Source organism: Phyllopteryx taeniolatus, chromosome 18 (assembly GCF_024500385.1).
Source record: "Phyllopteryx taeniolatus isolate TA_2022b chromosome 18, UOR_Ptae_1.2, whole genome shotgun sequence".
Classification (NCBI taxonomy): Eukaryota; Metazoa; Chordata; class Actinopteri; order Syngnathiformes; family Syngnathidae; genus Phyllopteryx; species Phyllopteryx taeniolatus.
The window spans coordinates 14,347,835-15,498,748 of NC_084519.1; the positions used below are offsets into that span (position 1 = coordinate 14,347,835).

General features: G+C 42.0%; 48 protein-coding genes, 3 long non-coding RNA genes and 1 other non-coding gene across 139 annotated transcripts in view; 23 read left to right on the forward strand and 29 right to left on the reverse strand.

The window, feature by feature from the left end:
* Positions 1-12,624, reverse strand: part of mfsd2b (MFSD2 lysolipid transporter B, sphingolipid) — a 22,960-nt gene extending 10,336 nt beyond the window's left edge. Inside the window, exons 1-4 of one of the 3 annotated variants that reach the window (XM_061754399.1) lie at positions 12,038-12,437; positions 9,650-9,981; positions 4,129-4,254; positions 3,934-4,058 (exon numbers count right to left, since the gene is read on the reverse strand). In XM_061754399.1, coding sequence (XP_061610383.1) covers positions 3,934-4,058; positions 4,129-4,254; positions 9,650-9,964 — 566 coding nt within the window. In that variant the 5' untranslated portion in view covers positions 9,965-9,981; positions 12,038-12,437. Of the gene's footprint in view, positions 1-3,933; positions 4,059-4,128; positions 4,255-9,649; positions 9,982-12,037 lie in introns of all 3 variants that reach the window. The other 2 variants (XM_061754398.1, XM_061754400.1) reach the window with 2 other exon arrangements.
* A 4,058-nt stretch (positions 12,625-16,682) lies between these two features.
* On the reverse strand, positions 16,683-21,910 carry ubxn2a (UBX domain protein 2A). The gene is made up of 7 exons (XM_061754795.1): positions 21,767-21,910; positions 21,415-21,468; positions 21,057-21,168; positions 20,035-20,144; positions 19,819-19,956; positions 18,565-18,726; positions 16,683-16,945 (listed from the first exon to the last, which is right to left on the reverse strand). The coding sequence occupies exons 2-7, from the start codon at positions 21,447-21,449 to the stop codon at positions 16,765-16,767; spliced, it is 738 nt and encodes a 245-aa protein (XP_061610779.1). The 5' UTR covers positions 21,450-21,468; positions 21,767-21,910; the 3' UTR covers positions 16,683-16,764.
* A 3,577-nt stretch (positions 21,911-25,487) lies between these two features.
* Positions 25,488-84,120, forward strand: atad2b (ATPase family AAA domain containing 2B). 3 transcript variants are annotated; one of them, XM_061754873.1, is made up of 28 exons: positions 25,488-25,701; positions 28,502-28,659; positions 29,326-29,357; positions 29,445-29,592; positions 30,296-30,395; positions 30,682-30,805; positions 30,883-31,026; positions 31,099-31,174; positions 31,270-31,371; positions 31,632-31,743; positions 31,819-31,934; positions 32,960-33,134; positions 33,225-33,313; positions 33,701-33,860; positions 35,364-35,454; positions 36,619-36,927; positions 37,023-37,182; positions 37,393-37,579; positions 37,657-37,842; positions 39,533-39,668; positions 42,300-42,493; positions 42,572-42,731; positions 48,370-48,492; positions 50,776-50,961; positions 63,544-64,170; positions 66,458-66,597; positions 76,321-76,449; positions 81,324-84,120. In XM_061754873.1, the coding sequence occupies exons 1-28, from the start codon at positions 25,603-25,605 to the stop codon at positions 81,363-81,365; spliced, it is 4,305 nt and encodes a 1,434-aa protein (XP_061610857.1). In that variant the 5' UTR covers positions 25,488-25,602; the 3' UTR covers positions 81,366-84,120. The 3 variants fall into 3 exon arrangements, with proteins under 3 accessions (XP_061610857.1, XP_061610858.1, XP_061610859.1); XM_061754874.1 differs by having other exon boundaries at positions 37,026-37,182; XM_061754875.1 differs by having other exon boundaries at positions 28,505-28,659.
* Positions 84,121-84,658: 538 nt separating this feature from the next.
* Positions 84,659-247,109, reverse strand: LOC133468682 (kelch-like protein 29). 8 transcript variants are annotated; one of them, XM_061754878.1, is made up of 16 exons: positions 246,823-247,109; positions 236,256-236,328; positions 188,328-188,415; positions 186,555-186,866; positions 158,089-158,227; positions 154,546-155,028; positions 135,477-135,615; positions 127,799-127,995; positions 125,270-125,382; positions 124,073-124,219; positions 111,383-111,581; positions 101,596-101,778; positions 100,488-100,668; positions 88,734-88,927; positions 86,592-86,736; positions 84,659-85,493 (listed from the first exon to the last, which is right to left on the reverse strand). In XM_061754878.1, the coding sequence occupies exons 4-16, from the start codon at positions 186,825-186,827 to the stop codon at positions 85,310-85,312; spliced, it is 2,577 nt and encodes an 858-aa protein (XP_061610862.1). In that variant the 5' UTR covers positions 186,828-186,866; positions 188,328-188,415; positions 236,256-236,328; positions 246,823-247,109; the 3' UTR covers positions 84,659-85,309. The 8 variants fall into 8 exon arrangements, with proteins under 8 accessions (XP_061610862.1, XP_061610865.1, XP_061610864.1 ...); XM_061754881.1 differs by lacking the exon at positions 246,823-247,109 and adding an exon at positions 244,293-244,421; XM_061754880.1 differs by lacking the exon at positions 246,823-247,109 and adding an exon at positions 244,191-244,302.
* Positions 247,110-252,868: 5,759 nt separating this feature from the next.
* Positions 252,869-260,965, reverse strand: trib2 (tribbles pseudokinase 2). Of its 2 annotated transcripts, XM_061754389.1 has the most exons (4): positions 259,663-260,965; positions 257,120-257,412; positions 254,628-255,135; positions 252,869-253,365 (listed from the first exon to the last, which is right to left on the reverse strand). In XM_061754389.1, exons 1-3 carry the CDS (start codon positions 259,933-259,935, stop codon positions 254,670-254,672), a joined length of 1,032 nt encoding a protein of 343 aa, XP_061610373.1. In that variant the 5' UTR covers positions 259,936-260,965; the 3' UTR covers positions 252,869-253,365; positions 254,628-254,669. The 2 variants fall into 2 exon arrangements, with proteins under 2 accessions (XP_061610373.1, XP_061610372.1); XM_061754388.1 differs by having other exon boundaries at positions 252,869-255,135; positions 259,663-260,964.
* Positions 260,966-267,537: 6,572 nt separating this feature from the next.
* Positions 267,538-299,162, reverse strand: napbb (N-ethylmaleimide-sensitive factor attachment protein, beta b). 5 transcript variants are annotated; one of them, XR_009785319.1, is made up of 13 exons: positions 298,430-299,162; positions 297,754-297,833; positions 297,472-297,588; positions 296,987-297,033; positions 296,746-296,823; positions 296,607-296,662; positions 295,952-296,036; positions 295,663-295,767; positions 295,522-295,590; positions 295,394-295,444; positions 294,037-294,725; positions 282,663-282,744; positions 267,538-267,725 (listed from the first exon to the last, which is right to left on the reverse strand). XR_009785319.1 is itself a non-coding variant. In XM_061753047.1 (11 exons), the coding sequence occupies exons 1-11, from the start codon at positions 298,528-298,530 to the stop codon at positions 294,624-294,626; spliced, it is 891 nt and encodes a 296-aa protein (XP_061609031.1). In that variant the 5' UTR covers positions 298,531-299,162; the 3' UTR covers positions 293,156-294,623. The 5 variants fall into 5 exon arrangements, 2 of the variants coding, with proteins under 2 accessions (XP_061609031.1, XP_061609032.1); XR_009785321.1 differs by lacking the exon at positions 267,538-267,725 and having other exon boundaries at positions 281,651-282,744; positions 294,037-294,122; positions 294,190-294,725; XR_009785320.1 differs by lacking the exons at positions 267,538-267,725; positions 282,663-282,744 and having other exon boundaries at positions 293,156-294,122; positions 294,190-294,725.
* Positions 285,576-291,492, forward strand: gzf1 (GDNF-inducible zinc finger protein 1). Of its 3 annotated transcripts, XM_061753039.1 has the most exons (9): positions 285,628-285,645; positions 285,781-285,892; positions 287,326-288,137; positions 288,819-289,002; positions 289,315-289,478; positions 290,096-290,190; positions 290,253-290,420; positions 290,509-290,666; positions 290,833-291,492. In XM_061753039.1, exons 3-9 carry the CDS (start codon positions 287,335-287,337, stop codon positions 291,430-291,432), a joined length of 2,172 nt encoding a protein of 723 aa, XP_061609023.1. In that variant the 5' UTR covers positions 285,628-285,645; positions 285,781-285,892; positions 287,326-287,334; the 3' UTR covers positions 291,433-291,492. The 3 variants fall into 3 exon arrangements, with proteins under 3 accessions (XP_061609025.1, XP_061609023.1, XP_061609024.1); XM_061753041.1 differs by lacking the exon at positions 285,781-285,892 and having other exon boundaries at positions 285,576-285,645; XM_061753040.1 differs by lacking the exon at positions 285,628-285,645 and having other exon boundaries at positions 285,763-285,892.
* Positions 299,163-299,305: 143 nt separating the features above from the next.
* On the reverse strand, positions 299,306-315,603 carry gpcpd1 (glycerophosphocholine phosphodiesterase 1). Of its 6 annotated transcripts, none has more exons than XR_009785317.1 (21): positions 315,347-315,602; positions 314,374-314,449; positions 313,506-313,596; positions 313,315-313,399; positions 310,795-310,870; positions 310,170-310,211; positions 309,606-309,732; positions 308,334-308,586; positions 308,103-308,265; positions 307,911-308,040; positions 307,276-307,330; positions 307,095-307,190; positions 306,814-306,888; positions 306,659-306,698; positions 306,513-306,571; positions 306,360-306,425; positions 306,145-306,281; positions 305,347-305,482; positions 305,092-305,252; positions 302,826-304,101; positions 300,495-300,632 (listed from the first exon to the last, which is right to left on the reverse strand). XR_009785317.1 is itself a non-coding variant. In XM_061753042.1 (20 exons), exons 2-20 carry the CDS (start codon positions 314,420-314,422, stop codon positions 300,428-300,430), a joined length of 2,046 nt encoding a protein of 681 aa, XP_061609026.1. In that variant the 5' UTR covers positions 314,423-314,449; positions 315,347-315,598; the 3' UTR covers positions 299,306-300,427. The 6 variants fall into 6 exon arrangements, 4 of the variants coding, with proteins under 4 accessions (XP_061609026.1, XP_061609030.1, XP_061609028.1 ...); XR_009785318.1 differs by lacking the exon at positions 300,495-300,632 and adding an exon at positions 302,249-302,375; XM_061753042.1 differs by lacking the exon at positions 302,826-304,101 and having other exon boundaries at positions 299,306-300,632; positions 315,347-315,598.
* An 847-nt stretch (positions 315,604-316,450) lies between these two features.
* On the reverse strand, positions 316,451-324,466 carry LOC133467899 (solute carrier family 23 member 1-like). Its single transcript, XM_061753049.1, has 4 exons — positions 320,599-324,466; positions 320,384-320,523; positions 320,260-320,324; positions 316,451-320,188 (listed from the first exon to the last, which is right to left on the reverse strand). Exons 1-4 carry the CDS (start codon positions 320,770-320,772, stop codon positions 319,989-319,991), a joined length of 579 nt encoding a protein of 192 aa, XP_061609033.1. The 5' UTR covers positions 320,773-324,466; the 3' UTR covers positions 316,451-319,988.
* Positions 324,467-326,756: 2,290 nt separating this feature from the next.
* chgb (chromogranin B) lies at positions 326,757-332,526 on the forward strand. The gene is made up of 7 exons (XM_061753945.1): positions 326,757-326,904; positions 327,020-327,066; positions 328,383-328,473; positions 328,547-330,233; positions 330,347-330,443; positions 330,523-330,624; positions 332,163-332,526. The coding sequence occupies exons 1-7, from the start codon at positions 326,856-326,858 to the stop codon at positions 332,238-332,240; spliced, it is 2,151 nt and encodes a 716-aa protein (XP_061609929.1). The 5' UTR covers positions 326,757-326,855; the 3' UTR covers positions 332,241-332,526.
* trmt6 (tRNA methyltransferase 6 non-catalytic subunit) lies at positions 332,527-337,805 on the reverse strand. 2 transcript variants are annotated; one of them, XM_061753947.1, is made up of 12 exons: positions 337,501-337,805; positions 337,114-337,247; positions 336,845-336,954; positions 336,394-336,485; positions 336,230-336,313; positions 336,028-336,152; positions 335,075-335,251; positions 334,699-334,841; positions 334,549-334,634; positions 333,888-333,990; positions 333,323-333,409; positions 332,527-333,254 (listed from the first exon to the last, which is right to left on the reverse strand). In XM_061753947.1, the coding sequence occupies exons 1-12, from the start codon at positions 337,605-337,607 to the stop codon at positions 333,108-333,110; spliced, it is 1,395 nt and encodes a 464-aa protein (XP_061609931.1). In that variant the 5' UTR covers positions 337,608-337,805; the 3' UTR covers positions 332,527-333,107. The 2 variants fall into 2 exon arrangements, with proteins under 2 accessions (XP_061609931.1, XP_061609932.1); XM_061753948.1 differs by having other exon boundaries at positions 335,081-335,251; positions 337,501-337,802.
* Positions 337,806-338,056: 251 nt separating this feature from the next.
* Positions 338,057-348,319, reverse strand: fermt1 (FERM domain containing kindlin 1). The gene is made up of 16 exons (XM_061753946.1): positions 348,160-348,319; positions 346,033-346,187; positions 345,091-345,188; positions 344,545-344,680; positions 344,330-344,467; positions 343,450-343,630; positions 343,263-343,365; positions 342,780-342,887; positions 341,145-341,276; positions 340,947-340,996; positions 340,157-340,281; positions 339,964-340,070; positions 339,115-339,339; positions 338,921-339,045; positions 338,694-338,835; positions 338,057-338,585 (listed from the first exon to the last, which is right to left on the reverse strand). The coding sequence occupies exons 2-16, from the start codon at positions 346,181-346,183 to the stop codon at positions 338,412-338,414; spliced, it is 1,995 nt and encodes a 664-aa protein (XP_061609930.1). The 5' UTR covers positions 346,184-346,187; positions 348,160-348,319; the 3' UTR covers positions 338,057-338,411.
* Positions 348,320-348,333: 14 nt separating this feature from the next.
* LOC133468265 (uncharacterized) lies at positions 348,334-399,794 on the forward strand. The gene is made up of 4 exons (XR_009785436.1): positions 348,334-348,688; positions 353,287-353,402; positions 394,852-394,953; positions 399,333-399,794. It is a non-coding gene; the product is annotated as an uncharacterized LOC133468265 (long non-coding RNA).
* bmp2b (bone morphogenetic protein 2b) lies at positions 374,969-381,076 on the reverse strand. 3 transcript variants are annotated; one of them, XM_061753951.1, is made up of 3 exons: positions 380,502-381,076; positions 379,470-379,863; positions 374,969-376,082 (listed from the first exon to the last, which is right to left on the reverse strand). In XM_061753951.1, exons 2-3 carry the CDS (start codon positions 379,822-379,824, stop codon positions 375,178-375,180), a joined length of 1,260 nt encoding a protein of 419 aa, XP_061609935.1. In that variant the 5' UTR covers positions 379,825-379,863; positions 380,502-381,076; the 3' UTR covers positions 374,969-375,177. The 3 variants fall into 3 exon arrangements, with proteins under 3 accessions (XP_061609935.1, XP_061609934.1, XP_061609933.1); XM_061753950.1 differs by having other exon boundaries at positions 379,470-379,911; XM_061753949.1 differs by having other exon boundaries at positions 379,470-379,837; positions 380,502-381,075.
* Positions 399,795-413,039: 13,245 nt separating the features above from the next.
* Positions 413,040-491,942, forward strand: plcb1l (phospholipase C beta 1-like). Of its 2 annotated transcripts, XM_061753936.1 has the most exons (32): positions 413,220-413,420; positions 419,628-419,705; positions 440,481-440,549; positions 460,823-460,963; positions 461,470-461,549; positions 462,897-462,950; positions 463,660-463,735; positions 465,577-465,677; positions 466,025-466,191; positions 470,031-470,177; positions 471,437-471,594; positions 471,675-471,757; positions 472,054-472,138; positions 474,819-474,999; positions 475,476-475,562; positions 476,063-476,133; positions 476,235-476,331; positions 476,412-476,496; positions 477,099-477,223; positions 477,320-477,474; positions 477,766-478,030; positions 478,203-478,307; positions 478,399-478,514; positions 479,459-479,594; positions 480,416-480,469; positions 480,535-480,754; positions 481,014-481,182; positions 482,543-482,619; positions 482,711-482,800; positions 482,898-482,955; positions 483,432-483,518; positions 488,967-491,942. In XM_061753936.1, the coding sequence occupies exons 1-32, from the start codon at positions 413,322-413,324 to the stop codon at positions 489,183-489,185; spliced, it is 3,735 nt and encodes a 1,244-aa protein (XP_061609920.1). In that variant the 5' UTR covers positions 413,220-413,321; the 3' UTR covers positions 489,186-491,942. The 2 variants fall into 2 exon arrangements, 1 of the variants encoding a protein (XP_061609920.1); XR_009785435.1 differs by lacking the exons at positions 482,711-482,800; positions 482,898-482,955; positions 483,432-483,518; positions 488,967-491,942 and having other exon boundaries at positions 413,040-413,420; positions 480,535-480,744.
* A 4,328-nt stretch (positions 491,943-496,270) lies between these two features.
* On the forward strand, positions 496,271-546,547 carry LOC133468257 (1-phosphatidylinositol 4,5-bisphosphate phosphodiesterase beta-4-like). Of its 3 annotated transcripts, XM_061753937.1 has the most exons (40): positions 496,271-496,444; positions 499,140-499,189; positions 507,540-507,608; positions 520,455-520,552; positions 523,217-523,297; positions 523,530-523,589; positions 524,771-524,914; positions 527,668-527,747; positions 527,824-527,877; positions 527,954-528,035; positions 528,109-528,209; positions 529,553-529,610; positions 530,074-530,182; positions 530,933-531,143; positions 531,209-531,302; positions 531,389-531,468; positions 532,144-532,228; positions 532,301-532,391; positions 532,472-532,567; positions 533,038-533,186; positions 533,270-533,365; positions 533,857-534,001; positions 534,418-534,502; positions 534,999-535,123; positions 536,245-536,296; positions 536,666-536,768; positions 537,706-537,870; positions 539,660-539,864; positions 540,999-541,087; positions 541,167-541,323; positions 541,408-541,457; positions 541,539-541,604; positions 541,689-541,804; positions 542,310-542,385; positions 542,477-542,652; positions 542,847-542,948; positions 543,178-543,235; positions 543,341-543,427; positions 543,670-543,703; positions 544,344-546,547. In XM_061753937.1, exons 4-40 carry the CDS (start codon positions 520,469-520,471, stop codon positions 544,418-544,420), a joined length of 3,723 nt encoding a protein of 1,240 aa, XP_061609921.1. In that variant the 5' UTR covers positions 496,271-496,444; positions 499,140-499,189; positions 507,540-507,608; positions 520,455-520,468; the 3' UTR covers positions 544,421-546,547. The 3 variants fall into 3 exon arrangements, with proteins under 3 accessions (XP_061609921.1, XP_061609922.1, XP_061609923.1); XM_061753938.1 differs by lacking the exon at positions 543,670-543,703; XM_061753939.1 differs by lacking the exons at positions 496,271-496,444; positions 499,140-499,189; positions 507,540-507,608; ... (6 more) ...; positions 527,954-528,035; positions 529,553-529,610 and having other exon boundaries at positions 528,188-528,209.
* Positions 546,548-548,119: 1,572 nt separating this feature from the next.
* Positions 548,120-553,508, forward strand: lamp5 (lysosomal associated membrane protein family member 5). Its single transcript, XM_061753953.1, has 7 exons — positions 548,120-548,324; positions 548,452-548,571; positions 549,537-549,727; positions 550,583-550,714; positions 551,074-551,170; positions 551,536-551,724; positions 552,759-553,508. Exons 2-7 carry the CDS (start codon positions 548,520-548,522, stop codon positions 552,938-552,940), a joined length of 843 nt encoding a protein of 280 aa, XP_061609937.1. The 5' UTR covers positions 548,120-548,324; positions 548,452-548,519; the 3' UTR covers positions 552,941-553,508.
* A 23-nt stretch (positions 553,509-553,531) lies between these two features.
* Positions 553,532-608,687, reverse strand: pak5 (p21 protein (Cdc42/Rac)-activated kinase 5). 4 transcript variants are annotated; one of them, XM_061753940.1, is made up of 12 exons: positions 608,341-608,687; positions 587,567-587,790; positions 584,212-584,250; positions 568,733-569,569; positions 564,597-564,806; positions 563,468-563,609; positions 562,853-563,007; positions 562,330-562,463; positions 560,488-560,614; positions 559,750-559,875; positions 558,917-559,051; positions 553,532-557,896 (listed from the first exon to the last, which is right to left on the reverse strand). In XM_061753940.1, exons 2-12 carry the CDS (start codon positions 587,768-587,770, stop codon positions 557,741-557,743), a joined length of 2,265 nt encoding a protein of 754 aa, XP_061609924.1. In that variant the 5' UTR covers positions 587,771-587,790; positions 608,341-608,687; the 3' UTR covers positions 553,532-557,740. The 4 variants fall into 4 exon arrangements, with proteins under 4 accessions (XP_061609924.1, XP_061609925.1, XP_061609926.1 ...); XM_061753941.1 differs by lacking the exon at positions 584,212-584,250 and having other exon boundaries at positions 608,341-608,685; XM_061753942.1 differs by lacking the exons at positions 584,212-584,250; positions 587,567-587,790; positions 608,341-608,687 and adding an exon at positions 580,267-580,539.
* A 1,624-nt stretch (positions 608,688-610,311) lies between these two features.
* On the forward strand, positions 610,312-615,441 carry LOC133468125 (galectin-3). Of its 3 annotated transcripts, XM_061753623.1 has the most exons (8): positions 610,312-610,387; positions 611,899-611,945; positions 612,104-612,250; positions 613,118-613,570; positions 613,641-613,729; positions 614,125-614,296; positions 614,392-614,516; positions 615,053-615,182. In XM_061753623.1, the coding sequence occupies exons 2-8, from the start codon at positions 611,904-611,906 to the stop codon at positions 615,054-615,056; spliced, it is 1,032 nt and encodes a 343-aa protein (XP_061609607.1). In that variant the 5' UTR covers positions 610,312-610,387; positions 611,899-611,903; the 3' UTR covers positions 615,057-615,182. The 3 variants fall into 3 exon arrangements, with proteins under 3 accessions (XP_061609607.1, XP_061609606.1, XP_061609608.1); XM_061753622.1 differs by lacking the exon at positions 614,392-614,516 and having other exon boundaries at positions 615,053-615,441; XM_061753624.1 differs by lacking the exon at positions 614,392-614,516 and having other exon boundaries at positions 610,321-610,387; positions 611,899-611,909; positions 615,053-615,441.
* A 365-nt stretch (positions 615,442-615,806) lies between these two features.
* On the reverse strand, positions 615,807-633,823 carry LOC133468122 (mitogen-activated protein kinase-binding protein 1-like). Of its 6 annotated transcripts, XM_061753615.1 has the most exons (32): positions 633,578-633,823; positions 632,736-632,827; positions 632,385-632,447; positions 632,250-632,307; positions 629,301-629,471; positions 629,088-629,225; positions 628,603-628,785; positions 627,853-627,901; positions 627,741-627,795; positions 626,330-626,519; positions 625,586-625,723; positions 625,319-625,500; positions 624,841-624,932; positions 624,639-624,764; positions 623,944-624,014; positions 622,760-622,881; positions 622,595-622,670; positions 622,384-622,495; positions 622,173-622,236; positions 621,981-622,076; positions 621,722-621,896; positions 621,201-621,526; positions 620,759-620,892; positions 620,526-620,684; positions 620,385-620,451; positions 620,134-620,235; positions 619,897-620,054; positions 618,389-618,850; positions 617,753-617,789; positions 617,149-617,381; positions 616,909-616,994; positions 615,807-616,350 (listed from the first exon to the last, which is right to left on the reverse strand). In XM_061753615.1, exons 1-32 carry the CDS (start codon positions 633,677-633,679, stop codon positions 616,126-616,128), a joined length of 4,344 nt encoding a protein of 1,447 aa, XP_061609599.1. In that variant the 5' UTR covers positions 633,680-633,823; the 3' UTR covers positions 615,807-616,125. The 6 variants fall into 6 exon arrangements, with proteins under 6 accessions (XP_061609599.1, XP_061609598.1, XP_061609597.1 ...); XM_061753614.1 differs by having other exon boundaries at positions 621,210-621,526; positions 627,741-627,901; XM_061753613.1 differs by having other exon boundaries at positions 617,753-617,783; positions 627,741-627,901.
* Positions 633,824-634,400: 577 nt separating this feature from the next.
* On the reverse strand, positions 634,401-652,574 carry magl (MAX dimerization protein MGA-like). Of its 5 annotated transcripts, none has more exons than XM_061753609.1 (20): positions 652,486-652,574; positions 648,939-649,990; positions 646,841-647,252; positions 645,135-645,234; positions 644,940-645,050; positions 644,747-644,854; positions 643,989-644,090; positions 643,592-643,910; positions 642,763-642,931; positions 641,971-642,190; positions 641,669-641,817; positions 641,437-641,599; positions 641,113-641,318; positions 640,260-640,430; positions 639,655-639,907; positions 638,772-639,214; positions 637,938-638,201; positions 637,510-637,621; positions 636,991-637,428; positions 634,401-635,930 (listed from the first exon to the last, which is right to left on the reverse strand). In XM_061753609.1, the coding sequence occupies exons 2-20, from the start codon at positions 649,970-649,972 to the stop codon at positions 635,398-635,400; spliced, it is 5,307 nt and encodes a 1,768-aa protein (XP_061609593.1). In that variant the 5' UTR covers positions 649,973-649,990; positions 652,486-652,574; the 3' UTR covers positions 634,401-635,397. The 5 variants fall into 5 exon arrangements, with proteins under 5 accessions (XP_061609593.1, XP_061609592.1, XP_061609595.1 ...); XM_061753608.1 differs by lacking the exon at positions 652,486-652,574 and adding an exon at positions 652,284-652,432; XM_061753611.1 differs by lacking the exon at positions 652,486-652,574 and adding an exon at positions 651,805-652,397 and having other exon boundaries at positions 641,998-642,190.
* Positions 652,524-678,064, forward strand: LOC133468124 (bromo adjacent homology domain-containing 1 protein). Of its 3 annotated transcripts, XM_061753618.1 has the most exons (9): positions 652,524-652,648; positions 658,000-658,357; positions 664,788-665,009; positions 669,320-670,921; positions 672,262-672,596; positions 672,693-672,852; positions 672,923-673,002; positions 673,455-673,546; positions 673,742-678,064. In XM_061753618.1, the coding sequence occupies exons 4-9, from the start codon at positions 669,340-669,342 to the stop codon at positions 673,926-673,928; spliced, it is 2,436 nt and encodes an 811-aa protein (XP_061609602.1). In that variant the 5' UTR covers positions 652,524-652,648; positions 658,000-658,357; positions 664,788-665,009; positions 669,320-669,339; the 3' UTR covers positions 673,929-678,064. The 3 variants fall into 3 exon arrangements, with proteins under 3 accessions (XP_061609602.1, XP_061609603.1, XP_061609604.1); XM_061753619.1 differs by lacking the exon at positions 652,524-652,648 and having other exon boundaries at positions 657,556-658,357; positions 664,788-665,047; XM_061753620.1 differs by lacking the exons at positions 652,524-652,648; positions 664,788-665,009 and having other exon boundaries at positions 657,556-658,357.
* LOC133468428 (uncharacterized) lies at positions 653,794-655,632 on the reverse strand. The gene is given in 3 exon segments (XM_061754319.1): positions 653,794-654,797; positions 654,799-655,048; positions 655,051-655,632. Coding segments are annotated over 3 exon segments (894 nt in total). The 5' UTR covers positions 655,508-655,632; the 3' UTR covers positions 653,794-654,610.
* Positions 678,065-680,282: 2,218 nt separating the features above from the next.
* Positions 680,283-687,432, forward strand: LOC133467940 (echinoderm microtubule-associated protein-like 1). Of its 3 annotated transcripts, none has more exons than XM_061753144.1 (8): positions 680,404-680,542; positions 680,693-683,210; positions 683,868-684,065; positions 684,562-684,697; positions 684,781-684,882; positions 685,814-685,848; positions 685,933-685,959; positions 686,148-687,432. In XM_061753144.1, the coding sequence occupies exons 2-8, from the start codon at positions 683,033-683,035 to the stop codon at positions 686,426-686,428; spliced, it is 957 nt and encodes a 318-aa protein (XP_061609128.1). In that variant the 5' UTR covers positions 680,404-680,542; positions 680,693-683,032; the 3' UTR covers positions 686,429-687,432. The 3 variants fall into 3 exon arrangements, with proteins under 3 accessions (XP_061609130.1, XP_061609128.1, XP_061609129.1); XM_061753145.1 differs by having other exon boundaries at positions 681,768-683,210; XM_061753146.1 differs by lacking the exon at positions 680,693-683,210 and having other exon boundaries at positions 680,283-680,542.
* Positions 687,433-688,159: 727 nt separating this feature from the next.
* On the forward strand, positions 688,160-716,052 carry evlb (Enah/Vasp-like b). 4 transcript variants are annotated; one of them, XM_061753140.1, is made up of 13 exons: positions 688,160-688,300; positions 704,505-704,673; positions 704,911-705,088; positions 707,184-707,250; positions 710,219-710,283; positions 710,368-710,606; positions 712,106-712,215; positions 712,759-712,798; positions 712,932-712,983; positions 713,113-713,170; positions 713,241-713,301; positions 713,388-713,445; positions 715,117-716,052. In XM_061753140.1, exons 1-13 carry the CDS (start codon positions 688,296-688,298, stop codon positions 715,152-715,154), a joined length of 1,140 nt encoding a protein of 379 aa, XP_061609124.1. In that variant the 5' UTR covers positions 688,160-688,295; the 3' UTR covers positions 715,155-716,052. The 4 variants fall into 4 exon arrangements, with proteins under 4 accessions (XP_061609124.1, XP_061609123.1, XP_061609122.1 ...); XM_061753139.1 differs by lacking the exon at positions 688,160-688,300 and adding an exon at positions 692,566-693,061 and having other exon boundaries at positions 712,762-712,798; XM_061753138.1 differs by lacking the exon at positions 688,160-688,300 and adding an exon at positions 692,567-693,061.
* A 689-nt stretch (positions 716,053-716,741) lies between these two features.
* Positions 716,742-722,966, forward strand: yy1b (YY1 transcription factor b). Of its 2 annotated transcripts, none has more exons than XM_061753142.1 (5): positions 716,742-717,506; positions 718,662-718,824; positions 718,956-719,016; positions 720,309-720,467; positions 722,277-722,966. In XM_061753142.1, exons 1-5 carry the CDS (start codon positions 716,921-716,923, stop codon positions 722,457-722,459), a joined length of 1,152 nt encoding a protein of 383 aa, XP_061609126.1. In that variant the 5' UTR covers positions 716,742-716,920; the 3' UTR covers positions 722,460-722,966. The 2 variants fall into 2 exon arrangements, with proteins under 2 accessions (XP_061609126.1, XP_061609127.1); XM_061753143.1 differs by having other exon boundaries at positions 716,743-717,506; positions 718,674-718,824.
* Positions 722,967-736,052: 13,086 nt separating this feature from the next.
* lrfn5b (leucine rich repeat and fibronectin type III domain containing 5b) lies at positions 736,053-756,511 on the reverse strand. 3 transcript variants are annotated; one of them, XM_061753134.1, is made up of 7 exons: positions 755,677-756,511; positions 746,164-746,851; positions 744,798-745,026; positions 743,790-743,964; positions 740,889-741,228; positions 738,477-738,777; positions 736,053-737,981 (listed from the first exon to the last, which is right to left on the reverse strand). In XM_061753134.1, exons 2-7 carry the CDS (start codon positions 746,835-746,837, stop codon positions 737,295-737,297), a joined length of 2,406 nt encoding a protein of 801 aa, XP_061609118.1. In that variant the 5' UTR covers positions 746,838-746,851; positions 755,677-756,511; the 3' UTR covers positions 736,053-737,294. The 3 variants fall into 3 exon arrangements, with proteins under 3 accessions (XP_061609118.1, XP_061609117.1, XP_061609119.1); XM_061753133.1 differs by having other exon boundaries at positions 755,758-756,510; XM_061753135.1 differs by lacking the exon at positions 755,677-756,511 and adding an exon at positions 755,453-755,646.
* A 2,494-nt stretch (positions 756,512-759,005) lies between these two features.
* Positions 759,006-761,567, reverse strand: LOC133467942 (sterile alpha motif domain-containing protein 15-like). Of its 2 annotated transcripts, XM_061753147.1 has the most exons (3): positions 760,432-760,722; positions 760,252-760,350; positions 759,006-759,289 (listed from the first exon to the last, which is right to left on the reverse strand). In XM_061753147.1, the coding sequence occupies exons 1-3, from the start codon at positions 760,516-760,518 to the stop codon at positions 759,116-759,118; spliced, it is 360 nt and encodes a 119-aa protein (XP_061609131.1). In that variant the 5' UTR covers positions 760,519-760,722; the 3' UTR covers positions 759,006-759,115. The 2 variants fall into 2 exon arrangements, with proteins under 2 accessions (XP_061609131.1, XP_061609132.1); XM_061753148.1 differs by lacking the exons at positions 760,252-760,350; positions 760,432-760,722 and adding an exon at positions 761,371-761,567.
* Positions 760,941-770,823, forward strand: LOC133467937 (methylmalonate-semialdehyde/malonate-semialdehyde dehydrogenase [acylating], mitochondrial). 2 transcript variants are annotated; one of them, XM_061753136.1, is made up of 12 exons: positions 760,941-761,100; positions 761,378-761,419; positions 763,719-763,793; positions 764,071-764,232; positions 764,303-764,381; positions 766,863-767,165; positions 767,243-767,364; positions 767,769-767,958; positions 768,023-768,204; positions 768,934-769,113; positions 770,033-770,131; positions 770,226-770,823. In XM_061753136.1, the coding sequence occupies exons 1-12, from the start codon at positions 761,065-761,067 to the stop codon at positions 770,328-770,330; spliced, it is 1,575 nt and encodes a 524-aa protein (XP_061609120.1). In that variant the 5' UTR covers positions 760,941-761,064; the 3' UTR covers positions 770,331-770,823. The 2 variants fall into 2 exon arrangements, with proteins under 2 accessions (XP_061609120.1, XP_061609121.1); XM_061753137.1 differs by lacking the exons at positions 760,941-761,100; positions 761,378-761,419 and adding an exon at positions 761,801-761,876.
* A 529-nt stretch (positions 770,824-771,352) lies between these two features.
* LOC133468745 (ectonucleoside triphosphate diphosphohydrolase 5-like) lies at positions 771,353-779,881 on the forward strand. Of its 4 annotated transcripts, XM_061755038.1 has the most exons (15): positions 771,353-771,415; positions 772,537-772,748; positions 773,756-773,835; positions 773,912-774,055; positions 775,234-775,309; positions 775,393-775,428; positions 775,524-775,612; positions 776,761-776,846; positions 777,056-777,108; positions 777,994-778,095; positions 778,295-778,456; positions 778,529-778,585; positions 778,649-778,767; positions 779,307-779,435; positions 779,599-779,881. In XM_061755038.1, the coding sequence occupies exons 2-14, from the start codon at positions 772,544-772,546 to the stop codon at positions 779,400-779,402; spliced, it is 1,305 nt and encodes a 434-aa protein (XP_061611022.1). In that variant the 5' UTR covers positions 771,353-771,415; positions 772,537-772,543; the 3' UTR covers positions 779,403-779,435; positions 779,599-779,881. The 4 variants fall into 4 exon arrangements, with proteins under 4 accessions (XP_061611022.1, XP_061611020.1, XP_061611024.1 ...); XM_061755036.1 differs by having other exon boundaries at positions 778,295-778,585; XM_061755040.1 differs by lacking the exon at positions 778,295-778,456.
* znf410 (zinc finger protein 410) lies at positions 779,230-788,552 on the reverse strand. 3 transcript variants are annotated; one of them, XM_061755033.1, is made up of 12 exons: positions 788,414-788,552; positions 788,097-788,171; positions 787,981-788,032; positions 787,093-787,225; positions 786,406-786,597; positions 785,534-785,749; positions 783,112-783,304; positions 781,700-781,881; positions 780,758-780,847; positions 780,500-780,619; positions 779,878-780,000; positions 779,230-779,690 (listed from the first exon to the last, which is right to left on the reverse strand). In XM_061755033.1, exons 3-12 carry the CDS (start codon positions 788,011-788,013, stop codon positions 779,593-779,595), a joined length of 1,380 nt encoding a protein of 459 aa, XP_061611017.1. In that variant the 5' UTR covers positions 788,014-788,032; positions 788,097-788,171; positions 788,414-788,552; the 3' UTR covers positions 779,230-779,592. The 3 variants fall into 3 exon arrangements, with proteins under 3 accessions (XP_061611017.1, XP_061611018.1, XP_061611019.1); XM_061755034.1 differs by having other exon boundaries at positions 788,097-788,204; positions 788,414-788,544; XM_061755035.1 differs by lacking the exon at positions 788,097-788,171 and having other exon boundaries at positions 788,414-788,547.
* A 537-nt stretch (positions 788,553-789,089) lies between these two features.
* Positions 789,090-794,942, reverse strand: cipcb (CLOCK-interacting pacemaker b). 3 transcript variants are annotated; one of them, XM_061755043.1, is made up of 4 exons: positions 794,596-794,942; positions 793,240-793,404; positions 792,973-793,145; positions 789,090-792,193 (listed from the first exon to the last, which is right to left on the reverse strand). In XM_061755043.1, exons 2-4 carry the CDS (start codon positions 793,349-793,351, stop codon positions 791,387-791,389), a joined length of 1,092 nt encoding a protein of 363 aa, XP_061611027.1. In that variant the 5' UTR covers positions 793,352-793,404; positions 794,596-794,942; the 3' UTR covers positions 789,090-791,386. The 3 variants fall into 3 exon arrangements, with proteins under 3 accessions (XP_061611027.1, XP_061611028.1, XP_061611026.1); XM_061755044.1 differs by having other exon boundaries at positions 789,090-792,190; positions 793,240-793,421; positions 794,596-794,940; XM_061755042.1 differs by having other exon boundaries at positions 793,240-793,421; positions 794,596-794,940.
* A 1,993-nt stretch (positions 794,943-796,935) lies between these two features.
* Positions 796,936-802,632, reverse strand: actr10 (actin related protein 10). The gene is made up of 13 exons (XM_061755041.1): positions 802,426-802,632; positions 801,626-801,698; positions 801,128-801,210; positions 800,930-801,038; positions 800,714-800,821; positions 800,571-800,638; positions 800,394-800,473; positions 799,218-799,253; positions 799,044-799,123; positions 798,895-798,968; positions 798,253-798,334; positions 797,571-797,772; positions 796,936-797,499 (listed from the first exon to the last, which is right to left on the reverse strand). The coding sequence occupies exons 1-13, from the start codon at positions 802,500-802,502 to the stop codon at positions 797,318-797,320; spliced, it is 1,254 nt and encodes a 417-aa protein (XP_061611025.1). The 5' UTR covers positions 802,503-802,632; the 3' UTR covers positions 796,936-797,317.
* A 589-nt stretch (positions 802,633-803,221) lies between these two features.
* LOC133468491 (armadillo-like helical domain-containing protein 4) lies at positions 803,222-810,722 on the forward strand. 2 transcript variants are annotated; one of them, XM_061754475.1, is made up of 8 exons: positions 803,222-803,616; positions 804,668-805,141; positions 806,461-806,709; positions 807,577-807,693; positions 807,790-807,933; positions 808,711-808,742; positions 808,832-808,981; positions 809,479-810,722. In XM_061754475.1, the coding sequence occupies exons 2-8, from the start codon at positions 804,688-804,690 to the stop codon at positions 809,551-809,553; spliced, it is 1,221 nt and encodes a 406-aa protein (XP_061610459.1). In that variant the 5' UTR covers positions 803,222-803,616; positions 804,668-804,687; the 3' UTR covers positions 809,554-810,722. The 2 variants fall into 2 exon arrangements, with proteins under 2 accessions (XP_061610459.1, XP_061610458.1); XM_061754474.1 differs by having other exon boundaries at positions 803,225-803,616; positions 806,458-806,709.
* Positions 810,723-812,249: 1,527 nt separating this feature from the next.
* Positions 812,250-818,140, reverse strand: naa30 (N-alpha-acetyltransferase 30, NatC catalytic subunit). The gene is made up of 4 exons (XM_061754476.1): positions 817,188-818,140; positions 815,984-816,107; positions 813,851-813,906; positions 812,250-813,748 (listed from the first exon to the last, which is right to left on the reverse strand). Exons 1-4 carry the CDS (start codon positions 817,917-817,919, stop codon positions 813,611-813,613), a joined length of 1,050 nt encoding a protein of 349 aa, XP_061610460.1. The 5' UTR covers positions 817,920-818,140; the 3' UTR covers positions 812,250-813,610.
* Positions 818,141-836,401: 18,261 nt separating this feature from the next.
* On the forward strand, positions 836,402-838,434 carry LOC133468621 (homeobox protein OTX2-like). 2 transcript variants are annotated; one of them, XM_061754747.1, is made up of 3 exons: positions 836,402-836,745; positions 836,805-836,986; positions 837,755-838,434. In XM_061754747.1, the coding sequence occupies exons 1-3, from the start codon at positions 836,649-836,651 to the stop codon at positions 838,397-838,399; spliced, it is 924 nt and encodes a 307-aa protein (XP_061610731.1). In that variant the 5' UTR covers positions 836,402-836,648; the 3' UTR covers positions 838,400-838,434. The 2 variants fall into 2 exon arrangements, with proteins under 2 accessions (XP_061610731.1, XP_061610729.1); XM_061754745.1 differs by having other exon boundaries at positions 836,407-836,745; positions 836,835-836,986; positions 837,755-838,433.
* A 1,503-nt stretch (positions 838,435-839,937) lies between these two features.
* On the reverse strand, positions 839,938-856,330 carry LOC133468622 (uncharacterized). Its single transcript, XR_009785538.1, has 3 exons — positions 856,112-856,330; positions 855,428-855,520; positions 839,938-841,152 (listed from the first exon to the last, which is right to left on the reverse strand). It is a non-coding gene; the product is annotated as an uncharacterized LOC133468622 (long non-coding RNA).
* Positions 856,331-857,145: 815 nt separating this feature from the next.
* LOC133468475 (E3 ubiquitin-protein ligase pellino homolog 2) lies at positions 857,146-868,641 on the reverse strand. Its single transcript, XM_061754425.1, has 7 exons — positions 868,224-868,641; positions 864,328-864,457; positions 863,712-863,813; positions 862,696-862,893; positions 862,434-862,619; positions 862,032-862,237; positions 857,146-861,344 (listed from the first exon to the last, which is right to left on the reverse strand). The coding sequence occupies exons 1-7, from the start codon at positions 868,301-868,303 to the stop codon at positions 860,957-860,959; spliced, it is 1,290 nt and encodes a 429-aa protein (XP_061610409.1). The 5' UTR covers positions 868,304-868,641; the 3' UTR covers positions 857,146-860,956.
* A 7,612-nt stretch (positions 868,642-876,253) lies between these two features.
* Positions 876,254-878,947, reverse strand: arf6a (ADP-ribosylation factor 6a). Its single transcript, XM_061753271.1, has 2 exons — positions 878,811-878,947; positions 876,254-878,672 (listed from the first exon to the last, which is right to left on the reverse strand). The coding sequence occupies exon 2, from the start codon at positions 878,296-878,298 to the stop codon at positions 877,771-877,773; it is 528 nt and encodes a 175-aa protein (XP_061609255.1). The 5' UTR covers positions 878,299-878,672; positions 878,811-878,947; the 3' UTR covers positions 876,254-877,770.
* A 3,518-nt stretch (positions 878,948-882,465) lies between these two features.
* On the reverse strand, positions 882,466-918,458 carry akap12b (A kinase (PRKA) anchor protein 12b). 2 transcript variants are annotated; one of them, XM_061753265.1, is made up of 4 exons: positions 918,263-918,458; positions 904,322-904,397; positions 884,700-888,500; positions 882,466-883,710 (listed from the first exon to the last, which is right to left on the reverse strand). In XM_061753265.1, exons 1-3 carry the CDS (start codon positions 918,389-918,391, stop codon positions 884,704-884,706), a joined length of 4,002 nt encoding a protein of 1,333 aa, XP_061609249.1. In that variant the 5' UTR covers positions 918,392-918,458; the 3' UTR covers positions 882,466-883,710; positions 884,700-884,703. The 2 variants fall into 2 exon arrangements, with proteins under 2 accessions (XP_061609249.1, XP_061609250.1); XM_061753266.1 differs by lacking the exons at positions 904,322-904,397; positions 918,263-918,458 and adding an exon at positions 890,994-891,238.
* Positions 902,358-920,082, forward strand: LOC133467984 (uncharacterized). Of its 2 annotated transcripts, none has more exons than XR_009785344.1 (5): positions 902,358-902,524; positions 904,052-904,080; positions 904,163-904,217; positions 909,786-910,003; positions 919,389-920,082. It is a non-coding gene; the product is annotated as an uncharacterized LOC133467984 (long non-coding RNA). The 2 variants fall into 2 exon arrangements; XR_009785345.1 differs by having other exon boundaries at positions 909,871-910,003.
* Positions 920,083-921,433: 1,351 nt separating this feature from the next.
* On the reverse strand, positions 921,434-953,766 carry mthfd1l (methylenetetrahydrofolate dehydrogenase (NADP+ dependent) 1 like). 2 transcript variants are annotated; one of them, XM_061753268.1, is made up of 28 exons: positions 953,749-953,766; positions 951,739-952,076; positions 950,993-951,077; positions 950,783-950,833; positions 950,634-950,687; positions 949,725-949,849; positions 949,282-949,382; positions 948,461-948,597; positions 948,276-948,387; positions 947,373-947,434; positions 947,200-947,297; positions 946,934-947,107; positions 946,716-946,852; positions 945,720-945,766; positions 945,454-945,561; positions 944,695-944,769; positions 944,201-944,303; positions 943,040-943,116; positions 942,090-942,230; positions 941,357-941,425; positions 938,595-938,706; positions 932,016-932,155; positions 931,386-931,427; positions 929,876-929,979; positions 929,615-929,792; positions 927,750-927,857; positions 927,505-927,657; positions 921,434-923,589 (listed from the first exon to the last, which is right to left on the reverse strand). In XM_061753268.1, exons 2-28 carry the CDS (start codon positions 951,978-951,980, stop codon positions 923,500-923,502), a joined length of 2,925 nt encoding a protein of 974 aa, XP_061609252.1. In that variant the 5' UTR covers positions 951,981-952,076; positions 953,749-953,766; the 3' UTR covers positions 921,434-923,499. The 2 variants fall into 2 exon arrangements, with proteins under 2 accessions (XP_061609252.1, XP_061609251.1); XM_061753267.1 differs by lacking the exon at positions 953,749-953,766 and having other exon boundaries at positions 921,434-922,137; positions 923,469-923,589; positions 951,739-952,155.
* stx11b.1 (syntaxin 11b, tandem duplicate 1) lies at positions 953,520-960,833 on the forward strand. Its single transcript, XM_061753269.1, has 3 exons — positions 953,520-953,931; positions 955,074-957,773; positions 959,932-960,833. The coding sequence occupies exon 2, from the start codon at positions 955,081-955,083 to the stop codon at positions 955,975-955,977; it is 897 nt and encodes a 298-aa protein (XP_061609253.1). The 5' UTR covers positions 953,520-953,931; positions 955,074-955,080; the 3' UTR covers positions 955,978-957,773; positions 959,932-960,833.
* LOC133468703 (syntaxin-11-like) lies at positions 959,939-960,822 on the forward strand. Its single transcript, XM_061754908.1, has 2 exons — positions 959,939-960,756; positions 960,813-960,822. The coding sequence occupies exons 1-2, from the start codon at positions 959,939-959,941 to the stop codon at positions 960,820-960,822; spliced, it is 828 nt and encodes a 275-aa protein (XP_061610892.1).
* Positions 960,834-964,106: 3,273 nt separating the features above from the next.
* trnal-uaa (transfer RNA leucine (anticodon UAA)) lies at positions 964,107-964,189 on the forward strand. The gene has a single exon. It is a non-coding gene; the product is annotated as a tRNA-Leu (tRNA).
* Positions 964,157-969,963, forward strand: LOC133467982 (C-type lectin domain family 11 member A-like). Its single transcript, XM_061753270.1, has 5 exons — positions 964,157-966,329; positions 967,385-967,499; positions 967,622-967,729; positions 967,807-967,890; positions 968,670-969,963. Exons 1-5 carry the CDS (start codon positions 966,213-966,215, stop codon positions 969,080-969,082), a joined length of 837 nt encoding a protein of 278 aa, XP_061609254.1. The 5' UTR covers positions 964,157-966,212; the 3' UTR covers positions 969,083-969,963.
* Positions 969,964-971,713: 1,750 nt separating this feature from the next.
* utrn (utrophin) lies at positions 971,714-1,105,731 on the forward strand. Of its 14 annotated transcripts, none has more exons than XM_061753252.1 (79): positions 971,714-972,136; positions 973,383-973,512; positions 985,373-985,434; positions 986,224-986,316; positions 986,829-986,906; positions 987,696-987,788; positions 987,929-988,101; positions 989,583-989,698; positions 990,229-990,395; positions 992,150-992,371; positions 993,271-993,452; positions 993,719-993,869; positions 994,113-994,232; positions 995,151-995,252; positions 995,461-995,568; positions 995,654-995,833; positions 996,746-996,915; positions 997,388-997,511; positions 997,591-997,678; positions 998,353-998,597; positions 999,081-999,240; positions 1,000,177-1,000,295; positions 1,001,747-1,001,884; positions 1,002,538-1,002,651; positions 1,002,925-1,003,080; positions 1,003,236-1,003,406; positions 1,004,058-1,004,273; positions 1,004,342-1,004,476; positions 1,005,698-1,005,847; positions 1,006,423-1,006,584; positions 1,006,724-1,006,855; positions 1,007,243-1,007,416; positions 1,007,484-1,007,639; positions 1,007,795-1,007,965; positions 1,008,820-1,008,999; positions 1,009,607-1,009,735; positions 1,010,254-1,010,424; positions 1,010,665-1,010,721; positions 1,010,854-1,010,997; positions 1,011,248-1,011,385; positions 1,011,459-1,011,545; positions 1,012,370-1,012,543; positions 1,012,635-1,012,807; positions 1,013,592-1,013,742; positions 1,014,723-1,014,898; positions 1,015,178-1,015,313; positions 1,015,836-1,015,985; positions 1,016,295-1,016,447; positions 1,017,413-1,017,514; positions 1,017,674-1,017,797; positions 1,019,058-1,019,281; positions 1,020,189-1,020,306; positions 1,020,386-1,020,600; positions 1,021,343-1,021,497; positions 1,022,187-1,022,376; positions 1,052,915-1,053,087; positions 1,054,898-1,055,054; positions 1,062,011-1,062,140; positions 1,063,978-1,064,246; positions 1,064,900-1,065,046; positions 1,066,365-1,066,443; positions 1,067,853-1,067,913; positions 1,074,003-1,074,064; positions 1,074,558-1,074,632; positions 1,076,564-1,076,765; positions 1,076,928-1,077,013; positions 1,079,022-1,079,179; positions 1,082,184-1,082,350; positions 1,085,204-1,085,315; positions 1,087,086-1,087,222; positions 1,089,895-1,089,933; positions 1,090,325-1,090,390; positions 1,092,348-1,092,413; positions 1,097,637-1,097,798; positions 1,097,869-1,098,091; positions 1,100,939-1,101,017; positions 1,101,126-1,101,209; positions 1,102,441-1,102,466; positions 1,103,998-1,105,731. In XM_061753252.1, the coding sequence occupies exons 2-79, from the start codon at positions 973,440-973,442 to the stop codon at positions 1,104,004-1,104,006; spliced, it is 10,617 nt and encodes a 3,538-aa protein (XP_061609236.1). In that variant the 5' UTR covers positions 971,714-972,136; positions 973,383-973,439; the 3' UTR covers positions 1,104,007-1,105,731. The 14 variants fall into 14 exon arrangements, 12 of the variants coding, with proteins under 12 accessions (XP_061609236.1, XP_061609237.1, XP_061609241.1 ...); XM_061753253.1 differs by having other exon boundaries at positions 971,714-971,974; XM_061753251.1 differs by lacking the exons at positions 971,714-972,136; positions 973,383-973,512 and adding an exon at positions 979,701-979,862.
* A 12,328-nt stretch (positions 1,105,732-1,118,059) lies between these two features.
* On the reverse strand, positions 1,118,060-1,129,563 carry epm2a (EPM2A glucan phosphatase, laforin). Of its 5 annotated transcripts, none has more exons than XR_009785536.1 (6): positions 1,129,144-1,129,462; positions 1,128,065-1,128,239; positions 1,124,503-1,124,747; positions 1,123,927-1,124,212; positions 1,121,058-1,121,177; positions 1,118,060-1,118,366 (listed from the first exon to the last, which is right to left on the reverse strand). XR_009785536.1 is itself a non-coding variant. In XM_061754717.1 (6 exons), exons 2-4 carry the CDS (start codon positions 1,128,124-1,128,126, stop codon positions 1,123,929-1,123,931), a joined length of 591 nt encoding a protein of 196 aa, XP_061610701.1. In that variant the 5' UTR covers positions 1,128,127-1,128,239; positions 1,129,469-1,129,563; the 3' UTR covers positions 1,118,060-1,118,366; positions 1,121,058-1,121,100; positions 1,123,927-1,123,928. The 5 variants fall into 5 exon arrangements, 4 of the variants coding, with proteins under 4 accessions (XP_061610701.1, XP_061610699.1, XP_061610700.1 ...); XM_061754717.1 differs by lacking the exon at positions 1,129,144-1,129,462 and adding an exon at positions 1,129,469-1,129,563 and having other exon boundaries at positions 1,121,058-1,121,100; XM_061754715.1 differs by having other exon boundaries at positions 1,121,058-1,121,100.
* Positions 1,129,564-1,130,078: 515 nt separating this feature from the next.
* On the reverse strand, positions 1,130,079-1,135,900 carry LOC133468273 (hydroperoxide isomerase ALOXE3-like). The gene is made up of 14 exons (XM_061753967.1): positions 1,135,636-1,135,900; positions 1,134,879-1,135,083; positions 1,134,700-1,134,781; positions 1,134,510-1,134,629; positions 1,134,220-1,134,323; positions 1,133,881-1,134,053; positions 1,133,652-1,133,795; positions 1,133,371-1,133,574; positions 1,133,118-1,133,204; positions 1,132,881-1,133,047; positions 1,132,661-1,132,782; positions 1,132,484-1,132,584; positions 1,131,977-1,132,147; positions 1,130,079-1,131,718 (listed from the first exon to the last, which is right to left on the reverse strand). The coding sequence occupies exons 1-14, from the start codon at positions 1,135,780-1,135,782 to the stop codon at positions 1,131,539-1,131,541; spliced, it is 2,007 nt and encodes a 668-aa protein (XP_061609951.1). The 5' UTR covers positions 1,135,783-1,135,900; the 3' UTR covers positions 1,130,079-1,131,538.
* A 1,673-nt stretch (positions 1,135,901-1,137,573) lies between these two features.
* On the reverse strand, positions 1,137,574-1,142,505 carry LOC133468118 (polyunsaturated fatty acid lipoxygenase ALOX8-like). 3 transcript variants are annotated; one of them, XM_061753603.1, is made up of 14 exons: positions 1,141,803-1,142,502; positions 1,141,038-1,141,242; positions 1,140,524-1,140,605; positions 1,140,323-1,140,445; positions 1,140,134-1,140,234; positions 1,139,892-1,140,064; positions 1,139,481-1,139,624; positions 1,139,199-1,139,402; positions 1,139,053-1,139,139; positions 1,138,810-1,138,976; positions 1,138,401-1,138,522; positions 1,138,221-1,138,321; positions 1,137,958-1,138,128; positions 1,137,574-1,137,872 (listed from the first exon to the last, which is right to left on the reverse strand). In XM_061753603.1, the coding sequence occupies exons 1-14, from the start codon at positions 1,141,947-1,141,949 to the stop codon at positions 1,137,696-1,137,698; spliced, it is 2,004 nt and encodes a 667-aa protein (XP_061609587.1). In that variant the 5' UTR covers positions 1,141,950-1,142,502; the 3' UTR covers positions 1,137,574-1,137,695. The 3 variants fall into 3 exon arrangements, with proteins under 3 accessions (XP_061609587.1, XP_061609586.1, XP_061609588.1); XM_061753602.1 differs by having other exon boundaries at positions 1,140,134-1,140,237; positions 1,141,803-1,142,500; XM_061753604.1 differs by lacking the exon at positions 1,139,481-1,139,624 and having other exon boundaries at positions 1,140,134-1,140,237; positions 1,141,803-1,142,505.
* A 992-nt stretch (positions 1,142,506-1,143,497) lies between these two features.
* On the reverse strand, positions 1,143,498-1,148,447 carry LOC133468117 (F-box only protein 30-like). Of its 2 annotated transcripts, none has more exons than XM_061753600.1 (3): positions 1,148,284-1,148,447; positions 1,144,722-1,146,788; positions 1,143,498-1,144,332 (listed from the first exon to the last, which is right to left on the reverse strand). In XM_061753600.1, exons 1-3 carry the CDS (start codon positions 1,148,368-1,148,370, stop codon positions 1,144,138-1,144,140), a joined length of 2,349 nt encoding a protein of 782 aa, XP_061609584.1. In that variant the 5' UTR covers positions 1,148,371-1,148,447; the 3' UTR covers positions 1,143,498-1,144,137. The 2 variants fall into 2 exon arrangements, with proteins under 2 accessions (XP_061609584.1, XP_061609585.1); XM_061753601.1 differs by lacking the exon at positions 1,148,284-1,148,447 and adding an exon at positions 1,147,840-1,148,244.
* Positions 1,148,427-1,150,914, forward strand: part of grm1a (glutamate receptor, metabotropic 1a) — a 30,347-nt gene continuing 27,859 nt past the window's right edge. The window contains exons 1-2 of the mRNA XM_061753599.1: positions 1,148,427-1,148,561; positions 1,149,568-1,150,914. The exon at positions 1,149,568-1,150,914 is cut by the window's right edge and continues 4 nt beyond it. The gene's annotated coding sequence lies outside the window, so the exon portion shown is untranslated. The remainder of the gene's footprint in view (positions 1,148,562-1,149,567) is intronic.

Genomic DNA, 1,150,914 nt, shown 5'->3' on the forward strand with positions numbered 1-1,150,914 from the left:
CATGAGGGTTGATGGCGCAGGAACAGGAAGTCAAAGCGAAAACTTTGCCAAAACTTGACCCTTGTTGCTTGGCAGAGTTGTAGAGCACAGTCGTAACTGCCCCATAGGACAATGGGGGGAAAAAAGCAAAAATTATAGAAATAATAATAAAAAAAGTAACAACAAATCAGAATCACAATCTGTATCATTTGTCATTAGTATAATTTCCCCCACATCTGATGTCCTCCTCCCCAAACTCCACCAAACACAAAATAAAGTTACCCACCGCCCCCCCCCAAAAAGATGACTTTTTCTAGACTTTACACCGATTTTATTGCCTTATTAAAATACACGATCTGACTAGAGCAGTGATTTCTAAACTTTATGGAGCCAAGGAACATATTTTACAATTGAAAAATCTCACGGCACACCAACAAACAAAAATGTCACAAAAAGTGGATACATACTGCCATCTAATAGAAGACCATTCATTTGTTCTGTCTGTCATTATGCCTCACTGGCATAAATAGAGGAACAAAGATACATTATTTATTGTAAATGTAATTGTTTTAGCAATTAAGTACGGAAGTATATTTAGTAAATGAACAGTTAATTTAAATAGACACATTCGTCCATTTTTTAAACTCGCTGATCGGTGAGCTGCCCCAAAAATCCTGATCGTGTAAAGCCTGACTTTTTCCACTGTATGATTCAGACCCCACCATATTTTGAAAGGACAAAAAAAGTGATGGTATTTAGGTGACGGTGCCAAAAAAACAACAACAAAAAAAACAACAACAAGCAACCTGTAACCACGTGATGCAGGAACAGGAATAATGAAGAGTGAGAGCCCGAGTGGTTTCTGGTAGCGTCCGGCTGCGTAGCTCCGCTCTCCTCCCGATTGTTTGCCATAACAAAAGATGACGCACAACGCTGGTGCTGCACTATTAGAGGGAGGGGCGGGGGGTTCTGGGGCGAATGGCGAGAGGGGTTTGGGGGTGGGGGGTCGTTCCAACGGTGGGCCATGACAGGGTCCCGTGAATGGGAATGTTTCTGCAAGATGTTGCACAAAAGACTCCCTCCCTAAATGCCACCCAGCTGATAAGAAGACAATCTCGCTTGGCTTATTTAAAAGGTGTTAATTGGATGAGGAGCAGAGGAACAGAGGGGATTTAGAGGTACCACAAAGGCTACTTTACGCTACACCTAAAGTTGCAACAACTTTTACTTCTTTTAGTAACACTGTCAGCCGTACAGTGGAACGCCACTATTCGCAAGGTATTGGGACCAGGTCGGACAGCCAATAGTGAAAATCAGCACATAATTGACGTCCATCATAATTGCATTTATTTTTTAACCCGAAAATTATTTTATAAGTGGGGATAAACCATCAATAAACTATTTTGGGGTTAGTTCCCAAAGAGGGGGAAAAAAAGAAACACATTTGAAAAAAATAATTAATGGTGAAGCACAAGTATGCGGTGGTCTACTGTACTTCTTTTAACACCTCAGGACAATTAGGAACAATAATAAATCAAATAGTGGTGCCTTGAGATTAAAGTTTTATACATTCCGTGACGCGGCACGGTGGCCGACTGGTTACAGCGTCAGCCTCACAGTTCTGAGGTGCGGGGTTCAATCCCCGTCCCCGCCTGTGTGGAGTTTGCATGTTCTCCCCGTGCATGCGTGGGTTTTCTCCGGGCACTCCGGTTTCCTCCCACATCCCAAAAACATGCATTAATTGGAGACTCTAAATTGCCCGTAGGCATGACTGTGAGTGCGAATGGGTGTTTGTTTCTATGTGCCCTGCGATTGGCTGGCAACCAGTTCAGGGTGTACCCCGCCTCCTGACCGATGACAGCTGGGATAGGCTCCAGCACGCCCGCGACCCTAGTGAGGAGAAGCGGCTCAGAAAATGGATGGATGGATGGACATTCCGTGACTGCGCTCGTAAACTCAAAACACTCGTAGCTCAAATAATCTTTCACTATCGAGATTAATGGGAATTACATTAATCTGTTCTAGCCTCCTCCCATTTTTTTGGTAATGTGTGTTTTAATAACGAAAACAGCACTTTATATATTATACTTCATAAAAATGTATTACATTTGAAATAGAATGGAAAGAATGAAACATTTTGCGGCTCATGATTAACTTATTGCGTGTCCTTGTGGGGTGGGCCACTTGGCAGTATAATGCAGTCATACAAACACAAATGAAGAAGAATTTTACAACTACTGTAAGGGACTCTGTAAGCTGCAGTAAAAATAGTCTTTTTTTTTTTTTTTTTTTTCAGAGGATAAATGATATAGAAGCGGTGTTGAAAATGGATGGATGGATGGATGTTATAACGCCACCGCATATATCCTATTCATTGGCCCGTTTATGGCGTTTTGTATTGCTTGTTAGCTACGGCAAAACTATGTGGTTGTTTTAAATAAACAATGTGGGATTCTCTTGTTTGATGTTTATTTTGACAGTAAACTTCAACTGTGAGTGGCATTAAACAGTTTGAAGGCTCTTTTTTTTTTTTTTTTTTTTGCAGTATTGTTCACTACCTGTCAAACGGCTGCTTGTTGTGTAATTAGTTGAAATGAGTTCACAGCCACCATACAGTGCTCATATCTCAAATATTTGCTTACAAGTTAAAGCAAAAACCCGTTTGAACGATGGCTAGTATCTATTGAAAAAAAAAAAAAATCGGAAGTTGGTTCGCTTGTATCTCTGTATGTCATTTTTGTTGATTTTTATATTGGTGACAGTTTGACCCAGGAGCAGATGATTACCATTAGCTCCATTTTTGCTTTACTTTACTGTCACCTCATAAACCAGAGCACTGGTCTACATATGGCTGCTGGTTGACAGGACGAGCGGGAGGGGAAAGGCACTTCCTGTCTAGGAAGTTTTCCACCAACGAGGCAGGCGAATAACGACAAAGACGTCACGCGAGTCAAAAGATGTCGATTGTAACGCAGCAGACTCCGGAAACAAGCTCGCCGGCGGACTCCCAAATCAGGCAAGGTGGTTAAAGTGGGCCTCAGCTTCACTCTGCTCCCCTTACTTGGACTTCTTCCAAGCCTGGTCTGCTCATACACGTGTGATCTAAAGGCCTATAATGTATAAGCAGCATTAAAGTGTGTGTGTAATTACAGCAGCTGCTTTACACAAAGCAGCCCGCTTCTTAAGTCCATCACGACAGTAAAAGCCTCGCGCGAGTAAATCCAGGACTCTAAAAACCAAAGATCCCGGTGGAAGTGGATGTCGCCCAAAGTTGAAACGAAGCGTTACGTAAACGCGGCGGCTCGACGCAGGGTGCGTCAGGAAGAGCGCAATTAAAGCTAAAATTTGCCACAGGCTTTTTGTTGATGTAGGGCGAAACAAAAAATAAATAAAAAAAACTACAAGAACCTACAGCGGTGCCTTGAGATAGGACTTCACAATATCCAGTCACCAGCAATTCACATTGGTTTCACTTGCAGTGGAAGGACAATATAAGGTCGGTGGCGCTAATGCACCGTTAACCTGGTTCGCCAACCGCCAATAAACACCACAGAAGAACAACAAGGGGGGACAATACATTAGATAAATTTGTGTTTTGTGCTCGTATTTTCCGCATTTACAGGTAACGTGGCAAGCAATTGTGGTTACTATGGATTTTTATACACTAGAATACGTTCTAGTGCATTTTTTTAAACAAACATGTTTATTTGTGGGGAGCTGGAACGGATAAAATGCATTTCCATCCATTTCAATGGGGAAGGATGATTTGAGATCCAAGTGTTTTGAGATGCAAGCCTGGTCACAGAACAAACTAAACTCGTATCTCAAGGCACTACTGTATTTTGTTTGGTAGTCCCTTACCCGTTTTGGTCCTGAAAATAAGCATATATTTTGAATTATTTCATCTTATTTTCTTACTGTAATTATATTTCACAAGTCATAAGACTTATTCACCAGGGCATGAGTCTGCCGATCCTGGTCCACTTGGTCTTGTTGATGAAGAAGCCCACCACAGGATCCACCACGGCTCCCCAGGCCTTCCCGACAAACAGCACCATGGAGGCCTGGAAGGCGTTGATCTGCGCGGGGAACATTTTCACCGGGATGGAACCCTCATCTTAAAGACGTCACGTTGGCATTCGGGCTCACCTGGGCGACGTCCAGCAGGTAGATCTGCAGGAAGAAGGCGGTGGCGCTGGCTGCAACCTCTTTGGGGACGCCGCCGATGGCAAAACACAGTTTGTTGCACACCGTCAGCTTCTGACTCAGGTCGGTCTAAGGGATTTAGGTTTTAGGGGTTGGGGGTTAGGGAGAAAAAAACAACAACAACAAACACATTAGAAATGGACATATTTTTAACATTTCACTGGATTTTTGTCAGCGTTCCTACAAAATACTGTGTAATCATTGAGATTTACGACAACATTTAGCGTTATTAATAAGATTTGTTTTTTGTTGTTTACAAAATGCACTGGAATTAGTCAAATATACGAATTATATATGAATTGCGATGAAATTTGTAGGGTTTACAAGTAAATGCAAAGTTATTATTGAGATTTCCTAAAAAATTCGTCGGTCCTTGTATCTCTTTATTAGTTTTTTTTTTTTAATGTTTTGTCTTTTGTCTTGTTCATTATATTAAAAAAAAAAAAAGAGATAGGGTATGTAATGACATGGGACACATTTTGATGTCAGTAAATAAATCCTACAAAGAGCACTTTACATAATTAGTATAATTCCAGAGTAAAGTGTACTGCACTGTAATTGGTAAGATTTCCTACACAATGCAGTATAATTAGTCTGCTTTACAACAAAATGCACTATAATTTGTAAGGTTTACTGCAAATCCAGATATATATCCTGATCGAGGGCTTTTATTTCCTCTCTTCAAAGTATGATTGGCCTTTGCAGAGGTCTGACAAGTTTATAGTTGCGCATATTTGCGGTCCTCCACAAGAGCGTGCAATTAGCATAATCTATTTGGGAGGAATAAAAGCGGCAAGCAGACCTTTGGGTGGCGAGCGTGCCCGCGGTTTGGGAGATTTTGGTTTCGCCAGTGCGTGCCCAGCATCTGTTTATAAAGGTTTAAAAGTGTCGGGATGCTCCGGTCGGGCTGAGGTTGCGGAAGTGAAAAAAGATGACGGTGTGGAATGACGGCATGTAAATAACAAGGTGGTGAAGTGTCTATTGATTTATCCTGTTTGCTCCGTTTATTTTTATTTGGATCATAAAAAGGCATTCAGAGAACGGTAAACACTCCACTTTGCTCCCAATGATTAGGTACATAGTCCCCTGAAGTCTCAGGGTACCATTAGATTAGTTGGTATTGCAATGTAATTATTAATATTACAGTATTATCTACTGGTTGTGATGACGCAAAACAGTACTTTTTAGGAGTCACAATGAGTCATTTATTTAACTTTAACTTCGCTGTTTGACGCAATTTCCTGCCTGCTGTATTTCTATTTTCAATATCACTTCCACAATGTGTCACTTTGAATAATGGATTGTGAAACGTCTTACTTAATTGTTTGTATTTTTACACTCCTGAATTGAAGTTCCAGAAAGATGTTGATGAAATTATGAGTAACAAATCCAAAGACGCCTCTGCGTGGTTACAAGAGGCGCAATTACGTACAATCTCTCTTGGTAATCAACAGTTCAGTTCGTAGTTAACGAGGCGGTCTTTGAAATTGCCACAGTAACAAGAACACAAGACTTATTTAGTGATATTGTGAAAGCGACACATGGAGCTTCTAAAAATGCGAAAGTCTTCCATTTTCACAGATGGACTAGAGTATGGTGTTTAGTCAAGAGCGATCTCGCAGAATCCGAGGTCTGCGGACGTATTTAAGCCGCCAGCAGTTTTTTACGAGCTCATTCTGTATTCAATGAGGGTATCCGCTAACATTCAATGCTCCAGTCACGCACGGATCGGCGAGTCCTCTCCTGCAAGTAGAGACGTCTCCAAGCGAGACTATTTGCGTCGCTTTTAAAGGGGATGAAATAAGCCGCTTCGATTGGATAGGATTGAAGTCGGCTGCGGTGACGCCCACACCGGTGCAGCTATCCCATTTTAAATGCGCCGGGGGCACGCCGGTCCACGAAATGACCAAAACTGGGTCTAGCCCACCTCCTCACAGAGTCATGGTAGTCACAAAAATAGAGCCCATGGAGTTGCAGAAAATACTAATGTCTTCAGTTTTTGCAGATGGAAATTAGAATCATGTTTAGTGGAAAATAATCACGGAAAATAGAAACATTTGCTACTAAAATACACTGGACCCCTGCTATTTGCGAATATCGAAGATCCACGAATAACTGATGCTCATTATGACTGCCATGAATTTATTAGTAGGTTGTTTTTTTTGGGTGGGGGGGGAACTGAATAAGTGGGGAATTGGGTCAAAAAAAGCGCAAATAAGCCGCAGGTCGGCAAAACCAAAAAATACAGCAAGTGAGCGGGGGTTCCACGAATAATGGGAGATTGGTTAATAAAAAAGAAAATTTACAAATAGGTGAATCTGCGAATGCCAAACCATGAATAGAAGGCGGTCCACTGTAACGTTTTTTTGTGTTTTTTGCATTGATTACATTTTTCATGTACATATGGCAATGTTGTCAAAGCTTGCATTTTCGCAGATGAGCATTAAGACGAAAACAAGAATGGGCTCAGGTCAAAACAATGTACTTTAAACGAACATTTTTGGATAAAATTCCAACGTCTTTATTTTTTTGCATTGTTGAACCGTTTCATATAAGTATGAAAACATCAAACTGACACTTAGGAGTTGCACAAAATGGAGTCGTCGGTTTTCACAGACAAATGATAATCAGCAGTCGAGTATCATCTGGTTAAATACCGCAACATAGACGGACGGATACGCTAAGTGTTTTAAAATTTCCGATTTAAAAATCAGTTTTTCAGTGCAGAAAATGTCACGTGAAAATTCCGTTGTTTTGGTTTAAAAATGAATTGCTTGCAGTCACCCATTGAAGTTGAGGCCATCTTTCGTGCTGAATAAGAGCGACCCAAAGTTGAAACACCAGCAAAGCGACCACATCTCAGAGTGAAACGCTATTATTACCGTGGCCCTGTCAAAACATGAAGAGCCCGGGGAGCGACAATTACCAGGAGGGAGCCGCGTAATTATTCCATCTCGAGACGACTGGGGTCAGAGGTAAGTAAAGGCTGAGGCTCTCGCTGCAATTAAGGCTAATTGGAGAGGAAATCAAAGTCTTTTCGGCGGCACCACGCCACTGATGATGTGCAAAAATATGCTGTGAACTCTTCTCTCGCTCTTCTCTCTAGCTTTTCTTATTCTTTCCTTCCCGACTCTCCAGCTATCATCAAAGGGGATAAACAGGATGTGCCGCCTAATGTTGTTCACACGAAAGAAAAAAAAACAAAAACTGCATTGCTCAACACATACGTCAACACTAAAAATCACAAGACACTTGATTAGCTACAACTTCATCATAATATATTTTTTTACATACATATATTGTATTTACAATAAATATATGTATTTAATCGATAGATAATAATCACAATGTAAAAATATTACAATATAACATCCGCCTCACAGTTCTGAGGACCGGGGTTCAAATCCCGACCCCGCCTGTGTGGTGTTCGCATGTTCTCCCCGTGCCTGCGTGGGTTTTCTCCGGGTACTCCGGTTTCCTCCCACATCCCAAAAACATGCGTGGTAGGTTGATTGACGAGTCTAAATTGCCCCTAGGTGTGAATGTGCACACGAATGGTTGTTTGTTTCTATGTGCCCTGCGATTGGCTGGCGACCAGTTCAGGGTGTCATCCAAAGATTGCTGGGATAGGCTCCAGCACGCCCGCCACCCTAGTGAGGATAAGCGGAACGGAAGATGAATGTATTCATGAATAATTCAATATATTGGACGTACAAGAAATATATTTAACAGTAACATTATTATGTTAAAGGTAGAATTTTTGTTTTGTATTAAATCTCAGTAGATTATAGATTACTATTATTATCTTGTAATAAACCTAAAACAAAACCTAAACTTACATAAAAATAAGATTTTTAAAAATTGCATAGTAAACAATGTACACAATATTAGTGTTCCATTTTTTTCCTCATCTGTAAAGTCATATATTTTATTTTTTACTTTCCTTTATTTTTTGTTTTTATTTTGAAAAAATCCTACTGCTATAACATACATTTCTTATGCAATTAATACGTGTATTCTTCAGTGAGTCCCGCTGAAGAAATGAGTCCCATCCCAAGTGTTTACACTGAGACACACACAGCCAGCGAGACAGTCAGCACAAAACTGGCGCAGGAACAGGAATCAGACACAAAGGAAGTTTGCCAAAAAATCTGCAAACTGATTCCACAGGAACAGAAACAACCAGAATCAGGCACTCGGACACACTCAAAAAATGAGAAAAAAAAAAAAAACACAACACGAATAAGGATGATGATGGCAAATTATGTGAGTCATGTCTTAGGCTGTTTCAGTGACAAACTAGAAAATGAAGGTACAGGAACAGGAACAACCAGAATCTGGCAGCCACATGCTTAAGAAAACGAGCCCCAAAAACAAAGCTTAAAGTTGTTATAAAGTGAAAGGAAATATCTTCTAAATTTAACACACCACAGAGAATATTGTTACCAACCCTGTCAAATTTAAATGATTGAAAAAAAAAATGTGTATATGAAATGGAAAAAATCGTGAAAAATCAATCCATTCTCTCCGCTCTCGAATGCTTTGGGTGTCCTGCTCAACTGTCAATTGAAAATAAAACACCACTACTACAACCTGAAGAAAATGGATGCTACTTCGTCAAGCATCTTTCTTATACTTACACATAACTACATGCTTGAGCCGTGAAAATATTTCCACCCAGCCTCCGGTGGCTGGAATATATCCCACGTGACCAATTTCCACACTGCGACAACAAGGCGCTCTAAAGCGGTCACACCAGCCTGAAGAATGAGGCGCTCTAAAGTGGATATGCCAGCCTGAAGCCCGAGTCAACATGCTGGCTGACAAGTTAAGACATTTTTATTTACTTTTTCCCTCCTTCTCTTTCTTCTGTTTTTCTTTGCGTGACGTATACGCACTCGTGGCTGACAACGAGGCGCACTGAAGCGGACACTCCAGTCCCAGGCCCCGGTCCACACTTTGGCTGTCAAGTCGGATTTATCCCCACCCCACCAAACCCCCCCCCCCGCGCTTCCGTCTTTCTCCGTGTGATGTGCGTGCACTCACAGCCAACAACGAGGCACTCTAAAGCAGCCACGCTTTAAGGGTGTAGACATAGATATCGAGCAAACTGCATGTCACAATAGCAGCGGATAACCGTAGACGCAACAAAGGTGCTCAAGTTCTTAAATAGTTGTGGAGGCGCAACACATGCTGGATATCACTCGGCCCCGTTTTAGGCACACCCCAAAGAAAATCAGGAAAATTGAAATGGTAAAAAAAAAAAAAAAATGTATCTCCAAAACTGAGTACTACATTGTTCTCTGTCTTTCCACATTTTTCAACAATAATCTTCAAACACACACAATGTTTTTAGAAACAAATCTCTGAATTCACTGCATGTTTTTTTTAAATGCATACCACCAATAGCTTTCCTCATCCAAACACCACCTGAGGACATCTCACAAGGGTTGGCTGGTCTTACCTGCTGAGGGACTTTGGCGGCTAACAGCGTCTCGGTGGGCTTGAGCATCTTCCCCGCCGCAGCCAGGCCCCCCTGGGCGCCGTTCTCCCCGCGGGCCATGGCGGAGAGGCTGTGGGTGAGGCGACAGGTGTGCTTCTTCTGGGAGGGTGCGCCGAAGAGCGTGGGGCTGAGGCTGCGGGTGTGCGCCAGAAGGCGGGGCGGGAATTGGACGTGGCTTTGACTACGCGCCGGGAGCTCTGACTGCTCCTCCTCCTTCTTCTCCTCCTCCTTCTCCTCCTGCTCCTCCCGGACAACTCGGACGCTTTCCGTCGCCATTCACATGCTGCTGTGCTCTGGAACGGGGAGGCCGGACCAGGGGATGAAACACACACGCACACACACACGCGCACACGGACAAAATAGACATACTCAATAACAAGTATGCACAACATGCGAGCTCAGGAATGCTGGCACACATTATGCGCATAGAATTCCATAATGGAATAATGGATACTAAACACACACATACTACTACACACCTAAATGGTAATCACAGGTGAGGTACACCTCACACTAAAATCGGCCTTTGTAAAGATAATACTGCTACCGTACATTTTGTGTTAGTTGATATCAATTTGACAACTGTTTGTTACATACATGCATTTTATTATAGCCTTTAAAATCATAATCATGTCATTATGAAATAGAACTATTATCTATATTGACAAATGTTTAATACACTGTATATTGATTGAAATTCATCTATGTCGTTATTAAATCATTGTCACTAATGTTATACTTCCCACTTTGCATTCAATTAACAAATATTACTGTGGCATAATTAGATTACATTCTAGTGAGGATAAGCAGTACAGAAAATGGATGGATGGATGAATGATTACTTATCATACACAGAGTTGCCTTGAGATACAAGTGCCTCGCTTACGAGTTCTTTGAGATACGAGCAATCACTTGGCCGATTTTTTTTTGCGTTGAGATGAGCAAGCGAAAATCTGAGATAAACTAGATGGTGCCAGCAAACGTCACAGCATCTGGCCACCTTTAATTCACATTGGTTTCCTTGCAGTGGAAGGACAATATCACTTGGTGGCGCTAATGCACCATGAAGCAGGTTCGCCAACCGGCAATAGACCCCACCAAACATAGAGAAAAAGGAAGGATAGAACATTAGGTACTGTCATGTTTTGCGCTCACATTTTCCAGGTTTGCAGTTTATGTCGGGAGCAAATGTTATTACTGTGTTTTTATACAGTACAATACCGTTGATTGGATGATTTTCATATTAAAAAATGTTTTAAAAAACATATTTGGGTGTTGTTGTTTTTAGGGGAGGTGGAACGGATTAATTATATTTCCATTCATTTAAATGGGAAAGATGTTTTGAGATACACGAGTTTTGAGTTCCTGTGCATTTTAATACAAAAAAAACCCCTACTTTTACAAACATAATATGATAATTTTATTACAGCGTGTTAATGTAACAGTATGATTATTAGATTATTATTATTTTCTGTATGATGTGCAAATGACAATAACAAGAAACGTGATTGTGGATGGTGTTCATGAGCATTTTAATACCCACAAAATGCGTGTACAAACAAAATATGACACTTTTATGATGAGGTATTCCTTTTCATCTAATTAGTTTGCTTGATCACTGTCTGTAGATGACCACCATGTAACCCACAGGACCATCTTCTGGTGCATTTGTGGGAAAAAAAGTTACTATTGCTACATCATACTGAGAGCTGTTTCTATTTTTGGGGGGGTTATTGGACTGGATGGGGAGGGATAAAATAATAGAAGCATCTATCATAATGATAATGATGCTTAGATCTTGTGCTATTAATTGAATAATACGTTTATTATGGCGCATTTACAGTGGTGTAGAGCTGTCCCTAATATTATGGTTACCTCGTTTAACCAAAATATGCATTGCGGGTGTACAGCAACCCCAATAATACACCCATTGTTAAATTACTAATAACATCAAAATCAAACATTATCTTTAAATTAGTCTTTTTTTTTAGTGCTGACAGCTGCTCCTAATATTTTGACCCTCCCAATATGTAGCAAAATGACCAAAATTATCAATAACTGATGCAGTGCAAAATCACAATCAGAATAATCATATTGTCTAATTTGTACTCGGCCTCTTTTCCAATGCTGAATTTCCTCACCAGTGTGTGTGTGTGTGTGTGTGTGTATGTCAGGTGTACCTAATGTTTTGTCCACAAAGTGCAAACGGGATGCAACGCGAGTCCCGTGTCAAAAAAAAAAAAGGGGTCTGTTACTATTCCTGGCAGTGCACATCAATAATGAATATTTATAAAAACACATCTATACAAAAAAAAAAGGACGTGAATAAACACAAATGCGGGGTCTTACCTGCTGTTGGTGGAAGAGAGGCGAGCTCCGTGCAGCGGCGGGTCGCTGGGTGTGTGCGGCGGCAGCAGAGCGTCGGCGGCGGGGCGGGATGAGAAGGAGACTGCGGAGAACAACCGGAGAGACACGGCGAGGAAAAGCCAAACAGGCGACGGTCGGTGCTCTTCAGCAGCGACCCCGTGCGACCGTCACCGTGTACTGCAACACTCATTCGCACACACGCTCACACAAAAATGTAATATCATGTATTGGCTTTATTATGAAAGGTTGCAATGTTTTAAAATGTTATCGTTACTTTTATAAATAATCTGGAACTAATAGTGATAAGAACAAGAATAATACTGTCCCCATTATTATTATCACTATTATATGCACTTTTAATGAGAATGACAATCCAATGTAGGTAAACTACTGAAGCAAAAGTCCCAGTTCAGTCAAATTGGCTGTTATCAATTCACAATATTAGGTAGACCTATCGTACACAAGCTATTTCAAAAATACTGCTGCTCCAAATTCAAATAAAATCTAATCACATTTGAATCACTTAAACTTATACACACCATAATGCATACATACATAATAAAATTGCAATAAAAGTAACATTATATTTTTAACAGTAAGCAGTAAAAGTATTGAATATTGAGGAAAAATTCTATTTGAGTTTTGAATGTAATTTTAGTTTAGTTTAGTTAGAAGAGGTAGTTATTTGGCTGAATTTAGTATACAGGTCTATTTTGGAGTGTGCCTAATGTTGTGTTGTGAGTGTATCAATCACCGTGTGACCTCGCTATACACTGTGTTGAAAAAAAAGAAAGAAAAAAAAAGAGCTGTCAATGAATGCCAGACACACATAAACAGAAGACATTCTTGCCCTACCTACAATTGACAATCCAGCATTGAGGCGTCCTGACCATCCCAAGATGGTGACATTCCAGTTCGCGTCAGTGGTACCTGGTACCTGTAATTAAGCAGCAGCAGGTGGAATGCTAACAATGAAGTTTGGCTTCATGTCACTGGCGGTGATTCAAGCCTCCGAGAGGTGTGTGCCTTGTGAGAAGAAACTGGCCACATTGTTCCCACAGTATATCATCGCTCGATGCTTACAGCATCGTGATGCATAAAGCACCCGGGGTCTGCTTTATTACTAGTGTCTCGGCATAGATATCACCTTGAAAAGGATTATACGACCACACCGTGTTGCAAATTAAAACGCAAATGATATTTTTCTCAGATTTTCCTATATAGACGATGCAAATGACTGTTCCGGAATAATTTGAATGTTTTTGAACAAACCTCCCAATGACAGCAGCATTTTTTTCCACTTCCACCTTTCACGGCCTTACTGTATCTTGGATTTAGTATCAGTATCCAATTTTATTTTGCAGAGATCATTTTTCCACACAAATGTTACTGCAGACTTATGTAGCCATCGGCATGAGCCCGGAGGAAAGAGTGCCTCAAAAATAAAATACATATGGTCAGTAGGGGTTGTGGAATGGAGGCCTGGCGATAAACGAGGAAATACTGTAGCCTCCCGGAGCTGCTGTTTGGATATGAACTGCCTCCCACCCTCATAAATCTGTTGCTTGAGGATGCTCCAAAGATTCTCAATAGGGTTAAAGTCAGGGGATGATTTGTATATTAATATGGAACACAGTGTATAAGACTAAATATTCACACTACTTCAGCATTTTAAAGGCGCGGGGTACACCAACCGTAAGTCACAGCGCCTTGCATTCAAACAGTAGAGTATGGTTCTTGGAACCGCAAAGGTAGGGTACTTGGCGCAGTACCCAGACAGTAGTAGGGTATGGCCCTTGGCATTCAAGGGTATGCCGCTGGTATCCAAACAGTAGGGAACAGGTATGCAAAGGTACGGCTTTTGCTACCCAAAAGTACAGCCCTTGGTATCCAAGGGTATGAGTGCTTGGTACCTGAGCCTGGGTATGGTGCTTGAAACACCAAATGGTAGGCTACACCCTTTTGTATGCATGGGCATGGATTTTGGTACCCAAGGGTATGTACGGCCCTTGGCTTACATGGATACGACCATTGGACTCCAAAAAAATAGGGTCTTCGTACTTAAAGAATATGGATCTGCCATAGATATCCAATCATATGGCTCTTGGCACCTGAAGGGTCCATCCATCCATCCATTTTCTGAGCCGCTTCTCCTCACTAGGGTCGCGGGCGTGCTGGAGCCTATCGCAGCTGTCATCGGGCAGGAGGCGGGGTACACCCTGAACTGGTTGCCAGCCAATCGCAGGGCACATAGGAACAAACAACCATTCGCACTCACAGTCATGCCTACGGGCAATTTAGAGTCTCCAATTCATGCATGTTTTTTGGGATGCGGGAGGAAACCGGAGTGCCCGGAGAAAACCCACGCAGGCACGGGGAGAACATGCAAACTCCGCACAGGCGGGGCCGGGGATTGAACCCGGGTCCTCAGAACTGTGAGGCTGACGCTCTAACCAGTCGGCCACCGTGCCGCCCACCTGAAGGGTTGGGTGCGGGTATGGCACTTAGTATCAAAATAGTTGGGCTCTTGATACCCAAGCGGTGGGGTATGGACCTCGGTGTACCTGAACTGCAGGGTACAATGTTTTTTACGCGATTGTTAGATTACGTTGTTATCGGTAGGATATGGGGGCTTGCCATCCAAACGGGAAGGTACAGCCCTTGGTACCCCATATGGTAGGGTTCCAAAAATACGAGTTTTTGCCACATCTGTTGGAGGAGCTAAAATTTCACACACAATCGCAATGTTGATGTTTTAGAATTCTGTCTTCTGGCTCTCCACAGTGGGGCCTCCAGTTGTGACAGCAAGAACACATCACGCCAAAGACCCCCTTAGCCCCAAAACCACACGAGTGATCCTTCCGCCATATGACCCGCATTAACGGGGGTATGCTTTTACTTACGAAATATGTATCACAAAAAAATGTGCGTTTTTCTTTCCCTTTTTCCGAATCTCTCTTCTCCATCGCCCCTTGAGCCCCTTAACCCAAAATTCAGATCGGAATGCTGCAAAGTGCATCAGTGTGAAAGTCTGAAGAATTAGAATGTTCACCACACTGCCGCTGTCCTGACCTTGACCATTCACATCCGCTAATCCCGTCTCGTGCGCACGCTCTTCTGACGGCTTTAAAATATTGACGACGGATAATAGCGTTCGGCCCAGGAGAATGCCGGGAAAAAGGGGGGGTGAGGGGAAGGAGTCCACGCTCACAAGATTCCTCGTTCAAGCAGGGAAACAACCCCCATTCCCATTCCTGCGGGCAGTTTTGATGAAGCCAGACGACGGAACGTCCTCAGGATTCGTCAAACTCGTTCGGCCGATCTCATCACGCGGTAGTGGTCGTCATCTCCTTGGGAAGGAGAACACCCCAAATGTTGCAAAATTTGGAGTGATAATAAATATGCAATGACACAATAGAACAGGAGTTGGGATATAGTAGTATCGTATAGCACCCCTGGGGTGCCAATGTTTTTGGCTAAAACTACATATATAGAGTCATGGCTAAAAACATTGGCACCCCAGTGTTTCTGGCCATGACTGTAGGCAATACAATTTATTAGATAACAACTAAAATTCATATATTCAAGGAGACAGTAGCAGCATGTAGCAAATTTTTAGCATTAATGACGCCATTTGGTACCCAATGATAGGCTATGGCTCTTAGTACCTTTTTGGTAGGGTATAGCAAACGGAAGGATACGGTAGGGTATAGCAAACGGAAGGATACAGATTTTGGTACCCAAACATTAGGGTACTCACTACCTTTGGTATTAGGGTATGCCTATTCGTACTAAAGGGTACAGAACTTGGTACTTGACCTTTAGGGTAAACTATTTGGTTCCAAAATGTTTGGGTGTAATCCTTTGTATCCAAGGGTAGGGTACATGACACCCAAAAGTGTAAGGTCCTTCTTAGTAGCCAAACAGTAGTGTACGGATTTTGGCACCCAATGGTAGGGTACTGCCTTTGGTATAAAAGGGTACGGGTTCAGTGTCTGAACATTCGGGTACAGCTCTTCGCACCCAAGCATTGGAGTAGTTTTTTTGGTATATTACCAAGCGGTAATGTACGGCGCTTGTAGTAGTGTATGGCCCTTTCTACCTAATTGTTATGGTACGGCCCTTGGAAGGCAAAGCTCTGTATTTTGGATATCGTGCTTGGTACCGTAACAAGAGGTTGCTGCGTGGTTGGTAGCCTAACGTTTAGGTATGGCTATAGAAACCTGAAATGCAGGGTCATTTGTTTTTGTACCCAAGGGTACAGTTGTTCGTTTCCAACAATACAATGCTTAAATAACCAAACAGGGTATGGTTCTTGGTACCCGAACTTTAGGGTATGGCTTTTGATACTCAAAAGGTAAGGTATACAAGGTTATGGCGCTTGGTACCCAAACGGTAGGCTATGGCCCTAAACTGTAAGCAGCATGTAGCTAAAAAGGCAAAAAAAGAAAAGCTTTTGAGTTTTACTTTTTTTAAATACATGTATTGGATGGAAAGGATGCAGGCACATAACATGATACATTCAAAAATGAGCAGACGTCTAAAAACCAAGGCAAACATTCAATGTAAACCTCAAAACGCAAGATGTGTCCGGCTTTGAAAAAGTGCATAAAAATGGCGATCACAGTTTGGGAAGACTGTTTTGTTTTGGTGCTGTTTAATATTAGAGTGTATGTAAGTATGTATATCTAAGGTGAACGAAACGTGGATTATGGCGCAAAGGGGGCATGAGTGTTGAGGGGCCGCTGGACGATGACGGCGTTGGCCAAGTCCGCCGCTTCGAGGCTCAGCTCTTTGTCGTGGAGCTCCCGCACGGGAAGCGACGTGGTCAAGACGAAAGGCGGGCAGCTCCTCTGGCAGCGCGACACAAAGTCGTGAACGTCTACGATCCTGAGCAGGGGAAGACGGGAGTTAGGGCGTAAATGGTCGCAAAAGGCACTCGGTCATGTTTGACGCCAAAGCGAGGGAAACGCCCCCTGACGCACAATTTGGAAACCAACTGAGGAAAAAAAATATATTTTATAATCTGACGGAGGAGGAGTTATTTTTATTTTATTTTTATTTTTTCTTAAAAAAAAAATGTAATATGAGGAAAAAAGACGTCATTTTAAAGGAATTAAGTCTAAATATTACGAGAATTAAAAGTCGGCATTTTACAAGAGTAAAAGTCATAGCTGTAATTTTGAATGAAAATAAATTAAAATAGTAATATTATGGGAAAAAAATTTATCAGAATATTATAGATCAGAATAAAATGAAAAATTACGAACTTTATGAAAAAAATGAGAATAGGATGGGGAACAAAACTAACAAGTTAGTCGTAAAATTCATAAGTGAGTCGGTTTTAAGAAACAAGAAAAAAAAAATTGGAGAATAAAAGAGAAAATATTTTCTTTTGTGCGTCACTGATGGCGTAACGGTACACTCGCCTGACTATGGTGCAGGCAGCGTGGGTTCAGTTCCCACTCAGTTACCGTGTGAACGTGAGTGTGAATGGTTGTCCGTATCTATATGTGCCCTGCGACTGACTGGCGACCAGTTCAGGGTGTAGTCTGCCTTTCGCCCGAAGTCAGTTGGGATAGGCTCTAGTGGCCCGCGACCCTAATCAGGATAAGCGGTGTTGAAAATGGATGGATGGATATTTTCTTTGTCGTAACTTTATAAAGCTTCATAATTTTTGGAAAAAAATTTTGAGTTTTAAGAGAATAAATGTCTGGAAAAAAAAGGAAAAAAGTTATTTTCAAAAAAAAAAGTCATAATTTCACTAGAAAAACCTGGAATTCCCCCCCCCCCCCCCCAAAAAGGATTCATTTTCAAAATCTTCCATTTCAAGCGAATAAGAGTCTGAATTATTATGCAGAAAAAAAGTCACGAGAAAAAGAGTTATAATTTAAGGAGAAAAAAGTCTGAATTTCACGAGAATAGGTGATAATATGAGGAAAAATGTAAGGTTATCAGGAAAAAAAACTGTAATACAATGAGGGGGAAAAAAGTCATTTCACGAGAAAAAAAAGGTCCTATTTTTTACAAAAAATGAAGAGTAATTTACAGGGGTTAATTTACTCGTATAATTTTGAAGAATGCTACAATTATTATAAAGTGACCCTGGAACAAGTGATTTCTACTTGCATTATTTCCTTTGGGGGAGGAGTGACAGCTCGTCCTGTGCTTTCTCCCCATTTGAGCGAAGGGGGTCTCTATTATTCATGAGCACCGGTGGTCTCCTGCACACACTGGAGGCTGGCGAAGGTCGGAGGCTCTCTCCATCCTTGAGCTCCTCGCCCCCATTACATAAACGCTGCATCGGGGGTTACGCAACGCATCCCCCTGCTGGGATTTGATAGACGCACTCCATCTCAGATTATGTTTAGCGCGACAGACTAGCATTACATAATCTAAACGAGCAGGAGTCTTTTAGGTCCGGAGATTAAACCAAACTTGCAGATTAACGCTGTTGTTGTTGTTGTTTTTTTTGTGTGTGTTTGTTTGCTAGCGATGTGTATACGCACCGATGCGATAGGTTGAAGCGCTGCACCAGCCTGCGGCCGTCGGCCAACCAGAGCTGCAGTGAGGTGACCGGCAGGGCGTGGTCCAGGGTTACCATGGGGATGGGGGGAGATTCGCCGTCGTCGTGCACCGACGGCGAGCGGGCCACCACTCGGGGCGCCACGCTGCAGCACCGACACAGACCACAGATTAAACGTGTGGCAGATGAAATCTTTATTTTAAAAATGGATGATGACGGTGGGAGTGACGACGTGACCCGCTTAGATTGTTTGGATTGTGAGTGACATCTTGTGGAAAGTAGTAGAATAGCCAAGGGGTGCAAAATGAGAAACCCTCTTTTTATGGAAATACGAATATGAAATATGAAATCGAATTATCGGCCCTGTTAAAGACTAAATTGAATTATTCATAATTTTAAAAAAATAATACAAACAGATTTAGAGAAATAAAATAGAAATGTTTTTAAAGATTTTCAAATTAAAAAATAATCCCTAAAGCATGCATAAAAATATATACACACAAATCTGATTCTGAAGTGTTTATGAAATAAAAAAATGAATACCAGTATTATCAATATCCATCGAATGATGATTTTTGTTATTTTATTTTATTCAGGTCATTTTATTTAGGCCACTTCCATCTTATTAGGATTAATTTATATTGTTTCCTATATGGCGGCACGGTGGGCGACTAGTTAGAGCGTCTGCCTCACAGTTCTGAGGACCGGGGTTCAAATCCCGGCCCCGCCTTTGTGGAGTTTGCATGTACTCCCCTTGCCTGCGTGGGTTTTCTCCGGGCACTCCGGTTTCCTCCCACATCCCAAAAACATGCATGGTAGGTTAATTGACAACTCTAAATTGTCCGTAGGTGTGAATGTGAGTGCGAATGGTTGTTTGTTTGTATGTGCCCTGACATCAAATTCAAGACCTCTGCGTCACGAAATGTGACCGATTTGCGCTCAATATTGTATCGCAATGTTTTGTAATTATGATTTAGTATTCAAATGTATTGATTTTTTGTATTCATTTTAACTTAATTGCTTTTCTTGTTACCTGGTTCGACACAATGTGGCATTTTTAGGACCTTTGGACCTCTGAAAGGCAGATTGAAAGATGAATTGTCATTTTTAAGGATAATGAAGGGCTGGCTCCATTTAGTAAAATCTAATACATGACGTTTTAATGACACCCGGGATTATTATTTACCATCAATCTTACTGTTTTCGCTATAATATAAAGACTTAATCGCCCCCTCACCTGCCGAGCCGGTATCCTCGCCCGCTGAAAGGGTGGAAAACCTTCTTCCTGGGAACGTACTCTTCCTCCGTCAGATCCTCCACGTTGACCTCCAGTTCCTCCTCCTCTGCTCGGCTCTCCCACTCTGCCGGAAGTTCCCTGTATTGAACATCACAACACTCATGAGAATACTAACTTGAAGTTATCTTTAGAAATTGTGCTAATAATGAAACTCGCCCCCTTTTGATGGCATCCAGGAACTCCTGGTTTGCAGGGACTGAGTAGCTGCGGAACTCCTGGTCGTTGACGGTGAAGCCGTCCTTCCAGAGACGCACCACCATCTCCACCTAGTGAAAAACGTGTGCGAGTTGTTTAACAAACTACACGCGTCACAAATGAGAACAAGTCATAGAATTACAAGAATAAAGTCACAATTTTGCTCCACGATAATAGTCGTAAGTCAAAGTAATAATATGATAATGCAGTTGAAATATTACGAGAGAGAAAAATGACAACTGAACCTGCAATTTCACGTGAGAAAAATGAGAATTATGATGGGAAAAAACATTGAATTCAACAAAGGATTACCAGAATAAACGACAATTTTATGAGAATAAAAAGGAAATATAATGAGAACAAAATCACAATTTTCCAACCCTATAAAGCTCTAATACAACAACAAAAAGTACATTTACAGGGGAAAAAAGTAAAAAAATTTAAATAAAAAAAATAAAAAATACAAATTAGAAATATCTTTCAAAATTTGGGAATATTACCACAGTAGAGACTTTTTTTTTTACGACAAGTTCAGAAGAAAACTTCAGAGGAACTATATGAGAAGAAAATTCTACATCTTTTTGGGGGGACAAAAATATTGTAAATTTATGACAAAATAGCTATAATTTTGCGAGAATTAAGAAACCATTCCATTAGTAAAAAAGGATAAATATTGAAAAAACAATCCAACTATTGCAAGGGTAGAGAATCTTAACTTCACGAGGATAAAGTTCAAATATGACCAAGAAAAAGACTTTGATGAGAAAAAAGTGAACATTTTACAAAATACGTATATGAAACACGTTATATTTTTTTTTACGAAAATGAAAATAAAGTTCAGAAGAATTAGACTGCGATATATAATGCAAAAAGTTGTAATACCTGAATAGTAGACTAAAGGAAAAAGTCATATTTATGTGTGTGTGGCCCTTAATCGCTGTATGATTATACAGCAATAATAAATTGAAAAATTCATTACTGACCTTGGATGTTCCCGAGGCGTCATAACAGATCTTCTCCACCTCGTCCAGGAGGTCTTCCACAGAGAAGCTACACCTCATCGGAGCCTCCTCTTCGTTGTCATCGCTGGCAACCCTTTTCGATACAATATTTTATATGAGGCAAAAACTACACTATTAAACTTTAGTGCCATAATTGTGTGATATTATGTTGGACACATAAGTCAAAAGTTTTAAGACAATGTTCCATTCAACAGCATGAGAAAGTGTTTTCAAACTTGGGACTGGTAGTGTATAGTGCCCCACAAAAATAGAATCTCCACAAAATTGGAATCTAACTGTTCCTGTGTTGTGGTTTGACGAAAACAAGCGTTTTCCTTACCAATTGTCATCATCCTCGGTGTCATTGTGTATCATGTCGTCTTGCCTTGTCCATCTGAAAACAAAAAGCATACAAGACAAGCATCAAGGAAGGCTATTTAGAACACATTTAAGTGACTTTAATGCGTCATTTATCTTGTCTTGGGACAGTATTTTTAACGGGTTTCAACATTTCTCAACGATGAATGTTTTAAAAAGGTCTATAATAGTATTGATGAACATCGTAGGTTATCATTGATAACGAACGTGGGCGAGAGTGACGCAACAAAATCAACACGGCACTGTAAAGATTTAACTAACGTCAACAAAACAACATTTTAAGAAAAGGTAACTAAGGTAAAATAATAATTTACCAGTATGTGTGTGTGTTTTAACGGCAAATCCGCGGCTAAAACATCTGCAGGTGACTGGATTAATTTACGGCAGCAGCTCTCTGACGCATCCGCCGGAAATTGGCCGGTCGTGTCGCAATGAGGTTTGTTTTCTGTTCATCTGGTGTCAAACGCTTGGAAGCTCAAGATACATAGTGAGATGAAACGAGCTTTTTATGTCATATAATTGTTTACAAAAAAAAATTAGGAATATAAGTAAAGGTTCAGAATGTAAATAATGGGTACAACAATTGAAAGAGATGCAATTTTTGAACGATTAACATGGTGCAAATGACACTCTCGACTAATTGCCAGTTATGAACCTTTAATTGTATTGCTGTTTTATCATTGCCCAATACAATAAACAACCATTGCAGTTTACAGTAGTGTAGTATGCATGATTGACAACTGTTATAGATGAGATAGATAGATAGATAGATAGATAGATAGATAGATAGATAGATAGATAGATAGATAGATAGATAGATAGATAGATAGATAATCAAAAAACCATCAAAACAAGTCAGTAATCATCACTTGACATCATTCTAAAGAGAGAACGAGAGACACATAAAAAAATGCAAGACAAAGAGACTTACCACTTAACATTGTCTTAAAGAGAGACATATTGTATGCAAAGGGAGAAAGACATAAAAACGAACACAAAATGGGTATACACAAATGCAAGATGGGAGAAAGAGAGAAAAAAACAATGAAAAAAGCCATTATTTACTTAATGTAATTGTGTATTTTAATCCCCTACAAGAGTGTAACCATAAATAATGACATAACATTTTGAGTTGTCACTTGATTATCGGGCCATCCTGTACTGAAATAAGAGAGACACACCAAGTGAGAGGGAGTTTTTTTTTTTTTTTGTATCGCTTTATCAGAAGTATTTGCTAGCAACAGTATGGTTTCATGCCTAGAAAGAGTACCACAGATGCATTATTTGCCTTGAGGATGTTGATGGAGAAGTACAGAGAAGGTCAGAAGGAGCTACATTGTGTCTTTGTAGATCTAGAGAAAGCCTATGACAGAGTACCCAGAGAGGAACTGTGGTACTGCATGCGGAAGTCTGGAGTGGCAGAGAAGTATGTTAGAATAATGCAGGACATGTATGAGGGCAGCAGAACAGACAAATTTAAGGTGGAGGTGGGACTGCATCAGGGATCAGCCCTGAGCCCCTTCCTGTTTGCAGTGGTGATGGATAGGCTGACAGATGAAGTTAAACTGGAATCCCTGTGGACCTTGATGTTTGCAGATGACATTGTGATCTGCAGTGAAAGCAGGGAGCAGGTGGAGGAACGGTTAGAAAGATGGCGGCATGGACTGGAAAGCAGAGGAATGAAGATTAGCCAAATCAAAACCGAATATATGTGCATGAATGAGAGGGGTGGTGGGGAAAGAGTGAGGCTACAGGGAGAAGAGATAACAAGGGTGGAGGACTTTAAATACTTGTTGTCAACCGTCTAGAGCAATGGTGAGTGTGATCAGGAAGTGAAGAAACAGGTCCAAGCAGGTTGGAACGGGTGGAGGAAGGTGTCAGGTGTGTTATGTGACAGAAGTATGTCTGCTAGGATGAAGGGCAAAGTTTATAAAACAGTGGTGAGGCCAGCCATGATGTACGGAATAGAGACAGTGGCACTGAAGAGACAACAGGAAGCAGAGCTGGAGGTGGCGGAAATGAAGATGTTGAGGTTCGCTCTCGGAGTGACCAGGTTGGATAAAATTAGGAATGAGCTCATCAGAGGGACAGCCGAGGTTCGATGTTTTGGAGACAAAGTTAGAGAGAGCAGACTTCGATGGTTTGGACACGTCCAGAGGCGAAATATTGAGTATATTGGTAGAAGGATGATGAGGATGGAGCTGCCAGGCAAGAGAACGAGAGGAAGACCAAAGAGAAGGTTGATGGATGTCGTGAGGGAAGACATGAGGGCAGTTGGTGTTCAAGAGGAGGATGCAGGAAATAGGCTTACATGGAAAAGGATGACGCACTGTGGCGACCCCTAAAGGGACAAACCGAAAGGAAAAGAAGAAGACCCTCTCTAAGAAAGCTTCCTGAGTTACCACTTCATCATCATAAAGAAGTACATAATGTACAGATAGAAAGGGAGCGAGGCAGATTACACAACAGGAGTAGAAAGAGAAAAAATGAAAGTTTAATGATTAAATGATAATAAAACTTCTTGAGTTACCGCTTGACATCATCATAAAGAGAGACATAATGTACAGACACAAAGAAAGGGAGAGAGACAGAAACACTAAAAAGGGGGAGGGAGGAAACGCAAAACAAAAAAAGTCAGTGTCATAGTACAACGCTTTAGAGCACATCATTGTTGCAGCGTGGAAAAGCGCCACGGCAACACGGTGGGATATAGTTGTTCATTTGTATAGCTCGTAATTACAAGAGTCTCGAAGGATTTCGCAGGCCAACATTTCACAATGATCAATGACATATCTGGTCTAAACCTCCTATCACAGCAAGGGTAAAAAAAACAAAAACAAAGAAAAAAACCAAAACACATTTGGGAGAGAAACATGAAAGCTTGAAAAGGGATCCCAGATGAAGGGATCACCCTTTCAGGATGACAAAGCCGCAATGAATTCTGAGCTGTAAAATCAAAATCAGAATCATCTTTATTTGCCAAGTATGTCAAAAACACGCAAGGAATTTGTCTCCGGTTCGTTAGGGCCGCTCTACTAGTACGACAACAGTCAATTGACTGTGAATACTTTTGAGACATAGAAACATAAAAACACAGTCACTGAGCAATAAAAGGTTACCACTAATGTGGTAATGCTGATACTTTTTTTGTTTTTTGGACAATTGTGCAAATGATGCAGAGTTCTCCAGCAATTCTGAGCAGTTTGAAATGACTAATAGAACAATAGTCTGGTACAGTGACCATTCTGCAAATGGCGCAGACACTTCAAGAAATGTATGCAGTTTAAAGTGACTAGTAGTGCGATAATCTGGAACAATGTAAATTGTGCAAATGGTGCAGATACTTCTCAAGCACATGAGTGGCCAGTATTGGCCAACAACAGATATGTAAGTAGTGCAGAGTGGCGAGACTGTGAGTGCACAAATAATGTATAATTGGTTATCATGATATCAGTGTTAGTTATTATGCGAGTCCATTTAATAAAGCTCTTTTTAGCTCTCAGAGTCACTAAAAGACCAGCATGTAAACTCCAGCTTTAATTGGATATATTTTCAAACATGTAGTTATGTTTAGTCGTAATAAAGATGCTAGACGAAGCAGCATCCGTTTTTTCCCAAGCTCGTAGCAGCGGTATTTGATTGACAGGAGACAGGTAAACGGGACAGTGGTTTCTGGGCATTCACCGGACACACCCACAGCGTCTGAGAGCGGAGATAATGGCTTTATTTATCTTTAAAAAAAAAAAAAAAAATTATGATTTTGAAATCTCATTTTATATGTACTTGCCGATTGTTTTAATCACTCAAATTTGGCAGGGTTGTTAACAACACTCTTCACTGTGCTGTGTCAAATTCATTCATTCATCTTCCGTTCCGCTTAGAAGACACTTATTTTCACTTTAGAGGGACTTGAAAGACATTAAATTGACATCATCCGAAAGAGAAACATAGTGTCCTGTACAGACAGAAAGAAAGGGAGAGAGAGAGATAAAACACAGAAGAGGGAGAGAGAGAGAGAGCAAGTGAGCTAGCGAGCGAGCGAGAGAGAGAGAGAGAGCGAGAGAGAGAGAGAGAGAAATGGCGCCTCGGTGCTGTGCTCTTTGAGCCAGTGTTTGGAGCCGGTTTGGAAGCCTTTCGAGCGAGACTCAACATGGTGAACACTCGTAACAGCTCGCGGCCGGGCAGCGGCCACTTCATCTCCTCCAGGACCCGCTCGTCGTCGAGGAACGAGCGCAACTCCGACGAACATGTAAGCCGGTTTCCTCTTTTTTAATTTTTTATTTTTTTCCCCTTCTCCCTCTCTCTCCCCCCGGAGAGCTAGCACAGCCGCCGCCGCTAGTTGTAGTTGTAGCCGTGGCCTGGGAGGGAGCCACTCTCGCGTCGTTCCCCGGCGATATGACACCAGGGCCGGGCTTGACACCTGCCGGGCTACGGTGACACACAAGCGAACACCAAGACCCCGTGGTCCGTACGCCTGTCATTAACAGCGAGCCTCATTAAAACGCGTTCGAAGCGGAGGCTAGTCACGTTAGCTGGTAGCTTCAAGTTGAGTTCCCTTTGTGTTTGGCAGTTGGACCCGGGTGACTTCGCCTCGCGTTTGCCCGCCCGGTTGGACCCCTCGCGCGAACCCCACCACGGGCTTTGTTGGACGGGTCTCACCACTGACACGCGTAACCCTTTGTGGAAGCATTGAACACTTTTATGTGGGGGTTAAAGCGCGAGCGGAGTTGGAGCTAAGACTAGCCCGGCAGGTTAGCCTTGTTGTGGGGGAAGGGATCACAACAGTTGGCTGGCTCGCGTCCCGTATAGACCAAGTCTGAACTTGGCGAACTTTACGGTGGTAATACTATAGATTAGCATTATTGGACAATAAACCCTTTTAATTTAATGCTAGTAAAAATGATCAAATAAATTCAGTCGAGCTTTAGTTCAATTCTGTGACCTCAAAGCTGACTGGCAGCCTTTTTGTGTCACAATGTAAAGAGAACAGAGGGAGAGAGAACACCAAGTAGTCTGCACAAATCAGGAGTTACCACTTGACATCATAAAGAGAGACATAATGTACAGCCAGAATGATTGTGACATAGAAACATCAGAGGCGAAAGGGGAAATAACAATGAAAGACAAGAGGACACTGAATCTAAACAACAACAAACCTTATCGAGTTACCACTTGACCTCATCCTCCAGAAAGGAAAAGAAGGCAGACATAGAAACACTCACACAAGAGAGATAATGAAACAATGAAAAAAGACTGGAAACAATTACTCAACTTTCTCAGTTATCACTTGACATCATGAAGACTGTCATACTGCACAGACAGAATGAGTGACAGAGACACAAAAGGGGAGACAGAAAAAACAAAGACAAGTGAAATGTTAAACAAAACTGAGTTACCATTTGACATCCTCCTACATAGAGACATACTCTACAGAAAGAAAGAGGAAGAAACACACGCGAGAATCATAATTAGGGTTGCATGGTATAACGGTACTAAAGAAGTATTGCAATACCTCGCCACCAAAATCAGTACAATATCAAGTCTTTGTGGTACAATTCCCCCCTAGCTGCTTTGTGCATTACAACAGATAATGAGCAATTCTCCAAATAAGAGTACGGTGCTTGCTTCAAGTGGTTTGTCACTCCCAGTTGAAGTTGACTGTAAAGCTAACACGTAAAACAGGGGATTAAATAATGAAAGTGCGCTAGCTTCATGATAACATAATGCAAAATGTGCACATCTGCATGTATCACTTTTAAACCAACAGAACATAAAAATAGCTTCAATAATTGTAAGAATAACATGACTATCTGTACAGAAAAAAACAACAGTAAACTCAAAATATATAAAGAGAAATGTGCAAGGGATAGAATTTTGATTGACAGAAAAAGGTCGTAAAGAAAAAGAAAAGAAAGCACCCTAGAGACTTGGGTCAGCAATACTTTCCGTGGCTCGATGACAGTTGGCAAAAGTGAAGTCAAATTCATTTACAAACAAACAGTACTGTACTTTCCTGTGTCTTCATCTGTCCCTGACCCATGACATTCCACAAAGTGTAAGAGGAAAGGTGGTATAAAGGTTAGGAGATTTGACTTTCCAAAGAGGCCTATAGAAACACACTCAAGAGGGTGAGATAGAAAGAAAAAGTCTTAATAGTAAACAAATACACAACTTCCTGTGTTACCACTTGACATTATCCTAAAAAGAGACATACTGTACACCCAGACACAATGATTATCCAGTTGGAGACCCATGGCCTACGGGCTGCGACAGAGACCAAACTTTTGGACACTAGGCAGCACATTACTCTCCAGAATGCCTTGATAGTATTGCGATTTCTTTGTACCCTGAACAGATTAAAGACAGCCTGTGCCAGATGTAGAAAAGCAGCCCCTGAACAAAAAGAGCTGAAACTTGCGGTCTGGAGAAGGCCCCCTTCAAACTTGACAACTGGAGCGGTTTGCTCACGGGGAGTGGACCAAGATACCTGTTGACAGGGGCAGAAGTCTCATTTGAGAGTTACAGAAATTGTGATTGCCTCAAAGGGTTTATGCAAGGTTGTGCAACAAAATCATCGTCAATCATTTTTCCTGTCATTAGTAGTAGAAAGAGAGACAGAAAAACACGAGAGAGCAAGTGAAAAAACACTTGTGGTGCGTTCTGACTTAAGTACAAATTCGGGTTACTTCGCCACTGTAGGAACGGAACTCTCGTAAACTGGGGAGCCCTGTATCAAATAAACAGTTCTCAAAATGGTTTCACAATTGCTTTTTTTTTTTTTTTTTTTCACCCTTCAACAGCTATGGTTGTCATGTTGTTCACGCCTATAACTAAATGTAAGATCAAATCTGAAAGCGAGAAATGTTTGAATTTCTGACCTAGTTTGCTGGGTGGCGTAAGAATATGTGGTCACGTGGTGCAAGAAGGCACTCTGTTACAGCTGTACTTAATGTTTTTCATTGAATTGTTTTATGTTTATGGCAAACTAGTGTCAAAGGGCAATTTTTTTCCCTCACCGTTTTGTTAACGTCATTGTCGTACTGGACCAGAAGGAGATGAGTAGTGACGTGAGCAGTCCGCGGCTCAGCCCGCCTGCCAAGCGTCCCCACAGGGAGATGACGTCGGAGCCCAGCTCCAGCGACACTTCGCCCTCGCCCCAGACCAAAGGCCAGAGGGTTAGCTGGGACATTCCCACCTACCGCACCAGGTCAGCCTGCTTAATGTTATCTTACTGTGTTACTGTGTGTAGCAACTCCTACACGACTCACAAAAAGTTAGGGATATACGTCCTTTGGGTGAAATTTCAGGATGAACCTAAAATGCACAGTAACCTTGACAGGTGAACTTAATTTGACCTTTTCTAAACCTTGGAATGCACATGTCCAGCTGTTCATGGCAAATGTTTCAGTACCTTCTTCATAACTTACTCTTCTCTTACAAGGAGCTGAATGTCAAAAATCACCTCAGGAGTTTGATCCATGAATTGACTCCATACATTTCCAAGGACGTCCTCTTGTATGCCTTTCTGTCACTCTTCCAGTCTCCGTGTGTCTGTTGCGACCTGAGTGATGACACTTTAAGTTTAGTGGCCACTTCCTCTTTGAAGCCTCGAAATGGTGACGTACTGTTGATCAATTAATAAGTCTTGATCTCATAAATGTCAAAATGTGAACAGCATGATAAAAAGGACCGTTTAAATACTAATTTTAATTGGACCAGGAAATGTACTGGTCCATTCATGGATCAAACACCTGTTCTGGATTATGCCGTTTAGATGTTTCACACCTAAGCACAATATCCCTAACCTTTTGTGAGTATTGCACCATCAAATCAGTGCAGCAAGCCTAAAACAAATCTTGTTTATCATTTCTAGGTTGTCATCTCGTATCATGCAAAACGGGCACGGTAATATCACACGGGGCATTAAACCTAAAAACACAACACCAGAGAGAGAATTTCTTATTTAATTGGTTTTCTGTTTTGCGTATACAGGCCACATGGGCCACCGGAAGGAGGAGCTGGGCCAGGGCGACCACTCGCGCATGAACGGCCACGTGGAGCTGAAGAGGAGTTGCCGTGTGAGGAAGAGCCAGTTTGCACACCTCAACCAGAGCCTGCTGTTTGACCAGCTGGTCAACAGGTAAGCGGTCTGGCGTCCTCATTTTGCTCTTGCCAATCAGCGAACCAATATATACGGACCCATGTCTCATTTTGGGTCCACTTTCGGACCCTTCTATCCTGAAGATTAACTTGAGACTAATTTTGACACGCAACAATCACATAGCATAGTGTGTTTATAGGTGTACAAGCATACGTCTGTGTGTGTTTCGCATACACATCCATCCATTTTCTATAGCGCTTGTCCTCATTGGGAGCGCATCCCAGCTGATTTTGGGTCAGAGGAAGCCAATTACTGGGCACATTGAGACAAACAAGCATTCACACTTGCATTGACACCTGTAAAAAAAATTAAGATTCTTCAATTAAGTCGACATACATGTTTTTGGGAATGTGTGCGGCGAAGTACACAAACAAAAACCCACACAATCACGGAGAAAAAATGCCAACTTGACACAGGATTCAAACCTGGGACCTCTCGATTGTGAGGCAGACGTTTTAGCCACTACTACACCTTGCTGCCATTACCTTGCTGTTGATATTTTGCGTATTCTCAGTCCCCCCTTCTTGGTTTGTAACTTCCACCATTTCAGTCCAAGCTGCTATGAAACTTTCCAATTCCCAAGACAAGTACCTAAAGACTTGGTCTTGGCTAACTCAGGCCTCCAAGAATCTCCCTCGTCCTAGCCTTCAGTCCATCACGTTGTTGTTTGATATTTGTGCAGCACTGCTGAGGCTGTCCTTCAGGAGATGGACAACATCAGCAGCATCAGGCAGAACCGTGAGGTGGAGCGTCTCCGCATGTGGACCAGAGACACAGAGGAGGTACAGGTTTTAAAAAAAAAAAAAAAAAAAAAAAAAAGCCGGCCTTTTCCCTAAAGTTCTAGATCAGTGATTCTCAAAAATGTGGTACAAGTACCACTGGTGGTGTGCGACCACCCTCTAGTGGTACGTGAAAGAATCACTGCACAAGTACAGTTTAGTTGTTTTGAACTTTGAATTTGAATTCAATTCTGTTGCTTATTATAGTGGTGACTTGAAGAGCATTTGTTTTTTTTCAACCACTGTTCTAGAACAAACAGTCAGTCACTGTGAACCGATTTTCTTTCAGGAAAACATGGACATGTACTCTCGGGTGAAGCGGAGGAAGTCCATGCGCCGCAACACGTTCAGCCTGCCCGCGCACCACAAAGTCATGAGTAAAACGCAGGAGGAAGAGGAGGAAGGCACAGAAGGTAAGTTCCTGACTCACGCAGGCAGATCTTTATTAATCGGCCGAGTCATGATGGGAACATGTTTTGAAAATGAGCAGAATCTCACGGGGAGGAAGAGGAGGAGGACGCCGAGGATGAGGATGACGAAGGGGATGAAGCGGAGGAAGCGGGGGAGGGAAATGACAGGCCGTACAACCTGAGGCAGCGCAAGACTGTGCAAAGATACGAGGCACCCCCGATTGGTAGCCAACACGCTTTTCATTGCGGCTTTTTTTCCGTAAAGGAAAGGAATCAATCTCATTTTGTGTCCTTAGAACCAGTGAACAGGAAGCAAAGCAACCCCACACTCTTTGACACCCACAGATCGCCAGCAAGAAGAAGCCATATACGGTGAGTGAGTGGTGCTAAATGCTATGTTAGCTTCCCTTAACAATTAAAACCCAACTTAATGACTTTAGTTGCACTTTTTTTTTTTTTTTTTTAAGAATAAAGAAACACGCCATCCACAGCAGCGACACAACCTCGTCCTCTGATGAGGAGCGCTTTGAGAGGAGGAAAAGCAAGAGCATGACTCGGGCCAGGAACAGGTGAGATGCTCAGATCTTTTGTCTTGTTCTGGTTTCCATGTGAGGTTTGGATTTTGAGTGCCAAATTTGGTCCAGAAAAACATGAATACCAGAACCAACTGAAAAAGGGAAGGCAAGTTGAGACAAAGCTCAGGGTTAGTGTTAGTATTTTTTGCATTTTCACTGTATATTTTTTTGGTTATCAGTTATGAGAACTAAAAGAAAAATGCATTAAAATACTCGTCAAAAGGACTCTGTGGACCAACGACTTTATCTCGCAGATGTCTGCCCATGAACTTGACGGCGGAGGACTTGGCGAGCGGCGTCCTGCGTGATAGGACAAAAGTGGGTGCTAGTCTGGCTGATGTGGACCCCATGAACCTCGACACCTCAGTGAGTCGAGTCATCTCCCACATGAGACGGCGGTTGTGGTTGTCATTTTCTAAAAAATGGCATGCTCTCCTTCAGGTGAGATTCGACCAGGTGGGTGGCCTCGGGAATCACATCCAGTCCCTGAAGGAGATGGTGGTGTTCCCGCTTCTTTATCCTGAGGTCTTTGAGAGATTCAAGATTCAACCTCCACGGTCAGTAGCTTTTTTGTTGTTGTTGTAGATAAACCATTTTTCCATAAATTTATTTCCAGGAAGTTGACTACTTTATTGACCCCGAAGTGAATTATGGAAATAACTACCGAGTAAATTCTGGCCTTTCCTCAACTAAAGATGTAGGGTTGCATCTATTGGGGGAGGCCTTTATTTGTCCAAATGCATTATTGTATTCAATAACTCCACTTTTATGGTAAAGGAACAAACAAATGGCGTAACTCCCTGAAACATAAGCACGGCACGCACACCACACTGTGGAGCAACCACACGTCAGTCATTAGATTGCCTTTGTTACTGTACTCGCTGAAGCCTCCACACTTTTGTTTCATTGGAGAGAATTCTCTCATTAGGTGCTAATGGTTTTGTTTGCCACGGAGTTCAAATTGCCCCACCGATGAACTCATTAAGATAATCATCAATACTGTGGACTTAAAAGTCTCTGCACTTTGTTTTATTTGACTGTTTCCTGCCTTGCCTAGATGCTGCTGTTTTGGTTAGCAACAGAGTGGAAATGGCTCAGCAGTTAACTCTTACTGATAGTGTCAAAAAAGAGATATTTACAGTCTGCCTTTTTTTTTTTTTTTCTTCACTGATTGGAGAATTGAGGTGTTTATTTGAGGCATTTCTTCAATGAAGGCCAGTGGTCCCCAACCATTTGTCCGGGTGTCATTTGGTACGGGGCCACGCAGACTGAAAAAAATGTAATGCTTTATTTTTTTTGCGGCGCGGGAGCTGGGCCACTTCCCACCTTATCACGTCGATGATCATCTTCCGATCGGGACACTCTATCGCCTCCCAACGACCCCGGTTGCTGTTCCGGGAATAATATGTACTTGGCATGAACCTGTCTGTGGCCGAAAACAGGTTGGGGACCACTGAATTAGGGTTCTGTGTCTATTACAGAATGGTCACTATTTGAGGAAAATACTCATTGGCTTGAAAACACTCCTGATTTTCCATAATTGTGCTCTAACTGAAAGTACTAATTGATGTCCTCTTTGTAGGGGGTGTTTATTTTATGGCCCGCCAGGGACAGGCAAGACCCTGGTGGCCCGGGCCCTGGCCAATGAGTGCAGCCAGGGTGAGCGCAAGGTTTCCTTCTTCATGCGCAAAGGCGCCGACTGCCTCAGCAAGTGGGTTGGCGAATCGGAGCGCCAGCTGCGCCTCCTCTTTGACCAGGCGAGTCACATTTGTCACTCTTCAAAGAGGTTGATACCGTAGCTAGAGGGTTAGAGATTTTAAGTGTTGTTTATGATTACTCCTGATCAGGCGTACATGATGAGGCCATCCATCATCTTTTTTGACGAGATCGATGGCTTGGCTCCAGTTCGCTCCAGTAGGCAGGACCAGATACACAGGTAAAACAACATTATTTTAGGGTCCTTACAGAAACTGAAAGAGATTCTTTGGCTTGACCTAACACTGCATAGTTTTTTTTTTGTGGAATAAAAGAAAACAATACATGCCAGTAGCAAGATAACTTCAAATTGGAATCGGGGTGAATTTGGTGTAATATACTATGTTAGAGGTGTATTCCACATTAAATATGGTTTATTGAACGTTAAAATGTATGTGTTAAATATAATATATATATATATATATGTATATAATATAAATATATAAAAATCGGATATGGGCAATATATGGGCACTTGACACTAGGACCTGCAGTGTAAATTCAGCCTTTCAATAATTTTTTTTTCTGCTCTCTAATTACTGATTCACACTCGTCTTTGTCTTTTTTAGTTCCATTGTGTCCACTCTGCTGGCCTTGATGGACGGCCTGGACAGCCGCGGGGAGATAGTGGTCATCGGTGCTACCAACAGACTTGACTCTATCGACCCGGCGCTGCGGAGGCCTGGCCGTTTCGACCGGGAGTTTCTGTTCAATCTCCCCGGCAAGAGGGTGAGACATGCTGTACTGGTGTTATGAGCCGGAACTTGATGCTAATCATACCCTGCCAAAAATGTGTTTTTTTTGTCTCCCTTAAGGGCACTTAAATGAGATTTGTACAGGGACGCCTCAGGCAGTTAGGACTCTCCTGTTTTTTGGGGGGGACTTTAAATCCGCACATTTTTAAAAGCAAGAATACATTGTCTGTGCCAGTACTAATAAAAACATGGTGCTGTGATCAATGTTGTGTCCATGGAATAAGAATGACCCTAAATAGAATAATTTATCACTGTATTGGGGGAGCAGCTTTCAGCTTTATGTGAGGTAAATTTAAATGCTTGCATAGATTTATAGAAATATTGTTGCATATTCTAATTATTGTGAGAAATCATTAACATGATCAGTCTTCATAGAAATAATAAAAATAACAGGTAATCTGAGCAAATTGTTGCGTCAGAAGCGTGCGCATGAACCCAAGTAGTAGCTCTCAGTTTTAAAAAGGTTGATGACCCCTGATCTGAGCATTGCAGACGGTTGCACCAGCGAGCTTGTAACGATTTAAAAACATGGCTCTCGTGCAAATAAAGGGCCTCCTCGACACATTCAAATTCATCTTTGCTGTCTGAATCGCACAATATTGAAACTTTAGTCAAGTTGGCCTCTCCTATCCACAGTGTGATGAAAGACGATGAAAAGGTTTGTGTTCACAATAGCGAGCATACTGTGCTTGCTTTTTGATGTCTGCCTATCAAAGCGGAGTCCTCCGTGGGTGATGCACCAGGCTCACGTCGGTGATGCTCACCGTGTGCAGCTGTCAGTTTCAAAATAAGAGCTCGAGTGAACCTCCGTGTGTTTAGTTGTGATGAATCTCTGCCATTGCTGCGTTTTTGTATCCCCGGCGTCTTATTCAACATGCTAGCCAACCTCTCGTAACTCCCGTCAGCTACCAGAGAATTTTATCGTTTCCTCATTACATTTGTTGTGGAAAAAATTACTTCCCCTTATACAGAGAATACCTGTAACAAATGTTTTGTAGCCAGTGGTTGCACTCCCCCTCCCCCCCCCATCGTTGCAAAGAGGTCAGGTAGTAGTCTCATGATATCTGGCCCCAAGGAGGTCCCAAACAGATCCTTATATCTCTGCCCACTTTCAAATAGAATACAACAATAAACATACAACAGAGAGAGACAGCCATATGGATGTAGACATAGAAACAGTGCGGGAGGATACAGCATTGTACATATGAGGTTTTAACACCAAAAGCAAGTTATCCTCTCGCCTTCCTGCACTACGTTAGGATTTTCACACTTTACCAGGTGCTGCCAGGTTTTAAGCCAGATATGGGAGTCAATTAGTTATAATAAAATAAAAAGTTTGTCTTACCTATGTTCCACAAAGACTTTAGGGCCAAGGAGTATAACTGAAATTGTACTATAAAAAGTTGTACAATTTAGCATCACACCATCATGCTGATGTTGCTTGCTTTTTTTTCTTTTTTTTTCCTTCTTTGTACAGGCCAGAAAGCACATCTTGCAAATCCACACACGGGATTGGAACCCCAAGTTGTCTGAGCCATTTGTAGATGAACTTGCAGAAAAATGTGTCGGTAAGAAACCCCGGCAACCACTCATGCAATTACTTTCTTCGCCATAGGAAATCATCCATCCATCAATTCTCTGTACCGTCACGGGTGTGCTGGAGCCTATCCCAGCTGGCTTTGGACAAGAGGCGGGGTACACCCTGAACTGGTCGCCAGCCAATTGGAAGGCACATTTAGACAAACAACCATTCACACACATTCACACCTAAAAACAATTTAGTTTCATTTGAACCTACCCATGCATGTTTTTGGAATGTGGGAGCAAATCGGAGTACCTGTAGAAAACACACACAGGCACAGATATAGCATGCAAACTCCACACAGGAGAAGGGTGGAGCCTGGTGTTGAACCCATGACCTCGGAATTGTTCAGCCAACATTCAAAATAATGGAAATAAAAATAAATCCACAGTTACATAGACGGTCAAACCTTTAACTATGCAGGTGTTTTAAGTAATATTTTAACATTTTTAACTGTCCCATAAGTGCAAAAAGGCACTAACCGTTGTTAAAATACAATGAATCGCTCTCAAGCTGCAAGTCTTGTGTTCTTTGGCTTATTGTCACTACAAAAGCAAGTGAGCAAATCTGGTGTGTTTTCAGCATGTTTTTTTTGGTTTTTTTTAGAGGACCAGTGATTGCACCGAAGAAGAATACAATGACCCTTGAGTAACATTTCCGGTTTGCACCGAAGAAGAATACAATGACCCTTGAGTAACATTTCTGGATTTTTTTATGATCATTAAAAAAAATTTTCATTGCCACCATCACTGCCAACTGGTGTGGGGGGGGGAAAGCCAAAGGAAAACCAAAACACACTACTGGCACTAATCCTAGATGCTCGTTGAGCTGAAGAACAAAATTTTTTCTTTGGCTTTTGTTTGCTAGTACAGAAGCCAGTGATGGAAAAATGGGAAGATATTAAAACTGGAAATGTCACTTATTGCATTGTAGCAGTAGAATAACAAGTAAATTAACTTGAATTTTGTCACTGTATTGAGTCCTATTTTATTGAGCAGCTAGAACGTAGGTGTGTTTATTGCGTTCCTCTAGGCTACAGCTACGCCCAAAATAACATTTCTGGATTCATGGTCATTTTATGAACCTTTTTTTGAATTAAGTTTTTTTACTATTAAAACAAGTCTTAAGCGTCAGTGTTTTCTTATTCCAGGCTACTGTGGTGCTGACGTCAAAGCACTTTGCACAGAGGCGGCACTGGTGGCGCTGCGCCGTCGCTACCCACAGATCTACGGCAGCAGTGTCAAGCTGAAGCTGGATGTGGCCTCCATCGTGCTGGGGCCTGCCGACTTCTGCCAGGCCATGAAGGCCATCGTGCCGGCCTCCCAGAGGGCCCTGGCACCCCCGGGGCGAGCGCTGTCGCCCATCCTCAGGCCCCTGCTGGCTGGCGCCTTCTCCTTGGTGCTTAACGCTCTCCTTAGAGTCTTTCCCCACGCTCAGTGTGCTGAGAGGGACACACACGGTAAGCAGAATTCTGACATTAACGTTTATTTATAATACAGTATATATATATATATATATATATACATACATATATACATACACGTGTGTGTGTAGTAGGCGGTGACAATCAACTGCTCGAAGAGGACCTGTACAGTGATGACGACAACGAGGACAGTGCCACTTCCATCTACGAAATCCAGCCTGCCTTGTGCCCCATCAGTCCGTCACCGTCTTCTGACTCCGCCATGCGTCGGCCCTTCATTCATTGCTCATTGTGAGTCCCAAGTTCACCAGACAAAACGTCCATCCATCATCCGTCGCATTTTTTGTCAGCCAAGGCAGGACTCTTTCCCTTCGGTATCCGCCTTGAATAGGAGACGTTTACTGTATCCGTGGATTGCGGTGATATTAGAACAGCGCCATGTGATGGATCTGAACGGTCTTCACCGTGAGAGGCCTGATTAATGAATTTTCCTTCCTGTAGTTCCCCCCATCAGCAACCCACAGCGTACCGGCCCCGTCTGCTCCTGGCCGGCTCCCAGGGCTCGGGACAGAGTTCCCACTTGGCCCCTGCCTTGCTGCACCACCTGGACAAGCTGCCAGTGCACCGCCTGGACTTGCCCACCCTCTACTCCATTAGCGCCAAAACGCCAGAGGAGTCCTGTGCTCAGGTAACGGACACATACACACATAAGCAAGAAAATTCCCCGATTGAAGCCTTGATTTGTTTTTTTAACCGTACTCTCAGGTTTTCCGCGAGGCCTGCCGGAGTGTGCCCAGCGTGGTGTTTGTGCCACACATCTCCGAGTGGTGGGAGACGGTGAGCGACACGTTGAAGAGCACCTTCCTCACCTTGCTGCTGGACGTGCCCTCCTTCTGCCCCGTCCTCATCCTCGCCACTGCCGAGATGTCCTACTCACGGCTCTCTGAAGAGGTCAGAACATGGCAAAATTTACCCGGCCACATCAGATTGCAAGCAATTTGTCCAAGAGAGACATGTCACTGCATTTTTAGAAATGGAGGTTGCCAGGTACATCTGGCTCTTTTCCGCCGCATTCGCCTTTAGTATCAGAAGTAGGATCATGGCTGTGTGTAAGGGTATTCTGCAATGATAAGATCTGGGAGTGAAGTTTTTAAACTTAACACACATTTTGTTCTTGACAATTTTATATACAGTGGTGCCTTGATAAGATTATAATTTGTTCTGTGACCATGCTCGTAATTTAAAACACCTGTATCTCAAATACTCTTTTCTCATTAAAATGAATGGAAATGCCATTAATCCATTCTCTTTCCCCAAAATGTGTATTTTATTGACAAAAAAATAGCACTTGATAATAATGCACTTTATAAGACCATAGGCTACAGTAATGAAATAAGAGAATTTAAAAAGTTTTTGTCACATTGAATTGAATGGCCATTGTGCTGCTCTTTCTGATGTGCCTGCCTTGGCCACCTGGGAGCAGTATAGGGCAGACAGTCAGATATACTGTTCATTGAGAAGTACAGCTCATCAGTACGGCACTAATATTTGTCATGCTTCGCAGAGGATAAAGAATATATGATTGAGTACGGTTATATTTTCTGTATAGATGTTTTGCTGCACTGTTCGTGTTCAATTCGTTGCTTGTTGGGTTATGGCACCGCAGCATAGATGCTATTTAGCGTTAGCATTAACCTAGTGGACTGAAAGGCAAAGCTATGCGGTTGTCATAACTCATATGCATTTATCCGCTTGTGCTCTTCACGCCGGATTTTCCATAACAATGGTGATGTGACAGTTTTGCATGATCTCTGTGGGAAAGGCACAGACGCATAAACTCTTGATCTTCTGTTATGACTAATGCTGCCATTTTGCTGGATCTCTGTGAAAGAGGCAGAAGATCATCCGGCGGATCCATCAGAGAGCAATTTGTAGGATTACCATTGCGAGTGCCTTTCGCACACTCAATTTGGAGTGTCCCAAGGGCTTTCTGTTGATGATAGAAAATCCTTCCTACACTTTCAATGAGAATGCAAGTAATTCAATTTGGCGGTAACCCCACTCACTCACTGTCCCCCCCAACCCCCTTTTTTTGTTTTGATGAACAATCGGACAGCGAGCGCCTTCGCTGACTCATCCACCATTCCAAAACCACAGTAGTCCAGTATAACTCATGATGACACTTAGACACTTAGTCTCCATATTAATCCAGATATCATTGGTGTCACGCCAGTAGAACAGGTGTTAAATTACACATCGTCATGCATTATTCACCTCTTCCATGTGTCTGCACTCTGCAGACTTTATCACCATGAGCACTAGCCAGCGTCATCACTCACTTTCCTCTGAGCAGCTACATCATTCCCTGCAAAGTTACCCCCGTTTCTCCTTCATTTTTAAAAATGATTACCCACTCTTGTCTAAGGAAATATTCCAGAAAGACCGAGAAGCAATTCAAATGCATTAAGAGATAAGCGAAAGGATTGATGTGAGAGAGGAAGAAGGTCTGTCAGCAAAATGGTTACCCAAAGGGTGTGCAGCCTTAACTCCCAAGCACAGCAGCGACCGGTTGAAATGCAGCTGCTGGGATTTTATTGCTAGTAAAAATGATTGAATGTAGTTTTTTTCTCTCTCTCTCTAGGTGAGGAGTATGTTCCAGAAGTCCTACGGGGAGGTGGTCACGCTCCAGCCTCCGGGCGAAGGAGAACGGAGGAGCTTTTTCTCCGACCTGCTGCTGGTCCAAGCGGCCAGAGCTCCGCCGCGCCTCAGGAATACAGGTACTTTGACATAAATATTGGGACACCTGTCCATTTGCTTGTACAGCGGATGATATGGCGTGCCTGTGGTCGATAGTTGTTGTGGGGGCGAGTCTAGTCTCATTCATCATGAGCCACGAGATTAACACGCTTTCCTTTTCCCTTCTGCGATACGATTGGGTGCCATAGAGAAGGCCTTGACAAAAAGGACTGTATACTGTACCAAAAGAAGATGTCTACACGATGTACTGTACACTACTACATGACAAGCACTTGCTCGATCCAGTAAACAACAGCCATAGATGTGACGTGAAAAGGTAGACATGCAAGCTCCGTGCTTAAGGCGACGCTAAGCTAATGTCAATTCAGTGCCTTCGATGGGAACATCCACCTGCCAACATGGACGCCACATAAACACGTCTTTTAGCCGAATCTAGTCTTCATGCTGTAGGTCTCTGATGACAACGGCACAACCCGGAAGTACGTGTCCCAGTCTCTGCCTTTTGCTTGCGCGACAGTGCCGATAAACAACAGCAACCAATTCTTGAACTAAGACTTTGTCAAAGGCGGTTTGAGCAATAACAGAACACTATTATGGACCTTATTTTCTGTCCGTTTCATCCGGTATCCTTTAACTTGAGGTTTCACTGTATTAGACATTATTCCCATAGGAAATCATCCTAAAATAATCAGTTAGATGGCCAAACTACTACCAGGCAATGTTTCAACCCTCCTATTACTCTTGTGGGTGTTATTCACCCTTAACTCCCCTCAAGAAAATATCTTAAAAATGTAGTTAAAAAAAAGGATTATTCTTTTATTTCAAATAGATTTCAATACATTATTGATTACTATTATTTCTTTCATTGATTTTATTATATTTATTTCAACTCTTTAAAATATTTCTTAATTTACATGGTATCTTAAACCCAATTTAACACTTAATTTTTTTTATTGATTTTTGGTGTTGCATGTGTGTATTAACCAATGTGTGTTAACCACTTTTTATAGTAAAATGGTAAGCAATAAGACACTTATTCATACTTTGTGTGACAGATGCTTACTTGAAGCCACAGAAAAAAACAAAACTGGCACCCAGAGTCTGTCCTTACGATGCTTTGTGATCAGAGATCTTTCAAACTAAAGTGTCATGCAACAGAGCCCTATTTTTCCAGAAAATGTGGTAAAATTCTGAATTTTACAATTTTTAGGCACATGCAGACAAAAACTATTTGGATTCTGGCCCCTGACACTGACGGGCTCTAGAGGGCAGTGTTGGTCTGTGTGGGTTTCTTTGCTTCTTCAAACTTCAAATATGTACCTTTCAGCACCAAGCAGAGAAGCACCACACTGAGCCAAATATGTGTGTGTGTAAGCCTCATTCATATTCTGTTTGCATATGTGAGAGCTAAATATTTGGTCCGCGAGGTGTATTACGTGGCTGGTAGATATGCGCGGATGTAAATGTTTCCCGGGTTAAAATTTGTCTCCCCTCCGCTCCGTAATATCCCCCATCACATCCTCATCCCAAGTGTTAATCTGTACTCTACCACTGCCCCACTCCTTCGTTCAAGCGTAATATGGATCCCCGTCCTCTCCCTCCTCATTGATACAAGGCTGGAGTCCTCTGCGACACTCTTCGGGGATCTGCCTTCCAGCAGGAAAAAAAAAAAAAACGCATGGAGAAGAAGCCGCGTGTGAGTGCCAGAGCTATTATCCCTAATTAGAGTCAGGGAACCCTCGTGATGGAGGAGAGGTGAGGAGCCACTGGGGCTTTCTAACCTAACCATGCCTCATCGGCCTATAGATGGAGCCTGGGCAGCGGACATTGGCTTTTTCTTACTTTGCGCCAACACTCTACACTCATTTATTTAGGCCAAGGGTGGGCAAACCTTTGTACTCAAGGGGCACGTTTGATTTTTAAAACATATAAATGGATCAGGCCATTCGTAGAAGATGTGAAAAAAATGGAACGTATGGTAAAAATATAAAATCATGACATTTTCAATTTCCATCCAGCCATCCATTTTCTGAGCCGCTTCTCCTCACTAGGGTTGCGGGCGTGCTGGAGCCTATCCCAGCTATCATCGGGCAGGAGGCGGGGTACACCCGGAACTGGTTGCCAGCCAATCGCAGGCATTTTCAATTAAAAAAAAAACAAAAAAAACTATAAAGTTTATTATTTTATGAATGAAATGAAAATTGAATGAAAAAAAATCACATTTTTAACTCATTCATTGCAGTGGACGTTTATTCGTCAACTGGAATCCAATTGTTACTGCCCCAGACGTATATATTCGTCAAATGTTTTTCAACGCTTATGCATGGAAGTGGGTCTTGCACAGCTTGTCTGTAAAATTCAGGTTTGTAAACCACTGTAATTACTAACCGATCCCTGTCGATGGTGGCGTTGCAACGCTTTGGATTTGAGTTCAGCACAGCTTTTGATTATAAAGAAGAAGCGGTGAATCGCAGCTTGTCGCGTCGATTATGATGAGGGAGAGAAATGCCAACATGTTTGAAGTCGGACAAGTTTAGGCACCTCACACACTGTCCGTTTGGTATCTGTTTTTCCTTTTGATAAGTTTTCACCTCATCGGTCCCAGCTTTGCCGTCTTATTAAGAGATGTTTACTATTTTTGCTGTCTGTAGAGCGGTGCGAGGAGGTTCTTCCTGTGGCCGAGGCCCCAGGCCCCAGGGTGCTGTCTGCCGAGGAGCAGCGTCGCCTGGCTGAGCAGGAGGAAAACACGCTACGGGAGCTACGGCTCTTTCTCAGGGACGTGACCAAGCGGCTGGCCACTGACAAACGCTTCAACATCTTCAGCAAGCCTGTAGACATCGAGGAGGTGAGGACGACGACAAAAACGTGATTTTTATTTTCAATTTTTTTCGCAATCCGACTGATTATGTTGTGCATCTGTCAGGTGTCGGACTACTTGGAGGTGATTGGACAGCCCATGGACCTGTCCACCGTCATGACCAAGATTGATAAGCACCAGTACCTGACGGCCAAAGACTTTCTGGTGGACATCGACCTCATCTGCAGCAACGCGCTCGAGTATAATCCCGACAAGGATCCTGGGGGTAAGACGAACTACATGATCACATCCATATGTTCAAACAAGACATATGCTGATATTTACATTGTAACAAAGCTCCGGATTCAGTCACATTTCCCCAGTAAGTAATGGAAATACATGTGCATCTAAAAATTTAAAATGGTATAAAAGCTTATTTAGTTCAGTAGTTGAATTTAAAAAAATAAAAATAATAAAGATGAAAATTGTTAACACATAACATGCAGTGTATTTCAGAAGGGCAATTTATATATTAAAATTATTTTGTTTCTTATGTAATATTCTAATTCCTTGAGGTGATGAATTTTGAGGTTTCCTTAGCTGTAAGGTGTAGCTGTAGTTATCAAAATGATAAAATTCACTTCAGTGTGTAGCGACGTTTTCCAAGATATTTTATTTTATTGAGATGAACCTGTAATCTCTTCCACATTTCTAAGAGGTAATGAAAGTGATAAGTGTAATGCAGAGCTACTAAATTCAAAATACAATTACATTTGTTAGAAATATATGTATACTGTATACAAAAACATTGCACAAGTAAATGTAATACATTTTTTTCTACAACTGCCATTTGGACATTCTTAACAATAGGTTAATTAGTGATTATGAATCCTGTTGATCCTGCAAAAATGAATTATTGATGAATGGTGTCTTCAAGGCAAAATGCAGTATGCTCTGCCACCCGCAGAGACGCTGTTGAGTCACCATGGCGTTAGCTATGCAAAGTTGAATTGACTTTGATCAGTTGTTTTCCAAAATGAATTAAAGAAGGTTCTGAAAATATAAAAAAATTGTAAATAATGCGGCGCCACGGCGGACGACTGGTTAGAGCGTCAGCCTCACAGTTCTGAGGTGCGGGGTTCAATCCCCGGCCCCGCCTGTGTAGAGTTTGCATGTTCTCCCCGTGCCTGCATGGGTTTTCTCCGGGCACTCCGGTTTCCTCCCACATCCCAAAAACATGCATGCATTGGAGACTCAAAATTGCCCGTAGGTGTGAATGTGAGTGCGAATGGTTGTTTGTTTGTATGTGCCCTGCGATTGGCTGGCAACCAGTTCAGGTGATAGCTGGGATAGGCTCCAGCACGCCCGCGACCCTAGTGAGGAGAAGCGGCTTAGAAAATGGATGGATGGTTTGAAGATATTGTAATATGTCACGTATTATCCAACATTTTTAAAATGAGGTGACATTTCTATACCGTACCATTGAATTAGCTCTAAAAATGATGTTATTCACAACCGTAAAATACACACTGCTTTCCCTAATCAGTCTGACGGTTTGTTTCTGTAGTTCTGTTGTGCTCCATTAGTGATTGAGTGAATAAACAAAAAAAAAACTTTAAAAAAAATCTAATGACTTATTAAGTGAGCCGACAGGCTTGGTAATTACAAAAGCTCCCAGCGCCTTTTGTACCCGTCGGAAATTCAAATGAAGAAAGTCACTTCCCTGCTTGCTATATAGAAAATGAGGAAGGCTTGCATATGCATGAAAATGTAATCTCGCCTCTTGTCTCGGAGCCAGAATTGATTCCCCCAACCCCCATTCTTTCCGTCTTGAGTCCGCGGAACATCACAGAAGACAAATGCACAAACATTGAAAGAGGCCTGTTGTTTGCGTACACATCCATCCATATTTTGTGTACGCTGGTGAAAAATGTCCATGCCGGCTTAAAGAGAACATTAGTGACAGCGGTGGAACAGAATGATATGAAGTGAAAGCTGCGTACAGCGCGTATTTTAATTCTCTCCTCGCGCGCGATGCTTAATGGGAAGCAGTTTTCTACTGGGCCAAATGAATAAATCGTACCGTCATTTGTCTGCACGCCAGGATAGCTACCAAAGATACATTAAAAGGGAGAAAATGCAATTAAACTGTTTAATAAAGAAGACAAACCAAACCTCCATCCTGCGTACTGTGGCCCAGTCGCAGCACAATTATGCCTCCGATTATGCTGGGGAAGTCATTATTAGCTCGTTGGTGGTCTGTTTCTCCTGTGTCGAAATGAGAAAAATGTTTTGCTGAAGAGGCTCCTATATGTATCTCCAAGTCTGCCTGACTGAGTTACCACTCCAGTCCTGTAGGGGGCGGCAATGGTGGTTACAGTAAGCATTATTTAAATAAATATGTAAGTGTTGTTAAATAGTGGGTTAGTTGTGGCTGTGCAGCTAGTGTATGATTGTGCTTCTTACCAGTTTATTTTGTTAGTTTGTTCAATAACATGATTGAAAGTGCACCGGCGGCTGTGTTTGACCACTTGTGGAGGGATTACAATTCAATCTTAACTGGTGGTGCGTGGCTGTATTAAATTAGCTAATGTTACTTTACCATAGAGGTGCAGTTGTGTAAGCCAGTTCTGTATTGCCTTCTTTAAGTGTGAGTCATCCCAAACTCCCCTCGAGCTGTCACCTTATTGTGGTAGAGGGGTTTGTGTGTCCCAATGATCCTAGGAGCTAAGTTGTCTTGGGGCTTTATGCCCCTGGCAGGGTCACCCATGGCAAACAGGTCCTAGGTGAGGGACCAGACAAAGCACGGCTCAAAGACCCCTTATGATGACGACAAAAAAATGGACTCAGGTTTCCCTTGCTCAGGTTAAGTCGGACTCGTTTCCGGTGAGGGTTGGACTCCGCCAAGGCTGCCCTTTGTCACCAATTCTGTCCATAATTTTTATGGACAGAATTTCAAGGCGCAGCCGAGGCGTAGAGGGGGTCCGGTTTGGTGGCCTCAGTATTGCTTCTCTGCTATTTGCAGATGATGTGGTTCTGTTGGCTTCATCAAGCCGTGACCTCCAGCTCTCACTGGAGCAGTTCGCAGCTGAGTGTGAAGCGGCTGTGATGAGAATCAGCACCTCCAAATCTGAGACCATGGTCCTCAGTCGGAAAAGCGTGGCGTGCCCTCTCCCGGTCGGGGGTGAGATCCTGCCCCAAGTGGAGGAGTTCAAGTATCTTGGGGTCTTGTTCACGAGTGAGGGAAGAATGGAACGGGAGATCGACAGGCGGATCGGTGCGGCGTCTGCAGTGATGCGAACTTTGTATCGATCCGTTGTGGTAAAGGAGCTAAGCTGAGAGGCGAAGCTCTCGATTTACCGGTCGATCTACGTTCCTACCCTCACCTATGGTCACAAGCTGTGGGTCGTGACCGAAAGAACAAGATCCCGGATACAAGCGGCCGAAATGAGTTTCCTCCGCAGGGTGTCCGGGCTCTCAGAGAGAGGGTGAGAAGCTCGGTCATCCAGGAGGATCTCAGAGTAGAGCCGCTGCTCCTCCACATCGAGAGGACCCAGATGAGGTGGCTGGGGCATCTGATCGGGATGCCTCCCGGACGCCTCCCCGGTGAGGTGTTCCGGGCACGTCCCTCCGGGAGGAGACCCCGGGGACGACCCAGGACACGCTGGAGAGACTACGTCCTTCGGCTGGCCTGGAACGCCTCGGGACCCCCCTGGAAGAGCTGGATGAAGTGGCTGGGGAAAGGGAAGTCTGGGCGTCCCTGCTAAAGTTACTGCCCCCGTGACCCGACCTCGGATAAGCGGTAGAAAATGGATGGATGGATCATCCCAAATTTTGGGCATTCCGTCTTTTATGCACTCGTTCCACCTAGCTCGTACTCATAACTAATAACATTAGTCCCTGTGGAAAAATTTATCACAGTAAAATCCCACGATATAGCGAAAAATCAGCAATATGAAACGAGGATAGGGCAAGGTATGACTATAGTACAGTTTCAAATTTTTACTGTAAATGTAGCGTTTGACTACAACCACAAAATATAGCCCATTTTAAGTGGGATTGTCCAATTAAAGCACAATGTGTCGCTAATACAGCAACGTGAAGCTTTTTCACTATGAAGCAAAGCAGAAGTGCTGGTGAGTAGTAGTAGAAAGAGACTTAAAGCAGATGAGCTCCCAGCAGGGCAGCTGTCATTACAAGCCTCCGAAAGGCCTTTTACAAAAAATTGGTATTTAATTTATTATTATTACTGTTATTATTCATATATATATATATATATATATAATGTGGGTCTACACACACACACACACACGCTTCCTCTATCACCATTACGCAATTAGACAAATGCTGGCAGATTGCAAACCCCCCCACTCTCTGCCGCCACTCTGTGCCTCCGCCTGCCTGTAATGAGAGGCAGCCTGTTTACAGTGGATACGCTTTTAGCCTCAACTCTTCAGCGCGACCCTTCAGGCTCACAAAATAGGGGATTAATGAAGCCCGGGGACATCACAGAGACTTGGTGTGCTGGAGAACACATTACTTTTTTTAGGCCAAAAAAGAGGAAGTCAATAATTTGTTGTTCTTCCAGACACAGTAAATCCACACACATTCATGGTTTACCTTTAAAAAAATTACTTTTTTGTTTTCCCCCCCTGTGGAACCCATCCTCAAATATTCACTGAAAAACATTTTTGCCTTTTTTTGTTTTCTGACAGTCCTGAAGATGCCACAAAAGTCCCGTCAAAATTGGAAAGTAGTACAGTAATGATGTCAATGGAAGAGTTTTGTGTGGTGATTCGCTGCTCACGGATTCATCTATTTGCTGCTTTTTTTGTGGAACTTATCTTCCGTTATTTTCTGAAAAACCTACCAGGTCGCTCTTATTGTGCTCAGCCCAAAGTACTGCTTTTGGCGCAATCTTGTGGCATCTAGGTGCTAAGGAACTACAGTGCCCCCCCCCCCATGGGGAAAAAAATGGGGAGGAAAAAAATGGAGAAAAGTTTGAAAAAAGATCAGCAAATAGATGAATCTGAGTGCCAAACAGCAAATATGCGGGGGTCTAATGTATGTTGTGGCGAAATGGAGAAAAGTTTGAAAAAAGATCAGCAAATAGAAGAATCTGAGTACCAAACAGCAAATATGCGGGGGTCTAATGTATGTTGTGGCGAGTAGAAGGGCTTCATGTAGTGCTTTGCCACCATCTTGTGGCAACTATAAGCAATGATAGACCTTTTGGGGTGGGCGAGGGTTGTCAATCCCATGTGGATATTAGTTACTTGCTGCAGGCAGAACACTGTACAGTGGTAGCTTGACCTATGACTGAGAGTTTTTGAGTTACGAGCAGCCGCTTGGCCAGTATTTGGCTTCATGGCGTGAGCAAATATTTAACATACGAGTGAGCTTCAGGCATTCTACTGCTAGATTTCAGCAGCGAGCTTCACAGCAAAATGTGAAAGTGCGCATGACTGGTATTTTGTGCTTGTAGTTTCAGTTTTGCTAATTTTCTTTCTCTAACTTAACAAAGTGAGTGCTGAAAAGAAGCCGAACATGTCTATTCTGCTCTCCCTGAGTGTGAAACATGTGTAGTTCAGCAGATGGCAAACAGTTTTTCAAAAATAGAGGTCAAATATGCTTGCTGTTATTTCACACGCCCTGTTGAAGATTAGTGTAAAACTAAACATAAAACGACAAATATGTTTTGTATTTAACCACACCACATAACATCGTCTTGCGAAATTTCGTAACGGCTTAGAAGGGCTAGCAGAACTAGCACGGTAGTTATAAACCTTAACAACACTTATTGGAACACAAACGGTGTAGCAACACAATCCGTCAACTCAGTTTTTCGCTCTTTGTGTCAGGGTTCCGTCCCTAGGACTAGTGTACTAAATGTGGAGATGAATATTTTTCTCTCTGGTTTCCAGACAAGGTGATCAGGCACCGAGCATGCAGCCTCAAGGACACGGCGCACGCCATCTTCGCCTCAGAGCTCGACCCAGAGTTCGATCGCATGTGCGAGGACATCAAGGAGGCCCGCAGGAAGAAGGGTGAGAAACTTTACATTTTTGCTTTTTATACTGTGAATACCAAAGATCGAAGACAGACCTTCTAATAAAGGGGGGCTCCTTGGTGTATGAAATTCCTGTCATATAGTGCATCCAGAAAGTATTCAGTTCTTCACTTTTTCCACATTTCCATGTTATGGCCTTTTTACACAATGGAATAAGACAAAGAGGAATGGGCAAAACTGCCCAAAGATAGGTGTGCCAAACTGAAATTTCTTCCAGTGCATGACTTCAAGGCCTCTGTTTTTGCTTCGGGAGCAGATTCTGGTCCGATTAGGCGTGATCAAGTAGATGGTAAATGATGCACAGGAGGATTTATTTTATTTTTTTAATGAATGCCGTCAAATATTAAAGCGGTGAGGCGTATAATGGTATGCAAATATTCCTGTTGACGAGGCAACAGTATAACACGGGTTCACGCTAACTGTATATATGCTAGCCACAAAATGAATATATTTGAATTTTTAAAGCGTCTTCGGATGCCCTCTCCAAGTCAGTGTGGCTATGTAAGTCAATGTTAACATTAGGATTTCAGCTTTTTTTCTTCTTTGTTTGTACATAGTAACTGTAGTTAATCTACACCAGTGGTTCTCAAACTTTTTACATCAAGTACGACTTAAAAAATTACTTTGCTCTCCGAGTACCACCTTCATGACCAACATTAAAATAAGTTGGTGTATTAGGCCCATGTGTCTATCAAAAACAAAGCAGAGGTCAAATTCCTAAAAGGTCTATTTATTTCTGTTGTAAGCCACTTTAACATTATACTCAATTTTAACATTAACAGTGTGCTTAACGTTTGGTCGTTGTTATGGTAGTTTTATTGTAACCTGTGCAACTTATGGTAGTGTGCAACCTTTAGGCAATTTGCAGGAGTGTTATTTTAAACTGCAACTGTTGGGGTCTTTGCGAAGGGTGCGAGTGGGTGTATGCAAGACAGCAGACCGGTGAGCATTGTATGTTGATGATGATGTTCCGGACCTCAACCTTCAGATTGTTTTCCTGAACTGCACTATACATAACCTTGACGTTCTACTGACTACCTACTTGAGCCCCAAAGCTGTGATTGCACCACATCCGACTGTAAGTGTGTACTCTTGTCGTGTTTGATTATAGCCTTTTTGTCAACTTGACGCACATGATACACCGTGAATATTGCAAGAGCCTGAGGTCAGCCTCCAAAGAAAAGGAACGCAGCACTTTTAAATATTTCATCCTTCAGTCAAGGTCCTCTTATAAAGCTATCAATCAGATGAGCTGTTCGCATGATGCTAGGGTTGTAGCGAATTTCTGGCGGTGCATCTGGGGACGTGTCTGACTTGAGAAAGTGAATGAGAGGTGATAAAATAAATGAGAAATGAAGATGTTATTCAAAGAGCTTCGATGGACGGACTCCACCTCAGTTTTTAATGTCCTCTAACGCTCAAGCTGTCAGTGTGAATTAGAAGACCAAGGTGCACACTCGTTAGACTCCCAAGATTTGGATGTTAAATTTGAAACTGCCATTCTGTGCGCAATTTAAATAAGACTACTGTAAAACCTCCCCAAAGTTGTGCTGTTTAAAATAAGACTACCATAAATCCCTGAAACGTTGCACTGGTTAAAACAAAGTTAATCTCGCAAAAGTTGCAGAAGTTAAAAGACTATAGGTAAATCCCCAAAGGTTGTGCAGCTTGGAATAAACCCCAAAGGTTGCACAGGTTAAAATAAGACTACTGTAAATCCCTCAAAGGTTTGACAGGTTAAAATAAAATTGCTGTAAATTCCCCAAAGTTATAGAGGTTAATAAGTCTACCATAAATTCCGCTAAAGTTGCACAGGATAAAATAAGATTACGGTAAATCCCCCAAACATCTTGCGCAAGGTAAAATAAAATTGCCGTAAATGAACCTCAAAATTGTCCAGGATAAATTACACCTACTGTTAAAATCCCCAAATGTTATGCAGGTTAAAATAAGACTGCCATAAATCCCCTCCAATAAAGGATTAGGATTAAATAAAATAAAATTCTTCCAGCGAGAGAATTCAGTAGACTTCTTTATTAAGATGGACGCTCGAAAAAGCCTCAAGAACCCATGCCTGCAAATGCACAGGACATCCGCCATTTTGTTTGACGCCGCCCTTCTGAGGTCAATTTGGCCAAAATGAGTCTTCTTCCCATTTCCCTGTCCTGATTGATACTAATGTAATGCCACTCCTGTGCATATAGACCAATATATGCGTGTAGTGTACTTTCCTAACCTAATCTTCTGTTGGGATCTGCAGACCAGCAGACGCCAGTTCAGTCTGCAGTAGCAGCAACGCCGGCGGCGGCAGCGGCAGCAGCAGCATCAACAACAGCAGCAACTCCTCCGAGTGCTTCCGGAAGCAGGAAGAGCCGAGCTGCCGCGGAACAGCAGAGCAAGGCCAGCACTCAGGGAGAGGCCACCGACAATAAACCATGCCCCCGCAGTGAGTACTGCAAGATAATACACAAAGCGATAGTTTTGATTGTCTGACAAATGTAAAAATGAGATGATGGCTGTTATTATGAAGTTGTAAAATCAATGAAATGCCTCCTTTACTTGAATGGTGACGCAAAGGTACTCTTCACATCGTAGATCTTTTTTTTTTTTTTGTAATAACCATTATTACTTGTCATACAACTGTATAAAGAAGTTAAGTGCTGTAAAACGAGAAAACGCAAGACAACATTTGTCTATATCTTGCGTCCTCGTCTCTTAAATGACAGCCCTCGTTGAATGTGGTTATTTTTATGGAGTAAATGTCTTTTTAAAAATGTCAATGGAAATGGAAACCAATGTATTTATTTATTAAATTTAACCTTTATTTTTCTGGTAAGGCATTTGAGAAGAGTCAATTTGCAATGCCGACATGACATCAGGCAGCTGAAACAAACAAAGCAATACATAGACAAGAAAACTGTACAGTGTGATATATAGTTAGTTACATAATACATAACATTATAAAAAAATTAATCCTCCCTTTTGTATCTTGAACAGTGATCAGCTGTTTCACCTTATAACACCACACACACACACACACACACACACACCACACTGTGGGGAGTCGATGGAAGCTAGAAGCCTCATTAGTAGGGTCCTCCCCTCTCCTAACCACTCGGAACACGACCACACCGCGGGGCCATTACATGACCACCTGTGGCACGTGTGAGGCAAACTAATGGGGATGTTACCTCAATCGCTCGCATGTAAAGTCACAAAAGACCCGCTAGCTTCCTCCAGTAGGCGACGAATGGACAAGTCTGCCAAGTTTCATCTGTAGTCCCTCTACCTAACTCAGGGTGGTGCTTGTCTTCCATGCGGAGCACCCCTATGGAGCCTCTGCTGACCACCTCTATTCTCGCTGGTCCTGCAAAAAATTTTTCCCACAATTGTTATTAATGTTAGGGTGGATGTACAGAAAAATGGCACAATATTGCCGTCTTATATGGACATCAGTATCCTATCATGAGATTAATTCAAAAGCTTGTCGTGCAGAGTCATTACTAAAACCCTCTGTCGGAAGCATCAATTAATTAAGCTAAGTCGGGTGATTAATTTGTGACACTGGCATCCTGTTCTCACCTGGAACTCCTCAGTAGGGCAGCTATTAGACTAATGGATCACTGATTGTGCCTAATGACATGACAGGCAAAAAAGTGCAGCCGGTAAAATTCAGCAATGCTCATGGAATGAAAGGGTCCTGCAAAGGTCTGATTTTCATACCAGAACGCGACACTCACAAATTGGACCGGTAACCAGGCATGAAACACTTGACGAAATACTGTACATCCTCTATCAATCACCAGCTACTGATCTAGACATGCCTACGGTTGAGTTGTATTGTGTGAATTTGGGGTAATTTTGGCCATTTTCAGATAGGCTCAAAAAGTGAAATTTTCACTAAATATGAACCATCTATTCTAAACAGATGGACACACAAAATTGCCACAATTTTGCGCTTTTGTCATTGTGTACGGGCCGCGCCGTTTGACGACGCCCTATGATAGACAAAACTCCAATACATTGGAGTTTGATAATTCCGCCCCCGACGCCATTTTCACATGATAGACAACATTTGGTAAGCATGTCTATCATCAGTAGACCCACAAAAAAGTCTCAAGACACCATGCCGGAAAAAACACCAAGTCTGCCATTTTGGTTTGAAGCAGACATTTTAGGGTACTTTGACCATTTTCAGGGATCCTTCCGAAGTGGTCTTGTCCGAGAGCAGTGGTTCTCAAACTTTTTACAAGTAGCCACTCCCCAAAAATTATTTTTGTTGCTTTTGGGCAAAGTCTGATGACTTGCAATGGAACCCAAATTACTATTAAATTCAAGAAAAGAAAAAAGAAAATTCAACCTCCATAGGCAGTTTTACTTGCATTACTTATGAAATTTGGTAGTCTTTTCTATCATTAGTACATCCACGTAAGTCTCAAGAAGCAATGCCTAGAAATCTGCCATTTTGATTTGAAGTGACTCCAGATTGCGCTTGTCTGTCTCTTTTTCAGACACACACTAAACCTTGATCTGACGTGTTTTTTTTTTTTTTCTTTTTCTCTCTTCTCCCTCTCCACCAACAATCCACTACTCCCTTCTTGTCAAGCACCGAGATTGGCCTGTACAATTCCGATATAACAACCCGCGACAGTGGGGATGATGAGAGCCACATAATATTTACACAAGCACTTTTTTGAAGGCTAAATGTATTTGTGAAGCGGGTGTGAAATGCACTCATACTGACTGGACAAACCTGGTTGCCATGGATAGATGCGTGGGAAGACCTTGAATGGACGGAATATGTTTGCTGTTCTCCACTTCTGCTTGCCACTCGTTCACTTACAAACGCCACCTTCCAGGGTCATTATCGGTGCCCCGGGTCTGGGTTCATGTGTGGTGCATCACCACAAGGATCAAGTTCATTGCGAGTGCCATACTTTCATCCATTATTAACCCCCCCCCCCCCCCCCGACCCTCGGCATACTTTCATTCATTATTAAACCCCCCCCCCCCCCCTCGCTTTCCTTATTCGGCCATGACTTTCTGTTTGCTCACATCGGCCCTCAAGTCCCCGTCGCAATTGATTGCCATGCAAGATATTCACATCTGATAAAGCCTGACTTTTTTTTTTTTGTCCTATTTACCATTGTGGAGGGTTCACGAGAACTGTTCCTTTCACAAGCGTTGGCAGTGTTTGTAGAAGAGTAGAATAATGATTCCGGCTCTGCATAATATGTCCTCTGCATCAGTCAATAGTCTGCCCAAGGCAACAGCCACCAAGGCTTGCTCTCTTGTGGCTGGAATACCACTGCGACCCACCCTTCCTCCCCGCCGCGCATCTTACATCACATTAAACGGCCGTCTATCTCCCCCGTTGCCAATGTCAATCCATCGCCAGGCCTTGATGGGATATTTGAAGTCATAATAAACATCCCGCTTCCTTTTATAATAGGCTGCAGTAGTTACTGCATAAAAGGATGGCCTGGATTTGATTTGTTTTAAGGACAAAAAGGACAGCAGGCATCCAAGAAGTGGGTAAGAAATAGGACACATTCCTTTTCTTCAGCGAACACAAAGGGTTGTTGAAGAAAATTCCTCTGATTCGATTTTTTTATTTTTTAAATGTTTTTTTTTTTTTTTTTTACCCGTCTTTGTCCTTTCCATTACATACGAGGAAATGCTGCACTTGACCAAAGCAGGAAGTTCAACTTTGTAGTTGGATGACCAAGGTGCCTCAAGAGTATTTTGCAATTTAAACCAGCAACTTTTGTATTTAATATTTACTGTGTCATGACTCGTGATGGTAGTAAATGTAAACATGACACATCTTGCAGGGTAAAAAAATATCAAAAAATAACCCAAATTTTGCAGGTGTGTTCATCCTGGTCAACATTTACATTTAGAGGTTGTGGACATGCTCCCCCAAAAGTTGCTTTAGTAGTGACCACTGTAATCTTTCGAAATTCATTAACCGAAGCCAGTTTTACATAAGCCATGCCAGAAAATATAGTTAGTGAATATTTATTAAATCGATTATTCTAACATATCATTGAATAATCGGATAAAATGTATTTTGCATTAAGGTTTATTGCAAAATATTTTTTTTGCCGATTATTGTTTATTAACTTTATTATTGTGATGTTGTACTGCAGGGGTCATCGACCTTTTTGAAACAGAGCTCCGAGGCTTCTTCAAGTTCAACTAAATTGTTAATTGTAGGCTACTCATACTATGGCTACAATTAATTATTATTTTCGTCATAGATTAAACTGACTACATTTTTTTTCCATGAATTGATTGATTCTGCTACTCACAGCTGTCAAATGTTATAAATTGTCCATATTTTGTTACGGAAGTCATTGAACGCAAACTCATTATGCCCGTAACACTGATTCTTCTACTGTAAAGTATTTACACGTATCCCTCATCAATGCGCGAGCTGCTAATCACATTTCGACTGTGTGGCCGGCCAGCGACGTCGCCGGCGCAGTCCAGGGCCGTAGCTAGTTATTTGGGGAGCCCAAGGCAAACAGTCACCTATGTTATGCATGAAATTAAAGAGAAAAAAAATGGATACTGATGGAAGGGGACCTTTAAGCTAGCCTATTAATATTTACCACCAAAGATTATGAATATTGTTTACCATCAACTAAAAAGTGTGAATTGGAGAACAGTTTCCTTTTTCCTGAGCTAGATAAAGTCCTTAAAATCCTTCTCGAGGATTATTCTTGAACAAATGAATCAATTAACACTTTTGACTCCAATTGACATTAATCAACATTTGTTTACCATTTCACCCTCTTTTACACTCACATCTTGGTTGTGATAAGCATCACTCAATATCGCACTTCACGCTATCATATTTTTTTATTTCATAAAATAACATACACTGAAGCCATAATTTATTAAGGATTGTGATAATAGAGTAATGATTATGTTGTGCAATTGAACACTTTGCAGAATTATTTTTTTATCCTATTATATTACATATTGCAATAGCTGTCCCGCAGTACTGTTCTTGACAAAATTTTAAAAATATGGAAATTCAGACCAATTGTTCTGAATGTGGATTTCTACAGGTTGGCAACTCTGGTTACTGGTTTAGTCCATAAAATGTCAGAAAATAGGCAAAAATGTTTGTGTTTAAAAGTAAAAGCAGATGTTTGCAAATGTCAACACTAAGATAAATAGTCTCCTTAAATGAAGGACGACAGAAATCAAAATATTTACTGTGAAAGGCTGAAATCAGAGTATTGGGACAATTTCAATTTTAAAAATCTCTCCAAGCAATTGATAGCTGTTCAATGTTGTTGTTGTATATATAGTAGAGTTGATAATCATTTAGTTATCAATTAACTGATTAATCGTTGCACCTCAAAGCCGTCATTTTAGGCTTATATCCAGGGGGCATTATGAGTCCATCAAATAAAATTCCCTGAACTAGACCTGAAGAACTTTTAGTGGAGTACTTCTTTTCGATGATAGCCTCAATCATTTATAATGTATGTGTTTTAATTATAGCCGTCACTAAAGTTGCGCTAGGTGGCTCGATAGTCGTCCCACCAACTCCCTCGGGCAGTTAGCCGCTCGTTGCTTCAGGCTAACTCGGTCAGGGTAGAGAGGAAACTAATTTTGGCAGCTTGTTTCCATTATTAACGTCACCTGCTACCAACGCAGGTGACAAATGGGACCTTTTCCTTGGGGGGCTAAAATTAGAACCAGCCGGCTACAAAGCACCCGTCTTAAGTTTGAGAATGTAGCTCTAACGTCCGCTATTAGAGTGTGCTTTTCTCTCTTAAAAAAAAAATAAAAAATTTGCTTCTCAAAGGCAATCTGGTGCTTCACGGGAGAGGCGCCAGGCTTAGCTGCCATTCGGTGGGCACAAATGCCTCTTGGATGATTGCAAGCGAAATTAATATAAATCACCATTCTATTGTACAGTATTAGGGTGCACATCCCATTACGGTTTACTGCTGTGTTTGTGGTTCTTTTTCCTTTCCATATATCACTGTGTGTTGATGCCTTTTGCTGTTTTGTTGTTACTGTAAAGCCCTTAATGTATTATGACCATGCATGTCAAATATTTATGATTATACATTAGTAAGATATTCTGTACCAGGATTGGCTGACCAACTCTACAAAAACAAAACAAATCATTTCTGAACAAGTTTCCTTAGGCAGTTAAATTTTCAAGAATTTTTATTTTAAACATTACACTATTTGACATAGTTTGATTAGTTTGAGTAACAATCAGCTGTTGCTATGCTACGAGCAGCGTAATGGCGCTTGGCTCTGATTTTGGTTACGAGTTATAATTGACAGGAACGCTTGCACAAACATAATGACACTTTATTCGTTCACTCGTGTTACTTGCTTTTCAGACTTTATGCAGGACACAAACACAGCAAAGGGAAGGCAAATTGCAGGTTTTTGCGTCAAATCCAGCTGAGCCGCTTGAGCTTTATATATAAAATAAATGCACGGTAGTTATATCGAAGATTGATATATTGGCATGTACACTGTAACACTGGACCGTTTATCGGAGACTTGGATATCGACACTCTAAACAGTAATCCCCCATATATCGCCCTTTTCACAAATTCACCTATTTGCCTGTTTTCTGTGTAACCTATCACCTGCTAGTTGCTGAAAAACTCACCTATGGGCGTTTTTTTGTGGTCTTCCTGAAATGGCTTAAGATGCCCCAAAATGGCACCAAAGCCCTGTCTAAATAAAGTAGTACCTGTATGTTTTAACTCATTCATTGGCATTGACGTCTTTAGAGGTCAAATAATCCATGTTAACTGGGGAGGCTGGCGTGCTGAGTTAAGTGTAGTGCATCTAGACTGAGAGACAATGTTTGTCATATCATCAATCATCTGAAGCCATTTATTTTTTAAGGATAATGTTGTAAGATGAGTTTGAAATAATATTAAACAGTGTTGGGATAATAAATTGGCGTATATTTATGGTTTGAACTATTCATATAAGCATTTTGGGGAGGGGGTGTATTTGTGGCAGAGCATGCTCACTGTGTAGCATCACATACTTTTAACTGCTACCCAACGATGGGGTAATAAAAGTGGGAGGGTTCTGGTTGAAAGACCCCCCCCCCCCCCTCCCCATCCACCCAGGTTTCCTTTTTATAGCACTCTTTCTTTGTAATTATGCAAATATGTGTGCTATGATCATTTAAATTCTATTATAGTTGTGGTCTCGTGAGACAATAAAATCAGCCACATATTAGTTATGCGACCATGCTAACTGTCTTGGTGCACCACCCATAAAGAGATGCAACAAGACTTGCATTACATTACCCATGCGTAAGAATTTGAATGCGCACCGAGTGTTTTTAATTACTCGAAATTACTGGGAGAACCTCACTTATCCACACTAATCGTGGACACATCCATTAAATGCCATGCCGAGGTGTATTTTCCTCTCGCACATAGCTGCCCTCCTTTCCAGCTAACAACTCATTAAGATGTGTCATTACAGTCAAGGGCAGCTCAGCAATTCATTATCTTTTTCCAGCGTCTGACTCCTCTTGCAGTTCATTGTTAGTCATCAAACCGTCTTATCTGCGCTACGCCGGTTGATAATTACCCGCATGCTCTTGTAGACCAAAGAGACGAATTCATGTAAAAGCTTAAAAAAATGTTTCACACGCGCGCTACCCCTTATTTTTGATATCGTAACATTATCGCGTTAATTCCGTCTTTGTAAGATCTCTAGTCTCCTTGAGAGGCAAATCTTTTTATTTTTAAAGGACACATTGTTTGCCGAAGAAATCACATTTGAGGATAAGAAAGCAATTCTGTGAAGGTAATAAATGCCCTAAAAAAAACAAAAAACCTAAATTCTTCTTTCTTTAATGTTTGCAACAATTAACTGCTCAAAATTCAGCATTTTTTCTCGATAATCGTGCGTTCCATCTTGCATTAGTAATCCGGGTTACGTTGACACCCTTGTACGTTTTTACAAATTCCTTCAGACTTTCCTAATAAATTCTACTTGAAATTTTAGCTCTAATAAGTTATGACTACTGCTGCACGATATTGGGGAAAAAAACGACATTGCAAATTTCTTTAAAGTGGGGAAACTATTCAATAGTATAATTGGGGAACGAGGCCAATACTTTTTCACAGCACTGTACAAATGCAGCAAAGACTTTCTGTAACTCCAACTAACAACTTTAAACAGTTGAAATGTATTACTTCAACATGCTTTCTTGACACTAGTTAGTACTTCACTATTATTTATAGTATTTCTTTTATTATTATTTCCTATTCTGTATATATGGCATTACAGAAAGAGCACAAAAACTGAAAATATTTTGAGTTATTCCGTAACTATATAGGTAAAGGTTCCACAAAAAAACAAAAATCACATTGGTGAAATTGTGAATAGCAAATACGCTGGAGTTCCCAGTACTCTATATTGATTATTTGAGTGGTTAAGTCCCATTTGGTCCAAACTCCAAATTTTACAAAACATAATTAAAGTGCAGAGAAAGTACTGCTAAGCAACAAATACAAAATTCATGGTTAAAAAAACCAACTTTTATTGCCCCATACTTATTTGGATCAGGCTGACATCTATTAAATGGTGTTTGTAGCTACCGGTGCGTGGCTTTCGAATGCAACACAGGTAGCGACTAAACACCGACTGTTAACTGAACAGAGGACAGGGCGGAAAGCTAGATGGATGCCCCTGAGGCAGAGCTAAACTCTGCCAGGTTCTGTCACCTCCCGGCTTGGTGTTCTTATGCAAGAGATTGAAAAAATGTTCTTTTGCAAGCCAATGAAATTGCACAGCCTGCCGTAGCTTTGTCGCCGACATCAATGCTATCATGTCGGACGTCATTAGGCGAGAGACGTAGTGAAAGTAAAATCAAACAAAGCGTCGGTCGGGGAACAATTGAGCGAAATGACTGATCGCCTTCATTTCCACGAGCCAGGAATGGTATCATTTATTGATCGGGACGTTTCATTAAGTGTCCGGCGCAACGTGTCACCTCGCTTGACAAATGGCTGTCTTGCGTTTTATGACCCTGCAGCCCATGAGTCACCATGACAGCCTCGCCTGCTTTTCCGACAACACTGCTTTCGACAGTTTTATTTTTGTCATTTCTTTGCAGTTTTTCTTTTTTCGCCCCTTTATTTCAGGGACAGTTGTGACTACATAGTCGGTTCTTTTCATTAATTAGGTGGAGAAGAAATCCATCAATGGGGCAAGCTGGCTCTTTGCAATATAAGGCAATTCAAGGGCATTCACAGACTACATTCAGATACATCATATTCGGCTTTTTGACACACAATTTGTTCTTAAACAGTATTTATCGAAAAATCTTCACCTAGGCTCTAAAAGTCTGACAGTATATAACAGATATAACTGCTACCCAATGAGAATTATCATGTACTGTGTTCCCTTGAAGAGACCTAAATTTTTCACCTGATTTATTAAATTACACAAGTCAAACGCCCCCCAAAAACATCCCCCCCAGCATTAGTTTTCCCTTGACCCCAAAATGCTACAGTATAATTTATTCCCCCGGCATAAATGCGCGCCAGTGTTCGCCCCCATGTCCTAAATGTGAATTCATGGAGAATTAGAGTAGAGCCCGCTTGGGAGCGAAAGGAAAATGTTGTTGATTGCCATGGAAACACAAGCTCTCGTTGAAAAACACGTCGTACGCTAGGTAAACGAGCGAGCATCTGTTCAGGTTTGGAGAGGTGTGTCGGAGTGTATTGGGAATGATGCTAGCAGTTGGGCTGATTTCCCTTGAAATAACACAAGTGCATGTTTTTATTTTTTTATTTTTTTTTTTTATATAAATTATTTTTTTATTACTGGCGGTGGTGCTGAATTTTTAAATCGGACCATGCTACCAGTACTACTGTATCAGGGTTTTCTCTGGCTCAAATTGAGGCAGAGGTGGCACCATTCTGCTAATTTCCATGTGCAACGTGTATCGCGCCACCTACTGGCTCAAATCAGCCATTATTATGTGAAGTATTAACATTTATTGTTTTATTTTTGTCAATTAAATTTTTTCATTTTAAAAGGATGCCGTCGCATTACCAACTAGGTAGTGCCATCACTGCTCAGATGATAACAGTTTGCATGATGTCAAAGTGTTTAGAGCCGGTGGAGGCGGCCGCCCCCAAATTTTATATTCAGGAAAACCCCTATAGTCTGGACTGTTAACATGTTCGACTTTTCGGGTTAAATGAGAAGAACTCCCTAAATGGATCAGCACTTACTGACTTAAGGTCTCAAAGACATTTTGGACCTCCAGTTCCAAAGTGTCAAGTGGTGAGTCTGTGGTGAAAATTCGATGTGATCTCTTGACCCGCTTGTGTCAGTGGATATTTATTGTAACCCTGTCTCATATTTAAAGAGATGCCGTGTTGAATTGAAGGCCAAGGCTTTGTCTGCTCCACAAGACGCTGAATGTTCTGAAGTTACTCATAATCAGCAAGTCTACGTCTGTCACTGATTTTCCGATGTGTGTTCCTATATTTTGTTTCTTTATCGTTATTATTTTATGTATAATTATTAGGCCAAATGAGTCCTTTTTAAAGGGTTTCCCATACTTGTATACTTTCAACTGCTCCTTACAAAAACAAACATCAAAAACAAAAAGTTTTTGTTATTGGAGCATGGCAGCAAAGTAGGATGACTCGCCATCTGTCCAGCCATTATTTTCTTCTATAGTGCTTGTCTTCATCAGGGTAAGAGGCAAATAAATCTGAAATCTGAGATGACTTTGGACTGGAGGCGGGGCACTGTCAATCTCTGGGCACCTATAGACAAACCACCATAATTTAGTCTTCAAACAACCTAGGAAGCATGCTAAATTACGGAAATATTTCATCATTGGACAATGGCACAAGTTAATGACATAAAACTATTAACTAATAATTTCCTGACCAAGCGTCTTGCAACACCCCTACAGGCAGAAATGTTGAATGTAACAAATGCCGCTCCTGATTTCCTTCAACCTCGGTTATCTCCTTTGCTCCAGATCACTGAAGCAATAATTCAATGAAATAATTAAGTAAAGAAATCAGTCAGTCAGAGACACCCAATTCATAATTGCACCCAAAGGCTTTCCCAAGCTGTGTTTGTGTGGGCGACACCGCAATGATTTATTGGCTTAATAATTGCTGGTACCACACTTTGGATCCTAGTAAGGAATTTCAGCTCCCCCTGTTCAGTATTCACTTTAACTGGCGCACACAAACGCAACATTGGCATGGCCCAACAAATGTGACAACAGCTCTAATTGCTACTACAAAATAGCTTTGGAACTAAGACCTGACTTCTGCCGTCACCCTCCCCCTCTGTAGTTGACTGTTCATGCTCTGACTATTTTCATGCATCATTTAAGAGCCTCCTATGACGAGTCACTTGCTGCTACTCCGTCTCACCTTTTTCATCCCCTGGGTGCTGACTACACATCTTTGATGGTGATAGCTAAGTCCTAGCAAGCCAACCTCCCATGAGGTTTTCTTTTTCTGTGTGTAAATAAGACATCTGGCCAGCAAAGGAGGGAAAATCTGGTGTCTGTTAACAGTGGTGAATTTCCGCTGGGGTTGGACTTGACCTAGCTCTAACAATAAAAAAAAAAAAAAGTGGTCTTTTTCCATTGTGGATGGCTTGTAATCCAAACAAAAGCTGGGAGTGCACTGTACTTAACAAGCATTCTTGACCATTACTGTCCATTGAGAGTCACGATCGGGCATATATTATTAATTATGCAAAGGATCTTTTATCTGACTTATGCTATTCCACTGGCCCTTGACAGAATTAAAATTGCTTGGACTTGATTGAATGAGTCCACTGTGGTCTACCCAGCATATCAGTGCAAAAAAAACCTGTGAGGATCGGCGTTAGCATTACACATTACCGTTTTATGCCAGGGCCTACAGGGCCAGAATAGAACATTTAACCTGGGACGTCACGATTTTTTTAAATGAAATGAGTCAGAAGCACACCTTGAGGATTGTTTGGGCTTGGCAGAGGTTTGATCTCAGCACTCCTCTCGTTGTCTTTTGCAATACTGCATGACATGGTGTTGATGATCGTTATTCAATGGCAATAGCTACTACAGATGTCTTTTCACACCAAACGCAAATGGTTTATTTCTGTTTAACTTAAAATGTTATCGCCTGAGAATGCACTCACGTTTTTTTCCCCTGCCTTGCCTAGCCGCTGTGGCCTAACATCTTATCAGTGCGTCAAGTGAAGGCAGCCATGTTCACGTTTTCCCCATTGCTTGCCTCAGCATTGTGCTCTGAGAACTGCCTTTGCCCCAAAACCCTCCAAGTACCGTCTGCCATCACCAGTGTCCAGCGTGCCGATGTGTAGCTCTCGTCTGCCCTTCCAACTTGCCTATTCACATTTAAATGCAATCAACGTTCATGGTTATAGCATCCTCACTATGATGTATATGTAAATTGTGCACCTTGCGATACCTATGAAATAAACCAGCGGATGTTATTGGTTGCTTTCAGTTGTTTTAAATTACAATGCTGTCCTTTCAAAGGGGTAAACTTTTAAACTAATGGCCTTTTACCCCCATTGTGTTTCTGGTATCAAAATGGCAGTAAGTATAATTACCTGAGTTAATCAACACTATTGTTAACACATGAACATTAAAAAGGCATGGATTGAGGCATTTATTTTCATTTTTAGCATCCACTTGGATTGTGTTGGTTAGCACTCTGTACGACACACCACCTACAGCGCTGGAGAGGAACTGTGTCATGTTTTGTTTTATGAGGGTGCCATTTAGAATTTTGCTGGATGGTGAAGAGTCCGGATAATTTAAATAATACTCCCCCTAGACTGAGTTTGTCTGCCCATGACTTAGCAACTAGGCTGGGCGACCAATAGTCGGTCGGCCTACAACATTTAACTTTTTTCTTTCACAGGAACCGCTTTAAATTGACAAAAAACTGCATAATATGTCTCCTAATAACTATTCTAAATATTCCTTTGTACTCATTTTGTCTAACAGATCATATCAAGAAGAAACTCCGGCGACGACCATCTTGGGTCCGGGGTATCATCCGAAAGCACAAGCACTACAAGAAGGGTGTGGAAGAGGAAAAAGGGGAGGAGCAGACCGAGGCCGAAACGGAAGCAGCAGGGCCCAGCGATTCGTGTCTGACGCTGGACGAGGAGTCCTCCTGCGACACTCCGGGACCCCGGGCCAATGGCCACCTCCCCCACGTCTCCTCCATGGAGGAAGAGAGCTCCAACGAGCCCCCGGTTGGCACTGCGGAAGCTGGAAAGGAGTTGGGAAAACAAACTCAGCTGCATTGCCTTGGAAACGATTCCCATCCCCAAGCAGTCGGGGGCAGCCAAACTGACACAAAACCTCCGATTGAAAAATCAGACTCTTCTGAAACTCAGCACACGGAGGCTCTCCATGTAGCGCAAGTGAATGGAAATGAGTCCATGGATAGTCTAGACTCGCAGTGCCTGGAGAAAAACGGCAAGGCCGGCGAAGAAAGGACTTCCCAAAACATGGCGGACGCTTCGGACAAAAAGGCGGCGAAGGGGGAGCACAACAGCAATGACGAGGGGGAATTGACTCAGGAGCACTCTGTGCAAAGTCTGGAGGAAGATCAGGACAAAGAAGGTATGTATGGAGATACAGAATACTTCCTCCTACAAGCAGCTATGGCCACATTTACCAACAAGTTGTGTAAGAGACGCATAACATCTTTAAGGCTGGATTTACACTATGTGATCAAAGTGACAGATATGTAAGATTAAGTAGTGCAATTGGAATATGCTTCACGGTGGCGTCAATAGAAAAAAATAACATGGAATCAGTGACCTACAGATGGGAATCAGGCCTCCCCCAAATGGAGGTAAAAATCATAGGTATCGGATATCTGCGGATAGCTTTACGTCACCAAATATATACAAGTCTGTGAAGTATGCACACCCGCATGTGCCCAGACAGCACAAATAAACACAGTGAACACCATCCATCCATTTTCTACCGCTTATCCGAGGTTGGGTCGCGGGGTCAGTAGCTTTAGCAGGAACACCCAGACTTCCCTCTCCCCAGCCACTTCATCCATCTCTTCCGGGGGGATCCCGAGGCGTTCCCAGGCCAGCTGAAGGATGTAGTCTCTCCAGCGTGTCCTGGGTCTCCTCCCGGTGGGACCTGCCCCGGAACACCTCACCAGGGAGGCGTCCGGGAGGCATCCGAATCAGATGCCCCAGCCACCTCATCTGGTTCCTCTCGATGTGAAGGAGCAGCGGCTCTACTCTGAGATACTCCCGGATGACCGAGCATCTCACCCTATCTCTAAGGGAGAGCCCGGACACCCTGCGGAGGAAACTCATTTCGGCCGCTTTTATCCGGGATCTTGTTCTTTCGGTCACAACCCACAGCTCGACAGGCGGATCGGTGCAGCGTCTGCAGTGATGCGGACTTTGTATCGATCCGTTGTGGTAAAGAAGGAGCTAAGCCGAAAGGCGAAGCTCTCGATTTACCGGTAGATCTACGTTCCTACCCTCACCTATGGTCATGGTCACAATGAACACTTTTCGTAAATATAGTTTAATATTTGTCTTTAGTAGTAGTAGTAGTAGTAGTGTTTGATAATTCCAAAAGTTATTTCAGGACAATTTGGTTGTCTACGCATATGGGTAATTTGCAGTGTTCCAACAGTGCAAACAGACATTTTTCGAATTAGGATTGTTTTGCTTAATGTTAAAAGACAAAAATTAGAAATACAAGCATGGCGCGAGCTTTAGATACGCCTCCACTAGATGGCGACAGTGACCACCACAACATCCACCCAGCATCCCAGTCTCACCCACAATTTGAGATACGAGCTCAGTCATGGTAAACTCAAACTTGTAAGTCAAGGTATTACTGTACGTGGAAATAAACAGCCAAAGGATAATGCACAGTGAACCCCTGACCCCCGCCCAATCATGTTTCGCTATTCACGAATACGCCTACAGTAGTGCCTTGACGTAGAAGTTTAAGTTCTTCCGTGACCACGCTCATAACTCAAAACGCTATCTCAAATCATATTTCTCCATTGAAATGAATAAAAATGTCAACTAATCCATTCCAGCCCTATATAGTGCTCCTTCTGGTGTGCCTGGCTTGGCCACCAGAGAGCAGACATATGGATATACATGGTCACAAGTTACTGCCCAGTAAGCTTTCTTTCTTTGCAGAGGATGACACAAATATGCTTGTTTCTTAAAGCGTTTGCATAGCATTGACATCGATCATAGTCGTTAGCTCGTCTATGGCATTTTGCATTGTGTGTTAGCATTCAGCTAATAACGGGGGAACTAGTAATGGGTGGCAAGAAAGTACGATGAATTGCTGCATTTCGACTTGGAGACTAAGATCTTTGTATTTCTGGGAAGAACTAAGTTTAGCCTGGGTTGTTAATGGAAGTTACGGAGCGTCTTCGCCGCATGTACACGTCCACTGCCGGTTAATTTTTTTGGACTCAGTAGGCCATTTATTTTTAAGGGTAATGTAAGATGAAAGGATATTAGTCTTTTATAAGTTTTTGGTATATTTAATATAGTATAAACTATTAATCTATGCAATTGTGAACATTACTTAGGTTGGGGGTGTATAAGGTTAAATGGGCATCCTCCACTTGGACCTCCAGTGTAAATCCAGCCTAAGACCATGCCGCCAGTCAAACAGGGTGGTTATGGCTTCACACGGTGGTGCTGTTGACCTCCTTTGAAGTCCACACATCCCTTCATCCAAAGCCTATTTGGGCTTATTTGAGAAGATGGTCCCAATTACTAAATAGCGCACCATCATTCACTATAGTAAAAGCTTCCTTTCAACTGCAGAGTTTTGAGCTTTTTTTGTGGGCGGGTGTGTATATTTGCCGCTCTCATCAAGACAGCTTTGATGTCATTAACAGGGGACTCCAAAGCAAAGAAATGCAAGAGGAGCCCGTCGGAGCAAATGAAAACATCAGTCTTGAGGATGGAGGACGATCTCAAACCAGCACCCCCACCACCGCCGCCACCTCCACTTGTGGTTGACCACCAGCAACTTTTGGTAATGCATTTATTTGTACAGCACATTTTGATGATTATGCGCGCTAACGAAATCTCTCATTTACATAAGGGTGGGCCAAAAGTAGTGGAACCTCAGTATTAAATAACTAACAGGGGCGCAGGGGGTGGGGGCTTCCGATATAGCCTATTGTCTGTTGTTTTGATTTTTTTTTTTTTTAAGGCCATATATATTACTGTATAGTACAAAGCCCAGTACAGGACAAAGTTATTCTAAATATAAAAAAGTTTCCCATTTTATCCAAACTTAACATGCTGGTGTGCTTCGTCATGGTGACATTGTTGACGTACAGTAATCATTATATAGGCAAGTCGCTTTCAGGAGCCCTAAGGAATTAGTGTGCTCCCTACTTCCGAATCTGTTGCTATAGGCGAACGGCTCGACAAAAAAAACTTACTGTACCAAAATACTTTTTTGTATTCCTTGTAGTTACCACAGTCTTTCTCTGCACAACGCTTATGCACAATAGACAATCAATATAACCATTACACCATGCCCTCCACGTCAATGCCACAATTTCAACATGGCCGCCACATAGGCACGTCTTTTGGGATTAGATCTAGTCTATGTGACCTGGAAATACGTTAGTCACATTCTCTGCCTGCATTGCGCCACAGCGTCAGTAAACAACAGCGGCCAATTCTCGAATTAACACTTTGTCAACAGCAGTGTAAGTGACAAATGGAAACTATTGTTACACATTGTTCGGTCCTGACGGTCCGTTTTATCACACATCCGTTATATTGGGGTCTGTTTTATCGAGGTTCCACTGTATACACTTTTATGATGAACTTATTGGAGGAAGGGAAGGAGGAATGACAGAAGGTAGGAAACAATGTTTTGAAAGGAGGGTCGGAAGGGAGGGAGGGATGAAGGATGTATGGATGGAAGAAAGGAATAAAGGAAGGAAATAAACCTCATCACCATTGCCATATCCATTCGGCCCACGTTTAACGACCGTTTTGGTTAATTTCACACGCTCATTTACATGAACGATGTGGCAGCTGGGATTATTTGGCATAAATGAACATGCTTCAAGAATGATATCCATGACAGTAATGATGTTGGTTCAGGTGGCCAATTGTCCACCCATTTTTATCCCGTTAGCTTGCACATTTGAAATGTATTTTCTATGAGGCAATGGTCTTTGAATTGAATCAGAATTATTTTTTATTTTTCTTAGTTAAGAAATATTTTTTGGACCAGTTAATTAAAATTGGATGATGTGTTTGGGAATCACTGCCTTAGATACATGGGCAATGCTAAATTGTGAAACTTTATTGTCCTTTTTTTGACAATCATTTACGTATTGACAAGAAAACTGAGGTGCGGGGATCCATTCATCAAAGCTTGCAGCTTTAATATTTATTTTTAAAGGTTACATACAATTAGTTAATTGAACAAGCTTGGGCACGACTTTAAAGTCAGTGACGTTATACATGGCACTGACTGTCAGACTTGGTCGTGCTTCATTTGAAGGTTAGCTAATAAAAGTAGCTTGACCTCGTCCTTGTACCCGCCACTCTTTGTATTTGTCATTGAGCCACCTTTCCTGTCTGTGTTTTACAAAGCCTGCTTTAACATAAGTTTCTGAACAAAGCAAAGACAATTCAAACATTTTTTCCCTGTAGAATGGGATTTACATTATATGCAATGGCAAAGCCCCTTCACGGAAGACCGCACCCCAAGTTCCTTTTACATCCATAGGTCTGTTTTGAAGCCGATAGTTGTCAGCTGTCCTTCTCAGATGAATGACTTTGTCAGGCTTATCCAAACTCTGCTCGCCTTTTTTAGGATTTATTTCGCAGTTCCTCTTGGCGGTGCCAATTACGCCATAACAACTCTCTCAATCAACAGAAACAAGGTCATGACTAAAACATGAGTCAGCATCCACTCTGCTCACCAAACAGAACACTGGTGCTGCTACTTTGGTCCCCACAAGTCAACTGGAAGTTGGTACCTTTTTGGGTCAGTGGACTCCCTTGACAGCGCATCCCAGTAGCAGTGGGTGGCCGGCCGCGGGGTGCAATTGGCGTAAAGGAAGTGCTCTTTTGACATGCACTCAGTTTTCCACCCCCTTCCGAAGTGACATAGAGCCATCATCAAGCCATTATCGAGTGGCTTTTTACCCAAGTCCCACACGGACGACGGTGTTGACGCCATCACTCAAACTGATTGACAGGCCTTTTAGTTGGCCTGATCTTTTGGACTCCGACGGGATGCCGCTATGAACAGCAACACGCGGCACTAATCTGCAGGCTTGTGGCTAAAGCGTGACGTGGGGTGGGGGTGGTTGGGTTATCTTTAAGAAACAGATCGTGAAAATAGGGAGCCTGTGAATAATTGCTTTTTTATCCGCCAGCTTACGGAACAAATTGAATTTCCTATTGGCGTTGAGAATGAGTGTCGCCGTTTAAGCGCCACTGTGCTCGCTGGTGTTTATTAGGACTTGTGGTGGATGTCAGCCTTCCTTCGGTTATAGTCATTGATTGTAGGGTGCTCATTATTCCCGACTGTCAACTTGATGGAAGAGGCTCTGAAATCTCTTCTACCAATTAAAGACCATCAGGAGTTTGACCACAGACTCGATGCTATTTGACTGCGCCTTTTGGAGCCACAATGTTGCTAATGTGCTAAATTGTTTGGTTTCTTAAAGGATCACTTACACATTTTTGAAAATTTAAAACAGGGTCCAGGTGTCTTTGGAAAAGGTCCTGGCGATAAGGTGCTGCCCCTACTAGCGAAAATGCAAATTATTATTTTACTGCTTTTTTTCGTCACACTATGGGCTTTTAGTAATTTAGCCTAGTTGTAACCCCAAGCTCCGTGCCCTGCCCAGCATGGTCACAAAAGCCAACTCTGACCCCACATTAGAGATTACATTTGATGCATTTCCAGAACAATTCTTAGATGTCTTGATAAAAGGTCTCTGACATTGAACTTTGTTTGTCTAATGAAACCAATGTTGAACTTTTTGTCCATAATTCCAAAAGGTATGTTTGGTGGAAAGTTGCAAATGGTGGTGGCACTTCCTTAGACAAGGTGAATGGAATTATGAACAGCTCAAAATAGCAGTCAGTGTTAGCACAAAACCCAGGCTTCTGCTAGAAAGCAAACAAAATATCAGGAAAAGCCGAGTAGAACCTCTGCAATTTATTTGGGGTTAATCAGAGGGTATTTAAATGGTCGCAAAGTTTGAATGAGAGTGGTTAATCCTGTACACAACCCAGTTATGAGAATGTGCATACTATAACTTAACACTATTTCAGTCGTTTTTACTTCCCCTCTACCCACCCCCCACCAAAAAATAAAAAAAAATACAAATCCAATTGAGTTGTACAGATAAAGGCCACAATAATGGTGGAAAAAGTTTTGAAACGATTTATCTTGTTCTCATTTTTTACATCACAAAACCCTGGCATTTGGACATGGTCGTGTAGACGTTTTAATTTCCTCTGTATGTTCCTCTTTATTGCCAGTTGTCCTGAAATCTTTGGACACACATGGATTCCCAAGATTGTTTGAATGACTAGGTCCAATGGCTCTACTGTTTTTCTTTTTCCGAGAATCAGGCCGTTGTGGAATAAGCGGCGCAGACGGATGCTGATGAGATTTTTATGAAGTAAATATCCAATCTGGAGCCATCTCGCACTTATTTCAGACGATGTTGTTTTCCTTTAACCGCTGCCCAGAATGAGCTCTTTTCCCTGTGCCGCTGGCACAGTACGGGGCCCTTTGGGCGTGACGTGGCGCTATTATAGCATTTCACTATATCCTGTTTGAACACAAGCCCGCTCGACAATAGCCATGTCCCAGTTTTCATTTTGTCATCTTCGCTCACTTTTAGTTGTCACAGCGGGGGAGGCCCCATCTCCCCAAGGCAAAGTGGCCATGTCACATGTTTGTGTCTCTAGAGAGAATAGCGTAGTAGTAGAGTTCATCATATGCCAATAACAATAAATTTAGCATCTGTACTCGTTTTGCTTCAGTCAGTCTAAAAGCTCTTTGCACTCACACAGTTGTAACTTTTGGTTCAGTACTGTAGTGCTACATTTACGTTTGTCATGGTTTCATTTGGACTGGTAAACCAAGGTCAGATTTATATTTCCATTCCAGATCCTCCCTCCAAACGTACCAAAGTGTACCACTGTGACAAAGGAGTTCTGAAAAACAATTGAGTTCAAATTATTTTATTTTAAAAACTAAAAACTTTACAAACTATTTTATTTTTTTAAACTTGATAATGGAAATTCAATCAAATTCCTCAACCGAACCGTACACGGGGTTTGATTGGCTAACCAAACACGTACGCCTAAACCCCTTTCACACGGTTTCTCTTCAGAATTGCTGCATGAGTAAAGTCGGCATTTATCCGCCAGTAACTTTCACACAGGACATAGCAAAGCAGGGCATCGCAGTGTTGACGCGCCTTCCCAAAATCGCATAATTAGATGTGTGACAAGGTCCACCAGCATCTGGTGTCGGACAGAGACGCGTGTCCAGTGCTGAACTTGAGCCCTGCAGATATAGTCAGAAGAATTTGACTTTACATTATCTATTCCATATTGGTACCATGGGGCAAAAGAGAAATAGTTGTCTGCGATTGTTGGATTGAACTTCATAACCTGCGCTTTCCACTATTCACTTTCACACAGCCGCTCTCCCACTTCAGAAGCTAGGAAAATCCACGGGTCGACTTTGACCATCCAATTTTGTGTCAGACCCTTCTTACACCGATGAGGGGGAAAAAGCCAGCTTAGATGGGCAGTATGAAAGGATCTTGTACTTACTTTTTTCCATTCAAGCCATGAATACAATCCACTATATGCGGAATGTCACGTGACTAACAGGTTAGCGGACTTCCTTTGGATGCTACACAAACGAGCACAACTACCGTTTGATGACATAATGCTAGAAGCCAAATTTTTGCCATTCACCCCAGCCGAGAGGGAGCGCTTCGACCTGTTTTGCCGAATGCAGAAGTAGGTTGCGCTTATACCGGATTCGTCAAGTATTTTAAAGGTTAACCTGTAAGGAATAAATGTACATATGCCTGCGACTTTTTTTTTTTTTTTTTTGTATGTGAAGGCGTTTCATTTATTTGATGAAAAAGCTTTTTACGAGTGCCAGCAGTCCATAAAAAATATGAACGGATGATTTTTTTACTTAACGCTGTATTTTGACGTTGATCTCGCAAAGGGCTTTTCAAGCATCATTCCTTTTTTTGTTCCTCTACAACGAAGCGCACATAATTCACAGCTATCAAGTGTCCTGGGGATTTTTCCAGTGATTTGATGTTGGAAGCCAAGCCAGCCCCGCTGCATATTTTAAGGCAAGTTGACAACCTCAACAGGGACCTCTCCCCACCATTCCTCGCTGTTAGGGCCGAGTGCGTCTCATTTTAATGTTCAGAGACGACAGCCGTAATATGATTTGTCATGATTGTCCCTCACCCCCCTAACACCATCTATATTGCATTACATGTGTGAACGCCCCCATAATCCACCATATTTGCCACATGGCCCGGAATATTATTTTTAAAATCAGCGTCCCCCTATGCAGCCCCACGTCCATCGCCCCTTTGCCCTCGCATAAGCTGAGGTGAAAAGGAAAACTATATTCATTTATCATTTATTGTTTTCCTGGAAAAGAATCTGAATTGGCGTCTTGGAGCGGGGTAGCGGAGGCTTATAATAGTGTCCCAGATGACAGTAGATAGATATGTGCCTATCTGCCCTTCTCTCACAATGATCTCTACCACAGGCTTTAGTTACAATTGTACAACACAATTCTACCTTTTGTTTCTCATTAGCTTTTAACATACTTAGTTACAGTAAGACTACTAACATTTTTCGTGTCAAGAGTGGCGGGAGTCGTGTTTTTCCTCAACACGTTGGTTGGTTTCGAAATTATTTAACTTTTAGAGGTTGTACTGTTCAGTTTAACCATACTTATAAAGAGTACTGCCATGTTAGTTGGAAGACCTTCTATACAGCATTGTGTGTTTTTGTGCTATGAAACCTATCTTCAAACTCTTTGGCCCTGATTTGGTCCAAAAAGGGACTCTAAATTGCGTGTTCACAACATATTGTGTGGGCTTTTTGTGGGGATTTTCCATATGATTAACTAAGATTGCCATCTTCTACTAAGATGCCAAATACAAACCCCAATTGCAATGAGTTGGGCTTTTGTGTAAAACATAAATTAAAAACAGAATACAATGACTTGCAAATCCTTTTCAACTTATATTCAATTATATACACTACAAAATACATGTTTAATTATTATTATTTTTGGCTAATATTCTCTCATTGTGACAGGGGCTAGAAAGACTAGGAAAGTTGAGGAATGCTAAAAAAAACACCTGTTTGGAACATTTCACAAGTGAACAGGTTAATTGGAAACAGGCGAGTGTCACAATTGCATATGAAAGAAACGTCCCTGAAATGCTCAGTTGTTCACAAGTAAGGATGGGGTGAGGTTCACCACTTTGTGAACAACTGCGTGAGAAAATAGTCTTTAAGGACGTGCAATTACAAGGAATTGTGCGATTTCACCATTTACGGTCCATAATATCATCAAAATATTCAGAGAATCTGGAGAAATCTCTGCATGTAAGCTGGAAGGCTGAAAACAAACATTGAATGCTCAAGGCTGAACACGGAATTTCTTGCATTTTCTCTATGCAACTGGTCCTAAAATAACTCGGCATTAATTAAAAAAAACACAATTATATGTTTGTGGTCACAAGGCGGCCTTGTGTGCAGCTTTCATGTGCTCTATGCAACCTCTCTGAAATACTATTCTTGGTATTTCCCAGTGTTTATAGCTTAAAAAACCCCAAAAAGAAACAATTGTATTTTTGCAGTCACAAGGCAACTTGTGCTTCGTATAACTCATCTAAAAAGACAAAGCTTGGTATTTCCCTAGCGTTTAGTACATAAACAATTGTATATTTGTGGTTGTGAGGTGGCTTATATTTAGTTAGTATAAGCTTGGATGGAGCATTTTGTGCATTTTGCTCGCTGCGTCCGCTCCTAAAAAGACAAATGTTGGTATTACCCAGTATAAGAAAAACAATTACATCTTTGTGAGTATTTACTCTCTGCATCCATCCATTTTCTGAGCCACTTCTCCTCACTCCGGTCGCTGGCGTGCTGGAGCCTATCCCAGCTCATCGGGCAGGAGGCCGGGTACACCCTGAACTGGTCGCCAGCAAATCGCAGGGCACATACAAACAAACAACCATTCGCACTCACATTCACACCTACGGGCAATTCAGAGTTGTCAATTAACCTACCATGCATGTTTTTGGGATGTGGGAGGAAACCGTAGTGCCCGGAGAAAACCCACGCAGGCGCGGGGAGAACATGCAAACTCCACACAGGCGGGGCCGGGGATTGAACCCCAGTCCACAGAACTGTGAGGCAGACGCTCTAACCAGTCTCCCACCGTGCCGCCTTACTTTATGCAACCTCTGCTAAAAGGTATTTATGTGTATATACATCAGACCTGTGACGATGGCAGGTAACGCAGGGAAAGAAGGGCAGCAGCAAATAGAGCTAGGCCTTAACGCTAACGGGTGGGGCTGCGAGGTTAAATGGTCCGTGTCAGCGGTGCTCCTTAACGCATGGGATTACTGCCCTTTTGTGTAGCACTGCGCTTACTCAATCACTGAGCACGTTGTAAGACACGCCGCCGCCATTTACCCCACGCCGCCGCCCAGCCCCTGACCAAGCTGACAAAAGGCAGGGGAGCGCAATCAGACGACTCGCAGCCAGTGGGAGACTACATCGAAGGGGATGAATAGAGCGGAAACGGGGAAAACGGTGGCAGGATGATGTCGGGGGAGAAAAAAAAACCCCATAAAATACACTGCAAGAAAAGAGCTTTGTGGGGAGGAGGCTGTATAAAACATTAAAATGGGGAGAAGGTGAGAAGATGCTACATAAAACAGGAGAGAAGGCGTGCCGTAAAATGGCAAAGTGCACCCAAAACGCAAGAGAAATATAGTCGCTCACTGTCGAGATGGACTGTAATAATGCCAATTAAAGCTTTTATGCAGATTTTTTTTTTTTGACGCCTCATGGTGCTCCATTTTGTTCTGGCTTTATGACATGGTGTGGCAAAGATCCAAATAGCTCCCTTTTGGATCTTAACACGCACTGTCAGTTACTGTATGAAAATAGGCAGATAAAATGTGCCGAGTGCGGCTCGGTGGACCGCAGAGCTAATGATGACTATTATTTTTGCGGGGGGATGATAAGAGTCCTCGGCGCTGGCTTTTTACTTAACAAGGGATTCGCAGAGGCCAAGGGGGAGTTTTTGTCACATCTTAGCGAGGGGAGTGTCTTAACGCTGCCAGAATGTCTAATGGAAAGTGACAATGCTGTCAAAGTTATTATGTGCTTAATCTGGTTATACAGTGTAGAAGAACATCCAATGGGAATAACAAAGGGCTAACTTTGATTCAGTGTGGGAAAAAATATTCTTGTTCTTTGTGTTGGGGGAGGCTGGTTCACTCCAGTTCTGTAAGTGGCGATAACGCACCTCTTACATGCTAGCTAACTAATAGACCTGAATGATTTCACGCTGTGCATTTAAACTACAATCAATTTGTGAATCGCCTAAAGACTTTTTCGGTGTAACGTAACGAGAAACTATTTGCTTGACTTATCTGCAGATTTTCAAAAATATTCAAAATGTTATTTTTCTTTAGCAATTAAAAAGGCAGTGACATATAGAATTGATACCCAGTGATACATTGATTGATACTGTCTTTTTTTTTGGAAGCGCATATATCGCAAATTCCTCTTTAGTACTGTGACTAACATTGAGGAACTGGCCACAACTTGATCAGCTGTAAACGTCCGCTGCTGCCAACAGCGCTCTGGACCTTTCTATGCAACATTTTGAGATGTTCGTCATCCTCTACTGGAGGCTTCCTGGTGCTGTTTGCTGTCAAGCCGCATGGCTATCAGCTCATGGCCAATGGTAGCTGCTCCTCCGCAAGCATGATGCTAGTCCTAACATTCACAATATTTTAATTACCCCAATGAGTTATTGATCAATGTCCTTTGGCTCTCTCAAAAGGTGACACACATCTAAAATTATTCTTATTCTTATTGTTCATTATATTCAATCAACTATAAGCATTTTTAAGCAGAGTCTTTGGTCTACTTTTGGTCTAAATAAGAAAGCATAGTTTGTTCCTTCAATCTCCCCCTAATGTGAAGCCTTCAGTGTACTCAACATCTATTGTAATCAAACCAGATTAGGCTCTGTGTGTAATTAAATCCAATGCATATATACGACTTCATCTTGACATGTCATTGTGCGCCTTTAACGCACGGTCACCGCCTTTCACCCGCAAAATCCTTTTCTGTTCCATCGCCATTGATGGTAACTTTAATTAATGTGCCTTGGTCGACTTGAGTGGGCGCGTTGTGATGAGCTGTGCATTTTAAACACACACCGGGTCAATTAAAAGGGCCTTTCACTGTCCACAATGTTTTAATTAAAGTCATCGTGAAATGCAAACTTGCTTCTTATTATGATTAGCTTTAATTAACTGCCACTGGGGATCCGTGTCGCTTTGGTACGCCGACCTCCAAATGTTGTCACACCTTTTTGTCGGCCGCCGCCATTTTGGTGCGCACGTTATTTCAGCATATCATAAATGTATTTTCCACTTGTATCCTGCAGGTGCTACTCAACATGGCGGTGAGGAAGAGCGAGGGCTTCAGCGTGGAGCAGATGGAGCGACTGTACTCGGTGCTCAGCCAGTGCATCTTCGCTCGCCGCAAAGAATACGACAAGACACGACTACTGGAGGTAACTGCTACTTATTATTGTCGTTTAAAAAAAATAAATACCACCTTAAAAATGTTCTGAAATGTTGCTTACTAGAAGATTAGACACCTAAAAGGTCGACCCATTGGTCAACAAGTAAAAAATGTTAAGTCTTTCTACTTGTTAACACAGGGGCCTACAATTTTGTAGTGGGATAAATCAATAATAGGAACCGCAAGTTCATCACAGTACTGAAGTCTTTGTCTAAAATGCCACCTGAAATGTTGCTTGTGAAAAGATCTGGCATTAAAACGTTTGATTGGCTTTCAAATATAGACAGATGGATCCACAAGTATTTCTAGTTGCTAGTGGTACAAACACAGAAACTCGCTAAAAAGTCTCTAGTGAGAATTGTCATGTAGTTGGTACCGACCGGGCTGCACAGAGAGAACGAACACAAATATTTGAACAATCATCGGAGTCTGAAAGAAGTTCCATTTTGAAAATTGGGTGCATCTGCAACTTTAGAAGAAAAGGACACCATCATTTTGCGAGAACAATGGCTTCATTTCACAAGACTTAAGTCGTTTTAGGGGGGGAAAAAAGGGTCATTCATCAAGCATGAAGTCTTCATTATGAGATTAATGGTGTAATGTTACAAGAATAAACTAGAAAATAACTTTACCAGAATACAATTGTATTTTACAAAAAGTCATAATGTAATGGAAAAAAGTTCTAATTTTAAGAGAATTAAGTCTTAAGAAAAAAGTTATGAGAAAGTAACCTTACGGGAATAAAATTGCAAGAATGAAGTCATAGTATTATGAGGGGAAAAAGTGTTCATTTTATGAGAATAATGCAATTTTACAAGATGAAAGATATCGTTTTTAATGAGAATATTGTAATATGACAAAGCTTTGAGGAAAAAAGTGGTAATTTTACGAGAATAAAATCTGAATAAATAATACATAATTTTATGAGAATAACATCCTAATTTAACTTTAACTAATTGTAATATATGAACAAAGGCAGATTATGAGAAAAAGCGTTCATTTTACAAGAATACAGCCGTCACTAAGACAAAATTGTACTCTACGGTCTGCAGTGTGAATCCATCTGGCTGAAATCTGAATTTGGAGAGCACAAATGTCAAACGCTTGCGTTTCCAATGCAAATCTGTCTTTGTAGCTGAAATGCAAGAGAGCAAAACGCTGGCGCCCGCAGATGCGCGATTGATACCCGGCCGAGTCCATTTCTGCTTACCGTCGCACACCGGTTGCGGCGCGGTGCGCGCAGTTCCGCCGTAAATGGAGCGTGTCGGCGCATTTGTCTGCGCGCTCGGCCGGCCGCGTCCTCCGCGGGGCTCGGCGTTCTCCGCCGGCGCTGCTGACCTTTCGGCAGATGGAGCGAGACCGCACTCTCGCTTCTCGTTAAAAGCCAAAGGGCACTTCCGCCGCCTCGCCGTACACAACACCAAGCGGGTCCTAGCTACAAATTGGCAGTCGCACGGCTGTAGGCCTCCAATTACATTTAGATTTTGTATTTTTTTTTGCCTTTCAAGACAGCAATTACATCCTTTGTTGACAGCATTGTTATCTCCAGTGCCCACTTTTCCAGGCCTTGCTACGAACGTATTTACTCAGATTATATAACCAAGTCAGTAGAATGTCCAATTTGCATGTGAATGCTTAGAGATGAAAGATGACTATGTAAGTCATAAGTTGTAATATGGACGGGGAAAAGATATACTTTATGAGATAAAAGAGGTCATTTAGCAAGAGTTAAAAAATGAGAGCAACGTGACAAGAATGAAAAATCGTCGTCGTGTCATGACAGTCACAATTTTTACAAGTGAATTTAACCAAAATAAAGGTGCAATTTTCCAAGATGAAGTGGGTAATTTCACAAAAATAGTCATAGAATAAAGAGAGATGAACAGAATAGTTCTATTACTATGTAACAAATGTTAATTTTAAGAGAATAGGCATTATGAGACAGTAATGTTTGTATTTTTATGAGAGTTGCTTTTTCAAAAGAACAAAGCAGAATTTTACATCGAGTTGTTGTAATAATAATGAAAAAAAAGGCAGACATTTACAGGAGTACATTTATAATAATTTTAAAAAGAATCAATTGTAAAACTATGAGGAGACATTATGGGATAACACAATGTAATATCATAACAAAAAGTCTAAATTTTCGGAATATGAGAAAAAGTTGAGAATAGAAATGTAATTTTACAACGATAAAGTTGTTACACGACAAAAAGTAATTTTACAAGACGATGATGCATTGTTTTGAACTGATTTTGCCTTTTTTTTGTTTTGGCTTATAAAAGTCCTACATTTTTTTTTTTAGTTTGTCATGTGAAGCGATGACGCTCCCTTTAAGTTCAGAAAAATAGCTGTTGAAGAACCAAATGTACAATTTTTCTCTGTCCCCAACTACATAGAGCATTGCGTGGCTGCAATTGTTATCGTCTGCTTTTTTTTTTTTTTTTTTTCCTAATTCCAGCGTAGATGTGTTGCGTTTGAATGATTAATGGCCAACGTGGAATGCTGCCTGGCGAGAGCGTTGAAATGTAATGATACAGCGGCGCGCAGAAATCACTTTCTCCGGCAAGAACTACCTCGCAGCGCCTCAAATTGTGACTTTTATCTTTGTGGATTGCTTTGCTAACAAGATACAATGCACCAGATTGTCGCTTCTCAACTCCTTTTCTTTTTCTTCCGTCTTTCCGCCACAAAAAGAAACGGCGGTCCTTGGGGCTGGGGGCTGTGGAAATGTAGGCTGTGTGAAGGAGTAGTTCAGGAAGGGAGCCGGTGTGCGCTCGGCGAGTAAATTTACTTTGGCTTTTGTCCAATAGTACGTGAACAACAACGGAAAGGGATCGTTACGGGAATAAAATCACATTTTACGATATTAAATAATTATAATAATGCATTACACTTGTATAGCGCTTTTCCAGGCACTCAGACGCTTTACAATTTTATGCATTATTCAGTCACACCTTGTAAGCTACTTGCTACTGCCCGGGCGGTCTGACGGAAGCGTGGCTGCCATTCTGCGCCTACGACCCCTCCGACCGTATTCATCCGTAGGCATGTGGGTTAAGTGTCTTGCCCAGGGACGCAGCGGCGACATTGGCTCGGGCGGGCGGGGATACGAACTGGTGACCCTCGGTTTTTACGAAAATAAACATTAGTCTTACAGCATTACCAAAAATCAGACTTTCAAGGTCTTCCAGTGGAAATCCTTCAGCCTCCTGCGCCCATTTTTCATTCACTAAAGTGTGTTTGTGCCGAAGATGGCAGAAGCGCGTGGACGTTCGGAGAGACGAGCGTGAAAAGCAAAAGGTGTGTGCGTACATCAGCAGTGTAGCTAGCGCGGGAGCTGCTGTGTGTGTGGATGGCTGTGGAGGTAAGCTAACGTGCTAAGTGCCTAATTGGGCCTATAAACAGAGGTGGTGGTTGGGAGGGGTAACAGTCGGACGGAGCCGGCAGCCTGGTGATGATGTTTATATTTTATATGGTCGGTCTGACTCAGAAAACACTCAAGCTGCAGCTTCACTTGACAGCCAAACAATTTCAAGGAGCACAAACGTATTCAAGTAAATTTAGTTTGTTTAGTGGAGCGCGTTCAAGGTCAAGGTCCGTCCAGATGCTCCTTTTAGCCAAGTCACGGACAACTTACTAGTAAGTTCGGTTAGCAGTGGAGGAAAATTACAAACAAGGCCGAATGATTCACTCCACGTACGATTTGATATGATTTACGCCAATTATTAAACCAACATGATTCACACATCAAATACGATCTGTTGACGATTTACACCATTTACACATTCTGATAGGCTTCATACTAATTAAGGTGCCCTATGATTCCCTCCAATTACGATTTGATCAACTTTAATTACCATACAATGCAAACCGGTGTGATACAGTTCACACCTATTACCATCTATTACGATTCCTTCCGATCACAAATCAAACAAATTCCGATCCGATACGATGCGCTCTAGAACCGACATGGTTCATGCCGATAACGATCTGCTCTTCAACTCACAACAATTATGATCCCATACCATTCATTCCAACTACGATTCAAAATGATTCATACCAATAAACGATCTGTGAGGACACCAATTGTGATACCCTGCAATTCATTGTAAATACACTCCTATACGATTCCCAAATTACGTTACGTTCCTATACAGACTTGATTGCGATCCGATACAATTTAGTCCAATTACGACACAATATTATTTGACTTACCATAGGCTACTTACTATATGAAGCTATGATGCTTTTGAGATTTTAATGCAGTGAAGCTGCAATCAATTAATTGACAACTAATTGATTATCCAATTAATCAGCAACGATTTTGATAATCGTTTAGGGATATTTCATCTGATTTCAGCTTCTCAACAGTAAATATTCTCATTTTTTTTGTAGTCATGCATGAAAGCAAACTAATTATCTTGGTGTTTAATAAAAATAGACATATTTTTTTACTTTGGAAATCAGTTTTTTTTTTTTTTACTTTGGAAATCTGGTTATGTTATATAAGAACATAATAACAATTATATAATATATAACTAAATCAGAATCAATTTGGTTGTGCATTTTCTGCATTCATTTAAAATGCTGTCCTGTTTTTTAGGAAAATCCCAATTCATTGATGAATCAAAAAAATGAATACATTAATCGCTGATTAAAATAATTGTTCATTGCAGCCCTATTGCAATATTTCCGTCGTGGCAGATTAAGCAGTTTGTCAACGACGGCAACAGGCGCCCGTCACCGTTCGTCGCGCTCGATTGCGGCCCGCGTGTCGGCGCTCCGTCCTGTCCCGCTTTTGCGTCACGTTTCCGTCATCCGCCTAACAAGCCATCTCGTTGTTGTCCATGTGTGCTGCAGGAGATGGAAGACAGGATCCAGCATTTTGACACTTTCCTGTGAGAGACGTCGACGACAAAACCTCCTCAGGTAAGACCCTGAGCAACCCCCCCACCCCCCCAGACCCCCGAGCCTCCTCTTCCCATGGGACCACAAAGACAAACAAACTGAGAGCGAAGTCAAGAGACATTCAATGGTGCTATCGTCTCAGGAAAATCTGCTTCTACACAACCAAACCCCTCCCCCTTGGAGGTGTGTCACGCCCACACACACACACGCACACACGCACACACACGCACACGCGCTAATGGTCATGAGCAACCCCGGTGCTACTTGGGTGCTATTCTAACTGTAATCCATGCTGCTTTTCTTGGCATTTTTCAACTCGGACAACGAGTCAAAGCAACCCCTTTCACGCACACACACACTGATCCTCACCAGCAGAAAGATGTGAACGCCACTTGGAGACGGACAGAATAATATGGCCAATCAGTGAAGTACACACCGCTGAGCCAATCTCGCCCCAGAGTGGAACGCCATAATCGTTATGCGCTGCCATTGCCATTGTTTTTTTTTTTTCCCCATACAACTTTTTTTTTTTTTTTTTTTTTTTTACCCCCCCACACTCCCTCCCCCTCTCCTCACTTATATACCTGAGCCCTCCTTACTCCATGTTTGTTAGCGAGAAAGAAGCTGTTAAAAAAAGCATGGATAAGCGGTGCGGATGAGGATAGTGGCTTTTAACGTAAAAAAGACACCTGACTATCTCTCTACAGTTTGCGCAGTATTTGATAGGCAGTGTGAAAGGGGATTGTGATGTCACGGAAAAAAATATCTTGTGTGTGCAGTACCTTTAACCCTCAATACTGAATCAACACCTTTCATACTGTACAGCCGTGGAAAGAAGAAAAAAAAAAAAAAAGCCAGCTTTGATTGACACAGTTATGCAAAAGATTCCTGAAAAACCAATCAAATATCAAATTCACAGGACTGACTTCAACAACCCATTCTGTTTTGTTACCTTTCTCGCAGGAGAGTGGAAATTTTTTTTAGATGGGCAATGTGAAAGGGGCAAGTGAGTTTCAACGCAAACAAGACGCCCGAATATCTCTAAACCGGCAAATTTGCAGGATTGACTTCAACCCCTCAATTCTGAATCAATATGTTTCACAAAGGACAGCGAAAAACGTAGCTTGGATGGGTGGCGTTTAAACCTGCAAATGTGCAGATCTACTTCAACCCCCCCATTCCGTATTGATAGGTTTGCATGGAGGACGAGCACATGGAATACAAGGTGTCGACTTCAACCCCCCTGATTCCATGTCGAGACCCTTAACACAGGACATCCAAAAAGGCTCAAAGGTGGCTTCAATTGCCGAGTGACATTTAACGCAAAATAAAGACACCTCAATATCTCAAGTTAAATCAGCAAATTCCTAAGATCCACTTAAACGCCCCAGTTTGCTGTCTATACCTTTCGTACAGAACAGTGGAAAACCCCCGCTTTGATGGGCAGTGTGACATTTAGCTAAAAACGTTTATTTAAACTGGCAAATGCGCTGATCAAATTGAACCAGCCCATTCCGTGTTGCTGCCTTTACACGCAGGACAAAGTGAGAAAAAGAAAACAGGTAGTAGTGACCTTTAACGTCTAAATATTGAAAAGTTCTAAACTGTAAAAATATCGACCTGCCATATGGAACGTGCCAAGTGTTAATCCACCCCCGTTGGAAAAGTTCCATGTTCTGTTCTTTCAGTACCTGAGTGGAGCTTGTATTGGCGCTAGCAACTGTTGCTAAGGCAGCAATTTTGTCTTTAATTTCATTTACGCTCGCAGAAACCACCACCACCCGTTCATCCCAGCGACCTGTTTCACACGCACGCACGGGACGAGGCTTGGAAAAGATGGTCGACTAGTTATGCAAAAAAAAGCTGCCGCAAGCTACCTCAGTAACTTATTGTCAACTGTTTACTCGGTATAGGCAAGCGGTATTTTTTTTAAATTATTTAATTTTTTTTTTTTTTTTAAGAATCGTCGCACCAACACTCGCTACCAGTGTCAACGTGACCCCCACCCCAATTCCCAACGTACCACCCACCCAGGCAGCATTTTGTGACATTATTCAGCCTTCTTGTATTATTTTGGACAGATTTCATCTCATGTCTATTTATGGTAGATGATTTACACTTTGTTCCAGAACCCCCCCCCCCCCCCTCGTTTTTATGAATTTCGTCAACCTGTAGCATTTGTGTAGCAGGTTTTTTTGGGCGTTTGCGTACGAGGGTTTTTACACGTCTCTCAGGTTCAACACATGCCCTTTTTTGTTGTTTTCACCGCTTTTTTGTGTGTATTTATTTCCCGGTGTTTACTTTGGACTTTTTTTTTTTTTTTTTTTGCATACTGAAAATCGTGCAGGAGCAGGACCAGACTTTTTCTTTTTGTTTTTTTTTCTTTTTCCTCCATATGTTATGTTGCCAAAAGATTTAAGAAATGAGAGCTACATATTGGAATTAAAGACATGGTTTAGTTTAAATGTCATACATTGTGATATTGCTTTGTTTATTGTCGTAGCCAGTTTGGACTAACAACCAATTTTTGTCTGGTAGTTGAAACGACTTTTTCTAGTCCAGTATGCCGAGCGAGTGAGAGAGTCGCTTTGTTCCCGTTCTTCCTTCCTCCACGTCGCTGTCGGGGTTTCTGTTAGGTGTTTTGACCTGTTCAACACCATGCAGCGCACTCTCATTACTTTTTTTGTGTAAGTTATATTTGGAATGGAAACACTGTGATATACTTGAATAAAAAGGTGCAAAACTATAATATGCTGTTGTCTTTTCACATCATTGTCAAAAACAATGTTTGCTATATGCTATGAAAAAAGATACCTGAAGAATGGTAGTTTACTAAACATACAGGATGGTGCAAATAAGCAGCCACTGTGAAAAAGGGCCTTGTGAATTTTAACAAGATGCCAGAAGATCTCTAGTTGGTTTCTTAAACTGGAAAATTTGCAGTCACACAGGACTGCGAAAAAAGATGTGGTGTGAAAGGGGCAAAAAGCCTTATGAGCTCTAGTATTAAACTGTTCAATTTGCTGGTCAACTTAACCAACCAGCTGATTCTTTAACACAAGACTGTGAAAATAACCGCTTTTGTTAGGCGGTTTGAAAGGGGTTACGTGACCACAAAGACGCGCGAAGAGCAAATTTTTGTGGTCGACTTCGCCCTCACAGGACAGAGCCAAAAAAAACAGCGTTTGATGAGCAGTGTGAAAGGGGTTAGTTACTTACCACAAAAAGATGCCTGAAAATTGCTAGTTAGCATACTTATACTAGATACAAGAAAGACGAGACGAAGCTTTCATATTTTTTTTTTTATATGTATTAGCTTTCCGTAATAAGTGTTATGGATACAGATTTACACACGTTTTGTTTTTTTAATTCAACCTATCAATTTTTTTTGTCCTTTTTTTCCTAAAAACATTTATACACAATTGCCTTGAGGTTGTAAAATATACATATTTGTCCTCCCTGGTATTTACAGAAGCCCACCTCCTATACTGTACAGGAGGCTTTAAAATGAGACATGTCATGTATAGAAAAAACAAACTCAAAAAAATATGATAACACTCATGGGTGATTATTGTGCTTCTTTTCCTCAGCATGGGGGGTTGGGATGAAATATTCCGGATAACGGGATGAGGACGAACTGCGGTAGTCCTCATGGATCCGCTCTTTGGAAGTCCTGCCCCTCCCGTCCTGTAGATACCGCTCGTGTTAAACTAAATAGAAATGAGTGGCGTCAAATAAGAAGGTTTACGAGAGTCCCTGTGAGTCCCTGCACCCTGTGTTGGTGGGATGACGGACAAGCGGGGTGGATGAGCGGTTGCGCATGAAGTACATTCTGCACTGGGAATGAAACAAGCCCCAAAGTGGGGATGGGGGGTGTTGCCATTTTTACATATTTTTTTTGGCACTGCGCAATGTTCGGTGTGGGTGTCCGCCCGGCCTCATCCGCTCTGGATGTACTTCTTGATGACCACACAGCCGTGTCTGAAGAGCGGGCAGGGGAGCGATTGTAGCAGCGTCCACGTGTTGGTGCACGGTTCGATCGTCTCCATGTTGCCCAGCGCCGGACCCTCGCTGCTCACGATGCCCCCTGTGGCGTAGATCTTCCCGTCCAGGATCACGGCGCTGGGGTGGAGAACACACGGATAATGACGGCTATTTCAGTTTGGAAACTACTGGTTTTAAATGTCTGATGGTGGCTGGGGTTGGTTATATTATTTGGTTCTTTTAGGTTAAGGTTGGCTAAAGTTTTTTTTTAAGGTTAGTTGCTTAGGTTAGGTTACGTTATGGTAGCATTGGTTAGGGTTGTCAATGAGACTAAGCAGAATGAAAACAGAAGTGAATGTGAAGCCCTGCGAGAAAAGTCAGCAGCGTTGTTGTATTGGAAAACAAATTCTATATCTTAAAATATTACTGGATGTCCAAGGTGAAAGAAAAAAAAAATAGAAAAATTCAGGTACATCTTCAACATTAAGAATGTGACTTAGAAATGAAAAGTGAGGGAGGGTGGCTATAAAACCATCAACCTCACCAAAAAAAAAACCCAAATGTGCTTATTTGATATGAGAAACAGAAACAGGAGTTTGTGTGCAGGGAAGATTAAAACTTGGGCTGTAAGCAGATTACGGCTTTTGTGTGCTCACTCTCACACACACACACCAAGTCATAAACGCTGCTGGAAGTGGAAAAGATTATTACATAAAGCTTAAATCTATTGGTTCTGACCAGGAGTGGAGAGCGTGCAGCAAAAAAAAAAACGAGCCGGTGTTCTGCCTGATAAACACGAGGACGAGGAGGAGAAGTGCACACGTCCCTCTCTCTCTGATGAAACATTATCATCCTCTCTTCCTCTCCTGTATGATTACCTGCTCGACTTCATCCGCTGCACGCGACGCAATAGTACAGACGACCCCCGCGGGGACCGTGCCAGACCGCAAATAGCTAATTTCTGCAAATAATTCACACTCCCTGAAATGTGATTCATTGGCTATATTAATAGTTTAAACAAGAAATGTACTACTATCCCACTACTTCCCGGGGCCTTTTTTTATTTTTTATTTTTTTTAATACTGCCTTTCTATTTCTACAATCCCTGGTCGGCCTGCTTTGTTTTGACGAGCGCCACCTTGGGGATTCTTCGGGAGAAGACTTTTTTTTTTTTAAAGACAGGTGCATAAATACATTTCTGAATATGATGTGTTTGTGTACGTTCGTACGTGTTACCTGCAGAACTGTCGCGAGTGGTTCATGTTGGGTCCCGCCTTGATGTTGCCTTTGTCTGGGTCGTAGATGGTGGTGGCTCGGGCGTAGGCTCCGCCCAGGATGTACACCAGGCCACCCAGACTCACCGCTGGAGCGTACTTGTTATCTAGACACACACACACAAATCATTGTTAAAACAAACACACACGAGACATTTTCCCTCCAGTCATAATGACATCCATTTGTTTTTCCACACACTTGCCCAAATATTAGGAACAACTCTCAGCACAATGCAACGCGTGTGCGTGCGTATCGACAATTCGACACACAGAAAGCTTATTTCTCTGCGCTCGACGCCCACGGCCGAAAACTCAGATGGGTGTAAAAAATCACTGATAAGGAGTTTGTGTCTGGCGGTGGCGCAGCATGTGCCTTCGTCTTTATTACAGCGCAATTCAAAAACATCACCTGTGTCGGCGACGTCTTGTAACAACGGCTTTTTGTATGAATAGAGATTATGACACACATCCACAAATAATTAGCATGAATTGTCCTGATTAAATAGCTTAGGCTACATTTTTTTTTTTTTATAGGTGGCAAATATTGCACTTTTGTGGGCAAATCTAGCAGTGTTTCCTGAGGTGGTTCTTTACCATTTGTGAAGTCACTGAAGGTCATGGCGTAATATCGGAATTTTGTTGTCTATTGTCAGTGTTGTGGAGGAACTAATTACATTTAACGAGATTACATGCAAAACGTAGGTAACTGTAATCCATTACATTACTGGGAGAAAACGTGTAATTAAATAGAAGTTGTCCCAATTTTCGTGACAGCATTTTGTTTTTGCACGCGTTTCCCCCCCCCCCCCAAACGTTTCCTCGGTTGCCCTTCAAAACCCAACCAAAATCTCCACTCAAAAAAAAGGGCTTTAAGCAGCCGATTCATAATCATCATCTGGGCTTGCCCGTTGCCATGGTAACAACACCAACAAAAAAAAACGTTCAATGAAGGACAATGAAGTGTTACAATATGTTTGCCTTAAAAGGGCTGCAAGGTGTTCACTTGTCTGCCTATGGTTGAGGGAGAACACTGTTCCTAGGCAACCATGCTCACGACTAAAAAAAACCCCCCAAAAAAAACTAAAAACAGATTATCATTAGGACGCGTTAAAAATGATTTCGAAAATAAATCTCACTTTGCACCTTTTTTGGGTAGGTAATTTTTTTCCACAGCATAATAAAGTAATAGCCATCACACACGTTATTTCAGAAATATTAATGTTATCGTGAATGATAACAACCAAAAAGCAATATTTTTTGTATTTAGATTAGTTAAATACGAAAAATGTTTAGCAGACCCTTGATTCCATTTCAAAATGACGAGTTAATTTAAAGAAAACCTTTTCCCACTTGTTCCCATTACAACTTTAGCAGAAAAATGTAACAAACCAAATCAAGTGACTTTCACCATTATACAAGTTTTAAAAAATGCTTTTTCAAACAGTATTTTCACATCGTTGGTAGTTCCAAGTAAAACGTAAAAACATGTGCAGAGAAAATTTTGCAGATTAGCGATTTTGGCGATTACCTTATTTTTTGGTTTGTTTATATTGTCGTCATTGTTCTTTCATGTTGTATCTGCATTAAGATATTTTTGCGACAAAACCATGTTTTCAGTATCTATTATTATTACAATTTTTTTATTTTTTTTATTTGACCATTTCCATATAAAAAAGAAAAAAAAACTAGTTTTCCAACTTTTGGACCAAACGTTACTTTTAATTGTAGCTTGAAGTCCACCAATATGTTTAAGTTTTACGGGTCAACTCCCTGGCTAATACACAGTGGTATGTTGCTATATAATCTTCATAAAAAAACTATAAACGGTGCAATCTAACGTCATAATAATAAAAAAAATAAAAAGTCCTGTTTTTGTTCAGGTTTGGGATTTTTTTTTGTGGCTTCGTGATGAAATTTTACTTGACATTCAAGTTGGAAAAGTCCACAGAATAAAATAAAATGAAATTTAAAAAAAAAAAAAAAAAAAAGAGAAAGGTCCACTGTACAAAACACACAAACAAATAATAGAATAAAATGACATTTAAAGGGTGTAAAATAAAATCTATTCAAACAAAAGCGGAAAAGCGCACTGCACCCGACTTACCGATCATGGGCGACTCGATGAAGCTCCAGGCGTCGCTCTGCGGCACGTAGGACTGCAACACGCCGGCCGAGCGTCCCGCTTCGTTGACGCCGCCGAACACGTACACTTTGCCGCCGCACACCGTGGCCGCCGCCGAGTGCACGGGCTTGGGCAGCGGAGAGATCGTCTCCCATTGGTTGGTGATGGTGTCGTACCTGAAGGGAACGCAGCGAGTTAGCACGAGGCGTTTGATTGGATAAATACTAGCTCGGCATTGTTTACGTTTGTTTGATCGGGTTCGGCCTCAGACTTTGACAAGGAACACAAAACAAATAACACTTGTATTACAAATCATCTTTCCCAATCGAAATGAATGGGAATTGCCATTAATCCGTACCAGCCTCTGCAAAAAAGAAAAAAAAGTTTGTAATGTGATTTTTAAGAAGAAAAATAGCACTCTCTAATATTGTACTTAATAAAAACTCACAGTAAGGACATCATTTAATACAATACAAAGAAATTAAACGGTTTTTGCCACATTTTTGCCTCAGTTCAATGGACCTTGTGCTCCTCCTTCTGGTGTGCGCGCCTTGGCCATCAGAGAGCAGTATAAGACAAATGTACAGCTCCTCCGTAAGCCACAGTAATACTAGTCATTCTTGGCAGAGGATAAAGAATATATGCCTGTGAGTATAGTTCTATTGTCTGTCTACATGTGTTGCTCCACTGTTTGTGCTCAAATATCAGTTCCTAAGAGTGTTTCGAACACTGCAACACCGATGCCATTTGTTAGTCCGTCAGTCTATGGTTTTCATTGTTTGTTAGCATTAGGTTCAACTAACTTTAGTAAGGCAAATCTGGGGTTTCGGTTTATTTTGACAATAAACCTCAACTGGGAGTTGCATTCAACAGCCTGAAGCCGCTTTTTTGAAAAATTGTTCACCAATTTGCTGCTTATTGTGAAGTGATTTGAGTTGACTGCCACCACACAGTGCACGCGTTTCAAAGTTTTGCTCGCAAGTCAAAGCAAAAACAAAACAAACAAAACAATAAAACAAACAACAACAACAACAACAAAATCGGACAAAGGAAAAACTGAAACATCTTGAAAAACGGAGTCTGGTCAAGGCACCGCTGTAATTGCCTATAGATGTCACGAGATGGCGCCAAAGCACTACTTTTATATTGGATAGGGCTTTGTTCTGAGTACTAAACAGCCAATAGGGGACATTTCAGCATATAATGAAGAATGTTCTGAAAAAACAAAAGACAAATGCATTTGAGAGGAGCAAATTGCAAATACACTGGGAACACAGTAATTCTTGATCCTTGGTGTATTTTGACCAAAACTTACTAGAGACGTTATTAAGACTCCTGACAACTTTTGAATTGTAATATATATATATATGGGTCTCCTTTAAGGTCTAACCTTGTTGCTTCTAAACGGGCTATGCCCTACATAAACATGGCACTAATGTATCACACACACACACACACAGGGTACAGTAGGCTTCGTGACTTTTGGCTGCGGGGCTGACAGGCGTAATTAGCCGAATGCGGGCACCACCAGGGAGGAAGAAAAAGAGTGAGCAATGCGCACAATGACTGCAATTAAAGCAATTGCACAATGCAAACATATGTCGACCATGGCGTGTGTCGCCATTAAGCCCTCGCGCCAGCCGCCATCTTGGAGCAAAAAATACACCGCTGCTAATGTAGACCTCCTATGTGTGCAGTGGTGCTTCTCCAGTCGACGGTGCAAAGGGGCAAACTCCAGTCTCAGCTCTTGGGGCTTTTTTTTGTAATTTAATTTATTTTTTTTGCACTTAGCAGATATAAAAAGTAATGTTATATTGCAATGATGAAATCATAAAAATACAAATTCTGTGTTAAACAATTGAACAGTGTATATATATTTTTGGTTTTATTCACAGTATTTTATACTATCTCTAATGATTTTATTTTTATTCACTTAAAACAAATAATTTAAAACAACATACAGAATAAAACCTTTCCCAAACAATGCACAGGAAGTGACCAGTTTATCGTAACTTCTTCCATCTCCTCGGCTAAATTGAGCTCTGCCCCGACAAACACAGCACATAGCTAGCTAGCCCCCTTAGCTTAGCTGATGGTAGCATTCTGGCTAGCAACATCATAGTTTTATTTGTCAGATAATCCAACTACATCACTTACTTTTCTAGTTAGCACTCCTTTTCTATGAGACCGGGCTTTGGCGCCAGTTTGTGGCATTTTAGGGCAAGCGCAAAACAGTGAACAGGTGAGTTGTTTTTTTTTTAAAGAAGAATCCAGATGATTGACGTGCAAACATGCTGCTGGCGTTTGTGTTTGTCATCTCTGATAGGGGGCACTTTGTGAAAATGGCCCAAGGGATGAGCATGTGAAATTCATTAGCGGCCCAGTGCTTGACAGCAGGGCCAGTGCATTGTGGGTAAAGTAACAGTAATACCACCCATTGAGTAGCCACTTGGCTTTGTTTACCCCCGCAGACGAGCTCGACGGGCTGACAGCTACCGGGACGATTTACTGGTAACATCTTGAAAAACTAAATCGAACTGTCACAGAAAAGACCAAAAGAAAAAAAAGAGGTGTGAGAAGCCGAAAGGAGCAGTGAACCCTCGTCTGTTCGCAGTTCATCCATCCATCCATCCATCCATTTTCTGAGCCGCTTCTCCTCACTCGGGTCGCGGGCGGGCTGGAGCCTATCCCAGCTGTCATCGGGCAGGAGGCGGGGTAGACCCTGAACCGCTCGCCAGCCAATCGCAGGGCACATAGAAACAAACAACCATTCGCACTCACATTCACACCGTTCGCAGTTCAACGTTCACAAATTCACCCATTCACTTTTTTTTCCCCTGTGCAAAATTAAGTAGTAATTGGTCATTTTGCGGGGTTGCAAGGCGACATATTGGCAGGGCTCGTTCCCTATTACCGCATCTTCTTGATGCCACCCGAAAGGCAGCAGCCGGGGGTCTGCTTTTTGGCGGTCATGCGACCATCTGATGGAGTCGCTCGGACAGACGGATGAAGTCAAGGTCGGCCAAGATACACGCACGCACACACACACACAGATTAGAGCTCATTTCGGCGTCCTACAAAAAGATGTTTCACCTTCACGTAATCCCCGTGGGACACACACAACACAACAGGCATCCCAGATTGACACATAATCGCTCGGAATTAACTCATTCGGACCAGGTTGCCGTGATCTCGCTATCCTTTCATGGGCTTCATGTTACACCCTTGGTTACTGTTGCTAAGGCCGAAAAGCTATAAAATATACACAAAACGTAAAATTTGTAAAAAGTACAAGCGAATTTAAGCATGAAACAATTTTTATGTGGTGTGTTGTGCTGTGATTGGCTGGTCTAGATTTGGGTAAGGTCCCCCTCGCCTCCTTTAGTTTTGATGCACCTACCAACTGCGAAATATGATATATTCAGGAAAAAAGTCAATTTTGGGAGAGTTCATTTTGGGGAAAAAGTCCATTTCAGGAAAAAAACATATTTTTGGGAGAAAATCTATTTCGGAAAAATAATAGATTTTGAAAAAGTTTACTTAATTCAAGAGAATTTCAATTTTGGGGGAAAAAAAGTCAATTTACCTAAATATATTTCTCAAAAAAGTCAATTTTGGGAAAAAGTCTCTTTCAGGAAAATGTCAATTTATGTTCATTTCAGGAACAAGTATATGCATTTCTGGAAAATGTCCATTTTGGGGGAAATGTTTTATTTTTTTAAAGCGCATGCCTTTCAAATTTATGTCTGGTGTGTCAAAGTGACGAAAGCAAAACAAACAAGGATGCTAAGTTGTCAAAGTGCAGCAAAAGTCAACACTTTTAGCTCTCCATTTTACTCTGCGTAGCTAGCTAGCGTCCTTAGCTTAGGTTGTGTCAAAGGGACACAAGCTAAACACATCAAGATGCTAAGCATGGCATACAGATTGCACAGCAAAAGGCAAAGCGAACGAAGTCTGTACGAACGTCAGCTTAGCTGATGTTAGCATTTGGGTTAAAGAGCTAATAAATAACACGATAGCGTGAGTTTACAAATAATACATAGCTTACTTTGGAACAAACAAAGTTAGATTTTTCAGGGTTTCAAGTGACTATGTGGACAACCGTATAGCTTTAGCTGGAGCTAACTAAGCTAAACTAAGGTAAGCTACAAAGCCCAATGAGCCTAAGCATTTGTTTTATTTGTATTTTTTTTCTATAGCGACAACCTTTCATAGTCATAGCTACTGCGCGTCTGCAGCCATTCGCCTTCATTTTTCTGCCGGTTTAGAAGTCGACCGAGTCCCAAAATGGCGTGATCCATCACAATGAACATCACGTCTGCGCACATTCTTCACCGTTATATTACCCGCCGTGTTAAATAAAGTCTGCCACCAATGAGGCTCCGCACCTGTGTTTGATTTATTAGCGGGGGGAAGTTGGCGTCGATTTCTTTTCATCAACTCTCCTGACTGGAATAGTTTTGCACTGTCGAGAAACTAAAATAATTAGTGAGAAAATGAGGTTATGTGACAGCATTTGTCTTCATTTTGGGGCAAATGTGTTCATCCCCTTCCGCGAGAGACCACATGCGGTGGCGAGGACCAAGGGTGTCACATCGGGAGGCTGGTTGCCGGGCCGGGGGGGCGTCAACCTTGACAGCCCAGCGGGTGCCACCGCTGCGAGCTGGCCTAATCCAGAAGAGCAAGGGATTAGCTCAGTAGGGGGGAAGCCTCGGCAGGGGGCTTTGGGAGCCTCTTGTCCCTGACTGCTGTAGGGTCGCCCCCCCTGTGGTGCACCCCTTGGCACCACCCACCACAAACCACAACAGCTGGAGGCTCTAACTCCAATGTGGAAACACTTTCAGGTATTCATTAGCAGTGTGGAGAAACAAGAGATAACTCTTGAAGGAGTTTTCCCATGATCCTCTTTGTTTCCCATGATCCCCTTTGGATCCTATGAGCTTCTTTGTGTTTCTGGAGGTTACTGCATCGCTTACACGCTCATCCTGACACATTCCCTTTTCAATTTGGAGCTTCAAGAGTTGTGAAAGAACCAAATCGGAACCATTTGTTGAGGTAGGGTGCCTAAACAAGGGGAGCTCGCAACTACTAATCGTTACTGGTAACTTGCAAACCTGACTGAAATGAAAAGAGTCCCCATTAAAGCACTCCAGGATGATGGCTGCTCTCTTCTTGTTTGCTTGACAGAGGTTGGACGGAGGACCAAAATAACTGATCTGGAACTTTTGTCAAGTGGAAGCCTGAAGTAGAGTGGAGCTAGCAACTACTAACTTTTATTGGTATCCCGCAAACCTGAAATTGGAAAGAGTCCGCATTAAAGGCAAGCTGAAGGTCGGCCCTTTGCCCTCGTCGGGCACTCGTTGAGCGTCGGTGACCCTAGTTGGTCCGGCCAAAGGAACAGTCGGCCAGGTCTGCAAAGCGTAAAGTATTCCACGAGACTGGATGTGCTCTCGTTTTAAATGACAACTTTTGGAAAGATGAAAAGAACCCATCCGAACATTCAGTTGAGGTAAGGAACCAAAAGGGGTGGTGGAGCCAGACAGACAACTGTCCAAACAAAAAAGGACTAAAATGTGTCATTAAAGGAAGAAAATACCACAGATGACGACAGACAAATGGACGTAACTATCGCCGTTTCAGTGGAAAGAAGCCAGATCGGGATTTACTGTATCGAACAGTACCGCTACTTTTGAGTTGCCAAAGTAGCTGTGGCTGTTCCAATGAGCCGTAACGCTTTGGACGCACAAGCTAAATCTGGATTTACCGTATTGAACCGTACCGAGATGAACCCATAAGCCACTAGGTTACTTTTACGTAACCAACGTAGCCATCGTTGTATCGGTAGAAAAACAAGCCGGATCGGAATTTACACCCTGGCATATTTTACCGTGATGAACAAATGAGTCGTTACGCTCACAATGGGACATAACGTTCAGCAAAACCTCGCGAGGCACAACTAATGTAATCTGCTGAGTCAGGTTAGTTTAAAAAATACACCAAAATCAGAGGATCTGCTCGTTTTGTTCGCCCAACATCCCCGCTGAGCGACTGCTACATTGGGCGTCGCATTGCTAACAGTTCCTTATGAAATATTAAGGGTCAATGGCGCTTGAAGGACGCGCAAACCTGTGCGCAGCGTGCAATAAATAAAACAAAAGCGCAACGGCGTGATTGGCACATCATTAGACAGGCATGAATTATTCAATATTGTGCAATCATATTGCTTTGCCAAAGGATCAACACGCTGGGAAGAGGACGGGGCTCAGATTGCGAGTAAAAAAGCTTCCCCCACAACGCTGCGACTCACGTCCCCTTAAAAAAAACGTGTCAGTCATTAGCAAGGGGAACAGTTGGGCTCCATCGTCATGAGTGTTGATTTGCACGGAAGAAAGGCCGCATCCCGGCCGCTTTGCGACGCCTCTGATTGAAGACAAAATTGCGACCGTGGGCTGGAATTTCACGGTGACACGCATGAAAGAGGGACGGCAGCGCAGGTGGCAGAGAAGACTGGAAATGAGGCGGCGAGACGAGCGTGGGGTGTACACATGGCCATACCTGCGTACTGTACAATATCCATCCATCCATTTTCTGAGCCGCTTCTCCTCACTAGGGTCGCGGGCATGCTGGAGCCTATCCCAGCTGTCATCGGGCAGGAGGCGGGGTACACCCTGAACTGGTTGCCAGCCAATCGCAGGGCACATCGAAACAAACAACCATTCGCACTCACAGTCATGCCTACGGGCAATTTAGAGTCTCCAATTAATGCATGTTTTTGGGATGTGGGAGGAAACCGGAGTGCCCGGAGAAAACCCACGCAGGCACGGGGAGAACATGCAAACTCCACACAGGCGGGGACGGGGATTGAACCCCGCACCTCAGAACTGTGAGGCTGACGCTCTAACCAGTCGGCCACCGTGCCGCCACTGTACAATACAACAATCTAAAAAAAAATGTGATTTCAGCAACACCGTGTCATTTCTTGGATCTTGGAAATCGAAAAGAGCAGCAACCAAAATGAATTTTCATGCATGCGAGTCCCCATAAAATAGATTTCAAATGACAACAGTCTGCAAACTTTTGGATGGTGATCAGGGGGACGAGGGTTCTGCCATGTTTGGTAGCACTGTTTTCTTCTTCTACTGTGCTTCGGAGCGTCTTCTTCTTGTGTTTGTTTGTCGGAGAAGCTGAAGCACAACGACTTCTTTCAGAAACGCTAAATACGGTAGCGACGATAGCGGAAAATCCGAAATGCAACGGAAAAACACATTTTCATTGAAAAGGTAAGACAAGCTTCCTGCAATTTTATTGGTAAATAAACCAGAAAGCCAGGAAAAACAAGCATTATTCTCAGAATTGCTAAATATGTTGCTAATGAGGGGAGTCCAAGCTGAAAATTGGAATGCTGTCTACTAATGGTTGCCTCCCGACCTGAATGTAAATCAGTTACACTCACCGTCTCAAATGTTATCGCAGTTTATCGCCAACCTTAAAGGTTGTGTCCTGGCTTAAAACAAAACTTAGTTTGCTGATAAACCTGCAATTTGTAGCACTGCAACGTGTGTCTGCTCTTCCTGGCTGTCGGAGTTGTCCTACTGTATTTCTGCACAGTTTGAGTTGTTCTTCTTTCTTCTCTGTTTATTTGCTGTTGTGGGAGAAGCCGGAAAACAAAGACGACTCTCAAATGCGGCATTAACAAAAGTAGTAACATCTGAAATTGAAACGGAGAGTGAAAAACTGAAATGATATCACAGTTTATTGGTAAAGCTAAACGGCTAGGATTTAAAATGTTACTCCTGTACAACAGTATTTAGTGGCTCTGAGAGGAAATGTTAGTTTGGCTTCTCCAACAAACAGAGAAACACAACTTGAACTGTATGAGATGAAAAATATGTTTTTCATCTTTCCACCCCCTCAAAAAAAAAAAAAAAAAAAAGAGAAAAAAATGCAAACTGCAGAAGAAGGCGACATTTTATTGCTTTCGTATCAATAAACTGTTTCATCTCTAGCTGCCGCTGCTCTTAATTAACAACATGGGTTCTATTATGGAAATCATGATTTATGCTCCTGTAGTAGATAATAAGTAAGTAGAATACACCCGTATGTAAAAGCTCTTTAACCCAAATGATATTTTAAATGCGATAATCTCACTATAACTAAATCGAAAGACTCGGGATTCAAGCGCTTCACGATGCAAGACGATGCCGTCTCGTCGACAGCTAGTCGAATAAATGTGTTCAACTCTGCACGTACATACGTACACTTTGGCAACAAGGAGAGCACACAAAACCATCGGTTGAGTCCGTGCGCGTCCATCAGGCGACGAGCGACGCGGCGAATCAATTTGCATCTGTCGCGGCGTCCCCGAGCCGCCATCCTCATATCCAACATCGGCAGCCATTTCTAGCCGCCGAGTAATGATTCCGGAATGTTTGTCGCTTTCCAGTCGCAAACGAGACACACGCCAAGACTTCCCTCTCTTCCGTTGCCGGGGGGTCGCCGCAGACGAACGTTCCGTGTGGCCGAGAATCGGCACTTGAATCATTCACTGCCAGACGTTTTCAAAGCCGTGTTCCCCATATTAGCAGGCGTTTTAAAGCATTTGGACTGACCCCGTAGAATGCACCCAACCTACCAAAAAGAAAGAGTAGCCTCTCCTCTTTCACCAGAAAAAAAAAAAATTAACAGCACGTTTGTTTTTTACTAAAAACACTGGATTCTGAGAAAAAAGTGGAGAAAACAAACATTTTGTTAAACGAAATATCTCTAGCAGAAGAGTGACTTTGACTCAAATGTTATATTTGTTGCTTTTGTGACACTTCAAATCAAACAATAAAACAAGACTGAGAAAGGTCTTTTGATGGCAAACTAATCATTTATCTGCAGTTCTAAAACTATGAGACACGCATGGCTTGACTTGAACGACATGACGTTCGTCATCCACTCCATGAACTTCGTCATCTTTCCTTATGATCGACACATACTGTCATATGTCATACATATACATACTCTGCTCGGTTTGTCCAACTTCCAACGTGCTGGCATTTCTCTCCCTCGTCGTCGACGTGACAAGCCGAGATTCGCTGCCTAATCTTAATCTTCTACTCAAAAGCTATGCTGATCCCAAACCCAAAGCGATGCAACGCTGCCATCTTGAGGGATCAGTTCATCATTACAGTGGTTTACAAGAACGTTTTCATCGGCGGCAGTAAATGGTTGGATTCCAGTACATACATAGCGCTGAATGAGTCAACTAACTTGTTTATCAAAGCGGGTGTGAATAAAAAGCCTCCGGAAAATGATCTTCCTCGTCTACTTTAACGCACTCGTTTTTACTCTGGTTGAGTTGAAAACTTACCTCTGACTGCCCAGAAGTGACAAATGTACAATTGTGCTCAAGCAAATGTATAATTGTGACCTCTAATATATGTCGTGTGAAGAAGATGGATGGAAGGACTTACCGTTGGAGTTTTTGTTCATATTTGTGGGTGTTGGATTTACATTTTTTTGAATTTTGTACGGTTCGGTTTTAGTCTGACTTTCTGGAATGGACTAATCAGGAAAATGGAGGTTCTACTATATTTTCCACGGGAAAACTGGTGTGACTGTCCTTAGACCATCAAGTTTTCACTGTAAAGACTAAAAGGTTCCAAACTGCAGCCCCTCAGAACACCCCCGGTAAGGGATTGGCCTTGTATTTATGAGTGCTACGAAATAAATAGCTTGCTGATAATCTGTCGGAAACGTCGCCGAGCGCTCGCTTCAGCGCGTAATTTACGACACCTGTTTCCCCGAGTCCACGTCGCCGACCAGCTGCTCGCTGTCGCAGCCCGTCTAGTTGCAAATCTTTCCTGTTGCTGCTGCTCCGCTCTTCTTAACTGCCCGGCCGTGCTTACGTGTTCAGGCGTTATTAAGATCGTCCATCAGAATGAATGGAGAAGTGACAAAGAAATATCACGGGCAAATTTCTGACATCCATCAAAATCAACAGGATTCTTGGGTTTTACAGAAATAGATCATTTGAAGGAAATATGTCGAAAATTGTGATGTGTCCGGTTCCGAAAACAATCATATAGCTACCGATTTGACATTGGATCGTCTTTCTGCTATCAACAAAAAATCAATAGGGTTTTTAGTTTTTTAGCGGTTTGGTGAACATTTGAGGAAAATGTGTTGGCAATTTTCATCCGGACAACCGCCTAAAACAATTCTTTGCCAACCTAATGGACATTCGATCCCAGCGACTGTGGCCATCATCTTTCTGATATTAATACAAATCAATAGGTTTATCCTTCGGAGAACATGAAGAAGATTGGTTGAAAATTGGCACAGCACAGAGAAGAGAAGAGTGTTGTTCACAACCCTGCCCAACCTGAATGAATAACAAATAAATCAAGACAGAAACAGTGAAAAACAGTTTAACATTCTACTGTACCTCCAAAATTCAGTACTACATAGTTCTCAGCCTTTGCACGTGTTTTTGGCCAATATCCGCAAACGTATGTTATCTAAACATGGTAATCGTCACACAACCTGGAGCAACCATATAGTTGGACTGTCTTGGTTCAGACACCGAAAGCAATAGAGTTCTTGCTTTGTGGACAAAGTATCAAGCAAGACACTGATTACCAGCTAGCATCCCTGTTATGCTTCACAACGAATAACTAAAAACATGATGCTTTGTGTGTCATTCCTAAGTGGTGTTGCCAAACAAAACAAGCGTGTGGGTACAAATCAAATCTCCATAAAACTTTGATAGTAAATTATGCATGAAGCGGCTGACATTAGTCTCGCCTCACAGACGCCGCACACAGCAGCAACAAGAATGGCAAAAGATTGCTCGTCTTCCCCTCTTACTCTTCTTCTTCTTCCTCCTTGTCGCAGTGACACGTCGCTAGCTGCACGCAGCGCACATTAGCCGGCTCATTCAACCACGACTCGAGGGGGGAGGAGATGAAAGAAGATGAAATCTTTGGATTTTACCATTAGCACACAAAACAACCACAGTGACCTGGACTCTTTTGAATGCTAGCTACAGTCCTAACCCCGTGTCACAAATGGTTTGGCTCAAACTGACCAGTGTGCATTAGCGTCCTAAACACGACTTTGCCGTCTGAGGTGAGGTCGCTGGGTTGCGTTCATAGATGCCTTTGAATGTGAACTTAACGGTCTTAAAAACTAACTGCTTTATGTCTGTGATGAAACACCACTGAAAGGCCTCAGCCTTGGTGGAGTCCTGCACTCCATCGAGGGTTATTCTACAGGACTAGCTTAGTTAATGGGATCGAGTACGCATTCATCTGCTCAGGAGACGAGTGACAGAGGCTGCGATTGTCATGGCAGTGCATGAAATGTTGCCATGTCACCAAAAACGGGGAATGGTAGCGACTATTTCTCTAGAATGGAATAGTCACTAAAGTCCATGACATACTGCGATGGCGCCACAGTGGAGAATGTTTACAAATCTTTCTCTAGGCTGGAATAGTCATGACGAGCGAGAAGCGACATTTGTTTCTGGAATGGTCCTGACAGTGCATGACATGCTGTTGTGGCGCCAAACACAAAAGGTAGCTGAGCTAAGGAAGAGGGACAAAAAAGCCATATGACACATTCACGAGTGTCTATACTGGACCCCATTTAAGGGACAAGCAACAGTAGAATAGTCACAACAGGGCACGATATGCTGCTTCCATCATAGTTCCCGTTGAGCTAGCCAAGCTACTGGCATCCTGGGCTCACCTCTCCACGTGGTCCAGATTCCCGGAGACGCCGAGGCCTCCGATGGCGTAGAGTTTCCCGTCGTAGACAAGGCTGTTGTGTCTGCAGCGGGCCACCGTCATGCGAGACACCAGGTTCCAGTTGTCCAGCAGGGACATGTAGCACCACACGTCAGACAGCATCACCCCCGACTCCATGCCGCCTGCAAAAAAAAAGAAAAATACACTTTTCAAAATAACAATTTCGCTAAACATCTCCCACCACCTTACACATTTTTTTTCACTCTACTTGTGCGAAGCTTGCTCGCAACTCTCATTTCGACTCACAACGCAAAGCAAAAAAATGGATCAAGCGACGTTGGGGCACTCGTAAGATAAATCAGATGTTAATTACGATGACGTCGTTTAAGGGGAGAAGCCCGGCCAGGAAGTCCAGTAGCAGGAGCTGATTGGCTAAACGTGGTATAAAAACTCTTGATTTCCCCACCGGCTTGTGGGACTCCCGGCGGACACGGGGGGCGCCGCTTGTTCCCGCTGCCAAACACACATTTCCATTTATATGAAAAGCGAGCGTGTGAGTGAGACAGAGCGGCCGGGTAGACAATCCTGCCGCGGCGTCAAGGTGAGTGCGTGGCCGCCCCGCTGAAAAGGGGGCGCAAATGGAGCGTGGCGGAAAAAAAATGCCGTCACGGCGGAAAAGGGGAGAAAGAGCTTCTACGCGTCACGGAGGACGAGCGAGGCGCGTCGCCCTGTTCACACTCTTTAAGCAGTTCGCAAAAGTCACACAGGATGGTTCGTTTTGACCTTGACCAATCTTTGTGACTTACTATTTTGGGGCAGATCTGGATAAGTCACGACAGTGCATGATGTGCTACACAAAAAGCTCCGATACCGCCAAAGTAAAAAAGGCAGCTGAGCTCAGAAAAGGACGAAGATGACTCAACAATTCCCAGGATAAACTTCGACAAGCGACACTTGCTGTAGGGTGGAATAGTCAGGATGGTGCATGACATGCTACTATGCCTCTGAAAGAAAAAGATCTTCTTTTAGTTGATCTCAGGATAAAGAAGGCACAACATTCGCATCTACATTGCAATAGTCACCACAGTGCACGACATGCTTTGGCTCACCCGACAGGTAAATGTTGTCGCCGGCCGAGATGACGCTGAAGAACTCGCGGTCGTAGAAGGGCAGGCTGGCAAGCGGGTACCACTTGCTGTTCTGCGGGTTGAAGCAGGTGACCGCCGTCAGGGAGCGCTGGTTCATCCCGATGGTCTGGCGCCCCCCCACCAGGACGATCACCTCCGCCACGCCTGCGAGGAGGAGGATGAGGAGGAGCGTGATGAAGGTTAACAGATGGGAGGAAGACTCCTTCAGGGTAAAACACTAACGTCACCACAGGGCATGATATGCTGCTAAGACAACTGTTCACAAAAAAAGACACTTTCCAAGTTTAGCTGAGGGAACAGTCGCAATGGTGCATGATATACAGCGCATCGTACAGTATGTTATTAAAGCTGCGACTGGAAGCTCGCGCACACACAGAGGGCGCGATAAAGACACCAGTGATCTCGAACACACAAACAGGCTGGCAGGCTGCCACTAAGCGACTCCCAGTCGGGCGACAAGGCAGCCGCCAGACACGAGTGAGTGGAGTGTTTGCGAGCAGCAGGCATCCAGACGGTGAGGGGGGTGCGAGGACGGTGAGGATGAGTGCAGGAGGGGGGTACGCACGGCGTGACGGGGGGCAGGGCAGGCGAGACAGCCAGGTTTGAGAAAAAGGTGAGGGATGGAGGCCTAATCTTCATAGTCTGGAGAATTCCACGCCAGCAAGCCCTTTATCTTTTTTCTCCCCGATCGATACTGCCGCTCGGTCGGGTCTTTGCACTTTCCACTGCTTCCTTCGCTGACAAAACAACAACAAATAAAGCACACTCCTTTTTACTTCTCCAAGTTTTTCCGTCAAACCAAAGAGGAAGATGGAGAAAAAAAGACCAGCCGCCGACGCAGAGCTCAGCTGACAGCATGTGGCTGAGTGGACGTTTTTCCGAGGTGAGGCTTGAAGAGGCTCCCTGATGGATGTGACGGGCGATGGAGTGTTTAAGGTGTTGTTGTTGTTGTTGTTTTTTTTTTTTAAGATGACGCTACCTACTAGTAAAACAAAACAAAAAAAAAAGAAAAAAGAATGGGGTGGAGTGGTCGCAGCCCTTTCAAGTAAAAGTCAAGCAGAGCCACACCGGGTCTATTTTGACACGCCTCCAGATGACCTCATAGCGTTCATATTCATTTTACGGTCATTTTAATTGATTTTATTTGCTTATGTGACTGGACAGATCAATGTTTACTTTATGCACATATATGTAAATGAACAAGTGTTTGCATTATGTGTAGGGATGGGCGAGTACTGATACGAGGTATCGGTATCTGGCGGATATGAGCCACTGATTCTTAAGGCAAAAAAAAAAAAAGAGATTGAGTAAGTCCTCCTCGCCAGTAGGTGGTGCGACACTGCGGCGGTTTGCCACATCGCACGAATCATCATGTGTGTCTGAAAGAAAGAAAAATCTTAGTATGTATCAAAAGTCGGTCCGAAAAGAAGTGGTATCGAAGATCAATAATTATGTGTGTACTGTATATGTGACTGGTTGGATGTTAACAACATAACGTAACAACATAAGCATCCGACACGCCGTCCTTAATTATTGTGAGCAGCCGCGTGCGCATGTGAGCGTGCACGGCAGCCCCTGGGCGATTTCCGCTCGGTCGCCCACGTCAGTGATAGTCCGCATCTGCCCCGCTGACCGATCACCGAAGCCTGGAACGCGCTAGCTAGCGGACTAACACGACTCAACGCAGGCCTGTCAGAACACGGCAGCGGTCGCGGGGAGGAGTTCACGGCTTGTGAGAGGGCGGCCGGGGATGAGGAGGGTTTTGACAAGCTGATGTTTTCCTCCTGACAAGAGTTTAAAAGCACTTTGGGGAGGAAAGGATCGGTCCTCACCTTTCTTTTCCGTCTATTTTGAGACATCGACAACGAGGGCAAATCCACTGAGAGTAGACGAGAAACCAGGCAAACAACAGCCACTTTATTATTAGCTACACGAAATGCGTATAAGTGTATGTTTTGTAGTAGTTTTTTTTATTTTATGACATTAGTTATTTGTTTTATAAAATTATTGTTAGTATTTCATATTTCATAAGATTTTAATTTTATTTGTATTTTATGAAATTTGTTTATTTTTTTTATCTTGGTATTAAAATGGTGTATTTTGTATTTTGCCAATTTCAATTTCATAAAATGTTTATAATTTTATTGTCATATTTTTTTCTTTCATACAGTTTTAGTTTTTATTTTATGAAAACATTTTATCATTTATTTGTATTTTATGAAATGTTTTATTCTATGATTTTATTTGCAAATGTATTTTTTATATATATTTTGGTTTTTATTTTATTTCTGACAATTTAACTGTATTTTGTAAACATTTGAAATTTATGATTTTATTCTCAAAAATATTTTTCAGGTACTTTATACACATTTTACTTTACAAAAATATTTTTATAAAATTCTACTTCAATAAGTTTATTATTTTTATGCAAGAAAATGTTACATTTACCATAAAATATTTGTATTTAATAAAATGTTTGATAATGATATTGGAAAGCCAGGTGTTTTATTTCTTGTGTATGTGTGTGTGTGTGCGTGTTTTTAAATGGTCAGATAGATGTTTGCATTATGCATGTGCAGTATATGAACGGCCAGACAAATTCTTATGTGATGTAAATGGGAATGACAGCAAAAAGTACAGTGGCCCTTAAGGGATAATAAAAACATCCATTCATCCATTTTCTGAGCCGCTTATCCTCACAAGGGTCGCGGGAGTGCTGGAGTCTATCCCAGCTATCACCGGGCAAGGAGGCGGGGGTCCACCCTGAACTGGTTGCCAGCCAATCGCAGGGCACATACAAACAAACAACCATTCGCACTCGCATTCACACCTACGGACAAAAACAAAAAGCGTTTGTTTGGGGAAAGCGGATTGTCACGCCTCCCTCTTTGTTTTTGTCACTCACCCTGAAGGAAATAGCGACATTAACGTCAAGCCCATCATACTGTGACAAAATAGTCTTTTTTTTTTGCCTCATACAGGAGCGACAAAAAGTCTGTTTGCTCATAAAAGTGACGCGTGTATACATAAATATTGTGCTAACCGAAAGCGGCAGACGCTGACACACGCACTTGTATACAGGCGCAGTTATACACGCACACACACACACACACACACTCTGTATAGCTGTGGGAGCCATTTTTATCTCGCTGCAGGTCCATAACAATTATGCCTTATCACGCTCCCTTTTTACTCCATTTGCTCTCATTTGCTAACCCTGTGATTTGTCTCCCAGGGTGCTAATTTGCAATGACGATGTTGGGGAGGGGGGGGGCGCCCACGGCGCCCCTGTGATGGCGTGTCTAAGCGTGTATGAGAGCATATTAGGATGTTAGCTTTTCTACTTAGCCGCTCAAGCCCTCAAAATGCACCCCCCCCCCCCCACCAGTGCATCAGGGGCAGAGGGGTGCAGTACCCCATCAGATCCAGCAGATATTGCTGTTTCTTTGTGATTATATTTAATACAGAGCAGTTTGTCATCTTGGGGGAATTAATATGTACGTATGACTCATCATTATTGTGCTATTTTAGTGAATGGCGGATTTGCTGTTCCCGTGACTGTTTTTTTTTTTTTTTGCCCATTGGCACATGGGGTAGTTATGAATGAACTGCGCCTAGCAACAGGTGACCGCGCAACGCCAAAAGAATCTCGACAATTTCGTCGACGGACATTCCTGTGACTGTAATGAATTCTGGATGACACTGCAGCAGCTTTGCAGTGGGCCCTGCGGGTCAGCTTTTCAGGAGCGCTCCACCTAAGCCGGACTTAGTTTCTCTGTGTCCAATATATGAGTCCGCACAGGATGAGATTTCACCGATAAGCCGCGAGTGGAAAATTCACACACTTCATCCCTCCCATTTCCAGAAAGCGTATCCCGTTCTGGGTCACATGGAAGCTGGAGTCTATCCCAGCCGACTTTATTTGCAAAATCACCTGTTAATCACAGGAATGACAGGCAACCATTCATAATCTACATTTTATAAAGATAAGAAAAAACATGAGTGGTGTACGCATTCATTCACCACATCGATGTATCGAATGATATTCCTATGATCCAACTGGTTCAATCTGTGCTCGGCAAGTTGGCCTTTGGGACACATCACAGTGTTCCTTCACTATATTGCACTTCAACTATTGTGGATTCACTTCAATGTGGATTTTTTTTAAAACTCAAATTACACATAATTCGCCATATTGTGGGATTTTGAGTGTATGCCGTTACTTTTTTTTGTGGTAAATTCATTGCTTCAGAGCCTAAAACGTTAAAAAAACAGAACAAAGACAAGAAACATTAAATAAAACAAATACTACAAGGAATAAAATGTACATAGCATACTGTACTACTGTGCATTATCGTTTAAAAATCAAAGACCATTTAGTCTTCGATTAACCTGGCAAACTTGTTTAATGAAGACAACTTAGCGGCTAGGATAAATGTTTTATTCGTGTGTAAGTAAGAAAACCTGGAGAGAATCCACACGTGGCACAAGTAATCTCACGCTGCATTTACTCCCGGAGACAAACGCCGGGGCTTCATAATTACTCGAAGCCGGACAGGAATCAACAAAGTCGGGGTTAAAACACTTTTAATTGTCCTTCTGAGCCACTGACAGCTTCACCTTGCCGCCTGCTTAAATGCAGACACAACACATTCAATTAAAGCTTGAAAGAAAGGCGCTGGCATCGGACAAGAAAGTCAGGATCAAGCCGTGTTAATTGGGACGCCGCCAAAAAAGCGGTGGGTAGCGGCCTTCAGAGGATGTCGGCTATCGGGATATTTTTACGCACTTGTTGCCAGGTGATGTGATCGGCTGCTGGCTCGAGTTGTGTAAGTGCGGGGAAAAAAAAGCAAATGGAAAAAAAAAAATTTAAAAACGCTGAATTAATCACGATGTTCAAAAAAACCTAACACAATATAAGCCAACAAGTTTTTGTAGACACTCTAGAGCAGGGGTGTCAAACTCTTCTTTGTCTCGGGCCGCATTGTAGTTATGATTGTTTAATCATCACCAAAACATACACCATTACACAACAAATTGAGGGATAACTAGTTTGGAAATTAGAAGACAAGGATAATAGTTTGTTCAAGTATTGTTTAAGTTACTCTAGAAGAAGGGTTTGGTAACAGAAAAATGCAATATCTCAACATTATTGTTTATTATTATGACAATTCGGAGTTTGGGTACAGATTATAGCAAAAATCACGGAAGTTGATGAGCATGATTTGCTTTCGCGCGCCACATAAAATGATGTGGCGGGCCGCATCTGGAAACCCGGGCCTTGAGTTTGACACCCATGCTCTAGCGGCATCTAATGTTTTATTACTGTTAGGTATGTTGAAGACTCAATTGTATTTAATGTTATTATATGTTTTTATAACATCAAAGACATTTTGGTTTTCAATGACCCTAACACTGAGTTTATTTTTATTTTTTTTATAAACTCAAACACAATTACTATTGAATTAACCTAACACGTGTTTGTAATACCAAAGGCAGTTTAATCTTCAACGAACCAAAAATTCCGTTTTTTTAAGAACACCAAAGAGTCTTGAATCAAGCAAACGGGTTTGTATAACCAAGGATAATTCAGTCCTCAATAAATGGAAAATCTTTTCATAACAAACATAATTTAGTCTTCACTAAGACACTAACCCTTATTTTTTAATTTAAAAAAAGTTTTCTTTAATGAAATTAAACATGTTTTTATAACATCAAAAAGGATTCAATTTTACATAAAACCCACACACATTTTGTCTTTGAGTTAAAGACAATTTAGCCTTCAGCAAATGTAACACGTTTTTAAACATCAAAAACATTTAACTTCAAAAGAGCTAATCTGTTTTTTTCCCAAAAGACATCAATGACAATTATCTTTACAAAACCAAACCTTTACTTTTTTCATCAAAGACAATTTCGTCTTCAATAATCCAAACACTCTTTCTAACAACATGATCGTGGAGCCGACACTGCGGACGAGCCCGCCGTCCGCCCGTCGGCCTGAGCGGAGCCCCGTTTAGCACGCGAGCGAGTTGCTGGCTAGCGCCTCTCATCGTGGAATGAAAAAAAAAAAGCCCTCATTCATATACTTGCATGTGTTTTTAAGCATTCAAAATTGGCAGGGTTGTTAACAACACTTCTCTGTGGTGTGTCAAATGTATTTATTTTCACATCACAGGGACTTACTGTAAATGGCTGACGGGGCCACCGGTGACCACATCAATGTTAGCCTTAGACTCAACTGTACACACTGGACTTTTGAAGGCTATTTATTACCATACATATACAGTATGTACACACACACACACACACACACACATATATGCACACTCCCACTCAGAGTCCACAGATTGACTTTGCTCAGCAGGAAGTGCTTCACGGATGGCAGTTCTCTTTTCTTTTTACGCTTGACAGTCTTATCAACAGAGCTCAGGTGGCGCCCCATCTGCTTAGGCGCCTTTTTGAACACACACACACGTGCACACACACACACTCAAATAAACACACATATACACACATTCAAGGACGAAACCATCTGCCCTTTTTCGCAACTTTCACTTCAGAGCATTCTAATTTATTTTTCCTTTAAGGTACTCGGAGCTTTTTTTTTTTTTTTTTTTTAAAGATTTCACAACTATTTTAGTTTTCCATCAGGCAAGTTGCTGATTTTGAGTGACAGGTGACACAATATGGGTACACTCCCAAGGGTGCAGAGTAGAGCCGGTCCACTGCTCCACGGCCAGGACGAAGACCACATTGCTCCTCCTGAATGTGAGATTCGACTTCCCGACGGGCGCTCCTTGTCAGAACCCCTGAATAGACCTTACTAAGGAGGCCGAAGAGTGTGGACCCCCTCCCCCGTAGTTGCAACACACCCTCCATCCCTCCTCCTTGAGCCATAAGCCTCTTTTTTGATGAATCGGCTGAATTGCTGCTCGTATCTGGAATAACTCCTAAGTCGGGTCACTCGTATCTCAAGGCATCACTGTATTCTCCCCAGCGACTCACAACGTCCCGAGTCGAGGTCAGTAAACCTTTTACTGTATTTTATGATTATTTTTATTTTATTTCACACACAAACGCACAGGTGGCGCGTCACGCATCATGCATGCGACCCACCCAGCAACGTTTACGAGTTATTACGCCTAATTGTAACGCACAACATATAAATACTCACTCGGCGCCAAAACGTGCACGCGAACGACACAGCGTGCATGTCGGTCGCCGTCTCAAGAGGCCTGAAGCGACATCCTTGCATGTAATGAAATAAAAACAAATAAAAGCCTACTCCTTCATGCACGCCAATTGAAGCAAATGGCTGTTTAAGTGACCTCAGCTTGGAGCAGTGAAGTGCCTGTTGTGCATTGTACAACCACGGCACAGGTGTAAAGGTTCTTGTGGCATACTCCTTGCAGTGTTAAACGTATGGGCGTTAACTCGTGTTGAGTCAATATACTACATACAAGGTAGGGGAGTACAAAGTGCAGCCCAAGGGAGCAATCTGCAGCCCGCAGAGCGCTCATAAAAATAAACAAGGCATCAGAAGGTTGAGCAGAACAAGTTAAATTAGGACTGTTACAAAATTTCACACTAAGGTTTGGATACAAAAAATGTTACAAAAAGCTGCTTTTTAATCCCATTTTTAATATAATTACAAAAATGAAAAAAAAAGGTTGAACGTGACAAGATTCAACAATTCCTTTGTAATTGAATGTGAAAAAAGTTTTTAAAAAGTTGTATATCTTTTTTTAACTATCAACATTTAAAAGATATTGCACTATTTAAATAATTTAATTTTTAAACAATTTAAAACAATTGTAACTTTTTATTAAAGAAACTAAAAAGTACAATAAAGAATGAATGTGATAACATTTCAAACATTTTATAATTTAAGACAATTACAAAAATGTAATAAGTTACAAGCTATCACACGAGTTTTCATGTAAATGTATTTTTTACATTATGTTATTTTCTTATTTTCAAACTAAACATTTTTTTAAATGAAAGATATCACATTTTATTTAATGTAAATGCATAATTACTTGTTCTATTTCAGGTACTTAATTATCATAGAATTAAAAAAATTGTAATACATTTTAAAATATTAAAAGTTATGAAACTATTTTATCCAAATGTATGATTATTGCTATACTAATTATTTTAATATTATTATTTTATTGAAATGTGTATTTTTTTATTTAAATGTAAATACATCAAACAATTTAAAAATAATTAAATCCGCTGTGTATATAGTTTTTAAACCATTTATTAAAAAAAATGACTAAACAACTTGTATGCTACAAGAAATCCACCTTTATTTAATCTCTAAAATATAAAATAAAGTGTTGAATGCTTACAAAATCCTTCAGCGATAACACAAAGCTGAGAGGTAAGTTGGTTTTAGGGATGTTTTCTTCAACAAACGGTTCAGTGGCCCCTTCTCCTCTTCCTTCACGTGTTCGGTATACTTGGCCCTCAGCGGAAAAGCTTTGGACGTCCCAGATGAACATCAATTACACTAAGTAGCGTTCATTGGAGTTTGTGAAATGACATCAGAGTGGGGGCTCTTGCTTCCCCTTTCAAAGACGGCTTACACTCCGGACTGACCTAATGCAACATGCGCGTGCACGATGTACTCCGCAGCAATGAACCATTACCTTGCCGGTGGGCCAAAATCAATACGAGGCGACGTCTCCTTATGGCGACACGACCCCTCGGTCACCTTGATGCCGCGCAGGATGAATAGTGTGCATGGCCAAGTGTATTGCTGTGTCTTGTTGTGTTGTGGGTCAGTTATGCACTTTGCTGCTTGTTTGTTTGTTTGTTAAAGTAGTATCAATAAATTTGTATCAATAAAAAAAAGTGATTTGGGATGTTTCCCCCTCCCTTTCCTGATGACCTATTACTGTCATTTTTCTGTTATTTGAGGCAGTCGAGACTCTGGGAATAGCGTAACGGATGGTAAGTAATAGGCATGTGCTGGTATCAGATTCTGACAGCATGATGACTTAGCAAAAATATTGCGGTTGTACGGTATCACGATATTGCAATTAGAGCCCTAAAATGATTTATTTTGAAAAAGAAAATAATATTTTTTTCCCACTGAACATGCTCCGTAGGTGTATTTGTAAACGTACAAAGATCCATCCATTCTCCGAAGTAAACGTACACAGAAAAGAACTGATCTAAATGTGGTACAACAGTTCTCAGAAAATGGCTAGCTACTTCTCTCCGCTTTGTGAAGTAACGTCAGAGTGGAAATGAACTGATAATATTTTGGCGACAAAGATGGAGTTTTACGTCGTGCCACTGCCCTTGTTCCTCACCAACAGTCCTGAGGTACCGCCGGTATAAATCTTTTACACCTAAGCGCTGATCGGACTAGCCGAAGCTTGCAAGGCTAACATTCTCATCCTCTACCAGCTTACTTTCATACTCTCCGAACCACACAGACGTTGGAAGACAGTAGACGGGTTTACGTGCAGACTTTGTTACATTCTCATTGAACGTATTGCAATGGAAGACCTCAGGTCAAATGATTACAAGTGATGTGATTTATTCCAATCTGGTGTTTATATGTGCCACTACATTTAATCAGAAGGCTAGGTAGTTCAGTGGATAGAAAGATAGCAAGGTAGTTAGGTAGATAGAAAGGGAGGTAGGTATGGCGATTAGTAGGTACTGTAGGTAAGGCAAGTAGGTGGCTAGGTAGTTAGAAAAAGGACAAGTGTACATGCAAGTGCGTTACCGGCAGAGAGCCTCGGTCTGGTGCGTGGCGTCTGCATCTCCTGGCGCGCGTGAGGCAGCATGTGGTAGCGCTTGGCCTCGTTGACCAGGTCACGGCACGCCTCCGACGACTTGATCAGCTCCTCGTTGTCGACCACGTTGAGCAGGTAGGACGGGTGGATGAAGGGCAGACGCACCGACGCCAGCAGATCGGACAGGTGCTGGAAAGGAAGGACCGCAAAGAGCCGTTATAGAAAAAAAGTAGCGTGCAGCCTAACAGACGGCCCGCTATGTTCCTGACTCCTCCCCACCGAACATTACGCGATACGCGATCAAAAGTCCTGTGAAATTGGTTGCATTAATTTAACTGTTTTTATTGTATCCCAAAACATTTTGGGTATTTTTTCAATTCATCTAGCTCATAAAAAAATTTATTCAGAGATTTATTTATTAGTAAAATACTAATAAAATATACAATTGTATGCATAGATTTAAAATGTTGTATTTATTGTATTCAATAATTGGAGATTTTTTAAATTATAACTAGAATAAATGAATTGTTTTAATTGTTCCCTAATTAAACTAAACTACTGTGCATGTTTATTAATTAATTATAAACACAATGAACTGCGGGAATTATTTATTTTTATAATAAAAAATATCCAAAGGTATATATTTTTTAAATTTGTATTCATTTCATTTCATTAACTAATAGGTCAATTACTTTATTTTAAATCAAGTTTTTAATATATATATATATATATATATATATATATATATATATATAATTTATGAATTATTATGCAAATAATGTATTTCACCTATTTTACGTATACATTTAAACACTTACAGTGGTAAAACAGTGGTTCATTAATTGTAATAGTGGTTCATTAATTGTAATTAAATTAATGACCAACAACACAATTAAAAATTAGAGTTAGCTATTATTTTATCAGTAAAGTAAACTATTTTACATACACATTTGAACTTTAAACCCCCCCCCCCCAAAAAAAAACGTTTGTCCAACCCCTGTTCAGCACATACGCAGGAGATAGTTGCCATGGCAACCTCATCTAAGGCGGCATAATGTGTATGCCTGTGTTTAATTGTAGCGGCGTGAACCCCCGTGGGAGGCTCGTCTAGTGCGACAGCAAAAGCTGTAAACAAGCCGCCGCCGAGTGTCACAGCGGCGGGTCGAAACTGACCGATGACCTCGCCGGGCTCGGTGCCATGTGGCCCAGCTGGACAGCGGGCGAAAAACAACCCACTCCCAGACACAAGAAAGAAGTCAATAATAAGCCAAGCATCTCGCCTCCCACACCTGCGCTCCACTTTACTCTCTGACAAGTTGAATTTTGGAAAATTCAGCCGCGGGAGACAGTTTCACTTAGCAACGCGAAATTCGGAAGGCATGTCTATCATGAGTGGACACACAAGAAGGTCTCAAGAAGTCAAGCCCACAATTGCACAGGAAGTCGGCCATTTTGGTTTTGAAGCGATGTTTGATGACTCAGTTCGACTAAGTTCAGTTTGAAAATTCAGCCCACAAAGCTAGTTTCAGTTAGCAACATGACATTTGGTAGGCACGTTTATCATGACTAGACCCCAAAAAAAGTCTCAAGAACCCATGCCGAAATACACACAGGAAGTCTGCTGTGACGAGAACAAGGCATTTGAAGGCAATAAATGGCATCAAATCTTCATTGTCATCATAATACAACAACAACACAACCTTAATCGTAACGTGTGCTACACAGAGGATAGATTGAAGATGACGGGACCGTACCATTTCTCATTCTCGGATGGTGGAACACTTCGACTGTCATTAAAAATCATTATCCTTCTTACGATAATCACTGAGTTTTAGCAGGGTCACGTGAGTCATTGGGCCATTGATTTTGCTGTAATGATTGAAATTCATTTTATCCAATAATGTGTCAACAATGGCTGCAAAGCCAGCCAATGACAGAACAGGTAGCTGGGACGACATGCTGTCACCACAAGGTTTAAATGCAAAGCAACTGATGTTCAAACAGTTTTATTTTCTATCGTGATATGGTAAAACATAAAGAAAGCTCAACTAGCAGCGAGTTGCTTCCAGTGAGAAGGCGGGAAGGAGGAAAAACGGCAGGGGTGGGGGCGGGTGACACACGAGGGCGGCCGTCACGGCGGACATCTGCTGATGACATTTCCTCTCAGCGAGCCCCGCAGATGGGACTGTTGGCTGCCGTCACCCACGGGGGGAGCGCGCCGTCTGCCAAAACAGTTTATCAAACAAGGCGCACGAGTAAACACGGGCGGGACCTGGCAGATTTCACAAGCGCTACTTCCTGCGCTCGGCGGCTGACCTTCGCAGCGTAATTAAAGTTGTTGGTTCAACCAGGTGCTGCCCTACAAGCGTCCTTGAAGATAACACGTGGGTGAATTTGGGTTTTGCCTGCGAGGACGTTTTCAGTGAGCGATGGAAAAGACACGACAGCCAGCGATATCTAAAATCATTCGGGTCCTTTCTATGACAGCATTGTGTAATGAACGTGAACATTTAAATACTTGTCAAACTTTCACCAATATAGCGGGGATTCCGTAATCCCAAATAAAGTTTGAACTGTTACAATGTGACCGACAAAGAGGGTGAATCCGTCAGCTGGTGCCAAGAGGCGGAGGTTGCCACGGCAACCGGTGCCGGAATTTCCAAAAAGGCAACTGTCAAGCTCTCGATAGAGTGCTCAACTTTACTTACTTTTTTTTTCTTCTTCCCTAAACTAAACTTTCTGGGGAAGAGGAGTGGGGGGAAAAAAAACTAAAAGTACTAGTGTACTCGCCATCTGCAAATCCGCCCCCAAAACCGCATCTGCATCTGCTGTGGTCCCCCGCTTCTCTCGCCAAATGTTGGAAATTGCAGGGAAACTACTTGAGATGCACGACATCTGGTCTCGGTTAAAAAGGTAGGAGGTACAGCAGACGCACACGCACACAAATAGGCCAAAAAAATAAAATGTTTGTAAACTAATTCTACGCTCGCATCGTAATGTCACACTGCTATTTGCTAATAATGGAATGGTGAAGTCAGGTGAAACTTGGCTCCTTATCTCAGTACAAATGGATCACTTCAGCAAGCTTCCTTGACACCAATTTACTACTTTCCTGTTAGACATGGCTTTGGTGCCATCTTGTGGTGATTCAGAAAGAGCACACAAAAAAACGCAATAAAGTGAGTTTTTCAGCAAATAGCTCGGTATTTGTTTAAGAGGAAAAAAAATAGGAACAGGTGACTCGTGAATAGTGAAAAGCGGATATGCGGGGGTTTACTGTTGACGCACACAATAGATTCCACTGCCTAAAAATGTTTAGAATTGCATATATTAATGTTTTAAACCCTAAATATACTGTAAAATATGATCCCAAAGCACTTTAATATCATTTTAAATGCATTTTTTCAACCAGTAGTTTTATTTGCGAGTAGGTGAGTAATTTAAAATTAATAGTGTAATATTCTGAGAATATTATGATAAAAGGGTGTATATTAAAATAATAAAGTTGCCATTTTATGAAAATAAAACAATAATTTTACAAGATTAAAGCTATACTCTTACATAATGTTTTTTTTTTGGGTGGGGGATAATTTGACAAGAATAATGTAACATGAGAAATGTTAAATTATTATCACCTACTCGCGAAGTGGCGAGGGTTCACTGTATTGCTTTTTCTATTTTTTTTGCTTTTGAAAGATTAATGAAACAAAAACTAGTTACACAATGCATTGTGGGATGTGCACTCTTCTCTTCCCTAGCTCACTCACTACCAAAGTACTTCCTCGCTCTCTCTCTCTCCATTGCTGCTCCTCGCTTGTCCTCCTACGCTCGCAATGGAAATGAGATACACGCTCGCTGTGAATATTCAAGCTGTCAGACTGCATGTAAAAAAAAAAGAAAAAAAAAAAAAAAAAGAGGCCACAAGTAGAGAAAGTTCTGCTAGCCCAAAAGATTGTCCTTGTTTTTTGAGTAGTCTGAATTATCATCACTACAAACACCAGGGGGCAGTGCAACCAACATATGAAAGTACTTGTGACTAGCATGTTGCGCGTAACCACAATGCTAAGATGCTAATGTCACTGTGCTGCATGTGTGTTTACGATGTTTATATAGCCGTAACAGTCTTTGTCATGTCCGAGAAAAACTGTTTTTTTTAATTGCTAGGCTAATCCCCTTTTTGGAAAGAAGACACCAAACCAAATTTGTGAAATTGCTATGCTAAGGAAACAAAAAACAAAATACATTTCATCCAGATGATAAATTTCAACTGTTGTAAAATGTATTCTGTGGTGAAAATCGACACCATTCCATTTGCAATAGCTAAATTGTGGTCATGCACAATACGTACTGACACACACACACACACACACACACACACACAAAAGGACCATGAACACATGTAAGAAAAATTCCTGGATCCAAACCAAAATTATGTAAAAACAATAAAATCACTTAATTTTTTTTGCGGCATTAAAAACAAACCAAGCGAAAACATCCTAACGGCATTCATCAAGTTTATAGGGATCGGAGTTGTTGCATTATCAGGGAAAAATAGCCGAAGTCAACGCAAATTTGTGAACTAGAGATGCTCACAAATCTCCCAAAAAACATCCGTAAGATGTAAACTGGTTGATACTAGTTACGATAGCTAGCGCACTCGGTACTGGCAAACAAATGAAAAACGTAAAAATGTAACTACTAAATAACTAATATCTATGTTATATCACCATCAATTTCTATGGAGTTTGTGTAAAATTGTGATAAATAGCATATAACAAAAATATGAATAGTAGTTTATATAGCCTTTATTGTGTGATGTCAGACAACTGCATCTGGCAGAAGTCATTGTAAATCGATTTGGCGTTTCCCCATTGGGTGCTCTTAAATTTCCCATTTTTCTCTCTAGCAGCACAAGCGCACTCCAAACAGTACAGTACGAATGCTATATATAGGTTAGAGCTCAGTGTGGTAAGTACACAAAACGACCTCTGTGTCCTCAAAGGTAACATCTCTGCGAGACATTACTCATGACATTCCCACCGGTGAACGATGTTCGGGAATCGGGAGCGAGCCGACTCCGTTTCTCTCCATCCTCGTCGAGCTCGGCGGCCATCGCGCTCTCTCTCTCTCTCTCTCGCGTGAATGCGAGCGTCGCCCTGACAGACGAATGGCGAGAGGAGTCACCTTCGTCTTCCCCGAGCAGACGCCAAGACAAGCCTTTAAAAGAATGACGACTTACGACGCAAAAGCTTGGAAAAAATGAAAAGAATGCTATTTATAGCCCAATTTGATACTGTGAACTATGAGCGGCCTAAGCTTAAACTGTTATCAGTTATAAGCAACTTTTGGAGCTAGTATCTCATCCAATTGCGTTTGTGCAGTCCCCGAAGCGTCTCAAAGCCACTAGGATACATATTTATTACTTTTTAGTCTTAATAGCAAAGAAGGGAAGAATTGTTCAATATGATCCATAATTGTAGGCTGCTTACAGCGATTTTAACAGTTTCTGTTCGTCACGCTCATTTATTATGACAAGCAGCGTGCGAGTGCTAACATGCCCGACATATGGAAGCTCTCTGCGGGAGGCCCGAACTCATGTGCAGCAGCTACTTTTAGCTTTTTTTTTTTGCCCGCTTCTTCTTTTCTTTCAGGATGAGGAGACCATATGCTTGAACAACGTGACTCCCGACATGCAACTCTCCCTCCGCTAATGGGCTCAGACGAGCACTCAGGCCACGCAAACAATCCAGAAGGATGCATGATACAGTTAGTCTTCACCCAAGTTTCCACTCCGCTTCTGTAGATGGCAGTCACGCAATTACAGTCTCGAATCGTCTTTCCCCACTGAACTAAATGGAACAGCGATGAATCCATTCCAGCCCCCAAGAAACCCCTAAATTAGTTTATTAGTGGTGGAGGTCTGAAGGGCATCCTTATCTCAAAATTTCTTGCTCATATCCCATGACAGAGAAATCGCCCAAGCGACGGCTCGAATCTCTAAAAACTGGTAAGTCAAGGCATCACTGCATAAGGGAACATGTAAAAATCGGAAAATACATCATTGGAAATCTCTGTCTCTGTGTTGTGGTATGATTGGCCAGGTTGTTATTCAGGGGTGTGGCTTCGTGAACAGTCCACTGCCGTACAAATGAAGGTAAGGAACAGGCGTACTTGAGTTTCTACGATGATAAATTAAGTATTCCTGGTGCTGCGGTAAAACTTAATGGGTTTTTCCTCGGCTTTTGCCCCGCCCCTCCACTCTGATTGCTGTATATCAGTTTAGTACAGTACGCTACACTACACTAATGCTACAGTTTAGGACCACAATACACTAAAACAACAACAAATGTCCTAGCCCTATATAAAAATGTCAAAAGTAAAACACGACAAGTAATGTTCCACTCCCGTGCTATACGTGGCAGTAATGCGCACTAAAAAATAGCTGCCAATTGGCAAAAAAATGAAGGGCAACAGTGAAAAATGGTCCATGTGGCACATACACACAGTACAGCGTATAAACTGCACCCTCTGTGACTAAAATGCTTTTGTCTCACTCTCCCTTCGTCATCATGGTAACATGGTAACTAACCATTCGCTCAACGGTATATGGGATGAGGGCTGCCTCAATTGCATTAGACAGGGCTAGAACCAAACAAGACCTCTACTTGTTGACAGCTACTTGGAAAGGAGAGCCACATGCTGCTTCACCCAGTCTAAAGACAAATACATTACAGCAGCCTGCTCCAGTAAATATTTCCATTAAAGCCTTGCAATGCAAAATGACTCCACCAAATAACACAGAAAGGGTCATGTCGTCTGCTTGGGTTTGAAAAATAGACTAGCCTCCCCACTACACATGAATAATAACACACACACGTGCACAAGAGTGCGCAGCCTCACAAACGAGCCCATTCAACTGCAATGAGAGCGCACTGCACACATTACTCCTGAGCAAAATATGCTGGCGCTTGGCCACAAATGGTGTTTTTCGCCGGCTGCGTGACTACGTGTCTGAGTGCGTGTCAGCCGGAGAGGACGCGAGCGAGAAGGGTAGTGAGGGGGTTGGTTTATGGCAAGTGGGAGAGCGGACGGAGGGGGGGGGTCACGTCGCCTTGAGCCGCGACTGACAGGAGCGACGCGTTTCGGCATGACTTCATTGGGAGAAAAGGAACACGTTCAGCTGCATGATTTCTGGTTGCACACGGGAAGACGAGATGGGAGTCTCATAAGCTGTCTGCCCAAATCATTAGGTACACCCGCGCAAGGTCTGTGCCAAATATTCTGCCTTTTACAACTGCAAATGCATGGTGATAAGCCATCCAATTTCACTTAACTGGTTCAAAAATTATTCTTTCTTTGCTAAAAATAATGTCAATGATACTGGGAGACAGTACAACACAGTAATGCAGACACAAACGAAAAATAGCACTTCTTCTACTACTTCTATGTGACTCTGTAAGATGCTGTAATATTAGTTCTTTTCCATGGAAGATAAGTATATACACTATGCCTGTGAGTCTTATCTGTCTGCATATGTTTCTCCATCGTTTGTGTTCAAATATCTGTTGCTTCCAAAACTGCGTCTATCGATGCTAACCGTTAGCATGTCAATGGCATTTTCCATTGTTTGTTTACATTCGGCAAAGCCGACTTTCCTAAGGAAAAGCGATGTGGTTGTTTTAATTTAATTGTAATTCTCTTTGTTTTGATTAATTTGACAGTAAAATTCAGTTAGGATTGTTTATGGCGCTGTATGTGCACATACACAATAAAAATTGCATATGATACTTCGTAACGTACACTTGCGCTATCTAATCAAACATATCAAGTCAGGTATTTTTCAAATACAACTGCATGGTTGTAGACCTCCAGATTTTTCATTGTTGTAATAATATCACAATAATGTTCTGATTGTAGTAGTTGCAGGATTGTATTAACTTCCAGGCCAATATAGTACAGTAGGTTCCAGCCAGTTTAAGCGAGCGCGGCTTTGACCTACTCCGGATACAAAGTCGCCACGGTCGAGCGGGCGCGTCCATCTGGCTGCACACATCAGGACTGAGCACGCTCCGGGACCACACAGATGTCCGTGGAGGTCCACAGTTCACTGGCCTGTGTCCGATCTCCTGCCCCACCTCCCGCTTTGAAAACACCGGGTGACGTGTACATAATCACGGAGACAATGGCGACATTTACACTCTATGCTCTCACTGACCAAATTCAATTTCATGGCTGTAACACGCCACAAAACTCTTATATAATAATAATCAGTCACCAACAGCAGTTTGTGACATGTCTATCATAACAAGATGCATGAAAAGGGCTTCAAGGACCCATGCCTGAAAGTGTACAGGAAGTTGATCATTTAGGTTTGAATCAGACATTTTGGGTGAGTTCCAGGGCTCGTATGAGGGAATTTCTTCAAATGAGTCCCAAACGTAAGCAGGTAGGAATTTGAAAATTCAGCCCCCGAAGCCATAAGTGAATTTGTCCTTGAGATTTTGTCCCATTACCATTACTTTTGAAGCACAAATACTAATTAGAATGATGAGGCTAAATTGTGAAAATCTTGGGTTTTCATCATTAAGTGTGGGCGGAGCATGGTGGCGAAATGTGATGATTCGCCATAAAACACAAAACTCTAGTTCGTTGAGTTTAAAATTTCAGCCACCAAAGCCAATTTTGCAAAGACAAACTTCTGCTCGAGATTTTCTAAATGCTAAATGAGCTTTCACTTGTATCGCGCTTTGGCACCTTCAAGGCACAAGAAGCGCTTTAAGACCGTCTCCTCATTAACAAGGACACTTCAACATGGTCGCTGGATCAGGATTCAACCCATAACTTTCGGGGTGGGAGACTACCATTCTACCGCCCAAGCCGTGCCACCCTAATTTGTTTCTTAGCTAACAAATTATTATTTTTTTTTTTATCCTCGACCAACAATCAAACTGCAAAGTTTTTTTGTCCAGGCCATTTCATGTGGACATTAAAGCTGGATAATCAAAAGTGCATAATAACTGATTTTGATCAGCATACGATCGAGATTTGAACATTTCCTGCAACGTTTTTCTGACTGTGGTGACTGAGGGACACTCGCCCTCACTTTCACTGGGCAGTCCTTTGTATCTCCACCGCACTCGTTCAACTACTGGAGGCCGGTCTCTGCCAAAAGCCTGAATGGGACCTCCATTAGGCCTCACGTCGACATTTCATTTCATAGCGGAGCATATCTGGCCAGGTGACAAAGGAGGCTGATTAATTGTCTCTTTGGAAAGTGGCCAGCGACTGCAGCATGGATAAAAAGGACACTTAATGGCATGTTTGCCTGATAAAAAAAAAAAAAAAAGGCCTGCCCAGCCATTAGCGGGAATAACAATGGCTTGGTGCGACATTTGCGGTCCCTGAGCCAAATGAACACAGGTAAAGGTATTACTTCATCTGCTTATGTGGGACTCTCATATTAAACTGATGTAATTTTCTTTTAGTTATTTTTTTTCTTCATTTTTTTTTTAAATGTCAGAACAAATGACATCAGAATGAATATCAGAGGACAAAAGTGCTTTGAGGCGGCATGTGTGTGCGTATCTAAACTGATTCCCCCGGCGTCTAAAATGACGTAAATGACCCCATTTACCTGCGACGTCGCTTTTCATTTAGCCGTTGTCTTTCGAGTTCAAAAGCGCAAAAGACTCTACATCGCCACACGCCATTAAGCAAGGTTAATTGTATTTCTTGGGAGAGGGGGAACTTCTACAATCATCCTTCAGAAGAAACAGCCGCGTTGTCTTCTTCTGACTGCATTTGGGCTGCTTTTGCAACACAAAGACGACGCCGTCGTCATTACTTTGTTTTGATAAACCAAGCATCGGCCACCTTGGATAATGAATGATTAATGCATGTAGGTCAAAATGCCAGGTCATCAAGTGCACTGGAGTCCTCGACCCCTCTGTTGAGGATACCTGTTTCCGATTGGGGCTCATATGGACGAATTCCCCGGAATTAGGATGCTTTGTACCAAAATGACCAACTAAGGGCCCGATTTCCAAAAATCACAGATGCTAAATTCTATGTTCACTTTAAGAGATTGCGCACTGCGATCTAGTGTATTTGTGATGTTTTACTAAGATCCCAAATAGTGCCCACTAAATTGCAGGCATACTCAATCGAATAGATTGTGTGCACAATTGGAAACAGGTGTAAAAGTGATAAACACCACCATATTAAAAAAATTATTTTGTGCTTTAGGTAGAGCCAATGGGTTTCCTGATGGAACATTTGGGAGAGTACTACACATGCAAAATTAAAATTGTACTGATGGAATTGGAAGTGTTATTGGAAGAGGGAAACAAACATATTACTTAGCAACAAAAAATGAATCGATCACTCCGATGATTTTGGTAAAGCCAGCAACTCCATAAAAGCCATGTTTCATGAGATCGTATATTCGGTAGATGGCTCACTCGGATACTTGGTTCCAGTTAGAGCCCATGGGTTCTTAAGGCTTTTCCGTACATCTTGTCATGATAGACATGTCCAGCCAGTTCTGTGTTGATTGGTGAAAGTGCTGTCAGAGGCCGATTCTTTTCGTAACTTTCCAGGGGGGTGCTACTGTGTGAATTTTGGAAGGGTCATGTCGGAATCCCCCTTGACATACAAACAATTTCACCGGAATACACACTCTAATGCTCTCTACCGTCTCTAAGTGATGTCCACGCCTCGTTTCCTGCCGCCATCAGACGCACACTTACAGGGTAGCGGAAAGAGAAAATTGCATATTATTTACCCGCCGCGTTCAATATGCCACTTTTCCGCTATATAGCCCGCAGCTTAAGACACCCAAAACGGGTGTGTGCTGAGATGAATGCAAAAGCGCATACTGACGAGCTGACAGCTTAAAAGTCGTGCGGCGACATGGTGCCCTGACATGTCATTAAAAGTTGTCACTGGTTCGCAGGAGGGATTTTCCGCATCGGGATGAAGCGTTGGTGGATGTGAACCATAAACGCGGCACGATGGGAGCATCCACAAGAGGCGCTTTCCGGTTCCCACCCGAGGAGGTCAGGGGACAAGATTCAAAGTCGCCTTTTGTTACGCTTGGATTGTTTCTCCCCATTATTATTATTTTTTTAACCTTTGCGATCTTCTGTACCTTCTTCTTCTTAAGGTGACCCAGGGTCTCCCGACTCAGGAATATGTGAATGGCTTGTTCAGACAAGCGGAAAAATGTCCCATTTTCCCCTCCCAACTCTACTTCGGAATAACTCTCCATTTGCATTAGAGGGTGAAATTGCAGGACCGAGCGGTTTGGAGGTTTCGGACTCACATGACATGCAGCGGGCATCAGTCAGTCATTGGTCGTCGTCCCTGAACAACAATGAGAACTGTCCTGCATCCCGCACTGGACGGGTAAACCCGTAAAAAGGCAGGATCATGATGAATACTGATAGCAAAATCTAAAATTAAATTCACAAAAACTAAAAGTGTGAGGTATTGTTTTGATTGCAGGATTACGAACCGGGTGCAGTGAAACTTGGTGGGGAGGTTGCAACAATTATCCGATTTTTCTTCTTCTTTTTTTTTTTTTTTGCACAAATTCGTAAAATAAAAGTGGTAATCAGTTCATGGTAGAGTCCGGCCCGACTAATTCATCGAACAACATTCTTTATGAACCACAAATTGGTCTTTTCGCTAACGTTACGGAGACAAACCAAGGAAAATTCATCATCATTTCATCACACCCACTCCTTTTTGCCGCTTGGAAAAACAATTGCCCCGCACTTTTTTCATCGCTGCCACCCACAAAAAAGTTTTTTTTAGATTGTTTGTGTATTTGTTAGTATGCAGGATTACGCAAATAAGTGCAGAATTTGTTGCTGTGAAACTTGGTAGGAAGGTGGCAAGAACACATTCAATATTGCCGCAAATTCATACAAAAAAAACGACTAAGACGACATCGTCTGATGTAAATGTGAGTCAATTCATTCATCTCCCGGTAATTCCATAAAATGTCTACACGCCTCACATCAGATCATCACTAGCACCTTGCCAAGACGCTAAGTACACTTGACGGTAACGTGATAGGACCTCAGATCGAAAGCGCAATGCTAAACGAAGAACCAGGAATAATGATGTAGGCGTGGACAGGGTAACATTGATTTTTGGACGTCTGATCCGGAGGATGCAGCCCAGCACCCGCGGACGAGTAGACATCGCTTAGGATGGATGGCTCCTCCAATGACGGATGGCCAGCAATTTAGCTGCTTACCTTGCCTCCATTTTTACACTGGCCGTAAAAATCAGCGGCTTCGCGTTAGCGGTGTTCACCACCGGAATCAATAAAAAAATCGCATGACCTGAGGTTTTAACCGTGCACAGATATCCGTCGGTACTCTGTTTAGTTTTGCACCAATGTGTGCCGAAGTTGACGCTCCGACCTTGAGTCTTTATTGACTCAGCGCAACATTTTAACCTGCTCTTCCCTGCTGTCGATATCCATCTTGAGGATATAACCTTTGATTGCGATGAACTAACTCTGGGAATCTTTTGCAGACAAACAAACAAACAAACAAACAAACACAGCAGTCGTGTGTTTGCCCTTTGATTTCCTATGAGAAACTAAGAAAACATTCCGAGAGCAAACGACTCACAAAATTGTGACGGCAGTATTTATCTTTCCTTACTTGAACTCTGGAGCCGGAGTCCCGTTTGATCCACTTGATGACTGTCTCGTACACCAACTCCTCCGCTTTGGTGTTGAGGCTATCGTTGGACAGGTAGGCCACCAGGTCCTCCTTGGACACGCTCAGGATCTCCTCCTGTCCCGCCACCTGATCGTCAAACACATCATCAAAGGGGGCATTTTTTTGGATGACTCTTGGCTCTCGTGGTACTGTTATGTTACAGAATCTGAGAGGTGATTTTTTTATTTGACCAAGGTATTTGCTACTCGTTGCATCCATTTCACACAGGGAATAGCACTAGCACTACCTTCCCAGTCTACAGGACATCATATACTGTAGATTCCGACTCCTAGGAGTATATTAAAATTCCTATTTCACTGCTGTTCTGGCTTAAACTGCTGTTCCATCATCAAGGGTTATAGAGATCCTTTTGCTTGAATAAGCAGCCAAACAGGACAGATCCCAAAAAAAAATCATCACATTTCTTGGTTCAATAGAATATGCACCAATTTAAACCATTGATTTAAGCAACCCCAAGTAGCTCGTATGAGATTTGAGGTAAAAATGTCTGCACCTAAGCACAGAACATTAGTCATCCTGAATTAGAAATGATTACAAATTGGGAGCAGAAATGGGCCAAAGAACAAGTTTTCATCTTTAATCTCTGCTTTCTGAGGTATCTTGAATTGGATGGCATCGAAATCCACACAGTTCTTCTGGGTCCTCCTACAAAGACTCATGGTTATTCCTGAAGGTGAGAGGTTTGGATGGAAGGCCAATGTTGTGATCTCGGACCCCAAGTATCTTGGATGGAATATTGTTGAAAATACACAGAGCTCTTGCTCTGGCAAAGAACAGTGATAATCCCTGGAAGTTTGAGGACGACTGGTTGACAATGTCGATTGGTCATGCATGGACAAAGGCCCATAATCTAACCTGAGAGCCCCAGCTACTTCAAGTATCCTAGACCAAGTATCATTAAAAGATTTGCTGGTGATTGGGCCTGGGAGCTAAGTGATGAATTTGAATTTTCCCAACAAGATTTAACAACGTATCAATCAATCAGTTTGTCAATCAGTCACTCAGTCAATCAATCAAGTGTCGAGGATTAAGAGTTCATCTTCCAACTAAAACCCGATCCGTTGAACATAGAAGAAAACAAATTAGGTTCCGGTCTCTAGGCAGTTGTGGACTGACCTCGGGGAAGTTCTGCAGCGCAAAGGCTTTGGCCATGTTGTGCAGCTCCGTGCAATTCATAGCCTCAGCCATGGCCAGCACTCCCAGGCAGTTCGCCGCTGTCAGCTGTTTCTCTGCAGCCCAAGAAGAAGAAACAGAAGGATTTGGATTTTCAAAGTTCACCTATTAAAGAATTCAAAGTGAAAAACACAAATGTTAATATTCAAAACCAATATGAATCCAGACAAAACAAACACATACAACAGAAAAACATTTAATTGACCGGATCATAATCAGGCGGCACGGTGGACGACTGGCTAGAGCGTCTGCCTCACAGTTCTGAGGACCGGGGTTCAATCCCCGGCACCGGCTGTGTGGAATTTGCATGTTCTCCCCGTGCGTGCGTGGCTTTTCTCCGGGCACTCCGGTTTCCTCCCACATCCCAAAAGCATGCGTGGTACGTTAATTGACAACTCTAAATTGCCCGTAGGTGTGAATGTGAGTGCGAATGGTTGTTTGTTCGTATGTGCCCTGCGATTGGCTGGCAACCAGTTCAGGATGTACCCCGCCTCCTGCCCGATGATAGCTGGGAGGGGCTCCAGCACGCCCGCGGCCCTAGTGAGGAGAAGCGGCTCAGACAATGGATGGATGGATCATAATCAAGAAATAGACGAAAAAGAAGAAGACGGCAACGACGAAGACGAAGAAGAAAGTCAGATCAGAAGACCCGCGAGGGGAGAACATAGACAGATTGATTAGGTCAGTAGCGAGATACCGGACGTCGAAGATGATGTCGAGGGATTGTGTCACAGCTTATCAGCTTTCCAGCTACCTCGACACATCTAATAACTCCAAACGCCTCCCGGGACAAACAAACAGGCGGGAATCGATCACAGGGAGTAGGATTAGGGATTAGCCGGGGCACATTAAAGAAGTAGACCTCAAAATGACCAGCAGGGGGAGAGCTTAAGGGAGCCTGTGATCTTTGACAAGAGGTTGCTTTCGATGTAAATATCTATCAATCAAAAGAGAAAAGGGAACGTTTGTAAATCAACACGCAATCAGACAGACAAACGAATGAACTGGCGCCATGAAAGAGGCCTGATTAAATAATTGCCCTCAAGAGGGAGCCACGCCAGGCCTTTTTTCTTTTAATCGGCAAATGTGGCGGGCCCCAAAACAAATAGCGGTCAACAAAACCAAAGCCAGAACAACAGGCAGCAGATGAATCATTCCGCACAGAAACGGACGTTGCCACAAGATTTTTCAGGAAATGGCGTTTATGCTAGTGAGAAACTGAGCGGACTTCCTGTGTCTTTTGGGGAATGGGCGCTTGGCACTTTTTTGAAGATCAATAGACATTCATACCAAATTTCAAGATGCAAAGTGAAACTGACTTTGGGGGCTGAACTTTTAAACTCAATTTATCAGTAAGCAAATGACAGCGCAATTTACTGGCAAAAACTGGCAATTGAGTATTGTGGTTGATTGAAATCGAACAAAATCTCTAGGACGAGTCTTTGAAGGACCCCCGAAATGGCTGAAATTACTCTACAATAGGTACTTTGAACCAAAATGGCAGATTTCCTCTGCCTTTTCGGGCATGGCTTTCTGGGACTATTTATTCTCTCAGTCGACATGTGATAGACACGCCTACTAGATTTCCTGCGGCAAGGTGAAATTAGCTTTGGCGGCTGAATTTTTACACTCAACTTATTATTTTTTTACGGTGAGTAATCAAACTTAATTCTGTCAGTAACGTTGCCCATCTGTCTACTAATGGTGGTTTACATTTGGTAGCAATTTAACATCATTTATAGGATACGTTTGTCTTTCAAGAACAGCCTAAAAATGGCTTTTTACTTTTACATCAAAGAAAAGTAGGTCGAGAAGACGCTAACGTTTGACCGATCGCTTTCTCCTATGACAAGGACGAACACTGGCACCTGAACACCGCCCATCCCCCTTTGCTCTAAAGTGCTAAAATGTCGTGAATCTTGTTCAGGCGGAATGAATTGACATCTCAGAGGAAATGAAGTCGACAAATGGCTTCCATGTTTGCTTTTTCTTTTTTGTGTGTTGTGTGGACCAAATAGAGAAAAACAAATCAATAGGCGCCGTTTCTGCTGTTTTCTTTTCACCGCTCTCTCGCCTCTGACCTTTTTGTCGACATACGCTTCCCTCGTACTCGCCATACCCCAAACAACTCATGAGATTCAATGCAAATACTGACATTTGAGGCTATTTTTTTTTTTTTTTTTTATTGCAGTCCCCCAACAAATCCTTTTCCAAATTGTGACGCACCAACTTGTGAAAGACATGCCTATCGAATTACATGTTGCGAGGGGAAAATGGCTTTGGAGGCTGAATTTAACTCAATTTATTAGATTTTAGTTTTTTTCTAGGGAATCATCAAACCATGCTTTGCTTTTTCTTTAGCTTTTAAAAAAAAAAGAAAAATTCCTAAAGTACTAAGTTACTGAAGCTACCGGGCTAACTATCATTTTGTACAAAGGTATTGGGATACAACTCCACCTCACACACACCCACCTAGGAAGGAGACGCAGACTTTGCAGAAGGTGTTGAACTGGAACTTGTTGGCAGCCTCCAACAGCGTCTTGGCGTTGGCCGAATCGATGACCAGCGAGCCCGTGTAGACGAACTCCAGCAGCTGCTCCAGAACCTCTGCGCCGATGTTGCTCATGGTCAACTTCAGCATCTCGCCGTTGCGCGTCTCCCCCGACGACCTGCTCCCACCGATTGCGGCACAGAGAAGGAGAGAAGGCAGGTTAGAGAGAGCGACTTGCTCGGGAGGGGGGGCAGTGGGGGGAGGGGCGCGGGGGGTGGGGGGGGATAAGGTGAGACAAAGGGAGAGAATTTGGGGATTTCTACTTATCTGAAACAAAATTTGGAGCTCATTGAATTCAGAAACAGCAAACCGCGAATGGGGAAGAGATTACCATACATATAAAACGATTACATGATACCTCTACCGAGGCTGAGAGGCATGAGAGGCGGACTGCGTGAGACTCATGCCAGGTGCGAATGACGGCAATTTTTCCACGTGGCGGCGGAAGCCCGCGGGGGAGGTATTAGGGCGTTAAGTAACACCTCCCCACCCGTGTTTAATGTCCAATGTGAAACGATAATCCACTCAAGGGCTAAATAAATGGAACGTCGCCCCTCCACAACCACTTTAACTCCCCTCCCTGCGGCCGCAGATATATGAAAAGTGTTCCGTATTAAGAGGGATGGAGGCCCTTTCCTCGCGTCAATCAAGATTTTAGCTTTTTTCATTTGCTGCTGCTGGAGCAACTTTGTCGAATTAGAAAATATTCACGCACACGATTGTTGCTGCATTCAGGAAAACTGGGAAATTTCCCCGCTCCAATTAGGAGGAAGGTGGATCCAGTGCAAAAATCACTGTAATCAGACTTTAGGCATCGTATTTATACAGTATATAAGCAATATTTACTACATCTGCGCAAATAGAAGCAAATAGAAAGTTGTGTTGTCCATGTGACTAAGCAATTCACATCAAATAAACTCCTTTTTTTAATGATAGTGGTAGATGTCATTACTGCGACAAACACACACATTGCCTGCAGAAAGTATGTGGCATCTGTAAAGCTGACGTTGACTGATGTAGAATTTAAAGAGTGGGTAAAAAGTGTAATGTAAAACAGCTGATTTTCATAAAATAATTCATGCTAATTTTTATTGCATTATTTCTAATTAACCGAATTATAATTAACAAACTTGACATTTAAAAAAAACTAACCCGACCTAAAATGTTCCATTTTACAAATTTTGTATTTTATTATTTACAATAAAAACTAATTTTAAGTCATTCAATTTATGTAACTATCATTATACACAATTATAAACAGAAAATATTTTAAAATGTATTGTTCTATTATTTACAATAAATTAATTGGTAAAATATTTAACAAGATAAATGACAAAAAAAAAAAAATCATTTTAATTAATCAATTTTGGTGGTTAAAAAAAAGCTAAATTAATGCAAAGAAATATAACAGCACTCTCGGTGCGCACCCGCCGATACATTTAAGCGGGACACCAAACAAACATGACGAGACAACGGGATGGTGGGATGAAGGGAGGACAATAAACAAAAAGAGAGAGAGAAAAGGGTGAAGCAGGCGTGAGACGGTTCTTCAACAGCGAGCCAGCAGCCATCCTTAATAGGGAGGGGTGGTGTTGTTCCATGACTTTTCAATAAGAGGTAACCCCCAACCAACCCCCCTAAAAAAAGCCACCACCATCACACCTGCAATAATATCCTGTAGTGTATGAATGAACTCAAAGACATTAGTCGTCATTTGAAGTGCACTCAGAGAGGGAGGGGGAGGTGAGGACATCCCCCCAAAAAACTTTAAAAAATGAAAAGACATTTAATTGTCTCCACATGGCTGCAAAACCCCACAGCTTTTTTCTTTTCTTTTTTTTTTTAATGTTTTGTCCTCCTGCAAAGCAAAAAGCCACATAGCGTTATTGACCTTTATCCCGCACAAAGGCCTGCCTGCAGGGGGGAGCGGAGGGAGGTGGGCAGGTGAGAAGAAAGAAAGGGAGGCAGAGGGGAGGGTAAAAATGATGGAGGGAGAATGGAGAGTTAAGAGCTATAAATACCCAAAAGAAAGGGAAAAAAAATAATAATCAGCCCGGTCAATTAGTACGGCAGGAAGCGTTTCGAGTGGCCACGGAAAAACGTTAGGGAGCGTCCGAATGCACTCGTGTGAAAAATGAGGAAGTGTCGAGATGAGCTCTACTCGGATGGTGGAATCCGTTTTTGTGGGGGGGGAAAAATGCTGCACTTTTCTGTGAGGAGGTGGAGAAATGAGGCCCGACAGAACGCACACATTGGCGTACACGTGCACACACCAAACTTTGCCACCACACTCCACCCACATGGAACAAAGAAAATTCACCATTCTAGCAATTTAAAATTGCTGGTCTGTCTGGGGTACTTGAGTCTAATTTGGTAGTAATAATACAACATTTCTAGGTGGAGTTGGCTTGTGAAGGAGCCCTGGAAACGGCCAAAACGGCTCACTTCGAACCAAAACGCCACTCTTTCTGTCTTTTTGGGCATGGCTTCCTGAGACTTTTTTTGTACATCAACACATGATAAAAATGCTTACCCAATTTCATGCTGCTAAGTGAAACTGGCTTTGGGGGTTGGATTTTCAAAGTCCACCTATTTCGAGTTTTATGTCGGTACAGCGAATCGTTAAACTTCGCTAACACGCTAAATGGCTGACTTCCTGAGTGTTTTCGGGCATGGATTCCTGAGACCTTTTTGTGGGTCTACGCACGATGGACCCCAAGTCAACCAAATTTCATATTGCTTAGTGAAACTGGGTTTTGGGGGCTGAATTTGCAAGCTCAACTCATTAGAGTTCCATGTTTCACCTTATACTGTTTCCATTTAAAAGACCTTAACCCAAAAATGTCACTTTATGAAGATCAATGTGACATTGTGTCTGCACAAAATTCTCTTTAATATGAAACTGCAGGCCAAATAAAAGTGTGAAGACTCGTCTTGCTATTGGGATCAACTAGAACAAAGACTATTACACATAAATCTGAGGGGAATTGGACAAAGTCCCCCCCCCCGCCCCCCCCCCGGGCGAGTCGAGAGGTCCGTTTCGCACGGCTAGAGAGGATGAATGTGTCAGACCGGCTCGGAGGTTTTTGCACCGCGTTGTCGTGCCGATGCAGAAAATGCAGATGGATGCCATAAATTAAATGCCAAGCGAGCACGCTTATTGGAAAATGCTGATGGGTGAAATGGAATTACAGGCCATGATCTGTCTGCCTGCTTGGCGCACCGGCCCTTTAGGTGTAAGGGTAATGTTTTTTTGTTTTTTTTGTTTTTTTTTGGGGGGGGGGGGGGGGGAGCAAAGGGGGAATGATTGCATTGCATTCTTTGGGTCTCATGGAGCAACATATTCCAAGAAATGAGAAGGAAACTGCACAAAAAGTGAAGCAATGGGGGCAAAGGCAATTTGGCTAAAAAAAAGAAAAAAAAGGATATATTTTACCATAAAAACAAACAAAAGAAATGACACAAAAATGCAATACTCTATTTTATGACAAATCCCACCCCCCAATGTTTTTCCATAGTTCCATAATAACTCCATTTTTATAGCACTTTTCTTAAAACTCCACTTTAACAAAATTTTAAAGCTTAATCTCACCAAATTTTATTTTGCCACAAAAATATTATTCACTATTTCACTATGAATGTAAAAAATGCAATTAAATGTTGCCACACAAATGATATATTTTACCATAAATAAATGTAAAAATAAAAGCAGTTAAATTGTATGATCATTAAAAAAGTCATTCAATTTTGCCACATAAATGTTAGCTGTAAGCATAAATTCAAAATGACATTTAAAAAAAAAAGAATGAAGTGAACCCACTTGGAGGATTTGGAACTTGAGTAAAAACAACATGAATTGTAAACTAAAAAGCCTAGTTAGAAACCAACAAAAGTGAAATACATTCCATGAACTTCATCAGGCATAACAACTACTTGAACAAATGTTGTCGCCACGGCGATGACAAAAGGAGCCAAATGTCTTTTTTTGGCCAACTGCCGCAAAAAGTGACAAGAGTTATGACACCAGATGAAAGCACTCCCACAATCAATTAAGTGATTCATGAGCATTTCAACTGTCAAAGTCGGGCGTTTTTCGCACCTTTACGCATAAATGATGTTTCCGCATCCCAGATAAGAAGCCCACAGGAGACACCGAGTGATGGACAGCAGCTCAACCCCCCCGCCTACTGTGTCGGGGCCCCTCGCAAGGGTTCCCCGCAGTCGTCAAGGTCAAGGGCAGACTTTTGTATTGGCGCGCCGGTGCAGCTGTCAGCGCCGCGTGCGGCCGCCACAGACAGAACCTCCATCGCCTCCATCGGAATTTGAAAAGTACAGCGGAATCTCCAATCTCGCCAGCCGGCCAAAAAAAGGCTACGTTTGACCGTGAATCCGAAATTTGATTCTGCAAATTAAAACTGCACGCTTTAACATAAATTTGAAAGATTTTAAATGTGATACATTTTTTGTCACAAAAATTTGGCACGTAACTATAAATTATTAATCAAATAACAAAAATTAAAGGACAAAATAAAATACAAATCTATTAGTTTTTGCCTAAAAAAATGTTGCATAAATAAGAGTAAAAAGGCATCACTTTTTACCACAAAAACGCTAACTTTGAGGAAAAAGCCAAAATTGAATTTAAAAATACATATTTTTTTGCCTCAAAACGTTATGTCTCGTAAGTTACACATTAAATTTGAAAAAAAGCAATTATTTTTCACCACCAGAATTTCATATTTGACCATAAATTATAAATTCAATAGAAATAAAATGCACAATAATTCTAAAATTACATTTAAAATAATTGTACAAAAATGTGCAACATTTTTCAAATACATTTGTACATATTGTATATAAGAATTACTATAAATAAATTAAACTATGACTGATTTACCATGATTTGAACATCTTATTAAATAAATTGCGTTTGAAATAAATACATAAATGCCTAGAAATACAAAGATTCGATATATATTTTTTACATTTTTCCTTCAAGTTTTATTGATGCTATATTTATTATAAAAATAAATTAAAATGAAACAATTGCAATTAAATATTCTGACAAAAATGCTATATTTTAGTATAAATTACATTTCAGCACAAAGGGTTACGTTTGATCATAAGTGACAAATTAAATGTAAATCAAATGCAATTAAATTTGCCATAAACTTGCTATGTTTTACGATAATTCCAAAATTTTATAAAAAAAAAGAAATGAAATTTGGCCACAAAAAAAGTTACATTTTACCATATATTTAAAAAAGATCATTTTAACATGCAGTTAAATTTGGCCTTAACCATGTTTTTTTATACGTGTGTGTTTGCGTGCATGTATATGTTATATCTTAGCATAAACGAAACAAAATAATTATAAAAATGCTTTCAACTTTCGAGGTTCCGATGTCACAAAGGTAAAGAATTAACCGATGAAGTCGTCAGCGGGCGGCTGATAAGCTGCGCATTTACGGCGCACCATGGCCGCGGGGCAAACGAGACAAACTCCCCCTTAGGCGCCATGCCGGTGCGTTTGCCTTTGTCTCGGCGCTTACGCAAACACGCCACGTAAAGATGGCGAGCGGCGGAACTGCTTTGGCTCCCGAGGAAGTGTTAGTCAAGTTGAAAACACCTGCAAGGATTTAAAGCCTGGATGAGGACATGTTGGGATCCATGGAATTCTTAATAAATACATATATAATATCTGACTCTTGTGCCAAACACACACACACACACAAACAAAAATGGAGTATGAATGGCAACAGAGTGAGGTTGTGGTTACCCAAACTAAATCGTCCAACAAGCTATACTGCGCATTGGTGAATCGGCCGCCATTTTGTGAAATATCGATGGGCAACTTCATTACTTTGATAGAGTTAATAGAAAATGTTGGACAATTGCTAATTTGTACCACCAACCAGATTTTTTTGAAAACTCAGCCACCGAGGCCAATCTATGCCCAAAAAGCCATTTTGGTTTGAAGTGGCTATTTCAGCAAGAATGTGGCCATTTCCAGGAGTACTTCAAAGACCAACTTCACCGAAAGATTTAGTCCAAGTGCTACCAAATTCTGACCATGTATGCTAGACAGGGCAGAGATGAGATTTTTCTAGTTTTGGTCATTGCGTTTATGGGCAAAGTATACGGGAAAGTTTGATGAGTCGCCATTAAACTCTGATAAGTAGAATTTCAGGTCAGTTTCACTTAGTAACTTTTGGTGGGTTTGTCTATCATGAGTAGAACCACAAAAAAAAGTCCCAAGAACCCAAGCCCAAAACGAAAAGAATTTGGTTGCATGTAGCCCTTTTAGGTTCGCTTTGGGCCATTTCCACAGGTCCTTCAAAGACAAACTCCTCTGACAGATTTTGTCGGATTGCTCCAAAATTCGGACCTTGCATACAAGACAGAAGGATGACACCAAATTGCCACAATTTTCACACTTCCCTGTCCCGCTATTATTGCATTTCTTTAAATGATTGTGCAATACATTGTTTTTTTCTTTTAACCGGTTAAGACAATTGATAGTAATCAGGTAATCTCTCCGGGATCCAAACACCTTCTTTTCTTGTTATTAATTTCTGTAACGTTTACTGTATTAAACAGGTAGGTGACGTTAAATAGCCAGAATTTTCAGTTTTCATCCCTGTGTGTGGGCAAGCATGGCAGCTCAGCGATGAGGCTGATGTGTCTCAAGTAAGATTTCGTCTCTAAATTAGCTAATTTAGCAGCATGAAGTTTGGTCGGCATAAGTAGACCCATGCACAGGAAGTCTGCCATTTTGCTCTAAAGCAACTATTTTAGGATCAAGACAAACTCTTTTTAGCGATTTTGTCAGTTTGCTATCAAGTTCCCAGAATTTGTTGTTTTTGTCATTGCGTGTGGGCAGCGAACCACAGCAGCGAAGTTTGATGACGGCCACCAAATACCTCCACTCCACAAGGTCAGAGCTTGGTCAATATATACATAAATGCAATATATACATAAATACAATCACTCTTCTCCTCTGCTCCTGACACTTAGATTTCCTTCAAACTGCTGTTTGGGTAACCACGGGGGGGGGGGGGGGGGGGGGGGGACACATGGCGTGAATACAAGAATGGCGGATGCCGTTCACCTGCTTTTCGCCGACACTCTGTAGCGTCCGATTTCACGATTACACTAAGCAACAACCATTACCGTGTGGAAGAAATACGCTCGTCTCGTTTGGGCCCTTAAAAACATGCCCCCGGTCGTGAAACATTTGCGCTGCTCGTTAAAATGGAAATGTGGTTAAAATGGTGTGATGAGGGAGGGGGTTGCAAAGAGATGACGAGTTGTTGACCTTTATCTCCAGATTCAGATACATTCATTTGAGTGTGGGAGGGAGGGGGAGAGAAGGAAGGAATGGCTGCTGGCCCTGCGCTAGAACCAAAATAAAAACAAAAAAAGTCTTCACGCACCTGCAAGAAAAGATGGAAAGAAAGAACAGAAAGAGAAAGAAGGGTGCGGGGTAGATTGGAGCTAAGTGGGGTTAGGAAAGCGACACAAATGTGCCCTACAAAAGAGAAGATGAAAAAACAGGTGGGATTCGAGGAGGAGGAGTGCTGTCAGGAAAAGGCAAACCTTTTGACCAGGTCCTTGAAATACAAGCTGCAGGAAGCTAGAACATTTTGGTGGACTTCAAACTCTTTGCCTTCAACAATTATTTTCAGGTCTGTAAACTCTTTCGCTCGCCGCTGCTGGTTGAGCTCCTTCAACATCTCTGCGGAGGAAGAAGAAGAAGGTGGAGAAGAAGAAGGAGAAAAAAGAAGGGGAAAAACAGACAGTCACACATTTTAGGTTGAGAAGTTGTTTTTGTTTGATTTTCAGGACAGACATAAGCATCAACAAAGTGACACGAAGAAGAAACACTGGACAAAAATCCTGTCATATTGCAGGAAGATAACGTTGGTGATGTCAAAGCGAAGGAACAACATTAACAGATCTCACCTGTTTACAATGCTAAAAGAAATACATGTGATCTCAATATGGGAAATTGTACCCCCCAAAATTGTAGGATTTTCCAAAGGAAACCAGCATTTCATAGTTTCCCCCAAGAATGTCACTTTCTGACTAATTACACACAATGTGCTACTTTCGGTACAAATTCCCACTAAATTCTGCCCAGAAGAGACACGTCGTCACTGCTGATGTGAAACTGCATTCGGAGAATTAGCTCATCTGTTTATGATGCTAAAACACATTATAAAAACATTGTATTAGCATTTTTCAAATTGCCATAAAATTGGGGATTTTTAAAGTTAATCCCCCAAATATGTCTGTTTCTGATTAATATCAACGTGCTACTTTTCTTACGTATACCTACTATAATAATTCAATTCATAAAATTATCTCACCAGTTTACGGTACCAAAATAAAAATAGTGATCTCACAAGAATTTGACGGGACATTTTTAGAATTTCCCCCCAAATATCCAAGAACCGTCAAAATACCCTATGGCTATTTCCGACGAATTACAATGCACTACTTTTCGTACAAAATTCCTCCAAAATGCTTTTGTGAATAACCTGAATACACGCATCAACATAGAAGTAGCTAACCCCCCAAGGATTTTGAAGGAAATTGTACTCGGAGCATTTTCAGGGGATAGAATTGAGGCATATTATTCTCGTAACGATGTCTAATTAAACACTAAATATGTTTTCTACTAATAACAGTGCATCACTTTTTGTACAAATTCCGACTGAATTCTTGTGTTCATAGAAATAGCTCAGACGAATGAAGAACTCGAAATTATAGCGGGGTAGTTTTTCATACAAACTCCGACTAAATTCTCACAAGTTTAGTCAGAATTTAGTTGATTTATTTTTTTTTTCATTGAGGCATTATATCTTAGGTTAGGGTTAGAACTACTACTGCACATTTCTCAGTTTCCTATTAATTACTACTAAATTGTTTCTCTGACAGAACATTGGAATACACCTTTAACATGCACTTGGATTATCAAAATGAACAAGTTGACCCTTAAAAATGGATAAGGAAATCAAACAATTTTACTACAATATTAAATTTTAAAGTAAACCTCTTTTAAAAAAAAAAAAAAAAAAAAAAAAAAAAAAAATCTAAGGAAATACTACTAAATTCTTGTGACACATCCTACTTAGCGCAAAGTTGACTTTGCAATGAAGCGATCTGTAATCATTTCTACCCTGCTATGGAAGGAAGACAGCCAAACTGGGAAAGAGTCGCGCTCGACGCGAGCGGATGCAAATTCAGTGTCGTAGCGCCTCGTCCAACCGACTGCGGCGTCGGGTCGGAGGTGCTTGTTTTCCCTGCGTTTAATGAGGCGCCATGAGGGGATGCTGAGAGGGAAAGTCAGCGGCGAGGTGGGGTGAAGTCGGGGAGACGCCGCGCTTTGTCATCCAGAAGGCCACATTGAGAACATACACAAGCCATAATGTGGGATAATATGATTATGGCCACTTTTCGAGTGTCGTTACAGCTTTTGATTGCGAGTGCCGGCTGCGAGGGACGCTTCATTCCACGATGGCAACATTTGGAGTTTGCGATGCACGTCGCGATATCTTGCAGTTTACTCAGAATACAGCAGAGGTGGCAAAAATACTCACAGTTGTAGAAAAGTACAGACTAAAACGTACAAATTAAAAATGTTGTAAATCAGTAAATCGTATAAAATACCCATATGTTGTTGCTGTTGTTGTTGTTTCAGTACTGTACCAAATGTTCCGTACAAATAGAAATACATGTAGTGTTATATTCCTAATGAAGAGTAGGATTTAACGTAAGGATGGTTCGTGAAATCTTCAAACTGGATGCACAGCTGCATCTCTTTTAAAAATCCGCTCCCCCCCCCCCCCCCACGAAACACAAAAGCATTCCACTCCAGCTCTTCTTGTCCGGGGGCCAATTCTCCGACGACTGTCAGCGCTTCCCGACAGTGAATAGTTTGGACTCTCCCGCAAAAATGATATGGCTCTCGCCTCCAATCACCCAGGCCGCATAACACCCCTTTATACTATGAATAGACCCCCCTTGAGGGGGCGGAGTGGGGGTCCGGGAGCAGACAAAGGCCGCCTCCCTACCGAGCCACGCAGACACACCTGAATTCCTGCTAGAGGAGCTAATCGTGGCTTCCAAGGGGAGTAGTAGGGTGGGGGGATTTGCCCTGGAACAACCCGTGAAACTACAAATGGCGTACCCCATTCTCCAGTGCGGGGGGATGCCAAACCTACGTCTCAATATGAGAAAGATGCCCTGAGGGACGTCAAGCGGAGTAACAAAGACAGACGCTAGCTCTCGCCGTTGGGTCGTCGGGCGGACGAGTTCAAAACGGGAGCAGCCTACTCCTGATTGGGTGCTCCTCGGCCTAGTAACGGCCTCAACGCCCAATCGGGGTCCTCAGGTACGCCGACCAACCAGCGGGCGCCAACGCTTCGCCAATACCAAAAAAATGAGGTGCCAAGACGCGATAGGTTGCCCAGAAAAAGGCCGCGCCATTGGTTGCCGATCTCGGAGCCATTTTGGGGTTTGGCACAGTTTTCACATGCGCATGGGTGTTTCCGCCATTTTGTCGTCAAGGCAAAAATTTCGGTGGGCTTTGTCATCACTTTGCGATGATCATATTACTTTTGCGTTAGGAAATAGTATGAAAAAAAAAACTTTTTGGGGTCAAATGTATTTTTTAGTATTATAAGTCCTATTGTTTAATTATTGTTAAATTGTTGGATGTTTTTTTTTTTACAATATTTTTTTGCCATAATATTGTCAACATGTCTATAAAAAATTATTTCATATATATATATAATTTCAATGTAATTATATCCTGTATATTACAAACATATTTTCTATAATATAATTAATTAAGAGGTATTGTTTTAAAATAAATTTGACCAAGCAATATGTTTTTGCTGAAATATGAGCAACGTCTATAAAAATATTCTTTTATTAGAATGTATTTTGTTTTAAGAATTATTACCCTATAAATTAAAGAACAATTCATTTTAATAATGTCATTAATCAATTAAGAGTTTTTTAAGCAAACAATATCAAAAAAAAAAAAAAAGTATTTTAATATCCTGTAAAAAGTATTTTAATATCATGTACATTACAAAAACATTTATTTTCCGCTTTTTTTTATTTAAAGAAGAAAAAAAGTCACTCAAAGAACAACAATGTGCTCATTCTGACCCTTTTGATCGCTTTTAAAGTTTCAATAGTAAAACACTGCTCGGTTAATTGGCCAGAAAACAAACCGGCATTGCGAGCCGATCAATAATTCAAGATACAACTCGACTATAATGTTTTTATTCCGAGCGTAAAGAGACAGCAGCATATTTTATGACGTACATTAAAAATAAATTAAATCAATGTATTAAAGTATTTCCACTGCATGGTCTGTTTTTGTAGTATATAAAATGGATTTTGCAAAGCAAAAAAACATTTTATTTTGTAAATTAAATCATTTAAATTTTCTCAGTTAAATTATCAAAACAAAGTGCATCAAATTGAGTGATTATTTGGCATATGTCAGTAATAATTGCAAGGTATTACTTCTTAGTTATATTTTAAATTAATTATATTTGTTCAAACGTAATGGCAAATACATGGATTTTGCTCAAATCTAAATCCTAACAGATACAAATAAAGTTAAACAGTCAAACTGAACAAAACGCATGCATAAAAATACAGTAGAGGTGAAAAACGTACATGAAAATTAATATACTCTATTTTAACATCTATTTTAATATCTTCTAAACTAATTTACATGGCTTCCTAGAGAAAAAGCAGGAAGGCGCCGGAATGAATCTATGTATTTATTTAAAATACATTCATTAAATACACAGTTGGTAAACTAATGAAATACAAGTATTGGAGAAAATCTGTCAATTTAAAAGTATTTTTCATGACAAAAAAAAGAAAGAAAGAAAGAAAAACATACTTTTTTTGGTTTTCTAAAACCAAAACAGAAATTATAATTTGAGTGTCATTTTGAACAAAAAAAATCATAAGCTTATTGCTGTCACATTCAGCCTGGTATTCATATCATTCTTATTATTTTTCACTTTCATATTCCGTGTGAACGCGTAGATTTTATTTAACATGATCATTTGTAAGAAATAAAATGACATTTTGATTAAATTCTCTTTCATGATACATTTTTTATTTGCTAAAAACAATATTTTTTAAGCCTGGTATTTATAGTTGTTCTTTTTTTTTTTTTTTTACAGTTTCATCTTCTGAATGAACATATTCTTTAACGTGAGAATTTCGTAAAAGATACATTTACGTTTTTGTAAAATTGCACTTAATCTCCTTTTTATTTGATAAAAATATGTATTTTAGTTCACATTTTTACATCCACACAATCTTACTTGGTTACTAATCAGACGATTCACCGTTGACCTAATTTTATCGTGTTGAAATCAGGACAAATTTAACTTAAAGTGTACGTATTCTTTTACTTTTTAGCGGTAATAGTACAGATTAAAAAGTAGTGTTTTATGTAGGCCATTTTTCCTGCTTTCTTAAACATTAAAACACTAAAAATCAAAGGCTTGCAAATGTCTTTTTTGTTGCTCATGTGTTTAAAAAAAAAAAAAAAAAAGCGAAGATCAAAGCCGTCGATGTCCTTGTTTCATGGTGCGGTCACGTGACAAAGTCAGATGGCGTCCAATGGCGTCAAAACATTCCTCGCTTCCCAATCAGCTGCATTCATTCCACAGGAAATCCGCTCGGCTCGTCAACAACTCTTCACTCTTGCCGCCTGGGAGAATAGTCCATGATGATGCCGTTCGTTTCATGTCTTACTTTTACATCCTCCTTCTGCTCTAAAGTTCTGAGTTAAGGAGCCACCCGTCAAGGGGGTGGGAGTAGGATTCAAGGACGGCGTAGGACCCCTTTGAAGGTGACCTGGGCCTGGACCCTGGCGGTCCAGAGGTCAGGCCGCACTCTGAGGACGGCGTAAGGGTAAATCAGAGTACAAGCTCAAAGGGGGGGGGGGGGGAAAGTCTTTCAAGGACCCCAAGGGGGGTGTGGCTTCAATGCGACCACGCCGAATGGGAGAGGGGATCCGTAGGTGACATATTACCATATAAAAAGTCTCATGATGGGAGCGTCAAAGGCTCCAGGAATACATATAGGATAAGAATGTATATTTTTCTATGAGGTTTGGTCTTTGGCATCCAAACCGCTACACTTATAGCTTTTTTTTTTTTTTTTATCTATAGTTATAAACCCTAACCGTTTCATTTTGGACAATGAACGACCTAATACATATGCTAAAATGCCTAAAATGATGTTAGTGGTCTTTTTCTTTTTTAAACTACCTCGTGCATGAAACATTGGCTTCATATTTTTGATATATTTGGTTATTTCAACTCAGACATGAAGTTGATCCAACATGAGCTGATATTTTACTGTGTTTAACTACCAAATACGATTGTGTAGACTTAGCAGGTTTACAAATGCTAACTATGTTCTTTCATTCCGTTAAAATCAAAACTATGCAAAGGTTACGCTAAAATGACTAAAATAAAATTTGAAGTCAGTTTTTTTTTTTTTTCTTTTATACGAGCTTACACTTTAAACACTGACTGTATTTAATACATTTATGTATATGGTTACATCAACAGAAAAATATAAAGTTGACCCAACTTAATTCTTTTCCCAAATATGATTGCATAGACTTTAACATAGCAAGTTTACAAACTCTAACCATGTTAATTGATACAAAGACATTTAAATTTACGCAAAATGCTATTTTTTTTAATGTACTGTATATAATATACTTTAACATAAAACTATGTTGATTCAATATCAACCCCAATTTTGTGTGTGTTGAACCAGCTCAAATACGATTGTATGGAAGCTGCTATCATGAAAATATGACATTTGTACTGCACACTTACTCAAAAAAGGAAAAACTTATTTTCTACACTTGTGCATGCAAACGTACATCTGACGGAGGAGGCGAGTTTAAGAGGCAAAAAAAAAAAAGAGAGCATTTGGTGGCATGTAAAAGTGTTGAAAATATTTTTTTCAAACATCAAGCAGTTCCAAACAATTTAAATTTCTTACTCCACAAAAAAAAGTTTGATCGGTTAACTAAATACTTTTTTATTCCAATAAAATTTGAATTAAAAAAATTGAATGGGAAGACATCCAATTTAGATTTAAATTTTTCTGTTGGTTTGGATATGGCAGTTGTTTCGCTCCTGTTCCTGCTGTATTCTGTCATGTTTGGTCTTGGTAAATGAGATTTTTACCAACATGTCTGGGGCTCAAACATTAATAGAATATGTGCAAAAAATGCGTCGGCCAATTTTGTTTGACAACATGCAAATGGCGCCCCTTTGCAATCAAATGCAGCACGACAGACGACACGACAACACGCGCGCACCACAGGAATAACCCTAACCGGCAAAAAGTGGGACGCCATTGTCGTACTGCTGCCCCCCGCCCCCTCCGAATAATTCAAGCATGGAGAAAACGAGTGACTAGAAGCTACGTGCAGACAAACAAATGCCATTTTACATTATTTAGCTGGAGTGGAGGGTCAAAACATGACTAAATACTAAAAGTATGTCTAAATGAAGGAAAACTTTGTTTTAGATGTATGTCATTCAATGGTCCTCAAGGGCATATCAAATATCTTGTTACACCTTCTTTAATATGTTTATTATGGTGGTTGCAGTTTTGCAGCGGTGTACAACTGCACTGGGTTTTTTCTGACATTTTTGGGCATCTTATTAGTGGCTCGAAATGTCAGAAACAGCGACGCAATGCCAAAAATATGGTTGAAAGTATTCAAATTGTTATTGTCTTTGGTGTTGGATGTCCTTCCATGGAACAAAATGGGATTTTGGGGGAATGTCATTGGGAATCATTTCTACTGGGAATAACATAAAATTGCTACAGCCCTGACCCTCCATGCCATGAATAATTCAAAGCAGGAAGAAAACTGCAAACAAAAAGTAAAATCAAGTCACAATGTCCCTTTTCTTCCAAGAAACTGCTTAGGAATGACACTTAGTAGCCTTACTATTAAGTTACATTTGATGCCTTAAAGGGACATAAAATGGGACTTTGCACATTTTCTCCATTTGTCTTTGGCGTATGACTGAAAATTAGGACACCACTGCCAAAACACCCCCAGAATAATTCAGAGCGGGAAGAACACAGTGCACGCAAACAAACAAAGCACAAACAATGCAAAAGTCATGATGTTTCTTTTTCACTCTAACTCAAATATTCAAATGAAGACTTTATGAGTGATAATCTAGATCCAGTAAAAAAAAACTCAACCTTAGCAAAGATAATGCTTGGTTTAACAATGCCCTTTAGGGAGCACATCCAACATTTTATATTTGATACATTTAACAATAGATCTAACATTATGTTTAACGTCAACGAACATTTGATGAATACAACGTTTTTATTGCGGTTTTAGTTTCTGCACCACATCATACTGTCGACTGTTTCTAATAATTTGCTGAGCTTATTTAGCTACATTGAAGGCTCAAAACATTAGCACCATCAACACACCACAAGCCCACTATTGTCTTTTTTATTAAATGGTACCTAAAGCGACACAAAACTGCATTTTCTCTTTTTTTTTCCTGGCATCAGCTATTTCAAAACGCTGTAACACCTCACCACAGCCCACACACACACCAAGCTTTTGCAGCACTGAAATAAATACTTCCGCGAGGGAATATGCCGAATAATGACATCCACTTCGCATGTGGTTCCAGCCAACGGCACCTCATCACAAATGTGTAAAGATTTATTTTCCAGCACGGATGTGCACATCTCAAGCGATGTGTGACGTTCCTGGACGTTAATGCGTCACCTTCACGCTATTAAAATATATATATATTTTTTTTAAACATACTATGGAAAGACTCCTTTGACGGCTTCATTGCACCTTAATGACATTTCGCCCTACTATTTCCACCAGTCCCCCATGAACATAAAAGGCATACTAGTGCTTCCAAACACCATTTTAAAAACTCCAAAACGGGAACGTCACATAATCAAATATGATCCTACATTTAAAAAAACATCAACGTTCTCATAATTCCAAAGTATCCTGAGGTTAATTACTTGTCAAACCACAAAATGCAAATTCAACTGGCAAAAAAAAAAGAAAGGTGCACTGATCAGACGGGAGCGACATTGAATTAATTAATTGTCAGGATCTGTTGCCAGCGTTGTCGGAAAACAGGCTTCCCATTAGTCGACGGAGAGCCAATCGGGACGCAGAGACCGAGGGGCAATCACAAATCAGACAAATCTGACACGTCAGGTAAAACCCCTTGGATACCGTAAAATAGAATAAAGTCCATTCAAGTGACACTGTAAAGTGTCATCGCATGTTTTCTCATCATGTATACAACAACAAAAACAGAACCTCTAATTTCTTAAAAGAGACACATTGTCATTTCCCCACAAATTGAAACAGTTCCCAGGTGTCATGTGACATGTTTTAGTCAAAAGACACCACGGATCGACAATGAAACCTAACTAACAAAGCTATAGGGCCGATGTTCCTTAATGTTTCAGCACACGGTGCCCTTACAAAACAGTCGTTTCCTGGCATGGAAGGCAATTATCAAAATTAAATATTAAACCAACCACGAGGAAAATCTGTCTAATGTCTGTCAAATGGTGACAAATGACATAAATTGTTGATTTGATTCTATTATTTTCGTCGCTAATGTAAGGAAACTGAAAGATCATTCTAGTGTTGCGACATTTTGGACTGATATTTCGTCCGATATTTTTTCGTGCTCTTGTCAGCGGTCGAGGTGAAGAACAAACGACGGTGACGCCACTCGTGATTGATTTGGCTCCGTCAGCACTTTTTTTACAACTGGCTTTGTAAATCTCCCCACTTTGACCTCCGCCGCTGAAATAGTAACTTCATGTAATTGAATTAAAAAGGGGGAAGCAGACAAGTGCTGCACTCTGTTCTAATGAAAGACCTGACAAGCAATCACTATGGTAGCTGTCGGACGGTATTAGCTACCACACATAAATACGACATCACTACAATAATTATACTCATCATAACCGACGAGTCGATTATTGATTGTTAAGACACACGTCGATGGTGTGAAATATACATTGTGAATCACAATGTATATTTTATCTTCCAAAACCAACTAAAATCTAAATGCAGTCTTGCGTCAGATGGCTAATTAATTACTTTCATAATTACGAATATTTGAATTGTGAAAATTGACGTTCAGTGATTTCCGAGGTTCACTAGCTTAAAACGGTAACTTAATCAAAATCCAAACAACTGGACATCATTTGACAATTGCCCAATGAAATTATATGTTTAATTCTCCTAAAAACATTGTAAAGTTCAAAGTGCAAAAAAACAAACAACAGATATCTGCGTTTGGGGGATGCACCACTGCAAATATTATGCCTTAGGAATCTAAAACAGGGTACAGAAGTTAAATTGAATACCTTTTAATAGCCTATAAGAAAAAAAAAAAACACTGAATTGTGAATATTTGATTAATAAGGCCCTAACTTTTGCTACTTCAACCGCACAGCACAAATGTCTCAAGTTACTTTCAGCGTCTTTTACCCTTCACACTCAGATCGCGTTTACGACTCGCCGCATTTCTGGCCGCCTTCTCGGCATGTAGACAAACACAACAACAACATTTTAATGTCAGCTGAGCCCTTTAAGAATAAATGTCACTGTGTTTGCGCTACGTGTTTAGTGGACAACGTCCTAAAAGTCAAAGCGGCCCAAGCCAAAAGGTTAGCGGGGGGGGGATGCAAACCTTGCCTTTGGTCCTAACTGAACTTTTATTTTTTTTATAAAGTTTTTCTGTCATTAATTTGTGTCCAAGTCTAAGTATGGCAGCTGTGACATTGTAATTATTTTTTTTGCTTTTGCTCAGGAGCCCTGAGGACAAGCACATTTAGAATTGAACATAATTAACAATTCAGTATCAGTACACCACGATAGCATAAAATATCGACGCGGCGATAATCAAACCATACCGTCATCTGCCGCTCGGAGAACGGCCACAATAAAATAATAATATATAATGCTGCGATTCGGCTTCGTTCAAAATAGCATCACGCTATCTGCGCCCTGAACGGGATTTTCGTTCCGCCAGCGCACCCAAGATGTCTTGATTGCAGTCGGGAGCCATTATCATCTGTCTACGTCGCACACAAACTATCAATCTTCCCCGTGCCGACCTTGTTGCTAACTCCCAGGAATAATAAGATGGAAAGGGGGAGCTATTCCTGCTAATGTCTGCTCTCGTCATTAGTATTTATTAGATGTCCTGCATGCATTATCAAAGACATTTAAAAGTTTCCTGGGCAGAAGTTTGACTCGTGCACTGCCGAATAGCTTCTGCGCCAGTGGAGGCTCGCTTGCGTCGCTCTCCCCCACGCCGCAATTAAGCCTTCTCATTAGGAAAAAAACATCCGCCACACTGCAGACGGGACTTCCTGGTAGCATCTGGCGTGTTTACCAGTGGTGGGAAGTAGCAACTACAGTGGTCGTTCTTACGAGTTTAATTTGTTCCCTGATCAAGCTTGTGACTCAATTTCATCGCATATAATCCATTTTCTCCATTGAAATAAAATCAAATGCCATTACTTTACACTGCGGATTATTGGTTATGCGCGGCACAAAAAACACTTTGGCATAATCCGCCGCAAAACGGCGGCTTTTGGTGTAAGGTGTCAGTGAAAAGATTGAGGCGCTTTTAAGAGTGTGAGACTATGTTCCCATTGAGGCTGTGAATCAATTTGCTTCGACATCAATGGGGTAAGTGAACGACTGACGCGGGCAAATGGCAAAGCTCTAGCGCAACCTTTCCCACCTGAAGACCACCCAGCATTAAAGGTAGAATGTGGGAAATTTGGCATACGTTTTGTAGTAGCGTTTAGAGCCAAACAGATGAGAACTGTGTCGATATCCCAATATTTATGGACCTGACTGTAGCTATATTCATATTTGTTTCATATTTTTAATTGTTTCAATTAATTGTATGAAGCCAATATTGGAAAATATCCCTAAATAGGCCCTCAAGATACTGTATAAAGTTCTTTGTGGTATTTTTATTTTAGACTGTCTTGCAAAACAAATATAGGGGCGGTGAAAATATGAGGTAGTATCAGTTTATAGCCACGCGACTTGAATCACATTGGTTGTAAATGTATCCTTGTATCTGTTCGTGCCGCGGAAATCAACTTTATTTGATGGGCTTTCATGGCGCTCGTAAAGTTTTTCCATTAGGTTTTCCGGGGGGCCAATAAGTGCCGCTTCTCCCCGGAGCCAAATGGACTCCAGCTGTTTCTACATCTTTCTTCCCTGGTTTACAGTTCCCGCTTGCACTTCGCTAACTAAATATATTGTAGGCTATTAATGGTGCATTTGAGAAAACTAGGAAATGTGCCTTTTTGGGGGGGGCTCAAAATGTCCGTAAACTCATATATTTTGTCAAGGGCGTATATCCTAGAGAAGATTTATGTATTTTATGGGTCCTGAACACGAAAGCCCAAAACTCACCAAGTAGCGCCCAATGGAAAGTTAAAAAAATCAGACACCAGTTTGACTGATCATCATGGAAGTCGGACATGTCTATAATGGAATGTCAGGATGCACACAAGGAGTCTCAAGGACTGATGCCTGGAATCAAACAAGAAGTCAACTATTTTTGGTTTGAAGCAGCCATTTTGGGCGAATTCCAGGCTAGTAGTTTGCTAACTCTCACAAGGGAACTCGCCCAAATGAGGCCCAACCGGAAACAGGTATCCTAGGCAGATGCGACAGACTTCCACTTTGGGCAGAGCATGGTGTCAAAATTTCAGCATAATTGAGAAGATTTGCCCATGTAGACGGGGGTGCAAGGGCCTGTTATTTGCTGCTTGCTGGTTTAATACTAGTTTGTTCTTGGACATGTCTATCACAACAGGATGGATGAAAATGTCTTAATGATCCATACTTGAAATCGAACAGGATGGTGGTCGTTTTAGACGGATTGCAGGGCTCGTAACTTCGGCGAACTCCTATTAGGGAATTTGGTGCGAGGGCCTGTTCATCGCTGCCTCCAGCTTTAAGATTGTTTGTTTCGATAGGCATGTGTGGGGTCAGACTGCTGCATAAATTTGAGTATGTGAAGTTGGAATTTTTCCCCCTGAATTTGCTAGTAGGAACTGCGAAGTGCACTTGAGAAGGCGCTAACAAGACGAGCATAGAGGAAACGTGGAAGTGGAGGGGGCGAGACAAAACATAGCGAAGGCAGCAGAGGGAAGAGGCAGGCTGAAAAAAAATAAGGGAGCAACCAATTGGTGACTTTTTTCCAGAAGATGGCGAAGCAACAAAAGGGGATGCAATGACTCGAATGGAAGCGACCGAAAGGAGTCACTTGACGTGAAGAGAGCAGGTGTGAGGTGGGAAGGGGATGCTCCTTGGATGCGATTATGCATGTACAACTTGATCTGTCAGGGCCGCAGGTTCGGCCGGCGACATTCAAAGCTTTATCTCTGAGATCCGAGTGATTAATGAAGCCGCCGCGGCATTGTGCACGCGAGGAAGTAGGTGAGCGATGATCAATCTTAATGAGCTATCCGCCGTCCGTGCATTAACTGCACGCCGATATAATGCACGGGGGCTTCTGGAGAGGGTTCCTTGCCTTTAAAATCCGATAACGAGGAAGAATGAGTGAGGGCGAGAGGTTTTTTTTTTTTTTCCTACCGCCGCCATATTCCCAACCTCCCTTTCCCCTCTCTCTTACGAGAAACCTGTAGACTGAAGCCGTACTTATCTCAGCTAAAGCAACAGACCACCGATGACTAGGGTAGGCATAAAAACAATTAACCGATTAACCGACTGGTAAAATGGATCATTTTAAGAGTATTCCTTGCAATTCGAAGAAAAATGGGAATCGTGGAATGAGGTATACAAGGTTTTTAGACACACTTGTACTAAATATTGAGCCACACAAACATCACATAGTTGTAAAAAAGGTAAACTGTTTACATTTACATGGATCATTAATTGTTACAAACTCTAAATTTGTTTACAATTACAGGGAGTAAAAGAATAAACTAGGGCAATGATGTGTCAGAATCAAGATAGGAAAGTGTGCCGTGGCATTGTCAGAAGATGATAGCACTGAAGAAGCGTCCAATCCACTTGCTATTTTTGGATGGTTACCAGATGCTAAGCTAAACTGAGCCACACAAACATCACCATCACCATCATAAAAATTGTTTCAAGTTGCAGAGTTCCAGTCAAGCCTGTGTACACTTTTTTTGCGTGCTGCCAAACGGGAAACAAAGATGGCGAGCGAGGAGAAAGGGGCCCTCGGTGTAATGAAGGCCGCCGTGATTAATGGACTCGAGGTGACTATCGCAAAACTCTTCCGACAACTCGCCGGAAGGGAAGCTCCTGCTGTCCTCGTCGTCGTCTGAAATCCATATGATGAGTGGCGTCGCGTAAATAATATCACCGAGACCGCTTTATCTCAGCGAGCGCTCGTGACCTACAATACCTTCAGACACATCTCGGCGGCGGCCAACGCGTTCTTACTGCCTCGAATGCTTATGTGAAGCATCTACACCTTTGCTGCCAATAGTCACACTAGTAGACTAGGTATACGCTCTGATAATTGAGATTTTTTTTTCCAGCTAATTACAATATTTGCTCTTTTTAACTAGAAAAAATACGTTTTATTACAGTAAAACAGTAAACCATTAAGTCCGACTGAGACTCGCTCCACTTTAAGATACACATTTATACGGCAAACCACCGTGCGGATCTTAACTCAGTAGGCCATCTTAATTGCATTTCTAAGGGCTGCTCCTTCCTCCCCCGGTGAGGTCTGATGTGAGCTGACTGGAAGATGAACTCACCGGGCAGGCGGGGAGGCCGCGTGTCACCGCATGTGGATGTCTAACGTAGGCCTATTGGCTCCACGAGTGCATTTATGCATGTGATGGTCTCCGCACGCTTGTGTGTGAGCAAAGCACCAGTAAAGGTCACTGAGGCGGAAGCCAGTGTTAAGTGTCAGATAAAAACCTTGTTTTTCAAAATGAATGCGTGTCAAAACAAAACGACAGCATGCGCTCGATGCAAAATGGACACGCTTGATGGACAGTTCTGGCAGCCAATGAAAACACCATGTAATAAAATATTTACCACCCCAAACATAACCTAGCTCTACCCCAGGGATGGGCCACAGTTTTTCATCAGTGCTACAAGGAGGCCACATAGGACCGCACACTTGCTAACCAGATGTATGACAAAAATGCCATTTTAAATATGGTTAAAATTGGCATATGTGTGTGGATTATTTTTTTTTATGAACCGTGACTGCGGTAGCAAATGTTTTGACACTTACAAAAATCTCGCCGGCCAGCCCCGTTGTCTCAAGACGATCGAGTTTTGTTCACAGTGCCCCGAAACGGCGCTGCCTTGGCCAGCGGTAACATAGTGCCTCGTCATAACCCTAACATAAACCCACTAAATCGAACACAGACAGTCCAAAACAAAGAAAGCAACTTCTGACAAAGTATTTTTTTGTCTGTGTGTGTGTAGTTAGGTGCATTCAAATCAGTCCCATTTCCCAGCGCGTCCGTGCTGAGCTCGACACTTGCTTCGTGTGGCTGATATTCATCAGGACACGAGCATCGATTTCAACGAGTTGCTCAATAGATCCGAGGTGCTTCTCGCAGCCCGTGCCCCGCGCTCTTTGGGAGCCCTTTAATCAACGTCAGTCACCTCCGCTTACCGGAGAGTTTGTCCGGGCCAGCCGCACCAGTTATTTGAGTTACAATCAAAGCAAAAAAAAAAAAATCTACGTAGAAGGGAGGGGAAGTACACACCGTCGATAGGCCGGTATTACCAGGAGTGCCTGCTGTGGGCGGCGAAACAAGGTGGGCAAAATTATAGAGTGGCAACTGAAACATCACAGCAGGAGAGGAAGTTAAAAGTGCTCACCAAGCAGACGATACACTGCACTTTCCCTTTCCCCTGACATATGTCGTTTCGCATAACTAATATTAGCTGTTTTAAACAGCCATTCAACTCATTCGGCATTCGATAAAATTGACGTCAAATCAGTGACATACCGTAAACAGGCCAATTGACACTGAGTTATGAGCACGGATGGAGCAGTCTCATTTCTTTATTGTTACACCTCTTTTGCTCATTATAGCATTGTAAAACAACAAATACAATGGTGGCTGAAGACTGTATATACAGGTACTGGATGTTTGCTGGTCATGGTCATTAACTTGAATCCTAACCCTAAACCAGTAACCTTAACTTAACCCATACCCCTACCCTAAACCTAACCCTAACACTATTTGCTAACCCACAGACCCTCAGTTTTGTAATCTTCCTTACTGTACTTTTGTAGAGTTTTCATTTATCAGTATTATACTTTGTTGTTTATATTTCAGTTAACTTTCCCTTTTACTCCACTATATTTCCTAAATAAAATGCCGCCCGTACTATTACTCCGAGACATCTCCCATAGCCATCTTTGTTACTTATTGCTACAAAATAAAATTGGAATAAATTGCTCGTTGACACAATACAACGTGTGGCCTCCTTTTTATGAGTTCAAGTGTGACCAAATAATGGTTGTAAAACCGGTCTTAATAAGTTGCAGCTTGACTAAATGCCACACATTTTGTGAAATCCCAGAAGTCGTGTGGACACGTTTTTTGTTTGTTTGTTTGTTTTTTTGCTTCTCGTCTTTTTCACTCCACCACACAAACCCGAAACATGACACTATACCCTGCCTCACGCCCAAAGTCCGCTAAGAGAGACTCCCACACACCCTTGAACATAATGCGGATTTAGAAAATGGATGGATGGATATTTTGAGTTATACGATTAGCTGTGGCAGTCTTGCCTCAATTGTCACCTCGTACGGTCATGACAGCTTGTAAAACCACAAAACTAATGGTGGCTTAAGGCTGTGTAAATACTTTATGTTTCCCGGTCAAGTGCACATGATAGCGCCTGAAGTGAATCTTGACACAAGCACGTATCGGCAGACGTGCGCACAAAGAATAAAATGTGCTCATTGAAGCACAGAGAAGACAAATTGCCGCCTTTGAAGCAAAGCCGGATCAAAAGACGAGGTGCAATCTCTGCCACTGTGCTGTGTGCAGGCTGTCAGCTGACAAAATATCCACACCCAAAAGCACGCACGCATTTAGCGGCCTGGTGTGTGCGTGTGGATTAAGAGTGCCGTCAGCATCTCCGGGATTTGCCGTCAAACGGCACAAATGCTGCACCCTTGCGTCACCAGCGAGCGGTGGCGGCGTGTCCTCGGGCGAGCAACTTGTTAAGAAGCGACGACATCACTCGAGAGGACTTGGCTTGTTCAGCTTTTTGTCAAGCAATCACCGGCAAGTCGTTTCATGTCGGTCCCGTGAACTGCGCCGCTGACTTCCTGTTTGGCTTCACGGAGAGCCTCCATGAACTGATTCCTACTTCCTGTCCAGCAGCTGGGCCAAACAACAACAAAAAAACAAAACAAAACAAAAGACACGGACTAACAAACTAAATAACACCACTTAAAGGTGTTTAAATGTTTTTTCTTGGCAAATAAAATAAGTAAATTCTAAGTAATTTAGTGTGTATGTATGTATATATATATATATAGTGTATATATTTGACTGTTAACTGGTTAGTAGCTAACAGTGATTAGTACCGAGCTTGTGTTTTGCAGAGTTAAAATTAACAGTCTAAAAAAAACGTTTTCAGACGGATTGGTGGCTAGAATGTTGAAGACGTGAATGTGATTGGTGCTGGAATCTGACATTTATTGAAGCTATAATATTTACCAGGTTTTGTTAACCAGTTACTAGCTAGCTCTGATGAGTAGCATACCTGCCTTTTGTGGAGTTAAAATTAACGGAATATAGACCAATGAATGGTGCCCAATATGACAAAGATGACAGCATTTTCACTTTTATCAGAACTGGACGACAGAATGAAAGGCTTTTGTAACGAGTCCTTGCCCTTCCGCAATTGGTTTCCATCATCTCTTAACCACATTGACTTTTTCTGGCCTGTCGGGTTTGGGGGTTTATTGATACGTTACCATTTTATCAGGTGTTAGCTGCCACTGCCATACAGGTTAATTGATTTTTTTGTGTGTTTGAAAATGTAATAATTGATTGAACTGATTGATTGAAAATGTAATAATTGCAATAGCGGATGGTTGCCATCCCTTAGGCTGGAATCTTATGCAGACGCGTTCTCGTCCTGCGACGCCGTAACAGCTGTCAAGCGCTAACATTCTGCGCCTCTTAGTGGGAGGTCAACGCAGCCGTGCTCGTACGGGCTTAATGGATTGTGACAGCCTATTCAACACGCCGGAGGCAGCAAAAAATCTCATTTTATAGAGACCAGACCGAGCCGACAATCGTGTCTAATTATCCGTTTGCAATTCTACCTACAGTCTCATTTCAATGTAGCGCGGGCAGGCCACAAAATAATTGCTTTTCTGCAATCTACGAGTTCATTTGCCTTTGTTTTATTGATCGCAATCTAAACCTAAATGAAAAGCTTCATTAAATGTGAAAATTGTAGCGGGAATTGCGAACATCTGTTTCTGACGTGTCCCTGCGTCGTAAACTCCAAGGTTAAGACCAGGCGGCAAATTCAGCTCACGGGCCGTGCCAACGACGCCGGCGAGTTGGGGACTGGTGCGTATTTGTATCAAAAGATGATTCGGGGTGTCAAGACAAACCTGGTTTACCAGCAGAGATACTTCAGTTGAGTCGGAGTTCGTGGAAGGTGCGTTAGCATCCTGGAATAAGGTATAGCTAGTTTCTTTGGCTGGAGGCCATGATCTCCATTGGTCCCCCAAAAACAGTCAACCTAACCCATTAGCCCTTACCCTAACCATCTAACTCAGTTTCCCAACCATTATTGAGCCAAGGCACCCATTTTACAGTAAAAAAAAAAATCTCATGGCACACCACCAAACAAAAATGTCACCAAAAGCATGAATACCAAACTAATAATGATCTCATCTCAATTTACTCACAAATGTACTTAGTGTGAAATCTCGTTCTGCTTAATCGAAGCCGATACACTCGCAGGAAGTCACGACGTATTCAATTGTATGAATGAAGTTTATTGCACCTTCTGTCATTTAATGGAAGAGCATTTAGTTCTTTTGCCTATCACTATATGTTGTTGGCATTGATAGATGAACAGAGATATATTTGTAATTCATAAATCATTTTTCAAATTATGTGAAATTGGGTAATTTCCTGTGGCAAACGTGATCATTTGCCACGGCACACTAGGGTGCCATGGCACCTTGGTGGGTAAATAACCCACTAACTACTAACCCGAACTTAAATATACTTACCTACTAACACTACCCCAAACTACTGATCCAAACCTAACTGTAACCAAACCCTAAAACACAATCCTACTAACCAAAACCCATTAACCCTACCCACTAACCCCGATAGCCTAAATTTAACCCTAAACCGAAACTACCCTGTAAACTAAAGAATTGAATCACGAGCATGGCAGCCATTACAGCATCGTGAAATGGACAAATCTAACAGTGGCTTTTGGCTATGAGTTTTGTATTGACAGATATGCACACAACATATCATAGAAGCCCCGCCCCTTGTTTACCTTTAGGATGTCCCGGATCGCTGAACTCGTACTTCCCCATCCCGACTGTCCGTAGCATTTGCAGCCCGTTCAGACCCTCCTGATTGTCGGCGGCGGGCGGGGTGTGGGTGGCAGCTGGGGCGTGGGCCCCCTGTCCGTTGGTGAGTTGGATGAGGCCTGGGTGGTGGGTGCTCAAGTGGCCGTTGCCCATAATGCCGTGAGGGCTGAGGTGCACCATGTGGTTGGACGGAGCGGTGGCGTAGGGCGGCTGGCCGGGCATGCTTAGCACCATGGCGGGCGGCTGCGGGGTGGACTGCGGCGTCAACTGGAAGTGGGCGGTCATGAGGGAGTGCTGATGATGGGGCGGGGGCACCGACGTCACCCCGATAACGGGCGACTGCACAGTCACGCTGTGGTTGTAGGATGGCGGCTGGGGGAGGGCGTAGGTGTGGGGCAGGAGGCTGGGCTGGCTAACAGCGGCGACCGGCGCCACCCAGGCCGGACCTGCAAGGCCAAAACAAGAAAACAATTCAGCCGAGGAACCTTCTCCGAGGCAAATACAAATCCATCAATCCATCTATTTTCTATACAAGTATTTCCCAATGTTTATTGACACATTTTACATTCAAAGCTGTCCCACAATCCCTATCCATTTTCAGTACAACAATACAAATTTATGTATGGCAAGTGTAGTCAGTACTAATGGACTGCGCTAAATCAACATTTCAGGACATGATAATAAAAAAAAGAGTCACTAATAAGCACACAAACGAAATGCTAACAGTTCTTGTCTACACTTGCATCAATGCTAGTGCTAAATCAACATAGGAGGTATCTGGGCCGGTCCAACAGTATTACAGACCACAACAGTAAGGAGCTTTACCCTGGAATGAGGAGGACCACATGCATTTGGACCGTCGGCGCTATCGTTTAAATTTAGTTCCAGAGGCCAAAACAATTCAGGATCTCAAGTGTTGACTACATGTATTTTGGAACCTAGCACCAAGAATTAAATGTTCCTGGAACTCAAGGTAAAGTGGGTTATTTTGGGGCTTTAAATGTAATTCTCTACAGTGCTTACTTTTTCATACAACTTTCGAATACATTTTTGTGCAATCGTCCGACTGCTGCACCACTGAGAGCTAAGGCTGCATATGAATATTTTTGTATTCCTTATAACACAACCTCCCTTCTGTTTAATTAACCCCCATGTAAGATCAACATCATCATGAGAGTTTAGCAAAGAGCAAACAAATTCAATGTGCTTTTTATGCCACTGTAGACTGTGTGTTTATCCACACACTCTGAGCCAATCATTTCCTACCCTGAGGCGCTCGGTGCATAGGGTGTGCTGGGAAGACACAACCATATTGGACCTAAATGATGCCTCTCTGCCATGCCTCCCTGCCACCTTCTAAAAATAACTGAGGGCTGAATCAAAAGGCCAAAGTCTAAACTATGCTAAATAAAACAAATACAAATTTTAAAAAAGGGGGGTGGGGGGGGGGGGCGCAAGCATTATTAATGACGTTGGAGGTGCTGATGGAGACGTTACAAGTCAGTCAGCTAACTGGTATTGCCTTACTTCTCCACCTGCCTTTTTGCCCAGTTCATCCCAATGGAGCAACTGCTAGCAATTATTTACTACACAACAAAAATACTGCGATAAAAAATTAAAATCAAAATAACCCCTTTGGGACCAAATTACTATGATTTTATTTTGATTTTATGTGTCATTACTATAGTCACTGATGGTGTAGCGGTACACTCGCCTGACTTTGGTGCAGGCAGCGTGGGTTCAGTACCCACTCAGTGACGGTGTGAATGTGAATGTGAGTGTGAATGGTTGTCCGTGTCTATATGTGCCCTTTGACTGACCGGTGACCAGTTCAGGGTGTAGTCCGCCTTTTGCCCGAAGCCAGCTGGGATAGGCTCCCGCGACCCTAACCAGGATAAGCGGTGTTGCAAATGGATGGATGGATGGTGTCATTACTATCACTATGTGGCGACTGCCTTTAAAAAAAGAAAACAAAATTGGAACTAATGTTAATGTATTTGTATTTGCTTCTATTTAGCTTTTGTTTCTACTTTGCTGTCAGGTCATTGCAAATGACAATCTGTTCTCAATGGCCTCGCGTGGATAAATAAAGGTTAAATAAATAAATAGATAAAAATATCTCTCAATCAATCAAGCAAGCAATCATAGTTTGCTGCAATAGACCTCTCAGGTGTCCCTCTTTATTGCTGTAACAATAAATGTCCACTGTCTGATGATGTTCTTGCTAAAAGAGACATTTTGGGTGAGTCGCGGCAGGTCAGGGAAGGAAATTAACCGCTCTGGGGCGAAGCCATTCTGGGTGGCATCATTACAATAAGTCTTAGGGAGAACAAAAAAAAAAGAAAAAGGAGGAAAAGTGGAGACAAGGGAATGAAAAGCAGACAACTATATTATACCGTCGACAGCGCTTTGACGTGGGCTGTTTAGGCCACAAAGGTGCTTTCTTAGCACGTATGATCTTGACATTTTTATAATGATATGCGTGAACAGGCCGGTTTATGTAAAAAAAAAAAAAAAAAAGCAGCGGTTTGTTCATTATGCAGAGTGATAGTGCAGGCAAAGTGCATATCTTGTAAAAGCAAGCCGTGTATTTCATATAGGCCATGTCTACAGAGAAGCCTGATTAGCATTAGCAGGCTAAAGTAACATATCAAGATCTTGGTTGACAAAAAGCTGCTTGATATACTGGCTGAGAGTTATTACAGACAAAAACAGCAAATACAAACCAACGCAAATACAAGTAATTGCAATGAGAAGGGTCAATAACAACAGGCCACATGAGCAAGTGCAGTTATTTGTTCATAAAAAGATGCAATCATATCAAGATACGGGACAAAAAATAGGATGTAGACATCTACCAAAACACAACCAAGTAAAAAGCTTTGTTAGCATTAGCAGAAAGCAGCAGCATGTATTGACATTGCTGCTTGATATACAGTATATAAAAGGACGTAAAGCCTTTAGTTTACAAAAAAGCTGCTCTATATACTGGCTCAACTAGGGCAAATAGGACAAAAATCAGGAAGTAGAACCCTACCAAAATACAAGCAGTTACAAGGAGACGCCGCATGTTAGCAGGCCATGTTAGCATGTAGCGTTTTGCTGACAAAAAGCTGCTTGGTAATCTGAAAGAAGTCCTATCAAGCTAGAGGCAATAACAAAAACAGAAAGTAGAAACCCGTAACAGTGAGAAGCATCATTAGCATTAGCAGGCCAGGATAGTCAGTCCGCTGCTAACAAGGTAGCGAGTACCAAGGCGAGAAGCTACATCTTTATTCAGTGCTCCTTCTTCACAGAAAGATTCATTCAAAATGCACAAATCCAAGTCCATTGTTCACACACAAAAAAAACTGCTCAATGTCCTTTCAAGCAGCTAGCATGAGAAGCTAATGAAGTACCCCACATCTTTACTCAGAGCTCCATCACAAACACACTGACTCAAAATGCACAGTTAAAAGTCATTAGTTCACAAAAAAAACAAAAAAAAAAAAAAACTGCTGCATTACCCGTGGCCTCGCCATCTCGATGCTGCTTGCTGGGCGGCTCGTCCGTGTCCCATGGTGTGAGCTGGTTGATGGGCGTCTGTCCCCACCTCACGCCCGGAGTGAGCAGCAGGCCGGAGGTCTGGTTGTCCCTGGGAGACACCTGCAACCGCATCAACAACTCATTAATAGTGATTATTACTGAACCATATTAAACCAGTGGTTCTCAGAATGCGATGCGGTGTGAATTAAAAGCTCTGATATTATGACATAAACTTGAGTTTTTTCCCCTTTTTCTTTTAGAGAGAATAAATGCATCTTTTCCCAGAATAGGTCTAATATTACGAGAAAAAGGGTGAATTTCACAAAATATGACTTTATTCCCCTGTTACACTTTGAATACTTTTAACAACTATCTTGGAAAAATACAAATGTATTCTGACTTTTTATCACAACAAAATACATCTTCGTACTTGTCAAGATTACGACATTTTCTCTAAAAAATATGAATTTGTTATGATACATACAACATGACTGAGCGCTCCTGCAGGTTACTGTGCTCACAGTCCGTTTGGTGGTGCAAAAAAATAAAATAATAATAATAATATTTTTTTTTTTAAAAACACACAATTCTGGAAACAGTGATGTGCTTTGTCCATCAAAATAGAGTGTTTTTAGTTTCACACCTGCTATGTGGAAAAATTGTGTTTTGTGAAGAAAAAACGTTATCAGGCAAGCACAGCCTGATGTAACGCTGCCTCAATCACCGCCGGACCCCATGGGACCTCTTTTTCTCCCCATTTCACCCGCTTTGCTGTCTGGACTCGCCCGAGTGCGGCGGGTTTTCGGGTTCAGCGCTGAAGTCGGATTCCCCTCCGCTTGGCCTTGGATTTAATAGAAAAGACCCGGATCCCCTCCGAGCGGCGCTTTGGCCCTCCATTCCATTATCCTGAATGACCCCACTGTGACGCCATTTGGCTCCGGAATTCACAAGCAGCTTTATCATACAGAACTCACCCAGTAGTAGTAATAGAAATGGTAGTATAGCGCAGTAATACAACTAGTAGTATAATAGTAGTAGCAGTGGTAGGAGTAGTGTAATAGTACAGTGCTTCTCAAAATTTTTACACCAACTAAAAAAAAACACTTAGCGCCCCGAGTACCACCATAATGACCACATTAAAAGACAGTCGCATAGTAGGCCCAAGTGTTTTTATTCCTAGGAAGTATATTTAATATTTTTGTTAGCCACTGTAACATTATACGGTTTACCCATTAATACTGTGCCTAAATTTAGGAAAATAAAAAAACCTTAAATGATTCAATGAATTGTAATTTTAACACATAAAAGTTAAATTAAAAAATGTTTGAAAATAAACCTTTCTACATGATTAAATGCAAATGTATTGTACTTCAAAGTTAAATACAAATGAAGTGTACTTGATTCAAAAATGCAAAGCCCCACCAATATAATTTATTTAACTTATTTAATTAACCTTTATTTATCCAGGTAAGTTATTGGAGAATAGATTCTCATTTGCGATGCAGAACTGACTGCAGACAGCAGAGTAAAACAAGATAAAATAAAAGCACAGTTGTGCACGGTTTGAACATTTGATTCAGTGATTATTTTGCGAACCACTCGGGCGAGACCGTGTACCAGCAGTGGTACTCACACCACATTATGAGAACCACTGTAGTTGTAGGAATAGGACTAGTAGTAGTAGGAGTTGGAGTCACAGGATTAGTAGGAGGAGGAGAAGTAGTAGTTGGAGTAGGGTAGTGGGAGGAGTTGAAGTAAGAATAGTAGTTGTAGTAGTAGTAGTACAGTATTAGTTGTTAGGAGCAGGAGGTGGAGTAAGTGTGGGACTAGGAGTACGGCGATTAGGATAGAATAGTGAGAATAAGAGTATGAGTGTGAGTTGTTGCGAAACAGGCTGCCACGATAGATCAGGTAATGTCTTTCGGCATTGTGAATCAGCATGTGGCTCACTGCCCAAGGTTGCTTTTTTTACTCTTAAAACAATCATATATTTGTGATGACGAGGCGGCTTGTGTTTGTGTGACAGCAGCTGTAAAATAAATTGTCAATAAAAGTAAACCCGAAACGGAACCCTGGGGAACGCCCTTTGCAACAATGTTGTGTTGTGGGATGGAAACTCAGTTTCACACGGGCAGACAAGCTGAATGCGTGTCCACTCGGAGATAAATCCCTACTGGAGCTTCCCTGACAGTTTGTGTGTGTGTGTGTGTGGGCGATGGTAGCCAAAGAACCCCCCAAAAAAAAAACAAAGACAAAGGAGTGATGGAGCAAGGGAATGAAGCCCAAGAAGATGAGCTGTCAGCTTCTTTTGTCCACTTCAAGCTGTCAACTCAAACGCTTTACTCAGAGAACTGCTCCATTCTCAACGACTCAAAGGGGGAGGAGGTCAGATTCCCGAGCATATCCAAGGTGAGAAGACGCTCCTTCCAGCCCTGCTTTTTGTCTTAATGAGCGAGCTTCCTCCTCGTCCTCCTTTTCCCTCTGCGGCGAATGAAAAGCCATCATTAACGCTCGGAATTGACTCTCTTACTTTGACCGCGCCCACGTATGTGGCCTCATTAAGAGTAATAACAGTTTACCCAAAAATCACACCAAAACAAACACCGTTTGTTGCCACCTCATACTTTGGCCAACAAGATCTCCATTTACACAGCATGCCAGAGGAGGCGCTACAACCCCGGTTTTGAAAGACTATCCAAATCAAGCAGAAGTCGAAGAAAATGATTTCCGTAAAGAACTATAAAGAAGCTACCAAAATCCCATGAATGCCCGTTATGAGTGGAGCTAACTATTTCAGCTCCATCTGGTGGGTTATTGTCTCACTTTGGCCCCAGTGCAAGCAGACTGTATCTAACATACAACCAACCAACTACTTCCATATATCATCCCTCGAGAAAGTTTTATGGAAAAAGGTCATTTAATTTGTGCACAATCCTGTTAAAGTAACAAAATGAACATGCTTAACTTACTAACTGAACAATGAAACAAATACAGAAACATAATTTGGCCTATAAATGATCATTCGAGAAAGTAAATAATTTATGTAGTTTTGGCGCAATCCTGCTAACTCACTAAACAGACAACAAAAGACAACTAACTAGGCCCCCCATTCATTACCACGTTTACATGTGTAGTGTAACTAGCTAGCTAGCTAGCTAACTACTCTTACACTTGTGCATTTAACTAGCTAGCTAACTAACAAACTAACTACGTACCTAACCAACTAAAAAAATGAACTTAACTAACAAACTACAAAATAACCAACAAACAAAAAAAACTATCTAAATGTCTGACTGACTAGCTTGGACCATTCATCCCCACTCGTATATTTGCATAATACTGCCGAATAACCAACCAAACGTAACAAAAGCAATAACTCTACTATCAAACGAATGAAATACCTATCCCACTAACAAAACTAATCAACAAACAAAGAAACTAAGCTTGAGAAAACTAAGCTGAAGAAACTGGCAAATAGAGGGGAAATAAATGTGTACCACATATGTGGACTGACTGAATATTACACACCAGAATATGACGATGCATCGGGAGGAATATAAACAAGACTGGGCCAAGACTACAGACCATAAATACTGCTGTGTGTGCAGGCACGCATACTCCTAGTACACGTACACACACACACACACACACACACACACACACACACACACACACGAGAGCAAGGATTTATTTATCAAGACAGTAGACATGCTGCAAGTAGACAAGTATGAAGGAGCCGGAGGTTCTGGGATGGCTGCTGACATTTTCTCGACATTTAATTTTGCGTCGCGTGGTTCCAGTTGCATCAATCGTGGGCTGCCTATTATCGTCGGCTGGACAGATAAGCATCTGCTCGGGTGGGCGGGCGTGGCTTCCAGATAATTAATTTTCCAACCATTCTGGGCTCCGGTCGGGGGTCGAACTCACACACTTGAGGTTGCAGTGCACCGAGAGGCACGCCGTACTGTAATGATGTCAGGAGCGGCCACTGCAGGTACACCTGCACCATCTAATATTCAGTATTAAAAAATGATAATCCTCAGTTTTCAGAAGGTTATACATTTCATATTGTGCTGCAAACATATTAGGAAATATTTGAAAAAGGGAAGGAAATGCAGGAGGCGTTCATACAGACGTATTGCTACAATCAACTTATCGAAAAATATATAAGAAAAAAAATACCCGTTTATGCCTAAATGCATACATAATGAGGTGATACACAAGATGTATACGAGGCAAAAAGTAATATAAAGCAATAAAAAGATAATGCCATTGTAAATATACTGTATATATAATAACTTGCTCAAAAAACCAAAAAAAAACATCTGAACACAAAAGCAGGTGATGATATTGCCAAAACTTTTATGATGATGAACGCTTTGTAATATAACATCTTTCAGGAAAGAAAAAAAAAATCAAAGTGGACATTTGAGCGCAAAATACGATGATCAATTTGAGGATTCACCACAGAGATCACACACACACACACACAGAAGTGACATCCTCATTGTGATTGCGATTGTGTCAGCTATCGCCATCTTGCCGTGGCGGGCGCCCGTCTTGATCGGAGCAGAACCTCGTGCTGCTGCCCGCTGCCATCTGGCCGGCACCCGTGCGTGGCACAGGAGGCGCCTCCCCGGGACGCGGCAAATTTTTTCATTGCTTTGAGTCACTCAGTAATTTCAAAAGAAGGGAAGAGATTCTTCTCTCATCCGCTTTGTCTTCGACTTCAGGCCAGGAACATTTCTTTATGAATCGTCACAAGTTTGCTAACAAAGAAAAAAAAACGGGGGGAAAAAAAAACCAGATTGGCCAATCACAGCGCAGTACCGGACACTTTGCTGGTCCTCATGTTTGCCGCAACCTTTTCGTTTTGGCTATATTTTTGCTCTTTTAAAAAGATGTTTCTGGTTTCACGTTATTAAAATAGATGACTTCGTTCCGTTTCCAAGTGTTTAAATTAGCCATCAGCCGTCCGCAGCTAAGCTAATACAGCTAGCAACATGCTCCTGGTTGCAATGTTGATATACGCTATTGCTCTGTTGTTTCTTTGCAACGGTCTACTCTCTTTCAGGATGACCGGACCTGTGTGGTGTTGCTTACATTAAAATGCACAACCACCTCCGCAAATCTGTTCACTATCTCAGGGGAGACACGTGTAAACAAATTTAATCAAGACTGTATATTGCTCCCTCCATAGAAATAACACCGGTTTGTAATTGCACGCAAGGAAGGAGGAAGAAGAGGAGGAGTGCGTATGGGAAGTAAATGAAATTCATGAAATCCATCTGCCTGCTACCAATGCTTGTTCCCCGACGCCCCCCCCTTCTTTTTTATCTCTCCAGAAATGTGTGGGCGCACATGGGTGAAATGTTACTTAAGTAAGTAAGTAAATAAATACACAAATATAAAGAATAAATACTAAAATATTAGGCAAATATACACAAAATACCGTGGGGAATCACTGAAAAACGTACGAAAATATTTGCTAAAAAATCCACAAATATTAGGAAATAAATCCACAAATATAAAATAACAACTACAAATACATTAGGGCAGTGGTTCTTAACCCGGGTTCGGTGAGGCAGTCGCTGGGGTTCAACGGAGGACTCGACACACACCGTGTGTGCGTGCTTGCATGTGTCGCTAAAAGTCTTTTTACACTGAATTTTGAATGCCGTGTTCGTGCCGTTCAAAACGCAACGCTGCGTCAAGGTGGCCGTTTACCATTACGGCGCTGCGCTTTTTCAAACTCTCTTTATTTAACAACATTTCAACGATACACGGCACTTACCAAGTGGGATGGCAACAGCAAAATTCACATTCACTGACAATTCATTTTCATTCTATTTCATTTTTGGGGGGTTTTTTTGGTGTGAAATTCAAGTTTTATTGGTTTTGTTCTTTTAACACAAGGATTTTGTGTGCAACTGATGCGTGAAAAAAACATTTGACAAAAAAAGCGCAAAGAAATTCAAACAAAGAATAAAAATACTAAACGAGGGAATAATACACAAATAGTAGATAGAAATACACAAATGTTCGATGGAAATACATCAATATTTAGTAAACAAGCAGTGGCAAAAAAACAGGAAAACTATTTAAAAATATTGGTTACAAATGGAAAATTAGTCAGGAAAAATATTAGACAAAGAAATTAACCAAATATTCAGGGGAATACACACAAATATTAGGGCAAAAATAAAAACTGTATGGAGAAAATGAAATTATTAAAAGAAACAGTCAAAATATATTGGGAAAATAAACAAAATATTAGACAAATAAATATAAGGATAGGTGACAAAAAGGTCTAAAAATATTACTGCAAAGAAATGCAAAACCTTAAAATAAAGAACTATTGGCCCCCCAAAAAAACACAACTATAAGGTAAATAATTTCAGAATGTTATTTAAAAATACCAAAATATATAAAAAAAAAAAAAGACAAAACATACAATGAACAAAAATAGCACGGTGAGCTGGTCTGCCTTCCAGTCTGTATCGCTCCCTCCATAGACATAACATGAGTTTGTAACTACACACGAGGAAGGAGGAGGAGGAAATGAAATTCATGCAATCCAACTGCTTGCAACCGTTCTTTTTTTTTTTATTATACCTTTCTCCCTTTCCCTTCGGCCAAGCTTGGACAGATATACCTGACTTGGCTGAAATGTGGAAGCTGATGGGAATAATGCCTCTTCTCCCACAAACATCCATCGCGCAGACTCGCCACGTCGCCTCCTGACCCATCATCTCACCACAAAAAATAAAAAAATAAATAAAACAAATCCACCTTCTTTGCCCGAGAGAAATCGAGTAAGCGAAGTCCGAAAGTGAGCGACAATTAACGAGTCGCGTTCACTCCCGGTTACGGGAGAAAGCTCGTCTCCATAGCGACGCGGCGTCACCTGAATGTGAAGCCGATTAGTTCCGGGTGTCCCCGCATGCCGCTGTGTCCAATCTATTGGACCGGAACGCTGCAGCGTATCATACACACACACACACACACACACACACACACACACACACGTGAGTAAACAAAGAGAAAAGAAGCGCCATTTTTGGCAGGCATCTTAACCTAAAATGGTCAAGCATCACATGCAGATTACGGCAGATGGAAAAAAAAAAGAAAAAGAAAAAAAAAAACCCTGGTCTGATCGTTCGTGACCCCGACAGCCCCAGTAGCGATGATTCTTGTGCACGTTAGTTTTTTCTCTCAAATAAACGAATGAAGAAGCATCAAGCATCAAAAAAAAAGACAATTCTAATATTTGTTTTTATATAAGCAAACGGAGTGGCAGACGTTAAAATAAGCAAGACCAAAAATAAATAAATAAATGAGCAAAATCACTAGACAATAAATACCCAAATTAGAAAATAGTTTTTTAAAGAAAAGATTAGAAAAAAGAATTACTTACAAAAATATTCCCTTAAATTCAAAATATTAGAAAACAGAAAATATTAGACAAAAAAAAGTGTAAAAATCTGAAAAAATACATAAATTTATAAAAGATATAAACAATTACAACCAATTCAGAAAAATATGATGAAAAAAATACAAAAATATTTTGACCAAAATATCATGACAAAAATACAAAATTGTTTTATGCACAAATATGGAAAAACACAAAATACAGTGGTGCCTTGCGATTTGAGTTGAATTTGTTCTGTAAGGGCGGCACGGTGGCCGACTGGTTAGAGCGTCAGCCTCACAGTTCTGAGGAGCGGGGTTCAATCCCCGGTCCCGCCTGTGTGGAGTTTGCCTGTTCTCCCCGTGCCTGCGTGGCACTCCGGTTTCCTCCCACATCCCAAAAAACATGCATGAATTGGAGACTCTGAATTCCCCGTAGGTGTGAATGTGAGTGCGAATGGTTGTTTGTTTGTATGTGCCCTGCGATTGGCTGGCAACCAGTTCAGGGTGTACCCGGCCTCCTGCCCGATGATAACTGGGATAGGCTCCAGCACGCCCGCTACCCTAGTGAGGAGAAGCGGCTCAGAAAATGGATGGATGGATAGTTCTGTAAGCACGCTTGTACCTCAAAGCATTTGTATCTCAAAGGACTTTCCTCCATTGAAATGAATGGAAATGTCATTAATCCGTTCCAGCCTCCATTAACCCCCCCGCCCCCCAACAAACAAAAAAAACCAAAATTTGTAATCTGTTTTTCATTACGGAATCTAGCAATATAAAATATTGTACTTTATAACAACATGCAGTAATTACATAATTAAACAGAATGAAAGCATCATGATTAATTCATTGCAGACAAACGAAAGAGTTTCACCCAACTACTGTAAGCAACTCAGTAATCTGCAGTCATTTGGAGACTTTTGTGATAAAGGGCTATACATATAAACTTGACTACTACAATACTCAAACATTACACAAAACATATATATATATATATACACAGTGCTGTCACCTGGGCTAACTTACGCCATATTTCCTAGCGTCATAACATACACATCTGACGTCCTCTCGCGCTACATGCTAACCCCGGGGCGGCATGACAGACCGCCATAATGAAAATAACACTATGGTCTGTCGGGCGTATATTGCGTTGATGCTCCATGGAGCGGCTACGGATACGCTCGGTGATTTCCAGTTCGGGTTGGCCCCCGCCACCGCTGAAGGCTCGGACGCTGAAACTGCGAGATTGCCGACATGCTCGAGTGGGAAATCGGCGCTAATATCCTCCGAGTGCTCAGACCTCGCGGCGCCCGCAACCTTCCTTTTGTGTTCTTGTTTATGTGCGAGACAAGTGGCAAACGGGCCTCGTCCCCAGGGCATCCAGCAGTTGAGTTGTGGAGGGTTTTTTCAAGTCATGGGAAGGGCTTATCAAGCCCTCACCCCATCACTACCACCGACCTCGCTGACCGAGTGACACGGGGGGCTCCGGCGGGCCGTGACTGCTGAGCGTTTGGGGAGTGAACTATCCAACGGCCTGTCAGCGCCTCAAAGAAGCTTCGTAAACGGTGTGACATCCATGAGGGGACTGGATGTACACTGGCAACAATGAATTAGCCCTACCTCAATGGAGTTTGGGCAGTGAAATAAATAAAAATCAACTCCATGGAGTACATTTTAAAACGTATTGTATGTTTTATAATGTGTGTGCATGAGTAATGTAATTAAAATGCATTTATCTAATCATCTGTATAAGTAATACAGAAAGAAATACAGTAATAATGCCACATTTCCCATTGTTACATTTTTTCATGAAAAAGTATAAATTTAAAAATGTATCAAATTTTTTTTTAAAATGACTCCACCAAAATATCATTGTAAATTGATATACTTTTTTAAAGATTATGTATTATTCTTATTATGAACATATTTAAGTAATAATATTCCTATACAAAAATGTAAGCCAAAAACTACACCAATATTAGGGGGGGAAAAAAGCAAAATATGAGATAAAATATAAAATATTATCGGAAAAAATAAACACATTCGACAAAAGAAAATGCTTGTGGAAAAAAACTAAAATATTAGGGTAAATAAAATACTATAAAAACGTATTCTATTTGTTAAATATTGGGATATTACTGCGCAGGCTAAAGTTTTTTTTAACGCTTTATTTGGTTTGGAAACAAAGCAGGAAAAGCGCCCAAAATCTGGTCAGGACTTCCAGGCCCGTCATAGCAGTCTCATTTGTTATAATCAGTAAGCCACTAATATTACAAATCCCAGAATGCTTTGCTAGTGTGTTGGTCCATCGGTCTAGGCCGCGAGCACCCCTTCCCTTTCTGTTGCAGTCGTTAGCAACTATGCTAGCAGACTCCTCATGCAAATGTACTGTTCTCCTTCCCAAAAATGGCCAAACGAAAGATGGAAAACAGTTAACTTCCAAGTCAGGTGGGAGGCAGAGTTATCTGTTCACCAAAGTAAAAGACAGATCTGTTTGTCGTGTGCGGAGCAATGTGGCTGGAACAAAGAATATATAACATAATTGAATTAATGTTTTTTCAATGCCCTTTATCAACTCCGAGGCAGGGACTGTTAATAATTTGAGGTTTGGATTTTTATTGAAGGACATTCTCATTTTTTGGGGTTGTTTTGTTGTTGGGCTTTGAAAAAAAATTTACATAAAAAAGAAAGGTAGTTGGAGATAGATAAATAGAAGATAGAGAGACAGAAGAATTCACCCAGACACTGAATGTACTGGGCTGCAGGCATCCAGGCAGCCAGACCTCCAAACAAGCCCCCCTGCTGCTTTGCCAAAAAAGTCCGAAAACGGAACTTTGAAGTTGTCTTCAAAGCAAATCGAGACAAGCGCGGCTGCTTTTTGTTTACCCGACATGAGCGAAATTTAGCCAAAGCGGTTGAGGCAGACAACAACGCAGATGTCCAATCGAGCCGTGAAACCGGAGGCGCCGCCCATAGCGACTCTTTTGCTACAAATCTGAACAATTAGAGGCGAAATGCTGCAAAACACAATGAGCGCAATCATCGGCGCGGGGATTGAAAGTCAATGAAACAGCTGGCTAGCCGCGGCTTAGCGCTCACGATAGCATATCGTGCTACAAAGCTCTGATGAGTACGGCACTCAGGTATATAATCGGCAGTGAGCTGACAAGCCTTTTTTTATTACATAGCTTTAATTGGGGATGACGCAGAAAGGTGCGAGGCCATTTAAAGCAGCACTAAGGAAGTTTAAGTGACTTCAAAGCCACTGTGGTTGAATAAACGCATTTGTTGACAAGCAAAAGCTAACAAGCTATACATGTACATACCAACATGTTGAAAATCCTTGCAGAACGTCTTTGTAAACTACTACACCCAATTTAAAATTGTAATTGATGAATTTTTAATTGCATTAAAATCTCGTCCAAGATTTTTTTCAATAAAAAAAAAAAAGAAAAAATATTGTAAAGACGATTTGGGAAAAACGCATGCGAGGAACACACTTTGTCATGTCTGTTTTTATTTTGAAAAACTTTCAGCACTTCCTTGTTTCCGCCCCAATTAAAGACTTGTGCTTGAAACTTAAGGGTTTTTAATTGTCATGACAAGTTTTGCACGCTAACATTAGTGACGAGATGCGTCCTGGCTGGATCGCCAACATGACACCAAGTAAGCAATCAGCACTAGCTATGGTAATGAGAGACGCTCATTTGTACAAGACCGTGTTGCATTCGAATGCCTTTAAAGCTGCTAGTTTAAGCTTAAACTGTTACCCACTGTTGGTTTAAGTGCGCGTACCAACATATTTTCTGGGCGGCTTCGTTCTTACCTTTGAGCTCTCCATCCTGGGAGGGGGGGGGAGGGGGGGCAACAACAAGGCAGGCCCCCCGCTAGCCCTGCTCAAAGGTGACTTTTTATCTGACAAGATGAAGCGGTCAGCGAGGTCCCCGGGGGCTCCCAACACGCCTGGCGGGGTCGGGGGTCCGACGCAGCAGAAGCAAGGCAGGGGTCTTTAGAGTGTGGCAGGTGGGGGAAAACAAAACGAGCCCTGCAAGGAGGGAAGGACTGTTTTGTGGGTCTTGAACCGGCTCCAGGCGGGCCGCGAACAATGTGAGCTCTTCAAATGCTAATACTAGTCCATGCACATGGCACAAGAAATTTCAAGGTAAGCGTCATAAAAGTCTTAAAGGCGATGGGCGGCAAAATCAATTCGATTGGATTGTACATACAAATCAGCACCAAAACGTTTGATATTCCCCCTGTGGGATGTTTGGTTTTAGAGCAAACAAGTCAAATGTAAACAAACAACATTTTCTAGCAATTACAACATGGCGTTAGCTAGCTAGCTATGCCTACGCCCGATAATGCACTTTGCGTTCAGATAGTCCGCTGGCATGGACGCCTGCGAGCGCCTCGTTGTCAGCTGTGAGTGCGTGCAGCTCACGGAAAGATAATATTTTGACAACAGTTGTCTTTGATTTTTCAAACAAAATCATGTCAAAAATCAAATTGCAACCAATCAGTCAGACATGAATTTAAAGGTCTTGATCAGGGCTTTCCAGTTGTGTAAGTATGTTGTTAATACACCGTCATATGGTGATACAATAACCAGAAAATATGTTTGTTAATTCTTTTTACTCCACTGGCCATGGTCAATAATGTCATGGTTTCAGGAGGGTGAATTTATTGATATTGCTTTGTGTGTTTGCAGTCCTGTAACACTTGCATCATGTACAAATCAGCACCAAAATGTGCTATTGACCAGAATGTGCTATTCTTTGGATTCAGAGCTTTGTACACGGCCATTCAAAAAGGACTAGCCCAATTGTCAAGATCACAGCAAGGTCATTTTTTTTCTGTTTTCATCCGATAATCTTCAAACTTGGCGCACCCAGAGTAGGTAGCTAACCGCACAGCTGGCTTTTTTTTTTTTCTGGTAACAATTGCCTTTGATGTTAAGGAGCGCATCTGCGTTCAAGGTCCACTAGCAACAAGGTCAAAAATTGAGTTGCAACAAGTATCTAGAGTTATTTGGCACATTAAATACCCAGATGAGGGTTTACCTTATCTGTAACTATGTTGTCAATACACCACCATGTGTTGTTGCAATAGCCAAATACATGTCATTTTTTAAACGTGAAAATGGCAATGGAAAACACTCAGCAGCCAAAAGCAATTATCAGCCACCCTTATGGAAGTTTTAGGCAAGATCATTTGCATCCATGCTCGGTGAAACACGAGCGTTACAACTCTAACCAAGTGAGCGGAGAAGGATTTTATTGGGTTTAAACACAGGCCAAAGCCGGACTCTTTCATCTGCTCGAGCGTAATATTCCTCAAACTGTCTTAGCACCGAGAGCCCACTGAAACATGGATTTCATACATGGTTTAATCCTTTAATTTGATCGCTCAAATCCGCCCCTTCTCTGCATGCTTATTCGCACAGGCGAGATTGGCGCTCCTCGGCTCTGTGTAAAGCGGCGAGTGCAGTAATTCTCGCATGAGTTTAAAATGTTTCTTTTATTGGTCCGAGTGGTCACAGCGAGAAGACAGAACGTACTTCTTCTATGGGGCTGATTGAATTTTAGTTTCTGAAATCACATCTCAACGCAGCTAGAGCAAGTTTATTTTACAATTTTGTAGCTTTCACTCGTGCATCCAGATCAGAAGCACTCAGTAGGGGCCCCTTGAAAGTGGGGGAAAATATAATAAAAATCAGAGCTCAACACCAGTTCTGCTGATCGACACGAAATTTAGCAGGCAGGTCTAGCATGACAGGATGCACGAAAAAGTCTCAAGGACCCATGCGTAAAAATGGACCAGAACTTTGTCATTTTGGTTTGAAGCAGCCATTTTGGAACAAATTGGAACAAATACAGTTAGCTATATCTCGCTGCACTGCATCGTGGAATTTTATGACCATACCATCATCCCTCGGGTATTTAGGATCAAGGAGAATAGATATAGCCACTGGTGCAGTTTCAATGTCTTTATTGATCAAACGGTAACAAAATACAGTAAACACAAGCATATTCTTAGACGACCTGCCAATGGCCTCACCTGACGCTGTCACTCAACACACGTGGCTAACGGTTTTAGTCAGTTAACAGCCAGCCAGGCCTTGCTGGCCAGACCGCCCACCACTGCGCAGCATAAGCCAGTAATACACTATGGCACGTTCCAACTTTGAGTTATGTCGCTGACGTAGGGACGGAACACCGCTGTAAACCGAAGACCCCCTGAAGTGACTTTGGGACTTTCCAAAGTTCTCAACTACCCGAGTACAATTTGGTTTGCAGCCACAGTACAGCGACATAAATCCAGTGTTGGCAGTCAAGCAGAGCGGCGTAGTAAACAATCAAGATGGCCGTGCTTGATATTCCGCCACGATACATCCCGCTTTGATGGGCTCTGATAGAGATTCCGTGTAATATCTGCTGCTGGCATTCCGTTAAGACACATTCTCGCCGCAAGGCAGCACTGAGCTTTCTGTTCCACTGAGCACAGCCATTTCCCTTTTCATTTCTTTTTTTTTTTTTTTTTTTTTTTGCTCTGCCCCTTTTTATTACAAAAGGATACCATCATCCTGCGATGGATTTCAGCACCTGGCACAGATTCTGGTATAGTGATGGAGCACTCCGTCATCAGTCCAAAGCTACGCACCGTTGTTCTTCTTCTCAAAAGCTGATTTGTAATTGATTGAAAAGTGGGGAAGAATAAAATACGTTTTCCTCTTTGTACAATTAAGTGTCATCAGCAAAGTATCGACAGCTGCGATCGATGCAGTACGTGGCAAAAAAATCTCATCTGGCATTGTGTCTGGTCGGGCCATTGATCCGGTATGCGGACCCCATGCCGAGGCCGTCGCCACGGGGGAACAACGAGAGCCACCCTAATCAACAGAGAAGGAACACTAACAAAATAGCTTTCTTACTTCCCTCAAACATGTCTGAAAAAGTTGATCAGATAATGAAATCAGACTTGGTTAAGGGTTAGGTTCTGGGCTGAGGTTATGTTTTAGGGTTACGGTTAGGGGGTTCAGGTTAAAGTATATCATTAGGGATCGGATTCAGGGTTAGGGTTGGGCCTGGGATTAGTGATTAGAGTTACAGGTTAGGGTAAGAGTCAGGATCAGGGTTTTGGGTTAGGAGGTACGGTTGGAGCCTGGGGGTTATAGTTAAGGTAAAAGAGAAGAGTGGTCAAGGTTCCAGGTCTGGGTTTAGTTTAGGGTTTTGTGTTGGGGTTAGGCTTTGAGGTGTAATGGTTAGGGTAAAATATTTCAAGTTTAGGGTTGAGGATTATTTTTACAATTAGGGGTTAGATCAGGATTACTGTTCAGGGTTAGGGTTTAGAGTTAGGGTTTCAGGTAAAGGTTTAGGGTTGGTGTCAGGGTTTAGATTTAGGCTACGGATTAGCGTTAGGCTAATTAACTGGTAAAGATGTTTTGTCCCAAGACTTTTGCCCACGTTTCGACCAATTTACCAAGGATGAATTTTCGATTCTTCGTGCAAATCTGACAATTCTGCCATTCTACTGATGTTTTGCATACTTATGCATGAGAACGCAAACAGACAACCGGATTGTCCTCCATAAAGCCACAAAGCAGAGGCAGCCTTTCTGACTTACTTTCTTCCCCCACGGAGGATCCCAAAAGTAAACCACCTTCACACTCTGTTGCCTGGATTTGATTTATTAGCTTCTCGCTGCCCGTCTCATCCCATTCCAGACTCGCCGCTTGCTATTTGCATTGAATGGTGAATATGTCAGCAAATCCTCCTCCTGAGAAGATGATCCTTCACAAAATGACCACGGGGGAGAAAACTCCTTCACTGGTGTGCCCTTCGTTTCTTAGCCATTCGTCACGGAACCCCGGAAGGGGAATTGAGTTGAACAGCTCTTTAGCCGCTTTTTAGGCTTTGGGTGGTAACATTAGTGTTGGCGTTAGGGGTTAGGATTAGGGGTTAAAGGTTTAGGGTAAGGATTATGGACAGGGTTTATGGTTTTGGGTAAAGGGTTACGATTGTGGCCTGGAGGTAGGGATTAAGGTTAAGTGTTATGGTTTAAGGTAGGGATTATGGTGCTCAGAGATAAGGGTTAGGGCTTGTGGTAAGGGTAAGGATTAAGGTTAGGGTTGGGGGTTACAGGGTGAAAGATTTATGGTTAGGAGATCACGGTTTAGGGTTTAAGGGAGTGAGTTAAGAGACTATCTGCTATCTCTATCTTGGGCTTTAGACAGGAAATTATGAAGACTTTAGCGTGAACGTGAGGAATGTGAGGAGTTTGGGGATAGGCTTTAGTGCTAGGTTTACGGTTTAGGATTACGTTCAAGTTTGGACAGTAAAATTGTAAATATGCAGAGGCAGATGTGTGTCTTCTCCAGACGTTCTTCAGGGATGTTGGAGTACATACTAGTTGTGGTCCAAACTGTCAATTTGGCGGAAGACAGCCTTGAGCAGCCTTGCAGGGTGCCGCCTCCACGCCAACAAACTATTAGCCTGCTAATAAAAATGCCACTTCCTGTTTCACTTTTTGGATTTGATTTCTCCTCCCTGGAGGCTGCACCTGATTTCATTTGGCTTCCAACAAGCATTATCATCATCCTTTTCCATTCAAGAATGCGAACGTCGCCATGTTTGTGGACAAACAAATCTGCTTTGAAGCACACGGCCGCAAGAGAGAAGAGGGAAAAAGGGATTAAGCAGCAATTTTCCTTTAAGGAGGCCGCACGGAAAGTTTAAGGAGGAATGTTAATTGTTAATCAAGGAGATGCTGAATCACTTGTCTGCCGGGCTACCAATCCCAGCACACCCTTCAAAGCCGGATTAGGACAAAATGTCTGGAGTCTGCTCCCAATCATGTGCTGTATATTCCTTATGCTACAATGTGTCCCATTATAAATGCAATTTAGAAAGTTGTTTTCCTTGCATGTACTGCTTGGATTAAATTTTCGCTATACAAGTACACGTAAAGCGTTTATTTTATAACCTAACAAATTTCATGTTTTTTTAGATTGAAATGAATTGAATTTCCATCCTAATTCAAATCTACTTTTGGAATGAATTCAATTATGACTATTTTTATAACTCTCATTACATTTCATTTCCTAAATGTGATTTTATTGGGGTATTCTAAGCAAAAATATATGCATCCCAGTCTTTGAATTTTCAGGAATTATTCAACTCTATTTAATGTGATTGTATTTGTATTTCATTTGGGGGGCAGATTGTGTTTGTATTTTCAAGAATCAATTGTCAAGAGGACCAAATCGATTTCATGTATCTATTTTTTTGTTATGTTATTCATATGAGTAAAGGTAAACTAATCATTTTTGAACCTCCAGGAAGTGATTCTGTCATAACAATTTCATTAAAAAATAAAAATCGGTTTCATTATTATTGTTAACAGCTTATGAAGTCACCTGAGCGACTTATCGGCACTGCCAGACGTCAGTGCATACGCGATCGATTTATCCGGAGCCCACCATCATCGAGAAATATTGGCTGGCGAGAAGAAGACTGAGAAAAATAAAAGCGGCGACAAAACGGGCACTCGGACAATGGCGACCAGATGAACCTTATCTGTGTGGCGTGTGTCAATCTCGGATGTGACCAGACGGGATGTCGCTGAGTTTTTCGTACAATTGCCGGCATGTCCCGTCTGACCTTGGCCGTCGCCGCTTTTGTCCCTTCAAATAAAGCCAACCTGGAGAATCTCTAAAGGCGGCGGTCCAATGGAGGCTTTGTTATCTGTCCGGACGAGCGGGAATGGAAACAAACCGGTTCACTTATGAGCGTGGCTCCGAGCTGACGGGCCCGATGGTTCAATCTAATAAGCAGTCACTGGATATCACGCTGGGATGAAAGACAAGATGCGGCCCCGCCATGTCTATTCATGTCACAGTGACTTTGTGAACGCTCGCGTCTTGTCGTGCAATAATAGGCTGCGCAGGTTGGTAGTACTGCGGGCAACTGCGAAAACCAACTCACACTGAACGCATCGGATGAAACCCCACTGACGCTAACAAATAAGGACAACAGAGGCGAACGAGGCTCTTCTGTATCTACTTCTTGACATGTTGGAAGACTACAAATTGTATCAGAGCGGAGACTGAAGGCCAGGAGAAAACGGACAAACCGGCTGGGCTCAGCTCAGTTTTGGGGGGGGTCGGTAGTCCAGTGGGAAACATGTACTGCACAAACTACATGTACTAGTGTCCTTTTGCTTGTTTTATAAACAAAATATTAATGTGTAAATTTAGCAAAAATGTAACTTGATGGAAAAGACGGAGAATATACCAGTACTCACTGTCCTATATTCTTTATCCTCTGCGGAGAACGACTGATATTACTGCTGAGGAGTGACGTCACATATGTCTGTCTTATACTGCCCCCAGCACACCAGGATGAGCAGCACAATGTCCACTGAATTGAATGAGAAAGTCTGACATTTATGTTTAATTCTAGTTAATGATCTCATTACTGTAAGATTTTATAAAGTACAGTATTACAGAGTGCTATTTTCTTCATTTAAAACAAACATAAAACATTTTTTTGCTGTTTTTTAGGGGGGAGCCTGGAACGGATTAAGGATATTTTCCATTCATTTCAATGAGGAAATATGAGTTTTTAGTTACAAGCCTGGCCATCCATCCATCCATCCATCATCCGTACCCCTTATCCTCACTAGGGTCGCGGGCGTGCCGGAGCCTATCCCAGCTATATTTGAGCGAAAGGCGGGGTACACCCGGAACCGGTCGCCATCCAATCGCAGGGCACGTGTGTAGGGTACGATAGCGCACCCTTTTTTTTTTTTTTGCATTCTTCAATAACAAAACGTGTTATAATTGTTAAATCATTGCTTTGAAAACATGCTCTACCAAATGGTTGAACTGGCATCGACGTTCCTTAAAACTGATTATTTACTTTCTCGAGTGAGCGGTTAGAGGGTTAAGCCGAGGCCAAGAGTTCGCAATAAGGCTTTACGGAATTGAATTCATTCAGTCTGGATTCTCGATGCACGACCGCCATGAATGAACTTGTTCGAGTGTCTTCGTCGACTTCTCGGCGGTCATTCTACTCGAGTCCTCGTCAGGACTGTCAGCCGATGAGAGCGGCGAGCTTGTCAGACAGGGCGAGCGTGTCGAGAGGCTCGTCGCCATCCATCCGCCGACGCCTCCAAGTTGCTGTCGCCTTAGATTTGTCGCTGTCATCCGTCGTTGCCGCCGCCGGCGTTTCGCCCCGCCACTCGTACGCGCGTGAGAGGCTTCTTGTCAAAGGTGAAAACGATACTTCGCCCGAACTTATTCCTCCGTCGTTTATAATTGGCTCGTTCTCCGGAGGCTACCGAGCGACTGCGAAGAGTTTGCAAAGTGCTAATGAAGAGAATTACCAAAGACAGCTGTTGTCAGCTCCGAGACTTGCCGCCTTGAAAGTACACGGAAAGTGAAATGATGAAGCAATTAACTTTGCCGGGAAAAATCCCGCTGGTTAGCGTCTTCATCTTAGCAAAGCAAATTTTTGTTTTGTTTTTCGGACATATTTGGCAAATCAAGATTTGATTTGGCTACAGTGAAAACCCTGTTTTCGCGGGGGCCAGTGCGTTCCAGACCTACCCGCAATGGGTGAAACAAAATAAATAAATCAATAATGCTTTTCTAAGCTGAATATATTCTGCTGAGGTTGTCTTGACACAGCTGTACGAGTCTACATAAGAAATGTGAGAGAGAACTGGCAAGAGACAATCCATGCAGTTTGAAGGATCATTTTACATCAAATTGTTGCAAATTTAGAATGTGTTTTTTGTTTTTTTAATTAAGGATATTGTTTACATACATGTTATGACTAAAGGGACATTTGTTTTTCCTGTGAGGAAGAACTATAGTACTATATACTATATATATATATATATATATATATATATATATATATATATATATATATATATATATATATATCTGTTTCTGCACAAGTTGATCCAAGTTAATGCTTGGGAAAATGGGAAAAAAAAAAAGAAATTCTGGACAAAATCCGTTTCAAAGTATGCTTGGTATCGAGAGGAAGAAAGCAAATCTCAATAAGGGGAAAAGAAACAAAAAGCAAAACCTGTTTTGAACAATGTCGTTGTTGAGCGCTAGCCAGAGGCTAAGCTGCCCAGTGTTTGTTTACACATCTGTAACCAATCAAATGTTCCGACCAGAAAGTCGAACTACATGTGCTAATATACGCTCCTAATAAGTCTACAAGTTAAAAAAGTCATTTTTAAAGATAAAAAGCTTTTGGTTGATCAAACTGGATGTTCACAATGAATTCTTGCCAATTTTTCCAATGGGTACACACATTAGTCTAATTTTATTCTGTTCATTTAATATTCTATCCTGTTTTAAACACACCCAGGAAATTGCACTGTTCTTCTTCTTATAATTTTTAATCATAGCGTTGCAAAATATTCACCGAGGGGACCAAGGCATTTCTCATTATTATTATTATTGTTATTATTATTCCATTGATTCCATTGTGGGTGCTGTGTGCGTTGTGGTGGAGTTGCTTTGGGGCTCTGTGACTCAGGAGTGTGGCGGGGGGGGGGGCCATTTTAATATTACAAACATAAATAATAGATCATGTATTAAATGCAGATTCTAATAGGGAGAGACTCAATCAGCATTTTGTGGTCTGACCTTAACGCTGGCCGAACAAATGACTGCAAACTCACTTTTTTTTTCCTCATTAGGAGCTTCACGCTTCACCACACCGCCATAACCACACTGCTCTGTGTGTGTGTGTGTGTGTGTGTTGTGTGTTGTCCTCTCAGGTTAGCTGCGGTGAACCTTTACAGTGCTGAAACGAGACAGCTCCACTCTCATTGGAGTCTCATGGCCGATGAATCATTTATTAACGAGCACTTTTAAGCTCTTTGTAAGTGTACCTACTAAGGTCAATACTTGACACTTAAGGGACTTCACAAAAGGTTTATTGAATTTTTTTTAAATGTATTTTTTAAAAATGTGTCTATGTATGTTATTTTAGTTATGCAAATTTAAGTAACATTGTATTCAATTTTTGGTATATTTTCTTATTGGTTCCGGAAAGTTGCCCACACTCTCCACCTACAACTCTTCGTTTAACTGTTTAATTTATCCTACAATGCCTGCCATAGCGTGCCCATTTATACCGTGTAACACTGACTGTGCGTGTGTGTGTGTGCATGTGTGTGTGTGTGTCAGAGAGAGAGTGAGAGAGACCGAGAGAGAATAGAATTAGTGAATAATTAGCAAATAATTATTCAAAAAAGAAGGTTCGAGCTGTTTATTGGCACTCCCAGTTTAGTGTCAATCGAAACTGAAAACAAAGAGAATCAGACATTGTGTGTTGAAAACAACCTCATAGCTTAGCCTTTAAGTCTGCTAGCTTAATGTTAATGTTAACATAATGGCCATAGATGGGCTATCAAATGTGCATCAATGTGGCTGTGTTGGAAATCTTTAAGCAAGAGATATTTGAACACAAATGGTGGAGCAACACATGTAGACAGATAATATACAGAGACATATATTCTTTATCCTCTGTGATGAACGACTAATATCGCTGCTGAGGAGTTGTGATCGATGTAGAGTGGACCACCGCTATTTGCGGGGGACAGTGATCGAGCCCGACTGCGAATAGCGGGATTCTGCGGATGATTGACGGGTATTATGATTACATAAAAAAAAAAAAAATAAATAAAAAAACACACAATTTTAAACCCCCAAAATTATTAAATAAGCGGGGGATAAACAACCAACAAGCATTTTTGGAGTTTGTTCCCCCACAAAAAAAGGAAACACAAAAAGTAAAATGGAAAAAAAAAACATTTACAAAAATTTATAAGAAATAGATTACATTATTATTATTATTTTTTTTTTTAATCTGCAGAAAGGTGACTTCGGGTGCCGAACAGCAAGTATGCAGGGGTTTCACTCTATAGCCATTTGTCTGTATTATACTGCCCCCAAGTGGCCAAGGTGCACACACCAGATGGAGCAGCACAATGTCTATTGAATTGAAGCAAAACATTTGACAAAAAGGTTGCATTCTTTTACCTATTTAGTTATAATATTACTGTGTGTTTCTATAAAGTACAATATTATGGAGTGCAATTTTTCCTCTAGTGGCATTTCCATTCATTTCAATGGGGAAATATGATTTGAGATTTATTTATTTGTGTATATATATGTCTTTTAATCATTTATCTTTCATAATTAGATTTGCTGAAATGTTTTTAGGCCCATCATCAGACAATAGGGAGCACTGTTAATATGGGTTTGTTTTTGTTCCCCCCCCCCATCTAGAAAATGCATAGCTAGGAACCAATCCCGCACGCTAAATGTGACCAGACGTCAATGTTTGAAGAGAGGGCGCTCACAGAGATGACGATCAGAATCGGACAAGCAGACGACAGGCTGACCAAACACAACAATCAGTTATCGCGACTTTAACGGGTATGCGCTCGGATTAAGCCTCTGATGGAAAAACGTTTTTCCCCATTGTCGTACTGCTGAATCAGTTAAGCGTGGCGCACAGCAGAATTAAACACTTTGTTGTTTTAGATAAAAGTGGGCTTTTATTCTCCCCTCTGCCACCTTGCTCTTGTTTTTCCTCATTTTGGGGTGCAAATGTGTATTTAAAAAAAAAAAAAAAAGTCAAAGGAGGAGCGTGTAAAATGTTCACAGGCACAAGATGAGAGTAATGAATTATTAATTATCTGTGCGCTTCTGAGCTGGCAAATATAAAAGGCCTGTGTTTGTCTTGCAGGTTCTTTTTGTTTTCTTGGGAATGAGAAAAGTAAAATGGGCGTGTGGTCTTCCACTTTGTGTGATGATCGGAATGCACGAGAAAAAAAAAAAAAAAAAACACTTTCCCTGCGGCGTTGTTTAACAAGTCTCAGTTTTGCAGGTCACACATTGAGACAAAGGACTTTTTTTATATTCTTTTGTTTGGCGCAATTTTGATCTTTGATTCTGACTTCAGCATGAAAATTCAATGAAAATCTGGTTTTCATTTAGCCAGTTTTCTTTTCATTAAAAAAAGTGTTTTAGCATTTTTCTAAGCATCTAAATCTAGTACATTTCGTGTAATTTAATGCAGCATCATTATTTTGGTATTTTTTATTTTTATTTTTTTAAATGTGTTGATTTGTCTGTTCATTAATTTATTTTAATTTGTATTTGACTTTTGTCAAAATAGTTCAGTAAGATTTTGTATGAAATAATTAGTGCAATTGTTTTCAATTTGTATGTATTTATTTGTTGATATTTTCTATTTTAAAATTGACACAGGCATTTTATTCCTAAAAAGTAAATCAATTAAAATGTATAGCACATAAAAGTTGAATAACATCTATCCATTTTCTATACCGCTTATCCTCACTAATTGTACCAAAATTAATGTCTAAAAACAAAGCTTAAGACGGACTGTAAATGAAAATATAGTGAACGTCAAAGTTAAACACAACTGAACTGTACTTGGTGATTCTGGCGCATACCACTAGGATTTATTAATTTGTTGACATGTTTTTATTTTAATCTTGTCACAGTAATTTAATAAGACTTTGTATTAAGTACATTTTTGTTATTCCCCCCCCCCCCCCCCCCATCTTTATGTATTTACTTGTCAATCCATTCATTTGTATTTTATTGCAGTCACAATAATTTGGTAAAGATTTTGTGAAATAATAAGTCATTTTTTTCCCCCTCCCTCCCCCCTTTGTTAACAGTTAACTCAGTTTATTCTTAGTTTACTCTGGAACAAAGTTAAGGGGCTAAGCGAGTTTAAAAGCACAACTCAGGACAAAAGCAATTAAAAAAAAAAAAAAAACGTATTGCAAGTTGACACAAGTAGATTTTCTTTCACACACAGATCAATATATAAGATGAAATATATTCTATTACACGCTACACAATACCTGTGGAAGCATTTATGAATAATCATCTAAATGCTAATTATGTGCCCAATTACTTTTGCAAAGTGTTGCTTCTCAACTCGCCAAACTATTAGCTTCAATTTGCCGGCTAATTGCGAAGCGGCGCGTCTCTCCGCTCCCGCGACACGTCGACTGTTATTTCCCACTAGGACGTAATCGGATGACTGCGACGTGCAGCTGAGGGAGTTTACAATCTGATTGTCGTGTGTGTGTGTATACGTGTGTGCGCGTGCGTGTGGTCTAAATCGAAGGCCTAGGAGACATTTATAACTTATAAAAAGAAAACTTATAAAGCGTATTTGCACACTCCACTCCAGGACCATCACTACAATGATTTCATATTTCTGTGGCTTTAAAGTTGCATGAGCACTGTTTCTGATAGCTGCTTCACATCTGTGTTGCATCAAGTCGACCGACTTAAAGCACAGCCACTCGCTGTGCAGGAGCGAAACACTACATTCCATCGGATTTTTATCCATATTGTGCAACTTACAAATTGGATGTTTGGTTGTGTAAGAACGGTTTCTGACAGTGGCTTCACATCTGTGCTGCATGGAGTCGGTCAACTTCAGGCACCCGTGTACTTCTAATCACACCACCTGGACTATATCCTATGATTGCTCTACTGGTTTGACTAACGTTGACTTGTATAAGCACTGTTTCGGGAAATTGCTTCACATTTGTGTTGCGTGGAGTCCACCTGTGAAAATTAGTCATTTGTCGCAGAGGACAAAGAATATATGACTCTGAGTACTGTGCTATTGTCTGTCTACATCTGTTGCTGCACCATTTGTGTCCAATCCGTCCCTTAAAGTGTTATAGCAGTGCAACATAGATGCTCATTAGCATTAGCATCAAGCTAGCAGACTGAAAGGCTAGCTCTGTGGTTTTTTGGTGTAATTGTCGTTGTTTTCTGTCTAGTTTGACAGTAACCTTCAGCTGAGTGGCAAGAAACAGCTTGAAGCCTCTTTTCGGAAGAATATTTACAAATTCTATCGGCCAAAATGCTGCTTGTTGTTGTGAAGTGAGTTGAGTCACCTGCCACCATACAGCGCCCGCAACTTTTCCTATCTTGAAAAACTTGTAAGTCTGGTCACTTGTATCTCAAGGCGCCACTGTACAAACTTTTGGAACAGATGAATTCCCTTCACATTATTTCCTATGGGAGAAATTGTTTTGAAATAAGAACAACCAGGATGTTAGACTACTGTAGGTCATGACATGGCCAGTAAAGCATGGTGTCCATTTCTTGAGTATTTTATTTATTTAGTTTTTTTTTTATGACGACTACTATTTTTGTTGTTACTTTTACAGGTTGAAAACGTGGCGTGGACCTACAGGGGCTCGTTTGCACCTCGTCACATGTCAGCTCCACAGGCCCCCGGACGGCATCAACAACACCTTAATGAGGGCCCACTAACTTGTACGTGTGTGCGTGTGTGTGTGCGCGTGTGGTGGAAGGGGTGGGCGGTCATAACTTGTTATTTAAAGCTGGGTGAGAGCTAATTAAAGTATCCTAATAACCAGTATTGTCAAGTTGTTCATAGAGCCCTATCAGGATGCTATAGCGGTTATTGCACTTAATGCTAGCGCGAAGGCATACTTGACGGTGATGTAGACCTCCCCTAGGAACACACAGACACACACACGCGCACACAAATACTCTACTTCCGAGTGCTGTTGCTTTTTTGCACCCACTTCCAAATATATAGGGCCTCATTTTGTCGGCTTAACGACCTCATTTAAATGAGCTTAATGAAATGCGCTAAAGTACAGACACGGCCCGCACAGTGTCACGCACACGCGCACACACGCACGCGCACACACACACACACACACACACGCACACACTACGTCTTCATTATGAGGGCTGTCCGGTCCCCCGTGAAAACAACACAACTTATTTATTGTCTCCTCTCATTTCTTTCTGAGTTATATTCATGGTGTTGGCCTAACAGGTTGCATCCATATGCTCGCAACGGCCTTTTAAATAGCATTGCGGAGCCAAAGAGCAGAACGGTGTTGGCTCCGTGCAATACAGATGTCAAGCCATCGCGAGAAACGGTGCTTTGTTCAACTGATAAATTTGCGGAATGTGGCTAAAAGATGACATGATAAGATGGAATGCAGTCCAATAGTAGTGGGCTGTAAATAGAATTTGGTCCGATACATGCAACACAGATGTGAAGCAGTTGTCAGTAACTCAATATTAGTTCAGTGCAGCTAGGAGAGCAAAACCTTAAAGCAGCAAAAACACAATGGCTTTATTGAAACAATGTGTAAATGTGGATAAAAATCATATCGCCTACAACCCAGATGTGAAGCAGCTGTCAAAAACGGTGTTCATACCAATAAAGTTGCGGCTAAAAATCAGATAAATATAGTCCAGTGGTACTGGGCTGGAATAGGAGTACACCGATACCCAAATTTGATCAACTTCATGCAACACAGATGTGAAGCAGCTGTCAAAAACGGTGTTCATACCAATAAAGTTGCGGCTAAAAATCAGATAAATATAGTCCAGTGGTCCTGGGCTGGAATAGGAGTACACCGATACCCAAATTTGATCAACTTCATGCAACACAGATGTGAAGCAGTTGTCAGAGACAATGCTTATACAACTAAAGCTCTGGAAATGTTCAGTGTCATCAATTAAAAGGGCCTAAAAGGTCGCGATGAGAAATTAATAAAGACGATCAAATTCAGTGTATTGCGGAAGTTTCTGGGGTAAAAACTGAGAATTTTTGGACCAAATTTGGAGATGTGACGGGAAATCAATATTCTCCAGCCGGGATTGCAACCTGATAACTCAATAAGGTTTGGGAAAACGGCGGCTGTTCTTTCTTACTCCACCGTAACTCCTTGAACATCCCGCCTTCCCTCCGGGGACTTAGCAGCTCAAGGCGCCTCGTGTGTTTCACATGACAAGCTCCTGCCGACAAAGACAGCAGGAATTCCCGGCGTGCCGCGCGGAACTCGCCGCAGCGCTCTGACAAGACGACGACCGGTCCGTCCGGCCGTCCTCCAGCGGCATCATTACCTCGTTCGGATAAAATGAATTCAAAGGTTTTTTTCTAAATACATTATATGTGTTTGAAGATAATTGCCAAAAACATGCAAAGACTGTGTAGTAGTACTGAATTGCAGAGATTTAGCATTCAACTGTTTTTCACCATTTCGGTTTCCCTGATTTTTTTTGGGGGGCGTCGCAACTCACTTGGGTGTCCGTCATGAGTCTCCCCTTCCTCACTATTTACCACCTTGAGTGCCGTCGTTCGCTTCAGATTTGATCGGGCACAATTGCAGTTAGCTAGCTAGCAAATTTTGCCAGGTCGTAGAAGTCGTATTTGATTGGTAGTTGAGTGGGGCATGATTTCAATGTATTCCGCAGACACACCCACATCGTTGCGAATTAACTACAGGCTGCTGTTCCGTGCGGTTAACTTTACATCGGTAACGGACAATAACGCCAGATGGTGCGCTTGTTGCACACACACACCCACACACAGGTGAAAATAAAAGCCAACTTGTCCCATGTCGCACCAATCCGCGCTGTGATTGGTTGTGAAGATTATGGAGCATCGCTTTTACATGTGTCAGAAGCTCCCAAAAGGAATTCCCGACCCGCCAGCAGCTTTTATCCGATTTGACCGAATAGCGGAGGGCACGTGCGGGGAACTGAGATGGAAAGCCAACCACCGCAGGTGTTGGCCGGCTCTCGAGACGCCCGTGTCGTAATTAAAGCGGGGACGAGCGTTTTGCCTTTTCAACACGGTTACTCTCCGTTGCCCATTTAGTAAAAAGCTGTTGAAAAGAGGAGGTGGGAGAAAGTTCTGGTAAAAACAAAGTGGCATCCTGGGAGGAGCACTGCGGTAACACGCTCACACCCCCCTCATCCCAAATATAATAAGTGCCTTTATAGGAATGGCACCTACCGGTAATTGGGCTTGAATGATGACATCGGCCGTGGCGGGAGTTGGCGAGACCTGCCGGGGAAGTGCGTAACGATTGGGCGAGCGCCAACGCAGATTTACAGCTTGCAGCCTATGCGTTCAGCGGGAACTCTCTGCGCTTAAATTACAACGGTCGTGTTTACTTCCCGGGAGAATGGATCGATGCCTTTGTTTTTAACCAAATGAGCTAACTTGGATAAACCGGCAAATGTCCTGTTATATTCCAAAAGTAGCTGATGCATCGTATGAACCGGCCTCCCACTCCTCAACCGTGGCTGGCAGAGAGTAAACGCCGATTAATTTGCAAAAGGGTGAGTTTCCACCAAATTATGACGACTACATCGACTAATTCCATTGTAGTACGGCAAACTAGTGGTTAGCTGGTCGCCCTTAGTTCTGAGGTTCTGGATGCAAATTTTGCATGTTGTCCTTTTGCTTTCGTGGGTTTTCTCTGGGTACTCTGGCTTGCTCCCGAATTCCCCCAAAAAACATGGATGTTAGCTTCATTGAAGACTTTAAATTGTCCATAGTTGTGAGTGTGAATGCTTGTTTGCTGATTGTCAGTAAAGTTGGCTGCCATTGGCTCCTACGAGCATAAGCTAGATAGAAAACGGATGAACGGAATTTTTGGATGGCGCTCTTGTATTGGATATTGGGTGTAGATAGTTTATGTTGATAATGAGGCTGCTGGCGGCATACAACAATAACGGAAATGTACATGAGTCACTTACGGGCTCGCTAAGAACAACGACGACAACATACTGTACGGCCACAAAGTCGTAAACATCTCCAATCATTCAAACCATTCTGCCTTTCCTTTCTCGTTTGTTAGATTTCACAGAAAAGTCAGACCGTCACTGCCTGAAGGTCATTTGCATAATCAAAGAGGGGGAAAAAAAAATCCTGGGACGACAAGCCTCGCGCTTGGCAGACAGAAAAAATGAGGATGGAAGGGGAAAATGGTTTGGCAAGAACCGAGGCGTTGACGGGAGCGGTTCGGATGGCGAGCTCCGAGACAGGCGTAGGCCAACCATGACGACGCGCGAGCAGCGAAACATTTCCAGAGAAAAGGAGACAGGAAGTTAACCGCAGCAGGAAACTTGACAGAGTGGGCGTGTCGGGGGCTCTCCTACCTTGGCCGACGTCGGTGCGACCGATCCCGCCGCCGCGATGCCTCGTTTGACCGCCGCCTCGCTGCTTGATGTTGTCACGACGACGGTGGCCGGCGTGGGAAGCAGTGACGGGATGACGGGGAGGGGAAGGAGCCCCGGGCGGTTGTTGCCGTTGACGACGGCGGAGGCACAGCTATGATTGGCTCCCCCATTGTGGAGGCCCGACAAGCGGATGTCGCGCCGCTCCCAGGTTGCCCGGTAGTCCCGTTCGAAGCGGTGGTGGTGGCGTGACATCACTTCCTCGTCCTCTCAGAGGGAATAACAAGGGCAGGCCTGCGGGACAAGCACAGTGAAAGGGTACAGGTCAGATTTAAGGATCAAAAAAGTTTACCCATAAACCACCAGACAGTCATTATTGTTACTTACTGCACCACCTCTGAGAGCACTTGTTGAAGATGAAGACAATGAGACTTAGTCATGGCTACGGTGGTACGAAACATGTTGCAAGGCAAATATTTTTTTGAAACCTTTTTTTCCCCCCTTACATTTTTGTAATATTGTGGTCCAATATTTGGGGATTTTCCAGATTTTTGATCGAATGTTTACATTTTTTTTGCTGACTATTCTTTTATTATTTTCTGATTAATGTGTATTTTCCTCTGAATATTTTAGCAGATTTTTGTATAATAGTTGTGTCATTTCCAGCTAATATTTTAATATATTTTGTTATGTATTTTCTAATAATGTTGTACTTTTCCTCCTGATATTTACACAAATATATATATTAGCGGAATATATTTGTATTTTTCATCCAATATTTGTGTATTTTATGACCATATTTTGTCTAATATTTTGGGATGTTTTAAGTACTATTTTTGTGATTTTGTTAAATGGTTTGTCTCTCTAATAAAATAATAAAAATCTCATATTTTTGTCTAATATTTGTGTATTATTTTTCCAATACTTTTGTGTGATGATTTTCCAACACTTATTTATTTCTATTTAAATTTGTTGTCTAATATAGTTTGTATTTCTGTTGTATATTTTCTATAGTTTTTCTGTAAAAATACAAACATATTATAAACCATATTTCTGTATCTTCCATCTAATAATTTTGTATTTTTTGCAATATTTTGTGTATTTTTTTCATCTCTTGATTATTATGAATATTTATCTATTGTTTTCAATATATTTGTATTCTTTTCTAAAAATATATATTTTCAAATATTTTCTCTTTCTCTGGATTTTTGTTGTAATATTTTTCTATAATTCTATAATCTATAAAAATACAAAGATATTATGAACTGATTTTTTTTTTTTTTTTAAACCATATTTTCATATTTTACATCGAGTATTTATGTATGTATTATTTGTGTATTCATTTCAAAGTGTTTTATATGTTTATATATATTATTATACATATTTATATATATATATTTTGGCATCAAATTTTTTGTAATCTGTATACAGTATTTGATATTTGGAGCATTATTGCTTTGGCTGTCGGTAGACTGTGTGGGTGTAGCTAATGTTTTGACTTCAGCCACTCACTCCCATGAGCAAAATCCCTGACATATGCCTTTGAAAAATATTGTGATAATACTGATCACTACAATCATGAAAGCTGCTGAAAAGCGTTGTTAGCAGGAGGCTTAGCTGCTAAAAAAGCATCAGGATGTCACTCTCGAATGCTTTTTTTCCCCCCTCCTCTTCACTCCCCGGCCGCCTGCCTGCCCGCCGCAGCCCTCCCACTTTAATAACCTTGAATTTTCCGAGCGGCTACAGTTGTATTACCTCTAAAAATATGTGAAGCGTAGAGAGGAACACGGCGCTCGTCCGGCGGAACAATACCGGGGGTTATCGCCACAGCTCCACACCTCAGCTGGGAAAAAAGAGGGCAACCGGGTAATTCTTCCGCAAAATAGGTAGAGAACAAATATGAAGAAAAAAAAAACATATATGTAAAGATTATCTCCTCAAGAGTCAGAACTGCTGCTGGAGCACATTTGCATGCAGGATTTTACACCTTTTATGCAAGTGGGGAACACGCTATTCTGCAGCCATTGTGCACCCGAGTCCAGGCTTCTTCGTTGTTTTTAACTGTGACAAATGTTTACTGTTATTGTGTATACTTTCAGGAGGATTTTTTTATTTCTTGAAAGGAGAACGATGAAAGCGAAGCTAAGCTCGGTAAGAGAAAGTCGTACAACTCGCAACGATCATCCACTACTCTGCCTTCCGAACTTAAAAGGACTATTATGTAGAAATGCAGAAACATGCCAAGAAGCAAGGCAGACTGGACTAATAAGTGGCATAGGTCATCAAAATATAAGCAAAACCAAATTGCCGGAAAAGACCGTTTTGAACTCATTCACTCCCGCGGACATATATTTGTCAACTTAAATGCAACCATTTAATGCCAACGACACATATTCGTCTGGTATGTTTTTCAGTGGGTAGGCATGGAAGAGGGTCTGGACCAGCTTGTCTGTGAAATTCAGATTGGTAGACCACTGTAAATGAGGAACAGATCCCTGTAGATGGCGGCGTTGCATCGCCTCGGATTTTAGATCGGCACAGTTTTTGAGGAGAAGACAAAGATTAGGCGGTGAATCTCGGCTTGTCACATCAATTATGAGGGACAGATTCGCCAACAAGTTGGAAGTCGGAGAGGTTTAAGCAACTCGGACTCAAACAGAGTATGTACCTGTATGGTATAGACAGAGTATGTGTCGCGGTAGGTCGTAAAAAGTGTGTGTCGAAATTGTAAAAAAAAGATGGAGCCCATTGATGTTCAACTCCAGACATGCGGTGAGTCAGCATTGCTCACGGGGCGTTTCATAGTCGTATATCTGTAAATAAATGATTATATTGCTGTCAAAAGCCCTTTGGTCTGATTTTTTGAGGTGTCATAAAATCCAAAAATAAATTAGCATCAAAGTCCCTGTTCTGCTTAACCTTTCTTTTCACAAAAAGCTTGTCTTTTCTGTTATAAGAAGAGAATCTAATCTTTCTTTTGGTAGGTTGGGTGCTTACGTTGCGACAGATCACAATATTCTGTGGGTCTTGAAAGATGAGCTAAAACGCTCTAAAACGGCTGGCAACATGGGCAACTCTGCTTTGAAAGCGGCTGGCAGCGAATGAGTGAATACGGAGCAGCGCACTTGTTTGTGACAAGACACCAGAAGCGCAAACATAAACATGGATGAACACAACATTATGGCGGGACCACACGTCAGCGGAATGGAACGCTAATTTCTTTCCACTGTACGGGGGCACTTACAATGTGCGGCAAGACGACAATATGGACCATAATCATGGTCCATATTGCATCGCATGACAGGGAACCCATTTTACAAAGTTACACACGCAACATCGTGGATTAACCTCTCACTATTTGCGGACACGCGCGCGCTTCTCACGGCGCAAGTGGCAGCTGCGCGACAGGTGCCAAATACACAAAATCCCGCTACGTTTGCGATTGTGAGGCAAGCAGATGGATTTGTGCTTACCTAATTAGGGAGCCTTAAATTCGCTGCATAACTACGAGGCGGCTTTTAAAAGGTCTGGGTGCGTATGTGTGTGTGTGTGTGTGTGTGTGTGTGTATATACACCAACTGGAGGCTCAGAGCGGGGCCTAGTGAGGAGGAGGATGAGGAAGGGAACCAGACGGCCGGCACACCTGTGCGCTCTGCCAGAATGCATAAAAACTTAAATTCATCACAGCGCCCTGGGGATGCGGTGCCAATCGGCATTGGGCCATTTTGCGTCACATCCAATGGACTACAAAAAGAAGGAAAATGGTGACAGGGCTCCGAAGCGAGGGATGACAACATCACGCAAAAGCCATTTTAGTCGCAGATGTATTGATGCGCTAACTTTGCCAGCTTGGGGAACCTCACTCCAGTCTCTTGCTACCAGTCTCTGTTGCAGCTATAAACACTTGTTGAACATTTACAATGAGTTGTGGGCACGCAGATGTCTTGAAGCGCTAACTTCACCAGCCTGGGGAACTTCACACCATTTACTTGCTAGCAGTCTCGGTGCAGTTCAAGAGTTGCAATGAATCGCAACATGCGTCGTCGTGTGTGTCCTTTTACTTTCTTGGGCACCCACAGCCACCAGTGGCAACCTAATTGTGTATAAATGAAATGCGGCTCCAGGTCAAACGGTAAAACATTTGCGTCCCCAGGTGGCGTTTTCCGAGAACGGTAAAACATTTGGCCTACGATGCTTCAAATCGACTTCAACTTTGAATGACTTGGCCAACTCATCTAGGCAGCAAACTCGTTCGGTCAAAATAAATTGCAGCCTCAGTGTATTTTCGATCAACTTCAGCTTTCTATTCCTTGGCCAACCTATTGAGGCAGCAAAACTTTGGTTAGCAATCATGTTCAAAAGGGCTCAGCAATTAATGGTGGTTTGTGAATAGAAGATGTAATTATTGCCTGCCAGACGACGAGCTCGCCGGCGCGTTTGGATGCGCAAACATTGACGGCAGGTGATTAGCATAATTTTTTTTTCAATTTAATAAATAAATCCTTCCTTTTGAGGACGGCATCTGCCTGGCGACGCGTCGGGCGTGTGCCACACCGAAACCATGTGGGAATACGAGTGAGTGAACAAGGAAGGAACACGACAGATGGATGTTACAAGCCAGAAAATGGCGTTCAACAGCAGAAAAAGTCAATGTGTGTGTGTGTGAGCTTGAGATGATGGAGGCATATGCGTGTGTGAATGTGTGTGTGTGTGTGTGTGTGTGTGCGTGAAAAGTGCAATGTTTGCTTTTTGCCGTCACATTCTGAATCCGCCTGCTAGCAATACTCCCAAAGAGGACGGGCTCCATTTCCAATCTATGGTCGTATTTACTTCTATTGATCTGGTGGCAGCCCTGCTTCACACACACACACACACACGCACGCCCGCACGCACGCACACACTCGCTGCACTAATGATCAATTCATCCGTGGGGCGAGCACACGTGCTACAAATGAGCCTTGTCGAAAGTGGATCTGCTGTAATTTCTACAAGAACAAGATATTGGTGTAAATGAGCAGCCCCCGTGAGACGCACACACGTACACACGTACACGAACAAAGCAGTGAATGTGCTGACAGTTCTTCCATACAACACAATGTTCATCCTGACATTTAAATAGGGCACCAGCGCAGAAGGAAACGTCAAAAGCGACACACACACACTCCCAGACACACATACACACAATAGCAATAAAAGGGCAAACATGCCCTGCAACAGAAACCATTTTAGATGTTCCTCTTCTGATTGGCTTTGTTGACTGAGAAATGGGATTTTCCCGATGCAGGAGGAAAGCGAATTGGTGTTCCGGGAGAAGGACACGAATTTGGAAACATAAGATGGGAGGCTAGGCCAGGAACTGGAACAGTCTCCGTCAGCCAGAAATTCCACTTTCGTTTGGTAAAATGAGGAAATGTACGACGATTATTTCAACGGACTGACTGAGCAGCGCAGGAACGAGACTTCACGAAAAGACCTGAAAGGTTCAGAGAGAAGGTTGCAAGTTTGGAAGCATATTATGGGAAGCAAACGCAGGAACAGGAACAATCTAGGTTCCGAGAATAATTTTAACATCCAGATGTATGATTGTCTTTGGTGACCAAGCAGCGTGAGAATGAGACTTCCCGACTTTCCCCGACAGAGATTGATTTTCCCGGAAAAGTATACGACTTTAAAAGTGCAAGTCGGAGGCGACAGCAGGAACAGGAACAGGCTACGTTAGCCAAAATGTCAATTTCTAAAAAAACATCTCTGAACAGTGATGTACTATATTTGTCAATGCTACTCATACTGTTATTCTACGCTAGTCATATACAAGGGGAACAACATCTACCGTACATACATCATGAAAAATGAAGTGAATAAAACCGTATTACGCCGCTTGAGGTGAAATTCTTGGACGGGCTGAATAGAGAAGGGAACGAAAGCATTTGCTATTGTTTTAATGAATCTAAATTTATCAGTCCAGTAAAAAGAATCATTGCTGTATTCTGTATATTAACATATTCAAGAGGCCTATGATTTTCTACGTTTTTGACAATGGTGAGCAACCCAAAAATTCCACTTTTCCGATGTTCTTGACGCATTGCCTTTATATGTCACATTAAAATCAGCACAATTCATAGATTAATGGTGAATTACCCAACCAGATTTTGACCTGTCATCATCGGTCATACTTGAATCTGGAAGTGTTTTTTCAAATTTTACAACTTTGCTGCGAATCATTGGCTTTCTGACTAAACAAGGACCCCATAGAAATCGTCATTTTTGATCAAAACATACATTTTTGGCATGTGGTTTACTGAAACAAAGTTACAGCAATCAGCTTTTGATTAGATATTTAGCTACACAGTTTTGTACGCAATATAGTGCAAAATTCTTTCCACATCTAGCTGTTATATGTAGAGTGACGCTGTTCAGTCGTAAATTTGGCTGAGTACGGGCGGAAGCTCTGCGTGGTCTCGCGAGGCCATCTTTTGGGGGATAAGCAAGCGGAGGAGAACGCCGCTTACCTGCCTTGCCGTTCTTGGGATTGATTCTTCGCATTAGCCGCCGCAATTAATCCCAGCGCTTTGAAGGGAATTAGTACTTCTACTACAATTGCTACACCTCATTAGCGCTCCAGAAAGAAGGAGGTAGTCAGTAGTGGGCCCTGTAATAAATATAGGACATCTAGAAAAAGAAAAGAAGAAGAAAAAAAAAAAGCCCCCAAGCCAAGCTGCTGTTTTGCAGTCCAAATAGCTTTTGCTTGGGTGATTAATAGCGGCACAGAGGATGGCTCGTCTTAAATAGCTCCAGTTTAACGGGACAAGTGGGAGGCGTTTGACTCACAAACACATGCGAAATGCCAAGCAATCGGCAGACGGGATGGCTAATGCTACGCTGAAGCCCATACATCACAAGTATAAGTTCATAGTAGCTAGCACCTGTGTTGGTTGATGGGCCTGGTTAGCGACATTGCTTCCGACTCTATGGTAAGCAATTGGAGGCGAACAGGTTGGCGCAAGGTCAGTGATGTGCTCACTCCCCCCATTGAAATTCTAATGGGAATGTCACCAACAGATTAGACCCTCGACTTTGGTCATGTCAGCGTGTTAGCATTATACAAGCGCAATATTTTTTTTTATGTTAATCTTCTTTTCGATGTGTGATTGAGGATAATGTGCACTTGGTCTAGCCTACCTAACCCAAACCTTAACACTAAAACCCTAACCCAGACCCATTAATTCAAACTGTAATCCTAAACGTAAAACCCTAACCCTAAAACCTGAACCCTAAAACCTAACCCTAAACCTCAGCCCGAAATCTTAACAAACCCAAACCACTAATCCTACGCCCCAAACCTAACCCTAAACCATAAAGACCCAAAACCTACATAGAAACACTAAACCCCAACCTTAAACCATAGTCCCAAAATATAATCATAAACCATACCCCAAACCCTAATCCCTAAATCCTAACCCCAAATTTAACCCTAAAACACAACCCTAACCTGAAACCCTAAAAAATTGGTTTTGCTGCATTTTCTGTTTATTGGTGCTGCTTTGTTTGCTTATCATTAACACAGCAAAGCTTCTTCCTTGTTTACATGTTTTCGACCAATAAGAGAGTGGTTTGTTGTGATGACTTTTTGTACCCTCTGAATTGCACCGTGGGAACTCTGACTGAACTGGTCAGATGGACATTGTTACCAGAGACGTCAATTTATTCCGACCGAGAAGACGAGGAGGACTCGGACTGACCCTTTAGTTCATTTTAATCAGAGCCAGAGGAAGCACACTGTGCGTCTGAAAGCAATCATAGAGAGATGGACACTGTGTAAGTAAGCACTGATTAAACAGTTCACAAAGTAAATTTGGTTAAGGGGTAGATAAAGGAAAAGTGTCAAAGTAACGTCACATTTAAAAATATGTCCTCTCTATCCATACAAGACCAGACTGATCCTCTGTCAGACCCAGGTGGGACCAGTCCATCTGCCCTAGCCCTGCAATCTCCGCTCGGAATCCCCCAGTGTGATCTAATGCCACATTCATCTCCTCCGAACTCAACCTTTTCAAAAGAGCACACAAGTAGTTGTTGTGTGGTAGGCGACATTTTCTCAATCGCTCAAAATTCTGTCACTTCGGCCTTCAAAGACATGAAAATCCCAGGAGAGGCTCTCACTTTTGCCACTTATCGCACGTCCCGGGGCTGCTGCTCGCCCTAAAGGCCCTTCTTTGTCTACATTTTACATCAGTATGAACACATGGCCTTTCAGAGACGCGTGGTGAGTGGCTGGAGAGCCTGGTGTGGTATTCAGGAGATTAATGGCCCAGCACACGGTCAGGCCGAAGGGGTGGTGTTGGGGGCGGGGGGGGACTGGGACCGCTCAAATGACCCAAAAAAAAAAAAAAGAGTACAGCAATATTGATCAGGAGACTGTGGGCATGAAACTACTACACGTTGCTATTTCCTTTGTTTGTGGGAATAATGAGTAACCCAAATGCAAGGCTCACACGCCAAACTAACACAGCTAGTAAAAGTCCTCTTAATACTGTTAAATAGAAGTATATATATTGTGTAAAGACTGATAACAGTAGCAGTACTAAGCTAATGATAACTGAAAAAAATACAACCTACCTGAATGTGTTTTTTCACATTAGACTGCGAATGCCAGAAGGCCGTGGCTTTTAGGCATTCGCCACAAATCCTTCTTGAAATCGACAGCCTCTAACAATTCGCTTATAACAGGCCATGAACATGTAATATGTTGCTTCTATCTCTGACTCGGTTGCGTGATGGTCGTTAATGCTCCCTGGTTCGAGTTCCTCCTTGTCACTGCCGTCCACGTTTATTCCATTTTTAAGATCCCCAGAGCTCAATAAAATCCCCCAAAATTTCAACTACGGTTGCCCTTGCCTATCTCCATTTACGTCATTTTTTACGTCATGCCATCATCCCCGGAGATTGAAAAAGATATTTGACAAACTGAGTAGAAAGTACAGATATTTGTTTCCAAATCTAGGAAGTAAATGTAAAAAGTCGTCTTGAGTAATGTACGAGATCTACTTCCAACCACTACAAAAGAGTGGATGTTTTGCCCCCAGCAGCTGTGTTAGCCCGTGCATGAGAGCTCATTTCCGACAATTGTCTGACATCTTAACGAGGGAATGATTGATCCCTTCATCACAAAATGACCAGCGGATTAGCCGATAATTAAAATCTCTCATTAGCGGCAGCCTCCGACGCTAATTTGTCCTTCGTTACAAATGACTTAGCAGCCCGATGCCTGGCAAAGGGACATAAATCCACCCCTAAATTTTATAATAACCCTAAAACGGGACCAGAAACGCTAAAGCCTCAAACCTAGCCCTTCAACCTCGAAGGTCCAGATTCTCTTTTAGAAAAATTCTATCCCAGCGGTCCATTTAAGAGAGCAGAGAGCGGCGCACTTGTTGACAAGTTTATAACATAAACTAACCTACTATCCAACTAAATGGATGGATATATAGATCGATAGATAAGAGCATAAAAAGACAAAATGTGGGGAACTGGGGTCAGAGTTCTGAGAGTTTACATCTACACAGCTAACACACAAAAAATAATCCTAACCTTATGCAAAGCAATCCAAGCTCCTTTTTATAGCACATCACAAAGCGCTTCCCAAAGGACATCAAAATGCAATGTTAAAGCCAAAAAGAAAAACGGAAACCTTTTAAAAGGAAAATATAACAATTGGTTAAAACAGCAAATGACACCCTCAAGCGATAAAAACAAAATAATACAAGTAAGAGTTACACTGTAGAGTTGGAATTCAAATAGACAGTTTAAAAAGACCTGTGTTTTAGTCAGAGGCAACAGTGAACAGGGGTGTCTTGGACCGTGATTTAAAAGAGCTCAGACTCTCAGCAGACCTGACGTTTCCCGGGAGTCTGTTCCAGATATATGGAGCAAAGAAACTAAATGCTGTTTGGGTCCAACTCTGGCGCCACAGAGCAGACGTGCACCAGATGACTTGAGCGGTCTGGATGCTTTATACTGGACTGGAGGATCTCTGATGTATTTTGGGCCTAAACCATTCAGAGCTTCTTAAGCTAACAGAATTACCTTAAAGTCCAGGAGCCCGGGCAAAAAGGAGTGATGTGGTCTATTCTCTCGACTCTTAACAGCAGCATTCTAAATCAGCTGCAGCTGTCTGCTTGACTTTTTTGGGCAGACCAGTAAAGAGACAGTAGACTAAAGATCCTGCAGCGACATCAGTCCTTTAATCCTATAAATATTCTTGAGAGTGATTATAAACTGACGTTGTAATTGTTTGAAGAGGGTTTTCTTTCAAATTCAGGTCTCAATCCGTGACAACACCCAGATTTCTGGCCTCATCTGACATTTTTTACTTTAGTGACTGAAGCTGCATGCTAACTTTTAGATTCCTCCTTAGGTCCAAAAACAAGTAACACTGTTTTTTTTTCTCTCTAACTGAAGTAAATGTAGACACAACTGAATGTGTCGAATGCACCATTAAAATCTGACTGAAGTTCTTCCATGAAAAGTGTTTAAGCGGATGTCATTAAACACTTTGCCCAGAGTGGTGTCAGTGCTGTGATGTGGTCTAAAACCTGACTGGAAGACGTCAAAGCATCTGTTCACTGTTAAAAAACAAAAACAAAACAAAACAAAAACAATTTAGCTGTGGAAACACACCCTTTTCAATATATGAACTTAAAAAAGTAAGAATTGATATTCACCTGTAATTGTTCATTAAGTTCTTTTCTAGATAGATTCTTTTTTTAGGGGTGGCTTAAATTGGCTGTTTTCAGGGTCTGTGGGACGACTCCGAGATCAGAGACACGTTAACCATCTTGTAACAGATCAGAATCCAGGACATGTGAAACCGCTTTGCAAAATTCTAGCAGGAAGAGTTCAGTTGGTGTCTTCCAGATTTTTGTCACTGACTGAATTAAACTGTATCACGGTTTTTAAACAGTTCTTCAATGGACAGAGCACAGATTCTGAACCGTGAGTGGAGGTACTGACTGACACCCGTTCCAACCATGTGCACCGTACACGTCCTTGAGCTCATAAGCAATCAAGACATTGTCAACCTTGGTCGAGCATGGTAAAGACTGCCAAGTGAGAGTGTGGCTCACCAGTGGTCCAATTGTTCGAGTGAACAAAGATGAGCCACAGTTGATGGGATTAATTAAAAGGGATTAACTTTCTCTACCTTCTTTCTTTCACGCTCTTGTTTAACTCTTGTCTCAATTCCCTTGTCCCTCCGCAGGCTCTGGATAAAGCTATGCGACCGTCTGCATAGTCAGTTGAATCTCTCAAAAATCAACAAACACGCTTTTGTCAGCTCCAAAATAGGCAATGTATTTGTAGTATCTCTAAAATAATGGTATAAACCCAAGCATATACGCTAAAACATAACACAAACCAGTAGCCCTAATCCATAAACCCCAAACCAAAACCAAGACTTTATTCCTGAAAACCTAACTAACCACTAATCCTAAAAAGCTAACCCTAACTTTAAACCCTAAAACCTAACCCCAACCCTACCAGTAACCCAAATCCTTCCCCTTGTTCTTTTTCTTCTCCCCTCCACTAACATATAGAATCGGCCACACGAAGAAGAAGAAGAAAGGGAGCGGCGAACACTGCTGGATGAGATCAGACAGGCGAGGTGAGATGAAGTAGAAGAAGAAGATGAGGAAGAGAAGGCTAAATAAGAAGCGAGCGCGGCGAGATGGAGGAGTGGTGGGAAAAAAACACACATTCTTTCATCAACACAAGTCCGTGCTAAATCACTTTCCTGGCAAGAACAGAGCGGCTGCTATCTCGCTTTTTTAATATGTTGCCAGAGTGACGGTGCGTGATACAAGACGTGGACGAGGAAGTGGGGGAGGTCGAGTTGGTAGAGGGGGTAGGAGGTGTTTGGGCTAGGAATCATACAGTAGCTTATTTCAGTATTTTATTGTTTTGAGTTATTTCTATCTAATTTGTTCAGTGACCAAGCCCGAAACTCAGTTTACTCATACACAAAATCAATTTTCCCCGTTGAAATCAAATGAAATGCCATTAATCCGCTCCAGCCCCCAAATAAACACCACAATTAGATTGACACATGATACAATTCTATGGGGTGATATCAAGTCAATTTAAGTTTTGTGAAGATTGTTTAGGCCCTCTTGGAATCCGTGTTTATTATCATTCTTCTGAGAAATTATTTTTTTTTAGAGTGCGTAAACATTCCCAAAAACACAAACTAAAAAATAAAAAATGAAAAATCTACCACCTTATTTATGGATGGCATATGGACCTCAAATGTTGCCCCCCCCGCCTAGATCAAAGACAGGAATCGTCATGGTAGGCTATAGTGTCCTTGCATACACACACATACGCACACACAAACGAACAAACACACATACACACTAGCTGGCTTGGCTTATCTCATGTCCTCTCTCGTGGACTCTTAATGCATCACAACCAGCTCTTCTGACGCAGAGTGCCCTGTTATGATATGAGAAGAAAAAAAAAAAAAAAAAAAGGATATTACAGTACATCGTTACAAACTGGGTGCTGTGCTCCAGTACAGGTCACATTGATTTAGAGGATATTGAAGTGCTGTTGTGGGGGCTTTTCCTCTCCAGAATGTGTAACGCCGCCATCCAAGCGAGCAGATTATGCCCAGACCCAGCAACTTGACCTTCACTTAACTACGGGCCCATCACGCAGCGCCTCGTGTTTTATTGACTTGATTTCATTTCGTCGTCTTCAAACTGGACAGCAAATGTTGTTACCGAGAGCGTCTCCTCCGTTGACTCCCGCCAACCCTACGCATGCTCGGCCCCCATTTTAAAGTGGCGCTAAATAAGTAATGGGCCGTCTCATCGGCTTTGGCTAGCCACTAACCGGATGGGTTACAGTAAAGGGAGATTAATGGATGCAGGGATGGAGATAAACGGACGAGTGGCCTGTGACGACGGCTAAGTGACTTATAGTGTGCGCCGCGCGCCACTTCGCCGACCACACCGCATCCATTTGTGTGTCCCCGGAGCAGGGACGTGTGAAAAATGACACGTCAGGAAATCAAAGCTTGTTGTCATGGAGAAACTGAACGGCATACACTCTGGAGAGGCCTCAACCCCTTGGGTCACGTACCAATACGGGGGCCTTGTACAAGGACCAGTACGGCCGGGAGAAAATATTATTACTAATATTTTAATGTAATTTAAGATGTGTACAGTACGTACACAGTGAAACCAAAGAGTGATCCTCCAAAATCTGGGGCAGCATACACGCTATTTATAAGACAGAGGCCGAAACAAAAAGTTATAAAAAATTATAATTTCCAGAATATTAAATCAATAATGATTCAAATGAATGAATTTTAAAAATATTTTTTTTTACTTTTACAAATATAGTTTAAATTATATAAAGTATATTTATAATGATTATATTTTAATTCCCTTTATATACATAAAATGGTTATCCATAAACATACATACATTATTTAATATAAATAAACAATTGGAAAAATATAGTATTGAAAATGTATTTTGAATACTGATTTTTATAGTATATTTAAATAAATACTTTCAAAATATTATTTAAAATATATATATTTATTACTTTTAAAGAAAATAATTTAAAACAAATCTAAAAACTTGAAATTATTTTTTGTGATCAATCCTTTCCGTAAACATGCACATAGACAATGGTATCCAAAAAGGTAGACCAAGACACTGAAATAAAAAAAAGAAAAATCATAATAATAAATAATAATGAACCCTATGGTGACCTCCTTTGTTTTTAATGAATTGTTTTAATAAATATGTTTAAAAAAGAACGTCATGAATATTCAAACTTAAATGAATTAAAAAAAAGGAAGAAAAACCCCAAAATACATTTAATTACTTCAGGATTTATATTAGTTTTAGAAATAAAAACTGCCACTTTCATTTTCATTTTCTTCCCCATTTTATCAGGACTCCTTCTGCTTCTACTGTCAATTGTTGTCTTCTTTTTAAATTATGCATGAGGCATCGCAACATTGACATTGCCAACTACTGGCCTGGCATGAATATTCCTTACAGCAGCAATTTTACTCATTTTTATTTGGGGATAATATTGTTGTCGTGTGAATGTGATACTGTTTTGATTCAGTTTGGTAATAGGTCTGGGCAGACTCCACAATAACAAGTTAACAGCTTTATCCCTCCTGCACCAAACTTTACAAGTGGGCACAACGCAGGCAACCGAGCCCACTTGGCAGAGCGCTTAATGATGTGGCTGCGGTTCCTAAACGCTTCCATTTATTGCTACAACACCACTTGGAGTTGATGTCGGAATGTTTACGATGGAAGAAACTCGCAACAATGGAATCCCGTTACAATGTCACACTGAAGACCAACAAGCTCTTTAGAACATTGCAGTCTTCCAGATGTATTGATTGGGGGAGATGGTGTCTTCTCCGGAATGCATGTTTCAGCTCCTTCCACAGATGTTCAATAGCACTTAAATAAGGCCACTTCAGAATAGTCCAAATCAGCCCCAGAACATAAATGAGACCAAGCGTTCTAAAAATCGGCAGCACATTTTGCTCCAGGATGCCTCGATCGTCTTGTGATTACACTGTACCAGATGACGCAAAGCAGCCCCGTTCAATTTAACGGACATTGTGCTGCTCCTTCTGGTGTGTGCACCGTGGCCATCTGTAGTCAGTTTAATACATACATACGGATATATATGGAGACAGTAACAACTCCCCAATAAGCTGCAGTAATATTAGTTGTTCCTCGCAGAGGATAAAGAATATACATCAGCGAGTATTGTTATATCATCTTTCTATGTTTTTTGCTCCACCGTTTGTGTTCAAATATCTGTTGCTATTCCTTAGGCCATCTATGGCATTTTGCATTGTTCGTTAGCATTGAGCTATGTGGTTGTTTTAAATACACAACTTGTAATTATTTTTGTTTTATGTTTAGTTTGATGTTAAACTTTAACTGGGAGTGGCAATAAACAGCTTGGAGCTTTTTTTTTGTTTTTTAAGAATTGCCCTGCCAAAATGCTTCTTGTTGTGAAGCAAGTTGAACTGAGTTCATTGCCACCATACAGTGATGTACAACGGGCAGACTATTTCACTCTCGCCTTGGTAGTCTTGTGATTACACTCTACCCTGCACAGATTAAAAAATAAAATAAAAATGTGGCCAACGTAGCAAAGCAGTCCCAGAAAATAACCGAGACCAACATTCCTGACATCGGGATGTACAAGGGGCTGAAGAATGCCTTGATGGTCTTGAGATGTCATTGTTCCCTGCACAGACTCAGGAATTCCTGTTCCAGACGCAGCAAAAAAAAAAAAACACCAAAATAATGTTGTCCATTTGTGTGTCGATATCGTAGTCAAGAGTAAAGCTCTGACACATGTATTTGTGCTAGTTTCACAATTCCATATCATTCGCACACAATGGCTGAGACTTGCAATTTGCTTTCTGGATGGAAAAAAAAAAAAGCTTATTCAGTTGAAGTGTGACGGTCGTATGAAATTATTGTGAACGCAGCATTCTGCAACTGGCGACTTGTCTCATCCTGTGCTTTGTTCCCGCCGTTTTCACATCCTCGCCAGCATCGCCGTTGGCGGACCGAAGGACGCCGGCGACCCCGCGCTGATCAATTTGCTCAATTTAAGCTTAATTAACCGCCCACAACGAGCACAGCCAATCCATCTGCCTCGGTCCAACTCTAATCATCGCGACGCTTTGCCGGCGTTCTGTTACCCTCGAAACGATACCAAGGTTATCCTGTGACGCACAAAGTGTTTGACGCCGCTTCCTCGTAAGCCGGCTTTTTAACAAGCGCTCATTTACGAGAAGCAGGCACTGCGGGCGCAATCAATAATGCGCCCATGTCGTGCGTAAAGATGCGTTAAAAATCCGACCAGGTCCACCGTGGAAGCAGTTTGGGGACTGGCTATAAAAAGACACTCCCGCACTTGCTACACCGGAGCTTTGTAACCACGCAAGCTAATGAACGCCTCGGCGGGGCACGTGTTCATAAATAAAACAAGCCGTGGTACAGCCGCTTGGCATTTACTGCGTTTTTTCCCACAGAATGGCAAATCAATGCTAATGGCGCGCACACGCATGCACGCACACACACACACTGAGTAAATAGGCATGACTCGGTGGCACTTTGACCTGTGCTTGGTGAAGACATGACCGTGCATGGAGAGAAGCAAATTAAGAGGAACTGCGGTTTTAAAATCCTCCAGCGAAATGTAGCATTTGGTATTCCATACGAGAAGATAACCTGGAAAATGTTGAGTCCATTCCCAGCAGATTTGATTATTAAGTCCGCCTACGTTTAATCCTAGTTCAGATGTTCGACCTTTGACAGCTGGTGGATTGTTCACGAAATTTTGCAGTGTGCTGTAGTGGTCATCTCAAATTAACAACACACTACAGGAACAATAAACGATTGATGCTATAAGCAGCGATGAACGGGCCCTAGAAGCCCCTTTTCCATACCGAATCCTCAAGACACTGATCAAACCGGCCAATTTTTTTGTTGACCGGTTAAATTGGTGTCACGGGCTAATTCTTTCAAGAACGGTCCACTTTTTTATGGCGAATCCTCAAAATGATCATCCAACTTTGACGCCATGCTCTGCCAACATTTGATGGCGCAGCCAAAATAGCTTGGCAATTTAGCCTTGGCCATCCGTCGTCAAGGATACCTGCTTCCAGTTGGAGTGCATTTTGGCAAACTCCCTAGACGGAGTTCGTCAAAGCACCTGGTATCCATGCGAAATGGCTAATTAAAACCAAAATGCCTCACTTCTTGTTCAACATGGATCCTTGAGACTTTTCCGTGCGCTACTGAGTGTATGTTCTGGTGTTGTTTTAAGGACACCTACGAGTAAATCCATAAATCTTCACCAGGATACACGCTTGCAAAGATTGGTGAGGTAACGGGCGACAGAGGGGCAAGACAAAAGGGCTTTCACACCACCTGGTGCTCGAGCCCTAATAAGAATCTATTGGAGTGGAAAAACAGTGATGGAGGGAATGTTGTCAGGAAAATAAAAAATCCTCAGCTGCGATTTATGAATCACGTGTGGATGCACCGACCCAAAATGCGACTTCTGTAGCAGCACAGAGGAAATAAACGAAAAGTACAAAGTAGGAGGAAGAACATTCCCTGTCCAAAATTGTCATCAAGAGCTAGCGAGGATGAGCGTCACATCATTGGTCAACCGGGAAATCAATGAACGGACATCAGTTAAGGGTTCTTGTGACCTTTAAAGCAAAATAGCTCTAAAGGTGACATTTTGTGCTTGTATCTGTCCAAATCTCAGCCCTGGCTCGGCTTTGAAAGAAGCCTTAACAATTGCGACATCTCAAAAGGAAAATGTTGTTAGCGAAATGCTCCTATCGATCCTATTTCTGACCTCAGCTACTATGCGTTCGTCACACATCACACCCAATCATCTCGGAGAGGAAATGATAGTTGATGGTTATGTAGTCAGGTCGCTGCATTAAAAAAATTAAAATAATAAAAAATCAACGGGTTTTTCAACTGGTTACACAACAACAATCGGCAAAATTTCAAATAAAAAGACAGGAGTATTGATCCATGTATAATCAACACATACAGCGCGGCAGACTCGTCTTACTGTGTTTTGTTTACAGCTGCTTCCATAGCATATATACTGAAGTATAGTATTCTGCTCATGTTATTTATTTATTCATAGTCTTTATTTAATACTACTGGTGTCAATTCCACACAGAAAGGCCTGGGTCCTAGAAACCTCAAGAGTGAGGCAGACGCGCTTACCACTCGGTCATCATGCCGCCACTTTGGGTAGAGAAAAAGTATGAGAATCCCTGAACCCAACGCTAATATTAGCGACACTGAATTGCTATTAAGAAAAAAGGAAACCCACTTCACGATGCATCTCTGACAGAGGACGTCTCGTCTCGTCATTAATGCACGGAGGCGAAAAGTGGGAAGTTCATGCCGTCCCCTTCGCTCGGTGTCTATGTGTCCACGGTGCAAAAAAAAAATAAAAAAAGAAAAAAAAGAAAAATCACGCCGACATCTGAGTTAAGAACTCGTCAAGCATGAGGTAATGAGGGTACTTGGAGACGGTATCAGCCTTCAAGGTTAATGGAACACCTGCCAGTGCGGCGAAGAAAAAGATAACCCAGGAAGGTTTTCTGCGTCCCTGAGACCCCCCCCCCGCCCGCCCGCCCGCCCGCCACCCCCACCAGACGCATAGCCTCGAGACGCCACTCAACAAAGTGACAGCGGAGTCAGCAGGAGGCGATGAAAGCCTCTTCAATAACATGAGTCACAACCCGAAGGTGAGGCGCAATCAAAGAGGTTCTCGGGAAAATTCGGGATTGACTGTTCAAGAGGAACCATCCAGCTGGCGGATGACTTTTTGTTCCCTTAGTCAAGCCCTTTAACCGATAGACAAATATTGAGACGGGGATCAAACAAGCCGGCGGAGACTTCCTGCTTCCTCTATCCGGCTGACAGAAAGCGGCCCCGCTGAAAATTATGCAAATGAGCGTCAGGCTAACCAACGAGAAGGATGGCGAATTAGCAGGCTGTTTAGTCTCGCAAATGGTGCTAATGCAGATGAAGGGATTCTGCCCCCTGATTTCATTATCTGGATGGAAAACGCGGGGAGGCAAAGAAGAAGTAGAAGAGCAAAAATTACACTTTATTTACAGTAGAAAATTAACAAAAAGACATTGCTTTATATTAGCAAGACAACCAAACTCAGCTAAGAATAGCACCGAACGTCACCTCTTTTTTTTGAGACAGCTTAAAATTCCTTCACAACCCCACATCTCTCAAAAAATATTCAAGTTGCCTGTGGTCTTGTAGAAGCTCAAATCCACTTTTAACTTCACTTTCAAGTTATACTTCCCCAAGGTCATAGCATTCACGTTAGGGCCAGAGTGCAATTTTTCTCTTCGACTGATATAAATAGCCAACTTGACTTTCCCAATGAAAAAAATTGAAGAGCTGGCACTTAAATTTGTCTTCCGCTTTGTATTTGGCCGATCATACCAACCATTCATAAGAAGAGTAAAAAAAATCTTTTAGTTGCATACACTTGACAAAACTTGAAATCATTTCTGTCGCACAGGTTACTCTGGAATTTTTTGTTTGTTTGTTTTTTTTTTACAAAGTTTGAGTACATGCGTTGTACTGTTAATGTCTGACTTTTCAAGTGGGGGCCACTGAGATCTTTGGAATTAGCCTTCAGATAGAGATCGGGAAAGTAATTGGTTGGGTCTGCTGGGTTTTCTCCCTCGGAGTTCCAGACTCAATCAGACGAACAGATCACAATCACAACAGAGAGCCCACCTCGTTGACATCAGTGAGTCTTGGCCCTTCTGCATCAACTACTTTTTTTGTTTTATTTTCTTTCTTAACACTTTCTGACAAACCTTCCCAAATTATTTCTGAAACTACATAGAAGCAAATACCTGTATACAGTAATGCTAATAGAAGACAAAGATTTAGTTAAAAAAAAACAAAAAAAAAACAAAAGCTAATTTAAAAAAAAGACTGCTAGAAAATTACCATGAGAACTAAAAGAAGAGAAAAAAGAAAGAAGAGACATCGGGTTGTGGGAGGGTGGTGGTTGAGGTGGCGCCCTATCAAGTCGGAATATCAAATTAGCGACATGAACGCTACGAGACGAGGAGGCGAACGAAAGGAAAGAACGGGAGAGCATTTCAATAATCAATAGAGCGTGGTGAGAGAGAGAGAGAAAAAAGAGAGGAAATATCACTGTTCATTATTCATCGCCGGGGATGAGCTCAGGCCAGAGCAGGAAGATTGTCAGCAGCTCGTAATCAGATGAGCAACGCCACTCATTAAATTCCAGCAGAAGCGCACAGACTATAGTTCTGCTCCTCTGTAGGAGCTTATCGCTGCATCTCTACGTCGTCATCCTCTTCATCCTACAGCTACAAGACTCAATGAGACTCTGAGGGGCCTCCTCGCGGAACCCCGAACTCTTGCGTACAAATTACAGCACATCGTAAACAGTAGTGGTGTTGGTTTATTAAAGCAAAGTCACCACGATTAACTCATTTCAGCTTCTGTAGTCCAAGTGGAAATTTTGTGTTTACTCGACTTCTGTAGGGGCCGGGGAAGATACTCGTTTAAAAACACGTGGTAATAAAACATGTTTTCATTGGTAGTTTAGCTGCGCGCATATTTTAGGCTAATGGCTAATTTAGCCACGACATTTTGATCGATGTCTATCAGTGAAAAATGGGTTCAGTAAAAGACAAAACTTTATTGGTAATTATCAATTATTATTAAAAATAAAGCAATGTAACCAAAGTTCATCTTCTTGAGTTCATTGTCACATATTTCAGAAGTTGTTTTCTTAAAATCTATTTTCTTACCTGCTCATCTTCCTGAATTGAGGTAACCAGCAACCCACTTTGGACCTTCATCTTATGATCATTATCGAAGAGTGTCAGACGTTTTTCCTCTTTAAGCAAAATAACCATGATTAACCCAAATCATCGCCCAAAATACGTTTTTAATAGACATGCGTGTGACCCAATGAAGAAATTAAATACATGACGTAAACTAACCCGTTTTCATTGATCGTTTAGCTACGCAGTTATTTGAAGCTGATGGCTAATTTAGCCATCCAACACGATCAACAAGGTTTTTGCTCTGGCAGAAATATGATATCAGTTGCCTTTTGAGGACCCATAACAGAAACCAAACTCCACAACCCCCCGTCTATTCTGTCGGGACAGGATGGGGAAGGCAACAGGAGGCGGGAATGCTACGAGAGCGGCTCTCGGTGCGACATACAAGACCGGCCCCCCCAAAAAAATACAATAAAATCAATTCTTCCTTTTTAAGCGGCCCATTAAAAGGCGCCGGGGAGACGTGGAGCACTTGTTCAGGACGCTCCATTACAGCGAATTATGCATTGTGTTCCAAAGCCGCCCAGCACGGTCCATTACACTGAACTGACAAATACGTGGCCAGGTCCATTTTGTGCCGACAATAACTAGAAATTAAAGTCCTCTAAGAAATTGCGGATGAAATATTCTCTCACTAAACCAAAATGCCACATAAGATGAGAAATTGAGGTCCAATTGAGGTTAAAATATCAAAACCATCCCCGGATAGAATGCAAACATGACCCTTATTGATCAAAAGCAGAAATAGGCAATGGTGGCTTTAATGGGGTTTCAAAATGTTCACTGTTTAGAGCTTTACATTGGAAATCCAAAAGAATACAGGTGTATTTTTTTAAGAGTAGTCCATTTGAAAAAAAAAATAATAATCTTGAAAAATGTTTTTATTCTTGAAAAATACATGATATAAAAGTTTATCAAGACAAACTATAGCTTTTTATGTAAAAAAAAATTCTGATTCTAAAAAAAAAAACTTTTGACATAAAAATCTGAATTTATTCTTGAAAAATGAAAAGTTGGATCTTGAAAAAAACATGACTACTTAAAAAATACTTTATCTTAAAGCTTTAGCTCACCCGTGACCTTAGTGAGGATAAGCGGTCCAGAAAATGGCAAATAAAAATAATAATAATAATAATTAAAACTGGCGGCACGGTGGACGACTGGTTAGAGCGTCAACCTCACAGTTCTGAGGACCCGGGTTCAATCCCCGGCCCCGCCTGTGTGGAGTTTGCATGTTCTCCCCATGCCTGTGTGGGATGGATAATTAAAACAAACAAAAAAAAAACAAAAAAAGCATCATTCCCGTAGTATAAAGCATTTTTTCAGTGCGGTTCTAGCGCTTCATTAGTCCTTTTTCTCTTGTGGTCGTCTTTGGTGTTCTTGCTTGAAATTTGAAAAACATATTTCATATTGGAAATGTTCCCGCTTTGAGAAAAGTCAGGAAGTTAGAAAACCATGTCCGAATGAGCTGTGCATTTCGGTCGTTGTTTGACTTTTGAGTGGTGGCCCTGCCATTTCGCTCACTGCAAAGAAAAGTTCACTGGTTACTCAGAATGTAAACATGAAATTCTAAGTGTCTTATGCTAGTAAACGATCCCAAAAAATAAATAGCTTATCATTATGCTCATTATGTATTGTCCAAGACTTTTTGTTTATGGTTTGGCTTCAGAGTTAAGAGCAAAAGGTGCTGCTATTTATACTCATCTCCTGGCATTGACACAATAAAAAATCATTGTGTTCTTTAGTGCTGCGCTAGTAAACACACATACAGCATAATAAACACAGAGTGCGGCATGCTCTCAGCGGGTCTACTCCTGCCAGAACCACGGGCCAGAACTCTCAGTCAGGCCGGACCGGCTGGGGAGTTGAGAGTCTTTGCACCACCGAGCTGCCGTTGCGTCCAGTCTATTTGAACAAGCCCGCACGGCGTGAATAACCCTCAGAGCGCAACTATACAACAAACTGCTGTCATGTTTCCATCGGACTACATACAGTGCACGCAGCATCGGCCAACGGAGGCGTGTTTTGGGAGAGAACTCTTGTAAACTTACGGGAATAAAGTTGTTTATTACGAGGATGAAAATCAGAATATTGGTATAAATGTGATTGTGAATGGTTGTTTGTTTATATGTGTCCTGCGATTGGCTGGCGACCAGTTCAGGGTGTACCCCGCCTCTCGCCCGGCGATAGCTGGGATAGGCTCCAGCACTCCCGTGACCCGAGTGAAGATAAGCGGAACGGAAAATGACTGAATGAATAAAACATGATTTCTTGTGGAAAAAAAACATTACTCTCATAGTGTACTTTTATTTTAAAACATGTGTGTGGTCCTAATACTAGTTGGCCTTTTTCTCTTTTTGTTGTGGATGCATTATGCATGAAGCGGATCAAAAGAAACTCCTCCTCATCTGATCAGCCTTTCAAGCCTTGGCTGAGTTCAAAGTCCTTGCTCTGTTCCCGTTCCTGCCAGCCACCGAAAGTGAATGAACACTGGGTTAGAATCTCTCGATAAAACTGTCAACATTTGAAGCGCCTAAAAAAAAAGAAAAACAAAAAAAATCCTTAGGGGGTGCCAAGTGCAGCGAGCAAAATAAATAAAAACAAAAACTCCTCTAACAGGCTTTCTCCTTCATTGTGCTGCTTGCTGAGCTTTCCACTTTCAACTTAAATTGAAAGCCCGCGTCGTACAGAGTAACTGCTGATGTGTGCATCCTTTTGTTTCTGCACAATCGATAAACACAAATGAAAAAAAAGAGAGAGCAAAAGAAGTAAGAGGAACATAACACCGAAAGATCATCCTTGTGTGGACCCGTCAGAATGTGGAATGATAGAAGATAGAAAGACAAGACATACAATTTAATAGGACCTCATCGAAGCATTTTTTTCTTGCTTAAACCAGCGAAATGTCCCTTCTAAAACAAATATTCACTTAATAAATATGAGATTTGAACTTTTTTTCTTGAGAAATTGGACCATTTTTAGGAATACAACAATTCTCATTATATTATTTCTCCCCCCAAAAATATAACGTATTTGTAAAATTATGCATTTTCCCCAAAAAAATATACAACGGTTTTCATCGTAATTTGACTTTCATCATGTGGAAATACAACGTCGTATTTTCGTAACAATACGCTTTTCTCCCCCCAAAAAAAAAAAAAAAATTCTTATATGGAGCAACCCCAAAAAAGTCCGATATACGTTATTTGGGATGTAAATGGTTGTGCCGCACAACGACAGAAAAACAAGAACGCGCACTCACGCACACTGTATGTACTGTCTGTATCAAGTGTTCCTTATCCATGTGCAAATATGCCTTGGTGCAATATGTGCTTGCTTGTGTTTGCATATGGCCTTGTTTGTTTGTTTATACTGCTGTTGTGTGCACATGTACTGTACAGTCTCCCTTGTGTGGGTGTGTTTGTGTGTGTGTGCGCGTGCATGTGTGTGTGTGAGTGAGAGAGCTTAGCAGGAGTGTAGAGAGCGAGAGAAATGTGTCATCACTCCTCTGGTCCCTCATGACTGCTGTTTGCAGCCAAGTGAAACACCATCACTGCCATAAACGGACACACTACACAACCACCACCCCCACTCCACACACACACACACGCGCATGCACACGCACACACACACACACACACACAGGCTTTTGATGGTGTTTCACACGTGCCAGACTGCAAAAAGGTTAAAAAAAAAAAAAAAAAAACTAAAAACTTGTCACCAAACATACGATTGTGTCTCAATACCAATTAAAATGTAGGAATAAGTTAACAGATAATGTTAGCGCTAAGATGCTAACGACGTTTGTCAGATTTGTTAAGTGTTTGAGTGCCGACAAAATGTGCGAAAAATAGCACTAACAATAACGCTGACAATAATGCTAAGAATCGTGTGTATAATGCTTAAAACATGTAGAATATGCGTCGTAAATGCGTTTGTATATCATTTACAAATGGCTTCCATATGGAGAATTTCTAAATGTTCGGAATGTAAACTTATGTAAAACTTGCCATGGGGGACCGAGTTAGCGTGCTAACAGGCCTTGGAAAAGAGCTAAAACCATGGTACACTATCACCATGAAGAGAAAAGGCAAACGTGAACACAGCTAACGGAATTCAGTGCGGCTGTTAAAACTGCTAAAACTAGCACTAACAATACTCTCTACAATGCTTCTGAAGTAAAAAGTGACTTTCAAAAACATGCACACTTCTCATAAATAACCATCTTTATTCCTACAAAAAGGTAGGAATAACAGGTGGTAACAAGCAAACTAATGCTGTTAGCGCCATGACGACACAAGGCGAGAGGGCTAACATTCCTAACAACATTCATTGCAGCTGTTAAAATTGCTTACGATACTTCGACAGTAAAAAGTCAATACTTACAACATGCACATACATTAAAGAAAATGTGTTTATGTTAAATGTGCAACGTGAAAAAAAAAAGATGTGTTAAATGTGCCAAGGGTGCTAGTTAGGCCACTTTTGATTATGCTAAGACACAGCAGGTGAGCGGATTAAGCATATTTATCTCATTTTTGCAGACGTCCAACATTTATTCATGAGGCGTTATCAGTCAGGGGGACATTTTACAAACAGTGGATGACACTTTCTAACACTCTTTAACCTGCCACCAGGGTTAAACAGTGCAATTAGCCGCCGGCCCTCCTGAACATAATAGCGCTAATTGTCGAATGAGGAAAGGGAACATAAATAATACAAACGGACAAACACTATCTGTTGAACAAATGCATCTGTATTATTGATGTACAAATTCCACTTTTTCGCCTAAATGCTTATTTATCAATGCGGAAAAGGCAAACAAAAGTGAAAAAAGTAGCGACTGAATTGGCATTTTTGTCCAAGAGCAAAAAAAGCAATTATACAGCGAGCTATGACACAGTAAATAAATATGTGCCTGGTATTCGTCGACAAACTCGTCCGACTGCGTTTTTTTTATCTTTTTCAGTATTTATGGTTGACGTCATGCATTATGACAAAGGCGGTGCGACGGGAGCATACTGAGCAAATCTAATCAACGTGACTGTTGCGCATCTAAATAGACAGAGCGGCCATTTAGAAGCACTGCTGCTGTTCATTACCGACTATTGAGTTACACAATGTAACCAAGCTTGTGCACATTTAAAACCTTAACCTGAATCCCCAATCTTGGTTTGAAACCCTAGTTTGGAACCCTGAACCTTTGCTTGAAACCCTAATTTGAACGTTTAACTTGGAACTCTGACATTGCCTCCAAACCCAAATCCTTGTTTGAGACGCTTATTTATACGAATAATTTTTCAGCAATGGGACAATGCTTCCTTCTCTGTTCCCGAGTGAGCGCTGCTCTCGTCTCCTTTGTGTGAGGTTTTGAATAGGATCTTTGACAGCTGACACACGAGCAGCTCGAGTCCATCGTCAGCGTCCAAATGAAAACACACGCACGGACTTTTTACGCGTTATTACTTGTCCCGCTGTGGCCGTCAATAGCAGATTAGATCCCCTTTAGTGTGGAAATCTCCCTATAAAATGTTAGTTAGCGGAGCTTAGTGGACTTAATCAAGCGTAGTACAGGGGTGGCTGTTAAACGCTAAAAGGGAAAAGAACAGTGACGTTCAAGTACAGCAGAGAAATATGAAACAGCTTCTGAGGCGCAAGGAAGGAACGCCATTAACATGCAGCGAGTGAGGAAGCCCCGGGCTAGTCTAATGTTCTCCTTTTCCGGCTGGAAAACCCTAATGTGAAACCATAACCGTGTCTTGAAACCCTAATCTTTGTTTGAAACCTTTACTTGGGCTTGAAACCCTAACCCTGGCTTGAAACCGTAATTTGAAACTGTAATTCTTGCTTGAAAACGTGACTGGAAACAGTAACCCTTGAAACCCTAATTTGAAACCGTAACCTTTGCTTAAAACTCGAACCCAGGCTAATCCTAATTTAAAAATTTTGAATCGTGAAATCCTAACCCCAGGTTAGAAAATCTAATTAGAAACCCAAAGCTTGAAAACCCTATCTAAAAATATCAAACATGTCTTGAAACCCTAATGGGAAACCTCAACTTGAAACCATAACCCTGTCTTGAATTAAAACCCAAACCTTCGTTTGAAACCTCACCCTGTGCTTGAAACCCTAATTCTCGATTGAAACCCTGGCTTGAACTCCTAACTTGAAACCCAAACCCTTATTTGAAACCTTAACAGGGGCTTGAAAACCTATTGCGAAACTAACTTGAAAAACTAACCTTAACTTGAAAACATAACCCTAGTGTGAAACCCCAATGTCAAACCCGACCTTGAAACCTTAACTCATGCTTGAAATGGATGTGAAGAGGCTCACTGTGTCCATTTTTCATCTTTCTCTAAATCACTGGAGAAATGACAGTACAAAAGAAAGTTGCGACCTCCCCCGGAGGAGGCCCAAACAGCGATTCCCGGCAGTACCAGATTCAATTTGCAAGCCCAAGCGCATTCCGCCGTCGCTGCGCATTTGCCGTCTAAGTTGCGTCTTCCCAACAAAAACCAAAGCATCTATGACATGGCGGAGATTGCTCTGTCCAAAACGCAATCATCCAGAGGCGGTGCCGCAGCGCTGATGAATTACCACGGCTTAGGAAAAGACAATGACTTGTCAAGCAGGCCGCTGATTGGCTTTATCCAGAGGCCCGAGGGCGCCGTTGTTGCCGCCGACGACGAGGAACACTTGGAAAGTAAGCGGCAGGGGGAAGCTGATGGGGAAAAACAGCTTTTTCAACTCCGGTCAATGATAGCTTAGCGTTAGCTTAGCGTTAGCTTAGCGATAGCTTAGCCTACTCCTGCTGCCAAACAGACCACAGTAAAACCAGACTATGCTGGATTTCAACAATATGAGTCGAGATATAATAATTTAACAAAAATTGCAAACTTTTGGCTTGTCTAGTTCTGGTTCTTGTTGTAGTTCTGGCACTTCTTCTATTTCTAGTCCTACTTCTGTTTCTACTACAGTTTTTGTTGTAATCTTGGTTTTGCTTCAATTTTTAGTCCCATTTCTTTTTCTCGCGCTTTTATTTCTTGCTACTTCTGGTTGCGGTTCTAGTTTTTGTTCTATTTGTAGTTATGGTTATGGTCCTAGTCTTAACGCTGCTTCTATTACTAGATCAGCTTCTGGTTTTGGGTTTTTATTTGTGTTGTTGTTCTGGTTGCATTTCTTACACCAGATCTGGTTCGCTTCTATTTCGTGTCCCACTTCTTGCTCTAAGTCTCCCTTCGATTTTATTTTGTTTTACCTCTGGTTCTACTTCTGGTTTATGTCTTAGTCCTAGTTATGCTTCCAATTTTAGGTCTAGATGTGGTTTTGTTTAGTTTTTTGTTTGTTTGTTCTGGTTGTACTTCTGGAATGTTGAATGAAAATTGATGGTTCTATTTCCCGGTCCAGTTTTAGTTCTGGTCATAGTTGAGATTCAAGTCCTCTTTCTGGTTATTGCTAAAAATAACAAAATGTACTGAAGCTTTTCCAGGTAAAGGATTACTTGATGAATATTTATCTGACAAGACCACCTTGTTCCCAAACTAGTTCATTTTTAAATCAACTACAGACTAATCTCTAATTCTTTACAAACCCTGATAATTAAAAAGGTAATAATGGATTAAAAGAATAAATAAGACAATTAAGGTCTTTATTTTGGAAATTGTGAACGACCGACATGCTGGCCACTTGATTGGCTTGGAGGAATCACATCCTTCTGCTTTATCATGAGGAATCCATTTTAACTTACCAAATATAGTACGTTACCTGGTAAAAAGGGCGACATCGTGCGGCGTTACTCCATCCACAAAACGCACGGAGTATAAATAGTAAAGCCTTTAAAAATAGATCCAGGAAGGGGTTCGGCATGGGGTCACTGAGAGTTGGTGGCGCACCCGTCATCTTGATAACAACGGGCAAAGTGGCGTAAGAGGAGCGACATGCCCGCCGGGCGACCCCTCGAGTGGCGCTGCGCTAAAGTGCTGACTCGTTGCGGCACAGTGGAAATGCGCGGCGGTACGAGCCCCTTCCCGCTCATCAAATAGTAATGGGCCCTGCGCTGCGGTCAGGTTGCCGTGGTGGGGCGGAATGGTGGGGGGGTGCGAAGTTACACGGAGGGCGAGGCAGTGAGGTCACCTCACGGTCACTAAACAGCAGCAGGCAAGTACTCAATAAGAGTACCTGGAGAACGGTGGCCACCGTTTAGTACGACAATTGACCAAATGCTCTAAATGTGTGTGTATGTACCTTATTACAATGTGTATACATGCAGTACTCTGCATTTGATTTCTTCTGTGGTATCGACTACACCGTTATTTTTAGGCAATTGCTAATGACTCAATGCAACCGCGGAGCTGGGCTGTATGCTCCACTCAGCTACAAACAGTGCTTATTGTTCATCCATCCATCCATCCATCCATCCATTTTCTGAGCCGCTTCTCCTCACTAGGGTCGCGGGCGTGCTGGAGCCTATCCCAGCTGTCATCGGGCAGGAGGCGGGGTACACCCTGAACTGGTTGCCAGCCAATCGCAGTGCTTATTATTCGCCTCGTCAAATGCAAACAGTCGGGAACAACATTGCTTATCACAAAATTATTCACACTCTTTTTACTTGAAAGGGAATCTTTGAAGTGTGTCACATGCTAACCTGTCACTCTTTGAATTTGTGATATATAATTCAGGATGCCGGTCAGCGGTCAGTTATGGCATAATCTCGATCAGTACCTGGTTCTAGTTCCGGATCTAGCTATAATACTGGTTCTCCGTATGATTCTAGTTCTGCTTTTGTTCTTCTACCACGTTTGCTTTGGCAGGCACATTGACGAGGAGGTTTATTTTTGTTGAGCGCGTACGTGGGAAGAGACCCTTCCCCTCACAGTAAAATAGCACCAATTCCACGAGAATTGGACGAGATACTCCACGGACAAAAGTGTTGAGACGATCACCCTCAAACGTAGCTGCCGAGATCCAAATCAGTGGAGTGACGAATGACTTCAAATGCGCTGCCGACTCAGCAAATGCTCTCATTAGCTGCTTGAGTGGTCGGTCGGTCACGCAAGCACGCACACGCGCATGCGCATACAGGTATACACATTACTTTCAACACTTAAGACAAGAACGGCCCAGAACAACTGCCTCCTCTGCACTTTGTTCTCTTGGCCTCTCATTCTAGTCTAAATCTAGTTCTTCTCAGACTCATAGTTATTGTTATGGCTATATACTGTAGTCAGAGCCACAATCAGAGTCCTGCTTCTGGTTCTGATTCTAATTGTGGTCATAGTCAAAGTTGGAGTTCTGGTTCTAGTTCTAAATCTAGACTGAGTCTAAGTACTGGTTGTAGTTTGGTACTATTCACAGCCATAGTCCGATTACTGGTTTCGGTTGTGGTACTAGTCATAGTTATCCGAGGTTGTAGTACTGGTACTACGACTATGTCTAGGCAGAGTTACAGTCACAATCTGAGTCTCAGTTCTAGTTGTCATACTCGTGAATATATAGTCTGGGTTCTTAGTCTCGTCTGGTTTAGTTTAAATCATAGTTTGAGTCAGAAATATGGTTGCAGTTCTAGTTTGAGTCCTAGTCATACAGCGAGACAGGATTTTGGTTCTGGAAGACGTTCTAGTCATAGCTCTAGGTCATAGTGCTAATTCCAGTACTAGACTGATTCAGAGTGAGAGGTCTGAGTTCTGTTCCAGACATAATCAGAATTCTGGATGTGCTTCATGCTCTTCTTCTAGTTCTATTTTTAGTTGTGGTTCGAGTTGTAATTCTGGTTCTATTTCTGGATCCAAATCTAGTTTAGGTTTTAGTTCTACCGCTAATTCTAATTGTGCGGTAGATGGAGTTCTGATTGTAGCTTTCTGTGTGACTCTATGTGAATCAGTCCTCAAAGATGACACCACTGATATCTGAGCTGGTGTGCGCTTATGCTCGGCAAAACAAAAGCAGCAGGGTGCCCGACACCTGATCGCCCAACATCCACAAGCCAGCTTTGGTACTATAAAACCAGTTTTCCAGTTATTAGGATTAGTTTTTCTTTATGTTTATTCTGCATTGAGTAAATTGAGATGCTAAAATTGAGGCTGTTTTTTGGCGGAGAGCTTCTGTGGAGCAAAAATGAGCTCAGGGCTCGGGGCCCGGGGCCATCCGTCTCTGCTTTCAGGAGCGTTGACAAGGTCACGGTCCTCTGGGTGCGAGCCCTTGGGCCGTAACCACGGACACCCAGACAAACTAAGAGCTGTCACTCAAGCAGACATGGTCACATAAGATGGCAAAGGGGGATAGCCAGACACCTGCTGCGTGTGTGTCTGCGTGTTGTGTGTGTTGTGTGTGTATCTGCGTGTGTGCGGGCACCCCGGGAGATATCAGCAGACATTCAGAGGACACATGAAACACTGACTGCTGACAGTGAGGAAATGTCTCCATTCTAGAAGGACGGGTGGGGGAAAAAGAGAATTGGCACACACGTGAGTTTTAAGAGCCTTTGAGGCTCCGTACAACGTAACAAATAGGTACATGATGCACTGTACATTCACTGGCCTCGATATTAGCTACACTTGCTTCACTTCGACTGTACTCGGTTGAGCAGACCTCCAACCAAGGCCAAGCATGTCCATGTGATTCTTTTCATTGAAAAATCTATTATGTTTCTAGTCCAGGCCAGGGTCTGGTTCTAGCTCTAGATGAGGCTGTACTCTGTCTAATTGTGGTTGCTTTTATGTTGTAGTTTGAGTTCTGATTCATGTTCTGGTTTTGATTTTGGTTGTGGTTCTACTTCAGGCTTTGGTTCTTGTTCTACTTTAGGTTGTAGTTCTGGTACAGTTCTAGTTACGCTTCTATATCCAGTTGTAGTTGTGGTTCTATTACTAGTTCTGTTTCTGGGTATAGTCCTGCGTCTGGGTCTAGTTCTAGATGTGGTTCCGCTCTTTCTAATTCTGGTTCCAGTTATGTTGTAGTTCTACCTCTGGTTCATGTTCTAGTTTTGATTTTGGTTGTGGTTCTACTTCTAATGTTGGTTCTTGTTTGACTTCAGGTTCTAGAACTGGTACAAGTTCTAGTTTTGGTCCTGGTTTTATTCAGTCAGTTTTTATTGCAGAAGTTAAAGATTCAGTAGAGGAAAAGCAAAATTGTTTGCTGATCTTTGACCAATCAAATTCCCCACAGAGGTGACCGTGGGGAAGCAAAATGCTTTTTAAACTTTTAAACAGACAGAAAACAGGTCAAAGTTTAGCCCAAATATGACAATTAAGAGTTTTAAACATCGTTTTATGGAGACGAGTGTGTTATTATCCAAAGGCAATTATGGACTTTTAAGCACGGAAGAGCGCTCATTGGAGATTTTCTCTTGCAAAACAAAACAAAAACAAAAAAAAAGCACCAAGTCAGTCTCCAATAAAGTCTCCATGCTGATAAAAAAAAAAGTCTCCAGCAGGACAAAAACAAATAAATTATTCAAACGTCTACCTTGCTAAAAAAAAATAAAAAAGGGTTTTGTCTCTCTTCGGCTCACAAGCCGCCATCGATCCCCTCCCCATGGCGCCTTGCTCGCTAGCTCGCTTCTCATGCACCGTGCGGCAAAGAAAAAGAGTGTTCGTCGCCTGCAGACGAGCGAGCGGCATCGTGTTTTTAAGATTTTCCTTCACAAGAGCAAGCGGCGCGCGGCAACGCCGTGCTAATCAACTTAGAACGACGAGGCCTCGTTTTGTGGTGTAGAAAGTGAGAAAAAATGCCCCTCGGATGTGTTGTCATGGCCACGTGTTACTCCACAGTCGACATTAATCAGCTCCTGGACAGCCACATTTTTGATTCAACGTCGGCGAGTGCCTCGATGGTCCCATTTTGACTCCAATTGCATACATTTGCGAGTAAATTGAGATGAGATCACCATTACTTCAATATACAGTGTTCCCCCTGCTATATCATGGTTTACCGTTCGCACCCACACTAGATCGCAGATTATCAAGCAAATCGTTTATATTGTATACCAAGTGTAAAGTAAGTTAGTGAAGTGTCTTAGCATCATCTGTAACATTATTGATTTCAATGCTTCCTGTCATGACGAACATACAGTACATGCAAACTAGATTTATCAATCTCGTCCAAGTGTGACACTGTTTCCCTCCGAGGCTCAGCGGGGCTCCCGTGCGGCCAAGCAGGTTCGAGGGGGGAACATTTCCTGTTCATAAAAGGTGGGGTGCGAGATCAATAACCCCCTCGGGCTGAAGGAGAGAATCGCCATGCGAGGGTGAGCTGACTCAGCGTTCAGCCTGGGGGCTTAAAGAGAATGATTGCTCTACAAGCAATAAAAATGCACAGCGCTGTTGAGAACCCTCCACTGGAGGAGGGCGGAGAGAGCAGGCGTAACTACACACTCGCCTTGTAAACACAATAGCTTCTTGGAGTCGCCGGCGCGATCGAGCTCAGAGGGAGCGGTGATGGAGGCATCCATCTTTGACTTCTCATTCTTTTCTCTTCAAGTTGACTTTCAAATGCGTGTTCATTAGCTTCACCGGCCGAGCTTGTATCTAGGCCTCACGGTAGTCGCGTAATGTTTAGCATTTTGTTAACGAGATAGAGCAACAAAGTGATAGATAGCTCATAAAAAATGTTGTTTAAAAACTTTGTGACCAGGTGCTACCCTTTTTATCATAGCTGTCTTGGCTTGTAACTATGTGTCTCACCTGAGTAGAATAATGTTAACATTTTGATTACCAAGCTGAACTTCAAGCCAAAAGCATTAGATAGCTAAAACAAATGTTGCATCCAGGATCCAGCCTCATTAGCTTAGGTGGCTTAGGCCTCACATTGGTTGAATAACATTTGGATTTTGTTTATCAAGTTAACTAAAATTCTAAATCAATAGATAGCCAAGAAAAAGGTTGCAACACTGACTACGTAACCTGGTTAGCTTAGCTGGCTACAACGCAACAGATCATAACCTTTGGATTTTAGTCAACAAGGTAGTGCTATGTTGAAGTGAGTCGAGGTGCTTCATTTCGAGAATGGTTATGCTTTGCGGCCATCTTGTGGCAATTATAAACCTTTTTAGTGGTTTTGCTATTGGTAGCAAGGTCCATCGCCCCACGAATCGCAGGGGTTGGTGGAATTCTAGGAAAAATGTCTCCCCTGTAAGGGGTCCCGAGACCCAAAAAGCTCGAGAGCCCCAGTCTTTGAGGGTGCGGCACTAGCAATACGCAGCTGTAGCACCGCCACACGCGGTACCAATTTAATATGAGGGAAAATCGTCTGTGTCAAGCTGTCTATTATTTAAAAGAAATGTCACTGCAGCGTCGGAAAGTAATAGCTCGCCGGCGCGGGTTAACGTAGGGCTACGTAAAGTGGAGAAAATAATGAGAAAATGCAGTGCTGACACAGGCTTTTTTTTGTTGTTTTTTTTTTTTTTTGCCTTCGCTACGCAGTGGATAACATCGCCAAGCGCGCGAGAAGACGGCGCCGTCGTCTTTTCAAGCAGCTGTCTGGAGTCAAGCAAGGGAAATGCGCTCAAATGCCATGTGCCTCTGTCATGGATTGACTGCAGCGAACACATTATAGAGGCCTCTGTTGACAATGTGAACTATGAAATCATGACTAAAAATATTCATTCTTAATGTTTGGATGGGGTTTTTTTCGCCCCAAATGGTAAATGTCAAAAGTTCACTGAAGGTGGAATCACTCATATGAAACCACCTCACAATGTTGGATGGTTTTTTTTCCTCATTTTTTAATGACAGATCATCTTATAAAATTGTCACTAATCTAGATCAGCGTTACCGAGCCTTTATTAAGCCAAGGCACATATCTTAAATTAGTAAAATCTCATGGCACACCATCAAGCAAAAATGTCCCAAAAAGTATACACACTGAAATAATGATCTCATCTCAATTAAGTCACAAATTTCCTAAATGAATGTGAAATCTGGGCCTGTTTAGTTCAAAACAAGGTTATTATTCGGTTGGATGAATAGCAACAAGTAAATCCACGTTATTTGTACACAACCCATTTTTCGCGGCACACAACAAAAAAAAGTTTCAAGACGTAGTGATGACACATGCTCACTGTAAACAAGATTGACTTCTTGTCTTATTGTGGGACAATTATCCCAATTATGTTTTAAAGATTTCTTCCGACTGACAATTTCTGCTGCAACATGTTCATGCGGCACACTCGAAAACCCATTGCAGTGCCAATTTTCAAGACGTAGTGACGACACAAACTAGCCTAAAATAATGCGCAGGGTTCTTATCTTAATATAGGACAATAATCCTCCATCTCTGAAAGATCAGATCAAGGAACTAATTGGTCCCTAAAATCTACAGAATGCCTGATTATGCATATGTGACAGTATTTTTTTTTTTTTTGAAAGTTGAATATAGTTCAGCACCAAAGCTCACCCTGATTTCCTTATGTTGGCAACTTCTACCGAAGCATGTTTAGGTGGCAAAAAAAAGCACTTCCATTATAGGGCACGTGTCAAAAAGACGTAGTGATGACGCAAGCTCGCTTACAAAAAACGTTTCTCAAAGATCAGATTCAAAGGATCCAATTTGCAATTTCCTCCTTAGCCAGCAAACGAGTTGGCACAAAATTAAGCGAGAGAAAATGTATTAGAGTCAATTCCAAATACAAGCTCGGTACAAACGTTAGATTGTATGGATAAAATGAGTGACAAAATTCTTCATAATCGGTAATGGACAATCTATTAATCACACCCATCCTATACCTTTCTACACGGTGCAGAAATGTATTTTTTCGATAAGATCAAATTGTATGCGGCAGCCACATGGTAATGGCAACTTCCTCAACTCGCCAGTACGGCAGAGAAAAAAAAAAAGAAAAGCGTAGAAAAAAAACATTAGCCTGCAGCTCATCGCTGGCGCTGGGTCGCTCGTCTGGGGAGCGCCGCTGCTCGCCAGCGTTTCCCACATTCTCCGATACGAACGCCAAGGTCGTTCTCCTCCAGCGATGTGTAGCTCTTAATCAGCCGCATCCCTCTCTTATGGCTTCCGAGCAAGCTAGCGGAGGATGCTAACGGAACCCTGCACGCTACGCTGGGGGAAAAAAATGCAAGCATGACAGTCCGGCTTGCCTCTGCATGCTTCGAAATCCTGGTCTGGTTTTCGGTCTTGAACATTGTCTGTTGACCAATCAGTTTGTCTAGGTTCGGCCTTTAGGTGTCCGAGCACTGCCTTTGGTACCCCAACAGCAGGGTGCCAAAAAGTGGTACAGTAAAGAACAGTTATTTTGGTTCCAAAATACCCTTGCATCCCAACCACTGGGTGCCAAATGCATGGTAGGGATCGATTATAACTTAGTTGTTTTGGTAAGGATTCTAATCTATCTTGTGATTGATTGATTAGTTGATTAGGGGGCTGCGTCCCAATACTTGCATCCACATAGCCTCCATAAACACCTGATCCCTCTCTTTTCTTCACTGCCAGTGTTTTTGTTCAATAGCGAAGGCAGACATCTTACTATATTGATTGCTTTGTTTCCTGTGCAGCGATACATAATTCATCGTCTTTGTGTGTGTGTGTACGTGTGCGCAGGTGTGTGTACAAATAGCAAAACAATCAATCAAAGTCAACACCTCTCCTTCACACAATTACGAGAAGTGTTGCAGTAACACAAAAGACTGTCGTGCTCTCTGTTGGCCCAGCCCATGCGAGATTATTAGATGCAGTTCACATGAGATTTTCAAGTTAGGGGCTATCCCTTTGTTGATTTATGCTTTGCTCTGCCAGGCAAAATTTGAGATACGAGCGAGCTTCACATACGCAGCCATGCACGTGAAATGAAAAGAAAAAGGGCAAGTGGGCAAGGGGAGTCACAGTCGCTGGTGCACTTTCGGCCGTTTATTGAACGGGATAAAACAAACAGACAAACACAAAATCAGACCTGTTGTAGGCCACAACTCACAACCAGACGCTCACCCTGATCCAGCTCCTGACATCGCTCCCTTGGTCAAGCCCGTTAACTCATTGACTTGATTCGTCGACTGGAACCTAACCTATTACTGACACCGCCGCATATATTTGTCAACTATGTTTCTAAATGAGCGGCACGGTGGCCGACTGGTTCGAGCGTCAGCCTCACAGTTCTGAGGACCCGGGTTCAATCCCCGGCCCCGCCTGTGTGGAGTTTGCATGTTCTCCCCGTGCCTGCGTGGGTTTTCTCCGGGCACTCCGGTTTCCTCCCACATCCCAAAAACATGCATTCATTGGAGACTCTAAATTGCCCGTAGGCATGACTGTGAGTGCGAATGGTTGTTTGTTCCTATGTGCCCTGCGATTAGCTGGCAACCAGTTCAGGGTGTACCCCGCCTCCTGCCCGATGACAGCTGGGATAGGCTCCAGCACGCCCGCGACCCTAGTGAGGGTCAATATAATATTATTGTAAGCCACTGTAACATAATGTCCCGTTTGAACATTAACATTCCACTTAAATATAGATTTTGTTTTTTAAACCACGTAAATAATCATTGCATGTAAGTTCAAAAATGTTCCTAACTAAATGTGTGAAAACAAACCATTCTAAAAGTTTACATGAAAATGTAACGTACTTAAAAGTTAAATTCAACTGAAGTGTACTTTCATGAATGCACTGTAACTGATTTTTAACAAACGTTTAAGCAGTGCAACTATTGAATTGGATGATAATTTTTTGCGTACCACTAGAGGGCGCTACGTACCATTAGCGGTACTTGTACCACACGGAGAACAACTGAGTTAAAGGCACACTGACAACACACCAAGACTATGGTATGTACAGTAATTAAACTTTATAAAACCATTTTTTTACTGTTGTTCTACAATCCAGTAATATTTTCCATTTTTAAAAACAAGACAAAAACAGAAACAGATTCATAGCATTTCAATTCATTTAAAAAGGGGAACATTTATTTGATAGACGAGTAAATTAAGTAACCATCTTAGTCACGGAACAAATTAAAGTCGTAAGTCAAGGCACCACTTTAACTGAAAGTCAAAGTCCATTAAAAGAAAACCAAGAGTTCAAGAGTCTTTAAGTTAAAATTGGGTTGGGGAAAAAGGGGCTGCCTTGGTCCCCGTGGCCGGGACAATTCCCAACCCGAACTTGATCGCGGTTGCGGATCGGCTCGTCCGGGAATCGTTTCCGATATGAGCTCGGGCGAGCGCAAACAGTGCGTCGCCAGTGATTCGCAGACATTGATTAATCTCATCAGGGACCGAGCTGGACACAGCAGTAATAAACTGCAAATTGTCTAGCGGAGCTCACATCAAATCAGCGCCATGGGCGAGCCGGGCTGCCGTCGACACAGCCGCCAAGAACAGGCATGTCTATTCGGAGGTTTAATGCGATGGAGGTAATTAAGTACGTGCTAAACAAACTCGTTTGAGCGGAATCGCTAATAAGTAATAAACAAGCAAGACTTGCTGTTCCCGCTCTTTGTCCCTTGATAGGCATGCTCCATTTGAAAACACGCCCACGCTCGGAGAGAAATCTTCAACAGAGGCCAAGAAACAAAATACATTTTTCAGTTTTCATACACTGACTTTGTAAAAAAAAAAAAAAAAAATGGCAGACTTCCTGTGCATTTTCAGGCATTATTTCTTGAGACTTTTTTCGTGGGTCTACTCATGCTTGACATGACTACAAGACGTCATACTGCTAAATGAAACGGGCTTTGGTGGAAACCCAAATTATGAGTGTTTTATGGCAAATTATCAAACTTTGCTGGCCAAAAGGGCCAATTCAAACTAAAATGGCTGATCTCCTAAATGTCTGTGTGTTTCTTCAGAGTTCTTTTTATTGTGTATCTACTTATGATAGACATGGCTACCAAATTACATGCCCCTTAATTAAACCAGTTTTGGCACTTGAAAAAAGCCTGACAGAGACAATTTCAGTTTCATGGTCACAACCACGATCAAACACTAAACTTTTACAAAGATGAACTTGCCTCAAAAATGTGTTGAGTTTGAGTATGGAATAGTCCTGATTTTAACAGACAGTAATAACTTGAGATATTGTGCGGCGGTACAGTTTAAGAACATCCAAATGTCACTAATGGAGGCGAGCACACCCATGAAATATTAAACAGGCGGAGAGAATCTAATGTCAGACTCAATTGAATAAATGAGAAAATATATTAGATTCATTTATTCAGTGACTCATTTGTGCGCCAGTGGCGAATACGAGACTGTGCGACGCTCGCACAGTCCACAAACGCCACAAATGACTAAATATGCACTTAATATGACCAAAATAAAAAGATCCTAAATTGAAAAGAAATAATGGTCAAATTGGAGCCTCATTAGGTTTTCGAGTATCCTCAAAGCATCCAGAATTTGACTTGAAATCGCTCAACAGGAGCGACGACTCCAGAGAGAAAAACAGAGAGCAGCGAGCTTTTCAAAGAGTACAAATGTCAAGGAATTCAGCGTTTATAAATAAATTCATTTCGGCGGATGCTCCGAAGCGGCTACTTGTTAAGCTTCCCTTACGCTACATCTTTAAGAATTCCTTTACGATGCGTTTGTGAATGGACAGCCGTGTCTTTTCATCTTTTACATGAGGAGAAAGCATATACGGAAGCACGATGAGGCAAGAGAAATTCTAGCAGTCTTCATTTGTGGTTTGTTTCGAACGTATCAGCTCCTCGGTGGACGTAATGAAGCCGTCCAAAAGGCAACAGAAGGACCATCCTCGTGTTTTTGGCGTTGGCATTTGAACGAGGTTGGCGGGGCGGCAGATGGTCCCAGAGACACTGCCACCGGACACGTCCAGCCCAGCTGGGTGAGTGGATTTGGCTGCTCACACACACACACACACACACACACACACACACTGCAGCCATACAACAATGTGTTTCAAGCACCTGTGCTCTTCTGCGCCTCGACGGGAACACTTCCAAGCGTCAACACGACAAACATCTGAGGCCCGCATTCGATCCAAATTGGAGCCTTTCAACCAAAAATCAAGTCAAGGTCAGAAACCCTGCCTCGTTATTTTCCACACGTGGTTGGATAAAAGACACACCGATACGCACAAGCTCGCTGTACAAGCCGTGTCACAAAACCTTTTTTTTTTTTTAAACTGCTGACATCATCAACAACAGTTTTGAGGTGACTCTTGAAATTGTTTTGTTACCCCAACTTAACTCTATTTAACTTTATCGTATGTAATTTTATCAAATTGTACTGAATGTAATTTTATTGTATTGAGTTGCTTGAATGTGATTTCATAACATGTGCTAGCTGCGGCTGTTGTGAAAGCGTTGTATAAATAAAGTTGCGTTGAGTTATGAAATTGTCTTTACTTCATGAAATTGTGTTACATTTTATTTATTTATGATTCTCATGCCGGACTCCAAAGTGCGTCACTTGGCGCCGTTTTAGCCGAGTGAAATGGTGAAAAAACAGTTTAACACTATATCTCCAATTAATTCACTTTACAGGGTCTTTAACTTGTTTTCCGATACACACGACTTATTTTTACACTTTAAACCACTACCCGTCGAGTTAATAAAGGTTTTATGACAATAGTGGTGCCTGGAACAAATTCACTTTCCATAATTTCCTATGGGAAATAACAGATGTAAAGGTCTACTTAATTGACAGCGTCGTGCACGTTATTTGAACCAGATTTCGAGGCAATCAATCAAAGCTGTGTTACGCAAAGTCAGCACTTCTCGTCCGCCTACAAGCTCCGCAAATATCCAGTCGGTACAGATTCATCCGACAGGACACAAAGTGACGACAAGAAGCAAGCGCAGGCGCAATCGGAGACTAAAAAAAGCGGTTGTGAGCAACAGCTGCCGTCTTTCCAAAAACAACCGGAGGGTTTTTGATCGGGATCCCGACAGCCTCCAGAGAAAACACACACATCTGGACCGTCACTTGCAAACCGCACAGACGAGAGAGGAATATACCGGCACGGGCCAACAGAAAGCACGTTGGAGCTGGCGTTTTTTGGGATGGAGGGCGTGGATGGAGAACGCCGCGCGTGTGCCAAAATAATGGCCGCAATTTGTTGCACACGTCGTGTAAATATAAAAATTTAAATACAAAAAGGTTTTTGCAACTCCTTTATAACGAACAATTATTGGTATTTCATTGATATATATATATATATATATATATATATATATATATATATATATATATATATTTTTTTTTTTTTTTTTTTTTAATTATTTTAAGTTGATTATTTTTGTGTCATTTTAAAATAAATGTTTTCAATAAATACAGTATTTTCAAGCTGTATAAATAAATATAAAATGACAGTGTTGCAGTTAATTTACAACATGATTTTTTTTGTTTGTTTTACTGCTTCGTTTTTCATCATTTTTGCACTTTGGAAAATAATGATTGTTAAAATTAATAACATTGTATTTTGAAGATGTATACATAAGTATAGAAATAAAATACAAATAAATGTTTGCAATTCATTCACATTCAAGATTTGTAATTATTTTTTATTTATCGTATTTTTACAGTTATTGTTTATTATTGTATTCAGCTTATACTTTAAAGACAAAAAATACAACAATAATTCAGTAATAAGTAATGCATTGATAATAGGCACAATAAATGGTAATATCTTGCTGTTTTCATGGTTGTGTTATTATTTTTTGTTGTAATTTTTGCTTAAAATGATTTAGACTCATTCTTAAAGATATTTTTACATGTAACAAAAACATGCAATCGGTGAGAAAAATGAAAAACTATATTTTGAAAATTCTATTATGCTTTGTCATATACTGAACACAAAGTAAACAACACTGTTTTTTGATGCCATTTTTCATGAGCTAAAATTAAAGTTCAAAGACTTTGTCTATGTAGACGAAAGGCCGACTTCTCTCAAATATCGCTGACAAATCTGCGTAAATTTGTTTCTTCCGATAAATGTAACCATATACATAAAAAGATTAATCTATGCTGTAATGTAATTGAATATGTGACTATATCACACTATACAGTTCGTTCCTTATGTATTTGTATTTGCTTCTATTTTATTGTTTTGCTCTGTGTCTGCTGCCAGGTCGTGTTGAATTTATATTTGTGTTTATTGTATTAAAAAATAAACTGCAAACAAAAAGGTTTGCCTGACATTTTACTGTTTTTAAAACTACAGTTACAAGTCATGGCAATCGAGTACTCCATAATTTTACTAGAAAAACATTGCCGGTTTACTTAAGGTAATGCTATGAAAGTCGTATTACTGCCAGAGTCGAAATACGATCGGATTAAACCAAACTCGTCTTCGCCGTGTTTGCGCTTGGTGGAGCCCAGAGGAGGAAGAGGAGGAGCAGGAGCTGATGAGGAAGGCGCGCCTGCAGGCCCGCTGACCTACATCCAGGCTGAGCGGGGGACGATATTAGCGCAGCAATTAAAGGAGATGACAGCCGTCAGGCAGGCGGTGACGGCGCACCATCTTCTCTCTGGTGTAATAGCTATTGATTTTGTGCACAAGCAAAACAACTCCGCCTCGAGACAGAAAGGAGAAGGAAAGAAAGGGAGCACACAGGTGAGTTGTAAGGGGAGGCGTTCCCCTCGGCTCTGTGCCTGGATGCTCCCAATTCGCTCCAGTGATGAGAGGAGAAACTTGTAGCTTAAAAAAAAAAAAAACAAGAAATAAAATAAATAAATAAAAATACAAGTTTGTGAAGTAAATATTTTTTTTTCTTATTATTATGAAGAAAAATAGCACTCTATATTATTGTAGTTGACAAAAACATACAGCGATGACTTAATTTAATAGCATGTAAAGAAATTAAACAGGTAGGCCACTTTTTTTTTTTTAATGAACATTGTGCTGCTCCATCTGTTGTGCATGCCTTGGCCACCTGGGGGCAGTAGAATACAGAGAGGAATACATGGAGACAGTCACAACTCTTCAGTAAGCTGCTGTAATAAATCGATTCATCTCCTGGCTAGTGGGGGCACTTTGCGTGTTATTTGCGTTGAACGGAAGAAGGCCGCACTCAACCAAAACACAACAAAATGGCAACCAAAGCAAGCAGCACATACTCCGTGTATATATCTCTTATCGAATCAATATCAAAGCAATTGAATCCATATCGAATTGAGTCACAACCAAAAGAATCAAAATGGAATTGAATCACAATGTAAAAAAAAAAAAAAAAAAATCTAATTGGAATCGAATCATGAAGTTTTTAACAATACCCAGGCCTACCATTGAGTATTATATTGAAGGAATATTATGAGGGGGAGGGGGGGGGGGGGGGGGAGTTGCCATTTTAGACTCTATTAGTATACACAGTATTAGTCATACTCACACAACATGTGGTAGCTTTGGAGACAAAATAGCCTTGAGAAAAATCATAGTAGTGACCATTTGTTGACTATTGAGAAGATTGTACATTGTGTTGTTGTTTGGGGTTTTTTGTTGTTGTTGTTATTGCCTCAGTAACATCAGTTGCAACAGGAGAGAAAAGAGCATCATGGGAAATATCAGAAAGAAAAACACTTATTACATGAGAGCTGGATTTAAAAAGGCTCACAGAGCTAACGGCCGGAATCCCAGCATGCATCGCTGCTATGCTCAAGTTGTGATCGCATCCTGGCGGGAGGCTGTAAGCTTGACAAAGGCAAATCAAAACAAACAAAAAAAAAGCCTCTAAAGTGGCACCAAAACAGGGGGAACACCAGCCATAATATCCTCAGTAGAAGTCTTTCAAAAATTCCAAAAATACCAATTACTACTTCTTATTGACTATTGTATTATCTTTTTGACTTACAAGTTTATTTGTTCCATAACCAAGCTTGTAAATTGTTCCCATTGAAATTAATTGAAATGCCAATAATCGGTACGAGCTTTGTCAAAAAAAAATTTTAATAAAATAAAAAAAAAAATGTTTGGTTATGTTTTAATAAAGAAAAAAATTGCATTGTATTGGATTAAAAAAAACATAAGCAACTGCAAACAAATAAACTGGTTTTATAAAATAGTACTACAATGGTATGTTGACTTACGAATGCTCCAACGTTTTTTCAGTTGTGTGTGTGAGTTGCTGGATTTCTGCTGTATACACCATCAGGACTCTTCAATAAAAGTGATGTTAAATGTTCATTTATTCACTTCATCAATTATCTCCGGAATATTTACACCTCACTCATTTGTGTTTATTGAAGACTGTACCCACACTGGCTTTTGTCATTACAAATAAAGTAAATAGGAAAACACTATCGGAGGTTAGCAGACGTCATTGTTTCCCAGAATTGTCCACTTTTTTTTAAAGTAAGCAACCCCAGAAAAATAGTTAAATAATCTGGAGTTCTATTACTTGAATTGGTATTCTGTTGTAAAGAATAACAGTAAATTTGAAAACTATCTTTAGCGACCAGACGTCCTCTTTTCCCAGATTTGTCGATTTTTCAGGATTTACAAAAAGCTACTCAACAGCATTTATTTTTACTTATCCGGAGTTTGACTACCTTAGTCAATATTCTGTCGAACTGTCAAGTAATTGGCCAGCTTTTGAATTGAACCTCAAGTGACCAGATGTCCTCTTGTTCCATTTTTCAGGCCCTTTTCAGAAAGCAACCCACCGGCCTTCCTCGGGTCTGTCTGTCCAGCCATTGGCCGGCTTTTGAAGTTGTCGTTCTTGCCATCAAATGGGCAGCCAAACATGTTCATCATTACAGCAGCTACACTGACAAGACGTCTCATCATGATACATAAAACCACAAAAGCTTATCTCCTATTATACAGGAGAAGGAACGAACAAGGTCACAGAAATAATTACCCGCTAACATGACATCACCCGCCACAGCTCAAGTCCAAGAGCCTGAAAATAAATACCTGCTTAAGCCCCTCAACAACCTCGAGGGATGAAGACGCCCTGTATGAAAATCAATAGGAAGTCGAAAGTCTTAAATAGGACTGCTGCTGATGTGAAAATGATTTTGCGGGATTTGGAGTGTTCGGCGAGACACCGAACAACAACGGATGAATACGACTTAGCGTCTGACTCGTTCGCTCACTTTCAAGAGAGCCTTGGATGGAAAGAAATAAAAAAAAAAAGCCGTCGGGCGTTTCATATTTGCGGCAGCGGCTTTCAAAACCTAAACAAACTGGAACAAAGACGAGGAAAAAAAAAAGTTCAAAAAGACTCGCTGGTGTTCAGTGAAAGACCAGCTGGCTCTTTTTCTTCTAATGTAGTCGTTATGAATGCAAGGGACGTCACGTCGCCTTGTTGATTTAAGCCGTGCGGCTCAAATTCGTCTCAAAGCCACAAAAACAATCAAACTGGTCTTTAGGAGGGAAATCTCGGACAAAGCAGTATTTTTCATTGTTCTCACGCTACGCCGCAATCATGAAAATGTTTGCTTACTTTAGTCAGTAAGCTACTTAGCATATAGCATTTAGTCAATCCCAATTAAAAGATCAAATATGCCGCTCTACTCAATAGATTGGCGGTGAAGCTATATCCTAAATAATGATGTTAATGCTATAAGGGCTACGGGATAGTTTTTCAATCGTGTGTTCGGTATTTGTTTGTCAGCCATGTTGCATGTGCAGATGGGAAAAACCAGCTAGGCTTAAAAAGGAAACCGACAAGTGTTCAGAGAAACATTGGATGCAGCGGCAAAGACACGACACGATGACCAAGTGGCCGTCGTAAACACGTCGCCTGCACAATTCAAACATCTGTCGCTGGCCGTGTCCGAAGAAATCCGAGATGGTTTCACTTAACTCGGAATATTTAATCTCTTGGTTTACATTCGCTAAAACAGCATTGAATTCGCCTAACATTAGCTAGATAGCGGTTAGCGACATGGGTTTTTGTTAAGTGTTAAAGCTCACCTTCAACGGAGTGTTCACAACACAGACAGACATATGGCCATTTCTGTCTTGGAGCACTAGATTCTAGATCGGCGGTGGAACAGAATCTTTATGTGCGCTGTGCTGAGATTATTGCCGCGCACTAAATACAGTACGATAAACTGTTACATTCCTGATTTTTTTTTTACCTTCATGTGTGGTGTTTGTAACAGATCATCTCTTTTGTGTGTACCGGGGCTTAGCGAGTGTTTTTCAACGGGAGGTGGCGAATAATAATAATTACAGGCAGTCAAAGAGTTTGAATTCATGTCAGTGATAAGAGGCGGTCATTTGTCAGGTCTGAAAGTAGTAAGCCTCATAAAACGGAGGGAACCAGTGAAGCCCAGGTTTAAGGATAGGACAGGGAGGCAAAGTGTACCGTCACTTTTTCCTAATCTTTCCAGATTTTCCCCGAAACACAGAGCCAGCGGTTAAGATCCACAGTAGCTGGATAAATTCACCTGGCTCCGACATACTAAGGAAGACAAGCTTCGTAATATATGCCAGATGCATTGTGGCCCCAAGCAACAGTCACTAGCTGCTGCTCTTGTGCGACAGTTGTCCATAACCTACACGCTAGATACCTTAAAGCAGCGTCGTAAATCACCCGTGATGCCTCACACGCCGCAAAAAGTGGCCACTAGCGCGCATTATTAGCCTCGGCAGCACCGATACGTCGTTCGGACCAACTGCTGTGCACTAGTGTGTGTCCGCCTCTTATGATTCCACGCTTAACCACATAATACCCCCACCCAACGTCACCCCCCCCCCCCCCCCCCGCTCCCGCCATACTCGCATCGCACATCTTAATTTCAGCAGGGGAGACAATAATAGATGAGGTAGGGATCATGAGAGAAAAATCTGACCTTCCACATACCTCATCATGATGGTACACCTTGAAGCAAGTTCAAGGGTCACCTCATTACCACTGCCCCAAACCCCCTACGTCGGCCATATCTACAGTTGTGCTTTGTCAGCAAGTTAGGAAGGGTGATTTTTTTTTTTTTCCCCCTCACTTGCCAGACAATTCATTAAGTACTCCCGCACTGTCTAATGTGATCTAATACGAGAGCTGTTTCTAATATTTCAGTCACCCTATGTAGCTAAAAATAAACAAAAAATGTTTATTTTGTTTTATTTTCATAAAATGCCTTTGAATTGTACATATACACGTAAGAAGCTTATAATTTCATGAAATAATTGTTGACATTAGACCAGGGGTGTCTAACACATTTTTGTCGCGAGCCACATCACAGTTATGGTTCCAAACCCGTATGAATGTATGATCGCCTCATATTATTACATATACACAAATTCATGGATAATTGCTTTTGAAATCAGAAGCCAGTAAAAACTGTTCAACTCGAGTGTGAATCAATTTTATTTTGAAAGTGGGGTTGGTAACAAAAAATGGGTCCTATATCTCAGTATTTTCAAAAGAGAAGAGAATTTGCAATTTTGGTATTTTAGCACGAAAAACAAAGTCGATGCACACTCTCGCGGGCCACATAAAATGACGTGGCTGTTTGACACCTGTGCATAAGACTGTAATTTTTTATAAATATTAACATTGTAAAAAAAATAGAACAAAATGAATGATTTTCTTGAAATAACCAATTTTACAAAAGTTTCTCTTCGTATTTAACCTCGTCTACAAATGACCAAGCCCATCTGTGTTTTAAAAATCTAAGTGTGTCCCTTGAGCACAGAAGTCTGCTGCACAGTGGCACCAAGCTGCTTCCCAGCGCAACTGGTGACTATAATTGACTGCACCGCTCAGCAGGACGGACGGAGGCCGCGTTTGCCGCGGTGCCCTGCAGTTTTTCATTCGCGGCAGGTCTGCGGCGTGCCTTTGAGCGCCGTTCTCTGCGTGTGACCGGCGGAGACGTTTTTCCTCACTGCGGAGGCTTGTCATTCGTCATTACGCGAGCTAAGTGCCGAGAATGATGCGGCCTGACAGCTGCGCTTTGCCTTCTGGGGTCCCCGAGTAAACAGCACGCGCCGGGCTGATCATGACCGTTACTTTCCAAGGTGTGCTGTAAAATAAACGGATTGCGTCTGTCAACGCTCGGCCCGCCGCAGAGACGTTTTGATCAGCCAGGACGAAACAATCCAAGAAAACTTGAGCATGATACAATTTGTGAGGGTAGGTGCATCAACTAGAACAGAGCACTCGCTTGATCCCAAAACCTAGCTACTTGGACCATTTTTGATCAGGTATTTTACTAAAGTCCACAGAATTCTTGGTTTCTTGTTCTTGCCATCCTTGTATTAGATATTGTACCCCAATTAAGAGAATTCTTCCTTAGATTTAAGACAATCATCTTGCAAAGTTTGAGTGTGGTGAAATGTGTACCGATTACTCATGTGACCATAAATCTCAGCTTCACCAACCATCTTGTATCAGATGTCATACCAAAATGAACTTAATTCTTGCTCAAATTTAAGACAATCATCTTGGAAAGTGTGAGGACAGCAAAATGCGTGAGTGCTCAAGCAACAACTAGAACTCACCCGACCTTTAACCTCAGCTGCATTGACTATTTTATGTTTGACACTGTTCCAAAATCCATAAAGTTCTTGCTTAGATTTAAGACAACCATCACTCTTAAGTTTGAGAATTGCAGTATTTCTGAGTTCTAGAGTGTCGACATTGACAATCTTGGATCAGATATTGGACCAAATTTAAGGTAATTCTTGCTTAGATGTAGGACAATCAATGAAAGTTTGAGGACGGAACAATTTGCCGTGAGCGCTCGAGTACCGACTCGGAACATGCACTTGCTTGTTCGGAAAAACTCAGTTGCATCAACCATCTTCTATCAGATCATCTATCATCTATCTATCATTCCAAAATGAACAGAACCACTGCCTAGATACCAGACAATAATCCCTGAAAGCTTGAAATTGATCAAATATGGTTTTGGTCGAGCGCCGACTCAAACCATGCACTCGCGCGTCTGCTAAATCTGCCATGTTGGATCACCTATTGCACAAAAATCGGAAGAATTATTGCTTAGATTCAAGACAGTAACCCCTGAAAATGTGAGGATGGCAACATTGGTGAAGGCTAGCGCACTAAACAGAACCGTGACTTGAAACCTTAGCAACGTTGACCAACTTGAATCAGATATTGTTGCAAAATTATTACAATTCTTACTTCGATGTAGGACAATCCCTGAAAGTTCGATGATCGAACAGATGAGTGCTAGAGCGCTGACTAGAGCCACACACTGCTTGTGAAACTGTTCAAACTTAACATGTGCTCCCTGATATGTTTCGGCATGCGCCAAAGCAATCAATCTGGATGGACCAACCAGCGCCTTCAACAAGCACTTCAAGCCCCAGAAGTCAATAGTGAGTCCGTCTACTCCTGGGTAATTCGGTTCTATCTCATCAGCAGCGGCCGGACCGCCACAGTCCCGGGGTCCTGACTTCCCATCTCCTAATGACCCGGGATCAGACTCCAGCATGGGCAATCGCTCCACCGACAGACTCGCACTCCATCACTTCCTGGTGACATTTGGCGGAAAACAAAGAGAGACTCATTTCGCAGGAAGTGGAGCGGAATAAATGGCGCCATCTATCTACGTTATTCCCGACAATCGGCCACCTTTTTCCACTGGAGCAGAACACGGATAGGAAGAAATAATCTCAAAATCAAGATTAGTGGTGTGTAAGAAATGGGATTTACTACCCTTTAAATAAAAATTTATTGCAAGCGTCGACTCGAACTCACTGGACCTTAAAACTCAGTTACACTGACATCTTGTGTCAAAAATTGTTCCTAAATCAACAGAATTATTGCTTAGATGCAAGACAATAATCCCTCAAATCTTGAGAAGGGTCAAATGTTTGTGCTCGAGCGCCGGCGAGAACCACGCCCTCGCTTGACTGGAGACGTCAGCTTAAATTGACCTTTCTTGTGTCAAATATCTTTCCCAAAACAACAGAATTATTGATTCAAGAATCTCAGAATGTTTGAGTGTTAGAGCGTCGACTACAACCTTCTTGACATCATAATGTGTCAGATATTTTCCCAATGTTTCAAAACTAGCAAAATTCTTGGCGAGCTGCAAGACAATCATGCCTGAAAGTTTTCTGATCGTGAAATGTGTGCATGCTCGAGCGCCGAAGACCATGATGCACTCGCTTGACCATAAACCTTAGCGACATCACCCTGTGAGGATTGTCAATGGAAAGTTCGCTTTTAGTTGTAGCCTAAATGTCATCAAATTCTTACACTTTTTATTGCATTCCTTGCACCAAAGTCGAAGACAAAAAAAAAAAAAAAAAAAAAAAAAAAAGAAGTATCTCTTTTTAATGAAGCCACATAAATGCCGTTCTATGTAGTTTTAGCATCATTACCAATAGCCACTTTGCCATGTCTTACCTTCAGACTCTGGTGGATGACGGGGATGCTCATCACAGACAAATTACATCCGGCGCGTATTTCCGTCACACACCTGCGGAGACAACAAAACTTTATGACTTGACGAGGTAAATGATTACAAATCGAAACATCGGTGCCGATATCGTCATGTGTGTTGGCCTCTAAATGATGAAAATGAGAAACCTCTTTTGCTCAGATGAAGGAGAATCTGCATCTGGAGATGTATTGTCATAATCTGGAGACCGGATAAATGACTCTGCCGGGACCGACGGCGCCAACGTCCTGAGAGCACATTAGCGCGCGCCACGTCAGGTAATTTGGCGGTGGTAAAAAGGTCAAACCGGAGGCGTGTGGCTGCAAAAGTCGGAAAAGCTCTCGGGGGATTGGACACCGAAGTAAAAATGAATAAAAGATATTAAGTCGTATGGAAAAACCAGAACGATGACGACAAAGGTTCCTTTGTGGAGTTTAAAGAGAGAGTCACAACGGTAGAGTAGATGGAGGAAAAGGAGTACAGCTTTAAGAAATTTAAAGATTTAAAACAACAATCAGTGGGAAAACAAATGTGGTGTACAAACATGGGACAACAGGTGTAATTAGCATCACATCACAGTGTAAAAACAAACTTTGTGGTGCACAAACATGACTGTGGTGATAAAAAAAAACAACAACAACAACAACATGTTGGAGAAGCATGACATTGTGACAGTGTGGTGTAAAAACAACATTGTGGTATAAAAAATACGGCATTATGGTGCGTGAATGACCTCACAAAGTAAAAATATGACGTTGTGGTGTGAAAACATAACATTGTGGGATCAAAAATACATCATTGCCGTGTAAAAACATGACAACGTGGTGTAGAAATACAACACTGTGGTGTAAAAGCACGTCATTATGGCGTAGAAATGCGACATGGTGGTGTAAATGCGCGGCGGCGAGCTCCCTGTGCTCGTCTTAACCGGCAGAGAGACTCGAGTCTTGCTGGGATCAGGAACAAATTCCACATTCAGCCCCGAGAAGATCCTGAATAAAGCATCATTCACCGCAGACATGTCTTACTCCTCGCTTAACAGACAAGCCACAAATTATTATTATTTTTTTTTTTATACGCATATATTTCTACACCTACGCACGAATAAAACACAGACTCAAGCGTTCCCTCTTGGGTGTTTTTCTGGGGGAAAAATAGGCTGCAATGCAAATAAGAAGCATTCAGCAGCTCCAGTTTGACAGCGTGGAAAAACACAATGAGAGTGGATCTTTTTTTTTTTTTTCCAGCCTAGTGTTGTAAGAGTGCCGGAACGCCAGGATCTGCTGCTGCCAGAATATCGGCAGTGACAGTTTTCCGGCAAAACTTCTCCAAGTGTTAAAAGTGAAAGACTTAATAATAAGAGTGTGGAGGACGGATGGCGGCTTTCGAGATGAAGTCGTTACTTCTCACGACTCGGTTGTGATGATTGCGCAGGTAAAAAAAAGGACAAAAGTGCCTCCTGGCAAAATTCTACCCGAAGGGATCGTTGCAGGGAGAAGTTGGCTGGGAGAATACGGCTTCATTCGAAAAAGGAGTAAGAAGAAGAAGAAAAAGGGAACTTGTTGCAAAAAGGACCTGACAAAATATGAATTATTAAATGGGATTCTATAGGATCCATGCACTAGAACCTTTGAGATCAGTTCTCATGATTTTCCAGCAACTTTAAGCAGTGCTATATTATATACTGTATTACATTTTTACATCCTTTTTTGATTGATGTTGTTTTAGGGCTATGAATTTGGAGACTTTAAATCATAATACACATTTCACATTCACATCATAAGATGTGTTATCATGCTATGAGCAAATAAATGTGCCATTATAAAGTGCCATATTATAAAGTGTTATTTTTCCTTATTAAAAACATAAACTAACTTTTTTTTTGTGGGGGCTTGAACGGATTAATGACATTTCCATTCATTTCAATGGGGAAAGATGATTTGAGTATCTCAAGCCACCACTGTACATTAAAAATATAGAAATATTTAATGACAAAATAATAAATGATGATATCCTGTTAAGTGTGTAAAATATTTCATTTATTTATTGTATTTATTACATCCCATTTCAAAAAAAAATCACTTGTTGAAACCTCATCTCAGAAATACTAGCATTTTTTTTCTAAGGGAAGAAAAAGCACAATTACAAATGATGCAAATGTGAGATATTTACACAATAAACCGACAAGAAGCATCACTTGGAAACGGGGAGACAAAAACCTTATCGAGCGGCAGAATTAAGAAGCCCGCGGAGAAAGGAAAAAAAAAAAGAAAAAGAGTGTAGCCACCATGAAATGAGAGATGCTTCCCCATTAAGTGCAGGCGTCATTAACGAGCTCATTGACTTCTCCCTATAGATGTATATTTTGCCTCCTCTATGCGCGATAAACAAAACCTCAAGTAACAAAGTCAGTTAACTAACTTTAGCTGCTCAGACGGTGTTGCAGGGGGGGGCAATAAATCATCCGCGTAATCTTACATCGACCCGTACCGCCGCTCGACTGTGAAATATGCTGGAGTGGGGGGGGGGAATAAATTAAATAAAATTTAAAAATTCATCTTTTAAGCAGCCGAGGGCAATCGAGACCTCGGTGATGTCACCGGGTTCTCGGGGACGCGCCCCTTTTAAATGTTTCTCCTCCAGTCGGGCGCGGACATCCGATATCCCGCGTCCGCCCTTGACACGTCGTAAAGTGAGTGCCGGACATCCGCGACGCTCACTTCATCACGGCGTGTGTACGTGTTTAAAAATGAGCCAGCCATAACCCTATAACCCTTCACGACATTCCTTATCGACGTTGAGCTACGAGTGGCTGAGTAATGAACGGTAAAGACGGAAGACGGGATTAAGTAACCCGTTGTGTTTTTGCAATTTAGCGTCGGCCATCAGTCTTGAACAGTGCCTCCCCAACCTTTAGTGAGCCAAGGCACATATTTTATATTAGAAGAATCTTTCGGTACACCAACTATTTCAAAAATATATATATATTTCGCAAATAGATATACTGCACAGTGCTAGCGTGACGTACAAGTTTGTAAAAAGAGTTTTACTTTTAGTGGCGTGTAATTGGGGGTGGCTTTCAGGGGCATCCAGGGTGTTAGTTGTTGCTGTCCAGTAAAACGTAAAAAGCAGCCCTGCCTCGATATGCATTTGCATAGATAAACGTTATTAATCCCATACGGCAAAAATAAGATTAAGTTCGGTTACGAGCGTTGTTTTCATTTCGGGTTATCATCTCATTCGGCGGCTTTTAATCATTTGTCTGCGGCGACGGAATAAACATGTAAAAGCTTCTCTGGGCAACACAACTCATTTGCATTTGTGCCTCTTGACTTAAGAGGATACATAAATCATATTTGCGCCAAAGTGTACGCGCGCATTTCTAATCGTGTCTTATTTACAACCCGTTTGCCTTCGTCATGAAATATTGGCCGCGGCACAGCCGAGCCATCTCGCGCTGGGCTGTTGATGAATGAACGCCGGCGGTGGATTTTTGCTCGCGTAAATAAATACCTGCAGCACAAAAGCATCGGGGGTCATTAATTGTCCTTAGTGATTACTTCAAGTAGCGTCTGGCTCCTAATAGCAAATGCAAACACGCGCCTCCTGAACCATCACCTTCATTAGGACAAGCGATACAGCGCTACCTCAAACACTAGCTTTTCATTAAAAATGACAAGCATACGGCGACCGAGCAGTCGCCGGCTAGCGCGAGAAGCTACGTCTGCAGTTCAGTGCTGTTCTTTGTCAAGCGCAAAAAGTGCCACGAAAAGCCAAAGAAAAAATGCTGAAGATGCTGGAATAGCCAAATAAAATGTGCTGCATCTCGTCAACCATTTGCGTAGGACACCTGCTGTCTGCTTCAAACCAAAATGGCCGACTTGCTGTTCAGTTTCAGGCTCGGGTGTTGTTGTTTTTTTGTTTTTTTGAAATCGGCAAGTTTATAAAATGAGGCTTAAAATCAATAATACAATAATACAACAATACAAACAATACATGACAGGCATTTGCGCACATAGTTCCTGCTAATTACATATCCACAAAGCTTTGCGTTCCAACATAATACCGCAGCCTAGGGCTGGGCGATTCATCGAAATTCAATCGCAATATTGTTTTTGGCTTCTAACGATCATAAAAATTTTATCATCGAAGAAAAACGATTCCTGTGCCGCGGCACGGGTTGCGTATGCAAGTTCCTGGGTCAGAAAATGCGCCCTGAACGCACCTTGCGTTGCACGTAGCAAGCGTGTCATGCATGTTCTTCATGTTTCAAGCTGTTCATTGACACCCCTCTTGGGGTTTATTGTAAAACTGAACGCACCACAAAAAGATTTACACACATTGTATATTTACAAAAGATCTGGCCCGTCTTTTTGTTTAATAATCAAATGTGCCGCAAAAATTGTCAAAAATCAAACAGTTTAATTTGAATCCCATTAAAACTAAATAAAATGTGTTTCACCTGACCCTTCATGTTTTCTTTCAAGAATTGTACCCATCTTACAAATTCTGCCAGGGTAATCAAACATATGAGCAAAACGGTGTGTTTTCTCATTTACTAAATAAAAGTAGGGCTGTGAATTTCCAAATACAAGCAAGCAAATAAAAGAAAGTATTACGTGTTCAAATAAAGTCTTTAACTTCAGAATAATTATTTGAAAAAACTAACAAAATTCAGATAATACTTCATGTTTTGATCATTTGGTAGAAGCAAAATCATCCATTGTAAAAATGCATTATACGTCTGTAGAAGGGTTTTCCAGAATTGTGAGGTCAATTTTGGGGATGCGTATTATACATGGGGGCGTATTATACACTAGAAATTATGGTAACTAAGCCATGTCCCGACATTTCATTACAGTGGCCTTCGATTTAAAGTTTTCCCTCAATGATTCAAATTTGAGATGAATTACTACAATGAGACATCCGTGTCGTTCTGCAGGCCCGCTGATTTTTTTTAAACTTTGAGTTGAGCTTAAATACTTGATGATATGCCTGCACAAAGATGAAATAATAGCGCAGGGAACGTCACTGGCGAGGTTGCGTCCCGAGCAGATAGACATGTTTTCCCAACCCGCCCGCCCGTGTGTGCGGCCATCCCGCTGCGTCATCATAGGAGGCTAACAGGCTTAAGTGGCCCCCCCGTGGAGACTCTCAAGACTCGGCCCCTCCCCATCCATCCCCCTTCTCATGACGCCTGACAAGCTCGGGCCTCAAAAGCGGGGCGCTCGACCCCGAGTGTTCCGAAACAAACCATGTGAAGCTTGAGTAGGCATTGAGGAGATGATAATGGCTTTAAACAGGCGCTTCTTGGAGGAAAAATTCAGCAAAACGTTGCAAGAGACAGCTTTTAAAACAAGTAAAAAGAGAAATGTTGATAATAATTTTACACAGTGTCTATCAAGGGACCGAAGGACGCTTTACATTATTTAGCGTTTTACCATGTTGAACAGGAATTAAGTACTTCAAACTAAATTTGCCTGAAAAAAAGGCCAAATTGTTCAAAACTACACCTTGCTAAGTAAAACAGGCATCTCTGGCTGAACGCAACTTTATAGAGTTTTGTTTCTCAAGACAAGTCATTAACCTTGCGCTGCCATGCTCCGCCCATTAGCAATGACATAAATGCACAATTCTGGCAATTTATCTGTCTAGTCTATCTGGTAAACATGGTTCAAAAATCCATCCATTTTCCATGCTGATTATCCTAATTAGGTTCTGAGGTGAGCCGGAAGCTATCAGAGCTGACTTTGCAATCAAACAAATTCTCTTTAAGGAGTTAGTCTTTGAATGGTCAAAATAATCCCTAAAACAGAAATAAAACCCAAATGGTAGAAATCTTGGGTCTTCTCAGGCATGACTTTGAGCCATTTTTGCGGATCTACTCAGGGTTGACTTGTCTACCAAATTTCATGTTGCTAAGTGAAACCGGCTTTTGGGGAAGAATTTTCAAACTCAACTTGCTACAGTTTTGTGTTTTATGTTAAATCATCAATCTCGCAAACCACCGAAGTGGTTTATTAGTATCGGAAAGCACTGAAAAAGGCAATTCGGCACCGTGTGCTTGAGACCTGATGTGAAATGTTGTTCATTAGATGGCCGCTATGGCTAAAACCTACATTGGGTTTAGCTAATTTGTTTAGCAGTGCATGATTAAAAACACACTTAAATTAATCAACCTGAACCCTCCTATGACCAAAAAAAAAACAAAAAAACATCCTCAATCCAATCGAAGCCATCAACGTTGTCTAGCTTCTGAAAAAAAAAAAAAAAAAAAAAAAAAGTATTTCATCATGTTATTAGCAGGCGGCACACGTTATGGCCAACCCGAGCCACTTCCATCCGACGCGCTAATCAACACTGGCCGGCACTGGACAACGCGTTGTGATCAATGATCGCCGCTAAAGCGATCACCGCACGGAGCAATTAGGCTAAGTGCAGGCGGGCGCTATGTTGCTGGCTACAAAGGCGCACACGTCGTTTTGTTTTTTTTCCCCCTGACATTTCACTCAAGCCATCGCCACTTCAGCAGCATTATGTGTAAAAGGGGCTTAAAAAAGAGAGATGCTAATGCTAATGAAGTACTTCATCTTTCTTTTACTTTGTTGAATTGCTCTTTTGAGACTCTTGTTTACGCTAAGTCAATTGTTTAAATCATTAAATCAACAGATCCAATCAGAAAAGACGAATATTGAAGGCTTGCACTTAACGTTTTGCACTCGCTGAAGTGCAATAAGACATGACGCCCTTCACGACTCGAGAGGCGCCGAGTGAGCAAAATCACACGCATAATTTGGCTTCATTACGCAGCGGAGCACAGCAATGAATTCATATTTGATTTGATTTTTTTAAAATAACATGCAGAGCATTTATTTCACTGGATTGTGTCACTTCCTTGAGGCGTTTTACATTTGAACTGTATTTTGCTGTCATAATATGCATTTACTCGATGGTGGGGAAAACTATTATACGCAAAAAAATTTAAACCAAAATAATTTTTGGGTTTTTTTTTTCTGGATAAAGAAACAACAAAAATTGAGATACATGGTATAGAATGAAGAATGAAAAAAATATTTTTAACACATACTACACTGACCTGCCACTTCACTGAAAAAAAAGAAAATGAAGGTAACAAATCAAAAGGTAATAAAGATATCTTAAAAAATAATGTAACTAAACATTATAAAGGTTAAAGCAATATTTAACATAAATCCAACTTTACAAAAAAGGTTGTTGTTGTTTTATTATGAAATACTCTAAAATATTGGTAAAAAGTAATATTCATCTTTTAAAATGAAAACTAAACAATTAATACTACTAATAACACAAAACCAAAGGTTAAAAGATGAAATAACTACAAACATTTTGGAAAATTCAAAGAACTTCCTTTCTAGCGATCGTTGTAAAAGGCAGAATTTATGCTACATCTCTAATATTGGGATCACATTGGATTGTGCAAGTGTAGCTAATGAAGCAGCCTCTTTTTTTATTTATTTTTTTTTTCTTTTAAATCTGCCCGCATAGTAACATCTGCTAACATTTGCTACTACATCGCTGATGCAAACACGAGCTTTGCGAACACATAAAAAAAATACATCTCACGCGGCCTCATGCTTTACGAGGCACTTTTGGCGCCGCTTCACTTCTTCTATTTTTTTTTTAAACCACGGCACACAACCCGAGGCCAAACTGGCGGCGACCAATCCAAGAACACACATGAAGTTTCGTCACCATGTCTCGCTAATGTTTTACTAACCGCTGTCGGGTGCCCAGAAACACCAGCACTCAAAACAGCTGTTTATACAATCAATAGAGTGTCCTGTGATAATAACGAGGCAGCAAAATGTCAATGAATGGCCGTTGCTTTGTAAAACTCATTAATGCGCATCAGTGGACCCTACCATTTCGGCGAGGCAGGCGGACAATTCCATTGTGGCTTTAACAGCAAAAACAGACATCGACAAAAGTACAAAATATTTGTATGTTAGCCAGCAGGCTACTACCTGTTCACGGAGACTGTACCATTTGGAGTCTGGAGCCGGGGGACACTTCCGTTCAGACTCAAAGATTGATAATCCAAAATAAATTTCACTAGCGTGAGTGTCTGTATCTTAGCTCGCAAGCTGACCTTCTTGTTTGTAAAAAAAAAAAAAAAAAAAAAAAAAGATTAAACCATTTACATTCTGGGGCACTTCCACCTCAGATGGGAAAAATAGTAAATAAATTCCATCAAAATAAGAAAACCTAATTAAAATAATACGAGTAATCGAAGGAGACTGTACCATCTGCGTTCTGGGGCAGTTCCATTGTAACTCAGACTGCAAAAGTAGTAAAAATTCAACGAAAACAAGGGAAACTAAAATGCTACAGCACCATATTAGCGTTTGCCTGTCCGTATGTTAGCTAGCAGGCTATTTCTTGGTTCATTAAGAATGGGAAGACGACTCTAGCATTTGCATTTTGTAACGGGGAAAGCTTCTATTGCTAGTCAAATGGAAAAAATTGAAAATAAATTCCACAAAGAAACAAACAAAAGTCAATCACGAATCCAGTGTTTGCTCATATTTACTATTTACTTCCGAGTTTGTAAAACATGAGGAGTAAATGGTCGGGACAGTACCATTTGCGGTCAGGGGGGAGTTCTTTTGCAAATCAAATGGCAAAATAGCAAAAGAAATTCCTCTTTCTGCACTTTTAGCCCAATTTCCCCTTAGTATTTACCAGGTTCTTCCGTAAAGTTTCGCCTAAATCCATCCTCTCCCTCGTCATACCTTTGTGCTTGGCGGAGGTAATAACGACCACAAAAATGCCCTGAGGCGGCACGACTGTAATTTGCTGAGCAAAGCGCCAACGGGGGCCATCGGCTAATAGGATAAATGACTCCGGTTGGACCTCGAAATGAATTCCTCCGGCCAAGCCGAATTCACATCCGACGAGGACGGATTACCCTCAGAGACAAACAGGGGAAGAACTGTACTGTACTCTGCATACGGCAAAAGTACTCACACTTTGTATTTTACTACATGTACAGATAATTGGGTAGATAAAAAAAAAAGCCTCAGGTAAAAGTAGAAGTACTGATTCAACTCATTAACTGTAAAAAAAAAAAAAAAAAAAGACATTTTACTTGTATATTGTGCCTGTCGGGCAGTAACCAAATCTATTAACTCTATTGGACCTTGTACTGCCTGAGAAATGTTGTAAAACTCCGCCTCTTCTTCACTTCGCGGGAGCCGTGCGGCGTTACGTCACCTCAAGATTGAAAGTCTGGATTGTCTTCTTTCGACAATAGTTGAGTGAAAATAAGCTAAGTGTGTTGTTAAAAAAGGGTTTCACTGTATTGCTTCACTGCAGAAGGAACTGTTCAGCCACAAAGGTAAGCGCGTGCAGATTCATCTCCGCCTTTCCCGTAGCTTAGTCAGCTCATCGTTTTATAAATTGCATCACTCATGGTTCGAAGATTCAAACAACTCCCTTAAATAAGGCCACAGAAGGGCAATATCTTGCTTGTCCGATTAATGATATCGCTCCCGGGTTCACGTTCCTCCGTGTCACTGCTAACCCTCCATTTTTCCACAAAATCATTTTTTTTTTTTTTTACCTTTTTTTCATCTAGTCACCTGCGGACGTTGAAAAAAGTAACCAGCCTATTTTGACAAAGTAAGGTGCATAAAGTTTTCAAATGCAGGGAGTTTAAGTCAAAAGTCGTCTGAAAAGTCAATAAATACGCAAGTGGCGATAGTCGCAAAAATCTACTTCAGTACAGTGACATAGAGTGCCCATTTGTGGTGATGCTCGTGAAAGCATCAGCAAGAAGTGAGGGGTGGCGTGGGTTGATAAATCATGCTAAATATGGAGGCCAGCTTATGATAATACCATCACTGGAGTCAACATGACGACTAAATATAGGAAGTTGCCCCACAAACAAAACAAACAAACAAAACATGCTTATGATATAACACTCTGTTTAACATATTCATAAGAGTTGGAGGCTGAGTTCCTAATATTGTGACTCTCTTTGTGCAGCTATGGTATTAATATGATGCTGGGCAAGCTACAAACATTCAATTAATAGCACATAAATGAACATTATTGCATTGTACTGGGGTCCAAAGTGCACTTATTGTGAGGGGTCCAGTCATTGTTTACATCAGCACACTTAAAACAATGCAAGCCGAGCACTGGATGTGCTTGGGAATTCACAATAAATCCCAATTATGGCTAATCAATATTTCATGTAGATTAATTGCAAACGCAATGCAAATGTCGATTGAGTCTAACTTCCTTAAGTGTCTTTAATGGATGGGACCAGCTGCATCCATATAACATGTAATAATAATAATCATCATAATAATAATAATAATAACAATACTACTAATACTAATAATAATATACAAGTTGTGTTTTGTGTTCTGTCTCAGCGCCTGCGCACAACGTTTAAATCCATTCATTGATACCATGACAAGTGAGTGGCTCGCGTCCGTGCTGGTGGCCGACAGACGAGCGCCGAGAGGCGGCCGCTGGCTGGCTTACCTCCGCTCGCGGCTCCGCTGGTGCTCGCTTCCCTGCCCCGGCCGACAAGCTCCGCCACCCGCGGCTTCGGTTCGTCTCTCCGCCCGCCCGCCCGTCGCTCCGTCCTCCTTTCCGAGGCGGTCCTTATCCAGCAAAGAAGACGCGCTGCTGGCGCATAGTTGTCCAAGTAGGCTCGGAGGAGGGTGGCTAAAAGGTGAGCTCGGTCGTCGGTGTTGCGGGTCACCGACGGCGGCGGACCGTGCGGCGAAGGAAGGCTGTCGAAGACTGGAGGAAGACTAGTGGCACGGCACGTAGAAGACACTTTACTCCGGAGCAAGCTCCTCCCCCTGATTGTGCGCGTGTGCTCCGGCCACACACCGGCGCGACAGCACCTCCCGCAGGACATTTAGTGGAAGTGCAGGAGTGCCGCTGGGCCAAATGAAAAGAAGGTTCTTTGGATGATGCACTCACTGTATGCAAAACAAGTGTCTACCGACTTCGTTTTAGTGTGGATTCCGATGAAAAAGATTTTTGGTGAAAATGATCAAAGTTTGGGCGACATTTTTTGTGATTTTTGGAGGGGACGGGGGTGTCATTTTGGGTGATTTTTTTTTTGGAGGGGTGTGACAATTTGGGGTGGTTGGGGTTTAGCGGTGACATTTTTGGGTCAACATTTTTGGCCTTATTTTTTGGGGTCAAACTTTTTTACATTTTTTGTGAGATTTTGATAACTTTTAAGTCCTATTTTTGGGTGACATTTTTTGTGACAATAGTTTTTTATAACATCGGGATGTAATTTTTTCCTGACTTTGTTTTTGGTGACATTTTTTGTCATGATTTTTGGTAATTTTTTTTCTGGAACATTTTTGGCTATTTGAGGAAATTTTGCTAACAATTTTTGATGCCGACGTTTTGGGGACATTTTTTGTGACCATTTTTCGGTACAATGTTGGTACGCAATTGTTTGACTTTTTGGTCAACAGTTTTGGTTCATTTTTTTGGTCATAATTTTTGGTACATGTTTTATAGCAACATTTTGGCAAATATTTGGTGAAATTTTGTAACTTTTTCAGTCAACATTTTTGGTGAATTTGTTTGTCATAGTTTTTAGTAAAATTTTTTGCAGTAAAATTTCGGGACATTTTTGGTGACATTTTGTCAACAATATTACAGCCAATCTTTTGTTAACATTTTTGGTCATTTTTTCGTGACAATTGTTTTTTTTGGGTTGCATTTTTCAGCTACTGTTTCGGTCAACATTTTTGTTTGGTTTCATTCTTTTGTGTTGTGGATTATTGGCTGTCCAAATCGTCCTTGCTTTCATACCGATTTGGATTCTGATGGGTTCCGGTGTTTGTAATTCAGGTGGCAGTAGAATCCAGAAGGGACAGACAGTGTTTAAAAAGGCGTCGTCCTATCTGCGAGAGACTTAAAATATCACGCTTGGCTGCATGCAAATGAAGGCAGAGGCACGCCAAAAAGGCAACTTCAGTAGAACGCTCCACACATCCCATCCTGCAGGAAAATGTTCCAGTCCAGCAGATAGTCGGCCTTCTTATCGGCGATCTATTTTCTCTCATTTTTCTGCAGCCGTGTGCTTAATTGACTGGCGGAGGGCACCAGGATTCCCATGAGCTAAAATTATTTGAATTCCATATTGCATTTGTAGTGTACAGTATGTATTTAGTCACAATTTCTTTGTCATAATTTGTCATGAAATTTTCTGTCCATGATTTTAAGGTGACAATTTTGGTCACAATTTGTTTTACCTTTGTGTCACAATTTTTTTCACAATTTGAGGAGACTTTTTTTGGGGGGGGGGGGGGGTCACATTTTGATGACAATTTCTTGTGAAGATTGGAGCTCTTCAAATTTTCATGAAATTTCCTGTGAAATGTCGTAGCAAGACCACGAAAGTGGCGTGCAAAGGCTCGCTGACCTCATGACCTCAAGCTGCGGTCAAAGGTCCACTCTCACTTCGTCAAAGTACTTCCTACTTATGTGGTCCTTAAGCATTATAGACAGGACGGATGATGGAAATGGAGGTCTTAAGGTGGTGGAATTACACACAAAAACAACATTTATGCTGTCAGACAGTACGTCTGCGTTGATCCATTATCTCTGTCTGGAAATGAAACGGCATTGATTCACTCTCAACTGTCGCCACTGAGCTTCTCTTTCTTCTTCTTTTTTTTTTTTTTTTTTTTTGAAGGTTAATTGCTTGCTATTATGCTCAGATTCTTCCTCCAAGGAAAGTAAGACTATTCCTGCGCAATAATACAGCAGTGGGTTTTTACATAGGATGAAAACTGACATTAAACCTTTATTACATTATTTGGAGATTGTTATTTTGCCATTGTTTTTTGTTTTTTTGGGGTGGTGGGTTTTGAGGATAATTTTGGGTGATTTTTTTGGGGGGGGGTCACAATTTTTGGAGACATTTTTGTGAGATTTTTTTTCTTATCACAATTTCAGGGGACTTTTTTGTTTGAATTGTTTTTTACTATTTTTTGGTTACTTTTTTGGTCAAAATTTTTGAGATTTTTGGGAGGGTAAAATAAAAACATTTTGGTCATAATTGTTGCGTCAGACCAACAAAAAAAATGTTACATTATTGTAGACGTGGTGATTTTTATTTTATTTAGGTGACATATTTTGGCAATTATTTTGTTGCAAATTATTGGGGAAATTTTGGGGTTTTAAAAAAACATTTCGGTCACAACTTCTGGTAACATTTCTAAATTTACATCACAATTTCCGGTGGCCATTTTTGTCCACTACTTTTGAAGATTTGTGACTTTTTTTGGCTCCAATTTGATGGTGACATTTTTTGTCACAATTTCTGGTGAACATTTTTTGGGCCATAATTTGTGTTGACCATTTTAGTTGATATTTTCTTGGTAACATTTTATGGTGATATTTTTGCCAACTTTTTTTCTAATAATTTTTGGCAACAATTTTGGGTGACATATTTTGGTCACCGTTTTTTGAGACTTTTTTCTATTTTACTATTATTTTTTTAAATAACATAATAATATATTATTATTACTATTTTATTTTTTTAAATGATTGTTGTTGTTATTATGCTATTTTTCAGTTGCAGGCATGCATCGTTTTGTGGCCTGAAGGCATGTTACAGGATGGCCGTTACATAACAACGTAGCATCAGATGACACGAGATGACACACACATGCGGTATGTACACGTATGAGCCCCTCGGGAGTTTGTATTACGCAATTAGGCGTGCGGTATTCCCATCAAACAAGGTCACGTGTCGCCCACGGTCATATAAACATACAGCGTATAACATAAAAGTTGATGTCCACACAAGAGCGGCCGGTCGCGGGACGGCGCCGATGAAACATTTTATTGCCACGTTAAGCCCTTGACAAACGAGCGACATAAAAAGGAGCTTGTGGAGCAGCACAAAAACCTGCTGTACACTCAAGCTCTCATTTCATAAGAAAAGTGCATCACTTTGGTTGTAAAGCTACCAAAAAAGATGCTGGCTAAAGATCATGTTTGGTGATGTTGATTTGGTCTTATTTTTGGGGGACACATTTTTGGGACGCATTTTTGGGGGAATTTTTTTGCTGATTATTTTGACAGTCTTTTGTTAATTTTTTGGGTGTAAATGTGAACATGTTCACTATATTTGGTGGTCATTTATGGGACTTTTTCTGGTAACAATATTTTAGTTCACATTTTGTGACATTTTGGGGTCACAATTGATTTGATATTTATTTATTGATTTTATAATTTTTGGCCGCCATTTTGGTGACTATTATATTTGCAATATATTTGTTGACAATCTTTGGTGATTTTTTTTGGGGGGGTGGGAGTCACAATTTTTGGTGACTTTTTTTTTACGATTTTTTCCGTGCTCTCTCCTGGCAACAATATTTGTGTTCACATTTTTGGTCACAATTGTATGGTGAATTTTTTTGCTCATATTTTTGGGGAGGAGACAGTTTGTTTTAGTGAGAAGTTTTCGGTCACAATCGTTGGTGATATCTTTGGTTAAAAAAAATTATGACATTTTTTGTTCACAATTTTTGGGGGACATTTTAGTGACGTTTCCTGATAACAATATTTTTGTTCACAATCTTTTTGACTTTTTGGTTTACAATCATTTGTTGACATTTTTTGCCCACAATTTTTGGGTGAGCGTTTTTTTTGTTCTATAGTTTTTGGTGACATTTTGGTGACTTTTACTGGTAACAATATTTTTGTTCACTATCGTTTTATGACTTATGGTCACAATTTTGGGGTGACAGTTTTTTTGTGGGGAGGAAGTTTTTTGGTCACCGTGTTTAGTGATATTTTTTGGTTTGCAGTTTTTGGTGGCATTTTTTTGCTCACAATTTAGGGTGACATTTTGGTAACTTCCTGCTGACAGGAAGCTTTGTTCACTATTGTGACATTTGATGGTCACAATTGGTGAGTGACATTTTTCGCTCACAATTATGGTGTGAAAGATTTTTTTTTTTGTTGAGAGTTTTTTTAATATATATTAATATATATATATATATATATATTTTTCCATCAACAATTTTTGGTGACATTTTTTCACTCATAATTTTTGGGGTGAAATTTTGGTAACTCTTCCTGGTGGCAATATATTTGTTCACATTTTTGGTGATTATTTTTTTTTTTTATATGCTGACATTCATTGTAATTGAATAAATCATTATGCACATGATCAAAGAGTGAGCCAAACCTCATACAGTGGTTCACACTGTAAACATTCTAGGCTTGTATCTGAGCCCCCTCTAGTGTTGAAAGATAATAAAAGCAACTTTAAAAAAAATTAAATACAAAGTTGACCAGCTGCATAATGACATACTGTATACATTACATAATATTCTTTCTAGAGCCCCGATTGGACAATATGTGGCACGTACGCCTAAAGAGAATTAGTGCTTATTCAGCATCCTTGAAAAAACAACAGTGGCCATCATTTGTGTGTGTGTGTGTGTGTGTTGCCCTCAGACGAGTTGATTGTTGCATCTTGAAGGTCTCCACATATCCGGATAAAATTGCAGATCTGAGATTAACCCCCCCCCCCCCACACACACACACACACACACGCATTTTGGGTCAGTTTCCATGCGTCTTCAAGCAGGGCTTCCCAAAGAATATAATAAAATGGAAAGACCTACAATTATTACAATAAATATTAAATCCTTAATCTCATCCCTTATTTTTAAATCCGGGTAAAAATCGAGATTGGGCAAGTAGATTACAGCGGAAAATAGAAAATGGATGGATTTATTTTGGATGTGTGCGTAAAATGTTGTTTTTGTTTTCTTTAAATCCTCCGGCTGTGCAACATTGTTTGGATTTTGACTCGATAAAGATTTATCAATCTCGTCTCAAAATAAGTACATAACTATTTCAGATTACACAAAAATAAAGAGAAACAACAAAGGATCCAAAACAAATTGGAATATATCGATATGGATTACATTTGACATTCATAATCATTTATTTCATTTGGTTAAATTAGTCCTCCCTATTTTCTAAAATTTGTCCTGTGATTTTGTACTAGTTGTAGTGCAGCAGTACATTTTGTCCACACGATGGCGCTCAAGTATTTCACTAATCGTGGCTGTCCAATGGAAAAACGTTGGAGTGTAGCTCCTGTTTTATTTTTACAGTATGATGAGTCATTCTGTTTTTATGTACGCAAGTGATTGTCTGCAAAATTGAAAATGCATGTACAATAGAGCAGCAGAAACTACTATTTGTCCATAAACACTACTGTACAGACAAAATCAAAAAGATATGAAGGAAAAATGCATGTTAATTTGCTTATATTTTATTTTTTTCTTACTTGAAACATTTTTAAGTGGCCAAAATTGGGTGTTATGTGCATTAACGTAATTAGTCATTCAAATGTGATATACAAGTATAAGCAGTAGTCAAAAAGAAACTTTAATTACTGTATGTATTCCACAATTTGATGAAAATATAAATGTAGCAGAGGATAAATATGTATTTTAATTCTGATCCTTGTGTAACTTACATTTAATACATGCTCAGAGAAAAAAAAAAACCACACCAATCGCAGTTCACAATTTTATTTACGGAATAATAAATTTGGACAAAACACTAGAATCTTTTTTTTTCAGTTTTTCTTTTCTTTTTTTTTTTTTTAAACGATACACTCAGAACATCTGAGGCAGATATCCCACCATGCACCACCAAAGACACCCTTCCCTACCTCCAGGACTAAACATTAGCACCGAATCAGCACCAACTTAAATCAAAAAGGAAGCTCTGTCTACAAAAAAAAAAAAAAAAAAGGTAAAATAAAATACAACTAGCTTCTTGACTTGTAGAGGGGGAGAATTTTTGTTTTAAAGCTGATTAAACCCAACCATTGCTTCTAGTCAACCTTACAGCATTCATGGACGCATGCCAATAATAATAATTTTTTAATTATTTTTTTTAAAATACAAATTCAAGTAACATGGAGAATACTGTCACCGTGTGAAGAGGGAGAGTGGCGGCGGGAATTCTGGCACACAAGCTGGCTGCCCAGCGTGAGACAAGCGCGTCCTGTGTCAAAAGAAAACAAACAACAAAAAAGAACCTGCAATGTAGTACTTTTTAAATATATAGATTTATACTTTTATTCATTTATATAATATATATATATATATATAACTGTTTGATTTAAATAAACGCTGCGCTTTTCTTTTTCTAAAGACTTTAAATAGAAAATTTCAAACGATGGCCACACGTCAAGTGCACGACGCCACGAAATGGCGGTGGAAGATTTCGTAACAGGAAGCAGTTTCTCGGGTTGCAAAATTAGGGGAATTTTCAAAATTGGGTTTAACGTGAATTTATGGGAATAAATGGAAATATAGTGGAATCCCACATTTGAAAAGTTCGGTATCTGCAAATTTGCTCATTCAAAGATCTTTGTCGGGGACCCGTTTTTTTTTTGTGCAGTCCAAAACAAAAATATTACTACTTACAAAATGACTCAGGCAATTATAATATTGGGCTAGTAAAATGTTTACTTTTTACCCTTGAATATAAAATTATTTCATTAAATTACCCTTAATTTCCAGATAATTCCCAGGGGGGGGGAATAATAAATCAAATTTGGAATAGTTTCATAATTGCCCAGTTTAACCCATTCAAACTTATTGGAAATTTGAGTTATTTATGGGTGGCAGTCAAAACAAATCATTTTAAAATACATTTTTAAAAAAATTATCAATTATTAGAGTTGCAGCGCTCATACTTATTTCAACAACTGTAAAGTATATTCAAGTTCGTTATTAAGAGTCAAATTCTAAATGTATTCCCGATAATTCCCCTAAATTTATGTTCATTCCCATGGAAAGTTTCCAACTTGGAAAACCCCCAGAATTTTGCCACCCAAAAGTTCCAAATTGAAAATGGCGGCACACACATCAAGTGGATGATGCTGCCAAACGGTGGCGGCACCATTTCGTGTTTTAGCGAAAGATTCTGGGAGATTCAGAAAGCTGAGGAGATACAACAAAAAATTATTATTATTATTATTACTTTTTTTTTTTTTAAATCCCAGAAATGATGAGGAATCCCGTTGTCAGTGTGTCCCTTCATGCTTGCCGCAGTGTCAAAAATGTGTCTAATCGTTACGAACACCACATCAAAGCAAAACCGTTTTTTTTTTGTTTGTTTTTTTAAAGCAGATGTTGCTACATTATTATTTGTGGGTCAGCTCCCGATGTTCATCATGCCAGGCTTGGAGGTTGGTTTTTTTTTTTCCCCTGTGAAAATGCTGAGGGGGGAAAAGGAGAAAAAAAAAAAAAAGCAATAACCTGGCTAAACTACAGCTGCGGTCCGTCCGCTTGTGCTTGTGCTCAGCTGAACAAGTGCTCCTCTTCCATGTTCACGTCGGGTACCATCTGCTCCGGCTCCCCCCGCCCACCCGGCGGCGCCCCGAGCGGGGACGCGGCGGCCGCGTCGAACCACGGGTGCTGGAGGATCTCGCGCGAGGTGAGGCGCTCGGAGGGCTCGCGGCGCAAAATGGCGCGGATCAGGCACTTGGCCTTGGGGGTGAGCGTGTCGGGCACGCTGAAGTGGCCGCGGCGGATCTTGCTGAAGAGCGAGCCGGGCTCCACGTCGTGGAAAGGGTAGCGGCCCACCAGGATGGTGTAGAGCATGACGCCCAGGCTCCAGACGTCGGCCGCCTTGCCCGAGTAGCTGCCGCCCGCGTTGAGGATCTCGGGGCTGACGTAGGCCGGGCAGCCGTGTTTGTCGGAGAGCGAGTCGTCGCCGCCCGCCAGGATGTACGTGTCCTCCAGGCTCTCCAGCTTCAGAGCGCTTCTTCACGACGCACCAGGGCACACACAACAACAAGACGTCAGTCAGGAAAACGCCTGGAAATTGATGCCACTTTTCCACCTTCTTATAACATCGAAGCCAAGAGAGTCTACTATACATACTCTGCGCTTGTGTGAGGTGCCCAAACTTGTTGGCATTTCTCTCCCTCATAATCCACGTGACAAGCCTGATGTTTGTCTTCTATTCAAAAGCTGTGCTGATCTCAAATCAAGAGCCACGCAACGTCGCCATCTACTGGCGTCTCTTAGTCATTGCAGTTACGTAACAGCTTGAATTTCACAGACAAGCTGGGCGAGAACCTTTTCACTGCACCGAGATGCAGAGTCAATTAGCAGCAAGATGAAGAGGCAGAGAAGGTCCCCTACTAAGCAGAGAAAATATGTCCTTGGGAGTATTTTTGGATGCTCTGTCTGTATGTTTTGCTGCTCAGTGCTTGTTGAAGAATGAGTTTTTCTGAAAATGGTGTTTAAATACACCAGTTCCTCGGCTTCTGTGTAAAAGGCACCAATGGTCTTCTCCTCAGAAGGAGTAGAGTAAGTTTAAAAAAAAAACTTGTCCTGGCTGCTTAGGACAATACGTCTAAACAGAGTAATACAAGAATGGAATTTACCCCTTTGACGTGATCTGTGTGTGAGAGGGGAAAGTAATTAAAGAGGCACAAGCGGGGTAATAAGCCTTGACGGGAAGTCCTTTTGAAAACAGGAGGAAGCGGGGCGACTAATTCCTCAGGATTATCAACGCTGACATTTGCGCTCGCTTCGATAAAAAGCCAAACGTGTCGGCGCAACGACGGGATTTTATTTTGTTAAAAGTGGGCCGAGATAAGAATTGCTGATTGCCTGCTCCCCAATGTCTCACTCACACACACACACACACACAAACCATAACAGCTTGTGTTTGCTCTGTAAAGCTCACAAGGAGCCGCTAGGATACCCTGGAGTGCTGTTAAATAACAAGCGCTTTTAAGCCAGATGAGGATGTGTGAGGTCCTTCTTAAACATTGCGTGGAAGGAAAATGCCCCTCCTCCCCGAAAGAAATCGAGTTTAAGGTACAATTTTGGCATCGCTAATTTCCCAGCACGACCGAGGTAATCCGCCGTTTCTAAAGCGGGAGAACTTGCTTTGTTTCCCGCCGCCATTGTGCCTAATAAGATTATTTCCATCAACGCCCGTGTGGAGGAAATCCCAACCAAAATTAAAAAGTGTCGACATCTTACAAATACACGCGTGTAAGTACAATTATGTCGCGGCGCATTTGAGTGACTCAATGCCAGCGTGCAGAATCAATTTGAATATTAACCACTCGTCCACTTAACCGGACGAGGACGCAGGAAACGGATGCAGAGGCCGACCTCCCGCATCTACCTAGCTAGCCACCTAATTCACTGATCGAACTTCCAACTTGCCTACCTTCTGATCGGCCTCCTGTAGCTTACCTACCCATCACCCTACGAGCCGACTTACCTACAACAGATTCCTACCCATCGACCAACCGACCGACCAACCCGTGCGTATTGTTCGAACTACCTACCAACGGATCGTTCTACGACATAACCTACCTAATGAATGGCAATCCAATCGACCTATCTACCCAGTGACCGATCGACCCACGTTCCGACGGATCCATCAACCCACCAATTTACCGCCTTTTGCCTGCTGTAGCTATTTAGCAATCAAGCTAAGCTACATAACAACCACCCTACAAACCAACTTGCCCACTAACCTACCTACCGATTGACAACCAACCACCTATCGTTTGACCTACCAACCTCTTATATCTAGCAAGCTAGCGACCGACCAACCTCCCTACCAACTGATCCACCGACTGTACCCACCGTAGCGGTTTGTAACTTAATCATTTGTCGTGTAAGTTTTATTGGATTAGAAACGATGTGACACGAATATACCATACTTTAGACACAATTACTAAATGGCCCACATGTTGAGTTTTGAACAGACAACTCACCTGCCCTCGTTCTTGAAGACAAACTTCCTCAGCTTGAGGTCTCGCAGCACCAGGCCGCCGTCGTGGCAGTGCGCCACGGCCGAGACGATCTGGTAGAAGAGGCGGGCGGCCTCGTCCTCGCGCAGCTTCTTGCAGGTGCGCACGAACGAGTGCATGTCGCCATGGCTCCGCTCGAAGAAGGCGTAGGCCCGCGTCTCGCCCAGCAGGACCTCCAGGACCTGGTTGATGTGCTGGTGGCGGCCCAGGGCGAAGTAGGCCGCCAGAGAGTCCTGGTAGCGGCCTACGTCGAACACCTGAGGTGGGCGGGAAACAAAATGGACCGCGTTCGGAAGCCATTTTAGTCAAATCAAAGGTGTAGCGAGTATAGGTCGTCTCCTCTATACCGCCCGCAATGTATCCCACAATGCATCTGGACAAGTCTTAGAAAAGTGGAGTCGCGTTTCTATGATGGTGAAGAATAGTTCTAATTTGTTTCTGTTCGACATTTTTTTTTTAACCATGCAATGTCCTCATAAGAGTTTGAATTGTTTGACTAACTTACTCGAACTATAGGAAACCTCCTCATATTTGCAGTTAGCCCTTTGCTAATTGGCCTAATCGCGGCTGTTTTGGGTGAACGTATCCTCCGTTACTGGCTGGAAAAACTCCCCCGTTTGCCGTTTTGAGCTCATGTCAAAGCCACGCCAAATATCAAAATTCTGCGTGGGCGCCACCTTGCAGCATGTTGGTGCTATGTTAAAGTGAGGGGAAGAGCTTCATTTTGACCAGGCCGTAGCGATGTCTAAAAAAAAACAAAGTGCTTTGCCGCCATCTCGTGGCATACACAAGTAATTCCAAACATTTTTTGGGCGAGCACCCAAAATGTGATCTTATATGCTGACGAGGCGATAAGGCCGAAATAAAAGCGCATCGTATGAGCGATGCGCCGCAGCCCCAGGTTGCACTGCCTCTTTGGTTACCATGGCAACACCCCTCCCTCCTCCTCTTCCTCAGATTGACTTTCAGGTAAGAGTGCTTCCACCGCTGGCAGTCAAGAGGAGAATAACTCCACACGGCTCCGCAGCTTTGAAACCTCCTCGAGACGGCGGGGGGCGCGCGGGACGGATCGGTGGCGGCTTGAGCAGCCATCGATAGCATGTCTTGGCATGGGGGTCGGGGGTCGGACAGTCGGCTGGCGGGCCATTCATGTGTACTTAATGTGACATAACAAACCAAGAAGGTAATCGAACGCATCGTGGATTTTGTATCGGGATCAATTGTGGTCTTTAAATACACACACACACACACACACTTAATTGTAACTAATTGCAGTTTGTACATAAAAAAATAAATAAATAAAAATAAAAATAAATAAAATTTAGATTGACATGGTTGGCAAGGGAAAAGAAGGTAATTGTGTTTTGGGCCTTAACATAATATTAGGGCTACAAGCCTCATTTATTATATTAATAATCAATTAATGGGACAAGAACATCTTTTAAATGTCCATCATTTTTAAAAAAAAACAAGACATTATTTCTAATTGACACTGCAGAAAATGCACAAACATGACTCAGTTACTGGTTTGGTCTGCAAGATCTCTGAAAATAGGCTAAAATGTTGATTATTGCTTTCCAGACGAAAAGTGGATGTTTGTAAATCTCTTATTTTGACTAAACACAAAAGATAATCAGTCAGCTTGCATTGAGGATTACCGAAATGTGATTTACTCTTTAGAGGATGAAATTCCGAGGATCTGGACAATTTGAAGTTAAACAAGGTGTCTAAACGACTAATCGATTATCCAAACATCACTCCGTTAATTTGATACATTGATTCGTCGTCAATTAATCGATCAACTGTTGCAACTCTAAATAATACAAAACAATGCCTCGGCAAAAATAATGCTCTTCCTGACCATCTGAGGGCACCACAGTCCACAACTAACGATTACCGAGCTTGATTTGATGATTTATTTCGCCTTTTGACTGTTTATATGCTCAAGTTGTGTTTACTACTAACGTTCATGTCGATTGTCAAGTTGCACTGCCTCAATAAACCGCGAGAGCTGCTGGCATTAGGGCCCCCCTTTCGCCGAGGCTCAATGCCCCCGTCAAAATATGAGGTGCAGCCGCCCGGCATGATGTAATGCGCCATTGCAAAGCACAACCGCGACAAAAGTGCATCACAACTCAGGCGTCATCTTTAAAAACGACACTTTTTAGATGCAACTCTCGTGTTAGATTGGAACCAATAGTGTGTGTGTGCGTGCGTGCGTGCGTGTGTGTGTGTGTGCGCGCGCGCTTCCTGCTCCATTGTGAACGTTACGTCATAGCGGCCCATTCACTTTTTCCATTAGGCTCTTCTCTCTCTGGCTCTTTGCAATGCAAGCCGATTAATGCGGAGTGCCCGCTGCAGGCGAAACTAAGTCTTTGTGCACCAATGCATGCTGAAATATGAATATTCGTGCAGCTGGGCAGTTTAAAAAATAATAATAATTATATATATATATATATATATATACATATATATTATTATGTGCGTGTGTGTTGGTGCGTGCTCACCTTGCAGACCAGCTCCTCGCCGCTGTGCAGATGGGCGGCCCTGAAGACGTGGTCCCCCTCCAGGGGCTCCAGCAGCAGGTAGTCCCCGATGCGGGAGATACAGTGCGAGGCGTCGGGGGTCTCCGGCGGGCTGGGCGAGCCGAGGTTGGGGCTGAAGCTCTGGGGCGACTCGGCGGCGCTCCTCAGGCAAGATAAATCTTCGAAGTCGTGCGATTTGTGCCGCGATCGTCCATGACGTGAAATGTTAATAGGACGTGACCTCTGTATGTTCATTGGGGGAATGTTGGTGCACGAGCTCCACCGGGATCGGCGACGACGACTCGTTCAGTCCTCTTCGGGGGTCTTCCTTAGCCGGGATACCGCTCGGTTAGCGGGATTCAATGAAATGAAAGAAAACGCAACTTGCGGGACAATAAGAGGCACAAAAAAAAAAAAAAAAAAAAAAGGAAAAGCAGCTGGGTCGACTCGCCTTTGTTGTCCCATTCAGCGTTTACAGCCGGCTAAAAGCGTCCCAATTACCAGTCCCGAAATCCACGGAGAACCTCTTCGAAAATCACTTTAACGTCGCCTTGAGTTGCCTTAAAGCTTTTTTAAACTGCATTCAAATGTTCAAAAAAAAAAAAAAAAAAGTCAATGCATTGGAAGCGAGTTAGCTCAATATGTGTGTTAGCTTATTTTACCGGTGTAAAAAAAAAACAACAAAAAATAGTGGCACGTTTCGTAAAATAGAAACAATAAGTTGAATAAATGCTCGTTAAAGCAGTTTTAAAAAAAAGTAAATAAAGTGTTCCCAGTCGATATCAGGAGGGGGGGGGGGGGAACAAAAAAAAACCACGGTGGTTAGCAGGTGTGGCTAACTAGTAAGCCCCGTGCCAACTAGTAGCAGGTCGGCCGTTGTTCCATCCAATCCACGCGTGGGGATCTTCACGGTGTAGCCCCACCGCCCTGCACGCGACAGGAAAAAGGGAGACGCGGCGGCGGCGGCGGTGAGTGGAAGCAGACGTCGTCGTCGCTTCCAGGTGGAAGGAGCGATGCTGTCGCTTGTCGCGCTGTGACAAGGAAAGGACGGGAGCCGGCTGACTTTCCCCGGGCCTGTCCCTCGATTCAGCAGGGCATCCTCTCCTGTGGCGCCGCGGTGCCTCGTCCGTGGGCTGGAGAGAGGAAAGGTGCGAGGGGGGTAGGGGAAGGGGGGAGAATCCTGGCTGCTCGCTTGCGTGCAGAGTGGAGCTGCACACCGCACACTGACTCCAACCCCGCACGTCACACTCGCGAGCCGGCAGCCTCCTGCCCCGCCTCCGCTGACGTCACCGCGCTCCGGGGTTCCTCATTGGCTCTCGCCGCCCTCCCCCTTTCGTTCCTCAATAGGCAAACGAGGCCAATGCGAGGTCACGTGACACGTGGAATTTGAACGCATCGCGTGCTGGCAAATGAGATTGGGGAGAGGATGGCGAAGGGAAAACGGGACACGAGATGTGTCTCCTCCAGGAACGATGACAGTGGGGGCTGGGGCTGGTGTTCCCCTCTCTCTGGGAATGTCGATAAATATAAATATATCGACCTCATTTCTTGAAGGCTCTGCATCCATCCATGCATTCATTTTCTAAAGTAGCGACTCGTCCTCATTAGGACGGCGGGGTACAGACAGCCCTTAGACTGCTTGCCAGTCAGTGCAGGGAACATACAGACAATCATTCACCGTCATTTGACAGGTTAGAGCAGGGGTGTCCAAACTACAGCCCAGGGGCCATTTGCGGCCCACTGCCCAATTTTGGGGCAGCCCACGCCATATAAAAAAACCAAAATAACATTAAAAATAACATTTGACAGGACTAGTTGGGTGTGGGTGTTGAAAAGTGTTTTTAGATAGCTGTCTTCTTTTACATCCTCCAGAGAGCACAAAGCATTGAGGATGCTGCAAAAAAATGCTAAACTTTTGGCCCTGTTCATGGAATAGTTCACATATTATGTATGTGGACTGTAGTTTCCTTTAGGCGGTGCACAAAGCGTGTGAGAGGGAATTGATGAACCTTAAGAAAAATTGTCGAGTAAGCATGAAGAGTGAACCACAAGTGTACGTGCGAGCAGATGAAATTAACTCCGAGCAGATTGACTGATTAAATGTTTTCTTTCAAACATGCAGTACGAATAAACAAAGAAAGTAAAAATTTAAAAAAAAAAATATATATATATCTATATCTACGACTGAAACACCACGTACTCCCAGTCCAAAAAGGAGAAGATGTAAAACGTATTTAAAAACTGTTGGGCCATCACAGACCTTATCTGGAGCAGGAGATGAGTACTGCAAATATTTGTATACGTAACAACATGACGTGTGTTTCAAGTCAAAGTACGGCTTTAAACAACAGTCAAGTGATTCAACTTACTGAGAAAATATGTAAACATTTTAAACTATTGGAATAATAATGGGAAAGAAACATCAGTGTGCTGCAAATAGTGAAGGTTCACTGTCGATACATTAAAAAAAAAAAAACGTGACAAATATTGATGAGAAACCAGTAAATACTTGCTTTTCTTTAGCTGCCATCAATGTTGATAGTTGATGCTCTCGTATCGAAACGGTATCAATGCAAAACTATTTTGTCTTACCGCTTATGCCTACTGAGTCACAACATCACGACATACGGCGTCTTCGACATTTCTCGCACCTAAAAACATGACTTATAGAGATAAAGATTGTCAATTTGGGCTCAGCCGTGTGAAAACAAGACGCTGGCGCTTGCAAATTGCTTTTGTGCTGCCATGGAAATGCGCGAGCGTCTGTGTGTATGGGACACGATGTGTGAGAATGCATCGTCCACGCTGAGAAAGGGGCACAATACTTTATAAACTAAAAGACCGACTTGGTTCAGCTGGCACAACCAAGTGGAAGGCCACGCTATGTGGCATGTAGAAAAGCGCCAACAATCCTACGACGCTTCCAAAGCTAAGCAATGTGTTTAGTTTAGTTTACAGTGACACTGACGCCGCCTTCCCCACGTCGGCAGGAGCCTCTCATACACCAGTAGCACTCGAAATCCGAGGGTGCGATTATGTCGCTATTATGTCTCCTCACAATGCGGAAGGTCAAGTGGAAAAAAAAAAGTCTTTTTTTTTTTTTTTTTTTTAATGTCACGGCGTTCCGTGGCTTGCGAGATAAGCGACGGCCAAATGACAAACGCGCGCTGTCCTCGTTTGGCCTGTCGTAGAAAAAAAAGAGCTTTCACACAGACACATTCATTCACGCTGCTGCCATGGCAACCCTTCTCCATCCCTCAGGAAATATTATACAGCACCACAACATAAACACACGCACACACAGAGCTCTTATCAAGAGCTACCTGTCACGCATGCTCGGAGGGGAAAATGACGGCGGCGTCAGTCAGTCAACGTGACTCATTTCGGGCCGCGCCCACGCATCACGAGGCGTTCTGCATACACTTCGGAAATAGATTAGCGACTCCTTATGTGGCGCGTATATTATACAGCGGTACTTATTTTTTATCACAACGGTGTGAGTTAGACAGAAAACTTGGGAGTGCAAACAGGAGTGGCGCTCAACGACGGCATCCCTACCTGCAGAATCGTTGCTAATCACCGACGTAGATGCACAACACATCAATACGGTTTTTACCGATTGCAAGAAGATCGATGTGAGAATCCGGTGCGTCCAGAAAGTATTCACAGCGTTTCGCTTTTTCCACATTTCGTTCTTTTACAGCCCTATTTCAAAATGGATTAAGTTCAGTTTTTTTTTTTTTTTCTTCGACTGGTCATCCTTTTCATGTTGGGCATTATAGCACAGTAAATGCAACATAAACCTGCACATGCTTTACTTGTATTTTTGAGGCCGACAGGTTGAATCCTGTAAAAAGAATAAAGGGGCAATGAAAGGCACGTCAACACCTGAATCTCAACTTCCTGGCCACCGCTTCCTGTTTTGTCTGTGGCAACGCACGCTCGCTGGCAGGTGCCAATGGACAAATCCCTCGCCATATACACAATTCTCCCCATGTTGACTTTTTAGGAGCGTATCCAGAGAGACAGCTTGTGCTTTAAAAGTTGATCACATGAAAATCTAGGGCACGCAGGATTGAGGGCAAAGGCAGATAAGAGCGGCCCGGCCGTCGTTCAGTTTTAAAAAAAAAAAAAAAAAAGGGGGAAAAAAAGCCAAATATTTGTTTGATGGAAGCACAAAGGAGGGGCGCCTATGGCCCATTTCAAGGATGAAGCCGCTATTTAAGATAATAATTTGACTGTCGTCTCGAAAGACCTCCGCTGCGGGCCGAATAGCTTGAAGCCTGACAAGGAGGAAAAACAGCATTGGACGGCCTGCGATTACTGTCAACGTTAGCGGCATTAGCACTGACAGCAATAACGCGTTTGCAACATATTTGCCCATCGGAGGCTGGCATGAGTCGGTGTGTTTACCATACGTTAGCGCTTAACAATGCCCGAGGATGCTAGTTCGTAGGAATGTGACGGTTTTTTTTTCTGTGGAACCTATCCTCATCTATTTGCAAAAAAATAAAAAAATAAATCACCTATTCGGGAATGTCTGCATATTTTTGGGCTCTTTCTGTAACACCCTAACCTGGTGTCACAGCCCTGGCTAATAGTAATTGGTGTCAAGGAACTACGTTCAAGTAATACATCTCGACTATTTTGATATTTGTAAGTCGGGGAGGATCTAAGTTTAGCCTGCGATGTTACGGAACGCCGAATGTGTATTAACAATCTGGTGAAAAGACTGTTTATAGCTGACCACATGCGGATGTATGACAATGGATAAATTCGAGTGTCCACTCGAGCAAGAAAATAAATTCTCGGGGGCCTCTGCATGCTCACAGCGACCTTCGGCATTGATCGGATCTGTCTAATCAGTTTACTTTTCGGGCCAATTAGCGCTACTAGCTAGTACACATGCTATCAGACTCAAATGACTTCAGAGTGAGACGGACAGTGCACGGACTGCAGTTCTGACGTGGGAGTTTTATTCCCGCCGCGTGAGACGATATGAGATCCGACAGATGGCTTTCTAGCACCTGTGCAACATGTAGAAGGATGGGGGGGGGGGGGGGGGGGGGTGTAATAAGTGCCACGGTTATGAGGGAGACGCAATCTCCTCGGACGAGAGATCACATCGCACTTTGGAGGCGGCGTAAAACAAGGGAACAATATCAAATGTGATAGGAGAGCAGTGGATGGCATCTTAATGACTCCTTGGCTTTAGATTGCAAATATACAGGCTGTGGTTAAGGTAGGCGGGGTGGGCGAGCAATGCGGCGGCGGATAGTCGACTATAAAAACTTCTGCTCGCACTAAAGCTGGGATTTATTCACCTGGGCCTTTCATAAAGCATTTTCCCAGAGCGAGACAGTGTGCGTTCACATAGCCAATGCGGGTTGCCCTATTAACATAATTAGATGCATCGTCACTGCGACACAGTAGAGCGAGCGGGAAAGAGAGAGAGCAATTGGAGAGAGTGCTAATTTACTGTACTGAGAATGACGCAGTTATTTCAGTTACGGAGCTGGAGGTATTTCACATTTTACCGAAGTGTGTGTCCATGAGAAGTAAGTTCATGCTGCTATTTTGTGTGTGTGCAATTGTTACGTTCGCAAAGTTAAGTTTATGTCATACATAGTCCCTAGGCCTACCTGTTATGTGCTAAATTAGCATGCTATGCTAACTTTGGTGCTATGTTAGCTTAGTGACTGCTACGATTTATGTCTGCAAGAACAGTTCATATCGTATTATAGTCATGGAGTCGTGTTTGATAATATATGTATCGTGGTTAACGTGCCTTATGCAACTGCTGAATGTAACTAATAGAGTAGCTTGTAATCAAACTTAGTTACTTTTAAAATCAAGTAAACAGTAACGTAACAAATGTATGTTTTAAAGGAGTAATCAGGTGACGTTTTCAAGGTAACTGCGGCGACACTGGTGGCAGATCACGCTTTACGCTCAGTATATCGGAACATTAGAAGCACAACAGTCGAGCCAAGATTTATTCGCCTGTGCCATTGCGACGCATTTTGCTGAAGTGTGCTTATTCTCCCAAAATGTGCACATGCCTCTGGCACCTAAACGTCTTTTGGCTGAGACTGCATCATGACAGCCAAAGTGAGGCGCTCGTCTTGCAGCCGGGCTCGTCTTTTCTGAGTCAGACTTCCAGAGGTGTGAACGCCCGTCTGTCTGCTGCACTCTCGCGTGGCCTCCTGCCAGAGCTCTAATTTAAGCTGCAAGCAGTCTGCTGAAAAGAAGGAGATGTGGTGGTGGGAAGGGGGGATAGAGATGGGGGGGGGGGGGGTTGTTTGAGCCCAGGCAGAACCCCGGAGTGGAGTGGATGGCTGTTAAGCTCATCAATGGACGGATGAGTCATCGCCAGTGCAGTCTCTTACTGTACACTTCGTATATTCAGTGTTTGCACTGTCACCTTAGCCCAGGAACTGTATGCACGAACGGAGTACGTGTACGAGAATCTATGTGCGTGTGCGTGCGCGTGCGTTTGGGTTCATCAAACCTGTGAAGCAACTATTTCCACATCCGCCTAATTCTCAAAGGTCAGAAGCTTTCAGACTGCTGGCTGCGCCTTGCATCCGATTTCCATTTGGGCCACTTTCACTTTCAAACCACCCACCTTCCTGCCTTGCGCACACTCCTACAGATCTTCATTACCGCTTAGCGGGGGAGGGGGGGGGGAACTCCAACTAGTAGACGGGAAATAAAGTGTTGTTTGAGGTCTCGTTATGGTAATTAAAAAGAATTACTGCCACTGAGAGGACTGGAGTGGAACGGGATCAAGCTCCGCGGCTCCCTGTCCAAACCTTTTCGAGTCTTAAAGACCACCATAGTTCTTGTGATTCGAGGAAAGCAGCTGTTTAACAATCCACAGTATGTGTGTTTCCCATTAGCATACACAAATGAGGCAAAATCACTGGCCCCATTCGTCGTATGGGAGGGGTAGGATAGTGCCCTATGTATTTATTTGAAATTGGACAGTAACGTTGGCTATTTCGATTTGAAGCAGCCATTTTGGAGGAATTTGTACTTTGACAAACTCCTACTTGAAAATGTGTCCAAATGACCTCCAATCAGACACAGATGGGGCACCCTAAATTCCATCCATCCATTTTCTGAACCACTTCTCCTCATTAGGGTTGCGGTAGTGCTGGAGCCTATCCCAGCTAACTTCGGGCAGGAGGCGGGGTACACCCTGAACTGGTTGCCAGCCAATCGCAGGGCACATGTAAACAAACAACCATTCACGCACACATTCACAATTCAGGGCAATATAGAGTCTCCAATCGACCGACCATGCATGTTTTTTTGGGGGATGTGGGAGGAAACCAGAATGCTCGGGGAAAACCCACGCAGGCACGGGGAGAACGTGCAAACTCCACACAGGCGGGGCCGGGGATTGAACCCAAGTCCTCAGAACTGTGAGGCAGAAGTGCTAACCAGTCGTGCACCGTGCCGCCGGACCCTAAAGAGACGAGCTTTTTTTTGTCTACGCTCTCTGATGTGAGTAATGTGGCATCAAAGTTGGATGACTATTATTAGGTTTTACCATGAAAAAGGCCCGTTCATGAAAAAAAAATTGCTCCCGAAACCAGCTTCACCAACCAACATGAAAGTGTGAGGAGGACGTCTATCATGACATGATGCACGAAAACGTCACAAGGACCCATGCCTCAAATCAAACAGGAAGCAGCAAATTAGTGTGGAATTGCAGAACGAGTACTTGGAAGAAGTCCTATTACGGAATCCATCCCAAAATTTCGAAACCAGGCTGATATCTAACTTCATTCCACTTCCCTCTTTATTCAATTCCGCTTTGTTGTTGCAAAGATTATTCCGGAAATGACAGAGAGCTACACAGAGATTTTATTTGATTTTTTTCCATGTGGAAAGTTGTTTTGACCAAATATTCCGAGCTGGACAACTTCTGATCACAACCTGGCAATGCTGTAGATGTTCCTCTGTGGTCTCACAGGGGATGATTTGGTGTCCACGTGATCTCCTATGATTGCTCCAAATGACTGGGAAAGGAACCACTTTGCCCAAAAAAAAAAAAAAAAAAAAAAAAAAACGGTCATTCCCCAAAACCAGTTCAAGTCGCCAAGAAGAGCAACGTATCCGGGTGGTGGCTATCTTTAAATTCTGTGGTAATAGTGTTGCCGTGACGCCTGTCTGGAAAAGATTCACAGCTAAAATCTTATCAGCTTCATTTTCACTCTCCTTATCATCTAGCCGAGTGCTGCTCGGGTCAGACCGCTCTCTGTACTTCCCTTAAACCCTGACAGTGTGTGTGTGTGTGTGTACATGCATGCATGTCTGTTTTCTTAGCTATCTTGGTTGCGTACTTGATATGACAATTGGGCAACGATGATTGCACATTGAGATGAAATCTGTCAAATAGTTGCCAGGGAATAAAAAGCAGCTTGTGTAGCAATCCTATCTTTCACTCATCAACATTACCTAAACCACATTAAAAACACATCCTGGTGCAACAAGGAATGGCTAAGGCTAACGAGGCACTACTCACTTTGTCATTCACGCACACAGCAATATGAAACATAATTTGGTACGCACGCTACGTCCATTACTCAAGGCTTGGTATCTTAACCTCCGCGAATAGCGAGGGTTCCCTGTACACTAGTTGCCACTCAGTTGTTGTCATGTATGTGGGATGGGAATGCGTACAGCGTGCACTCGATATGCATGTAACCAACACGCAGTATACAGTACACTGCTGCCACGCGTCTTTTAAAAAAAAAAAAAAAAAAAAAAAACGCACACACAACTGCACGCACTTTTAATTAGCAAACACACACGCGCACACAAAGGAAGGCCTGTAGTGACTCAACGCTGCAATGATTTCAGATCACAATACCAAAGGAGAGCACATGGTGACTCACAGTTTCCATTGTGGCCTGCGCTCTGCGTGTGTGTGTGTGTGTGTGCGTGTGTGCAGGTGTGTGTTTGTGTGAAGCACTCCAGGCGGGCAGGCAGGGGATGGAGGGGGATTGGGGGGGCTATAGTGGGGCAAAATCTTGACAAGGTTTGGAGGGCAAGTGCCAAAGAAAATAGATAAATGGATGACATTTTGGGTGTAAACATTGAATTGTTTCTTCTAAACACGGACGGAAGCTACCTCACGACGAGCAGCTTCAAAGCGCAGCAACACAGTTTCCCGCCGGCGTGATACCTGGAAGAAACATTCACCCGCCAAGAACCAGTTCGGAGCGGCTGCCGTGTTAGTTAGTCCGCTCCCACCCATGTGACGGCTAAGCATGTGACACAGACGCTTCATGTGATCTTCTCGTGATCGCTAACCGTCGTCCACAGGTTATTTTGTGTTCATGTGGTTTGGTTATTTTTACATTAGATTTTTGTTTTATTTCTTATATAATTTGAATTTTAATTCTTTGTAATAATGTTGTAATTTCAAATGTTTTTGTTCACAATTTATATCAAAATAAATTCAGATATTTTTATTGTTTAAAATGTATTTCTTTTGTATGTTTCTCATTTTTTTTCTCAAGTATTTTGATGTGAAAAAGTATATAAATACATTAAAAGTTTTAGATATATTTTTTTAAAATATGTATATTTTTTCTTCATTTTTAACAATACTTATTTATTATTATTATTAATATTTATGTATTTATTAATTAATACAAATAAACAATACAGTTTACCGTGTTTACTTATTTATCAGTTTCCTATTTTTAGATATTTTGAAAAGCGTTTTTGGAGAACAATTTAATTTCAAACTCACATTTAAATATTTAATAATGCATGACACACATTTTATTAAATTATCTAAAAGTGATGTCATTTGTATTGTTTTGGATGCGCTGCTTTATTATTTCTAAGATGATAATTATTACGTTTAATGAAACATTAACTATTTCTAAATATACTCATAATAACATCATATTTATTTCAATTATTTAGGATAAAGTTTCAACCACATTGATTTACTGCTTCAATGGGTGTTGTGGTACCAATTACAAGCCTTGGCTTAGGCCTTGTTTTCTTGTTTGTGCCGTCCAAAGCACGGAAATTAAATTTTCCAGTCTTGACTGAGGTCTGCGCTCTTTCTAGTAAAGTTATAAATACGGGTGCAAACTTCACAGTTGTTAAGAAAATGACAGCTTTGAGTTCTTTCAAAGGAGGAGAAAAAAGGGCTGATGGTGCTAAAGGAAGGAATTCAGAAGGCCAGCTAATTGCGATTGGACGGCGCTGTGTCACATGGCGGGCAGGTCACGCGATGCCGCCTTGCTGGAAGACAGGAAGCGGCGAGCGTTGGCGTCTCGCGTGCATCACGTGTATCTTCATTTAGAAATCATGCATTGATGGAGGACAGCAGAGGTGGCAAAAGTACTCGTACTCTGTCCTTAAGAATAAGTACAAATACTCAAAACTGGTGAAAGAAGAAGCGCTGATTCAACTCCTGTGCTTAAAAGGGAAGTTTGCGGTTGAAAAGAAACAAAAACTTTTTGTTATATTGTTAAAATTGTGAGTATTTTTAAGAAACCACCGTGCCCGAGGAAAAGCGAATCAGAGACAGAAGGTGTGACCGGCGACGAGGCGTTAATCATTTACCTTGCACTCGCGGGCACACCCCCGCAGCCTTGCGCTGACCTGTTTCCTCGGGCTTCAGGAGCTTCGCTGAAACTACTACGGAGCATCTACCTCAGGTTAGCGACAAAAGCTAAAAAGAAGGAATTGGACATAGAAGCTTTGAGGACTCAGAAGCCAACGAGGAATTAGCAACGTTGCTGCTTCATTTTTAATTGATTTATATTCCGAAAAATAAAACTTCAAACCGGTAACATTTAGCGCTTTAGTAACACTGTTGCGAATGAGTCACGCTACAACGTGGCGGTCACGGCTAACATCGGCTTGTTTACAGTGCAACCTTTTTACATTTTGTCATCATGGACAAAACTAACAAGCCTATTTTGACTAAGTAGGGAGAAGAAAGTAAAATGCTGTTTTCAAATGCAGGGAGTAAAACTAAAAAGAAAAAGAAATACTCAAGTACAGATACCCGAAAAATGTCATCTTAACTACAGCAACAAAGTATTTGCACTTTGTTACTCATTCCACTGGAGGACAGGGTGATCATTCGAAGATCATTTGATGATCAACACACTCGTGTCTACCTTTTCTTCATTTTTGGACACACTCCACTACGCCTAAAAAAAAAAAAAAAAGTTCTGATGCAAAGTGCGGCAGCCTTTGCTTCAGGCTCGGCATCCCGCTGCCTCTCCGCGTTGCGTCTCTTGTTGTGGCTCTGATCGGAGCATGACGCAACGCGGGGCGGCGAACGAGAAACAGGGGGCGGGTGGCGGAGGAGCGGGAGGAGGGAGCTCACCTTGAAAGACCAATGACGGAACTGACATCAAGGACATCCCATGATGCCGAGGGATTTGTGTGCACAACCCTCAGCAGCAACCTAGTTCCACACCAAAAAAAATACGAAGAATCCCCAAAATTTAAGCGGAAACATCGGTGGCGCACAGGCCAAGGAAGGAGCCGTTCGATTTTCGTGATTTGTGACTTGTGTTGTTTCATGCATTCTGTCTTGACTTTTGTTACCATGACAAGCAGTGGAAAAACTCAATGTGGGTGGGGTTTTATGTAAATGTGTTGCATTGTTGTGTCACATTTTGTTCCGTTGTTTAATTTCACGCTTAATGGGTTGGCAGGCACTCCGGGGACCCAACTATTTGTATACAACACATGAAATAGTCATTTTTACATTATATTTCCACTTTGACAGTTCATCCCTTGCTAAGACTTCTGCACGGTACCAGGACAAAATGTTTGGAATTAAACCATTACAGTTAAGGATCTTGAAATTTTGGTCTTCAAATGCTACATTTTGACATATTGGTATATGCTATAACATTCATTAATAAAATAAAAAATGTAGTATTAGCTTAGTATTGTACTTTTTGTTGTCTATCTAAGAATCCATCAGTAGATATTTTTTGGTTCATGATCCAGTCGGACGGTTTCAAAATTGTAATTTCAGGGCCAACTTTGAAGTTCACTAATGAAGTACAAGTGAATGCGCAGATGGAGGCGTTATTAATTTGTTGTGCGAATGGGAAACTTATTAAAGGGAGCTTTTGATCTGCTCTGCTTATTGGCTTCTAATTAGCGACGCACACGAGCAAATGCCTTCTTTTTTGTATTGGGCGAGTGAGCTGACAAAAGAACCCCCCCACCCCCCCAAAAAAATGAAGAGTATTACACACAGTTAGTCGGCCTAATGAGATTGTTGTCGTCATCGCAGCACAAAAACAAGCTTAAACTCTGTGTGGTGCGTCGGAACCCGCCAATTAATCCTATTTAAACCAGAATGCTTCGGTGAATTGAAGCGTTAAAAGCGTCCCCTTCAGTATTTTAACACACAGACAAAATAAAAGCTTTGATTCCTCTGGCCACTGAGGCGATCTGCTGCATTGCAGTAAAAAGACAACCAATAGCCTGCAAGAGACAGCCTTAAAAAGTTTGTGGAGAGGTGAGAGACATCATGGACGAACCCTATTAAATCCCCTCACACACACACATCGGTGTGCCTGTGTTTTGCATAGGGCCACATTATTGTCACCTTGCTGAATTGCATTAAAATAGGCCAGCAGGGACAAAATCCTCCCAAGAGTTTTATCTGTGTTTCCCTTCTGTCCCAACATTGCTCCACCGAAGACTCTCCATCTGATTCCCCACTAATGAAGCCTTGGGGTGGGAGATGGAGCACTTTCTCTAGGGCTCATTAATTAAGAGCATAACTCCTCGATGTGCCAGACAAATGTGAAAGGATTGTAAGAATCATGGGTGCATGGATTGAGGATCAGTGTTTCCCGTGCTTGTCTACCAAAAAGCATGACGTTGACGTTGTTCGGGTTTTACTAGCAGGACAGCAAATCCTTCCCGAGCTAGGTATCTAGCATGTCCTCAGTCTGCCTCAAGGTTTCATTCATTTCTTTCAAGTCAGTTTACAGGTGCAGAAAACGAAGAAAAGATGCTGAGACTTCCCTGTCTTCACTGACCAGATGTAAGATGCGGATGTTGTAAGACTACCGTGAGGTTTTGTCTTGGTTGGACATGCCCGAAACATCAGGGAGGTGTCGAGTAGACATTTGCGTCTCCCCAGCAAGACCGAGCTCCTCACTCGTTCACTGTGTGTGAGGCCAGACACCCACCAAAGGGTAACTTGTCCTTTATGGTTTCTTCCCTAAACTTGTGACCGTTGGTGAGGGTCAGAATGTAGACTGACATTTTCTTTCTCAAACACCAAAGTCCGATGCAACAACGCTACCATTCTGTCTGTCGAATTCCCCATTCAGACTATAGTTACTTCAGAACAAGACCCAGTGATACTGTAGAGATCCCAAAAAGCAACAAACCTGATGGTAACTGTTTGTACCTTGCCATTTTTTTGGAATTCTTTCTTTTTTTTTTTTGCCAGAGTCTGGATCACCATCTACTTTCTAGTTCTTAAGGTCTGGTACTTCTTCAAACTGTTCAAAATACCTTTTTATCAGATGACAAATGCCATATTTAGGTGTGAAACTAAAGGGTCTCGTACAACCCCCAATTGAATCCTTTTGTCCATGCCCGTCAGATCCATAGAAAAACTGTCAACCATCTTCCAAGAGGCGCTTCCTTTTATGAGCACCTCTTCCTGTAACAAACCTTCCCAACAGCGCTACCTCACCGCGGTCTCGGCTTGAAGAGTGTCGTGAGTGGCAGAAAGCATCGTAAATTACACAAATGCGACAGGCGTCCGGGGGATAGACGGCAGCGTAATGCAGAAACTCGCCAGCCGTCTACTCTCGCAACTACACGGGTGGTTTGAAATGGACGGAAGGATTGAGGAGACCGGTCAAGCCGGAGTTATAGATGAGTAATCAATGTGCAATCAGCTCTGCCGGCCGGTCGGATTTTGTCCTCATGTCACGGCTTGTACACTATGCATATATTTCCACGGCGCCAGCCAATGTATTAAGTGCAGAACCTTCACAAAGTAAACCGTCCTACTTCTGCAAATAGACAAGATATTTACCAGCTGCGGGGCAAAATCAATGCTAATAGTGTGGCTTTTCTTTTTTCCCGTGACATGAGTTGAAGCGACCTCAAATGACACCTAGACTCGGGTTCATTTAGGGTATCCGCCTGTCACACAAGGACTGACACAAGATTCCAGTTATATGCTTGGAAATTTGGAATTTAGCCTTACAAATGCTGTTAAATCAAAAGTTTCTTTTGTGGCCAGCCTAGAGCAGCTTTTTGGTGACATAATCCTATTGTGTACTTCTGTTCTGAGTCGCCGTGTGATTGGCTGGTCTCCTGTTTTTGGGGTGTGGCTTTGAGAAAGGTGAATTCTTTCCAAAATAAATGCTAACATTTCGGGAAGAATTAAATGAAATTACTTTCGATAAAAAATAAAAGTGTATTATTCACACAATTAGCATGTACACACTGTTAGCTTTTGAACCTTTTTCTATCCTGGAAGAAAGTCGACGCACATTACGCACTCAAAAAAACGTTTCTAATAAACCTGTCAGTCATTTTGTGCTACATGTTCTCAGCTACTGTCTAAGCGAAGCGATGTTGAGCTCTAGCGGTGAGAACATATTCATTTTTAATCCGTAAACGAGCCTTGGAGAGAACCACGCCGGCATTGATGAAAAAGCCAGCGAGTCCTCATCTTTTTGTCTTGCCAGCGGCTGCGTCGGCATGGCAACGGCGGCGGAGCGAGTGAACGAGAACGAGAGCGGGAGGGAAACGCCGGTCCGTAGGCAAATGGGTCACACGGATAGGAAACCCACAAAGCTGGAAGACGGCGCCATTAAGCGTTACGTGCTTTACCCCTGACCTATTTGAGCACACTGTTACTTCCATACGGCCTCGCGTGTTGCAACATACTGTTAAACTGTAAGCCGTGTTGCATTTTGAATCTTTGGACGACGGCCAAACAACCGTTCAACCACGTTTGTATAATGAGAGCCAGATGTGAAGCACACATCATGTAAGACGCAAAGATGGCTGACCAAAAATATAGATTATTATATATAGAGTAATATATTATTTACAATTACAAAAAAATACAAGACAAATAAAAACACAAGTATTTTGGGGGTAATACAGAAGCATTAGACAAAAGAATAAAAAAATATGTTGAAAATATTTTTTGAAAATATTCTAGAAACGTGTTAGATGGAAAAATACAAATATATTTAAACAAATACAAAACACAAATATTAAATAAAAATATGAGGAGAAATTTACAAATTATACTGGATAGTTGAAAAATACAAGGATAAATTTGGTGAAAATAGAAATATGGGGAAAAAAGAAAAACCTTTTACGCAACTACTAAAATACACAAATATTATTAAAAATACAAAAAAGATCAGACAAAGCAACGGATGTAATGAAAATATTACACCCAAAGTTACAAATGAAAATCTTTAGGGTAAAAATGAAAAATACTAGATCAAGAAAGATTTTTCAACAAATGACACCAGCGGCCGTACGAGCTCCCAACATGTAAATTAGTGTTGTTGGCGACCTTGCAAAAACGTGCGCGAGACGGCGTGACGCAAGGAAAGCTGGCGTTTGCCCGAGCGCAAACCGGAGAGGCCGACTTATCACTGATCGGCGACTTTCGCAATCGCTCGCAAATAGCGTCGCAGGTGATGTAAGGCCGTACAAAGAAAGCGCGCACGCACACACATTTGCACACCAGTAGCCTATATTTCGGCTGGGTCGCCCGGTGTCGGGTTACATCATCCTTCAGAGAACGGATGCTCCGATTACAGGAAAGGCAAACACAGGCCCTCTGGGGTCTGCGCGAACGTGTGCGTGGGCTCCCTTTGCGTGCGTATGTAACCAATCAGAATGCTCGACGAGTTTTCTCTACGGATGCCGCAGGCTTCGGGTTCCGAGTTTCATCACTCGATTGGACACACAGTTTGGGGGCTTGTTTGGATAGCGGAGATGATGCACTCGTCTCCCCGAATTGCGTGTGCAACCTGCTGACACGTTACGTTTCAATGCACACGTCAACGTCGCACGTCGCCGTCATCGTGAGCTAAATGATAACGGTTAGGATAGAAATCAGTCTGGGTGGAAAACAAAATGCAAAAGCGAGAAAGCAAAAGAGTTGTTTGTTACCTGAGTAAAATTTGTTTTGTTTTGTTTTTTTATTTCTGGTTCTAGATTGAAGCCAATTTTATCTTGGGTATTCTAAGTCAGTAGTTGTCAAACGTTTTACACCAAGTACCACCTTAAAAGTACAAGTACAGTGAACCCCTGCATACTCTCAGTTCAGTATTTTTATTTTTTTCCTTTTTTGATGAAAATGTTTATTGGCAGATGTTTTTTGACTTGGCGACATCACATCTGCTCCTCATTGCCGACCTGTTGCGTTATGTTTCGGGGCCAGGGGGGCTAACAGCGCCGTGAATTCGGGATGGGCGTCTTTTCACGGAGCGGGAAAGCCTATCGGATTAATGTCGTCAACAATTTCTGTTCCGTGACGATGTGTGTGTGTACCTCCTACGGAACAAGTATTTCACAAATACCCCCCCCCCCCCCCACAAAAAAATATTTGAAAGTAATATCAAATATGAGTCGAAAATTAAATAAATACTTGAATCAAATATAAAAATATTAGGGAAAAAATATCATACAAACGACAAATATTACAAAATTATTATGAAACATTAAATACATTGTTAGAAAAACAGAAAAGTATTACAAGACAAATACGCTATTAAAAACATATGGACAGAAAATAATTAGAAAATATAAGATTAAAAGTACAAAAAACTTCTAAAAAAATAAAATATTACTTTATATATATTAAACACAAATATGAAAATATATGAAAAATACAGAAATATTTGATGAAAAACAATTATTTGAAAAAATACTACAAATTAGATTTGATGAAAAATATGAAAACGTTACACGGAAAAAAGACTTTTGGACAAATAAAATACAGAAATATTAGATGAAATAAACAGTTATGAGAAAAAAACCAAAATATTACTTTAAAGTCGAAAAACATTACAAATTACAAAAATGCAGCAGCCATGTTGGGTTAAGGGGAGTCAATGAATTTAGGTTGAGCTTATTTTCAGAACGCAGGGAACCCCAACGAATTAATGGCGTGGTTAAGTCCCACGATGATACATGCGTATATTGTATACCTCCCACGGGGATAAACAAAATACCCCGACACGTGCTCTGCGTGCAATCACCGCGGTGAATATGCCGACATTTCCCCGGGGTCTCCGTGACTCATCCCTCATCACGTCGGGAAAATCCTCACGCTGCCGCTCACTCGAGAGCAAAACCAAAAGAGCTTTTTCTATGCTTCTTAATGAGCTACGCCGACGGGGGGGGGAGGGGGGTGTTAGGGAAGCCGCGGCCCCCTCCGCACCACGCACCTGAGCTGCAGGTGCGATCACATGACCTCGCCGTATGAGTCATACGCCAGATTGCAGGCGGAAAAGTCATCAGCCGCGCGCCACTGAGCCAGAAACTCCAGTGAGACTGGCAGGCTGTTGGCTGCTGGCGGCCTTCTGTGACTTTTCTGGTTAACTGATGTTTGATTTGAGGTTGGGGTGCCCCCCCAATCACCTGCCTCAATCAGGGCGGGGGCTTCAACTGTTTCACACCTCATTAAGTTAGTTAATGTCAAACTGGAAAGGTGGGGACATCCTTATCGAGCACTACAGTGAGACCAAGCAACTTGTCTATCTCCTACCTACCAATCGGCTACCAAACCGACGGACAGACCTACCCACCTACTGACGACTGACCAATCTACAAACTTGACTGACCAATAAACCAACCGCCCAACCTAGCAAATGACTAACATACTGTACATACCTCCCCACCTACCTAGCAACCGACGGACGTCTCGACCGACCAACCAACTGATATATAGCAACCGAACGACCTATTGACCGAGCTACAGACCGACCAACCTATCTGCAGACAGACCTACCAGCCAACTGACTGACCAATCTACCTATCAAACCAACTAACCAACCCACTATTGACCAACCGATTCACCGACTGACCTACTAGCTGACTGACCAACCTACTTACCAATCAACCTTCGTACTTCTCTACCCACGTGCCAAGCCATCAATAATTATTATCATTATCAACCAACCAACCATCTCACTGTACCTGGCTACCGACCAACCTACGTATTGGCCTCACTACCAACTGATCTACTCATTGACCTACCTACCAACCACAAGTGACTGACCAACAAACCGCCCAACCAACTTTCCTACCACTCAACCAACCTACCCATTGAGTGACTGACCTAGCTACATACCTACAGTACATACATACCTCTCTGACAGTCTCAGTCAGAAGTGAACATTATATTTTTAAAAGCAGAATTTTGTTGTTCATCTCATTAAATATTCTATGGTCGATAATGTAGATTAGTCCCTGTCATTAATGTTTTAGGACTTTTTTTCTAGTAAAAAGCAATGCCATACTGAAATATTTAAAACATGTAATTCTACGGTGCAGGTGTGCCAAATGCAATGTCCAGCAAATTTGAAATTGACGCCGGTGAGTCATCGGCTCCCGGTGTACAACATCACTGATGCGAGGGTCCCTGATGAGACAGACAAAGATCCCCGTGGAAAGAGTCTGCCATGGCAATGCTGCATTTCCATGGCAACCCAGCCTGACTAGAACATGATGTTTTTTTCCTCTCTCAAATGAGGCGCCGTTTGAGGTCCAAGCGGTGGTCTTTGTGTACACAAAGCCATGGAGCGCTGCCGGGTCGCGACTCCAGAGGGAACATTGCGTCTCCGGCGAGAAGTCGGCAGACAAAAATATTGAGCCTCCGCGACCTGGCTGCTTTGTATCGTGGTGGTGTTAACAGTCAAGGTGACCCCCAAAATGCCTCTGACATGTAATGGAGCAGGTGGATACTGAGCTGAATCTACTGGGACCTACCTGCCGACTGATCAACCTATCGCAACTACTGATCTACAGTGACCTATCAAAAAACCTAGCTATAGTACCTAACTGAAACCTGCCAACTACCTACGAACCAACCTGCTGCACCTACCAACCTACCGACCTACCTATCAACTGATCTACTGTACCTACATACCTACGTACTGACTGACTAACTGAACAACCCGCCTATGTACCAGCGGACATACCGACCAAACAACCCAATGACTGACTGACCAACAAACAACTCAGCAACTGACCTACCCACTAACCGACTGAGCTACTGCACTTACCTATCGACCTACCAACCTACTGTACCTCCTGGTCCAACTGACCTATGTAATATGTACACAGAGTAAGTGTACACTTTTTTTAAATGGTACGCCATAATAATTTTGTGCTGATTATTTTTTGCAGATCCCAAAACTGCGACTCACTGGACCCCAATTTGAGAACCACCGAGTGCTCAAAAAGCCGCTAAGAAACTGAATATGTACCGGTAGCTAATTTCATAGAATGATCAAAATACCCCATGAATAATTCTTTGTATGAAGCGGCCTCTCGCTTCATTTTCCCACACGTGTGGTCTCATCAGAGGAAAATGGAGCCAAAGCAAACGCATGGGAGTCCGTTTGACACTGAATATTGAGACACTGTATATTTGACTTGATGAAAAGCAATTCGCATTGAGCCGTTGAGTCAACAAGCGCTCTTCTCGGTGAAGCCGCGAACACTGTTTATTTTACCGGGAGTCGCTTCCCTGGACCGCGTTAAAAGACGCTTGAGTAATCTCTGTGAAATCTCTCCTCCCCGCGGGCGATTTGCCCAAGCTGGGAGGTTTACTCCATAGAATTCTCCATGCGGGTCTCGCTGTTAAAACCCCTCAGGAAAGCTGAATTAGCGCATTAGCTCTGGAATCTGGAGTTTGTTTTAACATTAGGTGAGTACTTATTGACGACCAACCGGAAGTACTGTAGAAGCATCCATCGTACCAACAAACAAAAGAGTGTAGTAAGATATCAATTCTTACAACACAAAACAGCTGACAAAATGCACACGTTGCAGAATCCTTGACAACATTTCATGGACTAACCAACTGACTACTGTACCTACCCTACTGAAAAACCTATCTACTAACCCACTGACCTATAACCAAACCCACCAACTTCTCAGCCAAGCTACTGACTGACCTTTTTCTACCAAGCAATATGGTTCAGTCCAGGTGGATACCGTACACGTTTTCCACCATTTCCATTGAAAACCAAACTTCTGTGATCTATCCGTTTCCACACACAAAACCTCCCGTCCTGGCATCCATTTTCTGCACCAAAGGTTCCCTGTTATTACTGTATTACACAAGACTGAAGCTGGCGCTCTGCCACGTTTTACAAGAGCCCAGTCGGTGCATCCAGGGGTTAACAACGTGGCTGCGGTCGTCCTCGCCGCAGGAAGGAAGATGTTTCCTTTGGTTGTCACACCGAAAAAAGATGAACGGCCAACATACTGGGCTTGGAACTGCTTACTGGATGCGGGTTTTGCGATAACTTGCTGACCCCGTGTGAAGGGAGGGATGGGGACCTAAAATTTCACTTTTCCACGTTCCCGCATTAACGTCAACTGTACACACAAAAATAATCAGAACAGGTCATATTCAAGAACCGCATTGTGGTTCATATTGACTGTTAAGGGAAAAGGGAAAAAGATGGGAAAGCCTCCAGAATTCGACACGCCGACCAAGCATAACATTCCACATGAAGCCACATCACGGGTGCGTGTATGTGCGTGCAATATGTGATTAGAGGGTCCGAGCGGAGGGAGAGACGAGTGATGCAATTCCCCACAAGTGAAGCCAGAAAGGACACGAGCAGGGCGGCAAAAGCGGCGGCCAGGAACCAAAGAGGGAGGAAGGAGGAAGGAGGAAGGAGGAAGAAGGAGGGAAGGGCTGCTTTGGGGTGCTCCACGAATGTGCTGACAGAACGGTTGCGTTGTGGGAAAACACTTTACGACAAAGGGGTTTTTGTCTCATGTTAATGAGTTTTTAAACTTTTTTTTTTGGCCAAAACAATTGCCAATACTTTTGTTTCTGATATTTTTCTGTTTGTCTAATATTTGGGGTATTTCTGAAATATTTCATTTCATCTATTATGTTTTATTTAATTATATTTGCGAATTTTAATGTAATGCTTTTCTACTTTTTGTCTGATATTTTTTTTGTCCTATATTTAAGGTATATTTGCCTCATATTTTATACCAACATATATTTTTGTCTAATATTTTTGTATTCTTGTCTAATATTTTTGTATTTCCCCCCTAATATGTTTGTCTTTTATATCAATATATGTCTTTTTTATGTACCTTTGTATTTTTTTACTCATTTTCTACTTTTTGAAATATTTGTGTATTTTTTTTTGGATACCATTGGTTTGTTTTTTCCACCCATATTTATGACTTTTTTCATCCGACATTGTTGTACATCTTTGTATTTCTTCTTCCAGGAAGCGAGGCAGGAGAAGGAGGGAGGGAATGTTGCTCGTGCAGGGGGTCTCTGGAAAATGTGCTCGGGGAACAATAGCATTGTGGGAAACACCTGCCCAAATAAGCGTGCCACAAATGGTACCCAAAGAGCGTGTGAGTCATTTATTAAGGCTGGGATCTATTTTAGCTGCAGTAGGTACGTGCTCTATTTCCGAACAAGGCGGCAGTGGGCGGCCGGTCGTCCTTGAGGCGTCTCAAGTGCGGGATTCGGTTACAACGAAGGGAACACTGGCAAGGACGAGTGGAGGAGGAGGAGGAGGAGGAAGGAGAGGGGAGGGAGCCACTGGGAACGCAGGCAGTGAGTCAGAGGCCAAAGTAATTCCATCTCGGAATGCCGTCTGTCTTTTCATCAATGGAAGGATGGAGAGGCAGAGCTGTTCAATGAAATCCCAGAGAGCATCTAAAAATGATCTTTTTTGTGCCTTCTATTGAGTGAAAACGAGTCTGCGGGCGTGGGATTAAACCGTCTTCTTTTGTTTAGCACGTTCCCACACGATTATTTGCTAATTAGCTCCCCATGTAATGAGTCATTCTTCGGCTTTGGCAAGCCAAGTTTTATTCGATATGGTCATCGGGACACACACACACACACACACACACATTTAGGAAACAATAGGATTCATTACAACATTTCTCCCCGACTTTCATTGAGCCAAGGCACCCATTTCGCAAACAAAAATGTCACAAACAAATTCTGAAAACTGAAATAATGATAGTCACAGCTCAACTTAGCATCGCAGTGTTGTAAGCCTTCAAGGAACAGATATTTGAACATCAACGGTGGAGCAACACATGTAGACTGACAATATCACAATACTCACAGGCATACATTCTTTATCCTCTGTGACAACAACTAATGTTACGGCACCTTACTGAGTCGCAGTATTTGTGAAGCTATTCTTCATTCGTATATGCATGACTGTATTATACTGGCCCCCGATGGCTAAGACGGGCACACCAGAGGAGCAGCACAATGAATTGAACATTAAATCATGATGCACAAACTATTTAATTCTTTACATTCTATTTAGTTTATTTGTGTGTAGTGATTTTGGCTAACATTTTGTTTGTTTGCCTAATATTTTTTTAAAGATATGTCTATTTTTTCTAATATTTGTGTATTTTTAGGATAGTTTTTGTCTAACATTTTTGTATTTTTACAAATATTCTGAAAATATTTATTTTTAGCTTTTCTGTCTAATATTGTTGTATTTTTCAAATGTTTTATGTATTTTTCTAATGTTTTTCATAATAGTTATAATATTTACATTTTATGATGGCATTTTGACGCTGGAACACACAATAATATGTCATTTGACATCGAAACGAGAATAACTCGGAATTCGACCACGGCATCACTGAACCAAGTCTGTTTCACTTTGTGTCCAATCATTTTCTCTTATAAAATAATAATTTTGAGCTGTTATCACCTGACCGGCTGCATGGGATGAATCACGTTTTTTTTACTGCCGCTTCTTGTCCTTGAACTTGTCCGGTTGACTGTCTTGCAAACTATGAGAGGAAAAACAAGCCCATTGGTTTTTATCCAATCATGCAATACTTCACAGAGCGGAGAGTCACAAAAAAAAAAAAAAAAAAAGCCTGGTGATGGAAACATTTGGCCTCATGTTGCTGCAAAAAGCATCAAGTCTCATCAAGCCAACAGAATTCGACCACAGTTATGAACCTCTGCTTTCAACTCTGCAATGTCCTCATCTTGTTCACAAGGTTCTGGCTCGGCTCGCCAGGTCTAGACTTTGGTGGTGTGGCGTTCAGCCACTCAAGACAAGCCTGAACTCTGGTTTCGTGCGCGTGAGTGTGTTTGTGTGTGTGTGCGTGTGTGGCCTACGCAAATATGTTTCTCGAATAGTTGAGTGATGACAAAAGATGCTCTCAGGTCAAACAAAATGCATTTTTTTTCCATCAGGGATAGGAAATAGAAACACCTGAGGCCGTCATAAAACCTTGAGGCAATGTTTCAAGTGTCATTTTAACATTCTTAACTGCAGAGGTGGGTAATAACACGCTTCATTTACTTTTTATGACTTTCTGGGGGGGGGTAAATTGTACATGTTATAGTAGTTTTAATGCAACAGACATTTTTATTAAGAAACGGTACTCTGTTACTTTGAGCTACATTCCGCTCGCTCCTTTTATGTTTATTCATCTACTGTATTATTGCTTGCGTGACAGACATATAACATTCAAATTGCAAACTCCCCTTTTAATTCAATACGTTTGGCAAAATTCATCACCTTAAACGATGTAAAATAAAATATTCTCCGGCAACAATAGACTCCCTCACTTTAAAAACACATTAAAACACATTTACCAGGTGGAATGGTAGGTGAGTGGTAAGCCCATATTCTCAGTTTCCTCCTGCATTTCACAAACATGCATGTTAGGGTTATTGAAGACTCTAAATTGTCCATAGGTGAGAATGGTATTTTGTCTAATATGCGCCCTGTGATTGGCTGGCATCTCCCAGCATTTACTGTGAGAACAAGACACACAATCGAGTTGAGTTTTTGATGCATGCTGATCTGAGGTCCGAATTGTACGATCTTAGCATCGGTTCCACTTTAGACGCAGACCGAAAAGAAACTACAATTGATGAACACGGTCCAAAAACATTAACAAAATGATTGACGTTTATTGGTGAGTGAGCGTGAGGGGAGAGGAAGGCCGAATCACCGCAGAACACGGAGCCAGACCCGGTGGCGGTCGGTCTGGCTTGGTCCCCGTGCGCTCCTTTGGTACAAAGAGAAGACTGCGGTTCTTCTTGGAGCGCACAAAACACCGCAACCCTGCTGCTTTGCTCTCTTTCCAGTTAGGTTCTGCTTTTTAGCATCTGCTGCGACTATGAGTCATCCCTGGTAAGAAGCTGCAGTGCACTGCAAGGACGTCCGACCGATTCATGTTTTCATGCAGGGACACTCTAGATCCAGCAGATGGGGTTGCAGTTAAAAAAGAGTTTAACAAAAAAAAAAAATACAAAATAAATACAATTTGAATGGTAATTACTGCTCCCTAGAGGACTGGAGTGAAATTGCATCATCAAATGCATGCATTTTTTAAATTATTGTATTAATTGTTTTTTTTTTAATCAATTAAATAAAACAAAATGGAAGTTTGGTGACCTGACAATTAAGTCTATCGCCAGTTTTATTAAATGTTCGGTAATCTAACATTAGAGTCACTTCAATTCATTTAAAACACTTGATGAAATGTTTGTTAACCCAACATTAAAATCTGTCACCTTTAATAGAACAGGGTAGAACAGAATAAAATGTTTTGTTTGTGTGCAAAGCTCTGGTCCTGAGTGCAGTATGAGTCACCGGAGTGAGGCAACACTGCAGGCTTGCAGGATTCATTATGATAAATGGAAGCTGTATGGATTTCTTTGTGGAGGAGACAAGAAACCTTGGCAACAGCAGAACTCCCCTCTCACCCGTGCAAGTAGCTTTGCATACATGCTTAAAATGTGTTTTGCATCTTTGAGGATGCTTTCCGCCATTGCGAGTATGAATAGATCAACTACACTCCTTCTTGAATGCGGCTGGCTTACTTATCAATTCTGCCTTCTACTACAACTCCACGATATATTCAAGCATAAATTGATTTCGGCGCCTAGTTTGATACGCAATGTGATGTACTACTTGCCTGCTGGATGTCAGTATTAAAGAAGACGTTCAAAAAAAACTGAAAGTGATGACGTAAAGATGCAACCTTGCACTCGTCACCTTGCCATCGTGACAATCTGCGCAATGGCGCCATCTTGTGTACAAAGTGTTAATTTTAAAAATACAAACTAAAATAAAACACAAATAAATAAGCACACAACATTAACTATTTATATAAATACGACAATCATACTAAAAAATGCTATTTTAACAATGAAAGTGGGCCGTTGTATATGTATTAGTGTCCTTTGGTTAGCAAAAGCGATTTATCCGATCCAGGAGCAGCCAAGTGTGCTGGGAAACACCAACTTCTAGACTGTGGGATAAAGAAAGGGCTGATCCCAGATCGGTTAAAGCACAACGGATGTGGGTGCGCTGGCTCATAGTAGTTAAAATTATAATGCCCCCCCCAAAAAATAAAAAATAAAATAAATAAATAAAACTGTGCAGTTTAGAACAAAGAAAGTGGTTTGTCCTTTGACGAGTGTGCCTTTGTTGGCTCAACACTAACAACATATCCAGGAGCAGCAGCTGCGGAGGTCTATTGGAAACTTCAAGGCAGAATGGGGGTGAAGGCTGATCCCAGATCGTTTATTTCGGTACCAGATGTTGGCGCGCATAAAGGATCTGTCAGCAAAGCCACATTACGCATGCGTACACCGCTCGCTGGCTCGCAAGGAGATCTACGGCAAACCTTCGGAGACAAACTAGATTTAGAACTTTTGCGAAGGTGAATTGTTAAAGAAACACTTTGTCATTGAATGTACAATGTAGTATATTACACTATAATTGTGAATTATTGAATTTATTTTAATTGCACGCTGAACAGTTATTCTATTTATTCGATTTGTGTTCGTCTCCAAAGACTTTGACTAAGTGGTGTTGCCGTCCACCGTCCTGCAGATTAAGTTCCGCGTGCGTTTCGGGTACGCAAATGCATCAGCGTTCAGGGGGGCTGCCATTTTAGCGACCTTACGGTAAGAGATCCAATCCGTCTCCTCAATGCGATCCGCGGCGCAAACCCGCTCGAGTGTGGGAAAATGAGCCATATGAGCTCCAACTCTGCGTTTTTCTACAGTTTTAACGGTAGCTTTCGTTAGCTCGTTAAAACGCCGTATTGGCAGCTTTGCTAACGTTCAGCCTAGCAGCCAAGGCAACACAACCCAGACATTGTACTGTTATGTGAAGATAATACGGGTTGTAGTCGTTACTGCATTGTGTCTTGCTGGAAAATGTTACAACATGAGTGCCATTGGGCTTAGATGTAACATTAGCGATGATCTACGCCTGTTTCGCGACGGCGTTCCCACGTTTAAATAAAGTATAGTCAGTATTTAGGCAACGGTTAGGGTTTCAAGTTCGGGTGTAAATTTGACCTAGTGGAGAACCTCCTTCCTTTCATCATCCTTGTTTCACCATCACCACCAATCACCATTCCCCGTTGCAATGAATAGAAATGCCGTTAATCTGTTGCAGCCTCTCTTTAAAAAAAATTTTTTACAAACAAATTGAAATTTTGCTTAATCACTTAATCTGGAATAAACAAATTTTAATATTACAAACACGAGAAATCTAATTTGCGATAAAAGACATCAGTGGTATTTGTTTATTGTTTTGTATTTAAATAGATAACACAAATTCTTCTGTCTCCCATCTTCTACCTTTCTTTTGATGTAAATCTTTTTTCAAAGGCCAACAACTTCAAACTATTAACAGTCCCTGCCAAGGAGTTGATAAAGGGCATTTAAAAAAGAAAAAATTCAATTATGTTGTATTCTTTGTTACAGCCATGTTGCAAACTTTTACTTTAGTGAACAGACAGGGAAGGGAAGGGGCACTCGCCGGTCTAGACTGATGGGCCAACACACTAGCAAAGCATTCTGGGATTAGTAATATTTGTGGCGCATGTGCTATATACTGGCTCTAATACACATTCGATATGGTCTTGCGGGCCAAATATAATTACATCGTGGGCCAAATTTGGCCCCCGGGCCTGAGTTTGACTCTAGATGGAGCTCCTCAATAGGCCACACTAATATTAGTCGTTCTTCGCAGAGGATAAAGAACATATGTCACGATTATTGGTATATTAGCTGCCTACGTGTTGCTCCACAGTTTCATATTATGTGTTAGCATTTAGCTTGCAGGCTTAAAGCCGAAGGTATGTGGTTGTTTTAAATACAATTGTTCACGATCTGCCAAATTCCTGCTTGTTGTAAAGTTGAGTTGAGTTCACCATACATACAACCCTCACCTACCACATTTTTGGTTGCAAGTCAAAGCAATTTTTTTTATGGCAGCTCGTATCTCAAAAAACTCGTTAGTCGGGGTCACTCGAATCTTATGGCACCACCCTACCTCATTTTCGCCCACCCTGAATAAACTGTAGTTACACCTCTGTTTCCATCAGACTCACTCAATGATGGGCATGGCGGTGGTCCAGCTCACGTCCCAATCCCACCACCAGAAGCTCCTGAACGCCCTGTACCACCTGAGGCTGCAGGGACACCTTAGTGACATAACCGTACAGGTGGACTACCAGGGCCACTCGCAGGCATTCCAGGCTCATCGGGTGGTCCTCGCCGCCTCTAGCGGCTACTTCAGGAACATCCTCCTCTCACAGGACAGCACCACAGACCACATCCCTCTTTCCAACATGCTCCCAAGCGACTTTTCAGACTTTTTGGAGTTTGCGTACACGGGTAAGGCGGAGGTGGCCCAAAGTAGGATAGCCGACGTGCAAGCGGCGGCCAAGATTTTGGACTGCGAGGATCTGGCCAGGGTCTGTGGCGAGAATTGTACGTCCAGGTCGGATGCGGTAGACGAGTTATCCCCAGTGACCAAGACTGGCAGAAAGAAGACACCGTTGAAACGTCAACCGGCTCCGAAGAGCTCAGAGCGGCTTTCGAAAAGACCCAAGGTGAAGACTACCAAGCTCAAAATGAGCTTGGGTGGCCGCAAAGTACTGCAGAGGTCTATCCCAACTAGAGGCAAGGCGTTTAATGCTGAAGAGCAAGATGACTACATGGACACACCCTCGCCCACCTCGCCTCACTTTGACAAGGACATGCTGAGTCTGAGTGAAGATGAGGAACCCTTGCTGTTGTCACCGAGCGAGGACGAGGAAGAATGCGTCGTGGAGTCCAAGAGGCCCTCCAAGTTCCTGTGCAATGAATGCCAGCGGAGCTTCCACTACGAGAGGAGCTACCTGAAGCACATGAGGTAGGTGCTCGGTTGTCCCGACAAGTGTTCTCAAATTTTTTTGGGGATCTGGGTACTCATTCACTGCCATAGACGTTTATATCCGTCAACTACAATCCAACCGTTTACTCCCACCAACAGAGCTGCCAATGAATAAAAATTTACTTCCAGAACAATTTGTCCAAATGTCTGAAATTCCATATTTTCAAAACTTTTTCAAAAACATTACCTTGCGACTATCATAATAATAATCCTAAATAAATTTGTCATTTGAATGTTTTTATTACAACAACCTTGTAATGCCGGACGCAGTTGCACCCTGAAGCAAACTACCAGTATATTATATTTCAACATTCCATCATCAAAAATATGTGCCCATGGATTAATTCGCATTTTGCCAATTATGTTTTCAACCCTGGTAGCAATTCCCAACTCCAATTAAACATACCTATTTACACACGGCTTTCGCACCATCTTGTGGCATCTTAAGACATTCAGAAAGTGCTAAACTGCAAATTGGTGAGTTTTCAGTGAATAACAGGTCTTTTTTTTTTTTTTTTTTTTTTTTTTTTTTTTAAAGAGCAGTGGATTACCGTAGGTGTGTTTAATTACTGTTAGGATTATGAAAGGGGTCCTTGGATAAATTTCCCTGGACCAAAAAAGTATGGTTTTCTACCAGTTCTTCCTCTCGCGTCACTGCAGCACTTATCACGGAGTCAAAGCCGACCTGGTCTTCCGCTGCGAGACCTGCCTAAAGACCTTCTCCAACCGCAGCAATCTGAGGATCCACGAAAAGCATGTCCATAGCAGCGAGCGGCACTTCACCTGCAAGGTCTGCACCAAGACCTTCAAGCGCAAGAAGGATGTGGTCCGCCACCACAAACAGGTCAGGCCAAATTAGCTGCAAAGGGGTGAAAAAATTCTGGCAGATTTCTGCAAAGTTTCCGGTAAATTTCCATGAAAAATTCAGATTGATTATCCTAAAGTGTATTTTCCCCAACTATATTTAAGTTCCCTGATAAAAGCCAACCTGTGTAAATTCCTGGTTTATTCTCATTTATTGGGTCATTCTCATGGCAAAAAAACTCCCATTAATTCTCATGGAAAGTTTCCAACTTTAAAATTCCAGGAATTTTGCAACCCTAGGAGCAATCCCCCATTCCTGTCACTTGGGTTACAACCGTTTCCTAACTTTTAGGTGCACGAGCCACGTTTACACGAGTGCTCCGACTGCGGCAAGTCCTTGAGCTCCAAGGCATCGCTAATGTTGCACAAGCGGACACATAGCGGCATCAAGGCCTTCGTCTGCACTGACTGCGGCGCACGCTTCACCCAGAAATCGGCTCTCAAGATGCACCACAGGTACAAGCTTCATTATGGAATGAAAATAAACTGGCAAGTCAAGGTACTAATGTATTTACTAACTACAAATCGTGTATCGGTTTATGCCAGCAAGGTATAGTGACAGGCATAACTATTACATTATCTTCCATTAGACAGCATAAGATGCATTAAAGTAACCTATTAATTATGCTATTCACGGCGGATAGTGACTGAGCCCTGCGGGAAGTAGTGGAAAACCACAATTACTTTAAGTATAGTTTAAGCTGTACATATGCCACACATTTTTATCCCCAAACACTTTTTTTTTTTTTTTTTTGCCTGGATGAACATTTTTGTTTAGGAGTTTTGGTGCAGTTAGCATTCAAGGAGTAGGCAGTAGTCACCAGATGGGTTGCGGAGGGTATGAGACCTCCTGTGGCTCTACTTGTACAGATTACAATGTGCCCTTGCGCAAGCCACCAAATCTCCAAAACTGCTAATAAATCAATGCACTTTGCCATTGGTGTTCCACAGTGCTGACTACACAGGCCCATTTTGTTCTATGTTGAAGAATAACATCCATTAATGTATTCCAGCTGAGTGCTGTCTGTCTGTTGTTCATGTGCAGTGCGACATCATTGTGTGGTTGTCTTTAGGATCCACACGGGTGAGAAGCCCTTTGCCTGTGATGTGTGTGATGCACGCTTCACCCAGAAAAGCTTGCTGGCCTATCACAAACGCTCCCACACGGGTAAGACGACAACCCAGTCGTGTCCTTTATAGCGGCGTCGTCAAGTTCTGTTGTTGCTCAAGGTGAGAAGCCCTTCATGTGCGAGGCCTGCGGGAAAAGCTTCGCCTCCAAGGAATACCTGCGGTACCACTCCAACATCCACACCGGCTCCAAGCCGTTCAAGTGTGAGCAGTGCGGACGTGGCTTCGCACAGAGGAACTCCCTACGGCAGCATTTGACCGTGCACACGGGTAAGCGTCTGATTTGTATCATCTGTAGCGGCAGAGTTTGAAATTTGACTTTGTGGTTTGACCCCCATCCTCCCCTGGCCCAACCTAGGCGCACGTCCCTATGCCTGCACGTACTGCGACAAGCATTTCACGCAGCTCAACGCCCTCCAGCGGCACCAGCGCATCCACACCGGCGAGAAGCCCTACATGTGCGGCCTGTGCAACCGGACTTTCACAGACAAGTCTACGCTCCGCCGGCACACCACTGTGAGTAACGAGTCATCCTGTGACTTAACTGAAAGAGCCAACAAACAAAAATCGGACAAACTGGCTTACCAACAAAAAACTAATTGGCCAACCACTAACTTGAGAGCAAACTAACACATAAGCTAAAAACAATAAACCTTTTCCTCGGACCGTGTCCCACCTTCAGACTCATGATGCCAATGCTCCGTGGAAGAACTACCTGGTGGTCCTGGAGGGCAACGTGGAGGAGAAGAAACCCAAAGCTCAAAGCAAGGCAGCGGCGCCACTAGAGAAAAAGAATGCCGCCAAAAAAGCATCGAAAAGCAACATCACCTCTACTGCTGACACCGCCGCCCTAGTGGTGCCCACCGGTCCGGTAAACCTGCCGCCCGAGCCGGTCGCCCCGCCGCACGAGTGGGCCGGCCCAGGTGCCATCACCCTGGTGAGTCACGGCCACATGGGCGGGATCACAGTCATCCACGCTGAAATGCCGCCCGGGACTCAGGTGGTGAGGTCGGATGGCGGCAACGTCATCGCTTTGGACGGACCCTTCACCGTCCCTGTTGGGGCGAACCCCTCTGAGACCGGCCACTCGCTCCCCGCAGATACTCCCACCATATCGTCCCTCCTGGAAGAGGACGTCTCGCAAACCATTCTCGCTCCCAAGGCGGATGCGGCTCAGCCCGACATTCAGACGGTGGTCGTGTCTGACGAAATGTGTAAAGATGCGCAAATGCAGCAAAGGACACCAGAGTGGAAAGGAGACAATGACCAAGCGAATTCCTAGAAAATGTAACTCAATAGCATTGGATTCCATGTTTAACAATCATGACTTTATTAATCACAATTTGTGGCTCTTTTGGTTATTTAGGCTGTTGAACTTGGTCGCTTAATCGTGTCATAAATGTTTAAAAAAAACATCCAATTTTTTGGAAACATCCAGTTTTGCAGCAAAACTAGTGGCTGTCAGTCAGCCACTTATGAAAAGTAGATGCAGAACCCACGGACAGTCCGTGTGCGGCAGGCCTTATGCCTGGATTAAGACTACAAAACAAAATTTGGTCTCTCACGGTGGCACTATGTCAGATTATTGCCATAAAATCTTGCTGTATTTTGGTCAGACACTGGCAACACTACACAGCATATATTACGATATCACCGTATCCCGTCTTTTCTGATCATTGAGCTTTATCTTGTCAAATCAAACACTGTCGGGGGAGGCAGGAGCAGAAAACATGTCACCACTGTGGGCTACAACCGTTACCACGGTGACAAAAACAATGATTGCGGCAATGTATTGTGTTGGAAATAAAGAACAAAAAAAAAAAATAATGTGTGGCCTAGTCACTGGGTGCTGCAAAGAGGACGTTTTGGGCTGTGCATTCTTCAAAAAGACCTTGAGATAATGTTCACGTACTTTTAATACCGCTCACAAGCAGGCAACATTACGTCATGTAGCTAGCTAGTGCTAGCACTAACGTTTGTACGTAAACATGCCAGTGTTCTGTCGATTCATGCTCTAAAGTTTCAGCAAACGTTGGTTTGTGCGCGTATAAATGGTGACAATGACGAGCAAAGAAGGCGACGCGCCAGTCGCAATATGCAATCCTATTGGCCGACGTCAGGGCACTATGCCGTCGGGTCGTCGTTTCTATGCCACACTACACTGAAGATACCCCCCAAAAAAAATCAAACATGCTAGACTTTTCATTTTTGCATTGTAGGGCAAACTTCGATAGATAACACGATAGCAAATCGGGCCAATATCGCGGCTAAAAATCCTGTAGTCTCATCTAGACATTAGGATGAAGACTATCAATGTTCCCCTGACACCCCCCCCCCAAAAAAGTTGTTTCGATGTTTTGTTTTTCCACGGATGTTTGTTGGATAAATAAAGAAAAGACAAAGTGTGCTTGCTTAATGCAAGACTTTCCTCCCATTATTATTATAATTTTTTTTTTTACAAATATGAATTAAAATCATAAGGGCCCTTTCATCAGTATGTAAAGAATTCATAATGTGGATTTCATAATTCCAGAACAAAGGGAGCATTAACAATACAGCGGTGCCTTGAAATACGGGTGTCATTTGTTCCGTGACCACACTCGTAACTCAAAACACTCATATCTCAAATCATCTTCCCCCATTGAAATTGAAAATAATTCACTATTAAAATCCCCCTGTATTGTGTTTAGAATGAGTCTAATTTGTGAAGATTTAGTTGAAATTTGTAATTATAGCAAATGGAAGCTCTGTTGTTGAAAAACAGGTATACTTTGCAACTAGGGGAAAGCCTAGAGCAAAAAAACAAAAAAAGCTTTATAGTTTGGTTGTGGATCCAGGAATTTTTGTTAACATTAGGATTTTTTTTCTACATTTTCCCATTTTTGCGGCGTTTTTACGACAAACATTGTAGAACTAATAATTAATTTCAGCGTGTTTTGAATTCCTCAATGGAAAACAAAAAGGTGTGATTTTGCAGGACTCATAAACATAGCTGTAGCGCATAATAGGGATAGAATACAACTTTATTTTCCGTTCGCACAAGTTTACAGATCATTATTATTATTTTTTAAAGCCACGGAAGAAGCTGGATACTTTGGTGAGTAAATGGAGGTGACCCCGGGGGGGAAGGGGGGGGGGGGGGCATGCTTAGCGAGGAGGGGGGACGAAATGAGATGACATCGCTCCCAACATGGCAGCCTAGCTGTCAGCATTGAAACCGGACAAAATCAAACTCATGACCATAAATAAAACAATCCTGAGGTATTACAATCATGTCGGGAGGAAATAATAAAGTGGCTGATTTATGCTTAACAGTCTCTCAATGCGTTTCTGAACTTTCTGAATGTGCGAGTACGTTGTAATAATGTTTTTGGGGATAAAATATAATGCATATTTATAATGATTGCTCCAAACACCTCTGAATTTGTAACACTAGTGGTTTTCGAGCCATTTTGCAAAGTTTTAATGCGCTTCATTGAGTTGCAAATAAGAGGAGTCTTCCACTTGTTTCGTTCGTTCTAGGTGTGATGAAACAAAGAAACGAGATTGGGGAAGCCATGCTTGTGACTGTGGCAATCAGCTAATTGCCACTCTTCTGCCATCATAGTTCACAGTCCTCACTCAATGCTTTTTCTGGATTTTGTGAAAGACTGTTGCAACACCGCAAATACCACCATTGGTATTGAGACTAATGGATTCTTCAGTATCGATCACATTATTTTGTGCTTCTTTTTCGGGCTTTTATGAACCGCAGTTGAGTGACAACAACGAATGGGCGGTTACGTGGATACCATCGATAATAACATTGGTATTGATACTGATCGATAATTACGTTTCTCAGCAATGAAAAAGAATGAATAAACCTCTCAAATTCAGATTTACCCACCTTAAATATTTATCGGAATCAACGATACCAGCGCTGTATCTACCTGGTATTGGATTGACACCAAATCTTGTGTGCTATGCAAAAGCCTGAAAACGGTCATGAAAATTAATTCAGATTTAGCCACGCTGTGAGATACTGCTTCCATGCATTTACCTGGTACTGGGTTGCCACCAAATCTTGTGGTGCCACGCAGCACTAGAGAGAACAGTCTTACACAAATGCCTGAAAAAGATGAATCAAGTACATGATCTCATAGCAGAATTGTGGCGACGCTGTGAGAACTTAGCGTGAGTCCCATAGTCCCGTTTCTGTATTGTCACACCTCATACACATTATGGAGTGACAGAAAAAAACGTGACAAGCTTGAATGACTAACATGGCGTAGTTAGTAAAAAGGTATGCAGCAGTCCTCCACGTGAGAGGATCTTTACATTCCGACTGGATTCGGAGGAAAGCATTACTGTAAAGCAGTGCTGTGTCGTGTATGTATGTATGTGTGTGTGGGTGAGTGGTTGGGGCTGGGGGGTGGGGGGGGACCATGCGCTGACTCGTTTGTCCCGTCCGTCTGTGTGGGCGTCCGCTCGTTCTCATTTGAGGTCTCCCTCGTCGCCCTGGATGGTCTTTTTGATGCGCAGCAGCAGCGTGGTGTGCCATTGGTCCAGACGCGAGATGGAGTCGAACTCCTTCACCTGCGGGAGGGAGGGAGGAAGTCAGAGATGAGTCAAGACTGTCACCAGGACACAATATTTGCTATCATTTCAACATATTTCCTTGGACAAATTACTGTACTACTTTGCTGTTAAGTTAGGGCGTTGGCGCCAAGCGACCAAAAGCGACTTACGGTGGTGTGAAAAAGTGTTTCCACCCCTGCTGATTTCTTATTCTTTTACATGTTTGTCACGCTTAAATGTTTCCCATCATCAAATTAAAATATTACTCAAAGACAACAAGTAAACACAATATGCAGTTTTTAAATGGTTTTTATTATTAAGGGAGAAATGTGGTCAAGGAAATAAGTTGAAGTGATACATCTCATATGAGAGACAAACTTCGTATGTTGAGGAAGAGCTAAGTTTAGCCTGGGTTGTTTTTAGAGTGTCTTTGCCGCTTGTGCATATGCATTTCTTCTCAATCAACTCATCTGTAAGCCATTTATTTTTCACAGTAATGTAAAATTTGTTTCAAATTTTATTATTGAACTGTTTTGGCACCATAGTTTGGGATACATTTACTGTTTACACAATTAATACAGGCAATTATAAATATTTTTGTGTGGGGTGTCAATTACTCGCTCTAGTAAGTGAGGGCTTACTGTACTTAACAAATCTTCAAAAGCGCACCTCCAAAGCAGACTTACCGCCTCTGTGAAGGCCTCGCTGTTCTGTTCCTCATGAGCCTCAAGCAGTTTCTTTAATAAAAAAAAATACAACGGCAAAATGTTATTCTAACTAAAATGAGGAGAACCTTTAGCTGAATAGTCTCTACCTTCAACAGTTTGCACTCTCTAGAGTCGGAGAAAGCTGGGAACATCTCCTCGTACTTCTCCACAGCGATCTGCAGGGAGACACGGGGATGAGATAGCATCCCTCAAGCTGTGTAAAGGAACTCCTAAAAAGACACACTTGCCTTGGCGTTGAGCTCGTCCACAATGAAATGACACAGCGCCGCTTTGAAGAAATACTCCTTGGCGCTGTACTTAAGCAGCGGGTTGTCCATCGTGTTGGCGCCAACCTGCATATATATACACATTCATAAACATCATAAATCCTCATTTACACATACAGAGCACATCATTTAATGACATCCTCAATTGCACACACTCATATCGACTGCAAGTGTACATTTTTATCAATTGGTGTCCCACCAGGATCAATGCCATGCCCCATTTTCTCCATAATGTATGGCTAGCTTTTACCTGCTCATATATCTCAATAGCCTTCTGGTATTGCTCCAACTGAGCACAGTAGGCCCCCACCTTCAGCAAACACTTGTTGGCCGAACTACAGGAAGAAAGGAAGTCGTAACGTTAAAAAATATGTGATGTCATCAGACACAGAGGCGGAACCTAAGATGACACTTAACAGACTATTGCCTCGAATGGTAATCCCTTGAACATATAAATAGATCTTTAAAAAAGGTGGCGCTACCAGGTTTACAAAAGTCCCATCTGTAAAGCAGATACTGACAGTGCCCCTGAGAAAAACATCTACATCATCACTGGCTAGGGAAAAAGTAGTTTGAAACAGTAACTTCAATTAATTTATTATACTTCAAGTTAGCCCTAAAGAGTAAATCAACTCACATTGTTGTACAATTATTCTGAGCATAATTAGTGTTATTCTATGATAATACATATTATACTCTGTTTGTTCTATAATGCAATACTACACTAGATATTTGCATAGAAAATCATCATTTCAACAAATATATTTATCAAATATGCATTTATGATTTTTTTTAAACATGTCTATATTTGTCAATATTATAAAAATGCATTTGTTCTGTACAGCACTGTTTTTTTTCTTCCATTCTAATATGGATTTCTTATACATATGACCAACGTAGAATACCTGTTTGATTCCTCTCCCTTGTAGTAATCTGCCGCTTGCTCGTAATGTGCAATCGCCTTCGCAGAAGAAAAACAAACTGTTATATGTCACATTCTCACGCAATAGTGCCTCATAATTCCATAATAAATTCTAACTGTACTTTTTCAATGTCCACCAGGTCGGCCTCATATATTTCGGCGATACTGATGTGATGTTTGGCGGCGATGGTGAATCTTCCCTGGAATTTGTTTATTACTTATTATTTTGTAGTTAAAGGAATACCTTTCTGCCACTCTCAATCAAAATTCATCATTATCATCATTTGAGACAGCCTTTGAATTGAATATCATTATCTTGTGTACCTAATGAAGTACTTGTTAGTAGGTATTCTGCTTTCTTACCATGTTTGTGTAAATATCGATGGCGGCATTTAAACACTTGATTGCCTCTTTTGGCAGCATAAAGAAGAAGAAAATGAAGAGGAGGAGGGTAATGTTAAGACATGAAAAGTGTTAGTTTACATGACAGGACAGAAGTTAAGCATAAGAGAAACAGACACAAAATGGCTGCTGGGAGACAACAAATTGCGGACAGTGGAAATCTCCGAGGGTAACACTTTACTAATACACTTGTACGACAGTTAAGAATGTTAAAATGTAACTTGAAACATCGCCTGTACCATTAATAAAGGTTTTATGACCTCAGCAACTGGACCTTGGAACGTATTAGTTCCATTTTCTATTTTATTCTTTCGGAAAACTTTGATTGTATTACACCATAGAGGCTCCTTTGTAGTTTGCTTCGGAAATCCACTGGTTTGAGCGCTAATCCGGATCACTCTATAAATTAAGCATTTCGAGTTGATGTCACAGGTCCATATTCTCACCGTTGGGATCAGACTTCTTGTACGCATTGCCGGCGTCGATGAAACTGGTGGCGCAGTCGTGTTTGTTCTGCAGCTGCATGTGAAGATGTGCGGCCTTGCAAAACGCTCCACCAGCAGCTAAAAAAATTATTTTTTTTAAAAAGGGAGTTATTTAGCATTTAATACTTTGAGTCAGCGTTAACTTGGCAGCACCTTCACAAAGTGCTCCGCTGTGCAATAAAAAAAACAAAAAAAACTTATAGGTGAGTTTTTTTTTGTTTATTATTCATGTTCTTATCTCACCGCTCCAGTTCTTGGCCATCTTGAACATGTTGGCCGCTCTGCAGTACATCTCACAGGCCTCCTCCACTTTGTGATGTCCTCTGTGCAGAAAATAGAGGGGGGAATGGATACATATAGTGTCAATAAATCATTGCATAGTGTAACATACTGATCTGCGTACAACCTTTGTGGAGTACACTTTGGTAGTAATAATAATAAACGAGGCAGCCATTAAATCATGGTAAGGGATATCACATCACTGCATGGTCAGCCACAGAATTAACAGCGTAAATTAAATAGTGCATATTAATTGTCTTTTTAAAATGACATCTCAAATTCAAACAACCTTTTAGTTGCTATGGCTTCCCTTTTAAAAGCTAAATATTCTTAGTGACTAATGAGGATGTGGTGGAATTGTAAGTACGTGACATGATTCGGTAGCTGCCGAAAAGTAGAAAAAATGTCGTGAAGATGTAAAAAATATATAATTACGAACTAGCTCGTTTACAGTAGCGGTAGGGTAACCGATGAGTTGCATAAATAACGAGCGTTGACGCTTCAGTGGTTTATTATAAGCATTTATTTGTGTTTTTTTTAAATGTTATATAATACATAACAAAACGGTTAGACGCGTAAAGAAACAGGCTGTGTGCCGACAATGTTGCCAAGGTAATATATCACGCCACTGCTTCCTTACCCGCCGAACATCCCTCCCAAAAAAGAGCCCGACGACTTGACTTTCTTGTCGGCGTCGGCCATGAGCTGTATCGCTTCTTTTTCTTTCCCGGTGTTGTCCATGTTTTTACTCGATGAGTTTTGTGTTTAAAGGCAGAAAAGAACCGCAGAGAGTTGAGTTGTCAGAGGAGGGATTACAGGCGGTGGGTTAACTCGGCAGTGCGCCTGACTGCCTGTTAGTGACTTTGGTGGCGCATCGTGGGAGTTGTAGTCCTTTTCATCGCCCGAGCATCACTTCTAAGCAGTAGAGAACTACAACTCCCGGCTCAATGTAAATTCTTATGTTTTACCATGCACGGAAGTGATGGTCAGTATCAACGTCGTTTTTTAGACTTTTATTTTATTTTAACCTATATTATTTCTTATACGTGCGTGAGAATAAATGCCTAATATCATACATAAAATACAATTAAAAACGCAAACCCAACCATTAAGTAGCTGACAATTCATGCCAGCAGATGGCGGCAGAAGATTGACTCACTCGGTTTTTAATTACAGTACTGTGCACGTTTGTTAATTAGTACGATGAATTGTAATACATCAACGCACACTTATAATACAAACAAAAATGAAAACAAATATTGTTGAGTGTCTGCTGGCCGCCTAGAGGTCTCCGACGACCATTTTGGCTCGTTTGTTACCAAATACAGTACAGTTCCTTCTACACATTACATTTATACTCATACATGTACATTAATTCGAACCTTATGCATGCACAAAATATATTTAACATATTTGGTAGAACCAATGTATGCCTTATCCTGAAGTGTCATTTGGCTCTTGGGCTGTAAATAAGTAAGCGTGTGCCCGCACACACACAAAAGACAAGAAAAACAGGTTCAGCTGGATTGTTTAATTTAAAGGCTTACACGCTTGTTCATAACCCTGCTGCACCTCATTTCGTGTAAATGCAAGCATCTTTACATGACATTGCGTGATGTACACCACCATGCAATAAAGTACAGGTGATATGAGGTACTGTACTGTGGTTAAGTAGAAACAACGTAACAGAAGTCCCCCCACCTTTAAGACTGCATATTTATCAATCAGAATGAAAGTTGAAATGACCCGATACGTAATAAATCATAGAAAGGAGTGGAACCCATGAGCACCACAACATCAACTTGTATCAAGTTTAAAAAGTGACGTGTTGCGTTTTTACGCTTCAAGTGCCACAAAATGATCACCTGCAGTTCTGAAATTCAGGAAAGGCCACCTGCACGATCTGCCAAATGCAAAAAAAATTCAAATGAGTTCACAACAAAGGAAAGAAGAAGCTAAAACACTAACAAAAGCCAGGCAAAAGTAATGGCTACATGCACAAAATAAATGTAAAATAATGGCACATCCTGTTCTACTATGACATTACAGTAATCCACTGCTATAGCACCAATTTTTCTGTTAACTATTTGTTTTTGTGTGTTGAAATACACTTAGTGTGTGTTTAAACAATGTGAGTACAGTGTGTGGGAGAAGTATTTTAAGGCTTAAATTATAAAACAAATGTTTTTATTTTTCATTCCATTAGTCTTACGGATCTATAAATTTGAGTCTTTCAATTTGTGTGTGTGTGTTCAAATACATTTAGAATGTGTTTGAAAAGTCTGTTTCAGTAAGTTTAAATGTGTTTACCGCGTGTGAGTGGGGTATTTTCAGGCTTAAACTAGAACAATGTTATTTTATGTGAGCTCTCAAAATTTGCATTCTCACCCATCACGGGCGGGTCTTAACGTCACTCCTGCGATGAACGGTGGATTACTGCACTGTATAATGTTTCTTAGTGCCGCATGCGGCATATTGGCTAATATTATCACACTTTAATTTCCCTGCTTGATATCGAAACACAGACACAAGTTATAGGTACAATCAATATGTGCGGTGGCCATTTTGTGTGCATGAACGGAGGTGCTTGAAAAGTTTGAACCCAAAACACAATCCCTTTTGTGAGAAATGGAGGGGGCTACGAGGAGCTGAGGCCCGAGTCGGACTCGGCGCTGCCGCTGCAGGCCCGCTCCTTGCTGGCGACGCACGGCACCGTGGAGCACGGTATGGAGTAGCAGGAGCAGGAGGGACTCTTGAGGGTCTCCTCGGTGATGACCTCCCGCAAGGAATGTTGCTCCTCCACTTGGAAGATGTTAGGCTGCTCTGCTTGGTCCTCGCAGATCCTGGAGAAACCATAAAAAAAGTTTTTTTTTTAAAATATATTTTAGTACAAGAAACACTTAGATTAGCACATTCTTAATTGTTTGACTTTCATTAAGCTAGACAGCAATTTTGACTTGAAGGATACAAAAATGTGTTCATGCACTCATTTTTGTTAACAGCACATTGTATACAAACCTGCATTCATTTGGTGATTCCACTAAAAGTCCTTTTATCACTTTTTTTTTTTTTAATGGCGCTGAAAAGAACTTTTTTGTCTGTTTGTTTGTTTGTTTTTAAGCCTGGGGTATTTACATTTCCTGAACTGCAGACAGTAGTGTTTGTTTGAAGGAGCAGTCTAATTCACAAGAGGCCGCCCCTTTTCCTTTAAACCAAAACCCTAATCTAAAAACCGGAACTTTTTTACTTAACACCTTTTTAAATACTATTTTTTAATAGGAATAATTTTAAATATTAAATCCTAATGTCCTCCTGTACACATGCCATTGATAAGTACCCTCTTGGGTATTACGTTGTTTCCTAAAATAACCCTAACCCTTAAATCAAGCCCTAATCCATGCCTTAACTTAAACAGACCCTAAACATGACCTAAACCCTAACCCAGGCCATAACACAACAAGCCCTAAACCTAATCCCATTTTAACCTAAGCCTAACATTTTTTTTTTCTGACTCTGTTCTGTATAAATAGCGCTGACACGTCGTATCGGAGCCACAACAGAAGAATACAAAATGGCACCTGTGTGTTGGAAGCTAAACACCTAACACAAACTTCTTCCGCCCTGCAGTGTTGACAATGGTCGCCATCTGACAACTATTTTCCACGTCACACCAGACACCATGCAATTATTGTAATTATCAGATTGCCGGATGCCAGGCCACTGTGCCAAATTGGCTCATCGGTTACTTCCTCCAATGCAGCAATTTAGTGTGCTAAAGTGGCCATTGATGAAGAAGTGAATTGCATTGTGATGTCTATTTAACCCCTAGATGCACAAGTGGGTCTAAAATGACCCGGAGAGGTTATTTTCTCACAATATCTTTGTAAGAATTTATTTATTATAATTTTTTTTTTTTTAAATATAATTTAAGATTCCAAGTATTCCTCAAAAAAACATGACTTGGACATCCTGCCATGTGAATGTTCTACTTTCTATACATTTTTGTTTTTGTATTAATACCCCCAGACTTGCTAAATTGGGTAAAAAAATATCACCTATGTTCATTTCCTACAGGATTTCATGGACATTTTTATTCTTATCAAGTGTGACTGTCTGACATCAAACACACAGAAGTGTGTCATCTCTTTTACCATCATAAACAACTACATGCAAGTATTATCTTCACTTTTGTCCTAAACAAAAATGTCTACTGTGTGGAAGAATGTGTGTTATCATGCATCAACAAATTAGCCAAGTTTACAGTTAGCTAAAAATAGCTAGCTAGCTAGCTAACATTAACTACTGTGTGCGTAGATGTGTGTCAGTCATGACTATTACGTGATATTATCATGCATCAACAAATTAACCAACGATGTGAGTGTGTAGTTGAATCTCAGTCTTGTGGGAACTCAATGACAGAACAAGCCAGACTTCCCTCCTCTGATGAAGGGTTGCAAATCCAGGAAGGTTCGCAGCACAGTTTGGATTCAATGGCAATCAGACCATGGTGAGTGCTGTCAGAAAGAAAGGAAAGGCCGCTGTGCTCTTGAGCATGACGCATCATAGCAAAGTGGTGGATGGAGATACTACGAAGAAAAAAAAAAACCCAGGTCACCGCATTCTCCAACCGCAGAAAAGCAGATGTAGGCAACGTGGACCAGATGGTGGACACCTCCACCTGCAAGCGGCAGACAAAGTGGTGCCTTTTGATGCTGTGGTACAACATCCTTGACATCAGCCTGCTGAATGCCTACACTTTTTTCCACAGCTGAGCATCCTGAATTCAAGAGTTATATCACCAATGCACGACGCAGCTTTGGCAAAAGGCTCTCGAAGACGTTTGCCACACCGCATATGAGAAGCCAAGTGGAAGGTTGCCCCCTACTGCAAACGCCAATAGCAACCGAGGCAATGAGAAGGTGTGGCGTGATAGAAGCCACAACAAAAAAGCAGAAGAGAGGCCCAGGGAAAGAGAAAGAGGTCCCAGATCTGCCCAAGCAACAAAGACAGCAAAGTGGAAAATGCAACCTAGGTACCTGTCTGCAACGATCACAGCCAGAAACTAGTACTTTCCGTGGGGCGGCATGGCTCAGGTAGTAAGAGTGCTCGTCTTCCCGATTTGAAGGTTGTGGGTTCCATCCTCAGCCCCTGTGGGCTCCTTGAGCAAGATACAAACCCCCAGTCGCTCCTGATGCTGCGTCGTCATTAGATGGATGACGAGAGTGTTGAGAGCGTTTCCAAGGTGGGAAAGTGCTATGCAAGCCCAGAGCTAGTGTGTTCACCATGTCTTCTTTCATGATAACATTTCGATATCTTGAGTTCAGACAAATACTTTCCGGATAAAAAGACGTTCTCGCACCTGGCTAACAGCTTCAGCTGACACTTGAGCCTTCGTCAGAGCTGTCACTGCCTTCGGGTGTGAGGTGTCAAAATATTTGTCTCAACACAAGAAATCTAAAACTTATCATGTGAAAGCCCATTTACCCATTTACTTTGCCCCCACTGCCCAGTCCAATGTGACAAACAATGGAGCCAGACACACAAGTTACACACACACATACATTGTTCTTTCAGTCAGCCATGCATCCAAGGGTTAATTAATTATGTACTGAAAGCTCGAGAGTGTGGGTTTATTTTTTTTTTTAGTATCGTGTGACAGCTACAGTAAGTATCCCGAATGGTACTACGGCAGAAGGCTGGTGAGCTTTTAAGCTTTCAAAGTAACGCGAGGCTGTAATCCTTTTAAGGACATTTTTACCACCCGCCCACGGCAGAACACATGCTGCAGATATCAAAGCCGATTGTTTGTTCTTCAACGTTTGCGCCACTAAAAACCTTGATGTTAAATATACATATATAGGACGATTACCATGCTTTTTAAGTTAGCTTTGTGAAAGCAGAATTTTGGGCGAGGCGCATTAGGAATTGTCCAAAGCTTGGCCTGAGGGCCATTTTGTGGCCAGTGGCTTTTCTCGTGGAAAAAGTCATCCAACGCACCAAGTGCCGAGTGCCTCATGCAAGCCACTCATTCGCGTTTGAAGCAACCCAGCCACAGTGAGGCATTCCAAGGTCAATATGTTTTGGAAAGATAAGACAAGGCAGTTGAGCAACCATTTTAGTGAAGTCCCAATGTACTATTGTGGATTAATAAATTAGGAGTGAAGGACAAGTCAACTGTCTTGCATTATCGTCAAGAAACAAGCTCGTGCTTTTAAATGTTATATATAAGCACCCAAGCACTAAAATGCCAGAGAGAGTTTACAGCAATCTGAGGGACTCGACTCAGAATTTGGCAGCGAGACGTCTGTAATTCTGGAGGTGAAAAAAAAAAAAGAAGAGTTAACACAAGAGCCTGTGGCAAATGTTGAACTTCTAGATGGAGTGGAATGCGGAGAGATCGCTCGTGGGTGCTTATTTTCTTGTCTGGCGTGGCGAGCACGAAGACATGGAGAAGTCATGGTTGTGAAAACAAAACGCATGAAGACATGGAGAAGTCACGGTTGTGAAAACAAACGTGTGAAAGGCAGAAGTGAAACAAACACAACCTGCTGAGCATGCAGCTTTTCACCACTGCTCTTTGACCTGCTCTAGAATGAATACACAATCAATTGGAATGGCACTGGACCGCCGCGAAGGCCAAACATCTGTCAGAAATCCGGTATATGCGCAACCTACAAGGGGATCCTTTAAACTTTAAACATCTACAATGTCTTAATTTCAATACAAGATGTCACCACAGTGCCACCAAGGATGACAATAGATGGTGCTTAGGCTTCTGTCATGTTTACATGTATCATATCATATTTGTATAAATAAATGATATACACGTGTCCGACGTTTGCCCGAAAACACCAGTCATAAAGAAAACTAAATTTTAGCAAGCTTGGCTTCAGACAATCACGTCATCAATCCTACTTATGCCCGTTAGCATAGAATACACAGGAAGTCAGCTATCTTGTGTTCCGCGTTGGTATCCGTGATGTTCTGCATATCGAGGATTATCGTGAAATGCCGCGCGATGCTGTTTCTACTCCAATCCTGTAGGAGGCGGTAATGCAAACAATAATTTGGTCTTCATAAACATAGGATGGGTCCCCACGTGGGTCTGTTATTTTTACAAATTAATAAACAGTCTAAAGTATTCAAATTTGCTTAAGCCTTTTTTTTTCTGCCGAACGGCGACAATATGTGTCCTGCGACCAGTCCAGGTTGAGCGCCGTCCAAAGTCAGCAGAGATAGGTTGCGCTATTTAAAATAAATAAATACATACATTTTTCCAAAATGGAGGGATGGAAGCTTTACCTGTCATAGATGAGTCCGTCAATGCCTTGCTCCCTCAGTTTCCTCCTGTTCTCGTGCTCGTTGTTGTCATCGCCCCAGCAGAACACCACCAGGCCTTTGGCCTGCGCCTCGCCTATGAGGCTCACGTTGGTCAGCAACTCCTCAGTGTGGGCGCTGATGCCCTGGACGAGACATTTGTTGACATTCTTGAGCCTGATGCCCAAAGACAGGGACACTGATGATGTGTAATGTAAAAGGGTGAGGGGGGGCTCGTACCAGGATGTCCTCGCTCTGAGCGAAGCTCATGGCGATCTCTGTGGTCTGGCAGCGGATGTCCATCAGCTCTGGATACTTCTCAGAGATGCCCTGCGTCAGGAAAAGGATGGGGTACTTGTTCTGCTTGCGGCGAACCCTGAGGGATAAACAGACATAAAAGTTGCTATGACATTCTACTGTACCAGACATGAAGCTATTTATTATTATTATTATTATTAATTATTTGTTATTTAGTTAGGACCAGGTTAGTTTGTTCAAGTTCAGTAAGTACAATCTCATCGGCGCTAAGTTTAGTTCAATCAGTTTGTTTAACGGTGTAACATTAGAATAGCATTTAGTTAATTAGTGTTGGTTAGTTAAAGACAGAGTTCAATGAGGTTGGTGACTAACCATGCGAGTTGGGTAATTAAATTAGTTCATTCAAGTTAGATGAAGATAGGTTAAATTCAAATCTAATTCAAAATTATGTTAAGTCATTTGGTTAAAGATAGTTCATTAAATTTAAGTTACAACTGATCTTAAGCTAAGTTAAATTACACACGTTAATGTTAGCATGAAACTAGTTAGTATTAAACAAGTTAGTAGCTTGTTAGTTACTAAACTAATTAGTTGCTGATTCAAAGTTTTGATGAGTTTGTTAAAATGTCAGCTTTTAAGTTCAGTCATCTTAAATTGAGTTAGCTAGTTAGCTAAAGCTAGTCCTAGTTAGCTGGATTAAGTTAGTCTAAATTTGTACCGTTAGTATTTAGCCGATTAAGTAGTTGACACTACTGTTGACAATAGGTTGTGCGAGCTTACATGGAGCAGACATCGGGGTCGAAGCAAGAGAAGACGACACGTCGCTTGCCTCCTTTTCGCAGAACGCAGGACAAAATGATGTCTATGAACTTGTTCATGTTGAAGTAGGATGACATGTTGCTTTCCCATGACCCGTCCTGTCGGGATAAAAAGCTGAAAACTTAACACTTCTTACATACTTTGGCTGTTGCGTTCTCGGTTTTTAGATGCGCCACCTTCATCTGACAGATCCACTTGAGCTCGATGTTGAAGCCAACATGTTCTGGGAGTGCCTGGAAGAGCTGCGGCGGGGGGGGGGGGGGGTGAAGGATTTTCATCAATTAAGGAGTCAAAAGAAGTGGCTGATACTTGTCTTTTGGGCGTCTCACCTGCGAGAGCGACGGGAAGGGCTGATGCTCGTCGATCTCGTCCTCATCCTCCAGTACGTCTGAAACATAATACTGCTCGGTCAATTGCGTACTGTTAATTGAATGCAACAACTAAATTAGCGTTTGAAAAAAAAAAAAAAACAGACCTTTGAGATCGCTTCCCTTCATGGCAGTGACGTGAGCCAGCTGAGTAAACAATACAAACACACACAAAACTAAACACCTTCAGACCTCCATGATAATGTCACAAATGTGCAGTAACACTCAAGTCTTAATTAAGATAAGCAAGGGGGGGGTTTACCTTCAGAAGCTGCAGCTGATCAAATGTCAGATCTTTCACCGGCACCTCGATGAGCTCCAGAACATGGTCATTTTTCTGGAAAGAAAAGGCAGAACGAACATCCAAGATAAAGTATTGTTTTTCCTCATTCGACACACTCCTCTAATTCCACATGACACTGTGTAACAGTCACTGTGTACTACAATGTGGGGCACAGTTTGTACACTTAACTCCTCACCCCTTGTTGCCGAGGAGATGTTATGACGTCTTTTTGTTTTGTATCCTCAGTCCGAGGTGGTTACCTTCTTTTTGGTGGAGATGCAGCACGTTAGGTCGTGGTACACAATGGGCACGGCGTCTTTAGACAGGTGGACGTCGAACTCCACGTAGGCGGCCCCCTGCGCGTTCAAACAGATCCTGTGTTTTTAAACGGTGTACTGTACAAAAGGTTGCACTAGCTTCGTCACCATCTGACACACATACATGCTTAGCGGCACTCTTGAACGATGCGATGGTGTTCTCTCGTACTCTGTGATGCCTGGAAAACACAAATAGTGCATTGAGTCCAAAGCCCCTTTCACACAGCCAGTAACATATCTTTCAAAAGTCAGACGTTCAAAATAAACCCTCGCCAGTATAATAACAGTTTCATACATTCTGTGGCCCCTAGGTGGCTGAAGGTCTAACTTTTGATAGGAGGTTTTACATTGATCATTTGTTTACATTGTTTCATAAGCCTTGCCGGCACTGAACCCTTTATACACTATTTACGACATGCTTCAGATGAACGTGCAAATGAATTGCCAAGTCATGCTTTGTTTTGGTTTTTTTCATGAAAACTGAGCGGATGTACGAAAACCGGGACAAAGTTCAGACAAAATGAAATTACTGTAAACCTAATCATATGAAAAGTAGGGCCTATGAAAACATAGGTTCCACTGTACTTCCTTGACACCAATTATGACTGTTTGTCTTTTCTCGCTTTAGCGACACCTTGTGGCATCTTAGGGCTTTACAGAAAGAGCACAAAATTGTAGTGATAGCTATTTTTTTAGTGAACAGCTGAGACAAAAATGCGAATGGTGAACCACGAATAGGTGGGGGTTCACTGTACTTACTTGGCGGCTTGTGTGCTGCCAGCTCCTCGGTGGCCCACGTTCAGGACCCTTCCTTTCTTCCAGTACTTGGCAAAGGTGACGCTCATGTCACACTGCAGCCCCGGGATGGGCCTGATCACCAAGTAGTCCACTGCAACACAACAGACAGTTGGGCTTCTTCCTCTTCGGTCTCCATCGTTCCGGATTCCTTACCTCGCACTTTGCCGATGGTCTGCCTGGAGTTGCGCGCCATGATGGGCAGCGTGACCAGGCCGTGATCCCTGCCGCTCTCCAGGAAGGTGGAGGAAAGGAGGCAGGCGGTGCCCACGTGCCCCGGGTGGACGTCGCCCTGGACCACGTGCTCGCTCAGATCCTCCTGCAAGTCCCACTATTAGAAAAAGCCTTTCAAAGTCATCATCGCCTCTACCCAGGTAATTGTCTTGCCTCAAAGAACTCAAAGGTCAGCTCCAGGTTGTCGGGGTCCATGCTGTGGATGCTGTACTCGGTCCACTGTGAGGGCTCCAGGGCGTAGCCGCACTCGGGCTGCGAGTGGCGGGACTTGTAGCATTTGGAGCTGATCATGCTGATCTCCAGGGTGGTGGGCACCTTGTGCGGGAACGACACGCTCCGTGAGTTCTCCCCCTCCTCATCTTCCTCCTCCTCCTCCTCCTCAACGCCCTCCAGCGTCAGTTTGATCCTGAACAGATGGGAAGTTAGCCAGTCGTCACATCTCATTCACAACTGTAGCCAACAGGGAATTATACAAAATGGTTATCAATCTGCCTCAGCGTATTCAATATTCAGGTTGCCATCTTGCTTTATGTTAGCATAGCAACAGTTAGCCTTTCATCAACTCCGAACTTGAGGGCCTCAGCGTGTTTTGGATGAAATTTGAAATATTGGATATATTGTAGGAGGGCATACCAGTTGTTAGCATTTTTTAAAATTCTAATCAGAAACTCTACCCGGCTAGAGGGCCTGGTGTAAAATTTTTATCAAGCTACATAAGAACGTTGCGTATGATATGTTAGCATTTATTGTCAGTCGTGAAACAAACACAAGGCCGAAATTACTTTACAGAAAGGCCACAGTCGCCAAAAAAAACAAAAAACAATACAAGTTGGTGTTAACATACCAACTGTTAGCATGTTTAACATTGGATTAATTCTCATTCAAAATAGTACCAAACAAGATGGCAAATGTAAAATCCCCATTAAGCTGCCAAAGCGCATTCTATATTAAAGTTCCAATTTCTGTTAGCATTGTTAGCATTTTATTCAGTCGTGATTAGGTTTTGCTAGTCCTTTCAAAATACAAATTCCAATTCCATCAGGCCATGATGTAAAATAATTAATGCCACAGCTGCCCTATAAAAAACAATAAACAAGCATGTGAAAAACCCCGCCAAATGTTTTTTTTTTGTTTATTGAGATAAAAACAACAACAAAAAATTGAGATACAGGTTTATGCTTTCATTAGACAAGTAGAATCTTCTTTCACTGGATATAGAGGAAATTCTAGAGCGTGACGACAATTGACCTTGTAGCTACAAAGAGCCTTGCTCTGTCACTGATTCTAAGCGGTACAAATGTTTCAGCCTTGGTAGAAGGCAATGCCTGCTCATTGCTTGTGTTTCGGTTTGCATGCTCTTGTTTCACTCTTGGCTGAAAACTTTCTCCCAAGAGGGTGGGTGGCCGGCGTTTATCTTAAGCCTACCTGAAGCGGGACTTCTTGAATTTCTTCTTGGTGATGGACACCGGAGACGTCTTGGAATAGTGCAGACGCAGGCGAATCTCCGTCTGGCACGTGAGCCAGCCGCTGTCGACGCACATGGCCCCGTCGTCTAAAGCGGAGGAGGACACGGGAAATAAATGTGTCTTCATTGCCTGTTGTGGTTGCTGACAGTGAGGATTATCAAATGGGACAACTTTTCTGCTTGATTTCGGGTCTGTGCTATTTTGAGGGTTCGATGTTGTAATGTAAAACAAACACACTTCGCATTGTTATATAGCTGCAGCACTGCTATTCACACATAATCTAGATTGCTAATCTATATCCTCGATGACAACCCAATTCTGCTCTGATTGGTCACCTTCACACAAGTTAATTTGGATGTTACGAAATCAAAAAATAAATAAGACGCTTTGTAATGTTACAGTAGCATTTCCTCCTAAATGGTGGACAGGGATATTTTAGCAGTAATGCCTTTATTGAAGGATGATTTTTTTTTTATCTTTTTTTTTTAAACAGTTGGTTTTTTGGGGGGTCCATTAGACTTACTGTGGATTCCAAATTGTCCATCGCCGACACTTAGGTGAAATGCTGCAATGAAGGCAAACAGCATTAGAAGAAGCAGAGTAAAAAATTGTATTTAAAAAAAAAAAAGTAAACATTTCAATCCAGAGCGGCTCCCATTCTGTTACTTTATATTGACAACACCATCTGACGATTAGATCACTTTGTTAACATTAAATTGCCACTATTAAAGGACATGCTCTGAACTTGCTACCTTGCCTCTTCAACAGCCAAACACCACCAGATATTGTCAAACGAAAAATATTTGGAAGCAACAATAATTAGGTAACACTAATAAAGGGTCGGGTGACAAAGGTGTTTTTGCAGTAGGCTTATCTAGAACCAGCTTGCTCTGCATGAGCAAACACACCCCAGTATTAAGCGTGTTACGGCAAGCAACTTCGGCAGCGTTTACTGTGTAACAAAGCTCGTTCCAGAAAGTATCCTAGCTCACCGCTTTCATAAGCAACATGTGCTCAATAGTCTGCAGGGAAGCTTTCGGGAAATAGTGACAGCTTGCTTTTTTTTTTTTCCCCTCTCAAAGCTTTACAGGAAGTTTATTAACACTTTGCCCAAGCCAAGCACATTATGCAGATGTTGTAATTAATACCTGTGGGGCTCATGGTGCGGGGATGATGATGGCTCTCCCACACATTGACTATCACCTGACAAGGACCGCCCGCGCTCTGCAAGTACAATGTTTGTTTCTTTTTTTGTGTGTATTTTTTTTTTAACAGTAAGCAGAAGTAAAGCACACAGCATGAGTAAAACGTGCTCCTCAAGTCATGTCTGGATCAGACGATCAGTCACCTTCGGCAGGGGGTGGGGTGCATATCTGAAAAGGGGGGATTTGTTAGAGAAGATGGAAACAAAACATGGCTCAAATACCAGCCTCCCCACGACCCCCAAGCAATCACTGAGTTCACTTGAGTGCACGCCGCACCTCCTAAAAAAAACAGGTATCACGCACGACGAGGTTGCTTTAATTAGCTTTGCTGTGACTGATAGCGCAACATACGACGCATCTGTCAAGCTGCAGGCGTAGTATAAAGAGAAAGTATTTACGGAGCATTTTGGTTTTGAAGTAAAATGGTTGATAAAATAAATATCGATAAATATTTTTTTGAAAAAGTATTTTACCAACAATTTTCTCCACATCTGCATATGAGGAAATACAGTACAGTGGTGCCATGAGATACAAGTTTAATTTGTTACGTGACCACGTTCGCAACTCAAAAACATTTGTATCTCAAAACATTTTTCTTTATCGAAATGATTGGGAATGCAATGAATGTATTCCAGTCGACCCTCCCAAAAAACTAAAAATAAGAAGCATAGCACTCTATAATAATGTACTACAACCCCAATTCCAATTAAGTTGGGACGTTGTGTTAAACCTAAATAAAAACAGAATACAAGGATTTGCAAATCACATTCAACCTATATTTAATTGAATACACTACAAAGACAAGATATTGAATGTTCAAACTGATCAACTTTATTGTTTTTAGAAAATAATCATGAACTTAGAATTTTATGGCGGCAACACGTTCCAAAAAAGATGGGACAGGTGGCAAAAAAGACTGAGAAAGTTGAGGAATGCTCATCAAACACCCGTTTGGAACATCCCACAGGTGAACAGGCTAATTGGGAACAGGCGGGTGCCATGATTGGGTATAAAAGGAGCTTCCCTGATTTGCAAATCATTGTATTCTGTTTTTAGTTATGTTTAACACAACGTCCCAACTTCATTGGAATTGGGGTTGTATATAAAAACATGCAGTAATGACATATTCAACAGAATGTAAGGATTTAAACAGTTTATGCATCGTGATTAATTCGTGGCAGCTCTTTCTAGTGTGTGCAACTTGGCCAGGATACCATCATGCACACACAAACAAAGAACAGGTTCACAGTGAGTGACTGATTGAGCTGCAGTAATAGTAGCTGTTTTCCCCAGAGGATAAAGAATATATGATGGCTTTGAGAATTGTTATATTGTCTACATATGGTGCTGCACCGTTTGTATTCAGTTGTCCGTTGCTGAAAGCGTTATAACACTGCAACGTAGATGCTATTCTTTAGCTTGTCTACAGTGTTTTGCATTCATTGTTAGCATTAAGCTATGCAAACTTTTCTAAGGCAAAGCTATGTGGTTGTTTTAAATACGTGTATTTGTCTTTGTTTTATGTTTCGTTTGAAAGTAAATGTGACTTTGGGAGTGCCATTAAATAGCTTGGTTTGCTGCAACTCAAAGGAAGAAGAAAAAAATAATCAGCCACATGACAGCTCGTACCTCTAAAAACTCAAGTCGGGTCACTCGTACCATAACCACTGCATTAGCTGATCGTGTTATTTATGGCAGTAAAGTACGCACATGCAGCATATTTGAAGCCACCTTTAGTCGAGTCTTCAACAATCATTAAATTAAATACCGGTAATCTTTCACAAACATTCGCAGGAAGGTGAAGTTGAACATTTAAAAAGATCTTTACGCGGTATGATTCAGAGATGCATTCACAGTCACAACAGGGAAAACAAGAGTGTCCTTGGGCCTTGCAAGGGACATACACGACGACACCAGCTAGATTGCGTTTGGCCTTGCGACAAAAGAGAAAACAAGTGTGAAGAGTCACGTTGCCACGAAATCTTTGCTTCAGGCAAGGAACAGGGAGAGGCTGTTTATTCCATTTATCACATGCAACAGTAAAAATAGTTGTATTTTTCCATAGAAAATAATAGAACTGGAAATAATTGTGTCTATCATCCACCGCATCACAAAACTTTATAAAATTAAAATAAATCAATAAATAAAAACAGATGACACATGAAACGTAAAAAGAAGTTAACTACTGGATCGTGATTTGTCGACAAGCACACACAGGGAGAGTTTCCTTCATGTGCCTGGGAGGAGAGTCTCTTCACACTGAACAAAGACGACTATTCTTCCATTTCCTGTTCTATGGTTGTATAGTAATTGCAATTTTAGACTTCGCAACGTTTTAACACAGTTTCTTGAAAATGTGGGTTACTTTTCTAAATTCAGACTCTCCTTTGTGTCTCACACCCAATTACAACTGCACAAGAGATTTGACAAATGGGACCAGTGTGTTAATATAAAACAACTCACTTTTGCCTCCAGAAAGAAGCCCTTGAAATAGCGGTACTTGACCTCGACTCCTCTGGGAATGCCGACCGTTGTTGTCCACGTGTTCCTGGTGAAGCAAGGCGGACATTGCAGTCAGGATGGAGGGAGGGGAATAAAAAAAATATATACTCTTTTGAGCTGTTGTGGAGTTGCAAAAACAAGCGTTCACGAACCCTTCATCGCTTAGGGCATCCAAGATCACCGCTTTTTGGTAGCTCCAGCTGCCCAGGGCTTCACAGCTCCCAACCACGGCGATCACCTCGCCTGAGGAACACGCAGGAGCGACAATTTTAAACTTGAAATACATTGTCATGTCATGTCATGGAAACACATTCTGCTGTATTCTTTACGGCATAATGTAAGACAGTCACGCCTCGCTCTTTGCAAGGGTTAGGGACCAAGACCCACTGTGAATAGCAAAAATGTTCATAATTTCCAAAACTAATACACTGGAGCATTGGGATAAGAGTTTGACTTGTTTTGATTTGTCCCGTGACGTGTTTTTTGTCAAACTGCCCCTTTTGAATGGCCATTGTGCTGTACTGCTATACTGTGAATATTCTCATTCATCCAGGTCATTTCATTCTCCGGGCATTGAATTGATTGCAACCGGACTGTTCTTTTTGTCTTGGAAGACGTTTCGCCTCCCATCCGAAAAGGCTTCATCGGTTCATGCAAAAAGGCTTCGTTAGGACCCACTAGCCAGTGCTTGTGTGGAAGTCTCAACTTGCCATCTGACCGATTTGACGAATTTTACCAACATTTTTAGGCAAAGACACGACGCGGTTCCAAACAAGTGTGACCTTGTTGTGTCTTCATGACAGATCATGGTCTATTTTCACCTTTATGGGAATCAATTATTGATCAATTTTATATGAGCAGTTTCACTAATGTTATCAATGCCCGTGCGGCAATACAGTTTTGGGAACATTTTTTGCAAGTCTGCAGATTAGCATGAACAGGTGCATTTTTCAGCTTGTAGTGTTGGTTTGAGTGCATCTGTACTTGACGTTTGTGTTGGGTCGGCCGGGTTGAACAAACCTGGACACGTTTCTCCTCTGACAGTCAGGGTCACCTGGGAGACCTCCATTGTTGACAGATTGACGACTGGCACGTGCTAACAAGGACACACACACACACACACACACATTATTTCATGTAAATGTGTCACTCAAATACCCACATGAACTGGAAATGCTGTCGATAGTGCACATTAGTAAAAAAACAACAACAACACATTAGTTCATGTAAATATGTCACTCAAATACCCACATGAAGTGTAAATGCTGTTGATAGTGTACATTTACACTACCGGTGATGGGATATTTGAAATAAACCCACATTTTTTGAAATATTGGGAAGGTATGCGAGTATCCGCCACGGACTGGCTGTCGGAAGTGGTCACACAACGAGCTACAGCGTTGATTGCGCATTTTTTGAGTGGCGTTTTTGAGTCACTGCATTCACGTTTTTCACCTTATACACACACACACAACTATACACCACTACTGATGATGGTGAACTTGTGCCCTAATTTTACTCATGACTTCCAAATTCAGAATTTCCCTGTGTTAATATGGAAGAAGATTCTTCTTCAAAGAGGAGCTGTAGTCCTCTTCCCCTTTCCCTCCTTAGTAAAAAGTTAATGAGCAATAAACCCATATCATGTTTATTATTTTAGTTCTTCATAATAGTGTTTTCACATTTCTTTATTGTATTATACCTTTTAACCACAAATTGATATATTGTTTTAAAAAAAGGTAAGTATAATAATAATTGGTCTGGATAAATTACATTGCCATTCATTTCAATGGGAAATATTACCTCGGTTTAAGAACGTTTCGTGTTACAAACGGAGTCACGGAACGAATTAAGTTCGTAAACCGAGACTCCAAATGTACACGTTTACAATAACAGTTATGGGTTATTTAAAATATACTGCCAAATAACGGTTAACTTGGCAAGTACTACACCGTGTAAAACTAGCTAGTCGAGCCATTTTCCAAAGAATTACCTTTTCTTATACAGCGATGGGGAGCTTCATGATGGAGGCGAGGCCAGCTGGTTAGGTTACAAAAGCATCTTTATGAACAGTCACGAACCTCGTCCCGAGCCTACCGCGAGCCATTGCCGTCCAACACCGAACAATACCGCTGAAATTAACTTGGATGTCTTATCAAGGTCGACGTTAAAAGCTTGAACGCCCGTGTCGCGGTGCAAAACACTAATGTGTTTAAACTAGCAGTTAGCAGCGAAACACGTCACAGAGTTGAGCTACAATCTAGAAGATACGATTTCAAAAATAAAATAACCCATATGCCGAAATGTAACGTTTCTGAAATATCATCACAATAATTTGATGGTTAAAAGAATAATATCATACATGAAATAATTTCATGGGCAAATATTGATTTTTTAATCATTTTCTCCCACAAATAACACGCCTGGTGGTTTTATTTTGAAAGCCCATGTTGACTTGGTTCTTGTTTTTTCCGGATTCCTTCTCCCCACCAATACGGAAACAAGCTGAAACCGCCCAGTGCTGGATAACGGTTTATCATCTGGGCGACAACACTCGCGTTTTAGTAACCGTGCTCACGTGTTTAGCAGTCAAAATCGCGTGTTGTTATCGTCTTTTTTTTCCTTTCCCTTTCTACAAGGGTCAAACAAGTCAGTTAGCGTCAGTATCAGTGGCCATGACGCGTTAAAGAACCACGGTGGTGGTCGTAAACCACATTTTCCCTTTCTCAATCCAAAGCGAGAACACACTTTGGACTTAGTTGCCGTAATAATGCTTAGCTAAGTTTAAACTCGCCAAAGGTAATTTGTCTAATCGTTATCAAGGCTTAACGTCATCCTGAGCTTAGTCATTTTTAATTTGATTTGGTTTTACGAACCATCGTCAATGAAACAAACGTCAGGTGGTTTGAATATGCAAACTTTATTGACATACACACTAGGTAAATTGCCTTTCTGCATAAAACTTTATGTAACCTCACTGACGAGTCAAAATATTTGATAAAACGTCCTGTTATGGTGGGGTTGAGTTTCAAAAATCCAAATAATGAGCAGAGCACAGTGGTGTGGGTTGGGGCAGCTGTTTTAAAAGGGTCCGTCAAGGATCAGCCTCGAGATTTTGTTAAAAGAGTTTGAAAATTCAGCCCCTGCAACAAGTTTGACTTACCAACATGTAATTTGGTTGTCATGCCTATCATGAGTAGACCCACCCAAAAAAGTCTCAAGAACTAATGCCTGAAAATGCACAGGAAGTTTGCCATTTTGGTTTTAAACGGCCATTTGATGGTCTTTTCCAGGGGTCCTTCAAAAATTTCTTAAGAGATTTTGTCCAATTTGAAACACTTATACAAGATGGATGGGTGGCACTAAACTGGGATAAAATTGAGATTTTTTTTCCTTCGCATGTGGATGGCACATCATGGCGAAGTGTGATGAATCACCATAAATACACACATATATACTGTATATATGTTTTTGGCAACTGTGGGCCAGTGAAGCTCTTTGAGACTCTTGTGGTTACTCATTCACTGCCAGCCTTTCCAGTTAACATGGATATTTGTCTTCTAAAGCCGTCAATGGCAGTGAATGTGTTAAAGGCTATACAAATAAATTTGACTCGTTGAGCTTGAAAATTCAGCTTCCCTTAGCAAATTTAACAGCCGTTTCTATCATGAGTAGACCCGCAACAAGTAATTCAACCTTTTTTTCTTTCTTTTTTTTCCAGTATGACCCAATAGCTCTCCTTACCATCAGATTTAGCTCTGAAGCCTACGCCACAGTATCAAATCAACCTTTGGACTTTTCCACCACCCAGTGTTGGAAAAATAATAATGCAACTTCCCTAACGGGGACATTTTATTAAACTCTGCAGAGCTCCTTGCTTTAAGCAGTATTAGTATCAGTATTATCCATTGAACCTGGAGGGAAGGCCTGGATTTGTAGTGTACTGTAATTACATATGGACCCCTGTCGTACTGGTGTGCATAAAGAGAAAAAGAGAGAGAGAGAGTCAAAGAAGTGTGATGGGAGGGTAGCGGGAAGACTGCAGCATGCATATGAATATTTTAGTATATTTCTCAAGTTTTCACACCAGGGAGCTTTCACACTTGTTACAATACTGAACTTTCATATTTGGAGTCATGCATAATTACTCAAAAAAGTAGTAGTAGTTTGGGTAAACTTGAATAGAACAAAACTCAATGCAAAATGTTGATTTGAAGTCAGGTTAATGCAGACACAAAGAGATTGGTTTTCCATTGGAGCTGAAGAAGGATATTTTGTCAAGTTGAGCAAAAATGGCTGCATGGTAAACATTTAGGTGATGATGTAATATCAACAAACCTCACAATCTTCGCTTAAAATCAATTTCTTCTCCTTCAGTCAGTTACGATTGATGCTAAGGTTACCTCGAGTGTCAGCTTTGCATTAAGTTAAGCTTTCAAGTTTGCACACAAACGTGCTCTAAAACAGAGTGAAACAAACAGAATTTAGAATGAACAAATAGGAGTCCCGCTCCTGTTTGACTTTAATGCGCAAATGTGGATGCATTGAACAAGCTGGTCTGTCTCTGTAATGCCCACAAAAGCCTCAAATGATTCATCTTATGATAATAATCTTTGCGCACTCCTATTGTCGGACGTTATTGCTGTGAGTTGGAGCCGCAGACTTTCCAGCTGCATAATCGTATGGCTTTGAATAAAAAAAAAAAGAACTGAAGGAACTCATCAATATGCCGTTGCACGCGTGCACAGAAGCGTGTTGTGAAAATGTTACTTACTTACTCGAGTGAAATATGTAGCATGTTCACGCATCCGTGCCGGCTGATTTGTTTGCACCTGTCATGGTGTAGTGAATATCAAAAGATGTCAGTTTGTCTTTTCCGTCACTCACATTTTGCGTCTGAGTTCTCCCATTGAGACTCCTAACCCCATTCTCGGTGATGTTCACTTCAGAAAGACAAAGTCGGCGTTAGAACGCTTTCAGGAGGACTCCGTAGAGCTCACTAATGGCTCGATAGCCACGTGTTGAAATGTAGATTTGGAAATAAAAAAAGGAACTGATGAGCGATCCTGAGCTCTAATGTGAAAGATTTGTTGCAAATTAGGGATTCAACACTGGTGAGGCTTTCAAGTTAAGACTTTCGAGTCTAGATTTGGGTTTCAAATTGGAGATTCGATTCAATTTTGGGTTGGAGTTTCAATCGAAGGTTAGGGATTAAACTAGTTTGGGTTTCAAGCAAATGTTCTGATGTAGACAGGATTAGGATTTTAAATCCTGGTTATGGTTTCAAACAAATGCTAGGGTTCCAAGACAGGATTAGTGTTTGAAGATAGTTTCCAGCCAGGGAAGGAGTTTCACGCAAATGTTATGTTTGTCAAAACAGGATGACGGGATTCAGATGCAGGTTTAAAGCCTGGGTTAGGGTTTAAATTAGATTTTCAACTCAGGGTTAGCATAGCTACTGACGTGGTCACTGGACTTTGTGAGCATTTCAAAGCATCCAGAAGGTTCATCCTGGGACACTCCAACTTATTATGACTATCCTGGAATCTGACAACAATCTGAGTTACTTCCTTTCACACAGACTGTTATCTCTCATGGAATCGTTGTAAAGCAATAAGACAAAGACTCAGTGAATGCAGCGATAAGCACTTTACTTTATTGCTAGGAAAGGTTTTCTATTGCAATACGCTGACAGAAAAATAGATGAATAGGAAACCATTGATGTAAAAGCAGCACCAATAGTACAAAGTGACAAAAAAGTGGAACCTGTATCCCTAATTACTGGACTCCAAGGTATCTGTTTCCAGGACCAAGTAAACAAAGGGTACCATTATGTTCCAAAAGGGAGTCAAGGGTACAAAAGCAAAACCTTCGAGGGTAGCACCCGAATGACAAGCCAATGGTAACCTGACAGTATGTACCTTCTTCTGGTCACCCATATCTGGCCCTCCAGGTGCGCTAATGTAACCCATAGGCCTTTTTGTTGGACTTCATGGTAAATGTTTGTACCTCTTCCTGGACCAAAAAGATACAGGTATGTTTTAGAGTCAAGGGTAGAACAGCAGAACCTTTATGGGTTCAGCCCTATGTTTCTACCTTTTCCACTGCCAAATAGGGACAGGTACAGTAGCTATGTTCCAAAGAAGAGTCAACCATAGAACTTTGAGCATACCACCACATGTATATATACCTTTTGTAGGGTTAAAATGGTCCAGTTATGTTCCAAAGAGAAGTCAAGGGTAAAACATAAGAGGCAATGATGGTACTACCCCAGTAACAAGTCAAGTTTTTCAGAGAGTGGAAAGGCAGAATGTACTGGTACGTTTAAAAACAAATAGTCAAGGTTGTACCCTTGACTATTCTGCAGGACCTTTAAGGGTACCAGTTCATGTTTGTACTTCTTCCAGGGCCTAAAAGGCACAGGTATGGATGATGAGTCAAAGGTAGAACCAGAACCAAGACCAGAAAAGGAACAGGTATGTCCAAACTGTAGAATCCAAGTCAGGGATAAAAGTAGAATCTTTGCGGTTTACGCCACCCCAGAAACAAGTATGGTATCCCGAAAGGTACTGTACATTATATGCAATCCCCAAAGGTGAGAGTCAAAGAAGAGGTTCCTGCTCCTTCCTAGACTTCTAGGGTGTGCCTTTGTATGACTTGCAGCTAGCCTCTCGCCCTCCCCAAGGGCAGAACGGGATGTTGCGAACCCAAGGCAGCGACAGCAACCTAGCCGTGATGCCAAAAGTTAGGTTGTAAATGTCCTCAGTTTCCAAGGTACCAGAGTCCTCCAGATGGGTTTCGTCCAGAGCGAACAGTCCGCGCTCACGTATGGTACCTGAATCCCAAGAAAAACTCTTGAGGAAATGTATGGGGTGAAGCCTGAGGCTGCCTTAGCCCTCCGCTTACCAGGAATGGTATTGTCTAAGAACAAGCCCAAGAAGCCTGCGACAAACATATCAGTGATAAAAAGATTAAACAAGATTTCGCCCCACAGAACCCAAAATGTTTGAAAAGTCCTGCCTTAGGGTGTAGTTTCATGGCAGCGGAAACATGAATTATACCTGTGGCCAAGATATTCAGATTCTTGGCGATCCAAGTGGGAATGACCAGCCCAGAAATCAAGGAGAAACCGAACACAAAGATGTTCCTGGAGGAATTCATATCTGTTGACTATGAAAATGGAAAAGGTAAGGTCATGACTACCGGATAAAAAAATATTTTAGAAGAAAAGTCATTCTGGTTCACCTGCAAGTTAGATATCCGCGTCGCAGCGATGACCCCGAACATGATCAGGAACATCCCTCCGATCACGGGGTTGGGGATGGTGAAGAAGATGGCTCCGATTTTACCCAGAACCCCCATCAGAATCATGACAACTGTGCTGAGTAGAATCAGCACTCGACTTCCCACCTGTGTCATGGACGCACAACCAGACGTTCACGAAGTGAGAGGTCGACGGACAAAAGGGTACATCTATGTTCCCAAGACGTTAAGGTTTAGGAAAATGCAGACTCTTTCTATTTTTGCGTAAAAATAGCATTTTATAAAAGGAACATCATGCCAACATAAAACATGGTGGTTGCAGTGTTATGGTCTGATGCTGCTCTGCTTCTTCAGGAACTGGATGACTTGCTGTGATTAATGGAACAAAGAATACTGCCGTCTACCAGGAAATCCTGCAGGCTAACGTCTCGGGTAGTTCATCTTCTTAAACTGAAGCAGAATGAAGGTTTTGAAGTGGCCAACTAAAAGTGCAGATTAAATCCAATGGAAATGTGGTATGGCCTTAAATGGACAGTTTGTGCTCCAAAACCCTGCAATACAATTGAGTTAAAACAATTCTGAAGAATGGGGAAAAAAAAAATCCTCCACATGGAAACATTTAAGGGTGATATGCAAGGACTGCGATTGGCTGGCGACCAGTTAAGTGCAGTCCTGTGCAGGTTCAAGAGCTTTACTACTACTTCAGTACAGTCATACACACTTAAAGCTTTTTGCAGAGGAGACATTTTTCCAAGGAACCAGACATAATCCTAACAGGAACGAAAAATAACTACAGGGTGTACCTCAAAATGCCACAGGAATAAAAAAGTTGCCCATTTTTGAAAAATACTTTTTTGGGGAGAAGTTTTGAAATCACCTGAACAGCCAGGAAGATGGACAGGTACCAGGGCGGGGTCTCTGCCACACTGTGCGCGAGTTTGTTATGGTCCACTTCACCGCCGCTGTTACCGTTGAAAGGATTATGTGGCTCTACCACGGGCTATACTCTGTCCTCATCCATCTGAATGTGCGCGCAAACACACGCAAAGAGCACTCTGAAAGACAAATAGACCTCCACCCATGCTCAATACCTGAAAGATGTTGATGCTAAAACTCTTATTACATGGTAATTAGACTATTACATTGTAATTACATGGGCAAAGAAAGCATGACTTACTATTAATCACAGACAAAACCAAGGTCATTGTTACCAGTTCACAACAAAGTTACATTCATGAGGGCCTTATAATTACAAATCTACACCACTCATTACTACTTTATTACACCTTTCAACGCCAATACAAGCATATGTCTTAACAGTAACTGTTCTACCTTTCAGGCAAGTTTGAGTTCATTTAGGCATACAAACTCTGATTTGGAATATTTAATTTTGACACTCCACACATTTTGACACATCCCTCCAGGAGTTGCCACACTTAACAGTGTAGCACCAGAAACAGAACACCTAGCTCCATATCTCGGTCACTGCGATTTGGTGAGTACAAGTTTCCATCAATTGGCTAGAACGTGGCGGTCGTCATTTGAACGCCACTTTCAACATCGGACCAACTGCTACTGAAATGTTAGCTCTACCAGTTAACTGGCTCGGGCCAGAGTCTAAAACGTGTTCAAAGAATACACTCGGTACGCCCGAGTTACCCCAATATAGTTTTGGAAAAGGCCTGGACACACCTCCAGGAGTTGCTGCACTTGAAGTGGCTTGATGATTTCCCCAAAATATCACACAAAATTACACAAAACTAAGAGACGCATGGCCCTCCAAGGTGCTAAGAAAGAGGAGTACTTGACAGGCTTGTTGTAACTAGTCATTGCCAGTGGCATTGGGTCTGGAATGGAAAAACTTCCTCATGGCCGCCAAGACAGCTTCAGTTGCCTCAAAGTTCAAGGAAAACAACGAACTAAGACTTAACATTGAAGTCAATTTCATGTGCAAATGTGCAGTCAAAAACGAACCAGTTTGTAAAGTTTTACAAAGCATTTGGTTGCATTTATTACTTTTTTGTCCTTGCGTCTCGTTTTACTTTAGTTTTCACCGGAGTAGGTATTTCTCGTGCCAAAATTCTGAGTTCCGGTGCGTACGTAAGAAAATGGACGTTCATAATTTGGACAACCTTTATTCAAACCGTGCAAACCTTTTTGACCCAGCCCCCGAACAGAATAGGAATCGAGAATCGTTTGGAACCGGAGTCGAAATGAGGAACCGGAATCGGCACCAGAATCGCTCAAATTCAAACGATGCCCAACCCTAGTCATGTATGGAAAAGGCCAACAACATAGGCTAACAATTACAACATCCAACCAGACATCAATACGTGCGGATTGAAACAGGGGTTCAGAACATTCACAGAGAGCAACCCAGCTCTTTTAACTTTTACTTTTTCTATTACATGGTACCTACACTGTTATTACACAGCAATTTCCAATTATTTAAAAGGAGATTTCTCGCAGCCACATTTAAGGGAGCTAAAATGTAGTCCGCCAAATAGAAATAAACATCCATACTTAATGGATAGTTGTTGTGTGCCCCCCCCCCCAATAAAAAAATCACATTCAAATAGCTTTATATTTTTAATTCTAATAATAATAGTGTGCAACTGCATGGCTCAACACTTGTAGCTGATTTATAGTCTCAAGATGCCTCTTTGCATAATAACACTTTCAGGCTGCCGGCGCGCTAATGATTTTGTGGCTTAATTTTTCATGTTGGGAGATTAGAGGGGCAATTCACACATTAAGACTTTTTATTATGATAAAAAAAAGACCCCAACGCTCTCTCTCACACACACACACGAAGTCATAACATTCTTTGTTGTCTCAGCATGTGGCCTGATGCGGCAATGAAATTACATGTGCGACAAAATATGGCCACATTTTTTTTCATGGTCACAGCAGTACAACATGTGCGCCCAGTACACTTATGCAAAAACTGTATACAGTACAGGTTTGTGTTACGTTTGTGTTACGTTGCATAGCCCTGTATTGGTGCTGCAGCTCATGGCTGACACACAACTTAAAAACGTCGCAACTAACGACCTAACTAACTAGCTAATATCTGTGTAGCTAATCCTCTAACCACCTAAAGAATACAAACTAGCTCACTCCCGATCCTAAAACATTAAAACTGTAAAATAAATACATAAATATGACAAGGAATCAAATGTACATAGTGGACAATACTACTGTGCATTACTGTATGCTTAAACGTATAGAAAGTGTTTATAAGAGGATGTGTGGGGAGGTTCAAACATCTTAAAAATATGTAAGACCGGAACTGTACCCCTGCAGTAAACGAGGGATTGCTGTAAACATAAAGTCAAATGAAGTAAACAAAAATAATAAATACTACAAATTCAGCTCTCTCCTTACTCTCAAGTTTTCCAATTGGTCTAAACAACAAGATGATGCATTAAATTAAAGGTCAGCGTCCTCTCTTATTGAGCATCAGCAATAAGAGCAGGCCCGACTCTGATTGACATCTGTCGCCTGAGGCCGGACGCGATCGGAAATAATCCGATTGTACCCCGCCGACCTTTCACCTGCGTGAACAACACTTATCGTCACTGTCGCATTAACCAAAAAGGTTACAACATGGAGGAAAAGTTTAGAGACACAGCAGCAGCAGCAGTCACCTGAAAATGCTCATCATGCTGACTTTGGATGGCCACAAGCAACTTCACACATATTTGATTGGACTTCGTTCTCCAAGCGCACAAGTTGAGACTCAATAGCCGCAAAATGTTCATTCATTATTTATCCGCAAGGATTTTGTCTCAATAGTACTTATCTTCCTCCATTTATTACCTCCCCAAAGAGCTCATTAGGGTCCTTATCTTCCCCCCCCCCCCCCCCCCCCTCTCTCCCCAATTTATTGCTCATATATATGGAAAAATGAAATAACGTACAAGAACTCCATGTTCCTGGATAATTAGTAGGAGACTGGACTGAGAAAATAAAATCCGAGTTATGACTCTACTTGACATTGACAATGGAAAATAAAAGTGATTTTGATTCTGAGGAGTGTGTCGTTGTTAGTAGTAGTATTTGTAGTCATTAATTATGTTAATGTATTCATGGTATTTATTATTTTACTCCATAAACATGCAGAAGAATCACTTTTAAGAATTTAGTAGGCTTTTGTAGGATTTTGAAATCATGGTAACTAGCGGTGTGTGTAATTGTGTATTTAATGGCATTGTTTTTAATGTATTTTTAAATATTATACATTACATCCCTAGTAATGAAGGTGTGCACACTTTTGCAACCACATTATCTCAGTTATTTTTTATTTCCCCCTCTCGAAAAGATTTCTTTTTTTTTTCCAAAATTGAGTTTTACAGGTTATAGATTACATTAATAGTGAAAAACAAAGATTTGAAGTGATTTATCTTGTTCTCATTTTTTTTTTTTTTTAAATCACAAAAAACTGGAATTGGCACTGGCCAATTGAGGCGTGTAACAAATTTCAAAATTACCTTGAACGTATTTAATTTTACATATACTGTATACATATTGCTTTTAAAGTAACCCCAAGAGGTTACGCTTGAATAATTAAACAATAATTTGATATGTAAAAATATTTCTAAAAATATTATGATTCAAAACATACAGAAATGTAAAAAAAAAAAAAAAAAAAAAAAACATACATGTATTATATGACTGTAATATCTCATTTCTTTTTAAAGTGTAATTAATGAATAGTAGTATTATTTATCTCCTCTTCCTTGTTACTTGGAGAGGCTGGCTCTCATCATCTTGATGGCGAGGGCGTGCGTTCCGGCTGGTGATTGGCTATCTCATCGACACAACTGTTTGTATGCGAGCTATTTCATAGCACGTGTCCTACAAAGGAGAAATAAAGACAGGCCTGCTGTTGTACTGCAGAAAACATAGTGAATAATTTAGCTAGTGCTTTCATATAAGCGCAAACTATTGATCTTGGGTGTCTTGAAGCAATTTTTTTTTTTTTTTTTTTTTACTTCAGGTGGGTTGCTGAGCTGAAGCAGCGCCAGCAAGGAGAGAATGTGTGATGTGGCGAGAAGTCCAGATGAATTATTGACGAGGAGGCTAACATTTGGTTTACAATCAACGGACACTTCATTAGGTACACCTGTACCTGATGATCCGAGCTTATTTTGTTTTAATGTGGCGGTTAGCTTATTTCGAGCTACGCAGGAGATAAAACTGTAAACATGGCATGACTTGTATTTGATGAAAAGGAAATGCCATTCAAAATGTAAATCAATATTTTGCCATCCTTCAGAAGTCCATTGAGTCAGGTTTTGGGGCATGTTATTTTGTAAAATATTATTTTTAAATAACTAGAGTATTTATTAGAGATTTTCTTCCCCTGGACAACCTCATATTTAAATTTTAACATTTTAATACAAATTAACTTTCGACTGCAATAAATCTTTTATTGTGTTAACATTTTTTAAATGTACTGTAGAAATAAAAGTAGGTAGTCATAATTAATTGTATTTTCTTAAACATGTATGAGTGGGAAAAAAAATCATATGTATAAAATGTAATCAAAATAAAAAAAATAATCTTAAGATGTTTATTACAGAAAATCCATGTAGTGTAAACTTTTTCGGTTTATAGAATATTTTTGACCTTGAACATATGTCAATATAAAAATATGACAATATGAATATATCAAGAAATGTTACATTTTGTAACATACTTTTTGTTTTAATAATTGTACTATACATATAAATGTATATATGAAGCTATCCAAAATATTCATTCATCTATTTTTTCAAAACAAAAAACACTAGAAAGCAAAATTACGACCATATAACAGTAAAATTAACAACGCATGCAGTCATTACGGTTTGAACCGTATCTTAAAGCGCCGGAGCTAAAAACGGGTGTCTTGATAATGAAGTTTGCAGGGTGTGTGATTGCCAATCGCTGTCATGCCTTTGGGCGCCTCGCGGCATTAAGCCCCCCCCCCCACCGACAATGGCCCTGTTCCTCTCAATAATGTTTAAACCATCACCTGTGTGATGGCTAAATTTTGTCCACGGAAGAAAAAAAAAAAGAAAACGAGCTGTTGCTGCTTCACCCTGCAGGTCTAATGAGTCATGACATGAGCATCCCCTCCCACGCGCCTTCACTCTCTCACTCCGAGCACCTTTATATTGAAGGCTCCGCTCCTCCTCCTGCAAGAGCATCTCTCCCGCCGCATTGGGAGGCTCACCGGAGTCCGGAAAAAGATGACGACTTGTCCTCTTTTCCTGTTACTTGTGTTGGCTTTACTCACAGGTGAGTTCAGCACCACGGACAGTGACTCTTGGCACTTTGTTTTTTGTTTTTTTTTTTCTTCTTCATTGCTTTTGTTGCATTTACTAAAGCCCGAAATGTTTTTCTCCCTATGCAGGGAATGGAGCGTTTCCAGTGGGGAAGGATGGCCAAAGAGAGGATGCGGTAAGTCATTGTATAAATTACAGTAATATGCATGCATAACATACATGCAAACAGATATTGTGCACGCAGAACTTCAATTGTCAATGAACACATGGGAGAAAAAAAGAAAAACGGTCAAACCACGCATGCATTCGATCCTTTACTGTGCATCAAGGACCTCACACTGGATGCCGTTATTCATATTGGAAGGAATCAACTAATCAAATGTACAATAAAAATTGTAATCAATGGTGAAAGAAAAAATATGTATCACTTACAGTCTCGTTGGAACATTTGTAACACTCGTACAACTAAGAAGTTAAAATGAATGAATGCAGGGACGGTCACCATGCAGCGTACATCCCGTTCTTTTTATTATTATTATTATTGACTGTGAGATCCCCTTAAGGCCTTACGCAATCATTGTGGCCGAAGAAATTCATTGGCATATCATCCTCGTAAAAATGGTTTTGGTCTCGAGATCTTGAGTTACTTCTCCTGTTTCAATATTGAACACTTCATTTCAGCAATCAGAACACACTTGAGACATTATAATCGTATGGAAAAATGATATATATGCTGCATACAATGACTATGCGATGATCACATGCAATAAAAAAAATAAAAAAATAAAACCAATTATACTACAAGGACAAAAAGGTCAATCTTAAGTCATTTTATTTTAGAAGATTGTCATATTTTAAGGGGGGAAGAAATTAATGCTATAATAAGAATGCCTTACATTCTTGTTGCAGTTTGTTCTTGAAAAAAAAAACAATTTAGTTGCATACAATAAGGACTTTCTCTTTAATAGGGCCTTTTCCTAAAATGTTTTTGTGGTTTGTCTCAATATTTTTATTCTCATATAGAGGACTCATCTTTATATAGTTCTCTTTTTCTCAAAAAGAATACAACTAATATCATAAATATGTCATTCCAATTTAACTTTAATCCCAAAATATTACTCAAAACAAAAACGAAAGAAAAACATTCTTGCGTTACAACATTTTTCTCAAAAAATCTCTCTCTAGAAATATGACTGTTATCAATGTACGACTTTAATCTCTTAGCTTTTAATTTTAACTTATTCACGTCCACTTAGGCAAAGATTGTTCAGGTTCTTTTCTTGCATGAACCAATTATTTAAAAATCGCATGGTAAGCAAAGTGTCAAAAAAAAGTAAAAATCCTGGATCAGCCCCAACATTTAAGGAGTTCTTCCTTGGTCAAGATCCAAATTCTGCCAAAAATGTTTGTGGAACCTTGCTGTTAAATTGGCAAAGATGCTTAGAATATTGCAAAAACCCAACTTATAAACAAGCCTTATTGCTTAATCAGGTGACAAGATGTTTGGTGGAGGTTCTGTCCAAAGCTCTCTCCCAACCGGACACCCAACTGGATGAAGAGTGTAAGGAGATCCTCCAAGCAGGTTTGTGCCACATTCCAGTTAGTTCAGGACGAAAATGATAAACAGTACATGACCCATTTTGTCCTGTTTGCAGGACTTAAACAGCCTCCGCCGGAGAAGAGCAGCAACGAGGTCAGCTATGAAGAGCCGGTCAAAGATCATGAACAAGGGGCCGAAGCCAAGGGCTTGAATGCACAAGACATCCAAGACCTCCTGAAGTCTGTGGAGCCCAAGCAGGAGACCTCAAAGGACGAACACAATCAGGAATCATGGAGTCTGGAGAAGAGACACCAGGAAGACAACGGCGAGGGAGAGGAGGAGCAGGAACGGGAGAAGAGAAGCAGCTGGAGGCCAGGAAGATTCCACCAGAAGCAGCATAAACGTGACGAGGAGTCTTTGGGAGGAGAGTCCAAAGAGGAGGAGGAGGTGGACGAAGAACGCAGTCAGGAGTCCTGGGATTTTGGCCGAAGGAGCGACGACGACCAAGAGGAGCCCGACAAGCACATTTGGAAGCCCTCCCATCGATACCACCACAAAAAGAAGTTCCACAAGCGTGGAGACGAGGAAGAGGACTACGAACGCAGTCAGGAGTCATGGGGGCTCGACGATGAGAGGGACAAGAGGGAATGGAGACCCGGGAGATACCACCAGAGGAGACACAAGAGGGACGAAGAACTCTCAGAGGAACCCAGAGAGGAGCTAGATATGGAACGCAGTCAGGAGTCATGGGGGCTCGACGATGAGAGGGATAAGAAAGACTGGAGGCCTGGGAGATACCATCAAAGAAGACACAAGCGTGATGAGGAACTGTCAGAGGAACCCAGAGAGGAACCAGATGATGAACGTAGCCAGGAGTCGTGGGGTCTCGACGACGAGAGGGACAAGAGGAAATGGAGAGCCATGAGATACCATCAGAGGAGACACAAGAGGGACGAGGAACTCTCAGAGGACCCAGATGAGGAACGTAGCCAGGAATCTTGGGATTTTGACACCGACCGATACAAGAGAGACTGGAGACCGGGTAGATACCACCAGAGGAGGCACAAGCGAGATGAGGAACTCTCAGAGGATCCTGATGAGGAACGTAGCCAAGAATCTTGGGATTTTGATACTGACAGATACAAGAGAGACTGGAGACCGGGGAGATACCACCAGAGGAGGCACAAGCGAGATGAGGAACTCTCAGAGGATCCTGATGAGGAACGTAGCCAAGAATCTTGGGATTTTGATACTGACAGATACAAGAGAGACTGGAGACCGGGGAGATACCACCAGAGGAGACACAAGCGAGATGAGGAACTCTCAGAGGATCCAGATGAGGAACGTAGCCAGGAATCTTGGGATTTTGACACAGACAGATACAAAAGGGAGTGGAGACTGGGAAGATACCACCAGAGGAGACACAAGCGGGACGAGGAACTCCCAGAGGAAGCCAGAGAGGAACAAGATGAGGAACGCAGCCAGGAATCATGGGACTTTGACACCGGGAGGGAAAAGAAGACCTGGAGGCCTGGGAGATATCACCAGCAGAAGCCCAAGTTTGACGAAGAACTCTCCGAGGAGAAGAGGGACGAATCGGATGGAGACCGCAGTCAGGAGTACTGGAGCTTCGACAAGAGACACAACGAAGATGACGACATAGACTTTGGAAAGCGCATTTGGAAACCGTCACATCGGTACCACCACCAGAAATATCACAAGCCTGGAGGGGAGGAGTTGTCTGAAGATGAAGACCTGAGGGATAACTCTGACAATTTGGAGGGCAGAGGTGAAGCTCTGAGGTATTTGATTCTTCTGCCGGATCACAAGACCAAAGTCTATGTAGAAGCAGTAGTTGTCGCAGTAACAAATCTTCCTGGTCCTGCTTGGTCTGACTGAGTGGTTGTTTCTTTAGGTATCTGGCTGACAAGCGAAACCCTTGGATCTACAGAGGCTACTACCATCCCGCCTGGTTCAAAAGGGATCCAGAGGACCGTGCTGCCCTAAATAAGGTAGACCAGCTGTTTACGGAGAAGACTCAATGCAGTTCAGGTCCAGATGTCAAGCATCAGGACTTTTGAATGTGTGCAGATGGATGAGGCGGCCATGCTGCTGAGTCAAAAGATCAACCAGTTCGCCCACCAGAAGGCATCAAAGGGAGCCACGCACCCAAGGGCGCTCACTCCGCGCGAGGTCCGTTAAGCCACATTTTTCGGCTTTTACATGCACTGTGACATCAGAACGAAGAAGTTTGAATTGGCTCGACTTGATTGAACTGTGCCAGTTATACTGACCAGAGAAACAGCAAAATCCAGAAAATGACACATTTTGCCAAAATGCGGAAAATTGATGGGGAACCTCCAAAACCCCCTCTTGCCCGTTTTGGGTTGGCGCTGCTGATATAAAACAGTGACATAGAAAACACTGAATCAGAAAGCAGAAATTTATTGGGCCGACTTCAAATCTTTCTTCTTTTTCAGCGTTGTTTATACAGAACAGCAACGACCCCCGCTTTATGCGCATTCCGTGACTGTGATGTTACTCAAAACAGACTCACAAAGCCTACAAGATGGTTGCCCTGAGTGTTCAAACAACATTCTGCCATGGAAAATCTGCAAAAACAGTTTGATAATGTGACGTTCTGCGGGTAAACTGTGTTCTGTCTTGTGCTCGTTGACCCGCTAAAGCCGCAGAGCACATCCAGTAGCTCCTCCACAACCTCGCTGAGGGGGGAGGGCAGCTCATTATAGAAATGTCCATTCCGCACAGACATGCCCGGGTCCTTGCCGTACGAGTGCATATCACCAACTTGGCCCAAAACTAATATTCCACAGCAGAACTTTGGCATCGCTGCGTTGTCTGCATCTATTTTTATTTTTTTTCCCCCCTTCATTGGCCGCGGGCAGAGCTGTGTTTCTTATCTGCCGCAGCTTTTGCCGCGCCAAGCTCAGCACACTGTAACGACCTCCCGGGGCCATCAGTCATCAGCGGTGGCTCCCGTGAATAATGTGGAGCTAAACAAACAATTAAAACCAGAGCGAATGGCTCCATATACCCAACATAGCACGTTCAATTATATTTGCTGACTTGTGGAATTGCTGAAGTTTTTTTTGGTCACTGTTATTCTTCGGCCAAGTTAGTCGCTCAACTTTGAGTGCTTTTCCTATAGTAGCTCCTCCATGAAATTCTTTGATAATTCAGCTCCCAAAGTCAGTTTCATGTAGCAACATGACATTTGGTAGGCATGTCTGTCATGATTATATAAATAAAATAAAAATGTAATTCTCAAGAAGCCATGTCCGATAAAACACAGGAAGTCTGCCATTTTGGTTTGGGGTCAGTCTTCCTACAAAGGCCCTCAAGGAGGGTTTTTGAAAATTCAGCCACCGAGGCCAGTTTCACATAAATGAAATTTGGCAGGAATCCCCATCATGAGAAAAACTACAAAAAAGTCTCAAGATCCCAAGCTGGGAAAAAACAAACAAACATAGGAAGTCTTCCATTTTGGTTTTAAGCCACCATTATAGGGTTAATTTCCAGGGAACCCTCAAAAACAAAGTTGCTCTGTAGCTTATGCCTGATTGCTACCAAATCCGAATATTTATCTGTTGGCCAAAAGTCTTGTGTGATGAAGTCCCTGCTCTGAAGACTCATAGACACTCACTACTAGCAGAAAAGTATTGCTGCAATAACTCCACTCTGCTTCCAACTGTACGTCTCTTTTTTTGCAGGAGAACGCACGGGAAAACCTGGCGGCAATGGATGTGGAGATGAAGAACATCGCTGCCAAGTTGCATGATAAAGAATGAGCTTCGCTTTCGACGTTTCAATGGAAAACACACACACACACACAGTTTGTCACGTCTGCCAAGTTAATGTGCGTAAAAAAACAACTTTAAAATCCCAACTGTGGAGCCTTGCTTAAAAAACATTGAATGAAAATGTTATTATTGTATTTGTGCTATTTTGATGTGACATCCTGAACGTGAGCATGGGAATGTTTTTTGATGTTTATACATAGAAATCCTCCAATATTGACTGATGTCATCGTCTTTACAAGTGTTTGTGCTCAATAAAAGTTATTCTGGGACCAAACACGCTTTTTTTTTTAATCCTGTGCACTGTCACGTTTCAACACATTTCCTCACTAAAACAATTATAGTTCATTATTATGATATTGTTAGACCCCCCACGATTTTAGTATTTTCAGACAATTAAATGTGAAAAAAATCGTATTAAAAAAACATTCTTTAAAGTCACTAAGTGAAAATAAATGTCTTCTAAATTTGACACACCAAAGAAGAGTGCTGTTAACAACTAGCCAAATTTGAATGCTTAAAAAATATCACAAAGTATATAACATGAGGTTTCAAAATCATTAAAAGACAAGAAGGGAAGCCTGGAAGACTCTTTGTCAGGATAAATTAAAGTTATTCTAAGTCAGAATGTTTGAATTATGTGAAGATTACAAAAAAAAAAAAAAAAATGTCCACGGAAATAAAAAGTAATAAAAAAATGCTGACCTAAATGTAAGAAAAGAAAACTAGGGTGAGTCTGTTTTGAGGCCTTTCCTTGCTTAACTGCCGAGACGAGTTTGTGACGAATCCGAACAGACACAACAGTCAGCCCAGCTGCTAATGTGCCCTGAAACACAATCGGGGGGGCTTTTAAGTCTTTTAGCTTTCTGTCAGTTTTTGTTTTTTTGGCGCCGGCTCCTCTGAATCAGTCTGGCCTGACCTCTCAGTTTCCACGGTGATGCCAGAGAGGAGGTAACCGCCGCCGCCACTCATCAGCAGCTTGGGATGCGTCCTGTTGGGCAGCACCTGGGGGCACAAAGCGCATCAAGGCTATGACGAGGGCCTGAAGCTATCACTGGGTGGTAGTAGGTCACCTGATAATGGCGCAGCCAGGTGTCGGTGAGGCGGAGGTTGACGGTGCCACCTTGCTCCTTCAGTTTGGTGAAACACTCGACCAGTGGCTGCAGAGATGAATGCAAAGTGAATGGAGAGTGAAGCTCCCAAATCTGACACAGTAGCGTGACAATACAAGTCCATGAAACCCCCAAAATTATTACATATAATTCATATGGCTTGACGCAGACTGGGGAGGGGGAGAGTGAATGGCGTGAGGTTCCCCAGGCTTGCAGGAGTTAGCATCGTTGCATTCACAATTACTATTGGCTCAAAAGTATTTCTACATAAAAAGCTTCAGCTCTGCGCTTCGGGATCCACATCCTATTCTGCTTATATTGTTTTTTCCCCAGACAAGGAGTTTTACTATTGAATAATGTGGACAATTAGTTTCATTTAATTTCCTTGCGGAATGAATAAATGTTTTCTTTCGGATTTTCCTGCTGCGGGAAGCTCATGTCCCACTAGGGGGTTTCAGAAATTAGACCTGCAATAAATAATGACCCTTGTTCGGAGGGATCGTCGTAAAGCTCATATTGAGCTCACCTCTTTATACTGTGAGTAGACCACAAAGGGCCTGGAGGGCGACAAGAACTTGAGCAGGCACAACAGGACGGGACAAGGGTGGAAGAGAGAGGCGATGACCAACCTGCGAGGAGGCAAAACAAGATGAGCCAAGCAAACCATGAAATGATTGTTACTGGAAATGTCGACATTAGGCCTACCTATGAGAAGCCTGTGGTTTAGGTTGGGAACAGTGGAAGCGGTGCAATAATGGTGCTTATGATACAGCCGCTATCATGAAGGAGAATCACTAAACCGACACCCTCGCGACATTTCATCAATCGTAAGAAGCCTGTGCCTCACCAGTACCTGTGTAAAGTGTATATAGCTGGAATCCATTGCTTGGGGAAAGTGGATGGGGTTTGCATGTTCTCCCCGTGCCTGAGTGGGTTTTCTCCGGGCACTCCGGTTTCCTCCCACATCCCAAAAACATGCATGCAAGGTTAATTGAAGACTCTAAATTGCTCGTAGGTGTGAATGTGAGCGCGAATGGTTGTTTGTTTCTATGTGCCCTGCGATTGGCTGGCTACCAGTTCAGGGTGTACCCTGCCTCTCGCCCGAAGATAGCTGGGATAGGCTCCAGCAGCCCGCGACCCTACTGAGGATAAGCGGTAAAGAAAATGGATGGAACACTGAAACTCACCCATCTGCGTTCCTCCCCTCTAACAGGGCGGCCGCAGCCGCAAGCTTCTTGCGCTTCTCTTCCTGCTTCACCCTCTTGAGCTGAGCCTAAAACATTTAAAAGAACATTATAACCATGAATCTGTCAATCACACCCGATCATTTGTCATACCTTCGCCTCTTTGCTTCGCTCGCGTTCGTCATCTGTGCGTTGGTCGCCACTGGCATTCGTCTCCGTGTTCTCCGCATTCCCCGGCGTGTCCCGCTGCTCTGTCTTGGGCTGCTCCTCGCCAGCCACATCGGGAGGAGTTGCCTCTGAGAAGCCGTGTACAAAGGATATAATATTAGTGAATGGAGTGAGGTTCCCCAAGCTGGCAAAGTTTGCATGCGATTGTATTCGTAAACCTTGTTGTACATCGGCCTTAATTGTTAAAATCATTAACATACCAAAGTTATCTTTGTTAAGGCAGAATTTTTGACACTAATCTTGTATTGGATCTCATTTAATATCTTGCAGATGTTCCAAATGATGTGTCCCGCACATGTACCCTCACCAGCACCGGGGTCCTTAGGGCTTGTGTCCAGCGTGCCTGCTAGCAAAGCATTGACGTGGCAGATAGGAAAGTCATGCAGCGTGTCGTGGAAGCGAGCTGGGAAGCCAAAGTTCTCCACTCCTGCCCGGACCGGCCCAGCCCCAGGATACATTTGGATCACTGATCCGTAACCTGCATGGGAGGAGGAGAAGGAGAGAGGGTCACTAAACAAAAAGAGAGTCATAAAATGAAAAGGCACTTTTTCTGCATTAAGGGCCACCAGATGGTGTCATTTTTATTACAATGTAATGTGTATCACATATTTAATACAGTAATCAATATTATTATTTTTTTTTTTAAATACGCTTTGTATTGTTTTGGAGTCGTTTCCCCGAGCATCTGACTTCTTGTTCTTGTGGCGCGACATGATACTGAACACGAGTTATGCCGAGCAACAAGTGACGTAACGAGCAGGGGAAAGTAATCAGAGCAATACTGTTGATCTTATACAGTGTCAAATTATTATTATGTTTTTAATCATCGTACTCACAGTTTCTCTCAGAGGGCTTGACTATTAAAACTGCATAAATGTATCTATTATCACATTTGAGTGTTATTATTTGTAACAACTTGCATGCCCTTGCTAGCTTAATGACAACAATGGAAAACGGCGTAACGGTTAGCATCAATAATCGCAGTTTTATAACGCTTTAAGAAACAGATATTCTAATACAAACGGTGGAGCAACATGTGCAGAAGACAATATAACAATCACAGGCATATTTATCCTCTGCCAAAAACAACCAATATTATCGTACTTTACTGATTCACAGAGTAGGGGCGACTCTTCTTCATTTGTGTCTGCAGGACTGTGTGATACTTAATATGTTGTTAGTGTGCGCCATAAAATGTAATCTAATGTAAAATGTGCCGCAGGAAACCCTGTGTTAGATGAACGACATACCCACCTCCCATTCTTTCCATGACGGCCCCCAGCACGAGGCCAGCGCACGTCTCAAACACCAACACTTTGCTGCCGGCGTGGATGTTGGCCAGGTTTAGCATCAGCGCCAGTGTGTCGAATCGCAAGTGACTGCGTCACACACACACAAAACACACACATTACTCACACTGTTGTGCATTTCTGCTGGTTGGAGGCGAAAAACTCACCAGATCTTTCCTGGCTCTCGTCCGTGGTACATGAGCGCCAGGATGCGGCAGGTCGGCTTCAGAATGGTCACGGTGTTCTCGTACCTGAAATAGCATCAGATATGACTCACTCGCATATAATACATTATATTATTTTTTCATAACGTGTACGTGTAGCAGCTTACTTCTTCTTTTTCTTCTTGATGTACTTGTCCTGGGCATATTCTGTTTTATTCCTGAAGGTGGAGCTGTTGTCTATGAGCTGTTGGATTATTTCCTGCAAAGCGATCAACATACTGAAATTGAGTACAGTATATCATTAAAAATCGACATCCCTAATCGGTACAATAGCATTTCCACGCCTCTACACTAACTTTTGCACTGGTAGCACCGGTGCAACCAAGACATGATTTGGTCGAACCCCTTTATCTTCTTTTCCTCACTATTATGAGTGAAGACAGGGTTTTCTGTTGTTAAGTAGTTTAGGTCCATGCTAATGAGAAAGGCATCAGGCTACTCCCTGTTTGGTAGCTTAGCAACCAGTGCCAAATATGGACACGCTAGCGCTGGGCGGCCGTCGTCCTCGCAATGTACACCACAGTGTCATGGGGCACGTCCTCGAGTTTCCATCAGTACCTGACCCTTCAGACCTTGCTCTTTAAGCGTCTCGATGTCGTCGCGGGTCAGCTTCTGCGACTTGCCGTCGTCCACGATGTTCCGGTTGTCCGTGCCCGCCTCCTTCACATCTGTCGGAGAAAGTGTTGTGGTGAAGCAGCGTGTGGCTCAGTGCTCAAGTTTACATTCTGTGCTCTCCAAGCTCTCCTTCTTCAAACACCTTTTGGTGTTCATGACACTATTTTTAGCCTTTTACTCCTTGAGAAACAAACAAACAAAACAAACCCTACCAGAAGCAGCACTTTGTACATCTTTTGGTTTCACAGGTTGCAACTGTCCTCCGGGTACAATTTCAAAAGTGGTGCTGTACAACTGCCCCACGACGTTGTCCAAGAAGAGCCACTTCTTCTCAAACACTACTTTCCTGAAAAAATAATGTTTTTGTTTTTTTTGGTCAATATGTTCCATATTTGCCGTCATAACAATTTATGTCAGACTAGCTCTCAATTGAAATTCCTTGTTAACACAGACATGAGGTTCCTCATTGAAAACCCCCAGATTGAGTGAAACCACCTCTAAAATCCAATTTGACTTATCACATAAGCTCGAAACTAACACCTGTCGCGTTATCTTGTCACCTGACCACAACGGCACACATTAATTACTTTTAAACGTACTTTCTCGACTGTATTTGCACAGCTTTGTAGATCTCCCCACGCTTCAGCACGACGTGGTCGCCCTCGTTGATTTTATCCAGGGAGTCGTCGTCCCCGCCGTCCGCCATTGTCGGTCAAACTAGACGACTGACGGCTCAATATCGAGAACAGCTCGAAAAACAAGAGTTACAGTGGTTCGTATAAATAGCGGTTTTGCTGTTGTAAAGCGGACGGTGCGATAAAGTTGCGTCCCCACGTGTTAGCCTTCACTTAGCGTCTCTCCAGGAGAAACCGGAAAGGAGCCACTTCCGCGTTTTCTTCATTGTCAGCGGTGATTGGTCCAAATTGACAATAGCCAGCCAATAACGTGTGACGTCAATGTTTTGGGTGGCAGACTCCGATTTCAGAATCATCGATGTAATATTTGTTTTTCGGAAAGTACTGGAACACGTATATTTCACCACTGTGTTATCCAACCTTAACGAACTAAAATAAATATGACCTTCACATTTGTTTAAAATAAATAAATAAATAAAATAAAGAAATATAAGGGTTAAAAAGAGCAAAAACAAGCCAATCACACGTCGACATTTATATAAAAAGATAACTGTGGAGAGGCAGATAAGGACAACAAGGAAGTCACAAAGAGGTAATAAAGACATAAAAATGGATTCATTGTTACAAAGGTCAAGTCTTACAAAGTTTGACAACAAAATTATTTACACAAACAACACCAGGTCTTGGCTTGGCTGCAGATCAAAATGCTGAAAAATGTTTACAAAAAGATAAATAATAACCACACAATTCATGACATTGTTGCTCTGTTGAGTTCTTGGATTGTATAACAATAGGACTTTATCCACTGCAGTGAATTACTGTGTTTCGTCAATAAAGAGTATCACTACGTCATTACATGATGACAATGAGTTTTCTCATTCTTGGCCTCCGGTCAGTTTGTGAAATAGTTCTTCATCTAGGGTCTCGTTCTGATCTTTGGACCGCGTCGAGAGGAAGATGTAGCCGCCGATGAACTCGTGCACCACCTTGCAGTCGCAGCTCAGGCAGCAGAAAGCGATGGTCACGTTCTGGTCAAACTCAATGGTCACCTGCAACCACACACAAAATCAGAAATGGCTGAAATGACCCGAAAATAGTCACCTTAAACCAAAATAGCAGACTTCCTGTGTCTTTCTCGGATTTTTGTTATCACCTACTTGTCTTATCTCCCAGTTGACGTTCCACTGCTTCATGTTGGCGAACCTCCACGTGGTGACGGGCAGGCAGGTGGACATGTCCAGACGGATCAGGCGATTGCACGAGATGCCGAGGATCTCGTCCTTCTTGCTGCCCTTGAACCTGATACAACAAAGACACTTTCCTTAATTAATAATGGATCATGAATGTCATTCCATTTTTTTTTTTTTTTTGCATTACACACTACCTGACGATGTAGTAGTTGATGCCAAACTCCGGGAGCGACTGCCAGGCCTGGATAAACCGCATCTTGGCATCAATGAGGGATAGACGCGCTATGTTCTGGTGAGCCTCCAGGATACGTGCTGTGAGCTTGACACGACAATAACAATCAGTGACAACAAGTGGTGGGAATTAAGTAGTTGGTGTAAAGTAACTAACCTGCTTGGTCTTGTGCTTCTTGGCGTAGCGCGGCGACACGAAACACTCAGCGTTCATCTCCATGGCGTCCAGGTCGGGCGCCGCCTGGCCAGGAGGTGGCGCCAGGCTCTTCATCTGCAAGAAGGACTGGATGCTGCGCACCTCGGACTTGTACGAGCTGTACGCCATGGTCTTGCCCTTGGAGGCCAGGATGCACGCCGCCTTCCACTTGGCGTACTGCGTCTCCTGCGGCACCACAAAATCACTGTTCTTGACACACTTCATATCGTTACAGATTTTTGTTTTGTTTTACCATTTATAGTAGTCTCATCTCCCCAAAAAATATTTGCACACTGAAATGAATGGAAATGGCATTAATCTGTTCCAGCTCCCCTCCCCCCCAAAAAAACAACAAATATTTTTGCAATGTGTATTTTAACAATAAAAACTAGCAAGTGAAGCAGATTTTTTTTTCATATTGATATTTGCCATAACGTGGGATTTTGAGTGTATGCTGTAATTGTTTTTTTTTTTTGGGGGGGGGGGGGGGGGGGTAAAATAAACGCTTCAAAGGCTAAAACATTAAAACCCCAGGAGGGAAAAAAGCATTAAAACACTTATTACAAGGAATAAAATACACATAGCGTACAGTACTGCTGTGCATTTCTGTATGTTTAAGAGTTTAAAAGATGTTTAAGCGTATAGAAAGTGTTTATGCCAAAGGTTTATAGGAGTGTGGGGAAGAATAATAAGAGTTTGGGGAGTTTCACACAGCTTAAAAATATGTACTGTACAAATAATAATTGATAAAAATGTGGAAGGCTGAAAGGCTCTTTTTGCGCATGTGCAGTATGCGGCACAGGAGCTTACGTTGTCACAACGGATGTACACCTCGTTCATCCCGTCCGCCACCGGCAGGAGGAGCTTGATGCCGAACTTCTTGTCCGTGACGTTGACGTCAGGGACGATCTCGCAGCCTGAGGAGAACACGGCCACGTTAGTTTAAGATCATGGGACTCGCAAGGATGCAGAAGGAATGAATCATTATGAAGTCACACGTTACCTCGCAGGTGAAACTGCTCAATGGGTTCTCCCACAGCGGCCTCTTTGTTCTTGTAGTAGGAGATGGTGGTGTCCTTGAATACAAACCAGTACTCTTTGTAAGGCCGCAGTGTCAGTCTTTTTGGTCTGAGTTCGGAGAAAGTTGTTTATACAGTTGTTAACTTCTTTTTACACTTGTACGACCATTAAAAATGTATCTAATCTTTGTTGTTTCAAGCTGTATATATTTTATTTATATCTTCTATTTGCACTTGAATGTTTGTGTAAAACGAGTCCAATCTTTTATATTTTGAGAATTATTTAACAGTGGTTAATATCTTTTCATGTTTGTATAAGTCTTAAAAATGTAGAATCGAACCTTGAAACGTCATTTGCATCATTTTACAGTGGTTAACTTCCATTTACAAGCGTTAAAAATGTCAAGTCGAATCTCAAGAAGTCATTTGTGTAGTTTATCTTTATTAAGTTTAAAAAAAACAAAAAAAACAATCTTTTACAGTGATTGACTTCTTTTTACACTTGTATGACTGGTCCACTCTCTGATGTTTCACTTTTTTTTTTTTTTTTTTTTTTTTTTTTTTACAGTGGTCAACTTGTTTTTAGACTTGTATTACTGTTAAAAATGAGTCCAATTTTTTTTTTTTTTGTAGCTTTTTTTCCCCTTTGGATAACCATTAACAATGTCGAGAATCCAATCTGGAGAAGTCATGGTGTCATTTATAGTAATCCGTGGACGCTTGACAGTGACAACAGAGTAAAGACAACAGGAGTGTACCTATGTGGGATTTTACCTGAAAAGTCGGAGGGAATCTGCCAGCTCTGGAATGTCTGTAATGTCTTCCTGAAGGTTGGAACGAACAAGTGTCAATTATCCTATATCATGGCCAGGTGGAGACATGCAATCAAAGGAGGCCCACCGGTAAAACCCCCAGTTGTTTTCTACTGTAAGAACCCCAAGAGAGGAAATGACCGTTATGAAATATGTTTACCAGAATTCTGTCTGAGACGCCGCCTTCAAGCGTCACCTCCAGGTTGGAGAGGGCGGCTTCTACTTCATCGATTTCTTGCTCTTTGGAATGGTCCAGCGGCTCACTGGACATGGTCAGTTTACAGATGTGATACTGCAAAGGCAAGACGGAAACTGAAGTCCAGGGAGTACTGAAGGAGTAACTGTGTGTTTTTTAACAGGCAGGCATGGAAGATGGCCTTGCTCAGCTTGTCTGTGAAATTCAGGCTTGTAAACCACTGTGATGACAAACATATCCCTGTAGATGGCAGCGTCGCATCGCTTTGGATTTGAGATCAGCACAGCTTTTGAGTCGAAGATAAAGATTAGAGGGTGAATTTCAGCTTTTCACATCGATTATGAGGGACAGAAACACTTCGGAAGTCGGACAAGTTTAGTTCACCTTTGAATAGGGTATGTGTATGTATGGTATAAACAGAGTATGCGTCGCGGTAAGGAGTAGAACGAGTGTGTCACAATTGTGAGAAAAAATTACATGAGAGTTAATTCTAAATAATAATCTTTACAAAAGGAAATGCACTAATGACTTGGCCATCTTTCATTTTCAAAAACCAAAAGTGGCCCTCGAGTGCAAAGGTTTGCGCACCCCTGCTCGAGACTATTTATTTTACGCGAGTCATTCATTTATTTTTAGAGTTGTATGACAGTTAAGGACATCTAAACATTGTCTGTACCGTCAACAAAGGTTTATCGGTGCATAACCTTGGGGGGAAAAAAATTGCATTCAATGGACAAATAGAAACATCCACTGACCCCTCACTCAGTCTCTGTAAGGCGTGATGGAAACGAGCGAGTAAGCGTGTACAGCTGAGGTTTGATTCCTCTTCTTCTTCATGTGTCATCAGTTTTAAGAGCGCTGAGAAGGCAGCTTCTTGGAAGATAAGACACTTTATTGTAATTGATCTCCGTGGTGTTACGCCGGGATGGTTCGCACCGATGCCGTAAAATCTTGAGGACGCGTGAAGGGTTTTAAAGACCAGGAAGTGGATAAAGAAACGTTGCGCTCTGACACCCACTAAAGCGGCAAAAGTTCCAACAGAAAGTGTCAAGACAGGGAGGGGTTCCTAGGTTGACGACGGTCGCAATATATGTTTCAAGGTTAGGTACATCGTTAGTACTTAACGTTTTTCACTTTTTTTCCCCGCTTATTTTACATTCATTCATTTTTCAGACATGCATTTACTGTAATTATGACTTCACTACTGCGTTAGCGACTTGTGTACAAATTTGGGTTATCTCGCTGCGGTAAGACCAGAACTATTTACTGCCACTGGTTTGTAATTAAATAGTAAAGAGGTTCACGCAGGCCTGTGAATATTCTCATTCATGCCGGTCATTTCTTTCTCAGGGCATTGAATTGATCGCAAGTGGACTGTTCTGGTTGTCTTAGATGACGAAGTTCACGGAATTTTGACACAGGTGGACTCATTGCTTCTTTATGTCAATGCATGCACTGAATGATCAGTTCATTATTTAGCATTTTATATTGAGTGTTCATTGTCAATGTTGACTTTGGTTTTGCAAACTAATAACTCCCCGTTTGCAGCCTCGTTGTTAATGAACTGGCAGAAAATATGTATCCCGTCGACATATTCACCTGTAGTGACGCAAACATGAGCATCTCCTCCTCGGTGCAGTCGATCTCCTCCAGCAGGATGGACCAGCGAGCCTGCTCGTACAGCTGCGTTATCCTCACGGCGTCGTACTGAAACGCAACAAACATGCATCCAAATATGAATTGGACAAGACAGTAGGTGGCAAACTCAAGGCCCGCTTGCTTGGTTCAGCCCTCCAGGTCATTTCATGTGCCTGCTTGGCATAATTTTTCCCTGACTTCTGTTCAAAACAAATATAATAAAATACAGGAGTAAGTATGTAATACCCTGGGCTGGTAAGTTGGAGGCATTTTTCAATGCTAATGAGGCAAGACGTGCGAGTGTGGCAGTTTAGAAGCGTACGACAGGTGTCCGCACGTTTCATAAATACAGATTTTTGTCTGTTCTACGAACTAACTTAGAACCTGTTCGAGGCACTCTTTGAAAAATGAAGCCCCGGGTCTACCGCAATGCCTTTGGCTTACTTTGGGGTTGAGGTCAAAGAAGACGTTGTACTTAAAGCGCAGCAACAGCTTGTCGTTGTCTTGAACGTCCTGTTCCATGAGGGAGCGCGAAGAGTCCAGCCACCTGTCAATCACACGTCAAGTGGTTAAGAGTGTGAACGGCGTCAGAGGAAGGATCACGTACAGTAACACTTTGACGTCTTCTTACCCGGCATTTCGGATGGCTTTGTCCTCCAGGGACAGAGGCTGGTAGAGCTTGGCAAGCTCGTCAGGCGGCAGGTTGGGCTGGGAGTCGGCGAGGGGGTTCTCCCCGAACCACAGGCTGGTGGCCGACACCGGCATCCCGTTCTCGGGGTCGTAGGTGGCCGTCATGGTTTTGTACGTCGTTCCTTGTTTGGGGGAATAGTGGATGTCATCGGATCGGACGGGTTAGGGTTGAGGTTGAGGGGTTACGGTGTTTGGGTGATCGGGTGAGGCTTACGGGTTATGGTTATGAGTTGGTGGTTTAGGTTTTGGGTGTTAGGGGTTTACTACAGGGTGTTAGGGTTTAGGGTTGGGATTAGGATGTAGTAGAATTTAGGGGTTACGGTTGGGGTTAGAGTTGGGGTTTTAGGAGGGTACGGTTAGCATGTTGGGGTTATGAATTAAGGGTTAGAGTGTTAGGATAGAGTTTAGGGGTTAGGAAAGGGGTGTTAGGGTTACGGTGAGGGTTTTCATATTAGGGGTCTTGGGGTAGGGGTTAGGCTATTAGGGTTGGGGTTTTTAGGATTAAACATTTTGGGGTTAGGTTTAGGGTGCTACAGAATCCATGTTTAGAGTTATGGGGTAAGGGATTTGGGTTAGTGGTTTATGTTTTAGGTTTAGGTCTTAGGGGGTTGTGGGTTTAGACTTTAAGGGTTAGGGTCTTAGGCATAGGAGAGTTGGGTTAGGGGTTACAATTTGGGGTTAGAGCTTAGAGTTTTGGTGTTAGGTTTAGGGTAGTATGGTAGAGGGTGCAGGGGTTACTGTTATGGGGTCAGGGTTTAGGGTATCAAATAAGAGGTTTGACATTAGGACAGTAATGTTCGGTGAGTGTATTTTGCCAGCACCTGATCCCCCTGGCCTGCCGCTGACCAAATCAATGTCCCAGATGTCCTCCAGCGGAGAATTCTTGCCTCTTTTTTTCTTCTTCTTGGAGTGATCATCAGGAGGCTGGAGCAGGGACAGTTCCTCAGGCCGCCTGATGTCTGACAAGAAGAAGAAGAAGGCCAATTTAGGACAAATCTAATTAAATTTGGCAAAAGGCTAGGGAGGATGCACTCACTGAGGATTTGACAGATCTCCGTCACTGCCTTGAAGACCACGCCGGAGAAGCTGACGGTCATTTTGATGGTTTTCATGTTGGCAAGCTGCAACAGTATGCTTTTGTGTTGGGGGGTGTAGCGCAGGTCTGCATCAGCCTTTGTGCAGAGAAAAAAAAACATAAAAACCTGATACTGAGCTATAGTAGCATCCTAAAACCTGCAAAAACAGAGAAATCCACACCTCATGAAATACATCTGTTGAACCATGAGACATGCAAATGAACAACAATGGAAGCTAATGAGGGCCTACTGGAGACACATTTTATCCAAGAGGAGACTGAGGGCAGCAGAAAAAGCGACCAGTGTTTTTTGTTTTTTTTAACCATTAAAAAACTTGATCCAGAGTTATTCTCATTGATTTTGCAGCTGAGAAATGTTTTGGCCTTGAGTGCGCCTTTGCAGGTATTGAGCGAAACAGAAATGCATTGGGAATTAAAAAAAACAAAACAAAAAAAACAATGGCTACATTTCAAGGATGTCCTTCCTATTTCTCCCGTGTGTCCCACCTGAATTCCGTACTTGTCCAAGGTCCAGTGGGTCTTGAGCAGCCAGCATTTCCTCTGCTCCCACCACAGGGCGTGATCTGACCAGTCCTGGGGAGCCTCTGCACATAAAAACATCACATATGTAACATTTAAAGTCCAGAGATTTGTTTCTAAATACATTATACACGATTGAAGAGAATTGCTGAAAACATGCACAGACTGAAAACTATGTCGTACTCAATTGTGAAGATATAGCGTTAAACGGTTTGTCCACCATTTCAGTTTTCTTGAGTTTTTGGGCGTAGCTAAAATGGTGCCGCGTGATGCACTTGCCCCCCCTAGCATGAGTTGCCCCTCCCCAACTTTATAAGAACTTGAGCGCTTTCGTTCACATCAGTGGTTATCTGGCGCAATTGCCACGTGCAGTTAGCTAGCTAGCTATACCCCGAAAATGCAGCTTCCCTTCGGATAGTCTGCTGGCTTGGCTGCACTCTCACGGCACGGAAAAGAACCACGACAACCAGGTGGCATATATTCCAGCCACCCGAGGCTTTAAGCATTTTTCCAGGTCATAGTAGAGGTACTATATTTGATTGACAGTTGACATTTGAGTGGGGTGTGGTTTCGGCGCATTCAGCAGACACATATATTGTATTTATTTTCTTCTCATGAAATGTTTCTGGACCCCCAAATTGGCATTCGCCTTGCCCCCCACATGCTACGCCGCCACTTCCTAACTCTTCAAAGTCCTCCACGTGAGCTCCTCCATGTTGACAAGGCTGTGTATGATCAGATTAGATCCTTGCTGAACTTTGTGCCCCGGGGCAACATGAGCCATTGCGGTTGAGAACAATGGCACTTCAGCGTGGAGCAATGAGGCCCAAATAAAGGCGTGGCCTGGCAAACAGTTGTATAGAGTTCAAGAGCGGCTGGCGTTCAACTGTTCCGTCGTCTGACACTTACTGATTTTCTCCACCAGCTTCAGCATGAGGCCTCCGATGTGCAGGTCGCCTTTCACGCGCAGTTTAAAGCGCATGGACTCGTCACCATCTTTTTGGTCCACGTGCACCTGCAGCTCCCACGACGTCTCCCCATACTCGGCTGCTGTGATCATGGCTCTGTTTATAGAGCACAGAAAAAAATATGTAGGAAATAGAATACATATATAAATGATGAATGATGTGTGAAAAATCATCAGGAGGGAAATAAAATATGGCTGGATGGAAAATAAAAATGTAATATGGCGCGATGCAAAAAGTCAAATAAATATAGGTAATGCACAAAAGTCAAATAAAATATGGATGATCGGATGAAGTAGTAAAGTATGAATGATGCAGAAAAAAATCATATAAAATAAAATGTGGACGATGGAATAACAAAATGAAATAAAATATTGTGGCATGGTAAAAATAAGATTTAAACAACCCCAAAAATATAGATGGGGAAAATAAAAATGTAATCAAATATGGTGGGCTTGACATAAGACAACAATTAAAACAAAATATGCATGACAACCAAAATGTATATAAATATGAATGATGCCCAAAAATATAAATAATAAATATGTAGAATGGAAAATATAATCTTGTTCTTCTTCTTCTTATTATTATTATTAGAATTATTATTTCAAACGTTTAAAATAGCTTATGTAAACTACAATATGGATGATGAAAATAAAAATAAGAGATGTAATAAATAATACAATATGGATGATATACAAAAATATAAAATACAGATGAGAAAAAAATAAATAAAATAAAACTCAGTGTAATGGAAAAATAAAATCAAAATTTAACTAAATTAAATTAGGATATGAACAAAAATATGTTAAAGCAAATGTGAATGATGGGAAATAAAACAAATACGGCAATATATAAAAACATTACACATAGATGCTTATAATTAAATGCTTGTCTGGGGGAATTCCACTCAACTATGTTGTTTTGGTTCTTTGGAAATTTTGGGCAACAACTGGGACAAAAGCTGTAACAGATGTTTCTCAACTTCCTGTGATCACATACATATTAATTTTGTCGTCAGTTAGTAAACATTACAACAGTGAGGCCACACTGAAGAGAAAGAAAAGAAACTTTAAGCAAGTAGATTAAAGTTGTAAAAAAAGTTAGCACAAGAAAAGGTTGATTCTGACTGAGAAAAGTCACCATTAGTCACGTAAGTATTTTTTTAAGATGAATGCAAAAATAAATAATTACATTTCTTAATGTTTTACTTGCAATCCAGATTTTACTTGATGCAATTCTCAAAATAATTTAATTGTCCAATTAGTGTCACTGTAACCTCACTTTTGCAGGGCCTGCAAAGCTCAGCTTATATATTTATTAATATCATAAGTGAGGAATGAAAGACATGGGGGGGGGGGGGGGGGGGCGGGGGCGGCAGGTAATGAGGGGAGACAAAGAAAAGGAGGAGGATCAGGGAGGGTTCAGCTGTGGAATGCATGACGAGCAGGGACACGAATGTACTGCACTGGAGAACCAATCTGCTGTTTCGAAGTTAGAGAAATGCTGAAAATGTAATCACCCTCTCACACTCGTCTGTAATAGTGATTCATCGGTCTTGATAAAATGGGGCAAATCAGTAAAATCAATGTGTAGTGGTTTGAATTGTGAGCTTGCATCCCAATTGATCTATATATTAATACTGCGCTTCCATTTTATGTTGAAAAACAAAACAAAGTAAAAAGAAAATATAAGGGAAACCATGTTTTTTAATATTCTAAATCATAAAGAATGGTGTACCAGTATAAATGTATGCTTAAAAATGTGCAATTGGATATTGCTAAGCTGTGATTCATAAGGGGAAGTTAACAGTTCAAGACAACTCAGCAGAAGAACAAACCCACTCTGATGCTCACACTAATTTTATTTACTAATCTATGCCATTTTAGTGTTGCTGTTACTAAAAAAACTGTAAATTAATCATGAAGTTACTTTAGCACAGACTTTGAAAACCAAAAACGAGTTACACGCACACACACTATATCACCTTTTCCTCATTAAAATTCTACCACTATATCACCTTCTCCTCATTAAAATTCTACTACTGAACATTGTTTAAAAGGCTTCTTACCTGGATTTGGGAATTTGTGGCACTTGCGGTGGAGTTCTCGTGAGAAGTGGCGTCAGGAAGCGAGTGGGAACGAGAGCTCGATTCAGACGAAATCCACGCCCCCTAGCCGCCAGGTGAGTGACAACGGAAGTGGTCGTCTAGTGGTCGCGTTGCTCGCTCCCCCCCCCCCCCCCCCCTCCCCAGAGTACGAAAAGCGAGGCTTGCGTACACAACAAACACCTTATTTTGGGTTAACAACACACAGCTACCGGTTTTTGTTTTGATAAAATACTTTGGAATTAGCGCGGGTTGGCTTCCTGCCTCCTAAGTAGCGTAAAAGCAGTTTGTAGCATTCAGTTAGCATGTTAGCTCGATTCTGTCCATATCATCATTGTGATTTAAGCCCTAAAAAGATATTGGATGAAAAATGAAGTGAAGATACCATATTTCAGGTGTTCTTTCTCTTTTTTCCTTCTCTTTATAGAGCCCCGCATTGTGACAAAAAAAAAAGCAACCTCAAGATCCTGTCTACGTGCCCACATCCCTCCCAGTGAGTGAATCAGGATGAGTCACGGCATAGTATCACCAGTTGTACGGAAAACATGGTCACTTTTCCCCAACATTTGGTTTTAAAACAGTTTATTTGGAATGGTGACTTATTCTTTGTCGGTGTGTGTGAAGCCTCCCACCCGCTGGCTTCTTTTGGTAAAAGCGTGCACTTTATGTACAGTACAACAAAAGGCTTTCTTTCTGGTGGCACCACTAATTTGGTATGTGAAGAAAAAAAACTTGTTTCATTGGAAATGGCTTTGAAAACCCTTTAAAATGACACCAAAGTTATAGAGATGGCTTGAGTAAAAAAAAATAATAAAAATTTACAAACCTTTTTATATTGGCATTTGACACCTTTAGTTAAGGAGGCATTGGTGTCCTTCACCAGCATGACTGACACTGTGATGATGATTGGTAATATTTTCTTGTTTATCAAGATAATTCCCCCCCCCCCCCCCTCCCCAATAAACTCCCATGTCTGGAGAGGTTTATGGAGCATTATGAGCCACAATTTGGCGAGTGGAGCCATTCCAAGATGTATTTAATTACACAATCAGCGTATTTTTGCGGGTAACAGTGACTGAGTGCACTTTCGAACGATCAATTTCCTTCGTGGTCGATAAAATGCCATGAAACGTAATTGACAAAATTCACAATCACATTCTAATATCAAAGAATAAGTCTGTTTATCTATAAATAATGTCACATGAACATCTCAAGTAAGGAATTGTTTACAACAGCCGATAAAAAGCGAGGTTTTACACTAGTTATTTTATTTGGTGCAACTTTAGTGGGATACAGTTTACATTTTAACATGCATATTTTATTTTCTTTTCTTTTATATAATCTGCACACTCTTTGGGGGATTTATGGGACTGCAGTTTTATTTTAACCTGCTTGACATTTTAACAGCTTTTCTTTTTTGAGTAGTGCAGTAAATGTACATTTTCCTAAACTGGACCTCTCTTTCAACCCCTCGTTTATAACAGCAGAAATTATGATCGTGGAGCATCCTAATATGGCTTATAGAATAATAAAGTCTCCAGTATGGTTGGAACTCTTCATAATACTCTCAGGAAAATCAGTTATGACTCTCCAGACAGTTGACTAATTATTTACTTAGCAAGAAGAGACAGTTACTTATTAGTCACACAGTAAGAGGAACATGACTAAGATTGCACACGTCCACTTCTCAAGTTTCTACATTGACACGCAGAAAGAATAAACTGGAAAAACAAATTAAAATGACAGAGTTAATGATTTATTTTACATTTATCGCGTTCAAAACGTTAGCACTGTTGCTGCCACATGATGGCGCCAGTAGATCACGTCAGAGTTGAACCCACGGCCACTAGTAGTAGGATTTGAGGACTAATTCTCAGTTTTGTTGTCTTGCAGGAATTAAAACAGGAGCTGACATTTGCCTCCCTAATGTAACTCCACCTTGGTTTTATAGACTGTAGCTAACAAAGCGTATCCAATTAAAGTAAACAATCCCAGGGGGCATTGAGTGTTTATGGAGGGGCAAACCTTTTACATGTTTTGGCTAATAAAGAACTAGAGGTCCATGTCGAACCTCTGACCTTTAGTGAGCATTTGAGAGCCCTAAAGACATGGTATCGTGGGGGGTTTCAAACCGCAGTTTCCAGTACACTCTCGCTGACCACTTGACCATTTTGGACCGCACCCTGCAGATGAGATCATACCAAGGCTTGAGGAAATGTACTTTAAATTTCACGGGAGAGCAAAAAACAAAGAAAACCCAAGATTCAGACACCCCAATGCTGGTGCCGCTGTTGTTACTGTATACTCCACAGTCTCTACTTTGCTGCAACTGCCTGTTTCCTTGCTGCCCTCAGTCTCCTCTCTACTAAAATTTGTCTAAGCCTTACCCTGCCACGTCCTGTGGACGCTGCAGTATTATACTGCAGTATTTCCTCCTGGATACAATTTGTCTCCTTAGCTTACCCTGTTGCTGTGTCTTAGCTCTGGATGCGGCCGTTTTATACCCCCGAGTCTTTGTTTTGCTACAGTGGCCCATATTTTGTATTTATTTTTTGCTGCCCTCAGTCTCTTCTTGGATAAAACTCCCAAAATAAATACAGGAGACCCTTGTTGTGATGCATTCAGTGCGGCAGTGTTTTTGATTTCCTGGTACTACTCAGGTGATAGTATTTTGAAGTATAAAACTGACCATCCCATTATACTCCACAGTCTCCATTTGGCTGCAGCACCCCTCACCCAAAACAAACATAGCGAATATGTCGTGCCGGGACATGATATCATCCCGGAGGGCTCGTGCGAGAGGAAATGTAAATTCTACGGAGGGGAAAAAAACAACAACAAATAAACCCGAGCTTCGGAAAGCGTGGAAAATAACCAGTCAGACTGAGGCCACGTCCGCATGACACCTGCACTGAGTGATGGAAAAGGGTGAATATTGATGATAAAGTGCGCTTTTTGAGACACAATAAATTACATGGAAGGCAGCCGGGAAATAGCATCTGTGAAGGCCTTTTTTTTGCCGACTTTCCGTATTTACGGAAAGGGAAAACCTCCCGGTGACCTGGGAACACGCTTACCCAATTAGCAGCCTCGCCTTTTGGATCAAATGGAAGTGAAAACATTCGCTGCCGTGACGGAGACGCATCACAATGACCCATTCATGCCGCCGAGGCTCGTGCTTTGGGGAAGATTTCGGGGGGGGGGGGGTTCTTCCAGAGACTTAGTGGGGCGGAGGGGATAGACGTGAGGGAGTCATGAATGCAACAAGGAACTACCTCACCGCTTGCTTTGATGGCTTGACGGAGGCCTAATTCATGACTCAATATGGGTGCGGAGGTAAACACTGTTCAAAAGTGTTGTTTTCATAATGTTACCAACCCACCGCCACCCGCCCCCAGTCCCATGGACGCTCTCACCTCTGCAGCCTAGTGAGACCGCCGGGCCTGTTCCTGTGGGAATAGTGCCGAAAGGGGGACGGGGGGAGTCAGGAGGCCTGAGAAGAGGCACGGAAAGAGAAGCTCTTGACAGCACCAGACTCAGGGGACTGGAACGGGTTGCTGCCCTATGGCCCCGCCGAGAGTTAAAGCTCAGATTCATCACGCTCCTGAAAATACATTTCCAGTCTCGGCTTCTCAATTTATTTTTTCGGAAGCCTTCGACCTCTGTGGAGGTCACAAAATCCCTCGTTGCGCAAGATAACATGCATGGTATCTTATTTAGTTTACAAATAATTTTAGAAAGTTCTCTTCAAAATTAACTAATTGGTGAACACAGTATATCATAATATCTTCAGATAGACTGTGTTTGCGCTGCAACCCAAAGCTCAGCATAAAGGTTCCTCTATTTCCAGGTTAATTGTTTATTTACATGAGTGTGGAGCCATCGGCGCTTCTATTAATGGAACCATCTAGAGGTTTCCGTTGAGGCTTATAAAAATGTTCGCCTCATGCAATAGAAAATGCAAAAGTGTGAAAACTTTTCAGAAAGCAAAAAGGTCAAAGCAACATTTATTGCTAAATTTGCAAAAAAATCTCACCTGCTCTACTCGCGATTGATGCTTTTTATCAGCAAAAGTAAGACTTTGATGTATTGTTTCTTATACCTTGAGCCACCAGGGTTCCTAGTACACGGGGTCACATAGGTGACAAAATCCAGTCATTTCAGGATGTGTGATGAAAAATGACAAACATAAACATACTCACATCACTTTTTGGATCCTGCAGTGTTATACTCCACAGTCTCCACTTTGCTGCAGCGATCCATTTTCTTGCTTTCCCCAGTCTCCACCTGGATAGACTTTGCCAAGAATTAAATACAGATGACTGTATTGTGGATGCATTCAGGGTGGCAGCGTTTTCAGTTTCATCTGGCATGTTCTCTTGCTGCCCTCAATCTCCTCTTGAATAAAATTAATCAAAAAGTAAATGCATAAAACCGATGTGGTTCTGCACAGTGGAAATGTTGCAAATGCTGTGTGGCCTTCGGCTTCTACCAAGGGAGAAACAAATGCTCGCGAGATGGGTTGTGCAAGGATGATGGGAATTACATTGCTGTACGCCACGGCTGCCACCTCTGATATCCGTTGTTTCTGCACAGCGTTCTCCGCATGGAAACATCTGATGAGAATAAATGTTTTCATGGTGCCTGCTCGGGCCGTCATAAATACTGCATGTCAGCGGCATATAAGGCTGTTCTGTAGAGGGTTTACAGCAAAGGACGTAATACGGTACCTCTTTGGGAAATGTGGCTACCGTAAACCGCCAGTATCCTTTTACCTGTCCCTGGCAGTTCCTTGTCATTCTTCTGTTCTGACTGTAAGTAAGAGATGGCGATGATTCACCTCAAACTTGGCTGACTGTGGGACGCAAATTGTATATAATAACCTCTGAATTCTCTCTCTTTCGTCGTCACTGTCAGCCGGCATAAGAGGGAGTTTGATGCCATTTTTTTGTCCCTTTGTGCAAGTCAGGTGTGCTGAATGAAGCCATATGCGCCCCTGTTACTTTTATTAGCTTTGTCAAAGCCCTCAGAGACTAGAGAAGGAAACACTGTGCCTATAATGGCTTTAAAATACCACCTTTTCCTCTGCAGGGCCTGGATTTCAGACGCAGTGGCGTGGAAGCGATTTGATGCCGTGCCGTCGCACGCTGTGCTGTGGAGGAAACGGCCCCCCTGACACCTTGGAGATGCCGTGACCGATCTCGCAGGTAGAGTGTAAGAGGAAGCGGGGGCCTCGTGTCGTTTCCCACCGCACGTCCACTTTTCCGACCGGCCATGAATGGGTGCCATTTTGAATCATGTAAATCCGGCTAGCCTCTGCCTGTATCAGCTGATGTTGGTTAGTGTTGTCTTTGGCCCGACCTTAAAGGGCCGGGGGGAGTGGAGAAAGACGTACTGAGGGTTAGAAAAGGTTGCATAAACTCAAGCCGGGATAACTTTACCGACACTTTCCGTGGCCGGCTTTCTGTGAATGGAGCTATTGTGGGGGTGGATGGCAAACCCCGACAGGATTCAGTTCATTAGCACCTAGCTTACTGTTTGAACTTAGCTATTCATCCGGTAACTGAAAGGAAGCCCTGCTCAGACCCTCTCACTCTCACACACACACACACACACACATAACCTCTCTCTCGCAATCTCTGTCATGTGTATGCATCGGGAGAGGGGGACCATAGTGCATCTCGGATCGTAACCTTCACAACCATGGGAATTTGCTAGAGTAATATATACTGAATAATAATAATAATAATAATGTTGCCTGGAGGAGTTATCACAGCAGCAGGTAGTAGTAGTAGTAGCAGTAGAGATCCCGATTGCCGTTCTTCTTTTGAAGACTAATCAGATGAGACTGACTCAATTCCACAATTGCGTGGGCAACTATTTCTGAATTTCTTTCTGCCTGCTGCTCCGCTCAGCATTTAGTCCATCTGTCCATCCATGTTAAAGCAACCAACAAGCATCAATGAAAACGTAACGCACTGTCCTGTAGCTGGATTGTGTAGCTCAGCTTCTCATGCAGCTGCTCTTCAGACCACAAACTACTACACAAGCTAGTCAGTTGCTTTAACCCACAATTACTGAACACTCAATTGCGCACAGTTGTGAGCACATGCCATATATTCCTGAATTTTAACATGTAAAGCTTGTTAGTAAACCTGAAATAATGTAGAATAGCACCAAAGGAGTGTTCCACGGCCTTGAAATCACTCCCGTATTTTCTCTCTGTGATCTATTTGGGAGATGTCCCTAGCGTATGTTGAGCTAAACCTCCTTTCCACTTTTATGGCACGTTTGAGACGTCCTGTTTGTACATGCTTTAGGGCAAATTAGCACACCAGCAGCACATGACATTTTCATTCCATGTTGTTGTTTCATGATAAAAATATGCCTTGGCAAAGCGCCGACCTGCGTCCAGAAAGAGACGTCGCCTTCATCCCAGGAGTGACACCTCTTCGTATTTACAATCCTTGTTCCTGCCATGAGAAGGGAAAGAAAGTCGAGGGCGGTTGGAGTAAATAAGGGGATGGGGAGGGGGTGGAGTGGGGGGACACAGACGGACCACCGCTGCAGATGTTTTCCACATGTAGGAGGAAAACAAGCTTGCAGCAAGATGAGTGCGAGGAGAGGGAAGCGAAAGGGCTGCACCTGTTGTGGGCCGATCATTGGCCAGGGGTGAGCTCACTCCCTTGAATGTGTAAGGCTGCTTTTGCTATTAAGCGGCTAAACAACAGGCAAGGTTCGCTTTGAGCACATTTTGCATTCATATATCCCAGCTTTGCGTTCGCATAGCTTAGGATTTATAAACTCGGAGCTGCATTCTTTTATTCCCGCCGAGTGTCAAATTGGGTCAACACTTGAAAAAGATGCAAAACAGAAGTTTGATTGTGTAATCGGTGAAGTAGATTACTAGATAAGACGTGCTTCTTTTACACAGCTTTTACTGCTTCAACTACTAAAGTAAAAAACAATCATAAAAGCCAGAAACTTGCCAAACGTAAAAAAAAGAAAAAAATGTACTAGTAAAGGCAGATTGAATGCACGCCTCCACCAAGGCCCAACCATCCTAATTTGGATCAGCACCAGTTAAATCCTGTACTCCAGTCTCCGCTTTGCTGGAGAGGCTTGTTTTCTTGCTGCGCCCGGTCTCCTCCTCGATTTAAAAATTGGTTGTGAAGTAAATACGTGACATTTGTTTGGGTACATTCCGTGCTGCAGCATTTACACAGGCGAGTAGCTGTGCTCTACAAAAAGTTATGAAGTTATACTCCACAGTCTCCACTTTGTTACAGCGGCCCAGTTTCCTCTCAGATAAAATTGCTCAAAAAGTAGATGCATGAGACCCTCTTTTGGAAGTAGTCATTGTGGCAGCCTTTTTGCAGTTTACCAGGGCCTTTTTTCTTGCTGCCCTCAGTCTCCTCTTGGATAAAATTTGTCAAAAAGTAATTACATGAGACTGTGAGTGCTCTCCTAAGACCAAACAATACTAATTTGGACCAGGACTGCTTGCATGTCCAAATGTCAACAAAGGTGAAAATAAAATCCAGAGTCTGCACCTTTGTGGGTTTCCTCCACAGTGTTTGTATGTCTGTCCGTCCGTCTTTCTTAAACTGAAGTGAAACCTAACATGAGGGCATCTGTGTTTAGATGTTTTGGAGCGGGAGGGTTTCTTAAAAATATTTGAGTCAACATTGCACACCTGCCCGATTTCCATCGATCACTCAAGACTCTCTTTATTTCTCGCTACACTTCGGAAAAGTGGTAGGTAAATATCATTTCTGACAGGGTGACAGGAACAAGGCCTGGTCCAGCCTCGGAATGGAGTTCTTGGGCTAATCCTGCATGATTGCAGCCCTCGCGTGCCAAAACACACTCGACGGGAGAGAGGCTGTTTTCAACTGCTCGTTGCCGCTGGACGACAGCTCGCTATTCTCCCGAGGGCTCCCAGTCAAAAACCCATCTTGACCGGACCGGTTTGTAGCAGGTACAGGGGCCTGTCCGGCGACTGTCCTGTGGGACCCGGACAAAGTTGGCAGCGGTTGGCATCGTGGCGAGCTGCGGACACAACGCCTCTGTTGTTGTTGCAAACTGTTTGTGGCACTGCTCTCGTGTGGAAAGTAAAGGCCGTCTAAAGTCCAGTGCCAGACAACTCCTATTCCACCTCACCTGTGCCGTGAGTGTGGAACCAAGTGACCCAGATCTGGATGGAAACCATTGCAAATATTTCCCCACACAGTCTGTGGAAGAAGCATTTGCTGGGCCTCTCGGTGGGGAACTGCACAAACTGTAAATGATTCTGACCCTCCAGTTTGTGTCATCTGTTCCAAAGAAGTGGTAAACAGTCAGTTTGCCATCAAGCCATCCTGCACGTAGCCCAGCTGCGATGCAAGGTGTGGATTTAAGTGCAAGAAAACGTCAGAGCAGAGCTTGAGAAAGATGTATGTCTTTACTTGTTGCATTATTTCTTGTATAACAAGCAAAGAAGCACTAATTAGAAGCAGAGTGGTTGGATGAGAAGGGAATCTGTATCTCATTTCCTTGTCTGTGCAGTGCTCCTGGCAAGGACCAACCTCTTTTGCCCAAACTCCAGCTCAGTTTAGAAGCACAGGCCATGCTGCAAATATTTTGCTTGGCTGTGGATGTTGAATTATATTGGCACAGGGAGCGTAGATATAAAAAAACAGCAACTAGGGAACAATTATGAAAAAAAGTGAAAAGCAGTCCAACGAAAGTGCTACTAGTGGTGCCTGTGCTTTTCTTTTCCTGTCCTTTTCTGTCCTGTCCACTCGTACAGTGAATAGTGACAGCCAAAAGCCTTAAAAGAGGAGAGAGCAGAGTCTACTATGAACTTGAGAAACACGAATACAAATACCATTGACAATATGGATAAACTAGTGCATAATTTCTTGGGTCTGATGACAAACTAGGAGGAATGAAGATTAAAGTATCTAATATAATCCTTAATGATTGGCTTAATATTTACCAGTGCTGTAGTACTAGAGGACTGGCCTTAAGACTGCTTTCATTGTCTCTCGGTTGTAGTCCTTTTCTCAGACACACACACTGTTAGGTTGAGCAGTGTCATCATGTACTGACTGTACATCATAAAGCTGTATACCCTTAACTCAAAAGAAAGTGTAGGTATTTACTTGAGCTGAAGTCCACAAAGACTTGTTCTCGACTTGGTCTCAACTGTCCATAGTTTTAGTCTTGATTCAGTCTCAAAACTACAACTCGATCAACTTGGTCTCAACTTGACTTGTTCTGAATTCCTGAAAGTTTTGGTCTTGACTTAGTCTTAAGTTCTCAAAGTCTTGGTCTTGACCTGGTCTCTGTTCATGTGATCTTGACTTCAATACTACTATTAAGGTTTTAACAGTTTTACAGAAAATGTGAGGTTAAATCTGATGAAGCACCGAGCCATTCTGGATACAAATTGGATCACACAAGATGTTGTAGATTTACACTCCTCTATTGTACTCATCTTTACACCAAAAACGGCCTCATCAGCAGGCCATTGACTGCGTCCTGTCTCATTTGCCATTGAAGCCCCACCTGCAAGACACAGCAAACACAAACACATCATTCCTCTCATTGACACAGGCACTGAGGCAGCTAGCCAGCTACCTAGCTAACCATCATGCAAACCTTTTTAGCCAGCTTTGTTTGTTCACAGCTGAGGCTCAAAAGAAAGGCAGCACCGGTGCACTAACGGGCCAGCTTTGACAATTTTCACACAAAGGCAGCACTGTTGGCTAACAGTGAGCGGCCTGTTTCTGGGAGGTTTGCACTGTTCCTGGGGCCCATTTCATGGAACAGTTAGCAAGGCCAAAGGCAACCCGTGGACTGGAGTGATAGTTAAGGCCTTCGAGGCAAAACCTGGGTCTGGGCTTCCAACTCTCCCCTCGTACCCCCCACCCCCCTGTTCAGATGCTTTCACAAGTGGGAACTCTGGGTGCTGCAGGTGTCCTCTCATAGAGGGCCACATCACATGGGCTGCTGGCCGATGGAGTGAGCTGGCATGTTTTCCCTCACCGCAGGTGTTGGAAAATCTGGACAGAAATGAATTGGCCTAGCAGGATTTGGAGTATTAGTAAACATGATTTTCATATTGTGAGTTTGTAAATAGAGCACTGCAAATACTGTTAAGATTTTATGGTGATGTTGGACGTGGAGTTTGAGGCTGTGTTCACACTTTGGTTCTCTGGTTTGGATCACACCCCAAAAATAATACATGGCACGTTTTATAGCACACGTCGGGCCCTGGTTCAGTCTAAAAGTAAAACCATATCCAATTAGATATTGTTTTTGACTTAGATTGCGCTGTAAGCCAGCTTTCGGAATAATAATGCTGTTCCACGAATAAATAGGCTAATTGCACTTTTGTTTTCTGGTCCATAGAGGTCTTTTTAAACTAATCAGAGTCATCTTTATTGGACAAATATGATAAAACACACAAGGGATTTGTTTCAGGTAGTTGGAGCCTCTCTAGTACTACAGCGAACAACCCACTATAACAAAATATGCATTTAGGACATAAACATATAAGTAGCCTACAGAAAGTCATTGAGCAATGTAAGGGTACAAATAGTACGGTAATGTTGATACAATGACAACTGTGCAAATGGTGAAGAGAGTCTTCACTGGAGTTTAAAGTGTCCAGTAGTGTGGTAATACTGATCAATAGTCATGCACCAAAAATCTCACCAGAGTTCGTTTCAACTAAACCAAACCTGATGTTAGTGTGGATGCACCATTTTAAGTTATGTCTGATGTCTGGCTGGTTATCAGTGGATATATTAACACCACAAATACAATGATGAATGTAATCTGGGCATTACTCCAAACCTGGTTCAAGCCCAACGATTGTGTTAGATTTGCAGCTTCAACAGCTGCAACTTTATCTGTAACCGTAATTAAAATTGTTCATTTGACTCTGCCTCAACGGGATGGAGGAACAGGAAGAAAACGTGTAAGAAAAAGATGGCCGAGATTACTATCCAGCCTTCTCTCCTTGCCTGACCACAGAGTGGGCTTAAAGAGCCCACTTCCTCCTTGATGTCAACTCTTAGCCGTGCCTGTCCTGTAGTTTTCAGTTTGGTTTGGACAGTAGAGGCGGCCTGGCCTACAGGGGCTGGGAGGACAGGGCCCAGGCTTTCCCACATCACTCACAGCTCTCTGATAGGCGGTCGCACAGGCGGGTAATGACAGGGGCAGACATTTAGTATTAAAGTCTCCTCTGCTCCTGTCTGACATCAGACTGTTAAATATGGGGGATGAGAGCATGGCATAGGCCTTTGGGGAAGGGAGCTAGACCTGTCTTAAGTACACAGTCAAGTCTGGCTGGGTTGCCTTGGCGTATTCCTGTGAACACAAACGATACAGGGGGATTTGGGATGAGCCCATCATTAAATGGATTAGCATCTACCACAAATACGAACACAGTCAAATTAAATTTTGCTACAATTGATTGAAGGAGAGATTTGCATACTACCTTAGTGGGTGTAAATCTTTTGTCTAGCATTGCAATGATTATTTTTAAGCCAGTAGTTGGTAGTAAATTGTTTTCTATCTAATATCCGACATATGTGGTTGTTTACCTATACATTGTATAATAGTTGAGCTCATGACAGATGAACTTGAAAAGCCGTCAAAACAGATTGAGACTAGTAAATGTCAAATGTCAAGAGTTAAAAGACCTCATTGTCTTTAGCGGTTAGCAACTCAACCGAATAACGGAGTGGCTCAGCAACATTAAAGCGTGCCGGTTGCTGCACCTGCATCCATAGATCATCACACCATTGTGGCATTTAAAGAAAAGGCCTCAGTCAAACACGTCCCCTGACCTTCTGCAGCTAACATAAACTAATTAGGCTGGCTCTGAAAGGAATGGCCCCGCCGTTAGATTAATCAGCCTACGCAGATCTGGACCGCGCAATCCTGCTCCAGCCAGCTCGCCCCGCTAGACCCTCATTATCTCACGTTTTCAAAGGAGCGCGGTGGCAAGGAGCAGAGGGGGCTGTGGGGATGGAGGAACCGGAGGAGGTGGCGGTGGTGCAGGAAGGGGCTTCCCCAGTTCAGACCCGGAAAGGAAATGTCAAGCGTGAAGCTCTGTGAGTGGTCAGTGCTGCTCAGTCCAGCGGGCAGCACAGAGGGGGTCTTTGTCCGCCATCACTTAGCACCAATTACAGCCCGTCAAAATAGTTTTTCTGCTGCAGGGCGACGTGTTAATGGGCTCGGCGTTGGGTGTGAGGAGCGGCCTTGTCTACACACACCAACTAGGGGTCAAGGGTTAATAGAGCCCCTCTGATGTGGCGGATGAGATTTTTGCAACCTTTAGCTGGCGAGGGAATGCCAGGACAAAGCCTGGAGAATGTGATACAATTAGGCGGACAGCTAGCCATCCTGAATAGAGTAGGCAACGGATAGCTGTTCTAGCTAGGACCAGATGGCCAGCTGGAATCCAGCCAAAGCTGCACCAATGAAGGTCAAATCCCATCCCACATCTATTGAAAGGACCCAGGTGAGAAGCCAAAAAGCATCCCAACTGGAGGGCATCCTTTGGAGTGAGAAACAATTAACACTCCTGGGAAGCAAACTTTGGAACTGCTTTCTGGAGAAAGGTAAACTCGCTTTGTTCTCAGGAAAAGGTCAGAAAGCATTCAGGCTTCTGTAGGATTTCCCATCCTCAAACTACACAACAGTTCCATAAAGCCTGCAGCCTGTCCTTAGTCAAACTTGGAAGCTGTCTTTTGTCTCGTATGGGAAAATGAACCTGGCATGGCTGGTGTCTGACCCGCTCGATGTTTCCTGAGTTTAAGTAATCAGTGATTATCTGATGTAAGGATGGAAAAAGTCAGTGTTCATGAAATTGCATTGTGCTACGTGTGCTTTGGTCTGGATTTGCGAGGACAAAGCCAGGACGTTTAAAAACATAAGTGTGGGAACGGAACCGTTGCCAAACAACCTGTGCCAGGGGACTCTGGAGATTTTTAGGAAAATACTCCACACCACACAGAGCAAATCCAACCACATGCAAGCCTGTGGGAAGTAGTGGGTGACATCAATCCACATATGAGTAGTCTCAAAATACTTTCTGGATGTAGTGGTGTACAAATCTCTTCCCCACCCAAACCTTGAGGAAAAGGTCGTGGTGATCTGCCCCCATTTTAATCGATTTAACGTTGAAATGAAGGCGGTGATTGAAGTCTGGGTCTCCGGACTGGATTTGTTTAATCTGCATCAAGTTTGAACATCTTGTGTAAACACGGGAGTGTGTGCTGATGCCAGAAACGTCCTGGAAAACGTAAATGTCCGCGGTCGAGTTTGGCCGAGAATCACAAGAGCAGAGGGCGGAAGAGAGAGGCCTGCACAGAGATCAGCTAACCTCAATTGTTAGTGGAGGGTCAACGACTACCGCTTCCATCTGCAAATTAGTGTCTTAAAATGGCACATTTGGATCATGGCTCATTGAAGACCATGAGGGGATGTATTTCATCGTTTTTTTGTTTTATCATTGACAGACGACTCTCAGACGTACTCTGCTTCTGAACTAACCTATTTGTTGCATGTTTTATAAACTCACAAGCTCCATAAGCAGACATTGTGAGCTCATAGCCTTTACACCAAGTTCTGCTTTGGCAAATGACATGGAAACAAAATTGAGCAAACACAAACACTGTTAAGAGTTTCATGTGTTACTTTTCAACAGCCCGTCTTATTGGACTCTCATTTCCTTAATGGGTTTGCAGCTGTATTCCACCCTCGCGTTAGGCCACAAATCTTTGGCAGGCGACACGTCCGAGCCCCCCCAATCCCCCATTGCCTTGTTTTCCCTCTGAGATAAGTGAAAATACGACTTTGGCATGATGGGATGATTTCTCTGATTTATAACTAAAGCTGTACCCCTTCAAGTCCAACTCATTAGGGAGCGTGGGGGGGGGGGGGGGGGGGGGGGGGCTGTAAAAGGGGGTAGGCGTCTGGGAAGTGAAGGTCATTGGAGGTTAATTCCAATCGCAGTGCTTCCTCGAAACAGCGTGACAGCGTGTCTCCTCTGCTCATAGATTGAATGAGTTACAATGAAACGTTCTTTTCTTTCTTTTCATTGTTTGGTGGACCTTTTTATATTCTCCGGAATGTCATGGATCTGTTGTGTTTTATCTTGCATGTACGTAATTTCACAGGTTGTTTTGTGTGTGAGATTTATGACGCACACTGATACATTAGGGCACTGACCTTGTTCTTGTCAGTCTTTCAATATTTTCATCAGCCCAGCACTGGCTTTATGACTCTTCAAAGTAAAAGAAAAAGGAAGAGATGATAGCGACAAAGGACTGTCGAAGACACAACAGCAACGGAAGTGTGTGAGAGAGAATGCAAGTCAGACAGAAATGTTGGCCTAAAAGGAAGAAGAGAAAATAAAGGAAAACAAAGCCAGGCGAGAAGAAGTGAGATGTGGGCCATTCATAAGCAGACTCCTCTAAAGGGATCCAGGGCCAGCACACCTGCTACTATTCACTTCAGAGGAAATAGACACTCTGTGGAAGAGAGGCTTTTGGCCTCAGGACAAAACCACTGCAGCGCCAAATTAGAAACAGGAAGGACTGTGGCTAAGGCTCAGATTAAAAATGCACTCTCCACATGGACTCAATATACTGCAGCCCTGATCCCGCTCTGGAAACCCAAAACCCAACAGCACTATTTTATGCCCCAGTCAACAGAATGCACCATGTTTGCACAGCGACAGTACAGAGATTCTTTCCAGTGTCAACTCCTGTATGTTGGTAAACTGCGAACCTTACAAATGGCAATTGTAAGGCGGAAAGTAGAGCAGAGTCCTCAGTATTCTTCCTTACCTTGTCATCTCTCTGTAACAACGGTGCAATACGCCTGCATTTTTGCTGAGGCTCGGCATGGTAGGAAAAGAACATGCAGAAGTCTTGGGCCGACCATGGCTTTTTTGTTTTAAATAGGACATATGGTGGTAGAACAATTTGGCACTCTGGACTGTGACGTGTGAAGTTACACAACCAACGTAAATTTCTGTGAGCTGCCTATTTCAGAAAATAACTTTGTAATTGAGTGCTGCCTCCATGAGTGAAAATACAATCGATTCCTTTCTTAATGGTGGGCTCGGGTTACTTTTCTTGGAAAGTAAAATTCATATTTGGGGCTCGAAACAGCTCCGCCCCTGGTCGTCATGGTAATGAAAGCCATTCTCGTGTTGGCACACCCCCCAGTCGAAAGGGGGTGGGGTGAATAGGTCATTTGCATGAAATAAGAGCACCCGATTTTAACAGGGGTGTTAAGAGGACGAAAAGTGTGAAGTAATTTTTGGATCTTGTATCTTTGATAGTATTTTCCACAAAACCTTATAGAGGTGTGGCGTTGAAGCCGAGGAAGGACCCATTATATTTTGGTGAGGATCTGGATAAATGTGTAGAAATGCTACTCTTGTCTGACTGACAGAAGTATGAATTGTCTGTCGACCAGTCATTGGAAATCTGCGTGTCCAGCTCTACAATTACCCCAGCTTTTGTACAAATAAAGGCCTTCAATAAAATAAACACTGGGTACTCCGCAGGTGAGAAAATAAACGAGAACGTGAATAGGAGACTTTTGAACACTAATGTATATCCATAGAATTTAGATTGTCATGAACACATGGAAAAGTACAGTTTTGCTATAGAAAAATAATTGTCAGCTGTCTTCAAGAGTAAGCTAATATTTTTTTACTAACTAGCAACACATAAATATTCAAATTTCCTGTCTACCTCTCAGTGGGTTCTGCTGACATTTGCCTAAAGGTATTTCCTGGCCATTGACGTACAAAGGTATGTAAAAGAATATTTAAAAAAAACAAAAAAAACAACATTACTTTAGGTCAGCGGAAAAAATGTACTCGTGCTTAAACAATATTTCCATTTAGTCATGGGCCTGTCCAAGCAGTGTAGTACGCACTCCTCAATCTATCATTTCACTGCGGTCACTGATGGTATAAAGGCCCACTGTAATTATTCCTCCATATATTGAGGGCATCTAGAGGTTGTTCCTCCCCCGCACCGGAAAACAGAACTACTCCCCAAGCCCTTAAGGTCACTTTTTCATTATGCAGAGCTCAGTAAAGATTCGCAGAAGGACTTTTTACGAGGAACTTGAAGGCACAGTTCTGACAAGGTAACGAAAGGACACGCTGACGTGTTCTTCACGGCTTTTTGAAGTGACGTTCTCCTCCACTTGCCTTGGCTTCGCCAAAGAGGTCATCACTTGAAGCCATAAAGAGCCACATTCATTGTGTGGGCCCTTTGACTGATTTCTTAGCCAGAGCCTGCTGATGGATGTTCACACATTATGCCATGACTGACTCCCGGGAGGAAAGGAAAAACCTGCCATGACATCACCCACGAGTTGGGAGTGCAGGTGCAGGTGCAGGGCGGGGACAGGAAGCGAGTAACAGGAAGCCCGGTGAGGCAAACTTTACCACGCTGCTGTCAGGCTGTCGGTCAGCAGGTTGAAGGAGTGACAAATACACCTTGCAGCTGAGTTGGCTGTGAGACTTGAAGGGGGAGCAGGACCTCATTAGCATGTTCTAGTGGAACAGCTAGCCTGTGTTACTCATTAGAGGTGGGAATCACAGAGTCCCGAGTTTTTTATTTTGAAAATAGAAAAGGAATTACTGAGTATTATAAAACAACACAACACAAACAGTTATTTGATTTTTAATAATACGAACATATATATCTTCATTCATCGATGTATGTCGTACGTGTATTGATTTATGACTTATAATTGGAACTATGTGGAGATCTTTTACGACGAAATCAGCAATTTTTTTGTTCACTGTTTTTAATGCTGAATTCAGCCACCTATTTTTTGTCTTGCTATCAGTCAGAATCAAATTTGTGACTTTTATTGTCAAAACAAAACAATCTAAGGCATTTGGTTTATGAAAACAAATTACAATCAGCTCCTGTCGACTTGAAACTGAACAAACAAAATGAACATGGTTTGATCCAAGTTTGAACTACACGTATGAGTCGGCTTATTTAGTGTAATTAGATTTTTATTTTCAGTCGTAAACGCAAACATTCCGTTATCTGAGGCATTCGGCTCATTAAAACAAAATAACAGAGATCGGCTCTTGTCTTGACTTTGTCATGAATCATCTTCAGGTCTTCGTCAAAACAAAATGAACATAGAGACCAGTTACAGAAATTTTTTTTTGGGGACACGGATTCATCTAATTTTGAACCCCACGCATGAGTCGGACTCGATTTAGCAAAATTAACCTTTTATTGTAAATCATCAGCTCAAAACATTATCCAAAGTATCCGAAAGTCATGATGGTTGTCTCGACGCTGTCGTTAATCTTCAGATCTTTGTCATAGAGCTTTGCGGTATGTAATATAATATGTTTTAACCTAACTTTGATCCGTATGAATCAGTCGGACTCATTGAAATTGAACTTTTATTTATCATGACCTGTAAGCATTACATGAGCTCTTTATTTAAACAAACGAATAATGATTGTCTTTTGTCTTGATGCAGTCATTAATCTTCTTCAGGTCTTCTGCTAAATCAAGTCTGCATGAGTCCGACTCGATTAAGCGAAATCAGACCTTTGTCAATCGTTAGCTCAAAACATTACATTATATACGTTATCTTCAGCCATCCATCCATTTTCTGAGCTTCTCCTCATTAGGGTCGCGGGCATGCTGGAGCCTATCCCAGCCATCATAGAGGGCAGGAGGTGGGGTACACCCTGAACTGGTCGCCAGCCAATCGTAGACGTTATCTTCAGTTTAAGACAACATAACAATGACTAGTTCTTGTCCTGATGCTGTCGTGAATCTCATGTGGAACATAACGTGATATGTCTTCACCTGTCGTTTAGATACGCAGTGTTGATCTAGATAATGGCGCCAATGACAGGGACCGGTACCTCGATGATTCGATGATGAGCTGAATCGTGTGTCCTTGACGATGGATGTTGTACAAAGCATATTAGGTTAATGAGAAAAGTGTGGTGGAGTAAAGTTCTGCCATACCACCCAGGCAAAGGAGAGCCTGTCTCCCCCCCCCCCTTGGTGCTCTGCATCTGGAAGCGGCCTTCTGGTAATCTGCGCTAAGTACAAAAAGTTCAGCACCAGCTTGTTCTCATAGACCACCAAGTGAGACCACCCCCGCCCCACCCAAACTCCTCAACAGGTCTCCTTTCATAGCCCAGGATCAACGGGTGCTCTGCGAAGCCGGTTCCAGGCCTGGAGCCCCTCAAGATGCTGCATCGACATTGATCTAACTCATGACAATATTATCGTTGGTCTTATGCGATAATCATACCTCAGCTAGGTTTAGCTGTAAATACTTTTCTTCCTTGACAGCTGCCAGAGCTTTGACCATTGACCTCAAAGGTGGCAAAAAGGCCGTATTTTGTCACAACAAAAATGGAGGAATTAGCTACGAACGTGACCGTCCATGATGGTGAGATTTACTGTGTCAGAGATGGACATTTATTTAACAGGCGTGCTGTGGGATGTCATGTTGCTCACTGCCTTTGATTGATCTCTTCACTTCCTGCTACAAAGATGGAGGCCGCTCCCGTAACCACACTTCCCCTTTCAAGCTCTGGGTGTAGGAGACGCCCTTCGGCAAGCATCCCAGTCATCAGTTGCTTTTCGCTTTCCATCCCCCGTCCCCCACCAAAAAAACCCCACTGTAACCATCAACAGGAATAAACACGGCACTGACCTTAGATCAGTGTCTAGAGGCAAATCCATTCGCCAGCCTGTTTTAGAAGTCCATATGTGGTCCATATGGAAGTCCTTCCTGTATCCTCTGTAGAAATGTGTTGGTGCACAAAGGGTTGGAAACACATCCTGAACTTATTTGATCACAGAGCCGACAGTAAAATAAAAGTAAAGAAGATGAAGAATTCCGCCTCCTGTAGTCCCCTTTGATAGTCCCTCAAAAAGGAGCATGATTTTAAACCTTACAAAACAAATGTTATGTCATTCAGTCCATGTATGAGTGATAAACAGGTTGAAACACAGCCTTCCCTGTTGTCTAAGGTGATTTAAATCACATTTTCAACCATGTTTGCTCCTGTATTTATTGGGCTTTACACGATCAGCATTTTTGGGACCGATCACCGATCCGATCACAAGATGGCTTAATGTGTGTATTTAAATGACCTGTTCATTTACTGTATATACTTGTGTACTTAATTGCTCCCAAAAATATATTTACAATAAATAATGTCTTTGTTCATCTATTTATGCCAGTGTGGCATAGTGACAGCACCATTCTATTAGATGGCAGGAAGTACATACAGTAATTAATGTATCCACTTTTTGTGACATTTTTGTTTGTTGGTGTGCCGTGATATTTTTCAATTGTAAAAATGTTCCATGGCTCCATAAAAGTTGGAAATCACTGCTCTAGTCAGATTGTGTATTCTAACCAGTCAGGTCAAACAAACATTACATGACAGAAAGAATGGATGCTAACTTACTGTAATTCAATTACTTTATTTTTAATTAAATTACTTCATTCTCACCGAAACTTTACAGCTTGATTCGACAGAACGGCGGCATGTTTTCGTACAACCGTTAGCGCTAGCAGTAGCTTGCTAGACTACATAACGTTTTTGTTGCCTGCTTGCGAGCCGTATCGTATTAAAAGTACGTGAACATACCTCAAGCAAGTCTTCAACGAACGTCCTCTCCTGTCCTGTCCACCGGTGACCACCAACACACGTTTTCCCCTATTTTGTCCTTATAATACAGTTGGCGCGATCCACTCTTCTTGTTGTCGCCACGGTAACGTGTGTATCCGGTCGCATTTGAGTTGACAAGATAAAGCGCAATGATTGAAAAAAACAGGATGCGGTGGTATCGGAATACAAGGTTTTATTGCAGTTGTCTGACATAGTCCAATTGCGAAAGAGCAAATTTGTCTTGTAGTTTGATCCGGGCAGTACGTGTTGTCTGTCCCACACCGCTGACATGTTTTTTTTCTTTAAATAACTTTATTGGCCGTCAGATATTTACAGTACTACGTCGAAAGACACGCGACAAGGCTAAAAATAAAGTAGCTTTTGGATTCAAATATACTGTGCACGATGGCGACGCGTAGTCAATGTCTTTTGCGGAGCCGATCAATGACGTCATTAATCGGATCAGCGAATTATGACAAGGCTGATCGGTGCAAAATATCAGCCGATACCGATCAGGCGGATAAAATCGCTGTAAAGTCTAGTATGTATTTATTTATTTACTTTGAGCGTTTGGCACAAGGTCTTGTCCATCAAAGGTTTCGTTCGATGTTTCCCCAAGGAGCTCGTGGTGATTAAACAGCCATTTAACCGTGGACATGGTGATACGTTTTAACTTGTGAACGTAGGACTTTATAATGGACTCTTCCAAAGCCAGAGGTAATGACCTCAGTATGTCACTCCAGGCCAACTCTGCAGCGATTGCACGGATGATTAACTCTTACAGCAATGGCGCTGCCTGAACATATGTAAGAATAGTCTCCGTGTTGTCAATTCCTGCCTGCGTTTTGTAATGTAAATGTAAATTTAGCGATAAAAGTCCAAACAAGTTAATTTGTGGCACATGTACGCTGACAAGAGTCCTGCTCACATGCCTAAGTGTGTATGCATATAAAAGCACTCTCAACCGTGCAATAATTTCCTTATTTGCCCCGCTAAAGCCGATTCTGTGGACGCGTGTCCGTTTGATGTGTTCAGAGCTGCAGCACAGATGCCACAATTTTAGCTATGTTGGACGTCATCTATCCGGCTGTTCTCGGAAAACAGAAAAAACACCACCAGCACCACCTCTAAAATTAGTGTGCGCAGCACACAAAGGAAAAAAGCGTTCGCAAGTAAGAGAAATCCTCAAGAGGTTATCGTCTCTCCTCACTTCAATAAGTTTTTGTGAGCAATCGTGGGCCATGAGCCAACCGGAGATCGCCTATGGTGACTTTGAGCTCTTTCTCATCAAAGATAAAAGCAGCGAGTAAATATATTCCTCTTCTGGGTCTTGCCAGGAATCTGGAAATCCGATTTTATATCCCTGCATTTGGATAGTTTGTGTCACAACCATGCCCACCGCACCTGCTCTTTTGTGTCTGCACCCTTCCATTTTCCATCTGACCACTAAATGCCCGAGACTTTTTCCTTAAGCTTCCCAGGCCACTTGCTCCAGTTCAGCTCCGAGGTCTGTTTGTTGATGTGTCTAAGTGAGCAGCTGCATTAATGACAACTCCTGTAGGATAAACGTCAGTGAGTACCACAGACAAAAATCCAACTAGAACGGCACTCAGTCGAGCCCAAACCTCTGCCAAAGCCAAAATTGAGCCGAACGATCCGAAACTCAGGCAATTTTTACACTCCAGACCTACAGGTGGTGGTAATGTGCATTATCTGCATCCGGTGGGGCACTGCCCCACTTGGTCCAAATGCAAACAGTGAAAAAGTGAAATAAATTACCTGTTGCACTTTTATCCAGACCTAAATTTCAGGGCTCATACAGATTTTGTCCTGATCAGAGTCAGCAAAATAAAACTTTTATTTTCAATTAGCACTGTTAATTATGCAAGGCAATTGACACTTGTTAAAACAAAGTAACAACAACAGCCTGCATTATCAAAGACGTAGTGAATCTTCCCTTGACATCAAACAAAATGAACAGCAAATGGCAGACCACCCAATCTTTTAAAAAAAAAAATACACATTGTAATAAAATCATTTGCAGGCATATGCAATATTCACTGTATATACAAGTCATGTTGATCGTATTCTTTGATGTGAGGTGCATTGTCCATGGTGAGTTCTTACCACAGGGCCAGCCGATCAACTAGCATGTCTACAAAGAGATCCTGCTGCGTTTTTCTTCATTTAGTGCGTGAGGTAAGGTGAGAGTTGTGGCAGGACAACTCGTGGCTGCTTCATCGTAACAACGCACCTGCTCACAATGCCCTGCGCAGCCAACACTTACTGGCCGAAGACAACCTCACTAGCCACCCGACTTGGCCCCGTGTGATTTTTAAAAGATTTTCATTTATTTTTTTTCCTCTTTCCCAAGCTCAAGGGTGTTTATAAGGCGACCCGTTTTAAAGACGTGGGCGACATCAAGATGGCCGTGACGATGTGCTGGATCCAGGACTAATCCTTCCAGGAGTGCATGAAGATGTATCAGAGAAGGGTGGGAAAGTGTGTTAGCCTCCAGGGGGATTACTTGGGGGGGGGGACTTGTAGTTTGTAGTTTGGATTTGAAATCTACGTTTTTGTGACACCAGTCCTGGAACATTTCTGACGTCGATCCATTTTTAAATCACACACGCAACATCGAATATATATAATTCAGGGTCTCCCTGCCTGGTTTGGTTTTGGATGAACTGAAAAAAACATGCATTTCCCATCTTTTGCGTTCTATCATCAGATGCGTGCTGCTGCTCTGTTGTGCATAAAATAAGCTCGAAACACCTTTAACGGAGGCGCCAGATGTTAACGGAGAAACAAAAGGGTTGGTGAAGTGGTGGGGTGGGGATTTCAGAAGCTAAGTCTGTGCAGCAGGTGAGGGGATGGTTTCCAAAATCACATTGTTGTGCTTGACAGAATGATTGAAAACACATACTTTTGTCATTTTATTTTAGTTCTTTCTTGCAATAAAATAAATGGTTTTAGAGCAATGTGAGTGAGTTTTGAATGGTGGCCTCCAGTCCCCAGTGGCTGACCACACTTGGAAGCCAGCGGTCCGCGATGAAGCCTGGAAGTCAACTCGGTAATAGCGGATATAATCGGTCCTTATGACTTTGACCCTTGACACCTGTTCTTAGCAAGAAGTTTAGGAGCGGTCCCAGAGGAGTTGTTCGATACTAGTGCGGAGGTGGAATGGGCGCAGGAACTGCAATCCTTATTTGGCTGTTTTAGGAATGAGTGTGACCCATGTATGCTGCATCCAGGGAGTAGTATTTCTACCCTCAACCAATGAAAGGTTTATAGACTTTAACTATAAAGACAAACCACTAAATCTAACACTTGTTTTAAACCCAAAGATACCTCCCCCAGCCCCCTTTCGTCCGGCTTCCGACGTTACCCCTGGAGCCCCCCTCGCAAGAATGTCCAATGTTGTTTTTATCAAATGTTCATTAAATGTGCCCATAAAGTGACTTCCTCCCCGAGACTGTTAAAAGCAGCTACTAGCACAAGTATGTGCAGCCCATGTGCAGCCTTGTGGTATATGGTGGGGTCCATGGAACAGAAATGGACACCAGATGGGGGTGCAATGTAGGGGGGTTGGAGATGCAAGAATAAAATAACACATGCAGAATATTGTGCTTGCGAGCGTATCATATCATCACGCTGTTGCATCATCTCCAAAAGATGTGCACATTTGGAAATGATATTCAATCATGACTTTCATTTAATGTTCGCTCGATGTTACACACGCCTCCGTCTTTTGTTGAAACACACACATTTATTTTTTTGCGCCCACCAGGAAGCCCTTGAATAGATGATTGAAAAAACAACTGGTGCACTGGTTTTCCATGCAAGCGTTTCATGGTGTCTGAGATTGAAAACCAACATTCCACGGTCCCAATGTGCGCGCACTTACAAAAAAAAAAAAAAAAACTATTTAGAGCATTTTGAGCGGCCTTGTGATCCCTCCAAAACCTTTTTCCTAATGCAAACACAGCAGAAAATGCAATCTGTCAAAACTGTGCAAATCTCTCCCTGGGCCTGTTTTCTCTTACACACATGCACACACACCACCTCATTATCTGATCCCGCCATTGTAGCCTTCCCGACCGTCTTATATATATTCAAGCCTTCAGTTTAGGCTAGAAATGACAGTGCCTCCATCATAAAAACATTGCAAGAAGGAAGATATTGACACAGGTGTTCCTGCTTCAGACTGTCTCGCTGCAACACATGATATGTTTTGTTTCTGCCAGCCAGCCCATTCCCACTGTCTTAGTGAATAAGACTCTCAAGCTGTTTTCACTGTTAGCGTACGCTTTTGTTTGCCGTTGTGACACATTCCTAATTTCCACCTTGGGATTTGTTTTGTTTTACTCTTCCAGCATTGAGACACAGCAGTGACTCAGTAGTGTGAGGGTGGAATTAATCTGTCTCAGCACGAGCTGTATGTGAACAGGTGTAGGTGTAAGGTGTGTTTGTCTTAATTAATTTAAGTGCCAATCGGTTTCTGTTTGCCCCCGAAGGCCTGTTGGCGTGGTCTCTGTCTGACATGTTGTGTGATCCTATAGTCCGAAACCTCCCAATGATTCAAACGAAGGCTTCCCTTCTTTAATTAGGGCCATGTTCAGACCTGTAATTTGGTTCTTCGGTCCTGGCCAAAGCTGAAAATTATACAGGGTGCGTTTTGAATTCAGCATTCGATCCTAATTTACTTAGTGAGCTACAGTGCCCCAGACATGACATGGGGGAGGGGGGGAAAGAATTAAATAGTGTCCACAATATGGATATACTGTATTGTGCGCACAAAAGGCTAATTTATGACCACGAAATATGTATAATATTCGCACTAAATAGTCATTTGTGACCAAGAAGTAGGTATAATGGAATATAATGTGTGCACAAAATACAAATGAAATGACCCTAGTGAGGAGAAGCGGAACAGAAAATCGATGGATGGATGGTTTCAATGATTAATATTAAGCAAATCAAGCACATCTTCTCTAGGCATGCTTAGGGTTGAGTATAATTTAAAGAATGTGTAATTTAGTTTCCAGTGAAGGTGTGCTCCATTTGCCTACCAAGTTCATTCCCATTAACAACTTTAATGGGAATGATATTCAACCCACATATTAGCATTTTGGGTGCACGTTATACCGATTTCATGGCAACAAATTAGTACTTTGTGTGCATGTTATACCTACAGTATTTTTGGGCCACATAATTTATTCCCCCCCCCCCCCCCATGTCATGTTTGGGGCTGCGTCACAGTCACACTGGAATCGCTCAATCTTAACCTGTTTACTTAACACTTAATTAAAGCCATGTTCACACCTGCAATTTAGTAATCCAGTCCGAGCCAAAAATGATACTCGATGCATTTTGCATCAGGCATGTGGTCCGTGGTTTAATTGCCGATCACACTGGTATCGATCAAAAGTTGCCCATGGGAAATTAGACAGGGTTTTGTACAACACCTTTGTATTTGTATTTTTAGTTGCCAAGATGTAAAACTAAATAAATAACCACCTGGATGTGGGTCTCAGTCAGCTTATTTGGTGCGTACCAAGGTTTGACTGATAGTGTTTCCAATGGAGAAATCCCGAAGGTTTAATTAACGGAAGCGTTCATAGCTGATTAATTGAACGAAGAAGTCGTAGCAGAGTTAATAACCCTCGGAGTTCTTCTAAAGTTGGTTTCAAAGTTTTCACTCTAAATCAAACCAAAATTGCACTACTTGTCATTTGATCAAACACACAGATGAACCCCACATTGCTTTTAACTGAACTTAATCATACGTATCGAGAAACTGCACGCGAGTTAATTTCATCTGAGGCGGTCATACAACACTTGATCGAAACACATGGTCAAATTGCGGCAGTTTTTTTCGAACGATGTGTTCAGGGTTGATCATAAATATGGAGAAATCGCACTAGCATTCTTTTTTGCCTTTATCTGAGTCATTTACAAATGAACAGACAAATAACCGTTAAATTTAACCAAGGTGAACACAGTTGTTCAGTCGGAAAAATCACACTACAGTAGAGTTAATTTTATCTGGTGTTCATACTTTATCAGACACACTGATTAATTACACCAATTTCTTTTCATCAAAGTTGATCAAGTCCAGAGAAATTGGACTAGTTTCTTTTTTCCGAGGCGTTCATCTTTGACCAAAAACAGAGAAATCGCAAGTTCCAATTAAGTCGAGTTCATTTTAAACCCAAGCATTCATATTTAATCAAACACAAATTTCCTCCGAACCGATCATACTCCATTGTAAGCGTGGAGAAATTGTCCTCGAGTTGGTTTTATCTGAGGCGTTCACAAATGAACAGTGAAAATCGCACCAATTAATTTCAACCAAGTGTTGACTTGATCAAAAGTACGGAGAAATCGAACACATTTTAACCAAAGCGTTCACACTTGATCAAACTGCAAAACTGCAGCAGTTCGTCTGAACCGAAGCCGTCATACTTAATCAAACGTAAAAGGGGAATCACAACAGAGTTTGTATTAACCGAACCAAAGCTGTCAAGTGTGAACATACTTTTCATCTGCTAATTTGACAAGGAAAAACACTGGGAACTGGTTTTCACAAGCGTCTTGGGGGTCTTTGCCGTCATTCTTGGAAAACAAGCTCCGATGTTTTTCTAATCCTCCCGTGGGAGTCTGTTGCGCTTGTGTAACTTGTCTCCGCCGTCCTATGACTGCACCTCATTGCAGCAGTGGCACTCTGACCTCAGCCGACTACACTATTGTTGTTGCGCTCCAGTTACACTTACCATAAAGAGCTCACTGCTTGCTTTGCAATCTTTGTAAGAAAACACGCTTCTGGTTGTGTGTCGTGTATATTCCTGTCTCTTGCCGTATGTCGCTGATATTGGGAGAACTAGAGGCAGAGCACATTTTCTCACGATAAATACACATTATTTATTTACAAATAAAGTGGTTATAATAGAAATAAATACAAAATAAAAAATCTGAGCATTGTACTTCATGTGGTATTGCACCCATTTGGAAATGTACATCAGAAATACATTTTCAAAACCAGTAAAAGGAATCTATTCCTCTGATTAAAATATTTATTTCCCAACTTTACGTAGACATAAATATATTCATATAGTTTTTTTTTTTTTTAATTCTTCTTCCAGGATAGCTCTGTTTGTGTCTTTTCATATAAATAATGTCTTCATTGGGAAACCGGGTGTCCATAATAACCTTTGATGTCTCTTTTTAGTCCTTTTTAACACCTTCCGCATGTACCCGCCGTCCCGTTCTCACCGGCAGCCGCATCCCTCCACCACCATGTCTTGGTAGTTTTTAAGGATCACCTTCTCATATTCATCCAGGTAAAGCAGGGAAATGGGGCTCAGGTCGGTGGGCACGCAACACGCCTTGGGGATGTTCGAGTTCACAGAGTTGACCAGCGTCTGCACAATGGCGTGATTGGTGGAATTGAGGTGGTCCGCCAGGGGGAAGGGACACTCCCCGTGGCAGTAAAAGGCATGGTAGCCGGGGGGCGCCACTATCCACTCGTTCCAGCCCACGTCGCTGAAGTCCACGTAAAGGGCGTGTCTCTTGCAGCTGGCCTTGTGCTGGTGCTTCCGCCGCTGCTTGCGGAGCGCGGCCTGGCGCTTTTCCCGCGTGTGCAGCACCGAGTCCCCGCGCCCGTCGTGGCCGTACGTCACAAGCAGGGGCCTGGCTTGAGGCCACGAGTCCTGGTCCCGGTGCAGGGACCGACTCACACGCACGTGCCTGCCGCGTCTCTGGGCGTGCTCGTCGCTGGCCTGCCAGTCCCCCGGGTGGTGCACCTCCACCATGAAGCCGTGGTTGTGGCCTTTCCCGGAGGTCCACTGAGACACGGCCGGGCTAACATCAAAGCTCTCCCACCGGCTCAAAGAGTCCTGTACCAACCGGGTGTCTAGCAGGCGAATCAGAGACTCTCCGTCGCCAGCTTTGGGAGCCCCGAATATCTCGTAAATGTTGATGCGATGGAAGCCAGCGACCGTCGAGCTGACGTTAGCGGAGCTGTCGCTGGGGGTGACGGGGACTCCCCTGACTTGGTCCCTGTAGATGCGAAGCTCCGCTGAGGTGATACGCTCCTCCTCAGGGATAGAAGTGAGGTTGAAATGGAACTGCTGGGTGGTTTTGCCTTTTAAGCTGGCCAGGGCCTCCATAGCCTCTAGAAAAGACATCGGAGACAGGACATGGTGAGTTGTTGTGCTAATTTACAAGAGGTAAGCCATCAGGGCCAGCACAACACCATCAGAAGCACCGAACTACATTTGCTACCACACAATATGAGGAGGGTACCTTTTTTTTTTTTTCAGTGTCTGTATTGTCATGTCAATCTTTTTTGTTTTTTTGGGTCATATTATCACTAATCAATGTTGACTGTGGACTTCTCCAGCTGATGCAAGTGGCACAGTTGCATGCTGTTATTGTGTTTTTGGATCGTATTGATGGATTCTATTGGTGGTATTAAGAAGTGGATTAAGATGAGTAAGTCCCCACTGAAGTCCACCACGTAATTAACAAGAGTTTAAACACACCATAATAATTGGCTATAATGCGCAATGTGATTTATAGGTTGTAGAAAGGGTATTTTTAACTTTGAACGTTTCTTTCATGGTGAAGTTGTCGTATCACAGTAACAACTCTAGACAGGTATGGTCGGTTAGCATGTTAACCACATAAATTCACCTTTTGATGCTATGAAATACATGAAGAAGCCTACTGTTTCTGCATCACAACATTAATCCTCGGACAACAAATAGGATTATTTTAGCTATGGATCAAAACAGTTTTAGAGAGTCCTGGAAAGGTTTTTCCTTAAAAGTGCATTTAGACCGGCCACGTTATTATGACTGTCCCGAGGCATGTTTAAGAACACAACAGTATATAGACTTATTGGTATTTCCCTCCTCGTTGTGTAAGAGACACAAATTACAGTGTTGCATGCAATTTTCTGTGCCGCAGTCCCGCTTGGAACTCTTACTTGCGAGCATGACGAGCGGCGATGCTCACACCGTTGTCGCAAACTTTGAATTGTGCACGCCATCGTTCAAAGGAGCCATTTAGGAAATTCCAACATCTCATCCTAAAGCTTCCACCAGAGGCACAAAGACCTCAATTAGGCGTATCACTCCTTATTTGATGTGGGAAATCCCCCAGTGGCCCCACTCCACCTTGTCTTTCCTTCTTCCTAACACCGTCTTTTCTTCCCCCCCCCCCGACTTCCAAATCCTCCTGTTCTCCGTGTCCCAAATCCTCTTTACTCTGTCTTGCTCACCGTCATGCTGTCTTTCGCTCCCTCCCCGGCCTCCTCCTCCGCCACAGCAAACAAGTCCGGGCTTGTTGAAAACGTGTGAACCGTAGATTCGCATTTAACAACATTCCTAATTTCTTTTCACGCTCCGTGCCAAAACAAAACGGGAAGAGTGTCGCTTTGGGTTGTTTGTTGCGGTACCGTTTCATGCGGACGCTTTTTATTTCTGGCTCTTGACTCTGGAGAAACCGAGTATCTGAGCAAAGTGATTATCATAAGCAGATGTGTCAAGCGTTTTATTTTTCTTCGTCTCTAGAGATCGGCAGAGCTGTTGCACGGGATAAAAATGTCCGGGGGGTTATAAACACAGAAAACCACGTTTTCAAAGGTCCATGTCAATGCTGAAAGTTGAAATACGAAAAGTAGTATTTTCTAGGGCCCCTGTCAGTCACGACACCTTAGAATCCCTTTTTGCCCTTAACTGGTCTGGCCTATGCTATAACCTGAATAGTCATCATTTTACACCCCATGCAGGAGTTCCTGGTCCTCAACTGATCTAGCCCGCGCTCGAACCAGAATCGTCATCAATTTTGTCCCTCTAACAGCACCCCTGGGTGTCATACCCTCGGCAGAGCTTCCCAATCGTCATCCAGTCAGGCTCACGCTAACCAGAATCATCGTTACTTTGGCCCCTCTTTAGGTGCCCCTGGATGCCCACCCTCTGCTTGGTCCTCAACTAGCCCCTAACCAGATTCGTCATCACTTTTGCACCTTCCTCAAACAGCACCTCTTGTTTCAAGTCCAGAATAGCATCACTTCTGCCACCCCTGCAGCGTTCCCATCTGCAGAGGTTCCTGGTCCTCATCTGCTCTGGCCTCCGCGCTACCCCAAATCGTCATCCCTTTTACCTCTTTCCCTAACTGCGCTCCTCGTTGCCAACCCTCGGCTAGGGACCCTGGCCCTCAATTGGTCTGGCCTAAACTCCAGCAAGGCTTGTTTGCTGTGTGCCCGAGTCATCACTGGGTGTCATCGCACCCGCGCAAACGCCCCCTCTGACTCACCCCCGATGGAAATTTCCCTACTATACACACATTCAAATGCTGTGTATGAGGTCTCTGTGTGCAACCACCTATGTAACTTTTATGTGCCACCAAGCCCTACTTTTAGGAATTAACTGGTAGTCGCAATTATTTTAACATAGCGACGTGGCGAGTAGGGTTATTTGACATTTAAAGGCCATTTAAAGTAGTTTTCAACACATAAACCATCAGTAAAATGGACTGAAACCAAGAATCCAACTAATCGGGTGGTTGCAGACGTATTAACAACGCAATAGTGGTTTTGAGTAATAGTGCAAAACAGAGGGGATTATTTGGACAGGATAAGTTTGCAATTGCGTCTGACAGGATGACGTGTTTGCCTTAATGCCATGTTGTGTGTTGCTGAAGTAACCAGGGCCGAGCGAGCACCTGCACAAAAGGCAAACGCCGCCCTTTATCCTGCTCCTGCAGTGCGTGTCTGGAAAAACTGTTTTCAGAGGCGCACTGCAAACACCATCAATTATTAAGTAACAAATTCACCCCAGGGATTCCACGGCCACTTGGATATGTTTTGAAGTGCTTGTGACAGCTGTGGCCAGCAGAGTGGTAAAAAGTACTCACACGTTGAACTTAATTAGAAGTACAGATCATTGTGTAAAAATAAGAGTACTAATTAAACTCTTTAAAAGCACAGACTCTTAAAAAAATAATAATAATAATTTTAAAAAAAGAAGCAAAATTAGCTCATGATTACAATTGGGGGAAAAAAGAATCTTTTTTTTAAAGACTGAATTGAGAATTTTTTTTGAATGGCAGAAGCTGGTGATTTTTAGGCAGCTACAAAACACAGCGGATTTGCCACGACTCATTCTTGAAGCCGACAACATCGCAACAAGTTTCATAAATAAGGCCACGGGCGGGGAATATCTTGCTTCACTTGAATTTGTTGCATCATTATTGTTAATGCTCCCTGGTTCCTCCATGTCGCTGCTATCCCTTTTTTTCTGCCTTATAATACCCCAAGTTCTCAATCCAGCAAGATATCAACCACGGTTGACTTTACCTCTACCTCTGACTTTACAGCGCAAATAAATTAAGACGCGTGTCACCCGGCGGATGACTAAAAACGCACCGTAAAACAACAGAGTGCTGTGAAGTTGGTGCGCTGACACACTGAGTCATGTTTAAGTACATGTTTGGGCTGTCTGAGGGAGCACAGGAGCTGGAGGCTGACAGGTAGCGGTATGTCGCTAATACGCACCTTCGTGATGAAAGCTTCTAATCGTGTTGGCCTCGCTGGCTGCCCTCTCGGCGTGCCTCCCCATGCTCTTGGGCCGCCGGGCGCTGTGGTCGCCGTTGGCCGAGTGCATGCGGTACAGGTCCACCATGTACCGCGGTACCACGGCGTGCTTGCCCGGCGACGGCCTGCGTTTCAGGCCGAACATGCTCAGGAGCCGTGACTCGAACTCGTGCAGGACGCCCGCCGACTGCTGTGGGCTGTGCCGGCCCGACTCGCCGTAACGCCTTCGGCCCACCTCCGGGATGAGTCCCGTTGCGCCTTCCATCAACACCTGAGCCAGAAGCAGTACCATGAGAGAGCCGACCACGGCGACCATGATCAGTCAGTCCCTGCGGAGGAGGAGAAAGTGGGGGTCCTGTCAAATTGCAGAACAACATGGAAGAAAGGGGAAGACACCTCTTTGCTTTGAAAGAGTAGGTGGTGGTTGGTGGGTGGGTGGGATGGGGGGGGGGGGGGGCAGTTGTGAATTAACCCACGGCATACAGATTGATCTCTAAGATGAAGATGGAGGAAGTCTATGAAGGACAGGAAGGGCAAATCAAAGAAGTCTCCAATTAGAAATACGCTGAAAGAATGCAGGCGAGTGGAGATCAGAAGAGGCATGAAAGAGTCTCCTCGAGGAGGGGGGGGGGGGGGGGGGGGGCGTGAAGAGGAAAAAAGAGAAGAAGGGAGGAAAAAAAGTTAGGCAAAGGAGAGGCCCAGCCTGTCTGCCAGCCGGCCGGGTGCTACAAGCTTCAATTTGCGGAGGCTTTGACTGTATAATCATAAGGGATAGGGTTACTTCAAGAGGCTTGCAGGTGTTAGATCTGACGTGAACCACTGGGGCCAGATGTACAACACCTAAAAAAAAACACTGCCTCCAAAGGAAAAGTGCATTTTACCCACACTTTTACTACTTCCACAAGATTTGGCGTCTTATTAAAGAGCATATCATGCATGCAAAGCATGTTTTGAATCTTACACACAAGTGGTATTTTAGTTTTTTCTTCTTACCTGACGAGGAAGCGCTGTGTCCGGTCGTCGTTCCACCGTTGGGCTCCGATAAAGTCCACATGAAGTCGCGTTAAATCCACGCTGCTTCTCCGCGGAAGACCACAGACAGACAGCCCGACACCCTCACCTGTCCGCTCAGGCACATAATGTCACACGCGTCGGCTCGGTTCTCTGGATTACGTCTTTTTACGCGCACACGCAAAAAGAAAAAGAAAAAAAAAAACCCAAACGCGTTCTCGTCACGACGAAGCGTGTGCGCGCAAGAGGGAGCGATCAAAGTATAAAGCGTCTCGGTGGAACATCTTCCAGACAACTAAAGAGCGTGTGAATAAGAATAAAAAGAAAAAGAAAAATATATATATCTCTACAAAAGAAAAAAAGAAGTCAGATTTGGTGCGCTCTGGAGTGGAGTTGTATGGTCGCGCGTGCGCCACTGGCAGAGCGCTGCGATTGATTGGCGCCTTCCCTTCGGCCGGCGACTCTTTTTGTCGTCCGGTGATGTCACCGAGGGGCTGTCAATCACACGGCCGCCCATGAAAGCGCCTCCCGCGGACTTCGAGCCCTCCGGCGGACGGGAGGGGCGGTAGTAGTAGTGGTGGTGGTGGTGGTGGTGGTGGTGGGTGGAGGGCTCACACCCAAGCCAACTTTTTTTTCTCCTCTCTTTCTCTCACGTCAAATAAACACACACGAGAGTGAGTGACCCCCCCCCCCCCCACACACCCCCTTTTTCAGGATAAGATTTGGAAACCCTGCAGGATCCTTCTGGATTCTCCCCCGGGGGAAAAGATACAATAGTACTTACAACAATGCTAATTTGGATTAGCACCAAATTGTAAATACAGACCTTCTGCTTATATCGAACTGGACTAATATGCATGCATTATTCATTGCAAAATGTTAGAATTGTTTTTGTGTGTGCATACAAAGTTGATTTGATAATGCAAATCAAACAATTATTTGTATAAATAAAACAGAAAAGTAAATAAATAATAAGTACTAAGTTTCTTCAAACGCTCTCAAAATATTGTTTAAATAAAGTTGATTTTCTCTCTCGCTCTTCTTTTTGAGCGATGAGGATTTATGTCTCTGCCATTTTGCTGTATTAATCACATTAATGGAAAAAAATCAATACAAATATTTGATAAAAAATGAAGTTGATTTTAGATTAGTAGTTAAAAATGCATAAAGAGCTCACTATGACGTGATAGAAATAAATGGAAAAAACAAATAAAATGAATAAAATTTGCTTATTTCCAAAATTATTCATGACACTCAATGTGCAATATTCTATAAAATTGCCTTGTCTCCAAAATTCATCACATCACAAATTTTCAGATAATCCAAAGAAATCTGAAATATTCTGCATGCTAAAATGTCGCCGTAGTTGAGTGCCCTACGTACAGTATATGCTGCACGGATTCGCAAATGACTGGCATTTCTTTGATTTTACGAGATACTGTGCATTGATCTCAACCGAAACATTGAACTATATTTTTGTTTCAATGTCGAGGAATAGGGCAGTTTTTTTTTTAGGAGCCGGGGGCGGCGCAAGCAATGTGGCCCAACCTCTGTGTTTCAAAGTCTCGGCTGTCAAAAACATTACACATGTTGCGGCCAACTATGGCCTCCATTTTAAGTCTAAAAGCATTTGACAAGTGTTCGCATTGATTGCATCCGTGCCTTTTGGCGTAGTAAAAATAGTGGTAAAGTCAACATTCCAAACCATACTGCTGCTACTTACAGTACGTGCGAGCGTCTCCTACGTGGAAATAGCATCAATCTGTTTGCTTATTGCGATTTTTGCGGCCAAGCGCTTCCTCCCCTTGAATCTCTTGGATTACATCCAATTCGTGTGTCAATTTGTCATTAAGAGTAGACATGAATATATTTGATAGTCAACATCACGACTGAGTATAATGTGTTTGGTGCAAATCGTTTCAATCTTATTATTTGACAAATATTGCTTCTGCGCTGCTCCAGATGATATACAGTACATGGCGCAGTTGTGTGCTGTTACATTGCGTATATTGATCGTTTCTGTAATTGTGACGCAGTCAGAATCATTTTTATTGTGGTGGTGTTAAGAAGTAAGTTACGTAAGGTAACTCCCCACTGAAGGCCAAGGTACCAAATCCACAGCCCGCCACTGTAATGTACCTGCCTTCGTTGGTACAAGGTGAGAATGTTGGCCACGATTGTGTTGAGCCTGGTCTGGGAATATTTTTTTACAATTTTATTTATCTATTTTATTTTTTTCCATGAGAAAAGCCCCCATTGATCCCCCTTAGTGGGGTCCATTAGGCCACGATGGTAAGGCCAGGTGGCTGTGTTTTGGCCAAAGCGGCAGCTCTGTTTTCATCCAGAGTGATGGCAACAGATTAAAACCCACAGAGATCACAAGATATCTTTGTCTCCTCCCCGGGACAATAACATTTGATGAGGGATAATCCCAGATCATCCACTTAGCAATTAAAATACAGAGAGGCCTCTGGTTGCATACCGTTAGTCACCTCTGTGCTACAGATGGAATTTAAGTTACTGCTTGCATGTCTATGCTGCTGGAATCTTCGCTATATCTCCAAAGTTAATCATGCCACAATATTTCCTTTCAAGCAAAAAAACAATGTTGAAATACAGTCAATTTTAGATTAAAATACGAACAAAATAATGATTTAAAAAAAATAAATAAATGAGTCATGCCACACAATCTCCTATAAATAAAATAAAAAAACCTTGACATAAAATATAATTCAAATAGCTATTGAGTCACCACCAAAGTTTAAAGGCTGCTCTTAATTCAATCTCACGTCTTAATGATAGTACATTTATTGTCGTATTTACAGTATTATATTTTGTATATAGTTGTTAGTAGTGTGCTGTAAAGACTAGCTATTAGCTAACCCCAGTCCTGCCGCGAAGAGTGAAAAAAGGCAATTGACGCACCCAATAAAAATATTTCGTTTACTATATAGTAATAGTTGCAACTGTAAATACAGTATATCACAAACCATGATCCCTAAACATTTTATTATCAGTTTAAAGTCCTCTTACATTTTCCTTAAAATAAATGGCATCAAATTATTTGATAAAAAAAAAAATAATAATCAAAAATACACCAGAAGTGCGCATTTATATGTGCATACGGCGAAGACCATTCATACTCTCACTTACAACCCAGGCTATACTTTGCAACAATACTTTCATGTCACCAATTACTGCATTCCTATTATCCATGGCTTTGGCGCCATCTTGTGCACAGAAAGAGGACCAAAAAAAAAAACGTGACTCGGTGAATTTATGAATAGCAAATAGCAAAGAGGCGGGGTTTCAATATAACTTGTAACTTGTATGTACAGTACATGCTACTGGAATCTTAGACACGTATTGAGTCGCCGCCAGGATTTAAAGGTTGCATATTAATACCTATTGATAACAGTGGCCATCAATAGGTGACCCCTGGCCTGCATCCACCCAGCCATCCACCAATTTGTGGCCCCTGGACTGTTAAGGTCTTTTCACAGCGCAGGGCGCCGTCGACCAACTCGATCGTTGTGTACGTGCTGCCGCCGCACAACGGCGCAGCGCCGTTCGCGAGGTGTGTGCGGCGCACCAGGTAAGCGCCGCGAAAACTCAGTGCAGTGTATTAGTGTTTTTATTCCTTTACTATGTGTTTCGCTTTGGTCAGCACACGTGCACTTGTCTCCATCCCAACTACACACAGATAGCCTGTTACCGTCTTCACTTTCGTTTTGGGAGCAGTTGGCATATTGTTGACACTTGAGTTGGCAGAGCATTGCTTGTGCAAAAATGTCTTGTGTCCAGACTTTAGGGACACCTTGTTTGGTATGGTATTATATTTTGTATTTAGGTGTTAGCAGGGTACTTCCTTATGAATATTCTTATTCATCCAGGTCATTTCATTCTCAGGGCACGAAATCGATTGCAACTGGACTGTTCTGGTTGTCTTAGAAGACGTTTCGCCCTGAGAATTAGCAGTGTACTGTAATGGTATGCCAAAAATCCCGGTTCAGTCTGTATCTTGCTTTTAAGGTCATGGTTCAGTTCACATTAGGTGGAGTAAGGGAAGAAAATGCAAAACGTTAAGCTGATTTTCTTTTGTGCAAACAGGAACGGTTTCAATGACATTTCAAATAAAATATGAAAAAAAACCCCAGCAAATATTCTCAAATAGGGAAAAAGGCTTCAGAATAGTTTGGTTTTTACCCATATACAGCTCTGTGGTATTCATGTTGGTTATGCCTTTAACTGTAAATGTCGGCTCAAATCTGAAAGTAAGCTAAGACATTCAACACTATTGATTGTTTGAATACAGGGGGTCCTCGGTTTAGAGGTTAAAAACCGTGTGCAAGAAGGCATACTTAGTTAACGCTGTATTTACTGATTTGTGTTTGATTGCTTCATATTTATGGCCGACAAGTGTTTTTCATATAACTACTTACTGTTAATATGACTTCCTGCTTTTGCGTAGCTTGGTGATGGACTACAGCGCGTTCCGGTTTACATACAATTTCGGGGTACCGGTATGTGAAAGTCCGTTAAAAACTGAGGACTCCTTGTATATACATATACAGTATCATAAAAAAAATTGCCTTGTGGCTATCTACATATTTGTTTCTAAATGGGAGGGGAAAAAAGCATTCCAAATGCTAACAAAGGATGGGACAACTTTCTGGACTGTGTTGATCCTTTAAGTGGGATTCCCCCCGATGAGTAGTGTTCCATTTCTTCTCCACTTTTGCTGTCGATAAGAAACAAACCTCAATCATTGCTTCATCCAGTGCATGACAACCAACGGACACTCCACCACCATCGCCGTTGTACTTCTTTTCCCTCCAGCGTGCATTTGTTTGTATATGCGTTCCACAAATATTCCCTGAACAAAAACACAAGGTCAGGCCGGAGGGGCTCCCACACAGAGCTCACTACGCTATAAAAGTGAAGGGCTTCAGAGTAGTTTACTTTTCTTCCAGCCGTGTTTTTTCCCCGATGCTTCGAGCAAGGGGGGAAACATCATTCAAGTGAAATGCAGCTCTGTCAAAACAAGCGCGTCCTATAGCTTTTCCCACACTCTTGTTCCAATTGGGAACATTTCCATACGTCATGCAAAATTTTTGGACGGTGGGGGAGAACCTCTTCATTGTACGAACTTGGGAAAGTACAGTTGAAAAGGTTTAGGCCGCAGGAAATAAATCTGTATCTTATTGTTCGTTTTGGAATTCAATCCATTCAAGCCCCATGTTGACATCTTTTAAGTGCAGTATTGTTACAAACGTAAAATATTAACACAACACAAATAAACAGATAACCTGTACTCTGCGCACCAAAGATTTCGTGAACGGACCACGGAGTTAATTGTTATGGAAGTGAAAATAAGACCTTCCTAAAAAGAAGACAAATTATTGGTGTTGCACTTTCCTAAAAAGAAAAGATTTAACCTGATATATATGATTACAAAATCTCCACACTACTTTTATGCTACATGCTTAAAATGACACAATTCTGATATGAAAAAATTCATTTCCTAAGAAGAAAAGATTTGAGCTGTCATATTCATTTTTTAAAATTGGATGCATTATTTACTTTATATCAAAATATTTTATTTATGACAGAATTTACTGCTAGGAGTTTCCTAAAAAGACAAACTAGTGAGGTTGCACATTCTGAACAAGATTTAAGCTGTTATATACAACATATTTTTGTCCCTTTTATTGTTGACATTATTCACTTTATTTGATAATCTTTCATTAATTGGACTGCCATTCAGTCATTCAATCGCCTGTTGTGTTTTGCATTTCAGTCCTTCACAATACCCAATGTCACCTGACCTTAAAACTAAGGAACATACCGAACTGTGGTTTTTGACACCCTTACTCATTAACTGTAGTACATAGCAAATATTACTGTGATTATTATTAATATAGTTGTCAAAAAATGATGGAGTAAAAGGCCAGGGGGAGTGTGTTTGTTTCATTCATCCATTTTTGTCTGTCCGGGGGTTCCTCTTCTCGGAGTCCTCACTTATGTCGTTCATTTGTGTCGCAGATAAGATAGCGGGCCGCCACAGTTTGCTCCGCAGTGTTGCCCTTTCAATCAGCGTGTAATTGGATCAGCGTGGGGGGGCGGAGATTAGATAAGTGCTGCGTATCTGTCTCGTAGCAATGACATACCCGATATCAGACTGAAGAAAGTGGCGTGATCGCCTCAAAACACTCGCTGATCCACTTCTGGATGTGCTCCTCAAATGCTAGTATGGCTATGTAATGGTAGCACACTCACTTCATAAAAAAAAAAGCATTCAAATCAAAGCGCGCTCACAGTTGAGAGAGAGAGAAAAAAAAGCCAAAGATAAAGCAGCTCTGGCTTGCTGAGGTCATTAAATGGTACTCACTGCATCTAAATCTGAAGCCAAGTCCAGTGAACTCCCGTTCATTGCGTGGTTCCAGGCTCAATCTGTGAAAATCTGCAATATTGAGAGATCATACAAAATGCATTGAGCTAGTGCGTCCAACAACATCCATACACATTGTACCAAAAAAAAGGGGGTGTAACTCGACACGTACAGTGGACCCCAGCATACCTATCTACAGATAGGTCCTATTTTTTTCCCCCCCATTTTTCAAATTTTTTTTTTTTTTTTTCTTTTTTAGGAGGAACCGACTGCCAAAACGCTTATTGGTGGTTTGTCCATTTAAATGCATAAACATGACAAAAGTGTTTGGAGTTCCGTTGCTGGATGAGAGAGTTTCGAGTCTAATTTGTTGCTTTATTTCCGAGAAGACCTGAAGTCACGGTCGGTTCTCTATGTGTGTCCACGTGCACATTTTGCTCTGGATGCGGACGGTACGGCCCTCGCTTGTCATCACCTACATTCCATGAGTCGGGGGCGGTTTGTGAGCTGGGGGAGGGGGGCAACTGAAGCCCTGAGATGACACCGCGAGATCCAACCATTAGCCTTTCACCTGCTGTTAACAGCAACTTGGCCAGACATACGGCCTGCATTCCTCCGCCTCGCACCAGATGGACTTTTTACACTCTCGAACATGCCTGCTAGAAGATCATCTCCGCAGATTTTGCCTTGCATTCGCTATTGTGACTTCTCTAATTTGATGGTCTTTTTTTATGCATTTGGGAAAAGTATTCAAACTGGAACGCGCCACGTTTGACAGGAGAAGCACGTCTGGCCGGCTATGCCGAGCACGTGCGTGCGGTCCGTATGGGAGGTTGGTGGGTGGAAATGGGACAGAGTCCATATAGGTTGGTCCCGAAATGGAAAAGCCACTAGGGTCAGAGACGGCCGGCGAGAAAAAAGACAGTCAATATTTATGGATACTGAACATGTGGCACACTTCTCTTACCCACTAATTAGAGCAACAAGTCCATCTCCAGATTATACGGCCCCCTCGCAGATCACAGGCGATCAAGGCTCCAAAAAAGCATGCGCCAAGGGACGCGCCGACGTGGGTCGCGCGCTACAAACGGCGCGTAATTTAGCGAGCTGTTTATTTGTTTGCGGCTTCTTTTCCATGACACACTTAATCTCCACGCTTGGCCTGTAATTATAAGCATGCAGTGCAACCTCCAAAGTCAAATAAGGAGTCTAACCAAAACTTGCTGGTAAAAAAAAAAAAAAAGTCAAAAGTCAAACAGGATATGGTGGTGTACCTAGTGGGAAGCACGCCTACCTTACAGGTGCGCGGTTCTGGGTTTGAACCTGGGCTTCTGGCCTTCCTGTGTGGTTTTTGCATGTTGTCCCGGAGCTTGCATTGCTTCATTGAAGACTCTTTGATTGTGAATGGGTGTTTGTCTCGATGTGCCCTGCGACTTGCCTGGCTGCAACTCCCCTGCGACCCTAATGAGGATGAAGGAGAAAAGAGAGAAAATAGCTGGAAAGAAGCCAACCAAAACTTGTTCAAAATATCATTCTAACATTTGCTTGTGATGCCACTACAGAAGGGTACAAGTTCTGGCTAAGAGGGGAAATGGCATTTTAGCTGCACGTCTACTCTGTAGAGCAATACAATGCAGCTCAGTCTTGAGCTAGCAGACGTCCTGGCTAGCGATATGCTTTTGGCACTTTGGCAAACTTGGCTGAAAGGGCATTTTCCTGAAAAAAAAAAAGACAAAATTATTGATGCTGAGCTTTCCCTAAAAAAGAACAAGAAATCTGTGAATGTTTACGCAAAAGATGAGCAATTTTGTGTTTTGTTCCCTGGCTACAGTAAATTCTGAACCGAATTGGGATTTTAATAACAAGGAGCGAAATAAACACGGATTTTTGGTGCATTGTTACATTGCTACTTCTTATGACCTTAATTCTCTCAATACATGTGAAACTCCAGTCTTTGACATTATTGCTCACCCTTGTTCCCTCTCCATCAAAAAGTGAATAGTTTTGCTTTGTTTTAATTTGGCGATTAACGTATATTTACACTTGTGCAGAAGTTAGGATGTTAATTAAAACATTTTATGATGGCGACAGTTGCACCATGGGGAGTTTCGCTTGATAATGTGAAAACAATTGTAATAAAGCAATACAATTGACCTTCTTGATAACGTGCAATAGGAATGATATAAGCCCACGCTCCATTTAGCCAGCCGCTTGGGATGATAGTCAGTCACCTCCGTTTTAGAGAGAGACAGAAAGATGGAGAGGCAGAGAGAGAGGGATAAGTGCAGGGATGTGCCCTCTTGAATGCAACTCCACTCATAAAGAGACCACGCGTCACTCAATTATACGTCGGCATGATTAGGAGCCCGGGTCTGCATAAACAGCCAATGTAAAAATTTACATTTTACCACTTAGCGGCCCGAGCAGCTATTTACAGGCCGAGGAAGGGGAAGCACTTAGCAAGTATACTGCCGGCTATCTGTGTAGCGTGTAAGTTAGCTACATAGTTTGGTCTTTCCGTTGAGAGTGGAAGCCTACAAAAGTCCAACGCACCAAAAAGTCGGACAATTTGGAGTTGAACCAAGCATCTCGTACGGGAGGAGAAATGTAAGGACCGTCGTAGATGAAGAATATTTAACTTATTTTGATATTACTGATCAATACAATATAAGCAATGCTATTACATGGATATCAATTACTTTCATGTAGCTGAAAATCATAGGTCAGGATGTACCCTGGTTTTAATGTACAGTAAGGGATTTAAAAAAAAAATGCAAATCATAAAAGTAGTTTTTGTCGGTGCAAATAGGAACCGATTTAATGAAAATTACGCATTTAAAAAAAAAAAAAATAACAAAAAAAAATGCCAGAGCATTCTCCCCAAAATCATAGACTTGCAAATAAGCAGAATATTGCTTGACAGTTAAACATTTAATAATAAATGTAAAAATAACAAATATTTAATTATATAGGACATCTTGAATTTCCTTTTTAGCAAGCCCTCAAGCTTTCAAGCGCCTTCTCTGCTCAGACTCATCAATAGTTTTTCTTTTTAAGAAAGTGCAACATAAGTAGTTTATCTTCTTTTTTCAGAAAGTGCACCATAAATAGTTTCTAAATAGTCTTCTTTTTAGGAAAGCGAAAGAGCAATAGTATTTTATTTTATTTTTTTCAGGAAATGATTTTGAATTGTGGAAAAAAAAAAAATCGAAATTGCGTCCTTTGATGCAATGACAGTCATGTAAATCCGACCTTAGAGAAGCTGATGGCCTTGGTTTGGAAAATAGTATCGCAATCAGCAAAATACACAAATACCCAATCAGGAACATCGCGACATACAAGTGACCTTCACCCCATAACACCGAGGCCTTTTCAGTCACCTGCCCACCGAGATGAAAATGCGTAGGGTGTCATGTCGTTCATCGCAGGCATCTGGGGACTCCTTGACATTCACTTTCAGCTGCACCCCCCAATAAGTCTCCACTTTTGATAAAAATGCATCGCCACCTCGCAGGATGAGATTAGACTCCGATGTACCGAATGGTGTTTTATCAGCACGTCTGATGTCACATGCGGGATAGTGTGGCAGTTTAAACCGAGCCTGGCATCTCATATCAGACTAAGCGAGGTCAGATTGTCGATAGGGTGTGAGTTTAAATAAGACCAATGACACTAAACAAGCTCGCGCTTGATTTTTTTTTCCATCCTTCGATCCCATGAACGCCTTAATGGTTTCGGTTATATCCAAAAGTCAGCCTGCAAACATGATGCTTTTGGTTTGGGGGGGGGGGGCTTTGGTTTACAATGGAGCTCCATTCCTACAAGAACCAGTTTTGTACGTTAGTCGGAACATACAAAGTCGCAATTGCTTACCTTGTTGCACATTACTTTGTGTAAACAGAAAAAGATTTCATGCATTTAAAATGGAAAAAAAAAAGCTTGCAGTAAAATTTCATCAATCAAAAATTCGCAAAGAATTTATACAATAAAATAGAAACAAAAATGTGTGATCATATATAACAGATTAAATGTTTGCCTTTTAAGAGTGCACCATTAATAGTTTTATTTTTAGGAAATAAACCTGATTTAATAAAAATAAATCAGACGTTAACTCACCAGTTACTTAGTATGTAAGTAGCTTTTTTCTTACGCAAGTAATTATTTTGACTTTTGCTGGAGTCAATTTTAAAGGAACAATACTCTTGAGTACAATTTTAGTTTTTAGATCATTTGTAATTAAAGTCATTTTACAACATTACCTTAAAAATAAAGGCCTCAAAGACTCTCCATAACTCCCACTAACACCCAGGCTAAACTTCCTCCTCGACAAAACAAAGTTAGCCTCTTAGTTGAAATATAAACTACCTTTCCACCAATTTCTATGTAGTCATGGGCTTTGGCAGCATCTTGTGGCATTTTTGTTGGGGGTTCACTGTACCTCCAAGAGGATTTAATTCTATTTCCTTTGTTTCTTGTATTTCAGACAAATTTAAGGTTGAATAGTAGACTTCCGAGGGTCCACTATATTTGTTTGAGCGGAAAGTGATCAATTTCGGGCACGTGTCGCGTTGGCTGGTCTACATTTCGCAGCCGTGGTTGGCCATACAGGGCAATGTGCAAAACCTGACCTTCACACGGCCCAAGTTAGTCCTGATCGCCGCAATTCTCTTGTCACAATTCATTAAGCCGCTGTCGCGCTACGTCTGATCCCGGCGTCTGTCGGGCCTGCAGGAGGAAGGGAAGCAGCAGTCGGGGGGGGGGGGGGGAGAAGAAGAATAAGGCTCGCCGGTTGCAGGGAGGACCTGATTGTGCTCTGGCATCCGCAGAATGACATTATAGCAGCGCGGTTTGACGATAATAATAATCCTCCGCGCAGCTGTATAAACATTTAACTGACATCCACTCCCTGGGCATGCCGTATGTATCTTTAACTTTTTGGGCCAGTCTGATGCAACTTTTTGTATCTCCGCCCAGCTCGCTTTGCGTCCCGCTTAGGCGATACTCCATCCGCGTTTGTATATTGCCGTGAATGTCAGTGGGAAATGAACGTTCGCATCACATCGGAGGAGAGGGAAGACACACCGTGTGACGAATACAAGCGTGTCGTTGACTCTTTTAAAAGTGGGAAGTCCTTGTGGGATTTTCTTCAGGCAGTGACAACCCCCTCGCTATCTAGCGTATTTCCCGGTAACGTTTGTGTCCATTCGTGGCACTTTGTGTAAATATTTATTGGACTAAACTAACACTACTGTATACAGTAACCCCTCTTACACACACAATCTCCTCTGGAATGCCATCTAATTGGCGGTTTCCTCTGTTTATCCCATCTCCGTCTGGTGGAGTGATGTACAATCAGGTAAAGATAAAGCCTTAAATTGAAAAGGACATCAAATGAGGTTAATCATGCACACCCCACCTTCCACCAGACACATACCAGGTCTGTACTTCACATGCTAGATTACCATTACATGTCATTTGTGTTTGTGATACAATAAACAGACTCCAGATGGCTCTCAGGGTAAGATGTATAGCTACAGAAGCCAGACGGTAGAGAGCTGCTGAGTTTGACTCCACTTCAGCTCCTTCTCTGCTCAGTCTCATCGCAACCATGAGGAAATGGCAATTAAAGCTTCCCAGGTTGGGAGATTAATGTGTGTCATGTCCCCTTCAATAAAACGGCATGACTAAGATTCGACAAATCTGAGCATATTGAGAAGCAGTTCAAACTGTCTGACTCTGCTTACCTTAGCCTGAACACATCCTTGACACTGTGCAGCCGTGTATGTAAACGGAAGGCAGGAAACGAGATCCGCCAATTTTCGCTCTGCCCATACCACGCTGTGTTTTTGTATATGTCTATGTAACAAGCAGACAAGTCTATAGACCGGTCTTGATCCAAAAGTTAATGAAAACACATACAGTGTTACGTTGACCTTAATTTATTTCCGTGACCAAGCTCATCGCTGAATTTTCCCGTAGCAAATACATTTTCCTCATAGACATGAAATGAAATGTCATTAATCCATTCCAGCCCCCCCCCCCCCCCCCCCCAAAAAAAAAAAACAACAACACTTTTTTTCATGCTTTTTTCAAAATAAAAAACACTACTGTAGATAATAAGAGTGTAAATAAATAAACTGTTTTTATAAAGTATAATTCATGGACATACTGTAGTATTTGTGTGTTTGTGTCTATAAGGAGCGTGGCCTCGTGAATGATGTCAGGAGCTGATGAAACACCTCCATTGCGATGGCTCTCCTTCACGTCCACTGGTGATTTATCTACCATTATACAGTCACTCTATATTTGGGGTGGGCAAAGACCACTCATTCTCCTCATGCTGGAACACTGGGCCTCTTGTCACTATGTTCAATTTTTAACCCAGAATGAAACATTCTATTTTCTTAACCTGGTTAAGTAATCATATTACCTAAGACTCCATAAAGGGGAACAAACAGTAGCGTACAACCTGGGCTTCTTTTTATGTGCCTTGAGTGGCAGATTGGCTTTCATCAAAGAGCCCCGGCGAGTTATAGAGTCATTCCGCTGCGCCCGAGCATACGAAATTGATCCTCATATGCGCAGCATATGGTGGAAAGCAATTTCCACCCGAATGTTTTAGTATTTCCTTCTAATTAATTTCGCATGTACGGGACAAGCGCGAGCGGCCTCCCAGAACCAAGGCACAAAAGCCGGCTTTGTTTCATTGGTTCGTCTGCGGTTTTCGAACTCGCCTGTGCTTTTTGACACACCGTATTAACACCGAAGGCAACATTTTGGGCAGAAAAGTCACATCTTGCACTCCAGAGGGCCAAGGGTGAACTTTTATAATCAGTCAATCGGGGGCCTAAACAAAGCCGTGCCAAGAACACGTAGCACGAGGAAGGCGAAAGGTAAGCTCCCAGTCCAAACTGTAGTAGCAGAGTTTTAAACGTTTTAGCGGTTTTCCGTAATAGACCCATTAACAATGACTTTTCTGTTCATGTGGGAGGAAATTGCTTTTAAATGATGCTGAAATCACAAAAGATGTTCAAGATAAGTCACTGGTACTATCATTCGTAGGTCTCAATTAAAATGAACAGGAGCTATGATTAGTGTGTGATATTTTAAACCGACGAAAACTCTGCAAGAATAGCGTTCACACTAAAGGGTTTGTGCATTTTTATCGTGCTAAGTTTATGGAGTTTAGGGCGACAAAACTTTTCCTTTTAACAGAAAATAGTCATGTTGAAACGTAATGTTTGTGGTGACCTTTTGTATGATTTCCTACACAATATTTGTTGGCTGATGTTAAAACTAAACACCTACAGTACTTTTTTGTTTAGAATTTCTGCTCACAGAGTAAGAAAACTCCCGTGACTGATGAAATGTTTGCGTAAACCACGTTGTCATCAAATGGGAATACACTCTCGGCTCCTTTCCCAGCTGGTTTCCTGGGTGGGTTTAATTTAAACTTGAGGTAGTCTTCATCCGATGCGTGTATGACCACAACCCGACCTTGATCCGATATGGTGCACTCGCGCCGTAAGTTTCAGCCGACTTCTGTCTGCTTGGAGTTTCCACGGTGTGAACACACAAACTACAAAGTCACGGCCTGGCTGTGAGACACAACAGTTTCTTGTTCTTACTTGTCGGCACGTCAAGTCAAAAGACTTCCTCAAGCATTGGCGTCGACACATGAATAGTTGCCTTGATCAGATTAATCATTAAAGTCAGGAGATAGGAGGATATCTGGGCTTTGTTTTTAACCCAATCTCCATGCTGTGACACCTTTGTTTGGATAGGGTGTCTGGGACCACCTGGATGAATGTAACTTTTGTTTGCCTGCACGTTTCTCAACTTGAAGGCCTCTTCTTCTCTTCTTCTTCTTCCACCCCTTCCTCTCTTTGACAGTCAGCTTTTTATCTCCAGTAGCTCTTCATCTTTTTTTTTTTTTTTTAGATGTGACGCATGACTACAGAAGAAACAACTGTCCAGAGGTAGCAAGCCCTGCAAAAAAACCCACTACAAAACGGAGTGGTATTTTGCCACGCAGATTCAGAGGTGAGATACAAGCAAGTGTTTACCGGAATGTCTGAAGTTGAAGGGAGATAGTGTGTTCTGATTACAGCCTTGTGGAAGACTGCTGACACTCAATCAAAGGTCTTCATGTTCTTCCTGTCTCCTGTGTCTTCAAGCTTTTTGAATTTCATTCATTTGGTATCCAATATTCATTGCTGTTTGCATTCGCACGGATGGATTCAAATTTTGACTACCTGCATGCCAAGTAGATTCATGATTAATTGTTTGATGTTTAAATGGAAAATCTTCATACTTTAATCAAATATCATCAAGTCCGGTTGTCTTTGTGGTACTTAAGTAGGATCCTACTGGATTTTGTTCTTTGGGATTCCAAAGAAATTGTTCCTTTCAGCCATGAATACCCTTTGTCGGATTTACATGGCAGATCAGGTACGATCCCATTTGTCCATATAGTTGCAATGGTAGCTATCAGAGATATCAGATTAACACATGATTTAGAAGATGCCTGATTCTGCTCTCCGGATGTCAGATTTTACGCTATTAATGCCACCTTGAAGCAAGAAATCGTAATTTTCGCTTGTAGTGTAAATCCAGCCTTCGTTTGCTTAGTTTTCACTTGACAAATGTTGAAGCCTTTGTGGAGATCTGTGTTCTCTTTTTAAAACCCCAACGACCATTCCAAAGAAGATAAAACGTGTCACAGTAACTTCTACACTCCGGTATCGGTCAGTGTTTCTGTTTGCAGGATGAAGAGCTCACAATGGTTTTAAAGTTCTCGAAACCCTAGTCTGTTTGTGGCATCAAAGCATTTTTCCACGGCGGCAGAGTTACGAGCTCTTTGTGGCATGCCTCATTTGTTGGGAGCGTTCGGCGGAGCGACTCGTTTCACCGTGGAGTCTACACTGGTCTTAGGTTACACCCATGAGTCCTCGGTATTACAAGCCGATGACTGACAGGAAAAATGGGGTGAGCTCTTTTGCGGGGCTCAAACGAAAACACCAATAAGATGGAGATGGGGGAAACAACAGATTAGACGACTGATCTCAATCTGCTCCTCCCTTCTGGTTATTGGGAAATAATAGCTCTGTAAAGAAAGCCGTTTTAAGAGGGGCCTTTAATCAATTCTCTCTCTCTTGGCGAGCTCGTAGAAGTACGACGCAGATAAGCTCTAATTTGTGTCTTCATGGTGTCCAGGCATCTCCCCAACGAGCTCTCCTTCACACCACAGCGGGCCTTGATGCCATGTGTGAGCGTAAAAGCTTCCAAGGCTCCCTGGTGGTAAAAATTGCATTGCCAAAATGACCACGACCTCTAAATGAAACACTACCCCATTTTTAAAAGGTTCCATTCAAAAGCCATTGGTTCTTTTTTTTTTTTTTTTTTAAAGGCACATAAGGTAGCAATTTCCCTCAAATATGGCGTGGCCCAATAACTGCAGAAGTAACTGACACCATGTCAGCACAAATGAAAGGTTTTTTTTTTTAAATGATGTGTACATATGAAGCATGTGCTAGATTAAACATAATAAAAGAGGGTAGTAAGATGTAGTGTGATTGTTTGCAAAAAGGCACGAATGCAGGAGTTATATTGTCCTGCATGACATTACCACCCGGCTCTGTAATTCCTCATGCCCTTTTTGTTTTATAGAGCGAGTGGTCGGGCCCAAAGCACTGAGGGAGTACATTGTTCATTCCAGAGCCTGTGCAAATCTGTTTTAAGTTCACGAGAGGAGGAACCCTTTAATTTAAACCCCCAAAATGAAGTCATTCATTCCCCGCTAAACTGCAGCATGACCTATAAGGTTAGGTAAACAAATGTCCCTTGCATTACTGTCAAAGAGCTCCAGCCCTCGCTCTGCCATCACGTCGACTTCCACTATCCTGTTACAGCTGCACCGTGGGTAAGAAAATGGATTCGTCCGTTGCTTTTCTTTGCGACACGATGGGGAGGCGACGTGAGTACCTGAGTCCTGTTCTCAGGAAGCTTCACCCACAAGGGAGAAAAGCCGTCTTGTTCCAGAAGAAAACGAGAGGACGAGGCCTGCGGTGTGCCCAGCCCAGCGGGACTCGCTAGGGCCTCCGACTAGCTTCGGCGGCTCCGACGCGGGCTGGAATGTGAGGAATCCTGCTGGGCTGAGGTTCGAACGAAGGGGTCAGAAAACCTCACTGTGCTGCTCACAGCTCATTTTTCTCTTTCCACTTTTTAGCGGTTTTGTTTGGCTACGGGAGGAATGTCAACTGTAAACCCTCCACTGCTGACAAAGACGTGCCGTTATGAAGTGTTTAAGAGAGAGATCCCTAAAGTCCGGTTTCCGCCAAGCACTTCGGTTCGGTGCAGTGTGCATTTTTTAAATGTTTCTATTGTAATGGTTCCCAAAATATCCAACCGATACTGTGGGCCCTCTTTAGTTGGAGTACCAGTCGCTAGCTAACATGGGCGAGGCCAACTTTGTCGTGGACGTAAATTTAAAGAGAGGGTTAAATATATACAGTGCAAAAGCTGGTCTTAAAAAACAAGAACATAGTAATGATATGATGACTATATATGGTAATTTAAGACAAATTATGCCATCTGGCCACACTGTATAGCGACAGAAATAACAATTACTGTAAATACTTTTCCACTAGATTGGCAGAAGGTACAACTAACCTGGTTATCCATCTGTTGCCATTCATATAGCTTTGTGTTCAACTATACAGGCCCAGGTTCTTGTTTCTTATCAAATATGTTCCATATGGGAACCATAATAATCTCCCCATCATATTATAGTAGATGATTGCTCCTACTTTTGGTTATTATCATTTATGTGGCTAGTTTTGAACAGTGGTCAAGGAAAAATTGTGGCAAGATATCGTGGGCAACATAAAATGTGGACGGGCCAGATCTGGCCCGCGAGCCTTGTGTTTGATGCCCCATCGTGACCCTTCACAGTGGAAAGCCAAGTCCAGATTCACCGAACCAAACCAAAGACTTGGCTTAAAAGTCAGGAACCTTACTCACACGCCAAGCGTAGCCGTATCAAACAAAACATCTGTTTCAGGACGGCCGAGCAGCACGACCAGCAGCGGCTCGGCCACCAAAAAGAATAATTCCCTGAATTTACCTAATGTGACACTAATTGCTTCTTAGCCTGTCAGAAGACAAGAGAGAGAAGAAACAGAAAGACAGAGGATGAGAGTAAAATGGGCTGAGGAGGTGGAGGGGTGGGGGGCTCTGGGTGCTGACTGAGGCTAGTAATGACTGCCAATGGAATGTCTACACCCATAATCCCCTCTGTCACCGCTGACAGATCCTCTTGACCTGTGAACTCCCCATGTAAGGAAGGGAAAGACAGGAAGTCACAACTTAATGAAATGACCCGGTAGTTAGTCGTCCATGTGGCCGTCAAGGCGGGTGGCGGGTGACGGTCGCTCGCTAATGGCGTTGTGTAGCAAAATGTCAAAACAAGAAATGAAAATCCATAATAGATGAAGTAGTCCGAATGGTTGTCTGACCTGTGATTGACTGGCCACCTTTCGGCCAAAGTCAGCTGGGAGGGGCTCCAGCTCCCTGCGGCCCTGAACAAGATCAGTGGTAGAGAAAATGGATGGGTGGGGTTTGAAGTAGTGTGATCATGATTGACAAAAATCACGAGACTCCTTTACTCGTTTAAGAGTCCCTGTTCGTCATGAGTTCCCCTAAAGTCTGTACCGCAGTCACTTTATTCCTTCCCAGAATTAGATAATGCATTAAAGGATATATTCACACTGGGTGTCAAAGCTGACTTTCTCACCGTATGAGTGATCTGTGTGAACGGTACCAAGTAGCAACGGGAGGGTTGAAGTCAGGCCGTGAATTTTCCTGGCGTTGGAAGTCGTTTCGGCGGAACTGAGGCAGCTGTATGAAAGGGAATGACACAAAGCTGGGACCAGGGTGTGATTCCCGAGACTCACCTTTACGTCGAAAGCAATTGTCACACCAGAGACACTAGATCGGACGTGGTCATACATGGAATTATCTGTTGGGTTCTGTGTGAAACAGAACAACGGAAAGTCCAGAAGGGGGGCAGGTAATAAAGCTAAGACCCTTTCTGTCGAAAGCAAGGAAGAGATCAGGCGAATATTTTATCCTATTTTATTTTATTGCTCACTACCGAATTGACAAATTCAAGGAAGAACTAAAGGGTTTAAAAAAAAAAGAGATCAAAGAAAGTCATTTGGACTCTTAATCTCTGATGAAGCACCCGTTTCCTGACCCTAAGATCAGGAGAGGCTAATTTGCTGCTCACCAATGTGAAAAAGAGCAGTGACCATGAACAGGCTTTTACTTCAATCCTTACCTTTTCTTGATTTAACACATGGGGTATCTTCCGAGCAGTGTGTGTGTGTGTGTGTGTGTGTGTGTGTGTGTGTGTGTTACAGGCACACTGCAATCTACATTTTATCAGGCAGGCCAGATCTGAAGACGTCGGCCAAAGCTGTCAAAAGTTTGTCATCGATTCTCCTCGCCTTGTCATCGCTCTTATCTGATCGTTCCGTGTTTCTGGCTGGAGCTTTTTCTCCTCTGTAGTGGAAACAAGTTAGATTCCGAAAGCATGTCCATCCTGCTGTCTTGCTGATTATTTATTTTTTTTATACACGTTTCTATGAGGGCTCTATCTTGTAGTCAAGTAATGCGAGGGTGGGTGATATCTCTAGCAAGGATGTTCTCAAAACGACTCTACTGATTTCTATGAAAGGTATGTGCAGTACACAGGCATGTTACATCATACTATTATATTAAAGGGTGGCGAATGGAATGAGGTAATCTAAGTTTAAATACAAATTTCCCCAAAATTATGTCACCTCATTCCTTAGTGCTATTTATAAAAAAAAAAATAATCATGGCATGTTTATTATTTGGATGTGGTGTCTCCTTATTGTTCACCTTTGTATTATTTCCTACTAATATACTGTTGTATCGTGCATGTACAGCTCTGCAAATGCATTTGACAAACACACAGTCGTCCTAGTTACAGACTGATGCGTGTGTGTGAATTATGGTTCGGATGAAACCTTTAAATTATGTCGAAGAGGATGAAGAGGAAGGATGCTCGCAGCCTTGTGCCACAGAGTAGCGCTGACAGCGACCTGCCGAGGATAAACTCCCAAATGCAACCAGTCCAATCGCCGAAACACGCTTGGGAAAACAGCATTGCAGGCATTCCTGCCTAATTGTACATCGGTCCTCTTTCCAAGAGGGGTGGTAGGGACGAGGTGTCAGGCCAGATTCGGGATAGGATTGGGCGCTAGGGCACGGCATCCGTCCCCAACCGCCTCCTCGGGGCTATTTAAAGGTACAGTAGGCTGTATTTTCCGCCGCACAGCCAGGAACCCACCCTTCCGCCGGGCTCCATATTGGAACCAGATGCTGCTGGATGCGAGGCCCCGCTAATTTAAGCGGACGGGGCAGATGGAAGCAACTCACCCTGCTCGCATACAACCCCCTGTTGCCGTCCACGTCATGAAAAATACCTAGTATGGGCCCACTGCAACTAGAAATGCGTGGTCGTCGACAACCACAGTTTAACCCACCCGTCATAGTTTATGGTATTGTAAATGTATGTGCACCAAGAAAGCAATCAAATTCCAATAATGTCAACACTTGCAGTTTGCCTGGCTGCAAAAAAAGTAATTCTGTCCCACAAATGACAATTTGAACATGAGCCAGACAGAAGTTGTACTTTCTGTGCGAAGCACTAAATTATCACAGTCGTTATACTGCTCGGGCACACATTCATTCACGAGGAAGGGCCTCTATAAAGTCAAAACTATTAAAAGTTACCATATGTTGCAAAAAAGAAGTACATTCTACTAAAGTATGAAAAAATATTAAATGGGGTGGAAAATGGAATTCAAATTGCTAGTGTTTTAAAAAATCTATTTGCCTAAAATTGTAATTCATTGGTTTTCTATTGTAGCTATTATAGTAAAAAAGAACCAAGTATTTTTCCCAATATTTTTTTTTAAAATATGTAGTACAAATGTTTTAGATGTATAAAACGTGCACAACACGCACACATACACACACACACACACACACACACATATATATATATATATATATATATATATATATATATGTATATATATATATAAAAGAACAATTGAAAAATAAAAATCTTAAAAACATTGTTTTATACCTACAGTATAGCATATAGCACAACAATACTATCCAATGAGTTGCTAGCTTCACATTTTTATTTTTCATTCGTTTCTAAAAAAAAAAAAAATAAATCACCAAATTTGACGATGGATGCCTTTTATTGACCAGCAACGGCACTTTCTTTCTTTAGTATCGTGCAAGTCCAACGAAAAGTAAAGCAGCATCACCTGAGGCGGTTGCGGTGCCTGCAACCCTATCCCCGTTGTACGTTACCGTGGCGCCAAGCAACCCGAAGGGCTATTGTGCCGCACCTATGTGTATGTCTGCATAAGAAATGGAGCCCTATGCTATAGTGGTCAGATACATAAGGCAGACGTTGACACTGATACGCCAAGACTTCTGCAGGTGTGCCTAATGTTGTGTCCCGTGAGTGTTTCACATAAAGGAATCCTTACTAAAAAGTCCACAGTGTTGCTAAGTGACAGCCAGAGCTCGTGCCTCCTCCCGGGGGAGCATCTGGTCAATGTACATCTGCGGAGCTGCGAAGAAGGAAAAACTTGCTGATCGGCCAAGAAATTTCCTCTTTGATAGCGTTTGTTTGTTTAGCTGGACTTGCTTGACCCGTGTTGACACCCTCCTCCATGGGCTCAGCGGTCCGTAGCCAAGCCGACGAGCGCTCTGCCCTGCGCTTACATTCGGAGGGCCAGATTGTGAAATGTACGTTTTTACTTCGACGCCATGTTCTGCCCACATTGCACGGCGTAGGCAAAAAAGCTTGGCAGTTTAGGATCGTCCTTCTGTCTAGGAAAGTTTCAAGCAGCAATGAACGATCCTCAAACTTTGACGATGATTTGACATTTGACAAGATAGTCGCGACCCACCAGTCGAGAATCACTGCCCTAATATACTGTATAGCTGCAGTAACGATGATCCTGGCGCTCTAATATGTTACAGTAAATTGTAGTATTTGAGACCCAGCACTAACTCATCATTCATTCTGAGACAAAAAGGGTAGTTGATCCCTAAGTGCAACTTTCGTGCACCCGTGCATTAAGGAACACACACACTCATGCAACACAAAGGGAGAGAGAAGGGGTTAAGGGGTTGCTTTGTTATCACCGAGGTGCCCCTTGGCTGTGATTAAGCGTTGTTTTCACTATCCCTCTGGTGTCCTAAAGCTTAGCGAGATGTGTCGCAGCTATGGCAGGAATGCTTCAGCGCTGAGGCCAAGAGAGGGTCACGATGAGGATGCAAACATAAACATTTTCTTTCTTTAAAAGGATTTTGGCAGGAGGGAGAAGTGGGGGGCCCCCCCTGATCCCTAACTCCGCACCTGGCCCAAGGCGCGGGCCGCTGACCAGCTTACCTGCCGCCTTAATCCTTACTTGAAAACAATTTGCAGGGCACAAAACTGACCTTAGATCAGCATCTTAGTGCAGCCCGGGCTTAGTGTTGCGGCGGCGTGTAGGGATTGAGAGAAGGGATTTAGCCTAAGATTGCTATCACTGTGGACAGGATTTAAAAAAAAATTTTTTTTAAATAAATGCCCTTTTTGGAATTGCGCCATGACCGCAATCCTCCGACAATAGACCCTTTGTGCACATTTACCTAAGTCTGATCAATCCTGTGAAATGGGTAACCTTGCCACCACTCCCAAAAACAGTATATAGTAAACGCCCTCCTATTTGCAAATAACCATTGGAGTAATTCCCTGCATATTCGCGTTTCACTAATCACAAATGGACCTTTTTGCGTTTCTTTCTGTGCAACTTATTTCTAGCTGTTTGTTGAGCTAGATATCAACTGACATGTTTTGTGTAAATACAGTGGCTATAAAATGTCAACACATCCCTGTTCAAATCCCAGAGACCAAGAAAATGTATTTCAAAACCTTTTCCACCGTTGATGTGACCTATCAACTGTGCAACTCAATTGAAAAGAAATGAAACTTTTGAGAGAAGTGAAGTAAAAATAAACAACTGAGTTAATATGGTTGCATAACGGTGCAGACCACCTTATAACGGGTAATGTGACTGTTTATAAAATTAACCAATCACATTCAAACTCATGTTAAATGTGATTAAGCACACAACTGACACCTTTTAAAGCGACTCTGATTAACTCCAAATCAAGTTTGGATGTTCTATTAGGCTTTTCCTGACATTTTTTATTTTTTTTGCTTTCGAGCCGAAGCCTGAAGGTTTTGTGCTAACACTGACAGGTTCTTGGAACTGCTTTTAGTTCCCTCTTCCTTGACTAAATCCCCAGTTCCGGCTGAAGAAAAACAGCCCCAAAGCATGATGCTGCCAGCACCATGCTTCATTGTAGGGACGGTGTTCTTTTTCTATTGAGCAGCCAAACATATTTTTGGGAATTAAGGCCAAAACGTTCAACCTTGGTATCATCGGAGCATCATACATTTTCCCACATGTGTTTTGAATATTTCAAGTGTTTTTTTGTTTTGTTTTTGTTTGTTTGTTTTCTTCATAAGACAAGCCTTGCGTCTTGCCACCATAGTCCTTACCCCAGTCATACTGTATGAACAAGATGGGATATTGTTGTCACATGTACTGAACAGCCAGTTCTTGCCAGAAATTCCTGCAGCTCCTTCGATGTTTGTCGGCCTCTAGGCTGGCTCCCTTTCTTCACTGTGTTCCATAGTACAGTGTATTTCACATTTCTACACATAGCCTGATTAATAATTGAAATGAAAAAATGAAATCCCATTGATGTTGTGGAAGCTCTCTGCGGACCGAGTCTTGTGTTGTAACTCCAAAAATGTCAAGAAAATCTGAATTTTATTTCGGGTTACTAAGAGGCACTTTAAATGGTGGCAGGTGTGTGCTGACTCCCATTCAACATGAATTTGAATGTGATTGGTTAATTCTGAACACACCCACATCGCAGTTATGGATGTTCATACTTGTGCAACCACATTATCTCAATTGTTTTTTTAGTTTTTTTACTTCACCGACTAAAATATTTCTTTTTTTCAATGGAGTTGTACAGGTTATAGGTCATAATAATGGAAGAAAAAGTTTTGAAATAATTTCTCTCACTCATTTTTTTTTTACATATAAACCTTTCAATTGAATAGGGGTGTGTTGACTTTTCATATCCAATGTATTAATATTCGAACGGGATATGGTCCGAGCTCTGCCACCAGTATTGAAAAAATACAACTAATTGACACACCCCTAAAATTATTTTGTATTGCCTAATTGTTGAAACTATAAATATACCACAAACTTTGAACACTTTATCATTTCAAACTCATTTTACAACATATACCCCAAAAAATAAATTGCTTACACATTTCAGAGAAAAATGCAGCTGAAGTGCAAGGACGCTGGCCCCGTAAAAATAACAATTACTACTTTCCTATTAGACATTTCATGATCGTTTAGACTGAGTCAGCCATCTAGTAGATATTCAAAAAAATGTAATCCCCCGTATACTCGTGGTTCACTATTCCTGATTTTTTATTTTATTTATTTATTTTTTTTTTTTTGGGGGGGGGGGGGGTATATTTAGGATTTAAACTATATAGGTAATTGTAAACATTTACAGTAAGGGGAGGCAAATCTTTGCTATTCGCGCCAGGGCTTGGTTCCTAACCCCCTCGCTATTCATTGTACAATGCTTCATTTTTAAGTTTTATTCCTCTGCAGTGGTGAGAGAACCACTTCTCTCAAAGCAGCTGTGGGAAACGGTTTGAATTAGCCCCGACGTTTCCCCCTTGAGACTACGCAATAATGATGCAAATTTAGGGGCTTTTTGACAAGGCCTTGACACTCGATATGTTGGTCAACTCCCCGCTTGGTGTTGGTTTTACCAATCCATAAATATTGGATCTGTGGGGACTTGTATGAGCAAAAAAAGGGGGGCAAAAAAAAAAAAAAAACACACAAAGGGAGCAAAAATTACATTGGGCTGGTCTCAGTTTTTCTTCAAAAGTGTGGCCCGTGGAACACTAGTGGTCTGCAAGCAACCCCTAGTGGTCCTTCGGGAAAATGTCACGTAAACGTGCTGAAAATATTTGACATCAGTCGTGAGTACGCAGTCGTGATGAGAGTACCTCACAGCATTGTCTTAATATTTTAACAACGATAATATCACAATTCAGCAGAGCAAGAAGGAAATAGTCTTCCTGGGCATAAAGCATACAAAAACAAAGATTTTTCAGTTTTATTTTATTCTAAATCAAAATGTAAAGAAAAATGAAATGAAAAATGCTTTCCTCTAAATCACCAAACAAATATTTACTTGTATACGCAGTTTGAGAACTGCTTCTCATCTTTGTTGCATGGAGTCCACCAATGTATAGCCGTGGATGCGGTAACTGTACATAAATCAATAGATATTACAAATACATACATGAATATGAACATCAGCACCATTGGAGTCGAAATGACACAAATACTAAATACAATATAAGATGATGTGATTGTCAAATTATACACTGATAAATACAGACTACAGATACCGAAGTGAATGTCAGCGATAATGTAAGCAATAGCTGGATAGGTATCAATAAATAGTCAGTGTATTAAAACCTATACATATACTATGCACATAAAATCTACACGTAAATGTGAACAAACAGCAGCAAGAATAGCAACATTATATGCGGCTACTCTGAACAGTCCTCTACATGGAGTAAATGCAATTTGGGGAGAAACCAGCGAGTGATGTGACAACTGTACATGAATAAATAAGATGTAAAATCAATAAAGATAGACAATAGTTTATGAATCAACATAGTGGTCTTTTTTCCTGATGAAATTTGAGTCACATTGGATGTTGTAACGCATTGTGTTACAGAGCTGCAGCCCCATCTACTGTTGCACATGAATTTAAAAACCAAAAATAAAAAAGTGGCCACAGCTGGAATTGGAAGCACTTTGAAAAAATGCTTTCTAGTTATTGTTCGGACCGTCGTGTCAGAAAACACATTTTAATGGCTACAAGTCACTTTCTCCCCCCACTTCCACGCCCCCCCCTACACCCTAGCTCAGACATGTGACCGTGTTTGTGCAAACGCAGCACGGGATGTGGACCTTTTTTTAGGCTGCGGCCGCAAAGCATGTCATCTGCAGCAACCCTTCCGCTGGCCTCTGTCTGGAGGCTGCACAAACCTGGATCCACGCGGCCCGACCGCTGCGTTAGACTCAAGCGCTCTTCTAGTCCAGGCAGAAGAAGCCAGACTTGAGTTTGCAGTCTGGCACGTCAAGATGTTTTTTGGCTTTATGTTTGTAAAAATAAAAGCAATGAGTTGGTCTACCTGCACTGCAGCCTCAGAAGTAATGTAAAAGTAATGTCGATAATGGGTCAACTTGTACAGTGAGTGACCCACCTTACAAATTGTTTGAGATAGGATCTGTAGTTCAGACGTTTTTTTCCGCTTTGACTTGTTGGGCAGATACAATAAAGAGTAAACAAATCTTCGAAAAAAAGCCTTCAAGCTGTTTATTGCCACTCCCAGATGAAGTCTACTAAATATAAAACAAAAAGGATTACATGTTGTGTATTTAAAACAACCACTGCTCCAAAGTCCGCTAGCTTAACACTAAGACCTAATGGGAAACGCCATGGACAGGCTAACAAATAGCATCTATGTGGCGGTGTCATAACCCTGTAAGCAATCGATATTTGAACAAGAAACAAACATGTAGCCAAACAATATAACAATACTCACAGGCATATATTCTTTATCCTCTGTGACGAACGATTATGACTGCAGCTTACTGAGGAGTTGTGACCGCCTCATGTATAGCTGTATGTGTCATACTGCCCCTAGATGGCCAAGGTGCGCACACGTGAAGGCGCAGCACAATGTCCATTGAACTGAAGCAAAAGCATTTTTTTTTTACATTCTGTATACTATCATGTCATTACATCATTGGACGGCTGTACATGTCAGTCAGCACCACAGATTGGTCACAATGTCTCTACAGTTGTTTTCTCAGTTGAGCGAGTGCAATCAATTGGCTCGTCATGCATGTCAGTCATTAGAACAGCACCACTGATCGGCGTGTCGATGTGAGTACTTGTTAATTATTAGTCGTGACTTAAGGAATCCATCTAGTGGAGTCATTAGTCGGGTTTACACCATTACATCAGTTAGCATGTTAGCATTTAGGTTTTGTCAACTTCCAGGTGTCCTCGTTTTCTTTAGCCGGAGGCCGTTCAGGGTGTTTGCATCCTATCTTAGCCTAGCACGACGTGAGTAGCGTGTAATTTGTCCGTTTCTTGTCGGTGCGAGTGTAAAAAGACACCATTACACGTCTCGGCGGCCGTGTTTTCTTTTCCCCCCTGTTTTTGGGCTTTGACGCAAGTCGTAATGACTTCTTTGTGACAGACGAGCGAAAACCGGCCGCCCAGCTGCCGCTCATGACTGATGTCTTTGACTTCCTGCTTGAGCGTGAAAAGGCCTCTGTGTGGTCCCGCTCGCTTGACGTCGCGCAGGTTGGGAAATTTGATAGTCGCCAATACTTGGCTGATTGTTGACATTACCAACTGTTGTGTTTGTGCTGCTACGTGTGTGTGTGTGTGTGTGTGCGTGGGTGCCTGTGTGGCAGTGGTTCTCAAAGTGGGGTCCGCGTGCCGTAGCTTGGGGGTCCGCAAATTATTTTGCAATAAATTATGTTGTATCATTAAAAACAAAAACTGCATTCTTCATAAAAGAACCAGCAAACAGCTAGAAAGACACTAGCTAGGCGGGCGGACATTAACATTGTTACATTATGAGAATAAAGTTATATTTTTGATTTCATATTTTTATATTTTGTTCCAGCCTCCCAAAAAACAAAGTTTGTGGTGTTTTTTTTCAATGAGAAAATAGTGATCTTACATAGACTTAAAAAATAATTAATAAGTTCGATTCGATACACATTGTTCTGCTCATTCTAATATGCGTGCCTTGGCCACCTGGTGGCAGTGTTAGATAGACGTGGCTATACAATACTGTACGTGCAGACAGTCTCAGCTTCTCAGTATGGCAGTGTATTAGTCATTCTTTGGAGAGGATAAAGAATATATCCCTGCGAGTATTATTATATTGACTATGTGTGTGCTGCATTGCCACACAGATGCTAACTGTTAGACTGTGCCAATGGTATTTGGCAATGTATGTTAGCGCTAATCTAGCAGCTTCGAAGACAAAGTTATTTGATTGTTTTAACTCACATCTAAACTACAAACTACAAGTTTTCCCCCTCGAAAGTAGTTTCCCTGCAGTCTTTAGGCACTTTCCCAGCCTTCTTGATGCCTTAATGCACTCCTTGAAGGATTCTTACACGATCCTCTTCTTCAGTTCCGTCGTCATGGCCAGTTTCATGTGGTGGCCCATGTCTTCAAAATGAGACCCCCCACCCCCCGATGATCAACTTGAGATCGTGGAAGAGAAAAATAAATAAATAAATAAATCACACGGAGCCAGGTCAGGTGAGTAGGGAGGTTGCTCCAGCACAGCGATGTTCTTCTCAGCCAGGAACTGTCAGATGCTCAGGGCATTGTGAACAGGTGCGTTGGCATGGTGAAGCGGCCACAAGCTGCCACAACCGAAGGAGAAAATTCGAAGTTTGGGTGGTAAATTTATCAATAGTAACATCAATATTGGAACTTTTCTGACACACTTCATACGTCCACATACATCCATGCATGTGCTGTATGTGCGTGCGGGAGTGTTTCGTTCCAGATCTCACCTTTTTTGCTGACGGGGAAGAACACCTGCCGTTTTTTTCCTCTTCCGTGTGAGATAAGACAAAAGAAGTGCAGGTGGTGTTTGGTTTCGAGCAGAAATGGCAAAAAACAAAAAAGCAACAGGAATCTGAGTGTGAATAACATTTGAGACTTATTTGAACTTCAGCCCTTCGTTTTCTGAACATACCGCATGACCCTGCACATGTTCCTTTACCAGGAATAGGACAATTCCACTTAATTAGCGTCTAGTCTCACCACCTCACGGGTAGTTTCATGTTGGACCACAGCGCCATCTGCTGGTATACTTCCACATCACATGAGTGGATGGAGGCAAATTCATTGAGATGCCCCCCCAAAAACGCAGAAGTAACACATTTAGGGCGTAATTAGCAGGGATCCCCCAGTATTTTGCCAATGAAAGAAGACCAACCACTGTGACGTTAGTGCACTTGCATGGTGAAGCACATGGTGGCACTAGTCGTTTGCAAAATTGGAAATAATAAATAATGAATCACAAAAATACATTGCATAAAACAAGTAATAACAGCAAAGATAGAATCATATTGATACATATTCAATATTAAAGAGAAAAAAATATGTACTTTACAATAATTTAAATCAAAACAAAAATAGTGCATCTCAGAATTCAATAAAATATATACTACATTATGTGTAAAAAATAATTATATTTCTACAATCTAGACTTTTTGCGCTATAGTTATTACATTAAAAACGTAATGAAATAATTTACTTTTGAAACAATTTAAGTTAAATTATTGCTGCTAGACTGGTCACAAAATAATGATAATACTTAAAATGTTTATTATTTTTGAAATAAGCAATACCATAACAGTACCCACACTATTGTTTGCAAGCTTTTTTTGTGCCCCACATTTAAATAAATCCACTAAATTACTTACATTCATCCACTAATTTCACTTTACATAAAAAATTAATTTAAAAAAAAGTTTTCTTCAATCTGCAATATCAACACAGGGCTGACCTTCCACTTGGTTTACTGAGACTGCACCAACGCAGTCATCCACGTGGTGGCGCCGGGGTGCTGTACGTCACATGCTGACAGTGTTTTATTTGGGGTTCACACAGGGGACATAGCAGCCAGTTCAACTGGCAGAGACCTCTTGTCCTTCCCTGAGGTTCATAAATTAGTGAGATGAGATTTACTTTTAATGTCTGCCACCCTCTGCGCCGGTCTTGGCTTCTCGTAAGGCGGAATAATCATTAACAAAGTATACAATGAAAGGTTGGAGTGCTACACTGGAGATTTGCCACAGCTCCTAATTGATTTCACACGCTGAAGTTTAACGAAAGAATGTTGACGGCAGGGTGACAGTATCGATAAAACGATGCTCTGCTGCAGTACTTCTATCCATCAGCGCCCGGATGGCATGCAAGAGCCCACGTGATCACAACAACAGTTTGCTAAGGTGCTAACATAGTAGCAAGGAGGTCATGCTTGCTTGAAATCGTTTCTTGACTCTCCGGTTCAAGTTCACTATAAAACTAAACCACTAAAGAACTACACTTATTGAATGTTCAGATGCACCACAGATTTTGTTTCTTTCTTTGTTTTTGTACCCAAAAATCGCTAGCTCACAGCTAACAGACAATGAATGAAAAAATACCACTGACGAGCTAACAAAAATTAGCATCGAACTTGTGGCATCGCTCAACGTAAGGAATATTGGTAAACCATAAACACACAAATACATGCATAATAACAATACTGTCTGGCATATATTCTTCAAACTGTGAAAAACGAGTCACGATAACAATAGTCGCTCGTGACTTCTACTTTTTGTTACTGCAAGTAAGTTACATCTCATTGCGTGCGCCACACTGCCCCTCAGAGGTCAAGACGTGTACAGCAGTTCCTTTATGTAACCCATTGGTTAATAATACCTGGAAATGGGTCAGTTTTTCTCATACCTGCTGTTGCTGATGAATGTTCTCAATTTGAGTAATATCACTTGATCAAGCCAACATTCCATACTACAAAATAAGTAAATTATGTACGATTATTGCAGAAATCGGATCGGACCGATATCGGCCAAAACTCAAGGCTGCAATATCGGTATCGGATCGCAAGCGAAAGAGTCGGATCGGGACATCTCTAAATATAACAGACCCACGTATCTGTTGTAATAGGATGTTTAATGATAATGTCATGGTTTTTTTTTGTTGTTTTTTTTGGACAAAATCCTACCCAACTGTCATGTTGCTATAAACGAATCAGCGAAAACTCTGCGAGGTTTCTCCTCCGGGAGACAAGGAAGTCTTCAACCGACAGTCAGATATCAGAGTTTGGAGTTCTCTGCTAAGTGGAAGCTGCCAACTGGCTGAGTCATGGCTGCCGCGTCCTCCCTCAGAGGTTCGCTCGCAACTAGCTCGGATGGAAAGACGCAAATGAAAGAAGACTGGCCTTCTTAAAATCAGCGAGTCAGACTCCCCCCTCACCACCCCCGAGACCGGCTCGACTCCCTCAGACAGACGGATGGAGGGAAGTCTGCAGAGTGGCATCGCAACTGTGGAAGGACTGCATTCATCCCGCGAGGCTTCCAGAGCAAGATGGGCGTGACGGACATGAAAGACCCAAGATTTAGCGTGACTCATTCCGGGGGTGTAAAATACACCAGCGTCTCCTCTACTGTTCTCAACCTAAATAAGCGTGTGAGTCATCAGGAGGCTCTTTGAATACAAAGCCCATTTTCTCATCCGGTCCCTCCAAATTCTGTCGCACTCGATCAGGGACCAAACGTGAAACTTGTCAGTAAAGATTTGACAGGATTCCCGAGTCACTAGTCATTTCTTTTTATGGGGAAATGACGGAGAATATCCCGAGGGTGGCTGAGGGGGTGTAAAACGGTGGCAGCTCATGTTTAATTGAAGCAGAAAAGTTAAAGACCTTCAGGCACACTTTTGACTCCAGTGACTCGATGGAGTTATTTTAAGTATAGTCAGGGGCGAAAAAAAGACCAAGACTCAGACTGGACTTTATTCGTTGGCAATTTGTCACTGCCCAGCATGCTTTGGATACCAGGCCTGGACCACATATGATGACCACCGTATCGCCACGGAACGTGAAGGACGGAACATGTCTCCAAGCTTTCCATTTTTATTTTTTTTTTATCTTTGCGTCTTCTTTCCATTCTGTAAGTTTTCGGTCTTTATTCACCAATCAAAACTGTGTCTCGTTCCGCCCTCGTCTACATCTATGTACTTCACGCTTTCAAGCCGCAAGGTACTGTATGCTTGGGATGATCTCTCAGCCATTACACTCATACAGTGGTGCCTTGAGATACAAGTGACCTGACGTACGAGTGTTTCGAGATACGAGCCAGTGTTCTGCCGATATTTTGCTTTGACTTGCGAGCAAACATTTGAGACAAGTGGCAGTGAACTCAACTTGCATCACAACAAGCAGCAGTTTGGCAGATAGTAAACAATTCTACCCCCGCCCCCCCCTAAAAAACAACAATGTTTGAAGCTGTATATAACGTTGCCACAAATTCTGCTAGCTTAATGCTAACACATAATGAGAAATGCCATAGATGAGCTAAATAATAGCATCTATGAGGTGGTCTTATAACACTTTAAGCAATGGATATTTGAAAACAAATGGTGAAAAAAACACATGTAGACAAACAATATTACAATACTAACAGGCATATATTATTTATCCTCTGCAAAAAAATGACTAATATAACTGCAGTTTAATGAGCCACTTAAAATAGTCTTAAAACTTGTATTCGTGTGTGTCTGCATAACTGTATTGTACGGCCCCCGGTGGGAGCTACAGTTAATGAAATCATGATTCACAAATTAATTCTTTACTTTCTATTTAATTCTGTTATTGCTATATGTTTTTATATACAAAAGTATTATCGAGAGCTATTTTCCTTGTTAAAATCAAATTACACCGTTCTTTGGTTTGGGTTTTGGGAGGAGGCTGGAACCGATGAACGGCATTTCCATTCATTTCAATGTGGAAAGACGATTTGCGATACACAAGCGTGGTCACCGAACGACTTAAACGCGTATCTAAGTCACCAGTGTACGTGTAAATTGTATTTTGGCCTGGAACAATGTAACAATTGAGCTGGCCAACTCGTTATCTTTGCAAATTGATTGTAACTTCCTATTACCACGGACGCACGGGGGCGCCAGATCACCTACACTCTTCATCCATTCATCATGTCTCGTTCTCCTCTTGTCTTCGGGGCTGCTCCAGTCTTTCCAAATCAGTCATTCAGTCTGTGGCGCTCGCTCGCGTCCACTCACCCGCCCCCTCACGCACACGCACGAGCCCACGAGGACACGCTGCCGCGGTCAGTGCGGGGCTGCGCGGCGCACTGGCACCGACCCTGCTGGGGGTGGGGGGTCTTTGGGGAAAAAAGAACAAAAACAAAAAAACAAATAAAAAGGAACACTGTCCTCTTTTGGGGGAGGGGCGGGAGGGCGTGGGGGGCTCGGAAAGGAACGAGGAGGAGACACACTGCTGACTTTTTTTTTTTCCCTCTCTCTCACGCGTGGAGGACTAGATGGCAGGGGCTCAGCCAGGAGTCCACGCGCTGCAGCTCAAGCCGGTGTCCGTGCCCGAGAGCCTCAGACGGGGCAACAAATTCATGAAATGGGACGATGTGAGTCACCAGTAGAGATTGTTTTATCCTTATGTTTGTGCATGCGCCGATTTGCTTTATGATTCTTACTGCACAATTCTGTTGACACGGTGTGCTCGTGCAGAGTATTGATGGATGTGACAGTGCGTCGCGCGCGTTCACGCTTTGTTTACACACCATGTAGTATAGTAGGCGCGCGTGCGTGAGTGTGTTATTGAAATGAAACTTGAATTCATTTCCGTCACATCACTTGAATTGACTAATCATCACCACCACCACCACCACCACCACCATCATCATCATCATCCCCTCTTTGTTATCACTGCCTGTGTTAGGCTTCAGACAAATGACCTTGATTAAAATTGATTGCACGCCGCCATCTGAGTGGCCTGTCAAAAGCATCCACAGTGTAGTAGTGGCCCCTTCCAGCAAATAGCCACATCCCGCGCCCGACTGCCTGCCTGCTGCGTCGTGCCCACAGCCAGTAGGCAGCAGCTTATTCCACCTGATGAAATGTCTCTTGTGTTGTACCCAGTCGCCTTGTTGCCATTTTATTTGCATGCTGCCTCTTTGACACCATGGATGCATATATCATTGAACCCTAAATCAACGGCAGCAGTTCAATTGGGCGCTCGTTATTTACTCAACTGCAGCGAGAACCGGGCAGAGACGTGGGACACGTCATAGTCACGCAAGTGTGGTCAAAGAAGACAAGCGCAAGTTCTTACGGGTTAGACCAGTGGTGGTCAACTGGTGGCTCGGGACCCAAAAGTGGGTCACTGATTCATTACGGGTTGGTTGGTCCCAACATGACTTACTGTTCGTGTCGTTGTTTTTCATCCAAATACTGAATTTACTATAATTATGACTTTACAACTGCCTCAGCATAGGTCAGTGATGTATCAATAACCTACGCTGACAGCTACGGTGTAGGCTCCATTACACTTAATAAGTTAATATTCCACCTGTAAACTTGTTAGCTAGCTTGCAGTACAGCAAAACAATGTTCAACTGCTGGAGCAATGTAGATATATAAGGTGTTCTAATCGAAACCTTTTACCTCAAGGAAATGGGAGTCGAAGACAGACATCAAGGGCGTCAACTTCGCTGTGGTGCATTCCAAAAAATGTTTGTGGCGGGCGCCGGGCGGAGGAGTACAGCGATTAAAACCAAAGATTTCCAATTGAGTAGCATTTATTCCACATTGTTGACATTACCGATACAATATGATGATATTTCAGCAGATATTATTGAAACAAAAATGAGTAAAGCATAATTGATACACAATTCAGATTTGATTAGCTCAACATAGTGTACCGTCCTGTACACAGTCACTTTCTTCCCATCTTCGGGTTGCTGCACAGCCATGAGACCGTGCCAATATGTGTGTTTGAATTTTTATGTTTTGAGTTAAATTATTACCAGTTCTCCTTTGGCTTATCTAACACTGTTATTTTGAAGACGTCTTTACCAGCTTTGTGTGCTGCTTCAGATTGCTGCATGGCCGTAAGACCATGCCAACACGTGTTTGCTTTGCTGTATGTTTTATTGCTTATCGGTTCTCATGGTTGGTCTGTCGAAATGGCAAAGTTGTGTTCTTTTTTTAACCAAGACCTCTATGTTTGTGTCCTCTTTTGGGTTGCTGCACGGCCATAAGACAATGCCAGTGTGTAGGTTTTGTTTGACATAGTGTCACTTAATTCATAAAACGTGTTTCAACCCAGTACTTAGGAGTTGTCTTGTGTAGTCGTGTTATTCTTCTTAGCCAAGACCTCCAGCTTTATGTTGTACTTTACTACAGTAAGACCAAGCCAATTCTTGTTGGTGTTTTTTTTCTGATGGTGAGAACACGAACCAAATCACAGTGGACTGAACGGTGCCCACCATGTAAATCGAACCCAAGTAGCAATGTGGTTATCCTAAAGGTCATTAGAGTGTATTTTCCAGAGTGGAAAAAATGAGGTGCTTATTTGTAGGATTGTTTTTGGCTCTGACTCTCATGAATAGTGTGTTTCGAGAAGGCCGTGAGGTGTTTCCCCAAACCCTTAAATGTTTGTGTACTGACCGTTTGTGGCTGCGGGCTTTTCTCCAGAACAAAAATGCCCGCCATGTCCTTTTTGCCTGTGAAAATACAACATCCTGGGAAAGATGAGCGCAGATATCCTCTTTTGTTTAATTTCCAGTGCACTTCTTCCTTCCGCTGTCCTCACCCCTGTGTGGCTTCATGGAAAGAACCCAGAAACAGGCAGACAGACAGACAGAATGCTAAAGTGCCAGGGAGATCCATCAAATTTGGTGCTATTGCGGTTTTTGACAGGAAATTGTACAAGCAGATAATTGCAACTCATCCAATGGGGTCATTTTTGTTCCTGGGTTTCCTATTTACAGTGGTGCCTTGAGATACAAGTGACCGGACTTACGATTTTAGCATCTATGTTGCGGTGTTATAAACCTTTAAGCGGTGAATATTTGAACACAAAGGGTGCAGCAACACAGGTAGATTGACTATAACAGTACTTAGTCATATATTCTTTATCCTCTGCAAAGAATGAGTAATATTAGTCATTATGATTAATATTGAGGAGCTGAGACCGTCTCCATGTACAGTATATCCGTCTCTCTGTCTCTCTGTATACTGCCCCCAGGTGACCAAGACAAGCACACCAGAAGGAGCAGCCAATGAATGAATGCAAAGTGTGACAAAAAGTGTTTAATTCTTTTTAATTCTATTTAATTATATCATTACTGTGTGGTTATAAACTACAATCCTATAGTGTGCTATCTTTCCTCATAAAAAAAACACATTACCACATGTTTTTGTTTTTGGATTATTGGCATTTCCATTCATTTCAATGGGGAACATTTTTTTTCACTATTAACGATGTTCCTGTTTACGCAAAAGAAGGTTTTAGGTTTTTTATACACAATGCATGTTAAACATCATTTTCCTGCATTTTTGTGGTTGCGGGTGAAAGGGGATCGTAACATCCTTTATTTTATTCGTGTCGCCCCCATCTAGCAGCAGTGTGTCTTCGTTTAAGCGAGATTGGAGCACAGGCAGCCATTCAAAAGGAGTCGTTTTAAGGATGAGTGACAGATGTTGGCATGCAGATGATGTTGGGTCACTGTCAACGCATCTTTTTCTTTATATTATAAATAAACTTATGCTCGTGTCGGGCAGTCTACTCTGATGCTGGGTGAATAAAGGATGTCATCAGGTTTGGCGGGAGGTGTAGAAATCCCATTAACGTGGAAGAATATGTCTTTTTCATGCGTAACGCAAATACACCCAGCTGCAATTGTCCCCCTAACACGCCCCAAGGTGATAGCCAATACTCATTTTTTATTTTATTTTATTTTTTCACATTTTTGCCATCTAGTCTCACCTGTTAATGCTCCGTAAAGCTGATGAAAATGTCCTGTAATACTGTACTACACGTCATAGTGGAAACTTACTTTTGTTATAAAGGAAAATAGTCATGTGTAGATGGTTGTGATTACCTTTACATACAAGGTTAGGAGTAGACCTGGCATCTGTAAAGCTGAGGTAGGAAACAACAGGGATTACATTATAAAAGAATATATAGTTTGTTTTGTGTTGTATTTATGTTATGATGTAATATCTGCAAATTATATTTTGTAAAACTTTTTATTTAAAAAAAAATATTTTAATTATATTTCAATTATTTAAAATGCAATAGTTACTATTTTTATGACATTCATACATTATCAAAATATGATATGTATTTTAATTATTTTATTTACAGTATGTTTTACATTTAACATTTTTTATAACTTATTTGTGGAAGAAATGATGAAAAAATTTATTTAAAACTGAAAATATTGTAAACGACAAATAACTACTACTGCCTTTGTAAATAAAGGGCCTTTCACCTAATTAACACTTAACCCATAAAAGACTATCGAGCTAAAAAGTTGCAGTCTTACATGGTAAAAAAAAATGTGTATGTTTATATTTATTGTTATTCATTCATTCATTCATCTCCCGTTCCGCTTCTCCTTACTAGGGTCGCGGGCGTGCTGGAGCCTATCCCAGCTACCTTCGGGCGAGAGGCGGGGCACACCCTGAACTGGTCGCCAGCCAATCGGAGGGGACATATAAACAACCATTCACACTCACATTCACATCTAAGTTATATATAGTATAATTTAAGACCTATTAATTTTTGATTATCATTCATCCATGGATTAAAAAAAAGTATGTTTTTCAAAATATTTGATGAATTAAAAAAAAAAAATCTCATCTCAAATGTATGTTTACAGATGAATCGATCGCTAAATAGATATATTGCTTGAGTAATAAAAATATAACCTGCATAGATGTACAGGAGAGGAAAATCAGTATTGGATGTAAATGTTTGTGCTTGAGAACACATATACAGTACATACTGTAAGTGGCGTACATTCCGCTGCATTGTTGACGACTTTTGTCTCTCGTCTGTTAAGATTGTGCAGTCCTGCGACGCAGCCATTACCATTCCTCCCCGAGTCGCCACAGCTGATAGCGCCTGATCGGCAAGCGGGAGGTTGCCATAGCGCCGTAACTCTGTCATGCCGTTGTCTTATTGCAGTTTGAGCTGGAAAGCTAATGGGATACCGTGTCCTTCGACCCTTTTAATGTCAGAGCCTTTAAAAGCGTGCCCCCCCCCCCCCCCCCCCCCCCCCCCCCCGGCACCAGATGGGGTCTCGCCCAAATAAGAAACATATGCCGGCAATTAGCGTTATCGGCTAATGCCACAATACAGACCTCAGTACAAGATTTTTCCTCCTTTGAACATTTTCCCAGTGAATACGACATTGCCATCGCTGACCTTGAGGACACAGCGTTCAGGTGAATTGTGTGCTGCTGTGTGTCTCTTTTTATAAATGCATCCAATAATATCCAGCATGCCCGAGGGTCAGAACTGTGCATCTTTGGAGTCAACTGTGTTTCAGGAGATGGGAAAAAAAAAATAGAATAACATCAGCAGAGCAAGCCCACGCCTCCATTGGGCCCAAAGCAAAATTTGATTTTGGATACTATACGGTTTCTTAATTGCTCTTGGGGGCCACCTAGTGGTCGTGGGGACTTTTTCGTCCCTGCGTGTTTGATTAGAAATCCCTCTTAACACCTGCAAACATTTCACTTCTCCGCACAGTTGGAAAGTTTGCCACAGCCAATAGGCCGCCGAGTCCCTCCGGTGTCCATCTTTAAGCTCTCACTTAAATGGCCTTCACTGCTAGAGTTATCACCGCAGTGCTGCGAGGTGACAGGATGTCGCCCCAAAGGGTTAGCATGATATTGACTCTTCTGGCTCTTGACTTGTTACAAACGTTTATATAGAGACTAGACACTCGCTTCTTCCTTTTGTATTGAAACTTGTGGGGTTTTGTTTGGTCAAGTGTGAGCCCTGGTGTGCACCAAACAGGTGGACCTAGACTTCTTGGAAGAGGTGGTCTTGGAGTGGTATCTGGTGCGGTTCTGTTCACTTCACCTCAAGTGTGAACAATTGCTTGGACTAGCACAAGGCGGATGCTTAATACTAACTGGTGTGATTTGCTCTGCTCAGTTCCTGGTGAAGTTCTGTTCACTTCAATTCGAGTGACGTTTGTCACTTTTGGTCTGCTTTAAATGATCTCAGGTGTGATTGTTCTTCAAGTGCGGTAATGCTTGTCCTCTTTGGTTCGGTTGGAAATAAACTCTGGTGCGATTGGTCTGCTCTTGTGATTTGTTTTGCGAAATGTGAAACCTGGTCCACAACAAACAAACTGTCCTGTTCCATTTGCAAGTGAATGCAAACATGGTTTCTGTCACGTACGCTAAACGAGTGGGTCCAGGCCTCTTGCGGTGGTCGTGGTCCCCTTGCAGGTCAACGCTTGTGCGATTTGATTCACTGAATGGCACTTCACTTCACTCGAAAGGAACTCTATTGTGATTGCTCTGGTTCATTTGGTCCAGTGAATGCTATCACGTAAACCCTGGTGCCCAACAAATAAGTGAAGCCAGAATTCTTCAGCAACTGGTCTCTCAAGTGAGCACTGGTCCGGCTTGATTAAATTCGGCTGAAACGTAAGCTGTTCTCAAATGCCCGTGTTCTCAGTCTCTGAAACAACCTTGTCCTGTAATCAGTTCAACAATTGTCTTTTTCTGTTAAAAACAGTCCGCCGTAAACCACTTAAGTAGTTGCAAGTAGAATTCTCACATCTTTTGGTTGTCTTTTCTTCTAGGACTCCACCACTGTGAGCCCCGTGACGGTAACCGTCGACCCCAAAGGCTACTTCCTGTACTGGACGGACCAGAACAAGGTGAGTCTCTCGATGGATATATTTCTAATTCTGCAATCTAGTGTCTGACTTGTTTTTTTCCCCCCTTGCACTTGGGGTACAAGTGAACTAAAGTACAAACACATTATACAATCATAGTCATAATACCCAAAGCAGTAAATCTACAGTACTCGTGAAAGGTTGCCAGTTAAAGCATTAACACCTGATTCCTGAGGGAGATAAAGGGCTTATTGTAAAATAGAACAAAGCTCTGATATGTTCTTATATTAAAATCAAATATTTGATTCAGCCACTTAACCCAACCCCCGTGAGATGTGAGATGATGTTCGTCTTGTCCATTGCTCCTCTCAAAGTCTCTGAACCCACTCCGTATTGTTCGCACAGTTTGTACACTCAGCGCCAAAGAGCAGGATGGACTCACCGTGCGATTGCCCTTTGTATTTGTGTGTGTGTATGTGTGCCACGCTATTAAATAGCCTCCCTTGATTTTATGTTGGCCCGCATGAGAGCATCTTGAGATGTGCGCGGGACTGCTGACGCGACTTAACCACCCCTGAGCCCTAATTAGCATTAGCGTCCCGCGCGAAGGTAGTCGAGGGTAGTCGTTGGCGGTTCACTTTGGATGTAGACCGTGACGAGAGAACAACCTTCATCAAACACCACCCGAGGAGCTTTACACACTGTTTACACATGCTACATGCGCTAAAGGTCACTTGTATTGTCCCCAACATTCTGTACATGCACAAAAAGATGCATTGCTCAAGGGAACATCAACTGTGCTAAAGACCAGACATTTCATTTTGGAAATAGTCCAATTTGCATTTTTTTTGTGCTGTATGAGTTGTACGATTCCACCTTTTTTTAATTCAGTGTGTCTTTTTTCAGAAACGACTTTCATTGGGCTTGTTATTTGCTGACATGGCCTAAAACTGTTGTGCGTACACAGTGCTGAATTATGCCTGTTTCAAACCAGATTGCAGTTCGCCGAACGGCACAGTTGATGATCAGACAAATTCTGGCGCGTCTGATAAAGACGCTACAAATTAGCATTTCAGAGTCGTACGATAATCAAGAGTAACCCTACTTCACAACTGTTAGCTTCCAGCTTTTTTTTTTTTAATTTTTTTTTTTCCTGATCGGACAGTGGAAAAACGTTTGGGGGTTATGCAGTAGCGCCCCCTGTTTTCTTTGGCATGCTTTTGACCGGCACATTTAAAAAAAAATGTCATTGCCCAAAATAGTTTCGTTCATTAGTGCGTTGTTCGTGTTGTGAAAATGTTCCATTTAACTTTTATGATTGTAAAGAGGCTGCAAGATTTGTTTTCAGTCTGTAACAATTATATCACTAATGCTTCCCTTGTGTCGTTGTGTGTGGTCTCCTCTTCACTCTCTATAGACTCTGACACTGGTCCTAAAACTGGTAATACTGGTACCAAGCGCAGCCCCAGCGAAGCTCTATTAGGACCTGCGCTACTGTATATCCGCCGTGCGGTTCCGCGAACGTCAGCTAGTGTTTATAAAGCCGTCGTGTGTACTCGCCGCACATCTGTTGAGCAGGCCATCGTAAACAAGGAGCAAGGCTGCCTGCGTCCAGTTGTTATGTGCCCGTCAGGGGGGACAGGCTGCAGAGTAAAAGCATTCCTGGGATTCCTTCAGGAACCTCAGCCCAACTGGAGTCAACTCGCCAGTAAACTGCGGTCTACACATTTGATTTACTGACTACGTGTGCCGATATTGTCTGCGCTGATGTTTACTATAGATCAAATGTAACACTTCCTCAGTGGAATAGTCGTAATTAGGATGTTTCCATTCACTATTTTCTGTTCTCGAGACGTATGTTTACCTGCTTTTAAACTGCAACCTACAACTACAATCGTAAACATTGTAACGGTACATGTTCAGGGATTTCGGTTTATAACGGATTTACATTTATATGGCGATACGCAAATGAGAATGCACTTCTGTGCTTCTTTCTCGATCAGTATCAATAACCTATACGAAGGCAGTGCTAAAGTCAGAATTACAGTAAATATGTGTATGAAAAACATTGAATGAATGAATGGAAAAACAGTACGGTGTCTTGTTGTGCCACATGAGCATGTAAATCTTCATTGTGCGCCGTTCATAACCTCGAAACCTCGTATGTTATTACACGTCAACCGAGGATTGTATACTTGTATCTTGAATTTTGTGGTATGGAATATAGAAAATAAGGGACAGGGCGTTTGACTGCCTAATGCTCACACATCTATTTTCATAAACAAGCTCGGCTTTAGACTTGGCGAAGGAAAAAAAGAAAAATAGATATTGGTGGTGCAAATTCAACTTCTGCCCCTCAAGTCATATCATTTTCTTTTTGACTCTTTCAAAAAATATGCTGTTTGAATATGGTCTGGAGTCTTTATCTTACCTCACGGGCAGGGGCAATCAAAGCATTAACTCCGCTGCTTTCTGCTTTTTCTTTGGGCTTTTTGCGACTCTCACAGTATTCCAGAAGAAGGGGCAGCCTTGACAAGGGTTGTTAAGAGAAGACAAAAGGGAATATACACGGGAATTGACACAAAGTGAGCTCTACCAAAGTTAAGCTCCACTGCTTTGTCGGTTTTATGTATACTTGACCGTGTAACACTTCTTTTTATATTGATTAAACTCTGTGCAAATCAAGCATATTTTATTAATATTGACAACTGTTAACTTATTTTCACACTTGTATGACAGTGAAGAATGTTATAATGTTGCGTAAAACACCGCTAGTACTGTAAATAAAGGTTTTATGACAGATTGTGTTTGACCTCAGAGCTAAAGAAATGCTGCACTAACAGAAGTGAACTTTGTTTGGTTGCGTGTCGGTAGATTGTGCCGGTGTACCTAATGAAGTATCCAGAGAGTGTAGACGTTGTTAACGCATACCAGCACCCACACATTCCACCAGTGTTGGACTACGAACAGGTGCTTCTTTAGAAGTTTAAAAATAATTGTGGCTGCTGTCATTACCGAACGACTGCGTAAAATTAAGTCCTTTTTGCTTTGGTTGCCATGCGACCGCTCTCACGCCACCTTTTCAAATGTCACATTCTCTTTGGGCTGCTGCTCGTCTCCCGGAGAACACCGCTCGTTCCGAGAGCGGTATCATTGGAAAGTGTGTCTGTGCTTTGTTCCCCCTGAGCGAGCAAACAAAAGGTTAAAAAGCCTCTCAAGCGAGGTAACCCTGTGCCAGCATTGCCAATTTCCCCGAATAAGCGCTCAAGGTATTGGGTATGAGTGATGTACACAGGTGACGGGCAGTCAGACTACCTCCGTTCCACGCTGTCTATCTGCGGTCCCTGCAGAATTCGCTCGTGTGTTCCCCCGAGCGGAGCAATTTTCCTTGATTACCGAGCTTGTTGCCCATCCTTCTCCGTCAGCGCAATGGGAGAAGAGAGACGCAACGGCATAAATCCACAGCCAATCGAAAGGAAAGTGAGTTGTGACCTCGACCGAGTTATAGCCTGGTACACTGTGGCCCTTTTTCATCATTTGCGCCAGAGAGGGAGTCTGAGAGACTGAAAATAGTGATGGAAAAGTCACAAGTTCACATTTTAGGCCACGTTTTCACCAAGCAACACACTTGAGTTCCGCTTAGTCTGCAAATCATTTATGTTTCCATTCTAAAAAGGCATGAATAGTACTAAAAAAGACTTCCCTTGATAAAGCTAGCACCAGAAGGACCCGGAGGCGTGTCCTAGTTCTGGTTGGACATGCCTTTGAGGCATCTCTGAGATAGAAGCCCGAACAACCTCAACTGGCTCTTACTGATTTTCAGCCTTCGGTGGAGGCATATTTAGACCCAGAGTCCAAGTCTTTGAAGTCCTGGTTGTCCTTGATCTGAATATTAACCAGTGACAATAGAATGGACTGCTCTGCCACCAAGTCCCTGAGGAAATTCCTTAGTTTCCGGTGGTTTGATTTTGTCTGCTTCTCAACGACACCCAAACAGGGCAAGAGTCTTCTTGAACAGCAATTTAAAAGAATGATCCAACCTGGGGAGGGGGACAAAAACTGGACTCCATTGGTACCATGTCCCTGAGGAAATAAACACCTCCTGTCACACTATGGCCATGTAACTCCATAGAACAATCTGACTTGTTGATGCCTTTCCACTAAGGCGCCTGAAGGGTAGTTGCCACCTAGAGCGTGTCCACAGAACCCCTGGATAAGACGGCAATTGTCAAGGAAGGTTGGTGACCTGACCTCCATTGGGAAGTTAGTTACATCCAAAGTTGTAGGTCTTTACAGTTCTGGTACTGACAATGAAGTTCCTGAGGAAGATCTTTTGGTACCAATCGAATGACTTTGTGAGTCTGGGGCAACGTTTGTATCTTCCCTCGCGACAAAACAGACACGACATGACCTCTGTTAGTGTACCAACCTCAGTGGTAGGGGACCAAAAGGGTGGAGCCTGACTGGTCGGGAAACAGAAACCAGAACTACTGAACCAAACTGAACCATACCACTTAATGGTGACATGACTTTTGAGATTTGTGCTAAATCCTATATTTTTATGGACCCTTTGTAGGGGTGTGACAGTCTGTCAGAAGCTCTTTACAGCTGCAGTTATTGTAAGTCACTGCGCTGTGTGTTGTCAGCTAAGGTTAATCCTTCCTAGTAGGGCAACATACCTCAGGTAGGAAACATTCAGAAATTAATGTTCAGACATTCATTTCAGCTTTATGCCTTGCAACCGCGTGGCCAGTCACTTATTGATATTGACCTTATATGTCTGGGGACTGTAACTTTTTATGTAGGTTGTTTATTGGCTGGCTACTTAAATGTTATGATACCAAGGCCAGTGTTCTGACGAAGACTGCTTAGATTTTCTAGCCGCTTTCATCAGGCAGCTTGTGCGCCCTGTAATGGTACGAAACTAGAGAGTATAAATTGTTGACCTGACGCATTGTTAAGTAGATGTGTCAAGCGAGTCCCAAGCAGATAAACAGGAACTGCCTCTTTGCCAAAAAATCCAGGGGATTAGCAGCTCTTGGCTGACTTCAGAGGGCCTTGTTTGCGCTTGACTCGCCCGTCTTTAACTGAATTTCGATTAGGACTTTTTCTGCTTTTGACTGCTGCGCTTCTCCTCTCCCGGTAAACAACTACAAACGCTTAAGCAGGCGAGCACAGTCAAACATGAAAAAGTAACGTTGGAGAAAAGGAGGAGAAACATGGCTCGGTTGTTTCCTCTCTCAAACGAGTAGTAGCTTCCCATTCAAAGTCAATTCTAAAAACTCTTGGCACCACTTAACATTAAAAGAGACACTGCAGTCCCGCGTCCTAATGCTTGGGTAAGGGCAGTCACTGGTCCGAAGAGCCTCTGGATGGGCGAACAATGCTGGAATCCCACTTCTGACACCAACTGTTTTGGCAAATCTTTTTCTGACAGAATAAGTAAGGAAGCAATCTTGTCTTTGTGGGGTTTTATTACAAAAAAGAAAGAAAAGTCTTTGCAAAGAGAGGAAAGGATACACGTCTTACGAGTTGTCACCCCTTACTGAAGCCCAGACCAAAAATAACAACTTTGTTATATCAAAGTGAGAGAGACAGAGAAGGAAAGCAAACAATTATCTATGTCCAGCTGCACTAGTAGTCACAACATTTGTACAGGAAGAACTAAAAAGTCACTTTTACAGAATATGTAAAAGGTTAAGTTTAACAAAGTTCTCACATTAGACTCCGTCATGCGTAATCATTTACTCAACTACTTTATCGTGGGAATATGATTACAGACAATGATTCCAATGGAAAAAATATCGTAATCCATGTGGAGTGCTCAGTGTGATCGGCCGGTTCTAAAGTCCTGACTCAGTGTCTCATTGTCTCGTGGGCACAGGTATTTATAACACAGATGCTGGCCCATTTCTGGGCCTCTTATTAAAGTAAAGATGATCTGCGTTGTGTTGATTCGTGTCGTCAAAGCGGGCAATTTAGTAATGTGTTGCAATGTACCGCAGCAAATCTAGAATGTTTTTTTTTCTTTCTCAAAATGTCTCCGGGAACTTGGAAAACTTGAAATTCGACTCGCATATAACAGAAAATGCAAGAAAATACAATTCCAGAAGCAAGAACCTTGACGAAATCCAAGTCAATAGCCCCTTTCTCGTTAGTAATAGTTTCTAAACAATTGATGTACCACAGACGGTACGGTCGAGCCCAGCATTTATTCTCCTGTGATTTTCACACGGAACCCACAGAAGCGGGATATTGACGACTCAGAATTTCCCACTGTGATAATCAGCTGCGTGACGATGTCAAAGCCATCATCTGATGGAAAGAGCAGCAATTGCTTTCGTTAGAAAAGGGGGGCAGGAGAAGTGAATGACTTTCAGGTATTAAACATCAAAGAATTTCGATACAGGAAATTCAACCCACCACCGATAAGCCAAAGAGGAAAAGCATAATTATGAAGCTAGAACTAAAGACAGGACCTCAGTGCTTCAAGATTTAATACCTGCTTTCACCCTGGTCATCCGAGCAGGGGTTTTCCCAGCTCACTGCTTCCCTTTGCACACTCTACGCAAACTTAATCCTAAAATGAACCCAAAAGGTTTTGCAATTGACGTCACAGTCGAGTGTGCTGCAAAAAGACGTCAACCAATGTGCGGAGCCATCAGGGTTTGAGCTGCGGCCGGTACTTTTTCAGGGCCAGTCCCCAAGCAGGATATGGCACTTATTCCTCTTTCACTATGCGTTCGTCCCAGGATCCTGCGGTGGGAAGAAGCTCTGACGGGGCCGCAAGTTCCCGCTGTGAAAATAACCACCTTTTAGCTCCTCTCAGTGGCCCGCGCTTGTCGGGAATGGGCTTCGCTCTCCAGGAAATCTTGATTGACTCCCTGTGATACTTTTTCATTATTAGCTTCACTTGCCCGGACAACTTGTCATTTGTTTTGTATTATTACCACCTCCAGTAAGCACGAGTGAGAGGTATTATTTTGAATGCAATTAGGGAATTGGTAACTTAGCGAGCTCGCTCGGTAGTTAGTCAATTAGTATTTTTGTCAGTTTGTTAGTTAGCTAGTAAGGTAGCAAGGTTGTTAGGTCTTTGGTAGGTTTGTGAGTTAGTTTGATAGCTAGCAAGGTAGCTAGACAATTAGGTTGTTAGTAAGTTTGTCAGTTCGTTAGTTAGCTGGTGAGGTAGCTCGGTCGGTAAATTGTTAATCTTGTTAGTTAGCTAGTAAGATAGTTATTTCATTAATACTGTATATTATTTACAGTAATTCATTAGCCTTGCAAGGTAGCTTGGCAGTTAGCATATTTTTCATAATCCCAAATGGTACAGTCCTGTCTTGATGGGTACTTATGTTTTGCTTTAATGAAAACATTTTGGGTGCCTTGTCGTTGCAGGTGACTTGAAACAAAAGCAACATTTTGAAAGTTTGAACCTTTACCCAGACTTCTAAATTGCCCGCAGGTGTGAATGTGAGTGCGAATGGTTGTTTGTTTATATGTGCCCTGCGATTGGCTGGCGACCAGTTCAGGGTGTGCCCCGCCTCTCGCCCGAAGATAGATGGGATAGGCTCCAGCACGCCTGCGACCCTAGTGAGGCTAAGCGGTAAAGAAAATGGATGGATGGATGAACCTTTACCCTCGTGCCCGGAGTTCAATACCTGCTCATCGACCTTCCAGGCAGCTCGGTGTGGTGAATAGATTTGTGCCGCTGTTGCCGTAACTCACTTTTGCACAGGTGCTGACTCAGTTGCTCTGGTGTCGTCTTGTTCATGTTTCGGTGAAACATATTTTTTCCACAAAAGTCCAATTTATGATTTTAATAATGTTTCCCCCATTTTCTTGTCGGGGGGAAAAAAAGCAAACGTGAACCAACTTTCACAGAAATAAATATATAGAAGCACTTAGTTTTTTGTTGGTTTGTTCGCGAAGTAGTTAATTAATTGGCCGGTTTGTTAGAAAAGTTGCAAGGTTACCAACGCAAAGCTAGAAAGTTAGTTAATAAGTTGTTTGTTAGCTAGGTAGTGAGGAAATTTGCTGGTAATTTGGTTTGTTAGCAAGGCACCAAGGTAGTTAGGTAATTAGTGTATTAGTCAGTTTTTTTTTTATCAGTTGGTTGGTTAATTAGCTAAGTAGCAAGGCAGCTAAGTAGTTAGTTGTCAGTTACTTAGTGGGAATAGAATTGGCTAGTTGATAATAACTTTTTTATTATTATTTATTTTACCAAAAAAACTTGGATTAATTGATCAAATGGATTCCTCGCCCTGCCCAAGTGTCTGATGAGGACCGACTGCATTAAGCCTTCCATTTGCCTTATCCCCTTTCCATCCGCTCCTAATTACCACCCGTGCCTGTGTGCAGATCTCTGAGAACTGTTTATTTTCGCAGGTCTGAAGGGATGCGTTAAATCCCTTCGTGGTGGATTTGCTCTATTACTTTTAATCACGACAAATCCAACGTCGACATTTACACAGCACTCATACTCTTAAACTGACATTTAAAACTGGTTGCCATGACAGTCCACTTTGTGACTTTTTGGGGGGGGGGAGATGCAACAAAGTAGTTTGCCAGCCAGTTGCCGGCTTCCCTCGGGGAGCCCTTTCAAATGAAAGCGTCTGTTTGAAGTTTGACAGGACATGTAGTTGGCTAAGCACAAAACAGATGACATTTTGCTATCTTCTCTCATTGTCTCAAGAATGTAAACAGGAAGAAGGTTTAGTGTATGCGCTAGTAAGGAAAACTATGACAGTTTGGTAGTTGGTTGGTTGGTAGGTATGTTGGCTTGTTAGCTAAGTAGTGAGGTAGCTCGGGAGTAAATTGGCTGGTTTGTTCATCCATTCGTTAGTTTGTTCGTGTGTAAACGTACAGTAAGTGTGTAATAAGTGTATTAGTTGGTTGATTTGTTGGTTTGTTAGTTAAGTAACCAGGTAGGTACACAGGTAGTTAGATTTCTTATTTTTTGTTAGCTGACCAGTGAGGAAGCTAAGTAGTTGGTTAATATATTGTTTGGTGGTTTAGCTAGGCAGTTAAATAGTTGGTTTGGTGGTTGGTTGCCTCGCTTTTCGCGCCAGACTTTGCTCCAAACTGTATTTCTTGATTTGGTTTAAATTCCATGATGTTCTATGTACTATGTTCACACTTGACAGAGAAACCATACCATGTGGGACACAATGAGATAACATTTGATTAAAGCAGACCAAGGGAGAACAGAACTGTCGCTGTGTGCTACCCGCTGTTCTGACTCATTCATTATTTCACCTATAAAATGAAGGCCCATTCATGAACAAACGCTACGTCGTTTTAGGCAATTAGTACATTAATTGCATTGAGCAATTTGTCAGATGTAATTAAAAGTCATTTGTTTGGCTTTAGCTGCATAACCTGGTTAAAAGGAGAGGGGGAAACGGGTTTGCAAGTGATTAATTGTTATCCCATTTTTTATTTAATGTAGAATTTGTTGTAATTCATGAATCATTAACCCGTGCTCCTACATCTCCCTTTAACCTGCCAAATGTGGAAAAAGAAAAATGAAAAAATTGTGTGTTTTGTATGCATGTAATGTCACTTTAGTCATTTGCGACCTGCCAAGTATTGCATTGCACACCCTTGGTAATGTTCTGTGTTTTTCTAAGACCGATGGCTTCAACCAGACACAGAAGACCATAGCTGATCTATATAACAAAATACAGAACCCCAAAAAAATATTCCAAAACAAAAATATAGGATAATAAAACAATACATTTTCTGTAGAGGTTTCGTGTGAAAGCTGAAAAGCTGGTATTGACCTGAAATGCTTTAATTTAAATGTTCAAATGTTGATCTAGAATGTGAGACAAAATTAAAAACATGGCGTATAATGTATACAAAATATGAGAATAGTTTAAATCAGTTGAGGATGTGGGAGAATGAGGTCAATATATAAAAGGAATGTTGTCGTTTAAAATATGGAATACAGAAAAAGAAAAATGTGGAATAATTAAAAATTATAATTTTTTCGATGTGAAAAATAGGTTTCTGACATGTCACAAATGAGCTGAACATGTTGACCTTAGAATGGTTGAAATTGGTTGAGAAATGTTTTTATAAGCACAAGAAAATGGGGAGAATAACAATACATTTTGAGAATTACGGTGCAGAATAACACACAAATAAATGACAACCGAACCTGAAGGGTTGAATTTCCAGAAATATTGAAAATTAAGGGTTAGTTTTCAAGCGTTATCGGTTAAATCGGGACATTTCAGGCAGTTAAAAAAAACAGCCATTAATGCATTTACTCCATCTTTCTAGCATTTACTGCAGTCTTCGATAAATGTTCAATTAATTTATAGCTGCAGCAATACGGGCTTAGTGGCCAACGGCTTCCACCTCTAGGCCCGTTTCTTCGCCAGGCAATTAGCAAGGGTCCTTTTTTGCTTTCCAACAATTTCCTATTGCTTCCTGCCTGACGTCAACGAAAGAGCGGTGGCCGCTCGAGTGGGCGAAAGTAGATAAAGGTCTTTAATTCCATAATGGCGGGAGGAGACGACGGATGTTGAGTGGTGAGTGGGATAGTAAGTAGGCATAATAACCCAGAGCCCAGTTTTTCTTTTCCCCAATGAAAGACCTTGTTAATCAATTACAAGCATGTTAAAGGGGAATGGATAGTTTGTGTACACTCGCTTCAACTCAGAACCCTTATCTCCTTCCTGAGGCCAAAATATTACAGTAGGTACACCATTCAGCGTGAGTTCCAAACATTACAAACGTCACTTTTTTTTCCTGATTTTATTTCCGCCAAGCAGTCACACTTCCACTGTCACCCTTTCTCTTGTTTGTCTCCCTGGCCCGTTTCCACTTCGCGGACCAAGTGTGTCACAAATGTGGGTCAGTCGCGCATGTCCCCCGCCTTCCCTTTGCTAAACTCAATTGAATTTCAGCGGGGGCCGATAAGGATGTATCGAATTCAAGCGGCTGCAAACGTGCTGGTGAGTTAAACGAGAGAGGTTCGAGCCAAATTTGAGGCATGTTTGTGACACTTGGAACACTTGCCCCATCAGAAACTGAAACGAGTGGTGCATGGAGAGATGTTTCAGGGGATTCTTGAAGACATATCAGTCACCTGGACAGGCACCAGGAGGTCAACGAAGGTCCGCTGATTAGAATATTCAGGTTAGGTAAGGTACTCTATTGGGTACTGAAATACTTCCCAGGTGTCTAAACATGTCTGTGATATACTTCATCAAAATACTCAAATAATCAAGAATTGTACACTCAGAAAGACCCCAATAGTTGGCTGTTAAGAGTGGCCAGAGCTGGAATCGCGGAATCCAAGGCCTTATGTAGGCACTATCCTCAAGGGAACTGACTGGAAATTGACCTGTTTTTGTTTTTTTGGGTTTTTTTTGTACATGGGGGGGATTCGGACCACCTGGAAACCTTTTACGTCCACACAGACTGACCCCAAAGTGAGGTTTTAAGAGTGCTCCAAGCTGGAGTCTTGGAATCCAGGGACCTTGTTTAAGTGAACTGACTTGAAATTGACTAGTTTTATGTCCATGGTGTAAGGATAGAAGCACCTGTAGAAAACCCACAGAGGCATGTCGACAACATTCAAACTCAAGACAAAAAGATCCCAAGCTGGAATCTTGGATTCCAGGAGCTCTTAGACTGGTTTCACTTGGGCGTTGCTTTGGAAGAATGTAAGTGTGTCGTTTAGGAAGGATACACCCGGGTTGCCTTGCTCAGTCTGCTGAAATCCAACCTCAAATAACTGGTTAAAGGATATTTTCTACGACCTAAATAACTGGTTAAAGGATCTCTTCTAAGACTTTGTCCTTACAGTTTAAAACTGAGAAAGAGTCCTCCATGTTGTAAAGTGCTGCAATGTGCTTCTGCTGCCTTTTGTTTGAACCCATCGATCTTGTCAGAAAGGATGTCAGGTAAAATGATAAGCATGATAGATTTGCCCACAGAGAGCGAATGATGAATGGATTTCTCTTTGTCCCGACATCAAAAGACACCGTGGACGCTGTTTGAGGTGGTGCCTGAGCGAGCGAGGTGGCGGAGCTGCTCTTCTTGCTGCCACCGCTGTTGATCCTCAAAGGACTCTCAGTGTAGAGTTGGTGCACGAGCGCATGTGATGTTCAGCTTGCAGTCTGGATAGAAAATGTCTGTGGAGGGTAGAAAAAGACGTACATTTAAGCAATTGTCTGAATGCCGCAAATGTCACTCCTGTAAAACCTTGCAAAAAAGACAAATGACTTTCTTGTTGAGAGACAAGAAAGACAAGGATATGCTCCATGTTCCCCCGGAGCAAAGTACTTGATGACAGAACAGAAGCAAAGCTTGGCATTAAAATACTGTGTGAATACTGTGAGAGTGTGTGGGTATGAAGCCTTTTACTCTTCTCCAAACTCGAGTAATGAACCTTTTCCACGACCACGAAGGTGTTGGGGGTGTGCAGTTACAAAGGAGAACCTTTGAGGGTTCCAACCACGATGACATGAAATTGTACCTCAAAAGATCCAACTCTTCGCAAGGGCAGGTGTAACAGAAAATTCTGTTTCTGTCCTTCAAGGTACAGTCTCCATGTTCCCAGTCTGTAACAGTTGGGAATACAAACATGGGACCTTTGAGGGTATGACTTCTGTGACAAGACATGGTATCGTAGTTTGTTCCTTTTCCAGAACCAAAAAGGCATTGGGGTGTCCCTAAGCTGTAAAAGCCAAGCCAAATCCAAACTTTTGAGGGTGGCACTCCAGTGACAATCTCTTCAACTTTTAAAGTGTAGGCATGCAGTAGGAGTCCTTTTGTGTTTGTTTTGTCTGTAACAATACCCCCAAAGGTAGAAACATGTACTTAGTTTTGGTAGCCTGAGATTCATTTTTTGTCCATTGAGGCACAATCTACACTAATGTACCTCCCATAGTTCCAGTTATTGGAGTCCAGTGTTACTGTTTGTACCTTTTCCAAGACCACAAAAAGTACATTGCCAAACAGTAAAAGTGAAGAGTTAAGGGTACCTAAGCAAAACGCGTAAGGGCACTGCAACCCTAATAGTACAAGTAGGCAGGTTTTTGTGAGAGCATTCTCATCTAGTACCCCTCCAATTGTTTTACATTTTTCCTGGACCTAAAGGGTATTACCCAATTCCCAAGTTGTTCTAGTAAAAGCCAAGAATACAGAAGCTGAACCTTTGAGGGGAGCCTCTCAGTTACAATTCATTGTACCCCTAAAGCTACAATGCTGTACTTTTCCATGAGTGGAGGCATTCAGGAGTACTTTTGTGTTCTGTTCAAGAATTCTCCTGGTCTGTAACAGCTCCCCCCAAGGAAACAATGATGCACTTTTTTTGGCGCTGCAGAGTGAATTTTCAGCCCTTAAGGTACAATTTACACTGATGTACCTGTCACACTGCCAATTAGTGGACTCCAAGGTACCTTATCCAGAAATAAAAGGTTACAAGTATGTTGCCAAACAGTAAAAGTCAAGAATCAAGCTTACCCAATCACAGCCTTTGAGGGCATCGTAATTCTAAAGGTACAATGAAGCACTTTTACTGAGAGCCTTGTCGTTTACTTGCCGTCTATGTGTATCCAGGTTTGCATTTGCAAGGACTTGGAGAGGAGGTCTCTTGAATGTTCCAATGCGTCAAACATGACGAGACCATGAAGGAGACTCGAGCAGATGGAAGAGCACAGGTGGTGTGAAAGAAAGGGCGAGGAAGTAGGGTACGGGGGGTGGTGTTGCTGTTGCGTGCGCCCGCGTTACAGCGATGACATGACAAGATGCGCACATCCACAGACGGGAGGCGGGGATAAAGCTGAGCGAAGAAGGCAGATGCCCGCCAAGAGGACAGGTGAGACGTTGGGGAGAGGTGGGGGGATGATGCGGAACAAGGCGGTGTGTTGGACGGACGACGTTAGCAGTTTTGCTACCCTCCCCCACCATCATCCCGCAATGCTCTGCTATCTGTCAAACAGGAGTGCACTCCTCTGCCTTCCACAGTCCCTCGGCGCACTCCATCCGTCAAGCGTGGGAGCCAGAGTGTGTCTGTGCATGTGCGCTCATTTGATTGGCCCGGAGGAACACGGTTACCAGACGCTGGATGTCTACACTGCTGATATAGTATTCTCACAATAAAGACATGCTGTACACGGGCAGAGATTTTTGTGTGTTTCTCCACTTTCGCAGCAGTCCCCAACCTTTTTTGCACCATCAACCGGTCCCATCTAGGGGTAATGTGTTACTTACCTTAGCCTTTCAGGCGGATGCACCTGATTCTCAAAATGAAGTTTCTTTGAGACAAAAGGAAACTTCTTTCACACAAAATATCTTCATGTTCAGTTGCAGTACCAAATGCCCCACGGACCTGGGGAACACTGCCGTGTAGAGTTGTTTGCCAGTTTCCTCCTGCAACCTTTTTTATCCGCACCTCGGCTGTTTCGCGGAGCGTGTCGGACACCGATAGCCAGTATCAGCCGCAGCCACACTCCTCCTACACTTTTTGGCCTCTTTTCTCGCACTTTGCTTCACTCCTTCTGCCCGACCTGTCATCCTTTGGTGTTCTGTCACTATCTTTGTGAACCTGGCTGCTTACCAAGGTCTGCTGAGGCTGTGCAGAGGCCACTTCTCTTCATACTTTATACGTAATCATCTTCCTTCATTGATGTGAATGGAAGGCTAGAGACATTACTATGTAGATAGGTTGATAGATACGACAGATATCATACAGTGAACCTTTGCTATTAGGAAGCAAGACTAACAAAAATTAGCATATAATAGACACCCCACAAAATTTTGATTGCCTGTATTAATAGTTTAGATCTTAAAGACCGGATTTGTTATTCTCTTTTTATAGCTATGTTGAAATCCGTCGGTTCTGAGGGGCTGTCCTCTCTCATGCAAATGAGCCACTGCTCAACCCGCCCCCTCTACTCTACAGGTCAATAATCATACTTTTCCACTCCCGGTCCTGTAGGTAGTGGTAATGTCACGTACAAAAGTATTTTCCTGTGTTTAATGAATAATAGGAGTTTTGCTTTTAGAAATTAGAAACTTTTCTATATAGTCCAATTATGCTACAGCAGTACTAATTGTATAATAATCAAATATATCTAAGATAGATCAAAAGCTGGCTATCATTTCAATGGATGGCATTCTTGATATCTTGACCTGCACTATAAACCCCTGTTCAGACCTGTGCAGTTTCTGCATAGTCTTGTGGAGTGAGGTTCAAATTACAGCTGATATCTTGAAATATCTGGAATGTTAGCATTGAGAGACATGACAAGTTTCTCCATTTTGGCAGCATCCATCATGGCTTCCCAAAATACTCAGTCCTCATGCTTTGGTTTAAACGCCACAAGAAGAGTCATTGAGAGAAGGCCGAGGGTGAAATATGACAAAGATCATTAGCTCAGTATGCGCCGGTGGCTGCACTTTATCTCAAAGGTCTTTTATCTCACCTCCTTTCTCTTTTTCCTCAGCCGTCGTTTGCCACTTGAGTCTCATTAAATATTCAATCTGTGGATGTAATGTCCAAATAATTCCATCTTCCATCTTTGTGAGTTTCACAGAGGCGTCCAGTAGAATTTACTAGACGTGTGCACGGGAGGTGACCGTTTTCCCCACCCGTGTGCTCTCTGCGCATCCACTCGAGACTCCAGCTCCCTGTTGTTCTTTACCATGCAAAGACCCAGATGAGTTGAGTGGATGTGACTCGCCGTGCAAGCGCCACCTGTTTCCTGGCTGTCAAGTGCCACTTTACAGGGCCTGGCACCTGCTGCTTCTATTATTTTAGGGAGCAAGCATTGTTAAGACCGGGAGCCAATCAGATGTGTATAGACTGAGTAATCTCATCACGCAGCAAGATATAGACCCACAACAATGATAGAGGACGTCAGGAGCAAAATATGGAAGGTTGTAAACTGGCCAAGTCAATCTCCAGACTTAAATCCTATAGAGCATGCATTTTCCAGATAGAGACTGAAGTGAGTGTCAATTTTGAAGGTCTGATGCCTGTAGCTTCTATTAGCTGTATATAAGGAAACAAGCATTGTTAAGACCAGTCGATGCCAAGTGGTAATTATAGTCTACAACCAGTCATTGTGTTTAGCTCAAGAAATCTCAGTTCCCAGCAAGATAATGTCCCAAAATACACAAAACCCAAACCACAAAGGACTTCATCAAGGCAAGGTTCTTAACAGACCAAGTTAATCTCCAGACTTAAAGCCTATGAAGCATCCATTTAGGTGTTTTGAGGGGGCTGTGCTGTTGAAATTGGGCGGTTTTGAGGGATATGTCCTGTTGAAATCTGGCAGCTTTGAGGTGTCTGTCCTGTTGAAATCAGGCGGTTTTGAAAGGGCTGTGCTGTTGAAATCAGGAGGTTTTGAGGGACGTCTCGTTGAAAATCTGATGGCTTTGAAGGGTCTGTCCTGTTGAAATCAGGGGTGGTGAGGGGGTTGTATTGTTGAAATCAGGCAGTGTTGAGAGGGCTGTCCTGTTGAAATCTGGCAGTTTTGAGGGGTCTTTCCTGTTAAAATCAGGTGTTTTGAAGAAAACATTCCTGTCCTATGCCAATTAACAGAAGCTAACGTTTATGTTTTCTGTGCATCCAATAACTCTGCAGCTCTCCTTAGCACTCCAGACACCCAAATACATATATACAAGCAATTAAAAAGTCATTATATAAACATACAAGCATTGAATAACAACATACCCATCATATAATCAAGTTGGTCAATTAAAAGTGGTAGGCAATAAGTTGCACACAAATAAACACACACGTACACAATGCTGATGAAAACATAACTTTGGTGGTGGTAATAAAGGGGATACTTTGGATCATGATCCTTAAAAACAATTGCTAATAAAAATGAGTCATTGTCTTGTGATGTATATCCTCAGTCCTGTGAGAGTGTAGCAATAACAAAGACAAAACCGTGATTTGGGTTTTCATTGTTCATTGTCCAAGGTTGTCAGCACTCTGTTTATCCAAACAAAATAATGGCAGTCGCTTCTTGTCCTGATGGCAGATAGTGATGCTGTTGCTGCCCAAGTATGTGTTGCACTTGCTGATAAGTTGGACTTTTTAATGTGAAGTGACTGATTGCTTTTATTACTGTGTTTTAATAAACCAGGTACTGCTTCATATGCAGGTGAATCTCAGTGAATTAGAACAGGATAGAAAGCTTTATTTCAGTAGCTTAATCAGTTTGTGATGACGTACCAGCGTGCCCATTGGTTTTACATACCATCTGCGTCGCCGCCTTCTCGATCGATTTTGCAGCATAATTAAACGTACCATCTGGTCATTTGGGTCCATTTGTTCTGTCGCGGTCAGCATTGTTGTTGCTTTGTTTCTTGTTACTGAAAGGAAAGTAAAAACGGCTACCGGAAATGGCAAAACAAAATGCAGAGGAAACTCCATCCTGTGGTATCCTATCCAATACCAGCCGTAGTGACACCCCCCGACTTGGAGGAGAACTGCAGCACACTTTCAAAACAGCGCGCGTGGGTTGCGCTCGAGCATAAAGGCAAACTACGCGTGGGACAGCCGCAGTGACGTCAGCGCCTTTAGACATCCATCCCGCAAAAGTTCAAGTCAACGATGTACTTCCCGCTAGGGTAGCGGATGAACAATAAGCAATGTTTTCCATTAGAAAGGCAGCATGTTGCAGATACATCAGGGCGATCCACACGTGTTGCTATCGCCTGTGGCCGTCGCAGGTTAAGCACGCTCATTAATTTCTCTAGTTTCTCCCCCGCCGGGGCCACTGCTTGCTTCCCAGACGTGCTGCGTATGCTAATAGGCTTCGGCTTGCCGTCTTTTTCTTTCTTTCTTTTTTTTGCCGGCCGAGATGCTTTGAAAAGGCAGAGGAGGCGAGAGAAGAGACAAGGCAGACGGGATTTGATGAATAATATACCTTGCATGGTGGCTGCACAGCTTGGATGTGAACAGTTGATATTTTTTGTACCCAATGCTAATTAAATGGTCACACAGTAGTGTCTTGACTTACTTCATTAAATTGAATATAAAGAAACAGTTTGTGCATCGTGATTAGTTCATTATGGCTCTTTTGATGTGCGTGACTTGGCCAAACGAAGAAGACTTTCACAACTACTGTAAGTGACTCAGTAACTGCAGTAATATTAGTCATTGTTCACAGAGGATAAAGAATATATGCCTGTGAGTATTATATTTCTGTGTTGAAGCACCGTTTGTGTTCAATTATCTGTTGCTTAGGGAGTTCTGACACTGCCACATTGATGCTATTTGTTAGCACTTCAATGGCGTTTCCCATTATGTGTTAGCCTTAACCTAGCAGACTTAATGGCAACGTTATGTGGTTGTTTTAAATACACATTTAATTCTCTTTGTTTGATGTTTACCAACTAAGAGTGGCAAGAAACAGCGTGAAGCTTTTTTTTGAAGAAGAAGAAGAATTGTTGACTTGCTATCCACCAAATTGTTGCCAAACAATTGTTTGTGAAGTGAGTTGAGTTGAGAGATGCAGTATGCTGTGCAATTGTTGTGGCTTTCTCTCCCGCCATCTAGTGGTGGTGTGTCTGAAGCTTACTTGCAACTTTAAATTTGGTATGCGGCACAAAGCAAAAAAAACCCAAAACATTATGTATATTGTAACCAATCGTGACCATCGCACACAATCACTGTATTGTGATACCACTGATATCGTTAGCACAATTTTGTGATTATACCGTATTTTCACTGTCCGATGTACACTTCTATTTTTTCTTCTTATTTTTTTTCCAATGATTTTTCATGTTCAATAACATTTTATTCCCTTCCTGTACAAGATGACCTTCTTTCTCCAACACATTCATGCAATCACTGTATCGCGATACCATTGATATCGCTGTCATGAGTTATTTTGCTATCCCAACCCTTAATCATCTTTCATCGGAAGCAAACTGTGAGGAAAAGGAGCGAGTTGACAAAGTATCTCCATCAAGAAGCATGGGTCCCCCACCCCAGAAGTCATATAAACTAAGAGCCCTGCCACTTAGCAACTTGTCCCCTGTTGCTCTCCATAGAAATGAAGCAAATAAAAGCCTTTTTCTGTTTGCTCGTAAAAGACAAGAACAAGCGCGTGGCATCAATTAAGTCGTCCTGGTTTGCACAGAGTTAGCATCTGAGTCAAAGGTTAGCGCCTACGCTGAAAACGCAGAGCTTTGAAGTCGCTCATTGGGGGGTGCCACACGGGGGCTCGGTGCAGCGGCGGGGGGTTCAGGAAGTGGCTTGCTGATGTGGTATGTCCCCAACACCCTAATGGTGCACTTTCAGTCGCTGTACTTAACAAACGGTAACAAAATAAAGCCGTGAAAACACATTCATTCATTCACATTCATCCAATTGACACCCACGCACTCAATGCGCAGACTTGCTAACCAGAGCTAACGACAGCTGACTAAACTCTCATTCGCTGACGCCAACGTCACTCACCACGCCAGGCCCTACCTTCCTTGACAGACACTACAGTATAGAGCGTGAGGATAGTGCCTCCAAGTGGACAAAAGTAATACCTACACCTCACGTGGATTTTGTACTTGCACTACTTTGCTACGACCTGCAGAGGCGCTGTCGAGACAGCCTCCACTAGTTTGCTTTTTAAGCAAGTCTCCAACATGAGGTTGCCAACTTTGGGTAGTTGAGCTACATCGCACCAGTACACAGGGAAAGAAAATACTTGAAAATGAACAATTAAGAGCAATGAAATGATCATGTGCCCTGCAAGTGGCCGGGATAGGCTCACTTGCAAAATCATCAATTTCCCCTGCCCCTTTAATGACAAAATAACACGTCCATTGCATAAAAAACATTTGCTGCAAATCCCAGCACAACTGTGGGGGTGGGAACCTCATCTTGAGGTGAGCAAGCGGTCGTGTATGGATTTGCAGATAAGGAGTGGGGAAAAAAGTCAGGTTGCAATTTTCCGCTGACAGTCGATGGCGAGATGACGCGCCGTTCGCCTGCTGCCTCATTTTCCACCTCGTGTACCTCCTTCTACTCGCATCAGTAATCCACGCTGATAAAAGGATCTGTGTGTGTGTGTGAGACTGACTGTGTGTAGAATCAATATATACTCCCCCTTCCACAATATTAGGTACCATCCAAAACAAGATGTGCATCAGTGTTATCTTTACAAAGATAACCGGAGACCTCTCAGGCCAGACATAGTGATGATGACAAATTCCTCCATCTCCATCAGTTTTGCGGTCGCTGGTTTTGTCACTTATAATTTTTTAATAAATAAAATTAATAATTCATTAGTAAAAAAGAAATAATAATACATTCTTTACTACAGTGCATCTGTTTCAGCTGTGGTGGTTTTTCAAGTGCCATATAAACAAAAAAAATAGTTGTTGAATAAATAAATAAAAAAATGAATACAATAAAAAATAATACATATTTAATAATAATAATAATAATACTTGTTTATTAATTAAATGCACTGCACTGCCTTAGTGCACTTGGACATAAACTCATACTGCAAAAAGTCCAACAAATAGTTGTATATGATAGATAAAGAAATAAATAAAATAATGAGAAATGTATCAAATCAGTACATGAAAAAAGGAATATAAATTCTCCGCCTTTGTCCGGATTATCAGATGCCATCACTCGCCTCCATTTTGTTGAAATTGGCTCTGTAGCTTTTGCGTAATTGCAAACACACAAGCCGAAAAATGGAAACAAATCATATTTTTCTTTGTTGTTTCGGATGAGCAAAAAGTGGAGAATTTACGGTTGCATACATTGTTGGATTGTTTGACGCACCCATGATTGCTGTGATGTTCTTCTCTTCTCTTTTGCAGGAGACCGACTTACTGGACATAGCGTACATCAAAGATGCCCGCAATGGAAAATGCACCAAAACGCCAAAGGTGAGCCCAGCTTGGGTACACTATTGATTATAAGTGACTAAAACAAAAAAACAAAACCAAAAAGACCACATGCACTTTGTCGGTTTGAGCGAGGGATTCTAAACAGGGCACGTGACGCCTAAAATGGCCGACGCCTCGGAAATCCATTACCGCGAAATGGAGACGAGCTGTCTGAAGGGGTGATGAGGCCAACAGGAAAAGGAAGGATGCGAGGAAAGGTGGAAGGCTGGAAGTCTCTTCGGACTGTACAGGATGGTAGTTAGCAGGCTGCTATCAGGTTCAATACATTTTGTTTTATTATTATTTTTATCAATAATTTACAAAAATAAAGTGAAATGAATGAATGAATGAATGAAAGTGAAATATTAACCAACCAACACATCGCATAATTTAACATAAATGTGGCTGTTACGCTTGATGGTATGGTCAGATTTATTTTTTGTTTGATTTTTCCAACAATTGACATTATTGATATCTGTCAACTCATAATAAATCACAATGCAAAGATAACAAAATGAAAATAAAATATGATTATTTATAGTCAATTAAGTCACGCGTACAATTAATTTATAATAATTGAATACATGTTTATAATTTAATTTTCTTATTTATAATTTAATGATGAATAAATAAATAAAATGATAAATAAATAGTAATAAATAAACTTTGTGAATTAAATTCAATAAAAGCACCATACTGCTTTAGTGTAACATTGTGGTCCCTCACTTATACCCTAAAACAGTCCTAAAAAATAAAAATTAAATAATAATAACAACAGAAAATGAAACAAAATGTTAGACACATTATTTTTTTAGGACACATTTTTTTTTTTTAGAACACAACACAATTTTCGAATGTTCCGCTTTTCTTACAGATTCAGATTCTTACAATGCAACTGCTTTTTTTTTATCATCGGCTTGTTGTTTAGGAAGGGGGGAATTGCTCGCCGTTTTTTTTTTATGTCCTGCACTGCACAGCTGAATCAAATTAGCTTTAAAAATGAATGAAGAAAATCAATATCCCTGATCAACAGTAGCGAAGTATCATCACAACATGAGAGGGAGAGGATAGCGAGAGAGGGAAAGCGTTCATCCAGCTTCATTTAATTCTCCTGTTTCTGTGTTGATTTGTGCGGCCAAATTGCCCCAAACCGACATGGCCGCCGACAGCTTCGCCACCGAATTGGACCTAGTCACACTCCGCAGACGGCGTGTAATCAAAGGCGGCTGCATCTCGCCTGTTCTGATCTCGTTTCCCTGCTACGCCTGCTTCACTTTTTTTTTCTTTCAGGGAAAAAAAAAATGCAGCTCATTGTCTCGCCCCCGAATGCGTGGGCGGCCCGCCGACAACCTCGTGCCACCCTGCCTGAGTACGTTCGCCGCTCGTACGTGACTCATACGCCGCTCATCCGTCTGATGAAAACGCATTTGTATGCTCTTCTTAAAGCTTCAAAATGTTTAATGCCACTCCCAGTTAAGGTTTACTGCCAAACTAAACATCAAACAAAGAAAATGACACTTTATCTAAAACAACATAGCTTTGCCTTTGAATTCCACTTAGCTTAATGCTGACAAACAATACGAAACCTCGTTAACATGCTGACGGTTAACATCAATAGTTGCAGTTTTAGAAGCAACGCATATTTGAACGCAAAAGGTAGAGCAACACTTTTAGACAGATAATATAACAATACTTACAGGCATACATTCTTTATCCTCTATGAAGAATGACTAACATTCCAGCATCTTACTGAGTCACAGTTGTAGTAAAAGAAAAAAATGCTATTCAGAATAATGGCGTTTCCATTCATTTCAGTGGGGAAAGATGATTTAAGTTAGTCTTCACTGCATGTGCAATTCCGGTATATTTCCCCCCCCCCCCATCTCAAATCATCTAAAAGCGATTTATTTTTAAGGGTAATCTTGTAAAATGAGTTTGAAATTATTTTACGTTTTGGGATCTTACTTTGTGGTATATTTAGGGTTTAATTATTCATCTAAACTCTTCATGGCAGGGCTCGCTTCTATATTATACTCTAGGGGATGACTGTAAACACGCACACACACACACACACACACACACACTCAGATGAGCGACACTGTCCTTGCCGGCACTAATTAGCATGTGCCCACCCGGTCGTCATTCAGGATGATTAGATCGGTGGCTTGTCAGAGCGACGCTTTGTGCGCCAGGGCGGATCTCCGAGTCAATCACAGATGAGTGGAGGGACGCGTTGTCTTCTTTTCTTCTCTTTACCGACTGTCTGTGGTTATTTTTAGTGCTTTTGTGGCCGTCACTGAATGTTCTCGCCGTGGCGGCGGCGGCGGCGGCGGCAACGCGAGTGATGCGGGCTTCATTTTGAATCTTGCCTTTGTGGTGGCAGACAGGTTTTGCAATCCAAAGCCTCTTTTCAGGCACTTTGCTTAGGCTAAAGTTAGTTTTTACTGGAAGACACACTAAGCAGTACAGTTTGATTCAAAATCAAGCAGTCTTTTTTGTTTTCATTGTGAAAAGCTTTGAAATGTGCCAAAATAATAGATAATAATGGATTGAAATGAATGGAAATGTCATGACTCCATTGCAGCCTACATCCCAGTAAATTTAAAGATGTTTTTAATAAAGAAAATGGCACTCTATAATATGGTACTTACAATTAGGGCTGCAGCTAATGGTTATTTTAATAATCGATGAATCTGTCGATTATTTTTTGGGATAAATCGATGAATCGGATTTGAAAAAAAGATTTTTAAATTTCCATCACTTTTTTAGAAAACCAAACAATATTTCAAATTGACCGCGCAGATAATGCACAAACATAAATTGAATCATAATCAATTTAGTTGTACTGGTTTGGGCCGTAACATGTCAGAAAATAGGCAAAAATGTTAATTGTTTTCCATCATTAAAGGTGTTTGCAAATGTCTTATTTTGATGAAATATAAAGTTAACCAGTCTGCTTTATTATTAGAATAAATATCATTATTAATATTTACTGTTGAGAGGCTGAAATTCTGAGGATTTGGGCAGTTTTAGTTAAACCTGAACAAGGTCTTTAAACGTTTAATCAATTATCCGAAATCATCAATTAATTTGATACTCGATTAGTTGTCGATTAATCTAGTTACAATACGTAAAGATATAGCAATAACATAATTGAATAGAATGCAAAGAAATGTGTTGCAGCACTGTCTGTTTTCAAATATCCGTCGCTTAAAATGTTATAATAATGCCACATAGCTCATATTTGTTAGCCCGTCTATGGCATTTCCCATTTTATGCTAGCATTAAGCTAGCGGATTTAAAGGCGAAGTTATGTGGTTGATTTCTCTTTGTTTTATATTTAGTTTGACAGAAAAAGCTAGGAGCCTTTTTTTTATTTATTTATTTTTTTAATAAATTCACTATACCAAATTGCTGCTTGTTGTGAAGTGAGCTGAGTTGAGTCACAAGTCAAAGCAAAAAAATGGTCCGAACGACGGCTCGTGTCTTGAAAAAGCTGTACGTCGGGTCACTTGTGTCTCTAGGCACCACTGTACCGCCGCTTCCCTCCTGCTCAGGAAAGGGATTTACCATTTCCAAAGTGTACCGTTGCAAGCTAAATGGCCGCGTATGGCTTCCCGGCAGTGTCAGCTTGCAGTTCGCCCCAGTAGGCTGCTGCTAAATACGGCTCAGCTAGTGTGTGCCCAGCCTTGTAACCGGATCTGGATAAAGACCAGCAGGCCCTCGGTTCGATGTGGACCACAATAGCAGCTTACTGTATATCTGAGAGTGCGGACACGATGTGGTAAACGCTATCATCGTCATCATCGACACGAAGTGATTCAGAACTACAACAAAACTGTTGCTTGATGCAGGAAGACCTCAGATTTGGGGGGGGGGGGAATACAAAAAAAATAATTTGAGGCTCAAAATGTGCTCATTGTGAATTATCCATCATCCATTTTCTATAGCGCTTGTAGGTGAGATTGAACCCCGATCCTCAGAAGTGTGAGGCAGACGTGCCAAACAATGGACCACTAGGCGCACCCCTGTTTGATTACTAAAACATAGAAACAGAAAAATTATTTAGCCCCTGTCAAAACAATTTGGCAGGGTGCATGCGTGAAATGGGCTTTTGAGAACAAGTGACGACCCATGTATATCGTCACATCTCCAAAAAAAAAAAAAAAAACACCATCATGCTTGAGTTACCAAACACTGGATCGTTCAAGTTGATATTATATCTTGTCACTATCATATACCATTGCTCAGCAACCCTAACACACCAGCACCCCAAAATCACGTTCAATCGCTCATTTAATACACTTAAGAATTTGCTAATTTATGACGCTGTCATTGATTAAAATGGTAAAATACAATGCCAGCTTTCCACATCAAAGTCTGTACTTCCGCCAACACCCCCGACTGCGGTTTTATCATCTTGCCAAACTCTTTCTCAAAGGCTACGAGTGATGCAATAAATAACAGGATGAGCTGACCAAGGAGTTTAATAGGCAGTAAAGAATCTGCACTCACTCAATTTCTGGGCTGGCCGATTCTTTCGCCAACAAAGCTCTAACTATCTTCACTCGTTATTGTCTAAGAAAAACATAGACTTTCAATCTTGAGGCGACAAAATGCCATACGGCTCCCGCACAATGAGAGAAGAGGCGAACACTTCTCAGACAGTTGAGCGCTCAAAAGAGTTCATCGATATGTTCTCAAGCTATTGTCAACCCTTTGAATTGCTTAATAATGCGTAAAAATAACAGACGACATGAGGAAAGGCGACAGGACTGATTTGTGTAAAGAAAATATGAAATTGCGCATATTTGGACACACAGTCATGACTAAAAATATGGGAATCCATGGGGGATATTCATCTCTCAGCAGCCCTTTGTAGAGGCTGCTCCTTCAGTGTCGCAATAAATCCAAAGAAAAAGCAAAACACACGGAAAGATAATTTCAAGGCGTATTTTACAAATCCCGCTTTGAGAGATAAGGACTTAATTAGGATGTTGTTGTTGGAGCGACACAGATTATGCCACTTAAGACAGTCGACGTGAAACGAGAGTATTAACATTGTTTATCTCTCTGGTGCGCCGCCTTCATGATAACCACGTACAAAACAAATGCGTGCGGTGGGGAAGGTGGATGATCCGACTGGCGGGTGGGGGTTGCGGCTCTCATCTGTTCGCAGTAGCCCATCCGAAAATGGCTCTGACAAATCCGTACGTGTTCGAGAGGTCACAACCCTCACAGAGAGTTGTAACGGCACACCAGAGCTGTTTGGTTGTTAGCTAATGAGGGCTAGCCATACCGATAATCGGACTGAATTTTAGCATTTTCCCCTCTTTAACGTTCAACAGATTCAATGTTTTCTTTTTAGGAAAGCGTAACAATACTTTTTCACAAAATGTCCTCTCTTTCCCAGGACCCAATAAATGAAATATTGACATTTAACAGCTTAAATTCTTTTTTTTTTTTTTTTTAAGGAAAGTGCAACATTGATAGTTTGTCTTCTTTTGAGAAAATGAATACTGCACACAAGTACATCACTACCAGTCCAGTTCCCAAAAAAAGACCCCCAGCAAATCCATTCTCGTATGGGCGGTTGTGGCCTTTGGGTGACCTCTTGGCAGGGGAGCGCTCGGAGGTGTTAGGCAGCAGTGGAATGAGAAGAGCTGCGGTGCCAGTGAATGCAACGCAGGCTTGTCACTGCAATTCCCTGTTATTTTTTTGCTTGTCACTTGAAAGAAGGTCGACAAACAAACCCATCGACTCATACCTCATATTTAAGCCCTCATGGGCTCTCTTCAGCTCTGCTACTATTTTCTCATTGTGTCTTCATATGGTCGCACAGTGACGCAAAACCCCAGTTTAACAACAGGTGAAAGAACAGAAGGATACCGTATTGCACTGCATGTTACCCATGGCTTCATGGCTATATGTATAAGAATGTGTGTGCGGAGAAAGATGATGTCATAACTGCGCAATGTAATGCCCCTATTCTCGATATGCCTCAGTAGCCGTCGTTAAACGGGTGTAACGGTCGCGAGCGCGACAACGCCGGGATTAGTGCCAAACCATTAAAAAGGCCCGGGGTGATGGTGTTGCTTGTTAATTCCATATGAGGAAAATATAAATATATTATATAGAAATATGAAAATACACTTTAGGTTCCTCCTGAAATTTCACTCAAAAGCCCAATAGCCCTAAGTTTTGGTGACTTGTATTTGTAATGGTTCAACTCTTTATAGTTCATTTTTAAATGTAAATCCCACTAAATTGATCGATTAACATCTGACCAGATGGACAGCTGACCATTGAAAGTCTGAGAGCCCTAACCCTAACCAAAAAAACACGGTCAATAGTCACTTGTGTATATTTTATATCTTCCTTGGTGGCTATTGAACTCCGACCTCAACCTTTCAGACTGAGCTACCGTCTGAGCCGATTACATTAAAAGATTCCATGGATTATTGATTTCCTTAAAATAATTCGAGGCTCTCTCCGTGGTGGTCACGGACCAATGAGCACAAGTGGCAGCAAAAAGGTTAGCATGATTGACTGACTTGGCTTTGGTTTTCTCCTTCTGTCAAAGACTCAGACGAATTCCCGCTCTGTGCCATTAACGCCTGGTGAGAAATCGAAGGCGACGCTCATTGGCTTTGACGCTGGCCGGTCCGTCAAACAACGTGAAATGGAGAGCTGCGTGATGGACACAGATTACTATCTTGGTGAAAAAGGGTCCGAGGAAGCACAATGGTGCACCTGTCTTCCCCCACCCCCAATCGAAATGTCTCCAACAGACTGTTACTTTGTCTTCGAACTTCCTGAGTATCTCATCTTGTATTCCAAAGGAAGGAAAAAAGGGATATTGCTTTTCCAAAAGCATAAACTGCATTAAGCCCTCATGAACAATTTGCACAATAACGATTGATTTCTCTCGGTGCTCTGAAATGAACAAACAATGTAAATACACTGTGAGCCTTATTAAACATAACTCAGACAATACACAAACAACCATCGAGATCGATGCCGAGTTCACAAAAGGGCAAATGTAGTGTTGCCGACTGAAAGTCAGGAAGTTCTGCAAACTACTCCACTCGTGCGTTTTAGAAGAAGGAACTGAATTTGAACGTGAGCTTTGGCCCTGTAGACTTTCGGCATCTTAAACTCATGGCGATGCAATACAATGTGACATTTTGTTAAACACAGCAAAGGTCGACACAGGCAGACCTTGGAGATGATCCAATAGGCAGGAAGTGTGTGGGACAGGCTGAAGAAAATATGCAGTGGGCTGAAGGCCAGCATTATAATAGGCACTGTATTTGTAAGTCTTTGTTCCTGTGAGTTAAAACCAACTCCCTTTTTCTGAAGGTGTCCTAGCCATCGTGCTGATTAGCACCCTGGTCATCTTTGAACTTGATTGAGTTTTCCTTGATTTGCTTGAGGAAACTGTTTGCCAAAATGGAGTTGCACCTCGCACCTGTGAAAGGGTGACAACCTCCCTCTGCAGTCTTAGTATGGAGTGACATCTGCATCACTTTCTATATACTGGAGCCATTGCACTTCTCCAAGCCTCAGTCCTACTTAACTACACTCAGTAGATTCCCTCATTAACGTTTGACTTACTTGAACAGAGGACCTTGTTTTTGTTAAGTACATTCTAACCTGGGACTTTGTGTATATTCTATCAGATCACTTTAATATGGGACTTAATGTAGATTTGGTAAACTGCATGTAATCCGTGACCTTGTCTCTTTTTAGTAGACTCACCCTAATCTGTGATATTGTCAGGATTCAGTAGACTCATTCACTAGCTGGGGACCTTGTCTACATACGCAGTTGTTAGACTCACTCTAATGTAAGACCTTCTCTTGGTTCCAAAGATTATTAATCTGTGATCTTGTCTACATTTTTTCAACTCACTCTGATGTGGGATATATTATTTGCACTGAAGCTAACCTTGGACCTTGTCTACATTTGGTTGACTCACCTCCAAACTGTCGACCTTGTCTGTATTCTGTAAACTTTAACCTGGCACAATGTTCTATTGACTCCAACCTGAGAAATTCACTGTGTCGGGAACCTTGTCTTTGTTCACTATACTCTAACCTGGGACCATGTCAACAGTTAATACACTCAAACCTGGGATCTTGTCTTCGTTCATTAGACTCCAACCTGGACTCTTCTATAGATTTCTGACTCCTTTGCTAACCAGAGACCATAATCTACATTCACTAGTGCTACTCTAAGACTTTGTAAACATTCGTTTGACTGACCTTAAGCTGCAACCTTGTCTCTAGACAGCAGATTCTAATGTTGGACCTTGCCTGTATTTGGTAGACACTCTAACCTCGGACTTAATTTTAACACCTTGTCTATATTTAGTTAGTTACTCTGTCCCCTTGGACCTTGTCTATATTCTGTAGAATCTTAACTTACCTGGGACTTTGGCTATGTTCAGTAGACTTGTTAATTAACCTAGGACGTTGTCGATATTTAGTTTTCCAACTCTGACCAGGGTCTTTGTTTTCATTTATGAGACTTGTTTGCTAACCTGGTACCTTGTGAACAATCAGTCGACTCTTAACTGTGTAGAACCTTGTCTAAAGTCAGTCAGTTGACCCAATTTGACCTGTTTGGCTGTATTCACAGGTGAGTTGTTGTGGTCTATGAGCATTTCATACGGAAGCGGGTTTCACAAATCACACCTGCGACGACAGGGAATGGCCCCTTCTTCCACGTCGGGCTCAACGTACGTTGGTTGTGCGCCGGGTTTGTTGCCACGGAAACCGCCGGTAGACGAGCACGGGAGGTAACGAGGGCGACTAAGGTTCTCTGGTGCACGGTGGCTGTTCTTTTCCTCTCTGTTGTGTGCTGTAATTGGAGATGATGATATAATTAAATGGATTCTCATAGCGATGAAACGACCTGAGTTATTATCGTTTTTTTTCTTTCTGCTTTTTTTTTTTTTTTTTTTTTTTTGCCCCTCCAGTGAACACACAAGCGACGTGGATTGATTCTGTTTCATCAACATCCAAACTTCCTGCCTGATTAATGAGGGCACACATCTGCAGTCGACTGAGATAGGAAACACATCAAAACGTATTTTTCAACACTTACTTCCTGGAGGATTCTCAGTCAAAGAGCTTTGCTTTTTATTGGCAGCCAAAAGCGCCTTAAAGTGACTCATCCCATTGATTGAAAAGTGTGAGTCATTTTAACCACAGCAGCGCTAAAGGTGCGATGCTAATGATCGTCACTTCAGAGGTGATGCTCGCTCCCAGTTAGATCAGCACGCCGCCAGCGGCCAACTTTCTCGACAGTTCCTCTATCAATTGGCCGTGCTTTAATTGGAGCCGATCAATATCTCCCTTGAATTTAGCGCCACCTTGTTATCATCCGTCTTTTTCGTGACAAATAAGCGTAGGGGTGGAGGGATGAAGTTTTTTTTTTTAAATTGCTGCCACGGTCACACCAGTCACCCATTGATCACATAGGTGAGGCGAGAGTGAACACGTCACACGCCACCACCATGATCATTTTCTGTGGACGTAATGTGTGTGCGTTTGTGTGTGTTTTAGCGTCCTTTGCCGCAGAGAAACATTAGGCCACCTTTTTAACTACCCCTTCCAACCACACCAGCGTGTCCGCGGGTTTATTTAGTTTTCGATAGTAAATTTTAAGAGGGGATGAAAAAGCATATTTGTAATTTCTCTGTGGTCTTAAAGGCACACTTTATTTCCTCAAAACGACTTCAAAAGGAGTCAATAATTCCGCCAGATGTTTAGTCCTTCCTTTTTCTTTAGCACTTTTTAAACACTCACAGGCCACTTCATTAGGTACACCAGAGGTCCAATAAAAGAGCTAGTTAAAAAAAAAAGTCTGCCTTTACAAAGAGTCAGTCAGTCTTTTGGCCTGATAATCACGTCTCTTTGGGTTGTTTTCCGTCGTTCTGGAGCCGTCAAGGATCACGGACCGGTCCGCTCTCAGCAGCAAATAATCCCAAGGTTTGTTTAAAGTCACAGTCCTCCTTTGGCTCAATTTGTGTGTGTCTGCTTAGCGACTCAGCTACAGGGGCAGATGGCACGAGGATGTCCAAAACAGCAGGCTTTCTACATCACGCAGCAGCTCACAACGGCGAATTGCTAACTGGCCACTGCAGGCATAAATCCTCGCAGTCACCGCCCGGGTGGACTTAGGGAGGATCTTCTAACCTTTGTACACATATTCAAAGACCCAAATCTGAATTTGATCATATGGATGGATTGTTGCACACATTGTCAAAAAATAAATAAAATAAAGTAAATCTAGTAGGAACATGGTGTCTCACACAAACTGACAGTTCTCCAATTAGGGATGAGACAGTGATGACGGGCAATAAAACGCATCTCCCATGAGGAAGGGTCCTCATATGGCATAATTAGTTTATGACTTTGTTATGGCTCTTACGCTGTGTTTGCGTTGTCATATAGAGGGAAAGATGATTGACCGGTGGTGAATTGTGAAAAATGGAGTAAGTTGGTTGAATGTGAGCCATTATGTCACTTTTGCAACGCACATTGGTGCTTTGAAGCGTATGATGGTTTTTGCTACACATTGGTTTTAGTAGAAAACCATCAGTTTGGTCTACAATGACCACCCACAATGACCGTGTTGGTCTTTACTACACTTGTAGACTGTCTCCCTTTCCGACAGTACTGGAACATCTGTTTTTTTTCCTGCAGTTATAGACAGGTGGTCTTTCCTTCAGTTGTAGAGCACGTTGGTCTTTCAAACAGTTGTGGACTGTTGGTCTTTCCTTTAGAGCACCGGTGTCAAACTCGAGGCCCGGGGGCCAGATCCGGCCCGCCACATCATTTTATGTGGCCCGCGAAAGCAAATCGTGTGTCAACTTCCAGGGTTCTTGCTAAAATCTGTTCCAAATTTTTTTATAATATTCATATGTCATAAATAGTAACGACCTATTGTTAGCATGTTTTGCCTCCAAACCCCTTTTACAGTGACTTGAACAATAGTTGAACAAACCATTATCCTTGACTTCTGATTTCAAAACTAGTTATCCATCAATTTGTTGTCTATGTGTAATAATGTTATGAGGCAATTAAACATTGATATGGTTTTACAATCATAATTGCCCTCTGAGGAAAACCGTATCTACAATGTGGCCCGCGACAAAAGTGAGTTTGACACCCCGGCTTTAGAGTATACTGTTGTCTCCTACCTTTGTAGATAATGGCCGTCCTTCCTACAGAGGGTGACCATGTCGGTGTATCCTCAAGTTGTGGACCAAGTTGGTCTTTTCTTACACTTGTAGGCCATGTCGGTCTTTCTTTCACCGTAGACTGTTGTCTCCTACATTTGTTAGACCGTGCAGGTCTTTCCTACAGTTGTCGCCCATGTTGGTCTTTCCTGCAGTTGTAGACCATATTCGTCTTTCCTTCAGTGTAGACCGTCTCCTACTTTTGTGGAGCATGCTGGTCTTTCGTACAGTTGTAGACCACGTTCATTTTTTCCAATACATTACCTGGCAACCAGGAAGGCACAGATGCACATACTGTACAGTACGCCCCCATCACGAGCATGGATGGTGCAAAAATAGACGTGAAACAGTCAGACTGGAAGAACCGGCATGGACATTTTAAGCAAATTTCTTTGGATTGCACTGAACCCTCCGCAACCAACAAGTGATCAATTGCTTATTCACTGTACTTGACGGCTGCATTAAAATGAAAGGGCCACGCAGTCTGATGATGTGTGTGCAGCTGCATAGTAAGAGCCACATAATCATACGTAAATATGGTCCAAAAAAATACAATGCAACATTTCGTTTCCAAATCAACCACAAAATATCCTACACAGACTGGCAAAAGGAATTTATCTTTTTTTTTTTTTTTAGGCCCTAGTTCTGCCCTCAGCTCCCCAGGGGGAGAAACCACAATGGGGTCTCAGAGTAAATAATTGACTGTGCAGCCCTCAGGCTGCGGATCGTGACCCGCTGGTGGTGCAGCATATGTCCACTCCCCCTTGAGCTGTTTTTACTGTTGCCAAAACAGCCTTCTGCGTCCCAATATTCCATCTTATACATTCGGGACACGAAGCAGATTTCTACTCTCATGACATTTTTTTTTTTTTTTTTTTTTTTTTAAATATAATAAAGTAGCTGTTTTTTAATGGGGCACATTCCTCAGCCGTGGAGGCTGTGTAGCATCACTAGTGGCCAACACGTTACATTATGTAATATAATAATAATATGGAAAGAACACAGATGTGCTTTAAAGTGGAGACTTCCTGTATGTCGGGCCCCAAGTATGGCGACAAATATGACACTGTCTCTACACCTTAGTTGATTGCTTCAAAATGTTTTCATTGGAACACATCATTTTGAACCTTTCCCGACTAAATTTTGGGGGCCAGCACGTTAATTTCCGAGCTGACTGCTGCGGCCAGCGTTCTGTCAGCCTTGTGTCGCCTTGAGTTAATGAGTGTGCTGCAGGATTACGGGCTAATTGCTGTAGTTATGTACCTGCCACTTTCTCGTGCCCGCTAGCTGTTTTAAGTGCCCGCCATCACCCGCTTGACAGACAGCTTGGGGGCCAAATGGGCTTCATCGAGCTCGAAAATTCATGCGGATGAGTCAGAGCGAGTGGGTGAGCGTGTGAGGAACGGAATACCAAGAACACGGCAATGAGGAGGAAGTGCTTTTAAGGGCGGGTGAAATAGTGTCCCATCAGCATTTAAAACAAAACACAAATCTCACATCTTTTCTTTTGTTTCTTTTACTATACCAAGGTCTAAGGTCTCTGATATGCCTGAACTGGGTCAAGCATTAGATCGTATGGCAGATTCAAAGCAAGTTTGAGCCATTTCCTACACATTTTTTTGTCGGAACACATGATTGCTTCTCATGCAGAAAGTATGAGTTGAGTCATACATTTTTCAGTAGCTTGATTGAAAGTGGAGATTTCATTACATTTCTGGGGACTTTTCAAACCTAAACCCTAACCCTAACAACAACTATCACCCTTATCCTGATCCAAGTGTTGTTGTTTTCAAGAATGCACATAGATTGCTTCCAGTTATCCCATATTTTTGTACCATTTCCTACTCAATTCAAGTAGTAGAACAAGTAGTGTTAAACGCAATATTAAGAACAACCAATAAATATGGTTGATAATAGCCTTGTAGTGCATAAAGGTAGCTACAGTAATCACCCCGCAGTCTTACAACAATCAACAAACCAACTCCACATAACCTGCTTGGCAGAGGTAACACAAAGAATAAAATGGTAATTGTTCCCAAACCCCTTCAAGCATCTGCCGCTTGATGAAATTCCACAGCCCTTGGATTTGGCAGTGTCACGCGTCATTATGCAACTGCTTCGCTCACACGCGAAAGATGAAGTCTCGCCTATGTGGTTTTGTGTGATTCTGTAATGAGTTGTGTGTGTTTGTGTGCGCCGTGTGTGAGTATGTTGAGACTGATGGAGTTGACGTGCAGGAAGAGTGCGCGGCAGGTAGAGCGCTTCCACCTCATCAAACGCAGCCCTCTTGCCCCCTTTCCGGCTCTCCAACTTTGCCTTGGCGTCGATGCACACTCAGCGGGAATTACTTTGTTTTTTTTTTTGGTGGGGGGGGGGCGTCGCTGTCGCTAACCCTGGAACTTTATTTCAGGTGCAATCATTTTACCCGTTTGCCCTTCGTGTTAATGTGATGTTAGGAAGGATTTGTGCTGCATTTTATTCATGAATTTATACCTGTATATGGTTTCATACTTTATACTTACTTGATACTATTTACAATCAAGCGAGTCATGATTTCTGGACCACATTGCGTATGTTAATAAAATGTTGGAAAAAAATTGGATATAGGCATTAAGTAAGAATTGGCCTCTTGGACCTGCCGTGTAAATCCAGCCTAATTTTCCTCCCTGAAGCCCACCGCTACACATACGGAACATTTGATGTGTCCACTGTTTGTTCTCATTAAGTGAATTAAACGAAAGTGGAACTAAATGTTGAAAAAGGGCTTGTAATGGGCCTCATGGTGCCGTATTGTTGCAGCTCCTTACATAACCGCACATAAAAAAGCACATTTCCCATCTGTGATTAAAATGTTCCAATTTCCTCCTTATTACCGCTGCTTTATTTCTTTCTAAAGTCCCGCGGCTGTCATGTGCGCTCGGTCAAGACACTCGAGGCCGCGTTGACCGCAGAATGAAAAGCGTTCATTTCGCGAGCTCGACCGCCGAGATAATACAAATATTTTTTTTCAAAACTGCCTCTACAATTTCTCATGCAATGACATGCAGCGTAAGTGGAGAGCTCCTCTGTGACAGATTTGCGATGGCTGAAGATAATGATTTACTTATCGGGATCACTGTGATTGGCAGGCAAACACCCGCGGGTAATTTAGTTGGTTTCCTGGGTGACGTGCACCTGGGAAGAGGTGTCACTTAGGTTGTTCTCCCATTTTGTCTTCCCTGTCAACTCCTGGTGTGATACACAGTGTGGACTGAAGAAGTGAGAAACAAATTAACCCACAAATGAATCCATCAAGGATTCTTCTCGATAGCCATGTTCTTAAATCTTCATTTTAAGACATTTTGGACAGTTGGTTGCTTCCAATTTTGTGGGTCCAGTTGGGGGAAGTTCCTTTTCTCCCTAACCCCAAAACCATGAATTATAACTTTAAAAACCAAAGCCTGACCCAAACCTGAACTCTTAAAACCCTAACCCTTAACCTTACTCATAATCCTTAAACCTAACCTAAATTCCGAACCTAAGACTCTAACCCTGAACCTTAATCTTAACACTAGCGCTAACCCCTAAATCTGACCTCTAACACTTAGCTCTAATCCCAAACATACACCGGACCTCCCAGCCTAACCTAACTCAAAACCACACCCTAACCTAAACTCCTCACCTTTAAACCTAACCCCAAACTTTAATTCTAAACCTAACCAAAACCTCAAACCATCACCATAACCCTTAATCCTGACTCTAAACCTAAACCTATAAAACCCAACCTAACCTGACCCAAAGCCTGACAATAACCTACACCCATAAACTTTACCCTTAACTCGAACCATAACTTCACCCTCACCTAAATTTGTATCCCCAAATCCCATAACTTAACCCTAGCCTTGGAACATAACGTCTTGTGATAAACTTGAATCCTAAACCCGAAATTTACCCATAACGCCAAACTTTCGTCCTAACCCCTAACCACAACCCTTAATTCTAACCCAAAACCCCAACGTAGCCTAACCTAGTCCCTAAACCTAACCCTAAAACTTCACGCTGATCCTAACCGTGAGCCTAAACCCCAAACCAACACTGAATTTTATTCTTAACTCTCACCTACCTACCTAACCCTAACGCAAAGGGTTCCAGCATGACTCTGCGCCAGTGTGCAAAGCAAAGTCCACAAAGACAAACCCATCAAAAACCAGAGATTTTGACCCTTTCTTACGTCCAACTACATACTATGTTCACATTTCACTTCCTGTAGGTAGAACGTGTCACAATACGTTCAGGATCACATGGTTGAAGTCCTGCCGCCCTCAAGGCATTGCTAGCGCCTCGGCGGCTGTGCAGCTCTGCCGCTTGAGGAATGACTGTGATAAATTAGCACAAGGCCGTGATTGGATTATTCATGACCAAAAGATGAGGAATACATCTTTTGAAATATAAATTTTTCACATTTTCATGCCGCTCAGCTCTGGGGTGCGTCACGCGAGCCAACGTTCGGCTGATTCCCCGAGACATGAAAACGGGCGGCTGTCAGCACACGCTAGCGTGGAAGGTGCTGGCATTTAAGGAATGACATGCAGAGTAACGCTATGCAAACACGGGCCCGTCGTTACTTGGACATCAGTCCCTCCATTTTATAAAGACCAATTTACCAAGACGTCGCACATTCCTGCCTTTCCAATGGCACCACTGGTAAACAAATGAATTTGTTCTTGTGGGGTAGTGCGGCAAGTCTTCTCTACCGACCGAAGTAACCGTTGAAAGGATGTCATGTGAAGGGAGCCACAACGGCGGCCGTAATTTACATTTCAACGGGTTTGTTGATTAAAAAATAGATGTATCGATTCAGACACAGTTGACATCATCATTGACGGACTGGCTAAATAATTTAAGAGCTAGCAATAAATGATGCGCTTTAACCTTGGTTCTTTTTTCTGACTGATGCTGTTTGACTTAGATTCTGTTAGGTTGTGGTAGATGATCTATTTCCCTGTTATGTAACTAAGGAAACTATGATCGCTTAAGCATGGCTTTTCTGGTGCTCTGATTTATGGCACAGATGTGCTGTTTTGACAGTACAACGGATAGCGCACTGTAATCCACCCAAACATTTTATGCATACATGTGAGGAGGAAATGTCTTCCACAAATCTGATGATGGAGGTTTAGGACCCGGTCCATCCTTTTAGATGTGGTTATCCTCTCTGTAGAATTATTTACGATGTCCACGCGTCTTAGCCTACTTACCCACAGGTTCTGCGGGATTAATTTGTTTTTCTTTTCTTTTTAAACCTTTCTTTTTTTTTCTCGTGCTGTACGAATTTTTCCATTTGCGTGATGCCTTCTCAACCAAGTTTGATGTAATGCCGAAAGCAAATTGCTCTCCAGGACGCCCAGAGTAGTGTGTGGCGAGGGCCTAAGGCAATTACACTGCCTATCCCTTGCCTAAGACCAAATACCTAGCCTAATGGTGTTTTAAACAATACCGCATCACTAGGGATGGGCATTCGACGACATTCCTCGGTGGATTCTTTGCGAAAACTATCAATCAACGGTTGTAGAAGATACAATGACAGTAAAGATCGGTGTATCTCTCGGCGCCCGTGACCTATGAACTGTCCCTGCGGGTGGCGGTCACAGTGAGCTATGAGAACGATCAAACGTGCAGCCTTCAGGATGCGGGGGTGTTACTGTGCATTTGTGGATAATGGAAGAGCCGCAATAAAAGACACCCTCCCTTCTTCTATCTCATTCCTCTTGCTGCCCATCTTTTTTTTTATCTACTAGCTCACCAGAATCACTCTGTCCAGATTATGAAAGGTTTCCACACAATTAAATAGGCCGTTTGATCTGTGGAGAAGCTTTAAAGCTCAACTATACTCCCACAGCAGGCATGGGAGAACGAAAAAATAATAATAATTTGACGCTCCCGCAGCGAGGGTGCGAAGTGGAAGGTTTTTAAGTTGTCTTGGCAAGGCGGGATTAGCGTTAGCTCTGCCTGAGTACTGTGCAACACAAACGTTTGTAGTGGGTGTAAGATTTAGTACTTCCTGTTTTTCATTTAATGGTTTCATAATTAGGGCCTACAAGTGTATTTCATGCAAATAATTACTGTAATTATGACTTTACCACTGCCTTAGTGTAGGCTAGTGATAGACTACGGCGCGTTCAAACTAGCGCACACATTTGAAACTCAATTTTCACCCCAAGACAGCTTTCTTGTTTGCTTACACCTCCGAAGACATTTAGCTCTATTCGTTGTTTGAATAAAGGGAGTCTTTGGTTTATGACGGTGGCAACGTTAACAACAGCACATAATAAATGAGTATGTCCAGTGAGTATCGCGGTACCGCTAATTTTGGACACTTAAGGTGGATTCATTATCACTTTTCTGAATATCAATGAATGTTCATGAGCGCATACATAAGAGAAACTGAAACTAACAAATTGTTTTCATGACGCTGGTATCGAATCAATCAATATCGATACCAAAATTGGTATGGAAAGTCACAGCGTATGACTTTCACTATATAAAGGTGTGTTGTTGTTGCGAGGTTTCATCAATCATTCATCCCGACATTTCTTCCCCTTGTGGATGTACGTGCGCATGTGACTGATGTCGCCGAGCTTCCATGTGCATGTGCTGGCATCTTTCGTGTGTTTGTGAGACAGGTGCTGCGCTGCAGCTTTAATGACCCAAGCCTTGGCCAGACGCAACATGGATGCAACAGGAAACGGATCCCCTTTCACTTTTCCCCGGTTCGCCTTTATACGAGATTTTTTATATCTTTTGGGGGTGGGGGATTTGTGAGCTCTGTGTTCATTAATAGCACAAACACTTAGTTGAACAAAAGTATTGGGACAGGTGGCCATTCACAACACAATGGAATTCTTCCTCCTCTTTGCAGTTACAACTGTTTCCAGTGCGTCTGTTGTAATTGTTTCTGGTAGTTTTATGTGCTTGTTCCCCAAAAAACGCTTTGGCATACAATTGTCCGCACAAGGGCAGCACGGTGAGCTCGTGGGCAGCACGTTTGCCCACGCAATGTCTTGCTAGGATGAACAACGAATGAACCTTTCCATTGATTAATTGATGAATTTATCCGTCCAGAGTATCGCGGTGCACAAAGGCCTTCTCTTATTTCAGCTTAATGACCCGTCCCATCCCGCCCACCATTTTGGCTCCCACCGTCACGGTAACTCACGATACCCTGGCGCAAATTACATTTCACTCCCACGGCTTTCATCCGTTCCTCGTCCGTGACTTTCCTTGTCTTGGCACTCTTCATCTGGTCACTCTTTGCAACGAGCTAACATGTCACAAGGGAACGCTAATGGCTTCTTCTTAGTGGCGGTGCATTTTCGCAAACTGAAAGAGTTCTTTCCCTGCTAGACTTTTTCATGGCTTGATTGATGGTTGGAGAGATTGATGGATGCCTGGTTGTAATCACCCGGCGCCCCGATTGTCCGTCGGATGGCCAAAAGCGAAAAGTGGGGCGGAGGGGTCTGCAAATGGTGCCAAAAGGGGGCAACGTTCCATCCTGGCCGGCCTGGCTTGATGGACGAGGGAGGCAACACACAAAGCTCTTTGTTTGATTTGTTCAGTGATCTCAGCTCGTTTGCTTTCCCTGCTAAGCCTTCACAAGACCTTTTGTTGTTGTTAATTAAGCGACTGTTTTGTATGGCGGGCCGCAGAGAGAGCGAGGGACTCTTATTCCTCCTCTCTTTCGCCTCAGAGGTATTTTATATTTCTCTAATAGTCTGTGCTTCACACAGATGAGCTGTTTAAATGTATATTTGTTTTACTGCCTCCTCCTCCTCAGACAATTACATCCTCCGATGCACATCCCGGAGTCGATCCTGGCGACCTGCAACGCAGCCAGGATGCTTTGTTTTTTGTTTTTGTCACACCACATTGAAGCTTGCTGAAATCGCTCCATGTGTAAGATCAAGTGAGGTTCAGCTAAATGTATCGATTATTCTTGGAGGGTGGATTGTACTAGTAGCTAAGTGATAGATCTTTACGGACCACTTTATTTAGGTGGAATAAACGTACAGGTATTATATTAAGTATTATATATATTTGTTTGCATTAATTTAGCTTTGCCCTGTAATTGGTTAATTAAAATGTATAATTTTTTTATTCATTAATATCCTTGAAGAATTTCCGAATTTACTATGTGTAAATACTGTTTTAATTAAATAATTAGTTCATAATAAACATAACACAACATACCATAAAAATATATTATCATCCAAAAAAAAAAACTACAGTCGTGTCTTGAGATACGAGTGACCCAATTTATTTATTTTTTTAGATGCAGGCCGTTTTTCCATTGGCTGAATATTTGAGATAAGAACGTTTTATGGTGACAGTGAACTCCACTCAACTCACGTCACAACAAGTAGCAGTTTGGCAGTCAGTAAACAATTCTTCACAAAGAGGCTTCAAGCTCTTTAATGCCACTCGCAGTTAAAGTTTACAGTCAATTTAAACGTAAAACAAAGAGAATTACACATTGTGTATTTAAAACAGCCACATAACTTTGCCCTAATGTCTGCTAGCTTAATGCCAATACATAATGGGAAATGCCATAGACAGGCTAATGAATAGCACGTAAAGTAACAATCAGATGTAACTTGGTGTGGAGTTCCTCAGGGAAGTGTTTTAGATCCATTTGTTTTCTACAATTTAAATACAGTGCTGTTGGCCACATGGCGCGAATACATTGATTCTTTCATAAAGTCTAATGTCGCCTTCTGTCCTTTTTTTCCCCAAGCTCACTTTTGTGGTCTAACAGGGCAGTGAAAGTGAAGATTTCACATGCCGTCCACTTTTAAATGGCACAACAATCAAGCGCTTTTCACCTCTTGATGTCTTCAAAGGGCAAAACCAAAAGAAAAAGACATGCCCTCCTTTTGTACATGACAGTGTGGCACTGCAGCGCCGCTCTTTTCGCACCGCTTAACACCTTTTTGCCATTTGGTCTGCTCTGTTTTTGACCCGGCTGTGTCTTCTGTGTGTGTTGAAGGAGGCGAAGCTACGCGAGCTGCTGGACGTCAGCACGCTGGCGGGAAAGCTGGAGAACAGGATGCTGACGGTGGTGAGCGGCACCGACATGGTCAGTGTCACATACCTGAACTTCATGGCCTTCCAGGAGGAGACAGCCAAGGTAGACCGCACGGCAAATGTATAATAGTGAATGGCCACAGATCACGTAGAGTAGGAAACTATCATTGCTCCCAGGCTCCCCCTGTACTGTAGTAGTAGTGATAGTGGTGGTAGTAATAGTACTAGTGTTATACTGTATTGAAAATGTGGCCTCGCTGAAAATAAAATAAATCCGAATTTTTTTCCTATAAATATTCCTTTATTAAGCCCGTAAAAGGGCATGGTCAGAATCTGAACGTCAATGTTAGCACTGGCGCTAATGCTAAACCAACACCAGTTGTGTCATGGCTGGTCCAGTTGTATGATAGTCCAAGGCAAGTTGCCATGGCAACCACTCATTCTGCATTGTCATTTGAAGGTCGAGCTGTTTTATATTGTTGCTTGAATCCACTGTATATGACAATTGTGGCAAACCTCCTTTTACGCAACTTGTGTATAACTATCTACATAACTTTATGAGTTATTTAGGAGGCCTGTGTATGTGTGTGTGCGTTTTATTTCCCGTAGGAATGGGCGGAGGAGCTGTTCAGCCTGGCTTCCAACCTGCTGGTGCAAAACATGTCCAGAGAGGCCTGCCTGGAAAAAGCGTAGGCCGTCTCCACACATATAAACACACACACAGGTCGTCATAAATCACCGACCTCGGTTGACTCGTGTCTTGTGGCGTAGTGCGTAGAATGACCCGGCCGATGGCTTTTAAAGCACGTCTTTGTCAGCCATCAGCGCCGCACCACCTCCAAGCGCGTCGTTCGATCCCTCCCGTCCGGAGTGACCTGAAATATGAATCTGCTAACAACACGCGGCTATTTGTTGTTTATCTGTGATCGGCTCCCTCCCTCCCTTTCCTACAGCAGGCAAATTGACTTATGACACAATAAAAGCGGCCATCGACCGCGCGCTAAGCCGACTTCTTTCGGCTTCTGTCCTCCAGCGCGGCGCTAATTTGTAAAAGCAGGGCATGCTAACAATTACCATGTAAAGAGCTGCTAACGCTTTTTGTCCCTCTGCTTTTACGTGTCATCTGCAGGCAAAAAGTCATGACATTTTAATAAAATAAATATATAAATAATAATAAAGCAACAATTATAACAAAACATACATAAAACCTAAAATATACAATAAAGGTCATTCAGCCAGTGTTTTACCTTGATCATAAAAAACGTATAAAATGGTGGCGGACCAACCACAGTTGAGTAGGCCGCTTGTTGCTAGGCACATGAGCCCTGTCGTCCAATGGAAAAAGAACATCTCAGCCACTCTTTGAATGAGGGCAACTGGTACAGTAACACCAATGGGAAAAATTGTTGCAGGAATGCAAAATGTATTTATGATTTACACTCAATTAAATTACATTAGTGAAATAGAAAATTCAATTCTTAAAACCCAAAATATATTAGTCAATATTTTCAGATTTATATGTAGCTTTGAAATTATTTTTTTTCTATATATATTTTTATTTTTACTAGACAGACCACAACTCCACTTGGACTAAAAAAATTGGGAACAAAATGTTTGAGCGACCATCACATTGAACATTAAACAGTGTTATGATTACATGTAGCATTTAAAATGTCATTTTCTGTTTCAATTAAACTACACTATTTAAGCGTTATGAAGCAAGTCGTAATTATACAGTATCATTTGTCACTGCTCTGTATTAAATATAAAATCTGTGTGGGGTGGGGGGGGGGGGGGGTGTCTAAAACAGTGGCATTAATGCAGTGTGACTCCCATAAGTAGTGGACTCTGTAATGGGTATTAATTATTAGCCAGGAGCCACTTAAGGCCCCGGCTCCTGTTGCGTCTATTTATAGCACCGTCTCGGATTTAGCACATGCTAGACTGCAGTGTAACTACCAGTGTTGATATACTCCAGTCATATGATCCAATGTGTCGTACATAAGTATGATTATAATGCTTTTTGTTGTGTGCAGATACACGCGACTCAAGCTGCAACTCAACCCTGAAGGTCGAATCCCCGTCAAGAAGTAAGACGTGTCTTCATCCTCATTCTCCTCTTCATCCTCCCGCTCAGGGTTTTTTTTTGGCACTTACACAGAATATACGGCCAGCCTTAAAAGTGTGCAGGGAGCCAGGGTTTATACACTTTTAGACGGAATGAGACAATTAATTCGAAGCTTTAATTAAGGGTTGATTGATTAAGGCCACACCGAGGCCTAACGGTGGGAAGGAAGGGGAGTTCATCTCGCTACGCAAGCAAAACTTGCCATAAATGAAGTGCATTGTAGGCTATTTTATCTTATGGCTATTTAAGTCTTTTTTGCACAAAGTTAATTAACTCATTCACTGCCATGGACATTTATATTCGTCAACTGGAATCCAACCAGCGACTGTCACCGACGTATATATTTGTCAAATACGTTTTTCAATGGGTAGGAGTGGAAGAGGGTCTCGCCCAGCTTGTCTGTGAAATGCTGGTTTGTAAACCACTGTAATGACTAACTGTTCCCTGGAGATGGCAGCGTTGCATCACTTTGGGTTTGAGATCAGCGCAGCTTTCGAGCAGAAGATAAATGTTAGGCGGTGTCACGTGGATTATGAGGGACAGTAATGCATCTTGGAAGTTGGACAAGTTTAGGCACCTCACACTTGAACACAATATTTTTATAGATGGTATAAACAGAGAAATTCTCTCAATTCTGGGCTGACGTTTGTGCGTTTGTGTCGTCCTCGCAGCATCTTCAGGATATTCTCGTCGGACCGCAAGCGGGTGGAGACGGCGTTGGAAAACTGCAACCTTCCGTCCGGCAGAGTGAGACACCAAAACATTCCTCGTTTCCCCTTTCCTTTTGTTGTCCTCGTCTGTCCTCCTCCTTGGTTTTCATGCATCCGTCAGCCCCCGTCGTCTGAGTCATCCTCGCTTGTCATGACACAAACGCACCCGAGGGAGCCACATTGATGCAACTGCTTTATTTTTACCCTCGTTGTATGTCACTGCATCCCCTCATGTATGGCCCTCTGGCCGGTAACGTCACCGGCCCATCAAAACCATTGATTTCCACATTATGGACATTTTTGTTTGTTTGTTTGTTTGTTTGTTTGTTGCAGTACATACTGGACATCACCCTTGGATTAAAAGCATGTATCTCAACATTTTTTACAAAACACACAAATTTCATCTCCAGATTAAAACAAAAAGGTCACAAAATGTGGAGATAAATGCTTTTCATTGGGTGTTTAGCAGAGGTGGGTAGTAATAAGCTACATTTACTCCGTTACATTGACTTAAGAAACTTTTGGGATGAATTGTACTTGTCAGAGTAGTTTTTATCCAACATACTTTTTCACTTTTACTTGAGTATTTTTATTAAGAAGAAACGGTACACTGAGTTTCAGTTCGTCGTCTTCATGAAATTTGACTCCATTTGACCAATCAAACGGAGCCAGGTAGTCACATGACCACACAGTTTCTCCAGTTCCACAGAAAAGAAAAGTTTTCAAAGAGATTCATTTCCGTGAAACAAGGTAGGAATCCCAAGTTACTCACCAGTTACTTCATGTTTGAGTAGTTTTAACACTGAATGCTGACTCAAGCAGGGGCGCTTTCTTAGATGAGCGATATGCCCGGGCGGCACGCCACATTTTGCTTGTTTGTTTTTCCTTATTTATGTATATTGTTTGAAAAATTACAAAATGTGGAGATACATGCTTTCATCTTCTAACAATTGACATCAAAGAAAATCACTCACTTAGCGCGCAGTGAGTTTTCTTATTTGTGCAAAAAAAAAAAAAAAAAATGTTATGGGTGTTTATTGGATAAAAACGCTCAAAATGTTACTGTTACTAGCGCCCCCCCCCCCCCCCCCCCTTCCCCCATCAGCCAAAAGTGTGCCAGTTTAGATGTTTGCAAAGTGGCGACAATTACTTACACGGCAGCGCAGTCGTGTTGTAAAAAGAAGCCTAATGAATGGCCTCTTAGTACAAACACCACGAACACGGAATACAAACTCACTCACACACACACACGCGCCTGTGTGTGTGTATATATAGATATGTAGACCGAGCAGTAGCTAATTAGCACGGGGAGCGGGAGGGCCAAACGTGTTGCCTCATGAAAGTCTGCCGGGATTTGCTGCTGTTCCTGCGGGCTCGTAATTACAGCTAAATGGTACGCCTGTTAATCCTTAAAACACACCAAAGACACACACACACACACACGATGACTCATTGACCTGCCCGTCAGTATCATGATAAACGTAGAACAGAAAATGGAACACACCTATTTAAAAAAAAAATAATGTAGCAAAAGTATTTGGACCCAAGCATCTTGATTAGTGAATAAATCAGCGGTGGCCAAAAGTATCGGGACAACTTATTTTGACACGAAACATGATTGTTACTGTAACGTACATAAGGGTCCAGCAATTGATTGTTAAAAAAGAAATAAAAATACGATAATTGAAAACATTTTTACCTTGGTGAGCATAAATCGGATGTTAAACGACGAGCCTGAAAATGAGCAGAGAAGCTTGCCAACAAATTTAATATCCTTCCTTTTATCACAAGAGTCGTTTTACTTCACGTTTTTACGTAGTTTCATTATGCAACAGTTTGCGAATTTTAACACTTTTTTGTCATTTTACGAACCGGCAGAATGACTCCATCCCCCAAGAAGACTTCACGCCAGAGGTATACAACCTGTTCCTCAGCAACATCTGCGCCCGGCCCGAGCTGGACCACATCTTCTCGGACGTGTGAGACATTTCATTCGCTCTCTTTTTCCCTTTCTGTTTTTTAATCCAGCATTTTGCAGGGAAGCCATCACCTTGGCAACCTCTTAAAAGAAAAAAGGAGAGAAATCAAGGCATTGGCAGACAGTGTGGGATAAAGGGCAAGTCTATTTGGGGATGCAAAAGAGGGGTGATTCATTGTTCCACAGAAACAAACACACTCCGTGAAGGAAAAAGCCCGATCGATTTGAAATGACAGTCAATCCTAGATCATAGTGTTGCAGTATATTTTGTATTATTGTAAATACATGTCAACTTCCTCTATTTTGTCTTCCTCTTCTTGTTTTTGTCGGGTACTGGCGGTGGGTCAGGGGGGCAAAGAGTCGTCCGTACCTGAGCGTGGAGCAGATGACGGAGTTCATCAACAGCAAGCAGCGAGACCCCCGACTCAACGAGATCCTGTACCCGCCCCTTAAGCCCGAGCAGGTCCAACAGCTGCTGGACAAATACGAACCCAACGCCGCGCTCGCGCAGAACGGTCGGTATAGCTGCCACCCTATGGTGGACAAATGTATTGGGATACGCCTCGTGAAACAATGGACCAGCGTATTGAGAGTGATCATCAATCAGTGATGAACAGAATTATTGGTGCACATGTTCGCATCTGTTGAATAATTGATGGACAAAATTATTGGGGGGCAATTAGTAATTTGCGATGTATTCACAAATGGACAAAATTCACATGGACATGAAATTCTCAGGGCTGCAAATGAGGGAGCAACTCCACTTTTTCTTAGCCTTTCACTTTCTGTAGGTAAACACAGTATCCTGTCTTCAGCGGTGGCTTTTTAATTTAAATTATTATTTTTTTTTTTATTTATTATTTTTTTTTTTATATGAGTAGAACGGGAATGTTTGGGACAATGTTTACAAAAGTAGGACCACCAAACATGGACCCCCGCCTGTTAAAAAGTTTGCAAGTGAGCTACAGTTAGAATGAAGAGCAAGCGAGCCCGGCCTGCTTTGGAGAGTTTAAAAATTGAACATCAGAAGTGACAAGCGAGCGAATAATTCATGAACGAGCAGCTAGATGGACGAGCCGCGGTGAATCAAGAAGTGCTCGCAAGTCATCCCAGGTGTCAGCCGACCCACACGCTGCTGCCTTCAAGGTCGAGCGTCACAAAATCTGCTGAAATCTAGTCGACAATGCAGTCAACCTCAGCTTTCTCGCGCTGTCAATATTCACACATTTTCAATTTTCTGACTTTTTATTGGGTAGTACAATCTTTTATTTTTTTTTTTTGGATTGGGACATTTGTGAATAATGTTCATATTACATTTTTAAAGTATTTAACCACACAAATACTGACTGTTTAATTCTACATATTGATGATATTAGATGATGACGAAGATGATTGGATGGCTCGACAGATGGATGCGTATTGTAGGTAGACGGATGGATGGGTAATAACGAGACAGATAATCATTTCAATTAGAGGCATGGATCCTTGAGACTTTTCGTGCATCCTGTTATGATAGACAAATCCACCTGATTTAAAAAAAAAAAAAATTGATTTTATTTATCTAGTAACTAATGTAGTCAGGTTTGCCTCATTAAGTTGCTCATCATTTCTAAAGCACATTCAAACAAGGGTGTTATTAAACTGTAACCACTGGTGTGTCTATGCTCACGCTCCTCGGAAGCTCGCCCTTCCCTGTCTTGGTGACGACGCATTTTTTCCCCCCCGTGTGAAGTATTTATCCCGCCGGAAGGGAAGTGCGGCCATCTGCTCGTCAGCGGGGTCCACGCGCTCATCCGGATGTCCCGCTTTTTCCTCCCTCAAGGACACTTCCGTTTACATTTTTGTCTTGGAATGCACCGGATTTAACATCTTTAAATCAAATAATTGTCCAAGTCATCATACTTAATTTGATGGTAAATCATAAAATTGATGACCCGGGCCATTTTACCATTCCAAAATATTAAACGTGTGGCTCTTAATCCCAAAAGGTTTGCCGACTGCCGCATTACTGTCCATGTGTACCTAATGTTGTGTCCAGTGAGCGCACATGCATCGCTTTCCTCAAAGAGGATCAGATGTCTGCTTATTCCATATCTCGTCCTCCATTTGCAGCGTTGATTTCATATTGTAATAATCATCTCTTAGGAGCCTTTGAAATGGTCTGGCACCACGAGAGTCTCGTCTTTATTGTCACTGAGAGGAAGCCTTTATTCAAATGGAACGTAATAGGGGATCGTTAAAATCCTAATAAACGTCCATGCCAGACTTGTTCTGAAGAGAATCCTTATTAGGGACTGAGCACGAGGTGTGACGGATCGGTAGCACGCCTTGAACGTTTTTTGAAAATTCTGCCCCCGGAGCCAATTTCCCTTAGGAACATGAAATTTGGCAGGTGTGTCTACCATGAGTTGACCCACAAAATAGTCTGAAGAAGCCAGGCTGTAAAGCAAACAGCAAGTCTTCCATTTCGGTTTTGAAGAGGCAATTTTACAGAAATGTGGTTGTCATTTGTAGGGGTCCTACGAGAGATTTTGTTGAGTTGGAAATCTCAGTACTCAAAGCCAATTTTTCCGAGCAACGTGAAATTTGGTAAACATGTTTATCACGAGTAGACCCACAAAAAGGTTTCAAGGACCCATGCCATAAAACAAACAGGAAGTCTGCCAATTTGGTCTGAAGCTCCCATTTTGGTCATTTCCTGGGATCCTTCAAAGGTGAACTTCTGTTCAATCCACTCGCAAACAATTGGGAGAATGTCCCATTTATCGCTGCAGCAGCTTTCCTTATTATTATTTTTAACTGGTAAAAGTGAGCTCTTGGGAGTAAGCACCTCCAGATGTCGACTGTGTTAACACCTTTTCTCCTTGTTTGGTCTTTTTTGGAGCACGGTGGTAGGGGTTAGAGGGCTCGAGATGTTAGACCTCCTGGTGGCAAGGGGTGCTCCCCGCTGGTCTTCGGGGAGAGCCGGGACGCCGAGAGCAGCGATTTCACAGACGGCAGCCCGGCGTTAATTAGAGAAGTGACTCTGCAGAGGGCGGCGCCGCATTAATTAGCATAAAGTGGCCGAGGGGACTTGCCGCGCCTGCCGAGCACACGCATCGCTTTGCATAACATCAGAATAAGTGTGCGTGCCCAGCAGACCGTTATTAGGTTTTCCTTTTTTTATTTTGTATTTTTTTTTGTTGTTGCTCTGAGCACTTGTGCAATATGCTAAAATGAGACAAGGTAGTACTGAATGTGGGTTGTATGCTAATTTGTTGAAGCTTATTTGTTTTTTTATTGAACAGGGGAGACAAAAAAAGACGACCTTGACAAAGAGAAGAACGTTAAAGGTCATTTACAAAACCTCGTACTCTATGCTCACCAGCCACAACATGAAAGCCTCAGCAATTGTTGCGCAATGCGCTCATCATGGTTTCCCGCCGTGCTTCGCCCACATTAAACTCAAGGCGAAAATGCTTGGCAATTTAGCATTGCCCATCTTTTGAAAATATTTGAATCCAGTTGGTGCTCATTTGGGAAAATTCCATTGTAGGAGTTATTTAAAGCTCTTGACATTGCCCCAAAATGTCTGCCTCAAACCCAAAAGGAACGACTTCCTCTTCTATTTCGGGCATGGGGCTGTTATGATTGACACGTCCACCAAGTTTCGTGTCAATAGGCGAAACAGGTGTCGGGGGCTGATTTATTTTTCTTTTCTTGTCCCAAACAAAATTGGCCAACTTTCTTGTCAATTCCGGGGTTGGGTCCTTAAGACTTTTGAAACCGGTTGTGCCCCCACCCACATTCTATGAAAGTACGAGGACTGGAATTTGCCACAAAATGTCTGCTTCAAACCGAAATGGCTGACTTCCTGTTCAATCACAGACATGGTTCCTTGAGAATTGTTCATGTCAACAGGTAAAACCAGTGTCAGGGGCTGATTTTATTTTATTTTTTCTCTCCTAACATTCTACCAAAGTACGAGAACCAGAATTTGCCACAAAACGTCTGCTTCAAACCGAAATGCTGTTCAATTTCGAACATTGGTCTTTGAGACCTTTTTGTGGGTCCTTATATGATAGACATATCCACCCAATTTCGCGTCTAGCGTTTTTTCCAGGGGACGCTACTGTGCTGGTTTTGGCATGCGTTTCCCGTAAAATCGGAACACATTTAGTAGGACACACACCCAGTTTTCTTATCGCGGACGCGGCGCATTTTTCGCAGCTTCCCGTGGTACTACATCGAAGCGGAAACCAACGTCATCTATTTGTGTCTTGAAACGCATGAGAAAATCCCGAAGATTGTCATCTGGTCAGCGTCAGAGCCTTCATCTCCAGTTGATTGTGTTGTTGTTTTTGTATTTGGACAGGTCAGATCTCGGTGGAGGGCTTCGCTAGGTACCTGAACGGCGAGGAAAACAGCATCATCCCCCCGGAGAAGCTGGACCAGAGCGAAGACATGACCTTTCCCCTCTCACACTATTTCATCAACTCCTCGCACAACACTTACCTCACAGGTACACACACACACACACACTCATTGTTATTCGTGAGCTTTTCTGCTGTGTCTTGTAACTGCAAGAACAAGATGCTCAGACCATTTTGTTCTCCTCCCTTCAATGGATGTTAAGTCGTCGTCTTCTAGTGATTGAATTTCATTGTCGGCCAGACTCTTTTGAAGTGCATCAGAGTGTGGCTCCTCTGATGGGAATTCATTGAATTTCCTTAATGGCCGGAAAAATGTGGAAATGAGAAAACTGTTGAATCTCTTACTGTATGACTGTGATGTTACATTTACAGTGTTTGTGTATGAAAAGAGCCACTCAAGATGGTCAGATTGCCTTTCAACTTTTGTGCTATTTGAGCGTTTTCACCAAGTTTTCCAGTCCCGCTTAAGCTTGCCCTGGTACAATTTGGAATGCTACTGAATCAGGATTTAGTTCCATGTTTCCATCGCAGGATGTCAATAAAGTGGAACTTCTCGATATTTGATAGAATGCTAACAACATAACAATTTGAGTCCAGAGATCACAGGATTTTATTTCACAAACGTTGTCTTCTAGTTCAGAAAGACATGGCGAGTCAACCAATGTTCAGCAATTTTTATTCTTCACATCCATCGTTGGTGAACACCAATTTGTGGGGGAAAACTATAACAGAAATATACAATTACACATTGTACAATAAGTAATCGCGTCTGAAGGACGCCATTTCATATAACACACGTAGTAATATTACAATCATGAACTTGAATTCACCAACAGTTATATTTTGCCTTTTAGGTATTATTTCAAATGAGAGTTGATAAAATGCTAACATGCTAACTGTTGATATGCTACCATATTGTGTAATTTCAACACAAGTTGAGAAAGCGCTAAGACAGGTCTAAAAAGATTTTACATCGCAGGGTGTGGTCGGTTTTCAAATGTGAGTTGATAAAATGCTGTCATGTTAGCATCTAGCTTGATGGCAAACTGAGCGACAACAGATAAAATGCTAACATTTAGTGTGCTAAAAATATGCAAAACTATAGCACGATAGCAACCTGAGTACAAAAAGCATCTAAGTCTGATAGATTTATTTTTTTTTTGTTTGTAAGGAGAATTGCTCAAATACTAACATGCTAACTTATGACAACAACCTGAATACAAAAGTGCTAAAGCAGCTTTATATGGGTTTTACCTCTCGTCCTGTGCTAAAGTACAATTTCAAAGGAGAGTTGATTACATCCTAATATGCTAACAGGTCTAAAGTGTTTGTTGTTTTGCTCGTGTAGCGGGGCAGCTTGCGGGCAACTCGTCTGTGGAGATGTACAAGCAGGTGCTTCTGTCCGGCTGCCGCTGCATCGAGCTGGACTGCTGGAAGGGACGCACCACAGAAGAAGAGCCCGTCATCACTCACGGCTTCACCATGACTACCGAGGTCTCCTTTAAGGTACCGGCCGGGACAACAAAGTTGATAGTTGATAGCAAGACGCCGCTTAAACTAACACATGTATGTGTTGGTGTGTTTAGGAGGTGATCGAGGCCATCGCAGAGTGTGCCTTTAAGACCTCGCCCTTCCCCGTCATCTTGTCTTTCGAGAACCACGTGGACTCGTAAGTCTGGCTAGGACAGCTAACATCTTCACATCGGGAAACTGTTTCAGGATCAAACTGCACACAGCTATATGTTAATTAAGTAAGTAATAAACTGATCCCATAGATCGCAGTTATTAGCTACACCTTTTATAATGGTCTATGATGTGGGTGGACCAACCAGGACACAGCTTTTAATGTTAGCATTAGCACTGTGTTTACTCTTCGAAATTATGTGTAGGCCTGCTTAGGAACCTTACGACACTCTAAAATCATCAACTGTCAGTAACAGAATCCCTCGTTTTTTTGTCTTTCAGACCCAAGCAGCAGGCCAAGATGGCCGAGTACTGCCGCTCGATATTTGGTGACGCTTTGCTGACGGAACCTCTCGAGAAATATCCCGTGAGTCTGACACACGCACGCACGCACACACACAAAGGACACTTGATTATGTACGCCTGCGCACTGCAATTACAATAAATTGTACATTAGAAAATAGTAACTTTTGTACAAAATCATGAGGACAAATGGCTCCATACTTTTATTGGACACACACGCTCACACACAAACACACGCACACTTACACATGCAAACACAAAGGACATTTTATTAGGTACACCTGCGTTCTGCATTGCCAATCAATCGTACATTAGAAAACAGTAATGTACAAAATTATTGGCACACACGACCCCATATTTTCATTTGACACTCGAGCGCGCGCACACACACGCTCACACACAAACTTCCTGGGGCACATGCCAGTCAATTTGTGGTCTCACATAACACGCCTGGTATCGACAGTTTGTGTCACATTTGGCAAGGCGTGCTGGCGCTCGTCCGCCCCCCACTCACCCCCCACCCGTCTGTCACACACTTCAAAATGGCCTCCCGCAGATGTGATTCATTTATGCGCGTCTTGCTGTTTACATGCCTCGGAATCTTGCCCGTAACTGATTAAATGGTCACATGACAAAGTGCGGCATAATCTCGGCGCCGCTTTTTCTTGGCGGCCCTTTATCAGGCTCGCTTCTGTTGCCATGGCTACCGGGCTCCAAGTTTGCTTTGTCCCCTTGTAGCCAAACTCTCGCATAACACGTCCCACTTCTTCAATCAAAATGTGGCATTGTGTGGATTGACGCAGGTCAAATTGTGGACTTTACACGATAATTTAGATTGTGTAAATACCCCGAAACAATGGAGTCGGGTTCCCAAGATGGGCAAAGTTAGCGCCTCAATCCGTCTGCATCCTGTCAAGTCATTATAAATACTGTATTCCATTTGATATGGTTTATATGATGCATGTTTATGTTATGTGGATGGAGTGAGGTTCCAGACTCCTGTTAAAAGATGCCTTGCACACATATTGGTGGAAAGTCAATGGAGTTTGATTCCCCGGGTTGGAAACGTTAGCATGTCGAATTGTCAATAGTCTGCATTCCCGCAACTCATTGCAAAAGTTACCTAACCATAAAGCGCGATCGTACAACACGCAATGGTTCCCCAGACCGGCAAAGTTAGCATCATCGTTAAAGCGCATTATTAGGTATAATCTTAACGTGCTTTTCCTTGACGGCCCTTTATCGGGCTCTCCTCTGTTGCCATGGCTACCAGTCCAAACCTTGCTTTGTCCCTTTGTCACCCATCTCCCCCTCTTTCTCCAAAGGCGTCATTGTGTGGATTGACACAGGGTGGTTGCGTGAGGACTTTAGTTTCACACGTATACAACGCTCCCTGCTTGCGCGTGATCCAGCAGGGACGTCTTGTCAGAAGCGAGCAGAGTCGCAAAGCGTTATCTCCTCTCACCAGAGGCTCAGTCAGCCCAGCGACTGGGGATGAAGCGGGGGAAATGTCCAATTTCCACCAGTGGGCGTGTAATCACGGGGAGAAGGTGAAGGCAATGACGATCACTTCCCATAGCTTAGCCAATGGGATATCTGGCCTGGACATCCTGGTTAGTTAGTATTTTATTTTGTTAGGAATGGCAAGTGTGGTATTTCAATGTCAAGATGTTTAGCTCTGATCTTCAGTCTCTGCTGCTTTTCCACGCGTTTCCTTTGTTTACAGCTAGTTAAAACCCGCCCAAACATTTGTGCTAATATCAAGCAGTTGATCAGCTCTCTGTCGTTAATGGCGTCCTCTGACGTCATTCCTTCCATTCCCGGGCCGACCCGCCACTTGATTTTATCACCGCGTGCGACACAAACGCATAAATAGAAAAAGTGACAGCAGAAGTCAGCCACCTGTTTCGCCCTAAAACAAATCTCACAAGGACATGCGGGAATTTGTCAGTTGAGACGTCAACAGATTTGTACCTCATTTGTTTGTTTTTTTTGGTGGTTTTTTTAAAGGGTGGGGGTGAGCATCGGGCATCTCTCTCAATGCCTCCCACTTTCATTGCGAGAGAAAAAGCGCTTGAGGCATGTGGGGCGGGCGGCTGAATTAAATTGAGCTCACCCAAGAAATTTGGGGTCTAAATCATTGCGCTCGGTGCCGTGAATGCCAATTGGGAAAGGCGTCAAATCTCATATGCGATTGCTGGCGTGGAGTGAAGGCTGGCGAAATTAATACCTCCCTTGCTGGTTTCTTGTTGTTTTTAAATCACTTCCAATGCAAGAAGGATTTATAGTCGTGTTGGTTAAAGGGGAAAAAATGGATGCGTTTGGTACGGAACATTTTTGAACCGAGGAAAACCGAGCGGATGTACAAAACTGGGACAAAATTCAACAAAAACCAAACACATCTTTCAAAAGCTGGGGCATATGAAAACAGAGGTTCCACCCCCTGATGGCTGTTCGCAGTGCACATGATTTGATTGGATGATCAGTAAAATTCTGGCAATGCAATGACATCATCGCTTGATTCCGTCTGTGATTCTTGCCTAAAAAGTTATTTAGTAAGAGCGTCAGAATATGGTGCCTTGTGGCCGCCCGCAATATAGGGGATCTGATTGGACGTCCCGGTCATGCCATGACATCGTCTCTGGCAATGTCCTCTAATCATTGTTCTCGTGAAACAGAACCTCCTGAAGGACATCTACGTATCGTTTTCATCTGAAATCTTTATGCCCCGCCCTCTAATCTAGTTGGAGTCCGGTGCGCCTCTGCCAAGCCCGATGGAACTGATGGGCAAGATCCTGGTGAAGAACAAAAAGAAGCACCACAAGGCCTCGTCGGACGGCAGCGCCAAGAAGAAGCTGTCAGAGCAAGTGTCCAACACCTACAGCGACTCGTCCAGCGTTTGCGAGCCGTCCTCGCCCGGAGCCGGTAACGCGCACACACACTGAGGCCGTTATGATGTGTTGCGGTCAGTAGTGCAACACAGTTCTCGTTGTTTAGCATTCATCACTTTCATGGCCCTCTCCATCAGCTGAGTGGATTGCATACACTTCCTGTCAGGCACGGATGCCGCCTGCCCACCCGGGTGCTTAAACACGCCACACACACACACACGTGACACAAGGGTTCTCAAAATGGCATCCGGGAAGCCGTCAATTTTGTCGTATAATTTTTTTAAAATGCATATGGGGACGGTGCGCCTATTAAACAAAGATAATTAACTAATTAGTCTTCTATTTTATGAATGTAATGTATCGTCACGTAAATCTGAAATGAATCAAATGGTTGGTATTTTTTAGAACAAATAAATGTTATTCATTGGTAAATAATATGCATGAGCTCATCCTGAGCTTTCATAAAATGTTCCATTTTAGGGCAACTTAAAAGCGGTTTTCTGTGCACAGGTTCCACAAAGGAGGATGTGACTGAGTCCTCCCAGCCAGCAGAGGGCGCCGAGCTCAGCCTGAGGCCACAGGGAAGGAAGTCCATCGGTGAGTCCGAGGGGATTATTTCCAGTCATTGTGTTTATTTCTTTTGTTCTAGGTGGCCCTTATCATGAATAACTGGCAAAATGAGCAATTGCTTTCATTATATGACTAATACAGAAACTGGGGCTGTGCTTGCCAGGGGCTTTTTTTTTTTCTTTTTTTTTTTTTTTTTACTTTGTCGATTATTTCTAGTCGTGTTATTTTTTATTTTACAACGTGGCGGTTTTTGTTAATAACTGCCAAGAAGAGTCATTGCATTCAAGTAATTGTACGAGTGACTGACTGTACATTGTGGACTTTTTTTTACCATCTTGATTATTTCTAGTCCTACTAATTACTTACTTCTAATGTGCAAGTACATCATCTCAAATTGTGTCGAGGCTCCCATGTAACTTTTGTTGTGATTTTTTCCATGTCTGCTTGCAAACGGATTTTATTTAGTCAACTCCACGTAAGAAATAATCCAGTTGGTATAAATGCACTTGATCTTGTCTCTCATCAAGGTGAGGTGGAGGCTGAAAGCGAGGACGAAGACGACGACGACGACGACTGCAAAAAAGGATCCATGGACGAGGTGGGTGACGGGCCGATGCTGCCCTCTGGTGTTCATTTTCAGATAACGCCCATCGAATACTGGCAGCATGTAAGCATTTCGACGGTGTGGATTATTGTCAGGGCACGGCAGGCAGCGAGGCGTTCGCCACTGTGGAAATGTCCAACCTGGTTATCTACATCCAGCCTGTCAAGTTTAACAGCTTTGAGGCTTCCAAAAGTACGTCGTTAATAAGTAGCAATAGTTGTTGTTGTTTTTCTTCTGGATCATGTGCATTTCTTGTTGTTGTGTACCTGCAGAGGCAAGTCGCAGCTACCAGATGTCGTCCTTTGTGGAGACCAAAGCTTTGGAGCAGCTCACCAAGTCTCCCGTGGAGTTTGTGGAGTATCCTGAAAAAACAAGGATGCACAGCGTTGCCAAAAGCTCCCGGCATTTAGGGTTTCAAGATATTCGGGTTTTAAACCTGGGTTCGGGTTTCAAATTAGGATTTTAAGTGCAGGTTTTATGTTTCAAGCCTGGGCCAGGGTTTAAAGACACTATTAGCGTTTCAAGCCTGGGTTCGAGTTTCAAATTGGATTTCCAAGACAGGGTTAGGGTTTCAAGCAAAGGTCAGGGTTTACAGACAGGCAAAGGCTCAAGTTTTAAATTAGGGTTTCTAGAGAGTTAAGACTAGGTTTAAATGTAGGGGTTTAAATTCAAGTTAGGGTTTCAAGACACAGTTTCATGCTAGGGTTAGGTTTCCAAAGTAGGGTTTCAATACGCTACCGCGTTAGGCTTTAAAATTTGGGTTTCAAGCCAAAGTTAGGTGTTAAGGACAAAGTTTCATGGCAGAACAAAGGTTAAAGTTTCAAATTAGGATTGCATGACAGGGTTAGGGTTTCAAGACAGCATTTGGCTTTAAAATGAGGGTTTGAAGCCAGGTTTAGTGTTTCAAGTCCGTTGGCATTGCTAGCCATGTTTTCCTTAGCCTTGCTTGCTTTGTTCAGATACAACAAACTGCAGCTGAGCAGGATTTACCCTAAAGGCACCCGAGTGGACTCGTCCAACTACAACCCGCAACTCTTCTGGAACGCCGGCTGCCAGTTGGTGGCGCTCAACTTCCAGACCGTCGGTGAGGAAACCCGAGGGGCTCCCTTTCGGCGTCTTGGTTTTTCTTCAAATTTACACGCCGTGACGTTCTTGATCCTGCTCCCGTTCCTGCGCGCAGATCTGTCCATGCAGCTCAACCTGGGCATGTACGAGTACAACGGCAAGTCGGGCTTCCGGCTCAAACCGGAGTTCATGAGGCGCCCCGACAAGCACTTCGATCCGTTTACCGAGAGCACGGTGGACGGAATAGTCGCCAACACGCTCTCCGTCAAGGTGAACAAATACGACAGTTGGCAAATATATACAGTCTCTTCAAATCAAATCACATTTATTTACATAGCGCTTGTCATACATTAAAATGCAACACAAAGTGCTGACAGAGATGACAACAGACAATTAAAATGGCAACTCACCCCCCACATATAAACACACCCATAGCACATATTGATTAAAAGTGGAGCGACATGGCAAGGCGCTGAGAATCCAGGTGAAAGCCATCCGCAAACCAAAACAAATTTACCAAACGACAGCTCCAAACTCCCCTCCGTGCCTTCCCCGTTGCAGATCATCTCGGGCCAGTTCCTGTCAGACAAGAAAGTGGGCACCTATGTGGAGATGGACATGTTCGGCCTTCCGGTGGACACCAAGCGCAAAGCCTTCAAGACCAAAACGTCGCAGGGCAACGCCGTCAACCCCGTGTGGGACGAGGAGCCCATCGTCTTCAAGAAGGTGGTCCTGCCCACCCTGGCATCGCTCAGGATCGCCGTCTTCGAGGAGGGCGGGAAGTTCATAGGGCACCGCATCATACCCGTGTCGGCCATACGGCCAGGTCGGTAAAAAAGACCGATTCGGTTTGAGCTTCAAATGTAAGGTTTCACGACAGAATTAGTGTTTTAAATTACAGTTTCAAGACAGGATTAGGGTTTCAAGCAATGGTTAGGGTTTCAAGAACAAGTAAAGGGTTCAAGTTAGTGTTTCAAGCCTTCATGTTCTTGCCGCAGGTTATCATTACATCAACCTGAGGAACGAGAAGAACCAAACGTTGACTCTTCCTGCCCTCTTCGTCTACGTGGAAGTCAAAGATTATGTTCCCGACACGTTTGCAGGTGAGCGCCCACTCTGACACGTTTTTGTCAATCCCACCCTAACGGACTCTACATCATCATCATCATCATCATCTCGGTCCTCCACGCTCAGACGTCATCGAGGCTCTGTCCAACCCGATCCGCTACGTCAACCTGATGGAGCAGAGAGCCAATCAGCTGGCTGCTCTCACCCTGGAGGAGGGCGGGGACGACGAGGCCGACAAGGAGGCGAGTCTGCATTTTTCAAAATAAAAGCATATCTTTTACACACACGCTACTTTTCAAAGTAAAAGCACTCATAGTTTGCACTACATGTTGATTGGTTGCATCTAGTACACATCGTTTCAAAATAAAAGCACATCTTTATATGTATACAGTATGTCGACCGTTAGCATATCGTCAGTTCTGGCTGTCGCTGCAAATTTTCAAAACAAAAACACTTACTGTGCTTAATTGATTGGAGCTAGGCTATGTAATTGTGACCTTTCAAAATAAATGGATTACGCTAAAATTTGTCAAACAAACTTTTCACAGTAAAATCCCTAATAAAAAAGTGCGTGGCACAAAATTAAAGCACAATTAGATAGACTCCAATACTAAAAACAATAATTAAAGACTGCCTTTCAAAGTAAACGCGCTATCATACTGAGGCTAGAATTGGTTGCATCGCCATTATGTAGACACTACAGTACTTCTTCAAATTTATGCATGCATATGTTGTACTACCCTTGATTGATTGCATCGAGATTGTCAATACCACTTCGAAATAAAAGCACACATATATCCAGCACTAATGTAGTGAAATGTTAGTCTAAAATCGGTCCCCTTTAGACAATGGAAGCACTAATTTTCATAAATGAAGCAGGTTTTCTGGACAGGAAACAGGTTTATTCCGCTGGGGGCTGCATTTGCGCTGATATGACTTATCGTGTGCCCATGGCAACAGTATCCAAGCAAGCTGAGACGAATGCCAGGCCAGAGGAGGACAAGGACGTTAACAGATAAGAGCACATAGTAGTGGAGATGGATAAATACGTGCAGGCGGTTGCTTACAGGCGTTACGTTGACGGAGTGTTCCGGAACACACAGGAAAGTTGTACTGGGGACAGGGACAATGAAATCTAATGTTGTGTAAAGGCGGTGGTGGGCTCATAGCTTTTTTTCCCGCGCAGGTGGAGGCGGGTAGCGACCCCCCCTCAGAGTCCAAGGCGGACCTCAGGGCCGCGGTGCCGGCCGAGAACGGACTGAGCCACGCCCCTTTTGTGCCCAAGCCCCCGTCGCTGGTGGGACATCAGCCTCAATCTGCAGGTCAGTGATGCCCTTGGACACTTCATTAGGTACACCTGCGCATCCAAATGCGGTCCAATTGTCAGATTTCTGTAGTCCTCCATGAAGGCAGACTGATTTGACTTTGATTTGACCAATTTTCAGACACATTGCGGACCAGATTGGTAATCATAAGCCGTTTTTTTTTGCATTTTCTGCACTGTCAATTTGAAATAATGTATGGCATGGAAATCCAAGATTATTTTTTATCTGATTCATCAGTTATTTGGAAAAAAAAAAGTAATCGATAGATTAATCGACGGTGAAGACGAAGGATTAGGATTTCTAGAAAAAGTTAAGATTGCAAGAAGATTTGCGTGTTTCGAGAGAGGCTTAATCTTTCAGGACAAGTTCTCCAGCCTGTGTTTAGGTTCGGGTTGCAAATGAGGGTTTAAAGACGTGGCGGCTGGTCAATAGAGGGCGCTAGGGCACCGCCCCACCACTGCCGGTGGTCACCACATTACTTTCCTTAAAGACGACAAATCACAATGAAAATATTGAGAATAAAATACAAATTTAAAAAAATATATATATATATATTTTCAATGACTGGGATAAATAGTATGTGGTTAATGATGAGTAAAGTTGTTTCATTTGTCAGATGTCATGACGTATTTTTTTTTTTTAGTCTATGGCGCACACAAATCTTTAGCTATTGACTCACGTTCAAGTTTAAAAAAAGATTTGACTGTTGTGTTTCCTGTTGTAAACAAGTAAAGGAAAAGATAATAAATTGAGCCTCTATAGTAAATACACAAAGAGAGACTTAAGACTTAAAGTCGCTCTGTTATTGTTCTCTTGAGGCTCTTTGAAACCTCCTGTGAAGACGGAGGACATCATCCAGAGCGTCCTCACCGGTAAGAAGTTCATCTTTCGCCGTACTAGACCTCCTCACTATCATATTCTCCGCCGTGCGCTTTAGAAGTGGAAGCCCTGACGCTGGAGGAGCTGAAGCAGCTCAAGGGCTTCGTACGCGAACAACGGAAGCAGTACAAGGAGATGAAGGAGCTGGTGCGCAAACACCACCGCAAGACGGGCGAGCTCATCAAGGAGCACACGGCACGCGTGGGCGAGCTGCAGAGCCAGCAGCAGCGGAGGCGCAGCGCCCTGCACAAGATCCACAAACGAGATGGTAAGAAAAGGTAGGTGGCGCTCTTCCTCTTTTACTCCTTATGGGACTGATTTGCCCGCCGAGTAGGGCAAATTGCTTGGATCTTTATCGTTTTACGCAACTACAGTGCCTTTTTGATGGCGTGTATGTCCGATTGCCACGAGAGTTAGCCCACGTTCATCATGACGAGACGCACAAAAAAAGTCTCAAGAAGTCGGCCATTTGAATTTGCAGCTGCCGGGGTTCTTTTTAAAGCACGGCATTTCCAGAATCATTTTGTCTGTGTGCAGCCGGTCGGAGCAGTCGCTGTCCACGCTGGACCGCGAGCTGTGCGATCTGGACCAGGACTGCGGCCGGCGTCTGTCTGAGCTGAAGGAGCAGCAACAGCAGCAGCTCCTCACGCTGCGCCAGGAGCAGTACTACAGCGAGAAGTACCAGAAGAGAGAGCACATCAAGCAGGTGAACCCCCACGACCCGCTTTCGGGAACACTCCATGTTCAGAATGCGGTTATAGCAAGCAACACGTTTATGACACATTTATAACACATTCATGTTTATACCTTTCTGAATTATGACACATCGATAACAGGTTAATACATTTATAAAATGTTGAAAACATAACAGATTTATACATTTATGAATTATTTATAACACACCAATAACAAGGTTATATATTCATGAAACGTTTGAGGCACTTTTATTACACATTCATAACATGTTTATAACAGGTTCATAGGTTTGTAAAATCTTTTGTTTATAAACTTCATCCCCTTTCTAACACTTTTATACATTTGTACATGGATTATAACACATCCGAAGTTTGTAAACCACTGAACACATACAGTGTATAACATTCATAACCCCTATAACGTTTTACCATATAACAGATATACATTTATACACGACATTACATTATACACATTTATAACACATTCAAAACATATTTATAACAGTTTTGTACGTTATATACTGTTTATAGCACATTAACTCATTTCTAGCAAGTTTATACAGTTATAAATCAAATGTTTATAACACATTGTCACTTTTTAACATTTATAACGTATAAAAGACATTTATAAAAGAGATTTATGAATTCGTAAATGCTTAATTGCACATTTACAACACATTTCTAACAAATTTACACGTGAATAAAATGTTTGCACACAACACTTTGCAACATGTTTGGAACACATTTATAACGTGTTCATAAATACAGTGTGTTATAGGTCATTTTTGTTTTTTGTTGAGTGATGCAAAAAGTTCTTATTTCATAGTCAACATGATTGTATTGTTGGTTTGATGTACCATATCGCAGGCTCGGACTTGTTCATCTTCACATTGTGTGCTGATTCATCCATATCAAAGACACGCACGCACGCACGTGCATTTAATAATTCTGCGGCGTGTCTGTTGTGGAAAAATTAATTTCCTCTGCTCGGCTTCAGCTGCACTCTCTGGCAAGTCAGCTCTAATCAAGCAGATTGCAGCGAGCCTAATATGAGGCCTCTGTGAACACTATTTTAATCAGCAGTTCTTGAAAATTCAGCCCCAAAGGCAGTTTCACTTAGCCACATGAAATTTGGTTGGCGCGTCTATCAGGAGTAGATTCACCAAAATGTTGTCCCATTGCAACTCAATTTGAACTGAGTACTATAAACAGATGGACAATGCTAAATTACAATGAATTTAGTCTGAATTTTATGACTTGCTGTAAAAAAAAAAAAACTTGAGTAACTCAGCCTGAGGGCCCATTCGTTGCTGTGGCTTTAATTTTTCTTCTTGCATCACGTGACCATTTTCTCTTTTCATTTGCATCCAGCTGGTGGAGAAGCTGACCGCCCTGGCCGAGGAGTGTCAGAGTGCGCAGCTGAAAAAGCTGAGAGACATCTGCGAAAAGTGAGAGTGTCATTCATCGAGTTCAAAAAAAAATAATTAAAAAAAAAAAAAACACACGTGAAACATGTCATCACCAGCTCTTGTTCTGCAGGGAGAAGAAGGACCTGAAGAAGAAAATGGACAAGAAGAGACAAGAGAAGATCAGCGAAGCCAAGTCCAAAGACAAGAACGTCGCAGAGGAGTGAGTGTTGTAATGCACACATGTGACCACAAGATGTCTTATAGACCTCCCCCAAAAAATAGCAACACTGATTTGGTGTTGCGTTTGTTCCCTGCAGAGAGAAGCTGGAGATAAACAGGTCGTTTGTCAACGAGGTGGTGCAGTACATAAAACGGGTGAGAAATGCCGTCGGTACAAAATGGAGACTGAACAGAGATGACGATATTTGTCACGTTTGAAACGCTGAAACTTTTTGAGTCGGCTGAAGAAATGAAATTGAAAAATCTAAATCATACAATTCTATCTTCATTTGAAAGATACAGTTTGTTTCAGTAATGTCACAAGGAATAGCATTTTAAAAGTTTGACTTCATTGTGAAAAAGCATCTTTTTCACCGACCTTAATTTTAGAAATAGATTTTGAATACTATTATTCATAAGTTGTTATGGTTTTTTTTTTTTTTTTCCTAATGTTGTCACCAAAATGGAATGGGTTTTTCTTCTTTTTTTTGGCCCAATAGCCACGCCGCAATCCTCAATCTTCATGGCTAGCATTTGATTTAGCTTGTTCAAATGTGCCTCATGTAACAAGCAAGTTAATGTTTTATTTATTTGAGACAGCTTTTGTGAGCGCCGTGTTTTTGTGTGTGTAGCTGGAGGACGCGCAGAGTAAACGGCAGGAGCGTCTGCAGGAGAAACACAAGGACATACGACAGCAGATTTTGGATGAAAGGCCAAAGGTATTAATATATATATATATATATATATATATATGCAGAGTGATGGGTGTTGCACATTGCAACTTCTTGAAGAGGTGTTGTGACATTACAGGAGAAAAGAGTTGTGATTAGTGACATCACCATCAAGTCGCCCATTTGTTTGTAATATCGCCACTTTTAAGTCCGCTAATCTCCATAAATCTGCCTTTTTGTTAACATGAATTACACAATGTGATTGCGCAATGTTGTGTGTGTGTGTCTGTGTGTGTGTCTGTGTGCATGCATGCGTGCGTGGGTCTTTCCTCAGTGTGCAAGCCTTGATTTAAACACACACACAAAAAGCACACATGCAATCATCATGGCAACTTGCCCCCCCCCCCCCCCCCCCCCCCCCCTCCAGTACCCCTCCCTCCATCCTTCATGACACTTTGCAATCTGCTCATTTGGAAGTGACTCCTCCATCTGTGGCGAGGAGGGCGGGAGTCCCAAAAGCGTGTGTGTGCGGGCGTGTCGGTGTGCGCACGTGTGCGCCAGGCAGGTTGGAAGGAGTCAAGATGGTGACCACTGTGTTCTCTCGTCATACACTTTGATCTGCATCATCTCGGCCTGCCGACCTCATGTCCATAAAGCGTGCGTGCTAACACGCGCAGCGAACAATAGGGAACGTGTGAAAATCCAGTGTGTGTGTGTTTGTGTGTGTACGTGCATGCGTGTAGGTGTGTGCGTACAGTGGGTCCTGCAAAGTGGAACACTCACAACGTTGTGCACTTCTCTAAGTCGCTTCCTGTCAGACTTTAGTTCAGGTAGCATCAAAAGGTCATTCCACATGATTGGCTTTTTAAAATTGTTAAACAATTAGTAGTAAACCTTTGTTTTGTTGTTACATTATCCACGTTTCATTTTGATGTTGTATTTTCCTTTTTTTTTTTTGTATATGTTTATTAGCCTCTTTTGACACTTTCAAATTGTTTAAACTTCTTTTTACACTTTGACATTTATTTATTTTGTTTTTACTAATGATGATTAATTTATTATAGACTTTCAATTTATTTAAAAATTCGTTTTACATTTATTTATTTCGATATTGATTTTTATCCAATTATTAATTAGATTTTATGATTTATCTAGTTTAAGTTATTTTTATTTCATTTCTATTTTCTTAAAATTATTTTGTTAATTCTTAATTTTCTCACGAGGCCTTTTATATTATTTTGTATCTATTTTATTTACTTTTTATTTTATTATTTTCTTGACTTTTCATTCTCTTGTCTTTTGTTTCATTTTATTTTGTGTATCTATTTTAGTTTGATTTGATTGTACCTTATTAAGTAAGTTTTTATTTTATTTTATTGTATTTTCTTTTTCTTGTATACTATTATTAACAGTAGACAATAATTCCATTATCTTCTATGGGATTTTTGGTTTGTTTGTTTGTTTTTACTCACGTTGGATTTTAGCCATTTCAAATATAAAAACATGCCTTGTAGCAACATTCTGAATAGGACATCTCCATTATACCCACATTTGAAAGCACTTAGTTTATCAACTGTCTCATCATGCGCTTCCCTTTGGAAGTCCTCCTTTTATGGTGGGAATGACTGCTTTATTTTTTTCCTTCTGCTGCAGAGAAGATTTCGTGAAAAGTCAGGGAAGGACACACGTGAAAAGTGTCTGCTTCTGTTTCAGTAAGCATTCGTCTCGTTGGCTCTGCCGCCGCAGTTGGCTTCCATAGTTAGGAACCAGATAGCGTGGAGAATATCAATGAAGTGAAAGGTGTTTCATTTCTTCTTTAGCCGACGCACACACTCGCGCGCACGGCGGGCGAAACGGTCCTCCTCCTGTGATGCTGACAGGCTGCTGAGCCTCCCGTCTCATCTTCTGGATGAGTAAATGGTGGTTTTCGGGCCTAATTGGGATGTGTTTGGAAACAGGACGCTTTCTTGTACTGCCTCTCTGTTTTGCGCCGTGTGCAATAAGAAAAAAGAAAAATGTCAGTGGCTTCAAACATACACTTAATGGACAGTTCATTAGGTACACCTGCACAATCTAATGACTTCCATTCATTTTCTGTACCGTGGATATTTGACTTTATTTATTTATATTTTGAGGAAAGAGAAGAAAAACTGCCAGAAGTCACTCAGAAAAGTTTTGCCCCCCATCACTAGCTTCAGCGACCCACAGGAAATTTTGTGGTCATGTCTATCACGGGAAGCACAAAAATGTCTGAAGGGCCCATTGGCGAAATTGAATAGGAAGTCGGCTCCTTTGTTTTGCAGCAACCATTCTGTTCAAATTCCAGCTCTTTGTCAAAGTCCATACTGTGGGAATTCGCCCAAATGATCCCGAGTCAGAGTCAGGTATCCTCGACAGATGGGCGACGCGAAATTGCCAAGCTTCTCCCTTTCCCTCGACGGCTCCTCGAAAGGAGGCCAGCCGCTGAATAAGGTCACGCTGCGTGTTGTATTTTAGGAAGCGCACGCCCGGGGTGTGTGGCGCACACGCGTTTGTTGACCAATGTTGAAAGACAAACGGCGGGGGCGGCTCATTGGCACATTGGGGGAGCTGGTGGACGTCCAGTGTGAATGTAGATCACAGTGAAAACAACTCTACTTTCTGACCTTGTTTCATGCATGGAGGCATTGAAAGGAGACAGTGTGGTATGAAGTTAATTTTTAGTTTTAGTTTAAAATCTCAACTCTGTGACACCCTTCCTATATTACGATTTACCTTTCAAGCTAACCAACTAACTATCTTATTGAACAACAAACTGTCTTTCCCATTTCCCTAACCAACTAGCTAACTACCTAGCTCACAAGCTAACTAGCTAATCAACAAACCACTTAACAACAAACAAACTGCCTAACTAAAGCTAAGCGCCAATAGCTAACAGGCTAAGTAACTAACCAACTAACTTGCTGCTATCTAAAGAACAAACTTCCTAACGAAAGGTAATTGCAAATAGCTAGCTAACAAGCTAACTATATAATAACCAACAAACCAGCCAACTAACAAACAAACACACTAACAGACAGACAGACACAACAAACTAACTAGCTAATAAGCTACATAACCAACAATTGTTTTTTTTAAATATTAAATAGCGCCCTAACAAGCTAACTATACGACAAACAATCTCCCTAACTCACAAGCTAACCACTGAATTTGCTCGCGAAAGATCTAACAAAATCAACTGGTCGACTAACCACCACACTTCCTTATTAAATTGGTAGCTATTAAGCAAACTAACAAGCTAACTATCCAAGCAGCGAACGAGCCAACTAACTTTATTTTCTCTAAATAATGTCTTTGTTCATATAGCTATGCCAGCAACTTGATGGCTCGTATCGGTCGGGTCACTTGTATCTCCAGATCCTCCATTTTAGTCTTTTTAATTCTTTTACAATTTTAATTGTGCTATTTTCACACACACACACACACACACATACACACACACCCTTGCACACGTGTGTCCGTGGTCCTCCAAGCCTCCCACCTCCTTGGCATATGCCAGGGTGTCATCAGAGGGGTGAAAGATGACCTCCACGTGTACGCACACACACACGTGTACACACACATGCACACACACACACACACACACACTTAGATAGTCCCACCCCCTAAGTAGGTCATGCGCAGTGCAGAGCGTGGGGCATTTTTAGCCATCTGCTTGTGATGTGATGAGCTAGATGTCCGCTCTGTGAGAGCCGCACTGAGAGTGAGACGCAAGGAAGGACGGAAGGGAGGGAGAGTGAGGGGAGCGGAGAGGAGAGGAGTTGAGGGGAGGGGAGGCGTACAAGGTGACCTTGAGACGCTGCGCTCGAGAGCATACGAGGACTCCAAAAATCCGTATTGCGTCACCACAGCGTTGTGTTCAGTTGTTCATACGCCTCACGCTAAAAATGACGATATGAGAACCTGTGGAGTATGAAGATAATTTGCTATGATAACAAATGACAACAATGCAGTTAAGAATAACTAAAATAGCAAATAACAGTTTTTGGTTCAGTCTACCAGGACTCTAAATTTGAATTCACATATTCAACTAAACCTTTTTTTTTTTTTTTTTTTTTTTTTTTTTTTTTTACTGTTGTTGTTGATTTTTATTTATATGTATTTTCGTGTTTGTATTATATTATGATGATGATAATGGTAACTTTTTTACTTCATATAAATTAAAATAAGATTTTTAACTAGATACACGTTTTTTCTTCTTTTCTTTCTTCTTTTTTCTTTAAATTTTTTATATTTAGATTTTAATTATTCTTAACAATAATTTTTATTTTATGTTATGTTGTATATATTTTTCTTTTTATTTAAACAGTACTTAATAATAATTTGTTTATTCAAAATCTTTTTTGTATGGGTTTTTTAAATTTTAAAATCACTTGATATTAAAATGTATTTTAAAATGTGCATGCATTTTCTTTGAGGGTAATTGTTTTAATTTTTATGCAATTTCATTTATATTTGTGCCCCAAATATTAAATTTTAACAAAACCTTAAGTCATAATTTTTTATTTTTTATTTATTCATATATATTTTTTTTTATTTATTCATAATTTTTTTCTTTTATTTCAATAATACTTCATATTTATAACATTATTGATGATATATATATATATATATATAAATAAATATATATATGTATCTATGATAGGCTTCAGGTGCTAATCAAACCAAAAATTCCACTTTTCCCCACAAGCTCGAGACGCTGCACTCGAATTGCGCTTTCATCTACTGTATTTGCATGATGGAAATTCATGAGAAAATCCCAAAGCTGCATTGTGGGTGTCTATCACCATGTTATATTAAAAATTTCAGCCCCAGCCAGGAAGGTTCCGCTCATTATGGACTTCATTTTGCTATCACTTGGCCACAGTTGTGGCCATGAATCTCATAAAGTCTAAAATTGGACAGTGTGTCTGGAAAGTGTGATGTGTTTTGCATCAGCTGAGCGCCAATGTCAGCGTCTTGCCAGAAGACTGCGACGGCGTTGCTCTTTTAATTACGCTGCTCCCCAGGGGAGCCGCTCGGGTAGTTAAACAGAGAAATCAGCATTAAAGCAATTATTGGCGCGCAATGAAATGAATGTTGTCATGTGTAATCATTAGATTGGGGGGGGGGGTGTGGGGGGGTGATTCGACCGCCCCGGAGAAAAACAGTGCCGTCGGTAAACGTGCATCACCTGTGCGGAGGATCATGTGACCACTTGGAAACACCGAGTCTGTTGAGAATGGATGAACAGTAGGGGTTTTTTATTCTGAACTATGTCGAGGTGAAACAGAACTAAACCGGACCGTGTGGTGAAAATGTAGCTCATGGACCAGAATGTGTGAAATCAAAATCTGAGAAATAAAATTGTTCTGCGCACCCCTGTTTATGGGGTTAGGGTTGACCCCCAAAGCGTTGGGAGTTGTGGAGGTCTAGCCAGAAGTTGTCCGCTCACGTTTTCCTCCTCTCCGTCCTTAGCTGCAGAGTGACCTGGACCAGGAGTACCAAGACAAGTTCCGCCGGCTGCCCGTGGAGATCCAGGAATTCGTCCAGGACAGCGGCAAGGCCAACCCGGCCGCTCCCTCCTCCTCCTCCTCCGCCGCCTCCACGGCCGAGCGGCTCAACCACAAAGCGTCGCAGTCGGAGGACGACACCGAGGAAGCCTCGCTGGAGCGGGTCTACGACACGCCCCTTTAGAGACGCACATAGCGTGTGTTTGCCGACCCATCGTAGGACTCAGTGTGGTGAGTAGCGGTGGTCCGGACCCACGTGTACATAGTAACTTTGTTGTATTTGTACGTCACCTGTGTGTTGTCGACGCTATTTGGGTGCGACCACAGTTTGTGTCACTAACTATTGAAGGAATAACTTACTTGAACTATTGCACATTTTCCTTTTCTATCATGTTGATGTCTGGTCATCATTTACTCCTCTAATGTGTTTTTTTGGGGGGGGGGTTTGCACAGACCGCTCACCTCCCGATATAGTGACCCGAAATAATTTTCTTTTCGTTCTCACGAAACGACGCTGCTATTTCCTTTCAGTGCCACCATTTTACCACCGATCGATGTTGTTTGTGCAAATGTTTGATTTGACCAGGATGTGTACAGTTTCTGCATGTACTCAAATTAACTGTAGATGTAACGGTAGCTCTGTAGCAGTCGATTTGAAAGGCGGGATGACTAAATGAATTATAACAAATATTCAAGCATGTAGGATTTTTAAATTTTTTTTGTGGATCATCTTTATACAGTGAACCCCCCGCATATTTGTCGTACGGGGTTTGAGAATTCAGCTATTTGCTGAACCCATTTTTCGCTGCTTTTGTGTTCAGGCAAGGAAGTGTTAAAGTGAGTTGAGGAGTTTCATTTAGACAAAAGTAATCCATTGTCGCCATCTTGTGGCATCTGTCAGCAATTACAAACCCTTTTGTGGCAGTTACTTGCAGATTTTCGCTATGGTGGCACCAATATCTAATTCAGTGTGTCCTACACATATTTGGCTATTTGACACATATTTTACATTAGGGAAATCTCACAAAACAAAACAAAAAACTGGTTTAATTTTATTTAATTGTCATTTAAAACATTTAATTGTTCTGTCTGTCACTATACATTGCTGGCACATTATTTTTTGTAAACAAATGATTGAAATGATTATAATAATTTCCTGCGGCACACCTGATGATATTTCACAGCATGTTGCAGTGCTTTTGAATCCGTGATCTAATCTATTATAATAATTTCATCCATCCATCCATTTTCTGAGCTGCTTCTCCTCACTAGGGTCGCGGGCATGCTGGAGCCTATCCCAGCTATCATCGGGCAGGAGGCGGGGTACACCCTAAACTGGTTGCCAGCCAATCGCAGGGCACATACAAACAAACAACATTCGAACTCACATTCACACCTACGGGCAATTTAGAGTCCCCAATTAATGCATGTTTTTGGTATGTGGGAGGAAACCGGAGTGCCTGGAGAAAACCCACGCAGGCACGGGGAGAACACGCAAACTCCACACAGGCGGGACCGGGGATTGAACCCTGCTCCTCAGAACTGTGAGGCTGACGCTCTAACCAGTCGACCACCGTGCCGCTTATAATAATTTATTTTAATTAATTTTATTTAATTTTAATTCCGTATAATAATAAGTGACTCAGTAACTGCAGTAATATTTGTCATTTTTTCACAAAGGATAAAAAAAAATGCCTGCAAGTATTGTCATAGTCTGTCTACATGTGCTGCTCCACTGTTTGTGTTCAAATATTCGTTGCATAAAGCGGTATAACGCCACCACATAGATTCTTTTCGTTTGCCCGTCTGTGGCATTTCCCATAATGTGTTGATTGTTCTCTATTTTGTGAAGTGAGTTGAGTTCACTGCCACCATCCAGGGCTTGTATCGCACATTTTTGGCTCTCAAGTCAAAGCTCTTATATCTCAAGGCACCACTGTACCACATTTAATTCACCATTAAAACACCAAAACCAAAACAAACAAATGGGATATAACAAATAAAAAGTTATCCATTTAAAAAAATTCAAATACCAGCCCCCATTCAGGCAAATGAAGAACTGACAGGAACAACAGGAAAAGATAGTCTGAAAGACACTTGCCACGGTAATGATTTTTAAAAAGAACAGTACAGGGATTGTGAGACTTGACTTATCTGAATAAAATATAAAATGCCTCTCTGGAAAGAGTAAAAACAAGGCCCCCGGGCACTGCCCCTTCAGAATAACGGCCTCCAAAAATACATGGGGGGGACAAGCTGACACCATTTGAAAGTGGTTGTTTTCATTTCATCTACTCCAAATGAAATGATGTCACTTTTCAACTACTAATAATACTAAAAAGCCAACTTCATCTAAGAGCAACAGCCAGAATTGTTCATGTTTTTGTTACTGATTGACGGATTTCATTTGATATTTCATCTGTTTTTAAAATATACAAGTATATATAATGCCGGCAAAGTAGAAAACAAAAGGACTCTTTCAGTGGCTGAACGTAGGACAAGTCCCGTGCCTTTTTTTGCATCCGTTTGCCTTGTTGTGATGTTGAATGTGTGGAATGCGTCCCGCCGTTATTATTATGAAAATGATGAAGAATCTGTGTGATATTTAATACTTTGGTACCACTACTGACAGAGTAACACTTGTGGAAGAGCAGTATGAGATTGTGACCACAAAAGCGAAGGGGGGAAAAAAACAGCCTTTTTATTCATTTAGTTACTAATTTATGCAACGTCTTGACTGACTACTTGATTTATAGCGTCACTCCTCCGCTACTGCATTTGAACGTGTATGCACTCTGGAATTGTAAATGTATATATATATAAAGACATATATATATATGTCGTATGCCGTAAAAGCGAAAACATGACGTGGATCAAATAACAGTATCATGTAAAGAAAATTTGTTTGTAATTAAAAATAAATGTGGTTATAATTATTGTACATTCCAAGAGTGGATTTGTGTGTCAGTTTTTTTTTTTACCTTCTAATTACTATTCATTTCTTTTTAATGTTCTCTTTTTAGCTTCTTCATGATCATTTTGCCATGTTTTCAGCCATCAGACAGCTCAGGTCTTGCTAGGGTTGTCCTGTCGGTATGTTTGTTTCTTTTCCTTGATTCCTTGAGGGGAAAAAAAAAACAATGGTATGTGTATGTAACTATTTTACAGCTATATTTTTCAATTTATTTTTGTGTTATGTATAGTAGTTCTCTTATTTAAATATAAAAAGTCATTTTTCATTTAATTTTGTAAGTTTCTATTTGTTTTCTTTCAAATTTGATTTCATTAGAATTTTACCCCCAAATTTATTCATTTAACAGAAAAAATTGAAGTCATTTTTCAAATAAATTAATATTATTAATAATAGTCATACTTTTAGTATTTTCCATGTAAGAAAGGGCATTTATTTTCCATTTAATTTAATTTTAATTCGACCCCAAAAATGACACAATTTTTACTTTAATTCATATTTAATGTTTTCTACTAAAACATTCAAGTAATTTTTCATTAAAAAAATATGCTATTTCGTTTTAGTTTGATCTGACAAGAATAAATTTTTTTGCTGTCATTTGCTCTTTGTTCACCTTTAAGGATCTGTTTAGCAATGCAGCTGAAAGGTCCCGCATGATCGCCGGCGCATGCAGCCTTAACGACCGCCTATCGTGCTTAACTAGTAGTAATAGTCGTCATAACGACTAATGCTGAAATTGTATAAGGACGCTGTGTACGTTCTGTATAGCGCACTGAGAGGAGAGTGGAAGTGGAAGCCCTTAACGACCCACTTGCTGTCATCTCCTTGGCAACAACAATTTTCAAGAAGTCCCGAGACGAAGGAGAACGGCAGAAACGCCGTGACGGATCGTTCGCTGCGTTGGATACGAGATTTTGGCTCAGTGAGCGGGTTTAAGGATTACCTCCATGAGGGGACTACTTCTTCTGGATTTTTTTTTTCTTTTTTTCTTTTTTTGATGACAACAAATAATAGAAGAAGCACAGGATTTACACCGAAAAGCCAATAGGAAGAGACTCGCCTCCTAGGCACATGCCGGAATCTGCCTCATCTTCAACGCAAAGAGTGAGTACGCCGTTTATTGATACTTTTAAAACTTTATTTTATATATGTAAGAATGTGACTTGAAATGCAAACAATCTAAATGCCGATGCTTTTTATTATGGTTTAGTGTTTGGCTTCATAAAAAAAAACAACAACAAAAAAAACTTTGGCAGCCAATAACGTGAAGTCTCACCAGTAAATATCAGAAAGATGAATTATTTACTTGAAGAAAAAGCTTTAAAAAAAGGCAATTTCAGCTTGCAAAAAAAAGGTTATCATTTGCGTTAGACAGAACATCAATGACAATTTTGTATATGTGTCAAGTGAGTCTCTTTGTCTGCGTGACGTGTCCAAAAACCCGCTGTGTGACTGCTGCGTGTTATTTGCTCAGCCTAACAACCTGCAGACATTGTCCTGACTCTTGTTTGCCGTGCCAATAGTCTGCAATGTTTTATTTAGTGGCAGCTTTTTGCCTGACTCGCAGCCCCTGCGGCGTCAGGCCACCCACACAAACTTAACGTTGTGTTTTTGTTTTGTTCATCAAGTGTGTGTATGTGTGTTTGTAGTCATATTCGTCCTTTTTTGCAGATGCTAAAAAAATACACGCATGTGAGAATCATTATTTTGTTTGTCTACATGTGTTGCTGCACCGTTTATGTTCAAATATCCATTCCTTAAAGAGGTTATAGTGCTGCCACATAGTTGCTATTTGTTAGCCCGTCTATGGTGTTTCCCATTATGTGTTAGCTTTAAGCTGGCGGACTTAAAGGCAAAGATATGTAATTGTTTTAAATACACGATGTGCAATTTTTTTTAATGTTTAGTCTGAGAGTAAATTGTATCAGGATTAGTCGGAATTTAGGCGATTATTAATTAATTCATTATTAATAATTAATTAATTATTAATTTGGGCGATTAGTCGGAATTTAATCATGATTTCGATTTTGGCTTCTCACGATCATTCTAATCGAAACATTTTATTCTGCCCTCCAGTTGGAGTTTACTGTAAAACTAAAGATACAACAACAAAAATTACACACATTGTACGTTTAAATACAACAAATACTTAGTTTTAGCTTTGTTCCCAAAAATCGTCAATTACCTGAACCGGTCTCCAGCCAATCGCAGGGCACATAGAAACAAACAACCAGTCGCCCTCACATTCACACCTACGGGCAATTTAGAGTCTTCAATCAAGCTACCACGCATGTTTTTGGGGATGTGGGAGTAAACCGGAGTGCCCCGGAGAAAACCCACCCAGGCACGGGGAGAACATGCAAACTCCACACAGGCGGGGCCGGGATTCGAAACCTGGTCCCCAGAACTGTGAGGCAGATGTGCCAACCAGTCGTCTACCGTGCCGATTGAATATTGACACATAAACCCAAATACAATACTCACAGGCATATATTTTCCTAATCTGTGTAAAAAATTGTTATATTAATCAAGTTCAAGCGTGACTTTCTTCTTCTACTCTTTTTATCTGAATTGACGTGTTTAGCTCACTCCTTGCATGCACCGCACTGCCCCGAAGAGGCCAAAGCGCACACAGCGCATCTGGTCTGTGTGTGTTTTTACGTACGTTGTTTGTGGCATGAAAAGCTGGCTTTGCTGCAGAAGGAGTGACTCGTTGTTGTCCGCATGCAGAACATCGGGAAAGGTTAAAATCATCACGTATTGATCTTTCTTTCCACCACAATTCCTTACAATTCTTTTGGTTAAGAGACACGATGCCCGTTTAATTTTCAAGCTCGCAAGCAGCTTCAAAATGTCTTTGTGCATATACGCACCTTTTTCCGTGTCATTTAAACAGCCGCCGTGATGGGCGTGGCCTGCGTTATCCTGCTTTTTCATTGGCTTGTGGGGCAGTTATGACTGAGCCCTATTAACACCACCAGTTGATATTAATTGATACAATTGATAGTTTCCGCTAAATCGTTAAGTTTGTTTGGAGCTTTATTTGTGTGTGCTCCAATCTGTAACATTGCTGTTGCCAAATCGTGATTCATGCTGTCACTTTGTGTCGGATGCAACAAAGCAACCCTGGAAACATAACTGAAACACAGGGCAGCAAATTTCACTCCAGAATGCCTTGGAAATTTCTTTTGTACCCTGTACAGACTGTAGACTTCCTGTGCCGGATTAAACAAAGCAGTCCCAGAACATAACTCAAACCAGTCTTTCTGGCATTGGGTGGCACATTTCCCCCCAGAATCTGTTGATAGTGGTCAGATTTAATTGCATCCTGCACCGACTCTAAACATATTGTGCTGGATGCAAAAAAAAAAAAAAACACAGAACATAACCAAAACCAATCTTTCTGACACTGGTCGGCAAATTTTGGTTCAGAATGTCTTGATAAGTCTTGAGATTTCATATTATCCCACAGCGCCACATACACCCTGTGCCAGATGCAGCAAATTAGCTCAAGAACTTAACTAAGACCCAAGCTTTCTGACACTAAGCATCACATTTTTGCTCCAGAAGGCCTGGATATTCTCGAGATTTCACTGTACCCTGCACTGACTCAAGACACTCCGTGCTGGAAGCAAACCAAGCTTTCTGACACCAAGCAGTGCATTTTACTTTGGAACGTGTCTCGATAGTCTTGAAATTTCATTGTACCCTGCTCCATCTCAAAACACCTTGTGCCGCAAGTAGTAAAGCAACCCAAAAACATAACTAAGACCAAGCTTCTTTTTGACACTTTGAGCTCGTTTCGCTCCGAAATGCAATGGAACTTACATTGGACCCTGGAGCTACTTGAGACTCCAGTGCCGGATGTAACAAAGCAGCCCCCGGGAACATAACCGCAACCAAACTTGCCGACACCGGGTTTAAGACATACCTGTGCTGGGTACATAATATTTTTTTCTTTTCTATCTTAAATGATCAGTGCGCCACCATTTTCTCCAATGCGTATCGTTTACTAATTGGTTATTCATTTTGTTGCATGTGTGAGGGGGGAGGGGGGCTTTTGTGTTTGCCGCGGTGAAGACACAGCAGCGGCTCCACTAGTCAGCTGTTGTGCTACACGGGCAGGGAGGAGCTGGATGTGCTTGGGCTGGATGACTCACTCTCACTCTCACTCTCTCTCTCTCTCTCTCTCTCTCTCTCTCTCTCTCTCTCTCTCTCTCTCTCTCTCTCTCTCTCTCACTCACTCACTCACTCTCTCTGTCTGTCTGTCTCTCTATCTCTCTCTCTCTCTCTCTCAGACACACACAAACATAACAAAAAGAAGAGCAGCTTGTTGGTCGGACGGCCGCCGCTCAGTCTCCACTGGAGGGCTACGCGAGCACCGGGACCACCAGCAGCACTAGCAGGGAGACCAAGAGGAGGCAGCCGGGGAGGGAACGAGCCGCACCGGACTGCATGCTGGACTGCTCTCGGTACTCAGCACCCATCCTATTCTTCGCGGATTTAAAAAAAAAAAAAAAAAAGCCTACCAAATCACGTTAAAAGCTAGCTACACTCACACCGGTTAAAAACGCGTCTTTTACTCTTGCGTCTCAAATTTTTTTTTTCGTTTTTAAGAAGAAGGAAAAAAAAAACCTCCCATTGGGATAGCTCTCATCACATTTATTCCACGCACAGCTGGAAACAGTTGTTAGCTGTCGTGGCTAACTCGCTAGCGTGCTTGAAACGTTAGCAGGTAAAAACATGACAAATGTGTTTTTATGTGTTTCTGTGTGTGTTGGGCTTGAAATACCCCAAAAACAAACAAAAAAAAAAAAAAAAAAGAAAAAGAGGAGAGACTATTGTTGTTTCCACGGTGGGTGGGTGGGGGTAGGCACCAGCTAGCTGTGTAGCGGGACAGAGGCAGAATGCAGCCGGGCAATGACAAAGCCAGTGCCCGCCGTGCAAAGGCTACTGGAGTGTGTGTGTGTTTTTAGCAGGTTGTGTACTGGAAGTGCCATATGTGTATGTTTATCCCAAATATTAGTGCTGCATGCAAGGTGTCATTGCTCAAGGTCTCTCCTCCAGCATCGTGGAGTCAAGATGTTCTGAATATGTTTTCATATGCATATATTTGTGTAGTTTGAATCCTTGCAGCCTGGTGTTATTTGCCTTAAACTGCAGATGCAAGTGAAGGAAAATAGTGGAAGAGTAAATTAAGGGACTATAAACATATTTTTCGGGATAGGCCGTTGAAATATCACAAGGATAAAGTTGTAATATTGCCAGGAAAAAAAAATAGTAATATTACAAGTATAAAGTTGTCATAGTCCCTGAAACTGAATTTATATATAATAGGGATACATTTAAAATATTCCTCGAATAAAGTTGTAATGTTAAGGGAAAAAGGTCATATTTTTTGGGACGGAATGTTGAAATATGAGAACAAAGTTGTAATATTGTCTAAAAATAATATAGTAATATTACAATAACAAAGTCATAATATTGCCACTATGTAAAATTGTAATATTACGAGAACAAAGATGTAATAGTGACAGAAAATAATATTGTAATTTTAAAAGAATGAAATGATTATTTTCTTCCAAAAAATTGGAAGATTATGAGAATAAAGTCATAATGTTCCCAAGAAAACAAAACAATATAAGGAGAATGTATTTGTAATGTGATAGCAATAAAGCAGTCTTTCTCTGGACAGAATGCTAAAATATTGCAAGAATAAAGTTATAAAATTATGAGAAGACGCACATTAATGTGACAAAGCTGATGTTACAAGGATAAATGCTTTTTTTTCGAGATTAAAGTCGTAATATCATGAGAACAAACTCTTAATGACATAATCTGATAGTCGTGTACCTGCGTTAAAATCACATGTATACTTTAGTACATTTCCCCATTAACGGCATGAACCACTTTTTTTCTCGTAAATTGTATTTTTTCTTCTGTATTGCAGTAAGTTAGCAGTAGCAAACGTCAATGGCAACATGTCTGTTGCGCAGTGTTTGATCACACGCACTCTCCTTATTTGTTCAATGTAATAACCCGCAGGCAAGCTGCCGGCTTTATTTGTTTTATAAACAGCTCCAACTGCATGTGTAACACTTTCCCGAAACTTTCGCTTTTTTTCACGTCGAATCACCTTCCCTAAGATGACACCATGTTGTTGTCGCGTGCTGCCATTTTAATTCCACTGCCTCAAAATGGAAAACTATTCAACAATGAATAGACAGAAATGCATTATTATACCCTTCCCTATTCGGGTCAGTGTTAAAGTAATTATACGATTTCGGAGTAGAATAATGCACATCACATTCTGTTTAAACACCACTGTGAACGTCAGCTTTACAGATGCCATATCTGTTCTGCAGGATCTATGTGGTACAGACATAGATCAAAGTCCTGGGAGAAACGTCAGCTTCACTAACTTTCGAAACGATAATATCCGAATGAATGAGGATAGTTTGAGTATTTGTTGAAAAGTCATTTGGGGCAGAATACTGAAAAGAGGAACCAAAAGTAGTGCAGACTTTGGGAACAAAGAGAATTAATAAAACGGAGAGTGCGGGTGGTGGTATGCATGGTGAGCAGAGAGCGAAGATGACGTGACATCGCTGACATCCAACGCGACGGACATTGTCGTGAATGTAGCTCAACTGCTGAATTAGTGTTCTCGTCTTTAGACAACCAAGCTAGTTGAGAATGCTGTGCCAGCCTGTCAGCTTTACAGATGCCATACTGCGACACATGGCGGAATCCGTCTCAGGAAGCGCCATTCGAGGTGTGGTGTTTATTCATTCACGCAGACGAGCAGTACTTTGTCGTTAATTAGGGCACGGCGTCTTTTAGCGGGGAGTTCTTCTCACTCACTCCTCTTTCCTGTGCCTCCTTTTTTTTTTCTCCCCGGTCACTTCCAGTTCCATCCAGTCACTCTTATAAATTCCCCTCACATCCACATCCCATGACGAGCTTGCATTATCGCCGATTTTGTCCGATGAGGCGGGGGTGTGTTCGGTAGATGTTGTGATTTGTGTGGTGTTTTCCCGAGCGGGAGGGAAGCGCCGGCCTCCTTCCCGGCAAGCTTCCGACTGTAAAGCAGCCAAATAAATCCCGACGGAGCGATTGATGAAATTCTCTCCCCTTCTTACCGTATGTCCTTTTTTGTCTCTGCAGGCTGGCCGAGACATGAGTGGATCCCGCTGAACGCAATTGATGCAGAACTGGTGAGTTGTTGTTTTTTTTCTTTTTACGACCGGTGATTTTTCTTCTTGTGTTATTATGCCTCAGCGCATAAAATTGCCTCGTCATTGCTATTCTTGGGTCCAAAACTAAAAATCGCTTATTACCCTTAAAGTGGTGCCTTGACGATTTTTCTGCTTTGACTTGCGAGCGCAGACTTAAGATACGAGCGCTGCGCTGTATTGTGGCAATTAACACAACTCGACTGACTTCACTATAAGCAGCACTTTGTCAAACAGTGAACAATTCTTCAAATTAAAAAGGCCTCAGATTTTTTTTATTGCCACTCCCAGTTGAAGTTTACTACCAAATTAAACATAAAACAAAGAGAATTACACATTTTGTATCTAAAGCAACCACATAGCTTAGCCTTTCGGTCTACTAGCTTGAATGCTAACGTGAAAAAGCGTCTGTTGTGGCACGATAACCCTTTTAAGCAACGGATTAAACACAAACGGTGTAGCAACACATGTAGACAGAAAGCAACTGCGCTCATAGTCATATTTTTTATCCTCTGCGATGCATGACTAATATTAGTGCTGTACTGATGAGCTCGGGGAATTGTAACGTGTCAATGAACAGAAAATCCTTCTGTCTTTCTGAAATTGCCCCCAGGTGGCTTAGGCGGACACATGGCTGGGGAAGGCTGGTGCAGATTAATTGCATTTGAATTCATTTCAATGGGAAAAGATAATTTTAGATACGATATTTAGTTGCGAGGATGGTCACGGAACAAATTAACTCATATCTCAAGGCACCACTGTGTTTTAAAAGAAACTCATCAAATCTTGACGATGTGGACATCCTGGTGTACGTTACGTTTTGTAGTTGTTTTTTTGTTGTTGTTTTCAATTCAGTACCTGAAGCCAGTTTACCTGAGCTCCATAAAATTTGGTAGACATGTCTATCATGAGCAAATTCACAAAAAAAGGTCTCAGGAAGCCAAAGCCCAAAACACACAGAAAGTAGCCATTTTCCTTTGAAGTGTCCATTTTAGGGTCATTTTGCCCATTTACAGAGGTCCATCAATGACAAATTCCTCCTGGAGATTTTGACCAATTGCTACCAAATTTAAACCACATATGGATACTGAACAGAAAATTTCCAGAATTTGGAGTGTCCGTCATTGCGTGTGGGCGGAGCAAGGCGTCAAAATTAGCCGTGTGGTGTACATGTGCCGCACCGTGACAACGGCGAAACAGGCCGCTGCTGCGAAGCTCCCCAGATAGACGGCGTAATGAGGCAGGGAAGTGATCGCTCTCCATACGAGGTTCTCTGCCTATTATGTAATCCGTATTAATGATGTCATCATGCATAGCGCGAGACCCGTTGGCCACCGGGGGCTGATTAGCGTTCAGGTGTTTTGCGCCTCGCGCTCTCCGCATCTCACGTTAATGTTTATCATTATTATGGTAACTAAAAAGTCCGATAACAGTCACTCTATTCTAGAAATACTGTACTTCTATAACTGTTGCTATAACTTGCATTTTTGTTTCAATACTGAATCCAATGCGAACCCAAGGTACTTACCGACAGTGACTTTTTGGTTGTACCCCTTCTACAGTATGTACAGTATGTATTCCAGCTGCAAAAGCCATTGAAAGCGATATGAGCCCTTTCTACGAGCGTTCTGTTCAATGCACAGAGGCACGCACGCCGGCTTCCCCCCGACGGCTCCGTCCACGGTGGGGATACACGTGAGCGAAATTTGCTCTTCCAATTAAACTGCCGACCTTCGTTCCAGGACGCCGGAATACTCGACGGCGTCCCATCCTCTGCTGGATTGCTATTATTACACACAGCCGGCCTGCTAAGGGCTCTCCAATGGAAATCAGAAAAAAAAAAATAGCAAGTGGGCAAATTATTATTATGTTTCTATAAATTAATGTAGAAATGTAGGAATTCTTTTCCCCCCTAGTATTATTATTTTGGGAAATTTTAAAATTTGCTCCAAATGTTCAGAAGCTACACAAAAATCCTAAAATCCATTAGGATAAAAATACGATTTAACAATATTCTTTTGTGGACGTTATTGAAAACTCAGTTAAAATTGTTATAGTTATAAATGTCAAAATCTTATTATTATTATTTAAAAATATATTTCGAAAATAATTAAAGTCAGATTTAGAAGTGCAACAATTATTCCTTGTCGACAACTAATCCATTATCAGATGAATCGACAACTATTTTGATCATCGATTAATTGTTTATAGGCCTTGTTTAACTTAAGATGATTCAAATCCTCTGAATTTCAGCCTCTCAACAGTAAATATTCTCAGATTTCTGTAGTCTTCCTTTAAAGCAGACTGATTATGTGTTTAATCAAAATAAAACATTTACAAACATCTGCTTTTATTTACTTTACAATGGTTTTTCTCATATGTTACAGACCAAACCATTAACTGAATCATAATTTATGTTGGTTCATTTTCAGGATTTTAAATAATGTGCAGTTTTTAAATAAAGGGATGGAAACCACATCCCCCCCAATTTTTTTTTATCTGATTCAATAATAAAAACAATTAAATATCGACAGATTAATCAAGTATTAAAATAATCGTTAGTTGCAGCCCTACTCAGAATGCAACATGATATTTTCACCTAATCAAAAAAGGACATTATTAAAAATATAATAATGTGTGTATGTGTTATACTGTAAAATACCTTTCAATCCCCATTTGCTATTCGCATTGACAGTAACTAATGACGAGCGACACAATCGAATCATTACTCCTTGTACTATTTGGAAATAAAGACATGTCATTGTCCAACAAAAAAAAAATCAAATTTGATTATGACTAAAATTAAACAGTTTTGGGGGTTGCAGATTTTGTTACAGTACCAGAAAGAGTATTCGCTGTCGCTTACGCATTTTGGCTTTCGCGTTTTGACAACCGCTTCTTGTAAGAACACTTATTTTTATTTTAAAAAGGCTTACCTTAACCAGAATCCCTCTCCGCCTCGCGGCCGTGTTCTGTTTTGCGTCGGTCTATGCGCCGTAAAATCGGTCGCCTCGTTCCGCGGAGATTATCGTCTCGGGGGAGACGGTTACGTATATTCGTGATTCATGATAAGCTACACCAGGACTTGGCGGAGGACGTAAACAGGAAGTAAATATGGCTTCGCGGCACTGTGGCTCTTGTCAACGTAAAGTACATAGTACTCCATGTTATTCTATGATTCAAATGCGAAAGTTATGATTCGGGATTCGTTTTTTCAAGCGGACTCGTGAATGAATCCGAATGACCTCTTATTCGCTCTAGCTCTAGTATGTATATAAAATACTGTAGATCTATAATAATGTGTGTATATATTAATTTTAAAAAAAAATAGTAACGTTGAAATTTCCGCTTATTAAAATGTTAAGATTTGTTTTTTAATTTCCCAGCAAATAATACATGAATCTTATTGACATACTGTAATATATGGAAATGGTGGTGGATATGTACAAAGGCGTACTATTTCTTTGGCCTTCGCGATTGTCTGCACTCTATTAAATTAATTTAACGAGCATCTGTCATTGTTGCAAGGGTTACTTCACGGCTCACTCGAGTGCTGTCTGGGCGTCAAATTGATTTGGATACATTGGCCTGGAAGTTAGCCGCTCGGACACATGACTCGCAGATGACTTGACAAGCGGCAGGAATGTTACTCCCTCATCTTTTCACCTCCCCGCTATGTGTGTGCAGCGAGCCCAACGTTACAACATAATAAGTCCGAGCAATTATGTAACATTTAGCCACCGATATGTAGAGAGCATGGCGCATTTGTGCCTATTGACTGGCATCCTCTAAAGCCGCTGGTCTCGCTCTTTAACCAGCGTAAAGCATTGAGCCAAATTTATGGCCAACATTTTCGACGCCATCCTTTGAACTTTATTGCTGATAAAACAAAAAAAACGAGGACCGCATTTGAGGATTATAAAGAGGAGCAATGGATTTCCGCAGCCAGCGCCAGATATTCGTCAGCAGCTACTTCTCGCCGCTGTCATTTAAACAAACATCTGGGCCCGGCGTATAAATCCATTATTAGGAGGCTGTCATAACAAAGTGTGAACGTTTGGGAAAGTACTGCAATCAAAGGCGCATCATTGCACAACCACTGTAGTGTTGTGAATGATCCTTCTTTTATAGAACTAGAAATGATTGTTTGAAACTACTTTATTGGCCAAGCTAACTTTACAAAAACGGAACACGTTTTTTTTTTCTTATTACAATGAAAGTAAAGAGTAAGTGTTTATTTAACCATATATACAACGGAACACCATCTGTTCTAGGACTACTTTGTTTGGATTTGGAAAAAAAAAAAAAATCCCATAGGAAATAATAGAAATACTGTAGAAATAATCTGTTCCCGGATCAAACCATCACTTTTAACAATTATTTTTAACCACATGGACAAATACATGGCCGTATTTTAACATTATTTTCTGTAATATCAGTCTTAGAGTTAACTACCGTTATTAATTTATGATATTAAATTCCCTGGAGGAAATAATAGAAATAATGCGTTCCTGGGACAAACCTTTAACACCTTTATGAGCCAGGCAGGCAGTCTTTAAATGACATTTTAACATTAACTGTCAGAAAAAGATAAAAAAAAAGAAGTTTAACCACTACTAACCTCTTGCGACATAACGTAGTGACAAATGTCATTCCGGCTTCTCTGTACAATATGGCCAAGTTCGCAAACCCTTGACAGTTTTTGTATAGTTTTGAGACTTCAAATTTTTCCAAGACTGTTGAGACTTTTGGAGGCCCATTCACCACATTTCTATTTAATACTGACTCATCCATCCGGTCATTAGTCGTACGTAAAACTGTGGCCCACATCACTGCTTTAATCACTAATTATGCAGCACTTTGGTGCCCGAGCAAGAACGTGTTCCGTGCCACGCAGACTTCATTTAGTCTTTAACACGGGAACTCCGTCAATCTTTTCACGGTGCAGGAAGTGATGTTCTCTCTGTTCGCTTGCTGACACACTAAAGTGAAAGAACAGAAATATAACACAGTCTGCGCTTCTGACACAAAGCTCCTGACTGCTTTATAAGTATGTGCCGGATATAATTATTCTTTCATTCCATTTAAGACCATCCTTTGGTGGAGACTGATTCATCTGCTTCTTGTTGGGTTTGCCTACAACCTAACCATATAACTAGACCCCACATTGAATCTTTTCTTAGTAATCTTATCATATTTTCTCATTTCTATTGCTTCAAGCTTTGCAAGGAGAGTATAGTCACAAAGAGTCATTTCTGCCAGTATGAAAGGATTAACTACTTGGATTTTGTGAAGGGGGCCACACAGTGGACTAGTGCTTAGCGCATCGTTCTGAGGTTCTGGCCTTGAATCTAGGCTCTGGCCGACTGTGACAGTTTGGATTCAAACAAAAATTTACTATAGGTCGAACAGATCTCAGTGGAAAACGTTCCTATTTGGACCCGAAAGAGCTTTTGCCCATTAAACCTCTTGAGCAGAAAGTGTTTCATTGTCCTTTCAAGAGGTCAGAGTGCTCTTCTGGTTAATTGATTTATCACTAGAATAAACTGTCCCCTCCATTCCGCAGCCTACTCTTTCCAATCTGGCAAAAACCCTCGCGCCAGCCCGGGGGATGCAGCTGTCTGACAAAAACACTGAGATTTGCTTTTGAGAGTGCCGATGTGTTTTTTATGTCTCGGAGGAGCCATATTAAAGAGGAAGATGGCTGACTTAAGGGGCCAGAAATACCCCCATGAGGTGTTCGGGGCAGCCAAGCGTCCCGCAGAGACCAGCGACTGACCCAGGGTTCCTGAAGAGAGGACATAATGTAGTTTGATGCTGCTTACCAAACATGTTGATTGTTGTTCCACTCAGAACATTACAGTATGAAACTTAAGCGATTGTAGCTTGAAATGTTTGTGATTCAGACCACAAAGTGGATTTTACGATCCTTGATGTCATTCCTTGTTTCTTTGGCTTCACTGGACCCCAAAGAGTTTCCCGAAGGATGAGAGTGGTAAAACAGAGTAGAAACCACAATATCTGTTGGTTTGGTTGTTTGTTTGTTCACTTGCACAATTGTGTAAAAAATGTGCATAGAGTAAAGACTTTGAGGAGGTGTTGTTATAGAGCAAAATAACTGAAATCGCTGCGCTTATTATTCTTGGGCTGAAAAATAGAAAAAATTAAATGGAAAATTAGCCCCCAATGCCAATTTTAACTGATCAACACAAAATTGGGTGGACAAGTTTATCAAAACAGAATGCACAAAAAAGGACCCATGGCTGGAAGGGAACTGGAAGCTGGTCATTTTGGGTTGAAGCGGCCATTTTGCATGGATTCCCGTGTTCATACAGTACTTTGACAAACTCCTACTTGGGAATTTGCCTGAATAAGCCCCAACACGAAGCAGAAGTGAATCAAACTCGATTTAGCTGTAAAAGCTCCCCCTACAGCACTGGAGTGGAACTGTATCCCATGGTATGTGAGGAGTTTTCAATTAAACAACTTTGTTGGCGATTACTCTGCCTTGGCGGAGGTCTTCGCTCTATGGCATGTTATTTGATTGCGTATAAACATCGCAGTTAGTGTGCCTGAGGCTATATTATATTTAGCAGAACCTATTTCAGGTAACATGGAGAGAATGTCACTTCCCTCGCTGTGTCCCATCTCGTGATACCTGTGGAAGATGATGTGTGTGCCTGAATGCATACGTGTGTGTGTCTGTTGTTTTAATCTCCTGGGGGATTGTGATTGGTTAAGTGACGCTGCTAGCTCTGCCTCTGTTTACACTTCTTAAATCCTCACGTAGTCCGCTGCCTTAATGATAATTGCACACGTTGCGTCCTCTCCAAATAAAGTGAACACACTGCATATACAGTATGTCCTCACGCAGAATGGATCTATATGATCTCGCTGGAGAGCCCTCGACAAAGATTGCCGCTCGATGTGTAGAGCGTTTATCCCCGCCATAGAGGCTCCATTGTCCTTGAGGGCGATTCACATAGAAACTGAGAATGTTGTGAGTATTGTGTGTGGATGTAAGTGTACAATACATACACTACGAACTCGCACTCTAAATTCCCATTTGATTTTTGTATTGACAGTAACGATTGACTTCCAAATCAGAATCGAATCGTTACTCCTTGTACTATTTTGAAATTATAGACCAACAAATAAAAAAAAACCAATACGATTACATTAAGCTAAAAAAAATAGTAGAAGAAAGTTGCGATAGATCTTTATTAATTTAATTAGTTTTTCACAGATTACAAAGAATAGCCTATATGCCCGTGAGTATTGTTATGTTACTTGTCTGTATGTATCAGTATGGCGTTTGTGTGTGAATTTTCGTTATTTGAAGGTAAATCCCCCCCGTGATGTCAATTGCTAATTTTAGCTAGCTCATCAACAGGGTTTTCCATTTAGTGTTAACATCAAGCAAGCTCGATGATCTTTCCGAAACGAAGTGTGTTTTGCATTGAAATATACATTGTGTGTAATTTTGTTGTTGTTGTGCTTTTAGTTTTAGAGTAAATGCCAACTGGTGTGTCATTAAACAGTAAAATGTAAGAACTTGGGTACACAACCTGCGCCATGGCACACTAATCGTTTTTGAGTTTTTGAGCTTGATTATTCGCCCAGCCCTAATATATACATGAAATGTAAAAAGGCAACAAGTATTTTTTTATAATTGAAAACAACAAATAGTACTGTATTTTTATTTTTTTGTTTAAATTTTATTTAAATGCATTTGACCACAATGTATATGAGCAAATAAGGTATTATGCATACAACCTACTGGATGTTGCTGCACAATTGAAACGTGGGAAAGACAGGACATTCCGTAAATAACCTCCTTTATAAACGGGGATATTCCCGAAACACAGTCTTCTACTTCTGGAGATGTGCCCTGTGCTGCCTGCACTTATCAGTTTATCTTTGTACCAAGCAACCGCACAACCACAAGCACTTCCTGTCCCGCTTGGGAAAAGCCGAGGAATTATTTTGCACTTTATCTCCTCTTCATAATGGACACCAAGAGTATTGAAGATGTCTTCTTCTTTAAATGCATTTACATGTAACTGTTAATTATTTAGTAATATAGCAATGGAGACTAAAGCAGAGTAAGTCACGGTAATCTTCACCAAAGTACTTCAGTGTGTGTGTTGTGTGTGTGTGTGCGTGTGTGTGTGTGTGCGCCCATGCAACCCCCTCTAGGCACTTGTGTTATTACTGTAAGTGTACACAATGAGAATGAATAATAAGGTCAGCAGCGTGATTACACTCAAGTAAGATTTTATTTTCTTCTCGCCGTCTCCATGACCCCCTTTTTTTCTTTTTCTGCTTTCAGAGGGGCCTAGTGCTGTCCTTTGCTGTTTCCCCCGACCCCTTCCCTCATTTTGCTGACCCAGCCCACTCGGTAAGTACGCTTGGAATCGCCCACATTCAGTGAGTCCAATTGAATGCTTTAAAAAAACATTTGGTTACTTTTTAATCGCGATAACTAACAGTGGTCACGCCAGTACCAGCAGTCCCTAGGCAGTATTAGCACTAAATCTGCATGTAATTCAACTACAGTCAATCGCCTATTGAACTTTTTGCCCACATTTTTTCATTTCCTGCGCTTCCTTGTATTTGAGGATGGACTTGCATATTTTGCAAGTGACTGTGCTACCGCTCTCATTTTCGGTCAAATATTGCCACACGCTTGAGGCACCGCTGCTCAATTGCTGCGCAGAGCCACCACATGTTGATTTCAAGGAGCCTTCTGTGTTGCCGCACGTGATTGTCCCTTCATCGACCTCACGCTATAACCGTCATTGCACCGCGGTAAAGTCGACGCGTTGACTCGTCTTTTTAACCCCTAGAATGTTGTAAAACAAAGACGTCATCTTTCGCCAGGAGCCATATTTAGTGACAGAATTGAGGACTCAAATTGTGTATTCTCGGTTGTTAACTAGTTCCCTGCAAGTATTAACAACGATATTACATTCTGTGGAGAGAATGTCAATAACAACGATCCAGTAGAACCACGTTTTGCGACACAAGTGGGGCACTAAATGTACACCAGGTGGTAAATGGTTGATGACTGGAGAAGTCATCTTTAAAGGACAATGAGTGTTCCAGTAGATGTGTGGTGGCTACACAATGTTGTGAACAAAGTTCAGACACCCGCATCCCACAATAGTAGCAACACTACAGTATCTAAGTTATTCACATAGAGTAATGGGCATCATTCTGCAGCACATACAAGAGATGTGTTTACTGCATGGGTGGGGATGGAAACAACTAAGTGTGTGTCTAATGATGGGTCAAGCAATGTGTGTCAAGGCCCAAGGGAGCGTTTGGGCCGGGTGGCCTTGTGAGTTCCCTCCATCCCCGTCAGTATAAATACACACTGGGGTCCAGATCACAGGATGGAATGTTTGTCTGTGTACTTGTTATTGAGTCTGTTGCGTGTTTATGTGTGTGTGTGTTCACGTGCATCTGCATGATGTCGCCGCTGCAAGCAGGCGCGCTGAAGACCGTGACTGGCCCCGCTGGGTTACTATGACGACCAGTTGTGTCAGAGATGAGCAACATCTGTGGAGTGTTTGTTTGTCAGGCAGGTTTTCCTCCTCCTGCTCCTTTCGGTGTCTGCCTGGGAAACACTTGTTACAAGAGAGTATTGATCTGATGAATATTCTCTTTCAAGCCGAACATCTTCCTTTATTTATATTGCCGGTGTGGGTGGGAGAATTCAATCGCCACTCTTGTGTCATTACCTCCGCCAAGGAGCAACGTTTTTATTGCTGCTGTTGTGATTTGCGTCAGCAGCATTAGACCTTGATTGTAAATTGTTTCTATTGTTTGGTGCGTTTCATATTGACGCTTGATTGTCATCTGAACAAAGGTTGTTTCGAAAAAAAGTACGCACATAAAGTCACAACCCGATTGGAAAGTCACATTTCTAAATAGAAATGCTGTCTGCCAGATTGCATTCGTTATTGTTTCATAGTTACCAGTATCAATGTTACTAAAAGTTTCTAGTATGTATTTTAGAAAATCGTCATACACACTCACACGGACGAGTGCTTCTGATGCATGTGTCGATCTTCAGTACTGTTATGTAGGACTGTTATGTTTTATTGCCATGTATTTATTTCCCACATCCTTCGCTATCCAAGCAGCTATCAGCTGCTTGGTCCATTGGGAGTCGCTCCCTTGTGCCCTCACGCAACCTTCCGCTCCCCCAAGTCGTGTCCTTATAGATCGAGGTGCCAAAATAATAGTCGGCTTTCCAGGTATAGCTTAGTCACAGCTTCAGTCGGGCTGAGTCCCTCCAGTTTGCCAGAGGACCCCTCGCAGAAGGTTGTGCCCAGTGGAAAGCTCGCATTCTGGGGAAGCATGTAACCCCTGGACCTTGGAGCTGCTCCTCCTCCAGCTCCTCTCTATATGGACATGTTCTATTTTCCACAGCTCCTCAGCTCCTGGCTGCCTCACCAGTAGCTCACCAGGGGTGCGCACATTCTCTATTAATGCATACTTATTTGGGCAAATGGGAGAAATCCCTTATTTTTGTCCTGCTCATCTTCCCCCCCTCCTCTCCTCCTGCGTGCTGTCTTCAGCTCTCTTTATAGCTATTTTTCCCTCGCTAGGTTATGCATGTTTTCTTCCTTATGTTGTCGTGGATAGCAGTTGCATCATTGGCTCGCATTTCAGATATGACAGTGGTCTGACCCGTAGCGATACGTGGTAGTTTCAAGTTCATTTCTACATATCAAAGTTTACAAAAAACGGAAAATGTTTGTACAGTGGAACCTTAGTTTACGATTTGATTCGTTCTGTGACTCTGTTCGCGAACCTAAGCGTTTGAGTTAATGTTTACAATGAAATTATTGAAAATGCAATTAATCCGTACCAGTCCCAGAACAAAGTTATGTTTACCTTGTTTTTATCTGTGTGTAGTTAAATAAAGACAGTACACTATAGAAATAAGTTAAAACACACTTCATTATGAAGAAATAACACTGTGTGTTCACTATTACATCATTGCAATGTCTTAACGTTTGTCTTAATTTTGCATACATGCTTTGGGAACCACGTCACTTTCTGGAGTGTGCTGGCAGTTTTGGGCTAGCGGTATCAATGTTAAATGTAACCAAGGTTGTTTCGTCACGCCGAGTGAAAGACAGCATGTTAAAATGAGAAAAAAGGGAGGAGATTTACAGGGAAAGATTAAACCATGAGGCCTAGCTAACACTATCATAAGCAAATTCTCCCACTGCGGCCGGACGTGGAACCCGGGCAGACTTTCACATCTGTTAGCCGTCGCTAGTTAGCATGCGCCGCAAGAAAAAGCACGACTGTTTCTGAATTAAAATTAGCGCGTGTCCCGGGTAATTCTTCTTAGAAAATTTTGTTCGGAAACCAAATTGTTGGTAAGACATTCGTTAAACGAGGGTCCTCTATACAAATGGCTCAGTGCCTGCCCACCCATCAAGTGTGAACTTCAGCAACCAATTAAATCGTTATTTCTGAAAATGTGTCTGTGAGCGAGCCCCTCTGAACTTACGTCCCACTGTCATGTAACAGTGTGTACTTAAATACACCCACAACATGATCAGCAAGGCTGGGTGAAGATCCACAGCCACTTTCAAGCGACACTGTCTGAGAAAGAGGAACTATCACGCAGAAAGACCCACATCCCCCACGGGTGCGACGCACTTGCAATCATGTCGAAGCTAAAAGGTAAACTGAGCTGCATGGAGTTTTTTTACATGCACAGATTAGCTCCCGATAAGCGGCACATACTCGATTGCTCGGTGAAGTTGTCAACCCGGAGGTAGGGGATATTTGTGTTGTGTGATGCTTCGATACGCCACACAGAGTTCACGGTGTAGCGTATGAACTGCTGCCTCCATGAGTGAAAAGTAATTTCTGCAAGATAAGAAATAGGGTGTGTAAAGTGTATTGTAGATTTAGGTGTCCGGTGTATTTCGATGAGCGAAGACAAGAAGACAACAAAAGCAGCACAAAAGCGTTTTTGTGTGTGTGTCAGTGTTTGAGAGACGGGTGTCCTTAGTGTGTATGTTGAGTATTTCTGACCATGTTTGGGCAAACGTGCTCCAGGAGATCCTTCCTCAAGCCATGTGTATAGTTGGGCAAACTGAACTTTTGAACTTCTAATCTGCTATCATTTACACCATCAGAAACACACGCACACACAGTAGCTCACTGCAGTGGCCAGCGTGTGATGTAACGCAGTAATTTGGGCATAATGCGATGTTTTCACTCTGTAGGCAAAGGCCAGTTACCTAACGTATTTTGTCCAAAGAATTCCAGCGCTGGCAGGTTGTCCCTCCCCCCGCGCCACCTTTGTCATCTCCAAGTCCGACATGAATGCATCTGCGCTCAGATTAGGTTTAAGCCTGTCGATTTAGATTGTAGTGTCCTCACATGCCAGCAGGAAAGATTATTGTATGAATATTAGGCCATCTGGGTGTGTTCACTGTGCACCAGCGCAGCCTGAAACAACAAGCAGTTTGGAGCCAAATCCAGTATGTCAACTTCATGAGGATTTTGACTTTATTTATTTATTTTTTTAAATCTTATTCGATTCCATTGTGTTCTCTTGCAAATTCTGTTTTAAGTATATATATCCCAACAACCAATGAAAATATGCCTTACAACGCCGTGTTTCTTACAAGTATTTTCATTTGTTGCCAGACCTGTCATTCAAAATTAGAGGTGTCGTAACAGGCTCCCAACTCACAGACGCCTCTTTGAAGTTCTCTTATTCTGTACTTTTTGAAGTACCCTATAAAAGTACTTTGTCTTATACTGCTGTCGGCTTTGCTCTTGGTAAGCATACAGTCTAGTTGCGAATACATTGATACAATGCTTGAAATTGAACCACTGTTGTTCCCCCGTTGGTTACATTCGACAAGCTCCCATATAACCCGAGGACAAACCTTATTTAACCCCCATTCAACCCCTACCCTTTTAATAGCGTTCTTTCACTGCGGTTATTGCCTTCAGCTCAGTAGACACACGCGCACACACAGTCAGTCTAGTATCCTCTATTCAGTAAAAGCTTCAGGTCATCATTTGTTAGGGGGGAAACTCCGTCCATTAAGCCATGTGTTAAATTCTTTGTATAACTCAAGATCGGCAGCGTGCATATAGTAATGACTATATATAGAGCGCTTTTGGACACGTCAATCCTTGAGTGTGTGTCCGTGTACGGATGAGTGTTTTACCAACTAATTTCCATAGTCCAGCAGGAATTAATACTGGCTATTGACCCCACGGATGTGTTTGAATCTGGCTAATCCACTAAATGATTCATATTTGAGGCAACGCTGGAGCTCGTCGGTGCACACTTGGGTACTCTTTATAACACCAAATGAATGATGTAACCTGGGGACCGCTGAGTGACGGTGAACTATAAAAGGCAAAAAAGAAACAGGGGAGGCCTCCCTCGGGGCAAGGCATTCTTCATTTGAACCAGTGAACTACATGGGATAAAATTACGAGAATAATCAATTCTAAAAATATTCGATAGCCCCAGCCCTTGTATAGTATGTTCTAGTATTTGCATGTTTGTTTAAGGTTGAGTGCTTTAATCCTTTGCTGTCATGATCGCAGTGTTTTGCATATTTTTAGTTTTGTGTCATGTTACGTTTTGTTTCCATTTGTCGCTTGTTCACGTCTTCTCAGCTTGTTAGGTTTTTGTCTCCGCCTGTTCTTGTCAGCCCTGTTCCTTGTGTCTACCAATCAGCTCCCTGCAGCCACTCGCGTCTAGAGCAGGTGTGCCTCGTTATCTTGTCAATTTGATTGTATTTAGTTCCCTGCTTTTCTGGCTGAAGTCTGTTTCAAATCGTTGTCGCTGCAAGTCACAGGTCTAGTTGTGTCATGTTTCCTAGTGTTACTTTGTATTTAGATTTTTTGGGACCTAGTATTTAGATTCTTTTTTCCATGTGCCTTGGTTGCCTTTTTTCTGTCCTTGACAAGAAATCTTTGTTTTTTTTTTAGATCCATCTCTCTCATCATCTCCCAGCTTCCGTGCGCTGGGGACTGCCACCTTTTTCTAACACCGGAAAATCCTGACATTTACGCTACATTAGAGTTTGACTGCATTTTATGTTTATGTTGCTGTGAGTTGTGACGCCACTTTTGTTGTTCATGTTTTACTGTTTGAGGTTCCACTTTTGATGACATTTAAAAAAAATATGAAATAAGCTGTCTCCTTAAGAGTCCAGGCTGTTCTGTACACACTGACAGTCACTCCTTTAGCAAAGAGGCCCAACAAGTGAGCGAAAGAAAACACACTTAAGCACACATTGACACAAGCCACATTAAACAGACAATCTACGTAGACAAATAGTCAGACGGCGACACAGGGATATGTACAATTGCACACACGATGCTATAAACACAGGCAGTGAAAAAGGACAAGTCATTGACTTTTGATGATGCTTCTTTATTGGATGCTTATAAGAACAAGGAATTTGTCAATTTTGGTAATAAGCCTGGTGTCACAGGCCCTGCGAAGGATCTCCATCCTTGTTCAGGCGACTGCATGTTTACTTTGCCTTTGCTGTCAGCTTCACTGACTCATGAGACAACAAAAAAATGATTCTCCTGCCATATGTGCTGTTTGCTCAGAGAACATGGGTCATATCGCTGTCATAAATTCTCTTATTGGATTAAAGACATTTTCTCCCGTGTAAATACAGGACCTGTGTGGGTGGTATGTGGTGCAAAGTTAGGCCAAACACAAACTCTGATAGAAGAGCATTTCATATGATAAATCGTCACTTATCTCGCTGACGTTTGGCTTCAACGTGATGAATGAGATGCAGGACAAGGTTATTCACTTTTGAAGCAGGTCTAAAGTAGTCCTTTTTTTGGTCATATTTGCATTTATCTATGTAAATTAGGAAGAGATCACATCAGCCAGGTTTATTTGAATACACCTTTTAGTAGCAAAAGTGTAAAAAGTACATTTACTCAATTTACAGCTGTGTCTCAATAAATTACAATATCATAGAAAAGTTGATTTATTTCAGTCTATTATTCATTAAACACATTGGGAAATACTTTTCAGAAAGTCGATTCCTGCCTAATTTATGTTTTTAAAAATCATTTTAATTGTTTCTTTCGTGATATTCTATTTTCTTGAGATGGTAAATTTTGGGTTTTCGTTAGCTGTAACCTGCAATCATCAAAATTATGAATAAATTAAATCATGAAATATTCCATTCTGTGTGTAGGCAGTCTGTAGATGTTCGTTTCACTTTTTGAATTAAACTACTGAAATAAAAGGTTTCCAATTTCCACAATATTCTTATTTATGACATGCACCTGTAGGCTATGACTTTATGATTTCTGCTGGTTGGTCTTTTGGTTCTATTTTTGCCTCCATTGCTTTCAAACAAAATTATTCAACAATCAATTCCAGTCCATAGTTAGAATTTCTTTAACAATCATGTAATTAATCGATCAATAATGTCTTTTGCAAACACACTGAGTTTCAAATAAAACTCACTCAATAGTGCCCCCTGGAATATTTTAAAAAATTAACCCCCGACGTGTTTCACGTGGAATTTGGTGGACCTGTCTGGAATTGTCAAAAACTCTCGAGGCCCCCTGCCTAGAATTTTACAGGAATTTGGGCATTATGGCTTGAAGCAGACTTAGACCAACTCCTGCTAGGCTATTGATCCAAATGAGGTCCAATCGGAAGCAGGTACGTGTACTTGACAAATGGGCGAGGTTAAATTGTGAGGCCTTTGTTTGTTTTGTTTCAGTTTGAGTGGAGCCCATTCATCGCTGCTTGCTCCTTTAATGATGGTATTTGTATTCATAAGTAGTTGCCTGGAGGCAGCCCAAGGATGCCACTATTGAATGAAGTAAATTGCTTGGCTCCGGCGTTGATTCGAGACGTAAGCGCCAACTACAACTAGTCACTGCACCTCCTTTACCACCAACCTCAACCAAACCAAATTCGTAGCCTCAATGCATGTTTTTTTATCACGTCGCTTTATCTTACATAATTTTTTTAAGTCATTGTATCTATATATATGTCACACAAATTTTATTTGTGAGCCACATCCTAGTTATGTTTTCCCTCAGAGGGCCATTATGACTATGACAATCCTTTTTGAGAATTTTTTTTTTATTGAACTTTATCAATCGAGGTAAGGCAGTTTAGAACAGCTTCTCATTTGAAATACTGACCTGCCTGCGGACAGCAGAATCAAACAAAGCGAAATAAAAGCCAATACAAATAAATGGTCAACAAACATGAAGTGTGATATAGTTACATCTTTACACAATACATTACACTCCGTGCCGGTGGACGGCTGGTTAGCACATCTGCCTCACAGTTCTTGGGACCAGAGTTCAAATCCCGACGCCGCCTGTGTGGAGTTTGCATGTTCTCCCCGTGCCTAGGTGGGTTTTCTCCGGGCACTCCGGTTTCCTCCCACATCCCAAAAACATGCGTGGTAGGTTGATTGAAGACTCTAAATTGCCCGTCGGTGTGAATGTGAGTGCGACTGGTTGTTGAGTTTTTTTCACCAACTTTAACGATGAATATTGGGATGCGTGAGGTGAGTTTTAATATTTGTTGCCAAGAGTTCCAATCGTTTGGGGTAGAACATTGAAAAGAAGATGGACCAAAATGTAGTGCAGACTTTGGGAATGAAAAGGTTCATAAAACTGCTGGAACGGAAGGGTGGTTAGCAGAGAGCAAAGATAGACTGGGGTCTTGCCAATGAGTGTTTTGTAGATAAAGCGTTTCAAATTCAAATCGTCAACTATTGTTCTATTTATGTTAAGAATGGATCTGCTGAAAAACATGCTTTTAATATCTGTAAAAAGTGAACATTTGCCATGGATGGATGTGTAAATCGACGCTTTTGTCCTTATTACGAGATGGATTTTACGTCTGCTTCACTTTCAAGATTGCTTCTGCTGCAGTGAATAAATTAGAAGACAAGTGCAGCATGTAGTATAGTATCAATGCCGCCTGTCATTACATGAACACCTAATGTGGATTGAACGTGGCCTCAGTCAACCTTTACACTGCCTGACGGATGTAGCCTCATTTTAGTTTATGAGGTGTGGGACCGCTGGGTGTTCTCTATCTGTTGCAATTATCTCCTTGTCAGGGGTTGGACGTGGCAGGGGGGCGGGGGTGCTCGGACCTTACCCGCTTCCGCCTCCGCCTCGGTGCCTCACGTGCACACTCCTGGAGCCCGCAGCTGTTATTGGACACGCGTCATCCCGCTGAGAAAATATTACCTAACGCATTATGCGGAGATCTAGCCTAGCATCCGACAGGGCGGCGCAACCCAATTAGGCTAAATTAGGATCTGTCTGAAATACGATTTGGGATTATTCGTCAGCTATAATCAGCTGTTATTCAATTGAATTCTGGATGGGACAAGACCATCTGTTCAGATATGAAATGCTAACTCAAGCTATCCAAAACAACTGTCTGTCCGCCAAATAAATCGTCATTTTGACGGCTTTCTCAAATTTATAAACTCACGGAATTTTGCGAGCGTGTTCATCCTGGTTAAAATGTACGTTTGGTAGATGTTCACAGGCCTTACTTACAAAATCAACTCACTAGTGTCAGGTTCAAGACACCTCGAACATTTGTAAAAACAAGACAGACACAGAGGCAGTTCAGTTTTCAGACTTGCAAGGAGAACGGACGAGAGTGTGTACTTAGTTACAATCTCCAACCCGTTCTAAATTCACTCTGCCGAACCCTCTCTTTTTATTTCCTTAGGGCAGTTCCCTTGTTACATATGAGTTACAACGTCTAAAAGGTGGGGGCATACATGCTTGTTGCAACTCATGTGATCAGCACATAACACTCTTTGTTGTGGTCGAGACAGTAGAAGAGTTATATGCTTCTTATCAAGACGCAGGAAACTCCTCGACTCAAGTTTGTCCTTGCACCTGCAAGCACATGACTCATCCTGTGGGAGAAAGCTTTGCACGCAGTGATAAAACATTTCTCTAACTAGAAGTAAGGAGAAAAGCACAACACATGATAACTTATTTACATTTTTCCATCAACTAGCATCCCTTGGAATCTTTTTGAAAATTCTGCTTCCGAATCCATTTTTCCAAGTGTTTTTTTTTTTTTTTTGCCATTTCCAGTGGTCCTTCAAAGCCGAACTTGTCCTAAAGATTTTGTCCACATCATACCAAATTTGAACATCATACACTAAACAGATGGGCAACACCGAATTGAGATACATTTACGTTTTCATCATTGCGTGTGGGCCGAGCATTGGAGTGAATGGAGCATGGTGGCGAATTTTGATGTCTCGCCATAAAACATGAAACTCCATAAGGTCAGATCTTGACCCAAGCGTATTGTGATGATCACACCCTCAATTCATACTACACATGCAACAACAAACAAACAAAGTCAAATTTTTAGGGCTAATTATTTGACTCCAACTGAACTGTTTGGGCCTAAAGTTCCAATCATGTACTTTCTGAGCACTTTCCTAACATTTTGTGCTAATCTATCTTTTATGCCAAGTGCACTAGCATTAACTGGTTTTCTGGGTTGCTCTATTGGCGCCCTGCCCGCTCTCGGTCATTAATCAGCAGAGGAAGTGAGCGTCGATGTTTTCTTTCCCCCCGACACGCCGCGTGCATCTGTGATCCCGGTCTGCTGCTAGGACGCCACAGATGGTAGAACACCGGGTGAGATGAACACGGCCCATTTTTTGTGTACTCTTCCGTTGTCGGGTGCGCTGATCTGGCCAAGTGTGCTGTGGAGCTGTGACGCAAAACAAGCAAATATGTATCAAATACAATAAAGAAGCGCTTGAAGGTGAAGGAAGGTGAGGTTAGTAAACAAGCTTTCAATTGAATATTGTTGGGCATTTTTCAAACAGCATTCGACCAAAAAACTGATTCGATGGCTTGTGTGTGTTTTTTTTTTTTTTTGGGCTAGCTCAGGTATATTATTTGTAGTAGTTTTATTATTTGCATAAGTTAATATTGTGGACCCCCACTATTCGTGGGAGAATAAACACAGACAAATGAGCGATAAGAGGCGAGAGACACTACAAAAGAGTGTCGGTCGGTCGAGAGACGGATGAGGCCAACAACTGTATGTGACAGAGAGTGGAGCGAGGCCAATGGGGGGGATGTCTGCTCTTGATGTGGGCAGTACGGATCAGTGCCAACGTCGACAGAGGCCACAATAAGCTCTTGCCAAGAGCAGATGAAGGATGCCTTTTGATATCAAGATGCAGCGACTGCTACCTCATTCAGTGCTGTGGGCATTGATATTTGTCAACTGAAATGCAACTGTTTACTGCAACCGACGTCGTTTTAAGTTTTTATACAATATTGCTGGAATGGAGTAACGCCATTTCCGTTCATTTCAATGGGGGAAATTAATTTGAGTGAATTAAATTTGTCAGTCAAGGTACGACTGTACTCAAATGTACTTAAGTACAGTAATGTAATTTTTAAGTATTTGGACTTGTATACTTCCCACCACTGGTTATCTCACCCATCAACATTCATCCCCGGGAGCAAAATGGTTAGTAATCAGCGTGAAACATCTCTGCTCATCACATATTTTGTATAGCATAGTGATTTTGCACAGTCCACCGTGGGAGCTGAAGGCCTTTGAGAGTGTTTCCGTTTTGAAACAAAGTCATAAAGTAAAGATGTATGCGGCTCAAGTCGAGTCAATAAATGTTCCAGGCTGTTAATCGCGCCGCAATTTACGAGTGGTGCTATATTGCGTCAGCCTGACAAGGGAAAGGGCATTAACAAAGTCAGGCAGACATCGTTATAACTCTTCAAAGTGTCTGAAGATATATATATATTTTTTTTATTATACAATAAAAGCAGGGGAACGAAGACAAACGAGACATGTTGGAGCGAGCAAGACTGAAGTCAAAGTTTATGACAGATTTGTGATTGATGGCTTCAGTAGGACGAATGCGATAAACAAGGCCAAAAAAAGGGATAAATGTAGAAAATATTATCATCATACACCTATCAGACACATTGCTGCGCAGCTGCACAATCTAATAACATCTAAGACTCACAATTATAATCGTTTTTTAATGGTACTTTCATTGATGCATTAATCTAACAAGTTTATTGTTGTAGTTATACAGTAGTTCTTTGTTTAGCTGCAGGTATTTATTTTTTTTGTCCACTTGGGGACACCATCCTCACATTCTACACTGTAGTATCTGGGGCTTTAAAAGGCAGGGCCTAGCCTGTTGGGTGATATGGGAGGCAGCGAATGAGAGTGTAGAATTGTGTGGCTGGTAAGTGGCAAACCTGTTAACCAGTTTGGTATTGGGTGACTCAGCGTCAGTTGTGGAGTGTTTTTATTTTGTAATAAAACGAGTGAAAGTGCACCGGCGGTTATGTCTTGTATCTTTGACCACCTGTGGAGGGATTACGATTCATTGTAACTAGCGATGCTGGCTATATTAAGTTAGCTACAGATGTTTTCTTTACCGTGGAAGTGCAGTTGTGTTAGCCAGTTCTGTTTTGTAGTAGACACATTGCACTTCATCTTTCTTTCTCGCACTTTTTCCTTCTGGCTTGCGCGAGTCGCAGCGAAACCCCCCGATATAAAATTAGTCTTACGAATCTGCCATGCAATGAGACTGCAAAAGGTCAACCGCGATATGGCAAGGGGACGACTGTAGTTTGAAATGGTGCTGGGAATATTTTCTAATATTTTGGTCAAAATGTCAACGTGAGTGTCTTATTATGGAAACATAACTCGAGATTTTTTTCATTTATTTTTAATCCAATAAAAATGTTGACATTTTTATTGCATGCTGTCGTAACTGTTGTTGTTGTGACTCCCATGCTGGTGCCATAACGGGCCTATGCATGTTCCGCACTTGTCTGTCATATTTGAGAGTGACGTGAAGGAGTGCCTATATTTGGGCCAGTCTCATCAACAAGATAACGGGTTCCTGTCCCCCCTCCCTCCTCCCTGAGTCGGCGCATGGCTGCACACGTGCAGGTGTGTGCGTGCATGAGGCAGCCCCCGAATCAATCCTCATCCTCTTCATGTTGAGTGATAAAAAGGCTTCTTTTGTTCATGACATTCCACAACGCCACGCCGGATCATTAGCAATTTATAGCGTGTGACCTCCCCCCTTAGACCCAAAAGAAGTGGAACAACGTTTCTGTGTCCTTTGCCAACTTTATGTCACAATATAGTTGACTATTTTTGTGACCGTTTGTGTTGCAGGTCTGTGAGCAGCCATGACAAAGTCGTACGAGTTCAACTGGCAGAAGCATGTGCCCGAGTTCATGCACGAGGGCGCCCCCTTCGACAGGTTTGATGAGGTACAAATGCGTCTCTTGTTTTGGACGTTCAACAGGACATCTAAAGTCGAAACGGAAATAATCTGTCGATCATAATGCCTTTATTAAAAGCACAGGCAAAAAGAAGTTATTTGCGAACTGTATAAAAAGTAAGGCATTCTATCCTAACTTTAATGACATGACAGCTTTTATGACCTTTAGTAACTTTACAGGCAATGGTTTAAGTCATAATTTAACATTCTGAACTGTTTTACAAGTGTAAAACTAAGTTAACCGCCACTATTTGTAAAACATAACAATAAGACACTATCTCTTAACTTGAATGACAAATGACGGCCTTTATCCTTATGTTGTACTGTAGTATCTGTGACTTTTGAGCGTGTATGGCTTTCAAAGGCGGGGCCTGCTATGTTGAGTGATTTTTACACGGAGTGGTGCGTGCGACTGCAGTAACTTTAGTCCGTGTGGAAAAATGATCCCTGCGAAACTGAGGCTGAAATTTTGTTTCAACCTTTTTTTTTCTTTTTTTTTTTTTTACACTGTAAACCGTAGAACATTCAGTCTTAACTTTAAGTCCAAATGACTTCATTAACTGCAGGCAAATCTTAAAGTTTTACTTTAACATTTAGGCTTTTTTTGTATTTTTGCATTTGTCTACTAGATGGTGCTCCTCCCCATTCAAAGCATGCAGCAAAGTGTCACACCTTTTACCGTTTTCCGCAAGGGTATTTTTGCCTGAACAACTTTTGGAGGATTTACAGTCATTGGATTTGAACGTGCATGGTCTAAATTTAACCTGCGCAACTTTTGGACGGGTTTGCGGCGGTCTTATTTTAACCCGCATAACCTTTGGAGCATTTACCAGTACTTTAATTTTGACATGCAGAACTTATGCAACTTCTATTCAAGTTCGATTGTCATTCAGATTTTTCACGTGTCTATAAGCGTTGACCGAATATGGCAAAGACCAATAATTTCCCCACCGACCTTTGATCTGAATTAAACTCAACTAAACTCATTGACTAAAGGTGTAATAATTGGCATTTTTATGTTCCTGAACGTTCACTGCAGGACATTTGGATGGGATCACAACAACTTCATACAGAGTCAATCGTAAAATGCGCCTTCAGTCATGATGATTATTCTCTATTTATGCACATGAATGCGAGTGAATAAACTGCCCTCTGCGGCTTGGAAACTAGAAAGCCTGCAGGCAAAATTTCTGCGGCAATTTTAAATGGCGTCCGCCAATTCCAACACCACACACGCACGCACGCAAATATGCTAAACAGCATGGATTTTTCTCTCCCTCACTAAAAACACAAAACGAAATCCTGCTGAGTGACCGATGGTCTAGACAGGTAATGTGTGTTATTATGTGCGAGCTTTTCAGCAACATGACATGTTTATATTCTTTTTGACAGTGCGGTTGTGTTCCAGGCCCGCCCATAATAGGTGAAAATCGTGATATACAGAGAGACCATATAAAAAAAAAAAAATTGTATTTGTTTTATCCCTCCTACAGGTTTTAAACACACTGAAACTGAATAAAAACACACTTTTTAAACACACTGTAAATGTATTTCAACAACAAAAAACATTTGCAAGCATTTAATTGTTAGAAAATACTATACAGTACGTATTGATAAACGCGGGGATTTCTGCAACAGACAAGCAGATACAATTGACAAAAAAAATAAAAAATCCCCGATGTAAAAGGGGCCGCAATAGGTGAACTGCGATATAGCGGGGGGCAACACTGTATTCATTTAAAAATTTCACATTTCCGATTTGATTTTTGAGTCAGGTATTCCAAATTAACTTCTGTCCTTTGATGAACGGTCAGGCGGGAAGCTCAACTGTGCCATCGGTAATCAGTCAAGATAATTAATAGTCGAAAGGCTTCCCCAAGCCCTCAATCCCGCATTGAGAGCGTCTGTCTTTCTTGGAAATGAGTCGTTGACGGATATTTGTTGAACCGCCGCATGTGATGACATCATTAAAAACACAATATTAATTATGTTGTGCAGTGAGATCAAGAAAAAAAGTCAGGCGAGGCCACTCCAAAAAGGTTGAAAAACATGGTGTAAAAAACATCCCGTCCTTGGTTCCGGACAAGAATGTGGAAGCTTTTAGCTCATCACTCAGCCTGGCAGGTTGGCTCTTAACAGTCGGCCATCATTTTCTTCATCAAAGTCTATTTTTTTTGGTTTGTTTCTTCTTTTTTTTACGACGTGAGACCGACGCCGGTGTCGGCCGTGCTTGAGATTTAAGCCGCTGGAGCTTTTAACTCGTCTGTCATGTGGCTGTGTTGGTCTTTTTTGGAGGTTTCATCAAAGTGAGAAGCAGAATTCTGGTGTGAGTTTTTTTTGTTTTGTTTTTTAAGGTAGTCTTATTTTATCCTTTTTTGGGGGGGTTAACTGTCGTTTTATTTTAATATGTCCAACTTTTGGAGGATGTACATGAGTTTTATTAATACTTTTTCACGGTTGTCTTGTTTTAACCTGCCCCACTTTTGGGGGACTTACGGTAGTTTTATTTTATACAGCACAACATTTGGGCCATTTATGAAGTTTTGTGTGACTTGTACTCCCTGTAAATGTTACGCTAAACTTAAACACTGATCCACTGATTGACACATTCATTGACGAGCCTTCCCGTACCAGCTATTTTGCTTCTCTTCAGGACCCGTACATCTTTGAGCCCAATTGTCAGGTGAAGGTGGATGAATATGGCTTCTTTATCTCCTGGAAAAGTGACGGAAAGGTACGAACTTCATCAACCAGCGATGTAAAACCCACAAATGACTTTCTTCATAGCCTCTTATGTAGCCTTGATAAAACTGTTACGTAGCCAGAGGTGTCAGTTATATTCCGGTCAATGTGACCCACAGTCGCGTCGCTCCGGTGAAATGAATATTTAAGACGATCACATGTCTGGCTCCCGTCTTTCTAATTGTTATTTTCCTTCCTGTTCACGTCCTCGTCTCCCCTTGCAGGAGGGCCAGGTGCTGGAGTGCTCCCTCATCAATAGCATCCGCGTCGGCGCTGTGCCCAGGGTAAGAAAAAGCGCACGGCGCCGAAACACTCCCGCGGTGATGAAAAAGCTAAACACGGATGTCATTCTTTTATGTCTCGAGCTGCTCTCGCTTTTTGATGCGCTGGGTTAAGGAGTTTTCACGTTTGGGTCAAAAGCTGACGCGGAGAAGATGCTCTGTTCCTCTCACATAAGTCATTATGTCACAAAATGACACTCACACCCAAATAGACATCCACTTGGAATATTCCGTCAATTTGTAATGTTGGAAGCCAGCTTTTTCTTTCATTATTTCATTTAGGAGTAGTACCTTATTGTGCCACAGCGTGTGTGTGTGTGTGTGTGTGTGTGTATGGGTGACGGGCAGCTTACATAAAGTATAATTAAGATGCGAGCCGTCAAGTCGCAACACAGGTGCAAGGTGGTTTGCATGGCCATTAGCAGCTCGCGGCACACTGTTGACAGTCAGCGGACGTGCGCTTGTTCCTCAGTGTGTGTGTGTGTGTGTGTGTGTGTGTGTGTGTGTGTGTGTGTGTGTGCGTGCGTGTGCATACATGTGTAAGGGCACGTACCAAGAGGCTATGGCCAGATAGTGGCCCATCTTATTTGCTGTGTTGCTGCTACTGTGTGAGGCTCACACACACACACACACACACACACACGCACACACAGTGTGGCGATGAGAGGGCTTCTCCTGCAAGGCTAACGTTGTTAGTTCCACAAGCACACATAATGCAATGAGCCACACGGGAGACGAATGGCACTCAGTGTGCACGTCTGCTGGCCTCGCTCTGCCTGTTGCTGGGTGCTTTGCCTCCAGCCTTAACGCACACACACACACTTGTACACAATTTCACATACAGCACATGATAGAGGGAGAATAGGAATATGTGGTGGCAAGAAACAAAGTACAAATACTTTGTTACTGCACTTAAGTAGACTTTCGTGGTATTTGTTCTTTGAGTCTGTATTTTTCTGAAGATTTTTTTCTTTTACTCCCTTTATTTGAAAACTGACTACTACTGTACTATATCTTCTTGTTAAAATCAGCACTTCTATTTTTGCCGGAGAATTTTTTTCACGTCTGTATTTCTACTTAAGGACATATTATGAGTGCTTTTTCTTTTTTTGGTTTGGTAATATATATATATATATATATATATATATATATATATGGTAATATGATCTTTCTTTCCGCGCCAGGACCCGAAGATTCTGTCGTCGTTCGAGGCCATGGGCAAGACGGAGGCGGACCTGGAGGGTTGCGTCATCTGCATCTGCAGCGGCGCCGACCTGGTCAACCTCAATTTCATGTTTATGGTGGCGGAGAACCCGGACACCGCCAGGGTAAAAGAAATGACACGCGCTGCATAGATAATGGGCAAGCACAAATGTGCACTTTATGGAGCTAATGCAGGTTTTTAGCCATGCGACAAAAACGATAATTTCTATATTATCTCAGTTGTGCTACAACCTTGCCAAAATAGGCCAGCAGGGAACAACAAACAAACAAAAAGCCCCTTTTCAGCCAGTCTACTTTGAAAAGCTTTTAGTGGCACTGCAGACGTTTCCACGAGACACTCTGCAAATTGTGCATCAGTGAATGGTCGGTCGGACTCCCGCACAGTCTGGCCCTGATTCACTCCAGAAATCCTCATCACGCATATTGGAAATCGAAATTTTCAACTTGTGTTCTTGTCTTTTCAGTGAGGCCCTAAAGTGGGCTACCAATTTTTAACATCTTAATGGGTTTTTAAAATGTGAGAGACGCTGCACTTGACTGGCCGACCGTTTAACAAGCAGATCGGGGATGAAAAAAAATCAGTCATAACACACCCTACACCACAGTATAATCTTTCAGAGACATCTGACAATCGGGCCGTTGCCTACTTTGACTGCAAGGGCAGATTTGGTCCGATTATCAGTATGTGTGAAGCGCACTTTACATACAGCATAAATGAGCCTTTTGACATTGAAGAGTCCTAAATGAAAAGCCTTGGTAATAACATGCGATCGGAAACACTGAACGGGTTTAACATTTATAAAAAATGCTCAAATTTGGCCTGATTGTTGATAAATTTGTACCTTATGTCTTAATTGTCTATCGTTCCGTTTAACGTCACAATCCAGGTGTTTGTGGCTCGGCCCAACTCTGTGTTGACCTGCACATTTGCCATCGTAGCTATTGAAGAGCTTTAACATTTACAATTGTCAGCCTATGCCCGTTTTCAGAGCTTTACTGGGGAAGAACAGCATTCTTTACACACCTTCAACGACAGCACAATCGCTCAGAATCGTCTTTCAGAGACAGCGGACAATCGGGCCTTTGCTGACTTTAATTTCAAGGGAGGGAAAATGTTCAAATTTGGCCTGATTGTCGTTATTCGTGTTCTCGACGTAATCCGCCTTGCTGTGTTCTGATGCAGGCCATGTTAAATTTGATTTAACCGATAAATTTTTTTACCGAGTTTCACAAAATGGGCCCTTGGCCACACTTTTGACTCCTGCCCAAGCTTCCTGCTCGATTTGTGCCACCGTAAATATCTCATCTTTCTAGATCTCCTTATTTAGTGCAGGTGTAATTAATATTGTGGCCAATTTCAATCAATGGCGTTCCATGAATACGAAAGCATATGACGCCTTGCCTGGAGCACGTGTTCCAAAAGACCTCTGCCGCCTCCGCGGATGAATAAATCCTCACAACTTGAATGAGCCGCCGCTCGCTTGTCGTCGTTCTGTCAAATAACAGCGGGGATGCCGTTTGTGTGTGGAGCTGACTCAAAATAGCTGCGTTACTTTATATTCGTCGTGATGACAGAATGTGTCTTCAGTGTAGCTCGCTCACGCTGGCTTTTATGAACTGTTGGACAACGCTCATCGACACTTGCTTAGCGAACGCTACTTCTAGCTCTCCAGTCATGCAAAGTGACAAATCCACGGGATTGACGGCGATTGTGTTACAACAAGCTTCGAGACGACAACTTTTGGGATTTGTTTCTCCACAAGGGACTAAGAAAATCCAGAATAAATAACATACAAATTTTAAAAAAACTAAATAATAATATAACATATCTAAAATAACAAATAATTGAAGAATTTAGTACACAGTGCATGATAGTGCATGATATGCTGCTTGCTACTTTTTTTTGGCTCAACTAGGAAATACGAAACGGGGCACTCACAATGAGAAACGTTTTGGCATCGAAACTATGCAAAAAGTAGATCAAAGTCAGACTAGCTGACTTTTTTTTGGTTAAAACAGAACATGATATGCTGTCTGCTGCTATTTCTTGCTCAACTTTATTCCTTTTTTATCTACAGCTTTGTTTTTTGGGCAAAGAAGCACAATGAGGCAGTAGAGCCAGTGTGAGTCTAACAGCTAAACAGCAAACTATTACAGTGTCATTTGAATTGAATACAGCTGTAATGATGAAAAAACAAATCTGGAAGTCATAAAAATTAAAAATAATTGGCCGGTGTCAAAACGGTGAATTTCATTGGATGTCTTTGTGAAGCCTTAAGAGAGGCTGTTTGTGGGTTTTATCAAGGATGTTTGCGCCCTGTCGTGTTTGCAGCCATGGGCTGACCCCATGATATTTATTCATCAACACACGCATGCACGCTCACCAAGACACCATCAGCACCTCCCAGCATGAACAAGACCCACAGTAGCAGACCCCAGGACGTGATAGTTATTTACATCAGCACACACACGGCCAGCACAAACAGACTCGCCCTGCGGCCTGTGTTATCTCGCTTAATGGCTTTATCTTGATGTCAGTCATGCGGCACAGATCCGCAGGCACAGATATCGATACATTTCCCCCCCCACCACCACCACCACCGTACATGTCCTATTCATTAATGCTGCCATCTAATCATAAGTTATCAGCGTTTGTTGGAAAGTCTACACTTGCACGTAGCACCGCAAGTTGCGGTTAAAAAAAGATCAGTTCTGCTCTGATGTTGGTGTCTGTGGGGTTATTTTTTAAAACCAGGTTGGATTTTGACCCAAAATGTGCAAAACGCTGGAACAAATCAATGTTTCTTTTGTCAGGACAGTGCATGATATGCTGCTCCCTTCTGTTTTGTGTGTACAGAAATGGACAGAAGGACTGAGGTCGGTCATTCACAACTTCAAGGCCAACAACGTGTGTCCGATGACTTGCCTGAAGAAGCAGTGAGTGCAGTTGGCAGCCAACTCGCATGCAGCTCGTCGACTAATGTGTCTAACTGCTGTGTGTCCTTGTCTTCAGCTGGATGAAAATGTGCGTCCTGACCAATGTTAATGGCAAGATTCCTGTTAGAGGGTAAGAGCCTATTGGCACTGAAGCCAGAACTCATTTCTATGCCACTAACTCCCCCCCCCCCCCCCTCCCTTTAAAGGATCACACGGACGTTTGCATCAGGCAAGACGGAGAAGGGCATCTTCCAGGCCCTGAAGGACCTGGGCCTTCCGAGTGGCAAGGTGGACTCTCGCATCCAGCCACGTGCAACCGTAGCGGGAATCGATCATGAAATATTTTTCATTTCGCCCACAGAACGACGAGATCGAACCCTCGGTGTTCACGTTTGACATTTTCTACGCGCTCACGCAGAAGATCTGCCCTCGCACGGACCTAGAGGACCTCTTCAAGAAGATGTGAGAATCCGTCTTCTCGCTTCTTTTGAAGACTTTCCTACACTTTGTGTTCTTGTTATTGTCGGGGACATACCTGTAATAATACAGTGGAACCTCTAAGAGGGAACACAATCGCTAGTCAACTTCAGACCCCATAGGAAATAATGGAACTAATAATACAATACGGAAGGATTGAGGATTCATTGTTTTGTTCTGATTTTGACATTTCTTCCCCATCGGAAGCAATGGAATTAGAAATTTCAAGGTCAAACTGTCGGCATAATAAAACCTTTATTAACTATGGAGGTCGTTTTAAGTACATTACTGCAGTACCTTCACTTACAAGTTAAATTCGTTCTGTGACCATACTGGTACTTCAGATCACTTGCATCTCAAATTATCTTTCACAATTAAAATTAATGGAAATGCCATTAATCCGTTCCAGTCTCCCCAAATAACAAAAATGTGTGTGTTTTTTTTTAAATGATGACAATAGCACTCTACAATATTGTACTGTATGAAACACACAGTAATAATATAATCAAATAGAGTGGACAGAAGAATTCAACAGTTTTTGCATCATGCTTTCATTTAATGGACATTGTGCTGCTCCTTCTGGTGCGTGTGCATTGGCCAATTAAGCTGCAGTAGTATTAGTCATTTTTCACAGAGCATTAAGAATATATGCCTGTGAATATTGTTGCAATTATAAAATCTGTTTTGCATTTTTGTGTTCAAATATCCATTGTTTAAAGATTTATAGTTACTGCAACATCTATGTTCGTTTTGTTAGCCCATCTATGGAGTATCACATTAAGCTTCCGGAGTTTCTTAAGGCAACGCTGGTTAAATACAATGTGCAAGTCTCCTTTATTTGACAGTCAACTAGAAGCAAGCAATAACCACACCTACTTTAGAGGTATTTTCTTCCCGCTTGTTGACTTTAGAGGTTCCACTGTAGCTAGTTTTTAAAGCTTCAGAACAAACCAACCAAAAATAAGTAGTGCCGTTGCGTTGCATTGGATTCACCTTAGCTTATCGGAACAATATTCCCGGTTACGTTATTCGCCTATTGCTGCATCCTGTTGTAAATAATGGTGACAAAAACATTGTTGCTGCCCCTGCTGCACTAACTAAAGAGCCTGTAACCCGCTTCTCCAGTTCTCCACCATTAATCGTCTGCTATCTAATGACATTTTCACCGGGGACTATTAGCCCCCCGCAAAAAAAAAAGCAAAAAAAAAAACAAAAGAAGAGCTTGTTTTTTCTAATAATGTGAACGGACTGCCTGCTGCGTGAACGACTGACTATTTCCAGAGGCCTAACATGTTTTGTTTTCTCTTTTCTAATCGATTCCTTTGCAGCAATGGGAGCAAAAGTGATTATTTAACAGTAGACCAGTTAGTCAGCTTTCTCAATGAAGTAAGCTCTTTATTATTCGTTAACTTTTCTGTGTGTGCGTGAGTGTGCGTGTGCCTTGCCTTCACCACCCTCATTATCTCCAATAGGACTCCATTAAGGAGGCTGTTTCACTTCCACGGGCAACATCCTCCAGTGCCACCTCTGCATGCCATCCCTCATTCTCTCCCCCAGTCCCCCTTTTCTCGCCGTCCTCCCTCCCGCCTCAGCCTAGCTGGTATCTGATGGGTGTTGCCACGGTAACTGGAGGGTAGAGGTTTCCGTCCTGTTGCTTCCCACTGGCTGTGTTATGTTTCTGTGGCCACCGCGCTGCACATGATACGACAGAGCACCTAGTTTTGATTTGGTGTAGCATTTGAATCATCATCCCCGTGTGCTGTGTGTCAGGCGTTTTTTAAAGAATGCTGTAACATAACGTGTAGGTTGCTCATCGTTTGATATTGTCGTGTTGACGTTCGCTCCCCAGAACCAGCGGGACCCGCGGCTCAACGAGATCCTCTTCCCGTTCTACGATCCCAAGAGAGCCACGCAGATTATCGAAAAGTACGAACGGGACGAAGCGCTCAAGAAGAAAGGTGAGGGAGGAAGGGTGAAACAAGAAGCAAGAATTATCTGGGCCATCTGTTCGTGCACAAATGAAACGACATGCAGTCGTGCCACATTGTTGCCACTAACACAGACTTGGACCACTCACTTTAGATCATAAAAAAGAAATCATTGTTACAATTAATATTTCTATTAAAGTTGATGAATTGTATATATTCTTGTATATTTTATCGTACTATTTGAACCCCAATCAATTTCAAGCTTTAATCCATTTTAGAAATATTTAACATATATTAATAACATCCATCCATTTTCTGTACCGCTTTATCCTCACGAGGGTCGCATATTTTTTCAAAATATATTTTTCTATTACTGCTTATTAAATGATACATATTATTTCATATATATATATATATATACACAACTATTATGTTATTAAAGCTATCAAAATGAATTATAACTATTCATTGATTTTGTTATTATTCTGAGTGTATAATAAGAATAACCAATTCCTAATTATAAAATCTGACTTTTTTTTACTCTACTAGATGACTAAATAAATGACAAATTAATGAAATGAATGAAAACAAAAACTGTGTATTATCTATAAACTAAGTGACAAATAATGTCCAAATTAATTGAAGTTGTATTTTAATACGAATTTGTGTTAAAATAAGTACTTTTTTTTACATTAAAATGTCCTTGCTTGATCAAAGGTTAAATGATTTCATGATGCAAAATCCCTGACAAAAAGAGTTTCTGAAATCTCTAATCTCCAGGCCACATGTCCAGCGACGGTTTCTGCCGCTACCTGATGTCGGACGAGAACGCGCCGGTGTTCCTGGACCGCCTGGAGCTGTACCAGGACATGGACCAGCCGCTAGCCCACTACTTCATCAGCTCGTCACACAACTCCTACCTGACGGGCCGGCAGTTTGGCGGCAAGTCGTCAGTGGAGATGTATCGCCAGGCCCTGCTCTCAGGATGCAGGTAGTTATTAAATACATGAATCCGCGATATAGCCTGAGAATGCAGATGTTGATTTTGCGTGTCAGATGCGTCGAGCTGGACTGCTGGGACGGCAAAGGAGAGGACCAGGAGCCCATCATCACTCACGGCAAGGCCATGTGCACCGACATCCTGTTCAAGGTGAGCGGCTCGTGGCTTTTACATGGTGTGTGGACACCCCCTAGTGTCGAAAGTGGGATATTACATCTGCCGTTGACTCCATCCAGGATGTAATCCAAGCCATCAAGGACACGGCCTTTGTTACCGCAGAGTTTCCTGTTATTTTATCCTTTGAGAACCACTGCAGGTATTTACACTTTGATGTTGTGTTTTTATGCGGTGTACACTGCTTCCGGAAAAGTATGAACAGCGCTTCACAATTTCTATATTAGAGCCTTTTTCCAAAATAGATTCATTGAATTCATTTTTTTCCAAATAAATTTCCTCTGACCATTGTTGAGATGTTTCTACAACTTAATTATGAAAAGTATTATTTGTATATTAAATTTCCCATCAGAATTCTATCCATCCATCCATTTTCTGAGCCGCTTTTTTATTTTTTTTATTTTTTTAAAATCTTTTAAAAAATAGAAATGTAAGAATACTTTCTGAATGTATTCTACTATTTGTAATACCTTTTAGTACTTCAACTGAGTTGACCAATTAAGATGTAGAAACATCTGAGTAATGATCAGTAGAGACACAATGCACTTTAGTTCAATTTTGAGCTTAATGGCAAAGGTTGTCAACACTTGTTTTTGGTAGTTTTCATTTGAAATACCATCCATCTATGCATCATCCAATTTCCCAAAAACGTTTTTCATGTTGTCATCATGGGGTGTTGAGTGTAGAATTTTGAGGGGGCGAAGAAACAAATGTTTTCCATTTTAGAATAAGGCTGTAACATAGAAGAAATGTGGAAAAAGTGACTCTCTGTGAATGCTGTATCAGCTGTAAAGCATGTCTGCTTATGTGCGTCCAGTAAACCGCAACAGTACAAAATGGCCAAGTATTGTGAGGAGATCTTTGGCGACTTTCTCCAGAAGCAGCCTCTGGACAATTTTCCGGTAAGCTCTCCTTCCTCCAGAACCCTTTCGGCCGCTCGCTACAATTTCACCGTGCGACGATTCCCTTTGCAGATCGAATCCGGTCGTCCTTTACCCTCGCCCAATGACCTGAAACGAAAAATCCTCATCAAAAACAAGCGCTTGAAACCGGAAGTGGAGCAGAGTAAGTACACGACGTGTAGAAAGCGTCTTCACTCCGGTAGCCTTCTTGTAGTTTAGTGTGTGTTTTAATGCGTCATACAGAGCAACTGGAGGCCTTCAAGAAGCACATGGAGGCGGGCGAGACCAACACCACCGCCATCATCATGGGAGAGGAGAACGAGGACGACACCGAGAACGGTTCGGCCAGCCTCATAATGACAACATCGAAAAATAGATTTTTTGCAACTCTTTCTGGATGCGCCGTACTACAGTCGCCCAGCCCCATACTGCGGTTCACTTTTGACGGGCTCGCTGTATTGCTGTATCGTGCATATCTAATTTTATGTCAAAGATTTTTTTGCTATATTGCAGGATTTTGCGGCAATTATTTTACCACACGGACCAATGTTACTGCAGACGTACATAGCAATAAGCATGAGCCAAGAAGATCGAGAAAGAGAATATCCGACATTTGGGATCATTTAACAGTTAAAAAAAAGAAGTTCTGTGTTCTCTGCCACTGAAGTAAAAGTTCCCAATGATGCGTTTGATGCAACGTGTTTTTTTGCAGTATCCCCCTTCTTCTCACTATTTTAAAACACAAAATGCTCCGGTTTGTTGTGTGCGTTGCCGCATGTCAAAAATTCAGCTCCAAACTCTTTGCGCAGGAGAAAAGGAGCCCGACGATAAGGACGTGACCTCAGACGCGCCCAGCAGCCTGTCGGAGGCGGCCAGTGACAAAGAGGCCAACAGTGACTCGCAACCAAACGCTGTGAGCACCATGAAAGTGGAAGAGCGTAGCAACAGTATCAAGAAGGTGAGTTTGATCCCCTTTTACTAGACCACATCCACCATTAATGTTGCTTCATACCGTGCTTCGTCCTCGGCTCGGGTTTTCAGGTGCCTGAAGACGAAAGAACGGAGATATCCGAGGCTACGGAAGCCGCCGACGTCACAGATATCTCCGAGGCGTCCGACCCAGACAACAACAAGAAAGTAAATGTGTGACATCACATACATCTGGACCAGCAGTACATGGGTCTAATCTAACGGAACTTCTTGTGTATAATGCACTTTTTCTTTATCCCAAAAATCCTCAAAAGTCAATAATATTTATTATAAATAGATATAGTAAAAGTTTGAAAATGTTGTCACAGTGAAAAGAGGTATGTGTGTTTTAGAACAGCCATCAATTAGTTTTAAAGCTGCAGTGTTAAATGTAAACACTAGGGTGCGACACAATATTAAATAACTTATTAAAGAATAAGTAAACCTCACTATTAATAATATTACTGATCAAAATTGATTAGAAAAACAAATTATGAGGGGGTCACCACTACCATTTATTACATACAAATATATCAACAGATGAAAAGTCATGGGTGCGCATTATACATAGGAAGAAGCGTGGAGTCAATTTTGGGGGTTCACATTACACTCGAGTGTATATTATACACGAGAAATTAGTAGTTTGTGTGTTTCATCAGGGTGGCGAAGGCTCCGAAGACTTGGAAGAGGCTCTGATCGCTCAGTACACGTACGTGGGCGCGACCACCAACATCCACCCGTACCTGTCCGCCATGGTCAACTACGCGCAGCCCGTCAAGTTCCAGAGTTTTGACGTGGCCGAGGGTGAGCTCGCAATTATCTCTTCACAAGTATCGTATTATCGCTGTTTGATTTGCTTTCCAATTGCTATTTCATTACATAGTATTCATACAGTAGCCATACAGTACATGAAACATTGTTTCATAAAACCACGATTTGACTGACTTGATTAATTGAAAATAGATCCTTTGTTGTGCTTAAAACATGACGTTAAATAGCCGAGCTTGTCACTACTTTGTTTATTATTTCTTTTCATTTACATGAACAACTATGTGTTTGGTGGACACAACCAGTCTAGATACTTAAAATCAGTTTTATTAGTAGTGTGCACAGAGTAGAATTCAAAAATGTGAAATTGCCATGAAGTTGAGTCACAGGGTTTTATCGTACAGCCACAATGTGTTTAAATGATCTTTGGTCATGTTCATTTTCTCGTTTAGAGAAAAACATCCATCACAATATGTCGTCTTTCAACGAGTCCGTGGGCCTCGGCTACCTCAAGACCAACGCCATTGAATTTGTCAAGTATCCTTTGAAATCTGGGTTAGTTAGTAAGTTACGACAATATTTCCCAAACTTTATTGAGCCAAGGCAAGCAAAAATTCCACAAACAGTATATATACGAAAATAATGATGATCTGCGGATACCCAGGTTAATTGTACCTTCTGCCATCTAGTGGAAGAGCATTTATAAAATCTAAAATAATACTAATCATTTTAGGACCAAATAAGTGACATTGTATCATTACACACCAATGTGCTGCGGCACAGTGGTTGGGAATCGCTGAGTTAGCAAACAGTAATAATCATGGAAAAGATTTTTTTTTGGTTTTGTGCTTTTTGCCATTGGATGAAACGTGTGAACTGTCGCTTGGCCTCACACAAACGCTCTCCCTCCAAAGGGACTGCTTGACCCAAGCTGTTCACACTAAAAATAGTCCTGCGGTGCATCTAATTTACGCGCACACGCACACACGCATGTGCTGCATCTTTGCTGGAATGTTCCTGAGCCCGAGCGCAGCTACAACAAGCGTCAGATGAGCCGTATCTACCCCAAAGGGGGCCGAGTGGACTCCAGTAATTACATGCCTCAGATCTTCTGGAACGCCGGCTGCCAGATGGTCTCGCTCAACTTCCAGACCCCAGGTACCGCATCACGCCACGCGGGGCCCCTGTCGACCTCGCACGCACATACACACACACAGGTTATAAATATACGCTCCCTTGACGGTTAAACACACAGGATGGACGAAATGTCCCTGAGAGTAAAATGTATGAGTCTCAAGGGCTGCAGGTGTGCTGTGATGCATGCTTGTGGTGCAGAGATATGTCCTTAATTAGTTCAACATTTGTTCATACACTATTTTGAAGCAATGTATCCCATTAGTCATGCAAATGGGAAAACGTTATATGCCACAGTCTCCACTTTGCCGCGCCGGCCTGCCCTCACTCTCCTCTCACGTAAAGAGACCTAAACACAGTACAGCCTTGTTCCACTCCATTTTGGTTAACTTAGCCTGTGCCTTAGCTCTAGACTCTCCGGAGTTATACCACACAGTCTCACGTTTGCTGCTGCAGTCTGCCCTTAGTCTCGTTTTGTAATAAAAAAGTATATCCTTAAAGAGGTAAACACAAGAGAGCCTCGTTCTCCTTCATTTATGCTATCTTAATCTGCACCTTAGCCCTGGATGCTGTGTATTTTACTCCCCAGTCTCTCTTTTGCTGCAGCAGACTGTCCTTAGTCTCTTCTTAAATAATAATTTTTAAAAAACACAACTCCTTAAAGACATAAACACAGGAGAGCATCGTTTTCCTCCATTTTTGTTAGCTTAGCCTGTTCGTTAGGGTTTTTTGTGCAATTTTGGATAGGTATTTTTTGGGGGGGGCATAATATGAACGTATATGAACGTCAATCTAGTGGTTAGCGCCTGTGCATCACAGTTTTGAGGCCTGTGTAGAGTTTGCGTGTAATCGGGCTTCCTCCCGCATTCCGAAAACATGCGTGTCAAGTTCACTGAAGACACTTCATCGTCCATAGATGTGAACGTGAGCGTGAAGGCTCGACTGTACGCTTCTATGCTGGGTGCCAGCCTGTTGTTGCACAGCAGCTGTTGCCCCGCCACCCGAGGCTAAAGGGTCTTCCGACATATGGCCCCTCCTGCAGCTGGCCATGTGCGAGGCCGGAGGCGCTGGCACGAGACGATGAGCGCGTTGTAAGCCTTTGCTATGCTTTTGATTTTTCTGTGGTTTTCCCTCCTCCTCCTCAGATTTGGCCATGCAGCTGAACCAGGGAAAGTTTGAGTACAACGGCTCCTGCGGGTGAGCGCATCTCCTTCCTTTCGCTCTGTCTCTCTCATCACTTAAAGCTTGTCACATCTCATTAGCGGTTGCCGTTGGTGACCGTAGCCGCCGCCTGGCCCTCCCCGGGGCCTGTAAGTGGTTTTCGGAGAAGTCATCTGTCTCTTCCTCCACCGATACCACCCCCACCCTGAGGACTCAGACTTCAGTGCTAATGCTGGAAATGTAATATGTGGAATATCCGTGGGAGGTCGCGGGGCTTTTGCCGAACAGCCATTATGTCTAATGGGACTCGGGTGCACAATGTCTCCCATTGAGATCTGTTAGGAAAACATGCACTGAAAGTGAAACATATCATTTCATTGATTTTTCTATTACTGTGTGCATCAGGTACCTGCTGAAGCCCGACTTCATGCGACGGTCGGACCGCATGTTTGATCCCTTCTCGGAGACGCCGGTGGACGGCGTCATCGCCGCCACGTGCAGTGTACAGGTTCGACATCAAATGTGATTCAGATGTATGCGTTTTTGCACTGCATCATCCCGAGAGACCTTTGCTATATATCGTCGACTTAAAATGACTCAAAGTACCTTCCAATGATGCCATGAGAGGTGAGCTTGACGCCACCGCAGAAGACTTTTTGATGCAGCACTTGGACTGACTCTCATTGGATTGTGCTGGGGTACCCAGTGTCACACTGAGCCTTTATTTACACTACATAGTCCAAGTGACACAATTCAAAATCTTTGCCTTTAAGTGTCACAATTGGCTTATGTGTCATTGCAGCGTAAAGTGAAAAAAACAAACAAACTAAAATACAGTAAACGTATGTAATTGGAAATCTTCAGATGGGACTCAATGCGAGCGCAGCTTCAAGGTGCAGATCGGATGGACCCCGTCATGTGTTTGCTTATAATTATGATTTTTGTTTGTCAGTTTAGATTCTCAGTCATTGTGGTAATCCTTAGCGGTTGAATCGTGGCAACTGGACTTTGCTTGCTTGTTGAATTTGTTGTTGTTTTTTTGTGTGACTTAGGCAATTGTGCGATGAGGCTCACGACGTGGTCTGTAATGCTGCATTAGAGGTGTATTTGTTATTAAGTAAGCAATAGAATTGCTGACCGGCATCACTTTAGTTTCAGTGTTATTTGGAAGTTACCCTCATTTGTATCAATGTCGGGAAGAGTCAGCCCAGGCCAATGAAACAATTCGTGTTATTTATGTATTATCGTTGACATTTGTGAAGTTATTTACATCTAATGTGTGATATGTGTTATTTAAAATGTACGTGGAAACAATTGAATACAGAGCGACGGAATTGGGCGCAGTGTAAATCCAGCCTTATTTGCGCCCATTTTCCTTTGGTAGTTTGTTCAGTAGTGGTAGTTACCGCACAAAATGGCACACTGCTTGGTCCTTCCCGACGCAGGTGTTCTCGGGCCAGTTCCTGTCGGACAAGAAGATCGGCACGTACGTGGAGGTGGACATGTACGGCCTGCCGACCGACACCATCCGCAAGGAGTTCCGCACGCGCATGGTGATGAACAACGGGCTCAACCCCGCCTACAACGAGGAACCCTTCGTCTTCCGAAAGGTACACCCGGGGAGGGGCCACGCGGCTGGGAGAGAACGTGAACTGTGTCGCTTGTGCGTGCGCAATAGTGCTACTCTCAGCACAATGAGAAGTCTCTCAGCTGTGACTGTGACTCCAGCTCCCCTTAACACACACCATCAATCACAGCCTCATGCAACACCACACACACACACACACACACACACACACACACACACAGTGGGCGCCGTCAGTGCGGGGCATCACAAGCTGCCGGCAAAATTCCTTTTGTCACATGTGCACACGCGGCCGCCAGGAAGCGACCAACACCTTGAAAACCTCACCTCGCGTGCGCAACACCGAAGACTCACGGGATGAGTCACGGCCAAGGCGGGGCGGCACGACGCCCCGCTTTGCCTCCGTTCATTCATCTCTCGTGAGGATTCTCTTATCTCTCTTCGCCGGGGGATTAATCATCCTCCGTTCTTTGTTCACTTATCTCGAGACTCTGGCTTCTCTCAAGGATGGGGTTCATTCCTGTACACACACAGACACACAAATATATTGATATCAATATACAAGATATACAGTACCCCAAGATGCGCTTGTTGTTATGGAGATGGCCTTGTCAGTCGTCAGATAGACTCAGTGTTTTGCTTCTATCACGGATGATAGTGTCCCTCTCTTGCTTTACTTTCAACACAATACAGTACGTACCACTCCTGTCGTCATGATCATCCAGTGGAACCAAGGGCTGGACGATTAATCGGGTTCAAACAAGTCATTTGAAATTCATTTGTCAGGACAATTTCTTTTGTCCCGACAGGATCTATTCCATCCACCGCAGGCTCAAACATGTAGGGATGTGTAAGCGTAAGAAAAAGGCTAGACAAAGTAGCATCCATTTTTACAGGTCGTAACATTGGGTTTTTGATTGACAGATGAGCAAGGCGTGGTTTGGAGAGTGGAGAGAATGGCTTGATGTTTCACCATTTTGAAGTCTCTTTTTATATACTTGGCGATTTTAAAAAAATTGTTTTTTTTAAATCATTCAAATTTGGAAGGTTTGTTAATAACACTCTTCTCTGTCAAATTAGGAAGAGAATTATTTTACTTTAGCATGACACTTATTTAATATTGTTCAATTGATTTAATTGAACCATTTGTTATATTTTTCCCCTCTGGGCTTTGATAAATTATTATTAAAATATGTAAAAGATATTTCTATTTAGAAAACAATAATAATTCAGAAAATATTCATCCATCCATCCATTTTCTGAGCCGCTTCTCCTCACTATGGTCGCGGGCGTGCTGGTGCCTATCCCAGCTATCACCGGGCAGAAGGCGGGGTACACCCTGAACTGGTTGCCAGCCAATCGCAGGGCACATACAAACAAACAACCATTCGCACTCACATTCACACCTATGGGCAATTTAGAGTCTTCAATTAACCTACCATGCATGTTTTTGGGATATGGGAGGAAACCGGAGTGCCCGGAGAAAACCCATGCAGGCATGGGGAGAACATGCAAACTCCACACAGGCGGGGTCGGGATTTGAACCCCGGTCCTCAGAACTGTGAGGCAGACGCTCTAACAAGTCATTCACCGTGCCGCCGAAAATATTCATATTTTGTAACAGTTTTTTTTGGGGTGGGGGGGTTTTTCTTTCGGTCATATCAACTTAATGTCACTTTAGCTTGAGTAACTGAGCAGCCAGGACGGACACTTCTTCATCAGAAAAAGCACTCGCAAAAAAAAATACTAAATTTGGAACATGCAAATGGTACTTTTGCTGATGTGTTTTGTGTGTTTTTTTCCCGCCCTCGCAGGTGATCTTACCGGATCTGGCGGTGCTGCGCCTCGCCGTCTACGACGACAACAACAAGCTGATCGGCCAGCGCATCCTGCCGCTGGACGGCCTGCAGGCCGGCTACCGTCACATCTCGCTGCGGAACGAGGGCAACAAGCCCCTCTCGCTGCCCACCATCTTCTGCCAGATCATCCTCAAAACCTACGTGCCCGACGGCTTCGGAGGTGAGCGAAACAAACGTACACCGATACTCCACAACGGTTCTGGGTATATTTCATGCCACTCGGTTTATTATAAGCCTTCGGGGCAACTTTGTTTACATTTTCTTTTAACTTCCTTTGTCTGAGCCTCCAGTTGGTTTCCCAGCAATGATGGCGCAAGTCAATGTACTGCCGCAAAAGCTTTCAACATGCAAATGAGAAGACATTTGCAGCTGTCATTAAATGAAGCCAAAGGGTTTAAACCGGGAAAATTACTGCACTCATTAGCGCCTCCTACTGCTGGGGGCTGGGGGGGGGGCTCTGACACTACAATCATTTTGATTTTGATTGTTTAGTGATTGCTTTTCTATTTATACTTGTGACAAGCCCTGGATGAGTTTCCATCTGTGCTTGCATTGGCTTTTTTTTAATACCTGGACTGCCAGCCAATCGCAGAGTCAAATAAAATATAGCAATTGCCAATTTTTATATAATAGAGTTTCTTCTAAATTTGATCTGTATCACACGTTGTATTGAACTTAATTGGGAAAGTCTCGTTAAACATCCTTTGAGTACATAAAATCAAAATTCAAAGGGGAAAATGAATTTGGATTTTAAAATATTTTGAAAAAAATACCACTACCAAATGAATTAACAATTTTCTGAATTTAATCAAATTGGATTAAAATATCTACAAATAAAATAGTCTTATTTTGACCCTATTAATTTTATTTACATTTATTTATATAAAATTGATATTGATCAAAAATTGTTTGTAAAATAATACTCATCATTGAATTAAATATTTTTTTCAAGATTTCTATGAAATATATAAAATCTTTTAAATATGTTGTTAAAAAAATCAATCGTCCAAATATAATAAAATACATACAGTATAGATAAAAAAAAAAAATATATACATATTAGTAATATTAGTACCAATAGTTAATGTTTTGTAATAACAATCTTTATTTACATTAAATACCTTTTTCAATTTATTTCGGTCCTTTGCTATTTTATGTATTTTCCTCATGATTCAAGTTGGCAAAAAGTGGGGGAAAAAAAGTTATGAGCTGTTATGATAAATGTTTAAGCCCACAGAGGTGTGAGCGTTTCTGGAACAAAGCGCGCTTTAATGAACAAGCGGATGTGTTGCAGCTATTGTCGACGCTCTGTCCGACCCCAAGAAGTTTCTGACCATCGCCGAGAAGCGAGCTGACCAGATGAAAGCCCTCGGCATTGACACGGTACCCTCGCACGCGCATAGAAACTACACACCGCGCAGCTATGGTAAATATTGACGATTGTGTGCGCGTCCCGTCTCAGAACGACATCGCCGACGTCCCGAGCGGAAGCTCCAAGAACGACAAGAAGGGAAAGGGCAAAGGCGACACCGTGAAGGCCAGCGTGACGCCGCAGAGCAGCTCGGACGTCGCTCAGACCTCCAACGCCTCCCAGAACAACACGGCGGAGACCAAGAGAGGTACACATACATTATACACGCAGACATTATTCATAAAATACACACACACGTCATCTCAGTACATGTTGTCCTGCACTGTCGCAGATAACGCACTGGTTCCTAATGTCAGCATTGACGACTTAAAGCAAATGAAGGTGCGTACATTATAAGAGTCTTATGTGTTAAAAAAATAAAATCTGAATCAGAGAAGTAATGTTTTTTTTCTCCCACTGCAGACGTACATTAAACTCATAAAAAAGCAGCAAAAGGAACTGAGCGCGTTAAAGAAGAAGCAGTCGAAGGTGAGTGACACAGTGCTCCAAAACTTTCTCCTTAGATTGCTTTTGAAAGTGTTTTTTCCTCTTTTTTTTCCTTTTCTTTGACAGGATCAAAACGTGATGCAGAAAATGCACGGCACGCAGGTGGACAAGATGGTGTCGGCGCACGACAAGGAGAAGAGCACACTGGAGAAACTTCTGGAGAAGGCCATCAAGAAACGAGGGTAAAACAGCAACTACAGTAATATCCGCTTTTGGCACGCTGCGTTCGTCTCAATGTAATCAAATTAATACCATAATATAACATAAAACAAAATGCAAATATATTGAAACGTAAACAATGTTTTCTTCTGGATTATATTAAATTATATTTTGATTAAAATTGTATTTATTTAAGCGACAGTCATCAAAACTCAATAAAATATGTGTATTAAACATTTATTTTGAAAAAAAAAAGGTTTTTGTTGTTTTAGTCTTAACTATTAACTGTATTTAAAGGTATTTTGTTGATTTTATCCACATTTTCCTCTGGAACCAAGACAGCAAAAATTAAAGCTTTGGAAGAGCTCTACAATCTGAGTAGAAGGCGACCAAAATATTAGGAACAGCTCTTACTGTGATGCAGTTTGAGAATAAATAAAAAAAACATTTCTCTGTGTCAATCAAAAGTTATGATTGTCATATTAATGAATTGACCATTGAGTGTGTTTCCTGTATGTTGTCCATCAGGGAAAACAACTGCCAAGAGCTGAAGAAGGAAACCGAAGTCAAAATCCAAACGCTGCTCACTGATCACAAAAACAAGGTGCAACATTCGCTGCTGTATTTTGTATTTATTTTGTATTTATTTGAATGTTTTATTTTTGCGCTGTTGCGTGTCTCGCCGTGCGTGGCAGGTGAAGGACATGACGGCGCAGCACACCAAGGAACGGTCGGAGCTGATCGGCGGCCACGGAAGCAACGAGCAGGAGATGAAGGACGCGCACGTCACGCAGCAGTGCGAGCACCTCAAGAAGCTGCTGAGCAGCGTTCAGGAGCAGCAGACCGGACATCTCAAACTCATACACGAGCGGTTAGACATGCTTTCAAACTCGCTCGTTTGCGCGTGTACGACCACTTGCGTGGTGCGCAACACAGAATACTGGAAAATGGGTGGAATCGGGTTCTTCGCGGTCGAAAAGTTAGCGTGACTATATGGCTACAGCAACTCATGGCGATTACTGCCTTTGCGTAAGAAGCATCAAGCTCGTTGTTGTCGTCACGCAGGCAGAGCAAAGAGATGCGAGCCAACCAGGCCAAGATGTCCATGGAGAACAGCAAAGCCATCAGCCAGGACAAGAGCATCAAAAACAAGGCGGAGAGGGAAAGGTGCGACACACACACACACACACACACACAAACGCTCACTGATGACACACAGTGTGTCCACACGTGATGGCGTGTCAGATGTCGTCACGCGTGTCGGTCCTTCAGGACCTTCTCAGGGTCCGCGTTCAAGGACATACCGGGACTGTATGAAACCACCTTCAAAGTAAATTTCAGTCCACGTGCCGTCCATTTTAAGTGAGCTGACGCCATTTTTGTTTGTGACGTGCAGGAGAGTGCGAGAGCTGAACAGCAGCAACACAAAGAAGTTCCTGGATGAGAGGAAGAGAGTGCGTACACAAACAACAAACACACACACACGCACCTCTGCTATTATTGCAGGGAAGACTGAATTTGCGTGCGCGTGTGTGTGTGTGTGTGTGTGTGTGTGTTAGTTGGCCATGAAGCACCAGAAGGAACTGGAGCAGCTGGAGAAGAACCAGAGGGAGCAGGTGGAGAAACTGGACAAGTTCAATGAGCAGGTACAAGTCATATCTTTATTCCAAAATTAATAAATACAGTCATACGCCATTTCGTTAGGTACACCCAATGGCATCAAATTCATATATGACTCCTGTACAAAAATATTAAGGCTGACTGATTGTGTCATTCATCTCCATCCATTTATGTGTGTATACATGGATGACATGTACTGTATGTATGTGTACACGTATGTTCATTTTTTTGGGGTTGTTTTTAATATAATTTGCTTCTCCTGGCACAGCTTTTGGCATCACACCATGCAAACAAACAAAAAGGTAGGCACCTGCACGGTTTCCCCACCATAATGCCTTTATTTTATTATTATTTGTTTTGCTTTCATCGTTCATATATTTATAAATGCCCTCAATGTTGACTTTAAAGGACCTCTAGCCACCTATAGTTCTCTTTATGTACTTTTTGCTGAAGAAAATGAAACTGGTAGTCATTTTCAATAATGTCAATCCTTTTTGGAGCAATCGGTAATCAACTGAAGACAGCTAGGACAGTTAGTTAGTTAGTTAGTTAGTTAGGACGTTGCTGGGGAACGCCCGCTTTACTTCGCCAAAATCAAAACGCTGCCATGTCTTGGTGTGACGTCAGCGACGAAAATGGAGACCAAATTTATATATGAAGTGGCAATATTTACTCATATTTTATATGTCATTGCTGTCAGGCAGAATCCCCCACCACCTCCAAAATGACAACTTTTCAGTTTCAGTTAATAAAATAAAATTTAAAAAAAGACAAGTTCAAGGTCACATTAACAGTGAGAAAAAAATTGGAAGTGACTTATCTTGGTCTTATTTTTTTTATATCGCAAAAACCTGGCATCTGAACAGGGGTGTGTAGACTTTTTCTATCCACTTCCTTTTCCGTCTGTGTTTATTAACGGCGTGTTTTCGTGTGCGTTTAAAGGCAAAGGACATGCAGCAGACGGCCATGTTGGAGGAGGAGATGGAGCGCAGACCTGCCACAGTGGTGTGAGCGTCTGACGCACGCGCGCACACACACACACACACGCGCGCGCCAAAAGCTCAGCCCACCACGCGAACACACTGTAGCCCCCCCCCCCCCCCCCCCCGCCCCACACACACACACACACAATACCATTTCGCTTTGAAACTGTGCACATAAACACTTTGTTTGTACGTGACATGATTGGAATGTAGCACTGTTTGTACAATCACACTTGATTTCTAACTCAAAGCTGTTTTTTTAATCATATTTTGTTAAAGTAGCACTGCTATAAAAAAAAAAAAAAGCCCACAGTAGTGAGGTTACATTACAATAAAAGCTCATCACGGTGTTTGTTTGCCGAAATGGTGGCCGCTTTTTCACCATAAATGACCCTCCAAAAACGCTGTAAACACAATTCAATTTGTTCAGATTTCCTCATTAAGCGCTTCCATACATTTGTGTTTCGCTAATGAATCATTGAGTGATGACTATTTTTGTATCCAACCGTATGGAGGCATAAGGCAAAAATAATTCATTATTAATATGATTTCACTGCTGAAAAAAGCAGTTGTGTTGCCTCAAATATTATATTGCAAAAGGATACCTGAAAGTTTACTTTTTTACACGTGTTATTCGTTCTCACTCTTAAAATCTTGACTAAAATGTGTTTGAGTGTGTAAAACAGGGGTGGGCAAAGTCCCTTCTATAATAGCATTTGCATTATTAAAAATCCTGTAATATTTGTTGCATTCCTTTCAGCTGTTTTCTTTTCCTCAAAATTTGTTAATTGAATGTATTTATTCATTTTTATTTATTTTTGTTCATTCATCACATACAAAATATTTTTAAATTAAAGAATTACTTGATTAATTTTAATATTTATAAATAATAAAACAATAGGCTGAATTATTATTTTATTGCCATAGGAACTATTTTTCTATCCACATTTGAACTTTTCTTTACTTTTATTTTTTACCTCATCTATTCGTGACCAAGCCCAGTGGTTGTCAAACGTTTTACACCAAGTACCACCTCAAAACAATACCACCGTAATTACATTAGATTAGTAACGTAGTAGGCCTAAGTGTTCATCAGGTTTTACCTGTAAAACAGGTGTCAAAAGTATATTTCATATTATTGTAAGCCACTTTAACATTATGCAGTTTGTTTATCAGCACTACACTAAAATATCGGGGGACTGTACTTAAATAATTGTTCGTTTCAAATTTATTGCACGTGAAAGTTAAATAGAAACTGTGCCAAAATATTTTTTGGGAACAAAGCATTCTTAAAGAGTAAATGCAAATACATTGAACTTCATAGTTAAATATAACTAAACCTGTATTTCTTTTTTCTCGCGTGCCACTAGAGGGCGCCCACATACCACTTCACTGACCTAGCCCATCTCTCTGTTTTGTTATCAAATGTGGGCCCAGAGGACAAAGGTTTGCCCACCCCTGATGTCAAATAATACACAATAGCAGTAATGACGCCATTCAAATTAAGTTGACGTTAAAAAAAATAAACTACAAAAATGGCCACCAAAAACGCTGCCATGCGTGCGGCATCACCATCACCTCACCGGGTCATCGTCACGTCGCGTTTCTTTTTCTATTTTCTTTTTTTTTTTTTCCCGTCTAATTTGTTCGAGACCTCCGCCGAGGTACAATGAATGAGAGAAAAAAAAGTGCTTTTATTCTTTGGCTTTGCAAACGTGCCACTCGCCGGTGTCTGTTAGGATTCTGTTAACTTATTTGAGCGAGTGTCAATGCCAAATTCAAGGGTTATTTATATGGAGATCTCTATATACATACATATAAATAAATGAACATATATATATTATATATATTAGATATGATGTGTAGTTGAATTGTTTATTTGTTAGAGGCTTTTAGCTTCCTTTTTTGCACTTATGTTGTCTTTTGAGTTGGTCCAGAAGCAAAAGTTATTTTTGCAAATGTTTTTCCTTTTTTTTTTTTCTTCTTCAAACTGTAGCTCTCAAATCAAACCATACTGTGTGCGTGCGTGCGTGTTCTTTCTTTTCTTTATTTGTATTTCTATTGTACTGTTGAACTTATAGCGACGATGACAGCTCCTTTAATACTGTTTTATAGTATGTGTACCAATAAATGACAGTGGAACATGGGACCTCAAAAATCTGATTGGATGTTTTTTTTCTTTTGCCATATTTTCACGTGTCATAAGCACAAGCAATCTGCAATTCTTCACTTTAAAAAAAAAAAAAATTAATAATAATAATTCGTCCGTCCATTTCTCGCTGCCAGTTCTTGATAAGCAAATTAACTTTTTGGTGTTTTACATTTGAACTTTGGTAAAAAGATTTGCCGGAGTCTTACTGTTTTCAATGTGAGTCCGTTTAACTTCATGCGATGCCTGTGTGTGCTCGTTGTCGTCTACTCTCGTGGAAAAAGTGTGGCAAAAAAAAAAAGCCACAAAAACTCATATACACACTCACAAAAAAAAAAAGGAGAGAGATTTAGTCCATCCAGAATCACAAGGAGGTGCAAAGCGGAGTGGAAAATATAAAGCAGGGGATATTCCAAGGAGACCATTTTTGCGGCAAAAATATATTTTTGCTTTTTTTGGGTGTCTTTCTTTAAAAGTTGCAAGAGCAAAGAAAAAAAAGCAATAGCGTCATAAATTAAAATAATACAAGTTTGAAAAAATATGACAAAAATAGTTAAAATTTGGATTTCCAAGGGGAGCATAAACATCAACCACAAAACAACCGACAACGCCAGTATGACTGCATCCACTTGCTCCAAAAAAGGGGGAGGCTTTTTTTTAAGCTGCAAAAATATATATTTAAAAAAAAAACACACAAAGTTGTGAAATGTCAAGAAAAACTTTTTTTTTAATTAAAGTTTTAAAATTAAAATGCTTTTGTTTTCCTTCCCAGAAAAGTGGGTCTATTTGGTGCTTTTTGAAAAAAATACAAATACAAATGTAAGTAATCAAATGTAAAAATAAGAGTAATGAGTAATACAAGTTTTAAAAAATGTAATACATTGTAATATAATAATAACATTATAATACATAAAATATTTCCGACTTGGACCTCCAAGGGGACCATAAACATCAGTGGCAAGTACTACTTTAGTATCCACTCGGTCCTCCCCAAAAAAGTAAAAGTCTTTTTCTTCCAAATTTGCATTTAAATGTAAAAAATTGTTTTTTTACTGTAAATATATAAAAGAAGGAAAGTTTCAAAAATATGTATTTTTAAAAAAGTGGGTCTTTTGTTGGTTTTCAAAACCTGCACAAAAAAGTATGTAAAAAATATACCAAAAATAAAATAGAAAATGAATGAAAATAATAATAAAAGTTCATTCAGAATAAACTCCAAGCGATGTTGAGTTGTACTCTCAGCGTGTGTCGACTGAGAAGAAGTGAGCGGGTTCTGTGAGGTTCTGCAGTGTTCACCAAGGGGGAGGGGTCGCGCCACTCTGCACCCCCCACCTCATCCGCCACCTGACACTCTTTCAACCCCCTCGAAAACAAATCACTTGATCATAATCCACTTTCAATAACAATTTCGAGACTACTTTAACCAGAAAGGGCATGCCAGACTTCCTTTGAAAAATCTCCTTTTTGTGCTCTACTACCCTGCAACTCCCCGTGAGTACCGCGGAAAAGCTCCGGCGCACTTTTGTGCGGACGCAGGGGTGGAGGCGGGGGCTCCGGCTGCCTCAGGTCGGGGGTGGGCGGCAGAGGATGGGGGGGGGGGGGGGGTCTCCCGTCACGCCTCACTCGCAGCGCAACCTGCAGCCAGCCAGAGTGCGGAGGAGCCACTGCGGGGATCCGGCCGGAGTGACGCGCGCACCCGATGAGTTAAGGGAGCGCCACCACGCATCATCGCAACCAGTTTGGGAGAATCTGGTTTTAGTGTAACCTGGACTGGATCAAGTGGTTGCATTTGTGAGGATTTGAGTAGCGCCATCCCTCCCTCCTTTCTCTCTCTCTCTCTCTCTCTCTCTCTCTGACACACACACTCCCATCATTTCTCCCGCCTCTTCCTCTTCTTCTTGGTCTCTGTCCCGCTCAGCTCAGGTGCTCCCACTCGCTCCGGGTTCGCTTCTCCGGCGGTTTGGAGGAGGGGGGAACTGCTGGAAGATGGGACGAGCAGGCTTCAGCACCAAGGAGAGCGGCCAGTTTCTTCTCCTGGGTCAGTGTGTCTTTTCAGTCTGTTTGTGTGTGTGTGCGTGTAGCTGTAGTGACTCCACACTGCAGTGTATATTGTATGTGTTTCTTCAGCAAAAAATAGTGAATTTTATCAAGCAGATTTTCCATCAAGGCTTGATATTTTAGGATCAAGAGACAACAAAACAAAATATATATATATATAAAAAATTCTGTGTATTTGAAAATATGATGAGCATTTGTGTGTTAAATGATTTCCATACACTTCCGCCGAGGTTTGACTATTTTTAAACTGACCGTCATTTAATCTCGGGGAGCCGTAAGCAGCCCAAGTGCCGAAGATTTCTTACCTCAGTGTTTTTTTTTAAATGCTGACTGTGCCGTATTTGGGGGAGTACTGATTCTGTGCGTGTGCGCGTGTGTATGGAGCTGTCGTGACTCCACACTGCAGTGTGGACGTGTGTGTTATTTCTATTACATGTAAAAAAAAAAAAAAATCTGTTTCTTTGTGTCATGATGAATTTATTTTCAATTAGATCAAATTTAATCTCCACGAGCCACTTTGTTCTTTTATGCTGAATGTTTTTTTTTTTTTTGGGAGGGAGTACTGATCCAGTTCTTGTGTAGATGTGTGTAGGTGTGTGTGTGTGTATAGCGTGTGTGGGTGGGTGTAGTTATCGCCTCAACACCGCAATGTGTGTCTTTCACAAAAAGCCTCCTTTTAACGCGGCATCAGAACAAACAAAATGTATGAAAAATTATTGTAATATTAAATCCAATTAGCATTTGTCACGTCAATGTTTTATGATACTTCCTTTGAGGCTTTAATCTTTTTATTGAATTTAATATAATTTTGGACGAGCTACTAAATGTCCCACGAGCCGTAAATTCCTCACTTCGCTTTTTTTTTTTTTTTTTTTTTTTTTTTTTTTAAATTTAATGCTGACTGTGCATTTTTTTTTGGGAACAACTGATGGTGTTCCTGTGCAGGTGCGTCTCTGCTACTGCTGCTGCTGTCGGTGTCGGTGGGCGAGCAGGAAGGCGAAAACCTGTCGGGCCTGTCGGACAATCCCGACCGAGCCATCTTCGCCGTGCGGGAGAACGAGACCACGTGTCTCATGGTGGAGTTCGCCGTCAAACTGGTGGTGCCCTACGACGTACTGGCGCTCAACCGGATCGACGTAAGGAGGCCACGCCCCTACATTGTCATCCCACCCCAAAAAGTCCATAGTTGATTTCCAGCTTGTGGGAAGTGTGTCCTTACTTGTGGTTAATGATGAATACCCTTTTTAAATAGATACATCAATAAATAGATTAATTAATTAAAGAAATTTTAATAAATGAATAAAATAAAACAATAAAATCATATAGCAAAACAAATAATAAATGCAAATGTTAAGAATTAAACAAATTCAAAAATAATTTTTTAAATAAAAATATAAAAGTGAATACCTAAACAAAATCCAAATACTAGTGCTTTTGCACGATGTGACTCTATTTCGCTGACTGTTTAATTTGCTCTTACTATAAATGTAAAGTGAGTGATTATTATTTGTAATCATCATTAAAGCCAAGCATGTGGCCCAAATGATGTGATCATGAAATGTGAAAAAATATATATTTTTATTCTCAGGTGGGAAGGTGCACTCGTGCGGAAAAGGCCCATTTTTGTTTTCGTTTCAAATAAAATGCTGATCACGTGTTTTTCTCTTTGCTAAATAATACATTTAAATTGTTTTTTAAGTGTTGTTTTCTTTTCAAATATGATAATAATAATTTGGTTTGTTGTATTTTTCTCCAAATATAAGGAATATCATTCATTTATTAACAATAATTATTTTTTGTAATATAATTTAAAAAGATTTGTATCATGTTTTTAAAAGTTTTGATAATGAAGTGTCCCTTTTGTAGAATGCTGACGACCGCATAAAAGATCTAGTTTAATGCTTAAAAACGATTTCCCCCCCAAAATATTTTTGTAAGCACAACTGATTGAAATGATCCTCTTCTTTCACCGTGTGCGCGTTGTCGTGCAGCTGATCACCGAGCAGGCGTCGTTCACGCTGCCTCGCGGCGCTCAGATCGACGGCAAGTGTGGCAGCACCGAGTCCGAGATCCACATCAGCTGGAAGAAGAACGCATACGTGCTGCGCATCTTCTTCTCCAAGGTGCGACGGCGACGCCAACATGCTATTAATGTTCATTTTTTTTAGTTGTTTTTTTTTTTTTTTCTAGAGGGGTGGTGCATTTTTATTTTGTATTATTTCTGCTGAAAAAGACCATTACGATAAAATATTTTTGTTCATATTTTGTCTAATGTGATTAATCCAGTTTTGCGTGTATTATTTGTAAAGTGTTTCCTGCATTTTTGAGTTATGTATTTTTGGGGTTTGTTGTTTTGCTAAATAAGTAGTACATTTATTTTTAAATCCCAATATGATTTCAAAACTGTATTCATGAAAAATATTTATGTACATATTTTTTCTATTGTGTCTAGTAGTTTATTGTGTGTGTGTGTGCATTGCAGGAGCTGCGTGCCAAAGGTGCGGAAGTGTGGAAAATCAGCAAGGTTCAGTTCGTGTACGACACATCAGAAAGTTCTCACTTCATCAACGCCTACAACCGTGAGTCGGCTTTTTTCTTTTTTTTTGTAATTGTACCACGACTCAGCAGTCTTACACCCACTCGCAATGACATCATCCACATTTGTAAACTTTCACTATTGACTACTAAAGTGGTACCCGGACTTACAAATGGAATTTGTTCTCTTGTGTCCAATGACTTTTTCGCATTGAAATGCTGTTAATCCATTCCAACTGATTTAAAAGTGTCTGGCAGTGAATGAGTTAATTAAGTTAACTCGCATTTTGGCTCAGAAAATAAACCGAGTGACTCGTAACTGAAACCACTCGCAAGTTGAAGGGTTTGTAAGTCAAGGTAGCCCATAATTAGCGACGAGGAGTGACGGTATTGTCGCGTTCCCCGTCAGCGGGCAAGCACACGGCGAGCACCCACCACCTGTCGGCGTTGGTGACGCCGGCCGGCCGTTCGTTCGTGTGCACCGCCCAGCAGACGCTGACCCTCATCAGCAGCGACCACCAGAAGGGCGTGACCGTCCACATGTACGACATCCAGATTCAACCCTTCGACATGACCGCCGACTTTGTCTTCAGCGAGCGTGAGTACCTGTTTTGCTAGCGCAGCGCTTCACGTAGCTGGGCTGTGGGATCCAGATCCAACTCTTAACGTCTGACAGAACCTCAGACGTTTTAAGCAAGTAAGGTCTGGTGGACTTGGGTAGCTGACTTTTTCTGTGGTTAAAATGGCATGTATTAGCAAAAGTAAGATTTGGATTCACCCCAACCTAAAAACTGAAACTAACCCGTACCCTCCGCACCTCAATCCTCATTCCAACACAAACATAAGTCCTAATTTAAAAAAAAATGTGTAGTGTTGGCGCTTGCCATCTTAGTGGAGGCTTTGTCGCTGGATGTTTTGGCCCTCACAATACCAGAACATTTTAATAACCCTGTGAAGTGAATTTGGAGAGATTTTTTTTTCAAGTTCATTTTGAAAATAATTGCTGAAAACATGCAACGACTGAGAACTGTGTAGCACTGAATTGTGGCGATTCATGAAACAGTTTCACACCATTTCAGCTTTCCTCATTTTTTGCGGGGTGTGGCTAAAACGACACCATATGACAGACTTCAGAGTCCGGCATGAGTCCGCCACTTGAGTGCCTTCCTTCACAGAGGCACAATTCCATCATGCAGTTACCGAACTAGCTATTCCTGCTATCCTCCTATCTTCGCTGTGGATAGTCTGCTGGCGTGGGCACTTTAGAGTGCCTCGTTGACAGGTGTGAGTGTGTGCATGTCACAAAAAAAAAAACCATTCCCACGTGACAGGACTACACGCACCTCGTCGTTGCGGTGTGGAAAAGCCCCGCGACGACCTGGTGCAATATATTCCAGCCACCGCAGGCTCATTTTGTTTATTATTATTCTTTTAATGATTCGAATTTGGCAGGGTTGTTAACAACACTCGTCACCGTGGTGTCTCCAATTATTTTCAATTAACAGAGACTTAACCACAACTTTGTGTCATTTCCAGCCTGAAATGTATCTCTGGATCATTTGGAGCTCATGTTACCAGAAAATATTAACGCAATTTTGTTCCATTTCTTTTTTGTTTTCTCGTCGCGGTCAGCGTACAAGTGCATCACGGACCAGCGCGAGCGCCTGGAGGAGACTCTGCCGCTCATCCTGGGCTTCATCCTGGCGCTCGTCATCGTCATCATGCTGACCGTCTACCACTTCCACCTCAAGCTGAGCGCCAGCCACACGCCGCCGCAGCTACCGCACGACCGCTCCCTGTACAAAAACATGTAGAGGACTTCCTCCTGCACTTGGAGCGTCTCCGGCCTTGCATGGATGTTCGCACAAAACGCTGCGCATCTGGAAAGCCGTTTCAGCGTTTATTCCATAACCTTGACATTCACTTTAAGGTCCGTTCACCAGTACGCTCTTTGTCCTCATTAGTAAGACAATTGAACGCACTATGTTACGGCTTTCCGTAGCGCTTGTCTCTTTAAGTGACATCATCTTCCTCCTGTGTTGGGAATCGCTCCCTAGCAGCTGTAGAGTGCACTAAAATAGTCAGTTTGCCATTTCGTACAGCCATTCAATGCATCGGGAGCATCACTATATCGGACATTTTCTCTAGTTACTCTATAGGGCACAATATAGTGGAAAGGGAGCGATTCCGAACCAGTTCAACATTTGTCGTCGTTTCTTCGCTGCTAAAAGTCGTCTTGTCGTCATTTCTTGTTGCTTTTGGAGCGTGTGTGTGTGTGTGTGTGTGTGTGTGTGAAACAAACGCAAAAGGACACAAGCCTGGTCAAATGTGTAAAATGTTATTTTCCTGAAAAACTATGCATAAAAACCTCTGCTGAAAACACTTCTGGTTGTCTTTCGGGTCTTTTTTCACGCCCTCATTGTTGTCCTGCAAGAGATTGACGATGTGCGGTGTCAGTGCACAGATGAACTATTGATTTTGTCATCTCAATTGAAAATGTCTTGGCATAGAACACATCCGGTTCCAGTCATTTGGACGACTTATGTTCATATTGTGTTCGGTCATATTCCATTTTGTGTCTTCGGTGCACTGCCAGCATTAATGATTCACTCAAAGTCAACCTGTGTCTTTAAAACACTCGGGCATCATCGGAATAATTTCACAATTTATTCATCTGCATCATAATCATTCATATTTATTTTACAATGTTTGCTGCACGTAAAACTATAAAATATATATATTTTTGGGGTGTCTGGATTAATTGGATTTCAATTATTTCCTATGGGAAATGTTGCTTTTGTTTTTGTACAATTCAGTTTTAGTCAAGACTTGAATTCAAAAGTAATGTTAGTTAATAAGTTAAAAGTTACTTTTATTGGTTACATTTAGCAGCTGCGTAAGGCACATTAACCAGGTTACAGACATCTTATCAGACGCAACTCAAAGGCGGACACAATATGAGCTCTACTTGCGGACATAAATTGTAGCTGACGCACCAATGAACTTAGCATACCGTGCTAACGTAACACAAAACAGGCACCTAAAAATAGTACACACGAAATGGCGCTACGAACCTAGTTTTGGATTTGAAATTGTAATGCGTTAGATCACTCGTTAGTGGGGGGGGGGAAAAAGGTGATGATTGTAGAGTACCACATCACTGCTCACAGGTGTCGACAAGCGCTGACATTCCCCGCCAAAATATAGCTACAAAACTGGACAAAAGAATATTATATATATACCAATAGAATGGACAATGCAACATAAAGTTGTGCCTTGAGATACAAGTGAGACACTAGACTGCATTCGATTTTTTTTTTTTTTTTTTGCTCGAGATACGAGCGCTGTATGGTGGCGGTAAACTCAACAACTAAGCAGCAGTTTGTCAGATAGTGAAGAATTCCTCAAATAAAGGCTTCAACTCAGAAAACAAAGAATTACAACTTGACTGCTAGCTTGATGCTAACGCTAATGAAACTATATTTTGTCGTGCTATAACCCTTTAAACAACATCAGAGAGAGCTGAACTACGGTCACAAATGGTTTAATTATATTGGAAAACGTTTTTGTCTTTTTTTGGGGCGAGGGGCTGGAACAGATTAATGGCATTTCCATTCATTTCAAGGGGAAAAGATGATTTGAGAGACGTGTTTTGAGTTCTAAGCATGGTCACAGATTGAATTAAACCTGTATCTCAAGGCACGTTGAACACGCTCCCATATGGTTGACTTTTGGTGTCCCTCACAACGCTGAAATGTTTGAAAATGATCCATATTTGATGCAAAATACATTTATACCTTCTTTTAAGCGCGGCTTGTATTTTTTGAAAATAATCTCTTTATTGTACTACAGTTTATCGTCACATCTTTGTGAATTTTTTAGCAAACGATCATTTTTGGGGGATACAAACAGCACCCAACCTTTCGTGACAAATGTGATCGTGAAGCAAAAAAAAAAAAAAAAAGTGAATTGATTTCCAGCGTGCCAGAGCTTGTGTTTTATTTAGTGAGGTGTCGTCGGAGGCCGACAGGAGAAGAAAAAGAAGAAAAGTTCCTCTCTGCTGTCCCGCCTCAATCAATATCCCATTACGCCGCAAAGCACTCGCAGCACACAAAGACAAATAAGACCATAAATTACTACAGCTCCTCTCTCTCTCTCTCAGTTGGTTTCTTGGCTCTGGGCTTGTTTGGACTTTTTTGGGTGTTGATGAGACGACAAAAAGAAGTGAAGATGGCGGAGAGGAGAGGCCCATCAAAAAAAAAGAGAAAAGAAAGAGTGATCCATGCAATAAGACAATGTTCTTATGGAAGTTTGTTTTAATTGAAAGCATCTTCACAGACATGCAGCGTCACTGTACAACACACACGCACGCACGCACGCACGCACGCACGCACGCAGTCGTATTTACATATCACAGTGACTGATGGGTCAAAATGGATGCCAGCAGGTTTACACTGTCGTATTCCAGGTGATTTCATGGCAATGACGAGGAATCATATTCTTTTTTTTGTTTCATTTTATAGCCTCCGTCTTGTGTAAAAAAGTAGTCTTTTTTTTTAATTATTATTTGAATTTTTTCCCTCAATGTTGTGTGCTACAATAAGTGTGTCAGACACACATCAGCTTCATTGGCTCCCTGCAATAACAAAATATACACTCAAATCATAAAATGACGACTTCATTTATGTTAACATTATTGGTTTCATTGTATCATACAAAACCAACTATGTTACTATAACTTAAAATAATAATAATTATATTCATATTTTATTATTTGTTTTTATTTTTAGGTATTTATTTTTTGATGTAATTTAATTTATAAATTACACAACAGTGTGTAAATAATATTGTGCACTTAATTGGTTTTACAAGTATGAATTGATTTTATTTCTATAATTTTTAAACAAAAATATAAATACAGCAATACGTTATATGGACTTTTAAAAGTGTTATTTAATAAACATTATTAAATTGTATATTTTGTATTCATTTTCCTAAATTTATTTTTGAACTGTATATTATTTGCTATAGATTATACATGTAATAATGTACATTAAAAAAATAATTGTGGCTGTCATGCAGAAACCAAATATGGGCCATTTCATATTTTCTCACAAATCGATACTAATGATGCAATTTTCCCAATGTTGTCTGTTATTTCTACGCATTGTAACCAATCTTACGTTTTGAAAATAGCTTGAGATCAAATCTATTAACTCCGCGTCAACTGTCTGAGAAGTGCTGTAAAACTCCACCTCTTCCTCACTCCGCGGGAGTGTTGTCTGATTTAAAGTCGAGATATTTTTTGATTTGTTTGTTTTAGACAATATCAAATCAAAATAGTTAGGTTTGATACATTTGAGTAGGCTTGTTTTGTTAAAAATGGATCACTGTCGTGTTTCGGTGCAGAAGGAAAACTGGTCAGCCACAGAGCTACGTTTGTGTGATGACATCACCGTAGTCATTAGCTTCGGTGAAGTAATTAAGGCTTTTTGTCATTTTGGAGATGCGAGGATTCTGCCCAACAGCGACGAAATGCTAATGCAAATATATATCAATATCATACACAGTAAATTCTATATGATTATCATAGTTGGTCATTTCAAATGTGTTGTTTCAATAATTACATCTATTTAATTATGTATTCATATTTTAATGATTGATGATCTCTTGAAAAAGTTAAATATCTTTTGGTAATTTTTTTTTAATTCAACTGACAAAAAAAAAAATTACATGGAAACATTTCATGGGCTAAGGTCTAATATGTGGTGTTTTTGTAATTATATTCATAAATAGTCCTTATATGAATGAAGATAATATTATATTCAATAATTTCATTGTATATTTTTATTGACACAAAAACGAAGTCAAGTTGCCATTTCATTGCATTTGAGTGTATTTCAGTAGATCCCTGTCAACCGCCGCTTTTCTTTTTCATGAAATCATTTTTAAAAATTAAGAAAATGAATGAGAAAAAAGGCCACACTCGACAAAAATGAATTGCAATAAATAAATAAATACTTTAAAAAGTTCATAGAAAAATGTCCGACATTACCCTTTTTTGCCCGTTTAATGGAAGTTCTGTCTACAAAGATAGATCGTAATAATAAATATATTTAGGTTTTTTTTGTTTGTTTGGTTTTTTTTTGTTTTGTTTTTTAGTAACAGCTGGGTTCAAGTGGGTTTATTTGGGATATTTAATGTGTGCGTGTGTGTGTGTTTTTATGTCTATTTATTAATGAAAAAAAGTGTATTATAAAGAGTAGGAAAGTCTATTGAATACTGCTCATATCACAATGGCTACCACACCATCAAATACTCAAAGTTATCAAAACTGTACACTCAATCTTACAAGTTGCTCTTCATTAAAATACAAGTGCAGACGTAGCGCACGGCAGAGATGGACTGAGGCCCCGCCCACAATCTCGGGGGTCCGCTCAGGTCCTCGAAGGTGACGAAAATGACCGCAGTCCACTTTGAGTTCCTTATTTTCTTGGTACTTGTGTGTCTTTCCTTTGTATCGGTTAGCTAATCTAAGTCACGGTTACGAGTGTGAGTGTTGACAGGGGGCGGGAACCACAAAAGTGTGTGCGTGTGTGTGTGTGTGCGCGTGTTCAGCGGTGGCGGTAGTGTCTCATGAGGGGCACGATGCAGGACGGCGGTCCGGCCAGTTTGAGGAAGGGATGCTGGAGGAGCTCCTGCGCGGTGGCTCGCTGGGAAGGCTCGCGCACCAGCATCAGGTCCAGGAAGGAGCGCAGCACCGACAACACCTGCGACCACAGGGGGGGTATTTTTTTTTTCTAGATTTGTATTTTTAATTTTTATATTTGTAGTATTTATTTCTACATTGTATTATTTATTTGTGTATGATTTATTTGTACATTTTTAATGTATCTTTTAGCATGTTTCATTTCTTTAACATTTTCATTATTTTTTGTTTCTATTGTTTAATATTCCTTTTTTGTATTTTATTTGTAACATTTATTTTTACATTTTATTATTTATTTTGACATTTGAAAATAATATTTTGACATTTGTATTATGTAATGTTTATTTATTTGTACATTTTAAATATATTTCTAACACTTTTTTTTACATTTTAATTTTTAATTTTACATATTTTTCTTTATTTTTTATATTTTTAGTATTTATGTTGACATTTCATTTTTTATTTTTAATATTTGTATTTATTTTATTTTTTTAGATGTGTTTCTTTTTTGGTAGTTCAATATTTAGTTTTACATTTGTTTTTCAACTTGTGTTATATATATTAATATTTATGTCTATATTTGTATAATTTATTTTTTTCTTTTTGTCATATGATCAATTCTTATATTTTTTTATTTACATAGTGTTTATATTTGTATTATTTCATTTGTACAGTTTTTTAGTTTAGTTTTTATTTGTTAAATGTGTAAATTCTTTAGATGTTTTAATAAAATGACATTATAACAACATTATACTTTTAAGTAAAATAGTTTTCCTATGTGTCTTTAGATTATTATACCGTGTCTCATTTCTATTATTTCTTTTTTTAGATTTATTTCTATATCGTTTGTGTTGATTTGAAAGTATGTATTTAAACATTGCAGCGTCGGCAACCAAGTTAGCTACACAATTAGCCAATCGAATGCTAACGAACACGTATGTCGTGAGTAAATATCACTTGGTAAATGCTGACCGCGAACCCAACCATTCTGAAACGATGAATACAGAAATTAGCACCCTGGCTAGCTGCTGGAACTGTTCCGCTGAACAATTAGCGCTCGGCACGGCTAGCTCACGCTCACCTTGTGCGACTCTTTTAGCCGCGGGGGCAAGTTGTCGCGTATCCTCCTCATGGCCTGCAAGGGGGGCTCGTTGAAGTACGGGGGCTCGCCGTCCACCATTTCGATCACCATGATGCCCAACGACCACACGTCCACCTACACGCGCACGCACGCACACACATCATGCTTCGTGTGTTTACAATATTAACATAAAGTGAACATCGTGTAGGACGCGCTCAAGAACCGCCCGCAATACAAGAATATCTCATAGCGAGAGACCATCTGAAACACTTTTTTAACACTCCCACACACTTTGAACACATTTAGACTTATAAAAACACACTTTTTAAACACATAGTAAACGTACTTGTAAAAAATTGTTAGCATAGAAATTAATGTACGTATTGTAGTGTCTATGTTGGAAATTTGGGATGCGCAACCTGCTTTTTCGGGCCAATACAAGTATAAATATTCACACGTTTCAATGAACACAATGACAAATAATTGTGAACAAAGACCTTTCCTTCTTTCTGCCGCACATGATGATTCGCCAAACTGCCACACTGTAGCGCCAACTACTGGCAAGGAGGACTTAGTGGAGGTCACATTTTTCTGTCTTAATATAAGGCTGGTATCGGTAACTTTGACAAGTACCCGATACCTTGAAAAAGGTCAGTATCGGCCCGATACCGACCCCTGGTATCGGTAATTGACCATCGCTTGTAAAAACTCAAATTTATACGATATAACGGCATTTCCACGACAGACACATTCCACCAAAAATATCTACGATGTAGTAGCGCCTTGTACATCGCAGGTGTGTGCGTGTGTGTGTGCATGCGTGTGTGCGTCACCTCTGTCCCATAAGGCAGTCTGGAGATGACTTCCGGCGCCATCCAATATGGCGTCCCCACCAGCGACTTCCTCTTGGGCACCTCTTTGGACACTTGGGCACAGAAGCCAAAGTCGGACAGCTTGATCTGCAAAAAAGTAGTTAAATCATGTGGACAATTATTCCATGTAAAATTTTAAAATTAAAACCAAAAATCTAAAAAAAAAATTTAAAAAAACAAACCCCCCAAAAAAAAGCTGTAATACATTCTTAAGGTTCATTTTGTGGGTATTTCAATGTGCGCTCCTCTATTTTATTAAAATTTAAAAAAACACTTCAATTAAAATTACAAAATATGTAATTATTAATAATATTCTGCTAGTTGAGTTTAAAAAAAGAAAGGTGCTACAATCATTTTATGAATTCAAATGACAAAATATGTAATTATTAATAATATTCTGGTAGTAGAGGGTTAGTGCTACAATCATTTTATGAGTTTCAAATTCAGAATTAAAAAAAAAAAACAATACTGTTTGTGGGCCTTTTGTCATATAGTTGACTGCATTTTCCTTTGTATGCCATCACAACTTTATTTAAAAGAACTTTAAAACCCTTATCTAGTTCTTTTTTAGCAATTAGCATTTTAGCTGAATAGCAAGGTGCTTACATTTCCAGCCTTCTGATTGGCTGAGCTCCGCCTTGTTGGCCTGTTCACGTGTTTGGCGAGCGTGTACATTTTTTAGATATTGTACGCGTTTACCCGTCCGTCGCTGGTGAGCAGGATGGAGTCGCTTTTGATGTCTCGGTGGATGACGCCCTGCGTGTGAAGGTAGCACAGCGCACGCAGCACCGACAAGCACACCGTCGCGATCTGCTCCTCGTTCATCCTGCCGCACGCGCGCACACGCACATACACACACACACACACACACACACACACACACACACACACACGGTGTGAAATAGATGAAGTGTCACGCATGAGACATGAGACAAATGAGCCTTCTGATAATGAACACATTGAATGGATGTGCACACACGCACGCACGCACACAACAAAGGTGAGGATCATCGAAAAACAGAAAATTGTTGTTCAATATAACAATACAAAACATGTTAATGACAATTATAGCAACGTTAAAAACAGCACCCACGAGCACACTCGCAAAAATGCGCGTTACCTAAAGCCTCGATGCCAAGATAAAATCATTCTTTGTGGCAATCTCATCGAACTCAAGTATTTGTGTTTACCAAACAACTCTGTCTTGGTTCTAAGCTAACTTTTTTAGTTTTTGTGCTTACCTAAGATAACTCTGTACTGGTTAAAGCTAAGATGACTTTGTCTTTTCCCTAAACTAACTCTGAATTAGCGTTAAATTTACTGTCTTTGTGCAACGCAAATTTGTTTGTTTTTGGTGCTAAATTTAGTAAACTTTGTCTTGTTGCTTACGAAGGACAACTAACTGTCTTAGTGCTAACCTTCACTAACTCAGACTCTGTGCTGAGCTAATTTAGTCTTTTTTGTAGTAAAATAATCTAACTCAAATCTTTGTGATTCCCTAAACTAACTGTGTTTTAGTGCTAAGCTAACTCAGGCTAGACGCATTTTAGCATTTTTTTCCTGAAAAGGCTTTAAGGAGCACTCGTATGGTTGTTGTGACAACTGTAGCTGTAATTTCCACTGTGCTATTTGAGACTAAAATGATCAGGTAGGCTCACTTTAATGATGCACGACCGTGTTGAATTTGTCAGGTTTTTTTGTTTTTTTTTTGTATTCCTTTATGAGAGAACAAAGTGTAAGCAGTCTGGTCCTCAGCCAATCTTGTCATTAGCACGCGCCAACAATCCACTCAAACGATTGGAATTAAAGCACCGAAACAATAAGCGTGGAAACTCATTAACACAGAATTAGGGGAAAGTAAAAAAAAAGTGTTGTGAAAGACTTCATTCCAGAGCATCTGTGTCGTGTTCCTCCAGTGCTCACGTTTTCGTTGCTTTAAGAATTCCATCTGGATTCACACTCCAGGCACATTTGACCAGAAGACACACACAAACAATGACGACATTCTTCAAAGTGTTTGCTCGTGTATCTAGTTCATACAACGTGTGATAACCTGTGAACACAAAGGCCATAAAAAATGCATACAACTTTTATGCTACGGCCACTGTCTCACTGTTACTGACTTCCCTTAACCTTTTTTTGAAAAATGTCAAGGGGTCAAGTGACATCTTTCCTCAGTAATCTTTTACATTTTCAAAAACACTTTCATCCAGGTCATAGGAGAGAGATAGGAAATGAAAGGGAAAGTTGCGAAGGAAAAAACGGAATCCGATGAGGCACTAACTCCGGCTTCGTACTTCGCTCTCTTCGTGCTAAACTAAGTTAACTTTTTAAAAACTCTTTTAAACAGTTAACTCTTTAAACTCGGAAGGCGGGACATTTCGGAGTCGGTGACGTTTATTTAGATGATTGGGGGGTGGGGGGGGTGACATTGGCATCATTTCCTTCCCTTAGCACCGCTCCAGCTCAAAGACACCCGATTGTTATTGCAAAGCGCATTTGTTGTCTTCGGTATGTTGTGTGTGCGCACGGGTCCCCTACCTGGTGTGCGTGACGATGTCGGTGAGCGCCCCTCCCTCCAGGAACTCCATGACCACCCACAGCTCGTCTCCCACCAGGTAGCTATTGTACATGTCCACCACGTTCTCATGGTGGTAGTCCCTCATGATCACCACCTACGCAGACACACACGCATCGGCCTACATATAAATATACCTGTCATTTAATATTAGCTCTTCATCTCGATGGGAACACATTCGGGAGTTTTAACCGTAACAGGATTACACGTGCGGATTAAGCGGATTACAATGAAACTAATTAGCTGCCGAATCGACGCCCACCGAGAACACAAACGCGCACACGCATTTACAGCGTGATACTGCCTGATAAAGGAAATCCCAACATGTGCAAATACGACAACAGCTCTCGTCCCTCTTACGCGTTCATCTCTACGTATATTACGTATACAATATATTGTATGATATACTGTATATGTAAAATGTAGTTCTGTTGAAAAAAAATATATATTTGAAGGAAGACAATGGGCATGTGGCGGTAGTGGCACCTCGTTGAAGAGCAGCTCCCTCCTCTGCTGCTTCCTCAGGTCCATCTTCTTGACGGCCACCTGCTTTCCGCTGTGCTTCTCGCTGGCGATGCACACGATGCCCGTGGAGCCCTCGCCGATCTTGATGAAGCTGTCCAGGTACTCGCGGGGGTCGCCTGACGATATAGTCCACAATTACATTTTATTCCCCCCCCCCAAAAAATAGATAAATCATCCACTAAAGCAGTGATTCTCAAAGTGTGGAACGAGTACTACTCATGGTACGCAGGCTCCCTCTAGTGGTACGCACAAGAATCCCGCAATTAAATTAATGAATTTCCTTTTTTTTTGGTCTTTTTTTTTTTTTTTTTTTTTACTTTTCGATTACAGTAAAATTTTTAAGTACAGTTCAGTTATATTTAACTTTCAAATACAATACCATTTTATTTAGGCATGCACAGATAGCACTTTTTTTTTAAGAGTGAGTATGAGTAAAAGTAAATCCATTTGAGTACTCTCCAATACGAAGTACCGATAGTTTTTCAAATAACAACTTGTCATTATGACATGAAAACACTAACAGAATAAATTGGATATTAGAAAACAAAAAAATGAATCACTACAGTGGTTGGTTACCTGGATTGACTACGAGTTGCAGAGCGGCTCGGAACTGCTCGTGAGACACCCTGGAGGGCTGAGTGTCGGAGCTGGAGCCCCACGAGGGCGGAGGGTACGCCCCCGGGGGGATGTAGGGTGACGACGGCTGGGAGTACGCCCCCTGCAGGTGAAACACAGCAAGAGCGAAAGCGAGAAAAGTTGATTATTAGCGTCATCCCACCTAAAATGGACTTTTACGTTTCGAAGGATAAATTCCCGACTTTGTCTTTTTGGAGCATTCAGCCCATTCAATACAGTCAGAATCCACATTTTATTGATTTTACAGGGGTTGGCTTATTTTTACACTTGTGTGACACTTAATGAAATGGGTTACTTGAGAAAAAAAAAAATCATTGTACAATTTCTATGGGTTTTATGATGGTCAAAGTTGGACCCTGGAAGTGTAAACTTATAGAAAAAGAAATACTATTAAAAAATGTTCCAAAAAATATTAACAAAGTGAATACAAATGATATAAACATGAAATGAATAAGAATATCAAAAAACAGTTGAATAAAATAAACACTCAAATAAATACCATAACAATACATATTAATGAAAATTTAAATCATAAATACGAATAAGTTTAAAGAAAATTAAATAAATGGATAAACCAAACTACAAATTACATATGTGAAACAAAAATATACAGCATAAATAAAATAATAAAAATACTGACGCAAACAGTTGATAACCTATAGTAAATAATTAAATAATATACAAACTAGAGCAAAAATATTAAAGAAAAATAAAACAATTATGAATAAAAGCACAGTACATAAAATGGAAAAATACTAAACCAAACTAGGTAAATAAAAACCCAAATAAGGATTTAAAAAAGGCAAAAATTTATAAAATATGAATTACAAATTAAATAAGTATTTGTAAGTATTGAAAAAAAAATTCAACTTCTGACAATAAGAATAAAACATTAATAACAATAAAATACAATGAAATACACAGTAAAATAAGTACTATAAAATACATACTGCACAGTAATACAAATAAAAACAGTAATTAATAAAAACAAAATAAAATGTGAACTTTCGTCAGGAATAAAACTTTCAGTACAATGAAGAGTTTGGTTATGGGGAGCTGGACGGCGTACCTGCGGGGTGTACGGCGGGCTGGGCTGGGACGGCGGGTGGTGGTAGGGCGACGGCTTGTAATGGTGAAAGACGGGCGGGTAGGGCAGGTGCACGGGCGGGTAGCCGGGGGGCTTGGCGTGGTTCTGAGGTAGCTTGAGGGGGCCGCGCGGGTACGAGTCCCCGGTCGCCGCGTGGGGGCTGCCCTCCCGTGACGGACGCTCGTAGTCGCCCTGAGTTACAAAATACACTTATTACAATTATCATTGGAGCATGTGTGAGAGCTAAAGCACTAAATATGTATTGGAAGGATTAATAATGTGATTTCGATTACTTTTTTTTTTTCCTTACATTTTGTCATGTTTCTGACACTTTTGGATAATTAAACATGCACCGGCGCAATTGAGTGCCTGGGAAACGACGTAACGCAAGTGTCAATGAGGAACTCAACTAGTAATGGATTCCTCATTCGTTCGCTCTCACGCGTCCACTCACTCTCACAGACACACACAGAGGACAGAAAGAGCAGGAGGATCAGTCCTGACGTGTTGGGATGGTGTATAATTACATGGTGTGAACTTTTATAATCAATCACTCAGAGCAGTGGAAGGAGGCGGTGGTCCACGCTGAACCCCCGCCCCACGCCGGCTTCCCGCTGTATCGTTGCCTGGCTGGCTGTCAGCCAAAGGGGGTCTCCTGATCCATGTTGGTTAAACGCGCATTAATCTGAGTTTGGCAGGGTAATCAACAACCTAACTCAAGTGTGAAATTGAATTCGGCGGCGGAACACGGTCGAGCCCGCTTTTATGCTAAGGCTGCAAAAGAGGAAAGAGAGGGGGAAAAAAAAAAAAAAAAAAAAAAAAGTGCCGCAACATCAATTTGTCACCGAGAGCTGCTGCAGAGAAAAGGGGGAGAAAAAAGAGAGAGGGACTGTGTGTTTATTATCACGCGAGAGAGGGGATAAATAAAGCGCGTGTGGGGCTGCGTGTTGGTTACACTGAAGAAAAAAAGGAGGGCCGTGATTTCCAAGCGCAGGGATGAGCAAAGTGCGGCCCGCGGGCCACATAAGGGTCACGTGCAAATGCATTCAAGAACGGAGCGGCAATGCTTTACGATACATGATTAAGAATCCCTATTTGCTACGCATTTTGGTGATTTTCTTTCGAAATTTGGTTCATTAAAATCCTTTCAGTCCTTTGTCTGTATTCATTTATCTTTTAAAAAATATATATATAGTAAAATTAGGTATTATTAGTAAGAATTTACATATATGCATGTGCCATTTTTTTATTATATTTTTAAACGTAATTAATTAATTATGATGACATTAACTAAAAATAAATAAATAAAACATGAAATTTATTTGATCTTATTGATTTTATATGTATTTATTTGTCATTTGTTTTGCTCATTAAATAATTATATCATTGGTTTATTTTTTTTTAATTTACAAAAATGTTACATATGCATTTAACTATATTTTAAATTATTGTCATTAAAAATCGCTAATAATAATTGTAATAAAAATAATAATTGTTAATGGAATTAATGATAATTAATTATTAATCTATTATTAAAATAAGCAACTATTTTTATTAAGTCTTTGGTTAATTAATTATATTTAAATTATAAATAACATTAATGATGACAATGTATTGTCATTTAATTATTAAAAGGCTTTAACATATTTTACATGTATTTATTCTTTTTTTAATTTAACTAACATTAAATAATTGGTTATTTTTTGTTCATCATCACCAAATATTAGTAAACAATACATATATATTTAATGTTCCTTTTTTAATTAAATAAATAGTTAATAAATTAGGATTAGAATAATAAAAAATGAGAAAAGCTTATTTTTTTATTTAATAATTGGTTGATTGATTTTAATGAATTGATCATATTTCTTGTTGTATTTATATTTGTTGTGCTTGGCTTTTTTTAAATGATAATCGGACTTTGAACAAAAAAAATATACATATAGTACAAACTCATTTTAAATAAAAACATATTATGCTAAATCATTGCTGAGTGTATTAAAATGAAATTAATTCAAAATAATACAATTAAGATGAGTTTTGTTCAAATGATTTCCTATATTTTACATGCACGTCCCCCAACTACTACTGCAGTACAATCCTGCATCGCTTCCATTCTGCATTTTTTTTTTTTTTCCTCCCTTTGAGCGTCTATTTAGTGACGCGTGCAGGTTAAATGCTTTTTCATCAAGGCGCCCTGGGATCCACATCAGCAAACCTGCTGGACTCGCTGTGTGGAGGAAGAGGAGGAAGAGGAGGAGGTACAGTACTAGTGCCGCAGATGCCATCGAGCTGCGCGGCGGCCTTAATGGAGCACGGAGAGCGAGCATAAGGACTGCCCCCCAACCTCCCCCCCCCTCGGCCCCCGCGCCCCTTCCTCCCGTTGCAGGTTGACTGCACCGCTACCTCCCGCCCGCACTGAAAATACTCCAAAAGTCGCAGTACAAGCGTTAACGCTGCAGTTCGGCTCGGTTTGTAATCGGAAATCAGGATGGCGGATCAGTAGATTAGCATCATTTCAATAGCGTGGTGACACAGTGGACGGCGAGAAAGGATTCAACAACAAAAACAAAAACGAGTCCATACATTACACGACAATGGACGACTTTTTGTGAAGTGAATTCAGAGCTTGGTTCTAAATACGTAATACACGTTGGACGATAAGGGCGGAAAACGTGCCAAGACTGAGAATACTGCAGTGCTCAGCTGTGGAGGTATCGCATTAAACTGTTCATCATTTCAGTTGTCCTTCATTTCTTTTTTGGGGGAGCGTGGCTAAAATGGCACCACGTGACACATTTTGGAGCCTTCAGTCGCGTCAAGCATTTGCGACGTGTGGTTAGCTGGTTTTAGCTAGCTTTAGAGCGCCTCGTTGTCGGCCGTGAGTGCACACACGTCACGGAGAGAAGGCGGAAGAGTGACTGATTTTTTGTTTCTTTGGGCTTTGACTAAATATGACCATTAGGATTGGATGAAATACTGTTTTTACTCGTTAGTATTTTGTAGTATTTTAAAAATAGGTATGATATAGATTTTTTATGTTCTGCTCAGTCCAATTTACCTTTTTTTTTTTTTTTTTAGACCTTTTTATTCTCACTGACTAGAAGTAACTACAATATGTGGGCGATATGGACTCAATATACAAATATTTTCTAAAAATGTATTATATTTTATAATAATAATTTTCACAAACCATTTCTAATACACCTTCCAAAAGTATTTTAAAAAATGCTTTTTTAATCAAAAAGGTACAACAATTAAAATGAATAAATACGTCACAAAAGCTGGAGATTCACATTTTGAATTAAGAAGTAAAGATTTCACTTAGTTTGTGGTCATTTTTTCTTATTATTCCTGCAAAATTTTCACTTTTAGTTTCGTCCCTTTTATAAAAAAATAAAAATAAATTAAAAAAAATCACTCAGCACTCTTGTGGAACATGTTATAATGTTCAGCTTTGAATATGATTTCCTATAATATAATGAACTTATTTTTACTTAAGAAGTAAAAAATGTCTTTTCCTTTTTTTGGGAGCGTGTTCCTCATTGTGCTCTTACATAACAAGCCCATTCACATGCAGCATATTATTACTTAAATGTAGTCTTGCTCTGGGACGTCTCTTTATTGTTTTTGTCGTATACCTCGCTTGCCCTCTTCCTTCGTTCCCCTTCACTCCGCTTTCTTTCCGCTCTCCCCGTGTTCAGTATGTCACGGCTGCACGCTCGAAGCTTTAAGCGCTAATTGATCCGACTGCGGCGCGGGATGTGATGTCCATTAATGTCGGCAGGCAGGCCGGACATAAGATACTTTAAATAAAGAGTGAGCGTGCTGAGATACCCAACAGGGAACTCACTGGACACTTCAATAGGTACACCTACACCTGTAGTTTTAGCAGAGATGTTTTTCATATTTTTAAGCACATGAAATGGTCCAAATATTCATCCATCCCTTTTCCTCATAAGGTCGGCGAGTGAGCGGGAGATGATCGCAGCTGACTTGTGCGAGAGGTCAAATTTACACCTGTGGACAATTTAGGGTCTTCAAAAATGGTGAGGCACACACCACTGCAAAATACAACAACAACAAAGACACGAATCAATAGCGGATACGCCGTTTACCTTGCTGATGGTCTGCGAGGCAGCGAGGCTCTCCGACAGGCGCGGGTACGTGTAGGAGCTGTACGGGTGGGCCTGGGCAGGGTTCTTGAAGGGCCCGCCGGCCGCATAGGGGACGTTGGGCTCCTGGAGCCCGGAGCCCGAGCGGGACCTCTGCCTGATGGCCGGCGTGGGGCTGGTCTGCATCACGTACGAGCTCTTGGGCCTCTTGTCGTAGTCGTCCCGCACGCCGCCGTAGCTCCACTCGCTGTCCGGGTAGTTAATCTGCTCGCTGCGGAGGGAGGCACGGGACGGGGTTCCCACCGACGTGTCCCGGTAGTCCTGACTGGACGAACCGCCCACCGACGCCCGGTAGTAGCCGCTGGAGCCCACCCCGCTCCCCACCGTGGAGGCCACCTCGTCCGTGGAGCGCCCCTTGCTCTCCAGGTAGGTGTGGTAGTCCGGCGGGAGCTTGCCGTAGTCCAACTTTTGGGGCATGGCGTCCGGGTAGAAGGGGCTGCGGATATGGTGCGAGTGGCCGTTATGCTTGGTGAAGCGGTAGTGCCGCCCCACGCCCCAGTCCCCGTCCACGGAAAAGCCCGGCTTGTCCAGAGCGTAGTCCCGGCTGCCGGAGGCGTCCAAGTCGCAAGAGTAGCGCGAGTAGTAGTGGCCGAAGCCGTTCTCCTCGGGGCCGCCGTGGCGGGCGCCCGCCGAGGGCCTGGCGCCGGCACCCGCCTGGTGCGCGCCCGGCGGGCTCTCCTTGCGCAGCGAGTTGGAGCGCGTCACCGAGATGTTGTCGAACTCCTCTAGCAGGCCGTTGATGGACGCGTCTTTGGGGGGCCGGTTCCCCCGCACGATGGTCTACAAGAGGGGGAAAAAAAACAAACTCCATTTTAACCACAATAACCAAAGGGGGCGGGGGGGGGCGACGGCAGGCCGGTAACGATGGGTGTGCATTCCATTTCAGTTCAACTTCAGTCATTCCAGTCTGAGAACTGAATGAATTGAAATCCACAAGGGGAGACAATTTCAATTCCTTTGGCTTTGGGACAAGTATGAAGTCAATCATCACTTGCAATGAATGAACAGGCAATCCTCAAGCTGGAGTTACACGACATGCTTCAAGTCACACAATTTATTCCTTGCTGAATTTGTTCTCTTCGGTGGCACCATTCGGATATCCTGGCATTGAAATTAAGCCTAATCTGTTCCATCCATCCATCTGTCCATTCATCCATCCATTTTTCTACAGTTAGGGTCGAGGGTGAGGTGAAGCCGATTCCAGCTAACTTTGGGCAAGAGCCGGGGTACACCCTGGACTGGGCTTCAAGGTATACCGCGGTTTTAAAAAGTCCAAAAAATGGTTTCAAAACCGCTAAAATTTTACATCAGCAGTCTCGGCTGTTATATTGTTTATTTTTTATTTTTGCGTCATCGGTACAGGCAGAGTGACACGAGCCCTTTCCATCCCGTTGCTGACGTGAGCAATCAGTGAGCTTCCGCAGCTCGGTAGAGAGAAGATATCACAATTACAAGAGCGCCACCCACCATTCCAGATTGCAATAACATATTACAATAATGCTGTCTTGAAATTAATGTTTGGAACCATCTACGGAAATTAGCATGTCGACATTTCATGAAATAAATAATATAGACTCACTACTGAGGTAGAAAACCACCAAACTACATGCTACTAGCATACTAGCATGGCTAACACCAGTTTGTTTCTGCTCTGACTAGGGCTGGGGGGAAAAAATAAATAAATCTAATAACTACAAATAAAAACGTTCCGTCCGAAAGACACCAATGTTTGCAGCGCCACAACCCATGTTTCACATGGGATGCCGTGTTGGGCCACTGATAAACTTTGCCCAAAAAGCATCTGTAAGTGTTTTGTAAGACACTGTTAGATGTGTAATGTACATATAACATGATAAGTATAAGTGAGCTGAAAGGTGGTGAGCGTTTTTTGACTTCAAATGGTAATCACTAGCACGCTAATGCTAATCACGATTGCTAACCATTTAGCGTCTCAAATTCTGTACACCGAATTTATACCTTACACTACTCAATGACCAACCCTAACCAGTTTAAGGATTTAAGTCAATAGAATGCATGTTACTGGTAAAAAAAATATATATTTTTGAGGGAGGGCGATTATTATTTGATTAGTCGATCAATAATCAAGAGGACAATCGATTCTAAAACTGTTCGATAGTGACAAGCCTAGCTCGCACGTTACTGGACAAAGCGAAGAACAGCAGACTAGCTACTAATTTTCTGAGAAAAAAGTATTTTTATTGTTGTATTTACTGGATAATTTTTTTTTTTTTAAATGTTTGATAATGTACCTCCGGAGAGCGTTCAATGGAAAAAGGTTATTTACACAAACATTTGAAAATAATACATCTCAGAGCTGTATTTGCAATACCTTCATGCCGCGATATTTTTGCTCTGCCATTTTGATTTTAAGTCCATGGATTTTTCATTTTCTTTGCAAACTTATTATCAAGGTTTGGTCTGATTCTTACTAAATTTGAACTTTTTCAGGCTTTACCCACGCCACACGAAAAGCCTCGGCTTCAGACGCTAACAGGAAGCCGGCGGTGGATCCGAGCTGCCCCATTTCCCTCGCGACGGATTAGCTTCATTTGCAGTGGGCGTACCGGGGGTGATGCGTCGTCGTCGTCGTGACATTGTGCGCGCGCGCACACACACACACACACACGCGAAGCGAGAGCGATTAGGGGCGCACGCACACATGTGCCGGGGCGCAGAGGCAGCTTAAACATCAGGGGTGCTTCTCATCCCCTCCTACCTCGCGCTTAAGCCCTTTACACGGCGCTGTCGCGGTGAGTCACGGGAAGCTAGTGCTGCGCTAGTAGTGGATCACGACGCAAAAGGCTCACTTCAGCGTGTACGGGGGGGGGAAAAAATGAAGCGAATCCAAACACAGCAGGTGCTTGTTTGTACAATTATGTTGCCTGAGCACCGTGTGGGTTGATTTGGAGTTAGTGCATAACATACATGATTGTCAAGCAACAGAAAACTTTCAAGGGTAGGCTTCTCCATTGTGTGTTAGCATTAGCATTAACCCAGCAGACTGAAAGGCTAAGCTATGTGGTTGTTTTCGATACAAAGCGTTGAATTGTCTTTGTGTTATGGTAAATTTGACAATAAACTGAAACGTAAACGTCAATTGTGAAGCCTTTTTGTGGAGTTGCGTTCACTACCGCCATCCAACGCTTGAGTTTGCGCTTTCAAATCGAAGGAAAAAAAAAATAAAAATCAGCTGAACGATGACACAACCGTATGTTTTGGGAATTTTGTTAAATCTTTTAAACCATATTTAATTTTGGTTGCCTAAGATGACACAGTTAATCAGATATTTATATTTCAAATAACACCCTGGTATTCTTCCGAATGTATACTTTTACCTTCGCAAAGTTCATGCGTGGCATTTGCTGCCTCTCGTTTTCATGTCAATTTGGCCCACGTGTCAGTGCTAATACGTGTGACATCTCAGTATCGTGGCTATATTACAAGCTCTTTAATACAGCGGCATATTTGAAAACGGTGGCAAACACACTGAAGCGCATGAAAGCCGCTAAATTAGCTGTCAGCCAGTGCGCCTGTTTTGATTCCCCCGGGGAAGAAATACTGCGCACACAAAGTGCTTTTTGTACATCTTTTACAGTAGAAGGGTGGGTCAGAACTCTTCAAATTTTGCAGGCGTGTTCATCCGGGTGAAAATTTACATTTGGTAGTGGTTGAAGGTGTAACCCCCTAATACATTAATACATATAATTTTCTATTGGTGTTTTTTTTTTTTTTCTTCGTGCACTTTCTTCCCTACTTTGGATACAAGGCAGATAGACGACACAAAATTGCGAAATATTTTAGTTTGTGTCACTGTGTGCGTGCGCAGCATAAAACGCAAAACTCTAATAAGTCGAGCTGGATAATGGAGCCCCTTGAATCGATTTCACTGAGCTACACAAACAAAATTAGTCTCGTTTGGGATTTTTTTGGGGGGTCCTCTGGTTTTCATCTTGGTAGAGGAAGGATATTACTATAACGCTTTGAAAGGCGTGGGGTTACCATTTACTTTTGCGTTTTGTTTCTTCTTAGTAATGAAGTGCTTTTTGTCAGAGTTCCTGTTCAATTAGAGCAAATTCAATTTCAACGCAATTGTTATTCCCGGTTGGAGGCGTGGCCTGACCATTCGCCACGCCAGCCGTCAGCGAATAGTCTTAGTTTTGACGGCCTGTCACGCATCTCTGTCACGCTCTTGTCACATGTGCTGAGGCAGGAAGGCGAGAAAGCGCCGATGTGCTGACACAAGAACACATCTGTGCGTCTTTAAGCACCTGCACCCCCTCCGCCCCCCCAAAAAACACCCGGCGCTCGAGTCATTCATCCATCTGAGTGTCGACACGCACGTCGGAATCTCCAGCCTCAATGCGGGGATATAAACTACGTGTTAACACGACAGTCGAGAGCTTCGGGATCGTCCTCGCTCTGCGGCGTTCAACATATCTGATCACAAAGGGGAAGTGTATCGAATACGACCACGGATGGAATTTAAAGAAAGGGTTTGATGGCATTATGAGGTACCGTTGGCAATCAATCACGAGTCGACAATTTTAAACATCCAGTTGCTGTCAGATTGGGTAGTGCACTAAAGTTTTATTAATGTCATGTCATTGAAGTGTATTTCCTCCACTCCATTTTCTTTGCAACAAAATACAGAGGACAAGACGGGGCAAAAGTGGAAGAGGAAAAAGTGTCTTTTTATTGCACATTTTGTCGCAAAGAAAATGAAAAGCGTGAAAGGAAGGTACAGGACTAAACAAAGATGGAAAAGAAGAGATTTACTGTTACGGATATCATGCGGCATTTACTTTTCGACAAAATGTTCAGCAGTTCTTTTGTTTCCACTTGGACATGTTTGGTAAAATATCGTTTTGTCCTGTTTTAAGACAAATGGTCACACATTTACCTTCAATTAAGAAGGAGATGGCGTCATTTCTTTCTCTACATTTCTGCAGATTTCAGCAATAACAATACACAAACGTAGCATCAGGATGCTTTTTTTGCGACATATTGTCATCACTTGAGGGCCTCATCTGTTCACATTTATACACACACTTTTTATCACTACCTTTAGGCTAGTAGTGCTAATACATATGTTTCAGACAATAAACTGAGGAAGTAGCGTCTCTCTCCAAGCAAAGCCCCGCCTGAGGGTCCCCCGCTACGAGCTGCCGAGGTGACCTGAACTGCAACGCGCGGCGGAACGTCCGCTTCACGCAGCGGCTGCGTCAAGCGGAGGGGCGGCAGGATGGATGCTCGGAGGGGCGCCAATCAATCACAATTTGGAACACGTGCTGCAGTGCGTCCGCCGAGCTTTGCCTGACAGAAACGGTACAAAACGGAACACCCGCATTAGGCTCATTTTCCCCCATGTTCCATCAACTCCCCCGACACAAAATGGGGGAAATAAGTTGACCTGCCTTTAGAGGTACTTTCAGATCTGTGCTGTGTCTGCAGTGTGAATCGCAACACTCGACATCGGGTCAAATTAATGGATAGCGGGATGCCGCACGATGCCAATGTCCCACTTCGCTGGGTTCTGTGTAAAAGGCACAGGCGGATAAGTTCCGCAACTCGAAAGGGGAACTTTGCAATTTCAAAAACGCTTTGTCGTATGTTAAAACAGCCATTATGACTTGACAGTCAAATATGATATGCGAAAAAAATTAAATAAAATCATCAGTCTCTGGCATCGTCTTGTTTCTTCATATACAAGAAACCACCACATTCTAGGAAAATCGGCCAATCAGAGGCAGAACGCGTAAGTTACGAGGTCGCGCACTTGCGGGTCACCGCGTCAAATGAGTGCAGTAAGCCAGGTGGGATGCCGCCAATGTTTTGCAATGTCGGGGAAAGGGTGTGTACCATCGCAATGGCGCACGCGTCATTTTATTATGTGTGAAAGTGCACAAAGTCGCTGGGTTCTGTGTAAAAGGCACAGGTGGATCATTTCCAGCACTGATGCAGACACTTTGCAGGATCTCGGCGTTAAAGAAGAGGCAGCCAATCAAAACCTCTCACTTTTGCGCTCGGCAGAGTTAATAATCATGAAGTCATTCATCTGCTGTTGCGGCTCCGATGCGGCACTCTCTGCGTTTACATGCAGGCTAACTCAATTAGCGTTCAGCACTGACCACCTAATAAAGCCGCGAGTGGCGGATGCACGGGAGGCAGAAACATGGCTGCCAGAGAGAGCGAGAGAGAGAGGAAGAGAGAGAGAGAGAGCGAGAGAGACAAGGTTAATTGGGTGCCAAATCACTGTCGAGATCGCGCCTGGAAATCTTTCCATTAATTTGAATTAGAGGGCTTATAGCGACCGGCCTCCGCAGAAACCGCCCCCTGTAGTCCTCGCGCCCCCATCCGACGCAGCTTTACGTCCTCACGGCGCCGCGAGTCGGGTCGCGCACGGCGTCGGCTCTGACAGCGGCCATATTTCACCGGTGTGCCGCGTTGGCCTGTCCTTTAGTGATAAGCTGTAATAGATCTGCTCGCCGTGGCCCGTTCAAGGTAAGTACAGCAGAGGGGAGGAGGACGCGAAGAAACGGGGGAGGGGCAGAAGCAGGGAGAGGACAGGACAGGAAATGAGAGTGGAGGAATGACAAAAGAAGGACAAGAGGAAAAGGGCGGATGAATGAAGATGAAAGGAGAGGAGAAACTAAAAGGAAGGGAGCTAAAAAGAAAGGACTAGAAAGGGGAAACCAAAAAAAGGACAAGACGGATAAGTAAAGGAAACGGATGAAAGGACAGGACAGGCGAGAGAAAAGAAAGGTACTGAGGAAATGAAAGTACAGGACAGGACAGAAGAGCAAAGGGAAAGAATGGATTGACAAGGAAAGAAAAAGGGGGAGCTGGAGAAGGGAGAGAAGAGGACAGGAAATGAAAAGGAAAATGCACAAGGATGGAGGAATGGAAGATGAAAGGAAAGGATACAAGGGAAGGAACAGGGAAGAAAAGAAAAAAAGGACTAAGCAAATGAGGTTCATGGGAAAAGGAGTGTCAAGGAAATGAAGGAAAGGAAATGGAGGAGAAAAGACGGGAACTGAGGAAATGAAAGGAAAGTAGGGGACAGGACAGGAAAAGAAAGAAAAGAGAACAGAAATGACGAGGGATAAGGACAGAAAAGAAAAGGAGATGAAAGAATGTGAAAAAGGAGAGCAAAGGACAGGGGAGTCAAGGAAACGAAAAGAAAAAAGAAGGGGGGAGGAAGTCAAATGACGCTCGAAAGGAGTAAACAAAGACAGTGGGAGTGGATGGAATGAAAAATGTGCAGAAGGAAATAAAACAGGACGAATGACAACAAAGACAAATGAAAAGAGGGAGAACAAAGTCTACTTTCTCCGAGAAAGAAAAGAGGAGGAGGAGGAGGAGGAGGTGCATGACAAATGAGGCTCGTTGGGGGAGATAAGGGAGGATTAACCTTGCTGCTAATGAAGGCAGCATAATTAATGAGCGTGGCCTTCTCCGGAATCCCGGCTGCTTTTGCGGAGGCCGCGCTACGTTGCTCGCCGCCAACGGGACGGGCAGGGACGTTGCAAAGTACGGCCTTTTTCGGGGCGCACTCAAACGCGTCGGCCAATCACAGCGCTCCGGCTCATTTTTCAGATTTCACGAGAAAAGATCAAAAACTCCAACGGTGAAATCTGAGCGCACTAAAACGTTGGCGCCGATCTGGCGTCATTTCTGCCTCCGCCGCAATGCATGATGGGAATAGGAGTACAGTACTAATGACCGCCATTCCTGTCAAACAGTAAATACATAAACAGTGAATGACGTGACCAAGAAATTACTGGTCGGGCACAATTAGGCACGTGGGAAATTTCCGGATTTCCATATTCCAGTTCACACAAACGCTGATACTCCCTCCGAAGCCGGGAAACTACTGGATGGCCTTCATTCCCGACCTGGAAAACCGGCAGCGTGAAAGGGGCCACGGAGGACACTACCGCTTTCACGCAGCTGGTGCGACGTATACCATCCTTGTGGAAAAAACAGCAAGGTCGGCGCCATTCACGCAGAACAGCGAGAGGGGGGGGGGGGGGGGGGGGGGGGGGAGGGACAACACGGGCAGTGCCAAGCAGGGCAGAAACGCTTCATGTTACTGCATGCACCAGAGAACTAAACGAGCCACTTCCGGTGTCTTACACTCTGGCGCCCTCTGCTGGATGATAGCAGTCAATGCAACAGGCTACTTCAGCTCAGCAACTTGTATTGCAGACACTACTTCTGCTGTTATACAGTCATAGCAAAGAAATAATGACAAAAAAAAAGGTCTAATCACGTGTAAGCGTCTAGTTTGAATACAGTGTAAATACAGTTGAAAGGCTTAAATAAAGGGGTTTTAGCCGTATTAGTAGTTGAAATGATTCATTTTAAAATAGCTTAAAGGGAAGTTCGCAACAACAACAACAAAAAACACGTTTTTATAATTTTTGATAAAACTGCCAGTATAAAAAGTAGTGCATCAGTAAAATGATCTGGGGGGGAAAAATGCCCTGATCATTTGAAAATGTCAACATCCGCAGAAATGTATAGAAATAAAGTGTTGCATATTTATGATATCCGTTTCCTACCTTGTTAAATTATTGTTTAGAACTATCATTAACGTGATCAGTGTCTTCACATAGATGAATATCATCTGCAATAATAACATACAATAAAAGGGAATTTGAGCAAATCTGTTATATCAGAAGCGTGTCAAAGTCAAACTCTTTGCATTTTGAGCAACAAAGTAGCCGCTCTCCGTTTCAAAAAGTTGATTTATCTCGTTAAATAATTGGTTGATGGAAGATTTTTTTGTAAATAAAATTATTAGTAAATGCATTTTTTTAAATTTACATATACATGTAACATATTTATGAATTATGAATACTAAAACAATATTTTTTTTTTTTCCAGAAACCGTTTGACTGAGCCGCGAACGGTTTGACTTTTGCAGCGTTCAGCGTCAGCACTTGAAATGACACCCCTCACCCACAGCTCACGAGACAGCTTTGACCCAGTGCCCTTCGACCCCGAGTCTCAACGACGAGCTGCAGTGAAGCTCGGGGCACAGAGGGAAGAGATTCCGCAAAAATAGATTTGAGGCGGAGGCGTAATGAAATCGAAACAACTCCCATCTGTGACCTTAAGCATATTAGTGCAGTACATCCTGGACGAGCATCAGGAGAGGAAGGAGAGGATTGGGTTTCAGTCACTGTGATCACATCTAAAACAACCTCAACGTCTGTTCAAATCTATCAGTTGTGATTGATTTCATGAGAGAAAATGAACAATTATTATTTCATGTTTGGGATATTGAGGGGTGGGACACACACACACACACACACACAGCAAAACTGTTCCAGCCTAAAAGGCATAGACATACACCATTCTGCATGACCATGCAGCTGAACAGGACGGGGTAAAAAAAAAAAAAAAAAAATAGAAATGAGAAAAACAAAACAAAAAAGGGTATTATATATTTTTTTATATTGTAGTGATTTTTTGGGGGACAAATTTTACTTTGTTTACCTACATAAACGTTTTTTTCATGATTTGGATGTTTTAAAAAATAAGAATTTGGAGAAAACGTATTATATTTTATTTATTTAAATAAATAAATACAGATATTTTTAATTTATATTTATCTAAACACATTTTATTAAACATATTCTACTAAACATAAATTTTGTACTTTATATGGAGCATTTCTTTCATTATTCTAATTTTAAAAAGACTAGAAAATGGATGATGGAAGTTTTTCAATTTTTTTTTTCATCTATATAATTATTTTTATAACCACACTGTGGATATTTAAATATATCACATTATCATATAAGAATTTGTATTCAATAATTAATTTGAACTATTGTCACTGATTTACTGACTTAACACACGCGCACACACGCAAACAGGGGCCACGTGAATAAAGTTCAGCACTGTCAAGTTGTAGTTTAATGTTCAGCCATACGAGGGCGCCACAGGAACATTAAAGTAACAAACAGCTGTTTGAGCTTTGAATGACCTACGATGTGACTCAGGCTTGTCCTTTATAAATTGCTACAGTATGAGAGAAAAATTATTACTCTTTTAATAATGTTGACGCAGAAATTGTTCCTTTCTGTACATGAACTGCCTGAGCGTCCTCCCCGCCCCCTTACAAAAAAAACAAAAACAAAAAAATAAATAAAAAAATAAGTAATTCAATCAGACAGTGAAGGGCAATTGCTGGTTTTTTGAGACCGTTCTGGCAAAGCACACAGAAGGTTGGATGCGTTTCTCTCACTCTCTTTCTCCATCAGCGGCCATTCCGCTTCAAGTGTATTCCTGCTCACGCCAATTGAATCCTGCATCAATTCATAGCTCCATTCAAATTGGACCTGAAATCAAAGGCGTATTGACCAACACCAGTAGCTCTAGCTGCGTGAATGGCGCATCCAATGATGAAGGTGATGATGAAAGAGCACTTGGGTGTCATTGTTACCTCAGCCAAAGAGGAGTTTGCCGTAGCGATGAAAGGGTTGCTTGTGGAGAATTGAACACAATTTAGTCTTCAATTAAACTCGTGTTTTTGTAAAACATCAATGACAGTGAAGTCTTCAACAGACATAACTGTTCCCAAAAAAATAATATCACTGCCAGTCCTCCATGTTAACGTGGATATTTGAAATTCAGGAGCCGCCAATGGCATTGAATGAGTTAAGCTCGAAATGGCCCCATAAAACTCAAGTTGCTATTCGTAGTGACAAGATTGATTGATTGAGTGCATGGGAGGGGAAACTTTTCAAACAAGGCCTGATTATTGGTGTGTGTGTACGCAGCTTCAAAAGAACTTACAATTGTGAATACTGCACAGGTTTAACATTTATGATTGTTGCCCGGACCTCAGGATCATCTTATACAGATATCTGAGAATCGGGCCTTTGCTGAGTTTTGTCGCAGAGAGGGGTACTGGGGATCAAATCAGCCCAATTATCGGAATGTGTAAACCCCCCACCACAAGATAATCGCTCAGGATCTTATTTTTTTTTTGGGGGGGGGGGGGAGACATCCGACAATACGGCCTTTGCTAACTTCGATCACAAGGCAGGTGGATCTAAATTCAGCCCGATTATCGGTATGCGAGTACCCCACACCACAGGATCGTCGCTTAGGATCATCTTTTAGAGACATCCAACAATTGCTGAATTTGATCGCAAGGGGGTCAAAAATGCTTGAAATCAGTCCCCACCTAAATAACAATAAGAATTTTACATAGCTTGTCGTATCTTTGGCAGACTCCTGTGTGACTGAAGTCTAAGACTGGTGGTGGAGGTTTGTTCAGAGAAGCAATTCCTTGCATAGACAAACTGCAAACTCAGCAGAAAATGGCTTCCAAACGCAACAAACCTTTCTTTAAAGAGCCCAGAACAACCAAAAACCGAAGGTCACAGTCCAGTCCAGTAGCAGTCAAAGCAGAGGTTTCACCCCAGTAGAAATCCCACCTGTTGTTGTGTCCCCTTAACTTGGTTGAAGGCCGGCATCCCTCCAGGCCCTCCAAAGGCCCTCGTCTCTCCGGCCTTCCTGGCTCCTCGGCCCCCCGTCACCGTCACCGTCACCGAGACCTTCTAGCTTCTGAGAGAGCGTCACGATCGGGTTTCCTCTAAAAGAGTCGGTGGGTGCAGGGCGGCCGACTGACATTTAGAGCCTGGCGGGTATCACGTGCCGCCATTTTGACTTAGCTGCCTTACTGCCCCCTATTGAACGTCCGAGGAATCACACCCCCCGATGAGCTGATTTTGCACTTTTTGAGCAAAACTGGCAACGTTGTGTTGGCGTTACAAAACAATTCTGCATCCACGATCTGCTTGCTAACAATCCACCTCTTTCCTGGATGACGTAAGGCTGAACATTCAGTTTCCTGAAAATACCCACAGAGATTTCTCCGCCCACACTACACACAGTGCAGTGCATGCAGCTCGTGGAGACGTGTGTGTGTGTGTGTGTTGTGGGTGGGTGCTCCATGGCGACAGGAAAAAAAAAGAATAAAAAAAGGAAGTCTGTTGTATATCAAGGATACTGGATTGCGATGCTGGTGAAGATTTTTCAAAATCTTCAAGCTTGATCTGACATCTCTAAATGATTGATTTACATTTTTTTTTTTACCATTGTTTTTCCTAGTGGTTAGCATGTAGCATCGCTGGGGACAATGCATAATTGAAGACCCCCCCCAACAATTTTTTTTTATTTGTCTATATTAATAGCTTAAACCGTAACTACACTACAAACTATGATCCCAAAACGGTTTAACGTCATTTCAAACTCATCTTAAGACATTGCACTTTAAATATAAATGGGTCACAGATGATAAAAATAGGCAGCTTAAGTGGGTGTGTACACGCAGGGAAGACTCTGCGTAACTTCCACTAACAGCCCAGACTAAACCTAGCTCCTCCCCTACATACAAAGCAAATATCTCATTGAGATGTATGTAGACTTCCTTGGAACAATTATTGTATTATTATTTCCTGCTTAAACAGGGCTTTGGCACCATCTTGTCGCATCTTAGGGTGTTTGAAAAAGAGCACAAAAAAACAGCAAATAGGTGATTTTTTGGAACAAATAACAGAAGATAGGAAACGCAATTCAGTAAATTTGTGAATACCACAAACATGAAAAGGATTACTGTATTTTGGATTTTTCTGCTAATGCATTTGTATTTTTCCAAATATTTAGCCATTTTTTCCACAATATTTGTGTATTTTTCATCTAATATTGTTGTGTTTTTTCATATTACAAAACAATCCGATGAAAAACACTTAGTAAAGCGCTAACTGGGCAACCGTTCTTATGTCGCGTGACAAACGAGATGAATGCACGCTGTTCGTAACCTCAAATGTCAGGACCATTGTAAACTCAGGATCCCCTGTAATCAAATCACCGCAGACGTTACAAGAAAGTCCCTGCATCTCAATTCCATCTACTGTAATGGTCGCCGCAGCTGAGAAAACCTGAGCAAAATGCAAGTAGAAGACAGCGTGCACTCACGTAAACACGCGTGAACTCGCAGGCAGGCATACACACGCCGCATCTCTGCAAATCTGCACCATGGAGGGTGTGAAAGTCCGAGGTGCAACATGAGACCACTTTCATTACTCCCACCAAGCCTTGACGCACACACATGCATATAAACACACACACGCATACTTGAATTTTGAAGTCAACATGACACCTTTGAGACATCCATGTTTAAGACATGCTGCTGAGGGGATATATTAACCCACACTCGTGGATTAGCCTGCGTGACGATGATGGCGGGGGGAGCCTGGAAGCAACACTAAATGCTCCAGCGGAGATGAGCAGCCTGACAACAAGGCTACGGGCCTCACACACGAAACATGAGACCACCACTAGGAGGGCGAGGGTGCTAGTAGACGTTATTACAGCTTGGTGGCATGATTTGTCCGCTTGGCTGACCATGCCAGAATTTGTAATATGTGTCATGATCACGCGAAATATATTCGACAGTGGAACCTTGGTTTTTGTGATCCAGTCCAAAAAGTCAAAAAAAGTCAAAGTAAATTTGTCTGGCAAAATATGAAGTTAACAGCAATACAGACAGGGCACACCCGAGTAGTAAACAAAAAACAGAAAAGAGCAACTGTGTCTATGATGCAATGCGGCATGACAACATGTTTACAAGCCTTACAAGAAAACACTCAAAAGTTGCACACGCATATGGAATGCTTTGTTTGGACGCGCCAGGAAATGAGTGGTTGATTCACACGAGCTCGGTACGGAGCATTTTCAAACCGACGGAAAAGAAGTGGATGTACGAAAACTGGGTCGTACAAAAAACCCGGATTCCGTTGTTTTGTTTTTAATGGGATTCAAATTAAACCGCAAGGCATTTCAGATTAGCTCTATTGTTAAAAACAACAGCAAGAAAGAAAAAAATGAAATAGTTCCTTTTCAGTCATCAGTCATATTTTGCCTCAAAATTGGAATAATTAGCAAATTGTGCCAGCGTATGGAAACTTATGAGCACAACCATATACAGTCATTGAGCATAACACATACACACAATCCTTAAAGTAGTATTTGTTCTTAGTGTGCACAGGAGTTGTGGGCGAGTAAGACTGCCGACATCATCATGCTTTCACCGTTTCTTTGATATAGAAATATATTTGTATACGAGTGGTAGCGGGATAGTGTTCCTGTCAAAGAGACGAGCCTAGTGCTACAGCACTAGCATTAGCACGTGGCTACGAATGGCCGTCAGGGTTCAAGGCAATAAAAAGTGATGAATGTTTGTGCTGTTTCAAAACTAAAAAAAATATTCTTCCGCCTCGAGACTCCAGCTGAGCCTGATGATTCAAGACAAAATGATGCCTTTTTGCAGAAGTGCGTGAGGAAAAGCACAACCTGCCAGGCAGAATGCATTTAACACACACATTCGAATCCTAATTGTATGATAGAAATACAGTGACTCCTCGAGATATTAGTTTTTTTTAGCACGCAAAGAAGCACCCTTGAATACTGTATTTACTTTATAAAATACAGAGTAATAACAGAAATACAGTAAATAGGACAGAATTAAACATCTTGTGCATCGTGATGTGTCATTGCTCACGTGTTTGTGTCTGTATGACTGTATTATACTGCCCCCTGTGGCCAAGGTCGGTACATGAGAAGGAGCAGCACAATGAAATGAATTGAAGCTTTGACTCATGATGCACAAACAATTACATTTAATTATGTTAGTACTTTTTGGTTTATGAAGTACAATATTATAGAGTGCTATTTTCCCTATTAAAAAAAACACATTCCAATATTTTTGGGTGGGTTTTTCTGGGGAGGATGGAACAGATTAACAGCATTTCCCCTCATTTCAATGGGGAAATATGATCCGCGATACAACTATTTTGGCTGATGAATGTGGTCACAGAACGAATTAAACTCGTATATCAAGGCACCACTGTCGTTCCTATCGTGAAAATGTTGCAAAGATTTGAGGAAATAGGCTAAACATTACATTTCGCAGCATGTCAACAGAGCAAAATGAGCTTTCACAGAGGCACTTTGCACCCATCATTATTATTTCTATGATTAGCATCATCATCATCAGGAGAGGATCATGGGAACATGCCGCTATAGCTCATCTAGTGTTTCGTGGGGGGAGGGCGGCAAGGGGGGCGGGGGGCGACTCATGCGGATGAAACAAAGGGAAATGAGCTCTAAGTAAAGACTTGGCAGAGCAATGCCGTTATGTCATGTGTGGAGTCGTTCTGCCGCTTCCCGCCTCCACCTAAATGCATGGCAGCAGCAGGCAACGGGGAGGAGATGCAATAACAAGGCAGCAGGGCGGGGTGAGAGTGCAGAGGGAGGAGAAGAAGAGGCTGGGGGGGGGGGGGGGGTTGGGGTGAGCAGACGGGTAGCGGGAGTCATACTTTGGGCGTTTCGGACGGCCGGACCTTCTTGGGAGATATCTGTGAAGAGAGCAAGACAATTACTTTCTTGTTCCCCCCTCTTCAGAGATATTTCCTGTGGCACATTGCTGTTCTTGGTTGTGGCCATTTTAGCAGCGAGGGCTAACGAGCTCAGTTGCTAACTGTGTGCACGGCAAACGGCGCGAGGCAATTCACCGCGACATTTCGGGCCCAAATGATTCAGACACCCTGGCCGCGAGTGACTTGTTATTTGTATTGCGAGCTGGAAATGACGCGAGAAAGTTTCGCCGTGATCGACTGGCGAACAGCTTGCAGGGTCAGCTGGCTGCTTAGGTCAGTGTTTCCCAACTTTTATTGAGCCAAGGCACATATTTTACATATATACAAAAATATATATATCTCAGGCATACAACCAAAAATGTCACAAAACGTACTGTATATATACTGAAATAATGATGATCTTCTCTAAATATACATTAAAATTCAGTATGAAATCTGGGCCTGTTTTGTTGAACATAAAGCTATTATTCTGTTGCATCAATGGCAACAATTAGCAACACAGGGTAATTTTAGCTTCTGAAATTAATTAACATTTCTACTAATTTATTGAGATGGACAGGAAGTCAATCACACGTCTACTCTGTAAACAAATACAGTGCAGCTCAGCATCTGGCTATTGCTATGCGCCAGAGCAATATATTATTACATACAAAGCAATAACAAATGCCATTGGTGTTTTCATAGCATAATAATTCCGTGTTCAAACTGTTACCGTTGCACTTGTCTGCATCGTTCCTTTCCTAAAAAGATCAACTTTGTGTTGCACTTTCCTAAAAAGATTGAAATGTATTGTTTATTTTAATGTATAAATTACTTTTTTATTTATTTATATATATATATATATATTTTTTTTTACACAACAGTAATTACACACACACAAAAAGTAGTTTTGTGTTTTTTTCATTTTGTTCCTTACTGTACGCAATGTGAACCCAACCATGATCAACGTACATAGTGAATCAGGATTTTTCATACCACTAATAATTATAGTTACGACGCGTTCCTTATGTCCCGATGGGAAAATGGAGTTGTCTATAAAGTCTTTTATTACTTGCTTGTGTCATTTCAAGCCAATCCACAAATGAATCTTCACTCTTAACTCCACATTCATTTGCTGCGAGTCATCCGCGCTATGAATGCAGAAACAAATCGATGGTTAATTTCCAGCCTGGATGGCGGTGAAGGGGGCGAGGGGGCGGGGGCGTCTTCTGGAAATCTGAATGATTATCGGAGCAACGACGGACAGTGTAGACGGAGGTCGGCGATGGCACAAATATTCCGACTTGAGCGCTCAGGCCGGTCGAAATCTACTGAAGCGTCTTTGTGAGTATCGGTGTGATAGCCAGTGAACAACAACACAACAGAGGAGACACTCAGAAGGGTCAAGGGTCAGAGATGAGAAGACACACAAAGAAAACGGAGACTTGCATTGATGTTAATGGCAAAAAAAACTGTTGTGTTTTAACAAATGACCAAGTTTAAATCTGCATTAAGCATATGTTCTCATTCTTGTTCCCACCGAGTCATGTTTTTGCAGCCAGCTGGTACAATGTCAGTTGACTAAACATTCGCCTGAGTCATGTTTGAGTGTCATCTGCTCCCAAAAAAATGTAGGTCTTTTCAAGTTTCTTTTTTTGTTTTTTTTGTTTTACAATGACAACAAACATCAGCTGTGTGAGGCGCTTGTTGTTTTTCCACTTTCATACTCTGCCGCTCAGATCTCAAACGCTTTGAACACATCGCGCCAAAGAGAATACGCAGAAGAATAGTTAACAGCTTCAGAGGCCCATCAAATGGGATTTGTGCCACAAATCTTCGGAATGTCTCAAATCCAAACAAGAACCTGATCGATTTGGAATTGTATCCAATCGCAGAAGCTTTCTTAGGTAGCTCGACTCAAATAATCATTTAAGTAATAGTAATAGGACACCGCGCGTTATCCTACAAGTTGCTCAACAAAATGTCAATCGGGTTCCAATAATAAGATGAAACTGCTGTCTAATGATTGACAATGATTCTTTAGCCTGTTTCACAACAGGCAGCAGTTTAGGCATATAGTGAACAATTCTTCAAAAAAAGAGGCCAAGTGCTTGCCTCAACCTGTTTATTGCTGATCCCAGTTGAAGATCTACTGCACAATTACACATTGTGTATTTAAGAAAACCATACAAATCTGCTTGCTAAATGCTAACACACAATGCAAAACGCCACAGATGGCCCAAGGAAAATAGCATCGATGTCACGTTCATTATAAACCTTTAAACTACTTACATTTGAATACAAGTGGTTGTAACACATGCCAACAGCAAACAATGTTCACATCCATATCGTGTATTCTTTATCCTGTACGAAAAGGGACTAGTATTATTGCTGTTTATTTGCGACGGTCTTCTGTGTTTCGTCATCAAATCTTCATGGAGTAGATCCGTATGTATTGTACTGCCCCCTGGTGGCCATGGCAACCAGCACAATGCCCACTGAATTATCATGATGCATAAACTGTTGAATATTTCTATTTAATTATGTTGTAACTGTATGTTTTGATACAGTATTATACCGTAGAGAGTAATTTATCCTATTCAAAAACATGTTACAAAACATTTTGTTGCTACTTTTTGGGACGCTGGAACAGATGGCATGTCCATTCTTTTGAATGGGCAAAGATGATTCGCGAGTGTTTTGCATTACAAGGATGGTCGCGGAACAAATTACATTTGAAAATCAAGGCACCGCTGTACATGTCAGACGGTAACAATTGCTTTCAACACAACAGGGGCGGGAGAACAAAGTGTCGGGTGTTAAAGTTCACACCAATGTGCTGGTATTGCGGAATACACTTGTACACAGGTGTCTTCCCGCCCCGTTCCGTGCCGGTAACCTTTCACACCGAAAAGTGACACGGGGACGTAGTCAGTTTTGACGGGCAGTGTGAAAGGGGATATACTTGAATGTCGGGTGTTGAACTTCACAACCCTGTCTTTAAAATTGACTAATAAACAGCTTAATGCAGGTTTAAAGCAGCGCACTAGGATGCGATTATTAGTGAGTCTATTAAGAGTCATGTAAGAGTGTGAGATGGACAGATGGTACTGGAGAAAACAAAGGAACCAGTGTAGGATTGGAGTGCTGTGAAGCAGACATGCTCAAGTGAAAGTGTATCCTTTAAAAAAAAAAATAATAATAAAAGATTAGAATCAAAGGGCTGAATCTGAAGAAGTCACACCGGAGGAGTTAGCAGGTCCTAAAATGTAAGAAACGTTAAGGTATGGCTGGATGCATCTGGGGCTCCCCCTACCTTCATGGGTGCAAGCTGGATGGGGGTGATGTAGGAGGGGTCCACCATGGGCTTAGGCCGGTTGGCGGTGTCGGCCAGGAGGCTCTGCCATTGCTGCGGCAGCCCGGTGAACTTCTGCTCCCGCGGATCGAAGCCCGTGTGGACCCGGTGCTCGAAGTTGGACGGGGCCGAGATCTCCAGCCGTTTCTTCTTCTTCCCAAACATGCTGGAAAACCCTGACGAACCTGCAAAAACAAGGACAAATACATCAGTCGCTTGCTCTGCTAATACTATCATCTGACTAATGTCTTGTCGCTAGCGTGGCTAATTTTTTTCAATGACTTGCTACCTGTTTGCTGACAGATTCCTCCTCAATTTCTACTGGATTTCTGCTAGCTCTTCTAATGCTAGCACGTGCTGCCTGTTTGCTGCCAGCATTAACGGCATTTTCTATTGTACTGTCGCTACCTCTGCTAATGCGATCACTCGCTGCCAGTGTACTGCTAGTGTAAGCTATTCCTGCTTGCTGCTAGCTTTGCTAAATGCTCGTCATTAGAAGTCTCTTTGCTATTGCTACATATCACTTGCAGCTAATTTGCGAGGTCAAGGACTGATGCCATTAAATACAGCTTTTGGTAGAAATTATTTCCTACTCTGTTATGTAAAATATGGCTGGTTCGGACCTGTTAGTTACACAGTAACTACACTGAATGTGCATTGTCATGCGTTCTACAGTTTACAATGCTGCAGGAGAGAAACGAGGCAAGTACAAATGTCTCAACATGCCAGAAAGGAACAACTCCACTTGGTTATGTAATTTAAACAGCAGAAAGGGAAAGAAAAAAAAAAAAAAAAAGCTAAACTCCTTCCACTGTGGTGGAACAAAATGTCAAACAAATGATGCCAACTTGGGATTTTACTGCTTCTTTCGGGACTGAGAGTGTTCTGTGAGAGTCACATGAAGTGCGTGGTGTCCCTTGCACAAAATGTCATGCCGTTCGCTGTGAAAGGGGGTCATTGTTTTGCTCTTTCTAGAAGCCATTGTCCTCAGTCATACTTTTAGCACCCCGTTTTTCCTTTTCTGCATCTCCTATGGCACACATCATATTAATCACTAGAGCAATTTTTTTTTTCGGGAAACTGCGTTGAAGGGGCTGCACTTGAACCAACAACGATCTGTATCAAATTCAAACCAAGAACAGTCTTGACAAATCGCCGATATGTTGAGATATTGACATTTTTTACATTTAAATGTGAGGAAGAACAACCCTGGGAATCTTCAAACGGGAAAAGATGGAGCGATACAAGATGATGACACGAAGAGGAAGTAAGCATAAGGCTTTTGTGACATAAAACCACAGCGCAATGCATGGTACTCGCTTACTGTAGTCTTGGAGGAACAATACCGAATCAAAAATGAGGACAGAAAAATATGACTAAAAGGCACTTGGCACATATATACCAACAATCGGGCCAAATTTGAGCATTTTATCTTCCCTTGCGATCAACGTCACCAAAGGCCCGATTGTCAGTTGTCTCTGACCGATGATCCGCACAATTGCCTGTGCATTTATGATCGCTAACTCCGTTAAAGAGACACACACACACACACACACACCGATAATCATGCCTCGCATGCCTTGCTAAGATGAAGAATTAACATTCAGGGTCAACTCTAAAACCTTGAGTTGTCCCTGAATGTGAATTCTTCATTTTAGCAAGACACGCTGGACAAGTGCAGGCGTCCAATTTGGAGGGAACAGTTTGGGGAAGTTCCTTCAAGCATTGATTCTTAACTGTTGTCACCCTGGGTTCCGCATTCTTTTACTCCTGCAAAGTCGCGACCCACTTTGACAGAAGTTAAGAACAATAAAGAATTTGTATTGTTCAAAAACTGCTTTTGAAAACATAAATGTCATGTTTTTTTGTTTTTTTTAAAGAATTACTCATGTTTAAAGTGCCTTTCAGATCACCTTTTGAAGAAACTGAGGATGAACAAAACAGCATGCACAAAAATGTATATCTTAGCACAACATCAATAGTTAGTCTTCCTCTTAGGAAATGAAGGCTGCACACCAAAGCAACAGTTTAAACTACTAGTACACGGCCCCCACTTTTGGGTCCTGACCCACCAGTTGAGCATCAGTGGCCTAAAGTATTACTTGGATGGTTCTCAACAGCGGCCAACATCAGTGATCTGAGGAGGAAAATTGCCAAAACAAGCAAAAATCTGCATTGCTTATTTTTTTGGGGGGCATCCAATTCTCTCCACAGGTCTTCTATTGGATAAGCAGCCTGCAATGGGAAGCCAGTCCTCCCATTTAGCGCAATCTTATGCAACATGGGCTGACGTCCACTTCTACCGCCATGCCTCAAAGCCCGTGCCAACCTTGTTTCCGTTATTAGCGCCAGCACTGCACAAGGTGACCGCCGCAAGTTGGAATATTGACCCATGGATCATTCCGATAAGTAATTGGAGTTGCCAACCCGTGGGCCAACCGTGACAAGGCTGAAACCGACGCATGAAGAGGGAGGGGTTCCAGCGCAAAGGTTTCCCTTCCCCAAACACAAATGGCTCAACAAGTGTATCGTTTTCACATAAGATTCAGTAACGGATATTAAAGCGTTAAATATCAAATCGTAAATGTGACCTAGCGCGGACACTGATGCGGACATGTGCTATGGAAAATGGATGGATGGACAAATGAAGCTAAACGCACAAACAAATGAATTCTCATGTGCACTTTTCTCGATAAAACGCACACAAACAGATTGTGAAAGGGCGGAGTCGTCCCAGGGCAAAGATCCCGATTCCCAGGCTGATTCGTCTCCAAACCATCTGTCACCCGCTCCAGCCTCCACAGGCATTCCCCCCTGTTTTTGACTTTTCTATTTTTTTGGGTAGTTAACAGCCACTACGCACTTTGACTGGAACCTGCCCCACCTTGCAGCAAAGCCCACCATGTGCACGCATCCACAAACGTCCACATTTTGTTATGTTACAGCCTCATTCCAAAATGGAGTCAATTCTTTTTTTGTCTTCACATTTCTGCACAAAGCACGTCATAATGACCACATGAAGAAAAGAAAAAAAAAAAGTTTGTGGGGGAATTTTTGAATATTTAAAAATAAAAAATCATTAGTCAGTCATTTATTCAGGAAAATGTAATAAGAAGATTATATTAAGCTATGTTGGAATCGTAATTGACAGCTTAAACTATTACTATGAGGAGTTATTCATATTTTTCAGGGAGGTGTAGGTGTCAATTAGTTAGCCGTTTCTCGCTATTAGCACAAAGGCTCGGCCCCTACCTCTTCTGAATAACCAGGGAAGAAATGTACGTGTACTTCAATGTATGTGTTTGCGGTTTGTGTGCTGATTTTTAATCCTTTAACATTGTTATCTAGAGGCTTCAAATTTGCAACTGAGATGCAGGACATGACATAATAACCACCCATAATTCAAAATGCGACACTGGAAAAAAAAAAGGATGTGAAGAGCAGGCAGAGAAAAAGAGAGTTATTGAAGGGACTTCAATTAAAAAAAAATTTGCTTGGTAGTGCTCACCCATCTGCATTCTTACTGCTCGAGATTAGAACCTGACGGTCCGATTATGACGTATCACTGATAAAACGACATCGGTCAACATGTAGCCGATGCATTAACTTTTTTTGCTGTGCTGAGATTCTGTCGCGCTGCTCCGATATTTCAGAGTTTTAGAGAGCGCATAACAGCATTTCAGTGTTATCTATGTTGCATTTTTGTGGAATGAACCAAAATATATGCAGCTGTTAATTCACATGTCCACCACTAGCTAATATAAAACTATTATGTAGTTTACAGTTTACCGTCTTTACGTTGACAGCGTGACTAATTAAAGTTATTTAATTTAGCAGTGTTCCACTTCTTAGTCTTGAATTATATGGATGTTACAAGAATCTGGGTTCATTTAAAGTATATGTCACGTGTCTATTCTGTAAATGTTCATATATCAGCCGATATATCGGATATCGGCTTTTTTTTTTTTAAAGCCCCCGACATCGGTATTGGCATCGGCCCCAAAAATTCGATATTGGTTGGGCTCTACTCGAGATGACCAACACAATAAACCACAGCACATAACAATATCTCGACCAACAATCGCAAGTCACCTCCCCAAAACCAGATAGCTGTTGCAGTTCCAAGATTGACCTATGAGAGGCGACACAAACAGGTGGTAAAAACGTTATGATCGTCGGCACGACCGTTTTCCGAGCAGCTCGCGTGGGCAAAATCACTCTTAACACACCCAACACTGCAGGATAATTGCTCAGGGTAATGTTGCGGAGGCATCTGAAAATCGGGGCCTGTCTGACTTCTATCGAAAAGGGGGGCGAGGGGGTTTAATACCACTGAGACTGACTGGCCACGCCCCTTTATGTTCAAAGCAATTGACTGGCTCACCATGCATCTAATAATGTTGTGGAAACCTGCTTCAGCATACAAATACGGGTTACATCGGAATCAAATTCTGTCATAAACCTGCAATGTAAATCCCACTCAATTAGACAGTTGTTGCTGCTCTTACCTAGTAGCAAATGCCCAGTGTCTTTTAACCAGTCAAAGTGCTGGCGATAAGCCATGGCCGAGTGCTAAGTAAGATGCAGTCAGATCCTGGTCACATGTTAGACGTGAAAGTGCACCTCTAATGGCTCCGTTATCCACCACGAAATAAAATGGGCCTTGGAATCTTTCTGGGGGGTACTAGTGATGATTCAGGTCAGCTCCCGGACCCTCAGCATCCCCCCGGAGGGATAGTGTTACTACGACGACCAGCCCGTTGCTGCGTTTGCGCCTGCATGCTCTGATAACTCCCAAAGCGAGATGCAAAAAAAGCACCGAGGCCAGCGGCCAGACAGCTTAAGCCCGGACACGTCCTATTCTGCTTTCATTGTTTGCCTAACTCCGTCTGACCGGGCCGCATCCCAAACCGAGCGCTCTCTGACCCCTCGCGCTGTCAGGCGTCCCTCGGACCTGACACACGAGGATGCGAGCTGCGGCAAATTGATGCCGGCTCGTCGGCGCCTCTTCTGTCGAAGAGGACGAACGGTGCGGCGCGGCAGATAAGATGGAAGACCGAAGTTCCAGCAGCGGACCCATGGATCACACCTGCGTTTCCCCACCTTAATTAAGCCGAGGCGCATACAATATTTTACACAAGAAAAATCTCACACCATCAGTATGTACTACGTCTGACAGCAATATACCACAAAACCATGTCCCAAAAACAAAAATGGAACGGAACCCCACATACAGCGAAGGCGCTCTGGAATTTCCACTCTATAACTTGAACAATACTTTCTTGGCAACAATTACGACTTTCCTATAGCGCATCGTAGGTCGTGACAGAAAGAGCACTAAAATACGCCACGAGCCGTGAATCAGTGAACAGCTGTGGATAGGGTTTTAAAGAAAAAAACCAAACAAACAGGTGCAATCGTAAATAGTCAATGGGGATAACATTACACCCCCTCGTACCGATCAGCATGCCAATCACCCACTGAACCACAGACTAACCCATATAGGTCCATTTGGAGACACATTTCAAAATGCACGTGGGAGGAGCGTCACCGCTAAAGCCACGGTGCCATCATTTTTTCATGAGGAGAAGATGCGTTTGATGGCTAAAAGGGTCACGCAGCAGTCACACCCCTCACCGCAAGTGTGAGCTATAAATACATCGCGCCACCTTCGAGGGTCTCGACCCAAGGGTCTCTTCCCTGTCGTTGGTGGGGAGGGGGACAGCTGCACGCTACATACAGAGCGAGGCACGTCAAATTATGGCAGCAAAAATGCAGCCTACACATGCGTCACGCAAGCTTGGGAGGCTCGAGATCATTCCGGAAGCTTCACCGAGTCACATTAAAAGTAACATTAGTCCCATGTGAATCATGATTAATAAGCCAAGGCGGAAGGAAGTATGGCCCGTCGGCCTGTTTCATTCTTTTATCCGCCCTATTAGGATTACGAATAATAATAGTACATTATTAAGAACCCTGTATTATTTGTTCATTAAAATTAAGGACAATTAACATTTTTCTAAGTTCAGTTTTCATTTGTTTCACAGTGGTGCCTAGAGACAAGAGTTTATTCGGGTCCGTGACCTCGTTCGTGACTCAAAACACTCGTATCTCAATTCATTTTTGGGAAATGCCATTAATCTGTTCCAATCTTCCTTAAAAAAAGAAATAAAAATAAATGTTGTAATGTGTATTGTAATGAGGAAAAATAGCACTCCATAATATGGTACTCAGTAAAAACATACAGTAAGGACACACTTGGAAAGAATTAAAAGGAATTAAACCAGTTTTGCTACACTGCATCAATTGAATGGCACACTTGGAAAGAATTCAACAGTTTTTGTCACACTGCTTCAAACAAACATCTGTCCGTAAGCATACAACAAAACCAACAACGCAGACAAATGTTTCTTCTATCAAAAGCAGAGCACAGAGCTTTCACATACGAGACACGAGCTTGTCAGACAGGAAAGCAATGAGCGGCAATGCTGCAGGGCGCCGGCAGATTTGTGTATACTAGCGTCTCTGTGAAGCTCAACGAGCGAATGAAGAGTCTAATGATGACAAGGTAGCAAATATATTCTGTACAATTATTCAAGAGCTCAACGTGTTTGTACGGTACAGTATGTTGAAACGCACTGCATAGAGTTAACCCTCAAGACACCCGTATGCTCTTCGTATACCTCACAATAGCCACGGTTTAGCCGTTAGCTAATGCTAATTTGTACATCCAACAGAACTTCATTCCGCTCTGCTTACCTTAAGGCTTGGGCATGATGGCGGAGGAATGACAACTGTGGGCGATAGTGCTGATGCGTGATAGCCTTTCAGACAGAGTAGTCGCTTGAAAGTGGCTCTGGATCTTCACAGAGCCCAGCTGATAATGTCATGGGTGGAGAATCAACTCTGGGCACATGCCTTCGAAATGCGCATATGAGAAACCGATGAAAAGAAACTGAAAATATTTAACCCCCCCCCCCCGTCATTTTGCAGGTCAAATTAACTCATTTAAAGTTTAAAAATCTAGAAAGTACATATTTTAAAAACTGCAAAATAAGAGGATAAAACGTTCATTAGTTTTCTACTGAACTCATTCGCTGCCAGCCGTTTTCAAAGCAGAGCTCCCGATATTGCCAGGCGGTTGATCTCCATCGAACACAAATGCGATCCAAATATAATGCAATTGTCGTTGCATCGTAACAACTACGCGGTCAAATGGCTTCTTAGCTGTTTGACTCGACATTTCCGCGACACATTAAGTATTCCAAGTAAGTGATTATCGTTGTTAGTAGGGTCTCATCTCACCACTTTTTAAATTAACGTACTTCCTGCGGGTGGTTTTCTGCGCTCAAAGCACCACGTTTCCTTGAACGCCTCCTGCTTCTCTCCCCATTATCTCGCGTTAAACCCCCAACTTCATCGTGTATTATTAATAACCTGCTGAGAAGCCTTCCCCTCCCTCTCGTTAGGGGGAAAAAGGAGTTTTCTTTATGATCGGGACATAAAGAAGATGGATATTGGCAGGGTTTTTTTTTTTGGAGGGAATTTGAACAATTTGTAAAATTACAAATCAATCTTCCTAACCATCACATTTTTTAATTTGTTTTTCCTCATAACATTACGTTTTGCTCTTAATGATTTTTTTTCTTGTAATTTACAACGTTACTCATGTAACATTACAAATATTTTTTTTCTTGTAACATTGACTTCTATAGTCAGAAAATTACGCTTTTTCCTCTCAAATTACAACTTCATTTTCGTAAGATACCAATTTGCAAATTCACTTTCTTATTGAAAAACTACAAATTGTCTTGTCTAGTTTATGAGCAGGGTAATGTGGCACTGATACTATCAATCTCTCTCGCGCCAGCCAAGGTTAGCCAGCAAAAAAAAAAAAAAAAATGTCAGCTTTGACAGATGACGCACCCAAAGAATTTCCCCCGCATGTCCCGTTCGCCGTTTGCCGTTAATCCCCGGAAAGAAGAACGTCAGCGTGACCTCGTTTTGGGAGAGCAAAAGTTCACGTGACCATCCACTTGCGGGCAGGCGACAGAAGATGAAGGAGAAGTTGTGCAGCAGCGTTCTTGATGTACTGTTGGTTGGAACGTGATGAGTCGCACTTGTTTCAACTGTTGCACTTGTCTGCATTAATTTCCAATAAAAAAAAAAAAAAAAAACTATTGATGTTCTACTTTCCTAAAAAGAAAAGCTGTCGGTTTCTTACCGTTTTGTTCCACACCTAGTTGGAACTAACTTATCCTTACTTGCTGAAGAATCAAGTATTTCATCTGTTGGCAAACCGTTACAGCCTGACTTGGAACTACCTTAACTTGATTTTCCCATGAAGACAAATGAAAAGAAACGGTTGCGTGTGAATGTTCACAAACATCTTAAATCTTTTCTTTTTAGTGAAGTTAAGCTAGTTCCAACTAGAGGTATAATGGTATACCAACAGCCTATTTTATTTACTTTTAAGTGCCAAATCAAGTCGGCGAGTTTGCTTCGTTTTTTTGTTTTTGTTTTTTTTAAGTGTCTTCTTTTACCACTACACTCCAGTCGGCGTGTAGTTAGAACTAGCTTAACTTTACCTTGCAGTTGGAACTAGGTTAACTTTACCTTCCGAAAAAGAAAATATTTAAGCTTTTGGTGCACTATTACACCCTAAATTGGAACATGCTTAATTTTACTTTCCTAAAATTTTAACATGAAAGCTGTTATTATCTTTTTAGGAAAGCAAAGTTAAGCCAGTTCCAACTAAATTGGATAATCGGTAATCGCCACACTTTTACCAGCCTCTGACTCGCTACTATTAGATTATAACTACTAAGACCACTATATTGTACTGAGTAGCAACGAGAGAAGTGTGCATAATTGTGTGCAATTTGGGATTAGTTCCTTTTTTCAGGTTTGTTGTGGGTATTGCACGAGTACTCTTCTCTGGTAGCATACTAAAAAAAACACAAAGAAAGCCGAAGAAATATCAAAGCAAAATTGCTGTGAGTTTTTTAGACGCTAACTAAATTGAGGTCTTGCTTCAAAATGGCTAGTGTGTATTTGGTAGTCGACTGCAGGGTGCTGCTGGGAGTTGGTGATTGGCAGAGGACATCATTGTAAGTGACATCTGGCATTCTTTTTGTGTTTCTTTTTTTTTTTTTTTTTTTTTTGCAGAGAACACAACACAATGCGGTGAGGCTATCTTGGCCAAACAGGCCGCAGCATCAGGCTGCACAGATAAGTTGTAAGTTATAAAACATTGATCAGAGCGCCATTATGTACCGTCCCTTTATCCCCCTAGCCCCTTTTCCACTCTGCCTGTCTTTATCCACAGACAGTAAATGGAAGCTTATACCTGTTGACCTACATTACTGCCATCTTGAGCAGCAGAGGTTGTGGTAATCCTGTAGCTGCGGGGCTCCAGTTCTGCTTCAAGCAAACAGCAGCACATATTCTGCAGAAAATTACTTTTTTTTTTTTTTAAATAGATATTTACCTCTACTGAGCTCAGAAGGTTGGTTAGGTTTACCATGGTATAAAAACGTCTGTCTACTGCCACTTTGCATTTGCATGCGCATTACTGACAATTACAACATTACCAACATCTCAATCTACTACGCAAAAACAATGTACAAATGGCGTTTATTCACCTTTTGTATGAGACGTACGAGGTTATTATTTGGCGACGACAAATAGACAAAGCTAACAACTGAAGGGCTAAAACTGTACATTCAGATAGTTGCCATTCCACTCGAGTCCTGTAGGTGTCAGTAGCACACATTCTAAACTGTTTCTAGTGAATGGGGACGGAACAATTTACAGAGAAACCGGGATATTATTAAATTCCGACATGAAATCTTCAAACTCTATTATTGTCTCTTTTATCGTTTCAGCTGTGTGGACCCGGAATGCTAATGATAAAATAAACAATGCTAACAACAAAGCTTAGTTGCATGTGTCAGTCAACTCGGAAATGGTCTTAAAATTCCCAGTTTTACCGAAGACATGACACTAGCTGCTAAAGCTAGGAGGTGGTTGCTGTTCCGCTTAAATCCTGTAGGTGTCAGGAGCCTCCGGTAACTGCTGCCGCCTACTGAATAGCGAGGAAACAGCTTACCGATAAACCATGCTAAAATTACCAACAGTTAACACTACAGTTTCAAATCTGACTTATCGGGAATAAGTGTCCAGTTTTTCGTACACTATTGCACTACCCATTAAGCAAATAGGGAGGATGCATAAGCCCTAGCCTCTCTTCAAAGTGACACTTAAAGGTTGAAGTGCATGTTTCTTTATGAGGAAACGACGCGCTTTTTATCTTCACCGGCTCTCTGAGCACAAGAGCAGGCGGAAATATTTATGACGCGAGTGGTAGGGGAGACGAGCGGTGAGTCGGTTGCCTTCAAAGGGCGCTCCAAGGCCACAGCGCCTGTTCCTACTCCAGCTGCGCTTTGCTCAGGTGGCCCTGCGCCGCTTCGGCTTCGACAGCTCGACGGGCCTGGAGGAGACAAGCTGGTTTGACGGCGGCTCCGGTTTGGACCGGACTTGACATTTCGTGGACGGAAAAGAAAAGGCGGTGTTCTGGGTGTGCGTCTCGTCTCGTGACTTATTCCCAGAGTTATTTTAGGAAGCTGATGTACATTATTCATCATGCGTAGCAGGAAGGAGCGTCACTTGAGCGTCAAAATCAAACCATTTATTTTTAATACTAATGTTGCAGAATGAATTTTAAATGATATAAAATCGTTTTGGCTTCATAGTTTGTTGAATAGTTACAGTTCAAACTTAATATAGGGAATTCTGAACATTCCAGGGGGTTGCATTAGTTACTAGCTGGCTTCACTGGGCTTATTGAATACTGAATGTTACTTTTCCAGGTTTGCGACTACATGGAGCTCGAGGTCCAGTGTGACTCGCTAGCCAGAGGTTCCCAGCAGAGATGTTCAAAATCAGAGCAGCAGACTCATACCGGTCCACATGACTTCACACGACCGATGCGCTGAGATAACACGCCGGGATTAGGGCCACATAGTGTCCCTGCGCCGTTGCGTTCACCAATGTGTGCAAATCCGAACCGCGGAGCAACAAGAGGCTACAGCAGCAGTTCCCAAGATGGGGTATTAAAAATCACCACGGGGTGAGTGGGGGAAAAAAACTGTGGAAATCAAAGCGAGTAGCCAGGAAGAGAAAACTCCCGCTAAGAAAAACAATTTACTTGAATTATTTCACATTGTTGTGTTTGTATGATGACAATCAATGATGATGATGATGATTCCTTCAACTCCAACTTTATGGGTGTCTCATGTTCCACTGTAGTTAGTTGGCAAACGCAGTGTGACCTGATGCCTATCTACATTGTCATGCTAATGTTATGAGAGAAATGAGCCTGGTTTCATACTGTGTATTAATAGCGTGAGAGCGAGAGATAGCTCGAGACAGAGAGCAAGAGAGAGAGAGAGAGAGAGACACACACACAACGCTAGCAATCGACCTAATGGGCAACTGATTTGATGAGCGTGCAGCTGCTGGGTACTGAGCGCTACTTGCATGCCACGCACGTCATCGCGCATCTTTTTTTCTTCTTTTTTTTGTGTGCATGCTGCCATCCCTTAGCGGCGCTCATTTCCTGCTGTTTCATGCCCAAACATCAAAGAGGGCACAGCTGTGTCACTGGATAACCGCTTTCATCTATTCAGCCGCCGCATCTGCGCTAACGTTTTTGCTCTACGTCATTAGCAACCGACCATAACCGGGCGATAATCTTCACTCATGCATGCGTACATACAGAAGGTTTGTGTGTTCTCACTTAAAATCACATAACACAAAGGAGGCTAAAGGCCTTATCACCCTGCACAGTGCGCCGTCAACCAACCCATTCATTTTATATACACAGCGCAACGAGTCGCAATGTCGTGCTGTGTTGGCAGACGTGCCTGCATTAAAAAAAAATTCAATTCGCCATCAATTCGACATCTCGCCGCATCCAATCGGCGAGGTGGTGATGGAGTCATTTCAGAGTGATTTGGGCGGAGTTGCCCAGTGAAAACAGCAATGAGAAAATGGAGGACAAAATTCTTAATGTGTTTCTGGACAAAGGACAAAAGTTGTACAGTGAATGGATGAAGAAACATTGGACGGAGATCTCCACAACTTTGAATGTACTAGGTTGGTGGTAGAAACGTCATTTTTAAAATTTTACCTATAAAAATGGGAACTTTCATAGCATAGCCAAACATGGTTCACTTGTATCATGTCTCCTCCTCCTTTTCATTATAAAGCCAGGACTTTCCATTGCAACTGTAAAAAATAGATGTTGCCGAGTTGCAGCCTACTTTACATCCATCCAGACCAGTGGGAAAAGGAACCAGGCTACTTCCTGTTTGGTGGCTTAGCAACCAATGGCCAAATATATTTTCAAGCTTCCGCTGCGCTGTCGTCATCCCAGCACGCTACCCCGTGGTGGGAGCTGTGCAAACCGAGTCCAGCGGGTAAGCGTATAAAAGGAGACAGCCCGAGGTTTTGTCAGGATACTGTACTCTAAAACGTCACAAGATACACACACACACACACACACTTATCTACATGATGGTCCAGCTTCTGAGCTAAATTTAGGTCGGATGACAGCTCTTTGGCTGAAGAGGGGAGCGCAACAACATGGTTGCGGTGGCAGAAAAGATAAGCCACGTGCCTGAAAGGGCTGGTGGTGATAGTAGGGTTGGAACTCTATGCCAAAAATCACAGTATGTATTGTCTTCTTGTTAGGACAGAGAAACATCAATCTGCTAAAAAATATATATATATATGTATATCAATGAAAACACGTTTTATGACATGTTTATCATTTTCTAATGTGTGTAATTTTTGTTTAATTAGTATTTTTGCCTGGGTTTTTCTCTTCTTTTTTGTATCATTTGTGTATTTTCCATACTATTATGTTTTTAGATCTAAAATGTTTGTATGATTCATATCTTTTGGTAAAAAAAAAGAAATTATATATATTTTTTTATTTTTCATCTATTTTTTGCATTTGCTCCCAAATATTTTTGTGCAAGACTTTTGAATTTGTTTCTTATATTTAGATTTTTTTTTTTGTCAAAACTATTTTCTTCCATATGTGTATGTTTGATCAAATGTGTGATTTTTTTTTCACACATTTGTGCATAGTCTAGTATTTGTGTAGCTTGTCCAATATTTGTATTTTTTTCCATCTAATATATATATATATTTTTTGTTTTTTGGTCCAATATTTTGTATTGTCAAATGTTGTGTCTAAAATGTGTGTATAGTTATGTTTCAATCTTTTTAATAAATGTGAATTATTAGTCTGATATGTTTTCTTTCATGTTTGTATGGAATTCATGTGATATTTTTGTTTGTTTTTTTGTCCAATTTTGATATTGTCTAGTATACAGTGTACATTATTGCCTTGGGTCATAGTAGACTGCCATTATTCACAGTCATTATTTTGACTTGTGCCGTTCACTTCCATCAGCAAATCCCTGCTCTATTTCCTTCAGCAATATGGTGATAACCCTGATTATTTTGCTCACTGCAATGGTGATATGACATTTTCATGTGACAGATACGCCATTTATTCAACATTTCATCTCGAGTTGCCATAAAAAAAATTATGTTTTTGTGGCCGGGTTTAAATGTCAGACTGAGGGGACGTTTATCAGTGTCTAACGACGGCCCTCCTCATTGGTGGATGTTGCGCGTATAGCGACGAAGACGAACTGTAACTCTCAGACCACACGCTTTTCTTCGAAGCGTGCCCCCACCCGGTGGGTTGTGGAGCCGGGGGGGTGGGGGGGGGTAATGAATCACGCGCAGCCATAATGAATGTCCTTATTCAAGTTTGCTTTGATGCAATTCCACCTGACTGATCTGAACTCACAGAACAAAAACTGCATCTCCGCTGACGGATTCCTTCAGGATGCGTGAGTCTTCATCACGCGTCTCTTCCTCCACTCAAATTCCCTCTGCGAGCAAAACAAGGAAATTTGAATTTTTATTTAAAAAAAAGAAAAAGGCCAACATTGCACTTGCATCTCGCTCATCAGAGCGAAACATAAAGACAAAGTGGTTTAGCGTCGCCAAGCTGACCCGGGATCTGTTTTTATGGTGCTGAACACATGTAGCAATCAATTTACAAGCTCTAAAGAGCCACTAAATGAATTTCCTGATACCAAACACACTCAAAATCTATTAAGGGTGTAACGGTACAACAAAGAAGCACGGTTCAGAACATACCTTGTTTTTTTTAAGGTGACGGTTTGGTTCACATTGGGTACAGCAATGGAACAAAATGTATAGATAAATGTATGTTTCTCTGGTGTAAACAAAGACACATTAATGCAATGGAAAAAAATACTAGCAGTAAATTCAGTAAATGCAAATAAACACGTCTAAAAACAATAAAATAATATTTACTGTTGTAAAATTGCTTCAATATTTTCTTTTTAGAAAAGCGCCTTGTCTTCTTTTCAGGAAACTGCCAGCAGTGAATTTTCCAATACATGAAATATTCAGACATAACTAAAATAATGAATACAACAAAAAAATAGTATTAATAGTATAGCTTAAATCTTTCCTTTACAGGAAAGGACAACATCGAGTGTTTACGTCTTCTTTTTTTGGAAACTGCTAGCCGTAAATTCTCCCCCCAAAAAATGAAAGAGTCTCAAATAACCAAAATAATGTAGAAAATATATTTTTTTAAATTTATATTTCATGGTATTTAACAGCTTTTTTTTCAGGAAAGTGCAACATTAATAGTTTAATAATGTATATAATAAAAAAAATTCAAATCATTTAATACGTAGTCTCTTTTCTTTTTAGGAAAGTGCAACATTGTCTTTTTTTTTTTTTTTTTTAGCAGTTTAAACTGTCTGAATTCTTATGCTATAAAAACAAGTTCTACATACCGGCAAAAGCACATTACTAGCCATGGCGTTGCCGAGCCAGAGGCTGAGCTGCACTGTAGTTGTTTACAAAGTAGGCGTGCGGCTAGAGCGCAACACGCTTCTTCCATGTGGGAATTCTTTATAACTGCAATCTAACTGTATTTCTTGCTGTAAATGTTTTGAAGCGATGGTTCCCCCGCCCCCCCCGACAGAGCTGCCCTGTTGGACTGGTTCGCCTCCTTGTCGAGGTTTGTTTTAGGCGTGGTCACATCCGCAGTCTACATATTCATCCAAAATCAAGCAACAAAGCGCGATACGTCTCTTCATTCTGTTGCTCCTGACACGTGTGAGCGATCAGTGGCGTTTTGGGTGTCAAAAGAAAGACGCGCTCACAAACAAGCTGTGTCAAAAACCAACTGCTACTTTGTAGTGTCAGCCATGTTGTACTGTCAGCCTCCTAATACTCGCATTGTAGTCTCATTGTGGCGGTAATTACTTTAATTCTGCTGCTGGGCGGGCACAGTCCAGACAAACGCAATGTTAATTACGTGCACGGGTGATTAAAAGCGGCTTGGTTGGTGTTGATAAAGCGACGGAAAGTGATTGACGCCGCAGCGCAGACGCCGAAGCAATTGGCTTTCTCGGCCCGGTATCGCTTTAAATGGCGATTAAACTGGAATTAGGAGGCGACTGGTCGAGTCCGTGCTCACGAAACCAAACTGCGAGGAGGAGGCTTGCACGATTTAGTGGCTAACAAACTAAAACAAAGATATCGAAATAGATAGCCAGGACTGGTGGAGTCCATGCAAAAGAAACAATGGTGCACAACTCAACGCGTGACAACATGAAAGTGAAAATAATTTCTTGTAAATTTCACACAACACAGTTCACAACCCTGCCAAATTTGAATGATTACAAAAATTGCCAATTGAGGCTTCAAAATTGGGGGAAAATCATGCTGTCTCCGCTCTTGAACGCTGTGGGCGTGGCCGCTGAAACCACGCCCCACTCAACTGTCAACTGTCAATCAAATAACACTGCTCCCATATGGAAGAACGGATGCTACTTCGTCTCGCATCTTTATTACACGTAACTACATGTTTGAGGCGTGAAAATAGAGCCGCTTAAAGCCTCTGATGGTGACATATTTGAACTGTGTATCCCACCGGGTCGTCGTGGGGCTTTTCCACGCCGCGGCAACGCCACGCTGGCTGTCACGTTGGACTTTTTTTTTTTCCGATCTTGCTCTTGTCTTCTCTCCGTGCCATGTGCGCACTCACGGCCAACAACGTGGCACTCTAAAGCACCCACGCCAGCTCAAAGTCCCGGTTCACTAGTTGTCAAGTCAGACTTTTTCCCCCCCCTCTCCGCCTTCTCTTTGTGGCATCTGCGCACTCATGGCCGGCCGACAACGAGGCACTCTAACGCGGCCATGCAAGATGCATTGTCGGGGTGTAGGCATAGCTAGCGAGGTAACTGCATGTCGCAGTTGCGCGGGATAACCGCTGATGCGGATGAAGGTGGTCAAGGTCTTATACAGTGGGGGAGGGGCGAATCATTGCAGGCGCCAAAGTACATCACATGATGCCGTTTTAGCCACGCCCAAAAATGAAGAAAACTGAAATGGTGAAAAACGCTATAGCTCCACAAATGAGTACTACAGTCGTCAGTTTTAGTACATTTTCAGCAATTATCTTCAAACATGTCTTCAAACAATGTCTTCAGAAATAATCATAACAATATTAATAATAATCAAATAAAAACAAAACAATATACTTTATTAAGTCAATATATATAATAATAGCTAAAGCTATAGGAACCAGATCAGGACTGGCTGAGCCCAAGGACATGAAACATAACAACAAGTAGGCCTGTAAATTACAATCAACAAATAATTGCATAAATTAAATCAAATAATACCAATAAATTAATAAAATAACAACTACAAAATTAATAAAACAGGTCACTGACGAACTGGTCAAATTCATGCACATTAAACACAACAAGGCCACACAATACACCGGCTGACAGAAAGATACACAAACATGAATAAATAAAATCATAAGAATACATCAAGACAACAATATAGCATAAAAATCTTATATAACGCTTAGGACTGGTCCAGTCTGTGCACATGAAACACAACAAGGAGGCCTGCCAACACTGCAAAAGTCACCAGCTGACAAAAAATATTCATTATTAAATAAATAAATAAATACACACACACACACACACACACACACATATATATATATATATATATATATATATATAAAACAGCATGAGTGGCTCAGCCTGAAGGGTCAGGCGAGTCGGGCAGCTGAGGCAGATGCGGCGCTCCAAGGCCCCAAAGCAGAGCTGGATGTTCAGGCTTCACTGGGCCTCCTCAGCAACACACACATGCCCACGCACACACACGCACGCACAAACACACTGCCAGAAGAACTAGAACAGCCTCATTGAGTGGAGAAATGTGAAGAGGATTTAGGTTATGTGTCTATTTCTATAGAAGTATGTGTCTTAACTCTTTCTGTGTGTGTGTGTGCGTGCGTGCGCTTAACACTGGAAATGACAAAAATTGCCGTGACATCAGCATTCTCTTGAAGTATGGTGTTGAGAAACAAAGTGGCTTTCCCCCCATAATCCCGTACTTTCCGTTTAGCACTAGTAAGCTAACACTGCAGTGACTCCACGCTGCTGTTTTGGTTAGCAACTGACTTGATGGCCCACTCAAACCCATTTGGATGAAACTTGAGCGTAGACATTCCATGGTCACCTGCCGTGCCGTCGTCTCGTCTTCCTCCTCAGTCCTTCCGAACTCCCTCGTCCTCATCCCCTCCCACCATGCTATCTGATCCCTTCCCTAATTTGCAAAAAAAAAAACAGGAGCCCAGTGCAAGGCTGCCAGGTTAACAAAAAAAAATATCCAGCAGGCTCTCTGGGGAGGCTCCAAACTTTCACAGGTAAGCACTCTGGCATACAGATGCCGCTACGGATAATGTAACTACCGACTTCCTCCTCCTGGTTCAATTATACACAGTGTGACTCCATCTTATGTAATTTGGTGTGGGCAACCCGGCCACCCAAAATAGATGACTGCAAAGCATCCAGAAATTGGGAAAAACCTTTTACAGTTTGCAGAATGTGACAGGTTGAACACTAGTTATGATCCATATTCGTAGTGTAGGCTGTGGCATTCCCTGGAGCTTTGTATATTATGTAAATCTCCAGTGGGAAGACGACACACATGGACGAAGCGTACACCAAAAAAATTAAAGCCAGGCAATGTCATTGTTTCCATTAAAAAACAAAAGTTGTAATTAGACACTACGCTACAGTTCGGAAGTTTCAGGGTCACTTAGAAATGTACTTATTTTTTAAAGAAACGCACATTTTTTTAACCTCATTCACTGCTGTGGATCATTTCTAGTCGTCAACTGGAATCCAACTGCTTACTGCCACCGACGTAAATATTCGTCAAGGCGTGGAAGAGGGTCTCGCCCAGCTTGTCTGTGAAATTCCAGTTTGTAAACCACTTTCAAGACTAACAGATCCCTGTAGATGGCGGCGCTGATAAAGATCAGGCGGTGAATCTCGGACTCACACTTTAGATGCATTTTTCCAAAATCAAGTCATCCATAAGGGAAATGTTTTAAGATGAGTTTTGAATTACAAGTATATTAAAGTGCGTTGGGATCATTGTTTTGGAGTATATTTTTCAATATGGCCAATTATCTAAAATATTTGAGCGCAAGGGTGTCTACTGTTGCCAAAGTTTTTGCTATTGACGGTGGCTCTTGGTCACTGCAGTTGGCTTTCCTGGGAGGTTTGATCATATTTTACATCTCAAGTGCAAAGAGACCCGCGTGGATTCCGCTGCTATGAAGCATGATATTTATAACATTGAAACAGCTTCATATCATAAAAGGAGTTTGAATTTAGCCTTTCAAATAATGTGAACAAGACATTAGTGCTCATTAGCGAGCGCAGGAGGAGCAGGACTGCGCGATAGAAGGTTTAACAAGCGTATCATGTTAAGTTGATTACACGGCACCACGTCACACTTGAATTTATGGTCAACGAGCGGGCGGCAGGCTGGCGTCGTGTGTGTGTGCGCCGGCATCTATACGTCTATTCCACACAATTATTTCCTCATTTCACAATCATTAAAACATAAAAACAAACATAGTGGCTGAGAGAGTCTTTAAAGTGGCCTAAAATACTAAATAAACACGGGCGGACACAAAATTTTGGAGTGACTCTACTGGAACACAAACTGTTGTGTCTCCATAATGTACTCCACACTGACAGTGTTTATATGCTGCTGTTTCGGTTAGCAAATGAGCTGAAACTGGCATTTTAAACAAAACGAAATAAGGGTTTTTATCAGCAAATTGTTTTATGATGGGAAACAACAGGGGTCAATTTGAGGGAGGCGTTTATTTGTCCTAAGTGGAATGAGGCACTGGTGTCTATCAGAGTGACGTTCACAATGGTGCCAATTTTGTGCCAACCCCTCTTTTCACCTCTGTGACGAAACACAAGGTCACGCTTGAATGCTACAAACGAAGGCCGAAATCAAACAAGTAGCCGGTCGAACCGAAGTCCAGGTGTTGTTGACGAGGTGTCTAATTATTATTACCTCCAATAAGGCGGCGTTTGCGCCCGGGGCGATTAGGAGATTAGCAAGCGGGAGTAATGGGGGGTGGGGGGGCAAGCTCAACGTTTTTAATTTTCCTCTCCACTACACTATTCTAAGCCCACGGCCACAGTGAACTTGAAAAGCAGCCATCTGCTGCCCTTTATTTACCTGCCCTACATTAACACACAGTGAAGGCCGCGCATGTGTGTGTTATCTTTTGTGGTTAATCAAACTAAGATTAAAAAAAAAATTTACTTTGGAAAACAAGATTTTTCCCTGTTTTCTGTTTTCAAACCAGTTGCTGAATCATAATCGCAATGGGGAAAAAAATCTATTGTAAATAATCAATATTTGAAGCCTTAGTATGAATAACCTGTAACTAACATGTAGTGTGTTGAACCTGAAGCAGCCTCAGAAGTGTATATCAAACTAGTAACCCTTCACATTAATCAATAACCAAGAAGCAGCTCTACGTTTCCAAAAGGTTGGTGAGGATTAACATCCCTGCCTCTCCTGTGATATTTGATTTTGTTTCATCATTGAACAATAACAATCAGTTCATAAGAATTAAACATAATGCAAAATACATTTTTACATAATTATTCAATCGAATAATCGATAGTCCTTGTTTGTATACCATGTCACATTGCTTGTCATACAGTAGTAGTGTTACAAAAAACACACAAGTAGTGTACCGGCAGTGGAAGGGATGTGATCATGACACAGGTGGAAGGACAGAAAATAACTAATAGGAACCTAAATATGAGCCAGGGTTGCATTTGCTTTGCTTTGCATTCGACAGGAGCAAGAAAAACGCATGCAAAATGCTGCAAAAACAAGCATTCCCATTCAGAATGGGGTGTGTGAGTGTGTGATGCCCACCCGCTTCACTACCAAGGACAGCGGCCGATGCTGACAGCCATGACAACAACACACGCTCCGGCCCCGCAAAATGATAGCTCCCTTCCCGCATGAAGGCATCGGCACGGCCCGGTCCGAGCCAAGCCAACCCACCGGTTGGTCGGACACATGTAAGCCGAGAAAAGCTTCGGCATTCCCGCAGGCGAGCGTCCGCGACCACCCCCCCCCCCCCCCCCCCCCCCCTCTTTTCCTCCTCCACCATCATCAACCCACCATCCACTATAGTCGCCCCAAATCGAAGGAAAAACTAAACAAAATAGGCCAGCGCTCACCTGCTCGTGGCCGGGGTGGAAGAGCTCACATGTCCCGTCGCTTTGTCCGGTTCTCTCCTACATGGGCGACGTTACGTGTGAGCCAGTAGCGGCGCCATGTTGATGGGTCTCGGGGAGCTGCTCTCCTCCGGTGCGCCACATCGGGGAGAGGGGCGGAGAGCACCGGGAAGGGGGGGGACGACGAGCAGGGGAGCACCTGTGTCAGCTCCGGGGAGAACGCTCACCTTCTCGGTCACTGGCAAGGCTCCTTCCCCTGACTGTAAATGTCCGCCATGTCGTCACAGGCAGCTCTTGCCGCGCTAATGTTAGCACGATGCTAACGCCCCATTGCAATTACATTAGCCATGCTAACTGGGTTTAGCGTTGACGTCACTCCTAATTAGCATGTACAGGTTATAAAGTTGATCTTTAATATGAAAAAAAAAAACACACACACACAATTTGACTCAAAAGGACCATAATAATTCAGGTTTCAAATGATACTGGGCTCAAAGTGGAGCGTAAAAAAAAGAAAAACCGACAGAAAGCGTTTTAATAAGTACAGTAGTGTCCTCGTGTGACGTCATAGAAAAGATGACGGCGCCATCTCGTGGTGAATTGCGGGAGTGCCGCAACAACGGGACGTGCAGAGACAACCAATCAAAGACTAGTGACGTCATACGTCTTGTCTCTTATTCTTATGACATTCAAAAGCCGGCATAAACAAAAGTGAATAACATAATCTACTGTTAAAGAATCTATACAATTGATTAGGGGAAAATGGCAAACGTAAACATTTTGTCAACTTAATGAATATTAAAGTTGTTTTTTTTTACTATTTTAAAACTAAATTTAATATACATTTTTTTTTACTTTTTAATGTACATTTGTATTATATTTTTAGTTATTTGGTTTTAAGTTAAATGGTAATTTTAGTTTTAGGGTTTTTACTTTTTTTTTATTTCTACTTCAGAATTTTAAATTTTATTTCAAATTTACATTTAGATGATAAAATTATACATTTTTACTTTTTGAGTTTATCTAGAATCTTCATTTTAGTTTCAATTTGCATTGATTTAAATAATGATGTTCATATTTTTTTTGTTATTTTTTTGTTATTGTAGTTCTACCTCAAAATGATCATTGTTCAAAATCAGTTATTAATGCCTCATCTTGTTTTATATAATTGAAGTTTCCCCAGTAAGCATTAAGTTTAAGTATTCCAAGATTCTCTGTCATTTATGCCATTTTTTTTTTTTTTTGTAAGCATGTAGGCTAATCTAATAAAGATGCTTGCAGACAACCCAGTGGCTTTGTTAAACCCCCTGATTTGAGATTATTTGTTGTGTGGTTGCCATGGAGATTTATTGCAAATATGTGCACTTGTCCCCTGCTCACTGATATTCTCACGTCAGAAAACAAAAACAATAAAATTGTATTCTAACGATGAAATAAATCCCACCATTTAGAAATCCCTTGTAGATCAATCATTGTGGTCATTATAAATTACTATCATTGGATTTGCGTTATCTCTAGGGCAGCATAAAAGAGAAAAAAATATTACACACAATTAAATCTACAATAATGATATGACAACACATTGTGTACAAGTGTGTGTATAACATTAAATTCTGCAGTTAAATTAATGGAAATTTAAAGATGATCTATTTGAATAACCGTATTTTTGGAAAATGTTATGATGCCAGCACACACAAAATAATGAAACGTTTTTTCAAAATGAAATAAAATCTAAAATATATACATATATATATATATATATATATACACACACAGACACACACAGGAAGTTGCACGCAAATAAATAAACCCTGGTGGAGGTAATCGATCATACAGAATCTCGCCTGGACAGTAACGTCATCTGTTTTTCTTGAGATTTAATAGAAATGTCACGCTAGCAGGGCGTTGGCAAGAGGCGTGTCCACTAAGTGAGCAAGTTTTGGTGTATATAAAAAGTTGATTTGGTTGCTTGTGCCTGCCTGACTGCTTCCTGTCGACTCTTTGACGTGAACAACAAAACTGCAGCCTGTCGGCACCTCCATCACCACAGGTACGCTTTTATTATTTACAATCTTTTATGTTGTTTTTCTATAGCACTTGATGCTGGATGACAAGGCAGTTAAACTATAGTAGTTTAAAATGATATAGATTCAAATGCATGTGATTTTTTTTTGCTGGTATTTTTTAATCACATCTGTTTTGGTTATTATTATTACATAAAGTGCTTAACAAATGTATTGGCCCACCTGTCAAAGAAAACATCATGAAGTGTTTTAATGTCAACTAAATTCACAGTAACAAATACGTAAATCGGGTCTAAAAAAAAATGCACAATATAAAAATCCAGAATTTTTTAAATATAAATAGTGATACATGAAAATGTAGAAATTTAACAGATAGAAACAAGTGTTGCCCTACCCGTTTAGCTAATAAGTACATAAAGACAACAAATCATAACTATTTTACTATTTAATCTTTTTATGCAAAACAGTCAATTTAAAAAATGTATGACAATAATTATATTTTAGCTTTAAAAAAAAAAAAACCTTCAATATTCTACATACTGCTGATAACATTTTTAAAAAATGATTTTGGTAGAAGCCTATGCTGTTATTTTAGGTCGGCTAGTCTAATACATGTGGTAATCTCCGCATATTTTCGTCGTATACGTGCACACTTTACCCCTAATTCAATTTGCAGTCACAAGAGCAAACAATGTGCTGAAATCAGGACGCTCGCATTGCTGACTTGTGCTGACACTCAATGATCCTCTGTATCATCTGCGTGACTCATCGTCATTCCTGAAGTCATCGCTCAATTACCACTTTCAGTGCTAGCTCAGCGACATTTAGCCCACTGCTGGAAATAAACTGGCGTCCATTACAGTCTCAATCAAACGTATTTTTTGTGAACATCAAAAACAGTTTAGGATCGTCAGTGAACATTTTTTCGCAAATATCGACGATCGATCCGTCTTTAAAGAACCTCACAGCTGCGTTTTTGTAAACATTAAAGGCATTTTTTTTAAGACTCTTTAATTAAGCTAACAGTGGCAACGATAAAAATGGTGGACAAACCCAACGTCTGTTTAGTTTAGGATCATTGACGAATCTAGCGTACGTTTTTCGTTAAACATCAAAGACTGTCAAAAGTCATCATCGAACCTAAACCTGAAATATTGAAGACAGTTAAGAGTCGTAAAGTACATGTCAATGTCTCAGGAAACATTTAAGTCAATGTATTTATTCAATGCATTCATTTCCGTAAAACATCAAAGACAGTTTCGGATAATTGACAAAACCTAACCTACATTTTTCCGTAAACATCAAAGAGGTCAAAACTCACTAGCGAACCCAGTGAACGCGTTTTCCCAAAAGTGGAAGATCATTTTGTCTTCAACGGCCGTGACGTCAGTATTTTCGTAAACATCAAAGACATTTTTACGACTCTCTCAAAAATGTAACATACATTTTGTAAATATTGACAGACATTTGTGTGAACATTGAAGTCAACTTGGTCTTCGATGAACTTTTGGTAATTTCCCGCTTTTGTTTTTCTCAGGCAGCATGGACGTAAGTAGCTCCCCGCATTATCAATTGCAAGCACAGGTAAGAACATTTGTTTATTTTCCGCATCTAAATGTGAACGTTGACGCTTGCGTCGATGTCGCATCGTCAAGTTGCTGTCCTCCATCGTGTCCACCCTCTCTCTACCTCGTATCGCCGTCCTGACCTCCGACCCTCCGCCCTCCCCTTCCCCCCTTCAGCATGCTGACGTTCTGTGTGGCAGCTGCCCGCCTGGTTCTGCCCCACAGACTGGCGCCGTCTGGCCCGGCCAGACCCCCGGGAGCCCCTTCCCCATGTGGCCAGCGCAGCCCACCCAGCAGGTCCAACAGGTCCCGCCCACCCAGCAGGTCCGGCTGTCGTTCAGCCTGCTATTTTTATTATGGCAGCATTAAAACACCAACACAAAAAGATAACACAAAAATCTACTGTATATTGAATAAAGAAATACATGAAAACTAAAATTTGGCCTGAAAATATTACAATTATTTTTTTGAAATATTGTTTTTATTTTGCTGTTATTGTGAATTGATATTTTTATGTGACAATATATATAATTTTTTTAATTTCACATTTACATCAGGTATTACAAAACTCTATTTACGGCAGATTAAATAAACTTCAATCAAATATAAACTTTTACACATCTATAGAAATACACAATGCATACATTTCAAAAGAAAAAAACTAGCCACATTTATTATAAAAACCTGATACTAACTGAAATGTAAGTCGGTCTACGTGTCTAGTAAAAGATCTCCAAAATAAATAAATAAATACATCTTTTAATAAAGTAAATAAAAGGTTTTTTTTATATTTGTATATATTTTTATAAAATATATCCAATTATAATATAATATATAACATTTAAAAAGATATTTTATGGAATAAATGCTAAACGATGAAATACAAATGAAATGTAAACCAAAACAAATGTAATTAAAATAGATTTGTTGATTAATTTAAAACATTTGCATTAAACAGACAAAAAACAAATGTATTTACAGAACATATTTGATCAGAAAGTTGCACTCAAGCAAGCAAACCCTGGCGGAGCCAATAAATAGAGCACGTACTATATAGAAATGAGGAACAATGAAAAGAGAATGTTGCCCGGACATTAACGTCATGCGTCTACCATGTTTGTTTTGAGTTTTGCTTGAATAGACACGTTGATGTCAAAATGCGACTACGTGTGTGTTCCGTTCACGTGTCAGGCCCCGCAGGCTGCGCCGTGCTGGACCGGGCAGCCGAACACTCCCTGCTGGTTAGGGACTCAACCGTTGCCGGTCTCTGGGCCCACCCCTCTTCCGGTCCCAGCTCAGGTCCTAACACCCTCTCCTGCCCCCGCCGCAAACATGCTGCCCGCCCCGGCTCCGGGTCAAATCTGCCAGCCTTGTTGGCCGGGCCAGTACCAGCCCGCCCAACCTGCCCAGCCTCCGGTTCAGGCTCAGATACCCTTTCAAGTCCCAGCTGTATCTCCGGTTCCCGCCCCAGCACCTGCCCCCGTTTCCGCCCCGGCTCACGCTCCAGCTCCGAGCCTCCATCCTTCTATGCCGGCGTGGGCCGCCCATCCCGGCTGGGCTTACAACCCCGGGCAGCCGGGATGGCCCGGACAGAGCCCGGCCATGGTGCCGCAACACTGGCTGCCGCCCACATCGGGACCGCTAGTGAGTAACAAACCCAGAAAACGTGACTGGAGTGTCTTCCGTCATAACATTTTTGGTTTTGGGCATTTAGAGCGTACCGTACAACCTCAACCTGGCCCGAGGGGTGTACGACAAGATGATGATGACCATCCTGGGCCAGATCAAACCCAACGCTAAAATGTAAGTAGTCCACAGGAAGATTACTGCATTCGCACACAGAATTTCCAGGAGGTCAATTTTCGGCAGTTTATCCAGCCTGTTTCGGTGGACCCTTTTTTAGCCGAGAAACTTTGCAACTGGACTGTTCTGGTTATCTTAGAAGATGTTTCGCCTCTCATCCGAGCAGGCTTCGTCTGATTTGTCACCAAAGGAAATTCTTCAGGTTCAGGAGGACCGAGGAACCCTTCTACACCCACAACGAGGACCCAGCTGGGGCGCCAAAATGTCATTTTGAAATTAAATTAAAATATTTCTGACCCCAAAATACCCGTAAACACCCAGTTAACCGTAAAAATGGGCTCGAGCCGCCACTGTTTTCATCCATTTGAAGTATTAATTGAACACTATGTTTGTAGGTTCACTATAAATTTCCTGCGAGGCAACGACATCGCCTTCCACATCAACCCTCGCTTCAGCGAGGGGGGCAAGCAGGTGCTGGTGCGCAACCACAAGGTGGGCGAGCGTTGGGGCACCGAGGAGAGGGACCTGAAGGGACCCTTCCCCTTCGCCCCGGGGAGCCCCTTTGAGGTGAGCGGCAGCGAGTGTCCCGACGCCACGACCCGGGCCGCACGTGAGCCGCGAGACTAATTGATGCTACACGTGACGCCCTTGACTGACTCCAGGTGACCTCTCCCCGGGTTGAATGTCAGGCTAACGTTTGGCTGAAAAGGTGGAAAGGGTTGGAAAGGCGTTTGGGAAAGCTGGTCCTAAATCAGGGAAGTGCCGCCCCACAGGGAGACTCCTGGAGGTCAGTCGCGGTCTCATGATGTTGCGCAATAGCCTCACTAACTACAAAAACTTTACTTTTGAAAAAAATGTTTTTTGTAAAAAACAAAAAAATCTAATATACGTTTAATACATACTGTGGGAGGGAAAAAAAGTGTACAGTTTCAGCATAAATTGGTCATAAAATGCAGTCTGCTCATCTAAATCACAAGAATAAAACAGCCACACAAACAATTATGTTTTCATATTTTTATAGAGCACATGTAAACTGTCAAATTGTTTGTGTGGTATTAGTTTAAGCGGACTGAATTTAGTTGTACGTTTCTGTGAGGAACACCTCAAATGCGTGTTATTGTCAAAAGTTAGTTTTCAATTAACTAATGTACGTTTTGTACACCAGAGACAGTTTAGAATCTTCCTTTTTGTCAACAATTCCGCCTTCAATGACCATAAAAGTAGCGTAGATGTTTTCGTTTTCGTACGTTTCACTTGCACCCGAATGCAAAATCACCAACTGATTTGCCCGCATGTGTGTATGTGTGCGTACGCGCGTTTCAGATGAAGATCTTGTGCACGCAGGACACGTTCCGCGTGGCGGTCAACAACATTCCGTTGTTCGAATTCCGCCACCGCGTCCGCGAGCTCAACCAGATCAACAGAATCAACATCCTGCACGACGTGGTCCTCACTTTCGTCAACGTGGAGACGCTTCCGTAGGACATCACAAATTCATCGGTCGGCGCCACCATCATAACATGATGTTGACATTTCATTAAGTGTGTGACAATAATACATGAGAGTTGAGCTCCTTCACCATTAAACCCACACTAATATTCATAAATAACATTCATATCAAATATTTTAACAGCTTGGTTTTCAGTGTATTGTACCACACGTGAATTTATTGTGTACATTTTCTATTAACAATTAAATGACTTCAAACTGAATGCTGAGGTTCTGTGAATTTGTATTTTTAAAATAAATTTCTGATCATTTGTGACGAGTAATTTAAAAAAAAAATTGTATTGTGATCATTTAGTTACAATAAAATATAAAACAAATAATGCAACCAACTTGAAATCAGTATTTTATTTATCTTTTATCAATCCTAACCCTTTTTTTACATCCTTAATTTGTTTATTATCAATCATACATGTAATTCTTTATCATTTAGATGTATTATAGTCTACAAATAAGTTCAATTTATAATGTATAAGAATTAATAATTAAATGTTCAGGATTTTTTTTTAAAAACATTTGTTTGCTGTTATTATTTGAAATGCAAATGAAAACATGAATAAATAAATAGTAGTAGTAGTAGTGTTTGTTTATTTCATGGAGTTCATGAGATATGTACAATGCACATAGACACAATCGTTCATTAATACAAAACTTTTTTTTGCACAATAAAGTTTTTTTCATTTTTAATGGACAAGTTTCTGATTATGTTTCTTATTTTAGTTAGCTTAGATACTATACATCTGTATTGTACTCCTTACAAAAGACAATTTCAACGTGCAGAAAACAGACAAGGCGACAACTTTCTTGAAGAAAATAAGGCCAACTCCTTGACGTCTGCGTGCAAAACCATTGGCGCTATGAAAAGAAAAATAAGCGAGTGGCTTCTTGCTTCACATCTTGCCGTCCAGCTTCCTCTCCACGGACTTGAGCAGAAGCTCTGCGTACTGCTCCAACAGCGCCAGGGCTTTGTCGCCCTGACCTTTGGCCTCCGAGCCCCAGAGGGCGCCATTGGACAGCGGGTCAAGCTCCGCCTTGGCCGACGCCAACGCCTCGGACAACACCATCACCATCTCCTGACGACTTTCTTCGCCGCACTCCGGAGGGCAGTGGAGCAGCTGATGTACGCACATTATATAATACAATATATTTTTTTTTTTTAACGTATATTTCCGTCTTGACGGCGAAGTTGGCTCGCTTGTCTTAAAAATACAAAACTTTCATTTCAAGTTGTGTTTGAAAATTCAGTTTCACTTAGCAACGTGAAAGTTGGTAGGCGAGTCTATCCGGAGTAGACCCACAAAAAAACGACAAACTCGTCCTTAAGGTTTTGTCCAGTCGTTACCAAATTTGAAATATTTACTTGACAGATAGACAACACTCAATTGCCAGTATTTTCAGTTTGAATCATTTCATGTAGATGAAGCATGGCGGCAAAATTTGATGACTCCCCACAAAAGACCAAATTCTAATAAGCAGAGTTGGAAAATTCAGCCCCTGAAGTCAGTTTTATTAAGCAGCGTGAAAAGTAGACGACGTCTATCAAGAATAGAGCCACACTTTGTTTAATTTGACAGCAAACTTCAGATGGGAGCTTCAAGCCTTGTTTTTTTTTTTTTGAAGAATTGTTCACTAATTCTATTTTCCAAAGTGCTCTTATCCAGACACGCACTGACCTCTGTGTACAGCGTGGCGGTTCGCCTCAGACTGCAACGGAGCTCACTCGCAGCCTGCCTGCACGCGTCCAATGTGACGGTATCAACTGCAGAGCAAATATAAACACAAATGTCATTTAAAAAAAAAAAAAAAACGCAAAATAACACACGTTTTAGAGGCATGTCGGCGCACACTGATGTGGAAAAAGAGAACAGTACAAACAAGCCAAGTATTGCTGGGTGTATTGTCAGTGCACTCACCGACGCGGCACTGCCAGGAGGCCACGGGTGACACGGACGGCGACACGCAAGCCAGCGGCGGCCAGCGCGAGGCGGAGTGACGACGAAAAGGAAGAGGAGGAGTAGGTGGTAGAAGAAAAGGAAAAGGATTGCTAGTAAACGACAGGTTGGTAGGAGGAGGAACACCTGGATGGGTGAGGGGATGTTCCGCCACCAGGGGGAGCTCTTCGGGCGGTGGCCCTACAGCTTGGTTACTGGAGGAATAAAATGGTGTAAAAAAAAAAAAAAACGTAAACTCAGTGATGATATGTCAGCACTTTATTTATATTTGTGTTCATGTGTTAACTTTTTGCCATACAGTGAATATAAAAAGTCTACACACCCTTGTTCAAATGGCAGGTTTTTGAGATATAAAAAAATAAGCCCCGCTAACTTTTCTCACCATTAATGTGACTTATAACCTGGACAACTCAATTGAATAAAAAAATAATCATAATTGTTTTGAGTGGTAAGTTCAAATAAGCAACTAAGATACTGCGGTTGCACAAGTGTGCACACCCTCTTATATATAATGACGAAAACATACTTGATGAGGTAACTCTTTATAATATTTTGTCAAACTCACCTTTCATATGTGGTCACTTTGTTCTTCTCTGCTGCACCTTGCACATGGAAGAACAACAGAAGAATCAAAAAAAGGAATAAACATGGAAGCAATCGTGCTGGTAGCTTTTTACGTGTTACACTGCGTATGTCGCCGACAGCCACGGCAGCCCCGTTTACCCGAAACGGAGTGTGACGTGGGATTTCTGTTATTTCTTTCTTTGTATTTCAGTGAGTTTTCTCAAGGTGCGTGATGGGACGTGTCGGGTGGCTGAGTCCACTACGCTTCGGCATGTCGTTTACCACTGATTCCAGTACGTTCCCTCCCAGGCCGTCACGTTCTGATAGAGTCCCTCACATCCTGTCGTGGCTTCCTACGGATGAAACGTAGCGGGCAGTTTTGGAGCGCGTTTGTCTAACGGAGCTTTCCTGTCTGGCCCGGCTCCACAGTCTGCGTCAGCGTGGGGGGCCACATACTGCCGCTCGATAAATCTTTGATAATACATTGCTGCCTTGATATATCTCGTTTGTCATCTCGATGCGTCACGTTTGCCCATCCCGACCCTCCGCGTTGTCTCAGGACCATCCTGTTTTGTCCACGGTGGTCTGCAAATGGGCTGCCGTGGCCGCCGGGAACATGGTGTAAACGTAGCCTTACCTGTGTCGGGTGTGACATCACACGCCGGACCCACGGTGGGAGAAGAAGCTTTAATTGGACTTCCTGGACAAAAGGCGTTGCCTTTCACCTCCGAGCAGACGCTGCGTCGAGGGCTGAGAGGCTGCTTGGGCTGAGGTATGCGAGAGGGCGTCGGCGGGACGGCGACGAGGGTGTGCCAAGACGTCTCCGCTACGTCCAGATCCCCCCAGGACCTCCGGGCCTTGGGGAAGGGCGACAGGTCGAGGCCGGGGTGGATGCCATCGCCCACGGAGGACGAACGGCTGCTTTTGGCCATGGAGCTGGCCGTGGGGTTCATGTAGGAGCGAGGAGACTGAGGCGAGCCCGGCGAGGGCGAGGACACTTGGGAGGACGAGGGCTTGAGAGGGTCTCGGTCCAGGAGGAGATACTGGGGCCTCTTGCACCACTCCCTATGATCACTAGAGGGCAACGGAGAACGTGGAGCTGGAGGGAGGAGGAAGGGGGAGGACATTTTAGAGTACCATTCATTTGATTCCTTTCTTTGACATTTTGCTAATTTTTATTTTAGCTAATCTGTCATTTATTTTTATTTTTTTGCATTTATCAGAAATGGATTTCAACTAACTGATCAGATATTTTAATATGTATATGCAAGTTTTTTTTTTCTTTATAATCTGCTCTTATATCTTAATGTATCCATCAATCCACAGATGAACTATAGATATATTTTATTTTGTAATTATTTTGTTTGAATGTTGTTTAATTTGATGCACTTTGATGTGAATATATTTTTTCCTTTTAATTGTATTTTTCATGAAGTTATTTTATCTGATCAGATTTTCGTTTTTATGCATAAATCTACACTTCAATAATGATTTTTTAAATTTTATTTACCACACCTTATTTCATTTTATTTAAGAATCATGCCACATGTTAATGATGTCATTAAAATATATACTTGTTTTATTTTATACATTCAAGCCAAATCTATGATGTGATATTTTTAATTTTATTTAGTTATATGTGATATTATTGTATTTAATTTTTATTTCTCCATTGGTTCAACCCACAAATTCACATTTTATTTCATGCATTCAAAATCAAGTCATAAAAACGTATTTTAGTTCATATTTGATTTAATTCATTAAATTTGATTATTTGTATTTCTTATTTTATTTTATTGATTAATTCATTCTACATAATAATGTCATAAAAATGCTTAATTTTGATGTCGTCACTGACTGATTTACTAATACACTTTTTCAAATTTATCTTAGGTTGCGAATTTGGTAGCCAAACTACTGATACGCAGATGGGGGGCAGCATTGCATCTATTGTGTGTGGGGGAGGTCTTTATTTGTATAAAATGTTTTTTTTTAAACAATATTATTGGAAATCGTTTACAACATGCGGTAAGACTCCACGCTTGAATTCATCAAACGGACTGTTTGTGTGCTGCTGTTTTGGTTAGCAACAAAACTTGACCAATATTTGAGGAAATGCTTGATCGCAGCAGCAACGTAACGTACAGGCTAACGTGAGGTTCTGGGCGGACTGGGACTTGTGCAGACTGGCGGTTCTGTAGGGCGGCGGCGGTCTGGAGGGCGGCGTGGAGAACCTCCAAAGGTGGGACCCTGACGTGGTCTTCTTTTGGGATCGGGGGATAATTGCAGAGCCTGTGACGAGCCTAGTGAGACCCACAAAAAAAATAAAGCGGTTGTTAAATAACACATTCCGGACAATTGAGTGTCTCCTAAAAGTCTTACTTTGGCCCCTGGGTGGCGCTCGGGGACACGGGGGTTTTGACTTCCGTGGTTCGGCCGCCTCCTGCTTCCTTTGCCTGCGCTTTGGAAAACGGAGGACCTCCCCTGCAGCACACAAATCAGCAAAGTGAGAGTTTGCAATTTTGTGAGGGGTGCAGTCTTGATCAGCGGCTCAAAGGGGGAGGTATGCATTCTACATACTTTGAAAATGTTATTAGTTTAGTGAAGGTCTGCCATGAGGTGGTCACGCTTACCTGTTGTGATGTCCTCTGGCCAGGAAGCGCGAGGACATGCTGAGCCTCGGGACCCTGCTCGGCTCCGCTGCGAGTCGCACGGCGACAAAATCAGACAATAAGCTCGAGAAATACATAAAATAATCAGTGAGACCGTCGTACCTTTGCTGCAGGCGTCCGCCAGCGTCTCAAAGTTCCGCTTGAGGAAATCTTCTCGTCCGGTCAGAGCCTCGTCCAGACGGATCGCCTCCGCTTTCGTTACCTCTTCTTCGCCTTCGTCCTCCGAGCTGTCCAGGCTAAGCGACGTGTTGTCTGCGGAGTCTGTCGGTGTACGTTTGAGCACTTAATCAAAGGCTCTAGAGATTTTACTGGACGTGACATAATGCGAGTCTTACCGTCCAGGACGCCATCGGGACTGGTTCCTCGGCTGTCGTAGCCTAGCGAGCAGGCGCTGTCCGGGCTGCAGCTGTCTTGGCTCTGGCCGATGACCTGACGCTTCCTGTGAAGTGAATCCTTTGCTGTGTCATCGCTGCAGAAAAATGATGAAAAATATGTTATAACACGAATACGCGAGTGTTGAGCTTGGCTCTCAATTCCCCCAGACACCTGGAAATGACCCTAAGATGGCAGCTTCAAACCGAAATGGCAGACTTCCTGTTTCTTTTCATGCATGGCTTCTTGAGACTTATTCGTGCGTCTACTCATGATACACATGCCGACCAAATTGCATGAGTCGAAATTAAACTGACTTTCAGGACTGAATTTACAGAGCCAACTTTTGGATGTTCGTATTTTGTAAAGTGCTTTTGCTATTGACAGCAATGTGTTTAAACATACTTGGTGTACCCGTCTTGTAGATCGGCGTCATCTTCGTCGTCCGCCGTCCCCAGCCTCACCCTATCAGAACCCTCCACGCCTTCAGACGACAGCCAATGGCAGCGGATGACGGGCTGACGGAAGCGGCTCTCGTCGGGACGTTCCGGGCTCGGCGCGGGCTCGGCGAGGGCGGGCGTGCCGCTGCGAGCGTCGCCAGGTTTGTTGGGCGTGAAGGGCTCCAGCTGCCTCAGGTCCAACATGGACACCACCTTCAGGTCCAGAGAGCCTTTACGACGAGACCAGCGACGACGAGGACGACGACTGACGACGGGCGTGGGCGAGGCGAGCTGGAAAAAAAAAACATGGCGGGGAGAAGACATTTAAGAAAAAAAAAGTATATTTGTTGCAACAGAGAAAATTATGATGTCAAATTAGCAATATCAACTATTTAAGCGCTTTTTCCAAAATGCTAATACTTTTCAAACCTTGCAAATGTAACATTAATGAGAATTTAATGTGAACAAAGGCAAACGCTCACTTACTTTTGCTGGTTCCCATTCAGGCGCTTCTTCTGAGCCGCCCGTGTCTTCGCCGTGACTGCTGTCAGCGGACGCGCTGTTGCTGGAGTCGTCTTCGCGGTCGCCGGAGTGTCGGCGGGTCACGTCGTCGTCATCGTCGCGCTCGCTGTCTGAGGAGAGGCTCCTCGGGGCGGGAGCGCTGTACGCACACAACATTAAATCAAGAGTCGTAATGGCGTAAATGGTTTTCCGGGAGGAAAGGGGGTGGGGGGGGGGGGGTCACCTGAAGGCGGCGCTCTTGAGAGGCTGTCGGAGATGAAAGAGCTTCTGTCGCATGCTGATGGTCAGCTCTGGAGCCAGACGCCACACAAAGATGCAACTACGGCACAAAAACAGGATCAAAGGTTTTGTAGCGAGCATGTGTGGTAATCATATTTGCTGACGCCGATTTGTCCCGTGTGGATGACGTCCTCACCTGTCGCCTGACACGCTGATCAAATGCTTGCAGTCGTTGGTGAACCTCAGACCGGTCACGATCTCTGAAACACGCAACAAAAATGCGGCACGACTTGTGTTTAGCAATCTGCTCACATTCACAAATACTGTGCTACGTGATCACATATTGAACAACAGAAACCGTTTTGAAAGACATCGCTAACGATGTATACTTGTGTGTTATCTATTACCCGAATGTCCAAACATGGTGGCAACACACTCTCCGGTGTAGAAATCAAAGATGCTGATGTTTTTGTTGGAGCAGCTGGCAGCCACGTACTGACCAGACGGATCGATCTGAACCTGCAACCCCAAACGCACAAACGCACGCACGTGCAGGCGAGTGACCATTTTATTAGGTACCCCCGCCCATTTAATCCAACGGTGAGCAGGCCTCCTCACCCTGAGCAGGCTGCCGTCGTCGCTGAGCGATCCCTTGTACAGTTTCTTCTGTTTGCCATTGCTGACGTTGAAAATCCTGTTGACACAAAACCAAAACAACAAAAAAAAAACACATCAGTACCCGACCTTGAGGTTTCCGGGCGTGCGCTTGAAAGGAAGACACACCTGATGCAGCGGTCCTGGCAGCCCACCGCCACGTGCTTGCAGCTGGGGTCCACGCCCATGTCGTAAAGCGTGGTCTTCCTCACCGTGTGGTGAGAACGCCGGAACTCTGTTCCTCTGTTGCTCTGCAAAATCAACGTGATATATATGCATGAAAATATAAACATAGTGTATACATATACGTTGCTGTTTTTTTACACTCATCTTATATACAAAACTATTAAGGTATAAGATCCAAGAGGAGTAGCTTCCTCATTTTGCTATTATTACTGCAGTGCCTTTCCCACAAATGGTTAAATAGTCTTATTTTATTACCGTTTTGCAGAATAAAAGAAATGTATATTTTTTACAGTGCCTGTTGACGTTGGCTAAAAGAGACTTCTTATATTATTTTAAAAAATAATAGTTTTACAGTACCTTTTTTGCAAAGTGTAAAAGTGTCACACTTATATTTTTGTTTTGTTTTTTTTACTTAAAATACCAAATACACAAATTGTTAGGTCATTTTCTAAAATAAAAATATTTGTATATTGTATTTGCCACACATTAAAGATATTCAATTTTTTTAATTTAAAAAAACTATGTTTTTAAATTTGTATTTTCTGCAAATTGTTAAAATAGCCTTTTTGTTATAAGAAACAAATTGAAACTTTTCTACACATGGTTCAAATAGTATTAACATATGTATTATTTTACAGAATTTCAAAGTGTGTTTTCTGCCTTTTCAAACCCGCAAACGCTCCGGTGTTTATTTTACCCTGAAATGGTGGGGGGTGACCGCTTTCTTTTTGTAAACAATAAAGAACACATTTATGCGTTTGTAGAATGAGAGGCGTATGCATTATTTCCCTTGTCACTTTAATAGTTACCTCCTATGTGTGGTTGATAATCGTTCAAAACCGCGTTGGTGCTCATTATGCGCGCGGTGTGATTACAGGGATGCTGGCTTGGGCCGCGCAGAGAGCTCCTTAAATCTTAGTGGCGACTAACAAGCGGTCGTTTATCACGCTCCATAAAAGTTCACGCTCACACAGACGAACGCCTTCAGATGGAGAAAAAGAAGAATGAACGTGGTGAAAAATGGCCGCCGATTGGAAAAGGCTGGCTGCGCCACACTTTATGCTAAGCTACTTACCGCAGATTTAAGACCCCTTGTAGGTGTGTCATATGTGTGTGTGTTTACTTACCGTGTGCGCGGTGCGGAAATAGATGCTTTTATCCGCCCCACAACTGATCAACCTCACTTTGCCGTCATTGGCTAAGAATCAATGGGGGAGAAAACAAATTAAAATGTAATTACTGTATGCAGAGAGAATAAATCAAATGATGTACACAAGGTGGACAAACATATTGAGACCTCACATCTACAGTAATAGATATTCAATTAAATGTCATCTGAAAAAAAGAATAGAGTAATTAGAAAGCCTTTAGATGTGCATTTTTTTTTTTTTTAAATCTCAAATGTTTAAAAGTCGTTATGAAAATAATACAATGCAAAACAAATTGAATTCAATTCAAACAAATAAGCTAGGCGTGCATAGCATAGTTTATTTTAATGAGAAGAATTGCTGAGCTGCATTTTAGCTAATTAAAACAAATTTAATCATTCATTTCTTAGTTAGAAATTACATTTTATTAAGGACGCTTTATTCTTGTGAAGAAAAATGTAAAAATATGATTATAATACTAGAGTGCCATTACACAATCTTCCACACCACCAAAGATGACATTTATGCTGGAGTTTATATTCTGCGTCGGTGTCATGTCCACGTGTCCCGATACTTTTGTCCACATGGTGTGAGAGTAGGGTCCACATGAGTACGAATACTGTAGTACAGTCAGTCATATAGAATTCAAAAAGGCGGCGTCTCAGGAGGCTCACCGGCGAAGCGTACGGCCGTGATGGACGACGAGTGCTCGTCCAGCGTTTGCACCAGGCCGTAGTCGGACGCGGCGTCCAGCACGTGAATCAGACGATCTCTGCTCGCCGTGGCCAGAAGCTGCAGACCTAAATGTGAAAACCGAGCGAATAAATTCAATGCGCGGTTCGCCTAACTTGAGCATCATGACACACAAACGCTGACCTGTTTGTGGCTTGCTGTACTCCAGGCAGAGGATTTCCGCATCGTGAGCTTCCACTTTCAGAATCTCTTCCATGCTGCTGAGGTTGTGAACTCTTAACAATAAACACAAGACCAATTGAAGAAAAACATTATGAAATAGTTGTATTAGTGTGGCTCAGTTGATAGACCAGTGCCCAAAGCGCTTTGGGCACCGTGATGGTGGAGATACAGCGCTATAACAAATGCACTCCATTGAACGTAACATTAAAAAACATTTGGAAATAAAAATATTGGGATATTCTGCAATAGTCAACTTAAAGACTGTGAATTCAGAGATTTGTTTCTGAGTGGGTGAAATTAATGATTTAAAAAAAATAAAAAATAAAAAAAAAACTACAAAAAAGCAACACAGTGCCTGTGGTGGACCTCAATAGATGTTGCTGGTGTACCTAACGAAGTGACCACAGTGTTGAGGTAAGGCTTCTGCAGTGGCTCTCACCTGAGGATTCCGTTTCGGTCTCCAGACGCTAAGTGTTTCCCGTCCGGGCTGACGCAGATGGTGCGGATGCCGGTCCTGCTTTCCGCCGGCTGTCCGTCCGCAGGTTTATCCGCTTTGGTCAGATTCTCCGTTTCCTGCAAGGCGGCCGTGCTCGCGCCCGTGTAGATGATCTTGAGGAGGTCCTGCAACAACAGCAAGCAAGAAATTAGCACCTTTCTTTAGGGACTGTATTGGATAGAGTTTGTTTTTTCATGAAGTCAAACTGACGGTGCTGAGGATGTTCCGAGAATGAACGCCGGTGCGTTCGTCCGGGTGCCAAAGTCTGATGGTGCTGTCGGACGAGCAGCTGAGGAAGGCGCCGGGCGACAGACTCGCCGCCATCTCCTCAGGAACATCCGGAACCATCTGAGGCAGAAATTAGTCCACAATATAACCATGTGAAAATAGTAAACACAATTGTCTAGAACAGTATGTATGCTCTGCGTTAGGGCTGTCACTATCGAATATTGTTAGAATCAATTATTCTTTTGATCATCTAATAGATTAATTGAATAATCGCATCAATTTATTGCAAAACCTTTTTTCGATTACGGTTTATTAACTGATTAGTGTGGCATATATTTTGTTTCAATTACATTGCTTTCTAATCTTTTGCTGTTAGGTTGTAATTGTATTTATGCATTCACTTAATGTTTTACAATTTTTTTTAACCTATACTGTTTTTACAATACTTCCCTTAATGTGTAATATTGTTAATTTGGAATTGTATTTATTTTTTCATGTAGTTTTGTACTATTTTATCTAATATTTTACTTTTCATTTTTATTTTTGTATTGGAATTGTATTGTCTTTTTATATGAAATCTTTTACTTAGTTTGTCCCTGTATTAAAGTAAAACCTTTCCTTTTTAAAAAAAAATATGTAAGACAAATTGAAACATTATTATTTGTAATGTTTCCACAAATAAGGATTTCCGTCCCCTTTTTTCTGACTGAATGTAGGTTTGCTTACTTCGAGGTCCCAGACACAGGCTGCGTGGAAGAGGGCCGAGTGGACCTTGGCCACCCGGGTGAGGTCGGCGACGTCCCACACGAACACGCTGTGGTCGGCGTACACGCAGCTCAGCCACCGGCTGACGGGGTCATAGGTCACGGCCGTGGCGTCCGGGTAGCGGGCGTCCGTCCTGCTGCAAAGTAAATGACTGGAAGGAGAGACAGAAAGGAAGTCAGTTGAAGGGTTTTTTACATCTTTGATATTTAAAACTCATTCACTGCCAGCCTTCCCAGTTAACATGGATATTCAACTTCTAAAGCCGTCAATGGCAGTGAATGTGTTAAACTCAAATCACTCACAGGGAGTTAGTTGTGTGTCCATGTGCAGCCGTATTATTTTGATTTTATTTGATGTTTAACATGTTACAAAACAAGTCGGGTGTCTCTGTGCACCTGTGTCTCTTTCTTTGATGTTTAGAGTAGGGCTGTCACTATGGAATCTTTTTAGAATCAATTCTCCTATTGATTATTGATAGAATAATCAATTATCGCCCCCCCCCCCCCCACCATTACAAAAATAAATTAATTAATTACTAATATACCTTTTATTCTCATTTATGAGGGATGGATCCTTAAACTGCATATGTTGGTACTGTGTGTACAGTATACATTTTTAGGTCAAAAAACGCTAACTAGCATTCAGCTCACTCATACTTATCATGTGTTGTGTATATTACACATCTAACAGTGTCTTAAAAAATAACTTACAGACGGTCCTGTGTCTTTTTTTTATCATTGGCCCAACGAAGCGTCTGTCTGCAATAAATGTCTGTGTTCCGGTGGTGAGGTTCTGGGCGGAACTTTTTTTTGGGCAGCATGTAGAGTGGGGTCTTCACACAGGTGTGGCCGTTTTAGAGCGTCTCGTTGTCAGCCGTGAGTGTGCGTACGACACGGGAGGATGGCCGAAAAGCAGGAGGGGGGGAAAGAATAACTGAACGTCCGACTTGACAGCCAGCGTGTGGACTTCGAGCTGGTATTGCCGCTTTTGAGCACCTTGCTGTCGTGGCGTGGCGAAGCCCCACAACGACTCGGTGGGATATATTCCAGCCACCGGAGGCTTTAAGCGGATAAATTAAATAAAGCACAAAAATTTGTAGTAATTATGTGTATGCATTAGAAACATGCTTGACGAAGTAGCATCCACGGGGAGTGGTTTCAGCGCATTCAGCGGCCACGCCCTTGATTTGTCACAATTTTGAAGCCTCCTTTAAAATATATATAATTTGAATCATTCAAATTTAGCATGGTTGTTAACAACACAACTCTATGGTTGTCAAGTTTCAAAGTATTATTTCCCCCCCCCCGCTTTACAGGGACTTTTAAGAAACACAGGCAAACATCGATACACAGGTGGCCGAGCGCTCCCTCACCTGGCTTGGGTGACGGACGCGACGTCTGCTCCGAGCGGGTGCGGCCGAGGCAGCGTGCAGACGAAACGCAGGTCGAGCGGGCTGAAGACTCGCACCGTTCCGTCGGCACAACTGCAGAAGATGCGCTCCGAGGACAGAGACAGAGACTGGGCCATGCTGGTCTACACAACACCAAGAAGAACGGGACGGGTTCCCACACAGAAAAACACTATTACATACATAGTACAGCATATACAGTATAATGTTACATATTAAGGATGCATACAGTCTTTAAGTTCATTTATTTAAGCAAGAATGGTTGGGAGGGAGGAAAGAAGTAAGTATGAAAGGAAGAACAGAAGAAACAAGGAGTAAGGAAGGTAGGAAGCGAGGGAGCGAGGAAAGAAGGCCGGAAGGTAGAAGGAATGAGGAAGGAATGAAGAAAGGGATGAAGAATGGCGAGAGGGAAATAAGGATGTTATGACAGGAAGGAAGACAGTAAGTGGGAAGAGAGGATGAAATGTATGAAGGAAGGAAGGGCAGAAGGGAGGAAGGAAGGAAATAAGGAAGGTTGAAAGGAAGGAAGGACACAAGGTAGGAAGGAATGAAGGAAAAGGAGGAACGAAAGGGAGGAATAAAAGAAGAATGTCAGGAATGACTGAAAGGCAAAAGGCAGAAGAGAATGAATGAAGGATGGAGGGTAGGATGGAAGGATGGTAGGAAAGATAGAAGGAAGGCAGCAAGAAAAGAAGGAAGTATGAAGGAAGGAATTAAGCAAATCAAGGAAGGAAGGGTGGAAAGAAAGAAAGACGACATGTACTGCAGTACTTTTGGCCCACCCTGTACTTTTATTGCATCTCCTTTTTTTTTTTTTTTTTTTTACCTGCAGGTCCACCCACTTGTCCAGCATCCTGTTGCCGTTGAACTCGCACAGCAGGCCGGAGAACGTGACGCAGAAGGTGGAGTCGGCCTTTTGGCCTCGCCCACAGGCCACGTCGCAGAAGAAGTTGTTCCTCAGCTCGCCCGGTAGACCCGAACGGCCCAGCAGAGGCACCGGGGTGCTGGCCTTAAACAAGACCGGCTCGTGATTAGGTTCATTACACTCCAGATCTCACCGACTTTTTGTAGGATTCAAAGGAACCAAAGTATGATTAAAACAAAGTCAAGTATGTAGTGACTTATACGCATGATTCAAATGAACTAAAAAGTGTAATTGAAATGAACTCAGCATGACTAAAAAAAGAACTAATGTATGATTACAGCAAACTTAAGTATGACTGAAACAAACTTCAGGATTGAAATGAACTCGTGTATGATTGCGAGGTTTCATGATCATTACATGCTCGGTGAATATTTTTAGGCTAATACCTTACTGGCCTTGCAGTGGTCCAGATACCAGAACTTGACATGTCTGTTGCCCACCGTAACAAAGTAGGAGCTGTCCTCAGAGAAAGACACTCCCGTTACCTTGCTGGACACCTTGTTGGCGGCTATGACCACATCCTTCTGCGATAAAAACACCATACGGTTACCTTACAGACTCAAGTGCAAATATAATCTGGTACGTAGTCGTACGCTTACTTTCCAGGCCCAGACGTTGACCATCATGTCGTGCTGGTTGCCCACGCTGACGATGTACTTGCCGTCGGGCGAAAAGGCCACGCAGGAGACGCCGTACTCGTGCTTTTGGAGCTCAGACACCAGCCGGCACTCCGACACGTCCCACAGTCGCACGGCGGGAAGGTGGCCGCTCTGAGGAGGCGATCGGTCGGAATGTGAAGTGCTTTTTGATTAAGTCCGACGCAAGCGAACCAGTTCGGTCAACGTGTTCACACTTGATCGAACGAGGATCAAACCAAGGAAGAAAAACATTGATCAAAACAAAACATAAGATCGAAACAGCCTAAAATATGATTAAAACGAACTAAAGTACATTGAAACAAACCGAAGAAAGGTTAAACAAAGTATGACTAAAATGAACACTGCAGCGTGCATGTAACTGCAGCGCCTGTGCTGTGTTCACCAAATATAATGGGGACTGTGGTGTTCTATTCTGAGGCTTCAATGTCAAGGCTGGGTACAGAGATTATCCTCTGGCTGCACACAGTTACATGACTTGTAACCCTCTCACATCTCTCTCTGTGAGGGATCACTGAGCTATTTCCACCACGAAGCGCTTTAAAACGACAAAGTCAAGGTCAGAGCTAATAGGTGAGGTAGGTCGTCCAGCATGGAGGACACCGGACGAGGAGGCTCGCATATACAGGAAACGGTGCGTTACAAGAAATCGTACGCTACGCTAATTGAGCACTGCAATTGTTCTTATTTCCTGTTTGGATACCATTTATGCGGTTTTCAATTACGTGAAGTGTTTGAAAACACAACGGTGGACGGTTACATCAGGTAGTATGAATACATTTGCATGCTACAGTATGTACATACAAGTACAGATTCACTATTGGATGTTATAATACACTGGACATAGGGAAAGGGCCCGACCGCGAGAAGCGAAAATCTGCCGATAACTGCCAGCCATTACAACTGTATTCGAAAAAAAAAAAAAAAGTTTTAACCCCAAAAAAATTCGTTAAATGGAACTATATCATCAATAAGCGTTCTTCACGAACCCCACCCAAAAAATAAATAAAGAAAATAAAAAGCTAAAAACAAACTAAACTCCATTTAAATACCCTAAAGTACAATTAAAATCAACTTAAGTATGATAAACAAAAAACAAGTATGACTGAAATGAACTTCAAAGTAAGATTGCAATGTATGATTAATGTATGCTGAAACTTTCCTTCAGGGAACCATGGGAATTGTATTTCTTTTTTATTATTATTATTATTTAAAATCTGAACAAATCAGCAATCCACAACAATGAGTAAATCGTGCAAATATGCAAACCTTCACGTAGCATTTCTGTGTTCTATAATCGGTCCAACTAAGAAAAATGCTGATGTAATAATCCCACATTTATAATTGCAAAAACAAAAAGAGTACCAACTTGCTTTTGAACTTTGCTCTCTGCTCTCAGAACAACCAACATGCACACAGCCACTTAACACGGTGAAGTCTGTTAATCAGCTTTGATTACGCCGGTACTTTGTTTCCAGAGGTGATTGATGCCAAGCGGCTAGCCTAAAACGGGTCGTTAGGAACACGGAACCCTTAATCGACCGGTTGGGCAAGCGCACCTAAATCCTGGTGGGTATTTCGCAATGAAGCCACAGCATGGATGTTATTTTACGTGACGGACGGTGTAGTTGACTTGCAAGTTGCTCACATTTCAAAACTTTTGCTTTTATAAATAAGTTAACTGATTGTTAGTTGACTGAATAATTGATAGATGATGAACACATTTTTTTCAGCAGGGAATACCAGCATGTATTTTATTCAATATTTTAGTTTTTCTGTCAAACATTTTTTTCAATGTTTGCTAATATTTTCACATATTTTTTCACACTTTTGTATTTTATATTTAATCTGTCAATTATTTTAGATTTTTATTTTTTTTTTTAATTTATGTAATTTATCATAATATATTTTATAAATATTTTTGAGCTATTCACGAGGGATAGGGGCCAGGCCCGACCGCAAATGACAAATATCTTGCGCAGCAACACATGCATCCATCCATCCATTTTCTGAGCCGCTTCTCCTCACATGGGTCGCGTTAGCGCTGGAGCCTATCCCAGCCATCATCGGGCAGGAGGCGGGGTACGGCCTGAACTGGTTGCCAGCCAATCGCAGGGCACATACAAACAAACAACCATTCGCGCTGACATTCACACCTACGGGGAATTTAGAGTTGTCAATTAAACTTGCATGTTTTTGGGATGTGGGAAGAAACCCCACGCAGGCACGGGGAGAACATGCAAACTCCACACAGGCGGGGCCGGGGATTGAACCCCAGTCCTCAGAACTGTGAGGTAGACGCTCTAACCAGTCGGCCACCGTGGCACCGCAACACACGCAGACAGACAATATAACAACACCCACACGCATTCTTTATACTGCGAAAAATGACTAACATTACTGCAGTTTACCAAGTCAGTTACAATCATTGTAAAACTTCTTATTTGTATCTGCACGTGTTATACTGCCCCCAGTGGCCAAGTCACACACTCCAGAAAGAGCCACAATTAATTAATCATGATACCCAAACTGTTTAATTATTGTTATTATTTTTTTTTACAAAGTACAATATTATAGTGTGCTATTTTCCTTATTAAAAACATGATACAATATTTTTTGTTTTTATTGGGGAGATTGGAACGGATCACTGGCATAATGGTGTTTGTTTTCATAGCCTGCAGCCACCTTCATTAGTTACGCACATTCGCTTCACTAAAGACTAAATTGTCCACAGGTGCACAGAAAATGAGAGTGTGAATGCTTCTGAGTCTATATGCGATTGGCTGGCGCCAGTCCAGGGTGTAAACCCGCCCGTACTCTCGCCCCAAAATCAGCCGGGATGGACTCCGGAGTTGTTCCATTCGTGTGTAAATGAGATGATCAGCGCCTCACCTCGCCTGTGACCAAGTATTTGCCATCCTGGGAGAAGGACAGAGCCGTGATGGTCTTTCTGCAAGGAGGAAAAGGAGATATATGTATGCTGTATGAGTTGACAGCACGTTATCATTTCAATGCAAAGAAGCTCACCTTGACGTGTTGATGAGGTGCTGCTGTCTGTTCTTTCTAGGGTTCAGCAATACCACAACACACCTACACAACACAGACACGATAACAAAAAATACATGCAAAATAAACGAAACAAATGCACGCAGCTTTGTGTACTGTAATGGGACCAACGTGAGTCATCGCTGTTAATCTGTTATTAGCTTTGTTCTGTGTACTGCTAAATAACAACTGCAAGAAGGATTATATAACACACACAAGAGCATTGTGCCCAGAAAGTCTAACTAATTAGCTCATGTACATACCTTTAAAAACTAAATACTCTGTAAATTAAGGTAAATGAAAATACTTTTTTTTTTTTTTCTTCCTTCTCACCCTGCAGGATAGGCCACCAGTCCAGTTTTGGGGTCGCAGGCTAGGCAGCTGTTGCCCAAAGCGGTGATACCCAGAACCTTTTCTAACGTCACCTGCAAAGCAACACATGGATATTGTCCTTTAAATGTTCCAATAAGTTGGACAAAGATACAAAAAAAAGGTCATGAAATTTACTTCAGATTTAGCAATTTGATGACGCATGCATCTTATTTAAAAAACAAAAATATTGATACAGGTATCACAATACTCGTTTTTCATCAACTTGTGTAGGCGTCGAGTTTAAAAATTCAGCCCCCAAAGCTAGTTTCACTTGTGAACATGAAGTTTGATAGGCATGTCTATCATGACTAGACCCACAAAAAAGTCTCAAGAAGCCATGCCAGAAAATCCACAGGAAGTCCACCATTTTGGTGTGACTTTTCCATTTTAGTGACAGTCCTCCTCATAAAACACAAAACTAATAAATTGAGTTCAACGATCCAGCCTGCAACGGCAGTTTAACTGAGCCACATGGAACTTGGGAGACAATTCAGGTGTAAATGGATAAATACAAGTTACAGTATATTTTTTATGCAAATCATTTTAAATATGCATCGAACATTCATTTTATCAAATAATAGGTTGACTACAATTACGCTGATTATAAATAGTACATTAAAAATCAGGAACAGCGTATTTCACTTACACATTTCAATTTAGTTTTTTTTTACCTCATCGATGAATAACCTGGGCCATCTGTCTTGTTTTAAAAATTAAATGTCACCCTTGAATGCAGAGGTTTGCCCACCACCACTGCTATAGACACTCAGTATGTAAATGTGTATGTATGTATGTATACATGCCTTGCTGGCCAGATTGTCCCTGCGCTCCTTCCCGGGTTTGGCCGACGGCGAGCTCAGCAGCTTCCTGATGCGACTCTTGATGGTCAGTCCGTCACCAGGCATGGTGTCGCGGGGACCCTCGGGTGGGGGTTTGCAGTCGAGTCACTGCGAAAGGACCAATTCAACAATTCCTTTCCAGGCTGTGAGGAAGGAGCCTCTCGCAAAGTGGGACAGCCTTCCTGCTGGCGGGTCATGTGGAGGCTTAATCTCCTGAGGCCCGCCTGTCGCCTCGGCCCGAGCTCCAGGCATCCCGCCTCTTGATTACATCAATGTGCCTAATTAATTAACTTGATTGGATTAAAGGCACACAGACTGAAAAAAGAGAGAGAGGATGTTTGTTAGGCTGTATGTTAAGGTATACTTATATTTAATCAATCAACAGCTTGGTAGTAGAGACAAGAGAGATTTCTTTTTTTTTCCACTTAACATGAAATTTGGAAGGCGTGTCTTTCATGAACAAACCCACAAAAAAATCTCAAGAAGACATTTCTGAAAATACACAGGGATCTTGCCATTTTGGCCACTTTCAGGGTCACTGAAAACAAACTTTTTCGTCGTTGCATGTGGATGGAGTAAGGCAACGGCGTTTGATGACTCGCCAAAAAACACCAAACTCCAATAACTCACCTCAGCTTCACCATCGATATAACACAGTATATATTAATTGACAAATATTTCTGTATTGAATACCTTAAAGCCTTTAAGCCGACACAATTATTCAATTTAACAGCAAAAAGATAGTAAAAATAAAATAAAAATAAGTAAAAATAAAAGATTCAATTCATTTACAATATTAGTCCTTTTAATAGATAAGACATGGTCGTTTTTTATATTGCCCAACATTTTATAGTCAACTGATTCAATTCCTTTCCTATCAAAAACAAAGTGCTGCTCACAAAATGTTTTTTCGACAGGCCAAAGGATCAAAAAAAAAGGTCAATTAAAAAAACTCATATTAGTAGTGTTAAAATACAGTTATTCACATTTACAAATGTTTTTTTTTTTTTAATTGACCCGTAAATGAAAAACAACAAACGAACAAAAAATTCATAAGAGGTTGTAGAAGCCATCACACTTTTTTTTTTTATCAAGCTACATTCAGCAGGTCAACTAATGCTCCCTGGTGTCTTGGTACCAAAACATCCTGATTAAGTGAGACCAGGGAGCAGCATAGAGTATTCACAGTGGTCCTCATTTATACAAACAAGGGTTACACGATTCAGTGAAATCTCAAAGTTGGTAACTTTCCATCAGAATCAGCAGGAATATACGCGAATAAAAGAAAATTCATCAAATGGAAGGCTGGCTCTTCAGAGGGAAATTACAATCTAGATTTCCATTGTAGCATAATCCTGACAAGTTCATGCAAAAACATTAATTTGAGATAGAAGCAGTTGCTTGGTCAAATTTTTGCTTTGTGTTGCGAGCCTAAATTTGAGGTATAGGAGCAATCTTAAAATACGCCACCGCTCAAGTGATGTGGGGAGTAATTGAGGTACTGTAATGCCCTCGTATGAGGGCAAGGAGATTTTGCATTTTGCATGGATGTCATCTTATGACAAAATAAAATGTTGACATTTATGTTTGAATATGAAACCTCAATTCCCAGTTATTTCCCAATATTTCTCAAGATTCCAATTTGGAATAAAGTATTTTTTCTTTAACCTTCCATGGAACTTTACCAGAAATGTTCCTGCCACTCTGCAGACCTAACACAACCACTCGAGCACATCTGCTGTGGTTTCACAGCAACACGGCCTGGGGTTATCGTCACATTTGTCTTATTCGGAGTCCGAGTCCGAGTCAGGGTCCATCTCCATCTCCAGCTCCATGTCGATCCAGGACTGCCGCTTGGCGCTGGGGAAGTCCTTACCCAGAGAGCCTCGCGTGCGTGGCCGCGACGCCCCACCACTGCCGGCGTCCCCCGAGGAGTATCTGAAGGTCTGGCTTTTGCGGGGCCGTCCTGGCCTGCGCCTGATTGCCTGGCTCTTACTGTTCCTTTTCAGGGTGAACGGTTGGTCCTCGTCTGATTTTGCTTTCCCTTTTGGAGGTCTTCCTCTCGGACGATGTGCGACGAGTCGGCTCGAACCGGGGCGGGGTGACACCTGCTTCCCAATGACCGCCGTCGGCAAACCTTGGCGCCTGTTGGCGGGGGCCCCCTTTCGTCTGGGTCGGTCCTGGTCTACGGGCCTCACTGCGTCCGGAGGTGACGCTTGGTCCTGGAGGACGGTCGAGTTGGCGTTGCCAGACTGGATGTTAACGTCCGCGTCCTGATTGGGGTTCATGAGCATGAGCGTGTAGATCCCTTGGCCTGCTAAAATGATACAAAAACACGTCATTGGAACTGTTCATACTTCACACAGCAATGAAACCCCTTTTGTCACAAGGGGATAGGTTTCAGACCCGCCTGCAAAAGATGCAAAAATCAAAAATTAATGCAATGAGGACCATGATGAGAAAAAAATGTAAATAGCCAGCCTCCCCACAAGATTTATACACATTTAAAACACTGTAGTAAGTGTTTAGTAAAACTTAGTAAAACACTGTTTAAACCCATTGTAAACGTAGCTGAACACAATTTGTTTTTGTTTTTTTTGCAAAAGGAAAATGTATAGGAAATACTACAGTAGTGAAAAGTGATATGTGCTGTGACTACCCCTAGATGGCAATAATGCCCAGGGTATGGAGTCCCATAGCCGAAAATAGTTTGTTGTACAGAGCATTTCATAATGTCTCAATGGGAAAGTCAGAAAAGTCAGTGACTACTGCTCAACTAAAAAAGATAACAAAAACCTGATGCGTTTGGCCAGATATACCCAAAATGTTTTTTTTTAATTTGCTTAAAAAATAAATAAAACATTTATTGATGTCCAATTTGAGCCATGGGGTGGCTAACTTGCACTGACGTTGCACGTTTCATAGTTGAATATCTGTAAATAAATTATTTTGCCATCAAAAGCCCTGTGCTGTCTTTTTTGCTGTTTTTGCTTTATGTCTTGAGATGTCACAAAGGCAAAAAATAAATAAAAAATAACAGCATCAAAGTAAATGTTCCGCTTTTTTTTGTTAGAAATCAGTTCTTTGTGAATCCAAACCATGTTCAACTGCTGATTACTAAAGAATGGAAACAGCTAGAATTATTTTTTTCCTGATGAAAGAAGAGAGTCGACTTTCTTTTGGCAGTATCGGTGCTTATAGTATATTGTCAGAAAACAGTATTCTGTGAGTCTTGAAAGATCAGTCAAAATCCTCTAAAACATCTGGCAGTTAATTAAATGTATTTATTTATCAACTATATATGTATAAAATTCGACAAATATATCACATGCTATAAACAGAGATGCATGGTTGGTTATACACTTGTGTGACCTTACCAGGTTTCATCGACGATGGCAGGATGAGTCTGCCGGTCTTGGAGCGAACCAGAGGGACGGCAAATTGTTGTGCGGGTTGGGTCACCATCTCTTTGGTGGGTGGAGTTGGTGCCGCAGGGAGTGCTGCATGGTGGGGATTCAGAGGAGGTGGCGATTTCTTCTGTTGGACGTGGTTGTGGGACGCAGGAGGCGGAACTGACGGGGCTTCAGGCTGGCGTTTTGGTACTACAGGCAGCGGGGGCAGCGCTGGTGGAAGGACCGGCGGGGATGGCCTTGGTGGTGGTGGGACTGGCGGCAGGGGTTTGGTTGCATCATTGGTGGGTTCCCCATTGGACTGGTACAGACACATCAAGCCAGACTCTGCTTTGGAGCCACCTTTGCCCTTTAAGCTAGTGAAAATGACGTTCAAATTGCGTTTGATCAGTTCCTCAGGCTTCCCTAGTAAAAAAAAAATATATATATATTTCAGCTTTTACTGTTTTTTAACCTTTATGATCTAACAACAAGTGCAGCACACACCAGACAAGTTAGACAACTTCTTCACATGCAGCGCCTGGATCTGGACCAGCTTCTTCTTCCTCTCCAACAAATCGTTGGACATGGTCCTCAGCGAGTGGATTTCCTTCAAAGCCTAAGAGCCGCACATACCAAGCGGGAGAGTTGATAACAGACCTAAAAATTAATTATTCGCCAAAATACTCCCCAGTCCATCAGACAACATCCATCCAGTGCCACACAGTAATATTAATAACGAACCACTCAAGCAGTGCAGTTCTTTTTGGTTTTGGTGACATCACAGCAAGGCATCAAAGTAGGTATGTAAAAATGGCAGCAATCTTTGTGACTTTTGTTTTGTACTCCCCCCCCCCGCACACACACAATGTCTAAAATAATAATTGGTAAAAAAAAAAAAAAAAAAAAACAAGACAAAAAAAAAATGTAACCACCCTGAAACCAACCAGTGAGAGAAGGTGTAGCCTGGAACCGCCCTGTTGGCCGAGGACGTTCTGCAGCTCGTCAAAAAGCGCGCGGTGCTCGAAGCGACGTTGCTTCTCGATCACTGAGTGGTTCTTGCGCTTCCTCGTGCTGCAGTCGCCCGGTTTGCCCGTGCACAGTACGGGTGTTACTTTTTGGGCAAATTCCTTTAGTTTCGCAATGGCCATTTCCTGTTTGACCTCCTCGACGGTCTCAATGTCCACAATGCAGTCCACCTGGATACAAATAAAAAAAACAAGATGGAGCACACCTTTTCATGGCACAACCTTCAAAAAATGGTCAACTTTTATACCGTGTTCCTTTGTATAGTGTAGGTTAAAATCTTCCACAATTTAGCGTGGCCCATCTGTCTAGTATACTCGTTTTTGATCAGTGCTCATTTGGGCAAATTCCCTCGAAGAACTTTGTCAGAGTACAAGCCCTGGAATTTGTCTTAAATGTCTGCTTAAAAACAAAATGGCCGTTGTTCAATTTCAGGCACAGGTCCTTGAGACTGTTTTTGTGCATCATGCTTTAATAAACATGGCCACCAAATTTTGTGTTTATCAATGAAACTTTTGTCCGGGACTAACTTTTGTCAAAATACTAGCCCCACCGGAAATGGCTGCTTTAAAACAAAATAGGTCCTTGAGACTTAATCGTGCATCCAGTTATGATACATACACCCAATATTTTTGGACTTTCTAGATGTTACAGAGTGAGTTTTGGGGGGTCCATGTTTAAAATAAATTTTCGCCCGGACACATGCTTGTTGAGGTTGTATTAAAGGTTTTACCGGTACTCACGTCACTGTCATGGTCTGCGCTGCAGTCAGGGGAGCTGGAGTCAGAATCTTCTGAAGAACAACTCAGGTGCTCGTCCTTCATCGCCCCGGTTCCATTAATGCCCGCCGGCACATTCCCGTTCGACGTCACCTCCTGAGGTACATTACTTTCGGAGTCTTTCGGCGTCTCCGGCTTGGGTATCTGAATGAGGGTAAAGCCCCCTGGCAGGGTGATGCTGGGCCGGTTCGTTTCCTTCTCGCTCAGACTGGAAGGCGGGCAGATTCTGAAGGCGTAGGTGCCGTGCTGGCGCAAGAAGCTGGGCGTCTTCAGCGAGGGCGACACTGTGAGCGAGACGGGCGAGCGCGACAACCGCTGGAAGAGGTTGATGGGGGCGAGAGGGCGAGGCTGCCTCAATGTTGAACTTTTGGTGTCTTTGTTCTCACTCTGCTGCTTTAGCAATTGAACTGAGGAGACCAAAGCAAAAACAAAGATGGTATGATAATCTGCGCATAATTTGCTCTTTTTTTTTTTCAAAAATCAATTCATGAAAAAAAGTAACTTTTGTTAGTTAAATCTGAAACAACAACAAAACTATTTTTAATTAATCAACATTCCGATTATGGCGCATCACCAATAAATTGACATTGGTCACTATGTAACAGATGAATCAATGTTTTGTTTTTTTTGCTACAAGTAGATTCTGTAATTCTGAGCTTTTCATGATCAGACATGAAAATGGATCAAACACCTGTTGTGAATTTTGCCATATAGCTCCTTGTTAGACAACAAAAAGTAATGCACAAAATATTTAAACATTGAACAGTTGGAGAAGTTTCGAGAAGGTCACACGAAGTTACCTGTAAAGGTTAGTGCATTTTAGGTGCATTAAAAAAAGTGCACATACAGAGCGGATGAGTCTTGACATCGGTGCTGTTCTTCGCCGACACCACCAGGGGCAGCAATCTGCCGGCAGCCTTCAAGTTTTGATTGGTAGGTTTGGTGTCGACTTTGCACACGGCGGCGCGGTCCACCCTGCGAGCGAGGTCAGCGCGAGGCTGCAGCCTGCCCGTGGCGTACGCCGCCAGCCGGTTGGCCGGGTGCAGTGAGCCCATGCTGCCTAGCAACAGGTTAACGTGGTTATAGGTTTTGCCATTCACCTGTTTACGGAAAACAAAAGTATGTAAGAAAACAAAAGAAAATCTCACAGGAATTTGACCTAAAAATTCAACGAAAATATAGTCCAAACGCTGAACAAGTCCATACAATAATGTCATAAAACTGTTGAAAAAATAAAATCTAAAAAACTCTAAATGCACTATACAAATAAAAAAAATATATATACAAATATATTTTGGGTAAAATATAATTGATATATTTTGAGTATAAAATACCCAAAAAAATAATAATGGGGAGAATCCATATAATATCAATCCATATCTCTCAATTGTTTCATATGGGTCAAATTTTAAATCCCAACCAATGGAAAGTTGTGCATGTTCCCAGTCTAACCTGTATGAGTTCACAAGCCTGGCTGCTAACTGGTTTGGTTTTAGCCACCATCAGACCAGCGGGCAACACACCACCCAGGAAGGGCTTGACTCCGGAGCGCCGCATGTGCTCCTCTATCGGGTCCAGCTCTTCCTCCCCAGCGCCGACCTTTCCCGGTCGACTGATGCGTACCTGCAGGACACATGATGTCATTTCCCATCCTACACCACAGACTGTTCACATACCAGGGTGCTTATGTTTTCCCATTACATAGACTTGCAACTTCCTAGGTACAGTTTTTGACATACCAACCTAGATTTATGAGGACAGGTAGGAATTCCGAGGATCCACACATTAATAAGGTCATAAAGGGATGAAAACAAAAAAAAGAACAAATATTTCTATTACTGCAGCTTGCTGAGTCAGCTGTCAAACTCTTCTTGTGTGTTTGTCAATGTCAATATTACATTGCCCTCTGTGCCCAAGGCGTACACAGCAGAATAAGCACAATGTGGTGCTTGAACAGATTCATGGCATTTTCAATACATTTCAATGGCAAAAGATGATTTGAGATGATTTACTAAAGGTTTGCGTGTGGGGGGAAAAAAGAAAAAGAAAAAAGACAAACAAACAGATGAGGAAGCCGATCTACTAACCCGTCGCAACCAAACGTGCTAAATTGCCATGCGGTTTATTTTGCAATTGAGTGCCCACTATTTGGGACATTGGTAAAAGATTGCAATCTCAATTAAATCGCATGCAACATGCCCCCAAAAAGCGTAGGCAAACTGTCAGAGCGAACACAGAATTTACTGCCCGCTATTTGGAATCTAAGTAAATCAGGACCGAACAGTTGTAGACACAGAAAACTCACCCTATAGGTAAGGTTGGACCCGCTTGGCTTGTGGATAAAGATCTTGGTGATAGGCCGGATGTAATATGGTCCGATGGTGAAAGGCTCCGACATATTATCCTGATTCAGGCGTGTACACAACGTCTCCAGAACCCTCTCTCGATCTTCCCCCCAGCGACATACAGACTGGATCTCGATTTGTTTTTTAACCAGCGTCTCTTTGGATACTGTGTTTTCAGCGTAAAAACAAACAGGAGTTACTGTACACTCAAAACCATGTCAAATTAATGACTTAATGGTTCTTCCTGGCATGTGCTGCGGCTCTGTGGCGCTTTTTGCGCTCACCTCCGGGTCGATCCCGGTCCCTGTAGTCAATGCTTGGCGTGGGAACGTAATTGGGCTCGAGGGCGTGCTGAGACGGCGGTTTGCTGTTGAACGCTCGCACCCGCGCGCACGTCATGAAGCTCTCCAGGTACTTGTACACCGGATCCTTGTCCTCTTCTTTAATCTGCAATTACAGGTTGTTAATGTTGAACAATTACAGGAAATGTAATCTTTAAAAATATATTTTTTTAACCTGTTGCCTGAGAGGTGCTGCATATGACTTGTGCGACTTTACAGGGGGGGCACATTGGCTTTTGGGGAGAAACACCGGATCTGGATCTATATCAAAAATGTTGCGATTCCACAGTTTATTGGACTGCGAGCTGGAACGGGGCTTGTGCTCTAGCAGAAAACATAAAAAAAATAATAATTTTGAAATATAAAAATAAATCAATCAATGTTATAATTTGACTCTTTCAGTAGAACTTATTAGGGCTTGCTGTTAAAGAATGGTTATAATATGCTACGATTTACACACTCAAATGATAACCTTACCACTAGTCCCTTCATCCTGTTGCTCACCATCTTGCGTTGTCTGGTTGGAGCAGGCGCAGTCGAACATGCATTCAGGTCGCCGGCAGTGGAGCGGGCCCACGATAGGATAACGGAGGCTGACGCACACACAGCCCAGTCGGCAGAACTCTTGGTCGCATTCTGGTCCTGCCACCTTCCTCGTCGGATGCGGGGGGGATTCCTGAGCCTGGTGGTGTGGCGTCTGATTAAAAAGCAGGAGGAGGAGGAGGAGGTCTCAAGGTCTTTTCTGGTGGAAATGACTGACCTGACTGATGACTGATTCTGTTCATTAGCATGCATTATACATCAGCCACATTACTAGGCACACCAGCTGACACCTGACTTTGTTGGTTAGCTAGTTAGTTCATAGGACATTACCATAAAATATAAAACATCCTGGTGCAGATTTGGATAAAGGTGCTGATAGAGGAAATTATTTTCACTTTCTTCCCCTCCCCATTACTGTGTGTGTAATTTGTCATCAAAATTAATTACAATTGTGTGTGTACACACACACAATTTTAATACATTTTGATGAAAATCCACACATTACTGGGGTCATGAAACTGATCAAAATATTTGTAAATATGTTATAAAAGTAAAAAATATATAGAATATATATATAAATAAATATCGAACAATTACCCCAAAAAAGACTGTTACCACCACCTACAAGACTGGAAGGGAGCAGTTGTGCCATGATTTTCTACATTTTGCAGCCGGTGAGGCACATTTAGATATTGAACATAGACAGAGATGGGGTTTATTTGGTACCTCTTCAGTCACCATCACAGCTAGAGACGCAGACACCCTCGCTGACGTCAGATGCGTTCGGGAGCGACCCTGGCTGACCACATCGTCCTCCATCTCCAACAGTTTCTGCTGGACTTTGGGTGGGGTGGATGATCTGATGGCAGTCTTGAGCCCGGAAGCCTGCGCCGGTCTGACCGCAAGGGGATAGGAGGACGGACCATTACGCAAACAGGTTTAATCACATTGATTTTCGCCAAAGGCTGAGAGAAGTATTCGTTAAAGATATTAGAGACTTCCACACTCACAACAGAGTCAATACAAGAGCCACTGATGGTTACTTTGATTTAATAAACTAAGTGATAAGCTGATCATAGAAAACAAAAGGTCCGACTGATGCATGCGGGTCCAATTGGGGTGGCTAAATTATCCATTAGCCTTTCAACTATGCTAATGTGTGTTTCATGTAAAATAAACTGCGGTGCTTTGACAACCATGAGAAAACAGCTCGTAGTAATCGCAAAAAAACAAAACTCATCTGTAGTATACTAAATAAGCCATAACAGCTTAAATGTTTCTTTTTAGGAAAGTGCAAAAACAATAGTTTGACTTTGTTTTAGTAAACGAATAATGCAGACAAGTGCAACAGTAGCGGTTTGAACAGTGAGACGCAAAAAAAGTGTAGTGTACTTGAGATATGACAATTTAAATCTTTTCTTTTTAGGAAAACGCCACATCAACGATTTGTCTTTTTAAGAAATGAAGGATGCAGACAAATGCCACAGTAATTTTTTCAAGACAGTGTGAATTGTGCAAAAACTGCTGTTAAGTACAAACGCCGACAAATTGTTACCTGTGTGGACTAGAAGCACTACAAGCGGCCGTATTTCCCGGCAGGTGTGGAGCCGGGGATGTCAATGCGGCATAGAGCAGCGGCTTAAAGGAGAGCGGGCAGGGCCTGTTGTTAAAGGCGGCGGCGGCGCTCTTGCGGTGCTTGAGGGCACTGTCCAGCGTCTTCACATAGCTGGCGCTCTTGGCGGGCAGCTGGTAGGCCACGGCGGCCTCGGGGCCGGCGGAGAAGGCAGCCGCGCGCTCGCTGATCTGCTGGGCCTCGCTCTCCAGGTACTCGTCCAGCATGTTGCTGCAGAAGGCCGACAGATTCTTCTGGGAGCCTGGAAACAAGAAATAAAATGACGAGTTCGTATTTAAAAGCCAGTAGGGGACTCAGGAGAAGATAGAAGCCACCTCACCATCGCTTGGCTGCTTGCTTTGAACAAACTTGTTCTTCCAACCCTTAATTTTGGTCACGTCACTTGTTTTTCCTGTTCGGGAGATGAAAGGCAATCCCTCACCTGCAAAGCAAACACAGCTGCGTCGAGATGTGACTTCTACAAAGCTGTTTTAACTACCTAGGGATGGGGCCTACATCAATCTTATTGATTAATTCCAGCCTTTTTAATCCATATTTTTAAAATGTGTACATTTAAAGATTTGATTGTGACAATTTTGTGGTTATTCTCACTACTCGAGTAACTTTTTTTTTTTTTTTTAAGTAATGAGAACATTTTCTTCCCAATTAAAACCAGACAATATGTGCAGAATGTTTTTTTTTTAATACATTGTTTTGCATATTACTAGTAAGGTGCCCGGTAGAAGGCAATCAAGGAATAAAAGGCCAAAGCCCATTTATATGTTTCAAAAGTAGTGATTTCTCAACATTTGACCCGAGGTATGTGCTTCCAAATCACAAATATTTCGCCAAGGTCGGCGTGCCTCATCTGTACAACTCTAAATGAGAAGAGAGCTCTTCAACAACAGTCATTGCACAGCCAAGCCATGAAGTTTGACGTTTCTTTTTGGGATGTTAAAATTGCTGAACATTTTAAATGGTAATGTATTAAGACTTGTGTTTACATTAATGTATTGAGTGTCAGTCCTTTGTTCCGCGCTTTGATGAGCTAGTCTGCATTTGCGGTGTGTGTTTTAGCCAGGATGAGTGCCGACTTACTTTCGTGGTCCTGTGTTGGCAGGTTGAGGGGTGGCAGCGGCAGGCAAACACCCAGGTAGCGCAGGTCAACGGGCATGCTCGCGTCCAGCGAACTCAACTTCAAGCCAACTAAAGGGGACACAATTCAGGTTACATTTTATTCCTAATATGGCATTGTAATTGTCTAAGTGTGTGTGTGTGTGTGTCCACTCACCCTCCTGCAGCACAGGGTGGATCACCTGTCTGTGCTTGGCCACTTTGAGGTCCTGTAGTAAGATGGCTTCAAGGCGAACAATCTTCTCCTCGTTGGTCTCTAGGATGGACTCTTCCGTAATATGTCAAATAATTAGATTTCAGAGATGACAAACGAATGGTAGGACAGTTGTAAAACAACAAAGGGGCTTTGTACCAGTTTCCGTTGGCCAAGCGGGAGTCGTCAAGGAGGAATCGGGCGATACCGGTTCAGTCTTACTGGCTGCTGAGGAACGGATATGACTCTCCAGAGCTTCCTGTGACACGGAAGAGAAGCCAATTTTAAATGTGTAGATGTCTCAAAGACACCACACACCTGGTGTAATAGCGTGTGGAACCTCGGTTCACAGTCTTGGCTTTTTCTCAAGCGCTCAATGGTGCCGAGCGTCACACATTGCAGGTGTATATTAAGTTTTGCTCTAAATTAGAACTCACTCTAAAAAAAAGGCAAAAACTGCTGGTGATATTGTTATTAGGGATCCTACACAAATTACTGTTGGAAAATAATAGCGAAACATGAGAAGGATGTTTGTGATCTCACTACACAGTTCAGTTATGTGAAATCTACTACCGTATGTGCACTATTGTAATCATAAAGCAAATTTGTCTGGCACTGTTCTCAACAGCCAAAGATCCATCCATCCATTTTCTGTACCGCTTATCCTCACTAGTGTTGTGGGCGTGTTGGAGCCTATCCCAGATATCTTCGGGCGATAGGCGGGGTACACCCTGAAGATGCATAACAACAACAGGCAAACAAAGAGACAAGTAATAAAAAATAATAATAATAACCTTGATCCTAGGTGGAGGCAGCTGAGGGCAGCTGAATCAGGATCCCTCCACACTTCTCGCTCTGCGGGAGGAGGAGCCGCTAGCTAGCGATGGCTAGCAAGCAGGCTCAAAAAGGAGGCACCGGTCCTAACCGGCAAGTGTTAACCGCACTGCACTGAGGTGAAAGCCTGTCCGGGTTCAACCTTCAGCCATGGTAGGAGCGACAGCCGGTGATAGCTAGCGAGGCTTAATGGTCTAATGTTTCCCTTTAAAGCCCCTTCTCTTTCTTGCATTTTAACATGCAGTCTTTCACTCGCACAATTAAACAGCCTTGTTTATGTTCACCGTGGATACTGCATCCCACAATGCAACAGGTGCCGTATACGAAAAGGCTAAGACGTTGCACAGTGATGTGCGAGTGAACACATTGTGCTTTTTTTCCCCCACAATAAAGTGTGCTTTCACTTATTTCTATATTGTACTTGACTTATTTTGAACCACACATCGATAAGAATAAGGCAAATGTAACTTGTTCCTTGAACGCATTAATTGCATTTCCACTGAGTTCAAAGGAAAACCTTACCTTCATTCGCAAACAGAGTGACTGATCGGATTATATTCTTGAATCGAGCTTCCACCGTGTATCAAAGTTACACAAACAAACAGGAAAACAATGCATATGTTGCAGAATACTATGTTATTATTCAAAAATGTGTTAATTAATATGTATCCACAGTATATTAGTGGAATTATGCAGAACTATTTTAAATATTAACGTATTTATATCACTTATTTTTATATAAACATAATACATAATTATGGATATTAAATACTACACTAATACGCAACATGCTTTTATAGAGATACATTTCAATATTAAATTTCTAATTTGATTTGCAGTCATGCTTTTTATGTTTTTGATAAGAAATATTTACGTTATTATGTAATACTTGTATTAATGTAATAGGAATTGGGAGTTTCTGCAGTTAAACACTATTTTGAATCCTTTATTACCATTCTAATGACATTTGATTATACTTTGGTAACGACACATTTAAATAGTTGTCGCGTCTGTAGTTTTCAGGCGTTTACCCTGGTGGCGAATGAGAAAAAGGTGAGGCCCTCGACTTCATCCACCGCGGTGACGCTCATTGCGGCTGTGCCGCGTGCTGCGGCCAAGGGGGTTGCCGATTTCCATCCACCCTCGAATCTGGTCCACTGGCCCCTCCTGTTGCTGCGCCGCCGCAAGATAGGTACAGAACCGACGCAGGATGTTTTCGGCGTCTCGATGTGCAGTCGCTTTTTGCGTGACTCGCCGCCATCGTCGTCGTCACCCATCTTCAACGGACGTTTCGGGACGAGGACGAGATCTTTGAGGGCTTGTCTGCCACGCATGCACCGCGTGACTGGCTCGTGGTTTGCGGTGGGGGTGAAGGTGATGGGCTTCAGGACCAGTTTGGACTCTTGCTCAGTTGGGAGGGAAGCCGAATAAGGGCTTGGAGGGCTGTGAGACGACAAACACAAATCAACAAATGCATTCAAACTACATCATCGACAATTTATGATATTTGGACTTCTCTGTGTTCTAGACTGCTAAAAGTAGGGCTGTGTGATATTGGAAATAAATTACTTTTTTTTTTTAATCCGATACATATTGTGATATGAAAAAACTGTCCAGCCAGACATTAAAGTAAAAGCATTTCTTTTCATGCCCATTAGAACAATTACAACATTCCTGACACAATTCATTTGTTTTTAAACAATCTGTATTGTCACACATTTTAACATAATATGCAGAAGTATTTCTATATTTGAGTGCAATAGTTTAAACAACACACATTGCCGTGTGCACCTTGTGCCTGAATCAGACTACAAGATTTTAGCCTCGTTCTTGGCCCAGTTTACCATCGTGGCTGATTTACCAGATCGGGCCCGACATATTTTGTCAGGAAGGACAAAACTCTCTCGACCACCTCCACAATGAAAGTCGAGAATATTTGATTTTTTTAAGGATATCTTCCGTGTAGTGTCACATATGAACGACAACCTTCCAACAGCGCACCTTGACGTCGACAATTGGGATTGCTGTGTGTATGTTGTTTGAAGGGCTATAATTTACCGTAACGTTGGCGCTAATCTTATTAGCACGTCTATCTTTTCTTATCGCTGTATGCTAGCACTAAGCTTTGCAGACATGCCTTGTTTTCAATTGTATGTTTTACGTGACACTTTTGCAGTAAACTACAGATGGGAGTGACAAATAAATGATTGTGATTGGTGGGATGATGCGCACAGTGCATGAGGGTACGCAAGTTATTTTGCCCCTTACATCGGCAGGACTTTGCGATGTGACTGTTGTGCATGCGCACATCGCGATAACGATGATAAAACAATATATCGTTTAGCACTAGTTAAAAGTGTGTAGCTAACTAATGTTTTATAACAACCTCATTTTTCAAGCATTATTGACAATGGCCTCCAGAACCGCCTTCTCTTTTACTTATTGATGTACTGGTACTACCCCAATGTTTACACATACTGTATGTCCTCTTTCAGATATGAGACAGTCTGAAGAAGTCCAAACTTTCAATGTACAACATAGATCGATGGCTATATTGCAATTTCCGCTACAAAATGGGCCTAGTAAATCATTTGTGGTATTGTTCAGCAGACATCTTTAAAAAATTATTGATTAAAAATCACCATTATCCATGAAGAAATTTGAGGAAAATGTTCAAAAATCCAAAAGTCCATGATCTGCACCACATTTTAAGCGAGTCTCCCTTTGCTTGGGACCCTCAGCAAGTTTATGGATGACCTATTACATTTTAATATCCTAACCTTGCTAAATGTTAACACAGAGATGAAATGGATTTTGCGTCAGAATTCCGTTCCTACGCTGGTGATTTAAATTGAATTTGTACGCAAGTCTGAGCGTGCTGTGGTCTATTACTAACTTACTCTAATGCAGCAGTAAAGTCCTACAGTAAATAGTTGTATGAAGGCCACAAATATAAAACAATCACTAAAAAACACGACGTAGTAAGCACTGATGACCCTGTGTAGGAGTTCTTTAATTCTGCTCCTTGGTGGATGTAAATGGTTCCATCCAGAAAAATATTAGGATGAAAACGATACACGTTAACCAGTTATTACTATTCGACAAAGAGAGGCTAACCAAAACTATTACCTTTGATCTAGAGCTTTGCTTTCTGGTTGCTCCTCAGGTGGAACCATAACGAACTGCAGCATCTCCGCTAGGGTGCCGCCCAAACGGGGTACGGCCCGGTCCTCCCTGAAGCCCTTGGCAAAAGGATTGTGGTTGATCTTCAGCTGGGTGATGAGAAAATTCTGGTAGGTGGTAACCGCCATGAATTCTGTCTGCGGGAAGGTGAACGTCAAGCTCTCCGGTCCCATGACCAGCGGGGGTGTGATGTCGTCGGGAAGGGGGATGACGTGGAGCTGGGGGATGTAGCGGTGCATGGAGGTGAGGACGATGTGGCCCTCTAGGTCTTGGGGGTTGTTGGTCACTTTGAGTTTGTAGAAGGACATCATGCCGCCCATGAGGTCCGAGCCGCGACACAACGAGTAGTGGTGAGGAAAAGCCCGCGCCGGAACCTGTGCCTGGTGCTCTGCCGGGCCCACCGCCTCCCAATTGGGCGAGTTCCAGCGGTACTTGTACTTGTCCGACGGTACGACGGAGAGCACCAGGCCGTAGCGCCGGTCCGGGTCCAGTCCGGCCAGTCGGTAGCGGCAGTACGGGAACATGCGGCGGCCCTGTTTGGTGAGGATCATCTCCGTGACGCAGTTGTGGAACTGCTTCCACACGCGGCCGTTCTCCAGCGTCACGCACACGCCTTTGCACGTCAGCGTGTTGGGGAGCTCGTCATCCGGGTGCGGGCGGACGAAATCCGCAACCGCCAATTTCGTGATGCTCACGGCGTACGCCGCCGAGTCCGACGCAGAGGCGATGTGCGAGCCGGCCGGGCTCGTCCCCGAGACGGTGGGTGACGCCGTGGCGGGCTTGGCCGGGCTGGCCTCAGCGGGGGAGTGGAGGGCCGTCACACCGTCGTCGTTACTCGACATGGAGACGGCGGTGGTGGGAGAAGGAGGCGTGGCAGAAGGGACAGCGGTGACGGGACCTGAGGGGGGGGCGTTAGCTGTGAGCCCCTCCTCATCACGCTGGTTCTCCGTGCATACGGGTTCGGAGTGTGTAGCGGGCATCACTGGATTCACTTCAACCTATATGAAAAGAACATATGGATTACAGTGGTAAAGTAAACAGTCGTTAAAGCTGCGGCGCATAGCTTCTGTTGGCCCCTAGGCTGGAATTCAAAACAACAAAGATGGAGGGGGGCGGGGGGGTGTTCAGACAAATTTTCTCCACTCCAGGAAAAACAAAATAATATGTTTAGTTAGCTTTTCACAAACAGAAGACAAGGGGCCACGTTCCAACCATCTACGGCAAGTCATCTTTGCCCATTTTGCCTTGTGCACATGCCTCCCATTGCTTGTGCAAACAGTCAGTGAGGGTAGCACAGCTTGGTACAGAAAGGATATCACAGTTACAAGAGTGCCACCCATTACTGTTTGACAAATTTAAGGTAACGTTAATATCATATTACTATAACGCTGCCTTGAAATGAACATTTGCAACCAGCCACAAGAGTTCCCGTGTCTACAACTGGTGAAATAAATACTACAGACTCGCTACCAAGGGAAATAACTAGCTAACAAGCATGGCCAAAAGCAGTTCAGTGAAAAAGAAACATTGTTGTACCCAAACATTTCAAAACAATACATTTTAGAGCTGGAATCACAATACAGTGACACCGTGAACCGGCAGAATTTTTGTTCACAGTTATAGCGTCAGAATCTGATACCGGCACATGCCCAGTTTAAACATATGCAAATCTATCACCTAATAGAATCGCTTCATATCGCTGGTGTCGGACAGAATCCTTGCATCTCTAAAACCATCGCTTTTCAGGAGATACAAAAAAAAAACTTTGTTGAGCCATTAACATTGCATCATCAAAGAGAGCTAGCCATTTTTAACCCTTTAGATCGAGCAATACTTAGTTTTTTGGTTGTTTTTAAAATAACAGACGCACTGACCAAAAGTATCGATTTGGAGGAAAAAAATGAAGATTAGGAGATGGGTTTCCGGGGAAATGATAATGAATATTTCCCTCAAAATGGACCATATTGGTGAATGTGAGCTGGTTTAACAAATCACACCCATCAAAACACACTCCACTAACCGTGAACATCTTCAACATTCTAGTGGCAGTTTGTTTTTCTCTTTGCAAAATATATGTATATGTTGTCGAAAACGTGAAAAAAATGGCCAAACAGAAAGTAAACGGTGACTGACTGTCAATGAAACGACATTACAGTGTTTTGGGATTATAGTTTGGAATATATTTACGGTTTCGACTTTTATTATAGGTAGCTTTAAGCATTTTAAGGAGGTCTTGGTCTCTAATTGCAAAAAAAGAAGAAATAAAGGAACGTGAGCCAGTTTAACACGCGGTAATAGATCACACCCATCAAAACACTCGTGACTAAAAACAGCTAGACATCACGCGTGTTATGTTTTTAAACGTTTTCGTTGCTCTTTCTGGTTCCAACCGTCACCGGGAAAAGTGGACTTTGACTTTCCCGGTGCCAGTTAGACCTCGTCGGCGTGACCGACCAATGGCAGCTCGGCGTCTCCGCGTGGAAGACATGGCTGACACAGCCGGGGCAAGAATCCCGTGCTCTTTCAACTCGGAATAAACACAATAAAAAAAACGCCACGAGTGTGTGCATCGCGTGGAATTAAACACAACATTACATTCAATTAACGTCGCGTTTAGTAGGGGGGGGGGCAGGTCGACAACGCCATAAAGCTACACACACAGAGGTGTTAATCGCTATCAAAAGGCACGTCGGCACTATGTTTATACCCTCAAGTGCTTTCTCGAAACCGTTGCAATGTCGATAAAGGGAAGTTAAATTGAGTGGAAATTGAGGGAGATGGAGAAAGAGGGCTTAGGCAGGCCGCCACTCACCAAGTTGGGAAAGTTGCAGTTTCCTCAAACGCCTCACCTCTCCGCTCCGGCAGGCCCGCCTCGTGGCCTCGGTGGCGGCCGTGTCAGCCAACGTGGGCCGGTGGAGTGTCGGAGAGAGAAAGGGGTCGCAAACACTCCTTAAAACTGTTGCTTCGTCGAGGCAAAGTCGCAAATAATGGAGGCCGGAGGGAGCCACGCCAAAGCCAGGCCAGACGGGCTCGGTCTCTCCTTTGCATCGATCGACCCTGTGCGCGTCCACGCCAACGAGCCAAGAAGGCGCATGCACAGTATCACCCCCCAGCCCTTCTCCTCCACCAATAGCGCGTGATCATCGCTTAGCCAGCGTGAGGAAAGCGGGAGATTGTTTCTCTTTCTTCCGCCTCCCGGTCCGGTCCCGACGTAAATAAACAACGAAAACTCCGCCAAGTTGTCCACAAAAGGTTCCCCGAGACTTGTTCGTCGTCGCGGTTGTTACCTACCTGCTCGGACTCGGCGACGCACGTACACGCGCACACACAACAGACGTTGGGAAGTGGGGCTGTTACGTCACATCTTGGCGCCACGGCTCCCCAGTAGCCAATGAGCACGCTCCTTAGTCCTCAATCGAAGTCAACTGAAGTCGCCAAAATGTAACCCCCAATCGTTATTTTTATACAACCGTGAATAATAATGGAAACTTACTTGGTAGAGCGACTGTGTGTGGTACAAAATGAGCCGTAGTGAAGACTAAGCGACTTTTTGCGATTTCAATGAGACACTGGTGGTTCGCCATTGGTCGGGTGACTAGGTTGGGACAACATGGCGGCTACTGTATACGGTACCGTATGCAATTACAAGTGGCTTTGTGAGTTTCAACATTCGAAGATAATCAATTTTATGGCACAAAAAAAAAAATAAACTCCTCAACTGTGCTAACACATGGGGGGGGAACTCAAGTCGACTAATTTTTTTAAAATTTTCAAAAGCAATGTTTTTGGCTTTGTTGTGATAAAATGGCTGCACTGTCTACAAATTAAACACCAGCGCTAGTTTAACGTGACTCAGGAATCTGTTTTAAAACGGCTTGAAGTTCGTAAAATGTGCAATCTCACCAATGTTCCGGGTGGAAAACATAGTTTACATGTCGCACAAAGTGTTCAATTTGTCTTGTGAAGTCACGCAAGCTAGCGCGATGTGACTCGTAAATTCATTTCCCGAGTCTATTTTTTGGGTTCTTGACAATGTTAGAATGAGCCTAACAAGATAATCCCATTTGATAGCATAAACAAACAGCTGTGAAACACCAACACATTAAAAAAAATAATAATAAGTTCCTCGTTTTAAAAAATTGGTGATTTAAATCAATGATACCTTATGTTTGCACTTGTATGATGGTTAAGAACAACTGTGAATCAAGATTATGATAAAAATGGCCATACAGTGGAAAACTGGAGGAAATTTAACATGACCTATAAAGTAAATAGTGTATAAATTTATACTTGAAACTGCATGTGTTCTAGATAAGCCCATGTGGCAACAGCAATCTGAAAACCTCCAACATTTGCAAAATTGCAGGTCCATTCAGGCCTATAAAACATGAATGAAACACATGAAACTGTTCTGTTCCAAATATGTCTAAAAACTTATAATTAAATTATAGGAGTATTTGAGGCAGTGGCAGTTTCTGGTATGTGCAATATGTGTGGCCGCACAGGGCTGCATTTCTGTGGGGGTGGCAATGCCGCTCCCAAGAAAAATGAAATGGTTTTCTACTGACATGTAAATTATTGGCGTTTGTATGGGGAATTTGCACCCCTTTGTGGAGACATTTTAAGGGGTCTTCAAGAATGTTGTTAATAAATGTTGAAGTAAGAGTTTATCGATGTCAAGGAAGTATGAAATCTTCATTCAAAGCTCTCTATCTGGGTAGGAGCTCGTTGACTGAGAGTGTGATGATGGCCCGCTTGTGTATGTTCTTGCTTTGCCGAGCGGTTAATTAACAACACAAGCTAACCAGCAACATGTGTTTTAATTGCTTGACATCAACAATTACAAGTTGCATTGTTCTCTACTATTTTCAGTTCAAATTGATTGACTTTACATACATACAGGAGATAGTGTGATGATCTAGTGAAAGTTTAAGAGCAAAAATACAAAATGTGGACGGGGTGGTTGGGGCTAAATGTGGGTCGGGCAAAGGGTGACAACTCCAGAAGTAACACATTTTATCAATATGTCGCGCGGCCACTTTAATATTTATTAGGCAAATAAAACAAACGGCGCGTGTTACAAAAGCCCTGCAACAAACCCTCCTTGAGAGCGTTGAGCATTATAATGTACTGTTTTGTTTTTTTTTTAAACGGAAAAAGGGACAAGCCGTATACAGTAAATGCACTTTTGACATTTGCATTGAACTGGACTGCATTGCCAGTTAGGTTTAACACTACACAACCGCCGATTCCATCACAAGGTACCCATTCAATTCCGATGGATAAACTAAACGTTTTTTTGGGTCACAATGGACCTTACAAATGGTGGAGAGCCTTCTGTTTAAAAATTCTTCAGGTTTTTTTTCTTTACAGTCTCGATAGTGAAGAAGAAGAACATCTAGAAACTACCTTTTCTTTTAAGTTTTTGACAGAGACCAAGCCATTTCTGATCACGTACCCGTATGGAGGTGGAGGATGTGGCTTATGAAGAACTCAAGTCCTGCTCAAAAGGCAACATTGGTGGGGTTGAAAGTCATCGGGAAGACCAGATAGATAGTCCAGTCTGCCTGGAACACCCAGGTTTTATTAAGTCTTAAAAACAAAAAACACCAAAGATACTACTTTTTCCAAAAGTTCTTAATGGCGAATAAGCTTTTAGCTATCCCAAACACGTATGGACTGATGGACATGTAGGACGTGGTAATAAAGAACTCCAGTTCTATCCAAAATAGAAAGTCAGTGGCGTTGAAAATCATTTGCAAAATCAGATAGAGAGTCCAGTCTACCTGAAACAAAGCCATCGCGGAGCCTCCGAACCTTACGCCTTCTCTCAATCTGGGTGGAGCCACACACGCTAGCGACAGTCTTAACTGCGGTCCTTGGTCCGAGCAGCACGGCGACGATGAAGCAGCTTGTAAGCGTGACGACGGCCAGAAGCAGCACGTAGCACAGCAGGATGAAGGCATACTTGTAAATGCGGTTAATCGTCGGACAGAGGTCGTTGCTGCATAGAAAGAAATCCGGCCAGCATCCTGTGTGGTTCGAAGTATGGTTCCCCGGCCTTGCAGTTTCACGACAAAAATGGGGGCACTCAAGAGCATAGAGATACCAACGCAAAACCCGATTGCCTTCCAGGCAGCACGGATGTTATCCAGGTAGATGGCAAGGTGGACCCTCTTGTTGGCGTCTCTGAGCTTCTGGTAGCAGTAGTCGCTGATGAGGACAGTGAAGAGGATGCCGCTGATTTCCCCCAACACCATCAAGAACTTCAGCGAACGGCACAGCCACGCGTCCCAGACAGAGTAGGACCTCTGAAGGATGACAAAGTCATAGATGTTGACGAAGACAATCTCTTCCAGGTTGGCCGTGGCCAATCCCAGAAAAAACAACTCAAACGTCTTGCCCGAGGAGACCCTGGTCTGAATGATGCAGATGATGAGGGAGACATTACCCACAAGGCCCACGCAAGAAATTTAGACTCTCAAGACCAGGAGGTGGAAGGAAAATCTGAGCATTATTGAATTTAAGCGAGACGGGTGCGCGATTTTGAGAGAATCCGCCTCTCTCCATCCGAGACCAAACACTTGTTATGGAATCCGCAGAGGCGCTGGGAGCTTGCCGATTGGCTGATTGGTAGCGCTCATTATACAAACGGCAAAACAAAAATCACGCTGGAAACCTTTGAGGGTTGGGCGTCATTACATTTTACCTCTGAGCTTTTCGAAAGCGTCACCCAGAGACCGGCGAGAGCTTCATTCGGGTTTGATTTAAGGCAGTGACATGTCATTGTTTTTTGTTTTTTTTTAATTCTACTGACTGACTTTAAGTACGCTTACAAATGTGAATTTACAACACTTGCTTGCCGCTTAGTTTTGTAATCAATCACTTCATGAATTCGATTCGTGCTGTCACTAGTCCGTAGCTGCAACAACCTTATGATTGAAGAGCAGACATCAAAAGCTCTTTAAATCTACAGGAAGGCTGGGCCTAGCATTACACAATATATCAGCCTTAATGCTACGTACAAGCCAGATAGACCATTCATTCATTCATACCGTTTATTGCACTGCATTACACAGTACAGGGGTCCTTGGTTTACAACGGTCATTTGGAGATTACGAACAACGCACAATGAACTAGTTTTCACAGCGGGGTAAGAATACGTGGTCACAGCACGCAAGAAGCCATGCTCAATTAGCGCCATACTGTTTTTCATCGGATTGTTTTTACATTTTTGGGGCTAGGAGTGTTTTTCATGGAAATATTTCCTGCAATTATGATTTTTACTACTGTGTTATCTTAAGTTAGGTAATTTAGGGGGACCTAGGTTTACTTCCCTTTCAATGGTGGCAACATCAACTGAATTTGTACGAAAGTGGAAACGCACCGGTCTATCACGAACCAATGCTAATGCAGTAGCAAAATGTGTACCTTAAAACGCTGTTCAACGACCATCTAGGGAATAATTCATTCATTCACACCGTCTCTGAGCGTCAACTGAACCCATGCCAGCTGCACTGAAGTCAGGCAAATGTGCCACGACACCATCAGTGATTTATAGTATTTAGCTTTTTGGGTGACACTAATCACAATAGAAAGAGCCGTTAAGGGCTGTTAAGAGAAGATGGGAAATTAAGATAGACTGTTAGTATTTTTTTTTCCTCCACACTTGTACGACAGTAATGAATTTTGTCTAACTTTACGGAAACTGATTATTTCCGTTTTTTTGTTTTTGTTTTTTCCTGCGGGAGAAAAAAAGGTTTTTGAAATCCTAACACATCGGAGGAGGAACAAGTTGAGTTGGACCTGAGAGGTTCCACTCTATTTTTTCCCATCATGCGAAATCTGAATGATGGGCTTAACAGTGGAGCAACCATATTGGGACGCAGGGGTCTCGTGATGTTGACAGAGGACCGGATCATGTTCCAGCTTGTCCCTTTTCCCACTGCTCGTGCATCATCTTTCTATTCGTTAGCGCAACTGAACTCCCTGCATCCTGATTCAGCTTAATGGTGAATCCCAGTGTGTATGCGTGTGAGTGTGTGATTAACGATAAGCCCTACACGGGCAGTAAATGGGGAAAATGGAACGTCGGGGATGGAGCTTTTGGCAGCTTAGCCGCCGATAATTATCTATCGAGAACCTGGAGAAATAGAGTGAGGTTTTTGTTGCTAGATTTCTTGGACTGAAACATTAGCAAGGTTTCAGATCTTTGCGCAGCTGATATTGGATTTTGAAAGGTGTCGTAATTGGTGGAAAATGGTCTCACTTTATAGTCGTAACGTAAAGGAATCAGTCGGTGGCAGATGACTTTAATCAGACTCGCATTCAAAGCCATAACTTCTTTTTAACTTGGATGACAGTCAAAAAAAAAATGTACACCTTATTTTTGTTAAAACTAAGATTCAAATGGGGGGTAATATCGCCCATATGAAAAAACTGTGGCTCTGTGCTTTGTCACCCATCAGCCATGTCAATTACGCCACAGCAAACAGTATATTCTTTATCCTCTGCGAAGAATGACTAATACAGTATGAGTGCCATACTGAGGAGCTAAGAGGAGCTTTTTGGGGATGTGGGAGGAAACCGGAGTACCCGGAGAAAACTCATGCAAACTCCAAACAGATGAGGCTGGACTTGAACCATGGTGCTCAGAACTGTGAGGCAGATGTGCTAACCAGTAGGGCACCGTGCCACCACGTTCGATTTTTTTTTTTTCATGTAAAATGTGTGCCTTGGCTTGACACACCTTATTTCACCCAAACAAAAGGTGGAAAAGTGACATGCACACAGGTGGAGTAAGTACACAAGGACTCGGGTCCAGTGACGTCACAGTGGCGCCCTCCTGCGAAGTTACCAGGGCGGGTCGTGCGCCAACCCCACGGTCTCGTCACGCGTGGATACCCCTTTAAAAGGCTAACCATGTTGCCATCACATGCTCCGGCGGCGCGCGAGTAGGATGTAGACGTCCCTTCTTCTTCTTCACCTTCTTCTTTCTGAACATTAGGGGAGGGGGAGCCAGGAATCACGCACCAGCCCGGAGACTTTTTCACATTCGGATTCCGGCGGAGCCTGGCTGTCTGCCGCCCGGGCTGTTGTTCCGCACGCTGGCCGCGAGAGGCTCCGTGTAGCGGCTACAAGCGAGCCGAGCTGGCCGAGCTGGGCTGGCGGTTCCTGGGATCGCTGGAAGTGGTGGAAGCGCCGTTGACCCGAGCTCCGAGTTGTTGGAAAGACGAAGTTCGAAAAATCGATCGATCGAGCGGAAGAGGGCTCGTTGGATCGGATTATTGGGAAGCGGTGCCCCCGGCCGGCTGGACCCTCGCGCCAAGGAGCTTGAAACGGCTGCGAGGCTCAACTCCATCGCGGTAAGTCCTCCGATGTTATCTCCTCTCGTCGCGGGCCTCTTAACAAAGTCATGTCCCGAGGACGTTTTCAGACGCATAATCCTGTCATATTATTAATAATATGACTGTAAATCGTCAGGGTGGAAGAGATTCCCAGGGAGTGGTAGTCTGGGACTTGTTTGTTATCCCAGTGCACCCCCACCAGCAGCGGCGGCTTCACACACATTTTCCTCCACCAGTAAAGTGCAAACATTGCAGTAATGGAGCGAAATGAGGCTCATTAGTCCGTACTATCCCGTAAAATCCCATATGTCGGAAATGCGAAGGGAGTCCATAGTGTAGCCACTAGGACTAATCTTTGGATTATTGTACCATTTTACATGGCCCGAAAATGGTAACAGTGTGCTGTAAAAGTCAAGTGTCGAGGGTATACAAATGGACAAAAATAATGGAACCGTGACAAAAGAATTGATGACACTCAAACTACATTATCGGATTTATGGTACCCCCAGAAAGTACAGGTGTGTTCCCAAACAGAAGGCTACAGGTGTCAGAGTTAGAAAAACACAAAAAAAGAAAAAAATCGAATCCTGCAGTAAATGTACAAAAATGCATGTTGGAAAAAAACCCAACAACAACACATTGGAACCCAGTCGTACAAGAGTTCAGTTATGTCATTTCACTTCTTAAAGGACCAAAAATGGTCCACGTATGCTGTAAAGCTCAAGTGTCAAGAGTATAAATTGGTGGGTGGGGGGCATCAAAACTCTCTCTCTAGAAATCCATTTATTTTGCTTGAGCTACATTGTTTGATTTATTGTACCGGTAAGCTGTAAATGTGAATTGTGAAGGCTACAAAACTGAAGCAATATCGGAACCATGCATGATTCAAGTCAAGCTGTAAGACTAATTATTGGACCAAAAAAGTTTCACGTATTTTTCCAAGCTGTGCAATAGTAATTTGAGCTAGAATAGGACTTACTTGGATTTATTGTACTCTTTCCAAGACCAAAAAAGGGACAAGGACGTTTATATAAGCTATAAACATTGAGAATAGAATCCTGCAGTAAATGTTTATACAACTATAAAATGAGGCTTCAAAAATTGTAAAAAAAAAAAATCCAGTTGTTGTCAAAAGCTGTGGGCATGTTTGCTGACTATGTGCAAACCACGCCCCTCTCAACTGTCAATCAAATACCACTTCCACGACCTGGAAAAAATGAATGCTACTTTGTCGAGCATCTTTCTTATGCCGATACATAACTGAATGTTTGAGCTGCGAAAATACGAGAGCAGCTGGACTATATCCCACCGGGTCATCGCGAGGATAGTCCATGCTGCAACAACGAGGCACTCTAAAGCAGCCATACCAGCGCAAAGCCCCTGTCAACACGCTGGCTATCACATTGGTTTTCTGCCTTCTCTGCATGACATGAGCGCATTCAAGGCCAACAACATGGAACTCGAAAGCCACATTGCCGAAAAATCAGGAAAACTGAAATAATGAGAAATAAATTAATGCTATATTTCCACAATTGAATACGATATGATTCTCAGTCTTTTCACGTTTTCAACAATTATCTTCAAACATGTATATAACGTATTAATAAATACATCTCTGAATTCACTTTACAGGGTCATTAAGTGCAAACTAAATGACCCAAAAGCCTCATACATGAAAGAAACCAGAGTATCAATCCCACTGCACTGGTATTGATCAATATCAACAGTGGGATCAATCAGGCCTCGACTAGTAAGGACCACAATAAGAGGAAATATGTTTCCAGGACCTTAAGTGTCTGTTAAAGTACATGAATAATGCTGGGTCCTAAACGACGTACACACAGTTACCTTGACGTTAAATATCGAGTCCTATGGGTTCCATCATAAAGCTGGAGGAGCATAAATGGACTCCCTACTGGCGGTGACTTAACATCTTAATAAGACACTTTATTTCTCTTATGTCCGTAGCCTTTTTATTTTTTAACCTCCAGGCTGTGTTTTGCTCTCAGCGTGTGACTCATTGGGGGGGCCTTAGAGGGAACATAAACACAATGTACGCTCGCATTAAAGTGCAACAGTGGTTCAGTGATCGCACACACTCGCAGGTAGACTGGCGCAATGACAGCACGGAGCAAACGGACCCCCTGCAAGTATTTTTTTAATGTTCTGATATGTATTTAGAGCCTGTGCGTGTGTGTGTGTGTGTAATTATAGACAAATGAATTGCCATGATCCCTAACCCGTAAACGCTAGTAGTTGATAATTAGGTCATGAATGCAATGAGACCACGAGGGGATGATGCCATCATGACATCACTGATAAATCAGATGATGAACGCATACAGTGCTCAAGGTGTTTTTTATGGTGGCGGGATGATATGATTCACTTGTCTATTAACAGGGTGATGATAGAAATTCCTTGTACTCGCCATGTAAAAATCAATATATTGATTTTGTAATATACACAAGATCCACTTTTAAGATCAAAATTGAATATGAAATACACCCACGCCGTTCTTTGATTCAGCATTTACATTATCAAGATTCTTGTAATATTTGTTGCTGTAGTTTGACAGTTTTTAATCAACATTACTAAATTAGATGTAATGCATTTTAGTACAGGCGGCACGGTGGCCGACTGGTTAGAGCGTCAGCCTCACAGTTCTGAGGACCCGGGTTCAATCCCTGGCCCCACCTGTGTGGAGTTTGCATGTTCTCCCCGTGCCTGCGTGGGTTTTCTCCGGGTACTCCGGTTTCCTCCCACATCCCAAAAACATGCATTAATTGGAGACTCTAAATTGCCCGTAGGCATGACTGTGAGTGCGAATGGTTGTTTGTTCGTATGTGCCCTGCGATTGGCTGGCAACCAGTTCAGGGTGTACCCCGCCTCCTGCCCGATGACAGCTGGGATAGGCACCAGCACACCCGCGACCCTAGTGAGGAGAAGCGGCTCAGAAAATGGATGGATGGATGGATGCATTTTAGTACATTTATCACATTGGATAGTTGATTTGTTTTAAATACATTTTAAAAAAGTAAAATGTTTTTACCTTTACAGCGGTTTCTTTTCTTTTTCAAAAGGAAAATTGCATTCAACGGTATTGATGTTGCGAACTGTATAAAACCACACAGTAATAACTTAAGTTCTCCACAAACCCTGCAAAGACAGAAAATGTGGGCACAAAACTGTACCTAATGTATTGTCCGTGCTTGTTCTTCTTCTGTGGAGTTTATTGGCGCTTGGCAAACCGGTTGACTGGTGCTTTACTGCCACCAACTGGTGTTGTCCTTCCATTGCAAGGAAACCAATGTGAATTGATGCCGTGATGTTTGCTACTGTCACCTAGTAGTGAGGCTCTAAAATAGCTCCAATTTTAGTATCTCAAATGTTTGCTCGTATCTCAAGACAAGAAAAAATTGCCCGAGCGACAGCTTGTATCTCGAAAAACTCATAAGTCAAGGTGTCTCGTATCTCAAGACACCACTGTACATGTGACATTTTGTATTTATTGACATTATTAAAATATTTGTCGACATTTATAGTAAAAAGGTGGACACCACTATGACTAAGTGACGCACCTTAATATTGCCACAATTATTTTTTCCAGAAAAAAAATGCAAAAAAGAAAGGGATCGGGTAAAAATGAATTATTAATCACAGTTAAATTAACTATAAATACACTTCCAAAATGAGAATTGTTTTTATCATTAAAATAAACTTGTATATGTTACATAGACCTTTCTAAGGCACTTTATTGTAGTTGACCCTTTTTACATATATATTTTTTTAACATATCAAAAATATATATATATTTTTTTTACATTACCAACATGCTACATTATGTCTTTGGGCCCCGCCCCAGCACCCCTTGCCGCTACTTAAGAGTCATAAATGTCACACGCCAGCATTTTAATTAGTGGCACCTGCTGTATTAACCTCAATAAGCAATACTAATAATTGAGCCAGAGCAATTATCGGTGGACCTCTGCCAGCGTAGAATGAGGACCACTAATGAGTCTGTGAATGAGTGAATGACGGACTTGCCGTTAAGAGAACATAGTTGCACTCAGTCTATTAATCCAGTCTTTTTACTCTATCGAAATAAATGTTTGAGCCCTGTCGCCGAATATGATTTAACTGGACCGCCAGTCATTGCTAAGGACACGGTCTCTGAATAACTAATTATCATCTTCAATGCCGCAAAGAGAAGTAGTTCACAGTGCGCTACGTGTTGGATTTTTGCACTTCTGTCACCAAATATGTTTCCATTGGAATGCTAAATGTCGCAAAGAGGACATGTCCCATATTTTGCCTATTTAGACCACCATAGAGTGATTCTCTAACATGGACTTAGTATAAAAGTGTTAATTTAATAAAAACAAAAAACAAAAAAAAAACACTTTGGTTTTGTCGTATACGAGTCTTCAGAAAACGCCCCTCTGACCGCTACTTCTGTTTGACCCAGTTTTGTATCCGCTTTGTCCATATTTGGCTAAGACCACCCCCTTTCCTCTGATTGGCTGCCTCCGTGCAGAAGACCCACTTGTGAGAGCGCAGATTTGTTAGGTTGACAGCGCTGGCTCGGGAGCGGAGAGGTAGGCGGAGATCTTCGCTAGTGACGTAGATAAGCTCGAGAAATTCAAATGACCTGACTTCGGGCCTCTCGGCAGAAAAACGTCTGGAACTCAGGAATGTGTGGACGATTTTAAATTCCTATTTCACATGTTTACTGACGCGCCATAGAGCCAATATTGCATCCCAAACACTAGAAAAAGTTGGTTTGGTAAAATATGGCACTTTTAAATAAATGTGGTTCTAATGGAACACTAATCTTTAAGATGTGCACAACCTAAGATCTTTTGTGGAAGGAACTAGTTTCAGCTAATTCTGCCGAGACAAAGACTATGTAGTGCAGTAGGTGCTGCTGTTTTGGTTAGCAGTAGTTAAAACTATTGAATAGCATTTACAAAATGAGATGATTTATTTTTTTTTTTCCTGTAAGGCGAAGGGACGCTTTTTTTTTTTTTTTGTCTCAATGGATGACTGGCACATGGCCACTAATTTGTGCTTTATTAGCGGGACAATCGCTATTTTAGAAAATGTATTTGATTTTGGTTTCCATTTTTGTTTCTGCTTTCCTTGCAACGGCGGAATGTTTTTGGCAAACTCCTAGCTGCCGACCGTGTGATTCCTCTGTAGCCAAAACAAGAGAACACCCACAGAAACACCTTGGAACTGAGCTCAGCTTCTTCTGGTCTCACTTGAGCTATCCTTTTCACTTCATTACGTTGGCGTTTATTTTTCTGCTGAAAGTGGCGGTAAAAGCAGTTTAAACGTTATTTTTATATATTTTGGGGGGTTTGTTTTGTTTTACGCTTGTTACAGTTCATGTTAAATTGATACTTAATACATTGCAATACAGCTTTGGCATGGTTGGGTGTTCAATGATCTGATCTGATCGACGTTTAGAAATGATGATGATTTTGTGTGTGTGTGTGATTAGTCAGTATGGTAACAGTGAAAGAGCCAGTATTGATTATTGATTTTGTGGCTGTACAAAGCAGTCCAAGCTGCTTGTTCCACTATTCGTCACGTTTGGCCACACTATCATAAGTAGCATTATTACATCCTTTTGCCTTTTTTTAGTACTCATTTATACCTAGACCCAAAAAAATAAAATAAAAAATACACGTGTAAATTGGTCTTAATTCAGATTCAATCTGCTTTCGGAAAAAAACATTCCAATGTTTGGATGGTTAAGATTTTATTTGATTATTATTTTTTTTTAATAAACCTGATCAATTCTGCTTGTTCATTGAAGGGAAAAGTCACAAAACTGGTCTCAATACAGATGCAATTAGCTTTTGGGAAATGCCAGTTTTTGTATGGTGACTAGCATTTTTTTCCTTTTGAATACACCTGCTAAATTTTGACTGATAATTCAGGGAAAAGACACCCAAAAATGTATTTTTTTAACAAATCTGCTAAATTCTGTTGGTTGGATTGCCTGTTAACAGGGGCAAAAAGCCACATAACTGGTCTCAATTCAGATTCAATTTGCTTTTGGGAAATCCCACTGTTAAAATACTTACATCTAACCGTGTGTGGTTCATTTAGAACCTGATTTTTTTCTTCTTCTTCTTTTTAACAAATGCGCTAAATTTTGCTTATTAGTTGTCAGGAAAGCCACAAAACTGGTCTCGTTTTGGATTCAGTTTGCTTTGTGGACATTCCATAACCAAATATTCATATCTAAGCATGGTTCCAACTAGCTCAAAAACATTCTTTTTAATAAACCTCCTACAGTTTGCCTGACCAAATTGGTGTCAATTTAGATTCCGTTCGTTTTTTTTTTTGTTTTTTTTTAAATGCCACTGTAAACATTGTCAAAATATTTGGATGTTTGCCTGTGAATGTGCACAAAACTGGTCTCAATTTTTTTGAATAGTTTGCTTCAACGAGCAACCAGGAAGAACACACTCGTGCACGCGCACGTCCACAACGCCACCGAGCGTCCTCCACTCCTCCCCAGCTCTCCCAGTCAGGGGGGCCGTGCCATCATCGCACCAGTCCGGTTCCTTCGCCTCGCTCCCGGGCGCAGGCTCTCGACGCCCCCCGCAACCCCCCACCCCACCACCCGCCCACCGGCAAGGCAGCAGGAAGTGCGGCGGTAAGTTGTCGCCTCGATCGCGGTCGTCGCCAACTTGGGTGAGAGAGCCGCGGAGAATTTGTTGAAAAATGTCATGTATTTATCGAGGAGGGGGGCGGGGGGAATCTGCCGGAGCTGATTTGCTGTCGGCTCCGTTGGCGAGGCGCTCGATCGTGTCCGCTGCCGTGTCGCTAATGAGGAATCCGGTTAGAAAACCAGATCGGATCGGCAAGGGAGGAAAAGAAGGGAGGGGGTGCCTTTTATTTTGCTTTTGTCCGCGCCACCACCAACACCACCACCTTCTTACCTCACCTCCCTCCCCCAAGCCATATTTAGAGCCTCTTCACATGGGCGAGCTCCGTCAAGCTTTACTGTATCCCACCCTTTCGACTGTGTTATTACTGCACATTTACTGTACATGCATGCATGCACGTATGGATGAGAGCGTGCATGTACAGTAGCAGTGTAATGTGGTTTGCCTGTGGTGCGTTCAAGTGTGTGTGAGGGGAAACAAAACTTGGAATTCTTTACAAGCTTTTTTTTTTTTTTTTTTTTTTTTAATCTCCCAGAACATCAAACATGCCAACGCCTTTTGGCTTGTCTGTCTGTCTTTGTCATTGGATGGCATAAAACATGCAAACAACAACAACAACAACAATTTCAGTCTGCTTTCCGAAGTTGCAGTGTGATAACACGGGTGTGTTTGTATAAGGTGCTTCTAGAGTGTGAAAAAGTAAATAATGTACAGTTGTGTCATGTAAATGATTAAAATTATATATATTTGTACGAGGTGCTGGAAAACTAAAAAAAGAAAAAGAATGTTCCTTATAGAAAATAATGTAGTGTCATATCAATATATCATTTGGAAAAAAACAATTTGGGAGTCCCATTGGGAAAACAATGGGACTTTATTGAAAAGGTCTTAAAAGATGTTCTTTCAGGTCATTTTAATGCAAAACTAGTCAACTTCAAGAAAATAGTTTGGTTCAAAAACATACACTATATATAACACTAAAATGACACTGGAATTGTGTGTGCAGTATTATGCTTTGTGAGTAAAAATTAATGACAGGTGAGTGTACTAGAACTACAATTTCTTGAACTGACCCCTTAACTTAAACACTAAATATACAGTGGGTATGGAAAGTATTCAGACCCCCCTTAAATATTTCGCTCTTTGTTATATTGCAGCAATTTGCTAAAATAGTTTAAGTTCTTTTTCCCCCCTCATTAATGTACATACAGCACCCCATATTGACAGAAACAAACGGAATTGTTTAAATGTTTGCAGATTTATTAAAAAAGACAAACGGAAATAACACACAGGCATCAGTATTCAGACCCTTTGCTCAGTATTTAGTCGAAGCACCCTTTTGACCTAATACAGCCTAATGAGTCTTTTTGGGGAATGATGTAGCAAGTATTTCACACCTGGATTTGGGGATCATAAGCCATTCCTCCTTGCAGATCCTCTCCAGTTCTGTCAGGTTGGATGGTGAACGTTGGTGGACAGCCATTTTCAGGTCTTTACAGAGATGCTTAATTGGGTTTAAGTCAGGGCTCTGGGTGGGCCAATCAAGAACAGTCACGGAGTTGTTCTGAAGCCACTCCTTCGGTATTTTAGCTGTGTGCTTAGGGTCTTTGTCTTGTTGGAAGGTGAACCTTCAGCCCAGTCTGAGGTCTTGAGCACTCTGGAGAAGGTTTTCGTATAGGATATCCCTGTACTTTGCCGCATTCATCTTTCCTACAATTGCAACCGGTCTCCCTGTCCCTGCAGTTGAAAAACACCCCCACAACATGATGCTGCCACCACCATGCTTCACTGTTGAGACAGGTGATGAGCAGTGCCTGGTTTTCTCCACACATACCGCTTAGAATTCAGGCCCAAAAGTTCTATCTTGGCCTCATCTGACCAGAGAATCTTATTTCTCACCATCTTGGAGTCCTTCAGGTGTTTTTTAGCAAACTCCATGCGGGCTTTCATGCGTCTTGCACTGAGGAGATGATTCCGTCGGGCCACTCTGCCATAAAGCCCCGACTGGTGGAGGGCTGCAGTGTTGGTTGACTTTCTAGAACTTTCTCCCATCTCCCGACTGCATCTCTGGACCTCAGCCACAGCAATCTTTGGGTTCTTCTTTACCTCTCTCACCAAGGCTCTTCTCCCCCAATTGCTCTGTTTGGGCAGACGGCCAGCTCTAGGAAGGGTTCTGGTCGTCCCAAACGTCTTCCATTTCAGGATTATGGAGGCCACTGTGCTCTTAGGAACCTTAAGTGCAGCAGAATCTTTTTTGTAACCTTGTCCAGATCTGTGCCTTTTCCATACCCACTGTAAATCAAAATAAACTGTAAAATACAACTCAACTCAACTTTTGACGAGTTTTACATATTTATTCGGTTTTGCGGTGTTCGGAAACACACTTACGGAACGATGCCGTGATTGGCGGTGATTGGCAGTCTGCTTGTAGGTGTTGCGTTTTGAACTCTTCACTTGAATACAACACCTCATGTAAATAGGATCAATAGAGGTGATCCTAATAGAGAATTGTGTCGTCACAAATTAGGTTCAAAATAAAATGTCGTGTAAAACAAAGTAGATTATTTTGGGAAAAAATTTTACCATTTGTGAGTCGTGTTGGAAAACGTGTACCTTCCGCCTCACACTTTGAAAGCGACACCTCAAACCAAAAAGTCCCTCATGACCTATGGATAGCTAATAATTTTCTTGACTAATTTAGCTACAAAAGGGTTCAAATATTGAGCTGTCAGTGTGCTGCAGTAATAACGCAGATTGTTGAATTAATATAATACAATACAGATAGTGTCAATCAAACAGCGAGAGTTATCTTATTAGATCGTGCAGGCGTTCCTTGGATTAAATTGTATGGTTTAAAGTGCATGGAAATCATCAGTCTGTTTGGAAATCATTTAAAAAGAAAATAACTCCATTCCAGAGTCAAACAGTCGCCATCAAAAGAAAACCGTTTTTGTGTTATTATTACGAGGCCTCTTCCCTCCTGGGGTGTCATTAACTCCGATGTCCGTCCCTCATCTACGAGTATTTATGGAAGCAGGTCTGCGTGGGTTTCCTTTCTTTCACGCTGTCACCGCGACTGTCAGCCGTGACTTGCGCTGTTAATGCCGCGTGACGCAGCTCGGTAGGCCTTGATTAGCTCGTCTCTACCGTCTCAAGTATACAGGTTGTAAGAAGGATGATTGCGATACATACATGATGCATGTTTGAAGATAATGGATGAAATAATGCTCAGACAGACTATGTAATACTCAATTGTGGAGCTATAGTGTTGAATGAGTTTTCACCATTTCAGTTTTCCTGATTTCTTTCCTTGTTTTGGAGGGATCATGGGTAAAACGGCGCCCAGTGACTCACCTCGGCCCCGGCATGAGTCGCCCCTGCCTCACTATATAAAAACTTGAGTGCCTTTGTCTGCATCAGCGGTTATTCGGCGCAATTGCTACATGCGGTCAGCCAGCCAGCTTATACATACGCCCCGAAAATGGCTGCTGTAGAGTGCCTCATTGTTGGCCGTTCCTTGCAATCCTGAGGCCCTGGGTTCGAATCTCGGAGCCTGCATGTTCTCCCCTGTCAGTTCTTTTGTGATGTTCCCGATTAGCTTGTGGCACAGCACCTCGTTTTCTTTTTCTCACGCTCAGGTTTTGATTTATTTCTCTTTTCTTGACACATTAAGAGTGATGACAACATCATAAATATTACGCCCTCAACAAATGAGTCAGATGTGTTTCAAATGCAAATCAAAGGCTCTCGTCAGTCGTCACTTGTTTGGATCTTATGCGTTTAAGTCCGGAACGAGAAAAGGATAATTGTTAACGGTCACGACTCAATGCCACACTCAACATCAGTCCTGCTCCGAAGCGCCGCTTTGGCCCATTGCCCAACCCATTTAACATCTGCTGTATTGCTAAACTTGGCCGGTGGGAAGTAGCCAACGCTAATACCACGGTACATATTAATGATTATGTTCTTACAGAGAAGAAGCTGGTGTACAGGTGAGGCACCACAACTTCTGCAAAATACTTGGGGCTTGGAAGCACGTCTCGGGTTAAAAGTTTCAAACGTGGATAAATCACTGCTCTTCCAACATATAAAAGGGGACCAGGTCTTTGGCTATGTTAAGTGCAATTGACTCTGACTGTCTTCCAACGGGGTCCTTTCTTGTCATATCCAAAACAATGTGAAAATGATTTGTTTCGACCCGATTATCACCTCAATATGTCAGAGTCCTCAATGAAAAGCTTTGGAAATGTCATTCTCTTTGACAGTGACCACATTCCTGTCGTCCTCTCACCTCCAGGCTGCCTCCAGAAGCATGTGATGACCCACACCAGGCTTAAGGGTTCCGGCCGGGACCGCCACCCTCCGCGGCCACACGGCGACGCTATGGGCGGGGACCAGGCCGAGCGTGCCCTCCGCTTTGGCCGGACAAAGAAGATCGGCGAGGTCACCCGGCGAAGGAAAAATGACAAAGCGATGAAGGACAAGAGGGCCAGTAAAGCGGAGGAAAAGAAGTGGGACAGGAAATTGTATCCTCTGCGAGGGAGGCTTGGAGAGGGCCTCAGCTGCCACGTCCTCCTCACGAGGTTGGAGGAAAGCATCCGAAAGAAGGCTGAAGAGAGATCTCTCAAAGACAAGTCCAGGAAAGGGAAGCAAGCCGAGGCCAAGTTAGCATCTAAAGTCAAATCAATGTTTTCAAGCACTCACATTTCGCAACCCCGCAAGCGACGCCTGGCCTCCCTCAACGCCGAGGCCGTCAATAGTCTGCTCCTGGAAAGAGCCACCGACTTCCAACTGGCAGCCAAGTTGGCCAAAAGACACCAGGAGGAACCCGTCAATGGAGGAGGTTCCCGGGATGTAGCGGCACCTCCGAAGGCCTCCCGATGGACCGTCTCTAAACCGTGCCCGTCCCGTAAATTTGACCAATTGTCCAAAAAGGTCAACAAAGCCAGGAGCACCAGAGTAGACGTGAATCGAGCCTTGAGTTTGGAGATTCTGGATACGCCGACGCCAAGGCGACTGGCCGGACTCAACGCTGCCGCCCTGCTGAAGTTGACCAGCTCATCTGCTGTGTCTAAGCAACGTGTCAAGACCGTACCTACCGCTACCACCACGTCGGACTGCAAGACACCTGCCCTGATCCAGACTCAAAAACAGCCCCCCAGAGTCAAACACAAAGAGTGCTTCCAAAAGCAAAAAGAGGCTCCGGTGAAGGCCTCCCTCATGCACTGCAGCTGCAGAGCCTGCAAGGAGAAGGCCGACTTTGAGCCCAAAGTGGAGTGGGAGTCCGGCAACCACGTTCTGGCCAAACCGGGCTACCAGTCCCGGAGCATGTTAGGCTACTCCCTCAAGAACGTGAAGGAAGAGCAGCTGGAAACTGAGCTGAGCCCCTGCTACTGCTGCCCCCCTCAGGACTCTGTGGAGTACTGCCACCGCCTGGCCTTCTTCCTGAGCCACCCCGAGTCGGGCGACCGTGGCTCCCTGGGCTCGGGGGGCACCCCCGTTAAACACGAGTGCCTGGTGACCACGCAGTCCCTGACGCACTCCCACCCGACGCTCACCCTCAGCCCCCATCCCTGCCTGTGCTACTACGTCCACATCGCCCCACACCCGCCGCCGGCCCACACGGCGATGTCGGCGACACTCGCTCCACGGTCTCTGAACTTTGCACCACCCACCTTGTGCCCCAGCCGGACGACGGCCTCTAAGCTGCCGCCTGGCCCCCGCGTCACCCACACCTCGGGCGTGCCTCACCCGGCCTGCTGCAACTCGATGGCGTCACCATGTTACGGGGCCGCCTGCGGCATGGGCGGCTACACCTGCAGAGCCATACCCCCCGTCACCAGCAGGGGGTGCGCTTTCAGCGCAGGGTGCACCGGATGCTCCCATGCCATCAAAACAGGTTTGTAGGCCTCTGGGCCTACTTATCCAATGCTATGCCAGTTATCATCAATATTTCTTGCAGACAATGTATATATATATTTTTTTTAATCATCTGATCTCTTTCATTGTACAAACTGTATCTTATGGCTCAGATTGAGATCTTCCCTGATATGGTTTTCCACAAGCGTATGTTGTCAGAAACTAAAGAAGCACAACAAGTGCTCATTTCAAAGACCCGCTTGTCAATTAGCGCTTGACCTGGGGATAGCCTCCGCTACTGTAGCTCCGTCCCCTTAAGACTCGAGAACCCGGCAAATCTTGGTTCTAACTTGGTGTATCGCTATAATGGAATTTCAAATACTATCAATGTCGTGGACACACATTTAGAATGACAGTCTCGAGGGTGTGAGTGTTATGATCACAATAAACACAACAAGGCTACAGAATGGCCTTGTGCAAGCCAACCCTCATTAGCGAGACTTTGCAAATAGGGCCCATAATTTCCCATGAGGGAAAAGACGCGGAGTAACTCACTTTTCTGGCTGTGCACATTCTCCTGTCTACTTAAGTCTGCCAGATGCGCACTGTCAGTGGAGCGACCCTAAATTTGGGACATTCCCTGTCAAATCTGGGATTCTCCTGTCAATTTAAGCACATATTCTCTTGCGTGAAACGTCATATTGCACTTTGAAGTTTGGATGCAGTTACAATATAAGCCACGTGTTCTAAGTAATATGAAGTGATCAACTACGCTGGGTGAAGATCCAGAGCCACTTTTAAGTGACTACAAGGGACTGCACTGTCTGAAACATTATCATGTAGCGCCACTATCATGTAGAAACACCCACAGTACATGCGACATGCGCTTTCATGTCAAAGCCATAAGGTAAGCAGAGCTGCAACTGGTTTTGTTGGATGCACAGACTTAGCTCCCTATGAGATAAACGGCACACAGTAGGCTACTTGATCGCTCGGGGGAAGTTGTTGACACGTTATTTGTGTTTGCTAATGTGTCAGTGGGCCACATACACGCAGTGTAGCGTATGAAGTGCTGCCTCCATGAGTGGAAAAGCTTTTTTGCTCTCGCAATTAGAAGCCACTCTGCTCCTGGTCATCATGGGAACAAAAGCCAGACTCTCTATAGGCCCAGAAGTATGGTTGAGTGGGCGGTGTCATTTGCATGAGCCAGAACACGCCCTCAAAACACGCTAACGTCCTGGGGTATCGCTTGGAGTATGTTACAATAATGTGACAAACATGTCATTAACACAAGAATGACGCTTAATGTCACTAGTTGAGGCCATTATTATAACAGTAGCTTTCCCGATGTGTGACATTGCCGCTTGCCCTATTTTCCAGAGACGTACTCCTCTCCTCAGGGTGACCACAGCCCCTCCATTCTGGCGCCGCCGTCCTTGCCTCTCGCCAGCTGCCCTTTATCCAGCGTGCCCACTTCCACCCAGACTACTAACCCCCACCTGCTCACCCCACCGTCAGGGCGCGAGCAGCATCAGCAGCATCGGCCGCCACCCCGGGCACGGCTAAAAGCGGCCGCCGACCTCCCGTCCGCCGCCTCCGACGGAGACCAAAGCTCCGGGCCTCGGTCACCTCAGCAAAAGAGAATCAGCCGCAGACGTGCCACCAACGGATGGCGGCCTGTGGGGGTCCCCACGGAGAAAGAGGTTTTCATCGCGGTGAGATTCTTTTTACTTACTTATCTCAATGCACCACTGCGTAATAATCTCCTGGGGGCAATAGAGGTTTGACGGTTTTTGTTTTTGCGGTGCCAGGGGGAGGACGAGACGGCACCCAGGCAGTGCTACGAGGGCGTGGAGAGGGACGGCGAGGTGATCCGCGTTCGAGACACGGTGCTGCTGCGCTCGGGCCCCAGGAAGAAGTCCCTGCCTTACGTGGCCAAGATATCAGCGCTGTGGGAGGATCCCAAAACCGGTACGCAAGACCAAGGATTGATGGATGGAGTGTCATGGCGGCTGACGTGTGTGTTTCTCGGTCGCCTCAGGGGAGCTGATGATGAGTCTTTTCTGGTACTACCGACCGGAGCACACGCAGGGAGGCCGAGACCCCAGCACACACTGCGAGGTGAAACTGCTGCTATTATAAAAACAATAACATCGCCGGGACACAACATTAGGTACACTATGGCAGGGGTTCTCAAATTAATTTACAATCTCAATTCCATTTAAACATAACTACCATGGCCAATGTGCACCATTTTTCTTAACGCTTCATTATATATTCATAACCTGTTTAATAGAAAGTAACTTAAGCAAATGAAACATTAACGACACCATCCAAATTTCCAAAAGGGAAATGTGGAAATGACATTTTTGACATTGTTGAAGAACACGTCAACTGAAAGCATATTTGAAGTAGACGTTACTATCCGTCTAGCTCCAGACAACAGTTGCCGTCTGCAGTGGTCATATTTGTCTCGTTTGTTCTTACGGGCAAACAACACAACATGACTCCTCAAAACAATACGGTGCAAAACATAAAAAAAGTGCGTAATTATAGCAATTTCTCCCTTTCAGAACGAGATCTTTGCCTCTCGACATCAGGACGAGAACAGCGTGGCCTGCATTGAAGACAGATGCTATGTTCTCCCGCTAGCCCAGTACTGCAGGTGAGCGACGTCAATGTCGATGTCAATGACACCTCGGACAACAAAATGGCTGGCATGTAGCCTGATCCACTGATTTCTGATGCAGCAATTTTTTCAGGGTCTCTGTGTCACTGAGGTTGTCCCAATACATTTGTCCATATATTGAACTTGAAGGTTATGATGGTATAACGTGCGTGTTTGTTCTTGTTTGTGTAGATATTGTGCCTTGATGAAGCGTCGTTCCGAAGGTGCCCTACCCGACGGCAGCGTGGTGCCCCGCTGTCCGGACTTTGCCCCGCCCTCCCACCGCTGTGTGCCCACAGATGTGGACCCCGAGCTGGTCTACGTCTGCCGCCACGTCTACGACTTCCGCTACGGACGCCTCCTGAAGAACCTGCAGTAGAAGTGGGATGCGGCAGCAATCTTGTCTTTCCTGCGGTATTGTCATTACTAGGCATGGGACGGTATCGGATTGTCACGTTATGATAACCATGAGCAAAAAATCTCGTGCTTTCATGGTATTGCAATTACAGCTCTAAGATTTTTCCATTGAACGTGCTCCGTAGGTGCATTAGTGAATATAACAAGAAAAGAAACTCTTGAATTTCTCAGCAAATGAGTAGCTACTTCTCTGCTCTTTACAGCTCCGTGAAGTTATGTCAGCGTGGAAACTAACTGATACGTTAGCCATCCTAGTTAGCTCGCTATCTGCCCCGGTAGCGAGTCTATCGTATTTATTTCCTCAATTGTAGACACGCTCCGTCTCAGAACTGATTCCCAAAATTCATTTCAGGACAGTGTTGGATTCGTATATCATCAGCGTTAGCTCGAATTTGACGGTGCGATCGGCGGTGCTCTCGTAAATATGATATCACATTGCAAGTATTGCCTTCAATACTTCAACACTTCATAAGCACGTTTTGCATATCCTTCCGAGCTTTTTTGACAGCTTGCAAAAGTTGTCGGGCTCACTGACCAACAATGGGAGGGAGGAAAAATCGTGTCATTTCTCCGGCACCGATGACTCATATTAAAAAAAACAGCTCATACCGCTGATGGAAAGAGTAAGTAGTTCTGAATTATTTTGAAACCATGCTATACCTTGAACCTGGTAACTGGCCCATGCCTAGTCATTACAGATGTTAAGATTAAAGCAACATAAACTCTGTGCGGCGGGAACATTTACATTATAGCGACAGCGCTTACGCCGGCGTCGTGTACGGTGGTGACATTGCGACCATGCTGCGGCAACATTGCCGTTGCGCGCGGCGGTGATGATGCTGCGACATTGCCGATGTAGGCGTCGGGGTGACATTGCTGACGTTGATGTCGTTGCGGCGACATTGCTGACGTTGGTGGCAGTGACATTGTCGTTACTGCGACATTCCCAACTTTGGCGATGCAGCGACAGAATTGATGTCGCACTGTTGAGGCACTCATGAATGAATCATGCCGTCACCACTGGGGGTAAGGAACCGACAAGTGATGCTAATTCTAAGGCCCTGTGACTGACAGGAGCTCAACAAAATCGAATTTTCAATTTGCAGCAAGTAGCAAGTGGCCCAAAAGTTTTTTTTCACCCTGGTCAACCCCCCAAAGGAATGATGATGTGTGGAAAAAGCAAAGCACAGAGCTCTATAGCCAGCCGAAGAGGTTACATTCAAATTGTTGTACAACGTCTCGGTCAGGTCGCTTGTATTTTCTGCTTCCATTGAATCGGACGCGCACACCACCCCCCCCCCCCCCCCCCCCCCCCCTTCCCCCTTGCCTGCCAGGCATGCTGAGCACCAGGCCGATTTGGGCGACTGTCTATCGCATGTCTCCCCCCCCAAAGCACCTTAACACCGTGTTTGTTCCGTTTGTAAGCCAGTGGCGTAGGTTCCAACACTGAACCTCTTCTGAAGGAGGAGCTAATGGACAGTTGTGTGTGTGTGTGTGTTTGTGTGTGCGTGTGCGCACGTGTTGTCAGTGTGGACAAATGTGGGAATGTGTGGAAGTTTGTTTTTTTTCGTTCCAGAGAGGCTTTCAGGCAATCAAACCAAACAAAAGCAGTTTTTTTTACATGAAGCCAATCCCTCGGCGCTGCTCACTCTGTCTGACGGTTGTTTTTAATAGTTTTTGTTTTCTCTTCTCTCCGAACGTTTATCCACACAATCTTCATGTCAGACCAAAGTCCACACAAGATGTCTCACTAACTTCAGATAGCATCTCCTGGGTGTCTTTTTTTTTGTTGTTTTTTTGTTTTTCCCCACAAAAGGGTCCAACAGTGAAAGAGCTTAGTCATGCAGTTTTTCGCAACCTTTATTGAGCCAATGCACATATTTTAATGACAAAAATCTCACAGCACATCACCAAACACTACTTAAATAATGATGATGTCTGATTGACTTCACAGATTGATTGGCAGTTGAACACAAAGCTAATATTCAATTGTGTGAATGTGTGAAATTTACCTTCTGCTATCTAGTGGAAGAGCGTCATTATATTGAATCTTTCTGCCTGCCACTGTACAGTACGTTGCTGACATGGATGAACAACAATACATTGTTTGTTGTAAATAAATAATCATTTGCGGAGCAGTCAAATGAAATTGAATAATTTCCTATGGCTGTGCAGTAAGTGCAAAATTGAATGAACTAGACCTGGAAACACAAGCCAGATTTTCCGTTTCAAAATACATTGCTTGATTTTATTATAATTTTTTAAATATATATATATTTAATATAATACGAATTGATAAATGCAGCGTCAAATTTGACGTTGAAAAACTTTGCTGCCGATGATTCGATTGCTTTGGTCTGAACGCCCTACCGTCTTCTAGCTTTAGCATCTGGTTCGAAAGCCTTGTTAAAATTGCACTAAACCGTTCCTAAAAACCATTTTGTGGTCGGGCAGGAAGAGGGACGTCGTAAAGATGTCTGCTTTTGTTACAATTGTACCACTGCTCCAATGGGTCGTATATGACTGAAGCCATTCCTTATGAAAATATAGTACTTAGTATTTTAAGCCATTGTTGTGCGTTGGAGTGAGCATGAATCTGGCCCCAATCAGATCCTGATCATGTGTCGTATTGATCCTTATGAAGCCCTCATTAAGTCAGAATATTTGAAGTTACTTTCCTATTATGGCACATGCAATATATTTTTAGATAACTAGTTTATCCTCTGTGGGCTGTAAAGCAACTTAACAATTGTATTTAATTTCATTGACATTTTCTGTGAAATTAACATTATAAAAAAAAAAACTAAGTGTACATATTTAATCCAAGCACTGTTTGAATAGACACATAGTGTAGTATTTTTGCAAGATCTGTATTAATTCTATTTATGGTAAGGATATTTAAATGGAGTCAAGTGTATAATATACTTAAAGGGTCAATTTAACTTATTGGGGGCATGCTTTGTGGAATTGATGATCTGCTTTGATGGATGGAAATTCTTTTTTAATGTATACAATAAAGCGAAATTTTTTTGTTTTTTTCATTAAAAAAAAAATGCATCATGAATAAACTATACAACTAACAAAATAATCATCAGTATGCACTTACGGAGGTGCAGCAAGCACAAACCTCACTGAATGAAATTTACGACAAACAAAATGCACATCGGTCATTATCACTATTGGAGGAAATTTTCAAATTCCCTTCTCAGGGGGGGAATTTTTTATTTTATTCTATTTTTTTAAAATAAACTCTTCCACCAGAATTGTCATACCAACCCACACGCTCTCATTTCACAGCCTTCGTCTTGTAACTGAGGATGAGAGATGAGATGTTTCTTTTTTTTCTTTTTTGTCATGTCACACAGGAAGTGTTGGGAGTCAAAATGAAAGCATACTGCGGTCCGCACCGATGCTTCTCGTGGACGTTTATTTTGATATATTTGGAAAAAGCGTTGGTGCGGAAGGGATATAAAAATGAATAACAACAAAAAAATGTTTAGATATTTTTGCAGTAGAGCTGTGTCTATCAGATATTATTGTCACTTTTTTGTCGCTCCCTGAAAGATCTGTTGGATTAATGTAACATCCCTACTGATTTTAATGTTGCATTGAAAGAATATTTATACATTTTAATGAAGTGCTTTGTGAAAATTCTGTCTCCGCCTTTTTTTTTTTTCCTCCATTCAACCCAGGAATGCTCACACTACAAAATTCTTTAAAAATTTAGATTCTATTTTTTCTGAAGACTTGATAAAGACTGGAAAGTGTTTTAAACTACGAAAAACAAAAATGCATAATTTGTCTCCATTCAGTATAATGAAGGCCTTAATGAAGAATTGTCTTCCCACCCATCAAATGTGTAACTAAACAACCAAGTTATTGTTTTACCTTTCTTTAAAAAGACACCACGTTTCTCTGTCCATGACTTGATCAGTGCCTGAAGATTCAGAGCCACTTTCAAGCAACTACATAGGCTGAACCACTCATGCAGAAATGCCCGCATCACCAACAGGTGCGACACCCCTGGAATCATGTCAAAGCCAAAAGGTAAGCGGAGCTGCATTGAGTTTTGTTGGATGCACATGTTAGCGTTGGTTTCTACTTTGTGGTGGGCCTATTTGTGTTTGGTCAACTTCTTCTTCTTTTTTTTTTTAATAAAAAAAATGTTAAAGGAAAAAAAATACAGTCTAAATCTAAGTTTTGTTTTTGTGATTCCAATTTTCTTTAAAAAAAAATTTATCTAGAAAATTGCATGATATCTTGTAACATTTAACTTTGGATGATGTCTTGTAACATTTAATTTTCTATTTTTATTTTTATAAAACCTTATCCATGACAATGCAAAAATGTAATTTGTATTAGTGTGATGGCATATTTTGACGCATGTCACAGACATCTTATTGAAACACCCGGAAACTGTTTTAATTTGTGTGGGGGGGGAATCACCATATGTGTACTGTACTTACATATGTAATACTTTTAACACCTCTGCGAACACCCTTTTTTTCGGCTGTTTTCGACATGTTTACTGTACGCTCATGCCCACCCACCCCTCTCTTCTAGATGGCGTTTGAGTGCAAAAGGGAAGCGCTCTTCTCCATGCACGTGATCAAAACAGGAAGTGTGTGATGTTCCCCCGCTGGCGAGATAAACGTGCATTCAGATCTCCACAAGAGGGCAGCAGTGAGACAAGTCTGTACAATATTTGGATTAGTGGGGATGGGGGTCAGAACCGTCGCTGACCTCAATGAGGTCACGTGCTGCATCTGTTGAGGCAGGTGCGAGTAAACACCCCTGTTGGGATCATGCCAGACCCCCCCCCCCCACACACACACACAGTTCCGTGGTAAACTATTTTGCCCCTTTCTCAAGTTTTTTTGTTTTTGTTTTCATAATTTCCTCACTTTGTGTAAGATCATAAAACAAAGATAACCCACATAAACACAAAATGAATTTTTTAAATAGTGAAAAACTATTTAACATAGCTGGCCCCCTGTGAAAAGCAACATACATTAAACTGCAGTGATTGTTAAAAAAAAAAAGAAAAAAAAAGGTCAGGATGTGGTGGAAGACAAATCCAGCGAGAGCGGAGTAGGCAGAAACCATGACACAATATTTCTCTGCTTTGTACGTTCATCATATTTTCATCCTGATGATGGCAATTAATCAACAATCTGTGCGTGGTGTCGTCCTTACGACACAGCGCGCCACATATGGCAACCTGACATCCTGTAAGTGCTTTGATCGTGTACTCTTCTGCAACTTTTGCAATATACAACCAGATAAATGGTACTCATTGTGTTACCCTTATTTTACAAATCAATAAATACTTCAAATTTAAAAGCCACACCTTGGTAACGCCCACTGGCCAATCATAGCACGTTTCGGATATTTTACAGAAGTTACTATCTGTGGCATTATCGAGTTCAGCCAGCTTTGTTAACAAATCTACCTTTTAAAAAAAAAAAAAAAAAAAAAAAAAAAGGTTTATATTTCTCAATGACGCGCAGACATTGGAAGCATTGTGTTATGTTAGAAGTTTTTCGGACTTAGCGCACGTTAGCTAGCTAAGTCAAAATTGATTTAAATTCATTTTTATGATATTTTTTTTTTAGCCTTGTTGGTGTATCTGGCTAAGAATGTTAGCGTCAAGGAAAGTACCGAGCAATAATAAAAAGTAAAAGTTGTAAATTGTTTACATTTTATTTAAAACTCATTCACTGCCAGCGTTCCCAGTTCACATGGATATTTGAAGCCGTCAATGGCAGTGAATGTGTTTTAATGTAATTAGTTAAAAAAAAATCATAACACTTGTAATTTAAAAAATGTTGATTATATATTTACAGTAATTAAAAAAAATAAATTTTTTACATTTTTGCTTTTTACTATGTATGGTGCCAACGAAGCTAGCTGGTTAATATTTCTCAAGGGAGCGCAGAGGCAGTGGAAATGTGGGAAGTTTTTTTTCAGACTTCATTTTAATTGTTAAATTTTTACATATGCGTTTTTTTACTACATTGCCGTCGCACTGCTAGCGGGATTTGCCGCAAACGCGCCGGCTATACTAACCACACTAACAAGCTGAAATTTGATTCCAATTGTTACTATTTACGGATTACATCAGGATGTTTATTAGCTACTGCTGTTGTTTTTTAAGTGTATCGTATAGGAAGTTTTTTTTTGTGTATGTGTGTGTGGGCCTTAAATGTGAAAGTGTTTACCCTCATGTACACGTCCACACTAATACAAAGTCTACCCCAACTGGATTGTGTGTGGAGATGGATTAGCAGGCTCTTAATCTGTTTTGAGTGACATCAGCCTCTCTGCGCCCTCATTAAAGAGCCTGTGAAGGTGCAGGTGGGTGGCAGGCGAGGGGGAAATCGAGGGGTGCGACCGGCTGTTGAGGGAAGGTGACCCACATCATGGCTTCGGACACGGCCGTGGGAGACTCGGAGGAGCTGGTGGACCCCGGTTTGGGCATGGAAGAGGACCCTGGGGCCCTCCTCAATAAGGGCTCGCTGAAGGAGAGCTACCACAGCGACTCCCTGCTGGCGCCTGATGCCGACTCAATGACGGGTAGAAGCAACTTAAATATTTTTTGGTTTTGTTTTTATAGTAGACACCAGGTTTTGTCGCTAAACTTAACTGTTGTTATTATATCCATTGTGATCCGGGCACAAATTTGTATATCTTACGTAAATATATCTTTGTATGTTTTGGCTCCAGGGAAGGAACAATCTACTGCATTCGGCCAGAACAAGGCACTTGTGTCTCAAGGCGCCACTGTATTTTTCACTGTATCATTTGTTTTTTAGTGGGGTTTTTTGGGGGGTGGGAGTGGGGGGGGGGGTGTCTAAATTGCGTGATGCGCGACAACCTTTATGATTACGTTAACTCCCTCGACTGTCCTCTCATTTGCACTCTTGAGTACATGCAGGTGTTGAGGCACTGCATAGCCCCTCCCACTCCACACTGGTAGCATTGCCCTGTCCAGTCCTACTACACAAGAGTGTGGCACATTATTTCATTCACAGATAAAAAAACAGACTCCTATATACAGCCGACCCCTGCATACTTGCAGATTTTTTTTATTATTTTGTTCTCTTTTGTTTTGGGTAAGGAACCAATCGCGAAAAAACGTAATCAATAATCTTTGGGGTTAATTTTTTATTTATTTATTTAATTTTATTTTTTTTAAATCAATGCAGTTATAATGCCGCAGAGGGAGTATTTCAAACTCCCCTGTTGCACAGAAAAACTGCTCCAGCATAAAATAAAAGCATACAGAGCCGCCATTTTGCATTGCCAAGCATCATAAGAGGATAGGTTAAGAAAAAAATGTTTGTAATTTAGTTTTATCTTAAATGTACTTATTTTTTTCATTATATTGCCTACAAATGAAAATAAGATCTATGTATCTCCAATTGCCCCCCCCCCCCCCCCCCCCCCCAATCCAATAAACAACAAAAAAAAAATGTATTTCGTGTTTCGGAAAGACAAAAATGTACGTATGTGGTGACCCACCAGAGGGAGAAATTAACTCGGGGCGTGTCTCTTCAAGGGCGGGGCAGGAGATGAAAGTGTCAAAGGGAGTTGTTGGCTTCAAAGGGAGTGGTTGGCTGTTTGATGTCAAAACAGTTTGTATGTGGAGAGTAAAGTGACATGACTGGTTCTTGTCTTCTCGTCAAGTTATTTACCGTATCTCCACAGATGCATGCTTTTCACATTTTTTATTTATATTTTAGATTTTATGCTGAATGCATGCTCTAAAGTGAATCCAATTTATTATTCCTTGTTGCAGTACTCAGACCCGCTACTGCACTTCAGATGGTCGCTAAACAAAACACACTTGTGGGTCTTGAAGCAGTCAAAGGAAGAAGGTTACGGCAACTGTCACGGAACACCACATTTAGAACACTCAACGCATATGCGAAGGACAGAAAAATCCATCAGAGATTTAAAAACACTCCAGAAGTTTTTCAAAACTGTTTTTCGGACTAAAACGGAGCATCAGAAGCTGTGCATATGACATTTTCCAATGATCTCCTGCAATTGTGCATATTTTGAAATGTGTAACATCCAGTATGTGTGTATTGATATATTTGCATGAGAGGCATGTAGGGAGAGCGCGCGCTTTGTACGTCTGAGATGGAGCTTCGGGCTGCTAATTCCCTTTTACAGGAGTGGGATTATGAGCTATTCTAATCCCAATCCCCATATGGGGAGTGTGTGTGTGTGTGTGTGTGTGTGTTGTACGTGGATATGTCAGCCGGTTCGAAATCAGTTTTCCTAAATTGAAATTAAATCAAATGGCATTAATCTGTTCCAGGCTTCCAAAAAATACAAGCATTTTAAAAATGTAATACGGCAAAAACATTGCTATATTATATAAAAATTGAATATAACATAAAAAAGAATTAAAGCAAGGAACTGATTTCAGAATGTGTCATTACTGTACGTACCACCTTTAAGGGGCGCGGCCTAGTTGAGTGACGTCAGGCGCTGGAGTTGGTTAGTCTGCGTGTAAGCGTGAGTTGTGGCCTACAGCAGCTCCTTGCGAGTGTCACTGTAAGTGACTCAGTATACTGCAGTAATATTACTTCCGCCTTACAGCACTTTGAATGTCCAAATTTTGCTTGCAAGTGAAGACATGGAACATATTTGAGCTTTAGTTGGCTCCAGGTTGTCCTGGTTCAAAACTAAATGGATTCTTGCTCCAATGTGGATGCGTTGCAAATCCCTCCTCCTCTTTCTTCCCATGAAGACGTTCCCAAAAAAGTCTCCATTTCTGTCAGTGACATAAGGCTTATGTGAGAGGCCAGTAGGGCGGGGTCAGAGAGGCTCAGTCTGGGGGATTATCATTGTACCCCCTCACACACACACATAAACACCCACGCAGCAATTGAGGCTGATTTGCACCACGGCTGAGGTTTTAAACCCGGAACGAAGGGCTTTAAGGATCGGAGCATCCCGGTCGTGTCGTCAGTCGCCGTGGAAACCAGAGCAAGTTCAGCATCCGGAGACCCGGATGCGGCGAGGTGGGTCCAACACTTGCGTCTGTGGAGGATGGAGGGCGATTGGGCCCAGCTGAGAGGATCCAGAGGAGGTGCCAGGAGAACGGAGCGAGTGTGCTCTCGCGAGGAGAAGAAGAGAAGGAAGGCGGCCAAGCCGGCGGAGGAAGGTCCGGCGGGCGCGCAGAAGTTCCATCGCGATTATTCGTCGTCGGCATCCAGCGGCTCGCATGGTAGACCGCCACTTTCTTTTGTGTGACCGGGACTTTTGTTTACCGTCCCGTGTGTCCAGCTGTGCTCTGACCTCGTTTTCTTTAGTCGGAGAAAGAAAGGGGGTTGTGAAGCTTAGTCTTAATGCTTACCAATGGAAAAACATGGATTTTATTTTGATCTATTTATATCTCAATAATATTATTATTTATTTTCAAATGATTTATTCATAACGTATCATATTTCTGATGAAAAAAACTTTTTTCAAGTACTCTGGATTCCTCCCACTTTCCAAAAACATGCATGGTAGGTTCATTGAAGACCCTAAATTGTCCATATCTGTGATTGTCAGCGTTAATGTTTGTTTGTCTATACCTGTATATGCGCTGCGATTGGCCGGCGATTCGTTCATGCTGTTCCTTGCCTCTCGGCCAAAAGTCAGTATTGATAGACTCAGTTTACTTGACCCTAACGACGACAAGTGCCAGTTGTACGCAGGAAATGTCCGCTGATACGGTGACGGAGCCAGCTGCCAGTCCCAGTGACAAATCCGCAACCTCAATCATGAGACCTGATGTAAACAAGCCAGGGATTTCATGAAAGCATCGACGAGATGTGTTACGTAACGAACGCTGACAACATGGCGTCATCCGTTTGCGTCCCCGCCCCTCCCCACGCAGACGGTCGCAGCTCGGCGGCCAGCAACTTGGACGTGGCCGACCGGCTCACCTACCTGGAGCAGAGGATGCAGATGCAGGAGGACGAGATTCAACTGCTGAAGATGACCCTGGCCGACGTTCTCAAGAGACTCAACATCTCCGAGGAGCACCAGGCCGCCAATGCCGCCGCATCGGGCAGGAGGACGTCGGGCACAAGAGGTTGGCAAAGAGCTGCGTTAATTGCGGCATCAATTTTGTTCATCAGTTTACAGGCGATTGTTCATGGGGAAAAAAAAAAAAATCAAACTAAGGTAGAGGGCAGCGATTAATCGTGTCTTTATGGGGAATATAGTCTGAATTGTGGGAGGCATTTGTAATATTTTGTCCACAAGGTATTTTTTTCAAATATTTGAATACTTGAGAATGCAAAATTTTAACACTTAACAATTATCGGAGTACAAAAAAACCCAAAAACTTTTCAAATGGTGGGATTCAAATTGAACAAATTCATGGTTTGTTTAATTTAATTTAAAAGTTGTCATAATTTCTCACTGTTGATTGGTTAGGAAAAAACATGTACCCATCCAATCCAATGTGATGCATAGGGCTCCATTTAAATACCAAATGTGGTTCCATGCTACAAAAAATGTGAACTTTACAATTCTTATGTAGGGATAACGTCATTTAATTTTTATGGACCTTGTTGTGTCCCCAGGGACAGGGAGGCCCATCTCGTTGGGTCTTCCCCCCAGAGCACCATTCGGGTCCTCAGGAGTCGCCAGCTTGAGGAAGAGCTCCACACTACCATCTGGAGCTACCTGCAGGAACTACAGCCCGACACCCCCTCGCTGGTGAAAGGATATTACAATAGTTGAAGTAGAAATGAGTGGAGTTGGGAACAAATAAGTCCTTACTTGTTGTATCTTCGGGGCAGTGGCGCCAGGAGCCCGGTGGGAAGCGTGAAGGACAGTCCATGTAAGACCCCCAAAACACGTCCATCCTCATCAGCATTGTCCTGTATGAGCACACAAGAAGGGTAAGAATGCCTCTTTATCACACACTGGTAAACATAGGAAATAAGAACTGACAGCAGAGGGATGAGGAGTAAAGAAGAAAACAACGGTTGTTCTAGTAATGAGCCTTGAGGTATACCTTGGTTCAATGCAAAGAGTCCATATCAAACCCTAACCTGATTCAAATCCTTATTTGAAACGATAACCCTCACTTGGAACCCTAACACCAGCTTGAAACCCTAAATTAAAACCCTAAACTTTGTTCCAAACCCTTATTTGAAACCATAACCGTCATTCGGAACCCTAATCTTGCCTTGAGACCCTAAATTGGAAACCTAACCCTTGTTTAAAAACATAACCCTGGCTTCAAACCCTCATTTAAAAACCTAACCCTTGTTTGAAACCTGAACTTGAAACCAAAATCCTTATTTGAAACCTAACCCTTGGCTTCAAACCCTGATTTGAAACGGCAACCTCGGCGTCAAAATGTCTTTTGTTATTTATAATTTAAAATGTTCCACAAAAGAAAAAAAAATGATACAGTAACGTTGACATGACATTTTTTTTATGCCACTCTAGCATCTTCACACTCATAAAATCTTTCAATAAAGTTCTTTACAATAGTCAAGTTCCAACTCAAAAATCATGTAATAGACACTTGTTCAAATCAGGTTATTGTTCTTTTGTTCAAATATTCTCGAACGACTGTCTTTGGGCAGCTTGCTCATTTTCATGAGCTTTAAGGATTGCGGTTGCCTTTTCCATTGACAGCGACTCTAAAAAGTCCTTCAGCAGTCTGATTTGTGTATCTTCCAGTTCATAAATTATCATCCTTTTCACAGAAAAGCTATAGCAATGCATAATATTTTGAATGTCAATGTCAATGAATTTGCTGTACGCCCTTGTTAATAAAAACAAATATTGCAATATTTTCTCCTGTCTTGTTGCCAATAGGAGCAGCAGATCCAAGGAGGGACCTGTGAGTTTAGGTAAAAGATTAGAATTTCAGTATTAATCTCTTCGGCAAGTCTTTACATGGTAGACTGATTATTATGCGTGTTGTTACCACGTAGGCATGAGGCGAGTAACGCACAGCAAAGGTAGGATTCCCCCCTGACGAGATCGCTACACTTCCTCGTGTTGAGTTTAGTGTTTGAGTAGTGTTTCTGTGTCCGCCCTTCATTTATTTCTACATCTCACCATGACTTCTTTCCCTTGATTCTTACATTCCCTGCCCTTCCCCTTCACCACCAATGCGGCCCCCTCCCCATCTCACCGCTTCACTTAGTGACTATGCAGATCTATCTGAGCCCCCTCGCAAGAAAGACTGGGTCTTCTGAGACCACTGCAACATCTGCACCGACGGTACCTGCAGCCGGCGGCGGAGGTGGCACCCCCCAGGCGAGGGGTGCAGCCAAATCCGATGCAAGGAGAAAGAGCCCCTCCTTCATGTTGAACCTCCAGAAGACCAGTACCAATGTGACCAGTCAGCAGAACACGCAGCAGGATGCTAACAGCTACAAAAGCCCCCAAAAGTCCCCCAGCCAGTACTTTCAAATTTGTTACTGACCAGCAAATAACGCCTACATTTTGTCACATTACCTTTTGATCGTCATTGTTTTGGCTTATTTTTTGATTTACCATATTTCCGCAAATCGGAACCATTGACAAAATAGTGACGATTCTAGTAGTGAGTCTTGAGGAACGCCATAGTTAAATGCAGAGTTCCTTTAACCTTAGCTTCAAACCCAAATTGAAAACAAACACTAACCCTTGTTTGAAACCCTAAGTTGATACTCTATCCCTGGTTTGAAACACTAACCCGTGCTTGGAACCCTAACCTTGGCTTCAAATCGTAATTTACCACTCTAGCCCTTATTTGAAACTAAAATTTAGGCTTGAAACCCATGTTTAAAAGTCCCAATTAATCAATTTGAATCCGAACCTTTGTTTGAAATGCTAACTCTTCTTTGGAACCCCAACTTCAAACACTAACCCTTGTTACTCAACTGTAGGTAGCAGGACGCGTCTACTGTGGGGAGGCCTTTATTTGTATACATTTTTAAATAATACTCATTTGAGGCACCACTTCTGTCACCAAATATGGTTCTACTTGATCACATAATCATCGCTAAAGCCGCCATCTCCGTGCAGCACACTTTAGATTCATGCATGAGACTGTTTGCTTACATGCTTCACAAGGTGCTGCTGTTTTGGTTAGCAACTGAGTTCAAATGGTGTCAGTTAACCCTTGACAACGATTATCAATACAATACAAAGTAATGAGTTTTTTTAAACATTTTATTTTACTCTGAAACCTTTAGATTCATGGCCATTATTTGATGAAATACGGTATTTTCCGCTAGTTTGAAATAGGTTTTCTCACATGCTATTATTATTATTACCTTAATATTGTTGTTGTTATTGTTTTTGGGGCGCGTGTGTAATGGCACTGATTGTGTCTGTTGTTTGTAGCTGAATTTCCACAATGTGCATTGCGAACACATACAGTACAGTATGTACTAGAATGTAAGATTACGTGTAGTGAAACAATAAATTAACTTGTGCTGTGATGTCTGCTTGTTTCATAGACTGATGATTTACAAATCCTAAAACACAGATGATAGCAGGGATGGGCTCTCCCGCGACCCTTGTGAGGATAAGCGCCTTAGAAAATGGATGGATGGATAGTTATGTGCCCCTAAGCGCTTCAGCGCCCTCCCGTGGTCATATAAGCCACCACATACATGTATAGAATTCCTTCCATGCAACATACTTTCGTAGTGAAACGACTGCGTATTAATTTTTTTTAAATTCCATCAAAGCATGTGAAAGATGCAGAAGGACTGTATTTATCTATATATTTTTATCTTGAAGAAAATCAGTCTGAAATGGTACATTTCAATAAATAAATAAAGTAAAAAACTGCAAAAAGGACACAAAATCATACAAAAAAAAAAAAAAAACAAACAAAAAAACATGACATACAAAAAGTACTGTACTAAACTAGTACAGTACTTGTCTTAAGGTCAGTCTTTCAAGCAAAAGCTCTTGCAGTGCCTATATTGGCCACTGGATCTCATCACTCGTCTCCTGGCACCTCCATGCTGCCCCCTAGAGTTGGATGAGCGCCGTGGCAAGATGGCATCCCCTGAGCGGCGAGCAGCCACTCTCTGCTCGCTTTCGAGTCCCCGGGACGGCGGCGTGCAGCCTTGAAACAGCACCGCCCCGACTATTTACTTCAAAACACACATTTGACCAGAAAACCGCGGCCATTGGTGTAGCATTTCCTCCACCTTGCCGCCTTTTTTTCGCCCCCTCCTCCTCCAGTTGGCTAACATCTGCACATTGAGCATCGGGAGGAGGCACTAGCAACGCCTGTTTCAACACCACCAAAGAGCCGCTGGACGTCTGACACAGACCCAGGAGAGCTAAGATGAGGTAAGAAGACGTTGTTGTTCTTTTTTGTGGATTCAACAACTCGGTATAAGCCTAAAAATGCTATATTTACTTAGAATCTTAGCGAGGCTTTCACCTGCTGCCTTGGTGCGTTGGTTGTGATTGGCCGGCAGGCAGGTCACGTGTTTGCGGACAGCGTGCGCGTGTTTTGAGCATGCGTACTAACCGCGCGCCTTTTAAATTGGTTTATACTTCCGGATAATCCAGCCAATCAGGACCTTTGCCGCTGTTTCATGACAATCATTGGTCAGAAAAGAAGGACGTTTTTGTGGCTGTGTTTTGGAAACACTACATGGACTATTAATTACATCACTGCTGTCAATAATCCATCCATCCATTTTCTGAGCCGCTTCTCCTCACTAGGGTCGCGGGCGTGCTGGAGCCTATCCCAGCTGTCATCGGGCAGGAGGCGGGGTACACCCTGAACTGGTTGCCAGCCAATCGCAGGGCACATAGGAACAAACCACCATTCGCACTCACAGTCATGCCTACGGGAAATTTAGAGTCTCCAATTCAGGCATGTTTTTGGGATGTGGGAGGAAACCGGAGTGCCCGGAGAAAACCCACGCAGGCACGGGGAGAACATGCAAACTCCACACAGGCGGGGCCGGGGATTGAACCCGGGTCCTCAGAACTGTGAGGCTGACGCTCTAACCAGTCGGCCACCGTGCCGCCTGTCAATAATATTGTTTTAAACTTAGTGCATTTTACATGGTTGATACAAACACAGCACTTAATGTCCATCCGTGTTGTGACGTGTTGCTGTACTTATGTTAAAGATGTTTTCACACAACAGCTCATGAATTTGTGCTGAAAACAAACAATGACACAAAGCAGCCTGGACATATTTTAATTCCTAGTGACCATTGTTGTTCCTTACTTGTGGCCATGTGTTGTTGTACATAATATGTGTACCGATATAGCGATACCTATGTGTCTACTTGTCAGTTATTTTTTTGGATGAATCCGATAACATTTAAAAAAAAAAAATACAAAAATCATCCATTTATTTAAAAAAAAAAAAAAAAAAGACACTATTTCAAGTTGACAGTGCAGAAAATGCACAAACAAAAATTGGTTATGACTCATTTACTGGTTTGGTCAGTAACATGTCAGAAGATAGGCACTATTCAGTGTTTTTCCCCCGGATACTACCATGTACAGTGGTGCCTTGAAATACGAATGACCCAACCTGTCAGGTGTATTAAAAGACTTGCCCAGTCATAAATGATATCGGTTTAATAGCCCTTATTTTCTCGACTGACTTTGTCCTGGTTGCATGTTAAGCGTCCTGATTGTGACCCGAGCCCGGCACACTCTCGCTGTCCAATAGCGGGATCGATGAGCCGGACCGAATGTCACCCGCGCTGGCCGATGCGTATTGACTGCGTCCGTTGTGACCCATATGAATAATAATAATAGTAGCTGTGTGCCGGCTGAATGCGGGACAAGGTCAGTTTCGTAGCCTGCGCATTGTAGAATTTCTACCAAAAGACTTCAGCTCATCATTATCATCTCATATATTTCTTATAATTTACCAGTTTCTGCAACTTGTTTTTAAAACAATGCCTGGACAGTTCACGCAGATTTTTATGAAAGTTACATTTGGACCCTGGCATAATGATCTCAGGTGTACCTAATATTGAACCTGGTGTGTGAATATTGCTTGTGTGCAGCTGCATCCATTATGACTCATAACAATGCCATTTTTAACAATAATAATGCACTCTGACAGCCTTAAGTTGACTGTGTGTGTGTTAGAGGAAAATCTGGCGCCAGGTGTGAGCTCATGTGACCTGTCACCCAGTGCATTCTGGGTGATATCAATGCATTCAGTGAGTGATTAGCATTGAAGGCTTGAGCGGTGCCTGTAGCCTCTGCGTGTGTGTGTGTTGCGAATGAAAGGTTGCTCATCCCTCTCCACTTGTCTCTTTGCTTTTGTCCTGGTACAGCGTGACCGCCCGCAGGTGGACTGCGCGGGCGGAAATGGATTTCGCAAGCCTACGGGTGACGAGATGACTAGAAATCGTTCAAAAGGCTCTAAAATGGCTGGGAAGCCTGCTTTAAAAATGGCTGGCAGTGAACGAGTTTCAAACTTTCCGAAACTAAACACTTGCATGTGTTGGCGTTTAAACTCGGACTAAATTGCAGCATCCACGGTGGCGGCGCAAAGTAATGTCAGTGGATCAATTAAAAGAATCCTGCCGGCCAAACGCAGCGGGACGCGGCCTGAGAGCTGTGTACTAGAAAGGGAGCGTGCGTGGTGTAAATATGGCAGGGATTTATTGCTTCCCAACCATGATTGCTGCAGAGATGATTATTATTTTTTTTAGAGCTGTACATCACTTATAATCTGCTTGCATCTGCGAAAGATGAAAGCATGTCAATATTAACGGGTCAAAGGTTCCGGCATGATTGCAAGTCTGATTTGATGAAGAGTGTAACCCAGCAATGTCAGGTGCTTTTTAAAAAAAAATATTGTATCTCCTCCTATATGGTGTTTTATTGACGGTAGGCCTTGGACTAAATTTCCTTGAATATGCTGAAGATTAACAATTAACTAGTAAATTAATTGTTCATTATCAGTTTTGACAGGATGGGAGATGCTCTCTGTATGTTGTCAATTCATTACAATAATATTCACATAATAATCGATTAACTGCTTATGATGCCCATCCTTCATTGAAGGTGAAGCTTTTATTTGTAAAAATGCTTCTTTATAATAATAATGGAATCATGTTGTACATATTTTACATTTTATTTCCACAGTTGTAATATTTAGTTTTAGAAAATTTTATTATTAAATTATTTTATTAATCAAATATATGTATTTAAACATATTTATTGAATTGAGTTATTTAAATGTACTTATCAAATGTGTTTTTATTTGATTTACATTGGTATTTTTAATACAATTATTTTCTATTGTTTATATTTTTATAGAATATTATTACTATATGATATGTAATATATTTGATAAAATGTGTTAAATCTGATCCCACTATTCTGAGGAAAAATAGAAATAGAATTTTTTAATTCATTTTATTTATTCAATTGATTAAGTAATATGAATGAATTTAAATATATTAATCTTTTCACTTTAATATAAAAAAGTTTATTAAGTAAATGTATTTATTAATTACACACAAATGTTTTTTCTTCAATATATGTAATTAATTATTGTATAGTCAAATAAATTAAAAAAAAGATTAACATGCAACGTGTACTATAAACCCTAACATTTGTTTATCATCTGACAATTGGCCCACCATTTTGAGGAAATACAGTAGATGCTCATATTTTTTATTCATTATATTAATTCAACAAATAAAAATAATCTGGTTACCATGACCTGCATGACTGAGAAATTTAGCAAACACATTGGTATTTTTTATTGATGTTGTAACAGTCAGTTAAAAAGGCCTTGGTCAATTATGCTATTAAGCTAACGAAATGTACTTAAAAGTTAAATAAAATTTTTAGCTAAATAAAAGCTGAAAAACAAACAGTTCTGTGAGATAAATGCAAATGTATTGTACTTTAAAGTTAAATACAAGTGAACTGCACTTGGGCAGTGATTCTTCCGCATACCACTAGAGGGATTCCGTGCACATAACGCAATTGGTACTCGTACCAGAATTGGAGAAACAGTGATTTAGTAATAGTAATAATAAAAATGTATTCAAATGTGCAAATTCACTCAAATTAGTTATGTGTTAAATTGCTTTATTTTTTTAGATTCGGAACAAAATCTTCCTTTATAATATGCACAGTATGTTTTATGAATTATTACGCATGATAATATTCTTTTTTTATATGCTTATCTATTCAATGATTGTTGTATTTTGATTACTGGCGCACTATTTGAGGAAATGATGAATAATAACATTTCACGCTTGTTTTCGTGACGCGCTTCCATTCACTGCAGTGCATCACTGCCTCATTGTCTCTCCCTCCAGCTGCGTCCTACTCTCTTAATGAGCACGCAGTGAAAGCATGTGTGTGCCCTGAGTTGTGAGCCATCAGATGAATTAAATCCTCTCTCTCTCTCTCTCTGTCGCTCGCTCTCTCTGTCTTTCCACGTGGTTTTACGCTCGCCCAATCCAGCAGATGGTAGGGGGGGGGGGGAGATGAGGTTGATGGAAGACGAAGAGGAGGAGGAGAGGGGAGGGAGGGCAGGACCAGCTCTCGACACAGCTGGGAGGGGAGAAAAGGGAGGGAGGGATGGATGGAGAGGGAGTAGGTAATCCAATGAGACACAGAGAGGAGAGGCAGAGCGAGGGCAACGCCTCAAAGCACCGGGAATCTCTCTCCATCGCCCTGTCTCTTTTTTTTCCTCCTCTTTTCCTCCCGAGCAAGCTCGTTCTTTCACTCTCGTCCGGTTTTCGCCGCTGACTGGAATGCAGCGTTTCCTTTCATGGAGGCGGCGTTGTCACCTCAGTGGACTGTAAAGTCATCTTTGTTCATTCAAGGAGTGGAGATATAGGTTAGTGGGCCTTTTTTTTTTTTTTTTTTGCCCCGAGAAGCGGGGATGCCTTCCTAGCATTTCGGGTGCTATGTCGCCTCTTGAACTCTGACATCGCCTACGGAAGCCCGGACGTACAAAAAGGGAGACTCTAAACAGTGGGGGGTTGCTTTATTCACCGACATGGACATCAACCTGCAGTCGCACCGCTTCTACTTCCCGCAGATCTACTGCGCCGAGCCGGGGGTGCAGCAGCAGCTAAACGAGTTCAAAGTCAGGTATTTTATTTAATTTTTTAAATGTATACAGAAAGTGGTGATTGTGTCACTGCGAGGATGTCTGTGCTATGACGGCTGCTGTGGCCTGGCAGAGGGGAGGAGGAGATGCTTTCTAGCATATTTGCCGCCCCAGGAGCGACATTTTTTGGCCAGTGAAGGCTCGCCAAAAGCTCAGCGGTGTTGGTGGCGGTGTTCGAGGGGGCTGACACCGCCGCAGTCGCGTCACAAACGCGGTCGCTCCCCGGCCGCCTCCCCGGGCGCATCCTTTGTTCTTCATGCCGGCGTCGGTGCTCCTGTGTTGGAGCCACAGGCGGCCTTCGTGTTTGCCCGAGGCGCCAAAGACGAAAGCGATTCCCATGTGGTCGCTGTCGGATGACAACCGCGGATGCCGCTAAATACAATTTTGGTCCAATGTTTCCCAGTTGTAAATTGCAAGTGTGTGGGTGGAAACAATTAAGGGTAAAGTGGTCTTTGTGCATAAATGTTTACCCCCGTTTATCTTAGTGGGTAAGTGAAAAATCTATCCGTCCATATAAAGTTTTTATACTTTTATACTAATCCTCTAACATTCTTTAAACACACTTAAACATATTAAAATACTTTTTAAACACGTTGTATTGAACACACACACAAAACTGATAGCATAAAATATATAGAAAATACTGCTCGTATTTTAGTGTCTCTATGTGTCTTTAAGAGGCGGGGCCTTTTGGGGGGGGTGTCTTTGCGTGAGCTGTGGCTGACAGCAGCTCCTGCATGCTCATCTTGGTTGTGTTTTACTGATTCAACAGCTGAAAAGTGCATCAGTAACGGTGGCTCTCCTTTCCCACGTGCGAGGGCCTTATACAACCCCAATTCCAATGAAGTTGGGATGTTGTGTTAAACCTAAATAAAAACTGAATACAATGATTTTCAAATCATGTTCGACCTATATTTAATTGAATGCACTACAAAGACAAGATATTTCATGTTCAAGCTGACAAACGTTATTGTTCTTAGCAAATAATCATTAACTTAGAATTTTATGGCTGCGACACTTTCCAAATAAGCTGGGACAGGTGGCAAAAAAGACTGAGAAAGTTGAGGAATGCTCATCAAACACCTGTTTGGAACATCCCACAGGTGAACAGGCGGGTGCCATGATTGGGTATAAAAGGAGCTTCCCTGAATTGCTCATTCATTCACAAGCAAAGATGGTTCACCTTTTTGTGAACAAGTGCGGAAGAAACTAGTCGAACAGTTTTAAGGACAATGTTCCTCAACGTACAATTGCAAGGAATTTAGGGATTTCATCATCTACGGTCCGTAATATCATCAAAAGGTTCAGAGAATCTGAAATAACTTGAAATAACTTGTCTTTGTAGTGTAGTCAATCAAATATAGATTGAACATGATTTGAAAATCATTGTATTCTGTTTTTATTTATGTTTAACACAACGTCCCAACTTCATTGGAATTGGGGTTTTACAAGTAAGTCAGTACATTGTAAAAAAACAAAAAGATCGCTTAAAAAAGTCAGTGAAGAAAGCAAAGTTGTAGTAGTAGTAGTAGTACTGGTCACAGAAAAAGAAGCACGGCTAACCGTTGACTTATTTGGTAGCTACAATGTGGAGACAAACTCTTTTCCTCGTCATTTGTCTTGTGGTGAATAACTTGTGAGACATGTTTTGCAAACACGCAACACAATCAGTTGCTCCTCTATTTGCGTCCAGCTGGATTAATCTTCCTAATTGGCTCATGTTCAGTTTCACTTAACAGTCATGGACTTTGTGGCTTGGTCCAACTCAGTGTTGACCACACACATAAAGATTGGCCATCATCAATAGTGAACAGGTTTAATGTTGAGGGGAAATGCTCAGATTTCTACATGCGGCTTGCATGTCTCATTCAAACTTGGTTTAGCGATTGTCAGTTATCGGCACTGGGATTATTAAAACTATCACCTCTTGTTTTCTTTGTTTTATTAGTCACGGACATACGGTCGGAAGCTATTTGTTAAAAACACAATATAATAGTTGTCAGTGGTTGTTCAGCTGCACACTCACTTGGAGTAGAACATTAAAATTCACGTCAAAAAGTTATCAAGTAAACCCAACCCTCCATCGGCAGATGATTGCGACCAACGATAGCGCTTTTTTTTATTTATTTTTTTAATAAATCTCATGCACAGAAAATTAATATTAATCTAAATTATCTTTGCAACTTCCTGTCCTTCAATCGCCATTTGCCTGCCTTTGTATGTTTGTTTCCTAACCGCACAGCTCCAAAAACGTGTAGGTGGTCTTTGTGAAATTCAACCGCATGTCCGCCACCAACAGTCCTGGAGTGGGACGTCACTGAGCACTGTTTCCTGTTTTCTAAAAACAACCAGGTTCACAGTTATTGTCCTTTTTCTCTGTACTTTGGAATCTAGTATGAGTCTTCTACTATATATTTGTTTCCCATCAAAGCAGCGATTGTCCTGGCTTCGCAGATCGTGATAGGTTTGCCCACGACTCCTCTAAGAGCTCCGATTAGTGCAGCTTTAAGAGACTCAGCTCGACAAGAAGCTTTTTCCTTTGGCAGCGACGCCCCGCCGTTAGAACCGGTTTACAGGGCCGTGACGCTTCACTATGTCTCGGTCACTATACCGAGCTATACTGCCCTCATTGGCTTTATGTCACCCGGGTGAAACATTGGCATAAAAAAAAAGTGAAACATTAGCGTAAAAAATATATCTTTAAATAGCAGATTTCAGCAGAAGTCCCACCTCTCAGCAATTTAGTTTGGCAAATTAGCTCCACGCGGATTAGCTAAGGAGGTGATGTATGAAGAAATTGTATGTGGTCGATTTGTAAGGTGAGCCTTTGAAGTGAGAGGGAGTAGGATGAGGAAGAGGGAAAGATGGGGGATGGTGAGAGGGGCAAAACTCAGCAGAAGGAAAGCAAATGTGAAAGATGACTGATGGATGTGCAAGTAGTGAAGAAAAATAATCCTCTGACTTTTTTTTTTGTTTTTCCGTGTTATTACCATGGCAGTCCTTTTTATACAGACTGCCGTTTTTAGCCTTTCCATGGAAATCATAACGCTACTTTCTTCAAGCTCTTCAAAACCTGTTTGAAAATGTTACTGTTTTGAGGCTTCGAAACATTCGTTGTGTAAACTAAAAGCGAGCCTTTGTCATCATGCGGTTCGCCAAGCATTTTGTAATGCGTAACATAGCAACCAACAGGACTGGCGTGGAAAATCGTAGTCTTCTAACTTTTCTAACTTAGTTCATACTAAATACTCAAACATTGTGAACTGTAGGCTATCTATACTTAAGCAATTGCAAAGAAGTACTGAGACATTGAGACATACGACAACATTAGAAAGTTGATGTAAAGAAAGAAAAAAAAAAAAATTCTCTTGTGAACAATTGCAAGTTGTTTTGGAGAGTTGCCCAGGTTATTTTGAAAACATAATCTCAGTTTCGAAAATAATGCTTGTATGTCTTTAAAAAAAAAAAGGTTTGCATTGTGAGGCTCCAAAAACAGCGTCATGTAAACTAATACCAAGGAGACACTGTTAAGCTCAAAATGCTAGCGCTTGAGCCATTATCATCATTAAAGGCCTTTTTACTTGGGGTTATCACTGTTTTAGGCATTAATAGTAATAGCGTCTTTCCCAAGTGACTTCACATTTTACGCTGTCATCATTCTCATAATTACGCTAACCTTGCAGTCACCACATCTGATAATTAGCAACTTTGCTAGTAATTATCTAATTACTTGAGTCATGTGGCGGTTTTGTTAGAAAGCGCCACGAGATGATACTAAACAGTGTGGTGGCACATTTTAAATGATTTTGTATATTCATGCTAATGTTGGATGGCGCCAGGCTGTAACCGCCGGTGACACTGCTAGCCGTACAGCCTAGCTGCGATGGGCTTGTTATTGTGTTGTTTTTTGATAAATAACGAATATATAAGCAATCATGTCTCGTAAGAGAACAAATCGAGATGAAACTTAGGAAGTTGATATGAATGTTTTTTTTTTTTGGGCGGGGGGTTATTAGCATCGAAAGAGTTCCTCGCTGTTCGCAGCAACTACAGTTAGCAAGGACGCCATTTAAAATCAGGAAGTTAAAAAAATTCATCCTGACAAATGAATTGGAATGAATTAATCAGACCGATTACTTTAATCGCCCAGCCTTTGTTTCAGGCATATTTTCACCTTGAAAGTGCTTGTGTAATACGATGTATAGCTTGAGGATTATGTCTCATGTGCATAATGGAGGCTTTCAGTTTTCCAGGATCCCTAAAGGGACAGCAAACACGGGTTATTCCCGTCCATGCGCCGCACTCCGGCAGATTAAGGCCGAAGTCAAACACGCGGCGAGGAAAGCACTGCTGGGAATCTGTCACTCTTCTGGGTCAGCGGACGCACGGAAGTGATGGGTCGCGGCTGCACGCAACAACACGTCCGCCGCGGACGCGCCACGGCCAATTACAGATGCGCTTGTGAGACGTTCAAGTCCCGCTGCAATGCAGGGCGCTTTGCTCACGTAAACATAGATGGTTTTTTTTCCCCCGTTGAACTGTTCTGTATAAACAGCACCCACCTGGGATATGAAGTCGACCCAGCTATTTTCCAGCGTGTACACCATTAGCAAAAGCCAGGATTTTGCACCATTTTCCCATGTTGATGTTCCGTTTCGGGTGAATGAAAGAAATTTCTTGATTTCGCTGGGTTGCGTGTAAAAGGCACTGTCGGATAAATTCAGGACCTTCTATTCTGACGATTCTGCAGTATCTCCACATGAAAACGGCTTCAGAGGCTGTTGCAGCGAGGTTTCGTTTCTCGGCATGTGTTCCCATAAAGCATTAAAGAGTTTCCTGGTTGCTGATGCTTGGCGATGTACAGCAGCAGGGGAAGGAAGAAGGAAGGATGTCGATGTGAAAGTTTAATGAGACGCTTTTATGCAGGCATTATCAAGCGCGGCGTCTAAATGCAGCAGAGTTCAAAGTGGTCATGACGGGAAATGTTCCCGAGGCTTCGAGCTGCATGGACAGCTCGAAGCTGTCAAAACCACCGAAGGCGACTTGAAGGTCATGTCAGTAAAAAAATAATCAAATGTCCTGAAGCTCCTAATGCAGACGCTGGCGAGACAGACTCTACTACGAGAGATTTACCACAGAGATGGAAAATCACAGAAGCTTGACGTGCACCGCTTCCACTAACAACATGCCTGCGAACAGCGAAGAGCTAGTTTACAAAAGTAAAGGTCGGTGTTGCCAACTAGGTGATTTGGTTGCTAAATTTAAATAGCATGTTTAATTACCGCTTAAAACAGACAACATTGTGGAATCATTTTCACTTGGTTTTCCAAATGAGATCGTATTTACATGCAATTTTAGTTTTGACCGATTTGACTTTTCCCCCCAAGAGCGATCATTTATTTTGACTGTGACAGGGGTTGCACCAATTTAGATTTTTATAAATAGATACTAATGTGTTGAAAGTCATTGTTGACTAGTTGAAGGCGATGTCATTTTTTTTTTTCCAGTACAGTACCATAAACTGGAACATCTGTTCACCAATGTAATTTGTTCTGTGACTCAGTTCGGAAACCGTAATGTTCCCGGTCCAAAGTAATGTTTCCCATTGAAATGAATGGAAATGCAATTAATCTGTTCCAGCCACAGAACAAAGATATGCTTATGTGTAGGTTAACCCGAACGCCCACCCCAAAATAAGTTGTTAAATTCATTGCGAAAACCAGTTGTCCACATTTACGACGACCAGTTGTCCTTGATAGGCACTTTTGCGGACCATTTGTCCGTCCACCAAATTTCACACCCCTGTCTTGGCAATGGGGAATTCCCATTATTACAGGCCTCTTCCCACCTCTATTACAGCTCTGATTCTACTTCCTAAGGCGGAAATTTCAATATTCATTGATTGATTCAATGAATTGATGAATTAAAGAGTGTGTCCCATTATTTTTGTCCATATTTAATTCTGCTTAATATTTCTTGGCATACTGGAAACAACAGTCACGTCCCCAAGAGACATTTGAGTATGATGATTACGCGAGGATCAGACAGGCTGCAGAGTATTATTGCTGCATTAATGAGTCGACTGCCGTGTGGTTTTTTTCCCCACTAAAACATTTATTTATTTATATTCCATCATTGCTCATTCATCTTTTCTTCCCAGCGAGGCGGCCATATTTTCTAGGCCAGAGACAATATTCTACAGCTGTTGTCATGCCAATAGATTATCTTGCTCGAGCGTGCTCGCGACACTCTCATCAGTGTGTGTATATTTTGCCAATGTTCATGTGTGTGTGACATACTGTTTAATTCGGGGGTCTCCCTCCAAATGTCAAGCGGCAAGTGGCGTGGGTGTAATGTACGAAAATATCAGCATGACGGGGTTTCTTGTTCCACAATTGAAGCCATCAGCGCTGGACCCGCCGGCAAATTCCGTGGCCTTAAAAAAGGATTATTTGAATTAGCATTAAAACTGTTGTCAGTGCTCCAAGCGGCCAAATAAGCTTTATGCTGACTTATCCCCTCCCTCCCCTCCCAAAAAAATCTCCTGCCAGCTGATTTTTTTTTCCACACTGTGAAACAGTAACAGGATCTTGTTCTGTTCCCGAGACAGAAGACTCATACGTATTCATAGCCAAAGCACATGCACAATGCTACTGTGTTTGTTTAGCACATTAAATCGCCGGTAGGGCTGAACGTTTCATTACATTTGCGTTATGTAGTTTGCATTTGTGTTAAGTGGAATAGGGGCGGATGATGAACATCACCTCAAAATGTCCCCCTCCTTGAATTTTCACCCACATCCCCTTTCATATCACGCTCCCTATTAGTGGGCCAACAATCCAACACTTGGTGTATTGTGCTTTACAATTATAGTAAGACATCGAAGTCGCTATGAATGCTTGGCCGCCCTAAGCTTCTAGATGCTAGCAGACGCCGTGATAATTGACCAATCAGAGCCAAGCTGTTTTCCATATTTCAATTGGGAAAATTGAGCTATCCAATCAGGGCAAAGCTTATTTACATGTCACGTATTAATGTGATATCTAGCCGTCTCAAATGCCAGGTGGAAAAGACCAACTAGAATAGCTTGACAAAGGACATTCTGGGCATTTCCAACACAAATCATCTCACAAATCCAATAAAAGGGCAAAAACAAAAATTCCTTAGTTATGAATGTGAGCTTGAATGTTTGCTTTTTCTCTATGTGGCTACCATGTTCACATGGTGCCACAAAGTGGTCCGTTACACCCCCCCCCCTGTGTCACCACCTCAGTGGAGCCTTTTTTAGCTGCAGTTCAGTCCATTTTCTATTAGAGCTAATGTAGCTGTCCTGGTGTGTTTATAAATGTTTGAGCCGTCAGCTGTTCTCTCCTCGTCTGCTTCATGCAGCTTTTATAGTGTCATGCAGAGGATACAATCACACACATAAATGGAAAGATTTTGATGAAGACAAAAGCACAAAACATTTTGTGTTGACCGTTGCGGGGATTTGGGCGTTAGCGCCGAGCAGCTGCCGAGCACCACAAAGACGACTTCTGTTAGCGCGTCCTTTAGCCACACTGTGATGGAGTGTGTGAGAATCAGTAACTGTAGCGTACACGCAAAAGGGAAAAAAAAACCACACACACAAATTGATCACTGTTTGCAAGTTTCAACGGACTCTGTGGTTGCACTCTGTGGATAATGTCAAACTAAGACAAAAGTCTGAGGAGCAGCTGGAATAAAAGTCCATTTAAAAAAACAACAACTAATCTTATGGTCAATGAGGTGTGTAATTATTCAAACTAAAACTGAAAAACTAAAACTAATAAAAACTATAAACTACAAAGAATAAAGTCATAATATAATGAAAGAGACATTTTTTAACAGCACGACATTAGGTAAAACAAAATAAAATAAAAATAATGAAAATTTGAAAATGCCGAACCGTAAATAAATTGACTTTTAAGATAATAAAGTTGAAATTTTTAGAGCTAAAATTAGCAGTTTTACGAGAATAAAGTCATATGTTTATGACATTAAGGTCATAACGTTACAGGAGTAAAGTAGCAATTTTACTGTAATGAAGTTGTAATTTTGTGAGCAAATTAGTGAGACAAATGTCATTAAGTTCTGAGAAAAAAAGTTCGGTCGTCACTTTACGAAAACGTTAAACGTTTACGAGAGTCAAGGATGTAAAGTTGCAAGAATAAAGTGGAACTATTACAAGCTCATCATGGCAGCATCGTTGTTTTAACAAATTGCATCGCACATCATTTTGCAATCGAAGTCGTAACGTACGCACACACGCACACACACACACACACGCACACACACACACACACACACACACACCATACACATACCAGAGGGTGCAACCATGTGTTCAATTTATTTTCTTTAACCTGTCAACTCAGTTAAACTTTAAGCACCGCTTCTCAAATACTGGCAGTGAATGGCGTCAGGGAATCTCAGTGGCATTGAAAGCAGCATGAATAAATTAGGTGCCTGTGCTAAAAGAGAAGCAAAGTAGGCAGGAAACGCACACACACACACACATGCGACACACTTGTACGCGAGCGGAGTAACGTGCAACTTGGATGAAATATGAATCGTTTCTCCACGAGACATGAATAAGTTACACCACACGCACACGCTTTAAATGTCACCCAGGCTGCCACTGCAAATTGTGACAGAAATCTCACGGAGGCCGCTCACGCAGGAAGAAGAGTTATTAATAACGCGACTTTTATGAACACATTTTGGTACGTTTGGCCTCGACTGACTGACTGACTGACTGACAAGAATTCAACCTCAGAACATTTGGGATGACTTTGTAAAGAAGGCAACTCTCATACCGAAAGCAGCGGAAGGTGTGATGCGCATTTGGAGAATAATAATATGCTTTTTGGGGGGGGGGGCTTTTTGTATCCTATTCCAATAGATGACCCGGCAATCTCGTGAGATTTCAATTCAGTGAGCATCGTAAGCTTGATTTGGTCACAGAAGACGTCACACTTGCGTCACAGTTAGTTAAATGTAATGTAATATTTTCACTTTATTTTTGTAATATTATGACTTTACTTGATTAAATTAAAGTTTGCTTAATTTCCACTTTATTCTCATATAATTACAACTTTATTCTGGTAAAATGACTCATTTTTTTCTTGTACAATTTTTCATCTCATATTTTGACTTTAATGTCATAATATTATGGCTTTATTCTCATACAAGTTCAACTTTTCTGTAATATTACAACTTTATACAAATAAAATTATGACTTTTTAAAAATTATTTTTTTTACCCGTAAATTACATCTGCACTCTTGTAAAATGATAACTTTACTGTTAGAACATTGCAGATATTTTCTTGCCATATACCAACTTTATTCCTTGGAAAACTATTACTTTTTTTGCTTTTTATATTCAGCGTTTCTTGTTCTAACGTAACGATTTCTTCATTTTTGTAAGGTGACAACCTTATCCTGCAACCAAACCACGTATATATACTTTAGTTCACTGTACATTTTTCTGCGCGGGCGTGCGAGCCCCTCTGGAAATGTCTCTCGGTGTGATGCAGTGCACTTGTCCAACCACAATGACAAATAATCGTTTCTTCAATACAGTGTAATCCCTCCATTGCATTCAAACAAACATGAATAAATAAACTGTACATTAACGTATCTGTTCATCTGCCCTCAGGCCTTTAATCCTCGCTTACGCTAATTGTCTAAACCAAATGCAATCAGGGGCTTGTCCAACATCTGCTGACGTTCTTAATGAGACAATGTATGTGTGTGTGTGTCTGTGTGTGCGCGTGTGTGTGGCCTCCAGTGTTGTGTCTGGCTGCTTTGTCCATCTGACTGCGTTTATCTCAGTGGCGCCCTTTGTCGTCCCACTTTCCCCGACTGTAATCACACAAACACACAGGCGCACACACTTGTACCGTGTGTTCTGCAGACAAAAGACGCACGTGCATAAGTGGAAAAGGAGCTAATTAAATGGAATTACAGCACGTAGAAGGCCAGAAACAAAAACACAGACGGGGAGCAGAGAAACAGTTTTGACTTGCAAATGAGATGAACGAGAAGCGAAAGAAGAAGGAGAAGGAGAAGAAGAGTTACCATCTGTGTCTTTGCCTCTCTGCCGTTCTAAAATTAGACTATAGACCCTGGAGGCAAAGACAAAAAAAGCTGCGTCAGAAAAGAGAAGGTAGTTTGAATGGCGAAAGTGTGAGAGTGCAGTGGGAGGAATTCTATTATTGTGCACAACATGCTTGGTAAGCGCATCGGACTCACAGTTCTGAGGTTGGGGGTTCGACGCCGGGGTCCACCGAATATCATATCATATAATATGGTCATTTCTCCCAAATGTGAACAATTGTATTTTCTGTAAATAAGTGTCTTTTGATACCTGTCTTTTAAAAAAAAAATATTTCTATTTCTTTGTTTCCCCCAGTGCTGCAAATTGGGAGACGCCTTACTGATTTTCATTGTTTCAAACAACCACATAACTTTGCCTTAAATTCCGCTAGATTAATTGACACAGAATGGGAAATGCCATAGACAAGCTAACTAATAGCATCTGTGTCCTGGTGTTATAACTCTTTAAGCAACTTTTATTTCAACACAAACTGTGGTGCAACACGTGTAGAGACACAATATAGCAATAATCACAGGAATACTTTATTTATCCTCTGCAAAGAAAGATTATTACTGCTGTACTGAGGAACTGAGACAGTATCCATGTACAGTATATCCATATGTCTGTATTGCACTGCCCCCAGGTGGCCAAGGCGTGCACTCTAGAAGGAGGGGCACAATGTCCATCGAATTGTCGAAAAAGATGTGGCAAAAACTTTTCTTCTTTCTTTACATTTGTTATTTAATGATGTCATTACTCCGTGTTTTTATGAAGTACAATGAAAAATAAACAATAATTTTTGGTGGAGACTGGAACGGCTTAAAGGCACTTCTATTCATTTTAAATGACAATGTGGAAAGATGATTTGAGATACGTGTTTTGAGGTTACATGGTCACGAAACAAATTCAGTTCATATCTCAAGGCCCCACTGTACCGAGTTCTTGATATAAATTAGCATTAATTTCCTTAAAAGGCCAGACTACTTTCAATTCCAGCTCACGCGTTGGCTCATTTTGGACTACGACCAGAAGGTAATTAGCGTAGCATAGCGCAAACAAGCAGCCGGGAGTAGACGCCGACCACCCACCGTGCTCTAAAAGTCGCTAATGGAGATGTTTCATGCTCGTTAAACGAAAGTTGCATACTAGGCGGACTCGAAATAAACAGGTTGTGGTTAATTAGGCGCTTCCTGTTCAGGTGCAAAGAAATGTCCACGCATGCACCTTTCTTCTTATTATTCTTTGTGTCCTAATTGGTTTGTTGTTTTGTTCCACCCGCTTCCCCCCCCCCCCCCCCCCCCAGCGAGCAGAGCATCTGCCAGGCGAGGGCGTCGGTCATGGTCTACGACGACACCAGCAAGAAGTGGGTGCCCATCAAGCCGGGCCAGCAGGGCTTCAGCCGCATCAACATCTACCACAACACGCCCAGCAACACCTTCAGGGTGGTGGGCGTCAAGCTGCAGGATCAGCAGGTGGGGCACTGTCGTCATCCGGCGTCGTTCGAATATTTACTGCTGAGTGGCTGAAATCTGAGGAAATTCGGCCAATTTCGAGTGAAAACAGTGGCTCTAAAGGATTAATCGATGATCAAAATAGTTCTCGCTTAATTTGAGAATCGCAAAAAATAACGGACAGATTAATCGATTATTAATATTTTCACTTCTATATACTGTATAATGTCCGATGTGTCTTCTCACCCGTGTGCACAGGTGGTCATCAACTACTCCATTGTGAAGGGGCTGAAGTACAACCAGGCCACGCCGACCTTCCACCAGTGGCGCGACGCCCGGCAGGTCTACGGCCTCAACTTCGCCAGCAAGGAGGAGGCCACCACCTTCTCCAACGCCATGCTCTTCGCCCTCAACGTGCTCAGCGCCCAGGACGGAGGTGGGGCATCCCCGCTGTGTCATCGCGCCGTATTCTTGATAAGACTTTTGTCCACAGAGCAGCACACTCACAAATATTTCATCATATTATTTACAATAAATAAATGAAGCCATTCATTTTGTGGTGAGCAGGTCTAATATTGTAGGCCGTATGTAGAAACGTGTCTTTGGACCCAAGAAACCAAATAAAAGTCAGACTTTAATCCGAGCTTTTTCAGTTTTTACCCCTTCTGTAAATACATTTATCCAATGGGCTATAATCGTCTTCTGTTTGAAACCTGGAAAGACTGGATTTAATGTCCCTATTACAAAAAAAAAAAAAAAAGGGAGGGGGGAATCCGTCTGGCTGGAGATTACTCCGATTAGAGTGAAAACTGCTTTTCGGATGAACAGATGAAGAAACACGAGGTGTGTCAGAAAGGTTCCAGGACTGGTGTCACAAAATCCAAACTATGAGAGTTTTCCCGTTCAATTTGGGCCAGATGATTTTTTTTGTTTTTTATAGCTTAGTTCAGTTGTTTTTACGATAATCAAGATGATGATGATGACAGAGCTGCACGGGAACCTGGAAAAAAAATCCTTCCAGGAGAAAACTTGTAGTTCTTTGTTTGGATTTGGAATATATCTTTTGTGACACTAGTCTCTGAACTTTTCTGACAAACCCAGCACAATGTTTGCTTTTTTTTAATTTATAATGTACAGTATCTTCTCAAGATAAATGAACGTACCACAAGTGTGATTCATTTTTAGCGTTGTAGCGTGAATCTAATTTCTTTTCCCCGGTCCTGTTTTTTGACACTTGTTGCTATGCAGAGTTTCTGAAGCTGAAAACAGCTCTCAGTGAACAAGTTAACCACTGTAAAAGGTAAAAACGGTGAGCTAAGCCCTTTGATGCCCGCTGAACTGAGGTCTTATGAAGGCCGTTCTCGTCCATCTGGTGGGGCAGTAGGCCCCCTGCCCCACATGCAAAGACACCACCACCTCTCTACTAGGCTCCGTTGGAAAGGAAACATGACTCCGGGGCGTGCTGCGCTTCTGCCGCCTTGGAGGTTTGCCTTACGTGACAGATGATCTGTGGATACTTGTTGAGTGGGGGAGGGGCTAAAGTGAGGCTGGGGGCGGGGGGTGGTCAGGTGAGGCGATGATGGAGGAGGAAGAGGAGGACGAGGAAGGGCAGGCCAAGGCGAGCTATGGTCGGCAGCAGCGAGTGGCTGCGTCAGTGCTTGTGTGTCTGCTACAGTCGCTTCCTCGTCTTCGGCATGTCATGTAGGTGCACTATTGTATATTTCATTGTCAGTCTTGTTTGTGATCTTATAATCTGCTGTATTGACTTGCTTAAAGATGATTAAGACGGCAGTTAGGTCAGCGAGTGGTGGCCAGCGACAAGATAGTGAGCCACAGGCATGTTTTGTATCTATTATGCATGTCTTATCTACTATAGTATTCGCCACTGGAAATGATCCAATTTTACTTAATTGGTCCGGAAAATTGTATTTGAAAATGTACTTTAACTCTATGTTTGTTCATCTATCTATGCCAGCGACGTATAGTGACAGACAGAACAAGAAAAGCAGAAGGTACAATTAACCTGTGTATCCGCCTGTTGCCATTTGATGTACTATGCTTCCTGACATCCACGCCGAACGCTCACTTGTGCTCATTCGCTCTGTTTATTTCTTTGCATTCTCTTTTGTTATGTGTTTATATTTAATTTTTTAGAATATGGCGCTATTTTGCTTTATTACAAACATGAATCAGAACATTTTGGTGCTTTTTTTGGGGGGGGGGCGGCCCGGAAGGGATTAATGGCATTTGTATTCATTTCAATGGGGAAAGTTGATTTGAGATACAAGTTGTTTGAACCCAATATCGCCGTCTGCATTAGTATAATGAAGTAAAAATGTATTGTCCCTGCTTCATAATGTGTCATTATTCAAATAAAACGTCTTAACAGTGTAAGCGAGTGTTAATTTTTGTTTCAATGTGTTTAATTGCCCTTGGTTGTATGCTTCATTGACTTAATATTGCTTGTTGTAGATATTTCAGCTCAATTTCAACTTAAATTTACTCACGCCTCTGGTCTTTTTCCCGTGCAGGTCCAGCTGTGCAGCGCCAAGTCCAAAATGGACCAGGTTCGGAAGAGATGGAAGCCCAGAGATCAAGGTGAGTAGTTGTTCTAATATTGTATATGCAGTGGTACCTTGACTTATGAGTTTTTCAAGTTACGAGGATTCCGCGATTTATTGAACGGGTCAAAAAGCATCAAAAACGAATAGTATCACTGATAGGAAAATACAATCTGCCAAATCCTCTTTGCTGCTCACAATTATGATGTAACCCTTTTCTAAACAAAGAGCCCCGCCCACTGAAATTAAGACAGACCTTTGACCATAAAATCCCCTCGCCCACCCAAATAATCATCATTTCACGTCAGTATACTATTATTGTTATTTTACAACTCACTTTTCAAGTCATGTGCTGTTATCAAAATTCATGTTGCTTGTCATTTATTTCATTATAACCATCTTAAAATACATAATTGTCCACGTTATCTCAACAAAAATTGTGTGATAAGATTATTAACAAACATCTTGGCTTTATTTAGTTGTTGTAAGATTAAAGTGCAGTTTTGGGCTCTTTAGTACATTTAAACCAAACCAAAAAAAAAACAGAGCAGTGAATTATCTGCAAAAGCATTAGGTGAACTCCGAGTGAACCCAAAGACACGAGCCACAGTGGATTATCCTGACGTGTGTGTATACATGCGCGTGTGTTTGTGTGGAGTCGACCGTGTGTCTGACTGCATGTCACACACATGAACTTGAAGCTCTCAGATGCGCCGACAGCTCGGCTAAATAACAACAACTACACAACAAATATATATAGTAAAAAGCCAAAATAGGACGCCTCAGTATAAAGTGGTAGGAACCATGTGATTTCTGCCAGCCAATCAGTGAAGAAAGTGAACGATAATAATGGGGAAATGTTTTAGGGCTATTCCTTTTCTATAAAGATCACCTCTTCAAGATGGCATTCCAAAGGAATTCACAATGGAGTTCCTCAGGGAAATCTTTGAGGTCCATTTGTTTTCTATAAAGGTCGAGACCCCTGAATTATTTTCTTTTAAGTTCACTTCTTGTATGTGTCCCAATACTTTTGTACAGAGTAATATAGATAACATACAGGATTTTCCATGATGACAGTCCAACGTAAGACATGCTTTTGGAGTGGAGTTCCACAGGGAAATGTTTGAGGTCCATTTGTTTTATGTAAAGGTTGAACACCTATACCAGAACATGAACCATTTTCTTCCTTTTCACTTCCTGTGGGTGTCATGTGTCCCAATACCTTTGTCACGTATCAGAAATGGTCCAAAGTAACAATCACTTGGAGGAATTTGGAGTGAAGTTCCCTAGGGAAATGATTGCGGTCCATTCATTTTCTATAAAGCTTAAACACCCTGAACAACTTTCACTTCCTCTACGTGTCCCAATAATTTTGTACATAATAATATACATTCACATAACATAACAGGATTTTGCATGAGGATGGTGCAAAGGGACTATCAGTCAGACAGACTTGGAAATGGAATGTTTGAGGGCCATTCCTTTTCTTTACTTTGTACTTCCTCTATATATCCTAATACAACCCCAATTCCAATGAAGTTGGGACGTTGTGTTAAACATAAATAAAAACAAAATACAATGATTTGCAAATCATGTTCGACCTATATTTAATTGAATACACTACAAAGATAAGATATTTAATGTTCAAACTGCTAAACTTGATTGTTTTTAGCAAATAATCATTAACTGAGAATTTTATGGCTGCAACATGTTCGAAAAAAGCTGGGACAGGGTCATGTTTACCACTGTGTCACATCACCTTTTCTTTTAGCAACATTCAATAAACGTTTGGGATCCGAGGACACTAATTGTTGAAGCTTTGTAGGTGGAATTCTTTCCCATTCTTGCTTGATGTACGGTGTCTCCGTTGTCGTATTTTACGCTTCATAATGCGCCACACATTTTCAATGGGAGACAGGTCTGGACTGGAGGCAGGCCAGTCTAGTACCCGCACTCTTTTACTACGAAGCCACGCTGTTGTAACGTGCAGAATGTGCTTTGGCATCGTCTTGCTGAAATAAGCAGGGGCGTCCATGAAAAAGACGTTGCTTGGATGGCAGCATATGTTTCTCCAAAACCTGTATGTTCCTTTCAGCATTAATGGTGCCTTCACAGATGTGTAAGTTACCCATGCCATTGGCACTAACACAGCCCCATACCATCACAGATGCTGGCTTTTGAACTTTGCGTCCATAAGAGTCCGGATGGTTCTTTTCCTCTTTGGCCCGGAGGACACGACGTCCGCAATTTCCAAAAACAATTTGAAATGTGGACTCGTCGGACCACAGAACACTATTCCACTTTGCATCAGTCCATCTTGGATGAGCTCAGGCCCAGAGAAGCCGGCGGCGTTTCTGGGTGTTGTTGATAAATGCCTTTTGCTATGCATAGTAGAGTTTCAAGTTGCACTTACGGATGTAGCGCCGAACTGTATTTACTGACATTGATTTTCTGAAGTGTTCCTGAGCCCATGTGGTGATATCCTTTACACACTGATGTCGGCTTTTGATGCAGTGCCGCCTGAGGGATCGAAGGTCACGGGCATTTGATGTTGGTTTTCGGCCTTGCCGCTTACATGCAGTGATTTCTCCAGATTCTCTGAACCTTTTGATGATATTACGGACCGTAGATGATGAAATCCCTAAATTCCTTGCAATTGTACGTTGAGGAACATTGTCCTTAAAACTGTTGAGCATTCCTCAACTTTCTCATTCTTTTTTGCCACCTGTCCCAGCTTTTTGGGAACGTGTTGCAGCCATAAAATTCTAAGTTAATGATTATTTGCTAAAAACTATAAAGTTTATCAGTTTGAACATTAAATAGCTTGTCTTTGTAGTGTGTTCAATTAAATATTGGTTGAACATGATTTGCAAATCATTGTATTCTTTTTTTTTTTTTATTGATGTTTAACACAACGTCCCAACTTCATTGGAATTGGGGTTTTACTTTTGTCCACATCTTAGCTATAAAAAGAGTATTGTGTTTACTGTGTGTTTTTCTTGCAGGCAGATGATGGAGCAGCAGCAGATGCAGGCCCACATGGAGCGGGAGCGACGCTCCTCCAACTCAGGTAGTGACGTCTCACAGTGATGATGTCGTATTAAAACAAAATGGCCGCTCGTGAACTCCCCATTGCTATTCTGCCTCCTACAAGGTTCTCCTTTCCAAGGCCACCCCGCCGTGCTCTCGGTGGCGCCACCGGTCGTACCTCCCCCTGCGTGCATGGCTGCGGGACCTCCGCCTCCGCCGCCACCCCCGGGACCGCCGCCACCCTCCGCCGGGGCCCCGCCGCCGCCTCTGCCTCCCCCGCTGCCCAGCCACGGGGAGGAGCCGCCAGCCCAGACGGGGCTCGCCGCCATGATCGCCGGTGCCAAGCTGCGGCGCGTGCAAAGAGTGAGGCCCGCCAATGTTAATGATGACGTTATAAGATAAACATTATTCACCCGAGAGGCTACCACAGGTGTGGGCTGTCCCCAGAAGCTTAGATATCGGCAAGGAATAAATTTGTTCATTTATTCATTGTAGATATTCACAGTTTAACAATTGTATATAATATAATGTATATTTAACACTTTTTATTTATTTTATCAAATAATTGGTAAATATAGTTAGTGTAAATAAAATAATTAATAAAAATGTATATGTATTCTACATGTAACATTTATTCTATTAATTTGTTAGTTATTTAATATAAATAATACATTTATCAAACAATTTTACATATACATTATTTGTATTCATTTTAATAAATTTATAAAATTAATGTGTGTGCAATAAAAATTTTATGCCTGAATTAAATTTTATTTTTTTTTAAAGTTGATCAAATACTTGGTGAAATCATTTTTGCAAATAATAAAGAATATTAGTAAAACAAACAGTTTTACATGTATACTTTTTATTTCCTTAAATAGGTAATCTTTTATGGTAAATAAAAAATCCAAACATAGTATAATCAACAACTTTATGTATACAATTAACATTTCTTTATTTTATGAAATTATTGATTAATTAATCAGAATATAATTTTTGTAATAATGTTTAGTATCTATTAGGATAATGATAAAATGTTTTAAATTGTATTAATGAAATAAACTATTCATACGTGTACATACAGCAGATATAAAAGTCTACACACCCCTATTCAGATGCCATGTCCATCCATCCATCCATTTTCTGAGCCGCTTCTCCTCACTAGGGTCGCGGGCGTGCTGGAGCCTATCCCAGCTGTCATCGGGCAGGAGGCAGGGTACACCCTGAACTGGTTGCCAGCCAATCGCAGGGCACATAGGAACAAACAACCATTCGCACTCACAATCATGCCTACGGGCAATTTAGAGTCTCCAATGAATGCATGTTTTCAGGATGTGGGAGGAAACCGGAGTGCCCGGAGAAAACCCACGCAGGCACGGGGAGAACATGGAAACTCCACACAGGCGGGGCCGGGGATTGAACCCGGGTCCTCAGAACTGTGAGGCTGATGCCACCGTGCCGCCAGATGCCATGTTTTTGTTATAAATTAATTGGACCGAGATCATCAAAATTAAAAAAAAAAAATTTTCAAAAGGAGAAGGGAAAAAATATCATCCGAAATAATGTGATTGCGCAAGTGTGCACACCCTCTTATAACAGGGGATATGGCTGTGTTCAGTTTAATAAACCAGCTGGGTCTGGGGTCCTACTGCAACAATTGAACTTTATTTTGGGTTAATCAGAGGCACTTTAAATGGTGTCAAATGTGTTTTGACTCCCATTTAACATGAATGTAATTGGTTTATCTTTTACACATTTCACATTTGTAACATTTCCATGCATTTTTTTTTTTGCCCTATCTACAAATGAGCCATGACCCGGCCCATCTGTTTGTTTTAACAATAACGCTGCATTCTCGCCAGCCGGAGGAGAGCTCGTCCAGTTCGTCCAGCGCCAAAAGCAACGACGTCAACCGGACGAGCGGCGGCAGCGGAGGACTGATGGAGGAGATGAACGCGCTTTTGGCCCGAAGGTCAGACAGAACAAGAACTTTTTCGTATTATTGTTACCTTTCTTCACCTTGGTTGCCTTCTAGTGAGGTTTGAAGTTTGACTTACCACATATGGCTCAGTCAGTGCCCTATAATGTGCCAGTAGTTTGTTAGATAAGAAAGCTTAAATGAAACTGGCATCATATCTCCTTTTTATTTAATATATAAAATTATGTACATTTAGAAAATATGAAATAATTTCAAAATGCACACATTGCATATGAATAATCTATTTTTAAAACATAAAAGGAATATAGAAAATAATTCAATATTTTTTAAGTTACAAATTCTCAAGTATGAAGTTAAAAAAATATTTTAAAATGTAAAATAAATATATAATAGTTTGAAAATTCCTTTTGAGAAAGCTCATAAATTCTTTAAACAGGTAACATATCTACAATTGTATATGTTTATTTTATTTAATTACAAATTGTTATTTTGAGTTATCCCGCAAAAAATCGAGGCACCACTATATTTTTATTTTATTTACATTCTTTGGAATGTATTTTTTTTCCTTTCTCCCAGAAGAAAAGCAGCGTCAGAGAAGCCAGAGGACAACCAAAGTGTGAGTCTGCACCTCATCCTCCAATAATAATCATCTAATATGCATATAGATTGTCACTGTGGTGTCAAAAGGGGTAAACACGTACAGAAAGAAAATAAAAATAAAACACCGTGACGTGTGTGCCTTCCTTCAGGATGACATCAATTCTTCGTCGCCCAGCACCAGAGGGGGTCAGAACGCCACAGGTGGGCTAGCATTAGCATTAGCATTAGCATCACGTCAATATCTTGCATTTTATTGGCGTTTTTGTGAGATGTCAGATGTTTTATGCTGTTGTCTTCATTTGGATTACCATATGCAACTTTTTGTCATAGACGCTGTAAAAAAGCCATGGGACAGAGCCAACTCTGCAGATAGGGCCGTGGCTTCAAGGTGAGGGCAAATGTGATGCAGAATGGCCGAGAAAGTGTATTTAATATATGCTTTAATGACGACAATATAGGGTACGGCCTGCGGGGAGCGGCAACGACGCAGACTCGATAGACATGGATAGAATGAAACAGGTATGCCGTTCCTTTAAAACTATAAATTAAAATAAAAGGCTTTTTTTTTTTTTTGGGACAAAAGACTGATTCGTGTGTTCCTTTAGGAAATCTTGGAAGAAGTATTCCGCGAGTTGCACAAAGTGAAGGAAGAAATTATTGATGGTGAGAGACACTTCCCTTGGTATAAAACCAATCAATAATTTTAAAAAAGATATCTTTTTGTAGTAAACATTTTTATTCTATTCATTTTAGGTTTAAACAATCTTTATCTAAAGTATGTGCCATAAAGGAGCATAATGGCCACACTCATTTTTTTTATGACAGTATTAGATGGTAGTTGTATATTTTTGAGGGGAAAAAAAGTTGCATAAAGTATTTTTGAAAATTTTAATTGGAAAATTTCCAGAATAAAGTCATTATACTACATTTGAGTCATAATAGTACAAAAATACTTACATTTTTAAGAAAAAACATTTGTATTTTCAATGTTAAGTTGTAATATTAAGTGAATAAAGTTAAATTTTTACAATGTTAAGTGAATAATATCAGCGACTATTCCCATAAAAATACACTTTAATCTCTATAATTTGCGGTTTTAAATGTTTATTTTATTATGCATATTTTTATTATGCATATTTCATATTTTTATTTTTTTTCCCCCCCTCCCCCAGAGTGGCCCTAATACCCCACTCGAACTGTACTGGACTTAGGAAAGTGTCCTCTTATCTAATAGCATGCACGTCAGTGGTAATGAGGTTGCAATGCACACTTGTGACCGCTGGGTGGCGTTATAGGTACTATCTGGACGTATCAGTAAACAAGAACCATACAGTATCCTGCTCAACTGTATTTATGCTGTTTTTTAGTCTATAAATAATCCTTTACAAAAAAGAAAACATGAAAATCTACGGCTTAAACAGTAATATATTATGCTCCAATAAAGTCAATGAATTAAAAAATACACATTTGTATTGACTGACTAAATTCCACATTCTTTCTGTTTTTGATTTAGCGCATTATATCGGCAACAAACCTAAAACTAATCAATCAAATGGGCTTACGTTGCTGTTTAATAATATTATTTTGTGTTAATATTGGAAAATTCATTCATTCATTCATTTATCTTCCGTTCCGCTTATCTTCACAAGGGTCGCGGGCGTGCTGGAGCCTATCCCAGCTATCTTCGGGCGGGAGGCGGGGTAGATCCTGAACCGGTCACCAGCCAATCGCAGGGCACATACGATTCACACCTACGGGCAATTCAAAGTCTTCAATTAACCAAGCATGCATGTTTTGCCCGGAGAAAACCCACCCAGGCACGGGGGGAACATGCAAACTCTACACAGGCGGGGCCGGGATTTGAACTCCGGTCCTCAGAACTGTGAGCCAGACGTGCTAACCAGTCAGTCACCGTGCCGCATATTGGAAATTTGGACATTTTTAACTGCTGAAAATTGACCCCCCCCCCCACTCCTCTATATCAATAATGTGATCTTTATGGGCTTTAGTGCACAAGTGTTTCCGATTACACTGACTATTCAGACAATATATTGGCCTGAGTGTCTATGCTGAAGTTTAAAAAAAAAAAAAAAAAAAATTCTTTTATTTTTTGCTTGTTAAGACTACATTTCTACAGTTGGGTGTTTAACCGACATGAAACCAGATAGCTTTCGATTACTTTTTTCAAATGTTTCATTATTGTATTTTTGTTTATATATGGGTGAATTATAGGAATCTGTTGTTCTTTATGACTGTCATGATATGTATTTCATCTGTTTTGGACTTTTGGTATTGTTTATTTATTGATTGATTGATTTATTGTGTCGTCCGCAGCCATTAGACACGAACTCAGTCGAGTGAGCACGACATAATGTCGCCTATCCGAGGAGGAGGAGTCGGGCCCAAACTGTGACGTCCACAGTGATGTCGAGGCGCCGACGTAGCCGCCACGTTTTTTTGCGGTGTGCATTGACTTGAGGGAAGGCGCTGTGTGTGTGTGTGTGTGTGTGTGTGTGTGTATGCGCGCGTGTGTGTGTGAAGAGACTGTCAGTTCTTTACATTTGTCTTTGTTTGCCACTCTGTCTTTGGCCTGAAAAACATAAGAAAATTCAATATATTCAAATAGTTTTATTGTGTCCAGGTGTTCACGAAACACTAAAAAAATAATAATAATAATTTATTACCCTTACTATCATATTCCTCATTAATGATATTAAAGAGTTTTAGTCAGAAAGAATGACAGTAAAAATAATCCAACAGTCATTTTCTGTAGCACTTGACTGGAGCTAGAATATATTCCATTTGACTTTTTATGGTTGCCAGGAGTTCAGATATTGATTACCCTCATATTTCTCATTATGAGGGTTTTAGTTAGTACAAATGAGGCTATAACAAGAATATGATAGTAAAGATAATATTGCACGTTTTTTTCAATCATTTGCTTTTATATTATTCACATAATCCAAATCTTTCTCATTTTTTAAAATGGTTTATTTGCTTTTTATTTTTCTTTGGACCAAAACAGCAAAAAGCAGCTTTTGAACAACAACCACTGCAAAACTTTTTTTAAAACACAAATAACACACAAGATTATTTGTGATCATATTGTTAACAATAATTAAAAAAAAAAAAACTTTATTGGCTGCCAAGTATTGTTTATTCTTTTCTCTTTATGATAACAAAGTGCTTCCTTGTTGAACAAAAGAAGAAAATGCACTGAGTTTTGAAATAAATTCAAATAAAACTGTGAACAATGTCTTGGATAAGTAAGACTGACTCTTTTTTGTGTGTCTCATATATACAGAATTTATTTTATTTCCTTGATGATGCCAACCCAAAGTGTACTATTTTTGGATATGGGTCCCATACAGAGATGTAAATAAATACTCACATGACTGGATAGTTCCAAAAAAAGATGGCATATGAGTGTTCAATATGAGGTTTTTTTTTTTTTTTTAATGTTCCAGGCAACATCCTTCTTGCTATTAAAGTCTTACAATGTTTCCCTGTGCAGGGGCGGCCAACGGGGGGGAAAGGGGACAACGGTTGTCCCTGAGCATTTAAGGGGGGGGGGGGGGCAGCAAAGACACAGCCCAAGGGGGCCCTCCATGAAGGTGCTGTATGTGGGCTCAGAATCATGTGCTATGCATATAAATAAATATATAAATTCAGGAATAAAAAAACTACTTTTGGGGTAAAAAAAAAAAAACAATGTTCCAAGGCCTCGTCAGCCTTGCTATATATGTCTTCAAATAGTCAAAGTCAAATAGTGTTTCCCTACGTATATAAGTAAATATATAAATTCACTGATAATTTTGTCCTTTTTTCCTCTCAATATGAGTGTTGTTGGGGTTTTTTTTTGTCCAAAATGCAAAAAAAAAAAAGTTCCGCGGCAACGTCCGCCTCACTATCCAAGTATCGCGATGTTTCCCTACGTAGGTGCAAAGCGGCGGCGAGATCTGGCGCGGGACGGAAGAGTGGCGAGAGTTGGAGCCGAAGAAGAGGCAGCGAAGTCGGCCAGAGCGAGATCCGGAGCTGGGGGGGGGGCGTGAGAGAGTAAACGCGGCGGGTTCCGAAAGCCCGAAAACAGGTGCATAAACGCGGCGTGAATGAGACAGGCAAGCTGGAGGACTTCGACATGGCAACCGGAGAAACCCTGTACATCGGGTCGGACGGCTCGGAGATGCCGGCCGAGATCGTGGAGCTCCACGAGATAGAAGTGGAGACCATCCCGGTGGAGACCATCGAGACCACGGTGGTCGGCGGCGACGACGACGACGACGAGGACGACGACGACGACGTGCAGCCCATGATCGCGCTCCAGCCTCTGGACGACGACCCGGGATCCATCCACCACCACCACCAGTACCACCATCACCACCACCACCATCCAGAGGTTATCCTAGTCCAGACTCGCGAGGAGGTGGTCGGCGGGGATGATTCCGACCTGCACACAGATGACGGCGGCGGGGGCTTCGAGGACCAGATCCTCATCCCGGTGCCGGCCCCCGGGGTGGAGGACGAGTACATCGAGCAGACGTTGGTGACTGTCGCCGGAAAGAGCTCCATGGGTCGGGTGAAACGAGGCGGCGGCTCAGGCGGAAAGAAAGCGGGCAAAAAGCGCTATATGAGCGGCTCGGAGGCCGGAGCGAGGAAATGGGAACAGAAGCAAGTGCAGATAAAAACTCTGGAGGGGGAATTCTCCGTGACGATGTGGGCGTCGGGTAAGTCGCGGTAGTTAGTTAGCCCCGCTACGGCTGTCACTTCTTGGCTACACGACGAGGCCTTCTTTGCTAGGGCGTTGTCTTGCTTGCTGCACCAGACTAGTTCCTGGAGTGTTCCGGCCCCGTTGCGGTGCCGCACGAGGCTTTTTGGTTCGACGCGGAAACCTCGAGCAAATGTTTTTGTTTTGACGGGAAGCCATGTTTTAGGTGTTACTGGGCGCCGCCATATTCCCCGAGTCCTGAGAAGTATGGCGGCGGCCCCCCGAAAAGATGGCGACCGCGGCGGGCCCAGACAACATGGCGCTACGGTGTTGGGGCGCTCCACCAAACACGGAGAATATGACACATAATGCCCGGGTTTCGGTTGAATACAGCCCACAACGCCTCACAGCGCTGATCTTAACACACGAGTGGTGTATTAGTTGACTCCATCGCTTTTTTTGGGACATTTAAAAATATATGTTTTCCGTTAGCTCTTAGTTAACTTCAAAGAGCGGTTAGCTGTTAGCCGCTTGGAAGAAAAGAGCAGGCCTCAGTTAGCCTAGCCTTGTGTACCGCAACAAATTCGTCACACACGTTATTATTCTCTTAGTTGGTTTATTGCTTTCATAGAGGGGGGAAAAAAACGTCTATCTTAGACATAAGTACAAATTTAAGGGGTTACTTTGGCTATTTTTCGTCCTCTACTGCAGTGTTTCCAAACCCTTATTAGCCAGGTCACACCCCTTTTACATTAGATATATCTTACGGTACACCACCTAACAAAAATGTCACAAAATATTGTTATATGATATAATAATACAAAAGATGTTTCAAAGTGAAAGCCCTGCTGTTTTAATTCCAGCTTTGGGGGTGACAAAAGTTACATGCAAAAGCTTTAGTTTACGTACACTTTTAACTTTATCCTAACTCCTGGTCCAATCTCCCGTTTCAATAATCGAATGTGGCTCATGGGTACCAAAGTTTGCCCAACCCTGCGTTATGGTGTCACTGCTTATTAACTTATACTATTATGAAAATCTATTTCACATACTTTAAATACACAAAATAATGTAATTTTTGTTACTAATACAGTTAAAGTGAAGCAGCTTCCCGCAGGCTGCCTCCGAGGAAATGGCATTGTGTGTTCGGTTCAGTTCTGTAATGTATTCATAGACGACCATGAAGACATTGACCACGAGTCGGTGGTGGAGGAGCAGATCGTGGGCGAGAACTCGCCGCCCGACTACTCGGAGTACATGACGGGCAAGAAGCTGCCCCCAGGCGGCATCCCGGGCATTGACCTCTCCGATCCCAAGCAACTGGCTGAGTTTGCCAGGTGCGAAGTTCTTGTATAAGGAGTTATTCAAAAAAATAAAAATCTTCCTTTATGCAGCAAATGTACGATTAAGCCTTATCTGATGTTAGTATTTTAAAAAAAAACATTTTTTTTTTTGGGTCTTTAAACAGGATGAAACCCAGGAAAATCAAAGAGGACGACGCTCCCCGGACGATAGCTTGCCCTCATAAAGTGAGTTTGATTGTAAAAATAAGAACGAAGGCAAATAGCACATCACAGTTCTGAGGTCGTGGGTTCAAAGCCGGGCTGCGGCCTCGCCTGTGTGAAGTTTGCACGTTCTCCCCGTGCATGTGTGGTTTTTGTCCGGATACTCCGGTTTCCTTCCACATTCTAAAAACACGCACGGTAGGTCGCTTGAAGACTCCAAATTGTCCGTGTCAATGTGAGTGCGAAAAGTTGTTTGTCAATATGTGCCTTGCGATTGGCTGGCGACCAGTTCAGGGTGTATCTATCGCCCAAAGTCAGCTGTGATTGGCTCCAGCACACGCGCGAGCCTAGTGAGGTACGAAGGATGGCGAAAACGTGAGTTTTAATGATTTAAACATACAGTGGAACCAAACCACTATGCAAAATTCTGTTATTTTATGCATTTGAATAAGATGGTAAATACAAGAACAAGAACTGCCTTATTTACCGTAAGTGCGAAATTAATCTGGAGCATCGATTAAATGTACGTACAATGGTTTGTGGAAAAAGGTTTTTAAAATATTAAAATGTTTCCTATTTGAATAATCAGTTAGATATATTTGAAAAATGTCAAATTGAAAAAAAATAATGACCTTAAGAATGGTTGTTCAAAACTAATTGTGAACATCGGTTAATCGTACAAATAATTTAAACGTTTATATTTATATATATAGAGAGAGGTTAAATACATTAAAAAACACAAAACATGACTTGATTTAGCATGTCAAAACACACTGAGAGATGAATCGATCCATCAATGGTGTAAAAATATGTATCCATTCTTTTATTTTTTTAATTTCGATAGTCAAATTAATATAAATAATAAATATATTTAGCGCGGGTGTTCAAAATAGGTCAATATACAGATAGGTAGGTAATATCATATTTAAATACATTTGAAAGGTTCGGGTATATTTGAAAATACCAGATACAAATTGCTTTTTTGATGATGTATGGGAAGTCCATGAATAATTTTAAAAAATTTGTCCAAATAATTTTTTGTAAATATTATTGATCAAAATTGCATTATTGATGCAAATTATGCAGCGCTGTCTGCTGCATGTTAACAAAACCTCCGCTCATCTTGTTAAGTAGTCAGTCACTTTCCTAATGAAGCGTCTTATGTGTATAATTTAGTGTGTCTGACGTGATGAAATAGATGTGAAAGCATGTGATTAAGCGCTGAAGACGACACCCACGTATTCTATTTTGGTGCTCGCCATCTTCGCAGTCCCCCTCCCCGCTAACACCAGGTGTGCGCTCGTTTTCCTCGCCAGGGATGCACAAAGATGTTCAGGGACAACTCGGCCATGAGGAAGCACCTGCACACCCACGGGCCACGCGTCCACGTCTGCGCCGAGTGCGGCAAGGCCTTCGTGGAGAGCTCCAAGCTCAAGCGGCACCAGCTCGTCCACACGGGCGAGAAGCCCTTCCAGGTGGGCTTTTAAAAACCACGTTGAAAATTTAAAAAACAAAAAAGAGAGACAATTACAGGGTTGGAGCCACACTTCAAGTCTGTGAATTAGCCGTTATCAGGCTTCTTGATGTAACGCGCGAGGGAGAGGGGATTTAATGGCTCCGTTTGTGGTTGTGGTTTCAAGGGTTAATGGGCCGTTCAAGTGGATGAACGATGGATGGGTCACAAAGGTGACATTTAAAGGCAGTCTTTTTTTAATCAATAAATGGGAGCCTCAAATGAATAAATCCTTTTAAGATTTTGTACGGGGAAAAAAAAACCTTTTAACACAGCGTTAACCCCGGTAAAGTGCTATTCTTTCGCAGCTAATTAAATTTTCCATAAGATTTTACATCATTTTGACAAGTGGGATGGTTGCGAAGTCCCTGTGTGTGCCCCTTTTTGCACTCTAGTGCTCCCTCTACTGCAGTGAAAGTGTAATTTCATGTTTAATCCACGTTTTCGTCTTTGCTAGAAATGTTTGATGCCGGATGATTTATATTATGGTGGCTTCTAAAAAGACAAACAAATATGTATTACCTAATTGCACTTGTCAGCCATGTTTTTTGTTTTGTAATTGTGTGGTGTACTTTCTCGTCAGACGGCAATATAGATGTCAGTTTTACAGATGCAATGTTTGCATCCCGTTTTTTTATGATCATTGGGCTTTATCTTGTCAACTCAAATCCAACCGGATACACTCGTTACCGTGGCGACGACAAGAAGAGTGGATCACGCCGACTGTATTATAAGAACAAAATGGGGGAAAATGTGTGTTGGTGGTCACCGGTGCTCAGGACAGGAGAGGACGTTCGTTTAAGGCTTGCTTGAGTTATGTTCACGTACTTTTAATACGATACAGCTCACAAGCAGGCAACAAAAACGTTATGTACCCTCGCAAGCTAGCGCTAGCACTAACGGTTGTATGTAAACACGCCGGCGTTCTGTCGAATCATGCTCTAAAGTTTCGGTGTGGGTGAAGTACTTTAATTACAATAAAGTAATTTCATTACAGTAAGTTAGCACCCATTATTACTGTCATGTTGTAATATTGGTTTGACCTGACTGCATACAATACGCAATCTGAGTAGAGCACTGATTTCCAACCTTTATGGATACAAGGAACATATTTTACAATTGAAAAATCTCTCGGCACACGAACAAACAAAAATCTCAGAAAAAGTGGATACATTAATTTCTGTATGTACTTCCTGCCATCTAATTGAAGACCATTCATTTGTTCTGTCTGTCACTATGCCTCACTGGCATAAAGATACATTGTTTATTGTAAATGTAATTTTTTGAGCAATTAATTCGTTCACTGCCATTGACGGCTTTAGAAGTCAAATATCCATGTTAACCGGGAAGGCTGGCAGTGAAAGAGTGAAGTACACAAGTATATACAGTAAATGAACAGGTTATTTAAATAGACACATTGCTCTATCTTATGATCGGATCGGTTATCGTTTTTTTAAACTCGCTGATCGGCCCCAAAAATCCTGATCGTGTAAAGCCTAACCAAAATAACACATTACAAAAAAAAATGTATCTTACAAAAACAACAGTTGCAAATTAACGTTATAATGTTACCAAAAAGGCATTACAAAAAAATACGTTTAAAAAAATAAAAAACAAAATAAGTTATAAAGAATAATTTGTTACAAATTGCATTACAAAAAGTTACACGTGACAAAATCATGGCGACAGAGACTCTGCACGCTTTGCTTTCCAGCCCACATGTACATCTGAAATGTTAAAATAGCTGCGCGTGTCTTTGTGTCTGTCCCAGTGCACCTTCGAAGGCTGCGGCAAGCGCTTCTCTCTGGACTTCAACCTGCGCACCCACGTACGCATCCACACGGGCGACCGTCCGTACGTGTGCCCCTTCGACGGCTGCAATAAGAAGTTTGCGCAGTCCACCAACCTCAAGTCGCACATCCTCACACACGCCAAAGCCAAGAACAACCAATGAGACGTCTCCCCTTCCTCTTCTGCCCCAATGCGCCGCAAAGAAAAAAAAACAACAAAAAACACTGACCACTTTTTTTTTTCTCCCCCCTCTCCTGCCATTTCAAATGGGGAAAAATGGAGCCCCCCCCCCTCTCTCCGTGCGCAAAAGACTTGTTTTTACCAGAGTGGTTTTCATATAGTCACATGGCTTTTATTTACCATTCCGGTGTGCATATTGTACACCAGCAAGCTCTATGTTACACTAACTCCTTCGTCGTCATCTTGTCAGCACAAGAAAACAATAACCACCTATACTCTCGTAGACGTTTGGACAAAGAGGTGCGATTCTTTTAAGTGGTTCTGAAATCTTTTAGACACGTTTCCTGTTTTCTACCAGCGAGCGGCGCAAGCATCACTTCCTTTTTGTTTAGAATGTGGTGTGCAGATTTGAGAATAATTACTCCTCCCTTTTTGTCTCCATGTTGTTGTATATCGAATGGACACAATAAAAACAAAACAAAAACACTCATCCCTGTTGGAATAGTAACACAACTGGTGCAGAGCGTGTCTCTTAATTGACTTTTTTTTTTTCATTTCAGGCATCTCAGAGCAAAGTCGCTCATCAGATGTGAGGTTTTGTCTTTGTACGTTTGACTTTTAGAAGACAGTTTGGAACAAATGGTAACAAATGGACGCCTTTTTCGCTGTATTTGCTTCAATAATATTGCGGGATGCTTTTTATATTGCAACTTGTTACTTTTGGGGTTTCTAATATGTCGGTGAGCTTAATTGCATACACGGGACGGTCAAACTGCTCTAGCCACAATAATAAACTCGTTAGATTAAGTTATTGTTTTCATTATATTGTTATTTTCACTTCACAGTAAACGGGAAGCGTGAGTCACTTTAATGTTATTTACCCTATTTGAAATCTGTATTCCTTTAATCAATATCTAGTGATATTTTTAATGTTTAGAAAAAGCAATTTATGAGTGTGTGTGTGTGTATGTGTATGTATAAATGTATATATATATATATATTAGATTAGTTAGTAATTGATTGTTCATTTTGTCACTCCTAATTACAAAAAGTGCTAGAAAATGGAAGCACGTTTGTTTATTTTATGATTTGAGTTTTTAATTTTAAAATAATAATGGCCCATTTTTTAATTGGGTGTTAGACAACAGATGGACATTTAATTATGTTGTAATATTTGTTGAGTTTTTGATTTGATCTTCAGTTTTTTTTTAAATTAAGAAAATTGTGAGAAAATGGAGGGACACTTGATTTTATAATTGAAATTTTGCTTGGTTAAAAAAAAAATTCAATTGGGAAATAAAGGGACAGGGAGGAGATGCAGATGTTTCGTAATTTCAAATAATTTTGTTTGTGCCAGTTTTTTATTGCACTATTGGTCATTTTCTCAAATTTAAAATGAGGAAATTTGTTAGAAAATTGAGGGACAATTGTAAATTTTAAGGAGTGATTCACTTAATGGATTATGTCTACATATTTTTTTGTTATGCTAAAGTTATTTCGATTTCATTTTAAGTAGGAAAGAGATTGTCATTTTCCTCCTTTCCAACTTAATTGCACTGTCCAGTAAATTCACTCATGCTGCGCTCATTCAGCAGGATTGTCTTCTTCATGGCCTGATTGTAGCCGCTTGAATGCAGACGCCTCCCTCTGCTGGCCACATGTGTCACTACACCCAGGAGCTCTCCGTGGTGCTGCTCGACAATCTCCTCTGCGTTATGTGAGTCCAACATAAATCTTTAAGGTGTCTTTCATGCATAAAACTTTTGGCAAGTTTGGGAAGCCAAACACACACAAACGTGAGAATTTGGGGGTCAGAACACCCCCGTGTGACCTTGGAACTTCAACTGAGATGACCCAAAGGTGAACGTGTGCTGTGGGAACATGTGCAATCAAACATTTTTATTCAACACGACATCAATTACTGCGCAATGTTTTTGTTTTTAATCAGAAAACAACATAGAAAATAACATTCAATAATTGAATAGAATGTAAAGAATGAAACAGGTTGTGCATAATAATTAATGCATTGCGATTCCTTCTGGTGTGCCCGACTTGGCCACCGGGTAGCGGTATAAGACAGTCATGCAGACGAATGAAGAAAAGTTTTAACTACTTTAAGTGACTCAGTGATCTGCAGTTATGTTAATTGTTTGTCGCAGAGGATAAAACATATATGCCTGAGAGTACTGTCATATTGTCTGTCTACATGTTGCTGCACTGTTTGTGTTCAAATCTCCATTACAACACCGCCGCCACATACATGCTATTTGTTAGCCCGTCTATGGTGTTTCCCATTATGTGTTAGCATTAAGCTAGCAGACAACGACATAGCTTCAACTTTGGCTAAGGAGTCCATTTAGCTTAATGCTAACAAACATTGCAAAACGCCATAAACAGGCTAACGAATAGCATCGATGTTAGCACTCTTTTAGCAATTGATATTTGAACACAAATGGTGGAGCAACACGCATAGACAGATAATTATACAATGCAATACAATACAAACTTACAGGCATGTATTCTTCATCCACTGCGAAGAACGACTATTATTATTGCAGCTTACTGAGGAGTTTGGACCAGCTCCATGTAGCTGTATGTCTACATTATTCTCCCACCAGGTGGCGTGCAGACCAGAGGGAGCACCACAATGTCCATTGAATTGAAGCAAAAAAAAAAAAAAAAGAGGCAACATCTGATTAATTCTTTACATTTTATTTCATTATGTCATGACAGTATGTTTTGATAAAATAAATTATTATAAAGTGCTGTTTTTCCTATTAAAAACACATTACAGATACTTTTGGGTTTCGTTTGGGAAGGCCGGAATGGATGAAGAGCAATTCGATGCATTTTGATGGTGAAAGATGCAAAAACAAAGAGAAATTGCACTTAAAAGGCGGTGGCAGTTTGCCCAGCCGTGGAATTCCACTGTAGGTACTGGAGAATTAAGATGTTCCATCGCAGCAGGATTGTTGTTTGTTTTTTGTTTTTTTGTTTTTTATTGAAATTTTTTTTGGTGTGAGTGACAAAGGCAAGGGCAGAGTAAATGCTGTACTTGTTATGCAGCTGCAGTCTGTCAAGGCTCCAGCAGCTGCTCTCTTTCACGCATTTATTTCATTAGGCCTCCTATCCCACCCCCCCTCCCCCCTCCTTCTCTCTAATCCCGTTGTGCCGTGTTTACTTGCGCGGTAGTTACTTGCCATCGCAGCCTCTGAGCAAACGCAGGATTTTCTTTCTTTTCATTAATCCGTCTCCCGGAAACAAAGACGCGGCGCACCTTAGCTTGTAAAGGCAGGATCTTCTGCTCCAGCTCTTGTATTGGATTTGATTAAACGATGCAGAGGTGGATAATTGGATGCAACAGTTGGATGAATAGATTCTTGCCCCTTGTTATGCCGATGGGATTCAATATGAGATGTATCAAACTTTAGGAATATGCTACATGGTCATGAATGACACATAATGGGTCAGATTTTTACCGGGCACCCTAATAAGGCCAAGATTATTCATACTGTGGACAACTTTTTTCTTCTTAGTTAAGTTAAATTGAGTATTTATATTTTGATATTTGTAGCTGTGAATGACAAAAGAATGTATCAAAACACAAGTTGTAATGGATGTTTAACATAAAGTAGAATATTTAAGTATGAATTGATTTTTTATTTATGGTTTCATTTTCTATTTTAGAGATCAGAATTCATATTTAATATTTTATTTTATTCAATATTTTATATTTTTAATTTTACATTTTTTTAATATATGCATACTATAATTGTTTTGTATTTACAGTATTTTTGAATCATTTTCTACTTTTATTATACATTTATTTTATATATTCAATATATTTTCATGAATTTGAAAAAATACAATTTGTATTTATACAAATATGTTCGATCATTTTATTTCTTTAATTACAATTTAATTTATTGTTTTCCATTTTTGTATTTTATTTTGTTCTTTTTAGTATTTATATTTATTTAATTTTATACATCATATTTGTTTCCTATTTTCTTTTTACATTTGAAAGGGAGAAATGAGAATTTCTTAAATAAAATGTATTTTGAATTAATGTTTAGATAATATAGATTTTATTATTTTACAGTTTTAGCATTTACTCCGATTTTATCTCTGTATTTTATATTTCTGGTGATATTTGTCATTTTCATTTTTTTTACATTATTATTTTTTTAAACATAATGCACACTCCGGAATTTCTTTCTATGTAAATATATTTTCATAAATTAAGACAACACATTTTCTATTTTTTACATATTCTATCATTAAATTTTTTTATGTTCTAATTTTTATATTTACTTTCATTGTTATAATTTCTTTTTTCTTAATTCACATTTTACTTCTTATATAATAGTGTATATCGTATTTGCCTCATGTATGCATTTTATTTTTTCATTTCGTATATTTAACAAAAAGTTATTTTCTGTGTTATTTTATACTTTTATTTTTTAACTCCCACTTCATTTTTCATTCAATAATAATTTAATTGTGGTGATTTGTCATTTTCATTTATGAATTTTAACATTTGTAGTTTTTCTTAAAACATAATTAATCCACATTTCCCCTTGATTTGCTAATGATGTCCAATGCAGGAGCTGTACAATATATATATTCTGCGTGTTTGCATGTTAGTTAGCAACCACAACCTACCCCAACCGTAATTGTAACTCAAAAGATACAATTAACTGTGACAAAAGTAAAAAAAATTAACATAATGTGTCAGGAAAAGCATCTAAAATATAAGCAGTGACAGCGATCTCATTGGATCGTGCAGGTGTACCTAATCAAGAGTCTTTCAACACGTCTCCGGAGGGCGTAACGAGGTGAGACGCGCGCCCCACTTCTCTCTCTCAGTTCAATTTTATCAACTTAAACCTGTTCCAATATATTCAAGTGTTGTTTTTTTTCCATTTCAGCTCTTCCTAGCGGTGAGGAGCACGGCCAGGGATGCTATTTCCATGCAGAAAACATGTTGCCAAGGTAACAGGCGAGCGCAAGAGCGAGTCAGCGCGTGTGCGTTTGTATGCGTACACCGCAGACAGGTTTTTCTGGGTGTACGCCATCGCTCGTTACACATCTGATTGCTGCCTTTGAGTAGTCGAAATGTCAAGGCCGATGTTTTTCTTCCCTCCCTCTGTCACCCAACTTGTAATTCATCCGCCGTCGTCGTCTCTGACACACTTTTCTTTCCTTCCTTTCTGTCTTGTTTGCGCTCATTTGCAGTCGGCGTCTGGTCTCCGCCGCCCGATTTGTTTCGCCGTGCCGTAATTAAAGCCCCGCAATGAGCCCTGGTGATTTGTAACGCTACAGTGTGACCACTGGCGTTGTGCAGCTTTGACGCTGTCTTGTTTTTATCATAATAATGGACCCCAAATCGCTAATTAGGTCATCCGGCGACTCACATACGCAGGCACGTGCGCAGACATTTTTGGTGGGCTGGTGCTCAAGCCAGAAAAAGGGGCACCCATCGCCAAAATTATTCATACTATTAAGAAAAAAACAGTATTATATATTTGACGAGTATTTCTCTCAATCAACACAGTCAATAAAATGACTATTAACAAAGGAGGAAGTTATAGTGGATATAAAGTTTTCTCACCCCTATTCAAATGGCATGTTTTTGTGGTTTACAAAATGAGACCAAATAGAGTCATTTTTGAACCTGTTTACACTATTAGTTAAACTATAACATGCACAGCTCAGTTGTAAAACAAAATAAGAGGGAATGTAAAAATAAACAACTGAGATAATGTGGTTGCACAAGTGCACACACCCTCTTATAAATGGGGATGTGTTCAGATTTCAGCAATCACATTCAAACTTATGTTAAATGGGGGTCAGCAACCACCTGCCACCATTTAATGTGCCTCTGATTAACCCCAAATACATTAAGGTGGGTGCATATGTACAATACTGCCCCTCAAATATCAAAACAGTTTCAGTGGAATTGATGACAGAGAGGGTAATTTTCTTTTCTTTTTTCCCATTTTTTAAATATATGACTGAAGAAAAAAATGGACTGCAGCAAAAAGGCCACTTTTTTCCCCATCGAGGGCAAAAAGGGCAAGTAGTTGAGCACCACTTTGGGTCTATGTGTGCACGTGCCTGCACACACGTTTCTAATGGCTTCCAAGAGACAAATGTTGCACAAAATTCTGCCTTTCCAGCGCACGTTTCTGCAATAAATTTTGTGTTTGTTTGAATGTCATTATCTTTCTCGGCTGATTTTTGCCGATTTGAGATATCGGTTGACGAATCGGTCGGGCCCTAGTGTCTATGTACTCAGGTGATAACATTTGCCACTCTGTTATCTGTTAGGGCTTTTGCCAGAATATATGTCCACAATATCGGCCATTCCTCGGCATCAGCTGCCTCGTTTTGTCAGAGCCGATTGCGGAAACAGAATTTGTGCTGCGTGACACGTGACATTAAATTATGGACCTTGCGTTTGTGCTGTTTTTAGGACCGCGTCTCCAATTTTGTGCAGTGCAGTGATTAGATAATGAAGGTAATGACGGATGTGAGGAGGTCATTTTATCTCGCCATCCGTCGATATTTGCCACCTGTCTGCTTCTGTTTTCCTCTCTCTCCCGTCCAGGCCAAAGGCGTCGTCGATCAGGCGTCGACCTTTACGGGGATGAACGCTTCGTACCGCCGCCGGCGCCGGTGCCGCGGGAGGTGAGATGTTGCATCTGCATTTCAAATTCTCCTTCAGTCCGTGTCGCGATTTAATCAACATCCGCATTGCAAATACGCTTGATCGGAAAGTTGTGACTCACCATTCACAAACTCACCGATTGACAACTTTTTCTGTAGGACCTACAGAAAAAAATGCAGAGGATATTACGTACCATTTCAGTGTAATCGTATAGTTATGTGAACATTTTTAAATTTAATTAGTTTCTTGGAGTTATCTGGTTTTGTGTTGAATTGACACCAAAGTTAGATTTTTTCAAAATTAGCCTCTTAATTGCTTATTTTTTTATGAACATAGACTACCCTAAATATAAAATTATTAAATTTAACCTGGAACCATAAATAAAAATAAAAAATAAAAATAAAATAAAAACATTTCACTCATATCACAAAAAATGAAGATGTCTGCTTTTGCATTTGAACTCTTCAGTTGTTTGTGATGAATGCAATATATCAGAGACTGCCTATGCATCAATGGGTCAAAAATGTCATAAAATGGCTAGTATTAAAAAATATATATAATAATATAATTGATGTTTTTATGAGTTGCGAAGGGGCAACATACACACCAGCGTCCTCGTGCTTCTGGCACATTTCTTAAAGACACATTCAACACACAAATACTACAGTACGTACAGTAATTATACAACAGTATCATTATTATTACACTGTACATACAGTATTATAAAAACAGTTTAATTCTTTATATTCTATTTAATTGTATTATTTCTCCTTGTTCATCCTCCATTTCACGCCCAGCCTACACAGGATGGCGGATGATGGTGGCTGATCAAACCGTAGCTGCGAGGACTGCTCCCGACGCGCGTTGGCGTGTTAGCCTAGCACGCCCCAATTAGCGTGACAGCCGTGTTAAGCACGACACTCGACAAGCACACTTAGATGAGATCAGCGCCGGCAATAAATAAGATTAACATGCAAAAAAATAAAAAATAAATAACTGGGTTGGTAATCCTGTGTGATCCGGATGACGTAATCCGCCCGGCGGCTATGTCGATTGCTGCTTTGTCGCTATGCCGTGACTCAGCGTTTGGAAGTGAACCGCGACCCCCTTCCCAACTCCCTCGGCAGCTTCCTGTCGTCTATTACACAAATGTTCAAACATGTTGGGTCCAGGGAGCAAGTTTTCCAAGCAGTCCATCATACGCCAAAATATAACTACCATGTTGATCCCTAAATGCCATCGCAATTAAAATGTCGCCTGTTTGAACAAAAAAGAGCTCAATTCATATTTTTGGGAGGAAAAAAATTAAGAGAAAAAAAGGCATAATCTTTACAAGAACACAGATGTGCTCTTTACTTTTCCTCAGACTGCTCCAGCTACACTTACACATTGGAGAGTATGTTTTTTTATTCTGTATGAAGTAAATCCAATGAAAGTAATTTTATCGGAATACTGTGTTGATTTAATGCAAGTTTAGAGGTCTATCGATAGAAAAGGGGTGTGCCTATTACCCTGCTCTAGATCAGCGGTCCCCAACCTTTTTTGCGCCACAGACTGCTTTCAAACATATGACATAGTCTAACATAGACTTCATATTTTTGAAGCAGAATCGCTCCTGGTGAGTTGTAGGTGAGCATCAATTCTGAAGGCCCAACAGGCTGGCAACACTTAGGCTTAAATATGACTGGACAAAAACGAATACCAAATGAAGAGAATTGACTGCTGGGAATAGTTTTAATGCAATTTCAGGCTTAAATATCAGAATTTCGGTTGGAAATGGAGGCAGAGCTTCTGATAGTGTTTCGGCCAGTAGCTAGAAGGCCTTGCTGACACTGCCCGCCCGCCCACCCACCACACAGGCCTGAAGCGTTAACAAGATTAGCATAAGCACTTATGCAAAAGTCAAAATGAATGGCATTGCTAAAGTGGCTTTCAACGCCACCCCTCCTCCCCCTTTCTTCCTATACTCAATTGTTCTCTTTATGATCTCCCAACACTGGACAATCAAAGAGAGATGCGTCACGGACGTTGAGCGAACCACCCGGATGAGCGAGCCATAGCCGCTATCAGGCAAATGCCCGCTAATGGCGGCTGGCTGTGTTGCCCATCGTTCCAGTTTGTGTTTGCCGACCTTTATTGAGCCAAGGCACATATTCATTCATTCATTCATCTGCTGTTCCGCTTATCCTCACTGGGCTCACGGGCATGCTGGAGCCTATCCCAGCAATCTTCGGGCGAGAGGCGGGGTACACCCTGAACTGGTCGCTTGCCAATCGCATGGCAGGCACATATTTTCGATTAGCACAGTTCCAGAGAAAAATGTCGTCTGTCGGCATATCGCAGTCTCACGGTATGGCAGATTTTTAAATACATATCTAATTCTATATCGGGGGCTTTTTGCTATATTGCGGGATTTTGCAGTGATCAAATGGCCTGAATTTACTTTAAAAATGTCTTCTGGTTCAATGTGCTTTGTTGTGACTACTGTGCTTAACCACAGTCTGACCGCAGTGTGAATGCAGCCTGGCATTGAAAGCGGCACCCCGCTGGCATGCCGCCTTGGCTTGGCCCGCCGACTCCCTCCTACTCTCTGATGGCAACCCAGAGAATCCCCCAAAAGTACCCTAATCTGTACTCTGGCACAGCAGGTGCAGCACCACCGTCAGGACGCTGGGCTCTGTGTTACTGTCGCGGAGACGAAGCAATCCCAGTGGTTGCTGAGTAAACGAGGGGGTCGCCTTGTGAAATGACCATTTCAGTTTCCCCTCCCATCCTTCTCGCAGCCCAGACGGCTGTTTTCCCAGAAACACGAGTCACATTCACTATTAATGAGCTAGGATGTTCATCCTGGACCCATTTACTCTTCTCAATAATGCATACTCCATCATAATTGCCCGTGCATATTTTGCTACGCCGCCACCTCCGCCCCGGTGAGGGGGGCGGGGTGCGGGGTTTGTTTTGGTGGCCCCCGGTGCTCTCTTTGTCGCATTCTCCCGGGGACGGGGAAAACAATGTTTTCATGCGGGAACCGTAATGAGAGCGCCTGCTGCAGGAAGATAATGAAAAGGCGGCCAGCCAAACAGCACTAAAAGGCGCTTTTGATGAAGTAGTCCTATTACGTGGAGGATTCAAACAGCCTCTTCCGTTTCTTCTAATAGGCCCGCCGATGTATTTAAAAACAAAGACGGCGGCGCCGTTCAGAGCCATCGGCACTCCCGTGGATCGTGGCGATGGCCTGCCTGGCCCCCATAAAGGGATTCATGCCGTCATCTCAAAAGCGGCACAAAGACAATGACAAGCCTATTAAGGCAGAAATTGATTTTAATTGGTGGAACAGTGGAGGTGGCAAAGGACTATCTGATGTCTGGGGTGTCGGAGGCGGGGCCCAACACTAGTACTACCATTATACCAACCTTGGTCCTAATTCTAACCGTAACACTATACTGAAAGAGCCTGTAAGGTGATTACGGAGATTTTTTTTTCGAAATACTGTACATTATACATGTTTGAAGATAATTTTTGAAAACACAGACTGAGAACTATGTAGGACTCAGTTGTGGTGAATAGCGTTAAACTGTTTTTCACCATTTCTGTTACCTGATTTTTTTCTTTTTGGGGGGGGCGTGGCTAAAACGGCGCCACATGACACACTTTGAGATCCGGCATGAGTCGCCTCGCGCCCACTGTATAATCACCCACTGTATAAGAACTTGAGCGTCTTCAGTCACATCAGTGGTTATCCGATGCAATTCCAATGTGCAGTTAGCAAGCTAGCTATGCCTGCTTCCCAAAAATGCGTCTTCCCTTCCGATAGTCAACTGGTGTGGCCACTTTAGAGTGCCTCGTTGTTGTTGTTGCATGCATGTCTCGGAGAGAAGGCAGAAGACCGAGGGGGTGGGGCGAGTTAGACGTGACAACCAGGATGAAGACCGGGGCCTCGGGCTGGCCGTGGCCACGTTAGAGCGCCTCGTTGTCGGCTGCGGCGCGGAAAAGCCCTGCGATGAGCCGGTGGAAAATATTCTAGCCGCCGGAAGCAGTAAATGGATATATCCCCACAACTTAAAGATGTAGTCGTGTGTAGGCATAAGAAAAATGTGGCATGAGGTAGCATCCATTTTTCTGAGTCGTAGTTCTGATCTTTGATTGACAATTGATAGTTGAGCGGGACGTGGTTTCAGCGCTTACAATCTGACAGTGGAGTGAATTCCAGGCTCTTAAACACAGCATCGGTGTGCGTCCACCTCAAGTTGTTGCCATGGCGATCTTCACCTCACGCTGAGGACACAATAGCCCGCTAACGCTTACTGCTTAGCCAGCTCTGTCGGAGTCAGCCCGTTTTTTTTTTTCCTCTAACTTCGCTACGGCGCAGGGTGTTATATTTCGTTGGCTCGCCGTCACCATGGAAACAACCTGTGGTGGACGCACCACTCAAAAATGTATTTTTATGTTCCTTTTATTAATTGATCTCATTCAGTAATTTAATGTTATGAAACCAAAATAGAAATAGTAAAATGAACATTTAGTTGTAAAAAAATAAAAAAAAGGTTAGTTCATGTAAATAATTACATAAAAACTATTAAAAATAAACAATTGTTTACATACGTTTAACATTTTTAACTTAAATTATGGATGAATTAGTTAATAATTGTACAATACATAAATAATTTATATGTGCATTTAATATTTTTGATGTACTAATTGTTTTATAAGTAATACAATAAAAATATCAGTAAAATAAAAAAAAATATATATATATATATATATATTGGCCCGAAAGAATTATTATCTTTTGGATATAATGAATAAATGAAATTATTGGTTAAATAAAAACCTTTTTAAGTGTATTCAAGATTTTTCATAAATTGTATTCATTTGTAAATGTTATGATTCAAGTAATTATAAATAATATCAAATGAGGTTTTTTTTAATCTATTTTTTAAATTACACAGTTGAACTTTTTTTATATAAATTAGTTATAAAAACATTTCAAATGGGATGTTACAATTTCATTTTCTCAAAATTGCACATTTGAACTTTTTGTTTTGTTTTACCTCATCTACGTATGATCAGGCCTATCTGTCCGGTTTAAATATCTCAAATGTGAGAAATAAATTCCCACCAATTGCCTCAGAGCCTGAATTTTTTTTCTTCTTCCTGAAATTCACTCTGCTGCGACTCCTGTTTGCCAGCCGTCCATCCCAGGTCCGTCACCCAAATATGGTCGTCCCCTCCTCCTCTCCCCCTCTTTGGGCGGTTGCCCTGATGCTGCCAAGCCCGAGGCTGCAAAAGAAGGATGCGCAAAGATGTACGTCCTCCTGTTCCTCATTCCTTCTCACTCCCCCTGTGGCCTCTTTTTCCAAGCTCCCCTCCTCCTCTTCCTTCTCCTCCTCCTCGGCGTATTTGTTTCGCAAAACCTTCCATCTTTTCCCCGCCCCCCTTACCCTCATTTATTATTTATAGGCACCTCTGGCTTTCTATCACCAAAGAATGAACCAAGGCTCCGGCCAGGCTCCTTAGCATTTTAATTAGCCCAAATGAGCTCCTAACGCTGAATAAACATGGTGAAAACCAGCTGGTGCCGATGAAAGTGATGCTTTGTCATACATGTGTACCCCCCCCCACACGCACCGAACAACTGTATGTATTATAGCTCCCCGAGACTCCCTGCTGCGAGAGGCAGAGCGCATGTAAGAATCAATCAGGCAGCATCCGGCGACCAAAATATAAGAGATGAGCTCATGTTGATGTCGTGTCGCGGCTGCCGTCTCAGATCAATGTTAGAAAAATACCACGGATACGCCAGGCTACACTTATGTGTAGATCGCTGGGATGCGGTCTAGTTAGCAAAGTTGAATCCTGGTCAAACCTGCTCCGAACACTAACCATAACCATAACCCTCAAGCCAGCCGCACACCGAGCGACGAGGTGAAACCGACTGGTTCGGGAATTAGCTTTCTGGTTTTGCCGTGATTAAAACTTGCGTCGCAACATCGCAGACGTAAAAGCCAATCAAAAGTGCACGTGAGCTGTCACAAACAATATTTCGGGGTTTAAAGCAACTAATACAATATACACTATAGCTAGTGTTTTACAATTAAATTCAACTATACAGTGGAACCTCAGTTTTCATATGCTCTAGTTTCATGTTTTGGTTTTCGATCATTTTTTTTTTTCATTCAAATTCTGCCCCAGTTTTCGTACAGTTTTCGTCCCCCCCAAAAAAGTGACATCATTGCCAGCAACCTCAAAATATCTCACCCGTTTCCTCTTCTTTGTGGCTCTTTGCTTCTTCTTTGACAGTCGTGCCATGTTTTTGTGGTTCAATTAAAAAAATACTACGGTGCAGTATACTGTGCATGGAGACTCAAAACCCAATACAAGGTTGCAGTTTTTCCGGTGCAGCGCATCGGTAGACGTGCGGTGCTCAATCGCTCGGTGTGCGCCAAAGAGTCGCCGATGCAAATTTTTTCGCAATGGACGAGTCGCCTTCGGCCGCGTCGGTCATTGAAAATAAACCCTAATCCAAGTCCTAACCTCTAAATCTCACCTGAAGAATGCTCACTTCCATGTATTGTCAATTGCACAAGAATCCAGCTATTAACATTTTTTTTTTTTTTAAACAAAACTTCACAAAGCACTGACTCACGTTCTTCACATGAATTGAAATTTTGCCGTGTTGACATGATTACGTGCTGCTGCTTATGTAACAGACGCAGCCATCCCGCCAACACACCCGTTGGGCCAAACCCGAGTCAGATTGCCACTGACAGCGGAAAACTGCTCCAGAAAACCAACATCTTTTTTTTTTTTTTTTCTATCTCTCTCTCTCGCTCTCTCTCTCTCTCTTTTTCCAAAAGCAAAACAACGTAAAGCGCATAGTACTGTAGTACTGGACATCCCGTGTGAAATGTCCCTTGTATCACTGCTTTATTTATACTGTTAAACATCAAACAGAAACAACAGCAAAATCAAGAGCTGACACCCTCTCCCAATTCCCACTTGTGCTTGTTCCTCTTACAAGTTAATTTACAGCAGCGTGGTAATACGTTAAGAAAGGGGGGGGGAAAAAAATCAGCGGGGGTGTTGGAGGGAAGCATCGAAATGTCTTCATTCATCCGGAACCCATCTCGGCGTAATGTCACCGTGCCTGTCGGGTCTTTACGTAATTATGCGATAAAAGGGATTTGATTGATTCAAACCGGAGGGCAGTATCAGCCTGAGTCAACTTTGTGCCACCAAAACAACAACAACAACAACAACAAAGGAAATGCTGCATTGTGCTGCGTCTGGGATGTAAAAGCACATTCATTATCTTCACACACAAAAAAAAGAAAACGGCGCCAAGGTCACTCAGAGGCGAGTCCTCGTCTGTCTTTATCGTACAGAGTGTCCGGGTTACTGCGTTCGGAATGACAATAAGGGTCGCCGATGGAAAGCCGTTTGGGGAATTGATTCCATATCCTTGCTCTCCAGCTTCAGGTCCGTGTACTGGTACGCTCATTGTCCTCACTAGTAAGACAATTCAGCACACTAGTAGAAAGACTATCTTACTACAAAAGTTTTTTTTTCCACTACTATATGACATTTTATACTCTTAGGACAACTACATGCTACCAGCGAGGTAAAATTGTGCACTAGTTGACATCTGTGTACTACTAGGAAGACTACTGAAGCCCTAGGTGTTTACCAGTAGAATTTTGTGACTAGTAGCACACTAATTTTCAGTTTTTGCCTTACTACTTACATTTAGTTGTCCTACTAGTATGCCAAATTTGTACTACTAATGACAACAAAGAGAACACTAGTACATGGACTTTAAGCTGGATGTCAAGGATATGTAATAAATGCTCAAAGGGCTTCCATAGTCTCCTTGAGATATACGCTTTGGAAAACATTTGTACAGGAGCTCATTTTATACACGTTGTGCTTCTCGTGGTCCGCTTGTGAAGAACACGTCGATTGGTTATAGCGTAGAAAACAAAAGGCGGCTCCGTAAACCCGCTTGTATTCCCTTTGATTTGCGAGGCGGACCTTCAAACCCCCTCGAGCGACCGAGCGCCACCGCTGCCAACGAGCCGGGCGGTTCTTCGGCAGGCAGGCAAGCCGCAAATCCAGTTCAGGAAAAATAAGTCGGTAAACTCCGAATCATAAGGTGCTTTCCAGGAGCCATTCGGAGCGGCACAGCTTGGCGCGGGCCCGCTGAATGTTTGTGGCGCTGTGAAGCTGCGGTAGCTCGCCGCTCATGGACAGGCTTCGCTTGGAGCGCAGGCTGGCCCCCGTTTTGGGGTAGGCCACGTACAAGCGCTCCCTGGACGAGTCCGCGTTGAGGGAGTGTCTGCGGTTGACCCTGACGCCCCCCGCGGGTACGGTCATGTACTGGCGAGGGGCCTGGCGCGCCCGCGGGACCCTGGGAGCTGCAGTCCATTTGGCCGGTTGGCCACGGGGTACCACGGGCGGCATCTTCGCCTCTGAGGAGTTATTGCGGTTGACGTTGTTGAGTTCGATGTCCGCTTGCGCCTCGGCCCGCCAGACGTCTGAGGTATTCGACAGGGCGACGGCACGCTTTACCCTTGAGGCGCCCGGGGAAGCCGGGTGCCAACTGTGGCTGGCGGCCGAGGTGGACACGGTGCAGTCGGGTAGGGAGGGTTTGGCGGCGCCGATCACGGCGGGCGCTCGCTGCTTGGCCGGCTCCAGGGCCGGTAGAGCGACTCGCAGACACTCCTTGTCGTTCTTCTCCGGACGCAAGATCTGCTTGGACAGAGATTTGGGGAGTCCGCAGCCCTGAAGTTGACCGTCGCTGCTCAGGGAACGAATGTCGCCCATCTCCAGAGCCTGTTGGGAAGAAGGTATCGTAATTTATAAAAACATACAGTAATTACATAATTAAAAAGAATTAAACCATTTTTTTGTCACACTGCATCAATTGAATGGCCATTGTGCTGCTCTTTCTGGGGTGCCCGCCTTGGCCACCTGGGGGCAGTATAAGACAGACATACGGATAAACTGTTCATTGAGACGTCTCAACTCCTCCCAGCTCATCAGTACAGCACTAATATTAGTTGTTCTTTGCAAAGGATAAAGAATATATGACAATGAGTACTTCAATATTGTCTTTCTCCATGTGTTGCTGTACTGTTTATGTTCAATACGTTCCTTAATAGGTTATAGCACAACAATATAGATGCTATTTAGCGTTAGCATTAAGCTAGCAGATTGAAAGACTGTTATAATGGTATATAACTTTTGTATGGTATTCATGGTTTGTGATAGTGAGGTGGATTAAGGCCCAGGTACCAAATGCATGACCCACCACTGCGCTAGACTCACCTTATCTGCGTCTCCCTGGTTGCACACCCGGTAGCGCACAATGAGAAAAATGATAAACGCCAGCACCGAGGCCACGATAATCCCTCCGATGATGACCACAATGGTCCCGCCCAGGAACTGAGACTGCATGAAATGGCACCTCAGGTACTGCGGCTCGGTGGTGAAGTGAACGCAGCCGATGACCCGGGTGGCGGTCAACGAGGTGACCTGGTCGTCGTATATGGCCAGCACGCACAGGTCGTACTGCGTCCCCGCCGCCAGGTTGTTGACCAGGATGCTCTCGCTGGTCGGCGGGATCATTCTGGAAAGAGGCGGATGGGATTAGATTAAAGCAGAGGTGGACAAAGTATGGCCCGCATCCAACGCACTCCATTCTTTAATGAGACCCACTGAGCATTTACGTGATCAAGAGTCCTGTAATACTTGTTTCGTTCATTTAGTCTATTTTCTCCTCAAATTGGTTTGTAAAATCTATTTATTAAAAAAAAAGTAAAATAAACAATTTTACATGTACATTCAACATTTTTCATTTTAGTAAATATTGTTTAATTGCTTACTGGTTCATTTAAATGTATTTTAATTTGTATGTATTTTTTTCATTTATCTTATTAAACATTTTGTTGATTTATTCACTTCAATTAACAAAAGAATAATACAATACAAATGCTAGGAAATAATTGACATTTTTAGTTATATTAAATAACTGGTTAATTAATTATAATACAATCAAAAATAAATAAAACATTAAAATGAGCATACATTATTTTGTTGTTAATTAAAATGTATTCATTCATTTTTAATTCATTTATTCATTAAATATATTGTTAATGTATTGATTGTAAATAATATGACTTTTAAAAAAGCAAAATTAACAATTGGTTATTAATTACAATATTAAATAATGAAATAAAAAAATGAGCATTAAATGGGCTATGAATAAAATAAATGTAATATGTTTGTCCATAATTAAAATGTATTCATCCATTTTTACTTTAGATTTTTTTTCTTCATTTAGCCAATTAAACAATTTGTTAATCCATTTACTGTTAACAATAAAACACCCCAAATAGTGAAATGAGCAATTTTACCTTGGGTACATAATCACAATTAAATCAATGATAAATAATGAAATTTAAAACTGCATGACTATTTCATTGTTAAAATAAAATAATTGATCTATTAATGGTTTCTTTTAACTTTATATGGGACTGACCTGGTCAATCTGTCCCGTATCAAAATCAAATGTCCCTCCAATTTGCCCATCCCTGGATTAGCGGCTCATCAGATTACGCCGTCGATTGTTTGGTCTTTGACAGTCGGCCGTCTCCGGGGATCCATTTGAGACGTGTCTGCATTTAATCACCGGTGACATTCATTCATTCTGGGCGGTGTCTTTTGCGATGAAAGGTTCACGATCAAGGCTTCTGTTTCTCTTTCTGTCTTCCTGCATTGCGGCTTGTCACCGAAAACACGCCGTTGACTGCAACATCTTTGTCCCCATCCTATCATGTCCTGGTGATGAGCGTGTAAGCAGGGAGTGAAAAAGATGAAAGACGCCTGGGATTTTTTTTTGAATTTTTTTTTTTTTTTTGCCAAACACCGACTGGGTTGACGGCGCTTTCATCTTCAGCTTAGTGCTGACATTTGTTTTTTTTTTGTTGATTAAGCATTATCAAGGCAGTAAATGGTACACTCCGGCAAAAGGGGATTAAGAGTTGAAGAATGAGAAGTCGGATGCGGTGCATTAGTACTCCTGATGGGATTAATGGACACCGCAAATAATTACAAAGACAGTCCAGTCCCAGCCCGGGAGAACCAAATACCCCAAGGGATTTAAGTGCCCTGAGTCGGTAAAACGAGGGTTGTGGCAGTTTTAATAATGCGCTTGAGGTCGTCTTAAATTAAAATGTGAACAAGTTTGGTTTGAGGCGGGGCGCGAAGCTCGTCAAAGGCTCTGGGTTCAGCTCTCGGTTCCGGACTACCTGTGTGGAGTTTGCGTGTTTTCTCTGGGTAGTCCCACTTCCCACATTCCAAAAGCATGCACGTTAGGCTAAAATGAAGAAACTAAATTGTCCATAGGTGTGAAGGGTTGTTTGTCTATACGTGCCCTGCAATTGACTTGTGACCAGTCAGGGTGTAACCCGCCTCTGGGCCCATGTCAGATGAAATAGGCTCCAGATCACCCGCAATCCAATCACATATAGTCAAACAGCCATTCACACTCGCAATCACACTGACGGCCAATTTTGAGTCTTCAATGAAGCAATCATGTTTGGGGAATGTAGGAAAACACAAGAACCCCAAACTCCAGCTAATATTCAAGCTTGGATCTCCTGATTGTGAGGCAGACGCAAGAACCACTATACCCACCGTGCTGCCCCAGGTTCCCAAATTTCTTCCTCTAATCCTCACCTGTACACCAGCGAGTCATCGTAGGTCCCGTTATACTGGATCTGAAACATGCGGATGCCGGGAATGTTCCTTTGGAAGTTGAAGTGGACCATGGCCGAGGTGGACGTGGCCTCGGCTATGACCACTTTCTTCTCCTGGCCAGTCTTGGCGTTCCCCAAGGGCACCCCGCCGCCCGGAGCATCAGCCCCCGTTTTAGTCACCGTGGCGATGTCCGAAGACCCCGGGTCGGGTTCCTGGTCGGCGGCCGTGCTGTTGATGATGTGCGGCAGCTTTGCGATGACCAGGTGCACCTTCTGCTGGGCTTCGCCGGCCGGGTTGGACGCCACGCAAGTAAAGGAACCTGGAAGGAGGTCAAATCATTGGATTAGTGCCATTGCTTCTTTTTTGATAATCTACAAAAACTGGGGGCAACAATATAATCCGGGGGCGGACAAAATACAGACTGCTCCATTCTTTTATCCAGTCTGCTGAGTATTTACATGATCAAGAGTTCTGCAATATTACTTTAGCAATTTTTTGCCCCTATAATTGGTTAATTCCCATACATTTTTATGTATTTTTTTATTTCATTATTTTGTTGATTGGAAAAAAATATATAAAATATAAATGTTTCAAAATTACAGCCAAACACAATTATAAATAATGTATAGAAATGAATTATTTTATTCTGAATTATTTTATTAAAATAATTGGCCCTTGAGCCCAAAAGATATCCCTCCCCTGTTCTAATCGTCAGAATAGAAATGCGTTTATGTGCGTCTAAAACAACACTGTTTAGGTCCATTACGGCTACATTTAAATGTATTTACAGCGAGCTTCATTTAGCACAAATGCAGCAAAGGTTGAACATTCCAAAGGTAATAAAGAGCTGAGCAGCACTTGTTAAGTGGACTATTTAATGGCACTACATCTCAGACGCTAAGTGTAAGAACACTGAGCGCCAAGTCAATAAATATTTTTAGCCTTTTTTTTTAAACACATAATTACACTTTCCCCCCCCCCCCCCCCCCCCCCCCCACTGAATAAACAAAAGAAGGTGGCACCTTGTGTGAATTTCACAGGCAGCTTGAGGAGCGTGTTGTTACTTTTGCTAGCAAGGATAAAAGGTAGCTAACCTGTGATAGCTTGCTTTATCATCCAGCTCAACATTTCGAATATTTCAATAGGTCAATAGGTCATTCAAAGTGTTTTACCATATGAACAACAAAGGCAGGATGTGTTGGTGAGTTTCACGGGTGTGTTTACAAGCAAACTATTCTTTTCTGCATGATAACAAAGAGGGTGAAACGTAGCTAATCTGGAGTTACTTTAGCTGGAGGAGACATTTGTTTTATCATCCACTTCCAAATATTTTAACATTTAAGCCCTGTAAACACCCTTTGAAATGTTTTACCATGTAAAAAAAAGTATACTAATTGTTGTCTGGCATGGTAGCAAGGAGGCTAAAACCTAGCTTCCCTGTAAGAGAAAGAGAAGTTTGTTATATGATCCAACTCCAGATATTGTACGGCAGGCCCTTAAAAAGCATGCTTTAATTGTCTGGCATACTAGCAAGGAGGCTAAAGGCTAATATGTAGCTATGCTGGCATTTCACATGTAGTTGAGGAAAAGTTTTATTTTTCTCACCAAAATCAAAATATGTAAACGCTTAAACCCTTTAAACAGGCTCTTAAATTAGTATGTACCGCATAAACAACGAACGTTCCATGTGTTTAAGAGCAGAATATTCTTGTGTAGCACGCTACCAAGGAGGCTAATACAGAGCTAACCTGTGAAAGTAGTTGGAAGTGACATTTAATGGTGCGAATACAAAACACTCTATTGAAGCATTTAAACACCATTTAAACTGTTTTACCACATAATCAAAATTTGCTTGTTTTGCAGGCATAGTATTATTGTCTGGTATGCTCGTAAGGAAGTTAAACGATAGCAACCCCGCTGCAAGTTGTGGTTTCACTTTTACCGGTAGTTGGGAAAAGTTTTTTTTTTCTTTCTTTCTTTTCAACCAACTCAAAAGCTTTCAACATGTCCTTGAAGCTGGAACTGTTTTTACCACACAAACAATAAAGGTATGATGTCAACGGTGAGTTTCACTCGTGTGTTTACAAGTGCACTATTCTTGTCTGGCACACTAACATGGAAGCTAAAACATAATTAACCTGAGCAGCAGTTGGAAGACACATTTGTTTTATCATCCAACTCCAAATATCAACACAGGTCGTAAATTTTTTTTTACCACATAAACACCGAAGGTTCAATCTGTTTACAAGCCTACTATTTTTGTCTGGTATGCTAACAAGGAAGCTAAAATGTATCTAACCCTTGGCAAGCCATGCTTTTACTTTTAGTTGGAGAAAAAGAGTACCGGTCATTTTTCTCATCCAGCTCAAAATACATGTTCTTGAAGATGGAGGCTGAGTGATGTGAAAATATATGTAAAAATACATAAATCTGTGAGTCACAATTTAGCACATGCTAATGAGATCCAACATAGTAGCTGTATCAAATTAGTCTGTATGGAAAATAGGATCACGAGGCTCAGTTCTAGGAGATATTCACTGTGTGAATGTCGATAAGTTATCCTGCACTAAAAAATATATATTTTTACTATTATTATCTTTTTTGACCTTCCAAAACATCCACGTTCATCAACTAAATCCACCGTCAAGATAGCCAGCTCATTCACACCATTCAGGCTACTACTATACTATTCCACAGATTTCCACTTTTCCCATAAGTTCACATTTTCCACATGAAAAAAATGATTCTTATTATAATATAGTTCACTTTTCCATCATTTTATATTTATTTTTTGTATTATTTATGCTTGTTATAGTGTGCAGTGGTGTATTTTTTAATAGCTTAGCTTCATTAAAAACCCGATGGACGTTCCAAACCAACCTGAGTCCTTGACTGTACTAATGAAGATGTCCAGAGTGCCGTCGGCATGCACGGAGGCTCTTGACGAGTTAGACATGAGGCGTCCGTCGGGGGCAATCCAGTGGATGATGGGGTCCGGGTCCCCCCGAGCCTTACACCGTAGCGTCACGCTCTGACCCTCCAGGGCCCGCAGCTCCTGCAACAACACTGGGCTGATATATTGACCACTTTTGGGTTTTTTACAGCTCTATTCCCTGTAAATGTAATCGACTATTGATCACGGTCGTAACGGTGAATTAGCGCGCCGGAGGGGCCGTCGATACGGCGGCAAACGCGTGTGAACGATAAATGTCCGCCGTGACGTAAAAGAGCCGTGAGATACGGCTGATTGTCGCTCCGCGCGGACTCGATGGGATTGTTTCATTTGGATGTTTATCTAGACCTCGTCGTCGTAATGGGAGCTCAAGCACAATACGGCAAATAGCTTATTACAATTTCCTCCACAAGCGGGTTACAGTTCACATACTAATTTTTAAGATGTGAGAGTGATTTACTGCTCTTCTCGTGTGCGGTCTACTCAAGTTGACTAACACGACACAGCACACGCATAACAATGCCGTATGTATCGTAGTACCTGACCTGTGAAGAAGACTGAGTGGAAGTAGTAGAAAAAGTAGTAGACTTTTGATTGCAAGGAAAATGCTCAAATTTAGCTACATTGTTGGTACAGTATACAGGTACATTATCTATTGTGTACCCCACACCACAGGATAATCACTCAGTATCATCTTGTCGAGAAATCTGATAATTAGGCCTTGGCTAAGTGATGGCAAGGGAGGGCAAAATGCTCAAATTTGGCAAAATTATCAATATATAGATAACCCGCTTTAGGTAAAGTTTGTCTACAGTATTTTACAAAATCCCTTTAGCTGAAAGGCGCAGGGAAGTCCTGTGAGCTTTAAATGTCTTCCAAGTGTGATATTTGATGTGAGGCTACAGCGGATTAACTGAGAGTTTTGGGGGTCACACCTGAGAGTGCCTGGTGATGAGAGGAGGCTCGCACAGGAACTCCTCTTCCGACACGGTCCAGAAATAGCGTCCGGCGAGGTGTTGAGGCGAAGCGCAGGTCTCCAGGTCGTCCTCGCGTCGCAACCTCCGCAGCCAGAGCAGCTCGCAGTTGCACCGCAGCGGGTTCCCGCCGAAGCTCAACGCGAACGACGTGGGCCCCATGATCCCAGAGGTGGCCAGGACCCCCGCTCTTTGGAAAGTGGAAGAGGTCCAATTAGACTCAAGCTGACAATTTTAGGACTTATTGCAAATTGCTTGGCTAAAACAGATGAAAGACTTGATTTAACTTTGACTTTGTATACATGAGACTCGACTTGATACGCATTTGACAGAATGGCCATTTTTGACTTATTGTGCAATTCGTTTTGTTTTAGAAAGGAAAGTCATTTTTTTGTGTGTGTGTGTACAAACCGAGCACCCCACCGGTAGGCTATGATACAGCGTGCAGTATCACGGAGTGTCACGGATTATTTCATTTGGATTCGAATCAAAGGATTATGTTTTTGACATGCGAAGTTTGCGATAAGATAAAAGAAGATAAAAGACAAAGCAACTATAACATCTAACTTCACTATACTTCACACTATAAAACCCACAAAGACAGCTAAGCTATTTTACCTTCATTATGTGTTTAACTGACAAAAAGAGAAGCAGAATACAATACAATATTGGACTATTTAAAAACTGTCATTGTGATTTGTGAATGTGTGAGACCAGTTACTGAGTGCAAAAGTACTGGCGCTAATGTGCGAATATATGTTGTGACCAGAATTGGGTAGAGTAGCCAAAAATTGTACTCTGGTATGAATGCTGTTAATTCAGAAAACTATAAGAATTACGGTAGTCCTCCAAATAATTACTTGAATAAGAATAAATAAGTACTCAGTAAAAAAATAAATAATAATAATAAAGTACTGAGTAACTTCCCGCCATGGCGAAAGGCAATTGTACATAAACAGTCTTAGCCAAGTACGTTTTATCGTTAATGTTAGTTGTTAGTGAGTTATTTCCTTGTACTGTAATAGTAGTGAACATGTGATCGTCTTCTAAAACTCTGTGTGACTCATGTTGCAATGAAACAACTCTGACAAGTACAGTTTTTCCCAAAACGATACTCGAGTAAATGTAGCACGTTACTACCCACCCCTGGTTAAATGTGACCGAGCAAGATGTTTCCCTTGATTTTTGACCTGCTTAACCCAAGTAATGACTTGGCTCGACTTGCTTGAAACTCTACTTGGATTGTTTGGTTTTTGCCACGGTAACTTGGGACTTTGCTTGAAACTTGAAGGTTAAAACTTGAGACTTACTTATGACTTGCGCTCACCTCTGGAATATGGGGTCGGGGGGTAGCTTCTGGAGCTTGTTGGAGGTCACGTCCAGCCTCTTGAGCTTCTGCAGGCCCGAGAAGGTCCCCTCGGGGATGTAGCTGAGCATGTTGTGGTCCAGGTTGAGGGTGTGGAGGCTGGACATTCTCTGGATGGCCACCCAGGGAACGCTTTCCAGGTTGTTGTAGGACAGGTCGAGCTCCTCCAGTGCCGTCAGGTCGTTGAAGGCGCCGATCTGGATGTGGGTGAGCTGGTTGTTGTTGAGGATGAGGTGGTGCAGCTTGGACATGCCGCTGAAGGTGTCGTTGGTGATGCGCGTCAGCCGGTTGCTGTCCAGGTGGAGCGCCCGCAGGTTCTCCAGATCCTTAAAGGCGTGCGGCACGATGGTCCCGATGGTGTTGCGGGAAAGCGTCAGGTCCACCAGCTTGGTCATGTTGGCGAAGTCCTTGCGCTTGACGCTGGTCACGAAGTTATCCCCCAGGCGCATTTCCACCGTGTGCCGGTCGATGTTGGGGGGCACGAACAGGAGCCCCTTTTTGTCGCACAGTGTGGCCAAATTGGGGTTGAGCACCTGGCACACGCAACGCTTAGGACAGACTTGAACCTTGTGGGGCTTGACAGCCGCACAGAGGACCATCAGATAAAGCAGAAGGTTCTCCATTGGACTTGTCATTCACGTGGTTATGCCTGCAAAGATAAGACAGCAAGAAACAGATAGAAGGAAATGGTTTATCGAGCAGAGACTGCGCAGCGCTGTCATCGCTATTAAACATTCATTTGTCTTGCTGGGGGAATTCGCTCCCTTCAAGACGGAGACGTTTTGAGCCTGAAGCGCTTTACAAGTGGATTGTAAATAGAATCATTGGCTCAGCACTGTGGCCAAATTGCACGCAGGGGGTCAGCAAACAACGAACACCGTGCAAATTAGACGTGGAACTAATTAGTCACCTGTGGACCCGTGACTGCTTTGTGTTGTATGGTTTTTGGAAACGTTTAGCACGATTTTTTTTTTTTTTAAACCTTTAATTTGCCCACTGGTGGGTTTCCAGGGCCAACAAGACCTACGTACACAAGCTAAACTCTAACATTTGTTCCATGAAATTGTATTAATTTATTCCCAGCAGTCTATTCTCTTCATTTCATAGCATTTTGCTCAGCTATATGCTTCCAGTCCATGTGGAAGTTAGTTTTTTTTGGGTCAAATTCTGTAATTTCACACAGCCGCTGTCCCACTCTTTTAGGCCTCTGATACTACCGATTCTGTGGCAGCACTTTTCACAGGAAAAAAAAAAAAAAAGGCATTGACGTGCAATTCGAAAGGGGCTTATGTCTCGAAACCGGCCTGGGAACGCCAGTCCCGCTTTTCTGATTTGCTAATGCCGCCGCTTTTATGTTTGCGTACACAGGGATGAAAGTCTGAAGTGTCCATCCGGGGGCCTGATCAGAATTAGACGGTTATCTGCCGGGATCATGCGGCCAAAAGGACAGGATGATTGGGCTCAGTGGCTCTGCGACGATGTGCTCTGCCTCCCCATTGATTATTTTTTTTTCTCTCTCTCGCGACTCTTACTTACGACACAGTTGAGATGAGGGATAAGGAGAGATCCATTTGATGAATCCCGATAACTTGTCAGAGGGGATGGAGCGTTAAGTGGAGATCGTGTAGCAACTGTCAAGAGCTGAAATTTGGAGTAATTTTTCTGTCTGATATTCCACCAAAGTGAAGCCCAATCCAATCAAACACTGAGAATAAGAGATCCCTAACCCACAACTGCAGTAGAAATCTACAGACTAACCTCTACATACAGACGAGAAAGGTCTGATTTATAGTTATGGCAAGGTGGTTTCCTCGTAATACCTCCGTTGTCGGCACTCCGTCTTGACAGCGTGGATAAAAGTCTGGCCTCAGCACGGAGCCTTATGAAATGAATACCGCCGTGATTCCAAAAGCCAACACGTGTCTAATAACCTCGACAGTCGGTGCGGGAAGAAAACATCAGATGGAATGGCGACGTTTCGGGGGGGGGGGGGGGGGGGGTTCAGCGACCGCGGTTACACTTTGACAGGCGAGGAAAATGTAGGACAGAAAGAGGTCAGATTTGAATCCCGCCAGGATGATGACGATGGTAACGGCGAAATGATATTGTCGCAGCGAGCTGGGAATATTTCTTATGAGTACCGCGGATCAAGGTGGAGGGAGGAGACACCCTCGCCGAGTCCCACACACAAATGATCATGACGTGCGAATATTGAGACATGCTGTCGTGTCGTTGAAAAGAGAAAGCTCGAAATGTCATTCCGTTCATGTTTCCAGAAATCGAAACATGCTGACGATCACTATCATGTCATCAATTCGTCTTTGGATCATACCAGACACACTCTATACTTAAGTGCAAGTACTTGTGTAAAAAAAAGACAGGCCCACTCACAGTTGACAACGAGGCGCTCTACAGGAAGATGCATTTTCGGGGCACTGTCGCGAGCTAGCTAACTGCACCTCGCAATTGCGCCACATACCCGTTGACGCAAACGTTCTACTTAAGTACAGTAACAAAGTATTCCTAAGAGCTGTAATCTAACGCGATGCCAGAAACGTCATCGCTTTCGTGCTCGTGATCTCACGCGAGGATCGGGAACAAAACATTTCAGAGGCGATAAATGTTTGTGGCTGAGAAATTAAAAAGCTCGTCAAGGTAAACCGTCAGTGGAGAGTCAACCCGGAGAGACCGAAGCATACTTTCTATTGTATTATAACGTCTGCCAAGATTGAATGATAATCTTGTTCTAGTCGCATGCAGAGTGGAGGTGTCTCGGTTCACTTTGATGAGGATCTGAGGTATAGAAGTTCATGTTGATGTACTCCTTAAGCAAGCGCTAAAAGTCTACATTGACGTCGATAAGATGAATGCTGCTAATGAGGATCTGAGGGGTAAATGTTCTCGTTAATGCGGAGCTTAGTTCGACGTTGACCCTGATGATGTGTATGTTGTCGTTAATGAAGATCCGAGCTGTTTATGTTGTGTGCCGCTCTGAGGCTGACCGACGAGGCCTCTGCGGATGTGCAATGAGGCAGAGACGACCTGCAACTTTCAGGCTCAAATTGCGCTCAAGACGTGATATTGATTCACTGTGTGGAGATTGCGGTCCCGTCCCCCCCCCCCCCCCCCCACACTTGCTCGCTCTCTGCCCCATCCCACAGACATATTTTGCTGAACGTGACGCGAATGGTTGCCGCTGTAACCCCCCACGCCGCCGAAAGAGGACAGGAAATATCCACCACCGTCCCCCCTAATTTGCATTTAATTACAGGCATTCCACTGGGATTTGCATAACAGGTTGCACTCATCAGGTACACGAACAAATAAGCAGATAATCAATCAACGTACTCATCAATCACGCACTTCATCTTTTAAATGTCACACCACCGCTGGAAAGTCATTATCTTGCACATTGCCAGGGCTCATTTCACCACGGATAAGCCAAAAAAAAAAAAAACGCCCCGCTGAGCGTCATCTCCTGCCCAGTCAATCACATGTTGCTTTACTACCACCCAGCTTGTCTTTGCGCGCCCGGAGAACACAACAGACTGACAGCGCACGCCCACACGTGCGCGCCAGTGGGTGGATCGCTGCCTAATAGAGGAATAGAGGCAGCTCGCCACACAACCGCCCCCAGCTGTGAAAACAGACGACTGCAGCATAGCAGCGGTGTACGGCAGCAGAGGCTATCAATGCTCTCTCAGGGGCGGCCTTCTCCGAGAAGAAGAAGCCCAGCGTAGCGTGACTCTCCTCACGACCGGGACACGGGGGAAATATTTTCCAGCGGTGCAACTTGTGTCTACAACGCCTCGGCAAGCCCGCTTCTAGTCAGGGGGAATCGTTGGAAAGGCCACGCGAGGCAAAAGGGATTGCCAAAAAGAGGAGAAAGCGAAATGCATACATTTTTCACATCTTAATTATTTTTTTATGTGAGACCAAGGGGGAAAAAAAAGTGTGTTCTTGACTCTGTGGTGTGGTCTCTGAAAGATTATCCTGAGTTGGGGTTAAGAATGATTTCTTTTTTTCCCCCCTCCCCAGTCTGCTTGGAAAACGGTCAGGCCGACAATCGTAAATGTTGAACCTGTTCAATATGTCCAGTTGCAAATCCGAAGCGAACGCCATTGCCAAGGCTTTTCCAAGGAGGACTCTTACGCATTTAGAAGCTAATACATGCTTTGCACCCGCAACAATTCGGCCAAATTTAATCATTCTCTTGCCTTGCGATCAAAGCCAGCAAAGGCCCGAATGCTCTGTCTTGACCACACACATAAGGATTTGCTATCGTATATATTGAACAGGTTCAACTTTTACGTGTGTCTGCCCCCAAATGACTCCTAACACACCTCACACCACAGGATAATCATTCACGATCATCTTTTAGAAACTCCCAATGTAGGGCCTTTGCTGACTTGGACCGTAAGATGGGAACAGGCTCAAATTTGGTCCAATTATCAGCATGTGCTTACGCCACACCACAGGAGAATCACTTTGGCCCGATTGTAGGTATGTGTGAAACCCATGGTACCTAAAGAACACAAACTGCAAGGTGGCTGTAAAATGGCTCCGGCGAAGCAGTTTATGAAAGTGACCCAACATGGATGCGGCGTCGTCCGCCCGACTAACACTTCCGTATGCGCTGTGACGCTCCTCCGATAATGCGATAACTCTTGGGTGACAGCCGCGATGCCATGGCAACGCTGAAAACGTCACATTAAGGGGAGGGTGAGGGGGAAGTGAGATGCAATCAGGGGAAGTGGGGGGCCGGGGTTGGGGGGGGGGGGCTCATTTTCAAGATCACCTAATGACATTTATAACAAAGAATCCCCAGAGGAGAGAGCACCAGGACAATTTAGTCACGGATAACAAACGAGGTTCTGCTTTAAAGCCCCTGAACATTTTCGGGATGCTAATGGTGAGAGGCAGCCATTGACGCTAATGCTGCTGATGCTACCTGTGCATCAATTTCTTATTGTTAGCTGGCCAAGCCTGCAGGTATTGTTTTGATCGCCCTTGGCAGAATTGCCAAAAAACAACAACAACTAATTAATCGACCGAGTAAATGTATAAAGGGTTGGCACGTTTGCCAAGGAAAAATCCATAAAAATGTGATGTATCTGGACAAAAATATTTGCTTGTAGTTGTTCTGAGTCATGATGCCCCCCTGCCGTAGAATGCCAGTGGTAGAATCCTTTCAGGCTATTGCACACCGCTTACGTCAAATTTCCGTGAAATACAATGTAGCCTAATAACATACAAAGGACAAAAACTGGACAAGAAAAACCCCATTAAAATTTGGTAGGAATTTGGAGATAAATGCTGCTATTATTTGTTCTTTTCACTGTTTGTCATGATAAACGGGGTACTTTTACTTTTAGGCATTTAGCAACGAACTGTTCCCCCAAACAACCGAATGCAAATGTTAGGGTCTTCGCGTCTACTCCTCATGTCTTTTTCTCGACGAATCCGAAAGTAGCCTGATGTCAAATGTTTTTTTTTTATTACTTTTTTGTTGTTTCAACCACTCAAAAATCCAAATGGTACAGTCCTCCACGATATTTTGGGATTGCGGTGACATGCTGCAATGCAACACCCAACTTGTTTTTTTTTTTTCTCTTTGCACTTCAGGTTAGGGACGGCATCTCATATGCGATTTCTGAGGCACCTGCAACTTCTCTGCTTTGACCGGACGTCACGGTATCGACCTCTGCATGTGCGCGCATGTGCGTGCACGTCACACTAAGCACACCCCGGCGCATCACGAGAAGTGCTGCTCATCAGCATCTACAAGCCTCCCCTGCCATTTTGCCAGTGTTTCCTTTCGCACGGCATCCGAGCGGTAAAGCGAGAGGCCGGATAGCCTGGACGAGGAACAAACGGACGCGCAACCCTCCTCATATTTTCCGACGTCTAGCAGTCTGGAATAGGCAGGAGACGGATCTTAAACACTCATCTGCATTCCGCCGCCGCTCTTGTGCGATCGCACCCCTGATGCGAGGGGAGGGGGCTTATGACCTGGGATTTTCTCTCAGAGAAACCTTGAATAGCACTCCGGAATATCAATACGGGATACGCGTTCTCGTTCGCCCGTTTAATTCCTGGCAGGCGTGCTGCGTGGAGGATTTTATGTATAGAAGGAGTGAAATTTAAATAAGTTCAATCCCTTCCCACGTTGCGCGCAGACAAAAAAGCCCGGAACAAGCTTGCCTTTGTCGCCTTTTGCGGCACAACGAGGACGAGCTAAATTGAAAGTGTAGACAACGCAGCGTTGGTAAAATTTGCTTTGTCTGGTTTGTGGGGGGGCGGGGGGCGGGAATCGACTATAGTAGTGCCTTGAGATACGAGTTTAATTCCTTCCGCGACCAAGCTTGTAACTCAAAACACACTCAAATCATCTTTCCGCTTTGAAATGAATGGAAATGCCATTAATCTGTTCCAGCCTCCAGCCCCCCCCCCCCCCCCGAAAAAAACAAATGGTGTTTGTGTTTTGTAATGAGGAAAAATAGCACTCTATAATATTGAAGTTTATAAAAACATTGAGTAATAACAAAAATAACAATTTGTGCATCATGATTTAACGCTCCAATCCAATTCTTTGTGCTACTCCTGGTCCACCCGCCTTAGCCACTGGAAGCAGCATAAGACAGTCATTGAGAGACATATGAAGAAGAACAGTACTTCTTCTTCTACTACTACTGTGTGTAACTCCGTAAGATGCTGTAATATTAGTCTTTTTTTGCTTTGTAGAGAATAAAGAATATATGCCTGCGAGTATTGTTATAGCATCTGTCTACACGTGTTGCTCCGGCGTTTGTGTTCAAATAAGCGATGTTTCTAAATTCGCGACAATCAATGATAGAACAGGATAATAGTAGATATTCTAACAATAGAACAGGAAGTTGGCCATTTTGGTTTTGAGGATCCCTAGCAGGTAACACACTCAAATGAGCCCCAATTGGAAGCAGGTACACTAGACAGATGGCTGACAATAAACTGCAAACCTTTTTTTGCATGCGCCGTCTAATGTGGGCGAAGCTTGGCATCAAAGTTGGATGATCATTTTGAGGGTTCGCCATGAAAACGTAAACTCTAATAACTCGCCTCCACAAGGTCATATCTTGATCAAACATGTTCTGGAATGATGAACACAAGACCCTGGAGAGATCTAAAGGTATAGGTCAATTTACTCAATTAGAGACTCCCCCACCTTGTGGTGACAAGTGCAATAAAAAAAAAAAAGCAAACTACATAATTTAATTCGCTCACTATCAGCCCCTGGGGGGGGAGGGAAACCAGCCTCTGACATCCGTTTCACCACTCGACACAAATTTGGTTGGACATTTCAATCATAATAGGACACAGCAAAAAGTCTCAAGGGCTCATGGCCAAAATTGAACATGGAGTCATCCATTTTGGGGAAATTCCCAAACTCGTACTGGAGAATGCACCAAATGAGCCCCCAGCGGAAGCAGGTTTTTTTTTTTTTTTTTTTGGGGAGGTTTGCATAAAATGGTTGCAATTCCTAAATTCTGAGTGTCGTATGTGTGAAGTCCCTTCAGTTAAAGCTAACAAAAAATATATATAAATATATCAAAACACAATTGTCATTTTAGAGGCAAAAACTGACAAGTAAAAAGGATGAAGAATCTTTCTTCGCATTGACGGGTCACCAAGGGGAAGCGCGCATCCTCCTGTGCGACAGACAACAGGCGTTGGTGCCCGCCAGCCCCAAATGTGGGTCATTGAAAATGCAGTGTGGTCAAGCCCTCACCTGTCTGAATGTGGAACATTTGAGAGGGAAAACAAAAACGAGGCGTGGTGGACCCGCACGTCGCTTCAAAGGATTCCCGCGGGCCCTCGGGAATAATAAACCACGTGATGACTAACGCTTGACATGAGGCGAGGAGACACCGTACTTCATTTATGTAAAAATATGATGAAGTGTGTTGATTACCGTGTTTCATCACATAGTGGCCTAACAGACGCCGCGCCCCAATTAGTGGCTGGATGCGTTATCATCCAAATAGCACCTCTAGCAGGGGGGAAATAAAAAAACGGCTTGTAACTGTAATCAGACCTGTTGCTAACCGAACCAGCAGCCCCTACTGAGGCATGTCAACAATCTCGCAGCGTGCATTGTTCCCCTGAGCAGTCTTAAAGATGACCTTAGGCCGTGTGGGAACTGTCTCTGACACTTTTAATGTCCCCCGGGTGCCTCTTTCAACTGCGGGTTCGAGTCGCTAACCAAAACAGCAGCGCCTACCAAAGCACGTAAACCTTCCCGGAGTGTGGAGACTGCAACAAGTTCCCTACACAGTCTTAATGATGATCCAAGGCTATGCAAGAACCGCATCTCTAGCGACGAGTAGCGTTCCCGTAGATTCCGAAGTGGCCGCTCCACAATGTTGCGCGCGTCCATGTATACGTCTCAAGCGGTTACGTCACTTATTTTTTTCAATATTGACTCTGAGAGCATATTGAAAGTGAGTTTTCTGCTCACTCTTAAAGACAATATATGTGGGATTGTGATGTGTGGTCGCTCCACAATGTTGTGTGCGTCCATGTCTAAGTTCCCGGGGGGGGTGGAGTCTTACTGGATGTTCTCAATCATGTCCCAACGCAGCATTAAAGACAATATATGTGGGATTCTGACATGTGGGCGCTCCACAGTGTTGTGTGATTCTTTGTTTATGTTCCAGGGAGCTATACTCTACTTATTTGTTCGCTGTGGAGCTCCTGTGCAGTCCTAAAGATGATTTCTGTGGAGACTGTGTCTTTTCCAGTAAATTCCGACATGCGTTCGCTCCACAATGTTGCGTGCGTCTGCGTTTATGCACCAGGGTGCCACACCGCTTATTTGTTCAGTGCAAAGTTCCCTGCGCAGTGTTAAAGACGATCGTAGGCTTTGCGACGATGCCATCTTAAGCAGCGGTTAACGTTCCAGTGGATTCTGACACATGGTCACTCCACAGCGTTGTGGAAGGCCTCGTTTCTTACGCTCTTCTCCATGCTCGCCCTTTTTTTAGATGTAGTTTTAGACTCCAGTTGCTCTTGACCCACCAACAAAGGCCTCCACCCCTTTTGCACTTGGGTAAACTCTGCCCGTGCAGCCCTTTATACATGATGAACATTTTGTATGTTGTTTTTTTTTTTTTTAGAACTGCATCAAACACCTTAGTCTGTATTAAAAAAAAAACATTTAGCAGCCTTTGCAGGCGCCCGTTCGCTTTGCTCGGGTTAGACGCCATCACACCTTGCGAGTGAGCGAAGTGTCATCTGCATGTCGTTCCGTTTAAATCACTTGACAGCGGCAACAGGAAGGAGAAGCTTCATCAGCGGCGGCTATCGGCGCATCCTCGGGGCAGAGGCAATAAAACAGCCATCGCGGCAGACATCTCATGTGAATTATAGCGCCGGCCGATCGCCAATGTGTGCCAAAAACTGACCTTGCAAGGAGTGCTGCATGCGAGTACACACCTCAAGTTCATTAAAACACCACCACCGCCCCGGTGTCCATCACAAGAGTTCAATGACAGCGATGGGGAGATTTCCTTTTACCTTGCGGAGGACACATCCAGCCCCACAGTCAATGGGAGAAGACCAGCATCTCCGCCTCGGAAGAAGAAGAAGGAGGAGGAGGAGAAGGAGGAGGAGGAGGAGAAGGAGGAGGGAATAAAGGGAGCGAATTAATTCAAGTGTCCCGCACACGTTTGCCTGGCTTCCGGTAACATGTGGCCGGCCTTGGCAGCCCCGTCGATGCCCTTCAAGGAGGGAGGAAGAAGAAGAGGGGATCCGCCGCGCCGGGGACGAGTGAGCATCGCTCGGGGGAAGGCAGTCTCACCCCTCCTCGACCCCCCCCCCCCCCCCCCCCCAAAAAAAAACGTGAAGAGAGAGAGAGAGAGGGGAGGAGTAGGAGGCTGCGTTTTCGAACAGCTTCCGCGAGTGACTGCGGCCAGATGTTCCTATAATTCCTCTCGCTCGTCCTCGCTCTCTGTCCTAATCCAGATCGCCTGCGAGGTTGCAGCCGTCATACATCCGCACGCTTCCTCTCGCTCGCCGGTTCCACTGGCGCTTGTGCTCGGAATTGCAATGGCGGCTGCACAGAGCGCGTTTGTGTGCGCGGACAGATGCAAGGCAAGCGCTCGCGCGCGCGCGCGCGTGCCCGGCGTCATCATTTATTCATGCACACGCCGAGAGCGAGAGACCGCACGCGCGACACAATATGCAGCATGCGTCACATTCCCCTTGCCTAAAATCGACGGCTTTCACACCAAAAGTCGCTCAGCGGCGCCCCCCCCTGGGACATTTAGACAAATTCAGCCCCTCGCACCTGTTCTGCTCATCGACGAGAAATTGGGTGGACGCACAAAACAAGTCTCAAGTCTGAGAATGAACAAAAAGTCCTCCGTTCTGATTTGAAGCAGCAAATTGCAGGCTTGGACTAACTCCTGCTAAAGCGCGAACGAGCCCGAATAGCAAGCAGGTATCTTAAACAGATGGGCAAATGCAGATTGCGTAGTTTCGAGGGAGGCCTCATTCATTCAGTAGGATGTGACCAAATATCTGATGATGCTCATTCTGAAGTTATTCTTATTTCTGGCCGGTCTTGCATCTGTACAGCGCAAGTCAGCCGTTGAATAAATGTCGACTGTGCTGAAACTTAAAGCTCCCCTGCGGATCCGTTGGCACTCAACACCCAATTCGCATTACATACCGTCAAGTCGAGTCAAAGTCGAGCTTATTTGTAAAGCCCTGAATCACAAAAGAGTTCTGAAAAATGAACGACATCACATGGTCGAGAAGCGGGGAAAGGAAAAAAAAACAAAAACTATTTATTTGGGGCCTTGAGAAGGGATCGCATTTCTCAGATGTTGTCCAGGTCAGTGTGGTAGGCGTGTTTATCACGAATAGACCCCACAAACAAACAAAAAAACATGGCTGAAAAGACACAGGAAGTCTGCCACTTTGGTGTGGTGCAAAGGTTGAGGGTATTTTTTGCTTCCAAGACTTCCTCCTCTGAGATTTTCTCCCGTTTGCAACTAAATTTGAAGCACATATAGTCAGGCAGGTGAATATGGTCAAAACCCGAAATAAAATAATAAAGAATGACTCTCACTTGGCTGTATTTGACACTTGGGCCGGAGCTTTGCGCTTAAAAAAAAAAATATATTTTACCTCATGAACATTGACACACACACACACACACACGTCTGGCAATTTGTAGTCAGCGTGAAAGATTTCTATTCCTAATCAATAGTTTGGTCCAAACGCCGCAGCGGATCAATAAGAACACTAGTTTGGTCATCTTGTCACTGACCACTGCATTCGGTACACCGCTGGGATTCTTCATATTGAGTGCAAGTCCGCATACATGACAATAAGACCAGCAGAATATGAAGAAATAAGTAGTCTACCTTTTACTTTGAGTCTAACGTATCGGGGTTAATTAGTTTTGTCCATTTTATGGGTGCGATGGTTTGTTATGGTGTAGGTTGGTAACCGCAAACGGTTGTACTTATGTAACATAGTCCGACAAACATTTGTCATTGTACTTGGAGGGATACCGTGGTTTGTGTTTGGGATGGTAGCGTCCAATGTTCGGCTTTTTCTACGCTCAACTTTTCGGACCTCTTCGCTTCTGCAAAAGGTCGCAGATGCTTTGAGTCCAATCATTGGCCCCCCTTTCAGGGTACAAGGTCTTTGTCCAAATTCTGGATATGGAAAAATATTCCAGAATTCGGTCCAGTAGTCGATACCCTCGACACTCGACTGTACTCGTGGCTTTCGAACATTCCGTCCCTCGAACGCAAGTGCACTTTTCTGCTCCCACTAAGAACATCATTGGGCCTGTAGTACGGAATGTTGGCACCGAGCTGGTACCCTCTACTCTTTACTTTTACGAGCATAGGAATATTTTTGGGGGGCCTTGGAAGAGATACATCATGACGGTAGTCTAACACTTACCTCAAAGTCCAATAATTAGCCTTATCGAGGTGGAGAAATAAATGGACACCTACCGCGTACCTGCCGGCTGAAACCCCTGCGGGACCCTCGAGTCATGTTTATTTCCAACAACATCTCAAGTATTTGATTATAGAGCATGTTGTAATTATAATAGGCAGGTGCTGGGCGGGCGGGAGGTGTGAATGTCAGAACCCGCATGCGATTGAGTCACCGAGTACAGTTGGTGGGCAGGAAAATGCAATTGACACGCCTCCGCACACACAATATCAAGTCTTCCCGGCCATATCGCGGCTACACCGCAGATTTTTTTGGGGGTGGAACCTAATTGTCCACCGTGGAAATCCCCCGCTATATGGCGGAAATATATCATAGCGTTCCTGCGATTTTTTTATTTTTTTTGGTGTTCAAATATGGCCGTTTGGAATCACTCGCTATATTTTTCAAAGTGTGACCCACCGTTAATTACGCCATTGCAGTCGCATTACAACATAAAGGATCAAATTCAGCCGGTGGACCTCCTGTCATAAATATCAAACAATTAATTTGAATACATTTTCTTTAGCCTGAGTCCATTTTACAATAGAAACCGAGCACATGTCCATCCTTGCTAGTGTTGCTGTTTGTGGCGCGAGGCATCATGGGATATATTGCTCAGTTGTTCACTACTTTTCAAGATGCATTGTGGGATACGTTCAGGGCACTGTGTAGCGCGTAAACTATATTGATTTCATATTCGAACAGCACTACAAATGTGTGAACTCAGCATATGGGCACCGTTTAGTGGCTAAGGAGAGATTCCAAACACAGTCAATGCATTTAAAAAGTGTGTTAAAAACTATGCATGGTCTCTCAATATTGTGGATTTATTTATTTATTTATTTTAATGATCACGCGTGGCTGTGGAACATATCCGCCACGATAAACACAAGCTGGCCGTGGACTTTCATCTTGGTCAGTGGCGTATGTCTTCCAGGAGCTGCTGAGGGGTGAGCTGATCGGTCTCCACGCCCGTGCGACTCTTCATCTCCAGGAAGAGGCCCTCGAGGTCCCGCGGCGGGTCGGCGACGCTGCGACTCCACAGGACCTCGGCGATGCCCAGCAGCTCGCGCACATGCGCCGCGATGGCCTGCGGAGCGCACAGCAGGTGATGTGACGTAAAGGTTAAGACAGGACGAAGGCAGAGTCCTTTGATGGAGTGTCTAACTTGTTGTTTGGTGCTCTCGTCTCCCTGAGAGTTGAGGCAGTTTCATCTTATGAGAGGAAGATGAAGGAGCGCGCGTGTGTGTGTGTTTGTGTGTGTGTGAACGTCTTGAGGCAAATAGTCCTTCATTATCTGTTTACATCTGCCTCCACCTTGATGCTGAGACACTGGAGCAGACGCGCTGAGCTAATTTAGCCGTCATCTCAAGACACGAGAGACGCGGGAAAAACATCTTTTTTATTTTTGTTTACCTCGCATTTGTGACGACGGGCTGACAACAACCTCCAAAAGTCAATGAGAGCCAATACAAGTGCTATATGCATTGATAGACACGACATTGATAATAATGGTAACCTAGCGTCCGCCGCCTAATTGACTCAATTTATACAATCTGCACCTCCAATAAATGACCTTTACTGTGACCGATGCCGCCATGTCGCCTTTGAGAGCCACACCAGCAACATCGCAAAACACAAACTTCCTTTCACACAGCACAACAGATGTGGCATCTGTAAAGCTGGACTTTATACAGAGAGTGCTGCAAATCGTGAGTAGTTTTACTGCATCACATTGAGCTGCTCCTCATATTTTGGTGAGCATATTCAGCTTTACAAGAAGGGTAATTGATGAATCAAGCCAAAGTGAATGTAATACATTGTGTAAGTGTAACCTAATTAAGCGGCCAATGACCGTGCGCGAGTCTGTCGTCTAGTTGAATGCGCACACTGTTAATTCATTCAAATGAAGGCAGACATGGAGAACAAGCCTTTGACTAACAGATGGCATATATTGGGTAATCCGTGCAGCGCAGCCGCTTTACATCCCTTTCGTCTTGTATTTTGAGCCTTGTTTTGTATATTTTAAGCCTTGTGAGCAGCCTTGACTACCTGCATGTGTTTAAAATCTGTGATTCCGAGTCTTGGCATGTGGGCACAATCCACAAAGATCAGCTTCCTGCCAGTGACACAGTTCTCGGTGAAGCACAGCTGCCACAGAAAACAATTGATTGTCATCACCATTGTTTGAATCCCGTGTTGTGTCGACCTCGCGTTACAATATCAACCTACTTTATACTGTGGAAATCCGATGGACTCAATCCATCTCGCAACATCCTCACAACTCCACTGCAGGAACTCCATGTTGCGTGTACCCATGTTGCCATGGAAACAGGCACTTGTACACTCGGGTAGTCAAACGTGATTTTCTTCGCTTAGCTTGCCTCAAACCGAGCTTAAGTGGTTTTAAAAAAATCGCTTTTATAAAATCAAAATGCCCACTGGACTTGTTTGACGTTGTTGCACGGACCTTTTGACATGTTTTTTGACGCATACGTTCCCAAAACGTTTGAACCAGAGACAAGTTCAACTCAGGCGTCGGTGTGACAGGAGCCAATCAGCTTCTGGGAATTTAGGGCGGCCGTTGAATGCCATCGGCTGATTGGTCCGCTGTTTAAACGTCGCCCCTAAAGGAGGAAGCGAACAAGGATTGCGTTTGCTGAGGTTTTTTTAATCGATCCACATATCACATGGATTACCACTTGGCCTCTAACTATGCGTTCAAATTGGTTTACAGATCGCCGATTAGCTTCCCAGGCCCGCCCCCCACGCCTTCTGTATTTTTGCCAGGGGACGTTCTGACGGCAACTACGCGTTCTGTGGTGGGTCGCTTGAAGGACTAAAAGAGTAACATTACTTTCCACAATGGCACAAATTCTCCGCTCCGTGCTGAAGAAGAAGGTAAAGCATAAAAACAGCGTTTATGGGCCAGTGGGTTGAAGCTAACTAGCTACGTGGCTAGCTGTTAGCACGCACTGCTGCTGCACAGTTTGCTCGTGACACTTGTTTGGTCGGATTAAGCCAGTTCTAGATTTCATCCACATTTGCATAAATCAGTTTTTCAAGTTGATTGTTGAATTTATTTTAAGTGGCACCATTAAACCCGTTTTTATTTGCTTACCGTAAACCAGAAAGTCAAGTGGAGTGTTAATATAAATGTGCTTTTAATACCTTCCAGACTTCCGCCGTGCAGCTGGGCCGTATGTGCTACTCGTCTGTGGTAAGAAGAGTTCATCCCGCACTGTGCCGCTTTTATAACTCCCCGACACGTGAACGTCAGTAACTCAATGTGCTTTACATGATTAAAAACATTTAAAAAAATACACAAGACAAAGACGAGGGGAAAAAAACGGCTTATAGACGTTTAAAACAAAGAGGGGTAAAAAATTAACAATTAAAACAGCGTACAGTGCAAGAAATATAATTTAAAAGTGGAAATGCTCTAGAAAGCATGTGAAAACAAGAGTTTTTAAATTGGTCTAAACTGTAAAGATTTTAGAATTGGAGTAGTATGCTTTGACCTTTTTGTTCTGGTCAGAACCCGAGCTGCAGCATTCTGAATGAGCTGCAGCTGTTTAATGCTCTTTTTAGGGAGTCGAGTCAGAAGACCTTTACAATAGTCAAGTCTACTTGAGATAAAAGCATGGATGAGCTTCTCCTGGTCTGCTTGACACATGGTAAGCCTTCACTCTGGATATGTTCTTCAGATGGTAGAAGAGAGTTTTAGTAATTGATTTGATATGATTGTTGAAAGTCAGGTCGGACTCTATCAGAACACCAAGGTTTCGGACTTGGCCTTTGGTTTTTAAAGAGAGTGACTCCAGGTATTTACTAACAGAAATCCTCTTTTCTTTATTGCCAAAAACAATTATCTCAGTTTTATTGTGGTTTAATTGAAGAAAATTTTGGCTCCTCCAGTTATGTATCTGTTTTAGACACAACACCTCAATTGAACTGCAGTCATCTGGAGACACTGTTAGATGTAACTGTGTGTCATCTGCAAAGCTATAATAGTCAAAATTAAAGTTCCGATGAATTTGACCCAAGGGTAGCACATACAGGCTGAACACGAGGGGTCCAAGCACTGACCCTTGAGGGACCCCATAGGTAATTGCCATTCGATGAGATTGAACACTTCCAATGGTTACAAAATAACTCCTTTCCTGCAGGTAACAATTTTAGGACTGTTCCATTTAGTCCTACCCACGTTTCCAACCTGTTCAGCAATATATTATGATCTACCATATCAAAAGCCGCACTGAGGTCCAACAAGACCAGAATTGAAACCTTTCCCGAGTCAGTATTCAATCTTATATCATTTAGCACTTTGATAAGAGCAGATTCTGTACTGTGATGAGTTCGGAAACCTGATTGAAATTTGTCAAAAAGTCAATTTAAGTTCAAGAAATTGCTGAGTTGATTAAAAATAACTTTCTCAACAATCTTGGCTATGAAAGGGAGATTTGAGATTGGTCTATAGCTTGCTAACATGGAAGCGTCCAGCGTACTTTTTTTTTTTTTTTAGCAGAACAAGAGTACAAGTCTCTTTCAATCCTTAGGTTGTTTTGATTTTGGGGTAATGAACAACATTCGTTCAGCATTACTTGTCAATAAAATACAAAGCCATCCATCCATCCCTCCATTTTATCAGAGATAAGAGTAAGTCATACTTGTAATTCTCATCCTTCTTTTTTCTTGCAAGTCCCAAGATATGCAAATAGTGCAGCGTGGCGAGACTACTAGAGTGAGTGCACCAGTAATGTATAATTGGCCCCACAGAAATCTGACAACAAACTCAAGACAAAAAAATTGGCAGCATGTTGCAATGGAATTGTAAGTTTTTTCTGTTTAAGAAGTTAATGGCAAGAGGGAAGAAGCTGTTGGAATGTCTGCTAGTTCTAGTTTGCATTGATCGGTAGCGCCTACCTGAGGGAAGGAGCTGGAAGAGCTGGTGACCAGGATGTGGAGGGTCCGAGAGGATTTTGCACGCTCTTGTCTTAGTTCTGGCAGTGTGCAAGTCCTCAAGGGTGGGTAGGGGGGTACCGACAAGCTTTTCAGCAGTTTTGATTGTCCGTTGCAGTCGGAGTTTTGTCCTTTTTTTTTTAGCAGCACCAAACCAGACTGTGATGGAAGAACACAGGACTGATTCGATGACCGCTGTGTAGGACAGCCTCAACTGCTCCCGTGGCAGGCGTGCTTCATCAGAAGCTTCAGGAAGTACATCCTCTGCCGGGCCTTTTTGAGGATGGAGTTGATGTTGAACTCCCACTTCAGGTCCTTCAGAGACTTTAATTCCCAGGAGCTTGAAGGTCTCGACGGTTGACACAAGGCAGCTGGACAGCGTGAGGGGCAGCAGAAAATGGAAGGCTAAGCTGACTAAAATAAAATTCACCAACGGAGCTCTCCGACACAAGTGCCACGGCCATTTTAAAAAATGCCTTTAAAAAGATAATGGTGCCTAATAAAGTATCCATTGAGCGTGTACTTCATGTGACTGTGTAATTGTGTGACCTATGCAGCCCACCACCAAGCTGTTCATCGACGGAAAGTTTGTGGAGTCCAACACGTCGGAATGGCTCGACATTCACAACCCTGTGAGTATTTATAGACTCATACGTTGGCTTTGTTCTGCTATTAAAGGAAGTTTGGGGAGATAAAACAAGTACTACAAGAGGTGTCCCAGGCCTCAGCAACATTCTGGCAAGCTTATGATTGCTCGTAAATATGCTAGTCCAATTTACAACCTTGTAAAGGATCAGAAAATACATTTTGCAGTAAATGTTAATGCATTAGCTGAAGTAACGACTTCACCGCATTGGTCGCAGTCAGCGTGTCTGAACGGACTGTCTCTGCCCCCCGCCACCCTCGCAGGCCACTAATGAGGTGGTGGGCCGCGTTCCCAAAGCCACCCAGACGGAGATGCTGGCCGCCGCGGAGTCCTGCTCCCGCGCGTTCCGCTCCTGGTCGGAGACGTCCATCCTGAGCCGCCAGCAGATCTTCCTACGCTACCAACAACTCATCAAAGACAACATTGTAAGAACTGCTTTACACCTGGAAGTATGATGTGTGCTTATCCTTTTCTTTTTTACACATTTTATTGTAGAAAGAGCTGGCCAAGATGATCACGCTCGAACAAGGCAAGACTCTGGCAGATGCCGAAGGCGACGTATTTCGAGGACTGCGTGAGTAAAAGTCTTGAGATTTTGTCATTAAAAATCCTCTACTTTGGGGTAAAAACAAAACCAAAAAAAAAAAACATCAGCAACACGTCTGTCCTCATGGAAACTCCTCGTGAGGTTCATGCCAAAGCTCGATAGGCCATTCAAAATAATCAGAAACTTGAAGAAAGTCGTTTTCTGAAAAGGAGACTATTGCTTATTGATTTCTGATTTGCGAAAAGCATCTTGGATTGTTTTGAGAAGCGCTATATAAGTTTAAGTTATTATTGCTATACTGACAAAATAGTCAAATAGGGTCTTGTGAATATCTCCTACTTGAATAAATGGTGGGAAAAAAAAACTGAAACAAAATGGGAACCTGTAAAATAGTAATGTCGTTCTAGCCAATCAGAAGCCCAAAGCAAGTCATTTGCAGAAAGGGTGAATCGAGGATAAAAGGAATATTAGTGAAGTGGAGTTAATTGTGCATATATCATACTTGAATCGATTATAAAACTAAAAAGAAACTGAAAATGTGATAAACATTAACCTGTGGCCATTCCACCCAATCAGAAGCCCGAAGGAAGTAATTTGCATAAAGAGCGGCAAATCTGAAATGTCACGTTTCAATATATAAATGAACAATAATGTATTATAGTAATGTATTAGTTAAAGAAACAAGGCAATAAAAAAAAATAAAAAATCTCACATCTTGCAAAATTGGAAGCCTAAAAAAGAGAGTCGCATTTAAAACAAGGGCAAATCAAGGACTCAGTTAAATTCATCTCTAATGTCACAATTTATACATAGTTATTAGAAACAGTAAAAAGGCTGCCAAAGGTGCATGCCAAACCAAAAGATGGCACTACCACCAGGATAGTGCGAAGACCATTCTCGCCAATCACAAGCCTGAAGAAAGTCGCTTGTGGAAAAGGAGCAATGACGCCAATCGAGGATTATCAAACTTGGGGGGGGGGGGGGAACACAGTGAGAAGTTAGAACGTTTTCAGTGCAGCGTTTCATGGATTCAAATGGCAGTTTGCATATTGACAAAATATCCAAAATGGCAAAATAAAAGTGGTGGAAATGAAATGTTATTGATCAATTTATAAGTTCCCCGGGGGTGTCTTTTTCTTGACTTTCCGGTGTTCATCTTCATGGATTGATGTGTTTCCAGTAAAGGCAACTCCACAGTGGATTGCGGCGCAAGGCTTCCGAAGCGTCCCAGTGAGCTTTTTATGTGCGTCGTCTCTGGATTGATCGCTGCTGGCCGGTTAATGGGCCGCGATAAAAACACAATTTTGCTCTCCCTCTCTCTGTCTCGCTCTTTTTTTCTGATGACGGGAACAGAAATCCGCCGCTGAATGTAATCGCAAGCTCGTCCGCTGTAAAACGTGGCTTCAGCTAATGTGGCTAGCTAGGACGCTAAATGGAACGCTCCGGAGCAGGATGACTCGGCCAACTTGTTATAAAGTCAAATGCGCATATCCAAATTTCTGACATTAAACACCTAATCAAGATACTCAAAAACCCCTGACACCAGTTTGGACTTTCCAAGTTTGATGATCATTTCCTGGATTTGCCATGAAAAAGGCAGACAACATGCCTTTGATGTGGCTGTTAAATAAAAAAAAAAAAAAAGAGAGAATATCTACAAAATTGTTAAACTAAATGTATAAAAATAATCAGTTTAGTTTATGAAAGAATTCAGTTTGAATTGCTGCATCAGATCGGGTCATATTGGTGTACTGTAGGATCTAGGGCTGTCACTATACAATGTTTTTAGAATCGATTCGCCTGTTGTCTATTGATTGTACAATCAAATAATGAGTCCCCCGACTGTTAATATGCATATCTATTTTACGACTAACATGCATTTTATCCTCATTTATTAGGGATGCACTTCAATTCTTAAACTGCATATGTTGGTGGAGAGTGTATGCTATAAAATTGTTGAACAGAATTTGAGATAGCAAAATGCTAAATGCTTAACGGTTAGCAATTGCGATTAGCATTAGCACGCTAGCGATTACGATTTCAGGTAAAAAAAAAAAAACGCTAACTACCATTTAGCGCACTCATACTTATCATTTTATATGTAAATTACACATCTAAGCGTGTGCTAAAAATCACTTCCAGACACTCATTTGTGGTTTTTGGCAAAGTTTATCATTCGCCCAACACTGCATCTGTCTGCAGTAGATGTCCGTGTGAAACGGGTTCTGGCAGGTAAACATGGTTCCGGGTGGAACTTTTTATTTTGTCCTGGTGGAGCTTCGAGGCAGAAATTATGTGTCGACCTATTTTTTAAGTTGACCTTAGATGAGTTATTTGAATTGTTTTTGTTTTGCTCCGCCCATCTTCCACCCAGCCATAATAGGAGCTTAACCACAAAATAGAGGAAAAATACTCAAATGGTGCTAACTGTTTGTCAGCGTTTAAGCCTCGGCGGCCGTCTGTTTTCTGTTTTAAGCATGACGTGAGTTTGTTGCTGTCCCTTGGCAGAGGTGGTGGAGCACGCCTGCAGCATCACGTCGCTGATGCTGGGCGAGACGCTTCCGTCCATTACCAAGGACATGGACACATACACCTACCGCCTGCCCATCGGCGTGTGCGCCGGCATCGCCCCCTTCAACTTCCCCGCCATGATCCCGCTGTGGATGTTCCCCATCGGCATGGTGTGCGGCAACACTTACCTGATGAAGCCGTCGGAGCGCGTGCCCGGATGCACCGTGCTGCTGGCCAAGATGCTGCAGGACGCCGGCGCGCCCGACGGCACGCTCAACATCATCCACGGGCAGCACGCAGGCCAGTCCCCTAAATAATCCGGGCGCGGCGTCTATTCGAAGGAAGACTTCAAACCTTTGTGTGTGGTTTTAACGCAGCCGTCAACTTCATCTGCGACCACCCCGCCATCAAAGCCATCAGCTTCGTGGGGTCCAACCAGGCGGGAGAATACATCTACGAGAGAGGCTCCAAGAACGGGAAGAGGGTGCAGTCCAACATGGTACGTACGCCGTAGCCTAAATGCCAACATTTAAACTTGAAATGCGACCATTTGTTACCTTCTCTTTATGTACAGGATTGTGAAAAAATTCCATCTTGGTGGTGATTAATTATAAGTAATGTGTATGAATTTGTAGTTTTTCAAGGAAATACATTTGTAATTTGCTTATACAAGATAAAAATGTTAAAATTAAGAGGACAAAGGTGTTATGTGAATAAATGGTAATTTGGTCAAAAGAAAAAAAGGTCCAATTTCTTTTATTTATTTATTTTCATCTTATTTTACATTTTCCTGTATTAGATGATTCCTTGTTATTAAATTTATAAAATATATACACTGTAAATCACACCTGAAAGAAATTCTAAAAAACCTTTACAGCGTTTACTATGTTGTCATCTACGCAGGGTGCCAAAAACCACGGCGTGGTAATGCCCGACGCCAACAAGGAGAACACCATCAACCAGCTGGTGGGCGCGGCTTTCGGAGCGGCCGGCCAGCGCTGCATGGCTCTCTCCACCGCCATCTTTGTGGGCGAGTCTCGCGAGTGGCTCCCGGAGCTGGTGGAGCGCTCCAAATCGCTGCGCGTCAATGCAGGTAAACGCATCGCCCTCGCTTAGCGTTACCGATGAATTGTTGATTCACGACGTACAATGTCAAGGCGATCAGCCGGGCGCCGACGTGGGCCCGCTCATCTCACCCGAGGCGAAGGCCCGCGTGGAGTCTCTGATCCAGAGCGGCGTCAGCGAGGGCGCCAAGTTGCTGCTGGACGGCAGGAACGTCCACGTCAAAGCGTACGAGAACGGCAACTTTGTGGGACCCACCATCTTGGGCAACGTAACGGTGAGCCAACCATCACAACCTCTTTCTTTGCGTCCATTTTGACAGGAAGTGGTATGATGGATGACTGTTCCGATGTGAAACGGTTTGATAATAAAATATTCATTATTAAGAATTGCAGTATAATTAATTTAACAATTATTTGATCAAAGTATTCATGAATTAATTTACCATGTATTTGGTGAAACAAGTACTATTTATTTGTTTTATTATATACAAATTATCAACCAATTATTTAATGAGATAAATGAATGACAATTAAATATATAGTGGCTAAACACATTTTTAAGAAACCAACCTTCAATTAATTAAACTTATTACAGGACTTGATAATATATGTAATTGTAAGGGCTCGGGGGCTATACTTTTCCTACCCCTGACATAGAAGCCATTTTTATACTTTGCTAAAATGAAATGTAGGGTGACTATAGACATATTTGCACAAATCGCATCATTACTAAGAAAACCATCCTAACACTTGAACGGTTGCTTGTTTTTCGCTGCGGGTAGGGTATTTATTCACAGACACCATCCGAGTCTATAATAAAAGAAAGTTCTGCCGCACTGTAGCGAGTTGCCACAGCTGTTAAGTCTTGTGTCCCCCGCTGAGCTCATATCCCGAGGGAGCCGATAAAATACTTTTTTACGCTTTCACCCAAGTGTAAAAAGTTTGAACTTTCAAGCAGCTGGAGGCGAAGAGTTCATATTTATTATGTGTAATGACATCTCCAGCCGGACATGACATGCTACAAGGAGGAGATTTTCGGGCCGGTGTTGGTGGTCCTGGAGGCTGACGACCTGGACGAGGCCATAGCCCTGATCAACAACAACCCCTACGGCAACGGCACGGCCATCTTCACCTCCAACGGCGCCACGGCGCGCAAATACACGCACGAGGTGGACGTGGGCCAGGTGAGATGGCCATTGAGCATCCGTGAGAGTCGGTGGTAGTATGTAGGACATTGAGATGCGCTCATAAGGCCAGGGGCATTGATTATCCAGTTGCTGTGAGCACCAGGTGCTAATTGAGGGTAAGCTTTTATTGTGCATTTCAATTTACTTTTTCCTTTACTCTTTCAAATAATAATAATAATGCATCTATATTACAGTATACATTAAGTAAAATAAACCAAACCCAAAAAATTATTTCATTATTTATTTATTTATTTATTTTTTTAGCTAATATACAATTGGTCAATTATTTCAGAAAATAAACCACTTGGAATTATGAACTTTTTGTACATTTTACTGTTTCCATTTTGGAAGTACATAATTTGTTTGTTTCATCTTTTCTTACATGTTATAATGGAAAATAACTTTTTTTTTTGTTTTAACAGATGGTTAAACTAATACATATTAACAATGAACCTAAAGTAAATTTAATAGTAATATAAATACATTTGAGAAAATAAACCACCTAGACATTTCGAAATAAATTGTAATTTTAATTTTAAAATAATACAAATATTTAAATTGTCTTTTTTAATTTATTAATTAAAAATAGATACATCTTTTAAAAAAATATTTTTTTTACATAAATGAGTAATTAAAAATCGCAGATATTAACAATATACGTCAAGTAAAGTAAGTAAGAAAATCAATTTTTAAAAAATTAGTTTTTATTATGGTATTTTATATTAAAGGTTTTATTCTCCATATGTGATTGTTAAATGAAATACAAGAGGACAAGATGTACTTACATAGCAATAATCCTATTTCTAATTATATAGCTGAATAATTTACCACAGCAATTAGGTGTTTAAAAAGCTTGAGGCCGATCAACTTTGTCTGCATGACTGATTTGGTGCCAACCATTTGTGGTTTTCTGCAGATTGGCGTGAACGTTCCCATTCCCGTCCCATTGCCCATGTTCTCCTTCACCGGCTCCCGGGGCTCCTTCAGGGGAGACACCAACTTCTACGGCAAACAGGTCGGAAAAGCTTCAAAATGGCACGTTCACTATCAAAAAGTAGGTTGATCGACACAAACCGTGTTGTTGTGCGTTTTTTTGTTTCTTCACGTAGGGCATCCAGTTCTACACGCAGATCAAGACCGTGACGTCGCAGTGGAAAGCCGAGGACGCCACCGTCACGAGCCCGGCTGTCACCATGCCGACCATGGGACGCTAAACATCCAGCGACGCCTTCATTGACTTTGACGTGTGCCTTAAAAAAACAACATGACGGGGGAATGGAGGAAGGCTGCTATTTTTTTTATGTAGAAAACTGATTTAATAGGTAGGTTTATTAAAGGGCTGGTAAATGAACAAGTCGTCATCCACGCGCCTCCCAACGGACAAAGTGTTGTCGGTCCTCATCGATCCTGTGCGACAAGTTTAATCCTTTTCGTGATCTGTTTGCTTTCGTTCCTTTTAAGCCCGCAGGAGCGATCAAAAAGATCGAGATTAACCTCTGAGCAGTCAGACGAGACGTCTTCCGCCGACGAGTGCTTCACTGCACGTGCACCAAATGCTCTGTATGTACTGTAAGTGTACTTGTTTTCCCGAGCTAAATGTGATAACACACCTTCATCTGTGATACTTTGTATACCCTGTATAAGGCCCAATGCTGTCTGCTCTGTGTCAGGTTGTTCAATGGCAATAAAATGCAGCGGTTCACTTATTATTGATGTGTTGTCTGTTTCTGCTTGGAAAGCCTTCATTCAACAGCCAAACGCTAATCAAGGCTGACATTGCCCCGTCTTCATTAGCTAATTTGCCGTTAAAGCCATGTTATTAACATTAGATTGTGATTACAAAATGATTAGAATGGCAGATGATTTGAACCCAAAACCTCCAAACTGTGAGGCAGATGTGCTATTCCCTTTTCTCACCGTGCTGCCCTGTTACAATATGTAGCACAAATGTAAAACACATTGCATTTTATTCAACGGGACTAAGACAAGTATCAATTAAGTAGGGTTTCATTGAACATTTAGAGTTTCAAAGTAAGGTTTAAAGCCATAGTTAAGGTTTCAAGTTGGCATTTGAAGCTTGAAAAGTTTTTGAAAATAATGGTTTCAAGCCAAGATTATGATTTTTAAATCAAAACCTTAACGTTAAGGTTTTTTTTTATTTTTAATGACAGCTTTGTCATGATGTAGGTTGTTGTTTTTTTGTACATGAAGTAGTTTTTGTTAATTTACATGACGATGTACGTCGAGGGAAGTTGACGTCACAGCTATGCTACCCGATATCCGTCAGATAAACATGATGGTGAGACCCAGACGTGTTTCTCCTCTTATATTTTTACTTTCACAGCTTTTTCTTTTTTTCTTTTGACATGTTTCGAAACGGTTGAGGATATTCGACAGAGTTCGTTTTTGTGGTGATTTTTAATCTTTGGTTTGGTTTGACGTGTTTTCGTGAGCTAGCATGTCGCGTAATGACACTGGCTAACGAAAAGCTGGAAAAAGAACATGGTTGACTGTTGAAATAGGAGATAAATTCCCCTTCTTTGTTGCTTAATTTGAGGACATAAATGTAGTGTGTGGAACTAGGTTGAACTAATGCCGTGTTTATAGATAAATAAAAGCTGACTGAGCGTTACCAGCTAAATCAATTTACTTTTACTTATTTACTCTACAAATTTCAATATAGTATTAAGCAGCTTTTACCCACTAATTTGTTCAGCGTACCCTTTGCCTTATTATTCCAATATACATGTTTTTTTTACCTCCTATTTAAAATCTTTTGTTTCCCCATAGGAATGAGAGGAAATACAAAATGATTGGTCCCAGGGCCAATTAAGACATTGTATTTCATGTTAGATCCTATTAAAAACTATTTTTATATTTATTTCTGGTTAAAATCAGTTATTTTCCCCAAATGAACAAGTGGATATATAAATTATCAGTACCAGGGTCAATCCGGAGACATGAACAGGAAACAATTGCTTTGACCTGTTTTGCCAAATGCTGAAGTGTTGCATTAAAATGGGGCAGTCTAAAACGCTTAATGTGAAAAAGCTTAACGTCGCCTAATGTCCCAAAACTGCGATTAATCGTCACCAAAATGTATTCTGCCCATTTCAACCTCTGAAAATATCAGAAAGATAATCCCAATGTTACAGATTCTGTGCACATTAAGCCTTTTCCTCTCCGTAGGCACTCACTATATAGAAAAAGCTTAAAATCGCTTAATGAGAAAAAGGTTTAAGGGGCACAAAAGCCATGATACTGCGGTAATCATTTTTATGATTTCGCTTACGTTAAAGCGTTTTAGACTGTCCTCATTAAAAGTACTCTGACAAGTACAACTTATCCATAAAGTTAGGCAAATTGTAACGGATTTACAAAATGAAGTGTTACTACCCACTTCTGGTCCTCGTCCCTCAGAGTGAAGATGAAGCTGCTCCCGCTGCTGGTCAAATTGGTGGTCGCCGTCGGGGCTCGGCTCGCAGAGGGGACGGACGTCTGCGGCGGCGTCCCGCTGTCCGCCGTCCTCCCCCGACCGGCCGACCGTAGCCGCGTCTCCTACGCTGTGATGTTTGACGCCGGCAGTACGGGGACGCGGATCCACGTCTACGCCTTCGTTCACACCCACGCAGGTCCTCGAACAGCTTATCACCTCTGTGAAGACGCCCAATTCTAAAATCCACATTTTAACACACACAAATATTAGATGAAAAATAATCTAATTATTCGAGAAAATACAAATATAATTTCAAAATATGATGAAATATACGGTTATTTGGGAAAAAAATAAAATACTGTGACAAAAATACAAGCATTTGATGAAAAGTACACAGATATTTGAAAAACATAACCTCTTAGCATTCACACACAAGCAGCTTCCGCCGACAAGTGCGTCACAAAAAAAACCTCACAAAAAAACCAAATTAGATAAACTGCACACAGATAAAATACTACGACCAAAATAGAAAATGATTTGGTTAAACATATATTTGAAGAAAATACTACAATAACAAAAATACAAAAATATCAGATGAAAAATATTTAGGTATTTGAAAACAAAATAAAATTGTGTATAAAATATACAAAAATGTAAAAAAAAAAAATGATTGGACAAAAATGTAGGAGAGATACAAAAACATTAACAGAAAATAAAAATAGTGTATTAGAAGAAAATACAAAAATATTAGTAAAACTACAAAAATGAGGGGGGGGGGGAATTCAACAGACAATAAAACATTTTCAGAAAACCAAAAATATTGGAAATTATAAAAAATTTAAAAAATAAAATATAAAAAAAATACAACATTGAAAAAACACCAAACGATTAGACAGAAAATAGAAAAATCTAGTAAAAAGTACAAAATAATCTATACAAATACACAAATGTTAGAGGTAACTAAACAAAATAGTCCAAACAAATAAAAAAATACAAACCACTACATGAAAAATACATTGATATTCTAAAGTACTATTGATAAATTAAAAAAAAGAAAATTTTACAAATATACAATGAAAAAATCTCCCTGCCTTCTGCACTGTTTCGTAGCATCGTCACATACTGTATGCGTCTGACATTCTTTGCCGTAGACTTGCTCTTCTACTGACGTATGTGTGCGTGCGCGCGCGTTGTTTGTCTTAGATGCGTTCCCCGTGTTGGACAATGAGACGTTCCACTCGGTGAAGCCTGGTCTGTCGGCGCACATCCACTCTCCTGAGACGGTGAGTGGACGGTCGGATGCGAAATTCTTGAGCGTTCTTGCTCGGTTTGGGTCGTGAGTGTGTGTGGTTTGTGAAGGCCGCGCAGTCCGTGAGGACGCTGCTGAAGGTGGCCGAGAGCGCGGTCCCTCGTCAGCGGTGGGAAAGCACTCCGGTGCTGCTGAGAGCCACGGCGGGACTGCGATTGATGTCTGCCGACAAAGCCCAAGCTCTCCTACGTCAGGTGATGTCGACGTCCACTAGCAAAGCTCCTACTAACCATCTTTTTTGGGAGTGGTTGTGCTACCTCATGGGGAACTTAGTAATTCATTGATTTTTAAATTTCATTTTTTATTTGTTTTGTTTTGTTAATAAGCAGTTTCCATCCACTTTCTGGACCTCTTAGCCTTACAAGCGTCACAGGTGAGCTGGAGCATATCCCAGCTGACTTTGGGCAAACAGGTTAATTACACCTTGAATTGGTCGCCATATAGAGACAAACAAACAAACTTGAATTAATATGTCAAACATTTAAAATTGGAGAAGCAGGTACAGCAGTGAGAAATACACAAACATGAGCAAAAATGGAAAAAATAATTGTCAAAAATAGTAGAAAAACAAGAATATTTTGACAAAAACACATTATAGAAATCTCAATGCTAGAAGAAGAAAGAAAAATATTTGACAAAAAATGTAAAGATTTTAAGGGGTAAAAGAACAAAAAAATATATGACAAAAATGTACACCCAAAATAATGGATGAAACATTAATATTGGACAAAATAAAAAGTTATATGGCAATAAAATTTTATATGGAGAAAAATTACAAAACAGAAAAAAATACTACATCAAAATACACACATTCTAAGAAAATACAAAAGTAACAGATGGAGGGAAAAATCCAAAATAGCAGAAAAAATAAAATGAAAACAATTTCAAAACAAATGTCTTCGAAAAAATATTGGCATAAAATATCAGAACACATGCAAAAATATGACAAAAATGCGAACATATTAGTAATATACACAAATAGTTGAAAATGCACACATATTAAACAAAACGAGTGAAAAAAATAGCTAAATACACAAAGAGTTGGAAAAAAAGCACAAATAAACTAGTGAGTGTAAATGAGCTGCTTCCGATTTCAGTTGGACGACTGTGAGCCCGTGATTTGGACACGTTCGGCGTACGAAGTGAGCAAAGAGTGGCTTGCAGGTGTTGTCAGAGTCACGTGAGCAGGCCATGAATAGTAATGGGCGGCCTCGGGGGCAGCCTGGAAAGATGCTTTATTAATCCTCCCCCTCACTGGGAATGAATGAATCCCACTGGTGGATGAGCTGCCATTACACCGGATAACATTTCAATCAGGTCTCCCCCCCCCCCCCCCTTCTTCCTCCTCCTCCTCCTCCTCCTCCTCCTCAAGGTTCAGCGCGTGTTTGACGACTCGCCATTTTTGGTGCCATATAACAGCGTGGGCATCATGGACGGCACAAGCGAAGGTTACGGCGCAGTGAACATTAATTTCACGTGAAGACATTTTTATTGATTGGTCACATCTTTTCGCAAATGTTTTCAAATGTAGGAATCCTTGCATGGATAACTGTGAACTTCCTGTCAGGTGCGTTCTACCGCAGCCTGTCTGCTGGGAGTTGATATTTTTGGCTCGTGTGTGTCCTTTGAAGAGAACATCTAATGGAGCAAACGTGTTTTCAGGTCACCTTCACGCGCACAACAAGCAGACGGTAGGAATCTTGGATTTAGGGGGAGCATCCACGCAGATTACCTTCCTGCCCAAACTCACAGTAAGTGAGCTGTCTGTCAAATGCGTCGGCCCAACGGGCGTCTTCTGGGTTTCGATTGAAGCACAGTAATTGACAATTTGAAGTCGCGGCTGGAAATTCAACTGTATTCAATTGTCAGGGATTTTCTAACGGGAGTGAGCGGCACATGTCAAACCATTAGGTACACTTGCACACGCTTAACAGCAGCCAAAGCAATAGCGCTCAAAATATTGCCAAAAATATTAAGAATATGACAAAAATAGGAAAATAAAATCACAAGAAATATTTGAGGAAAAATACACAAATGTTTGACTGATTTTAAAAAATGCAAAAAAACGTTTAAAATAAAAATGAATTAAAAGATATATTTTCAGAAGAAATATTAGAAAATCACATGTAAATATTTGACCACAAATTCAAAAAGAATATTCAATATAACATTTAAATGTATGCTGTAAAAAATTGTAGATTAGATAAAAAAAGAAAAATACTAGATGAAATTATTTGGAAAAAAATATTTAAGGAAAAATACACAAATATTTGAAGAAAATACGCAAATGTTTGAAGACATACAGCACTATTAGATGAGAAATACAAACATACTCGAATAAATACCAAACTGCTATATAAAAAACGATATTAGAAGAAAATACCAATATATTAGATGACTAATTTACAATTTTTTAAGGAAAATAGATGGAACATTTTGGGCAAAAAAAAAGAAATCTCAGCCCAAACATATATTTCAAAAAACATTGGATGAATAAATATATATATATATATATAATATTTTAGGGAAAAGACAAAATACCAAAAAGTTATAAATACAGAAGTACCTGATCAAAAATGCAAAGATACTAGAGAAAAAAAAGTATTATATGAAAAATGCACATATATTCGAAGAATTTTAAAAAACATATTAGATTAAAAAAGAAAAATGTTAGAAAAAATAGATGTACAATTTTGGGCAAAAAGCAAAAACTTAGACCATAACAGTAAACTAATATTATAAAAAACTACAAACATAGAAAAAAAAAAGAAAAAAGAAGAAGAGGCAATTTGATACTGGCTAAACGGATGTCTCACATGACATCTTGGACGACAAGCAAATAACTAAAACAAGCATGTCCTCTGTTAAAGTTAACTTGTGCTCTGTGTCGTGTGCGTAGGACTGCAGTGTTGAAAAAGCAGCGCCGGACGACGATGTCGTCACAGTGGATGTGTTGAACTCTTCCTTTGAATTGTACACTCACAGGTAAACACCACCATGATGAGTCATAAAACAATGCAATAGGTTTGACTGTGACAATACATTGACAGTTCTAAATGTCACTGGCGAGTATTTGGATCACAAACACTTTGAAAATGTCAATTGAATCATTTTTTTTGTTGAGTCATGCTTTCTTCCTGGCTCATCGTGACCCTGCTTGTTGTTGTTAACGATCGCGTTTTGTTGTCCTGCAGTTACCTTGGCAACGGACTGATGTCAGCGCGACTCTCCACGCTGCGTGCTCATAGTACTGCCTATTTATTCATTTTCAACATGTGCATGAGCAAATGAAATGAATTACCATAATTTCTCGTGTATAATACGCTCCTGAATATCAGGAATTCCCTTCTACCAGTGTATGATATGCACCATAGATTCACTGTTATGCATGCTCAAAACAAAGTATGATCTGTATTTTATTTATTTATTTATTTCAAAGAAATATGGTGCTCTGTGCGCATGCGCTAACGTTCGTGTCGCTTCCTCACCATTACTTTCTACTCGAGTAGAACAAAGAACAAACAAAAGGCGATTGACTCAAATCAATCCTCAATGATATTGTTAGTATAACATTTTAATAGTACCACAGCGTCTTCAGTGACCACGGCAGTTGCTAGTGCAATTACCTTGGGCTTTATTGTGAAACAACAAAACACATCTACCGTGGGCCTTAGCCGACGGCATACACAACAGAACAGAACGTAGCGAATGCGACAGTTACCGTGCTCACTCCGCCAGTCTCCATTTCTCCCTCCATTTCCCAAAACCTGAGCAGCGCGATGCGTTCAAAACCACTCGCTGTTATTCTACACCCGGGACCGTTCGCAAATTCTAAATGATTTCAGATTGAATTTCCCAAAATTTTGGTGACCCCCAAAAAAATTTACAATATTATATATACATTTCTAATATTAGACATTGTATATCATATTGGAATGAAAGTAGACCTTTTTCGCAACCCCTAAGTCCCGAAATATGTTTATACAATGTGAATTCCACCACCCTCACCCACACATTTTCCTTATACACTCTATTGACTTTTGATTAATTTGGGAGAAAAAAAAAATCATATTATACACAAGAAATTAAGGTACATGGGTGTGTGTGAGTGTGCCTGTTTTCTCTCCCACAGGTGTGTCAGGTCCAGATTTCAAAAGTCCATGTCTGCCCAAAAAGTTCCGGGGCGAGTGGAGCTTTGGGGGAGAAACCTACCAAGTGAGCGGGGACCCAGAAGGCAAGCTCAATTAAAACAAACAAACAAACAAACCCAAAAAAAATAAAAAATATGTTTATTATGTAGGTGCATCACAATACAACCTTGTCAATTTATCAGTGTTGTGTTCATGTGCATCAGGATAAAAGGCCATCAATTAATCGGTTAATAATGTATTCAGGTGCGTCAGAATGCAAGGTTAGGTTGATGTTGTGTTCAGGTGCATCCGGTTACAAGGCATGTTATGAGAACGTGTTGAAGACAGTCAAAGGGATCATTTGTCAACCACTTCATCATCATCATCCTCATCTTGAAGCGCAAAAGACTCTTTTCTACGCATTCTCCTTCTACTTTGACCGCGCTGTGGAAGCACACCTCATCGGTACACACACTCCATCACTGTTATTAAATTTTGATTCTCATTATGGCGATTGGGCACCTCCTTCCTTTACAGACGAGATCCATGGAGGAAGGCTGAGGGTCCGAGACTTCACGAGGAGCGCCAAGGAGGGTGAGATGACGTCACCGTCGTCATCAAATAAGTGATGTTATCCCGATGGTGTGCGTTCTTCAGTGTGCAAGGAGACGAGTGAAGCCGTTTTTTCCGTCAATCCTTTCCTGTGTCTGGATTTGACGTACATCAGCTGCCTGCTGACGGACGGCCTCGGCTTCAGGGACGACGCGCCGCTGCGGGTGAGCGTCACAGCGCGCACTTTACAAAAGTCCGTCAATCCCTTTTCAACAACACTCAGTAGAAATTTGAAATCATTAAAAAAAAAAGTGACTCTTAGCAGAGGTTACTCCATTACATTTACTTATACATAAATTGTTCTTGTCAGTTTTAATGCAACATACTTTTTACTTTTCCTTGAGGATTTTTCTTCTGCTTTCCGCCTGCTACTAGTTTAACTTGCACGATCTGTTTGTCAGACTTCCTGTCATGTGCCTCTGTACGCCAGCAAATAGATTGTCTACTTTGATCATGTTAAAATAACAAGCAGATGACAAAAAAAATTTTATTATTCAATTACAATTTCAAACCCTACTTTGGGTTAGGGTTCAGTTTGGAGGCTCAAGCTGATGAACAAAATAGCAGTAGCACTTCTAAAATGCTGTTCAGATAAGTCAACCTTGCATAATCAAACCACAAACACCTTTGTTTTTGTTTGCTTTTTATTTGAATAAATACAAAAAGGCATTTGAATTTTGTTGTCCGTTTGTTTTGTTGCTAGTTGAGCAAGAAAGTGAACAACATGGAGGCAAGTTGGGCTCTGGGCGCCACCTTGGCTCACTTTGAAAACCTCCACTTACATCATAGAGGACGATGAGGAGGCGCGTGTAACGTTGACATGTTTGCAGAGGTAACAAAAAAATGTTATTTTTCATAAACCCGTCTTATATCTTCTTTGGGACTTTTCTTTATACAAATGTTAACATTTGACACCTATTCAAAAAAATAAAACATCATCCTCCTTATCGAATATGTACAAGAGTCTCAAGTTGTATTTCCACTCGTTTCTACAGCAGTGCCACCACGTCTCCGTAGGGGGCGCCCTCTGTCGTCATGGTGACCAGTTGGTGTGGAGGGGAGAGAACGCTCACAGAATCTGCCGGTCCTGAAGAGACGATAACCAGCGGAATTGTAAATGCTCATGTCAAGGACTTCTTTGACGCAAGCTTGCACACTTTACAGAAGGTTCTCCTCAAAAAAAAAAAAACTTCCCCTTGACCTCAAATGTAAGTACTTGTACAAAAAGCACTATCTAATAATAATAATAATAATAAAAACATCAGTCTGCCTACCTGGTGACCTGAGCATGGCGTGATGGAGATTGACAGCCTCCACACCAGTGGCCATGGCGACCAGGCCACCACTGCCGTCGTCACCGTCGGCCTCCAGAAGGCTGCTGCGTGTCAAAGCCTCTCCTGTCACACAAAAGAAAGTCAAACCTTCACATTATGCTTTTGGTGGTCACATTTTTACAGGGATATGTTCTTTTCTACAAAGAACGGCTAATATTATTGGCAAACTGAGGAATGGAGACTATCCAGTATGTCTGTTATACTGCCCCCAGATGGCCATGGCGCACACACCACAAAGTCTATTGAACTGAAGCAAAAGTTTAATTTCTTCACATTCTATTTAATTATGTCCTTACTGTATGTCTTTATAAAGTACAATATTATGGGTTTCCATTTATCTTAAACGTGGTGAACTCGGGGTAAGCATGTGTGCATCACTGTCAGGGGGTTCTGGGTTAAAACCTCCAGGTTTTTGGTGACCATTTTCAGGAAGTGCAGCTGAATGTTTTTTTCAAACATTTTTGGGGGTAGCACGGTGGGGCTAGTGGTTACCTCATAGAAGTTTCTGGGTTAAACCTTCAGGCCTTCCTGTGTACATTTCCTGTCGTGTGTGTGCAAATACCCGTTTCCCTGCTTTCTGCTGCGAGGCCCTCCTCTCCGTGACGTCTCTTTATGTGGACGTTCCTGCTTCCGGACTGAGAGAACGTCTTCCCGCAGATCCCACAGTGGTGAGGCTTCTCACCTGGATCACACGCGCGATATAGGCAAAAAGTCACTCTCTTACACATACATATGGGGGGGGCTAGGATGTGTAGTGCAAGTATTGTTGACGGTCTAAAGAAAAAGTGTACAAGTGCGTAGGTGCCACTCATTCACTTACCAGAATGTACGAGCATGTGTTTTCTCAGACTGGAATATTCGGCAAAGGAGCGCCCACAACCATCTGCTTCACACACGAAAGGCTTTTCTCCTAAACACACACACCCACACATATGTTAATATTACACAAAGTGTAAAGAAGAAATAAAGTACAGTGGTGCCTTGATACAAGTGTAATTAATTTCATGACCATGCTTGGAACTAAACACTTGCATCACAAGTCACTATTGAAATGAATGGAAATGCCATTTATCCGTTACAGCCTCCCACTACAGACACAAACATATATATATAATTTTTTAATATTGTACTTTTACAAATAGAATGTAAAGCAATAAACAGTTTGTGCATCATGATTTAATGCTGCAATTCATTTCATTGCGCTGCTCCTGGTGTGCCAACACAATCAAAGAATATAGTCCTACTCCTGTAAGTGATATGGTAAGATGCTGTAATATTACTCATTTAATTTAACGATATAGAATATATGCCTGTGAGTATTATATCTGTCCACATGTTGCGCCAGCTTTTGTGTTCAAATATCCATTGCTTAAAGGGTTCTAAAACCGTGACCACCGCTAGCATGTCAATGACATTTTCTATTATATATTAGCATTGAGCTGGCGGCCTGTTCTCAAGGCAACATTGTTTGCTTGTGTGTGTGAAATTTAATGTTTCTTGGGGGGGGGAAAAAAATCATTTAAGTTACCACTTTCCCCTTTTATGGTGCTAAATTGTGTGCGTTTCAACAGCGGACATTGACTGCTATGTTAATCTGGCTCTGGCAGGAGGAAATGGACCAGAACACGCCATTAAATAACCTGAAGGTGACACTGAATAAAATATGAACGGTCGCAGCACCAAAGCCGCTGACCGGTCACATCTCATTCCTGGCGAGGCAATCATCCCCGATCTAGCCGAGCGCGCGTGTGTGTTTGCTCACCGGTGTGTACGCGTTTGTGGTTTTTGAGGTTTCCGGCCGTGGTGAACTTCTTTCCGCAGTTGTTCTCCTTGCATACAAAAGGCTTGTCACCGCTGTGCGTCCTCATGTGGACCTGAAGACGCTGCAGCACGTAGAAGCTCTTACCGCAACCCTCCGCCGCGCAGCAGTACATGCGGTCGTTCCTGACACAACAAACGACAACAAAAACGATGAGCGACGGACAGACTCCATTTTGAGCCCAACACGTCAATACACGGCTAAACTGTTCTGTAGTGGCTGCGTGAGGTCTTTCAATGCCGCTAAACACATATTGGACAATTTACAAAACATTGCTTCGTTTATTGTGTTGTGGTTGGTGCAAAAGCATAACGATAAGCAGAGTTTTATTTCTTGTCCAAGCTGTTGAAACAAAACTGAGGCGAAGGGGACTCATATAATTAGGCGGAAACTTCATTTTTTTCCTCCCCTCTAATTTTATTTTTACTTCTGTTCAATTTTTTGGTTCCCGTAGAGAAGTAATATTTTTAAAATTGACATCATAAACTATACTTTAAAAATAACATCAATTTCTAACTTTTTATGTTTTTAAATTAATGAAGCATTATTTTGTCCCCCAAAAAGCTATTTTTTTAAGGTGACTCACGATAGTTTGGAAACCTCTGAAGTCATACAATTCCTAATTATTAGAATTATTAATGAATGATATGTTCCTAGTAATATATAAATCATTTATAAATTGTGCATTTTATATTATTAAATACACAAATTGATACATTTTAAATGATAATAGGACACTCATTACCTCACAAAGCTGTAAAATTCATAATTCTCATTGGTAATATATTAAATGTTTTGATTGATGATTGACAAATACATGTATTTCTATTTTATTATACATATAATATAGACACTAATATATAGAGCTATTTTTTAAAAGACAATGACACTCCCTACACAGTGCAAACCTCACATTCGTTATTTAAAAAAGAAATGCTGCTAAAGTCACAAAATCACCCGTCATAATAAAAGTTATGATTAATCTTACCGTCTGCGCACGACATCATGTAATACTCAAGTTAGTGAGCATAAAAAAATGAATCTTGGGTGTTTGCTGCAGCTTTTCATTTTAGCGACACTTATTGGAAAAGGTTTTCACCATAGTCAGCTGTCCCTCTTCAATGTTTTGCTTTTACAGTACTTTCTTGCATGACAACTAAGAATGTTAAAACAGAACTTTTGCACCTTAATTGTTTTACTTGGCGATATTCACAGTAGTCCACCGTGTGGCCGTGAAGGATAAACTTTTTTTTTCCCCATTATTTCCTATGGGTCAAAGCTCAAAATGTAACTTTTTGTCATCCCGTCCATTTTCAAACTCTTTAAAATGGAAGCCATGTTGTCTCCCGAGTCACCTGTGTGTTTTGAGGTGATACTTGAGGTGAGCGGGCCAGGTGAAGGTCCTGCAGCAGCCCTCAAAAGAGCAGCGGAGGATCTGCCTGGCGGCGAGGGGGCGCCCGCTCCGAGGCGACGGTGGCGGCACCACCGGTGGCGGCGCCGTCACCTCTCGCTCGTCGCCTTCCGACAGCGAGCCGTGCGTGTGGTCGCCTAGGCAACGGACAAGGCCGTCAGTCAGCGGGTGCGTCATCCGCTCGAGACCGCATTTCTTCATTCGAGAGAGTACAATGCTGCAATTTGACGAGTAGTACGAGTAAATGGCGGCGGCGTGACTCACCGTCAAGGACATAAAACTGATTGAGCCTGAGGACAAAAGTGATGCTTCTAAACCACGGCTTCTTAAAATGGGGTACGCGAGCCATTACTGGGTGGTCCGCATAATCAGTTGCAGTATATTTTTATGCCGTACCATTTTAAAAAATAATAAAAAATGCACACCTACATAAACTTCATCACTGTCCGGCGGAAACCGCATATGTCCAAGTATGGGCAATTTCATATTTTTTCACAAATGTCTGTCCCCAAGTCGTCTGTTGTTTTTATGCTTTGCAGTAAACCCTCCTTTCTCGTGGGGGTTACTTTAAAATAAGCGACTTACACGACTTATTCATCAAAAATAGGCAACTTTGAATTACTATGGCATTTAGAGAGGTACACGTGGTAGTTACGTTTACTTAGCGTTAGGATTATGAGGGGGTCCTTGAAAAAAAATGTCTCCCTGTAAGCAAATTCCTGGACCCTAAAAGTTTGAGGACCCCTGTTCCTAACTTTTTTTTTTTTTACATAAACACAACAAAGCCAAGAGCACTTTCCGAACCTCCCGGGGAGTTCAAAGATGATCCGCAGGACCTTCAGTGTCACTTGTAAATATTTATCTTCCTGGTCCTGATCTCAGCAACACGCCGCAGGACACACAAAAGTGTTTTTTTTTTTTTTTTTTTTAAACTCTCGATGAAGATGTGGCAAGCATGCAGACGGCCCTACAAATTGGGTCTGATCTTCAGACTGGCGATGAGAGGCGTTGAAAAGTGCTGATTACGCTTCCCACTTCATCTCAGCTCTGACCTCATTCTGCTCAGCTCTCCGCCTTTCAAGTAAAGTGTGCGTCTTGAAGTCGTCTTTCCCCTTCTAATTTTTACCTCTGCGTTACGTCACGGATACGGTTACCCAGAAAACGGCCAGTCGACACTCAATTAGCTAACGCTGCTAATTACATTCAATACAAGTGCTGGACAAAAAGTTTGTTTGGAGGTATTCATTTAACAGTGTTTATTCGTGTGCTTGTAGTTTGCATCTGGTTGTAGCGCTCAACAAGGCAACTGCAATATTAGGAGCAACTCTCAGTATTATGCACTGCACTTGTACACCGCTGCAAAATACATTGAGCGGTGCAACAATTAATCGATGAAGCAAAAACTTTAAACTCCACAACCAAATCCTCGGAATTTCAGCCGTGAACATTCAACAGTGAATATTCTCAGACGTCTGTTGTGCACGATGAAAGCAGACTGATTATCAAAATATTTGCAAATTTGCAAACATCTGCTTTTACTTTGAAAAACAATCATCATCAACAGTTTTCCCTTATTTTCTGACATAATGTGGGCTAATCCAATAATTGAATCATAATCAATTTATGTTTGTGCATTTTCTGCACTATCAATTCGAAATAATGTACTGTTTTTGAATAAAACAATGGAAATTTAAAAATTATTTTTCTGATTAATCCAAAAAAATTATTAAAATAATCAGTTGCAGCCCCACTACAATAGATTATACAAGTGCTATAAGTCTAAGATTCTCCCTTTTTTTTTTTTAAACTTATTTTTGAAGCTAGAACCTTTGTCTGACACTAGAGGGTGACAGAAATTTACCTTTGACATGGCTGACACATTTAAAAAGGACCTCGACAAAAGTACCCAAGAAAATTAAGCACACCAAATGAAAGAGCAAAAAAAAAATTGCTGCTCTGAACTCAAGTGGGCACAATCCATTTTTGACATTCTTACATCAGGTGCAGAAATTAATAGATGAAAAGGTCTATCTTTCAGATGATACTGGTCTAAATCAAGCTTTAGTTCCAATTTTGACATATAGGGGGCAGACCGTTATTGTCCTCAGCTTTTTTTTTCTTATTCATCAGTGCAACAACTGGGCCAACCCCCATTTCCAAGATGGCCGCACACAAGAAACCAGGCTTTATCTCCCGCAAAAACAAAAACACATCCCAGAAATTGAGGTTCTGAGCGTGATAGATTCTTATTTATTTTTTTTAAATAGTAAATTAATGTGGTTTCAGCACGGAGAGGAGACTAAACGAATGATTAAGGGGGTGAGAGAGTTCCGCAAAAAGACAAAAATAAAAAGCGGCAGCGTTACCGTTGGCGGCGGTGGCCGCTCTGGCGTCCTGACTGGCCTTGGCGTCCCGCGCCAGCTGCGCCCGCGTGGCTGCGATCAGGCTGTCGTGGGCCAGCTCCTGTACCCGCAGATACCACGGAGCGCTGCCGTCCAGGCCGTAGTCCCCCGACGAGACGTCTTCGTCATCGCCAGTTCCGTCCGCGGCGAAGATGAGCGACTCTGCCGAGGCCGTGATGCCTGCGCCGATATGCTAAATTAAAACCTCTCTGACACGCAGTTTTACAAGCAAATATTAGAAGCAGCTGCAGTTTGGGAATATTTTTTAAAATAAGATTCAGACTTTTTTTATATATTCTTTTTCCTATACATTTTTTATAAAATATTGTTTTTATTATTACAGTTTTATAAAATATGAAGTTTGTAGTAGTTTATATTTTGGTCATAAAATACATTTTTGAATTTTCTTAAAGTTTTCAAGAGTTTCTAACATTACTATTCTGTAATACGAGAAACTGTTTTTAATAACATTTTTGAATTAAATATAGTTTGTAATGCGAATGAGAAACATTTCAATATTTTTAGATTAAAATAGCAGATTCTAACATTCTGTTATATTTTTTCATTAATTATTAGAAACCACTTCAGCTTTTCAATGCAATATTTTTGGAATGAAATAATTCTGATTATTTTAAATACAATGAATAATATAGTAACAGTTTTTGTATATATTTCATAATATTTTGTAATTATTTATTATAATTACATTTATAATTTATTGAAATTGGAGACAGTTTCATCATATTAAATGAACACAATCACAAACACGGTTGTGTCTTCAGGCACAAAGTAGGTCATCAGAACAAGCGGTGTGACGAGGTTGTGGTGTGTCGTACCCTTGGCCAGGTTGAGCAGGACGTAAGAGGTGCCGTCCGACTGCTGCAGGTCATGGAGGATGGCTGGCGGGCTGGGCGAGGCCCCCGGGTGGGCGACGTGCGTCTGCTGCAGCGCCAGCGGGCTCCGTTCCGACGCGACCCCCAGCTCTGACAGCGACGAGGAACTCTCTGGTGGGGGGCTCAGCGCGCCATCTGACCAGAAAACAAATTATTATTATTTTATTTTTTTTTTTATCTGAAAAAAATATATATATGATGTCGTTTTTAGGATAAAAAATAAAGAGAATCTCTTTTTCCCAGATAATTTTCTTTTCTTTTCTGTTTCAGGCAAAACTAAAAACAAAAATTATATATTTTTTTCAGAATAAAGTTTTTTTGTTAAAAGATACTTTTGTTTTTCAGGCAAAGAAAATGTATTTGTTTTTCCCTAGATTAAATAAAGATGTTTGTTTTTCCACCAAATTTATTTTTTTTCCCCCAAAAAAACAAAAATAAAGGAAAAAGTATTTGTCTTTTCGACCCAAAAAAAAAATGAAATTATGCCATAACAGTACATTCGACAGTAATATAGAATGTTAAGCGTTACTGTTTGTAGAGAATATACGTAAAAAATGACCATGTAATATTAATATTATCTAAAAGTATGATTTTCAAAATATTTGCACAACTCAAGTAGTGTCTAGTGACCTGTGAGGTGCAGGTGTCCGCACAGAGAGCCGCCGACAGGGGTCAGCAGCGGCAGGCAGGGGTGTTTGGGCTCGGGGTCCTCCAAACCCTGGACCAGCGGGATGGACGCGTTCTGGACAAACTGCACCAGCAGCTGCGAGGACGACACAATATCGCTATTACAGTGTTACATATTAGAGTAACGTGACTTTTTTTTATTATTATTATTATTTGTGTTTGGCAACGCATCTATGCAGCACATAAAGCCAGTACAGTATAGCTTACTACATGAACTGCTGCGCCCACCTAAGAAAAAAAAATGCTGTCTTTACGGACGCTATTACTACTTTCCCATTAGCCTTCTTATTAGGTTTTTGACACTGTGATATAAATATTATATTAATATGATATATATATTTGTTTTAAAAATGAATTGCCAACAACCCTTTATCTTTAGTTGGGCACTTATTGTACCTTACTAGCTGTTAGCAACTGGCGTTAACGTCCACCACTGCCATTAGTGATTTAAGACGTTTCTCTGCATTATCTTGAGATGTTTACCACCCTGCTCTCTAACGGAATCTTCCATCATCCTGCTGCTTTCTGTCAGCAAAAGGCTGGTGGCCAATGCTGACCACTCCTCTGCAAAACATGGCGCGTCGAACATTCTCAAAATTTTAATTGACCCTATGAGTTTTTGTCAAACATCTTTGGGTCCCTTGACAGGCGCCACAATAAAACCTGCGGGGGAATGTCAGAATTTTGGTATCATAACAGCACTGGTCCCAGGGATGTTATTAAGACACTTGGGAACGCTTTTGGCTTTTGAAAAGTAAAAATGCATTATATACCCATTATAATGTCAGGGTAGCATTATCAAGGTATCAGTGGTAAGTTGCTGTCTGTTACCTCTGGTTTGGAGTCGAGTTCATCGGAAAGCATGAGTCTCCCTGGGTGTCACCTGGAAAGCAGACAGCAGCGACATTTTGGACACGCATAAGAGAGCAAGAAAGTGATGGACTAACCTGAAGCAGCTAAAAGTGAGGTTAAGTGTCGGTCATAAGTTTGTGGTCATCTTGGAGTCGGAAACATGGTCCGAGCTGAAGCGGTAAAACAGTCAGATAACATGTCACCTATGTTAACATAATTTATTATTAGAAATGTAACAACAGTACACCGACAACGCTAAAAAAATAAAAATAGGCATTAGTGCATAACATTAGAACTGTTGGGTAGCTGGTGTTGCTAACCGCGAGCTAACTCGCTACATAGCAGCTGCTTTAACACGAACTATTCAAGCACTGTATTTTTAAAAAACACCAACAAAAAGTCAGGTTTTTACCTTGTAGAAAGCGGCGTTGAGTAGACACGGTGCTAGAAAACACTCGTTTTATTACGTCCTAAAAAGAGTGCTAAGCTAATAGTGCTAGCAGATAGGCTAGCGGCGCCGCACTACGGCGTCTCGGAAGGACGAACTTGACAAGAACGCCTCTTCGTCCAAATTGCTCAAACTCATCCACGCTGATCACCGCCGCCATCTTGTGACCAAGAACGGACACGACACGCTGTTTGTTTTGGGCCTTACATTTATTACATAAGAAGCAATGAGATAACATACAAAAATAAGAGTCAGACGTCATCGCTCGTACACACTAAATACAAATAATAATAATAATAAAAACCAGCTGAAATTATATCCTACTCGTGTTGATCCCAGAAGAAAGTGGCTGCCTTTTGCAATAGAAGTCCCATTCAGTCTCTAATTTACATTCGCATTTGTCCAACATTTAAGCATAGCAATGATTATGCATGATGACATTTGCTCTCTCTACTGTACACAAAACATAGCTACTCATGCTACCATAGCATACCATTTAGTGTGACTGATTGCCAACAAGTTTGATATTTTTTTTATTATTTTTGTTTCATCACTGAAGGGCACAAACATACTTCTGTTCTGCCCCTGTCAACAGAGGGCGTGACCTTCCTCATCTTAAGAGTAACAATGAAAACTCAAATAACGATAAGGCTGCTTGTTTATTAAAACAAAAAAAACGAAATAAAATAAAATACATACTTAAGGGGGAGCGGCAGGGGACACTTGTTTTGGTCTCACACAAAAAGTCTTTCACAAATACAGCGGGTGTCAAGTTCAGATTGGCCTAATCAGCTGCAGGGTTGAACATCGTTGACACACACTTTCTCACATTTGCAATCACTGTCACACACACACTAACAAACACTCATTCTTGCACTAAAACACACGTTCACTCGCATGCTATCACACGCTCTCATGTACTCTTGCATGAATACCTTCTTACTCCCATGCGCTCTAACACTACACACACACTTAACCACACATTCACTCACTCACATACACTCACGCTCTCATGCTCTGTCTCACACAAAAGAGCCGTGGACTTGCTCAAACATATTCGATCGTGTGCACAACCCCATTGTTTATAGTTTTTTTTTTTGTCAAACAGACGCTTAAACTGCCCACCAAAAGGATCACAAAGCAAAGAGTAACATTAGAAGGGTACTTTTTTTGACACAAACACTGGCGACAGTGGCCGACAGAACGCAGACACAATTAAAGAAGAAGAAGCGACAGATGGCCGAAAGAACGCAGAGACAATTAAAGAAGAACAAACTAAAAAAACAGACAGGCCGACAAAGCACAATCAAAAGCGGCTTAATGCGGTCTTAAGACCCATTGTGAAGACTCAAGTGCAACAGTTGAAGACCAGTTAACATGGATATTTGACTACAAAAGCCGTCAATGGCAGTGAATGTGTTTTAAGAGCAAATTCACATTGGCGGAACCCAAACGTCTCACATTCGACATCCTGAAGTCACAACTGAAAATATAAAGTACACAATCCCTCATTTTAGTGAGCCATTTCAAGTATTTTTGGGGTACTTGATACAGAAGAATCAAGATAATTAAAAGCATAGTGGTTCAGGGTGTGTGTTGATTAGCATTAGCTACCTTGTTTTAGTCTGCTCGGGATGGTGCAAAGTGCTTAAATGCACCACAATTGTACAAAAAAAAGTACACAAAAAAGGTCGACATGAAAGACAGAAAAGACAGCGAGAAACCGCTACGCTAACAGGAAGCCGGAATCGACGGGCGGCCGTTGCCAACGTCCCTCGCGTGCAGCGTGAAACAAAAAGAAGACACTTGCGGTACGTTGGCCGAAAGCTCGACGGTCACGTGATCCGTAACCGAAGTCTGCCCGGCCAATCAAAAGTCAGCATCGGCCACAAGTGGGATAATCTAATAATAATCTCCTTTGAATTTGGAGACGAAGCAAAGTGGGGCCCATCACACATCCAGCCAGCCCTGTCAAAGTGGTTTAGCGGTGAGCAATGGTGCCTCACAGCGAGGAGGTCCAGGGTTCGATATCATTGCAACCGGGGCCTTTTTTTTATGCCGAGTTTGTGTTGGTTCTGTCAAGGAAATGTGAACCCCCAACACGGTTCAACATCTGCTGATTTTTGGGAGGGAACCTATCCCCCTTTCCCCGCTGAAAACATATCCACTACTATTGTGCTCAGGCCATTTAACAGTATCGATTTGGTGCCAACTGACAGCCTATTACAGTTCAGTATAAACCTCTTGTGTGGGGGGGGGGGGGGGCGCGACAATTTTCGTTATTCCTGGCTGAGCTCGGTCTCTTTGCCCGGGGGGCGATTCACCGAACTCCCGTTGACTGTTTTTCCCCAAATAATAGCGGCCTCTACGCCGCTCTACGATTCGATACCAATGTGCGTCATGGCGGACATCATAACCGCAACAAACTGCGCCTGTTAAGTGAACATGCCGTGTGCTATGATGAAGTGTAATATAATGATGTTTTAATTATGAATTATTACTTATTTAATTGTTAGTTTGATGTAAGTACGAGTGCCTTGACATAACGTGAATAGTGACGGGTCTCTATGTGTCAGTCTTGTGATTGACAGGCGAGAATAGAAAATAATGGCTGGATTTTCAATCTCTACGAGAAAATTTCTATTAGAAATCGTTGTGTAAAATCTTTCCATTCCAAATCTGACAGTAAATGACAACGTGGTATTTGTGCAGGAGTAAAAAGAGCGCTGTGAGCGTTGGGCCAACCAAAACGCCTCCAGTGAGGTGGGGGCGGCAGGTGGCGGCTAAAAATGTAGGTCAAATGGTCCAAGCCAGGCTTTGAGCGGGAGTCTCATGTGGGCCACGTTACTCTCGCTCCATCTGTCTCCCAAGCCCTCGCCGCCCTCCTCAACAAGTCCCGGCTACGGCCTTCCCGTTCTAAATGCTCTCAGTCGGGGGCTAATTGTCCTTCAAGTCGGTGAGCGCCGGCGGCTTCCCGTCTTCCTCCTGAAGGCTGGCGTGCAGCTTGACGCAGGTGCCGTCGTCGCCGCTGCGCAGCGCCTGCAGGAAGAGATCGGTGTGCTCCCTGAGGCGGTCCAGGTCCATCTGCGTGCGGCGGTTCTGGCGCAGGAGCTCCTTGGTGCGTAGCGTGATGTCCAGGAGGCCCGATTTGCTCAGGATGTTGTACGTGTTGCAGAAGCGCTTGCGCCTCATGTCGGCGCTACCGTCGTCGTCGCCCTTGTGTTCGCCCGGCGAGGCGTCGTCCGGGAGCGTCGGGCTGCTAGCGCGGCTGGGAGGGCGGGAGGAGAAAGACCGGGAGACTTCTGATTGGCCGCCGGCCGGCGAAGGCGCCTCGCTGGCGATTTGAGGGAGTCGGGTCTGCGGCTGGCGCGTGTTGTCGGGGGTTGCGGAGAGAACGGGGGTATGGCTCTGGCTCTTCTGCCGCTTCTCTCTTGGACCGTGCTCCCTCTGAGAGCCTGACGCCGAGGAAGAAGAGAAGGAGGAAGAAGAAGAAGAGGAGGAGGAGGAGGCGGTTCCCCTCCCCGAGGAAGAAGTGTCGCCGGGATGCGGCGCTATCTTGGGGTAGGACTTGAGGATGGGAAGATACTTCCTGGGGCGCCTGTGTCGAGAGGCCCCCTTGGAAGCTTGACGGGAGACGACGGGCTGCAGGAAGACCACCTGAGGCTGCCGGACCACCGGCTGAACCACTTCCACGGCGGGACTGAAGCTCCAGGGCTTCATGGCCGGGGGGGTTTCTCCAGGCTGCTGAGATAACACCGTCAACGTGAATGTGATGGCGCCATAAAGAGCAACGCAATCAATCATATTTCTGGATACTTTTTTGTCTAACATTTTTGTATTCTTTTGTAGTAATGTTGGTTAATCATTGTAATATTTTTTTTTCTCCTAATTGTCTATTTTTAAAATATTTTCATCCAATATTTTTGTATTTTTCATCGAAAATTGTTGTATCTTTGTATCTTTTTTGTATGATTTTATACAAAAATTCTATTTTTCTCCAATATTATACTTTATCACCTAATATTTATAGGTTTTTTTGTGCAATACATTTTTATATTTTAGAAGATTTGTCTCATTTTATAATTTTTGCATGATTCTTTTTTGTTTTCTTTCAGAATAATTATTGCTTAAGCTTCTACTCTCTTTCTTTTTATAATAGTTTTTGTATTTTTTATCTATTATTGTTGTATACATCATCGTGACACTTTTAAGTCTTAGATTTTGTATAATTGTATAAGATTTTTGTCCAAAGTTTTTCAGTTTTCGCACAATCTTGCTGATATTATTTTGTCCCAAAAAAATGGTCAATACTTTATGAACTAATTTTATTCTAGTGTTTGTGAATTTTGTGTCTAATATTTTTGTATTGTTTTGTAATATTAGCTAAAGTTTCAAATATTTTTTGCTCTTATATTTTTATATAACTACTCATATGTATCATATGTGTTTTTTTGCCCAATATTTTGGATTCTTACACAAAATTCATGTCCAATATTTGTATAGTTTGTGCAGTGCGCTCCTACCTGTTTTAGAAGCATGTTGTTCATGATGATCATTGGGGACATGCTGGAGTAGGAGCCCCCGACCACAGCCAGCTGCCCGGAAGCAGACCTTCGGGCGTCCGGCCGCAAGAAAGGCCGCGGCGAGTCCTCAGAGTCGGTGTTGTCCATGGTGCCGGTGTGCTCCGAGCTCGCATCTGAAGACGACGCCAAAGAAGAGGGAGCGCGATAGATTGGACGCGCATTCAAAACACAAGAGGCGTGACGGCTGTTCAAAGTTCAAGGGCGAACCTGAGAATCCGGAGTCCCTTTCTGAGTCGGCTCGGGACTCGCCGTGAGCCTTCATGACGCGCGGCCTGTTGGCGGCGCGCAATTCGCTTTCCGCCTTCCGTTTGGAGCTCATCTCCTCGCTTTCCGGTTGCTGCCGACGAGATGGCCTACCGGCAACTACATCAGCTGATCAGAGGATAAATCTGGAAATCAATACACAAGATCAAGTAGACTTTAACACCTTTCAACTTCAGATCTTTTACACAGACATAGAACAGAGATGATGATGACGACGCGTCAATTTTTTTTTTAGGAAGAGCCATAAAAGAAGCGGCACAGCAGCTGCGGGTAAGGGAATTCCGGAACGTTTGCCACTGGGTTCAGTTGTTGCAGTCCAACAAGTACTGCGCAGTAGGGATGCGCAGAAACCGATTTCATTCAGCTGTTTATCTCCACGCGGCTGACACGGCTCCTGCTCCACGACGTACATGTCAGGCTGCTAAAGTGGTATCGGTGACGTAGTATCTGAGCATTTTTTGGGGCGCGAGATAAGTGTCTACCGGCTGCCATCCAACTGGATACAGAAAAGCGAGCATTCGCACTCACATCTATGGACAATGAGGAATCCTCAGCTCGACTAACTAACATGCAAGCTCGACACAGGAAGCCGGCACCTGCATTCCAAACCTCAACCTCAGAACTGTGAGGCGGCTACAGCGACCATTTGTCTTACACCTGTAAGATAAGCTTCGTATGATATTTAAGTATTTTGAGGTGATACTGTGGTGTATATGTTAGGATTTAAACAGTTAATTTAGCAAATTATTTTTTTAAATTTGTAAATGATCCAATATGACGACCCACTTGTGTTATGTTCGACCAAGGTTTTCTAATGCATTTTATTTTTATTTTATTATTTTTTTGGTCTGGATGACTACAGGCCTAATAGTCTGCATTGGCAGTGACAGTTTCAAATAAAATGGTGATTCTCCTATTGAATTGCTTGTTCGCCCATCATCTTAACCACCTTTGACTTGCACACACACAAAAAAACATTCAACGTTAAATGTATGAAAACATCACAAGTCCTCTCTTTAAAAGCAACACATCGCAGTGTGAATGACAAACTCTCCACGGACTATTTGTTCGGGGAAAGCGTTCAGATTCCAACATTGATCAGAACAACGATTTTAAAAACAACGTAAATTGATTCCAAGACTTCGAGACGTCAAAATACAACGCACAGGCCTCCAACTGTGCAAGCACCAAATCATCAGGGTTAGCACTGTTGTTAGCTAGCCGCTAAATTGACGACAAAGAGAAACGGAACACACACACACACACACAAAACAACGAATGTAAAAGAAAACAGCTTACTTTCTGGGTCCGTTATGACGGAAGTGAGAGAGAGAAGGAGGACTACGGCAGAGGGTTCCGGTGAGGCAGCGTCGGTCGTCGGGCGGATGCTTTCCCGTGTGTGGCTGGCGGCCAGAACTCGCCTTTCCACGGTACAGTACACGAGACACGTAGGCCCCTCCTCCCGCCCGTCACTCACATGTGAAGCACGGCGGCACCAATCGCCGACGGACGCCGTAAACTATCAATGTCCCTCAAACGTAATTAAAAAAAAATAAAGCATCAACAAATGTCGCTCTTGCAGCGATTTGGTCAGAACGCCACTAAAGTAGGAAACAAGACACAGACGAGTTTGCCATATTTGGAAAAACGGGGCGCGGCTTTCTTCTGAGTCGTGCTGGCGTCACCATAGGTGTCCGCCCACACTGTCGTGTTCCGAGCTCCTGATTGGCCAGCGCGGCCAGCAGCTGAAAAACGTGACTGGTACCCGATGTGAGGGGGACCGAGTACACCGTGTTCAGACGGCGTCCTGTGCAACGCGAGCATATCTCCTCCACCATCGGGGAAGCCGCTGTCGTGTCGATTACGTAATAGGCCCGCTTGTCCCGCAGCTAACCTGAGCCGCTATTATCTCGAGTGGGAGGCTGCAGGCAGGCAGGCTGGGGACAAAAAGTCCTCACGTGCTCAACTTGCACCAGTGAAAGTGCAAGTCAATCATTAAAATACAACCCAGGTAAGAGTCACAATACAATCTAATCAATTCAGGGCAATATGCTGTGTCAACCTTTTCCATTTTTCCGGCTTCATGGGTGGTAACAAGGCCCTTTTGTACAACCGGTTCAAACCTGCATTTGAACTACTTTTTTTTAATTAGAAAAAGATAGAAAAAAATAGCATTCCATAATATTGCACTTCATAGAAATATACAGTAGTGACATAATTACATTCAAATTTAACAGTTTTTGTCACACTGCATCAATTGAAAGGCCATTGTGCCCGCTTTGGCCACTTGGGAGCGGTATAAGACAGACAGATGAATACATAAGCTCCTCTCAGCTCATCAGTGTGACACTAATATTAGTCATTCTTCACAGAGGACAAATAATATATGACTGAGTAGTGTTCTATTGTCTGTCAATGTGTTGCTGCACTGTTTGTGTTCAATCTGTTGCTTAAAGTGTTATAGCACCGCAACATTAGCATTAGCATTAAGCTATGTGTTTGAACATTCACACCCGAGCTGATCAAATCAGCAAATCACTCACCAAGCCCACCTTTTGAAGCCACTCACATTCAAAGTCACAGATATAACAGTGGAGAATGTGAGGATGGTAACCCAAAAAGCTCCAAAAAAATACCAGCACCTCACATACATGTTTTGTATTGGTATTATGCAAAATCAATGATAGCCCCGGCCCAAATATTAAGTATTATAAGAGTATGGGAAAAGTTAAGTGTCCATGTCACTGTGCTGGAGGAACAACATTGTGGAAAGATGGCACATGGCAATTTCCCGGTTTTATGGGTCGTAACAACCTCTTTTTGTGCTACCTGGAAAGCTTGCATTTTCCTATGGAAACAGATAGAAGATAGAAAGAAGTCCACATGGCAATCTTCTGGCTTCTGAGGTAGTAACAAGCACCTTTTACACTGCAGATACTCTTTCTGCTGTATAAACAACATGGTGGAACACACTATGTTTGAGGGTTTCCTGCCATATTAATTACTCCTCAACTTGTTTCCTTCCCCCCAGAGGATCACTGATGCTATGGAAAGTCCCACCAGCTTCAATGTGGGGACAAAGAAAGCACGAACATTCCCTAGTTTCACCAATGTACCAACTGGAAACATGATCCGATTTACTGGTGCAGACGTAACCAAACTCTCAGCTGAGAGGAACCGAAGGGAAATGGCGCCCTCTGGCGTCCTCTAGCTGCACCCGTACATTTCCCGTACATTTTTGTTAACAATGCCGCAACATGAGCATCTCAGATCACACCACCATTTTCTATGTACCAATAAAAATAAGTTTATTGTTTTACTTCTTTAGATCCATAACGGGGGGGGACCCCAAAAACAACCAAAAACAGCTGCAGTTTCCACAGGGGGTCTGGATTTTTGTATGGCTTATCATTTGAAAAGATGTGCTGCAGGCAGCGCGTCCATTAATTATGAGCGTCCAGATGCGTTTTCAAGGCATGTCGCCTAATTGGGCCGCTGTGCTCCCGAGAACGGCCTCTGCTGTCACCATAACAAAGATGGATGAAGGCGCCTGTCTCATTTGCCTCGCTGGTGTATCCACCATGTTTAAGGGCTTGCGAATGTTACACTTGCGCACACAAAAAAATACGACTTAACTCGTAAGGGTTGAACACAGATTTATTGTGGTTAAATTTGAAGTGCTAACACATTTTTCTACCAAAATATCCTCAATTTTAAGATTGGGCTAGCAGCAGCTGGAATTACTGAGAACACAAATGTGCGTGCGTATGTGTAGGAAGCCTTTATTTGAGGACTTGGACAGACACCACCTGTGCCAATAATAAATAAACGTAATCTTTTTTCCACCCTCTTACATTTTTTTTAAAAAAAAGCCTCTTTTGTGTTTTAACACTGGCATTTTGGTAGGACCTCAAATATGAAGCGGACGTGTCCACTAACACATGATCGGTGTGGAAATGTTCCAAGATAGCAGGACTGCCGGTCTACAAGGGAGCACAATTGTTTTGGCGGCGTACGTGTTCTACTTCTCGGTGGAGAAGGCTCTCTTCATGAGCGGAGGCGGCGTCTTGCCGGGTTCGTACAGCGACTCGGGCGGCGGCGTACTCAGGCAGCACCAGTCCGGTATACGCCCCGTCTGGTTGTAATAGTCACGGGACACCGACCTGCTGCCCAAGATGTCCTGCAGCGCACCAAAGATGGCGCCTAGTGGAAATGAACTAAGCTTAAAATGCAATTTTATTAGAAAAAGCGAGTCAAGATAGAGCATTTCCTACCTCCGAGCCAGGCGGTGCAGTTGGGCTTGGCGGGCGGCGAGTGCAGGCGGAAGCTCTTGCTGGCCAGCACGTCGCGGTACTTGGGCTTCTCCACCAGCTGGCGGATCTCGGCCAGCAGCCGGTGCGGGAAGCCCGGCAGCAAGGCCGTGCCGCCGATCACCACCAGGTTCTCCGACAACACTTTGCGCGTGTCAATGGGGCACTAAACCACCACAAGAGGGAATTACCGTTTATATTGTGACGGCCCGAGAGAAAAATGTTTGACATAATAGTAAAATGAGCAATCAAATTAAGGTGGCGCGGAGTCAATTTTCTGGCTTCAGCTGTAGTAACAAGCTCCTTCCGCACTGCTTGTAAAAATGGCAATTGTGTACCTTTTTCTGCATCGCTGTTCTGTATAAACTGCATTTTCGACATTTTAGACACTTTTACAGAGCCCTTATGTGACTCCACAGCAACACAATTAATTAGTCTAGCCTACTTCAACTCCCCGTGTTGTGACAAAAGTGCTACAGAAAGCCGCCTATCACCATGGAAACAACATTACGAATCCAACCGCTTTCCCCCTTTGTACACTTGGAAGAGCGACGTATCCCGCAAAAGGGTGTTGAAGCTCTGCGGGGCTCGTTAATTAGCTGCAACCATGCAACTCGAGAAAAATAGTTTTTTTCTCTCGGCGTACCTTAACCAGGGCGTCGAGTATGAGTGAGGCCACACTCTTCTCCTCGTTGTCCTGCTCAAACAGAATCTCCATCACAGAGTCCCTGCAAAAGAAGTGGATGGAGTGAGGTTCCCCATTATAACTGCAATGGGGGGGGGGGAATAAATAAATACATTTTACCCCTCAAAATGTTTTAATAAGCAGGGATAAGGGACCAATAAGTGTTTTCGGGTTCACCCCCTCTGAAAAAAAAGCGGAAAAAAGAAATCTGCAGGTGCCGGCCGAACCGCAAGTATGCGGGGGGTCCACTGTATAGCTGCTACAACACAGACTGATGGGAAGTGGATGGAGTGAGGTTCCCGAGGCTGGCAAAGTTGACAAAGTGTATACAGCTACAACACAGTGATGGAAAATGTATCAAGTGAGGTTCCCAAGGTCAACAAAGTTAGCATGTCGATAAGGCTGGATCCGCAGAACACATTACATTTTGTTATGATGTATATTGCTACAACTCACATTGAATCGAGTGAAGTTGACAGCTACATCCCCACAGCTCATTGTAAATATTGTTAAATGTGTATATGACTACAAAACAGAAAAGTGAATAGTGTGAGGTTCCACAGACTGACAAAGTTAGCGCGTCGCTATGTCTACTGTTTTCACCTGATTGATCCTTTGATGTGCAGGATTTTCTCGCCATCCAAAGGATAGTCGACATCTGGAGGCGGAGCCGGGCGCTATGAACGTAAACAGAAGACGACGACGACGTTGTACTTGGGTGTTTTCGTGACGTGTTCTCACATCTTCCTCACCTCAGCGGAACCGTCCATGTTGAACTTGGCCGCCTGCAGCTTGAGGCCTCTCTGCAGGTCGCTGACAAAGCATGTTCTCACTGCGGCAAACAACATTGGTGTATTTAAAAAAACAAAAAAAACCTAAAAATTCATTTTCATAGAGGGGAATTAGAGGCGTTTGTTCTGTCCCACCTTTAATGTCCTCCACAGTCTCCTCTGGAATGGTGCCTGAGGGAGAAAGAGAATAGGAATGACATTGTATTGGATAAGTGCTCAGTAAAAATTACAGCGATACGGTAAACACACTTTTTACGGCTTCAGGGGTCGTAACCGGCCCCTTTCGCGCAACAGTGGCGCCTTGAGATAAGAGAAAATCATTCCGTGACCACGCTCGTAACACAAAAAACTAACGCAAATCATCTTTCCCAATTTGAAATGAAAGGAAATGTTATTGATCCGTTCCAGTTGACCCCCGGCAAAAACTAACTATTGTAATGCAGCTCTTTCTAGTGTGTGCAACCTGGCCACTGGGGGGCAGTATAATACTGACGGAGACAGTGACTCGGTAACTGCATCTAAATTTTTTTTTTTTGCAGAGGATAAATAATACATGCCTGTGGGTAGTGTAGTACTGTCTGTCTACATGTGTACTATTTGTGTTCAAATATATATTGCTTGCAGCGTTCTAACACCGCCACACTGATGTTACCCGTTAGCCTGTCTATAGCTTTTCCCATTATGTGTTAGCATTAAGCTAGTATACTTAAAGCCAATGCTATGAGTTTGCTTTAAATACACAAGGTGTATTTCTCTCTGTTTTATGTTTAGTTTGACAGTAAACCTAAACTGGAAGTGGCAGTGACAGTTTAAAGCCTCTTTTTCAAAGAAATGTTCTCTACCTGCCAAACTGCTGCATGTTGTGAAATGAGTTGAGTTCACTGCCACCATACAGCGTTCGCTCGCATCTCAAATTCCTGCTCGCAAGTTGAAGCAAAAAAAAAAAAAGTGTCCGAACAATGGCTTTTACCTAAAAAAAAAACAAAAACAAAAAAAACTCAAGTCCGGTCACTTGTATCTCAAGGCACCACTGTACATGTAAAAGGTGCTTTTACTCCTTTTTCCGTGTCAGTGTTCTGTATAAATGGAGAAGGCCTCCAACCAGAGGAATAAATTCAACCCCTTGTTTTACACCTTCGGCGGTAGTAAAAAGCCCCTTTCACACTGCAGTCGCAGCATTTTGCTGCTTTTTCCCCCATGTTGCTGTTGCACACAGTTTGTTTCGGCCTTCTGGTGGTTCAGTTTCAAAGGCGCAGGGGGATAAATGCCAGATCTCGCTGTGAAATGGGCTATTAAAACAGTCTTTTATACCGATGACGGCGGGTACACTTTGTCCAGTGGTGGTGTCCGTGTCCACGGTGCACTGTTCCACAAGAAGTCCGTCTAATTCTCTAAAATAAACACAAACATATGTAAACTATATGATCAATTCTTATGTGTGTTACATAGAGAATGATGTCATTTGTACAGTCCATAAAAGCTTCTCACTTGTGGATGGCTTTTCCACCCAAAGGCAAAGCCTCCCAAGCTGGCAGGATCAGAGTGCACTCATACACCTGACGGTGGAGTTAAGAGGTTTGCATACATGCATAAGTCCCAAACATTAGAATTCTCTTTAAATGGAAGGATACGGGCAACACCAGCGTCTCAGTGTGGCCACAGTCCATCACCAGGGCCGAGTTGATGCCTAACGTCATGATGGCCATGAGGTGACTCGGTGCAAACAGCACAGAGGGCACCTGGCAAAATATATATATATATATATATATATATATATATAATAATAATAGTAAATGAAGCGGAGAAAGGTTGTCAGGATACTACAACAAATTCCCATAAAGTTGTACCTCAAACTGTTTGAAGAAAACCTTGGTGAGCGTCTCCCTGAAGTGAGATGGACAGAGGATGGACTCGATAATGACCACTCTTCTGTCGCGAGGGTTCACCAGCAGATGTCTGATGATTGGAAAAATTTACAAAAAAGTTTCAGATGTTTACTAACTAGGTTTTTCCGCCCTCAATAACAAAAGAACACAGTACATTACCTGAAGTACAGAGTGTGGATAAACTCTTTTAGGATTACATACAGCTCTTCTGTGTTGATGTTGTACTGAACCACTTTGGTTGCCTGAAAGGAAAACAATGCGACATGTCAGCCAATCACACCAGACTTCAGCTGAGTAAGCATCTAATAGAATAAACTAAGTGTTTGGTCGTTAACCTTTGGCTTTTTGGAGGATGATGGCACCACAGAACAGGAAATGACAAAGCATCTGGCTGCTCAGTACAATATCCATCCATTTTTTATATCACTTATTCTCCTTAGAGTCACAGGTGGCCTGGAGCCAGGCTGACACTCTACTGACATTTTTAATGAGAAGTTGGATGCATGTTTTTGGGGTTCTTCCCATGCTTGCGTGGGTTTTCTCCAGGTACTCTGGCTTCCTCTCACATTCCATGTGAGTGTGAATAGTTGATTTACGATATCCAATAAGGACAAGACCTACAGAAAATGGATAAATGGCAGCAGATACGCGTCTTACCTGCTGCTGTCCCGGCTTGCGGATCTCGCTCGGAATGATGAACCTGGGCCCCGTTTCCCCTGCAAAGCCGCATCTGGAATGAAAAAAATAATAATAATGCAAAATGAAATCAGTGGAATAACGCTCTACAGCAAAATAAGTAGCCCTGGTGGGACAAAGACGTCTTTATTTGTTTTCTGCTTCATGTGATTTGCCTTAGGCAAGGTTGTCATGCTTGATTCAAGTCACCACTGTTGGACTAACTAATAATAGAAAGTAAAAACATTTCAATAATCAGCTGCGTTAAGACAGAAGTTAACTTTTTGGATTGGATTGCATTTACAAGACGGAGCGCGTATAAAAAGATTTAAAGAGATTCAAATGAGAAAATGATCTTGGTGAAGACCGGGAGCAGTTCAAATTAGATTAATCCGATTTGAGACGTATGCCTCAAGTGGCTTTTCTCCAACAGAACTTCATTTACTTTACACCAACGTAATAATATTTTTTTTCACGACGTAAGTGTTAAGTGACACTACAACTAAAATACACATTTCTATAATGCAACTGCATTTAAAAACGTATTAAAATGTACGGCATTGGGGTTTAGATTTTCCTGCTAACGGCATTTAATCTGTTGTTAGCTCCAACGACAAATTACCATTGGCTTGTTAGCTTTATTTACTGACGTGACCGTTGTACATAGTAATAAAAGCTAAATATTATGTTCACTGTAGCCGACATAAAAAAAAACACATCATTTACCGACCACTAGGACGTTAGCAGTGTCAGCTAGCCGAATAATAAAGATTACCACTCACTTTGTGTACGCCGTTCCCAGATCGATGACGATGGCGGTCTTCTCTGCTCCACTACCGAGACCATCAAATAAGGGCATTTTAAAGTCGTCAATTTTAATATAGTCACTTTAATTGGCGTCGTCGTTTTTGGCGTCTTTTAGCATTATTGTAAAGAACCAAAACCAAATCTCTCGAGTTCCGGTTTGGGCTGGGTTGGGGTTTGAGGCACAATGACGTCATGCAAAAACGCCTGAGTAAAATGCGACAAATAAAAAATCTGTCAATCCATCCAAAAATAGTCATCAAAATCCCAAACTATTTATTTTGTCGCCAGATTTTTAAATATGATCACGCATTCATGTTTTTAGGCATATTTATGGGTATTTTAATCGTAAAATAATGTGGTCATTTCAGATAACGAATTCGCCATCAATCCATCCATTTCGCGAACCAACCAATCGCAGGGCAGGATTACGAATTAGCATTTAACCTAATTTAAAAACTAAACGGCGTTTCCATCGTTTTATCTTAATTAAGTACCATAACAGTAGTATTACTGTATACATATATTACTTTAAATTTTTTATCTATTTATAGTTTTGCTGGGTGTCGTGATGACGTCACGGCAAGGCGCTCGTTCAAAACGCCGTAAAATAAATAGCCATCAAAAACGTAAACTATTGAATTATCAAAAAAGTAAGATATTGAATTAGGTTACGGAACACGATAATTAATAAATAGACCCATATTTATAGATATTTTAGTATATAAGCGCGGAAGCAAATCGCACAATTTTATCTTTGGCAAATTGACGGGGTACTGCCACCTACCGGACTGGAGTAGTGATTGGTAGCATGTGCGGAAATAAATGCATAGGAGGGGGAAAAAAGAAAACACGTGATAAATAAATGATTCCACACTGTGAACACTATATCATGTGGTCATTTATTTCATCGCGAATCAAGCATTTAAGTCTAATTTGCCGTTCAAAAAAGGCTGTAAATGACAGCTTCCATCATCTCGGGCTGATTTAGGGCGCCATTGGAGACAGTGGTGGGCGCACTTGAGGAGGTCTGAGGCTGGAACAAAAACAACAACAAAACCGAACCTCCCCTCTCCTTTTTCTTCTCTCTTCATGATCCATCAGCACAGGAACCCCTCATTCCCGTCGCAATCTTTGCATCCTCTGCGATCCATCATGCACTCTTCAAGGTAAGTACACTCTTCTTTTTTGTGTGTCATTTTTGTGCTCCAGATAGCACAAAATGCGCAAATCTATATTTAACGTGTATAGTGCGATTGGAGTGGTTCCACAGCGCAGTGTGGAGTTGTTTACTCTGCATACCTCAAGCCTTCAGCCGGGGAAAGGGGGCTATTTTGTATTTCATTCTTATTCTTTTCTTTGATTGCTGTTTGAGCATTTGTGCTTGGTGATGCTTACAGTGACTCAGCTCGGATTTGGTAACCATGACACAGCGAATCCGGAGATTATCACCATACAAAAAAAATTGCATTTTGCACGTTTAGTTGTATTTATACGACATTTTGCATGCATTTGCCCTTGCAAAAGGGGAGAATAAGTGCTATTTTTAGGTGTCTTCATTTTTTTCCGTTTTATTGTGATTGCTGTACAACCAAGACCAACATTAAAATAAAGCAACATAATAGCCCACGGTGTTTACCAAAAACGACAGAGGTTTTATTAATAAAAAGTGTACGCTATTTAATATCGTAAGTCACTTTACTTGGTGCACAGTATAAACTAATACTATGCTTAAATATAGCAGAAAAAAATAACATTTAAATGAATCAAATCAAAATGTATTGCACAGAAAAGTAAAAAAAATATATATATATTTTTTTAAGTTAAACACTTAGAGATTTAAAAGTAAAATACAACTAAACTGTAGATTGGGCCCGAATGCGAACAGCCAAAATCGGCAAATAGTTGACACTCATTATAATTACCATGAAAACAAATGCAAATATTCAGGGTCCATTGTACTTGAAAAGTAAATAATGTAGTGAACATGAAGAGTAAAAATTGTACTGTACTCGATTAAAAAAAAAAAAAAAAAAAAAAGTTGAACAGGAAGCTTTGTTGTGTTTGGTCGTATTTCATTTCATTTGTAAATTGTATTTATCTTTCAGTGATTCTTTGACATACCACTAGAGGGAGCCAGCATTTCTCCAGTAGTACTCGTACTCGGAGTGTGATTCTTCTCGGTTTAGATTCACACCTTCTGCGCTTCTTCATGTGCAGGCGCTGAGAGCAGACAGAAGATGTTGACGTCTGACGCGCTCCATCGCCTCCTCCTGGCCGGAGTTTGCCTGTGCGTGTGTGGAAATGCGGTCCTGGAGATCCAGAAAGAGGCTGCAGGCTCGCTCGGACGCAGACCCTGGAGGATGTTGACGCAAAATCGGGAAAGTCCTGATGCAGAATCTGAGCCCAAAAAGTTCTGGAGGACTCCGAGAGACATGATGGATGACGTAAGCACCTTGCTGCATGAAGACGCAAGGTGGTCTTCCACCACTGGGGCTCTAAATCCATCCAGTCGCACCCCCACGCCGGTCTCTCTCCCCTCTCGGACCTCCACGGCGTCGTCGCCGTGGGAACGCGAAGGCCCCGTCATGCCCGCCCCGCCCGAACCCTTCTTCCCAGACATGGGCGTCGACACCATGCCCAAAGAGGACGGGGTGGAGAGCCTGTGGACCGAGGCCCCCGGGCCCAGCGGAGGTGAGTGTGGAAAAAGTATTTTTCTACCCATTTATTGTGGCTGTGGAAATGGTCAAAATATTAGAAACAGCTCTCGGGATGATTCAGCGCACTTCTATGCTACGGCTAAATCCGAATTTTCAATTGAATAAAAGAAATTAAATTATATACAGTAATGTAACAGTCATTTTGTAATGTGTTTTTTCAATAAGGAATTCAACAGTTTGTGCCTCACGATGAATTCCTTGCGGCTCCTTCTTGGTGTGCACGACCTGGCCACCGGGGGCAGTATAATACAATCATTCAGACAAAGTAATACCTATAAAACGCCACTGGGTGACAGTATCACTGGGAAAGACTGAGTAGTGTAACTCTATTTTAGCTTTATCATTATTATTTGACTATTTCTCTTGGTGTGAGAGTCAGGAGCGTTGTCGGCGAAAGCTTTTGTGATCCGTCTGGGTTGAGATCACCATGTTCTGCCGTGACCCACACAAGCAACACCGTGACCGCTGAAAGATTGCATGCTGGGAGGAAAATATTCAATTCTAAATCCTAAAAATTGATACTGAGGAGCACAAAGATTTGATATAATTGCGTTTTGGGATTCCTCGTCAAAGCGAGAAGGAGAAAGTACAGATACCTGAACAAACTTAAAGGCAGTAAGAAAATATTTATACTTTGTTACCTGGAGAAAGACAAGGCTGTTTAACACTCCCTGCCTGCATGTCAGTCAGTGTGTGATCCGTTTTCCACTTCTTTTTTTTTCTTTTTTTTGGGGCAAACTCCAGACAGGAATAGAAGTTAATTAGTGCGCCGCGGGTGCCCGTCGGGGTTCAAAGCACAGCGACGGGAAGGCAGGAAAGGAAAGAAGGCGCCCGAAAACCACATTGCTCGTCGTGTCACACGCTTTTGGGTGTGTGCTCCTCGCTCGTCTTTTTGAGTTACAATTGTTTTGGATGACTGCGTCATCACTCAATTCTACAAAGCCGTATTACGGGCCAAACTGTCAAGAAAAACATGACAGGTATCGGCCTTATTTCAATGTATCAGGTACTCGTGAAGGCTGCCGATACCTGCCACCGATACTTCGGAGGGAAACAAATCCGACATTGAGTGAGTCCTCCTTGCCAGTAGTTGGCGCTACAGTGCTGCGGTTTGACATATCTGCTTACCATCATGTGCGTCAGAAAGAAAGAATGGTCTTTGTTTACAATTATCTGTCACGATATTAAATGTTTTGTATCAAAAGTACTCGCGATATCGGTACTTGGTATCGGTGAGTACTCATACTGGTATCGGTAAATGTGTTTTGACGTGGAAATGTTTTCCGACAGCAGACACGGCGGCGCCGCCGTCCCCGGACGACACCACGGAGGGCACCATGTCGTCCGAGTCGCTGCCTCTCATCTTTGAGCCTCTGGAAGAATCCGCGGCTCAGCTTCCGGCCGCCGCCACGGCAAGCGCAGGCGCGCCGCTGTCGGAGGCGGACCCGGAACCGCAGTTCGCCACGGAGACGGACAAGCCTTCGCACGCGCCGCCCCCGATGACGCCGGACGTCGAGCACCTGGATGCCAGCAGACAGTCAGGTCGGTTTGGACCGATAAAAAAAAATTCTTTCAAAATGGCTGCTTCAAACCAAAATGGTTGACTTCCCGTTCAGTTTGTGGCTTGGGTCCTTGAGACTTTTTCTTGCGCCCTGTTCTGATAGACGTGTCCATCCAATTTGGAGTCGATTGGTCAAACTAATGTTGGGGGCAAATTTTTTTCAGGGCGTCGATAATAGTTAGAGCGCCTTCTGCTGGAAAACATTTGCCATGACACCCTTCTTAAAGTGACAAAAAAACATTTGACTAACAAATTAAAATTAATACTGGAATAATACAAATGTAATAAAGTATACTTAAATTAAATTAAAATACTAATAATACTGGATGGAGTGATATGTAATACAATTCTATTCTATAAAGTAAAACAAAAATTGATTAAATACTGGATAACTACAAACATAATAGCATTTTTAAAATAATAAAATATAAACAAGTCCAAAATTTAAATAAATTATGGGGAAATAAAAATGTACCGAAATCAAAGTATTAAAACTACAAAAAATATTCAATTAATGTTTTCTGGATAAATAGAAATGTATTAAAAATATTTGTAAAAACTATTAAATAAAATTAAGCTAATTGTGTACATTTGTTTAATTAATCCTGGACGAATAGAAATGCAATACATGAAAAAAATCTAATTATAAAATCAACAAAAAAATTTATAGAATAAAAAAAAAAAAATTTATACTGAATAACAACACAATTTAAACAAAAAATATATGCAAAGCAATTAAAAATGGCAATGCAATTAAGTTAATAAACAAATGAAAATATAGAAATAACCTTGTTCAGAGGGTGTAAAAAAAAAAACGAGCTAATGTCATGATGTTTTATGACGCACAGGTTTTGGCACTGTGCAGACCTCAGAACTCACAGACATTGTACGAGCTTCGGTTGTCGTGGCAACCAATCCACCTGTGCACAAGCCCCAGTCGGGTTTAGAGGAGACGGACTCTGAAGGTGACTCACAAACACGGCAAACTTGAAGTAGCGTGGCTTTACATTTTGAACTGCATGTCGAAAAGTCACTTAACTTGTTTGCTTGGTTTTCCACAGACGATCCGGACGAGGACGAGAATTCCGAGGACTCGCCGGAGGACGAGGAGAGCGACGAGGACCCGACGGAGATGTCTCGGACTGAGCCGCCGTACAGCCTCATCCCACCGCCTCCCGTCTGGGTGCAACGCAACCAGGGCCTGAGTATGAAACAGCAATTGGCACATTGGGAGGGGATGACATTTGTAAATGTAATGACCTAAAGTCCATTTTATTTAAGAATCAAAATAAACATGGCCCGAAACCAGAAATGTTTTAAAGAATTGAACTTATAATGTCCAACTTTTTAAAACATTTAGTTATTTCACTATATTTTGATGAAGAAAATACATTTTCAACAACTTGTGTATTATAGGATATCACACGATTTTTTTTAAAACTTAAACTAAAAAACAATAAAATGGGGGGAAAAAAGAAAACCAATCACAATCAGCGCATTTTTGGATTTCAAAACGTGTAAGGTTCAAAGCTATCACGCTAATTTCACATTTCCTATGAACAAGCAAAACGATTAATATTACTGCTGAGGGAGTATGAAGCCAAAAGTGTGACAAAAATGGTTTAATGCTTTACCTTCTATTTAATGATGTCTTGACTGTATTTTTTTTATAAAGTACTTTTCCTCGTTAAAAGCCATCCATCCATTTTCTCGACCGCTTATCCTCAATCCAAATGACTAAATCTCATTTCAAAGTAAAACGACATGTTAAATGTAATAGCACATGTATATGATTTTATTTTTATTTTTTTACATTTGTAATAAACAAAGAAAAACCAGATTGAAAAGATATGCTTTTCTAAATAAAAAGAAATACTGCACACTATTTTTTATTTGGACGTGACAAGATAACACCCTTTTTTTCTGGTTTAATTATTATTTTTTTTAAATAGAACATCAATAAAGTCGAGTCTTTCTTGCAGTGCGCAGCTGGGTGGCGCTGATCCGAGAAAAGGTGAGACTAACGCCCCTGATCGGCCTCGTCCTTTACTTAGTCTTTCTATTTTTTTTGCGACCTGTTTGCCGTCTTTCCCCACGGTGCAGGCGGGCTACGTTTCGGGCATGATGGCCCCGGTGGCCGTCGGCATGGCTGGGGCCCTGCTGCTCGTGGGCGCCCTCTACAGCGTGAGGAGGATCCACCGTAGGAGGAGGAACAGCTTCAAACGCCAGCGGAGGAAGATCCGACCCGCGGAGGTCAGTGCGCAAACATGATTACCTCCGCCAAGGATCTTGATGTTAGCGGCTGTGTTTGTGTTTGTGTTGTGTTTGTTAGCGGGATTATGCAAAAACCTCAGACTCGGTCGATATTATTAGGTCATATTCTTATGCAGTTATAACTAAAAAAAGTTTAGAAAACAATTTGTTAATGTCCCTCTAAAATTACTTTACAAGGACTTTACAAGGACTTTTTTTTTGGGGGGGGGGGAGGGATCAACAAGTTTACCACACTTTACCACCCCCTAAAGGACTGGAGTGGGGCAATATTGGGTGCAATTTATGGAGTGCTCATTTGTTAGGAAATTAACTTTAAAAAAAAAAGGAGCTTAAAAACAATTGCAATGTTAATAGTGAAAATAAATGTTAAATGCCAAAAAATATATATTTTTTTACATCATCCTGCTACTAACCAACCATCTAATAACAATGCGGCACAGGTAATGATGAATCCCTATGAATTGTGTTACCCATAGCAACCAGGTGAGACGTGCATCGGTCGGCAGGATCAGGCCATGCTGCTGGCGGACAGCTCCGAGGACGAGTTCTGATCCAAAAGACTCTACCAATCAATGTCGCCATGACAACCACATCAGTTTGCCATCACATCAGACCGCTTTATACTGCCGGACAATCTCATGTGGGAATTTATTACATGTTTAAAAATGTCTTTCTGATGCACTTATCATATTAAAAAAATAAATAAAAAATAGAAAAAGTTACAAAATCTAAATACAATATATTACTTGTAAATGTATTAATGTAAATACAAACGTATTTATGTATCACACTTATTTTAAGGAATAGGGATGAGAAAGAGCAAAATGAGACACTAATGTCTGCCAATTAGCTTCGCCACACAGCTAGCCTTGCTATGTCCAAATATGTAAAAACAAGCTCAACATCTTCACTGAGAACGGTGGTTAGGATTAAGTACTTTTAAAAAAAATTTAACATTCAAGAGCACCACGAGTTGGATTGTTACCTTTTGAACAGAACCAAGCAAGCTGTTTACACGTCACACTAGGCTAGCTAAAATGCTAACAGGACTAGCTTCCTTAAAAGCAAATCACCGATGTGAAAAACAGCTTCCTTTCTAATGTAAAAAAAAAAAAAAAAAGTGTGAACAAATCTGTTCACATATTTTAAGGCATACAGTGGAACCCCGATTTAACAAACAAAATAATTTTGCATTTATGACATTTGTGAACACCACCGGTTATGTTGGCTTTTGAATACTTTTTGTATTAGACTTGCTAAGATCCTAACAGGGCTAGCCTAGCTTCATCAAAGTGAGGAGTTATCTTTCCTAAAAAAAAAGTATTTTTCTTTTTGTAATTGAAGCCTTTCGTACACATTGTCTGCATCCATGTATGGATTAAATGTGAATGTTGTTTTGTTAGCGTCAAACAAATGTAGCGTAAAAACAAAACATTGGACTAGCAATTGTCCCTTTGGTGTTGTTTGTTACTGTTATTATTTTTTTTAGGTAAGAACGAATTACTGTTATTTCAAAAAGTAAATTCAATCTTTTACTAAATTGGGAGCCATTTTGTTTACACCTGCAATAGCAGTCAGTCAATATACTGTACACTCATCAGACACATCATTAGGTACACCCCCATATCTAATCTAATGAGATGCAGTTCTTGATCTGACTTTTTTGGGGGATTATTCTCATTAGATTTGATTTATATTTTTTGTATGTTCAATATTGAACTGCAGGCGTTAACGCAATAAAAGTTTTACGGTACAAAAAAAAAACAAAAAAAAAACAGGACACATTTTGCCTTTTGTGTGTTTTCTCAAATAAAAGTATTTCAGAAAATCAAATGGAGTGTGACTCATGTAAAATAAAACAGACCAGTCCGGTGTACAGCATTAAAAAAATCAAATAATTTATTTCTGTGTTCTTTTTTGTTTGTTTTCGCTCTCTTCTCCACATTAAATAAAAGCTATCGGGCATTTTCCAGATCCAAATCCAAGGGGGGGAGGGCGGGGGTTGGGGGGGGGGGGGCAGGAAGGTGAATGCCGGGGGTGGAGGGGTTGTTGCTAAAACAAGTCATAAATGCAGAAAAACAAATTGAGATTTGTTTGCCTTTTTTCCCCCCCAATCCAGCATGGATGGCGGAGGATGTTTTTGTGTTCCATGGATGGCACCAGTGAGGACAAAGGACTTTCAAGAAAGTGGGTGGCTCATTTTTTTTTTTTTTTTTTTTTTAAACGATAAAGATGACAAAGCCCTTTCAGTCAGATGCGCTCAGGCTGTAATGCTCTTTTTAAAAAAGACAACAGCACTGCCTGGTTCACAGCATTATGACAAGTCAGGGAATAGTTGTGCGTTTTAACAGAATCCAGCTTATCGTCCAAATCGACGTACGGAAAACGGTTCAAATAGCACCGTCAACATAGTAACACTACTGTTCCGCAGTCAAAAAACAAAACTAAACAAAAAAAACAGCACACACACAATCGTGTACGCAAAAAAGTGTCATTATGATTTTTTTACCCCATTGTTTTAATGTCACGTGACTTTTGGGAGCATATTGCAATGATAAAAGCACATAGGACATTTACATATTCCGATGAACCGCAAGTTTCCAAAAATCGACGGAGGCAAAAGGGAGTCAAATAGTAAAGAACAAATGTGGAATTTGCAAGATAAGTCGTAAAGTTAAGAGGAAAGAAAGTTTCATTTTTACCAGCAACGGTGCAAAATATTAATGAGTGATGTTTTGGAATGGCCAAATAAGTTGTAATTCTAACTAATTTCTCAAATTTGCGACGAAATTGTAAAAGATGTCATGATGTTACAAAGTTGTTAAATCATGTTGTTCTAAATTTATTCAATAAATTGTGCGGCACAGAAAAATGGATGATTCCCTCCCTTGTAATATTGTGGCTTTTTCATAAAATCACAACTATTTTAAAATTATGCCAAATACAAAAAAGCTGCATGGTTCCTTAAAGTCTAGAATAAACTTGTAATATCTAATTATGTTTGTAAATATCTTGTCATGTACTTTAGTCAGTTGAAATTCCATTATTTCTCATGTTTTATTTTAGTAATATTATTCTAAGTTTTATTATAATCTTTTCAGCATGGCCCTAATTGTAGTTGTGAGTTGCGATTACATTTTTAATTGACTTTTCAACAAAAATTAAATTGTGTTTCCTTCCATCGAGCGGAAACGTAAAGGAAAAAGTTCATTTTTTGTGCGTAGCTGGTTTTTGGGAGTTAAGTAGAAAAAAAAAAAAAACTCGAAAAGAAATCCACAGAGAAGTCAAAACAGGACACGCGCACAACAATTTCCAAACAAGTGCATCTGACATTTGTTCTTTTTAAGAAAACAAAGTAAAACAAAATACCGCAAATGTATGAACTGTTCTATGGTTTCCAATTATTTTTTTGTTTTAGCACTGAGATGAAAGTAAACAAAGATTTGTGACGCAGAACACGGCAGATGAGCGCAAACGGCATCGCCAGGCCAAAAGCAAAACCCACCTCCGCGAAGGATGTATGTACGTTTGTCAGCTGGAATTGAAACAACAACAACAAAAATGCTTAAAACAACTCTTGGGAAACTTTGTTAGTGGGCGGAACATGCATTAAACATTTTGAAACAGATCCTGGATTTTTTCCAAAGACATTTTCCATAATTTCACAGCAAATAACCCACACATTTTGAAGACAAATGTGTGTGTGTGTCTGCATAGTTATACAATTTGATCCCGTTTTTACTAATCGTTCGGCCTTGGCGGAGGTCTACGTGCTATTGCTTGTCGTTCTAGTTGTCGTTATCTCCTTTTTGGGTGAGGGGCATGAGGGGTTTGGCAGTGAATTTGGATGTGAGGGACATGGCGGTAATTTGTCTGAAAATCTGAAAAAAAAAAAAAAAAAAAGAAATAACCATCCTAATTCACAGTTCTCTGGGATGATTTTGAGGAACACTTAAGCTTGGGGGACAAAAAAAAAAAAACAATAAAAAAAAGATGGAGGTGATGTTTGAGGTGCTCGCGGAGTGATTTGGGACAAGCAGATAAAATAAACACGTCTTGAAACAGGCTTCAGTCCTTGGAGGTGTGTGCGGCAGAAACAGCACCACCAAGTGGACAAACGGGGAACTGATGACAAACATGGGGCGCTGGCACGCACGCACACAAAAACGGAGGCAGTCAAACACACACGCAAATATGCAGTCATGGCCCCCTCCAAGGAATTTAAAAAAGAAACACAAAAATAAACTCCACCATTAAGTTTGGGGGTCTTTTAGGCCCCTCGCTTACTTGTTTTTCTTCCGTCCATGCGTCCTTACCCAAAGTCTGAAGGCCGAAAAACGTCATCGAGGTCATCCTGAGACCCTCACACCCACCAGCACCCTTCAATCTTTTTATCATGATGGGAGAAAGAGGTGCCTTCACGGAAACGTCTGGAGGGCAAGAATAATGTGTGTGCGTGTGTGTGTGTATGGATGCATATACATGTGCATACTGGTTGTGTGCGTGTGTGTGTGTGTGTAAAGAGTGAAATGAGGCAGGCAGGCTTGATAGTCTGTCGACCCCCCCCCCCCCCCACCCCCACCCCACCTTCCTCCATCTCAGGCCCTCTCAACGTAGCCACAGTTTGAGCCTCAGTGCGTCCACGCCGTTCAGGTAGTATCTGAAGAGCCGCTTGTCCCGCACAAAGCCTAAGTTCTCGTACAGCTTCAACGCCGACTTGTTGGTGATCTCCGTCTCCAGGACCACCTGCGGCGGAAACCGGCAGGAGATCTTTTAGTTTTTTTGTTTTTTTTTGCATGGGGATGACAAAATGAAAGAAGGGGGTCGATTTTCTTAGCGCGTGATTACCTCGTCGCAGTCTCCCTCCACCATGGCGTAGATGGCCTTCTTCACCAGATTAGTACCTGACGACACAAGATGGAGAACGCAGCTGATCTCAAGGGAACATGCACTGGACACACTCGACATTTACGGAGAAATGCGGCGAGACGGTGAGAAACGAGGCGGCCTGGGCGGAGCAAAGACATGGCGTGTCGAACAACCCGATGCAAGAAACACAAATATTGACAGTGATGTGGCCACTCCGCAATGTTGCGTCCGAGTCCAATGTGGCGCTAATCATCGCTAAAGACGCCGTCTGCACATCACACACAACAGTTTGAACATGGTTTACAATATGCGATAATACGCCACACTCCGTGGAGTTGAACTCGACAGCGGTGAGGATAGTACATATTTGGATTTATCTTTGAGTCATTTGATTGTTTTCCATTAAAAAAAATGTTTTATAAACACATGGAGAAAAGATAAGAGAAAGTTGCCATTCATTCCAAGGAATTTCAAGGAAAAATACTACCGCGGGACATACAGCTGAAACCAGATGTTTACATACACTACATAAAAAGACTTTTTTTTTTTACCTCACTGTCTGACATGAAATCAGACCAAACCTTTCCTGTTCTAGGTAAATTAGGATTACCCAAAATATTTCTATTCACGGCGGCACGGTGGCCGACTGGTTAGAGCGTCAGCCTCACAGTTCTGAGGACCCGGGTTCAATCCCTGGCCCCACCTGTGTGGAGTTTGCATGTTCTCCCCGTGCCTGCGTGGGTTTTCTCCGGGCACTCCGGTTTCCTCCCACATCCCAAAAACATGCATGAATTGGAGACTCTAAATTGCCCGTAGGCATGACTGTGAGTGCGAATGGTTGTTTGTTCCTATGTGCCCTGCGATTGGCTGGCAACCAGTTCAGGGTGTACCCCGCCTCCTGCCCGATGACAGCTGGGATAGGCTCCAGCACGCCCGCGACCCTAGTGAGGAGAAGCGGCTCAGAAAATGGATGGATGGATTTCTATTCACTACATGCCAGAATAATGAGAGAATCACAAGATTTTTTTGTTGTTGCAATTTGTCAGTACCTTCTTAAAAGGCAGAAGTTTACAAACAGTAAGATTATTATGCCTTTAAATAATTGCCTGAGATGATATAATTTCTTTGGAAGCTTCTGATTTATTTATATATTTACAATATTTGAGTTAATTAGAGACACTCATGTGGATGTACTTGAACTAGGCACACCTGAAACACACTACTACTTTGTGTAACATCGTGGTAAAGTCAAAATAAAACGGCCAGGATATCAGGAAGAGAATTGTTGACTTGTACAAGTGTGGTTCATCCTTGGGTGCAATTTCCAGATGGCCGAAGCTGTTGCATTCATCCGTTCAAACAATTATGCGCAAGTATAAACACCATGGGAATGTCCAGCCATCATACCGCTCAGGAAGTAGACGGGTTCTGTGTCCCAGAGATGAACGTGCTTTGCTCCGAAATGTGCTTATTACGTCCATATCAGCACTAGGAGCTACTGTTCAGAATATTAAACATCGCCTGCACAGTTAATAAAGGCTTTATGATGTTGAGAGAACAAATATTTTTGGATTTCCATTATTTCCTACGGGGTAAAAATGCCAAAGGCCCCCGAAATGGCTTGTGTTCAACTTACTGTGAAAGTAAAACCTCCCTCACAGTTCCGTTTTAAAAAAGTGTTTTATTACTAACCCAAATACAGGGGGCCCTCGGTTTGCGACGCTAGCAACGTACACTTTGAACGGGGCGCGATGAAATAGTTTGCTAGTGCGGCGTAGGAATACGTGGTCACGCAGCACAAGAGGATCAGGTATCACAGTATTTACAGGTTTATTGGATTGTTTTATATGAATATCTACAATTTGCTTTTAATACAAGTTTCTACAGTAATTATGACGAGCATTACTGCGTTGGTTGGTGATAGACTACAGCGTCTTTCGGCTTGTGTACGAATATTGACTGTAAGTATGACTTTACTACTGTGTTAGCGTTGGTTATTGATAGTACACGCCGCTGTACCACTTTAGTACAAATTTGGGTTAGGAACAGAACCTTCGCGTAAAGCCCCTGTATTAGTAAGCGTGACAAAGAGACCCCCCCCCCCCCCCTTACCGATGCTTTTCCTTCTGTGTTTGGAGTCGACGGCCAGCATGGCGATGTAACCGCGCCGGAACATCTTCTTGTGCATATCCAGCTTACACACGATGGCGCCGACGCACTCCTCCTCCACCATGGCCTGCAGAAACACAATCACGCAAGTCAAACCTCAGAACCCTGACCACCCTTCCCCCCCCACCCCCCAACACGGTACGTTAATATGGTCATCAAGGTCATAAGGCCCCCTGAGAGAAACTTTAACGACGACGTGGCCGGTGGCAAAAATGAGTTTGACACCCCGGCAACTGTGAGTGGATAAATGTGGCTGAGTTTTGTATTTAGAAGCGGCAAGCAGACGTCCATGTTGTCACGGAGCTCGGTGTGGACCAGAGCGCCCGGCACGCTGTTACATTGTGGTCAAACTGGTTGGGTCAGAGGGCGAATTCTCGCAACGACAAATGCCGATGGACAGGGTACACCATAGGGCTTCCCCACTTAAGCAAAAACAAAGCGATAAGCCAAAAAGGTTAACAGTGACGAAAGACACAAAACTGAGAGCACTAAAGCTTGTTAGTACGTAGAATGTGTCACTAAATGTAACCACTTGCAGAGCACTTTGGAGCAAAAACCGCAAAGATAAATCACGGGGAGATAAATACAACTGCTTTAAAAGGCATTATGGAAAGAAGGATCACGACACGTTGAGGATTTACTATTAACAAAAAGTACTTGAAATGTGTCACTTGTGGACCACAAAATTCAATGGTGCAATAAATGCAGCTATTTTGAAGACATTTTGTGCATTCACTTGACTTGAGGGTCTCTGGTGGCCCACAAACACCTCGCAGATGAATATTTGACACTCGTGAATCGTACAACAAAACAGATGTTTGAAAAGCGATTCCACATTTGCTGTACTTGATATGTGACTAGGTTTTCTTGGGGATCACGAACAGCGCCCAGATGAATTGTATAGTAAGTAGAACTTTGAACTGAGATGAAGTACAGGTTTGGTATTTACAATGAAAAAAAAAAAGTCATTGAAATATGTCGCTCCCGCAGCACTTTAGAGCCACCTGGGGAGGACAAACACAGAGACAGACGTGGAGGACAATAATACATAAAGCAGGCGCTTGAACAGCAAGTCATGGCGTCTGTCATAAGTGAGGTCGAGGATGAGGTGTGGTGCACTTTGGGCCGGGGGCGTGTTGACACTCACCAGGAAGCAGAGCTGCGGCCAGTTGTGGATGAAGTACCTGTAGGTGTAAATGGAGTAAGGCTCAGACAAGTCCTTGGTGATGAGTCTCATGATCCAAGGCATCTGCAGCTCGGACTCGTAGCGCACATAACAAATGTCGTGGCTGTCCTCCTCGGGCGAGCCGCCCAGCTCCAGCCGGGCCAGCTCCTCCGCGGGAGGCTGGAGCTGGAGCTGGAGCTGGGGCTGGGGTCGGGGTCGGGGCTGCTCCGTGTCGCCGGAGCTCTCGGAAGTTCTTGTCCGGGCCGGCATCCCGTTCACGCTATTGTTAACCAGCGGCGAGCGGCGGCCGTTTTTGGAGCGGGGGCCTTCGCGTTGGCGGTTCTCCGTGTTGTTCGGAGCGCCCGGGGTCCCGCCGTCGTCGCCGCCGCTGTCGCTGTCACAGTCGTCCGCGGGCGGTCTCGGATTGTCACGTCCCCCCGGTTCCTCGACGGGGCTACCGGCCAAGCCGTTGAGCTGCTGCTGCTCCCCGGTCGGCATTTTGAGGTGCAACGCCGGCGGGCTAGCTCGAGTGAGCATGTTTTTCTTCTTCCTCCTCTTATCCGGCTGCTTGGCTTCGGCGAGCGTCTTCCCCGACGCGGGGTCCTCCACGGCGCGACGCGGCCCTCCGTCCTCGCCCCCGGCCCCGGGGAAAGGTGGACTCTCAGCCGGGGATGCGGCCAGTGCGCTACTAGGCCCAGGCGGCACTGTGGCCATCCCACCGCATCAAGGTGGCGATTCGCGCTTGGGGAACGTCGGACGCAAGCTCATTCACGACGCCAAGCGGGGATACGACAAGGCCGCGGGTGTCGCTGCGCCCAAAGTGGCGAAAATCGGCGGATTATCGAGGCAAAAAGGGGCTCGCGAAGTGGCGACGTTATTGGCTTGCTTTCTCCTCGAGCTCTCCCTGCTGCCGCAAAGTGCTGTCGCAGCAAAGGCCATTGCAAAACTGCCGCACGGTGACGTTTAACGACAGTGTCGTAAAACGCTTGCGAAAGCCACTTCCCACCCTCTTTTGAAAAATAACTTCCAACATAAATACGTGTGTTTTATTTTATTGAAGATTTGTAAACAACAAACCAGGCGCATCTGGCGACAAGTGAGGATATATTGCCTCCTCACTTGGTGGAATGTCTCTATAATTTGGGTGTTGTAGTGTGAAGCGGTTTTTTTTGGGGGCATTTTAATGAACGCCCAGCTAAATTCCACCATTGTCTTGTCTCTCCCTCTTTTATAGTAGCTCCCAAAAATGATTTTCAATTAGGTTTAAGTTGCACTTAAGTTCAGCTCTTATTTTGATAGAATTAGTGGGTTGTTGGAGTGAAATTCATTCTCCAAACAGAAAACATTCGGACCCCATTTCTTTTTTTTTTTTTTTTTTTTTTTTTTTTTTGCGTTAGTGCTTTTTTTGTGTGTGTGAATTTGAATTCTACGGGAACTACGATTTCAAATCCGGCATGGAAAAGCAAAGAAGAACTTGGAAGCTGACTGTTTATCGAGAGTGATCAATTTCTTTCCTTTATGGAAATTCATACTTGATTTTATATAAATGAGCAATATATTAGGTATTGGAAGTCAGGTGTTTGTGTTGTGAAAAAAAAAATGGTGAATGTCATGTGATATGAGTATGTTGACACTTGTTGATGTTTTGAATGTTATCATTTTTAGGCTTATTCAAATATCTTAAATCACTGATTACTATCTATTATTAGTATTTGAGAGCAGGGGCGTCGAACTGGGTGTCAAAACTTGACACTGCCAAGGGGCCCTGACCATTTGGGGGGCCCCCTGGCTCTCCGACACGGGGCCCAACAATTACTAACGATTCACTAAAAATAAAACCTTACATTTACCAATAATTATGTGATCCAATCATTCAAATTAAGTGATTCAATTGCTGAATAGAGAAAGGTTTGAAGGGAACGTCTCGAAGGAAAGACCTGTAGTTTCTGCAACGTCCAGCAGAGGGCGTCCGATCACATTTTATCGTCCCACTCTTGTAGCAGTACCAGAATTGCACCCAAAGGTGTCGCCGTTTTGTATTATTATATTTTTTTTTAACCGACCCTGTGAAGAGGTGACACAAGGACAGTCCAAGTACAGTATGTTATGTAATTTTTTGAATAGGAACCATCCCTTTTAAAATATTTATTTGTAAGTTATGTTATGGTAACAATAATAATGTATATGACTATTCAGGACAAGCAGTGCAGAAGATGGACGAATCGTACCTATTTTAATATTAACAATAGAAAATATATGATAAATGGGGAAAAAATGAATTCAAAATAAAATAGGGGAAAACGGCTTTCCCCTCGATTGATCATTATCGGTCCATTTTTTAAATGAAAATATACATTATAAATATAAAAATCTATTTAAGTTAATACTAATCATATTTTTATATGTAAAAATATAACATAGCAAATAAAAAAAAAATTTGTATATCATTTTATATGTAAATTAAAAAAATTCATATTGCTGCTACTATCCACTTTACCACTGTAAAAAGAAAAATGCATTTTCGTCATTGCGGGACTAATGAAGGCCTATTATGTTCTACTTGATAACTCATTCAATAGTATATATATATTTCATCAAAATGATTGCACATTTTGGGTATTCCAAATATGGTGCTGACAGTTCAAATGAATTGATAGAGAAGATAGAAGGATGTAGATCTACATTTTTCTCGAGCACACCCACAAGAGGCGTCTCCAGCTGGAGCTGTGCAGTGTGCAGAGCTCCTTTTGAAAGCGCTCTCTAAGCCCCGAGGTGCTGAGAACTGGTGAAGAGTCGCATTGAGACAAGCGCAATCAGTTCCCCCTCTTCAAATCTCCTTTCGGGGCCTATCTACTTGAACAGGCTTCTCGTAATGACTTTCTCCATCAGTTCTCGCCAGCTTTTGCCGGGGACTCTCCAGCACAGACACTTGGCTGTGTTTAAATACGCTCACCATTCTATTCTGCCCCAGCTGTACCTTTCCCCCCCCCCCCCCCCCCACAACCTCACTTTCCAAATATCTCCAGGGGGTCAGTTGTGTCATGTGACTGCTGTGCTGGTGATTACAGAGCTCGGTCGGCACTCAAATGTCGCCCAGAACCCAAAATACCTTAGAAAAAAACAAGCAGTGAAGGTCAAAACATACCCTAATACCCCGCTCCTGCCCCCCTCACCCCCTCCATACTTTGTCCTTGTGTCCTTCTCCTAGTCTCTTTCTGTCCACGAGAGCTGCATTTAATTAGTTTCTGTTGGCTTAATTAGGGACTGAAGTGAGGGGGCGAGACCAGAACAAAAAGCGGGTCAGTTCTGCATGGATGGAAGGATGCAGGTGCACTGCAGCGGTTGCCAGAAGACGGCCCAAAAAAGAGCGAATTGGACGGTTTCGCATGCAGGGGCAAAGCGAGGCAGTGCCCCTCCGGATCCAGCAGATGGCACTGCAGTGAAAAGCATAAATCTGGAAACCCATCCCAAGTTGCTAAGGAAACAGCATTGTGAGCCTGCTGACACATCCGGTCTGGGATCCCTCCGTTTTGTTCAGATTTCAAAACTGTTTAACCAAAAGTCCAAAGAAATTGTTAAATACATTCACAGTTAATTCTTTAAAGATTGCTAAACAATGTTCTCGTCTGGTATTATGTGCGACAAATAAAGGTTTCTGGTCATTTTTATTGTATTTCTTTTTGTATTCATTTTGGTCTCTCGTCTTTTGGTTTTCATCCTTGGTGGGACAAAAAGGGACATTAAATGAGCCATCCAAGAAAGTGAAGTGTACATAAAATGGTTATAAGTGAGGCTTAAACATCAGTTCACGAAAAAGAATGACGAGGGTAGAGTGTGAGAATGACATCGCACGGAACACTGGTCGGACGAGAGGGATGACGAGACTGGATTTGACCTTTGCCGAGAGGAGAACTGGGGCCTCTCTGGCATGGCTGGAGGACCCCTGAGTGAGCGAGGGGTTCCTCGGGCCCTTTAGACCGGCGCCAGCCCGGCGGAGGACAGAAGAGCTTAAGGTGGACGACGAAGACGACCGAGAGCTCGATGATCCAGGTGGGAACGGGAGGCTGGGGGAGGGAAGAAGGGAAAAAGAGGAGAAGAGGAAGAAAGGGGGAACCACGGAGAGATGGCATCCATTCTCCATCGCAGCCAACCCCGTTACGGCGTTTATCGCCGTCGCGGATCATGCAGTATGAACAGTGATCCAAGTCAACCATCTGCTGAGGCTTGATAAGCCTCAGAGAGGCAGCCATTGAGCTGTCACTCAGAAAGAGCGAGAGAGAGAGGAAAGGAGAGGACGGCAAAAAGATCGGCGAGGCATCTGTCTAGTGCGGGGAAAGACTTAACGTCAATGAGACATCCGGCCGCCTAATAATCCCGCCTCTCTAATGAGAAGTCGTCTAGTGGCCGATTTATGCTTTTCGTCGCTTTCTTTTCGCTAATCGTGCCGCACAGATGTTATTTTAAATTGTTTTTTTAAAATGTCATCAGAACCACTCGGTGCGATTAAGCCATTCCCGAAACACTGGACACGATGAAACAATTTGAAAGAGTGGGGTTTCTCTGTCGGGTTGTCTACGCACTATCGTAGCGGTTGACACATCAGGATCCCCACAGTGAGTTTGTTCTCGATTAAGCCGGCATGCAGTCGATTAAGTTAAATCCCACTTAAACGTATACGGCCCTAAAACCACTTAGCGCATAGCTAACCCACGATATGGTAATAGCCTAATATTTTAACAACGATGAAGAACCTACTATACATAGCAATACTGAACTGACGAAATAGTCTTATTGTGCATTATTTATTAAAAAATATAACTCAACATGTATTATCTTATTGTCTACGTAAGTGTAGACAATACTGTACTACTGTACTACTAGCATCACTAATGGTATGTGGGCTCCCTCTAGTGGCACATGAAAGAATCTCTTAATGAAATGTTGAAAATGTGACAGTGGCAATAACGTTTTGGAATCCAGCACAGCAGTTGTTCAACTTTTATTACAATACAATTACATTTAATCTTATATAATTGTTTGTTTTCAAACATTTTATTGAGGTACAAATTTTGAGTGAGTTGATTTTTGTGAAAAAATACACAACATGAGTTCTTAATGTGGGTTTGCAGTTCAGCTGTTTTGCGGCATCTTTGAAGGTTAAAATGAATGCACAAGAGGCCTTTGCACTGGGCTGGGACACAGTATGTGATTATTTTTTGTTCGTTTCATACACTTTGTTGTTGAAGAGTGGCTCTTTCATACATGCATTTGAGCATAAAATATGTTAAGAAATTCTGATGTCCATTGGTTCCAACAACAGACATGCACATATTTTGTCCATATTTAAAATGTGCCTTTTTGTCATACATCTGGTGAGGAAGTGCGTGTTCCCATGAGGCCCCCAGGTAGCGCTGATGAAAAATCTAATATCAAATGCATCATTTAAGTTGTCCATCCCTGTCGTAGACAGACTGGTGATGCTTCATTGCAAATCTTTTTTTTTTTGTCTGTGCCATCTAATGTAAGCAGAGAACAACGTCAAAGTTTGATGATTATTTCAATTATTTGTCACAAAAAAATGGGTTCAAGGGCCTGTTAATTGTTTTTCTAATGGAACTGCCTATCCTCACTTTCTCATCCTCATACATTTTCAATTTTACTGCTCTTATTTTTGGTCCTAAAAGCGACATTTGAGCATCATTTGGAGGCTGACACTGTGGCAGTAGTGCATGAATTGAGGCCGGGAGGGGGGTCAGGCCCGGGAGTGAGGGGGTGGGTGGCGGGGGGGGGGGGGGGGGTTAGCAGGGGATTAGCCGGGCCGGTTGGATCATTTTACAGCCGCAGGACCCCCTCTCACCCTCAGCGGTCTCCCGGACAATGAGGATTAAACTCCTCTTGTTCCTCAACTCGGAAAAAACGGCAGGGCGACAAAGGCGCTATTCCTCCAGGGTGCCTGGCTAGGAGCTGGGAGCTGAGGAGAGGGGAGGGAGGCAAGGGGAAGGTAGGGGGTCTATCATAAAATTAATCCCTTCACAGTTTGCTCTGGTGCAAAGTGAGATATGAGGCAGACATGTCTAATGAAACGGTGCAGTCATCGAAGGGCATGGCGATAAAGGTACATATCAAACTCGTCATTAGCGCCGCCGTTAAAAGCCCGTCGAGAGGTTGGCGCTCTCCTCGGGTGCCTGGCACCGCAGATTAATCGCTCCGTGAAAAAAAAAGATACTCCACCTACCACCCGTATCCTCCTTCATAGAAACATTTTACTCCAGGAATCCCGCACTATTTGTTATTCAACTTGGATTGAAACACATTTTTAATCATACCAAATTGTGCCTTCTGGCCTGGAAAACAAATACCCCTTTGCAGTTCAGAGGAGGAAATGGTCAGTTAGCTTAGCCAAGTCTACATGGCGCTCGCACCCCAAACGTCTTTTCATTGACTCCTGGCCTTCTCACGTTAATCCCTAAAATACTCAAATCCATGAATATACACAGTGTCTATGCACAAAAGGACATGAAAGAGATCTCAAATCTAATTGATAGCAGCATTTGAGGATGTTGGCACATAGATTTTCGACTAAGGTTAGCAAACATTTATGCTAAGTGCTAAAGGTTAAAGTATCTTTGTTGTCTATGTTCAAATTTTACAGCAAAGGGATTTGACAAAGACACAACAAATGAGATTTATCCTCCGGAACATAAATTATATTGTTTCAAAGCCTTTATATTCCACATTTAAATGGATTTGTTCATGTCTGAATAAGGCTCGTACATGTGCAGTTATTAATGGCTTCCTATGACATATGACATAGTGCCTTCTGTTTGTGTTTCGTTTAGCTTTTAGCACGTGTGCGATAAAACATGTTTTTGCAAACCTTGCAATGTCTTCTAAGATGCAAATTGATATTTTACTTTGACATGTAAAAATTCAAAGAATTGAAGACTAAATTATCCTGCAATTGGCTGCCGACCACTTCAAGGTTTACCCCACCTCTCGGCCAAAGTGTAAGAAAAAAAATTCAGAGAACATTTAGCCAATGATGCCAGTTTGACTGATTGACATGAAATTGGGCAGAAACATCTATCATAACAGGACACACGAAAAAGGACCCATGCCTGAAATTGAACAGGTTTGGAGCCCTTTTGGTCTAAAGCAGTGGATTCCAGTCTTGGACTCAACCACATCACCAGATCGATACCACTCATCAAGTTTGTTGCAACCAGCCACCTAGAAGATTTCAAGTCTGAATTCCTGACCGCTAATTCGGCCCTGATTTCATTTTTATTCTCAGTTTGCCTCCTGTCCTCATTCCTTCCACACCTGCTTCAGATCGTTTCAACCCTGCCCGACCAGGAGCCTTTCCCCCCAGTCGGTCTCTTGTATCTATACCTGGGTCCTCACAATCGGAGCCAAAACATCCAGGGCTTTACTTTGTTGACTCTTTCTAGGGAAGTTACCAAAAATAAGCCCCAGTCAAAAGCAGGTATACTAAATGGACGGGCGACACGTGAGCCTGTCACCTACCTCTCCAACATCGTCGCCTATGACTTTAATGTGTCAACTGGAACCACGGTCAAAGTAATACCCGACAATTGAAAGGTGACACAAGGCCTAAATGTGATGGTCGCCTCAGGCTGTAAGGTCTTTTAAAAGGTCGTCTTTAGAGATGGATGTGTTTGACCTCATTAGCATGAACAAAAAGTCATTGAGTTTTGGATCTACAGAAACAAAGCAAAAATAGCCCACTGCTTTTTTTTTTTCTTCATAAAACCCCAGTGGAACAAAAAGAAGCGAGCACAACAGAAGCAGTGGGGGAGTGAATGGAGGGCTGGGGTACTTCATATTAAAAAAAGGCTTTTTTTTTTTTTTTTTACTTTTTGGAAATTAAAAAAAAGACCAAAAAGAAAAGCTTCGCCACGCTGTCAAAGCCAATCAGCGTCTGTCCTGGCAGCATCGGCCGTCTCCCGGCCAGCCCGTCACAATGGAGGACCGACACACCTCTCACTTCCAATCTGCGTCCTCCACTGCAGGCCTCGGTTTCAAACTCTCATTAAACTGACACCATTTTGATCGACCAGTAAAAGGACGCAATCAGTTTTATTGACAAAAGGGTCCAACACTTTTCATTCATCGGGCTATTGTGGCGGGAGATTTCTCGACTTAAAGCCAAATATAAACATGGCGATTACAACAGCAACAGTCGCTTTGCGCCCTAATAAACGTGAGAGACGAGGCTTGATCCTTGCAAACCATCAAATACGAAGGAAAAAAAAATTCTTGAATAGACAACCCCCCCCCCCCTTCTAAATCGCATTGTCGTGCAAATCCCGTGATAAAAGGCCTAAGAGTAACTCTGCATTTAGACTCTTGAAGACTTTGGTTAAGCCAGTGCCTCTGCTACTTTCCAGCCCCAACATAAATCTGTGTCTCAATGGCGATTGGCTCAAGCCGAAGGGGCCATCTTTTTCCACACACATCCCGCTCCCAACACCACCACCCCAACATACACATCCCGCCGTCGCCGCCACTTGCATAGTGTGTAGCCGTCACCAGACAATGGCTGGTTACTGGCAATTAAACAGCATTTGCCGAGGAATCCGTGGCACTGGTCTAATGGCATTACCGTTGGATGATTCAATCCCTGAATAGTCAACAGGATTTTGCCTCACTGCAGGAAAATACTGCTTCATCGAATTACCCGTATTACATAGATTTAGCCAAAGCTTACGATTCAGGGTTCACTAAAACGCTGATAAACCACAAGAGTGGAAATTTAGGAATGATATTCATCTAACCTAGTAAAAAAAAAAAAAAAAAAACTGCATTGTAAACCACAGACCCCCCTGCAGTGGAAGAAATTCAGTAGGAATATGTAACTGAGGAATGGAAACTTGGGAGTAGGTAGACAAAAAGCAAATAAATAAATACAATTTGAAAATAACTACTTAAACATGTATTCATTGTGCTAGCAGGAGTAGCAACAAAAAGGAGCTGCACCTACCGAAGGTTGCAAGATACAAAACAAACAGAGTTTCTATTCGCGTGGACTTAAAAGAAGTGAAAAAATGTGAAGCTCTCTGAATACTTTCTGGAAGCACTGAACATCGATATGGTACTACGAGTGATAACAATCACGAGACATAGCGGACGACATTTTGACCCACCCCTGTTTAATATCTGTTTGTTTGAAAACAGGCATGTCTCCTGTCAGATGCCAAGCAGCACATTTGCGGCCCTCAACCTCCTCGTGGGCCGAGTCGGGAAAAGAAGGAAGAGCGGCCAAGTCCATTATCTCACAATGACGGGGCTAATTACCGGGGCCAGGCAAGCCGCAAATCACACGGTTGCAGACCGCCTCGTCTTGTGTCCACCGCTCACCCGACGTCTTAATTGCTCTTTTATTCTCGCTGCGTGTTTTGCAGCTGTGCTGACGCTCCTCAGCCATTTTGCCACATGAAAGCGAGATGCTAATTGCTTGCTATGGAAATATTGGTGGCTGTGATTAGCAAGCATTTTGGCGTGAGGGAGCGTCGAGCCAGCACTCCCAATGTTTAATAAAAAAAAACCAAATAAAAAAACAAGCAGTTGGTTATTGGTTTGTCTTCGTCCACATTTTGGGTGGTGAGGTTGAAAGTGTCGGCGCAGCCATTGTGCGCCGCAATTTGTTGTTGGCAGATAATCAGCAAAATTACAGGAAAATTAGCTCAGGCGGTGAATTGTTATCATTAGCATTCATGACCACAAAACCCCATTTTGTCAGAGTGTCGCGCACACATGAAGACTTTTGTACGGTGCCCAATTTGGATGACTGTCAAGATGGTGAAGAAAGAATACAAGGTGGTGGAAAACACGAAACTTAATTGGGCGGTGACTTGCCCTGGTAACTGGTGAGTAACTTCTGATTTATGTTTTGAAATAGTACATGAACGTCAAATAGATGAAAAATATTAAATTACTTATATATTTATATATAATTGGATTATTTTGTACTTCGATAGGTGGAGTCACCCAGACGTATCAGCAATGCTGACATGTATTTCATTACTCAAAACAATTTGAGTTCTGCCAGTTTATCTTTATCTTCGGGGTTGTGCATACATTTCAGACTGCTTTTTCTCTATGCTCCTTTTGAATATGTACAACCCTTTCAACAGCAAGCGGAATGGACAGTACCTGGTACTCCATGGTACGGAGGAAAAGTGTTTCTTCTCTAGCAGAGCAACGACCTTTGAACAAAAAAAAGTTACAATGACGGCTACTCAAACGATCACACCACCCATTGGCTTTTAATGCTTCGACTCTCAATTGACCAAGTACTAGAAATTGTACCTCTTACTACCTGGTTTTGCCAATGGAAAAGTGCCAATAGTGAGCAGAGTGTAAAGCCAACTAGGTATGTTTGACTTATCAAAGAGGAAGCAGGTAGAAATACTGTAAACAAAAAGGGGCTTAGGACTGACTCCTGAGGAACACCACAGTAAAAATAAACTATGCCAAGGCTCAAGGGATGCCATTTCTCTTATAAATGCCGGTTATGCTTTATCCGGAAATATGTGGGACACTCCTCGCCCTTCAAATATTTGGTCATAATTTCTTGGGTGACCTCAGACTTGGACTGAGAGCTTTACCAGTACCCTGGCGCGCCCTCGAAATGCTCTTTCACGCACTTAATTGCTTTGTGCCATACCTCAAAAGAGACGACGAAGGAAGAGAAGCTACTTTTCCCGACAGTTGGAGCCGTGGAGGAGTGTTCCAGCAGAGCAGGAATTGGTAGAGGAGGAGGAGGGTAGGGGGGGGGTAGCAGGTCGGCTGTTCAAAGGCTGGCTTTTTTGCATTGTTGGTCAGTTGGGGATTAAGGTCCTTGGTTCGGTGGCCCAATAGGCCCCTCTAATTAAAAAGGATAAAAAGAAGGCAGACACACACAAAAAAAACAGAAGCAAAGAGAGAGAGAGGAGAGAGCAAATTTACCCAGAAAAGAAAGAAAAGTGTAACAACAGTGGCCGTCAATTGAAAATGGATTAACTTTATACTCTATTCCAGTGGTTCTCAAACTGGGGTAGGGTGAGCTCCAGGGGTCCACGAGCTATAACTCCACAAAATAATTTGCAAGTAATTATGTATCACTTAAAAAAAAGTGCAAACCTGAATATGGCTGCCAGTAAAACTAAAATTCTACACCAATTACTCCTCCCTACCTTCGCTTTGGGCCAATTAAAATCTCTGATTATGAGGTATCTAACATCACTGCATGGGTCCCTGGGGTGTTTTGTGATCAGTTTAGGGTATATTTAGGGTTTAAACTTTGAACATAGGTAGTTATAAAACCTTTTTGGGGGGTATGAGAATGGGGTGGGGGGGGGGGGGGGGGCATTACTTGAAGTTTGGTATTGAGGGTTTACTTTACTTTTAATTCATACAGGCATTGAATTCATCTTTCTTAAAAAGAAAAGTAGACAAACTCGGTGTTTGTGGCGCATTGTTGAGCGTCATCAGAATGTGAATGGGCAACCGTGTGTGTGCTGCAGCCCAGATGCTGGCAGCCAGTAGGTGGGCTGTTTACCGTGCGGATGCCTGGTTGTGTTTTTGTTTGGCCCGCCTCGCCTCCTCCCCGAGCCCACCGGGAGCTCCGGGGCTCCCGGTGGGGGCTGGTCCCTGCTGACCCCGACGCCCAGGTATGAAGCCTCCTCGCTTGGCCTGCACCAGAGAGCGGGGGGGGGGGGGGGGTTAACGAGCTACCAGCAGGGACAAGAAATGCAACCCCCCGGTAAACTGCAAACTGGAGAGTGGATATACAGAAATAAGCAAAAACACTATCGGACAGGTGCGAAATACTAACTGACAAAAAGAGATACAGTGGTACCTTGACTTAAGAGTTTAATTTTTTTCATGACCAAGCTCGATTTACTTATGTCAAATCAATTTTCACACTTGAAATGAATTGAAATGCCATTGATCAGTTCTAGCGCCCCAGAAAAGCAAATTTTTTCCCTCATATTTTTCAGAGAAATAGCACTGTATTTTATAGAACATGATAACAGAGAATTTACTGAATAAATTAGATAATCTGGGTTCAAAACAATTACGTGACAGCATGTAACTTGAAGAAGAACCTCGTAAATTGGGCTGGGGTACCACTGTATTCAGTTTTCAGGTGAAGTTTCAGGATTAACCTTAAATGCACTATAACCTTTAGAGAGGAACTTAATTCGACTTTATGAAAATTTTGAACCCACGTGAGCAACTGTTTAATGATTTTGCACTTTTTGTACAACTTGCTGTTCTGTAACAAAATTCATTACAGACCCATGAAAATTTCCAAGGATGTCCACTACAATGCCTTTCTGTGACTCTTCCAGTCTCTCTGTTTCTCTGTTGCAAGCTGCTGATGACACTTTGTGAAAGATCAGTTTCCAATTCCTTTTTGATGGCGGGCAATTGTTGATAAACTGTCAGTGGTCTTCTTGGTCTCATGATGCCAGCATAATGAAGAGGATTGTTTAAATACCACTTCCATTTGAAGCAGGATTGAAATATTAAATATTTTAAGTATTGTTCCATTCGTGGAGGAAACACCTATTGTGAATTTTGCTTTTCAGCTTCTTGTTAGAGAACAGCAAATTGTGCAAAAAGTACTAAAATGTTGAACAGATGGATATGTGCTTTCAAAGGGTGACGGAAGGTCAAATACAGACGGTCAATTGTGCATCTTAGGTTCACCCTGATATTTGAAAGCCCAATACCTTTTTGTGAGTAGTGTAACAGAAAACTCATTTGAGGAGCAGTGTGTCACATTTGAACAGATAGCAACAATTAGCATCTATCATCGAGCGCTCAGCATGAGATTATCCCTCACAGTTTGCTAGCAAGTCTTTAGCTGACAACGTCATTAGCGAGGTGTTGGCTTTCGGGGGGGGGGGGGGGGGGGGGACGCTTATACAACAAAGTCACGGGAAATGTTCAAAGAATTGTGTGGTTTTGGCTGCAAACACAAAATGTCTTTGTTTTTTTTAAAAATTACAGTTTCAGTCTAAATGTGGAAAAAAATGCTAGTCTGGAGAAACAGAGGACATTCACTAGTACTGTACGCCATTGCCATATAATCACGAGGGGTGTACCGGTACACCAAAAAAAAATCCCAGTTCGATACATACAGTACCTTGGTTTTTAATAATGGCATAAAATATATCTATATTTTTAAAACAAATTTGTGGTATTAAATTTTCTAAATAAAAGATGCTTAAATAAACAAAACAGTGTATACAATAAAATATTTGATTGTTTTCAGGAAAGTGATGTTTACCAGCCAGAGGCTTTTCTGCACTGTCCTCTATTTGTTTACAGTGGTACACTCCCTAAACCTTACCTGATATTAATATATATACTATATTTTTTTCATATATTCTATTCATTTTAAAGTATTAAAATTAATCTGTCCTGTTCAGCTGCCTAGTCATGCGGTATAGTAGATCTGTATGCGTTTTTTATGCCGGAACAGGACACGACATGGGACAATTTATTACAGTGATTTCATCTTTAAGTGTCACATAGCTTTTTAATGCAGTGGGCATTTGGTGTAGCTTATTGATCACGTGTCCACTGGCAAAGACGCTAGCTCTTTGCATGATTTCCATGGCCCCCAAAAAATGACTTCATTTGTTTTTTTCAAACCCCTGCTGCCATCTAAGAGTCCTTCCAATAACGCAAAACAAGTCAATACCCAAAAGTTTCTTTTGCGGCATTATCAATACGGCCACGGCCCTGATGCCTATCAATAAATCTATCAGTGTGCATCTACTGTGCAGACGGCACCAGAAAACTCATGTGCCGTACAGTTGTACGTGTGTGACAGATGGAAACGAGCGGGTGGGCCGAGTCACCGATTTGACCTCGACACCCTGGCCACTTCATTAGGTACACTCTCTGTCCCTTGAATCTACCGAGATTGAGAGCATGACTCCGTCAATTGGCTCGCAGGCAGGTTAGACAGACGCGTTAACAAGATCTTTTACCTTTTCTTTGACAAGCGCGGCTGCCCGTTTAGCTGAAAAACGCTCCCCCCGGGCGCTGCGAGCTCTCTTCCCCCTCCATGAATTATATATAATACAACTGAAGATGAAAGCGCTCAGCGGGGAGCTGACAAGATGGCTGACGGAGCAGGAGGGAAGACAGCTCTTTGGTTAGTGCTGTTTTAGGACATGATTCTAAATAAATACTGCGTTAACTCTAATGGACGTCCAAAAAAAAAAAAAAAGTCTCAGATGTGTGAGCAGTGGCAGTTTCTGCTATTGTGCGTTATGTGCGGCCGCACAGGGCAGCATTGCTCGGGGGCAATCCAAAAAATGGATTGCTACCATTGTAATGGCATGACATGTCAATCATTAGTGTTTGTAAGGGAAATTTGCGCCCCCTGGTGGAGTAAATTAAAAAAAGGGTATCCTGGAGTTCATGTTTTCAGGTGTACCCGGCATTAAAGGGGCTGTAATGGAACACAGCGCAATGAGTCTGTGTCTGTTGTTAAAATGTTTTCTGTTGATTTGAGGCTTTAAAAAAAGGATTCGTAATAATTACTTCTCAACCCTGCACAGCTTGTTTCCGAGCTTTGCTGTCCGCCTTAGGGGGAGGATGCCACGGAGAACATGGAGGGAGGGGCTGGGCACCAAAATTCTGGGGGGGGGGGGGAAAAAACAAAAACTGTTCATTTTGATTGGCAATAATCAATATGACCCCAGGTCAGGTACAAGGAGACGGAAATAAGCACAACGCACAGAGGGGGTCAACTGAACTATAATGTTTATAATTGCATATGATAAGCATTTGTGGCGTAAATGTTCTTTTATTTGAGTTTCTTTGTTTTTGAAATGGCATCAAATGCTCTGGAGGGCTGTATTTATGGCCCACGTGCCATAGGTTGCCCACCCCTGCCTGAAAGCTTTTCTGCATATCAATATGTAATTAAAAAACTAACGTCGGCAGAAGTTTTAGTCAAAGGTTTTATTTTCAAATTTCCTTTGACATGCTAAGCTAAATATAAAAATAATAGGAAATCATATATTTGGTTATTGTTCTTTTAAACCAGTCAATTTAACATTAAAAACGATAATAGTTTCGATTTGTAGTGTAAGTTGTTATATTTATCATAAATATTAAATATCAAATATATAAATTATATATTTTTAATATTGCAATATAAACAAGAGGCGTAAACTGTATTTTTTATACTGTTTATAATTTTGTAATGAGGGTGAAAATGGAAACAGCTGTCAGGATGATGTTTAACAAGCTGAATAATAAAGACGAAAATTCATTTTGTCAAGGCATTTTTAGTATTATGTTTTTTTTAAATAATTACAAATATATATAAAAATGGTTAACAAGCCATCAATACTTTGTAAACACTAAGAATTGGCAGAAAAGGCAGAATTGCTGTATTTAAATACAGACAACAGTCAATAAGGTATTGCATCATCAAGCTAACGGTGCTTTTCTATTGGCTCCTAAAAGTCTGTCGCTCGCTTTGCCTCTGCATAAATAGTCAGCATCGTCAAGTGTTCACTAACCGCTTAGCGGGCAGAAAACTGGAATCCAGCAACCAGAAGGGGAGCCCCTTGAACGCATCACCATTGAGGTAAGTGTAAAAATTGATTTGGTTCTAATTGAATGGAGTTGTTTCTTTTCCAGTGGGTGTGTGCGTGGAGGAAGAGGAGGGTGGGGGATGGAGGAGGAGGAAGGCGGAGTCCACGCGGGGAGCTAATTGAGGAGGCGTGTTTTTTGTTTTTTTTTCCTCCCCCCCCCCCCCCCAACCTTCGGAAACTTTGCAGTGTTGACGCCCCTGCAGGCAAAAAGGCATTCAAGCGCTTAATGGAGCACAAGTTGAAATAAAAACACATGAATACATGCACCAGGATGTCGCCCATGTTTACTACAACTAATACGACTAGTTAGACTTCATTATAGGGATACAATCATTAGATTGTCGACCTTGATTTGGGGGGGGGGGGGGGGGGGGGGGGGTGAGAGATAGAAGTATGGTAAATTGATATTTTTAAATAACAATTACAAAACACAAACAACAAATTCCACACTGGAAAAAAAAGTCATTTGCAATTACTTAGTCTGAACATATACATCATGACTAAAATGTGTTAAACATACACAGTATTATTTAATAATTTTCCAGGAGGTGGAAATTTAGTCAGTTTACCTCTTTTCAATCATGCACCGCAAGCACACATTTGTGTAGGCTATTTTAATAATACAAATAATTTAGAATAAAGAATACTGGAAAAATAAATAAACAAGCTACAAAAAAATACAAATATAGTAAATAGATATTTTTAATAATGAGAAGGATAACAAGATAAGCATTTGTAATACATTTAGAAAAGAACATTTTTTAATTTGAATGCAGAAAAAATTCAAACAAGCTATAATATTGAATATCAAATTTAATAGCCTATTGTATATAATAGGCTATCTTTATAATACATTTAGAACACACGATGTATATTTAAAATATTGACAATTCAAACAAGGTATTGGACTTTTAATTAAAAAAAAAAAAAAGATTTAAATCCCTGCTAATTAAAATCAAGTGGCAAAAGTCAGTTTTTACAGTGCATGCAAAAAGCAGCTACAGAGTAATTAAAAACAAGAAGCAATCAGGAGATGTTAAGTGACTTTGTACCAGTGAAGAGTAAAAGTTCAAAAAAAATAATTAATGGCAGTTAAGAATTAGACTAATAATCAATATCTGTGGGGGGGGGGGGGGGGGGGGGGGGACGACAAATATAGCTATATTAAATTCTCCTGCCATATATTACCGACTCATCAGCACCAACTATCCATATTTTTATTTTTGTACTACTACATTTAATGTTGCGAAGAGTTGTTCCTCCTTCAAAGTGAGCCTTTTATTCGTTTTTAATGATCTTTTTGTGCTTCTATGTCCGGTGGACTGTAGTTTTAAAATGTTCTCTGTAGTTGGAATTGCAAAACACAGACATTTGTATAAAAGGACCCTGAGTATTTGCAAACAGATTCATAATAGTAGTAGTTTAAAAAAACAACAACAACAAAACAAAAACGGTGCATGTGTCGATTGTTATGGTGCATATTGGGGGTGTTTGTGGGTGGGTGGGTGGGGGGCGGGGTGGTTGGGTGTGTGTGCTGTCTGGCAGTCAGCTGGTGTGATCGACACAATGCCACTCTTTGTCTTGGGGTGTGCTGATGCAAAAATGAGGGAAGCGGACTAAATATTTATTATATATATATATAGCTCACTGTGCATATAAATCCATATGCAGTGAATATAAAAAGTCTGCACACCCCTATCAAATGCCAGGTTTTGTGATAGGAATCAGACCAGAGTCAATCATTTCAAAACTTTATCCACCATTAATGTGACGTATAACTTGCTGACTCAACTGGGGGGAAAAAGAAAACAAAGTTGATACCATTTTAGTACCATACCATGTTAGGAAAATAGAGTTGAGCTCATGTGGTTGCACAAGTGCGCACACCCTGTCATAAGTGAGGATGTGACTATGTTCAGAATCAACCAATCACATTCAAATTCACATTAAATGGGAGTCAACACAGACCTGCCACCATTTTAAGTGCCTCTGATTCACCTCAAATAAAGTTCCGATGTTCTAGTAAGCTTTTCCTGACATTTTTAGATACATTTTACAGCTCAGCTTTTTTTTTTTTTTAAATGACAAACACCTGGCATTGCACTCGGGGTCTGTAGACTTTTTCTATCCACTGTAGATACTGTATTGTATATCACGTGCCCCCCAGCCCCCACTCAGCTGCACGGCGTCCCCCTCATCAAGCCAACGCGTGCCACCCGGATTAACGCCCCAAAAAAAAAAAAAAAAAAGTGCGCTCCTTTCAGCAAGCCAATAATAATTAAAGACTGGTATTTATAATGATTATTATTGAAAGGATGTGGAGCAACCGGTGGTTTAGGAGGAGGGGGGCAGTATGGGTGAGGGTACAATACCAAAAAAGTGACAGATTGCAGCGTCCGTTATTGGCTCTATTAAAAAAAAAAAAAAAAAAAAAAAGCATTCACCAAAACAACAACTAAAAACACACAGTATGTGTTCTGCAGGTAAAATTATGCATAAAACGTCAATATTTTATTTTTAATAAGTAATTATTCCCTTTAATCCTATCATGAAATAATTGTTTTTAAACTCCCACTCCCTGTTGCACAATGTTTTATTATTTTTACACACGCAGACTGATTATTCTCATTTGATTTGACTATTGCACATTATGCAGCCATAAGGCACATTGCTTGTCTTATTGTTGTGAAACATTCTGATGTATATGTGTGTATAAAATATAATTATTCATTCATGCAACGTGAGCCTTATTATTTGTAAGCTATTGCATTTCACATAAATTGGATTAAAAAAAATAAATCACAATAACTCATTTGTATTGCTTTATAATCGTTCCAAACATTAAAAAGGAGCGGCTTTTCTGTGAAAAAGAAAGCACTGCAACATCGAGACGTACTCAAAATCAAACCTGATTGAATGTGAATTTGGCTTGTAAGTGAGATAAAGAACTTCTCCCACTGCAATGTGCACTTTTTTTAAACAACAACAAAAAGTGTCAATCTCTGTTTGTTTGGATTGAGATTAAGTGCTGCCTCCTAATCAACACTTTGCGATAGTCTCACCTTCCAAATCTAATTACCGGGAGCAATTCATTAGGAGAGGAGGATGAAGGAGTCTCGGGGGGCACAATTGAGTATAGGAGGGGGGGGGGGGGGGGTGTTTGGCTGCCTTGAGTCGATATGATGTCAGAATGAGCCCAGCTTCTTCATTATTGCCCCCCAAAATTGGCCCACATTGACATGTGCGGGACTTTTGATGCCAACAAATAGAGAAATTTCGAGGTATAGGGGGGCGTTGTGTGGTGGAGGAGTGGGGTGGGGGTCTTCATTGTATCTGAATGGCGCAGCTCAGTTTGCGGCTTTTGTTTGCAACTTCTTATTGTTATCAGCGTTACTTATCAGTCAACAGTGGGCTTTGTCCCTGCAAATGGCCCCCCAATCAGCTGCGGCCTAACCTGTGGGCATATATGTTAATGCTTGATGAGGAGGGGGAGGGATCCAGTGGGGAGGGGGGTGCATTTTTTAACGACAATGTTTTGTTTTTAGGAGGAGTGTGTTTTGGGAGGGGTGAGGGGGCAGACAGACAGACTGAGCGCAGGACAGCTGGGAGGGAAAAGAGGGAGGGAGGGAGGTCTAGGGGTTTAAGAGCCCCTGCACACGTTTGGGACCCTCACTTCTTCTGTTGCCTCCATCGTCATCTTGGAACTTTAAAAAAAAAATATATATATAAAAAAAAAAAAAAGCAGGATTGAACATTTCTTAAAAGTTCGATCGTATTTTTTCCCCTCCCCGGGTTACCAGTGGCCATCATGATGTCCTACTTGAAGCAGCCCCCCTACACGGTCAACGGACTCAGTTTGTCCGCCCCTGGGGTGGACCTGCTGCACCCTTCCGTGGGATACCAAGGTAAATAAATACCAATTTAGGGGGGGAAAAAACAAAAACAAAACGATGCGATGTTGCAGTTGTAATCATGCATTCGTGCGTGCACGCAGGCACGCCGAGGAAGCAGAGGCGGGAGAGGACCACCTTCACCCGGGCCCAGCTGGACGTGCTGGAGAACCTGTTCACCAAGACCCGCTACCCGGACATCTTCATGAGGGAGGAGGTGGCCCTGAAGATCAACCTGCCAGAGTCCAGAGTGCAGGTGAAGCGAGGGGGAGAGCAGCAAGAAAACCTATGTTTCGGGTGCACCTCAATACAGTAGAATATGATGTTAAAGTTCATTTATTTCAGGTGTTCAATTCAATTTTTGTTTAAAAAGTCTATAGCTACACCAGAAAATATTATTCAAGGTCATTTCCTAACTCGTAGTTATGCCAAAAATCATTGTTTTGTTTCTTCTGTAATATTCCAATTTGGTGGGATGGTAGAATTTGGGCGCTTCGTTAGCTGCAAGCGAACCAAAATCATCAAGAATATTTCAGTGCGTGTAGAGAAGCTACATGTTAAAACTTTTGAAACGAACTACTGAAATAATGGAAGTGCTTCACGATATCTCAATTTAATGAGACGCACCTGTAACACATGCAGAGGTTTACATGGGTTTGATTGGTAGGGGGAAGGTTTCAAGTGATTTATGTGGAAAAACATCATGCAACAAATATGTATCATCATCGGGGGTAACTTTTGGGGGTGTTAAATGTTTTGCAGTTGCATGGTTGGCTTTTTCCTTTTTAGATTATGCATATTCATACTTGAAAATGGTGGGTAAAACGGCTCAAATTTATGAACCATAAAATACAACACATTTTAATTACGGAGCATTTGTGAATTAAATCTTGTTTTATAGTTGGCTTTAATGTTTCTCATCATAATAGACATTTGTTGCATGATATTTTGTGGATTTTGGCTGTCACATCATCTTTAAATTGGGGCGTGTAATACATTGATTATGATGGTTTCGTTTTTTCAGGTATGGTTCAAAAACCGCAGGGCCAAGCACCGCCAGCAGGCCCAGCAGAGCCAAGGCGGAGCACCGAGCAAAGCGTCCAGCACGAGGCCGGTGAAAAAGAAAGCCTCCCCGGTCCGGGAGGCCAGCTCGGACAGCGGGGCGAGCGGCCAGTTCACGCCGCCCTCCAACGCCTCTCTGCCGGCCGCGAGCAGCGCGGCGGCGCCGGTGTCCATCTGGAGCCCGGCTTCCATCTCGCCTCTACCCGACCCCATGGCCACTTCCTCGGCTTCCTCCTGCATGCAGCGCTCCTACCCGGTGACGTACACCCAGGTCACATCGGGCTACAACCAGGGCTACACGGGCTCGTCGTCCTACTTGTCCGGCATGGACTGCAGCTCGTACCTCTCGCCGATGCACCACCACCACCAGCTGAGCTCCGCCATGAGCCCCATGAGCGGCGGAGGCGGAGGCGGCGGCGGCGGCGGGGTGTCCAGCCACCTGAGCCCGGCGTCGTCGCTCTCCGCATCGGCGTACGGCTACGGAGGCACCGCGGACTGCCTGGACTATAAGGACCAGACGGCTTCGTCCACATGGAAGCTCAACTTCAACACGGATTGTTTGGATTACAAAGAGCAGCAAGCGGCGTGGAAGTTCCAGGTTTTGTGATCCGACTTCCAGGCCCCGGAGGAGCGGGTCAGAGGCGGCCGGGGGACACTTCTTCTACCTCGGGCGGACAAAGCAGGACTGCAGCCTCTTCTTCTTCTTCTTCTTCTTTTCATCTGAGCTTTCACACTCAAACTTTGATCAAGGACATGGAAGATTAAATTTAAAAAATAATAATAAAAAAAAAATTCACCAATTGGGGAAGTTTTAATAAGCTTCTTAAGAGTCCCAAATGTGATCAAAGCTGATGTGTGTGAGACCTCTGACATGGATGCACTACTTAATTTATAACAAATGCTTAAAAGACAATCAAGCCCTTTCCCCATATTTTTGTCTTCATCCACGTGTTTCCCCCCAATGTTATTCTAGATTAATTTCCCTTTTTTTGTTGCTATTTTTTTTGCAAGCAGCTATGAATTTCTCCATTGTTTAATGATAAATTATTATAGTTGAAAAGGGAAATATGCAAGTTAAGCTGTATCAAAAAAGGCCAAACACACACGCAATAATAAAGAACAAACATGAGCCAAGTTGCATGTGTACATACATCTGCTGTTTTTGCTTTGTTTTTCACTTTTACTCCTTTGCATAATTTATGAGAAAAGGGATAATAATATAGGTTCAAATAGGAGAAAACAAGTCATGTCAAAAGAAAAAGTCATATAGTTACAAAAATAAAGTCTTAAGTTAAAAGTCAGAGTATTAAAACGAGAATAAAGTCGAAATTTCATGAGAATAAAGTTGCAAAATTTGGGGGAATAAGTCAAGTTAAAATAAAAAGTCATATTACAAGAAAAAAAGGCAGTCATATCTTAGGGAAGTCACAATTTTACAAGGATAAAGATGTAATATTAATAGAGTTGCAAAGTTAGGAGGGAAAAAAAGCTGCCTTAAAAGTTGTCCTATTACTAAAATAAAGTCCTAAAGTTGCAAGAACGTCGATTTTATGAGGGAAAAAAACTTCTTTAGTTAGTTGAAAGAATTAAGTCATATGAAGAAAAACGCTGCAATGTTATGAAAATAGTCATAATTTTACGAGAATGTTGTAAAATGAGACAAAAGTCATTTAGAGAATACAGTCATATGAGAAAAGTAAAAAGTTCAAGTTAAAGTTGTCAAATATGAGGGGGGGGGGGGGCGGAAGGGTGGAAATCTAAATTCAAAATGCATATTATGATGGGAAAAGCCCTAAAATTCCATATATTTTCCTACGATACACAAAAGTCATAAAATAAATCATCAATCAACAGATGTATTTCAACTTCCCACTGCAGAATCTCTTACTAATCAATCTGAGGGCCGATTGTTCGATAACATCACTTCCATCTGCTGCAGGGATTTAGATTTTTGGGACGAGAGGATTAACAGCGAGGAGAGGCATGGCGCTATCACTCTAATTAGGACGAGAGGGCTGCTTTGTTGTCTGTTTGACCTCCAATTAGCCGCTAATGATACAAAGACGAGACGTTTGTCAAATCACTTGACTGGAGAGGTATGAAAAATTGATTTAGGTCTGCCCTTAGGGCCACACTGAAAGCACAAAGAGTTGGAGATGATTTTATATGTGGAAAAAAAAAGTTGTGACATTACGAGAATAAAGTTGTAAAAGGCACAGGAACAAAGAATTTTTGAACAAAGCAGATAATTGCAAGATCAGTCGTAGTCACGAGTAATAAAATGTAATGCGTGAAAAAAGTTGTATGAGAATAAAAAGTAGGAAAGTAAAGAGAATAAAGTCATACTACAAGAAAAGTCAAAGTTATGAGAGTCAAGTCGTAAGAGGAAAAAGTAATATGAGGAAAAGAAATCTTAACGTTATGAGAATAGTTGTGAAGTGAACAGAACGGTCATTACGGCAAAAATCAAAGTTGTGAGAACAGTCATAATACGACGAGAAAAAATTGAAAGATTTCGGGGAAAAAGCTGTATTATGAGAAATTTCAGCGTTTTGATGATAAAGTATAGTGGGTCCCCGGTATTTGCGGGAGGCAGGGGGGGGGGGGATAGTGACCGAGCCAGTTTGTGGATAGCGAAATAAATACTTTGCCATGGGGGTTAGGGTGAAAATAAATAAATACAATTTAAACAACAACAAAAAAACATGACGAAGCAGAGGATCGGGTTAAAAAATAAAAATGAAATAAAAAAAAGCGAATAGGAAAGGGATTGGGTAAAACAAAACAAATAAGCGGGGGTTTCCCTTAATAACAGGGATAGGTCCCCCCCCCCCCCCCCCCCCCCCAAAAAAAAAAATCTGTGGGGATGCGGGTGGCGTCTGTGGCGCTTCCACTTCTGAAAGGCTGCTTGTATATTCACCCTTGTTTTGTCTCAGGATCTGTCCAATTCCTTCTTTTTACCGCCTTCAAGTTGCAATGTTATGAGAATAATGCTGTGCAATTACATTGTTTGCCAAACTCATTCAATGTCCTCGACTCATGACTTTATCGCTCGTAAAATAAGCAAAAAGTTTCCCCACCCCTGACGCAATAGCAGCTGGTCGATAGAGGGGGCTCACCACTCAGCTGAGTGACCGTGACGCATTTCCAGTCTGGGGCGCCCAAATCTTTACCCATTGACTCTCATTAAAGGTTTGACATGTGAAGTAGCTCCTCTTCAATGCAATCGATTGGACCACGATGGGGCGCCGACATCCCAGCGCCGCGAGTCGGCCGACTTATCAATCAGCGACAGTCGGATGCGACGTCGGCTCCATGGTGGGGAGGTCGTCGTACGTAAACAGCAGCCAACTCAAACTGCTGTAGGAGTAGACAATAAAAAATTACAAAAATGGAGATAAGTAATAAGTAAGACAAGAATGATGTATCAGCAGATTACGTGATGTGTTTTGATTATTTTATTTTGTCAAGTCGCAGTGTCACCAAGGCACTTAATAACTCCTGCTTATTTGCGGTATTGTTTTTATGGATCCTCCACTTATTCGCGCATACTTTTTACCTGATATATACACACAGAAACACAGAGTATATAGAGCCGTCCCCCAGCAAAAAAGGCCACCAGCCACCAACTGCCCCGTCAAAGTACGCCTTCCGGGATCAACTTTAACAGGTTGCGATGACAAAACGGCAGCAGAGAGCAGAAAGTCACGAGTGGTCCTCATGTCGCAGGAATAGTGAGGATGCCCCCCCCCCAACCCCATTGGCTTTTAATTAAGCACAAGCGCCACCAGAGGGGCCATATGGACCCGCCAGACGTGCTTCATTAATCCCCTGCTCGCTTGTGAGCAGGTCAAACAAAGTAGAAGAGCGAACCTCGGAAGCTTCTTTTGGCTGCCGCGTTATTTTTTTTGTTGCTTTTGTCCCCGAGGCCAGGCTTTCCCAAGCGGATCCACTTGACCGCGGGTCTGGGAATTCCACCTAAATCTGTATGTGGTTTTTCCAGAAAACAACATTTCAACGTAAAAATAAATGGGTTAGCATTTTAATTTGGTGTCAGATAAAATGGAGAAGAAAAAAAAAAAAAAAAAAAAAAAAAAAGGTTTCATTTAAATGCCATCAAACCCCTTAACGCTTAATACTAAACATTTTGTCAAGAACATTACCGTGGGACAGTTAGTGCAGTGTATTATGTGATAGGATAAAAAGCATTCTGCATATTGGTCAATTGCACAACATAATCATTACTCTCTCATCATAATCGTTAATGAATCTGAAGATCTATTCTGTTATTGTAATGAATTTATTGCATGAACGTTGTAATCAACGATGCAGTTGAAGCTTGGATCAAAGTACATGAGATTTCAACGTGCCATCATCAAAAATATTTGTCTATGGAATAATTAGCCTTCACCGATTCAGTTTTAAACCATAAAGAAACCAAGTTTATTGAATCAGATTCATCAGATGTCAAAAGTCAAAATTTAAACCCACTACTCTATTTTGCAAACAAACAACTTTACTGATAGATGGGACTGGAAGGTGTATGCACAAGCAATAGTTTAGGTATCAATTTTGTGCAATGTAATTCTTGTTCAAAAGTCTTCTCTTTCAGGCTTTTTTTTTAAAATTTCCTGCATTCACTAGTGCTGCTGAAACGATGCAAATTCATTTCCAGTTTGATACGGCACCCCGTGTCACTGAGTATTATTTTGTCTCCCGATGCTTATTAATATGCCTTCTACTTTGCTGTCCGAAGTTGGTTACTGTCCGCTATAATGCCGTTCCAGCCAGTCCTATGTGACAAGTGTATTGTATCACCCAATCACTTGTCTGGGTGTTTCGCGACTGGATGTCAAGATAGCTTCGCAATTAGCATGGCTTGTCAGCCTTTCTCCAGTTAATTACGCCACACGCTCCCTTCGCGATAATGATACTTATACTTAATGAGACGTGGAGCTTATTCGCTGCAACGGAGGTAATGATTAGTGACTTATGCTGTGCTGACACCAGACGAGAAGCGAACTTTTGTCACCCGGCTCGGCATTGCGTTTAGCTGTGTTAGTTAGCCAGCCGTAGCTCACGGGTAGAGCAAAACAGCACGCGCCAAGCATCGGCCGCAATATATTGTTAATTTCATCGAATTCAATTCTACTACTACTTTATACATGTTTACACTTGTAATATTTAAACTCTTTTATCCTGTCAAATTGTTTTTATTATATTTAAACTTTTTACTTCATAAAATTCGACTATAATCTGATAGAAATTTCTTGCAATTGTTTTTTTATTATCGTAACGGCTACTTTTTTCCCCCCTTAGTACATTAGTTGTTTTTTCTTTTCTGTAATACAGATTTGGCCATAATACAGTTTCGGTGGCTGTGTCAAAGCCTGTATTGGAATTGTAATCATTTCAATCAAGTTATTCCTTATTTTTCACAAAGTAATATTTTATAGTGTCAAATCAATGCACTTTTTTTTATTAAAGCCACAGGCTAAGAGATGTTATGTACTTATTTCTACTATATTTCGAACAGGTTTGAACACATTGTGACGCGCTATTTTTATAAGTCGCGGGCCTATAGGATAAATAGTTAAAATGTCACAAGTGATGGGTCAATTAATGTCTGGGTGTAAAGAAAGGCGCGACAACACATCAAGAAACGTTTAAAAAAGACAATTCCTGATTAAAAATTCCATTGGGAGGGAGTGAGTGAGTGAAGGAGGGAGAGAACAGACTTATTATTATGAGATCAGCTGTGCAGTGACAGGCGTATGACTTTGTTTTTGTGGCAGAAACAAAAGAAAGGAGTGAAAGTAGACCGGGGCAACTGAGCAACTGTCAAAGGCGAGTAGCAGCGGTCGGATTAAAAAGCGAACGTGGGAGCTAAGCGACCAATTTTGGTGGTGAGAACACAACTGTTGACTATTGTTATGCGTAAGTGTGTCCTACATTCTCGCACATATCAACACAGCAGTGCATAGATAATTCATCTGTGACGATGACGACGCCGACGACAACGACAACAACAACAACAACAACAACAACAACAACACTGCTGCTCCACTGGTGGAATCTCATTTGAATGAGTGAGACAATGGCGTTTGTGTGCCGGTGTCAGACAGGCCGTTGAGGAAACACGGTCATCCGCGACACAAAATAGCAGCCGTGGCTTCAATTTGCAATTTACTGGACGTTTGTGGCTATATTAGCGTATAGAACAGACAACGCCCAAAAATGAAACTCACATATTTACGTTAGTTTCCCCCCCCCCCCCCCCCCCCCCCCCAATTCCTATACATGGAAGTTAAAAAAAAAAGTAAATGAATGTTGTAAAAAATAACCCTAATTCGAAACTGCAGCAAAATAGTAAAATCACGAGAATGGTTATAATACTGCAAAAAACAGTTGTACGGTTTACAAGAATAAGGGCTCAGAATTATTGGGGGGGGGGGGGGGGGACGACTTTAAAAGTTACAAGAATTGGATCAAAATCTGAAGAAAGCATGATATCAGCAAGATATGAGAAAGCATTCTTAATATTATGAGACGTAAAGTTTTTGGGTGACAATCGCCATTACGTAAAAATTTTTAATGCAACGCTAACAACAAAATAAAAGAACAAAAATTTGGTTTTGAAAAAAAAGTAACTGCTATGTGAATACAATCAAAACACAGATTTTTTTTTTGCAAAAATTCCTACTAGGAGAAAAAAGTTGTAATGTTACGAGAATAAGAGCAAACTATAGCAAAAGTCAATGTGAAAAAATGACATAACAAAATGTATTTCCAATTCCAATTAATAGTTAATCTTAAATTTGCAATTATTACAAGAAAAAAGTGATAGTCAGAGAACACGCTCAAATGACACAAAAAGCTACGTTATGATAAAAATGTTACGATGGTACACAAATAAGATCAAACCAAACAACTCCAACTCAAAAGGTGCAATGTGTTTGCACGTTAATTTACAGTCACGTTGCGCCCATATTTTACCACTGCTAACTGGGTTCGCTTCTATCCACTTTGAGTTGCCAGGGAGATGCAGTATTTCCACGGTAAACAGTTTGGTTTGTTTAGCACAAGTGCTCGGTTTATTCCACATTTTCATAATCTTCTCTCTAATTAGGACGTTGTAATCTCAAGAGAGACCAAGATTGGCTGTCTTTTCCAAACAGACATTAAACACCTAAAACAAACAATGACATAAAAGGCTGAATTAAGGCACTTGTGTGGATAGGAGTTAGACGTTAATATGTTAATGCTAGTTGTTAGCATGAAATTAAACAGCAAAAAAAAAATAAAAACAAATCCAGAATATGTAAAACAATTTATTCGTGGTTTATGTTAAGTGAATTCCTAGTTAATGGTTCCTTAAATCCATTTAGCCTCAATGCAACGTCAGATTACGAACGTTCGGCCAACAAAGCTCACCCTTCAAAAAAGTGACCAATAGTGGGTGCACATCATAAATCTCCTTATCAAAAAGCAATAGGAATATGGTGTAAAACCAGATTACATCAATTTAATGCTCAAAGTCAGATTTATGAGATGGGTGTGCCAAACAGATGTTAACTTGCGTTTCTAGGCATTAGGTCTTTATTGTTTTTACAATGCTTAACTTATTTTTACACTGAAGAGTTACGTATATTTGTTCAAGTATTAGCAATTTTATTACTGACTCCTGTATTTTTTAATTAATTCCTAATTTATTTTTAAATTCAAGGTCATGAAAATATATTGACATTTAGCATCCATATTAATCCCAATTATTTTTATTTTTTTGTAAAGCATCAGCATTGGCAATACAGGCCCTGGATTTACTGTACTTGGTACTTTGGAACCGATACCAAATTTTGCCCACATTCTGTTCTATTTTAACTACTCAATAATTAAAATGAGAGGGGGGAAAAAAAAAAACTTCATTTAGCTTTACCAATTTGATGATTCTGTAAATCCTTTTTAATTAACAGAAACATACAGCATCTGTATTTGTATCCTTGATACTGGCCCTAGCGTTCCTTCATATCGGATCAATAGCAAATGTTTCCCAAATTCTATTCTGGCATTTAATTAACTGATAATCCGAAGGGAGGGGAAAAAACATTACAAAAACACTGAGATAATGAAAATTCATTCAGATTGAGCAACTTGATGACAGATCCCCTATAAAAATACTCAAGTGTATCCATCTTATTATCAGTGATACCGGTGTTGTATTTACTTACTAACTGATCGATACCAAATCTTGGTGTCAGTTTGCACAAAATTGCATTGTTACTTCAGGTTAATGTCAAATGTACTAAAGTTTGGTGTGTTTAAGTAAGAAAATACAGTTGACCAAACACTATGACATTAAGGAAGTCACAATTCTACTATTTTCCTTCATCCTCCATCACTCATACGAGAGTGTTGCACGGCCGCCTCCACCACCAAACTACACCGTGAGCCCACATACAATACAGAGGTCAAAGTTGGAGGTGCCTCGTGGTCTTATTGCTTACAGTGAGGCCAGGTCAACCAACGCTGTTCGCTTGTCTGCCTATGTCTATGTTGTGTATTCCTTTATAGCTGGGATTGGGAACTACTGTTTGGCTTGCTAATTTCTTTTCCGCTCGTTAAGTGCGTCTGGCTGGGAGGCAGATGGAAGCGTCGTACAGTAGACAGATGCCACGCCACCAGTTCCTGGAGGCGAGCGTGTCTGTTTGAGGTCGAGGCCTTAGCGTGCGGGGGGTGCATGTGTGTGTGTGTGTGTGGGGGGGGGGTCTTGTGTAATATGTGGAATTGGGGGTGAGTGGTAATGGTGGCACGTGCCCCCACTTAAAACCCGGCGTACACCGAGTGATCCGACTGAATAACTGCGACCCCACCTGCCTATTCGCGGCTCGCATTCACAAATTTACCGACACCAATTCCCCCCCCCCCCCCACAAGTGTTATAGAATGTCATCAGCAGGTTGCAAAAAAGAGAGACTGGAACAGTCACACAAGTGGATGTCCTTGGACATTTGTATGGATTTAATACCTGTTGTGAATTTTGCCATTCAGCAACTTGAAAGAGAACAGCAAGTTGTTTGAAAAGTATGACAACATAAACATCCACTCACAAAGCGCGACGCAACTAAATAGTTCAGTGGCGATGGTTCCCGTCGCTCAGTGTACTTGGGACTTTAGACGACCATTCTCCTCTGAAGGTGCGTGTGTGGACAACACATAGAGCATTGTTGTGTGGATGTGGTTCAATCATGTGTGTGTGTGTGATGCTGGGAACGTGCGCCCTCGCCTCAACCCCCCAGCCGCCACATGCCCAGCCACCTGCTCTGGGATTAGACATCATGCGGATTACACGCGTCACAATAGAGGTATACAAACACAAATACGGACGCGCACATGCAGACACGCGCACACGAAGCGGACAGGCCTCGCCGCTCGCTAATAGCATCTTCAATATTTGTGAACGCACTCCGCTAGGATTTGTTAGCATGGTGTCCTCGAGTCGATGTGTTCACCTGATCTGATGATTAGCCGATACATACACGTTGCCATGCTATCCTGATGGATTGTGGAATCACAAAATCAGCAAAAAACAAGACGAGCATATCAGCACCCGTAGGAGAGTGCAGAGGGAAACCAATCAAAACAATTCAAGTCAAGGGTTCATGATAGGGTAAAGTAAATCCAAACTTTTTAAAGGCCAATTACATGAAATGTACAAAATATGACCATTATTAGTAGTATGCTCAATATTACATTGTTCTTCTCGAAGTTGTGATTATAAATTTGTCTTTAAAGAGAACAATACTGGCATAATTGAGGATTAATCATCATTCAAATTGAAAGTTAATGCCTTCTTTTTGGAAAATCTCATTTCTAAGGGCCACCACAAAAAATACATGACAATTATTGGTACCACTGTAATGACCACCATTAAAATACAGTAGCATTGTAGGCTCAAGTGCTCACAAAAAAATTATGCACAGCCCCCCCCACCCCAAAAAAAGTACATTTAATATTACTGTAACTGTAACATTATGCAGTTTATCCATTAACACAGCACTTAAATATAGGAATTCATTTTAGAAATGATTTACTTAAAATGTATAATAATTGCACCTGAATAAAAAGTTTGAAAACAAAACATTTTATAAGATTATTTACAAATGTATTGTACTTAAAAGTTAAATACAACTGAACTGTATTTAACAAATGTACAGTATTGGATTTAAGGGGGGAAAAAATTAAGATTAACATTCTGCACAATTTGAACATTCGGTGATTCTTTCATGTACCACTAGTGGTACTAGTACCACACTTTGATAAACACTACACTATAATCATAGTAGAACATCATATGGTAAACTGTACATATTGTTTAGCTATTGTAGTATTTTACTTATGATCACAGACATAACCATTTGTCTATTTGTCAGTTTTATTCCATTTAGAAAAGTGTCATTCATGCATGAGTCACTAGAAATGAAGGGGGGGGGAGATTACTAGTCAAACTAAACGAACAAAAATCCAGTCTACATCTGTATTCAGCTCCCTACCAAAATGCAAAGTGACCTTTGGCCTATGTGTCCCACATTTACAAAGTTTGATGGAGTCACTGATTCTGGTTTTGCCCCATTCTGCAACCTCACAGTCTTGTTGGCAACTTTTATGACTGAGGTTGTAGATACGGTAAATAGAGACTCCTTCCAGTTGTACAGTACACCCCCCCCCCCCCCCCCCCCCCCCCAAAAAAAAAAAGCCTCCCTACCCCCCTCCAAGCCCCCACAGGGTTGCTGGGTTTGTTTTGCTAATGACCCCATCCCGTTATGCCCTCATTCAAGTTGCGCTGGGTAATTGGTGGCACACTGACACACTGTGGTGGTTTGACAGGGGGCTGGACGGGGGGTGGCCTACGTCCCATTGTAAACTCTCCTCCCTGACAAATAAGGTATTGTTATTGATGATTAACGCCAAAGCAGTGAGTGAGTGATTGTGTGTGAGGCAAAGAAATGAGAAAATAAGAACAATGATGGAGTACTGGTGATTAATGATTGTGATTTATGCAGTGTAACATCCATTAACCTCAAGCACTGTAGTTATGTTTTTGATGCGTTTATAGTTTTAGAATAATTTACCATTGTACATACACTTAATTTTTTTTAACCTCATCTACAGATGAATTAGCTCCTCTGTCTGTTCCCCGAAAATTAAAAGTGAGTGAGGACAAGACTTTGCCCATCCCTGATTTTTATGCCACAGATAGCAGGTCCTTTTGCCACGCATGTTTAACACAGCACAAAATTATACCCTTGAGATCTGAGCATGTGGTTGTGTGCGTGCGTGTTAAGTGGCTACAAGTCTCTTGTAAGAAAGTGCCTGAGGTCATATGTGGCTTCAGTTAATGTCTGTCGACAAGTCATTATTCAAATGAATTCAAGTGCGTGCGGGCATCAATAATAATAATAAAAAGCCTGCGGATGGTTATCGGCGTTAGTGTGTAATTACCACCACTTGTGTCTCATTAATCTGATGTTTTCTCAATTAATTAGCATAAACGGTGTTCCCTGAAGTGTGTGTTTTGCTTTGTGTCCTGATGACACATGATTAATGGGGATTTTAGAAGCAAATACTACAAAAAGTAAAAAAACTAAAAATAAAAAATCTAGTTACTACATTCTCGTCTGTCCTACTTCAGTGTAAAATTTTGCGCAAACTATGGTCCAAAAGTGTAAAGAAATTGTGTGCAATTTGACAAAAGCTTATCATGTTCATGTTGTTCTCCATTGCCTTACATTCTTTTTACACTTCCTGTAAAGTGAAAATAAGTCTTAAATTTGACACACCACAGAAGCGTTAACAACTCTGCCAAATTAGATTGACTGAAATTAGTATTATTATTATTATTTATTTATTTTTATAATCGGCAAGTATCTAAAATGAGGGTACAAAATTGTGAGCGATCAAGCCATTCTCTCCGTTCTCGAACTCTGTGGGCGTGTCCTCTGAATGTGCTGCTGCCACACCTTGCTCAACTGTCAATCAAATACCTCTTGTACAACCTGGAAAATTTGATGCTATTTTGTTTACCAAGCTTCTTATGCCTACACATAAACGGCATGTTTGAGCTGCGAAAATATATTGGCCTAAGCCGTGATGGTGCTTTTTCGTGCCGTGACAAAGAGGCACTGTAAAGCGGCCAAAATGTTATCTTCCATTGCATTTTCACACATGAATATTCACTGTAATTATGACAAATTCCTGTTAAGTTGGAATGGAACTCAGCTGTAAACCAAGGACCCCCTGTTACTCTACTTCAATTTGAAAAAAAAATAAAAATAAAAATAATAATAATTCAAACTAATGAAGGGGGAACAGCCTCCTTCAGTGAAACTTTCATGTCTCCACTGGACTTTACTTTTTGCCCAAAATCTTACGAAATACATGACAGGCTCCTTCTGTATATGTGCTCACATTGGTTTTTTTTTTTCTTCCCCCAAGTGGTGGAAGTCGCTATAAGCCCCCCCGCTCCCAATCAACCTCATCCCACTATCACAGCGGACAGGGGAGAGAGAAAAGAGAGGCAGACAGGGTATTATAAGCGAGCGGGATGAGCGCAGTGAAGGCATTTGGAGTCTTTATTCGCTTTCCTAAGCCACGGGCTGCGCTCCCAATCCGATTGGTCGATCGGGCCAGTCGTGTAAATGAAATGCAAAGCAGAGAGAGCGAGAGACCCCTGACTTTGCCAATTTTTCAGGGCCCCCCCTTTTCTCGTCTCGTTGTCTTTATCGGCCCGTCTTCCTCACCACGTGGCGTCTTTTCTTCCTTGTCAGTATCACACTCTGCAGCCTCTGATTCTTACTCTCCGGTAGATAACCATTTGCCTTTTTCCTCCCCCTTCTGTCTAGGAGATGAACTCTGCACTTCTCTAATGTTCAGATCTGAGGATTTAATCCACTCAAGCTTTTCCTGGGAAACTCCAGTGGTGATTAAGCATACGCTCTTTCCCTATTTGCATCCTCGCTTGTTAAGCGCTGCGTTCAAGGACCTCTCTGGCAGCTTTTTCTAGCATCGAAATCTTCCTCAAAAGTGGCACAAAAACAGTCAAACAACCATCATACTGTATTCACTGATTTTATCAATGATATTTCCCTCATTAAGTAATTTATTTATTGTAATTAACTCATTCACTGTCCTGGACGTTTCAATGTTTTAACTGAAATCCTGTTACGTTTTCCCTCAAAGGGACGTTATAAATGTTTGATCGCCTCATCATATTATTACATATACACAACACATTAATGGATAACTAGTTTTGAAATCTCAAGTCAAGGATGAAAGTTGAACTATTGTTGAAGTTACTGTAAAAAGGGGTTTGGTAACAAAACAATGCATGCAATATCTCGTCGTCATTATATATTACATATGTCAATTTGACATTTTGGTACAGATTTTAGCAACTCATGGAAGTTGACAAGCATGATTTCCTTTCACCGGCCACATAAAACGATGTGGCCCCCGGACCTTGATTGTGGCCACCTGTGACATTGAAGTTGACTTCTTACTACACTTGGTTAAGTTATATTTAAACTAGTACGACAGTTAAGAATGTTCAATTCTTACTTGAAACAATGCCTTCATATTTAATGAAGGTCAGTAAGGTTCTACTCACTGTATAAAATATTTCCTTCATACAGTAGGGACACCTTCCTCCCGGGCCCCACACAGAGCTTCTGCTGACACTAAACTCTTCCTGGGGGGTCGTGTAGCAGTAATGGGGGCTCCGGCTGCGAAAAGCCCTTGCTGGGAGATTTAGGTTGCACTTTATTTATTTTATTCAGTAGTCTTATCAGCGCCAGCTGTTTTATTTATTTATTTAAATGTTTTTTTTTGGGGGGGGGGTCAATTTTAAGTGCAGACAAATGCAACAATCAGTCCCAGATTTGAAAAAATGCCGCTGTAATCTCTGTAGTGCTACTAAATTGGTATTTCCCATCAATGTGCTCTGATTGGTGCAGACTGCTTTGACAGGCTCAGATCTGACAGAACTCTCTGGACCATGACTGCACTACATGGTAGACCTTGATTGATTGGTACAACCACCTCATCGTTGCTGTGCTAAATGAAGATGGATGGGGATAATAGCCCATTAAGTGGTCATTAAGAACACTGCTTGATGGGGCAAAATGGAGCTCACTTCTTGGAACCAGCTGAGGAAACGTTGATTCATTCTCAACAGGTTTGCTGACTAACGAGTCAGCTATGGGAAGTCGAGCTACAGTACAACCATGACAAATTGCACCAAGGCAGCACAATTCTGCTCAAAACACTAAAACAACATTTTTAAAAAGAATCTATGAATTGATCATTGACTTTTGACAATTATTAAATTCATTCGTTTTACTTTGGTTTATTTAGGAAACGTATTTGAACAACAGAAGGACACCTGCTTCCGATTGGTGGTCACCCACGCGAGCACCCGGAGAACATAAAACTGGAACCGATATTGGAACCCAGCACCTCTCGACGGTGAAGCAGTTAAAAGTTGTTGGGGAAAACAAAGACAAATGGGATGCATTTAGATTCACACCACTGGATGTTAAACAACGAAGTCCGAACTCTGTCAAAGTTCACTACAAAACACAAGGTGAGCGTGAGTGCCATGATGGCTAACATGTAGTAGGTTACACAACAGCTACATGGCAAGAAGGAGCCTGTCATAACACACAGCGTAAACACACCTCTTCATCATCTTCTCCTTCTGTGACCCCCCCTCCCCCCCTCCTCCTTACAAAACACACACACACCAAGATGACAGCTCCAAGCTCCGTGGAGAATGAGTCTCGCTTGCATTACAATCGTGCGGGACAGATTCCATTAGCGCTATCTGAAATTGAGCACGGGGTGCGGAGGAGCGGCAGGCAGGAAGGCTTCGGCGTTTGCGCTCTTATCAGAGGGGCGAGGGTGAGCGCTGACGCTGACGTCACTAATCCGGACGGTCGGGATTGAGCGCACGCAGATCATGGTCACACACATACACACGGGCGCGCTGTTGAAAAGAGAAGTTGGTGTAGGAGAGACAACAAGACCGAAAATAAACGGGGAAATACTTTAAATTAAAGCTAGAACATGAACTGGAGGTACTGCATTCATTGCTGTCTGCTGCAGTGTTCTTGTCAGAGCGCGGCAACGGAACTTTGCATCAATGTGGATTCCCGGTTCAGGCTGTCTGCTGCCTCGTTCTTGCATAGCGTGTTGTCGATTCCGGAAACCGTCTAACATGCCAGCGGATTCCCAATAGGGATGCCCCGGTCACATTTTTTTGCACCTGAGACCGAGTCAAGTCGCTTGATCTTGAGCATCGGCCGTTACCTCTGTAATGCCTTAAGAAGGATATACAGTGGTGCCTTGAGATACAAGTGATTTTACTAACAGGTTTTCTTGATATGAGCCGTCATTTGACTGACTTTTTTCGCTTTGACCCGCAAGTGCAGACTTGAGAGAGCTGTGGTGGCAGCAAACTAAACTCACGTCACAAAAAGCACAAGTTTGCCAGATACAATTACTAAACAATTCCTGAAAAAAAAGAAGCTTTAAAGGTGCTCCCAGTTGAAGTTTACCATTAAACTAAACATAAATCAAAGAGAATTACACCTTGTGTATTTAAAACAACCGCATAGCTTAACTTTGAACACAGCTAGCTCAATGGTAACACTAAATAGCAACTACAATGCTGCGGTGCTATAATGCCTTTAGCAACCGATTGTGCAGCAACACATGTAGACAGACAATAAAACAGTAGTCCCAGTCATATATTCTTTATATTGTGCGAAAAACAACTAATATTAGTGCTGTACTGATGAGCTGCGACATGTCACAATGAACAGTATATACGTATGTTCCTAATACTGCCCCCAGGTGGCCAAAGCGGGCACATCAGAAGGAGCTGCACATTCAATTGATGCAGCGTCACCAAAACTTAATTCTTTTTAATTATATTTAATCATGTAATTACTGTATGTTTTTATATAGTACATGATTATGATGTGTCATTTTTCCTCATAAAAATACACAACAATGTTTGCTTTTTGGGAAAGGCTGGAACGGAGTTAGGTTAACAGACACCTCCTTCACAGAGACCTCGGTGGAGCTACAACAGCGTACATGCACAGAAACTATGCGCAGCATGTACAAATGGCGTCGGGCATTTACAAAGGCTAAAAATTATGAAATATTTTACACGTTCACAGCCCAAGTGCTCGACCAACCTTGGTGGAGGTCTGCGCGCTATTGAGGTTTTCTGCAAGAGATGCTGCAGTGAGGACTCAACATTTCAAACCAAGCCCCGGCCCCTCCACAAAATGGCGTCCCCCATGCTCACAGATAGCTATTAACCCATGACATGTGACGGCGGGGGGTGCGCCTGCGTGTAATATTGCTGCGTGCTTGAGAGGGAGGACGAGGTTAATCTTTACGTGCTGGGATCTTTTCCACGCCATCGTTCCATTTAAATGGAGCGCTTTGATGTCTCCCGCAGCTCGCTTGGCTCGTCGCCTCTCATTCGCCGCTTTAATTTACCACCCCCCTCCTCACCCAAACACACTCACACACACACACTGGCCTGGCGATAAGGTGTAATGAGAAATGTTTTGAAAAACCACTCTCGCCTAATTCAGCTGCGGACGAAGAAAAAAAAATACTATTTGAGGAGTTTTCAAAGCGAGGACGGGTGGCGAGGAATGCTTGCATCAGCCGAGTGCCGCCGGCAGGACCCCCCCCCCATCATCATCATCAAACACTATCCAAGGGGAAATAGCAACTTCATTAGCTGTCATTTACAGGGATTAATGGCGATGCCTCCTCAGGCCTGTCATTGGTCACGCTGAGAGGAGCATGAGGATGTTGACGTGCAGGAAAGCAGAGGAAGTTCTTGCTTTTGGGGGGTGGGGGGGATTGAGCCGCAACACAGTTAATCACTCCAAAATGAAGTAGAAATGAATGGCACAGTGAGTGAAATGTAGCCCACAGGACATATTTGGGAGTTCAGTTTCATCAACCTTCTGACCAAAAAAAAAAAGTCATAAATTGGTCACAAACACTGTTAGAAGATTTTATTTTTGAAGAAAATAGGTCATTTTAAAACACTAAAGCTCAAAGATATTTTTACTAAGTGAAATATAAACAGCTAACGTGTTGTTTTATTTACTTTATGGTCAAATTCATGCATTTGCAAGCTTTTCAAACATCATAGTCAGGGGAAAATTACAGAAAAGGTTGATGTGTTATAGCATCACTCTCAGGTGCAAACCTCACCTGTCCAAATTTAGTCAATTTCATATTTTTATACTGTAATCCAAACTCTGATTGATTAGGCAGCTGAACAAAATGATCATCTAATGAGTCCGATGGCTGTTTTTTTCTCCACTTAGACTGTTCATACATATATAGATTAGTTTCCATTTTTGTATCTATATTTTTGGTTACCCCGATTTAATTATTTGTGGGGGGGGGGGCGGACATAATATTTAATAAAATTTTTGGGATTGTTGAAACTTCCATTTAGGACTGCCAACATCCCCAAATGGGATTAATATATATTAGAGAAAGTAATTAAATTACAGAAACATTTTAGATACATAACTCACATGATGCCCAACAGATTCTACACTCCTGAAGCCTTCCCCCTCAGAATGCCAAGACAACGCCCGATTGTTAGGATTAGCCACTGCATCGCCTCCCTAGATAAGAATAACACAGCATATTAAATAATGTCAATAAAATCATTATTAGCACAGTGTGTTGCGCATGCGCCACAAAAAAAAAACAGCAGCTTGTGATGTGCTAATATTAGCTTTAATTGAATTTGTTATGATTGTCGCCGTAAATTGTCTGTGAAATGTTTAAAGGGGAAATTTTAAAAAAGAAGTAAGGTGTCTCAAAGTTAATTAATGGTCTGCGGCCTCTGTTTAATTCAAGTTAAAGGACAGGAGAGTCCCCTTCACATTTGACTGTCTCACACAAACACACATTATTCCCACAGAGGGTTTCACATTAATTAGTCAGGATCAAAAGCCACAAATCCCTCCGGTGAGAATAGAAGTGTATTATTGTAAATCCTGCCTCCATCTTCAACGCAAACTCCCTAAACACTCCTTAGACAGACAGAGCTGTAAAACAAATATAGTCGGCTCATTCGACCCTTTCCTTTCCTAAATTCCACCTCCATTACGCACATTACAGAAGAAACAAATTTACATGACGCGTAATTGTATAATTCATGTTTAAACAGCCAAGTAGGGCAGCATTTATGTGGTAAAAGTTGGTCATACCTGTGTGTTTTGGTGACCTGCAGTTACGCGAGATTTGGCCAGTTTTCTTCCGGGTTTTCTTGGCGCCCTTTCGCAAGGATTTGTGGGTAAAAGGAAAAAAAAAAGTGTCGTTCAAGATGTCAACTAGAAAGTCAATTTTGTGTAATTTTAAGCAATAAAAAGTAAGACCTGTTAAACATATAAATAAATAAATATACAGAAGTCTGACCGGTACGTAACAAAAAATGACATATAATAAAAAATGACACAAAAAAATTACAAGAAGTGAATAGGCTACTTCAAGGATGTTAAGGTAATTTCAAAAGGTAAAATGATTTTTAGCCAAAATAATAAAAATAGATCAGAAAGTAATAAAATATAGTCCTACATAATTTTGGGACCGAAATGTACTAATATTCGACTGAAAAAGTACTCCATACTTTTACCAAATATAATTGTAAAACCCTGAAAAATGAAAATTCTCATTTTATATTGTTAATTGGACTGGAGAACAGTTACAAAAGCGTGTGTGCAACATAAACGCATGCAAAACGTGACTATATAATTTTAGTTGTAAAAAAGCTTATATAAGAGAAAAGAAAACCAAATGTATATCCTACTTGTTTTTGATACTGCAGGTTTTTGGATTGCCTCCACTTCCCTTTTATGTTCTAAAGCAGATTAAACGCAAGGTTAGCCATGCAATTGGCGTCATATACCTTCGAGGGGGTGGGGGGGATTGGATCCTCATCATTGAAATAACATTCTTGCTCGCTGTAAATATTTTTTGCACCATAAATTTGTTTTTTTACATTTTTATTTGCTATTTTAAGTCAAACGTCTGCCAATTTTGGGCTTCTTATCACATTTGGCGTGGTGACGACCCCAGAAATGTTCTGGGGAGGTGATGCAACTTGCAGCAACACGGTCCTCATCCATAATGACCGTGAAGATTGGTGAAAGAGCGCCATCTGCTGGCACGATGCTTCATCTCACTATAAGGCACATAAAGATATAGATATGTATGGGGGAAGACAAAAAAAAAACAAGCCAAGTGGCCCTTTTCAACAGGTTTATTGACATGTGAATAGCGATTGTCTGTGCACCATTCGGTTACAGAGGAATATGATCAAAAATTAAGAAGAAGAAAAAAAAAAAGCTATACATAGTTTGTATTTCTTTAAAAATGCATAATAAAAGGGTGAGGTGGTTTCACGGTCTAATAATACATGTGGGAGACTTGCAATAAAGGTCAACCGATACATGAAATTGTTAGAGAAATGCTAAACAAATGGAATATTAAAAGCAAATAAATGCCTTTGCTACATCTAGCAGAGGCTACATGTTAAAACTAAGGGTTTGAAATTCATAATGGACACCTACGTTTAAAAAAAAAAAAAAAAGATATATATAAGATGCTGATCTATCTTTTGGCAGATCTGCGCAAAGTTTCATTCTTTTGTTAATAAAACCCGTAAATAACTGATCACGTGTGACCATGTATACAGTCTATAGTAGCAGATAAATGTTCTCATATTTAAGTGTTGTGTAGTGAAATCACTGTGTGCCACGCTAAATCCTGAGCAATGCTAACCACCGAGGGGGGGGGAAAAAAAAAAACCCTAACCAAGTTCAAATTGTGGAACATGCAGTGATACCTCGATGGTCGAATTAATTTTGAGGATTTACCATGAATGAAAACCAGGGTGCAAGAGCCAGTTCATTATAGTCTAAATTTCAAATACAATCCAGCTCAATGGTCACTTTTGTCAAACAAATCAATCTTTGTGAAAGGGACGAATGACAATCAAATAAACTAATGTGGGCTGAGTTTCTCTTATGCTGCAGCAGAGTTGGCGACAAATATTATTAGCATTACAGTACAAAGTGTGACTCTCACTTCCAAACATTGGTCAAGTATGAGGATTTTTCTTTTTCTTCCATTTTTACACATTTAACAGCCGACGACTCGGAAGACATCTTAAAGTCGTTAAATACTCAGCGTGAATTTCAAAAGGCGTGTGGGACGCATTTTGAGTGCAACGTATATTCTGTGTGCGCGTGTGTGCACATGCAAGCGAGACACACACATACAAGAGTGCATCTACTCTTCCATACATGAGGTTATTATATTCAAGCTGGGAAGGGGAGGGGCGTGCACTATCATATTCACTTACAAAAATAGTATCACAATATAGACCATTCAATATGAGCACCAGGGAGAGGCTAATAAACACATAGCCTTGTATGGTCGGCTACATTCAAAGTCCGAGCAACGGTAGCACTGTGTCAACGTGTGTGTGTGTGTGTGTGTGTGAGAGAGAGAGAGAGAGACAGAGAGCGAGACACAGTGTTGGCAATATTTTCACACTCATGGGCTCTTCTACGTCTAACACATCCCAGAACGTACGCTGAACTTTTACTGAGTTTAACAACTAAATCAGATAGAAAAATAGTATATATTTATATATATATATATATATATTTTTTATTTATTTTTTATTTTTTTATTTTTAAAACACGGAACCACATTTCCTTACAAAATAACTTTTCCTTGACACGCGCACACACACACAAAAATAATTTTAAAAAATAAAATAAAATAAAAAGGAGGTCTTCCAATTTGAGTTATGCTAGGTCAAACCTTAGCATACACCGACACGCTCAAAGACTTTAAAAAGTCCCTATTAGCATTTGCGGAGAAACCACAAGTGTGTTGGCGTTAACCGGGGTGTAGTGGTATATATGGATCGGTATACGGATTTTTCGGTAGGGTGTAGCGATGGTACTGCGTGCCCACACAGAACATTTTAGGTCAAGGACAGGAACTGTTACTACTTCCTTGCGCTAAGGCCAAAGGTCTACGCCGTAAACAACTACAATGCAGCTCAGCCTCTGGAGAGTGGACATCATGACTAGTGATATGCTTTTGACAGTTCATTAAACCCTTGCTGATTTGCAAACTCACATGCTCCCAAATGTTTCTGTAGAACATGAAAAAGGCACTTATTGCCCACCCTACATTTTCTTTTTTTTTTTTAACTCAGATCATCTGTATGCCATTTACTTTTAAGGGTAATGTTTTGGAATTAATTTTAAATTATATTCAAGTGGGATAATAGTTTTTGGTTTATTCAGAGTTTAAACAATAATTATGGGCAATATAATTCTTGGAGGGAGAGTGTTCATTACTATTCCCAAATTCCTGCTTTTCACATCGGGGCTTGATTCTAAACTGTGGAAAATAGCGAGGGTACACTGTGCATAAAATGTTTTAACTCATTTGAAACGTTGCGTATCTGATGTTTTTAAGTAATGTGACTCAATTGGGCACATTTCGTGGCATAGTAAAAGGGGTTGTAAGCGCAAAGTCCGGCTGTGGTCTGCCATTGTTGGCATTACTAGCACATACTGCACACAAATTTTCTCTTTCCAAATGTTTTCAGCATTCAGAAGAAGTAAAAAAAACCTTTCATATCCATTTTCAGATGTTCACATTTTTTTTTGCCATAATCATTGGAAACTAACAGGCAAAACCACACATACTTTCACAAACAAAAAATAATTCAGCCCAAGAACTATCTAATCGTTTGGTGAAACACACCTCTGGTTGACCTCTGAATCTGTGACAAAACAAAAACTAAGGGGGGGGAAAAAAAAAAAAAAAAAAAAAGTTACAGCCATGTTCAAGGCGACCGCCGCTAGTCTAGCGCTTAGCTAAAACCTAGCGTGAAATCTTAGCTTATACATGAGCGAGTGGTGTTATTGCTTTAGGGAGGTTGGTGTGTGTGTGTGTGTGTGTGGAAAGTGGATCTTACCTAGTTTGTTGGGAGTCCAAGCCCTTGTTTATACTCAAGCTGCTTGATGATGGATTTAGGATCTGGTCCAGGTGTATACAAAGGGGCCTCAGCTTACGACGGTCCTGACATGAGGTTTCGAGAGTGATGCATTATAGGCTACAAGTCAATGTGTAAAATTTATCCAATCATTTCTAATGGAAAACATGGACTTCTAAACAAAAAAACAAAAACAAAAAAAATATTTTTTTGGGAGAATGTTAAAAATATGGAAGTTAGACTGATCTGAGTTGGTTAAAAAAAAAAAAAGGTAAATTTCAGGTGACTGTGAAATCTTTCCACTGATTTGGGAAACTTTGAATCGAAGGAGAAGTGGTGAATTTGTCAACTCTCTCCATTAATTTGAATGATTTCATTTTCTTGTGGAAAATGGGGACTTCTAGTCAAATGTAGAAACTCTGGGAATGTGAAAAATAGTTCCCAGGATGTCCTGAATGAGCTGAATATTTTGAACACGTGAATGGCTTGGATAGGTTGGAAACCATGTAGGTATAAATTGCGTCAAAAATTGGGGGAATAATAAGAATGAAGAATTAATTACATTACCACTACGTTATTGTACCCTTCAGACTTAACAAATTGTGGGTTACGTCACTCCGTAGGAAAGGACCGCCGTCTTAAACAGAGGACCCCCACCCCATTGTGTGAATCAAAACCATGTCCGCTGGCTTTCCTTCCACAAAAAGCGACGCACTAAAAAGCATCATGTGAGCATTGATGTCTGGTTACACTGCTATATAAAACACGACATTTTAAAACATTTTTTTTCTTTGTCAGGTTTGTGTGGGATGAAAACGAGCAGAGTAACTGCGGAGACTTCCGCGGTAATCAATGAGCGTATCGATCATTCAGTTACTTTTCATTTAGTTGCCTGAAATCCAGATCCTCAATCCATCACCCAAGCCCTGAAGGAGAAATAAGGGTAGGAGCTGCAGCATACATTTTTTTAAAAAATATTAAAAATAAACAAAATCAAAGGGGTAGACAGGACAGGAGCTTCGTGTTGCGGCTAGTCGATGGGACCCTGGAAGATGAGCCGTGTCCACCCGGGGGTGCTGAGGGCGGCGGAGCAGAAGGGGCACACGGGTCTGAAGGCGTGCGTCCCGTGGGGCAGCGGGGTGTCCGCCCAGTACCTGCTCGTTTTCTCCGAGCACACGTGGCCGCACGGCACAAAGCCGTACGTGGGGGCGCCGGCGTCCACGTACACGGCCGGCTCGCAGCCCAGCCACAAGGGCACGTAGGGGCCCACGCTACGGCACAGGGGACATTCCCGCCGCGTTGTGGAGCCCTCGCCCTCCAAGGGCTCCTCCTCGCCCGCCTCGGACCTCTGGCCCCAGTCGTGGCGTCCGTGGACGTGGCCGCAGGTGAGGTAGACCCAGGGCTGACGTTCTTCAAGGCTGAAATTACAACAAGTGTTTAACATGTAAAAACATGTTGCAATCCACTACCAGATTGTCAATGCATCATTTCTGTGATCAGTCCAGGGTGCACTCCGGTCTACTTGACTCACTAATGACGTGTCTCCATTAGCTAAAACTAGGCTAACTAACTCTCAGACTGGTGGTTTGTCTCCATATGGCAATCCTGTGATGACAAGTGTTCATAGCACGGTGTAACCCACTTCTTATCTTAATCCCCCTTACCACAGCATGACAGCCACTCGATTCGCTACTGGCACTTTTCTACTGGCAAAAGCCAGGAACTACAATTCCTAGTACCAGGTCGACTCACTGCTTTTCCATTGGCAAAACCAGATACTACTAGTCTATTCCTAGTTCCAGGTACTATTTTTGAATCAGTCCAAGTGGTTCCAATACTATGTGGGTGACTTAAACCACTGCGGGTCAAAAAAAGACAAAAATAAACACACGTACCAAGTAGACTTGGCTTTGTATGACATTATATGGTAATCCACAGTCTCCTCCTTGCTGCAACAGTCCATTTGCCATTACCTCCGAACAGGATATACAAAAATGGATGGAAGGATAATGATAACAAACTACCTACAACTTTCTCATTTCTATATTTAGTCATCATGTCTCCTTGGCAACGGTAATTAGGTTGTCCCTATTTGTGGGCCATACCTGTGGCTGCGCGGCAGACTGGGAAAGGCCAGCGTGCTGAGACCCACGGGACACTGGGGCCGCGACGCATTCAGCTCCTGCCGAAGCGCCTCCAGGTGGCGCAGGGTGGGAGCGCGCATGAGGCCCTCGCCCGTGCGCCACAGCAGGGTGGCGCCGCACAGGTCCACGAGTGAGCCGTCACGTAGCGCGCTGCTCTCACCTTCCGCCTGTTGAGGGTGACACACAGTAGACATGCACTTAGAAACAAATACATACATGCATAAGTGAAAATGCAAGCACCTCCTTTTTCACGGTGTATCCTTTTTACATCACGCTTTTTCCACATCATAAGGGTTTGATAAAAAACACGTTTTGGTTTTTAGGGGTAAAAAAACGAAATGAATCCAGAACTAGACGACTCACGAGTTTGCCTCGGCTGGGCCCAGAGCGAGTCTCCCGCAGCGCGTAGACGTCGCCGCACACCGAGATCTCTCGCCATATACCCTGCTTGGGGTCCTCCGGGAAGCCCTCGGGGTGCATGACCAGCACGCCGTTGGTGGTCAGGCCGTCCATGTGGCCGTCTGGGTTCTTCCACTTGGTTGCCTTCTCCTGCGGAGGACCACACATGCACGATTATTTCCACTACCTCTCGTCGAACACATCAATCCAAAAAAGATTGCCGCACCCCTAAGAAGATATTTTTGGAGGAATCAAAGCCGGCGGCGTAGATGCGTGCTGTGTACGGTGGGTGGCGCTCACACACCACGCGGCAGGCAAAACGTGAGATGGTGCTAGGGGCTATGGAGGGGTCCTCGCCTTCCTTAGCGCCCCCGGAGGTGTCCGTCACCACAAAGTCAATAGGACTCTCTGTGGATCGCCCAATCTGAGGAGAACAGAAGAGAAGAGATAAAAGTGCAGCTTTAAACTAAAACAAAACAAACAAAACAACCTGCATCGTAGGGTCTTAAAAAAAATTAAACAAATAAAAATTAAAAAAATAATTATATATATATATATATATATATATAAATATAGAAAAGGCCACTCATGCTCGAAAACCCCCCATTTTGGCTGAATTCAAACATTTCGGCCAGGAAGAGTGGGCCAAAATATCTCCAAACGGATATGAAAGACGCATTGCCAGTTATAGAAAACATTTGATTTCAGTTGTTGCTGCTGAGTGTGGGCCCAACCAGTTATAAGGGTTAGGGGACAATTACTTTTCTCACACAGGGCCAGGTAGCTTGGAATTGTTTTCCTTAATGAATAAAACCACCATTAAAAAAAATGCATTTTATATTTACTTGGCTTCTCTTTGTCTAATATTTACATTTGTTTGACGACAGAGTGGGAAAACTATGCATTTGAGAAGTGGACAAATACGTGTGGATTAACCACTGCTTTTGCAATATATAAATGTGATGTAAAACAATGTGAAAATGATTCAACTCGTGGTGTCTGCGGCATTTTTGAAAAATAGTCACTAGAGTGGATGAAAGGTTTGCTGATCTGACAACACCGCTTAGCAAACTCGCTCCTCTTGACTGTATCCTGAAAACTATTTATCAAAACCGATTAATTGTCCAGCCCTACTACACAATTTAAGACGCCTAAACCTTTAATTTGTGATATCTAATCAATAATCAACCTAAAGGAAAAATTACACAACAGCCTATTGAGGGATGTGTACAAGCGCGTTACCTGGAACATGTCAGTGTTGTTGTCATGGCAATACTCCACCACCACTGTCTGGTTGCGGGACAGCGTGAAAGAGATGCTGTGCTGCCCCCTGCTGTGCACAGCCTGCAAGGAAGCGAGAGCAGGTGTGAGCCTTCGTTTAGCTCATTAACTCCATCCATCCATCCATCCATTTTCTGAGCCGCTTCTCCTCACTAGGGGTCGCGGGCGTGCTGGAGTCTATCCCAGCGGTCATCGGGCAGGAGGGGGGGTATACCCTGAACTGGTTGCCAGCCAATCGCAGGGCACATAGAAACAAACAACCATTCGCACTCACAGTCATGCCTACGGGCAATTTAGACTCTCCAATTAATGCATGTTTTTGGGATGTGGGAGGAAACCGGAGTGCCCGGAGAAAACCCACGCAGGCACGGGGAGAACATGCAAACTCCACACAGGCGGGGCCGGCGATTGAACCCGGGTCCTCAGAACTGTGAGGCCGACGCTCTAACCAGTCGGCCACTCATTAACTCCATCGAGGAGATAATTAGTATCAACAAGGATATGTCCATTTTGTTGCAGTCGTGGCAAGAAGGATGTGCGTGCACGCACACAAGCGCACACACACGCACACACACACCTTGCTGTCCTGCGGTGTGTTGAGGATGTGCACGGCGCTGGGCTTGACGCCGTTGGCCTTGGCGCGTCGGTACAGCGCAAAGCGGCTCTTTCGGCGCCCGCGGTCGCCGCTGGGAAGGGAGCCATTGTACCTGATGATGGCGGAGGAGGAAGAGGATGGTTAAAACAAAATGCAACAGTAGAGCGGTTTGCTCATAACAACATGAAATTGTTTGTGTAGGAAAAAAATTCTTTCTTGGATATTTGCTTCTGATTGGGGTTCAACTGGAATTCCCTTGTAACAACCCTGGAAATTGCTTTCTACTAACTTCCGTGACAAGTACTGTTTATACCATACATATACATACATACTCTGTTCAAGTTTGAGGTGCCTAATTTTGTCGACTTCCAACTTGTTGCCATTTCTCTCCCTCGTCATCGATATGACAAGGAGAGATTTACCCTCTAATCTTCATCTTCAACTCAAATGCTGTGCTGATCTCAGCTCTAAAGTGATGCAACACTGCCATCTACTGGCATCAGTTCATCATTACAGTCATGCAGAAGCTTGAATTTCACAGACAATCTGGCGAAGACCCTCTTCCACACCTACCAGTTGAAAAACGTACTTTGTGAATCCATGGCAGTGAACGAGTCAGGTTGGACCTAATACTAAGTGGAATTGACTTATGATCAATCATGTTTTGAAGGAGTTGAGGTCAAAATTAAGCGACTGTGGATTAGTTGGCTGTCTAAAAAAGTCCAATATTACTCTCCCAATACAAATACAGGTTTAAAAAAATATTCAGTCATCTTCTGATCATCAATTCTTCATTTTCCCCCTACTGACTTCATAAATTTCAGTCCAACGGACAACCCTATGCATATGCACAATTGCTGCGTTTAATCACCATCATTCTATCATTGCGTCAGTTACGTCTCGCTAGAAACCGGTGCTGCGAAATGAAGCGCTACTGACTTGACTGCAGTGGCTAAAAAAAGCTCGGCCGTCTTTGTGCATTTTTACGGCGAGTTCTTTTGAACAGAATCAAAACATCCACTGGACCTCAATGAGAATACATCTCAACCGTCAAAGCGGCACACCGACGAAGTTCATAGCAAAAGAAACACGTCAGCAAAGCTTGCGTGTCGCCATCCGTGTTGATACACCAGCTGACGCCGCTGGTTTTTGTTCTCGTGATACAAGCGCCGCAGGAAGTACACGTGTCACTGATAAGAGGTGTTCGGGAAACCAACATCATGGTTTTCCAGAAAGTCCAGCACATTCCCCCTAGATAGGACTTTCCGAAAGGTCAGATTTCATCCACTGACCAAAAAGGCAGTTTGTGTGTGCAGGCCAAAACACACAGAAAATCTTTTCTTAATAGCTTTTGCACTAGGCCTGACATTTACATAATCACTGCAAGTGAGATGTGATTATAGTTTTGTTTTAACAGATGGTGGGTGATTCAACAGTCCGCTATGCTTAAAATCAATATAAACTTCAAGGTGGGAAGATGATTGCAAGTTTCATATTTTAATAAATGCTTCACAATGGCAGTACAATATCCACACGTTGCCCCCATTTTCTTTCTGAAGCAAATTAAAACAATTTTCATGCTTTCAGTTCAGGCAGAAGGCAGCGAGCGTGCCACTTTTAGGCCTTTAACAACTTGCCTTGAACAACAAGCAATTATTCCCTGAGGAAAAAAATTAGATATGACTAATGTCTTATAACATTTTTATGAGCTGGACAGGCAAAATTTTTAGTCCCATTTTAGCACCCTTAACTGTCAAACACCACAAGTGAACCACCGTTCGTATTGAATGTGAGCGACAACTTTCAGGTTCTCATCCCCCAAAGCAGAGTCAATGCTAGTAGAGTTTTGTGTATTATGGGCTAATGAGAAACGGTTAAAAAAAAAAAATCTGGTTTGAATTTAAAATACGGATTGATCATCAGTGGCGGAGAGAAAAGGCTTCGTAGAAAGAACAGAAATAGAAAGAGACTGGCTTGCACATAAATGCAAAAGGCAAAGGGCAAGAACCAGAAGATGGAAGGGGGAGATAAATAAAGAGCCACATGAAGCAGGGCTATGCGTGACGTATGACGCGACCGGCCATTTGTGTCCTGCATGCGCAAGCATCATAAAACGCAGCATGAAATATTCACTCCTCCTGGACCCCACGTCAGCTTGCACCGCACCGACACGCTCCGAGGCTTAAAAGGCCGAGTTGAACAGTGAGATAAGAAGGTGTAATAGAGACAAAGCACGTTGAGAAAGGACATGACGGACAGCGTGGCGTCCGGGCTAACTAAGGTAATGATCGCTGCCAGGCGGCTCATGTGGCCTGCAATGGAGCCTGGCATCGACCGCGCCGCCGCATGCGTGACCGCGACATCATCAATGCTGACAGTTGCAAGGTCAAAAACACACGAGATGCGACGGAAAGGCTAAGGGACGACGCAAAAGTCATGTGGAAACGAGGACGTCTGCTGGATTTCCTGATGCATTCCAATACACACAAGTGGAAGAAAGCACAACTCAGTGCAGTGTGGTCTCGGTCAGTTTCATCAAACCTTTATCATTGAAACATGAAAAATATTTTGTCGTGCATTTCGGTTACGCTAACACTTCCTTGACACAAATGTGTATTTTCAGGGCTTTGGCGCCATCTTGTAACGTTAAGGCCTTTTCTCACCACACTTGGTTTTCTTGGCACGTAGACGACAGTGCTCTCGAATACATACGACAAATGTGTTTATTTTTGTCATTTCTAGCCATATGCTCAAGCTGCTTGAGGGCCCCTCTAGTGCCCAAAGCACATAATTAGCCATGGCGTTTGCTCGCCAGAGGCTGAGGTGCACTGTATTTGTTTACAGAGGAGACGTACGGCTAAAACTGAGGCTTTCATCACTTCCTGTCACTCCCCTAATGTTCAGTGCTTCTCTACCCCCCGTATGTCACGTACTGAAAAAATATCTGAACACATCTGTGTGTTCCTTTTTGTCATTCCTAGCTGCATATAATTAAATATTACAACAACACGGTTCACGCCACATATGGTACCTCCTTGGAACTAGAACTAGGGGATTTATGTGGGCAGCTTTGCATCAAACAAACAAACAAAAAAAGCATGGTGTGAAAGATCAAATTCCATAGTCGAGAACTTCTTCCTCGCGAGGGAAAAGACGTCGGGGAAGACGACTCATCAGATGTTCAGCCTGTGGCCGGGACAGGGTTGGGGAAGCAATAGGCCATTAGGTCAGTTATCTTTGGCACAGACAGGAAGCTGTGCGGGCCAGGAGGGACGTCTACGTGAGGCCGGAGTGTGTGTGTGGCATTCAAGCTCCCAGCAGATTCCGTGGAAGCCGGCACATCCTGCCTGTGACGAAGAGGGGCTTTTCTCCTCCTACTTACACCCCCCACCCCCAATCAGGATGACACTACACACCGCAAAAAAATTAAGTCAAATAAAAAACGAGTACACTATTAAAAGCATACAGACGGTGGTGCATTTTTTAGACGGTCCCTATTTGGAGCCGTAAAGATCCAGCATAGGATGACATCATCGGGATTCAGCCCCCTCCATCCCTGTCTCCATCTGTACACCTACAACCATTGATGAAAAAGTGTCTGGCGTTGCAGTTCTATGCCAAAAAGCCATGAAGCCGATTTTTTCCCCCCACGACGACATCCAAACGCACCACGCACATACAAGACAATCCGTGGGATTTGAAGTTAAGTTTTTAACGCACAAAACGACGGTCGACCGGGCAATTAAAAGGAACGATACCACAGATTACATGTGTAAAATAAACATTTATACGTAATAATAGCGTCTGTGAGGCGTCACGATGATGATGGAGCGGTTCTCCATCCCACTCGTGTTTTTTTTTTTTTTTTTACTACTTACCCCAAAATGACCAGTTCGCCGTATTTTATCGCGTCTTTAACGGGCACATCATCATCTCCGTCCTTTTTCGGTGAATTCATCAGCGAAGGGCTAGCTCCGGGAAATTGGAAAAATATAATTTTTTAAAGGCGAAAGAAAATGAGAGAGAAACGAAAGACGAGTCGCCCTCAACTGGAATACTACGGAGCGATTAAACAATGCTAGCACCCCCCCGCCCCCCCTCGAAAGTGTCGCGTTGAAAACCGTTGGGGGGGCTGCCTCCTTAGTCAAGTTGGGACACAGTCGGACAAAGTTTCCGTGAACTTATTGCCGTGTGTTGGACAGGTTTGGTCCGCCGGAGGAGCATCTTTCCGAGGCTTTACGAGTCTAGTGTGCCGCTAGCTTGTACCGAAATCTGTTCAACTAGCAAAGCAAAAGGCGATGCAACAACGACGAGCAGCGGGGAGTGGGCCGTACCATTAGCGGCGGGGGTGCTCGGCAAACACACCTCGCTGGAAATGTCGGTTAAAATGAAATTAAACGGAAATACACATCTTAAACGGGTATTTACAGCAAATAGACAAACTACTTTGCTTTTTATCTCCACATAATTTGGCGTTCCTGGTCATATAAAATTTGTACATAAAAATGAGACCCCTTTTAGAGGAATGGGTGACGTGATGAAAAGCTTCTTGGTTAGAGTAAAATGAGACATTTCTACTTTTGTGGTTGGAAGCAACAGAAAGACGTTTATTTTAATCAAAGTTATCATGAAAAAATGCCGTATTTAATCCGCATGGACTGTCGTACAAATATTACGAGTGTGCGTGCGTGTGTGTTGTGTGGCCAGGATGTGGGTCACCAACATGGCCCAGACGAGACACCCTTCTCTTCCAGTCTGGAAGTCATCAGAGAGTTGGGAGCTCATTTTTCTCCTGCAAAACTGTTTAGTTTCCTTTTTTTCTATCAATTTTATTTTCCAAGTTATGCTTTAAATGCATCAAAATGGGTGTTCAAGGTATCAAGCACATATAAATTCATACTAGTTAGTTTTCACCACAAGGGGCCAGTACATTTCAATTTAACAGACTACTGTTGTCACATTCACTGTATTGTGGAAATTGGACTTTTTATTGTTTGTATACACATTGTTGGGTCACTGGATTAATGCTCACCCATCAAGCGTGGACTTAATCACCAACTAAATCTTTTGTAAATCTGAAAATGCATCTGTGAGCAAAAAGCTCTTCGGTATTCCCGCTCCCCTCCGATGTAACAATTTGGCTAATTTACATATCAACCACCAGTTTCTCCACCTATCACTTGATCAGCGGGACTGGGTGAAGACTACTTGTGTAGCCACAGCTACCGTGGGGCAGTCTGACGGGAGCGTGGCTGCCATTCTGCGCCTACAGCCCCCTCCGAGCACCACCAAATATCCAATGGCGTTCATTCATTGGCAACGAGGACATGATTCCATGTTTGGACAAATTGTGCAAACGTTACCTGGTTGTCCCGCAGCAAGCACACTGACCCAGAGGATTTTCATTTCATTTTTTACCATCACACGACAGTGGGCGAGCCATCATTTCTTATGAAGAATATAAATACTCAGTGGCAGATTATTCCGGCCATAATTTTGGGTGTCAGTAATTCAATCCATATGTGGAGGTGTGACTGCCTGCATCTCGCCTCTTCTTGTCTGCTTTGGTGGTGTGGCTTAACGCGTGCTGGCTTGCAGAGTGGACGACGACGTGTTTTTGTTGCGACGCAAGGCCCAGAACGTTACATTCGAGTGCATTGTCATTGTGGCGGAACACAGCCAATGACTATCATTATGAAAGGCAAAATGAAGTTGCAATAAGTATGAACTACAAATACTTCTCGAATGTGGATACATTTGTAAAATGTTCTTTTATTTTCCAAAGTTAATATTTATCTTGAATAACTAAATGGTTCACATTTTTAGCATCCACCCCGCAAGATAAAAAAAAAAAAAAAAAACTGCAGTGTACAACGCTACATTCTCATTCGCTGACTCCCACGTCACTCGACAGGCCATGCCCCGCCTATTAAAGCCACACACATTCAGTCACAAATACTACAGTGTAGAACGTGACGATGGCGGCACCAAGTGGGGGAAATATCTGCACGCCACATGAATATTTTGCGTTGATATAAAGCTTTTGTGTTGCATAAAGCCTTTATCAATATATTGGCCGTCCTTTGTGTACATTTGTTTAAGTCTGTGTGGATTAGATAATGACAAGACATGATGTACTCTGTGTACATTTAAAGTTAAACATTGCTGCAAGTGAACTTAGTGACATTTATTTGACTGTGCAAATACACCCAAGAATGCAGGCCTGAAACATGTACATCACAGGCCGAATAAAGAGCGACTCCAGAGACTTTTTGATGACGTTTCATGGGTTGACGCCGCACGCTGACTAATCCTCAGCGCAAACTCACCCACCGACGACACACCCGTGAAGTCAATGTGAACGACAACCCGCCGCTGTAGTCAGTCAGCTCGCTGGAGGTAGCGCTCAAGTGTTTGTTTTAAAATTGTGAAATCCGGCTGGCAGAAACTGGCTGGACCAGACGCGCCTTTACATTCTCGCTGTGGGATTAACGTCACACCCTCCTCCACTAGAACTCCTCTTTCTCTTGGCGACTGTACCAGACCCTGTTTCGCAAGCCAACTGGGAGCGAAGAAGGCCGTGTCCAAACTCCACCAGCTGAAATGCATTATTTATGCTCACAACGAGAGCGCTTTGTGTCGCCGAGCCAGACTCAATTTGTCTGACTTTCATGATGTCACCGAAGTAGAATTTGTCTCCTCGCTGAGGTCACAGTGGAGAGGTAAAGGGTGGGGTTGCTAAAGGACACTGATCACCACAAAGACAATGTTGTCCACTTCCATTCACTCGGAAAAAAAAAAACAGTCATACAGATACATACAGTAGCGTCACTAGGTTTAACGGTTTTATGTCCTACAATTGGGATTTTTTTGGGGGATATATACTACTTCAAAGCCGCTCAAAACCCAACCACAACCAATGTCGTACATAGTTGCAGGTGAGACTTCAGTTCAGAGAGCATCTAAAGCGTTAACTGCGTATATTGCAATTTAATTGGTATAGAAGGTGCAATGTGCACGTCTGTCCTGACGTGAAATACGGCCAAAGCGACAAATAGCCAACATCATAATTAAGTTAGACATTTGGGACTATTCTGCGGTGTCAAACTCATTTTGGGCCCAGGTCACATGGCAGTTATGGTTTCCTTCAGAGGGCTGTGAAGTCATATCAATGTATAATCGCCTCATATTATTACAAATACACAAAAAATTGATGGATATCTAGTTTTGAATACAAAATCAGTTGTGGTATTTTAGCAAGAAACATTAAGTCGACGCACATGTTTTGCTTTCGCGGGCCACATTAAATGATGAGGCGGTCCGGATCTGGCCCCCGGGCCTTGAGTTTGATATCCATGTGTAGAGACTCACCTCACAAACACATACATCCAAAACTTGTGGTGCGAAATCCCATTTTTTTTTTTTTTTTTTTTTATGAACTCCTGGGGCCTACTGCACTACTACATTTTAATGTCGATCATGATTTTTTTTTAAGTGCTACTTGGCTTAAACATTTTTGACGACCATTGGTTTAGTGAGCATAGAAATGGAAAATAATGTTTTAACAATAAGACACGGTTGTGGATATGTCGAACAAACAGGAGACAGTGGGCTGGTGGTCTTTTTGAAGCGACTTGAACGTGACGCAGCCATCTGCCGCTGAGTCTTTGTAACGGTTGCCACGGAGACGAGCGCAAACAAAGAAAAGGTATTTCTCTTTGACTGGCAAAACTCAGCTGAGAACGAGTTTTTTTTTTTTTTTTTTGCACAGAAAATAATGTAATCAAATCAAGTTTGTGGCTGTGTGTGTGTGTGCCATTGATGGTTCAGCATATTCCTCCACAGGAACAACACAACAGGCCTCTGTGGGAATTATTGGCTCCCTACAGGGAAAAAAATAATTGAATACACACGCACAACATGAATGACAAAATTAAGTGGGGAAAATGATTTCGTAGTAGCAGCCAGTCACACACATGTACTTATTTGAGGAAGTGTGTGTGTATGTGGCCTTGGCCTGAAGACTACGATGAGATCATGTGAGCAGGAGAAGATAAAGTCATTTGAGTACGAAATAGGAAGCGTAAGGCCAGCTCTGGTCATGTGACTGGCCTTTGTACACATTCATTTGTTCGACTTAAAAGAACATCATGGGACATTTTACCATTTTTATTTCCTTTTTTAAAAATTTTTTTTTACATTATTTTATTTTTTAATTCACCTGAGCTGATTTTTATTATAGTTCAATTTAACTTACCTTATTTTGTATTTTACTATACTTTTATTCAACTTTGATTTCTTTTTTCTGCTTAACTTTATTTTCCTTTTTACCGTTTACCCCACATAGTTTACTATATATTAGTTTTAATTTACATTTGACCCTTTATTGAATATTTTTTTACCAACACCCCCTCCAAATTTTAATGTACTTTTTTCCTATTCCTTTTTTTTTTTTTAAAAAACAACAATTCTCCTATTTACCTGATTTATTATTTGTATATTTCAGTAGATATTGTTCATTGTATTTTTGTGTTATCTGGGCCTATTTACTGTCTGTGGATTTGTGTGTTTTCTGGCTGCTGTAAAAGTACTAATTTCCCCCCCCAGGAGTCATAAAGTAATTAAACAATCAATTAATTAACTGTCCTACTGTCCATCAAATTGTCATCAAATACAATTGTGTTGAGTCCAAAGAATGAAAGAGAAGAACTCTGCACCATGCAGAGAAATAGGAAACACCAGAGCAGGTCGGGAAGTGAAAGTAGACTTGCTTAGTCGGGAAAATTTGTCAGGTTGCCCGCTGACCGACCACCTGCCACACAGACAACACGGGTGCCACACACGTGCACAACAAAACAACAGATGGCTCATGAGTAGAACTGTTTATTTTTGGCCCATCTTGTCTAACTTAGTGATGAAGCGAGCGTTTGCCAGAAGGCTCCACAGAGACATTTAGAGTAGTGGGCAGACACGCACACACACACGTGTAGCCCAACTTAGTTACGTAACACTTTAAAATAAAAGAGTGCATCGCTCTACAATGGCACTTGATTATATTTCTCATAATATATCTTTAATTCCTGCTTTGTACAAAAGCATTTTAGCCATTACGTTTGCTAGTCAGAGGCTGAGCTGCACTGTGTTTGTTTACAGAGTAGGAAGACGTTTTGGGTCTCTTACCGAATATTAAATTAGCTCGACAACCTGCGCTACATCTTGAGACTGCTTCTGTCACAGAATTTTGTTCTACAGGAAATTCTCGCATTCCAGAAAGTATCAACAAATGAAATGGGGGTGGGGGGTGTCACACTAATAGTCGCAGCATTTAATGAGTGAACTGCCTGCACTTGCTCGAGGTTTCCTGCCTGGCGGACTGAATGAAGAAAATTGAAGCCAGATTACGATCAAGAGTGAGGAAGTGGCAAATTAGAGTATTGTCTTTTTTTTTTTAAAACACATAACAGCTCATTAGCAAATCCAGAATAGTACAAAAGCATGTATAAAAATAGTGCCCACACCCAATTATATTCAAGCCTGACTGCACTTCCGTAGTGTTACTTTCACCCAGAGTTCTGAAGTATAGCAGGAAGTGAAACAATGCGTTATGACGTTTAACAGGAGATCACACGTGAAGCTGACAGGCTTGAAGAATGCTAAAATATTAGCTGGAAATTTCAAAAAGAAAATCTGAAAAAATATATTATAATTTTAGAAATATTTTTTTTAAATGACTGAAAGATACTGATATACGAGCTGAAAAATACAAAACATACAGCACCCATACAACCACAAAGTATGAACTGAAAATACAAAAATATAGACAAAAAAAAAATGTTAAATATTAGCTGCAAAATAAAATAAAAAAAATAGTCTGAAAAATATAAAAATGTTAAGATTTTTTTTAAATGACTGAAAGATACTGATATAGTAACTGAAAAATACTGAAACATGCATCATCCCCTGCACCCACAAAATATTAGCTGAAAAATACAAAATAGCTGGAAAATACACAAAAATCAGACCTCAAAATACAAATAATTAGCTGGAAAATACATAGCAGAAAAAATACAAAGTATTAGGGGGAAAAAAACAAAAAAACATTAAATATACACAAATATTGGGGGAATACCGGTATATCGGGAAAAATGGACAATCTAGAGTATTCAATCAAGCTAGCATGCATGTTTAGGATGTGACATGAAGACGCTAACTCCACAGGAAGACCCGAGTCGAGAATCGGACCCACATGTTTACCACTAGGGAACTGTGCTGCCCCCACAACAGACAATTTTGTAATAAGGCTTAGGCTGCCTTGGAAGACTTTAGCGGTCTACTCAGAGTTGTGGTTTGTGCCATTTAAAAGGACTCTGCAGCTGACGCCCAATCCGACAACAACAGTGACATGACCATTTCTTCACAGCAAGTGCTGGAAAGTGGCGGGCCTGCGAGTGAGTCAGAAACAGGTCAAACTTCAAAAGAACAAACACGGCACGGAGCAAACACGGCCTTTCCAAACGCAGGAGTGATAGCCAGCAGCATTCCCAGGGAAGTGGAATTCCAGACCTGATGATCTTTATATACACTGAGCCTTTTGTTTTTGTTTTTTTAAGCGAATGGCTACATTTTGTTTTCAGCTATCAGTTTCTGTTTGAACCTGACATTGATCAACAAGTTTCGGAAGCGTTTTCATGGTCACAATTCACCAAGATAGCAGAAAAAATTCTAGCAGTTTGTAAAATTCAGAATTGTTTTTAAGCGCCCAATTATTACTATAATATAGTGACATTTTAAAAATATTAGCAATACAGTACAGTATAATACACTTGAAATGGAGCATTAAAAACAGCATGCAACATTTTTGTACATTTTTAAGACTATTTAAAAAAGTGAAATATCAAGTTAATAATATAGAAATACTGTGTGGAAAATGCTTTTTGACAAACTTTAATATGCATTTAAATGTTTCTTTTTACAATTACATTAAAATATTTGTACAAAATGTTTTAATTATAATTATTAAAGTTCATAATTAAGTTTTCATTTCAAAATTCATGTATTGTGTATTGATTAATATTTTCCAAATCCAGTATTTTTAATAGAATTTAAAAACATTTTAAAACTTTTAGATAAAAAATATGAAAAGATTTCATGGTTTCTATTTTTTTATGAAGCCGACAAACTCCAAAACATACCAAAAATAAACTTTAATAATTAGAGTAATATAAAATATTTTTACAATTGATCTCATAATGATATTATATTAATACTTTTATTATTCTTTTAAATACCTGTAAAAGTTTTAAAACATTTCAAAACTTTTTTTTATTTTTTTGTTAATGAAGAATTTATACAATTTTGAAATAGTTTTTTTGAGTTTACATTTTTAGGTGCACAACACTTTATTTACAATAGATTAGAACCAGCTCAGTTGTACACCACTGAACATTACAACCAACCACTATAGAATATATTATTCAATTCATACTTCTGTGACTGTCAATCAAGTTTTTTTTTGCAAAAACACATTTTGGGGATAAATTTAGCATGAATGGGTGTACCTAAAGTTACTGGCTGTGAGTGTACATTGACTTTGAAAGTAATTTTTTGGGGGGCAGAAATGCGTCACTTCCTGTTTATGCCACCCGTGTGACTGCTTTCATTTGACCGTAGCCCGTCTCGGCAACCCTCGTTGGACGCACGCTTGTCGTTCAACCTTTTGTCGCCTTGGAACGACGACCTCTCAGCTCACTTTCGCACATCCGACGTGTGGGCCTCTTCCGAAGCGACTGGCTTTAAAGCTGACTTGTCATCATTTATTCACGGCGTGATGCGCGTCGGTGACTCACAGGTTGCGAGGCCGCCGGCTTTGTCGCTTCCTCAGTGGAAAAAGGTGGCACTTTTGCACTGGTGTGGATAAAATCATGTTTTCTTTTTCTGTTTTTATTACTTCAAATCAGCATAGCAAAAAAGGAGAGCGTAAAACACAATCGCGTGATGACGGTGAAGAGGAACATGGGTGGTTTGAGCACCAAAATGGAGGTGGTTAAACACTTGGCAGGGTCCGAAAAGGTCAGTCAAACAAGGGCAGTAAAGAACAGCCCTCCCCTGAAAAAAAAATACTTCTCTTTTATGTGTGTGTGTTAAGGCAGCTGAAACTACAAACATGGAAGATCTGTGTGAGACAATGAGCAAAAAAAAAAAAAAAAAGATCCATATCACAGTGTGTAAATATCCAAAGTCCAAAAGGTGTTACAATCACTTGTTGTTGTCGAGGTCCGGGGGGGGGGGGGGAAAAAAAAAAAAAAAAAAAAAAAAAAAAAAAAAAAAAAAAAAAAAAAGCCAGACATTCTTAGAAAATGTTGCTGATAAAGGCAAAACGTTCCTGTCCTCAAAAGACTCGCCCAACCTTTGGATATGTAGCCGGAATACTCGTGGCGAGATTCCCAAATGCCGCCGAAGCAGAGAATTTGCAAATAAGAGCAAAGCAAAGTAAAAAGACAAATAAATTTGGGATTATATTGAGTAGGGTTGTGAGTTGGAAACTTTCCATGCAAAATCATTTGAATTCTTAATTCATTCAGAATAAATTTTCTGTCATGTATTTGATCTACCTTCTAATATGCCTCCTGTGTTGTGTTGAGGCTGGCTCTTAATAGGGAACTTCAATATTGTTGGGGAAATATAGTGTAACCCCGACCAAAACAACCAGATTTACTATAACTGCAGTTGCGCCCCAATTTACCAGTTTATCAACTAGTTCTCTCTTGGTCGATTTATTCGTGCGTCGTGTCTCAGCTCAAAATTTGAGGTACCAGTTATCTATGTGACATGGATGGCCGCATAAGACCGAACAAAATGTTAATATCTATGCTCGAATGTGACCCCCTCAATTCCCGTAAATTGACATTAACTCCCATGGAAAGTTTCCAATCGGGAACGCAGTGAACCCCCACCATTCGCGTTGGGTCGAGGCCGAGCCCTGCCGCGTGAAGTCAAAATGTGTGAATAGTAATTGACGCCCACCCAAAAACTTTTGCAATTGCCTAGAGCTGCCACAGGATGGTGGCAAAGCACTTTTTTTTCTATTAGACAAGGCTACGCCCCGACTAAATGAAGCTCCTCCGCTTAGTTGAACATAGTTGCTTGGCAACAAGATGCCATCAGATGTCACCAAAACAAAATGTATTAGACATGGCTTTGGCCTGAGCACAAAAACAATGAATAGGTGATGAGGCTAGCCTCCTCCAAAAAATATGCAAATATGCGAGGGTTCATTGCATTTCCAAAATTCCCCAGCCTAACTTTCCGTGGAAATTTACTGGAAATTTCCCACCCTAATCGTGATCGATCAAAAAAAAAAAAAAAAAAAGGGGAATTAAAACGAGCATATAATTGCGAGAGAGGCAGCGTCATCGCCGAGCAGGGTTAGGATTTATAATTTGAGGTAAGCCAGGTGAGGCCCTCGTAGAGTCCGTCCCCGGCTGTTGCGCACGAGGGCTGCACGTACCAGTTGCGGTCGCGGATCCGCGTCAGGCCCAGCTTCTCCTGGATCTCGTGGGGCTTCATGGCGTCGGGCAGGTCCTGCTTGTTGGCGAAGATCAGGATGATGGCGTCGCGCATCTCCCGGTCGTTGATGATGCGGTGGAGCTCCTGGCGGGCCTCGTCGATGCGGTCCCGGTCAGCGCAGTCCACCACGAAGATCAGGCCCTGCGTGCCCGTGTAGTAATGTCGCCAAAGCGGACGGATCTTGTCCTGGCCGCCCACGTCCCACACGTTGAACTTGACGTTCTTGTAGGTGACCGTCTCCACGTTGAAGCCCACCGTGGGGATGGTGGTGACCGACTGTCCCAGCTTCAGCTTGTACAGGATGGTGGTCTTGCCCGCCGCGTCAAGTCCGAGCATCAGTATTCTCATCTCCTTGTTGCCGAAGATCTTTGACAGCATTTTCCCCATCGTGTTTAACGTGCATAAATACTTTTAGAACGGTAATAAAAAAAAAGCTTCTAGAACGCCACAGTGAGGGTGACCTGAGAGTGTGTGTGTGTGTGTGTGTGTGTGTGAAGCCCTTGAGGGAGTCGGGTGGGGATGCTTGAGTCTAACCTGTGCCCTTAACAATCAACATTTCCACGGAAACAGGCCCAGTCCAAATCCCGGGCTTCTCACACTTGCCCGGGGGTCTGTTGACGAAATTCACCGCTGCTGCTGCTGCTGGTAATTTCCCCACTAACGGCTTCAGAAACCCCCTCTTCCTGCTACAGCGGGACATGAAGAGGAACAAGGGCCGAAAATGCCACTAATTCATCCGACTTTCTTCTCTCGCTTCCTCCCTGCGCGTGTGACACAAGAGCAGGGAGGGGTGTCAGGACAGAGGACGACAACTTTGAAGCGGAAAATTAAAACAAAACAAAAAAACTACAAAAGAGGCCCCGCTTTCGACGCATCGAAGTGGGGTGAAAACGACTCACCTATGCGGCAAACGTCCTCCCCGCGGTCCCCAGGCCGTTTCTCCCCCCGCTTCTCTGGCTTCTTCTCCTCGCCCCTGTCGCTCGCTCGCTCCCTCCCTCGGCCCCGATGTGTTGTGTTACCGGAAAAGGTGCGGACCCACATCGGGCGCCACTTCCTCTACACGAGCTCCCACACTGTGCAACCTTCATGTGCTCGTCAAAAGCTCGGATACATGATTCATTCAGCACAAAAGGCTTGCAAAAGGGCGTGCCACTTTGTTATAAACAACCCTTGTGTAATTTGCGATGAAATAGTACCACGTTTTAAACATGTAACTATATTTATTGTGTACTTACTGTGGGCTTGCATTTTCTATGGCTCTTGTTTTTAGCGAAATTCCTACAACCCACGTTTCTTTCAAAGCGTTTGTCTTTGCCCCAATTTTCAATACTTCACTTGCAAAATTATCATTATTCACGTGTATACACTACACACCTCGATTTATTTTTCTATCCTGGTGTTTCAAAATCAGCAGGACCAACGATAGCACTGAAATGTCCCGATTTTATGTTGCAAAACGCACCAAGCGCCATTGCGCATGCGCGCCTTAGCCCTACCGATTGGCTCCCCAGCCGCCATTTGAGCATTGAATTTGTGTTTCACAGCGTCCTAAAATGTCACGTTTACGACATTAACTTCACACACTTCGTCACATGTGGAGTCATTAAAGTTGATCTTACGACTGGAAACATTCCCTCTCGGAATGAGTCTCGCTGCCTTGTCTATATTTCTTTTTTATGTGAACTTTCACCTTTTCATTCAAAGCGATTGCGTACGTTAGTGACGTCGAGGTTTTGTGTGGGGGCCGGGCGGGAAGTGTTTCGTCACGTTATTAAAAAAAAAAAAAAAAAAAAAAAACGAAAAAAAAAAAGCCTATCTAGGTCAGAAGCACAGACCTGCATTTCTGATTTAAATTCTAATATTTGATCCATGGCATTTTTTAACTTGTTCCCAACAGTCTATTCTCCCATTGCTTCCAGTACTGCGTCGGTGTTTCCCAACCTTTATCGATCCAAACCGCGTTGTCGGAGTCCCACATAGTTTCTAGGCAAGACACGCCCCACTGCAACATGATTGGCTCCTGCGTCGCGGGACGATGACAATCCCAAACATTATAAACATTAACAGTATTAGTAGCAGTAGTAACAGTATTAATTAACAACAGTCACATTAACAGTTAGGGTACGTGGAATACATATTAAATTGTCTTTTCGGGTCTACAAAACAGTAGGGCGTGTTCTACAGGAATACAACAGCCAATCAGAGTGCAGCAGTGCGTGTCCTGGAACCAGTAATATTGGAGCAGGGCGTGTCCTCCCTACAAACCATATGGGAATCCTAATAACGCATCCAAGTCACTCATTTTACATATGAAAAAAATCTCACAGGACACCACCAAACAAAAATACTGAAAGAAAAAGAAAAAAACATGATTCTCACCTCACTTTGAAATCCGGGCCCGTTAAACTAGACTAGCTGTTATGATGTATGAATGGCAACAGGTTACTTGCACCTTCTGTCATCTAATAGAAGAACATTTCATTGGTCTCCCTTTCATGGGACATTGCTGACATAGATGAAAAAAAATTATATTTGTAAACACATACGCACACCCTGATGAAAAATATGACATCACTGACCACATGCGAGGGCATTGCGATATTATTATATTATTGCAAAATTGTTGCCTTCCGGCCTTCATTTGGGCTCCATTGCTACATGTGTGGTTGATGCTTATGACACCGAGGCCAGTTAAACGTTCCTGGGCTGGGACATGCTTGACCTCAAGTGGGTTTTAATTCATTTGAGTTTGAAAAGGCATCTCCGTTACATCGGTCAACGCCACAAGGGGGCGCAAATCCCCCAGACAAACGTTTACTGTGGACATTGCATTTTTAGTATTCATTTGAAGCACGTGGCCACCACCCTTGTGTGGCTGCACATAATGCACATGCCAGAAACAGCCTATGTGCTATTTAATTCACGGAAATAAATAATAAAAAAAATAAATAAATGCTGAAAGTGATGCTGCTGCTGTGATGAATTTCCTCTTTTAGATTCAGTTACAGGGTTGGATACTACGCAACAAAACTTGTCAACTGTATTCCATTCAGTATAGACAACTACAGTACAACTATAAGAGATGATGAAGTGCTACACTTTAGGACAACAATACATTGCATTTCATTTATTCACAAAAGTCTAAATATCCATTTAAACATATAGCCGTTTGAAAAAGCAGCAATTACATATTACACGAATAAAATTGTACTCGATTTACAATAATTGACAGAAATAAATGACAGTACTTAATATTAATATAATCGTCAGTCGATTTATTTTTGTTTGTCAAAAAAAAAAAAAAAATACAATCTGAAAAAAAAAAAAAGTTTTTTTTGGGGCCATTCTTTTCAATTAAAAAAAGTGGTTTATCCCCCAAAAATTATTAACTGTTTTGGTTTATCCGAAAAACTAAGAAGTCTTTTTTTTTTTATATATAATGTTGTGGCCAGTTGGTATATACTACGTTTCAAGAAAAGAAAAAAAACGCAACACTTACGGTGATCCCCCAGCTGTTCAAAGGGGATATAGACTGAACGCTGATCCATAAACTTAAAAAAAGTGATTTAATTAAACCGTAAATATAGCACAAACTCTAAACCCAGAAAAATTTAATCTCATTTCAAATTCTTCCAACATTACCCTTGAAAATAAATGCCTTACGGACGTTTCAATTTCGGCCACAAGGTGACGCCAAATCCCTACTTTTATTTGAGACGAAGCGCACATCTGGACAGCCATCAACTGTTACCGTATCCCATAATACAGCTAAACTTTTAAAAACAAAAACAAAATGGTGTACTGTGGGAGATCATCAGGAGTGCCGCAGGATAGGTACCTGCACAGATATTGATGGAGGCAGGTGCTCAAGCGAAATAAAAGGGCACAAATCAAATGTATTCCTATTATTAAGAAAAAGAACTGTGTTACATATTTAACTGTATCGTAACTGTGTATTTATTACTGTTAACACAATCAATGCAGTCAATTAAAAGGGCAGGTGCTTGAACATCACTTGGGGTCTATGTGCGCACGTGCCTAATGCACATTGTGCCGTTGGTTCTGGTGTGCGCACCTTGGCCACCTGGGGGCAGTATAAGACAGGCATCCGGATACACAGTACGTGGAGCCGCTCTCAGCATGGCAGTAGTAACGTTAGTTGTTCTTTGCAGAGGATAAACAATATATGCATGCGAGTATTGTTGAATTGTTTGTCTCCTGAATGTGTTGCTGCAATATCCACTGCTTCAAGGGTTATTACACCGCCACGGAGATGCTAATAGTTGGGCCCGTGCTATGGCGTTTCACATCTGTTAGCGTTACAATAGCAGAGGAGATGTGTTTTAAATACACAAAGCGTAATTCTCTTTGTTTTATGATTAGTCTGAGAGTAAATTTCAATTGGGAATGGAGACAGCACTCGCATCTCTTTTGCGCTCGCAAGTCAAAGCAAAAATTGGCTGAACGATGGCTCATATCTCCAAAAAACTCCTGTTAGGTGGCACTGGAAATATTGTGTCGCGTCCATGAATGAAAACACAAAAAAAAGCACACTTTTTTTTCTCCCCTAACCCTCGAAACTTTATTGAATGAAATATAGACACGTTTGCGTATCCGTACTATTAACAGCCTGGAAAATACAAAAGACAGCTTAAAATCATGCTTATGTGAATATTACGGAGAATGAAGTATATTAGTTGTTATCAGAAGAAGCTTTGTCAGTACATACAAGCGTATACACATAATCTGTACAAATGTTAGCAGGCTCACAGTGAAGTCAAAGCTGAGCGAGAGGGCTAAAACAAGTGTGGGCTGGGATATTTATGTACACAAAAAGCAAGTATTGATTAATGTTTGTCTCATTTGGTCACAAAGCTTGCTGGTGTCAGCCATTGATTCATCTTAAGCAAATTTATTGAAGAGGAACAAAATGTATTAATCAACTTTCAGACTCTAGGATTGGTGTTCAAAAGTAGTTTGAATTCATTAATTAATGCACTACCTGTAACCTTCAACTTTTTAAAATTGTTATTATCTACCACATGATGAAGTGAGGCTGCTATAATAGTATTTGATTGTGTTATGACGAGATAATGAGCGACAAGATTTTTTCACAGTAAATTAGGCATCTTATTTTTTTTTTTTTTTAAATATACATATACATGAAACGTGAGGGGATATACTCCAATTTTTGTCTTACTGACAGTAGGAATCACAGTTTGTACCATGGCTGTAAATATTTCAATGACAACAATATCCAACCACCCACCCACCCCAGCCTGCCGTATGCAACAAATAGCTTTGGGAAGGTATTGTTGCTTCTTGCATTTTTAAAAAATAATCTTTAAACCAAATAAAAAATAGGGCTCAACATGAAAAAAAATAAAAGGTGATTGGCGGAATACTCGCAATATAAATACAATATACAATCTGTTTACCTTCTGATATTCTCTCACACCTATACACCATGAGACACACGCACACACACACACAAACACACACACGCACACACACACACACACACACACACAGATACACACACACGGGTAAACACTCATCGACTTGCTTGCATCGTCGTGGAGACAGAGTAGGGGGGCGCACTGCTGGATGCAGGGAGGTGGCAGGTGGGGGGTGTATGGGTGGTGGACAGGAAGCTCGGTGACTTAGTCTCTGTCAGGGCAGGAAGGGGCGGAGCCCAGTCCCGGGCGTGTCAGTGGGAAGTCGTAACCGAGCGTCCTCTGTTTCTTCCTTGTCGTCACTCTCGTCCTGGTCTCCCAGGCAACGCTTCTGCATCCTCATCTAGTGGGGGAGCGAGCAGTGATGTTAGTGACGTGCAAAAAAACAAATGATATTCACAGTATAAAGGCAAGACCGAATTAGAGTTGTTGTTAGGTTATTTTAACAAAGACAAATTTTCCCATTTCCACCTCATACCTTCATGAAGTTATATCCGATAAACAACATCAAACAACTTCCGCCCAAAGCCCTTTGTGTTGAAAGCGATTGTCGCAGTGAAAACCAGTGACTAATTGATACCCCCAAAAGATGAACGCTGCACTGTAATTGCCTGTGATGTCACAGGATGTCAGCAAAACATTACTTTTGCTTAAATGAAACTTCTCAATTCATTTCACATGCCACAAGATGGAGCCCAAAAAATGTTTTTGTTGCTTTGACCTTAGCAAGAAAACAAAACAAAACAGCAAATCGGTGAGTTTTTCAGCAAATAAAAAAAACAGATTTGCCTCGCCCCGTCCCTGATTTCCACTTACGGTCTTTATGCAGCTACATTCACTACTGCACCTCTCCTTAAATAAACTACAGTGCATTTAATAACACGAGACATTGAAGACTATAAAACAACAACAACAACATGCGCCCAGTGTTCAGCATATCAAAGCAATAATTCTCCAAACCAGAAAGGATGAGCACTTTAATGGGAGAAAATGCAGACTCCAAGAGACTGAGATAGAGGGAGGAAGGTTGATGGAAAAGAAAGGGAGGGGTCATAATCAGTCTTTCAGCACAAGTTCATCTCCCCCCCTCACACACCACTTCCCTTTAAGACCCCGGCCGACAAAAAGGGGTCAACAACAGCATTCCTACTTTGACATCAAAGGTTCCCTGGTAACTCGGTGCCTGAACAAAAGCTGCTTCATCTGGCAGGAGCGCCCCCCCCGCCCCCAAACTCATCTAATAAAAGTAGAACCCATTGATGTTTATAAAAAAAAACACACATGAGAAACTCGTTTGATCAGTTAATAAAGGACTTTTTTAGTTCATCTCACCTGCTCACGATGCCGGTGTGATTTCTGTGGACGCGGGCTGAATTTCCTTCACCGCTTCCTCGATCACCTCCATCACCTGCGCCATCACCTCGGCGCACTTTGAAGGCGTCCCATCCCCTGCCGGGAGACTTTCTGACCGATCGCTCGCGGGGCGGTCTCCTTTGCCGTCTGCGGGGCTGTTGCTGGTGAACTCTTCAATCGTCTCCTCTTGGACCAACTCCTCCTCGACCTCCTGCGCGGTGTTCAGAACCACCTGGGCGGCCACGTGGGTCTCCTTCGCCTCAGTTCGCGGCTCCTCTTCGTCCAGCTCCGCCTTCACCGCCTCCAGTTTGTTGTTCATCTGACTCTCACCAAGGATTTCAACAACTTCTTCCTCTATGACAAATTCTTCACTTGCGTTTACCTCCACGGCTTTCTTCAAGCCTTCCTCGGATTTCTCGTCTTCCGCCACAGACGCATCGAGGCTCTCTGCCACCTCGATCGGCACTGTTCCGCATTCCATGGTGACAAAAAGTGGCTTCTCTGCTGGTTTTTCACTGGTGATAGGGATAGGGGTGTCAGTGATGACAGGGCTCTCCAACGGGATCTCCATTTCATTTTCAATGGTCATCACTGCCTGGACCGCTGTTATTGGAGCGGAGGTTTCGTTTTTTTTTGGCTCTTCTGAAACTTTATCCATAGCGTCCTGAATGACAGACTGGGTGATGACCACGCTCTGGGCCTCAATTTGACCGGATTCCTCATTATCAGCACTGGTCTCTGCGGTGTCCTCTGGCTCAGACATGTTGGAGGTTGCCACTTGGTCCACACAAGGCGGGCTGACGAGGACAACGGATTCTGCGATGACGCAAACCTCCTCACTTGGTTTCACAACTTTACAGACAAGGTCTTGTTCCTTGTTTGTTTTCACACTTGGCTCATTGACTTCGCTGTTCTGTAAAAACAGGGGGGTTTCAACCGTTGGTGTAATGGGATCGATCGTAGCGTCGTTGATCAAACCGGTGGTGGTCTCGACAAGTTGTGGCTCCAGGAAAGTGTTGACGATCCCAACGCACAGGAGGTCGGGTTCACAGCTCGCCGCAGCGGTTTGAACTTCGAGCACTTCACTCTGTGAGCTTTCGGCACAATCTATCTCAGTGTTTCGCTCTTGTTGGACTTGGACGCTCAACAATGCATCTTCTGTAACAGTGGCCTCCTCCAGTTTCATGGAATCCTCTTTTACCAAGACCTCTGTGCTGAGGGCATCAGTGACCACAGAAACAAACTCTGTGATCTTCGTTGCAGGTTTCTCCAAAACGATTTTAGCAATCTCCTCACTTGCCAGGCCGGTGCAGGTGGCCCTTGCCTCATCATGGGCGTGTGGCTGCAGGAAGCGGTTAGTCTTAGAATCAGCATGCTCCAAAGGTGGTTCAGATTCTTCAGAAACGATTGCTGCAAAAACTGGTGCATCTTCACAGATCACAGTTGTCATTGGTGGAACTTCACTGAGTTCAGCCTTAATTGCTGCCATGACCACTTGTGCATTTTCACACTTGGGTTCCTTGGGATCACTGGTGGTGGTTTCTGAGGGAGGAGTTTGAGCAATTTCAGCCATGGATAACCTCCGTTCTGCAGATTTTGGGGGCAGACCAACGTGCTCCTCAGTGTCATCCTCCGCATTGTCAGTGTCAACAGACTTGGGCGTAGCGACATTCTCTGCTTCTTCAGTGATGTCGCTCAGCTGATCATGCTGGTCATCGCCTTGCTCCACCATGGCTGCAATCCACGAAGGGGCTCTCTCGTCAGAGGACACTTGAGCTGTGGTCGCAGGTGCCTCTGCCGGTTCCTCCTGGACAACCTCGTGTTGTGCGTCATACTCCGAGAGAGGAACCACAGCTGGGGTGTCAGAGTCCTCCTCGCTTTCATTGGGGGATTGTTTTTCAGGCTTTTTCTTTCTGAGACCAGGGAAGAACTTTCTCAAAGAGAATGACGACTCATCCTTTGGTGCTTCGCTTTCTGGCTGGACCTGTTCTGCGATTTCCTCTGCCTTCTCCTCATCTTTGGCCTTACTCTTTGGCATAACCATGCGTTTCAGAGTGTCCCAGGCAGACTCCCTCTCAGATGAGCTGCTCAGAGGTTCTGGGGAGGAAGCACCTTCTCCTTCACCTTCGCCACTTTGAGTGTTCACCGCAGATGCTTCAGTTTTCTCCTCCTCTTCTGCAGCTGGTGCACGACTTTCCTCGTCAATCTTGGTTTCCTCGTCATCAGAATCAGAAGTCTTCCGAGTCCTCTTTTTGGGTCCTCCCATACACATCAGAGCTTCCCAGGAGACAGAAGTGTCCATTTTCTTTTTGGGCTCCTCTGTGCTGCTGACCAGCTTCTCTTCAGCGTTATCAGTCTTGCTTTCGTCCTCAGAGGGTTTGTCCTCTTTAGTTTCCCCCTCTACACCCCTATCCGCTAATGGAGCACTCTCAGAAGATGACAAGGTTGCTGACTTTGCTGCTTTCTCACTTGTGACCTCATCATCGCTCTCAGAAGATCTTTTCACACGCTTCTTGGGCGTCACTAGTTTCTTGAAGGAAGACCAGGTGACGATTCCTTCTTTTTTCTTCTCTCCATCGGAGACAGCTTCACCTTCGGCTTCTTGTGTGGAGTCAGCCTGGAGCACCTCTGCTTCAACAGCATGTTCTCCAGATTTTTCTGGGGATGAAGGTCCACTGTCTGATTTTGCCGCTTCCGTGGACTCAGTGGAGGACTGAAGTTCTGCTGCTTGTTCCCCAGACTCTGTCAGTTTGGCCTCAGTATCTTTCTTGCTCTTCTTGTTCTTAGTAGAGCGTTTCTTCAAGCCAGCACCAGTGAAAAGCTTTTTCAGGGGGCTTCCTTGGGGCTTCACCTTCTCTTGTGAACACACAAGTTCAGAATCCGAGGTTACCTCTGCTGGAGCCTTCTCTTCTTCTGCTTTTTCCTCTTCTGGCTTTGTCTCATCAGAAGTGGCAGTAGGGCTACCAGTGGTGACCTCAGACTCCAAGCTTGGCTCAGGTTTAGCCTCTTCAGGTGATGCTGGGGCCTCCTCTTCGGCTTTTTCTTTCTCTTGAGTTGTCGGTGCTTCCTCCTTGGTTTCTTGCTCTGCCTCTGGCTTATCTTCCCCCTCCTCCGTTTTAGCAGCTTCGTCCTCACCGGCTACCTCCTTGTCGTCCTCCTCTTTTGTCCTCTTAATGCTGGATTTCTTTCGCAGATTAGAGAAGAGGCCTGTACTAAATAGCTTCCTGAAGGGGGACAACGCAGCCTCCTGAGGTGGTGAACTGGCCTCGCCCTCTTTCTGAGCTCCTTCCTCTTTGACTGCTTCATCGGAGGTTTCGGCAGCATCAACAGAACCATCAGGGGTTTCAGCATTGTTGGCATCTTTAGTGACTTCAGCCTCAGTGTTGGGTGCCTCTGTTTGGCCCTCTTTCTCTTCAGTGGTGCTGTTCTCTTCCGCAGTTGCGGCCTCGTCCTTTACAGGTTCATCGATTCCGTTGACCACCTCTCCATCCTTATCTCTCACCGTCAGCAGCTTCACAGGTTCTTTCTCCTCACTCTTGTCCTTCTTCAGGGTGAACTTAAAGCCCACAAAGCGGAAGATCTTCTTGAAGCCCACTTCCCCTGTCTCGTTGGGCTTCTCCTCCGCTGCCTTCTCCTCAGCGGGAGTGATTTCACTGCCGTCGGGAGACTCCTTCTCCACTTTCTCACCATTCACCTGAGGAGCCTGCTCGTCCGCGATGGTGTCCATGGTCTCTGAGGTGTCCTCCTTCTGAGCCACGGACACACCATCTGGCTGGCCAACTGAAAGGATGAGGAAATGACAAAAAAACAGGACACAAAATCAACATCAGGTTTCAGACAAACTATTCATTTATATAGTAAAATGTGGCGTCCATTTTCTACTGTTTTTGCTTTACCACTCCCAGTCCTCACAACAGTCACCCGATACGCTGGGACTCACAAATGTCTAATTTGTAGATATCACATTTCCCGATTACACACATTCGCAAGAAACACTGTGGGAACTACGATATTCTTTTTCTTATTCTATCTTTAACAAGCAAAGCAGCCATTACTGTATTTCAACTGAAATTGCGATTCTAAAGAAACCAAACGTGGGAAAGCAAGGTAGTTCCAACCTACTGGCTTGTTCCACACAAACAAAATTTAGAAGCATGGCCACAATCCAAATTATAGCCTCTGTGCATTCTTTGGATATTTTAGTTTTGATGTGAAACAATACATTTCGATGTTTCGAGGAAATAATAATTTGATATTTTTAGCGAGGACACGCCTAAATACCATGTATGCATTTGTCCCAACAAGGAATGCGTGATATGTTATTCCAGGTTGTTCTAAACAGTTTCTCATTTAGCGCAGCTAAACTGCATTTTACATTTCTAACAGCAAACAATGTGAGGCTTACACCCACCCTCTTTAAGTCCCCTTGACCCACATTCCAACACAGCGGAATAGATGGGGACCTGCCTCCTTCAAGGCACAATACAATAGCCCTCGAACCCTTGCTGTGGCCTCTGAAAACGAGGAGAAGGAGGGGGGTGGGGGGAGTGGGGGGGCTGTGGTCACAAACTTTACTGAGGAAATCAATCAAGAGCCAGCATATTGACAGAATAAAGTCGCGCCCGGGCGGCGTTGTGCCATTGACAGGGACACGGGGTCCCTCGCGGGTGGCCGTCGCTTCGAATCGTGTTCATCAGCAAACACACAAATTCAACCGCCGGCTCCCTTTAAGTGAAGTTGTAAAAGTCTGGGTCAGACTTGCCAGATGAAGCCATGTGTATCTACACAGATCATAAAAACAGCAACCATGTGGATTTAACACACTGCTGGCATCTCTGCTGGCTTTTTGATCTCAGTTTTTTTGGGTTTTTGTTTTACAGGCACACACAACACCACTGGACTGATTTGATTTGGGCTGAGGGCGGGGGTGTCAGTGTGTGCTTTAAATAACGACTGTACCACAAAGAATGTTTCTGGGGTGAGGCTGCAGGGGGTCGGGGAGGTGGATGGACGGGTTCTTTTTCTTTCGGAGGAGGCAGGTGGGGGTGGAGTGGGGTGTGGTTGGGCTAGCCTGGAGGTAAAAAAACAACAACAACTTCCAACTTATTTCAGCAGGGTTGGCATCCAATGAAAAGCATTAGCACATTTTGGGGTCAGATTCGAATATTGAGATGTACGAACGGGGAAAATAGTCATAGTGGCGCACACGTCGCAAATAAAGCGGTCGTAACTCTGGCCCACTTCTGATGAGCTATCAGAGGGAAGCTGCCACTTGTTTACCAACTTCTCCCAAATGTATGCAAATCCCTATTGGGATGACTCGTCTGGAGCAGCAGCAGCTATGCAAACAAAAGAAGTCAGTTAAGTAGAAAAAAAAAAAGAGGCCAACTCAGCTCTCACATCCCCCCCCAAAAACTGACAAACCCCCCCCCCCCCCCACCCCCACCTCCTCTCCCCCCTCACACACTCTTTATCTAAGGTGTGGTCGGAGTGTCTTCGAGGCGCCACTTTGGGAGGAGGTGGGTGGGGGTCCTCATCTCATCCACTATAATAAATCAGAAACTGCATTTGTGCCACCCAAGTAGAGCATATATCACTCACAGCTGAGACAGACCTCTGCAAGAATCAGCACTGGGATGAATTTCACGCGACCCTCTCTTACACCAGACCCCCCGCGACCCTCTGCTCTTTGTGGCTTAAGCAAGACAACCCCACTGGGAATTATGATCCCACTCTAATCTAATGAAATGCTTCACAGGACAAGAAGACGGAAGTTGACCCGGGCTGTGACTTGAGCTAAAAAAGCTTGGGAAAGAAAACCTCTGCGCATCACTATTTGATATAAAGCAAATGTTGCTCTTTATTGAGATCATCCAGGCAGCCGTTACTTATGTGGAGAATCTTTTCCCAAGTTCCGCCCCAAGAAAAAACTTGGGAGCGCAGCCCACTGGGTCACTAGGAGGATGTGCACGCTGGGATGGATGCTGTATAAGGAGAACCACCGATGCACAGGAAATGAACAAAAATGAAAGCAATGTTATTTGAGTTTTCGTGTTAAAATGTGAAATGGAACTACACCGCAGTAGTAAAAAGACCCAAAAACACACACTACTATCCAACCACACCCTCAGGACGACGATGCCCTCAGCGATACTCATTCATGTAAGGAGACGGCAGCACAATTTGGGACAAATGTAACAATAGCGTTTACGTAAAACAAAATAACATCATTAAATAAACATGTTACATACGTATAAAATCATTTGAGCTTACCTGTTAAAGTAATTGTTCCAAGCATTTGTGAAAGTCCCCAAAAATCCTGTTGTTGTTGGGTTTTTTTTAATGGGGAAAAAAAAGACACCCCCGAAAATCAAACAAAAATAGAAACAAAGTCACAATAAAGTCTTTCAAAAAATGAATGAATAATTGTCAGTGTCCCTTCACTTGTCCCACACTCTGTGGTCAGAGTTGCTGCGCCGCTGCTCCGTAGCCTGTGTGTGCCAAGCGGGTCGCCTCACACACATTTCAACAGGCAGACACACATGTCACGTTGGGACCACCCCTGCATCCCTCTTACACCCCCTCCCCTCCTTTCTTCAGCTGTTCTCAATGAGCCCCGCCCCCCCCCCCCCCTCCTCATCCTCCCTTCCACCTTTGCGAGCACATCCACCCACCCTCTACTGCACTTCCGCCCCGGCCTGACTGCAGCTCATCATCGTGCACTCTTTCAAGGAAATGACCCCTTTTTATAAGTAAGAATCAAACTATTGTGTGTGATCAAACTGCATGGAAAAGTCCCCCCCCCCCCCCCCACCCAAATCCCTCTGACACGCAACGTCTCCTTTTCTGACCTTAATACCCGTGCTGTCTCCCCAAAAGACAAACTGGCACAGATGGGCTGAAAAAGTGACGGACCGTAACATTTCTCTTTCTCCCTGCGTTTGTGAAGCCACTCTTGTCTGCGTGGTGATGTTTTGAATGCTTCTATTGAATAAAGACAAAAACAAAGTTTTCACTTGAAGTGTTTCATATGGATCTAAACAAAAAAAAAAACAACAATAAAGGCCGTATATATGCAATATACAGTGTACATTTAAGAGTTTTGATCGTACCGTGTGTGGTGTGTTCTGATATTCTCAACACAGTTTACCACACGCGCACACACACACACACACACACACACACACAAAGATTCTGCTCCACCACCGATCTAGAATCTCGTCATCCAAGACAGAAATTTTACGTGATCAAACACGATGAAACAAAAATGAAGAACGTACTAGATGGTGGTCTTGGGGGTATTTATTTATTTATTTTTTTTAATGGAAACATCTCAAACAAATCAAAAGAAATTGGAGACAGCGTGAAAGCGGACCTTATAGTCTACCGAGTGAGCTAGAGGTGAGTTCACAAATTAAGCAAATCGATGGCGTTATTTTGCTCGTAACACGGGTCGGACATGTTTGCTTTTATGTACGCCCACCTCCTTGTTCCTTTGTCAGGTCGCTTCTGGATCGGCTACGTTCCGTTTCACGTCGCAATTCACAAAGTCATGACACGGGAAACGTAAAGCTTTCCTCGCACACGTGAACATTTTTGCTTATAAATATTGAACACGTTTGTTATTTAACATCACTAGCCGCGCACCGTTTCAGACACTATTATGGAGACAAATTCACTCTTAACACACCTCAGATCACATGATAATCTTATAAAACATGAGATGATCTGGCGTTTAAATAGCCCGATTATCTTTATGTGCGTACCAGACTTTAGTCCAGTTGGGTGTCATGAATACCAAATTATAGCCAAGTTTTAGCATAGCGAGTCCCAAGTTCTAAAATCGGCGACTTAAGTCTGACTGATTCGAGTCACGTGACTGAAGTCCCCCACCTATGATGGTTGGAAGCTGCCATTCGCTCTTCATACTTCTACTGTATAACGCAGGCCAAAAAGACGAGCCCGCTTGAACTTTGCGATTCAAAACTGAGTTGGCCGACTCGTCTTCAGAAGGAAATGACAACGTTTCAACCAAGTGGCCAAAAGCCAAGCTGAGAATGGTGCTGTCGGGTGGGGGGTTTCAAGGTGGCGAACGCCCCATGCAAATGCTAAGGAGCCCTTCTCAACGACATCAGTACAGACGCATTTAATTCCGCCTTTGTGTGAGGTGGAGGTGGCGGCGAAGGTGAGGTGGAGACAGACGAGCAGGAATGCAGATAAAAGCTCAGGTAAACAGCGCCGCAGTCGTGATCTGTAATCTTCCGCATTGTCCCCACGAGGAATGTGTGAATTCACGAGTGCTCCGCTGCCCAAACGGGTGATAACAGTAATTGTAATCAAGTGCCGTCTGCGAGCCGAAAAGTCGTCCGGATACGCATCGACCTTATCTCTCGTTTTTCAACACCTTTCGAATATCGACTTGGTTTCGGTTTCACTGGTGCAATTGGGCTGACTGCTGTAGAGTGCACTATTAAAACTATATTCATGCAAGGCTTGTTATCAACAGAGGAGGGGGACTCAAGTCAAGTGACTTGACTTTGCCAATTTTAGAAATCGGGACTTGCTTGGCTAAAACTTGATGGCTAGTGAACCACATGACAAGTCTCGCATTTTCAAGATTGTGCGCCTGGTGGCGTTTGTTTTGCTTTTGAAAAGAAACGTTATACCTTGTGGGGTTTGCGCAAACCTTGTACCTATGATGCGGAGTGCAGAGGTCATCTCATTAAGCAAGTATCAAGGATGAAGCGCCGAGGATTATGAAATGATGATTCAAGGATTGTGTTTTGTTTTTTATTTTTTTTATAAAATGGTGAAAAAGACAATGGCAACACGCAAGGTTTGCCGTCACTCTAAAACCTGCTAAGACAGGTAAACTACGTTAGCTTCACAGTTGAGATCCCTGATAGCTGATCAAACGTAAACGTAACCTTATGCATTTAATAAAAAGTATTAGACAATTGGGTAACACAGTGGTTACATACATTCCGTACTTGCTCGACCCAAGTAAGACTTCGGCGGGGATTGCACTTGAGTTGCTTGACTTTTGCCACATTACGCGACTTACTTCGCACCTTTGCTTATCATATAAAGGAAGGGCTGTCGATAAGACGGCGACAGACTTGTCAGTATGTTTGAAGTTGTTACGAATCCCATTGGAGCGACTCATTCAACATGACACACCACTGAAGCTTTCTATCAATGCGGTGACACATGAAGTAAATATGTCGCTCTCCAAAAGCACCGTGCAGTGTAGTGAGTCACGCAGCGGGGAATGTATCAAATAGTTGATGGTGGGAGTCCAGGCCTTGACCACGCCAACTCCAGTCTTCCTTTCATGCCCCAACTTCCTCCATATGACTCATGTGCGCCTATTCTTCTATGCTGTACATGCTCTGTCCATTTTGTAGCCATGAGAATGAAGTAGGATTTTGGATTAAAAAAAAATTTCAATAACTACAAAAAAAAAAAATAAAAAAAAATGACAGGATAATAAAATTAAGGCAAAATATTACGTTTCTGTGTAAGCAAAATAAATAAATAAACGTGTTCATGTTCTAGTTTAGCCTGTTCACACGATAATTGAATAGGATTTGTTGCAAGGCTGTTTTTTTTTTTTTTTTAAAGTTCCTTTGTTATATGTCATGATGGATTCTGGCTAAATATAAGTGAGTGAATTTCTAACAATGTCAACAATGGTTAACTCTCAGTATTATTTCCTACTAAATTGCAATGTTGCCTGGAGATACAAGTTTAATTCATTCTGTGACCAAACACTCAAATGTCTCAAATCATTTTTTCCCCATTGAAATAAAACGAAATGCCATTCATGCCCGCCATGGCCACCTGGGAAAAGTATAAGTCAGACAAATGGATATGCTGTTCATTGAGAAGGACAACTCTTCACAGCTCGTCAGTGCAGCACTAATATCAGTCATTCATTGCAGAGGATAAAGAATGTATGACTGTGAGTTTTAAATACACAAAGTGTAATTCTCTGTGTTATGTTTAGTTTGACACTACTGACAGTCTGCTAGAACAATTAAATGCCAGACGATGTTACATCTCAGCGAGGCAATTTAATCCAAATAGATATTTTATTTGATGAAATAATCCATATATTAATTACTTCCTGAGATTCCAAAATTTGTTGGGGTGAATTTTTGTAACAAGCAGACAAGGAGATTTTGTCTTGAAACCGCAGTGAAGACCTAAAATCTAAACCAAAATACTGTGGGTCGAGCACAGGAATGTTTGAGGAGGGGTCTTGAATGGTTTGCGTGGGTGGGGGTGCAAGGAGGAATTGGGGGCAGTTTGGGTGGAGGCGCTTTTTGTTGACTGCAAAGACGAGCCATGACATCATCTCAGAGGACACACACACACACACGCACACAAAAAGGGCGCCCACTCCCCATCTTTTCCAAGAAGCGTCTCAGCGACATAAATGGCGGAAAAGGGAAATGAATTCGATGTGTGCGAAAGCGCTCAAGATCAGTGATTTAGTTTTTCTTTTCTCCTCCTTTCACACACCCTCCTAAAACCACTTGCCAGCCTTCTCCGAACCGTTCTGCCACTCCATTACAGAGCGAACCTCACTACATCATGCACCCCAGCAATATCGCAGTTTTGATGAGTTTTTACAGTTATACAGCCAGGTTTTAATTTTCATAACATCAATGCTAATTTCCATGAGCCTATCTAAGGCGTTTTGCATTATATGTTAGCATTAAGATCCCAGACTGTTGTTAGCCAAAATTGTATGGTTTGGTCAGACTTTGTAGTGTGCAAATATACAATGTTTATTTCTTTGCCAATTTTACAATAAAGTTCAACATTAACACCCACCAAGCCGCCAAATGCTGGTGAATTTCAGCTGTGGTGGGTAACACTGCCACACAAACTAGCAACTTTATCAGGTTGTATATTGATTGAGAATATTTGTTGTTGCTTTTGTAGACCCGCCCCTTTTGACAAATCTATTTTGACCGGGAAAAATTTTCAGGAAAAATTGTGGCGAGTGAAAATGCTGAGTGGCCTGTAACTCTGGGAAACCGCTACGGCCGGTGATCAAAAAAGTTCGTGTCAAGCCTTGACTGTGAGAAATACACAGCTTGAAGCAAGCACGCGTTGCCTTTTATTTGGAGAACTGTGTGAGTGAGACTGAGAGCAGGCGCTAAGGCTACGTTTTCACGATGTCACCATGGCCGCCCCTTTTGCCTGAAACATAATGCCGAATGGGATTTTGGCCATTATTTGTCTTCATATTTAAATCTCGCTCGGATTTCTCAGGGTCTATCAAAGTATCGGGACAAGCGGTGCTGGTGGAGGGGTTGTTAAGTCCTGGTGACTCAAAGGCGCACTCCTGTTCATCCTGCGGTTAACCACGGAAGACAGTACATTCCCTCCCGGCCCAACACATTCTGATTTCTCAGATTCTGTCAAGGATTTCCACGGAAGAAACATGGACGCTGGGCAGCTTTAGAGCATTTTTGTGGGCCCCACAGAGTCGAATGAAGCTCCTCTGGCCCAGTGATTGATTGTGACATGATTTATAATATATGTTTAACTAATTCAATAAGCCATCTACATACAAAAGAACTATGATTCACACGCCTGCTATCTCACACACACCCCTTCAGGCAAATGATTCTACAGTTTCGAAATCTGCCCGGCATCCACGGCAATCACCGGCTTGACATGGGGCTGCTGTGGCCGCCGGTAGCGTAGTGTAAACGTAGCCTTAGAAATAATCTTAGAAGTAATAATAAGGTTACGCATGTTTAAATAGGGGGTAAAACAGTATATAATTTATTTTTTTTATGGTCTCTCTGTGTCACTGCACGCATGTATGTGTCCGCCAATGTCCAGCAGGAAGCACAATCATTTCTTGACATCCCCGATTCCTCTTCCTGTCGCACGTTTCCTTGGTCCTACTCTGGACACAATGTTTACAACTGCATGCGCGTTTCCTCAACAGTACGTGACGTTGTTTAGTCAGATGCAATCTCTACTGGCGTTGCGACATCGCACTTTGTCCTTTTGTCCACGTTTGAACACGAGGGAATTACGTTCCAGACCCACGCCGCAATAAGTGAAAATCCACGATACAGAAAACGTACAAAGACGTTTTTTTTTTTTAAAATATATATAATTTTGTCCCTCCCACATGCTTGCAACACCCAAAAAAAAAACCTGTTGCTGTACAAGCATAACATGGGGAGAAAATACTATACACATTGGCAAGTCTGCCGCAGTTAAGATGTTAAAAATCGCGTACCCTGCTAGAACGCTGAAGGAATGAGAGTTAATTTCCCTGAAGGAGTACTCTATATACTGTACTGTATTTAGTCAAGCTCGCCATCCGTCGTCAACTTTTTCGCTGCATTCCAGACATTTTTGCTACAGCAATTTGGACAGTTGTTCCGTGGCTGTATTTTGTCTTCTACTTTGGTTAGCTTTCGAAAAAAAGTGGGTAGACCAGACCCCCGAGGAGTCCTTCTCACCTTGAATTTCCATTTCATTGGATTTTCGCTGGAATTTGCGAAATAAAACAGTTTGTATGCACTTCATTTGAGTTTTGTTGGGTTAATGTGACTTTAAAACACCTAACACTAAACTTCACCCGTGAACATACAGTCATCGCTACACTAACCGAACCCTAAATCCATCATAGAGGCACTTTGTGTGAAATATTTCCATGTATTTGATTGTTCTTTCATATTTTCTTTTTCTTAAAACAAAGAATGCCACCTGTCTTGACTACTGGCATATTTGGTCATATTTTCGAGGTTTCACTGAAACTTTTCCTCTGACTATGTCAACATTCAAACAGGACTTAGCCTATTTTGTGCAATCAGACCCCCCCCATACCCTCCGGCATAAAACAAGCCGTTTAACCCCAAGTATATACAGGGGAACGGGTTAATATGGGTTAATGTGAGCTGCTACATCAGCTCTATTTCATGCCTTAATCTCATTCCACTTCTTCGTTACAGCCTGACCCAATCCGTTAGGACTTGCTTGATCCTAACGTCAATAAATGCGACATGCGTGCATCTAATATGTATAGAAATGCCAACAAATTCCCACGATGGGAGATTCATAGAGAAGCCTCCTAAATGCGATGAGACGAATGCATTGTAGGGCTTGAGGAGTGGGGGTCTACTATAGAAGGAGAAGGAGGGGTGGGCCACATTCCTGATCCATTCTCTCCAGTCTCCTTGTGCCTGGGGGAGGTTCGGGGTTGAGGCGGAGGAGATTAGGTTCCCTGATGCCGGGAAAGATGAGAGAGCAGCGCCCGCAGATACGAGCGAGCCCCGGGGAGGGCGAGTGGAAGCCCGACGAGAACTTCGGGAGCCCAATCGTGTTTTCGGCGTTTTTGGCTGTGACATTCTTTGCCGGAGAGTATCGGTGCTTGTTGTTTTGCGCCGTCACCAGCCGCATTTTTACAACAGCGTAACAATAAAGATGAGTTGAGGAGAGTTGAGTTTCTATAATTACAACATGATAGTATTACGATGTGGATTAAGTAAGGTAAATCCCCACTGAAGTTCCAGCCCACCACTGGAATGACTAAATCGGTGTGTGCCGTCATTAGTAACACTCCTCTCCTGTATGGACGCTACAGGTCAGAATCATTTACTAAACATTTGGCTGCCAAGCAGCTGTGAAGTGTAATTTATTTGTAAAACACTATCGGAATTACTGACCGAGTCCAGTGGAATGGACAGCGACTTACGAGTGTCCCGACGAGCCGTCGCTTGGTCGATTCTTTGCTTTGTGTTGCGAGCTGAAATTTGGGATGCGAGCAAGTTTCAGATACATCGTCGCTCGAGGAGAAATCTGATGTTTTCCTTCCTGGCCACTGTGGAAACTGGCAAGAAGACAAAAAGCCATCTTGTCCAATCCGTTGGGCAGCCAGAGATAAATGACGGCTTCCTAATTGATGTTCACTATATGTCGTCTTCCCCTGATGGGCATCCCTCGAGCACCCTCTTCATAACGAACGACTAAATAAAACATGCTGCCGAGACGGATGGAATAATGATGGATCCCGTGGGACTGGCTGGGGGGGGCTTTCAAGCACTCCACTCTAAAATGAACTCGCCAACACTTTCCTCTGTGATCTTTTCTCGGAAAATAATCTGAAAAAATATCCAAAGCGAGTGTTGTGCAAGCAAAAGACCCGGTGCGGAGTGCAATGAGCACCGCCACTTGGAATGTGAAAGCAATACAGGCAGAACCGCGACTGGTTTGCGTTAGGGTGACGTTTCCAGCGTAAAGCTGCATTGGCAGACACTGCACACAGCTTAATTGAAGGGAGAGGTTGCATATTTTAGGATGATGAACACAACACTCTCGTAAACTCAGGGCCGAGTCTAAAGAAGTCAACCAAGGAACAGATTCACGGCCATACAGTTGGATGATGTCTTTAGTTCCGATAACTTGACGATCAAACAGTCATACCGTGCTTATCAGTGATGATCTGGAAGGGTTCTAGGGTTAGGGGAGGAGGGGTTTAGTGTCGGGGTTGGTGTTTTGGACAGAATTTGGGCCATGGTATTGCATTTAGAGTTTAGGGTAGGGTTAGGGGATTTGGGTTTAAGGTTAGGATTTCTGGTATTTGGGGTTGGAGTTCGGGTTTGGGTAGAGTCCAGGGATCAAGGTGAGCGTTTATGGTTTGGCTAGGATTTGGGTAGCGATAGTGGTTGGGATTAGGGGTTTAGGGTTAGGAGTCATATTGACAATTCCTTTCTGTAAAACGTCAAAAATGCAGCAAAAATTGTTGTTGTGACTAGCTTGTTGCGTAAACATCTCTACCAAATAGGATTTGTTTTGTTTTTTTTTTGCCTCAAATTAAGCAGGAAACATAAGTTGGCTCAGCTTGTATTTAAACAGTTACAGACCATATTACTGATAAATGATGTCCAGCAGTCCTGCAGATTGACTTCACCGTCGGCACATCTTCCCAAAAACCACAGAGTCAGCACCCCCCCCCCCCCCCCCCCCCCCCCCCCAACAAAAAAAATAAATCAACATCTGTCCTCTTGTGCAGCCTGCAAGCCATCAGGGAGGGACATTGAAGACTGGGGCCAATGCATTACATCAACAGCGTCATTCTTTGGACTCACTCTGCACACATGATTTCATCAGGCTGCAGTCACACCCCTCGCTGCCAAGAAGCATCCCATTGCTCTCCATCAAAAATGTCTCCTCTTCTATTATTCATTACATGCGCGTTTGTCTATAAACTTGTAAACCTATCAAACCATCAGCTCCGTGTTTAATGCTGCATTCCACTAAAGCGGACGTTTCAGAACTCCGACTTGGAAAAGTCTCACGGAGTCGCACTCGAAGTTGTTGATTGTGGAGTTCAGAATTGGGACAAAATCAGACTTGCCCGACTTGACCAAAATGCAAACATCAATTATTACAGAACAAGATGTAAATTATATTCTTATTATATTTAGAATTATTTAGCACTAGCTCAGTCTTTATAGACTTGACATTTGGGACACTTTTGTTATACAGTAGTCTTTTTTGAGAAAGTACTAGAGTGAGTCCAATTACTGGGGACCAATTTGTGTGTTTTAACTTACTTGGCCATTAAAGGTGATTCTGATTCAAATTCAAATTCTGTGAAGAGTTCCAATGAATATAATATCTGATCTGGCACTTTTCAGCGGTCATTCATTGGGGTTTCAGTCGCTGTTGAAAGGAAGATTCACTTGTTGAAGCTAAACACTGTTGATTGGCCAACAGAAAACTCTTACTTTCATGATACATTGTAATATATAATCAAATAGTTAGACAACATTTGAGTTAAATTTCGCACCACTGAGATTTTATTGTACTTAAGAAGCTGAGGGAGATATCGCCAGCCTGCTTCTGCTTTGGTCAGGATTTTCCGAATGGTACAGTTAGGAAACCGAACTAAATCGTACCGCTTGGTTGGCTTTTGTTTCCCTGGAAACACTTTTGGTTGAACATTCAAAGCTGCGATAGACCAACTTCCTGCTTTTCTCCAATGCAGCTACACGCAACTAGGACTTTCAAAATTAACCATAAAAATGGCAACAAAGGCTCCCATTTGTTTTGCTTTGGATTTTCTCCATAGCAGTGCAGAGGCATCGTGACCTAGCGTGAGGTTGACTACACTCGTACTTTGATAACATTTGAAATAACGGTTTAATTAAATTCCATCAATAATGAGTAAAATTGTTTCCCATTACGCACATAAACCTGCTGTTTGCTTTCGGATGGTGGATTTGATATGAGTATAGAGAGTTTTGAAGAAAAGAAAAAAAAAACGGCGCTCTGAAGACATTTGGTCAAGCTGTGACCTTGTGGAGCGGAGTTATCAAAATATCGAGTTATATATGCTCCGCCCACACACCAAAAGTAAAACATTTCCACAATTTAGCATCATCCATACGTCTAGTATACTTGGTTCAAATTTGGTAGCAATCCAGAAAAAAATCTTGAGGACATAGATGGTTTTGAAGGACCTCTGCAAATGGTCAAATTGGCCCTAAAATGGCTGCTTCAAACCAAAATGGCAGACTCCCTGTGTCTTTTCGAGCATGGCTTCACATACTTTTTCTTTAGGGTTACTCATGATAGATTAGTATACCAAATTTCATGTTTCTAAGTGAAGCTAGCTTTAAGGGGCTGAATTTTCATTCATTTTTAAAGTTTCGCCATTTATGGCGAGTCCTTAAGCTTTTTTTTTTTACCATGCTCCACCCACACCCAATGAGAAAAACAATACAAAAATCGCAATTTAGCATTTCCTATAGGTCTAGTACGTGTGGTCATAATTTGGTAGCAATCGGACAAAATCTCTTGGACAAGTTCATTTTGAGGCATCCCTCAAAATGACCAACCTTGCTCTAAAATGGCCGCTTTGAACCAAAATGGCGGACTTGCTGAATCTTTTCAGGCATGACTTCTTCAGACTTTTTTGTGGGTCCACTCATGATAGACATGCCTACCAAAGTTTTGGAATATGGGAACGTCCTCAAAATGCCAGTTTCGTAGGCCTAAGAATAATAACGAGGAAGAAACAAAGCATTTTAAATTCCATACGTGATGTATTCAGGGGACCGTAAAAAACAACACGCACTGATGTGTCTATTATTGTTTATTTATTTATTTTTTTGTCCGTTTGATGTGCAGCCTTGTCGTTTTGTTGTGTTTGGCTGTTATCAGGCAGATTGCACTTCCTGTCTCCCACGGTGACAGTTTATCAGCCTCCACACTGAGGGCGCAAGGAGTGCCGGGATACCTTTCACTCCAGCTCCCATTGTGTCGACATCTCTCTTTCCTTTCACTCCCTGATCCTTCTTGTCACAGCTTTGAAGCTTTATAATACGATCATTGGTTTGTCTCCCTTAAATCATGCACGTATGGAAAGCTGCTTGAGTGTTTATTTTGATATCCCAGCGACGCACATACATAGGACAGGTAAATTCCACACACATTTGTGGATACTGTGGGGCAAAACAAATAACAACAAAGAATGATTAATTTCTTTTACTGAATACAAAATACTCTCCTTTATGTTTTTTTTTTAATCAGGCGAATGTTGGGGGAGCAATTTTCGTGGGTCCTCCGTAGCCTGAAGGACGTCACGTTAGAGCGAGCGGGAAAGAGAGAGAGCAGTTGGAGAGCGTAAGTTAAGATACTGAGAGTGACGCAGTTATTGAAGTTGCGGCGCGAGCACTATTTCGCGTATTACCCAAGACACAACTTCTCCCAGGCTGCTGCCATTTCGCGAGAGCACGAACGACTATAAAGTTGACAAAGTTGAGTTTGTGTCGTAGCTACCTGTTATGTGCTAAATTAGTGTGCTATGCTATGTTCAGTGCTACGTTAGCTTAGCGAGTGCCGCGATATACGTCTGTCTGTAAGTAGTAACTTTTAGTTTTTAAGCACAGGAATTGAGTACTTCTACTTTAGCCAAAGTATTATTACATTTTTTTACACAAATATCTGTACTTCTACTTCAGTAGCCTACAGAGTGTCTGCTCTTTACTACACTAACTGCATAACACGTGATGACAGTTCACGTTAATAACGACAGGAACGTTTTCATGCGTGGATTACAGCTGGCCACGCGTTACAGTCCTGCCAAATGTGTCGTGGTGTGTTTGGGCTCGGGTACTTGGATTGATTAAAGTTATGATTATTCACACGTGTCAGGAAACGAGAGGGGGGGAACAGAGGTCTTCGGCGTAATATTGACATTTGTAAATGTCATCTGAACTTTACAGAAGATTGAACATGTTGAATTTGGAAAAATGTAATCACCATTTGAGACAGTTATTGGGGTAAATAACAACAGTCATGCTTTAGCGACATGAGAGGTGTCCTGGCAGGCTGGTCCACTTCAGTATGTGATCTGGGGTTACCATGGAAACACTTTTTCCTCATGGAATGGAATCTCTACAGCCCATACGGTGAACCCCTGTTTATCGCAGGGAATACATTCCAAACCCACCTGGAACTGGTAAAAATCTACAAAATCAAGAGTGATATAGCAGCGTTCACTATTTTCTATTACTTTTTATTATTATTACCTATGAAATGTCAATAAGATCAAAGTCAAGATTCATCTGAGCGGCTTCATTGTATTTTCCTTGTTATTATTATAGAATTTTGAAGCAGTTTGAAGGTATAATGTGCTGTTCCTTGAAGTGACATAAAACTTGATTTGAATGCAAAGGAGATTGCCAAAAAAACAAAGCGTTCTCAGAAGAAATATGGATGATGACCAGCTAACACACCCAGTTGTCTTTGGGAACCATTTAAGTGACAGTCCAACAAGTCGATGACTCTCTTCAATTAACTAGCGGCGTCATCACCTCATCCATTGTGAAGCTGCACGTGAAAAGAGGGTGTCGGGTTACTCTATAAATGCGCAGCGCTGCTGAATGAAAAAGCTAATTAAAGTGCTTATTAGAAAGAGCGGTATGTGACATTTCTCATCGTTTTAAGTCGTGTTGAGTTACCCCTTTTCCCTTGGGCCGCGGCGTATTATGAAGCGCGCAGGCTTGCTTTGCGCCAGGGTCCAGGTCACGGCCTGCTAAATATTTAGGGAGGGTGTATACACACCCCTGCGGCCCTCCCAGATAGAGCTTGACACAATAGCAATGGCAAAAATAATAAACACGTGCAGCTGCGGGGATGTAGCGCCGCAGGTTGAGGATGGAGCCGCGCAATCATAATAAATTGCACACATTACTCACCAGCTCATGTCTCCTGTCCAATGTGTGTGTGTATGCTCTTATCTTTGTACAACCTTTATTTGTGGCTTTTGTGTGTGTGTGCAGACATTTTGGCTGTCTCATACAAGGAACGTGTAAGTTGAGCTTCTTTCACGCTACTAATTTTGTCCTTCCCAAACTTTTTAAAGACAAACACCCACTTCAATGTCCTCACAGAGTTGGATTTCACCGGGGAAAAGTGTGGCTGTTGAACCCTTTCAGTGGGAAAATGGTGGGTGTTTGAAGCACACACATTCCATACAGCTGCAACAAAAAGTGTTGGCGCGCTCACACACTCACACACACGTGCATGCACGCACGCACACACTCGCCCACCTTCTGCCAGCGTGTTGTCCTCCGAGTAGCCACTAAGACTGGTCAGGCTGGAGATCTGTCCATTCTTCTGCAGGGGCTGAAAGAACAGGAAGCCATATTGCACTATTAATGAGACAGCACTTCCATTTGGAAGCTACCCTGGAACTGGTCACCTTAGCTTGGCATGAGACTAAATGGTACAAACCCGAAAGATGACTTCCTTCATAAAATTGCGTTTGTTTGTAATGAGTGTAAAAAATCAGCCACGGAATGCAGTGGTTTCATCCAGCCCCATTAGGAAGCTCCAAAACAAACAGTACTGTATACATATATATGCGCATACGAACAGCTCCCCAGTCCAAAAACAACAGTTTTTTTGACAGGTGCAAATATTTGAGAGCTATATTTGAAGAAGATGCTGACAGTTGTGATTCCTCCTCTAATAATCCATTCCAGATGACTGGGAAGTCGGAATATTTACGACATTTAATTGTGGGGAAATAAAAATAATTGGAATGCTGCTCAATGTTCAGGATAAGTAGACGTTCCCCCACTTCACTGGGAAATTGTAGGAATCTGATGTGACGCAACATACAGCATGTGAATGTAAAATGCCACTTGAAAAATAGAGCAATATGTAAACCGAGAACACCCTGCTGATAGATATGATACTGGTGGTGTGCCACAAGCCTCGATACCAGGACCATATGTTTTTATATTATATTAGTTAGTTTTACTCCCTTTATTTGAAAACAAAAGATCTGTACTTTTTACTACTATATTTTTTTTCAACCTCCATGGCTGATGATAAAATTACGTAAAAAAGACGTACAGTTAATAGGGAGTGGTAATTTCACGAATATGAAGTTTTAATATTAAGGAATAAAGTAATAATATGAGGAAAAAAGTCGAACTTTTCAGAGACTCAAGATGCATTTTTTTAAATTCCTGTTATATTCCCATGAATTCCCTTGGAAAGTTTCCAACTTTGACAATTCCTGGAATTTTGCAGCCCTACCCTCGCAATTTCGGCCCTTTTCCAGCCCTGAGCAGGTCCGATCAGATCTCCTACGTGATCCAGCCGGTGGACCTTTGGCCCTGCGGCACTGCGGCGATCCCTTCCTGCCCTCGTCCACCCCATGACTTTCATTCCCGGGATTCCTCACCCCCCATTCGCCAACATTCCAAAGATTCCCCGCAACACCTGACCGCTCTCTTTTGTCAGCCCACCTCATCCAAATGGTCGCTCCTCTGACCCCCATTGGCCCAAAGGCATGTCTTTGAGGCAAGGATGTGGACCACCATCATGACCCTAATACTGTATATATACTTACCAACATTATAACAGTCAATGACTCGAGTAGTAATACCTGCATCACACATAAAATTTTGAAAATTAGTAAATTTGTTTGTACGTAATCCTGCTGACAAACCAGTCAAAGAATGTTTCTTTTATCATCAGGAAAATCCTGTTTGTGTTGATCACGTTTGTGACCTAAAAGTGAACCGAGCCAAAAACTTGACGCTGAATTCTTTTGTCGGGCAGAAAATGTGGAGGTTAGGCGGCCACTTGAGCATTTTTCTCCTGTCTCCATGGCCAACGTGGTGCACCACAAAAACCGAAAGACAGACTTAGACCTTTAACATCGGCTTTGAGAAAACCACCAAGAGGAAAACAGGATGGGTCTATTTTTCTTTTTACACATTTCTTGAAATGTTATGACTTTTAATTTTGAAAACATGCAACTTTTGTCTTATACTATTACAACTATTTTTTGCATTACTACGACTCCCTCACAAAATATAGGATTTTTGTTGTTGTTGAAAAATTTAAAATAAATAAAAAATTTATTTTAAATAATGTTATTCAAATTAAAAAAACTTTATTCTCAAAATATTTCAACTATTTCCTTGGAGAAATACTACTTTATTCTCATAATCTTAAAAAAAAAAAAAAAAAGTTTTATTTGTGAGAAATACAACTTTTGTCTCATAATAATGCAACTTTTTAAAAATTACTTTTTTTTGCTGAAAAATGACTTTATTCTCAAAGTTTAGATGTTTTTCTTGGAAAAATACTAATTTATTCTTATAGTGTTACTGCCTTTTTCTCCTGCACAAAATTTGTCTTATAGAGGTATTTCATCTCGTAATATGACAACTGTATTCTTGTAATACATCGATTTTCCCCCCTTCAAATTGTACTTTTTTCTTGTAACGTTACTGCTTACCATCTTTCTACAGACTTTTCTTGAACTAATGTGACTTATTTTGAAAAAAAAATACAACTTTCATCCTGTAAGATTGCCACTGTATTTTTTTCTGATAGTACAACATTTTCCAACTGAAATATGCCACTTTTTCTGATTGAAAAAATAATACTTGAAGCTTATATTGGACCGTTTTCTTCAAGAAATACTACTGTAAATTATTCATTTAATGTTGGTGCTTTTTTAAAAAAAAGAAATACAACCTTTATTTTGGAAAAAATACAACTGATGAATGCTTCCAGCCAAAAGCATCAACTGAAGAGGTGGACAGTGTCGGAAAATAGCCACGACACACTCCCATTGTTTCCACGAGACAATGATCTGCTCCATCGTAATACTTTTCAGTCACTGCTTCCATTTGTTTGCGTTTGATTGCGCCGGGCATAATTTACTTCTTGGCTGCAGCAGCGGTTGACGACCGTCTGTCTCCGAAATCACTCCGCAAAGGCCGGCAGAGGAGCTCTATATCCCCGAAAGCAAACAATGAAGTGGGGAACACTATTGGAAACCAAGAGGCCAGCTGTTAAATGCTCCTGTCTCTCAATATGAAAAAATGTGGGTGTCTACTGTGATTGGCTGGAGGCCAATCCAAAGTCACATCGAAACATTTTTAAGAAGATAAGATTTTACAGCTTAGCGCAAACGTACTTGCTATTGTTGCTTAGCTACGTGCTAGGCCTGTTCGGTATTCATATTTTCACTTTTTATAAAATTAAGCACTGTATCGGAGTAGAAAATAAGAATAGCATGTTTGTTAGCATGGCTAAACACCTTGCGATACTTTTAAAAACTTTTTTTGGTTTGTATTTTGAGGTGATAAGACAACCTGTGTAGTTTAGGACGGAAATGTATTAAAGTTTGCAGCCAAACTAGTTCAAGCTAACGGGTTGGTTTGGTCCACGCACTCACTGCCCCCCCCCCCCCCCATCCTCCCTCATGTTTACTCACCCCTGCCACCCTCCAATCTATTACCGCGATCTATTATCTCTGACCCGCGTACATAGCGAAGATGAAAGCCTGACAAGAACCTTAAGAGCACTCTCACTCTTTCCACGAGTCATTAATTCTCAGCTGCAACGCTCAGAAACACCGGGTGTGGATTTTGTTCTCCAGCGCCTAGTGGGAGAACAGCAAGTTGTGCAAAAAGTACTGAACATTTTTTTTAACTGTTAGACATTTTAGAGAAGGTCAAATGAAGGTAAACCTGAATGATTACAGCGCATTTTATGTTCATGCTGGAATTTCAAGTGAAAGCTAATGTCCCTAACTTTTTGTGAGTAGTGCATAAGTAATTCAAAATGAAAGCTTCCCTGATTCTCAGAGGATTTTGCTGAAATGTAATGTTAAAAAGTATCGGTTCGCTTGGTCAGGATTACATTTGAAGTACTTTCAAAATAGCAGACAAAAAAACAAAAAAAGCCCCTTTGTCATCTGGGGTGGAGAAAAAAAACACGCCACTAAAATGTTTCTGATTCCCACTTTATCGCTTTCATCTAGTCATACCATTTATCATTTAACTCAAAACGGCGGAAATCACATCACAGTTTGCTTAACTAATCCTATTTCACGCTTTGTAAGATGACATTAAATATATTGTTTGATTGGATCTACAACGTAGTTTGCCCAAGCACGGAAACATTGCGTTTAGTGCGGTCATCGTGCTAAAGTTGAGGAGGAGGACACTCAACGGAATGAATCAAAGGAACGGCTCGCTCTCTGCGCTCTGCTAGCCTCCCCTAGACCAACATTTACACCCTAAATTGTATTGTTCTCGATGAGGCACCAAATGCACCGCCGGTGAGCTCGGAGCGCAGTGAACAGAAAAGAGACGCAAAGCAAAAAAGAGCAAACACCTGTCACGCTGGTGCTCGACCTACATCAGTGGCGCTCAACCCTTTAACCCAAAGCCTCCGTACCACCCAGCGCTTGTCTGCTTTTCATCACCGGCTTGCCTTTTATGTGCGCCGCACTTGAACAGCAAACAACAACAGCCGGGTCGCAGGAAAGACAACCCCCTCAGGACACCGTGCTAATCGGGACCGCTTGGCCAGTGTTTCACCCCAGGGGGGCTGTGGGCTGCTTCTCCAATTGGGTTGAAATAACAAATACGCACCCATTTGTTGACCTCCAAGTATCCTTGAACACATGAGAGGCCACACATGATTGGGGAAAGATTGAAAACACGCTTCTCATTGCACTTTGTTTTGGATGCCTTTAGGCCACAAAGGACTCCGGGATTATTGTCCTACTACACTGATAGTGTTAGAACAGAATTTTTTCGCGCGGACATATGTCAGTACAGTTTTGAATAGTCAATTATTTTAATTTCAATTGTTTTTTTTTTTTTTATTTAAAGTGTGCAAAGTGTGAAATATATTTTTTAATGACAATAAAATCATAGTATTTATAAAACAACACACCTTGTAAGAGAGAGATTGAATGTCAACCAATTTAATAATACAAATGACTAAATTATCTACCTACCTATTACTAATGCAATAAAAACATTGCATTAAAAAAAAAAATTTTATATGTAGGTATCATATCAATATGTACATTTTCTGACCATCTGGAGATTGAAACTGCAATCCCAGGGGACATTATGTGCACTTTCAATCAACAAGTGTTAAAATTATGCATGGAATAGTGGCATAAGAATATACAGATGGACACATTTGGCCGTGATTTGTGAACAGACATCTGGCGACTTTGCGTATCTGATTATTTTTTCACTATATCGAGAGCATCTCTGCTGGCTGACGTTCAAAATGAATGAACCGGAGGCTTGTCTGCTTCGAGTCTTTTCCACATGCTGCAAGGCGCTATTGGAGTTGAAGCGATTGTAACACGATTCAAAGCATGAGAAAGAAAAAAAAAAAGAAAAAAAAGTTTGTTTTCTTGCCAGGAAGAAATGTAGGCAAAAGGACTCACAATCTGTACTGAAGTAGAAGTCCAGATACAAGATGTCATTCAGTAGATTATTATTTTTTTTTTGCTTTGTACGAACAATAAGTGCATTCAACGTCTGTACTTTTTTACTTAAGCATAGGAGTTATAACTTTACATTGCTTCTACTTTAACCCGTCTATTTTTGGTGTGTGTTTACACAAGAATCTGTACTCTCGTTTAAGTACAGCGTGTGAGTGCTCTTGCCATCTCTGCAGCGATGTGATGTCGGCTCCTAGTGCACACCTCAGACATTTCCATGTTGACAGATTAGCGAGGCCACGCCCACCACGAAGCAGCTGCACCAAAGCAATGACTCACCCGTTGTCCTTGAAATGGCTCAACTCCCAACAGACGCAGACACACCCCACGCATCACCATCCACCGCGCTTGGTCAAGCTCTTAACTGCTGCATCAGGACCATAACTGATGAAATATGGATGTGCATAAAAAGAGAAGCAAGCTGAGAGGGAATGGAGTGCACCATGTAAGTTTCTTTTTTAAAACATCCGAAGGGTTTAAAAAAATATATATACATTTTTTTTGAGTATTTGTTCATGAGATTGTATCTGTTTATTTTCAAGTCTATTCTGTTCATTTCCTTGCGTTTCTCGTGGCTCCACTGCTCCCAGTCCAGTTAGTTATTCTTTATTTTTTTTTGTGCAATCAGATTTCAGCCTCTGTGTGTTCGCCGTGTCAATTCAGAATCAGTAGTGCTGGCCCACACGGTGAGTTGAGGTGCTTTATTTAGACCAAGATAGCGCTTTGCCACCATCCTGTGGCATCTTGGTGCCAAGGAGCTATGTTTAAGTGAGTTGAGGAGCCTCATTTAGACAAGCGTAGCGCCTTGCCGCCATGTTGTGGCGCCTTGGTGGCAAGGAGCTATGTTTAAGTGAGTTGAGGAGCTTCTTTTTGACAAAGGCAGCGCTTTGTCCATCATGTGGCGTCTTGGTGCTAAGGAACTATAAAACGTTTTTTGCTGTTTGTCAGAAAGCCATCATGTAAGGGGGTTGCTCCAAGCTAGACTGACGACAAGCTCCGAGCAAGAGTGGAAACTGACTGAAATCCTTCCGTGTTCAGGAAAGGCAGCATCAAATCATACTGCTGACGCGATAAAGTCTCAGCGTCACAGTGATCGATCGGGTCTGAGCGGCGTCCGACGTCACTTTCACGGGCACACAGGTTAATTGCACCTTCTAAAATGAATAGTTCCACCGGAAGATGTCTGTCACTGTACGTCGTGGCATAGATAGATGAAAAAAAGTATTTGGAGAAATTTTTAATTGAACAACTTATTGCGGTCCACTGATATAGTTGAGTAATTAAATTCCTTCCTGGGTTTATTAATAACCGCGCGATAACCATCTGAGTGCAGCCACTCGTCAGTTATGCTATTATCGTAACACATACACACACACACGCATCACGAGTTATATCCAATTTGCGACTCCTTGCTACAGTTTGCGCACACGTGTTGGTGGCATCTAGGTGACAACTTTAATGCCCCGTGCGGGTGGCGGGCAATCTACGGCCCGTGGACACAATAATCGGCCCGCCAGAGCATTTGATCCAGTCCGTCATCACACCATGCAATTCGAAAAACCATTGTATTATTTGTTTCATGTATTCCAAACATCATTTTGTGTTTTTTTTTTTGCTATATATTATGTGTATGTGAATTTTCTTTCCGTCCAATCACATTTCAGCCTCTTTGTGTTGCCGTGCCTGCCCAAGGCCTTAAGAATGAGTAGTGCTAACGAGCAAAACACGTCCGTATTGACCTGCACACTCATCAGCATCTCTAGAGAGTATAACGTATTTTATTTCCACTGTTTATGTTTTTATCATGTTATTCGATCAATACACTGGTGCCATGAGATCCAGATAGATTTGAGCTACAAATGTGGACAGGTAATATAACAATACTCACATGCTTATATTCTCTATGCACTACGAAAAAAAATCTTACTAATATTAAAGCATCTTAACTAAGTCTTTAAAAAGCCCCAAAACATCGAACCCAAATATGCTCAGACTAAATCACAAAAAAACGTGAATCTCCTTGCAGCTTCTTTTTTTAAATTTGTTTGTGAATCTTGTCAACATCTACTTTTGATACTTAATTAGAGACTTAATTGGATAGACAGTTTTGTGACTAATGATCTGGGAAACAGACTCAGTCCAAATAGCTTAATGGAATGAAATCAGACCGCGGTTTATTTTTTAATGCCGTTTTTATGCCAATTTGGTCGTCATGCCGGCTCATTAAAGGGGAATGCTTGGATACAAGATGAACTCTGGTTTGTCAGTGGATCAAGACGTGGTAGAGGACAACAGTAGAGCTGCAGATATTGGCTCTTGTGTTTTGCTGTTCTGCCGATGCTCAACAAACGGCAGAAATTTTGAGGGCATGACATTAAATACTGTGAAACCCCATAAAAATAACGACCATACGCCCAAATACTTTTGACCAGTACTTTCGCCTCACTAGTAACATGTACTGCAGGTGTCCAACTAGTAGGCCGAAGTTGTCCTGCAAGTGTCGTGGAAGGCAGTAGTGGGACAAAAACATTAAATGCACGACACAGTCGTTCTACTAGTGCATCCTAGTCATTCTACTAGTTCTACGTGCTGAATTGTCTTACACTTAAACTGAATATAAAGGATATAGAATAAACATTAAAAAGACTTTCCATGGAAGTAGAACGTACTGTCATGTCAGACTTTTAAATTATTTGTTTCCCCTCGCTATTCCAGCTTGTCTCAGTGACGTGCGTGCACTCGCAGCCGACAACGAGGCGCTCTGAAGCAGCCACTGGAGCGGAGACATTTTAACCCATTTTTATTCTTTGGCTTTAAACTCAGCATGAGACTCTGCACTGTTTTAATGTTTTATTGTTTTTAATGTTGCTATTAATCTATTGTTTTAATTTGCCCAATGTTTATTTTTTAATATATATATATATATATATATATATATATATATTATGTACAGCACTTTGTGCGTAGCTGTGATTGTTTTAAATTGCTCTATAAAGTTGCGTTGACTATCTGAATAAAAGATGCGATTTCAGGGCATAGGCAGCGCAAGCTAGCTAGCTAACCGCATGTTACAATTGCACCGAATAACCGCTGATGCGAATGAAGGCGCTCAAGTTCTTACATAGTGGGGGAGGGGTGACACTCAGTGCAGTTTTAGCCACAGCAAAAATAAAATAAAATAAAAATAATACAAATTAGGAAACTGAAATGTAGGAAAATTTGCATGATTTTGAATGAACATTTTTGAACAATTATCTTCAAAACACATCCATTATGAAGAAAGAAATCTCTGAATTCACTTTACCTGGTCCTTAAGTACAGTAACCGCCACTAGTTTCAAGTAGGAAGAAGCTTAGCTTAGCTTGTACTTGTTCCTTCACTTTCACTCACTTTCAACACCACCCCCCCCCCCCCCCCCCATTCCCCATTTTCACTGGCCCACGAGAACAACGGTGTGATTCATGTGCCTCTCCTACGTGACGCCCTCTTTATTCTATCTCTCCCCCTGTCCCCTCGCCCACCCAAAACACTAATCCCCCCCCCCCCCCCCCCCCCCCCCCCGGCTGGTTCCTTCCTCTTGTTTTGGGCCTGTGCACACAGGGGGCCCCCGGGTGGGCTTGTCCCCTGTCCCAGCCCATCCTCAATGGTTCCTCTGTTTGACCCCAACTCACCCACCCCCCCTCCTTGCTAAAGAGCATAATAAGAGCCATGGTAGCTTCTGATCAGCCGCCGCTCATTATACAGGAACGTAGCGGGCTTTTTTTTTGCCGTACATTACGTTACATAATCACCTGACATGCCGATCGTACTGTACGGTCGCTTTTTTACTGCACTGGTCGGCTTACGCAGGAGCGTAATTTGGTTTCGCGACGTTATCGGCCAATTACGAGCAGGCAGGAAGTGATAAGGAAGAGGAGTAAAACACAATGAAATTACTGCGCTCATTACTGTTCGACTTAAAGTTTGTGAAACAATGAAAGTCAACGCATCCATTGCGTGGTAACTCAAAGTTAATTTTCTTCTAGGAAATTTGAATGTCTCGCTAACACATAAAACAAACGAAAACTAAACATTGTATATTTAAACACCAAAATGTTCAACCAAACAATTTTGTTCAACAAAAGCCTTAATGGTAACATATAATGCGAAACACCATAGAAGGTCAAAGGGGAATTAGCAGTGAATATAAACCTTCAAACAACTGCTCCGTGACGAACCCTAACACACATGGCAATATTTCTGCAACCAATCAGATATCCAATTTGTCCAAACAGGCCCAGAGAAGCCCGATGACGTCAGCATTTTTCCATCCTCTGATTGGTTGGCCAGAGCAAAACTTGTTACACACACTTCAATTAGCAAAACGGACTTATAGCGACCTGCACACTTTACTACATTTGACAATCAGCACCTCTGTTGAGTATTATGCATTTTATTTAAATGTTCACCGTGTTATTAAATAAAGATGGATAGAGAAACGCTCCAAACAATGAACGTGGCACAGTTGTGTGCTGTTCTATTGCGTCTCATATTGACTTTAATATGACCCACTATTCAAAATGATCAGATTGCGTTAGATGTATCTTTCACAGCAAACACCTACGCCCGAGAGAAAGTGACAAGAGTCTTTACATAGATTATAATCTCAAGTACAAAGTCAGAACAAAATATATTTGTGTTGGTTCGTAATTCATCAGAAGGTCAAGGAAGTGTACCGTTTTAGGTTCTGGGGCAAAAAGACAACAACAACAACAAAAACTAAAGAAAACCTACTACTGTACTTTCATAAGAGGCTTGGATGCTGACTTTGAGTTGTCCGGTACCTCGTTTGTTTGTGGTTAAATTTTGCTTCGCTCTCTCTTGACACGTTCTCCACCCTTAGCAGCTGATATCCTCTAATTAACCACTCCCTGCAGCACAAGTGTACATCTGCATGCGCTCTTCTCATGTACCGTACAACACTACACAAGACAATATGGCAAAGCATGAAGTTTATATTGCCCTCAGTGACATGGTTATAACTGTGATATATATATCTATATATATATATATATAGATATATATATCTTCCCTTCAGATAGCACGCTCTTTAGAGCGCCTCGTTGTCAACCGTGAGTGCGCGTTTTTGTTTTTTGTTTTTTAAAGTCTTACTTAACATCCAGCGTGTTGGACAAGGGCTGCGTGCTAGTGTGGCCCTTTAGAGTGCCTCGTTGTCACATCATATGGACAGCATTTGATAATGTGCTATATTTGAGTACAGTACTGCCATAATCCAAAGTGTACTTGTTATGAGTTACGAGGATGGCGAGCATTGCTTAAATTCCTCCATCCAAGTGCGGAAGATATTTATTGACTGGATGTGAGACGCACATTTATCTTTCGCTCTCAAATTATTGTCATGTGATGCATCCTTCATCCAGCCACCATAAATTCACTGGAATGTTTCTGGAGTCAGTTTTTCCTCATATGTAGTTGCTGATTATTGTTCTCTGTTTGAGTCATGGCACTTGATCAAGCCTTTTCCAACATTCCATACTACAAAATAAGTAAATTATGCATGAGTAATGCTGAAATCAGATCAGACTGATATCGGTATTGTCCAAAACTCAATGCTGCAATATCAGTATCGGATCGGAAGTGAAAAAGTGACATCCTTAGTACATACAGGGTGGGCCAGAAATAGCACATATTTCTTCCAATTCTTATAATTACATTTATTAAACAGTTTAATTTTGGAAATGTTCAAAATGTACTTTCAAATTTGCAACATTCATCAAAGCTTTCCAGAATACTGGGACACACAGCAACACATTAATTCCCATCAGCATCCATTTTAATCAACTCTTCCCAGAGGATGACGTAGTACCAACCAAGGGTCCGGGTTCCAAAATAGGGCGTCGAAGCAACGGTTAGGTTTGAAGTAAAGCTTTGTACTTTTGTAGTCAAGGTTTCAAATCATGATTTCAAAACAGTGTTAGGGTTTCAAAATGGAGTTTCTAGTCTGGATTAGGGTTTGAAGTTAGCGTTTCAAATCATGTTTTCAAGGCAGGGTTGGAGTTTTAAACAAGGATTAAGGTGTCAAATTAGGTTTTCAAGGTCAGTGTTAGGGTTTCAAGTCCAGTCGCGGGTTTGTGTGTGTGTGGAGACGCTCCCTCCTTACTTCCTTTGATACCATCGATGTTTCGGTCATTCATTTCCTTCAATCCCTAAAAAAGTGATCTTAAAAAGTGTATATTCACACCTTTTGCCCCACCGTGTATATTACAATCATACAAAGGGTTTCTCGGTTTACGATACAATCCTGGTAATACCGCATTTCCATGGTTACCTATGGTTACTGTCATTTATTATCGAAGGTGTTCGCAGATGCAAAAATCGCCACCGTCAGTCCATCTTGAAGCGCTTTTCTTAACAGTTTTGGCCTTGGCGGAGGTCTGCATGCGCTTTAATCAGTGTCACTGTCAACAATATTGTTTGGCGGTAGGCTTGTACAACAAGGAGGCATGTGACGACGTCCTCTATTAGGTTAATTAAAAGAGTATGAGCTTCAGTTTAAAAAAAAAAAAAAAAAAATATCTTGTGACGAGCATGATAATTCAATCACCGACTTCAACGTGTGCGACGGTGCGGGGAGAATTTAACGCAGAAAAAAAAAAAAACAACAACATGGAGGCTACCATTCAAAACAACGGCAGTAACATGCGAGTAGAAACGCCGCTCAAGGCTCAACATCCATCATTGTGTCATTTGACCTTTCAAGGAGAGAGACGCAAAAGTGACTTTTGACCCGCTGCCCATAAAAAAAAGTCAATAGAAGACAATATGTGGTGTGAACACAGCAAGTGGCAGTAGCTACAATTAGCAAAGTACAAATACTCCCCGACTCTGACTGTGCTTAAAACCCCTTATACATGTTTGAGGATAATTGTTGAAAGCATGCAGACTGAAAAGTCGCATTAGAGCGCCTCGTTGTCGGCCATGAGTGCATGCGTGTCATGCAGAGAAAGGCAAAAGAGCGAGGATTGGTGTTTTTATTTTATTTTTTTAAGTCTGACTTGACAGCCAACCTTGTGGACAGAGGCTTAACGCCGGCGTGGCCTCTTAAGAGCGCCTCGTTGTTGCGACGCAGAAAGGCCCCATGTGTAAGCATAAAAAAGATACTGCTATTTTCATGCAAGTATCTGTACTTCTACTTAAGTACAGCGTGTGAGTAATTTTGCCACCTCTGGAGACAGGAGTGTGACTTTTTGACACACCAGCACCCATAAAATAAGTCAATAGAATAAAAAAAATGAGGCGTGAGCAGAGCAAGTGGCATAAAAACAAGTCAATACGCCGAGTCGATCAAAATAAATGAGATACGGCATGAAAAGAGCAGGTGGTACAAACACACACATCATTAGCGACCACTTCCCAAATATTCCTTCGCACAACGCTGAGTAATTTACACTCGGGTTCGAGTGTTGAGTCAGACACTAGTTGACTTGCACTGAAACACATCTCGGAGCTATGACGGTTAGAGTTCATACGGAGCCAAATGAGAAATATTTAAAAGTGAGCTCAAAACAAACCTTCCCATGGCGCTTTAGAACCGAGAGGTTGCAGGTTAACTGTTGATGGCTTGTTTTGTTTTTTTTCCCTATCCAATTCTGAAGTCATGAAGTAAAAATAAAGCCCTACTTGATTACACGTGAAAGCTTCACACTTACTCTACTTGGAGCTGGTTTTCTATGCACTTGCACAAAAGCAAAGTAAACACTAAATACTATTTTTACATATTTTTTTTAATTGTACTTTATGTTTATGCTTGGGCAGCATATACGAATGCTCTTCTACACTAGCATATTTTATTTTTACAGAAAATATTTGTATTATCTTGGATATAGTTTTTTTTTTTTTTTTTTTTTTACATATTTAACTTTATAAGGACAAAAATTTAAATATGAAAATCTACACTTTTTTTTTACTTAATACTTTTCCTATATTGGGCTGTGTAAAATGAATACATTTATTTCAGCTTTTTAATTAATATTTGTTATATTTTAGGTTTCCATTAGGGCTGCATATGTAATGCTTTTCTGTACATGAGCCCCCCCCCCCCCAAAAAAAAAAGTTCAAATTTTGGGGGTATATTTCAATTACTGTGAGTTTTAGTTTGAGTTTCAGATGGGGCAGCACATATCCATTATTTTCTATACACAAGCACACAAATGAAATAAAAATATACGTATAAAACTGGGAAATAGGTATGTCGATATGATGCGTTGTGCACTAACACCAAATTAAATAATTGATCAAATAATGGATTTCTTTATATTTTTAGACCAGTACTGCAACATGACGTCAACATTAATGCATTTCAATCATGCCAAAGGCTCCAAAACGCCATTATAAGGAAAGCAAATATTCCAAACTGTACATTGGAGTATTTTTTCAAAAGATTTTTCATTTTGTATTTTATTTATTTTTGAAATGTAGATTAGTGCTGCGTCATAGACTTGTGCTCTAAATCTGTTTTGTGACTGCGGGACGTCGTCACTCTCAAGCATGACTCAGCAAAAGATATAAACAATAGCTGCGTCAAAATTCGAGCGCATGTGCAAAGCTGCAGGGGAACTGACAGGAAGAGAATTTATTTTAAAGATTCAAAACGTTATTATTATTGTTAGTCGTATTTTGAAGAGGAATCGAGAGTGAAGTGTACCTTGTCGTCGAGGACGCCGGCTCCCTGCATCCCCACCCCGGCGGCCGCGGCAGCGGCTGAGGCTGAAGCATCCTCCCCATCCTCCCCGCTCTGGGCGATGTCCCGCTGCACTGAGCTCTCTGCTCCCATGGCCGAGCGAAGGTGCTTGCGTGCCGGCTTGCCTGCGGGGATCGAGTCGGTATCCCACCCCCCGTGTCCGCCCTCCCCCCCCAAAAACAAAAAAACTGACTGCAAAAGTGCGAGCTGTGCGCTGAGTAACAACAGCGGCGTGTCAAGTGTGACCTGGAGGGATGACGAGAGCGTCAACTCTTTTACAGCACCCTCCTCCTCCTTGGTCTCTTCGTCTTCCCCCTCTTCTTCCTCCTCCTGCCAGAATCACACGAGGGTCCACGCCTTGCAGCATCACTGAGTTGCTGATGGAGGACACACGCAGGCAACATATGGTCACCGGCACGATCCGATAACGTGCAAAAAAAACCACATCGATTTGCTATGTGAGGCAATAGGAAACTGCAGTGGTGCCTTGAGATCCAGTACGAGTTTAATTCAACTAAAAACGCTTGTATCTCAAATCACCTTTTCCCACTGAAATGAATGGAGAAGCCATTAATCTGTTCCAGCCTCCCCCCAGAGAACAAAAATTGTTGACTTGTACTTGTCAAAATAGCACCCTTTTTGATATGCCCACCTTAACCACCTGGGGGCAGTATAAGTCGTTCTTTGCAGAGGATAAAGAATACTGTGAGAACTGTTATGTTGTCTTTCTACGTGTTGCTGCACCGCTTTTGGGGAATGGCACTGCAACACGGATGCTAATTAGCGTTAGCATTCATCTAACAGACTGAAATGCTAAGCTATGTGATAGTTTAAATCAATTTGTTTCCGCTCTGATGTTACTTCACAAAGCGGAGAAGTAGAAAAATTCAATTTTTATGTTTTTTTTAATCTATGTACTGCACCTACAGTACAATGGGAAATGGGAAAAAAAGTTATTTACCCTAACATTTCAAAATAACACATTTTAGAGCCGTAACTGCAATACCGTGAAACCGCAATATTTTAGCTCATGTTATCACTTATCATACTTTTAGAATCTGATCTCAGTCTATGTCTACCCCCTTCACAGTTGGCTCCCTTGATCACGTCTTGGCTGGATTTGACTTTGGAGTCAGCCAGTCCTTCCTCAAATGTCTCCAGTTGGTTCAAAAATGCTGCTGCTTGCCTCTCAAATGTAACACAAAAGAGGGAGCACATGACTCCTATTCTGACCTCTCTCCACTGGCTGCCTTTGCACTTTACTCCCCTTGTTTTAGTGTCTTTTTTGAATTTGTATTTTTTATTTTTACTTTGTTATTGCTTTATTGTTCGTGAATGATGTTGACGTCTTGTTAGAATTGAATCTGACATTTGGTCATTGCTACATCATTGGAATGCCATTCCAACTAATAAAGGTCTTTATGCTGCAATTCAATTCATTGTGCTGCTCCTTTTGGTGTGTATAATTCAGTCATTCAGACAAATGAATAGTTTCACAACTACTGTCACTCAGTAAGATGCAGTAATATTAGTCATTTTTTTGTAGACGATAAAGAATATATGCATGTATTGTTATAATATCCATCTACAGGTGATGCTCCATCATTTAAAACCCCAACGATCGATGCTAATTGTTAGCATGTCAATGGAATTTTCCATTATACAGTATTTTAGCATTAAGTTAGCGGGCCGTTCTTAAGGCAAAGTTGTTGTTTTAAAAATACGTGTAACTGTCTTTTGTTTAGTTTGACAGCAAACTTCAACTGGGAGTGGCATTAAACAGCTTAAAGCCTCTTTTTGATTTATTGTTCACTATTTGACAAACTGTTGATTATTGTGAAGAGAGTTGAATTGAGTTCACTGCCACCTTACAGCGCTCGTACCTCGTTTGTGCTCGCATGTCAAAGCAAAAAAAAAAAAAGCAAGATAACGGCTTGCATCCCGAAAAAACTTTATGTTTGATACTCTCCTTGTAAATTTTGTTTTCCTTAATGATGAAAATAATTAATAATGCCTGTCCTATATTTTATGATCCCTTTTCAGTAAAACAAACTTGACGAATACATAAATACAATAAAAAGACTGCACAAATGCAGAATGGTGTCCGTGACAGACACGCGTGTGCACACACGACTCCAATGTCGCACACCAGAATGCCTCATCATTGCTGACGCTGCACCCTGGGGCGCTGCTGGGGAGGCCCCCCCCCCCCCCCCCATGCTCACAACACAAGCACCTCATCCTGGAGGAGAAAGGGAAGAAGGATGTTAGTGACAAGTGGAAACTCAGTACAGTGAAACCTCTGTTTATCGCGGGCGATACATTCGGAACTCACGCACAATAGGTGAAAATCAGAGATACAACACGTTTAATGTAAATCTGCTAGTTTAATGTTAATATACGATGCAAAATGCCATAGACAGGCTACCGGAAGTTAGCATAGATCCTATGGTGAAATGTAAAACTTTCAACCAATTGCTACTGTAACACACACGGAACCGCAATACAGACACTCAGTGTTCAAAAATACCGCCAGGAATGATTCTCGCTGATCTGTGGGAACAACAAAAATGAGTGGACATTAGTTGGGGACCTTCTGTGTCTCTTCTTGCTTTTAAGTCATTCACTACCAGCTACTTTCAAAGCAGAGTTCCCCATATTGCCTGCTGTTTCAGGGCAATTTGGCAGATCTTTTGAGACCCACAGAGTACAGTAGACCCTCTTCATATTCGCAGTTTGGCACCAGAAGATTCACTGATTTAAAAAAACTTTTGTCCTTTTTTTTCTTTTTTTTTTGGGGGGGGGGGGGGGGGGGAAACCAATCCTAAAAACACTGCTTGGTGGTCTCTCTGTGCTTATTTAAGAATTTTTGGAGTTTAAAAAAAAAAATAATTCAATTAAATATTTTTTTAAAAATCCAATGCAATTACCATAGGCATCAATTATGCACGGATTTTCGTTCATCGCGGTCCGCCTATTCCCCCAGGAATTGTAGGGGTCAACTATATATTATAAAAATCCACAAAAAAACGATCGCTTAATATTAATAAATGTGTGATATAGTGGGATTCTGAACAATGAACTGCAATATAACTGGGCTAAGACACAATATGTCGAGTAAAAACACAAAAACAGTTTAGGGAGTAAATGAATGTATTTCTCAACAACTGATTATCAACATACAACTGCAGTAATTGAGAACAATACTAAATAGCCTGAGTCACAGTTAATACTTCAATTATTCACTTCCAAACAGAATGTGTATAAAAAATAAAATAAAAAATAAAAAAAATCCTTTAGAAATGTGTAACCCTTAATGAACTCCAACGTTAAGTATTAAATATATTAGCGAGTAACCAAATCAACCATCTGATGAGATGTATCACAGTTTGGGACCTTACCAAATCAAATGTAACAACATAAAGATTGCATTGTAGATTAACAGTGATTTTAACATGGTTATAGTGCAGCCGCTCCATCGGGAGACCAAAGGTTACTTAACTTAACATAAAGGCTACTTGTGCGTCCGTCAGTTATTTGGTGTGTGCCAGAGTCATGTAAAAAGCTCACAGCCTGTATAAAAAGCAGCATTACTTTTAAAGACCTGCCGGTAACAGTTCAAACATGATTAAAATAAAGATAAAAAAACACCTGAAAGTAGAGGTTTGCGAAGACAGGTGAAAAGCATCCGCACCGCGTCATCTTTGGCATATCACACACGTGCAAATACAGCGCAACATACAAATGGAGATTTGAGCTGCTGGGAACAATTGGAGACAGAGCATTTCCCATCAGTGATGAATCTTGATGGTACACGCAGTGAACATCCTGAGGGAGGCCTGGGAAAAGAAACAGAAGGACGCATTTAACAGCCAGGCCGTGCATTTCCGTGTGTGTGTAATGTTACATCTCTAAGTGTATTGTCTCATCTTTTATGCGTATGATTAAAGTGACTGGAATCGGTCCAGTATGAGGCAGAGAATGATGTAGAGTAAGTCAAACAATACGGAAAATGGAGAAGAAGAAAAAAAACAACAACAAAAAATCAATAATGTTCCAAAATAAGAGCGTTCAGCTGATGTGTTTTGACAAGGACAAACGCCTCAGTTGACTCACTTACAGCATTCTTGCTTGTTGTGGCCGATTCCAGTAAGACGAATTAAGACATTTAAGCCCCATTTCCACAAAGTACGCAAAAAGTTAGGGATAATGGGGTTTTACGGTATTTAGCGATAGTTGCAGCACATAGCTATGTACCATGTTGTGTTTATTAGATTTGTTTGATTTATGAGAGTTACTGTAGCATCTGTCGTGCCGCTATGCTATATAGTGCTAGCACACGATTTGCACAGCTATTGGCATCTTGGGTTTATACGCAACGGTGGAAACACACATTTCATACTCAAGGGCCACGTTTGAGGATTCAAAAACGGATAGCTGGGTCAGGGAATTCATGGATGATGTTAAAAACTAAATATGCAGACGTGTGGATATGAAAGGTTTTTTTAATAAAATAATTCATTCTCATTGTTTGTTTTTTATTAATTTTATTCTACAATGAAACAATTATTTGATTTAAAAGTTTATTCTACTATATATAATTATTTTACATTCAAAAATTAACAAATTCAATAAAAACTTTATTTTGCCAATATTTATCTTATTTCCAAAATATAAATTAAATAATTGATGAGTACTTTATGAATACTTTGTATTTTATTTAAAATAACTAAATGAAGCCACTGTGTAATAAATTTTTTTTAAATGCATGTTTACAATTGTTTATTTTACCTGTATATTTTTTTAGAATTTATAATAAATACATTAACCATTTATTATAGAAAATGTTTAAAAATATATGTCAAATTGTTTATTTTAGTAATAGTTTATCATTAAATAAATGACAAATGAACTTAAAAACTAATGAATACATTTTGATTAACCAAAATTAGAAGAAAAAAAAAACCACTTAAATTAATTGTTACAGGACAACATAAATGCTCAGTGGGACGGATTAAAGAACAGGGCTGGCTGTATCTGGCCCCGGGGACATACTTTGCCCACCATCACATTAGCTGGTCGGTTTACTATTCTTAACGTCACCGCACATCCAAAGTGTACTGTTTGGTTGAAACTGAACCATTTGGTGGAAAATGATAAGAAATAGGACCAAAAGTTTTCCTGTGAGGCTCCTGATGTGTTCAAAAGAGCCCGGTGATCTCCTCGGTGAGCGGGTCCAGGTCAATGTCGTAGAAACACGGTCGAGTCGGCAGGCCGGGCATGGTGCTCATCTGAATGGAAGACAAGACGCATGAAGACACCTGTCCAAGTCAAGGCCCGGGGGCCATATGCGGGCCGCTGCAACACTTTTTGTGGCCCCCGTTAAAGCAAAAACTTCGTTTATTGCCAAATGGATTTGTTGTGATTTGGGGAAAAATACAAAAATTAAAATCTGGACCAGCATTCCACCCTATGATAAAGTGATTTATACATTTATTATCATTTTCACGGTCATAACATCCATCTGAGGGAAACCAAAACTCTTAGGGCGTCCTGAAAATGGGTTGGACATCCCTGCGTTAGGATGTATCAAGAGTGTATGAATCAGACCTGAGAAGTTTATCTGCGTAACAACATCGGCACTTCTTGAAAGAGCTAATAAAAGCGTGACTGAACTCAGGATCCAATAAAAAGGTAGGATTACAATTTAGATAATAGCCGAAGCTTTATATTAACACTAGTGTCCCCACAACACGCTGTCTGCGCTAGATGAGCAGCTTCCAAGTCTTTCTTATCAAAATAAAGATCCTTGCAGGTTCAATGACTATAATTTAGACTAATTTAGAGTTAAGTCCAGACAGACGATGGAGCAGTGGGCGACAACCTTCATTTTAGGCATGATGAATTCAGCCAGTCAATGGTGTCTTTGTTCTCGTATGAAAAATTTAAAGATTAATGATTACGGCAAAATATGTGTGAGAATTTTAAGAGATTTTATCACCAACTAAACCAATGTTTGTGAAAATGTGAGTACAGTACATGTAACTCACCACGAGGAGCCGGACATACAGTGGCCATGGAAATGTATTGAAAAAGAGGGAACGACATCTTGGGAGGGCATCATTGAATTAACTCATTCACCGCCAGCCTTCCCAGTTAACATGGATATTTGACTTCTAAAGCCGTCAATGGCAGTGAATGTGCTAAGGACACGAGAAGAGACACAATTAAACTTTTACTGACATTAACATTATTAAGTTTCGTGTGATTCCTTCTCATGAAGCCTGTGTGTAAAAGGTAAATAACGACATGACACACTTGGCAGACAAGTCGGCGACTTTGCTCAAACTATTTTGGGCTAACAAGAGCGGGATATCTATATTCACTGCGAGGGAACCAAAACTTCCTAAAAACAACTTTCCCATGGTTATCAGGGTTGATTTAATTACAAGTAAGGTATTTTTCTTCAATCCCAAAAAGGTGGTCAGTCTTTTTTTTTTTTTTGCGTGTGTTTGGGGGATGAAAAAAATAAATAAAAAAAGAAAGAAAGCTTCACACACCACTGGTGAGCAAATGTCTGCTCCCCAAAAACCATCTGATCGAGGGGACGAGAAAATGATCGGGCAGCATTCTTTGCATGCTTCCTCGCTGGTGACCCAGGGCCAGCTTTTACGAGGCCATTAGTGGAAATGAGGCGGGAGGAAGTGACCGGGCAATTTCCTGCGCGAGGAAAGGAAAGGCGGTGCTGCAAGTAAACAAAAACGAGGGGAGTACTTGCGGCAAGCTCCAAGCCGACTGCGGATGACTAGTCCTGAGGTCATCGTGACTCCACAAGCCACACGTGACTCAACGGGCTTGAAGGAATTTAATAGTGTCGCATTATGTCGTTATCTAATGGACCGCATTAGGTCATGAAAAAAATGAGGAAACTACTTCATCGTTAGGGCCTCCTTTAACGCCATGGCGTTAACCACGTATAGCTATATAAAACTACTGTCCAGGGTGTAGCAGTCTGCCTCTCATGTCTGAGAACAGCCTTACACAAAAACCAAACCAAAAAAATCAGCACAAAGCCAAAGTTGGATGCCCCACTTGACCACATAAGCCCCCCCATTATGTTCAAAAACACAGCGCGTCTTTGTCTTGCAATACCCCCGAGGATTTCGGACTCTCACTAATTGTGGAGAAAAGTCTCATTCTCCAAATAACAGCAGCTCGCTACAGGAGTGGGGATTATCGACTGAAAAAAAAGAAAAAATTGAGAAAATCATCATACAATTATAGTGAGTATGAAACAACTTGTATTTTCCCCTAAAACGGAAATGTATACTCGGATTTGATACGGCCGACGGGTGAACCTTTTACCAGACATACTACTTGGCCACAAACATGTTCAACTATGGATCGTACAGCATCGTCTACAGGTAATAAATACTAGTTTCAACTTGAGAAATGGCAGTGAAATGTGCACTTCAAATACAGGTCAGCTGTGAAGACGCCAACATTTCCTGCACTTGTCGGCTTTTTGTACCACAAAAATGCTCTAAAATATTTAAGTTGGACAAAATAGATTAAGTTTGACTTTCATCTCAAGTGGATTCTTTCTCAAGACGCCTTTATAATATACTGTACATGCACAGTTGTTAAATATTAACCAGTTGAAGAGGAGGTTTTCGATAAATCTGAGCTGTTTGGGGATAAATGGTGCAGTGGAGGCCACGGGATATGAACTCTTCAGAGTTCTATTGTTCTGCGTTTGACCCGTCCCTTGCATTTCAGAAGAATGACATCAGTCCCTTTCCTGATTCTTAACCCTGCAAAGACCCCTTTCCTCGTTTTCCCAGCACCAAATGTCCCCCTGGTCTCACACTAAACGGTTGGGTTCCCACCACTCCAGCGACAAAACAGCCTGTGGCCACGGAGACGATGCGGCAAAAAGCGAGGATGTTTCATTTGTGAAGTTAGTTTGGAGATGAACATGCAGACATACTTGGGCGCCCAGGAATATTTGAAGACGGCGTCTTTTTTTTTTTTCAATACTACTGTCTGGTGAAGGATGCGTGATCGCAATCTTGGGGGTTTTGCTCGAGCTGACTATAAACCTGTTGCCCCTTTTACAGTGCTTGCTGACGTTGTGATTTTTCTGCTTTTTTCCCCCCAGGTTGCAGTTCTGTATAAAACGCCACAACACGGAACGATAGTTTTTATTCATCTGTGTTTGCGATGAACCCTGTACATCCCCAAAAGTGAAAGTATGTTTCTGCTTTTATGACTGGGTACTACTACTTTCCCTGAGGCTTATTGATCATATAAGCAGTTCAAAGAACTACTACGACACTGTTTGGGTTGGGAGTCACAGTTCAAGGGTCGTCAATGTACTAGTGACTCCACGGGCCACAGCAGTTCAAAGGCAGAGCTGACAGACCGGGGCAGACGCCACAGCGAGACACCTCCACCCCTTCCCAGCATGCCCGGCGCTTGACACCTCCTCATCGGCCAATCGGAGCCCAGCCCTCGGGGGCATCGCGGTGAAACAGCAGGAGGTGAAATGTTTAAGGAACCTGCTCCCTTCCTGCTTGAGTCCATTACCAACCAAGAGGCTCCATCTCGGTCCAACCGACTCACAAGAAACGCATATGGCGCAAAATCGGTCAAGTACAAAAGTCACGGTAATTACGTTTGTACGATGTCATGCACCGACCGCATGGCTCGCTCAATTTAGACATAAACCACATGACAGGAGCTTCATTTTCTCATGGCTTTAAAGATTGAGATGCTTGAGGGAAGTTAGAGCTTTTAAGCTAAGTGAGAACACAGCCTACCCTTGTCAGTCACTGCGCTACGAAGTTGAAAGAAATTCTGGGATTTTGGGATCATTTTTTTATTGGTTTGAACTGAAGAAACGCTGGATCAAGCGCAGAACATTGGAAACAGATCCCAATGTTAACGAGGCCGATTCCGATATTTGGCAGAATTTTTTTTTTCCGAGAACTGATTAATCGGCCGATTGATTAAAGACCGTCCAATTTTTGAAAAGGGCTACCTAGTATGAACTGGAGAAAACGTTTGGGTAAAATACAAACCGTCTTACACTGACCACGATTGTTGCAGTTCTAGATTTCAATCAAATCTTGACAATGATTGATTATCTAAAATGGATCAAATTCAATCTACGCAACGAGAGATTGCACCGATCTCATACATACCGTTCCCACGAGCGGATAGATGAAGCCAGCTCCGATGCTGGCGCGAACATCTCTGATTGGCAAAATGAACCCAGTGGGTGCGCCTTTCTTCGCTGGCATGTGGGACAGGGACAGGTGGGTCTTGGCCATGCAGATTGGTAAACAACCAAAGCCCTTTTTGCGGGGAATAATAGATGACAATGATTTAAAATGAATTGAAGACAAATACTGTAAAGTGTTTGACTATGTAGAGGTAGCAACCTCACCTGTTGATCATAGTAATTTATTTTGTCAATGGCCTCAGAGGATAGCTCAATGTCCTCAGCTCCGTAGACCTTTTGGGCTATGGCTCTAATCTTCTCCAATATTGGCATCTGTGACACACAAGAGAAAAACGAGAGAGGACATGGACTCGAAATCAGATTTAGTGAGTGCGCATGTGACAAGGAAGTCAGAAAGCAATGCAAAGAGAGCCACTTAAATGTGCTCCCGTTTACCGCACGATGCTAAATAAGCACGGTTTTAAGAAACGATATACTAACAGGACACAGGAGGTACATTGCGGTAACAGTCAGATGCTTGCTGTTCTGTAACACTGGGTGACTCAAATTAAAATTGCCAATTAATATTTAATTTAACAATACTTGCACAAGTTTCTCAATACCTATATTTTACCATACTCATTTAACAGTCAAAGCAAATCACATTGATTGTCAATATTAGTTGATTTATTTGACAGATAAAATCTCCACTCTGTTCCTGTTAATGATACACTGTACTTTTAACGCTTGAATGACTGAAGTATCAAAAGTATCGATTATTTAGATTCGAGAATCGATTTTGGAGCATAAAGACCTGGTATTGGGGGTATCGATATCAGGATGGAGTCGCACGTCACGATCAAATATTGGTCATTCCCTCAAATAGATGGTTCTCGTTTCCCCGTTTGGCCAAGTTATGCAAATATTACCTGGCTGTCCATTGTCGGTAAATAGAGATTGCAAATTCCTTCCTCCTGTGATTTAAAAAAAAAAATATATATATATATATATATATATATATATTGTACTAAACTAAGAAACTATTAATGACAGCCAGCGGCTAGTCAATGTCGACTTGCACATATTCACAGTGCCAACTTAAAAAATACATAAGTAAATAAAAACAACGAATGTCGTACGACCTCTACTGTATGCATTTGATTATGGGAGGTAATTGAATTAGTCTTGTATGACTACAGTATTGTACTCCTGGTGTTGGATGCTCGGCGAGCATACAGATGCATACTGTAAATGGGTGGACACCGAATCACAACAGGATACGTTAATTGGAGTCACAACTTCCCAGGCATGCTAACTCAAACCAGCTGATGTTTTTTCCCACATCCATCCATCCATTTTCTTTACCGCTTATCCTCAGTAGGGTCGCGGGCTGCTGGAGCCTATCCCAGCTATCTTCGGGCGAGAGGCAGGGTACACCCTGAACTGGTCGCCAGCCAATCGCAGGGCACATAGAAACAAACAACCATTCGCACTCACATTCACACCTACGGGCAATTTAGAGTCTTTAGTCAACTTACCACGCATGTTTTTGGGATGTGGGAGGAAACCGGAATGCCCGGAGAAAACCCACCCAGGCACGGACAGAACATGAACTACACACAGGCGGGGCCGGGATTTGAACCCCGGTCCCCAGAACTGTGAGGCAGATGTGCTAACAACACAGACACCCCTCCTCCCAAAAAAAAAAAAAAAAAAATCAATAAATCACCACCGAATCCAAGTATCCAGAAATGATCAATTATGTGTTGGCATCTAGTGATTGCTAAGAGGAAGCTTCTCTCAGGAATGTATGGGTGTAAATCAGGAATGTACAAAATTGAAGGTTTGCTCTTAAGAAAGACCCTAAGTTGGTTTCTTTTTTAACATAGTCCTGACTAAAACAAACAAGTCCCTCACATATGGGCAAGGAGAGCTAGCTTATTTTGCATGGATGTTTATATTTATGCTTGAATATGATACCTTTCCATTAAATTACCCTCAATTCCCATGGAAAGTTTCCAATTTGAAATATTTCCAAAATTCCCCATCTTTCCCGTACATTCTCCGCCCTTTTGTGACCCTACTCTCACCTCAATGTCGTAGAGGAACTGGAAGTTGTTGGGTCTGCTGCTGGCAGCTTTCACGGCCTGGGCAAGCTCTAAAGAACCTCGCCCGCCCTGCGCCCAGTGGTGGCACGGCACCGCGTCGGACGCCCCGCACTCTTTGGCGAGCTGACACACGAGGTCTATCTCTGGCTGGGTGTCTGTCCTGAGAGGGTTAATGTCAGCAATGCTCAGTTGCCATAGCGAAAAATGTACAATCCGCTAAAGTAGTCAAGGACTGATTCTTACTTGAAGACATTAAGCGCCACCACCACCGGAACCCTGAACAGATGAGCTATCTCGATCTGCTTTCTGAGATTGCTGAGGCAGCCACCTTTAACAAGGGCGAGATTCTGCAAGAAAACAAAACAGAATTCATCGATGAAGTCTATTTATAGTCGGATACTTACCGGACCCAACCGCGAATAGCGAACATCCCAACAACCCTAAAAACTATAAACTGGGATGTACTGCCAGTAAGTGTTTTCCACAAAAAAATGGGTGTTGGTCCCCCACCCCCTGCAAAAGCATAAAAAAAAAAAATAAAGTGGTCATCCACAGTATAACGCAAATAACAAAAATAAAATTGACGTTTTCTCAAAATTTGTTAAGAAAAAAAAAAAAAGTTTTCAAACATTTTCAAAGAATAAAGTCAAGATATTACAAGCATAAGCTCATCTTTTGTTGGGTAAGAGTGATCAGCTAAGCAGAAGTGTTCAATAAAATGTTAACAATTATGATGTACAGGATGTACTGTGTTGTTCCCAGAATTCTTTTCGTCCAAAAAATGATTACATTATTTTTTCTTGCACCATTATAACAAATATTTCAATTTCCATTCTCAAAACAGTTAGACTTTTTGTCCTTTCTGAATAATGCGGCTATTCCAGTCTTTAACTTTATTCTCTGTAACAACTCCCCCACCTCATAATTTAACTATCTTGTTTCCAGTGTGGCTCGAAAACATCCTTTGTATGACTGTTCCAGTAAGCGCCTAACAACATGTAACGACATATTTTAGAAGTGTATATGACATGTGGGAGTCCGGTTTAGACTGCCAAGCACGTGAACAGCACATCGTTACACCCATGTTTGAAATCCAAAACGTATGTGCGCGCGCGTGCGTGTGCGTGTGTGTCGCCCTCCAACCAGAGCCACACCGGTCTCCAAAATTCATTTCATCAGCTCTGTTTTCCCCAACTACTTCTGGTTCTCATTACAGACTTAACAATTAAGCGACACCGCTAGATTATTTAGTCAGCTGAATCTGCCTGGGGGAGGGCTTGATCCCAGCTAGATACGGAGGACGGCGCACACACACACCCACACACACTGCACACACACCCAAAGGATTAAACCTCCCTTAGGCCGAAGTCCATATTACCGAAAAACCACATTCAAAGCCGCTTCCCCCTGTCAATCAGGTAACTACTCTTTATCACATTAGCGGGCAAAATGATGACGTCCAGTGCGAACATGAGTGGGAGCCAGAAAATAAACAGGTGGACGCCGTGAAACGTCCATAACTGTAGCTCACAAAAATTGGCCAAATTCACACTCATTTCAGTTTTTGTGATACAGCTTCAATGCAGTGACAAACGAGCAGTCTTGCCTCCTTTAATGAGTTTAAGGAGCTTTAATTGGGTTGCGAGCATCCTGACCTTCATGCCTTAAGGCAATAAACAAGTGCAGACAATGACTTTATTGATTAAATGTGAGTGTCACAACTAAATGAGGTCCAAATGGAAAAGTCTTGTACCTCATCGATGTATTCTCTTGGAAGCGGCGCACCGGCTGATACCTGAAAACAGACAACAACAAAATAAACGATGATGGCAGAGGGTGATTCAAACTGAAACATCTGTGTCGAACCACAACATTAGCCTTAGCAGACGTCTAAGAAACACAATAGTCAATGGATGTAGTTCATACTTCATATTTACATGAGGTATGTGTGCAATGCACTTCTTATGTCGCCAAGGAATGACAAATGTGTGAATTAGTCAGATACTGCACGAGAGAAGTGAGTCAAATAACAGCACATTTTCTGCCAGCATCAGCCCCGAAACATTTTTTAAAGTCGCTCTGATCACTTCATCTTAGTGCGGCCGGATATCTGTGGCGAATTTGGATAGTTTCTCGCCGCAGGCCCTTAATTTTATCTCACCGTGCATGCGCGGATTTAATCAGTTAATCAGTTATTGCAGTTGGATCTACAGAAAGAAAAGTTCAAACTCAAATCGGCGCAGTCATTCAACAGCATGACTTCCCAAACATTTAAAAGATACATTTCTGTAACTACAAATACTGTTGCATTACGTGCTCACTATCGGCTGTTGACAGGATGCCAGTGAGCAAAATGACGCAACAGCGTGTTGTTGGAACTTACATTGGGGCCTCCGCCGTGCATCTTCAGAGCCCGAACGGTCGCGACCAGCACCACAACACTGGGCCTCAAGCCTGAAGTCCGACATTTAATGTTGAAGAACTTCTCCATCCCGATGTCCGCCCCGAAGCCGGCTTCAGTCACTGCGGGGAGCACAATATTTACTCCTTTTTAATGAGCAACACACTCCCAAATGTACTTTTGTTAGCAACGAAGCAAACGTCGCAGTCTCTCTTTATAGGCGTGCTGGTTGATCGTCTTGCCCACGTAGACGGAGATAACGTGTAGTTTGTAGTACGTGTTTGAAAAACAGTTATGCCTTAAGATACAAGTTTAATTCGTCACAGCTTGTCTCGGTGCTTCAGTAAGCTGCAAAATGACTCGTTTTTCACAGAGGATAAAGATATATGCCTGTGACTATTGTGATGTTGTCTGTCTGCATGCGTTGCTCCACCGTTTGTGTTCAAATATCAGTTGCCTAGAGGTTTATAACATCGCGGCCGTCAATGCTAGTTAGTAGTCGGTCTATTGGCATTTTCCATTATGTGTTAGCATTAAGCTATTGAGGGCATTTCTAAGGCAAAGTCATTCAGAGTTGTTTGAAATGTACAATGTTTAATTTGTATTTTATTTTAATTTTGACAGTTAACTTCAACTGGGAGTGGCATTAAACCACTTGAAGCCTCTTTTTTTTTGAAGAACTATCTGCCAAACCGCCTCTTATTGTGACAAAAAAACTTGAAACAATTTTAGCAATGTTTTTATGCGTTTGTAGTGTGCAGTAGGGGTAAAACTACACATGAAAAAACGGAGCTATATAATCGCTGATTTTCACCTATCGCCGGTGGTTCTGGAACTTATCCTCCGCGATAAACGGGGGATTCGCTGTATTATTTGCAGCAAGGATAAGCGATGCGTTTCTGTGTGAGTCGTGATGTTTCACTGCGGCCTCTCAAAGAGTCACAGGGCCGCCGATAAGAACGTCCTTGCCCACTCCCCTCTTGAACCGGGCCACGCAAAGCAAATGTATAGTCAACCTGGCACAGCGGCCTTGTTAAGATTAGCTTTCCTGTTGTGTGTTGGATGGTGCTACGTGCGTGTGTGCAATACAGCTATAACATCACTTGATTGTCCGACTTAATCTTGAACAAGTACAGAGGTGCATTTCAAAAGGTAAAACCTGTTAAATGTTTCCCCACTTGTGGAACACTGGAGTTATGAGCATTTGCTTGGTCTAATTATTATTACTCTTATTATTATTATTATTTTTTTTTTTTGCTTTGTGTTGCCAGCCACAATTTGAGTGACAAGCTAGTTTTAGATTCGCTCGAGTGAGAAAGAAAAGGAGCAATTAAGAAACAGTAATGCCCTTTGCATGTGGGTAAGCAGAGCCACAGTGGTTGGTGCACTTTCTGCCGTTTACGCAACAGGTTTATTCCGTTCGCACACATACAAAGTGAAAACACTCGCAAGGAGCTGCTGTAGGCCACAACTCATGCCCAGACGCTCACAAGCAGACAAATTGGCTCCAGCTTGGGACGTCACTCACTCAGTCACAAATACTACAGTATATACAATGATTACAATTTATAAAATCTGTTTATTCTTTCTCTTGTTCTTTCTTTCTTTTTTTTGCCATAGAGTGCCATATTTTAAACACTTAAAGATCCCATGCCATACAATTTTTAAAAATAGTTTTCATAATCTTTGATTTTGGGTTGGAAATGCCCAGAATGCCTTTTTTCAAGCTATTCTAGTTGCTCTTTTACATCTGGCAATTGAGACAACCAAATTTCTCATTAATATTTTATATGTAAAATAGATTGGATCTATGTCATTCTTGATTGAAATATGGAAAACAGCTTTGCTCTGATTGGTCCTTGGCGATATCACGGCATCGTGTGGTGGTCAAGCATTCATGGCGACGTCACGTTTTCTATGTGGCGTCTTACTATCATTGTGAAGCAGAAATTACCAAGTGTTGGATTGTATGCCCACTAATAGGAAACATGAGCTGAAAGGGGACATGGGTGAAAATAAAAAGGGAGGGGGATACGTTCATCACCAGTTACATTATAAATTACGAATATACTTTAGTATTGTTGTAAAATAAAACGTGTATATATTATAGACCCGGAAATGTCATGTTGTCGTTCAGCTGAGTTGGGCAGGTACTGTATTTGAATATTAATTGATGTCACAACAACACCAATTTCAAATCCAACCATTTTGAAACACTTATGCTGTTTATTGACTTTTGCATTCAATCGACAAACCATGTCACAGACTCATTTTGAGCTATGTTATGCACAAAACAGCAGGGGGAAAAATGGATGATGACGACATGGGACCTTTAACAACAACAAAAATCTTTTAGTTGTGGGGGCACTTCATTTCGATTAAACGATCTAGGTCACAGAACAAATTTAAAACGTAATACAAGGTTCTACTAAGCTGTATTACTAAACAAAACATTGTTCGAAAAAGCTGCTTGTGAGGGGTCTGGTATCCACAGTAAAATATAGAACAGCCCCAAGTCGTGACATCAATTTTAACAGTAAACAAAATAATCTCATCATTGTACACAGTTTCCATCCTACCAGTTGCCATTCATTCACTTTATGAGCGCTTTGTGACCACTGGACAAGACGGACCCCCCCCACGACAAATGTGTCATGACTTCCTGGTAGTCACATTGATAGATAGTTAATCCTCCCACGTACAAGCTAAGCAAATTATCCATCGGCCCATGTAACGTTTTTGATAGAACTATTCAATAATAAACTCGTGATTCGTGTTTTAGGACAAGGCATCAACACTTGATGACTTCAAAAGCCAACACGGACAGTATTCCGCATGTGGGCAGCCTCTGTGCACATAATGAGCAAACAGCTAACCCACTTAACATTTCAAATCTAATGAATGTTCATGATCAATTCGACGTGAATAGGACACGTTAGGAAACAAAGCAAGTTGATGGCTGGGATTTCGTTGCATAGGAGACCTAGCGGTTAGCACGTATAGGGGACTGCTTGAGACCCTTCGCTTGCCCTTTCAACCCTTTCGGTGTGCAGCAACACATGCAGACAGACAATATAACAGTACTCAGTCATATATTCTTCGGCGATGATTCGGGATACAAGTGTTTTGAAGAACAAATTTAATTAATCTCAAGGCACCACTGTCGACTTCAATAGCGCTCAATGAGAGTACAAAGAGTCGCGTCGGTGGATCAACAAATTCCAATCACATTCTTGTAAACATGAGTACAAGATATTAAGAGGGTGTGGGATCAGATTTTCCAAAACAAAAACATTTATGTCAGTACATAGTTTGGTAGAGCCTCCCACTTGCTAGGAAGCGGAAAACTTGCAAGCTTCGGGCTCTGTGCGACGACCTTGAGTCATCCCCAGAGAGAAGATGGGCATCGTGATCAATAGGGTCCCATTTTTACAAAACCATCTCTCCAAGCCCACAGAATTTGTCTTTTGATATAGCATGGGGAAGATCCACATCTATACCAATGATATATAACAAACAGCTGGAATGCGGGATTGAGCCTACAGAACTGCTACTCCAGTTTAGGTCAAGATGATCTGAAAACAATAATACAGAGACTGATGTAGCACGGCTATGAATTTTATCACACGCCACACCCCCACCCCTCACACATCCTTCATCGAGTTCATAAAGAGTTCAGAAACCCATGAGAGGAGCTCAGGTTTACAGAGGTTTACACGACAACAAAAATCATCTTTACCTTTGTTTTATTTGTTGTTTGTCGTTCGTTAGCACGCTTACATATTTTTGTGGAAGGGTGGAGACTGGGCCAATCAAAGGCTTGAAATTCTGGGCAAAATCTGGATAAATAGTGCAGAATAACTACATTTTCTGGTGTGAAGTAGCAGTTTTATCCAGTAAATGACTGAATATTTATTACATATTAAAATATATACCTTTGTATAACACACATTGTTATCCAGATTTATATATGTGCCACCTTGATTGAAAATGCGGTGCTACGTCCCTCCCACATGCTTTAAATACATTTAAACTGTCTGTGTACATCATACAAGTGCCTTTAAGAGGCATTTAACATCTGAGTCTGCATGTGAGGGTCTGGGTGAGAACTGTGGCTGACAGCAGCTTCTGCGTCAGCATGCTCATTGTGTTGTACTGTTCTCCCGGTGTTCAATACTGTAAAAGGATGAAAAGTGCATTGGTGATCGTGGCTCTCTTTTCCCACACGATTAAGTAAGCTTACTGTTAAAAACCCATAAAAACGTATTGGTTGGGGTGGGGGGGGGCACTATAGAGAGGGTGTGAAAAATGAACCGCACTATGTCAGTAGTATTTTTAAGGGATAATAATATTAAATAATAAATATGGGTTAAAAGAGAAAAAAAATTCCCCAAGCATGAATATTGGGTGATTACAACCAACTTATTGATACAATCACTCAACCTTTCCTTTTAAAGAAGTACCTAAAGAGTGTTCAACTAGTTTATGAACCATTTTATGACCTGTTTGTTGCCTTTGTCACAGGTGTCTTTCACAGTTGGCAGTGTCACACTATTCCACATCTCAGCAATTAACTTAAGGGGCTTGAGGATTTGCAAGGCGCATCCTCTGACAATGTAGAAAGGGAGAACATGATTTTGAAATGCTTCAATTTCACATCCCTTTATTTTTAACGTCACACCCACCCATCAAAACCCAGTCACAGACACGTCACCTTGTTCTTTCTCATAGATAAGACAAACGATCCCAAACACACCGTCAATAGCAACCTACAGTACAAATCGTGATCGCCTTCTGACACAATAATATCATTTCGTTAAATAGAGAGCTGCCTTGCTTCACTCAATCTTATATTTCCTCCTCCTTTTGGATGCTGTGAATATTAGGTTGCGCAGAAAGCTGGTGGGAGGTGGGTGGATGTGGAAGAAAATGCGTTTGCTTGGGGGTCATCATGCATCCCAGCTGCCGTGGGGGTCAACAGGGGGGAGGTCTAGTTCCTTACATACCCGAGCGTCGAGTGACAATCACGCAGACAGGTAGGGCTCGATGACATCCTGTTTAATTTTGTCCAGACCCAAATGTTGTGTTTATCCAATTAAATGCGACGGTCAGTTATCAAAAATTGATACATTGATCTTGATATCTCTGGAACCCCTTTACAAAACATAAGTGTCGTTTTAGGTGATTATATAGTAGTTATACAGCAGTTTAATTTATAAATATAACTATTTATTTGATTCTTATACTGTAAATCCCATCAACAGTTTAATCTAACCTTGTAATATTTTTCCACCACATTATCACAGAGCCTCAGACAAGGAAGTGTGAGAATCAGCTTGGCTGATGGAAAATAGCCCCCCCCCCCCCCACCCCCAAATCTGAATTCCAGTGTTGTGAAACCCAAGTCTTTGCTGCCCACACTGCCCACTTCACAACAGCTGACTGCCCGTTTTTAACGTGTTCAAAGTATTGTTTACCTGTTACTCCTCTCACAAGCAATCTTAAAGTCTACATATAAACAGTTAAATAGTGGTTAAGAAGGCCTGCCAACACACATGCACACATTCCAAACATGTTTCTGCAGCCAGAGCAAACACAGACAACAACAGCAGATGGAGAGATGGACAGATAATAATGGAAATACTCATGTATGTCTTGGCATTGAAGGGATTAGTGTGGCTTACTCCAGAATTCCTGAGGCTCTTAAGATTATCAATTTACTTCCTTCCTCTCTCCTGTCTGTTTTTACACAATCTTTCCAACGGTTTCCTCGAAAGCTTCACCGGATAGGGATACCAGAGTAGCAGAAGTAAATGTGGGCCAAAGGTTGCAAGATTAAGGATAATAAGGCTGTCATGATTGAATCTTTTTAGATTCGATTATCCTATAGATTTGTTTGTACTCGAGTAATCCACCCCCCCCAAAAAAAACTTTTTTTTAAACTACTAAGATGCATTTTATTTCACTTCTTCTATTCTTAAACTGCATATGTTGGTACTGTGTGGATGCTATAAACTCTGTACAGAATTTGAGACAACAAAAATCAACCTTTGATAAAAAGTTAGCATTCGCGCACTCTCAATTACCATTTTAGGTAAAAAAAACAAAAAAACGCTAAGTACCATTCAGCTCACTCATAAATCATGTTTTATATATATATATATATATATATATATATATATATATACATATATATACATTACACATCTAATAGTGTCTTAAAAATCACTAACAGATGCTCTTCTGTCATTTTTGTCAAAGTTCATCAGTGGCCTGCGTCCGTCTGCAATAAATGTCTGTGCGAAACATTGGTTTGACGGCACAAACGTGGTTCCGGACGGAACTTTTTTTTCCCCTTTTTTGTCCCGGCGGAGCTTCCAGGCAGAAATTCTGCGTCAAACTATTTTTGAAGACTTAGCCGAGTTATTCGATTTTCTTTCACAGCCCTAAGGGAAATAATTCCATGTTTATGGCTAGTGTGTATTTAAATTGGACTCGTCTTCTGTCTTACCAGAGTTTGGGTTAACACTTGATCTGCATGCACAGGCAGTCCGCGCTTACCCACAAAGCCGTCCCGGCCGACCAACTTCAAAGCGAGCTTGTCGGCAAGAACCGAAGAGTTGCCATGGGCGATGTTGGCAAAGGGCCCGGCGTGGACAAACACCGGGGAACCCTGCAACAATGGAGAGGGGCACACAAGACACACAAGCGTTTAGTCAGACAGACTAACCCACAACAACTCACGCTGCTCGATTTCAATTGGAATGGACCTTTTCTTTCACGCGACATCTCTCCAGGACAAAATTGGTGACAAGTGTCTCAGTGGAGGCTGCCCGCGCATACAGTGCGTAAACAGTGGCTTAAAAAAAAAAGTTAAAAGACGCCTGTCTCACAAACTGTGCCACACTTCTTTCGCTTGCTGATTAATGAAACAGATGGGTGGGAACCTTACGGCCTGCACGTCATAAAACGTCCTACAAGAGCATTTGACCCACCGCATCATGCAATGTAAAAAAAACAAAAAAAAAACATGAAGCAATCTTTTTTTTTTTTTTTTTAACTAGAATTTTGCAAAACAGCGAACCCCCTTACACAGCCTGTGTAAAATAAATAAATAAAAACTTTAAACCTGAGCTAAAATGGACGCCACATTTGTCTATGTAATTTATTTGAATCAACCAGCGAACTAATGTAATGATGAGGACGTATTGCAATGGTACCGAACCGTTTTGTACTGCAGAGTGTACGTGGCATCAAATAATAAACAAGGAATTAAATCAGTCTGTGCACATGTGGACATTTAAAAGACAAATGGTGCGAAGTGATCCATTGTTAGACTGTGGGTGGAAAAAGGAAGGATGAGGAGGCCGCATTTATTTTGTAAGCTTTTGTATGCATTCCCCTCCCAATGTTTATAGCAACAGTTCCACGCCAGAGGAGGAGCCCATCCACCTCTTAACAACTTTCTGACAAACGCGAACAATTTTGCGGATTGATTAGACAGACCGACGCACTTCAGTAACCTCATCGCCAAACATTACCGCGTGAGCCCTGAACTTTGAATCGCTCCACTTCACCGTTTCCACATCCGCGCATTTACGAAAAGTGCAGTGATGGGACGTGATGAAAGAAAAGTAGTATCGACTTGTCAACGGATGGATGTGAGGATTTTTGAGGGGAAACAAATGGACAAAACAGGAAGTGGGAGAACATGCCACACTTTCCTCTTCTCCACAATATTAGTATGCACCAGTACTGAGGAGGATATGGAAAGGGAACAATTTTATTCTGATGTCTTCTACTTTCTACATTCACTGTATATTAAAACGAAGAGGGAAAAAAATGGGGTGCTGCCACTCATCTGACTCAACAGACAACACACAACTCTACTGGGCCAACTCACATACCGTGTTGTGTGTCCATATTAAAAATAATCACAAGCACAGAGGCCACAAAGGACCGGGCAGTCTATACGCTTGACGGAAAATTCACACGGATCGCAGAGGCCCCGCTGGTCACGATACCAGCTCCCAGACCAGAAACACAGGAAACGGCTCGCACAACAGGACCGCAACGCTTCCTCCGAAAAAACAAGGGGAAAAAAAAAAAAAAAAAAAAAAAAAGTTATCGCATCTCTGCTGCGTGCACACTCCGCTCCCACAGCACCACCAAAAACAGACAATCTGGGACATTCCAAATAAACACAACGTATCCCCTAAAACAAAGCTGATCTGAGCGGCTCCACTGCAAACATTGTGTCCACGCTATGGTGCACAATACACTGCAGCTTGCGCAGGAAATGCTTTCTAAGGATGTTCATTTCAGGGGAGTCATAAATAAAAACACACCATCAGTGGCCAGGAGCTATTCACTTGTGATGCCGTTTTATTATTAAACCATCTCAAAAGTGATCATGAGTAGCAATCTTAGCGCTAACACAGAGGTGCCCAAACTACGGCCAGGGGGCCATTTGTGGCCCGCAAGCCGTTCTTTTTGCGGCCCGCAGCATAAACTAAAAATGTGTTTCATAAATTAAAGGTGAAGAATGGCAAAGTGACCCATGCGTCCTTTGATTTTCTGTTTGCGGCCCTCGCAGGAAAAAGTCAGCCCAACAATTTTCCGCCTTGGCAAGTGGTATCATAGGCGTAACAGAAGGGAAGGCACGTTTAAGTGAGAGAATGTCGGAAAGACAGTAAGTGTGAGCTTTGACACGTTTTATAAGTCACACCAGACGCTGACACAGACATTGTCACGCTTCCAATTATTCGATTGCAGCAAAGTTGCGGGAAAATTCAGTGTAGACAGGCCGATAAATTCCAGTTCTTCAGTTATTGCTTTGATGCTGCAAATTCCACTTCTTCGATTATAGCTTTGATGCTGCAATTTTTTTGCTATTTTTCTTTGTGTCTAAGACAATCATCTCAGACTTTTCTGGCCAGTCATCTTAGTCTAGCTGAGACAAAATGAAGAGCAGACATTACAAGACCTTGTGGTTTAACGGCCCACTAAGATCAAATTGTGTCTTTAGGACGTCTTTTGTGACATGAGCAAGGTGACTCGACTTGTAGACGTTTTCGGCACGCTACTTGACTGCTCTTCAGATTGAGAGCCAGGGCAGGAAAGTCAATATATCATCTTTTAAGAGCTCTCTGTGGAGCTCTTCTGTCATTTGTCTCGACGGCGGAGGCCGAGGGGGCGAAGGCTTTTCAAACTCCCTGTAGACCGCTGCCCTGTTTATCCCACTGAGATATTCATCAGAGGAAGCTCAGCTGAGGAGGGCGAGGACTGTTTAAGACGAGTGGTTGTGACGCACGGCGACTTACTTCCAGGGTCTGCATCAACGTGGGCTTGATGGCGTCCTTCATAAGCACGGCCAGCGCCCCACTCACACCCTGACGGGAGACAGAAACATGAGGGTGGTGGTTGGATATAAGACAACAAAATGGACCGGCCACCATAAAATAAAGTATTTTGCAGTTTCAATATAAGAACACATGCAGCATCTTAAATACTGGGAACTTGTTTACAACATGGGCATTTATTTGGACAGTGTTTGATGGTCAAATTCCAAACCTTAGACTGAGTAATGACTGGATTTAAGAGGTGTTCCCCGCTAATTACGTTATACACTATTTTTCTACGGGTCCTTAAGGCTGAGGTGATATAAGACTAATGTAATTTTATAGGGGAGCCTCCTCTACCCCTGAAACAACACATGCCACAGTTATCCATGGGAAACCAGAGCCAGTTGACCTCGTCGGCTAGACCTGCTGAGAGGTGCTTAAATGAGATGTTTTCTTTCTTTCTTTTTTTTCAAGGGGGAGGTTGGATTTAGCATGTTGTTTTGACCAGTTCAACTGCAAATCAGGGACATCTGCATTCATTGTGTAGCAAACTGTCACAAAATGACTTCAACAGTCAAAATGATAAACACGCAAGAACGAAATTCACATTTTCCTGCAGAAATGCCGTGTGACGTAGCCCTGATAAACCGAGTGGGGAGGGGGTGCCCTATCTGTTCTCACACTCCAGTGGATGAAAAGATCAAACACCCACCAGGTCTTCTGCGGTGACGGGCTGTCCGGAGCGGCTGGTCCCCACCACCATGCGCGCCAGTCTTCGTTTCATGTCCTCCAGGCTGTCTGCCAGAGCCAAGATGGCCATGATCTCGCTGGCCACTGCAATGTCGAAGCCTGTCTGGAGCGTGTGACAACAATGTGCGCAATGTAAACCACAAAAAAGGCAACGAGGCGACAGATGCCTGGAAGAGTCAAAGTGAAATAATGCACCTTTATTGTGGCTTTGCTGTAAAAGTTTGCAGATAAGAGAGACAGTTTAAATAAATGATGTGTTACCCTATACTGACTTTGATAAATGCATCTTGTAGCAACATAACTGTGGGAATAAAAAAGCAGTCCTTGGTTCCCCCCCCCCACCTTTCGACATGACGACTTTGAACAGACCAACTCACTTTGTGTCACTTTACTTGACTGACTGACTAAATCCAAGACAAAGGAAGAATGTGTGCAAGTCGGGCCGACCCACTGGGAAAAGTGGGAGAAAAGAGCCAAGCTCGCAATGCATAACACTACTCGAACCACATCAATCCACCAACAGACATAACGTTTCTATTCACTCCCCCCGTTGCAATACCCTCAGGGGCTATAGTGTATCTAGTGAAGGATGAACCAACTGATGGTGATAAACGTAAGCATATGCTGAACCAGTTTGGAGGCTTTGCCAGGTGTATGTATCATTTTTCCCCTTCTTCAAATATTTGCTTTTGCTAAGGCTTCCCATTGGAGGTGAAATGTTTATGTGCAGGATTTCATTAGCTGTCCTCACTGCAGAAATATGAGTGAAATACATCTTAGCTTTTACACAGTTAGACAGGGTGGGTACTTGACAAGTCATTTGTCAACATATCGGTGATCATCATTCCTTTTCTTTTGAGATGCCAAAAACGGCCGCATCGATGTGCGCTCATCAAGAGGTAAAAGACAAACCTCTCTGATTTGTCCTTTTTCAGTGCTGGCCTGCCCGACGGTGATCGTCCTCAAAAAGCGGTCGTTTGTATCAACCACTGGAAAACAAAGAAAAGGGGGAAAAAAAAAAAGAGACTTCCTCCAGGGCAGTGGTGGCTCAAATCATCTTTCGCCATTGAAATGAATGGAAATGCCATTATTTCGTTCCAGCCTTTTCTTCTTCTTTTTCTACTACTGTACGTGACTCAGTAAGATGCTTGTAATATTAGACCTTTTTTCCCCAAATATCCATTGCTTAAAGGGTTCTAAAACTGTTACTATCAATGCTAACCGTTAGCATGTCAATTGCGTTTTAAATCACATGTTAGCATTAAGCTAGAGGGCCAGTGTTAAGGCAATGTTGTTCGGTTTTAAATGCAAACCGTGTCATTTAATTTGTTTTATGAAGTTTATTCAGGTGGGAGTGGCATTAAACATATTGAAGCCTCTTTTTTTTATCATTTTTCCCCCATTTGCCAAACTGCTTCTTTTTCTGGAGTTCAGTTTTCTGCCAGGATACCGCGCTCGTATCCCAAGTTTGTCCTCGCAAAATCAGCTTACTGACAACTCGTATTTCGAAAAGCTTGTTCGTCGGCTCACTAGTATCCTGAGGCAAAACTGTATTCTATTACTCAAAAACCAATACACATTTCAAAATGCAAACACAGACACGCCTGATGATGATGTGAGATTTAAAATGCTGTTCTCACCCACCACCGTTCTCCGATAATGGAGCTTGAAATTATTACTGACACTGCTGGTGTTAACCATAGTTAAAAAAAAAAAAAAAAACATTCGTTTTTTTTTAAATAAAACACAGAAGAAGCGCAACCACACCCCCAGAACAACAGACGACACGGAGTCTGCTGCTAGCCTGCGGGGTTTGTGTGTTTTTTAAAAGAATGCCCTCTGGAACCGCTGGACTAAATAGCATACTCCTCACTGTCGACACAGCTCCCAGTAAAGTAGACATTCCTATAACCATTAGCTTGCCGCAAGTGAAGGATGAGCTACTTCATTATGAGGACTGGTGTTGCTGCTTTGAAGCACCCAATATATAAAAAATCTAAGAATAGATAATGTAATATTAGTAGTTATGCAACAAAAAAGAAATTGTTTGTGTTTTTTTTTTTTTTTTTCTACCTCTCTGCCAGGTGATCTTGGAAGGGTCGATGTCAAGACGAACAAAAGAACTGACTTCCTGGGGCGTGAGAGAGGCAGGGTCGCTTTTGTTGATCCCGAGACGCTGGAATAAGAAGACGAGAAGTTAGAACAAGCTGTGGCATTGCAGCAGGACTTAGGCGTTGTTAAAACTACCGTACTCTTCTTTGTGCTCATTAGGACAGTTGTCTCCATTAGAACAGAACATTAAAGTTTCACAAGGACTCCCAACTCTTTATCTCTGTTTATCTATTAAAACCTATTGCTCTTTATAGTCCTTACTAAGTAACTTTCCAAGAATTAGAATGCCCCTTGTTCCTCAGTAAAGTTAGGACATTCGTCGACAACACTACGTAAAACTGTTTATACCCCAGTGCACGCATTATTACTATTTGATGCTGCTGTTGGGACGACGGCAACGGTTTAGGACAGGATAACTGAGGACCCCTAGTGGAAAAAGAGATGATACCACTTACGTGCAGCCTTGCAACCTGGATGGGTGCAAATCTTCTCACTCCATTGACTGAAGGGACCAGTCTACTGTACAGCGCCTTTGATTGGACAAACGAGACCAAAAAAAAAAAAAAGTTTAGGATTATTGAGCTTTCGGGTGAAAATTTCAGGATGAACCTAAAATGCACAATGACCTTCACGGGTGAACTTGACCTTCTCTGTCTGGGTATTCCACGGTTCTAAACTTTTTTTGCATAACTTGCTGTTCTCAAACAAGAAGCTAAATGGAAAAATCCACAACAGGTGGTTGATCCATGAATCGACCAATACATTTCCAAGGAGGTCCACTTCTATAGCTTTCTGTGACTCTCCCAGTCTCTCTGTTGCAAACTCAGTGGCCACTTCCTGTTTGAAGCCTCACAATGACAAGGCACAGTTGATCAATGGTTAGGTGTCGCCTTGGTTTTAAGATGCCAAAATGTGAACAGCATGACAAAGAGCTCTGTTTAATTACCAATTCTAATCGAATCAGCAAATTATTGGTTCATTCATTGATTCAACACTGCCTGTGCATTTTTACATTGAGCAAGTTGTGCAAAAAGTACTGAAACATTTCACAGTTGAACATGTGCGTTAAGTGTTTAGAGAAGGTCATTAAATTCACCTGTAAACGGCGGTAGTGCATTTTCGGCTCATCCGGAAATTTCACCCGAAAGCCCGATATATCTTGCTTGTTGTGACATTTATTTATTTTATTTTTTTCCGTGAACTGATCTTTACACCTTATCCGACTGGGTCGCCTCATGAAGCATCCTGGCGTCGATGGCCGCCGCCACCAGGTTGTTGGCAGCAGTGACGGCGTGAATGTCACCCGTCAGATGGAGGTTGAACTAGAGGGCGGATAAAGGTTGAGACAGCGGTGAGCGGCAAGATGAACTGCTTCCCTTGTGTCCCACCTCTCCCAGTCAACCTTTTGGCAAGGAAGAATATTTGTCTCTTTTTTTAAAGCGAGCACTAATCCCGCCAAGGAAGGCTGCGTGTGTCCTACCTCCTCCATTGGGATGACCTGGGCATATCCCCCTCCTGCAGCTCCCCCTAGACACAAAGAAGGAGTAGCACAGTCAGAGGCAGACAACGGGACAGGGACACACAAAAGAGGAGTGCTGAGCGCTGGACTCTGAATGAACTGCCCCCTCCATGACACAAAAGGCATTGGGCTATGAAATGCTAGCTTCACGCTGACAAGAGACACAAAAACTTGATATGCTCCCAACTGGCAAATGTCTGCTGAAGGACGCAAAGTTTGATTCCCAACTAAACCTTTACAAATCTATGTTTTCTGATTTTGTACCAGATAAGACCCATTGTTGACAATATCATAACTGGTTTCAAAAAATTGCAATCATATAAAAGTGTCATAATATTGGACTCCACAGGATCAGCGCTTGACCAAACATGTCTTCCCTAACAAGTAAGGGGGTGTGAGGGCCTATTCATCACTGCTTTCAGCTTTAACTTTTATTGTATTCGGCCGTAGTGTAGAAATTTACTTTTTTTTAATAATCTGGCCCTTCTAGAAGAAGCTTCTCCCGTTTTGTGCCTCTTGTGTAGCTAAAAAGTGCATCATCAATAGTTTGTGTTGTTCTTTTTGGAAACGAAGGATGCGGAGGCCAACAGTACAACAGTAACAGTTTGAACAGTGTAACTTATTATGCTAGAAAAACTCATTATTATTGCTTTGGCTCCATCTGAAAAGTTAGGGAGACGCTGTTTAAATGCCACTGGGGGTTGGAATGTACTGCACCGTTTTGTTTTGTTTTTTTAAACATAGCGTTTGTTCATTACGCATTTGACTAGTGTGCTACACAATTCCACTTCTTGATCCTTACCTAATATGTTGTGCAGGAACTCTAGTAATCACCCCATCATAATACATAATTGCCCCTGCATTAGGTTGTTCAAATTTTTATGGCTACTTTGGAACAGAAGTCAAGGAAAACTTGTGCCCGACAGGCCTCGAACAACCGAGCCATGTACTGCTGACCTTTGACCCCAAATGTGGGTCCCTGAGAGGGTTGTCGTAGACAAGCGAAAGAGTTGAGTTTCAGGTGCGCAGACAGGGCCTGGACTAAGCCGATGGTCACCGTGCTCTTCCCTTCGCCGAGTGGGGTCGGAGTTATGCTAACACAAACATACAGTTTAGCTTCACATTTCACAACAATTAACGGTAATAGCGACGAAACAAAGACGAGATAAACTCACCCTGCCACCAGCACGTATTTGCCGTCAGGCTGCGTTTGGAGGCGGTCTAACAGGGAGAGGCGAACCTTTGCTTTGCTCCTGCCGTAAGTTTCAAGCTCTTCAGGCAACAGACCAATCTCCTCGGCCAGCTGCTCCACTGCCTTGGGTGTCTGAGCTCTGGAAATCTCGATGTCACTGGCAAACAAACAAAGCGTAACATTCAAGCAATTTTATTTCAAGGGCTGAACAGAAATGTCAAAATTCCTCATGAATGAAGCTTCATGTACCTTGGGACAGGTGTCAGGGGCTGCAGTTTGAGGCCACGCAGTCTCCAGGGCCAATACTGCTGCTCCTGGAGCCTCCGACCGCTGCTGTGCACCACATTCTTGTACACAAAATAAACAAAACACAAAAGCAAAGTAAGAATACAACCCAAAATCAGACAAGCAAAATGGCATACCTGTATTCTGTACGCTGCCGTGAGATACGCCAACCTGGACTTTGAAGACATCCCACTGTCACCTGAACATAAACAATATGGAATGACACGAAATGTCAAAAATGATTGCGACTGTCAGTGCTGCTTTGCTTCTGTCTCATATCAAGTAGTTTGCTGGCTAAAGAAATATACCGCAAACTGTTGTTTTCATCTCAACTAGTTAGCTGGCTATAGAAGTAGACCACACGTTGCTGTTTCTGTATCGCTAAAGTAGACAGCGATATATTGCTTGTGCTTCATTGGGTTTTCTGTCTAAAAAAGTAGACTACAAGATGTTTCCATTTAAACTTGTTCGCTGGCTAAAGAAGTAGACCGCGAGCTTGTGTTTCTTTCTCGAATACAGAATGGGACTGTAAGCTGTTGTTTGCCTCTCAACGACTTTGCTGACTACAAAAGGAGACAGTGCACTTTTGTTTATGTCTCATATAACTTGCTGGTAAAAGCAGTAGGTGATTACAAGTGAAGATGTTTTTCTCAGAGGACTATTACGCTCAATGAGAAGAACTTTCTGTGGGAGACTCATCATTGATCACTCAGTTACAAAACCATGCAGACCGGGTTTGTTTTGTTTTCGTTTGCTGGCAATGTTTGCGCATGATGATTTCTACATCCCTGCTCACTTGCTTACATTACATTATACCTACCAGAGAAAGTAAACACGCATTTGAATTTGGTTTATTTGACTTTGCGTTCATTGTATTTGTCTTTCTGGCTGCTATTGTGTTTTCCCAATTTTATCTAAAAACACTAAACGGTGTCACAACGCACAAATGAGTGTCAATACATTGACACAACACTTTAAAATCACTGGTGAAGCCTTTTGATGACCGAACGTAGTGATTGGTGGACACTGTTTTACAGTACCTCCTTCTTGGGTGGGCTCCCGGCGGATGACTGCGGCTCCTGGCCTGATCCAGGTGGGTGGAATGTTAAGATCATCTGCACCCAGTAGGACCACAGCATCAGCCTCCATCACCTGAGAAAACGATTAACATGACGAGTCATTAAACAACAACATTCACAAAAAGCCACATAAGATTTCAAGTGACCTGTCTCTGTAGGTTCTTGAAACTGGAATGACTTTTGAGAGCTGCCATTCCACTTCTCTCCAGCAGGCACTGCAGGGCCACCCCAAGAGGTCCTTCTGCACCGATCATTAATACTGTTCTTCCTTCTAAGGGAGAGTCTATAAGCAAAATGTTTTTTGTTTGTTTGTTTCTTTCTTTCTTTTATAGAGCAGCCTTCATTACCAACAAGCTTCTGTTCCGAATCATTCACTCACTCTCCCCTCCCGAAACGTTGTACTATACAGAGATTTTTATATCGTAAACTAGTGTTGTCTTGAGGTAGAAGTGACATGAGTTACAAGTGCTTCAGATACGAGTGCTGTACGTACGGTCAACGCAATTCGAGCAGTTTGGCTTTGTGAAAAAAACCTTCCAAAAAAAAAAAAAATAGGTGGCTTCAAACTGTTTAAAGGCCCTCTCAATTAAAGTTTACGGTCAAACTAAACAAAGAATTACATGTGTATTTAAAAAAACACACATAACTTTACCTTAATGTACGTATGCTAACACACAATGGGAAACGCCAAAAACGGGCTATTAAATAATAGCATCTATGTGACAGCGTTATAACGCATTATACAAGAGATATTTGAAAGCAAATGGTGGCGCAAAGCACGTAGACATACACTATAACAAATACCCACAGCCGTATATTCTTTATTCTCTGTTAAAAACGACTACCGGTAATATTACTGGCGCTTACTGAGTCACTTAAAGTAGTTGTACATTTACATTCACACAAATTGAGTTTATAGAAGGGATTTAAAAGACGTCACAAGGCAACATGCGCAGGATTAACCCACCGTGTTCTTGCAACAGATCCATTACAGCGCTGGCGACAGGTGGAACAAAGCTTTTGTTCAGGTCCCCTTGCACCAAACGACCCATGTTCAAATATGTTATCCTATCATAAAAGATGGGAGGGAAGCACATTTATTGAATTAGTTAATTATTCAAGAAGCAATAAAAAAAACAATACAAATATATGGATTTTGGATTGAGGAATTTAGTGGTAATTGGACTGCAAATAGGGATTTAAATGGTTAAAATAGCAATCACTACTTTGAGGATCATAGTTTGTGCTTCATTTGGGGTTGAAACTATAAATATAGGCAATTATAAACATTTCAAACTCTTGGGGGGGGGGGGTCACTTACTCTATTACATTGATTTTAATGACATACACATGAAGTAAGTAAACCTCTATATTATGTGAGCCAATGTGTGGATCTCTGAAGGTTTTTACCCGTCGATGTCCTTCTCGGGTTTGAGAGCGTCGAGCACTCGGCTGGTGAGGGAAGCAGGGGGGAGGTGAAGGTAGACGCCGTGCACCCCGGTGTCCTCGTTCAGCTTCAACACCTCCTCGACAATCTGTTCATGTGGACAAAGCAAGCACGTGGGAACATAGGACGCCATTTACGGACGGAACGCACAAGGACGAACTTCTGATAATAAGAAAATAAGAACTGTAAAGTCAAAGTAATACAACAGGGTCACGCACAGAGAGGTCTTGTAAATGGTCTACAGTTGGCTTTTGCGCCACACTGCGGTTTATTTTGCATCTAAACGTATACTTTACTGACACGGGTGTGGCGAATTGTGATACCACAAAATGAACGCGTTGCTGTGCGTTGTCACAGTGTGAATTGTGAAACTTCAGTATAAATCGCACTGGTTTGTTCGCCAACATATACAGTGGAACCTCGGAATTGCCACAAAATTTGAGTTTGAAACGCAGTCATGCGTGACGGACATCACATGCATTAATTACAAAAATTGAAATTGCGTCACCACAAGAGTTCTGGTCAATGAACAATGGACTAACTAGCGCCTTTTTGCTTGTTCTCGGACTTTTTGGGCGACACTTAATGTATCAGTATTAGTCCTCCACTTGCACAACTGATAGAACTCCACACTAACACGGTTAAAGACTGATCAATGGCCCGGACAAGGGCCAAGATCCAAAGTGGAGTCAATTTCATCTCATGTGAGATGTCAGTGAGTTACAGTTGAGCAATCACCAAATTGGATTTTGCAGTTTAGACGCGCTTGATCACATGGCCCGCAAACAAACAGCCTTCGGAATGCTAAAAAGCTTGCACGGACTCGCTGAACAATGAGGAGCCTGAAGAGTTTCTCTTTTTGCTTCACTTACTTCGTCTTCACTGCGATCCTTGGCTAGACAGATCTGAGTGACATTTAAGCCGACCTGTGGGAGAACGTGGGTTAAAAAAAACAACTTTGTATAGAATGGTGAGGGAGAGCAAAAGGGGGTTATGGATTCGCATCAAGAGGTAGAAATACCTTTCCTGCTATTTTCTTATTGAGCTCCAACAGGCTGTCATCTTCACCCACCTTTGAAATAAAGGAACAAATGGAGACAGAAGCAAAACAAAGGGGTGAATGGGTGACAGCCCAATGTATTTATTTCTACTCTCTGTGTTTTTTCTTCCGAACGCTAAGCCATTTGACATTTGATCTGATCTTTAGTCAAATATAAAACCCATACACCACCTGTATAATTGCGAGCAGCGGCTGGACTGTTGGATTTCTTCTCTGCAGAGCCACCATTGCCTCTTTGGTGCAGTGAACCGCATCCCTGTGACAGCAAAAGCAGCGCATAAACATTTCAAATTAGGTTCTCTCAACTTAAAACTTAACAGTAGCGACAGACAATAACAGGCCACGGCATTAAGTACAACAGCATAATCTAAGGCAACCCAGTACAGCGGCAGCTTGATTCACAAAAAGCCTGATATGTTCAGTTTTTACAATAAAAAAAACAACCAGTTAGTCACCAAAACACGTGAGAAAAGTGATGAAACACAGTTAAGTTTTTTTTTTTTTTTTAGAATGAAACCAAATTTAGATTGGATTTGGAGGGGGTACTAATGGCTCACTTCATTTAACATTACAGTCAGTAATACATTAATATGTTCCCCAAGCTATTGCAAGAGTCACCAAATGACGACACGAGTTTAATGAATGAATGAATGGATGGATGGAGCCCATTTTGTGACTGCACTCGTGTTAATCCGCCATCCTGCTTGTGGTTAAATACCATGTGGAAGGCAACCAAGAGGCGAGGTTACATCAGCTGGCGGCGGACAAGAGGGGGAGGAGGGGGGCGGCTCTAATCAGACCCCCAAGAACGTGCGTGTTTGGCTAATAGCCAAACACGCCACAAGTGTCGACCAGCCAACAGATAAAATAAAGTACAGTACACACACACAAATACAACAATATATTTCCTCCTTTACCTCAGAGCGCGGTCGAAGTCAGCGCCGTCTCGTTTCCGCGACTGCTTCCTGAAGTCGTCGGCTAGTTTGGCGCCAGTGCCGCCGCTAGTCGTAGCGCTCGCCGCTCGCACTGCAAGCCGGCCGAGAGACGCGTCGGCCGGCTGGCATCTCCGCGGTAACCCGCTGACCCGACTTCCGTGTCGGGCATGGTGTATGCGAAGAGCGACGTTGCCACAAGCGCTGCGAATTACGGACAATATCATCTTCGCTTCGTCGCCTCTTTTGTAAACTCGAAAAGTTGCTTCCCAACTTTTGTTGCTTCTGCCCGGTGTATGTAGAGAACCAGCGAAGTCGCCAAACTAGCAAGAGAGAAGAGCAAAATTTCAGCGAAAAGGTAACAGGGTCCTGATGGAGGCATGGTGCCTTCAAAGACCGTAGGGAATGTGGATTTTATGACAGTGGAAAGAAGAGACAAAACAACCAGTTACTGATGGACTTGCCACAAAGGAAGGCATGGATTTATTAGAACAGAAAATGCAATTTTTCTATCACGAAAAGGGTACCTTTTAAAGGATTTTTTTTAAATTATCACTTCATTCGTAAACTGATGTGTAACATTCACGAGATGGCATTGAACGCAACAGCATGGCAAAAGGAAAACACGAGCATGTGGTTTTGAACACAGGTCAAATAAGGCCCAATAGATCATGGGAGCCCACTTCAAAATATCAATCTATCTATCCATCTATAAATCGATCGATTGCTCTATGTAATATCTATCTATCTATCTATCTATCTATCTATCTATACTTTTGAGCTTCATGGTAAAGGCTGCAAATGCTTCTGTAGACATGTGATTCCCCCCTCTTTTTATTATTTTTTTAAATGTTTGCTACATTTGCAAAAATCTAAAAAGAAAAAACTTTGACACTGTCACGATGGTGTGTCGTCTGTAGAATTTTGAGGGGAAAGTGAATTTATTCCATTTTGGAAGAAGGCTGAAACATAAAATATGGAAAACAATAGCAAACATACAAGTGGATCTCAAGACATTAGCATGCTGTAGAAAAGTTCATTTGTTTTAGTTGTGCAGTAGTTCAAATGTGAAAATCATTATATAGATTAATTAAACACATTGGAAAATACTTTTCTGAAGCTCAATTCCTATCTAATTTCCATTTGTTTAAATCATTTTGATATGTTCTTACTTTAATTTTATAAGATGGTGGATTTGTGATTTTCCATTAAAGATGTAATCAACATAAAATAATGGAATTTGGACAAATGAAACTATGAGTTTCACTTTTAAAAAAAAAGAACTACTTGGGTAAAAAAAATATATAATTTTATAAATATGTATTTACAGTGAATAAAATACGGGATGATTCAGATGCTTTAATCCGCCCCACTTACATTAAGAGTCCTGTAATATTTGTTGCATGTCATTTTTAAAATGTATTTATTCATTCATGTTATTATCATGAGTGAATTGATTTATTGTACTTAAAACAATTTTACAAATATTGCATACACATTTAACTTAATAAAACAATAAAAACATGATTCATTAAAATTTTAATTTAAGTAATTATTTTTAAATTAATTATTTTTAAAATTCATTTAATGAGTTTTGTTTAAAATTATTTTTTTCATTTTCTATGGGCAATTTGCCGGTTTTAAAATTCAAATAGCGAAAATGGCCCTCATAAGGAAAGAACTGTCGTAAAATACATAGACACTAACTAGATACGTATCGACATGAGCTTGAGCGGGTTGGTCCATTGTTTGATATGTCAGCGCGTCCGCCATATTGAATGTGTCAAGGGGCTGAACCTTCGAGACGTCGCCAGTCATTTTCGTCGCTTGGCTGCTCGAATCGTTCTGATTACCATCAGCACTCCTAACAATCTTCCTCTTCGTTAAAAGCAAAACTGGTGACAAATACAATAAATCCTATACGTAATTTGGTACAATATAGTGCAGAAACACGCATCAACTTCATTACCGGCGCTCCCACAGCTGATCACGCACCTTTGTTTTTAAACTTTGCCGTCACAAACCCACCGGTCTTCATTCCTGCCTCGCTCCTTCTGTCACTCGGACAAAACTCAACCGACGTCGGCGGCCGCAGATAGCTGCTCCCCGCACATGTAAGATGGTGCTGCAACAACAGCAAACTCATTTGTAAGACAAACGTTCGACACAAAACAAAAGGTAAGTCACTTTTACGAAGTAATTGTATTGAAGGTTTAAGTTTGTGTGATGTCCTCACCCTGACTCACTTTTTGTGGCTTCAAAATTTGTATAAGATTTGGTCAAATGAATGAAAACAACAAATGTTGTTTATTCAGTGCACCGTTAATTTAGTTTAGTGGCAAACGTGTCAAAATGACTATTAAATAAGCAACATATTATTCATAAGAATATTTATTGGTCAGACGAAAACTGGAACACCAAATAACGATGTCAAAGTACAAAGGTATCAATTTACCATACATTTAATGCTAATATTTGCGTGATACTACAGTGAACCAGTAATATTACAAGTGCATCTCTATGAATTAGAATATAGAATAGTAAAGTACATTTATTTCAGCAGTTCAATTCCAAACTCCGTCTATTAAACAGACTCCTTAAACACACTGGAAAATACTTTTCCTCCCTATCTTCTGGATTAAAAAATAATTTTGATTGTTTCCTATGTTTCCTGTATTTCCTATGTTTCCTGTATTTGCGAACAAGGTACGGTATCTGCCCGAACGTGATGCTCGTCCCCGATTAAGGAATCAAAATGAATGCTTGGAAAAAGACGTCAGTCAGATGACAGGTTAAAGGAACCCGTTTGGTGAGGAGCAAAACCTTAAAAGTATTTTACTGAGAACCTGTTGGGCCAGTGCCGGGCACTGGGTGGGTTCCACCTTCAAGGAAGGAGGCAGCCTGATTTCTCATGTAGACATTTTGCCAAATATAACCTTTTTTTATGGCTATTTTTTTTTTTAATTTGGTCCAGTTTTATGGATGAAACCAGGCACGTAATATTTCTAGTAGCAGAGGCGGCAGAAGTACTCACAATCTCTACTTAAAAAGAAGTACAAATAATTGTGTGAAAGGAAAGACTGATAAAAGTACTGATTCAACTCATAAAAAAGTTTTTAAAAAAAGTACTCCAATTTCAGAGTCTGTAAAGTAGAAAGAAAAAACAAAAATCATGTTGCGTTGCATGTTGTTATTTATCAGCTAGCTAGTGTCGGCTTGACTTTTCTGCTAAAACAACGTTCCAATAGCTCTGCTAAGATTGTGAACAGTTTAACAAAATGAGCTAAAAATGTAAAACCTGTCATTTCTTATATTTTCAGCTCAACCATGAGGGACCGACTGAGCTACATGCAGGAATTGTCCAGTAGCCACGTGGAGCCGATGGAGTACGCCGAGTCGGCCTTGTCGGACACCCTCAGTAACGTGGACCTGGAGGACGAGCTACCCCACGAGGCGGTGGTGTTCGACAACAGCCCCGCCATGACCAAGCTCTTCGAGCAGGCGCAGGAAATTCACAAAGACGTCCAGCTCATTCGTCTGGAGGTGAAAAGGCTCCGGGAACAGAACTCTCGCATGTTCCAGAGCGTCACCACCATGAGCACCGTCAAAAGGGACGCAAACGCCATCGGCGCCGATATAAAGACACGGGCCGAACGCGTGCTATCGCACCTGCGGGACATGGATAACACGGCCCGCAAGCTAGAAGAAGCGCACGGCCCCAATTCGGCCATCGCGCGCATCGCCCGAACCCAGTACGCCTGCCTGAGCAACGGCTTCCGCGACGCCATGTTTGACTACAATGAAGCCGAGATGAGCCACCGAGACAACTGCAAAGCTCAGATCCAGAGGCAGATGGAGATTGTGGGGCGCGACGTGACCGGCGACGAGGTAGAGGACATGATCGAGAAGGGGCACTGGAACATCTTCACCGACAACATCATGGCGGAGGGCAAGACGGCTCGCGCGGCTCTGTCCCAGATCGAAAAGCGCCACCAGGAGCTGGTGGACCTGGAGAACCGCATCAAGGGAGTCCACGAGATCTTCCTGGATGTCGCGCTGCTGGTGGAGGAGCAGGGCTCCATGCTCGATTCCATCCAGACCAACGTTCAGACAACGGACGAGGTCTTGCAGGACGCGGTCTTCAAACTCGGCAAGGCCAAGCGTCACGACAGGAACAATCCGTTTAAAAAGATGTTTTGTAGTTGCTTCCCGTGCTTTGACTAAAGCAAGTAAACCTCATTTATCACGGGAGATATGTTCCAGAACCACCTGCAGTAGGTGAAAATCGGCTGGATGGAGATAAGAGGCGCGAGAATTGTGGCCGAAAGAAGCTTTTGCGCGCGTGCGCCCCGAGTCTCTTTGTGTTTTACTGTTCTCGATATTTCCTGAATCTCCCCAACAGGATTCAAAAAAAGTACCGAGAACAGATGAATCGAGTTTAGGTCCAGAAAATCTTTTTAAAAGTACAACAGCGGCTGTGGCTCTTCTTTCCCACATGCCAGGGCATTAAAATAAGCAAACTGTAAAAACCCTAAAAAACGATCACTTAAAAAGAGACGCAATATAGCAGGCTCGCAAACGATGAACCGTGATTATAGCGAGGGAACACTACACGTGTACCCATTTTCTTAATCCGCCCAACTCTGTATTGATTGGTACTGAACAGGTTTAATATTTACGATGGTCGGCCCCGACCGTTTTCCGAGCAAAACGGGCAAGAAAAAGAAAAAAAAAAATCACTCTTAATACAACCCGCACCATAATCAGGATAATCATTCAGAGTCATCTGACAATCTGCCGCCTCCTGATTTGGATCGCAAGTGAGGAAAATTGTCGCTACGTGTGTTCTTCGTCATATGTGGATTTTTTTGTGTCTCCAGGAAGTGAAACTTGAGTATAATAAGAGACTGAGGATAAAAAAAAATACTTTGGTGATTGTGTTAAGATATTTGTATGAAAGATTTGTGATGGGTATCTCAAACCAGGAAACAAGAAATAATAATAATTTTGCACATAACGAATGATGATAAGCACAACTCTATAAAACCATATTCCTCTGGGCTTGCCAAAGAAAAAACCCACCACAGTTCAAAGAAATAAACTTTCCAATACATCCCCGCCCAATGAAAAGCATGTACAGAATATCCAGATTAATTTTTGTCGTGTCTTGTATAAAAACACAAAATTGTAAATGCCAGATTATACATTTTCCTGCTCAGAACTATTGCATGCTGTATGTTTGACCCTTGGTATGTAAATATACTGTAAAAAAATGAATGAGAAAACTGTTTATATTGTCCATTAGAATGTCTTTTATGTCTATGATTTATTGAATTATTGCTGCCTGATGACCAAAAACCTTGTTTTCATCCTTTTTTTGCACAAAACGAACACACACAAAAATCCATTGTTGATTCCTTGTATTCCTCTGTAACACTCAAGTGTGAGCTTCAAGGGAATTCATCGCTGTGGATTTATGTCTGCAACTTTTTTTTTCTTTTTTAAAATTAATCTCTGTTGTCTGTCATTCAACCATAAAAAAAAAAAAAAAACTAATTAAAAACATGTTCAAGTGATGGATCTTTATTCAAGCCCTTACCGGAAAACAAATTTCTAAAAAAGGTAAATGAACGCCATGATGTAATGAATATTTCAAATGTCACGTACCCACGTGCCATTTTGCAAAACACGGCAGCTCACTGATTAGCAAAAATACATCGTGTGCTGGAGTTAAAATAGAATCTTTTCAAAGTATTCCTTGCGGCGCGACGTCGACGAACAGGTCAACCCGGTCTTTGACTTTCTTACATTTAACAAACTATGCAAAGACACCTTCCAGGAAGAGTTGTTGCTAGAAAGGGAGGGCCTCCGTTTAAGGATTGTGACGTCTGCATGTACACCTGACAGCTACCCTTCCATTTGACAGAAATTTAAACATCCTCTCTCAAGTTGTTCGGATTTCATAAATCAAGAGGCAGGTGACCTGATTTTGGAACTTGTGCGAGGAAATCAGAAAAAGGGTAAGTTACCCGACTCCAATGTAACATTCTAACAGTCATATGTTCTGATCTGTTTGTTTCTCTTACAGCTAGTATTCTATCTTTACTTGTGTTTTTTAATTTTTTTTGTCTGCTCTCTTGTCTGACTGCAATGTTCAATAAATAATCCATTTGAATACAAATAACCACAGAGGCAGTATACAGATCTCCTCTGTTACACAGAAAAACTGCTACGGCATAAAATGGTTTACAGTACAGATTCACCATTCTGCATCACCAAGACGTTGAGCAAGACCGGTAAAAAAAAGAATGAAGTTAAAGTGGTGGAACAGGTAGAGAATGAATCCCATTGATTGAATTAGTGCAGTATAGCTGGAAAGAAAACTACATACTCAATTACTTTTTATTAGTTTTTACGTAAAGCAACACTATCTTCCTTGGATAGTCCAATGAGTCTCTTGAGCTATGTTATCTTTTAGTTTTGATAATAACTTTGATTAAAATGTTTGGGTCGTCACAGTGCTTTATCTTATCAAATATGTCCACACTTATCTAATAATTTGATTCCAATGTTTATTTTGAAGGATAACTTGAGTGTGACGCCGAAAAAGTTGCTGACAACCGATACATTGTGTTCAGCGTACCTCCATCAGTTCCCGCTGCACAGTACAAGATATCACAATTATTATGACCCAAATTATAATGGTTAACATTAACATGGAAAATTGCAACAAGTTTTTTTATTTATATTGAAGAGAAAAATATATATATAAAATTTGCAACCCTATGTACTCTTACCAGATCCGAATTGATTAAACAGCAGCAATCGATCTATTTTCATGCAAGTACCCACAAAAAAAAAAAACACAAAACAACAACAACAGGGATGATACTTGTATTTACCCCTATTAAGTAGTGTTGTGGCAAACTCGCCTGCCTTCAGCACAGGCAGCAGTTCAGTTGCCACTCAGTGACGGTGTTGAAGGTGAGTAAGAATGTTTGTTTTACCGGCGACAAGTCCAAGTTGTTCTGCTGCTCGAAGTCAGCTGCCGTAGCCTCCGGCTCCCTGGCCACCCTGAAGACGACAACTGCTATACAAACTGTATGGATGGATATTATTTTCAACCTTTAGTGCATAATAGGTAAGACGATTGCGAGCAGATTCTAATTTGTAATGCTTAACTGGCAGCAGACATCAGAATAAAACAAAGCAAAGGACGAGAAAATAAAAACACAGACAACGAACTGTTCAGTGTGATATAGTTATATGACACCATAAATGACTAGAAAGGTCAAAATAATAAACACACACGGTATTGTGGCTTGGCTATGGAAGCTGCACTCCAGTCTCCACTTTGCTACGGCTGTCCGTTTTTCTGACTGATTCTTCTGAGTGAGACATGGTTTCTGTTGGGACTTATCCAACTTGGCCCATCTCTTAATACCACCACTATCACAACGCAATTATCGAAAGCAAGGATGCACTGATAACGATTTGTACATCTGCACGCAAAAATGCTCCGATACTACAACACCAATAGCAATTCACCAAAAAGTTTGTTTTTCAACAATATTTGATTAAAATCACAATTGTCATCACAATTTTAAGACGAAATGGCTTTATCGAGTATCTGTACTTGCTTTTGGAAGTACTCAGACGGAAGTACTTGCACCTGTACTCGGTCTGGAAAAAAAAAAGTGGTATTGGTGCATACCTAAAAGAGAGAATCAATACTATACAAAACCGAACTTGGCTTGCTTTGACCAACCAATCAGACGATGGCTCGCTGACCATGGGAGGACAACTTTAAAATCCGATTGGTTAGAGAAAGCCCCACTGCTAACACAGTTTCAGTTACATCAGCCAGCACTACTGATTCTGGGCAGATTCGATTGACATGGCTTAAATCTGATTCGACTAAAAATACAACACTCACAAACAAGACAGGAAACAGGGAATCAATCAATCAAATTTTATGGAATAAATATGAGGATTTAGGTCGTAAATGAAGTTCAATGCTTTTGATAGTGTTAAGGCCAGCAGAGAAGGCGTTGCTGCCGTTGTTTCCCCCCCCCCAGTCATATTTTGGAGTGAAAACACAGTGAGTAAGATCTTGAGAAAAGGTGATACTGTGCACAAGCACGAAGCAGGAACAATAACATGTTTGCTCTATTACAGAGGCAGAATGCGGGACATGCTGGAGAGGCTGCGAAATGTTAGCGAGGAGTTGGAGAACAATGAAGAAATGGAATATGACGAGAGCAAGCTACCGACAGTTCAAGAGGCAATCGTCTTTGAGAACTCCTTGGACATTGAGAGCATCCTGAAGGAAGCCGAGTCCATACGCAAGGAGATTTCCTTGCTCCTCTTGGAGGTGGAGCGCCTGAACAAGAACAATGAGCGTTTTCGCACCACTGTCCGCCACTTTTCCACAGTCAAGAGGGACTCGGACAACATCGCCAGGGGGATCCAGAAGCAAGGCCAACAGCTGCATACTCGAATTTTGGCACTGGGTGAGGAAAGCAAGAAGATGGAGAAAAGGGAGGGGCCCAAGTCAGCTTCCAGTCGCATTGCTTGTATGCAATATGACTCGCTCATCCTTGCCTTCCAAGCTGCCATGGGGAATTACAACCAGGCGGAGGAAATGCAGCGGTTCATTTGCAGGGCGCGAATCCAGCGGCAGGCCTCCATATTAGGGACTAAAATCACTGACCAGCAACTAGATGAAATCGTAGACAAAGGGTGCAAAGGCTGGAGCGAGTTGTCCCAAAGCCTGCCGACCCAAGAGGGCCACTCCTCCCGCTGGGCAATGAACGAAATCAAAGACCGACACAAGGAGCTGGTGGAACTGGAGGCCCGGCTCAAGGAAGTCCACGAACTGTTCCAGGAAGTGGCCGCGCTGACGGAAGAGCAGTGCTCCATGCTCAATAACATCGAGGCCAACGTGTCGCACACTCAGCACTATATTCAGAAATCCATTGTCGACATCAACAGGGCAAAACAGTACAAGAAAAAAAATCCATTTTTGCAATGTTGCCCATGTCTACCCTGTTGGTCAGAATAAACTAAAACAAATATTACATGTTTTGAGGATTCATATATACATTAAGCTCTTGGGAGACACCTCTCAATTAATTAATCACAGATTGGGCAACATCAATTGTACACTCTGTTCCCAACCTTGAGGGAACATTCTCAGGGCATTAAATCGATCGCAACTGGGCTGTTCTGGTATTCTTAGAAGATGTTTGGCCTCTCACCCGAGCAGGCTTCATCAGTTCATGTTACAAGGCTAGTTAGGACAGCACTAGCCTGGGTGTTGGTGTGGAAACCAAAGCATTTGGTTCGAGTTAGTGTGTGAGAAAGGTGGTGTCGTAAGCCTCCTCCTATGTTTAGAGATGGCCTTCCAACCTTAACATAGATGGCCTCTCTCGCTCCTCTTTCAAACCATCTGTCTCTTTGAGGTGCAGCTAGACAGCTGAGTGTTGACCTAAGAGTCAAGACTGATTAAGCCTGCGTAGATGAGAAGCGAAACGTATTCGAAGACAACCAGAACAGTCCAGTTGCGATCCATTCAATGCCCTGAGAATGAAATGACACAGATGAATGAGAATATTCAGAGACTTGTGGGAACAGTTTGCGAAATGCCCTGTTTTGTACCAGCACCACTCTACAGTATGATCCATAAAGCTAAACTTCAAAGAGTAAGGTGGGAAATTGAAAGAGTCCTGATCTCAACTCCAGCAAACACCCTGCGATAAATGGTCGCAGGCAGTCTCAGGGTCCATAATTCTTGCAACTGGAATGCGTGTGGGATAGTCCAGATTCCTCCTGCATTCCAAAAACATGCATGTTAAGTTCAATGGAGATCCTAAAGCATGGATGGAAGGAATGCCCATGTGTCACTATACTTTGGTCCATCTGTTTTCTATACCGCGTATCCTGATCCGGGTCACAAGGTGCAGTCTATCACAGATGACCTAAGCCAGAGTTCACCAAACTTTTTGAAAGTGAAACCTACTTCTTGGGTGCTGATTGATTAATGCGAACGGCTACCAATTTGATATACATTTTTGAAACAACAAATTTGCTTAAATTACCTTTAATTATGTTTTTAAAAAAACTAATAGTATTCAACTATGTGACGACTCTGATCACGTTAATGATTTCTCATAATGATCACCAATGATTTAACACGGTAGGAAACAGATACATTTTGATATGCAACACTTTAGCTCCATAAATATCTGCCAGTGTTTCGATTTTCAAATGATCATTTAATTCTCGTATAGTACGTGGAAATCACAATGTGCCATCACTGGCTGAGCTATTTTTACAACTTCCCCTCAGGCACCATGTTGGTGAACCCTGACTCAAGAGGACTCTTCCCTTTCAATCACATAGCTGACGCATTAAAGACCGCATTCACTCCTGAAGGCAATTTGGACACTTAAACCTAAAACCTAACCAAACATTGTCTCATGTTTTCGGAGTGCTGTGACAAGGCGGAGTGGCCCCATCCACGTATAAACTCAGGGATAGAAAGGATTTGGGATATAAACCCAGAACCTTCTTGCTACAGGGCAGCAGCGCTAACCCCACCATTGCGCAGCCAATGTGAAAAAAAATAATTTACAAACCAGTTCAGGGTCAGGGGCAAGAGCTATAGCCGTCCAGTACCGGTCACCAGTCAGTCACTCGGTGTCAGCATTGTGAGCCACTAAACGTCCAGTGGCACAATGTACTGCACTAAGTCAATTGAAACCAGGTCTCGTTCTGGATGGAAAACATTCATAGGATTTATTATTACGAATTGTTTGTTGTTGTTTTTTTTAGTTTTTTAAAACTTTTGAGTCAAATTATACATTACTATTACGTATATACAGATAATAACTATAAACAACAAACAATTTGCCTTTGACGTGACTGCATTGATGCGATGAGATTATTTTGTGCTCCTTGTTGCTTCATCTGAATTGTTGTTTTATTTGACAGAATAAAGAAGATACTGCTTCTAGTCAGTATGTTGTTCCTAATAATCAAATCATAATAATCAACTTGATCGCTGTGGCTTCTGCCCATTGTGTGGAATTGATTTTTGATTGTGTCTCGTCACGATATAGCGTGCGCTACCTAGCTAGAACCTGCAGAGGTGTTGTTGATTTAGACTCAGTTATTTTTGCAGTCTGGAATTTTATATCAAATCCACCCGACAACGTTATTCTGGTCGCAATAACAATTCGGATCATTCAGAATGAGAGGCAATACCTGGGAAGACTTCAGAATGTCATAGGGGCTGATAGGTTGTTATTGTCTTATCATAAGGTAATGCAGAGCTATGTTTCTGTCATATCACCAAAACGGAACAGTCTGATAAACAGGTTGACCCACTGCTAAATGAAGGTAACCTAAACAGGCGACACAAATGTAGCAGCCTTCACACGCACTTGTGTGTAAGAGTGGGAGGTTCAAACATGTGAAAGGGAACAGCCAGATGACATCTTCCAACACAGAAGCTGCTCGTTCAAGTGACTCGGACCTAAATCAGCACAAGGCCTTTTGAACAGCTCACTTTCCGGGATTATAAGGTCCGAACAGGGTAAGGTTGGACAGGTAAAATGGGTTTATTCTCATACTAATTACTCTGTAGTTGCTTTATGTATAACAATAAACACAAAGACTAAAATAGTCCGGCAATTCATTTATTTTAATACCGCTTATCCTGTTCAGGGTCAGAGGTGAGCTGGAGCCTAGCACAGATGACTTTGGGAGAGAGGTGGTGGGGAGATCTCGGCATAATGACATTTATGGATAAACAACAATCCCACTCACATTCACTTTAGCCAGAGGAACAGAGTCTTCGGGGCATTTCTCGGGCAAAAGTGGAGGCCTCGGTTTGTGAGGATTATGTCATTAGTTCAAAGTACCTTTTGCTCATTATAACACTTGAAACCTCCGAGTTTTTAGTTGAGTTGTCAAGTTAGCTGGCGAGTGAGTGAATTAGTCAGTGCGTGAGATAGTTGGACCCTCGAGGTTCTTGTGTAGGAGTACGTTTTGAATATTTTCAATTGCATATAAGTGTATATGTTTGTATGTATGTATGTATATATATATATATGTGTGTTTCCCTTATATTACATAGTTATATTTTAAACTGCTTGAGAGCCCTCAAAGTCAAACGCCTAAAATCTTCTCATGGCTCCTTAGTGAGGGATACTGATTAACTGTATTAGTTCATGTAGGTTAGGCTTCGGCGAGCGGGCTAAGTAGTTTTTGGTGCGTTTTGTCGTGTTTAGTATAAAAAGGATGTATACCTATATGGAAATGTTTCATGTCGCTTGAAATCATTGTATACCAGGATGGCCGAGTGGTTAAGGCGTTGGACTTAAGATCCAATGGACGTTTGTCCGCGTGGGTTCGAACCCCACTCCTGGTAATTCTGTTTTGATTGGAATTTCACACGCTAAAATTATTATGAAACATGATGTTGTAAACACACAACAAATATTAACGTTACATACTAAATCAAATCGCCGTCAACTCGCCGGTTCCTACCTGATTGGTCAAATGTGTGAACTGTGTTTATGGGCGTCGAGATGTTAAAAAGCAGCAAGCGCGACTGGTCGTCGTTCCTAACCATTATTCAATCACCAAACATGATATCTATAATAATAAATAATAATCTATATAGTACGGAAGCGTATTCCGTAGATAACAGTGAAAAGTAATGAGATTGACTTTTGCAACGTTGGGATAAATGTGATTATTTTCTGATTTTTCTCTACTTCCGCGTTTTGAGCGTGTCGTCAATCGTTTCTCATCTGCGATTGGTCAAATAAAGAAAGAGGCGGAATAAGACACGCCGATTGGTCGAAGAATGTAAAACGGGCGAACGAGATTGGTCCTCGTTCCTTAAATCGTTCCGACATTTTGGAAAAGCCTCGATGAGTATCTCCATGCATCATAAGTAGAAGAAAAAAAAGATAAAATTACAGTTTCTAAATAGAACCGTTGGTTTATTTTCGTCAGAATCCCCTTTTCTATTCAATTGTGACACATAAGGTAGGTATGTGTTGGTGGTAATTACAACGTTAGGACACTAGAGGGCCCTCCAAGTCAGTTTGCCCCTTGGTGTCTTGGTTGGCAGGAAGCCTACGGAAGTCAATAGACTACCACGAGATAATGAGTTTTCACGAGTTAACGGGTTTTTAAAAACTTTTACAGCATATTCTGAAGACACAGGGAGCCCTTTGAAAGCTTATGTGCAGCCACATGAAGGGACACAAGTGGAACCATACTGACCGACCATGTTTGCTTTAGGCACTTTATATAGAGGTTTACTGTCACGTGACTACATCTGGGTACTGGCCACCACCGGCGCCATACTGGAGGTGTGAAGTCTTCACATTGCAACCACAAATATGGCTTAAACAATGAAAAATGTGATCTTATTTCAGGAAAGCGGTATGATGGTAATGTGACATCATAAAACTTGAAGACGGTTGGCGTATTGGCTGGGTAAATTGCAAGTAATCAGCACAAAGGCTACCGACCGCACACCGAGCAACTTGGCCAAACCCGATTGACCTGTCGCGCATCGTGCGGAGTTTGGCAACTGTTGGCCAATGAGTCTGACACTGGTTTTGGGCGCACACTGTTGCAACGTCGCTGTTTACAGTCAATGTAAATGCACTGAAGCTTTCATTCACACTGCAAATTCCGTACATTTCCAGGTTCACAAGTCTGCCTCAAATCATCCAAGTAGCATATAAAGCATCAAGTATTGTGTTTTACATCAATATTTCAGTTTCTCTCACAGATTCAGCAGCTTGTATATTTGGTAAGATACCAAGTATTACTTTGGTCAGTTTAGCTTAGCACACAACACAACTGACTGGGAGGTTACTATATCACACACAACTCAGAGTCAGGGTTTAATGCAAAATATGGTGCAACATAAATGTAAGATGACAGTTAATTAAGACATCAATTCAACAAACTGTGCGTAACAGAAACATACTTGATAATAATGAACGTCTTCATTATAGCAAAAATAAATCTGTTTTTATTTACGTTTTACACAACGGCCCAACTTGTTTGGTTTGTAAACTAAACTAATCTACCGTCCGTGTCTTTGTAATGTTTTGTTGTTGTTGTTGTTTTTATAGCACCTTAGTCTTGTACGCAAAGAGTGGAAATGGTATACGGACAGGAAGAAAAAAAATATGTTCCTGTTTGGCAACTAGCAAGTGGTGCCCTTAAAACAAAAATAAAGAAGCAAATGGACAATTGGCAGCCAGTAGTGATGAAATCACATGCATAATATTTGAAATTGACATCATTTTTTTTTTAGATCATTTTTTCCAGTATTCCAGCTGAGTCATGTCTCTGTGGGAGGCGAGAAGCAAGGAGAGAAAGAGAGAGGGAGGAAGGGAAGAGAGAAAAGGGGGATTTTTTTTATGCTTCTTTCAGGAGTTGGGAGGTTGGAAATGGGACCGGTCGCCAGGTCGCTCGCTCTGCTGTGTTTGTGCTCGCTGGGCTGCTGTGTTCCGGCCAGGACACCGCAACCGACACAGGTCTGCATTGAGTTCTTGAATGTCCTAAAAACTAAATTGAATTATGTCTATGGCCTAATTTGTTAAAATGATGTTGAAAAGTGCATGCACTAAAGGAGGACGTCATGAGAAGACTATTTGCTGGATTTTCTATTCCCAGGAGCGATGACATAATTGATGGATAATATTGGTAACACCCTTTAGACCAGAGTTGGACAGAAGTTCTACATTAGATTTTTAAAACAAAGACAGATTGACAAGGTTCAATCGTAGATAATATTTGGAAGAAAAAAACAAAAAAAACATGAATATATGTATGTGAAATGTGTGCAATTCTTCATTTTAGTAATAAAATAATAATTCATTCTGAAGTTTTCAATTGTATATATACAATTTAGTTAATTATAAGTAACCAATTATTTCATTTTGAAAAAGTTAAAAGTATCATTTTATTGTATTATTTACAATAACTTATTTAATGAACTAAATGAATAGAAATGTTTTTGAATGAATTAAATAAAAACTAAAGCAACATTTAAAAATAACTGAAATTTAAAAAATGAATAAATACATTTTGACCAATTTAACCAAATTTTGAGGAAAAAACTAATTTCCATAAATATTGCTAGGCTCTTGATAATATAGCTAAATGTTAAACTACAGCACACTGTCTAGCTAAAGGCAACTTGCTACCTCGTTGGTAAACTAAAGCTAGCTGTTTAGGTGAAGTAACTGGCTAATCTAAACTAGCTGCTAAACTAAAGCTCACTGAAGGTAACTGGTTAATAGAAACTGACTGGTACACTAGTACTAGCTGGCTAATTGTACCGAGCTGGTATACCAAAGCTAACTGTTCTATTGATGCTAACTGGCTAATGGAAACTTGATAGTGAACTTGAGCTAGCTGTCTCACTGAAGCTGACTAGCTAATTTAACTAGCTGCCGGAAGAATTGAGATAACTCCTGCAACCTAGCTAACATACAGTAACTGGGTAACTGAAGCTAGCTGGCTAACTGCTGTAATACTTGTAATTTTAAGGCAATTTAATGTCAATTTTCTGGGTTTTGTGCATCAGGTGTCTCTTGCAGATGTGAAAAAGTCTCGAGGAGATGTTCCCGACGTTCTTCCAACATCGGAAGTGGACCCCACCAACCCAGCATCAGACTTTGAAATCTCCTACAACTATGTTTGTGCGTCCTCACACCAATTGCTTTTTATTTATTTATTTTTGTTTTCAATTTAATAATTATGTCTGTAGGCTAATGCTAATTTGTCATCTCTCAGCAGAGTAACATTGTATCTACTTCTACAGTGTCCAGACTGGCCGGGATGGACCAGGCCATGCACAGGCTCAACGTGGGCCACTATACGCTGGATGTCGGTGTGGACCAGCTAATGGAGCGCCTGTCCAGGATGGATGGTACCAAGTCAGGCTAATGCGAACCTGTTTCACTTTTTGGTTTCACTGATGTTTTCTCTTCATCCCCAACATGGCAGACAAGATGGCGGAGCTGGAGGACAAAATCCGGGAAGTCTACCAGCACAGCAAAAACAACCGCAAAGAGACAGGAAGACTGGAAGGCAAGCCTATTTTCACACCATTTCAGGCAAAATGCTTGGTTTTATTCGGAATACACAGGGACAAGGAACAATTCGAGGACCATAGTTTACAAATTTGTTTATCAGGAGAGGCGGCACGGTGACTGACTGGTTAGAGCGTCAGCCTCACAGTTCTGAGGACCCGGGTTCAATCCCCGTCCCCACCTGTGTGGAGTTTGCATGTTCTCCCCGTGCCTGCGTGGGTTTTCTCCGGGCACTCCGGTTTCTTCCCACATCCCAAAAAAAAAACATGCATTAATTGGAGACTCTAAATTGCCCGTAGGCAATGACTGTGAGTGCGAATGGTTGTTTGTTTGTTTGTATGTGCCCTGCGATTGGCTGGCAACCAGTTCAGGTTGTACCCCGCCTCCTGCCCGATGACAGCTGGGATAGGCTCCAGCACGCCCGCGACCCTAGTGAGGAGAAGCGGCACAGAAAATGGATGGATGGATGGAGGGTTATCAGGAGAGAAAGAACACCCTGCTAGTACTTTTGGGAGGTCCAGTAATTTTTGGGGGTCAGGGCTAGAATTCTGAACATTGGAACCTTTAAGCTCCGGGAACTACTAGTACTAATAAACTCCTGGAAGTTTGGTGGAAATGCAACTTTAGGAAATGGGTTTTAAAAGATTTCACTTTTTTTCTTTTTTTTTTTTTTTTTTTTTTTAAACACAAGAGGGAGCCAAAGTCAGTATACGACTATGGATAGATGATGATAACCATAGAACATGTCTGAAACCATGTTTTTTCTCGGACAATCAGGTTGCCAGAAGGGCCTTCGGGTGGGCTACAAATGCTACCTGGTGTACCACAGCTACGAGGACTACGCAGGCGCGTCCAAGAAATGCATGGAGCGGGGGGGCCGCATGGCTATGCCGCGAGACCGCCGCGAGCAGGAGGCGCTGGCCGACTACGTCAAGTCCTTATTTCGGCCGGGCAACCGGCCCGTGTGGCTAGGCGTTAATGACCTGGCAGCCGAGGGTGTGTACATCTTTGACGACGGCACGCCCGTCTCCTACTTCCAGTGGCGCAGGCACTTTCTCTCCGGCCAGCCGGACGGTGGCAAGCACGAGAACTGCGTGGCCATGGCGTCAGATGACGGCGACTGGTGGGACCATTACTGCGACAGGACCATGAACTACATGTGCGAGTTTGATGACAGGGTGGCTCTTTAAATGAACTCCTTGATCTCAATTTTAACCATAAACTGCATACAAACTGTACATCACCAAAGCGACAACTCCATGGGCCTTGGCCGACAACCATGGCGGCACACACAATTAAGCACACTTAAAACCAACATTGGTCTTTTTTTAATGTTAGCTGGCTAGCTGTAGTTAAGTAGCAAGCAGTAAGTAGCTGGCTAACTGAGGTCAACTAACGGTAGTTAAGTGGCTAACAAAGCCTAGCTGGCTAACTGAGGTCAACTAACTGAAGTGGCAAACAATATGTAGCTGGCTAACTGTAGTTAGTTATTTAGCTTCTTTATACGGATGTTTATTATTTATAGCATTTATAGCATTATTTGTAGCACCGTGGGCCCTTGAGTACCATAATTTCAATCTTCTGTATGTGCTACGCATATTGTAGAATTGTCAATAAAAAAGTACCTTCTATCTTGTAACTGTAGTTAAGTGGATAACGATACCTTGCTTGGCCAACTGTAGTTAAGTTAAGAATCACGTTCATTCTCTGGATCTCTTATAAACGCCGCAAATGATACACAGAAAAATATTTTCATTTTTCCCAGAATTGGGACAGCGACTTGATAAATGAAATATTTTGAGATTTGAACTTAAATCAGATACGTCCTTTTGTGTGACATATTTTTCTCCCACAGAAATATTTTACATGGAGTTGCATGTAAATACTTAATTTTATATTCATATTACTGGTTAACATCATATAGGGAAAAAACATTTGAGCAATTGTATCTGCAGTCTTTGTGTTTTCTTCTGAATGACACAATCCTTTGTCACTTTATTTGAAACTAACAGACCATGGTTGTTTTCCTGACAGTTACATACAAATAAAGACTATCTGATGCACTTGAAAAGATGAATGGACGCTATTTTATTTTGATATAAAAATATATATGCAATGGTCACCACTAGGTGTCAGAAACTATCCATCCAAAATAATTGCACTGAGCGATTGAATGTACATTGTATCAAAAAGTATCAGTGTCAGCCAATACAGAGCATTTGTGACATAAATACAATTGAGAGCCATAGGTGGTGCTGATGGTTTTAGATCTGTTCAGTTGAGCAGAGGTGGACCTCTTTGACTTAGCCGACTCTGCAGGTTCTCTTGGGGCAGAGGGGACCGACCGCTCTGCTGGGACAGGCAAAAGAACACCTTCATTTCTAACCTATCGTCACGCAGGGTTCACAAGTGTCATTGTTGTTGTTGTACTCGACACACCCTTACAATACTGCCTGGCAGTCATCCAGGACTCGCAGAACCATAGTCGTTACTTTTGTTCTTTAAGTTCCGACAGGCTGTACAAAAGGTTCTGTGTTTTTCTTTTGGTCAATTTTGCCTCACTCCTAACATGTACAGTAGTTGAACTACTAGTTTTCCAAAGCTGTCCACCTAGTGTGCAGAAATGTCATAATATAGTGCAAGACAGTACACGGACCTTAAACTGGATATCAAGGATTTTGTATAAATGCTCAAACAGCTTTCCATAGGTGTCAAATACATTTTTGTCACGGGCCGTTTCCCTCAGCGGGCAGTTATGACTGTGAAACCATATAAATAGTTATTCGCCTCATCATATGACATATACACAACAAATTAATTCCTTAAATATGACAATTTTAAATTTTAGTAGAGATTTTAGTATGAATCGTGGAAATTGATGTTGCAATGTTTTTGCTTTCACGGGCCACACAAAATGATGTGGTGGGCCAGATCCGGCCCCCGGGCCTTGGGTTTGACACCTGTTTGTCATTTGATATGTCGGGTTTGTGTAACTGAGCTGTGTTGACTAGGAAGCATCCACAAAGGCGCCGTGTCAACCGAGAAGGTGGCCTGACAGCCTGGTGGACGATCAACATCTCTGCTTGATTCACAAAGACACAAGTCTCTCTCCCTGGATCTATAATTCAGTCTCATTCTAATTCAGTCCATGCTCGGCCTATGCAGTCCTACGCTAAGTGGCGTGCAATAATAATAATAAACTAAAGCAAAAAATTGGGACATAATATTTAAAAAAAAAGTTACTGTTGGATGTGTATCCAATTGATTCACATTGTTTGAATTGTCTTGATTGCATTGCTTTTATGAGCCGCACCAGTTCCCATATTAATATTTATTCCCACACTGGATAAGTTTTCTGTTGAATATTAGTGTGTTCCAAAGTGTATTCAAACGCGCTTATTTAATGTCATCGCAGGTTGGGTGGCGTTAGGTCACGTGACGCCCACCGCGCCATGTTTCCATCGTGGCGAAAGGAAACTTCTCTCGCCAAGTGGGGGGGAAGCAGCAGAGCTTGTGTCAAAATACCCAGTGTCGAGCAGTGTGCTTTCGGTTTGTTATTTCAAAATAAAATAAACCACTATGACGCGTGACGATTTTAACCGTGTTCGACTCTACACCGTGACTAATTAATGTTTAAAAGTCAACGTGTAGATTTGGGAAACGAGGCTGCAATAAAACTAAGAAACTCTCAAGGATCTCTTGGGATTTTTCTCAACTGTGCATTTACTTCGAAATACGACCATTAGCATTTCCGCTTTGTTTCCGCTCCTCACTATGGAACATTGACAACAATTGTCGCCAGAAGGGGTTAAAAAACAAAACAAAACAGTAACACGGGAACAAAGTTGTGAGTCACGGCTTCTCTCCACACATTCCCCGTGTTTCCTTTCCCTAAGTCTTTTACATTTTCAAACAGGACATCTTGTCGGGTGCGTTCGAGATTACGACGGTTTGATTTTCACTTTGACAAAAAAAAAAAAAGCTGTCCAACTTTTTTTTTTGTTTTTTTTTTTTCCCTCTGGCATTCAGTGGATATTCGCAGTGGATGTACTTCGGGAGATTTCACCTCATTTTACGAAGGAGTGAGTGTCTTATACCTCGAAAATGTCTTAAGACCTTCCCAAACGGGATCTACTTTTTAAGCTTTCCGTGACTCGACTTGCCACTGTTTGGCCTTATTCGGACGGTTTGGACTTGTTTTGAGGCGCTGCACGTCTCCTTAATCCCTCCCGGTGACAGCAGAGGTGAGTTGTCTCTTTTGGGTGAGGTTAAGCCTGATTTAAACACTGCGAAAATGCATCAAACATGAATCAGAAAAGAAAAGGTCAATCAACCTTTCAGATTGTGGTTTCCAAACAGTTTTGATTGCGTCTCTTGACCTGTGTTGTCATGTTTTGGGGCCAAACTTGATGGAAGAGGAACTGGAATTGTGACGCATTTAAAGGGACAGCACACACACACACACACACAATTTTTTTTTCAAGTGAAGGTGTTCACAGGTAACTTTTGATTTCATGGGAGCGAAAGACACGCATATGAATGCTCATCTTGCAAGACCCTTCTTCCATTGAACGGCCATGGGTGTACTCAAGGATGCAAGTGCCACTTGCAGACTGGCATGGTGGCAATGAAACTCAACTCACTTCACAACAAGCAGCAGTTTCGCAGATCGGGAACAATTCTTCAAATAAGAGGCCTCAAGGTGTTTACTTCCACTCCCGGTTGGATGTCGTCGTCAAACTAAATATAAAACGGAGAATTACACATTGTGTATTTGCAACAACCACATAGCTTTGCTTTACATCAGCCTGTTTAGCTGAATGCTAACAAACAATGCAAAACGCCATAGACAGGGTAACCAATAGCATTGGTGTCTCTGCGTTCCTTGAAGCAACAGAACAAAAACAGTGGCGCAACACATGTAGACAGACAATGTAACAATACTCACAGGCATGCGTTCTTTATCCTCTGCAAAGAACGACTACTATTACTGGCTTACTGAGGAGCTGGGACCGTCTCCATGTACAGTACGTCCGTTTGTCTGTATAATACTCGTTGCCAAGGCATGCACATCAGAAGGAGCAATACAATGTCCAGTGAATTGAAGCAAAACATGTCAAAAACGTGCCAAATGTTGTTTTTAGTATATGCTAAAAAAATAAATGGCAGGCTGCAAATGGACCCGCGGGCTGTAGTTTGAACACTGCTGCTTTATGATTGCTTCATGATGTAATCAAACAGTAGTTATTTAACCTGACATATGTTCCAAACAATGGGAACATTGTGGAGGTTATCGCAATGTTTTTTTTTTGGGGGGGGGGGGTTCTCAAATGATAAATGCTGTACTAACCCTCAAGCGGCCATAAATTGTATTGTTTTGTTGCATTATGTATCGATTCCACCCACTGTTGTGCGTCAATGTGACTAGAGATGTGATTTGAGTGTGTACGTGCGTTTGTACAAACGTTGAATGTTTTCTGATGCTCGCAGGTGCAGCGTCGCCTTGAACAATCAAAGCCTCGCACGCTCTCGGATTTATTTGCAACCATGGCGTCACTCGGCGACCTTGCGGAGGGCGGAGCCAATGAGGAGTTCAGTGACATCATCAAGTCGCGATCAGGTAGGTTCATTGTGAGGCTTCAAAATCGTGAAAAATCAATCCTTTGTCTCGTCTCTCAACCGCTGTGGGCGTGTCTGCTGAATGCGCTGAAACCACGCCCCACTCAGCTGTCAACTGCCAATTAAATACCACTTCTACCACCTGGGAAAATCAGTGCTACTTCATCTGGCATCTTGCCTACACATACTGTAACTACACGTTTGAGACATAAAAATATATCCCACCCGGGTAATCGCCGGACTTTCCCACAGCGCAACAACGGGGCGCTCTAAAGCGGTCACACCAACGCGAAGTCCCCTTTTCACACCCTGGCTGACTTTGGAGGCACAACCGGAGATACTTGTTGGAAAGGACAAAGAGAAAGTAACCTTAAGGTGGTCAATCGAGAATGGTGAGATGCCATCAAAAAAAATTGCCACTCTTGTGATCACTTCCTGCTGGGATCATTCCAAACTACATTGAAAGAATCATTTTATTCTCCGTAAGGAATCGAGTGGAAATAAAACTGTCAAACTGTCGCTGTGATAAAGCTGCTATTAACTTTACAGGCAATGTCTAAAGTAACATTTTGCTTAGCCGTAAGTGATGCAATAAATAAAAGGATGCGGTGACTCAGCAGTGTAACAAGCAGATATGACTCTACATGCAAACTTAGTACAGTACAGCACCTTCATAGCCGACCGCTTCCTTGTGCACCGAACCGTTACAGCTATCCATTTTTAACAAACGAGCCTACTTAAATGTATCTAACCTAAATATTTTCACTCATTGTTCTCTAACGATCATCCACACTTTCAATCTTGAAGGAACATAACGCCGCACGGCTCCCGCAGAGTGAGGAAAGAGGCGGACTTTTGCAGCACTTCTCAGACAGTTGAGCGTGGAAGAGAAATAGATTTCTTCTCTCGGTATTTTCAACACTTTAATTTAATAATGTTAATAATGTCGTGTGAGGACAGACCAATAGGATAGATTTGTGAAAAAAGTATCAAACTGACCATATTTGGACAGCGACAATATGTGATTTTGTTGTTCTTTGTATGTGCAGCAAACAAAAAGTCACCACTTGAACTCAAATGAGCATATTTTTGCAACTTTCCGCCCTCTAGCTTTGTGCCAGTTTTACTTTCCTATCCTCTCGCCCTGCCTCGCTGATTCCACGCCTGGAATTCCACTGTGCCGTTGCAGTTTGTAATTTACGTTTGTGTCCAGACCACAATGGCTCCCCTCTCGCAAAGATTCAGGTTTCCTAGCAACACCCCCCCCCCCACAGTAATGTTTTCTTTAATGGCATGGAGGGGGGGGTTGGCATGTAGCCTAGTTACTGAACCCAAAACTCATGGAGCAAATACAGGAAAGGTTTTACTATCATGCAGGTCTCACGCATGTGTGTGTGTGTGTGTGAAGGGGATTACATGAAGTTGGGTTCAGTCATAGGAAACGGCTTTAGATCGCAGTGCAGGCGGGCCCACGTTTTCAAACTGTTACTCGCACAAACTTTAAGGTTGACGGTGAGAAACACGTGCGCGGTGGGAAGGTGGGACGGATTTCGTCGCAGCTGAGACGAGCCCCTGTAAGCAAACATTAACGCGCTTGTAACTGCCGGCTGCCATGTAGCTGAAGTACACGTGATCACACACTGAGAGAGTAGCACCACCATTACTGATTGACAGAATGTCGTCTTTGGTCATCATGATCTTTAGACGAGTCCATTTTATAATTTTGATGGATGCGCCGTATGTGCGGAGTAGAGGTCAACAGTGCTAAATTCCGTCTGTACATTCAAACCAATTCCTGTGGAGTGTCATGGGAGGGAGGGGGGGAGGGCAACTCTATGTTTCCAGCATGTCAACCAGTTATTCGATCCCACAATGCACCAGAAGTTGAGAGCTAAGTGATGAGTGAGGTCGGAGGAAGAAGGAGAAAGGTACCCGACAGAGCATTTGGCCCTCTTCCAACACCTCCGGGCGGACTTTGGTCGTCTTTGAACTAACTATAAAATTGCAAACTACACTGAAACCGTTTTTTGCGGGAGATGTTCAAGACCAAACCACCATTCAAGTCTGCTTCAGGGATATCGTTCTACATCGAGACAAGAACACGATAGAGTTTGAAAAATCTAACACTGGACGGACAATTTAGCTCAAAATTAAAAGGTTAGCCATACGCATTGGGCGGTATCCGATTCTGATGGTAGCGTAGCTGTGAGCAAAAATATTGCGGTATCACGGTATTCCAATTAATGCTGTTTTATTTTGAAATGATTGGGTAAATAACTTTTTTTTTTTTTTTCCTTCAATTGAACAAGCTCTGCAGGTACATTAGTTACTGTAAAAAGAAAAACGGTAGAATTTTGCTCAGTAAAAACAAAATGTAGTACAACAGTAAAAGTACTTATTTCTCATAAAATGAGTAGCTACATCTCTGGTCTTGTCCGCTTTGCCAGGTAACGCCAGCGCGGAAACGAACTGATGTTAGCCATGCTACTTAGCTAGTTAGCTGCCTTTGTTGCGAGTCTGTTGTATTTATTTCACTAAAAGTCGTCATGCTAACACTCATAGCTGGTTGCAAACATTGATTGCACAACACTGGTTATCAAACCCCGTGGAAAATGAACGAGGTATTATCTTTCTGCCGATCTAAAAATATATGGATGAATTTGGAAAGAACAGAAAACTGACACAGATGTCTTGGTGAAAAGTACTCGACAGGCACATAACAGGCTGGGCTTGAAGCGGGTACATTTTGCCACATGGCACAGCCTGGTCTGATTGATCTGCTTTGCTCATTCCTGAGGGAAGACAAATGTGAGAGGTCAAATATCATCCTCACACTTAGACTGTGACTGTCTCTCTCTCCTGTTGTTACTGGTTACTTTTTTTTTTTTGTCGTTCCCTCACACTCTTCTCTTGCGAACGTACGTCTTTGACCATCTGCTTGCACTTTTTGGGTGTGACATGCAACACAACGAAGATGCAGCAGCTGAGATGAAGAATGTGATCGTCGTCAAATGGAGGGTGTGGCATCAAGTTTTCTGACGGCCGGGTGGATCGTGTAATTGGATGCGTTCCAGCTGGTGTGTGTGTGTTGTGTGCATTGGTGTGTTCTCATGCTGTGACAGTTTGGATTACTTGGACATGAATAACTTGGTGAAATATGGAAACCATCTGCAGTGCCATTTGCCACCCGATCGTCAGGGTTGTCATAGAAGTGTTGACGGTCGCGTGCGAGCAAGCAAAACAACGTGTTCACGGCAGCCGCAGATTTTGTTTTGTTTTGTCGTTGATCTGGCACTTCATTGGTTTCCTTGGATTGGGAGTTTTAGTTTTTGATGTATTGACACTTAAACCATTCGAACGTCAAGAATCACTTGACAGAAACACCGAATGGCGAATCAAAGAAAAGCTGCCAAGTATCCAGCTCTGACACAATGGCGTAAGAGCAGAGAAACGTGACCGTTTTGAATTATTATTAGGTGAACTATTTAACTGTGATTGGTTGACCAGCTTCTCTTGCCAAAAGTCAGATGGGATAGGCTTCAGCTCAGCCGAGGCCCGAGTGTGAAGGTTAACCTGTCAAAAATGGGTAGCTGGATCATGGAATATGGAAATTTGGGAACTGCTGTCATGTCTGTTGGATCTAATGTCTTTGGTCAGTCCATGCGAGTGTGTCGTTCCACTTCTATAACCCGTGAATCTTCTGTTCTCAAACGCGAGCCTTCCTGGATCCCACTTCTCTGCACCCTTTGCTCACTCATTAGGGCGACCAAGCCACGTTCGCCAAGTTACCTTCTGACCCCTTGCATGACAGGATTTACTAAAATGGGGGAAAAAAACAGGTCAGGCGAGATCAGGTTAACCCTTTCAAGCTCTTCATAGTAAGCGACCAAAACAGCTCCTGGACCGTTTCCTTTTTTTGGCTTTGGGTCACAGTAAATTTGAGACTGGTTGTTTACATATAGTCCTGTCTGTCTCTTTTAGGCACTGTTTACAATGCTTTTTGTAATGCCAATATGTGTCTCAAAGTGGAAGTTTTGAAAACAATAACAGAAGTGTTTTGGTCTTCAAGTTTAAACTGTTTTTGTCTGTGTTAAGTGATCAGTCTGGGCATGCGTGAGTACCTCACAACCTCCAAAAACAATGGCGGACCAGTTTTTTAAAAGGCCGTCATTGTTTAAATTCGGGATGGGCATAATTAAGAATTTGGTCGAATGTGTGGAATTGTTGATGATCAATTGGGTCTCGAAGCAATTGAGGCAAACGAGTTCACTACTACTACAAATTCAACATGAGATTAGCTGTGGGTAATTAACTCATTCACTGCCTGCCTTCCCAGTTAGCATGGATATTTGACTTGTAAAGCCGTCAATGGCAGTGAATGTGTTAAGATGCATCCAACTTCTCTGGCAGCATTATTCTGCTCAAAAACAAGAACTTGGAAACAGGACCAGGCCACACCCCTCAAAGGCAGATATCCAACATGCAAATACTACGTAAATGCAATAATTACACTTTGTAAAACCAGTTTATTTTGTGACATTCTCTTTTGTGGTGTTTTATACAGTACAGTCACGTGCTATTTGTCTTCATTAAAGACCCTGTAAAGCGACCCCAGAGATCTGTTTCTAAATACATTATACAGTATATGTTTGAAGATGGCTGCTAAAAACGTGTAAAGACTGAGAAGTATGTGTTACTCAATTGTGGAGCTGTAACATTAAACCTCTTTTTTTTTTGAACCATTTTTGTTCTCCAGGTTTTTGCTTTTTCAGCCGTGGCTAAAACAGCACCCAGTGATGCGCCCTGCCTGTAGTCGCTTCTCCCACACTTTATAACTTGAGCACCTTTTGTGCGCATCAGCGGCTATCCGGCGCAGTTAGGACATGCAGTTAGCTAGCTACCTATGTCTACTTCCCTTTGAATGGTGAGCATGGCCTCTTTAGAGTGCCTCGTTGTTGGCTGTGAGTGCGCGCACGTCACACAGAAAGACTGAAGAGTGAGGAGGGGGGATAACATTTTTTAAAAGTTAGACTTGACTGTCAGCGTTTGAACATGGGCTTCGGACTTGCCTGGGCACTTTAGAGTGCCTCATTGTCACGGCATGGAAAATCCCAGCAGCGACCTGGTGGTATATATTCCAGCCACTGGAGGCTTTAACTAAGCGTTTCACGGCTCAACCGTAATTTTCTGTAGGCATAAGAAATATACTAGACAAAGAAGCATCCAATTTCCTAGGTCGTACAACTGGTATTTGATTTACAGTCCACAGTTGAGTGGGGCAGGGTTTCAGCACATTCATCGGACACACACACAGCATTCGGGAGCGGAGAAAACGGCTTGATTTTTCTTGATTTTGGAGCCTCCTTTTGTAAACTTGGCAATTTTTTTAATCATTCAAATTTGGCAAGGTTGTTAACATCTCTTCTCTGTGGTTGTGTCAAATTTAGAACGTGTATTTTCACTTTACAGGGACCTTAAAATATGTGAAAATGATTAGATAGATGAGTAAATTGTCTCGAGGTTGATTTCTGGTTGGGATGATGGAGACTTGGGAAGCCTCTCCCCGGCAGCATGACTAATTCATTCCAGTGGAAATTCCCTTTTTTTTGTTTTTTGTCTCTGGGCCTCTTCGTCCACTCTCCTAGTCCACTTTGAGTCCTCCTTTGCTGGGACCGGTGCGCCTACTCGCTGCTTTCTTTAGAAGGACGTCTGCTTACTTCAGCACAATGATTTTCCTCGTCTACTTCCTCGCTGTCGAGGAAAGGATAAGAGAATAACAAAACACAGGAAAAATTAACTTCCCTTGCCTTCCGTTTTACTTTCACTGTGGGAATCGTTTGTTCAGTTGCCTTCGCGAGAACAAACGGTTTTGCGCTACAACAAGCACTCAACTTCAAGAAAAACAATTTCTCTTAATATAAAAAAAAATGGTTGTGGCTTAATAGGTTAGGAATAAGTCGATTTAGGTCATGTTTTCATTGCCAATCCTAATGGTACAAAGCCTTAAGAGCGCCAGCTCACTTTTCTCACCCACCCATCGAGTGTTTGCGGGTGTGTGGGCTCGCACGTGTGTGTGGTGTCACAGCAGCCAAGGCAGCCCAGCGCCCCAACTCAAAGGGCCTTTGGTGAGGTGGGGGGAAAAAAACCAACAAAAAAAACTCTCACACCTCCTACTTCCTCTTTTGCTTTTCATCGTCCTTCCGTCTCCTGCCACCACCTCGTCTTCATCTTCTGCGTTTGTTTTATTTGTTTATCACTAACTTTCGGACATGAATTTAAGTAAGTGGACGTCGTGGAGAAAGCGCAACTTTTTCAGGAGGAAACGGAAGCCTGAAGTAACGCTTGTTGTTGGTAAGTGCGAGGCTAAAACGGAGCACTTTAATCTGATGAACTGACGAGCGTTTGAAGCCGAAATGAGTCTGCTTGTACTCAGTTAACTTAATAATAAGTCAAGTTTTCCACATTTTTTCAACACACGACACAAATGAGAAAGTTGGTATGCAAAAAAAAAAAAAGAATTGACCAAGGGACAGCTCTCAATTTAAAAAGCTCTGAAGTTGGGACAGTTAAGAGTCAAGATACCGCTGTTTATCTGCTACCCTCAAGGTTAGCATCAACAACCCTGAGTTGTGTCTGAGTATGTGATCTATCATTCCATCCCCTTGCATGCTGGGGTGGCTCTGAACACTGACTTTATCTGTGTTGATGCCCACCCCCCCATCCACCATCCCACCCTCGGCCTGCTCTGTCCTGCTGTTTTCTGTTGTGCCTCTGCTCTCGCTCTCTTGCTGTTGCATTCCTCCGGTCCTTCTCTCGCAGTCTGGTTAGGAAACACCGGCAGAGGGGAGAGGAGGAGGGCCGGAATGTCCAAATTTCCTTGAGTCTGACTAATTATTTTTGGTGATCTGAAATGGTAGAAAGAACATGGGCTCAGACCTAAAAAGTCCCGACACCAGGGTTCGAATCTCTGTCTGGACATCGTTGTGTCGAGTTTGAGTTCGTTTCGAGGACCGTTCTGTCGGACAATGGAGACAAAACATTTTGAAAGATTTTTTTTGTAGGTTGTGTAGCGACATGCTTTTTACAGTTCGTGCGGGACCACACAGAGATTCCTGTTATGTTAAAAGGTTTGTCATAAAGTGGACTCACAAGCTTTTCATGCGGACAGTGATAACACTCTTAACGTCTAAAGGCATAAGAATACGTTGAGGCACATGAAGGGACGGTGTTTCTGCCATACTTACTGGTTTTCATTTGATTGTTTTGTTTTTACGGCTTATGTTTTTTTCATACAAATGTTTACTGATGACTTTAATACTGCCTTAGCGTATGTTTGTGACAAACTACAGCATGTTCCGACGTACAAATCTGTGTTGCTTCTCTGCCGCAGGAGCGGAACTCCATCATAAACTGAGGAACTCCTGTCGATTAGAAAATGGTGGTGTTCTACAGATTTTTACATTGCACCTTACATAAATCTCACAATGTCTCACATTAGATAACTGGTGGCATCCCACAAGGCTTGGTACTCAGTCCGCAGATTTGTGTGTTTTTCATGCAAATACTCAGTGTTGTTATGACTTTACATTAGCGTTAGTGATAGACAACGTGTTTCAACATACAAATTTGGGATATGTTGCTACTTGAGGAACATCAACTGAGGACCCCCTGAGCATCAGTTTGTTGCATGCATCCTCTTGATTAATCACCCATTTATTAACCACATCCCTTCAATGCACACATCCACAAATACCTTAGGTGTTTTTCAAGCTGCTAAGTGGTTCTCCAGAGATGACGGTGATGATGACGATGCAAGGTTCCCCCCAGCAAATTCCTAGCCCTCGGAGAGCAAAAGAGTATCAACAAGGCTCGGCTCGGCTAGGACAAGCTGAGACAAGTGACGAGTGGAGGGGAGGAGGGAGGAATGCATTTGGGAATTACAGGAATTCTGTGCATTCTTCCCATCCTACACGGCCAAAGGGAGAGTTTGTCTCTGCTGTGGTTACTTTGTGAGCGTGCTTTTGTTTCCAGGAGGAGTTAGTTTAGTGACGCACAATAAACAGATGACTTGAAAGCCGACCATTGTGTTGACTGTTGACTGTGAGAGTGAAGTTCATTCTCTAGTCAGACATATTTGCATATGCATATTTATGCATTACCCCAGCATGCTTGATGTTTCGGAGATGATCTTGGCTAGTTGCGACCGTGTGGTTAATGGGTTAACTGTGGTCATTGGGAGGCAGAATTTTATTAAAATCTCGATTAGGACAATCACTGGGGTGGAACCATGTGAACTTAGGAAGTGAGGCCTGGCTTGCAAATTGCTGTGTTTGTTCGTCCATGTTTACAATGTGATGTTCCCGTGGAAACCAGTGGGGTTTGTTTGATTTCTACCTCAGTGCCTCCCTGCCTGAGGTCACCAGAGTTGTCCACCTGTGAAATAAGACCGATATATATTTGGGAAGTGTGTGTGTGCGTGTGTTTCCAGCTGTCCGTTTTAGGATGCCTGTATGGGGTTTCTCGGCCTGTTTTGTTGCCGTTAAGTCCACCACACTCCCAATCCTCTCAGGGGTGGATTATGTAACTTGCTAGCTTGGAAAAATGAGAACTGCTTGCCAGTGGGACCAATAAAATCATTATTACAGGGGGTCTTCTGTTCCTACAGTGGCAACGTAACCTGCATTTGTACCCAAACCGGAACAGACGTTATCGCAAGTCACAAGTACAACTAGTGTTTTTATGAAGGTCTAGTAGCCTATCCTACCTTTTTGTAAGCAGTTTGAATAAAAACAGAAACATACCCGTTTTGTTATTGTAGTTACATTTCATGAAGCCATGATGTTGGTTTAAACCAAACCGTGACTTCCTGACTTAATGACAGACCCTGTTTTTTTTTTTTTGTTTTTTTTTGAGCGGGCAGTGAAAAGTTGCTGAATATATTGACTGTATATTTTCCCCGGTAGTTGCCCGCAGCATTTAGGTTATCACAAAGCCGCCATAAATTCTGACTGTATTACCGACATGAAAACATTCTGCGCTCTTCACGTGGATAATTAAAAAGTTCATTTGTAAGCAGAAACGCAGCCTTCACCGCCTTTCGTACCTTTGTATATACAGTAAATTGAGGACGCGTGTGTGCCTAGTGAGCCGTGGGAATACACCAGTGGGATTACGCCGCCTTGATGTAATCGCTATTTCCTGTTTTACCCTCAGAGAAGTGCAGAGATTCTCGCTGTACACGTCGTGCATTGTCGGCATATAGTAGTTATATCAAAACTGAGCACTATTGACTTGTATTGGTTCACATTTGTACTTTGTTGTCGCAGTGAACCCCTATTTATGGCGGGGGTACATTACAGATAAGTCATATAGAGAGACCATTTAAAAAAAAAAAAAAAAAAAAAAAATTTGTTGTACCCCTCCCCAAATGTTTTCAGCACTTTTAAACTTAGTAAAATGCACTAAAACCTATTAAAACACACTAAAGTATTCTTTAGCACCTATGATCACTCTCTTTCAGAGTTCTCCAAATCATGGGTCCTTCAAGCTGTTTTTTGTTGCTCCCAGTTGAAGTTTAATGTAAAACTAATACATAAACAAAAGATGATTAAAAATGGTATATTTTAAACCAATTGGTTTGGTCTAATGAAAGTCAGCTACATTAATGCTGACATATAAGGTGATTTGCCATAGACGGGCGAACAGGATTTAGCACAGATGTTATGTTCAAACAAGTGCTCATTAAACACATGGAAAAGCAAGACATCCAAACGGCATACAAAAAAAGTGGTTTTGTTACTTGGCTATATACTGTAAAACCCCATTAAAAAGTGATCACTTAAAAATCTGTGACATAGTGGGGCGGGAACAATGAACCGCAAAATAGCGGGGGCTTCACTGTATTGTTTTTTCTTCTACAGCTCGTGTCCATTAGTTTAGTCCACTGATTATATTCCCCTGACTATATTTACTTTGTAGTTCTTTTGTTCCCCCTCTTATTATTATATTTTCGTAGTCATATAATTAACAGGCACCTCGATTATCTTCAATTATCCTCCTTTGTTGGTGTTTATCATGCCATCATTTGCACACAGGGCTGCATGTAAAAACTGGAAAATAGCCAGCATGCATATTTCTAGCCTGTGTGTTTTCACGTCATATTTTATTCTCGTTCTGCAAGGCACAGGTTTTAACTCGAATTTTGCGGGCCAAATTTGGCCCTCCATGTTATTTTACATGGCCCGTGAAATCTTCCCACAATTGTCCCTAGACTCCGACTGAGTCCGTCTCCTATCATTACTTAAAAAAAAAAAAAACACGTAACGTCAAAATTGTGTTGCTTTTTTTCGAAGGCCGGAACAGATTAATGTCATTTTAATTACTTTTAATCTGGAAAATTGATTTACTATATGAGTTAGTGGAGCTACGAGCTTGATCACGGAACAAATTAAACTCGAAAGTCAGGGCACTATTTTTTTTATTTTAGACTATTTCCTATTAAACCCTTGTTAAGGTCCTGTTGAACACCTTCCACTTCCCACTGAAGATATGTGCCTACAGCTATTTTCCTGCGTGTATGTTTTCATTAGTCATCTAAGTGTCAGGCTAAGTGGTGTTGTACGTTTTTTTTTACAAGGTTGGTTTAAGCGTTTGTTTGGCCATACGTGCACAGTATGTAAGCAGCCATAAGTAAAGTGACTGTTTATATACACTCAACTCGACTAGGAAGTGTTTTTATCGCTCTATCACACCAACACACACACACGGTATTACTTTGATCTTTCCAGCCCACTGACATTTTTGTGCTACTGAGGTCAGGAGAAGGCACATATGAATTGGAGTTATTGTGCTGCAGGGGCAGCAAGCTGCAGGGCCCCGGGAGACTTGACCCAAACCGTCCGCCCCCTCAGGGTCCCCTGTCACAGAGTGCTGATAACGTTTTCAAGTCAGGGGAAATGCCGATATTGTGTTGAGAGCACAGCTGGACCAGACCGCGATACCTGCATTGACATATTGATAGCATCTATCAGTTATTTGGCCACCTGTCAATCAGACTCCATTGTTGTCACCCTGCTCATTTCCTGTATTATTTCCAGAGGTGGCAAAAGTACTCACACTTTGAACTTAAGTTAAAGTTTGATAAAAAAAGGATTTTTTTTTTTTGTCTTTATTTTGTAACATTATAATTATTATTTTTTTTTTTTGGTTTTGTTTTACATCGTGTACCTACTGGTAATACTGCTTTGTAATGATATTGTATGTGACAGTTAAAAACCCCCACGACACTTAATGGCAAATGGCATATAAAAGTAGAAGTAAAATTTTTGATGTTGATTTGGCACCAACATAACATTTTCCTTGATATCCATCCTGCCTCCATATGTACGTATGTTATTATATTTTATTATTTCCCAGCCAGCTAGCAAGCGTTCACATGGACTCAAAGAAGCAGACAACTGCCGGGTCCGGTGATCATAACCTTTGACCTTTTGTTCGGTTCATGGTGTTTTTACGCAGCGGCACTTAACCACACACACACACACACACGCACACTTTTTTTTGTTTTTTTTTTGTTACTTCTGTAAGCACCACATGAACGGTGCATCGGAAGGACTTAAAAAGAAGCAAAAGCACACAAAAAGCTCCTTCCAATTGATGGTTATTCACCACTAATAGCAGTTTGGAGTTCATCGTAATGTGCCATTTTATTCCAAGCTGAAGCTTTTATGGGCTGTAATTAATTAGCAAGAGACTGATGTGGTTATCTTTTTTATTTGTATTTTAAGGACCCATAAAATATTTACTATAATTACTGTTAAAAGTGAAGTTAAAAAAGCCTGTCTTTTTTTTCTCGCCAACAGATGAACATGACTTGGTGCAGAAGAAAACATTCACCAAGTGGATAAATGCACAGTTTTCAAAGGTAACAGTTGTACAGTAATTCTTTGTTTTATCGATTTACTCAACAAAATACTAGTTGCTGTAATGCATGCCATTTTGGATATGATCTTTGATGTTCAGTCACTACCCAGCAATTATTTATTATTATAAGCTTCATACAGAGCGCTGTTTATGACATTCTTTCCCTTAAAAATATCCAACATTTTCGAAACGACAGTATTTTTGATTCAACTCTTGCATTGAACGATTTTGTAGGTATACCTAATACAACTCAATGAAACACATCCCCCCCCCAAAAAAAGCTTGAATAAATTCAATTAAATTGCCTTAACCCATACATACTGGTCAGTTCAAATTTGCCCTCTTGAAATTTGACAGCAGTGGAAATTCCCCATAACGTCATTCTTTCACCTTGATATTGGATTACTTTTCCTAAAGTGGGGTCACTTATACATATAAACGACATATAAATGTTAATTTGCAAAAAAATATGATTCTTTTGTACAAATGCAACAAAGTTTTTGTACAGTGAGGCTGTCGCGGGTCAAATTTCTCTTTCCTCTGAAACATTGATGAAATCATTCACTGCCAGCCTTCCCAGTTAACATGGATATTTAACTTCTAAAGCCGTCAATGGCAGTGAATGTGTTTTAAGGATTAATCATCCTTTGATTCATGTCAGACAAGCTATTAATACATTTAAAAAATATCTATAGTTCGTAATTTGATACTGACTTTTATAATGAGGACATTCTTGGCGATGGGGCAAATGGTATGTAAGTGGATGTTTTGTTGCGTGTCTTCCAATCAGGAGGGTAAAACAGCCATCAAGGACATGTTCTCTGACCTGAGGGATGGGAGGAAGCTGCTGGACCTGCTGGAGGGCCTCACCGGCAACGTCCTGGTCAGTTAGCCACTCACTCTTAGCCAATTTGTTTAGGAAACTTTTGTGTTATTTATTTATTTTTTTATTTTTTATTTTTTGGTCAGGCTTTCTACGTACCTTCCCATTCCATTCCTGCTCTTTATCATTCTATTCTATCTCCACTTTGGTACCTGCAGCTGCAGAAAGTGCCAATCAATCTGCACTTTATACACTTAATCGCTCCCTGCTAGAATAATAAAGAGTAAATCTACAATTCTCTGTCAATCAGTGCAGAGGCCTTATAAAAGATTTGCAGCTGGTTGCAATTGAGCCTGGCATTCTTCCCGTGAGTTCTCAAGTGAAGGCATTGATTTTTCCTATCAAGTAGTAGCTCACATTGTACATCCAACTGCTGCGCTATGAGCAGTTTCACGTCACAATGTTCCATTTGCCATCATTTCCTCTGAACTTCTGTGCGATTGTTGCGAGATTCCTGCAGCATTGTGCTCAAATAATTCCTCCTTAAATGCGCTGTGATTCCTCTTCTTCAGACCAAAGAGCGAGGCTCCACCAGAGTGCACGCGCTCAACAACATCAACAAAGTGCTTCAAGTTCTGCATCAGAATAACGTGAGTGCGCCGCACGTCGGCCGCTTTCTGTCAAGTCGAAATCTGCTCGGCCAGGTGGGTGAAGTTCGAAAGAGTTTGCGGGGTTTAATCGCACGGATCACGGCGGCTTTGGTAAACATGACATTAGACAGACTTTCAAAGCAGGAAAAGAGCCAAATTGATATGACATGTCCTCCTTTCCCATCTTATGAGAAGTAAGTGGCCTTGCAAGTTCCCGGTTGCGGTATAGACATATAAGGACACGGGGAGAAAGAGAGAGAGAGATGCAAGCGAAGCGGAAGAATGAGGCTAATTGGAAGCAGGAAAAGGGTGAAAGGTGGACTCTGCGGTAGAGCGGGGTGTCACCAAGCTAAACACATGCTTCGTCTTGATCCTCTCCAAATAAGTCAAACACGGCCTCTCTATCGGTTCTGCGGCGCTGCCTTGATCTGAGAATTCTTTCCGTGACCACGCTCATAACAAAAAAAGATCACTTGTATCTCAAATCATCTTTCCCCATTGATATTAATGGACATCCACTTAATCCTTTCCTGTCTCCACCATAAAACACCAACAAATGATTTTGTAATAAGAAAAATAACACTCTACAGCATTGTACTTAATAATAATGTACTATAATGATAACCTTAACCCCGCTATTTGTCCTCTGCTTTTTAAGTAAAAATGGATCCAGAATTGTAACTATAATGGCATCACCACCAGTCTTTTGAGCCATATCTCGCAAACGCCCAGGAATGATAATTTTCAACATTTTTTCTCACACTGCTAATCTTCTGTTGGGATTGTCAGGTGGATCTGGTAAACATTGGTGGCACTGACATTGTTGATGGGAATCACAAGCTTACTTTGGGCCTCATCTGGAGCATTATTCTTCACTGGCAGGTGAGCACACGAATGCAGCGTGTCTGGAAACTTATCCCCCCGCTTTAAACGGGGGGGTTAGGGGTCACTGTATTATATAGCAACAAGTGGAAACCCGACATGCCCCTTTTGCGTGAGTCACCATCTTTTCCGCGACACAGGTGAAAGACATCATGAAGGACGTCATGTCCCGCCTGCAGCAGACCAACAGCGAGAAGATCTTGCTCAGCTGGGTGCGCCAGTCCACCCGCGCTTATCCGGAGGTCAACGTGCTGAACTTCACCACCAGCTGGGCCGACGGTCTGGCTCTCAACGCCATCCTGCACCACTTCAGGTCAGTAGCCTGGCGAAAGTGGCCGTCGGGGCAGCTTCATCCAACCCATTTCTTGTTAGTGATGTCAATACAGAAAAAGGTAAAAAAAAAGATCCGATTACCACTCATTAAAACAACACCTGGTCCCCATTCACGCAGTTTATCCAAAGCTGATCCCTTCAAACTTTACTTGACACTGTTCATCTTTTTTTTTTTTTTAAATGTACAGTGGTGCCTTAAGAGTTTAATTTGTTTCGTGACCACACTTGTAACTCAAAACATCCGTATCTCACATCATCATTCCCTATTGAAATGAATGGAAATACCATTAATCTGATCATAAAACATCAACAAATAATCTTGTAACGTGTCTTGTAATAAGTAAAATAGCACTTTATATTGTACCAGGTGGCAATAGCATAATTATTATTATATATATATATATTTTTTTGCATCATGATTAATTTATTTCAGCTCCTTCTGGCATGTGCAACTTGGCCGCTGGGTGACAGTGTAATACAGTCATAAAGACAGAGGAAGCCTACTGTAGTGACTCAGTAATCTGCAGTAATATTAGTCAGGATTTTTTGCAGAGGATAAAGAATTTATGCCTTTGAGTATATATTGTATATTGTCTGTCTACAAATGTTTCGGAACCGTTTGTGTTCATACATCTGTTCCTTAAAGCGTTATAACACCGCTACGTAGATGCTATCCGTTAACCCGTCAAGGGCGTTTTCCATGACGTGTTAGCATGAAGCTAGCGGACTTTAAAGCAAAAGTGATGTTGTTGTTTAATATTTAGTTTGACAGTACACTTTAAATGGGAGTGGCATGAAACAGTTTGAAATGTCTTTTTCAGTAACTAATCAGTCATTAGTATTAAGCAAGTCACATAATGTGAGACTAAATCTATGATTGTATACATTTTCCATCAAATGCAAAAATGGCGGCATTTACAGGGAGTGTCAAAAGGGCTCGTGTTTCTACAGTATGTGGGGGTCGGTCTTTGTGTGTGTGTGTGTGTGTGTGTGTGTGTGCGTGCGTGCGCGCGTGCGCGCATGTGTGTGTTGACTTAGCCTGTTTACACCTGCCCTGTTGGCGTTTGCACTTGCTTGCTGTGTTGTGTTTGTCAGAAAAGGCGAGTGAGGTGAGCATCAGGGGTATTCGTTAGCCCACCCCTCCCCTTTTCTGTTAACCTCGTTCTTAGCTGTCTCACACACATACACACACACACACGCAGACTTGGGACTTTGAGTTGTGCGAAAGGCCAGTGTTGGTTTAGACTCGGGTCAGGATTTAGGTGGATCACTGATCCTTTACATTCCACAACCAACTCGCCCCAACATAGTCTTTTCTCTTCACTACATATTGTACATCCATATTTAAAAAAAAAAAATGTTGTCTACAGAAGGATATGTATTGGTGCAAAGCATGATATGTGGAGTATCTGTGGATAAATGCTTTTGTCCTAAATGTGATGGATTTTCTCTCATTTGTAGGCCAAATGCATTCAGTTGGGGTGGTGTGGTCCAAATGAGGCCCGTTGAGCGTCTGGAGCACGCCTTCACTGTAGCCAAAGACCGGCTAGCTATCGAGAGGCTACTGGACCCTGAAGGTGAGGCCACCCCCACTATGACCAGTTTGAAACGCTTGCCATGTTCACAAGCGAGCAAATCTGTGTCGACCAATCAATGAACCGCAGTGTGTTTAGCTTCAACCCTAACCTACACGAGCCAGTCGTACTCCTGCAATGCCAACAAAAGGGGTGCTGAAAAGTGAGCAGCCAGATATTTTTGGCAGCTCTGGAAATTATTAAGAGACCACTTTAAACTAATCAGTTTCTCTTATTTTGCTCTTTACAGGTCTATATTTATTGTATAAACCATTGACATAACTAACATAACCATAACTCCCAAATTCCAAATACAGGTATTGTCATTTTGAGCATTTATTTGAAGAAAAATGGTCACAATACCCAACAATATTCAGTTTTTTTTGTTTTTTTTGACGGTGGTCTCAATTTTCTTCAGTGCTGTATATACATGTATATTTAATATTCTTCAAGCATATTTCCCCAAATATCCCTCCTAAGTTCTTTCAGCACCATCATCAGGTCGTATCATCTTTTTGGTTTTTTCTCCCCAGACGTGGCTGTGCAGTTACCAGATAAGAAGTCCATACTCCTGTACGTGACGTCGCTGTTTGCGGCGCTTCCCAAAGACGTCAGCATGGAGTCCGTCCGAGAGGTAGAGACGCTGCCGCGCAGATTCAAAGTGGAGGCCGACGAGTCGGGTCCGGGCCTTGGTGCACAGGTAAATAGCCTATTTAACACAGTCACTCCCATTGACGGCTTTAGAAGTCAAATATCCATGTTAACTGGGAAGGCTGGCAGTGAATGAGTTAAATTAAACTTTGTGCTCCCACTTTATTGCTAATTTCTAAGGCATTGTGTATGGGTTTTTGCAGTATACAGGCAAGTCCGAATTTACATTTACACACCTTCAGTGTAGTATAGTTTTATTCATTCATTTTGCAATGATCGTTTTTCCGCATGAAGTAATGTTACTGCAGACTTTCGTAGCAATAAGGAGGAAAGAGTGCATAAAAGACAGAGACTGTCCAAAGTTTGGGATCATTTCACACTTAAAAAAAAAAAAAAGAAGATAACGTGCAATTTGCTTGCACAACTCAGGATAGACACAGGTGCACTTTAAATGGCTTTACTGAACTAACAGTAACAAAATAAACGCGTAGCAAGCACGTTCATGCTTCAGTCAACAGGCCAGGCCTTTTAAAGCCGCACGGATTCAAAGCAGCAGATACTACAATGTACATTGAGGATAGCGACCTCCAATGGACAAAAATAATACCTGCACCTCACGTGCATATTTTGTATTGGTATTATAAATAATTTCTTAAAATTATCATCCATCCGTCCATCACCTATCATAGGTGGGTCTGACTTTGAAACGTATCCTGCATCATAAACTGTGGTTGACCGTACTGTGCTTTCAATCACATCATCACATCTGTAGTGTTGTCAGAAACTCCCAAAAGCACATCTCAAGTTTTATTTATTGCTTCTGGACGCATGCTTCACACCCTGGAAGGAGCGCTGGAAAATGTTATTGCATTTGATTGGTCCGGTGTTTGGGGGAGGGACTTTATTCCTGGCACGTTTCCTCCCACGACAGGAAGTGATGCAAAATACCATCACTTTTGTGACCAAGCGAGGGGACAGAATAGAGGTTCTTTGTTTGGGATGGTCGTGTCCCCACTCCCCCATTTCTGTCTTTGATAAGGAGTAAAGCCTTGTGACGTCATACAAAAGATTTTTCCAGATTTGGGACATTTTAGAAATGCAATAGTCTAATATGAACAGACATTTCTGTCTTTATTTCCAAAATGTCAAATTAGCACTTTTCCAACCATCATCATGTATGCCACGGATTCTGTTGTTGATCGATTCACGTCTCGAGTGTTGTAGCGTTGTGGCCGAGCCGGACCGTGTGTTCGAAACTTAACTTTTAACTCCAAGACTACGGCTTGACCTGCCCTACAGGTCAGCAGGCACCTCCCAGCATCCCATAATAGGCCCGCATATTCCTTATTTCTTAACTGCAGGGCAGGTTCCTCCGCATGCCTCAGAGCAGTCACTTCCAGCCTCTCCCTTCTTTAACCCGCGCTTCAATTTTAAAACACAGCGGCAGTTGATTAGACACTAACCAAAGTCAAGCAAAAAACAAGCTTTCTTTGGACAATATCGGGAGGAAAAAAAAAGGTTTGTAATAGCCTGGAGATGCCATAAGATGGTGGCAAAGCACTAATTTTTAATTAGACAGGCCTGTGGCCTGACTAAATGAAACTCCTCACTTCACCAAAGCAATACTTCTATACTAGATCGGGATTTTGCTTGTGCTTGGGGAAAAAAAATTAAAATCAGCCCCCCCAACCCTCAGTAGACACAGTCCTCTCTGCAATAGAGCACGCAAACACTGGCTGACGAAATGACGAAATAGCAATCGGTTCAAACATAAGTCTTTCTTATGTTCCTCGGAATGTGCAGCTGAGGGAAGCGGGCAACAGTCCCCGGCAGGAGACCCCCGATGCCCAGACGGAGCTGGAAGGGGAGATGGAGGGTGTCGTGCTGGAGGCCGACTTGGACACCTACCAGACCACCCTGGAGGAGGTCCTGACCTGGCTGCTGTCGGCCGAGGACGCCCTGCAGATCCAGGATGAGGTGTCGGACGACGTGGAGGATGTCAAAGAGCAGTTTCACACACACGAGGTGAGAGGAGATGTGAAAGGGCTCGACTTGTTCTGTTTTGCGTTTTTCATTTTTCATAATTTTAGAGTGTTCACGTATGCACACACAAAAAAATGCCAACAGCTGATTTCTTTTGGATAAAAGTGTGAAAACACTCTAAATGGACCCACTTGAATTGAAACCATCATTTCACAGGATTAAGCGACACGCTTTTTATTTGTTAGGAAACTGACAATGTCTCTTATTAATAAACCTGTTAGGAATGCCAGCAATTGTGCATGCCACGTCATGGTGGCCTGACCCGTCGATTACTTGTTTGTTTGAGAGGGCGTTTGCGCCTGCGCATATGTGGAAAAGGGTTTTGGCTGGATTCCCTTTGGCCTAAATAGGAATATTTGCTGTGACTAATGTGTGGAATCCAGGAGAAAGCGGGAATCTGAAGACCCAAAAGAGAAGAAGACCGAGATAAGCAGAAAGCCTGACGGTCCAGTTAGTTAAGGTCCAGTTAGTTTAGTTACAGGATAAGCGGTATAGAAAATGGATGGATGGATGTATGTTTGTACGAATAAAGGCTACCGCCGTCATCAATGCCTTTCCCCTAATCAACGTAGACGACAATGGACGACCTCCATGCATTTCATGTTCTTTCTTCTTGAGTGGCTGCATGTGTCGAGCTCCGACCCCTGCGGTTGTTTCCCCTCAGCATGGTACCAAATAATTGTTCACCACAGGCCTGTCATTTAAGTACCTCTGACCAAATTGCATATTGTTCTCAACTGTACTCCAACTCTGAAAAGTCATTATGATGGTTTTTGAATATTCAAACTTCTCCGTAAACTTGTTAAGCCGAACAAGGCTGTCAGCAGCGGGTTCGTTTCCCTCGCAAGTCGTGACCGTGTGGCTCTTGTGGACTTTGGAAGGCCTTCATGATGGAGCTGACGGCTCACCAGAGCAGCGTGGGCAATGTGCTGCAAGCCGGCAATCAACTGATCGCCCAGGGCAGCCTGTCAGAAGAGGTGGAGGATGAAATACGGGAGCAGATGAGCCTTCTAAATTCCCGCTGGGAGAGCCTACGCGTGGCTAGCATGGACCGCCAAGCCAGGTAAAGAATTACCATTTGAAGGTGTTTTAGCGATTAGTGTACATACGCTGTGGGATAGAGGTCATCGGTCTTAGCGCTGACCTCAGCTGTTTATGGTTTATAACTGAGATGAATGTGCAAGGCTGCAAGCAATGTGAAGGTGACACCTGATAAGCGCTGAGCTTATCCCTCCAAGGCTTGTAAGGCAGTCAGTCTGTTCAATGTGTCAAATGTTTCAAAGACAAACACGCAGCTTTTATTTATTTATTTATTTATTTATTTGAAAGGTTACACGAAGTTCTAATGGAGCTCCAGCAGCAGCAGCTCCAGCAGCTTTCTGATTGGCTGACTCGGACAGAAGACCGCATCAGAAAGATCGAGACCGAGTCGCTGGCAAAAGACATAGACGACTACAAGGAACGCATCGAGCAGCATAAAGTAATGACATTTTCTACACCTGTTAGCTTGATTGTGCTACCTTGTAAAAGCCAGAGGCTTAAAAACCTTCTAAAGTGAATTTGGAGATTTTTTTTTTTCTCAATACATTATACATGTTTGAAGATAATTACTGAAAACACCTAACCTTAGGTTGATATCAAGGATATAAATAAATGCTCAAACGTAGGTAATCTCTGTTGACGCTGTGCTAATTTCACATGGGTTGTTTTTGCCTCCTCTCAGGAGCTTCAGAATGACCTGGAGGCGGAGCAGGTGAAGGTAAACTCCCTGACGCACATGGTGGTCGTGGTCGACGAAAACAGCGGCGAGACCGCCACCGCTGCCCTGGAGGAGCAGCTACAAGTAAATGAACATGAGAGAAGTTCTGCTATTAGTTGTCAAAGGAAGAATTTTGGACATGAAGCAGAATTGGCAAAAGTTCTTATAGTCTGTATTTAAAACGAAGTACAGAAAAGATTTTGGTAAAATGTAGAAGTTTTACTCCTCTTCTTAACTCATTCACTGCCTTGGAGGTTTATATTAGTCCACCGGAATCCAACCCTTCCCTGCCACCGACGTATATATTCGTCAAATATGTTTTTCAACAGGTAGGCAAGGAAGAGGGTCTTGCCCAGCTTGTCTGTGAAATTCAGTTTTGTAAACCACTGTAATGACTAACATATTCCTGTAGATGGCGCTGTTGGATCGATTCGGAATTTAGATCAGAACAGCTTTGTCGATTATGGAGAGAAATGAAGGAGAGAAATGCCAACCCGTTGGAAGTCGGACAAGTTTAGGCACCTCACACTTGAACAAATTATATTTCTGGTATAAACAGAGTATGTGTCACGGTAGATAGTAGAATGTGTGTGTCGTGATCATGAGAAAAGATGACGCAGTTAATGGAGCGAAAAAAAGCCAGTCACGTTTAACTCAAACCATGCGGTGAGTCAGCATCATTCACAGTGCGTTTCTGTAAATAAATTATTGTATTGCAATAAAAGCCCTTTCTCAGTCTTGTTTTTCTTTAATAGTTTGAGGTGTCACAAAAGCAAAACATTTTCGCGTCTTGACCTTTCTTTTCACGAAAAAAAGCAAATTTTCCCCTCTTTTTGAAAAGTGAAAAGTTATCAGAAAAGTAAATACTCTTAAGTACAGATACCTGAAAAATCTACTTAAGTATTTATACTCACTATAAAGTGGCCACGGTATATGAGGTTTAAAGCATGTGCACACATTTGAGATACCAACTGGATGACTGTAAAAACATCTTTCATTCAGTCTTTGGGCGAGCGCTGGGCGGCTGTTTGTCGCTGGACAGAGGAGAGGTGGCACAAGCTACAGGAAGTCTTCCTGGTGTGGCAGCAGCTCGTGTCGGATCAGGTAGGACATTCCTTATACAATCTCTAATACAGCGTTTCCCAACATTTGTTGAGCAAAGCCACGTATTTACATGAGAAAAATAGCTATTAACATTTTTTTTGATGATCTCGCGGCACCGTGGTTGGGAAACATTGCTCTATTGAATGTGCACAGTTTATTTTTTACACGCTCTTGGACTCTAGCACCGTATCTGCTTTCACGTCTGCAGAGTTTGTTCAGATCGTGGTTGGAAGAAAGAGAGCAGGCCTTGAGTGAAGTGCAGACCAGCAGTTTTAAGAACCCAAGTGAAATCAACACAAAAGTGCGGCAATTAGCTGTAAGTCAAGAGGGAGCTCTTAGTGGAAGCCACCTACAGATTACCCGGCTTTCCCTTTTGACTGGCATATTGTGGAAACGTGTAGATTCTCAAGGAGGATATGGAAAAGAAGAGGAGGACCCTAGACCAACTTTCGGACGCAGGCCGGGACGTGATCTCGTTGGTGCGGAGCAGTGAGGCTGGAGCTGTCATTGAGACGGACACCGAAGATTTGGCCCATCGATGGGACAACCTGGTGCAGAAGCTGGAGGATTGCTCCTTCCAGGTGGGCATTGGGACGCTACCTTCATGACTACAAGGGAGTCGTAAGAATACAGTGGGGTCTTGAGATACGAGTGACCCGACTTCTGAGTTTTTCTCGACACGAGCGGTGTATGGTGGCAGTGAACTCAGTTCAGCTCACTTGACAACGAGCAGTCGTTAGGCTAGTAAAATATTCTTCAAAAACGAGGCTTCAAGCTGTTTATTTCCTCTCCCAGTTGAACTTTACTATCGAACTAAACATCAAACAAAGAGAATTACATGTTGTTTATTGAAAACAACCACTTCACGTAAGAGTCCGCTAGCTCAAGGCTAACACAAAATGGGAAATGGCATAGACGTGCTAAGGAATAGCATCTATGTAGCAGTTTTATAATACTTTAAAGGAATGGATATTTGAACACAAATGATGTGGACAATGTAACTTTCACAGCCCCAGGCATATATTCTTTATCCTCTGCAAAATATTAGTAATACTACTGCAGGTTACTTACAGTAGTTGGGTGAAACGCTTCTTCGTTTGCCAGCGTTATTGTATTATACTGCTAGCCGGTGGCCAAGTGGCGCACACACCAGAAGGAGCCGCAACGATTTAATCATGATCACGAGTTTTACGACACTTGTCAGACAGTTCGTGTTCAAGACGGTTCATAAATTTGTTCCAAAGCTATTTTCAACACTTTGAAATCGGCTAATTATGCGAGGGGCTGATAAGTGTGCTTCACTTCGCTGCTCTGTGTGTGTGAGGGGGAGGGGCCAGGCACTCGGGCAAAAATTGCAGCACAGAGGCACAGGACCAGCGCGACAATCTCCACGCACTAAAAAGTTATCAGTTACATATTGACCGACGTCGATCTGTCAGTGGTAAGCTATAATCGTCCCTTACTCACTAATAATGGACTAACCCTCTACAAAGGTGATGGAAGCTGTGACCTACGCTGGGATGACACAGGTGGATGAACGGGTCGTCATGAAGACGGTCGCCGTGGCTGCCGCCGCTGGTGATTCGGCCGCCGACCAGGAGCTGGCCCCTCCCGCTCCGCCCAAGAAACGACTGGTGGAAACAGACGTAGAAGTCAGGAGGCTGTAAGTATTGCTAAAAAAGCCTGCTGTTGGGAGAGTTAAGCAAGATAGCCATTCATCCGTTTTCTATAGTGACTTATTCACTTGGTCATTTTTTTTACTTTTTATGAATGTATTTATCTTTTTATTCTTTGTTCATTTTTTGCATTTTTCTTCTCGCCTAGCTTATCTTTGAAACGTGGGTTTGCAAACAAACCACTGTAATGTCTAATCTAGATCTGAAATTTGAATCAGATTTGAAATCAGCTCAGCTTTTGAGTAGAAGATAAAGATTAGGGGGTGAACCTCGCCTCGTCACGTGGTTATGAGGGAGAGAAATGCCAACACTTTGGAAGTCGGACAAGTTTAGGGACCTCATACTTTTAACTAGAGTATGTACATGTACGTATAAACGGAGTATGTGTCACGGTACATAGTAGAAATTCTGTCCAGTTGCTCAACAGCGGCACTAATCTGTTCACTTTGTGCACTGCAGATTTGAAAATAAACTTTCCAACCATCTGAGCTGGATCAAAAAGTGGAAGGCGTCCGCTCAAGCTCTCGCCACCACGCATCCGGACGCTACAACTGATATCCGGGAGCTGCAGGAGAAGTTCAAGGTCGTAGGAGGAAGATGGTACTGGTTTAGAAAATGAAAAGTTGGAACGCGGCAGTTGAACTTGCGCTTTGGGCTTTTAGGCTCACGAGGTGGAACTTAAAGCAAAGGAGCCCGCCATCGCTCAAGTGATCCAGGAAGGTCGAGACTTGATGGAGCAGTTGGAGAGAAGTACGTGCTGAAGCTGTCACGTCACTTTCAGCATAGCCGTACAAAGTTTGTCCTGGCCAGTATCTTTGACTGACATTGTCATTTCCTTGTTATATATTTAAGAACTCACAATTTAATTTAATTTAATTTAATGGTGCTCAGAGTGGTTGAAGACCTGCCGACTTTATAAATTTTTTCCATTTAACCATTTGTATTTGTTCCCCCCCCTATGTTTTCCATGTTGTTCAGTATTACCATTCATTTCTATTAGTTGATTGTGGTAGGCGCAAGCCCTCAGCCTTGTTTTGGTGTATTTTCTCCAGCTGTCTTCTCACCTGGACATGTGTCACTGTCGTGTGGGGACTTTTTACTTCAGAGGAGGCGGAGGGAGTTTAGGGGACATCATTTGTGACACTTGGGGGTGGTGTGATCTTTTTAAAAAGATTATTTTAGTAATATTCTACTGTCAGGCCATACAGACAGTTTTAACATATCATTTGCCAAGAGTGCCTTTTTTTGTGTGCCTCTAATTGGCTAATAGCACTTTACAGTTGAGTGGTCATCGCGCCATATATAGCTTTGGCATGCACTTCTTTGTTTTTGTTTGTTTGTTTCCTTACAGTAATGGAAAATGTAGTAATTTTCTTGGGCAAAAAGTATGTCAATCGGCTCAATTTAATGTTTTTTGCTTTCAGAGGGCGTTCATGTGGACTCAGTGCGGGCAGACGTAGATCTGATCCAGACTGAATTGGACGCGTGCTCGAGGGAGCTGCAGGCGGCCCGCGAACGAGTGGACGCCCAGACTCGGTACACGGCGTTGTCGGCCGAGCTGGCGGGACTGGATCGGGTCTTGGATGAACTGGATGCATGGCTGGACTCCACTTGTGCTGTAGAAAAGTGTGACAGCGACCAACTCAGGAGTCTGGGTGACGAATGTCAGGTACAGAAATCCTCTGTTCAACCAAACCATATAACTTTGAGTCTGCTAGCTTAGTGCTAACGTGTAATGCGTAAACAGAAATTAGCATAGATGTCAAACTTTCAAACAACTACTTTTTTTTAACATACACGAAGCAGCAACACAGTACTCGCAGGCATATATATATATATATATATATATATATATATATATATATATATATATACTCGACCTTTTCTGCCTTTTCTTGCTCGCTGCATCGCTTCCAGTAAACTTGCGCGCTACCCGGCATGTTGCCGCACAGGGTGGGTACTGCAGTGACCAACTCTAAATGTGGACTTACCACTGTACTGTAAAACTATAAAAAAAAAAAAAAAAAAAATTACTTCAAGAATCTGCGATATGGCTGTTCTGCGAACGACGAACCGCTTTTTGCGCGGGTAGCCACAAACCTGAATTTAATTAAGTTCCTTGACCCTCTGTTGTATGTGTGTGTCCCTTTAGTCCCGACTGGTCCCTCTCAATGCGTCGAGTACACAGTTGGAACAGATTTGTGCAGATGTGGCGTCGCTGCCTTCTTTAAAAGAAACCACGGCGGCGGTGGCGGCACGTCACGCCTCCACCTTACAGCGGCTCCACAGCAAACAGCAGGAGGCCAACCAAGGTAACTGCCACACGAGTACAACATGAAATCGACCACTAATGCAATGTAAAACCTTAAAATAAAACACAATCTCACCAGAGAAGTTAACGTTGCAGTTTGCATTAGCGGTTATCCGGCTCAGTTGCGAAGTGCAGTTAGCTAGCTAGCTATGCCTACACCCCCCCCCCGTGGTCGCTTCAGAGCGCCTCGTTGTTTGCCGTGAGTGTGCTTATGTCACGCAGAGAAAGACGTAAGAGTGAGGGGGGTGTATTAAACAAACAAAAAAAAAAACTTGGCAACCAGCGTGTGGGCTGAGGCTTCAGGCTGGCGTGACTGCTGTAGAGTGCCTCGATGTATGCTGTGAGTGCGCGCACATTTTCTGAGAGAAGGCGGAAGAGCGAGGGGAAAAAAATGACAGACATGGCTGCCAGGGTATCATATTTACAAAACATTTATTTTCACTTTACAGGGAGTTCAAAAAAAGGTTGTCTTTATGGGGATGTTGTGTGCAGGATTCTGAGGAAAAAATACATTTAATTCATTTTGGAATAAGGCTGTAAAGTGTGACAAAATTGAAGCGCTGTGAATACTTTATGTAAACACTGTCACATTATATAAGGTTGAAATCACCTGCTAATGACTAGGTGGGAAGGAAGACGAGTTGCAAAGAAGAACAAGCGGGTAAAAGGAATGTCAACATCTCAAGTAGTGGAGGGGTTGTGTTTTGTGTCTGCTCCTTCGCAGCATAATGATGAGCTTTGTTGACGCATAGAAAGCTGTCAAACATAAAACAGGATGTTAAACCTCATGTGAGCACCGACTCAAAACATCCCCCCTCCCAATGTGGTAGAAAAGCAGGCGTAGAAATCTCAATACAACGCTTGTGTTTTTTTAAGTCCTGATTGAAAGATGATTGTGATTGTGATTCTGAGCTTGTTGCCTTCATCCAATTTGCAGCTCTGGAGGCCATTCGGGCTCGATCTCTTCTGGTGGAGGGGCTGGAGGGCAGGCTGGCCGCACTGAGACGAGGCATCTGCGACGTTGCCACCGTTGAGGCGGCGGTGCAGCGAGCACAGGTCAGTGGACTTGCACGTGCGCACACGGATGAGTTGAGCCTCATTTACTACTTCAATTTTAGCATATGCTCTTCATTTCTAAACAATAACAGCCCTGTTCACGTTGAGTTATTACAATAACATTTATTTAATGGCTACCTAGCTTGAATGAAATATTTGATTATGATGAAGATAGTTGATAATGTTCCACAAAATGGGTGCCAGCTACCACACACAGCAAGCTTTTTTTTTTTTTTTTTTAACTGTCTTACCATCTGCTGAATTTGAGTTACTGCCTTAAACTGGCCCAAATGCCAGCGGACTGTAAGGTCCAAAAGTGGAAATAAATTCTCCGATTTGCATGAACTTACTTAAACGGTTTTGTAAAAAAGTAGGCTTTGCATTGACTCACAGGAAAAAAAGAGCTATGTAGTTTTGCCGAAAAGTAACCAATACCTGTTAAGTGTGTTGAATTTTAATCAAAACATCGTGTTTTTTTGAAAAATAACTTTGTGCTTACTAACGAACTATGAGTAGTTCTGCCAATGTATATTTTATTCTTGGGTTTTATCTGCAGCTGAGAAAACAAGTATTTCCTTCAGCATATTTTAATTTTATTTTTTTCAGTGGTTTTCTGTGTGTACAGTATGTTTATTCATCCATGACGTCATAATTCCCAGCCCCCATCAGCCGCCTTTATCAGGCCCTTGCTTCTTTCTGCACTGCATCAAGGAACACACGTTGGTAGATTTGTTTTTAACATGTTCAGTGAGTGCGTGTGTGTGTGTTCCCGTCAGTAGATTTTCAGGTATGTCTCCTTATCAGATGATATTGTATATAATTGACATGAAATATTTTTTGTACCAGTTCTTCTACTTTCCATACTTCAACTTAAGAACACACTGAGTACTTTTTCCATCACTGGTTACTATGCATGTGTCTTTCTCTTGCGCTCTCTTCTTTTTTTTTTTTTTTTTTTTTATATTTACCCCCGCTCCTCGTTCTCTTTATCCCGCATTGGAATGCAGCTCAGTCTGAGCTCTTGTTATGGCGGCGGTCCCGGTGGGGTGGGGGCCGGTGGGTAGTTGGCACATTCTGGGCACTGTGCCCTGACATGCAGCACGCATTTCAGTGAAGGTTCAGTTTCAAGGAAACATGACATGACATGATATCAAGTCTCATGACACAACACCTAGTATGGAACAAGGCCAAAGTGATAGGCTTCAATCATTTACAGTACCGGATAAAATGATTAAAGGGGACATATTATGGAAAAAGTACTTTTTTTATGGCTTGTATACAAATAGTTGGATCTCTGGCGTACCTAAAATTAAACAACAGTGTAAAATTTGTGTCTTTGTCACCCATGATGCTCCTCAAAACGGGTTAATTGCAGCAAGACAAGAAAAGGTGTGTAAAATGAGCTGTAAATTGTATTAATTGAAACAACTTTTTTTTTTTTCCCTCTGTAGAATTTGTGTCTGGATATTGAACAAACGCAGCAAGCCTCCCATCCCGCAGAACAGCAAAGATGGACGCAGCTTTCCACCAAAGCCCGTGAGGAGCTGGCCACGCTCAAGTGCATTCTGGGAAGCATGAAGGACAATCAGGTAGAACAGCTCATTTTGCGATTACAGTGAAAAACTCACTTTTGAAAGTATTCCTTTGCGCCTTTTCTCACTCTCACAGTTCTCCAAATAAGATACCAAGAGTGCTTGTATCAAGGTGCTTATTTGTCACTCCCAGTTGACGTGTTTTTGTAAAACAGACACATTAGACAAAATGAAAATTAAATATTGTGTAGTTCACTCAGTCACTGGCATGGACTTTTAAATTCATCAGCTGGAATCCAACCGTTTGCTGCCATAGACGTATATATTCGTCAAGTATGCTTTTCAACGGGTAGATGAGGATCTTGGCCAGCTTGTCTGTGAAATTCCGGTTTGTAAACCACTGTAATATTGAACAGATCCCTGTAGATGGTGGCATTGCATCACTTTGGATTTGAGATCAGCACAGCATTTGAGTAGAAGCCATGCGGTGACTCAACGGCGCGTTTTGTAGTTGTATATCTGTAAATAATTATTTTGCCATCAAAAGCTGATTTTCAGTCTTGTTATTGTTCTTAGTCTTGTTATAGTTTGAAAAGTCACAAAAATCTTGTTTGTTTTAATAAAAAGCTGGTTTTCTCTGCTTTTGCTTGGACGTTTTTTTTTCTTCTGGTTTTGGTTCTTTTCAAGTCATGTAGTGATGTCGCCTTCAGGTGCAGATGGCGGAGGTGGAGCGCTGGTTGGAGGCGGTTCAGGAGCTTTTGTCTCGGGATGCGACAAGGTCGAGTGACACGTGCAGCTTACAGGAAGAATTGAGTCATTGCAAGGTCAGGAGAAAACATCTGTTATACTCATCGGACACCATATTAGGAACACGGTTTCACAATTGAACGATGTGCATTGCGTCATATCGAGCGGTGTTACTCTGTTTGGTTTTCCGCACCACTAATAACAGTACAGTTAAACAATAAATATTTGATGGTGTCAATAAAAACGACTCTTTGTATAGACAGTATAACAATACAGCTCTTAGAGTGGATCTCATGACATTTTGCTGGCAAGATTTTTAATTGGCTTTGTGTCCCCCATATTTGATGCAGGAATGTGTAAACGAGATGGAGTCCGTGCAGGGTGCTTTGAAGCAGATGGACGAGAGCGTGAGTGCAGTGCAGGCGTCTGCGCTACCGGGGCTGGCCAAATGGGGGCAGAGCACGGCGGAAGAGTTCCGAAGTCGATTGGACTCGCTTTCGAAACAGGTGAAAACTTCTTACTCCGTGAGGTTTCCAATTTTGTAATTTGCAAAAATCTGTGGCCGGCCACGCTTATGGTACCTGGGCCATAAGTTGGGAGAGTTGCTGAATTTGTGTTTTTGTTGTTGTTGTAATATCAACTCAAGTTGTACGTTTTACAGTTGCTGAGCCAGCAGGATCGTCTGTTAGAGAGTCAGGAGAAGCAGGTGAACCTGAAGAAAGACTTGGCTGAGATGCAGGAGTGGATGGCACAAGTGGACGAGGAATTCCTAATGAGGGACTTTGAGTATAAAAGTCCGGAAGAGCTCGAGACGGCGCTGGAAGAAATGAAGGTGACAGGGTGAAGACACAGAATGGGAGAATACACTTTTTTTTTTTTTTTTTTTATAAAAGGAAACCTAAACCCAATTTTTCTTTGTTTTATGCAAGCATATGTTGTATGTTCCCCTACTAGTCTAAACATAGTATTCTATGATGGTGTGAACAAAATTTAGAAAAAAGGTTTCGGTTCAAACCATGATGTCCTCAATCTGTCGTTATGCTAGCTATCGCAGCGTGCACGGGGAGTCCGCTAACCTGGTTTCCAGGTTTGGTCACGTGACGATTGCAATGCAAGGGCGAGAGCAGTCGAGACGGTAATTTTGGTCAACAGCAGAGGGCGATCATGCCCAACATGGTGCCCCCACATGAGATGGATGAAAAATCTTATTCCACGATTGTAATATTAATCAGAATCCTGTGTTTGGACTATTGATGGCACATAGAGCGTATTCTTGCAAAATCTTCCGGGATACGTTCCAGACACTCGTGATTGGTGAAAATCTGCGATGTAGAGAGACGATATAAAGAACTAGTGGGAAAAAAATTGGTAAAAGTTTTAACCCTCGCTGGTGCTTTAAACAACAGCTGCTTTAAAATACGCAGTTTAGCGGGGGTTCACTGTAATAACTGACATGTCACTCCAACAATACATATTTTCTTAGAGGGCTAAAGAGGAAGTGCTACAGAAGGAGGTGAAAGTGAAGATCCTGAAGGACAGCATCAACCTGTTGGTGTCCAGGACGGCACCCCCAAGTGGTGGTGTCGGGGGTGGAGGAGGAGGAAGCGGTGCGCAGGGGTTGACGGCACAACTGGAGGGCGTTCTGGGCAACTACCACAAGCTCTGCGACCGTCTCAAGAGCAAGTGCCACACCCTGGAGGTAAACCTGCCTGCCGCTCCGCTTGGGAATCACTTACAAAAAAGTGCATCTAAGTGCGTGTAATGCAGGAGGTGTGGTCGTGTTGGATGGAGCTGCTGCAGTACCTGGACATGGAGCAATGCTGGCTCAACACCTTGGAGGAGAAGGTGCAAGCCACGGGAAGTCTACCAGAGAGCGCCGAGGTGGTTCATGAAGCAATCGAGGTACAAACATCCTGCGGACGCGCTTGCATTCTTTCTTCCGCTATTGCTCCTATTCCCAACATTTATTTTTTACAGCTCGGCTTGAGTAAAAATAATCTGTAATTATTTCTTCATTATTATTGGTCGTAGTATTGGAAGTTTTATGTATTCATATTTTTAAAATGTATTTCTTTCAAGGATAAAATACAATATTACTATTTTTTGTACATACGTTTTCATTGTAAATTATTTATTTTCCTTCACACAGAATTTTGAATGTAACAAATACCGAATGCGTTTGTGAAAAAGTTAATCATAAATCCTCTCATCGTTTTAATTATGTACTTTAAATGAAGATATGGTAGGTATTTGATGACGCAAGAAGACTATAGAATATCAATATTTTATTATTTTTTTTACAATATTTATATTAACTGAAATGTTTGTATCTTTACTTTTAATTATTCCTTTATTTGATGTAACATACTCATCATTATTATAAATGATAAATAAAATAAATAAATAGAGCAATGTACAGCGGTGCCTTGAAATGTGAGTTTACTTTGTTCCGTGACCACGCTTGTAACTCAAAACACTTGTATCCCAAATCACCTTTCCCCATTGGTTGTTTTTCGCAGAGGATAAATAATAAACAGTATGCCTGTAAGTATTGTTATATTGTCTGTCTTCACGTGTCGCTGCACCGTTTGTGTTTAAACATCGTCGCTCGAAGCATTATAACGCTGTCACATAGATGCTATGTGTTAGCCTGTCTATGGCGTTTCCCATTATTATGGCATTTCCCATTATAAGTTCTTCCACACCGCACCATCCAAATATGACTAAAATAGGAGCAAATTGTCCAAAATGTCCTTGTTAGTGTGTCCCAAGACTTTTGTCCTCATGGTGTATACTCTTGCAGAGAGTCTAACCCCGAGCCTGTCTGGCTGGTTGCTATATCTGTAGCCTGCCCGCAGCATCACTGTCAAAGTCACTTAGCGTCACAATGCTACTTCACCCTTTGCTGCTGTATTGTTCAAAAAGATGATGAAAACTCTTGAAAACAATGCCCCCCGCCCCCCCCAAAAAGTCCACTAAATAACCTCACATAGACAATGAGCGTCCATTCTCTCCCACTTCTTTTCTAATCTCTTCTTCAGTTTTCACCATTTTCCTCGATGTTGCTTGATGTCGTCGCTCGCTTCCTCACTCTCTCGTCTTGCTCGTCCAATCGCCTGCCAGAGTTTGGAGAGCGTGCTCCGCCATCCGGCGGACAACCGCACACAAATCCGAGAGCTGGGTCAGACGCTGATCGATGGCGGCATCCTGGACGAGCTCATCGGTGAGAAACTCGAGGCCTTCAATTCCCGCTATGAGCAACTCAACCACCAGGTGAGCACTTTTAAGCTCTACTTACTTTGGCCTTAATTTACTCTCATTATTTTGCTTATACAGCTTTAAGGTGCGTGGCCTTTAAGGTGCGTGGCCTAGTGAGTGACATCAGAAACTGGAGTCCTTTAGCCGGCGTGAGTGTCTAGGTGTGTGTTGTGGCCTACAGCAGCGACTGATTTCCTTTTATATTTGTGTGTATGACTGTGTGTCCTGATCAATAAACGACTAAACGTGCATAGGTGGCTCTGGGTTTCTTTGCCCACATTTGAGGATATTACACACCCTTAACAGCTCTATTGTTTATTTTATTTTTTCACTTTACTAAAGAGGCAGCGTATCTGGAGCTTGCTTTTAACTAAAATTTCAGCTCAAAAAACAAAAGTCAACACATCGCTAAACAAACTGCGAAGTATGACTGTTATTACTGCGACTTACTGAGCCGTTGTGACCGTCTGTATTATACTGCCCCCAGACTGTTTTTTTAAAAGTCAAGTACAATATTATAGAGTGCTATAAAAAACTAAATTGAATTAAACATTAATTTAAACAATGAAACGTTGGCCTCATGTTTGCAGGCTGTCGACAGGCAGATGGGCCTGGAGCAGCAGCTCGCCACGCTGAAGGAGAACGAGCAAGCTCTCCAAGACCTCCAGGAGTCTCTTTGTCAGCTGGACCACACGCTCACGTCCTACCTGACCGACCGCATCGACGCCTTCCAGCTTCCGCAGGAGGCGCAGGTACGCCACACCGGCGCGGGCGGGGCCCCTTTCGATGGAGACGGCAGTAATGTAACACGGTGGCTCTCAAACCGGGGAGTGCAAAAAAATGTGAGCGGTGAAGTTGAAATGGTTTGAACCCGTACGTCCTTTCCTTCAGAACATCGGGGCAGAAATCGCAACACATGAAGTGACGATGGAGGAGATGCGGAGGAGGAACGTAGCCAACTTGCCACTGCCGGCCACTGATGCCAAAGCTGCCAAAGGTGGCACCATGCTGGATCAGATTCAGGTAACACTGACCCCTCCTGTTGACTACTTGGAACTGCACCTCTTCTGTCTCAGCATACTTCCTGCAAAAACTTCCAAACCAAGCCTGCATACAGCAAAAGGATGGGTCACAATTTGATAGAAATCATAACAATTAAATAATTAGAAATAATAATTTCAAAAGTTATGTATTTTTGAAAATATAGTTGTAATTTTAGGAGAATACAAAATAAAAACTTCCACTTACAAACTGAAAAGTAGTTTTTCTTTTTGGGGAAAAAAAAAGTTGAGCGAGTAATATTTTCGCCAAAAAATGCAATATTTTGAGATCAGAGTATGAATATAAAATCTATGATGCTCATCTCATACGTTTTTAATTCTTATCGTTCATTATTTCCTTGCAATGCAGAGAAAACTGCGAGAGATTTCCACAAAGTACCAGCTGTTCCAGAAGCCTGCTAACTTTGAGCAGCGCATGTTGGACTGCAAGAGGGTTCTCGACGGCGCCAAGGACGAGCTGCACATTCTGGACGTCAGGGATTTGGAGCCGGAGAATATCCAGTCCCACCTCAACGGCTGCATGGTGAGACTGGAATTTGGGTTGTTCGTACAGCGGTGCCTTGACTTACGAGTATCTCGTGGTTGCGCAGAAACTGTACAAGCTGCTGAGCGAGGTGAAACTGGAGGTGGAGACGGTGATAAAAACGGGTCGGCAGATCGTGCAGAAACAGCAGACGGAGAACCCCAAGGCCATGGACGAGCAGCTGACTGCTCTCAAACTGCTTTACAACGACCTTGGGGCGCAGGTGCAGTGAACCCATTCGCATTGACTGAGGCGGAAAACAAAAGTGGACGAAGGATCGCTCAAAACTCTGCGGCGTATAGCGGGGGCGCGGTTCTACAAATGTGACAATGCTGCAATTTTGTTGATAATTTATTAGATTTTGTTTTGCTTTTGCAGGTAACTGAGGGCAAGCAGGACTTGGAAAAGGCCTTGTCACTGTCGCAGAAGTTCCACAAGGAGAGCGCCGCCCTGCAGGAGTGGCTGACCACTAGCGAGGCCGCGCTCCAGCAGAAGAACAACAGCGGAGACATGCCGGCAGACATCGATGCTGAGATTGGCTGGGCGAATGTGAGGGCGCACTAATATTAATTATTATTACTGCTCATACTACTACGATTACTTCTGCTAATAATAGTAATATCAATACTAATTGTTATTCATATTTTAATACATTTTTGGAGTGCGACATTGTACTTTTAAAAGACTCAAGTTGTGTATTTTAAACAAAAATGTACATACGTTTTCATGGGAAAAAGTCTTTGTTGAGTGATTTAGTATTCATTTTTGAATTATGTACAGTAAGACATTTTATAATAATATTATTAGTATTATTTTTATTATTGTTCTACAGTTAGACATTATTATTGTTGTTGTTGTTACTAGTTTCATTATACATTCTTATTACAATTATTATTATTATACATTTAGACATTACTATTGTAATACCATTAGAAAATTTAATTTGTTAATAATTTAACATTTAAAATACTCATCAAAATCACATTTAGTTTCTGTATTTAGTTTTTTTTTATTCAGGAAATTATTATTTACACTGCTTTTGGAAATTATATATTTTTTCATACATCTACTAATGATCATTATCATTTGTTTAAAAGTTTATTTAATTGTAATGTATTGTTATTATTAGCTATTTAGAAATTATTATTATTACTATATTTTGAAGGTTTTAAGAGAAGCAAATCTTAGGTGTAGATAATGTCGATTAATCCAGGTTGCATTAATACATAATGCCCCTGCAGCACATGTCTTTCTAATTTTGGCCAGTAGGGTGCAACATAAGACAGGCGGATGCTCAGGAGAACATCTTTTATATGTTATACTGCCGTTATTATCTACATAAGTTCGGATACAGCTCTTATAATAGTACAAAAACACTCAAAAGCGGTTTGTGGCGTCACCAGGGCCTTTTGAAGGAGTCCGAGCACCGTCAGCTGGAGCTGTCCAGTCTGATGGAGACCAGCGGCGGGCTGCAGACCCTGGTGGAGGGCAGCGAGACGCAGCTGGACGACAAACTCTGCGGCCTCAACGAGTCCTGGGCACAAGTACGCACGTGGATCGAGGACTGGCTCAGTGCTGTGCTGGTGGGTGCAAACACCAGGTTTACCACGATTATGGGAAGATTTTTAGGTTAACGCTGGCAAAACACCACTCAAAGTTGTCTTTGTAGTTTATTCCTTGCAAGCGAGAGGAGAGATGTACAAAGAAAACGCATGGACTGCAGTACCTTGACATACGAGTGACCTCACAAGTTTTGCGCGATACCAGCCGTTGTTTCAGAAGATTACATCCACAAAAGTCCGCTAGCTTAATGCTAACACATAATGGGAAACGTCTTAGACTGAAAAACAAATAGCATCTATGTGGTGGTGCTATAAAGACCAATGGTGCAGCAACACATGTAGACAGACACAACACTCACAGGCATATATTCTTTATCCTCTGCGAAAAACGACTAATTTTACTGCAGTTACTGAATCACTTAGTAGATGAGTAAAACTTCGTTTGACTGCATGACTACTATACTGCCACCTGGATGGCAAGGCACGCACACCAGAAACGCAAACTGCTTTCATATACATGTCTAAATATCTCAAACATACAATTGTTGACAGTTCCTTGGTACAAGTACCAAAATAATGTTGAATAATGAGCCACACGCTGCTTCACCAAGTCTTTCTGTGGACGCAGAGTCACCAAAATGAGGTGGAAATCTTCGACGAGAACCTGGCCCACATCAGCACGTGGCTCTACCAGACTCAAATCCACCTGGACGAGGCGGAGCGGCTGGAGCCGGAAGAGCGCAAGAAGGTGGTCAAGGTAAGAAGTGATCAAAATCACCAGTTGGCTAAACTGCAGCTAACACCGATAGTTGTCTATTAAGTCCAATCTGGTTGCCATTTTGAAGCAGTAGAGCGAAATGTGGGCTCACTATTTGGCAAGTAGGAGATCACTGCAGATGTTATCGAATGACATAGCAGTTTCGTAAAAAAAAAAAAAAAAAAATTTCATGATAAACTAACAGCTATTAAGCAAGCAGTTTATAAAGGGTGTCGACAATTAGGGGTACACGCACATATTTATTTATATATACACGCAGACAGTGTGGCAATTAGGTTGGGATATTTGTTTGACCCCGCTGGCTTAAGCTGACAAACGTGGCCGACGGTTGTTAAAAACGAATTATGTAGACAAATATTATGATTTTAATGTTATTGTGAACCCCCGTTTATCGCCAGGGATGTGTTCCGGACCCACTCACGATAGATAAAATACATGATATAGAGTGACCGTGTTAATTTCTTGTTAATGAATGATTTTTTTTTTTGTATCATGAGAACATGCTGGAGGAGTTGGAGGACGTCGGGCTGCGTGTGGACAGCGTGAGGGACCAGGCCGTCATCCTGATGACCAGCCGGGGGCCCGCCTGCCGAGACGTGGTGGAGCCAAAACTGGGGGAGCTCAACTGCAACTTCGACAAAGTCTCGCAGCACATCAAAACTGCTCAGGTTAACTTCTGGGGAAAAAACAAGATGTTTATATTCATGCTTGAATGCAATATGCTTCCCATAAATTGACCTCAATTCCCAGTTAATTGTTATATTATTTGTGTTGTTCTATCGTTTGTCCCATCTATGGCATTTTTTTACATTTACTGGAAGCTTTCAGGAAATTTACCAGATATTTCCACCTCTTTGCAACCCCACACAGTTAAGTGTTGGGATATTAAAAACATGTTTTCCATGCAGATGATGACCAGTTTGGAGTCAGGTGTGGACGTGAGCCAGCAACCAGCACCTCAACAGGTAGAACGATCGCGCGCAGTACGCTGTCTTCTTGCTAGCCACCACCTTGCATCGTAGAAATAAACAAAGCGATCAAAGGTAATCTACAAAGTGGTGAAAAGAAACATTCTCTAACTTTTTTGTTTTGTTTAGCATGTTCTTCCAAACCTGGAGACCTCAGTCGAGACTCAGACTGAAGCTCTGCTCCCCAACGAGGCGCAGGAGTTTCAGGCCCAGCTCCAGGACACGCTCAGGACTCTGCAGCAGGACCCTGAGAACATCCCCGATGATGACAAGGTAGCACTGCACAGGATTTGAAATTATTATTTTTATTTTTTGAAGGCCGAAGCCAAAACCAAACGTTCTTATCAATGTTTATGACACTAATCACATTAGTGGCGCAAAGCTGTCCAATCGGAAGCGAGTTCAATGTTCCAGTCAGGAACTTGTTAGCGGCTTGGAAGGAAAAGTCTCTTCTCTTCTCTGGTGTGAAGTCTCTCTTACTGATTATTTCACTTTTCTCTCTCCTGGCTTGTCTGGTGTCCAGATGGATGAGGAAAAAGCCAGCGTGGAAAACCTGCTGAGACGAGGAGAAGATCTGCTGCAGCAAACGTCCGACGAGGTCCAGAGGGAGGAATTGAGGATCCTGCTGCTCCGGCTCCAGAACCAGTACTCCTCGCGCAGGGTTAGACATGCACTCTTATTCAAATGTCACCCGTCGTCGTCCACTTCTGTTAAATTTGTGCGTGTGTTTTTAGGAGTTGAGGGTGCTGAGAAGCAGGCAGCTCGACGTAGTTTCGTCTTCCCGCATGATCACGCAGCAGATAAGAGACATTCCGCCCGAGGTGAGCTCCGTTTGATCATTTTTGTTCAAGTTCAGCGTGACCCAGTTGCTGTTAATTTTATTTTAAACATGAACCACCCTGAGTGGGAAATCAAGACATAGCTCCAGTTAAAGTATAATGACAAACTAAACATAAAACAAAGAGCATTACACCTTGTGTATTTAAAACAGCCAAGCAACTGCCCAAAGAAAGGCCCTGCTAGCTTATTGCTAATTCCAATTAGCATCTATGTTGCAATGCTTTAACCCCTTTAAGCAGTGGATTGAACACAAACGATTCATCAACAACATGGAGCCAGACAATATAACAGTACTCACAGTCATACTCTTTATCCTCTGTGTAGAATAGCTAATATTAGTGCCATACTGATGAGTTCAGATGTTGCTATGAATCCCACTTGAGTTCTAGGCAGGACACACCCCACTGCAATATGAGTTGGCTGCTGCAAGAGAAGAGGGAAGAAGGATTCGTAACAACACTGTGGTGGATAGGGAGCGATTCTGAACGAAGCCTTACTGTCGTGACACTGAAACACAAAAGTGCTAGGAGTCTTTTCTGTGTTAATTGAATCTTTTTTCATAGTAGCTTCCTGTAGATAGTCTTATTAGTTTCCATTCTCACAGAAAGTGTCTCAAAAAGCCAAAGACGAGGACAGTTAATCATTTGATACAGGCTGCAATGAAAGTCTCCTGAGGCGCATTGACGCTGGCGTGATATGATGTCAATAAAATTATAGTCAAACTTCCAATTGTGCAACTTTGAGTGCATTCCGACTCCAAGGTGCCACTGTAATTGTGTTATTTGTTTGTGTGCGTGCGGCGCAGGATGTGCAGTCGGTAGTGGACCGCGGCCGCACCCCCTCGCAGAGCCCGTCCAGCTACCTGCTGGACGTCAACAAAATGCTGCTGGCCATGGCCGACAACGAGCTGCTGCTCAACTCCTCCGAGCTCAGTGGGCGGCTCTACGAAGACTTCTCCAGCCAGGAGGACACACTCAGGGTCCGTTGGGCTCAATTTGTCGAATATAAAATATTGGCTCAAGTTCAACGTAACCAACGGTGCACTGGTCATTCTTTGGTCTTTCCTTTAGACCATCAACGAAAACCTGGAGCGGCTGGGCGAGCGGGTGGCCGCCAACCACGAGCGCCACCTGGACGTCATCCGGCACGCGTCGCCCGCCGAGGTCTCCCAGATGGAGGACGCCCTCACGCAGCTCAATGCCGAGTGGGACCGCCTCAACCGCATGTACAACCAGCGCAAAGGGTGAGCGCAATGCCTGCACTGCAACACTGAAATATCCCATGTCGCTCGGTTTTGCAAACAGTGCATTCAGAATGTTTGTAAACAATAGGCACCAGGATACCTCCAGGTGGAAAAATTTCAATTTCAAGTGAAGGAACACTGTATAGCATTTTCAGTTGTTTTTGCCGGTCTCTGTGAATAATCTCTTGTATGGATTTAAAAAAAAAAATAATAATTTCCCCCTACTTGCCACCTCACTTAACACACATTCACTGCCATTGACAGCTTTAGAAGTCAAATTATCCATGTTAACTGGGAAGGCTGGCAGTGAATGAGTTTAACACAAAAAATCTAATTGCCTCATACCCAGAAACGGTTGCAAACTATTATCAGGGATACTATTAGCTGAACCAATAAGGTGATCTCACAGTAATTACACCAACTTCGGGGCATCGTTAAAAGTCAAATAAATGGAGTTCATTGTATAAGGTTACCCATCCAAAACCCATTTCCTCACTGCTCCTTTTCACAGATCACATTTGCTCCGCTACAGGAAATAACCCTCATGTGTTCTGTCAGTGCCGTAGAAAAGAGTTTCTTTTGTCGGGCGGTTGATTGATTCTACATGTAAATTTCTCTTCTTCCCTACAATGGGAGTTTAGTGACAGAGTTCAAATGGTTGTACCCTGTAGTCATTCATTCTAAACCATCAAGCAAAGTAAAGTGCAGCGTTCCCCCACTATATCACGTTTCTTTGTGGTCTCACTATATTTTAAGTAATTACGTACGTATTGTGGTTGCGCAGGAGCTTTGATCGCGCCATTGAGGATTGGAGGCAGTTCCACTGCGACATGAACGACCTGAGCCAGTGGCTGACCGACACCGAGAGGTTGCTCTCGGACGGCGTTGGTCCCGAGGGACAGTTGGACCCGGAATCGGCACGGCGCCACCAGGAGGTCGGTGGAAGGCGAATTCGATATGGAAGCACTAAGTGTCGAAGTGGTATTAAACACATCGTTTAAAAAAAAAAAAAAAAAAAGTCAGTTAGTGTTAAAGTGCATTTCACACACATTAATTTTTAAATTGGTTCAAAAATTTAACAAAAAAGCCATTCGGAGTCCTACTCGGAGAGTGACTGTGTAGGAAATTGTAAAATGGAGCTGGGGGGCGGGGGGGGACATAAGTTATATACAGTATATCTGGTGTGATGAAGTCTCCTTCAATATGAGTTCAAAGCATGATCATTATCCCCAAAATATGCTATTACTATGTTTGTATTATTAGACGCCCATTAGGCGCTCTTTGATAATTCAACTGCATTCCCCGTGGAGGCATGTTGTTTCTGTTCTGCATATATTAAACAAACAACTACAATCGATCCAAATTCATTATGCACAAGAGAAGACCAGACGGCGTCTTTGTTTGGTTACGAAAGCTTGAGCTACCCGCCGCCTTCACGAGTTGTTTACACGCATTTTTTCAGGTTTTAAGAGCGAGTGAAGGGATTAAGTGACGCCAATTAGCAGAGGTGGCGGAGTCAGAGCCCAATGACTTGCTTGGCTAAAACTTATACGAGACTTGACTTTGTCTTGGTATTCATGAGACTTTGAACTGATCGACATGACTTGAGATTTGAATGTCTGTTTTTTCAAGGTAGTGTGCCGTTTGTTTTGTTTTTGAAAGAACACACGTAATGCAGAGGCCACCTCATGAATTGTAACATTGTAAATCTCTGCCTCTTCCCTCACTGTGGCGCTGCATGTGCGGCATAATTTTCACTTAAAGATTGAGAGTCTGAATGTTTATTTTTTTTATTTTTTTGTTTAGACAATAACAAGTGAAAATAGTTAGGTTAGATACATTTGAGTAAGCTTGTTTTGTTAAAACCTCTCGATTCGTAGGAATCCGTCTTGAATCTTTCTGCTTGTTCACCCAGGATCTCGAGGAAGGCCTCGCCAGCCACCAGGCCGTCCTGGCCGGCCTCACCCGCACGGGAGAGCGCATCATCGGCCAGTTGTCCTCCCCCGACGGCCCGCTGCTGGAAGAGAAACTCCACGACCTGAATCAGCGGTGGAGGGCTGCGAACTGCCAGGTCGTGGAACGACAGCGCAGGTATTGGTGCAACCGTAACGGATATTATGTAAATGAAGGGCGATGATGGCGATATATACTTGTAACGGCATCATTTCCGTAACTGGATTACGTTTAGAACTTTACAGCATCGAGGTCAGCACTTCCTGCCCATCTGCTTTGTTTCCTTATCGGTGCGGTCAATTAGTCGCCAATGCTAATTTAAATGTAAATTTCAGGATTAAGTCTGCTACCTGGGGGGGGGGGGGAGTGGAGATCTGAATCTGGGTAAATAATGTGTCTATGCGTGTGTACGTGCAGGTTGGCTGGAGGAGATCCAGCCCTGGCGGAGCTAAAGAGGAGAAGCGAGGATTTGGCTTCATGGCTGCAGCAGGCGGAAAATGCTTTAGTCTCACTTCCCGTCTCCTCCACTGACCAGAAGCTTAAAGAACTCAAGGTAGGCACAAAATATGGACTTTAGTGACTTAAATATACAGTGGTACCTTGCATTACAAGTCAATCTTTTGAAGTTCAAGCAGGCTAAATGTATATCGTTTATGGTCCTGTAATGCACAACCTGTTTTTTTTTTGTTTGTTTGTTGTTGTTTTTTTTACAACTGATGAAGCCTACTCGCATGAGAGGCGAAACATCTTCTAAGACAACCAGAACAGTCCAGTTGAGGTCGATTCAGTGTACTGAGAATGAAAGGACCTGAATGAATGAGAGTATGCGCAACCTGTTTTTTAATTCCTCAGGTGGAAAAAAGTAGGCTGTTATTTGAGGTGAGGCGGTCGACTAATTAAGGCAGCGTCTCTATTGGAGAGACAGCCACTATATATATATATTTTTTTAACTGACAAGTTTCAGCCCAGTTTCTTTTCTTCACGATTTGTTCCACTCAGGCCAACGCGATTGATTACCTTTCCCGAGATCAATAGCACTTGATGAGATAAATGACTCGAGTGTCTTCCCTCCCAGGCCTTGGCCGTGGAGATGGACGCCCAGAACGAACACCTCGGCTGGCTCAACAAACACGCACCGCAGATCCTGGACAGGCCCGCCGTCAGCGCACAGAGCCGAGACCACCGCGTGGGCAAACTCCGAGCCATCAACCTCAACTGGAGCAAGGTGCGACGCATGAACATGTATTTGTGAACTCACGAGCCGTACCGTTAGGTGCATTAATCGGAAGTGTAGCACATCAAATATATGCGAGGAACTAATCGTCATCTGATTTTTAAACAAAGGGCGAATAAATTTTATTTTTTGGAATCTTTTATTCGAGGAAAAATGTTGTGTCCTCTCGCAGAATGTCCAAATACAGTCAATTTCATGTTTTTGTTTTACAAATTGATACTGCGACGATATGTTAATCTATGACTCTATTCTTCTTCCTTTGACTCATCCAAAACTCCTTTCTTGAATCCCAACCTGCAGGTAACCCACGAGTTGTTAGACAAGGTGGGTCAGGTGGAGGCCAACCTGCAGAGTCACGCCCACTTCCGCGACAAAATGAACCGGCTCACCGACTGGGTGGTCATCACGCATCAGACCATCACAAATCGAGGCCTGAGTCCCGGCCAAGCGCAGGTCCCGTACCATTCGCGGTGAACCCCAATTTATCCCAAGCGATCCGTTCCAGACTCACCTGCAACTGGTGAAAATCTATCATACAGAGTGACCATATAAAAACAAACCAAAAATTGTTTACATTTTCAATAAGACAAAAAAAACTCCAACTGGGAAAATAAAAAAAGTTACAATCAACATCCATGCATCTAATGAGACCAAATCATGACTAATATTAATAAGTCAGTTTAATACAGCACTTTTCATAATACTCAAAGATGCCTCACAGACAGACGCATAAAACAAACAGCAGTCATAATAAACATTAAAAAGAAACTAGTGGTTAACTTAAGTTTCAAGAGTTTTTGTAAATTGTTCCAAAAAACGGAGCAGCAAACTTAAATGCCTCACACACGCTTTAAACAAATGTAAACTTATTAAAACACACTTTTGGAAGTATTCTGTAGCGTCTATTCTTTGTAATCTCTTCCTGCCAAGAAATGGGAGACTGTCATATCACATCACTTTGAGCAAACGAAAAAAAAAAGATTCGCTCGCACAAATCCCCAAATAAGAGGCGAAGTGTGCTTGCTTCAAGAACTTGTCACGCTCAGTTGACATTTACTGCTGAAAGCTGTCGAATAAAAGAGAATCGAACATTGTACATTTAAACACCGAACTGTTCAACCAAACCATGTAATTTCGCTTAACAAAACGCCACTAGCTTAATGCTAACATAAAATCCGAAACACTATGTACAGGCTAACATAATTAGCGTAGATGTTTTGTTAATTCTAAACCTTCAAACAACTGCGACTGCAATACACACAGAATTATTCTTCTTTGCTATATATCACTTTAATACTAATTTTGCCATCTATTACTTGAGATTAGTAATAAATGCTGAACCGCGATATAGCGGGGGAACTTTGTATTCACAAAGAGTCAGCCCTGAAAACACATGAACCCTCTCTGACTGTTTTCAGGCTTTGGAGGTCTCCATGAAAGACAGGAAGAAGGACCTGGAAGACCTCTTGGCCCACTCCATTGAACTGCAGAGACGCCAGCAGCTGTCTCCTCATGAGAAGGTTTCCCACCCCTAGTAGTGCGATTTATTCAATAAGCCCTCCGAAATGCACAATACTGTGTAATTACACTATATTGCAGCAGATTGCGGCTTAATTAGCTGTTTCATGAAAGCGCTGTTCCTCATCTCACCCTCTGAATGTTTCACGGCACGCACGCAGAGCAAGGTGGAGCAGCTGGCGGCCGACTGGAAAGTTCTGGATGGTCGGCTGAGGGAGTCCCTGCAGGCGCACGTCTCCCCGTGGACGCTGCACCACACTCGCGTTGTGGAGCACCAGCAACTTGGTAAAGAGCGCTCTCGTTTTCACACGTCTTACAGTGGAAATAATCTGTTCAATGAACCGACTGAAAGAAAGAGCGGACTCTCTTCTTTCACCTGACAAAAAAGCATTCGCATCTAGCGGAAGAACATGGAATTGTTTTACCGAAAAGATCGGTTTTTGACGAAAAAAGGCAGACAAAACAAACTTTTTGTCAAGTGGAACAGTGACTTTGAGGCAAATTTGCAACAAAAACAAGACTGAGAAAGGACTTTTTAATGGCAAAATACTAATTTATTTACAGATATACGACTAATAAACACGTGTGGAATTTGTATTTTTTTTGTATGACCACCATTCACCAATTCACTCCATGAACTGCGTCATCTTTTGTCACGATCGCGGCATTTTTTTAAGAGGTGCGAGCGGGTATACAGTTTACAGCATGTGAATTGGGAAAATAATTTTATTTTATTCATGAAATTTTGCATTTTAATTTTTTTCTACTTTTTATTTATTTTTACAAATATTTTAGTGTTCATTCATATTTCTTTTCAACTTGGGAATTCATCTTAATCTTTTATGTATTTATTTTTTCAACATTAACATTTTTAAGCTTTGCTTATTATTTGTAGTCCTTTAGTTTTTTTGATCTTTTCTTTGGGGCTTCAACATAATTTTATTTTTGTTTTATTGTTTGTTTTTAAATTTTTTTTAGTTGTAATTTGATTTTTTTTTGTATTTATAGTAATCTTCTGGACTTTGCTTCCCACGTTATCATTAGTGTTACATTATTTGCGTTCGGGTTTCCAGAATCATCAGCCTGCATACGAGTACCAGAACCATTTGGTGGTTACAAGTACTGCGGAGGAAGAGGTGCACTTTAATTTCAAATATGAAAAATGCGTGCTGAAATTACAAATCAGCTGGCGGGCTGCACTCGCCGCAGAGCATCGTTCATCGCGATTTGGCGCTTACGTTCGAGAACATCGTTAATATTCACCTCATCGTTTTTCGTTAAACGTGTGTACAGGGACCCGCTGTTGATCACATGGTAGGTGAAAATCTGCGCTATAGGAAGACCATATAAAACACATTTTTCTAGTTTTAACCCTCCCACACGCTTTGAATGAATTAAAACACACTTAAACTAAAATTGCGAATTCCCTTTTAATGCTAACATACAATGCAAAACGCCATAAAGCTAACGGACGTTAGTATAGCTGTTACCTTCAAATGGCTCCTAACTTTACGGGCGGGCGGGGGGGGGGTCACTCTGTTGCAGTCACCGTGTCTTCAGTGCCTTCGGCTGTCCAGATGGCCAGCCTGGCGAGCGAGGACCCCCATCACCAGACCCCACACACGCCCGACTCGGTGGCGCCCACCGACCTCAACGAGACGGCCACCGAGCTGGCGGATTGGCTGGTCCTCATCACGCAGATGCTCAAGTCCAACATCGTCACGGTGGGCGACACTGAGGAGATCAGGACCACCGTGGCGCGCCTGCAGGTGACAGCGGCGCTCTTCTTTCGAACCAAGAACACGTTTTTAACACGATCTCGTCTAAGGCTGTGTTCGGAATCACTCGCTCGCCACTATATCACGTCCGATATAGTGAGGTAGCCATTTTGTATTGCTGTTCGAATGTGTGGCGAGAATAGTGCGCTCATTGTATCCCACAATGCAATTGAGATGCTTGGAAAGTAAATTTTAACATTTTTCAATTTTTTTTCTCTTAGGATTTTTTTTTTATTTAGTTTTTTTTAACTATGACCATTTTTTCTTTTCAACCCCCATTTGATTTTTATTGTATTATTTTCATTAATAAAATATATATTTTTTAAAACTTTGGTAACTAATTTATTTTTGTATTGTAGTCTTCTTTATTGACTTTTTTTTAACTTATTTTGCATTTTGTCCCATTTGAATTTTATTTTTGAATCAATTTATGACATTTATAAATGTTTGTATTTTATTACTTAAATGTATTTAGTTTTTTTAAAATTTGTATTTATTTAATTGCGTATTTAAATCACGTATTGCCTTTACATATTATGGACAGTATATAATTTTTTAAAAAACCTTTTTTATTTATTTTTTCCCCGACTTTGGGCTTTTTTTTATCAGCATTTTATTTTATTTAAATTTTTTTTTTTTTTACTTTTTAAAAACTTAATTTTTTTCTTTTTAATTTCTTGACTCTACGTCCATAGGCATTGGACCTTTGAGGTTTAACAGTGCAGATTCTATGTCAAAACGAAAACCCTTCTTGTTCAGAAATCATGTCCATGTTGCGATCGCGGATGTTATTGGGACATACAAAATAAGTCAAAAATCGTAACGAGACTATTGGTGCATGTCATAGCAAGAAGCTTATTCATTTGAAGTGTGTGAATGTTTTGTTTCATCCTGCCAGGTGACGAGAAGTGACCTGGAGCAGCGTCATCCTCAGCTGGAGGACATTTTCACCCTTGCGCAGAACATCAAAAACAAGACGTCCAACCTGGATGTGCGCACGTCCATCACGGAAAAACGTATGTGCCATTCAACTGGCATCACGCGCGCTGTTTATTTTATTTTTCATTTACATTTTAATGCTCATCATGTCTCTAGTGGAGAGGGTGCGCAGCCAGTGGGACAACACGCAGCACGGCGTAGTGGCGCGACTCCAGCAGCTGGACAATATGATTGGCCACAGCGATCAGTGGGAGGCTCAGCGGCGGGAGGTGCAGGCTCTGATTGGGCACAAAGAAGGATGGTTCCATGACATGCTGCAGCAGTCCAGAGAGTCCGGAGACCCTCTGACCGTTCAGCTGGCTGACAGCAAGGTTAGAGGAGAACAGTAGAATTTCTTTAATTCAGCCCCTGAAGACAGTTTGACTTAGCAACATGAAATTTGGTAGGCATGTCTGTCATGATTAGACCCCGCCCCCCCAAAAAGCTCCAAGAACTCATGTCTGAAAAGACACAGTAAGTCTGCCATCTTGGCTCAAAAAAGCAATTTTGTCCATTTAAATTTCTTACTCATACTTTATTTGAACCACACGTACTAGACTGCCGGATCAGGCTAAGTTGCGCACCATTGGAGTTTCCAGACAGGCGCGGGGGTGCGAGGCCCCACTCTTTTGCTGCTCGCAGCTTTAATTACCAGTGCAATTCAAAGCGTGATTCAAAGTGCAAGATGGGCAATGAATCACCTCTCCGCAGTATCCTTTGGAGGCTTAACAGCATCAGTGAACCCACATCAGCCATCATCTACATGCGAGACGATGACAAATTGTGCCCCGTGAGGGCCTCTGACGCACTGCGTGGGACGAACACTAGAGGGCAACTGCGAGCAGCTGAGCGCAAGCGTCACTTTGTGTTTGCTCATGCAGCGGTGACGAATTGCAGTCAAGACAAAAAGAGCTCACACGCAAATGTTATTTAAACCACCAGACTATTATTAGATTATTAGAAGTGTTCCAATATCAGCTTGACACGACTACTGAGTGAAACCGATGTAAAATGAGCTAGCAAATGGATCTCTCAGGGTTGTATCATTATTTCATGATATTTATGCCGACACAGGCTTTTTTGCAAGAGCTGAGTCGGGGCCAAGCTGCGGTGGCGGCTTTCAACGAGCTGTCCGGTCATCTTCTGCGCGAGTACTCCACCGACGACACCCGACGGGTGAAAGAAGTCATGGATGCGCACAATGCCGCCTGGAACAACCTCAACAATAGGTGCAGAGCGCTTTTTTTTTTTTTTCATTTTTTTTTTTTATAGCCCTTTCAAGCATGAATTATAATAACCATGTGGTTGTGTTACGATTCAGGCATCACATATTTTAACGAGCTGTTAAATGCATCGCAAAACATCACCGCAGCGGGATGCTATTAAGAAGTTGTTTGCATCCCTGTCCCTGTAAAGCGAATTCAAATATTTGTTTCGAAATACATTCTACACAATTAAAGCTAATTGCTGAAAACATGCAAAGACTAAAAACTATGAAGTACACGGTTGTGGAGATATAGCTTTAAACTGTTTTTCACCATTTCAGTTGTCCTGCTTTTTTGGGGCGTGGCTAAAACCGGGTCCAGTGACGCACCTGAGCCTCTCCATGAGTCTCCCCTCCCCACTATCAGAACCATATAACCCATGTACGAACTTGCCTTTGTTCGTATCAGCACTTATCCGGCGCAATTGCGACTTGCAGTTAGCTAGTTAGCTATGCCCACATCCTGAAAATGCATCTTCCTTTTGGATAGCCCGCTGGCGTGGCCTGTTTAGAGCGCCTCGTCGTCTGCCGTGAGTGCATGCATGTCACAATTACGGATTGCTTTTTTTTTTTTCCTTCTTTTTTTTCTACTTTCTCGTACTTTAGCGATTGAATATATTTTTGTGACTAATAATCTTTTTAAACGGCGTACAGGGCGAACGACCACCACGCCCAGCTGGACGGCGAGCTGAAGGGCCTGCAGGTGTCCCTCAGGGAGCTGGAAGCCTTCCTCAAGTGGCTCCAGGAGGCCGAGACCACCGTCAACGTGCTGGCCGACGCCTCCCAGAGGGAGGACCTATCGCAGGACTCGGCTCGCGTCAAGGAGCTGAGACGACAGCTGGAGGTAGGAGCTGGGAATCAACTCTCCGTGTGTGTGTGTGTGTACACAGGTGGGAGCTATTATCTCACTGTCGTTCTCCGTTAGCACTGCGGCGCATCCACAGGTGTGTCAATGCGAGGGCATGTTGCGGGGCGTCCGAACACGTGTGCGCATTGAGCGCAGGCCATTGATTGATTCATTGATGTTTCATCTTTGTTTGTTCCAGTGAACCCATTTTTGACTGTGTACTTTACATACATACTGTATTCGTCGTATGTCTTTGTTTTCGAAATGGATCTCGTGAGTACGTTGGACTATCCCATTGTTTGTATTGTTCAAATTTATTTAAAACCCTTCTGTTTCCAGAGCTTGTATTGGATGTTCGTTTTGTTGCGTTGTTGCTCTGAATTCTGGTCGATCAAAACAAATCCTTGCGATTTAATTGAAACATTTCAATCCAGATCTTGGGATCTGCAAAGAATGACTAATATTAGTGGCGGAGTTGTCTTATACTACCCCCATGTGGCCAAGGCTGGCACTCCAGAAGGAGCAGCACAATGGCCATTCAATTGATGCAGTGTGACACGAATTTTGGTATTTTTAATTTAATTATGTCATAACTGTATGTTTTCTTAACTTACAATATTATGGAGTGCTATTTTTACGCATTAAAATACACGTCAATTTATTATTGGGGGGGGGGGCTGCAACAGATTATGGCATTTCCGTTCTTTTCGAGGGGAAACGATGATTTGAGAAAAGTGCTTTGCATTGCGAGGGTGGTCAGCGAATGAATGAAACTCCTATCTCAAGCCACCATTGTATTCGAGCCTGTCATATAAATGCAATTCTTGTTCTAAGTCATTCCACCCTGGAAGAAGAAGAATTCTGCCAAATCATTAAAAGCGCCCAGAATTAGTGTGACATCCATGCCTGCGACGAGCGTGTGCAAAACGTCACGCCGCGAGCGTCTCGAGCAAAAAGCAAGACTTACTCTGCGCCCCTGGGGTCCCCTGACATATCGCCTTAATTAAAGCCACGTCGTCTCTCTTTCTATCTCTGCCGCGCTTGAGATTGATGGATGGCGTTCAAGTGTGAAAAAGTCATTTGGTGAAATAGGAAAGTACTCTTGAGCTCAGGAAAACTTTTTTGTAAATGTATATATTTTTTTTGAATCATCACATTTACTACCTGCCGTTTTCCTTGTTTTTGTTCTTTTCCCTTTGTCGCACAAACGCATACGGACGCACGCACGCACGCACGCACGCGTAACTTGGCACCGAATGCTGTCAATGGTGTTGACAATAAGTGAGGCAACAAAAACAAAAAAAAGTCTGTTGTAATTCCCTGGAAGTCAATACTGCGCTTCGACTGAAATGGCTTCTGTAGCACGTTAAACCTTCTCTAAACACTCTTCTTCCACAAAGCTCAGCGTAATCCCCCTACCACTGTCTATGCATGGGCGTGTAATAATTACGAAAGCAGCCTTTTTGTTGGTGTCAAATATTTGCTTTGCCCTCGCTTAATGTGGACGGTTACTATGGAAATCTGAGCCTTTCGTCAGGATTTTTGATATCCGTCTTAAGATCCATGTAGTAGTACGCTCTCTCGTCCACACTAGTAGGACAGCTTTGGCATAGTCACATAAAATTCTACTTCTATTCTACTAGTTGACGTATAGCATTTTACTAGTAGTATTGGTACACCTTTGTATGGAAACGGCTTTAGGATATCGACTAAATGCTAAAAAGTCTTGCCATTGTTTACGCTGAATCCATGCATTGCTCTTTTCTCACTTTGTCTCCCATTCAGCCTGGTTTCAGATATTTTCCTTCTGCGGCGCTCGCAATTTTCAGAGGCACTTCAAAGTGCCAAGCGGCTCTTACGCAACCTCTCTCAGGGTCAGGAGCGTCACGCCGCCTCGCCGCGCCGACTGAGCCGCTCGCAGGACCGAACGTTAGGGCAATTATCCCGCCGCGGAGGTGGTAGTGACGCGCACGTGTGCGTGCGGAAAGTAGGACAGCGGGAGCAGCTCGCTTAGCGGTCCAGTTACGAGCCGCCGTTGATGAAATGCGTGGGAATGACCGCGATTTGTGCTCACGAGGAGCTTTTTATAGTAATATTACAACTTTATTCTGACAGTATTACGACTTTTCTTATACATCGGTCCTGTAACATTGCGGCTTTATTCTCATCGCTGACTTTTTCTTGTAATATTACTACTTTTTTCTTGTTCTGTAATTTGCGACTTTATTTTCATCGTGTTACGACTTTTGGTAACATTGTGACGCTTAATTGATGACTTTTTCCCTGCATATTATTAAAAACGTTATTGTTGTACATTACAATATACTGTCCTAACGTTGCAACCTTTGTTTTCTTAACTTAATTTTCCCAAGATTACAATTTTTGTCTGGAACATTCATTCTTGTGACATGAGACCTTTTTTCTCGTAACTTCTCGTTTTCTACGACTTCATTTGAAAATTACATTTGTTCTTAATATCACGATTTTCTTCTCAGGATGTACTTCATGTTTGTAACCGTTCAATTCTCGTAACTGTTTTTTTCAAACCCTCCTTATTTTTGTATATTATCATGATATTGCACCTTTTTCTTGAATTTGTACAACTTTATTCTCAAAAGGTTCCATATTTTTCCTCGTAATATTTGATGGTATTCTTATATTACACTTTCTCATAATTTGCGACTTTAATATTCTGACTTTATTTTTGTACTTTAAGACTTTTCCCCTCATAATATTAAAAACTGATTCTCGTAACATCTTTGTTTGCAACTTTCTTTATCGTAATTTACAACCATGATGTTGCAACATCGGAATGTGTGAATTGTGACTTTTTCTACATAATTTACGGTTTTATTCTCATAATGTTACGACATTTTCTTGTGATATTGTCTTTTGCACAATAAGGATTTTCGATAGCACTTTTTTTTTTTTTTGCTCGATGTCCGATTTTTTTGCTTTAAGTATTGGTGGCTGGTATTGGCAGCCTTCACGAGTACCCGATACTTTGAAAGAAGGCCGATACTGATACCTGGTATTATTACTCGCCCATCCCTAATACACAACTTTATTCTTGTGATTTGCAACTTTATTCCTGCATTATTATGACTTTTTCCTCATCATTTCTGGCTTTATTCTCATAATTTTGTGACTTTTCCCTTGTAGTTCATGACACAGTTCGCCATTGTTCCATGCTGTGACATTGTTTTTGGTTTTTCCCTCCACGCACAGTGGACCCCCGCCTACTCGCGATTCGGTACCCATGGATTCACCTATTTACAGATTTTAAAAAAACCAAAACATTTTTTTCAGATTTAAAAAATTTTTTTTTCCCCCCATTGTTTTATGACATCTTTTTTTTTTTTTCACGAACAGTGGACCCCCGCATACTCGCGGTTGGGCACCCACGTATTCGCCTATTAGCTAATTTGTCTTTTTTCACCCCCAATTTCTTCTTCTTTTTTTTTTTCAATTTCAATTTCAAACCAACCCCAAAAACCTTATTTTCCCCCCTGATGCAATTCTAACGGCCGCCAATTACCCACACATTTTGACTGGTCGCGGCCCGGCCCGGTCCCTTTTCCCCGCGCATAGCGGGGGTCCCCTGTTTTCTGTTTCCCAAAGACGAGTTTTGTGTTTCACGTGGGTGCGCAAGGCAGAAACTCAATGGGGAGGTTGGCTTCCAGGAAGGTCCCTTCTAACTCCTCCTCCGCCTCCTCCTCCTTTGCGCGCGCGTGTTGACAATAATCCGTGTTATTACTCAGCCGCTCTCTCCATTGATGCATCGGGTGCACAAAAGAGGCGCTACCTACCTACCTACCTGCCTGCCTGCCTGCCTGCCGCCGTTCCTCCGTCTTCCGTCTCCGCTCTTCTCACAGCCGTCCCCTTCTCTCTGACGGGATCAGCTGAAAAGCGCAGCGGCTCATCTTTTTCTTGCCCAACTCGCCACTTTTGAAAACATTTCCCCTCCCGCTCGTCTTTTCTCAGTTGCTCTTTTTTAAAAAAAAATTTTTTATTCCCCCCCCTCCTCCCGCACGTCACAGCTGATTTGCGGCTTGCGAATGTCGGCGTGGAGGAGAAAGTGAGGAATCTCGGAATCGTTGCGCGATGACAGGAAGAGGCACGCTGAGCTCAGCGTGAGCGAGAGTCGCCGTCGTCTCTGCTCGGGTCCGGCAGGCTTGTAAAGGGAGACGGAGGGACGCGGCAGTGCCATGAGCGGGCGAGGGCAGGGGTAGCATGCGGACCGGCGCCAGGCTGCTGCAGACTTGTAACGGTCCTAAAATGATGGCCATGGTCCGGACCTCCCTCCAGAAAGTGGTGGTCTTCCTGCACAGACTCCAGAGGATGGCAATCTCCTCGCCGCGATACCAGAAACTCTGCAAGGTACGTGCGGCAGGAGAGCAAGGAGAGTTTATTTTGTGTGCTTTTGTTGGCAAAGTCACTTAACTTTCAATCTTCGTCGTCATCGTGCCGTGTGAGATTCTCGTCCCGGTTTTAAGATAATGACGTTGACAACTTGGACAGGTTGCTTGCTGCCACATCATTCGTCCTTCATTAGCCTTTTCTGTCGTTCTGTCGGAATCTGTCGATTCGAAGCGACCTGTGATGATCGCACATTTTATTTTCATCCTTGATGTCCTTCTCATAATCTCCAGGCTTTTCACCCCTGTAACTTCTTTTCTCGTGATATTGTGACTCTTTCTTGTACATGAAGACTTTATTTTAATAATACCCCCCCCCAAATCTGCATTTTCTCTTACAATTACAGTTTATTGTACGTTTTTCCTTGTGATTTACAACTTTATTCTCATATTTCACATTTTTGTCTCAGAATATTGTTTTTTCCTTCCATGACTGTATTTGCAAAATATTCCCAATTTTCTTATTAGTTTTTCTTGTAATATTCGACTTTACTCTGATATTGTGACTTTTTATGGTAATTTATGATATTACTCCCATAATATTCAACATTTCAAGTTTTTCTTGCATGATATATGGTAGTATTCACTTAATATTGACTTTATTCTCATATTTTTTTCTTTATTTGTATGACTCTCCTCATAATAGTGTGTTTTTTCTTGTAATTTACAGCTGTATTCTCATATTTAATAGTATTTAATAGTAATAATATTTAAAAAAATGTATTTTTACAGTTACTATTAGTTAATTAAAAAAATTTTGTTAGTCATGTCACAATATTGTCAAAGCTATGGGAACATGTTTTTCGTGTAATCACAAGCACTAGAAGAGGGATACTATTTTGTGTGTAGTTTTTTTTTTTTTGTGGTCATTTTGCCAAAATCAAATTGTTTATTGACAGTAATAATTCATTTTTATTTACTTGTATACTTATCATTTGACTTTTTTAATCATGAGTCAGTACTTGTATCTGTAACACTACTTAGGTCCAAACTATGGCCCCGGGGCCATTTGTGGGCCCCCACCATTTTTTTGCGGCCCTCTGCATATATAAAATAAAAAAATAAAAAAAATAAATAAAAAACAAGTGGTGTCCAAACTATGGCCCCGGGGCCATTTGCGGCCCCCACCATTTTTTTGCGGCCCTCTGCATATACAAAAAAAGCCCCAAAAACTTTTGAAATTGCCGAAATTATATTGTATTGCAGCACCACCACCAACCCCCCCGCCCCCCGTGCGCTTTTTCAATACCCACATCCCCAGTCGTGACACAACTGACAACTACTACGATTACCTCTACCAATAATAATAAGTTGGGTTTCTATAGAGCTTTTCAAGATAAGCAAAGAAACTATTCACAACATAAAATCAAATTTCTCTTCATTCGTACAGGGTGTGGATGCTTTTGCCCCCTTTAGTGTAAACGCATCAGGAGAACCGAGTGGCACATTGGGAGCTCGCTTGTGAGCAAAAGCCCGTGTTCGCTGACGTAACGCGCCACAGCTGGTTGGCAGCTGGGTCCGTTTCATCATTGGAGGATTTGGCCCGTGTGGACGGGGAGGGGAAACAAATGCATCGTGGCGGTTTTGTGACGGCTTGCCAGCTTCAATCAAAGCAACATGTGACAGTCCAGCCTAAGCCAGTCTTAATCCATAAAGCCATCACTCGTCGGCGCTCCAACGAGGACCGTTTGCTTTCACGTTGACCTTTTTGTGGACATTGTTTCCCTTTGCCGTTTTAGTTTGGTTGTATTCCGACTTTATTCTTGGAATTTTATGACTTTCTGATAATATATGAGGTTATATTATTACCAGTTAACATCCTTTATTCTCATGTTAGGCATTATAATTATTTTTTTGACCGAGTTGATTGGTCAATTTTGTTTTACAGTACTAGCGAGTTTTGCTGTCAACCTTTTATTGAACGGTCAAATGCACAAAATGAGAACACTCACAAGGAGCTGCTGTTGACACCAGCTCCTGACATCACTCAGGAGGCCACGCCCCTTAAAGGAACACATCCAACACATGCATACTACAGTACTTAGTGTAATTACATGTTGTGAAATATTTCCTTTACATTCTCTGTTTTTATGTTTTCTATAGTAAATAATTGATTCTCAAAGGGTGGTACTAGTACCACAAGTGGTACGTGGGCTCCCTCTAGTGGTACGCCAAAGCATCACTGAATTAAATCTTCAAACTCTGCATAATGTTTTTTAAAAAATATAACTCAGTGGTATTTAAGCTTTAATTATAATACATATGTATTCTTTTTTAAATTACTTGTATGTACAATACAACTAATAATAATTTCATTGAATCATTAAGTAAATTTTGAGGTGGTACTTGGTTTAAAAAGTTTAACTACTGAAATAGAGTGCTGTTTTGTTTTTTAAAAACACGTAACAAAAATGGTGGTTGTTTTTAGGGGTGCTGGAATGGATTTGTGGAATTTCAAATCATTTCAATATGAATGATTTGGGTGAATTAAGTTCTTGCAAGTCAGTCATTGAGGTAGTAGTCCACAACTTTGGATATCTGGTTTACTTTGTTTGTTTGTTTTTTACTTTAACTAGTTTCATACATCCATTCATCCATTTTCTGAGCCGCTTCTCCTCACAAGGGTCGCGGGCGTGCTGGAGCCTATCCCAGCTACCATCGGGCAGGAGGCGGGGTACGCCCTGAACTGGTTGCCAGCCAATCGCAGGGCACACATAAACAAACAACCATTCGCACTCACGTTCACACCTACGGGCAATTTAGAGTTGTCAATTAACCTCCCATGCATGTCTTTGGGATCTGGGAGGAAACCGGAGTGCCCGGAGAAAACCCACGCAGGCACAGGGAGAACATGCAAACTCCACACAGGCGGGGTCGGGATTTGAACCCCGGTCCTCAGAACTGTGAGGCAGACGCTCTAACCAGTCATCCACCGTGCCGTACATTGTGAACAAATTCAAGTTCTGCTAATACCGTACAAATCCACAACATTATTGTGAGCCGGATATCTAGAGAGATTGATTTCCGGCCACGGCGAGCCATCAGTCATTCGGCACTCTATTAGCGCCTCCTGGGTGCTGCATCAGTCGCTCCGGCCTTCCCTGGATGGAGTCATTCATACCAGACATGTCGCTGTCCTCCCAGGGGGTGCTGGCTCGCTCGCTAGCCTCCGGGCTGGACCGTTGGCTTCCACTTGATGGATTTGATCGGGGCTGAGCCTCGTGGGCCGGCTGAATGTTCCCCCCCCCCCCCCCCCCCCCCCCATGTCTCAGTTCAAGCAGTCGCAATCCTGTTTTATCAATTTCTGTAGTTTTTCTAGAACAGTTTGCCATTTTGCTGTACATGTTGTACATGAGAGTGTAATAATAATAATATTATTAATTAATATCCATTGCTTCGGCAGAGCAGCGAGGATATATGCCCGCGATTATTGTTCTACGCTCTGTTTGTATGTGTTGCTGCGCTCTGTGTGTGAACGTAACAGTAGTTTGGTTTACAATTGTACCGTAACATCTATGCTAATGTCTCTTATGTTGTTTCACATTATATGTTATATGAAACATTTCGTTTGTTGCCTTTTCGTAAACAACAACAACAAGTGTTCCGCATTGATGGCATTTGGATACAACCAGAAGCCTTTTTATCGTGTTTTATTTTTAGTTGAGTTCTCTCCATTATTGGGGCACGTGGATAATTCTCATCTCGTTCTTGTCCTTTATAAAGCAGTTTGAGTTGAATGAGGTGCAAACTACTCAAGCGAGCCGGATTTACTTGTGCTGTCTTCTGTTTAAAAAAAAATAAATACAAAGAATAACCACAAAGGTTAAAGAGAAATAAAACACAAGATACTTTGCATTGGAAATGTCCTGTTTGGATTTCTTTACTGCAGCCAATTTAGGCGGCAAACTCATCACCACCAGTGCAGGCAGGCGCTTTGCATTGTCTGTGATTTGCACGGGATGTAGATTTGGGAGCAGAAACACATTTTCATTACAGCTTATTGCCTCCCCGTACCACCTTGACGCTTTTAAATGAAGTGCATTTCATTTCTCAGCAAATATTTCTTAGTCATCACTCAGCGTGTATTATTAACAGCACGGTGGTCGATTTGCGCATCCGGGCGTGAGTGTTTTGGCGTTCAGGCGAGGATACAAATGCATTGTGGGTCGCGTAACGGGAGGCAGATCTGACTAATTTGAGCAGGATGCATGTTAGGAGGGCGCCAGTCCCGCCTGCACCTGAGCTCCTATTTGACGCTAATAACCCAAAAGACCTCTTTGGAGCTCAAGGTTAGATGGCTCCAGACTCACCTGCCCTGCGGCGTTTGTGGGATGGAGCTCGAGCCGGCGTGTCAAACTTGATTTTGTCGCGTGCTACGTCGTAGTTATGGTTGCCATCTGAGGGCAAACCACAAAGTATTTCCCCCGCAATAATCCAGTTCATCGTTCACAACAATGTCATAGCGCAGTTTAGTTCGTTGTTGTAATTCAAAACACTTGTATCATAAAATCATCTTTCCCCATTAAAATGAATGGAAATACCATTAATCCGTTCCAGCCAGAAAACTAAATGCACGTAATGGATTTTTGGAATTAGAAAAATAGTACACTATAATATTGCACTTAATAGCAACATATAGTAATCACATGATATAATAGAATGTAAACAATTCAACAGGTTCTGCCACATTTGCTTCAATTCAATGGACATCGTGCTGCTCCTTCTGGTGTGTATGCCTTAGCAACTTGGGGGCAGTGGAAGACATACATGGAGCTTTTCAAAACTCCTCAGGAAGCCGAAGTATTAGTTGTTGTTCTTTGCAGTGGATAAAGAATATATGTCTGCGAGTATTGTTCATTATTTGTCTATCCATCTTTGGTGTTTTGCACCATGTTAGGATTAACTTTAGTTAGACTAAATATGTTTTTATTTTGGTGATTAATTATGCAATGATTGTTGAGCTTTTATTTTATCCGTCATTTTTACAGTTTACTTTAACTGGGAATGACAAACACATGAAGGCAGCAACGCTTCGCCTCTTAATTGGACAACTGTGCGAACGAGAGCGTGAGAATAGGCACTAAGGAATAATTTAAAAAGTGTCTGAACAAGCTTAAATGTGTTTGTGTGGAAAGGGTAAAACTATTTTAAAAAATAAAAAATTGAATGTGATGCCTTAAGGCATTAGAGGCAGAAAGAGCCCAATATGCAAAAGGTGGCTTTGGGTCGCCTGTCTAAAGTTGGGCTTCGACGGGGGAATGCGAGTATACGCAGCCGGAGCTGGCCGAGTAATGAGAGGAGCAGGACACTCCTCTTGGGGGGAGGTGAGGGGAGAGTGGAGTGGCGGAGGTGGATCCTTCTGCCAATTTTCAGCAACGTGCACACACACGGAGATAAAACTAGCCACCGGCGCCTCGCGATGAACAAACCAGGCGTGCCGCTCTTCAAGTCTTTACCAATAAACTCCCACTGACATAAACACGGAGACCAAGCGAAGCGCACACAAGGCCACAGGCAGGTGGGAAAGAAAAAATACACCATGACCGTGTGTTTTTGAAGGCAGCCTCGCATTTAGGATTAGACGGGATGGGCAGCAGCAATAAATCCACGTTTCTTTGTTTGTTTGCAGTCTTTGAAAATCGATGGATCCGGCGTTCACATCAATGCGGTTTATGTTGTGCGGTCTTAACAACTTGAAGCGATGGAGGCATTTGTGGATTTCACGACTTGGAAGTAATTCAGGCCCGACTAGTTTGCTGCCCGACTTTTCCTTGAAGCGTCTTCTAGCGATGGTTTATCTCTACAGTTGGAGAATGACTGGAATTCCCAAGGCTGTGTAGGCAACAATATGTCTTCTACTTTGTATGCTGCTGCTTTACAACTCAAAACAGGAAGTAGAACTTTTTTTACTTTTTAAAAAAAAATTTTTTTTTGCTTTATGGCCTCGCACACTTTATGATGCCGCAAAAGCAAGCAAGGCTCTGGCCAGAATGAGGCAGCACTTTTGGACAGGGAGTAACTCGCGGAGGCCCACCGTAAAACAGCAAGTTAAATTTCGACAATGGAGGGCTTTTGCGAATGCTTCTTGTGGCATATTTCAAAAGAAAACGAGGAAAAGCAGACATTTTTGTGAATATAGCACAAATCACCATTTAAAAACGTTTTCTGATATTTTCATTTGTTTGATGACCTTAAACATAAAAGCAAACATAAAAGCACAACTAAACTGCAAAAAAGAATTTAATAAGGGCCTGAACACTTTTTCAAGGCACTGTACATGTACGTGTGTGCGCAGATACAGAAATTACAATATATAAATAAGAGTAACTCAATAGATAAAACCAACTTGATATACTTCCATCCATCCATTTTCTGAGCCGCTTCTCCTCACTAGGGTCGCGGGCGTGCTGGAGCCTATCCCAGCTGTCATCGGGCATGAGGCGGGGTACACCCTGAACTGGTTGCCAGCCAATCGCAGGGCACATAGGAACAAACAACTATTCGCACTCACAGTCATGCCTACGGGCAATTTAGAGTCTCCAATTCATGCATGTTTTTTGGGATGTGGGAGGAAACCGGAGTGCCCGGAGAAAACCCACGCAGGCACGGGGAGAACATGCAAACTCCACACAGGCGGGGACGGGGATTGAACCCCGCACCTCAGAACTGTGAGGCTGACGCTCTAACCAGTCGGCCACCGTGCCGCCAACTTGATATACTTAATTTTTTTAATTAATTCATTAATTAAATATATTTTCAAGTTACAAGTAAAATAAAATACACTAATAAATAACGTTAAGAAAAATTGAGTACAAAAAAGATATAATAAAATGTTCTAAATTAATTAGAAATGTAAAAAAACATAATAAAATCAAGTGCTGTACATAAAAAAAGAAAAAGATGTAGCTATGCTTTTTCAAACCCATAACAATTCATTAGAAATATGAAATATGGTAGTATAAGTTAGTCAGAAGACCTTGTGCTGTCACGATTTAGGTTATTTGAAGGCGAGGAAGGCAAGGCAAAAACCCAAGTGCAGGGAGGCTGGGTGGCAAGGTAGAAGTCCCAAAAATGATATTTAATTCCAAATCAAAGGTAAACAAGGGGCTTGGAAAAAGCAAACTAAACTAAGTCCCAAAACTGATAATCAAAGTAACAAAGAAACACTTGAACAAACCTAAAACTGGAAACAAGACATGACTACTGGAAGTACAGGTGACTTTGACATGTGACACAGACAGACGACAATGACAAACGACAATGACAATGAACTGACAAGAACTGAAAGAAACCAGGGAACTAAATACCGAAAGATGGACGAGACAACGAGGAACACCTGGACAAGACACGAGTGGCTGGAGAGAGAGCTGATTGGTCGACACAAGGTAGAAGGTTGACGAGAACGGGTGGACACAATAACTAAAGGAGCACACGACAAACATGGAACAAAACTAAACCAAACCAAAACACAGACCATGACTTGTGTACTGCATTCCGTGTGTACTTTACCCCCAACCGTATTCATTGCACTAATATAGTAAAAATAATCTCAATTTCTATTTTGACAGGCTCCTTGCTGTTGAACACCAAATCACAGTTTTTTTTTTTTTGTTTTTGTTTTTTAGCGAGTCACACTGTGCCGGGCATAGAGGAAAAAGTCACACTGACCTGGAATGAAACGCTCCAGTGTCTAATTTACCTTGTCAGCGTGAAACCACTTTGACCTTCAGCATGTTCCCTCTCCGTGGTCCCGTTGCTTGTTTGCCAAAGGATGTCTCGTCGGGGTTGATACGAATGTGCAAACACATACAAAATAGCGTCACATTCATAATGCTGCTTGCGTACGTGAAATAATCGCAATAGTACATGATATAATTTTCTTTTTCAATGTTGAATTTTAAATTTGTTTTGGGGATGAAGCACTTTTAAGTGCTTCAAAGTACTGCATAACCCTCTGAAAACACTTTCGATTGTGAAATAACATTAGCGTCGCTAGTTTGTCATCACCTTTCACTCGACATTTCAAAATCAAAAAACGAATCTTGGCTCGTCCCCTCGATCATGAGGGCGAGAAAGGTCGGACGAGTTTAGGCGCCTCAGTCGAATCAGTCATCATCAGTCAAAATGATCTAAAAGGACTGTCAATATAAGCATTTCAAAATAGTGTCCCCGACGAGCCTTTTAAAGGTAAATCCGCGACCGGCGATTGTGCAAATATTTTCTGCCGCTCTATGACAGCAGATTAAAGATAAAGCGGGTTTATATATAGTCTGTAATCCCCGGCGGGGAACAGCTGGCCATTGGAGTCTCACAGCGGCGGCGCGAGGGGAAAAGGACGGATTGCAGATGTAAAATTTGCACGTGTTTCAAGATTACAAGCGAGACTCGTTAAAGTAAGAATCAAAAGTTGCGCGGAAACGCTCGGCTCCGAAGTGCGTCCGCTCGCCGCCGCCGCAGCGGATCGCACTGGCGAAAGAAACGTGCGCCGTTGTGTCACGTGATGAAAATTGACACGATAGAGGCTGATGTCATGTCACCTCACACATAACACACGGCATGAATGTGTTGTTGGAAGTGGTGGGAGTACAAATACAATTATTGCAGTACAGTTATGATATTGTAGTGTGTAAGGGCATAGTAATGACCAACTGAAATAGAATATAAAGAAATTAAAGTCTTGGCTACATTTTGTTTACTTCAATTCGATAGACATTGTGCTGCTCCTTCAGATTTGAACACCTTGGCCACCTGGGGGCAGTATAAATACAGATATGCTGTACATGGAGTCGGTCGCAGCTCCTGCAGTAATATTTGTCATTCTTCGCAGAGGATAAGGAATGTTTGCCTGTGAGTCTTGGTGTATTATCTGTCTACATATGTTGCTCTACCGTTTGTGTTCAAATATCCGTTGCGTAAAGGCTTATGAAACCGTGACACTAATCCTATTTGTTAGCCCGTCTATGGTGTTTTGCACAGTTTGTTAGCATTGAGCCAAATGGACTTATCTAAAGCAAATCTATGTTGTTGTTTTAAATACATAATTTGTAATTCTTTGTTTTATGTTTACAGTAGTTTCATGTTAACTTTTACTACTGTACTTAAAGTAGATTTTTCAGGAATATGTACTTTTTACTTTTACCATTGTCCCCCCTGCACATTCCCGATTCGCAACTGGTAGATTCACTTGCTCAGTTTTTTTTTTGTGCTCGGATCATGTTGTGACATGGAACTATGTTGAAGTGAGTTGATCAGAAAGATCTGTTCGAATGCTCTAATACAGCTGGCAGTGAATGAGTGAATCATCGCTCTCTTTTAAATATAATATGCTTATGTGGACACTCTCGTCCTCCTCCTTAAAATTGTTCCTATTTTTTATTTTTTAGTTCTCGTCTTTTTTTAACGCTTGAATGCCCAAAATAGGTTAGCGCATCCAAGGCAACTTGTGTTCATTTGAATGCTCTAATTTGATGTCGCTAATGGTGCTAATTAGATGCGAGATGTCCCCCCCCTCCAGACTCGCCGCAAATTGCATTTTGCGGGTCAAAATGTCTACATGAAGACGTGTTAAGTCATGTTGTCACATTAGAGGTTATTCTGGGTGTTGACATCAATGATGTAAAATTGGATTTGATGCGTTTGTGTGTGCGTGCGTGTTTTCTGTGTTTGGCCTGAGGTTAGTCGATTTTCGTGGTAGTTCATCAAGATCTAATTTTGGATTGATGTTTTCCGTTCCCCGAGAGAGGCCATTAATTACTGCTAAACACTGTGGGAAACGCACACACCCTCACTTTATTTATCATAATTCCTCATAATGGTCATCCCTTTAAAAAAAAACATGTCCTAACTAGTCACTGGGATAAGAAAAGGGTAGTTATCGCAGTTGCTAGACGCTATTGTTCATACATTAAATAGAAAACTGAGCCCATTTGAACTCTTTTGCTAACCAAAACAGCAGCACCTACAACAGTCTCTATGATGCATTAAAGGGAGGAGACCCACATAAGACCGTCTTACGTCGAGAACGCGACTTTAACGCCTAGCCGAAAATCCACACGCGCTCTTGGCTGCCATATCGAGTGTCCTCTTTTTCCCCATTCTGTCTTGCTCTATTTATAGCTCGTGTCAGTAGCTCTGCAACTAAATGATTGACAGGTCAATGCAAGCGTCCGTCCTTCCTCCTGTTTACCGTCTCCCTCTGGCATCACCTCTGTCTGAAGGCTGTGTTACAGTTATACACACGCGCGCACACACAGTCTCGCATTTCTGCGTTTGAGTGTGTGATTGAATGTGAGTGAGTGTGTGCAAATGAATGCGTTTGTTTGTGCGTGTGCTCGAGTGTTTGTTACTTAGTGCGCGTGCGCCGGAGTGCATGGGTGCGTTTGTATGTGTGCGCGTGTGACGGCGAGTGAGTGCGTGTGAACGAATGTGTACGCGTGTGTGTGTGTGTGACGATTGTCGGATTGCACTTGTCGTACTGCTGTCTGGCTTACAAAGGCGGCGCTGATGCCGGTTGCCATGACGCTGTCGCCGCTAGCCCGCTGGCAAGAGGAAATGAAACGGATGAGGGAACGAGAAATATACACGCGCACACACACGGATATACCCTGGTAAGTTGATGACAGATAAAGACTTTTTCTTGCTGCCCTTAGTCTCTTCTTGAATTTAATTGCACCGTATGTTACAAGAAGATCGTAAGGTCATAACGACAACAAAGTTGTAATTTTACAAGAACCAGTGTTGTACTCCAGAGTCTCCACTTTGCAGCAGCGGCTTGCTGCCCTTAGTCTCCTCGAATATGTTGTTTGTTATTACATCCTAAATAGGGGCCGTGATTTTCAACTGGTCGACATCTGTTGCAAAAGATCGGCTTTTTAAGGTTTCTTAGTTTCTAAAGAGAAGAGTAAACTTGTATTTGTTGACTTGACTGAGTTTTAGTCAAATAAAATGTTTTTTAAAGATAATTGAGACAATTTGGTTGCACTCGTTTTTTTCCCCCCCCTCCGTTCTTCAACGATTATGATGCACTTTGTAACAAACATAACCTGAACTTGTAAGTAAGTGTAAACGTATTCCAAGGTCACGTAAGCGGACAATTATCGGAAATTTGTCCTCCTTTCTGACAAATGTCAGTCGAGCTTTAAAAAAAGGAGGCGGCTGCCAAAAGAGGAAAGGACGCAAATGTTCTTGCTGACTCTTTAGAAATGGCCGCTCGGTCACTCAGTGGTCATCGATACGCGAATGGCTTCAATTATGACCAAGCTGGCCTTGCATTAGCGTAATTGTTTCTGGCGTCAGGAGTTGCTAAGAGAAAAAAAAAAAAAAAAAGTCCAAACCGTCTTGCTTTAAATAGTCTCCTTCAACCAAATTCCCAACTTGGTGCCCAGAATGTGCCCGCTTTCACCTTTCTGATTGGAATGAATGCCACAGAACTGCTGATGGTAAAGAAAAAGTCAGCATGGCATGAGATGGACACAGCCCATATAAGTCACTTCCTGTCAAAGTAACGCTTCCTGCCACTCTTCCCTTTCCTGCGTATGACATCGCGCTGCAGGTTGAATGGCTCCCAAATGCTGGAACGACGTTCTTGGGCCTCTTGTGGTGGCTAAATCGCATCTTGCATCTTTTTATGGGGTTTCATTAGCCGCTCTGATAGATGTTTGGCAAAAATATGCAGTTTATTCTTCAGACTTAAAAGCTTCCTGCAACATCAATTAAAATCTTTTTTTTTTTTTTTTCCCCCTTCACCTCAACAGTAAGTGCATCTGCACATTCTGTAATGGACAAGTAGTGTTGTCATGATACCGAAATGGTGACTTCGATACTTTCAGCTGCATAAAGTACGTCGATACTGAAACGATACCGTGGGGAAATCCTAAAAGATCAGTAAAAGCACTGTAATAATAGCTGAGGAAGCAAATTATTTTCGTTGATTCAAAATATCAGAATCAGAATCGTTTTTGTTAAAAAAAAAACTGTATTGTATAAAAACATAAGGAATGAGTAAAATAACTACTAATACTTACTGTACAGTACTGTCGTATTCACGGGTTGGATGTGTGCCGAGTGAATTTGTTGGAGTGAATAATAATAAATCTGGCCCTTGGTGTTTCTCAGTTTTTATTATACTACTACAGAAATAACTGACACAACACCTTATGGGGGAACAAAGGGGGAAAAAAAGGCGCATAGCATCAGTCATCGAGTCTATAATATCGACGCGCTGACTTACCTGACTGCACTCTCATACTGAAATTAGGAAGATTCCAAGATGGTAAACATCTCCAAACCTGCAGCTTGTCCTAAATTCTTCAAAGCAGCTTATTATATTTCATTATTTTTGTAGCCTCTTGAATTACAGAGGCTGCCGTCGCCACCGGGGAGGACGGCTCAGTCGATCGGGCTTCATTAAAAAGCACAAATGTGATACGCGACGACGTGCTAGTAACAATAATAAAAATAAAAGAAAATAAAAATAAGGTAGCTAGAGCGACGCTTTCCAGCGGCAGATTGATCGTCGGCGTGTGCGGCGATATTGTAGCGATCCGCAATCGGAATTGATTAAATCCGTCTGATTAAATCCGTCTATAATGGTCTATAATTCAATAATAACTCCTCTGCCTTTCTCCAGTCAGAACAATCACAAATCATCACAAATGGACTTCCAAAATAAATAAATGGAGCACATAAACAACTTGTTGTAATAGGATAATATTGCTGTTTCCAAGCCGCAAATAATCGCCTATTATTTCTCGGCGGGCCGCTTTCCAAGCGCTCGTCTCGTCTTTAATTCTGCCTTTTCTTTGTAAGGCGTCGGCAGGTTAAAGGCGGGTTAATTGGCTCCCATCTTCTGACACCTTAGACGGCCCTGAGCGCTAAAAAGATGCAAATCTCGGCCAAGGAAATGGATCCGGCCCATCATCTCCCACTTATCAAGGAGGGATGCGAGGGGCCACTTAGAAAGGATTCAAAGCGATGAAACATTCTGATGCATCTTTTGCTACGCGCGCTACGCCCAAGTGCCTCTCCGGAGTTGATGTACGATATGAAAGCCGATGATGATGATAACGACGAGACATAAAAGAAGGTTATTTCCTTGACGGTTTCTTTCTTTGGCAGCGGAAACAGACGACTTTATTTGGTGTAAAACAAGCAGCTTTTTGCCACTCAAATATTTGTATGCACAAATTGGAGAAAAAAAAATATACTGCTGCTGATCACCTTTTGTCTTTTTAATGATCTATCTTATATTTGTTCAGCGAGTTTTTTTTGTCTTTTTTCATCCACTTTGTGTTGTCATGGCAACGTAATCCACGCAACGATGGCTAAATCTCATTTCTTTCTTTGCAACCTCCTTGGTCCTTGATTCTCGCTCCTCTAATTACAGTACATGACGGGTGAGTGTCGAAGGAGTGAGGAATCTATCGTAATCAGCAGTAGAACAAAAACACGTTGAGCAGAACAGCGACGCAAGTTTGTTTTGCTTTTGTGACACCGCAAACTTTGCCACGACAAAAACATTACTGATAAAGGGCTTTAGATGGACAAATAACAAAATATTTACAGAAATACATCCACATATGCAACTAACAGTCCCGTGAGCGATGCTGTTCGAGTATGAGGTGCCTAAACCTGTACGACTTCCGAAGTCTTGGCATTTCTCTCCCTCATAATTGACGTGACAAGCCGACATTAACTGCCTAATCTTTCTCGTCTACTCAAAAGCTGTGCTGATCTCAAATTCGAAGCGGTGCCACGCCGCCATCTACAGGCATCTGTTACTCATTACAGTGGTTTACAAACCTGAATTTGGCAGGCCCTTTTCCACGCCTACACATTGAAAACGTACCTGTCGTGTGTGTGTGTGCCTACATGTGTGTGTGTGTGTGTGTGTGTGTGTGCGTGTGCGATTGTGTATAAATGGTTGGATTCCAATTGGCCATTATAAACAACGTCCACAGCAGTGAATGAGTGAAGAGAAATGAGATCCACCCTATATTAGCAGTGGGACTATTTCCTTAACCAATCAGATTTTAAATTCTTCCTAACAGGCTCTTGTTAATGTCAGCATTTATCCGTAACGTCGCTAACATCAGCCAAATGTCGAACACGAGCAAATGAGTGTTTACTGCGTGTTGGCTGTCTTTATATAGACGCTTGAATTAGCGGATTTATTTTTACAGCTCCAGTCCTTTGTGTTTTAAAGTGTCAGCAAACGCCTCTTCTCGTTTAATGAAAGCCGAGCAGATATTATGTATTTGTAATTATATCCAACCTCTCTTTTAAAGGAAATACATCGGAGTGTGGAGGGTTTTTTTTTTTTTTTTTCTTTCTGCTAATGCGTGCAAGTATTTATGAACGAATGCATATTTCAGCTCTAGTAGGCTCCTAATTGGACGCCTTTCATCTAGTAACGCATGCTACTTTTCAATATGGCTTTTCTCCGCGAGGCGATCAAAGGAGCCGCTGATTAAAACGACACCGGAATATGCGTGTGCGAAGCTAGGATTACTCATCACAAAAACATCAGAGAAAACATTACTACCAACCCCAAATGTTTCGTGTGTTTGTTATCACAGTTTCCTTAATGTTTAACCACATTTATCTCACTCACTTGTTTTTTTTTGTTTGTTTTTTTTTACCGTCAAGTTGAACTTCGAGAGACGCCGACTTCCCGTCGACCTCTTAAAGTTTGACGCAAAGCAGGAATTTGCAGGAAATTATATGCGCTTCCCTGATTGCGCCAAAGCGTGAGTATTTTGGAGGAAAAAGAGAGAATATTGTTATATTTTTTTCATTTAAGTACTTTTTTTGGTAACATGAGCGTTACTGATATGTATGCAAAGCTGTGCAAACTTAATAAATGAATAAATATATAAAATAAACAAGAAAAAAGAAGATGCATGTCAGTTTTTAAAATAATACATTTGAATAACTAAGCAATAATTGTTAATAAAGTAAACTGAAATAAATTTAAAACATTGCCAAAGTTGTTGCGTTGAGCTCACTGAGCCAATGTGCGCAGATGAATTTCCAATTTAATCCAATATGATGTGCCAGATGCATATGCCGCACGATTAATTATGCCCTAGAATGGCCTCCAAAACTGCCGTGTCGGACTTTTGGTATCTGGGCCGACTTGATCCACGTCTTAATCGCACCACTATCACAAGGAAAATAGCGCTCTCTAATATTGTACATTATAAAAACGTGGAATAACAACATAATATAATAGAACATAAAGAATTAAACAGTTTGTGCATCATGATTTAATGCTTCAGTTCACTGGACATTGTGCTGCTCCTTCTGGTGTGCCCTCTTTGGCCACCGGGGGGCAGTATAATACAATCATGGAGACACAAACAAAGAAGAATAGTTTCTAGGGATGTCCCGATTCAACTTTTTCCACTTCCGATCCGATACCGATATTGCAGCCTGGAGTTTTGGTCGATACCGATATCGGTCCGATCTAATTTCAGCAATACTCATGCATAATTTACTAATTTTGTAGTATGAAATGTTAGAAAAGGCTTGATCTTACTCAAACTGTGAACAATAGTCAGCAACAGTAGGTATGAGGAAAAACTGACCCATTTACTATTAACCAATGGGTTACAAAAAAAACTGTTGTGCCAGTCTTGGCCTCCGAGGGGCAGTGTGATACACGCAATGAGATAAACGCAATAACAAAGTAACAAAGAAAGTAGAAGTCATGATCGAATATTGTTATTATAACAGAGTTGGAAGAATATATCCCAGAGAATATTGTTATAGTGCCTGTTTGTATGTGTTATGTACAGCGTTTGTGTAGCAATATTTATTATTTTGAGAGATAGCATCATGCTAATTTTTGTTAGCTAGTCAATTGTGTTTTTCATTCGTCGTGTGTTAGCTTTGTGCTCGCGATTTTGTGAAGAAGCAAAATAAGTCTGTGATGTATTTGAACATTCAATTGGTTTAATTTGTAATGTGATGTAATGTCTGTTTAGTTTTACACTGAACTTCAACTGGAGTGTCAAGAAACGACTTTAATCGAGCAGCATTCACTCCTCCTCGTTGCTACGATGTTAGCACCTTAGCAAGCTGTTGCTGTGATCACGTGGACTCTGAATGCCATTCTGAATGCCATTCTGGCGCCGCTGGATAGAAGTGCTGGAGATGGAAAATGGACTGCTTGTATAAGTGTGGTAAAAGGATTTAATGATACAACATATCAGCTTTCTATGTAACCTGGTGGTCGGAGCTAAAAGCAGGAGATGAGGAGGCTGCAAGAACAGTGGAGGATGTGCAATATATGACTAAGAAGATATACATTATGCTCCAGAACGCAAATGCGCTCTGCACCCACTATGTCAGCATCATCTCCATCTCCTCTGCTGCTCTTATTATTAGTATCGCCACCCTCAACATGGACGCCATGTCCGGGATGCCTAAACTGGGATGCACGCACCCCTTGAGGTGTTTTTGTGTGGGGGAAGATGAGCGCACCAACTCTCTGTCACAATGTTGAAGGGAGGGAGTATGGCTTAAAAAGTTTGGGAAAGGTTATTTAAGAGCAGAGATTCTTCGACTAGTGTGCACTAGGATCTAGGGAATATTTTTAGAAGCGATTATCCTAGCGATGATCCCATTGATTATTCCTTATTGACCAAAAATACCAATACAAAATATGCATATGAGGTGCAGGTATTGTTGTTGTCCACTTCAGTTCGCCATATTCACGTTCTACACTGTCATATCTGTGACTTTGTGCGTGGCTTTAAAAGGCGGGGCCTGGCCTGGTGAGTGACATTTAAGTCAGCTAATGTTGGCTTTTGGGCGCGCAGGGTGGCTAGCGTGTCAGTTGTGCAGTTAGCGTATGGCTGTGCTTATTATGTATTTATTTTGTTAGCGTTTGTTTAGTTAAGAGCTTGAAAGTGCACTAGCGGCCTATCCTTGATTACAATTCGTGCTAGCTCTGCTTTACAGTAGACACAATGCATTTAAGTTGTTTTTTTTTTAAAGTGTGAAATGATCCCAAACTACTACTTCCTTCTCTGTCTTTTACACACTCTTTGTTTTGATTTTATTATTATTTTTTTTTCTTTTAGGTTGCGTGTGGGAGGGGAGTGAGCCGAGTATGTCGGGATGTTGAAGGAGGTGCACGGATTAAAGAATTTGGGAAAGACCGCAGCGTGCCTCTGACAGATTTATAGTGCGTTTGACTGTACCTGCTGTTTGAGTTGATCTACAGCAGAGGACATTCTTTATTTAGCAACAAAGCTTTACGCTCCTGTCACTTTTTTCTTTCTTCCTCCTCTTCTGCCGGTTGCATCATTAGCCAACAACGTCTCTCCTGGTGTTCCAGCAGTTAATCTTGACGTGATGTATGTCGCAATTTGCATTTTGACGTTGGACACGTGTGTCTCGGATTTATGGACGTCGAAGCCGGAGCGGGGGGGGGGGGGGGGGGGGGAAACAACAGCAGCAAACTGACAGCGGTAAAATCCAATGTGTGATCTTGTTCGTATTAATTACAATATGCGATGTACTACAAACAGAAAGGCTGATAAGAGTGGAAGGAGGGCGGTGGTCTTATCCTTCCGACTGTCGACTGCCACCAAAATTGCGGGCCCCGCCCAGAGGCGGCTCCCTCGGGGGGTCAGTGCAGGAAGTGTTGTTGGTGCGACACACCCTGATCTGAACTTTTTTTTCCCTTTCAACATTACAGTCACCGCCACTCTTCTATTTGCTTCATGCAGCGATTTTTTTCTGACATTGATCCGCGCAATGTTCCGTCGAGAAGAAGCACATTATCTATTGATTTGTATCTAAATTTAAGCATTAGATCTCCTTCATGTGTCAGCTCCCCATTCCCAGCAAGGCTCTTTCGAAGATGTATGGATTTTTTTTTATTTTTTTTTTAATCGCTAGTGTCCTTTCAAGGCCTGTTAGTACCTCTTCTTTTCCATACTGAAGTCAAGGAGGTTTGAATTTAAAGGAGAAACGCTGGGCATAATGAATATTTATGAGGCAAATAAAATGATATGTGAAGGAATGAATATGAGCTATATGAGAGGGATGTGTGTGTGTTTGGGCGGTGCCACAGGGCAATGTTTATGGATGTTGATTTGGAAAATATATGATTTAAAGGCGGGCTTGTTATCATTGAGTCAAATGGAATGTTTTGCTTCGGTGGAGGCGAGCGTTTTGGAATCGGGACCTTTTCTCACGCTGCCTGCCGCTAAAGCTCTTATCTGGCCTCCATCATTGTCCCGCCCCAACAAAACCATCGCAAATAACATAAATATTGGAAAAATATCCGCCGTAGCAGTAAGCGGCGTGTTTGTGTTGCTCTTTGAATTTGCTTCGTTTGTTTTTCATTATTATTCTTGAGCCATATAAATCGCCGCTTCAAGGCTTTCCCATACTAAAAAAAAAACCCAAAAAATATATATTTTTTTCAAATCGCAAAATTCTGCATTTTTGAAAAGTCAGCCTCCGAAGGTATACAGTGTCCGTTAGCGACATGAAATTTGGTAGGCCTACCTATCACGAGTAGACCCACAAAAAAGTGTCAAGAACCCATGTCCGAAAAGGGCAGGAAATCTGCCATTTTAGTTTAAAAGTGTCATTTTGTCCTAGAGATTTTGTCAGTTTGTCACAAAACTTTAACCGCAAACACTCGAGTCTAGACAGACGGGCAATGTTAAATCGTGAAACATTAAAGTTTTCATCCTTGCTTGTGCGGACGAAATTTGACGGGACCTTTCATTCCGTTTCACTCTCCTCTGCCTTTTTCAAGTGAGTCATCTTCCACCATCTGTCAGCGCTGCTCATCTTTAAAGCCTCTCTTTCTTTAAAAATCTCTTTTCATTCACATGAAGACGATCGGGTATCTTTAAACATCATGTCGACTTGAACACCACGGCCAATCGGATTCTTATTTGACTAGCTATCGCTTGCTATCAGGCCCCCCCATGTGTAGCTGTTTGGGGGACATTATTAAGTTTTATTGAACAACTTTACGGTACAGTGAATATTGTGGTACCCGAATATTGTGGGGGGGGGGGGGGGGGGGCATACATTCCAGAGCCACCCACAATTATGAAAATCTAACCATTTAAAATTTATATTTATTTGTTTTAACCCCTCCCACATGCATTAAACACATTTAAATGTATTAAAACACATTTTAAAGTATTCTTAACGCCTGCTCTTACTCGCTTGCTGTCAAGAAATGGGAGGCGATTGTAGAACATCACTGCTAGAACGTTAGCGAGCTCAATGCTAACATAAAGAGCGGTGCCTTGATTTCCGAATGACCCGACTAAGATTTATCGAAGGTGCGAGCCGCTCGCGCTCACAACAAGCAACAGTTTGGAAAATTTGAATTGGTGAACAATTCTTTAAAAATAGGATTCAGTATTTACTGCAACTCACAGTTGAAGTTTACTGTTAAGCTAAACTTAAAACAACCGCCTTTAGGTCTGCTAGCTTAATGCTAATACATAATGGGAAACATCATAGACTGGCTAATGATTAGCATCTATGCAGCTGGGTTATAACCCTTTAAGAAACAGATATTTGAACACAAACAATCACACAGGGATCTATTCTTTATCCTCTGTGAAGAATGACTGTTACCTCTGAGGTGTTGTGACATCTCCTCTATCGCTATATCCAGTATATCTATGTATCTCTGCATTACACTGCCCCCAGGTGGCCAAGGCATGCACACCAGAAGGATCAGCATAATGTCTATTAAATTGAAGCAAAAAGAATAATCCAAAAAAAAAACCCTAACAGGAATTTAAAATCATTGAACTCTATTGTTACTCGACATGGAATAAGGATTGTGTTTTCTTTTTCAACCTCGATCTTGATATCTTGCCAGTATTTTGTTAGTGTATGCAAAAAAAAATTAAATAATTTAATCAATAGCTTATTATCAGCAGCAGCAGGTTGTATCAGTTTCATCGTCGCTTCCGGGGCGCTCTGCACTGAGTTGTAGCATCTTGAGTGCAGTCACACGGATACGACCTGTGCTCCGTTATTGATTCCCCATTGGACGATACGTACGACCCTCAGTCGTCTTCCCTAATGGGAGCTGTGTCACATCATTGGTAAATTTATGGTTGAACGGAGGTTTCCTATGATCTGCCGCACGCAATTTACTTGCATCGGAGATAACCTGGAGTTTCCTGAGGGAGGAATAAAACAAGCTATACATTTTAAAGGCAGGATCATGTGAGGTCGCAAACTTTTTTGAAAGGTGTAACATCACGCGAGGTCGCCCGTTTAGTGGAAGTGAGCCCCGGGTCTGTTAGTGTGTCCCTCGTTCGTGATCCTGTTACAAGCTTGTTTAACTCGTGTAGGCGGGCGGCGGCATCACTTCTGCTCCTTCTCGACATCACTTCGCATGGCAAACTGGGTCTTTTGTAACTTTTTTTTCCCTGTAGTAGCACCACTATCGTGTCGAATGTATAAAAACCATCGATACTGTACAAAAACGCAAGATAACCGCACACAACTGTGCTGCATAAATCATCTTTAGTCATTCAAAATCACTGTCTACTAAAAAACAAAAAAAAACATTTGCATAAAATGCATCATACTCATATAGAGATGCTGATTTATTAAATGTATCATTCACTGCCAGCCTTCCCAGTTAACATGAATATTTGACTTTTAAAGCCGTCAATGGCAGTGAATGTGTGTGCAAATCGCTACAGACGTATTTTGCTGTTAAATTTAGTTGTACAGTGGACCCATTACAGATTTTTTCTTTATATTCATATCACGCATAATTTGCCTGATCACGAGATTTGTGTGTAATATATGTATTGTACAGTACTACTGTGCATTACTGTATGTTTAAGAGTTTACAAGGTGTTTAAGAGTATAGAAAGGGTTCCTAATAGTATGCTAGATGTTAATAGGAGTGTGGGGAAGATTAAGAAGAGTCTGGACAGGTTCGTAAAGCTTGAAAATATGTATAAAAAAAAAAAAACAAACAACAAATGGTCGCAACTTCACGGTTTCATAAAAAAACAAGGGATTGCTGTACTGTAAAATTCCTTGAGAAAAACAAACACATCACAGTGGCACAAATGAAGAACCGTGATTATGGGGTGGGAACATGGTCCCTATTCAAAATACCACCATAATATGTCATGTTTAACATTAATTTGTCAAGTTGCAAACATGTATTATATCATCACTGTAAAAAGCGCAACTCCCCCCCCCCCCCCCTCCCAAAAAAAAGAAGTCTGTATCATCTCATACATTTTACACGATTAGGCAGAAATTCCTCAAGCAGTATAGTTGTCTGCATGAATCAAAAATGCTGTTGAAAGGGCCCAGAGTATGTAGATCTTTTTAATGAGCTAAGCGCACTTCAAAGTCTTCTCCTTATGAATATTCAACCTTGTATTTGTCTTTTTTTCTCACTCTGGCTCCCTTGGCCTGACAGCCATCTGTCTGCTTGTCTTTGATGTGCGCCACATGTCTCCGCTTCTTCTGTTCCCAATGCCAACAAGCATTGTCGCGAGCGCGTCTTGAACGTATGCAACGCCAGAGTCAACGCAAAAACCCCAAAGATGACGAGCGCGTAGCCGAGGGCCACCAAGCATACAAACAGTAACCTCCCATTTTTTCAACTCCAAAAACATTCGCCCTTGAAAGTTAAATTCTGTCCCAGATCTGGGCCCTGAGCCTTGAGTTTGACACCTGCGATATACAGTAGTGTAAATCTTCATTTCATAGTGTTTCCCTTGGTTACAGTGGCTCCAAGACTTTCTTTAACCAATCAGATTTCAAATTCGCCGTCACACGGCGAGCAAGTTGACCCTCGAATTGAGTTGTGTAAAAGCCAATTCATACTTTCCGTTGTATATAACAAAAAAAAACTGAAATAATTCGCAATCAGAAAAGTCTGGCACGGTTCAAATCTCCAAGTGTGGGTACGTGCGCCCTTCATTTCCTCTTTTTTGGGCTGGTGGCACACTCATCACTTCACTTCTCAAACTTTGTCGATTAGGTTTTCAAAAGCACGGGCGGGCAGCGAGGGTCGGCCTCAGGAAGTGTGTGTGTGGCGTGCCCAAGTTAGTTTAGGGGACAGTCAGGGTGGGGGAGAGAGAGCGAGCGAGTGAGGAAGAGGAGGGGAAATTACAATAATAAACAGCTGTGAAAACCAGAGAGGGGGTTTGTAGTGGGCCGGAGAGCCGCTGAGACAGCCAGCGGCATGGTAAGACCCCCCAAGAACCCCTCGAGGAGCAAACATCCAACCGGGAAGCTTTTGGAGAAAATCGGGACGGGGATGAACGAGGCGATTTCTCGGAGGAGGTCAAATTGGGCGAGGCTCGAAGTCAAAAGATGCCTGCGCCGGGCCGTCCGATGAACATGTGACCTTGGGCTCCGGGACCAGAAGAAAGCATTCCTTGACTGCCCGTGATTAGTGTGGGTGCGGGCGGGGTCACTGGAGACCCCAAAGGAGGCAGACGCTGAGGTGACGCTGGGCACACCTGATAACTTCTAAGTAATCTCCTTTTGGACTGGGCAAAATGAGGTAATCCATGACAAGGCCGGACGTTCCTCGAAGGCTTCGTGCGTGGAGGCAAGAAGGCGAAGTTTAAACATCCCTCGAGACACCCGGCGTCTTATCTCCAATTTGCAGACTTCCAATCCAAGATTTGTTGGCTTCTCCCCCCCCGCCGCATCCCGTTCCTGGCTGTCGGAAAGGTCCAACGGCGCAGCTCGTCCCGTTAATCCCGATTGCCGTTTGCCGCCCCCCCCCCCCCCCCCCGGAAGCGCGGTTGCATGGACGGATGCCCGCCTCGCCAGCTTGGATGGCGAGAACATGTTCGCAAGATCGGGCGATCCACGAGGGACTCAAGATTGACGTCGTTTCGGATGCTAACCACTGACCTTCGACCTGTAGGAAAGTAGAGAGCATGTAGAAGGGTTTGGAAGGAGTGGGAGGAGCCAAACACATGCGCCAATATGATTGGTTTAAACTTCAGTCTGCATGAACTACTCAGGAAATTTGAACAGGTATTTATATGCCCGACTTAAAGTCCAAACTGCTTTTTTATTTTAATCCTTATAGACCCTCTAACGTGGGGGAAGAAGTCCGGCTTGACACCCAGCATGTGGACTTGGGCTCCGCGCTACCGTGGCCGGTTTAGAGCGCCTCGTTGTCAGCCGTGAGTGTGCGCATGTCACTGTGAGAAAGGCAGAAGCGCCAGGAGGGGAGAAAGGGTGGAGTCTACACAACTTGTCAGCCAGCGTGCGGACCGGAGCTTCGGGCTGGCGTGGCCACTTTAGAGTGCCTCATTGTCACGGCATGGAAAAGACATGCTACGACCCGGTGGGATATATTCCAGCCACAGGAGGCTTTAAGCGATTAACCCTTTATTACTAAATTAGTTTCTAACGCCGTGTGTGGACTTCTGGCGGAGGAATACTATGATTCTGTATCGCAAAGGTGTAGTCCAAATTGAAATAACATAAGGATTACACGTTAAGATAAATGTGCGCTCCGAAGTGTTCGCTGCAAGCAGCCCACAGCTCAAACAAGGCTCTTTATCGTCTCTGTGAGATCCACAAACCATTAACTTTTCTGCTAGCTTTTTACCCACCTACACACACACGCACGCACACACACACACACACACACACACACACACACACACACATGCAAGCCTCTGGACAAGCATGTGTGTTTGAGGTGATAAGTGATCCACTTTTTGTTTGTCATTTCCAAGCATGCGTCGCATGTCACCAGTATTTTTCCATAATTAATAACAGTGACGTGGGCCTCCAAACCTCCAAATATAATTAATTAGCATCCATCGCCCACGAATAGAACGTGAAATACGAGCAGACAGACAGCCTTTTTGTTGCATGCTGAGTTATGTTGCTTATACCGCGCTAATATTTAGTTTGGCGTATGGACACTGGCTGTCTTTCAATTGCTAAAATGAATTCTAAAAGGAGCTTTTGTAAATGAACCACACTGTGTCTTGTTTTCTCTCCCGCTATGTGTGCGTGTGCTTACAGTAAATGTATGTTTACTCGGGTAATGACTTGTGCTACGTCCAGCTGGCTCATCGGCAGCGCATGAATCTTTCTTTGAGCGGAGACGCGGTGTCATTGTGGGGACGTGCCAAATTTTTTAGCACGTTTCATAAACACACTATCTGCTTTTAACGTCACGCTTTTCATATCGTCTTAAGTGCTTCAAAGGGAATACACCAAAAATGCAAGCCGAACTTACAGCGGTACCTTGAGATGTGAGCCGTCATTGTTTTGAATTTTTTTGTTGTTGTTGCTTTGACTGGCGAGCGCAAACTTGAGATACGAACGCTGTAAGGTGGCAGTTAACGCAACTTCCTCAAAGGCAGCAAATATTTGGCAAATAGTGAAAGGACCATTAAAAAATTTTTTTTTATTTCCACTCCCATTTGAAGTTTACTCTCAAACAAACAAAAAAGAGAATTGCAATCTCAAAGCTTAGCCTTTCAGTCTGCTGGCTTAATGCTAATGCTAACTAGCATCGATGTTGCGGTGCACTAACCGTTTAAGCAACTGAGCGAACACAAACGGTGCAAATACATGTAGAAAGACAATATAACTCATATATTCTTTATCCTCTGCAAAGAACGACTAATAATAGCGTCATACTGATGAGCTGTGAGGAGTTGAGACATCTCAATGAACAGTATGTCTGTCTGGCGGACACACCAAAAAAAGGACCACAATGGCCATTCAAGTGATACAGTGTGACAAAAACGGTTTAATTATTTGTAATTCTATTTAGTTACATCATTACTGTATGTTTTTATAAAAGACAATATTGTGGAGTGATATTTCTCTTAATTAAAATACACGTTACACATTTTTTTTTGGGGGGGGGAAGGCTGTAACAGACTAATGGCATTTCCATTTATTCCGCTGGGGAGAGATAATTTGTGAAACAAGGTACCACTTTAAATCTATTATAGGCTGTATTTGCTATTACACCTCTCTTACAAAGTCTGTGTCAGCTGCATATCTGTACTCGCTGCTGCAGGCAGTATTACACACACACTCACACACACACAACGCATCCATATGCTAGTGGGGCTTCTTTATTTAGTGTTCAAATGGCTCGAACGGAAGGGAGAGTCCCACAAGAGAGCGGGCGGCAGGAAAAAGTGGAGCGATTTTACACATCCCAAAATAAAACGTTAGACAGGAGCCTGGGAAGCACCGCGGCTACACGCTAACGCACAGGCGCACATGTGAAAATCCCGGCGGTGCGCTTATGTAATACAGTGAACCCCCGCTATTATGCGATTCATCGTTCGCGCGCGCCGCTGTATCGCTGATTTTCAAACCATGTTTTATTTTTTTAAAGGATTTTTACTGTTAGGATGCAAGACCGAATTTATCGTTGCCCGCCTTCAGTGTAGTACCACGTTGTGCCACAGTATGATGATAGCAACAGTGAGCTCGATACGATGCGATTATGATAACGTCGTTGGAGATTTCTCTTAACCCCTACTATGGCATTTTGCATTGTATGTTAGCATTAAGCTAACAGACTTTTGTTTGACCAAATTATGTGGTTTAGTTGAAAAATTTTGTTTTTTACATATACAATGTTCGATTCTCTTGTTGTATTAGTTGTGCGTTAACCTCCAACTGGGAGTGATAAAAAGCTTAGAACAAGCACACTTCAGCTATTATTTAGAGAACTGTGGGATTGAGAATGGCCTTTTATTTTTGAGTCCTTCAAGTTTTTTTGTTTTTTTTTGACACATTTGTTGGATGGCCTTTTATTTTTGAGTCCTTAAAGTTATTTTTATTTATTTATTTTTTTGACAAGTTTGTTTTAATACTGATAAGAGCAAACGCAGTGAGTGCGGAGGCAGACGTTGCTCGGGGAGTTGCTCTCGGGTTGACGTTCCGTGTCAAAGGAGAGAAGTTAAGGTCTTTGCAGTCAAAGAGGGTCTCCGAGGCATTCTACAAAAATAAAACTTCAGCCCTCCCTCCTGTGCAACACCCTCGACATGAATCCCTCCGCCTTTATTTGTCGCTTTACTCGTGTGTAACAGTCAAGTGACTTACTCTTGTATCTGTGTGTGTCTGCGCAGGACATCCAGGCTGAGATCGATGCCCACAATGACATCTACAAGAGCGTGGACAGCAACAAGTCCAAAATGGTCAAGGCTCTGGGAAGCTCAGAGGAGGCCGTGTTCCTTCAACACAGGCTGGATGACATGAACCAACGCTGGAGCGACCTCAAGGCCAAATCGGCCAACATTCGGTCAGTGAAATCACGGACGGCGACCGACTTGACTCGACGTGCCGCTGAACAGGGAACGCGGCGACGCCAAAGTGCTGTGCGCATAGAGATCGAGCCGGGATGTGACGTTGGTCACCCCGGCGTGATGGTACTTATCATTAACTGTATACAAGTAGATCTCAATACATTAGAATACGGTAGAAAAGTCTATTTATTTACATACATTACATAGATTCATTAAACACTTACTTTGCATGGGGCAAATTCCTGCCTGGTTTCTACTTTAAAAATAATTTTCATTGTTTCTTGGTTATTATGTAATATTCTAGTTGCTAGTGATGGTGAATTTTGGGTTATTGTATGCTGTAAAATGTAATCATCCCAAATTATACATACAGTATATATTAAAAAAGGCATGACATATTTCACTGTGAGTGTATAATACAAGTTTCACTTTTTGAATTGAAGTACCTAAATTAAGCTTTTGACACTATTCTCATTTATCGAGATGTACCTGCACTATTTATCCTGCTCATCTAAAAATTATTAACTATTGACCTTCCAAAAATATTAGATATTTAAGCTAATCCAGCTCTCCTCAACATGAAGAAATTTGAACCCTAACATAAGGCCTTGTCAAAGGTCACTATTCTCCATTACCTCACCACTTAGCATGTTATTCATAATATATAACCCTAAAGACATCACACCATTCACTGAGCTCAGTCCTTAAAAGACCACACAGATGGCCTTTTTCTTCATCAAGCACGACTTGCACGCCTGTGAAATATTTATGCGGTCTGGGGGCGTTGTCCCTCAGATACTGCACACCCTGTGCTTCCGCATGTCTGTTGCAGTGCCACCGGGGTGAAATATATATTTATGTATGTATATATATGTATATATTTATGTATGTATATATATATATATATATATATATATATATTTATATATATATATATATATAATATTTATATATATATATAATATATTTATATATATATATAATATATTTATATATATATATATTTATGTATGTATATATATATATAATATATATATATATATTTATGTATGTATATATATATATATATATATATATATATATAATATATATATATAGTATATATATATATATATATATATATATATATATATATATGTATGTATATATATATATATATGTATGTATATATATATATATATATATATATATATATATATATATATATATGTATGTATATATATATATATATATATATATATATATATATAAATATATTATATATATATATATATATATATATATAAAACTTTTAATAGCGTTTTAGCCCACAGACACACTTTAAACACACTGACGCTTATTCGAAAATATTTAAACTTAAATTCCTTAGCACACTCACTCACTCTCTTACTCGAACAGTGTGTTTGCGTCAAGCTGTTTATTTTTCATGCCCAGCTGAAGTTAACCGTTGAACTAGCATCCAACAAGAGAATTTAATGTATTCTTAAAAAGCTAACTGTTCAACCAAATCACGTAATATCGTCTTGCGTGTTCTCCTCATGTCGTGGAAATCCACAGTAGAATTTGCAGTTCATTGCATTGGTTTCACTGAAATACCTCAGGCAGGGAAACTCATTATCACACCATTTGTCATATAAAAAAGCTAGACCCTGACTGCAACACTGAAGCGTCAGGAATTTTTGCATTGTTTTGCAATTACAGGCCAAATCTGACAATGAAACAGACGACGACGACAATGCATGTTGTGAAACTGGGGTGCTCCAAATTTGAAGCTAATATTTCTAAACGCACACTTCGCCTCGGCAGAGCCCACCTGGAAGCGAGTGCCGAGCGCTGGTCCCGTCTGCTGGGCCTGCTGGAGGAGCTGTGGAGGTGGATTTGCATGCAGGACGAGGAGCTGGCCAAGCAGATGCCCGTCGGTGGAGATGTGCCCACCCTGCTGCAGCAGCAGAACCACTGCGCGGTACAGTACACCTCGAAATCATGTGCTTCCGTATTTATTTCTCAAAGTCGTGACCAGATATTTTGCGTCGTAGCGTCGCAGGCATGACGGCTTTGTACGTGTCAGAACGTCAAGGTCAAAGCGGACTGCGTGCGAGTGGCTCGAGCCCTACTGCAAATAGCAAAAATCAAATAATCGACGCCCGCCAGGTTTTATTTTTCTCCGATAGATGCCACAAGGTGGCGGCAAAGCGCTTCATGAAGCTCCTCAAATCACTTCAATGTAGTTCCTTGGCACCAAAGCGATAGACTAGTGCCTCGCTTATCGAAGAGCTTACGTTCCAGAACCCCCCGCGATAGATGAAAATATGCGAAGTAGGGACCATATTTTATTACTCATATATATTTCAAAGCATTTTGCATAACACCAATGCAAAATATGCATGTGAGTGTAAAAAGATTGATTAAAAAGCCGCAATATAATGGTGGCTCTCTGTATTTGTCCTCCATTCCGAGGTTTTCGTCACTAAAAAAACAGGCAGCTGAGTGGTTTGCTGAAACCGCTGGAAGATCCCGTGCTTATAAATCACCGTGCGGTAAACACCGGTGTTATTATTCATCATCAGGCCAGTCGGCGGCACGTCCCGTTAAGATGAATTGTGGTTCGCGGCAGTCCCCTACGAAAATAAACACGTTTTGTGCGTCCTTGGTTATTAATTGGCAGTTTTATTGCAGGCAATCAGCAGCCGACGGCGGGCGTATCAAACTTGTTTCAGTGCAGTTAAATAATCAACTGCACAAGTTTATCCTCTGGATCATTGTTCAGTTCGACCATCGTCCCGCACGGCATTATTTCTTGTGTCATAAGTAATCAGTAGTGACCCGTTGGTAAGTTTGTCTTCATTGGTATTTGTCAGCCAGTGTAATTATTTACCACAAGCGCTGGGTATTGTTGACGTGTAATTGCATTCAGACGGACGAGGCAGCCCGTGGAGACGGTTTTACCGCGCTGGCCGCTGCTCTGGCTGAGCTCGCTCTCGTCTTGCCGTTGTTATACGCTCGCTCCCCGACGTCAGCGCACCTGTCATGCCGAATGTGCATGGATTTGATTTATTTATTTATTTTATTTTGTATGGTTTTTTTTTTTTTTTGCAATCATGGAAGTACCCTTTTTTTAAACTTCCCACAGTTAATATTTAATATAATGAGAAAAAAATAAATCATGAGCAAGACTTTGAATTTGGTTAAATTATTTCCAACAATTCAATTTTGTTGTTGATTTTGTCAAAGAAAAAGTATTCTTAATCATGACGCAGATCTTTTGGGGGGTAAATGTATTTGGCACAAATGATAAAGTAATGAAGCATTTTTTTTCATCTAGGGGTGTACACACTTTTGTTGCTAGCAATATAGACAGGTGTGTTGATTATTTATTTATTTATTTTTTTTTTTTTGGGTTGGGGGAGGGCAGTGAATTTACACTTTACAAGCTGTACACTGACTGCTTTACGTTGTCGCAAAGTGTCACTTCGTCATTATTGTCCAATGAAAAGATTGAACAAAATATTTACACAAACGTGCGTGGTGCACTCACTTTCGTGAGATACTGTAAAAAGGAGTACATTCGATGTCGTATAGTGCGGGCCGCCTTCCAGCGTAGAACAATAAACGTCTTGGCTCTTGTAGCTGCTTAACCTTAACATCATGAAAGAATCATCAGTCAAAAACAATAGGTGACCCCACCATATTATTGCAGAAATCTCGCCGGCCTGTGCCAAAAGATTATGTGGTCAATGTTACCTCTCATTTGGCCCACATAATATTAAAGTCCATATATTATCCTCTGTCGTAATGTCAGAGTTTATATAATAGGCTAAAATTCTGATCTAAAAAAATGTGTTGGCAGGAGCACTGACCGCTTTACAACGTTAGCCACTTGCGCTTGCCGCTGACCGGCTAGCTGTTATGTCGCTTGTTATTAAAAGCAAAGTGCCGTATTGATTTTTGTGCTTCACAGTGCTAAAATAAAAGTGCCTTAAAAATGGAATTTAAATTGTTTTCCTAGGGGGGTGGAAATGTGTTCTCACTCACCAAACACACAGAACAAAATTAGAAGATACATGCAGTTAAAATGTTATTTAATAAATGCCTGTACTTTAAATCCTGACTTTGGAAGTTGTACTTATTTCGACAAAGCTCTCAGTGTGATGCGGCACATTTGTACACCGCTGGCAACTGCAATAATAAACATAAGCGTGTCAATCAGAACTGAAGATGATTATTTTTGTCAAGGCTGCCTTTTCTTGCAGCGCTGACAAGAAAACTCAATCTTCCCTGCCTTTTATGTCCTTTTTTCACGCTCTTCACTATCCATATTGACTGTATTTTATATATTTTAGCTGTATTCTTAGTAGATTGAAGTAGTGCTGGGCTATATGTGGGGGCGGGGGGGGGGGATCAGCAAACAATTGAGGCTCATTATAATTGCCATGGGTTCGGGATAAAATACTGCAAACAAGCGGGGTTTTCCGCGATTAACTCTCGACTGTTACTGGACTTGCACTTTCTATATTGTCAGACTGATGGGAAAATGTCTGCAAAATGTCTGTTAGGTCAGGTCAGGTGTTCTTCCTTCAATTTTTTTCCTATTATATTTTTCTGGGATCCTGTGAGATAAAAGCGCTAAGCCACTTAGCCCGGCGGTGAGCAACGGATGTGTATTAAGAGAACAAGAAGTAGTCCGAACCCGAGCGAGCACTGGTCCGAGAATGACAGAGACCAGGCGGCAAAGACGAAGAAAAAAAGTTGGGCTGATTAAACGTGAGAGTTGAGCAAAAGGGGGAAAAACTTTTACAAGTGTCTCTTCTGTTCAAATCGTCCATAACTGCAATTATTCATCATCATGCTTTCAATTAGCCGGTGAAAGGCTGTCCTCGTTATCAGTCTCATTAAAAGCGTCGCTTTGTGTGGCCAATTTTTTTTTTTTTTTTTTTTTTTTTAATGCCTTTGCTCGCTCACCAACATTTGGCAACCTCTTGACCATTGGTTTTGCACCTGGGCATCACAAAAAGTCATAATTACGCTCGTTGAAAGTTACTCTGCGATTGTGCCTTTCCAAGTTTGATAATTAGCCACTCGGATTCGTTGTAATCACGATGCCAGACTGATTAATTAGCCCCATTTGCAGCCTTGATAGAGGGAAAAGGACAATTGAGCACACACACCAAAACACGCAAGACAAACAGTTCCTTGAAACCATATATAGTTTACAGTTCATTAAACTTTTAAAGGCCCTGTAAAGTGAATTTAAAGATGTGTTTCTGAATACATTATACATGTTTGAAGAAAATTGCTGTAAAATGTAAAACTCAGTTGTGGAGATATAGGATTAAACTGTTTCTCACCATTTCAGTTTTCCAGATTTTTTTATTTTGTATTTTTTTTTGTGGGGGGGGGGGGGGGGCGTGGCTAAAATGGTGACACAATTTGGATGTGCCCCTCCCACGCTATAACGATAATATTGTTGAAAGACAGTTACTACACTAGTATATCATAAATAAATGCTGTTTGACATGATACTTTTCATGAAACTTTGGGTTAACGTTCCAAACTTGGCTACTTTGGTGGCATTGGCAGCTTCTGATGAATTGTTTTGCAAAGTTTCCCTTGCATCCAGGTCAGCTATTTATTCCTCCCCCTATTTTGATGCACGTTCTCAGTCTCCTGGAGCAAAATGAGAAGTTCAGCTGTGCTTATTGTGTTGCAGCCGGGATGCAATAGAAGTAGCCGTCGGTGTTCGGCGGAAAGACAAACACCGCCCAGCCTCAGTCATTCATGGGCCGCGATGCACAATGTCGACCAAGGTCGTCATTGCAGTTTCTTTTTTTTTTTTTTTTTTTTTTTTTTTTTTTTTTTTTTTTTTACTAAAAGCATACACGCAGAGTCCAATTGTGATAAGTGTTCAAAAGGAGAGGGGACTTTTATCTTAAACATAGCCAGCCTTGTCTTATCTTTCACTGGCGAGATGGGATTTGTCAGCGAAATGGAAAAGCACGTTAGCACCAAATGTATTTGATACATATTTTTTTGCCTTAGCGAAATTACATTTTGTCTTATTGAAAAGAAATCCAGAGAGACCACATAAGAAAAAATTATTTCCGCCCTTTAAATCACACATACTTTCTAAACTCACTTCAATCGATATAATATCCATATACACTGCTGGAAGCAATGCAGCCAGTAGAAATGATACAAAATGAAGGAAATAATCCGAGGAATCTTTGAGTGAGCCATCCTTAACACCTTGTTCCTTTTCCTACCCTCGCAAATAACTCTTTGGCCTCTTCATCCTCCTGCTGCGTGTCTATGAAGTTGCCCTCTATTTATCAATCCCGCTATCTGCCCACTCCACGTCCTGCACAGCAGCGAGACGATCAGGGCAAATGGGGCAAAAACAACCGAATGTATTTGCAGGCCTGCTGATTTCATTTGCCGCGTTTCACCTCGAGGCCGAACATTTGTTCACTTGTTCGCAGTCTCCGTGAACTTGGCCTGCCTGGAGTGAACACATTTTGCAGGAAACGGGAACAAAAAGAGGGCACGCTTCAACACCGGTGGTGAGAATTGAAATTCCCGCACTCCTGCTGAGCTATTCTTTGCCTTTGTCTTCATGTCCCATTTCGACTGAAGCGGATATTTGTTACGTGGAGACGTGCACACGTAAGCTCTGCAGCGATGTGTACCCTGATTCACCTCTGAAATACACTAGTAACTTACACTATTGCTCTTAACCAAATTTATTCATATGTCAAATCAATGTTTCCTATTGGAATGAATCAAAATGCCATTAATCCGTTCCAGACCTCCCCCTCAAAAAACATTTTTGTCAATTTTCTTTCAGTAAAGTAGCACTGTTTTATGAAAACATAATAAAAGAGAATGTAAAAGAACTAACTTTTTTTGCATTTACTGTACATAATAGGGAGCATTGAATGTGTTGGATGTGTGCCTTCATGAGGTGAAAAAGAAAGATAAAGAATCTAGATTTGTCGCTAGTTGCTCATTTGGAAAAAGGGTCAGATAGAAAATAATTAAAGACAATTTTTTTTATTTAAATCTGATATGCGTGAGGGTATTATGATAAAAAAATCTAATTATTTTCCAGTTTATGTATGAGTGTGAAGTATAAATTTAAAGACTATCAATTTGGGAAGTACATTTGTGTGTTACAATACAAAATTATACAATTTTTCCATTTTGTTTTATCTTGCTTCTTCTTTTTTTTTTTATATATGAGCGACTGCTCCAATTGCCATTTTTATTTATTAATTTTTTTAATTTTTTATTTTTTTTTTTTAACTTTGTTTTACTCCTACTCTTATTGCACAGTATGCCGGATATGTGTGAGCGTGTTACTGTTGAGAATAAGTGTTCCAGTTGAAAATAATCAATTCATTTGTGTTTTAATACTGAACTGGTTACAGTTAAAAAAAAATGTAACTTGTGTTTTTGTGTGTATATTCTTTTTAAAAGTCTGATACAGTATGTGTGCGAAAGTAGCGTTACCAAGTAAGCTCCTCCCATTTAATCAAGCTGCCTGGCAGCGTCTGAAACGACACGGCATCCTCGTAAAGCAACCACACACTCCGATTGGCGATGAAATCCCCCGGGGTCATGTGTGTATTAAAAACGAGAATAATTACACTGTTATGTGTAATTGAAGTGTTGCAAAATTGCCTCTCCCCTGACTCTGCGGGAGCCGTGAGGCATTATGTCACCTAAAGATTGAAAGTCAGGACTTATTACAGGGTAATGTAAATACTAATTAAGGAACAGAGCAGGCCGTACGTACTTTGCCAACCGCTGATCGAGTTTGATTTGCGATCTGTCGGCGGACTCGCTAATGATCACTCTTGCAGGGCTTCTCCCGCCCGGCTAGCCAGCGATTCACTTTATTCTCCAGATCACTTGGCTAATTTACCACCACCGCGCCGCCGCAGAAATATTTCCATTGACCCTCAGTACCTCTTCACAAGCGAAGGATAGGCAGAGGGAATTCTACTGCAGCGCGGCAGGCGCCTAATTAGCCGTCGAAAGCGTTTGTTGGTCATCACCATTAAAGCTCAAGTCAAGTAAACAGCTTGGCCCGGGCCCCTGCGGGTTCATTCCGAGCGCACCTCTTTCGTGACGTGATGAAATCTGGCCACGGTTCAGTCTGAGTTCACGTGCGGCGGCCAGATCGGCAGACAGGAGTCACATATGGAGGGGGGAATGCATTAAAGCAACTCATTAATCTGCCGTCCTGCTCGCAAATGTAGCCTCCTCCTCGTTGCTACCATCTTGAGTTTCAACTTGCCATGGCGAGCTTTCTCCTCTTTATCCGGCTCACCCAATGTTATTATTGACTTGTATCGTGAAATTCCGTTATGCGTTCCAGACACACACGTGGTAGGTGAAATATCACCGAGACAGAGAAACCTGCCTGGCCCGCTGAATCTTTATGAAGTCAAAATGAAACTAAAATTGTGGTACTTTTATTTTGAAATCTTTTGACTTCGATATGCACGTGTGTGGGCGATACAAGCGTGCAAAAGCACCGGCTTGTGTCTTTACTGTTGCCAATGTAGCGACAGTGTACCTGTATTTCACAAGTTTTCTGAAACCTCAAGTGACAACGTTTTTAAAAGCCTCTCGCGACGATGCCAAGTCTGTGCTGTGGCACAATGTGATAATCCACGTAAATTCAGACCTGTATACTGTAATAACCCATGAAAAAAAAAAAAACATTGCTCAAAATTCCACAATATAGCGGTGGTGCGCACGATTAACCATGATTTAGCGGTTTAACACAATCTTTTATGGGTTCTCATTAAAAACCTCCTCTCACTTCCTTTCATTAGACTCATAAAATCATGTGTGATTAGTTGGTTTTGATAGAAATCCTTTCACGCCTACCACCAATGTGTTCCTGGTTTCCAGATTCTGCAGTCGGAACTGAAAGAACGCGAGCAGCTGGTTATCAGCACCTTGGAGCAAGCTCGCACGTTTCTGGCTGAGCAGCCCATTGAAGGCCCGGGAGAACCGCGCAAGAACCTGCAGCCCAAGACAGGTTGGCTTTGAGATGCATTTCAAATGATGAAAAATAGCACTCTAAAAGATGTATAAAAACATACAGTAATGACATCATAAATAGACTAGACTGTAAAGAATTAAACCGTTTTTTGTCACACTTTTTGCTTCAATTCAGTGGTCATTATGCTGCTCCTTCTGGTGTGCACACCTTGCCCACCTGGGGGCAGTATAATACAGACATCTAACTATACATGTAGCCCAGAGGAGACATTATAACTCATCAGCACTAATATTAGTCGTTCTTCACAGAGGATAAAGAATATATGACAGTGAGTATGGTTGCATAATGTAGCTACATGTTATGGATGCTATTGTTGGCATGTATATGGTGTTCCCATTATGTGTTAGCATTAGCATTAAGTTAGCGGACAAAGGCTCCGCTATGTGGTTGTTTTAAATACACGACATTTGACAGTAAACCTCAACTGATGCTGATACGTCGGCATTTCCGGCAATCCTGACCACGGCAATAGAAAAAAAAATAAAAAATAAATAAAAATGCATCAACTCGTTAAGCCACCCCGCTGAAATGATCCAGATTTTGTCGAGTCACCGCATTTGCCTTCAAACGATCCTCTTTTTGCATGAATAATTAAAGTGAGCCACGAGGGTGCGATTGAGGTGTGGCAGAACTTCAGAGCGTCGGCAGACTCCGCTGTGATCTCTGAGACAGCTATCAAAGTTTCGTCTGGTTGTATAAATAGATAAAAAGTCGAGTTTAGATCAGAGCGTATGCATGGTGTTTAATCAAAGTAGATGGGATGTGTCAGAGTGGCATCGTAATATCTTAAGCACCTAATCGTGTACGTTCCCGCTACTCTTGTTAGGCTTGGTCTGTGACACTGATTAACTATTGATTGTTTTGTGCATATCTAAAGGCGCATAAACAAAAGATGCTAATTCAATCACCACCCCGGAGAGCAGATTGAAGCTCGGGAAAACGGTTGTAGACGACCATCATTTTAATCCGCCAAGCGTCCTCCAGTTGTTTAGGACGCTTTATATGAACCTTAAGAGAGCAAAACAAGTCTTTTGAACATTGAATCCATGAGAAAATAAATGGCATAACTTCATCCAAACTGAAGAAAGGTTACCATTTTTGGTCCATGTTGACATCTCAAGTACTGTTACGTTCACACTTGGATCCAAATAATACAATAACGTTTACTGATCCAAAAAAAATATTTAAAAAAATCATTATCATCTGTTTCACTGATGAATCCAATTAGTTCATCTGGTACGTCTTAAGACAACAGATCTGTCATCGCTTTTGCCATGTCCAGCACTCACACTCGCTTGGAAAAGGAATTGTTGTTGATGTCCAGACAGAATTGTGAATTGTTCTATATTGGGTTCAGTGGAGCGCGAGCATGAGCACGTTATTTTTGGATAAATGGAAGGAAAGATCAGTGGGCAATTTGGTTGTTCGGTTTTTGGATGGATGACAGACTGCGTTGGTCCATGGCTGGATGGAAGACCAGATCGATGGACGGAGGGATCAGCGGGTGGCTTGGCGATTGGATCATTGGGTTGTTAGACGGTTGGATGCATGCACGGAAGGATGGACAGACGCATCACTTTGGGAGCTGTCAGAACTTCTAACTTCACTTTTATGATGGGAATTGAAGAAAATACCGAAATTGAAGCTGCACTCTGAACAACTTTTATCCAATTTTTACTCAAAACCCATATTTACCAGAATATAGTATAGGAGCTAAAACTTCCACAAACTAACACTGTCTTTCCTCTATTCTCCTTCTTCACGTTATGTTTCCTTGATTGTTTTGGGTTTTTTTTTCTTGTTTTTTTTCTAGACCTCAGTCCGGAGCAAAAGGCCCGTGGCCTAGCTCGGGCCATCCGCAAGCAGACGGGCGAGGTGAGGGAGCGCTGGGAACGTCTGAGGGGACACGCCGGAGGCTGGCAGAATCAAGTGGAGCAAGCCCTTGAGCGATTGCAGGACCTCCAGAGCTCCATGGACCAGCTGGATCTACGGCTGACTCGGGCCGAGGACGCCAAGTCTGGCTGGCAACCTGTGGGCGACCTGCTGATTGACTCTCTGCAGGACCGCATCGACAATACCATGGTATGAGTCAAGCATTCCGTTAGCACAAATGCTAAATGTTTGAGCTGGGTAAAAACTTGATTTGTATGCATAAGTCAAAACTTTCTGAACCCAAACCGTTCCAAAATACAGTGATACCTTGATGAGCTTTAATTCAATCAATTCCCCCATTGAAATTCACTGAAATTTTGGTTTCATGTTGTATTTTCTGGGAATGTACAATCAATACAAAATATAAGCGAGGTGATCAACTTACCTGTCGACTTGGTGAGAACGGTGACGTGATGTACACGGTGCTTTTCTAAGCTCAGCCATACGGCCGTCCACATATAGGGCACACACCACAGTTGAATAACTTTACCCTTGATTTGAAGTAGAGGGCTGTCCAATTCCTTCCTTTTAATGTTTGTTGCTGACCGGAGTTAGAAAATCTGGTCATATGTGTGTGTATGTGCGCGGTGGGACTATTTGGGCAAGCCTACTGTCACTGCACTCTCTGATTGGCTCTTTTTGTCCCACCGTGCCCACTTGTAAAATAATAATTTAAATGAAATTGGAGCCATTAGATGTGGCCAGAAAGCTGGTGACTTTTCAAAATATAATTGTAATAATATTTGACTGTCTTAAACTGTTAACATTTGACAAAAAGTGTTTTTTTTCTGTCTCCCTTGAAGGTATTCCGAGACGAGATCAGCCCGCTGCGTCAGGATGTCCAGATAGTAAATGAGCTTTCTGCAGAGCTGACTCCACTGGACATCCAGCTGTCCTCCACCGCCTCCAGGCAGCTGGACCAGCTGAACATGAGGTGGAAGCTACTGCAGGTACAGTCAAGCCTCAACGGAATGCGGCATATGGACGCTTTATGCTTTGTTCCTACCTGCAGCATTTTATCTGAACTTGTGTAGTCTTTATTTTTTTACTCATCGCGTTGTTCCAAGCAAACACATGGTTCTGCCGGTTTATAATCACAGCTTGGTACTATTTTCACAGCATGCCAGTCACGCACATCCAGTCCGGGAAATGGTTGGCCTAGTCACAGACATAAGAAAACTGGGAAAAAAAATTTGATGGGGGAGGGAAAATGGCAAAAACCAAATCATATGAAAACTAGCCTTCGTAATCAGGACGGCTTCCTGCTTTGACTTTGAACAATCGGCAACCATTTGAGTCGCATTCCGTTCATAATTCATCAAGTGCCGCTGCAAAACATGTATGAGACGCCCGTTTTGTCACTTTTTTATAAATAAAATAACATCCCATCCATCCATTTTCCATCTTCATTATGCCAGCTGACTTTGGGTTTTTGAAATGTGGGACGACGTCGTCTCTGGAGTACCTGGACAAAACCAACACGAGCATGAGAGGAACATCCAAATGCCGCACACACGAAGGCCTGAGCCTCGATTCAAACTGAACCTTAGTACTGTGTGGCAGATATGCCAACCACTGGCACACCCTACTGCCTGATATAAAATAATAATTGGACAAAAATAGCATTGTTCATTATTGTGAAGTGTGTGGACCTACCGTATCAGGTTACCGGGACTGCGTGCTGGCCTCACTCGCATCAGTTTGATTAGCAACACACACACACACACACACACAGACATACACACATACGCCTCAGGCACAATGACAAGTAGGACAAATCTGTTGTCGACATTCTGGAAATTGAAGCGCAGAAAAGAGCAAAAGTTTGCGTTCCCCTCGAAGAGCCGCCATGCAAATTGTTATTGCTGTCTAAAGAAGAAACGGCAACCGCATTTGGTTGATCTTCTCCCTCTCCAGGCACTTTTAGACCATTCGTGTGATGCAAAAATTAGAGGAGTGACACACTTTTACTGTGCAACAATATAACGCCTTATGAGAGATAACGATCTAACATTTTTTTCCCCCCTATTTTTTTTATCACTTTTTCCCCCTTTTCCCTGCATGCACTGTTGAGTTCTTTACCAGTGACATTTGAAAAAAGTTGCCATGGACTAAAAGCTAATAAATACGTTTGCTTGAAAGTGTCTCCTTCCAAATATTGAAATATTGTTGTATGGCAAAGCAGTAAAAGTCAGATTTTTATTTTTTTTTTCCCAAAAAATTTTTTGATGAAAAAATGTTGTTTTAACAGCACAGCTCTTGTTGCAGGTGGCAGTGGAGGACAGACTGAAGCTCCTCCAGGAAGCCCACCGAGACTTTGGCCCCTCCTCTCAACATTTCTTATCCAGTAAGTAGCAAACGTTTCGCTTTGTTTTTAATTTAGAGCGTGACTACAAGCTGTCTGAATGCGCCTATCAGGATTTGCATCTTTGTTTTTCCGCTCATTTGCCTCTTCAGCCTTTTGGGTGCGTGTCCGGCTAGCACTGCCTTTGTGTAAAAAAAAAAAAAAAAAAAAGTAATTTATATGCTATTTATGTAGTCTTTAAGTACATTCAGTTTGCGATATATATTTTTTAAATTTACTGTTAGTCCAGATGCACTTGCCAATATGTCAAGCATCATTTTAGGTAAGAATAAACGTGTTCTTACGCCTCTTAAATGTGCTTTTACTCTCATATGAAAAGCATGCATCCCCAACTTTTTATATTGGATAAAACAGAAACATAACTATAGAAACATGTAGAAAAAAATAGTATTTTTTTTCTGTGAACCAACTAAAATGTTCCGTCTTTGTTTTATTGGGGGGAAAGTTGGATAACAAGTACATACATTTACTGTATATGCTTTAGCTTTAATTTTTGTAGTGTTTAGAATTAAAATTGACCAAAACTAGCAAAACTGTCCAAGGCAAAGCATATATCTCCATTTCTTTAAATACAAAATACAAACTGAAATCATTTTTTAAAATCTTTTTTCTAAAATACTCACAAAACTGAAGTGGAAGAATAAGCATGTATGTACTTTTTTTTTTTTCCATCCCAAGGAAAAAAGTGTACCTCCAAATATCTAAACGAAGAAAAATTATTTTTGTATATTTCAAAAAAGTAAATAAGTGAAAAATGTTTGATGTGTCAATGGCCTGTCTGTTTTTTTGGCCCACCGTTGCGACATTATTTCAAGGAAATGGGCCAAAAAAGATGTATGAATAAATACAAGAAGAAAATCCTTTTTCTTCTGCAGACAGTTTCATGGCTTGACTTTTTGGTCCTGCGTCTCCTTGGCACGACGACACTATCGCGTCCATCATCTCACACATTGGCGCTCATTACACTGCCCGCGTGATTTGCCCTCAGGGATCAATAGAGCACTGCTCTTATCCCCCAATCTGTCTTTTCATCCTTCCATGTGCTGGTAGATGCCTTTTTGACGGAGGAGGGAACATGGGAATCAACCACACGCACGGTTCACTGCTAATAGTCTTAATGCCGCCGTGGCTATTTGAGACGTCGCCGCACTCATTTGTCGCCTCGGTTCTATGGGTCCGCCACCCGTATTTCATCCCCTCCCTTTTTTTCATTTCCTCCTTCTGCCTGGAAGACTTCCTCCCCGCTTCCTCTCTATTTCATGCATGACAGCGTGGTTCCTCACACCTTCGGGTCAAACGTATTCATATCGTCCTGCTCGGTAATGGTGCCTAAGATAGTGTTTGGATTTTTGACGAGTGTCTCTCAATGTGAGCTTTCTTTCTTTCCGCAGCTTCTGTGCAGCTTCCCTGGCAACGGGCGGTTTCTCAAAATAAAGTTCCATATTACATCAAGTAAGTGTCCAGAAAATGGGTGACGTCCAGTATTTCCTAAAATAGCGACTCAAATCAGTGGTTGGCGCTCAGCTCCAGCCAAAGCGCTGTCCTACATTTACAACCTACATTCAAATATATGTTCCATGAACTTGCTTTAATTTATTTTCAACAATTGATTCTCTTTATTTCGCGTTGTTTCTAATGGCTACACTGGTTCCAGCACTTGGAGAGGTTGGATTATTATTAGAATTTTTTTTTTTTGTCCAATCAGATTTCAGCCTGTGTGTGTTGCCATGTCAATCTAATCTGTTTATCCTGATTCTGGCCACCAGAATCAGTAGGTTTGACTAATGTAACTTCAACTACAGTAGATATAAAAAGTCTGCACACCCTTATTTAAATGACAGGGGGGGGGAAAAAACTAATTAAAAAAAACAAAAAAAAACCTGAGTGTCACCTATAATCTGTACAATTCAATCGAAAGAAAAAGTCATTTCCAGAAGGGAATTAAAATAAACAACTGTGATAATGTGGTAGCACAAGTGTGCACAACCTCTCATAACTGGGAATGTTTAGAATCAACCAATAACATTCAAACTAATGGAAGTCAGCACAGACCTGCCACCGTTAAGTGCTTCCGATGAACCCCAAATAAAGTTCAGCTGTTCTTGCAGTTTTTTTTGTCTTCCTGACATTTTTTGTTTTCCGGCAGAAGACTGAAGGGTTTTGCTAACCCTGAGGAACTGTTCATAATTCCTTGACAAAAACCCCACCCAGTTCCAGCTGGAAGAACAAAAAAAAAAACAGCCCCAAAGTCATCAGCATTCTTCACTGTCTTTAAGGCCATTTTTAGGCAAATTATGATTGGACGATTTTTATTTCAGATTTCATTTTTCATTTCTTTCACGCACAAACCCCCCCCCCCACTTTCTAACATCTAAATTGAATGACAACATCTCTTTTGAACCAAATTAACACTTGTTTATTTTAGCTTGCTGTTTTTTAGATGCAGCTTTTCCTTTAGTGTGCATAATTTGCATTTAAGTGACTTCAAAAATAGCTCATTACAATTGAAATTATAATTGTCACAGTCATGACAATAAAGACCTACAGCGACCCGACATATTCGGCTCGCGTCATCATTTCAGTCCCCCCCAAAACGATCGTCTTTCTGCTGATTTGACGGCGCGTGCACATTAAAATGCCAACGTGTCTACCTGGTGAATCGATAACACCTGGTTGACAGTGGCAAACACATCGCTTGGTGCTCTAATAGCGACAATTCGAGTTAGCCTTTTTGCATCACATTCACTTTATTTATTTATTTTTTGCCAAATCAGGAGAAACTGGAGAAGGAACTTCCCTCGGTGCCTTTGCTGAGGAAGGACCTCATTTTTCACAAATCATCCAACCACGCATAATTTGTGTGAACTGCTGACTGTCCAAGTTGACCTGCTTTATTTGTTTCACTCCAGAGTTTGAGCTCTATCAAGTTCGAAATGTCACTCTTGATTTGTTTGGTTAGGGTTAAAATGCTTTTTTTTTTTTTTTTTGCTATTTTTTTGTACATTGACAAAAGAACTAGTGATGTGGAAAGTCCTCATCAAGACCTTTAATTTGACAGGTGACTCGACATGAGTAATGTCTAATTTTGTTATTCTTAATCGAGCATAATTGGAAAAATAAAAAGCTAACCACTGTACTTCTCACTTTCTTCTTTTATACAGTTTTAGCTTGTCCGTTAATTTGATGTGCAACGTGAGGTTTTTTGTTGTTGTTCCCCCCCCCCGAAAGTAAATCTCGCCTTGATTTATGATGTTCCTTCTGGATCTAGTGGAAGAGCATTGAATTGCGCAAACTGTCACTATCCGTGGTCGGCTTAGAGAAATTAATGATGAGGCATTATTAGTTGTAAATTGTTTGTAATCTTCAGACCAATTAAGTGAAATTGGATAATTTCATGGCACAGTAGTTAAGTAATCACAGTTTAGGTGTTCCACTGTGCACGACACATTGAGAGTTTGGTGACCGCCGCCTGGAGAGTTAAAAAATGGTATTGCATATTCTATATGTCATGGACTTTTTACATCTTTAGTTTTATTAGGCTCAGAATGGAAAGATCAATAAGAAGCATTTGAAACGGAGACACCAGCACTGTGTTTGGACCTTCCGGGAGGTGGGGGGGGGGTCGCCACTGGGTGCTGGGTTTATTATTTTTTAAGTGTGGTTTGCGGTTGTGAGATAAAAGCCAGCAGCATTCGATCACAGATGTGGCCGACCACTGAACCTGCACCCGCCCACTCTCGTAAACACATCAGTGGAACATGGGTACAAAGCAGACGTAGTCGTCGCACGAGTGGGAACGCACACGAACTCAACTGGAACCTAAATTCAACTTGAGCGAGCTATTTTGATCACCTCAAACGATTTGGTAATTGGGCGTATGTGCCCATCCTGTGTAACATCGCGTTTAAAATTTAGGACAGTACTTCCGCAAAGCGGCTGTGGGAGAGGTCAGCGTCGATTGTCGTGGTGCACCGAAGTGATTTAGACGCAAGGAAATGCAGAGTTGAACCGAACAGCGGTTCGTCGTGGGCTGGTAACGGCATGACTCCTTCTTGTGACTGGCTCCAAATCAGATACATCACAAGCTCCAAAATCGCATTCCTCAATATAGATATGTTCCGATCACTTTTTTTTTTTTTTGCAAACGAGTCCTTTGAGTTTGAGTATCTGCCGATGCCGAGTCCCCATCCGAGAGCTCAGAAATAGATTAAGAAGAAAACATTGTCTTAATTCGTTTTCCTTGAACAAAATCATCCCAACATGATACCTTTTTATAAGGCTGCAAAGGAGTGTTGTACAATATGGAGAAACATTTGATATCGCAATATAGGTAATTTTATCTCCTGATAACAGTATATATCCCGGTATATTATTTTTCCTAAAATTACGTGAAACTACTGGAAATTGTTTTGGAGTTTTTCACCATCTATTTATACAACACGATAAACGTTGGTTTCACCGCTACTAGTATACACACACGTGTTTTTGTAGCACAAATCACCAACCAAATCTTCAATATAACAGCGTATGATTTTTGTTGTTGTTGTAAATCCACATCCTCTACATCATCAAAGATGGCCCGTTATTGCATTCAAGAGACGATAGAGTGGGAGTGTATAAAAGGCTGATTGAGAATCTCCTCTCACAAGTTCCTTTTGAATGGTCGTGACATCTTTTGGGACACTCGGGTACCCATTTCTCCTTTCTGCTTTCATATTTTGCCGCTTTTTTTTCTCAGCGCTGACAAAAGGGCGGCTGATTGAAAACGGCGTCTTGTCCACAATCCTGCTGCGAGGGTGATCCAAGCACCATATTGGTGGAAAGTGGGGGAATGAAAGTCTTCCATAGAAATTCAGCGGGCGCCTGCTGGCAGGCTGGCGCCGCGTCCTGTTTTAAACCCGTTTGGCCGCAGAGAGAGGGAGGACGTCGTGTTTAGTGGGCAGCAAATGTCTGAGAAAGGATGCAGCCAGTATCAAACTAATGGACCATGATCAGTTCAAACCTAATACAGACAAGCTCTGTCTTTGCAATCCGGAAAAGTGGCATACAGAGAGTAATTAGAGTGTAAATTTGACCCTTTATCCGCAAATGGATGTGCTTTAATAATAACAAAAAAATAGAATGCTGTGACGCATACATTTTTATCTACCTGCTGAATTATGCGCTTTCCCCTTCAATGACCTTATTTGATCTGTCGATGCTTACTGAGAGATGGCATTTAATAAAGACTCTGGAGACAAAATGTCGGAATCACGAGTGGCTCTCACCGTCCCATCACATGGCCTCGCTGGTCCTGACGCAGCAACAGACACCTTTTAGGGACCACTTGTCAGCGTTGTACTTTCATTTGAACTTGGTTGGTGATGAAACGAAGCAACACTCATTGACGCATTGTGTCCGTTGTTGTTTTTAGGATTTATTTATTTTTTTTCCAAATGATACACTGAACCCACATTTATTGCGGTCTGGTCCAGACCCCACCTGCAGTAGGTGAAAAGAAACCATGTAAAAACTAAGTTTTACCCCGCCCATATGCTTTAAACACACTTAAACTTATTAACACGTTATTCTGCGCCCATTTTTAAAAATGTATTATTATTCCGCCAATGTTCACAGTTGTACTCCTTCCACATTTAGCCGCCAATTCAAACCAGTTCAACTTCAAAATATCTGACATCTTGCCAATTATATTTCACATCTCCCAAATTTCCCATTTTTTTGTTATTATACATTTTCTATGACGACATTCCCAAATCATTGCAGACATTTGACATCTAGTGGTAATTCATAATAATAATTCATAAATAATTCATTCCGTGATGTGTCTCAAATCATCTTTCTCCGTTTGAAATGAATGGAAATGCCATTAATCCGTTCCAGCCTCCCCAAAAAAACACCCTTCAAATTTGTAATGTGTATTTTTAATGTGAAACATAGCACTCTATAATTTTGTACTTTATAAACAAATACAGTATTGATAAATTGAAATAGAACTTAAAAGAATGAAACAGTTTTTCTCACGCTTTCCATCAATTCAGTGGCCATTGTGCTGCCCCTTCTGATGCGCCCGCCTTGGCAGTATAAAACAGACATATTTCCATGGACACCTGTACAGTATAGATGTCTTGTTAAGGATAAAGAACATACACTGGAAAAGAAAAAGTCCTTTGAATTTATTTTATTCAAACATGTACAGTTTACAGTATTTTAATCATATGCAAGCGAAACCTAAGTACTTTTTTCCAGATTGTGACAGTGAGTACTGAATTCTTCACTGCCACCATACAGCGCTTGTATCAAATGTATTTACTGGCACTGTATTTACTGTACATCCTACACCCACACTACTCATTCAGGACATCTTAACTCTTTATTGCATTCTCCCAATTCCTTAATTTTCACAATAAAAATGGTCTCGTTTGACTCACTTTTCCGACAGCTCTCCCAGCTGAACTGCGAACCCTTTGAAGACTAACCCATTTGTGCCCTAAACACACTTGTTGCTGTTTTGTCTAAACTCAGCCGTCTTTTTGTAGCATATGTGTCAAAGTTTGCGATCGCCCGCTGACAGCTCGCCCGTTGTCATTACGGCATTCATGAGCTGCTGATATGCATACAAGCGCTGCAGGCTCAGCGTTGATGGAAACGCCGCGCCGCTCTGCTGTGTAGCGGGTCAATCGCGCGTCTCCCTCGTTATGAGCGGCAATAGAAGCAGCTTGCGCGCTGCGGTCTGCTTATTTATTAGGCTCTATTTTATTCGTAATGGGGTAATAAACAAGCAGGAAACGGAGCACTGCGGTGGGATCCTGTTGCTTATTTCCACACCGCCACCTTTTCTTTCTTACTTTGGATATGATGTTTGCATTTGTTTGCGTTTTGCCGTATCCGCTGCGTCTTTGGAGTGCCTTCGTTCGAATCAGCAGTCACCTGGCACAATCGCAACGTGCAGTTAGCTAGCTAGCGATGCCGACGCCCCGAAAATTCATCTTCCCTTCAGACAGCCCGCTGGCGCGGCTGCGTTCGAGTGCCTCGTTGTCGGGCAGTGAGTGCATGCACATCACACGGAGAAAGACGCGAGTGCGAGGAGAGCGGAAAATGTTTTAAAAAGTCCGACGTGACGGCCAGCGTGAGGACAGGGCCTTCGCGCTGGCGTTTCCACTTAAGAGTGCCTCGTTGTTGCAGCGTGGGATGTCTTCCAGCTTCTGGAGGCTTCCAGCGGAAATATTCACGCGGCTCAGTCGAAATCGAATCAAATGCCTGCAAAACAATAAAATACATAAACACAATTCACACACAAATATGTTTAAAGTGTGTACGAGGGGTGAAACTTGTCGTATGGCCTCTTAAGTCACCTATTGGAATTTATCTTCACATTTCGACATTGCAGTCAACTTGCATCGGGGGTTCACGGGGGATTGACCCAGCAGATTGCGCTGTGCTGGAAAATGCTCGTTGTGTGTGACTGTTAGCATTCACTCAGCGTTCCTTATTGTAATGGCTTCTTCTTCTTCTTCTTCTTCTTTTTCTTGTGTTGCTTTCAGCCACCAGACACAAACGACCTGCTGGGACCATCCCAAGATGACGGAGCTCTACCAGTCGCTAGGTAGGAAATACAAATGCTCATTCGGCGCCTCTTTCTCCAGAATGGTAGCATATTGCCAGTGTGGCTCTCCTTGCCCTCATCTAATGGCATTACAATACCTTAATTGCTCCATTAAAAAAAAAATAAATAAATAAAAAAAAAAAAAAAAATAATAATAATAATAATAATAATAATAATTTTTTTTTTTTTGCACGTCACTCCAGCTACGGCGTATTTGAAGCTTGGAACCTCAAATTTTAAATCACAACACAAAGCAAAACAATCCTCCATGTTAACATCCACCCACATCCCCATGCTAGCGCCGCTATTACTGTTAATTAGCAACCGCCGTTCACGTGGCCTCAACAAACAGCGTCGGCCTCCGCTGAGACGGAACGGCCTAATTACGCAGTCCAACTCATTTCACAGCGATTGACACAGTAAAATTCAGCTTTTTTTTTTTTTGCCAATAAATGGTACTTCAATTGCGTTTTGTTTGCCTATTTGCCCGTAGCGGACTTGAACAACGTGAGATTCTCTGCGTACCGCACCGCCATGAAGATCCGCCGGTTGCAGAAAGCTCTGTGCTGTAAGTCTTACGCACACACATGTACACGCACACAAAATGCTACCAGGAGGGTACAACGAGGAACGTCCTGCGGGGTCGTCATGGAGACCACGCGACGCGCCATTTTCCGTTTCGATACTGTATGGTTAACTTACAGCCCTAGCACATAAATCGGTAGTGGAGGAAGGAAGCAAGGTTCAGTCTCACGGTGACAAAACAATCATTCACTCGATTGGCCAAGTTAGAATAGCCCCCACGCAGCTGTCCCCCCACAAAAAGATAAAACATCCGACTCAGTGCAGGTGCGCTTTCAAGCTCGTGCGCCTGAGTATTATTTGTGCTCGGCCGCTAATGAGCTGCAGTAATTCAAGCACGGCATTTTTTTTTTTTGCGCTACTGTTCTCCGCTGCGCTTAGCTATTTGTTGCAGGGGCGCATTAGCCTGATTGATTCCCCAAAGTGGGCAATCCAATTAATTCCAGCAGTGATGTCATACACACAGCCGCAGGTTTCTATTGGGTTTCGTCTCCTTTTTCTGTGAACGTCTGCTAATGTAATGTGTGTGAATGACACGTTTGCACACAAACGCGCATGACAGGCATACTATAAAAAGTCTAATTGGGTTAAGTCAGTGCCAGGGGGACCACGAGTGGCACAAAGGAGCTCGTGTGGCAGCCAGCTAATGTGCCATGTGTGTGGCCCGGAAAACTACCAGACAGCAATGTGAAGTGTCTCCCTTAATTAGTTCAGCCTGGTAAACGGGAGGTAAAATGAGGTGGGAGGCTTGATGTTAGATAGCACTGATAACACATTTTGACTGCCAACTTCATGGAATTGTGTGGTTTTTGTTGTTGTTGTTTTTTTTCATTTCACTGCTAATGCTCCACACCGTCTGGTCGTGATGGAAAAACATTTTGCACGTTTACATTCAGCACCAGTTGCAGATAACATCGGTGTTGCATCTAGGCAGACATTTGTCACGGTCACAGCTGCTTTTCTCGGCAATATTTAGCAGGACTTTGGGAAAAATATGATGTGGTGGAATTAGACGACAAGAGACATGTTTTGGGGAATTGCATTCATTTGTTTTTTGAAGGTCATGAACAAAAAAAAAATAGGTTGCATGTCACAGACTCTGCTCACAGGACTTGACTCGCGTCAGACTTGGAAGTGGCTCATTTCAGGACTTGGGACTTAAATGAAAAGAAAAAAATACAAATGACTTCACTTGACTTTGGCTTCATGAGTCTCAAGTTGACTTAGACTTGAACTTCATGACTTGACAAATTTTGAATTTTCACGGTAGTGTGCCATTTATTTATACATTTATTTATGTAGCTATGCATAGTACAGAAATATTTTTTTGTACTTTCAAATTCACTTTATCCACGGTATGTCTTCCATGTTGTAAAGGGCTGTGTATGAAATTACGATTCTGACCTTCGATCCAAATTATCGTGGAACCTTTTCACTTTCGAACTGACTTATCTGAATGATTCCCATATAAGCGCATTCCATTTGGGAAGCCCAGCGCAAGTCAATAAAAAAGAAAAGCCGGACTCACAGTTGGTGAGCAGAGGTGAATCGGAAAACCCTAAAAACTAGCGTATGAACTTTTATGAGAAGCCCTCAAAACAAAAAAGAAAAAAAGTTATTTTCCAACCATTTCATCAATTTTTTTTTTGTTTTTTTTACCAGTACTTTATAAAAATGTGCATACAAGATGAAGATGTCACCAGCAAATTAGATTTGTGGATACTGACTAGCTGATTTCCATCATATCAATAATTAATCACAATGGTCCATCTGTTCTCTCGCTATTCATGCCTCTGATATGCAAAAAAAAAAAAAAAAAACTATGAACATGGTGCTTGTTTCTCAAACATTCAACACCACTGCGTGGAAGTGAATTGTGGATTTATCAGCGTGTCATTTCCCGTCCTCCCTGCGTAGTGGACCTGCTGGACCTGAGCGTGGCCCAGAACACCTTTTCGCAGCACAAGCTGACCAACAACAGCCAGCTCATGTCCGTCCCGGACGTCATCAACTGCCTGACGTCCATCTACGACGGCCTGGAGCAGGAGCACAAAGACCTGGTCAACGTGCCGCTCTGCGTCGACATGTGCCTCAACTGGCTGCTCAACGTCTACGACACGTACGTTTGCATTGACCGTTACAATCAAACGCCTTTACGAAGATGGGTAATGTGCTAACCTTACTCGGGACAAAAGGAGTCCTATTATATGTCGTTATTGATATGATTTTCAGACTTTTTTTTTCATCCATGTATCATCGATTGTTTGTGTTGATTTGAAAGTGGTCGCAGCGGGAAGATTCGCGTCATGTCGATGAAGATCGGCTTGCTGTCTCTCTGCAAGGGCCACCTGGAGGAGAAATACAAATGTAAGAACATGAGTTATGTTAAAACACACACGCACGCGCAGCCACTGGAGCATTTATCCGATATCCTTGATATTCACTTTAAGGTCCATGTAGTAGCATGCGCTTTGTCCTCACTAGTAAGTCAATCCAGCGCACTAGTAGAACGACTGTGTCCTACTAATCATGTTTTTTTTTTTTGTCCCCCTGACGAGTGCTCTAGTCGTTCTACCAGTGCACTGAATTTTCTTACTAGTGAGGTAAAAGAGCGTTGCTAATACATTGGCCTCAAGCTGGATATCAAGGATTTCGAATACTGGAGTTTCTCGTGTATGATGTGCATTTTTTTTTTCTCCCAAAAATCTTCCAAAGTCACTCGTGTGTATTATAAAGTATTATAAATCGGTGTCGTACAAGTTAGAAAATAATTTCGCAGTGAAATGAGGTATGTGAGTAAATGTTTGAAACAGCCATAATTTATTTTTATAACGGCAGTTTTAAAACTAAACACTTGGGTGCGCTCCAATGTTAAATGCATTATTAAAGAAAAAGTAAACCTCAGTTTTTAAAACGTTACTGATCAGAATTGATTAGAAAAACAAATTAGAAGAGGGTCACCGCTAACATTCATCGCATATAAATATATCAATGGATAGAAAGTCATGTGTGCGCAGGAAGAAGGGTTTTCCTGAATATTGGGGGTGCGCATTATACTCGAGTGCGTATTATACACGAGAAATTACGGGTAAATGCCAAACCGGCTTTCCATACCGGTGGTGTCGTTGGATGAGCGACCTCATACGCTCTGTTTTTACATAATCGTCCACACTTGTTAATTTGGATGATTAGTCTATGTGAATGACTTTTTTTTTTGCTCTTCTCTCTCCTTTGCCCAATTGTGAACCAGTGTCACTCTATCATTGCTAACTTCTTCTCACTTCCATCCTTTTCCTTCCCTTTTCTCATGTCTTTCCTTAAAATGTTCCCTCCCTGAGCTCACCCATTCCCTTGGCACTTTCTATGCAACCGCCAAGGCTATCTTCCACGCCTGATCACGTCCTACCTCCTTTGCTCTCACACTCTCATTGGCTCACAAATAGCTACGACACGTAAACACGCACGCAGTGCGCCGTGTCAGACCATATCTGCGAGCGGCGGATATTGATAGGTTAGATTTCATAAAGATGTGAAAAGACAGGAACTCACCCACACCTGCCACACAGGAATGAAGAATCGGGGCTGAAGTCAACTTTAATCAGCGCTCAAAGAGCTGTCATGTCCTTTGTTTCTGCTCTTTGTGTGTGTGTGAGAGATGTAGAAATATGTAAAAATACATCACCGCGATTCTGCCAGTCCTCCCTGTTAACACGGATGTTTGAATTCAACAGCCGTCAATGGCAGGAAATGAGTAAAGAGCAAAGACTATTGTGAGAAGTTGGTAGGATTTAGTACGTCTATTGTTCTGTAGTTTGTATCATATGGCCTTATGTTTTGCCATATCTGGTAAATGTACTGTTTTTGTGGTGATTTTATGTTGAATACAGATTTATTTGTTTTTTTTAAGCCTGCAATTTAAACAGCCCATTGGGCATGACTGGCATTTACCTATGTGGCAGCTATTAATGAACCCTTTGAATTCTGCCTAGCAACAAGTGGGCATGGCTGGTCATGACCATTTGTCTTTGCGACAGGTGTAATTGAGCCTTGTGGATTCTGCCTGGCAACAAGTTGAGCATTGCTGGTATATTCCATTTTTTCCCATTGGCCCGTTAGGCAAAATAATTGAGCCCTGTGAATTCTGCCTACCAACAAGGAGGCGTGGTTTGTACTGTATATTTCAATTTTTTCTTTGGCTAATGGAGAAGTCAGGATTGTGTATTGATGTACGTTAGCTACTAGTGAAAATTAAAATGACATTTTGGATTTGTTAAATCCTGGTGGCCAGCCCATTACGGTAGAGCTTAGCATGTCTGTCTCACAGTCGAGTGGATGGAGAAAGATCCTCTTTCCTAATGACTTCCTCCTTCCGCAGACCTCTTCAGTCAGGCGGCATCAGCGGGCGACACGTGCGACCAGCGGCAGCTCGGCCTCCTGCTTCACGAGGCCATTCAGATCCCCAAACAGCTGGGAGAGGTGGCCGCCTTCGGGGGCTCCAACATTGAGCCCAGCGTGCGAAGCTGCTTCCAGCACGTGTGTACACATTATCTTATACTACGCTTGAGACAATGGCGGGCCGGGTATTTTTTGTGTGCGCCACCTACATCATATGGAGCCTTTCAGAATCACTGTGTATCTACAAAAAAACATTTTCATATATTCACCAGAGTCAGTGATTGGTACATATATTAATGTGTGAAGATCGCTACAGATGTGGTTTGCTAGTTGAAGTTAGCTGTAACCAGTTTGGCTCTGACCAACCAATCACAGGCTGGAAAAAAGCTGACAACATTTCGGGCCAGGTCTCTTGACCTGTGAGGATGAATTTGAAATCTGATTGCTTGAAAGCAACAGTCTCGTTGCTAGTAATAGTTGAAAGGTGCAACAGTTAATTGATTAACCGACAACTAATGGATTATCACATTAGTTGACAACTATTTTGATAATCCTTTAGACGCCTTGTTTAACTTAAAATTGTCCAAATCCTTAGAACAGTAAATGTTCTCAGATCTTTATAGTCCTCCATGAAAGCAGACTGATTATCTTTGTTTTTAATCAAAATGAGCCATTTGCAAACATCTTGCTTTTATTTTTGAAAACAATGACCAATTTTTTTGTTTTTGCCTAGTTTCAGACACAATCCAATCAATCGATTACTAAAATACTTGTTAGTAGTTTAAGTTTCATCAGCTGGCCCTAATGATTCTACGACACGACCGACTGACCAGCACTGACTTAAGATGTTGTCATTGGCCAAAAAGTGTATCTCTTTTTTCCAATTCTCACGAAGTTATGGCTTTTTTTTTTTTTTTTTTTTTTTTTTTCCCCAAAAGAGCTAACCACTCTCTTTGCCTCACTCAACTTGACCCAAAGTTAAGTTATAGTAGCAGACAGTAGTATAACCTCTTCATCCCAGCTCATTTCTATTCTGCCGCGTAACCACCTCAAAGCCAACGAAGGACTTGAATAGTTAAACTGTGCTGAGCAACCGCGACGCCTCTCCGTTGCCTGGGGTCAGCTGCCGCCTGTCCTCCCCGCTGCTTTACGGCGGCCAACGAATCAATTGCGCAGCTTTATCACCGGATGTTCCTGGCATTTAACGACGTCTTTAACCCCCCCCCCATCACGCTTTCATTTGTCACTCTCTCGCTCTCTCTTTCTCCCGCCATCTCTTCATTTCTGGGAAGCGGGCATTTTAAATTGGGCTGAGGCTATAAATTTCATCTTTTTCCCGTGGATTTGCACACGCAAATAAATCGCTTGCTGGCTGCATCCCGAATTGGCGCGCCAGATGTGCTGCGGTCGCGCATTAATCGTTCAGTCAAACTAAGTTGGCTCCTTGAAACTTGGTTTTATTCACACACACACACACACACTTGCATAAAGTCCTATTTGACACTTGTGTCTGTCCCGTCAATGACATCCAGTCCATTTGCTTTAACGAGCTCATGATGAATGAGTGGCACAGCTATAAATTTGCCCTCCTTGACTTTACTTTTGTCACTGGCTTCCATTTAAGCGTCCATCTGTCTTATCTGGGTCGCCCCCGTCACACTGCGGTAGCTCATCTGTAAACACCGTAATTCTACCTTTCTGACTTGAGTAAGGAAAGACATTGAGAAAGATGGTAATAGTACTGTGCAAAATATGCGGGCACAATATGTAGGGGAAAGAAAAAAAAATATTTACATGAAATGGCTTTGACTAAGAAATAAGTCATTCTGTTTAAGGGGGAATCTGGATAAAGGTGCAAATACAAAAAAAATTCTATTGTCCTATGGGGCAGTTCACATTGAGATCTGTGAATTCTGCCGAGCAACACGTCGGCGTCGCTGGTATATGCCAATTTGTTTCATTTGTCTCTGAAGCAGTTATCGTGGAGGTCTGAGAACTCTGCCTAGCAGCAAATGGCCTTCTGGTTTAAGCCACTTTTTTCATTTGTCTGTGGGGCAGTTATGATTTGTTATTTTTTTTTCTGATTTTGTCGTGAAAAAAAAGTTTGGCATGTCAAGTTATTAAGGTGCTTTGAGAGTATTTAGATGATTCACTGTTGTCAGTTGCAAAGTACCGCAACCTTCTGTTGCCCTTTTGTTGTTGGTCAATTTCAGAAAGGTTACATTTGATTTTTGTTTTTTTTTGTTTGTTTATTGGTGGGGGGAGGGGGGTAGCAAAGCTCTCTCCTAATATTATTATGACCGCCTTCATCTTCAGACACTGGACAGGTGGTAATTTTAATTCTTCAGTCTACAACATCCCATTATGGATTAGCATTAAGATGGCAGAGCAACCTATTGTGTGTTAGCATTAAGCTAGCGGAAAACCCCATTATGTGTTAGCATTAACCTAGCGGAACACCCTATTGTGTGTTAGCATTAAGCTAGTGGAAAACCGCATTATGTGTTAGCATTAATTTAGCGGAATACCCTATTTTGTGTTAGCATAAGGCTAGCGGAAAACCTAATTATGTGCTAGCATTAAGCTAGCAGAACACCCTATTATGTGTTAGCATTAAGCTAGCGGAAAAACCCAATTGTGTTAGCATTAAGCTAGCGAAAAAAAACCCATTATCTGTTAGCATTAAGATAGTGGAAGAACCCTTTATGTGTTAGCATTACGCTTCTGAACTAAAGGCAAAGCTAAACATTCAAGAAGCAATAACAAAGTCATACTAATTTATTGCTTTTGGGATTGGGGAACTGAGACTCAGTACTACTTGGACTGCAAATAGTGATTGGACATTGCTTAATCAATATAGTAGGGTCATTCTTATTATAGCTAATCTGCTGTTAAAGCATTGGTCCATCTACAATTAGTTGACAAAAAATTGAGGGGCTAGAATGTATTAATGGCATTTACATTTATTTTAATGGAGAAAATTGATTTGCTATAAACTGAGTTTACGATCATGGTAGCAGAACAATTAAACTCATCAAGGTATGGCTGTATTTATACAAGCAATTTAAAAATTCAGTTTTCTAGAAAATGTCTGTCCCCTTAAGTTAGCAAATATGGTTCCTTGTCCTCGTTTGTCTGGCAGGCCACCAACAAGGTGGAGCTGGAGCCCAGGCAGTTTGTGGACTGGATGCGTCTGGAGCCTCAGTCCATGGTCTGGCTCCCCGTCCTGCACCGAGTGGCCGCCGCCGAGACGGCCAAGCATCAGGCCAAGTGCAACATCTGCAAGGAGTGTCCCATTGTGGGCTTCAGGTATGCTTCTCGCACTGACCCAGCGCTTTTTGCAAAATAAAGTAAAGCCTGTGTACCTGTGTGCGCGTGCTAGTCAAAGGCAGACATGCACACAATCCGGTGTTTGCTTTTAATCATAAAGGGCAGATCTGCTCTGGCGGGCATTTATCTAAATGTCAGCGGAGGCCAGACCGCTGACTAAATAGCATTCAGGCCGACACTGGTTCAAAGCTTCACAAAGGATGTTGGCAAACAACACATTACAAACACGCACCTTTTGTTCTCATTCGATTCTTTTATTTTGCGGAAATGAATGTCAACGTGACACCAAGTGACGCCATGTGGCGAAATGGTTGTCTTTCAGCCGGTAAAAAAAGGGGACACAGTTTGATGAATCAAGTGTCTTCGAAGTTGTGTCAATGATTAATGACAGGAGGAGGAAGGAAAGTGCAGAGTAAGCATTTTGGGCAAATCACGTGACGTGGAAGGTGCTGGAAAAGTGTCGTCGCAGTCTCAATTTTAGTTCTGGTTCCTGGATCTTTTTCGACCCGTCCTTTGTGCATTCAATCTATCTTATTCATAAATCATAATGACATACACATTTTTTAAGTTCTCATGAGGTATGCAGTTGGTGGCTCCAAAATAAGAGGTCGAGCGTGCGTGCTTCAAGGTATTTATTCGTTACTCCCAGTTGAAGTTTTCCATAAAACTGACTCAAAGAGAATCAAACATTGTATATTTTAACTCCAAAATGTTCATGTCAAATGCCATAGAGGGGCTAAGTGAAATTAGCATAGATGTTAAGGCAATTATAAACTCTAGACCTTAGTGCTGTCCGGCATGTTGTGGCACAACTCTAAAAGTGGGGGATAGGAACCGGGCCGGACTGCGGAGAGTGAAAGTTTGCGTATAATTGACGGCCATTATAATTGCATGAAAAAAAAACTGTCGATGAGCTTGCGACTTGCGCGTCGGACTGTCCTCGGCGTCCTGATCTGAAGGTGACTCAATGCCGCCCCCTCATGACTGTTCGCGGCGCGTGATGGTGTCTTTGACTCGTGCGAGCAGTTGAGCTCCATGATATACGACTTGTGAGGGCTCATCCGTCAGCCGAGCCCCCGCAGAGGAAAAGAGATAAAAGACTCCAGCTATTGTCTTTTTTTCCCCCTCTTTATTTATTTATTTTTTTCTCTCCAAGCCGCTAAATGGCTTTCTGTGTGCGGCTGACCAGGATGGAAATGTTGTCCCATGGAGGAGTGTTTTGAGTGGAAATGCAATTGTCTATCACTCTGTCAGCACTTAGAGGAGGCCGGTAAAGTGTGTGGGCGTATCGTGTTGTGGAGGACGGCCGGGCGGCAGGCAATCGACCAGCGGCCACGACTTTTTAAGAGGGCCATTTGTATGACACCCGTGTGAATTGAAACCGAATGTCAAATTCTTTTGAGAATTTAGGGGCAATAAAGTTGGAATATTATGAGAAAAATAGAAGTCAAAATTTATATTTGAACCTCAACACGACTTTCTGAGACCTGACATTTATTTATAAATGATCAACTTTCATTTAGGAAATGTGTACTAAATTGGCAACATCCGCTACAGTCTAAAATCATAATGCAGGTAAAATTCGTAACTGTAAAACTCCGACTTAATGATCGTGAAATTCACACTTTTCGTGACATTAACATTTATTTTATGTAAAAAATACAACTTTGTTCTCTTCATTCACATCTTTATTGCCATAAATTATAACTTTGTTCTAGTTTGAGTACATCTTGTTTCTAAAAAAATATGATATTGATATGATATTCATGTAAAATTGCAACATCTCTCATCATAATAGGACTTCATGACTTTTCTTGAAAAATATAACATTATTCTTGAAAAATTACAACTTTTTTTATTCTTGAAAAAAATCAGACTTTATTCTCATAGAATTTTGACATTGCTTTAAGAAAAAAAACTTAATTTCCGTTAAAATAAAATCTGACTTCTTGAAAAGGTACGACCTTGCTCTCTTTACTACTTTACTATCATAAATTAGTACTTTTTAAAGTAAGATTCGGGCGTACTTCTAAAAAGAAACTTATTTAAATTGCAACATTTATTATGAAATATGACTATCATATTTATGTTTCTATGTATGTATGTATGCATGCATATATATATATAATTGAATTTAATTCTCACGTTTGACTTGTAGAAAATGTTTAATTTATTCTTATAAAATTACAACCACTCTTGAACAATATCTGACTTTATTCTCATGAATGACTATGACTGACTTCTTGAAAAGTATGAAATATAAAATTATAGTAGTATAAAATTGCAACATTACTTTGATGAAACTTCATTCTCAGCAAAAAAAAAAAAAAATAAAATCCTACTTTATTCTCATGAATTACGAATAAGAGTAGGAATTTATTTAGGTAAAATTACAACCTTATTCTTGTAAATTAGAACTTTTAAAATGTAACTATAATATTATAAATATGATATAAAAATATCCAAACTAATCTAATTAGATTTTATGCGGCTCCAATTACCGGAGACAAATTCCTTGTGTGTTTTTTGGACATACTTGGCAAATAAAGATGATTCAGATTCTGATGTATATATATATATATATATATATACACACTGTACATGTAGCTTTTCATATTTGTTCTCAATTTTCCTTCGTACAGTACATGCTCAAAGTGGATGTTTTTGAAAAATAATTGTGTTACCGTTGTAGTCTAACCGCTAGAAAAGGTCATCTGTAAAAACGGAGGACATGAGTACATCATGCAGTTGTCGGCAGCTCGTCTAATTGTATGGCAGGATGCAAACGGCCTCACTTTCGCTTTTTTTTTTTTCTTTCTTTCGTGTGCGCAGGTATCGCAGTCTGAAGCATTTCAACTACGACGTGTGTCAGAGCTGCTTTTTCTCCGGGCGCACTGCCAAGGGCCACAAGCTCAACTATCCCATGGTGGAGTACTGCACGCCGGTAAGACACGTACACGCGTGCACGCAACCATAATAACACAGGAGTAGTCCTAATTGTACTCATAAACAGATTGTATTAACATTTTAGTAGTATTGGTAACATTGGTATTATTGTACTTATACAGTATTTCAATATAAGTTATATTTATATTAAAAAAAACCTTTCTAATTCAAATCAAATAAATCAATTAAAATAACAGATAATCAATAATAAAATATAATAGTTCAGACAATTTCTTAACACACATTTTTAAAGGAATATTAATTAAGGTTGGGTCAAAATACTGTTTTGGCTTACTCATGATCAATTAATCAGTTCAATCACTTCATAAATAAGTTAAATATTCAGGTGCTCCAGAAAGAAATGCCTGGAAGTGGTGCTTGACTGATGAAATAATATGATTCATAGGAATTACAAAAATATATTTTATTTGAATATTTTACCACTGAAATTATATTTTTAAAAGACAATTATGGTTCTAATTTGGATTTCTAAAAAAGGCATATGCTATAATTCTTGTTATTTATTGGCTACAATTTTACATTAAAATTGATTAAAATTCATACATAAAATAATTGAAAGGCTTTTCTTTTCGGGTGGAGCTCTCAATGCATTTTTGCTTGCCGCTCCATCAACACCTGTGACAGCCTCTGGTGGTGAAATTCAAATTTAGCTGAATAAATGATGAAGTCATTCCTATTTTTCTTCTATTTCTCGGGGAAAGCAATCTCTGTGCTGCGAGAAGAATGTAATCAACGCTACATCTGTGAAAATGAGCCATGGCCTCTTTGTAATTTAGCTCCGAATTAGGCAAACTCATTTCAATATCAAATTGGTTTTCTCATGTTTTTTTTTTTTTTTTAAATCTGCTTCTCTCATTTTGCGAAAGAGTGAATTTGAAAGCTGGATTTCGCCGTCTTCGCTCCTGCCGCTAGCAATCAGCGCAGCGGCAGGAGCGCGAGTCTTGGGCTGGCGACAGCAGGCTGGCAGGCCTGTCGATGGAGACAAAAGACGAAAAAAAAAAAAAAAACGTGACCTTATCAGCAGAGGGAAAAGTGTGAGATCATGAGGATGATGATGATGAGGAGGAAGACTTGTTTAACCGTGCGCTCTGGCTCAGCATTGATCTCGAGTGCAGCTAAGATCGATAGTCGGGACATTTGATCCAGAGAGACTGAACAAAACATATTTTATTGTACGTAAGAGCCTGAAAGAAGTTCTATTTTGAAGACAAGGTGCCTGTGCGTCTGTACACATCAATAACATAAATTCTAATACAGTGATGCTTCGAGTTACGAAATCTTAAATCATCTTTCCCCTCTGAAATGAATGGAAATGCCATTAACCCGTTCCATCCTCCTAAAAAAAATAAAATAAAACAAAAATGTTTGTAATGTGTTTTTAAAAAATAAAATAGCACTCTATAATGTTGTCCTTTACAAAAACATACAGTGATGACATAATAAATAGAATTGAAAGAAATTAAACTGGTATTGCCACATTTCTTTCTTCACTTCAATGGACATTGTGCTACTCCTGGTGTGTGCGCCTCGGCCCCTCGGGTACGGTATTAGTTCAGGATGATTTTTTTGCACAAGCTACTCGAGGTACCTCAGGGATGTTGTTCTCCCACTCAAGGTTGCGAAAACCCCTCTCGACTTTCATTATGTCAACTTTGAGGGTGACAGAATAAGAGTATTCAGCACACATAGAATAATATTAAGAATGCACGCCCACACATTGAAAGTCTGTGTCCTTTCTCTCTACCAGACAACGTCGGGCGAGGATATGCGAGATTTTACCAAAGTGCTGAAGAACAAATTCCGCTCCAAGAAGTACTTTGCCAAGCACCCTCGACTGGGCTACTTACCCGTCCAGACTGTCCTCGAGGGCGACAATATGGAAACGTAAGTGTACCCTGAAAGGCTCTTTGTGAAAAATCAACCAGAGGCACGACCGGTACAGTGGATCCGTCAAAGTGGAAAGCGAACAATTTAGAGCACAAGCAACATTTTTGGGGAAAAATAAGCAAACCGGCGTCGTTCAAACCGCCGTCACGCGAGACGTCAGCGAATCTCGTGAAAACATCTTTAAGCTCGGACAAGTTGATTTATAGGCATAATTGAAGATTTTTCCGCTCAAATCATTTCCACTTTTACTTTACTTTAATTACTTTTAGTTGTATTAACACAATGCTTAACTTATTTTTACATGTGTGTAAGAAGGTTTAAGATGTGAGCGAACGTATCGAGTCAATAGAGCCGAATTCTCTTCACATAATGTTACATTAGGGGAAAAATAGTTCTGAAAAGAGAATTTGGAAGTCAACCAGCTTTCAACTTTGTTGGCTTAACTGTGGCCTGCGGTTGATAAAACTTTTTATTTATTTATTTTTTTTTTAAATGAACATCTGGCGTTTTCATAGCAAATCTCCTCACACACCTGTGCACCAGTGGCTGTGGAGTGTACCTTTTCCCTCCCCTCCCCTCCCCGCTCCTCTCCTCTCCTCTCCTGTGTTTTTGCTTAATTGTGCCTCGGCTCGGTATATGTTGCAGCGGCACCGTCGATCTCCGTGACGGAGAAGCGGCGCCAAGGCTGATTTACAGCCTCAAAAAAAAACAAACAACAACAACCCACAGAGAGTCCTTTAACTTTTAGCACGCGTGATGCAGAAACCCTCACTTCCCACCCGCAGCCTCCCTCCACACCAGCCCCCCACCTCCACCCCCAACGTTTATGCATCACGCTATCGCCGCAACACCCGCCGCCTGTTTCTCTCTTGATTCACTTGTCAGTACTGCGCTGGTCAATGCACCAGCAATTATGTTTACAAATCTGACAGTAACTATACAAGATTTGTTCATATTTAATTATAATATGTCATAATTTTTAACATATAAAGTAAAATAATAATAATTATAATTATAAAATTAACAATTTAAAGTAGTATTGTTTTATTTTTATAGCTATTGTCAATCTAGCATTTTATTTTTCATTTTACAAATTAAATGTTTAATGATAATAGTGATGTTTTTAATAAAAATAATTTAATAATAAAATATATAACATGCAACTTCCACCTAGAAATCTTCCAAATTCATATAATAATAATATTACATGTATAATATATAATAATAGGAATAATAATAATAGTATTCCATTAATTTTATTTTATTATTGTCGCTCACAATGGCTACATTATTGTAATTTTATTTTTTCTTAATATTTTTTTATAGTAATAAATTAGTAATGCTGTGACTATACCACCCCTAGTAATTTTTTAAATGATAATGAACATATATAATAATTTTTAATATGCCTTTTTTCAAACTAAATTATGTCTCACAATAGCCATGTTCTAGTAATTCCTTTTTTTTTTTCCTTTTTCTTTTTACTCCCCCCCTGGCCTGCCTATTTTCTGTCTGCCTTTGTCTCAAATCTCCTTCGTGTTCCATTTCGACGCTAATGTGCTTGTGCGCTAATGTCCACGTAATGACTCACATGTTCTCCGCTAGCCACTTGCACCGCGCAGATGGATACATGCTGACTTTCTCTCATCCCTCCTCCTCCGCTTGAGCTCTCGCTCTGAGGAATGACTCCTGCAGGGCTGCCTGCCCAATAAATGCCTCCCCCAAGGCAGGAAGAGGCTTTGTGTTTAAAAAAAAAAAAAAAGAAATAATAATAATAAAAAAGGGGAAGAATGTGTTTTAAATGTATTTATTGCTAAGCGTTTGGTCTCCTGAAAGCCACTATTTAGATTATTTATATGGCTCTGCTGTGTGTGTATATATATATATATATATATATATATATATATATATATATTTTTTATTATTATTATATTATATATATTATTGTTATTTTTTTATTTGTTTTATTAAAGTACAGCCAATAAACCTATTCCATTTCAATGTTGTCCAGCACAACATATTACTTATCATAAAAACAATGTATTATATAAATTATATTTTCACTAATCATTTAAATGATCACAAATAGCTTCAGGAATTATTTTTCGTTATTTTTTTCGTGACACAAAATTTTGCGCCAGAGAGAGGAAATTCACTAATTTATATATAAACGAACACACACAACTTTATGCGTTATTGTCTGTTGTTTATATTTATATTTTTATGCAATTTTTTTCAGATGTATTAAGTTAATAAATGAATGAATAAATAACTATGCAAAAAATGTAATTAAAGTGTCATCGAACAACAGAAACTCAATTGAGACAAAATAAAAGAGCTGAAGTCAAATGGGTTCTTCGAACCGTTTAGTGACGTCAAAGCAAGGCCCCATTTGTTTTGAAAAATATTTGACTCAAAATACTCAAGGTAGCTGAGGACAAATACGGCAAAATTAGCACTTGAAATGCTTATTAGGATGACAACTAAATAAATCCACTGTATGAGCAAACGACCGTGTTAATGATGTGAGTTTTATGGCCAGCCGTCTTCCTTCCTGTTGTGTTTTTGTGACCCACACTGATTGGATTTGACCCGGACATGTTTTGTGGTTACCCCCTCAACCCTACCCAACCCAACCCCACCCCACCTCTCCTCCCCTATTCTTACAGTCCCGTCACCCTCATCAGCATGTGTCCGGAGCAGTACGAGTGAGTATCTACGCCCGAGCACCCGAATGCCCTGTTATTTATTTTTACTACTTACTTATTTTCAAATCACAAGTCATCCGTCCTTTTTTCCGCTTCACCTCAACTAAAGCCATGCCTGACTTGCATGTTGCCTGCCTGCCTGATTCATCCACGTGACACCGACATGTCTGCTCACTTCCTCTCCTTAAAGCATCCCAAGCAGCAGCTGTCGAAAGCCCTCCGATTTCCTCGTAGATCATCCGGTTCTCTCATTCCTCTTTGCAGGATGACATTGTGGATGCTCCGCTGGGTTGTATGCGTGTGTGTATGTGTGTGCACCTGTGAATCCTTTTAATGAGGTTTTGGTTGCTCGCCCGAACTCATACATCTCCATTACGCCATTCGTCTCCAGGCTGTCCCAGTCACCTCACTTGTCCCATGATGACACCCATTCCAGGATAGAGCAGTACGCCAGCAGGTACCCGCCACCATTTGAGCATTTCATTTGAGCTCCTATCTCAACAAGCAATATACAGTACAAGGGGTCCTTTGCTATGTAGTGTATATAATGTAAAAATCTGTGGACTTAATAAAGAGCCTTGTAGAATACCGGCAGTATCTATAGGGTGTCTCCAGTTTATGCTGTGCAAATAAGTTCAGTGAGCGCCGCTCTAACTTCGAAACATTATATGTTGAGACAGTCGTAAACAAGTGAGTGAAAAAAAACCTTTGCTCAGCCTGTCAAATGAGCCAGGCAAACATGCTGCACTGATACAAACATCATCATCAGTTTGATCATTGCCAGGGAGCTGTTTAAACAAATGGACCACAGAGATTTTGTATCTTTTTTTTTTTCTTTTTCAAAATACTTATTACAGCGGGAGAATGCTGCATGATAACATAATTAGTCTAATTTTCACCACTTGATGACAAAGAAATTACACCGTTCCAAACATTTCAAGTGCATGAGAAGGAGTCTGAAGTCTTTGCCATGTGACTTGATGACATCGCCGCTCAAGATCACATGACCTCCATCACTGGCTTTTTGCTAATGCCACCGCTGCTGTTTGCCGCATCGAACCACCGGCCAACGAATCAGCGGGGGATGATTTGGGCTTAATCGTCAGCCAGCCAGCCAGCACATAGTCTTCCATGCTGGGATTTGTCAGGTTTCATTCCAAGATGGAGCAATCGCATTTGGACAAATTACATCTCGAGCCTCAAAATAGTGGTCCGGGGGCGTTGATTTACTCAACTACAGATGGAAGGCGCAAAGACATGTTTTTAAAAATGTTATTAAACAATATTACTGGAGGAGTGTGCAGAGGAAAGTCCGGGCTTCCCCGCTCAAGCTGCTGCCCACGCATAAGCGGAGGATGGATGGATGGATGGATGGATGGAATTCTAAAAAATGAAACTTTTCTTCCTTAGCATGAGAAAATAATTCGCAGAAGGCCAATTTCGACCTAATTTCTGGATAAATTATTATAATAATGTTGAATGAACTAGGAAACTTTTGGTGTTTCTCAGTGTTTATGACATTAATAAGAAATACAGCTACAATGCTCTCCTTCTCCTAATTTCTGCCAAATGTTACATTTCATCACGGAAAAGAGATCGTGTCTCTGACAGACTTTCAGTAATTACACGCTTAGATCGGGAAAAACAGGCTCATTAGTGCTTCCCCTCCGGAGCGTCATGCTCCTATTAAATTGTGCTAGTGGACATTAATTTGTAAGAAATTATCCCTCAGAATTGGAAGACTTCTGCGTCAAGCAAGCTCAGGATTCAAGGCAAAAGTTGGAAATAAGGTAGCAAAAGTTCTCTGTACTTAAAGAACCCTTTTAAGGGAATTCAGAGATTGGTTTCTTAACGAACTGTACGTGTTTGAAGACAATTGCTCAAAGACTGAACTATATAGTACTCAGCTGTGGAGATCAAGCGTAAAAACAGTTTTTCACCATTTCAGTTTTCCTGAATTTTTGGGCGTGGCGAAAACGGCACCACATAACGCACTTTGGAGTATGACGAGTCGCCACTCCCCCACTATAGAAGAACTTAAGCACCTTTGTTCGCATTCGCGGTTATTCGACTCAGTTGTGATATGCCTACACCCCGAAAATGCATCTTCCCTCCGGATAGTGAGCTGGCATGGCCGCTTTAGAGCGCCTTGTTGTTGGACCTGAGTGTGTGAACGTCACAGTGAGAAAGACGGAAGCGTAAGTTTGGGAAAAAATGGGAGAAAAAAAAATGCCTGACTTTACTTTTGACCTCTCTCTCTTTTCAAACGTTCGTAAGTAAAATCAATATTCAAGTAAACTGTAGATTCCTGCAAAATCTACTTGAGTGCCACACATTTCCTGCTCCATCATTTCCTTTGACAAATGTGTGCTATTTGGGAGCGCAAACGTTGAGTGATGATGTCTTTCGCTCAGGTTGGCACAGATGGAGAGGTCAAACGGATCACTGCCAACGGACAGCAGCTCGGCCACCGGAAGCATGTAAGTCCGCTTTTTTGATGATTATTGACGTTTGTATTAATAAGTGTGAATAAAATGCATAAGTCGAGGTAGCACCGTAGCTGAAAAGCTATCAAAGGGTTTCCCCAGGAATTGTCGGCGACTTTGCAACGTCTGGGAGAGATTGGGGTGGCGAGCGAGTGATTGGTTTCAGCGTCTGTGATAAGGAGGCTTTATCTTGATCAGACGCAGTCAAAGAGAGCGGGAGCGAGATGTAAAACCGGCCTGAAAAGTGCTGAACTCTCTTTTGTGTCTTGGCGTGTGTGTGCGTGCCGCCCGAGTGTGAATTTTTTTCTTTTTAACCAAACCGAGGGAATTGACTGAAGGAAATGAAATCAACTCTCTGAACCCACGGGCACAAGTGGGCATACACATGATTACCACAATTTACACCTCTCAGTTTGAAGCAGTTTAGTTGTACACCTGCCATTCATTCATTCATTTTTTTCATGTGTCAATCGTCATACTATTTGTTTATATTTTGTATTGTAGTCTTTTTCAGTCCTATTGATAAATTTTTCCCCTCCATATTTTTTGTATTGTTTTTTTATTTTTATTTTATTTGAATTATGTGAATGTCTCTCTCAATGGTTTCAAATGAATTGAAGCAGGCAGGGCACGGCGGACGACTGGTTAGAGCGTCTGCCTGACAGTTCTGAGGACCGGGGTTCAATCCCCGGCCCCGCCTGTGTGGAGTTTGCATGTTTCACGGGGAGAAAAAAAAAGGGAGTTGCACAGGGTGAAGTAAGTCAGACAAACTCTGAGTAGAACGTCTTCATCATCATCATCCATGTTGCATCGCTTCCCCTGCTGGGGCGAGTGCACCGTGACGCCTCTTCACCCTCACGTGACCTTGAGTGCTTTGAGCAGCGTTAAAAGTCCCCCGACAGCCGACAAGCAAAATAATCGAAACAAAAGCTTCGCTGAGGACGATTGATTCAAATGTGTGACAAACACATTAAGCTCTACTCCCACTCGCTCCTTTTTGTCTGTGTCGTCTTCATACAAAAAGCTGACACCCAGACGCAAATGTGCAGGAAGGAGGTGATGATCGTGAAGAAGGCTGAAAAAACTAAAAAAATAAAAAAACACCCACCGGAGTGCAATTTCTTTTCAGCCGTGTTCAGAATCACTCCCTAGCCACCATATTGTGCCCTACACATTGAGTTGGCCATTTTGTATTGCCGTTCGAGTGTGTAGTACATATAGGTTATCCCTTATATGCAGTAGAGCCGTCGACGTATCCCACGATTCCTTTCGAACAGTAGTGAACAACCGATCGTGAGGAAAAAAAGCAATATTTCTCATTATGCATTGTGCCGATACAGAAAAAGCAACGCATCGCATGGACATCAAGTGGTTAGTTCGTAACACTTTAGTCAAATACACTCAGCTTGTGACAATATTATGTTGTTCTAATGTGTTTTTCTTCAGCATTTCAGCTCACATCGAGCTGGGACATTATAATTATACAATTGGACATATCATTTCCAAGATCAGGACAAAATACAGTAAAACCGTTTTATAAGCAAAAAGAAAAAGTCTTGTTCCGCTTGCCACAGGAGCGAGTCTGATATTCAAGACTTGCGCTCTGTTTCTTCTTTCTCTAGCTTTGATCTCTGCTGGACATTTTCTTGAGTTTCAGGGTTGTTTCTTTGCTTTGTCTCCTGAAGCGCCTTCGTTTCAAAGTCTCAGGGAGAACGACTGTACTTTCTCCCCGGGACCTCTCAGCCCAATTGTGTGACATGGTCTTAAAAGCGCTTTGCTAATAAAGCTAGGCATGGAGATGATTGCCTCAGAGTACATTTCTTTTACACTCCCCTAATGAGGACAAGCGCTATAGAAAAACTAAAACATTTATAAATGAACAGCCAGGCTCTCAAAAACGCCATCGAACATCATATTTTATGTATCGCATCCTGAAAGTACAACTAATTAACGACTTCAGCAAACCGATTGAATTCATCCTCCTTCTTTGATTTAGCTTGGTTCTAGTTGGTTGTTTTATGTGAGGATAATTGGCTTTTAGTCTGTGGTGTGTGTGTGTGCGCGTGCGCATCACAACACTTTATTTTGTTTTAACGATGTTACTGCTAATTGTTCATTTAAAAAGTTCAAGTGCAAAGTTGCTCTGTAGGAGAACTGGATTGTGACCTTCTGTGTGTGTGTTTAAAGTGAAAATAAATGTATTCTGAATTGGAAATACCACCGAAAAGTGCTGTTGACAGCCCTGCCAAATTTGAATGTTTCAAAAAATCTTATATAAATGAAATGAAGCTTCAAAATCGTGTGGGTGGGGTGTGGGGGAAATCAAGCTGTGGGCGTGTCCCCTGAAACCACGCCCTCCTCTACTGGCAACTGTCAATCAAACCTAGAAAAATGGATGCTACTTTGTCAAGTATTTTTCTTATGCCGACACATAACTTTAGTCCCCTCGTGGCTTTTCTGTTCGTCTCTGTGTGATGTGCACGTACTTATGGCCGACTACGAGGCGCTCTAAAGCGGCCATGCCAGCGGACTTTCCGAAGGGAAGATGTATTTTTGAGGCGTAGGCATAGCTAGCAAGCTAACTGCACGTCACAATTGCGGCACATAACCGCCGATGCAAACAAAACCATGTACTCAAGTTCTTATATAGTGGGGGAGGGGCGACTCATGCCAGACTCCAAACACCCGACGCCTTGTCCACACAATCGAGTACGACATAGTTCTCAGTCCTTGCACGTTTTCAGCAATTACCCTCAAACATTTTTTATGTATTTCGAAACAAATCTCTGAGTTCACTTTCGTCGCCTTGCTTACAATTTTCAGGTTAGCATGGACGAATACAGGGCACGCTTAATTACAAGCATGTTTGGTTGTGGCTTGCTCACGTTCGCTGATGTGGATTGGCCGGCAGCCGCGCAATCATATCACTAATAATGTGTGTGTGTATCTCACTGATGTCCTGTTTTTCGGCTGTCCGAAAGCGAATCCATAATCAGGAAGTCGGCTGTTTTTGTTGCCGTCCAAGTCACCGAGGGCCGCGACTCCCTGCCGTTCTGTTTTTCACCCCCGCTTTTTAATGTCCGACACTTTGTGGTTATTCTGTTGCTCTTTCACATCATCCGTCCTACTTTAAATTCCGCTCCTTGCTTGTATTGCAAGAGAGAAGTAATAGCTTTAAATACAGAGAGAACCCACTTCGCTCGTTGCCGTTTTAATTCCACTAATTTGAGTGTTAAGTTGTTTAGTTGGCTGCTGACCATTTAGTAGAATACATGTACATTAGGAGTGGATCCTCTGACCTCAAGTTCGCCACGTGAATAGTTTGGAATAATATAATCTATTTAAAAAATGTAAAATGCAAAATGAAAGCGGTTCCCAACCTCCAAAAGTTTTTATTGCAATTTATGTAATAGCGTATTAGTTAATAATTACGATTTTTTTCCCCCGTATTTGGGTTTTCATTTTTTTATTTATTTTACAGATTATTATTTGTTTGTTTGTCTATTTATTTTATTTTGTTTATAGCTTTTTATTATTGTATATATTAGGTATTTTATTTTTAAAATGTATTTTTGTACGTTAATCATTTTTATTTTGTTTGTTTTGTCTGTTTTCAAATGTATTTTATAGATCGTTCTTTATCATTTTACATTTTGTTCTTTTCCTCTTTTAAATATTTATTTTTATAATTTTATTTATTTGTTAATTAAAAAAAATATATCGAATGAAATAAATCTGAACACATTGAAGTTTGACCCATCCACTGTATACTGTGTATGTATTAATATGTATGTCGTGTATACGCACGACACGTTGAATTGCTAGACAGGCGTCGTCTTCTATTATTACTTGTGATGATTTTTTAAATGAGTATTCAGTGTTTGTCGGCAGAAGGGCTGAAGGTGTCCCACTTCATGCTCATGAATGAATCTGACAGCAAAAACACAGCGAACATCTTGGATTGCAAGGCTACTTTGAAATCGTAACCTTCAAAGAAACTCCCGGAGTGTTTCTATTCTGGATCGCTTGTGTTGAATTTACAGTAGAGTGCTGGCACAGATTTTCTTGTTCCCACCCTCTCATTTCTCACCAGTTTTAGCTCTTATTGTTTCTTTGTCAGCTGCTCGCTTTGTCGTCATTTGAGCCCGCCTTCGTGCTTCCAATACTACGGTACATAAAAGTCCCCCGCGGCCATGTCCTAAGCTCAACCACCCCCACAACGAGTTCTCACTTTTTATTTGAGTGACTATTTTTAAAAAAGAAAAAAAAAACTTTTATTGTGGGGAAACATTCCAGGCCCACCCAAAGAACTTTTCTGTAGCCTTTCAAAAATGTCCTAATTCTACAACCCATTTAAAATTATTGACGTTTTTGAAACATAAACATCATCCTGTAGTCGACTTTTTGGTGTTTTTCACTCAGCAAACTAGTTGAAGTAGTTTGTCATTGCTTTTAATTTGGAAAGACATAAAAAGGATGCCTTAAATCTCCTCCCATAAAGGTAACGGCGCTTTAAATTGGTCCCCTAATGCAAAGAGCAGTTTGTGATTTAAAATGAAAAGAAAAGCATATTGTTCTCTTTACGTTGCTACACCCCCGTGGAGGCTGAGCCGATGCATCAGCCAGCAAAAGTGAACGGCTGTACACTTTAACTGCAATGATGACGAGAGTTATCGCAATGTTAATAGTTGTGATAGTGTATATCGTGACACAATGGTGCAATTCAACAATGACCGAGACTCTGTGTTGTGTTTATCTTACACGCGGTTTTTCCATCCTGCAGAGTTCTGATCAGCATATGCACTTCATATACTGCGCAAGTCAACACTAAAGTGCCTGCCGGATATCATTGATCAAGATGCTGCCACAAAAGCATTTTTACAGCAAAGAGAGATTATCTCTCATCTATTGCACACTTAATGCAAATGAAAACAATATTTGCAGGGGTTTTTTGAAGGAGTTCCATCCCTACGGTGGCAACGTAAAAGCAGAAATGTTCTTTCCATCATTTGATCCCAAATCCAAATGTTTTCAGGTTATTCCAATACATTTGGAGCAAAGTATGTCTACAGATAACAATTGTCTCCATAATATAGACTTTACTATTCATTCAGATTCAGAAAGCGTTATCCACCCCCGTGAATATGATGTTAGCAAGGGTTCTGGCGATTGCTGGGAAATCCAGTGATTTATTGTCTTTTGTGTGTTTTTCCTCAGGGACGACGAGCATACGCTGATCCTTCAGTACTGCCAGACGCTAGGAGGCGAGGGTTCGCCCCGCAGCCAGCCTCAGAGCCCCGCGCAGATCCTCCAGGCCGTGGAGAGGGAGGAGCGTGGCGAGCTGGAGCGGGTCATCAACCGCCTGGAGGAGGAGCAAAGGTACCGATTGCGGGATTCCGCTTTTCGAGGTTCCGCCGACGGTCGTGACACCGGAAGATTCGAATTGCAGGAGCCTCCGGAGGGAGTACGAGCAGCTGAAGGAGCAGCAGCGGAGAGGGGCCCCCGCCGGAAGCCCGCCGTCGGCCGCCCCCCCCGACGAGGCCGACCTCCTGGCCGAGGCGAAGCTGCTGCGGCAGCACAAGGGCCGGCTGGAGGCCCGCATGCTCATCCTGGAGGACCACAACAAGCAGCTGGAGTCGCAGCTCCATCGGCTCAGGCAGCTCCTGCACCAGGTGAGACGCTCGGACCCCCGTGGACCATTTTTTCGTGAGGGATACAGTCTAGACAACAACCGCGATAAGTGAAAATTTGCAAGATCGAGACACCATATAAAAGGAACTTTTTTTTTTTTTTTTTTTTTTTCATTCTTTCAAAAAAAAGGCATAATTTTAAGAGCTACGTTTGTTTTTTCAAGAAAAGTCACAATTTTATGAGAATTAAGTTGTAATTTTATGAGAGGAAATACTTTTTTTTTTTGGTAGAAAGATTATAATGTGAATCTGGGAATTTAACAAGAATAGTCGTTATACAGTGAAGCCCTGTTTATCGTGGGGGATACGTTACAGACCCACACAAAGAACTTTTCTGTAGTCTTTCAAAAATGTCAATTTGTCGAAGAAAATCGGAATTCAGTCTTTATCAAGAAAAGTCAACATTTTCCGAGAATGGTTTGAGTTTTTCGTCAAAATTTTACGAGAATAGAATAAAGTGACTATTGCTTCCCTTTCCCACATGCGAGCGCATTCCAGTAAGTGTAACGTAACAACGCATAAAAAACAAAAAAAACAAACATAAGTTCAAATAAAACAACGCAGCACGATACAGCAGGTGAACACTGTATGCTAATGTCATTATTAGCGTTCCAGCTTCATCGCCATTCCTTCTCCTATCAATAAGTTCCACATTTGTTTACCCCCCGGGGTCTGATTGCCCTCCCAGTTTTGATTGTTTGCGGCCAGCCATAACAAATCCCAATGCCAACAAAGCAGAGAAGCGAGACGTGGGCTCTGGAAGCTGCTCCACGGATAATCACTCGAAATTGTTTCGCTTCATGGGAATTCAGCGTCAAGAGACACTTCATTAGGTACACCTGCACTCTCTATTGAGAAGAGTTGTTATCTGAAAATCTATGTTTTCACAAGTACTAGATTGACACTGTCAGAGAGATAATAATATAGAAATTTAGGTTACAGAATACTGAGCATTGTTGCTGTATTAAGCTACTTGAGAGGGATTATTGATGTTTCCCTTGACTTCCTGTGGGGAAAATTTATTTCACAATCCTAACAGTTTAAAGGCTGAACAGCCTCATGGAACAGATTGTGTTCACTGTGCAGCCTCTGACAGCATCAGTCAAAAGTGAGCATTGTTCTTCAACTCTCGTGCAGGAGAGTACCATAGACCGTCGACTAACGCGTTAGCGTCACACAGCCTGCAGTTGTTGGACTTTTTCATCATGTTAGCGCCGCGGGCAGCAGCGGACATAGAAAAAGGAAGAAGAAGAGAGAATATTGGCAACATTGATTTGACTTTGAGTGCTAAAGGGAGTCTGGGATGGTGCTCTAAATGTCAGCGGCTATAAATTGCTTGTTTGCGCCATCTGGAAAGCTCACTCACACTCATTCAAATGACACACTTTCCTCTTATTGTTGTGCAGTGCCTGCCATAAAAAGTGAATATTATCATTGCTTCAGCACCCGTGTGCGATCTCAGGGTGTCATGGTTTATTATAAAGCCAGTTTCCCTTAGGAGAGAAAATTCAGGAGGTCCGTATATCATGAGTTGACCCAGAAAAAAACTAAGTCTGGTCTGAAGCTGCCCTTTTAGGGTCAATTTGGCCATTTTTATTTTGTTTGCAGATGGAATTTTATCCAATTGCAACCAAATTTGAACGACACTTGTGCTCTATTATACGAGTGACCCAACTTAGTTTTTCAAGATATGAGCGGCAGTGAACTCAAGTCACTTGACAACAAGCAGCAGTTTGGCAAATAGTTCTTTTTTTTTTTTTTTTTTTTTTTTTTACTTTTAAGTTTACTGTCAAACTAAACATCAAATAAAAAGAATTACACGGCTGCTAGCTTAATGCTAACACATAATTGGAAACACCATAGACAGGCTAATGAATAGCATCCATGTGGCAGTGTGAGACCGGTTTAAGCAACAGATATTTAAACGTGAAAGGTGGCGCGACACATCTAACCAGACAATATAACAATACTTACAGGCATATATTCTTCATCTTTTGTGAAGAATGACTAATACTACTACAGTTTACTGAGTCACAGAGGTTGTCTGCTTGACTATTATTATTATGACCCAGGTGGCCAAGTCACACACACTAATTAGTTATGATGCACAAACTGTTGAATTCTTTTCAATCTATTTGATTTTGTTATTGCTATATATTTTTATCAAGTAAAATATTATAGAGTGCTATTTTCCATATGGAAAAAAAACACATTACAAGACATTTTTGTTGGGTTTTTGGGAGAGACTGGAACAGATTGATGGCATTTCTATTCATGCCAATGAATCAGATTGCTATCAAATTTGAACCTGGACAACAAAATTGTGAAACTTTTCAGTTTTTGGGCAGAGCATGGCAGCAAATTTGAATGGTTTTCCCTTACATACAAAACTTGAATAACTGCGTTTCACATCAAAAAGTTAAGTTTCACTTATCACCATGAAATTTGGTAGGCTATCATGGAGAGACGCACAAAAGAGTCTCAATAACCCATGTCCGAAAAGACTAAGCGGCCATTTTAGAGTCACTTTAGCCATTTCCAAGGTCCCACTGACTTTTGTTTTGGCGGGGGGACGGGGGAAATCAACCCCCAGTCACTTTCCTTTAGCAACCATAAACTTGGTAGGCATGTGTGTCATTAGTAGAACCACAAAAATAAAAAAACAAACCCACAGGAATTCTGTCATTTTGTATTGAAGTGGTCCTTCAAGGATCATTTGCAGGCGTCCTTCAAAAGTGAACTTGTGGTAGCAATTTTGTTGCAAGGAGCCATCTGATTGCTGCCCACGAGTTAAATTTGTCTTCATTTTGTTGTTTTCCCCCCTCGCAGCCAGCGGCGGACTTGAGGGTAAATGGACTTTCTTCTTCTCCCGCCGCCCAAGATGGAGAACCACTTTCGGAGAACTCAGGTGAAACGCTCAGCGGCAAACGTCTTTAAGAGCACGAACTGCAGCGCTTTTCTTCTCTCCAGTTGAAATGGAATCCAACTGTATGCTTGCGTGTGTGTGTGTGTTCAGATGAGCTGCTGGACCCTCACAACAGCAGCTCTAATCTGGTCGATGTCATGGAGCAGATTAACAACTCCTTCCCTGCATGCAGTTGTAAGTGTCCCCCCCCCCCCCCCCAAATTCCTCCTCGTCTTTCTGTGCGGTAGAGTAGATCCATCGTCCTCCGCGAGACTGCTGTTGTCCGTGTTTAACAGTTCACACTCGGGAGATTCACGTGGAAAGAGAAAAACGACCAGGCAGGCTTGTCCAAAATTGGCAACGAGATTTTTTTAAATGTATTTATTTATTTTTTAAATTTGAATTAAGGTACATTCTGTAAAATTGTTGAAAAATGTCTTGAATAAGCAGGGACAAACTTCCAGTAAGTATGTTTATGGTTGCCACCCCCCCCCCCCCCAAAAACAGTAAAACAAAAAGAAAAATGGGAAAAAAAAATTGGGATTTATTTTTTTTAATTAAAAAAAGAAAAAAGGGCAAATAGGTAAATCTGCGGGTGCCAAACCAAACATACAGTAATTCACAGTAGTACTGTACACTGTTTTTTATTTTATTATCTTATACTATGTTTATATTTATATTTTATTCCATGTAGTGTTGTACAGAATTAAATTTTTTTAGCTTTTTTTTTTTTTTTTTTTTTAGACTAGAGAGCTTTTATTTTACCACAAAAGAATTACAACTGTCACTTAAAATCCTACAATATGGCAAATTATGCACGATATGAATATGAAAAAAAAAAATCTGCAATTCACTGAATCCGGAATATGTGAACCGCGAAATTACAAGAGAACAGACTAAGTAAATTGAGTTCCGAGCTAGGTCTCAAATAAAATTGATAAATCTAGGTACGACTGAATTTCTTTCCCAAATACCACCATCTTTTAATTGTGTACGTAATGTAATCATTCTCCTATTGTTGATGATTGTGTCCTCGCACACTTGACTGTCGTACCCCGCATCCCACAGCTCACTTACGATTCGAGGTTGCGCTGTCGTTAGTCAACAGTTTGTGAGTCCTTCGTTAGCTGCACTCAGTAAGTGCGTACTACTACTCCAATTCAATTAAACTATCCGAAAAGCTGCTACAACTTTATGATTAGCCTCTAAACTCTCTTAATGGATGACTGCAAACACTAAAAGCTTACTGCCCCCATTAAAAAAAAAAAAGAAAATGAATTAAAATTATATTCTGAGTTATGGCGGCTTTAAAACAGCATTGCACGGTATTTCTAAAATTGGTTTAGTTGTTGTTTTTTTAATTTCAAATCGTGTGCATGTTTTGTGGAAGCTGGACTAGATTGTGCGTTTGTTTTGTCTCCCACAGCCTCAAGCCTCTCGTCCAGACCACAGGTTAGATGACCTTCTCGATATTCATTTGTGTGTGTGTGTGTGTGTGGTTTCTAAATGCGTATCGCTAATTTTAATCATATTTGCAGTGTATGCTATGGGCGTAATGTTTAGAAGCGGTTCCAATGTTATAGCAGGCCCAAGGTCACCCACCCCAGCGAAGGCAGCGCCGTATTTGCGAGATTATTCTAGTCCCTCCCATGATGTCTTCTTGTAACGTCCCGACGTTAGGCGGTCCGAACAGACCAGGATGACTGAAAGCTCCCACGGGATGGCCTGTTCGAACCCCTCCAAGTCCAAGTGTTTGGTTTTTGAGGTCATAGGTGATGTGGAGGAGTTCTCCCCCCGCCCCCGGGGAATCATTTTCTCGCTCACTCCCCAAGGATGTTCCAATAAGAGAGTCCATACCATTAAAAATACATGTTGGGAGGAAAAAAAAAAGCTCTGAGACCTCTTCCCTAATTTTCTCCGCAAAATGAGTCATTTTATTATATATTATATGGCTTTTTGCATGTTTATCAGTTTTGTGTTTAAATTAAAAATGGTTGCCTTGGCTCAATAAAGGTTGGCAAATGCTGACATAATAAAAAGAAAAATTCCTGAAATTAAATTTTTATTCATGTAATTTTGTTTTATTTTGAATGTAATATTTTCATTGAGTAAAATTCTTAATTTACAAAAGTCAACATTAAACCATTTTTAAATCACTAATTATTATGATTAAATATTTCTGGTAACGTTCATGAATAATTTGATTGACTCATTCCTTAATTTCTCTCACGGGATAAATCAATTAAAAAAACATTGGTTTAATGATTTCAAAACATGAAAATGTATTCATTTATTTCATTTCCTGTAATTGAATGCTAATTTTAATTAGTGTTTAATCACTTGGACTGACTTATTCCTTAATTTCCCTCACAGTATGAATCAATTAAAAAACATATATTGCGAGTGGTGCTGGAGCCTACGTGCACATTCACACCTACGCACAATTTAGTCTTCAATTAACCTACCATGCGGGTTTTTGGAATGTGGGAGGAAATGTATATGGGCTGAGTACATTGTAAGTTCTTATTTCCAAGAAGTTTCAAACAAAAAGAAAGAGAAGGGGGGGGGAATAAGTCAAGCACTTGCTGTATTTCATCTTCTTCTCCGTGTGGCTCCAAATTGACTCGCAGCAGGCGGGCGGGGACTGCGGTCTTTTTTTTTTTTAAACATGAAGACTTTTGTTCAAACGTCACATATTTCATTATCTGAAGAAAAGTCGGACTTTGCTCAAAGTGTCTTCAAATTCAATCAGACACCACAATAGACACCACCTACAGGACGTGACGAGTGAAGAAAATGTGGACACTTGTCCAAATTAGAGGCACAGTGTGCTTGCTGCAAGCTGTTTATTTGTTGCTCTCGGTTAAAGTTTACTGAAAAACTGGCACATTAAAAATAAATAAATAAATAAAAACAATTGCACAATGACACACCAAAATGTTCAAGCCAACCATTACGTGATGCCATTTGTGTTGTTTTGCAGGTGATGTGACCACGTGACACGAGCGGCGATCCCAAAGAAGCCCCGGAACCCAAAACTCAAACCACTTCATCCAACCTTGTCGTCGTCTACTATGCAAAGTGTACAACAAGGTCACCAACTGTATGTTGTACCCGCTTTGACTTTTCGCCCTCAATATGGACCCCGAGCTTTGTATCATATATCCCCCCCCTTTTTTATTATTATTATGATTTTGTTTTTCAGGGGTGCTTTTGGAAGTCATTGGGTTCACCGGGAATCAGTCTGTTACTTTTCCTCTGTCATTCCACCGCTTCCACTTCCCCCCCCAACAAACTCAGATTTAGAAAGCAGTTATGGGAGCATACGCACGTCCCTATTAACAGCCGATCTTCAAAGTACAAAGAAGTATTAGGGCCATACTGAAAAAGAAACAAAATGAATACCTTGAGACTGAAATATAGATATATATTTTTTAAAGTAGAATTTTAAGAGGAAATAAAGTCTGTATTTTATGAGAATAAAGTAACAATACAGTACTGCGGTAAAAAAAGTCTGCATTTTGTGAGGTCAAAAAAGTCTTAATTTCATTTAAGTCAAGTTCTAATTTCACTGGAAGGGCAAGGTCTGTGAAAAATTTGGCATATTACAAGAAATAAATCCGATTATTACAGGAAAGCCATTGTGACTTTAACAAAAATATTATTTTGTAATGTTATGAGGAAAAGTTAGAATTTTATGGAAAGTCCTAACATAAAAAGAAAAATGTTTGATGGAAAATCACAAATTAATGGCAAAAAAGTTTCAATCTGAAAAGAAAACAAAAGTCAAAGGTTTACAAGAATAAAGTCATGATGCTACAAAAAGCGTCAGAATTTTGTAACATTACACATTTTTCTTTTCTTAAAAAAAAACAAAAACAAAAAACTAACAGCTTTTTGTCATAATATTCCAAATTCATTGGGACTCATCAACTCGGAACTTTCCGACTTTTTTCTCAGAAAATTGCAGCATTTTTTTCCTGTATTTTATTATTATTATTTTTTGTTCCCCCCCCCCCCATATTTTCAGTGTCTCCCGAACAGTCCAGCATCAGTACACTGAGAGACTTGATTGAATCTGTGTTTGTGCCTATACAGTTTGCAATTGCACTTGTGGTGAGGCAGGTGAGTGTGTACAAAGAGAGACATTTTGGACATTTTGGACAATTGCACTCGTTGTCAGACAATGTAGAAATTGTTTTTTTTTTTTTTTTTTTTTTTTTGGAGGAGGGAGTGGGGGGGGGGTCTTTTTGGGTTCAAAATGATCAATCAAGAGGAAAGCCATGATTGCCTTGCTACCTCAGTCTCATTCCGACACGCTTTAGTTTCAAACTGAACACTGCATTGAGGAGCTGTCGAGTTGTTGTTATTGTTTGTTTGGAAACATTCGCGTCACTGTTACTGTACCACAATTTTGGTCCTGCTGAACCGTGTGAGTTATTCCTTTGTTTTGTCGCGCTATTAATGCTATAGTGTATATCATGTACGACTTGTGCGACTTAACAACACTACTATATTCTCCTCCCTCCCCTTTGCAGACTGTAGCTTCATATGGGTGATTATTTTACCAGATACGTTACAATGGCAGAACTGTGTTGTTGTTGTTTTTTTCTAGCCCACCCCCTCCCTCTTTTTCCTGGTATGTAAAATAGATGGACCACTTTATGTCTAAAATGGCGACATTGTTTTATTTCCAAATAAAAATTTTATAACAATCCGCCTGCGCTTTTGACCAGATTTCTTATTTAAAAACGTGTCGTACTCAAGTAACGCATCGTGATGTTACTGAGATAAAAGGTGTCTCATGTCTTTTGAGAGACAGGTTTTGGCTTGTATGGCCTCTCTTGGCCCCCCAAAGGGCCACGGGTTGCCATTTGTCTGGTCAAACCTGAAGGTCTTGGCTGGAGATGCTGCAGCTAAATTAATTTATTTGCTGCCATTCACACGTCGGCGTTGGCTAGCGTCGTCCGTCCGACAGCTGTCCTCTTTAGAACCCGAGGTTTTGGCACACCAGCCGTGTTGCCGGTGCAAAGGCTAACCTGGCACAAGGTGAAGGACGGGAGGCGGATTTTGTCGAGGGAGGGGGGGGGGCTTGGAGGGCTGAGCAAATGAGATTATGTTAGCGATGAGGTGGCAAAAGTACTCACACTGCCAAATTTGAATGATTAAAATATCAGCAACTATATAAAATGAGGCTTTAAAATCAAATCATGACTTCATTAAATTGAATGTGAAAAATTTAACAGTTTGACACTTTTTTTTGCTTCAACTCACTGAACATTGTGCTGCTCCATCTGGTTTGTGCTCTTTGGCCACCTGGGGGCAATATAATACAGGGATAAAGAATATATGCCTGTGGGTTGTTATATTATCGGTCTTCATGTTTTGCTCCACCGTTGGTGTTCAAATATGCCTCGCTTTAAGCATTATAACACCAAATGTCGATGCTCGTCTGTCGTTTGGCATTGTATGTTAGCATTAAATAAGTGGACTTTCCTAAGGCAGAGAGCTATGAGGTCTGCTTAAACACACAGTTTAATTATCTTTGTTTTATGTTTACTTTGACAGTAAACGGCTGATAGCCAATCAGGAAGCTTGACAATAAATCCATTCAACCAGCCTCTTGTAACGTTCCAATGCACGTCCACCTTTTTCATGAGCTTACCATTTATTGTCCATCTTTTATCATAGCCTACGGCAACATAAACAAATACGTTCGTAAGCAGCATGTACAGTATCATGTTTATCGTAAAAAAAAAAAAAAAAAACACGGATATTGTGTATTATCTCCATCTGTGAATGCTGCCGGGTTAGTTACTAATGAAAGCAGACAAAGTCATATTGTTGTTGTGTGTGAGCTGGGAGCACCTGGAAGTGTTCAGGGAATCCGTCAGGATCCAGCACTTTCATTTACTGCACGAACGGCGAGCTCGGAGCAGATTATCGAAATGCCAGCCGGCGCGCCCCTCTATCACAAGCCAAAGCGCTTGTAAACACAAAAGAGCAGGCTTTAATTAAACACGTCAATTTCACGTTGACCTGAGGGGGGGGCTGGCAGAAATATTTCTGGGGAAATATGAAGTGCACCTTTGTTGTGCTGGGGCCTGGAAGAAATTGATATTGACCGTGTAGTACCGGGGTGAGAGTGATTGCAATTCCATTTACTTGCTGATGTATGCAACCCCTTCGCCTGCATGTGTTACTCCGTAACAAAAGAGATTTGTTATTCATGAGAAACCCTCAGCCAGGTGCAAAACAATGTTCCTCGTAAGTCCCAGTCGTGCTAGTCGATGCATCAAAAAATCCATACATCCATTTTTTTATACAATGTTCCCTCGCTGTATCACGCTTCATCATTCGTGCGCCGGCTATATTGTCAGATTTTTAAGCTATTGTTTTATTATTATCATCATTACAGTATACAAGCAAGTTTGAATTTAGAGTTGCAGTACCACATTTTGCCACAACATGCCAGGCAGTACTGAGCTCAATTGGAAGCGATGCAGTGTAATTAACTCATTCAATGCGTAGACGTTTATATTTGTCAACTGGAATCCAAGCGTTAACTGCCAGCAACGAAAATATTCGTCAAGTACGTTTTTCAGCGGGTAGGCGTGAAAGAGGGTCTCGCCCAAGCTTACGGCATACGGCATTACGTGTGACTTTCTCTGTACAATGGCTCTTTTTTTCTTCCAAAGAACAAACTGGAAAGACAACAGTAACGCACACGCCTCAGTGCTATTAGTCATCATAATCACTTCCCAGACGAGACATTTGTTGCGTTTCAGATGAAGTTAGTGAAATGTAATTGAGGAAGAAAAAAAAAATCTCTCTCAGCAGGCACCACAATTATCCAGTTTTACTTAATCGACAATTCAAAGTCATGAATTTGTATGCGGATGATGTACTGCTGTTTTAGATCGGCCTCAACCCTTGTCATGCCACGACGACGCCGACAGTTTGTTGTTGTTGTTTTTTCCGAGGACAAAAATGAGCCTTGGAAGGCCACAATGTCAACACATTCACGTAAACTTATAAAGGCTCACCCGAGATATATTGTGACATTTATTGTCACCAAAAGCGGCGATTCCACGGCCTTCACACGGAAAGGCAAGCCGGCGCTTTGCGGCTGCTGATTGTTCATGTCACGACACAACCTTGGCTTTGTAAGCTCATTCACACATGGGTCTTTGGTTAGGGGGGAGGGGGCGCGCTTTTGCACAAAGTCCCGTGATTTCTCAGAGGACTGTGTGTAAAACTACCGATAATTAATGAACATCAAAAGCAAAAAAGTGTGTGCGCTGCTCCACTTTTACATGAATGGATTTTATTCAGATGAACACTGCACCTGTCAATGCCGTTAATAAATCAATTTTGTCAGGCAGGAAGACAGCCAGACAGCCAAAATGCAATTGGTGCAGTCTCAGAATCCCACTCTGATTTTGCAGCGTATAGTGTGTGGCTTTGTGTTTCCTCAGCAAATGTTTTTGTTCAGGTTGGCAATCAGAAAGTTGAGCATTGCATCAGTTAAGCCAGACGCAGCTTGCACGATGCCAGGTTTTGGATTCAAAACGTATTTCCCCTGAAATTCCCATCAGTTACCACCACATTTTGGCAAATTGGAGCTTCCATTCAGAGGCGGTATAAGTACGCGCACTTATTGTGATGTTTGTGTACAAAAAAAAAACTCACGGAAAAGTAGAAGTACTGATTCGACTCCTCGTAAGGTAAAAGTATAGACTAAAATGTGCTGAAGTACAAAAATCTGTTATGTATTCTACAATATTCGTTTTGATAAATCGTCACATCAGAATAAAAACATTTCTGTATATAAAATGTTCTTTCTTTTATTAACTTGCATATTGCTTGTACTGAGAAAATAAGCTAGCTAGCGTTTGCTCAGGCTTTGTGCTATTAAAACAACATGTTGCCATACCTTTGCTAATGTTATGAACTAAAAAAAAAAAAATGCAAATAAGCTAATAATAACAACATAATAAAATGTACCTTAGCTGTATGTGTTTGTTCAGATTATATGGAGAATTTGTGAATGCCAGAAGCTATTGATTTATTATTATTTTTTTTTTTGGTCCCTGTGATCTCAACTGCGGCTCACTTGACCTCTCTTTATTTACGTCCCCTTTTATGTCGCGTCCGCGTCAGTTGGAAAAAAAAATAAAGCAGCACACATTTTTTGAAATGTGGAGAGTAAAAGTAAAAAGCTGTCGGAAAAATAAATAGTCAACTAAAATACAGATAGCGGAACGATCATCTTAAGCGCGCTAACATTTTCGTACTTCATCCCTTCCCACTTAGACCGCCTGTTTTATTCGTTCACCCCCTTTTATCCATTATTCCCCCGACTTCTAAAAACCCGACAAACACAGCCACCCAAAGGTATACAATGCCGGCGGCGTGATGTCCTTATTGATTTAGCCTAATTCCGCAGTATGTGAGGGATTATCTGCCCGACGCTGTACAAGCCACCGGTTACCAAAGACGACAAAATGTATCTGTTAGCCGCCGTGAATTGAATCATCCCGGCAGGCTCACGCTGATCCCGACAAATCGGGACAATGACGATCTCAGACCGGGCGCCCGTGATCCTCCCCCCCGTCTCCATCCCGAGTTGAAAAGGACAGCTTTAGTCAAAAGGAATACAGAACAATCAAACACAAAAAAGGACACAGGAATCAGGTGCAGGAGTATCAACTCAATATCTTCTTAAATCCACCGGGCGCCCGTAAACAAACCAATATGCCAAATATCACGGCGCTTTCCTCAGCCGGGCCCCCAGTGTTAACGAGAACAAAAACACACACACACACACAGAGAGAACGAAGGTGACACAAAGTACACGTTCTCAGTCTGTGTAGGAGCTCTCCAGTTTGTCACAAGCCTGGCACGTTGTCATCGTCGTCGTCGTCGTTGTTGTTGTTGTTATTGTGGTCTGTTCATCTCAGGGAAGTGCGCCCTGTCTTTCCGCTGTTTGTGTATTTATTAATCTTCTTCTTACTTCTATCTATGATTTTCCTTCATCATTCCATTGTAACTTTGAATATTTGTGAATTGAACTGAATGAGACATTTGTATTCATCATTAAAAAAAATAATAAGAATTTCGTGCGTAAAGTGCCTTTTACTCTGCTCCCGTCGTAGCTGTTTCCGTTTTCCCTCATTTTGCTCGATGAAGGTAAGTCGTCGAATGAAAGAGCTACGATTTTGTGTATTATTTGTACTTTATACTATCTCCTTCCTGTACTTGTTGTGGTAAAACTTCAGAGAATCTAGATGGAGTCATATCTACGGTATTTCTCATCTTAGTTCATCGTCTCACACATGGCCATCTTATTGAACGGCCTTTTTCTTTGCCTCTCCCGAAATTACCGGTCTGGCCTGTCATTCTTGGCTAGCATGGAAGAATCCTTTCTATCAGTGGAGTGTGAATGAGATCTTCAGACGGTCCACGTTTCCAGACGTGTGAGGCGTCTTGAACTTCGAGAAGGGAACAGGTCCGAAACACTTGGCGCTGACCTCTCATTGGACAAAGATAACTTGCAATGGGACCAAAACAACCAATTTTCTCCAGTGTCTGAGGATGAAGTCTGTTTCACTCCAGGATAAAAGACGACAATCATTTGTGCGCAAGCTGTTGACAGCAAAATATCGCTTTTCTGAGCAAGTGCAGATTTGAGTTCCCGTCTCGAAAAAGCCTTAGGAGCTGGTCGCCTTCCCAGTCCAACTTACTTCCGTGGAAGAAGGCCAAAATCCATCATTAGTGACTGCCTGCGTGCGTCTTGCTTTAAAGTCCCATTGGCTGGTTTGCCCGGTGAACAATCTTTTGGAGAATTCTTCTCAAGTACTGTATTCACAAAAATGTTTGAGGATTTTCAACAATGCTATCGTGCCGCCACAGATGTGGGACAGTGGAATTGCTTGGGATGGTTTGACCGCTGGATATACCGTCGACAAGTTCGGAGAACGACGGAGAATTTATTTCTTCAGTCATTCGTGTGAAGAACAAAAGCATATTTCATTTGCGCTGAGAATTTGACTTTAATGTCCTCACACTTACGCCAATACTTTTTAATTACTTGCTATAATTTGTTGGCTTCTTTTGCTCTTGTAAAAAGTGTATCTACTGATTCTTTTTTTTTTGGAGCTGGCCATCGAATAATGATGCAAATGCATTTAAATTAACATTTTTATTCGCGTGACATAGAAGTAATTGGATTGGGCAAAATTAAATTCAGACCAGCACACGCAGTCAGTGCTGATTTTTAATGATCAATTATGATTGTTTTTCCTTCAGTGTCACTGAGGCCACGATAGGTCAGCCGATGCAATCTCTTTCCTCTACCCAACGTGAGGACATAATTACTGAGACTATGCGCGAGCATTCCTTCGACCGCTCTCAGCCGTTAGCCGACCTAAACTAGCTTATAAATGCCATTTGTGGACAATTTGATGCCATTTTCACCTGAAGACCTTTAAATACGACCCAGCGTGACGACTCACTTAAATGACAATCACGCAAATTCAACCCCAGTGAGATGGTTTTTTTCTTTTTTTTCCCCTTTCGTACTCATTGTTGCTAAGTAAATTCAGTGCAGAATCACTTCGGTACAGTGGCGGTCTTTTTTCTTTTTATTCCATTTTATTTCCTTCCTGGCCATGGTTTATCCCTGAGAATTGCTTTTTCCAACCCCATAAACTTAGGATACGAAAAGCAGACCTTGTTCCTCTTTCTCTGGTTTCGTGTCATCCCATCGGTGTGAGACAAAGCAAGATGCGTGTGGCTGAGGGGTGCTCGTTGCATAAGGCAGATGATAACTTCGCGTTAATGTGTTCATGTATGACCTCGCCTAAGGAGAAAGAGACAGTTCTTAGACCAGCCCAAAGGTTGTATTTCAACTGTCTGCTCGCATGTGACTTTTGAATCAATTGTATCTCATTATTCTAAAAGTCCTTGTCGTCTCTCGTCTAATAAAGGGTGAACATTTTCCAATGGCAACTTTCTTCCTTTTTTTTCATGTGTTGTCAATAAGAAAATGAGCACACTTTAATATTGTACTTTATACAATTCAACAGTCATGACATAATTTAATAAATGTAAAGAAATGATCATTTATTTTGCTTCAATTCAATGGACATTGTGCTGCTCCTGCCGGTGTGCGCTCGGCCACCAGGTGGCAGTATCACACAGACACGGATAAACATGATGTGGCTCAGCCCCTTAGTAAGCCGCGCTAACGTTAGTCGTTCTTTGCAGAGGATAAAGAAGATATACGTCTGTTAGTATTATCCGTCTACATGTGTTGCGCCACAGTTTGCAACGCTCGACACTGAGCCGCAGTGACTCTCGGCACTGTGAACGAGCACAGTTCATGAAAGGGGGGTTTAGCTAACTGCCTGAAGGAGCAGTCTCCTGGAGCACACGGGCGGGCCGATATGAGCCAGCTCCTTGAATAAGAACTCAAAGATAAGGAAAAAGCTGAGAGTGGAGGCCATCGACAGAAGCCCCCGTTTTCCCTGCCGCTTGCGTCGAAAGCAAAACGAAGCAGGAGTGATGCGGCGCATGGAAATAGCGGCCACGCATACGCTGAAGGAGATCTTGAAAAGGGTTGAGGAGTTGGAAAAGGGGAGCGAGATGGACTCGAGTGGAATGACCCGCTGGTTTCAAACAGCTTCTTTCCAGCATGTGGCTGTGCTACTGGAAGGGCAACCTAGCGTAAAATGTCTTGGTCATCAACGGCTGGCCCTCGACCGACGCGGGGCAGGATGACGGCGAATGGATCGCGTGATCAGATTCCTTTTCACCGGTCAGGAGGAGCTTACATTGCTTTTCCATAGAGGCCGCTCAGAACTCCTAAAGTTATCATCTACCCTATGTATTGACTGGGCACCAGTCATCGCATTTCTACTGCAATAATAATTTTTCGTCCATAACGCACAAGCCGGTGGCCTCATTTTGTGTCAGGCGAAGGTTCTGCCGATAAGGCTTCTTATTATTCAACAACATACCACATCAGTTCTTGAAAAATAATCACAATTGGGACTAATTTCCTCCCTGGAAGGCATACAATGTGATTTCTTTTCTTTTTTCTTTTCTACTTTTCTGCTCTCCCACCATGGTTGCGTGAACATGATTGGGTATTACTGGGGCACGGCGTAAACAACATGCCCCGCTAAGACGAATGCTGATGGAATTCACAAACTTTTCTTTTCGTTGTCGTTTCAACTCCACGCCAACATTTTGGTTGAGTAAATGCAAAAAAAAATTTAAAAAAAAATGATGAGGAAATCCATCAATCACCATGTATAAAGTACGTCTCTGAGTCGCTGAAGGCCAAAACCACTTGTCACCAAATACAAAGTGTTATTCTGCTGAAACGGGAAAAAATGTGACTTCCTCTCCCTACTTTCTTTGCAAAGCTTTATTCCCGAGGTTTAACTTTCTGGTGTTGCTCACCCGCCGACTCATCCTGCCAAACGAGAGACGTCCGCACTGTGCCTGGTTTTTTTTTATGCCGACGTTTTGCCGATTTAGTTTCATGTAGGCGATCGAAATGGCCTTCACAACATGATCATACAGCATTGTGGGCATTTCTATAAAAAAAAAAAAAAACTGCTGATAGTATAGTAATCCTGCATTTTCCACATATATCACATTAGACACGGTGATGATCGGCATTCAATCTTGTTATCCTATCATCTGAAATTTGGGATTTGGATGAAAGTAACTATTTGTACCGCACCTTCAATGAGGTCCCGTTGATTAATCCATAAATTAAATCTTAACATTAGAACCCAGAGGACGCTCACAATTGCCATGAAATGACCGCTGTTCTTGAACGTACCGCTGCTGCAATATTGGGGCTTGAAATGATCTTTTTACGAGTTTCGAAAGAAGTTAACTTGGAATAAAATCCCCCTTGCCAGCCTGCGGTGGCATGAAAACACGAAAAAGCCAAACACACTTGGAGTTCTGCTGCAAATTCCGGAAAAGTGGCATGATTCCTCAAAGTGCTTTGTAATGCCACGTAGCGAGCCATCTTGTTTGTGTTGTACTATCGAATCCATTCCCAAAGTGCGTACTATTCAAACTCGTTTTTAATCCACTGGCACGGTGGTCTTCAACTGAATAAACACCGCCACCGCCCAAAACGTTTCGTTTTAAGTACATTGGGAATTCCATTCAACTCACGACGTTGCCCGTGGGGTATTTTCAGAAGACTCTTGATTAAACGAAGCACTCGGGGGGGCCCTCAGTCATTATTATACATTACAACCTTTAATGCTGATGCTCGTGTCGTTGCCCATGCTGAGAACGACGACAACATCCCAGAGAGGTTTTTTTTTTTTAACGTGACTTTACATGCTTCTGCCGCTTCCAAGTAACAATACAGTAAGCGTGTTTAAAGTCAGAGCACGGTGATGTATGGTATTGTTTTTTTTTTGTTTTGTTTTTTTTGTTCAGCTAAAAGCCTGAAAGACGTGGGTGAAATCACATACAAATGATTTCGAGCCCGGAGGCGGAAGATGGCGGAGGATTATCTAAAAAAAGGTAGAAATTGGGTGGTGGCGCGTTCACACAAATCTTAAATCGGAGAAGGGAAAGCAAAAGACGCAGCATCGAGCACCGAATGATGGGACAGACGTATTATTGTCTCAATTGGCGTTTTTGCGAGAGGAAAGCGCCGGACAGAGTGGCACGAAACAAGTACTACTGACTTACGGCAGGTGTGTTCAGTCTATGTCGGTAAATATTTGCCGGAGAAAGATTTATTGCGACAATAAACCTCGACATTTTCATTGTGTAAAGTCAAGGCTGAGCAGACGTTTTCTTTTCACGCATCCTCACTTTGAAGTGCTGAACCTTGGTGGGCTACGCTTCCATGATACAATTTCTTCTTTGACAAGCAATCCTTAAAAGGCATAGGGGCAAGTTTATTAGTATTAAAGTATGAAATCATGTTTTATATAGTATATTGTCGCTGTCGGGCAGAATCCCACCACCTCCAAAATGGCAACTTTTTCAGGTCAAGTTGCTATTCTACTTTATTGCTATCGCATACCGTTGCACTCTCACAAGAACACAAACATCTTCATCTTCCAACATCTGCGAGGCATTAGCGATACAATCAAGGCAAAATTGATAGGTACTGTATATTTATATATGCGGAAATTAACCTGCAAGTGTGGGATGATGTGGCTGTCTTTTTCACTATCACTATTTTCACTCGTTCACGTCTAAAAACAAACAAACAAACAAACAATATAGGCAAGGATTACATTGCAGAATACATTGTAGTCGTTCAATGAGGACATGTCATTGCCACCTGCACCAGACGTGTCAGGGTTAGGGGTTATGGTTAACCCTAACCCGTGTGGGTGGGTAAAATCGGGCTGAAAAATCAAGTCAGAAAACCAAAATGAGCTGGTGCCGGTGCTCTGGGTTTCAGTAGCTTGCCTGCTGAATTAGACGCGCCGCTGTGACGGTTGTGTTCACCGTCTCCATCTTTTGGGGGATAAGGTTTGTTTTAGTGCTCGGTTTGGAGTGAGGATTGGGGCTTTGGGTACAGATTAGGTTTAGCTTCCATGTTTGAATTGGGGCCTTGCACCATAGGCGGGATATAATTCATGTATCTATACAATGATCCACTCATTTGTGCGAATATGTATATTTTCTTTCGTGAATGTGGAGTTTGACCATTAGACGGATTGCATGAATAATCATGCGAGTGCGCGCGTGGTTTGAATGAAGGGACGCTCATGTTTGCCTGCGACTGCTTACTTGGAAATGACACAATTTACTGGGAGCGGCGAGGCGCGCAACGCCGCACATTTTCCAATTCTCTACCCCGTGAAGACGCCAAATTGAATCCACGGCAGACACGAAATAATGAGGCGGTGTGAGGCGTTCAGTCAATGAAACGCCGAGTCCGTCTATCAGCCGCTGTGCACCAAACGGGAGAAGATAACTGCTTTTTTTGTTTTTTTTCAAAAGGGCACAACTTAAGTTTCGCCGCTGTTTTTGTAGCTTTCGCCTTTATGCGATGGAGTCGCGACATGTTACCTTCATGTTGCCTGAGTTATGACGAGCAGACCGGGAAGGTTATTGCCTTGAGTTGTTAATAAAAGCTTACTTTGTGGACTACGCCTTGCCGTCTGTTGAACCCTTTTTTACACAACTTAAGAAAGACTTTGAATGAAAGCGCATTGATTCCAGGAAATAAACGGCCAAGTCTCACTTTAATTTTTTTTATTTTTGGGTGGATATGCGAAAACTGGGACAAAATGTATTGAAAACTACGGCATTAGATGTGACCTTTGCTTTGAGCTCAAAAACAGCAAATAGGTGATTACCCCCCCCCAGAAAATAACGGAGGATAGTTTCCCAAAAACAACGTGCGGATAGGCGAAGGCTGACTCCCACGTTCACTGTATTTAATAAATGACCACTGCTACTTTCACTGTGGAATTTAGTTTCCTCCTTCGCTAAAATATTGCATCCTGGATGACGAGAGTCCAAGTTGACCTTTTCCAAAGTGGTGCTCTGAATTGCTGACTTGGCCCGCCGGCTGTCATTACGTGCTCTGGGCTGTTATTTGCCGTACTGTGTCACGAAATTACCTCCAATTCCCTTCTGCCCTCCCATCAACCACAAAAATTGTGTGCGCATTGTGTGTGTGTGTGTGTGTGTATTCGCAAAGGACCGAAAAAGCGAGAAGTCATCTTCTCAGGTGGGAAAGATTGACATTAAATGTTGTTTTTCTTTTCTGAAGATAAATGGAGTTCCGTTAGCTGAGCCGTCTCATGTTAATGCTTCATTTGCAAAGTCATTACGGATCGGCTTTGGGTTTGAGCGCTTTGACGGCGGAGATCAAATGTTGAGCCCCCGCCCCACCGAATATGGCGGATGACTTAACTGAATATGACAGTTACATTTGACATCTCAGTAACGCTGATTTGCTTCCGATTATGGCCTCGAGGTCCCATGAAGGCTTTCTCCGACAGTCCAAGTCGAAGCTTTGACCTACATGAACAACCTCGATTCGAATATTTGCCGCACGAAATTGCATTCATTTATTGCCAGCAGTTAATTCTCTTCATGTTATCGCGTCTCTCTCGGGCGCGCTGCTTCCCGTACATCTGGATGTTAAGATTGTTTTGTCCAATCGGATTTCAGCCTCTATGTGTTGCCACGTCAATCTAATCTGCCCCAAGGCTGTTCAGAATCAGTAGCGGTCGCTGATTTAACTTAAATCGAATTAAGCCGTCAAATCTGCGTGTAATTGCAAATGTGTGGGAAATTCACTCGACATGAATTATGTTAAATTATATAGTGCTACAGGTTTACGTTTTTTGATTGTCGTCATTCATGTAGAAAAGCGGTGTTGATAAAAACCCTTTCCAGCATTTTGCGCTTCCATTTGTGTCCACCTGCTCCCGGACCCGCAGACCAACGTGACCGGCTGTGTAGCCGCACTCCAGACTGACCTCATCTGCTCTCCATCTGGCTCCCTGCGGGGCCAACATGATGAACCCACGAGGCAACGCTCGTCAAGGCAAAATGTCAATTTTGCATTTTGGGAACCTGAAAGATGCAGCCCGAATGCGATAAAGTCAACATCGCAATCGAGCCCTGCTCGCAAGTCGCGAAAATCAGTGAAGATTGAAAATCTCCGAGGAATTTACCCACACACCCCCAAAAATGTGTTTTGTAATAGGGAAAATAACACTATTATATTGTACTTTATAAAATCATGACAAAATAGAATATTAAAAAATGAAACAGCTTGTGCATTGTGGCTCCTTCTGATGTGTGACTTGGCCACTAGGGGCAGTAGAATACTGCCATGCAGACAAAACGAAGAAGACATTCACATCTGCTGTAATAGTTGTTTTTCGCAGAGGATAAAGAATATATACCTGGGTGCCTATAAATGCCACAAGCAACGCGTTTATTTCTACTACACAAACCTACGGAGTGACTAAATGAACTTCCTCCCTTCACTTCAACATAGTTCCTTGGACACAAGATGACACCAAAGCAATATTTATTAGACATTTCTTTAGCAACGGAGGATAGGATAGGTCTTAATTAATTCACATACACACATTTCCATTAGTCTCTCTTGTACCAACATTTTCTTGTAAATGGAAATTCTGTCATCAAGTAGCAAAGCTGTTGTAAAACTTGCCCAGCCAGTTCCCAGTGATTCATTACGCGTCGTCGCCGCCGGTGATTTATGAGCGCGCCGCCTCGTCCGGGCTAATGGCAGCCACGCGCCGGCTCGTCCCCGCGCCAACGCGGCCGACCTATCGACGCTTTCAGCATAAGGAGACACTGCAGAGAAAGAAAGAGAGCTTCTTAATGGTATCGACAGCGCGGAACCTTTCACTCTTTGACACTCCTCGCTCTGGTGAGCAGGCCACTTTAAATTGGGACAGAAAAGGCTGCCGAAATTGCCTGTGTGCCAATTAAGCACGTGCGTGCGTTTCTTTTCACAACCAAAAATTGTATTTCAAAGTTTCATTGCTGGGTTGCGTTGAAGGACAAATTGAGTTGTTGTAATTCTGAGAATGCTGAAGAGCTTTATTCCGCACACTCCCGCAAACAATTCTGTGGTGCCTTGAGATGCGAGTTGAATTCATTGCGTGAACATGGTCAGCTCTCAAAGCAGTCGTATTACAAATCCATCCATTTCCCGTACCGCTTCTCCTCACACGGGGCACGAGCTGCTGTGGGTTGGTCTGAAGTGCTCCCTTATCTTATTGTTCCTCCCACTTTTTAAGCCGACGTCTGTTTTCCCCCCCCCCCAAAGTCGCCATCTTCCAGTACTGGACCGGCCTTTCTTTGGATCATTTAGCCTCCATGATCATTAGCACATGAACCGCGCTGGCGGTATTGGCATCTGGCGTGACTGATGCGTTCGGGTCTCGTGCGCGGCCGCCGTCGTTCTCTGGTCTCTGGAGCCTCGTCAACTTGATTATACGCTAAAACAAATATGCAAATGAGCTTTTTTTTTTTTTCATGAAATACTGTCCAGTCTTGTTTAGTTCTCTACCGCAGTGGTCCTCAAACTGGGGTCCCGGGATCCCTAGCTCAGAGGTCCGCAAAATAACATATGTATAAAATAAATGTGCTATCATTTTAAAACGTGCATAATTAAATTTTGGGGATCGGCAAGCCAATAAGACAAACATTATGAACTCACTAATTTTCCTAACCTTGGCTTTGGGCTAATTAAAACCTCTGACATGATTGTGACATATAATCATATAAATTTGACATCCCTGCATGAATAAAGTCTGGATTTATTTCTTTTTTTGTTTTAGAACAATTGTGGAATTGTAATTCCCTTTATATATTGTTACATAATATAATCCTATTTTGGGGGAGAATCAAGGTCACTTTTCCAAGGTAAAAGGCAACATATAACGAAAAGAAAGTATTTGTTGTCATTTAATTGGAATTATTTAATGCTGTTCTTAAAATATGACGTAACTTCTACCCACTAAACATTCACTTTTTACAAAAGACATCTTTATTCTTATTAAGATGAAACTTTTGTTTTTGAAAAAAAATATATATATATATTGATTGATTTTTTTCCCCCCTTTATTTTGTTCACATAACCATTTTTTTTTTCTCTAAAAAATGTATTGTAACATTGCAATTGTTGGAAATGAACTGCTAATCTACCATGTTGTCTTTGAACCTTTTTCTCGACATAGTGAATTGTTTTTTGGGTGTGTGCGTGTGTGACTTCCCCCAACGCTGCACTTGAAGCAATCTTTGTCACATTCACAACACTCCCAGACATCACCCCTCAGCGGCATTCACCAGATAAAGATTTGGTTTGATTTATTTATTTTTTTCAATCCAGCCCCGCAACCACTTAAACCCTGAAACGGGTATTTTAAGTACAAATCTTCTTGTCATCCCAGCAAGAGTTTTTTCAATCTATTTTGGGCCACAAGAACAATCTGTAAAATGTTTTATGAATGGAGGCTAAACAGAGATGACTGAAAATGAAACCGTTCAGGACACGTCAAGCAAGTGTCGTTTTCAAAGAAAACCACCGAGATGCGATGAAAGTGGCGAGACTGAGCGTCAATTTAAAAGCGTTAACAAATAGATGACATCATCCACTTGCGTGGAATACTTTCATTTTGTAAAGGCAAAATCAGTTCAACTGTATAGTTGTGCTTTTTTTTCCCCCTTCCCCTGAATCCAAAATAAAGTACAATAGCTTGCCTCATAAGACTCGGGTTTGAAATTCTGAATAATATATATTGAACTGAAGCATGTGGAAAAATGGATCTGTGAAAATGAAATGCATTATGGAAAGGCGAGCGTGTGCATTTAAAAAAAAAAAAAAAGCAGTCAAAAGATAACGATAAGGGAATTATGAGGCTGCGTTTATGCGTAAACAGGTTTCATATTGTGCCCAGTCTGCAGAAGACACAGAGCGGCTGCATATATCAGTGCGGTCATTATTACTCTGCCCTGAGACAAAGGCTGCATGTAATTGAATATCACCCAGGCGCTGCCTCAAATTGCCTTCCCGATGACTGCAAATGCAAATGATGCGTTCAGGTTCAACTGGCTGGCCAAGCAGGTTAACAGATGGAGAATGTCATCATCTCTTTAGCCTCTTTTATTGGAGTTCAATACAATGATAGAATGAAGTAGTGCAGCCTCATCCGAAATCTGTTTGCGTTGACAGGGTGGCAAAATCCTACTTCTTGATTTTCTTTTCGGTTGCGTTTCTCATTATGTGCTAGCCTCAAGCTGGCGGCGTCGTTCTAAAGGCGAACGTTGTTTTGTTGTTTTAAGGACACGAGGTGTCATTCTCCATGTTTGATGTTTAGTTTAGCATTAAACAGTTTGAAGCATCTTTTTGGGGAAAGAACTGTTCAGAATGCCAAGATGTTTTTTTTTGTATCCAATTTCTCTTCATGTTGCCAAATAATGTCTCGGATGAGGTGAAATTGGAAAAAAAATAAAAAATAATAAGAGGATAAATCTTACCTCTTGGGTGGGTTCATGCGAGGGCGTCTGTCTGTCTTCTTGCCTGGGAGCAAAGTCGAGAGTCATTGGCGGATCCTTTCTTAAGCTCACCGACGCGCCAAGCGACTGATACGACTCGCTCTGAGAGACCAAAGAAAGCAGGCCCGCTTTACGCGCCCGCGATGCATATAAATCATCGGTGCCCGTGCGCACGCGTATGACTTGACGAACAGCCGGGCGAGAATACGGAAAAACGTTCTACTCCTCGGTGATGAATGAGTGCGCCGAGACGTGGCGTAGGCTCAACTGCGTGAAAGACGTACGGCAGCCTAAAGTTCATGTCGGGCTGTCGGAAACCCATTCGTGAGACTTTTGCAAAACGTGTGGTTATCAAATACTGTAAATACGCTCCGTAGTGCACCATACACATGACAATGTGGAGGTATGGAAAGCCGTTTGAATATTTATTCGATATCCAGCTGAAGGTCCGTGTACTAGTACGCACTTTGTCCTCACTAGTGCAACAATTTTGGGCGTACTAGTACAGGAGTGGGCAAACTTTTGTGCTCAGGGGCCACATTTGATTTTAAAACTGACAGATGGGCCACCTTATTCATAGATTAAAAAAAATAATAATAAAAACGTTCAAATGTGTATTACAGTAGTTTATTTCAATAATGAAATAATTCATTCTCATGTTGATTTTTTTTAATTACTTAGTTATAATTAAGCAACCAATTCTTTTTATAAAAAAGAAATGTCTATGTAAAATTATTGCACAATTTCTATTTTATTATTCAATGAACCAATTCATCCTTTTTTAGTGTATTCTGTATATGTAAAATTGTTTGGCTAATTTCCATTTCTACAGTAAATACATTTACCAAATATTCAATACGATATTTTTAAATTGCATTATTTACTAATATTTCTGTTTCATTATTGACACAGCAAATATAACAATATGAAAAAAATCAAAAATAAATATACATAATGCGTAACATTGTTTGTTTTATGTAAAATATAATTATTTCATAAAAAGAAAAAGTTAAATCAACATCTAAAATAGTTTATTTAAATTTTTTGTGTAACTACAATGTATGAATTCATCCAAATATTTCCTAAATTAAAATGTTTTGGTTTTTTTAATGTATCTGTAAAATTGTTTTATTTACAATGAATACATGTAATTCTTTCTCAAACAGCTTTCCATATGAAGCATTATTTCCCACTAGGAACAGCAACATAACCAAACATATTTTCATACATATTTCCTAATAGCTTTGTGAACCTGCAATGAACCTTCACCGGCTTTAAATTCAAGGGGGGCGGGGAGGGAACCCTGGAGAACCCTGAAGAAAGTGCATTTGTGAGCTATAATGACTTCAATTCTTTTTAACACGACTGCAGTCGGTGGCCAACAGCCTCGCAAGGATCGGTCGGACTCATCCTTTTGACGAACACCTCGATTAATAACGACATTATGACTTTGGAAGGCTTGTCGGCTGCAAGCAATCACTTAAAAAGAAATTCTTACGTTTCGAGCTATCTATCGCTCTAGCCATTCTGTGCTACCGCGAATCAGTCCAAAATGAAACGGTAGGAACACAAAACTATTGCATGCCTTTATTTGAGGAGTTCTCAGAAAGCAGAAAACCAGTGTCAGATCATTGTAAAAGTATGTATTGGAGACATTGTGAACGACTGGCCGACACTAAAATGTATTATTCACAGAAGATTATTTGATTCATGTCAAATGTTGTATCTCTAATATATTTGGGTTTTTGTCGGAAAAACAAAATCTGGAAATTTTTCAAATTTGAAATCAAATGTTTTTCCTTTTAAGTCCAAAGCCCAAAGAAAAAGCGTAAATGACATGATTTTACGCACGCACGCACGCACGCACACACACACACAAGCTCCCTTGAAGCAGCCACACGCGGTGACTCATACACGTGTCAGTATTTTTAGCCTGTTCCATCCATATGGATTTTGGTCCACATGTATGACTCAAAGCACTCATCCGTCCGTCTCCTGCACGCATACAGGAAAAAGTCATGAGAAGTGCGCCGATATGAGTCTTTGCGAGAAATTCAGAATATAACGCAAAGAATATTCCAGTAAGGACGGTGTGCAAATGATTTCGCAGGGATGTGGCTTTCGGAGGAGACGGGACAGAATAGCGTGAACAATGAAATACTATCAAGCTTCTGGGTCAAAACTCTTTTCCCAATCTCGTAAGGAGGAGGTACTTTTTCGGATACTTTGTCGTGCTTGGCAAGGAGTTCAGTTTTTGGGGGTGCAACGCAGAAAACGCTGAAAATTGAAAATGGCGCATTTGCAACAGTGGCACTTTCCCCGCCATGGCTGTTAATGGCGTCAATGGAGGACTGGTCAAACACTGCACGACCTGGAAAAACGGATGCTACTTCGTTTAGCATCTTTCTTATGCCGATACATAACTAATGAAACTATGTCTGCTTTAATATATCCCACTGGGTCGTGGCGGGGCTTTTCCACGCCGTGACAACGGGCAAAGGCCCTGTCCGCACGCTGGCTGTCGCACCTGACTTTTTCTTTTTCCCTCCCCACTCGCTCTTCCTCCTTGTCTCTATGACGTGCATGCACTCAGGGCCAACAACGAGGCGTTCTGAAGCGGCGACCACGCCGGCGGACTATCTGGCATAGCTAGCTAGCTAACTGAACGTCACAATTGTGCCGGGTAACAATTAATGCGAACAAAAGCGCTCGAGTTCTCATCTAGTGGGGGAGGGGCTACTCATGCTTGGGCCGAGGCGGGTCACTGGGACCCGTTTTAGCGACGGCCCAAAAAAAAAATCACGAACACTGAAATGATAAAAAGCAGTTTAACGTGCCACAAAATCTCTACCTTCAGGATTCTGCGTAGGAGACGGACGATCGTAGCCGGCCGAACTTGCGATGGAAGTCTGCCTGGCCCCGCACTAGCGCCTCCTCGTCAATGTACGCAACGGGCCGCCTGGCCGTCACCGCGTACTGCACCTTCCTTAGGCTCCAGCCCAGCACGTACATGAGCAGGCCGCACACGGCGGCCGTCGAGCGGCCCACGCCGGCGTTGCAGTGGACGTACACGGTGTGACCGTTCTCCAAGAGACCGTGAAGCAGGAATACAGCCTGCGGAAGCATCCGGATGCGACCTGCACCGGAGGACAGGAAGATTCCGGAGTCGGTACGTATCGTCGGGTCCTGTTCTGAAATCACGACGTGACTTAATTGCTCTGTGCCCGCAAGCCTGATGGTTACATTTGGAAACATTAACAACCAAAGCTCTTCGTGTGCGCGGTGAAAGCACACTACCCGCCGAGTCGTGCCATAAATTAGGACGTAAAACGCAACGCAGCCAGTCAAGGAGCGACCTGGCTTTCAAAGGTCTTCTCCAAAGTTACTTGTGTCTAACATCTGCGAGTACCTGGAGGTCGCCGCTTACCCTCGGTGCTCATGTCAGGCGTGGGGATCCACACGTAGACGAGGCCACAGTGCTTGTACAAATGCGTCATGGTGTCTGGCGTCATCGCTTCGCCAAGGTTCTGCTCGCAGCCGTGGGAGTTGTTCATCAAATCGGCCTCCGTTTGGAAGTTCATTACTGCGCTGATGCCGAGGTCGTGCTTCATCTTGATAGTCACGTGTTCCGGCAGTCGAGGACAGCTGCCCAGCCAAAGTCTCGGGAGCACCCTGGGAACGACAAACGGGGATGCGGAGAGGGTTCCCGTTTGAAACGGACTGTCCGACGATACAGCGAACCCCCCGCTGTATGGAGATTTCACATACAACATACTGTACTTTTCATGAAACCACAAAAACATGGCGCGATTGTCAAGGAAGAAGCGGATTGCTACAAAGAGAGGAAACGGACGACATTAATAGAGAGCTTGTGGTTATTTCGAGGGCTGTAGGCAATGATTGATCTCCACATTCACTGACTGCACTCTGCACCTGTGTATTTGAGTGACAGAGATTCTCCACGCTTTGCTTTCTATCCACAGGTACATATGAAATTATAACTACAGTTAAATATTATTGTAAGCCCCACATATGTACAGCTTAAGACCCCAAAACATTTTGTGACAGCTTTTTTTCAGGGTTTAAACTATATAAAACCAATGCTTTTATATGGTCTCTCTAAATTGCACCTTTTCACCCATCCCCGCGTTAAACGGGTTCACTGTAAAATAATCGGTAAATATTATCTGGTAATCACAATGGCAGAATCCCTTTCATTCATTTCATAAGTCGCCATATAAATTTGAAAAATGTCTGTACAACCCCACACGCGCTCCTCTCTCCCCGCGGCCACCTGTTCCCTGATTATTATTAGCATGAATGATGAAATTCCAGCTAGAATACAAACTGGCGTGCGTGTACGATCCATGGGGCCACTCGAACCCGAGGTCTGAGCAAGTCATTTTCCAAAGCTATTATTCGGCAAGCGGCGAGGGTGTGCGGCGCGTCTTTCCCCATCTCAGAACACACGGGTCCTTGACGTAAGCCTTGCAAGGTCCTCGGGTGCAAATTAAAAGCCTGGCCTGCGTTCTCGTCCGAGTTAATGTTCGAAGACGCTCGGGGCTCGCGAGCTGAACCAGCAATAACACGTCCCTGTGACTTCCATAAACAAAACTTGTTTTTAATGCAAGACATATCTCGACTTGCTGTGAAAATCCATTCTTCAATTCAATTCCTATTTCTTCCTCTGTAATGTATTTGAGTGGCGAGCAAGAGAATGACACATTGTATATTTAAAACAAGCAAATAACTTTGCCATAGAAAGGCTGCTAGTGTAATGCTAACGCATAACGGAAAACGCCGTCGTTGCAGTGTTGTAACTCTTTATGCAAACTGTGCAGCAGCACATGTAGACGGACGATGTCGCAATACTGCTCTGCATATATTCTTCATCCTTTGTGAAAAACAATAAATTACAGCAGCTTACTGACTTACAGTCGTTGTGAAACTTGGTTTGTCTGCATGACTGTATTATACTGCCGCCCGGTGGCCAAGGTGGGCACACCAGAAGGAGCAGCACAATAAGTTGAACTGAAGCATTATTTCATGATTCACAAATTTATTTGCATTTTACATTTAATCTACAAAAAAACACATTCCCCAATTTTTTCTTTTTTCCGGGGGAGGGGCCACCAACATCTCAACCAATCAGATTTCAAATTCATCCTCACAGTGTCCCTTGATGACATCCGCATTTTTCTCTCTTCTGTTAATGCTCTTTGCGACCTTTAAGAGTGGAGGTTGGTTGTGACACTTTTGGGTTTTTCTTTTTTGGAGTGTGGGGGAACGTTTGACAAGGACGACGAGGAGGTCAGAATCACGCGGGCAAGACGATCACCTTTTTCTTAGTGAACTAGTACAACAAAATTGAAAAGCGCCAAGGTTCAAATTGAAAGAACATCAGAGGGTAAAGAGTGCAGCTGAGTTCTCTTGTCTCACATTAGTCCACTACACACGAAGCAGGCAGCAATTAGCTTAGCATTAAAACAAAAAAAACATGGAATTACTACTTGCTGGGAATGAGTAAAGGGCAATAACATCCTCCCCGTGGCACTCGTTTTATGGCTTTACTGGGGATATACACCAGATAAATTATTCGACGGGCGCTGGTTGCCTAGTAACCTACAGCATTTATTTATTTTTTTTCCCGAAATGTAAAACGGTTTCAACGGGACTCGCGAGGATTTCTCTAATGAGCGCCGATGAGGAATATAACTTGCTCCTGTTGGTTGGGCTTTTTGTTTGTTTGTTTGTTTGTTAATGTTCTGGAAGTCTCTAAACAATAACTGAAGAATGTGAATCGTGAAAGTTTTCACTGCCAGGTTAAAGAAGTCAAGACATATTGACCAACTTTAATGACACACTGATGATCAAGGCTGGATTTAATTTTTTTTTTTCCGCACTCAAGTGGCAAAATTGGAATATGCCTCATGTCAGCATCAATGGAAAATAACGCATGGAATCAGATATGTTCATAACGGAATCGGGCCTCTTCCGAATGTGGATCACTTGATGTCAGTGAAATACAGTGCTGCCTTGACTCGCATCATCTTTCCCCATTTAAATAAATGGAAATGGCATTAATCTGTTCCGACACCACAAAAAAAAAATAAAAAAAATATTTGTAACATGTTATCCTGAAGCAAAACAGCACTCTACATTATTTTTGTAAAAAAAACATACAATAATAACATAAATAAATACAGGGTGATTGAAAAGTAACTCCATATTTTGAAATACTTATTTATTCATGTTGTAATATTTTTCTAAATGTTTTATGTGTATATTCCATGATTGAAGCAACAAGTCTATTCTACCAAAGCAACGACTTTGGAAGAACTTGAAGGGCGAATACGAGAAGTTATGTCTTCCATCCCCCAACTGGTGGCTAATGCTGGCGCCCATATAAAATTTTAAATCAAATGTCCATGCAATACACTTTCTTCTCATGTTCATTTCTTGTAAGAATTATAGTTCAGTACTTAAAAATAGGGAGTTACTTTTCAGTCACCCTGTAGAATGGAAAAACAAACAGTTTGCCCCCTTGGCCACCAGGGGGCAGCATAATACAGACATACGCAATACAAGTTGTCTTTCGCAGAGGATAAAGAATATATGCCTGTGAGCCTCATGTTTGTCAAATATCCTTTTCTTAAAGGGTTGTAACTACCGCAACATTGATGCTCGTTTTGTTAGCCTGTCTATAGCACTTTGCATTGTGTGTTAGCATTAAGCTAGGGGACTCGAAGAACTCACCTACTTGCCTTTTTTGTGATCATGACTAATATAAAACTTTCTTGCGCGACATCTCGGTGTTAAGCTGCTGTGTTGAACTGAAGGAAGCGAGGATTTACTATATAGACATTCAATTGGAATTGGGCACTTGGACCTGCTTTGCAAATCTAGCAAAAGGCTGCCAAGTTTATTTTGCTTCCTGGAAGTCCGACACGTGAAGCATCACCGCTTTCTGGTGGCCTTCGTTGTCGTACCTGGAGAAGTGCATGGCGTTCTGACCAGCCACACTAAAGTAGAAGTCGGTGGTGTGCTTCATCTCGTCCGTGTGGCCCGTCTCTTCGATCCAGTGGGCGATCGGGTGGCAGTGGACCCCGTCCAACACGTTCTGCTCGTCGTAGGAGCATGTTCTGTCATGGTGGGGCCCGTTGCCTGCAGACGATGAAATATTAATAGGGGAAGGTTGGTTAGTCATACGAACCAGAGATGTCACAAGAGTTGTGATTGTTTACGCAAAATGCCATTTATACAACAGAATTATAGCTTTGTGTTCAATGAAAAAGCCCCAGATTTCTCACTGAGTAATTAGATGTGTGGACAAATTGAGAAGAGGTCATTATTTCAGTTTTCTGTAGATACTTTTGTGACATTTTTGTTCATCGTCATGCTTTGAGATTTTTTTTCCAGTGTAAAATACACTACCCACCAAAAAATACATTTCACGATAAACCCCAAATATACTTTCTCAGTGGTTCTCAACTGTTGTTACGCATTTTCCTATTTATACACACGCTTTTATAGAATTTAAGAACAATAACTTTAGGTTTTGTTTAAATATAACCTCTGAAAACACATATTGTATTTCTATGCACTGTTTCAAATGAGTTTGAGGTCTGCTAACCAGAGGCTGAGCTGCACTGTATTTGTTTACAAATGAAAGCAGTGGCTCGAGCGCGAGGACAGAACACTTCCTGTCGCTGACCTAATATGTTCAGGGTGGAAAATTGATACACCTATACGAAAGCCCCAAAATAAATTAAAAAAAATAAAAATCTGAATATGAATACATGTGATTATATTTTTGCTATAAGTCTGTGGGGACACAGTGGTGCCCTATTTATTGACATAAGAGGCACTAGTAACCTTAACGACGGCAATCCTCAATTCAGTCTCAAGACTTTGCTGCCATCGTGTGGTCAAAGGGTGGGGTTACATCACATCGCGTCAATATGTGTTTATTTTTTGGACTTTTTTTTCAAAATAATAATTCTACAATTGCTATTTTATCCACTTGTGGTGGCAGGCTACACTGAAGATTATTGGCATCTCCGTGTACCTTCCCAGATCAAATGTCCGTCCGTTCTTCGGATGAACTTGAACCACAGTGTGTCCTTAAAGGGCTCCCGCAGCCGCACGTCGCCGAGCCACAGACACGGCTCCCGGGTCGACACGGAGCTCCGGCACGCTGTCATCCGAACCGCTTTGCTGGGCTCCCACTGGCCCATTTCCTCGCGCGAGCCCAAAACAAAGAGCTCGACGTGCGGCGAGTCCGGCGTGACAATGACGCCGAATCGGAATAACATGCTCGACGCGTTCATGTTCTCATTTACGATCTCGTCAAGCAGCTTATTATGGTTCGTGCGCCGCTAAAAATAACTCACGTTAATATAGAAGAGCTTTGACGGAAGTCAAGATGTGTTCAGTGAAGCAAGAAGTCCAACTTCGGTACATTTTCCGAGCACCAAACTGTAGCGCCATCTGCTGGTGTCATATCGAAATACACTTTATTTATTTGTTAAGGCAGTGGGCCGAAGTGGTTTTATTTCAAAAAATTACATTAAATATTTGTTTCATATTAGTTTAAGCATTAGTACTGTGCTTGACTATAGGACAATTTAAAAAAATTACTTAAATAATGATTCAATTGTAACATACTGCACTTAAATAAATTAATAAAAACTAAAAAATGTACCTAAATGTTTGAAAACAAACAGAATTCAAATGTACTGTACTTAAAATTTTAGTACAACACACTCACACCATTGTAAATATTTTTTTCACCAAAATTTAAATACAACTGAACTCTAACTAACAAGTGTCAGTACACAGGTGCCAATATCGAATATTATTAACATCTACTAATTGTAAGTTGTAATTTAATTCGTATTTTAAGATAGTTACTTTCAAATCAACACGTATAATGCCATTTCCTGTGCACGATTCAATGCACCAAAACAAGGCCGGAAATGTGAGCGACTCAAAGACAAAGCGTTCAACACAGCAATCCACCTTTTATTTTCAACTTTTAGAACCAAAAAAAAACATACTTTTCTGACAGTTGAAAGAACGACAAGGAGATTATTGCGCGGGGTCATCAGCATTTTCCCGTGATGCTATCGTGAAAGCAAGCTAACGCAGAGAAGCAGAAACGCTAATAACCTGCATATAGTTTGCATATGTTTAACTCTTTGCATGCTCAACAAAAGTCCAAATACAGTCGATGACCATACCACCCAAATCACTGTTGAGAAAGCCGTTGGAGCATATACTGTATTAGATATCCAGCTAGCGGGCTCTCTTCCTCTCTAACAAGACAATTCATTCAACACACTAGTATAATGATTGTCTTACTAGTAATGTTTTGGGGGTTTTTTCACTTCTAACGGGACTTTTGGCCTACTCGTAGGCCATTAAAGTATACTTTAACTGCACCGGCTGCACTAGTAGGCCAAACTATTAGGCATGCGTCACACACTAGTAACCTCCTGGACTCTACTAGTAGCGCCAAAATGCCCGCTAGTATTTTTGCCTTAGTAATAACACTTAGTTGTCCCAAATGTAAAATGTAAATTGACCTCTGAAGATGTTTTTTGTTGATTTCAGTGAATGTGACCTCTTAGTGCTGCAAATTCAACAAATGACCATTTTCAGTTCTTGTAAAACGCTGTTGTTTGTCCTAATTTGGAACATCCATCCATCCATCCATTTTCTGAGCCGCTTCTCCTCACTAGGGTCGCGGGCGTGCTGGAACCTATCCCAGCTGTCATCGGGCAGGAGGCGGGGTACACCCTGAACTGGTTGCCAGCCAATCGCAGGGCACATACAAACAAACAACCATTCGCACTCACAGTCATGCCGATGGGCAATTTAGAGTCTCCAATGAATGCATGTTTTTGGGATGTGGGAGGAAACCGGAGTGCCCGGAGAAAACCCACGCAGACACGGGGAGAACATGCAAACTCCACACAGGCGGGGACGGGGATTGAACCCCGCACCTCAGAACTGTGAGGCTGACGCTCTAACCAGTCGCCCACCGTGCCGCCGTAATTTGGAAGAGTCTATGTTAATTTCCTTCCTTTAAAAAAAAGACTTTGTTCCAAAACATTTGAATGATACACTCGATTGGGTCGATGACATGAAAATGATGATGTCATTTGCATCGCCTATTTAGGAAAATCTGAGAAAAGTGTTGTTTGCATAATAATTTGGAACGCAGTGTCGTGTGTGATAAAAGTTACGAGTAAGGCACAGTTGTTCTAGTAGTGCGCTGGATGGTCTTACTAGTGAGGATAAAGCGTACTAGTACATGGACCTTCATCTGGATATCAAGACTACCGAATAAATGTGCGAACAGCTTTTTTATAACTCTCGCCGGTTCCTACACCAACACGCCACATTGTAAGTTGAAAAGACCTTCCAGCATACGCGTCATCCAAAGAAAACCTTCGCACTTAATGAATGATATTGTTGTCCATTTGACTCGGGTCCAGATATGTGTAGGGCACGACAAGGTTTGCGTTTCTGGCCTTGATGACTTCACTAAGGCTGGACAACTCCGCTTGAAACTCCTTCATCATCTGCTTGACTTCAGGCTCTTGGAATCTTTCTTCGGGGTATGAACCCAGTCGGACCTGCCGGCATCGCAAAAACAGGAAGACCTCACGTGAACTTGTGTGGAGTATTTTCATAAACTCGCCATAGTGAGCTCACTTTTAGAAGTTCAAAGTGAAAATGAAAATGTCGTCTAAATTTGACACCCCACAGAGAAGAGTGTTGTTAACAATCCTGCCAAATTTGAATGGTTACAAAAAATAAAATACAATTAAATAAATCGGCAACCGCTTGCATATAAACCGAGGGTTCAAAGTCTGTCACAACGCTCAACTTACAGAATCGGAGTCGTCCACTGCGAGCACATTTAGAAGGTGCGCCGCCTTGACCGTCTCGTCAATGTTTGGGAGCGTCTCCAAAATGGTCGTCATGCCGGACTGCCCTTTGGCGCGTGGAGACGGCTTGCGCAACATTAAAGGAGCATTGGGAAGGAACGCCTGGTAGTCAAACTAACAAAATAAAACAAAACAAAACAAACCACTTGTGGTACATTGTGTGCTCGCTCTTGGTTTTAATAATAAAAACAAAAAGCTTGAAGTCCTATTTCAAACAGAATCAAAACGCTTAAAAAAAATAAATAAATAAATAACAATTGAGGGCCAGTATACTTAAAGTGGACCAAATGTTAACAAAAACAAACAAAAAAAGACTTCACCTGACAGTTTGTTTTTAATTGCTACATTGATTGGAAAAAAAAAGAAACCGGTTCTTTCACCAGATTTCTTTTTCTTTTTTTTTTTTGTTGCCTTTTTACAATTGAAATATTACGTCAACTGTTGTGTCACCTGTCCGTTATTGACGGCAGCATGTCGAGCTGAAACTGTGAAGATCACCATGGTGATAAACTTGACCACTTCCTCAACATTTTGGAAGGCCTCTGGACACCCTGTGAGGAAAAATACCAGAAAAAAACGTGTAGTCTCTATGTACATTTTGTTGACAAATTGAATGTGGTTTAATACCTGAGGACTTATCCCCTAAAAAGCAGCGAATGAATATCTCATGCATCCATCCTTGGAGCTCAGAGTCTTTGACAACCTCACTGTCGGAATGATAGAAGTGCTCCACTACACCCTTCACGAATCTGGAAAGTCAAAGTAATTCGCATTTCTCTCTCTCTCGGATGGCTTACCTTCTTTCAATTACTAATGGTGGTGAAAACAAACAAAACAAAAACAAAACCTGTGGATGATGTCCCAGACTTTAAGGCCGTCATCTCTGTAGTAGAAGTTGGGGATGGACTCGAGTCCTCGAGCGCGAATGTCGTCCGGTATACAGAGCGAGGTGTACGTGAGCTCGGCTTGCGTCCGCATCATCAGCTCTATAGTGCCGTCAAGTCCAAACGAAGTCTAGTCACGTGCAGGATAACACACGGCTAGGGTCAGATGTGAAAATGAGAAAGCAAGTAACTTATCGTACCATTGAAAGTGACCCAGTAGCTCCCAACAGAACTTCACGGGCCTGAGCGTTGATGTGTAGAATCCGCCGAAAGTGAGAAATGAGCAACTATGCAGAGAGGGAAGAATACCCCAAATAATGTTCCGAGTGAAATGAAACTTCATTTGAGTCAACACAGTCACATTTTTCAGACCAAATTCCAAGTGGGCGTCCGCTTGGATGCCCTGCAGATCAAATCGAGACCACTCCACATTTAAATCCACGTCAGCTATACCTTGTAAATGGGATGAATCGCAGAAAGGTTGCGGAGGAGGCTAATGGCCCAGGGCTCGACGACAAAGTGAGTGTTCTTCAGGTGGGAGATGGCCTGGTGAGTCATCATGTTAGTATTTGTGACAAATATCTTGGCGAGAAGCCAGTCTGTCTCCGAATCACTGGGCAGAAAAATCGGATTCTCTTTTGAGGGTTGTTGATGCACCTGCCAAAACATTGGTAAACACGGTAAAAGACCGATCCGGCAACCATTGACCAGGGCTACTATTTCACATGAAATACCTGTATTGCAATTGGTAGCAGTTTTTTCTCAGGGTTCAGGTACAATAGACAGAGAGGAGCAGGCACTGACAGTTTTTCCCCATGATATAGTTTCCCAGGTATTCCGCTCAACCTCTTCTGGTCATAGAGGAAGATATTTCCTTTCTGTGAGACAGTGAGGTGTTACATCTCAATGAATGTTTCGGAATGGAATCTAGTCCATGTAAGTAGCTCTTCATACAGTAGATACCTTCATGTCATTGTTCAGACTACTATCTTTCTCCAGGAACGGCTTCACCATTTCCTCGGTGACTGGGAAATTTGGGGGAAGTTCTGAACAGCGTCTGATCAAACAAGGGTTGAGACCGTTCAGGAACTGGGATCCATAAAAGTCATCTTCCTTCCAGTGCTCGGAAACATACTCTGGAGCGATGGATAAGTCAAGTGAATTTAATCTTAATCACAAATCTTTGCGGTCGCACTCCGAATGTTATGATCAAGAGTGTTTGCCTTTCGGGCCACCGTTTGTGCGAACGGCTTTCTATTTTAACGATCTCGGAATGGCCAGTTGCCGAACGACTCGACCTACCTGATATTTTTGTCTTTCTGGTCCAGATGATTCTTTTCATGTCTTCCATGCTTTGCCAACTTTCCTCACATCCAAGCATCCCCTTCATCTTGAGTTCTAAGACCCTGAAGCGCAACAGGATTCAAATGGTACCGCTGACTATTCACAATTCAGTGTCACGGAGTGGGAAAGCATTAAGTCCCATGCCATCACTATTTTTTATTTATTTTTTTAATAATCAATAACCAACCACCTTTGCACGCCCCTGTTTTGATGGCTTGGGACCTTTAAATCTTCTTCTCGAAACTTACCCAGAGTACAAGGCCTTCTTTGACTCACTTATTCTAGACACTGACATGCGAACTTCAGCAGGGACACTCGATGTCGCGAAAGTGTTGTGGGAAGGAAGTCTTTCATTGATTGAGGCCCATCTAGAAAGAAGAATATATTTGAAACCACTTTGAAATGTCTTCTTACTTGTATCTTTCGGGGAAAACCTACTGGAAGTGGCTCTTTTTAGACGCCAGCTCATTTTTGCGGTGCTCAATCAACAACGGGTGCTCGTCTTCAAAAGCCTTCATGGCTGGAAAAAAAAAAAAAAAAAAAGAAGCCACGTCTGATGTACAGTGTAACAAAAGCTAAGTAAATGAATCATATTTCATGTGAATATGAACTCCAACCTTTTCCTCCTCTCAGCTCCATTTTCTCATGATTGCAAAGCCATCGGTAACACGGGAAAAGAAGGGTCTCTCCTTCTGGCGTGGTCACCACTATTTTAGAGCAGAACCACTCGCGTTCGGGGAGGAAAAAACGTGGGCCTTTCTCCAACTTAACCAGCAGAAGTTTGCCCAGAGAGGAAATGGTTTTGATGGTGTACGTCACAGTCTAGAATTGAAGACGTGGGGGTAACTGGTGTTACACACGTTGAAATAATGTGCTTTGGAGGGTTGAGCTGGTTTGCATTGTGGTGGTACAAGTATGCGAATGATACAAACTTCAGTTCAAATGATTATTTTTTGGGCTATAGGCTAATACAGAAGACAAACTGTTTAAAATTCAATTTTTACTTTCTGTTGATGTCGAAAAAAACAACAACAAATGTATCACGTTTCACAAGAACAGAAGTATCTACAGGTCCCTCGACAATCAGTACACACAAACTTTCCGCAAACACCGGCAGTCCTAATCGAAGTTTCCATTGAATAATAATTTAAATTTTTTTTTTAAAAAAGACGGCGCTCTTTTCCCATGAGGATAAAGAATATACCCCCCCGCTCCCATCTGCATTTAAAAAAATAAACACTCAAATAAATACATCGGTATATGAAATTTTGGGCCTGTCAGCAGTCGGCGTCAACCAAAACTATTGGCAAACATATGACATCTAATGAGCAACACGTGCAGTGCCTGATGCATGTACACACATTTCCAACTTACCTTCCCAGTCATAAAGTCAACACCCCAGTTATTCAAGTCCGTTTTCTCGCTCTGCCCGTCACTTCCAAGCAAGGTGACGAGGATACGGTCAAATGTTCCGGCAAAGAACATTTTTCCTCTCGTTATTTCCAGCTTGTACTCTGCCATGGTCGCTCAGTAATAGGAATAAAGGAATTCTAAAAACTTGATGTTTTTAGGTTCCGTAGGTTTGGGCTTCGCTTCCAGTTCCACCTGGCGGCAATGATCTCTTTTTAACCTTTATCTTCCTCCAACGCAAATGAGTGACAAGACGCGGTATGTAAAAAATCTACTGCGTATGATTTTAATACCAAATATAGATCAGATAGAAAAACAAACTGTCGTCTTCAATAAGCAAAAAGCATGCAGACGGTTTGCATGAAAAGCAAAATGAAGTGGCAACGACCAAAGACTCGACAAGCAGCAATCATCAGCCAAGGATTTACAGTCACTCATTCGTAAGTACTGAAACACTCAGCAGTAAAGCAATTACTATATTTTTATTTATTAGCACATTTGGGGTTGATTTCGAAAGACAAATATGAGAAAATAGATCAACTTTTAGGCTTTTCTTTTTTTCTCCCCAGGTATCGACTGACGGCCTACCCCGCCTTTCGGACAAAGTCCGCTGGGATAGGCTCCAGCTCACCTGTGACCCTGAATAGGACAAGCAGTACATTTAAAAAAATAAATAAAATGGATGGATGGATTTTGGATCTGATACAAAAACTTAGAATATTGCACCTTTGCCTGAATGTGTAGACCAAGGACAATATCTGTAGATGACAAATATTTTGAGAGCTGTAAAGAAAGACCCGAAAACTGTTCAAGACATCACTCCAGTGAGCAGGAGTGAAGATCACCAGCCAGAAGTACAGATGCGACGCAGAAAGATGCAAACCACTCAGATTACATGAATGACATCAGGGTAAAACTGTTGCGTAAAATATGTAATCTTGTGGTCAAACACAAAAAGTGCCAGATAGATCAGGGATAATTCATGTTACATCAACTTCAAGTGCTGAAAGAATGATTATAAAGAGTATATTTTGCATTTGCAACAAACAACAGCCAGCACAATCCTGGAGCGACTACAGTTGCATTGCCAAGTTATTTACCGATTACCACACCGTCCAAATTAGTCTCCTTGTTTCCAACACCAACTTCCAATGTGTTGCTTTGTAAGTTTAAAACACCTGCCAGCATGCAGGGCAAGTGTTTATCTGTAAGCCCCTTCTTACTTAAGAATACTGCTGTCCATTTGCCTTGGGTCCAAATGTGTGTGGACCCAACAAGCTTTGTGTTTCCGGCCTTGATGACTTCACTAAGGATGGACAACTCTGCATGAAAGTCCATCATCTGCTTGACTTCAGGCTCTTGGAATCGTTGGTCAGGATATGAACCCAGTGGCACCCGCCAGCATCGCAAAATGGAAAGACATGAACTCGTTAGGAGTATTTTCGTAACTTCAAGACGACGTCATCATGAGCTTTCTTTGAGAAGTTAATGTTCAAGTTACGGAATCAGAGTCGTTCAGTGTCAACACATATTGAATGCTTGGCATCGCGCCAATGTTTGGGAGAGTCTCCAAAATGGTCTTTGAGCCGGATTGTCCTTTGGCGGTCGGAGAGGACTTGCGCAGCAGTAAGGAACCATTGGGGATGAACGTTGTAGTCAAACAAATGCCAACTGTAGGTGGTTTTGGATCAGCTGATTTGGTCCAACCAAATTATTGTGTTTGCACCTGAACTCTACGGATTTCGAAAACAATTTAAATCTAGAACGAATAAAACTGTGAGGTATGTTAAAGTCAGCCATGTTTTGGCTTATTGAACAATTTTGATGTTAGAGCTGATACGTACCAAGTGGGGGAACGTCCTTCTTCCCAGAGGTCTGAGTGCAGAAATGGAGCGATCGATATCAAATTCAACCAACACGGAGAATCTTTATTGACCATTAAAGCTATTGTACTCAAATACATCATTCCAGGCTAGCCGTTTGAAGCCAGTATTGCCCAAAACAGCGCTTCCTTTTGACATCTGTTAAATAGTCACACTGTTCTCTATTTCTTTGGGGTTCAAGTACAGATAAGCCAGCTGAAGCTCCTCGTTCCTCTTCACGATGGCGCCGCTGATTGTCGACAACTCCGCTTGAAAATCCTCAATCATCCTCAAGACCGCAGGCTCAGTAAAACGTTGAGGATACTGACCTAGAGGGACCTGGCCAAGGCAAACAGACACCTTGAAGGAGCGCCGAAAACTAACATGGCGATCTTGTGTCAAAAAACAGTGGTGTTGAACTTACAAAATCCTCATACTTCTCGCTAAGGAACCAATTAAGAGACATGGTGACTGATGCAAATGATTTGTTGGGCAGAGTCAACAGTACTTCATCCATGGTAGCATTTCCTTTTACAGTTGGTGGAGCCAGATGTAGTAACAAAGGACCATTAGGGATCCAATTTAGATAATCCAACTATAGGGAACACATAACCATCAAATGTAGACTTTAGAGCAAACGCAACTTTTTCTTCCATGTTTAGTCTAAGAACTTCACAAGGCATTCACCTGGCCCATGTTCACTGAAGTATGTCGCGCTGACGTGGTGAAGATCAACATTGTGATGTACTTTATGAGCTCCTCCACATTTTGAAAGCTTGAAGGGAAACCTGCAAAAGAGGTAGTCTGGTGAACCTGTGTTACACGTCATTAGGAACCGATTCAAAAGTGAGAATGATGGGGAAATACCTGAAGCAACATTACCCAAAAACCCATAGTTGAAGATCTCATTGGCCCATTCCTGGAGCTCAGAATCTGCAGACACTTCACTGTCCAGTGGATAATAGTATGCCACCACTGCCTTAACAAAGCTGAGGGGGGGATATGAAATAACGAGCATGTCAATGTTGAGCTCAAAGACAACATTTCAAAATGGTCTGTAGGGTTTCAAAATGGATGTCGATGATTGGCACCAGGCTATATTCCTGGTGGCAAAAAAGTAGTCGACTACCGCTGACCAACTAATCTGTGATAGAGACTCGTTTGAGTTTGTGCTGCCAGATATACCCCTAAAGCTTTTACTTCAATCATCACATTAACCATGTGGAGAATTGTCAAATTAGTCAGCAACAGTGTTGACCAGCAGGCAGGCGCTCACCTGTTAATGACATTCCACATCCTCAAAGCATCATCTCTGTAATAAAAGTTGGGGATGGACTCCAGACCTCGGGCAGCGATATCTTCCGGGACACAGAGTGACGCGTAGGTCAAGTGGGCGAGCGCCCTTCTCATGAGAGGCAGCTGACCTTCTGCAGAAATCGAAGACTTCAACAAAAGTGACATTTGATCAGTCGACAGATTGGTTCCGAGGAGATCTTGCCGGTCAAACACAGTTTCATACATCATCAAAAAATCTTCCTGGGCCATAGAGAACAGCACGAGCTACTGTGTTCACATGGAGGGTACTTCGATGATGCGGTATCAGCAGCTGGAAGGCAACAGAGGGGTTAACATTACAGCTATCACTTTCTCCTGCCGTGAGTTTACCTTGTGCAGGGGGTGAATCGTCGGCAGGTTGCGAAGCGTCGCCATTGCAAAAACCTCCGCTATCAAATGAGTATTGTGCAAATGGCTGACTAACAAGCAGTGCAAGGTGTCGACGTGTCTCACGTGCAGCTTAGCCAGCAGCCAGTCCGCCTCAGAATCACTGGGCAGAAAAATCGGATTGTCCTCAGAGGGCCGCTGGCCGAGCTGCGGGAGGGAGAGGATTTAAATTCTTAGAAGCCGATTTGAGAAGATGTTCACGCAATTAAGACAAATAAGGCGGACCTGAATGGCAACGGGGAGTAATTTCTTCTCAGGAGTCACGTAAAGTAGGCAGAGGGCAGGCGTCAGAGGAACTCGTTTACCGTCCATAACAGTTGTTGGCAGACCCTCCATGATTTTGTAATCGACAATGAATATGTTGCCATTCTGTAACAGCCCGGAGAATATACACGAGTGGAAAACAGCAGAAAACGTTGCATTTGAACGCCAATTACTAGACGTCACAACTTCCAATTTGAAAAGCACCTTTTTCCTGTTTTCTCAGCACAGCTACAATGTAAAAGGTACTAGTCTGAAAAAGGGTTACTTTTTAGTCATTTTATAGCAGTTGCGGCAGCAAAAAAATTGTAATCAAATCAAAAAACAGCGCCTTCTGCCAAGGTCACATCACATGCGCGTTGATGGGTTTGCTACCTCCATCTCTTTAGTCAGACTGGTCCCTTTGGTCAAAAACGGCTTGACCATTTCATCTGTAACCGGGAAGTCGGACGGCAGCTTGGAGCAGCGCCGGATCACGTAAGGGTTGACGCCGTTGAGAAACTGGTCCGCAAAAAAGGCGTCGTTCTTCCACAGCTGAGACACTCTCTCTGGACAGAGTTCATTCATTTTCCATTTTTTTTTGGTAATCGTTTTTCTTTTTCCATTACAGACGATACCTGAAAGTGTTGATTTTGTGAACCAGGAAACATTCTTCATGCCCTCAAAGCTTTCCCAGCGTCCCAAATTATGCAGTACGCCTTTCTCCAAGAGCTCATCCCTTCTGGATTAAACCCATTGCATGTGCAAACTATTACCATTCAGTTGTCCACAGATGAATTTGAGACAATAAAGGTTAATACACTCACGCAAACTTGATTCTGTAGGCAAACTGCCTGGCTTTTGAATACGAGAAGCGGACTTCTGCCGGGAGGGAATTTGGATCTTTGATGCTTAAGACGTAAGCCATTCCTTCAGCGTACTCATCCCATCTGATGATGACGACAGAAAACAAAAAGAGTCAGGACACCACTTCCACGAGTTATTAGCCGAATTAAACTGAGACTTACTTATACGTCAACTTCTGCTGGACCAATTCCTTTTTCCGTTGGTCTTGAAGTTGTGGATAGTAGTCTTCAAATGCTTTTGTGGCTACCAGAGGACATTTTGCAAAAACTAAACTCATCACACCCCCTCACTCAATCACATGGCTATTTTATGCTGACAAAAGCTGATGTTAGCGGTAAACGCAGCAAAAATAAAAAATAAAAAAAGTTACAGCTTGTCAGTACACACCAAAGATGACCACAAACAAGCAGAAAGTAGAGAAAAACAGAATATTTATCTCCTGTCTTAGTACATCCCATCTAGGCCAGTGACATATAGTGACAGGCAGAACAATTAAATGTTCTTACACTGTTTTGCAGAAGGTACAAAATCAACCAGTGTATCCACTTTTTGACATTTGTTTGGGGGTGAGCCGTTGGGAGTTTTTCCTCTCATGTAAAATGTGCCTCGGCTCAATAGACGGGAAAACGATGCTATTGAAAATGGAACGGATGATATTTGGTGCACAACACTAACCTCTGCCTCCTCTCAAAAGCACAAGTTCGCCCCTGGACAGCCACTTGTAGCAGGGGAAGAAAACGTCGTCGTCCTCAGGCGTCCTCACTACCACAGTGGAGCAAAACCACTCCCCGTCTTGGAATTCACGGAAAGGATCTTTCTCCAATTGGAGGAGAAGGAGGAACCCTAACGTGAACGCGGACGTCACCGAGAACATTCCCACCTGCGGGTGAGAACATTTGTCATGGCAAAAAGAACTTGAAACGAGAGTTATGCAGATTTGTGAATTCACAGATTTTATTTTTGTTCCCCCCCCCTCTCTGAAAAACATCCATTAAGTGGTTTTATCCTTGGCATCATCTGGTGGAATCTTGATGCCAAGAAATTGCTGTAATGAAACATCTGACTGTTCAATTTCAGCACTTTTTGTACAACTTATCATTTGCTGAACTGCAAAGTTCAAAACGTGTTTGACCCATGAACGGACCAACAAATGGCCTGGTTCAATTAGAATTGGCATTTGAAGAGTTCTCTTGATGGGCAAAATTCTCATTTCCCAAAGGACATCTACTTCTACACCTTTCTGTGACTCATCCAGTCTCTTCGAAACCTATTGGTCCATTTATGGCTCAAAAACCTGCTGAACATATGCATTCAAAAGCTAAGAGGAGGTCAAATTGAGTCTACCTGTGAAGCGAATTTAGGGTACATTCGGAAATTTCACCCTCAAGCCCAAAATCCAGAACTTTTGAGTAACGTAGAGTATTCTTCAACATACGGTACCTTTTCAGTTTGATTAACCAGCCCGACGCCAGTCAGCTGTGTGCGGTTGGACTGCCCTTCTGTGCCCAGCAGAGTGACGTAGAGATTATCAAAGGTGCCTGCGTGCAGCATGTCACCTGTTGTCACTGTCAGCATGTACTCTGCCATTTTTACAACAATAGTGACTAGCTGTACTACACGCTGCAAATTGGCTTTTTTTTTTTTTACTAGTCCGCCACAGTCTTGCTGCTCATGTGGGTGCCAGCAGTTCTACACAAGTAAATTGATTAGACAGAACTTGCCTTTTAAGTGGACTCTGGTCCAACCCCCCTCAGTAAGCAGACACAGGTGTGCGCCATTGACTACTTACTTAATGAATGAAGTCGCTATTGACTTAGTTGAGCACAAGTTATGTTCAAAGGTTTACTTGGCATTGCAGTTGGCGGTACAGGTCAGTTACTCACACAAATAAGTTAGTTTTTTGAAAGGCATTAAGAAATGGCGGATGGTTAAATAAGGTAAAAGTACGACCATCTAATGCAGGGGTGTCAAACTGTAAGCCAGGGGGCCAGATCTGAGCCGCCACATATCTTTTGGAGGCCCGAAAGCAAATATTGAGTCTACGTGGGGTTTTTTCTTTTTTTTGCTTAGTGGATTTGTTTTCATTTTGCCAGAAAGTCTTCACTGAAATTGCACATGATTTCAATATAACTAGTTTTATAAGCATTTCCCCCCTCCCCACCAAACCCCCTTACACATTCATTGGACAATACATCCCCGCCTGCAAATGTGTCATTCTTCTTTGCAGCTGAATGCATGTTGACAATATTATCGATGTGAAATTGTTGCTCTGAGCAGTCAAATCATGTTCATCCTGGTGATGTTCTCTCTTGTGTGTTATTAAAATTAATACATGTTGAGTCTTGCTGCTGGTTTGATGCTGTGGAACCTCCAAAATTGAACATTTGAGGCAGTACAATTGTTAATTTAAGCTAATTTTGGGTTTAAAAAAATATATATATTAAAAGCCAGTGTATGTATAACTAATAAAATCTATTGTTTTAGAAGTCATACAAAACTGTTTACGTTGGCTGTGGGCGGGACTAGTACCTGGTTATGGACTTTTGATTGTCTGTACGAAGTTGGTTTGGTTGCAATGCGTCCTAAATCTCAAACCCTTAAAAGCGCTGTACAGTAAATTGTCATATACAAACTCATAGCTTGAGATGGTGAGTTTTGTCATTAAAAACATAATTTCACATTGGCTTATGGCCATACTAACCGAAAATGCTCAAACTTGGAAGCTCAGCAGGGTGAGGCCTGGTTAGTGCATGGATGGGAGACTGCTTGGGAATACCAGGTGCTGTTAGCCTTTTGGAGACCATTTACATGAACAATTACTAACAGTGTACATTATACATTTATGTATTGTAAATAATGTACAGTAGGCCTATACTTGCACATTTCAATTTCCATGTGGAAGTAACAGGATCTTCCATCCATCCATTTTCCATACCGCTTACCCTTTGAATCATCCATCGTGCATCATTAAAGATCTGAGTAGGAGTATAAATTATTAAGTGGTTAACTTATTTTTACATGTATGGCAGGTTAAATGTGACTCGAAACACTGCCCGTACAGCTAATAGTTTTCTATAATAATGATGATTTGATTCAAAACAGATTCATAAGGGAACAAACTCGATGGTTCACAAATAAGCCACAAGGTAGCCTATATTTCTTTTTGACAGACCATAAACGTGAAACAAATGCAGCAAGTTAGTAAAACTAACCGTGGCGTATTGGGTTAACATTCAAGCAAGGCTAAACAGACAAACATTCAGTCGCACACGTGAAAAGTACTGTTCTGTCATCATTTGTGCAATATACTTTCTTCGTACATCACATAGAAATCTATTATTGTGCATATTTTATTTTGCAGTAATACAATTCCGTGATGTTTCACATTTCTTTCATCAAATAAGTGAGTCACATTGGCAGTGAGGTGTTATTTAAAGCAATTAAGTGTACTAAAATAGATAAATTGGGGATATTGGGCTTTCATATGAAATTTCCGAAGGAACCTAAATCATGTGAAAACCTTTACGTTCATTTCTCCTGAAAGCCAAATATCTCAACTTTTTGTGAGTAGTGTATTTTTATTTCAGTTTTTTTTTTTTAATTGACAGTTCCTGTAGTAATTATTTAGGATAAGTAAAACACTACATGTATTATTTTTCAACCATTGAGTGTGTTCCCATTCCTTTTGGAGTGCGTTTCAGGTACAGGGCTTACATTTCTCTACAATCCCATACAAACAAAAATCCTTGTGAGAGTTGATATGTTGGGAGCGTGGTCAAGTGCTGACGTGGCGCAGGGCACGGCGCAGGCAGCATCCGTTCTGCGGCGGGCACATGGCGGGGAGGGGCACTGGCTCGGTCCGGTGCTCCATTGTGTTGTACTGGCACTTCTTAAGGTGGTTCGACATGCTGGGGATGTCCGTGAAGCCCCACGTCAGCACCGGGCTGAAGGCAGTGCTGAACCGCCACACCTGCAGCCAAACAAAAACAACAACAAAATCTCACCATTGGCCTTGATTGGCTGGATTTCATACGCGTGTCAGGACTCTAAATTGCCCATCGGTGGGAATGTGACGGTAAATGGGTCTATACCATAGGCAGACCTGGCATTTTGGTTCCTGGGCCATCGGAGACTTGGCTTGGCTGCTGCATCCAGGCATGCTAGCTGCAGCAGCCAATCATATTGCAGTGGGGCGTGTCCTGCTTAGAACTCAAGTGGAATTCGTAATAGCACATGGCTGCTCATACCGGTAATGGAAAGTTTAAGCGGTTTTGAAACTGTGACTTTTTCAAACTGTCAAACCGGTAACCGGGCCATGCTTGCTTGCCATCAATTGTGTTCGCGTGACGTTAAACTCACTTTGTGTTTAACCTGCCATGATGCCGTCTTGTGATCACCAGAGCATTGCCTCTTCTCCCACCTCAGCTCCACGATTCCTCTGGTCTGGAGAAGACTGGCGCATACCTCCCTCAAGGTCCGTGACACCAAAGACAGCTGGCACAGGCTGAAGCTGTCTAGGAAGCCAGCTATGTGCCACAGTATCTCGTTGGGCATCCCGCTGAACTGGTCCGACTGTGAATCACAGGAGAGTTTGGCTCCGGGATGAGGCTGCACCCCAAAGGCCCTCAGGTGTGAGTCGTGGACCACCTTGGCCCCCGGGGCGGTGGGGTAGAACCGCCGCTGGGAGAAAGTGCAGCCGTAAAAAGCGAGCGGGCAGCGGTACTCCATCCAGCCGTTGAGCCCAGCGTGAATGTCACCGTGGACGTTGGTGAAATGCGAGGAAAACTCGTCTCGGCGAAAGGACTGCGCGCACACAAACGGAAATGTGTGCTGGTAGCGGGCGTTGTTGGGGAGGCAGTAGTGATGCGGAACCCCCGCAAACTCCAAGTGTTCCTGAACGTAGCCGAGGCGGAGCGAGCTGGAGTTCTGCAGCGCGCCGTGGTCGCAGGCGGACGCGGAGGCCACGTCCCCGACCCTTGTGTTCGTGACCAGGATGGCCGCCGGGAACGGAAACGTCTGCGTGCCCAAGTGGACGCGGTCGCCGTCCACGTGGAGCGGATCGGAGATCCTTCTGCAGTCTCTGGACTCCTCTAAGCAGAAGATCAGGGCGGCTGTGATGGGGTCCATTTCTCCAAGTCGCACGGGGTCATCATCCTGCTCCAGATCCGAGGTGTCCACCGCTTTATCGTCTGTCTTGGTTTCCCATTGACACTGACTGAAAGGAGTCTGGCTCCTAGGGAGCATCCACTCTTGCGGCTTGTGGTTTTCTAAGACCAGCCCCGTTTCTTGCAACACCACATGAGCCCTCAAAGGGGGACACACCACATCCTGAGAAGCAACCAAGTCCTTTTGTGCAACAGTCTCCAAGCAGTTATTTGTTAACAAACTAGTTTCTTCTTCCACAGCCTCGTGTGCAGTCCGTCCGTTTTGAAGCTGCATCGCTCCGTCCAGTCTGCTCCCCTGCAGAGTGGCTTCTGCTCTCACGCCTTCAGCCCGGCTACCGGATGAGTTCGCACCGCTAACCGCCTCCAACGCGCCGCCTAAGTTCCTCTGCGCCGGCTCCTTGCTGTCATACAAAGGAGACATCACCACATCCTGAGACGCAACCGTGTCCTTTTGTGCAACTATCTCCAGGCAGCCATTTGTTAACAAACTAGTTTCTTCTTCCGTAGCCTCGTCTTCAGTTTGTCCGCTTTGACGCCGCACCGGTCTGTCCAGTCCGCCGGCCTGCAGAGCGGCCTCTGCTCGCAAGCCTTCCGCCCGGCTATCGGATGAGTTGGCACCGCTAACCAGCTCCAAAGCAGTGGCTAAGCTCCTCGCTGTCTCCAGAGTGGCCTCATACAGTTTGCTGTAATGCTGCTCGTTCAGTCCGTTTATACCGTTGGCGATCCGCTCTCTCGCCGTTGCCGCTCGCAACTCCGTCGAGGCGGACGATCCGGGCTCCATCAACCTGGCAATCTTAGTCGCAGGGCCGAGCGAACCCCTCTGGACGGTGGGCGCGATGGCGATCAACCTGAGCGACTCCAACAGAGTGCGCTGGTCCTGGAGTGCGAGCGCCATGTCCAGCTGCTCCTCCTCCTCCACACCGCGACTCAAGCGCTCGTACGAGGAGTAGTCCGTGCAGCTGACTGGCCAGCGGTTCCACTCCATGGTGCAGCACACCACCCCGGCTGGACACACCTCCAGGTGCGGCGACATCTGGTTGCGCGCCATGGTGGCGGGGCAGCCGTAGGCGCTGTTTAGGCAGGGTACCCTCAGCAGCGGGCACAGGAGGTGGTGCTCCTCTGCTTTGCATGAGTGAAACACGGCGCCGCACACTAGCGGGCAGCCAGTGAGATCGCAGGAAACGCCCGGCTGAGGTCTGAACAAGCATCTTTGGTTGACGCAGGACATGCAGTGAGCATGCTCCTCGGCCATCTCCAGAGTCTGTCGAATAAGGGGACAAAACAAACGTTACGACATCCGTTCATTCATTTTCTATAATGCTTGTCCTAATTGGGAGGCAAACTCCGCGTAGGACGACCAGAGCCCGAGATTCCCAAACCCTGAACCTGTCGTTATGGTGCAGACTTTACTTTTCACATAAACATTTTCATTGTTCAAGGTAAGCTAATCTCATGGCTCTGAAAAGTAACAAACATGCAATTTGACGTTATGGGCAATCAGAAATGTTTTTCTAGGTCGAGAGTCAGTGGTGTGAAGTCATGATGTACAAATATTTCATTCCTGTACTCAAGTAGATTTTTCAGGTATCTGTACTTTATTTGAACATTTATTTTTCTTACAACTTTAAACTTTTACTCCCTACACTTAAACATATCTACTTCTTCCTTTATCAAAATACTTTTTCTAACCTCCGTTGGCTGATGACATACAAAAAACAAATAGAAAGCGGTAAGGTCAACCACGATTCGGATCTTGATTGACTGAGATCTTGGGGTCTTATAAGGTGGTTGGGGGGAGGGGGGGGGGGACCAGGGAACATTAATGTCACCGGCAACATATTCGGAGAACCAAGATAATCTTCAGCCATGACCTTATTTAAAATGATCGTTTGACCTTGTCAGATAAAAGATTGATTTCAGAAAATACATTTTGTGCCGGCCCCCCCAAATAAAAACAACAACAACAAAAAGCAGCGTCTAGCGTTTGGATTTTTTTTTTTTCTCATTAGCTAATTTGGCATTTTTAAGCCATTTGTTCACAACATTAATAAAGCTGTGGGAAGACATTGTTTTGATAGCATAAAAGTCGACTTCTTTAACAAAATGCAATATAAAACCTTTATTTTTACTTCAGTTTACTTTTAAAAAAAAAAATTTTTTTTTTTTTTAACTTTCATAACTACAGTTCAATCTGTACTTCTACTTGTACAAGTATTTGTCATGCATTTGACTTTGGCACTTAAGTACATTTCAAAGTCTGCACTTATTTTTTTGGGTTTTTACAAAGTACAAAAGTTGAATAGTACTCTTACCAGAGTCCTTTTTGACTGACAAGAGCCTGTGGTACTAAAGTACTAACCCTAATGCAAGTACTTTTGCACCTTCTGTCTATCGTGAAGCAGCCAAGGTAACAATACTGTACAGTACTTGTGTTACACCACCTTGAATACAGACACATAAATAGAAGTTTACATATGCGATAGTCGTCCAACTTTTGCTGTCTGTGAACCGACGCATTCAGTTTAGGTTCTTGAAAATAAGAGCATCCGTCGCACTAACCGCCACACTGCTGTCGGTTTCAACTCCAAACTTATAAAAACTATGTTAGCTGAGGGCTCTTTTTTTTTTTTTTTTTTTTAAATATAAATCAAGGTTGGTGAAGCTAACAACAACTAGCATTGTCAGAAGTTGCCTTGTCTCTACTCCATGCTAACTTGGCGAGTAACCTCGCGGGCACAAAGCAGGGTGCGTCTCACCTTTTCCGTTTTAAAGGCTTTGCGTTCGACTGGACAAGAATAAAGGCGGCGGTGCGTGTAGTTTTGTGAAGGATGATGAGAACACATCCGCACCAAGACTTCCTCGTCTGAGCCGTTCCGGGTCACGTGACCGGCAAAGTTATCCCGGTTAGCCTAGCCGATAGCCAGCAAAATCGCAAGCGCACTTGATACTATCGAGTTTTCTTGAAACTTTTTGGGCCACAACTGCAATTCACCGCGTTAGTGACACCTGACAACTTTGACACACGCCGGTTACGGTAAATTTGCCTTTCATGGTTGATGAACTCGCCGCATTGATTGCCTCGGGCCGCTACATTTAAACGTCAACGTGGCCGCCATGTTTGTTAGGGCAAAGAACCGGTTTTCTATATATATATATTTTTTTATTTAAAAGAGCCTTGTTATTTGAGTTTTTTTTTCTTGTGGCTTTAGTTTTGTGTGTTTGTCTTTCCAATACATATTAGGGTGGTGTACTTGACAATCTGTAGTATTACAGTACACTGTTAAATGGTGTAACACATGTCACACATGAAATGTATTTTATGCCATTCGTTTTCTGTACCGCTTATCCTCCCAGTCTATGAAAATCTGACAGTTCAATAGCAAGATAAAAAAAGACTATTGTTGGGATTATGCCATTTTGTTATGAATATATTTTTTAATTACCCCAACATTATTGCCGTTAATCATAAAAAGATGAGAAAACAGAATCGTTTCTATTTAAATTATTTTTAAAAATCAGTCATTTTTATTCAGGTGCATATTAATAAATTGGATAATTGTAGAATGGAAACAGTAGAAAGTTTGGGTATGTGGAAAAAGTGAATGTTACAGCTTTTCCACCCCACTCTAATCGATTGAGATGAACTGGCATTATAAACGGCAATTCTCTACAGTACACACACGAGGTCAGTATTGTGCCATATGCACAGGCGTGGACTTCGCCACACAAAAAGAGGGCAATGTATTTTGGGAAGCTGTCGCTCCCACGGATGAACGCTGGATGGCGCAATAGGACTTCTGTCTGCTGTCCTTGGTGCTGAAACCCAGTTGACGCTCCCCTCTCGGTAGCCCCATCCCCCAGCAACTGTCATATTCAAACCCCTCAAGTCAAACTTGGGACACTCACGTCAATCATGCCCGTTTGTTGCTGACGTCATTCAAATTGCTAAAATTGTGCGCGTGCCTGCGTCAATTATGCTAATGATGAAACTGTCGTATGTTAGGGGTTTTGTTGTCTAAAATGCTGTCTTTTTCCAGCAGATATGCTAATGAGACGGGTGAGAGACCTTTGTGGAGAGAGAGAGAGAGAGAGCGAGAGAGAGAGAGAGAGAGAGAGAGATGTGAGAGAAGGTGCGAGAGATATGGAGTGTGAGAGCAAGGGACATTGAGAGAAAGGGGAGGGCGAGAAAGAGAGAGGGAGTTGGTAGAGAAAGACGGGGAGGGACAGCTGTGGTGTAACAGCGTGAGAAAGCTATGGTATAGGAAGGAGATAAAGAGGGCTCTGTGGTTGAGAGAGACAGACAGACAGACAGAGAGAGAGCGAGAGAGAGAGAGCTACTGTGTGGTGTAAAAGAAACAAGGAGAGTGTGCTAAGATAGTGAGCACAAGCTATAATATAGAGTAAGCGCGTGAGAGAGAGCGCGATAGTGTAAGATACGTATGGGTGAGTGAGTGTCAATAGTAGGTATCGGGCCGACGCCGGCCTTATTTCAAGTTATTGGAAATTCGTATACACTGCTGATAGCAGCCACCAATACTTAAGGCGCAAAAAAATAAATAAAATCTAGTTTTGTTCAGTTTCCTGTCATTTTGTTAATTGAAATTTTATGTATATATATTATATCGGGGGTGTCAAACTCATTTACGGGCCGTTGACTGTGAACCCATATAAATGAATTATCACCTCGTACAATTATATGAACACAACAAATTGATGGCTAATTAGTTTTGAAATCATAAGCCTATTTTTCGGCCATTCAATTTCTTTTCCAAATGGGGATTGGTAACCAAAGAATGCTTGCAATATCAGAATCAGAATCAGAATCAGAATCATCTTTATTTGCCAAGTATGTCCAAAACACACAAGGAATTTGTCTCCGGTAGTTGGAGCCGCTCGCTCTAGTACAACAGACAGTCAATTTACAGAACACTTTGGTTGACATAAATATCTCAACGTTATGACAAATGAAGACAATTCGCAATTAAAAAAAAAAAAAAAAAGAAAAGAAAATTCCTAAGAAACATGAAGTCGATGCACATGATTTGCTTTCGCGGGCCACATAAAATGATTTGGTGGGCCGGATGTGGCCCCCGGCCCACCACTTTGACACCTGTGATATATTTTTACTTTTGATAGATCAAAAGCACAAATGGAGTGAATAAATAGTCAAGAGTGAATAATTGTACTGGTATCGGTCTAAAAAAAAATGGTATCGAATATCCATAGTCGAAGAGAGAGCGAGGGAGAGAGGGTGTGTGTGTGATAGAGAGAGAGAGAGAGAGAGAGAGAGAGAGAGAGAGAGCTGATGTAAAAGAGGGAGAGAGAGAGAGAGAGCAACACGCGCTCAGGAAGACGAGCGAAGGAGGCACGCGGCATGTCTCGAGGAT

What these genes read in the sequence shown, in the direction of transcription:
- LOC133468475 (XM_061754425.1), bottom strand. Translation starts at nt 868,303, where the DNA reads ATGAATTCACCGAAAAAGGACGGAGATGATGATGTGCCCGTTAAAGAC. An exon ending in GGCGAACTGGTCATTTTGGG is followed by an intron (nt 864,458 to 868,223) that starts GTAAGTAGTAAA and finishes CGCCATCATCAG; the next exon opens with GTACAATGGCTCCCTTCCCA. An exon ending in GGCCCAGCCGAGGCAAACTC is followed by an intron (nt 862,238 to 862,433) that starts GTGAGTCGTCTA and finishes CACCCTCAACAG; the next exon opens with GCGGAAGGTGAGAGCAGCGC.
- evlb (XM_061753138.1), top strand. Translation starts at nt 692,967, where the DNA reads ATGGACATCAACCTGCAGTCGCACCGCTTCTACTTCCCGCAGATCTAC. An exon ending in AACGCGCTTTTGGCCCGAAG is followed by an intron (nt 712,216 to 712,758) that starts GTCAGACAGAAC and finishes CCTTTCTCCCAG; the next exon opens with AAGAAAAGCAGCGTCAGAGA. An exon ending in GAAGGAAGAAATTATTGATG is followed by an intron (nt 713,446 to 715,116) that starts GTGAGAGACACT and finishes TGTCGTCCGCAG; the next exon opens with CCATTAGACACGAACTCAGT.
- akap12b (XM_061753265.1), bottom strand. Translation starts at nt 918,391, where the DNA reads ATGGGAGCAGAGAGCTCAGTGCAGCGGGACATCGCCCAGAGCGGGGAG. An exon ending in CCGGCGTCCTCGACGACAAG is followed by an intron (nt 904,398 to 918,262) that starts GTACACTTCACT and finishes CTGTTCTTTCAG; the next exon opens with CCCCTGCAGAAGAATGGACA. An exon ending in GGACAACACGCTGGCAGAAG is followed by an intron (nt 888,501 to 904,321) that starts GTGGGCGAGTGT and finishes TCATCCTTTCAG; the next exon opens with TTGGCCAGCCAGATGGTGTG.
- LOC133468703 (XM_061754908.1), top strand. Translation starts at nt 959,939, where the DNA reads ATGCGGGACATGCTGGAGAGGCTGCGAAATGTTAGCGAGGAGTTGGAG.
- epm2a (XM_061754715.1), bottom strand. Translation starts at nt 1,129,405, where the DNA reads ATGAACGCGTCGAGCATGTTATTCCGATTCGGCGTCATTGTCACGCCG. An exon ending in CGGACATTTGATCTGGGAAG is followed by an intron (nt 1,128,240 to 1,129,143) that starts GTACACGGAGAT and finishes CATCGTCTGCAG; the next exon opens with GCAACGGGCCCCACCATGAC. An exon ending in AACGCCATGCACTTCTCCAG is followed by an intron (nt 1,124,748 to 1,128,064) that starts GTACGACAACGA and finishes TGTCGTTCCCAG; the next exon opens with GGTGCTCCCGAGACTTTGGC.
- yy1b (XM_061753142.1), top strand. Translation starts at nt 716,921, where the DNA reads ATGGCAACCGGAGAAACCCTGTACATCGGGTCGGACGGCTCGGAGATG. An exon ending in CGATAGCTTGCCCTCATAAA is followed by an intron (nt 719,017 to 720,308) that starts GTGAGTTTGATT and finishes TTTCCTCGCCAG; the next exon opens with GGATGCACAAAGATGTTCAG. An exon ending in CGGGCGAGAAGCCCTTCCAG is followed by an intron (nt 720,468 to 722,276) that starts GTGGGCTTTTAA and finishes TGTCTGTCCCAG; the next exon opens with TGCACCTTCGAAGGCTGCGG.
- naa30 (XM_061754476.1), bottom strand. Translation starts at nt 817,919, where the DNA reads ATGGCCACAGTGCCGCCTGGGCCTAGTAGCGCACTGGCCGCATCCCCG. An exon ending in GGCCGCAGCTCTGCTTCCTG is followed by an intron (nt 816,108 to 817,187) that starts GTGAGTGTCAAC and finishes GTGTTTCTGCAG; the next exon opens with GCCATGGTGGAGGAGGAGTG. An exon ending in ACACAGAAGGAAAAGCATCG is followed by an intron (nt 813,907 to 815,983) that starts GTAAGGGGGGGG and finishes TTGTGTCGTCAG; the next exon opens with GTACTAATCTGGTGAAGAAG.
- fermt1 (XM_061753946.1), bottom strand. Translation starts at nt 346,183, where the DNA reads ATGATCACAGCAGCCGAGTATGGGGAGACGTCGTGGGAGCTGCAGGTG. An exon ending in TGGACAAGTACGGAATTCAG is followed by an intron (nt 344,681 to 345,090) that starts GTGGGACACACG and finishes CTCTGCACAAAG; the next exon opens with GCTGATGCAGACCTGCGCTA. An exon ending in AAAGCCATCCGAAATGCCGG is followed by an intron (nt 343,366 to 343,449) that starts GTAAGAAGACGT and finishes TGTGATTGACAG; the next exon opens with GTGGCTGGACTCTTCGCGCT.
- LOC133468273 (XM_061753967.1), bottom strand. Translation starts at nt 1,135,782, where the DNA reads ATGGCAGAGTACAAGCTGGAAATAACGAGAGGAAAAATGTTCTTTGCC. An exon ending in GTCTGGGACATCATCCACAG is followed by an intron (nt 1,132,783 to 1,132,880) that starts GTTTTGTTTTTG and finishes TTGACTTTCCAG; the next exon opens with ATTCGTGAAGGGTGTAGTGG. An exon ending in CAGTGGACGACTCCGATTCT is followed by an intron (nt 1,131,719 to 1,131,976) that starts GTAAGTTGAGCG and finishes CGATGCCGGCAG; the next exon opens with GTCCGACTGGGTTCATACCC.
- znf410 (XM_061755033.1), bottom strand. Translation starts at nt 788,013, where the DNA reads ATGCTTTCCGATGAACTCGACTCCAAACCAGAG. An exon ending in CGGACACCTGCACCTCACAG is followed by an intron (nt 786,598 to 787,092) that starts GTCACTAGACAC and finishes TTTTCTGGTCAG; the next exon opens with ATGGCGCGCTGAGCCCCCCA. An exon ending in TATCACCTCAAAACACACAG is followed by an intron (nt 781,882 to 783,111) that starts GTGACTCGGGAG and finishes TTGTTGTGTCAG; the next exon opens with GAACGACCGCATGTACTGCT.
- actr10 (XM_061755041.1), bottom strand. Translation starts at nt 802,502, where the DNA reads ATGCCCTTATTTGATGGTCTCGGTAGTGGAGCAGAGAAGACCGCCATC. An exon ending in TTTTCTTCAAACAGTTTGAG is followed by an intron (nt 800,822 to 800,929) that starts GTACAACTTTAT and finishes ATATTTTGCCAG; the next exon opens with GTGCCCTCTGTGCTGTTTGC. An exon ending in ACATGGACGGTTCCGCTGAG is followed by an intron (nt 798,969 to 799,043) that starts GTGAGGAAGATG and finishes TTACGTTCATAG; the next exon opens with CGCCCGGCTCCGCCTCCAGA.
- napbb (XM_061753047.1), bottom strand. Translation starts at nt 298,530, where the DNA reads ATGGACAACACCGGGAAAGAAAAAGAAGCGATACAGCTCATGGCCGAC. An exon ending in TTGGGAGGGATGTTCGGCGG is followed by an intron (nt 297,834 to 298,429) that starts GTAAGGAAGCAG and finishes TTTTCTGCACAG; the next exon opens with AGGACATCACAAAGTGGAGG. An exon ending in TGGACGAGCTCAACGCCAAG is followed by an intron (nt 295,591 to 295,662) that starts GCAAGTGTGTCT and finishes GTCTCCCTGCAG; the next exon opens with ATCGCTGTGGAGAAGTACGA.
- atad2b (XM_061754873.1), top strand. Translation starts at nt 25,603, where the DNA reads ATGGTGAACACTCGTAACAGCTCGCGGCCGGGCAGCGGCCACTTCATC. An exon ending in TTCAAGATTCAACCTCCACG is followed by an intron (nt 31,935 to 32,959) that starts GTCAGTAGCTTT and finishes TCCTCTTTGTAG; the next exon opens with GGGGTGTTTATTTTATGGCC. An exon ending in GGAAGATCAGGACAAAGAAG is followed by an intron (nt 64,171 to 66,457) that starts GTATGTATGGAG and finishes TGTCATTAACAG; the next exon opens with GGGACTCCAAAGCAAAGAAA.
- LOC133468124 (XM_061753618.1), top strand. Translation starts at nt 669,340, where the DNA reads ATGACCCACACCAGGCTTAAGGGTTCCGGCCGGGACCGCCACCCTCCG. An exon ending in CTCCCATGCCATCAAAACAG is followed by an intron (nt 670,922 to 672,261) that starts GTTTGTAGGCCT and finishes CCTATTTTCCAG; the next exon opens with AGACGTACTCCTCTCCTCAG. An exon ending in CCGCTAGCCCAGTACTGCAG is followed by an intron (nt 673,547 to 673,741) that starts GTGAGCGACGTC and finishes TTGTTTGTGTAG; the next exon opens with ATATTGTGCCTTGATGAAGC.
- trib2 (XM_061754389.1), bottom strand. Translation starts at nt 259,935, where the DNA reads ATGAACATACAGAGGTCACGTCCTATTAACATTTCACGTCATGGACGA. An exon ending in GCGAGGAGCTGGTCTGCAAG is followed by an intron (nt 257,413 to 259,662) that starts GTGAGCACGCAC and finishes CGCCCACCTCAG; the next exon opens with GTGTTCGACGTAGGCCGCTA. An exon ending in GTCTTCAAGAACGAGGGCAG is followed by an intron (nt 255,136 to 257,119) that starts GTGAGTTGTCTG and finishes TGCGTCGTGAAG; the next exon opens with AAGCGCTCTGAAGCTGGAGA.
- LOC133467942 (XM_061753147.1), bottom strand. Translation starts at nt 760,518, where the DNA reads ATGGGTACACGCAACATGGAGTTCCTGCAGTGGAGTTGTGAGGATGTT. An exon ending in TCGGATTTCCACAGTATAAA is followed by an intron (nt 760,351 to 760,431) that starts GTAGGTTGATAT and finishes TTTCTGTGGCAG; the next exon opens with CTGTGCTTCACCGAGAACTG. An exon ending in CAGATTTTAAACACATGCAG is followed by an intron (nt 759,290 to 760,251) that starts GTAGTCAAGGCT and finishes TGCGCTCCGCAG; the next exon opens with GCCATCGCGGCGCATGTGCG.
- arf6a (XM_061753271.1), bottom strand. Translation starts at nt 878,298, where the DNA reads ATGGGGAAAATGCTGTCAAAGATCTTCGGCAACAAGGAGATGAGAATA.
- LOC133467937 (XM_061753136.1), top strand. Translation starts at nt 761,065, where the DNA reads ATGGCACAAATTCTCCGCTCCGTGCTGAAGAAGAAG. An exon ending in GCTCCGTGCTGAAGAAGAAG is followed by an intron (nt 761,101 to 761,377) that starts GTAAAGCATAAA and finishes AATACCTTCCAG; the next exon opens with ACTTCCGCCGTGCAGCTGGG. An exon ending in ATCGCTGCGCGTCAATGCAG is followed by an intron (nt 767,959 to 768,022) that starts GTAAACGCATCG and finishes TACAATGTCAAG; the next exon opens with GCGATCAGCCGGGCGCCGAC.
- bmp2b (XM_061753951.1), bottom strand. Translation starts at nt 379,824, where the DNA reads ATGGTCGCCGTGGTCGGCTCTCTCATGGTACTGCTTCTGGCTCAGGTG. An exon ending in TAGAAGCTTTCATCACGAAG is followed by an intron (nt 376,083 to 379,469) that starts GTGCGTATTAGC and finishes TGTCTTTTCTAG; the next exon opens with AGGCTATGGAGGCCCTGGCC.
- LOC133467982 (XM_061753270.1), top strand. Translation starts at nt 966,213, where the DNA reads ATGCTTCTTTCAGGAGTTGGGAGGTTGGAAATGGGACCGGTCGCCAGG. An exon ending in GGACACCGCAACCGACACAG is followed by an intron (nt 966,330 to 967,384) that starts GTCTGCATTGAG and finishes TTTGTGCATCAG; the next exon opens with GTGTCTCTTGCAGATGTGAA. An exon ending in GCGCCTGTCCAGGATGGATG is followed by an intron (nt 967,730 to 967,806) that starts GTACCAAGTCAG and finishes CCAACATGGCAG; the next exon opens with ACAAGATGGCGGAGCTGGAG.
- mthfd1l (XM_061753268.1), bottom strand. Translation starts at nt 951,980, where the DNA reads ATGATATTGTCCGTAATTCGCAGCGCTTGTGGCAACGTCGCTCTTCGC. An exon ending in CCCCTGACACCTGTCCCAAG is followed by an intron (nt 947,108 to 947,199) that starts GTACATGAAGCT and finishes TTTGTTTGCCAG; the next exon opens with TGACATCGAGATTTCCAGAG. An exon ending in AAATACGTGCTGGTGGCAGG is followed by an intron (nt 946,853 to 946,933) that starts GTGAGTTTATCT and finishes TGTTTGTGTTAG; the next exon opens with CATAACTCCGACCCCACTCG.
- plcb1l (XM_061753936.1), top strand. Translation starts at nt 413,322, where the DNA reads ATGGCAGGGGCTCAGCCAGGAGTCCACGCGCTGCAGCTCAAGCCGGTG. An exon ending in AATTCATGAAATGGGACGAT is followed by an intron (nt 413,421 to 419,627) that starts GTGAGTCACCAG and finishes CTTTTCTTCTAG; the next exon opens with GACTCCACCACTGTGAGCCC. An exon ending in AAAAAGGATCCATGGACGAG is followed by an intron (nt 476,134 to 476,234) that starts GTGGGTGACGGG and finishes GATTATTGTCAG; the next exon opens with GGCACGGCAGGCAGCGAGGC.
- LOC133468122 (XM_061753612.1), bottom strand. Translation starts at nt 633,679, where the DNA reads ATGCCTGGTGACGGACTGACCATCAAGAGTCGCATCAGGAAGCTGCTG. An exon ending in CTGGTGGCCTATCCTGCAGG is followed by an intron (nt 632,448 to 632,735) that starts GTGAGAAGGAAG and finishes TGTGTTGTGTAG; the next exon opens with GTGTGTTGTGGTATTGCTGA. An exon ending in CTCAAGAGCGCCGCCTTCAG is followed by an intron (nt 621,897 to 621,980) that starts GTGACCCCCCCC and finishes GTGTGCGTACAG; the next exon opens with CGCTCCCGCCCCGAGGAGCC.
- lamp5 (XM_061753953.1), top strand. Translation starts at nt 548,520, where the DNA reads ATGGGACGAGCAGGCTTCAGCACCAAGGAGAGCGGCCAGTTTCTTCTC. An exon ending in CTTCATCAACGCCTACAACC is followed by an intron (nt 551,171 to 551,535) that starts GTGAGTCGGCTT and finishes GTTCCCCGTCAG; the next exon opens with CGGGCAAGCACACGGCGAGC. An exon ending in CGACTTTGTCTTCAGCGAGC is followed by an intron (nt 551,725 to 552,758) that starts GTGAGTACCTGT and finishes CGTCGCGGTCAG; the next exon opens with CGTACAAGTGCATCACGGAC.
- utrn (XM_061753251.1), top strand. Translation starts at nt 979,781, where the DNA reads ATGAATTTAAGTAAGTGGACGTCGTGGAGAAAGCGCAACTTTTTCAGG. An exon ending in TAAATGCACAGTTTTCAAAG is followed by an intron (nt 985,435 to 986,223) that starts GTAACAGTTGTA and finishes TCTTCCAATCAG; the next exon opens with GAGGGTAAAACAGCCATCAA. An exon ending in AGCAGTTTCACACACACGAG is followed by an intron (nt 992,372 to 993,270) that starts GTGAGAGGAGAT and finishes GGACTTTGGAAG; the next exon opens with GCCTTCATGATGGAGCTGAC.
- LOC133468117 (XM_061753600.1), bottom strand. Translation starts at nt 1,148,370, where the DNA reads ATGTGTTCTCATCATCCTTCACAAAACTACACGCACCGCCGCCTTTAT. An exon ending in AAGCCTTTAAAACGGAAAAG is followed by an intron (nt 1,146,789 to 1,148,283) that starts GTGAGACGCACC and finishes CTTATTCGACAG; the next exon opens with ACTCTGGAGATGGCCGAGGA. An exon ending in CATGGCAGGTTAAACACAAA is followed by an intron (nt 1,144,333 to 1,144,721) that starts GTGAGTTTAACG and finishes GTTTGGCTGCAG; the next exon opens with GTGTGGCGGTTCAGCACTGC.
- stx11b.1 (XM_061753269.1), top strand. Translation starts at nt 955,081, where the DNA reads ATGAGGGACCGACTGAGCTACATGCAGGAATTGTCCAGTAGCCACGTG.
- LOC133468621 (XM_061754747.1), top strand. Translation starts at nt 836,649, where the DNA reads ATGATGTCCTACTTGAAGCAGCCCCCCTACACGGTCAACGGACTCAGT. An exon ending in CCCTTCCGTGGGATACCAAG is followed by an intron (nt 836,746 to 836,804) that starts GTAAATAAATAC and finishes GCGATGTTGCAG; the next exon opens with TTGTAATCATGCATTCGTGC. An exon ending in TGCCAGAGTCCAGAGTGCAG is followed by an intron (nt 836,987 to 837,754) that starts GTGAAGCGAGGG and finishes TCGTTTTTTCAG; the next exon opens with GTATGGTTCAAAAACCGCAG.
- LOC133467899 (XM_061753049.1), bottom strand. Translation starts at nt 320,772, where the DNA reads ATGACACAGGTGGGAAGTCGAGTGCTGATTCTACTCAGCACAGTTGTC. An exon ending in CGCGGATATCTAACTTGCAG is followed by an intron (nt 320,524 to 320,598) that starts GTGAACCAGAAT and finishes CCATTTTCATAG; the next exon opens with TCAACAGATATGAATTCCTC. An exon ending in GTTTCCGCTGCCATGAAACT is followed by an intron (nt 320,325 to 320,383) that starts ACACCCTAAGGC and finishes AATCTTGTTTAA; the next exon opens with TCTTTTTATCACTGATATGT.
- LOC133468745 (XM_061755036.1), top strand. Translation starts at nt 772,544, where the DNA reads ATGAAGCTGCTCCCGCTGCTGGTCAAATTGGTGGTCGCCGTCGGGGCT. An exon ending in CATGGACGGCACAAGCGAAG is followed by an intron (nt 775,310 to 775,392) that starts GTTACGGCGCAG and finishes TTTCAAATGTAG; the next exon opens with GAATCCTTGCATGGATAACT. An exon ending in CACGAGGAGCGCCAAGGAGG is followed by an intron (nt 778,586 to 778,648) that starts GTGAGATGACGT and finishes TGCGTTCTTCAG; the next exon opens with TGTGCAAGGAGACGAGTGAA.
- cipcb (XM_061755043.1), bottom strand. Translation starts at nt 793,351, where the DNA reads ATGAGCTCCAAACGGAAGGCGGAAAGCGAATTGCGCGCCGCCAACAGG. An exon ending in AAGGGACTCCGGATTCTCAG is followed by an intron (nt 793,146 to 793,239) that starts GTTCGCCCTTGA and finishes CGTCGTCTTCAG; the next exon opens with ATGCGAGCTCGGAGCACACC. An exon ending in ACAACATGCTTCTAAAACAG is followed by an intron (nt 792,194 to 792,972) that starts GTAGGAGCGCAC and finishes GTGTTATCTCAG; the next exon opens with CAGCCTGGAGAAACCCCCCC.
- LOC133468125 (XM_061753622.1), top strand. Translation starts at nt 611,904, where the DNA reads ATGGACGTAAGTAGCTCCCCGCATTATCAATTGCAAGCACAG. An exon ending in ATTATCAATTGCAAGCACAG is followed by an intron (nt 611,946 to 612,103) that starts GTAAGAACATTT and finishes TCCCCCCTTCAG; the next exon opens with CATGCTGACGTTCTGTGTGG. An exon ending in ATCAAACCCAACGCTAAAAT is followed by an intron (nt 613,730 to 614,124) that starts GTAAGTAGTCCA and finishes CTATGTTTGTAG; the next exon opens with GTTCACTATAAATTTCCTGC.
- LOC133468118 (XM_061753602.1), bottom strand. Translation starts at nt 1,141,949, where the DNA reads ATGGCAGAGTACATGCTGACAGTGACAACAGGTGACATGCTGCACGCA. An exon ending in TGGTTAATCAAACTGAAAAG is followed by an intron (nt 1,141,243 to 1,141,802) that starts GTACCGTATGTT and finishes TCTCACCCGCAG; the next exon opens with GTGGGAATGTTCTCGGTGAC. An exon ending in CTTCAGTGAACATGGGCCAG is followed by an intron (nt 1,138,129 to 1,138,220) that starts GTGAATGCCTTG and finishes TGTTCCCTATAG; the next exon opens with TTGGATTATCTAAATTGGAT.
- LOC133468257 (XM_061753937.1), top strand. Translation starts at nt 520,469, where the DNA reads ATGACAAAGTCGTACGAGTTCAACTGGCAGAAGCATGTGCCCGAGTTC. An exon ending in TGGGCCTTCCGAGTGGCAAG is followed by an intron (nt 528,036 to 528,108) that starts GTGGACTCTCGC and finishes TTTCGCCCACAG; the next exon opens with AACGACGAGATCGAACCCTC. An exon ending in GCCCTGCTCTCAGGATGCAG is followed by an intron (nt 531,144 to 531,208) that starts GTAGTTATTAAA and finishes TTTGCGTGTCAG; the next exon opens with ATGCGTCGAGCTGGACTGCT.
- gpcpd1 (XM_061753042.1), bottom strand. Translation starts at nt 314,422, where the DNA reads ATGGAGGTCTCCCAGGTGACCCTGACTGTCAGAGGAGAAACGTGTCCA. An exon ending in GACCCCGATGTCTGCTCCAT is followed by an intron (nt 305,483 to 306,144) that starts GTAAGCTCGCAC and finishes TTTATCCCTCAG; the next exon opens with GGTTCGCCGCAAGCAGAACA. An exon ending in GACGGACTCATCTATGACAG is followed by an intron (nt 300,633 to 305,091) that starts GTAAAGCTTCCA and finishes TGGTTTCTCCAG; the next exon opens with GATCTGCGAGGACCAAGCAG.
- lrfn5b (XM_061753134.1), bottom strand. Translation starts at nt 746,837, where the DNA reads ATGACAAGTCCAATGGAGAACCTTCTGCTTTATCTGATGGTCCTCTGT. An exon ending in TCATCACCAGGCACTCTCAG is followed by an intron (nt 743,965 to 744,797) that starts GTGTGACCCCCA and finishes GTGTTGTTGCAG; the next exon opens with GAGCTGCGGGCCCTGGAGGG. An exon ending in TAGTACAGTCAAGGACTCAG is followed by an intron (nt 741,229 to 743,789) that starts GTTGGTTTGGAA and finishes ACCTCCTTCCAG; the next exon opens with GTTCCTTTACTTGCGTGGCG.
- LOC133468491 (XM_061754474.1), top strand. Translation starts at nt 804,688, where the DNA reads ATGTTGACGTCTGACGCGCTCCATCGCCTCCTCCTGGCCGGAGTTTGC. An exon ending in GGCCCCCGGGCCCAGCGGAG is followed by an intron (nt 805,142 to 806,457) that starts GTGAGTGTGGAA and finishes GTTTTCCGACAG; the next exon opens with CAGACACGGCGGCGCCGCCG. An exon ending in GGATGCCAGCAGACAGTCAG is followed by an intron (nt 806,710 to 807,576) that starts GTCGGTTTGGAC and finishes TATGACGCACAG; the next exon opens with GTTTTGGCACTGTGCAGACC.
- gzf1 (XM_061753041.1), top strand. Translation starts at nt 287,335, where the DNA reads ATGATGGGCATGGCGGTGGTCCAGCTCACGTCCCAATCCCACCACCAG. An exon ending in TCACAAACGCTCCCACACGG is followed by an intron (nt 290,191 to 290,252) that starts GTAAGACGACAA and finishes TTGTTGCTCAAG; the next exon opens with GTGAGAAGCCCTTCATGTGC. An exon ending in CGCTCCGCCGGCACACCACT is followed by an intron (nt 290,667 to 290,832) that starts GTGAGTAACGAG and finishes TCCCACCTTCAG; the next exon opens with ACTCATGATGCCAATGCTCC.
- trmt6 (XM_061753947.1), bottom strand. Translation starts at nt 337,607, where the DNA reads ATGGCGGACGGCGGGGACGACGACTCCCTGGATAAAATCAACGAGGGC. An exon ending in GTGCAAATACAGTCGAGAAA is followed by an intron (nt 337,248 to 337,500) that starts GTACGTTTAAAA and finishes TTATTTTTTCAG; the next exon opens with GAAAGTAGTGTTTGAGAAGA. An exon ending in GAGGGGAGGAACGCAGATGG is followed by an intron (nt 333,991 to 334,548) that starts GTGAGTTTCAGT and finishes GCCTCCTCGCAG; the next exon opens with GTTGGTCATCGCCTCTCTCT.
- pak5 (XM_061753940.1), bottom strand. Translation starts at nt 587,770, where the DNA reads ATGTTTGGGAAGAAGAAGAAACGGCTGGAGATCTCGGCCCCGTCCAAC. An exon ending in TCCAGCTTGCACCCATGAAG is followed by an intron (nt 584,251 to 587,566) that starts GTAGGGGGAGCC and finishes CTCTCTTCACAG; the next exon opens with ATATCTCCCAAGAAGGTCCG. An exon ending in GCCCGCCGTACACCCCGCAG is followed by an intron (nt 563,610 to 564,596) that starts GTACGCCGTCCA and finishes TTTCACCTGCAG; the next exon opens with GGGGCGTACTCCCAGCCGTC.
- chgb (XM_061753945.1), top strand. Translation starts at nt 326,856, where the DNA reads ATGACGACTTGTCCTCTTTTCCTGTTACTTGTGTTGGCTTTACTCACA. An exon ending in TAAGGAGATCCTCCAAGCAG is followed by an intron (nt 328,474 to 328,546) that starts GTTTGTGCCACA and finishes TCCTGTTTGCAG; the next exon opens with GACTTAAACAGCCTCCGCCG. An exon ending in GGCAGAGGTGAAGCTCTGAG is followed by an intron (nt 330,234 to 330,346) that starts GTATTTGATTCT and finishes TTGTTTCTTTAG; the next exon opens with GTATCTGGCTGACAAGCGAA.
- LOC133468682 (XM_061754877.1), bottom strand. Translation starts at nt 186,827, where the DNA reads ATGTCACGCCACCACCACCGCTTCGAACGGGACTACCGGGCAACCTGG. An exon ending in CGCTGCAGAACTTCCCCGAG is followed by an intron (nt 124,220 to 125,269) that starts GTCAGTCCACAA and finishes TTTGACGATCAG; the next exon opens with GTGGCGGGACAGGAGGAGAT. An exon ending in AATCTGGACCACGTGGAGAG is followed by an intron (nt 88,928 to 100,487) that starts GTGAGCCCAGGA and finishes CGTTCCCTTCAG; the next exon opens with GTACGACACCATCACCAACC.
- LOC133467940 (XM_061753144.1), top strand. Translation starts at nt 683,033, where the DNA reads ATGGAGGGCGATTGGGCCCAGCTGAGAGGATCCAGAGGAGGTGCCAGG. An exon ending in GGAGGGACCTGTGAGTTTAG is followed by an intron (nt 685,849 to 685,932) that starts GTAAAAGATTAG and finishes GTTACCACGTAG; the next exon opens with GCATGAGGCGAGTAACGCAC. An exon ending in GCGAGTAACGCACAGCAAAG is followed by an intron (nt 685,960 to 686,147) that starts GTAGGATTCCCC and finishes CGCTTCACTTAG; the next exon opens with TGACTATGCAGATCTATCTG.
- ubxn2a (XM_061754795.1), bottom strand. Translation starts at nt 21,449, where the DNA reads ATGATACACAATGACACCGAGGATGATGACAATTG. An exon ending in ACCGAGGATGATGACAATTG is followed by an intron (nt 21,169 to 21,414) that starts GTAAGGAAAACG and finishes TGTATCGAAAAG; the next exon opens with GGTTGCCAGCGATGACAACG. An exon ending in CTGGATGCCATCAAAAGGGG is followed by an intron (nt 19,957 to 20,034) that starts GCGAGTTTCATT and finishes TGTTCAATACAG; the next exon opens with GGAACTTCCGGCAGAGTGGG.
- magl (XM_061753609.1), bottom strand. Translation starts at nt 649,972, where the DNA reads ATGCCCGCTACACACTCCGAACCCGTATGCACGGAGAACCAGCGTGAT. An exon ending in AGGCTTGTGAACTCATACAG is followed by an intron (nt 639,908 to 640,259) that starts GTTAGACTGGGA and finishes TTCCGTAAACAG; the next exon opens with GTGAATGGCAAAACCTATAA. An exon ending in GCGCAGACCATGACAGTGAC is followed by an intron (nt 638,202 to 638,771) that starts GTGAGTACCGGT and finishes ATTTGTATCCAG; the next exon opens with GTGGACTGCATTGTGGACAT.